Here is a 962499-nt window from a genome sequence, read left to right as displayed (position 1 = left end):
GGCCAAAATCAAGCAACTCTTTAGCCTTTTGTCTCTAGGCCAAGTTATTGATGAACATTGTAACAATGTAGTTCTCTGTTAGAGTCCAGCTTAATGCTTATTATAAGCATGTTAGAATGCAATGCATTATTTAATTCAGATCCATCATCATTGGTATAACAAGATACACAGTTTATTTGATTTGAATTCTGTACTTACACAAATGTCCACTTTCTATATTTGGGAATGATAAAGACTTACCTTATTATATAGAGTTTCATGAAGATCAGGAATTGGTTGTGGGTCAGATCCACAAAGTTTTCTCATTAGCAAATAATTTAAAAAATGAAAGCCATCCGAAGAATCCACTTGTTGTACATGCAACATCACTTAATAGCATTTACTTGGTGCAATTAATGTGCTTATGTTCTTTTTCTCATTGTGTGATATAGTTTGAGACAACTAAAACATAGAACCAAAAAAGTAGGTTAAAAAAGAACTGCTTGACTTCCATATAGTTATAAGCAAGAATCTGAAGACATCATCTATAGTCTTTTATTTAAGTATCAACTAAGACAAAAAAGGGTAACACATCATACATGTGTAATTCTAAAGTAACTTAGATCAAATAAATGCAAATAGATTAAATGACATTGATTCCCACTGTGCCAAGTAGAACCATTTCATTGAATCTTAAATTTTAAATTAAATTTCCCTTGTATCTACTTCAAATACACTCATTTTTTTTTTCTCTTTTCTAACTCAGAAGGAAAAAATGTTCCATTTCTACTCCAGGTTAATTAGACCCCAAGCATCCTTAAATCCAGCCCTTTCTTCCTTTTCTTTCTCCATCTGGAACCTTACTTTTGCATTTTTAATATGCTCACTATTGTTTTCCTCCTTTCTCAAAACTCACAAAAATCTTTCTTCCGCTTTGTTATCAGTTCAAACTACCATCCAAGCATCTATCTTTTCTCATGTACAAGTTCCAAATAATTCATATTCACAGTGCCTATTTTGCAATCTGGCTTTTGTCCTCAACCCACTATTCAAATTGCACTCTTGCAGCTCACAAATGATTGCCTAATCAGCAAATCTTTTTGAGCCTTCATGCTTGACATTTTTGTTTTTGACAGTTGATTATCCTTCCTTCTTGAAACTCTCCTTGGTTTTGGGATATTGCATACTTGGTTCCTCCTCTTCAGCAAACTGCTCTTTTTTTCATTCCACTCATGGTCTTTTCTGTCCAACTCTTTAAACTAAGGAGCTCCCCAAGGCCCTCTCCTCTTCTCCTGTTAATCTTTCCCAACCACCCTTATGTTTCAAATACCACTGCCATGTGAACGATCCCCAAGATTACACCCAGACAGTATCTCTTTTGTGAACTCCTAACCTATGCTTTCAAATGCCAACAGGACATATCTACCTTAGTATTCCTCTACCATCTCAAATACGTATCCAAACTCATCATCTCCTCCAAAAAATTCTTTTTCTTTTTGCTAATGGTTTAACATTTTCTCAGCCAAGATGTAGGACTTTGATTCATCTCTTACTCCTACTAATTTCCCTTCCAAAACTTGAAATCAGTAACAAAATTCTTTCCATTCTTTATGTTCAGAGGTACATTGATCTGTTGTGATCTCCCCATCACCATCACTTCCACCACTAAGGTTAAGGCTGTCATCACCCCTCACCACCAGATCACTTCTTAACTGGTGTCTCATTCCAGTTTCTCCTCAATCCAATCTGTCCTCCTCAATGCTGCCAGGCCATTTTCCCTAAAAAGACAGTTCTGATCCGAACACTTCCCTGATCAGGAGTCTCTAACAGTTTGATTATCTCTAGAATAGATCTAGATTCCCTAACCTGGTTTTCAAGAACTTCATAGTTTGGCCTCAAACATGTACTTTTTTGGTCTTACAAATGTATCAATTTTGTTTCTGTAACTTGGTGTTTAAGAGTATGGACTCTGGGTGGCTCAGTTGGTTAAGTGTTAAATTCTTGATTTTGGCTCAGGTCATGATCCCAGGGTGTGAGATGGACCCCAGCATCGAGGTCCAGGCTGGGCGTGGAGCCTGCTTAAGATTCTCTCTCTCTCTCTCTCTCTCTCAAGAAAAAAAAAAAGAAGAAAGAAAGAAAAAGAAACAGAAACAGAAAAAGAAAAAGAAAAAGAAAAAAAAAAGAGAGTATGGACTCTGAAGGCAGATTGCTAAGTTCAAATCCTAGCTCTTTCTCTAACTAGTTATGTGACCTTGGACAAGTTTCTTAACTTCTTTGTGCCTCAGTTTCCTCATCTATAAATAGAAATAATACATAATAGCACTAATTCTGTTGTGAAAATTAAACATATGAAAAGTGCTTAGAAATTTTGCCTGGCATATAGTAAATTCTGTATTACGTGTTTCATTGAACAAATATTTACTGATATTTACACATGTGTATATATGTCAGGAACTTTTCTAAGGACCTGGGGATAATACCAGTGAACAAAATAAACAAAAATCTTTGCCCTGTGGAACTTCCATTCTATAATAAAAATGATTATTATCAATTGTCCATAATTCTATTTCTGCAATACCTTTCCTCTTGCATCATCATCATTAAAATTCTACCCTTCCTTCAAGATCCACGAAAATGCCACCCTGCCCCTTGAAATGTTAACCTTGTATGAGATTCTCATTTGAACTCCTCCAATTCTTTAAATCCGAATTATAGCATTTATCACATTTATCACATATATTATCAAATATCAACCATATTAAATCTTATAGTTCCTTGTACAGTTTTATTTCCCTTGATGCAGTATAGTGTCAGCTGTTATTCCTTTCATCCTTGTAAATAGTAGCAGGATGTACCTTGCACCCAAGCACATAGTAGATGCTCAATGAATGAATGAATGTAGGCAAAGAATACTTTACATGATCTTTCATTTAACTTCTAGTGATAATCTTATGTTCTTTAACTGAAAATATAAAAGATTTAAAACATAGATCATTTTATTTTCAACTCAGGAAATATCAGATATCAATATCAAATTTTCCTTGTTTACTACTTGGCTTTATTCACCATCATCATTTGGGACCTTATTCACTAGTAGCCCAATTTTTGTTGTTTGCTTTGCTATGTATACCCTACAGGATATTTAATGTCCCTTGTTATCACCAGTTAGAAAGTGTCTTTGAGTTTTTACTACAGGAGCCAAGTGGATAAAGTATATTTTATTTGTATATTTTCCACGTGTAGCACAGAATTTCCCCATTTCTTACTTCCTTCCTAACATGAAAAAATTTCCAGTTACTCATCTGCAATACTGTGGTTCATTAGTTCTTGTTTTTCCTCCATTCCAAAGAACTGTAGATGTCTAAAATTTGTTTTTATTGCATCTCTAATAAGAAATTAGTTTCTTTTCCTCAGTATCAAGTTTCTTCCCTCTAAATTTGCTTGCTATTCTCTATCCATGACTGGAAAGACCAGACTGACTATAGGTTGTCTTGTACTTTCTAATTTGTATTTTCACAATGCTGTAGATCACAACGCTATGATAAAATGCAGAATATATTAAAAAAATTTTTTTTAATGTTTACTTATTTTTTTTTTTTTTTTTTTAATTTTTTTTTTTCAACATTTATTTATTTTTGAGACAGAGAGAGACAGAGCATGAACGGGGGAGGAGCAGAGAGAGAGGGAGACACAGAATTGGAAACAGGCTCCAGGCTCTGAGCCATCAGCCCAGAGCCCGACGCGGGGCTCGAACTCGTGGACCGCGAGATCGTGACCTGGCCGAAGTCGGACGCTCAACCGACTGCGCCACCCAGGCGCCCCTAATGTTTACTTATTTTTGAGAGAGAGAGAGAGAGAGAGAGAGAGAGAGAGAGAGAGCATGAACAGGGGAGGGGTGGACAGAGGGAGACACAGTATCCGAAGCAGGCTCCAGCCTCAAAGCTGTCAGCACAGAGCCTGAGGTGGGGCACAAACCCTTGAACCGTGAGATCATGACCTGAGCTGAAGTCAGATGTTTAACCGACTGAGCCACCCAGGCTCCCCAGAATATATTATACTACATTTCAATCATCTTTACACCACTTACCTTTGCCACATTATCTTAACTATTCCTTTTATCCAAGCAGAATCCCATCAGAATGGCATGACAATCTTCTGTTTTTTAATAACACGCCAACACAATAGATTTTTAAATAATGATCAAGGATTTTTTTTATTCATTAAGTTTCAGTATCATTACAGAAAATGTTATGGTACAGAGTTGTTTAACATTATTTTTTCTTTGCTCTTGATTTCCACATGAATGCTGGTAACACTAATATCTGTACAAGATCAGTCTTTGATTTTATTTTTTGTTCTGTACAATTTTAAATGTATTGGTTAAAAAGGCTGTCAGCACTTAAGGAAGCATTTTTTCCCCCAGTTTGTTTATTCAAATAAAAGGTATCCAGTTACCGCCCCAGAGTACTGTGCCATGAGGCTACCGGGGTGAGGCGCCTCCCGGGCGCTCTGCAGGTGAGGGTGCTCCCTGCAGCAGGGCTGGGCCTCCACCCGGTCACTCTTCTGTTGGCACTGTGCACATAAACACGATACATGATAAAGAACAAGCAAAAGCTCTCTGAAAAGCGGTTATGAAGCATACTAAGAAGGGAAATCCAAGTGTTGCCTACGCTAGTATAAATAAGCAGACAGCCTTGATTAAGAGCATAATTAGTTGTATTTTAAAGATGAGAAAAACACAAGTTCTGCAGGCACCTACTGCTGTCTACTAAAAGCTATCGCTATCAGACCTAGCATTGAACACACAAAGCAATTTGCAAGAAAGAAAAAATTTGCTTTGATATAATCAGAATAGAGTTGTCTGTTAAGATTTATTTTTAGGTGTTTTTTCTTTAAAAGGTATTTAAATTCTTTTGAAATATAGTTCAAGATGTTGACTATACAGATCAACTTTTATCCAGATCAGAAAAACTAGCTGTGCCGTTGCATATTACAGGATACAGTCAATGATATGTGGACATGCATCAAAGCTTTCTCCCTCTGGGACCATCATAGCCGTCCAATGACCATGACATCCACCACCTCGCCCTTGTGGAGTTCCACGTACTGCTCTGTCTTTGGAGGTAGCATCAACAAGCCATTGGCGCTGCGCATGCTCATCAGACGGCTGCTCATCTGATTACCTAGAAAGAAATATCTCATTACAGCAGCATAAGCAGCACACTGTGTACATTTGGAGCCCTTGCGGTTCTTTTCAAAATAAACACCCATGAACAGAAACACAGGTCTTCAAGAGGAAGAGAGAAGATCGGACTTCCCAGTCCCTTTTCCAGGTGGCCTTGCTACTGTATCCTACTACCTTCTCACTAAACTCTAAAAATAAACAGCAGAAATTATTGCCTAAAAAGAATAAAATAGGATTTTATAGCATTATGCAAAACGCCACAGAATTTCTCAGTTCAGGCTAAAAAATGTTATGTGTGTCTGAAAAGAGAGGCTTTTAAAACTTATTTAAAACAAGATAATAATAGCAGTGGCTACCACTTTTTTTAGTATTTATTAAGTACCAGACAGTGTGGTGGGCATTTTACTTAACTATCTTATTTAATTTGCACAAGACTCAAAAGAGGTTAGGTAATTTGCCTACAGTCCTACTAACTAGTTGGTGGCCAATTTGAATGTAAGTCTGGGGGAGACACTGCCTATGTACTTATTCCCTCTGTTAACTGATGTTTGCGCTTGATAGGACCTTTGTTTAGAGGGTAATACAGTTTTCTGGAGACACATCAGAAGTTATATAACTATGACTAGAATACTTGGGGATAAGAGTTTAAAGTCTAGAGGCGGTAACTATAGAATACTTGAGTTATCAATATTGATTTCTCAGTGCTTAAAATTTACCAATATTTAAGGTATAGTAGAGGCTACAGAGGATCACATTATAATTGAGCTTTAATCTCACATTTCAGAGTAGCATAGTCATAGTACAACCAAAGTTGTGCTCAGAATTTAGAGGTTGAACAAATAGACAAAAATCTTCCATAATTCTAAATTTGTGTTTATCTAGAAAATATGGCTCCATGGAATAAATAAAATTTTGTTTTTACTCTTATTTTCTTCTTATGCTATATCATTAGGGAATAATTTAACTCATCTAATCTTTCAAAAAGGAAAATGTACAACAATTACTAAATTAGGTGTACCCAAGGAGGGGGTTATGCATAAATTTTGTGTTTTAATGGGATACATGGATAGACATACCCACAGATGTGAATGACTAACCTGTGCTCTGTGCCCAAGGCAGTGGTTCTTGGTGATGCCAAGTCAATATACAGCGATGGTATTCTGGGCGAGGATCCAGTTTTACATCACATGATAACTATAGAATATAGAGTAAATGAAAACAAACTTGATCACCTGATCATCCCTTAAAACTACAGGGTGGTGGAAATTGTGCAAAGAATAAAGTAGACATGGAAAATATCTTGGCATTCTGCTGTTCCCACCTCTACCACCTTATGTTCTTAATACAGAAGTCCAGAAGTTGGGTTGTTCCAGTGAAAAGAGAAGACTAAGAAGTTGGTATTCACAGTGGGGAAAAGGGCAGATGAAAAAGAGAAGGTCTATTTTTGAAGTCTAATTTTATGGGTTGATAGCACAGGTACCTCTGACCTATGAATTGAGAAAGCAGATATTTTAACACCGAAAAATAAAAGAAATAGACCTAAAGAAACAAGCTCAATATCTATTTATATGTATGTCCATCCATCCATCCGTCCGTCCATCCACCCGTCTGTCCATCTAATAAATATTTACTGAGGCACTCTTCAGCTACCAATTCATAGACCTATCTTTAACATAAAAGGGACACTTTATTTTACTCCCGAATATTCCCCATGTCCCAATACTGACCATACAATCTCTTTCAGGCAAATAAAAGTAGTCTCTACTAAAAGTTATACCATTTTTGTTTAGCCACATCACCGGTAATAAAAGAATTATGGAATGGCATCTTTCATATCTTTCCATTAAGGATGAAAACCTTTCTAATATAGCAACTTCAGTTTACACATGCAATGAAGAATGACTAATCAACCTTTAACCTAGAGCCATTAAAAAAATCTATTTCATTAAATTCATCCTGAAATCTGATAAATCAAAGTGATAATGTCTTGGTAGTAGGTACCTAAGAGGTATTCCTTGAACAAGTTTATATAGTGTATAATTATGGACGATAGCCTATCAAAGATTAGTTCAATTTTGGTGAATATAAGACTTGTTCCAGTGTATGAGAATTAACATTTTCCATTAGCACAATAATCATTGAAGTTACTCTCCTTAAAATGGAAGAGAAACCTTTTATTCAACTAGAACAGGTATTGCTTAGATCAAATGATTCAATTACAGCTTGAATATCCTAGAAATTTTTGTATTTTCATTTTCATTTGTTTCCATATATTTTTAAATTTCTTTTCTAATTGGCTGGTGGACCCATTCATTCTTTAGTAGGATGTTCTTTAACCTCCATGCTTTTGGAGGTTTTCCAGACTTTTTCCTGTGGTTGATTTCAAGTTTCATAGCATTGTGATCTGAAAGTGTGCATGGTATGATCTCAATTCTTCTATATTTATTGTGGGCTGTTTTGTGACCCAGTATGTGATCACAGGAAACCATCAAAACCATAGAGGAGAAAGCAGGAAAAAACCTCTTTGACCTCAGCCACAGCAATTTCTTACTCAACACATCTCCAAAGGCAAGGAATTAAAAGCAAAAATGAACTATTGGGACCTCATCAAGATAAAAATCTTCTGCACTGTAAAGGAAATAATCAACAAAACTAAAAGGCAACCAACAGAATGGGAAAAGATATTTGCAAATGACATATCAGATAAAGGGCTAATATCTAAAATCTACAAAGAACTCACCAAACTCCACACCTGAAAAACAAATAATCCAGTGAAGAAACGGGCAGAAGACATGAATAGACACTTTCCCAAAGAAGATATCCAGATGGCCAACAGACACATGAAAAGATGCTCAACGTCACTCCTCATCAGGGAAATAGAAATCAAAACCACACTGAGATACCACCTCACGCCGGTCAGAGTGGCTAAAATGAACAAATCAGAAGATTCTAGAAGCTGGCGAGGATGTGGAGAAACAGGGACCCTCCTGCACTGTTGGTGGGAATGCAAACTAGTACAGCCGCTCTGGAAAACAGTGTGGAGGTTCCTCAAAAAATTAAAAATAGATCTACCCTATGACCCAGAAATAGCACTGCTAGGAATTTCCCCAAGGGATACAGGAGTGCTGATGCATAGGGGCACTTGTTTATAGCACAATGTTTACAGCAGAGCTTTCAACAATAGCTAAATTATGTAAAGAGTCTAAATGTCCATCAACTGATGAATGGATAAAGAAGATGTGGTTTATATATACAATGGAATACTATTTGGCAATGAGAAAGAATGAAATCATGCCATTTGCAGCAATGTGGATGGAACTGGAGGGTATTATGCTAAGTGAAATAAGTCAGGCAGAGAAAGACAGATACCATATGTTTTCACTCATATGTGGATCCTGAGAAACTTAACAGAAGACCATGGGGGGAGGGGAAAGGGAAAAAAAATAAAGTTACAGAGAGGTAGGGAGGCAAACTCTAAGAGACTCTTAAATACTGAGAACAAACTGAGGGTAGATGGGGAGCCGGTGGGGGGGGAACGTGGGTGATGGGCATTGAGGAGGGCACCTGTTGGGATGAGCACTGGGTGTTATAAGGAAATCAGTTTGACAATAAATTATATTTAATAATAATAAAAAAGAATATCCTAGAAATTTTGATTCAGGTAAATCTATCACCAATCTATTCTGGTTACTCTGTTTTTTAAACATTCTAATTATTCACTCTGACAGTCCCTACTTTTCCTCTGGAATCCAGAATAAAATTCAATGCTGAAGTGTTTTTCCTTGGCTAAATCATACTAAACTCTTTCAGTTCATATTGCTTATGTTTACACTCTATTTCATATCTACTGAGGGGTAACTTGCCATTATTCCTGAATTATTGTGTGCTTAGCTGAGGGCAAAAATGTCTCTCTCTCTTTCAATCTGTGTATGGGGGTTCTCCAGAATTAAACTACAAGACTATTCCCGTGGCTGTGTTATTTGTTAGGTGTCTGAGCAGGTTTTCACCTGGCAAAGGCACTGATTGGCTCATGGTAGTACGAGAGAACAAATACTAGAATGGGGTGATATCTGACCTCCGCCTTCTACTCCCAGGTGTACCGTTAACTGGCATGCTATGTTAGGAAATTATTTTGCTTTCCTATACCTGTTTGTTTATCTACAAAATGGGGTTGTTTGTTTTAAAGGAAGATATTTATGTTAATTTAAAGAACAAGAATCAATTGCATCAAATTGAGGTGAATACAATTTTTTTTGTAGCCTTACAAACAGCTGTTCCTTTTGCTGAGATGAAACCGACTAGATTTTTATGGTATTTTATGAAAATGCAGAATACTTTATTAACCAATATATTTAGCTGTACTGATATTATAGTTCTGGCATATTATATCACTTAGCTTAAGAAATCACTTATTTACTATGAGTGTCAGTGCTTACATGAATGATGTACCATGAGGAAACACAAAACACATTTTTTTTGGGTGAAAAAGTTGATGCTTCACTTTTTAAAAAAAAATGTTTGTTTATTTATTTATTTATTTTGAAGGAGAGAGAGAGAGAGGGAGAGAGAGCGCGAGTGAGCATGAATGGGAGAGGTGCAGAGAGAGCAAGATAGAGACAGAGAATCCCAAGCAGACTCCGTGCTGTCAGTGCAGAACACAATGCGGGGCTTGATCCCATGATCCATGAGATCATGATCTGAGCCGAAATCAAGAGTCAGATGCTTAACTGACTGGGCTCCCAAGACACTCCTGATGTTTCACCTTTGAGGACTTCTATTCATTCAAAACTAGAGTGGGCTATGGACTAAGACTATTTCCTCTGTTTCTTTTCAAGTATTTTTCTGACATGCAGTAGTCACTCAAGAGATAAAACTGGGGCGCCTGGGTGGCTCAGCAGGTTAAGTGTCCCACTCTTGACTTCAGCTCAGGTCATGATCTCAGTTTGTGGGATCGAGCCCTGTGTTGGGCTCTGCACTGACACCATGGAACCTGCTTGGGAGTCTCTCTCTCCTTCTCTCTCTGCCCCTTCCCTTTGCTTGTGTGCATGCGGTCTCTCTCTCTAAATAAATAAATAAACATTAAAAAAGAGGTAAAACTGTATTATGTGGTATAGTATCATATATGTTCTACATGTAAATGTTTAAGGGAGAAAATTAGAGAAAAAAATAGGTCAACAGAATGAGGAAATAAGCCACAAACTGGGAAAAAATATTTGCAGAAGACATCTGATGGATGTCTGCTTTCCAAATTATACAAAAAATTCTTAAAATTCATTAACAAACAACTTGATTAAAAAATGGGCAAAAGGCCTGAACAGATATCTCATCAAAGAAGATATACAGATGGCAAGTAAACATTGAAAGATATTCAACATCATATGTCATTAGGGAAGTGCAAACCAAAACAATGAGATGTCATTACACACCTACCAAAGGTCAAAATGCAAAACTCTGGCCACACCAAATCCTGGTGAGAATGTGGAGGGATGGAAACTCTTAATCACTATTGGTGGGAATGCAAAATAGTACAGCAACTTTGGAAGATGGTTTGGCAGTTTCTTACCAAAATTAAACATACTCTTAGCATACAATTCAGCAATCGTGCTCCTTGCTATTTACCCAAGTAAAGGGAAAATTTATGTCCATACAAAAACCTGCACATAGATGTCTGTATCAGCTTTATCCATAATTGCCAAAATCTGTAAATAATCAAGGTGTCCTTCAGTAGGTGGATTGACAAACAAATGGTGGTACACCAGACAAGGAGGAAACTTATATGCCTATTACTAAGTGAAAGGAATTAATCTCAAAAGGCTGCATGATTCTGGAAAAGATACAACTATGGAGATAGTAAAAAGATCAAGTTTATAGCATAGAGGGAGGGATGAATAGGGAGAGCACAGAAACTACTCTGTATGAAAGGACAATGGTAGATACATGAAATTATACATTTGTCAAGACCCAATGAATATACAACACTAAGAGTGAATCCTTGATAACCCTGGGTGATAATGATGTGTCAGTTGGTTCATCAGTTGTAACAAATGTACCACTTTGGTGTAGATGTCAATAGCTGGAGAGGTTGTACATGTGTGAGGACAGTGGGTATATGGGAACTCTATGTACTTTCCATTTAATTTTGCGGTGAACCTAAATGAACTTAAACCTAAAAAAAAATTTATTAATAAAAAAAAGGTGAGAATATTTTGTTCTTCCTCTTTGTCCTGTCCATCTTACAGAGAAGTGACCTAAAAAATTTCTCAGGGTAAATAATTATTTGCAAATCCAGTGCAATAACATTATTTCCAGAGCTGTCAACAAGGTATTAAAATGGCACAAAGAAGCTAAGTAGTCAACCCTTCTTAGGGACACCGAGAAAGGCTTCACAGGGGATGTGATTTCTGAGTCTTATGACTAAGGAGTCTTGAAAACTGAGAAAGGAGATGGTGGTGGTTAGGGGAGAACCTTCTAGGAAGGGGAATAATCACAGGCATAGGCAGGGGATCTCATGTCCATTTTGGAAGCAGTAAATAGCTTACTATGGTGAGAGTTCAGGACAAGAAACAGATGAAGCTGGAGAGGGAAAAAGGCCATGGGGTGAAGGGCCTCCTATATTCACATGAGCAGTTTGGATTTAACCCGGGGGTCATGTGAAGCATGGAAGCATTTTAGTTGGAGATGTTTACATGGTTAGAGTTAGAACAGGGGTTTAAGAGGAAGCAAGATTAGAAGAAAGGAAACCATTAAATATGTCAAGGATTATAATCTAGTAAATGTTGGAGCCATCATTCAAAGCCAGGCTTATTCGGTTACAAAAGTCAGAGGATATGGATGGTGGAAGCAGCTTTAGGAGAATGGTGAAGATTTGGAAGTCTGCTGTAAGGAATGGAAGAAGCTGATCCATAGGATATAAAAGGATCATGAAGGGAATTTGGGCCCCTGCTGAGGTTTGTAAATTAGAAGTGCTAATGTGAACAGCTGTAGACTCTTCTCTAGTTGTGGCCTAGGAATAAAAGTGAAAGATAAAGAAGGAAGGCTTGATCCAAGTTTGTGGATTTTTAGAGTGGGCTATCATGGAAGGAAGAGGCAAAAAAAAGTTGATGTGCTACACCACAGGACTTAGGTTGGGTGAGGAAAGTGACAAAGCCAGTGCGGCTTAAGGACTTAAGGGTAGGGGTGAAAGGAGTGTTTATACCCTTTTTACAAAGACTGATAGTAACTTGCCCTTGTTCCTAAATTGTACACCAGAGTTGGTGATTTTGGGATGAAGTACTTCAGGGTATTGGAAGTGACTTGCTGAAGTAGAAATAAAGATATTTAGAATTGTAGAAATAAAGCAATTGATGGTAAGAGGTGAGCTAGAGAGGTAGACTATGAGACACTTGCCAAAGACCTGAATGAGGAAAAAGTGAAAGCTCCAGAAGGTTCAAGGGAATAGGTTGGGATGCAGGACTGTACAGATTGGAGAAAAGAATTTGTGAGAAAACAGATGACCAAAGGGGATTCTACTTGGGCGGGGGCCTAAGATAACATGTGCAAAGCCCTGGTTGATGCTGGGGGCCTGGACTTTGCTCCAATCTGGTCAAAGCTTCCAAAGAGTGGCTCAGGCAGCTTTACGTTAACTTTTTTGGTAAGTGCTATAAAAGTTACGAGGCGCTGATTTCATTAGTCTACCACAGAGATCCTTGAGTTTATTTACCCTGTAAATCATTTATCTAAAATTTATCATGTAACTTTAAAATGCTTGCACATGCTGCTATGGATCAGTTTCAAAATAACTTTTCCGAAATTTTTATAAATTATATTTTCATTTATATATTTTTCATTTCCTAATACGTTAAAACTGATTTACATCTCTTATAAATCATGGAAAGTCCTATAATTTTCCATATCCATTTTTAATCTATAGGACATAATATTATGATATAATAGGCATCCAATAACATTTCTAATGATCAATGACTGATCTTGTCACAATAATCATATTTCTCTCTACAGCTGCAAACACCTTAGTAATTTTCCAACAAAATAAACATTTTGTTAAGATGCTTTGTATTTTACTGTTTATGACATCAGCCAGAAAGCATTCATGAAGTTCTCATAGCAGGAAGACAATAATGCTCAAGAGAAGAGATAAGATGGGAAAATTGGAATAGCCCAGTAGAGTTCAACATGCCCATACTCTCCCAGCACATGCTTGCCTAATCCCATGGGAGATGAAAATATTTTCCCTTTCCCTTCTCTTAATCATTGCCTGAGATGGGCTGTTAATACTAATAGGAGTTGTGTAAGGTATATTTCTAGAGAAACGAGTTGAGAACAAGGGGCAGTAGAGGGCACTTTGATGGGATATTAAGGAAATGTGTTAAGGAAACACAAAAGGATATCTGTTTGTAGAAGCATTAGGTTAATAATTCAGTGAATTAAGGTTACGTTTTTAATTGCCTACTGAAAGCCAGAAGTATTTCAACTTCAACCATAACTGACCCAGGTTATGGTGCAAGTGTTCTAAATTGATGTCAGAATGCACTGATACAAAAGATGACATTTTTTCTGTTGACCTTTCAAAATAATGCAGCATTGCCCTAACCACAGGACAGCTATATCAGAACCAGCACTACGAGTTACCGACACCAGCATTTAATAACTACCTCACTTTCTGAAAGCAGTAAGGATTGGGAGAGGCTGTGATTTTGGTGGCCATTTTGGAGAACAGTAATAAGTAAGCTGCATATTAATTAATTAATAAGTAAGTGTAAGCTGCATATTGGATGGTCAGAAAACACAGACAAGAGGCTTTACCATGTTTCAAGGAAGTGAATAAAGTTATGTTCTAAAAGTGACAGTTATGTCAGGAAAGGTGTGCGGGTGATTTTAGGAGTTAAAACCAAAAGAAGTAAACAGCCAAGGACACTGATGACCCATCTGACAGTCCCAGTGACACTGCTCTGTGGGAGAAGGGAGTTTGACTGATTCTTAGACTAATTCTCAATTCCATGAGTTGACAGGAGTGAGCAGCAGTGTGAACAATGTACCATGCATCAGTGTGATTGTAGAGCTCTAGCTCATCACTGTTGTCAGAAAGGATAGCTGCCACAATGTCAGTTTTAGAGAAGAGATAATGAATGTTAAGATGAGAAATAAATGAAAGGATTCATAAGAACTTTGCAAAGTCAAAGAGAAATCCTCTTTTTCTCTCTTAGAACAATGCAGATTGTTCTCATTTTCTAAATTTAGCAAATATGAAAATGGTGAGCAAATTCATATTATTGGTTTAGATGTCTAAGCTTTATGACTCTGACCTTCTGATTTGATCAGAATACTTTTTGTTTACTGATGGCTGTTTTTCTTCTTTTTCCATTAAATTTAAAATAAGACCACCACCATGATTATTGGAAAATCCCCCAATAATCTGTTTTCAGAATATATAGTTGAGCTTTTACTAAAATTTTAGGAAAAGGAGGATATCTCTTCATATGCTGGCCTACAAAATCTCAATATTTAAAAGGTCAATGTTAAGAATATTTGAAGTTTCGGGGCGCCTGGGTGGCGCAGTCGGTTAAGCGTCCGACTTCAGCCAGGTCACGATCTCACGGTCCGTGAGTTCGAGCCCCGCGTCGGGCTCTGGGCTGATGGCTCAGAGCCTGGAGCCTGTTTCCGATTCTGTGTCTCCCTCTCTCTCTGCCCCTCGCCCGTTCATGCTCTGTCTCTCTCTGTCCCCAAAATAAATAAATGTTGAAAAAAAAAAAAAGAATATTTGAAGTTTAGGGACACCTGGGTGGCTCATTTGGTTTAAGCATCTAGCTTTGGCTCAGGTCATGATCTCTCAGTCTGTGAGTTCAAGCCCCATGTCAGGCTCTGTGCTGATAGCTTGGAGCCTGGAGCCTGCTTCGGATTCTGTGTCTCCCTCTCTGCCCCTCCTCTGCTTGCACTCTGTCTCTCTCATTCTCAAAAATAAAAAATAAACATTAAAAAAATTAAAAGAAAGAATACCTGAAGCTTAGGTTTCCTTAATGTTTTATCCAATATATTCTCACAATAATATTTTATAAATATTCCTTCTTCCTCCTCTATGCCTTGTGTTCTTCCTGTCAACTAATCATAGCATTCTGTCACATTGGAATTTATTTCAAAGCTCTCAAAAAATAACAGTTTAAGTATTGGAAAAATGGATATGTATGCAGAAGATTAAATTTGGACTCCTTTTTTACACAATACACAAACATTAACTCAAAATGGATAAAGGACTTATATTTAAAACCTAAAACAGTAAAAATACAAGAAAACATACAGGAAAAGCTCTTTGATATTGGTCTTGGCAATGATTTCTTGTATTTGACACCAAAAGCACAAGCCACAAAATAAAAAATAGACAATTATCCATAATTGTCAAAATAAAAAATACATATCCAGTATTTTATGTATAAAAAATACATATCCAGTATATATCAAACTAAAAAGCTTCTGCACAGCAAAGGAAACAACAGTATGGAAAGGCAACCTATGAAAAGGGAGAAAATGTTTCAAACCATCTATCTGATAAAGGGTTAATATTCAAAATATATAAGAGTCTCTTACCAGTCAATAGCAAAAAGACAAATAACCTGATTTAAAAATGGGCAAAGGACTTGAATAGACAGTTCTCTAAAGAAGATACGTAAATGCATATCAAAACTACAATGACATACCATCTCACAACTGTTAGGATAGCTATTAAAACAACAACAACAACAACAACAACAACAACAACAACACAAAAGATAAGTATTGCCGACAATGTGGAGATACTGGAATCTGGATATAATGTTGGTAGGAATGTAGAATGGTTCAGCCACTGTGGAAGACAGTGTGAGGTCCCCCCCCAAGTTGAAAATAGAACATATGATTGAGCAGTTCTACTTCTGGGTATATATCCTAAAGAACTCAAATCAGGATCTCAGAGACATCTGCACTCTCATGTTTACTGTAACATTATTCGTAATAGCCAAGATATGTAAACAACTCAAATGTTTATTGATAGATGAATGGAGAAGGAGAATGTGCTATATTAATACAATGAAATATTATTTAGTTTTAAAAAAGAAAGATATTCCTACCATTTGTGACAATATGATAAACCTAGAGTACATTATGCTAAGTGAAATAAACCAGTCACAGAAGGATAAATACTGAGTGATTCCACTTATTTGAGGTATTATGGTCAGTCACAGGGGCACCTGCATGGCTCAGTCAGTTAAGCATCTGACTCTTGATTTCACCTAGGTCATGATTTCACAGTTAGTGGGATGGAGCCCCACATTGGGCTCTGTGCTGACAGTGTGGAGCCTGGTCGGGATTCTCTCCCTCCTTCTGCTGCTCTTCCACTCATGTGCTCTCTCTCTCTCTCTCTCTCAAAATAAATAAACAAACAAACAAACAAACAAACAAACTTAAAAAAAAAAAGCCCTTTATAAAAAAAATAGTCATAGAAGCAGAGAATAGAATGGTGATTGTCAGAGGCTGAGGGAGTGGGCCATGGGGAATTGTTTTTCAATGGGTATAAATTTTCTCTTATACAAGGTGAGTAAGTTCTAGAGATCTGTTGTACTACACAGTACCTATAGTTGACAACATGGTGTTCTTCACTTTAAAATATGTTAAGAGGATAGTTCTCATGTTAAATGTTCATACCACAAATCAAACAAATAAAACCACAAAAGAACACAGAAAGTTTATGGAGGTGATAAATATGTTAGTACCTTGACTGTGGTGATGATATGGGCATATGCGTATGTCTCGTCAAAATATATATGTTATATATATGTAATTTTTTGTATGTCAATTGTATCTCAATCAAGCTTTTAAAAAAAGCAATGGTTTGATACTGTAGGTCACATTGCCAAGAGAATTAATTATTAGTTATATAGAAATTGTGTTACATAATTAGTTGAGTAGTAGTAAATCAAACTGAAGTTAGTGTTGGTGGAGAAGGGGACTCTAATTTCTAAGTGGCCTTTTAACCAAGTATAATTTCTTAGGCTTAGTTGTCCTTTTCCTAACAATGTGGTCAACGTTTTATTTTAACTCGCTAGTCTCCTTCTAGTCCTTTGACTGTCTTTTTCCAAATTGTTCAAAATTTATCAGAGAGGTTGCGGAAAAAGTGAGCAGATAAATAGTTGGCTGTGTGACTTTACACAGCTGAAAGAGAATTCTTGTCCCTCCTTCCGTATAGGTTTATTTTAGGGTAGTGCCAGTCTCATTCTATTTGCCATTTTATCATTACATATCCACTTCCATATGGATTCTGCCAGAAAAAATTATTTACTTTAGAAGTTGTGGAATAATGTGGGCTGGGAATAAATGGGACCCTTTCCCCTCCGTTTCTGTCATGATGGGGAGAATATAACTACATTTTCCCTCACAACGATTACAAAATTCTGGATGTTTATTTTGGGCAGTTGGAAAATCATATCCTTAATTGTTATTAGGCTTCAGTTTTGGTTCCTTGTCATTTAGAAAACATTACCCTGGCTTTGATGATGGTTGGCCGAGGATCCAAGATGCCCTGCATCTTTCTCAGTGCAGGCACAACAAAGAGGTTGCAGGTGACCACGGCTGACACAGGATTCCCTGAAAGTCAACCAAGCAGTTATTTATAGTATACGTATAAAAATTTGCCAAAAAATTACAATTGTCTATACCTTCAGGCATCATAAAGAGTGAAGTGACTAACCACTAACTCCTAATCTTCTAAATCACCTTAAATCCTGAAGGATGCCAGAATAGAGCTACAGTCAACCAAATACCACAGAAGGTATAAACATTTGTCTACCAGTGAAATGCAGAAACTTCTGATTCCCTGAAACTGTTTAACACAGTTTTTTATTTCCAATTTCCTGGGAACTATACATTGAAAGTCATTACTAATCTTTGTAAGTTTTAAAGCAGATTGTACCTGCTATTTTTAAAATATTTTAAAATTGCCACAGTAATCCATGCTCTGTAGAAAAACATTTACAAAATACGTTAAGCACAAAGAAATGTATCCATAACCCCCCTCTACCCAGAAATCTCTTTAAATTAAAAAAATAAAACTAAACAATTTAAGCTGCGAAGGACTTGAAGAGGAATACTGTTATAGGCTGAATTGTGTCCCTTGCAAATTCATATGTTGAAGTCTTAACACCCAATATGACTGTATTTATAGATAATAGGGCCTTTAAAGAGGTAACCAAAGTTAAAAGAGGTCATAAGGATGAGGTCCTAATCCAACAAGACTGGTGTCTGTATAAAAAGAGGGAGAAACACCAGGAGCACATGTACGCAGAAAAAAAGGCATGTGAGGACACAGTGAGAAGTTGGCCATTTGCAAGCCAGGAAGAAAGACTCAACAGAAACCAGCCTTGCTGGCATCTTGATCTTAGACTTCCAGTCTCCAGAACTGTGAGAAAATAAATTTCTGTTGTTTAAGCCATTTGGTCTGTGATAGTCTGTTATGGAAGTCTGGGCAGACTAATAGAAATACCAAGTTCTTTTAAAATTATAAGCAAAACTTGAAGAATTCAGTTGTACCTCTCCAAGAAGAAATCTGGGTGGGTAATGCACTTCGAAGGAAAGAAAGGTGGGCAATGAAAAAAACGACTGTGCTGAGAATCACAGATTTCGTTTCGTGTGTGGTACTGTTAACTAAATAAACTGAGCGGCCCGAGTGAGTTCCAAACCTTTCTGAATCTAATTTTACTCTTCCCAAAATGAAAGGTTTGGACTACATGCCTCTCAATATCCCTCCTGGGTCTAAAATTCCAATTTTACTAACACATTAATCCAGTGGTATCGAGCATGTATATGTACGCGGAGGGCTTGGGATCGACTATTAAATTTTTAGTTTCCCTTGGCCTGGCTTGTGCTGCTAATTGCATCATCAAAGTAAAAGGCAATGGTTTAGCCTATTATTAGCTAAAACCATACCTTTAATTTTCTTCTACCCACAAAAGTAGTTAAGAATAGATTTTTTTTAAGCTGTAAAAAGTGATGAGTAATAGTAATAATTTCAATAGAAAAATGAGTTGTCTTGCCCAACAGCACAGCAGACTCTTAATGAGAATTAATTGCTTTTCACCTGTCTCAAAATACACAGATGAACATGTTTCTGGGAAAGCAAAAAAAAAAAAGAAAAAAGAAAAAAGCTATTGTTCAGCAACGATGACGGCATTCTTGTAATGCTGCTGCTTTATAAAATTACTCTAATTGAAAATGGATCGCAAACAATTGCAAATAGTGGTTATTTTGTGTGTAGGGGGAAGGGATTACCAATAACATTTCTTAATGTTTACCTGTATTTTCTAATGTTTTTATAGTGAACATATGTTATTACAGTAATTTTAAAAAGTTAAAAAAATGGCAAGTAGATACATCAATCTTTTTTTTTTAAGTTTAAAAAAAAAATTTTTTTTTAACGTTTATTTATTTTTGAGACAGAGAGAGACAGAGCATGAATGGGGAGGGGCAGAGAGAGAGGGAGACACAGAATTGGAAGCAGGCTCCAGGCTCTGAGCCATCAGCCCAGAGCCTGACGCGGGGCTCGAAATCACGGACCGTGAGATCGTGACCTGAGCTGAAGTCAGACGCTCAACCGACTGAGCCACCCAGGCGCCCCTACATCAATCTTTTAAACTGCTTTAAAAGTTATCAAGATTAGGAGCTCCTGGTGGCTCAGTTGGTTAAATGTTCAACTTCGGTTCAGGTCAATATCTCACAGTTTGTGAGTTTGAGCCACACTGGGCACTGTGCTGACAGCTTGTAGCCTGGAGCCTGTTTCAGATTCTGTGTCTCCCTCTCTACTCCTCCTTCTCTCCTGCTCATGCTGTCTCTCTCTCTCTCTCTCTCTTCAAAACAAACAAAGTTATCAAGATTAGTAACAGTTTTAAATGTGCAGCCTTCAGAAAAGCAGAAATACAATCATGAATTTTAAAATCCTTTTAAAAGGAACCACTTTACTGATTCCACAATCTGAACATCTGGGTTGTTGCTGCCCTCTTTTGGTTCACTGAGGCTGGGCAGAGAAAATTTCAAATGAAAGTAGCAATTTGAAAATAGGTTATTTAATTATAACTTCTTTGGCAGATGAACAATAGTTCATAAGTAAAGGCAAAGTAGGCTCCCAGTATAATTCTTTGTCTATAGGGCAAGTCCTGTCTTCTGTAGACAAAGTAACAGTCTTTTCTAGGCAAAATGAAGCTAGGAAGAGAATCACATTTTTCCAGAGGATCTGAGCATACATACCTTAACGGCCCTAAGGAGTTTTTACTACAGATACATTTGAGGACTACTTTACTTAACAGTCTTCTCTCTTAACGTTTCCTGTAGGATATAAACCTAATCTTTTATGCTTATAGATAGGAGCTTTAGAAATGCTTTCAAAATTCAAAACTCCAAAAAATGCTTTTCAAAATTTTCTGCCTGTCTTCCTTTCCTTATACTCTATTTTGAGATTTATTTACTATCAAAAGCAGGTAAGTATCCCAAAGTCACCAGATTTGTGCATCTGAAAGGAATAAGCAGGTTATTTTCTGAAGGAATCTGTCCGAAAACATAGAGAATAGGACGCTGCTACAGATCAGAGGATAATTTAAAAAGCAGGAAAAAATAACAAGTAGATACACAAAACCTCTAAACTGCTTTAGAATTTATCAAGATTGGTAATGACTTTAAAAGCATGGCTTTAACTGCAAGCCAAAAATCAATAAAGAACTGACTGAAAGTCTTTATAAACGGAACCACTTCGCTTTTTCTACTGTCTGAACATGTGAGTTTCTGTTCACACGGGAGCGAGGATGGGGGACAGTGATATGGTCAGACTGATGATGCCTGGGGTTTGGCTGAGAAACCCCTCATTCCATGTTGCCTGCCCCATCCCAGTCCAAATCTGGCAAGAACAAAAGCCAGTTTTGTATTTTTTTTGTTGTTGTTGTTTACCATTTACTTTCATGGGTGATTCAAGGCCCTTTGGACTTATGAACACAATACTTCTAGCTATGGGAGGTGATTAGACTGCTAACTTAGACCAATTTTTTATAAGGAAAAGCAGGTACCCCAGATAGATCTAGTGACAGTTAACACTTGGCTACCATTTTAGGGTTTGGGATATACTTTGAAAGATACTATCTAATTTGACTTTTACACCAATCATACAAAGTAGGCTTTAGCCCATTGTATAGATGAAGAAACAGCTTCAAAAAGTGTAAGTGATTTGCCCAAGGTCATACAGTAAGTAAAGCTGGGTCTTGAGCCCAGGTCTTTCAGATTCCAAATGGAGTGCTCTGATAAGGAACTGGTCACCTGGGTTTCAAAATGATTTTGATCATTTTTATAGGAAAAGCAAAAGAAACTGTTTCAATTATTCTTACCTGGTAGTGCAAAGATTATTTTTCTTACACCATCAATATCCAAGGTTGCAAATGTTGTTGGCAGGCTAGAGAATGAAAGAGATCATTTGTTAGGGGCTGCTAAGTAATGTGACAAGTAAATTAAATACTCCAGTTTTCTTGCTATGTGGATTTCCATATAGAGTATTTATCATACAAAAATACTTTTCTGTTGACTCTTCTTTAAACCTTTATACCATGAATTGTTTCAAAAGCATTTACATTAATTTATTTTTAGCATCTTTATTTTCAAGTAACCAAACTTCCTGGTTTTCTGTAGCTTTTTTTTTTTTTTTTTTCCATTTCCTGCTAGTGCCAGAGAAGTGTATCTCAAATCCTGGAGTTTCTCTACCCTTCTAGTTGATAACGTCCATACTATTTTTGCTGGAGATCTACAACAATCATTCTTATTACTGCAAGACTAGCTGGTGATAGTCTATCAGATAGCTGCCTGTTGTTCAAGATGAGTACTCCTCAACCATTTAAAACTATACTCAGCAATAAACACAACACTGGCTTTTTATGAAGGGATTTTTTTGAAATGTCAAAATAAATAAAATACCATGACTAGAACAAAACTAAAGCAATATTAATTTAAAAATATTTATAAATTATACTTCCTCAAGATTCTGACATGAATCCTGATCATGGGGGTGTGGGAGAGGGCTGAGTGTAAGTGGCATAGAGTGGACAGGCAGTCAAGAATAGTGATATTTTTTTCTATTGATTATGCTTTATATAAACTTTTAGCTAAGATTTCCTTATATTAATGAAACTTGAGTAATGTAGAATCATTAGGGAATGTTAAAATTTCCATATAGTTGAAAAATTATCTCTTTCAGTACCTAAATCATTTTTATTATTTTTGCAACTTTGTCTTTCAAAAATGGATCACTCATTATTAGCTTTTGCAATAATATGATGAACATTAACATTTTTTTGATGATTCACAACTATCATTATTAACTTATTCTACTCTGCTATCCTACAGTGATGTAGGGTCACAAGAGTATATTGTGCATTGTTTTCACCTATAAACCATAACTTCATCCCACACACTGAGGTTCTTGTCTCTTTTCCCTTAGTTTTTTTTCTGTGGCTCCCCTTTATGCTAGGCTCCATCATCTTGTCCCTTAAAGCTGGCTTTAGGTTTAGGAACCAGAGAGGATTAGTAATAATTATATTGTCAGAATGATAAAAATAATAGTAATGTTATTATTTTGAAAGAAACATCTATGCATTACATCCATTATTTCATTTAACTTTCACAACAATCCCATGAAGTAACAGGTATCATCCCATTTTATAGATGAGGAAACTAAGACTCAGAGATTAAGAAATTTGGCTCAAATCACTTAGCTACTAAATGGGAAAACAAAGATTTGAACCAAGATTCTTTTAATTTTATGGCTCATAATTGGACAAGGCTCTCAGAGGGTCTACTGTGAAGTGTTAGTATGTGTACTATGTAACATCTATTTTTGGCTACTCTGAGGCCCTTTTTGCTTATTTCCTGATTCTTGGCTGTATTTTAGAAAAACTAGATTACATTATCATACCAATTTATGAATAGGTTATTTGGCAATGACTGTTACTATGTGATGAAAATAATTTCCAAGATACACTCCTGGCAACAGCTATGTTCACTGTAGACGACCCATAGAATTGTGATTGGTACTCCTGATTGGTAATACTTCAAATGTCTTTTTGAATATCTCTGTGTCTAAAATGAAAGAGGTTAATTACATTCTTAATGTACTGTATGTGGGAAGAGCAAAGCTAAATTGTTCTTGAGCTTTTTATACTTCTTGTTCTACTATTAAGGAGCAATTACTTTTAAATTCTTATCTTTAGACAAGTATAAATTCTGGCCAAGTAAAAGGAAGCCCACTTAAACTTCTAAACTATTTTATTATAGCAAACTAACACACATAATAAGAGTGAGGAGGGAATGCATAATACTTTCCTTCTACTATATTTAAAGCCAATTTAAATTATCTTTTACATCTTGCAGACAGGTACTGTGATTTCTCTAAAGGTACTCATTTAAAAAGCATTCCATTACAACAAAACATTTTATCATGCACTGCTATCATGAGTGTCCTATTACAAGACTGTGAAGCTTTTGTTTAAGTTCTGGTAAGCCATTTCCTTCTAACTCAGCACCTATTGTTCAGTTCTCCTCTTGAGATCAGAATGTAACAGCATTTATACAATGACTGAGGTCGCAGAGTGTTATGACTTTAAGGGAGGAGAATAAACATTAGGAACTGATGAGAGCGTTAAGTTGAAGTGGTAAAAAGATAAACTGAAAATAAAATAGTACCAAAATTATACATCACAGGTGCTGAGATTGACTTAAATAATAGATATTACAAATAATTCTCCTCTAGAGGTGAGGGCAACTAATATCAGCTTCTTTCTCACTACAAAAAGAACAGTCAATTCAATTTTTGAGGTTACTGAGAAGCACACTGACATGCTTTTGGGATGTCCTCTGTATTCTAATCAAATTAGTACTGCCTACAGGGATGGGAAAAAATGCCTGTGCACTCACAACACAATAATATTTACTTAAGACAAAATATTCTTAATGAGAATGATTCAAATTCAATAGTCTCAATAATAAAAGGACTTTGTTAGCAGTAGCCATATTGGGGTAACTACAGAAATATAATGCCAGGAATTTTACATTCTATCAAAATGTGGAGAAGACTTTAGGGTTAATCTTAACTTCATACTTAAATGGTAAAATCATGGTGATAAAGCCTAATCCTAGACCTGATGAGAGGTACCCAATAAATTGGGGAGTTGAGGAGGGATGCCTTTATACTTAAAAAAGGTTTCTGAAATTTATGATGTTCCCATAGCTCACTCCTAACAACTGATGTCTCACCTCTACTCTCTCTTAGGGTTCACATGAATACCCATCAGAGTATAATTCTGAAACAAAAGCATAATTACTGTTGTCCCTGACAGCATGGAGGTGTGCTAGAATTTGAATGCTCACCTCTACACTGAAGCCTTTGAATGGGGAAGGAAAAGTTTATAGAGTAACAGGTCTGAACAGGCAAACTATTGCTTAAAGACATGGCCACACATTTTCATCAACACCATTGTTTGGCATTCTTTGAGGATTTATAACTGATTACAGAACCTCCATCAGCCCTTCCTTAGGGAGTTATTAGCTTTAGGAGATGTGCCAGATCTTGGTATGTGGTTATTCTTCTTTTTCCAGGAGGTGGTGAGAAGCAGTATGAAAGAGTACTTATGAAGTATTTTTGCAAAGGGAAGAAAAATTGAATCTGAATCTAATCAAGCTTTTAGATCTAACTTCTAGTCCATACAATATACTGGAAAGAGAGCAGAACAAGTTCACCACCACCACAACAGAGCCATTAGCCAAATCCATTTGTTAGGACAAATGATTCAGTTTCTTCAGCAAGTCAATGGCATGAAAAAAGGAGGGTAGAGGTAAATGTTCTTATTCAATATAGATTTAATAACCAAATACAGCTTGTGGAACTGATGAATTCTAATTCAAATAAAGCATGTAAGAAGGCATTCTCTCTTTTTTTTAATTTATTTTTTTTATTTTGAGAGACAGAGAATACGAGCTGGGGACAGGGGCAGAGAAAGGGAGAATGGGAGAAAGGGAGAGAAAGAGAGAGACAGAGAGAGAGAGAGAGAGAGAGAGAGCGCGAATCTTAAGCAGGCTCTACACTCAGCACAGAGCCCGATATGGGGCTTAATCCCACAACCCTGGGATCATAACCTGAGCCAAAATCAGGAGTTGGATGTTCAACCAACTGAGCCATCAAGGCTCCCCAAAGACATTCTTTTTCTTAACATTTGGGAGAATTTTGAATATGATCAGGGTATTAGATGATATTAAGATACTCTTATTTATTTTGTTAGGTAAGAATACCACTGTGATTACACAAGAGAATGCTGCTGTTATCGTTATTATTATTTGAGATGTATACCAAAATGACATTGTAGAATTTGCTCTAAAGCAATAAAAAAACAAAAAAAACCCCCAAACAAACAAACAACCCAACAAACAATCTAGCCTTCTGTCCTCTCAAAAAGGGAAGGGAGGATTGATAAAACAGTCTGGGAAAATGGTGATAGTTACTGAAGCTAGGTGATGGGTATGCGGGGGTTTCACTGTACTCCTTATTTTTGTGCATTTTGAGAATTTTCATACTAAAATGTTTTTGAAAGGAGAGAAAGCAGCAGTATGGAGAGAAAGAGAAAAAGAGAAAGAAGGAACTAGACATGGGAACTACAGAGAAAAGGTTTGGAAAATTGCTTTGCTTTGTTTATAATAAACCCAGTGACTCATAAAGAAGATGAATTCCCATTTCAGGTAGGCGCTACACTGATGCAAGGAATTCTAATACTATTTCTTTTATTAGAATAAATAATCCATAATAGAAAATGTAAAAAGAAAACATTTAAAACTTTGTTAGTCAAAGCAAGCCAAGCCAACCCCATATATGAGATAACAAGATTATTTTCATACCCTGGTTTCATAAAAACCCTGCCAAAATGGATCTGAGCATGAAGATCAATGTCCAGCACCTGCTTGAGATAGTCCTGCAAATATGAAAAATAATCACTTTACTTTCAAACATTCTAATATCAGACTTTCAAAACTTCAAATGAAAATAAAATGAATTTATAAGATTGAAATGAAAAGAAACACCTTATTTTAGTGAATCTGATTTACTTAAGACAAATATTCCTTCATCTCTTCATTCTTGTCATTCATTTATTCTTCAATATTGAGTACCTGGTATATGCTGAGTACTAATCTGGGTACAGGGGGATATGGGCTTAAGCAAAAGAGACAATGTCCCTGCTTTCATAAAAAATACATTCTAGTACAATTAGATAATAAACCAAATAACCACATTAGCATATAAATCATTACTTGATAGGTTACTGTTTTTCTTTTAATATAGAATTTTATGTCTGAGAAAGGATGTTAGCAAATAAGAAGCTTAAGAAGTTGTGCTGGGGCAGGGAAACCACATGTATATATACTATATTATTTTACTTAATGGACTTAAAATAATGCACACATTCCTTGAGGAAAGACTTGGACATTTGCCCACAGACTGCCAAATCTAAGTAAGTCAACTAAAATAAAAAATAGGGAGGGAGCTCTGAAACAGAGTAAAGGGAGTTTAATTGTTCCAAATGTATATTCTGCCAACAAAAACACAACCAGCTTAAAGTTACAACCAATCCACAGTGGTTTGACAAAACCTGACCTTTGAAAATGAAAGGCAACACTGCCATGCGGTTGGTTTTGTAGACATAAAGAAAACAAACTGCAGTCTTTAAAATTTCTCAACCTCTAGCTCTATTGCTGAGTTTCCTATTCATTAATCTAAGAGTAAGTCTAGTCACTTACTAAAATTTAAATATTGTACAAGCTCAGGATACTTTATTTTAAAAATCTGTTCCCTTCTATCTCCACAGCCTCAGCCAACATCACCTCACCTGGATTACTGAAATATGTCTCCTTGGCAATAGTCTTGCCCTCCTCCAATTCATTCCCCCCACAGTAGTAAGAGAGATCTGAAAACAAATCTGATCAAGTCACCATATAATACTTCAAAACTTTCTGGTTTCCAGGAAAGAGTCTCATCTTTTTAATATCATATCTATGATTCTTGTATCTTCTAGCCCCCTTTTATCAATCATTGCTCTCATCAGGCAATCCTCCTCCCATCCATCCCCATTCGTCAATCTCTCTCTCTCTCTCCAGTTTGAAACTTTCTTGCCTCCATTCTTTGAAAATGTTCTTACTTCTGTCTAGAAGACTCTTTCTTTCTACCTTCCTCTCTCCACAGCTTATCTCAGTTTCACTTATCTTCTCAGCCTCCCCTTCATTCCCAAGGCTAGATTTGGACAAAAGATTGTTTATGTTTATTTTGAGGCTATGTTGTTACATACAAATTTAGAATTATTTATTTTTCTGGTGAACTGATCCATTTAAATATATGAAATGTCCCTCCCAATAATCTACAATCCTGCTTACCTTAATTTTCTCTGATATTAATACAGCCACACCAGCTATCTTTTATTGCAATTTTTTTCTAATCTTTTCTTTCAATTTGCTGTATCTTTCCATTTAAGGTGGGCCCTTTATTACCATGATACAATTTATTGTCTTTTCATAATCCAGGATGACAATTTTTAATCGGAGGATCTAGTCCATTTACATTTAATACAATTTCTGCTACATTTGGGTTTAAGACTATCACCCTACTATTTGTTAGTTCTGTTTTTATTTCATCTTTTCTTCTTTTGAATTCACCATTTTTTTTGTTATTTTAATTTCTTTCTCTTCAATTAGCTTGTTAGTTACTAGTTTTTTTATTATTATTTTAGTGGTTATTTGAATTTTTTTTAATGTTTATTCATTTTTGAGAGACAGAGTGCAAGCAGGGGAGGGGCAGACAGAGAGGGAGGGAGACACAATCCAAAGCAGGCTCCAGGCTCTGAGCTGTCAGCACAGCCTGATGAGGGGCTCGAAGTCACAAACCATAAGATAATGACCTAAGCCAAAGTTGGATGCTTAATTGACTGACCCACCCAGGCGTCCCCTATTTTAGTGGTTATTTTAGAGATTATAATATGCATCCTTGACTTATTATAGTATACTATAATTTGATATTTTTATTACTTCCCAGACAATGCATGAGACTTAAAATATGCTAACTACATTTATTCCTCTCTGCTTTTGGTGCTACGATGTACCATATGTTCTATATAAATATTTAGTATATATAATATTTAGTATGTATATATTTAGTGTATGTATGTGTGTATATATATAACTATTATATATATTTCTATATATTAATACAAACATATACTCTACATTTATGATTTAATATATAATATTTATATACAAACCAATTTTAACTTCATAAGACATTATTATTTTATACAATCATTAGTCATTTACATTTACCCACATATTAACACTTCTTTTTGTTCTTTAGTCCTTTCTGCATTTCCACACCTACACAATATTTCTGACTAAAAAATTCCAGTCTTTGCTAAGGCTGGTATATTTCCTATTTGTCCTTATTCCTAGAGCACTTCAAAGGTTTAAACTAAGAGCCTGAGATATTTGCCAGGGCCCCTCCCCACTGCAGGCCCTGAACTGCTAAGACTGCTAAAATTCTGTTTATTTTCTTAGCCTCTTATCTACTCTGTTATGGTTGGCTTCTTGGCCTCTTCTACCATTACACCTCCCCCCATCCCTCTGGCTTAGGAATTAGTAAATGCTTTGAGGAAAAATGTGGCAGAGAATTCTAGTGTTACTTCTCTGTCCTTTGCTTTTCTCTGAGATCTTGGTGCCTTAAATCCTGGATACCTCGGTTGTTCTCTTCAGACACCTGCTTTTTTCTTCTCTTTTTTTTTATTTAAAAAATTTTTAAAATCTATATAGCTTTTATAGTTGTTCTTGGTGGGAAGCTTGGTCCAAATAAGCCACTGTATTATAGTAGGAGCATAAATCTCCAGACTTTATGTGCTGTTATAACACTATGTCCTTCTGATATCACACACATGTTATACTGCAATTGCCTGGTAATTGGTATATATCCTTTACTGGACTATACAGTTTGTAAGCATAGAAACCTTGTGTATATATCACAAACCCCTAGTGACTAGCACATGCCTTTCATTCACTCATTTCTTAGTTTGACAAATATTTTTGAGTGCCTATTATACATCAGGGATTCTATATGTGCTAGAGATTTAATGGTGAAGAGGAATAAACAGGACACAAAGATGTTCTGTTGTGTTTTACTGGTGAAGACAGACTAAAATAAGTAAAGCAACAAATAAAATAATTATAAAGTGTGGTACATGCTATGAAAGAAATAAACAGGTACTAGGATAGAGAATAATTGGGTGGGGTAGCAGATAAGGAAAGGCCATTTTAAAAGAGGTGGTGAGGATGAGAAGGATTCAGCCATATGAAGGATTCAGCCATACTTCCAGGCAGAGGGAAGTACATACTAAAGCTTCTAAAGCAGTAAAGAATGTGCCTAGAACTAAAAAGACAATGAGTAGGAAAGAGGCATAAGATGAGGTTGGAGAGACAGGCAGAAGCTATACCTGTAGGCTTTAAAGGTTATGATACAGAGTTTTAGAAAGCAGATATGCTCATTACATATTTGCTAAATGAATGGAAGTATTTTATTTTTCTTGAAAACAAAAAACCTCTCTGTTGTTAAAAATGTCCCTTTTCATTCTTTGTGAATATGAAGGAATGCTTAATCTTGCTGTGACAGAGGGAAAGCTTGTACCAGACATAGCCATAAAGGCTGAGAATCATCATTGTTTTTAAGTTTTTGTCTACCTATAGAAGCAGCAAGGATCTCTGTATGATATTCTGAAAGCTGGAGTCAGATAGGAAGAAGAAAAATGAATGGATGAAGAAGGAAGGCCTTTTCCACAACTCAGGTAAGAACAAACAACATTAGACAAGTTGCAAAAGACTTTAAAATGGGCAACAAAGATTATTGGATGTCCAGTGTAGCACAAACTTCTGGCTTATTTGTGTGTTTCATCATCTTTGAGCTATTTTACAAAAATTAAGCTTTAGAAATGGATTATTCAGCTATAAAAAGAATGAAATCTTGTCATTTGCAACAACATGAATGGAGCTAGACAGTATAATGCTAAGCAAAATAAGTCAGAGAAAGACAAATAACATATGATTTCACTCATATGTGGAATTTAAGAAGCAAAACAAAAAAACAAAGGGGGAAAATGGGAGGGATTGAGTGGGGGAGAGAGAGAGAGGGATGGAGGGAGGGAGGGAGACAGAGAGAGACAGAGAGAGAGAGAGAGAGAGAGAGAGAGAGAGAGAGAGAGAGACTCTTAATTATAGAGACAAAACTGATGGTTCCCAGAGGGGAGGAGGAGGGAATGGGTGAAATAGGTGATAGGGATTAAGGAGTGCACTTATGATGAGCACAGGATGATGTACGGAAATGATGAATTACTACATTGTACACCTGAAACTAATACAACACTCTGTGTTAACTAACTGGAATTAAACTGAAATCTCGAGAAAATTTAAGCTGTAGAAAACTGATGATAAACAAGATTATTATTCATCTGAGTCTGAATGTGATGGAGGTGTTGGAAGGGGCAATCCAAGAGCCTCTCATCCCCAACCCTCCAGTTTTAGCAGGATCTAGAGAGAAGAGCCCCCATCTTAGGGCCACAGTAAAGTTTGCTTTACCAGGAGGAAGAAGAAAAACATACCAAAACAATTATATTGTCTCTTAAATTAAAAGGTGCTCTGTTCTGATGGACTTAGATAAATAACTGCTTATATAAATAGAATATTCCTAAAATTATCAGGCTAGAAGAAAATTTAACATATTTTAAATCAGCTACATTAAAAGGTATTCTTATAATTTTAAGAATCAAAGATCACAAGTTAAGGTAAATCTTTAGCAAATGAGATAAGTTTTAGTTGTTAAGAAAACCCACCAATGTTCTTTTTCTTATTTATCAGTGTTAAGTATAATTAGGCAAATATTTTTTATTTTGCTTGGGTTTGTTTTTCCTAAACTTACATAGGTTTATTCATCAAATAAGCTAATGCTATTCCTATATATTTTAAGAATGTGAAAAATGTAATATTGGGTACAATATAATTGACTCTTTATCCTGACAAACTTTAAATTTCAATAGTAATTATGTTTGTAGTATGTCAGCTTGAAAATAATTTTCAAGATCTTTAAGTAACTTAAAATCTTATTGAACTGATATTAAATTAATCAATGAATAATCATCAGAACACCCGGATGATTTCTAAGTAAGACATAATCCTGGGTCATTGATAACTAAGCATAATTTAAGTTAATATACAGGTCTTCCTTCACTCAGGATGGAGTTACCTCCTGAACCTGCTGTAAGTTGAAAATATCATAAGTTGAAAATACATTTAATAAAGCTAACCCACCGAACATGACAGCTTAGCCTAAGCTACCTTAAGTGTGCTCGGAACATTTACATTACAGAACCCTTCTGTAAAGCCTGTTTCATAATACAGTGCTGAATATCTTATGTCATTTATTGAATACTATACTGAAAGTGAAAAAGAGGATGGTTGTGTGGGTACAGGATGGTTGTAAGTTTATCAGTTGTTTACCCTTGGGACTGTGGCTGACTGTGAGCTGCGACTTGCTGTGGCTGCCCAGAATCACGACAGAGTATTGCCCTGCATATCGCTAGGCTGGGAAAAGATCAAAATTCAGAATTTGAAGTCTGGTTTCTACTAATGTGCATCACTCTTGCACCATTGTAAAGTTGAAAATTCATTAAGTTGAACTACCATAAGTTGGGTACCATCCACACTTTTGTTTGAAAGTTAATATACTTTGTTTCTTACTTTTATATGCTAGGGAGAAGCTATATCTTTAGGTCATGTTAATTAATATGTTTGTTCATCTGTGCTACATCAGGAAAGTACAGAAAGGATGCATGTGGCTGTAGAAAGTTATATTCTGTGTGTTTATGAACTTTGCTAGTCTTCTCAAATGCCTACATATGATTTCTCAATTATCTAGTTTTCACTGTAAAAGATAAAATTAGTTATTTCCTTAAACATTTTGATGAAATATGGGTGGTTATAATTATGCTAGTAACATTAATGACAGAGAAGTATAACGATGTGTGTTCTTTTGTTTTTCAAGGAAAAAAGAATATTTTTTTTTAAAGTCCAGCCAGCCCTCAAAATATTTGATCTCAGGACACTTTACACGCTCTTAAATTAAAATTTATATGGATCCCTAGAGCTTTTGTTTATGTAGGTTATGCCTATTGATAGTTACTGTATTAGAAACTAAAACTAAAATATTAAAAAAAATGTTGGCTCATTTGGAAACAGCAATGATAAGGTCATGTTGTGTTTATATAAGTAACTTATTTTTTATGCATTGTTCTATAATTTTGACAATTCTTTTAACATTTGGCTTAATAGAAGTCAGTTGGATCCTCTTACTTGTTTCTGTGTTGAGTCTGATGAGATATTACACAATATACAGCCACTGGAAAAACTCACTGTACATTTATGAGAGAAAGAGAATAAAAAATTCAGATAAAGTCTTAGGAATAGTTCTGACCTTGCAGACCCACTTAAAGGGTCAAGGGACCCTTGTTCTTTGTTCTAAAGTAAAGTGGCGGTTTGTTGCAAAATACAAAATAACATAATAAAGGGCAAAACTTTGAAAGACACTTTTATTTGCCTTGGTTTATAATACCTGTGTCTGAAATGAAGCTGAGAACTATTTTAAAATTTTAGTAAGTTCATTCAAGTTTGATGAGCTTATTTCTTTAGTTTAGTGATTAATGTTTTCCCCATGAAACTAAAGGTTGTTCTTTTTGTGTAATCTTCCTTTTGTGCTTTATGTTTATTTTGCCTTTTTTTTAAAAGAAATAAAAAATAAAAAATGAAGTTTCCTCATTTATGAATGAGCTAAGAGTTTTTACGATCATGCTACTTTCTATGCTTATTTCCAAATATTTTATTGTTGCTTTGAAAAATTAGGCAACTAGTATTGTTTCTCAGGTATTCATGATCCTATCTTAAAAGTTTTTTTTTAATGTTTATTTATTTTTGAGAGAGAGATAGAGACAGAGAGTGATTTGGGGGGGGGGGGTGTGGAGCAGAGAGAGAGACACAGAATCCAAAGCAGGCTCAAGGCTTTGAGCTGTCAGCATAGACCCTGCCGCAGGGCTTGAACTCACGAACCATGAGATTATGACCTGAGCCAAAGTTGAACACTTAATCAACTGAGCCACCCAGGCGTCCCTCATGATCCTATCTTAATTGAGGACTCAATTCTTTTTTGACAGCTCTTTTGATTTTGCCTTCTAAAGATCAGATCTAAATTTAGTAAAAGGTAAAAATTTCAGAATATCTTTTACATCTAAAACTGTCTTTGAAATTTCCTAGAGGGTCCCTAGAAAATCACAAAGATTTCTTCTTTCATCTTATAAAAAGATATGTTAGAAAGATTTAGGTTTCTTCAATATGTTACCATTGTAAGAGGTTCATGGGTAGGGAGTTGCTGTCATATCTGAGAAGACATGCTCAGTGTGCCCAAGGTTAGATCCATATATGTGGAAGTTCATATAAATAGTTTAGAAATTGTGTAGAGATTTGGCAATGCCTTACTGCCCATATATGTTTGCATTCTCAGCGGGAACACATAAAAACTTTTATGAAATAGTTACATACTGTATCTCAATGGAGAATTTTACTTATCTTCTATTCTGAAATTATTAGTTACAGCAACAAATTAAGTACAGCCATAAAGTGTCTGTCATCTTTGGAAAGTTTCTGTTTTACTCTAATGCTTGCTTAAAGGCTCTGCTTTTTTTGTACCCACAACAAAGATTCAGAGCACTAGGGAAAAGGACCATGGATAGGTAATTTGAACTACTGACACTTCAAAGAATAGTCTCTTGGGTACAGGCACCTGAGGTGATACAGCTGAGATAACTTTTATATAGTACCAGTAGACTCTGTCAGGAGTCCCAGGACTCTTTAGAACAGAAGCAGATGGCTTCATGAAAGCGGACTGCTAACCCAAATATAGCAGAACAAGAATGACACAGGACTGAAATAAACAATAAGTGAAATTTTATTGTATTTATTTGTTTGGAATACTGATTAATTTTAATAGTCTATTGCTGTATGGCTCTAGATTTGCAAAACAAAGTCAAGAAGGCCTATATGGTTAATGAACACTTTTGCTGTTAAATAATCAGGGCAAGCCTTTGAGACCAGCCTTTTTTGGTGATCAATAATGATCTTTATGATTATTTTGATCATATGAGATAGGAGGGAGACACTGTCAGGAAAAAATTAAGAGACTTTCAAATAGACAAAAAAAAAAAATTACTGGGTGTCCAGTGTAGTGTATCCTCCTTGGTTATCTGTGCCTTTCATTGTCTTTGAGCTATTTTATAATCCTGTAGGTTGTGAAAAATTTATAGAAATGTAATCATTCTTTTAAAAATGTTTATTTATTTTGAGTGAGAGAGAAAGAGACAGCAAGTATGGGGGAGAGGCAGAAAGTGAGGGAAAGAGAATCCCAAGCAGGCTCTGTGCTGACAGTGTGGAGCCTGACGCAGGCTCAATCTCATGAACTGTGAGATCATGATGTGAGCCAAAACCAAGAGTTGGAGGCTTAACTGACTGTATAGTACTCTGCATAGTAATGCATATAATTCTTTAGTTTTCATAGCAAAAAGCAGATACTATGTACTTGAAATTGTCAGTATTTTACAAAAGTAAACACTTGGGGGCAGAGGGAGGTGGAAATAGGAAAAGATTTTGAGGGAAGCAACTGTGGAAGAGCCATTTTTTCTTGGCTGAGAAGAGGATTGAGGTCTGTGGGTCTCACAAGCATTAGGAGCTCCTTCCCCTTGCCCTAAGGCTCCCAGCCTCCCCATCATCCCAGTGTATCTAGCAAGTCCCAAAGGAGCAAATAACTGAGACCTAATGGCACTAGAGAGATGCTCTAGGTGTATCCGGTGCAGACTGGTGACCACATGTGTCTTCCTGATCTGCTGTTGGCCTCTTAAGCCCTTTACAGTTTCTTGGCATAATCCTTGGAGTGGGTGAGTTCCATAATGGCTTCAAAAAATTTCTTGCCTGTTCTGTAGCATAGGTGCTCATAGTAGGATTTAAGTTGAATCAAGTAAATAAATTTCTTGCATACCTGAGTTTCTGCACACAAGATTCATGCTTGTTACATAATGCTTTTTGGATCCTTCCTTGACCTCCCTGCCTTTTCAGCGACTGGTTTTCAGGCTTAGCCCTTGGGCTGAAGCAGATGTTCTGTTTCTTATGCTTTTCTTTCCTCCTGCCACTGAGTACAACTGAAATTCTTTTTTGTCAACTAGAAAGTTGGCAGGAGTCTGCAGAACTTAGGCTTTATGTCTTTCTTCCCAGTTCCTTTTTTGTCTCATTCCCACTCAAGGAAGAAGAAAGGACAATTATTAGCTCCCATGGAATACTACGGGATGCCTAGTTCCTAAAATCTCCTCCCTAGTAAACTAAAGGTTTAGTGTAAGTATTTTACCATACAGATAGTAAAATAAATAAAACCAATGTGCTTTACTATATTGCTTCTTTATTTTTAAGTCCCTAGGAAAAATCACATATTTGTGAGCACTAATAAAGAAGGTTAAGGTTGAGAAGTGTTCTGTCCTTACCAGAGTTGAGTCACAATTGCCAAACCTATGTATGTTATAAGCTAGTTGCTTTCAGAAATATTGGAGAAGACAAACTTCAGGTTTGTCAAGCAGGTATTGTTCTATAATTAAGCTCATTTGCAACCAAGATAAATTATACATGAAATACTCCCTGGAAACAAATTTAACATTAAGTACTCTTTTAAAAAATTTTTGTTTTTAATGTTTATTCATTTTTGAAAGAAAAAGAGAGAGCACAAGCAGGGCTGGGGCAGAAAGAGAGAGAGGGACACAGAATGCAAAGTAGGCTCCAAGCTCTGAGCTGTCAGCACAGAGCACGATGCGGGGCTCTACCTCACAAACCATGAGACCATGACCTGCCAAAGTTGGACACTTAACCGACTGAGACACCCAGGTGCCCTAACATTAAGTACTCTTAACTTCAGGGTTTGCTCTTGTGTTACCACAGGGAGTTTGATGGTAATGAAAACAGACAGGCTGAAAATTATTTCTTATAGCTCTATGACAATGCAGACTTCAGCCCTGGCCTTTGTGATCTCAAAAGAGGTCTGCAGCAATTTGCTCCACCTGGGGCTAAGGACTTCTGTGAGATGCTAAGACTAACCTAGTCATCTGTCTGCTATAAGGAGAATACCTACCCACAATTCAACACTTTCATTCTTGGATGTAATCTGAGATGGTTGTCTTAGACTGAGATCCTCTATTTTTCTTCTATGGTTTTTGGCCACTTAAGGGCTGTTTGTAAACACTCTAAAACTAGTTGTGAATGAAAGGTAGACATTCTCTATTCACACAACTGAATTCTGCTAAAGAGTAAGGTTATACATTTAGGCAGTTTTATAGCTAGAGAGGGCAGAGACCAAGAACAATCATATATATAAGATCTAGCCAAAAATTAATTATGCTCTTGGAAAATCTGAATTTTAGTAAAAACTGCCATTCTGACAATATTCTTATAATTTTTCAGTTTAGTCATTAATATGAAAAAATAAAAGATGGAAAGGGATTATAGGTCAGTAAAAACATTTTGTGTTCTGAAATATTTTTGAGCCAAAACATCAGGTTGGTTACTGTAGTAAAGTATATTTTGCTTTTATAACATTATTCAGTAGTCCCAATAATCATCATGAACCAACACATTTCATTAAGATATATAAATTTAATGATACTGGGACACTGGAATTAGGATTTTTAAAAGACTAAGCATATATTTTATGCAAATATACTTAGTCTTATAAAATCCTATATATGCTTATATATATATGTTTGCATTTTATTTCCTTCATTTATTATGATTATGAACCTTATTATTTGTCAAAAGGGGCAATGGAATGCCTAATTCTGTCTTTCTTCCCTCTGGGAAGCTAAGGGTTATCAGGTTTGGAATATGTGGCAGGGGAGGACAGGATGTTGGAGCTTTATCTTGGGGTTAAATATCATGTATAAAGGAAGTCCTAATGTTATAGCAAAGTTGAGCAAGCAAAGAAACAGAAATCTACAGGGGAACATTGGAACCATTTTTGCATGCTGTGGGATTCTCCAAGTTGCTCCTGATCTACCCATACTGCATCCCTTTTAGAATGCCCAGAAATTTCTGAAGCCCTAGGGATTTCCAGATTTGTGCAGGTCTGGTTATGGGTAACAGATATGTACCAGACTTTAGTTAATAAACCATATGCAAGGACATTACAGCAGATAAATTTTCATGAATCCCATTTTTTCATACCTTTTCCCCCATGGATACACCCCCTGATGTGATGATGACATCAGCACGACTGATACCCTCATTCAAGGCATTGAGTAAGTCATCTGGGCTGGAAAGAAATAAAGACAAATAAGTTAATCATAAGGACAAGATTTTACATATGAGTGCCAACTTAAAACTAAACCACTTTATTCACTGGGTAGGCATTAACATAGGTATAGCATTATACTATGTATGAAGTGGCAATCAAAAAGGTCTCTGTCCAATAGGAGCCTAAGTCTTACTGCAGAGAAAGGACATCATAAGTGCAGAAATAGTGGCTACTGATAATTTCACAGGACTTTTTGTTCTAACAAGGAAGAGACATCGAGGTGTTGGTAGGCTGTCTAACCATCTCAGTTTGCCTAGGATAATCCCAGATTTAGTACTGAAAGTCACATGTCCTAGGAAATCCCAGGCAAATCAGGACAGTGCGTGACCCTAGATATTGGAGAGGTCACACAAGACTCTTTAGAGAGGATATGACTTAAGTTAGTTAGACCTTGAGAAATGGGCTGGATGTTTACAGGTGGAAGGAATGAGAAAAGGCTTTATAAAAAAGAATATCAGCCTGCAATGCAGCCTCACTGGGGATTAATATGGAGAAAATAAACTGTCTAGAACAGTCATGTAAGTCTATTTTCCATATGAGTCTGAAAGCAGGAAAGACCAGGGTCTCAGCTCAGACAATTGGGCAGGAGGATCTCCCTCTTACTCAGTCTTTCTTCTATTCAGGTCTTCAGTTGATTGGATGAGACCTAGCAACATCAGAAAGGGCAACCTGCCTTAGTTACTGATTCAAATGTTGGTCTCATCCAGAAACACCCTCACAGGCACACCTAGAATAATGTTTGGCCAAATGTCTGGGCACCTGATGGCCCTGTCAAGTTGACATATCAAATAAACCATCAGAGTCAGACTATGAAGGGCCTGTTGACCACGAGAAATTTACCTTTATCCTCTGCACAATGGAACATCTTTAACATATTAAATAGGACAATGACATAAGCAGGTTTGAGATTTAGAAACTGAATTCTGTAGGAGTCTGGGGGAACTAGCATGGGCAAGGGCAGTCAGGAGGCTTCTGCAGTGATCAGGACATGGGGTGTCAGCTTGGGGAGCAGGTTGTGATGGAGACTGAGAGAAATGATATACTCCAGAGATATTTAGAACTTAGTATTGGATACGGGAGAGGGGGAAGAAGGAGAGGTCAGGGCTGAACCCAAGTTTCTAGCCTTGACAACTACAAGGAAGGGAAGGGAAGGGAAGGGAAGGGAAGGGAAGGGAAGGGAAGGGAAGGGAAGGATGTAGAATGACTGGGATAGGATAGTATTTTGGAGGGCCCTTAAACTCAAGAATTGGGACTTCATCTAACAAGAAAAGGGTGGTGGTGGGGGGTTCCCTAGAAATATGAAGAGGCAGTAGGTATTTATTGGGGAAAAAAGGGTAGGAGAAAAAACTAGGAAGGCAGAGACTGTATGAAATATTCTGAGAGGGTAAAAGGACAGGATGAACATCAGGAATTGAAACTAGGCAGATTCCTGATAGTCAACTGAAAAGACAAATATACAGGACCATTGCTTGCACAGGTCAAAGGCCTGGGAAGAAGAGGCGGAGCAAAATCAAGAGTCTATCCTCTGGATGTTAGAAGGGTTACAAAGGCATACTTTGAGATTGATGAAGCAAGAAATAAAACAAAGTGCCAGGCATGAGGGCTTATGGGCAGATAGGAAGGCAAGGGTGAGCTAAAAAGAACTATCTAGTTACTATCTGAAACTATAATGCACTGCACTTGCATTCCTCTTTAAATGACAGAGTGCAGGAAGGGAGGCTTTTGAGGAATATCTGTCTAGCAATACCCTTGTTTTCTGAGAACTTCTTACCTGTGCAGAGGGGATGTTCTCTTTCTCTCCCCTGGACATTCAACATGCACATCGAAAAAGGGAGCAATCCTAGCTTCTGCTTTTCTAGTTCTAGTTCTAGTTGAGGCCTATTTTGCTCCTGGGTTCCATGAGATAGCCTTACATTTTCACATAAACCCCTCCTTTTTTTATTATATGAAATTTATTGTCAAATTAGTTTCCATACAACACCCAGTGCTCATCCCAAAAGATGCCCTCTTCAATGCCCATCACCTACCCTCCCTCTCTCCCACCCCCCATCAACCCTCAGTTTGTTCTCAGTTTTTTTAGAGTCTCTTATGTTTTGGCTCTCTCTCCCACTCTAACCTCTTTTTTTTTCTTTTTTTCTTTCCCCTCCCCCATGGGTTTCTGTTAAGTTTCTCAGGATCCACACAGGAGTGAAAACATATGGTATCTGTCTTTCTCTGTATGACTTATTTCACTTAGCATCATACTCTCCAGTTCCATCCACATTGCTACAAAGGGCCATATTTCGTTCTTTCTCATTGCCACGTAGTACTCCATTGTGTATATAAACCACAATTTCTTTATCCATTCATCAGTTGATGGACATTTAAGCTCTTTCCATAATTTGGCTATTGTTGAGAGTGCTGCTATAAACATTGGGGTACAAGTGCCCCTATGCATCAGTATTCCTGTATCCCTTGGGTAAATTCTTAGCAGTGCTACTGCTGGGTCATAGGGTAGGTCTATTTTTAATTTTTTGAGGAACCTCCACACTGTTTTCCAGAGTGGCCGCACCAGTTTGCATTCCCACCAATAGTGCAAGAGGGTTCCCGTATCTCCACATCCTTTCCAGCATCTCTAGTCTCCTGATTTGTTCATTTTGGCCACTCTGACTGGCGTGAGGTGATATCTGAATGTGGTTTTGATTTGTATTTCCCTGATGAGGAGCGATGTTGAGCATCTTTTCATGTGCCTGTTGGCCATCTGGATGTCTTCTTTAGAGAAATGTCTATTCATGTTTTCTGCCCATTTCTTCACTGGATTATTTGTTTTTCAGGTGTGGAGTTTGGTGAGTTCTTTATAGATTTTGGGTACTAGCCCTTTGTCTGGTATGTCATTTGCAAATATCTTTTCCCATTCTGTTGGTTGCCTTTTAGTTTTGTTGATTGTTTCCTTTGCTCCATAAACCCCTCCTTTGCTTAAGCTAGCCTCATGTTTTTTTGTTAACTTGAAATCAAATGGTAGCTCTGTGAGATAGCATATATTTCCCCAAATTTCTTTTGGTAGTGAAGTTTTTTCATGTCCCTTTACCTTAATGCACTATTTGATGGGGGAGGGAGGGAAAGAGAAGGAGGTAAAGGGGGCGGAAGAGAAGTAGAAGATTTGTAACTAGAACATCATTTCACTCTTTTTCCAGGGGTGACAGAGGTAAGGAGAGGAGCTTGAGATTCATCTGAGAGGCTACCTTCAGTTCTCTAAGGCTCTATAAGAGATAAGCCAACTGGGAGGTGGTATAGCACAGAGATCAAGAGTACGCTCTAAAGTCAGATGCCTGAGTTTAAATCCTGGGGCTACTACCTGTTAGATGGAGAACCTTGGACAAGTTGCCTAACTTCTCTGTGCTTCAGCTTTCCTTCTACAAAGTAGAGATAGTATAGGGTTGTTATGAGGATTAAGTGACATAATACATACAAAACAGTTTATGGAATAGTATGCAGTCCAAACTAAGTTTTAAAAGAAAGGTTAGTTGTTGTTATTATTGCTGCACTACTGACAGAAGCTTATCATATAAACACACCTAACAATCTGGCAGAGTTCAACTTTAGCATGTTTGACAGTATAGGAGAATATTCATGACTAAAACAGAAGAAAATCATAGTTTGGGCCTCAGATACATTCAGAACTACATGTGAAAAGTCTAAATGGCTCAATAGCAAGTCAGGCCTGGTTCTGGCCTAAATAGTTTCATCTAATGTTCTCTTACTGGATCTGGATAAAATTCTCCTCTTCAAGCACTGGCCTGTCAATGAAGGTACTGGGGGTTGTTTGGCTTTGGGAAGCAAGCTCCCAAGGAGAAAACACAAAAATAGAAGTTTGAAAAATGGCTCACATGAGGTTCAAACGACAAACATAGGACTCTTTAAAATCATCCACTTAATTACTTATGCAGCCAAAAAGGTACCCAGGTATTTAATAAAGTTAGGATCTATGTGTAAAACACTTAAAAAACTTAAAAAAATCCCTTTCAAAGTTAAACACATTGGGCAAACCTCTTGGAAGAATTATATTCAATAATGGATGTATTTAAAGTATTATTTTAAATGTTCATTTATTTTTGAGAGAGAAAGAGAGTGTGAACAGGGAATGGGCAGACAGAGAGGGAGACAGAGTATCCAAGGTGGGCTCTGCACTGACAAGAGACAGTCTGATGCGGGGCTTGAACTCATGAACTGCGAGATCATGACCTGAGCCGAATTCAGATGCTTAACTGACCACCCAGGGCCACCCAGGTGCCCCTAAAGTATTTTTGAATTAAGTATTTTGTACAGGTTTTTCATCAATCTTTTTCATTTTGTGTTAGGGAAAAAGATAGGAACTTATCTAGTTGTGTTAAAATACTATAAGATATGCACATGTTGGGTTCCTGATTATTGCATGCCTAGAGCTCTCGGACCCTTTATCATTAGGGTGAGTCAAATGGTAGGAAAAAGGAGTAAATGGAAAGAATATAAACACAGGTTGATGTAGAATGTGGTTCTGGTGAATGGACAATGAATATCATCAACAAAATACAATTCTGTGTTAATATAAAGAGATATTAGCCAATTTCACCAATTTTATAATACGTAATTTATAGCATGTCAGCTCTAGAGGATTATAGTAAAGTCCTTGGAAACAAAGCAGCAGTGACATGCACATCTTCATGGATTAATCTTTGTATGTGGATAAAGGTCCTGGGATAGGCCAGCTGATGATGCAAATAAAAACAATTTTCAGTGAATTTTTTCTTAATCATTGTTTTTATATTATCTGGGGGAGATTTTTTCCCCCTATTTTATAAAACTGCAGAGTCATCAACTCTCCACATGAAAATTTCTAATTTGCAGAAATAAACTAAGAGGGATTTTATGCCAAGTCCTTACCATAATTTATTATGTTTCAAAGAATATTGTCAATGTTGCTTTCTACTCTGCTGCTCGTGTATTCCTGTGAATCTTAAGGTTGGAAAGGCCTTTGCGGGGGCGGGGGGGGGGGGGGTCGGGTCATTGTGTTCAGTATCACAGCTGGGTGCATTCTTTGGGTCTTTCTCTTCTCTTTCTCCTTCTGCCCCTTTCTTTGACTCTGCTTTCTGTTGCATACTTCTGTGCCTGGGATCTAGTAAGAGATCACAGCTTACTAGAGGGACAAGTACAAATGTACGAAAACAGAGGATCTATGACTTCATTTATGTTGTATACTGTAACTCCACTTATTACTTCACAATCAGTCTGTGAGGTGGATTGGACAGGTATTATCATGCCCATTCTACAGAAAAGGAAAGTAATATTCAGAGCAAAGTAGTGTTTTAAAGGTAGAGTAGACAGCAATAAGCGGCACAGCTAGAACTAAAACCTCTGGATCCTCATTATGTGTTTATTCCATCCTACTGACTAACCAGACTGACTGTCCAGTTTTTTCAGGAGTATGAAATGTCATGTGAGGAAAATTCTCATGAGAATGGGCCCTTGTGCAAAAGCACCAAATAGAGGATGTTTAGGCAAAAAAGTGAGAATCTGCCTATGCTGACTAGAAAAGTACATGTGGGGACATGTTAGTATAATTCTGGGGAATGAAATAAATGTGATTCTTAATCCTATATTTAGATGGAAACTAAGCAAGATTTTGACTAAACATGACTTTATGGGCTTGTTTACAAGTCAGACATTTGCTCTCTTTTTTATGATATATACTGTTAAATTAATTAATTAGTTAATTAACTTACTTTGAGAGAGAATCTCAAGCAGGCTCCATGCTCAGCACAGAGCCTGATGTGGGACTTGCTCCCATGACCCTGGGATCATGACCTGAGCTGAAATCAAGAGCTGGATGCTTGACTGACCAAGCCACCCAGGCGCCTCTCATATTATATTTTAAATGACAACATATTTCCAACATAAGATAATAGCATAACACCCATGTATTCATCTCTCAGATTTGACAAATGCTGATATTTTCCATTTATTTCACATTCCCTCTCTGTCACCTTTTTACTTTTAAGAAATAAAAACAGATTTGCTTTCTAAGACTAGGCAATTATCTGAATGATAAAAGGAATAGGTAACAAGTATAATTGTGGATATTACAGTAGAATAAAAACAATTCATGATTTTCTCAGTTGTGTTAGAAAGAGCATGGTATATAATTTTCTGAAAGATGGGAGAGTAAAACTAAAACATTACAATCTGATCCTTTAATATGACTGTATATATCTCACATGTGTTTTTCATATGACATTACTTTGTACATATTAGATAATTTGATATTTAAGAAATAAAAGTAATGACAATAACATGTATGTTGTAAAAGAACTATGCGCTTTTGGGTGCCTGGGTGGCTCAGTAGGTTAGGTATCTGACTTCAGCTCAGGTCACGATCTCATGGTTTGTGGGTTTGAGTCCCGCATTGGGCTCTCTGCTGTCAGTGCAGAGCCCACTTTGGATCCTCTGTCTCCCTCTCTCTCTCTCTCTCTCTTTCACTCTCTGCCCCTCCTGTGCACACACACTCTCTCTCAAAAATAAATAAACTTAAAAAAAAAAAAGAACTAGGCATTTTCACAGCTATGTGTTAATTTCATCATTCTATGAGTAGGCACAGGGAGAGAGGGCCCTGGGGTTCACAGAGGTGGTGAAAGGTTCAAGGTTACCCTATGTTCATTCTACTGTTCTTTTAAACTACAGTAATATTCACATAGTGAAAGATATTTTGTTATATACAGTGTGCCTTCAGATAAAAACTGTTTATTATTCTAACCTAAATATATAAATCTTATTTGTATATGTTAAATAGAGATGATAAAAACCCAATGATTTGTACTTTTAAAATTTGAACTATCTTCTCAGCATTGCTACTGGAGGGGATACTGGATTAAGCAGATTATGTTTCCTAGGTATATACCAGTACCTTTTCTCAAAGTGCAGCACATCTTAAAGGAATATTGTGATATCATTTCTTTCTTCATTAACAACTGCAGTTTTAATTAGATTTGAATGGTGATTAATAATAATTTCTTTGAAGATAAATCTAATACCAGCATTAGTCTGGATTTACTAGCACTTTCTATCCATTTTCGCTTGAACTATTAAGTAACTACCCACTGTTCTCTTAGAGTACCAATATTATATAAAAGCATTCTACAAGAGAGCTGATTTAGAACAAAAAGCTAAAAAATGAAGTACTATGTGACAGAAAATAGAACTATTAATTGAAGGTCTAGAACCCAGTTTTGTCTCTACTGCTAATTAAGATGACTCTGAAAAACAAACATCACTTTTTGGGGTCTCATTATCCTTACCTGTAAAATAAGAACATTTCGACCACATTCTTTCTATTTCTAACATTCATTGATTTAAATTACTTGAAGCTTAGTGGAATATAGTTTAAGCACAAAGGTATCATTCTTTCCTTCCTTTCTCTCTCTCTTTCTTTTTGCATTTCACTAGAACACTGGCAGCTTGCCACTGGTGCTCGGCAATTCATGAGCTGTGATTTCTGTGCCTTTTACCACTTATGATCCTTTTTTCCACTACAACCATGTTCACCTAGTGGCCACACTACCCTAGCAGCCTCCTGCAGGCTGAGAATAAATAAAACTCTCAGTAGGCAAAGGAAAATACCAGCAATCTAAGAGGCCAGCATCTGGAGGGTGGTAGGATAAGCACAATATTTAGGACAGATGCTACTGAAGTAAAGCTGCTGGGGGAAATAAATAATTTTAGCAGCAATAACAACAAACAAAGCACTAATGGAGATAGACTTACAACATGAAAAGGATGTTTTGGAATGGAAAACATGATTTTCAAATTTTAAAATTTAGTAGATGAAGGTGGAGATAGTGCCTGGTGCAAACTCTGTCAGTGGCCTGAAAGCCCAAGTGGCAGAAAAACCTCAAAGGAATGTACAGAAATACAAAGGGAGGGAAGTCAGTGCAGGAAATAATAAGAAAATTGGAAGACAGAGCAAGAGACTGTAGATTACCAATAGGAATTCCAAAAGAAAAAAAGGAACCAATGAAGGAAGAAAATTTCATTTATTTGAAAAGGTCTTGGAAATTTAAAAAAATGTACTGAGTTCAAGACAAGATTGCCAAAAAATATAAACCTAAGAATGTCTTGGTACAATTTTGTAACTTCAAGGATAAAACAGAAAATCTTACCAGCTGTCAGACAGAAACATGGGGGTTATTAACAAAGGAAAATAATATTAGCTTTGGACTTCTTACCTACAATACCCAAACTGCAAAACCATAGATTACCATAAATATACTCTGAGAAAAAAGGCCTGCAAGCTCTAAATCCTATACCCAGTCAGACACCATTGACCTATAAGGATAGAAGAATCATATTTGTGAAAATGCAAAGATTCAGATAATAAATCAACCAGTAATGTTTTGGAATAATGACTCTAAATGAAAAAAAAATGGATCAGATCACAAATCTCAAGATAGGGGAAGACAAGGAGGGTAAGAAGCATTTTTGAAATACATATATAAACACATTTATAAAACTATATATATAGCTAAATCTAAATGAATAATGATCAAATAAACTGGGAAATTATAATGTATATACTAGATATGGATTCCCCAGAATGTGTACAGACTTACTACAAAAGACAACTTAATCCTTGTCTAGATTTCAAAGCATTTTCTCAGCAATACCTAAGTTTATGGGTGGGAGGAGATGGGGGAAGTAAAAGTTCACTGGTGTAGGGACATAGAGGAAATGGGAATGTCTTGGAAGAAGGATATAGTTAGCACCTTTTAAAAAATATAATAGTGGAGAAATGCATATTTGATTATGGGTATCAGAAATTGGAAGGAAAGCACAAGGGGAATGGTAAAGTCTAGCATACCTTCTAAAATAGTAAGGGGGCAAAAGGGAAAAATAGCACCTGGATGAAACCAATAACAGGAAAAAGGACAAGGAAGAAATAACAAAGTTGGATGAACTGTAAACATAAAGTAAGATGGGAGAAAAAAATATCAAAGGAATAATTTATAGCAAACTTCACGGTAAAGCAAAATAAACTTTATGCCAGGATTAGGGTTATAGTGACTTAAGGCTGGTACGAGATTGAGCCTTTTTTTTTTTTTTAAAGGTCAAATCCCATTTGAATGTTATTCACAAAGGGTACAGTAAAAGAGGAAAGACTGGAAATCAACAGTAGGGTAAAGAGACACCAGCCAAGTGTAAATAAGCAAAAAAGCAAGAGTGGCATATTAATGTTGAAGTGGAATTTAAAAGAACTAAAAAGCATAGAGAGGCAATAAATTGTGATAAGAGGCAAATTTATAAATTTGATATGATAATGTGTAGCTGTCTCACAAGACAAGGTCTCATGTTATCTAGGCCTCTTGGTTGCCCTGACCTGTACATTGTAGGCACTCAATAAATAAACCAAATTAACCCTGGCTTCAACTCAATCTCTCTATAATAGCTTTGGGAATGAAGAGTGTGCAACTGTTACGACTATAACGTAATATAGTAATACTGTCTGCAGATGGAAGAGAAGATACTACTTCTCATTTATATAATCATAAATAGTGCCTTCTTTGAAAGTTTGTCATACAGAAGAGGGAGTAAATTTATTTGGTATTGCTCCAGAGGGCAGAATTAGGACTAATGGATGGAAGAAACAGGGGTGAAGACTTTGGCTTGCCACAGCAGCCATTCGACAAAAGAATGAAGATCTTTCTCACTAAAAGTGGCAAACAAAAACCTGATGGCTGGCTGTCAGAAATTTTCTCTAACATCTTCACTAGGTGAAAGTCTGAACTGGCTAACATCAGAAGTTCCTTTCAATTCTAAGATACTGTGATTCTCTGGAAATAAATGAAATTAGTATAAACCCAACGACTATTTTCTTTTCACATAGAGACTGAAGCATAGAGGGAGAAACTGACTCCAGCATTGCAATGTAAGACTCATCTTGCAGGTCATACTTTTTTCCTCTCACTTTTTGAACATCAGGAGCATTTAACTATTTGACTTGAGTAAACAAAGTAAAAGCATTTTTCTTCCCAAAGCTATGACATTCACTTTCAGCTTGGGGAATGGCTACCAATAATAATAATAATAATAAGAGTACTCTCCCCAGAATTCCAACTTAATCAGACATTAAAAAAGCTTAAAGTTAACAGAAAGGTAAAGCATATCTCAAAATAAATCCATCAGGGAATGCATGTAGCTTTCTCAATACTTTATGTACTTCAATTTCTGTGAAAGAATATGTCTAGAAGGTATAATATCTTTTGACTATAACATCTTTTCAGATTTCAGAGGGCTTTGGGAGACCATTTTCACTTCAGACTTTTTTTGCTTTTTAAAATCTGTGTCTGCCTTAAATTACTATAATCCTTATTTATTTGTTTGTTTATAAAGTAGGCTCCATGCCGAACATGGAACCTGAACTCAAGACTCAGAGATCAAGAGTCAGATGCTCCACCGACTGAGCCACCCAGCTGCCACTAAATGACTACAATCCTGATTCTGACATAAAAAAAAAATTTTGTTTTGTTTTATGATGAAGTCTACCATAAAATTCAAAACCAAGACAGAGCCTTTACCCAAGTTTAGATTTTATGGATTTTAGAGCATTCAGAATGCAAATGCAGTTTTATTTTAAAATATTTAATATAAACACACAGATGGACAACAGCTGCTAATTAGTTTCCTGTTTCATCTGTTACACCAACTGTGAGTTGTATCATTTTAAGATGAGTGAGGATGACAGTAGAAAAAGGAGAAAAATTGTAGGATTTAGAGATTAAGGAATAATGGCAACTGATCATACCAAGATAACAAGAAAACAGTTCTGAACATAAACTAACCATAGACTAATTTTGTCAGAGGTCAAGGATAAATTCCTCAACTGCAAGTATTTCTGGGTATCTACTTCATGTATTGAATCAAATTCCATACTACATTTAGCCATCATTTAGTCCTTCTTCAGTCCCACTGGGTGTTTAGGCACTATAAAGTCATGTAAACACAGAAGAAAGCATGGTCCCTGCCTTTAAGTTTATAAGCAAGTGCAGAAAACATATGACAAAAATTTAGGAAAATAAATAAACTAAGCAATGAAATTAATATCATTGATGGAATTCAAATACATAATTAAAGTGAAATTACATATAAGGTAAAATGGTATAAATGTTGAGTGGTACAGAATTTTCAGAATTGGCATGGGAGAATCCAGAAAGGCTTTCTAGAAGATATTACTTTCTATGGGGGACAAGTAAGAAAAACATTTCTAAATGTACAGTAATACCCAGAAGTTATGTTTAGAAGAATTGGCAACATCAACTATAACAGCAACTCTTAAGGGTTAAGAAAGGCAACTATAACAGCTACCAAGTCTGTCCCTGGGAGTGGGAATAATCTCTTGTTGTTAAGTCCATCTGTTGGGGTGCCTGGGAGGCTAGGTTGGTTAAGCATCCCACTCTTGATTTTGGCTCAGGTCATGATCTCAGGATTTGAGAGTTCTAGCCCTTTGTAGGGCTCTGCACTTCATAGTGTGGACCCTGCGTGGGATTCTCTGTCTCCCCCTCACTCTTTCCCAGAAAAATAAACATATAAACTTAAAAAAAAAAAAAAGAATGTGCTTTCATTTATTAAAAAAAGCACGCATGTTAAAGTAGAAAGCACATTTTTGGTTGGCCAATAGAAAATGAGAGTCCTCTCTTAATAAACAAATCTATTTAGAAATCTATCAGAAAAAAAATTATATTGATTCAAAATTAAAACTTTGCATTTTGAGCAGGAAAGGGTATTTATTTCTTTTTAAAAAATGTTTATTTACTTTTGAGAGAGCACATGAGCAGAGGAGGGGCAGATAAAGAAGGGGACAGAGGATCCGAAGCAGACTCTGAGCTGACAGCAGCAAGCCCAATGCCAGGTTCCAACTCACAAACCATGAGATTATGACCTCAGCTGGAGTCAGACGCTCAATTTATGGAGCCATCCAGGTGCCCCAAAAGGTATTTATTTCACAAGGGAAGAAAGGCAGTTTATAAAGATGACAAGAACTAATTAGATTTGGGTCTAAATTCTCCTTGATATGTCCATTCTCACTGCTGTTGTTTAACATAGTGTTGGAAGTGCTAGCATCAGCAATGAGAAAACAAAAGGAAATCAAAGGCATCCAAATTGGAAAAGATGAAGTCAAGTTTTCACTTTTTGCAGATGACATGATATTATACATGGAAAACCCGACAGACTCCACCAAAAGTCTGCTAGAACTGATACATGAATTCAGCAAAGTCACAGGATACAAAATCAGTGTACAGAAATCAGTTGCATTCTTATACACTAACAATGAAGCAACAGAAAGACAAATAAAGAAACTGATCCCATTCACAATTGCACCAAGAATCAAAATACCTAGGAATAAACCTAATGAAAGATGTAAAAGATCAGTATGCTGAAAACTATAGAAAGCTTATGAAGGAAATGGAAGAAGATATAAAGAAATGGAAAAACATTCTGTGCTCATGGGTTGAAAGAATAAATATTGTCAAAATGTCAATACTACCCAAAGCTATCTATACATTCAATGCAATCCCAATCAAAATTGCACCAGCATTCTTCTTGAAGCTAGAACAAACAATCCTAAAATTTGTATGGAACCACAAAAGGCCCCGAATAGCCAAAGTAATTTTGAAGAAGAAGACCAAAGCAGGAGGCATTCCAATCCCAGACTTTAGCCTCTACTACAAAGCCGTAATCATCAAGACAGCATGGTATTGGCACAAAAACAGACACATAGACCAATGGAATAGAATAGAAACCCCAGAACTAGACCCACAAAAGTAAGGCCAACTAATCTTTGACAAAGCAGGAAAGACTATCCAATGGAAAAAAGACAGTCTCTTTAACAAAGGGTGCTGGGAGAACTGGACAGCAACATGCAGAAGATTGAAACTAGACCACTTTCTCACACCATTCACAAAAATAAACTCAAAATGGATAAAGGACCTGAATGTGAGACAGGAAACCATCAAAACCCTAGAGGAGAAAGCAGGAAAAAACCTCTCTGACCTCAACTGCAGCAAATTCTTACTTGACACATCCCCAAGGGCAAGGGAATTAAAAGCAAAAATGAGCTATTGGGACCTCATGAAGATAAAAAGCTTCTGCACTGCCAAGGAAACAATCAACAAAATTAAAAGGCAACCAACAGAATGGGAAAAGATATTTGCAAATGACATATCGGACAAAGGGCTAGTATCCAAAATCTATAAAGAACTCACCAAACTCCACACCTGAAAAACAAATAACCCAGTGAAGAAATGGGCAGAAGACATGAATAGACATTTCTCTAAAGAAGACATCCAGATGGCCAACAGGCACATGAAAAGATGCTCAACGTCGCTCCTCATCAGGGAAATACAAATCAAAACCACACTCAGATATCACCTCACGCCAGTCAGAGTGGCCAAAATGAACAAATCAGGAGACTAGAGATGCTGGAGAGGATGTGGAGAAACGGGAACCCTCTTGCACTATTGGTGGGAATGCAAACTGGTGCGGCCACTCTGGAAAACAGTGTGGAGGTTCCTCAAAAAATTAAAAATAGATCTACCCTATGACTCAGCAATAGCACTGCTAGGAATTTACCCAAGGGATACAGGAGTACTGATGCATAGGGGCCCTTGTACCCCAATATTTATAGCAGCACTCTCAACAATAGCCAAATTATGGAAAGAGCCTAAATGTCCATCAACTGATGAATGGATAAAGAAATTGTGGTTTATATACACGATGGAGTACTACGTGGCAATGAGAAAGAATGAAATATGGCCCTTTGTAGCAACGTGGATGGAACTGGAGAGTGTGATGCTAAGTGAAATAAGCCATACAGAGAAAGACAGATACCATATGTTTTCACTCCTGTGTGGATCCTGAGAAACTTAACAGAAGACCATGGGGGAGGGGAAAGAAAAAAAAAAGGTTAGAGAGGGAGGGAGCCAAAACATAAGAGACTCTTAAAAACTGAGAACAAACTGAGGGTTGATGGGGGGTGGGAGGGAGAGGAGGGTGGGTGAGGGGTACTGAGGAGGGCACTTGTTGGGATGAGCACTGGGTGTTGTATGGAAACCAATTTGACAATAAATTTCATATTTAAAAAAAAACAAATAAAAATTCTCCTTGATAGAAATTTCTACTTTTAGAACATTAGGTAAACACCAAGATGTTAGGATATGTTTTGTTCACAAATTGTAAGATGTAAGGCAACGGGCTTTGCCCAAATAACCACTGTACTGTTAACTCTATCTTGATAATTCCTCCTAAATGTGCTAGTTTTTTAAGAATCCAATTTGCTGTCTCAGTGCTTGTTCCTTCTGTTTCATGCTCTAATGTGAAGAGGCAGCTTCACAAATTGGCAACAACAGGAGCAGGCAATTCAGATCCCGCACACCAATCTATGACAGAGCCTAGGAAGCCCAGTACGATTTGAGTGGGGCAGGCTACTGTGATGGCAATTTTCCAGAAGGGGGAACCCTTTTCTTAATTATGGGAATTTCTCAGCCCTGCAGGCCTTGAAAGGCTAGAAGGGCTAAGTCAGCAGTTACAAGCTACATTACCAAGCTGTTTTAAAGCTGCTGTAAAAATATAAACAGCTGAATAGTTAAAATCAGTCTTAGACATTATATAAACTTGATTAATGCTGAACTTTATCTAAAAAAAATTTCCCAAGGGGATTCTGTATATTTGGATCATGATTACTACTTATTTCATTGAAGAGGTAAATGTATAACATCCATCTATTTAAGCCCAAGGAAACAGCTCCCCAACTTTTTAAATTAGAGGCTTCCCAAATCCATCTGGAATTCTTTTCCCCTCCTAGTTTATATTTCTTTTTCTTCAGAAAGATAAAACGAATTATCTCAGCCACAAAGCTTTACATTGTGCATTTTTGGGGGATGTGTCTCAGTTAGTAACGGAATTCTGTTGTCAGCGCCATACTTTCTTGCCTGCTCCTATGGCTAGGTTTTTGGACTCACTGTGAAGGGACCCTGTAAGATTCTTCTGGACAGTTGCATAGTTTCTAGGTTCCATGGAAAGAAACGGTAGTATAGGAAAAGACGGCAGGGCTACCTGATCTAGGAGTTGTATTCCTACTTAGTGCTGTGTACACAGGGGTACCAAGACACTTCTTCATGGAGCTTCCTGCTGGGAAAGAATATATCCCTGGCTAACTATGAACAAATCCTTTTTCCACTCTGTATAAGCCACATAAAACAGCAATTTCTCTGAGAAATTTTATCAGGAAAGTGAGGGAAAGGAAAAACAAAGAAAAACATATGTGCCCAAATGATGACTATCTTAACCAAGTCTGCCCACAATTATCTTGGCTGGCAAATATGGTATGCCATACTCATTTACCTATCCAAACTTCCTCATTTGTCTCAGACTCTTCCCCCACAGTAGGGAAATAGTAGTAGTTCATGCTGCCTAGAGGACAAAAGGGGGCTAAGAAGTCATTGAACCAGCCATGGGAAAAAGAAAACCAGGACATCTACTATCCCATATTCAGGTAGAAACAGGATGGAGCTTAGAAGCAGTTTATCCCTATAGACTCATACCAATTTGTGCCAATTAGAAACCTCTAGACTTGACTAATTTCATATTCAGGTTCATACTCAGTGGTCCCTCTCTTTCTTTTTCTGTTACTTCCTGGCACTTATTGAATAGTTACCATGTGCTGGCACTGTTCTAATTGCTGAGGATACAGTCATGAACAACTTGTTTTACATGCCTACCAGCAGTTGAGGACAGCAGTTATTTACCATTTTACCTCTGCCATCAACATAGTTTTGGATATGGCAGACACTCAACAAATGGTCACAAAATGAATAAAATAAAAATTTAAAGACACTCGCAAATAATTGTGGGTATATGCCAAGATTTAGTTATAGAGGTGTTCATCATTTACTTGCAAATGAGAAAGATTAGAAACAACCTAATGCCTAACAATAAGGGATTGTATAAATACGTAATATTAAACTTTATACTAGAGAATAATATATAGGCATTTAAGTGATATAGCAGAGAACTATGTAATCAGATGTTTATGGTACATTGTGGGAAAATGAAAAGTTATAATAAGAGTATGATTTCTTTGTTTTCTTACACTCACACATATATGAACTCTATACACACATAGAATTGAAGAATAAAAGGAGAGTAATACTGGGTAATGGGATTATATGTTAATTTCCTTTCTTTGCTTTTTTTTGATGAACCTATATTTTCTAAATTTTCTTCAATGAACATTTGTTTATTCTAAGATTAAAAAGTTACATTAAAAATGTACACTAGAACCTCTAGAACAATGGCCCAAGAGGTGCATAATAGAATTGGACCAGGAAGAGAAGATGATCATGTTAACCCATATCTAAAGTCTTTTAATGTCTTACTACTAATTACATCTCTGTAGACAGCATTAAAAGATACTATGCAGTTAGTACAAAGCTGCTAGCTTCAGGTAAGTCTTTTTTGCACAGCTAATTTGTAACTCACAGATTATGTAAAATTGGTTGTTTGTAACCTAGAACACCTTTCTATATAAACATCTATAAGTACTACACATGGTGGGTATGATTCTAGAGTAAACAAACAAACCTTAATTTAGCTCATAATGTTACTCGTATATTGTGGAATTACCCTGCAGTACTAGCCTGAACTGTGGAAGCAAGATGGAAGACTGAAGAAACAATGTTGAAATATAAAGCATTTGCTTATGACATCTTCCCACCTGCCTTTCTTTAGTCATTTCCTGCGGCTAATGCACTTCTTGCTGGGCCCCTAGTATCTTGCTATGCTAAGGTTCTGTTTCCGTACAGTTTTCCCACTGCCTCAAAGAACTCCAAGTTCTAAGTGATTTACTCCTGTTCATTCAGGACAGCAGATTTACTCAGATGTTGGATGTCTGGTTTAAATGTATTCACATTAATATGCAAACTTTCAAGTAGAATACTTTTTAACACAATTGTTTCTTTAAATATTATATTATCAGAAAGTATAGCAAAGTGAATAGAACACATTCAGCCAGTATGTGGGATATCTGGGCTTAACAAACATCTCTCCTAAATAGGCTACATTGTGAGGGTCAGGCAGCAAGGAGATTAACGGTACCACTAAATTGTTCTTGTTGTTCCTGGCCTTCCCCCCTACTTCTCAAAATGCTTTTTCTCCCTTCCCTTCTTTTAATGTAGTGACAGAGAAACTTTATATGGTGAGTAGGGAAAAAGGAAAGAATAAGGTTGGCTGTTTAGGAATCTAGGTTATTTGTAAGTTGAATAAATGTAGGGCTGACTACAAAAGTATTATACATTCACACTGTGTGTATGCTCTCTTCTCTTTTCCTTTCTCCTTTATCTCCCACCCCCACAAAAGATACTATGAACTTGGTGTAACAAATTATCCAAACATAATAAATATCGCAAATGCAGCCCCAGCAGCTGTGGGAAGAAAGGTAAAGGAAGAAATTATAAAAGGAAGACTGTAATAAATCCTCCTGTCATTTTCCTCATTTCTATATCATCTATATCATCTAAAGATTTGGATTCTGCAACTCAAGTCTTTAAAATTCACTTATAACTACACAGTTAATATGTAATTCACAATTTAAACTAAATTTTCCCCTCTGGCTTTTGAAATGTTCACAGCTACTATTTACTAAGGGGTTTTATTCATTAAAATAGATATGGCCTATTTAGTTTATTAACCTTAATATTAATGAAATACAGATGCTAACTCCAATTAAAAGGGTAGCATGGTAGAGCAAAAGGTTCTAGAAAGGACCCCGGAGTTAAGACAGGCCTGGGTTGAACTCCTTACTCCGCCTTTTACTAGCTGCGTAACTCTGAACAGTTTAATTTTTTTAAGTTTCAGTACTATTATCTCCAAAATGGGGATAACAGACACTTATCTGGCTCTGTTGTTTCAAGAGGCTTAAATAAGACACATAAGTGAGAGAACGTAGTACAGTGCTATTTATATATGATGGGTACTCAATGAAGACTGACATGTTTGCAGTAAGGAGTCTGGAGAAAATGGATGTATATTGGGTGGGAAGGGAAGAGAGTAAAGGATCAGAATTGAAAACTTCTTTGTATTCTTACTAATAACTGTATCATTCATCTCTGTAGTACCAAGGACTGGTACAATACCTGACACAGTAACCCCTCATAAAAGTTTGTTGAATTATTAGGGTGTGCTTATCCATATATAATAAAGCCCCAATTCTGCCACAGGTATAGAATACACACCTTAGAAAGGTCATATTGGTAGCAGAATCGAGGGTGAGTTAGAGGAGAAGAAGACTTCAAGAATGGACACCAGTTAAGATGGCAGTCTCATATGTCTAGACAAAAAATAAATGGAGCCCTGAACTAAGCCAGGACAGTATGGATGAAGGGATGAGAATGCAGAGAAGAAATATCAAGAAGGGAAAATCTCCAGGACTTAAATACAGGGGTGAGTGAAAGAGAGGACCTATGATGACGTGCTCAGGTTTTTTCTGGCTTGGGTGACTGGGTAGGTGGTGAGGCAGTCACTGAGATAGAAGAATGAAAGGAAATGGAACAGGGCAGTCGTGGGGAGAGGCAGTGAGTGAGGTGAGGGGATGGTGAACTGATTTTTGGACAGGTTGAGTTTGCAATGCCCACTGAACTTAAAGAAGATGCACCTAGGAAGTAAGTGGATCTAGGCATGGAGCCCAAGACAGAGATGAAGTTTGGGAGTCATTGGCATAAGGAATCAGAAGGACAGAAAGCCAAGAGGGAGCAATGGGGACTCCTAAATTTAGGGAATGAACATAGGAAGAGGAGCTACAAAAATCAAGAAAAGATAAACTACAAATAAAACATGAAGAAGTGGAAATGGTGTACTGCTAGCGAGGAATGTAAAACTGTGGTAGACAGACCTGATAGCTGGGTTTTGCAGGCATTTTATTTGTGTTTATAGTCACATACCATTTTGATGAGGCTTTGTAATCCAGATGAAGACAAATCAACATTGACACTCTTCTGTTATATGTAATAACCTTCACAATGTCTTTTGATTTAATCTCTTAAAGAAATTCTACTTCCAAATGTGAGTTTAAGCTCTGTAACTTCATAAAACATTTTTATTACTAATCTCTAAATTCTAGTACATTTCTAGTACATGTAATTTCAAAGGCAAGATCTAGGTCTGTTTAAGCTTTGTATCTTCAATAGCCTTGGTCTTAAGATTCATAGTAGATGCATGACTAAATTGACAAAAATCCTTGTTATTTCCTGTGATCCATGGACCAACAGCTTGGTGTCCTTGGGAGTTTGTTAGAATGCAAAATCTTGGCCCACCCCACAACTGCTAAATCAGAATCAGCATTTAAAAAAAAAGCTTATTTATCTGAGTGTGTGTGTGTGTGTGAGAGAGAGAGAGAGAGAGAGAGAGAGAGAGAAAGAAACAGAGAGAGAGGGGTAGAGAGAGGGAGATAGAGAATCTCAAGCAGGCTCTGCACTGTCAATGCAGTGGGCTCCATCTCATGAACCACAAGATCATGACCTGAGCCAAAATCAAGAGTTGAACGCTTAACTGACTGAGCCACCCAGGTGCCCCAGAATCAGCATTTTAAATAAGATCTCTAGCTGATTCTCACAGGTACACAACCAATACTTCCTGACTGACTGAACAATGAATAAATAAATTGTATTGTTATACCTAGTCCATCTCCAACTTTAGCCCATGTGAAATGCCTTGGTCAAATTATCTTTGTAAAATAATGGTTATGATGTCAATTTCGCTTTTTTTTTTTTTTAAAGTTTCAAATTTAAATGAATTGGGTAGTTTCTGCTTGGATTGCAAAGCCTTTCAAAGTCTGGCCTCAAATTTCTACCAAATTCACCTCCATTATCCTTCTACCTAAACCTCCTGTTCTAATCATTCTGGCCTGACTTTGAGTAGCTTGCTGTTTATTTCTACTTCTGTATTTCATTTTCTACTTCTCTACTTTTTATTCATTCCATGTTTCCTACTTGATTAACACACTCTTTTTCTAACTATACAAATTCTATTCATCCTTCATGTTTTAGCTAACATTGCACCTTTATATATAAAAAAAAAAAAAAACTCTGACCACTGTAGCGCATAGTTATGATTCCTTTCTAACATATGTAGTTATTATCTTGTCTTCATAATGATAGCAAAGAATTGCAGATTGATAATTTCAAGACTTAAATTCCATTTTCACCTCTGCCAGTAACTTGCATAATGCTGGGCAAGTTCATTTAACATCTCTGTTTCAAATTTGTCTTTTTAAAAAACTGCTAGGAACTCCAACAGTCTTGTGTTACACATGCTGTGAGAAATTGTCTTTATGGAATATATTTTAATACACACAAAATACTTATAAGTGAATGCTTTTAAAATACAGTTGCTAACTATCAGGTATTTGAAGCACCTTTCCCCAAATTTTCACGATACCCTCTTTAAATAACATGTACAATAAACAGAGGAAAAATTAAGCCTAATTTAATTATAGAGTCTTAGTCTACAATTTCAACATTTATCATTATAATTATGGTTGGTGATAAGAATAAGAGCTGAGAAGTAGAATCATAGAATTTAAAAACCAGACTCCAACCATATTTTAAATATAAGAATAGAGCTCTTACTCCCTACTCTTATCTGTCGCAACTGAGCAGGGGTTCTGGGCTTGCTGACATTCTTGAGCTGTTTCTCTCCTTGCTTTAAAGAAAGTGTAGTTTCTCCCATGACCCTCTTGTTTCCCTGGAGAGCTTCACAGAGAGGCTTCTGTATAACATTTGCTTTCATTAGCAAAGGGCTACATAGGAACGAGAAGAATGAAGAGGGAGGCAGACTTCACAGAGTATCAACAGGCTGCAGATTAAATGTACCTTGTTTCCTTTGCTAAATTCCCAGCACACATTTCCATTAGAACAGTTATAAATTCTTTCCACCCACATTCCACCTCTGCATTCTAACCATTTACTCTGGGCCTCTTTAATATAGCACTCTAAGACTGAGAAAGTCTAGCTTTGCATTGTTGTATTTTAAAAACATTGTTCTCAGTTTTCTGGAACATATTTTCATTTGAGAAAAGGATATGCACTAGAGATATGTATATTCTCAGAACTGCCTATATCTTGCTTATACTTTTATTGTTCTTTATATTGTTTTCAAGGAACATTTTGGAGTTAACATATGAAACCAATATTATTAGTAAACATCTACCATAACTCAACAGTGTGGGTCTGAGACAATTAAATATTAGCGTATCAACATATGAGGCCTTCAATGGTGTAATGGCAGCAAAAACAGTATATCAAGTAAGCAATTGTTTTTATATACAAAAGTGCAAAAATAGGGGCGCCTGGGTGGCGCAGTCGGTTAAGCGTCCGACTTCAGCCAGGTCACGATCTCGCAGTCCGTGAGTTCGAGCCCCGCGTCAGGCTCTGGGCTGATGGCTCGGAGCCTGGAGCCTGTTGCCGATTCTGTGTCTCCCTCTCTCTCTGCCCCTCCCCTGTTCATGCTCTGTCTCTCTCTGTCCCAAAAATAAATATAACAAAACAAAACAAAACAAAACAAAACAAAAAAAAAGTGCAAAAATAGGAGGAGTGGACAGAATTATAGTCCAGAAAAGCTCAAGGTAAAAATGACACACACACAAAAGTGCTTCCTTTACCTTATAATATTTCTTACAGCCCATTAATGCCCTTGAAGGCAAGGCCAGAGGCAGTTGTAGGTGGGAAACAAATCCTAAACAATCTGGTGAGTTGGTCCCTAGAGTTTCTGGACCTACTCTGTGCTTTTGGAACTCTTGGGTTCCTCTTATCTCTTTTGGGAAGTTAATTTTTGTCTTTTGTAAAGGTGTACCTGCGTCAGGATAACTTTTGGGTGCTTGAAGTTTATATGAAAAGACAGGTTAGGGATCCCTGGGTGGCTCAGTTGTTTAAGCATCTGACTCCTGATTTTGGCTCAGGTCATGATCTCACGGGTTTGTGAATTGGAGCCCTGCATCTGGCTCTGAGCACTGATAGTGTGAAGCATGCTTAGGATTCTCTCTCTCTACCCCTCCAGTGTACTCACTCTCTCTCAAAATAAATAAATAAACTTTTAAAAAAGTTAAAAAAAAAAAAGGACAGGTTAATAGTCAGGCCCAAATTCACATAACTACTCATCCTCCTGCTGCCCCCCCACCCCCGGCCCCCTTTTTTTTTTCAGTGGGTTATTTCTACTCTTTCCCAAGGGCTAGGGAGCCTGGGTCAAAGTGATATTAAGTAACTGTCTTCACCAGCATGGGTTCTAAGTTGGCTGGTTACTCAGTTATGGGCATCTCTAAAACTAAGCATCCAAGTAAATACAAAGGTGAAGATTTTAAAAACAATGACATTTGAAAACATGTCTAACAGACTCTGTATTCCAATATCCTCAGACAAAGAAAAAAAACTATGAGGAAAGGAGAGAACTTTGAAAGGTGAAAGAACATAAAACTACTCCCTTTCATGTTATCAGCAAGATGCTATGTCCAAGGTTTGGATTGTGTTGTGTCCAGTTTGAGCTTAAGCTGGGGTGTAAGTGTCAGGGCATACTCTGAAATAGTAAGGTGGTGCCTCTTCAAAAGCACATTTGCTGGGAAATTCTTACCTTGTCCTGGGGAAGAAAGATCCAGATATAATGAGCTTTTCTCAGTGACAAGGTGGTTACAAGAAAGAAAGGGGCAATTATGGGTGACAGATACATCATGCTATCTATCACTTAGATTTGTCTCTGAGCTTTGTCTCTACCAGGTTGATGTTTGAATATTACTAAAAAAAGCAGGCAAGTGTCTTGTGAACTGGAAATCCTGATGAGAGAGGGCTGCACGGCAGTGCTGCGTGGTAGTGGGGTGCTCAGAAAAAGACTTGATCTTGATCACAGGTTGGAAGGTACAGAAATCCTTGGGGGAATTTAGCAGAGGGCTGAGTTAATTTAGCATATGCGGTAATTGCTCTTAGAGATGGGCAATTCTAGTCACAGATTCTAGTTACAGATGGGTGAATGAAGCCTGGAGAAACTTGGGTTACATAAGGCTACAAAAATCAATATAAAAGTCCTAGAAAAAACTGTACTTAAACTACAAAGGAGCAGTTAGTGCTAATTTTGACATTCTTTTTTATCTTCTTACCCGTGTCTTCCCTGTCTTTCCTGAAACAAGTGTGGGTGAATAGGAATAATACCATCACCATTAATTCCATTAGAATAAAGCCAACACTATCAAAAAAGACCCTTGTAAACTTAACATACCCACAGGAGAGCAAAAAGTATTTCTCCTGTTGTAATAGGCATTCTAGGAAAATGTCCCTAAAGGACATAGACATGTCCATAATTTTTTGGCTTCTGAAGAATGAGATTATTGAAAATTACTGTATTAAATTTGTCTCTTTAGCAACAACCCCACCTAGTTAGTACTCCCCAAATTCAAATTTGTACAAAAACAACTTCCAAATAAAATCCAATACTTACTTGTCTCCCACAATTCCCAAGTTGATTGTGGGGTAACCATGTTCCTGAATTGTTGCTAAGAGGGTTGAACGATTGCTGTCTCGAATCTTTCCTGGTAAGAGGTCATCTTCAGGATTTAGCAGCTACAAAGCCAAAAAAACCACCACAAATTATTCTCTTAGGATAATGTTGCTTATGGTTAATGGAAAAGAAGTAGATGTAGGACACAGGGGTTAGCCTATCTAACACCTACAACAGTATCTGGCACATAGAAGGTACACACCCAAAGGGTCCCTGGATAGAGAGTATAGGAGGTTGGAAAAAATGTCCCTCCAGAATTAAAAAGCATTCAGAAGTTTAAATGGTGACTAAATAGCAGGCCAGATATCACACCTGCTTTGGCTACAATTCGACAATAGTGGTTTGTAGAGATTGGCCTTCCCAGTGGTTGCTCACAGGGGCAAACTAAAGAAAACAACTTTCTTTTTCCCTCCCAATATTCTTTTCTAGTTTGTCTTTCACTGAGAACATCTGAGGTAGAGACTTTGTGACATGATATTTTCAAGTCTGAAGAAAATGATTTTTTATATTTTTTTTCAAGCTTTTGATCTCTTCTCTGAAGCGGGATCAACAATATCAAAGAAGTTAAACTTACTTGAAGGAGAGGGAGACAAGTATCTCGTCTCTTTAGTAGCAAAATTAAACAAGTAATACTTAACTAGAAATATGCATAATTATCCCATGACTCTGAATTGAATCACCCTTTAGAGATTTAATATCTCCCATTATGTCTATGAAAAAAATTATTGGAAACTTATTCTATGTTAGGATGTTTCAGTGAGGCAGTGTGGTATACAGTGGGAAGAGCTTGGGATTCAGACATTCAAATTCAAGTTACCTAAACACATTATGCCTTAATGCTCTTACTTATGACATATAGTAATAATAATTGCTTTTAAAAGTAGTTAGGACTGGGGTGCCTGTGTGGCTCAGTCGGTTAAATATCCGACTTCAGCTCAGGTCATGATCTTGCGGTCCGTGAGTTCGAGACCCACGTCAAGCTCTGAGCTGAGAGCCTGGAGCCTGCTTCGGATTCTGTGTCTCCCTCTCTCTGACCCTCCCCTGTTCATGCTCTGTCTCTCTTTGCCTCAAAAAAAAATAAACGTTAAAAAAAAAGTATTTAGGATTTATTGAAGTAATGAACACTCAGTTAATGTGGGTAAATATATAATAAATATGATTATCTTCCTTCATGAAAAATGACATTTAAAGAGCACCTATTTTACCCCAACTATTTTCATATTTTACTCCTAGATGCTAGTGTAGATGGAATTAGCTTATAATGTAAATACAGATTTAGATCAGTTATAACATACTTCAGAGGAGTGGTCCTTAACACATGCAGACACACCAACGTACAACTTTAATTTACACATCAATTTTAAGATGTACTTTGAATCCAGAAATACAAAATGAATAAAAAGTACATCTTGGAGGTGAAAAAATCTGGACTATTACCTTAGGAAGTTGAAGGCAAGCCTGCACATTTTAGATACTTAGGCTGTTAATATGGCCAATACCTAGAGCTTCATATCTCAGTTCTCCCAAACAATAACCCCAAGCCCCTTCAATCTTCCTTCTGACTCATTAGTGATACCATGTTGAAGGACATTTGGCTTTATGTTGAAAAGTAGTAGCTTTGCAACCAACTGTTCCCTTAAAATAGCTAGAGAAAAACTGATCATCTTATTCAGTGTCACCTGGGAGTCTTCCCTTCAAATACTGCATTAATTTAACTTAATCAGATGCCATGTGACATTGCAACCCACTTTCATCCTTAGTCTGGCAGAGCTTAGAAAATTGCTATTGCAGTGCTAATATAGATTAATTTTCTGATCTTAATTAACACACAGTTATTGAAGTCATTATAATTTTATAAAGGCCAAGGCTTACAGTTCTTTAACTCCATTAATCAGACAAGTTGCTTCAGAAAGAAACTGTGTGGTTATATAATTTTTTTTTTTCACAAAAGGGTACTGACCAATTAAACAAGAGCCCTGTTTTTAGGGTGTTATTTTGCTGTAAACAGTTCTAGAAATAACAGAACAATTAGAGATCATTGGAGAACTAGTCATTTATCTGTAAAGCTGACATGATAAAATAATACTTAGTTAAATGAGGGTGTGGGATTTACAGTGCATTTCATGTATTTTCAAAGAAAAACAGAACTGAATGGGAGATTAAGGCTGAATATACTAGAACAAATTCACAATATTTCCTTTTAAAACTTAATCTTATTTTTTGGTTATCTTATACTTCTGGTCATCTTTGAAATGATGCCTGAAACCTGCCACAGTTAAAATACAAAAGAAAAAAAAAACAAAGTAAAACAACACATAACCCATTATCTCCCTACCTTGTTACTTTCCTGTCTACCATATATTAAATTTCAATTTCCTGTTTCTGTTACTAGTGGTGCTACTGTCTTTCAAACATTTAAACTTTGATTCTTTTTATTTCCCTTTGTAGTTCACTATCTTCCCAAAGATCACAGTTCTTAAGAACATGCTAATAACATATCTTCCTTGACCCTATGGTTTTAGTCATTCTCTTACCCAGGCGTCCCACCCCTTCATTTCAGATATTCAATGTCTAAATGTCTACAAATCATTATAATTGGCTATCATACATACAAACTCTTTCCTTCTGAGAAACAGAAACATCAATTTGCAAAACTGTACTATTATTTGTATAACAGAGAAACGGTACCAAACCATGACAAGTAACTCAAACAACTATCTTAAGTCAAGTTGTTTTAACATAAACTTGTTTAGACTTATATACTCCAAGACCATGGGCAAATTGAGACCATGATAACTCCAGATGGACTCATGTGCTCCAAAGATGAGACCATTTCAGCAACTCACCTATTTTATAAAATCTGACCAGTCTCTGCCTAGACCTTACTTGCTAATTTCGACCTTAAAACCACCCCCAGTTCTCATGACCAACCTCAGTTCTCAAAGTCCTGTATATATCCTTCTGTAATATCCTCCATTTCTGGCACTACTGGGATTCTTCCATGGTGATGCTCTCCCTTGCTCAGAAATTTTTATACAGCTTTGTATGATCAACAAATTTCCCTGGTGGTTGTTGTATCAAGACTTTGATAGTCCTAGAGGTCCCACCAAGACTTAGACAAGACCCTTTCCTACGAGTATTCTTTTATTGGTTACATTGAACTTCACTGAGGTCTCTTGAGTCTCTTTGCTCCAGAGATTCTTTGCTTATGATGGTAAGTCCAGCACTTCCTTAAGGTCTGATCCTTTTTTGTTGAGCTCCCAAAGCTAGCTGATATTTATTTTGTTTGTTGTGAGAATAAGGTTCCCAGGACTTTTTGGTTATTTGATCAAATTTGTACAAATTTTTGTTTTTCTTGTGAAGACGTGTTAAAGCATTGATTTGATACTAATCATCTTGCTTGTCAACAAACAAGATGTAGCTTGTTTGGCTAAATTCTTGTGTGTCTGTAAGAGCTTTTCTTTGTTTATGTTTGAGAAATTGGCTTTGGGAGAGATCTCTTCTCTAACTATTCCTGCTGATTTTTAGGGTCAGCTGTTAGGGATTCAACCTTAGTGCTAAGGACTTCAGGTATAATATATAAGCAATATTTTTCCAATTCATGGGTTCATCTAATAATAAAATTCTTGTACTTCCTGGAATAACTCTGGCTTGTTTTATTTTTCTTGCATTTATCTTTCAAAAAAGCATAAATTCATGAAGAACAATTTGGAATTCCAGTGGTCACTTTGAAGTACATATGACATGACCACATTTATCCACTTGAAAGCATGTTGAGAACAAAAGGGAAATACAATTCTGAATATTCAATGATTAGCATTTTTATTGTTATGCAAAGTTTCAAAAGGAAGTTTAAATAAAAATGTACAAAATTTAAAATTCTTTTGTTAAACCCTCATGAGGCGGTTCTCTGTCTCCTTTCTAAAAGAGAAATCACTTAGTTTATTTCAAGAGACATCCTTCTTTGTTTCTGTTCTTCGGAGATTTAATCTTATGGTCTTGATTGAATTGTCAAAGGGCCTGAGATTGATTATAATGACTCACTTTCCCTTTTCTATGTTTTGAAATGGGCTTGTCTGCATAAGACTTCTCCCTTCTTTGCAAAGGGAAGATAATCAGGCTTCTCTAGTGGTCACTAACTCCATATCCATTGCAAACAGCTCCCTTATACATCCCTACTTTTCTTTTTCCTTTTTCTAGAATACTTTATTAATTGATCAAAAACCAATTCTAGCAATTATGGACACACCTTAGAAATACTCAGATTGTCCAGGTAAACAGATGTAACACATTGAGAGAAAAAGTCAGATTATAAACTCTAATGGAGATGTTCATATTTTAAATAGCTTCTGATTAAACTGTGGGGAAAACAAACAAATAAACAAACAAAAAAACCTAATTGCCTCAGAAAGAAAAAAAGGGCATTTAGAGCTTTCAAACATAACTTAAGGAGTATTTTAAGAATTTGGTTTTTAAATACTGAGGTTTACAAATTGTATTTGAAAAAAGTCCACATTCTATTTCTACCGTGATGACTCTTTGCACGAATTAGGCAGAGTTGATAATCTTGCTTCAAAAATTGTCCTGTGTTTTCTTCCTGACTTTACCAGCATGTAAGAAATGATACTAGAAATATATTCTAGTTTAATTTAGTTTTCTAAATTTCCTTTCCTAGTTTTGCTACAAAATAGCAACACTGTGTTCACCTAAATCTGAGAATGATGATATGGCATGTCTCTGTGAAAAGAGGCTGATGAGGTTCAAGGCATGCTACCCCAAAATATGGCAACTGGTACAGTGGATATTTCAAGCTGAAGGAATTTGAGAAATGGCATGTGCAAGAAGGACTTCCCCATTACACAGGTCATAAAACCTTCATGTGAGAGGTACTCTCCCTATGCCTGGAGGAAAGGAGCATCCTTATCTCTGAAGATGAAGGGACACAGAGGAATCCAAATGAACAAGAAGCCTTGCTAAGTTTCCCTCAGTTTACTACACTTTTCTCAAACCCTTTTTCTGTTTGTTGCTTTTTTTTGTTTCTTTTTTCCTTCATTCCCCCCTCCATTTTCTTTTCTTTTCTTTTTTCTTTTTTTTTTTGTCTTCCTCTGGATTAAATATTTTTAACAATTCCATTTTGATTCACCTCTATTATTTTTGAGTGTATCTCTTTTTTTTTGGTAGATGCAAATAAATATGTTCATCACAGCATTGTTTATTTCAATGGTAAAAAATGGTCAACAAATTATATATCTAACAATAGGGAACCGATTAATTATGATACATATAACAGAACTCTTTATAGACATTGATGCATTATGGACACATATCACTGCCATTGAAAGATTTGTGATATGCTATTTAACTGAAAAAATAAAACCCAGAAAATAAAATAGTATTTATGGCACTGTCTCATTTTTACAAATAAATATATATTTATATAAGCACAGAAATTGAATGACTATATATCAAAATGTTAGCAGTGGTTTCTTTCCCTTTTTGCACTACACTAGAATGCAATCTTCATGAGGATGGGGACCACTGTGTTTTTTTGTTAACTACTGTATTCTGGCAACTAAAATAGTACTTGGCACATAGTAAGAGCTCATATATAGTAAGTAGTGAATCAATGCTTCTTTGTATTTTCTAGTTTTCCTATAAGTAAGCTGTCACCAAACCTAATCTCCTTATGTTAAAAAGATAGCGTACACCCAAAAAATTGAAAGTAGGGTCTTGAAGAAATATTTGCACACCCCTATTCAGAGCAGCATCATTCACAATAGCCAAAAGGTGGAAGCAACCCAAGTGCCCATGATGGCTGACTAGATAAACAAAATGTGGGGTGTGTGTGTATTTATAGACATAGAATTTTTATATAAATTTATATATGTTATATATATAATTTTTATATAAATATATACACACACATATACACCCATATATATAATGAAATATTCAATTGTAAAAAGGAAGGAAATTCTGACACATGCTATAACACGGATGAACCTTGAAGATATTTTGCTAAGTGAATTAAGCCAGACACAAAAAGGCAAATTCTGTGTGATTCCACTTACAGGAGGTACTTAGAGTAATGAAATTCATAGAGACATAAAGTAGAATGGTAGTTGCCAGAGTCTGGAGGGAGGGGGAAATGAGGAACTGTTGTTTAATGAGTACAGAATTTCAGATAGTTCTGGAGACTGGTTGAACAACAATATGAATGTATTTAACACTACTGAAATATACACTTAAAAATGATTAAGATTGTAAATTTTATGTTAGGTGTATTTTACCACAATTAAAGATGAAAAAAAAAAAATTAAGTGTCACTGATGGCCTTGGCAAAAAGGGTTCCAGGAAATAGTGATGCCTTCAACAAACAAAAAGGCAAATCTGGAAGGAAGTATTCCACTCTTTATGGTGGTAGAAAGGGAAAGATGGTGAGTGAGATTAGGTAATAGTGGAACATCAGGTAGAAATACCCAAAGAAAGTTAAAAATGAAGGCTTGAATTTACAAAAAGAGGTCAGGATTGAGGCTATAGATATGGGAAATTACCTGCATGTATTCAAATGAGAGAAAAACTCTAAGGGAGAATTTAGAGAGTGGGAAGACACAGCAGTGGAACAGAATTTTGGGAAAGAATACTCCATTCAGTGAATGGGAGAAAGATAAGGAACAACAGAAGTAGTAGTCGGGGCATCAAACAGGATGGAATCACAGAATATAAGAGACAGTTTCAAAGTGGTAAGTGAAGAATGTCACTGATACTAAATAGTATAGATAGGTTAGGGAGGATAAATATCAGAGCAGGATTTGGAGATTAGGAGTTATTACTGTCTTCAGGAAATCACTTTCTGTGCTAATGGGGCACTAAATAGATTTGGGATTTTTTTGTTTTGTTTTGTTTTGTTTTTGTTTTTAAGTGGATAGTGAAGAAGAAAATGCAATGAGTGCAGATCTCTCTTTGCACAACCCTAGTAGTCAGTAGGACGGGAACAATGCAGTAGCTCAAGAAGGCAATAGAGTGTTTAAGTATAGGTTTTCTTATGAGAGTGGTAATCACTGTATATTTGGATATAGAAGGAAGATGAGCTATTAAAGAGAAAGTAATCAAAGACATAGAAAAAAATAATTTAGAAAGTTATGACGAAGGTGAGAAAGAATGAATTTAAAGGTAGAAGTAGAGGAATTGTTCTTAGAAAGAAATACCATTTCCTTTTAGATTGGAGGAAAGAAAGATAGCTAAAGGAATGGGGAAAATTTTTAGTTAAAGAAAAGATGAGGGAGCCCTCATCTAGTTCAGTTTGACACATATTTCTTAGTTTCATTTTTCCATTAAAGATGCCAAGAGTGAGAAAGAAGGACTATTACTGAGGTATAAAGAGGGTACAGAATGTATGAATGAACTATCCACAGGGGAATGTGCTAGGAAATCAACAAGACCGTGACATCAGGATTACCAAGCAACTTTAAGTACCAGGTTGACATTAAGTGGCAGAAATTTGTTGTAGGCTGGGTAATCACAGTTCTATTAATTTTTTCAGTAATGTTTCTCTGCTTGGGAGCAAAAATGGAGACAGTAGAGGATAGAGTCAACCAGTTTAGGTATCAGCGTAGAAAGCAAAGAAACAGATTAAAGGAGTGAGGCTATCTGAAGATAGTGAGAGCAACTTTAAAGTGGTTAAGTCATAGTCTTTAATCTGGAGAGTAAGTACAGTATAGCTAGAAGACACTAATGACAGTAAAAACTACTTAACCTGATAGGTTTCAGGGCTGCCATTAAAAGCTAGAGATATGAAATTTAAGGAGATTCCCGTGGGAAGCATTGTGGCATAGGGAAGGAAAAAAGTCATTACAACCAGAAGACTTAGTTGTAAAATCAACCTCTATCCTTACACAAAATAGATTATGTTGGGAAAATTGCTTTGTTTTTGAGCTTTAATTTTCTCTTACTTAAAATGAAGGATAATTATACTACCCTCATGATGTTGCTTTAATCATAAAGCACATAGTGGTACTGGTCACAGGAGATACTCAACTTCTTGTTCCTTCTCTTATTAGTGAAGTTAAATATAGTTTTCTAACAGCAGCTGCTTGTGGAGGGCCCCAAAGAGTAGTATACGGAGATTTTATAGAGACTTTACATTTTAGAGAGCTTGTTTGTACAGGCATCTGTTTTTGATGGTGGCCAAGAAAATGATAAAAGATGGAATAGAATAAGCAAACACGTAGTGGAGATGAATAGATTTAATTCTGTGTGTATGCATGTGTGCACGTGCGTGTGTTTGTGTGTATGTGATAGAGAGAGAGAGAGAGAGAGAGAGAGAAGGGATATTAAATGAATAAATGTAAGTTATGGAATATGACTGAAAATGACTGAAAGAGTACCCTTCGAACTAGAAGAGCCAGCACCTACTAAAGAAATAATTATTGCTTCTACTTGAGTAACTAGTTAACACGCATTCAGTCTTGACTTTCTGAACTAATTGGCAGTGGGCTGACTGATGTCCAGTGTAAAGGCCTTTAGGTCACCATCTATAGTTTTAAGGGGATCAGAATGTATTTGAGGAACAAAGAGATGATAGCATAAAGAGTCAAAATTAGAAATAAAATTGGAAAGTATAAAAACAAAACAAAAGAAAAACAAAACTGGGCAGTATAAAGGTTGAGGAAAGAGAAGGAAGATATAGCTGTCTCCTAAGTGTAAAATTTGTATCTCCTATCTCCTATTTATATTCATTTCCTATGTGACTTTATTATCTAGTCTCATGATTTTAAATACTGTGTATATGCTGATAATTTCCAAATATGTTATCTTTAGCTTTAATCTTTCCCCTAAGCTCCAGACAGTATGTTCAACTGCCTACTTAATATTTCTACCAGGATTTCTAAGAAGTATCTCAAACTTAACTTGTCCAAAACAAAAGCCCTGATTTCTGCTGCCCAATCTTTCTCACATGGGTAAGTGATAACTATCTCTAGAAACGCTCAGGTCAAAACTTTGGAGTTTATCTTGACTCCTCACTTTCTCTTATATAGTTCTACTTTGAATTAATAGCAAAACCTGTTGGCTTAATCTTCAAAGTATTTGCTGGATCTGATTATTTCCTACCAAATATTTCCCCATTTCCTGGATATTACATATCTTTCTAACTAGTCTCCCTTTTCTATATGCCATGTGATGTTGATATCAGAGTAAACATTTAAAAATTTAGGAAATGTTAGGTTTCATGTTATCTTTTCCTTCCTCAAAACTGACTATTTAGAATGAAATGGTCTTATTTCTGTTATCTTTCCAACCTCATCTCCTTTTACTTTGCTCCTTTTCCTCTGTACTTCAGCCACATTGACCTCCTTGCTGTTCCTCAAACATGATGAGCCTACACCCTACCTCAGAACTTTTCTGTCTGTTGTTCCCTCTGCTTGGAATTCAATTCCCCTTATGGCACACACCCTTAATACCTTCAGATTTCCACTCTAATTTTGCCTCATCAGCGAGACCTGATTACCCTATATAAAATAGAAGACTCTATCAGTCAGGTCTGGAAAGGAAAACCAAATCTTCTAGGTATTTCAAATGCAGGGGAGTGGGAGAAGAAAGGACTTAATACTAAGAATTGGGTACAAATGTGTTGGGAGGGTTGGAGAAACAAAAGGAAAAAAGTGTGTTTCCAAAGATTAGTAACTGCAGGAAGTCACCATTGTCTCTAGGGCTACTGGGGGAAAGTGATGTTACTGAAGGTTGAGGAGCTTATACTTCTGCTAACTTCCTTCCAACTTCTAATATTGTGTCAATACATCCCAAATGCAAAACCAATAGAGAGCCCGGGAAATTGGGTTTTCAGGCTTCTAGCCTTATTATATAGGGGAGAGCATGAAAGGGCTGATGTAGGGTAGGTTTCAACAGATAATAGCTGGCATATACCTCTTCTACTACCAGTCTTTATCTACCATTCTTTATTTTTCTTTATAAAACCATTGACGACTACTTGTTCATTGACTATCCACCTCTACCCCACCTCCATTAAGAACAGGGATTTGTCTTTCTTGTTTGCTGCTATATCCTGAGCAGTCAGAACAGCGCCTAGCATCAGTATGGTATAGTATACTAAATAGGGAGGGGTGGTGGAAATGGTTTGCCCCAGTGGAGAAGAATATTTTACCACTGACATTGTTTAGAATTGCCAGCGTATGGTGATAATAAAAAGCAGAATGACTTGTAGTTAGTTTTATTATTATTTTCTAATTTGCCACAGATAATGCATCCTCTTATGCGAGGGTAAAGAATTAACAAAACCTTTTTCCATCTCTAAGGACAAATTTGACCTTGGGTTAACTTTCTAGCTCTGTTCTCCTGGAAATTTGATACAGATGAAATGTCAGCTTGTTACCAGGCAGCAATTCTTATGGCAAAAATGGTCTCTGATTGGTAACATGCATATGGACTAGAAGGAACTATAAATGAATTATAAATCCCTAGTGGAAAGTAACATCTTTGGGCTTTTGTGAATGTGTTGACACTTGTATCTGGACATTTCCCTTGTAGGGACCCTGGCAGCTGCCTAAGACTGTTATAAGAAATACTGATTCCCATGCAGGATATGCTTCTATGTTGGTGGCTCCCATACTCTTTTAGTATAATTCTTGTTCCATTGTACCTGAATGTCACTTGAAAAAAGAGAATAGCTCTTGGATGGCTGTGTAGATGATTAAGAGGACTAGTTTCACCAAAGATGAAAGTCTGGTGCAGCCTTGCTGGACAGAGTTTCCTGTTCAAAATCCTTTTAAATAAACTGGTTCATGATACTGTGTATTCGCATCTTATATAAGTCTGATATTTAGTTAAGATGATCCCTGATGGGCATTCCAGCATGTAATAGATGCTTAATGAATATTTATTGAACGAGGCTGGAAGTGTATGCCATGATTACATAATTACATTGGCTGTTCTGTATTAGTTATAGTTCATAACTGTACCTCTTCAATTTTGAAATAATTCCCTTATCCAGAACAAACACATGTACTCGTAAAATACTGGGCAGGTTTTAAAGACAGACATCTTGTATGGCGTTCTTTGGGTTGCCTGAGGCCACTGTTCCACTTACCTATCTACCACACTGGATTAAAAAGTGGACATATATGAAGCCACACATATCAGGGGAAGTTAGTACTTAAGAGGAGTGTGTAGTGTGACTGATTAAATTATAGACTTGCCACATTAATAGACACGTATAATTTCTTTTGGCCTATCTGAAAATTAATATTTTTTCCCATTATTTCTATCAAAGACCTCAAGCCTTTAGAAGAGATACTATACTTTATTCATCTTTTACCCCCCGTTTCCAGTCTAGTGCCTGGTATAGAGGCAGTCAATAAACATATGTTGAAGTAAATTATACAATCACAGAGAGTCACAAGAATGGCTAACCTTGGATGGAAATAGGGAAGGAATGTTAAGCTATATGGAACCAGAGATTTATAGAATTTACATACATTAGTCCTTTGGAAAACCACAGTAAGTACAGCAGGCCAGAGAAAGTAGGGGAATGGAGTCATATAGTACCTATCAAAGCCTCTCCAAAGATAATCAAGCCTATGGAGGCAGGGAGCTGGGACTACAAATTCTTCCTTAGATTCCATGATGTAAGTATCATCTCTATTCTTACCCCATCACTTTTCTTTATCACTAGTAAATAGTTTTAATATAGAATGTGTGATAGTACTTTTTTTTTTAAAGTACTACCAATGTATTCTGGGGGATAATTGAGAATGCTGTCCAGCCCCACAAAAACATTAGGAGGAATACAAGAAACATAGCTTAAACAAAGTTGCCTAATAACTAGTTACTTATGAATTTGCTCATTACCTTTAGCTTTCCCACCCCCCCTGAACTCACTGAGATACACAAAGCATACACATAAATCACAAATAAGAATAGTTCATTAAATAAGCCAGTTTAACAGAAATTTCTTTCTGATGCTAAACATAGTGTCAGTTAGTCCTAGGGATATTAAAAACATTACTATGTAGACCACTAGAAAAGAATGTTTGTTTTGGGGGGTGCCTTGGTGGCTCAGTCAGTTAAGCGTCTGACTCTTGATTTTGGCTCAGGTCATGAACTCATGGTTCATGAGACTGAGCCCGCATTTGGTTTCATGCTGACAGCGTGGAGCCTGCTTGGGATTCTCTCTCTCCCTCTTTCTGCCCCTCCATCACTCACTCTCTCTCTCTCTCTCAAAATATAAATAAACTTAAAAAAAAAAAAAAGAATGTTTGTTTTGGGTCAATCAATCATTTTAGGGAATGACCAGTGCAGCTATACAGGGTGTAGAATATGGATTCATCTCTCCATTAGCAAAACAAATATTCTATTCCTTTCTTTTGCTCTTTCCAAAAGAGCTATAAGGGTAATGGAAAGACCTTTGAAAAATATTCATTTTTAAGACTTTAAGAAATTAAAAACAATGGTACAAATAAATGGCTTATTTTCAGAACAAAATTAGGAGATTAAAAGAGAGAAAAAGGAAATCCTGTTAATCTTTTTAAAAATAATAAGGTGTAAAGTCGAAATAAATCTCTGTAGTTTTTGATTCTGCTCTTAGGCTTTGAATTACCAGCACACCCATTTTTCAATATTCCCAGTTTCATTAGATCCTCCAACTGAATTTTTGTATAACCTAAGCAAAACATGGAAGAGGCAATTTTTCAAGAGTTCTCAGAGAAAGACTGACTAAATTCCCCATCCTGAATCAGGGCTGAAATGAAACTTGACATATTCTGAGAAGAAGGCCACTAGAGAAGCTATCTTTAGAAAAAAAGAAAGAAAGGTTATCAAATCTTTCCTGGTGATTAATTTCCTGGTGATTAAGAATCACATGGAACTTCCAGCAAGAAGGGCTAACCACTGTGTTCCAATTCATTGATTATTTCCCACACAGAAGTGGCCCATCATCTCGGCAGGTGGGTGGGCACAATGCATTGTCCTAACAGACTGGGCACTAAATGTGCACAGTTGAGTATCTATAGCTAGCAGTCAAAATTCTTTGTTTATATATACTGAATGTGTGGAAAAGCCATTGGTTGTAACATTTCATTCTAATAATGGAAGGGAGCATTTCTCAATATGTAATTTCTACTCCTCCTCTTTCTTCTGTATTTGAATTGTTCTGAAGCTAATTTATTTCCCTGTAATGTAGGAATGTGGTAAAATCTATAATCCACAATGTTCTATTTACAACGAAGAGTTCAAAAATACTTCTATCTGAAGGCCCAATTACCCTCTCATCCCCCCCCCTTTTTTTTTTTACCTCATTCCCTGTTGACATGACTGCAACAACTGGAAACTTATTAACTTCCACCTCTGTGACGCCTACAGTTGCCAGAAGACCAATCTCTGAGGGGCCCATATGGGTTCCTTTGGCCAAAACGCATTCCCCTCTTTTAATGTCATGGCCGATGGGTCTGAAAGTCAAAGCAGAACCATAAGCAAGATGACTAAGAATAGTATTTTTTCAACTAACTTTAGTGTCAGAGAAGGAGAACACACTCAAGAGGAGAAAAAAGTCAAGAGATGAGGCAGGAACAGAACAATAAAATAAAAGATTCTAAAAACTCAAGGCTTTTTTAATAAAAAACTTAAATCACGCAATAGAAGAGAGAAATAGGATTTCTATCTATTACTGCTAAACAGTGTTACTTCACATTCGAAAACTGTTTTACAAATTACTTTGTACCACATTACAGCCAAAAATGCCAATTGAAAACTTTCTTTGATGTAAGGTAAGAATTTATATGAAAATATCTAGTGGCATTAATGATAAGAGTCCATATCTTGTTAGCTTTGAGGTGAGGAGAATAACACTAATGAGGTTACCACAGAGATAATTTCTATTCGGACAATTTAGGCTGACCCAGGTCTGTGGCTGCAGAAGTCCATTCAACTTGGCTTCCTGCCAGAGGGATGTGAGAATTGTAGCTTTGTTATGAAGACATTTTAGCAAATTAGTATTGACAGGATCAGGGCAAACATATTCCAAAGTAAGAAAAATAATTTAAAGTATATGCACTATTTATGGTAAGACAGTAATCTCCTCTTTGTATATAAAGGGTAGCAGATTATTATTATTGATAGTCAGTAGAGGAGGGACTACCATCTAATTGCATAAAAACTCAGCTCTGGGATTACCTGTGTTGATACCAAATTCTGGGTTGTCTAGGGGTACAGTTGGGTGACTCTGGATTATCTGGAAGTAGGATTAACTGTGGATTAAGTGGGCTCATGACTTTACTTTGTTCACATGTTGTTTTGACTACTTCATTTGCCTTTACCACATTTATGAAAAAGCAGGCAGAGCAGACATGAGATGTAGAATTAAGAAAATTCATTTTACTACTTGTTAAAATCCCTGAATGCTAATGGCTAATTAACTGAACTGTGGGTTTATAACAGCCATGCTCTCTCAAGTTCATGATCATGTAGAAACAAAAGTGGGCTATGCATTCTATATGTTATGAACTTACCTGATATCTTGGCCTGGCCGAGCTTGCACCAGAATTCGTACTTCAAGTTCCTCAGTGCCCTATAATGAGAACAAGTCATGTAATTTCAAACAGAACGATCTAACAGAATTTCTGGTCAACAGAATTTAGCTATTCAGATGCGTTTATCATCAGATAGGTCCAGGATACATACAAAGATAAAGAAATGGAGAACTATTTGCTAAACATTTGAACATGATAAATGTCTACCACAGGGTCCTAAAAAATTAGGTTTGATGCCAAGATATAAATAAAGGCTTTTTTTTCATAATATTCATGCTTTTAAAAAATGTATCAATTAAAATATTGGATCTTACATTGTAAGCAGCATTCTCAAGGAAGAACAAAAGACATACCTATATGGCTACCCTAATAGATACAGTGAATATGTGTGGAAATAACCTGTTTCTTCTGTTCCCATGAATCATGGGTTCAATACTATGCCAAGTTTTCCAAATATCTGGAGAAATTTCAGTGAAGGGCTTACAGTTTGCCTGGCAGTAGGTTTCTGTAAATTAATGGTGATCATTAATTTTACATTTTGGGGCTGTGAATAATATTGTGATACTGGAATTGTGTCTTGTCATGTGGCAGAGTTTGTGGATATGTATGGTCTGGATTTCAATGCTCTGCTGGCTTCCCTGATGCCAATAAATCTGTTGGACAGTTTTAATAGCAAGCAATGTGATCTGTATGCCAAGAGTTGAATTTTATAAGCCTTTCATGTGGGAAAGTGATTAAAAAGAAAATCCCAGATCAAGAAAAGTGTTTGTCTCTCAGCATGCCCAAATTTTTCTATATGCCCAGCCCAGAAGAATACTATTTATTTTTAGCTCTACCTTTTAAGATATAAAATATCTTAAACTTCTTCAAAAAACAAGATAGCCAATCATTAAAACCTCAGTTGAAACTATTCTTTTATTAGTGGCTGATCCTCTGGTTCTAATAATGGCCACTAGTTTCAGTGAGATGAAGGCCTGCTTAGACCAAAAAAAAAAAAAAAAATCCCAGGGTCCTTTATTGTAGGCAAAAGAGGGGGCACTGACATATATTTAATATTTCCAGCTATCATTTGATGACAAAGAGTTTCCTGAATTACAGAAAACCATAGTTGATGGGTTATTAGGTTCAAATGGTTGGCTTAGTGTAATATTCAAGAATTTCTCCGTTAAATTCTTTTTCATTAAATTCTCCTTCACATTTTATCAGAAGCTAGTCTTGTTTTTTTTTAATGTTTATTTATTTTGAGAGACAGAGAGAGAGAGAGAGAGAGAGAGAGAGAGAGAGAGAGAACACATAAGCAGGGGAGGGACAAAGAGAGACAGGGAGAGAGAATCCAAGAATCTGATAGCACAGAGCCTGATGTGGGGCTCAGTCTCACCAACTATGAGACCATGACCTGAGCTGATACGAAGAGTTGGACACTTAACCAACTGAGCCATCCAGGTGCCCCAAAGCTAATCTTGATGAGCAAATTTCTCAGCTATAAGGTATGTCAACAGTTAGTATCTCTGCTCTTCTATCTTGAGGTAGTTTCTTTCCTTGTTTGCATGTGAAATTTCTTGGATCAAATGTGGTTCAAATTCTGTTATAATCATGGTAATGATCCTAAAAACATTTCCTGTAACAAAAGCTTTTCAAATCTAAGGCAATTTCTATTTACTGGAGATCTATACACTACAATGTAAGATCCTAACATTACCAAAAAAGCCTGGATTAATCTTTTAAACACTGCAGAAAATGGGCATGATTTATAATGTTGCCATAGGAACAGAGCCGTAAGACCTGGTGATGACGTACATCATCGGATTCCCTGATTAGTTCGGTATCTTCTACTTGTACTACTGCATCAGCACCGCAGGGGATTGGAGCACCTGTTGTAACCCGCATGACTTGTCCTGGCATTACTGTCTGAGTCGGCTGGAAATACAAACATGTAAGAAAGAATGGATTTGCTGTTGCAAAGCAAAAGTCTGCAGGAGATGTAATATTTTTAGAAACAAATCATAAAAGGAAAATCTTATACTCTTACTCATTTTGATCCCATGTAACAAAAACTACCCACAAACAGGTACGTTTACACCAAACAGGATTTAACTTGATTTAAGGTAGTGACCATTAGATGTCTTTCTTGACGTCCTGTTTTCCTTTTGAAGAACTGCCACTTACATTTGCCAGTATTGTGTCTAACGTAAGTAATGTGAATTTTCTTAATACTTGTACGTAAGTGATTTGAGTGTCTATAAGAAAAAAAAATGCCATGTGATGTGATTTTATGAAAGACAATTATGAAAAACTAGCATGTTGGTCATTTACTGAAGTTCTGATATTTAAGAAATAATATTTAGTTATTAACTAAACTTTTTGACTTAATAAAGGCAAGCCAGAAAAATCATTTCAATTATTTCTCTTGAAAATAGTTCTAAACCATATTAGTTCACCTTTTAATAGTAAAAGTCTAGGAAATGTAAGTAAATAATTCAAAAATGGTTTCACTGTCTGTAATCATTTGGGTTACACATTATATCCAAGATTTTCATTGTTTGAACTATCATATAGAAGGTATAAGAGATTGATTACAGAACTTGCCCTGCAAACTTCTCTCAGCATAGAGAAAAGCATATTTTTATAAGATCCATTTGATAAGTTTGATTTGGCTCCAGAAGAGTCACTTGTCATAAGCCATGACTTAGGTCACAGTTGCGAAAAGGAATGCTTCAAATTTCCCCTAAAAGAAAATTCTGACATGATGTTAACTTCTCAATAAGAAAGAGATTTTTCTAAAGATATCTGCTTCACAAACACTTAAAATCTTAGGTCACAACAATGTGAATATTCTGAACACTACTGAACTGTACACTTAAAAGTGGTTACAATGGTACATTTTATTTATAAATATTTCTAACACGTTTCTATACATATTTTCTACCACATTAAAAAAAATTAGGGAATGGTTAAGGGAAAATATCCCTCTACTGGATGTACAAAGTAAAACCAGAAATTTACTTATTAGAACAGTCTTATAAATCTTTCAAGAATATTATTGCTGTAAACAATACCACCAATAGCTAAAATTATCAAACCTTTCAATCTATGCAAAGTACAGTGTTAAGTGCATTATTACATTCTAGAATATAAATCCTACAAAGACAGGAATTTATTTTTTGTTTGCCTCTCTGATTACATCATCCTTCTTGATCTTGTGCAATGGCCCAGAAGGCTGACCTCTAATGGACTATTTCAACCAGGTTCTCATCACTCTCGCTTCTGGTTAGGTTCAGCCAATAGGAGTGGACAACAAGAGATTAGAGGGTAGGAGAAAGAGAAAAGTAGGGTTTTTATTCCCCTTGCTCTTTCCCTGCTGGGCTGCAGTTTGGTGATGGCTATATTGTCTTTACTATTGACAGCTACAGCTTCTAGTGGGTGGCCCTATCCCGTAGCCATCAATCTCCCTTGATCCAGGCACCACTCTTTCTCTTTGCCTCTTCAGACTTAGAGGTGGTTGGTAATGGAGTGTCACTGTTGTAGCACCCAGGTGCTTAACATTCCTTTGTTTCCTTTAACTTCTATTTCTTGGGTATAGTCCCATTAATCACCCATTTTACACAAATATTTACTGCTCTATCATACCAAACCCTAGAAAGTGTCTAGCACAAAGTTGGTTATGAATAAATATTTCTAGAATGAATGAATGAGCTCCGTATGATCTCAGTAGCTGACAACTACATGAAGTATTCCATCCTTCTTGGCTTATAACTCCAGTGTTCTCTGTGCTTTTCTCCCATATTCAATATTATTTCCCATATTCAATAAATTCAATATTATTTATTGTCTGGGACATCTCTTAATCTACTACATATGACCATTTTGCAGTACAATGATTTTTGATTAAAAGCATTAAAGTTTTGATATGACATATACTAATGCTAAAACTATCTTAAAAGCCTGGGGAACAAAGATATTTAATACAGGCTTAACCAGGTCTTCCTTTTGCTGAAATTGCCTTTTTGGTGAAGGTAGAAAGTGAATCCTAAAGTGAGTTTCAGGGCAGTTGCTTCTTAGGCTGTAATGTGTTAGCATGAATCCCTGCCTTAATTTATTCAGGCTCAATGTACCATATTCTGTAAATTTACTTTAAGTTTTATTGTGATTGTACCTGTAATTTTCTCTACTTCTTGGCTTAAACCAAGAAGCCACCTCTTAAGAGGTGTTTTTGGGTGGTTATTAAATAAAAAATTTGGCTCCTAAGATTAGTGAAGACTTCCTACCAGCTCACTGATATGAGATCCAATGTAAAAGATATTATTGGGTATATAAATATTTTTATATAACCACCTAGAGTAGACATACAAAACTCAATTGAATGTAATTGGTTGAAAAACTCCAGGAATATGTGAAGTACTTCCTTTAGATTGTTAAGATTAACAATTCTTTAAGAGTAACTTGCTCTTTATTTGTATTGGTATGTCTTATGTTTTATATAAAGTAAAAATGTTAAAACCCCAATTTTTCCTTAATGGAGGTATTGAGTTTTTTGAGATTTGCCCAATGACAGCACTTCATAATCATGTAATATTTTCTTTGAAAGTGTCTAATGCTAATCAGTAGGACCAAAACAAACTATAATTTTGATTTAAGGTCAAGTATTTTGGTACACCAAGAAAGAATTTTGTAAATCACTGTCTCTTTGTATACAATGCCACCCAATTCTCAAGTGTACGTACTTTCAAAAAGTGAGTAATTTGGCTCTTATAAGATCTCTGAGATTGCTACAAAGTTTTTTTTTTTTTTTAATTTTTTTTTTCAACGTTTATTTATTTTTGGGACAGAGAGAGACAGAGCATGAACGGGGGAGGGGCAGAGAGAGAGGGAGACACAGAATCGGAAACAGGCTCCAGGCTCTGAGCCATCAGCCCAGAGCCTGACGCGGGGCTCGAACTCCCGGACCGCGAGATCGTGACCTGGCTGAAGTCGGACGCTTAACCGACTGCGCCACCCAGGCGCCCCTGAGATTGCTACAAAGTTTGTATAACACCTTAGTTATAGATAAAGGACATCACAGGTAATTTGAAGAAAAACCCCACTTTCTCATAGTTTTCATCTTTTTTTCCATCAACCTTATAAGAAGTTAGCAACTTTTAAGTCTCATGACTTTTCGTGTGTTCCTAGTTCTCTAGTACCAGTTGGAAGTCTTAACTAGTAAATAAAGTTTAAGATGTCCGCAAGACCCTTATTAATCTGTTACCTATGTATTTATTACCTATGTATTTATACTAGGCTGTGACTACCACAAACTGTTTGTAGTTCCCTAAGCACTCCATGCAATTTTTAAAAATACCTCTGTGTCTTGATTTATACTATTCTCTTGGCCTCTAATGTCCTTTTCTCATTTCCGTTTTTGAAAAACTCTCTTAGGTCCAGCTCCAATGTTATTTTCTTAATCCTCCTAGGATGAAATGCTCAACCTCTCTATTATGCTCCACAGTACATGACTGATAGCATTAGTTTAGCACTTAACATATTATATTGTATTTAATTTATATTCTGTCTCCTCCCTGGATGTAAACTCCTTAAGAGTAGCAATCATATCTTAATCTACCTCATATACCTAGAACCTAACACAGTGCTTGGTATACATAGTAGGTATGTTTGATAAATGTTGAATAGACTCAATTGAAGATCAGAGACCTAGAATAATTGGTACTTTGTGCCTTTGTTATAAAAGTGGATGCTTTAGACACCCAACACTGAATAAAATATATATCGAAGTCAAATTCTGAGGTCACAATAACAGTCATTTATAAAAAAGGGATCCAGGCCTAGCTGTTCTTTTTGCCAGGAAAACAGTCATGGGGACTGAAACCAGCCTGTGTACAGCTTCTAATCACTATAGTGCCAGGCTTGGCTTCAGAGATCTATACACATTTCTCCTCAATGCTTGAATGTAGGGATGAGGAGGCTAGGGTCATCACCACTGGTACCATCCTTCTCCTATATATTTCCTCAATTTCTCCCTATTTTCAGTACATATGGGAGCACATAATAGGCAAAGGAAGAAAAGGCATGAAACATAGCTTTTGTCCAAACTGCCATATTCACTCATTCATTCATTCATCCATTCATTTCCTCCTTTATTTTTATATAGTCCTTATAACTGCTTGGTAGTAGTAGAGGAAAAAAGTACATTGGTCTTCTTCTGGTTCTATTTAATAAGGTAGGAACTCTTTTAACCAACCTCAGAAACTCACTAGATTAACATATACTCTCTATTTCCTCTTAAACATAATGATGCTTACAGCACTATTTAAGTTTGAGGCTGTTCGACTCTTGTATAATTGTAAACTACTACTTTACAGTTCAAATGAGTTTCTTCCCATACTTGTTTGTGCCAGTTTGTGGCAGTAGTTGCTACTGAAATATGTAGTTTAATGAAATATTATGCAAATCAATGATATATGAGTGTGAAAAGAGTTTTTTCTTATAAAAATTAAGTTAAACCTCTGTTAAAACTCAATTAAAAATTTTTGCTTAAAAACAACTGTCAGATTAGGTGTGGGTGAAGTAACTTTTAAAAATTGTAAAAATATAATAAAAACCTAAAAGGATTCTATACTTAGATAACTTGCAAATGTTCTTGAATTTTTTTCCATTTTAAAGATCAAAATTGGAAATCACATAGAGTACTTTGGGGTGTGATTTATGTAAGAAAGACCAGAGACAAATTCAAATAGCAGATACTTATTAAAAGAAAAGTCTTGGCCTTCCATCAAATTATTGACAAGTAAATGTTCATTTATTTCAGTTAAATTTATGTTTATTTAAAAATATACAATCATTTTCCACTTATTTCCAATTAAATGGTCAATTACTAGTCTCAGAAGCATTAAATAGAGGACTTCTATTGTAATTCATTATGACCCATTAGTGCTTCCTTTTCTTAAAAGACATACACGTATACGTGTGCACTGGCTAGCTCCCTAATGAGAAAAACTAATTTAAATGATTAGGTAGAGAGGTTAAATAATTTGCTGCTTCTAATTTTCCTTGTTGGTAACACAAGTTGGAGAAAAGTCTAAGAAGATCACCTAGAAACTGTGGTTCTATTAAACAACATTAATGTTTATACAGGAAGAATTATCCAGTCACAGGACTGGAAAATGTGGGGCATGTCGGTAAAACATACCAAAAATATATATTATTAGACACAGAATAGGCGCAGATTCTTTCAGTTAAAAAATAATTCTTTTGTCTCTTTCTCATGGGAACCATCCTTTAACTTCTTTGATACCCTGTCTAATCCACATCTAAGATTTCCATTACAATGATGGTAGCTTAAAATTCAATGCTAAAAGTCCATGAAACTGAAATCTTCAGGGCTTTTCAGACCTGTGAATCTCACCTGTTCACCGGCTTGGGATTCCCCAATGATGAAACGATCTCCTGGGCCATCGGCAGCTGTTAGGTGAACAGAACCAAGAACAAACATCAAAATTGTCCTAAAGCAAGGAATAAGGGCCTAGTGTTGGAATTCTAAAATTTGACTCAAATGATCAGATAAGGCTTCAGGAAAGTATAATATTTTTCTGATCTCCTAGACCAGACAATATCTTTGTTACTACTGGTTTGATCTTTGGTATCCACCACTCACAAGTACCAGTAGAAGTGATCCTAATCATGTCCTTTCTTGATGTCATGGGAGATGGTCACCCTGTTGCTCCATAATTTCCATACTTGTGCTTTTTGAATAGAACTATTTCTTCTAGCCTATCCTCCTAAATAAATACCACCTTTTCTATAGGTGTGTATGTGTGATGTATGTGTACATTAGTGGATACACCTATCTATACAGATATATTACTATTTACATTCCTATTTCTCCATTTTCTAAAAATTTTAAACTATTTCTTATTTTCTTATTTATCACTTGGTCTGATTTTCATAGCAATCCAGCCAAGTAGAAAGAACATATATTCTTTTTTTTCATCTAACATTTGAAGGAAATGAGTCACAGAATGAAGAGACTTAGGTTGAACAAGTTTTGGTTAGTGGTAGAGCCAGGACTAAATCACAATCCCTTAATTCCCAATATAGTATTTTTTTAAAGTTTATTTATTTATTTTGAGAAAGAGAGAGAAAGAGAGAGAGAGAGAGAGAGAGAGAGAGAGAGAGAGAGAGAGAACACACATGGGAGGGGCAGAAAGAGTGAGAGGAAGAGAGAGAATCCCTAGCAAGGTCTGCTCTGTCAGCATGGGGCCTGATGCAGGGCTTGCACTCACAAACCATGAGATCATGACCTGAGCTGAAACCAAGAGTCAGATGCTTAACTGACTGGGCCACCCAGGCACCCCACAGTTTTTTTTAATAATGTGCCAAAATGCTATTTCTAAATCATGATATATAGGCAGTTCTGCATTACATTTGCTGACACACAAAAAAGTTAACACTTTCTATATGGATGTTTTAATTATATTTGCAATCATGCTAATAATGAAAAGTATTTCTTTTAAAAACGACATATGAAATTCACTTTTTTTATGTGACTACAAAGTGGTATTTTTCTAAAGGCTTATATATAATACTGTTTATAATGAGTCACTTTTTTTTTTTTTGGCATGGCTTTGGTTAACCTGATGTAGAGAGGAACAAGAATTAACTTTTTCTTAATGTAGTAGATGTTGTATCTTGTGCTTTATAGACTATCTTAGTTAATAAACTCTTGGCTTTCTTGTGCTTTTTAGAATCCTATTGTATTTTCAGTGTCCATTTGAAAAACATGAACAGCTTTTCTGCAATGCTATTCTTATACTGCTATTGTTTAAAAAATTTTTTAAATGAACAATTTAAAATAGACATAAAACAGACATAGAATCATTGCTTCCACAATTATCATTTTAGCAATCTTATTTCATCTATCCCCTCATTTATTTTTACAGTATCTTAAAGTGAATTTTGATTTTCTTATTGAAGAAAATTAAAAAGTCAATTATCTTTCAGAATTCTACACTAACTACATCTCAAGGGTGAATAAATTTATTTTAAAGTATTTTTCTACTAGAGATATTCCTAGCTTGCAACCTATCATAAGCAACCTAGACATTTTCTTTTTCCCTCTTTCACAAGGAGAAGTTAATGGTGTTTTAGAGTAAAACAAAGCTGCATCTGAATCCTAGTTCTGCCTATTATTAGCCTCAGGACTTTCAGCAAATTATTAAGCCTTTCTCTAAACTTCGGTTTTCTTGTTGAAAACATCGGGATAATCATACTTTAAAAATAATATATTTTAAAGCCATTTATTCCTTTCATTCATTCATTGAATTACTACTGAGTATATTCTATGCCCTAAGTGTCATATTAGGTGGTGGAACAGAATGGAGTAAAACCAGACATGGCTTCTATTCTAATGCAATGCCAATTTACGGCAATGTTCAAATCAAATGTGGAGGTGGGCTGTAAAATAAACTTGTAAATAATCTTTTTGATGTTTTTATTTATTTTTGAGAGAGAGAGAAAGCATAAGCTGGAGTGGGGCAGAGAGAGGGGGAGACAGGAACTGAAGCAGGTTCTGCGCTGAGAGCATAGAGCCTAATGTGGGGCTCGAACTCACAAGCTGTGAGATCATGACCTGAGCTGAAGTCAGACGCTTAGCTGATTGAGCCATCCAGGTGCCCGCATTTGTAAATAATTTTAAAAATCAGAATGAATAGAAATATACTTCATTGCACATGGTAAGATGAATCATATTGTTTCATGAAACACAATTTTGTTTATATATGTGTGCATATGTACATTTATATGCATTGTATGTTACATATGTTATATATTTGTGCATAATGTATTTAATATGTGTCTTTCTATGGGTGTAGTTAAAACCACTGATGTAATGGAGGAGATAGATACTAATCAGATAGTCACATTAATAAATGTATAAATGCAAATTAAGAAAATCATTCTAAAGGAAAGGAACATGATTTTATGAGAGCATGCAATGAAAGTGAGCTATACGAGAGAGTCAGGGAAAGCCACCCTGATAAAAGGATTTCTGGTGTAATTATGAAGGATGAGTGAAAGGTAAGTAGGCAGAAGGGGTGTGTGTGTGTGTGTGTGTGTGTGTGTGTGTGTGTGTGAAGGGGAGGGGGAAATGAGTGGAAATGCTCCATCTAAAGATCTTCACCTGTGTGCAAAGGTCTCTGGTTCATACCCTCCTTAGATCTTACACTATAGCCACTCTCAATTTCTAGAATTGTAGCTCCCTGAGAGTACCAAGATGACTCCTACTTTAACTCCATTAATACATGCTACTTCCATTGCTTGGAGTGTCCTTTTCCTACCTGTGCTTTCTTTTTTTTTTTTTTCTTTTTTTTTTTTTTTAATTTTTTTTTTCAACGTTTATTTATTTTTGGGACAGAGAGAGACAGAGCATGAACGGGGGAGGGGCAGAGAGAGAGGGAGAACACAGAATCGGAAACTGGCTCCAGGCTCTGAGCCATCAGCCCAGAGCCCGACGCGGGGCTCGAACTCACGGACCGCGAGATCGTGACCTGGCTGAAGTCGGACGCTTAACCGACTGCGCCACCCAGGCGCCCCCCTACCTGTGCTTTCTGATTGAAGACTTCTTAGTCTTTAAGACTCAGCTCAAGTGTCACCTTCTCTATGAAATCATATTTGACTCCTCTTCCTTCAAGAGTCAGCTACTTTCTCTTTTGTTTCCCCAGTGTATTCCCTAAATAACTCTAATTTATGGCTTCCTAATTATTTGCAGTTATTTGCTTATTTGTCTCAGGGGAATCCCTAGCACTTGCTGCATAATAGGTATTCAATAAATTTTCAATATGTGAAGTACTAAAAATGTTCAATAAATGAACGAGTATGGATTCTAAAAATCTTTTTAGAAAGATGCATGCATAAATGAACAAATAAATAATATTTTTCAACACAAAATGCTGTATTTTGGGGGCACCTGGGTGGCTCAGTTGGCACGTGCACTCTCTCTCTCAAAAAAAAAATCCAAACTTCTGTATTTTGGATGCTTTCCATTTTCTGCTGGTCCATTTTTATAGTTTTCAAATGTGAGTCAATGTTCACCATCTATTTAGAATGTTTAAAAAGACTGCTCTGCTTAATTTTATATAATAACTTAGATTATGTTGCTATTCTGTCTAGCATAGTGCTAGCTCATCATTGATTTTCAGTAAATATTTGTTAAAAGAATAAAGAAATGAATTTGGCATTTCCATAATACTTAGGGGGAAAGTTTGTAAACCGATTTGTACATATTAGAATTATGTTTTCAAAATTTTCTTGAATAATTTCATAAATGTGTATACTTTATTTCTTCAGTGAGATTATGAGCTTCTAAGAGACAGGGATCACTTCTTTTATTTCTTTTTTGAAACCCTCTGCTCTTCAACTTTCTTCCTGTCTTCTGTTCCTCCACATGTGCAAATACACCTACACTGAAAATGCCTTATATCAATGTTGTACACAAATGCTCCAAATAAATGTCACTGAATAATGAGCCTGCAATAGAGTGTTAAGAAGGCCAACAACTGAAAGAGCCTTTAAATGATTCTAAGCTGCAGGAAAGGTGCACTGACTGTGCAGAGAATACGTGCTCACTTAAACTATGTTCTTCACCTTGCCCTGAAAATTTCCATCTGGGAAACATGTCTCTATATTGCTAGCTAAAGAAGGCTCAGTCAAACCACATTATAGAAGGTTCTTGGTGGCAAGAGAGCAGTTGCTTTTATTATTTCTTTTATAGGAGTGCTTCTCAACCCTTCAAGTGTGCACAAATCACCTGCAGATCTTGTTAGAATACAGATTTCTGATTTAGTAGGTCTGGGACAGGGCTTGAGGTTCTACATTTCTAACAAGCTGATGCGATTAGTGCTCATTCCTGAACTACCTTTTTGAGGAGCAGGGCACTCTAAGACTGAACTGAATATAGACAAATTCAGACTTAGAGAAAATGTAAGGAATAAAAACTAGTGAAGTACAACAGAAATCCTGATTTTATATTATCATGAAGGCTCACTATTTCTTATAAAGACAAAAATAATGATTGGTCTAACTTGCTGATATTTATTTCAAAATATCTATTAAAGAGACAGGTGAAAAAAGGTGCCATTTTCAAGATGAATTCTATAAGCTTGGGTGGGAAGGAGCAGAAGTGGAGGTCTGCTGGTATGTGATCCTAAAGCTTGTAACTAAGTAAGCAAGCCACAATATGCCATTAGCAAAACATGCATGGATTCCAAGGATTTCTGGAGAGGCTTAGAACTCTGCTCCTCTATATTCAGACTTTTCTGTTAGTAAGTTAGTTTTCTTTTTTGTAACTGTAGGATTTAATTTGAAGGAAGTGATAAAAGTAATATAAATCAAATCCTAAAAGCAAATGTATTATACAACTGATTCATAATACTTCAGTGCTAGATCCTGACATTGTTCCCACTTCCACCTTCCTTTAAAAATTTTTTTTTTAACATTTATTTATTTTTGAGACAGAGAGAGACAGAGCATGAATGGGGGAGGGGCAGAGAGAGAGGGAGACACAGAATCGGAAGCAGGCTCCAGGCTCTGAGCCATCAGCCCAGAGTCTGACATGGGGCTCGAACTCACGGACCGCGAGATCGTGACCTGAGCTGAAGTCGGACGCTCAACAGACTGAGCCACCCAGGCGCCCCACTACCTTCCTTTTTTAACGTCCAGAAAACACTTTTAGTCTTCTTCACCTGTTTATTTGAAGATTTTCAATGATATCATTTAAAAATGGATACCATTAGTTAACTATTCATTGTGGCAATGTATAGAATATGATCTTCCCGAGCCATCTGCTATAGAACAATTCTTCATTTTCATTTTCCAGCCATATGTGAACTCTCTTTAAGCCTCTTGAAATACTTTGTAGCTATTCATTAGTTTTCAATAATAAAGAGTTTCAACCTTTTCATGTTAGGGCTGAATAAACTGAGGCTATAGAGATAGCATATGTTCAGAGGTCCTAGGAAATATCGTTGACAGACAAATAAGGCAGAGGGATTAAGAAACTGATTATGGAACCACACTAAGACTGGATGATAGGCAGCAGGATAATAGCATTTATGTATATACTAAAATTAAGATTACAGAAAGTGCTGGGGGGCAAGGGAAGGTGACAAGACTAGCCAGCAAGATTAATACTTTTTGCAATCATACTGAAGGATTAAATCAAGTGAGTTGTTTGGAATTTTAAATCTGTGGCTTTTTCTTAGGGAAAGCAGGAAGTTAAGGGTAGGACAGGTGAGTGAGAAAAGATTTTATATTCTTTACCATCATCTTCCTGGAAAAAAAAATGCTCATTTATTGTTAGTATTGTGAAAAGAGATACTATATCCTTAAATATAGTATTTTAGGCTTTTTGGAACTGACTAAAATTAATTAATCTGAATATCTCTGCTCACTTGAGTAATACTCCCACATCATAAGGCCCTCTTCTTTATCCAGAGTGACGTATAGTGGAAAGCAGTAAGTTATTAAATGGAAAACCAGCTGTGGCCAGAGATTTAGATGGGAGAAATAGAAACCTTAGAACATGGCTTTCCCGAAAGAACAAGACTAGCTCTGAATCAAAAAGGTTATACTGAATTTTCATATGCATTTTAACCCACTGGAAGTACAGTGAAGTGTTAATGGTGGCTGGGTAGGCAGTGACATAAAGGGTAATTTTAAAATGTTCTTTTTAATTTTCTGTATTTTTCATATGCATGTATTTCAATCAGGATGCAAAAAAGAAAAAAAAACCTTTCAAATTTACTTTACCCAAATGGCAAAAATTTTTCATATCCTTCCAGAATTGTTACACCTGATTCTTAAAATAATTAGTGGCTTGTTCTTTCTTTTGCCTTTTTCTAAATCATCTCTGTAAAACAAGTTCTGAAGGGATAAGCCTTTCAAATAGAAAATTTTCAAGAACGCTGAACGAGGTACTTCTGCCTTCACGAACATCTCCAAGAAAACTGAGAAGACAGGCATCGGCATCTCTACAGGAAGGCAGAAATGCATCAAGATGATTAGCTTAATTAGTGTGAAGAGAGAAACAGCTCTTCAAAAATACGAATAAAAATACCAGATCAATCCTAATTGGTAACATACTACTTTCATTTTCTTTTCTCTGCTTTTATCTTTCAAATTCACCCCATTCTTGGGGTGATTGTTAAGGCTTGAGCCTGGCACCTTCCCCTTCTGCCTGAGCCCAAAATAAATCTCTCCCTTTCTCTTTAACAACGACGACGACGACGAAGACGACGACGACGACGACGACGACGACGACTACTACTACTCACTCCATCCTGAATACAGTTTTAGGTTTATCATGTTACTTGTCTTCCTGTTATATCATCATCCCTTGATTCCTGCAGTCTTTAAACTTTATTCTTTTTTTTTTTAAAGTTCTTTGTTTCAGTTTCTTTCTTTTAAAAAAAAATTTTTTTTAATGTTTATTTATTTTTGAGACAGAGAGAGAGCATGAACGGGGTGGGTCAGAAAGAGAGGGAGACACAGAATCCGAAACAGGCTCCAGGCTCTGAGCTGTCAGCACAGAGCCCGACGCAGGGCTTGAACTCACTGGCTGTGAGATGGTGACCTGAGCTGAAGTGGGACGCTCAGCTGACTGAGCCACCCAGGCGCCCCTATTCTTTCTTTCTTTCTTTTTTTTTTAAATTTGTCCCTATTTGTTATTTGCTTAGTCATTTTTTACTGCCTTGATTTGCAACCCACATACCTTAAAGCAAGTGATCCTCCAACTGGTTTGGAGTTTTATGCCACATGTTTCTGAAGGATATTGGCTAATGCTTAGTGATCCAGAGCAAGTTAGCAACCTCTTTACACCTACAGGGTTAGCAATGCTCACTGGTGCCACTGGGTATTACTGGAAGGCCTAAGGCAAAGGCAGAGGAGAAGAAAAAAGGGAGAATAAAGGGAGTGGGGAGACAGGCACGGGAGTAAAGGAAGACAGGGGTGGAGAGAAGAAGGCACACGAAGTAGAGTGGTAGAGAGCCACAACAATAGCCTCAAGGATATTCTTTACCAAACACTGCCTGTGGGGAGTGTTCTAACACAGAAACTAGGACCATGGCTCTTTGTTCACTGATGTCTTCTATTGCCTTAATTATGATATTGATATATATACATAGACACATCAAACACTCTTAGTTTGAGATTGAACCTTATCCACAATGGTTATCTGTTATGTATTATGTCTCTGTTACATATTCTGCATCTTAGAGATAGCTACACTACCAACACTTCACAGGAAACACATAATGAATCACGAGCATGATAGTTTGTTAAACCTTTTATATTGTGAGATGTTATTTTAGATGGTTTGTATGTGTGTGCGTGCGTGTGTGCGCACACGTGTGTGTGTGTGTGTGTGTGTGTATGCATGTGAAATAACTAAAAACACCACCACTTCAAATCAAAAGAAAAAATAAGATACTGAAAGGAAATTTTAAGTAAAATTTCTTTGTTATATTCTATAGTAGCAGAAAGGCTCTTTTGAGGCTCATGTGGGCTAATCACTCTTTCTGGCAACTGGAAAAGCTAAGAGCATAATTTCTTTTTATTGAGCTGTTGCTAACTCACATAAAAATCACAGAACAACATTCTGTTTGAGAATAATTCTGCCTCCAATAATTTATTTTCTCACTTTCTCCTATATTATATTATCAAGAATGTAAAAAATACTTTCTTATCCCTTTGGTATTTCATCTGCTATAGTTGTTTGTTCTACTCTGGAAGTAAGAATTCCTTGTCATTTTACAGTAATCCTATATGGCTACCAATTATAAATTCAAAACAGAACTGACATTTTAGTTGGAGAGTAAGAAGCAACAAGAGCCAATGAGGCTATCAGAAGATTGAACTAATTTTCTTTCTGGACAATATTCATTATAATAAGCACTGTAGAAGGAATACATTTGGAAGAAAAAAAGTCCTAAGAGCTGCCAGGGATTTGTTATTCAGGTTCTCAGAAATACTCTCCTTTAGTGGGACCAAGCTGAATGAGGTACATCTAAGATAGTATTCCTGTGAAGGAATACACTAGTAGGAATTAATCTCTCCACCACTTTATTTACATAGAATATGAGAACAATTCAGATAAATGTTACCTTTCTTTACAGAGATGATCTAAGGAAATGTGTTTATACTAATGATAGTGATAATAATAGTTACCATTATCAAACGTTTAAAAAAACAATTATTGTGTGCTTGTTTTTGGTGCCAGATACTTTACTAAGGCTTTCTAGGGTCTCATTTAATTCTCACAACAACTTGTTGGGGGTAAGTATTTTTATAATTATCATCATGGAGAAAACTGAAGCTCAAAAAGTTTAGGTAATTTGCTCAAAGTTACATGGATAGAATCGGTACTTGAAACCAGATTAACTCTGACTTTGCTTTTCGAAGCCCATAACCTTAACCATTTGCTATGTTGTCTCCAACACAAAAAGATACTGCTAAGAGATAGTGAGGGAACATGGAGGAGATTAATGAATATATTTAATTATAAAAAAGAGGAAATTTTTTAATGGCTAGATGGAGTAAAAGCAACAACAACAAACAAGTAAGAGACTTCATAAAGGACCATTAAAAAGGAACCTGTCTTCACAGCTCTAGTCAACTGGGAAATGTTTTTAGACATTTCTTCAATGATATCAGCCTTGAGTTAATAACCAATAATAGTTTCTAAGTAATTCACTTGCATTTTCATTTTGGGTTCTTAGATTAGACTTTAAGCAGGCAACTGCTATTTAGTATTTTGCTTTTAACCTTTATGCAATCTCAGGCAACTCCAAAGGTATAAATTGCTGGTACTATGTAAGGTTTCAGAGCGTTGAAATCCAGTTCTTCCAGGGAACCGTGCTTGCTTTTTAAGAAGCCCTTAATGATGTCTGGGTTAAAAGCAGAAGAAAAGACCACCCTACATTATCTCTGTGCTGGAAATCTGCTCTTCTTTCTTGGACCACATAGTTTTCTTTTTTTTTTTTTAATTTTTTTTTCAACGTTTATTTATTTTTGGGACAGAGAGAGACAGAGCATGAATGGGGGGAGGGGCAGAGAGAGAGGGAGACACAGAATCGGAAACAGGCTCCAGGCTCTGAGCCATCAGCCCAGAGCCTGACGCGGGGCTCGAACTCACAGACCGCGAGATCGTGACCTGGCTGAAGTCGGCCGCTTAACCGACTGCGCCACCCAGGCGCCCCAAGACCAAATAGTTTTCAACTACAAAACATCTGGAAAACTTCTAGACCAGGACTGTCTGCTACCAGTATGTGTAGAGGTCAGAAGAATAAATTATAGTATAGAGTTTCAATCAATCTCTACATATTTATTTGTCAACAAGCATTTTCAGGTAACTATAATACTTTCACTGAAAAGTTTTAATCCAGACTGTTATCTGTGATTAAATTATTTTGATAACCAAGGGGGAAACAAATGTAAAACTCCCTGGGTGCCTAAGCTGAGTCAAAAATCTGAAGGAAAAAAAAATACAGTGTATGATGATACTCAAAAACCCCAAAATATTTACCTCGGACAGCATAGCCATCTTTTACTGATGCTGGAAAGGGGGGTAGGTTGTCTTTTGCATACACATCTTGAGCAAGGACTCGCCCCATTCCATCTGAAAAAAGAGAATATAAGAAAAATATGGATGTTGAGAGTAATCGGTTAAACAGGCAGTCATAAACAAGGTAGGTATGTGTGCCTGTCTGACAAAGCTTGTATATGGGCTCAGTTAGACCTCCTGATTTCTATCCCAAGGAGTTGGAGACAGAAGGAAAAGATGTATCCTTATGTCTGAAATGAAAGATTAGATTCAGTCAACTAATAGTTATGCTTGCAGAGATTATCTGAATATGAGCGGCTACACAGTCATCCAAGATGTATTGAGTTTGATGTGTCATTAATCCTTTAACTACCCAAAGATGATTTTCTTTAAAAACCCAATTCTTAAACATTTTCTGTTCATTTACCCAGTAATTTCACTTCTAGAAATCTATCCTAAGAAAACAGATAAATGTTTATGCACATATTTATTTCAGTTGCTTATATTAGTAAGAAAAGGAAAGAAATAAAAAAGGTCAATAATATAGAAATTTAAATACACAATGGTCTATTTTTATGATAAAGTATTATGCAAACTAAAGTAATATTTATGAAGAATATTCACTGACCAGGAAAATTTTTATGACATATGTTTAAAACACATGCAGAACTATACATGTAGTATATAATCTTAACTCTGTTAACATAGATGTGTACATGTCAATAGAAAAAGAGAAAGGCATATATGAAAATGTAATGCATTTGTTATTTTAGTATGTTTAGAATTATGTATGATTTTTATTCCCTTTGCTATACTTTTCTGAAAATTTCCAAGTTTTCTACAATGATCATATGCTGTTTTTACATTAAGCAAGTTTTTCTTTTTCTTAAGAAAAGTAAAGGAATTTTAGCCTTTGATTTTGGCTTTATTAACCTAAAAAATTACTGACTCTAAGCAGAGGGACAGTAATCTGTCTTGTGAAATGACTATTCAAAGCACTCTGGATAATAATCATTTTTAGCTAGAGCTTAGGAATTTGAATCAGTGCCAATAAAAATAAGAGTTTCAAGAGTCATGACCAATTCCTTAAATCTTCTAGTCAGAATCTGTCTTATTATTTCAAAGAAGCAAAGGAATAATAGGAAGTGGAAATGGAAGAAGAGGGGGAGGGAACACATCAAGCTTGTCCCTAGAGACTGTAAGTAATACAGGACTTGATTTACAGGAGATGTTTGTATAATTTAGAAAACTCCATTGCTTCCAGAGCTGAATGGGTGTCTTTGTTTGTTTTTTGTTTTTGGCTTTGTAGGGCCTCTGATTTCCAGATCCCAGGATCTAGAAATAAGTACAGAGAGATTTTTCATTTTGTATTCTGATCTACAGTGACAGTGATATTAACTTTTTTCTTTTAGGGAGGTGATAGATGAATTGGAAGGGGAAAATTCTTAGCCATTTTTAGCTTCAGATATTCCTAGAAGGTTGTAGCTATTCTGGACATATCCTGAAGCTACTGACCTATATTCAGTAAGACCAAGGAAGTGGTGAAACCAGAGAGTCTAGTTTGTATTCACTTATACACTATAAACTACCAAATGAACCTGATGGCGAGCCCCATGGCATTTGACAGGATCACAATAAACTTCCTGGGGTGGCTCCTTGCCTGGAACTAATCTGGCCTAGGGTAGTTCATGAAAATGTAAGTTATACACTAGCTCAGATTCTAAGAGAATGACTTTGCTGGGATTATGAATAGCTCAGTAAAGGTAATAGTTAATATTCAAAGATAGTACAAGGAGATTAAGAAGTATAAACTTCCAGTTACAAAATAACCGGTTCTCCTGGGTCTCCAGCTTGCAGATGGCATATCCTGAGACTTCTCAGCATCCATAATCATGTGAGCCAATTCCTCCTAATAAATCCCTCTCCCCCCCCCCCATACACACACACACACACACACACACACACACACGTATATGTATATATATATGTATATATGTATATGTATATATAAATATATATATCCTATCGGTTCTGTTTCTCTGGAGAGCCTTAACTAATTCAAACAGAATAGAACAGCCCCTTATCTTCCACTATATATAAAAATTAACTCAAAATGGATTAAAGAACTACATATAAAACCTAAAACTATATCACTCTTAGAAGAAAAGATGGACGAAAAGCTTTATGACATTGGGTTTGGCAATGGTTTTTTTAATAATGGTGATAAATACATAAAATGTTTTATATTTTTCAAACATTTTCTGATTTTATTTATTTTTTTTTTATTTTTTTTTTTAAAAAAAAATTTTTTTTTTTTCAACGTTCATTCATTTCTGGGACAGAGAGAGACAGAGCATGAACGGGCGAGAGGCAGAGAGAGAGGGAGACACAGAATCGGAAACGGGCTCCAGGCTCTGAGCCATCAGCCCAGAGCCCGACGCGGGGCTCGAACTCACGGACCGCGAGATCGTGACCTGGCTGAAGTCGGACGCTCAACCGACTGCGCCACCCAGGCGCCCCATATTTTCTGATTTTATATTGAAACATTTCTCCCAACAATCTAAGTGGGCCTCACATTTTTAAGAAGCTTTTATTTAAATTCCAGTCAGTTAACATACAGTGTTAATATTAGTTTCAAGTGTACAGTATAGTGATTCAACCCATTCATCACCTGGAGCTCATGACAACAAGTTGACCCTTTCACCAGTTTTTAAAATTTTATTTTTTATAATTTTTTAATGTTCATTTATTTTTGAGAGAGAGACACACAGAGTGCAAGTTGGGGAGGGGCAGAGAGAGAGAGGGAGACACAGAATTCGAAGCAGGCTGCAGGCTCTGATTGGTCAGCACAGAGCCCGATGCGGGGCTCGAACTCACGAACTTGATCTCGAACTGTGAGATCATGACCTGAGCCAAAGTTGGACGCTTAACCAACTGAGCCACCAGGGGCCCCTCCCTTTCACCTATTTAACCCATTCCCCCCACCCACTTCCCTTCTGGTAACTATCAGTTTGTTCTCTATAGTTAAGAGTCTATTTCTTGGTTTTGGCAATGATTTCTTGAGCATGACACCAAAGGCATAGGCAACTAAAGCAAACATAGACAAATGGAGTTACATCAAACTTAAAAACTTTTGTGCATCACTACTGGGTATTTACCCCCCAAAATACAAAAACTATTTCCAAGGGATACATGCACCCCTATGTGTATTGCAGCATTATTTATAATAGCCAAATTATGGAAGCAGCTCACATGTCCACTGAATGATGAACGGATAAAGAAGATGTGGTGTATATATATATATATATATATATATATATGTGTGTGTGTGTATATATATATATATATATATATATATATATACACACATACATACAATGGAATATTATTCAGCCATAAAAAGAATGACATCTTGCCATTTTCAACAATATGGATGGAGCTAGAGAGTGTAATGCTAAGTGAAATAAGTCAGTTGGAAAAAGACAAATAATATGTGATTTCACTCATATGTGGAATTTAAGCAACAAAACAAACGAACAAAGGGGAAAAAAAGAGAGACAAACCAAGAAACAGACTCTTAACTATAGAGAACAAACTGAAGGTTACCAGAGGGGAGGTAGATGGGGGGATGGGTGAAATAGGTGATGGGGATTAAAGAGTACACTTACCAGGATGAGCACTGCATAATACATGGCATTGTTGAATCACTATATTGTATACCTGAAACTAACATAATACTCTGTGTTAACTATACTGGAATTAAAATAAAAAACTTAAAAAAAGATTATATCGGAAAAAAAACTTCCATGCATTAAAGGATATAATCAACACAGTGAAAAGGTAATTGATGGAATGGAAGAATATATTTGCAAATATGATAAATGGCTAATGTCCTGAATATATAAAGAACTCTTATAACTCAGCAACAAAAAGATCAAGTAACCCAACTAAAAATGGGCAAAAAACTTGAGCAGATGTTTCCCCAAAAATGGTATACAAATAGTCAGCAAGCATATGAAAAGATGCTCAACATCACTAATCATCAGAGAAATGCAAATCAAAACCAGAATGAGATATCACCTCACACCTATTAGGATGGCTACTATAAAAAAAAAACCCAAAATAACAAGTGTTGATGAGAATGTGGAGAAATTGGAACCCTCATACACTCTTGGTAGGATTGTAAAATAGTGCAACCACCATGGAAAACCATAAGAATGTTTCTCAAAAAATTAAAAATAGAAATACTATATGATCCACCAATTCTCCTTCTGAGTATGTATCCAAAAGAATTTAAAGCAGGGTCTCAAAGAGATATTTTCACACCCATATTCATAGTAGCAATATTCATAACAGTCAAGAGGTAGAAGCAGCCCTAATGTCCATCAATGGATGAATGGGTAAACAAAATGTGGTGTATATCTCTATACACTGTGACATGATACAACATGGACTGACCTTGAAGACATTATGCAAAGTAAAATAAATCGGCCACAAAAAGACAACTACATTATTCCACTTATATGAGGTATAAAGTAGTCAAATTCTTAGAAACAGAAAGTAGTATGGTGGTTACCAAGGGCTGAGATGAGGGGGAAAAGTAGAGTTATTTAATGGGTGTAGAGGCTTAGGTATCCAGTACGAAAAAGTTCTGGAGATATGTTTCACAACAGTGTGAATATACCTAATGTCACAGAATTATACAATTAATAATGGTTAAGATGGTAAATTTTATGTTAATGTTTTTTACTACAATAAAAAAAGGAATGAAGTACTGATACATACTACAACATGGATAGATCTTGAAAATACTAAGTAGAAGAACCCAGTTACAAAAGACCACATATTATATGATCCCATTATATAAAATGTTCAGAATAGGTAAACCTATAGTAGCAAGTAGACTAGTAGTTGCTTAGGGCTGGATGGGGGTGACAAGGGAAGAGGAGGAAGCTAACGAGGATGGGGTTCTTTTTGACATGATGAAAATGTTCTAAAATTGACCGTGGTGATAGTTGTACCTATCTATGAATATACTAAAAACCCTTGAACTATATACTTTAAGTGGGTGAATTATATAACATATGAGTTATATCTCAATAAAGGGCAAGGATAATAGATGTTTTTAAAAATAAGAATATTTACCTCATTTGAACATGTAACTATATTTAGAAGAGCCAAGAAAAGTCATTATTTGTAGCATACATATACCATCTGGTCTTTAGAGACCTTCAAGAATCATGGAAAGAAAAGTAAAACATTTCATCTGGAAAGAAAGAACTGCTTCATATTTAGTTAAGGGTATAATAACATATATAATTAACCATCTTTTTATTTTGGACTCACGCTAAATACAGAGGTTACTATCTTTAATTAAGGTAAATTTGATCCCTACTGGATTTGTTCTGATTTTGGAGTTGGTATCAAATTAACAACAGAGATTAAATTTCTTCAAAGAGAAAAACATGCATTACCTCAAATTTTTGTCTAAAAACCTAGGGCAAGGGAAAGGATTGGGAGAAAAATAGGCAGTTGATTGAAAAATGGTCTAGGCTACCAGCTGGCAGAAGATACGAGAGAACAGAAGGAACATATATCAGATACACCTCTCAGCTACAAAAGAAACTCTATCCACATCTCTCAGGAGGGTTCAGGACTAAATAATTGATAGCTTTTTCAATCAGTCAATATTAGACTTCACTCATTATGTGACCAGATGATCTATTTGGGAACTTAAAGAGTATACAGTAGTGCTGCAAATCACATGGGATATTCTTACATACACTTACCTACATGTTAAATCGTCCCTTCTCTTTGCCCATAGGTGGAGCCCAAGTATTAATGTTGAATAAACTTTGGGCTTGTGATGTTAGAAAAGGAGTCTCAGCCTTCAAACTTGAATTGGAACCAGGCAGGAGTAACTTCTCAAGTAGGTATTATGCCTGTTTTAAGTTTATCATTTGGTAAAGAAGCCACAGGAGCAGCTGAAGCTGTGCAAAATATATGATTTCAGGAAGACCTGAGCAAAATTACTTTTTCCCATTCTCTCCAGTCCAATGAGAGCTCCATTTATAATAAGCAAAGCAGTTGCCCCAATATATAATTAATACAACTAATATGCTTTCTTAGAATATTTGGTGGTGGGAGTTTACAACCTTCACAGTCTGCAGTGAGCATTTCAGTTTAGAAAGTTAGGTGGTGTTCCAAGAAGTTATGGTCCTGTATATTCAGAATCTGAGGACATAATATCCATTCTGTTCTACCATTCCCCCCACACAGTATTCTCTAAGTTCTATATAATAAAGAACATATAAAATTTGATAAAGATGAAGATGATAACAAATGCAAATTTCTAGATTCTGTGGAGATCAAAAATTTTAAAGGTAGGGCTATGTATCACTGGGGACGCTTGTCCATATATACAATTAAGTAATCAAGAGGTTGATAAAAAGAAAGGAATGGAAAAGATTAGTTGATGATTTACACTGTTTTGTGTAGTATGCTTGGTTATAAGGTGATAGAATTTTTATGTAGTCAGCAAGATACTTATATACAAGTCAGCTTCCCAAATAATAGTAGTCATTAATAAATTCTCTACTCTTTGGAGTGCTAGCTTTTTTACACTGGGATGACTGGCCTAAAAATATCTTCAGAAAGAGTCTTTACAGATTCAAATGGTTGACAATGGACATATATAGAAGGAAATCAAAACAGAGAGCTATTTATGAAGTTGAGTATGATTTGTAAGCATTGAATCCAAATGTAATATCTAAATGGTAAAAGTAGTATATTTAATTTGTTTGGATGGACATTTATTCTGGTCCAGATTATATATATATAAATATATAAATATATAAATATATAAATATATATATATATATATATATATATATATATATATATATATAAATCTAAATTTAGATGTCTAAATTTAGGTGTCTAAATTAAGATGTTAGGATACCCAAATGACTTTTGGATATAAGAAGGAAAAGCATCTTAATTTTTCAAAGTCACTTATTGAAATGATTTCACAGCTGTAAAGTTCACTGTGTTGTTAGTTCTAAGAAGGCTGTGGAGGAAGTCAAGGGGCAACTCTAAGTTCAGTGGTCTGGGAAATTGATTCCTTGTCCTCACTTTGGCTAAGATCTATCATATTCATAGAACTTATCATAAAGATCATGATTCATATCATAAAACTATCAGTTTTATGAAACAGGAGTATAGGAAGAATGTGGCAGATAACAGAAGGCTGAAAAGAAAATATATTGTCTAAGACTTCCTCTTATAAAACATGGATATAAATCCGTTTGCTGTTGATTATAAATTCCTCAAAAGCTTACTTAAGTTCATTGTGACAGCACTGATACTGCAACACTTAAAAACCACCATCCCATCCAATCTAGTGAGAGGCTACTGAAGGATACTTTTGACTTAATGGCTAGCCATTGTAGTCACCCAAACAGTTGAGAAGGCAGGTTTGATACCATATGCTTACTCAGGCCAAATGACTGTTGGTAGGAACAATATTATTTATTTATTTATTTTTAAATTTTTATTTAAATCCAAGTTAGTTAACATATAGTGTAGTAATGGCTTCAGGAGAGTTCAGGGATTCATCACTTACACATAACATCCAGTGCGCATCCCAACAAGTGCCCTCCTTAATGCCCATCACTCATTTTCCCCTCTCCACCCAATACCCCTCCAGCAACCTTCAGTTTGTTATGGTTTGCCTCCCTCTCTGTTTTTACCTTATTTTTATTGGTAGGAACAATATTAGATATTAGTTAAGGCTAGGGATTAAGAGGAAAGGTGAAGCATATGAAGATTTGAGTTGTTACAGCATTAAAAAAGAACCTTAAAATGAAGTAAAGCATATGTACAGAAGGCTTCTTGATTATTTAACAGATACTAAATATTTAACATGGTGGATCCCCTCCAACCTATCCCAATATAATTTATTCTCCATATATTCACTATATATTTGAAAGACTAGACAACATTTTGGTACACTATAGATCTCATTTATGCATTATAGTCTTCATTTATGTGAAAGTTTCATGTATAAACTGAAAAAGAGTGAATGATTGAGAGGTGAATATCCCTATGATGAAAGCAAGTACATTAATTACTCTCTAGTTACTCCAGAAGTCATGGTTATGGAGTAGTACAATGAAAATCTCTATGCTTTAAAAATATATAGCTTGTTCAAAGGGGCATTATGTTGTGTATTTGTATTTTTTCATCTAGGGATGCTCATTACCTGCCAAAGCAATGAGTAAGGACAAATATTATGTTATGGTTCTTATGTTATAAAATAAAAATAAGCTTTGTGCAAAGTTACAGAATTTGGAATAAATGCAAGTGTTATGATTACCAGAAATGATTGTCATGATTTAGCAATAAAAAAAGATGCAATGCAATTGGTAACAAATTAATTCTTAAGTTGTATTGTGGTTTCATGATATCTATTTTATTACTGAGTATGATAACCCACATCTGTGTCACCTATATTCATTTCTATATGTAAAATATTAAGTTTTAAAAATAACAACTGTGTAACTGTAAAAAGCATTTAACTTGACTAAAATAAAAAAGTTTAGGAGAAGTACTTAAAAAAATATATAAAGTGTTCTTAAGGTCACAGAAAATGTTTCAGTTGAGAGTAAGTGCTCACTTCTTTTAGTACTTAATCATGGAAACTTTGCTACCCCCAGGTCAAATAAATAGGGTGTCACTGGTAAATGGGTAGCACTTAAGTCCAAGGGGTGAATTTGATGGTTAGGATTTGGTACAAGTAAATAAACAAAATGTTTTTTGTATAGTTTGAACTATTTAAACTTTTCTTTATTGGTAATTTCTCAATCACTGTCCAAGAAATTGTCAAGTGCTCCACAGGAAAAAAGAATTTTTTTACTCTAATTTCCATAATTTTGAACTACATATCCTACTATACTAAAAATTATTTCTAATTTTTTCAACATTGGTCCTCTATCAGGATATTGCCATGGTTATTAAAAGAAAGGGGGTGCCTGGATGGCTCACTTGGTTAAGTGTCCCACTCTTGATTTTGGCTCAGGTCATGATCTCATTGTTGTGAGATCCAGACCTGCCTCAGGCTCCATGCTAAGCATGGAGCCTGCTTGGGATTCTCTCTCTCCCTCTCTCTCTCTCTCCCTGCCCCTCCCCCACTGGCATGTGCTCCTGTGTGTTCTTTCCCTCATAATAAACATTTGAGGAAAAATTCATTAAAAAAAGAAAGGCAAAATATGCAAGAAGTATTTTATAAAAAGAAAAAAATACATGATAAAATAAAGCTCCTAGATGGAATGCAAGAAGAAATAAATAATAAAATTACCAACTATGATATTGACTTTCAAAAATTACTGGTGGCTTGGGGTGTCTGGGTGGCTCAGTCAGTAATATCTGACTTTGGCTCTCTTTCTCTCTCTCAAAAATAAATAAACATTAAAAAATTCTAATTTTGTTCCATTTTAATGGAAACATTTTGCCATTGCTTGTATTCTGAATCATAATGGTTTTTTTTTTTTTTTATGAAATTTATTGACCAATTGGTTTCCATACAACACCCAGTGCTCATCCCAAAAGGTGCCCTCCTCAATACCCATCACCCACCCTCCCCTCCCTCCCACCCCCCATCAACCCTCAGTTTGTTCTCAGTTTTTAACAGTCTCTGATGCTTTGGCTCTCTCCCATTCTAACCTCTTTTTTTTTTTTTCCTTCCCCTCCCCCATGGGTTCCTGTTAAGTTTCTCAGGATCCACATAAAAGTGAAACCATATGGTATCTGTCTTTCTCTGTATGGCTTATTTCACTTAGCATCACACTCTCCAGTTCCATCCACGTTGCTACAAAAGGCCATATTTCATTTTTTCTCATTGCCACGTAATATTCCATTGTGTATATAAACCACAATTTCTTTATCCATTCATCAGTTGATGGACATTTAGGCTCTTTCCATAATTTGGCTATTGTTGAGAGTGCTGCTATGAACACTGGGGTACAAGTGGCCCTATGCATCAGTACTCCTGTATCCCTTGGATAAATTCCTAGCAGTGCTATTGCTGGGTCATAGGGTAGGTCTATTTTTAATTTTCTGAGGAACCTCCACACTGCTTTCCAGAGCGGCTGCACCAATTTGCATTCCCACCAACAGTGCAAGAGGGTTCCCGTTTCTCCACATCCTCGCCAGCATCTATAGTCTCCTGATTTGTTCATTTTGGCCACTCTGACTGGCGTGAGGTGATACCTGAGTGTGGTTTTGATTTGTATTTCCCTGATAAGGAGTGATGCTGAACATCTTTTCATGTGCCTGTTGGCCATCCGGATGTCTTCTTTAGAGAAGTGTCTATTCATGTTTTCTGCCCATTTCTTCACTGGGTTATTTGTTTTTCGGGTGTGGAGTTTGGTGAGCTCTTTATAGATTTTGGATACTAGCCCTTTGTCCGATATGTCATTTGCGAATATCTTTTCCCATTCCGTTGGTTGCCTTTTAGTTTTGTTGGTTGTTTCCTTTGCTGTGCAGAAGCTTTTTATCTTCATAAGGTCCCAGTAATTCACTTTTGCTTTTAATTCCCTTGCCTTTGGGGATGTGTCGAGTAAGAGATTGCTACGGCTGAGGTCAGAGAGGTCTTTTCCTGCTTTCTCCTCTAAGGTTTTGATGGTTTCCTGTCTCACATTCAGGTCCTTTATCCATTTTGAGTTTATTTTTGTGAATGGTGTGAGAAAGTGGTCTAGTTTCAACCTTCTGCATGTTGCTGTCCAGTTCTCCCAGCACCATTTGTTAAAGAGGCTGTCTTTTTTCCATTGGATGTTCTTTCCTGCTTTGTCAAAGATGAGTTGGCCATACGTTTGTGGGTCTAGTTCTGGGGTTTCTATTCTATTCCATTGGTCTATGTGTCTGTTTTTGTGCCAGGTTTTTTTTTTTTTTTTTGAAGTATACAATTTTCTTTTTTTTTTAAATATAATTTATTATCAAATGGCTAACATACAGTGTGTAAAATATGCTCTTGGTTTTGGGGGTAGATTCCCGTGGTTCATCGTTTACACACAACACCCAGTGTTCATCCCAACAAGTTCCTTCCTCAATGCCCATCAGCCATTTCCCCCTCTCCCTCATCCCCCCCATCCACCCTCAGTTTGTTCTCTGTATTTAAGAGTCTCATGGTTTGCCTCCCTCCCTCCCTGTTTGTTAACTATTTTTTCCCCTTCCCCTCCCCTATGGTCTTCTGTTAAGTTTCTCAGGATCCACATATGTGTGAAAACATATGATATCTGTCTTTCTCTGACTGACATATTTGACTTAGCATAATACTTTCCAATTCCATCCATGTTGCTGCAAATGGCATGATTTCATTCTTTCTCATTGCCAAATAGTATTCCATTGTATATATAAACCACATCTTCTTTATCCATTCATCAGTTGATGGACATTTAGGCTCTTTCCATAATTTGGCTATTGTTGAAAGCGCTGCTATAAACACTGGGGTACATGTGCCCCTATGAATCAGCACTCCTGTATCCTTTGGATAAATTCCTAGTAGTGCTATTGCTAGGTTGGAGGGTAGTTAATATTTTTTGAGGAACCTCCACAGTGTTTTCCAGAGTGGCTGCACCAGTCATAACTTTACAGTTTTAACATAGACTATGGCATTTCAAAATAGATACTGAATAAAAAGACTGATAAGTAAATTATGTCAAATAAAGCACACATACTTAAAATGTGAAAGGATAATGAGGTATCCATAAAGAATGGAAAACTAAGAATCATATTTAAAGACTTTATCTTGTTTTAACCTCAGATATATTCAATAGAGCTGCGTAAATTAACTTAAACATCAGTAAAACTCCTTCTTACTTTTTTGATTAAATATACATTATTTTGTATCGAAATTGCTAAAATGAGATATATTTATGATACGCTTTATTTTAAAAAAGAGGATACATGTATGGAAATATATGATGGTATGCATAGAGGAAAGTATGAAATAGGAAGATAAGTCTACCTGGTTGCAACATAGGGATAATTAGGCCAATGTTATAGGTCTTATTCCTATGGGAGTTAATTTTACTCAATTATATAACCATAAAAATAACTTCCCCAAACAAAGGGGCCTTGTGACTACTGTGATAACAGCCCATGTGTCTTATACCCACAATATTAGAGGAAAATAGTACCTGAAAGCACAAATACAGAGTCAGATGGGTAATATAATCATAATCTTTGGATATGAAAAAGAGCATATTCTCTAGATGTTGTGCTTACGTGCGTATAAACACATATATGCACACACACTTCACAAATACATAGATAAGGATGTTCATATTTGAGGAATGCAGGGAGAAGTATAAAGGGAATGATGCAATCAGAAGCATAAATAGAAGGATTTAATGAGATGTACACATTTTAGAAGTGTAATGAAGTTTATGGACTAAAGAGTCTAAAAAGATGAGACAAACCGAAAGGAATTATGAATGAATTCAAGCAGCCACATTAATGGAAAAACCTACAGCAAATGCCAACACAGACCAATACCCAGAAAGATACCTGCAGGTAAACAGGATCATCCTAGGTGAAGACCTTACTAGGTGGAGGTAGAAATGCGGTAGTAATTTGGATAATAAAAATATATCTTTCTCAAACTTTTTAAAATATAACTATCTCAATTCTTTGCTTTAATTTTATAAAGCTCAACCAGAAATTAGCAGAAAAACAGTGAAAACTACTGTTTAATTTTCTAATTAGGTAGGAAGCACAGGCCTGAAAGACCTGGGTGAGTGGAAAATATAAAACAAGTTACAACAAAATGCATAGGGATCCAGAGATTGTTAACGTGGATCAACAACTGCAGCTGAACCAAGGAATTCTAGCTTTGACTTCGTAATTTACAATGTGCTTATCCTAAGGCTATGATTTTAGAATTCCAACATGTAGAAGGAAGGGAAGAAAATCAGTTACTAAATTCCAAATATGACAGCTTAGTGAAAACTAGATGATTTATACATATTCTTTCCTTTAACAGGACATCACAATGACCTTATTGGGTGGATATTATTTCTATTTTTATGTATGAGGGAAATAAGATTCTGAAAGGTTATATAGCTTGCCCAAGGTCTCTCAGCTACTTAAAAAGCAAAGCAAGTAGAGAGTATGTTTGATGGCAAAGCTACTTGCAGTATATCTTGCTTCCTTTTTCCTTATTTTCTGACAGCCTCTGAACTGTCAGGAGGAATTAATGAATTCCTAGCATGATGTCTGAACCACTTTGGTGAGAACCTCCTACCACTTGGAATTAGGGGCTTCTGAATTTCTTCAAGAGGGCAGTGAATTTCTGCGTTAGATCACTGCCTGAAGATATGCAGTTATCTAACTACTATGTTAGAGACCGGGAACAGTCCCTCTGCTGTGGTCAGCATTATAAAAAAGATACTTTACTGTCTCAAACTAGTTCCAGCAGAAAAGCTTACAGGTTCCTTGACTAGAATTGCTTAAGTCCTTTATGGAAAAACAAAGAACCCAAGTCAGAGATGCTAAAATCTTTGGTAATGTAATTTTAAATAAGAATGCCTAGATAATGTAATCTAAAATAATGCTCCTAAGAAAGCAGAATTCTTTCTCTTGAAAGCTCAAGTTTTTCCATCATTAAGTGAAAGAGATTGGGAATTACAAGGAATGATGCCAGAATATTTAAATCTGCTTTACAGTAAGGGGCTGGTACTGTAGCAAATGTAAAGTTGTAATTTATTCACATCATTCCTTCTATTTTATTAAAATTTTTTTTTCTTAAATGTCTATTTTTGAGAGGGGGGCGCAGAGAGAGAAGGAGCACAGAATCTGGGGCAGAGAGAGAAGGAGCACAGAATCTGAAGCAGGCTCTAGGTTCTGAGCTGTCAGTACAGAGCCTGATGCAGGGCTGGAATTCATGAACTGTGAGATCATGACCTGACCCAAAGTTGGATGCATAACCGACTGAGCCACCCAGGCGCTCCAAACGCCATGCATTTTACAAGCAAAGAGGATGAATCATATGTGATAGTCTTACAAATATTATCATCCATTGTTACACCAGGTATGCCTCTCCCAAGAAACCAAAGGAAGGTATTTATAATCAGCGGAGCACTTGCTCTTTAAAGGCCTTGCTTGCAGATAGGAACTGAAAATAGTAGATATGTTAAAGAATAGGTCACAGACAACAGAAAATTCATCTGTAGTCCATAAAGATTAAAACAAATGAACAATACTTTGCACATAAATGCACATGTAGGCACTTGTTTTAGAAGAATAATTTTCATATTGATTTGAGATGTAGTATGCTATAGTGGAACGAACAGCAGACTACGAGTCAAGAATCCTAGGTTACCCTAGGTTTCAAACATAACTATGTGTCCAACCTTAAGAACATTATTATACTTCTTTGGTCTTAATTTCCCTTATCTTTAAAGTAAGAGAGACTACTTGATTTCCAAATTACCTTCTTTCTATAACATTATAAGTATTTCATGTATTATATTCTAAAATTCCTTCATAGAGTTACCCTATGTCTTTGACCTTGACAGCAATCACTTCCAGCATTTCTGTATATGATTTATCCTTAGTTTTCTGGAATTATTGTTGAATCTTCTCAGACATAAAAAAAATTTTTTTTAGAGATGTTACAGTTTCAAATTGCTTCACAGATTCAACGGTTCTGAACATTTCTTAGGAATCATGGGCTCTCCTCTATGGGCTTCTATAATTGTAGGTGTCGGAGAATTTTCACAGGCAAAATATTCAGGATTTCAGAGAATTGTGGAGGCCTTTCAGTCTCCCCTGCCCTAGTCCCCATATTTTCCTACTCAGTGATCAGTGGATGAAATTCAATAGTTAGAGGTGCATCTACCTGAAATAAAAATGAACTATGAAGGTTCTGGATAGAAGATTCCCTTAGGTTCAAACCTAATCCAGAGCAAGGCCCTAACTCTTTTCACATCTGTAACACTGAAAGAGATGAGGAAGCTGCAGAAGGAAAGTTTAAGCTAGCAGAGGTCAGCTAATGAGGTTTAAAGAAAGAAGCCATCTCTACAACATGAAAGTGCAAGGTAAGGCAGCAAGTGCTGATGTAGAAGCTGCAGCAAGTTCTCCAGAAGACCTAGCTAAGATAATTCATGAAGGTGGCTGCACCTAACATATTTTCAATGTAGACTAAACAGCCTTCTATTGGAAGGAGATGCCATCTAGGACTTTCATAGTTAGAGAGGAGAGAGGTCAATGTCTGGCTTCAAAGTTTCAAAGGACAGGTCGACTCTTTTGTCAGGGAATAATGCAGCTGGTGACTTTAAGTTGAGGCCAATGCTCAGTAAGCATTACAAAAATCCTAGGTCCGTTAAGAATTATGCTAAATCTACTCTGCCTGTGCTCTATTAATGGAACAACAAAGCCTGGATGACAGCACAGTGGTTTATAACATGGCATAATATGAATATTTTAAGCCCATTGTTATGAGCTACTGCTCAGAAAAAAAAGATTCCTTTCAAATATTACTGCTCACTGACAGTGTACCTGGTCACCCAAGAGCTCTTATGGAGATGTATAATGAGATTAATGTTGTTTTAGGGACTGCTAACACAACATCCATTCTTCAGCCCATGGATCAAGGAGTAATTTTGATGTTCAAGTCTTATTATTTAAGAAATACATTTCATAAGGCTATAGCTGCCATAGATAATGATTCCTCTGATGGATCTGGGCAAAGTTAATTGAAAACCTTCTGGAAAGGATTTGTCATTCTTAATACCATTAATAACATTTGTGATTCATGGGAAAAGGTCAAAGTATTAACATTAACAGGAGTTTGGAAGAAGTTGATTCCAAACCTCACGGATAACTTTGAGGGGTTTGAGACTTCAGTGGAAGAAGTAACTGCAGATGTGGTGGAAATAGCAGAACTAGAATCAGAAGTGGAGTCTGGAAATGAGACTGATTTGTTGAGATCTTAAGATAAAACTTTAACTGATGAGGAATGCTTCTTATGCATGAGCAAAGAAAGTGCTTTTTTGAGATGGAGTCTACTCCTGGTGAAGATGCTGTGAATGTTGTTGAAATGACAACAAAAGATTTAGAATATTACCTAAACTTAGTTGATAAATCAGTGCAACATTTGAGAGGATTGACTCCAGTTTTCAAAGAAATTCTACTGTGGGAAAAATGCTATCAAAGAGCATCATACGCTACAGCCAAATTGTTCATGAAAGGAAGAATCCATTGATGCAAAAAACTTCATTGTTGTCTTATTTTAAGAAATTGCCACAGCCACCATAACCTTCAGCAACCACCATCCTGATCAGTCAGTAGCCATCAACATCAAGATGAGACCCTCTACCAGCAAAAAGATTATGACTTGCTGAAAGCTCAGATGATGATTAGCATACTTCAGCAGTATTTTTTTTTTAATTGAGAGAGAGAGAAAGTTGATTTTAAATTGAGAGAGAGAGAACATGAGCAGGGGAGAGGGGCAGAAGGAGAAACGGGCAGAGAGAGAGATAGAGACAGAGATAGAGATAGATAGAGAGAGAGAATCTTATGTGGGGTTCAGTCCCATGACCCTAGGATCATGACATGAACAGAATCAAGAGTTGGACACTCAAAGGACTGAGACATCCAGGCACCCCAGCAGTATTAAAATTTTTTTTTAATGTTTATTTATTTATGAGAGAGAGACAGAGCGTGAGCAGGGGAGGGGAAGAGAGTGAGAGAGAGAGAGAGAGGGAGAGAGAGAGAGAGAGAGAAAGAGAGAGAGAGAGATACAGAATCTGAAGCAGGTTCCAGGCTCTGAGCTGTCAGCACAGAGCCCAATGTGGGGCTCGAAGTTGTGAACTGCGAGATCATGACCTGAGATGAAGTCAAATGCTTAATCAACTGAGCCACCCAGGTGCCCCCCAAGCAGTACTTTTTATTTAAGGTATGCACATTCCTCCAAAATGGATGAAATACCTAAATGTGAGATGGGAAACAATCAAAATCCTAGAGGAGAACACAGACAACAACCTCTTTGACATTGGCTGTAACAACTTCTTACTAGACATGTTTCTGGAGGCAAGGGAAACAAAAGCAAACATGAACTATTGGGACTTCATCAAGATAAAAAGTTTTGCACAGCGAAGGAAATAATCAACAAAACTAAAAGGCAACCAACTGAATGGGAGAAGATATTTGCAAATGATAGATCTGATGAAGGGTAACTATTCAGTATTTATAAAGAATTTATCAAACTGAACACCCAAGAAACAAATAATCCAGTTAAGAAATGGGAAGAAGATATGAATAGACATTTTTCCAAAGAAGACATACCAATGGCTAACGGACACATGAAAAAATGCTCAACATCACTTATCATCAGGGAAATACAAATCAAGACCATGATAAGATACCAACTCACACCTGTCAGAATGTCTAAAATTAACAACACAGGAAACAACAGATGTTGGCAAGGATGTGGAGAAAGGGGAACCCTCTTACACTGTTGGTAGGAATGCAAAGTGATGCAACCACTTTGGAAAACAGCATGGAGGTTCCTCAAAAAGTTAAAAATAGGGGGCGCCTGGGTGGCTCAGTTGGTTAAGTTTCCAACTCTTGATTTCGGCTCAGGTCATGATCTTATGGTTCATGGGTTCAAGCCCTGTGTTGCGCTTTGTGCTGAGAGTGCGGAGCCTGCTTGGAATCTTCTCTCTTCTTCTCTCTCTGCCCCTTCCCTGCTCATGCTCTCTATCACAATAAATAAATAAGCTTCAAAAAAAGGTCAAAAATAGAACTACCCAATGACACAGAAATTGCACTACTAGGTATTTACCTAAAGGATATAAATCTACTGATTCGAAGGAGCACATGTACCCTGATGTTTATAGCAGCATTATCAATAATAGCCAAATTGTGGAAACACACACACAGAGGAATATTACTCAGCCATCAAAAAGAATGAAATCTTGCCATTTGCAATCATGTGCATGGAGATACAATGTATTATGTTAAGTGAAATAAGTAAGTCAGAAAATGACAAATACCATATGATTTCATTCATATGTGGAATTTAAAAAACAAAAGAGATGAACATAGGGCAGCGGGAAAAGAGAGAGGGAGGCAAACCATAAAAGACTCTTAACTACAGATAAGAAGTTGAGGGTTTCTTGAGGGAAGGTGGGCGGGGGTATGGGCTAGATGGGTGATGGATATCAAGGAGGGCACTGGTTGAGATGAGCACTGGGTACTATATGTAAGTGACAAATCACCAAACTGTACTCCTGAAACAAATATTATACTATATGTTAACTAAATTTTAAATAAAAACTTTAAAAAATGCAAGTACATTTGACATGCTATTGCACATTTAATAGAATTCATATAGCATAGACAATTTTTTATATACAATGGAAAATTGAAAAATTCATTTTACTTTCTTGCTTTATTACAATATTCACTTTATTTTGTAGTGGTCTGGAACACGTGCAATATCTCTGAGGTATGTCTGTACTTTAGCATCAAATTGGAGAATGGATTGGAAGGATGCTAACTGGGTTAGGTGAATCAATTACAATAACTTTGGATGTTAATAATAAAGACCTAATCTAAATCAACAGCAGTGGGGATGGAGAACAAGGGATGGATTCCAGAGGATGTAGAAGAAACATGTGGGGGTAAAGAAAATAAGTTTAGTATTGGTCATATTATATTTATGAGCAGCAGGTATTCATTTGATGTACGAGTCTGGAGTTCAGGCAAGCTCTGGGAAGTGATCTAGACCTAGAAATCACATAATATGTGACACTCATCGGGTTATCCTAGGTAAATGTGTAAGATCTGAAAAGGGTCAAAGACAAAAACTCCAAAGAACGTTTATATTTAAGGAATTGAAAAGGGAAGGCAAGACTGTAAGAGCCAATAAAAGAGACAAGTACCACATTATTTATCTGTCTCTCTCCTATACTACAGTGAGATCCATGGGGCAGGAGTTTTGTTTTATTTATCTTTGTATATCCAGTACCTAACATAGTACCTGACATTTAGCAGATGTTTAGTAAATATATGTTGAACAAACTGAATATGTTTCTATATATAGTATTGTTGTTTAAACACCTAACTAAAATGCCTAGGAGGTTTAATTACAATGCTCTTTTGCATTAAAAACTGAGTTTGATCCAACTCAAAGGCTGAATGAAAACCTCACTATTATTTTTTATCATCATGGTTGGAAACACTTGACAAGGAAGTTAACCATCCATGAAGAGTCTGCTTCCTTATGAGTGACAACTGATTTAATGTATAAATGAAGAGGAAACAAGCACAGGAAGGGAAAGAGAATCCATGCAACAGCATTTTTTTTCCTAAAAGAAAAATAAAAATGGGTCATTTTCAGTTCTGTTTTCTCCTTAGAATGACTAGAATTTATTTAAATGTAACTTGGCATACACAGTGAGATTATCCTAAGGAGTGATGTTAAGGGAAACTCTCCTAAAATTATAACAAGCCGGTGATGGTTAACTTATTTTTATAATAGGTAAAGTATTTAAACTTTCTTCCAGCTTAAGTTTATATTTACATTTTCTGAAAATGTCTTGATGTTGATATAAAAATATCTGAATATTTTGCTTTTAATAATATAAAGAAACCTATTTCACTAAAATTGATTTCTGAAATCATAGAGCTAGTTGTTAATTTTGCACTCTAGACAGTTTTTGTGTCTTTACTTCCTTTAATGAGTAAAACAGAAATAAAAGAAAAGGTCTCAGCCTGATGATATACACATATTTAAAAGAACGAAAGTCAAAGATTATAACTATATAAAAACAACTTTTGTTGAAGTAGGGTCAAGGACCAAGGAGACAGAATTGGGCACTTAGTATTTCACTAGTTTTAAGCCTTTTTCCTCAAGTTTTTATTTAAAGTCTAGTTAGTTAAAATATACGGTAAAATTGGTTTCAAGTGTAGAATTTAGTGATTCATCACTTACATATAACACCCAATGCTCATCACAAGTGCCTTCCTTAATATCCCTCACCCATTTGGCCCATTCCCCCATCCACCTCTTTCCATCAACCCTCAGTTTGTTCTCTATAGTTAAGAGTCTCTTATGGTTTGCCTCCTTATCTCTCTTTCTCTCTCTCTTTTCCTTCCCCTATGTTCACCTGTTTCATTTCTTATCTGGTTGGCTCAGTTGAAAGAGCATGTGACTCTTGATCTCAGGGTCATGAGTTTGAGCCCCACGTGTGGTGTAGAGATTACTGAAAAAAAAAAAACCTGACTGTTTTTTTATTAAAATTTTTTTTAATGTTTATTTATTTTTGAGAGAGAGAGTGAGACAGATCATGAGCGGGGGAGGGCCAGAGAGAGAGGGAAACACAGGATCTGAAGCAGGCTCCAGGCTCTGAGCTGTCAGCACAGAGCCTGATGTGGGGCTCGAACCACAAACCGTGAAATCATGACCTGAGCTGAAGTCAGACGCTTAACCGATTGAGCCACCCAGGCGCCCTGAAAAGCTGACCTTTTTAAAAAAAGTTTTATTTATTGAAGTACTCTACACCCCACATGGGGTTTGAACTAATGACCCCGGGATCAAGAGTCACATGCTCTCCCAAGTGAGGTAGGTGCTCCACAGACCTTTTAATTTAAACAGAATTTTTTATGTTTTCTATCATTTTTTATATTTTAATACTGAAAGAAGAGCACTATCATGTAGTAAAAAGATGAATTTAAGTCTTGAACTTTAGTCCTATTCCTTTTCTGCTGGTCTGAATCTGAGTGTCCTTGCAGAAAAATTATGGTGTTTGTATAGATGCTCTCTAATGTTCATTGAAGTTTGAATATTTTATGATCTATGAATGAAGTCTTTTATTTGTAAAATCAATCCTTTTGTGTTTATCTGCATAACAAAAACAATTAAGAAACTGTATTTTATTCAAATTGCACTAAAACTTCTATCTGAATATTTAGAAAGGGAAATGGTTGATTAAAAACTGAAAACACTGGGGAATACTACCTTTTCGTTGTCTTTTCACAGGCTGGTCTCTATGTGCTATTCAACTAAGAGCTTATATGCTCTCATTGAAAATGAGAAGATGGATGAAGCAGAAAAACTGAGGTCAGACTGGTTGTTCAGTGATCCATGAATAAATTAATATATTTTTTATATTTTACATTTAAAAAGATGTTTTCCACAAAAGAAAACATGGTTAGGAGACACATTTATTATCTCTCATTTCTGACAGAAGGACATCAGGCAGACTCAGAGTTAACTATTTTCCTCACTCAGTGCTGATAACTGTTTCTTTAATTTAGAGTATTGGTATTTTGACAAACAGGGTAAACATAGTTGATTGTTTTCCTTCTTTTTTAATGAAAAGGAAGTTTTATGGGTGGTTTACTCTGTATACCATTAATATTGATCTTAGAGTTGACGAGAAATAAGAAGCAAAAAAGCAAAAAGAATGATGATAGTAATTGTGATAATGGTTAATAACCTTTCTCTTTCAGGAAAACCATGTATTAACATTATATGAATCTTACTTGGAAAAAAATGAAAAGAAAAGGCAATGGGCGAATATAACAGTACCTCGGTAGTTGATGATTTCTGTCCCAAGCACCGGAGTCATCTCCAGGACTGTGATGAAGGCTTTGTCCATAGATGTTAGAGGAAAAGGAGACATGCGGTGTCTTCTAGCCACCTTGGTGATATCGACAGCACTGTGACCTAAACAGGAAGATAATTAACTAAGACTATGATGCTGAAACACTGATTAAAAAGTGGAAATGTCTTATAAGTATCATCAGTTCTCATTTTCATGTCTGTAAATGAAGATTACAAGGTGAGAAATTTTCTCCTGCTTCCAAAATATAGCCTGCTTTGGTGGAACATTAAATCAAGTCAGCAATGTTACATTATTTGTCAAAACTTGGTGAAATTTAATGAGGTTACTGCATAATCCTTTTGAGTGCTTACTATGCATTGTGGCACTGTTCTAATTAATCTTCACAACAATCTTATGGGGAGCCATTATTATCTTTATTTACAGATGAGGATAAAGAGGTTTACATATCTTGGCCTAAATCACAGACCTAGCAACAAGCAGAGCCAGAATTCAAACCCAGGAAGTCTGGCTTCAGAGTCTATGTCCTTAACCACACACCAAACACTGAATTAATTAATGAGCTAGTTAGTAAAATGAAATACTCAAACTCAAATTTATTTAGGATTTCATAGGAAATTTTCTATTTTCAGAAAAGTCACAGAAAAAGATTATTTTTTAGCTACTCACTCCTTATTCACTCCCCTTCATGGCATTAATATCACCTACACACTAAAACTCCTCATTTATATCTCCAATCCTAACCTCTACCTTCAACTCTAGATTTATATGTCATCCAAACAGCTGGTGGATAAGAGTGTAAATCATCCAACATGCACTTGGATGTGTAACAGGCAATTCAAAGCTAACATGTCCAAAATGAAACTCTTGATTACCCACCCTTCTATTTTATCCTTACAATGTCTTATTCTCTTGCTATGTCCATCTCAGAAAAGAGCAACTCCATTCTTCCAGTTACTAATCCCAAACCTTTTCATCAGAACCAAATCTAAACTACTGTTGAAATATATCTAGAATCTGACCATTACTTACCATCGCCATAGTTACTACAATAGTTGAAACCATCACTTATTTCCTGGGAAATTGAATAGCCCCCTAACTGGCCTCCCTGCTTCTATCCTTGTTCCACTATAATGTATTCTCCACACAGTAGTTATAGTGATCCTTTTACATTTTAAATTGGATGGTGCTAATCTCTGCTCATAACTCTCCCACGACTTTCCATTTCACTCAGAATAAAATCTTTGCTATGGCCTATGGAGCCCAACATATTATGGCCTCCACTGTCTTCAACTCCTGTCATTTCCTCTCTTGATCACTGTGCTGTAGCCATAGTGATTCCTTGCTTGTCCTTGAGAATGTAAAATACATCTTTCCTCAGGGTTTTTGCACTTGCTGTTTTGTCTACTTGGACATTCTTCTGCAGATATTATGGCTCCATCCGTCCTTTGTTTATTTCAGGTCATCAGAGAGGTCTTTGTGAAATGCCCTATATAGAATATTACCTACCATCACTTTCTATTCTTTTTACCCCACTTTACTTTTCCTCGTGTGTGTGTATATATACACACATATATATATTCATATCCACAGATCTATAATTTGTATCATATATACACTTATATTTATTTTTTTATAGCTTTATCTATGTAGAACGTAAGCTCCATTGCCTTTTTTGTTAACTGTTGTTATCTCCAATATCTAGAAGAGTATTTGGGACATACTCAACAATAAAAATAAATATTTGTTAAATCAATGAATCATTTAATGACAAAAAGGGACTTCTTAGATCACTATACCTTCATGCGTAAATAGCTTGGCCTTTCTTTAGAACCCTAACGGTATATAGCCCAGACGGTAAACAGAAAAGGAGTAGCTACAAACACAGTTGCTTGGCTATCCTGTCTGCTATCTACAACTCCATTCTTCCTTAGCCACTCTGCAGCTGACAGTGACCATATGACATAATTCTGGTCAGTAAGATGTTGAAAGCTGGGGGCAGGCTTCCTATGGTGAATAAAAAGATAAAGAGACAAAGCTTTAAGAGGAGAAAGCTTTTGCCCTTCTTTCTTCTTGGAACATGGCCAGATACTGGGACTTGGCATAGCCATTTTTTAACCATGAGGATGGAAACGCACACAGTAAGAATGGAAACCTGAGAAGAAAAAAGAGCCTGCATCTCTGATGACAATATTGAGCTGCTGAACAAGCCCTGAACTATCTGCCTTCAGGCTTTTGATATTCAAGACAAATAAGCTTTTATTTCTTTAATCTACTTTATAATGACTGTATATATTCCTTAGTAGTAAGTTTCTACTCATTGTAATTTATTAATACTCCTACCCCAACCCCAGAAGCTGCTTCAGACGTCTTCACTGAATTAACTTAAAGGTACTGCCTCAAAGAGTTTCCATTCTAAGATATGATATTGTACAAGTACTCAAAGAAAAAGACCTATATAGATGCTTATACTTATGACATTTCTCTCCCATGGGTAATCATAAAATTACAAAATTTTCAAAGCTTGAAGGACCTTAGAGATTTAGTGCTAAACATGAATAACATTGTCTACTCAAAATTTAAGTAGGTGAACACTAACAAAGGATAATATATGATTTATCATTTACTTACAACAGAAACATAAATTTATTACTCATTTTCACTGAAGTCTCAACCTTGCAATTACATATCATAAAAGCATATTGTCACAACCAGTGTAATTGGAGAAGAGGACAGAGCTAGGTGTTTCTGTTTTTTATTCAGGTTTATAGGTCTCAAGTCTGATATTTTCTAAAATATATTTTACTTTCTATACGGTGCAAATTGTGTCTAACCTTATCAAAGTTATCCTCTTAAAATGTTTAGTTTCTGAGGAGAAAACTGTACTTTTTAACTGTACAGTTTATTTCTTGCATATGCTTTGTAATTGAATTTTTCTTATTAGAAAGTTAGTTTGATTATCAGTGATATACACACCCATTCAACAAATATTTATTGAATGCATTTTATGAGCCAGGTATGTTAGGGAATTGGGATACATAGAGTGGCATATACTCTGCCATGAGGAACATTATAGCTCAGCAGAATTGGTAGTTTTCTGTCTCTCTTTAATTGAAAATGGCAGTGTAGATATCTACCAGCCTAAAAAATCTTTCCCAAAATCTTTAAAATAATTTTGTATCTTATTTGTATATTTTTTAAGGGTACCTATCACTCTCCATCTTATATTATAGACATTTAAACATTTGTCTTAGTTACATTAGTCAATTGTAAACTCCTTGAAGGTATACCTTGTATGTTACTAAATTTGTGGTTTGTTTCCATTTTTTTTTTTTAATTTTTTTTCAACATTTATTTATTTTTGGGACAGAGAGAGACAGAGCATGAACGGGGGAGGGGCAGAGAGAGAGGGAGACACAGAATCGGAAACAGGCTCCAGGCTCCGAGCCATCAGCCCAGAGCCCGACGCAGGGCTCGAACTCCCGGACCGCGAGATCGTGACCTGGCTGAAGTCGGACGCTTAACCAACTGCGCCACCCAGGCGCCCCTGTTTCCATTTTTTAAAGAAACATAATTCTAACTATTTTCTGATGTTGACAGCAGTGACTTGCAAGAAACTTCAAAGTGAAAGCTTCAGAAAATTTAAGAATAGTTATCTCTGACTTCTCTTATTTTGCAAGTTACAATCCCAAAGCACTTATATTTGTCCTGGGCCATTGGAGAACTAAATCACACAGGAAAAAGAATCAAGAACTGCTTTCCTCCACATTCTAATACTCTTCTTGATTCTGAGCCCAGCACAGAAATCTGATGGAAGAAAAAAAAGTATGTACTTTTAACTCTTGAAGGCCAGATGGGTTATATAGTCTGGTAGCCAAATTTCATTGAATGGTCCATAAAACCCAGTTTGGCAGAAGTAGGAAAGGAAGGAAAGAATAATTTTTTGTTAAAGTAAGAAGGTTATGATAAAAGGCAGCTTGAATTTTGGATAAACAAAATATCCAAAAATTGAGAGAAAATTTGGATAGAGTTTTTCCTATAAAACAAAAATAAAATATTTCATAGCCACAAATATATTCTGATAGCTACATTACAAATAAATACCAGTGGTCACAAAGAGAATCTGTGAGGGCATCAGCTCCATTCAACTCATGTATGCTACAAAACTAACATGCAAAAATATGTGTCCTATAGAGAAGATTATAGTGTTCAAGGGAATATCTATTTAACTTATAAATGTATGGTTATCACTGATAATTGGTAGGCAGCATGGCTATTTTGACAAAAATAAACTACTAAGTGCTGTAGGATATGGGATCTTTATATGGGAGTGGGGCAAGGATAGGGAAATGAAATCTAGACATCCCCTCCACTAGTAGCTGTCTGAACTGAGCAGAGAATAACAGGTTGAATTACTATAACATCTAAATTGATAGCATTCTTCTGCAATGGGCTTAATTTTCTCAAGTAGACTTATAAGATTAAAGCAATTCTAAATTGGCAAAGATTGACCACCTTGAGGTTTCCCTTATAAATCTAGGTTTCTATAAGTGAAACTTAACTCGTCTCTCTTATATTTTCTAGTGCGTAAGTCCAGTCATGGGGTTGACTTTGAAAGTAAAAGTCCTCAAAATGTTACTGGGATTTCCTGTTTTCTATGCAGCAAGACTACATAACACAGACAGTGTAAAAACAGTATGGGTTCATTCAGGATTGCCATCATCAAAGATATGTTTAAATACTAATTGCAATGTCTATGATGTATGAGGCCTTCAAAATGGCACAGAAAGTACAAATGGATTCCTTTCTACTGAGTAGAGTAACTCAAGATCTTTGTCATGTAGCAGTAACCGTTTTCTTATAGCATGGCTATCTTGAAATGAAGCTATACCAATTTTATACCAATGAAATTATTTTTCCCACTTCAAATGCATTATTTTTAATGTGACAATTCTTAATATACAATGTTTCATCCTGGTTTGAAAATACTTCTTTAAATTAGAAGTAAATGATGAAAAGATGTTTTCAAATGATAGACTATAACAGAAAAAAGGTATTTATGAAGGTTCTTCTTGATTAAATTAAAATCTTCAAGAGGAAACTTTATCCCTCAAGACAAAAATAAAAGAGTTCCCCAAACTGCCTAAAGTATAAATCATTATTCATTCTTTGGATATACAGAAAATCTCAAGGAATAGATTTGTTCTGCCCTATTAATAACACTGCCCTTATTTATCATAGTACTTGCAGCTTGAATTCATTATTTTTCTACTTTCTGGAGCTTTCAGAGAAGCAAACCACCTAAAATAATAAATATCTTTCCTAGGAAACCTAAAGAGTGAAAATGATAGTTTGTTCAGGTTAAATAGCTAGGACCTTTGGTAATTTGAGGAATTTGAGGTTTAGATATGTAAGCATTTACTCTTTCATATATATCTCTCTCTCAAATTAACAGAGATCAAGTTCAAAGCCCAAGGAAGCACTGGCGATGGTAGAGTTCATAGGCTTAAAATGATATAGCATTTTGTATATCTGAAAATAATCTCTCATACTTTCTTCAATTTAATAGTCTTAAACATCTTTCTACTTATTTATCCAAGATAATGAGCCTCATAGCATTTCTGACAAAATCTAGAAAACATGGCTGAAAGGATTGTGTTATCTTCTAGGGCAATATAAGAAATATTAAAAGAAAATACTCCTGGGATTTCTATGCATCAAGATTATGAAACAGGGAAATGTTTGCTCTTTAATCTCTATCTATGGTTCACTATTACCCACAGGATAAAATCAAATTCCTTAGAATAGTATACAAAGTGCTTCCTGGCTTCCTTTTCAGTCTCATCATTCATTCACTACTTCATTAGGAAATTGATGATATTGCAGATATTGGAATATACCATACTATTTCATATTTTCCTGCCTTAGCATATGATGTTCGTTCTGCCTAGAATGCATTTTCTCTTATCTTGTTTTCCTAAGAAATTATTATTCTTCCTTCACAACTCTCTTCAGTAAGGAAGTAATCAAATAATGATGGAACATGTCAAAAGGATCTTGCAGTCAACTGGAAGAGACTCTCTTTGGCCAAAACTGGGACAATTTAAGCATCAAAGTAGATTAGGATAGTAACAGATTACATAACCCCTTTAATAAAATAAAAATAAGATTCTATGAACAAACACTAATATAAATAAAGAAATAATGAAATAAAATTCTTTCTTACAACAGAATGCCAACTGATAAATGAAGAAATTTTGGAATTAGAAAGTCAACACTTGGCAACTATCATAGCAAGAATTGGTTCAGGTTAAAATCATCAACGGATAGTAAAACTGAAGGTAAAAATCTGAAGAAAAATAATGAATTTATATAGTTTCACTATATAACCCCACAAGATTCTACTAACTACAAAGTAAAATAGTAGTTTTGTAGTGGAAAAACCTGGAAGACAGCATCTTAACCAAGTGATCAAAATTAATATTACCAGTAATGGAACAAAATGATATCATGAACCTCTTGATATGGTGCATGGAGAAGGGTACAACATCACATATAAGCTATTTCTATCAAAAATGCTTAATCTGAATCAGACCATCAAGAAACATCCAAAAAGTCTAAATTTGAGGAACATTTTACAAAATAATGACCTATACTCTTGAAAAATGTTAAGGTCATGGAAAAAAAAAAAAAAAGAGGAATTACTCCAGATAAAGGAGTCTAAAGGCACATAGTAGCTAAAAGTAATGCATGATTCTGGATTGGATCCCAGATCAGAAGAAGAAAATGTTTTTTTCCTTTTGCTATCAAGAACATTATTAGAAAAATTTGCAAAATGTAATTTGAATAAGATTACATAACAGCATTGTGGCAAGGTTCATTTCCTGATTTTGATAATTGCACTGTGGTTATGTAAGAGAATTTTTTTTCTTTCTTTTCTCCTTTTTTAATTTATAAAGGAAATATATATTTGAAGTATTAGGGATAAAGAGGCATCATGCTTGTAATTTACTCACAAGCAATTCCAGAAAAAAAAATTAATATATAGAGAGAAATGATAAAGCAAATGTGGCAAAATGCTAACATTGGGAGACTTTGGGTGAAAGATATACAAGAATTCTTTGTACTATTTTGGCAACTTTTCTGAAGTTTGAAATTATTTAAAAAAAAAACCTTTTTCAATAGTCTCTCCTTTGTGAAGCAACACATAACCATTCCATGTTTTCTTCCTGCACTGAGGAACTATTAAATGCTCTTAGGATTCTCATTACCTACTATATTAACTACATATCTCACAGTAATTATACTTATTTATATACAAGTCTTTTTTTTTTTTTTTAATTTTTTTCTCAACGTTTATTTATTTTGGGGACAGAGAGAGACAGAGCATGAACAGGGGAGGGGCAGAGAGAGAGGGAGACACAGAATGGGAAACAGGCTCCAGGCTCCGAGCCATCAGCCCAGAGCCTGACGCGGGGCTTGAACTCCCGGACCGCGAGATCATGACCTGGCTGAAGTTGGACGCTTAACCGACTGCGCCACCCAGGCGCCCCAACAAGTCTATTTTCTTAACTAGATTTTCAGCTCTTTGAGAAAGGAAAACGTGTCTTAATGTCAAAGCTCAAGGATGCTGTGCACACAGTGGTCACGTAGAACATTTTTGTTGAACGAGTTCCTAAAGGCTTGATTTTAATCACTAGACTATACAGCTTGACAAAGAATATGGGCTGAGAGATAAACACTACATGTAATTTCAAACATTATTCTGGTCAGTAATTTCAATGTTCTGTTTACTAGAATTGTCTATTTAAAAAAATGATTGCAGGGGCACCGGGGTGGCTTAGTTGGTTAAGCATCTGACTTTTGGTTTCATCTCAGGTCATGATCTCACGGTTTTGTGGGTTTAAGCTCCATATCAGGCTCTATGCTGGCAGTGCGGAGCTTGCTTGGGATTCTCTCTCTCTCCATCTCTCTCTGCCCCTCCCTCATTTGTGCTATCTCTGTCTTTCTCAAATAAATAAATAAACTTAAAAAAATGGTTGCAAACATTAAAAAAATTTTTTTTAAGTTTGAGAGAGAGAGAGAGAGAGAGAGAGAGAGAGAGAGAGACAAGAGAATCCCAAGCAGGCTCTGTGCTCTCAGTGCAGAGGACACCCACGTGGGGCTTGATATCACGAACTGTGAGATCATGACCTGAGTCAAAATCAAGAGTCTGACGCTTAACCAACTGAGTTACCCAGGCACCCCCACACATTTTTTAATAATAAGCTGAAACTGGGTTTTTCTTCTCTTTACCTTTTTGTTTAAAAGTGGTAAAAGGCTCAATGCTGTAGGGAAATGAAAAAGGAGAATAAAAAAATATTTTACCTGTGGTCAAGTAGTCAGGGAAATGGAAAATTAGCTTTGTTCAGTGTACTACCTAAATAATTAACCCTTATAGGTTATTTTTAGATCAGGAGGTTTATCTATGGAAAAATTATAAGGCCGAAAGGAGGAAAAATAATTTATTTCCCATGATCAGGTATAAACTGTCTTTATAGCTGTCTTCCTTTGGCTCTTTTTTTTTTAATTTGTCACATACAAATAAGTTAAATAGGTATTAAAAGTAAACAGATAAACTTAGCTGAATGTACAGGCGAAAAGAGATGAAATGAAAAAAATGGTATTAGAAGATATAATGATAAAATAGATTAGCTAAAGCAACATGAAAAAAGGATAAAATCATTTTTAAAAAACTATAAGTATGAGTCAAGTGTTAACACACCCAACAAAGGCAAGTAAAGTCTTTTGAGTTGAGGTGGCTGCAAATGATCAACAGGAATTTTCCATTGTAGTGTTTCTAAGGACTGGGGGCTCTTGAGAAAGGACTCAAATCATGATCCTTAGGTTCCTGCCCTTACTAGCAGTACTAGTGGTATATATACATTAAAAATTGTAGGTCTTGATTATAGCTACTTTGGCAAAAGACCAGCTTTCAGATACAATCTTTCCCTTTCCTGCACCCCTGTTTCATCACCTTTCTCTTCTTTGCTTACACAATTAGTAATTACCCTTTGCTTTGCTGTCATTCTGGTTCAGGAATACAAACCTCAGAGCTTGTATATTATTTGGTTTGAAATCCCTTGGTTCATTCTTGTCCTGCTGTTTGATTTCTGGCTTTGTGCCCTTTTGGGTCTCTGAACTCCAGCTTGCTTTGTTAGGCTGCTAGGATCCCCTTTTTAAACCTAAATAGCCAAAAAGCTGAGAATTCTCTTATTCCCCAAAGTAAGAGGCTGTCAGGATATAATTTCAGAGTTATAAATATATGTATGTATATGTGTGTGTGTGCACATATATGTATATGTATGTGTGTTGTATGTGGCAAACAGAACACCACAATGACCATAGGTGCATATTGATGCAGGCTCCAAGATCTCTGAGAAAACTTGAGATCGTAAGGTTAAAAATAACCTGAAAGGACTTGAGTGAATTGCCTTTGGGAAATGTGGTCTGTTCTTTAGTACGCAGATAGGGATGTTCCTGAAAGGAAGCCAGCTGTATATAGCACAGTGCATTCACTCCCTTCTTTGACTTTGCTTCTGTCGTGAAGACTCTTATTGGAACATAGGTATCTGCAAGACTGCTCTTGTATGCAAGATATGTATGATAGCTGAATCGGATGTACATTGTTGACATGCTTTGCTAAGCTTCTGTTGTTAATCATTGCTGACCTGTTTTTCCTGAAAATGTATATAAGAAAATGTACGATAAACCTCAGTACCTCGGGCTGTTGGCTCGGGGTCTCCTGTGCCTCGCTACACTGTGGTCTCTTTTTCTCAGTTCCTTCACTGCCCTAGGTCCGTGGGCCATTTGAGGTCGACATGTGTGTATGTATGTATGTGTGTGTATATATATATATATATATATATATATATATATATATAAATTTAAATATGTATTTGTTAGTTTCCATTTAGAATGTTTTCATAAATGCCACTAGTATTAAAATGCAAAATTAGGGGTGCCTGGGTGGCTCAGTCGGTTAAGCATCTGACTTCAGCTCAGGTCATTGATCTCATGGTTTGGGAGTTCCAGCCCTGCATCAGGCTATCTGCTGTCAGGGCAGAGCCTGCTTTGGGTCCTCTGTCTCCCTCTCTCTCTGCCCTTCCCCTGCTTGTGCTCTCTCTCCTTCTCAAAAATAAACAAACATTTAAAAAAATGCAAAATTAGAATTGTTTTCTTCAGTAGGTTAAACATTCTTTAGACAATGGTAGAGAAGAAGTAATTTTTCTTTAGGAATCACAGCTATTATATCTCTAAAAGTGGAGTCTAACAAGTACCTTTTAAAGCCTTTTTCTAAGCATTAACTAAGTAGTCTCTATAATGCCCTGGGAAAAAGAACCAAGAGAAATTCAGAGTCATTTTTGTAGCTAGAGGAGTTTTACCAGCTCATAAAAGCCACATTTCCCTTAGTGAATCTTCTCTACATGGTGTTGTTTCTCATATTATTAGGTGTGAGCACATAAGGCTACAACTTCCAGAATACCTATTCTATTTATTAATTTCAATGACAGACTAATAAAAAAGTAAATTTTGGCTAATATCTTTTGTAAGAAGTAGACATTACTCAATGTGATCGTTAGGCATGTGGTAGATGTCAATTTGTATAGTTGAGAAAGAAAATCTTAGAACAGGTGATCACAGAGGCAAATATGAAGAGTCAGTGTCACTGGTGAAAATAGAAATAGTTTTTAAGGTATTTTGTACATAAGCAGAAATTATATAGTTTATTCTAAATTTATTGGGCACTTGATATTGTCCTCATCTTTCCATAGGCCTAAAAAAGGAGTTAATTCACAACTAATTCTGCTGATACAAGGGCTATAGTTTTTTTAAAAAAGAATAAATTACAGTACAATTATAACTGTGAATTACTATACAACCCAATTAATATACAATCCAATGTGTATACTGGAAGAAAATAAAATAATTATATGTTAGTAGTAGTTATCTTTAAGTAGTAGGATGGGACTGATTTTTTCCCCTACTTTTTTGTATTATTCAGATTCTTGAGAATAATCTTACATCGCTTAAAAATATTTAATAAATGCTTTTAAATTTGAAATAATTATTTTCTTAGCCAAACCTAGCCAATATCTTCCAAAGTAATGGTCCAAATTCTGGGGTTCTAGGGAAATTTCTCAACATCATTTAATTGTATTTTTAACCATCAAAAAATCTTCCTACATGTATATCTGAAACTAATAAAACACTGTATATTAACTATACTGGAATTAAAATAAAGACTTAAAAAAAAAAGATTCCTACTGCCGTAGGGGAACAGTTCAGATGACCTAGAGTAATTCTAGGCCTTTCATGATTTGTCCTTTCTCTTCAACTTCATCTCTCTTTGCTCTTACATATACTAGCAACAGCAAACTTAATTTCTAGTACACAGCATGATTTTCTTCTGACACATCTGTCTCAACTGCTCTTCTCCTTCCAGTCCAACTAGCAAACACATACTTATTTGTTAAGACTATGAAGATAAAGTATGGGTCATATCAATATAAAATCTTGTAATTCACATATTGCCCAAGTTAAAAATTGGGGGTCATTTTTTACTTCCTTACCTGCCACATGTAGTTCCCAATCCTGTCAATTGTGATTCCTTAGTGTTTCAAAAAATCCTGTATTATTTTTTCTATTTCTATTGCTCCAGCTTTAATTCAAGCTCTCATCAGATTCCTGCTTCTGATCTCACCCGGAATCAATCCATTCTTCACATAGTGGTAAATGTTCTTTCAAAATTTCAAATTCGATCTTGTCATTCCATGTTAAATTCCTTTATTGACCTTTACAATAAAGTCCATTAAAGTCCCATTAGCATGGCAATTCAGGAGGTTCATCTGCAAAAACTATATGGCCAGTTGGAGGTCATGATTTGATAGCTTCTCCAGCCTCTTATTTCCCTTAGTCCCTTCCTCCTCTTCAAACTGCACCCTCCTCCTCCATCTGTGTGCCACAATGCCTGGAGCATGGTAAGTTTTTCATAAATGTTAGATACTTGCATTAACATTTTAATACAGCTATCATCCGAGATAAATAGATTTAAATTCAGCTGGAAAGAACATTTTGAAAAAAGCAGCTACTTTTGTTCTCACACAACCCTCTCCACTTTTCTCTACCCTGCTCTGTGTGCCCCAAAAGGCTAGTGTTTATGGATAGGACCAATACAATCCTTATACCTGTGGCTTCTGCTTGAGTTCAGCCAATGGAAAGCATTAGCAGGAGAATAGAGAGAAAAACAGTTCAGACAAGATATTTATTCCTTTGGCCTCCTGTCTGCTGGTTGGCAGTGGTTATGTTCCTTTAATAAAAACCATTATTTCTGTGAGACAGGCCTCAAAGACTTATTTTAGACAATTACTCCCTTCCCTGACTCCTTGAGGCTTAAGGGTAGTAACAATTTCGTGCTGTTGCTAGCCCCCAAAGTTCTTCAACTTATCTTGCTTTTCCTTAACCCTGGCTACTCTGTTGTAACTAGTTCCTTTATTAAATTCTCCATTATCTTGTTTGAGTGTGTCATTTGACTCCTGCCAGGACTAAGTGATACAGCAGCCAAGGTGAGACTGGACACAATATGATTAGAGAAAAATGTAGAGATAAATATTGTAGAGCACTAGATTCCTAATGGGGACCAGAGGGGGTTGAGGCTGGAAAAGTAACTAAAACCAGACCATGGTGGCCCTTGAATGCTAGGCTTTGGAGTTTGAACTTTACCAAATAAGCCAATTGGAAACAATTTACATAACATTATCATGTAAGCCAATATTTTCAAGTTTATAAGCATAAGAGTGACACCTATAAAGATTTCTTGTGGACTACAAATTCTACCATAGAAAGGTTGAAAAATTAGCTCAATGGTATATGTCTAAATAGATAGTACATCAAAATGAAAAGACCAGGGGTGCCTGGGTGGCTCAGTTAGTTAAGCATCTGACTTTGGCTCAGGTATGATCTCACAGTTTGTGAGCTGGAGCTCTGTGGGGGGGTGGGACGGCGGGGGGGGGGGTGGGTGGGGAGGGGCTCTGTGCTGACAGCTTAGAGCCTGGAGCCTGCTTTGGATTCCGTGTCTCATTCTCCCTTTGCCCTTCCCCTGCTTGTGGTTTGTCTCTCTGCATCTCAAAAATAAATAAATGTAAAAAAAAAAAGATGAAAAAAAAATGAAAAGACCAGATGTCCAGATTTTTAGTTTGGTGTGCTTTTTCCTATATCATACTAAGGGGACTTTCTTTCCTTCAACTTCATTACTAAATATTACTTCATTTACTAAATATAAATTGAATACTCTCTCCATGTAAGGTACTTTATGAAACATTAGGCAGTAATGCTGAGGTAAATAAGATGAGATTCCTATTTCTCAGTCGCATGAACACAGAAGTCAGACTGCATTTTAAGGAAAATGAAAAAAAAACCCCACCGAAAACAAAATAACAAGTACATGCTTATGTTTTAATGTTAAAACAAAAAACTATGTATGATAATGCAGAAAAAGGAAAAACTAATTCTGATGGTACACATGGTAAAGTTCCACAAGGAGGTGACAACTGAGCTTTAAACAATAAGAAAAAGTGAGCAACATCTGAAACAGAATGAACAAAATAATTGAGATTTGAAAGTACTTTCAGAGAATGAGGGAACACCTAATGAGGTTGGAGGTGGAGAGGATGAAGTGTCCTCCCCATAAGGCATAAGGCTGGTCATTTCAGTTGCAGACAGGATTTGAAGAGGCTTAGTACTGTAGAAAATGGAGAGTTAGTCAAGCTTTTTAATAGAGAAGTGATACATAAAAATGTAATATTTGACTGATAGCAGATTGGAAGGAAGAGCAGTAAGTGTGCTATTACGATCCTAGAGGCTATAGACGAAGAAGGCCTGAACTAATATAATGGGAATTGGAAAAACAATATTTAGAAGAGTCATTAACAAATAGTTCTATGACTGTGCTTTGGGAAGGAGAGGTAAATATTGTGGTGAGATTTCAAGTTTGGTTATGACACCAAGTGGGAGTGACATTAAGATAGCAACAAAGAGACAACTTGAAGGGTACTAAATTTGGTTTCTGATGAGGGAAGTGTGAGATGCCAGCAGAATATCAGGTGGTGATTCCAGTAAGTAACAACAAAAGGAGTTTGGAGTTTGGGAGAGAAAGGTTTTTCATCTTGTGTGACTGAAATTCTATACCTATGGAACAAATGCCCCACCTCCTTCCAGCCTCTGGCAACCACCATTCTATTTTCTGTTTCTAGGATTTTGATTATTTTAGCTATCTCAGATAGGTTGAGTTATGCAGTATTTGCCTTTTGTGACAGGCTTATTTCATTCAGCATAATGTATCAAGTTTTATTCATGTTGGAGCATATGACAGGATTTTTTTAAAGGCTGAGTAATATTCCACCGTATGCATATATTCATTCATCTGCTGATGGACATGTAGGCTTTAGAAGCTATCATGAATAATGCTGCAATGGACATGGATATGCAAATATTTCTTTGAGATACTGTTTTAAATTCTTTTTGATATATACTCAGAAGTGGGATTGCTGGATCATATGGTAGCTTTACTGTTAATTTTTGAGGAATTTCCTTAAAGTTTTTCATAGTAGTTGTGCCGTTTTACCATCCCATTATTAATAGTACACAAGGGTTCCAAGTTTTCCACATCCTTACCAACACTTATTTCTGTTGTTTTGATGGTGGCAGTTTTGATTTGCATTTCCCTTATGATTAGTGACGTTGAGCATCCTGTCGCATGCATGGGGCATTTACATATCTTCTTTGGAAAAATGTATATTCAAACGCTTTGCTCACTTTTTAATTGATTTTTGTACTTTTGTTGAATTGTAGGAATTCCTTCTATATTCCAGATATTAAATCCTGATAAATGGTGTAGAACTATTTTGTCCCATTTTATAGGTTGCTTTTCCATTCTGTTGATTGTGTACTTTGCTGTGAAGAAGTTTTAATGTTTAATGTAGTCCCATTTGCCTATTTTTGCTTTCGTTGCTGGTGTTTGTGTTGTGTCCTCTGATTGTCCATTACAATATCATGAAGATTTCCCCCTTATGTGTTCTAATTTTATAGTTTCAGGTCTTATGCTTAAGTCTTCAATCCATTTTGAGATAATTTTGGTACATGGTATAAGATTAAGTGTCAATCTCCATTTTTTTTTTTTTTTTGCAAAAGGACATCTAGTTTTCCCAACACTGTTCATTGAAGAAACTATCCTTTTTCCGTTGTGTAGTTTTAGCACCCTTGCAAAAGATCATTTGACCATATACGTGACAGTTTATATCTGGGCTGTCTGTTTTGTTTCATTGGTCTATATGTTTGTCTTATGTCAGAACCACACTATTTTAATTAATATATTTTTATAATATGTTTTGAAATCAGAAAATGTGAAGCCTGCAGCTTTGTTTTTTCTCAAGACTGTTTTGGCTATTTAAAATCCTTTGGGTTGCCTGGGTGGCTCAGTCAGTTAAGCACTGGACTCTTGATTTCAGCTCAGGTAATGGTATTATGGTTCATGAGATTGAGCCCCATGTTGGGCTCTGTGCTGACAGCACGGAGCCCGCTTGGGATTCTCTATATCTCTGCCCCTTTCTTACTCACATGTGCCCCCCCCCGCCAATAAATAAAATTTTAAAAAATCTTTTGATTTTTTTCAGTGAATTTTTTTTATTAAAAAATTTTTTTAATGTTTATTTTTGAGAGAGAGAGAGAGAAAGCGAGCATGAGCAGGGGAAGAACAGAGAGAGAAAGAGAGGGAGAAATAGAATCTAAAGTAGGCTTCAGGCTCTGAGCTGTCAGCACAGAGCCCAACTTGGGGCTTGAACTCGTGAACTGTAAGATCATGACCTGAGCTGAAGTCGGATACTTGACCAAGTCACCCAGGCGTCCCTTCTCTTTATTTTTTATTTTATTTTTTTTATTAAAAAATTTTTTTTTCAACGTTTTTTATTTATTTTTGGGACAGAGAGAGACAGAGCATGAACGGGGGAGGGGCAGAGAGAGAGGGAGACACAGAATCGGAAACAGGCTCCAGGCTCTGAGCCATCAGCCCAGAGCCTGACGCGGGGCTCGAACTCACGGACTGCGAGATCGTGACCTGGCTGAAGTCGGACACTTAACCGACTGCGCCACCCAGGCGCCCCTTCTCTTTATTTTTTAAAGTGATAACAGACTGAGCCACCCAGGCACCCCAGATTTTTTCACTGAAAGAATGGTTTTTCTATTTCTGACAAAAATGTCATTGGAATTTTGATAGGGATTGCACTGAATCATTAGATTGCTTTGGGTAGTATGGATATTTTAACAACATTAAGTTTTCCAAACCATGAGTAATGGATGTTTTTCCATTTATTTGTGTCTTTTAAAATTCCTTCACCAATATTTTATAGTTTCAGTGTACATGTCTTTTGTTTCCTTGTTTAGTTTATTCCTAAGTATTTTACTTTATTGATGATACTGAAATGGGGTTGTTTTCTTAATTCCTTTTGGGCTGTTCATTGTTAGCATATAGAAACACAACTGATTTTGGATTTCTGAGTTTGTATACTGGAACTTTGTTGAATTCTTTAATTCTAACAGTTGTGTGTGTGTGTGTGTGTGTGTGTGTGTGTGTGCGCACACACACATAATTCAGGTTTTCTACATATAAGATTGTGTCATTTGTGAACAGAGATCATTTTATTTCTTCCTTTCCAGTTTGGATGTCTTTATTTGCTTTTCTTCCCTAACTGCTCTGGCTAGAACTTCCAGTACCATATTGAATAGAAGTGGTGAAAGCAGCTACTCCTGCCTTGTTCTTTTAAAAAAGAATTTTTTTTTTAATGTTCATTCATTTTTGAGATACAGAAACAGCGTGAGCAGGGGAGGGACAGAGAGAGGAGACACAGAATCCAAAGCAGGCTCCAGGCTCTAAGCTTTCAGCATAGAGCCCCAACATGAGGCTTGAACTCACAGACTAGATCATGACCTGAGCTGAAGTCAGATGCCTAACCAACTGAGCCACCCAGCACCTGTCCTTGTTCTTGATCTTAAAGCAAAAGCTTTCAATTTTTTACTGCTGAGTATAATGTTACCTGCAGGCTTTTCATATATAGCTTTTATTATGTTGAGGTAATTTCCTTTTATTCCTATCTGGTGAGTGTTTTCATCATGAAAGGATGTTGAATTTTGTCAAATGCTTTTTCTACATCTATCATTGATCATGTGGTTTTTGCTCTTTGTTCTATGAATTTGGTGTATGTTGATTGACTTTTGTATGTTGAATCATCCTTGTATCCCAAGTATGAACCTCACTTGTTCACAGTGTATAATCTTTTACTGTGCTGTTGAATTTGGTTTTCCGGTATTTTGCCTAGGATTTTTGCATCTATGTTCAGAAGAAATATTGGTTTGTAGTTTTCTCATAATATCTTTGGCTCAGGGTAATGATAGCTTCAGAAAATGAGTTCAGAAGTGTCCCCTCTTTTTCAATATTTTGGAAGAATCTGAGAAGAACTGGCATTAATTCTTGTTTAATTGCTTGGTAGAATTCTACAGTGAAGTCATCTGGTTCTGGTCTTTTTGCTGGGAAGCTTTTGGTTACTGATTCAATCTCCTTACTAGTTATTAGGTCTGTTTGGATTTTCTGTTTTTGCATGATTCAGTTTTGGTAGGCTGTATGTTTCTAGAAATTTATCCATTTCTTCTAGGTTATCCAATTAGTTGGAATGTAATTGTTCAAAGTAGTCTCATAATGTTTTTTTATTTTTGTGGCATCAGTTGTAATGTCTTGTTTTTCATTTCTAATTTTAGTAAATGAGTCTTTTCTCTTTTTCTCAGTTTGGCTAAGAGTTTGTCAAATTAACTAATGTTTAAAAAAAACAACTGTTTTGTTAATTTTTTCTATTATTTTTCTATTGTCTATTTCATTTACTTCTTTTTAAAAAAATGTTTATTTATTGAGAGAAAAAGTGAGAGAGACAGAGAACACAAGTGGGGAAGGGGCAGAGAGAGAGAATCCATGCTGTCAGCAAAGAGCATGACACTGGCTCAATCTCACAAACCAGGAGATGATGAAGTGAGCCAAAATTAAGAGTTGGATGCTTAAATGACTGAGCCACTCAGGTGCCCCATTTATTTCATTTATTTCTGCTCTAATATTTATTATTTTTTTTCCTTCTTCTAACTTGGGGTTTAGTTCTTTTTTTTCAAGTTCTTTGAAATGTACAGTTCGGTTGCTAATGAGGTCTTTCTTCTCTTTTAGTATAGGCATTTATGTTATAAACTTCCCTGTGTTACTGCTTTTGTTGCATCCTGTAAGTTTTAAATTGTTAAGGCTTTTTTTGTGTCTGTGTGTGGTCTAATATTTGATCTGTCCTGGAGAATGTTCTCTGAATATGTATGAGAAGAATATGTATTCTGCTGTCGATGGGTGCAGTGTTCTGTACATATCTATTAGGTCAAATCATTTTATAATGTTCAAGTCCTCTGTTCCCCTATTGATTTTCTGTTTGGTTATTCTATACATTATTAAAAGTAGAATATTGAATCCTACTATTATTGTGTTACTATCTATTTCTTGCTTCAACTCTGTCCATGTTTGCTTTGTATATCTGGGTACTCTAATGTTAGGTGCTTATATATTTATAATTGTTATATCTGTCATTGTATGAAATTGACCTTTTTATAATTATATAATGTTTCTTATAACAGTTCTTGACTTAAACTCTATTTTGCCTTATACAAGTATGGCCACTCCTGCTCTCTTTTGGTTACCATTTACATGGAATAACTTTTTCCATACTTCTACTTTTTGCCTATGTGTATATTTATATATAAGGTAAGTCTCTTGTAAAAAGTATATAGTTGTATCTTATTTTTTAAATCCATTCAGCCACCCTACATCTTTTGATGGGGGAATTTAATCCATTTATTTTTAAAGTTAGTACTGATAGGGAAGGACTATCACCATTGAAAAAATTTTGTCTGTCTTATGGTTATTTTGTCCCTCTTTTCTACTCTTGCTGCTTTTCTTTGTGTTTCATTGATTTTTTTTGTATAGACTTTTGATTCTCTTCTCATTTCTTTCTGTGTATATTTTATATTTTGTGTGTGTGTGTGTGGTTTCTATGAAACTTACATAAAACATCTTAGAGTTACAACAAACTATTTCACGCTGATAATACTTCAGTCATATACAAAAACTCTACCCTTTTATGTCTTCCCATTCATACTTTATGTTAATTGATGTTACAAATCACAAATACAAATATGTATCCATTAACATAGTCTTAAAGTTTTTTGTGATTTTATCTTTTAAAGTCTACACCAAAATTAAAAGTGCTTTACATACCACCATTACAATATTAAAGATTTTTGTATTTGTTTATATATTTACCTTTGCTGGTGAATTTTATATTTCAATATACATTTGTGTTGCTGTCTAGCATCCTTTTGTTTCAATTTGCAATTTGTTCTTTTATCTCAATTTACTGCAAACTGAAACGAAGACCTTGTAAGGCAGGTCTAGTGGTGATAAACTCCTCATATTTTGCTTATCTGTAAAAGTCCTTATTTCTCTTTAATTTCTGAAGGACAGCTTTGCTGGAAACAGTAGTCTTGGTTGGCTGTTTTTCTCCTCTCAGGACTTTGGATATATCATCCTACTCCTTTCTGGCCCATAAAGTTTTTGCTAAGAAAGCCACTGATAATCGTATAAAAACTTCTTTAAACTTTATGAGTTGCTCTTGTTACTTTCAAGATTTTTTAGTTATCTTTAACTTTTGGCGGTTTGTCATGTGCCTTAATGTAAGCCTCTTTGGAGGCTTACAGCCATTATTTCTTCATATAAGCTCTCCCTTTCACTTTTCTCCTTCTGTAAGTCTCATGATGCATATATTGGTTTGCTTGATGTTGCCCTATAAATTCCTTAGGCTTTCTTCACTTGTCTTCATTTATTTTCATTTTTTTCTTCTGAATTGATAATTTCAAATGATATTTCTTCAAGTTCTTCCTTTTGCTTGATTTAGTCTGCTACTGAATGCTTCTACTGAAATTTTTTTTTCAAAGTTTTAAAATTTATTTTGAGAGAAAGAGAGCAAGCAGAGGAGGGGCAGAGAGAGAAGGAGAGAGACAATGCCAAACAAACTCCAGTTAGTGCAGAGCCTGAAGTGGGGCTCAATATCACAAACTGCGAGATCATAACCTGAGCGGAAATCAAGAGCCCGATGCTTAACCAACTGAGCCACCTGGCACCCCTCTAGTGAAATTTTCAAATTAGTTATTCTTCATTCCATAATTTCTGCTTGGTTGTTTTTTAATTATTTCTATGTCTTTGTTGATATTCTCATTTTGTTCATGCATTGTTCTCCTGATTTTGCATAGTTGTGTATCTGTATTCTCTTGCAGCTCATTTAGCTTCAAAAAAATTACTTTGAATTCTCTGTTAGGAAGTTCATAGATGTCTGTTTCTTTGGGGTTGGTTTTTGGAGATTTATTTTGTTAATGTGATTGAATCATGTTTCTCTGTTTCTTCATGTACCTTGTGATTTTTTTCCTGAGTTTTATGCATTTGGAAAAACAGCCACATCTCCCAGTCTTTATAGAATGGCTTTGTACAGAGGAAGACATTCACCAAACAGCCCAGCTACAGAATATGAGGGTTTTGTGATTTCTCTTGGCTGTGTATGTAACTTCCTAATCAGAGGTTTGCAGGTTTCTTTTTCAGGAGCCCATAATCTTACTCCCTCTGGTGTTTGCCTGCAGCACTGCAGTCTCTCTAGTGCTGCAGCAGCAAGTCAACTGCTCTCCTTTAATCTCAGTGGCCTCTTAGCATCCAAAGTGTGTCAGCTCAAGTACCCTAAGTCAGAAGAGACAGAAACCAATCCTTTGCGTAGCACCCTCCCCCACAAACTGAACTGCTGCATGCATGCTACACTCCTTTCCCTTCTTCCCAGAGGATGAGCTGGGAGTTGCATGCTTTCTCCACACCACACTGAGCTATGCCAGCCTCTGCATTATTTTAGGCTCTCTAGTGTCACTGCAAGTTGCCCTTGCTCTCACTTGCTTTCCGTGGCCCCAAGGCACCCAAACTATGCTGGTTTTATCAGCACTCTAAGTCAGATGAGACAAACCGGTTCCTTGGGCAGTCTTCAAAAGTTGAAACATTGGATATACATTCCACACTTCACTCTCCTTCTCCTTCCAGTGAGAGGCTACAAGTTGGGTGTTTTCTGATGATCATAATAAGCTGTGCTGGCTTAGAGTCTTTCCCATTTTAATGCAGCTTTTCTTGGCTTGTTCTTAGCTTTGCGCTCACCTGGGGCATTGCAATTTCTTAACTGGTTTGTGGAATTCTCACAAAGGTATTTTGGTCCGTATATTGTTGTTAAGTTAGTGTCTCTGTGGAGAAAAGAAGGGTCGGACTTCCTATTCCATGATTCATTAACAATGTTTTTAGCTATATGAGATAAAATATTGACGATGAAGAGGCTAAAAAAATGATTAAAAGTAATAAATGAGTCATAATTTTTCATATAAAATAAAACAAGTAAGATCAAATTTAAATTGAAGGCAAACACTACTTATGAATGTATTAGGTTTCATAAAAAAGAAAAATTTTGAGAACCTGGTAAATAAGCTACATGAAGATATATGAAAGAAACAGTTGATTTACTTAGATTAGATGAGGAAGTTGAGAAGGGCAGTGCTTATAAATAGTACCTCAATAAATATTTATGGAAGTGAACTGCTAATTATCTTTACTTACGTAAAGAGAAACTAAATAAGTGATGATAAGCAGTTGTCTGGTCCAGTAAGTGCCAATCAAGAGGGTAAGGAATAAGATCACAGCAGGAGAGAATTAGGAAAATTCTTCTAAAAATAAGAACTACAAGAAATTAACATACTTCTTCAAGGACTATTTTATAATTCTCTTAAAGAATTTGTTTTATGTTTATCCATTTTTTGAGAGAAAGAGAGAGAGACAGAGCACAAGCAGGGGAGGGGCAGAGAAAGAGGGAGACAAAATCTGAAGCAGGCTCCAGGCTCTGAGCTGTCAGCATAGAGCCTGACGTGGGGCTTGGACCCATGAACCGCGAGATTGTGACCTGAGCCAAAGTTGGATGCTTAACTGACTGAGCCATTGAGGTGCCCTTTAGGAATTTTTTCTCATAAAGAAAAAAACAAAACTCCATGGTTTTTAGTAGCAAGGTGCAAGAAATTTACCTAGAATACTTATCTACTTAGGACAGATTGAAAAGCATAAGACTGGACCAAAACGTATGATAATATACTCTAGGGTACAGGTCCTGAATCTGGTGACACTAGTGAGGATGAATGAAAGAAGGGCTGGAATAAAAACTTGAAATAATTTGAACAGAAGGAGGAGTTAAGGAAAAAATAGCATTGGTAACAAAAAAAAAAGTAATGTTCTTGCTTATGTTGATCATTTTCCTTCACTGTTTCCATTCTCTTGTCTTATTCTGGAAGCTCTGCTATCATTTCCCTACTCTGCTTGCCCAAGGTTTTCCTTTCATTTATTTACTCACTCACCCATTCGACTCGTTTATTGAGAGACAGTCATTGCCATAGATCCTGGGAACGGTATGATCAATTACTGGGAACAAGATAGATCAATTACTGCAAGGAGCTTAGGATGGAGTTGAGGAAATAGTTGAAAAGGGAGAAAAGCACTATACTGTAATGGGCTTGCAATAAAGTAAGAGAACTGCAGAGCACTAGAGGAGAACACAGGAGGGGTACTTTGCTCAGCTTTGGAAGTTGACCAAAAGCCTTTTGGAGGAAACGGAGGATAAGTAGGAGTTATCTAGGAGGAAAGATAGAAGAAAAAAATTTGGAGAAATTGAAAATTGCAGCACTGAATTCAAGATGGAAGTGAGAGAAGTAAAACTAGAGGTAAGCAGAAGCTAGATTTAAGCAATTTTAAGGAGTTAGAACTTTAAGAACAAATAAGAAGCTATTAAATGGTGAAAATCATTAAAGGAGTATGAAAGGTTTAGATTTGCATTCAGAAAGATAAAAAATGGTTGTAGAAAAAGGGATAAAAAAACACTGTAAAGAGGTTTCATTTGGATAAGTAGTCGGATTCTTTCAGATATTGTGAAGAAGAGCATTGAGATGATAAATTTAACTTTGGTCATGTTGAGTATGAGATACTTCTGGAATATCCAACAAGAGATTTACAGTAGATGATTAGAAATATCAGTGTGGGGGTGCCTGAGTGGTTCAGTCGGTTGAGCATCTGACTTCAGCTCAGGTCATGATCTCACAGTGTGTGGGTTCGAGCCCCACGTCTGGCTCTGTGCTGACAGCTCAGAGCCTGGAGCCTGCTTTGGATCTGTGTCTCCCTCTCTGTCTGCCCCTCCCCCCGCTCACACTGTGTCTCTGTCTTTCAAAAATGAATAAACGTTTAAAAAAAGTTAAAAAAAAAAAAGAAATATCAGTGTGAAGTTTAGGGAAAAGACCTAGGTTTACTGAAGCTTTGTAGGTGGATGACCTTACCCATATAGAATACAGTGTGAATGCAAAGTCTAAGGGAGAACTCTGAAAAATAACCGATAGTTAATGACTGAGCCAAAAGTAGGAGCCTTCAAAGAAGCTAGAGAAAGAGGAAACAGTTTAAAAGAGGGAACACCATTTGCAATGACATAGATGGAGATAGACTATGATGCTATGTGAAATAAATCTGTCACAGAAAGACAAATACCATATGATTTCATTCATGTGTGGAATTTAAGAAACAAAACAAATAAGCAAAGGAAGAGAAAAAGAGAAAGCAAAATCCACAAAACAGACTTAAATTAACTATAGAGAACTGATGGTTATCGGAAGGGAGGTAGATGGGGGGATGGGTTAAATAGGTAATGGGGATTAAGGAGTGCACTTGCTATGATGAGTAACGGGTACTGTATGAAATTGCTGAATCACTATATTGTACACCTGAAACTAATACTACACTGTATGTTAACTAACTGGAATTTAAATAAAAACTTAAAAAAGAAATTGAAAAAAAACATTAAGGATATATTAAGGAAAAATTATGTTAGGGAAAAATTAAGGAAAAATAGAAAACAAATAAAAAAAATAAAAGGAGAGAACAATGTCAAGGAAGATAATTGTTTCAAGGAGAGAGTGATTAAAAGTGGTACCCAACCCTGACCTGCATCCTCTAGGCTTTCCCTTTCTTTCTTAGAACTAGGCCCTCAGGGGTAGCAGTCAAATTATCTGATAAATTTACCTAAAATCGGTGGATTCTAAAGGCTTAATCTGTTACCCCAAACAGGATTTTCATTGAGGTAGTTTTTTGAGACAATGCCTTCATTCCAAAGAATAATTATTATAATAATAACATTAATACTAGTAGTGCTAGTAGTAGTAACAATAGCAGCTAACATTTATTGAGTGATTATTGTATACCAAGCATTTCACTATTTAATCCTCATAACAACCCATGGGGTAGATACAGTTAGTGTCCTCATTCTACAGATGAGGAAACGAAGGCACCAAGACACTGAGCACTTATGCAAGTTCATGCAAGTGGAGAAATTAATGTTTGAACATAAGTAGTTTAACTCTAGAGCCTGTTTTCTTTTAGAAGATGAGCCAGTGGAGACAAGTGTTTGAGACCTGTAGATTTTTCAGTGTACCTCAAAATATATTCAAAGGGTTACCATTTGCTCTGTTTATGCATAAGCCTGAATTTGAGCAGCGTATCAGTTTAGAGGGCACAAGCTTATTCCATCACAGATCTTGCTTACTGAAAATTGTTTTATTGTTTCTTTAAATTAGAATTAACAATTGAGACCTATAATATTTTAAAAACTAAGGGATTTTAATGAGCCCTCTTCACATTACAGGTAATATTTGGCAAATTTGATGGTGAGTGTGCTGATAGGTTTCTTAAAGATATTTAAGATCATTATCATTAAAATGATGGCAAAAATGGAATATCTGACATTTGTGTATGGGTATTAAAAGTATGTGATAAGTGGGGTTATTAATAGAAAATCATGTATTATATAATATTCTAAATTAAATATAATTTCTGAAAACTTTGCTTGAGTATTAAGATGAGTAGGAGGAACCCTAAAAATAATAAAGTTCAGTTGATTAGAATAAGACTAGCAAACTTTTACACATAAAGTAGAAAAAGCAAGCCACATACAAAGTTAGGAGCTGCAGATAAATACCTAAAATTTTTCACTTAATAGTTCTGGTAAGGATTTTGATGATATTCATCTCATCTGCATCCCATTGAACCCTGTTCTATTATATAATGAGTGTCCCCAATAAAATAGTAATGTCTTCAAGTAAACATGTCCTTAAGATAAAATTATTTTAAAATTAAAAGTCCATTAGAAATCTAGGATAAATGTGCTAGTCTTTGAGAACTGGCAAAACAATCTGGAAAAGAGTTATTTGAAAAGGAGAGAATTGCTGAGTCAGTTCTGAAACCGAGCCATGGGAAGTCCCTTAATTTAGAAGTGTTTCAACTGAATCATGATTCTAGTTTCTTGCTGCTGAAGAAGTAAAATTTCTTAATTCATTCAAAGGAGAAAGTCAGTTCTGTTTTTATATATCCCAAAACCTGGAGCCTATATTTTACTTATTTTATAATTCATTCAAATAAGAATCTCCAGATATTAGCATACAATTTTATACATAGTTAAATGAAAAAGGATGCTTTCTTTTAGGCACCTAGTTAGGATGCAGATAAATTATTCCGTATTCTAGGGATATTTGTGCCTACATAACTACTGTTGTCTATTACATTAGGGTCAGAATTGACATGATTTTACTATTCTAGGTCTTCACCAACACAACTTTATTAATCCAGAAAACTCTTACCTGGGACGATAAAACTTACAAATACTTTAGTATTCATTCTAGGAACTTCTTGAAAGATCCATGAACTCTTAAATAGCATCAAAGATACCTGACATAGCAAGACCTTTTTAAACTCTCACCCTCAAACCCTTGCACTGGAGGTGGCTTGCATATTGCTGTGGTACTAAGGCCCTTCCCATGGAGTGAGGCATGCTGTGGGCACAGGGTCCTGGCCTCCACTGCTGGCTTTGGGGGACTGGCCTGTTTCAGGACTGTCAAGTGGCCTGGCCCTCAGGTGTGGCTGGAGATATGGGAGGAGGGGCAGCCGTGGGGTAAGGAGCACCTGGTGTTTGGCACAGTAGATCACAGTAGTTCTAAGTTTGACACTGATATGCTGGTTTCACTTCTGAGGCAAGAAAATGCAAATGATATTTGTGTAATAAAAATTCCTCCAGGGGCACCTGGGTGTCTCAGTCAGAAGTGTCTGACTCTTAGTTTTGGCTCAGGTCATGATCTCACAGTTTGTGAGTTCAAACCCTGCATTGGGCTCTGCACTGACAGTGTGGAGCCTGCTTGGGATTCCCTCTCTCTGCCCCTCCCCTGCTCGTATTCTCTCTTTCTTTCTCTCTCAAAATAAATAAATAAACTTAGAAAATTAAAAACAAATTCCTTCAGTTATGAAATACATAGATTACTTTGTGATTGGGCGTGGAATCTCTACCAGATACTTACATGTCATAGCTACTTCATTGTGAAAAGGTACAAACACCTGAGATATAAAAAGTGAGCCTCACATTAAGATCTAAAGGAAGACAGATCAGAAGACTTAGTATTGTAAAATGGCAATACTACCCAAAACAATCTACAGATTCACTGTTATACCTATCAAAATCCTGATGGCTTTTTTCTTTTTTTCAGAAACGGAAAAGTCAATCTTCAAATTCATATGTAAGGGACTCTAAGAGTTAAAACAATTTGAAAAAGAAGAACAAAGTTGGAGGGCTCTCAATTCCCAATTTAAAAACTTACTACAAAGCTACACTAATCAAAACTGTGTAAGACCAGTATAAGGATAGAAATATAGATCAATGGAATAGAATTAAGAGTCCAGAAATAAATCGATATATCTATGATAAACTGATTTTTGACAAGGGTGCCAAGACCATTCAATAGGGGAAAGAACAGTGTCTTCAATAAATGGCATAGGGACAACTGAATACCTGCATGCAAAAGAATGAAGTTGGATCCCTACCTCACACTATATACAAAAAATTAAATGAATCAATGACCTAAATATAATAGCTAAAACCATATTAAAAGAAAACATAGGAGTAAAGCATCATGACCTTGGATTTGGCAATGATTTCTTAGATAGGATACCAACAGCATACACAACAAAAGAAAACTTAGATAAATTAAATTTCATCAAAATTAAAAAAATTTGTGCAAAGGACATTACCAATAAGTGAAAAGACAACCTAGAGAATGGGAGAAAATATATGCAAGTAATATATCTGATGAGGATCTAGTACCCAGAATACATGAAGAACTTTTATAATCAACAGCAAAAAGACAAACCAATTAAAAATTGGGTAAAGAACTTGAACAGGCATTTCTCCAAAGAAGATACAAATGGCAAACAAGTATATGAAAAGATGCTCCACATTTTTACTCATTAGGGAAATGCAAATCACAATGAGATACTGCTTTCCTCCTACTAGAATGGCTGTAAAAAAAAAATAAAGTAAGTTTTGGCAAGGATATGGAAAAATTGGGATCCTTGGATACTGCTGTTGAGAATGTAGAATGGTTTAGCCATTGTGGCAAATAGTTTGGCAATTCCTCAGAATGTTAAACATAAATTACCATCTGACCAGCAATTCCACCTTCTAGGTATATACCGAATAGAACTGAAAACAGATACTCGAACAAATACATGTACAGGCATGTTCAAAGCAGCATTGTTCACAAAAGCCAAAAGATGAAACATTCAAATGTTCACCAACTGACAGATGCATAAACAAAATGTATTAACTACACAATGGAATTTTATGCAGGAATTTTACTCCTTCCAAGAAGGAATGAGATACTGATTTTTGCTACAACATGGATGAACCTCAAAAATATTAAGCTAAGCAAAAGAAGCTAGACAAAATCATCACATATTTATATGGAATTGTATGATTCCATTTATATAAAACATCCAGAATAGACAAATCTTCAGAGAAAAAAGCAAGATTGGTAGTTGCCAGGGGCTGGGGGGAGTAGGGAGTAGAGAGTAACTGCTTAATGGGTATGGGATTTCCTTTTGGGGTGATGAAAAGGTTTTGGAACTACATAGAGGTGGGGATTGTACAACATTGTAAATGTACTAAATACTACTGAGTTGTTTACTTTGAAATGCTTTATTTTTGGGGCCCTGGGTGGCTCAGTTGGTTAAATGTCCAACTCGATTTTGGCTTAGGTCATGAAATTGAGCCCTGTGTTAGGCTCTGTGCTGAGCATGTAGCCTGCTTAAAGTTCTATCTCTCCCTCTGCTCCTACTCTTCTCTTTCTCTGTCTCAAAAAAAAAAAAAAAAAGCTTTATTTTATTTAATGTGAATTTCACCTTAATTTAAAAAAAAAAAATTGAAAGAAAGAACACTGATGACTGGCTCTGTTTGGACTTTGGGAGCCATGGTAATTCATTTGATGTTCCAGAAACTAAATAAACCTATTAATTAGAGAAATTACATACCCTGTATTCCTAGTTTAGATGGCATCTGAAACATGAAGACTTCATTCTTAGAAGAGAAGATGGTACTTCATATCTGACTCCAGTGGAATATGAGTAAGAATAAAATGAAATGAACTGTTTCAGTCATTTCAGATTTGAAATGAAAAATATAACTCCTTATCTCTGTGTAGTTGGTTAGGTTGTGGTTAACACAAGCCTTCTCTACTTCCTGGGTATGCATGCTGACGTGTTAAGGTAGTAGTTAAATGAGCTAATACACCAAAAATCAATGTGTTCAAATCACAATTTTAATATGTTGTCTTTAATCCTGTGGATCTCCTGGAGTTAGCACTGGCTCTTTGTTCAACTTGAGTTTTGCTCAGGTTTTAATTTTGTTTAAATGCAAATGTTCTGCAGAATATGGCCAAAATTAAAAAAAAAAAAATCACACCACACACACAAAATCCTTGCCTTGCTATGTCCACCAATCCTAACCTATTTTATCATGATTTTACCCAATTCTAACCAAACTGCCACAATGAAAAACTCAACTTAAACCTAGTTTCAAAACATCCTAAAATACCTCAAAGTTGAACTCACGCTGAAATGCTACTAACGGTGTTCTCTTTTATTACAAAAACTTATTTGTGGGGAGCTAGCATTTAACAAACATAGAAGCCACAGAGAGACCTAGTCAAGACTGACCTCCTTCTTAACAAAGCCCAAGACTCTTGATTTGATAACAGCAAGCTCCTCTGAGGCCCTCTGAGCCTCCAGCTTTAGAGAATGGGAGTGTCTCCCATTACTACAATGAGATAAGGAAGTCTCACATTAGTTTGAACTCTTGATTCTTCTTTCAGCTTTCCAATTGCTAAGTTAATTTTGTCTCCTAGGAATAAGAAAGCATTTTTAGGACTTCTTTGATAATCAGACCAGATATATAAAAGAGCTTTTATCCTTGGTGGAAATGTGACTTATCACATTACTGTCTGTCTATTCTAGTCATTCATTCATTCATTCATTCATTCACTTATTTATTTTTTGTTGTTATACCTCTGTAAAGGGACAATTCATTGGAAAAAGATGGACATAGTCCTGGTAAGTCTATTTTTTCTTACTGGCCTTCAGAATTGAGAGGTTCAGGTTTCTTCTTAAAGTTGTGACCTTTAGATAAACTTTGCCCTGGGTCACTCATCAATGTCAGAGAAGTTTCCATGTTTATTAGCGACAGTCTGGTTTTTGGAGAAAGGTCTCCATCAATCCTTTCCATGTTCTGGAACTATAAATATGTCAGTTTGTAGTGGGACAGCACAGCCATTAGGTTTTGGAAGCCTGGCACATGAGGTGCCCAGCAACATTCTTGGCTGGATTATTCACTGGTTTTCAAGTTTGTCTTAGTCTAAATCTAAATCTATGTTCCTTCAGGCCAGACTCCTACTTCTTACATGTAGTTATGCTATAACCCGAAGTTTTGCACTTATCTTTAATTTCACCAAGGATAATTTAGAGTTACAGTGGCCACTTTGGGGAACTTTCAATTTAGACAAAATTGTTTGAAAACGAACGAAATCTTGCCATTTGTAACAATGTGGATGGAACTAGAGTGTATTATGCTAAGTGAAATGAGTCAGTCAGAGAAAGACAAATACTGTATGATTTCACTTATGTGGAATTTAGGGAAAAAAAAAACCCAGATGAACATATGGGAAAGAGGAAAAAAAAGAGAGAGGAAAGCAAACCATAAGAGACTCTTAATGATACAGAACAAACTGAGGGTTGATGGAGGGAGGTAGGTGGGGAATGGGCTAAATAATTGATGGCTACTAAGGAGGGCACTTGTTATGATGAGCACTGGGTGCCATATGTAAGTGATGAATCACTAAATTCTACTTCTGAAACCAATATTACACTATATGTTAACTAATTAGAATTTAAATAAAAATTTGGAGAAAAAATAAAATAATTTGAGAGATGCTATATAACAAAAAAGGAACAAAATCCCAAACATCCAATGGGCTGGATTTTTTTTTATTATAGGAAATATCCAAAAGAAATTAAGATTCCAAAATTGGCTCTAAGAAATTCCTTGGCCAAAGTAAAATAAAAGTGTGAAAAACTTTAAACAATGTCTTTTTTGGATCCTCCAAAATCACATCTTGAATTTCGTGGATTTTATCCTACTATTTCTCTTTCTTCATCCTATACTGCCCCATTCCCCTCTGCCTCATCTCTCCCTCTGCTCCACTCCCCTTTCCTTTTGGCTGGCCAGAACTTCCAAAGCTCAGTTACCTCTTGAACTTCCTTCAGAACAGAAAAATGCCCCCTAGGGTTGATTTTAAGCCCTGTTCTTCCTCTGAGCTGAGAATTATCAATGATTTTCCAAAGCCTAGAAAGGATAGAATGAAATTTGCAGAGAAAGAATAATTCTAAAAGTTTATAATCCAGGGCTTCCAGATCTAAAACATTTAGTTAATATCTAGTAGAAGCTTGAGATGCAAAAAAATTCCAAAGGAAAGGCAGAAAAGGAAGAACCTGACTTGCATACGAAACTAGAGGGGTTTAGAAAAGCTATAGAAGTTGCTCAAGGTCTTTTGAAGGTTATTTACAAAGTCTTTCCTGAGAAAGTAGTTTGGGCTCTGATGTAGTCTTATAGGCAAAGAAAGGATGAGAACATTGGAGATTTCAGGGAGAGGCTCTTTAACACCTTTAGATAGCACTCAGGAGTAGACCTTAAAGTAGATGTGAATCCTAACTCTCTCCTAGTTTTTTTTTTTTTTTTTGTAAACTGTCTTAAGACAAAAATAGAGGATTTTGTATGTAAGCAAAAACTAATATGGAAAATAATACCATTGCCAGACTTCTAGCATCCTGCTGAGTATTTTGAGTCTTAGAGCAATAACAACAAAAAACTCAATTAATGGATGGCCTTACAGATAAAAACAAGTAGATGCTCCTATCAGGGTTTTTAAATCCTGAAAGGAGGAATCTTTTGATAAAGATACTTATAGATACTATATATAAAAAGGACATTGAAAAAAAGAACTATTTTATCTTAGTTAAGAAACTAAAGGGGAAAAAAATGAAGTAAGTTAATGAAGGTGCTCTGAGGGAGAATCAAGTGCCCAGTTTTTTGTTCTACCCTTAAATTCCCAGGGACAAATTTCTCTAAATTCTCAAGGGCAACCTTATAAAATTTTTTGTTATTGATACAGGGCATATAGTATCAACCTTAAACTCTATCACTGTTACATGATCTCCCCACTGGAAGTAAAAAACTATGTACTGGTGTGCATCTCTAATAATACTCTGACAGTTCCATTCATAACTGTATGCCCTAGATATTTAACAGAGGAATATACTTCCCTCCTCTGTGATATCATACCTGCTAACTTGATAGGAGTGTACTGTATAAATGAAATTGCTAGATTAAATACTCTTCCTTGAAATCCCTTAGGACTTCCCTATGTCTTTTTAAAAAAATGTTTACTTATTTTTGAGACAGAGAGAGAGGGGGAGAGAGAACGCACACAAGTGGGGTAGAGGCAGAGAGAGAGGGAGACACAGAATCTGAAGCAGGCTGCAGGCTCTGAGCTGTCAGCACAGAGCCCAATGTGGGGCTCGAAGTTGTGAACTGCGAGATCATGACCTGAGATGAAGTTGGATGCTTAACCTACTGAGCCACCCAGGTGCCCCAAGGACTCCCCTTTTTGCGAGATTATAGCTAATTTGGGTATTGATTTGCCAGTACCTTTGTGTTTACATCAACCCCAAATTGAAAATCTCAAGGAAATGCCAGAACTTTTTCACTTTGTGGGCAAAAATTCAACTAATATAGCGAGAATTACTGGGGCTGAATATATTAAGATTCACACCAGCCATCCACACCTCTACTCCAAAGTACAAAATGCTCTCTTAAACCCAAATCTAAAGAAGCACTAAAATTGGTAGGTGAAAGTAAATAGAGAAAAGATTCGACATATTTTGTCCTTATTCTTGTAACACTTCTATCCTTCCAATCAAAAAGCCCAGTGGGTAGAGATATGGATTTGCTTAGTATGTCAGGCCTGTAATAAAACAGTCATTTCCCTTTTTCACACAGAACCCATCCCTAAACCTCTTTTATCTTCACTGCCTCCTGAAGCTGCATATTTTATGGTGTAGGTTTATGTTTTGTTTTCTTTAATGACCGTTTAGGTCAAAATAGTCAATATTTGTTTGCCTTCTCCTAAGAAAGTCAACAATATACCTAGACTGTTAAGTTCCAAAGGTTTCCTGAAATACTCTCCTACTTTTCACAAATTTTCAACCAGGACCTAAAGGACTCTATTTCCCTGGGATTGTACTTTTATTCAATATGTGGATAACTTTTTGTTGTGTTCTAAAGATGGAGTGACCTCTAAGACTGATTCCATCTATCTACTTACGGTTTTAACGCACAAAGAAAATAAAGTTTCCAAAGAGAAATTACAATTTTGTCTATAAGGTCATTAGCTAGAATATGCTTTGTTTCGAGGAAGTAAATTTCCTACTCCCGACAGAGTAAGGACTTTATAAAACTTTCCCATGACAGTAACTAAGAGATAATTAAAAGGATTCCTGAGTCTCACTGACTTATTGCAGGCAATAAGTTCTCAACTTTTCTGAAACTGCCATGCCAAAATAAGACTTAACCAAGTTCTCAGAAACTGAACCTCTTCCTTGGGTGCCAAATGTGAGCAGGGCTTCTGTGAGTTAAAATGAGCTCTTCAATAACTTCCTACCTAATTGTCATAAAACTTCATCCCTAGAATAAGAACGATCCTTTGCCAGGGGCAAATCTGCCCAGGTGGTAGAACTCTTGTGAGCACAGCAGAGATTTCCATTACCTAAAGATAACAGGGTTAATATATGCACTAATAGTAGATATGCTTTTGGGTTATTCCATGATTTTGAAATGCTTTGGAAATAAGGTGGGTTTTTGACCTCAGCAGGAATCCTAATTAAGAATGGTTAGCAAATTATAGAACTTTTAAATGCTCTAATGCTTTTTGAGGAAGTGGATAATACAAAATAGGAGCTCAAACAGAAGGAGATAATATAGAGGCTAAAGGAAATGTTTTGATTATTAATCATGCCAGACTGACAGACAGCCTTCACTAAGATTATAGAACTCAGAATACCCCAAGGGACCAACTGTTTGGTTTAAAAGCCAGCTCTGAAATCAGAAAAGAGGTACTAGGAGAATTCTCAATGTAAATTGACTATTGGCTATTTTAGTAGCACTGAAAGACCTCAAATGGAATCTTGTAAAAATTTTACATGAAATTACATACCAGTGAAAGAACAAATTTGCCAATGTACATACTTTGCATCGATGGGAAAGCTTTACTATATTTCATTTGCCACCAACATAATCCTGGTAAAACTAAAGGTGGAACATGGACAAAAGCCCAAACTTCAAGGCCCCCTTAAACACCTCTAAATAGATTATATAACACTAGTCTCTATAGTGGGTTTTGAATACGCCTTGATCATTCTTTGCTTGTTCTTGGGATGTTTGCAGTCTTTCCTTGACCATCAACTACAACTCTAATAGTAGCAAAATTTTCTTGATTTTGTGTTCCCAGCCTAGGGTCACAGGCTCCATGACCTCTCTAGTAATGGAGGCATCCATTTTACTGGGTCTATTACTAAAGAGTTTTGTAAAGCCTTGCCACTTACTTAAATATGTTATTGTCAGTCTCACCCTCAATCTTCAGGAAAGGTAGAGAGAAGAAATATAATTTTGAAAATTAAATAAGCTAAACTCTTAGAAGACTCTTGTACTTCCATGGTCTAAGGTATTATCTTTAATGCCAATGAGATCAAGTCTTTCTGGGGTTCATGAACTCCCCACATGAATTAGTAATAGCCAGTCCATACATGTAGGAAGATCACCTTTGATTCTAAATTCCACACTGAGAAGCAGATAGAGCTAATTATTGCATGGGATTATTCCTGCTGTCCAAGTCTCATAAACAAGTATGAACTGTCTTTCCTCAATACTCTTCTAAACAATCCTTGCACGACCTAAAACCCAGAGACATGGTCTTTTGGAAGGGACATCAGAGAAAGACAGCTCTGGTACCCCACTGGATGACCTTATAAGGTACTGTTAGCATTGAGCACAGCAATGCAACTCCAAAGGTTTGATTTTTGTATTCATGTCTCAGAAATAATCCATTCTTGAATTTGTGGAAAAGCTGGGGTGTTTTTAGGAACTCTCTAGAGGCAGATAGTCCTCTGAAAGAGACATCTTCTAACTAAGACCTGTGACCACGAGATGTAGAGAGCTTCTACCCAAGATCCATAGAACAAACACAACTGACTACCATGCTTTAATACGCATTCTTTGGTTCTTTATTTTCATTGTTATTCTCCACCCTGTGCGCCCCTCCCTGCCCTCCTAGTTTAAAGCTTCTTTAAACCATGTCATCTATATTGCCCTATTCTTAATATTGCCTTTTGCATTTTTAATTATTCATTGGTATGTGTCTAGTACCCAGCTATTATTTACTTGTAAACTAGCTAAAGCATACAATCAAACTAGTTTTGTACACATCTTTCTTTGGTAGCCACCCAGATTTTTTTGGTTCTACTTCCTTGTAATGAATCCATTACTATCCTGGATAACTGGACACAACTATTAGGTGACTTTTTCAGATGACAAAGTATATAATAGGCTAGAGAGATGGAAATCCAAAATCCCCTCTTAGATCATACCTAGACGAAAAGGTTCTCAGGGATTTTTTTGGTGTGAATTAGTTTTTATTTTTTTAATAAGTTTATTTATTTATTTTGAAAGAGAGAGTGAGCGTGAGCAGGGGAGGGGCAGAGGGAGAGAGAGAGAGAGAGAGGGAGAGGGAGAGGGAGAGAGAATCCCAAGCAGGCTCTGTGTGACAGCACAGAGCCTAATGTGGAGCTTGATCTCATGAACAATGAGATCATGACCTGAGCAGGAATCAAGAGTCAGAGCTGTAACTGACTGAGCCACCTGGGTACCAAACTTAAATTTTTTTTAAATGTTTATTTATTTTTGACAGAGAGAGAGAGAGAGAGAGAGAGAGAGAGAGAGAGAGAGAGAGAGACAGGGAGCATGAGCAGGGGAGGGGCAGAGAGAGAGGGAGACACAGAATCCGAAGCAGGCTTCAGGCTCTGAGCTGTCAGCACAGCTGTTTCTTTTCTCAGAAAAAGACTGTTGGATAACTTAATTTTTAAAAGAGGTGGGAAAAGTGGGTCTTGATTTAAGAGTCAAAATCCTCCATAGTGTTTTTTCATAGTGGCTGTACCAATTTACAATCCTACCAACAGTACAAGGGTCCTCTTTTCTCCACATCCTCTCCAGCATTTGTTATGTCTTATCTTTTTGATGATAACCATTGTAATAGGCATGAGGTGATATCGCCTTGTGGTTTTGAAAATTTCCCTTATGATTACAAAGTGTTGAGTGCTTTTCAAGTACCTGTTGGCCACTTGTATATCTTTGGAAAAATGTTTGTTCAGGTCTTTTGCTCAGTTAAAAAATTGGATTATTATTATTATTGTTATTTTGTATTGAGTTGCATGAGTTCTTTATATATTTTGGATATTAGCCTCTTATCAGATACATGGTTTGCAATTTTTTCCCCATTCCTTATATTGTTTTTTCATTTTGCCGATCATGTCCTTCACTCTGCAGAAGATTTTTAGTTTGATATCCTATTTAAAAAATTTTTTTTTTAATTTTGTTGTCCTTTAGGTGTTATATCCAAAAAAAATCATTGCCAAGACCCATGTAAAGGAGCTTTTTTCCCATGTTTTCTTCATGGAATTTCATGGTTACAGGTCTTATATTTAAGTCTTTAATCCATTTTGAGTTAATTCTTTAAGTGCCGTTAAGACAGGTGTCAAGTTTCATTCTTTTTACATTTGCATATCCAATTTTGCCCTGCACCATTTATCATAAGAGTCTATCTTTTCTCCATTGACTATTTTTTTAATGTTTTTATTTATTTTTGAAGGAGAGAGAGAGACAGAGCATGAGTCGGGGAGGAGCAGAGAGAGGGGGAGACACAGAATTCGAAGCAGCCTCCAGGCTGTAAGCTGTCAGCTCAGAGCCCGACGTGGGGCTCGAACCCACAAACTGTGAGATCGTGACCTGAGCGAAGCCGGACGCTCAACCTACTGAGCCACCCAGGCGCCCCTCCATTGACTATTCTTGACGCCCTTGTCAAGTATTAGTTGGCTATATATGGATGGGTTTATTTCTAGGCTCTTATTTCTGTTTCACTGGTCTATGTATATGTTTTTATGACAGTACCACACTATTTTGATTACTATACCTTTATAATAGAGCTTAGAATCAGGGAGTGATGCCTCTCTCTTTGTTCTTCTTTGTCAGGGTAGATTTGGCTACTTGGGGTCTTTTGTGGTTCCACATAAATTTTAGGATATTTTGTTTTCTACTGTGTAAAAAATGCTGTTGGAACCTTGATAGGGATTGCACTGAATCAACAGATTGTTATGGGTAGTATGGGCATTTTAATAATATTAGCTCTTCCAATCCATGACCACGGGATAGCTTTCTATTTATTTGTAACTTCTTCGATTTCTTTTATCCATGTATCCTAAGTATTTTATTGTTTTGGATGCTAGTATAAATGGGATTATTTTCTTTCTTTGTTTTTCAGATAATTTCATTGTTATTGTATAGAAATGCTACTGATTTTTGTAAGTTAATTTTTATCTTACAACTTTACTGAATTCATTGATTAGTTCTAACAGGTTTTGGTGGAGTCTTTAGGATTTTCTAAGGATAAAATCATGTCAGCTGCAAATATAGACAGTTTTACTTCTTCTTCTCTAATTCTGATGCCTTCTATTTCTTTTGCCTGATTGCTCTCTTTAGGACTTCCAGTACTATGTTGAATAAGGGTGGAAAGAGTGGGTACCCTTGTCTTGCTCCTGATCTTAGAGGAAAAATTTTCAACATTTTACCACTGAGTATGATGTTAGCTGTGGGCCTGTCATGTATGACCTTTATTATGTTGAGGTTATCATGAATGGATGCTGAATTTTGTCAAATGCTTTTCCTGTGTCTATTAGATGATTATGTTTTTTCTTTCATTCTATTAATGCATCACATTTATGTATTTGTGTGTATTGAATCATCCTTGCATTCCAGGGATATATCCCACTTGATCACAGTGAATGATTTTTTTTTTTTTAATTTACTGAAAGAGAGAGAGAGAGAGGGAAGGAGGGAGGGAGGGAGGGAGGGAAGGATAGTGCAGGTAGGGGAAGGGGAGAGAGAGAAGGAGAGAGAGTCTGCAGGTTCCACACTGCCAGAGCAGAGCCCGACTTGGGGCTGTAACTCACAAACCATAAAACCACGACCCAAGCTGAAACCAAGATGCTCAACTGACAGCCACCCAGGAGTCCTGTGAATGATTCTTTTAATGTGCTGCTGAATTCAGTTTGTTAGTATTTTATTGAGAATTTCTAAATCTATATTCATCAAGACTACTGGCTTGTAGTTTTCTTTTGTTGTGTTGTCTTTGCCTGGCTTTGGTATTAGAGTGATGCTGGCCTTATAAAATGAGTTTGGGAGTGTTCCCTTTTCTAAAATTTTTTGTAAGAGTTTGAGAAGGATTGGCATTAATTCTACTTTAAAGGTTTGGTAAAATTCACCAGGGAAGCCATCTGGTCCCGGTTATTCCTTTTTTTTTTATTAATTTTTTTTAGTGTTTATTTATTTTTGAGAGAGAGAGAGAGAGAGAGAGGGAGGAGGCAGTCTCCAAGCTGGGGAAGGGCAGAGAGAGAGGGAGACACAGAATCTGAAGCAGGCTCCAGGCTCTGAGCTGTCAGCACAGAGCCCGACACGGGGCTCAAACCCATAAACCGGAGATCATGACCTGAGCCAAAATCGGATGCTTAACTGACTAAGCCATCCAGGTGCCCCCTGGTTTTTCTTTATTGGGAGATTTTTGATTACTGATTCAATCTCCTCACTAGCAATCAGTCTGTTCAGATTTTCTATTTTATGATTCAAAGGCTGGTTGTTTCTAATAATTTTTTCATATATTTTAGGTTATCTACTTTGTTGGGTATATAGTTGTTGTGGCTTAATTTTTTATCTCCTGGCTGAAAAAAAGGACTACAAACTCTGATCATAAGTCTCACATTTGTGTAGCTGGGTTCAGATATGTGATCTCCCCAGTCCTAAGTGCTGCTATACAATTGCTGTCTCATCAGATGGCTCAATAAATGATCATCCAATAACAACAACAGTCAACACAAGAGAACTTGACACCTATGAAGATTGAGACAACTTCTCTAGACAGTTGACTACTATTGTGATTTCTTAGTAAAGGTCTGGATTGACTGACTGATGACACTCTCAGACATCAGGCTGAAGACTGACCACAAGGATAACCTTGATACCTGAAATCATCTATAAGTACACAACTTTCTGTCTTTATTAGCATAACATTACTATTCCATTGTGTTTATTAACATAACTTCACCATTCCAGGAAAATCTCCCCTAAAAGACAGAAGTTGTAAGTAACTTCATTACTCATTCTAGAACTTCTTAAATAGTCTGCTTGAGATTCTCTCTCTCTCCCTCTCTGTTCTTCCCCCACTTGTTCTATCTCTCTCTCTCAAAATAAATAAATAAACTTTAAAAAATAGAAATTATCAAAAGACAATTTACATACCAAGACTCTCAGAATCCCTTGCCTTGCTATGTCCATGATTCTGAGATGATTATATAACAATCCTTATTTAATTTTAATCAAGCTCTACATTAAAAGATCTGCTTTAAATAAAAAATCTCCTAGGTATCCTGAGTTTGTCCTTCCCTTTTTGAGAAAGTATTAGTTGAGACTATGATTTTGTTGAAGTGGTATTCTCCCGTATCATATGTGATATAAAATTTATAAGAAATATATATTTGTTCATTCAGAAGACCAAAATATATTCCTCAGATATATTTGGTCTTCATCCACAGTTCTTGAGAATACCTCAGAGCCTTAGGATGAAATGAGTATCTTATTATTAATCATGGTGACTTTTAGACCCCATCCTAAGGCAGGGGCTCGTTTCCAGGAGTACCAAGTGATTTTTCATGTGATTAAAGGGCTGGAACGTTCAGTGGCACCTGGGTGGCTTATTTGGTTGAGCATTTGACTCTTGATTTGGCTCAGGTCATGATTTCATGGTTCGTGATTTTGGGCCCTGTATAAGGATCTGTGCTGACAGTGCGGAGCCTGCCTGAAATTCTCTCTCTCCTCTCTCTCTGCCCTTCCCTGCTCTGTCTCCCAAAATAAATAAATAAACATTAAAAAAAAAAGGGTTGGAACTTTCAGTCCTACTCCCCCAGCCTCTGAGGTTGAATCAGCCAGTGGCCAATGAATTGGTCAATCATGACTATGTAATGAAGTCGTCATAAACCCAAGAAGAAGAGCTTCTGGGTCCTTCTTTTACAGAGAGCTTCCACACCTGGGGAGCTAGCATGCTTCCATCTGCCTCAGAGCCAGGCACCAAGCTCCACAAGGACAGAAGCTCCTTTGTTCTGGATGTTGCCTTATGTTTCTCTTTATCTGGCTGTTGATTTGTAGCCTTTATCATATCTTTTAGTAAACTGATAAATGAAAGTAAGTGCTCCCCTGAGTTCTGCAAGCCACTCTAGAAAATTAATGAAACCTAAGGAGGAGGTCACTGGAACTTTCAATCTATAGCCAGTTGGTCAGAAGCACAGGTAACAGCCTGGGGCTTGAAAATGGCATCTGAAGTGGAATATGGACAGCAGTCTTCTAGGACTGAATCCTTAACCTGTGGAATATGATTCTATTTTTGGGTAGATGGTGTCAGAATTGAGTTGAATTCTTGGACATCCTGCTGGTGTCTGAAAAGTGCTTGGTGTTGTGTGTGTGTGTGTGTGGACACTCCCATCAAGGTGGAATTAGGCTGCAAACCTTAAAAGACCACAGGAAGAATAAACTCAGGTTTATTATCAACAGGTTGTTTTGATGACATTTTTGAGGCGCCAAAGGAAAGTTCTTACTTAGAAAAACATTACCAACGTTAACTCCTCCTTGGGTAATTCTAGAAAAACTCCAAGTTTTAATCTTAGAAGTTAAGTTATAACTCCGTTCTTTTTTCTAGGATCTGTTGATGATGTTTTGTTTTGACAAATTTCTATGTATGCTAACAAAGAAGTTGATTACAGGCATATCTTGTTTTATTGTATTTCACATTAAGGTGCTTTCAGATACTGTGTTTTGTTTTATTTTATTTTTGGTTTTAACAAGTTGAAGGTATATGGCAACCCTGCATCAAGCAAGTCTATTGGTGCCATTTTTCCAACATTTGCTCACTTCATGTCTCTGTGTTACACTTTGGCAATTCTCTCAATATTTCACACTTTTTCATCATTATTATATTTGTTATGGTGATCTGTGATCAGTGATTAAAACTCATGGAAATTTCAGAGAATGGTTAGCATTTTTTAGCAATAAGGTATTTTTATTTTATTTTATTTTTTAATTTTTTTAATGTTTATTTATTTTTTGAGACAGAGAGAGACAGAACATGAATGGGGGAGGGGCAGAGAGAGAGGGAGACACAGAATCCGAAGCAGGCTCCAGGCTCTGAGCCATCAGCCCAGAGCCTGACCCGGGGCTCGAACTCACGGACCATGAGATCGTGACCTGAGCTGAAGTCGGACGCTCAACCGTCTGAGCCAAGCAATAAGGTATTTTTAAATTTTTTTTTCAACGTTTTTTATTTATTTTTGGGATAGAGAGAGACAGAGCATGAACGGGGGAGGGGCAGAGAGAGAGGGAGACACAGAATCGGAAACAGGCTCCAGGCTCCGAGCCATCAGCCCAGAGCCTGACGCGGGGCTCGAACTCACGGACCGCGAGATCGTGACCTGGCTGAAGTCGGACGCTTAACCGACTGCACCACCCAGGCGCCCTGATATTTTTAAATTAAGGTGTATACATTTTTTTATATGTAAGGCTACTGCATATTTACTAGACTACAGTATAGTGTAAACATAACTTTTTATGCATTGGGAAACAAAAAAATACATGTGACTTGCTTTTTTGCGATATTCACTTTATTGTAAGTGGTCTGGGACCAAATCTGTAATATCTCTGAGGTATACTTGTATAGTTTTCTTCACCTTGACTATATTTTGGAAATGTTTTCCATGAGAATAGGCAACTCAGTAAATAAATGAAAAAACAATGATAGTTACCTTGCTGAGAGAGAACTCTGAGGAGCTCACACTTGAATGGAGTCTTGAAGGATAAATAAGAGTTTTCTAGGGGACGCCTGGGTGGATCAGTTGGTTAAGTGTCTCACTCTTGATTTTGGCTAGGGTCATGATCTTGCAGTTCGTGGGACTGAGCCCTGTGGGGCTGGTAATCAGGCTCTGTGCTGTTAGCTGGGGATTCTCCCTTGGGATTCTCACTCATCCTAGCTCTCTGCCCCTCCCTTTCTTGTGCTCCCCTCTCAAAATAAATAAATAAATCTAAAAAAAAATATTTCCCAGGAAAACAAGAGGAATGGATACTTTATGCAGTGGGGGAAAGAGTACTCCTAAAAGAATAGAGGCAGAACACAGCAGTGGGAGAATGAGGAACTGCTAATTAGGTCTATATGACTGCAATATAGTAGTACAAGGCAAAGGATGAAACTAAGGGTGATTAAAGCAGACTAAATAAGCAATTAGATATTGAAGTTAAGAAGTTCAGAGGTAGAGGGGGTGCCTGGGTGGCTCAGTCGGTTAAGTGTCCGACTTCAGCTCAGGTCATGATCTCATGGTCCGTGGGTTTGAGTGCTGTGTCGGGCTCTGTGCTGTCAGTTCAGAGCCTGGAGCCTACTTCGGATTTTGTGTCTTCCTCTCTCTCCGCCCCTCCCCCACTCACACTCTGTCTTTCTCTATCAAAAAATGAATAAACGTTAAAAAATTTTAAAAAAATTAAAAAAAAAAGTTCAGAGGTAGAACAGCTCATGGTGATGAAAGAGCCTTGGGTGTGGCTATGAGCGTGACTACGAGTTACCAAAGTGGTGTTGAAAGGAAAGACCTTAAACTTATAGATAGGTTACAATGTTGGATGGGCTCTCTATATGGATCTAAATGGCTATATGGACCATGTACATGACTATGACATCCTAAGAAAACATGATCAGGAAAACCTGGACCACTGTGACATCCATCCAAAGTGATTAATAGTCTATAAGAACATAACTGAAATGAAAGACGTTCTAACAACACAAAAATCCATGATAAAGGTGTAAGAAGATTCAAAGAAATCTGTTGTCAGTAAGAAATTATTTTTGTTCCTAACCATCATAATCACTATCAATGATCCATCATCATCTTGGGATCAACAATAAATAGAAATCATACAGTAATCATCATAAATGTCATTTTAAAAGCTCACTTATCTGCATAGTTTTATGTTAGTGAACATTATATCATCACTCCCCTGACTCAGATTTCTCTCAACCTTAGGTCTTAGCAAGGGATTACAGAATGTTACATTTCTTATATTGAAGAGCCTCCCTCAAGTCACTTGTCTGTCAAATGTTGTGGAAACTTACAGTGGTATACCAGTAAAATCTGTTTGCTTCAATTTATTTTTATACAACTTTAATATAAAAGTCCTGGGCAAGTAATTGCAGTGTGCTTGCTTACCAACTCAAGGGTTTCAAGCTAACATAACAGATTCACAACACAGAAATGGGAAAAATTTACACTAAAGAAAATAAAACAAAACATGCATTTGTATCTATTTGAAGTTCTCCAATTACTTTTGTAACAGTTAAAAAAAATACAGATATTCTACTGGAAAATCATCCTGTTTACTAAAATTCCCAGTGATGTAGGTATGCAAGAGACCCATTTAGTTACGTATGGCCCACCTGAACTTCATTTCTTGATAAAGATCAGGGAGAAGATAGGATGATGTCATTAATTTTAAGTGACAGAGAACAATATTAAATTATTAGCATTTATATAGTACTTTTCTCTTAGGATCCCCAAACTTTTAAGGCACAACCTCCCATGTTATATCATTTCAAGGATACAGGTAAGGAAAAGCTATTTACAGTTCCTTTTTATAAGATAGAAACATGAATAATACACAAAGTTAAAGGACTTCCAAGTTAATGTTATTAGTGATCAAACAAAAAAAATAAAATTAAGGTTTCTTCATCCTTGTTTCATGGCACTATGTTTGAAAACATGCTGTTTGTGAAAATAGGATATTTCAGGAATGAATTTGTATTTACAAGATGATTACAACTCCTCTTAAGAGTCACTTTTTTTTTTTAAAGTTAGATGCTTATAGTGGATTTATATTATTTTCAGTTAGTCTATTTTCAAATGATTTTTGGCAGTGGGGCAGTTAAAGAGGGTTCTAATCACAGAATCATTGAGGAACTCATTACAATCTTAGTTATAAGTGCTATCAAAATTCTGGTGTAGGCTTCCAGAAATAACTGGAATGAAGGCAATATTCATTAGCATATTGATAATATTATTAAGAGGTAAAAACCCTAAAATTTATATAAACTGACCCAAAATGCTCTTTTTCATTCTTTCACCAAAATATTTTTAAGCTCTCCTTCCTGTTGAACCACAGGCTTATAGTCCATCTGAAATGATGGCATACTTACTGGCTCTGAGAATGTTCTCCTTGCTGCTGCACCTGGACTGGACCTGCAAAGAGAGCATAAACTCAGTAATTTAGGGCTCAAAACACAGATAGCCAGATATGTATGCATACTTAATGGGCAAGCTCCTGAGGTTTAGGAGCAAAGGCTCAATATATCTCAGATATCAAAACATAGTAGTAAAAATATATTACATTTGTTACCTATTTTTTGTCTTTTTCTTACTGTAAAGAAAGAGCAGACTTCTGAAAAAAACTGGGGGTACAACATTATAAATGGCACAGAGGCAAAACCAAAGGCAATTTTTTATTGATGTGTACTGAAATTAGTATATGGAAAAAAATGTTACAACATATTCAGGTGTGAATACAGACCCCTAATCTTAAGGCACTGTGATAACTCTTGACTAGACTAATAATGCAATCCAGGTAATAAAGTTGTAATAAAATATTCCATTGTAGTAATTTTAGTTGTACACATTGATAAGGGGAAAACAGAAAAATCCTCATATATAATATTAATGTGTGATTCCAATGACTTTTGTTACTTACTGATTATAATAATTGGTTATAATATTGGCTATGAAAGATGCCTTTGTTGGGAATCAATAAAACTGAACTCATTTATTTACCAGTTCTTAGGTGTGAATAAAGTTTATCAATCAGAAACCCTTATGCTTTGATGCAAAAAGTTGATGTCCAAGCAGAACATTCTTTTAAATGTTACAAAAGTGGTGAATTCAAAAGCCACATTGGATGGCATACATGTTTGTTAATATCTGAGGAAACTGTATTTAAACTGCACACCTCTTTTTTCCCACTCCCCAGCAGCTTGCCCCAAATGTATATATATACAACAAATTAATTTCTATTGCTTAACACAATCTACTATTGTAATGAAACAACTTATGAAAGAAATGTTGCAACTTAGGGTGGGTTATGGTTGTCCTTCCCTGAAAAGAACAATTGTTAATGTTTAAAGAAACAACAACAATAAAAAAAATCACAAACATACACACAAGAAAAACCCACACACACACACACACCAAAAAAAGGGGAAAAAAGGGAAAATAATTCCAGATGTTAAAGTTATTCCCTTTTGGCCCAGATTGTTTAGTTAGTTATAAGCTACACTAGAATGAAGAAGCTAATCTGGGAGATAATATTCTTACATTCTTTTACTCAGAAGTTCTATTGAAAAACAATTATGGACCAAATGGGAAAGGAAAATAATTAATGACTACTTAAAACAAAAATACAGGGAGAAAGACATGAGAGTGAGAAAAAGAAAAAGAAGAAAGAGAGGTCTGGGGAAATAAGTCTAGACAAGAGAAAAGAAAGTATGGGTTTATAGAAGGAGCGAATATGTGAATGCAAAATGTTCTGCTATTTCTTATTGAAAATTCATACTAAGAGAGTAAGAATCTCTAATGAACTTGCTGCAAAATAAACAAGCAAGTTTGTACACCATGGAATGAAAATAGGTGTAACTATACCACTACAGCCTTAAAGGAGAAAAGAAACAAACACTAACAGACAAATTAATAGACAAGCTTAATAAAGAGTTAAACTACATTTTTAAAAGCAGTTCAGGGAACACAAGAGAAAGCTAATAGAGTGAGAGAAAAATCTGGGAGAGAGAAGGAAAAAAAAGGGGATAATGCTGAAAGACAAAAACAGAGTTCAAGGAAGTCAAATGGAAGTCAAGAAAGTCTTCAACAAGATGTAGAAACAGAAGGAGCCCAAACCCATAGCGCAAAGCAATGTTTGCGAATGGAAAGCAGCTCCTTTGATCAGTAATAGTTACTCTTAAGTCGTAGCCTCTATTCCTCCAGAGTTCATCTTTAAGCCCTTCCAATTTAGAGTGGAGCTAGTGTGTGGATAGAAACAAGAGATTTATAATGAACAGAGCATTTCAGATGAGTAGTTCAAATTGTCTCGTCAAATGTTTCAACAGATTTAGATAATGTCTAAATGGAAATGGTGGTGAAAAACTAGCTAGCTTTACCAAAAAGCTGAACCAAACCAAAACAGCAACAACAACAAAAAACCCTCTTCCTACTTTAGGTGGCTAAAAAATTTAAAAAAATGTTCATAGCATGAATTTAATAATGAAACCCAAAGTCTTGTTTTGTGGCACCTGAGTTCGTAACTATATATTTTGCAGAAATTTGGGTGATAAAAAATAATTCAGTTTCTGGAATGTGAGTATTCATTTTGGTTCACAAATTGCCAACAGCAGTGTAACCAATGTTTTCTCATTTACATTACACTGGCTATTTGACCTAGATTTGAGGAAAATCACTTAAAATCAATGATTACATGAACTTCTTTACTTTGGTGATCTTGAGTATATATTAAAAAATGAGAAAAATAATTTTAAGATATTAAAAATATATATGCAAAAGTGATGCCCCTCTCTCTTATACCATGAAACTGGTCACCTTTACAATATTTACCTAATTTTATAAAATCCCAATATGAAGATTTTTACCTAACTCACAGTGTAATGGGATTTACTTGAAAAAATAAAATCAAGAAACAATTACTGTTCTTATTCTCATATATATGGATTAGAAAGAAGGTAGCACAGGTTTGTCCCAAGTTTTACAGTTCACTTTTTTTTTTAAAAATCTTACACTGGCTTTTTATTCAATGGAAAAACAAAAAACAAAAAACAAAGGGAAGTCTGAAAAACAAAATAAAATTGACATTTTGACCTAATACCAAATTTACTGGGGATTAAAAATGAAAGGTATGGTGTTCGATTATCTATTACTTTATTTTATTGGATTATGTTATTTTATTACAATTAACATCTAACTTTATGGTGTTGAAAATTAACCCCCTTTGAACTGGAATTAAACTAAAATAATGTCTAGAAACAGCATTTATTATATTACAGTCAATGGAGGAAAAGAAAAACACAAGAGACTTACTGAAAACATAGGTATTCATTTACTAATCAAGACTGCTTTCAGACATCAAATAATTCATTTAATTCATTTCAACATGTGTTTACATGTATAATATAATTTTTGCTGAAGATCACATTGTACAGTAAGAAATCTTAAGCCATGAAACAGAAAACAAAAGGGGGGAGAGCATGTAATAATGGTAAAGAAAAAAAGTGAAAATGCTTTAAACAAAGCTGAGAAAATTTTAACAAACAACCACAATCTTTAAATACAGTTAGAGAAGTGACTTACCTTATGCTTAGGTCATAACAAGAATAGCACAGTGTTTAAAGTCAGCTCTTCATTATGGGAGGTACAATTGAAAGCCATAGGTTATAATAACATGAATTGCTACACAGAAATGAAGACTTTTTCAGCCCAACATGAAAAGCTAACTCTTATGGGAGAACATTTCAACTTATGTTTAATGCAGCATGAAGAACAATTGAGGGGGTAAACATCAAAACACATGAATCTCACACCAATAAGAGAGACAGTCCAATCTCTCAGGAACACAGAATATTTAATCTGTGAGACTATAATCTGTGACACATAAGGGAAGGCACATCACTCTAACACTGAAAGATGCATGCATAATGTATAACCATCCACTGACAAGTCTCCCCACCCCATCCCACTCGTACACACACAAAACCATTAAGATACAGGGAAAAAATGTAGTGCCAAGCTGTTATGAAGAAAGCAGGACACACGGAAGCACAGCAGTGGTCATGTGATTTGAGAGGTGTTCTTCCCTTAAACCATCCCATCACCATGCTTATTTTAAAGAAGCCAGGAAAAGACCCCCTTCAATGCTGCAGTAGCTATGAGCCCCCAGCTTGAAGCTAGTGTGTGGAATTTTGATCACCGTTCCCTGCGATGTCAGGGGCTCTCCAGTGGAAGCCAGATGTGTAACACCGGTTAGTGGGGTACAATGTGTGAATAACAAACATCCTTTCCCTTCTGCATTTCACAGAAGTGAGGGAGGAGAGAAACAAATAAAATAAAGCCCATGTTAAGAATAGATTCATAACAATATAAAGATGTATAAATATTAAAATGGAGATTACATTTGATTGCAGGTTAGCACAACTCAGGTTACATAAAAACTGCCTCAATTTTGCTGCTCACCAGGCTAATATGTATTCTTTCTCCTTGCAAATATTAGGAATAAATCTATACAATATGGTTCATACTGAAAAATTCTGAGCGGTTGGTCATATGGGGTCAAAGTCGAGAACTAAAGAAGTTGTCTTTGATGGACATTAAGAAAGCCCTATCTTTCTATTTTTAGCATCATTTTACTGGCCAGCAGTCACATTTTAAATTAGAAATTAAGCTTCTGTATATCTGCTTGCTTATATAATTTGAGAAATTCTATGGCAATGGTGTAGAAAGATAATTTAAATTTTAATCTTCTTACATTTTAAAAGACAAACCACAACAAAGACTACCTATTTAGAAACGGTTACTAAATTTCCTATGTACTCTTCTCTACTGTCAAAACTTATTTTAACATGGGTTGTTCCTGTCAATAGGGTATATCAGCTCCTTAGAAAAAACTTCAACTTTGCTTTCCTATTATTGATAATAGTAGTTAACGTCATCTATTTTTTTATTCATATGTGACATGAAATTTAGTTAGATTATTAATAATGCAAAGATTATTTACTTATATTACCATTTCCTCTCCCTCATCTATTCTTAGCAAGCCAGAATATCCTGACCTTCCCTTTAGCATGTCTTTATTATTTTAGGCTCTAGGCCCTCCTTGAATCTCCATTTCCTTACAGGGGAAATAAAGATTGTTAAAGGGCTCAAAGGAAATAAGACATGTATCAAGGATTTTAAGCTATAAAGATAGAAACAAATGTCAGTTATGATGTTATGATCAGTGGAGGAACTGACAGTTGTAAAATAATTATAATTATATCCTCCTCATTGTAACTTGATCATTAGCTAAAATGGAGGCAAAGTCTTCTTTCTGAACCCCCAAAAGAAATAAAACCCATGTACAGTTATACGCTTTCCAAGAGAGATTGACCAAAACTTTGGAAATGTCATAGCCATATAGCCATACATATTGGTAGGAAAGCAAGTTTTATATATATAAGTTATATATAAAACTTTTATAAAGAATATATAAAATCTAAGGCTTGCAGGAAAGTCTGAACTAGCTCCTCTAGAATATTTCCTGTACTCTTGAGCTTTTAGACTAAATGAGCTATTTATTCTGTCTGGAATACCTTTTGCTTATTTTCTGATCCAAATACTACTTGTCCTTTAAGATCTAGCTTAAAATGTGCCAGCTGCAAAAACTATTCCAAAAGTTCCTTAATCAGAAGTTATTTCTTCTTTCCCTAAGTTCTTTCTTTTCAAATTTTTATTTATTTTTAAGTAGGCTCCACATCCAATGTGGGGTTTGAGCTCAAGACCCAGAGATCAAGAGTCATATGCTCTACCTACTGAGCCAGCTAAGTGTCCCACCCTAAACTCTTTTAATTTCTTTATTGAAATACAATTTACCTACCATAAAATTCACCCACCTTACGTATATAGTTTGATGAATTGTAATAAATCCCCATGGTTGCACAACCATCAATCACCAGATTCTAGTTTTAGGTTTACCTAAATTCTTAAAGCCTCTTATCTGAACTTATATTATGAGTTACCATAGTTATTTATATTCCAATTATTGATGTGGGTCCCCAAATGTACTACAGGTTCTTGGAGGGAAAGGATATGGCTTTAATTCTCTTTATATTTCCTACTATGTCAAATATAGTGCTCCGTACAGAGTAAACATTTGCTAATTCTTAATGTTTATTTTGTAGTAATCATAGTTTTTTTTTCAAATTCAGCACATTAAAATTTATTTTTTATAGTACAAGTATGATCACAGTCACTCCTGTACTATCTTAAGAATGATTTTTACTTAGCTGGGTGGGCTCATATTAAGAAATGTAATATAAAAAAGCATGTGGATTATAGCTAGGACATATCTGAGTTCCCTACAGAATGATCTTCAGAATTTGGAAAACACATTATTAATATTATTTAAGGTTAATCAAACAGTGACATTTGGAGTCCAATAACGGTTATTCTACACCAAAAATTTTAGGTCAGGTTAAGCAGACTCCTTATTTTCTAAGAGAAAAGGGCATTCTATATCTCCTATGGTGAGGTCACTAGAATGACAGCGATGATAGAGATGTTTGATGTAGTTTGGCTCTTTGACTTTGACTTTTCTATCCTACTTAACTTATTTAAGAGCAGTTTGCCTCTGAAAGAACAAACTTCTTTGAATACCATTTACTCATAAAAATAAAACTTAAGAGGACAGAGAAAAGGACCTCATTGGCATGTACTTAGATTACTTGCCTCTTCAGCCTACCCAGAAACAGAAGGAAAGAAAGGTTTGATTTAAACAACATTAAGCCAACAACTCTACAATCTCAGACTTTTAAAATTCTATTTCTTTACCATCTCAATTCTTATATCAAAAATGGAGAATTGGTTTAGAAAAGCTCTTTCCATAGTTCCATTCATTCATCACTTTATCTGGATAAATAAGGGTACAAGTATTTGGCTTATCTGAACCTAATGACAATTCATTTGTATTTAATTAGATTTATATTACCACAACACATATTCAACTGAGGAACTCAGAGTTTTGCTTTATGACATGAAAGGCAGCATGATACTCTGGAGTCTAGTGGTATGGTTTCTGATGTTGGTTTTTTCTATTCTTAGCTGTGTGACCTCAGACATGACATTTAACATCTTGGAGTTTTAATTTTCTTATCCATAAAATGGGGAAAATTAAGTAGGATATTGTTTGTGAAAGTGAAAACTATTATAAATGAAAAAGAACAATACAAGTGTAAGTCATCATTATTATCCTTATGTAGATTTCAAGTCACTTACATTTACTTAGGTAGAATCTGAGATACAACGACAATAAAGAATTTGCTCCATATCATGCCATGAGTCAGTGACAAATGACAGACTATAATTGCCAATTTCTAGACTAAAATTTCAGAAAAAGGCTGAGTTAAAGTCTGAAGTTACCTTTGCAAGGATTAATCTAATGCTGTGCTGTATGATTTTACTCAAGCTATCTTAATTCTATGGGACTTAGTTCCCTCATCTGCAAAATGAGAATGTTTCCAGGGGTTTCAACTGAGGATGATAGGAGCCCTTGAGAGAACCTGTGGATAAAAGTAAGGAGTTCATTTACTGGGATGGAGAAAAAAATTAAAATTTTTATATTCACCAACCTAATTAAATTTTATTAATTTCTTTCATTATGAGCTTAGGAGACAAACCACAGTAATATTAGCAGGATCTATTACTTCAAATTATTATGGATGTCTTAAAATATTGTTCATATTGACCAAGATTTCAAATTACAGTAGTGTAATGACTGCTGCTAGATTTTGTTATTTAGTGCATTTTGAAAGAGGCAGTATTATTACACAATTTTTTATAGATATTTCTATGATTTTAATTTCATTAGTCTTTGTAATTGTACATATTTTATTTTATATATTTAAAAGTACTTTCTGAAAAGAAGTCTGTAGGCTTTACCAGATTTCCAAATGGCTCCATAGGAGAGAAAAGGTTAAAAAATTTTGAAATAGACAATTTCCAAGCTTCCTTTTATCTCTAGGATTTTGTTGCTCTAAGAAATCTCTCCTACATCCATCTGCTGCTCTTTGGCAAATCATATATAAAAGAAGTTTTTCTTTTTTTGAGAACAATTATATAAAATTGGTAATGAAATTAACCAATTGCCCATTTAATAGCCCATCTAAGAAACAAAAAGAAATATGGTTATCAAAAAGTTATGAGCTCAGGCTTATAAAAAGTTTCTGCTTCACTTGCTCTTTTCCCATTGGTTTAGATATTTAATTACATGGAATAATCATTAAAAGTCATCACATTTAAAACTCCCTAACAAAACGTGAACTTCCACACACACACACACACACACACACACACACACACACGTATTTATCCACAACTAATTATTTTTTGAACTTTTAGTCATGTGGTGAACACAGATAAGAGCAACAAAGCTATTATCTATGTATAACATAAGCCTTTTCAGGCACACAGTATCTGTAAGCAATACAATTTTACAATCTTCTCCAGAGGACTATTTGTAACTGTTTCCCCACTGTTACATGAATTATTATTATCTTAAATTCCATTGAGCTTTCTTAATTTCTAGGTAAATGTGAAGAATTTTTCTTTTTCAGTATTGACTTCTTCTAAAAGAAGCTGGAACTATAGCAGGTTACACAGTTGGTGAAATGAATTATAATTAACACTTAAAATCAAAAGCCTATTTATGCTGCTTTATAGGTAACTTGGTGAGTTCCTTATTATCAAAGAGAATAGTATGATATGCAGAACATAACTAAGAACAGAACTGGTTATCACCATAACTCAACAGAATACAAATTCAGATATCAATGGTGAATATCCTTAATGTATTATCAATAAAGCTTTAATTTTAAATTGAGTCACTCACAATGATTTTAAGAAAATTGTAAATCTCAGGCTGGTCTCTCTTTGGTACCAACAATATTTTTGAGTTGATGTTTGTTCTGAGAATTTTGACGTTGAATTAGATAAATATAAGGGATATATACTATCTAATCATCTGAATATATATATTCAGACTAAACTGAATAAACTAGTTTTTGACTGGTAGGGATTTCAGATTATTCTTGACACCATTTCTCAATCTTTAGATGAATAATTAATTACTTTATAGTGTAACTTGTCTTCACTCTAGAGATGACAAAGCAGGGGTTGTTACTGGCTTTAGATCAAACAGTAAAGTAGTAATGAAACTTAGCCTTCCTGACTTCCCAATTCATTTCTCTGTACACCAGTAAATGACCCTATCTTTCTAGCCTACCAGTGGCAATCAGTGCATTCCTAATCAGACCTTGAATTTTCATTGTCTTTTGCTCTTGACTATTTCTCGTAGCAATAAGAACCACTCAGAATAGGCAGGTGGATGCAGGAGTGAAGGAAAACTGGTATGGTGAAAGGCAGTTTGGGGAGTAGCACTCTGGAGACAGCCTGCCTGGATTTGAATCTTGGCTCTACCATTATTAGTTGTATAACAGTAGGTAAGTTACAATCTCTTTCAGGTCTTTGTTTTCTAATATATAAAATAACAGCAATACCTATCTCATAGGATTTTTATGAAGAAAGTGAGACAATATGTGTCAAGTGTTTGAGTAGAAGAGTATCTGGCTCAGTGTGAATGGTATATAGGTGTTAGTTATTACTGTGTTTGTTGTTACTATTGTTTGGATGATACTCTGGACCTGTAATTCAGAATGTTAGCTAATTTCTTTTGCTAACAAGAGCAACAACAGTTGCTCTCAAAAATAAGATCAAGTAAGATTACTTCAAGTATCTGAATAGAAAGTTTAAAAAAAAAAACCATGAGCTTTATGGGTTTATGAACCAGAGCCTAAAAGACGAATATAGTTAATAATATAAAACTCTGAATTATTAAGCATTTGTAATTATTATCATTTTCTGGCACTTCTGGAAGAAAGTCACATTGGCTTTCATTAAACATGAGTTTTAAGAATACGGAGTTTTTAACTAGATTTAATATTCTCCTTGGTTTTCACTTAAGGATAGCAGAATATGCTGTAGGCAAGGAAACGTTTTCCCTTCTTTTCTAGGTTCTTTGGCAGGTGTAATAATTAAATTGGCATAAGACAGATTAACAGGAGAAAAACAAATTTAATTTTGTATGTACAGAAGCCCCAGAGACATAAGGCTCAAAGAAGTGACCAAAACAATCAGCTTTTGTACCTTTGAGATAGAGAAAGAATAAATCTGTGAAGAATTGACAGGACAAAGGGGTTTGGGGTTAGGGTAGTAAATTAGTGAAGTAACAAGGTTTGTTTATATAGCTTTCTTGGAGCTAAATTCCCTATTTCTGGTGATAAGGATGCCTTCAACACTTCCAGTACAGGGAGGGTCCTTTCACATGGGAGATTTATTTCTGCTTTCAGGGGGACAAAGGAGGGTTAGAGTATCCTTCTTGAACTGGCTGTTTCTTAAGTTACTTTAACTCAAAATAATCAATATGCTATATTTTGGGGTGGCACATAAGGAGGAGCAGAATATGCCCCTCCAAAATGTACCTTTTTGGTATAAAGATTTTTTGAGCTGATTATTTTGAGAAACACTAGACACAAGAAGTTCTGAAAAGAAAGTGGAAGTTACCCTTTGGTAAAGGAAATTCATATTTATAAAAGAAATATATAAGATTGTCTCCCTCTCTGTACCTGAAGAGAATATTATCAATGGAAACGACATAGATACAAATCTGTTTAATAAACCTTACTCTTATTTACTGTGTTTTTTTTCTGGTAACCTCCCCATAACTGGCCTCTCTGCCTCCACTTAATTTTGTCTTTGGCTAAAGATGGTATTTAAGTTGGTGGTTTAGGCTATCTTGGGGAGTTACTCTCAGATATATATGAGGTATACATTTTAATAAACTTCTTTTTGTTTATCTCTTGTTAATCTGTCTTTTGTTACAAAAGGTCTTAGCCAAGGACTCAGAAAGGTAGATGGAAAATTATTTTCTTCCCCTAACACATTCTTAAATGTTATGTCATATCATTTACTTATTCATTAAAAAACGACAACTACTCCTGCTTCTACTGAGTATAATACACCATATAAGAATTGGCTACATAGTTTTCCTTTCTCAAAGGCTGTGGTACTGCAGTTTTTATTTTTCTAAATGTTTAACTAGTACACATAAGGCACATGGAAGATATACAAAGGCAAAGACATTTCTATACTATATTAGTAAAACAGCAGTGGGTTAGAAAATGTTTAGGATGTTCCTTTGAGGACTGGAGATAAGAACTAAATTTTCTAAAGCCTTATACTGTAACCATGTGTGGTATATACTATGTTAATCAAGTCTGTTATGACCTAACCAAGTAATAAACAGTTTACAGATGTCGTTTGATATTATTAGACTCTTGCTTCCATTACACATACCCTTTGCATTTTCTCTGAATTCTCAAGTTTTGGATGTCTGGGCTAAATCAAATGGAAAAGCAGAAAATCCATTGCCATTAAAATTAAATATTTAGCTTATAAAGAAGGGATAACTGTGTTAGAAGTTAATTTTTTTAAAAAAAAGGTAAACTCGTGACTCTCATACAAATATAAAATGAACATATGTCAAAGATTTCTATCTAAGTGTTAGTAAGAGAACCAGAAAAATGTTCCCATTGGTTCAAAAAAGAATTAAAAATACCTCACACACATGGGCCATCAGGAATGTTGACATGAACTTTCAGATCAATTGAACAAAAATCATTTGCATCTCCAAATACACACGATGTTTATTCCTATGGATTAGAATAACTTCCATGACTATTTACATATTACAATTTAGTGTTGTACAATAGCTCAAAGAAGGGAGAAGACGATCCAGAAGGGTACCCTAGACAAGACAGCCAAAAATAAGTCTTGTCTATTTCAAAGTCTTTCACAATTTTACCTGAGAAATTTATGGCTTGGGAGTACCTATTAATAGAATTTGTCTATTAACTGAATTCTAGCTTATTTTTGAGTTTGTTCCCTAGTGTATACCTTTGGTTTTTAAGATTGTATGAAATACCTTCTGTAGTCACTTTCAAATGGACTGTAAATTTTGTCTTGACTATAATATTAAAATAGTGGTTTACCGTATTAAAAATGGAATAAATTTACATGAGATATACATTATATCTTTTAAGCGTCTGATTTAAAATATAATTTCCAAGGCTTAATACACAAAAATTTTTTGTAGTTTCTTTTTTATCCGTTTAGTGAAAACTCAGCTTGAAAACGAACTTTATTTGGTCAAGATTCAATCATGAAAAATTCTTGAGGGAAAGAAAACAACCCATTAAAATAAAAGAAATTCAATGTAAATATATTGGCCATGAATTACTATGTAATTAAGCATTATATTTTCTGATTGAAGTTTCCTTTTAGACTTTTTTAAATAGAAAAAGCTAAATAGCCATGTGTAAAAATTTTTGAAGAAAAAGGGATATTCTTAGAACATTGTTAAATTTAGGTTTATCAGTATTTTGAGGTATTCCAGCCCACTTTAATTACCTTGCAAAATTTGCATTTGCTCTATATACATTCCTGGTTCTACTCCCTCATACTAGTGTAAGTTCACATTTATTTAACTCATTCTCAGGATGAAGAAGATAGGCAAGATTATTTTAGATGTGTGCCAATCTTTATTTCAAATTAAGCTTGATAGCTGTAGGTCCAGGAACATGTGCTAATTTGATCTGCTAAAGTTAGAGACTTGCATATGCAATGAATCCTTCTTTAAGTAGACAAAAAATATAAAATTGTGCTAACTACAGACCTTGGATAAATTACTCAACTGTTTAAGCATTGGTTTTCACATGTTACAAAAATCAGGATAATGATAACATTCATTTACTGAAAGAATACTTCTTGAGCACCTACCCAATGCCAGGCTTAGATCTAGGTGTGGGGTAAAACATCAATAAGATTGACAGGGACCTTGGTACCATGGAACTTATATTCTAATAGGAGTAGACAGATAATAAACACTTAAACTGTTTAATATGTAAATGAGTAAGACAGTTTCAGCTAGCAATAAATGCTTATGAAGAAAATAAAAGATAGTAAAGGGATTGACAGGGTAAAACTGTTTTATTTTATTTTTTGAAAACTTATTTAGTTTTGAGAAAGAATGAGAGAGAGAAAATGGGGAAGGGGCAGAGAGAGAAGGAGAGAGAAAATCCCAAGCAGACTCTGCACTATCAGTACAGAGACTGATATGGGGCTTGGTCTCATGTACATGAGATCATGACCTGAGCCGAAATCAAGAGTTGGACGCTTAACCAACTGAGACATCCAGGGGCCCTGTGGGTAAAGCTATTTTAGATAGAGTGGACAAGAAAGATTTCTCTGAATAGGTGTCATTTGAGTTAAGATCTGAGATACGCAGAGGAAGATCAAAGAGAAGAACTGCCCAGATTGAGGGAAAAGCTAGTAGTATGCAAAGGCTTGTGCTTTATTGAGTTTCCACCTCATTGGACTATTTTGAAAATTAAATAAACAAACTAATGCAGGTAGAACATTTGATCTATACCTGACATTTAATAAAGGATAAATATGTTATCTCTGATGATAATAATAGAGGTGAGAATGATAATGACTATGATGATTATGATACCAACTATCAAAAGTCAGCTACTGGAACTATTCTCGTCAATCCTTCTTAGTCTGGAACTGACCAAAGAAGAGTGTTGTAATTTGTCAGAAAGGCCAAGGATTGGTAATGAAAAGAGACATGGTATGTGTTTAGACTTAGGGTTCCAGCTAAGTGGTATATAAAAATGCCTTTTGAAAATAATTTGATATTTCATAAAAATCAATGAAGTTATCTCCGATAAAAGAGAATACTTTTTTGATTGAAGTTTTACTATAAATTTCTGCACAAAAGCTCTTGTGATACCATATTGTTATTAATCTGTGATAGCTACTATACTTGTTAGTATTCTTCAGACAGTGGATTTATAATTAATTAGAAGTGTTGAAGCATTTTCAAAGTTTATTAAAAAAATGTATCACATGGGCAAACTAAAGAAAGCTGAGTTATAAAAAACTTCTATGCTTAACAATCATCAATACTCATGTCCAAATCACATTGGGGTTCATTTGGAACAGAACAATGTTATTAATCATGCCAGGGGGGTGTTTTGGTTCAGTGTTAGTTCTTTTTGTTACTTTTGCATTCCTGTTTTGTTCCTTTTGATTTCCTATATATTCCTAGTATAGATCTATGGTATTATGGTTTGGGTTGGGGTCCGTAAGAGCAGTTTTTGAGATTTAGCTCCTACTTTTGTCCAGTTTATTTATTGTCTCAGCAAAATAAACAGGAAAATGATCATATGTGTGTGTGTGTGTATGTGTATATATGTATATATATGTATATATGTATATATACACATACACACACACACACATGCATATATACACACATACCTAGTATATAAACAGCTTATTGAAGGAGTTCAAATATCCTTAGAACAAATATCCTCAAAGTGTGCCATTTAGACATGGACTATTTTGAGCTGAAGGCAATCAAGACGCAGTGGGCTTAAGCGAAACTTCTGCCTCTCCCGTAACTACCTAGAAGAATTTAAATTGGGGGTCTTTCTCAGAATGAGAGTTTTTACATTACATAAATTTTATCTAAGTGACCTATATCTATGGCAGGACAAACATCTAATCACCAAACATCTGCTCTTTTTCTTCTTACTGCCCCGTGAATTGCCTTCCTTCCTTTTGAAGCCCAAGCCCTTATCCCATTCCTTAGCTCAGGGTAGCATAAATACCTCATTTTACATTTCTGACTTGACTTTGAACCTCTTGAGTATGTGAAATTCTCTTTTGTACAAAATTAAATTTTTCTCCTGTTAATCTGTCTCATTACAATTTAATTCTTAGACAAGCCAAAAGAAACTTTGAAGGTCAGAGAAAAATTTTTCCTTCCCAACAATACATATACATATAGTACATGTATGTGTGTGTATTTTTCTCTCCACTAGCACATACCAAAAATCACTGAAATCATGCCACTAAATCAGTGTTTTTTAAAAAAAAATATAAGCAGGAACATATCAGTTTGTCACAGGAGCAAAAGGGATGATGAGAAATATAGTACCATTCCAATGCAGGGTTAATATATGCCATATATGTAGAAAGAATATATTTCTGATATATTTCTAATTTTCTATCATATAATGTATTGTTCTTATATAATGAAAATTCTATGCAAAGGGAACTTGAGCTTTGTCACAATTCCTTAATAGAAAAACATGTTAAAAGATCTAAAGAAATTACAGTAAAACATGAACATTTGCTAAATCTAGGTGGTCAGTATATGGGTGTTTTTTATTTATTTATTTTTGTATATTGGAAATATTTCATTAAAAAATGAGAACTATAAAAGAAAAGATAAAAGGGAACTGATTCACCAAAGGACACTTACATGAAGCTGCCAATACCCATAAACCTTTTAGTGTAGACTTCTCAAATTTGGAATTTGGGATCATCTGGATACTCTTTTGCCCTCTTTAGTCTAAGAACAAACACAGTGCCAATGTTTACAAGTCATATACTTTCATTATTTTTCCTCCACTAAGTATATATTAACCGAGAATGTTGTTAAACTGTAACTGCTGTCCTTGACAGTTTAACTATTAACCAACTTACTCCTTCTACCCTTTCAGGGCTGCTTCAGGTAGCTTTGCTGTGCCCTGAATTGCTCAGCTGTTAAATGAGGAATAGACTGAAGTCAAACTCTGCAGAAACTCATTCAGCAGGGCTTTCCAACTCTTAAATCTCTTATACACTAGCTATTCTTACGTTTTTTCCACATAAGGAATCCTTCAATGATAATTACTCCTTCTATATATGCTTCTTTATTTTTTATTTACTCTATAACTCTAAGGAAACTCCTACTTTCTCGTTTCTTCAATTCACTTATTATTTCTGTTAAATTTTAACAATTAACATGGGGGAGTTCAAGAGTGATTTTTTTCTCTTTTCTTATCTATGTTCTTCACTGAACATATGAAAAACAAGACAGAAGCTATTGAAAATGAAAGAAAAATACAAACTGATGTTGAAAATGAGACACTTGATCTTTAAAAAAATTTCTAAAATTCAAAACTGTTAGTGTAATATAGACTGACCATTATAATTTTTGTTAAAATCAGTCTCATTCAATTGTTGACAGATTTATTTTGAACCATCAACACATCCTTCTTCAGTCCTCCCCTGCATACATATCTGCAATAATATATTTAGGATTAGTTTATAATCTATAATGATAGAACAGCTGTGAAGCAAGTGGCTTTACAAATCTGTAACCCTGAACTCATTAGTATTATGTTTTAATGCAACTAAGGTGAAAAAGGTACATATATTCTTTTTATAAATAGTTTTTTCACAGGGTCACTGTATGACTTAGAAATTTTACAGTAGAAATGTTATACCTAATTCATTTATGCTAGTTTCATCCAGATTATCTCTCCCATACTCCTGTGAATTAGTTGGCTTAGAATTTGGGCACAGTATATGTTTGGGTCACCATATTCAAACACTAAAGCAGCTACACTCATCCCATTTTGTTCCTTTACAGCAAACTGAGATAAACATTCACTTTAACAGAAATTATTAAGGTTGATACTCCTTCTCAGTGGCTGAGATGGGTTGGGTTATTATTCATTGAAAAGGGAAAGGAAAACAAGAAACAACTAGAGATAAAGAAGACAGGTAGTTTCTGTTAACACACACACACACACACACACACACACACACACGGAAAGGGAAAAGACACACAGAAAAAAGTGGAGTGTAGGGAACTGCACTAAGAAAGTAGGTGAATGTAAACGAGGTAATAAATAACAGAATGGGGATTCTTATAGATTATTCTCTTCACACTTCTTACTTTAACATTCAAAACACATGGTAGACCTTAAAAACACCAATATCATTCCTGATCTCAAATTGTCTTTTAAAGTCAATAGGCCAGGGGCGCCTGGGTGGCGCAGTCGGTTAAGCGTCCGACTTCAGCCAGGTCACGATCTTGCGGTCCGTGAGTTCGAGCCCCGCGTCAGGCTCTGGGCTGATGGCTCAGAGCCTGGAGCCTGTTTCTGATTCTGTGTCTCCCTCTCTCTCTGCCCCTCCCTTGTTCATGCTCTGTCTCTCTCTGTCCCCAAAATAAATAAACGTTGAAAAAAAAATTTAAAGTCAATAGGCCATAGTCAAAAGGCATAGCTTATAAAATTTTAAAAGGTGTATGTGCATGTAAGAGAAGACAGAATCACATCATGACTAATCACAAGAGCAGAATTTCTCTTTGTGGATGGGATGCTTAAAATGAAGCCAAAGTGATTTCCAACATAACTTAAAGCAATGACACAGTATGACTACATCTACCAGGATAAATGATTCAGTAAAGCAAAGTCCAAGTAGATAGCTCTAGCTGGGGAACATTTCAGACCAAGCCTTTGAAACAGAGTTCAGTTATGTTTGAAAGTTAGTTAATAAATTACAAGTTAACTGTCAATTAATTGTAAGTGACAATATAATGATACAGATGGACTGAAAAAGTGGTACTTACATGCCCAAGAACACTTTAGAAATACTACTATCACTGACATATAATAGTGAGGTTATAGAGACCCTTGCTATATGGTGTCAGCAGAGGTTGAGTGAATAACCCAAGATTATTTTGACTTGTCCTCTAACTCTTGAACTGTGTTACATGGCTCTAAGATGACTTGGGGAGATTAAAGATAAACTTGCTATGTATAAAGAAACGGAAATGAGCTAAAGGAAGGCACTTAGATGCTTCTGAGCTTTCTGCTCATACAACACTTTTTGTTTGTTTAAACTTCATTAACTTACATATCAAAGGTTGGAATAATTGATAGCTGTATGGTTCAATTGCTGTACTAACAATAATTTTCATTGGGAACATCCTGATATAAATTAAGCAAAACTTAATAATTTATGCCCACAAAAATAATTTAGGAATATAAAGATTAAATGCCCAATTTCAGGACCATTCACTTGTTTCCCACCTTTTTGAGATGAAACTGTTATTTGAAAGTAAAAAAGAAAAACATTTTTCCCATTGGAAAAATAGCAGCCAGTTTATTTTCTGGTAAGTAAAACATGCACATATGAAACAAGATAATGGTTAATGGAACTAATGAAGGGTGCTGATCACTTGATCATTAAACCAATGCTCCCATTTAAAATATTGAAGGCAATTATAAAGTTTGTTTAAAGATTTTGGAATTGTCATGGATATGAGGGATACGGAATTGTCATGGATACATATTTGATATATTTAAAGCTGGATGATTAGTCTGTGAAATCTGATGGTAAGACAATTAAAATCAGTCTTACTTGGATCCAAAGTACTTCTGACTCTGATCCAAATATTTGAGATTGAAGATTGATTCAATGTTTCCTTGTAGCAACCTCTTGCATGTCCCAGTGGCATCTTTTTTTTCCCTTTCCTTACTCTCCCACTCATGTGTATTCTTAAAGGGATGCCTACCTCTAACAACTGAGAAGCACCTGTGACTAATTTAGCAGCATCTGACTGCAGGAGACCATTTTCTGCCACCATTCCCACTTTTATTCCTAGGGAACTCCCTTCTCTGTCAAGCACTGCACAGTTCATCATTAATTACTGCAACTTCAATACTGAGTTCAAAAGGCTAGTTTGCTATAAGAACTTTTCTTTCAGTGCAGATACACACAGCAGCCTTCTCAAAGAGCCATGCATCAGTTCATGCCATGCTTCTTAACAAGAACAGTTAGGCATGGTAGCCCAAACAGAATTAGATTTAATTGCTGTGTGCTGGGATAATAGCAAGTTGCCAAAGAGGGAAAAAAAAAGCAGCAAGCTGATTTTTATGATTCTAGGCAATATTGAGTACAGAATGCCATGGACAGAATTTCAAAAATAGACCTTTCTTTTCTGATCCTAAGGAAGATTTAGAAATAACACAAGGAAAATTGCTAACACAATTGAAAGCTATGTTTTCATGAAACTATGAAAGTCCATATGAATCTAAATTCCTTTCAGGGTTTCATGGAATATGAATCCAAAAATATCCTTAAGGTCTTTTTGAATTCACCCTTCTTTTGTAAGTTGCTACTTATGCACTGAACTATTTAATATGGGAAAGTCAGAATAAATCACCTCTTCTTTAAATACTGAAGCAGAAAAGGGAATGAAAAACCAGGGCTTGTTTTCTTTCTCCATCATTCCCTTTCTTTTTTAACCCCCTTCCTCTTGTTTTCATTCTTTTTTTTACCCTTAAAATGCAAAACATTTGAGTACCAACATAGCTACTTCTTTTCTTCTCCCCTCTCAATTCCAAGGGATATATGCAACATTGGTTTTCCTATGCATAACACGTATCTAGCTCTGTTTTATTATAAAATATTATTATATTTTACATAATAATCTATTTTTCATAATTCTTCACTTTCTATAGTAATAAAAGTCACATGAAAATTAAGTCAAAAGTATTTTAAAGGGTAGTAGATTCACAAATAATGCAAGCACATGTATTTCAAAGGATGTATGTAGCTTCAATTTATCATCCAATGCGTTGATATTTACTCCTGGATATAAAATTCCGCACTGAACCTAAACATGAGTCTGGGTTCCCAAAATATTCAAGCTGAAGAGAAGTTAATCAGTATGATAAAAATGAGCATACCTATCAAATACTGACATTATATATCTGTAACTATACAAGGTGAGCTTTTTAAAGCCAATAGAAAGGATGGTACCATATATTCCCCATTTTTTTTCTAACTTAGCATATTGATGATGATAGGGTATATCTTATAGAAAAGCCCTCAACTCTCTATAATGTTTAACTCTGTAATTTTTGTTAAAAATGAGAATAAAATGAATATTCTTAGAGAGATGCTGTGAAAAGATAAAATGATATTAAAAAACCTCTTGAATAATAAACATAGCACACACAGGATTATTAAGCCTGTAAATATTATACATTAATCTATTTTGGAAAATGATAGCTGCAATTGTTAAATAGCGTAGGAAGAATTTATTAGATAAACACAAGCAGGTGGCTAAAAATACATGGTAAAGACTATTAGTTTGATTAAAATATGCCCTTATATTCAACTGAGCGGACTTCACAAAATACATAAAATTACTTCACATAAACAATATCACCTTTGCATATGTTGTTCATTCTAACCTGTGATGCTTACTGGAGTCCTCTTTCTTTCAGGGTCTCCTATATCACTCAAATGTGTTAGATAACTTAGCAGAGCAAAGGAGAGCAGTTAAAAGGTGAAAATTTGCATTCTTCTCCAATAAGGAATGTTAATAAGGAGTAATATCATGCTTTGCCTTTGTCCCTCTTTTCCAAAAGGGTCTGTACTTGGCAAATAAATTAAATGAAACTACCACCAACTTAGAATAACTGACACAATCTCTACCTAGACAAAAATGTGGCCTAAAGAAATATTATGGCACTTTTAAAGTTATATAATAAGGTCCCAATAACTCAAATCTATTCTAGGAAAAACTACCCTAAGCAAGTTCTGTTTTGGGACTGAACAATAATTTGGTGAATTTTAAAATACTCCCCCCATGACTATTTTGTGAACAAAGGACTGAAGAATGATGATTTTCCCATAGACTTTTCTTTAATGCTAATATTGAATAGCTTTAATTTTCAGAGCCAACAGCACTGCTTCTAGTAATATTCTTCAACATCGCAGTCTGAATACATAAATATGATTAAAAAATAGACAATATACCAATTTGTAAAATCCTTAAGTGAGGTCCTATAATTTTTTCCACATTCTCTATATACCTAATACAGTAATGTCTACTCGGTATTGTAGATGCTTAGTAGATACTTGATGACTAATCATGACTTATTGGTAGTGTCAGCAAAACTGAAAGTATGAAGAACCAAATACACATAACAACCATATCAATTTCAATTTTTACAATCACTCAAGACATCAAAATCTGTTATAGACTTTTAAGCTCAAAGCATGTTTTTTTTTTTACTTGTATTTATTTGGCACTCTGAACTTTCAAGTAGAAAGCAAAATGCACACAGCATGATCAAGACCCAATTCCTTTAAAATTGTACCATTAATATTTTAACAGTATTGAGAATCTTGTTGGCTACATTCATGATGACTTAGCTTTCTCATGGATAGACCAGGTAACAGAAGTCACCTCTTCTAATTCACAGTCATATATTTATTTTACTTTGCTAAGTTGGCTCAAAGACCTCTATGGTGTTTACAAGGTAATAAGGACAAAAAAGGCATTTAATAAGTCAGAAATATCAGCATTCACTGGAAACATATAGTAGAAATAATAACAGGGCGCCTGGGTGGCTCAGTCATTTAAGAGTCCTAATTCAGCCCAGGTCATGATCTCATGGTCTGTGAGTTCAAGCCCTGCATCGGGCTCTATGCTGTCAGTCCAGAGCCTGGAGCCTTCTTCAGATTCTGTCTCCCTTTCTCTCTGCCCACCCCCCCCCCCCACTCACGCTGTGTCAAAATATGAATAAACATTAAAAAGAAAAGAAATAATACCACATAATAGAAAGGTTATTGAAATTTAACCATATAGGCATAAACCCCTGATATAAACATCCTCAACAGACATTGATTGATGATGCTGTCAAGAAGCCATTGACCCAAATTCCAAGTTTCCCTCTTCCTATACCTTCCCCTAGTAAGTGAATATTCTAAGCAAGATATCCCATTTGAGCTGTTGGAGGAAAGAAAGAGGATGAAAGATTCTGTTGCCATTTAGAGTTTGTCAGAATAAAAATGCCTTTCAGTAGGCTGGATTCTGTTAGAGGTTAAAATGCATTTCCCCAAGAAATAATGTTACAAATAGTACATAGATTCCTACATTTAATCACATATGTCTAGGGGTGCCTGGGTGGCGTAGCTGGTTAAGTGTCCGACTCTTGATCTCAGCTCAGGTCATGATCTCACAGCTTGTGAGTTCGAGTCTGCATGGCATTAGGCTTTTTTTCAATGACAGGAAGCCTGTTTGGGATTCTGTCTCTCCTTCCCTCTGCCCCTCCTCTGCTTGTGCTCTCTCTCTTTCAAAATAAACTTAAAAAAATTAAAAAAGAGTAATTTTTTAAGAAAATCATATATGTCTATTTGACTCCCAATTCAGTTAAACTACAGTGCTATTTCAGTTTTGAACACTAGTCTAGAAATCTGGTCAACATTTTTAGTTATTTTCATGTGAAACTACTTTGCTCTACTTATAAGTTGGTAAATGACAGTAGAGTATGACATATAACGGAATTCAAGGACAATATGATGATGGGGTTCAGGACATGCTACCTCAAAATATGGCATCTTGGAATGTTAAATATTTTAAACTGAGTAAGTTTGAGAAAATGGCAGAAGCAAGAGGGTCTCTCTGTCCTTGCCCCGCACTTCATTCTCGAAACAGGTCATAAGCATTGCCCTCCCTATACCCTGAGGAAAGGAGCATCCTTATCTCCAAGATGTAGGGACCTGTTTCCATAATTTGGCTATTGTCGATAATGCTGCTATAAATATCGAGGTGCAGGTATCCCTCTGAATTAGTATTTTTGTATTCTTTGGGTAAATACCTAGTAGTGATTTTGAAAAGGGGAAAAAAGGACCAGATAAAATTGATAATTCCATTTGCTGAAATCTAGGTTCCTCATTTCATTGTACGCAAATGCATATTTGTGTGAACAAGCAAAGAAAATTTATATTGTTGGTAGTCAAGAAGATGTTTATCTTAATGTTTAAAAATTAGGGGATTGGTGGTAAACCAAAACTGTCTGTAAATCTATCAGTATGAACCAAAGCAGGGTATGACCATGAGCTACTTAGAATTCATTAAACCTATGTAATTTATAGGAAGCTGTGCCAGCATGCATTGGATTACCTCCCATGTAGAAGAGACAAGTGGGTTAATTAAGAGAGAAGAGAAACAGACAAAATGCTGGCCTGTGGTACATAAGGCACATGAAGAAAAAGAATGCTAGGCATCAGCCTAGGGAAAAGTAAAATTCACTTTGATGTCAATTCCCCTTACTATTGGATAGAGAGCAATAAAAACAAAAATGGCCACTGGAAATTTATATGTTGGTCCTTCTTTTGACTTAAAATGCCAGCCAATACTCCCTTTGTGTCTTGGTAATAGATAAAGCTTTAATCAGAGGCCTATGTACAACTTATTTACCAATCAATAACACTAGATTCTGACTTCATTTTTGTTTAAAGCTAACTAAGGAATACTTACTACTGGCTTAACAATAAACCTCAGGTTTCTATATTTTTTTTATGTACCAGTTCTGATTCCCATACAAATTCCTACCTGAATTTATGAGAGCATGATTCTTCATAGACTTTAGTTCTCAGTGTTTTTCAAACAGGATGTCAAGGAGACTGATTGGGGTCACAGAGAATAAAGCTGTCCTGCTCTCCGTAAACTTAGGTTTCAACAACAGGGTGAGAAAGTCAATTCTACAGTTTGAGATTCTCTTCACTCCCATTACATCCAAGGTCAATAAGGATTTAGAATTGTAGAGACTGGAGTAACTGATATTGTTTGAGCCCACATTCAAGAAAAATTAGGCTGCTAACCCTGTTATTTATTTGTTTAAAAAATGGCTATCAGAGTATACTGCAGAAACAGGCAGAGTAGAATGAAAATGTTTTAGAAGTACTGACTGTGATTACCATATGCTTTTAGAAATTAGAAAAATGCATGCAAATCTTTATATATGACACATATATAATGGGATATTTGAAACTGGGTTCTAACTCAAGATCTGGTCAATATGTGTATATTAAATACTCACTGTGTGCTAGATGGGGGAAGGAGTAAAACCTAAAAGAAGCTAAATCAATGTCTTTACTCAACCAAGTTTCATAAACTAATAATAGAGTGAATACTATTCTAAATATACCCATTAGGGGGTAATTCAATGTCATTCATTCAATCATGCACTCAACCCACATTTACTGAATACCTACTGTTTGTCCCAAATTGATCTAGCCTCTGAATTACAGGCTTCAAACAAAAAAGCAGTTTCTGGTCTCCATGAGCTCACAATGCAATAGATAAAGACAGGTAAGTAGACATATTAATTATAACACCTCATGATAAATGCAGTAATAGAAGTTAGTACATATCGCTATGTGGATATGCATGAGATGCTCCTAACTCAGATGGAGGTAGGAGCTGAGGGGAGATTATCAGGAAAAACTTTCTGGAGCTGGGATATAGGAGCAGAATTTTAAGGGACAATTACACTTTGGTTAGCTGAAGAAAAGGCAAGGAAATCAGAGAAAAAGGCAAGTGTAATTCACAGATATGAGGGACCCTGGCAACTGAGAAATGGCAATAAGTATGGCTGAAGCTAATTTCAACCATGACAGGAGGTGGTAAGAGGATTGTTGATGAGGTAAGGGCCAATTCCTAAGGGTTATGGAGAGCCACTGAAAGATTTTAAGCAGGGGAATGACATGACTACATTAACATTTTAACAAGTTCATTCTGGTGAGCAATGTAATGATTAGAGATGGTCATGGAATAAATGATAAGGGTAGAGAAACTGGTTTGGAGATTAATCTAGTAATCCAGATGAGAAATCCAACTAAATCACTGAAAGTATTCCTGGAGAGAAGGGCATAGGTTCTAGAGATACAAAAAACCCTGAATCTATAGGATTTAGGTTCTGAATGGTCATAAAGGATATAAAATAACTCTTGAGTTTCCAGTTTGAGTAATTGGGTAGTATCATATATTCAAATAGTGGATGAAGGAACAAAATTGGGGGCTGAGTCATGTTCAAGGTGCTTATAACTCTGGAGAGAGATGTGGGCTGTAGATAGTTGATGCCAAGGTAGTTACTATATTGTGACAGTGATGGGACAGTAAAATATGTGAAGCTCCTAGAATTATCCCTGACCAAAGTTAATGCTATAAGTAGAAACAGAAGTAATAATGATGATAAATGGTGATGATCATAATAACAATGGTTGATTATGAGAACTTCTGTGGTGATAAAAATGTATATCTGTGCTTTCTAAAAAGGTAGCCACTAGCCACATGTGACTCCTGAACGCTTGAAATGTGGCTACTGCAAATAAGAAGCTAACTTTTAAATTTAATTAATTTTAGTGAATTTAAACTGGCTATCATGCTGGTCAGTGTAGATATATAGTGAGAAATAAAATGAGAATCTGAGGGGTGCCTAGGTGGCTCAGTCAGTTAAGCATCTGACTCTTGATCTTGACTCTGGTCATGATCTCACAGTTTGTGAAATTGAAGCCCATGTTGGGCTCTGCGCTGACAGTGTGGAGCCTGCCTGTGATTCTCCTTCTCCATCTCTCTCTGTTCCTTGCCTGTGCACATTCTCTCTCTCAAAATAAATAAATAAGCTTAAACATAATTTTAAAAAACAAGAATCTGAGAGTAAATCAAGTTGATCATCAACATGTAAGGAACAGAAGTAAAAACAATCAAACAGGCAGAAGGAAGAGCAATATAGAGTAATACTGTCTATAAGCACAATTGAAATTCCCTTCAGAAGATGATTAGGGTATGTAGGAGTTGGGAGAGGTGGTTTTCTGGAGGAAGGTAGACTGGAGCTATTAAGTAGATGAGGGCATTTCAGAAAGACAAAATAGCACAAATAATGGCCAATAAGAAAGAAGGAATATAACAAGAAAGTATCCCTTGACTGGAGTGGTAGGTACATGATAGAGAATAAATGGCCAATTGTCCTTGTTTGCCAGGGACTGAGGGGGTTCCTGGAATACAGAACTTTCAGTTTTAAAACAAAATAGTCCTAGGATGTGGTACTTTCAATTCTAAACTAGCAGTCCTGGGCTAGTCCTGGGAGAATTTGGTCACTAGAAAATAATGTTAGATAAACAGTGGATTATAATTATATAAATTATAAAATTTATAATTTTATCCTATATAAAAATTATAAAGGATGTTGGGAGAGAGGAAGAAAGGCATTTACTCTTGATACAACAGCTCAGGGGTAGGCTACTATAGCTTTTTTGATTAGAGAACTGATGGGAATTAAGGTAGTGCTTAGGAAGGTTAGTCTGACCTAAGAAGAAAGAAGGACTAACAGAATCCAATTGTTTGGCTAATGTCCTAAATCCAAGTCTGAGGTGATTAGAGCTTACACATCTAAGAAGAAAAAGAAATCAGTGCTTACTATGTCCCTGGTACTCTACTAGATTTTACATAAATTATAAATTCTCCTTGAAACCCGGATATAGAAACTTTATAAGGTTTAGATAAGTTGGCTGATTTAAGAATTCATTCACCATTTCCTAAATATTTTTTGAATGCCTCCTATATGACTTACCAAATTCATTATTTTACTAAAACCAGATTTGAAAGTAGATCTGGCTACAAAGTTCATTGTACATATTACAAGTAAGAATTAAAAGGAGAATAATTCTCTCTCAAAGAAATACATAGCCTATAAAATACTTACATCAAAAGCTTCCTAAACTTGTTATCCATGCATTAATATTTCCTCATCTTAAACTTTAAAATTCTCATGCCATTGTTCCAGTGACCACCTCTTTTGTATTTCAAATGATCAGAATAGATGAGGCAGTGTATGAGGATAAGCAGAAATTCACAGTCAACTACAACAGTTTAAAAATCTTTTTGTTACGGAAATTTAAAAGTGTTATGCCCAAGTAGACAGAAGTACCCATCATCTTTTTTTTGAAAATATGTCAATCAATTCTTTTCAGTTCTTTTATAAGAATGTTTTGATTAGATAGGTTTATCAAATATTCCAGTCAAATGTGCGTTCCCATTATCTTTATGGCTGGTCCCTTATTTGGATGTAAGAGAGAGGTATTTTCTTATTTTGATTCAAACAATTTATATATTCTGGTAAGCAGCAGTTTTAGTGTTTTTAAAAGATACTATTCCTAACAGATTTCTTCACACTATCTCCAAATTCCCAACTATTATAAACAAAGAGAATGAAAACAATGAATGCAAAAGTGACCGGAAAGAGTAAAACATCAGAGAAAACTATACTGAAATAAATAATACATTTAATATTAAAAATTTTCTAAGTGAGATTTTGTGAAGTAGAAAATCTTAGGTGATCATTTCACAGTGTAGAATCTTTGTTTTATTTTATTAGTATCATCCAAGGTAAATAGTTTGTAGTGCTACTGGTAGTTCAAAAATGGCTCTATTTTTTCTTTTAAAGAGGAAATGTTACAGTGTTTAAAATCTAGTTTTCTTTCTTCCCTTCCATCTTTCCTTCCTTCCTTGAATATGTAGATCTACTATTTGCAATTCAACTGAAGTTTCCATTTCAGAAGCTCCAAATTGTCAGTCAGTCAAGGTTTGTTTAGATCAGAACTGGTGTTCTAAAAGTGTGATGGGTTCAAAGGGCAACTGTTTTGCAAGTTACAATTTGAAAATGTCACCATTTCTTTAGGTAGCTAAAAGCTCTTAAGCATTAAATAAAAATAAAATTAAATTTCAGTCTCTGTCCACTCAACAGTAAAAATCAATTTAACTTCAAAATTTCTAATTATTTAAATCATCCTTGTTACTGGGAAATCTAAGACATTAGATACAAGGTTTTAAAGGGTTCAATGATTATTTTTTTGTTTATTGTTATAAATCATAAAAAATTTACATCTAGTGTATATTACAACTTTTCAAGTAAGTCAGAAAGAGCACTGTTACTACAAGGAGGTAGTACTCATGCTGGCTTTCTTCTAAACTAAGTGAATTCTGAAGCAATGTTTTCAAAAGATTTTAAAAAATGAACATTGCTGGAACACTGTTGAAAGAAAGCTGAGATTAGCTGGAAATGTGGAAGGTGAATTCTCTTTTTTTTACTTGGCTTGAGGGGATGAACAATAGTGTACACAACCTGTGACACCGATCTCATTACATTCATGATATTCTATGCATTCCAAATGTGAGGCCAATTCTAAGGTCAAGACAGAGCTAGCAGATTATAATTACATTTAAATAAGGAATAGTAAGTGCTCAATAAATATTTACTGAATGACTATATATAAGAAAAATAATTATAAAAGGTATGTCTTTCTAATATTTCCTGGAATTAAAGTTTGCATCTAATAGATACATTTATATCCTCTCACAAGGATCCAAACTATGTGATCAACCTGAACCAGGTAAATATAGTCCATGAAAATGTAAGACTACTGAAGGCCACCTACAGCCAACTTTTAATAACTCCTGAACAGCAGCAGAAAGCATGGTATTTAGGAAAAACAATTTTCTGACACTCACTTGGAAGCTTTATGACTTTAGGCAGGATATCTAACCTCTTTGAACTCATTTTCCTGGTCTGTATAATGACGATGATGACAGTATCTTCTTTAAATATCTATAGTGAAGACTAATTGAAATAAGATAAATGAGATGTCAACCACAGAGGTTGTCACATAGTAAGAGAATTGTATTTTTCACGAAGGGGCAATCAACTACATGGAGTAACATTTGCTGAGCAGTAGCAGGTAAGGTTAGCAATTATCTTGTTCTTGGACAATTCATGGATAGATTCCTTTTTGAAGAAAGCTTATTTTTTGGTCTTATGAATGTCACAGAAGACAGTGACATGAAATTGATTAAGCCAACATGCTGCAATAGGTACTGGAGAATTTATTTCTTTAATAGTGAAGGTCAGTGAAGATGATGTAAATGAGGAAAAGAAGATATTGAGCCATGGAAAGTTTGGCTACCTCCATAGTGATGCTATAAAATAAAAAAAATGCACTTAAACAACAGTTCCATCAAGAGGCTTCCATATGAAAAAATGACACATGAGGACATTTCTTGAAATTCTAATTAGTAAGAGTCAAAGTCTAAAATTTTATAAAATAATCATTTACCAATTTAAGATGAAATAGAAAAAATTATGGAAGGTTATTCTGTATTCCCTAAGGAGTTCTTCAAGATATTGGTCTTTACAGCATCATAAATTAAACATAATCACCACCTATGGAGTCCACAGAGGTATGGCACTGGTAACAAAAAAACCCTACCACAAATGACAAAAAGAGAAACACATTTTATGACAAATAAATAAAGCTAATGTGTCACAATGAAAGTAACAAATCCAGATAAAGCCAGAGTTCATTTAAGAGCAGAGTGCTAGGGAGCAAATGCTACAGCATACCCAATCCCATCCCCCCAGAAGCCAGTTCCACATTCCAACCTGAGAACCCTCCTGCAAACATGCTGTCACAGAGAAAGTAATACCCTGATGGATGCTGTAGGCTGTGTTTGAAGATGATGCCAATGGTAGACTTCTTATACACTCTCATGGGAAATGGAGAATTGCCTGGATGAAGTGTCAGAAAGAAATGGGTTATATATTTTTTACACTGGGAATCATAATCCTGGGGAATTAAGAAAAGACCTATGGAAAATGTGGTGATGAGATGATATCAATCTTGCCTTTCAACAGTCTGCTGATATCACAAGTCATTCATCTGCCTTTCATTACTTTCCTTTTCCTACAGATACATATTTCAAGAAGAAATTCATTCTCCATAAAATCAGTTTTAAAAGAAAAATCTAAAATAGCTGTAACATTCAAAAGAAAAAAATTACAGAAGATGGCTATAATTCTTTTGATTCAATAAATCAACCTTGTGAGGCTAAACCCTTGTGGGTTTAGTCATGCGCTTCCTTTCAAGGCTTTTATTTATTTATTTTTTAAATTTTTAAAATTTTAAAGCAAAAAGATGTTATCCTGCCTGTGGTTCTGCAAACACAACCTGGTATTTCAGATGGTGCCATCTTTGTGGGTTTTTTGCATGATATTCTGAGACAGTATTTCTGCAAACAGAATAAAGCTAACAATACTAGCCTGCCATGGTAGCTACCGTGGTCTGCAAAAACTACATGTAGAAATGTGTTTTGTCTATAAGATAAAAAATTAAGATCTTAAAATTCATAGGGTATTAAAGTTCTTTTATTTACTAGCCATCTTGAGGCACAAATTCTCTTTTCTCTCAGCTACTCAACAGTGCCTCTGCTTTGGAAAGGATATTCAAAATCTATTAATATTTCAATATAATATTTCACAAAACAGAAACACATGTACACTATGGTTTTACACAGTAAGAATAAGAAATTAGACCCCAAAAAGGCAAAAAAACATAGCTCAAATGTCATGTAAAATATTTTGTTAAAAGAGCACAAATCTCATGAGTGATTACAAAATTAATCTTCCAGATTATAAGAACCTTATGAAAATATAAGTATCAAGGAAACTATTTTCCTGAGTAACCTAATCAGTTTTTAAAAAGGAATAAATCTTCCATTTTATACAAAAATAGGGGAATCATATTAACTTTTCATTTAATAGACAATTTGGGATGCTGTGTCTATGGTTAATGGGACAAGATTGTCACTTATTTAATGTAAATCTTCAGCTACCAGAGAGACCTAGACAGGCCTGAAAACCAAAACCTTTGTCTTTAGCCAATATTAGTTTAATAACAAATTACCTGGCTCAAAGAAATTTTTATGGAATTAAGGTGGTGGTAACAATCAAGTTGGCTGTTCAGACTTTAACTATTTCGACATGATACAGTGGCTGCTAAAAAAAAAAGTTAACTTAGAAAACAGTACAGTATAAAAATATTGAAATTTCCTCCTAAAACAGCTAACTTTTCCCTTTTGGTACCCTCATCCCTTTCAGCCAAGTGCAAAGTGCAAGGCAAAATAAATTAAGGCAAAAGGAAAATAAAATAAGAAAAATGGTGAGGGCGAGCATGTTGTTGACCATGTAAGATAACACGTGCAAAGTATACCTCAGATACACTATAAGTAGATGAGCACGAGGGAAGCCGAGCCTGGTTTTGCAGTGGGGAAAAGAAAACACTGTTAAAGAGGAAGTGATAGCATAGTAAGGGTCTCAGAAGATTAGATGGCTCCATCACGAACACATTTGTCAGGTAACAAGATAGCCTTATAAGCAAACACTTGAGTTTGAAATCTCAAGGGTCAAGCTATTTGAGGAGAATCTTGTGATATAAAAATACCTGGCTTAAAAAAAAAAGAAAAAAGTCCGTGACAGAGATGACTCCCTCTGATCAGATCTGGTATGATTTTGCTGAGAAGATGTTCATTTAAGGTTAATTGGAAAGCAGAACACTGGTCATTTTTCTCCTAAGGTACTACACTGATCTTCATTGGTTTATTAACATTGGCAAACTACATGTGATGTTATTTATAGAATGAGGGCTCTATTGTACATCTTCATATTGTTTTTTAAAGAGGGCACCAAAGCCAGCTCAGTATTCTGACTCTCATGTGCTGTTCCTATTATTCCATTCACAGTATTACTGAACATTCATATATATGTCCATGTGATATATTAACATATATATCAATAAAAACACCATAAAAACATAAAAACTGAAACACAAATTCTTATCTAGACCTTTTATCAGAATGTTTCATTGATCTTTTAAAATAGCTATTTTAGGGGCGCCTGGGTGGCGCAGTCGGTTAAGCGTCCGACTTCAGCCAGGTCACGATCTCGCGGTCTGTGAGTTCGAGCCCCGCGTCGGGCTCTGGGCTGATGGCTCAGAGCCTGGAGCCTGCTTCCGATTCTGTGTCTCCCTCTCTCTCTGCCCCTCCCCCTTCATGCTCTGTCTCTCTCTGTCCCAAAAATAAATAAAAAACGTTGAAAAAAATTTAAAATAGCTATTTTATACTCAAAACCATGTTTAATCTTCATGATTTGAGCTGATAATTTTCTGCCCTGTTCTTACTTTCTAGGTAGTCACACTGCTATGGTCAATTCTCTGGCCTCTTCTTTCATTAGGTTGTACAATGCCACGTGAGCTAAATTATTAAGTATGCAGTTTTGAGTTACAAATTCTTCATTAAGTTCCAAAATGCAAACTTAGGGTGGGGAAATGAAAGTATAGAAGATGACATAGTGGAGGAATCAGAAATGCTCTTATTATCTGATTTGTTCTTTAATTGTATTTCTAGCACCCAGAACAGAAGAATGTAGTAGATGCTCAGTAAGTGTTTAATGAATAAATGAACATACAAACTCTTTTTCTTCTATGTTTAAAAAACTGAACTGTGTGAAATAATGTTGAGAAGATTTTACATTTACCATCATAAAGATTTGTGATCAAATGTTATCACTACCACTTAACGGATTACTTTGAGGTATTTTCTGAAATATGGTCATTATAGACATCTTAAGAAATTGAATCTTTTTTTCCAAACACATACACATCTAATTACACATACACATCTTCAGCAAGGTGCTAGTTCTAACAAAACTTCGCATGTTGTTCTATCTCCATAATTATATCCATAAAACTGAAAAACTTTATCTTTCATAAACAGTTGGAGTCTTATCTCCCCCTGCCCCCCTCAGTTCTCCATTTTCTGTTACTAGGGAAATTTATTTGTCAAGGAGATCTTTTATTAGTACTTTATTTGTGTATTAAAGTCAATTCTGGGAAGAGCAATTTGCAATAAGCATTAAACACGTCACAGTGTGTCATTCCCGCTTCCATGATGTCTTAGGCTACTGTAGGTGATTTTATAAGTATGAGATAAGAACATTTTTGTTCTAAACACAGATAGATTTTTGTTATTCAGTAGAAGTGAAATCTCAGAATTGTATTAGTTAACTTTACACATTAAATACCAAAAGTGAAAGTTAGCGAAATTAGTCTGTTTTCCAAAGAGATAATCCTGAAGTTGATTTACTGTCATCTTTGCCATTATTGTAGTCTGGTCATATTTATAAGACATACATCATCTACTAAGATGCTCAAGATGTTACATAATTATTATAAGTTAAATAGTAAATAAATAGATATTAATATTTTGAGTAAGTGCCAACACATCAAACAAGGAAGACTTATTAGGAACCTCAAATAAAAATATTCTTCATGTAAGAACCAAAGACAATAAAATTCGCCTAAGAAAGTAGAGTTAACAAACAAACTGATGTTTACTCCTTTAAAAGCTACTGAATATTTAAGGACTAATCAATGTTCTAGCTGTTCTTCCTTTCTTCAAAGTTGGCTGACTTAATGCAGATGCCTTTTAGATAGTTAAGTGCCATATATTAAGATATGACATAGTTGATCATGTCAGGGTGTCTTTACCAGTTGCACAAAATTTCCTATAGACAGGATGATTTTAGGTACACTTAAATAGGAGAAACCAAAAGTTTGTCTCCAGGGGAAAGATCTTTAATGAAACATAATGAAGTAAAAACAGAAAAAAAGCAGAGTAAGCAAAAACACTCTAAAAACGCCTTTTAAAAAAGTTTGAGAGCAAGATTGGAACATATCTTTACACCCTAAATCTCTGTAGAGGCCTCCTCAAACAAGAGGAATTTATAATCTATATTTGCAAGGTTTAATGTTAATTTCATGGGGGGGTTTACGTTGTGTGTGTGTGTGATGTGGTGTAAAAAAAGAGTAGTTAGAGAAAACAGTGGCAAACAGAAGAATAAAAAAGTAAAGGTGGAAGATCAGGGTATCAACTCTTTTAGACAGATATTATTCTGGGCAGAATAATCTGAAACCATCCCCAGAAAAATGAGCAGCTCTCCTTTCCTCAAGCTCTAAAATGAAGATAAGTTTACAAAGACTCTATTATAATCATTTCTATGTCCTTGTCATTTTGACACACTAGCCGGTTACAGCAGGTCTTGGCAAACTTTTTCTATAAATAGTCATATAGTAAACATTTCTGACTTTCTGTGCCATATGGTTTTTGCTGCAACTGTTCACCTCTGCTTTTGTACTGTAAAAGCAACCACAGATTATATGCACATGAATGAATATGGCTGTGTTTCAATAAAACTTTATTTTTGGACACTTATATGTTTTGGACACACATATGATTTTTACATGTCATGAAATGACAGTCTTTTGATTTCCCCCCCATTATTTAAAAATGCAAAAAATCATTCCTAGCTTGTGGGCCCACAAGAGAGAAAAGGATTTGGGCCCAGAAGCTACAGTTTGCTGACCCGTGAGTGATAGCATTAATTTGATGAATATAAAAATGCAAAAAAAACCCTCCCAAATAATTTATCAAAAATATAAGAACAAAGACTGAAATAAAATATTGATCTTAAAAAATCTATAAAATCACAACTACCTAATCCATTATTTATATTAGTCCCATTTCCTATAAGTCTTATTTCAGCATTCAGAAAATCATTCTTCAAAAGACTTATTCCTTTCTGACTTGATTCAGATAGTTTTCTTAAACTTAATAAAAACATAGTCTTATTTTAAGTGATAACTCCTCCCTTAACTTTTTCCACCTCAAATAATACCTTGTCTTTATTTATATTAGCATAGCAAGTACTTGTAATTATCATATGCTTTTTACTTCATAACCAAATTCCTAGGTCACTTATGTGCCAATAATCTGTCTTCATAAATCATTTTCCCTTTGTTTGTCAAAGCCTTTAAAAAACTAACATATTTGGTTACCTAAAACCTATCTGTATGTTTGCAGCTCAGTAGAAATTTACCATCACATTGCATACACTGAGAAAATATAAAATTTGTGGTTTTGGTATTTTTACTTCTCTCCTTTTTTTTCTTTCTACTAGTTTTTATTTCATGAACATTTATCTTCTTTTTCTCTGAATATTTTAACACTCAAGCTTTTCAAGGTTCCATCACCCTTTAACTAATTCAACTTTGTAAACTCACTTTGACTTAATTTTGTAAAGTATTAGTTTGTATCATCTTATGTTTTCCAATTCTCAACCCTGTTTACACAGTTTTTCAACTTTAAGCACTACTTTTAATGTTCTTCCTACTAGATTCCTGTATTTGATTAAATGTAAAGGTAATTTTTTCCTTTATGTGGGATTTTTCAGTCATTATTCTCAACACATTATTAGTCTAAGGATTTGTAGTAACTTGCAATCATTAAATCAGACAAAATTTGTTTACAAGATGATAATTTGTAAAGCCATGTGATTATAGTTTTGTTATTGTTAAGTTACTAAAAACTGATTTAGGGTTCTGAATACTTCCACTTTGTACTACACACAGAAAATGATGATATATTTATAATTCCAGAACCTAACACATCCTACTTTTTGCTATAGAAGTGTCAATGTATGATAAAGAAGTACATTTTCATATGATAAATCAATTTTAAAATTATTCCAAAAATTACATTTTAGAATATTCTACCTTATATCATTGATTATCATTGATAAGTAAGGATGCAGGAATCTTTTCTGTCTAAAATATAACACATAGAAGATACAAATTGAAGCGTTAATGATTTAATTAAATCCTTATCCCAAAGATTTGAATGCCTCATTTTCCCAAGTAATAATAAAATATTTAAGTACAAACATGGTTCTAATCGTTCATCTTACTGAACTATTTATAAATGTTTCAATGAATTGAAAGGCACCTACATACTTGCTCTTGTGTATAGACGCCTAAAGTAAATTTTCACAAAATGGAATGGTCATTATATGCCAATTTATCTCATTTTAGAAACAAAATCTGTTTATATAACCTATGCAACTGAGAATAGTTTTATTCTGCTTCTAAGCAACAATTTTTAACATGCAAGGCTTATTGTAAGGCATTCTGGGGTAATGGGATTAAAGGGGAGGAGAGAAACTAAACATTCAGCTCTTTGAAACGCATCTTCTCTAAACTGAACTGTCTATAGAAGATACAATTTGACTTTTGATAGTTTTCCTCCAGATACTTTTCTAGTTAATGGGAATCTTAGAATGCTATACCTCATATTCAATCTTATTAGAAAAAAAAAGGTAATCAGAACAAAGTGTGACCCAGTGAAATATAACAAAAGATGAAGACATTGGGGTTAGTCATTATATACTGTACCCTGCAGTATAGGTGTTGAAAAAAAGAAACTGAAAAGTGGCATGATATAACTCAGTTTTTGAAGCCAAAATTTTTAATTTAACCCTAATCTAACACTAACTCCCTTCTATACAGGCCTTAGCAAGTCTCAACTATCTAGTCTTGGTTTGACTGAAAAAGAAAATCACTTCTCATGATTGGTTACAAAAAGTATGATACTAAATACATTAATTAATCAGAATTTTTTTTAGGGCTTTCTAGAAGAATATCTAGGTATGTTCAGACTGAGTTAATCATAAAATTCTTTTTTTTTTAAGACAGTGGAATAAATTCTGGGAGTGATTATGGATGATCTTTCAACTTCTAAGAATATGGATAGAAAAGAACGACTGACTCACAAGAAAGTAGAAAAATGGGATACTTGCATTAATTGCTACATCAACTTAATTTAGCAATCAGAATTTAACAATTAGTATTAATAAAAACAAGTTTGAGGTTTAGTAATCAGAAATTTAATATAGAGATATACTTAACTATGTATAGTATGTAATTAAAAACAAGCTGAGATATCAGAGAATTATAATATCACTATTGTTGTTTATTCTATTCTTTATAAGAAAACTATTATAGCAATATGGATTAAAAGTATGACAATAATCTTGGGAGAAGTGGATCCAGGCCAGGCTAGGATTGATAGAAACTTCTTAAAAAGCACTAGGAATGGGATGTCAGAGTTAAATTGAGCCAGAAATTACTTACTGCACTAATTTAGCTTTTCTTCTGACATATTTTACATCATAAACCATTTTAGAGATTTTATTTCCATTTTTTTTGAAAAGATATATTTAGGAGAAGGACCAAGCATTCTGAGTCTGAACTATGGGTCACAAAAAAATACTACTGTTAGTATTATCTATCTGATACATGTATAGTATTGAGTAGCTATAAGGTATTGTTCTCCTTCAGAGTGCTGTCTTGGGTATAATAGCCTTTATCTCAAGTATTTGTAAGATGTTACATGACAGTGAAGATATTTACTGCTTAATTTTTTTTTATTTTTAAACAAAAAAATTTTATCATAGCTATTCCCAAAGAGTCCGAGTTAAGAGAAGCCTATTAATTCAGAAGAAAATGTGTCTACTTGCTAGATTACCTATGATGATATTCTAACATTGATCATTTTCCTTGATAGCTGAAATTGAATTATTAAGGATCTAGCACTTGGATCCAGCCAATAATTTATAATCCTGCTGACATATCCCACAAGGGGCAGAACACAGTCAATGGAAAAGCTCCAAATGAAGTCTCATAAAAAGTCTCAGAAAATTATACAATTGTATAAGAAACAAATTTTGAAAAGAATTTTTATTTTGCATTGGAGCCAAAATGTTATTAAGTCAACTTCAGTGTTAGTGTGACTTGCGTGTCCTCTACCCTGCCAATTTAATCTTTATTTCATAAACGTGAGCATGAAGCTGCAGCTAGAAAAGGAAGAGAGAGATAGGGAGAAAAGAGACAGAAAGTAAAAAAGATGGAGATGAGAGGACAAACCAATCAGATTTGGAATTACCAGTCAGCAGAAGTTTAGGAAAAAAAAAATCACCGAGTGAAATCGTACATTTACTCTGAGAGAGTATCCTTTCACATTGCCTTCTAGGTGATCTCTGAGCTCCTCCAGCTTTCGATGGAGCTACATGTAAACATCAGAAAATGAATTGAAAAAGCAACTTGTTCTCTTTTCAGTTTTCCTTTTTCCTTTTAAAAATAAGATCACAGCATTATACATTTCTCACTGCCTTTGGCAAACATTTCAAAACATTAAAGATCTTTGTATAACAGAAGAATACATGTTCAATAACCTGTGACTAGGAAGCCAACGTTTTACTTTAATTATAGCATCTTTTCTCCCCAAAGTGTTAGAGTAAATAAATAAATACTGTAACTATCCTTATAATTCCTTAGAGATTCACTTTAAAATTTTCTATTTGGTAGAAATGTGGAATAAAAATACTTAAAAATTATGAAATTTGTCTTTCCTTCCCAAACACATTTTTTGATTTAAGGCTGAATGAATACATATTAAAGTAAATTGATTGAACCCTAACATGTATCTTTTTTCTTATACATATATATGTGTATATACATAATCATACTGTACATACACTTAAAAAATAATAAGCACACAATTATAACTTGAAGTTCTATACAGCCAAAAGCTGAATTTAGAGATAATTAAACACACACACACTTGCACACACAATCCAATTTATAGCAGATGGTGCTGCACTTACAGATGCCATTTTATCTTTATTTCACTATCAATAATTTCTAAAAAGTTATGTCACACTGTACCTTTTCGCTTGAATCTGACTCATAATCCATTAGGCTAAACAACAGTGGACTTATCTTCCCTTAAAGACAAAGGTAAAATATGATACCTCACAAGAGACAGTGAGGAATGCTACTGATATATCATTGGGATGCATAAACTTGTATTTTTTTTACTGAATAATTTTAACCTTCCTTGATTTTGAAACAGGCATATAATCAACACTTCCCATCCCCTCTCGTTATCCTTAGTGAAAAAAACATAAAAAAACCCAACCAACCAAACAAAAAACCCCCCACAACAAATCACTACCCAGTATACAGCAGCGTCAGAAACAGAGAAGATGGCTTGTCTGGAATAAAGGACACAAACATACAGACACACCTTCATCCATGTGCACTCATGTGTGTGCACACACACAAATAAATAAACGACAACAAAAAAAGTAAAATTAAGAAGGCAGAAGAGGCAAGGAGAAGAAGGAGTGCAGAAATTAGTGCTTCATAAATTGTTAAATGAAAATGAAGGGGAGGTGTATAAAATTTTGAATTGACTTAATATTAGGCCTTAAGGTAGTTAATTGAATTTTGAGACATCCCAATGCAGTGAACTGTCTGTCATTTTGATTAACAGTTACTAATGCTGTTAGGACAAATGGGACTGAGAGATACAAGTAGTGGTTAATTTGGGGGGAAATTCCTCTGCACATTTTTAAAATTCAGCAAATTTTCTACCTTGCATTTATGGTGGCAGCATTAAAAGTGATCAATGACTATGTCTTTGTTTCTAAAGGGTGATAACTGGCTTACCTTTTCATTGTGATTGAATGTTAGAGTATCGAGTGCCCAAGATATATTGACCAAATAGATATTTAAAAACTAGCAAATGGGACCATCAGATCAGAAATCTTTAAGCTGTGTATTAGCAGATTACATACACAAATGGGCAAACATTTGGATATATATTAGTTTCCACTGATTGTTATATAAATTTTTTAATTGAAAAAAAAAACAAATGGGATTAAGAGTGTTTAAATACTATTAGCTATACATGAGCCCATTACACCAGCATCATATAAAATTCCTTTTCTAATTCTTAAGATTCATTATATATAACAAATGTTACTATCTCATAATAGTTATTTTTCTGGTATGAACTACAAATGGTAATGACACTAAATAAAATTTAGTTACTTTTTATAAAAAAAGCAAAAAGGGGAGATAATATTCTGAAAATAAATATTAGTTCTCTGTGTAAGAGGAACTTAACACATAGTCAGTGACATCAATCAGAGGAACGGTTTACTCTAGAACCCCAAATTATAGGCACCTGTAATGAGACAGTTGCCCTTTCTCTTGTTTGTGGTGCCATTCAAAGCTAGTTATTTGGCAGCTTGCCTTCAGCTGGTTGCTCTATGTGCAGCTGAAACAAACAAAAAAAAAAATGACCCAACAGCCAATAAAAATATTAAAATAAAAAAATGGGATGGTGAAAAATGGAAAAAGCCCCCTTCCTCCCACCACCCTCCAAAAAGGAAGAAGTGTAGGCTATAGACGAAATCTTGCCAAAAAAATGTTAGAAACATATTTACTTTGAGGGATCCAACTCTACTAGCAACTCCTTTGCTTTCATCCGGCCGTCTAATTTGCTACAATGAGGGAAGATGGGTAAAAAAGACAGAATAAAGAAAAAGTGAACTTAAAAAATTTTCTACACATTAGTAATACATGCAAAACATCAATCGACTCTTCGAGGTACCTCTTAGGATGCCAAGGAGTTAACTAACCCAGAGGCTATATGACATGCTCTGCAAATAGGCTGGTTACTAGAATTCAGTCTTTATTATAGCACTATTCCTGAGATTAGGAAACGGGCACTTACTTTTGGTTATCTTGGGGACTTCTGATGTAGCAGTTTCTGGAGTAGTGTTACATTTGCATTTGGTTTACGAAAAACAAAAAATTACAAATATACCTATGCAGAGAACTTTGTCTCTTTAAGGATTATAGTGTTTATTCCATTATAATATCAGAAACATCAATGGTATGACTAGAAACATGAGTGTTCCCTAACTGGAAAGATCAGTTCCAACAAGCACCATTCTTGGTAGGTGACAGAGTGACGCTCCTCTGCTTGCTGACCCAAGTGCTGAGGTTGTTCAGCTGTAACTGAGATTCCCAATTAAACAATTGTGCTGCCCAACCAGAAAATTTTAATGCCAGACCAATGTTAAATACATCCGCTCCCTCAAAACTGTCTGTTATTTCACTTAAATTTTCCTCTTGGGTAAGATAGAGAAAACTAAAACTGCCATTTTAAAAACTGGTTTCACTTTAAATGAGAAAAGGAAGATTCTCAACACAAAGTGTTTCATTTGATGAGGTACAAATTAGAATTTTTTTTTTTTGCTTTTTTATAGAGCTGTAACAAGAACTAATATTTGGTTAGAGAGGAAGATAAACAAAAAAAGTAGAGATGAAGGGTGAGGAAGCTTCAGACCAAGTGTTTTTACACTATGGGTTCCTATGCGTGCAGAATGATGGTCTCCTTTCAGACCAGCATAGGTCAAGTTAGCTATGCTGGCTAGATGCTCGTGTGTGTGTGTGTGTGTGTGTGTGTGTGTGTGTGTGTGTGTGTGTGTCTGTGTTTGTTTTGGGAGATGATAGAGGAAGCATCGATGTGATGCCAGGTTCCAAGTGTTAAAGTCCTCAGGAAAAATAAGACACCTGACCATGCTACAAAATTCTATTTCCTGGAGTCAGGCTGTAGATTATCTTATCCCTTTTAGGACACCACTGATAGCATATGGAGCCTGCTTAGGAATAATACTGAGAAAATGGAATTTTCATTTTGAAAAAAAGCATTATGGTACATAAGAATTATATCAACTTTTGGTTTTACTTGATATAGTTTTTACTAATGCTTCAGCATTAACTAAACATTATACACAAAAGATAATCACCAATGCTCATTCTTCTTGATCAAACAGAATTCTCAAAATTAGAAACAATGAATACTAATTAGAATGGCAACACTGTAAGAGAGGGCTTCTGAATGGGCAGGGTACTTATAATTTATATCTAGTCCTTCTCTTGTGCTATTTTCTTTGGTCTTAGAGAATATCTTTATACCAAAAGCTGTTTCCCATTTTAAGTGGAGACTCACAATATCTTGATGATAAACTAGGTAATTTCCTATAAAAATATAAATTCTAATGCCCTATGCTGCTTTCTGAAAACTTTTAGAAGCTATGAAGACTTTCAGAATTGTTACCCAGTAACAAGTGAATACCATTTTCTATACAGTGTTTTATTTCTAGAAGGCTTAAAATTACATCAATTCCGGCAACATGAAGTATCTTCTTCAAGGTTATTTGTTAATAACAAATCTAGGAACAATACCCACAGTTCCTCAGTTCCTGACTTCTAGTTTAAGGTTGTATTCCCTTTATAGGTGTGGAAATAAAAGGGCTGGAAAAAAATTGATGCTTATAAGAAGATGTATATGTATATATATGCCTCTGCCTGACTTGTGTGTATCTGTTTCTCCATTGATGGAAGAAATTTTATGTTACTGTATTTATTTATGGAAGAAATTTTTCCTCAACCATTTCAGTTCCAAATGCAAGTGCAATTACCAAAACTTAATGAGTTATAAGAAAGGATAGCCACCCGTGAACTCTAAATGTAAAAAATAGACTATAATACCAATTTAAACAAAGATTTTTGGGAGTAGACAGCTCAACTGTCAATGCTTGACATCAATTTTCTGTATATAAGTCTGGCTGTAAATTTAGACTATCACAAGAGGAAGACTTCAGAAAACCAATGTGGTTATTATCAAAGCCAGAGTGGTTGTAATTCAAGTGTCATGTGATTATTTTTGTGGCACCTGAACCAGGTATAATAGCTAATACTGAAAAACTTCAGAAAGAATTTTTAAAAGTATGTCTCATAAACTAAAATTTGAGAACTAGAGAAAAGTCACATCAATAGATCTTAAAGTTTAATACTCTCATTTATTCTAGTCAACCCTTGATCATCAATTGATGGAGTAGTATAAATAAAAGAAATTCATAGCTAATCCAAATGCCTGACTGTCATTTTTCTTTGATAATAATTTAAAAGTAATCACAAAAGATTATCATTTGGATGAAATAAATTACTTTAGTCTTCACGATAATTTTAAGAGCCTCACATCATTAGCTACTTTTACGTATATTTGCCTACGAGGCTAGACATTTTGCATCAGTAGTAACTAAGAGGAGTAAACTGCAAATATTTATATTACATATAGGATCACTGCAACATAAATGAAGTTTCACAATTGGATGGAAAGAATTGTGGGGATTATGATTGGTTGATATTATTAGTGTATATATATTAAAAATTAAAAAGTAGTAAAACAAAAAATGTTATCCCTAATAATTTTTCTACCCTGAAGAAAACCTTTTCATAAGTGTTTCACTGAGATTTCAAAAGATATAAATCAGAGGATCAAAAACATTTCAATTTTCTATTGAGCCTCTCAGCTAGAATATATTTAACAAAATATCTATTGAAAATAGTCTGAAAATATTGCAGTGTATCACCTCTTTTGCAACCTTCTGGGAATCTTTCTTCAGAGATTGATTACTGAGGAATCTATCTGCAAGGATCAATTACCAGGATGTGGCGTGTAAAAGCAGTGGAATGACTCTGCTATTTGTATTTACCTTTTTTTATGAGCTTGAATTCTAGAAATATCATGCAACAGAAGAAACTGTCTGGATGCTAATACAATATGGGTTGTTGATTACCTTTGATTTAGTCCAATTCTCCAAACCTGAGTTCACTGTAAGATCATTTCCACTGTTAACAAGATAGAAAATTACCCCATCCCACCTTTACCTCTCTTGCCAACAATAAGTAGTTGTAAACGTTATATTTGTATTAAAGCAAATATGTAGATTTCGGCAAAGAAACCCAACTTTATATTAATTTTTAAAATAAAATATAAAACTTGAAAGACATTTTAGGCTTGTAAAAACCGTATTGTTATATGCCCGTATCCCTGGGTGTATGTATTCACACTTCTCTTTAGTTACTATAGATTTGTGAAAAAATCTGAGAAAAGATTTTATATTTTCTGGGTTTGAACTCCGATTTAGAGAGGTTAGGGGCTTTCTGAAGACATATCAATTAAAAAAAGCTCAGCTACTCTTAAATTCTTTCTCAGGTCTTTTTTTTTTTTTAATTTTTTTTCTTTAACATTTATTTATATTTGAGACAGAGAGAGACAGATCATGAACGGGGGAGGGTCAGAGAGAGGGAGACACAGAATCTGAAACAGGCTCCAGGCTCTGAGCTGTCAGCACAGAGCCCGACGCGGGGCTCAAACCCACGGACCGTGAGATCATGACCTGAGCCGAAGTCGGCCACTTAACCGACTGAGCCACCCAGGCGCCCCTTAGGTCTTTTCATTAAACTTAGACTTTTATGGACTTAGACTTTTATGGACTTTTTATGGAATGCCTAATGTAGTTCTTCCCTCTTTTTCTCATGATATATTTTATATTGACTTGAATTAAAACTGCATAGATTAAACATATTTCCTTTTTTTTTTTGTCCTAGGAACTGAAGTGCTGTATTTTTAGAATTACCTAATTTATGTTCAGAACTACCCCGAGAAACAAATATTTCTAACCCTACTTTATTTTGCTACTTTTTAAAGTATGGGTATCACTGAGAGGAAATAAAACTTCTGTCTTAGAAATTATCTTGTAACCAATACCACTCAGTATATATTGGTACAGTTATAGATTGTTTCTGGTAGTTATGATTTGGAAATTTTTAAAAATGTTTTACTTTAGAGCTCAAAATTTAAACACACTCTTGTAAAGAAATATGTTTTAGGATCTAGTTAATAGTTCAATTCACTGCATTTCAGCTCTGTTGTTTCATCATAAAACAATTTGGTTTCATATGTGATTTACTGTGGTAAAGTAAAAAAGAGGGAAGGAAGAAATGTAAGATAAGTTATAATTATGTGTCAAGGAAAAAGAAATACTTCAATGCATTTCTGGAGAAAAGCAATATGATTATAAATTAAACCAATAAAAGGCTGCAAAGGTTAATGAAGAAATGAGAAATCAAAAATCAGAATCTTGTTAGCAAGACACAGATCCACCAACCTCTTCCCTAAAAAAATTTTTATCCTTAGGAGATCCTTTATTTTCAAGGATCTGATTTCTTATGGTATATTAACATTTGAAATGATTTATTTATAGTTTATTATGGATTTAAATTTTGATCTTTAAGTTTCTGTAATAGCTTTGATTCTAAAACAATCTATACAAAATTAGATATTTATGCAAGTTATTTCCTGCCAGAGCATAATGCAATTCATGTTTTTTCCAAAATTTTTATCTCTCTGAAAGAAATTATAAAGCCATCAATGGTGTGGTATAAAAGAGTTATTACGCACTTCGAAATAACTTTTAAATAGTACAGTGCCTGTTATTAAGAATTATTTATTATTTGTATATGAAACAGAAAAAAATTTATTTTCAAACTTCCACTGAAATGTGATACAATTTTCTACCCAGCAAGATTAAGAATAGAATGGCTTAGCCTAGATATAAAAATGCTCTGGTATAAACAAATAAATAGTTGGTTTTATGAATATTTTTTATAAATCTGAAACTAAGCAAGACATCTCTCTTATCACCAGATTTTATTTAAATAACCAAACAAACATTTTTACTTTTCTGGTTGAAAACAATATATATGTTATAAAATAACTTGCAATTCTGTCCCTGAGCAGTACTGTTTACTAGTTTTTCTAGCCATATGTTTTTTTTTGAGCATTTTCCTATGTCATTAGATATTCTAAAAGATATGATTTTTTAGGTTATATAAATAACTGATATATGTATGTACTATAAGTTATTTAATTATAGACATTAATGTTGGTTCTAAGTTTTCATGAATATGAATAATGTTATGATAAATAATTTTGTACATAAGTCTTTGATGGCTTCTTTGATAATTTCCACTGGATAAATTTCTGGTAACTATGATTGGTTATAATGTAAGAAAAAATTTAAGGCTATATATACGTGTGTGTGTGTGTGTGTGTGTGTGTGTGTGTATGTATATATAGTTGTTCACTTGAAGGTTACACAAATTTATATTCCTACTAGTGTGAATAGGAATACTATCTATCAACTCTTTATCTGATAGATTTCTTGTAAATTTTTTTTTTTTTTCATTTTCAGCTCCACTATAAGGTCCTTGAGGGCAGGGTCAGTAAGTCTTTATACTGCTTTATATCATATTCTCAACACCTAGCATAATTTTGACATAATATCCACTAAAAATATTCATTGAATAATTTTCTGAATTAATGTATTGTTCCGTCGTTAATAAAAACCGAATGAGTAGGGAGAGCAGACAATCCTGAAGTTGTGGGTGAGAAAATACATGACCAGTTTTAGAATATATATCTTTTTACAATAAAAAGATCTAGAGACTATTTTAGTTTGGTATATGCTCTGTATTAAAGTCATAAGTGAGACACGTCAGTAATTTTGTTCAGCTGCTTTTTGCGCAAAACATGCCCTAAACCATTAAAAATCAATTTATAGAAATCAAAACTTTTAAATTAAACTGAATGGTTGGTGTTCTTAATTTCACTATTTCTTGTATTTCTACAGATCTTACTGTCCTATCTTCCTATAACTTGAATAGAACTCTAGTGGATACCAAAAGAAACCAATATTCCATTTAAAATAGATGAGCTTGATCTGAGTAAGAAAAATCTAAAATGAGGTTAGAACATTTTCAGTTGATAATCTCTAACTTTACATAGTAGCATGGAATGCAAAAGCTGGAATAAATAAATGTAAATTATATTAATTAGATATTAATATATTATCAAAGAGAAGGGTAAATAGAGTGATAATATTTATTCAGTTAGTACAGAAACTTAGTACAGAGGAATGGGATTATAGGCCTACAGGTGATTTTAGAGAATACTTAATTTAATACCAGGATGTTACAGAAATAGAAACTGAAGTCTACTAAGTTCTCAAAAAGTTATAAAGTGGCAGACTAGGGTTGATAGCGCCTCATAGGTGCAATACTTCTACATAGTCAATGTTGTTAATTTTTCAAACAGCTTTGGATCCATAATTTTTAAATGTCTGCCAGGAAATCAGTCAAATGCAAATGCTAAACTTGCTTCTTCCATAATATCATTAAACTGAATTTATGAATATGGAAAAGTAATCTCTTTTGGTTATCTATATAAATTATAGGAATCAAGACTTATGAATTCTGCATATACTTTTAAAGGTAGAATTAATACAAGTTGCTATGTTTAACTAAGAGAAAACTAAAACATTTAACTTGTAGAAAATTATTACACTATTTTTTTTAAACTGGGAAATAGTTAACACCTAATATATCCAAATAGTAGTTGGCAAAAAAACTGCTACATCCCTGAAACAGAATACCAAATAAGCAATAAAATTGCAGAAGATAATTTTTAAAAATGTAAAGAAGTTCATGACATAGAAAGATGTTCATATTACTAAATGAATGGGATAGGTTAAAATATTATATAGTTTAATAGCTAACATTTAGTGTGAAACAGAATACCAACTTAGTAATAATATTGCAGAAGATAATTTTTAAAAAGTAAGAAGTTCATGACATAGAAAGATGTTCATATTACTAAATGAATGGGATAGGTTAAAATATTATATAGTTTAATAATAACAGCTAAGGGTATAGAGGTAAAGAAACTTTCTGAAAGTCACACATCTAGTAAGTAATAAAGCTGACATTCCTCACCAGGCCTCTCAGACCCCAGAACCTGAGCTCTTAATCACGGCCTTCCCATTATTCTCCACTTATATAAAATATTTGAATTTATAGAAAAAAAGAACAGAATATATAGCAAAATTAGAAGTTGCTATTTACTAAGGGTAGTTATACAGGAATTCTTTTTTTCCCCTGTAAAATGAGCATATACATATTACTTTTTTTAAATAAAAAAAATGCCACTTTAGACTACCTGAGCTATAAAACTGTTAACTCTGTAGCTAATAATTGCTGGTTAGTTGTATCTTTTCAGGCTAATCAAAATTCATTTGCAAGTTCAGATTTCAGGATGGCAATTATACATTTCACAGTTAAGTTATACTGAACTTCAGTGATGAACATATTTTGTGAACATTCAATAATTAGGCAAGGATGGGATGAATTCCACTTTAAATTTCTATTATATATAAAGGCTGAGGAGACAATCAGATGAATGAAGAAATAGAAATCAACATCTAATCCTGGATACTTAGCAGAATGTCATAGAATAACTGTTAAAAATAATTTATAAATTCAAAATTTATAGCTAAAATATACTGTTATCATCCAATTTCAGTTTTATAAAAATATGAAATACTTTACCATATTGGGTAGTACCTTTCTCATTAGAAAAGAATATAAGAGAACCATCCTTTATTTGGAGTCTCAAAAACCTGTTTTGCTATCAAATCAGAATAAAGAGCAAAACATACATGTTGTTATAAAGGACAAAGTAGGCAATAATGAATGAGAGTGGAAATTAGTTATGTCTATAGAAGCCAGGGATTTAATAATAAATAAAACAGCTTGGTGGGTATAAAGAATACCAAGCTAGTATTTATATATGTCAGTATTAGCCCAGTAATGTTGATCTGATTTTTTAAGGAAAAGCTGAAAATTTGTATTTTTATTTAGAAATCTCATCAAGTTTAAATGTTCCAAGCTAATTAAAAAAAATGGGCCATCCTCAATTATATCCCTAATAAAATTATCTTCCAATAGCTATGCTATGACTTGAAAGAGGGCTCTCTATGTATTTATTAGGACAGGATATCCCGGGGATAAATCAGTTGCTACCAAATACAGAAATAGTATCACATTGGAAATGAACAGAATTAGCTGGAAATTACAACTGGGTTATGTGTCTTCAAAAGACTCTTAAAGTCTTCTCTCGTTTTCAGTTAGGTAGGAGGAACTCTGTTCCCTGCCCTAGAATTAATCTGGATCATAGAATCAGGGTGAATCATTTATAATACTTAAGCATGGTACTGGTGGTCATTTACATAAAGGATATAATCTCTGGACTGAGAATATCACCGTAACACTGTCTTCATGGAAAATGAGATTCAGCATACATAATTTTGACCTAGGATATTTTCAAGAAACGTAAGGCAGGTTACTTATTTTACTCTACTAGTCCTTTTAAATACAGTCCATGGACCCACAAAGGTTCTTGAGACCCTTTCAGGGTCTAAAAGGTCAAATTATTTTAACATTAATTTCCTTTTTCACTATATTGACATTTGCACTGATGGTACAAAAGCAATGGTGGGTTGGCACTTTAGTGCAAATCAAGGCAGTGGATCCAAACAGTATGAATAGTCATCATATTATTCACTACCATGTACTAATAGTTAAAAAAAAAAACAACCCAAACTAACAGTTTCAAAAAAGAAGAGCTAGTTTCATTTAACACTGTCCTCAATAAAACAGTAAATACTAATTTAAAACTTGTCCCTTGAGTATGATAAAATGGAAAATATGCATAAAATACTTCCACTGCATACCAAAGGATGAACATTGTCTCAAGAAAAAGCACTTCTGCAATTGAGGTGCAAGCTGAACTAGCCAGGTTTTGCATAGAACACTGTTTTTACTTGAAGGAATGAAAGAATGACAGACAGACTATGATTATCCAGACTTAGATGTCTGGTAGACATTTTCTCAAAACTGAATGAAATGAGCCTGTCAATTCAAGGAAAACAAGACAGGATTTGTTGCTTTTTGCCAAGGATAACATTCTAGCTTTTAAATAAAATTAGAATTGTGGAAAACATATATCACCATGGGCTTGAGAGCTTCCAACGCTTCCAAAACTTTTTTTGACAAGTCTGGCTATTATATCAATGAAGATAATTTTTTTGTATAATATAATGAAATATGTCAACATTTGGAAGAACTTATATTTTCTAAGTGACCAATAAATACATTCCAAAACCATGTCCAAGTATAAGATTCGTTCAAAGTTCAAGATGGCCCAACTGATTTTAATATAGCAGAGTATGGCAGAGTCCTCAACAGGGTTTTAGATTTCAGACTTCAACTAATTTTAATAAAGTATCAATTGTAAATTTTTGGTGTAGTGTCCACCAAAAGAAGATCTACAATTATGTGAAAATGCTCGCTTCTTTTTTTTTCTGACTACATAAATGTGTGAAGCTGAATTTGTTTCTTCATATTTCAACCAAAACATATCACAACAGACTGAAGTACAGAAGCAGGTATAAGAATTCAGTTGTCTTCTCTTAAACCAGACATCAAAATATATTTGAAAAATGTAAAACAATGCCATGTTTTTCAATATTTTTTGTTTTGGAAAATATTTTTTCTTAACAATGTTGTTTATGTTAACATATGAAGGCTTTATTATTATTTTGAAGCAAATAAATAAACATTTAAAAATTTCTCAGTTTTAATTTCTAGAACAGTAAATATTGCTAGATATAACCCACATAAGCTATTTTGGGTCCTTAAAAATTTATAAGTATATAAAGAGTTCCTGAGACCATTAAATTTGAGAATTGCCAGATTTGACCATAATGTTGAGACAATGATTTGCTTAGTATTCCCCAGATAGGGCAATTAACTTTGTACAAAGGAAAACTTCTGATGTCACTAATTCTTTGCTTTCCAAACACTTTGGCACTTGTTGACTCTACATACAGAACCCATAAATTTCTATTTGTCATTAACAATTGAACAGATGTTGATATACCAATGTTGATGTAATTTCAGACAAAAGCAAAGAAATTTAGTATTTAAAGTAGTCTTACTGATTTTGTTTAGCTCTTCAAAATAGTAGAAAATAATCTGTGGGTTCCACTTAGTGTTTTTATCTTGGCTAGAATTTTTACAACTTCACAAGATTCTCCAGACTTGGGAGCCTCAGGTTTCGAACCAATGAACTAACCATATCACATAATCACGCTGGTGTTCACAAAGGAAAATAGTGACAATGTGGAATCATTTGTACAAACTAATATGACTAAGAAAAAATCTCAGAGGGAATATAGATACTAGACCTGATACTAGATCAATAATGCCATTTTTATATGTAAAGGAAATCACACTGCCTTTCAGACATACATATTGAAACTGTGAATGAAGAAAATCATTTATTCTGTATCCAGAAGAATCTAAATTCATTTGCTCAAAGGAAAATAATAGAAACCTATAGTGAAATCATAATTCTGCATTTTGTTTGAATAGAAGATTAGGCATTAGTGTATTAAATGAACACACCCTTAATATTAAGGTTATTTCAATACATATACTTTTTAGTCATTTCATAAACTTTAGTTTTAGATAGACAGTATTTACATTTTCTTCCTGAGAGGAAAAAATAAACTTGTTTGTTAGTCTGGGCACAAAATTCTATTCTAATCTCTAAGGTACAGGGGATATGTAACAATAGACTACACTTATTTTTTAAAGTCAAACTTCAGATGCTTAGGCAACAAAAAGATACTTAAATTGGTCTTTAAAAATTATTCCCTATTTTAACAACATCTACTGGGATGGTGAACTGATTGAAAGTTTGGATTTTTTCCCCCCTTTTTTGCTCTGGTCATTATTCTTTACCTCATGCTTCTTGATTTCAAACAGAGATGTTACTAACTTTTATAATGGAAAAATCAGTATTCATATAAATTGTGAGTCATGTTTACTTTACAAGAGAATTTTTATGTTATAGAATTTTTCTTTTAGCAAACCATTTTTTGGGAGACAACCACCATGTCAGAATTTAAGTCTTCTAAATATTGCCCACTACTATTGAAATAGAATCTACATACTATTTGACATTTTTGGCTAAGCCACTGTTTTACTTAGGGCAATGAAAGATTAAAATCTCGTTTGTTCTTACAAGATACTTCACAGTGTCACAAAGCAAGTGGAGTAAAAATCATTTGTCATTTCAGACAGATTTAATTAAAACAAAATAACTGATATAAAAGAGAAATAATTTTTTCCCCACATACAATAAAATATTATCTCATTTCAGCAAATAAATATTTGTTGGAGACAAAGCCATTTAATAAAGAATTGTTTAGAAAAGATAATACATGGTTATCTTTACTAGATTTTGTACTAAAAAGGAAATCCAAATGGTATATGGTATACCTTTTGGTATATACCAAAAGGTAAATCCAAATGGTGTAGATCTTGTCTGGTATATTTTATAGATCTTGTCCTCAATACAGCTGATAATTAAAAAAAATAAAAGGATAATCTATGATATGATATTGTATATTGTAGTAAACATATAAAATATGAACCTAAAATAATGTTTGATATTATAGTTGTTGATCTAAAAGAAAACAGATGCACACATAAGTCCTTTAGCTTAAATACTGACCAGCTGATAAAAAGCTACAGACAGAAAGGTTGGAACTACTAGCTTTTAATCATAATTTGTTTATTTAGCTGTTTTACATTTTTACAAAGACTAGGTTAAGTGCTTCTGATGGTTATTCCCAAAGTATTCTGTCCTCTGGTGATAAATCATACCACTTATACTTTATTATAATTTGTAATTGCCGGTTTGTCTGTTTGTAATGGTAAGAACAATATCTAGTTGCTCACCACTGCTTCCCCAGAACCAGGAAAAGACTCATTTAATAAATTAATAAACCCTGTTGGGGAGGCAAAGATTACATTTAATCACAGATCCAAAGCTCAGAAAAGCTGAGCAACTTGCTTAAGGTAGTGTGATTATTAAGCAGAGAAGCCAGCATTTGAATCTATATCTTCTACTATCAAGTGTTTTTTTCTACTGCTGATCATTCAAGACTGTACTATATTTCTCATGTAAAGAAAATATATTTGCACATATATTTCTGCACATGACAGACTGCATATCTAACCTGAAACATAGAAGAGGGATTTCTATGAGGTTTAGTGAACACTATTAGGTACTAAATTATAAATATCAGCACCAAGATGCAGTAACAGTAACAATGTCAAACTCACTAGTGTTCTAATTTTATGCTGGCTGTCATTCATGGGATGTCTCATATATATCTCAGATTGAAGACGTTCAAAACCAAATGTATTAATTCCTTTTACCTTCAAAATGTGTTTCCTCTCTTATTATTCCTTAATATAGTTAATAACATCATTTACCCACATCTCAAATGAGAAGCCTAGCTTTCTGACTTTTCTGCCCTAAATATTCTATGCTAAAATAAACAATTCACCTAGATTTATGTGCTAAAACCTATGGCCTTGTAATTTGACTCAGCAGGCAAAGACAAAAAGTCATTATTTAAAATACATAGAACTAATAGCTGAAGTTGGATTTTGAAGTCACTGAATTAAGACTTTCATGTACTAAGGATATTTTAGTCTGAGAGTTCCTGATTGGTGATAATTGGCTGGTGACAGCCACCTTTAAAATGGTCATTATTGCTGAATTTTGTTTTGTTTTTATATATCCTTTTTGTCCCTGGTGAAATGTTCCCCTTAGAGATGTCTTCTCTGATAATCCTATTTAAGTAAGGTTTCCCTCCTATTATTTTCTATCAATGTAACTTTTCATTTCTGCTTAGCAAGAATTTCAATTTATAATTATTAAGTTACAGTAAAATTATGATTATCAGAATAATTTACATTTATCTTAATATTTATTTTAATATACATTAATTAAACTGTAAACTCCATGGGTGCAGTGACTATATGTCACTGATATAAAAGCAAATATAAGAATATTTAGTTTAGATTTTAATTAAACAGTCTTATAATTTGAGACTTTCAATAGATTAATTTGACTTTTTTATTTTTAGGATTTCACTTTAGTAAATTTGGAATGCCAAATTATTTTAGAATTGTATTTAATGTTCTCTTTGTAATTAGGATATAATTATAAAGTTTTAAAAAGGCTCAAGAACTACTATGTATAACTGAATTTAGCTTAAAATATTTATAAATGTTCATAGTATATTATTAAGGAAAAGAATACTGCATCTTGAACAGTTCTGCATTCCCAACATTTAGGTCTTAATATTTGACTAAACATTTATAGTGGACTTAAGTTTTAGCATTATTTTCTAGACTTCATAAATGAGTGTAGCTTATATAATTGAGATTTAATGCAAACAATAAATTATTTTGTTAAAAAATTTTGAAAGTCATGAATGAGATGCTTCTTTGCAATTCAAGTCTTAGAACTCCATGTTTTCATTCAGTGGAAGATGTAAGCTGACTGGCACCTGAATGGCATTAACATACATTTTATGTCTAGAATGTTCTTACATTTTGTCTTCATTAAAGATTTAGAACCATAATTTTTTTTAAACTATAAATTAATATTGGTTGTATTTGACACAAGTCTAAAAACAATGATATACAACAGTAATAACACTGTGAGGACTTTGCTGAGAAGGTTGTACCATGGAATGTAAAAGCAACCGTACTACACATATGAAGAATGGCTTGAGATCACTTCTAGTTAAGTCCAGTTGCAACATTCTTAAAACTCAGGAAAAAGTTGGAATTGAGGAAGACAGCTATATAAGTGGTAAATCTGATGACAGAGAAAGCCATAGTTTGAAAAATTACCTGCATATCTCTTGAATAAATTTAGTGAAAGTTTGATATTGAACACCATATCTTATCAATTAAGAAGGAATGTTACTGTTAATCTTTTGATGCCAATATTGGATCCATCATATTGAAATGTTGAAAGCACAAATGACTAACTTAACCAGGAAAGGGACATTCCGGAAGAAAGCAGTAATAGCCATAATTACGTCTGCTACTTAATTTATCATATACATGGAGATGTGAGGCAGCAAATAAATGTCTAATCCTTTTTTCCTCCAACACATGATTCAGTACTTGGGAAAAATTGTAAAAAAATAAATACTAAAAAACTTCCTCCCTCCCCCAAAGGTTGGCATTAAAACTTTCTTTCTAATCAATTTAGATTTGTTTCCAAATATTAGGCAGCAACATTCCAAGTTGAATATGTTTGAAAAAATTTGGCATGATACTAGAGCAGGGAGCTACCCTAGCTTGGACAAGTTAAAAAAAAAACAACCCTTCGGTGACATTATTTTGTTAATTTTCCTTTTTAAAGAAATGCATTCACCCTTTGCATAAACAAGTAACTTCACATCTATACTGATGAGTATGCTAAAAAATAACAAGTCTAGAGCAAAGAAACAGGAGCTACAGAAAGTGATATCTGTAGCTGTGAATGTAGGAGTAGACATTTTACATGATATTTCTATTATCTTACTATTGGCCTAATATGCACAATCTGTAAAACAGTAAGTGGTAATTATCTTATAGTCCACTAATTTTTCATTGCATTATCTTGCATGCAATCCAACCTTGACAAACAGAGGGAAATACTGGTTAAGTTTCCCATACTCAGATAGTAGAATAGGTGTAAGGTGCCAAGGAACTGTACTTACTTTTGGTGTTGGGCAGGAAGCTGTAGAAAGGCGAGATGTAGCCTGAGCACGAGGCGATTCTGAAGGAGTAGTGCTGAGGGAGGCTGTGTCTCGTGGGAGCACCTGAACACCACGAGAAATGATGGAATCTGGAATCTGAACAAGAAAAACAAGGATGGCTTAATATTCTGAAAACACCAACAACACTGAAATCAGTATCAACACCTAACTTTTTTTCTGTGGCATTATTTGCTGCCTAGCTCTCATATATTTGGTGTCACTTACTGTTAGGTATAAATGCCTGTCCGTGAGTTTGGATATAGGTTTCTATCCAACAATTTGTGATAGGACAGAAACCTTCAGATTTAAAATATTTTCCCTGGTCAAATAATATTTCATGGAACTTTTTTATGAGAAGCAGTTTAGCATTATGGTTACAGAGTAAAGTGTTTGGCATTCATATACTGGCTCTGCCACGTAATAGTTATTTAATTCTTAGATATTTTCCATTTTCCTTTCAGATTCTCCACCCTTCTTCATCCTCTCTGCTCTAAACTGACCTGTATAGATAAAATCAACAAGCCATCTGTACTGTCTAGTTTCTAGTTGCATTCAGCCAGTGGGAGGCACTGCCAGGAAACTAAAGCATTAGAGGAGATTAAGATCTGGTCTTTATTCCCCTGGCTCCTTTCTACCTGGTCACCGCAGGCTGGCTAAGTCACAGCCCCTGTCAGATGACCCTTGCTTACAGCTCTTTTCTGGATTCCAGTAGGAGTTCCCTGTCTTTGCCCCATTAGGACTAGAGTATTAAGGGTTCCCAGTATTACTAGTCCCAGGGAACACTGGGACACTGCATTGTCTTGTTGCTTTCCCTATAACCTGCCCAAACTTTTGTAGGCACTATTGTCCCTTCATTAAACTCTTCTCAATTATCCTTTTAACTATGCTATGACTTCTGCTGGGACACTGACAGCTATAATTTTTAAATCACCATTTCCTTTATCTAAAAAAAATGAAGCTAATGATAGTATCTACCTCACTGGATTACTATTGAGGGTTAAATAAGATACTGTATATAAATTATCTAGCACTTGTAAGTAGTAAATACTTAATGTTTATTATTATTGATATTACACCTATCAACGTGACACTGATGTAACTGAGTGTCACTATTCTAAAAATATATAAACAACATGGATTATTTATTTTAAAAATTACTAATTATGTTGATTATAAAATTATTATTTTGCAGCATGCATAATTTTGTTCTGGGCTAGTACTAATGGGTTTAGGTTTTCTAATCTCAAAATGAGAACTTGACCACTTTCAAGTTTTGTGCATAAGAGGGGATGTATATGTGATAAAAGGATAAATAATTAACTAATATTCAATCAGCAAGTATCACTTACTATGTGAAAACAAGGAAGCAGCAGCCAGACTTTATGACTGGGAAGGTACTGCTGTTCTTATGTATCATCTGTTTCTCCCAAAGGACATAATACAATTTCCATAGAAGCTCTTTTATTTAGTTTCCATACCAACATCCTCATTACTGATGTTATTGCTACCATGTTAGGGCCTAACATTTTATGTGATTTATAAAGAATATTTCCATAACTAGGGTGAAGGCAATGGGAATTCTGAGAAGAAAAACTGTTCTACCTAATACATTTGAGTACTGAATTGTGATAAATATTTTAAAGAAATGGTGGATAGTCTGGTTTAAAAGAGCTATATGTTGCCACTTGTGTCTAATAAAAAAGGCCAAGTATTGGATAGAAAGTCAAAGAAGGCTCCTATTGTACTTCACTTGACACCATGTTTCTCTACTTCATAGCAATTTCCACATTTATACTATATTTATATGTATACTACATTTAGATGTCTATCTCACATACTAGAATGCACTGTCATGATGAAACTGTGCTTTTGCTACTATTGTACGCCCAATACCTAAGAAAGCATAGGCTCAAAGTAGGATGTATGTATGATATATAGATTGCCAGACTCACACACACAAGTATACATATACTACACATCTCTCTCTATGTGTGTGTGTGTGTGTGTGTGTGTGTGTGTGTGTGTGTGTATGAATGTAAACAGAACAGCAGGATATTTCAGGGAAAAGATAAGTTTAAATTTGAAGGACATACTTTGGGGTTAATAGTCTGGAGATACCCAATGAGCTATTAGAAATATGAGCTGGAATGGCTAACATTAAAAACTCAGGCAACAACAGATGTTGGCGAGGATGAGGAGAAAGAGGATCTCTTTTGCATTGTTGGTGGCAATGCAAGCTGGTGCAGCCACTCTGGAAAACAGTGTGGAGGTTCCTCAGAAAACTAAAAATAGAACTACCCTATGACCCAGCAATTACACTACTAGGCATTTATCCAAGAGATACAGGTGTGCTGTTTCGAAGGGACACGTGCACCCCCACGTTTATAGCAGCACTATCAACAATAGCCAAAGCATGGAAAGAGCCCAAATACCCATCGATGGATGAATGGATACAGAAGATGTGGTAAATACATACAATGGAATATTACTCAGCAATCAAAAAGAATGAAATCTTGCCATTTGCAACTACGTGGATGGAACTGGAGGGTATTATGCTAAGTGAAATTTGTCAGAGAAAGATAAAAATCATATGACTTCACTCATATGAGGACTTTAAGAGACAAAACAGATGAACATAAGGGAAGGGAAACAAAAATAAAAAAACAGGGAGGGGAACAAAACAGAAGAGACTCATAAATACGGAGAACTGAGGGTTACTGGAGGAGTTGTGGGAGGGGTGATGGGCTAAATGGGTAAGGGGCTTTAAGGAATCTACTCCTGAAATCATTGTTTCACTATATGCTAACTAATTTGGTTGTAAATTAAAAAAAAAAAAAAAGAAATATGAGTCTAGAGCTCAGGAAAAAGTTAAGGATTAGATATACACTTTGGGAGGGGCACCTGGGTGGCTCAGTCAGTTAAACATCTGATTTTGGCTCAGGTCACAATGTCATGGTTTGTGAGTTCGAGCCCCATGTTGGACTCTGTGCTGACAGCTTGGAGCCTGGAGCCTGCTTCAGATTCTGTGTCTCCCTCTCTCTCTGCCTGCCCCCTCCCCCCCCCCCCCCCCGCCAACTTGTATTCTGTCTCTCTCTCAAAAATAAATAAACATAAAAAAAAGATATATACTTTGGTAATTATCAATGGAGGTGGTAGTTTCAGCCATGCAAATGTTTCAGATCATCCAAGGACAGTATGTAAAAGAACAAAAGATGATGGCTGATAATTCTAGGTAAGATCCATATTATGGAACTCAGAAGATGGATAACAGAAGAAAAAATTGAGGAGGAAAAAAAAAGAATCTGTAAATGAAATAATAGTACATCCTATTTTTCCTTGAGCAATCAGGGTTTGTATCTATCATACTGGCTCAATATTAAATACCAAATTTTTCATTTTCAAAAGTATTTCAGTTTGGAAGATAAATTATTTGGTTTTCAAATCTTTAAGAAATTGTTAGACACTTAAAAGGAAAATCAAGACAGTGTGAACATAAGGGAAGGGAAGAGAGAAGAAACTTTCAAGGAGATGTTAAAAGATATCAACTATTATAATATGAGTAGGATGAGAGTTGGAAAAAAGCCACTGAGAGCCTGAAAGACTCAACCAAAAAACTGTGAGAACTTATAAATGAATTTAATAAAGGTTCAGGATAAAAATCAGTCTACAGAAATCTGATGCATTTCTATATACACATAATGAAGCAGTAGAGAAAGAAACAAGTAATCAATTAAATTTACAATGGCACCAAAAACAATAAGATACCTAGGAATAAGCTTAACCTGAAGATGTGAAATATAAAACACTGATGAAAGAAACTGGAGATGACACAAAGAAATGGAAAAACAGTCCATCCTCATGAAATGGAAGAACAAATATTGTTAAAACGTCTCTACTATCCAAAGCAATCTACATGTTTAATGCAATCCCTATCAAAATATCACCAACATTTTTCACACAGCTGGAAAAAACAATCCTAAAATTGGTATGGAATCATAAAAGATCCCGGATAGCCAAAAAGCAACCTTGAAAAAGGAAAACAAAGCTGGAGGTATCACAATTCCAGACTTCAAGTTATATTACAAAGCTGTAGTGACCAAAACAGTATGGTACTGGCACAAAAATAGACAAATAAATCAGTAGAACAGAACAGAAAACCCAAAAATGAACCCACAATTATATGGTCGATTAATCTTTTACAAAGCAGAAAAGAATATTCAATGAGACTTGAAATCATAAAAATCCTAGAAGAGGACACAGGCAGTGACCTCTTTGACATGGGCTGTAGCAACTTCTTTGTAGATATATCTCCTGAAGCAAGGGAAACAAAAACAAAAATAAACTACTGGGACAACAGAAAAACTAAAAGGCAACTGACAGAATAGGACATGATATTTATAAATTAAATATCCAATAAAGGGTTAGTATCCAAAATGTATAAAGCATTATAAAACTTAATACCCAAAAAGTAAATAATCCAATTAAAAAATGGGCAGAAGACATGAAAAGACATCTTCTAAAAAAAGACATACAGACGGCCAATAGACACATGAAAAGATGCTCAACATCAGTGATCATCAGGGAAATGCAAATCAAATCTACAATGAAATATTACCTCATACCTGTCAGAATGGTTAAAATCACTAACACAAGAAACAATGGTGTTGGTAAGGATATGGAGAAAGAGGAACCCTCTTGCACTGTCGGTGGGAATGCAAACTGGTGCAGCCACTCTGGCAAAGTATGGAGGTTCCTCAAAAAGTTAAAAATAGAACTACCCTACTATCCAGTGATTGCACTACTAGATATTTACCCAAAGAATACAAAAATACTAATTCAAAAGGACACATGAACCCTGATGTTTACAGCAGCATTACCTACAACAGCCAAACTATGGAAACAGTCCAAGTGTCCATCAACTGATGAATGGATAAAAAAGATGTGGAATATATATACGTGTGTGTGTGTGTGTGTGTGTGTGTGTGTGTGTATACATTTACATACATAAAAAAGATTTAAATCTTGTCATTTCTAATGATGTAGATGGAGCTAGGGAGTATTATGCTAAGCGAAATAAGTCAGTCAGAGAAAGGCAAATCCCATATGATTTCATTCATATGTGGAATTTAAGAAACAAACAAAACAAATGAGTAAATGGGAAAAAAAGAAAAAAAAAAAAAGAAAGAGAGGCAAACCAAGAAACAGACTCTTAACTATAGAGAACAAACTGATTGTTACCAGAGGGGAATTGGGTATGGGGATGAGTAAAATACATGATGGAGATTAAGGGGTGCACTTGCTGTGATGAGCACTGGATGTTGTATGGAAGTATTGAATCACTACCCATACACCTGAAACTAATATCACACTGTATGTTAGGTAACTGGAATTTAAATAAAAACTTTAAAAAATGTCATTAGATTCAGCAATTAAAGAAGTTACCAGTAGAGTAAAAAGAGTAGAAGTGAGTTGAGGAAGCAAGTGGGATGATAAAGTGGGGTAATTTGTAAGAAAAGAGGAGATACATTCACTGTTATTTTTTCCTTTCATGCTTGAAGTGAAAATCCATTAATGAGAAAAATGGGGAAATATAAGTGGCAAAGATAACTTTCATAAATATCTGGATATATATGTTGATGAATTAGCAGGGAGGATAACTAAGGATTTGGGCAAGGAATTATCAATAACGTGGATCCAGTTATAACTGGCAACCATAAACTCACAATTTCATTATGTAGCCTAGAAATAAATTTTCCACCTATCTCAAAAGAAACTTAGGCAAAAGATAAACTTCGAAATTCTTTGCAGGAGTAGTTATTAGTTGTCTGAGAGGCAGTTATTTCTTTCTTTTTTTTTAAGTTTATTTATTTTGAGAGAGAAATGGACAGAGAGAAAGAGACAGAGACAGAGAGAGAGAGAGAGTGCGCACCTGATGGGGAGAGGGGCAGAGAGAGAGAGAGGGTAAGAGAGAATCCCAAGCAGGCTCCGTGCTGTCAGTTCAGAGCCTAATGACAGGCTCAAACCAACCATGAGATCATGACTCAAGCTGAAATCAAGAATCGGATGCTTAACTGACCATGCCACCCAAATGCCCTGAGAGATAGCTATTTCATTATTTGATGAAGACAGGTACCCAATTATAAGAGGTAAAACAAAAACAAAAACAAAAACAAAAACTGGAGGTAAGGAAAAGGAGGCAGTGAATATGGATTACTCAGTTGATGGGCATTTGTACTGTCTCCGTTTTGGAGACACATTGAACAATGCTAGTTTGAATATTCTAGCATGTATCATGATTAATTTTAGGATACACACTCAAACACACACACACACACACACACACACACACACTCAGAAACAGAATTGCTGGCTTTAGGGTAGGCATACCCTCTTTTACAAATTTCCAAATTGGTTAAGGCAATTTATATGTCTATCAAAAGAAAATGGTGATAGTTCCTCCTACTCCACAACTTATCTCTACCTAGTATTGTCCATACTAGCAATTTTTTTTTTCAAATCTGGTAGTAGTAATAATATGTTTTTGAGGGCTTGATTTTCCTTTCCCTATTAATGAGAAAAAGCATTATTTTATATGTTTATCAGGCATTTAGATGTTCTTTTTGGTAAAGACCCTCTTCAAGTCTTTTGCTCAAATATTCCCTTATTGGGTTGTCCTTTTTAAATAAATTGTTAGATGTCTGTATTTATTCTGGATAACTAGTTCTTCATCAGTTTTGTATGCTGAAAACATCTATTTCTATTTTATAGCTTGTTGTCTTACTTAATCATGTTTTATGATTAATAGAACATTTTAATTTAGCCAAATATACCAATAGTTTCCTTTATAGTTAGTGGTCTTTGTGTCCTAAAAGGAATCCAGTGGAAATGGCAGAGTAGGAAATGTGAAAATTCTATCACACCATGAAAGAGAGGAATAAACTAGCAAAAACTGTCAGAATCAACTTTACCCCAAATCTAAAAACTAAAAGTTTATAGCAACCAGGTGAATACTTAATCAAGAAAAAAAATCAAAAATAAAAAAACAACAACAACAAAAAACCAATTCCTCCACTAAACAGCTCAGTGGTAGACTTGAAGACACAGCTCACATTCCTCATAAGGTTCTTAGTACTGGAGGGAGAATAAACCTTATTCTTAAGAATTACAGTTCTTTGGGGCGCCTGGTGGCGCAGTCGGTTAAGCGTCCGACTTCAGCCAGGTCACGATCTCGCGGTCCGTGAGTCCAAGCCCCGTGTCAGGCTCTGGGCTGATGGCTCGGAGCCTGGAGCCTGTTTCCGATTCTGTGTCTCCCTCTCTCTCTGCCCCTCCCCCGTTCATGCTCTGTCCCTCTCTGTCCCAAAAATAAATAAACGTTGAAAAAAAAAAAAAAAAAGAATTACAGTTCTTTGTTTCGACATGTCAGTTAGTTCACTGAAGGGCATTTAGGGCTTGCTTTTATTTCTCCTAACCTCAAACTCTCCCAGGGCTCCTACAGCTAACCAGCTGGTGGTACTGCCCAAAAATGTAAAGACAAATATATTAACTACTGCTGTCTGGGCAAGGGATAACAGTTGGGACAAAGAATAGACTAACAAAAACTTGGGAGGAAAGGCAATGTAATGAAACGCTTTCAGGCATAAGGACTTTGAAAAACTCCCACATATTCCTGGGAATCTAGAGGTCATATTTATGCCCAGGGTGGCCACATCCTCAGAAGACTTCACCTAGTATTTCACCTCTTGTCAAACTTCAGACTCTGCACAAGCAGGAAATCAAGGCTAAGTCAAAACTGTAAACTGGCTGAGTGCTGAAGGCATGCCCTGACACATATACAGAGTCCAAATGCAAAGAATGAGAGATTTTTCTTTTTCAGTATATATTTATCCCAGACATTTAAGGAAATCTCTGTTGAATCACTAGCTGATCAAAAAGCTAATGGAACAGAGACTTCAGTAACCACACACAATAAATAATAAAACTTGACAAGAAAAGTTAATCAACAAACCAAAACCTATAATTATGACAAAGAGCAATGATATGCGTAATGGGAGTCCCAGAAGAAGAGAGAAAGAGGCAGAGAAAATATTGGAGGAAGTAATGACTGAAAACTTTCCAAATGTGATGAAAGACACAAATCTATATACCCAGGACGTTCAACAATTCCAAGTTAAAGAGATTTATACCAAGACACATAACAAATTGTTGAAAGTAAAAGATAAAGAATTTTGAAAGCAGCAAGAGAGAAGCAATTCATATGAGAGATCCCCCAATTAACAGCTGATTTCTCAGCAAAAACAATAAGGATCAATAGGTAGCAAATTAACATATTCAAAATGCTGAAAGAAAATGGTCAACCAGAAATTTTATATCTGGCAAAAATATAATTCGAAATGAAAAGGAAATCAAAATATTCTCAGATAAACAAAAACAGAGTTCAATACTAGTAGACCTTCCCTACAAGAAATGCTAAAAGGAGTCCTTCAGGCTGAAATGAAAGTACATTAGATAGTAACTTGGGATTCACATGGAGAAATAAATAAACTGGTACTCTACAAGGTAGACATAAAAGTATTAACACATATTTTGGTAAATCTAATACCATTTAAAAATAAAACTATATAAGACAATAATTATAAATTTGTGTTGGTGTACACACAAGGTATAAATATGTATATTGTGAAAATAACGTAAGTGAGGGAGATGGGACAAAGTTTTTGCATAATATTTAAGCTCATTTGGTATTAATTCAAATTAGACTGTTACAAAGTAAGATGTTAATTTAACCCCCAGAGCAACCACTAAAAAGATAACTAAAAGAATATTTGCCAAAAAAATGAGAGAAAAATCAAAATGACACACTAGAAAATAACCAGTAACTTGTTTTTAATGTTTATTTTTGAGACAGAGAGAGAGAGAGAGACAGAGAGAGAGAGACAGAGAGAGAGAGACAGAGAGAGAGAGCGAGGGAAAGGCAGACAGAAGGAGTCACAGAATCTGAAGCAGGCTCCAGACTATGAGCTGTCAGCACAGAGCCTGATGTGGGGATTGAACTCATGAACTGTGAGATCATGACCTGAGCTGAAGCTGGACGCTTGACCAACTGAGCCACCCAGGTGCCCCTAGAAAATACCATTATTCAAAAATGAAGGAAGTAATGAAAAAAGTGAGGCATAAAAATAATAATATATAGAAAACAACAAACTGGAAAAAAAAAAAGCCACCTTACCTTATCAGTAATTATGTTAAATGTAAGTGGATTAAACTACCCAAATAAAAGGTAGAGACTAACAGAATGGATTAAAAAAACATTATCTAAGTACAGTACATATTTTAGATCCAAAGACACAAATAGGTGGAAGGTAAAAGAATGGGAAAATTTATCTTATGCAAACGGTAACCAAAAGAGAGCTAGAATGAAAAAAAAAAAAAGAAAAAGAAGACAGCTAGAATGGCTATAATAATATCAGACAAAATGGACTTTAAGATAAAAACTGTTACAAGAGACAAAAACGTGAAATAATGATAAAAAAGGTCAATCCATCATAAAATGTAAGAATTATAAACATATCCACACCTAATGAGAGCCCCAAAGTATATGAAGCAAAACCTAATAGTATTGGTGAAAAAGTTTAACAATAATACTGAGAGACTTCAATGTTCCACTTTCAATAAATGGTTAGAACAACTCATCAGAAGATGCAACAAGTAAAACAGAAGATTTGACCGACGTTATAAATCAGCAACAATACAGAGGAAAAAATCTACCTGATAACAGTAAAATACACTTTTTTTCTCAAGTGAACAAGGAACATTTTCCAAGTAGACTAAATGTTAAGCCACAAAATATGTCTCACTAAATACTGAAATCATACAATGTATCTTCTCTAACCATAATGAAAAGTAAGTAGAAACCAATATAGAAATAAATTGGGAAATTTACAAATATGTGGAAATTAAACATTCTTTTTTTAAGTTTATTTATTTATTTTGAGAGGGAGCGGGAGACTGTGCATAAGAGGGGGAGGGGAAGAGAGTAGGGTGGGAGGAGAGAGTGGGGTGGGGGGAGAGGGAGAGAGGTGGGGGGAGAGGGGGAGAGAGAGACAGAGAGACAGAGAATCCCAAGCAGGCTCTGCACTGTCAGCACAGAGCCCGATGGGGTGCTCGAACTTACAAACTGAGAGATCATGACCTGAGCAGAAACCAAGAGAGGGATGCTTAACCAACTGAGCCACCCAGGTGCCCCCAATTTAAACACATTCTTAACTATGAGTTGAGGAAAAAATCACAAAGGAAATTACAATATTTTCACATAAATGAAAATGAAGACACAACATACCAAAACTTACGAGTACAGCAACAGTAGAGCTCAGAGAGAAATTTATAGTTGCAAACATCTACTTTAAAAATAAAGATTTCAAATCAATACTCTAACCTTACACCTTAAAGAACTAAAAAGAGAGCAAACTAAACCTAAAGCAAAGAAAAGAACTAATAACAAGTATAGTAAAGATAAATAAAATAGAGAACAAAAAGTGAAATAATCAACAAAACCAAAGTTCGTGCTTTGGAAAGAACAACAGAATTGACAAATTTTAATCTAGACTGAGAAAAAAAAAAAGAAAATTCATATTACTAAAAGCAGGAATGAATGTGGGGACATTACTATTAATCACAAGGAAATAAAAAGAAATATAATACTATAAATAATTGTATGCCAACAATTAGATAACCCAGATGAAATGAAAAAATTCTTAGAAACATAGAAATTATGAAAACTGATACAAGAAGTAGAAAATCTGGAGTAGACATATAACAAGTATGAGTTAATAATAAAAAAAAAAACCTTCCAATAAGGAAAAACTCAGGGCCAGATGGCCTTACTAAAGAGTTTTATCAAATGTTTAAAAACTAATTAACACAAATTCTTTACAAACTCTTCCACAAAACTGAAGAGGAGGGAACACTTCTCAAATCATTTCACAGGGCCACAATTACCTTGATATCAAAGACAAATGAAGACATCACAGGAAAATAATACTATAGACCAATATTCTTTATGAATATAGATGCAAACTCTTAAATAACACACTAGAAACTGAATCCAACAGCATATTAAAATGGTTACATACCATGACCAAGTGGGATTTATTCCATAAGTGCAAGTGTGGTTCAACATTAGAAAAATAATCAGTATACTACAACACATTAATAGAATAAGGAAAAAAATCCACAAGATAATCTCAATTGATGTAGAGAAAGAATTTGACAAAACTGAACACCCTTTCATGATAAAAACATTCAGAAGAATAGATATAAATAGAAGGCAACTTCCCCAACCTGATAAAGGGCATCTATGAAAAACCCATAGTTAATATCCTACTTTTAGATAAAAGACTGAAAGCTTCCTCCTAAGATCAAGATGAAGGATGTCTTCATTCACTACTTCTTTTCAACATTGTACTGGAAGTTCTAGCCAGGGAAATTAGACAAGAAAAGAAATAAAAGCTATCCAAATTGGGAAGAAGAAATGAAACTTCTTCATAGAGGGCATAATGTTATACATACAAAATCCTTTAACCCACAGAAAGAACTATTAAAGCCAATAAATTCAGCAAAGTTGCAGGATACATGACGAACTCACAAAAATTGGTTGTATTTTTGTACACTAACACTGAAAAATTTTTAAAAATTTCAATAAAAGAATCTCATTTACAATAGCATCAAAGGGAATAAAAAATTAAGGAATAAATTTAATTAAGGAGGTGCAAGACTTGTACACTGAAAATTACAAAAAAAAAAGACATAAAGAAATGGAAAGATGTATATTGTAAACATGGCAATATTACCTTAAGGGATCCCCAGATTCAATGTGAACCCTACAAAATCCCAACAGATTTTGTTTTTGCAAAAATAGAAAAACCCATCTCAAAATTCATATGGAAACTTAAGGTCTCCCTGTAGCCAAAATAATCTTGAAAAAGAAAGTTGGAGGATGCACACTTTCTCATTTGAAAACTTACTTAAAAGTTACAGTATTCAAAACAGTGTAATCCTGCATAAGGATAAACATATAAATCAATGGCATAGAATTGAGAGTTCAGAAATAAACCCTGTTACATTTAAGGTTAATAGAAAGAATAGTTTTTCAATAAATTGTGTCAGAACAACTGGATATCCACATTCAAAAAAATGAAGTTGGATCCTTATCTCATACCACATACAAAAATTATTTCAAAATCAATGAAAGCCCTAAATATAAGAGCTAAAATGACAAACATGCTTAGAAGAAAACATAGGAATAAGTATTCATTACCCTGTATTTGGTAATAGATCCTTAGATATGCTATCAAAAGTATTGGAAACAAAGAAAATTTACAAAAGATTTCATCAAAATTAAAAACTTCTTTGTATAAAAGGGCATTACTGATAAAAGTAGAAAAGATGACCTATAGAATGGGAGGAAAGATTTGCAAATGATCTATCTGCTAACGGTCTAGTACCCAAAATATGCAAAGAACACTTACAACTCAACAACAGAAGACAATCCATTTAAAAACAACCTCATTTTTTTAGTTTTTATTTATTTATTTTGAGACAGAGAGCATGAACAGGGAGGGGCAGAGAGAGGGAAAGACAGGATCCCAAGCAGGATCCACACCATCAGTGCAGAGGCCCATGGGGGAGTTCAAACACACAAACCGCAGATCATGGAGTCAGAAGCTTAATGGACTGAGCCACCCAGATGTCTCTAAAAACAACCTCATTTTTTAAAAGAGGCAAAAGACTTGAATAGACCAGTCTTCTAAAAAGATATACAAATGGCCAATAAACAACAATAAAAGGTGCTCATCATCATTAGTCATTAGAGAAATGCAAATCAAAACCACAATGAAATACCACTTCACACCCACTCAATGGCTATAGTTTTTTTTTTTTTTTCTTTAAGGAAAATAACAAACGTTGTTGAGCATGTAGAACAACTAGAAACCTCATCCACCACTGCTGGGTATGTAAAATGATAGATCTCAGTAGACAACAGTTTGTGTGGTTCCTCAAAAAGTTGAACAGAATTATCGCATGACTCAACAATTCTATTCCTAGGTGTACATGCAAGAGAATTGAAAAGTGGTGTTCAAACAAAAACTTGTACACATATGTTCATACCAACATTATTTTAATAACCAAAAGGTGGAACCAACCCAAATGTCCATCAATTGATCAATGGCTAAATAACATGTAGTATATCTACATAATGGAATATTGTGCAGCCATAAAAAGGAGTGCTGATATATGCGACAACATAGATGAACGTTGAAAACATGATGTTAAGCAAAACCAGCCAGACATAAAAAGCCACATATTATATGATTCCGTTTGTATGTAATGTCCAGAGTAGTCAAACCCATAGAGACAGAAAGCAAATTAGTAGTTGCCAGAGGTGGGGAAAGAAGTTATGGGGAGTGTTCAAAATGGTCAAAATGGTGAATTTTATGTTATGTGAATTTTATTTCAAGTATTTTTAAAAGGAATCCTTCCCTAATCCAGCATAAAAAAAGTGTTGTCCTATAACATTCTACAAGTTTTATAGTTTTGCCTTTCATATTTAGGTCTCCAGTAATCTTAGACTTGATTTTTGTATACTTTATGAGATAGGTGAACAACATTTTTTTTTTTTTTGACAAGGACAGCCTATTGTGACAGCATCATTTATTGAAAAAAGACTTTTTCCACTAGTATGTAGTACAAACTATCATATGTGCCCATATGTGTGTTGGTGTTTGGGGGGGCTTAAATTCTGTTCCAATGGTCTGTTAAATTTTACACCAATGATGCAGTACTTTAATTACATCATTTTAAATCTTGATATTAGTAATGCAGGACTTTCCACTTGGTTCTTTTCCTTATTCAAGAGTATCTTGGTTATTTTTGGCCTTTGCATTTATTCTATATGTATTTTAGAAGCAGTTTGTCAAGTTTCTCTCTTCCTTTGTTAATTTAACACACACACACACACACACACACACACACACACACACACCACTTAGAAACTACTAGGATTGTATTTACTATGTTTGTATAGAAAAGTATAAAAAAGTTTTGAAAGGTAACCCTCTGATTTTTAAAAAAAGTGATTACTTCTGGGGCAGCGTGAAAGCAAATAAAAAGATGAGGGGATAGTTCAAATGGGTGTTAATCATCTGTTTAATTTTTATTTTTTTCATTTTTCATTTTTAATAAGAATGTATTCATGTATTACTTGTACAATTATAGATTTTTTACTAATAAAATCCACGAAAGGGATTATTTCAAAATTAAGACCTGGTCTACACAGTCAACAGTTAGGGAGAAGTAAAAGAATGAACACAATGTCTTGCATACTTAATAATGTCTTGATAATAATTATTTCCTTAATAATAAAGAAGTAGAAGCAGCCACTAACTTTTTTTTTTTTAATTTTTTTAATGTTTATTTATTTTTGACAGAGACAGAGAGACAGGGCATGAGTGGGGGAGGGGCAGAGAGAGAGGAAGACACAGAATCTGAAACAGGCTCCAGGCTCTGAGCTGTCAGCACAGAGCCCGACGTGGGGCTCGAACTCCAGACTGCGAGATCATGACCTGAGCCGAAGTCGGACACTCAACCGACTGAGCCACCCAGGCGCCCCTAGCCACTAACTTTTAAGAATTATAATCTCTCTTTGAGACAGAAGGAATAGAATGAAGAATTAACTCAGAAAAAATAATTTAAGCAGAGGGACAGATGTTTAGCCTTGATGGTCTTTATTTTAATAAAACAAGAAGAGAAGAGAATGGGGAAAAGGAGGAGGTGAAAAAAGGTTAAGCTCTGAAAATTGCAATTCATCAATGTGTATGAAGGAGTCAATAAGAGATGAACCCAAGGCTTGCCAAGGAGTAGTGAGGATCCACCTAGAGTAAGCAGAATTTATAGTGGGTTAAGTCAGCACAAATGAGAAAAAGAAATGCCAAATCACTTCCAAAGGGAATAACATTCCTTCACTTTTAGAGAGTAATCTGTATTCTTATTGTCTTATGCAACTGAGAGCATGGAGGAAACAATTAGTCCCAGTTGATCTCAAACCTTTTGCAGGTATGCTATGTAATTTTGAATGTCGATTATTAAACAACAGAATTTTCCCCTTTAAGGGAAATTGTAATGAGAATGTATAGTTTTTTTAAGGAACCGTGCTAATTCTTTCAATCTATGTTGTTTTTCTGGTCTATTAATTTGACTGGGTGAATACTTGTAAAAGAAAAAATGGAGTTACAATATCAAACTCAGAACATGTAACCGAAGTATCACTTCTCTTTTTGAACTCTGTGGTCTTTTGAAGTGCCAGTAAGAATACTAATAGAATAAACACATAAACTTGTATTTTGATGTCAAGGAAATTCATAAGTGAGTATACAATGCCCCTTGAATCATTATTTTTACCACTTAAAATTTTGTATTGAAAAAATGTTTAAATTTACAGAAAAGTTATAAAACTAATCAATAGGAAGATGTTTGGATTTAATTTTGGGTAGGCAGTGAGCAAATTTATAATAATTGGAGCTAGTTTTTCCCAAAGCAGGCATGTATGAAGGGTTACGGCTTCCATAGCTACAATTTGTCAATCTCCGTAGCAGTGCTTTTAGAGTCACTGTCCAGCTTGGTGGTTAGCTCCATCATGTGTACCCTTTCCTGGTACCTTCTGTTTAAAGACCTTCAAGGTAGGCTGTATTTTCCTTTTTTTGTTGTTTTTAAAGTTTTTATTTATTCTTTTAGTAACCTCTATACCCAACATGGGGCTCAAACTCACAACCCTGAGATCAAGGGTTGCATGCTCCTGTGCCTGAGCCAGCCAGGAGCTCTGGGTAGGTTGTATTTTCTAAAAATACAACTAGACATCCAAATATGCAATATAAGATCTGAATTTATAGTAAAAATAGATTACATATGAATACAAAATAGATTTTCAGAAAATATATATCATGTATCTTTCTAGAGCTTTTGATACTGTTATTTTAGTGGCTATGATTAAGTGTTATAAAAATTTTACTAAGGCACAGAACTATCAAATTAGTGTATCCTGTTCAGTAAGGCATTTAAGTCATTCATAAAATTCCTGTGGACAAGACAGACAAAGAAAGTGGGTTTTGATGGCTAGAAGAGACATATATGTTAGCTGGTTAACATATACACATACAAATAACCATTAGGGTTTCTGTTAGCATGCAAAATGGCCTATCCTAAAAAAAGTTCTATCAGTAACTTCAATGAAAGCATGATTAACATATATGCCGGTAACAGAGCTAGAAAATACAGGTAATATGGCAGATACCGATTTAAAAAAGATCTTCTTAGGCTAGATTGATCAGATACATGTAGCAAAACAAAATTTAACAAGAATAAATGTGAAGACCTGCATTTAGATTAAAATTAATGACAAAAAATACAAAAGAATTATGATTCATATTTACAAAGAAAAGCCATACTTTATGATTTTGTCTAGTGAACATGAGGTCGACTATAACATATTTTTTTATAAATGTAAAATTTTAAATCTTCATGATTTTATTTCTTTATAAGGCCTATTTATACTTATTAAAATTATTCTCATGTTGTTTGAAATTATTCAGAATTTTTGTTGTTCTCAATGGTATTAATCAGAGTCTGTATGAAAATTTGTTTTGCCATATGGACTTGTGTTCCAAGAAAATAAAAAGTATTATCTTGCTGATACCTGCATTTAAGTATCAATTTCTGATAGTTTATATAAACCACTTAAAATACTATCTGCTACATAGTTAGCATTAAAAAATTACCTTCTTGGGGCGCCTGGGTGGCTCAGTTGGTTAAGCGTCTGACGTCAGCTCAGGTCATGATCTCACTCACAGTTCGTAAGTTCAAGCCCCGCATCAGGCTCTGTGCCGACAGCTCAGAGCCTGGAGCCTGCTTCGGATTCTGTGTCTACCTCTCTCTCTGCCCCTCCCCTGCTCAACCTCTACCTTTCTCTCTCAAAAAATAAACATTAAAATAATTTTTAAAAAGTTATCTCATCATCATTACTATAGTCACTTAATATATTGGCTTACTACAGGGAAAGAATATGCTGATTATCTGTTTCATGGAAGAGTCCTTACACATCATGAGCATTGATAACCATATCTTGGTTTTTTATATGTCTTGTAAACTTAATGGACAGTCTCATGGAACATATTTAACAAATATTTATACAGTGTATAATATGTTCCAAGCTGTGCTGTATGTTGTATAGATCAATCATATAAACTAAGAGATGTGATACTTGTCCTTATGGACCTTACAGACTACATATATAGGTATCAAACACATGAATAAGTACACAATTGTAAATTGTGATAAGTGCTATAAAGGAAAAGTATTAGATGCTATAAGAGAAAGTAACTGTAAGAATAATTTAGACTGGAGGAGGCAGATCAGGTCTTTCGATGAGAAAGAGATACTTACAATGAAACATAAAGAATAAATAGAAGTCAGCCAGGCAAAGAGTGGGGTTAAGAACGTTTTAGGTAGTGGGGACAGAACATTCCCCAAGGCAAGAAAAAGCTTGATGAAGCTTAGTGAGCAATGAGGAAAGGGAGAAGAATGCTAAGAGAAAGGCCTAGAAAAGTTGGAGAGAGCTAGATCAAGTAGAATCTAGCAGAACAAGTCAAGGAGTTTTAGTTTTATTCTGTATGGAACAAGAATCCATTGAAAGTTACCAGTAGAAAAGTGACATGATTTACTTCATGCTTTAAAAAGTGGACTTGGCTTTGAGAGGAAGAGTAAACTGAAGAGAGGCAAAGGTGGAACTGATGAGACTAGCCACTGAAATAACTTGAGATGAAAGATGATGGTGGATTAGACCAGATTGTTCTCTGGGAATTCATCATGCCAAGTAGTTTCAAAATAGCCACTGATAAATCTCATAGAATTTTCTAGAATAAAATTTGGACTAGTTTTATACCTGATGAGAACACTAAACAGTTATGATATACTTATAAAAATAGTTCATTTAAGAATATATTCTCTTGTACTATACTGTGAGTTCCTCAAGGGCAGGGCCCAAATCATATACAATCATTTAAAAACTCACAGCATCCAACAGAGTGATATATGCATATTAGTGTCGAGATAAATATTTGGTGAGTGAACGTAATACAAAAGGAAAGGAAAGATAAATATAGATTAGATCTATGAAAAGCTTTAGGGAGGAGGCTAGACTTTAGCTGGCACAAGAATTTTTTAGAATTTTTATTTATTTTTATTAAGTTTTTATTTAAATTCATTAGTTAACATACAGTGTAATATTAATTTCAGGTGTACAAGACAGTGATTCAACAGTTCCATATAGCAACTGGTGTTCATCACAAATGCACTCCTTCATCCCCTCACCTATGTAACCCATTGCTCCACTCACATCCCCTCTGTAACCATCAGTTTGTTCTCTATAGTTTTAAGAGCCTGTTCTTGGTTTGCATCTTTCTTTTTCCTCCCCTTTGCTTGTTTGTTTTGTTTCTTAAATTCTACAAGTGAAATCATATGAAACTTGTCTTTTTCTGACTTGTTTTGCTTCACATAATATATATACACACATACATATCACATCGACTTTATCCATTCATCAGTCATTGGACATTTCAGCTGTTTCCATAGTGTGGCTATTGTAGATAATGCTGCTACAAACATTGGAGTGAATGTATCCCTTCAAATAAGCAGTTTTATATCTTTGGGTAAATACCGAGTAGTGAGACTGCTGGATTGTAGGGTAGTTCTATTTTTAACTTTTTGAGGAACCTCCATACTGTTTTCCAGAGTAGCTGTACTAGTTCACACTCTCACCAACAGCGCAAGAGGGTTCCCCTTTTTCCACACCCTCACCAACACCTGTTGTTTGTTGTGGCACAAGAATACTTAATCTAAGGGATAGGCCTTGCAACTAAGCTCAACATTTGTGTGCATAGCCCCTTGGAGAGGGGAGGCCACAGTAATCACATTTCCAAAGGAGGTCACCACCTATAAAAATATAAGAACCACTTATTAGGCCTTAAATGATATCTAAAGGTAGAATAAGAAGGAAAAAGAAAGGATTGTTCAACTGGGCAAAGGAAAGAGGAGGTATGAAAAGAGAAATGTGTAAATAGCATCTGAAAGCTGAGTTGGTATCAGTGAGGTGGTTGACTCCCTAAAATAATGAATGCTTACTTTTATTCAGACACTGAATTAAGTGCTTTTATATCCATTTCCCTATTTGAATATTCACAACTTAGTCATTAAGTAATCATGATGTTAATATCATTGTTCTTCCTATTTTAGAGAAGACTGGGGCTTAGAAAGGAGAAGCACTACACCCAATGTCATAGAGCTACTAACTGATGGATCTGAAAATATATGAACCAAAATTCATGCTGTTTCATAAAGCACAATGCATATTGCTTCCCAAATATGAAAAAGGTCTTTGTAGTTTATTTTAATATAGCTTTCTACTTATTTTATGATAATAATAGTTAGCTTAATGTAAAACTTATAAAAACATACATTAACTCAAATAATCATTACTTATTCCTAACACATAGATACATAATTGGGTCACAATATTACTCAAAGGTCAATGCTAGAAAAAAACAATTGGCATCCTAACAAGTCACCCCTTTACAAACAACAGCAGTGTTATAAGCACTTGTTGGTGTTTTTAATTGAAATTTTGAGAAAATCAACAGTCATTTTTATTTTTTTAAAAAAAAAATTTTTTTCAACGTTTATTTATTTTTGGGAGAGAGACAGAGCATGAATGGGGGAGGGGCAGAGAGAGAGGGAGACACAGAATCAGAAACAGGCTCCAGGCTCTGAGCCATCAGCCCAGAGCCTGACGCGGGGCTCGAACTCACGGACCGCAAGATCGTGACCTGGCTGAAGTCGGACGCTTAACCGACTGCGCCACCCAGGCGCCCCAACAGTCATTTAAAAAAATTTTTTTTTTCCAACGTTTATTTATTTTTGGGACAGAGAGAGACAGAGCATGAACGGGGGAGGGGCAGAGAGAGAGGGAGACACAGAATCGGAAACAGGCTCCAGGCTCTGAGGCATCAGCCCAGAGCCCGACGCGGGGCTCGAACTCACGGACCGCGAGATCGTGACCTGGCTGAAGTCGGACGCTTAACCGACTGCGCCACCCAGGCGCCCCCCAACAGTCATTTTTAAAGAAGCACATTAGATCCATGGACGTCTTGAGTAAAAATTTTATTTTCTTTTGTAAACATCCATGCATCTTTGTATTCCTTTCACAGGTCAAGAAAAATTGTGAAAGACTTTAAAATGGACAAAAATATTAGGTGTCCTGTGTAGTGGACATTCTGGATTATGTTCACTGTCCAGTCTTTCAGCTATCTTACAACTCAAACTTGCAGAAAATAGTAATGTAACTGGTTTTTGTCCAAATGATTCTTTTATACAAGAGAAGTGCAACGGGCTGCTTTGCAGATAACAACTAAAGTGTTGCATCTATTTGTAAATTTCATTTCCATTCATTTAGTTCTTAATGTTTACATATTTGTGTCCTTTGAGTTTTTCTGTGAACCAGTTGTAATACCTTTCTGGTTCCTTCAATAATTAATTAATGAAATAACACCATTGATATGTATTCATTTAGTATTTGTAATAAAGTTATGATTTTAACTTTAAAAATTATTCATTGACAGTTTTAAATTAAGGGAAGCCTAGGTTGCTCAGTTGGTTAGGTGTCCAACCACGGCTCAGGTCATGATCTGGAGGTCCATGGGTTCCAGCCCTGCATCAGACTCTGTGCTGACAGCTCGGAGCCTGGAGCCTGCTTCAGATTATGTGTGTCTCTCTCTTTTTGCCCCTCCCTTGCTCATGCTCTGTCTCTATCTCTCAAGAATAAATATTTTTTAAAAAGTTTTAAATTAAAAATTGTTTTTAAAAATGTTTATTCATTTTTGAGAGAGAGACAGAGCATGAGCCAGGAGGGGCAGAGAGAGAGGGAGACACAGAATCAAAAGGAGGCTCCAGGCTCCCAGCTGTCAGCACGGAGCCCAATGTGGGGCTTGAACTCATGAACTGCAAAATCATGACCTGAGCTGAAGTCAGACGCTTAACCGACTAAGCCACCCGGAGGCCCCTTCTTTAACAGTTTGAGAGATCATCCACCAATATGCCCAATGAATTCAACTAATAGGACCAGATAAACCACACTGCTGGAGGAGTACACTTTCAAGCACTTGCTTAAGCCCACAGGTATCTTTTTGTCACAACCACAGGTAAATCCCGAATGCCAACAGAATTCTATTTTTTCTTTTGTTCATTTGTTTTGTTTCCTGAATTTCACATGAGAGTGAAATCATATGGTATTTGTCTTTCTCTGACTTATTTCACTCAGGATTATACTTTATAGCTCCATCCACGTCACTGCAAATGGCAAGATTTCATTCTTTTTCATGGCTGAATAATGTTCCATAAATGTCTGTTCATGTCTTCTGTCCATTTTTAATTGGATCTCCCTAAGGATTTTAAGCCAAATTTCACTTTATTACTTTTTATTTTCTTCATTTTTCCCCCTCTCATTTTATATCCATATTAGTGACTGAGATAGATTTTTTTGACATCCATGGTCTAAATTATTACTATTTAGTTATACTGCATTTATTTATTTTTAAAAAAATTTTTAAGGTTTAAAATTTTTTTTTTTTTTTATAGTTAGCTATACTTAACAGTTTAATCTTTTCTGGCCTGGAGTTTTTACAAACTATCATATAGAGAGTGACTAAAACAAGTGATAATGTATCCTTCTAAGCTTTTATTTGAAGATTAGTAATCTCAGAAATTGTATCAAGACTCAAATCTCTAAATGGTATTAATGAGAACATAATGTAAGGAAAAGAAAATCAGGAGAAAAATCATGAGGCAAAAAGCGAGGTTAATTAAATATTAGTTTGACCAATTTGTTTGGATTTTTAAGACTTAAAGTGATCCTTTTAATGGCTTATCTTAATTGAGCCAGGTAATTTATTTAAAGGTATTTGATAAAATTACTAAAGGAAAATAATAATTTCTGAGCAATGAATTTCTTGGGGTTGTGTGATAAATGCTCTTTGTCACATATGACAGAATCTTAATGATATTAGAGTATTTTAGGTACAGGAGAAACTATTAAATTCCTTGATGGAATATGCTCAGTGGCACTTACACTTTTAGAAAAAAGTATGCTGAAGATCCTTCAGAATAAAACACATCTTCCATAAAATGTTATACCTATCTCCAAGGATAGGAGGTAGGCTGTATGCTTGCAAAATCATTAACGCAAAAGCCTATTGTCTTACCCGTTCATCTGTACTGTCTGTTGCATGATGGGAATAATTGATGAGACCAGGAATGGGCTGCTCACCGTGTGCCATGATAACAGCTGGACTGGTGTAGAATGGATGCTTCTAATGCACAACACATAACAACTATGAGTACAGTGACAGGAAAACATGAAACTATACAAGCAAAATGACTGGAAAGGAAAAGGTGAAAACAAATGAAACAATGAAATGCCAAAAATTCTCAAATGTAGAATGACAGTATCAGCTTAGACTTCAAATGTTGTAAGCTTTTTCTTAAGATGGAAATTGATGGCACTTTTTACTCTTTTAATTAAGAGTAAAAGAGAAGATACAATGATTTAAAAATGTACCTATTTAATCAGTTCCATAAAAACAAAATGAAACAAAACAAAGCAAAAATCACATACAACATAACTACTTACTAGTCTTAAGTAAAGACTTAATGGACCACTGAATAGATGTGGAGACAAAATCATTTGGTCTTCAGTGAAAGAACCACTTACTGGTGGTGTAAAAGGACACCTTAAAAAGATCTCTACGATCCTTTACAATTTATGTGTTGTCAAAAATCCCCTCAAGTTATGTTCATAACCAAAATACCTGGATGACTCTTGAAACTTTAGGAATTACTTCATATAGTAAGATTAGGTTTTTAATCTTTATGCTCTCAATGAACAATCATTATTCTCAGAAGTGATATGTTACTTTCTGAAGATTTTAAAGCATATTGGGTGGATTATACTAAATATGAATAATAATGTAGATGATGTTCTATGACTAAGGTGACTAAATTTATGCAAGTACCACATGGTACTCTATTTACTACCAGAATTGCCCACAGAGAATCTGCAATACTTTGGTACTATTCTAATAATATTACTTTATTAAATAAAAAATGCAAATACATTGTATCTTATTTCCTCTCTATAGTACTTGGGTAATTTGGGTCAAGAAATATTTAAGTAAGTGTTAATTGCTGAAAAACTCTGTCTTTAAAAAAATCTTTACTAAGCTTTCTCAACTAATTTTAAAATTATCTAAGGTCTCTTACCTTCAGTTTGCTGCTCCTTTATGAATTTGTGAATATTTGATGTTTTAAATATAAAAATATTATATATTTAATATGATCACAAAAATGACATTTCTGGAGAGTTCTTAAAATGTCACATTGTTTATCATTACAGCTATACTTCAATAGGTAACAGCAATATTTTTAACGCCTCAAAACTGAGAACTTCAGTGCTTTCAACGAGTCTATCTACATTATGGAGGGAACATAGCTGTGAAGTGTCATAAATACCTTAGTTCTTTTTTAAGGATGCCTTGAAGATGTACTGAACTTATGAAAAAAAAATGGGACAGAAAGAGGGATGAAATCAGTACATTTACCTGTGGTTCCTTTAGATCTTTGGGTCTTTGTCAGCGGGCTTACCTTGGCAGCAATGGCTGCTGCAGTTATATGTGATGAAGAACTATCCTCTGTTGAAGCAACACCACTGTCTTTCTTCTCTTCTTCCTCTTCCTCACATTGAACCCCTTTGTCTTCTGTCTGCTTATGGGGGCTAGTTGTGGGAGGAGGGGAAAGAGGAGGTGGTGGGGAAGGTAAATCTTCAAGTTCATCATGCACTTCCTTTACTTTTACAATGGCATCACGTAAAAGGTCAATGGCATGAGGTAGAGCTGGCAGTATAAACTGAAAGCATTCCTGTATACAAGAGGAAGAAAAAAAAATGAAGATAAAACACCTTTACAGGCATATAAAATTGTAGCAATCACATTTATTTGTGATTTTGGATCTATATTTCTTTCTGTCAGTCTTAGGAATAAATCATATTTAAGGTACTGTCTTTGTAATATGAAATATGAAGTAAACACTGTATATATGAAAGTATTCTCTGTAAGCTGTAGAACTACAGTAATGTATAAGCCTAGAGTACATTTTTCTTAAACTAAAATTTCTATACAACTTTGGGTCTTAAAGAGGCATTATGAGAAAGGCAGGAAACAGTTTTCACCTTTCTAGTTAGAGCAGAGTACTAGAATTAACAAACCAATTGAGGATTGACTTAATTTATTTGGAGAGCTAAAGTTCTGACTACCATCATAAAATACAGCTAGGCAACATTGTGCAATATGCAAAAATAGATATGAGTTTGTACAGAGCACTGCATAAAAATCACTATAGTCTCCTGCTCAAGTGTCCACTGTTACCTGTAATGTATCACCAAAAGAGAATAGGTAGAACTTTAAAACCAGAACATAGGGCCAGATATGTCTGGAGAATGTACCTGGGCAGAGGTTTTTCTCTTTTAAAATAACTTACCTTAAAATCTAAGATATAAAGAAATATCTTAAAATTTACAGAGGGTTATGGGAATATCTGTAAGGGTGCCTAATCTTTTGACTTCTCTTTGTATGGTTCAATCACCTTAGAGATAAAGATTATATGGCAAAGAATTTAACCTTGACTAACGAGAGGTCTGGCCTTTACTCTCAGCTTTTGGGAGGTGAACTCTAGTTCCTGGTCTTGCCTAAAAGGAATGTCGCTGATTGCCTGGGTGATCTGCCCACTGGACAATCTAATAATGTGGATTATTATGAGGATTTAGGGAAACATGGGGTCAGTTTGGCCTCTGGAAGAAACTGGAGACTAAAGACAGTTTTTCCTCTGGGAAGGGTTAGACTAAAGGTCAGCCATATGGGTAATATGTGATCAAGTCCCAGTAAAAACTCTGGACATCAAAGACAAAGGTGAGTGTGCCTACTTAGTGATATTCTGTGTGTACTGTCTCATATTATGGTCAAGAAGAGGTAATGCTATCCCTGACTCCATGGGAGAGGATGAACAGAAGTTCCTCATTTGAGAAACCTCTCAGACTTTGCCCTATATGCTACTTCTCTTGGCTGATTTCAGTCTGTATTCTTTCCCTGTAATACACCATAACTTTGAGTTTAGCAGCTTTCAATGAGTTCTGTGAGTGCTTCTAGTGAATTATTAAAATTGAGGGTAGTTTTATGGTGCCAGAAGTGAGGGAAGTCTCGTGGAGTGCTCCACATTTATAGCTGGCTAACTTTTGCAGTTGGCCCAAACTCCTTACAGTTGGTGTTAGAAATGAAACTCAGTAGAAAGATCCTGACTCATGTGATCATGAAGCATGATCTGGGAAGAGAACGGAAGAGGGTGGGGATGATGAATCTTTAGATTAAACACAGGATCATGCACAGTATGCAGTTGTAACTGTGCTATGATTAGTTATTGGAGATAAAAGTTAGCAATGGAATTTTGAAATGAAAGATGCAACTTTTAGGGAGTTGTATTGGATGCATAGAGAAACAAGGTAAATATACAATCTCTTGGCTATTGTTATCTGTACTAACTAAAACAAAATGGAGAACATAGGGGTGGATCCTAAGGTTGCACCAAGCTTAGATTCTGGCTCATCTGACATATAGCTGCTAGCCCCTGAGCTGCTTCCAAAGAAAAATGTTACGCTGAAGGAATAAATAGTAATAAAGTTAGATTTATTCATTAGAGAATGGGGAAAAGAGAAATGGGAGACACAAGGGACTTGTCCTGTCAGGGTAGAAATACTTAAATGATTATTAAGAAATGGATGAATAAAGTGAGCACTGTTGGAGGCAAAAGAAAGGTCTTAATGTAGCACCATTATGGGTTGAGCAGACAGATGGTGAGCACTGGTCTCCCAACATTAAAGGGTCCTAAACAAATCTAAATTTACCCTAGTTTGAAGGAATTTTAAAAGCTAGAAGGCATAGATAACTAAAAGAAACCTCACCTTGAATCACCTTAAGTGAGGGTCCCAAATCTAATCAATATAAGTCTAGACCAAAGAGTCTGAATCCCTTGGTCCAACCCAGGCCTAGAGATCCAAGGCCATATACACACAAATGGATAAAATGGTCATGGGAAGGAGAAGATCCTTTTCTAGGATTCCTTGACATGGCACTACTCATGTACTGTGATTCTAACACCTGTTGAAGTTCTAATGAGGGGATACAGTTAGACTGGAATTATACAGAGATACAACAGTTGATGGAATTATGGTGAAAGTTGGGATGAAAATTAGAATGTCTGAACAGTGAACTTTATATGAAGTGGTCAGTCTCCTTCACTGGAATGTATTATGGGGATGAATATTATGTTTGACTGGATAATTCTTCCCCTACCTAGTACTGTAAAACAAAGCATATAAATCCACTCTTCCACTAACATAGATTGTACATGTCAAGTGGGAATAAGTAAGATTGCCTGAATCAACACAGGTTATTAATTGAAGAAGGGAAAAACAAATCAGCTTGATGGGCTGAACTGCATGTTTGCCCCTATGTTTGGGTTTTTACCAACTGATAGGAAGTGTCCAGGGGCCTGGTGGAGTGCAAACTAGGTTTATAGCAAAAACCTGTGAATGCCACCTAAAAACAACTGCTGGGATTTGGGACCAGAAAATTTCCATTTGAGGGGCATTTACTAGCTTGCTATTGGATTTATAATTGAGACTACCCTATGACTGAAGAACATAAAATTATCTTGAAACCTGAAATATCCATAATGTTTTAGGTAATAGTAGAGAAATGCTCTAATGGGAAGGCAATGCCCAGGAGAGTTCCATAATAAAATGGAAATGGTGCATATAGGATCATGCTACCAGGAGAATGCAAGGAGGTACTCACGAGCAGGTAGCCTCTTTTCACCTAGGGCCGACTTCGGAACCACCTGAGGAGCTGCTGGATCCTATGGCCACTTGGGCCACTTGGGCGGTGCCCTATAAACAGCTTTCTACTGATCAACAAAGAGCTGCTTGGTTTATGGATGGCAATTCCAAGGTGAAGGGACAGCATCCTGTTTGGAAGGCCGCCACTCTGATTGAAGAAGGTAAAAACAAATCAGCTCGATGGGCTGAACTGCATGGTGTTTGCCCCTATGTTTGGGTTTTTACCAACTCATAGGAAGTGTCCAGGAGCTTGGTCATATGGTTAGGCAGAAGGGCAATGGAAAATTGGTCTATCAAAGGGATGCCTGTATAGGACATGGAAATTACTCCGGGAATAGAAGGGGTATATTAAAGTAGAATACGTTAATCCCCATCAGAAAAACCCCCTTTCAGAATGGGAAGTTAACTGGAACTCGTGAGCAGATATCCGAGCATGCACGCTTGACATGGCACCTGGGCCCATGAGATGAATGGACAATGGGGGGCTGCAACAATGCAGAGATGGGCTGAATTGATAAATTTCTCTTGTACCCTCTGAGGCACAAAATGCCAACAAGAACTGTTCTGTCTGCTAACAAAAAAGACAGCAGAAAGCTATATGGCAGATTCCATAGGGGAAGGTCCTACACATAGCTAGCAAGTTGGACTGATGTTGCTAGTCTCTGGAGGCTACAAATGAGTCCTAACAGGAATAGACATTTACTCAGTACTGGGCTTTGCTTACCCAATGGTAGATACAAATGCTCAGTGTACTATGAAAGGACTAGGGCAGAAAATATTGTACCAATGACTGTAGAGTCACATTTCTTTAGACCAAGGTACACACTTTCATATTCAGAGCAATGATTTGATAGAAAATTTGAATGGGCAATGGAAACATTTGTTGTCTAAAAAAGGAGGAGCATGGCTTACATACTCTCATTAGTGTGTGGTCACATTCAACATGAGGAGGCCAAGGGAGGGTCCCCACTAAATATAGTCCTCTACCTTTCTGGGGAAGAGAGGGTTGGGGGGTGATGTTGGTAAGACTATATTTTTTCTTTAGGACTATACTTTTTCTTTTATCATATCAGATCAACTTTCTTTTTTTCTACCTGATGCTGTGGTGACAGGAGCAGGGCTGCAACTGTGCGTGCCAGAAGCAGGATGATTCCTAAGCAGAAACTGTATCTTTAAGTCTTTATGTCAGAGTTCCTAAGGGCCTGATGAGGTAGATTATGTCTGACTTCATCTGGACAAATTGGGATTGAAAATGGATGCAGTTACATTGCCTGGTGTGTGCGAATGCTCACTAGTTCTGTACCTACTACGTAACCCTACCTAATATGAATGGAAAAGGACTAAGCAGGTGGCACTTGCTGAATAAGTATTACTGGTGGCAATTTGGACCAGCACAGTGGCCAAATCAACTGTCTCATTCAAAGATTTTCATAGGAAAAGTCCGAGTATAAATGGAGAGAAGGAGGAATGGTAACTGGAGGTAAAGGAATGAGTACATGGGTTATGCAATGAAAGAGATCCAATATTATATTGGTGTCTCAAAATCCTTAGAACAAGAGGATACTGTTTCTTAGCTCAGTTGTAATAGATGCCAGAAGGGGTAAAGCCCTATGTTGCTGAGACTACTCCTGCTCTGGGAACCTGATAAGCCTGTAAATCTGAGTAGCATAGTTCTGGGAGACATTTTGGTCATATGATACGATGATGGACTAGGTTGTTAATATCTGTGTAGGACTCCAGTAGTGTGCCAGTATCTTCTGGCTCATATTTTAGGTTATATCTACCACCCTACTGTGAAATGTTATAAAACTGGTGTTGCTAGAAAGATTAGAATACTGATATTGATGATCATATATAATGGGAAATTGGGTTAAATCCCCCTCAAAATATAATACCAATGGAAAAATGATTGGCTTGAAAAAGTCAGCTAATTTCTGTGGTAAATAGTTCTGTTCAAAGTATCACATAATACAAATAGTAGCAGATTGAGGTAGAAAAATTAGCATATTAGTACAAAAATATGAAAATGTGTGTAATGGCTTTAGAGGATAGATTAGCTGTTTCTCAAATTCATCTCTCATACTGGCTTCTTCAAATTTTAGACATATTCATACTGATACTGTTGTTGCATCTGTAATATAAATGCTGTAGTAAATATAGATGCCCAGCCAGATAAATACAATCATTTTCTATAAGACAGCCTCAGCCAAAGGCCAGGGGGAAGCTTGTGTAATGAAGACTTAACCTTATCTCAAGAGAGTGTGGCCTTTGTTCTCAGTTTTTGGGATGTGAGTCTTTGTTTGCCTTGGAGCTTTGGCCACCAGACAGTATTAACAATGTGATTTATGATGGGTGCTTTGGGCATTTGGGTATCAGTTTTGCCTCTGGAAAGTGGTGGGGACTAAAGGAATCAGCATAACTTTTGGAAAGGGCTAGAGACTAAAGGCCAGCCATATTGGCAGAATGTGATGAGCCCCAGTAAAACTCTGAACACAAAAGGCTTGGCGGCTCCCTGATTGGCAATGCTCCCTGTGCTGCCATACACTGATGCCAAAAGAATAATGCTTTCATGACTCTACAGGGAGAGGATTATAGAAGGTGTGCATTTAGTCCTTCTCTTTTACTCTTGGTTAACTTTAATTTGTATCCTTTCCCTGTCATAAATTATATCCACCAGCATAACATCTTTCAGTGAGTTCTGTGAGTCTTTCTAGTGAAAGATCAAAAGTGAGGGTGGCTTTGGGAATATGCTAGGTTGCAACTGGTGTCAGAAGTGAGGGAAGCCTTGTGGAGTGCTCCAGCTTTTTGGTTGACTAATTTGCAGTTGGCTAAAACTTTATACTAAACCATATAAATCTCAAGGTGGCTTACCTGAGATCCTTTCTTGCTACCTGGCAGGTTAATTATGAGAGTTTTACCTCTGATTCCACATACAGGCCTGAAAGGAAAGAGAAACTGGATGAATACTAAATTGCAATGAATGGTTGGTTTAAATACATTCAACAACAGAGATCAAACATTGTATTTCACACGGGAACAACTGTTTTAGAATGAAATTACTACAGCTAGAGATTCACCAATTGTTACACAAATTGGGCATTCTGGCTGAGGTTTTCACAAGAGCTAGTGTGTTAGATTGTAAAGATGTACTGACATAAAATCAGAATATATTAGCCAATTTAAAGAATGGCCAAAATATCGTCTTTCTCTAGCTTCTTTGTATCTCATACAGTTCTAAGATTTCAATGAGATAAATGTAAAAATGTCTAGCACAGTAATATTTTCAAAAGTCTAAAACAAAGAGCACTCAAGAGTTGAGGGAGACTTAAATTTGAGCTATTGCTTCTTAGCAAAGTGTAAATTTTAAAGTAAAATAAGGTCTCTCACAAATGAATGGCAGTGGGGAGAGTTTGGAGAGCTCAGCTGCTAACAGATCCATTGAAAAACAAGGGCAACTGAAAGCAGAAAGGTCTTTCAAGATTACTGTAAATTTCCAAGCCACTTTTAAACTAGGTGGTTAGATAAGAAACATAAACAATGGAAAAGCACTGGAAGACAGGAATCAAGAGTTGAAGGCCTGGATTTCATATGAGAGTTGGAATCGTGCTTTTTCAATAACTGGCTGTGTTACTTTCACCTGGTAACATCTAATTTTCATCAGCTGAAAACAAAGGGATTAGTCTATTTCTAAAATTTTAAAACTAAGATTTTTAAGTCATATAACAATCTTTTCCCAAAACTTGTTCCTATGAATGAGATTATTAACTAGTTTCACTCTCTGAAATAACCTAAATTTGTCTTATGTTTTATTGGTTTTTTTTTCTTGAGTCCTGTTCACAAAGACAAGAGATGATAGCTATTTACTTTAAATTTTCCATATTCTTTTAATTGAAATATAATTGACAAATAGCATTGTATTAGTTTTAGGTGTACAAAAATGATGTGATATGTATATATATTGGGAAAGGATTATACAATAAGCTTAATTAACAACCATCACTACACAGTTACTATTTTTTTCTTGTAATGAGAACTCTTACAATCTACTTTCTTAGAAACTTTCAAATATACAATATAGCAGTATTTACTATAGTCACCATGCTAACATTACATCCCTTACATTTATCTTATAATTGGAAGTTTGTGTCTTTGACTACCTTCCCCCATTTCACCCATTGTGCAATGCCTGCCTCAGCAACCACCAATCTGTTCTCTGTATTTATGAGTTTGGTTATTTTTAGATTTCCACATATATGTAAGATAATACAGTTATTTGTCTTTCTTCATCTGATTTATTTCCCTTGACATAATGTACTCAGGTCCAACTATGTTGCTGCAAGCAGCAGGATTTCTTTCATTTGTATGTTCAATAATATTCCATTGCATATACATACCACAGTTTCTTCATCCATTCATCTGTCAATAGACACAGGTTGTTCTATGTCTTGGCTACTGTAAGTAATGCTACAATGAACATGGGGGTGCAGACATCTTTTCAAGATAGTGATTTCCTTTCCTTTGGATAAATACCCAGATGGAACTGCTAGATCATATGGTAGTTCTATTTTTAATTTTTTGAGCAACTGCCATACTCTTTTCCATAGTGACTGAACCAATTTACATTCCCACCCACAGTACACAGCATTCCCTTTTCTGCACATCTTGTTATCTCATCTTTTTGATAATAGCCATTCTAGCAGGTGAGTAAAGTGGTATTGCATTGCAGTTTTGATTTCCAATTCTTTGTATCTTTTCATGTAACTGTTGGTCATTTAGATCTTATTTGGAAAAATGTTTATTCAGATCCTTTGCCCATTAAAAAAATTTTTTTTTGTTTTTGACAGAGAGGGAGAGTGAGAGAGCAAGCACAAGTGGGGGAGAGAGGCAGAGGGAGAGGGAGATAGAGAGAGAGAATCCCAAGCACGCTCCACATTCAGCATGGAGCCTGATGAAGGGCTGGATCCCACAACCCTGGAATCATGACCTGAGCTGAAATCAAGAGTCAGATGCTTGACCAACTGAGCATCCTTGACCATTTTTTAATTGGATTTTTTTTCTACTAAGTTCTATGAGTTCTTTATATATTTTGGATATTATTAACCCCTTATTGGATATATAATTTGTGAATATTTTCTTCTGTTCCATAGATTGCCTTTTCATTCTGTTGATGACTTCCTTTGTTGTACAGGTTTTTAGGTTGATGTAGTCCCATTTATTTTTGCTTTTGTTGCCTTTGCTTTTGGAGTCAAATCCAAAAGAGCACTGCCTAAGAATGATGTCTAGAAGCTTATCCACTGTTTTATTCTAGGAGTTTTATGGTTTCAGGTCTTACACTCAAGACTTTATATTGAGCTGGTTTTTGTGTATGGTTTAAGATAGGATAGTAGTCCTATTGTCATTCTTTTTCATGTAACTGTCCAGTTTTCCCACCATTTATTAAAGACACTATCCTTTCCCCATTGTATTTTCTTGGCTCCTTCATCCTAAATTAATGGACTACATATGCATGGGTTTTTTTATGGGTACTTTATTTCGTTCAGCTGATCTGTGTCTGTTTCTATGCTTTTGATATATTGTTCTGATTACTATAGCTTTGTAATACAGTTGATTAGGAAGTGTGATGACTCTAGCTTTGTTCACATTTCTCAAGATGCTTTCAATATTTGGGGTTTTCTGCGTTTCCATTAAGAATGATTGTTCTATTTCTGTAAAAAATGCCACTGGAATTTTGATAGGAATTGCACTGAATAGGTAGATTGTTTTGGGAATACGGACATTGTAACAATATTATTTCAATCCATGATCATGAAATATCTTTCCATTTATTTGTGTCTTCAATTTCTTTCATCAATGTCGTGTAGTTTTCAGTGTATAGGACTTTCACTTCCTTCGTTAATTTTATTCCTAGGTATCTTATTCTTTTTGATGCAATTGTAAATGAGATTGTTTTCTTAATTTCTCTAATAGTTCATTAGTGTATAGAAATGCAACTGATTTATACATATTGATTTTGTAGCTTGCAACTTTACTAATTTGTTTCTTAGTTTTAACATTTTTTTTTGGTGTAGTCTTTAGGGTTTATTATATATAACAACATGTCATCTGCAGACAGTTTTACTTCTTTTCTGATTTGGGTGACTTATCTTTTTCCTTTCTAATTGCTCTGGTTAGGGCTTCCAGTATTTTGTTAAATAAAAGTGGTGAGGTAGGCATCCTTGTCTTGTTCCAAGTCTTAGATGGAAAGCTTCCAGTTTTTTACCATTGAGTATGATGTTAGCTGTGGGCTTATCACCTGTGTTATTATATTCAGATACATCTCCTCTATATCCATGTTGTTCAGAATTTCCATCATGAATGGATATTACATTTTGTCAAATGCTTTTTCTGCATCTGTTGAGAGGATTGTATGATTTTTTTAATTAAAAATTTTTTAATGTTTATTTTTTAGAGAGAAACAGAGAGTGAGCAGGAGAGGGGCAGAGAGAGAGAGGGAGACACAGAATCAAAACAGACTGAGCTGTCAGCACAGAGCCTGACATGGGACTCGAACCCTCAAACCGAGAGATCATGACCTGAGCCAAAGTTGGATGCTTAACCATCTGTGCCACCCAGGTGCCCCAAGTATTATATGATTTTTATCCTTTATTTTGTCAATGTGGTCTATCACATCAATTGATTGATGGATGTTAAACCATCATTGAAACCCTGGGAAAAAAATCCTACTTCATCATGGTCCTTTTATTGTTGTACTCAGTTTGTTAATATTTTGTTGAGGATTTTTGCATCTATGTTCATTAGGGATACTGACCTGTATTTTTCTTCTCTTGTAATTTTCTTCTCTGGTTTTGGTATCAGGGTAATGCTGCTCTTATAAAATGAATTTGGAAGTATTCTTTCCTCTTCTATTTTTGGAAGAGTCTGAGAAGGTTTGGTATTAATTCTTCTCTGTTTGATAAAATTCACCAGTGAAGCCATATGGCCATTGATCTGTTACAAGGTTTCAAATTACTGATTCAATCTCCCTATTAGTAATTGGTCTGTTCAGATTTTCTATTTCATGATTAAGTCATGGTAGACTGTATGTTTCTAAGAATTTATCCTTATTTTGTAGGTTGCCCAATTTGTTGGCATACAATTAATCACCATAGTCTCTTATGATCTTTGTATTTGTGTAACATCAGTTCTAACATTTCCTCTTTTATAAATGGTTTTATTTAGTTGAGTCACCTTTTTATTATTATATTTTTGGTGAATCCAATTTTTTAAATCTTTTCTAAGTATCAGCTCTTAATATCATTGGTATTTTTGTTGTTTTTATTCTCTAGATCTTTTATTTCTGCTGTTCTTTATTTCCATCCTTCTAACTATGGGCTTAAAATTTTCTGTTTTAGATCCTTGAGGTATAAAGTTTAGTTGAGGTCTAAAGTAGGAAATTATTGCTATGAACTTCCCTTTTAGAATTGCTTTTGCTTCATCTCGCAAGTTTTAGAATGCTACATTTCTATTTTCATTTATCCCAAGATATTTCTTGATTTTGTTTTGGTTTCTTCTTTGATCCACTTGTTCAGTAGCATGTAGTTGAATCTCCATATATTTGTGATTTTTTCCATTTTTCTTCTTGTAATTTCTAATTTTATACAATTATGAATAAAAAGGATGCTTGATATGATTTTAATCTTAAATTTATTAAGATTTGTACTGTGGTTTAATATATGATCATGGAGAATGGACCAAGTGTGTTTGAGAAAAATGTGTATCCCTTTGCAGCTTTTGGAAGGAAAGTTCTGTAAATGTCTATTAAGTCCATTTGGTCTAAAGTGTCATTAAGTGTAATGTTTCCTTACTGATTTTCTGTATGGGTGATCTAATCATTGATGAAAGCACAGGGTACTGAAGACTCCTATCATTATTGTATTGCTCTCTAATTTTCCCTTAAAGTTTATTAATATTTGCTTTATATATTTAGATACTCCATTCTTTGGTGCATAAGTTTTAGCAAATGTTGTATCCTCTTGTTGGATTGATCCCTTTATTATTATACAACGACCTTCTTTTGCCTTTTTCTTGAAATGTGTTTTGTATAAGCATAATTATCTCAGCTTTCTTTTGTTTTCCATTTGAAAATATCTTTTTCCATCCTTTCACTTGCATTCTGTGTGTGTCCTTACATCTGAAGTGAGACTCCTGTTGGCAGAATATAGTGGGGTCTTGTTTTCATTAATCCATTTGCCACTCTATGTTTTAATTGGAGAATTCAGTCCATTTTAAGTAATTATTAATAGGTAGGGACTGACTGTAATTCTGTTGTTTTCTGGCTGTTTTGTAATACCTTTGTTTCTTCTTTTGCTCCCTTTCTTTGTGATCTGATGGCTTTCTGTAGTGGTGTGTTTCGATCCCTTTCTCTTTATCTTTTGTGTGTCTCCTATAGGTTTTTGCTTTGTGGTTACCATGAGGCTTACATAAAACATATTTATAACAGCTGATTTAAAGTAGATAATAACTTAAGTTTGAAAACATTCTAACGCTCTACATTTTTACACCCTGCACTACATTCTATTTTTGGTGTCACAATTTACATCTCTTTAACTTGCATATCCATTAATAAGTTACTATAGTTATAGTTATTTTTTAATACTTTTGCCGTTTTTTTTTTTTTTGAGAGACATAGAGTGAGCAGGGGACAGGCAGAGAGAAAAGGAGAGAGAGAATCCGAAGCAGGCTCCCCATTGTCAGTGCAGAGCCCTCACCAACCGTGAGATCATGACCTGAGCTGAGATCAAGAACTGGAGGCTTAAATGAATGAGCCACCCAGGCACCCCAATACTTCTGTCTTTTAACTTTCACATTAGATATATAAGTGATCAATCCATCACCATTAAAACATTATTCTAAATTCAACTATATATTTGTTTTTACCTATGAGATTTACACTTTCATTTGTTTTCCTGTTACTAAATATTACCCTTTTGTTTCAGCTAAAAGAAATCCCTTTAACACTTCTTGTAAGGCCAGTCTAGTAGTGCTGAACTCTTCCGCTTTTGCTCATAAGGAAAACTCTTTCTCTCTCCTTCAATTCTGAAGGACAACATTGTTTGGTAGAGGATTCTTGTTTGGCAGGCTTTTTATTTTTTTCTTTCAGCACTTGAATATTTTTTGTCACTCCATTCTGACCTGCAAAGTTTCTGCTGAAAAAAAATCTACTGATATCTTCTAAGGATCCCTTGTATATAAAAAAAGTTTTTTTTTTCTCTTGCTGCTTTTATGTCTTTCAGTGGGTCTATTTGGATTCATCCAATTTGGAACTCTTGGGCTTCTCTAGTCTGGATGTCTATTTCCTTCCTTAGCTTAGGGACATTTTCAGCCATTATTACTTCAAATAAGCTTTCCACTTCTTTCCCTTTCCTCCATCTGGGATCTTTACATTGTGAATACTAGTCTGCTTGATGCTGTCCCACAAGTGTCTTAAACTATCTTCAATTTTTTTTTTCTCCTCTGAATTCCATTGCCCAGTCTTCAAGTTTGCTGATTCTTTCTTCTGCTTCATCTAGTGTTGTTAAATTCCACTACTGCTTGTTTTAGTTATGTATTCTTCAGCTATGTGATTTTTGTGTGGTACCTCCTTATATTCTCTCTTTTGAAATTCTCACTTTGTTCAGACATTATTCTCCAGACCTTGGTGACTATCTTTAGGACCATTATTTTGATCTCTTTATCAGTTAAATCATCTATCATTAATGTGTTTTTATGAGGTTTTATCTTTAAGGTACAGAGAATTTGACTGATACATGCCCCTGGGATCTTTGTAATTTTATACAGCAAGTTCATCCCATCTGTGTTAATGTAGATTCCTTTTCTAAGGATAATGGCAATGAATTTATCCTGACAATAATGTATTTCAATATATTTGTAATTTATAAAGTACTATGGAACTTGGAATTTAATTTCCAATTATAAGAATGTAACTCTATTTTCCAAGAATGTTTAAGATGTTCCAAGTATTAAGTCCCTTCACCACAAGGTTATTGGCAAATACAAATTCAGTTAATTCTTTTTATTCCAACTTTTTGGTAAACAAGCCCAGGCCTATTATATTTCCAATAATACTTCATCTACTCTCAGATGACATCCTAAATAGTAGTGCTAATAAATGTATAAATAAAAACTCCAGTCAGTATTGTATGTATGTAGAAAAGTTATAATATCTAGATTACTACTTTTCTGTGTGTGTGTTATGCAGGTATTGTGTATATAATTAAAAACCTTAGTATATATTCATGAGAGACTATATCTGTTACTTTCTCTTAATCTTTTTGGACTTTTATTTTGCCACTTTTTCAAAAAGTTCATCAGTTTCTTTCAATATCTAAAAATTAATTTTGGGATGTGGTTTTTCATCTATAGAATGTCCAGAGTCACGGCAAAAAGAAAATATTTTAACTTTATATAACTCTTTTGTTTATTTTCACAAACACTATCTTATTTAATAATTTTCAAAAATACAAGTACTATAGTCTTAGTATATTCCAACTAAGGCATATTAGGAAACTAAGGACTCGTACTAAGTATTATGAGATAAATGCAACTCTCTTCCTTAGGGAATTTACAAATGTAATACAAAACATTAAAGCACATAAACAACTATAAGATAGTAGGTAATGACACAAATTGACAAAAAGTGCTGTAAGTTCAAAATAAGAGTTGTAAACTTTTTGGTGAGGATATGAGGTAAGTCTTCATGGAAGAGGTAACATTTGAGTGATTTTCTAAAGGAAAATATTTCAATAGGTAGGAAAAAATGGGGGAAGGGTAAGAAAAAGAGGGTAGTTTAGATAGAGAAGAAATACAAGGTAAAAGCACAGAGACAAAAAAGAACCAAGTACATTTTGGGTATATTAAGTCTTTCATCTAGGGAGAGCACAGTCTACTCAAAAGACTAATGTGAGGTAAGAAGTACCGGTGGACAGATGTCATGGTCTGATAAATTAGTAATTTCCAAAATGTAGTCTCTGCATGAGAACATAGCATCATTTGGTAATTTGCTAGACATGTAAAATCTCTCATATTGCCCCTCTCCTTTCCTTAATGCTATTGATCTACTCTTTACTATTAATATAATCCTGGCTTAGTTACATAGCCTCTCTAATGCTTAGTTTTCAAAACCTGAGTGATTGTAAGGATTAATATAATCTTTGAAATATAATGTATTGTATAGTGTCTAGTATATTATGGATAATCAATAAATACTGGCCACTTTTCCCTTAAAAAGTACATTGGGATTAGATGAAGAAGGTCATGAATTCCCTGTAAAGATTTAGACCTCTTTTTTTTAATTATTAAATTTTTAATTTCAATTCCAGTATAGTTAACATACAGTGCTATATTAGTTTCAGGTGTACAATATAATGATTCAACAAATCTATACATTTCTCAGTGCTCATTATGATAACTGTAATCTTAATCACCTTTACCCACTGCATCCATCTCCTCACCCAACACCCATCTGGCAACTATCAATTTATTCTCTTTGAGTCTTTTTTTTCTGTTTGTTTCATAAAGTCCACATATGAGTGAAATCATATGGTATTTGTCTTTACATGAGTTATTTCACTTAGCATTATGTCCTCTAGATCCACTCATGTTGTTTCAAATGACAAGATTTCATTCTTTTTATGGCTGAATAGTATTCCATTCTATAGATATACCACATCTACTTTATCTATTCATCTATGGATGGACACTTGGGTGCCTTCCATATCTCAGCAATTATAAATGATGCAGTAAATATAAAGATGCATATATCCTTGAATTTTTGTTTTAATTTTTTTGGGCAAATACCCAGTAGTGAAATTACTGGATCATATATGGTAATTCTATTTTTAATTTTTTGAGGAACCTCGTATTATTTTCCATAGTGGTTACACCAGCTTGTATTCCCACCAACAGTGCATGAGGATTCCTTTCTCTCTACATCCTTGCCAGCACTTGTTGATTCTTGTTTTTTATTTTAGTTATTCTGAACAGGAGTGAGGTGGGTATCTCACTGTGGTCTTGATTTGCATTTCTGATAATTAGTGATATTGAGTATCTTTTCATGTGTATGTTGTCTCTATGTTTTCTTTGGAAAAAAGTCTGTTCATGTTCTGCCTATTTTTAATTGGATTATTTCATTTTTTGGTGTTCAGTTGCATAGCTTCTTTACATATTTTGGGTGCTAACCCTTTATCATATATGTAATTAGCAAATATCTTCTTGCATTTATTAGGTTGTCTTTTTGTTTTGTTGGTTTCCTTGGCTTTGCAAGAGCTTTTTATTTTGGTGTAGTCCCAACAGTTTAATTTTGCCATTTGTTTCCCTTGCCAAAGAAGACAGATCTAGAAATGTTTTGATAGCAGGTGTCAAAGAGATTACTACCTATGTTTTCTTGTAGGAATTTTATGGTTATAGGTCCTACATTAGGCCTCTAATCCATTTTGAGTTTATTTTTGTGTACCATGTAAGAAAGTGGTCCAGTTTCATTCTTTTCAGTCTAGCTGTTCAGTTTTTCCAACATCACTTATTGAAGAGACTGTCTTTCACCCACTGTATATTCTTGCCTCCTTTGTCATAGACTAATTGACCATAAAATCATGGGTTCATTTCTGGGCTCTTTATTCTGTTCCATTGATCTATTTGCCTATTTTGTTCCAAAACCATACTGTTTGGATTCCTACAGTTCTTCAGCATGTATCGAAATCTGGGATTGTGAGACCTCCAGTTTTGTACTTCTTTTTCAAGACTGCTTGGGCTACGTTCAGAGTCTTTTGTAATTACATATACATTAGAAGATTATTTGTTCGGGCTTTGTGAAAAATGTTGCTGGAATTTTGATGGATTGCATTAAATCTGAGATTGCTTTGGGTGGTATCGACATCTTAACACTATTGGTTCTCCCAACCCATAAGCATGTAATACCTTTTCCATTTGTATCATCTTCAATTTTTTTCATCAATGTTTTATACTTTTTCCAATTACAGGTCTTTCATGTCTTTGGTTAGGTTCATTCCTAAGCATCTTATTTTTTTGGTGGGATTGTAAGTGGGATTATTTTCTTAATTTCTTTCTGTTACTTCATTATTGGTGGATAGAAATCCAACAGATTTTTGTATATTAATTTTGTATCTTGAGATTTATTGCATTCATCAATTCTAGTAGTTTTTTGGTGGAGTCTTTAGAGTTTTCTATATATAGTATCATGATATCTGCGAATAGTGAAAGTTTTACTTCTTCCTTATCAGCCTGGATGTCTTTCATTTCTTTATCTTGTGTATTTGCTGTGGCTAGGCTCTCAGTATTATATTGATTAAAAGTGGTGAGAATGGACATCCTTGTCTTATTCCTGATGTTAGAAGAAAAGCTCTGTTTTTCACCACTGAGTATGATTTTAGTTGTGGGTTTTCATGTATTACCTTTATTATGTTGAGGCATGTTCCCTATAAATATATTTGATTGAGAGTTTTTTCATGAAAGGATGTTATACTTTGTGAAATGCTTTTTCTGCATCTATTGAAATGATTATATTGTTTTATATCCTTTCTCTGGTTAATGTGATGTATCATTTTGACTGATTTGAGAGTACTGAACCACCCTTGTATCCCTGGAATAAATTTCACTTAATCATGGCAAATGACTTTTTAAATGTATTGTTGGATTTGGTTTGCTGATAATTTGTTGAGGATTTTTGCATGTATGTTCATCACAGATATTGACCTATAGTCTTCCTTTTTTGTGGTGTCTTTCTCTGCTTTGGTTATTAGGGCAATGCTTGCTTCATAGAATGAATTTGGAAGTTTCTCTTCCTCTATTTTTTGGAATAGTTTGAGAAAAATAGGTATTAACTCTTTTTTCAGTGTTTGCTAGAACTCACCTGTGAAGCCATCTGGTCCTGGACTTTTGTTTGTTGTGAATTTTTTTTAAGTTTACCTATTTGTTTTGAGACAGCGAGTGCAAGAGGGGACTGGGGGGAGGAGAGAGAGAGGGAGGGAGGGAGGGAGGGAGAGAGAGAGAGAGGGAGAGAGGGAGAGGGAGAGAGGGAGTATCTCAAGAAGGCTCCATGTTGTCAGCGTGGGGCCTGACGTTGGGGCTCAAACCCATGACCCATGAGATCATGACCTGTCACGAAATCAAGAGTCAGATGCTTAACTGACTGAGCAACTGTGGAGCCCTTGGGAATTTTTTGATTACTGATTCAATTTTATTGCTAGCAACCGGTCTGTTTAAATTTTGTACTTCTTCCTGATTCCATTTTGGGAAGTTACATGTTTTTAGGAAATTTGCTTTTCCTCCAGGCTGTCCAATTTGTTGGTATATAATTTTTTGTAATATTCTGTCATAATCATTTGTATTTCTGTGGAATTGGCTGTTATTTCTTCTCTTTCATTTCTAATTTTATTTTTTGAGTCCTCTCTCTCTCTTTTCATAATTCTGATTAAAGGTTTATCAATTTTGTTGATTTTTTTTCAAAGAACCAGCTCTTGGTTTCATTGATCTGTTATTTTTTTTAAATTTCTATTTCATTTATTTCTGATCTAATCCTTATTATTTCCTTTCTTACAGTGGCTTTGGGTTTTATTTATTCTTCATCTAGCTCTTTTAGGTGTAAGCTTAGGTTGTTTATTTGAGATTCTTGCTCCTCAAGATCGTTATAATTATTGTATTGTTAAAAAAACTTGCAACAAACAAAAGTCCAGTACCAGATGACTTCACAGGGGAATTCTAGCAAATGCTTAAAAAGAAACAGTTAATACCTATTTTTCTCAAACTGTTCCAAAAAATACAGGAAGGGAAACTTCCAAATTCATTCTATGAGGCAAGCATTGCCAAGCATTGCCATATACATATACATGTACATGTACATATACATATGTATGTATAGTATATATATATACATATCATTATATTTTATATATGTATAATACTATATATAATTGTTAATAGAATTATAATATAATTGTATTGTTATAATCTTCTCTCTTAGAACAGCTTTTGCTGCCTCCCAAAGATTTTGGACCAGTATGTTTTCATTTTCAATTGTCTCCACAGATTTTTTTGATTTCCTGGTGGACCCATTCACTGTTGAATAGCACGTTTTTTTTTATCTTCAATGTATTTGTATTCTTTCCAAATTTTTTCATTTCTAGTTTTACATTGTTGTGGTCAGAAAGGATGGATGATATGATTTCAGTCATTTTGATTTTGTTTAGACCTGTTTTGTGGCCTAATCATGTGATCTATTCTGGATAATGTTCCATGTACACTTGAAAAGAGTGTGTATTCTGCTGTTTTTGGATGGGAAGTTTTGAATACATCTGTTAGATCCATCTGGTACAATGTGTCATTCAAAGCCACTGTTTCCCAGTTAATTTTCTGTCTGGATGATCTATTGATGTAAGTAGGGTGTTGAATTCCCCTACTATTATTGTATTATTGTCAATTTCTTTCTTCATGCCTGTTAATAGTTGCTTTATGTATTTGGATGCTTCTACATTGGGTGCATAAATATTTACAATTGTTATAGCTTTTTGTTGGATTGCTCCCTTTGTGCATATGTAGTGTCCTTTTTTTTTTGACTCTTATTACAGTCTTTTTTTAAAAATCTATTTTGTACAAGATAAGTATTGCTATGTCAGCTTTCTTTTCACTTCTATTTGCATAATAAATGTTTTTCCATTCCTTCACTTTGAATCTGCAGGTGTCTTTAGGTGTGAAATGAGTCTCTTGTAGGCAGCTTATAAATGAGACTTGCTTTTTACGCATTCAGTCACCCCATGTCTTTGGAGCATTTATTCCATTTAAATACAAAGTAATTATTGATAGGTACATACTTATTGCCATTTTGTTACTTCCTTTATGGTTTTTTTAGTTCTTGGTTCTTTTCTTCTCTTGCCCTCTTTCCTTGTGGTTTATGATTTCTGTAATGATATTCTTGGATTCCTTTCTCTTTATTTTTTGTGTATCTACTACAGGCTTTTGATTTGTGATTTCCACCAGGATTATATATAACATCCTACGCATACAGCAGTCTATATTAGGATGATGGTGCCTAAGTTTGACACTATCCTGAAGAACCAAAGTTTTATTCTCTCCCCAAGTTTTCACGTATATGATGTCATACTTTCCCTGCTTTTATCTTGCAAATACCTTGACTGATTTTTATAGATACAATTGATTTTTATTATTGTTGCACTTTAACCTCTGTACTGGTTTTATAATATAAGTGATTGATGTACTACTTTAATCATGTTTGTATGTACCTGTGAAATTTTTTCTTTTCATAATTTTTTAAATCCTGATTATGGCTTTTTCTTTCCACTCAAAAAATTCCCTTTAACATTTCTTGTAAGGGTAGTTTAATGGTGAGGAATTCTTTAACTTTGGTTAGTCTGGAAAACTCTTTAAAGCTCCATCTATTTGGATTGAGAAGCTTGCTGGATATTCTGGTTGCAGATTTTTTCCTTTCAACACTTTGAACATATCAATGCCACTCCCTTTTGGTCTGCAGAGTTTCTGCTTAAAAAAAAATCACTAATAAGTTTACAGAGTTTCTCTTGTATATAACTTTTCTTTTCTGTTGCTACTTTAAAAATTCTCTTTTTGTCATACTTTTTGCCATTTTAATTATTATGTGTCCTGGTATAGACTCCTTGGGTTGATTTTGTAAGGGGCTTGATTTTGCCTCCTGGATCTGAATGTCTGTTTCCTCAGACTAGGGATGTTTTCAGCTACTACTTTTTCAAATAAATTTTATGCTCCCTTTTCTCTCTCCTCTTACTGAAATCCCTATAATGAAAATATTATTAACACTTGATACTATCACTGAGTTTCCTTAATCTATTCTCAATTTTTATTATTTTTTGTATTTGCTGTTCAGCTTGCTTGCTTTACATTACTCTGTCTTCCAACTTGCCAATCTGTTCCTCTGCTTGTTTGTTTCCTATTTACTCCCTCTTGTGTATTTTTATTTCAGTTATTGAGTTCTTCATCTCTGGTTATTTTATATATTTTCTCTTTGTTGAAGGTCTCACTGAGATCGTCTCACTGTTTTCTCAAGTCCAGTAAGTATGTTTGTAACTATTATATTGAATTCTTTATAAGGCATATTACTTATCTTCATTTCATTTAGCTCCTTTGCTGTGATTTTGTCTTGTTCTTCAATTTGGGACACATTCCTCTTTCTCCTCATTTTGTCCAACTTTGTGATTTTTATCCTACATATTAGGAAAGTCAACATTTCCTGATCAAGAAGTCTTTTAGTGTCTTGTAGTGCAATGTCCACTGTTCACAAGAACGTGTTGCTTCAGGGCTGTCTCCTATGTGTGTTGCTTGCATTCCACTGTTGTGGCTGAGCCATGTCTGCCTTCAGTCCAGTTGGCTTCCATGGCCCTCTGTGCTTGTGGTGGGCAGAGTTTGGTCTCTGTGCAGTTAAGGGGTCAGTCTGGGGCTGACTTGGGCTTCAAGTTTGGCTAGATCAGATGCCTCCCTCAGGAGGCATTTCTGTTTGCCAGAAATGTGAGCACACCAGATTGCAGGGCACTCTCCAAGAGACTCTTTGGTGGGAGGGGCCTGCAGTCATACCAGATGTCTGCCCCCAATCTGTCTGCTGGGGTTGCAGTCACACTAAACTACAGGGTTCTTTCTTTGCTACTCCGTGAGGTTTTTAAAATTTTTAAATATTTATTTATTTTAGAGAGAAGACAGAGGCACAGCATGAGTGGGGGAAGGGCAGAAAAAGAGGGAGACACAGAATCCAAAGCAGAATCCAGGCTCTGAACTGTCATCACAGAGCCTGACGCGGGGCTCGAACTTGCCAACTTTGAGATCATAACCTGAGTTGAAGTCGGGTGCTTAACTGATTGAGCCACCGAGGCACCCTTCCCAGTGAGGTTTTAATTGATGGGTGAAGCTGGCAATCAGATAAGATGTCTGACCCCAGCCCACTGTTGGGCTGCAGTTAACCTGTATGTATGGTTATCTTCCCTACTCCCCAGGGCAAGAACTACTTAGTCACTTTGGAGTGGTGCTGGCCACTGCTGGGGCTGCTCGCAGAATGAAACATGTTAGGTGCCACTTTGGAGAGACCCCTGATGAGTAGGGTGGGTTGGATGGAGCAGTCCACAGGAGCTTTTCAAACTGCTGATTCTACGCTGATTTCAGTGGGTTGTTTGCTATACTGTTCTCTTTAAGGGTGAGGATTCAATTTCCTATCACCTCTGGCTCTCCCAGAGCCAAGGTGCTGATTTTTAAAGTTCCTAGTGTTAAGTCCACTGGCTGTAAAACTCATGAAGTTAAGCCCCCCTGGTTTTCAAAGCCAAATGTTATGGGGACTCATCTTCCCAGGGTAGGTCCCCCGTATCTGGGGTGCCTAGTGTAGCCTGTTCTTCCTTTTCCATGCTTGTGGTATTCCTCCTGATGTGGTTAGTCTCATAGGTTAGTTTGGTTCCATACCATAGTTGCCCAGGTCTCTACTCTTCCTATTGTTTTTTTCATGTGGCCTCTTCTCTACAGCTACCTGTGGAGAGTCTGTTCTGCCTGTCTCGTTTTCTGGGTTTGTTACGTTGACATGGCTGTTATCTAGGTGTATCCATGGGATGAGGTGAGCTTAGGATCCTCCCACTTCTCAGTCTCTAGAATGTATTCCTTTTTCTTGCATTTTATTTATTAAAGTTAAAAAAATTTTTTTTTCAATGTTTATTTATTTTTGGGACAGAGAGAGACAGAGCATGAACGGGGGAGAGGCAGAGAGAGAGGGAGACACAGAATCGGAAACAGGCTCCAGGCTCTGAGCCATCAGCCCAGAGCCTGATGCAGGGCTCGAACTCACGGACCGCGAGATCGTGACCTGGCTGAAGTCAGATGCTTAACCGACTGCGCCACCCAGGCGCCCCTAAAGTTTTTTTTTAATATATGAAATTTATTGTCAAATTGGTTTCCATAATTAAAAAGTTTTTTAAATGTTTGTTTATTTTGGGAGAGAGTGAGAGTATGAATGGGCAAGGGGCAGAGAGAGAAGGAGACACAGAATCTGAAGCAGGCTCCAGGCTCTGAGCTGTCAGCCCAGAGCCCAACACAGGGCTTGTACTCACAAACCACGAGATCATGACCTGAGCCGAAGTTGGATGCCTAACTGACTGAGCCACCCAGGGGCTCCAAGAATGTATTCTTTTTATCTTTCATTTCATTTCATTTTATTTCAGAGAGAGGGAGAGAATGAGTGGGGGAGAAGGGCAGAGGTAGAGAGAGAGAGAATCTTAAGCAGGCTCTATGCTTGGCGAGGAGCTGAACATGAGGCTTGATCCCATGACCCTGGGATCATGACCTCTAGAATCAGATGCTCAACTGACTGAGCCACCTACACATCCCTCTAGAATGTATACTTAACACAATGGGGACCACTGATGGATTATTTTTAATATTATCAAAGACTATGTCAAAAATAATAGTCTAAGATAACATGAAAGGGAATGATAAAAGATATAAAGAAAAAAAGTATGATAAAAGTTCAATGATTTTTTTTGCTTCATGTTCTGTGATGTATCTGTTTCAGTACCTTATACAGTACCTTGTTTTTTCTAGAGAATATCTTACTTCCTTTTCTACTGTTTTTTCTCTTTTCTCTTTTGAGGGAAGGGAGGGTGCAGAGAACTAACTTTTTCTTTTGCCATTAATAATATGGAAAAGATGTTAAGATGACTTGTCAGTAACTTAACATCTAATATTTAACTAGTGCGTTTTATCTGTCATATACTATACTAGTAATTTTATTTTCTACTCAGAACATCCATGAGGTAGGCATTATATATTACCTTTCAGTTTTTAATATGTAAACATAAATTTCTAACATCTTTGAAAGAAACTACTTACTCTTTAGTTCCAATTTTTAGATATTTCTACATATGATACAGAAGATAAAATTATTATTTTTGTCAGCACTAGAGTTAAGATAGCAACATGTTATTCAACAAAAAGTTGAGATATATTTTCTTATGAAATAAACATCAGAAAAAGAAATATAAATAAGATAAGGATTTTTGTTTGTATCCTTTGAAAGATTGTTCTGGTTTTGTCTTCTTCAAACATATCAAATTAGAAAAAGCATAAACAGCCAGACATATTCAATATTAAGTGGTAAGACAGAAATAGTTTTTTAAAATAAGGAATATATTTAAAATCAAATTAACTCAGTTAGTGCATTACCCTCAGTAACAGATTGAATTATCATTAATTTCAATATAAATCCATCTAGTGGAGAGCTACCAAGGCAAAAACCAAAAACAAAATACAAGAATAAAAAACCTGAACTTATTTCCCAATTAATTGTGGGATAATTTGTTATTTTTATTACTTCAAACACCTTCCAAAATATGAACAGTATGGTTACTAGAGTGAATTCATTTATTTATTCAGCAAGTACTGAGTACTTGCTCAGCAAGTACTGAGTGCAACGCAGTGTTAAGCAATGGGGTTACAAGAATGAGTAAATAATCTTGCCTTAGGGGAGTTTACAGATTTATAGGAAAATATCAGTAAGTGTTAAGATAATTAAATAGGTGCTACAGGTACATGAAAAACTATGGAAATGGTAGGAAGGCATTTTAGTCTTAGGTGAGAAAGGGTAATGGTGATTAGGGAAGAAAAGAAGGAAGAAAAAAAAATTTAAGCTGCTATCTGAAAAACAGGTTTAGAGGCAGACTGGGAAGAACATTCAGGCAGAGGAAATGGTATGTAAAAAGGACTCAGAAGCTAGCAAGAGAACCTGATGTGTGTGGTAACAACAATGAGGACAAATGGGTGGAACAGAGTAAATGGGTCTCTCCCCAAAAATTTGTATGTTGAAATCCTAACCCCAATTGGATGGTATAAGGATCAAAGAGCTCTCTCACTGTTGACCCATTGCCACATAAGGATACAAACATAAGTCAGAATTCTACAACCTGGAAGAGGCTCTCATCAGAACCTAACCATGCTGGCATTCTACTCTCAGATTTAAAGCATCTAGAATTGGGAGAAATAAGATTCTGTTTAGAAGCCAGCCAGTCTATGATACTTTGTTATAGCAGCCCAAATTAAAACAGTGGGTGGGAAATGCTGCTAAAAAGGCAGTTAGCAGAGATAGTTTATATAGGCCCTGGAAAATAATCTTAAAGAAATCAATTTGTATTCATAGGAAAATGATATTTCACTTAAGATTTGAGAAGAAGAATAATATGTTGATATTTTTGTTTTCAAAGGATATCTCTGGGCTGCAATTTGAAAAACTGATTTGATGGGTGGGAAACAGGAAGCAAAGAAACCTGTTGAGAGAATGTTGGAATAATAGGAGATGAATTAGGATGGTTGCAATACTGATGTACAAAATGGACATGTTATATTTAAGTATATTCTGATTTACAGAGACTATGAAACTAACTTGTATTCTAAAATATATATTTTTTGAAATTTAAATACACAAAGGACAAATTTTTAAAATGAGAGATATGTATTTTTAACTTTTTATTACTTTTTAAAATTTACATCCAAGTTAGTTAGCATATAGTGCAACCATGATTTTAGGCAAAGATTCCTTAATGCCCCTTACCCATTTAGCCCATCCCCCCTTCCCACAACCCCTTTTTATGTTTTTGTCCCCTTCCCTGTTTTTATATTATTTTTGTTTCACTTCCCTTATGTTCATCTGTTTTGTATCTTAAAGTCCTCATATGAGTGAAGTCATATGATATTTGTCTTTCTCTGACTAATTTCACTTAGCACAAAACCCTCTAGTTTCAACCACGTAGTTGCAAATGGCAAGATTTCATTCTTTTTGATTGCTGCATAATACTCCATTGTATATATACCACATCTTCTTTATCCATTCATCCATTGATGGACATTTGGGCTCTTTCCATACTTTGCCTATTGTTGATAGTATGGCTATAAACATTGGGGTGCATGTGCCCCTTTGAAACAGCACACCTGTATCCCTTGGATAAACACCTAGTAGTGCACTTGCTGGGTTGTAGGGTAGTTCTATTCTTAATTTTTTGAGGAACCTCCATACTGTTTTCCAGAGTAGCTGCACCAGTTTGCATTCCCACCAGCAGTGCAAAAGAGATCCTCTTTCTCTGCATCTTCACCAATATCTGTTGTTGTCTGAGTTGTTAATGTTAGCCATTCTGACAGGTGTGAGGTGGTATCTCATTGTGGTTTTGATTTGTATTTCCCTGATGGTGAGTGATGTTGAGCATTTTTTCATGTGTCGGTTGGCCATCTGGATGTCTTCTTTGGAGAAGTGTCTATTCATGTCTTTTGCCCATTTCTTCACTGGATTCTTTGTTTTTTGGGTGTTGAGTTTGATAAGTTCTTTCTAGATTTTGGATACTAACCCTTTATCTGATATGTCGTTTGCAAATATCTTCTCCCATTCTGTTGGTTAGCTTTTAGTTTTGCTGATTGTTTCCTTCACTTTGCAGAAGTTTTTATTTTATGAGGTCCCAATAGTTCATTTTTGCTTTTGTTTCCCTTGCCTCCAGAGACGTGTTAAGAAGTTGTTGCTGCTGAAGCCAAAGAGGGATTTTGCCTGCTTTCTCCTCTAGGATTTTGATGCCTTCCTGTCTTACATTGAGGTCTTTCATCCATTTTGATTTTATTTTTGTGTATGGTGTAAGAAAGTGGTCCTGGTTCATTTTTCTGCATGTAGCTGTCCAGCTTTTCCAGCACCACTTGCTGAACAGACTGTCTTTATCCCATTGGATAGTCTTTCTTGCTTTGTCAAAGATTAGTTGGCCATATATTTGTGCATCCATTTCTGTGTTCTCTATTCTGTTCTATTGATCTGAGTGTCAGTTCTTGTGCCAGTACCATACTGTCTTGATGATTACAGCTTTGTAATACAGCTTGAAGTCTGGGATGTGATGCCTCCTGCTTTGGTTTTCTTTTTCAAGATTGTTTTGGCTATTCAGGGTCTTTTCTGGATCCATACAAATTTTAGGGTTGTTTGTTATAGCTCTGTGAAGAATGCTGGTGTTATTTTGATAGATATTGGATTGAACATGTAGATTGCTTTGGGTAGTTTTAACAATATTTGTTCTTCCTATCAAGAACCACGGAATCTTTTTCCATTTTTTTGTGTCTTCTTCAATGTCCTCCGTAAGCTTTCTACAGTTTTCAGTGCATAGATTTTTCACCTCTTTAGTTAGATTTATCCCTAGGTATTTTATGGGTTTTGATGCAGTTGTAAATGGGATCGATTCCTTGATTTCTCCTCCTGTTGCTTCATTGTTGGTGTATAGGAATGCAACTGATTTCTGATCATTGATTTCATATCCTGCCACTTTGCTGAATTCATGGATCAGTTCTAGCAGTTTTTTGGTGGTATCTTTTGGGTTTTCCATATAGAGTATCATGTCATCTGAGAAGACTGAAAGTTTGGTCTCCTCCTGGCCGATTTGGATGCCTTTTATTTCTTTGTGTAGTCTGATTGCTGAGGCTAGGACTTCCAAAACAATGTCGAATAACAGTGGCGAGAGTGGACATCCCTGTCTTGTCCCTGACCTTAGGGAGAAAGCTCTCAGTTTTTCCCCACTGAGGATATTAGTATTGGGTCTTTCATATATGGCTTTTACAGTCTCAAGGTATGATCCTTGTATCCCTACTTTCTTGAGGGTTTTTATCAAGAAAGGATGCTGTGTTTTGTCAATTGCTTTCTCTGCATCTATTGAGAGGATCATGTGGCTCTTGTCCTTTCTTTTATTGATGTGATGAAACACATAGATTGTTTTGTGGATATTGAACCAGCCGTGCATCACAGGTATAAATCCCACTTAGTCATAGTGAATAATTTTTTTAATGTACTGTTGGATCCGGTTGGCTAATATCTTGTTGAGGATTTTTGCATCCATGTTCATCAGGGAAATTGGTCTATAGTTCTCCTTTTTAGTGGGGTTTTTGTCTGGTTTTGGAATCAAGGTAATGCTGGTTTCATAGAAAGAGTTTGGAAGTTTTCCTTCCATTTCTATTTTTGGTAAGAACTTCAAGAGAATAGATGTTAACTCTTCCTTAAATGTTTGGTAGAATTCCCCTGGAAAGCCATGTGGCCCTGGACCCTTGTTTTTTGGGAGATTTTTTATTACTAATTTGATTTCCTTACTGGATGTGGGTCTGTTCAAATTTTCTATTTCTTCCTGTTTCAGTTTTGGTAGTGTATATGTTTCTAGGAATTTGTCCATTTCTTCCAGATTGCCCATTTTATTGGCATATAATTGCTCATAATATTCTCTTATTATTATTTGTATTTCTGCTTTGTTGGTTGTGATCTCTCCTCTTTCATTCTTGATTTTATTTACTTGGGTCCTTTCCTTTTTCTTTTTGATCAAACTGGCTAGGGGCTTATCATCAATTTTGTTACTGTTTCAAAGAACCAGCTTCTGGTTTCATTGATCTGTTACTGCTGTTTTTTGTTTGTTTCCTTGTTTTGATAGCATTGATTTCTACTCTAATATCTATTGTTTCCAGTCTTCTGCTGTTTTTGGGTTTTATTTGCTGTTCTTTTTCCAGCTCTTTAAGGTATCCGGTGTAAGGTGTATCTGAGATCTTACTTCCTTCTTTAGAAAGGCCTGGATTGCTATATACTTCCCTCTTATGAACACCTTTGCTGCGTCCCAGAGGTTTTGGGCCGTGGTGTTATCATTTTCATTGGCTTCCATGTACTTTTCAATTTCCTCTTTAACTTCTTGGTTAGCCCATTCATTCTTTAGTAGGATGTTCTTTGCTCTCCAAATATTTGCTATCTTTGCAAATTTTTTCTTGTGGTTGATATCAAGTTTCATAGCACCTGGTCTGAAAATATGCACGGTATGATTTTGATCTTTTTGTATGTTCCATGTGCACTGGAGAAGAATGTATATTCCACTGCTTTAGGATGAAATGTTCTGAATATATCTGTTAAGTCCATCTGGTCCAGTGTGTCATTCAAAGCCATCGTTTCCTTGTTGATTTTTTGATTAGATGATCTGCCCATTGCTGTCAGTGGGGTGTTGAAGTCTCCTATCATTATGGTATTACTATTGATGAGTTTCTTTTTGTTTGTGATTGATTTATATATCTGGGTGCCTCCACATTTGGTGCATAAATGTTTACAATTGTTAGGTCTTCTTGGTGGTTAGACCCCTTGAATATGATATAATGCCCTTCTGCGTCTCTTGGTACAGTCTTTAAAATCTAAATTGTCTGGTATAAGTATGGCTATTCCAGTTTTCTTTTGTTGACCATTAGCATGATAGATGGTTCTCCATCCCCTTACTTTCAATCTGAAGGTGTCTTTAGGTCTATAGTGGGTCTCTTGTAAACAGCATATATAAATAGAATTGTTCTTATCCATTCTATTACCCTATGTCTTTTTTTTTTTTAATTTTTTTTTCAACGTTTATTTATTTTTGGGACAGAGAGAGACAGAGCATGAACGGGGGAAGGGCAGAGAGAGAGGGAGACACAGAATCGGAAACAGGCTCCAGGCTCCAAGCCATCAGCCCAGAGCCTGACGCGGGGCTCGAACTCACGGACCGCGAGATCGTGACCTGGCTGAAGTCGGACGCTTAACCGACTGCGCCACCCAGGCGCCCCTACCCTATGTCTTTTAACTGGAGCATTGAGTCCATTGATGTTTAGAGTCAGTACCGAACGATATGAATTTATTGCCATTATGTTGCTTATAGAGTTAGAGTTTCTGGTGGTGTTCTCTGGCCCTTCTGGTCTTTGTTGTTTTTGGTCTTTTTTTTTTTTTTTTCATTTTTTTCTCCCCTCAGAGAGTCACCCTTAAATTTTCTTGCAGGACTGGTTTAGTTGTCAGGAACTCCTTTAATTTTTGTTTGCCTGAAAAACTTTTTAAAATCTCTCCTTTTATTTTGAATGACAGCCTTGCTGGATAAAGAATTCTTGGCTACATATTTTTCCAATTCAGCACACTGAATATATCCTGCCACTCCTTTCTGGTCTGCCAAGTTTCTGTGCATAGGTCTGCTGCAAACCTCATCTGTCTTCTCTTGTAGGTTAAGGATTTTTTTCCCTTGCTGCTTTCATGATTCTTTCCTTGCCTGAGTATTTTGTGAATTTGACTATGATATGCCTTGTTGATGGTCGGTTTTTGTTGAATCTTATAGGAGTCCTCTGTACTTTCTGGTATTTGATGTCTGTGTCTTTCCGTAGGTTAGGAAAGGTTTCTGCTATGATTTGCTCACATAACCCTTCTACCCCTTTTTCTCTCTCTTCATTTTTTGGGAAACCCATGATTCTGAATTCATTCCTTTTTAATGAGTCACTGATTTCTCTAAGTCTTAAATTGTGCTCTTTTGCCTTAGTCTCCCTCTTTTTTTCTGCTGCATTATTCTCCATATTTTGTCCTCTATATTGCTTATTTGCCATTCTGCCTCATCCATCCTTGCTGCCGTGACATTCATTTGAGATTGCATCTCAGCTATAGCATTTTTTGTTCCATCCTGATTAGTTTTTACCTCTTTTATATCTGTGGAGGGGGATTCTAATCTATTTTCGACTCCAGCTAGTATTCTTATTATTGTGATTCTAAATTCTGGTTCAGACATCTTGCTTGTATCTGTGTTGATTAAATCCCTGGCTGTCGTTTCTTCCTGCTCTTTCTTGAGGTGAATTCCTGCTGAGTTCTGTGGCTTGGTTGTGCAGATTGTTGTGTTAATCCTCAAATCAGTTTTCTAGGTGTGCAAGATGGTTTAGTGTTGATCTGACTATATTTCATGGACGCAAGAAGCAAAAAAAATTCCATGGTGTTCCGCCATTTTGGCTCCTCCCACTAAAATAGGATATATTTCAATGAAAACTGGTCCTAGTCAAGATTCATACCAAAATTTTGATATTTCATGTTAAACTTGGATATATAAAGGCATGGATATATAAAGAATATTACAAAATAATTTTGTTTCCCTTAAAATTAAAAGTTTATTAAGTATTAAATACACAAAAATTTATAATGCATATATAAAATGTAGATAATAAGTTACCCATGTACCTAAAATCTAGGTTGAGATTATTATTTATATCTTCAAAGACCACTGTGTGTTTTATACTGATCTTGTCTTTTTCCCAAGTAACTCTTTTCCTGACTCTTAAAACCATTTCTTTACTTTTTTTTTGAATGTTTATTTTTGAGACAGCGTGCATGTGCAAATGAGCAGGGGAGAGGTAGAGAGACAGAGAGAAGGAGAGAGGGACACAGAATTTGAAGCATCTTCCAGGTTCTGATCTGTCAGCACAGATCCTGATGCAGAGCTTGAACCCATGAACCATGAACGAGATCATGACCTGAGCTGAAGTCAGATGCTTAACCGACTGAGCCACCCAGGCACCCCCTTACTTATTTTTATAAAAACTTTGAGACAGAACCCACATTCTATACACCTTACCCATGTACAGTGTAAAATTTAAAAAATTTTAAAGTATTTCACAGAGTTGTGCAACCATCATCAGAATCAACTTTAAAACATTTTTATCAACTTACCCCCCAAAATCTCATACCCATTAGCAGTCCACATTTTCTCCCAATCTCCAGCCCTAAACAACCCATAATCTACTTCCTGTCTCTGTATATTTGCATATCCTGAACGTTTCACATAAATGGAATCACACAACATGTGGCCGTTTGTGACTGGCTTCTTTTACTCAGCATATTTTCAGGGTTCATCCATGTTGGAGCATATATCAGTCACTCATTTACTTAAAAAATACTTTTGCACAGATGTTTATCTAAATATATTGTCCTATTCAGTTTAGCATGTTTTTGAAATTTATATTAGTGGAATAATACTGTATATATTCTAATATAACTTGGTTTTCTCATTCAACATTGTGTTTGTGATGTTCTTCCATGCTGACATACATAGATAGCTTTAGTTCATTTTCACTGATGTACAGTATTCTATTATAATTATACCACAATTTATTTATCTATTCTTCTGCTTATGGGCATCTTTTATTCTATTTGTTGGTATTACGAAAAAAAGCAGCTATTAGAAAACGTTCCTTTACATTTTTCTTCGTATCTATGTGCGAGGCTTTCTTTAAAGGAATGTTCTTCAACTTGCAGGTCAACGCCAATTAATAGGGTAGTAAACTAACTTAAATAGTTATAAGTAGTATGCCAAAAAAAAAATAGAACAGAAAATATCAGAATGACTTTCTTGTAGTTAGGATTATTATTTCCTAAACGTTTTGTAACTTCTATATACATATATGTGCATGTATATGTATACATATATGTATATATGTATATATATCCACATAGAGACATACACACACATATGTATGTGGGTACTGGATTACAATGTGAAGTATATTTCTTACTGTGGCTCATGGTCAAAAAGTGTAAGCTACCTTTCTAGGGTATATTGGTAGATGTGGTTTATGAATCATAGGAATAAGCAGATGTACCTCATTACTATATGAAAACAAATCATTTTCCATAATGTCTGTACCAAGTTACACTTCTAACAGTAGTACTGCTGCCTATTCTGACGAGCCTTGATGTTGACAGTTTTTTAAAAATGTTGTTTGAATGAATAGATGATAAATGAAAAAGCAACTACAGTAAAATGTTAATAGCAGAATTCAGGTAGAATCTATAAGGGTATTCACTGTAAAAGTCCTTCAATGTGATATAAAGAAAGGTTAGGGTAAAGTTGCCTCAACTTGTAAAGGTTTTTTTCAAAACAATACCATACTGGACTAGCCTTTCATTCTAGCCACCATTCAATTGATCTTTGTCCTATAAACAGTTTGGGTAATACCACTTCCCCTAAGAAGTATTCAACTGAGTTACTAGAAAGTAATTACATGTCTCATCTTGATCAGTTTGGACAAGGATATCCTGATTTTCCCCAATTTTCTGTTCACCAGCTTTATCCTTGTTTCTCCACTTTTACAAATGTGCTAGAATGCTGTATAAGCACCTTACTGTTCATTTATATATTGGCCTTTTAGTTTTGCTCTGTTAGTTATGTCTCTTCATCTGTGCAGGGTGTCCAAGACTTGTAAATTTCTAGAGGTCAGGTATGGACCTTTTGCATAGCATCAAATACAATGTTATCATTTATGCAATTAATAAATCCACTTTATGTAACAAGTTCAGAAAATTGAGCTAAAGTTATAATCTCCACATCATGAAATAAAATAAACCTTGCAAATGGCTGTATTAAAAAATACATTTTGGATTTATAGGATAGCAATTGATGTATAGTTATGACAGTCGTGACAGGACTCTTTGTCTTATTGCTAACTTTAAAGAGAAGACTAATAGCATCTATTAACTATATTTGCTTGATCAGGTTAAGGAACTTTCCTTCTTATCCTAGCTTGCTGAGAGCTCTTATTCATAGATGGGTGTTGAATTTTATTGAATGCTTTTTATGAATCAAATAAGAAGACTATATGTTTTTTCCTCATTAATTTGTTAATGTGGTGTTTCATGTTAATCCGTTATCTAATGTTGAACCATCTTTTTATCTTGGAAATAAATCAATCTTGGTCTTGATGTATTGTTTTTTACATATTGCTGGATTTGGTGTTTAATATTTTATTTTTGAAGTACTTTTCATCTATGTTCACCATGATATTACCCATATTTTTCATTTTTTTGACTATTCTTTTCTGGTTTTGGTTAAGATAATTGTAGTCTTACAACATGAATTAGGAAATGTTTACATTTCTATTATTCCAAAGAAAAGTTTATGTAAGATTGGAAGTACCTGTTCCTTGAAAGTTGTATAGAATATGGCTGTAAAATGAACCAAACTGTTTTTTAAAAATAGGATTTTTTTTGAACAACTTTAGATTTACTGAAAAGTTGAGAAGATAAAATATAGAGTTCACATATACCCTGTTCCCAGTTTCCCCTATCTTTTAACATCTTACATTAGCATGGTACATTTTGTTAGACTTAATGACCAATATTGGTATATTACAATTAAAGTCCATACATTATTCATATTTCCTCTTGTCCTTTTTATGTTCTAGGATCCCATCCAGATTACCCTATTACAACATTTAGTTTTCAAGTCTTGTGATGTTCCTCTTGGCTGTGACAGCTTTCCAGATTTTCCTTGGCTTTAATGACCTTGACAGTTTTGAGAAGTATTGTTTAGGTATTTTGTAGGGTGCCCCATTACTCAAGTTTTCTGATATTTTTCTCATAAGATTAGAGTTGTGGGATTTGGGGAGGAAGAGCATAGAAGTAAAGCGCTATTTTCATCACGTCATATCAAAGGCACAAAATCATACCATGATACATGAATGTTACTGACTTTGATCACCTGAGGTATCTGTCAGATTTCTCCACAGTACTTTTTTCCTTTCCTTTCCATACTGTACTCTTAGGAAGGAAGTCATTTTGTACAGCCCACATGCCCCCTCTTTGAGGGTAAAACATATACATGAATAACTTGGAAATCTACATGAAAGACTTCTCTCTTTTTCCTCAGTGTTAATTTATTCAATTATTCATTTAGATCAGTGTGGACTCATGGATATTTACACCTTGGGTTATAATAAAGTACAACTACATTTTGTTGCTTAAACTGTTTCATGAAACTTTGGCCATTGGGAGCTTTGTCAGTTGGCTCCTATATGCCTTTGACATACATCCAAAAATGAGGGTTTTTTTGTTTGCTTTTTTGAGCAATTCTTTACTTTTGAGCACTAAAAGGTGCTCTAGGCTTATCTTGTATATTTCTTGCCCAGTCCTGGAACCAGCCGTTTGTCTGAGAAGAAGTTCCTTTTATTGGTAAACAGTATTAGAAATCAAGATCTGAGCATTAGGTATGCTTGTTTTTACTGAGGTATTGTTTCTTTTGGACCCTTTCTGCTGAGAGAGCAAAGGAATATGTATGTATGCTAACCATGTACGTACACATATCTACAAGTATTTCTATATACATACCATTTGTATACCATTTATATTAAATAAACATGAATCCACACTGATGTCTCCAACTCTGAAGACATGGATCATTCTAGCCTCCTCCCATTGTAAATATGTGATTTTCTACTGTATCAATGAGAAATGCAGTTCCCACCATTCACCATCCATTTACTTAATTGCTGAAACATATATAGTGAACATATATAGTGATATCAGCAAACATATATAGTAACATCAGAATTGTTAACTCAAGTGTGCAAGGGATAGAACTATCAACTAGAATAAAATGCTTATGTGCAATTCCTTTACCTTTAGCCTTACAAACACCACTTATATCCAAAGGTACAGTAGTATCCCTGCCCCCTCCCTTCTGCAATTTCACTTTCTATAGCTTCAGTTACCCATGATCAACAGCAGTCTGGAAGCAGATGGTCCTCTTTCTAACATATCATTGGAAGGTCAATAGAACACTATGTCACACTGCCTATGTAATTCACCTTACGTCATCACATTATATACGCATGTATCATCTCACATCACCACAAAAAGAAGGGTGAATAGAGTACAATAAGATACTTTGAGAGGAAGACCACATTTACATAACTTTTACTACAGTATGTTACTATTGTTCTATTTTATTATTAGTTATTGTTGTTAACCTCTTACTGTGCCTAATTAATAAAGTAAATTTTATCATAGTTAAGTATGTATAGGAAAAAACATAGTATACATATAGGGTCTAGCACTATCTGTGATTTCAGGCACCTATTGGGGATCATGGAATGTATCCCTGTGGATAAAGGGGGACTACTGTATTTAGGTCAGCATCTTTTCCCTCCAGCCCCTTCAGTGAGATTGTTTCCTATATTTAAAAAAAAATAATGTTTCTTTATTTTTGACAGAGAGAGAGAGAGAGAGAGAGAGAGAAAGAAAGAGAGAGAGAGAATGAGTAGGGGAGGGGCAGAGAGAGAGGGAGACCCAGAATTTGAAGCAGGTTCCAGGCTCTGAGCTGTCAGCACGGAGCCCGACGCGGGGCCCGAACTCATGGACTGCGAGATCATGACCCGAGCGGAAGTTGGACGCTCAACCGACTGAGCCACCCAGGCGTCCCTGTTTCCTATATTTTTAATATATTTAGTTTCTCTTCTCAGAGTCTGCATTATTTTCTGGGATATGCTAACTGCCTAAATGCTGTTTTTAAAAAAATTCTGCATATATTAAGCATTCTTTGTAACGTAAAGTTCTGTGAGTTTTGACAAATGCATAACATATGTTTCCATGTTTCACCCTATAGTATCATACAGAATAGTGTTATTGCCCTCAAAATTGGCTGTGATTCATCTATTCATCTATGTCCCTCTTTCCACAAATCCCTGGCAGTCACTGATCACTTCACTGTCTATACTGTTTTACTTTTTCCAAAATGTCACAAAATCGGAATCCTATGGTATGTATCATTTTCAAATTGGCTTTTTTTTTAACTTAGCATATGCATTTAAGATTCCTCCACGTCTTTTTTGTGGTTTGATAGCTCATTTTGTTTTATCATTGAATACTATTCCATTGTATGGATGCAACACAGTTTGCTTATACATTTACCTACTTAAGTAAATCTTGGTTGATTACAGTTTTTAGCAATTATCTTATCAAAGTTCACATGCAGATTTTTCACGGGCATAAAGTTTTCAAATCATTTGGGTAAATAACTACGAGTTCTTTATTTTGGATGCAAGTTCTTTTTTAGATATTGTGATAGAAGAACTAGATGAAAAACCAATAATGATACAGAAAAACTCAAAGGCACCATCAATTATCAGGATCTAATTGACATAGAATAGTCCACCTGACCAAACAATCTATATTCTTCTCCAGTGCTCATGGAACATTTACCATGAGAGATCATATCCAAAACCATAAAAATAAACCTCAACAAGTTTAAAATAATTGAAATCATACAATGTGTTTTCTGATAACAGAATCAAATTAGAAATCAATAACAGAAAGATAATAGGAAAATGCCCATACACTTTGAACCTAAACCAAGTTTATAAATTTCTAGGTAACCAATGGAGCAAAGAAGTCTTAAAGGAATGAAAAAAAAATACTGCAGTGATTAAAAATGAAGAGACAACATATCAGAATTTGTGGGATGCACCTAAAACAGTGTTTCCAATACATTAAAAAAGAGGTAAGTCTCAAATCAATATAAGCTCCCACCTTAAGGACTGTATACAGCAAAATAAACCCAAGATAAGATAAACAATGAAATCATAAAGATAAGAGCAGAGGCCAGTGAAATTTGAATATGGAAAAATAATAGAAAAAACCAATGAAACAAAAAGCCCAATCTTTGAAATAATCAATAAAACTGAAATATCTTAAGCAAGACTGAGAAAGAAAAAGAAGACAAATTACCAATATACAAATGAAATAAAAATATTAGTACAGACAATGAAGACAAACACATAACAATAAGGAGATACTAGGAAAGTACTACATACATAAAACTTAGATGAAATGGGAGAATTCCATGAAAAGTACAAAATGCCACATTCAATCAAAAATAAAATAATTTGAGTAGCTTTATAACTTTTAGGGAAATTGAATCTACAGTGAAAACACTCTAGAAAAATAAATCTCCAGGCCATATGGTTTCACTGGTAAATTTTACAAAGTGTTCAAAGAGAAATTAATATAAATTCTACATAAACAAACTCTTCCAGAGAAAAGAAGGAGGAACACTTTATTTACTACTTTTTATGAAGCTAATATACTTTGATAAGTAAATACAGATAGAGAAAAAAAACCTGTAGAATAGTATCTTTTATGAATATATATGTAAAAATTCTTACCAAAATATTAGCAAACATATTTTAGCAATATATAAAAAGAATGGAAAAAAATGATATGACATAACCTAATGGAGATTATTCTAAGAATGCAAGACTGGTTCTATAGGTAAAGAGGTCAATCAATATAATCTACCATACAGACAGAAAAAATAGATCACATAATTTATTAATTTATGTACAAAAGCGTATCAATATTCATTCATGGTAACAACTCTTCAGAAAAATTTGGAATAGAGACAAACTTTCTCAGACTTTAAAGCTTTTATAAAAAAGCCTACAAATCACATTATACTAATTGATGAAGGACTGAAAGCTTTTCCTGTAAGATCAGGAAAAAGTCAAGGATGTCCATTCTCATCATGGCTACTGAACACAGTGGTGGAAATTCTAGTCAGTACAACTGGCAAGAGAAAAGAAAGAATCAAGGCAGGCAGATCAGAAAGGAAGCAGTAAAACTGCTCCTATTTACAGATGACATGATGAAAGACTCTTAAAACAAAACAAAAAATACCCTCTTAGATTGCACTAGTATTTAATCAAGGCTGCAGTACATAAGATCAGTATACAAATTATATTTCTACAAAGAACAAACTGGTGGTTGCCAGAGGGTAGCAGAGTACGGGGATGAATGAAATGGGTGAAGGAGATTGGGAGGTACAAGTTTCAAGCTATTGCAATGAATAAGTCCCAGAGATGAAAGGTACAGTATAAGGAATACATAATTGTTGTATGGTAACATGGTAGCTACACTTGTGATGAGCATAGAATAATGTATAAAGTTGTTGAATCATTATATTGTATACTTGAAAGTGATGTAATATTGCATGTCAACTATACTTAAATTAAAAAAATTAAAACAAAATACTGTTTACACATTTCTTGTGTCCAGTACTTCATGTTAGAAGCTTGAAAATTGTCACTCCATCCCACTAACAAGTAAAAGCCTGAACAGACTGAAAAATCAACTCTTTTTGAATCTGTAAGAGAGGGGAGACAGAGGGCAAACTGCTGTCTCCATGACTGGAGAGGCCAACAAGCAAATACAGGAAGTTCTGGCTTACCACAGTAGAGAATTGCAAGGGAAACAGCTGCAAGAAATAGTGCTGAGGTGGGAAAACCTGAGTTGTTATTAATGAATTGCTGGATGCTCAGTATGGACAAGTGGAAGTTAAAAATTCTAGGAGGACCTAGTCATAGGGGACCCTCCAAAATATTGTGAGATTTACCTCCAGGAGCATAACCAGGTTCCTATAGTAGATACGGAAGAAAAATCCTTGTGCTTCCAGCAAGGGGAGAAGAAAGGAACCATTTTGAAACACTGTTAGCACTCTGTTCTTCTTAACAAGGCGTGCCTTCAGAGGTAACTAGTTAACCAGAGCATAATCTGCTGGGATATTATCAGAGACTAACTGACCTGGAAGACACAATATACCCCACTCCTGCTCCCTCTAGCCATGCTGTCCCACCTAAGGTTGGGGGGTGGTGGTGAGAAAAAAACTACAAACACTTGTGAGGTACAAAGTCCAGAGGCAATGGTTCACTAAAGTATAGAGACCTGATGTAGGGATACAGAACACTTTCCCTCCTCCCAAATTTCATCACCATATTACTAAAGGCCTATTTAAAACAGTTCCTTTTATGTGAAAAATGGGGCAACCTCTTGTATTGTTGGTGGGAACGCAAATTGGTGCAGCCACTCTGGGAAACAATATGGAGGTTCCTCAAAAAGTTAAAAATAGAACTACACTATGATCCAGGAATCACTACTACGTTATTTATGCAAAGAATACAAAAATACTAATTTAAAAGGATGCATACCCCTGTAATGTTTATACCATCATTATCTACAAATTAGCCAAATTATAGACACAGCCCAAATGTCCAATGATTGATGAAAGGATAAAAAAGATGTGTTTACACACACACACACACACACACACACACACACACACAAATATTACTCAGCCATTAAAAAGAATGCCATCTTGACCTTTGCAATGATATGGATGGAACTAGAGTATCATGCTAAGTGAAACGTCAGAGAAAAATACCATATGATTTCACTCATATGAGGAATGTAAGAAACAAAACAAATGAGTCTGAGGGAGAAAAAGAGAAACGCAAATCAAGAAACAGATTCTTAACTATAGAGAGCAAAATGATGGTTACCAGAGAGGAGGTGGGTAGGGGAATGGGTTAAATGGGTGATGGGAATTAAGGAAGGCACTTGTGATGAGCTCCAAGTATTGTATGTAAGTGTTGAATCACTAAATTGTACAATTGAAACAAGTATTTCACTGTATATTAACTGGAATTTAAATAAAACCTTAAAAAATAATCTAAAGAAACCAAACAAGTTCCTTTTACCTAGTACACAATGTCTGGCTACCAAGAAAAAATTACAAGGCATACTAAAAGGTAAAAACACAATTTTTAAGTGAAAGAGCAAACATCAGAACCAGGTTATGGCAAGGATGTTGGAATTATCAGACCAGGAATTTAAAATAAGATTAATATGTGAAGGGCTATAATGGATAAAGTAGATAGCATGCAAGAACAGATGGGCAATATAAGCAGAAAGATAGAATCCAATGAAAGAATGAAAAAGAAATGCATAAAAAAAATTGAACAGTAATGATGAATGCCTTTGATGGGCTCATAGCTGAGAAAAGAATTTCTGAACTAGAGGATATATTAATAGAACTTTTGAAAACTGCAAAGTAAAAAGAACACAGACTGAAAACAAAACAAAATATCCAAGAACTGTGGGACAACTAAAGAAGGTATAACATGTGTGTAATGGGAATACTAGAAGAAGAAAAGAAGAAATACTTAAAACATGCTTGAGAATTTCCCCCAAATTAATGTCAGACACCAAAACAGTCAGAGAACTCCAAATAGGATAAATGCAAAAACAAAAAACAAAAAAACCTCAAACTATACCTACACATATAATTTCAAACTATAGAAAATCAACGAGAAAGAATCCTAAAAGTCAGAGGAAAAACAAAACCTTTATGTAAAGAGAAACAAAGATAAGAATTAACCTGACTTTTGCTCAGAAACCATGCAAGCAAGATAAAAGTGGAGATAAATATTTAAAGTGTTGAGAGAAAAGAACAACCAACTTAGAATTCTGTACACTGTGAAGTTATCCTTTTAGCAGTGCAGGAGAAATAAAGGCTTCTCAAATAAAAATTGAAGGTATTTGTTGACAGTAGATCTGCCTTGCAAGATATGTTAAAAGAAGTTGTTTAGAGAAAAGGTAAATGATATAGGTCCTTACACAGAGCATAAAAGAAAGAATAATGAAAGTAAAATAAAAACTTATTTTTATTATTCTTAATTGATCTAACATACAATAGTTTGTTCAAAATGATAAGATCAACAGTATATTCATTATATATGCTTATGTATATATTTTATGTGTATAGGTATCCTTATGTATATAAGTGAAATGAATGACAGCAGTTATACAAAGGATGGGAGGAAGGAAGGAATTAGGATAATTTTGTTATTACAAGGTGTAATTATAAGGTATTCCATTTGAAAGTGGACTTGGTTAGTTGTAAGTGTATATTGTAAACTCTAGGGCAACCACTAAAAAAAGTAAAACAAGAAGTATAATTGATATGCTAAGAAAGGAGAAAAAACAGAATCATATATAAGGCTCAATTAAAACAAACAAATGGCAGAAAAAGTGAAGGATAAAAATAGGAACAAAGAATGGCAACAAATAGAAAACAGTATTGAATATGGGAGACATTAATCCAACTATATTAATAATCACTTTGAATGTCGATGGTCTAAATGCAAAATTAAAAGACAGAGAGTGTCAGAGTGGATTAAAAACACAACCCCACTATATGTTGTTTACAAGAGACCCCCTTTAAACATATAAATATAGATTAAAAGTAAATGGATATATATAGAAAAACCTATCATGCTAACATTTATAATAAATAATAATAATAATAATAATAATAATAAAGCAGGAGTAACTATATTAGTTTGAGACAGAGCAGACTTCAAAGCCAGGACAGTTGCCAGTGCTAAAGAAGGACATTTATAATGATAAAGGGGTCAATTCTCAAAAAAACCATGTTTTTAACAAGCGGTCACCTAACAACAGAGCATCAAACTATGTGAGGCAAAGACTAAAAACTACAAAGAGAAGAAATTAAGCCCACTATCATAGTTGCAGACTTCAACACCCCTATTTCAGAAATGGACACATACAACAGGCAGAAAATCAGTAAAGACATACCTAAACTCAACAACTCCATCAAACACTGGGTATAATCGACATCTATAGACTACTTCATCCAACAATGACAGAATACACATTCTTCTCAAGCTCATGTGAGACATTCACCAAGGTAGACCACTTTCTGGGCCATGAAACACACCTTAACAAATTTAAAAAGGATAGAAATTCTACAGTGTCTACTCTCAGACCACAGTGGAATTAAACAGCACACTTTGAAATAATGCTTGAGTCAAAAAAAAAAAAAGAAAAGAAAAGAAAAGAAAAGAAAAGAAAACAAAAGAAAAGAAAAGAAAAGAAATAACACTTCAAGGGAGAAATATCCAAGAGAAATTTTGAAATATTTTGAACTAAACAAAAATGAAAGGGAGTAAGGGAATTGGCAAAATAGCTGAAGAGAATTAAGAAATACAAATTTCTAGTTATAAAATAAGACACAAAGATGAAAAGTAAAAAAAAAATAGGGAGAGAGAGAAATTTCAAACTTTGAAATGCAGAGAAAACAGGGTTTAGAAGGAAATTTATAGCCTTGAACACTAAAAATAAAGATCTTAAATCAATCATCTGAATTTACACCTTAAGAAAAATAGAAAAATAGAGGCGCCTGGGGCGCCTGGGTGGCTCAGTGGATAAAGCGTCTGACTTTGGCTCAGGTCATAACCTCATGGCTTGTGGGTTCGAGACCCATGTTGGGGTTCATGTTGACAGCTCAGAGCCTGGAGCCTGCTTCAGATTCTGTTTCCCTCTCTCTCTGAACCTCCCCCACTCACACTCTGTCTCACTCTTCCTCAAAAATAGATGAACATTAAAAAAAATTAAGAAAAAGATAATAGAATAAAAGCAAAATAACTCAGAGTAAGCAGAAGAGAAATAACAAAAATTAGAGCAGAAATCAGTGAAACTGAAAATTGGCAATCGACAGAGAAAATCTCCAAAACCAAAACCAGTTCTTTGAAATGATAAATGAAACCAATAAGCCTCTAGCCAGGCTAAGTAAAAAAAAAAAAAAAAAAAAAGAATACACAAATTATTAATATTAGAAATAAAAGAGAGGGTATCACTACAGTTTCTATGCATACTAAAAAGATAATAAAAGAATACTTACAACAACTCCACACTCATAAATTTGATAACCTGGATGAAATGAACCATTATATTAAAGATGCAATCTGCTAAAATTTACATAAGAAGAAACAGACAATCTAGATAGGCCTATTCTATTAAAGAAGTTGAATCACTAATTAATAATCTTCTAGGGGTGCCTGGGTGGCTCAGTCGGTTGAGCGTCCGACTTCGGCTCAGATCATGATCTCACAGTTTGTGAGTTCAAGCCCTGTGTTGGGCTCTGTGCTGACAGCTCGGAGCCTGGAGCCTTCTTTGGATTCTGTGTCTCCCTCTCTCTCTGCCCCCAACCCACTCACGTTCTGTCTCCGTCTCTCTCAAAAATAAATGAACATTAAAAAAAAAATCTTCTAAACAGGAGGCACCAGGTTTGGATATATTCAATAGTGCATTCTACCAAACCTTTAAGGAAGAAATTACCCCAATTCTCTACAATCTTTTAAAGAAGATAGAGACCGAGGGAATACTTCCAAACTCATTCTATGAGGCTAGCTAGTATTAGTCTAATACCAGCCAAGCAAAGACATTAGAAGAAAAAACCTATACACAATATCTGCAAAAATCCTCAACAAAATATTAGCAAATTGAATCCAACAATGTTAAAAAAAAATATACACCATGACCAAGTAGGATTTGCAAGGCAGGTTCACCATTTCAAAATCAATTAATATAATCCATCAATCACATCAACAGGCAAAAAATAGAAAAGTCACATGAGCATATCAATAGATGCAGAACAAACATTTGACAAAATCCTACACCCACTGTGATAAAAACCCAGTAAGCTGGAATAGAGGGGCATGAGGGAAACATCCTCAATCTGATAAAAAATATCCACAAAAACATACATCCAATACATTTCTCAATGGTGAAAATTCAAAGCTTGCTTAGTAAGATCAAGTATGATATCCTCTCTCACCACTCCTTTTCAACACTATACCTGACATTTTTAGCTACTGCAATAGGACAAGAAAAGGAAATAAAGGTATTCAAATTGGGAAGGAAGAAACAAAACTACCTTTCTTTATATACGACATGGTCATCTAAGTAAAACATCTGAAAGAGTCAAGAAAAAAACTTCTGGAACTAAGAAGTATTATGGCAAGGTTACAGAATACAAAGTTAAAATACAAAAGTCAATCATTTTCCTATATATCAGCAATAAACAACTGAAACCGAAATGAAAAATATATCAGTTACATTAGCAGCCCCCCAAATGAAAAACTTATATACATCTAACAAAAGCTATCAGACTGAGTGAAATCAATGAAGAATTAAATAAAGTTCCTATTCCATGTTTATACATAAGAAAAGTAAATATCATCAGGATGTCAGTTCTTCCCAGTTTGATCTATAGATTCAATGGCAATCTAAATAAAAATCCCAGCAAGTTGTTTTATGGATATTTACAGACTGATTCTACATTCTCTATGGAGAGACAAAGGATCCCAAATAGTCAACACAATATTGAAGCAGAATGAAGTTAGCAGACTTATACATATGGACTCTGATTCCCTTCTATAAAGTTATAGCTAGTGTGGTACTGGTGAAGGAACAGCAAATAGATGAATGGAACAGAATAGAGAACCCAGAAATGTAGAAACACATAAATATAGTAAATTGATCTTTGATAAAGGAGCAAAAGCAATACAATGGAGCAAAGATAGTCTTTTCAATAAATAGACTGGACATGTACATGGAACAACTGGACATGTACATGTGAAAAAAATGAATCCACACATAGACTTTACATCTTTCTCAAAAATTAACTCAAAATGGATCATAGAACAAAATGGAAAATACAAAACTAGAGAACTACAGGATAACACAGGAGAAAACATAGATGAGTTGGGTATGATTACTTTTTAGATACAACGCTAGGGGTACAATCCATAAAGGAAATAATTGGTAAACTGGACTTCATTAAAATTAAAAATTCTGTACTATGAAAAACAATGTCTAGAAAAGACAAGTCAGAGAATGGAAAAAATATTTGCAAAGGACACATCTGATAAAGAAATATTAATCAAAATGTACAAAGAAACCTTTAAACTCAACAATAATAAAACAAACAACCCAAAAAATGGGCCAAAGACCTTAACGGACAACTCATTACAGAAGATATACAGATGGTAAATATTCATATGAAAAAATGTTCAACATCATATGTCATCAGAGAAATGCAAATTAAAGCAATAATTAGATAACACTACATATCTATTAGAATGGCCAAAACTTGGGGAACCTGGCTGGCTCAGTTAGTGGAGCACGCCACTCTTGATCTCGGGGTTGTGGGTTTGAGTCCCACATTGGGTGCAGAGATTACCTAAAAAAAATCTTAAAAAAGAAAAAAAAGAATGGCTGAAATTCTGAACTCTGACAACACCAAATACTGTTGAGGACACAGAACAACAGGAAATTGCATTCATTGCTGGTGGGAATGAAAAATGATGTAGCCACTTTGGAAGACATCACAGTTTCTCAGACAATCCAGCAATTCTGCTCTTTGATATTTACCCAAAGTAGTTGAAAATTTATTCACTATAAATTTAATCACCAAAATTTCACACAAAAATCTGCACATGGATGTTTACAGCAGCTTTGTTCATAACTGCCAAAACTTGGAAGCAACCAGATGACCTTCAGTAAGTGAATGGATAAATAAATGGTACATCCAGACAATGGAATATCACTTCGTGTTAAAAAGAAATGAGCTATTAAGTCATGAAAAGACACAAAGGAAGCTTAAATGCATATTATTTAGCAAAAGAAGCTAATCTAGAGAGGCTACATACTATATGATTCCAGCTAGATGACATACTGGAAAAGTCAAAACAATGGAGACAGGAAAAAGGTCAGTGGTTGCCAGGTACTGAAAAGGAAAGAGGGATGAATAGGCAGAGCACAAAGGATTTTTAGGACAGTGAAATTCTCTGTATGATACCATAAAGATGAATATATGTCAGTATACATTTGCCAAACACATAGGATGTACACTACCAAAAGGGAACCATAATGTAAATGTAACAAATCACTCATACATTGTTGGTGGGGATATAAAATGGTACAGTTATTGTGGATAATAATTTGGCAGTTTATCATAAAAGTAAACACATAACTGCTATATGACCCAGCAACTGTATTCTGGGTATTTATCCCAGAAAAACAGAAATTTCTGTTAATAAAACCTGTAAACAAAATTCAGAGTAACTTTGTTCATAAAAGCCAAACCTGGAAATGACCCAGATGTCCTTCAATAGAAAAATGGTAGAACAAACTATGATACATCAATTCCAGGGAATAATACTCAGCAATAAAAACCAGTGGACTGTTGATTCATGTAACAATTGTTTGAGTCTCTAGGGAATTATGCTGAATGTAAAAAAAACAATCAAAAAGGTTACATACTACATGATTCTACTTAAATTCTCAAGATGGCAAAATAGAGAAATGGAGGACAGATTAGTGGTTGCCAAAGATTTGGACAGAAAGGCTGGGTAGGAGATAGGTAGGTATGGCAAAAGAAAGACAACTGGAGAATCCTTGTGGTGATGGAATTGTTCTTTATCTTCACTGCATCAATGTTAATATGCTGATTTTAATTTTGTGCTAGTTTTACAAATTGTTCCCATTGGGGAAAACCTGATAAAGGTGCATGGCATTTCTAAGCAGTATTTCTTACAGTTGCATGCCAATCTACAATTAGCTTAAATAATTCCACCAAACATTTAAAGAAAAACAGACACCATTCCTCCTCAAACTCTTCCAAAAAAACAGAAGAAAAGGGACTTCCTAACTAATTCTATGAGGCCAGCATTGCCTTAATATCAAAGCCCGACAAAGAACAAGATAAGAAAACTACAGGCCAGTGTCCCTTATGAACATTGATGTAAAGATCTTCAACAAATACTAGCAAAACAAATTCAGCAGTATATTAAAAGGGTTATACACCATGACCAAGTGGAATTTATCCCTAGAATGCAAGGATGGTTCAGCATATGAAAAGCAATCAAGGTAATATACCACAGTTGTAAGATAAAGGAGAAAAACACATTTAAATGTTTGGTAGAATTCTCCAGTGAAGACATCTGATACAGCCATTTTATATGTAGACAGGTTCTTGATTACTGATTCAATCTAACTTGTTACAGATCTATTTGGATTTTCATTTTTTTTCTGATTCAATCTGCATAGGGTTTGTGTTTATAGGAATTTGTCCATTTCATCTAGGTTATCTAATTTACTGGCATACAATGGTTAATAGTACTCTCTTATAGTACTTATTTCTATAGAATTGGTAGTAATGTCCCCATTTTTGTTTCTGAGTTTAGTAATTTGAGTCTTGTCTCTTTTTTTTCTTAGCCAATATAAGCTAAAAATTTTCAATTTTGTCCATCTTTTCAAAGAGTCAGTATTTGGTTTAGTTGATTTCTATATTGTCATTACATTTTCTATTTTATTTATCTCTGTCTTAATCTTTATTATTTTCTTCCTTCTGCTAGCTTTGGGTTTAATTTGTTCTTTTTCTAGTTAAGTTGTAATGTTATGTAGTTGTTTTTGAGATCTTCCTTTTTTTTAAATGTAAGCTTTTACAGCTATAGCTTTCCCTGTTAGCCTTGCTTTCTCTGAATCACTTAAGTTTTGGTAGGAAACATAGAGCCAGAAGACAGTGGAATAATGTTTTTTTTATAGTGCTGAAAGAAAATAACTGTTGATCCAGAATTCTACATCTAGTGAAAATATCCTTCAAGAATGAAGGTAGAATGAAGATATTTCTAGATGAAATAACTACTATGAAGAAAAGCTACTGAAGGCGTTGTCATGCTCTCAACCAATAAAACACCACAGCAGTGATCAACACTTAAATAAGACTTATTATGAATCAGTTGTTGTTCTAAGCACTTTATATGGATTCAATCCAAAAAGGTTGTTACTATTAACATGTTCATATACACATGAGAAAATGAAAACAAAAAAGATGTTAAGTAGCTAGTAAGTAGTAGAGTCAGAACTGAACCCAAGCAGTCTGGCTTCAGAGATGATGCTCTTAACTATTACTTGATACTATCTTGTAACTAAGTTGTTATAAGTTACAAGTTGTATAACTTGAGTTTATTTAGTTAATCAAATAGATAAAAACCATTTTAAGCAGATTTAGAAATTTAGAAAATTATTTTTATTTAATGCTGTTTTCTAGAGATAAAAAAATAGGAAGGCAAGGCAACAACTTGTATTACTTTACCTTGAAAAAAATTATATAAGAATGAGCATGAAACACTGATTTATCAACAATAATCATAATAATAAACATTCTTTGAGTACTTACTATGTGTCAGAAGTTGTTTTGGGGTCTGAGGATGTAAAAATGAATGTGATAAAGCTCCTGTTCTTAAGGATTTTATACAAATTAGGTAATACAGTCAAATAAGTATATAATTACAATATAGCATGTGCTATAACAGAAGCATGTACAAAGCCCAAAGTACATACAAGGTAACAATGATATAAGAAAGGAAACATCAATATAATCATGGCTGTTTTAAGACAGTAATATTTTTAAAAGGCCTTGAAAAAAGGCCTTGCTCACAAAAAATGAACAGTTAGGAAAATATTCCACAATTTTTTATGCATGATACACACAGACTACTATCTCTGTTTTAAACTTGTAAATAAACTCTCCATTAAATAAGCAATGAACAGAAAGAAAAGCAAGTAGAATCTGTTACCATCCTGTGTAATTATTTTAATTTTCAAAGCCTTCAGCATAAAGACGATAGACTTATTCCAAAGTACTTAGAATCACCTCCTGCTGATTAAATTTCTACTCACTCAATAGTCCAGTGCTCAGGAATTATGTGGATTCAGAAGGTAGAAGAGGAATTAATCCAGAAAAATCTTTCAATAAGACAGAAAGTGATATTTCTATACTGGATAAAAAAAGCTATATTGAACTTAAAGAGTTACCTTAACAGTTGCAAAGAACAAGTTCTCCAAGTAAACTCTGGGATCCTTAAGGTGAGGATTATGCCTTATTTTTCTTTCTATCCTTAGTATCCCTAATGGTTAATACAGGGCTTGGTAAATAGAGCATTATTATTTCTGCTCAATTAGATTTTTATTATAAAAGAATCAACAAGAGATGAAGTTTAATTTTTTCTTGACCATATTCCTTGTATGCCAACAAAATGTTCTTTTATGTCCAAAGGCCACTGCTTCATTCCACAGAGAAAAGGGATCAAATGTGACCCTTGACCTCAGAAATGTAGATATGGTTAAAAAAAGAACAGCTTAAAAGAATCAATGCAAATTCCTTAAAGATCAGCATGGACTTTTAAATTTACAATTTCTACATGCTACTATAATTCTTTTTTGCTCTTACTGAAATTAAATGTTATAGTACATGTCACAGCAAAGAGAATATAGTAACTAATGACCCATTCACATTTCCCTGTAGCTGTGCTTCAAGTAACTGCCATTAATGGGATATAAACCCTATCTAAGTAACAGAAAGGACATTATGATTCATATTCCATGTGTTACCATTACATAGATATATTTAGTTTTGTATTCATATTGTACACAGGATGAATAAATGGCTATACATGATGATTATGAATCCCTAAATTATAATGTTGTCATGTATTTTTAGATTGCTCAGAGATCAACTGTCTATTAATCAATGGTCATTGAGTCAACAGGTTCTCACTAAGTTGATACTTCTGTCTTTAACTTAAATGATGTATGCTGTCCTCATTAAAGAAGATTTTAATCTAAGTTACTAAAACAATAACAAATAACTAAAACATCAGAGAGAAAGGATGTCAACATCTATGTCAACAAAGGCACAATTGTAAATATACTAACTTAAAACACTAATATTAATTTAGCTTTTTATGACCACACATAAATATGCCTATTTAAAAATTTCTAACATATGAGAATAACTTACTGAAAAAAAATTCTGTTTACGGTTATTAAATTAGCATTTAATGACAATTAATGAATATTAATTGATGATTACAAATAATCACATACAAAAATAATTTTACATCTTAATAAACTGCACTCTTCTCTGGGTCAGGATTGACAACTTTTAGCATAATCTAATATTTTCTAAAAGTTTAAAGATAATATGTGAAAAAAAAAACTTGAAGGAAACTGGTTAAGATTTATCTAGACAGGATACTAAGACTCTTAACTCTGGAGGGAATAAGGGAGCAAATTTAAGTGTTATTGGCTAAAGTTTCTCATATTAATCAGACTATTGTAGTGATTAGTGGTATGGAATTAATTTTCTTTGCAACATGTTGGTGACTTTCTTACCTAGAGAGCATGCCCAGAGGTGTAACATTAAGTGATCCCATCAGCATTGCCAGGGCCATCCCTGGCGCTTCCCGTTCTATTACTTCTTTTGTGGCCTGTAATTAAAGATTAAATAGCAAACTGAGTGAAATAAGCCAAAAAGAAGGAATGCAGAGTAGTAAAGTTAACTTAAAAATAATGATAAATCATGCTTTCTATAAACCATACTTTGTAGTTTCCCAAACATTGTATTTATTAAGACTCAGTTCTTTGGGACCTCTGAATAAAAGCTGACAACCAGGACATCCAGGGAACTTTTATATATTAGCAGACCTTTCTTATTTCTTATAATTCAGAGGTATTTGATGCAAGTCTCATCTAAAAACCTAAATTTCAAAATGAAATCTCAGATTGTTATAATAGCTCAATGATTTTCACAGTGCAAGAAATCTGGGTATTTTTCTTTGTCTATTACACATGAAATAATTAATCCCTAAAACCTGAGATCATTTTGTTTCTGTCCTAGCTCTATGATTTTATGATACAATTAAAAGGAACTCAGGAAGTACCAAGTTAACTTTCTCATGTTTTGGGTAGAAGAAAAACTAAATTTACCATCTTTCATATTTTCAATATAAATTATCTTAGTATTTTTAAAAACAATTAATGGAGTGATAGGTTTTAACTATACAATAGATGTTTTAAGATAGGGCATTTTTAAGACTGTGTAGTTAAACCTGAAGTGAATTAGACAGGAAAATTTCACTTTCTAAAGGTCAAAGTAGATACATATTTATCATATTGTGATGGTAAAGATATGTTTAACGCTCGAAGTTGGGAGTGAAATAAGTGACTAAATGTATTCTTAATCCTGTTTCTACATATGAAGTAATTTAAAGTAATTGGGAGCAATACAGGAATAAAGTTTGCAAAATAAACTATTCCAGTACAGAAGAAGAAAGGCAAATGAAATAAAAGATAAATTATGGAGGAATATAGAGAAAGATTAATTTTTTAATATTTTATTAGAAGTAGAGGGACAGTACTAAATCAGATTGTAGCTCCGGCAAAATTTAGGTCAAGGACTTGGCAAAATAATTGAACTGTATCAGGTATCCCAGCATATGTCCACGGAATCCCAGCATAACTTGATACCTAACAATGGCAGAAATTTTAAAGGAAAATTAACACTACCATAATGTCTTTCAATAAAACCTGCCTTAAAAATAGAGGGCCAGCAGGCAGGAGAAAAGGAAATTCTTAAATTCCTAAGTTTGGGAGTTAATTACTTTTATTTAAATATATAGTTAAAACAATGCCAAGCTAGCATTATCCAGAATCTCTCCTTGGTTTTCCAAACTCAGCTTTCTAGTATGATTCTGAGGTCTCCTGAGAAGAAACACTATTTCCATGTGATAAACTGCTTTATTGATGTTTGTAACCTTTACTTAGAGACTGTAAATCTTAGAGTCTTAAAAATCAAGTATGTCATATTACTGAGAACAATCTTAAAAGAATCCTCGGACAGGGCTAACATTTACTTCATCATCTGCTTGAAAAAGTCACATAAACAGTGTTCAACATTTAATGAATTTGGGATCCATATAAAGATGATGTACTCCAAAGTATAGTAGCATACGTTATTTAAGGACAAAGGAAGAAAATATTAAAATAGCTGAGAAGTCTTTCACTTAGACACCTCAAAAACATTTATCCATCCACGCAACAAATATTTATTAAGCATCTAATATGCCCTAGGTAGTATTCTAGAATTGATGTTACAGTAGTGAATAAAACAAACTTCTAAGAGTGTGTAAATTCACCGTCACCTACCACATGAAAAACCTGATTGACAAATTGTAAATGAGAACTGTCTACAAGAGATGTAATTCACTAATTTTTATAGATTCTCTAAAATAAACCACTGGATTTGGCTGGACCACAGTGGTCTACCTACAATGCCTCTTCTCACTGTTCTAAGAATTGTTTTACTATATGCAACTGGATCCAATGAAATGGCTCAGTGAAACTCGGATTTATATTAGGAAGTATTTAAGGCCATCGTATACCACTTTGCACTGTGATCCTCTTTAGGAGGAGCTATATGAGAAACTTTCTCTCAAGTGTCATACTTAGGAATGGGTACTCCCCTGGGCTACCAGTTTTTGTTTGTTTGTTTGTTTTTAATTATGATGCTTATGAATCAGTTACCCTTGAGAAGAGTCAAATCTGTGTACCCTTTTTAGTAGAGGACACAACCTAATTTCATCTTACTTTTCCTTTCCTTATTTTCCCACATTTATTCTATTAAAAGGTCTATTTTTGTTTCATGTATTTGGGCAAACCATCCTAAATATCTTTTCAGAGTATTAATAAATATATGGATGATGAATGGATGGATGAATAAACGTATTCTTTACACAGAGGTCTTCATCTTTTTCTAAATGTAATTTAGGGAGGACAATTAATGGTGAAGCCGTCTAGGTAATCTGGGCCTCCAGACACAAATTTTGCTTGTTTTAGAACATAAAAGAAAAACAGATACTTTGGTGATGCCACTAAAAGGCACTGGTGTCTACAGTGGTAAGTGCAGAAGTGTCACACTCTTTCTAGGACTAAACACAAAACAGCATTTTTGATTGGATATATATACATTTTTTATCATTCTCTTGTTGAACAAAAATGAAACCAATGAAAAGAATGATAACAATATTAATTTCTGAATTCTTTGAAGGATGCGTATATATATATATACACACATATATATGCATACATACACACAAGATATTTCTAAATAACACACAGAACAGTCCTTTTTTTACATCTATACCAAATATTATCTTTTCCATAAAACATTAGAGCCCTTCTATTTCCTTTGTATTTTCTCTTCCTCTAAAGCTGTTTAGTATAGCAGAAAGATCACCATCTGTGAAGTCAGACAGTGACACAACAGTTACAGTTCATGAGAGTAAGAGCTGGATGTATTGCAGCACCTAGGACAGTGCTCAACATATAGTATGTGTACTCAATAAATATTTGTTGAATAAAAGAATGAATAAATGAACCAATATAGGTTTGAAACCCAGCTTTATCACATAGTTGCTCTGTGAATTAGAACAAAATATTTAGCCTCTTGGAGCTTCAGTGTACTTATGAATAAAATGGAGATAATAATGAAACATACCTACATCTTAGGAGAACTAAATGATACAAGTCAATAACCTAGCATAGAATAGGCATTCAATACATGGTAATTCTCTTTGTGCCTCTTCTTTCTAATCCACCTTGCTTCCTTGCAGTTTTGATTGATTATACCAGTTAGAAAATAGGAAACATACAAAAATCCAGAAATGAAACCTAGAAACAGTGGTTGAGAAGCAAAGATGAGGGGAAAGAGAATGGAGAGCAAGAACCTAAATGTAAGAACACTGGCAAGTGGGAGGCAGGGAGCAGAATACTGAAATACTGGATCTAAAAGGAACAAGCAGCCAAATGAAGTGGGAGTTGGAAGGTGGACAACAGGGCAAGAGCTGGGTAAAAACATCTATAAACCATAAATGAAAAGGTACAAGAAGGTGGCAAAGAGCAATGGAATAAAACTTAATTTAGAGGAAATGAGAAAATTGTGTCTAAATTAGTAGATCATAGAAACAGAAGAATGGTTTTAATAAGTGTAGCTTTATCTGTGCCTGTTAATGAGTAGGTAACAAGCATTCATTATCAATAGGCTATTCATAATGAGTGGCAAAAAAGAATGCCATTAAAAGTTTGAAATTTTTTAATTAAATTGTTTCTAACTTTCTTATACATTATCTTTGTTTCCTTGAGCAGTAGCAGAAGTTTATATTCCTACTTCACATATAACCTTTTCTGAACTAGTGGAGTCCAAAATAATGAGGTTTAATTGGATTTAGCCACTCTCTTTAAATAAAACATTTCATATTTAACTTCTTAATACTTTCTAAACTATGAAAGTTGCTAAATACTTTCTAAACTATGAAACCGCCTAGGGAAAACCACTTATTGTGATCTTTTTATCAAAGACACTTTTAAGACACATTAAAGTCAGAAAGTGCTTCATAGACTGTTCAAGTTGCAAAAAAAGGGTGTTATAAACAATAATTTTGTAGCTCCGAGAACTTGCCAATGAAATTCAGATCCATTTTAATTTCACAGGAAAAACAATATCAAAAAATGTTATTGCTAACGGGCCATGTGGTTTAAATATGTACAGGACACATATTAGCTAAATGTAAATGTGCAGAAATTCCTTTTACTCATGGTGACTGTGAAAAACCACTCAGTATAGTGCTTTTCTTTATTTTTCTAGACATATTTTTATCAACAGAGCATAACCTATGTATTAATATCTATATGACTGTAATTTGACTATATAGATTTAACAAAATTTCCTAAGAATTACTGCAGTGCCCTCTGCTGATTAAATAGTCTTAAGTAACAAAGAGTATCTTTAAAACTCTTTTTTTTTTTTTAACATTTATTTATTTATTTTGAGAGAGAGACAGCGCGAAGCCCTATGTGGAGCTTGGACCCACGAACCATGAGATCATGACCTGAGCCGAACGAAACCAAGTGTTGGCACCTCAAAATCTGCATTTCTAACTAGTTTCTGGTTATGCTTGTGATGCTGGTCAAAGGACCAACTTTGAAAAACACATTACAGATGGAAGGAATGCGGTAGATTAATGATAATGTGTACCACCTGATCTAATTTTCATGCTCACCTTGTATTCAACTTTGTAAAGTAGACTGAAATAAATATGAGGAGCCTTCATCAGAGCAAAATATAGACCTACTGAGAAGATAAATTAGGTAATAAATAGGCAGTTTAATGACAGCCAATTAAATTTACCCTACTTTATCAATTAAAGGGTAAACACATTAATTTTATTTTACACTTTAAAAAAGGGTTATAATAAACTAACAATTCAGAGTCTGCCTCTGTAAGTATCGTATGGCACACAGAAGCTATCTTTTAGTATATTTTTTTTCCTTAAGACTACACATGATGGATAAAACTTGTACACGACTAACTCCTAGATATTCAAGAAGGAGCACCAGCTACAAATCTACTCCTTTCTCCTTTCATTTAAGAGACAGAGCATAATGGAAGCAAGAGGGACATTATTCTAAAGGCAGCCTTGAATTTATTCTAATTGATTAAAATAGTCACTTGCATAGTTTAATTTTTTATTAGTTGCCTGTACCTTTCAACCAATCATAACAAATCAGTGTATCATAACATGTGACTAAGTGGTTAAAGGCTACTGTTACAAAGGAGAAACTGCAACCAGGGAATGAAGGTACTTATCTGAGTTTTATTTGGAAGAAACGATCTTATTTATATACTTCTTTAACTCAAGAGTTTTTAGACTTCTTAAATATTTACATTTTCTTCCACTCCTAGAAGAGTGGAGATACTCTTATTTTGTTTTTCAGTTAAAGTTGTACAATGTTTAAGTAAGATCTGAGCATGATGAAAGATCAAAGGAGACAAAAAGCACACAAGAGTAAAAATTTAAGTACCACAGCAATGTCATCTTCCATCCCAATGAAGTGAGTATAAGATGCCAACAGCCCCACAGTTCAACTCAGTTCTCATTAAGTGTCACCAAGTTAACATATCACCAAGGTTTAAAGATAAGTATTTCTTATAACATGGCTCCCTAAAGCAAGCTAACCAGTTTATCTAGCTCAACAAAAGGATTTATTTTAACATTAGAGTAAAAATCAGTTTCTGGGCTACTGAGACTGTCTTCATCATGGGTAATTAAAAAATTTCCAAGTATTATTTTATGAAAAATCTCACCTTGTCTGCTAACATTTAGATCCCAACCAAGTTGTTAACCAATTTGAGAGTATATAGCAAATACTTCTTTACTTTTCTCTTTCCACAGTGAGTTATTTTTTCACATTAATTTCCTCCTTTATCTAAACATTAACTTGATAATCAAATTATCAAACAAAAATCAGGGAACTCAGATGATAAAATTATTTTTATAAGAGATTTTCATGAGAATACTTATCTTCATATTCCACTTATATAAATAGCACTACTTCACATCTCATTGCAGGAAAAGGTGAAAGACTAGTGATACTTCTATGGATTATTAGTGTTTTTATAACTGTAATATACATTTATTCACTTTTGGCATTATGTAAAAGAAAATAAATGTTTTTAAATTAAAAAAAATTTTTTTAATGTTTATTTTTGAGAGAGAGAGAGAGAGAAAGAGAGAATGAGCAGGGGAGGGTCAGAGAGAGAGGGAGACACAATCCGAAGCAGGCTCCAGGCTCTGAGCTGTCAGCACAGAGCCTGATGCTGGGCTTGAAGCCACGAACCATGAGATCATGACCTGAGCCGAAGTCAGACACTCAACCGACTGAGCCACCCAGGGGCCCAAGAAAATAAAGTTCTTTATGGTAGATACATAGTACATATGTCTTTCAATCTATATAGAAAAAAAAATGTTACTCATTCATGCTCCTTTTCTAAAGCTGATTGTGTACATAAGGGAAGATATCCTGTTTCTCAAATCTAAAGAAAAATGAAGTTGAAAGATGATACAATTTATAATTGTACTATAAGGGGGCTGTCTGGTTACTCAACAGGTGAGAATATAGCCCAGTCTCTGTATTCCACCTACTCTGGAGTTGTTTTTTGTTTGTTTGTTTGTTTGTTTGTTTAATGTGGTTAGAAGTGTACAATTTAAACAGAAACATAACAGCTGCCTAAAAAAAATCTATACATTGAATTTCCACTTTACTAATGATCACACATAATTACTTGGTATCCCTAAAGCAGTGCAAGTTTTAATATTTATATCACAGTGTAACTTTAGGCTGTCCTTACACATCTTAATTGAGAATAAAAGAAACAAGCTCCTACTTTAGACCTATATGTACTGTTTGCAAATGGCTCACTGCCAATTGATTTTAGACAGTCTCAAACTTTGCTCTTTTGCCCTAAGGTATGATAATTCTCACTGTGGACTCTTTATAAAGTATCTACATTACGAACACATAATTATCATGTTTAAATTTCTCTTTCTACAAAATTAGGTTCTCACAAAAATAGTCACATGGGATAAAGTGAGAGGAACAAGACATAGGTGAAGTCAAGGAACTGGGATAAGTGGAAGAACTGCTGAGAAGAGAGAGAAAACAGGTAAGAACAGTTCCTTTCTGTTTTAATTACCATTATAAAGTGTTGTATTTTGTCATCTCATACCACCCTCAATTTTAAAATTAGAAGCCAACTGGGAAAGAAGAAAATGAGTAAGTCCTTCCTAAAAACAGAGTAATCCAATATTTCTGTTATTCTGAGATAAACTTAAGTAAGTTCCATTAGTAAATATGAGAGAAAAATGTGTACACGTAAGTATTTGGAGCCTATGCCATGCTAGAGCTTGAATTAAACAAACTGCTCTACAGGTTTGCTCATCTAAAGATTGATTTTAAAGCTACTAACCTCTCATTTTATGATCGTCTCACTTTTTATTCATTACCTATAACCTAAGAGTCCTTCATTATTCACATAATAAGTGAATATCAGCTTATGTTTTTATTTTTATGCCTCTGGAAATTTATCTCTCAGTTTTCCATTTTTAAAAAGGGGTCATGATGTTTGTTACTCTTCTTATAAAACTAAAGTATTAACACTATAAAGTATTTTTAGCTAACTAAAAGGATGTCACAATATAATGCTAGTTATGATAACATACTCTACGTTTAATTTATAATGCTCTGAAAAAAGCTTATTTCTCTACTACATTGGAGAGTTAAACATGAATATCATTTAACCACATAATTCAATAGTAGAAATATTCACATGAGAAGTTTTTATTTATGTGCTTTTACAAAACACCTACAGATATTCTCTATTTAAATAGTTAACATATTCCTATATTACATAATACAGAAGAGATTTATTACTTCTCTTTTGGTAAAATTCTATAACTAATCCAAAGCCACAGGGTAAATCAGTAGAAAACCTCAGAAAGGAACTCATACCTGTAGACTCCAATTCTGAACTTAATCCATTAATCATTATTATATGCTTTCAGTTTATAAGACATTGCACCCTCTTCAGACTTAGGATTTTTTTCCTTTGCTTAGATACAATAAAACATATAAAATACTTAGTATCATTCCTAATACATATCAAGTGCTTAACAAATGTTGGATACAATTATTTGTACTAAGACAAAATCTGAAGTCATCTATGTTGTATAAGTTGTTGCTATAGTCAAAGCAATTGTGAAAACTGAACAGTTCTATCAGAAACAGTGTAGAACAGAAGCTAGGAGATGAATATGTCTGTTTGTAATGTGTTTGAATGATCAAAAGATGTCTGACAAATGCAACATGCCAGCAACAATCTTTAAAACTTAATGGGGCGCCTGGGTGGCGCAGTCGGTTAAGCGTCCGACTTCAGCCAGGTCACGATCTCGCGGTCCGTGAGTTCGAGCCCCGCGTCGGGCTCTGGGCTGATGGCTCAGAGCCTGGAGCCTGTTTCCGATTCTGTGTCTCCCTCTCTCTCTGCCCCTCGCCCATTCATGCTCTGTCTCTCTCTGTCCCAAAAATAAATAAACGTTGAAAAAAAATTTTTAAACTTAATGAAGAATTGGGGTGCCTGGATGGTTCAGTCGGTTGAGTGTCTGACTTCAGCTCAGGTCATGATCTCATGATCTGTGAGTTCGAGCTTGGCGTCGGGCTCTGTGCTGACAGCTCAGAGCCTGGAGCCTGCTTCGGATACTGTGTCTCCCTCTCTCTCTGCCCCTCTCCTGCTCATGCTCTGTCTCTCTCTGTCAAAAATAAATACACATTTAAAAAATTAAAAAAAAAAAACTTAATGAAGAATTCTCAGGGCAGTGGTTTTGAGGACACCAATTACCAGAAAGATAGCCTTGGACACTACCATAATCTTTGGGAAAAGAATGTGCAAAGACTGAAAATATCCTTTGAAGGAAAAAGAACTAACAGCATCTCCTGACTTATGCTTTCACCCAAGTCCAATAGAAAACAGTAATGTAATTATGTACCTAAGCAAAGATGAAAAATTATGTCAGTAAATTTTATTAACTTAAATTTCACCAACGATCACACACTAAAACTTAAAGCTGTAAAAACAGTAGCTGTCAGGACAGGAATAAGACTCAGGATGGTGTAAAATAGGGTAACACAAAGAGGCAATGTTCCATTCACTTCAAGTTAATGCTCTGCTGCTCATCTTAAACACAGGGGTCTAAACATACTCATTTTATTATCTATCTATTTCTTTATTTTAGAGAGAGTGCGACAGGGGAGAGGGGCAGAGGGAGTAAGAGAGAGAATTCCAAGCAGGCTCCATGCATGGAGCCTGACGCATGGCTTGATTCCACGACCCTGGGATCATTAACCTAAGCTGCAATCAATAGTCAGGTGTTAAATCAACTGAGCCACCCAGGTGCTCCTTAACATACTCATTTTAAATCAACCATTATTATACTTCACAGTAGAAAAGTTTACTTTTTAAGAGCCTCTACAAATACAAGAATGGATAAAAATAATTTAGTGAGTTACAACCTAGGAGAACTATAAAAGGAAGAACACATTATTTACTAAATAAAATTGACATAAGTTAAATGAAAGAAGGTCTTTATGTTTATTATATTGGAAGAAAAATCTCCTAATAAGAACTTAAAAATGATCAGAGGCTTAATTTTTAAAAACTGTTGTAAAAAGCAGTGCAGCTATCCTTTGTCACTGAAAAAGTATAAACATAGGAATGCAAAAAAGATCATAAATAGAAAAAAAATCTTGAAAATTACAGTTCTTATATATACTCTAATTTCAAATATGTGTATATAAAAGAAATATTTTTTTTCAATGAGATTCCTCCAAGGAATCATAATTTTTATACACACATGCACACACACACACACACATTTTTTTTTTTTTGGTATGGAATATGGGGCTGATATCTATGAATCAGGATCTGTAATTTAAGCTCTGAGGACTGAGACTTTCGGAACATTCATACTATCGTACTTAGAATAAGGTAGTTCGCTATCCAAATGAAGCCTGTGTGGTGTGGTCTCTTTAAAGATTGAGATTTAAGAGAAGTCAAATAGAGTTGACCACTGGGCAAAATAATTATACTTCGTAAACTGAGAATAATGTATATGGGTGTGTGTACACATGTATATATGTTCTAGGATTGGGATTGAAGTTGTCAAGTTAGGGTCATAGGAAACTGAATAGCTGACTTTATTAGGGCAGCTGGTAGACGTGAGGAAGAAGTTGGTTGTATCTACTGGCACTAAACAAAGCCCGTCATCTAGTCAGAATGGGAAGAAAGGATTATCCTATTAACAGACACATGACACACATACCAACATACACACACTCCTGAGGCTGTTCATTTATAACCTTTCCTCTGTCCATGCTACTCTGATGCTCTAGTCCAATGATACGCTCCAGGAATTGTACGCTAAGTGTGGCTCAGGGTATGCAAGAGCCAAACCAAATTCACAAGAATCAACCAACAAAGGATATAAAAAAACTCAGGCTTTTTAAAAAAAAATTAAATTCAGGTTTTTAAAACAAACCTGAAGGATTTGGTAACCAAGCAATATTGTTTTATATTAAGACAATCATGAGGTTTATTCAGGTCCTCTCCTCACATAAAAAACTGTCCAAGAGCAGAGGATGCCCAACGCAGGAACATTAAGTGGGGCAGGTGAAAACTGGCATTTTGCTCGAATCTGCAATAGGAAAGGTAGACTTCAATACCTGACAGAATTTGCCTCTAGGGAAAGGACAGAAAACAAAGAAATAGGTGGGGATGTGGAGAATGGCAAGACTGGATTCTGTCATGTCCTGGTTTCCCAGGAGTTTTTTTTTTTTTTTTCCCATAATGCAAGTTGCCCAGAAGCTATGAGACATTTTGTAATTTTCTCTGAATAATTTTCAGATAACACAGCTGTGTCAAATTCTCTATCTTTTTAAGCTTTTTATATTACAAAATGATGGGTTTATGTAAGGAATATTTTCCTTAATCTTCCTGACCTGGCTCTGATCAGCAGCAATGAAAAGAAAACATCAAAGAGAAACAGTAGTTGTTTAAACTTGGAAGGAATCAGAAAAAAAGAATAAAATTATGATATAGTATTCATTTTCAGCATCTCAAAATAAACCTGGCCTAAATCAATCAGGGAAAATGTAGGTCTACTCTTAAAAGTTATTTATAAAAAAGGAGATTAAATCTGAGATATTCTTGTGTCATTGAGAGATAGGTCAGAAAGCTAAGTAATAATTAATAGATATCAAAGTAATAATTAGAGATAGGTCAGAAAGCTAAGTAATAATTAATAGATATCAAAGATATCTATTATCTGTGAAAAGCAGTAAAGATTATTTAAGGCAAGGGACAAATAATAAGGTTTATTATCATAACTGAAAAGCAAGCTCAGAATTACTTAAGTGCTACCCAGAACAATATGAGACACTATAATGTTTTGAATCTAATATGATATTAGGTATGACAATGGGCATAAATCTTTATTTTGTATCTAGAATTGTTTGTTTGTTTGTTTGTTTGTTTATTTATTTATTTTAATATATGAAATTTATTGTCAAACTGGTTTCCATACAACACCCAGTGCTCATCCCAAAAGATGCCCTATTTAATACCCATCACCTACTCTCCCTTCCCTCCCACCCCCCATCAACCCTCAGTTTGTTCTCAGTTTTTAGGAGTCTCTTGGGCGTAAATCTTTAAAGATAAAAGGACACTGCTTTTGGTTAAACTGTAGATAACTGCAACCTGAGACTCAAAAATGAGTGAGTTTTCAATCCCGGTATATTAAGATCATTCTATAGGTTGGTTTCAGTTTTTCAGTTAAGTAGAACAGTGAAATTATTACAAATGAGAAGTAAAATTATTATGTGGGAGGAGCAAAGCTTTTAATATTATTTTTATGTTAAATATATGCTAATTTCATTATGTGATAAAAGATTTTAAGAAGCTGTTCCCCAAAACATAAAAGTGTAAAGGCATGTGCAGTAGAAAAATTGACAATACTGAATACATTAGAAAAGAAAATAATACAATGTGTAATTCAGTTTTGAAATATAATATCTTCATTCAAGAAAACACTTTAGAACTTTCATGTAACCCATAAATTTAATAGGTACATGGCATCCTAGGATTTGATATATTGTCCTAATGAATACAGTCTTAAGTGTCTTCTCAGGCAACATTTTAGAACAAGTTTCTGTCTTATATTATGAACCTCAGAGTAGACACTTCACATATTTACAACACAAAATGAAAACTTGTGTAAAATAATTTACAAAATAACTTTTTCAATACTTTGAAGGTATTCTTTTACTGTCTTATTCCAATGTTGTTTAAAAGCCTACTGTCATTCCTATAAGTGATCTTTTATTTATGGCTACTCTTAAGATCTTCTCTTTTATTTTGGTTTAGAAGTTTCACTTTTACATATTTTTTATTTATCCTTCTCAATTTACACCATATCTTGAGGATGTGTGGTTTCATGTTTTTTTAGCAGTTCAGTAAATTTACAGCCATTACCTCTTGAATCATTGCCTTTCCTCCATTCTTTCCTTTTGTGGCTTTGATGTAATGTGGTTTGGACCTTCTCACTTCTTCCTCCATACCTTATGTCTCATATTTACATAACATTTTGTCTCTATGTAGTTATTCCAATATGAGGTAATTTCCTCAGATACATGTTTCAGTATGCTAATTCTCTCTTCTGCTGGTCTAATCTGCTGTTTCATCATTTTACAGATTTAAAAATTTTTAATGTATATTTTCTCATTTCTAGGAGTCCTATTTTCTCCGAAATTGCTTATTCAAAAATAATGATCTCTTGCAATGTCTTTATCTTTGTGCCTCTTTGTTCTTTTGAAGATTTCATCATCAGTAGGTTAAACATACACCCTGGCTTGTCAGGGACAGTTTGATATACTTCTGTTGTGTCTGCATCCTGTCTGGTCTAGCAATAGTCCTAAACTAAAGTTTCCCAGCGTGAAAAATGAATGATAATAGTCACCAAATTCTTAGCTATATTATATTTTGTATTGGACAGTTCTAGTAGTTGTCACATTTTTCAGTCCACCTATTGATTAATGGTTTTGTTGATATTCATTACTTGATCTTAATCTGTTAGAGTATGGCTGACCCAAACTGGGGAAAATTTCCTTTGGAGAAAATTTATTTCTGCTTCTACCTTTCATCAGAGAGTATGTTTAATCACTGACTGGTTCCATTTTAGCCTCCCACAAGGATCTCATAGTCTTAGGGAATTCCAGTCTTAATTTTACACAGGGTTTTTGTCCAAGCCTAAGTGTCTCACCAACAGCACAGGTACAGCCATCTGTCCTCAGGGCTTCTCCTCCCTTTGCAAAGTCCAGGCTTCCTACATGCTTCCTACATGCAAAGTCCATGCTTCCTGCTCTCTGCTGCTTTGACCTTCAACTCATGGTATTTTGGGGGACACAACGAATCTAATGACTGACACTGTTTATGTCCTTTCACATAGTATGCCTCACAGGTTATTTCTTTGTACTGGGTCAAGTTTTTCTAGAGTGGGAAGGCTTTTTAAGTACTAAAACAACAATTATTCTAGGCTGTACCCTATTTGTAAACTGTTGTTATTCCCTATCAAATGAATGTCTTTTACACCATTACACTGAAATGTTTGATACACTGCCCTATAGAAAAATGGTACCAATTTATACTCTGAACAAAGGTCTTTTCACCCAAGCCTTGACACTTCCAGGCAATCTTTACCTTAAATAGTTATTTAAATGATGTGTACAAAGCAATACAATATTTTCAAATTTTACATTTCTTACCAGTTATAATGAACACATATTTAAAAGCAATTTGCTTCTTTCCCATTGCAAACTGCCTGAATATATCTTTTGCCTGTTATTCTATATTGGTGTCCATGTTCTTGCTGTTGAATTATTAAGAAATTTCTACACATGTAAAATATTAAACTTTAGCAGTTAAATCTCTTGCAAATATTAATTGTTAACATTTAACATTTGTAACAAGTTTTTGCTTAGTTGGCATTTTCATTAAAAGGTTTCCAATGCTTATTAACAGCGGGGGTTTCTATCAATGTTTTTATTTTATTTTCTTTGTTTTATGTCTTACCTAGAAAGGTTTCTCTTGCCTAAAGATAATAAAAATAATCTCTTAATTTTTAAATCATAAACTTATAGTTCTTAATGTTTAATTAAATGTTTTTATTTAATTAACTGTAATTTAGTTTTGTGTTGTATGATCAATGTCCACCAAAATGGGAGCCAATTTTCTCAACATCTTTTACTGGCTAATCCTTCTTTCCTCAAATGTCTTGAAATGTCACATATATAAGATGTTAAATTCAATTTTACACATAGGTATGTTAATAAAATATCATTTGGTGGCATTTATCTCTGACTTTATTTTCTTGTAACATACCAAATATTTTAATCACTGCGCCTTATATCATGTTTTTACATCTGAGTAAGGCTCTCTCATTGTTTTACTTAAGAAAAAAAATCACAAGCTATATCCCCCCCAAAATCCATTGGGAATTATATCTCATTTATCTCAATTTAAGGTAAATTGACAATTTCACAAAAATATTTGCATCTAAGAATATGGCATAACTTCCAAGTCATTCAAGCTATATTTTATGTCCTTTAATAAAGTTTTATTTATTCAGGTCTGACAAATTTTTTTTAGTTTATTCTTGGGTATTATGAAGTTTACTTTTTTCTGCTATTACAAATGAGATCTTTTCCCATTACTTTTTCTAATGGTTGTTTCTAGCTTAAGTAATACTGGCATATAGATTTTTATAAAGGAAAATACCCTTTATTTAACCACCATGCTGAACTCTTCTTGATTCTAATACCCTTTGAATTGATTCTTGAGTTTTCTAAATGAATAATCATATCTCTACTCTGGGTCACAAAGAGACAACTATCTTAACCACTGTCTCTGCAATAAATACCTCTTTGAAGTAATACTATTGCCTGGTAACAATGGGAAGCTTTCTGACTCACTGCCTTTATTCTCTTTAGGGATGCATGTACAAAAAAAGTAAAAGACAGTAATCTCAGACCTAGAAATAATGACTGGGAACTCTGTTAACTCCACTTTAGATAGTTTCTTTCCAATTCATATCGATACAATATTTTACTTTCTTTCTTCCTTTCTCAACTCTTGCTTTTGGTGTATGCACCAACACACACGCACTTGTCTCATTTTTTTCTTCCCGAGCCAAAACCCACCTGCTTCATGACTAAATGTATAAATTTAGTGAGAGATAAAAATAAAATAAAAATAGTGAAATTCTGGAACAACAGAAAAAAGTCATAAATTTGAAATTAAAATGAAAAATAAAAGCTACTACCTTTAGTTTAGACTTGGTCTAGACTGTTACCAGTCTATGATTCTATGGATCATATGGATCCATATTCTATGGATCATATGGATTCTCCATGAAGATTTCGTCAATGTATTCATTTTCAACTAATAATAAATGTCTTTCTACAAGTTTGAATACTATAGATAAACTTGGATGTTATTTTGAATTCAATTTTAATTGCTGACATTGAATTCTATCATTTTTCTTCACTGTACATATTTTCTATTTCAGTAACACATATAGGATTTTGGAAGTTGGCTCAGGAAACTAACCTTTGCAAATTCCATACCCAGTTAGTCAAAAAGTGCTATTAATTTTATCCTCAGAAAGTAATCTATCCCTATCTACCCTTGTCTTCATTTAGCTACTCAGCATCTTTTGTTTGAATATTTTAATAACCTCCTGATTAATGTTATAGCTAAGTTTATGCCCATTTAACTCATTCTCTATTCTACCAAAAGCGGTCTTTGTAAAATGTAAATCTCACTACATTCATTGCTGTTTAACATCTTTCAAAACAATCTTTATTTTCTACAAGAAAAAAACCCAAATGCCTTTTATAAGACACAGACAGCGTCCATCATTTGGCCTTACCTACCTCCCCAGGCTCTCTCTTGCCACTTCCCCTTCACATCCCTTTCTGCAGTCAGACTGATCTATTGGCAGACTTAAGATCTCAGCAATTGTGTCTTTACGGTTGTTTAATATATATTGGCATAGTCATAAAAACAATTACTGTATGTAGTGATAATGAAGAAACAACTACATGTATCAAGTTTATAAACATAATGTTGAGCAAAAGAATCCAGATACAAATGATAACACAGTATAAGATTTCATTTGCATAAAGTTTACTAAAAAACAAAAATAATGATGTTAAAAGTCAAAACTGTAATTACTCTTGAGGGTTGGGCTGTTACTAAAAGGGACACAAAAGGGGGCTCAATCTGGGATACTGATAATCTGGTTTCTTGATCTGGATGCTGGTCAGACAGGTATGTTCATTTCTTAAAAATTCATTAAGCTGTTAGCTATACTTTTTGTGTGCTTTTTGGAAATTTAAGTGAAGAGACAAACAATAAGAACAATAAAAACAACAGTTCCAATATTATTTCTTTGAAAATTTCCCTAAGTCCCTCAGGTGAACTTTATCCTGCTCCTAATATATCACAAGCACACCATTACTATACTGATGATCATGTTATAGTTTATTTATCCAATTCTTTCCCTTTCCTAACCATCCTCAACCTAACTAGTAACTTCCCTCAGTGCTAAGATCATAATTTTCTATACATGTGTCCCCAACCCCAAGCACAGTGCCTGGCAGTCAGTGAATACTCAATATTATTATTAAATGAGGATTTCCCAATTTCTGCACTATTACAATTCAGGATAGAAAATTTTTTGTTGTAAGGGCTGTTCAGGGCATAGTAGGATGATATTTAGCAGCATCCTGACCTCTATTCACCTAATGTCAGTAGCATCCTTTCAGTTATAACAACCAAAAATGTCACCAGCCATTGCCAAATGTTCCTCAGGCACCAAAAAATCCCCAGGTTGAGAAACACTTACATAAATAAATGTTTCTGTGGAAAAATTCAAGCCAAGTGTTAAACGATTCACTTACCAAAAAGCTTTGGGCATGAAATGATTTGCATGTAAGGGGCAACTAAAATAAGAACAGGCTCTTTTGAGCAATGGAGGGAATTAAGCTCTACCTATCTGAAAAAGTCTATAAATGCTTTAAATGTCTAGATAATCAAATGGTAATTCACATTAATTGCATGCAAGAATATTGTTTCTTTTGGAATTCGTATGTAGAAAAATGAGTTTGCCGAGCAAAAAAAAAAAATGTATAAATAGGATTGTATATTTGGTATTTAAAAAACATGACTGCTAAAGTAGCTATGTATATTCAATGTCCTAATGATAAATTATTTTGTTAAGATTTAGATCTATGAATGGATCATTAATTCTGGAATATTAAGTTTCAATAATTTTCTATCCACACAATATTTAACATTGGCATCCCATAAGAAAAGAAGAGTTATAAAATAAACCACTGTGCATCAGCTATGGAAGAAAAAAAACCTCATTATGCACATAACTAGCTTGATAGAAAATAATGCATTCGTACTTTATTAACTGCATGCCTTTGATTCAGGATATTTTTTTGAACTTGACCTCTGCTGTAAATGAGTACTATTATGTTAATGGAGCTTGAGAAAAGAGAAAATAAACTGATTTTTATGTATATATAGTTTTTATTTGAGAGAGAGAGAGAGAGAGAGAGAGCACTAGGGGCAGAGAAGAGCAAAGGGAGAGAGGGAGAGAGAGGGACGGGGGGGAGGGGCAGGGAGAGAGAGAGATAGAAAGAGAGAAATAATCTTAAGCGTGCTCCATGCTCATTGTGGGGCCTGATGCGGCGCTTGATCCCACAACCCTGGGATCATGACCTGAGCTGAAATCAAGAGTCAGATGCTAAACCGACAAAGCCACTCAGGAGCCCCTAAACTGGTTTAGATTTATGATATAGTCAAAATGATATAGTTAAAATATAAATCTCATTATGCCAAAATTATTTCCTGACAACCAATTTCTTTTTTTTTTTTTTAATTTTTTTCTTCAACGTTTATTTATTTTTGGGACAGAGAGAGACAGAGCATGAACGGGGGAGGGGCAGAGAGAGAGGGAGACAGAATCGGAAACAGGCTCCAGGCTCCGAGCCATCAGCCCAGAGCCTGACGCGGGGCTCGAACTCACGGACTGTGAGATCGTGACCTGGCTGAAGTCGGACGCTTAACCGACTGCGCCACCCAGGCGCCCCTAACAACCAATTTCTTAAACATCTCTTTGTAATTAGAATCAACTTTCAAGAATTGGCTACTGAGCCAAAGAAAACAAAAAAACCCAGGCAATTTACAAAAGAAGAAAAAACTAGACAAATAAAAGAAAAGTGTTTAATTCATTGTTAGTCTACAATATGCCAATAAAGCCAAATAATTTTCATCCATCAAGCTGTTAAGATTAGATATAATGAATGTTTAATTCCAAAAACTGGTAGTATGAATATATAAATTTATACATATATTCCTGAGGTCAGTTTGGCAGTTATGTATCATGAGAATTAATTCTGAATCAGTTGTTCTATTTGAAGGAAGTATTTCTAAAGTTATAATCAGAGATGTTTTTGACAATTTATTTATAAAGAGAATGTCTATGATATGAAATAAAAAGAGCCCAAATGGTTAATAACAAGGAAATGAAATTAATTATAGCTTGCTTATACTCTGTAGTGATTGGCAAATCTCATTTTTTTTTTGTAAAACAGTTGTTAAATGGAAAAAAAGCTTAATTTATATAAAAAAAAGAGTGGTTAAAAAGCAAGGGCTATGGTGTCAAGACTATCTAGATGAAATTCTAATTCTATCACCTTCTACTAGCTCTGTGATGTGGGTTATTTCATGATTTAATCTTTCTAAAACTAATTTTTTCACCTCTAAAGTAGTACTTATTCTGTAGGTTTGCTGTTAGTATTAAATAAGACGTTACATAAAGTGCTTATCACAATGCTTGGAACGTAGTAAGTACACGGTAAATTTTAGTAGCTATGATAACAACTAGAAACCCAAGATATAAACCTGTATATATGATGGGTTCTCAATATGAAAACTAATGAATTAGTCCCAGATAATAATTATGTATCAATTATTGGTGATTTTCATTTACTTCATTTTGCTTTCCTATATTTCCCAAATTCTTTTTTAGAAAAAAAACCCATATAATCAGAAATCTATACTCAGAAAAAGATAGGTGTTGTTTCTTTTAAGGCTATTAATATAAGGCAAGATAAGTATTTAAAAATCCCTACCTTTTCCTTCCCCTAAATGACCATATACTCTTCTCATCTTTAATCTCATCTATAATACTTTACAATCTCATCTTTATTACTGTGTCACAATAAAAAGTCATCATTTTATGTTCTTATTGAACACCTATTACATGCAAAATACTGTGTTCTTAATATTCTGACGCTGTGAAGTATGAACATTTGAAGACAGATTTTCTTGTGAATAACATAAGAGCTTTCTGCAGATGGTCTTGGGTTTTAGTTTTTAGTAACTAACCATAATGAGAAGCAAGATATCTGAAAAGGCTTTTTGCCTTTATCTCCTCACAAGAATGATCTTAATTTTGATCAGAAGGCATTAAGTTGAGAATGAGAAAATATAAATTTAACTTACAAAAGATACTTTCTTTCAGAATATTTGTTTAAGATGTCTATAATGAGATTATTACTTCTAACTGCAAAGTAAATACACATTTACTCCTATAATATAGCTAGGAACAAACCAAAGAAAAACTGATTCTTGAACACCTGAGATGTTTTTATGCTGCTGATATGAATAGAATATAAACTCTATTTCTTCATAAAAACTAAATATTACAAGAAACCTAAAAAGTATTCAGAGACAAATACAAAATGTTTGGGAGTGGTTTGTATTTTGTAAATATCCAAATATCTAACCAGTGAACTTTTCAAGAATTGATTTTGATATTCATGAAATTAAATACTATTAAACATACATAAAGGATCTTTGCATCAAATAGCTTCCAGAGCTGAGGCAATTAACTTTCCCTCAATGATATCTCTCACTCCATAGGACCTCTTGTACCACAGGTGTACTGGGTTAATTTTTTCCAGGAACACTGAAATATCTGATGGACAGAGAACAAAAAGGAGAAAAAGAGATGAGGGGATGTAGAGACTAGTTATTAGTGCCTGCTATTGTCATTGTCTATATTCAAAACTGAAGGAGTAAAACTACCTCCACAAAATGTTTGTATCAGAAAGTTACAACTTCCTTGTAAGGTCCTGAATATCTTCCACTGTTCTTCAGGAGTGAAAAGGAAAGAATGACAACTTGTTTATTAGGCGTGGTTGCCTACAAAGAATCTCCTGATTGCAAGGAAATTTAGAGGATTTTGTTATTCAATGTACAAAAGACTTGAGTCCTATAGGATAAGAGTGTGTTAACAACACTGTCTTTTCAAGTTAACTTTCATAAAAAAGAAACACATTATACAACTTTCAGTTTAGCTTTTCTCAAAATAAAAACAGGATTTCAGAGATGAAAAGAAGTATATTTATTACTAATAAAATAAATTTAATAAAATGTTACTCTTATATTTTCCTTTATCTCAGATCTTATACCTTAAAATTTCTGCATAATCTTTATTTTTCACAAAAAATGTTTTCCAGAATAAATACAAGTAAAGCAAAATCTTTTAAAATTATTCATTTTTTTTTTTTTAGAAAACAAGTTAATTCTGGATGTAATTTCTATTTTAGTGCTTCTCTACTGACATGAGAACTTTGACCCTCCCTCAGCTATGCTGGTGAGATAAACAACTTTAGTAGGACATCAGGAGATGAGAGGAAAAACAGGTTACTAAAACTTTCTTAGGCATAGCACTTTAAAGAGATTCCTTTAAAGCAATCATTGTGAATTAGTGAGCAGTAGGAATGAAGCTTACTGCTCTCAAGTATGAAGGCACCCATCAATATAGGGAGAACAAATAAATTCCTAATTCAAATGGCTAATTAACCAAATTCATAATAAAAACTAATGAATAGGACTGAAATTCTGACACCAGGAATTCAAGTAAGGTTTAGTTGACAGTGAGTATAAATTAAATTCCCAAACATTTTCAATATTGATATACAGCTGGAGAATACCTCATTGTGCTTGCAATAACATTCAAGAACAACCTCCTGAACATTAGTTATCAATTTTTCTCTAACCACTTTCTATTCTTCCACTACAAAATTAGTAACATTGGGTTTAGATAATGCTGTTTATTAACAGTTACCAATGAATCACTAATCTGCCACTGAATACTTCAGGTTTTTAATTAAAGAGATTCTTATTGGCATTTAAACTATTACCAGAGTCCTCCAGTTGTGATGAGGCATTAATTATAGAACATACTCTTATTCCTGAATCACAGATGCTTAGAATTTCCTTATATACAATTACTCTGATTTTGAACGTTTTCCCTGAAGAAGTAGAAGAAAATAACAAAATTTTGAAATGATGTTAGAAATTCATTGTTTTGTTAAATGTCTCTTTCCCTCTCTTGGGCCTTATCGTTGTGTTATGTACTCCTAACAGACTACATAGCATAGAACAAGCCTGTTTAAAATAGGTTCTGAGAGAATTATTGGAAGTAATGAATTAACTTTTCTCCTATGCTTATAGAATAGAACTAATTCATGTACCACCCTTGGGAGGATTGAGAAGTCACACAAATCATTTTCTGTGTTTGATAGTTTAGATGAGAAACCCTGGTTGAGAAAAGCAAGACAAAGTATGTAAAATCACCAAAAAATTGTTGAGTTAACAAAGTGAAAACATTATCACCTAATGGATTGAAAGTCTTCCTTCCAAAATCAATTTTTTTGCTTACTAAACTACTCCAGTTTTAAACTCCTTGAAGACAAGGACCAATTCTTCCCAACTTTTTAACTCCTGTAAGGTCTAGGACACTATGGTACAGAGTTCAATTTAACTCACACTGTGTTTTATCAGTGGATTAAACACACACACATGCATATACATAGTGCCTAAACCAGTATCTCCAGCCTAATGAGTCAGAATCTTTGGTGGGGTTGGGCCTAGCAATCTTTTTAGTAAAATCTCTATAGGTAGAAAACTGTGTGTCCAGAACTGAGTACCACTGAATTTAAAATGAATTCCTAATCCTATTGCTGGTTCCTCTAAACTTAACCTAGCTCTCACATCTCAATCCAGTTATCTTCATTTAAATACCTACTTCTTTACAAGTCTGCATTATTCCATTTCAAAGACATGCCATCATCTGTCCTAAAATTGGTATATTTTTTTGATGTTTATTTTTGAAAGAGACAGAGAAAGGGTGAGAGTGGGGGAGGGGCAGAGAGAGGAGACACAGAATTGGAAGCAGGCTCTCCAGGCTCCAGTCAGCACAGAGCCTGAAGCAGGGCTCGAACCCACGAACTGCGAGATCATGACCTGAGCAGAAGTGTTGGCTTAACTGACTGAGCCACCCAGGTGCCCCAAGATGGTTTATTTTTTTTTCAACATTGTTCAGAATGATTTTTTTTGTCCTTCAAACATCCAACATCTGTCCAATTTCATTCTCCCTTTCATTCTTAGAACATAAGGTCTTCTAAATCTCACTTGGCATTCTGTGTCTTTCTAAAAGTTTATAATTTTTTGCTCCTAATGCAATATCTTGGACTTATCCATCTTTCATGTTACTTATATAGTTTCCCTGAGGTCTTTAATTTCCTCTTAGACAAGAATATTAAAAGCTAGGGAGTTCACTTATAGGTAAATACCCAAAGAATGTAAAGAAAAACAGACATTGCACACCAATGTTCATAGCAGTAATATGCATAATAGCCAAGAAACAACTCAAGTGTTGTCTGTCAACAGATGAATGGATAAACACACTGCAGTATATACATAAATGGGATATTATGAGTCTTAAAAAGGAATGAATGGGTATATGCTACCACATGGATGAACCTTGAAAATACGATGTTTAGTGAAATAAGTCAAACACAGAAGGACAAAAATAGTATGATTCTACTTATATGAGGCACCTAGAATAGACAAATTCAGAGACAGATATTAAAACAGGGGGAGTGAGGAACGAGGAGTTACTGTTTAATGGGTATAGAGAGTTTCTGTTTTGGATGATGAAAAATTCTGGAGACAGATAGTGGTAACGGCTGTACAAAATGTATTAATGCCACTAAACTGTACAATTAAAAATGGTAAAAACAGTAAATGTTATGTGATGTGTATTTTGCCAAAATAAAAAAAAAAATAAAAAGCTATTGAAATGATTTTCTTGACTTTCTTACAGCAAGCAGCCTTTTTCTTGATACTAGTTTTATCTCTATTGTTAAAGTAAAAGAAAAAAACAAGTGTCCATACCCTTTTTCTATATTCTCTAAATTTATCACTCTCTTTTTAGCTTTTGCCTTTTCCTTTCCATTTCTTTTCCATAAAAATAAAATAAAATTTAATATGGAGACTCAGAATATTTCACACTTCAAGCACAATGATGTTGTGGATACATATAAAGAACACTTAAAATCTACATACACACCACATGTGCGTGCGCGCGCGCGCGCACACACACACACACACACACACACACACACACTTGCATACATACATATACACCCCACTTCTAATCTCCTCAGACTCTTGAATTGTTTGCAAATTTCACCAAAATTCTTCTCCACTTCTTGTTTGGTCTTGTTTTTCATTGAAATATGAGTAAATAAGACATCAAGCTTCACAGTGCAGATAATTTTGTATTTCAAGTTCTTCTTAGATGCCAAGTACTTAGCAAATAATGGGGAAATTCAATTTAAAGTTTACCCACACACAAGAAAATATAGTTTAAAAGGAGGGAAAGATAAATACATCAAAAGATTCTCTAAAGAAGTGATATTACATAAATTATGGGGTGGCTGAGAAATGATATTCTCAGAGGAAAAAATGGAGCAGTGGGAAGCTACTTTAACTACAAAGAATCATAACTAAATTTATTATTTTTAGAGATGACACTTTTAAGTTTCAAAAAATTCTTGTATCTTACTAAAAAGGAAAAATTAATAGGAGTAACTCATCCTCATGAAGCCCCAGAAAAATCATGGAAAATAAGTTATGAAATAAATTTAATATATGGAAAATCACTGAAAGATCCTATATACAAGAAACAAAAGTATACAATATATGATATCAAAGGTCAACTGAGGCAAAGATGATAAATTATTTGAAAAAAAATCTATTGTTAAATAAGGGAAAGAATGTGGAGTTGTATAAAAAGGCAGAAAGGATGGTGATAGTGAGTTTAAAAGTCAGTTTAGGAGTAAACTGGATTAGACTGTTAAATAGTGAAGCATTTTCCTATTTCTAAGATATGTTTGGACAATACGTAGGCAACACTTTTCTTGGAAATAAAATCTGATCAGGGTTACAAGACAACAGGAGGAACAACGCCAGTGATTTACCAGATGCAGAAAAGTATAAAGGAAGTAATATGAGCGGATCAGCAAGTTGCAAGTCTGATTACATAGGAGATGAATGCAATGTCTTTAGTTAATTAGTGAAGCAGCCAAGGCAGCAAATAGGTAAAGGAGACAGTAGTCAAGCAACCTCAGTCAGCAGTCCAACTTAGTGGCACAAGACAAGTGGAGATAGTTAGCAGAAGTGCTAAACAATCTGAACCTACTTATAATATCACAGGCATAAATTGGGCAGGACAAGATCAAGCAGGCAGATAGCGTAGCACTTGGAAGGCCATGATATAGGAGAATGGTAGGAGAGCAGATAGACAATGCTGGGTAGTCTAAAATGCTAAAATAGCAGATGGATATGGCAGTATCAGGCCATTTCCTGATAGACAAAGTACCAGTAAGTGAAGAATGCAAATCATTCAGCAGATGCATAAAAGTGGGGCAAAAAGTAGAGGCGAAAATCAAAGGCAGTCAAAGCAATAAGACAGAACAGCAGAGAAGCAATGACAGATCATCAGAAGCAGTTGTGTAGGGTAGGAAAAGCTCTCAGCAGGGAACAAAAACACCATTCAGGAAAAGATGAAATTGAGAGTAAAGCCAGTCTCCTGAATTGGGTTTCTTCCATCTAGGAAACACTCATCAATAAACTGCATATGAGAATCCACAAGAGAACAGCACACAAATGGAAATAGCAGATGAATCTGAACTCTATTGCCCAGGGATACAGAATGATCCTAGAACATAGATACATAACAATCCACAAGGAAATCAAATGGATGGGAAAAATGGGTCCAAGCATTCTTTATGATGATAAAAAAAAAAAACCAAAACACTAAAAATTATTAATCTGGAAATGATTGGCTGGGATTGAAGTCTTCGCTTACCCCTTTCTGGAGCCCACAAAATGGGAATGTTGGGAATTTCTGCAGCAGAAAAACAGAAGAGAAAAGGGATTTCTGACTCCCAGTTTGAGGAAAGCAGGTCAAATTTAGGGCTGTATGAACTGGTTCAGGGAAATAAGAACCAGCCTGAACCTTCTCCATTCCTCAAAATCAAGCAATTTCTGAGGTTTGGGAAAGGTTTAGGAAGCCCTCACCCCATCATTTCCCACAACCTCCCCTTTCACACTTACCTCCAGTGCAAACAGTTTCCAGCAAGGAGGTACTTGGGAAAACTCACTCCCATGTTTATACCATGGCAAAATTTGAGGATGGCCAACTAATGATACTTTCTGTGTAGGTCAACTTTCTGATTCAATGGGATCCCTGCTATTTGTGAACAGGAAGAGGGGATAGGTTACTAGAAACTACCTACCTCTTTGAAAGTGGATGAGGAAAAAAATCAAGGGCAGTAATACCAATAAATAAATAGTAATACCAGTAAATAGGTTGGTGATCTCATCAATCGTCACAGATTTTAAGTCCCTCAAGATGCTGATGACTTTAAAAAAAATAGTATCTCCAGTCTAGACTTCTCTGCCAACTTAACATCTCCACTTGGATAGTTCATTTCCATGACCAAATTAAAACTGATGTTCCTCATCAAATCTACCCTTCCCACAGCCTTCTCCATTTCAGTAAATGGCAACTCCATCTTTCCAAATGCCCAAGTCAAAATCTTGGACATTATACTTGACTTCTCTCTTTCTCTTATTTTATCTGTTGTCTCTATCTTCAAAATATATCAGTAATGTATTTCTCACTACCTTCACCTCTATTATTGGTCTAAGTCACTATCATTTTTCACCTGGATTATTTCAATAGTCTCCTAAATTATTTCCCTATTAAAATATAAGTCCAATCATGTAGTGTCTCTGCTCAAAACTCTCCATTATCCTAAGGATGGCATACAGATTCTACATGATCCATGGCTTGCTCCCTCTGCTCATTTATGTCTTTGCTCAAATGTCACCTTACCAATAAGGCCTTCCTTGACGGCCTTTTTAAAATTACAACTCTCTTCCCTGCCTGTGCTGTGCTACCTATTCACCTTTCTTGGTTTATTTTTATCCACAGTACTTAATATCATCTCTAATATTACACATCTTACTTGTTTACTTATATTTGTGTCACCCACTAAAATGTAAATTTTGTAAAGGCAGAAACTTATGACTTCCTTGTTTACTGCTGTATCCCCAGCATCTTGAACAATGTCTGGCATATATACAGCAGGCACTCAAGATATAATTGAATCTACAAAGTGTTAATTTCTTGTGGGGCATCTCTGTTCTCTGTCTTAAATTCTCAGAGCATTCTTCTGAAAGCTCAGATACTATGAACCTTTGATTAACAGAGGAGATTCTAGCACACTTTAGGGGTTGGCAAATCATAGCCAATGGGACAAATCCTGCTAGCTGCCTGTTTTTTGCATTGCCTGCAATCTAAGAGTGATCTTTGAATTTTTAAATAATTGAAAAAAATTAGAATAATAATATTTATATCATGACATGATAAAATTATATGAAATCCAATTTCAGTATCCATAAATGAATTTTTACTGGGGCACAATGAGGTGCATTCATTTATACTGTCTTATGATGGCTTTTGTGCTACAGGGCTGGCAGAGTTGAGTAGTTATGACAGAGAACAAAGAACCCACAAAGCCTAAAGTATTTATTGTCTGGACCTCTAAAGAATACATTTGCTGACCCGTGTCCAAAGGTATTTTATACTTAGAAGGCAAAGAGTAATAACTAAATTTTGAGCAACACTAAACTAGGGCATTGTTGTTAAATACTGTTGCTGCTATTGCCCAAGATACACCTAGGAGGGAAGATACATTTATACTAGGATTTGCTTTCACATGTATAAAAGTAACCTTCTCATTCTTCTAAATGTTATTTAATAACATTAATGACTATTAATAGTCATTCACCTATCTATCCCACAATAAAGCAGCCTCATCTTAAGGGATAGAGCATAGTATAAGTAAGACTTAAAAATGGCAAAAAGGAAGGGAACAAGAAAGTAAATAGGGCCCACAAATAGAGCTCATATCAAAGTATCACATAATTAACTAAAACCCTGTTTAACATACCCTGATTAACTATAGTGGGAAATTGTCATGATGTGAATCTCTTTTGAACCTCATCAATGGGGGTCATACTGAACTGACCTTGTTATAATGGGGTCTCCTAAATAACTGTAGTCTTAAATCATTACAAGCGAGAAACACATTATAATAAGACTCCATTGGATTTATACAATATTCAAAACTAATAGTTATTTTCTCATTGGTTCAAATGTCTACATTTTGTTTAAAAGTATTTTAAAAATTTGCAAAACTCTATTCAAAATCACCTCCTAATCACCTGACTCATCTTTCCTTACATAAAGTTTCACCCTAAGGATTATGACATGCAAGTATATTATATATAGTATATGCTGCAACCAAACTTACGGAAAGGGGTGAAAAAGGTGAGGGGGAAACACTTAAATTATACCAATGATATCCACCACTACTATGCTACCTTTAATCTTCATAAAGAAGTATAATTTATGTCCTCTTACATCAGTTGGTCGTTGCTGCACAATCAACTGCTTCTTTTGGATTGTTATCTTTGTGAAACTGACAACAGTTCATTTTCAAAACCCAACCTTTCAATACCGTTACTGCTTCTATCTTCTCAGCATTTTTTAAAGGAATTTGGATTCTTCCCCTAAATTCTCACTTATGTGTCAATCATTAATGCTTATCTGAAATGATTACTCCTCCCACTGGGCGTTTGTCCTCTACTCTTTAATAGCAGCCGTGTTCTTTCCAAGTTCTAATACAAGAAAATAATACTGGTAAAATTATTAGAATCATTCCAAATAGTTTATTTGTTATCTGAGTCCACTTTCTGACTCCCTAACAGTTTCTTTTTATGGTAGGCAATATGTTGGTATGTCAATGGTATGTTTCCAAGAAGCTCAGAGGATTTCACAGGTGTAAATTCATTTGTTGTCATTTTATTACATTTTGCGTGAAAAGCAACATTAAGTCTAAATGGAGGTCTAACACAGAGAGATGAATCTATATTCTTGACCAGACAATGAAGAAAGGGATATCCTAAAAACTTCTTTCCTGTAACTATATCTCTAGATAAATATGCTTTGGGCATTTTATATTTGTAAAATATTGAATGATTTTTTTTTGTCATTGTCTTAGTATATATTTTGTAAACTAAAGTATTCTGCTATGCCAGCATCTGCCATTTTATGACAGTAGCCTTGTAATGGTAAGTTAGAAAGATGATTTCAAAATTTTACCACTCTGATAAATTCAAGGTAAAAATCAACATTTGGCATGTCATCTCTATTTCTTTCCTTTCCCACAGTTACATCAGTGTATATTTTACGTCCTATCTTGCTTAATTTTTTTCCCTGGAGAAAAATTCTTTCAATATTTATTCAACCATCATCTACTTATTTTTAAGCTACAGCTCTTTATATTGTAGGTGATAACAGCAAATATTTATGTAGCAAATAAATATTTTTTCGTGTTTTACTTATGTTAATTCACATAATATAACTATCCTATAAGGAAGTAGTTTTATTCTTTCTATAGGAAGGTAAGTAAGTTGTATAAGGTCATATACTAGTAAAAGGTAGATCTAGGATTCAAACTCAAGTAGTCTGTGCTCTTAACTACTATGTTATGCTGCCTCACAAATGGTTATGTGGGCAACACTGCTTTTCAAGTAAGAGCTCTAATTAGATACAGAATTTTCCATAATAAATATATTTGTATTTATTTGTATGTTTTATTGATAGCATCTCTCTGCTTCATAAGGGCCCCCAAAAGCTGGGTACATATTCTGATACAGAGTAGGCATGCAATTAAGAAATATAATCAAGGGATGAAGACAGCATTTTATATATGGGTTCTTCATATATGAAATTTTTGTTTTTGTTTTATGCTCAAAATTCTAAAATTCTGACCTTGAGGAGCAATGTGTTTTTCCCTCTATATTGATTTTATGTGGACTAGGAGACTTTCAACATAATAGTTTTAAATTCAATGTCACTTATTGCCTTAATTACCTTATCTAAATGATTGAATTTTGTACCTTTACCTTTCCCCTGGTACAATTATACCAAGGAGTTTTTCTTTATAATGTATAAGTGAAATAGAGGTTGAATGTCTTGGGAAAGTTTGTATCTAATGGAAACAAATGAATGCAAAGAAAATCTACAAAAGAATGTGGACTTAAGAGGAAAATGTAACATTTACCTTCAAATATTAGAATTATCATGTAAAAAGGAATTTACCTTCTTTAGTAGATTGCAGAAAAGAATTGCAAACATTGATTAGGAAATTATAAGGTGCCAGGTTTCAGTGTGACATGTTTGGACTTTCAAACAATTAGAATTGCAAAACCAACAAACTCCCAGATGGAAGAAGTAGTGATTGAGATGTTCAGACAAAGGTTGGGAATGATGAAAAGGGGACTAGGACTTTGAACACAATGGCCTTTGAATTCTCCTCAAACTCTGAGATACCATGATTTACCTATTTTTTATATAGTTTGTAATTTTATATAAAACACTAAGCTAACTTGAGACAAATTACTGATGAAATCCATAAGAAAATATTCCTTGATTGTGTTGATTGTAAGATAAACATTGACTGAAATGGTTTCCAAACAATAAATCAAAAAACTGGAACTTGGTGCTTCACAGCAGTTTCAGTTTTATCTATAAATAATGGTGCGTATAGTCACTAGGTCTGTGAATTAAATTAGGACTTACAACTAAACAAAAACATTAACAAAAATCTTCAAAAAGAATGAAGTTAGTCCTACTGAGGAATGTGTTGATCTGTATTTGAATAAATGACATCTCAAAAGGGTCTACTTTTAGAGAGCCTTGATGTCATGATTTTACTGTGTGTACTGCTTCATAGTAGACTTATGAATTCTGACTTCTAAGGAATCTTGGCATAAGGACAGTTGCTGTTTTTAATCTCTGCAGATGGTGCTACTCTAGATGTTCTAAGAAAGAGATTAAAATAACATAAGTCTCGTTTATCCATCCTTCTATGTAAAATGAATCCTCTTCTCTAGCCAGGAAGATTTTCTTAATTTTATCTTTCTCTGTAGTTTGATCACACATTTCCCTTTCTTCTTTACTCCCATTAGTAATGTCCTCTTCTTTCCTAATCTGAATCCTATTTTTCTCCTTCAATTTTAGCTTAAATTCTACTTGTACAAAATTTTTACTGATTAATTGGCTTTCTCTTAATCGTCCTCTTTAAAGAAATCTTCTGGCTGAACATTTCTGATACTAGATTTATAGCGTCTTGATTTGTCAGGTGACTATTTGGGGAGTACATGTACATTAGCACTCACTCAGTGATAAATACTTGTTAAACTATTACTTGTTAAAATAATACTTGTTAAACTAAGAAAAACTATAAACGCTTTAATTTTTAGCAAACTGGTAGCTCCTAAATGTTGCCTATGCTCTGAGACATATACTGCTTTTTAATGGATACTGTAAAATAATTATAAACCCCAGAATAAAGTGAGCTATTACAAAAAAGCTACTCTGAATCTCATATATCTCAGCTTTTTCAAGCCAAATTCCAAGAAGTTTAAACTACAGAGGAATTAGGGACCTAAACAAAATAAACAGGTTCAGATAGGATATAAAGAGGTACCTAATGGAACTGCACTAATACTCCACATTCCTCATATCATTTATACTATAAAAATTCTTAATCTTATTCCTTCGTCTCATGCCTGAAAGTAGTAGTGGGGAAATGCTGACTGATATCTTTATTTTTTAGACTATCCATGAGGTATGTTAGCTGCTAGCAATAGATACCTGAAGTACAAGGGTTAGTAGGAGAAATATTTGGGGCTGTCAAATCTAATTGGAAGTAATAGATAATATTAATTAAATGAGGAAGAAAAAGGTAAGAAAAAAATAAACATTTACCAAACATCTACAAAGGTGCCAGGTTTTATACTAGATCATTTTACATGCATTATTGTCACTAGTTTGGATAACCCTGGACAAGTCAATTAATTGATCTGTGTCTCAGTTTCTCCATCTATAAAATAGATGTAAACCACATACCTCGTATGGTTGTTTTGAAGACTAAATTAATTAACATTTGCTTAAAACAGCTGCTAACACATAGTAAGTGCTATATACAAATATTAGTTATTATTATTGGCTACCTTTATTATCTCAACCACTAGAAACAACAACCTTGAGAGGTAGGCATTAGCTAATTTAGTAAATGAAAAAAGTGAAGTTTGACCATGTTAATTTGCCTTAATTTCACAGTGGTAGAGTTGGGATTTAAATTCAGGTCTATCTGACTCTATGGTGTTAGTGTATCCCAACATGTTAAGACAAAGACATGGAAACATATTTCTTATGTCCTGGGCTATTTCATAAAAATTAAAGGAAGAGATTAAAATGGCATAAATTATAGCCATATCTGACCACAGAAGAGTGATATATTTTATTCAATCTAGTTTGAAATGTTTCAAGTGCAAGGGTTTCTGATATTCTGCTTTATCAATTTCATATTGTTCAGTTACCCTATTGATACAGAACAATTTTAAGAAACTCAAAATCCTAGTTCAATATGGTTATATTTAGCTTTAGCACATATGACAGGTATTTTATTTTAGTAAAAAACAATCATAGCACTACAAAATAAACTCTAATATTCATAGAGTTTTAGAATATCAGTATATGATATTTTTCCAGGGAAAGAATCCATGTTTCCTGAAGAGTATCATATATACTTGAAAACGATATAATTTAATCAACCTGTGTTAGTGATTAAATTTTCTTTCGAAAACAGAAATTATTAGATAGGATATTTTTTGGTATAATACAGGAATTTTTCTGTCAAAATGTCTGATGTTAAGTTTTAGATGAAGCTGTTAAATGTCAGTTCTCACTGATTTTCACAAGTCACAAATTGAGAATCATTAATGTGTAGTCAGTAACTCAGGTCAAAGATGTCTCCTTCATTTTACTTACAGAGTATTGTTATTTTTGAAGCATTATAATCAAGAAAGAAAAATGGCTAATGACTGCATAAAATGATACCTGGCTTACAATACACTCACACCTAAATGGGTGAAATACATGATTTCTGACAAATTGATTATAAAACAAATTTTATAAAATAAAAAAAAATTGATTTGAGATTTTTGTGAAAAAATTTCTAATAACTTAAGTGGAAAATATTTGTAGAAAGGATTAGATAGTAATTTGTTCCAAAGAAATATAAATACTATAGACTATACACAGAATATGCCTTCTAGAATTCATAATCTTTTCCTAGAAAAACATCCTTTGTACCAAATTTTCAGTATTCTGTTCCCTTCAGCATTGGTCATTTTGTCAGATGCTTCTTCAATTCCATAATGAGCCATAAGAATCCTTTTTAATGAATATCCCTTATATCAAAATTTATAGTTTCCTGAAATTTTTGCTATTTCTCCTTTTGCTTGATTGTTTCATCATGCCCAATTGTATCAGGACACTTGTTAGAAGGTACTGCTAAGAACAACAGTTCGAAAAATTTTTAAGAATGAGATTTTATTTAATGTATAATAAATCCATTACTTTGATCAGTTTAGAAGTTCAAAATTTTATATATTTTTAGAATAAGGGATCTTTTACTTATGTTATACTGTATATTGAGACAATGTGGCAATATACTTCATTATGGCAGAAAAGCATTTTTCTTTGCTCCTTCTAAAATTAAACATTTAAAAAATGAAACCCAGTATCATTTCAGATTACTAAAGAGAAAAAGATAAAAATCAATTTTTAAAAAAGTCCCTAAAATATGTGAGTAAAGATGACATTGTCATCCAATAGACCAGGGGTCAACAAACTTTTTCTGCAAAAGGTCAGATGGTAAATATTTTAGGCTTTGCAGGCTTTGCAAATATTAACTCTGCTGCTATAGCCACAAGCAATACACAAAGGAATGAGTGTAGCTGTGTTCCAAAAAAACCTCATTTAAAAAGGACACTGAAACTTAAACTTCAAATAATTTTCATGTGCCACAAAACACTATTCTCCTTTTGATTTTTTCAGCCATTTAAAAATACAAAATCCATTCTTAGCTTACAAGCCACATACAAAAACCAAACCAAATCAAACCAAAACAAAAAGGCAGGCTGGATTTGGCCTATATGCCTCATTTGCTGACTCCTGTAACATATTTAGAATTTTTAAGAATAAGGACCATGCCTTATTCATTTTTTAACTCCAGCACCCAGCAAGTATGGCAATGCATACATATTAAGGATTAAAAATAAAAAGTGATGAATGAATGAGAACTAAGATGTATGCTGGGCTTCTGTTTAAATACATATATTTATATATACTTAAATTATATTAAATAATTTAACATTTTCTAATTTACCATAACATGTCATCAGAAATTGCTTGTTAATTATATATACACATTTTTTAATGCTTCTTGATCTTTTATTCTCTTCTAGAATTTATGTGTAAAAAAGGGCTTGACCTCAGTAATATGTCCTTAATTATACTTTTTACAAGTATTAAGATTCTTTAAATAACAATTTCAAAAAAACAATAAAAAAAATAAAAATAAATAACAATTTCTATTTTGGACATAAGTTGTTTTCAACTGATAATGGGACATGATGAGATAATACTTTATACAGCAATGAATTCTTATGTTCTTTTAAAAAATGTTTATTTATTTAGTGAGTGGGGGAAGAGCATGTACTCATGCTCACAAGTGGGGGGGTGGCAGAGAGAGAGAAGGAGAAGGAGAGCGAGAGCGAGAGGGAGGGGGTGAGGGAGAGAATCCCAAGCAGGTTCCATGCTACCAGTGCAGAGTCTAACATGGGGCTGAAACTCACAAACCGTGAGATCATGACCTGAGCCAAAACCAAGGGTTGATGCTTTAACTGACTAAGTCACCCGGGCAACCCTGAATTCTTAAGTTCTATGGAATTTTATAATTACTAGCATTCACCAATGCCAACAGATTATCCAACCTTTGTCAGATCAGAGAAAATAAAAATTATTCTTAAAAAATGAAGATTTTCATATCAAAATAAAAGTCTAAAAAGTTGAAGGGAGTAGATTATTATGCTATTATATATAAGCTTTGATAGTATCTCATATTTATTAGAGGCAGGGAGCAGGTCAGCCGGCATGTAAATATCAGATGAATCATATTCTTTTTTTTTTTTTTTTTAATTTTTTTTTCAACGTTTATTTATTTTTGGGACAGAGAGAGACAGAGCATGAACGGGGGAGGGGAAGAGAGAGAGGGAGACACAGAATTGGAAACGGGCTCCAGGCTCTGAGCCATCAGCCCAGAGCCCGACGCGGGGCTCGAACTCACGGGCCGCGAGATCGTGACCTGGCTGAAGTCGGACGCTTAACCGACTGTGCCACCCAGGCGCCCCCAGATGAATCATATTCTAAGCCACAGGGCCTAAAAATAGAAACAATCTCATAATTTAGGAAAATCAATTCTTATTTCTATATATGAACAAAGGAAACAGGACCTACTTTATTGAACGTGCTATTCCACTTTTCTTTTAATATACTTGGGAAGAAACCCAAGTCTATAAACTTTTCATGTTCTCTTGGGTTCATACCCATAGACACTAAGTTTAGATTGCTTTATTTCATTTATCCAGTTTTGGAGGAATCCAGTTTTTTCCCTAACAACACACATATTCCACAAGCATTTGTCCTTTGTGTTTGTAGATTAAGCCAATTGTCAATTACTGACTATAAAACATTAGTACCTTAATAGAGAAGTTTTATTATTTTACCTTAATAATTAATATTTGTGTTTTCTATAACTTCTCACTATTTAAAAAGTTTTGCAACTGTAAACTGTACATAGTTAAATGTAGTCTAGAAATAGTTACTTCATTTTTCAGGCACAACTATCTAAGACATGTTAAAGACAAATAACTGTATTATGACAGAACTCAAATTATATTTATGGATTCCTAGAAGATATCCCTGTGTTGTATTTTAGATATCAGAAGAATGGCAAGTATTAAAGTGTGTAGAGAAAATGGGAAATCAGTAGAACTATTTCTGGTTGGCCTTACATTGCTTTCATGTTTGTTTATTTTTCAAAGGCATAACAGTTCTAAGGACTTTGCTGTAGATAATCATACCATGTATATGTAAAAAAGATATGTAGTAAAGTGAACCTATTAAGAATCAAGATATCTACAATCAGCCAAGTTACCTATTCTCAAAAAAAAGATATTAAAAAGCCTTATTTATGTATGTTTTTAACTCATTAAAAAAAAACCACCCTAATACAGCTCTACACAGGTAGTTGTTATAGGCACATATAAGAATTTAATTTAGGTGCTCTAAGGGGCACCTGGATGACTCACTTGGTTAAGAAACTGACTCTTGATTTTAGCTCAGGTAATGGTCTGACGGTTTGTGAGATTGAGTCCTGATGTGGGTTCTGTGCTGACAGCTGTCAGCTATGAGTCTCTCTCCCTCTCTCTCAGCCCCTCTCCTGGTCACGCATGCATGTGTGTGCACATGCTCTCTCTCTCTCTCTCTCTCTCTCTCTCTCAAAATAAATAAATATTAAAAAAATATATTTAAAAAACATCTCTAAGATTTTAAGTTAACTAAAAGACTTCATTTAAGGGGCGCCTGGGTGGCTCAGTCGGTTAAGCGTCCGACTTCGGCTCAGGTCATGATCTCGTGGTCCGTGGGTTCGAGCCTCGCGTCGGGCTCTGTGCTGACAGCTCAGAGCCTGGAGCCTGTTTCAGATTCTGTGTCTCCCTCTTTCTCTGACCCTCCCTGTGCATGCTCTCTCTCTGTCTCAAAAATAAATAAATGTTAAAAAAAAAAAAGACTTCATTTAAGGATAAAGGTTTCTTAATTTCGGATATAATGAGACATACAAAGTCAGGGAAAGAGACTCTTGTCAATTAATGGCACTAAAAAAAATGGATGGGATAGACAGATATTAAAATGGTAGAATTTTAAACCTCTATTTCACATGAAGATGAGAAAGATAAAATATGAAGCTTACTATATCAAAATTCAAAAAATAATTTAACAAGATTATAAAGATTTCATCGATACACTTTAAATCTACCATAACACTGTTTTCGTCCTTTTGGTAGTTACATACAAAAAAATACTACCAAATTTGTCCACTTAGTGTTTATGTAGCAACTAATAATAATAAAAAAACTAACCCTTATAAGTTAATCCTTGCATATACAGCACTTACTAAAATGCCAGAAATAGTTCTCACTGGATCCTCACAGCTCCCAGTAGGTAGGTACTTTCGTTTACCTCACTTTATAGGAAACTGAGGCACAGAGTAGTTCAGTAATTAGTCTATGGTCACCCTGTTAGTAACAGAGCCAAAATTCAAAGGTTTACATTTTCAACCTAGCATTTTGGTATTAACTTGACACTCCACAGAAAACAAAATACTTAACTTTGTGTGCAAAGCATTCCCTCCCAATTAAAACAATGTTGTTATCTGATATAAATTCTATAGTAACTTTTTTCTGTAATAAAAATAAATAGTATGAAAATCTCAAACCATCACACAAAAAACAGGGACATATAAACCCAAGGCCATTTACTTCATATACTTAACACAACAAACTCCAAAAATCAAGGTCTTCACATATGTATGCAATTTTCTTACAAACAAAACACAGACACACCTCTATAGGGGATGGCTTCCCTTCAATTGTACTTTTTAAGTTGGTCTCACAGTTTAAAAGAAATGTAAAAATTGGCCAAAGGACCATTTCCCCATAAGATTCAGAAGCTAAACTAATTATGTAAGAATGATTTCTTTTCTGAGCAGTTGAAATTAACAACTTCCCAATATAACTCTATTCTGATTGCTTTAAAAGCAAACCATTTTATTTATAAGTCTAAAATTAGAATAATATCCAAAAAATTCTGTCACGATTTTTACATAGAAGAACAGTAAATATTTTACACTTTGTTTAAAAAAATGTCCATTTTTATATCCTAGAACAGTGGTTTTCAAAGTATGAAAGTATGGTCTGTAGACCAGCAATACCTGCATCACCTTGTTAGAAATACAAATTCTTGGGACCCACTGCAGATTTACTAAATCAGAAACTCTGTGGGTGGGTCCAATAATCTGTTTTGATAAATCCTCAGCTTGACTGTGGTGCAGGCTAAAGTTTGAAAACCACTACAGTAGAGTAAGAACGACAGTAAATATTTAATAGATGCAGAGTAAAAGTATCTCGCTGTTAAGTAAACAGTAGATAAAATTGTGTTCTGGTTTGAAAATAGAAGGACGTACTTAATATTAAGTTGAAATTCAGCCAGCAAACATTTTTTTGGGAGGTAAAGAAAACAATATCACAAGTGGTGATATAAGTTTGCATATGACTCTGAGGTTTATGGCTTCCTTAAAAAGAAAAAAGACTCTTTCTCCTGTATCACTGAGCACTGCCTACTCTTCATTTTCTCCCTTAATTTTTCTACTTATGCAAAGGTTTAAGGTGATTCTTGTGGCATAAAGCCTAGATATTAATTCTGCTTTGGCTTATTAAATTCTGCATTTAAATTCATATTAAAATTATGGAATATGTAACCCTTTCTCTTCAAAAGTACTATAAATTTGGTATATGTATTCTATCACAATTTCCTGTGCTTTGAGACCAATGACAAGGGTATCTGAAGAACAGAGATATAAGATACATTTTGAATTACATTAACAAAACACATTAGACCAGATGCCATGCTAAGAATCAGAGTTCTGCTATCACCTCCTTTGGCAATATGTCTGAAGTTCAGTTTGTATCACAGTCCACTGAACAAATGCAAAATTACTTTCTGGACCAGTTCAATCTTCCTCATTTTATATCATGTCTAGTATAAGTCCAAAGAAAAGTAGTCAAAAAACATTTTTTATATAACAATGCTTCCACAGAACAGTTTTTACATTCTTAGAACCACAAGTCTTCTGTTCTGCCTAGCAACATTATAAAAGTAATATAAAACATAGTAAAAAAGATGAAAAATAAAATGAATAGCCTACTCCTTGAAAAAAGAAAGGCACAGACTATCTCACCTCTGGAGTGACATCTCGTGGTGCAAACCCTGTTCCTCCAGTTGTTAATATCAAATTAAGTTCCTTTTCATCACACCAATCTATCAGGGTTTCCTGGAAGAAAACAATAGTATTGTCACATGAAGAAGAACTTACCTGCCCACTCAAAACATCCACATACTCAAATACTTTATATACCAGTGAAGAAACACACATTTATCTCAGCAATCAACATGAAATTCTGAAGCACAATTCATGGAACATATTTACTATTGATCAAAACACATTGCTATTTCTGTATTTATTTTATGCAGTATAAAAATAAGGGAAGCATCAAAATTTTAAAATAAATGAATAAAAAATGAAACACAGGAAATATCAGAAATTAAGAGCTTATAAAAAAGTCTAATGTTGGATATTTGATAAAATCTCAGAGGGAAAAACAGAGCATTCCAATAAAGATTATAAATGGACTCTGGTTTTTTGATTTTTCCATTTTTCTCTGTTTAAGTCTGTCCAGATCTGATAGTCTGGAATAACTTTATCTTTCTTTCCACACATCTGCAATGGTTTGTGAAATAATTTTGGTGTGAAGGTTGGATATTGTTCGATCAAGATTTTGTTTTTATAACTATATAATAACCAGACACTTGGAGATATGAAGAGGATAGGTAATATAATAGTGCTAATATCCTGATCTTTCTGAGCAGTGGCTCAACCAACTGTGTCTAAGGTTTAAAAAGAGAGTAGGGGTGCCTGGGTGGCTCAGTCAGTTAAGTGTCCAACTTTGGGCCCAGGTCACAATCTGACAGTTTGTGGGGTCAAGCCCTGCGTTGGGCTCTGTGCTGGCAGCTCAGAGCCGGGAGCCTACTTTGGATTCTGTGTCTCCCCCCTTCTCTGTCCCTCCCCTGCTTACTCTCTGTCTCTCTCTCAAAATAAACATTAAAAAAGTTAAAAAAAATTTAAAAAGGGTAAAAAACAGGACTGTAACTTATTAATAATTTTCCTTATTTTTAAACGTTAGAGAAAGATCTCTCTTTAGCATGTAGTATCTCTTATGCTCTGACATTCACTTTTTTTTCTATTTAAATGAAATAAAATGCCTCTGTATTAGCTTGAGAGTACTATCCTGGTTTTGCATAGCTATTTCTTTCACTTTCAGTTAAACATCTATCCATTCTTCTATCTATAACATAGGCATAGATAGATGAAATGTTTTACAACTTTAATAATGGTTATTTCTGGATAGATGTGAAGTACATTTTAATTCCTTTTTATTTTCTTTTGAATTTTCGAATTCTTTAAAATCTGTATGTATTATTAAAAAATAAAAGGATTTTACAAATTGAACTTTCTGGTATTTGTTCTTTATTTAGATAGCCAGCACCTTAATGTCTCATTTTTTCCTCAATTTTCAGCCAGCTCAGAAATAAGTTTTATACTCAACAACTATGCATATTCTATACTGTGGTAGGTTAAATATAACCACATATTCTTTATAAATCCTCCTGTCAAGAGGTAGAGTCTATTTTCACCAATTCTGCATCTGGGCCAGACTTGTACCTCTGATCAGGGCAGAAATTATGGTATATGAGTTCTGAAGGTTAGGTCTCAAAAGGCCTCAAATCCTCTACCTTCACTCTTTTGGTAAACTTCTCTTACCATGAAAGGAAGTCCAGTCTAAATAATGGAATGAAGAGAAAACATGTAGAGAGAAAGCTTAGCAGAATAGAAAGCACCAAGGGCCCAGACCCCCGAGTGAGGCCATCTGAGTGAGACACCTAAGTGAGCCTCAGTTGAGTCGACCAATTATTTCAGCCACATGAATGACCCCCAAGTAAGACCAGAAAAAGATACACTCTGCTAAGCCCAGCAAACCCACAGATTTGTGAGAAATAATAAATCATTGTTGTAAGACACAAAGTCTTGTGTTGGTTTCAATGGAACAATATAGTACATATAAAATTACTTTCCTAGTTAGCATCTTTGCATCCTCCTGCTGTTTTCAATTTATATTTTATTGTATTTTATTAGTCATAACTTTACAAGAATCTTCACAACAGCTTTGAAAGTAAACCTGATGTGAATTAGGTTTAAATAAATTGCCATGAAGACTCAATTTTAATCATTCAGTTTAAGAAACATACCAATGCCTAGTATGTGCCAGGAAAATGTGAGAATGAAAAAAAATGTAAGACAAATGGCCTTGATGTCAAAGATTGCAGAGGTATGAACAAATTAATACGGCACATCAACATATCATGGTTAGTGCTATGAAGGAGGTATGATCATCTTAAGAAAACTGTTTTACAGATATTACAGGTATTTATGAATATATAACATTTTCTTCACTGTGACCAGAATGAAAACCATCATTACAGAGATTTTAAGCAATATTTTTCTCTTGCCCAAGACTAGAGAACCCCCAAAAGAGAAAAATGGGACAGTAATAGAGCCACCATTCGGACATCTACCTAGAGTCTCATACTCATCTATTACAATAGATATTTTTTCTTTTCTCTATTTATTGATGTAAACACGAATCACTGAATTAAGTAGAGCTCATCAATATAAAACCATTTGAGAAATGTCATATTTTCTTTGGTTTATTAAAGAATCTGATATAACCACCTAAGAAATTCCTATCTACACTTAATGAGACACAGCTTTAGGACATGTCAGTAATCTCCACTGACTCCTCCAGACAATTTATTCCTTGTGTGTATTACCAGGCATCCCTTTGGGATAGCACTTTTCATACTTTACTGAAATTTACTTGTTTACATGCCTCCTCCTCTATAAAAGTGATCTCCAAAATTCTGATCATGTATCTGTATACGTAAAGCAAATTCTGAATGTTATGCTAAAAAATATTCAGCATGCCACACAAAAAGATATTTAAAGATGACATAATATTTAAAATAGCTTTTGTTTTGGGGCGACTGTGTGGCTCTGTTGGTTAAGCGTCTGACTTCAGCTCAGGTCATGATCTCACAGATCTTGAGTTTGAGCCTCACATTGGGCTCTGTGCTGACAGCTCAGAGCATGGAGCCTGCTTCAGATTCTGCGTCTCACCCTCTCTCTCTGCCCCTCCCCCGCTTGAGTTCTGTCTTCTCTCAAAATTAAATAAACATCAAAGAAAATTAAAATATATTTAACAAATGTGTTCAAAAATCCACTAAAACTTTTCTAAGGGAACATTTTCAAATGGATAGGGATATTGTTTCCTAGTTTTTAAGTGTGCAGTTATTAGTTTTCATAAATGACAGAAATACCATTTCCATGAACAAAATAACATAATGCAAGCAGTTTTAAGTTATCTAAGTATCTTAACTTAAGCATGCTTTTATATTTTAGGAAAATTTTCCTAAGATCTTCTTTCATGTCTTTTCCCCAAAATTGTCTACTAAATTAGCTTAACTTCTCATTTATTTTTCTAGGCAGATTCTCCCATTCCTTGTCTGTTATCTCATCTTCAATTATGTTATCTGAACTAGAAATCTCCCTCTCTGGTCCTTTCTGGCTTTGAGAATCTACTCCAAATCACTTTAAAATTAGCATTCTAAAAATAGATTTCTTTAAAACCTTCCCCCCAAACCTACTTTTTTCCATTAAGACAATATCAACCTATTTCCCAAATATTTGTTAATGTAGCTGAAACTTTCACCAAAACCTTCAAAAAACAAACTCAAACAATAGTTATCATTTACTAGAGTAACACACTTGGCAAGTGATTACTTAAATGAGAAGTATAAGGGTTCCTGGGATATCTGGGGATTGTAGACACAAGGTAAATAGGTGTTTTCATCCAAGGAGTATCCATGCATTATTTTTCATACATTCTTACTTTATATTTGCATTTATATAAACATTATATGTATTTATAACATATATTCTTAAAATATACATGTCATGTTTATATAATCCTTAGAACACTTCCTATCTAGAGAAGATCCCCAAATCAGGATTTTGTTGCATTTCAAGTTACTTTTTGTTATTCTCACACCACTAAAAGTGTCAACCCAGAATGCCTTTTCAGGCTAATTTTATAATTTTCCTCCTGAGAAACAGGGCTTCTCTTTTACTCAAGTGGACTGACAGCTTAATCTTTAGACCAATTTCAGTTTAATTCTATTCATTTAAATATCAAATACTATATTATTCAAATAATGTGTGTACTGCTTATAAAGTTATTTTAGAGAATGTGAATGATTGGAGTTCTATTTATTGTTTACCTGAATTAATGCAAAGATCCTCCAGTTATTGTGTCAAATGGTTTTGAATAGCAGATTACTATTATTCCAGATAATGCTTTTTCTGTACTTCATAAATGCTTTTAATCAATACAATTTTCTCAGCTTTACTAGATAACAATATATTAATCCTCTCACTTTTGAAATAAATAGAAATAAGTAGATGTAACTACATCACATGCCTACTTATTCAAAAATAATTATTTTGTGCTTAAGTATCTCTAGTATATTGTTCTGAATGAAGGTAACTCAGGTCCACATTTTGTACTCATCACAATAGCATGCGAACAACGTATTGTGATGAGGACCTAAACTCAATTCCTTCACAGAATACCAAGGATTTGCTCCTATTGATGGAATCTCACTGGTGCAAATTAAACACTTGGCAGAGTACTTAACACATAGTAACTGGTAAATAAATGGTTTCTTTTGTTATTTTCTCAACATTATTTATGCCAGAGTTACAGTGGCCTAAGTGTGAGCTTTTCCACCACTTTAATCACCTTAGAAGACCCAAGTAGAGTCAGGGTTCATGGTACTCCTTTTATCACTAACTCTGAGAGGCCAAAAATTGAAATATTTTAAAAGGGAAGATTCTGTAAAACAGAACAATTAAATGATATACAGAGCTAAATGGATTGAAGAATACTCTTTTGGCCTTTTTATTCTATTTTCCCTAAGGCCTTCCCTGAACTTAAGAGCCAAATTTTATGCATATTGATATTCTTCAGTGATTAATATAATAGGTGACCTGAATAAATGGTGATGGCTCTACTGACATAAAGCTTGGTCTAAGATTGACTGGACCTCTGAAGAATTGGGAATAACTAATTAAAGCCATAGAATAATAAATCAAGCACACTATGACTATGACTCTGATAGGAATCCTCAGGAATCCACCAAATGTAAGAAATGCAATATTAGAAACCTGGTAAATATTAGCAGTCACTACACCTCTGAGAGGGCCCAGGAAACCACAAATTTACTTTCTGTCTCTGTGGATTTGCCTATTCTAGATATTCACAAAACTGAATTCATACAATATATGGTCTTTTGTAACTGGCTTCTTTTACTTAGCATAATGTTTTCAAGTTTCATACATGTTGTAACATTTACCAGTACATCATGCATTTTTTTTTCAAAAAATGTTTATCATGGTAAAAAAGTTATATACTAAAACTTGTATCTTAACCATTTTTAAGCGTACAGTTCAGTGACATTACACATTACATTCACAATATAGTGCAATTGGCACCACTATCTATTTTTGAAAACTTTTATCACCCCAAACAAATCAATATTCTTAATTCAGGGTTGGCTTGGTTATTATAAAACTTTATTTTCTGAAATGGAGTGCTGAAAAAGTTGGTTTTAACAATTTCTGTTTGTTTCACAGTGTTTCTATGGAGGAATGGGAGCTTTGAACTCCAAAACTAGCTATTCTACTGTCCATTATTAATTCTAAATCAATAACCTTTCTTAAGAAATTTGCCAAGGAAAAACAGTACATTACCATTAGTATTGTCACTATCCTGTACCCAAAGATTATTTTTTGAATAAGAATTATTAATATTTTCATTTTCCCTTTATTCTACATATAATTCCTACAGTATAGTTCCACTAATAAACAATACCAAAACTTTCCAAACACAAATAACTAGGCATGAATCTTACTGGTTTAAAAGCTAATCCAACATGCTTTAAAGTTTTATTTAATAACTATACATTTATTACATGATTGCACTGTCATTAATCTTAAACTGGTTCATGTGGGACCCTGAAATTAAAGATAAAAAGGTACTTTCAAAACTCTTTAAAGCAATTGTATTTTTCAGTTCTACAATTTTCACTTGGTTCTTTTTGTTTCTATTTTTTCTGCAAAGATTTTATATCTCTTCATTCATTACAAGCATATTTTACTTTACTCCTTGAGCCTGATTATAGAGCTGCTTTAAAAATTGTTGTTAATTGAAATAACTGGGCCATCTTGGGGTTCGTGTCAGTTGATTATCTTTTTTGAGAATGGATCACATTTTGTTTCTTTATGTGTTAAATAATTCTGGACTGTGTTCTGGACATGCTGAATGATATGTTGAAGAAACTCTAGGTTTTGTTATATTGCTTTGAGGAATGTTGATTTGTTTTTATTTTAGTAAGCAGATGACTTGGGTAGACTCAACTGCAATCTCTGTCTGCTCTACAGTGATGGCAATTCAAAATTCAATTAAGTTCCTTTAGACCCAATTGCAGTGTTTGTAGTTTACCCAGCACTATCATGGTTCAGAGGTCAGCCAGAGACCTAAGGGGCTTATTTATAGAATTTGAAGATCTTCTTTTTGGCTCTCTCCCTTCCAGGACATCCCCACCCCTCCATCAGTTTAAAGCATCTGTGCTTGTCCCAAACTCTGTTCTTCTAGCCAGTAAGCTTGTAGGTTTTAGCTGCCAAATACGCGAAACTGGGACCTACTGTCAGGATAAAAGTTATACATATGGCGTATTCAACAAGAGCCTTCTTCCAAATGACAGAATCTTCTTGCATTTGGTTGCTACCCAGTATTTTCAGATGGTTATTTTTTGTTTAGTTCAGAGTTTATAACTGCTATTTGTGATAACAGATGAGTCTTTCGATAGGAGCTACTGAGCTATACTGGACTAGAGCTTCCCTTTAAAGCACTAGGTATTTTATTTATCAATAAAATTTAGTACCACCTCTATGAGTTTGGCATTTAAAGCCATTCTACTCACTGTTGTAGAATAGGCAATATGAAAACAAAATGAGTGGCTATGTGAAAGAAATTTGATTAAATGTATCATCTGTTTTATAATTGTAAAGTAGGTTCTAGAAATGATATTTGGTGAAAAAAGTGTTTTATATTTCAACCTATTCCTATTTTTTATTCCATTTTTAATTTTTTGGCCCCACATGAGAATATTCTTTGTGATTTTTTTTTATAATTCTAAAAAACATGCTTATTAAAAAGACAAAAATAACTCAATCAACATAAAAGGTATAATGAATTGAAAGTCATTAAAAATTTAGCAGAGATAGCCCATTTTAAATTTATGTCAATCATCCTTTCATACAAATTTCTATAAATAAATAAACACACATGCATTTACAGAGATGCACAATGCACACACAGGTATTTTTAACTTGTTTTTTTTTTCATTTCGACAACACGTCATGAGTAAGCTCACTATAATGAATTCTAAGTCTACACAACAGTCTGCATATTTTAATTTGAAAACCCTACTGATATTTACTCTGCTTTTAGTTTTTCTCATCTATAAACAACAACGTTTACCTCTATAAATTTTCTAGCTGTGAGGCACTGGGGTAGAAGAAGAGGTAACAGAAAGGGAACAAGATTGGGGCAAGACAGACCTGGGTGCCTGTTCTTCCAGTTCCAGTCGACTAACTACCTTTGGTTCCATAGGCAAGATACTAAAACTCTTTGAAACTTGGGTCACTGTTAAAAACAATAACGTAAACAAGAACATGAAAAGCATCTACTGTCATTCTGGGTACAGAATAAAAACTTAAAAAATAAATGTCTGTTTGTATGCACACATGTGTACATTCATGCACATTATGAAACTTCTTAAGGAAGCAAAGATATTGGTCAAACCATAGTATTTATTACCAGCTTCTGTATATACCAGTGTGAGAATGTGATGTGAGCATATATCTTCATGTTGAAATTATACAATGAAAAGGAAATAGAAAGATTTCTGTCATAATTCTATCACCTTCTCTCAAACATCGGTAATATAATTCTGATGAAATTTTGTATATGATATGGCTTTATCTTTGAACATTTTATTCCAGGCTGAGTTAAACCAGATAAATAATTAGGCGTGGATAACATATACTGTATAATTAATTTAATTCTACTTAAAAATCTCCTTAACAAAAACCATCTGGAAATAGTTGCATTCATTGATATTTAGTGCTTTGTGGAATATAAAAGGTCTGATTTACAGTGACTCAGTAATAACTGTCACTGTGGTTCAGTTTTTTGTTAGAATATTAGTGGAAAAAAATCCTTAAGGTGTTACAATGTAATTTTAATGTCTATTAGTAAAAAAACAGAGGAAATTCATTTTTGTAAGGTTAAAGAAAGTATAGTATTCTGGTGGAATTTTAGCCAATATTTTTGTATAAATTATTACGTAATAATTAGTAAGAGAAACAATAGAACATTGATCTATTTATAGGCAGCAAAAAATAGCAAAAATACAGGTAGGCTTAAACTATCTTTTCAAAGAGGGCCAAGAACTAGAAATCAAATTGTCCTAATGTCATTAGGAAAATTATGATTCCACATTATACAATGGGTAATCATAAGTTGTGGGTGAAAAAAAAAGGAGGGGCATGGACTAAATGTTCAGAAATGTAGTAGAGAGAAAACCTGTACTAATACAAAATTTATTATACTTGAAAACTATGTATTTTTTTCCATCATTCCTCTGACGTTCTCTTACTGTGAGAAGACAGCATAGGAAAGGAACTCTCAATGACATGAATAGTACCAGTAAGAAAAAAGAGAGATGAAAACCACCAACAGTGAATAAATCAAACAAAAGCACTAAATTATTTGGTTAGGGGAGTGAATAAATTTCCTAATACAGGATCTTATATGCTTTAAAGACCAGTGAGCGGAGGAGTGAAGATGGTGGAGATGTAGGTGGACTGGGATTTCCTTCATCCCTCAAACACAGCTGTATTGAGGTCAGAACACTTAGAACACCTAGGAAATCAACCTGCGGAGTGACAGATCTTCACAGGTAGAGACAGACAGCTTGGTGGGACAGAGGTGCATGTATGCGAATTTGGGGAGATCACAGAATCCGAAGCAGGCTGCAGGCTCTGAGTTGTCAGCACAGAGCCCAATGCGGGGCTCGAACTCATGAATCATATCATGACCTGAGCTGAAGTTGGTTCTGAGCCAAAGTTGGATGTTTAACCGACTAAGCCACCCAGGCGCCCCTCCACCAGACATTTAAAGTAGAGTTAATACCTATCTTTCTACAGCTGTTCCAAAAAATAGAAATGAAAGGAAACCTTCTGGACTCATTCTATGAAGCCACCATTACCTTGATTCCCAAACCAAAGACTGCACTAAAAGAAGAATTACAGGCCAATATCCCTGATGAACATGGGTGCAAAAATTCTTAACAAGATATGAGCAAATAAAATTCAATAGCATATGAAAAGAATTATTCACCATGATCAAGTGGGATTCATTCCTGGGCTGCAGGGCCAGTTCAGTATTCACAAATCAATCAGTGTGACACAGCACATTAATATAAGAAAGGATAAGAACCATATGATCCTGTCAAAGATGCAGAAAAAATATTTGACAGAATACCGCATCCTTTCTTAATAAAAACCCTCAAGAAAGCCGGGAGAGAAGGAACATACTTAAACATCATAAAAGCCATAAATGAAAGGCCCATAGCTAATATCCTCAATGGAAAAAAAATTGAGAACACTCCCCCTGAGATTAGGAACATGACAGGAATGTCCACTCTCACCACTGTTGTTAAACAAAGTGTTGGAAGTCCTAACCTCAGCAATCAAGACAACAAAATGAAATAAAAGGCATCCACATTGACAAAGAAGAAGTCAAACTTTCACTCCTTGCAGATGACAAGATACTCTACGTGGAAAATCTGAAAGACTCCACCAAAAAACTGCTAGACCTGATAGATGAATTCAGCAAAGTCCAGGATATAAAATCAACATCCTATATGCATTTCTATACACCAATAATAAAGCAACAGAAAGAGGTATCAAGGAATCAATCCCAAATACAATTGCACCAAGAACCATAAAATAGCTAGGAATAAACCTATCCAAAGTAAAAGATCCATATGCTGAAAACTATAGAAAACTTATGAAAGAAATTGAAGAAGACACAAAGAAATGGAAAACCATTCCACGCTCGTGGACTGGAAGAATAAATATTGTTAAAATGTCGACACTATCCAAAGCAATCTACACATTCACTGCAATCCCAACCAAAATAGCACCAGCATTCTTCATAGAGCTAGAATAAACAATCCTAAAATTTGTAAGCAACCACAAAAGACCCCGAATAGCGAAAGTAATGTTGAAAAAGAAAACCAAAGCTGGAGGCATCTCAATCCGAGACCTTAACGTGTATTACAAAGCTGTAATCATCAAGACAGTATGGTATTGACACGAAAACAGACACAAACACCAATGAAATAGAGAACCCAGAAATGGACCCACAAATATATGTCCACATATTTTCGACAAAGCAGGGAAGAGTATCCAATGGAAAAAAGTCTCTTCAACAAATGATATTAGGAAATCTGGATGGCAATATGCAGAAGAATGAAACTGGACCACTTTCTTACACCATACACAAAAATAAATTCAAAATGGAAGAAAGACCTAAAATTTGAGACACAAAACCATTAAATCCTAGAGAACATAGGCAGCAACCTCTTTGACCTCAGCCATAGCCATTTCTTACTTGACATGTCTCCAAAGGCAAAGGAAATAAAAGCAAATATGAACTTTTGGGACTTTATCAACATAAAAAGTTTCTACACAGCAAAGGAAACAATCAACAAAACTAAAAGGCAACTGATAGAATGGGAAAAGATATTTGCAAATGACATTCAATAATGGGTTAGTATCCAAACTCTATAAATAACTTACCAAACTCAACACCCAAAAACTAAATAATCCAGTGAAACAGTGAAGAAATAGGCAGAAGACATAAATAGACACTTTTCCAAAGAAGACATCCAGATGGCTAACAGACACACGACAAGATGCTCAACATTGCTCATCATCAGGGAAATACAAACCAAAACCACAAAGAGATACTACCTCACATCAGTCAGAATGGCTTAAATTAACAACTCAGGCAACAACAGATGTTGGCGAGGATGAGGAGAAAGGGAATGCAAACTGGGGCAGCCACTCTGGAAAACAGTATGGAGGTCCCTCAAAAAATTAAAAATAGAATTACTCTATGACCCAGCAATAGCACTACTAGGAATTTATCCAAAGGATACAAAAATGCTGATTTGAAGGGGAACATACACTCCAATGTTTTTTGCAGTACTATCAACAATAGCCAGTGTATGGAAAGAGCCCAAATGTCCATCAACTGATGAATAAAGAAGATGTGGTATGTGTATATACACACACACACACATACACACACACTGGAATAGTACTCAGGGATGTAAAAGAATGAACTCTTGTCATTTGCAGCAATGTGGATGGAACTGGAGGGTATTATGCTAAGCAAAATAAGTCAGAGAAAGACAGATACCATATGATTTCACTTATACATGGGATCTAAGAAACTTAACAGATGACCATAGGGGAAGGGAAGGAAAAATAAGATAAACACAGAGAGGGAGGCACACCATAAGAGACTCTTAAATACAGAGAACTGAAGATTGATGGGAGAGGGGAAAATGGATGATGGGCATTGAGGAGGCCACTTGTTGGGAAGAGCACTGAGTATTGTATGTAAGAGAATAATCATGGGAATCTAATTCTGAAGCCAAGACTACACTGTATGTTAGATAACTTGAGAATATAAATAAATACATACATACATAATACTTGATTTCTAAAATAATAAATAAATAAGCAAAAAAAAAATAAATACACAAATACCACCAACATTCATTATTCCCTCCAAATAGAACTGTTCCTCCAAATTTCTTAGTTCAGGGATTGGCATTATTTTTCATGAAGTTGTCTAAGCTAAATACCTGAATTAATCTCTATTTCTATTCCTCATTTCTCAACTCTATTTAGATCATGTCACACAGCTGTCATTATGTGATTACTATATATTAGGTACTTGGCTAAACAAACATTTACTTCTCACAACAATAGTAGGTAGGTCTTGTAATTCAACAAAGGTAGGCTTTTATTTCTAGGAAAACACAGAATGGTTAAAATACACACAAGGTCACAATCCAATTCAGATGCAGAGCCTGTTTTATTAACATTGTGACATACCTCCCATATTTTCCATTACTGTTGCTACTGACTTGAACCTTGTCTTTATCATCATTCATCCAGATTGGTATAAAGCTAAGTGTTCTGCCTCTATTACCCCTTCAAATTCATTTTGGTAAGGACAATACATCCTCTGAAATAAATCTGGAAATGTCTTTGCTTCAAAATTTCTAGAAGCTCCCCTCCCTAAGGCATCCAAATCATTTACAATGTGACTCCTACCTAACTTTAGCCTCATTTTCTGCAATTATTAACAACCCCTTGACTTCAGCCAATTTGCACTTCCCAAAAACACTGTTTACTCATGTTTAGTGTCTTTGTTAATATTTTGTTTTGTTTTGTTTTGTTTTAGAAGCCCCTTCCATAATATTCTCCATGAATTTCTTGTCCCTGTAGCCAGAGTTAGTCATTGTCTCCTCTGTACTACAAAAAAACTTTTATACATATATTTAATATAGAAATTACATTTTATAATAAAATAGTCTCTTCTAGACGATGAATGTCTTTAGGATCATTTAAACAACAAATAATTATTCATTAACTGTAAGTGAAAAGATTGGCAAGCTAACCTATATTAAAATTAAGGTATTTCTATTCATCAAAGACATTTTTAAGAAAACAGGGAAGCAGCAGAGATAATGTGCGATACATCAAACAAAGGAACATATAAGGAATACCTATTAATAAATAATAAAAATATAGTTAACCTAATATTTTAAAAGTGGAAGACATGAACAGTCACTTCATAAAAGAAGATATTCAAATGGCCAGTAAATATATAAAAAGATGTTCAATATCATTAGTCATTAGGGAAATACAAATTGAAAACAAATTTTGGTATTACTATTATGAAATGATTAAAATGAAAAAGACTGATAATACTAAATGCTGGTGATAATGTGAAGCAAACAGGAGTTCTCATAAAATGATGTTACTGTAAAAGTAAACATCTACCTGGGAAAACTATTTGCAGAATCTAGTAAAATTATTCATTTCCATACTCTATGTACCAGTATTTCTAGGTCATATCTAGTCTATTAGGTGGAAATCTATTGGGTGTGCATACATATATGCACCAAAAAAAATGAATAATACCCACCTCATGTTTGTCATGAAAATTAAAACAAGTTAGCATTTAAAATTTTTTTTAATGTTTATTTTTGAGAGAGAGAGAAAGAGAAAGCATGTGGGTGCGAGAGAGAGTGGGGGAAGGGCAGAGAGAGAGGGAGACACAGAATCCCAAGCAGGCTCCAGACTCTGAGCTGTCAGCATAGAGCCCATAGTGGGGCTCGAACTCACGAACCATGAGATCATGACCTGAGCTAAGCTGAAGTCAGAGGCTTAACTCACTGAGCCCCCCAGGAGCCCACAGTTAGCATTTTTAAAGCACTTGCAACAGTGCTTCATTCATCAAACATTAAACAAACAGACCAGAATCCAGGCAAAAGGATTTTACTGTATAATTTCATTTTACCAAAGCTTACTCGACTGATAAACTACTAGATATAATAAAAGTGTTTCATAAATAAAGGATTTATACATAAAACAAACAGCTTTTCTGTATCCTAGCAATAGTGAGTTCAAAAAATATAATAAAGGAGTTCTGCTTTGGGGTAGAATGCAGTAGGTCACAGCAGGTCAATACTTATATAATAATAAGTAAACACAATCAGATAATTACAAATTCCTACTTTTAAAGACACAGGAGAAACAGAAACAATAAATTGGATAAATACAATTCCAGAAATGGGGAAACATTCCTGAGTTAAACTGATACTGTCTAGCTTTTCCCATCCATCTGCCAACCCATCCCCACTGGGAGTATTTGATGATTGAGGTCATAGGGCTGACAATCAGCTTTTCTAGGCAAAGAGTGTCTAATGGGAGGAAAATAAACCAGAAAACTTTTAGACATTTAGGAATTAGACATCTGAATATACTTGAGCCCATGGCAGCTTTTCTCCTTAAAACAACTGTAGATTGTGGTGCTGTACACAAGGCTGTAAAGCTAGACAACAAGCTTATTAAAGACAGAGTAAAATCTTCATAGTGCTTAAAAAACCAAGACCTGTTAGGGACATAAGACTAACCATGGAACAATGCCAGTTTTCCCTTCAGGATGTTTGCCAGTTTTTGAGGCACATATTAGTTAGGCTGCAGGCAAGAGAGCTAGGCTGCAAACTATGACCAGCAGAGCTAAATCTGCTGTTATTGTTCAGGAATAAAGGGATGTAAACCAACTATTCTCAACCCAGTTCTAATCCACATCAATTCCTGATTAGACTGGATTGATCAGTTTCTCATACTTTCTGTCTATCAGGAGAAAGGGAGACATTCTATGATGGGTGATAAATCATCTACAAACAATATGGTCCTTTTTTTTTAACGTTTTATTTATTTTTGAGACAGAGAGAGACAGAGCATGAACGGGGCAGGGGCAGAGAGAGAGGGAGACGCAGAATCAGAAGCAGGCTCCAGGCTCCGAGCCATCAGGCCAGAGCCCGACGCGGGGCTCGAACTCACAGACCGCGAGATCGTGACCTGAGCTGAAGTCGGACGCTCAACCGACTGAGCCACCCAGGTGCCCCACAATATGGTCCTTTAACATATAAATTTATAAAAATTACTTGGCATGCAAGAAAATAGAATCCAATACTAAGATAAAAAAAAAAAGATGAAAAATCCCACAACAGATGCAAGGGGAGTGTGTAGCCAACTTTAAAATAACCTAAAATTAATACATTCAAGAAAATAAAGTATTTTTTTAAAAAAAGAGAGGAAACAATAGATAATTTCAGCAGAAATTGGAATCTATAAAAAAATTAAATGGATGCACTAGCACATAAATTACAACATCTGGAACGCAGATCTAAATGGGCAGGTTTATCAGGATTAAAGAATGTAAACTCAGGTCAAAAGAAAAAATGCAGCAGAATGCAAGAATATTAAAGACAAATCCACAAAAAAGGTACAAAATGATACAGAGAATGAATGAATAAACAGAATAGGACAAAACACATATGTGATACATACTCAAGAGGTCTAATGCATGTATAATTAAACCCCAGAAAGAGAAGAAAGACAGAATGGGAAGAAACAATAGTCAAAAGCAATGTTTAGAAATCTTCCAAATTACTATTAGAAATGACAAAAATAATGATTAGTATTAAAAAAAAGTAACATATGCATGTTGTAATGAGCCCTGGGATAAATCACACACATATGCATACACACACACACAAAACTAGCAGAAAACAAAACAAAAACCCAACAAAATACCAAACTACAATCAAACTATATATAACTAAAAAATTAATAAAAGAAAAAACTGATTAAAAGCTACTCTACTAATCTAAAAGAAGACAAGGGAGAGGAGACAAACTGATGAGACAAATAGAAAACAAACAATAAGTACTATATTAATTATAATAAATGTAAATGGTATATATGCTGTAAGCGAAAATAGATGTTTCAGAAAAAAATACAAAGATGCTTATAAGAGACATTTACATTTTAAATAAAATAACAAGAAAGGAGACATAAATACATGATAGAAAAAGAAATGTCATGTGAACATCAACCAAAGTAAAGTGGTTGTAGCAATATTATAGCAAACCAAGTAGAGCCAAGAGGCAAGAAATGTTAGATGAAGAATATTTTACATTGATAAAAGAATCAATTCAATAAGCAAATACAAAAAATATTTTATAAACAACCAGTAACATAGCTACAAAAAATATAAGGCAGAATTTGACAGAATTAACAGGAGAAATACACAAATCTCCATCACAGTTATTTATATACAACGTGAAACCCAATCACTACAGAAGGTGCAGACTTTTTCAACGCAAAGGTAACAATTACCAAAATAGACAATACATTGGACCACAAAGCAAGCTTCAGAAAATTTTAAAAAACTGAAATCATAGGAAGGGAAAGAATCAAGCACTTAACCTGCTTTTCCGGTATAAACTGTTATCACTGCATAACTATATAGTAGATAAGAGAAAGCATCTCTTTAAAAATGTATTCTAACTAACAAAAGAATTTAATTCTGCCATTCCTTTGGGTTGTTATTTGCATGACATATGTTTGTTATCCTTTTAACTTTAACCTCTATGGCACCTTTCAATATATAACATGTCTGGTGTACATAGTATTATAGTTGGGTCTTTAATAATTTAATAGTTTGACAGTATATGCCTTTTGACTGGATTAATAAATCCATTCACACTTAATATTATTGATATAGCTGTGTATACATCTGCCATTTTACTTTATGCATTCTATGTGTCTCTTATCTCTTATTTATTCTTCTAGTACCCCCTTACTCTTTTCTTTTGAATGAAATCAATATATTCCAATGTGACATTTTAATTCCTTTAATGATTTTTTTTAATCATTTATTTTTGGAGCTATTTTCTTAGTGGTTGTTCTAGGGTTTACACTCCATATCTTACCAAATCAACTTCTGATTTATAGTAACACAGAAACATTACTTCTATACAGTTCTGTTGTCTCTTCTTTTTTGTGCTATTATTCTTATCCATGTTACCCATATATTTTTTAATTTTTATTTTTTTTTACCGTTTATTTATTTTTGAGAGAGAGAGAGAGAGAGAGTGCATGTATGCAAGCGAGAGAGTGGGCAGAGAGAGAAAGGAGACACAGAATCCAAAGCAGGCTCCAGGCTCTGAGCTGTCAGCACAGAGCCTGATGCGGGGCTCAAACTCACAAACCGTGAGACCATGATCTGAGCCGAAGTCAGATGCTTAACTGACTGAGCCACCTAGGCGCCCCCCACCCCATATATTTTTGTGTGAACAAAAAGATATACATACACATACATATATAAAATCCAACAATATACTGGTATAATTAATATGTTGCATAGTTTATGTCTATTAGAAAAGCTGAGAAAAGAAATTGGATAAGTACATGTAGACAAGAGTTTGTTGTATTAACATTCTTATTTGTTATTTTTGATTCTTCAATTTTGTTCTTGTGGATTTGAGATACCATTTGGTATTAAATACTCACTTCAATGCAGCTTTGCTTCAAACCACTTTCTTTGTGCTGTTATTGTCAAATATATTACATTTCTACGTTATAGACTCAACAAAAGTTACCTATGTATTCTTTTATACAACTGCTCTTAAAATTAGTTGAGGGGTGCCAGGGTGGCTCGGTCAGTTAAGCACCTGACTTTGGCTCAGGTCACAATCTCATGGTTAATGGGTTTGAGCCCCACATAGGGCTCTGTGCTGATAGCTCAGAGCTTGGAGGCTGCTTTGGATTCTGTGTCTCCCTCTCTCTCTGACCCTCCCCTGTTCACGCTCTCTCTCTCAAAAATAAATAAACATTAAAATAATTAAAAATAATTAGTTGAGAGGAAAGGACAAGAAATACATATTTATACTGTCTTTTATAAATACATAATTACTTTTACCAGTGCTCTTTTATTGAGTGTGTGGATTTAAATTGCTGTCCATGGTCACTTGCTTTTTAAGCCTGAAGAATTTTCTTTAGTATTTCTTATAAGATGGATCTGCTAGCAACAAATCCTCTTACAGTTTTTGTTCCTCTGGGAATGTGTTTCTTTCATCTTCAATTCTAAGAGATAGTTTCCCTGGATATAACATCTTGGTTTGTTGACAGTTTTTTTCTTTCACTAATTTGAATATGTCATCCTACTGCCTTCTGCCTTCTTTTATTGATAAGTCAGATGTTAATTTTATTGGGGCTCACTTGTATGTGATGAGTCATTTTGTTTATATTGCTTTAAAAGTTTTTGTTTTTTAGCACTTTCACCATGATATATGGTGTGAAATAAATGTTTGTGTCCCACAAAAATTCATAATTTGAAACCATAATCCCAATGTGATGGTATTTGCAAGTGGGTCCTTTAGGAGGTGATTAGGTCATGAGGGTGGAGTCTTTACGAATGAGACTAGTGCCCTTAGAAGAAGAGGCCAGGGAACTAACTAGCTTTTTTTTTGTGGCATGTGAGGATACTAGAAGTCAGCTGTCTGCAACTCACTGAGGGTCCTCACAAGAACCTGACCATGCTGGCATACTGATTTCAGACTTCCAGCCTCCAGAAATGCGAGAAAAAACATTCTACTGTTTATGAGCCACCCAGTCTATGGTACTATGCTATAGCAGCTTACACTGACTAAAATCGTGTGTCTAGGTGTGGATATCTTTGAGTTTATCCTATCTGGAATTGAAGGAGTTTCTTGGATGTATAATGTTTGTAATCAAATTTGGCAAGTTTTCAGCCATTATTTCTTGTAAGGTTTTTTTTTTTTGGCGCTCTTTTCTGTTCTTTTATTCCTGTTATCTATATGCTGGTATGCTTAATGATGTTCTGCATTTCTCTGAGACTGTTCATTTTTCTTCATTCTTTTATCCTCTCTGGTCTTCAGCTTGTATAATCCCTACTGATCTATCTTTAAGTCTGCTGATTCTTTCTTCTGCCAACTCAGTGCTATTGTTGCACAAACCCCACTGGAGAATCCTCCGTTTCCGTTATTATACTTGCAGTTCTAGAATTTGCCTTAGCCTTTTAAAAAATAAAATTTATATTTCTACTGATAGTCTCTATTTGATGAAATATTGTCATCATGGCTTTTTTTCTTTCAGTATGGTTTCCTGTAAGTTTTCTTTTTTTTAGCATATTTAGAAATCTGTTAAATTCAATATCTACAGCTTCTCACAGGCAGTTGTCTGCTTTGTTTCACAATCTCCTATTCTTTGCACGTCTTGCAATCTATGTTAAAAAATGAACATGCTGGAAAGAAGCCAGACCAAGATGGTAGCATATGAAGATCATGAAGTCACCTCTCCCATGGACATACCAAACCTACAGCTACATATGAATCACCTAAAGATTCTGAATACTAGATGAACTGCTTATCCACAACAAAGGGTAAAAGGACAACACTCAGACAGGTAGGAGAGGCAGAGACATGATCTGGCTAAAAAATCCCACCACAGGTATGGTGACACACAAAAGGAGGGATCTCGTCAGTCTGGTATTTCTCTCAGAGGAGTAAGGGGCTAGTGCCCCACATCAGGCACCCCAACTCTTGGGATCTGCACCAGAAAGATGAGTTCCCCAAAACATCTGCTTAGAACACCAAAAGGGCAGATATCAAGGTATTTAACTGGCTATAGGAAATGGAAATTCTCTTTTTAATGGGCTTGTGTATAGTCTCACTTACCCCAGGATCCAGCACAAAAGCACCAACTTGAAAAGTACCTACATTATATGTGAACAATCAGGCCTTGCTGATCTGGGGGTATTCTGAGGCAAAGGACAGTTGGGATTCTCTCTGGAAACTAAGGCATGGGCAAATGCCATTTGTGCACTCTAAAACCTACCCTGTTAGCATAGGTAGGTGCACTCAGATGTGGCACCCTTCCACTGCCTACCACAGGGGTTGCAGTGATCCCCCACTTCCTGACTGAGGCAGGCAAGTGTGAATGGTCACAGCATTCTCTGGCCCCCTTACTAAGAAAGTCAATGGTCACAGGTGGTGGCAACACTCGCTCATACCCCCGCAGGAGCTGATGAGTAAATGGTCATGTCACTCTCCCACCGCCAACCCAGGGCCATGGTGTATGCACAGATAGGGCACTCTCCTGCAGCACTGCCGAAGGCCACAGGCATACTCAGTCAAGATATTTTCCCACTGCCTTTCAGAAGCTGGAGTGTGTGCCCCATATCTTATACTCTCAACTGCCCTGCTAAAGCCAGTGGGTGCACCCAAAGCACAAAGGAAATACCCCTTGTTCATCTGGCCCTGGTAGTCAAGGGGGTTGGTGTTCCTGAGCTCAGAGGCACAACAGCAGTTGAGAAAAACAGTTCTCAACAAGAAAACATCCCTAGAGCACTCCACAGACAACAGACTGAAACATACCCCCACCTTCTAGTGAAAAAGGCCTATATACTTATATTGAATGTTTAGCCTAAAGGACAGGCTCCAGGTTTCCCACACATCTATGAGCTATGAAGGCACTTTCAAGGAGTGTAAACAAGGAGACACCATCCTGTGTAGTCCCCAGTCTCACTACAGTTTGAGGAGATTTCTCAGAAAGGAGCTCTACAATTACCCTGATTGTTGCAACAGTTACTCAGAGTACACCTCCAGATCTTTTGGTATGGAGGTGAGCAGAGTTTATTATTGTGGCCCTCCCGGACTGTATATATTGCATGCTTTAAAAGCTGCTGTTTGAGGGTCTGGCTTCTGCTTTGCCTGAAACTAGGTGCTAAATGCAATTCCTCCTCTCGGAACACTGACAGGTATTGAAAGATCCTCAACAATGAAGGCATATAAAAAATAAACCAGTATATTTAGACAATCACAAAGGTTCAAAAGATAACCAAGAACAAGTGCAAGGGTGAATGAAAAGGCTCATCATCTACACAAGGCCATACCTTCAAGACTGAGAGGAGGTAGCTGTTTTGCCTAATACAAAACAGAGAGGTAAGCAAAATGAACAGAAAAATATTTTTCAAACATGAGAACAATACAAAATCTCAAGAAAAGGCCTTAATGATATAGAGATAAATTATCTAATAAAGAAATCAAAATAATAGTCACAAAGATGCTCATTTAACTCTCAGGAGAAGAAGGGAAGGGCATAGTGAAAACTTTAATAAAGACCTATATAATAAAAATATAGGAAAGCAGCAAACAGAAGACACAGAACTGAAGAATATAGTAACTGAAGTGAAAAATACATAAGAGGAACTCAACAGCCAACTGAATGAAATGAAGAAAGGATCAGTGAGCTGGAAGACAAAGCATTAGCACTCAACCAGGCAAAGGAGAACAAAAGAAAAAAGAATTTTATAAAATGGAGATAACTTAAGAGACTGATAGAACAACATTAAGCATAATAACATTTGTGAAAGAGAACAGAGAGAAAGAAAGAAAGGGGCAGAATACAGATTTGAAGAAATAGTTGCTGAAAACTTTGCTAATGTGGAGAAGGAAACAGACATCCATGTCCAGTAAGTCCAGAGAGTTTAAAAAAGAAAAAAAAAAAGGACCCAAAGAGATCCACACCAAGAAATATTAAAATATAAAAGTTAAAGATAAAGAGAGAATCTTAAAAGCAGCAAGAGAAAAGCAGCTTAAATACAGGGGACACCCAATAAAGCTATCAGCAATTTTTGCAGGCAAAATTTTGCAGGCCAGAAGAAAGTGGCATGATGCATTCAAAGTCCTGACAGGAAAAATTCCAACTAAGAAACCTCCACCTTGCAAAATTATCATTCAGAATTGAAGGGGAGATAAAGAATTTTTCAGGGGAGACTTTGGCAAGATGGAGGCGTAGGAGGACGCTGGCCTCACCGCGCGTCCTGCTGATCACTTAGATTCCACCTACACCTGCCTAAATAACCCAGAAAAACGCCAGAGGATTAGCAGAACGGAGTCGCTGGAGCCAAGCGCAGACGAGAGGCCCACGGAAGAGGGTAGGAAGGGCGGCGAGGCGGTGCACGCTCCACGGACTAGTGGGAGGGAGCTGGGGCGGAGGGGCAGCTCACTGGCCAAGCAGAGCCCCCGAGTCTGGCTGGAAAAAGCGGAGGGGCCGGGCGGACTGTGTTCCGACAGCAAGCGCGACTTAGCGTCTGGGAGGACATAAGTTAGCAGCTCTGCTCGGAAAGCGGGAAGGCTGGAGGACAAAGGGAGGGAGAGCTGCTGAGCCCCCGGACGACAGAGCTCAATTTGGCGGTGAACAAAGGCGCTCGCCAGCGCCATCTCCCCTGCCCATCCCCCAGCCAAAATCCCAAAGGGAACCAGTTCCTGCCAGGGAACTTGCTCGCCATGCAAACACCCAACTCTGTGCTTCTGCGGAGCCAAACTTCCGGCAGCAGATCTGACTCCCTCCTGCTGCCACAGGGCCCCTCCTGAAGGGGATCACCTAAGGAGAAGCGAGCTAAGCCTGCCCCTCCTGCCCCTGTGCACCTTGCCTACCGACCGCAGCTAATACGCCAGATCTCCAGCATCACAAGCCTGGCAGTGTGCAAGTAGCCCAGACGGGCCACACCACCCCACAGTGAATCCCGCCCCTAGGAGAGGGGAAGAGAAGGCACACACCAGTCTGACTGTGGCCCCAGCGGTGGGCTGGGGGCAGACATCAGGTCTGACTGCGCCTCGCCCACCAACTCCAGTTATACACCACAGCACAGGGGAAGTGCCCTGCAGGTCCTCACCACGCCAGGGACTATCCAAAATGACCAAGCGGAAGAACTCCCCTCAGAAGAATCTCCAGGAAATAACAACAGCTAATGAGCTGATCAAAAAGGATTTAAATAATATAACAGAAAGTGAATTTAGAATAATAGTCATAAAATTAATCGCTGGGCTTGAAAACAGTATACAGGACAGCAGAGAATCTCTTGCTACAGAGATCAAGGGACTAAGGAACAGTCACGAGGAGCTGAAAAACGCTTTAAACGAAATGCATAACAAAATGGAAACCACCACAGCTCGGCTTGAAGAGGCAGAGGAGAGAATAGGTGAACTAGAAGATAAAGTTATGGAAAAAGAGGAAGCTGAGAAAAAGAGAGATAAAAAAATCCAGGAGTATGAGGGGAAAATTAGAGAATTAAGTGATACACTAAAAAGAAATAATATACGCATAATTGGTATCCCAGAGGAGGAAGAGAGAGGGAAAGGTGCTGAAGGGGTACTTGAAGAAATAATAGCTGAGAACTTCCCTGAACTGGGGAAGGAAAAAGGCATTGAAATCCAAGAGGCACAGAGAACTCCCTTCAGACGTAACTTGAATCGATCTTCTGCACGACATATCATAGTGAAACTGGCAAAATACAAGGATAAAGAGAAAATTCTGAAAGCAGCAAGGGGTAAACGTGCCCTCACATATAAAGGGAGACCTATAAGACTCGTGACTGATCTCTCTTTTGAAACTTGGCAGGCCAGAAAGAATTGGCACGAGATTTTCAGGGTGCTAGACAGAAAAAATATGCAGCCGAGAATCCTTTATCCAGCAAGTATGTCATTTAGAATAGAAGGAGAGATAAAGGTCTTCCCAAACAAACAAAAACTGAAGGAATTTGTCACCACTAAACCAGCCCTACAAGAGATCCTAAGGGGGACCCTGTGAGACAAAGTACCAGAGGAATCACTACAAGCATAAAACATACAGACATCACAATGACTCTAAACCCGTATCTTTCTATAATAACACTGAATGTAAATGGATTAAATGCGCCAACCAAAAGACATAGGGTATCAGAATGGATAAAAAAACAAGACCCATCTATTTGCTGTCTACAAGAGACTCATTTTAGACCTGAGGACACCTTTAGATTGAGAGTGAGGGGATGGAGAACTATTTATCATGCGACTGGAAGCCAAAAGAAAGCTGGAGTAGCCATACTTATATCAGACAAACTAGACTTTAAATTAAAGGCTGTCACAAGAGATGAAGAAGGACATTATATAATAGTTACAGGGTCTATCCATCAGGAAGAGCTAATAATTATAAATGTCTATGCGCCAAATACTGGAGCCCCCAAATATATAAAACAATTACTCATAAACATAAGCAACCTTATTGATAAGAATGTGGTAATTGCAGGGGACTTTAACACCCCACTTACAGAAATGGATAGATCATCTAGACACACGGTCAATAAAGAAACAAGGGCCCTGAATGAGACATTGGATCAGATGGACTTGACAGATATATTTATCTTTTTTTTTTTTTAATTTTTTTTTTAATTTTTTTTTTCAATGTTTATTTATTTTTGGGACAGAGAGAGACAGAGCATGAACGGGGGAGGGGCAGAGAGAGAAGGAGACACAGAATCGGAAACAGGCTCCAGGTTCTGAGCCATCAGCCCAGAGCCTGACGCGGGGCTCAAACTCACGGACTGCAAGATCGTGACCTGGCTGAAGTCGGACGCTTAACCGACTGCGCCACCCAGGCGCCCCTTGACAGATATATTTAGAACTCTGCATCCCAAAGCAACAGAATATACTTTCTTCTCGAGTGCACATGGAACATTCTCCAAGATAGATCATATACTGGGTCACAAAACAGCCCTTCATAAGTTTACAAGAATTGAAATTATACCATGCATACTTTCAGACCACAATGCTATGAAGCTTGAAATCAACCACAGAAAAAAGTCTGGAAGACCTCCAAAAGCATGGAGGTTAAAGAACACCCTACTAACGAATGAGTGGGTCAACCAGGCAATTAGAGAAGAAATTAAAAAATATATGGAAACAAACGAAAATGAAAATACAACAATCCAAACGCTTTGGGACGCAGCAAAGGCAGTCCTGAGAGGAAAATACATTGCAATCCAGGCCTATCTCAAGAAACAAGAAAAATCCCAAATACAAAATCTAACAGCACACCTAAAGGAACTAGAAGCAGAACAGCAAAGGCAGCCTAAACCCAGCAGAAGAAGAGAAATAATAAAGATCAGAGCAGAAATAAACAATATAGAATCTAAAAAAACTGTAGAGCAGATCAACGAAACCAAGAGTTGGTTTTTTGAAAAAATAAACAAAATTGACAAACCTCTAGCCAGGCTTCTCAAAAAGAAAAGGGAGATGACCCAAATAGATAAAATCATGAATGAAAATGGAATTATTACAACCAATCCCTCAGAGATACAAACAATTATCAGGGAATACTATGAAAAATTATATGCCAACAAATTGGACAACCTGGAAGAAATGGACAAATTCCTGAACACCCACACGCTTCCAAAACTCAATCAGGAGGAAATAGAAAGCTTGAACAGACCCATAACCAGCGAAGAAATTGAATCGGTTATCAAAAATCTCCCAACAAATAAGAGTCCAGGACCAGATGGCTTCCCAGGGGAGTTCTACCAGACGTTTAAAGCAGAGATAATACCTATCCTTCTCAAGCTATTCCAAGAAATAGAAAGGGAAGGAAAACTTCCAGACTCATTCTATGAAGCCAGTATTACTTTGATTCCTAAACCAGACAGAGACCCAGTAAAAAAAGAGAACTACAGGCCAATATCCCTGATGAATATGGATGCAAAAATTCTCAATAAGATACTAGCAAATCGAATTCAACGGCATATAAAAAGAATTATTCACCATGATCAAGTGGGATTCATTCCTGGGATGCAGGGCTGGTTCAACATTCGCAAATCAATCAACGTGATACATCACATTAACAAAAAAAAAAGAGACCATATGATCCTGTCAATCGATGCAGAAAAGGCCTTTGACAAAATCCAGCACCCTTTCTTAATAAAAACCCTTGAGAAAGTCGGGATAGAAGGAACATACTTAAAGATCATAAAAGCCATTTATGAAAAGCCCACAGCTAACATCATCCTCAACGGGGAAAAACTGAGAGCTTTTTCCCTGAGATCAGGAACACGACAGGGATGCCCACTCTCACCGCTGCTGTTTAACATAGTGCTGGAAGTTCTAGCATCAGCAATCAGACAACAAAAGGAAATCAAAGGCATCAAAATTGGCAAAGATGAAGTCAAGCTTTCGCTTTTTGCAGATGACATGATATTATACATGGAAAATCCGATAGACTCCACCAAAAGTCTGCTAGAACTGATACAGGAATTCAGCAAAGTTGCAGGATACAAAATCAATGTACAGAAATCAGTTGCATTCTTATACACTAACAATGAAGCAACAGAAAGACAAATAAAGAAACTGATCCCATTCACAATTGCACCAAGAAGCATAAAATACCTAGGAATAAATCTAACCAAAGATGTAAAGGATCTGTATGCTGAAAACTATAGAAAGCTTCTGAAGGAAATTGAAGAAGATTTAAAGAAATGGAAAGACATTCCCTGCTCATGGATTGGAAAAATAAATATTGTCAAAATGTCAATACTACCCAAAGCTATCTACACATTCAATGCAATCCCAATCAAAATTGCACCAGCATTCTTCTCGAAACTAGAACAAGCAATCCTAAAATTCATATGGAACCACAAAAGGCCCCGAATAGCCAAAGGAATTTTGAAGAAGAAGACCAAAGCAGGAGGCATCACAATCCCAGACTTTAGCCTCTACTACAAAGCTGTCATCATCAAGACAGCATGGTATTGGCACCAAAACAGACACATAGACCAATGGAATAGAATAGAAACCCCAGAACTAGACCCACAAACGTATGGCCAACTCATCTTTGACAAAGCAGGAAAGAACATCCAATGGAAAAAAGACAGTCTCTTTAACAAATGGTGCTGGGAGAACTGGACAGCAACATGCAGAAGGTTGAAACTAGACCACTTTCTCACACCATTCACAAAAATAAACTCAAAATGGATAAAGGACCTAAATGTGAGACAGGAAACCATCAAAACCTTAGAGGAGAAAGCAGGAAAAGACCTCTCTGACCTCAGCCGTAGCAATCTCTTACTCGACACATCCCCAAAGGCAAGGGAATTAAAAGCAAAAGTGAATTACTGGGACCTTATGAAGATAAAAAGCTTCTGCACAGCAAAGGAAACAACCAACAAAACTAAAAGGCAACCAACGGAATGGGAAAAGATATTCGCAAATGACATATCGGACAAAGGGCTAGTATCCAAAATCTATAAAGAGCTCACCAAACTCCACACCCGAAAAACAAATAACCCAGTGAAGAAATGGGCAGAAAACATGAATAGACACTTCTCTAAAGAAGACATCCGGATGGCCAACAGGCACATGAAAAGATGTTCAGCGTCGCTCCTTATCAGGGAAATACAAATCAAAACCACACTCAGGTATCACCTCACGCCAGTCAGAGTGGCCAAAATGAACAAATCAGGAGACTATAGATGCTGGAGAGGATGTGGAGAAACGGGAACCCTCTTGCACTGTTGGTGGGAATGCAAATTGGTGCAGCTGCTCTGGAAAGCAGTGTGGAGGTTCCTCAGAAAATTAAAAATAGACCTACCCTATGACCCAGCAATAGCACTGCTAGGAATTTATCCAAGGGATACAGGAGTGCTGATGCATAGGGCCACTTGTACCCCATTATTCATAGCAGCACTCTCAACAATAGCCAAATTATGGAAAGAGCCTAAATGTCCATCAACTGATGAATGGATAAAGAAATTGTGGTTTATATACACAATGGAGTACTACGTGGCAATGAGAAAAAATGAAATATGGCCTTTTGTAGCAACGTGGATGGAACTGGAGAGTGTGATGCTAAGTGAAATAAGCCATACAGAGAAAGACAGATACCATATGGTTTCACTCTTATGTGGATCCTGAGAAACTCAACAGAAACCCATGGAGGAGGGAAGGAAAAAAAAAAAAAGAGGTTAGAGTGGGAGACAGCCAAAGCATAAGAGACTGTTAAAAACCGAGAACTGAGGGTTGATGGAGGGTGGGAGGGAGGGGAGGGTGGGTGATGGGTATTGAGGAGGGCACCTTTTGGGATGAGCACTGGGTGTTGTATGGAAACCAATCTGTCAATAAATTTCATAAAAAAAAAATAAAAAGGGAAGGCTGAAAAAAAAAAAGAATTTTTCAGATAAGCAAAAGCTAAAGGAGTTCATCACCAATACACTGGCCTTAAAAGAAAGATTAAAGGGACTTAAAAAAATTTTTTTTTTTCAACGTTTATTTATTTTTGGGACAGAGAGAGACAGAGCATGAATGGGGGAGGGGCAGAGAGAGACAGGGAGATATAGAATTGGAAACAGGCTCCAGGCTCTGAGCCATCAGCCCAGAGCCTGACGCGGGGCTCGAACTCACAGACCGCGAGATCGTGACCTGGCTGAAGTCGGACGCTTAACCGACTGCGCCACCCAGGCACCCCTAAAGGGACTTTTTTTAAAAGGAAAAGAAATGGCACAAAATAATAACAAGAAACATATGAAAGTACAAATCTTACCAGAAAAGGTAACTATATAGCAAAGATGGTAGATAATTCACTAATTAAGTTACTATGAAGGCTAAAAAACAAATGTAGTAAAATTAAACTACAATAATTAGTTAAGAGATAAATAAAAAGAGCTAAAATGTAACCTCAAAACCATAAAACACAGGGGGAAGTTGTAAAAATGTAGTTTTATAATGTGTTCAAATTTAAGTTGCTAAATAAACAGTTCTATTCATAGGATGTTATATGTGAACCTCTCAGTAACCACAAAGCAAAACTTTATAGTAAATACACAAAAGATACTATAAAATAAATCTAAACATAACACTAAAGAAAGACAACATACCAAAAGAAAGAAGAAACAGAGAGGAACTACAAAAACAGCCAGAAGACAATGAATAAACTGGCATTAAGTATACATCTATCAATAATTAAGTGTAAATGGACTAAATGCTCCCATCAAAAGACAAAGAGTGACTGAATGGACAAAAAATAGACTCATCTACATACTTCTTCCTACAAGACACTCCTTTCAGAAGTAAGGACACATACTGACTGAAAGTGAAGGGATGGAAAAAGATATTTTATGAAAATGCAAATGAAAATAATGTAGCTATATTTATTTCAGACAAAATAGATTTTATATAGACATTTAAAATTTTAATTTTAAATTTTTTAAAAATTTAAATTTTAAAAACCATTTAAATTTTAAAAGACAAAGAAGGGTATTACATAGTGATAATGCAGCAAGTAGATATAACATTTATAAATACATAAGCACCCAGCACAGAAGCACCAAAATAACATAGCATTATTAGCAGACCTAAAGAGGGAAATAAACAGCAATGCAATAATAGTAGAGGACTATTAACACCCTACTTATCTCTATAGACAAGTCACCCCGACAGAAAATCATAAGGAAGCATCAGCCTTAAACAACATATTAGATCAGATGGACTTAATGGTTATATATAGAACGTTCCATCTAAAAGTAGCAAATACACAATCTTCTCAAGTGCACATAAAACATTCTCCAGTATACTCCACATGTTAGGTCAGAAAACAAATCTCAATAAATTCAAGAAGATTGAAATCATACAAAGCATCTTTTCCTCCCAGAATGATATGAAACCAGAAATCAATTACAAGAAGGAAATTGGAGAAAAATCATAAATACATGGGGATTAAACAACATAGTACTAAACAACCAATGGATCATCAAAGAAATCAAAAGAGAAATTTAAAAATCTAGAAAAATGAAAACATAAATATTAAATGCCAAAATCTACTGCATGCAGCAAAACCAGTTGTAAGAGAGACCTTAATATAGCAATACAATCCTACCTGAGAAAACAAGAAAAATCTCAAACAATCTAAATTTACACATAAACTAAATAAAGAAGAACAAACCAAGCCCAAAGGTAGTAGGAGTAAGGATATAATATATATCAGATTGAGATAAATGAAGACTAAAAAGACAATAGAAAAGATCAGTGAAATTAAGAGGTTTTTTTGAAAAGATAAACAAAACTGATAAAATTTTAGCTAGATTCACTCAGAAGAGAGTGGGCTCAAATAAATAAAATCAGAAATGAAGAAGAGAAGTTACAACTGATACCGCAGAACCAGACAGGATCCTAAGAGACTACTGCAAAAAATTACATGCCAACAAACTGGATAAAAATGATAAATGCCTAGATACATACAATCTTGTAAGACTGAATCAGCAAGAAAAAGAAAACATAAATAAAGTAATTACTAGAAAGGAGATTGAATCAGTAGTCAAAAACATCCCCCCAAATAAAAGTTTAAGACCATATAGCTTCACTAGTGAATCCTATCAAACATTCAAAAATGATTTAATATCTATCTTTCTCAAACACCTCCAAAAAACTGAACAGGAAGAAAAGCTTCCAAACTCATTTTACAAGGCTGGGAGTAATTACCCTGACACAAAAACCAGACAAGGACACTACCAAAAAAAAAAAAAAAAAAAATATATATATATATATATATATATATATTATATATATATATTATATTATATATATATATATATATATATATATATCCCAATATCCTTGATAAACAGAAATGCAAAAATCTTCAACAAAGTATTAGCAAACTGAATTCAGAAATGCATTAAAAAGATCATACACCACGATCAAGAAGGCTTTATTCAAGGGATGCAAGAATAATTCAACATTCACAAATCAATCAACATTATCAGCACATTAACAAAACAAAAGATAAAAATCATAAGATCATCTCAATAGATGTAGAAAAAGCATTTAACAAAATACAATCTTCAGTTATGATGAAAACTCTTGAACAAAGTGGGTATAAAGGGAATATACCTCAACATAATAAAGGCCATATAGGTCACACTCATAGCTAATATCATACTCAACAATGAAAAGCTGAAAACATTTTATCTAAGATCAAGAGAAAGATGTCCACTCTCACCAGTTTTATTCAATATAGTATTAGAAGTCTTACCCATAGCAATTAGGTAAGAAAAGAAATAAAAGGCACCCAAATTGAAAAGAAGCAGAACTATCACTATTTTCATATGACATAGTACTATATAGATAGAAACCCTAAATACTGCACCAAAAAATTATTAGAAAAAATTTGGTAAGAGTAATTTTGGGAGGTTGCGGCAAGATGGCGGCTTAGGAGGACGCTGGGCTCACCGCACGTCCTGCTGATCACTTAGATTCCATCTACACCTGCCTAAATAACCCAGAAAACCGCCAGAGGATTAGCAGAACAGAGTCGCCGGAGCCAAACGCAGACGAGAGGCCCACGGAAGAGGGTAGGAAGGGCGGCGAGGCGGTGCGCGCTCCACGGACTGGCGGGAGGGAGCCGGGGCGGAGGGGCGGCTCGCCGGCCAAGCAGAAACCCCGAGTCGGGCTTGGAAAAGCGGAGGGGCCGGGCGGACTGTGTTCCGACAGCAAGCGCGACTTAGCGTCTGGGAGGTCAGAAATTAACAGCTCTGCTCGGAAAGCGGGAAGGCTGGAGGACAAAGGGAGGGAGAGCTGCTGAGCCCCCTGACAACAGAGCTCAGTTTGGTGGGGAACAAAGGCGCTCACCAGCGCCATTTCCCCCGCCCATCCCCCAGCCGAAATCCCAAAGGGAACCGGTTCCTGCCAGGGAACTTGCTCGCTCCGCGCAAACACCCAACTCTGCGCTTCTGCGGAGCCAAACCTCCGGCAGCGGATCTGACTCCCTCCCGCTGCCACAGGGCCCCTCCTGAAGTGGATCACCTAAGGAGAAGCGATCTAAGCCTGCCCCTCCTGCCCCCGAGCACCTTGCCTACCCACCCCAGCTAATACGCCAGATCCCCAGCATCACAAGCCTGGCAGGGTGCAAGTAGCCCAGACGAGCCACACCACCCCACAGTGAATCCCGCCCCTAGGAGAGGGGAAGAGAAGGCACACACCAGTCTGACTGTGGCCCCAGCGGTGGGCTGGGGGCAGACATCAGGTCTGACTGCGGCCCCGCCCACCAACTCCAGCTATACACCACAGCACAGGGGAAGTGCCCTGCAGGTCCTCACCACGCCAGGGACTATCCAAAATGACCAAGCGGAAGAACTCCCCTCAGAAGAATCTCCAGGAAATAACAACAGCTAATGAGCTGATCAAAAAGGATTTAAATAATATAACAGAAAGTGAATTTAGAATAATAGTCATAAAATTAATCGCTGGGCTTGAAAACAGTATACAGGACAGCAGAGAATCTCTTGCTACAGAGATCAAGGGACTAAGGAACAGTCACGAGGAGCTGAAAAACGCTTTAAACGAAATGCATAACAAAATGGAAACCACCACAGCTCGGCTTGAAGAGGCAGAGGAGAGAATAGGTGAACTAGAAGATAAAGTTATGGAAAAAGAGGAAGCTGAGAAAAAGAGAGATAAAAAAATCCAGGAGTATGAGGGGAAAATTAGAGAATTAAGTGATACACTAAAAAGAAATAATATACGCATAATTGGTATCCCAGAGGAGGAAGAGAGAGGGAAAGGTGCTGAAGGGGTACTTGAAGAAATCATAGCTGAGAACTTCCCTGAACTGGGGAAGGAAAAAGGCATTGAAATCCAAGAGGCACAGAGAACTCCCTTCAGACGTAACTTGAATCGATCTTCTGCACGACATATCATAGTGAAACTGGCAAAATACAAGGATAAAGAGAAAATTCTGAAAGCAGCAAGGGGTAAACGTGCCCTCACATATAAAGGGAGACCTATAAGACTCGTGACTGATCTCTCTTTTGAAACTTGGCAGGCCAGAAAGAATTGGCAAGAGATTTTCAGGGTGCTAGACAGAAAAAATATGCAGCCAAGAATCCTTTATCCAGCAAGTCTGTCATTTAGAATAGAAGGAGAGATAAAGGTCTTCCCAAACAAACAAAAACTGAAGGAATTTGTCACCACTAAACCAGCCCTACAAGAGATCCTAAGGGGGACCCTGTGAGACAAAGTCCCAGAGACATCACTATAAGCATAAAACATACAGACATCACAATGACTCTAAACCCGTATCTTTCTATAATAACACTGAATGTAAATGGATTAAATGCGCCAACCAAAAGACATAGGGTATCAGAATGGATAAAAAAACAAGACCCATCTATTTGCTGTCTACAAGAGACTCATTTTAGACCTGAGGACACCTTTAGATTGAGAGTGAGGGGATGGAGAACTATTTATCATGCGACTGGAAGCCAAAAGAAAGCTGGAGTAGCCATACTTATATCAGACAAACTAGACTTTAAATTAAAGGCTGTAACAAGAGATGAAGAAGGACATTATATAATAGTTACAGGGTCTATCCATCAGGAAGAGCTAACAATTATAAATGTCTATGCACCGAATACCGGAGCCCCCAAATATATAAAACAATTACTCATAAACATAAGCAACCTTATTGATAAGAATGTGGTAATTGCAGGGGACTTTAATACACCACTTACAGAAATGGATAGATCATCTAGACACACGGTCAATAAAGAAACAAGGGCCCTGAATGAGACATTGGATGAGATGGACTTGACAGATATATTTAGAACTCTGCATCCCAAAGCAACAGAATATACTTTCTTCTCGAGTGCACATGGAACATTCTCCAAGATAGATCATATACTGGGTCACAAAACAGCCCTTCATAAGTTTACAAGAATTGAAATTATACCATGCTTACTTTCAGACCACAATGCCATGAAGCTTGAAATCAACCACAGAAAAAAGTCTGGAAAACCTCCAAAAGCATGGAGGTTAAAGAACACCCTACTAACGAATGAGTGGGTCAACCAGGCAATTAGAGAAGAAATTAAAAAATATATGGAAACAAACGAAAATGAAAATACAACAATCCAAACGCTTTGGGACGCAGCAAAGGCAGTCCTGAGAGGAAAATACATTGCAATCCAGGCCTATCTCAAGAAACAAGAAAAATCCCAAATACAAAATCTAACAGCACACCTAAAGGAACTAGAAGCAGAACAGCAAAGGCAGCCTAAGCCCAGCAGAAGAAGAGAAATAATAAAGATCAGAGCAGAAATAAACAATATAGAAACTAAAAAAACTGTAGAGCAGATCAACGAAACCAAGAGTTGGTTTTTTGAAAAAATAAACAAAATTGACAAACCTCTAGCCAGGCTTCTCAAAAAGAAAAGGGAGATGACCCAAATAGATAAAATCATGAATGAAAATGGAATTATTACAACCAATCCCTCAGAGATACAAACAATTATCAGGGAATACTATGAAAACTTATATGCCAACAAATTGGACAACCTGGAAGAAATGGACGAATTCCTGAACACCCACACGCTTCCAAAACTCAATCAGGAGGAAATAGAAAGCTTGAACAGACCCATAACCAGCGAAGAAATTGAATCGGTTATCAAAAATCTCCCAACAAATAAGAGTCCAGGACCAGATGGCTTCCCAGGGGAGTTCTACCAGACGTTTAAAGCAGAGATAATACCTATCCTTCTCAAGCTATTCCAAGAAATAGAAAGGGAAGGAAAACTTCCAGACTCATTCTATGAAGCCAGTATTACTTTGATTCCTAAACCAGACAGAGACCCAGTAAAAAAAGAGAACTACAGGCCAATATCCCTGATGAATATGGATGCAAAAATTCTCAATAAGATACTAGCAAATCGAATTCAACGGCATATAAAAAGAATTATTCACCATGATCAAGTGGGATTCATTCCTGGGATGCAGGGCTGGTTCAACATTCGCAAATCAATCAACGTGATACATCACATTAACAAAAAAAGAGAGAAGAACCATATGATCCTGTCAATCGATGCAGAAAAGGCCTTCGACAAAATCCAGCACCCTTTCTTAATAAAAACCCTTGAGAAAGTCGGGATAGAAGGAACATACTTAAAGATCATAAAAGCCATTTATGAAAAGCCCACAGCTAACATCATCCTCAACGGGGAAAAACTGAAAGCTTTTTCCCTGAGATCAGGAACACGACAAGGATGCCCACTCTCACCGCTGCTGTTTAACATAGTGCTGGAAGTTCTAGCATCAGCAATCAGACAACAAAAGGAAATCAAAGGCATCAAAATTGGCAAAGATGAAGTCAAGCTTTCGCTTTTTGCAGATGACATGATATTATACATGGAAAATCCGATAGACTCCACCAAAAGTCTGCTAGAACTGATACAGGAATTCAGCAAAGTTGCAGGATACAAAATCAATGTACAGAAATCAGTTGCATTCTTATACACTAACAATGAAGCAACAGAAAGACAAATAAAGAAACTGATCCCATTCACAATTGCACCAAGAAGCATAAAATACCTAGGAATAAATCTAACCAAAGATGTAAAGGATCTGTATGCTGAAAACTATAGAAAGCTTCTGAAGGAAATTGAAGAAGATTTAAAGAAATGGAAAGACATTCCCTGCTCATGGATTGGAAAAATAAATATTGTCAAAATGTCAATACTACCCAAAGCTATCTACACATTCAATGCAATCCCAATCAAAATTGCACCAGCATTCTTCTCGAAACTAGAACAAGCAATCCTAAAATTCATATGGAACCACAAAAGGCCCCGAATAGCCAAAGGAATTTTGAAGAAGAAGACCAAAGCAGGAGGCATCACAATCCCAGACTTTAGCCTCTACTACAAAGCTGTCATCATCAAGACAGCATGGTATTGGCACCAAAACAGACACATAGACCAATGGAATAGAATAGAAACCCCAGAACTAGACCCACAAACGTATGGCCAACTCATCTTTGACAAAGCAGGAAAGAACATCCAATGGAAAAAAGACAGCCTCTTTAACAAATGGTGCTGGGAGAACTGGACAGCAACATGCAGAAGGTTGAAACTAGACCACTTTCTCACACCATTCACAAAAATAAACTCAAAATGGATAAAGGACCTAAATGTGAGACAGGAAACCATCAAAACCTTAGAGGAGAAAGCAGGAAAAGACCTCTCTGACCTCAGCCGTAGCAATCTCTTACTCGACACATCCCCAAAGGCAAGGGAATTAAAAGCAAAAGTGAATTACTGGGACCTTATGAAGATAAAAAGCTTCTGCACAGCAAAGGAAACAACCAACAAAACTAAAAGGCAACCAACGGAATGGGAAAAGATATTCGCAAATGACATATCGGACAAAGGGCTAGTATCCAAAATCTATAAAGAGCTCACCAAACTCCACACCCGAAAAACAAATAACCCAGTGAAGAAATGGGCAGAAAACATGAATAGACACTTCTCTAAAGAAGACATCCGGATGGCCAACAGGCACATGAAAAGATGTTCAGCGTCGCTCCTTATCAGGGAAATACAAATCAAAACCACACTCAGGTATCACCTCACGCCAGTCAGAGTGGCCAAAATGAACAAATCAGGAGACTATAGATGCTGGAGAGGATGTGGAGAAACGGGAACCCTCTTGCACTGTTGGTGGGAATGCAAATTGGTGCAGCCGCTCTGGAAAGCAGTGTGGAGGTTCCTCAGAAAATTAAAAATAGACCTACCCTATGACCCAGCAATAGCACTGCTAGGAATTTATCCAAGGGATACAGGAGCACTGATGCATAGGGCCACTTGTACCCCAATGTTCATAGCAGCACTCTCAACAATAGCCAAATTATGGAAAGAGCCTAAATGTCCATCAACTGATGAATGGATAAAGAAATTGTGGTTTATATACACAATGGAATATTACATGGCAATGAGAAAAAATGAAATATGGCCTTTTGTAGCAACGTGGATGGAACTGGAGAGTGTGATGCTAAGTGAAATAAGCCATACAGAGAAAGACAGATACCATATGGTCTCACTCTTATGTGGATCCTGAGAAACTTAACAGGAACCCATGGGGGAGGGGAAGGAAAAAAAAAAAAAAAGAGGTTAGAATGGGAGAGAGCCAAAGCATAAGAGACTGTTAAAAACTGAGAACAAACTGAGGGTTGATGGGGGGTGGGAGGGAGGAGAGGGTGGGTGATGGGTATTGAGGAGGGCACCTTTTGGGATGAGCACTGGGTGTTGTATGGAAACCAATTTGTCAATAAATTTCAGAAAAAAAAAAAAAAAGAAAAAAAAAAAAAGAAAAAATTTGGTAAAGCCATAGTGTATGAAATTATTATGTAAAAATCTGTTAAATTCCTAAACTTGAATAATGAATTATCACAAAGAGAAATCAAGAAAAGAATTCCCATACAGTTCCAGTCAAAAGAATAAAATACCTAGGAATAAATTTACCCGAAGAAGTGAAAGACCTTCAAACTGACAAACAGAATAAACTGATGAAAGAAACTGAACAAGTCACAAAGAAATGGAAAAATATCCCATGCTTGTTGACTGGAAGAACAAATATTGTTAAGATGTCTGTACTATCCAAAGCAATCCTCACATTTAATGCAATCCCTATCAAAATACCAACAGCATTTTTCACAAAGCTACACCAAACAATCCTAAAATATGTATGGAACCACAAAAGACCCTGAATCGCCAAAGCAATCTTGAAAAAGAAAAGCAAAGCTGTAGTAATCAAGACATTACTAAATGGGAGACAGGAATCCATAAACATCCTAGAGGAGAAAACAGGCAGTAACCTCTTTGACATCAGCTGTAGCAACTTCTTACTAGACATGTCTCCTGAGGCAAGGGAAACAAAAGCAAAAATGAACTAGTAGCACTTCGTCAAGATGAAAAGCTTCTGCACAGCAAAGGAAACAATAAAACTAAAAGGCAACCTGCACAATGGGAGAAGATATTTGCAAATGACATATCTGATAAACGGATGGTATCTAAAATATATAAAGAAATTATAAAAATCAACACCAAAGAAACAAATAATCCAGTTAAAAAATGGGCAGAAGACAGGGATAGATATTTTTCCAAAGACTACATACAGATGGCTAACAGACACATGAAAAGATACTCAACATCACTCATCTTCAGGGAAATACAAATCAAAACCTTAATGAGATATTACCTCAACCCTGTCAGAAAGGCTAAAATTGAGTTAATTTTTGTATAAGGTGTGAGATTTAGGTTGAGGTGTTTTTTTGGAGGGTGGGGAGCAGTTATGGATTCCAATTGTTCCAGCATCATTTCTTGAAAAGGTTATTCATTGAACTGGTTTTGCAGATTTATTAAAAATCTGTTGAACATATTTGTGTTAGTCTACTTATGGGTTGTCTATTCTGTTTCATGTATTTTTTTTTTCTGCCAACACTACACTGTCTTGATTACTGTAACTAACAGTAAACTTTACCATTGGATAGAGCTAGTCCTTCCACTTTGTCCTTTTGCAAAATTATTTTAACTGTTCTAGGACCTAGGTTTCTGTATAATTTTAGAATAAATTTATATAATTGTATGTCTACAAAAAAACCTTGTTGGGTTTTTGATAGGAATTGCATAAACCTGTATATCAATATGGGGAAAATTACATCTTTAGTGTGTTCAGTCTCCCAACCCATGAACATGGCATGTCTGTCCATTTCGTTAAGTGTCCCTTTATTTTGTTAACGTTTTGTAGTTTTCAGCATACAGATTAACATATGTGTGTTGATTGGGGTTTTTGTGTGTGTGTGTGACTGTTGATCTTACATTCCTCAAATTAACTGAATTGACTTATTACAGTTGTAGGAATTTTTCTGTAGATACCTTTTTCTATGTAGACAATCATACAATTTGCTAAAAGAGAGTGTTGTTTCTTACTTTCCAATCTTTGTCCCTTTTAATACTTTTCTTGCCTTATTGTGCTGCTTAGAACTTCTAATACTCAGTTGAAAAAAGAACTTCTAATACTCAGTTGAAAAAAGTAGCGAGAGTTGACAACTTTGCTTTTTGTTCCAGGAGGAGAGCATTTGTTTTTTTCACCATTAAGTATGTTGTTAAGTGGTAAGTTTTTTTGTAGATGCTATTTATCAAGTTCAGAAGTTCCCCTCTATTCTTAGTTTGCTGAAAGTTTTTATCAGGAATGGATTTTAGATTTTATCACTTTTTTTTTTGCATCAATATATATAATCATATAATCTTTCTTTAGCTTGTTGATATGGTGGATTAGATTGATTGCTTTTCCAGTGTTGAACAAGTTTTGCATACCTCTAATAAATCTCATTTGGTAGTGATCTATAATTTTTTTATACATTATTGGATTTGATTTGGTAATATTTGGTAGATTTTAAGTTCATGATAGATATTGGTCTGTAGTTCATTTTTTGCACTGTTTTCCTGATTTTGTTATCAGGAAAATACTAGCCTCATAAAATAAGGTGGGAAGTATTTCCTCCCCTTCTATTTTCTGGAAAAGACTAAAGTTGATGTCAATTCTTCTTTAATATTTGGTAAAGCTCTCCAGTGAAACATCTTGACCTGGATATTTCTTTTTTAGATATTTCATTGTGAATTTAATTTCATTAATGGTTGTAAGACTACAAAGATTGTCTATTCATCTTTCTTCATGTTGGTAGTTTGCGGGTTTTGAGGAAGTGGTCTATTTCTGCTAAGATGCCCAATTTATAAGTATAAAGTTTTTCACAGTATTCTCTAATTATCCACTTAATTGATAGAAGATTTGTAGTGGTAGTCTTTGTTCAATCCTGGTATCAGTTTTATCTTTGTTAGTCTACTGTGTATCAACTTTATTGAGCTTTTAAAAGAACTCTTTATTCTGTTGATTTTTCTCCATTGTTTTACTGTTTTCCATTTCACTGTTAAGAATTCTTGAGTATTTCCTGTCTTCTTGCTTTGACAATATTTGGCTTATCTTTTTCTAGTTTTTTTTTTGAGAAAGAAACATGGATTATGGACTTTAGAAATTTCCTCTTCTGTAAAAATTAATGCATTCATGGTATATCTTTTTCTAACTTTTTATTTTCAACCTACCTATGTTATTGTTTTTCAAATGAATTTCTTGAGGATTTCAAATGAATTTCTAGAAATCCATATATCAATTTCTACCTTTTTCATTGGTATATTTAAATTATTTATATTTAAGGTAATTACATCTTAGTACCAAAATGTGCCATTTTATTATTTGTCTTCTTTCTCATACCTTATTGGGGTACTTGAACAAACTTTAAGATTCTATCTTAATTTACAGTGTATTTGAGTACAGTGTTTTGTACATTGCTTTTTAGTAGTTGGTTTGAGTGGATGCTTTGTATATTATAATAAACAAATATAACTTATCTCAATCTACTGGTATTGACATTTATCATTTGAAATGAAATGCACAAAATTTACTTCCACTTAGTCTCCCTTTACCTTCCCACATTTAAATATGATTGTATTCATTTACTCTACATGCACTGTGCACATCATATAGTTTTAAAATTTTTGCTTTAATCTTCACATATGATTTAAGAAAACTATAAGATAGCTTGCTATATTTATCCATTCGGCTGTTCTTTCCTTTTTTAAAAATTGCAAGCCTTTTTCTGTCATTTCCTTTTCCTCTCTTTTTTAAGTTTTTTCATTTCCTTTTTTTCATTTCTTTTCTAATTCTCTTTAGAGATTTTATTTAGCCATTTTTACAGGGTACTTTATCTAGCGACAAATTCCTTAAGTTTTCTTTTGTCTGAGTGTGTCCTTATTTCCCTTTCATTTCTGAAGAATAACTTCACTGTATATGGAGTTTGTGATTGGTAGTTCTTTCTTTCAGCACTTGAAAAATGTTGTTCCACTTCCTTCTGGCACAACTGCTCCCTGCCTCCCTCCTCCAATCAGCCATTTATATTAGTGATTGTACTTTTCAGTTCCGTAATTAACATTTTGTTCCTTTTTGTCATTTCTATTTTCTTTATTTGTTTCAAGAAAATTAGTAATTGCTTGTTGAAGCATTTTTATGATAAGTGCTTTGAAATCTTTGTCAGATAATTCTAAGGTCTGATTCATCTTTGTGGTTGGTGTCTATTGACTATTTTTTTTCCACTGAGTTTGTGATTTTTCCTGCTCTTGGTATGATGAGTGGTTTTTTTTACTATACCCAGGGCATTCTGGATATTATGAGACTCTACATCTTATTTAATCTTTTTTTTTTTTTTTAAGCAGATGTCTCTTTGTTGTAGTGTGGTATGAGGGCTATATGAATATATATGTGCAGCTTCTTGCTGGGTCCCACTGACACCTCTCTGGCAAAATTGAGGCACTGCTTCATACTGCTTCATTAAAGACAGTAGGGTAGAAGTTTAGGTCCTCTCTTGGCCCTGCTGAAACCTTTCTGGCCAAAGTGGGGCATCACCTTCCTCCACATTATTGAAAGTAAGAGTTATATGTTCAGCTCCCTGCTGGGCCCTGCTGATACCAAAAGGGCAAGTAGAAGATTAACTTGTACTTAAAATGAAGTATCAATTATTTCCATCTCATTCAGTCTTATTGATGCAGACAGGGATGGAGTTACATTTCTCTTATAGGCCTCAGTGACACAGGAAAGGGAAGGTAAAGCAGAGTGGTGAGTAGTTCCACCTTGTGCTGTCTCTTTAGTCTTACTGCCGCTGGGTGGGGGTGCAGACTTGGCTCATCATTGGACTCCACTAACAATACCCTGCTGTAGGAAGCAGAACACAGCCTGTTTCCGCTGGGCTGATGGAAAATCAACTACCCACTTGGCCTCACCTACAATATACTGGCAGGTAAATCAGAGCACTATCTGTTCTGTCATGTGGAAGACTGAACGGCTCATCCCTGCCAACAAACACTACCAGGAGAGAAATTCAAAGCTTTGCCATCTGCTTTTAGGGGTAGCAGGGGGTGAGGTGGAAGATCAGCTTCCTGCTTGGCTCTGCTAAAACCATGGGGGAAGTAAGTAGTTTCCCCACTAGTGTTTGGCTGGAGTAGGGTGAGTATTAACAACGGCTTTTGTTCTGTTAGTTCACCCTTGTCCTGGGTCCTTTGGCTTGAGGAGACAGACCTTTGTAGTTTTTTTTGTTTTGTCTGTACCTGTGGGTATTTCCAGGTTAGAGGCTTCATCAGTGTTCTGTTCAGTTTAAATAGGAGGCAAAAAGGAAACCCAGCTAACTCACTGTTGTGTCATTCCTCAAGTCCTGAAGTCCTTATAAAGTCTGATTTCTTCTTCCTACCCTTGAGAGTCTTTCTATGCTTGTTTATTTTGTAATGTCCAGGGGTTTTTAGTTATAAAAGAAAACATCTGGGAAGAATAGGGCTACTATATCTTGGCTAGAACCAGAAGTCTCGTCAGTAGGAATACCTTTGAAATTTGATAAACTTATCGTAATATTATCTGGAGTAATTAATACATGAACCAACAGAATAACAAACACCCCTCCCATCCACAAACGTTTCCTATTATGTTTTAAAAGCACTATAACCACAACAGTGTGGTGCTAGCAGTGGAACTGGTAAATAGATGGATGAAACAAAAGTTCAGGAAAAGACAGACTTGTGTATGTATATGTGTGTACCCAGGCATATGAAAATTTAGTATATGATAAATGAGGCAACTCAAACAAGTAGTGGACAAGATGGCTTTTGCAATAAATTGGGCTGGGAAAATAAAAATATATTTGAAAATATTTTGTAAGTTTAGTCATCCCATATATAAAAATTTATACCAATATAAATTACAGATAAAGAATATTTAAATATTTCTATTTAAAATATTTCTATTTAAAATAAATACACCCAAGGTGGTAGTATATTTAAATATTTCTATTTAAATATTTCTATTTAAAGATTTCTATTTAAAGATTTCTATTTAAAATAAATACACCCAAGGTGGTAGTATAACTGGTATAATTATCTTGGAAAACAGTTTGACTTCATATAGAAAAGCTGAAAATACACATTACTTAAAACCGAGAAATTCCATTCCTTAGTATATACCTCAGACAAACTTTACACAGGATGCTTTTATAAGAATTTTATAACATCATATCTCATAACAGCTCCAAATGGAAGCAAGCTGAATGCCCACTGCGAAGGGGAAGTCTCAATAATTTGTGGTACATGGAGTATTTTACAGCAAAAAAACAAAAAAAGAACAAAAACAAAACCCTCCAAAATCTTAGCCAAAGAAAACACTATGAATAAATCTCATAGTGTTGAACCAAATAAGTAAGGCACAAAATAATTCATTTAAAATTCAAAGAGAAATACAAATATAATATTTAGGGATGTATATAAAAGTAAAACTAAATAAAAGCAAGGAATGGAAAACAATAAAAACTCAGGGTATTGAGTGGAACACATGGGCATAACTGGGCCAGGAATGTATTTGCACTTTATCCCTTAAGCCTTTGGCCAAGCATCCATTGACTATGAGGTGATATATTGTAATTAATAAATACATGCTTAATTCAAACTATGCATGAACTAAATAATAATTTCTGGTGCTAGAAAAATTGTGAAAGATTACCATACCTTATAAAAATTGAATTGTTTCATTAATTGTTCATTAATTGTTTCATTAAAATATATTTTAATGTTTATTTATTTTTGACACCGAGAGAGAAAGACAGAACATGAGTGGGAGGAGAGGCAGACAGAGAGGGAGACACAGAATCTGAAGCAGACCCCAGGCTCTGAGCTGTCAGCACAGAGCTCAAAGTGGGGCTCGAACTCACGGACCAGGAGATCATGACCTGAGCAGAAATCGGACGCTCAACCAATTGAGCCACCGAGGTGCCCCTCATTAATCAATTATAATTTAATAATAAACATACACATATATATTTACTTAATTTAAAAAATCATATATTAATGTCATCCATGAATCATGTTTTTTTGAGGGAATTTCTTGAGGGATAACTCTTATAACTCTAAAATTTCAAAAATACAATGAAAAATTACTTCTTTAGAGGAAAATATTAAAAATATTGGCAATGTTTTTGCTAATTAATTAAGCTAATAAAAAATACATGAATCCTCTAGCTCTTAAATGGGTCAAGAGTTTTGGTTCACTGTTATTACCTTATATATCCTTTTAGGTGATTCCATTTACTAGCATGGCCTCAAGCAATTCTTGGATAAGGACAAATCCCATTATCAACAGAAAGATAAAATTATCTTCCTTCTGAATTTCAGGCTGATTTATCCAATGATTTAATGAGTATTTGGTTATCTGAGAGAGATTTCAAATTATTAAGTCCAAAATTATTCCTCTTTTCTCTCAAATTTATTCCTTATATCTCCTCTTTCAGTAACATAAGCTGGATTAGACCTAAGGTTTCTCCAAACCAAACTATTTTATGAATTTATATCAAGTTCGAATGAGTCATTTGACACTTTTTTTATGCTAGAATGTAATTATTGAATTAGTTCCTGATATTGGCTACACAGAACACCTGACATGTTATAACTAATAGTATATTATTTAAGAGACCAATTACATTAATGGATTTAAAAATAATGCAAGCAAATTAAAAAATAATTTACTAAGATTTGAGTTTATTGAACTCAATTTTGGAAAGTTTGATTAAATCAAGCTTAATGATTTGTTGAGATCTTTACATGTCATTGTTAAGAATTTAACTCAGTACTGTTACCCTTGATTATTGCTACTCAGTTGTTAAATTTTATTTATGTAACAGATAGTAAGTTCAATTCTCATTGGATTGTAAATTGCTCTTACAGAGCATGTTATGCCACATGTTATGCTAGAAGACTAATAATCCATAGGATTTAGTAAAATGTTAAAAAACAGAAGAATGCAATAATGATGTGATTTTCAAAGAATAAGGTCAATTTTTCATTTAATGTACTACAAATTTTAAGTCGCAGTTTGCATACTGTGTTTTCAATGGAACCAGGAAATATTTTCTAGAAGACTGGTACTATTTATAGTTAGTGAAAGCTTACAGGGAAAATAAATTAAAACAAAATAGAAAGATAATCTGTTATGCATTCTAATGCTTTAATACAGTGTTTCTTAAGTAGATTTTTAACGTAGTTTATAGGAAAGGGTTCTTTTTTGATTTTCCGAACATTTTTCATAGAAATGCATTGATAATGGTAATTGAAATCTATCTGAGATATATATATATATATATATATATATATATACTAATTAAAATAGAATAACTGTGAAATAAATGATATCCTAACACACCCAAAGATTCAATAGTACAAAGAAAAAGCAATCCTTCCCCCCACTTCCCTGACCTGTCAAGATATTAAGTCTTTGTAGAGGTGAAAAATGCCATACTATACCTTGATTTCTTCTATTTCATCTGGTACTATCTTGTATGCTGATATAGTCCCACCCAACCTGAAATTAGGAAAAGAAAATATTCTCAAAACCAGCAATAGTGTAAAAAATATATGGACTATTTTTTCCATTAGCATCAAAATGCCACCAGTAATTGCCCATTGCCCACCCCAGTAACCATGACGTAAAAACAACTTTTTATGCTTAGGTTTTCCACATATTACTTAAAAAGTGGTAGATAATGAATGACTACAAAAAGAGGAAATATTAAGTTATATTTTTAACTATAAGTAAACTTCTCTCATTGATACTTTTAATGATGCTACCACTTTTACTGACAGATTCTGTCACAACTAAGATCTATGAAGCACTAATAGCAGACATAGTAGTTTCCTTATTGGTTTGTTTTTAATTAACAGAATTTACTTTTTAGAGTACTTCTGAATTTACAAAAAACATTGAGTAGAAAGTAAAGAGATTTGTTTCCCAGATTTCCCATCACAGTTTTCCTTGTTATTAATATCTTAGTGTTGTACATGAGTCACAATTAATGAACCAATAATGATTTTGCTTCTTTTTAAAAATAATGTATGGAGTGCCTGGGTGACTCGGTAAAGCATCTGACTTTGGCTCGGGACATGATCTCATGGCTCATGGGTAGGAGCCCAGCATCTTGGATCTTTGGTGTTAGCATGGAGCCCTGTGTCTCCCTCTCTCTCTGCCCCTCTTCCACTAGCGCTTTTACTTTCTCAAAAATAAACATTAAAAAAAATAATTTAAACAAGAGTCAGAGAGGTGTGTCCAGCATTGTCCAAAGGAAAGAGATGAGTGTTTTGAGGATTACAATTTAATTCCTAAAATACAATCTTTGTCTTGAGGGAGTGAGGTTATTACATGCCATGTTCACCTGTTTGAAAGTTTTTTTTTTTTTTTTTGGAAAGTAGCTAAGATTTATGTAACGCTTATCATTTGCCAGGCATGTGATGTATCATCTAATTCTTATAACTGTTATCATTGTAAAAACGTGGAAATTGAGACACAGAGTGATCCAGTAATTTTCACAATTGAAGGAGGCAACTGAGATGCACATTAATTGTAAAATATATAACAGATTTCAAATACTTGATACAAAAAAGACTAATTTAAAACAACTGAGGACATTTTAAAACAATATGATGGATATATTGAGTTAAATTATGTTATTAAAGTTAACACCATCTACTTCTTTTCAGTTTTTAAAAAGTCACTACTAAAATTTTTAAATTAAAGATAGCTTGCATTTCTTGGTGATTATCATATATCCATCAAATAGGAACTCTAAGTTCTTAAACTCCAAGATTATTTACCTATCATTACTCAGATTCAGTGCTTAAAAAGGAACTTTCTGATTACTTATTTGACTTTATAAGTATCTCAATTTTAGAAAAGAGAAAATCACAAATAAGGAATTTACACACTTTAGATACTTTAGGATATCATCTCCTGTCTCAAAAGTAAATTAATAAATGACATTTTTGGGGTTGCTGGTGATTAAGTGTCTAACTCTTGAGTTTGGCTGAGCTCATGATCTCATGCTTCATGGGTTTAAGCCTCAAGTCAGGCTCTGTGCTGACAGCATGGAGCTTGTTTGGAATTATCTCTTCCTCTTTCTCTCTGCCCCTCCTCCACTCATGCGTGCTTGCTTATACACTCTCTTTCTCTCTCAAAATAAATAAATAAACGTATAAAAATGACATTCTGGTTTCCATTAAAAAGTAACTTTATCTGGCCAAATGATTTTATTGAAAAGCCTACATTTAAACTCTTTAATATTACTATTTATACTTGCTAATGGAAATAGGGTTCATATCTTGATTTGAGAATTACTTCCTAGATTTAAAGTGCCACAACTGAATGATGAAAACACTCATGACATTTAACTTAATTCATATTATACAATATATATAAGTGATATACCAAAGAAGACCATAGTAAGTAACTAGCAAAAGAGGACATAGCTACTAAAATGAAAAATTATATAACCATTTTTAAAAATTTTTTTAGAGAGAATGTGATTCAGGGACAGGGGCACAGGGGGAGAAGAGAGAGAGGAGAGAGGAGAGAGGAGAGAGAAGAGAGAAGAGAGAAGAGAGAAGAGAGAAGAGAAAGATGAGTGAGGAGCGAGGAGAGAGAGAGAGAGGAGACAGAAAATGAATCTCAAGCAGGTTCCATGCTCAGTATAGAGCCTGATGTGGGGCTCAATCCCAAAACCCTGGAATTATGACCTCAGCTGAAATCAAGAGTCAGACACTCAAGTGACTGAGCCACCCAGATGCCCCTATATAACCATCTGTAAGATGTTTGAAGTAGGCATTTAAAAAATGTTTTCACTGTCAATTATTTAAGTTTTTAAATTAAAAGTTGAGATTGTTGGGATATCAATGAAGAAATTAGAGCAAAAAAACTACTGAAAACTCAAGGACTTCAATTTAGAGTCTTGCAAATAATGGATTAATAATTTTATTCTTTGAGTTTATGTTATGTAATAGATACAACCAAGGGAATGAGGATGCAAAGAAATCACAGTCTTGTATGGGAGCAGATTGAGTAAACAAGTATCTGTAATATAAAGCAGTAAAGTGTCACAACAGAACTAGGCAGAAGTTGAAAGTTTGAAATTATTTCAAAAAAAGAGTTTTTAAAAAAATACCTATCATTGTAAAATAAACTGATAATAACACAAGCAGCCTACAACAACTTTTAAATAAATGGCTATTACAGAAATACTTTTGATTTGTTAGTACAATTATGATTCAAAGATGCAGTGTTGATAACAGTTGACTTCTGGAAGAAAAATTAAAAAGTTGCTATGATAAACTTCAATAAACAACTCATTTTCTCTTGATTAATGTTGACTAACAGTACTCAAATACTGCCTTTCCTGAAATCCCAACCTAGGGAAGGTAAACTTCCAGATTAGTATTCCTACATCAGCTCAAATCAAGTATAATGGTCATTTTTTTTTTAAAGTTTATTTATATATTGAGACAGAGAGAGAGAACAAGCTGGGGAAGGACAGAGAGAAAGAAGAGAGAAATCCCAAGTAGGCTCCACACTGTCAGCGCAGAGCCCAACATGAGGCTTGAACTCACAAACTGTGAGATCATGACCTGAGCTGAAAGCAAGAGTTGGACGCTTAACCGACTGAACCACCCAGGCACCCCTCAATCATAATGGTCTTAAATGTTTTCATTTAATTAATTTATTTTTTATTTGAGAGAGAGAGACAGAGAGAGAGAGAGAGAGAGAGAGAGAGAGAGAGAGAGAGAGATTGAGTGAGTGAGTGGGGAAGAGGGGCAGAGGGAGAGAGAGAATCTTAAGCTCCATGCTCAGCAAAGAGCCTTATGAGGGGCTTGATCCCATGACCCTATGATCATGGACCGAGTTGAAATCAAGGGTTGGATATTCAACTGACTGAGCCACCCAGCCATCTCTGGTTTTAACTGTTAAAAAAAGGCAAGTAAAATATGATTTATTATGAACCTACTTGGATTAAAATGGATATGGGAGATACAAATAATATGCATATGGATAGTATGCTGACAAAACAGTAGGATAATTGTATTCTAAAACAAAGGAGACTTGGAGGGCCTCTATACTATACATAACATAAAAAAAAAATTTAAGCTGATATAACATCAGAAAAAAAATCTCATAAAAAGAAACAATCTAGAAGTAATGAAAAAAAAACAAAGAAACAAACAAACAAAAAAACCGAGTCATAACTGAGTTTAAACAAAGAAAGTTCAGGGGGTGCCTGGGTGGCTCAGTCGGTAAGCGTCCGACTTCAGCTCAGGTCATGATCTCACACTCCGTGAGTTTGAGCCCCACATCGGGCTTTGTGCTGACAGCTCAGAGCCTGAAGCCTGCTTCAGATTCTGTGTTTCCCTCTCTCTCTGCACCTCCCCTGCTAATGCTCTCTCTCTGTCTCAAAAATAAATAAAAACATTAAAAAATTTTAAAAATAAAAAAAAAAGAAAGTTCAAGAATAAACTTACTTCAAACTATCTTTTTTTCCTATTCTGCAACTAAAACCAAATTACGGTAACTTCACCATCAATTTTGTCCCATGAACTGATTACTGAAGATACATTTCTATTTTTGTGGCATCAAGAAACATAGCCAGATTTAAAATACTTATAAATTTAGCATACTATCAATATTCCATTGTTACTGCACTCAAGGCAGAATCTTTCCAATTTTCATGTTCTTTCCTTTACAATACACTTCTCATTGTTGAAGAAAGACTGCACACTAGTAGAGTTCTAATTTACTCTAGTCAATATATAAAAATGGTATTACATTGACAGTGACAGTGGTAATAATAGTACCAATACTACTAGTATTAGTATATTGAGCATTTACATGTATTTACATGTATTTTCTCATTTAACTCCTATAACCTATGATGATTATGAAAAAGATGAGACAAGCAATTTTTTTGAAATTCCCAGAACTAGTAACGGCAGGGCTTGGCTTAAGAACCGAGTTCTAAAATTCATAAGAAGATTGTAAAACTCATATGAAAATTCAAGAGACACACAATAGTCAATCACAAAAAGAAGAAAGTTCGAGGATTCCCACCTGCTGATTTCAAGTTACTAGAAGGCTACAGGAATCAATACAAAGTGGTACTGGTATAAGGACAGACGTATAGCAACAGAGTACAACTAAAAGTCCATAAATTAAAGTCACATTTATGGTCATCTGGTTTTTGTTTTCCTTTTTATTTTGCCATGGAAAATACATGTAATAAATTTGCATTTTAACATGTATGATTCAGTGATGTCAATTACATTCACAGTGATATGCAACTGTCATTACTATTTCCAAGCTTTCTATCACATAAGCAGAAAATCTATAACTATTAAGTAATTGATGTCCCATTTCCTCCAGATTTTTTCTTTATGAATTCGACTACTTTAAGAACCTCATATAAGTGGAATCATAAAATATCTGTCTTTTTGTGTGTGGCTAATTTCACTCCACATAGTGTTTTCAAGCTGCATCCACATTGTAGCATGTATCAAGTACCACTTTATTCCTTTTAATGACTGAATAATATCTCATGATGCATATATACTACATTTTATCTATTCATCTGTTAGTGAACACTTAAAATTGTTCCCATTTTTTTGTTATTATGAATAATGCTGCAACCAACATTGGAATATAAGTATCTGAGTCTCTCTTTTTAATTCTTTTAGGTATATACCTAGGAGGTGGAAATGCTCAGTCATATGGTAACTCTAAGTTTAGCACTCAAGCACTGCCAAACAGTTTTTCACAGTGGCTATACCATTTTACGTCACCACCAGCGATGTGTGAGGGTTCTAATTCATGCTTACCAACACTTGTTATTTTTATCTTTGTGTGTTTTTTTAATTTATTTTTCAAATGTTTATTTATTTTTGACAGAGAGAGAGAGAGAGAGAGAGAGAGAGCGAGCATGAGAGAGGGAAGGGCAGAGAGAGAGGGAGACACAGAATCCGAAGCAGGCTGCAGGCTCTGAACGGTCAGCACAGAGCCCGACGGGGGGCTTGAACTCACAGACCGTGAGATCATGACCTGAGCCGAAGTCGGACACTCAACCGACTGAACCACCCAGGCGCCCCAGTGTGTGTGTGTGTTTTTTTTAATGGCCACCCTAATAAGTATGAACTGGTAATTCTTTGTAGTTTTGACTTGTATTTCCGTAACAACTAGTGATGTAGAGCATCTTTTCAGATGTTTGCTGGCCATTTGTTTATCTTCTTTGGAGAAGTATCTCTATTCAGGTCCTCTGGCCATTTTCATTCACATTGGGTTGTCTTCTTGTTATTTAGTTGTAGTTCTTTACATATTCTGGATATTAAATGCTATCTAATATATGATTTCCAAATATTTTATCTCTTTCATTTTCTTTTTTTTTAATATGAAATTTATTGTCAAATTGGTTTCCATACAACACCCAGTTCATTTTCTATCTTGATAATGTCTGTTGACGTACTAAGGCTTTTAATTTTGGTTAAGTCCAATTTATCTTTTTTTTTGTTGTCGTTGCTAATGTTATTGGTATCGTATATAAAAATCCATTATCACAGAAACAGTAATTCAAAAGGATACATGCATCCCTATGTTTACTGAAGCATTATTTACAACAGCCAAATTATGGAAGCAGCCCACATGTCCATCGGAGATGAATGGATAAAGATGTGGTATATATACAATGGAATATTATTCAGCCATAAAAAAGAATGCCATTCACAACAGCATAGAGCTAGAGAATATACTGCTAAGAGAAATAAATCAGAGAAAGACAAATACCATATGATCTCACTCAAGTGTAGAATTTAAGAACTAAAATAAATGAACAAAGGAGAAAAAAGAGATAAACCAAGAAATAGACTCTTAACCATTGAGAACTGAGGTTTACTAGAGGGGAGGTTGGGGGTGGTGGTGAAATAAGTGATGGGGATTAAAGAGTACACTTAACATGATGAAAAACAAACATCCGTTGCCAAATCCAAGATCATCCAGCTGTTCTAGCAGTATTTGTTAAAGAGACTTTTCTTTCCCAAAGCTGTTGTTACAACTTTGACTTAGCATCCTTGTCTAAAATCAATTTCCCATACATATATGGATTTAGTTCTGGTTCCTCAATTCTATTCCACTGGTCTATAGGTCTATTTTATAACAGTGCCACACTGTTTTGATTTTGGTAACCTTTGTAGTGGGTTTTGAAATTGGGAAACATTCTCAAATTTTGTTCTTCTTTTACATAATTGTTTTGGCTGTTTGTGGCCCCTTGTAATTTCATAATTTCAGGTATGGTTTTCTCATTTCTATTTTTAAAAGGCTCTTTGAATTTTTATAGGGTTTACACTGAATCTGTAGATCACATTGACTAGTACTGACATCTTAATAATATGAAGTCCTCCAATCCATGAACATGGGATGACTTTTCATTTCTTTAGCTAATCTTCAGTTTTTTTCAGCTTTTGTAATTTTTCACTGTACAAGTCTTTTATTTCCTAGGTTAAATTTATTCCTAGACATTTTACTTTTCAGATGGCATTTTAAAAGGAATTGCTTTTAATTTCCTTTTCAGATTGTTTATGCTGGTATACAGAACTGCGTAATTTTTGTGTTCTACTACCCTGCAATTTTAGTGGACTCTTTTGTTGGCTATAACTTTTTTTTGGATTCCATAGGATATTCTATATACAGAATCAGAGTTAACTGTGAATAGCAATAGATTCACATTTTCCTGAACAGTATGGATGTCTTTTATTTCTTTTCCATGTCTAAATGCTTTGGCTAGAACTTCCAATGCAGTGTTCAATATCAGTGGTGAAAATAAACACTCTTGTCTTGTTCCTGGATTTAAAAGAAAAGTTTTTCCGTTTTTCACCACTGAGCATGTTAGATGTGTTTTTCATGTCTTTTGTCATGTTAAGGAAGTGCCCTTCTACTCCTAGTTTTCAAAGTATTTTCATCAAAAAAGGGTGTTAGATTTTAAATTTTTGTTAAATGCATTTTGTGTCAAATGAGATGATGATGTGGGTTTTTTTTCCCATTCTTTAATGTGTTGTATTACAGTGATTTTATTATATTGAACTATTGTTGAATTCCTGTGATAATCTTATTTGGTCATGGTGTATAATCCTTTTGATATGTTGTTGAATTCAGTTTCCTAGTATTTTGAGTATTTTTTGTACCTATATGTATTCATAATGGATACTGGTCTGTAATTTTCTTTTCTTGTGATGTCTTTTTCTGGCTTTTGTATCAAGGTTATGCTGGCCTCATTACAAATGTTCTATCCTCTTGAATTTTTTGGAAGATGTTGAGAAGCACTGGTGTTAATTCTTCTTTAAGTGTTTGGTTTCATTCACAAGTGAAGTCATCTGGTCCTAGATGTTTCTTTGTTGGGAGGTTTTTGATTACTGTTCAATCTCTTTATTTGTTATAGATCTGCTGATATTTCCTATTTCTTCTGTCAGTTGAGGTAATTCACATGTTTCTTGGAATCTGTCTATTCATCTAGGTCATCCATTTGTGGGCATACAACTGTTCACAGTATTCTTTATAATCCTTTTATTTTTGAAACTTGGTAGTAATATTCCCACCTTCATCTCTGATTAGCTTTTGTATCTTCTCTTTTTTCTTAGTCAATCTAGCTAAGATTTTCTTAATCTTTTCAAAGAACAAACTTTTGGTTTCATTTTCTCTGTTGTTTTTCTATTCTTCTGTATTTCATTTGTCTCCATCCAAATCCTTATCATTTTCTTCCTTTCTCCCTTTTCTTTTTCCCTCTTTCTATCCTTGCATTATTGTCTTATCTTGTGTTTAGCTGATTTCTTTCTTTTTCTTTGTAATGAATTACAATAAAAGCTTGATTACAAATAACACGTTCTTTGAGTGTTCTGCAAGATGAGCAAACATTTCTAATAAATTTCAAATTAATAAATGAGTGATGTCTTATGAGTAGTATATGATACTGAATGTCACATGATCACAACTGAGGCAATGGTTCTTGAAATTTGCTTTGATGTACAAGCATGTCTCCACAACAAATTATGTTTGGAAACCAAGGCTTTACTGTATTTTGATTCCTTTGTCATTTTCTGTTATGTATCTTTTAGATATTTTCTTTGTGGCTTTCATGAGGAATATATTTAACTTCCTAAATTTATAACAATCTGGTTGAATTGATAACTTAACTTCAATAGCATAAAAAAAAAAACTCTGCTACTCTCTACCTCTATCCTCCTCCCACTCTTATGTTGTTGTCACAACTGTGTTTGCTAGTTTGGGGTTTAGTTGTCACTTCTTTTCCAGTTCTTCAAGGTATAAAGTTAGCTCATTCATTGGAGATATTTCTTCCTTTCTAATGATGGCATTTCTAGCTATAAATATCCCTCTGAACAGTGCTTTCACAGCATCTCATGAATCCTGGTATGTTGCGTTTTGTTTTCATCTGTCTCAAAATATTTTACTAATGACTACTTTTTGAACCACTGGTTAAGAATGAATTACTTAATTTTCACATACTGTCAATTTTCTAGTTTCCCCCATTTGTTAATTTCTAGCTTCATCCCATTGTGGTCAGAGAAGATACTTTATATGATTTTAATCTTTTTAAATTTACTGAGACACCTTTTGGTAGCCTAACATTTGCTTTATTATGTAAAGTGTTCCATATCTCTTTTTGTATGTTGTCAACAATTGCCTATTGAAGCATAACTATGCCTGGCTTTCCTAACTTATTTTAAGTATTAAGTATGATAATTCATTAATTTTCTTAATACAGATTTCTTTTAAAAGTTTTAATTATATGACTTTTCTGAATGAAACAGTCTACTACCTATGTAATAAAATAAAGAAATATGTAGATAGTGGTTATTGCCATAAGTGAAACCATTCCAGAAAAAAAAAAGGTCCAAATTTATTGGTAATAGTGATGTTCAAAGGTAATTCAGAGTTGCTCTGAAATATTTTAATTTTCTGTCCTTACCTAAAATCTGCTTCTCCTTTACTTTTCTCCAATTTTTGCTGTAGTAAATATTACTTCATCCAGAAGTCCATGTCAGAATTGTGGAAATATTCTTGGATGTCTTCCTCTTAGTCCCCACAACAATTAGTAACTGAGTCATATTTCTACTTAGCTTTATTTATCTTGAAAATACTTATTCCTCAACTTCCAGATTGTTATTTAAGAGTTTATAATTTCTAACCACAGTTTTAACAGTATCCTTATCATAGATGCACCAGTCAGACCTTTCTAAAATGTAATTTTTGTCATGTTGCATCCTTATTTTATATTTAATATCTTAAGTTTGATGAAACAACTCCCTTTGTAACCCAATTTTTGACTCCATTTTTTTTCTCATTTCCTGTTACACTCTCACAGCCTCTTTATTCTAGCCATGCACAATTATCAGTAGTTTCATTAATGCATTAGGCATTCCCTTGCCTCTTTGTCTTTGTATTATCCCTAAGCTGAAAGCCCTTCTGCATCCCTGACTCTCCTAATCATCCTTCAGGAGCAAAATATCACTTTCACAGGATTTATCTAGATTCTAGAATCAGAGATATGCTCTTTTTCTACTATAAGTAGTACCTTACTCTTACCTGCATTCTGGGATTTATTGTTGTTGTTGTTGTTATATTTATTATTTACCCAGAGATCTATATTTCCCATTAGATTAGGAAGGTACAGATTACATTTTGAGTTAGTTGTAACTGACACACAGTGGTCACTTAAAGCTTGGTAAAAATGTTCAGTAAATTAATGAATGATGAAAATGTTAACCACACTCTTCAGGGAATCCTTTGTTCAAAGCAGTATCTCCATTTTAATAATTTTTATCATACATTTTTGGTACACACAATGTGGTGTAAACTGACTTATAAAATAATTCTTAGATGTCTTAGTTTGAGCAGTATTCTACTCTCAGAGCTTTCAACTTGACAGAAGAAGTAGGAAATGTTCAGTGATTTTATAAGAAGCCAAACTATTGCTTCATACATTAGTATTAATGAATTAGCCTTATGTAGACAATATTCTAAAAATATCTGTGCATAGGGCTTGGTCTCTCTATTTTAGAAGTTATCAGATGTCACTTAAACATTAAGTAAGGTTAATCTTTTTTCCTCCCAGGGAGATCATGTTATCTAAATGATGCTAAAGATTATGATCCCATTAGAAAACTTCTATCAGATATAAAAGGGAGACTACTAGACTTATGTAACATACATGCATATCCAACAAATTCCACAAGTGGTTATTTTAGTCTATTTTTATCCTATGCTTAAAGCCCTGTGGTACTCAATAAAGTCCTAGCACCAGCTCTAATTAAAATTCAAATCTAAAATTGTTACAAGAAATTATATCTCCTAATAATGTGGCTTATCACTGGTTTATTTTAAGATTTACAGTGTTAAGACAAAAAATGGTAAAATTATCAAATCAAGAAACTGGATGTCCCTTCATTCAATTATATTTCTGCCACTTATTTGTCATAAATGTTTCATTCAACAATTATTTCTTTCTCATAACACTTTTTGATTTCTTAAAGTTATCTTAAATGCTATAAATCACCATATGCCTCAAATAAATATAAATAATACAAATATAAAATCACCAGGTGCCTCAAATAAAGTGCAATTTTTTAATTAAAAAACACACAAAAAACCCCACACTCCTCTAAAAAGGAAAGTATTAAACAGTGTCTAGGTCTAACTATAATCAGTCACACATAATGTAAAATGCTACTATATGCATCAATCTTTCAAAATATGGCTTCTTGGGAGAGAAATCCATAAATCAACAGTTCTCTAAATTTTATTCCATTAGGGGAAGAAGTTTTAGGTTTTAATATCACAATTTCAGTGACATTCAGAGAAAAGGCATGCTTTAAGAAAAAGGTGTAATATCTGAGCAGATCTGGAAATACAATAGTATAGAAGCAAACCATCTTTCAAATTTTCATAGACTCTAAAGAAGTATACTTTGTGTCATTTTTGAAATACAGCTAAATTTCTAAATATGCTGTCAAATAGAGGAAAACAAAAACCAACCTGGAAAGTGGATGCATGCTAACAGCACAAAGGAAGGAACTCTGGTCTGCTCTTATTTGAACAATAACATAACTATGTAAAGCAAATATTCAATCAAGCAGATAGAAATAAAAGGTCAGGTAAAATTGTGTTCAATAACTTTGAAAATTCCCATGTATCAAATAATCGACTAAATATCTCATTGTATGGTACATGTGGAATACCTGACTTTTTTCATTTTTTTAAAATATGAAATTTATTGTCAAATTGGTTTCCATACAACACCCAGTGCTCATCCCAACAGGTGTCCTCCTCAATACCCATCACCCACCCCTCCTCCCTCCCACCCCCCATCAACCCTCAGTTTGTTTTCTTTTTTTTTTTTAAATTTTTTTTTCAATGCTTATTTATTTTTGGGACAGAGAGAGACAGAGCATGAACAGGGGAGGGGCAGAGAGAGAGGGAGACACAGAATCGGAAACAGGCTCCAGGCTCCGAGCCATCAGCCCAGAGCCTGACACGGGGCTCGAACTCACGGACCGCGAGATCGTGACCTGAGCTGAAGTCAGACGCTTAACCGACTGCGCCACCCAGGCGCCCCGATCCTCAGTTTGTTTTCAATTTTTAAGAGTCTCTTATGTTTTGGCTCCTTCCCTCTCTAACCTCTTTTTTTTTTTTTTCCTTTTTTCTCCCCCTCCCCCATGGTCTTTTGTTAAGTTTCTCAGGATCCACGTAAGAGTGAAAACATATGGTATCTGTCTTTCTCTGTATGGCTTATTTCACTTAGCATAACACTCTCCAGTTCCATCCATGTTGCTACAAAAGGCCATATTTCATTCTTTCTCATTGCCAAGTAGTATTCCATTGTGTATATAAACCACAATTTCTTTATCCATTCATCAGTTGATGGACATTTAGGCTCTTTCCATAATTTGGCTATTGTTGAAAGTGCTGCTATAAACATTGGGGCACAAGTGCCTCTATGCATCAGCACTCCTGTATCCCTTGGGGAAATTCCTAGCGGTGCTATTGCTGGGTCATAGGGTAGACCTATTTTTAATTTTTTGAGGAACCTCCACACTGTTTTCCAGAGCGGCTGCACCAGTTTGCATTCCCACCAACAGTGCAAGAGGGTTCCCATTTCTCCACATCCTCGCCAGCATCTACAGTCTCTTGATTTGCTCCTTTTAGCCACTCTGACTGGCGTGAGGTGATATCTGAGTGTGGTTCTGATTTGTATTTCCCTGATGAGGAGTGACATTGAGCATCTTTTCAGGTGCCTGTTGGACATCCGGATGTCTTCTTTAGAGAAGTGTCTATTCATGTTTTCTACCCATTTCTTCAGTGGGTTATTTGTTTCTTGGGTGTGGAGTTTGATGAGCTCTTTATAGATTTTGGATACTAGGCCCTTGTCTGATATGTCATTTGCAAATATCTTTTCCCATTCCGTTGGTTGCCTTTTAGTTTTGTTGATTGTTTCCTTGGCAGTGCAGAGCTTTTTATCTTGATGAGGTCCCAATAGTTCACTTTTGCTTTTAATTCCCTTGCCTTTGGGGATGTGTCAAGTAAGAAGTTGCTGTGGCTAAGGTCAGAGAGGTTTTTTCCTGCTTTCTCCTCTAGGGTTTTGATGGTTTCCTGTCTCACATTCAGGTCCTTTATCCATTTTGAGTTTATTTTTGTGAATGGGGTGAGAAAGTGGTCTAGTTTCCATCTTCTGTATGTTGCTGTCCAGTTCTCCTAGCACCATTTGTTAAAGAGACTGTCTTTTTTCCATTGGATATTCTTTTCTGCTTTGTCAAAGATTAGTTGGCCTTACTTTTGTGGGTCTAGTTCTGGGGTTTCTATTCTATTCCATTGGTCTATGTGTCTGTTTTTGTGCCACTACCATGCTGTCTTGATGATTACAGCTTTGTAGTAGAGGCTAAAGTCTGGGATTGTGATGCCTCCCGCTTTGGTCTTTTTCTTCAAAATTACTTTGGCTATTCAGGGTCTTTTGTAGTTCCATACAAATTTTAGGATTGCTTGTTCTAGCTTCGAGAAGAATGCTGGTGCAATTTTGATTGGGATTGCATTGAATGTGTACATAGCTTTGGGTAGTATTGACATTTTAACAATATTTATACTTCCAATCCATGAGCATGGAAGGTTTTTCCATTTCTTTATATCTTCTTCAATTTCCTCCATAAGGTTTCTATAGTTTTCAGCATACTGTTCTTTTACATTTTTGGTTAGGTTTATTCCTAGGTATTTTATGCTTCTTGGTGCAATTGTGAATGGGATCGGTTTCCTTATTTGTCTTTCTGTTGCTTCATTATAGTGTATAAGAATGCAACTGATTTCTGTAAATTGATTTTGTATCCCGCGACTTTGCTGAATTCATGTATCAGTTCTAGCAGATTTTTGGTGCAGTCTATCGGGTTTTCCACATGTAATATTATGTCATCTGCAAAAAGTGAAAGCTTGACTTCATCATTGCCAATTTGGATGCCTTTGATTTCCTTTTGTTGTCTAATTACTGATGCTAGCACTTCCAACACTATGTTAACAACAGCGGGGAGAGTGGACATCCCTGTCGTGTTCCTGAACTCAGGGAGAAAGCTCTCAGTTTTTCCCCATTGATGATGATATTAGCTGTGGGCTTTTCATTAATGGCTTTTATGATGTTTAAGTATGTTCCTTCTAGCTCGACTTTTTCGAGGATTATTATTAAGAAAGGGTGCTAAATTTTGTCAAATGCTTTTTCTGCAGCTATTCACAGGATCATATCATTATCTTTTCTTTTATTAATGTGATCTATCACATTGATTGATTTGCGAATGTTGAACTAGCCCTGCAGCCCAGGAATGAATCCCACTTGATCATGGTGCATAATTCTTTTAATATGCTGTTGAATTCGATTTGCTAGTATCTTATTGAGAATTTTTGCATCCATATTCATCAGGGATATTGGCCTGTAGTTCTCTTTTTTTGCTGGGTCTCTGTCCGATTTGGGAATCAAAGTAATGCTAGCTTCATAGAATGAGTCTGGAAGTTTTCCTTTCATTTCTATTTTTTGGAACAGTTGAGAAAGATAGGTATTAACTCTGCTTTAAATGTCCAGTAGAATTCTCCAGGGAAGTCCTCTGGTCCAGGACTCTTATTTGTTGGGAGATTTGATAACTGATACTATTTCTTCCCTAGTTATGGATCCGTTTAAATTTTCTATTTCTTCCCATTTGAGTTTTGGTAGTGTGTGGATGTTTAGGAATTTGTCCATTTCTTCCAGGTTGTCCAGTCTGTGGGCATATAATTTTTCATAGTATTCTCTGATAATTGCTTGTATATCTGGGGGATTGGCTGTAATAATTCCATTTTCATTCATGATTTTATCTATTTGGGTCACCTCCCTTTTCTTTTTGAGAAGCCTGTCTAGTGGTTTATCAATTTTGTTTATTTTTTCAAAAAAACAACTCTTGGTTTCATTTATCTGCTCTACAGTTTTTTTAGATTCTATATTGTTTATTTCTGCTCTGATATTTATTATTTCTCTTCTTCTGCTGGGTTTGGGGTGTCTTTGCTGTTCTGCTTCCATTTCCTTTAGGTGTGCTGTTAGATTTTGTGTTTGGGATTTTTCTTGTTTCTTGAGATAGGCCTGGATTGCAATGTATTTTCCTCTCAGGACTGCCTTTGCTGCATCCCACAAGGTTTGGATTGTTGTATTTTCATTTTCATTTGTTTCCATATATTTTTTAATTTCTTCTCTAATTGCCTGGTTGACCCATTCATTCTTTAGTAGGGTGTTCTTTAACCTCCATGCTTTTGGAGGTTTTCCAGACTTTTTCCTGTGGTTGATTTCAAGTTTCATAGCATTGTGGTCTGAAAGTGTGCATGGTATGATCTCAATTCTTGTATACTTATGAAGGGCTGTTTTTTGACCCATTATGTGATCTACCTTGGAGAATGTTCCATGTGCACTCGAGAAGAAAGTATATTCTGTTGCTTTGGGATGCAGAGTTCTAAATGTATCTGTCAAGTCCATCTGATCCAATGTATCATTCAGGGCCCTTGTTTCTTTATTGAATCTGTGTCTAGATGATCTATCCATTTCTGTAAGTGGAGTATTAAAGTCCCTGCAATTACCACATTCTTATCAATAAGTTGCTTATGTTTGTGATTGTTTTTATATATTTGGGGGCTCCCATATTCGGCACATAGACATTCATAATTATTAGCTCTTTCTGATGGATAGACCCCGTAATTATTATATAATTCCCTTCTTCATCTCTTGTTACAGCCTTTAATTTATAGTCTAGTTTGTCTGATATAAATATGGCTACTCCAGCTTTCTTTTGACTTCCAGTAGCATGAAAGCTAGTTCTCCATCCCGTCACTTTCAACCTGATGGTGTCCCCAGGTCTAAAATGAGTCTCTTGTAGACAGCAAATAGATGGGTTTTGTTTTTTTATCCATTCTGATATCCTATGTCTTTTGGTTGGAGCATTTAGTCCATTTGCATTCAGTGTTATTTGAAAGATATGGGTTTAGAGTCATTGTGATGTCTGTAGGTTTCATGCTTGTAGTGATGTCTCTGGTACTTTGTAGTCCTTGCAACATTTCACTCACAGAATCCCCCTTAGGATCTCTTGTCGGGCTGGTTTAGTGGTGATGAATTCCTTCAGTTGTTGTTTGTTTGGGAAGACCTTTATCTTTCTTTCTATTCTGAATGACAAACTTGCTGGATAAAGGATTCTTGGCTGCATATTTTTTCTGTTCATCACATTGAAGATTTCCTTGCATTCTTGTCTGGCCTGCCAAGTTTCAGTAGATAGATCTGTCACTAGTCTTACCGGTTTCCCTTTATATGTTAGAGTGCGTTTTTCCCTAGCTGCTTTCAGAATTTTCTCTTTATCCTTGTATTTTGCCAGTTTCACTATGATATGTTGTACAGAAGATCAATTCAAGTTACATCTGAAGGGAGTTCTCTGTGCCTCTTGGATCTCAATGCCTTTTTCCTTCCCCAGATCAGGGAAGTTCTCAGCTATGATTTGTTCAAGTACACCTTCAGCCCCCTTCTCTCTCCCTTCCTCCTCTGGAATCCCTATTATATGGATATTGTTGCATTTCATTGCATCACTTGGTTCTCTAATTTTCCCCTCATACTCCTGGATTTTTTTTATCTTTTTCTCAGCTTCCTTTTTCCATAATTATATCTCCTAATTCACGTATTCTCTCCTCTGCCTGCTCAGTCTGAGTTGTGGTCGCCCATATTTTATTTTGCACCTCATTTATAGCATATTTTAGCTCCTCCTGTTTCTTAGTCCCTTGATCTCTGTAGCAATAGATTCTCTGCTGCCGTCTATACTTGTTTCAAGCCCAGCGATTAATTTTATGACTATTATTCTAAATTATTGTTCCATTATATTGCTTAAATCGTTTTTGATCAATTTGTTAATTGTTGCTACTTCCTGGAGTTTCTTTTGAGGAGAATTCTTCCATTACATCATTTTGGATAGTCTCTAGAGTGGGGTGGAACTGCAGGGCACTTCCCCTGTGCTGTCTGGAGTAACTTGTTTTGGTGGGCAGGGCTGCAGTCAGACCCCCCTGCACCGCTGGGGCCACAGTCAGACTGGTGTGTACCTTATCTTCCCCTCTCCCAGGGGCTGCTTCTATGGGATCTGGTGTATTAGCCAGGGTGGATCTGCAAGGTGCACAGGGGTGGGAGGGGTAGGCTTAGCTCACTTTGCTGTGGGTGGTCCCCTGAGGGAGGGGCCCTGCAGCACCGGGAGGGGGGCAGGCAGACTCGTCGGAGGGATTGATCCACAGAAGCACAGCATTGGGTGTTTGCACAGTGCAAACAACTACGGTGACAGAAACTGGCTCCCTTTGGGATTTCAGCTAGGGGATGGGAGAGGGACATGGTGCTGGCCAGCGCCTTTGTTCCCTGTCAAGCTGAACTCTGTCTTCTGGGGCTCAACACCTCTCCCTCCTGTTGTTCTCTTGCCCTCCCGCTCTCCGAGCAGAGCTGTTAACTTATAACATTCCAGATGTTAAGTCCCACTGGCTGTCAGAACTCACACAGTCCAGCCCCTCCACTTTTGCAACCAGACCCGGGGGCTCTCCCTTGCTGGGCGGGTTGCCCCTCCACTGCCCGGGCTCCCTCCCACCAGTCCGTGTAGCGTGCAGTGCCTCTCCGCCCTTCCTACCCTCTTCCATGGGTGTCTATGCTTGGCTCCAGACAGTCCATTCTGCTACCTGATTTTTTTAAAGGAAAAAATATATAGGTACAAAAAATTAAATTCATATTATAAAAATGTCTAAGGGCTCTTGTGTTGCTCAGTCAGTTGAATGACTTTGGCTCAGGTCATGGTCTCATGGTCTTATGGTCCATGGGTTCGAGCCCCGAGTCATGGTCTCTGCTGATAGCTTGGAGCCTGGAGCCTGGAGCCTCCTTCGGATTCTGTGTCTGTCTCCCTCTCTCTCTCTGTCCCTCCCCTGCTTGTGTGCTCGCTCACTCTCTTGCTCTCTCTCTCTCTCACAAAAATAAATAAACATTTCATGCTCATGGACTGGAAGAACAAATAATTAAAATGTCTATATTACTCAAAGCAATCTACACATTCAGTGCAATCCCTATCAAAATACCAACAGCATTCTTCACGGAACTAGACAAACTAGAACTGACAAACTCTTAGCCAGACTAAAAAGAGACAGAAGACTCAAGTAAAATAAAAATTTAAGAAAAGACATTATCACTGATGCTACAGAAACAAAAAGAAACATAAGAAACTATTAGGTACATTTATATGCCAACAAATTGGGTAATATAGAAGAAACACATAAATTCCTAGAAAGGTACAGTCTACCAAATCTGAATCATGAAGATTAGAAAACCTGAACAGACCTATGCTGATTGAATCATAAGTGAAAAATCTCCTAAGAAAAAGAGCCCAGACCAGATGACTTCACCGGTGAATTCTACCAAACCTTAAAAAAATAATTAACACTAGAGGAGGAGTTAAGATGGAAGAGTAGTAGAGGTGCCCTGAGCTTTTCTCGTCCCTAGATCAACATCAAATCATTCTGAACACCTAGAAAGTTGATTTGAGGATTAACACAACAATTTGCAAAATTTGAGCGACAGATCTTGGCAGGTATGCAGTGAAGAGGGGTGATTTGGGGGGAGAGAACTTGCAGTGCCAGAGGATAGGAAGCTGTTTTTGAGCAGAGAGGACAAAGAGAGAAAGAGAAAGGGGGACAGAGTGTAGCATGCTGGGACTGTGCAAGAAAAGCACTCTCCCTGAAAAGAGCTAGAGAGAAAGAGTGAAACCACTCGCAGAGGACTGAACAAGAAATCTGTTCCACAAAACCACTGGAAAAAGGAGTGGGTTTCACCACAGCCAGTTTGTTGTAAACAGTGGAGCACAGTCTTGTCTGAACTTTCGAGCTCAGTGCCTGGAGATGCTCTGATGAGGAAGCCTGGCAAATTCCAGGAATGGGCAGTGCAGTCTGAGGGGCCCCTACGACACATGGGGAGAGTGGTTTCTCTGCTTAAGAGTACATTTAGTAGAGGCTAGATGGCCTGTGGGCAAAAGTCCTGGCAGGCCCCAGAGAGCTGCCATGTTTATTGGTACAGGAACAAAGACGCTGGCTGAGGGCAGCAAACCCTGGTACCAGTTATGTGTTGCAATTTACCATACTCAAAGTCTCTTCCACTGCATAGTTGCACAAATGTTTTCTGGGACAAGTTGGTAGCTGGCCATTGCTTCACAAGACTATCCCCCAGAGGATCAGTGCAGGTATGAACCATGGGGTTGTCTGGGGTTTTCAAACAGCCCTATTTGAGATAAAGCTATGGAAGGAGGCACTGCCTGGCAGGCAGACAGCCTGGACACAGAGTAAAGGCAGGGAGTGGAGGAAAGGCTGAGACAAAGGAAGGGTGACTGATTGTGCATCTCTGAGGCCATGAAATTTCTGCTCTGGAGACTAGAGAGAGGGGTGAAGCCATTTTTACTACTAGCACACCTGCACTGATGGACTCCCATGAACTAAGCAGCATCACCAAGGGGAGAATGGAACCTTTACACCAAGGCACATTTTGCAATTCATATTGATATTCTTTTGTTTTGCTTTTAGTATATATATACCAAACATATAGTCACATTTCTATATATATCAAGTCTGTGCGCTAGATGGCCAAGTCATTCCTCAGCTTTCTCTTTAGTAACTTAAAATTTTCCAGTAAAGAAAATTCTTATAAATTTGATTTTCTAAATCTTTGAATATTCTTGTGGTTCTTCTCTGAATTATCTCCAAATTCCTCAACTAGATCCATATTCTAAATTAATGAACAATTTTCATCATTTGTGTACCCTTATTTATACTGTTTTAAAACTTTATTATCAATTTATAATGCCTTATTTGGTAAAACAATTAAATATGTTCCTGATCTATGTAAGTATGTCTTCTCTAGTCAATCTCAGATATATTACTGACAAGTATTTCTATTCAATAATCCTTTGAGCACCTACTATGTACAAATATTGTTATATGCTACCAGGAAACACACAATAAACAGTGGTAGAACTTATTCATTATAAATTTATGCTAGTTAACTGCAACTTAGATGTAACTGCTGCTCAATGGCCATTCTGTGTATATGATAGCAATTATTCTAAATTTCCATTTTTGTCCAAACTTTTAACACATGCCTATCTCTTCCTTTTACCAGATAAATTTTCCTTCTTACTAAAACCACAAAAGTTACTGATAAATTCTATTTTTGTATGCTTGATCCCAGAATTTATTCTTCTCTTTTTTCCTTTACGGGGGGGGGGGGGGGGCAGGGTGGAAGGTGAATCAGCAATGGAAATCTATAGGATGATAATCTCTCCAGAACTTCATAGTCCAGACTAGAAATTGAGCGTACTAGGGAAAAACAGCCTAAGCTAGTGAGTAGAAATATGAAAATGAAAAAATCCTTGGGAAGGAGGCCCACTGTGCCACTAAATGTACTGTTGAAATGGCTGATCCCGGGGTTTGGGCTGATAACAAAGCCAGTATAAAAACTGAAGAAGTTGTAAAGAATAAAGGAACTGGCAATCACGATAAGACAGAACATTTTTCTGAGAATAACAAAATTGGAGGAAGAACCAAAGATGATGTGGTCAGAAAAAAATTCCAAAAGTTAATATTCTGAGGGTATAAAGATTTAAACTATGTAAATCACATATTACTTTAAATCAGTACAGAAGGCAAAAAATGGGTCAACAATGCCCTTGAAAGACCATTACAACTACTCAACATTGGAAATTTACATACTGTCTTCCTCAATATTATAACTCTAACGACATAGTTTCCCTTTCAGAATCAGAACAGACTATTGTTTCTTTGTGCCAACAATGAATTAACTGGTTTGAGTTTTAGAGGCTGTGTTGTATCAACAATATGTTTTTTTTTATTTTTACTTACTTTATCTATCTATCTTATCTATCTATCTATCTATCTATCTATCTTTATTTATTTTTGGGAGACAGAGAGAAAGCAGGGGAGGGGCAGAGAGAGAGGGAAGCACAGAATCTGAAGCAGGTTCCAGGCTCCAAGCTGTCAGCACAGAGCCTGACACTGGGACTGAACCCACAAAGTGTGGGATCATGACCTGCAGGCGGAAGTCAGATGCCATCCAGCTGAGCCACCCAGGCCCCCCAAATTTTTATTTTAAAAATGTTTTAAATGTTTATTTTTCAGAAACACAGTGTGAGTGGGGGAGGGGCAGAGAGAGAGGAAGACACAGAATCCAAAGCAGGCTCCAGGCTCTGAGCTGTCAGCACAGAGCCTGATGCAGGGCTCAAACCTATGGACTTGAAGACCATGACCAGAGCTAAAGTCGGATGCCTTACTGAGCCACCCAGGCACCCCTGTGTTTTTAGATACCAGAAATTTAGTCAGTTTGGCCAGATGCTCAAATTGTAAGAGGCATTGTAAGTAGTGACATCGAACCAGCTAAATGGATTATAAATTCAAGTCTCTTGTCTCATACTCACTCCAAGGGATAAACACATTGAGTACAATGCCTACTGAACATCCAAAATATTTAAATAATTCTTTTCTTTTTGAACATATGATTTGATATTCATAAGTTAAAAGCTCGGATGCTGTGACTCTATTATAACGAATAATGGAATTGGAGAAGGAGATTAGAATCAAGATTGAGAAGCTAACTATGTTGGAAGCTACTGACAGGCTTCCTGAACTTTCCTAAAATGGCAGAAAACGGGAAAAATACAGTTGCTAAAGTCATTAATTATTCTGAAAGTCTGGCTGAGCAGAAAGCAAAATTAATGAAATTTTCTATTTGTCTTTGTTTTCAGCAGCTTGATACAATATGCCTAGCTGTATGTGTACATATGTGTGTACATAGAAAATTTTTTTGGTTCTTGAATGTGCAAATGCTTTCAATTTTTATAAAATTCTCAGTATTTTTAAAAATATTGCTTCAATATCATTCTCTCTTTAAACGCTAGACATTTTTACCATGTGCTATATGTGTCTTAGGATCTATTTTGGTTTGAGCTTTGTTTTTTGTGTGTTCCAATGTGGCTATTGTCAACTGAACTCTCTCATTGTTCATTTATTTTCTCTTTCTGCGCTTAATCTTCCATTATACATATCTAATGAATTCTTCATTTCATTTAAAGCACCTTTCACTTCTATACTTTCCATTTGACTCTTAAAAAAAAAACAAAAACAAGGTTTTAGATTTTTCCATCTTTTATTTTTATGAAGATATTAATTTCAGTTATTTTAAAATATCTGATAATTTTGGTATCTTAATCACCTGTGGGTCTGTTTTTTCTCTTGGTTTTAATTACTTGGAGGTGTTTGCACAGGATAAATTTCTAATGAGATGACTGACATTAAGGTTGAGAAATATTGTAGGCTCTGGATGCTGTTATCTTCCTTAAAAAGGTTATAACAGTTTTCTTCTGTCAGGCAGACTGAGTACCAGTGATTTTAGTCTTTGTTGGGGCTGATATATTTTAGTATTTTGTCTTCTCCTAAAATGTGGTCCTTCTGGGGTCTCAGCTAAGTCTGTATTGTTTACCAAGGCTCTCCCATGTTGGCAGGGCTTAAATTGAACCTTTACTTCAGGCCCATGCAGCTGCTGAAATCTCTGCTAACCTCTTCAGGCTTATAGATTGCTTTTTGATGAATTTCCTGGAATTTCAAAATGTACATATAGATCTTAAGAGTTGGTTAAAGTTGGCTAATGACAGTTAAGACTCATTTTCCACTGGGGTGCTCATATTCTACACCAGGAACAGAAAAATGCCCTCAGGAAAAAGCTAGGATGAATGTGGAGCTCACCAGTGCTTCTATTCTCTCAAATATCATACTCTCAAGCAGTATGTAAATTGGTTGTTCTCCAATTCCTTCAAACCATTGTTTTGGATGTTTTATTCAGTTTTCGTTGTTGTTTTCAGTGAAAGGGCTACCCAATACAAGTTACTCCATTACTGCTGGAATAGAGTCTCATCATTGCTTGAATGAGAAAGATTAATGTGAAGAACTACTGCATATCAACTGAAATTAATTACTGAGATATAGATTTCATTGTAAAAAGATAACTGTATGTACACAGGTAATAAATTTGATTGCTTTTTCATTACAGTGTAGGTTCAGTCATTCTCAAAATCCCAAGTTAAATAATCATCTCCAGGAAATGCTGCATATAGACCCTTGAACTGTGTGGACCATAACTGAATAGTAGAGTCAAGATATATAATATAACGTTATAATTGCTCTCATCTCACTGACTTTTATTTACTTCCTCGTTATTTGTCTCTTACTTGCTGGAGTTTTAAAACAGGAACTAAAATAGGAAGTTTATTTAGGATTATCTTGGTGTTCCCAATATAATTACAAGAGTCTTAAAAGTAGAAGAGAGAATCAGAGAGATAGCACTGTGAAGAAGAGGGTGCCTCACTGTTCACTTTGAGGTGGGGAGGGGAGCTATGAACCCAGGAAAGAAGGTGGCCACTAGATGCTGGAAAAAACAAGGAAACAGATTCTTACCTAAAGCCTCCAGAAAGGAAGACAGCCTTGCCTACATCTTGATCTTAACCTAAATGAGATCCTGAATAGGATTTCTGAAGTACTGAATTGCAAGACAACAAATTTGTGTTATTTTAAGCCATTAAGTTTGTGATAATTTGTTGTGGTAGCCATAAAAAACTAATATAGAAGTCAACATACAGTGTCTAAAACTGGTACCACAAAGGACATGGTATGAAACATATATATAAGTATCAAAACTAAAAGAAAGTGTTTGGTTATGGAAGCAGCGGGGGGAAAACCCAGATTACTAGTTTTTATTATTGTTATGAGCTATTTTGCATCATTTGATTTTTTTTAAACACGAAAGATTACTTCAATGAAAAATAAGACTTAAGTTTTAAAGAAAAACCCAACAAACTAAGGAGGTTGTTTCTACGGTGGAAAAACCGGATTGCTCTTCTAATGTTTGCCTGGAGTAAGAGTAGAGGATTCAGTGAAACTAAGTTGTAGCTGATCTTTTCACTGTTTTTATTTCTACCTCTAGCCAGCAATTATCTTTCAAACTTTTCTGTTCTCCTCACCTCAAACATTATCAATTCTTCCTTCTCACACACTAACACTATAAACAAAAGGACTAACAGGAAAAAAGGTTTGCTTATCATGACTGTCAGCAGTAAAACAGTTTATTTTTATTTGCAAGTGAATTGAAGAGAGGTTAGTGGCACTCATAGTATTACATTACCCCATATTACTGACGGGAAATTTGAAGGTAGAGGGAAATGTGGATGGAGAATATCTCAACTTCAGGTCTATGAAATGAACTCTGGTAAAAATCTGAAAGAGGCGTATAACAATACAAAGATACCATGATTTTTAGAGAAAGCGCAAAGGCAAGATGCTTCTAGTGAAAACTGCTTGGAAAAGGACTGTTCTAAAACAAAATGATATTCTTTTTCTACAGACTTTTAATAGGAAGTGGTTATTCTCAATTCATTTGTCATGTAATCACACATGCTGTCTTGTTTTGTTATTGTTTCTGATGTGCGTGTGTGCGTGTGTGTTTTCTTTTCACATCGCATTATAAATTATTAGAAAGCAGGAACAGTTCTTACCTTTTTTAAAAGATATATTACTGAGTGTTTAGCATTCTTATATGCATACATAAGGCACTTTATATATAACTCTTAAATAAATATGAAGATGTTTTTACATTGAGAAAGATGACTAATTAAAGATATACCTTGTTCATTCTCTTCTTTTTTACTCCTATAACTAAGTCTTCCCTGTTCCCTACTAAGTGGTTCAACTAGGCTTCCTGCCAAACCTAATTCAACATTCTGACAATTTACCTTAGACATTATAAGCTACTAAAGTTATAAATTTGAATAGCACTGAAGGAGCATATCTCTATAGCATTCTTTATACCCAACAACATGAACTTGCAATAGCATGGGAATTCAATAAAACACTAAAAAAGAACCAAAGGTACTTTCAATAAGATTATAATATAATTGCTTTATCTACATACTTATGTTCTGTTGAAAAAAAAATCTGCTAAAACCACCAGAATAGTTTGTAACTGCCAGCAATTTTGCTCCCAGGGGTCATTTGGCAATGTCTGCACACATTTTAATTAGTTACAGCATGGATGATGCTACTAGCATGCAGTGTGTAGAGGCCAGTAATACTGCTTAGCATCCTACAATGCACAGTAAGGCTTCTCACAACAATTATTTGTTCCAAAATGTGAACAGTGCTAAAACTGAGAAATGCCACATTAAAGGAATGAAGACTAACTAGAAAATGAGAAAACATTTTTTTAGAAGAATTCACAATATATTTTTCATGGCTTCTGATACAGATCTTTCCAACATAGGAATTTAACAGTAACAATAAATATACAGTTTTGTTTATTTAACTCAAATAATTTAATGAGGACCTATAATGTCACAGCAAAGTGTTGTGCTATGTGCTGAAAAGAATATAAAGAAAAAAATTTAGAGCACAAAGAAGTTTAAGTCATCATCCATGTCTATCAAGAACTGACAATACAGTTAGAAAAATGTGATATAATTAAGTATAGCAACATGTAATTAAGCTTAAAATGAATGACACAGATAATAATAATGATCAAATAGTAGAGTACAGAATATAAAAATCAGAGTGGGCTAGAGTGGCTACTTATGACCTGACAAAGAAAATGAAATTTATTTATGGCCTAAAGGGGATTAAATTTAGATAAAGATAAAGGAAAAAAGTACTTCATGTGAAAAGTATAGTGAGTTAAGATAGTAAAGATCTACACTGATTACCTATAGCACAAGTTGGATGTTCAAATGAAGTAGTCTAGAGTTGGAAAGACACAGGGGGCAGGGCCAAGGAAGTCTTAAATGTTAGGCTAAATAATGCTGTTATTATAAAGTCACTGAGAAGCAAATGACATTTCTTTGATGAGTGAAATAACATACGAAAGTAGATTTCATTAGTGTGTTAGTCAAATACCTAGAAATAAACCTAACCAAAAAAGTAAAAGATCTATACACTAAAAACTATAGAAAGCTTATGAAAGAAATTGAAGAAGACACAAACGGAAAAACATTCCATGCTCATAGATTGGAAGAACAAATATTGTTAAAATGTCAATACTGCCCAAAGCAATCTACATATTCAATGTAATCCCTATCAAAATAACATGAGCATTCTTCACAGAGCTAGTACAAACAATCCTAAAATTTGTATGGAACCAGAAAAGACCCCCAATAGCCAAAGCAATCCTGAAAAAGAAAACCAAACCTGGAGGAATCACAATTCCAGACTTCAAGCTGTTTTACAAAACTGTAATCATCAAGACAGTATGGTACTGGCACAAAAACAGACACATAGATCAATGGAACAGAATAGAGAACTAAGAAATGGACCCACAAACATATGGCCAACTAATCTTTGACAAAGCAGGAAAGACTATCCAATGGAAAAAAAGGCTCTTCAGCAAATAGTATTGGGAAAACTGGACGGTGACATGAAGAATGAACCTGGACCACTTTCTTACACCATGCACAAAAATAAACTCAAAATGGATGAAAGACCTAAAGGAAAGACAGGAAGCCATCAAAATCCTAGAGGAGAAAACAGGCAACAACCTCTGTGACTTTGCACGCAGCAACTTTTTACTTGACATGTACCTGGAGGCAAAGGAAACAAAAGCCAAAATGAACTATTGAGACCTCATCAAGATAAAGAGCTTCTGCACAGTGAAGGAAACAATCAGCAAAACTAAAAGGCAACTGACAGAATGGGAGAAGATATTTGCAAATGACATTGGATAAAGGATTCGTATCCAAGATCTATAAAGAACTTACCAAACTCAACACCCAAAAAACAAATAATCCAGTGAAGAAATGGCCAAAAGACATAAATAGACACTTTTCCAAAGAAGACATTCAGATGGCTAACAGACACATGAAAAGATGCTCAACATCCCTTATTATCAGGGAAATAAACACCACAATGAGATACCACCTCACACCAGTCTGAATGGCTAAAATTAACAACTGAGGAAACAACAAATGTTGGCAAAAATGAGGAGAAAGAGGAACCCTTTTGCACTGCTGGTGGGAATGCAAACTAGTGCAGTCACTCTGGAAAACAGTATGGAGGTAGCTCAAAAAGTTAAAAATAGAACTAACCTATGACCATGCAAGTGTACTACGAGGTATTTATTGAAAGGATACAAAAGTACTGATTCAAATGAGGCACATTCACCCCAATGTTTATAGCAGCACTATCAACAATAGCCAAATTATGGAAACAGCCCAAATGTCCATCGACTGATGAATGAAGAAGATATGGTGTGTGTGTGTGTGTGTGTGTGTGTGTGTGTGTGTATGCATACACACACACACACAATAGAATACTACTCGGCAAATCTTGCCATTTGTAACAACTTGGATGAACTAGAGTGTATTATTTTAAGTGAAATAAGTCAGAGAAAGGCAAATAGTATATGATTTCACTCATGTGGAATTTAAGAAACAAAACAGATGAACATAAGGGAAGGAAGGAAAAATAAAATAAGATAAAAACAGAGGGAAGCAAACCATAAGAGACTCTTAAATACAGAGAACAAACTGAGGGTTGCTAGAGGGATGTTGGGTGGGGGCGATGGGCTAAATGGGTGATGAGCATTAAGAAGGGCACTTGTTAAGATAGACAACTGGGTGTTCTATGTAAGTTTGAGTCACTAAATTCTACTCCTGAAATCATTATTACACTATATGTTAACTAACTTGGATTTAAATAAATAATAAAAAAATAAAAGTAGTCTTGCAACTGAATTCAACAATCAATTAAAAAAAGTGTATTAGAGTTCTCCAGAGAAACAATAATTAGATATGGATATTCATGTAAATAGATACAGAAATATAGATATAGATACAAATATATATACAGATATAAATATGGATACAAATATAGATATAGACACAGATGCAGACTGAAGATATTAAGAATTGGGTCACATTGTCATGGAGGCCAAGAAGTCCAACAATCAGCCATCTGCAAGCTGGAAAACCAGGAAAGCAGGTGGTTATAATTCAGTCCAAGTCTGAAAGTCTGAGAACCATGGAGCCAGTGTCCAAGGGCAGAAGATAAATGGTCCAATCTGTACATATTGATCTTAAAGATCAAAAGCAGAGAGATAATTTGCCCTTTGTTGGCTTTTTTGTTCTTTCTGGCACCCAGTGGATTAGATGATGCCTGTCCATTTTGGTGAGGGGGATATTTTTTACTCAGTCTACTGAATCAAATGCTAATCTCTGCCCAAAACACCCTCAAAGACACACCCAGAAATAATGTTTTACCAGCTATCTAGGCATTCCATAGGCCAATCAAGTTGACACATACAATTAACAATAATTGGAAGATTACTTTGGAAGCAGTATTGTAGCATGAGTTGACAGAAACATCAGAAAAGGGGTAATTGTAATAATTTATGTATGTGATAATAAGAATCTGATTTAGAAGAAAAAAACAGACTAAAGAGCAGTAGGGAAAATTAAAGAACAGTCAGATTTTCTTTTTTAAAGAAGAGTAAATATTTTGCACCTAACAGTTTAAGAAAGTTTGGAAAGTGTATTTCACATAGATCTGCAAAACACCAGATAGAGAATTAAAAAACTTTAGCTTGATAACAGCTTTATTTCTGACAAAGAGTTATAAGACTTTAGGTAAACTGCTTAATCTCCCAAAGAGCCAGATTTTATCAATAAAATAGGCAAAATTATGACCAACTTTCTCCCTCATAAATTTTTTGCCAGTAACAAATAGTACATATGAATATACTTTATAAAGTCTAAATGCTACAGAATTATTATTCAAAGTAAGAAAAACTGGAACAGTTTTACTTATTATATGACTATAATAAATACAGGGCTTACTAAGATATGATTGTCTTAAAATGAGTAAAAATTACATAATTTTTAATTTTAAATGATTAAAAACTAAAACTCTAACTCCAGGTTTTTTACACGGTTTTATTTTGCTTAACTGTAATTTATTTTCTCCATTTTGATAGTCCAACTGTTATATGACTTTCTGAATACAAAGATGACTTTCAATTACATGTATTTTCTTATGGATTTATACAAAACAGATAGTATAAAATACTATAGTGATAAGAGTACTTACTTAGAAATCAAATCTGCTGGGTTTTATTTCTAGTTATTATATGAACTTGAGTTATTTCCTAATCAATTGGAAACAACCTAAATGTCTAAAAATTATGCAATTTTTATCAAATTATCAAATTTTATCAATTTATCAAATTATCAAAATTCTTTGAATTCAAAGAATTCAGAGAAAAAGAATATATGAATCAAAGAAAGAATATATGAATTCTTTCAAAGAAAGAGAATTATTCAAAGAAATAAATTTCTTTTGAATTTTCAAAGAAAAAGAATATATGAATCTATTCTATAATTCTGTATGCAATATTATGCTCACAAATTTGAAAATGCTAAAGGAAGATTTCCTAAGAGAACATGAATTATAAAAATTGAAATAAGAAGATGTTTAAAAGTAAAAAAAAAAAAAAAAAAAAAAAAAAGAAAGGGCCAACCACCAAGAAGAGACTTAAAAGGCAGACAAGGTACACCTGGGTGGCTCAGTTGGTTAAGTGTCTAAGTGTCCAAGTCTCGATTTCGGCTCAGTTCATGAGTCTCATAACACAGTGAATCAATAGATAGTGTCTATCTTATACAAACAATTGTACAGCATTAAAAATATTTGATAAACTAGCATTAATTTGATGCCAAAACTAGGTTAATATCTTTTAAAAATGTAGATGCAAAAATCTTAATAGACTGTAGCAGTGTATTAAAAATAAAACCATATAATGTCCAAGTAAGGTTTATCTCTGGAATAGGGTTCAATATAAATGAGAAAACAAAAGACCATCTCAATAGATACTGATGTTTTTAGTAAAACATTGTTTTTAATGTTTATTTATTTATTTTTGAGAGAGAGAGCAAGCCGGGGAGGGGTCGAGAGAGAGGGAGACGATCCCAAGCAGGCTCTGCACTGTCAGCACAGAGGCCCACAGCGGGCTGGAACTCACAAACTGTGAGATCATGACCTGAGCCCAAACCAAAAGTCGGACACTTAACTGACTGAACCACACAGACGCCCCTCAACAGATATTGAAAAAGTACTTGATAACATTCTAATTCGCTCCTGATTCAAATAAACAAAAACTAAAGCTTCAAATAAACTAGGAATAGAAGGAAAATTCCTCAACCTGATAAAGGGGATATATAAGAAATCAAAAGTAACATAGTACTAAATGGTGAAACATTTAGAAACATTAGAAACATTTAGACACATTTAGAAACATTAGACATAGTACTAAATGGTGAAACATTTAGAAACATTAGAAACATTTTCACTAAAACAGGAACAAGTCTGGGAATCACAGTACCTTCAGTTTTAATTAAATCCATACTTCAGGCCTTATCAGAACAAATAAGAGTTCAATATATTGGGTGGACATGAGATTAATAAACAAAAATCAAAACACTAATAATGACCTATTAGAAAACGTAAAAGAGAAAAAAAAGGCTATGTTCGCTATAGGAAATATACATGCACATACCTATATATACATTCATACACGCTAACTAGAAACAAGCCTAATGAGTAATTTGAAAAATCTGCTTTTTCAGCAAAGAAAGCTGTGTCTGCACTTGCGGATATCTTTTTGTGAAGGCACTCCTTTCAAGTTTAGAGTCCCTTCAGACACCTAAAGGTTAATCTGCAATATTAGAGGTTGTGTTGTAAACTCATGGGCCATGTTAATTCAATGTTTTAAGGTAATTTCTTTCGACATATGTATGTTTGTTTATGTGCATTCCTCTAATCAGTGACTGGGCTCTCTAGGCTAACATAGGTCCTAACTCTCCCTGTTGTCTTATACCAACACTTGGCATTTTTATAATACTTGTGTTGCAACTGAGGACATTTGATTTTGTAACTCTAAATTTTACTATATGTCAACTTGAGTGTACAATTTCTGAGAACATATAGCTATGTATTATGTTTTTTACCTTCTGCAGAACCTAACAAATCCTACAAAATAAGTGTTTAATAAATATTTGTTGGTTTATTGATTTTTGAGTGATTTTAGGGAGATTTTAAAGCAAATTTGTGTTAGTACAATCACGCATGTAATGACCAAAATGACGATATAGTTTACACATTTAGAATATTAAACCCATTTGTTTCTAAATTCTATTTTCATTGGATTTATTCCCATGTTGGCTAGGAGATAAACTCTAGGCATTTGGTTACAGCCTTACACTCTTAATCTAATGATATGGTAAAGGAATAGTGTAGTTAGAATTTGCTATAGTAAGCATTATAGTAAATGAATATGTTCTTGATTAAAATTAGGCAATTTTCAAAGAATGTCAACACATTAAAGCAAATGAACTTGTTATCCAATGGGGAAGATGAAACCCTATAGGAAATCTCATAGTGAGAATATTGAAGAAATATCTTTTCCTTTGCTTATTCCCTCCTGGCGGCCTAGAAAACAGCTCTTTTAGTTCTTTACAAGTTGTGTTGGAACAATTAGATATCAATATGCCATCAAATGAATCTTGATCTAAACCTCACACAAAAATGAACTCATATTGATCTTGTATCTAAAAGTAAAATCATAATTTTTAAGAAAACACAGGAAAAAATCTTTGTGGCCTCCATAGCAGTTATTTAAACAGTTCATGAAAATTGATAACTTTTGCTCTGTGAAAGACACTGAAGAAAATGAAAAGACAAATTACAGATTGGAAACAAATATTAGCAAATCACACATCCAACAAAAGGCTTCTATATATCTCCACAAAGGATATATAAAAAACTCTCAAAACTCAACAGTAAGAAAGCAAACAACCTATTCAAAAATGGACAAAAGATTTGAATAAACACTTGATCGACAATGATTTACAGATGGCAAATAAGCAAATGAAGAAATGTTCAACACCATTAGCCAATAAGAAATTGAAATTAAAACCATTCACTTGTAGTGATGAGTACTGGGTGTTGTATGCAAGTGTTGAATCGCTATACCATACATGTGAAACTAGTATTACACTGTATGTTAACTAACTGGAATTTAAATAAAATTTTTTTAAAAAATTAAAACAATTCTGAGATATTACTACATACCTACCAGAATGGCTAAAATAAAAAAAATACTGGGGCTCCTGGGTGGCTTAGTTGGTTGAGCTGACTCTTGTTTTCAGCTCAGGTCAGGATCCCAGGGTCATGGGATGGAGCCCGGTGTTGGTCTCCAGGCTGAGCATGGAGCCTGCTTAAGATTCTCTTTCTCTCTTTACCCATCTCCCCCGGTTATGCATGCTCATTTGCTCCCTCAAATAAAAATTAAAATTATAAAATAACATAAAATAATACCAACAATACCAAGTTCTGAATGCGGAGCAACTGGAACTCTCATATATATTGGTGGGATGTTACAGAAATTCAGGAAAATAAGTTGGCAAGCTCTTAAAAATTATACATAATACTTACTCATAGAAATACTTGTACATAAATGTTGGTAGCAATTTTATTCATAAACTTTTAAAACAAGTGATATTTCAGATAAAAACATAGGTTTCAGATTTTCATTTTAAATTTTTTTTTTTCAACGTTTATTTATTTTTGCGACAGAGAGAGACAGAGCATGAACGGGGGAGGGGCAGAGAGAGAGGGAGACACAGAATCAGAAACAGGCTCCAGGCTCCGAGCCATCAGCCCAAGAGCCCGACGCGGGGCTCGAACTCACGGACCGCGAGATCGTGACCTGGCTGAAGTCGGACGCTTAACCGACTGCGCCACCCAGGCACCCCCAGATTTTCATTTTAAAAACCTCTAAACCCCCATACCCTAAATGACCTGGCAACATAGGTTCCACCTTAAAAGAGGGCAACACTGGCTGGTGAAGAATAGTAACTTCTCTATGTTTAGGGCATGCCATAGCTTTGCCCCCACCTCTTACAGTTAATGCATATGCATTGATCTGGCCCACTTCATTTTTGTATGTTACTTGCCTGGTCTTTTATGGCAGAACTATCAAAAATATGTGTGTCTCCTACCACAGTGTCAAGTGTATTGCTGGATAGTGGTTGCCTGGTCAGGGACCACATTTTTTCAGTTACTTGGCTCCAGATGTGGCCACATGACTAGTTCTTACTGTCAGCAGAGTGATCTGACTTTCAGGCCAGGATTTTAAGAAGTGTGCTTTTCTCCCCTTGCCATCTGGAAACAAATGTCTCCAAGACCTTAACAGATGATGAAGCCACAAGATGATGAAGTAAGATGTGCCCCAGGCATACAGAAATATTCACATTGGATTATTCCATAAAAAGTAAATAAAACTTCTCTTGGGTTTAAATCAATGAAATTTTGCGTTTGTGTTGTATCTAGTGTTATTAGCTACACATGGTTATTTACATTTATTGAAATATTTTTTACTCCTCAGTTATACTAGCCCATTTTAAGTGCTCAATAGCCACATAAAGTTAGTGGTTACAGTGCTGGACAATACAGATAGAATATTCCCATCTTCACAGAAAGTAGTATTGCGAAGAGCCACTCTAATATACACCTGTAGGCACATGCGTTTGTAACTACTGATTTAGGACCTGAAGCAAATGGAAACATTTACTTCTCAATTTGACGTAAAACTATTCAGGAAGGATTAATGAAAGTATTATATGATATGGCAGATAGAGGTTGAGAAATACTTTGACACTCTCATCTAATTTGGGTCTCCTAAACCAACTTTTTTAGGTTGGCAAGCATAAATTTCACCTCTTTCATTCAATAGGAGCATATTCCATCAACAGATATTTCTTATTATACAGGTAAAATTTAATATAATATATGCTTAATATAAAAGTATCAAAGAAAATAGTACTGAGGCAGACTTACTATATATATTTTTTGAATGTTTATTTATTTTTGAGACAGACAAGCAGTGGAGGGGCAGAGAGAGAGGGAGACACAGAATCTGAAGCAGGCTCCAGGCTCTGAGCTGTCAGCACAGAGCCCGACGTGGGGCTCAAACTCATGAACCTTGAGATCATGACCTGAGCCGAAGTTGCTCGCTTAACCAGCTGAGCCACCCAGGTGCCCCCAGACTTACTATATTGAGAACAAATAAGTGAGGGTAGAAAAGCTAGTGTCTATTACTATTCTTATTTGCTCCCATTTTAATAAGGATTAATGATTTTCATAACTTTTTGTTATAACAAAATTTCAGAGTAGAAATAAATTTTGAAATTCCCTTTTAGATCAATTTTGGCATCTTTAGAATCAAGACATATTGTGGTTTTGAAGAAAAAAAGGCATTTTTATCTGCAATCTTTTTCAATGGGCAAATAAATGGGTGTTGACTTCCAGTAAAAGACAAACTACTTAATATCCAGATAATGAGAAATGCAAATTAGGTTTTCAAATTCACAAATAATGTCATTGTTTTGCCCTTCATGGTCAAAAGCACCTTGGAGTTCTAACGCTTTTCTCAATGTTTGGTTCTGTTTGAAGCTGCCTTGGACCCTCCAGCCTACCTAGTATTCTTTAGGCTTTAGTGAGTACTCTTAGCCAGTGAGATTAACAAAACCTTTCTCTGTATATCTATAGATTATGCATTCCTTCCTACAAAGAACAGAGCACTTCTACATGTCACCAGGCTCTTTGGCACCACCCTCGACACTGAGGAACCAGACCCTTCTGCACAACCTCCAAGTACCACGATAATGTCTGTAGCTGACACCATCCGTCTGCACATAATCAAGAAATGTCACACAGTACTACACTCCCTTACCTGATAAATTGCCCTAACCCCTGTAAAAATTCTCTGGGCCAGGCAGAAACCTTGAAGTTGGCTTTTGGACAAGAGTCTGCCTTGCTCCCAGATGGCCAGCCTCCTGAATAAAGCTCAAATTCCTTTTTTTTTTTAATTTTGTATTTATATATTTTTGATAGAGTGTGAACAAGGGAAGGGCAGAGAGAGAGGGAGACACAGAATCTGAAGCAGGCTCTAGGCTCTGAGCTGTCAGCACAGAGCCAGATGTGAGGCTCAAACTCACGAGCTGTGAGATCATGACTTGAGCTGAAGTCGGATGCTTAACCGACTGAGCCACCCAGGCGCCCCTGAAGTTCCTTTTTAATGAAAACTAGTCTCTTTAGTATTGGCAGCTGAACTTGGGTTTTGGTAATATGTTCACAGTCTGACTAAAAGAAGTTGTAGTCCATTTCTTCTTGTTCTCTCTTCCCTCATTATCATGATTAATTAAATTGTTGGTCGCCATTAATGCGCAGAAACACTGCTTAGGCATTTATCTTTATAGCACTTGAATACTTAGAATTATCAGGCATGCAGCAATGAAACGAGATAAATCTTTATTCCTATAGAGAATCTTAACTGAGGTTAAAATATAAAGATAGTAAATACCCTACAAGAGGAATTCTAGGACTTCTATGGAAAGGTTTATGTGTCACTAACTCATACTATAACTGATATAGGATGGTTACTTTGCCTTCAATAATTAATGATTTTTTTTGAAACTGTGAATACTTGCACTTTTCTAAATTATGTACAAAACTACCTTTTTCTTTCTGTAGTCCAGCAGGAAACAATGTTGACAGACAAGATAGTAATTTTGAATGTAACATAAGAATCTGATGAAATTCTCCTTGGGGTGCCTGGGTGGCGCAGTCGGTTAAGCGTCCGACTTCAGCCAGGTCACGATCTCGCGGCCCGTGAGTTCGAGCCCCGCGTCGGGCTCTGGGCTGATGGCTCAGAGCCTGGAGCATGTTTCCGATTCTGTGTCTCCCTCTCTCTCTGACCCTCTCCCGTTCATGCTCTGTCTCTCTCTGTCCCAAAAATAAATAAACGTTGGAAAAAAAAAATTTAAAAAAAAAAAAAAATTCTCCTTTATTTTTACTCTACTAATAATTGAATTTGTTACCTGCGAAAAAAGTTTTCCCTTTCATGGACATTCAATAGTTCCATACTTTTAAATGTGGCATATTTGGCTTGTCTTCTATAACTTCTTGCTTTAAAAAAATTCAGTAACAGAAGACAGCAAGAAGCTGATGACTTTCAACACAGTCAGTACTTACAGGCTTAGTAAGAAAAAGGTGACAAATACCCACATAGAAATTGACGCATTAAAAAAAAAATGTTAGCCTATGCCTTTCACAGAATTTATAGAGCTTACTTTAACCATATGCTCCTTCTATATTTTACACCAATACCAGATTTTCTGCTACTAACTCAGTATCATTTTCCTTCTAGGTGTTTTCCTACATATTACCCATTTGGAACTGGAGGCAGCCATAATCATATGTATACAATTCTTTAAGTTGCTTCAACTTCCGGAATCTCTAAATGTGAGCAGTAAAACTGAAGTCCAGCAAAGGTCTTACTTGACCTTCATTCCTCTAGCCTTTCCACAAGTTTTAGAAACTGCTAATTCCCTGAAGTAAATCCCTTTCTGCTTTAAAAAAGTAGAATGGGGGCACCAGTTGGTTAAGCATCCGACTCCTAGCTTTGGCTCAGGTCATGATCCCACGGTTTGTGAGTTTGAGCCATACATCAATCTCTGCACTTACAGCTTGGGATTCTCTCTCTCTCTCTCTCTCTCTCCCTCTCTCTACCTCTCCCCTGCTCATGCGTTCTTTCTCAAAATAAACAAACTTAAAAATTAATTTTAAATAAATAAAAGGTAGAGTGATTCTTATTTTTGATTGAATCCTGATTGACACAGTGACCTACTCAAAAAGCTAGAAAAACTAACACCAACCTAAACTTCTCCAAAGTACTAAAGAGAGAGAAAAAGACAATAACAAAAAAGAAAATTACACCAACAAGAAAGAGAAAATTTAATTTGGAAAATGAAAAATGAGTTTCTATAGTTAAAACTGTAAGCAATCTCAGAGTTACTAAGATTCTTTCAAAAACACTATTTAAGAAAGGATATTGTTTATCTGGCCCCAGACATTTAAATTATATAACACAATAGAAATGGACTTTTCCCCTCATTAGTCAGAAGTCTCAGGATGCCTGGGTGGCTCAGTTGGTTGAGCGGTCGACTTCGGTTCAGGTCATGATCTCGTGGTCCATGAGTTCGAGCCCCGCGTCGGGCTCTGTGCTGACAGCTCAGAGCCTGGAGCCTGCTTCAGATTCTGTGTCTTCCTCTCTCTCTGACCCTCCCCCATTCATGCTCTGTCTCTCTCTGTCTCAAAAATAAATAAATGTTAAAAAAAAATTTAGAAGTCTTATGTTTTCACTAGTCTTCACTGAAACAAAAACCTATAAGGGTATCATTCAATAATATTACCACTCATGTCTAATCTTCTCTTTTACTGTTTTAAGTAAGAATAATGGTAACCATCTGCTACAACTGCAAAAATAAACCTGCAACAGCGCCACAATGTCCAGCTGTTATTTGGAAAGGAAAAGGTAGGTGTTGTCAACCGACAGCATTCCTGCAATACAAACATTCTCCTCTTAACTATTTTACTCTTTAGGAATCGTTTTATTTCCTTGTAATAGATTTAAAAACAAAAATTCAAAACTTATTAGCGTTTAGGTGTGATTTATAGTTATGCATTTTCCTGCTGTTAAAACTAAAATTCAAATAAAGAACTGGAATAAGTTTCTATTTCAAGATGCTCATCTATAATTCATTTCTGAAGGTTTGGTTTTAAAGTAATTTTCTGGGCACATGGCGTTGTATTCATTTAACTGCCTCGCATGTGAAACTATAGAATAGTCATTTGTTAGATGAAAGAAATAAGCAACAGGTTTTTAATTGAGAAATATTCAATGGGCAGAATACCAAGATTAAAGGAATATGCAATGGAAACTCACTTTAGCAATATTCAGGGTAATGTGTAGAATACAAATTGATGGGTTTGGCTTGAAGAAGGTTATAATCTTGATGAAAAAGTAAAACACATATAAATAAATAAATATAGCATATGTATATATATGAACAGTATATATATGTATAGCATATATGCCATATAATATAGATACATGTCACATAATATAAATGTATATATTTATTTAAATATAATATATAACCTATGGTAACAATATATATTTTAATGTGGAGAACAACGGCAAAAGAAAAAAATTAAATTGCCTTACAACTTGACAGCCTATTGACAGGTCTCTGAGACAGGCAGAGTGGCCTTCCTCTAGGAATTCAACTGCCTAGATATTAATACTTTGCTAAGGGCAAAAGGCAACCTTAGTTTAACATTAGCCTGACCTCCAGGATCCTGTGTCCCCTTTAACATATAAAAATTCCTTTGAAAATTTCTTTATCTCTACCCACCCTCCTCCTCCAGATATGTTAACAATCAACCTCCAAGCATATGGCCCACTGATATACATTTGAAGGGTCTCATGACTAAGGTTTTACAAGAAAGTAGTAAATGACCTTTTCCTAGCAACAGCTAGTCCCTCAAAGTTCTGGAAACCTTGCTTCCAAATTCCTGAGAGACTCACATTATCTACCATCCCCTCCCAACTTAAAAGTATATAATTAGTCACTCCTTATAACCCCATTGCAGCTCTTTTTGCCCACAGGTCCTGTCCCTGTGCTTTAATAAAACCACTTTTTTGCACCAAAGATGCCTCAGGAATTCTTTCTTGACCATTCACTCCCAAACCCCAGCATTTTCACGTCACATTTTATATATCATCCCTCACATTTTCTCATATTAGATATATATGTGAAAATATGTTATCTTATATGACATATATGGGAAAATATGAGGAAAAGCTGTTTTAAATATAAAACATGTGAACAAGAAAATTACATGCATACTCCCTACACATAACCAAATGTCTCAAAAGCTTTTTGTCCGTTTCTCAAACAAAGGTCTTATATCTCATTTAATTGCAATTTCCCTACTTTCTCTCTAAACTCATTCAAAACTCCCCTCTTACCTTAACCTTTCTTTCTCCTTTCAATTCCTCCTTCTCTGGTCACCTCTTTATGATGTGAAAGAATCCAGTATATCTACTTTTGGCTTCTTCAATATGCCACTCTAACAGTTATCCAGAAAGGGAGTTGAAAGGTATTAAGGGTATAACATGTTGTGAAAATATATTTATGTCCCTATCACATATGAGTAGATGAAGAGAAAGTAGATGATAATTCTGAAAAATAGGAAATTATGAACAAAAGCAAAGAAGGTAGAAATTAGAATTGTACACACAGAAGACAGAGGCAGCAAAATAAGGAAAACTGTGCTGAAATCTAGTAGAAAGTTAAGGGGATTTTATATATATATTTATTTATATTTATATATTAGTTTATATATTAATATTTATATATTAATATATATTTATAATATACATATAAACACACACACATATATGGATGATAAATTATGGAAGCACTGGAACACAGTATGGACTTCTGACTAAGATGAAAACAGTTTGTACAAACTAGAATGCAATATTGGGTGAGGAGTACCTGCCATGATACTCAAACACAGAAAAATTAATTCATAGCTAAGGTTGAGGACAGATCCCAGCCCCTCCCAACCAGACAGCCTATTTCAGAAACTGCAGCTAGCCTAGAGCAGCTCATCCCACTCCTGCTCAGGCAAGGGGGCTGGGACATAGCTCCCCTGTAGAAAGTGTCTTCCAACCCCATCTGATTAGAAGGCTGATGACAAAGCCTGAAAGCTGTGTGACCCAGCAGTGGTCAAGCCAAGAAAAGGGCAGAGTTGATAGTTTGTAAAGAAAAGCAAATGGCCCTGTTTGGCCAGGGAACTTAGAGTGCAGATTGGCTTCAGTTAAGACAACAAACAAAACTTCACCTGTTTTAGGGATCCGTGGGTGGCTCAGTCAGGTAATCGTCCAACTTCGGCTCAGGTCACGATCTTGGTTTGTGTGTTAGAGACCTGCACTGGGCTCTCTGTTCTCAGTGTGGAGACCACTTAGGGTCGTCTGTCCCCCTCTCTTTTTGCCCCTCCCCGCACACACACTCTCTTTCTCTCTCAAAAGTAAATAAACATTAAAAAAGGGGGGGGGTGCCTAGGTGCTCAGTCAGTTTAGAGTCTGACTTTGGCTCAGGACATGATCTCACGGTCCATGGGTTCGAGTCCTGCATCAGACTCTGTGCTGACACCTTAGAGCTTGGAGCCTGCTTCAGATTCTGTGTCTCCCTCTCTCTCTGCCCCTCCCCTGCTCATGCTGTGCCTCTCAAAAATAAACAACATTTTTTAAAAAAAGATTTTCACCTGTTTTCAAACTGCTTCTCCCCTTGGGTCCAGGCAAAAATATCTAATTCCCGGTCTGGCTCATTGTTGAATACAACCTTCAGCCCATCTGACCAAGGAAACCAACAAGAACACATGAAAACTGTTTAACCAATTCAAAAGCCCAAAGACACTTGAGCTGAGAGCAAAACCCATGGCTTCCCCTGTCTGGAGACCAAAACTGGTGTCCCCACCTGACCAGGGAATTCAGTTCACAGTCAGGACTGATTTGGGCCCCCAAACAATTTGTATAGGCCATGGGCACTGGCCTGCTGATCTGCCAGGGCATGGAATCTAATTAATAAGCCCATATACTAAAGATTACAGTACTCAGTTTCCATAATCTAGAAAACCTGACCCATGAATTCACGCAATAGTGCAGTACATTCTATAGCCTCAATTAGGTAAGAAGCCAAGCCAGAAGTCCTACCTCATTGCTCGCAGACAATGGCACAGCCTCAGCCCCATCCATGTCCTCAAGTTCAAAGAGGCATCTTCCCTCAAAAGAAACCATAGTAGCAGGCATAATTGCCCAATGACATTAGCTGTAAATGTACCCAGAAACCCAAACTAAGCTGACTGATGAACCATTGCTAACAAAGCAAAATCTGTGAGCTCTGGAAGAGAAGCCCCATTATTCAAAAGTGCAGACACCAATGTAAGGAATCAAGGATCATGAAAAATGAAGATATCACCAAAGGAAACTAATAAAGCTCCAATAACTGACCCTAAAGAAATAGAGGTCTATGAACTATGAGACAAAGAATTCAGAATAATCCTCTCACAAAAGTTTAGTTAACTATAAGAAAACAGACAATGAAGAAGACAATACATGAACAAAATGAGAAGTCTGACAAAAACTAACACAAAAACAAACAAATCCTAAAGTTGAAAAAATACACTAACTGAAGAATTCAATAGAGGAATATCAAGGGATACAGGAGTGCTGATGCATAGGGGCACTTGTACCCCAATGTTTTTAGCAGCACTTTCAACAATAGCCAAATTATGGAAACAGCCTAAATGTCCAACAACTGATGAATGGATAAAGAAGTTGTGCTTTATATATACAATGGAATACTACTTGGCAATGAGAAAGAATGAAATATGGTCTTTTGTAGCAATGTGGATGGAACTGGAGGGTGTTAAGTGAAATAAGTCATACAGAGAAAGACAGATACCATATGTTTTCACTCTTATGTGGATCCTGAAAAACTTAACAGAAGACCATGGGGGGAGGGGAAGGGGCAAAAAGTTAGAGAGGGAGGAAGGCAAACCATAAGAGAGACCCTTAAAAACAGAATAAACTGAGGGTTGGTGGGGGTGAGAGGAAGGGGAAGTGGGTGATGGGCATTGAGGAGGGCACCTGTTGGGATGAGCACTGGGTGTTGTATGGAAACCAATTTGACAATAAATTTCATATTAAAAAAAAAGAAAAATTAACTTGTTTAAGCAATCATTATTTTTCATTTTTTTGGGAATAAATAATTGTTCATATGGTAAAAAATTCCAAAGTTAGGAAAAGTATAGTAAAAATTCTTCCTTACCCTGATATACTAGTTTCCTCTATGATGCTCCTCTAGGCATATAAAAACAATTGTGTATGCAAATACACACACATATGCATATAGATCCTTTTACATAGGTATACTCACTACTACATACTTTATTATTCAATATTCATGATAATGTTTACATAATCTTCCAAAAAAGATGATCTTGGAGTGAATATCTCTAGTTCTTAGAGATTCTTTCAGTTCAAATAAAATATACCACTAAATTTTATTTTTTCATATAGTATGGCTTTTGCTAGATTCTCCACACCCATGTCACACATACTCACTCTCAACTAACATATCTTGTCTCTACTTGGTTTTTATTTCCTTTCACCCTTTGTATTACTGCTGATTATACTGGTTTTTTAAAAAATGAGAGGAAATTTAATGAGTTGAACTCAAGCATGTATAGACAAGAAAAATAAGTATTTTAGGTAATTCAAAGACCACTATATGCTATTTCTTCATTAATTGCCATATATTTCTATTCCTGCTTTGCACAATTTGGAAATATTGCTGTTCTGTCTTGTTTTATGTGATTCGGATTTAAATAAACACAACCTAGATTTATGAAATTTCATGTTCATTATCAGTGATGACTACTATTCTCAGAACATGTGAAATAATCAAAGGTACTCATTTACTTATTTGTATATCCTAATGATAATTATATGTATTAATTTTTCAACCATCCCATAGTTAATGAAGAACTGGGTATATGATAAAAGTAAACATAAGAATCTAAGAGATAATAAAAACAAATGGTTCAAGTTTAGGATCTGTCAGTTATAAATCTTTGTGTCCTCGCAGCAAATAATCTACTCTTTCTAAACTCCATATTGCATGGTTATAAAACAGAAAATACCATCATCTACCTCACAGGGTTACTACGACAACAAATAATAAAAAAGTGTGAAGCCATTTTGTAAATTTTAAATAAAACTAAGTAACTGGTAGCTGTTAGATATTTCCATGTCAATATGCAATGACCATTCATATCATATGCAGAGTAAATCGACAAACTCTACAAATATTTTTAAGTTAACTTGTGAGTTAAACATTCAAAATCATAAATATACTTTTTTGAGCAACTACTACTATATGCCAGACAATGTGCTATGACAGGAGATAAAGGAGAAAAGTAGACAATCTTTGTGCTCATACAATTTATAATAAAGGGGAGACATTAAACAGATAACTGTACAAAGAAAAATTAATTCTAATTGTGATAAGTTGGTATGAAGAGGTAAACTCTGGCATGTATTACTTTGGTTCATTCACCAGCCCAAACATTCTAGTAGACTCTCTTTTTAACTACCCTTTTCCTTTTACCTGTTTTAGAGCCTAACAGTACACAGTATTTAAATTAGTACCTTTATATTCTTGACTCACATTTAACATGTAAGAAAGAAAAGTACGTTAATTTGGGTAGAGATATATTTTGTATCTCTACATTGGTTGATAATGCTCACAGGTCACAGAAATTTTTTATATTCCATAATGTGACTAAACGATTCTAGCCATATACAAATGTAACATTTTGCAGAATCGTAATTCACACAGAAAGAGATCTGAAAAAGATCACCAGAAAATAACAGTCAAACAGCTCTATAAAGCCTACTACCCAAAGAGCTAGGAATACATGGAAACTATGCCAATAACAGGAAGGTACCTTGAATAGCTTCTCAGAAAAATGTCTACTATTCATGAACCACTTGATCACTTTCATGAGGCTTCAAGCACTGAGACAGGCTTGAAAAGTTGCCCAAAGCTAGATCAGTGTTGAAAGTTTAGTTTAGCAGCAAACCTCATTTAAAACCCTTATGATTCAGTTTTACTGTAATAGATTTATATTGAGCAAATATAGTCAGTAATATCAAGCTAATTACTACATTTAATCTCTACTGGGAAATATCATTGAAATTTTAAAAGTACCCTACTTGCATGAAACTCTCCCTGATATTCTATACCTCTATAACTTCATATTCTTAGAAATTGATGTCACAAACCAATAGCATTGTTTTAGACAAAATCAGAGACAAAGATTTCTAATTTCTACTAAAATTGAAAGACTACAAAATTACCAATTACATTTTTTTTTACTTAACTTCCAGTGACAAATGCATTATTTGGCTGCAGGCTTTCTTCATATAGCGCTATAGGTCAATATACTGTCCAAATATGGCCAAATGTTTCCTTACATTGATAATGTATTTCAAACATTTCTACAAAAAAATACAAGAAAAACAAATATAAAAACATCCACTTATAATTGATTCATAGGAAAGTGCACTTTGCCACAGCTACACCTGAGATATGACAACTTCTCTAAATATGACAGCCCTCAAAGGTCAAATATATTTTAATTTTTTAATGAAGGAAATAAATTATTGTAACTGAATTTCTCCATGGACACAAAATGAGTCTAGGTAAAACAAAATTACTGTATAAAATAACATGTAGTTCTTAAACAATTTTATAGATTTGTGGTAGAAAATAAGATCTTATTTATATTATTTTATTACTTTTAAAAACCATGAAAAGATTTAAGACCATATTTTATTTATTTTTTTTTAATTTTTTTTTTTAACATTTATTTATTTTTGGGACAGAGAGAGACAGAGCATGAACGGGGGAGGGGCAGAGAGAGAGGGAGACACAGAATCGGAAACAGGCTCCAGGCTCTGAGCCATCAGCCCAGAGCCCGACGCGGGGCTCGAACTCACCGGCCGCGAGATCGTGACCTGGCTGAAGTCGGACGCTTAACCAACTGCGCCACCCAGGCACCCCTAAGACCATATTTTAAAAGGCCCATCTCACACATTTCTTATACTATTGCGTAAGTTATACATACTAGTCAATGTACAGAGAAATACATTTAGCAAAATTTTAAGTTATCAATTTTAAATTAAAGTCTTATTGGCATCACATTCTGTATGAAAACTATCAACCATATACTATACTAAACATATTGAGAGTTTCCATTATCATCTCATTACATGTTAAATAATATACAAGTTAGATAAATCAGACCAGTCAATTTCCTAAACTATGGAAGAAACATTACCCTATCATCAGATAATCTTAAAGGTTTCGATTGTGCTCTTATTAATTAAAGGCACTGGCAGGAAATAGATGGCATATTCAAACTCAGCAAAGGAAGAGAGTTTAATAAAGTTATAAACTAGGCTCAGGGAAACCACCAAGCAATAGGGTAATACCACACAGCTAGCAATGATGGTAAGCCATTACACCCAGCAATAAAGACGTAAAGGGAATTAGCAGTAACTACAATGTAAGAGTAGTAGCTGTATGGACGTGGAGAAGGGTTGCAAGAAAGCCCCTGCAACCTGGCATGGAGTGAGCTGAGAGAAAGAGCTTTTTGATTTTACACTGAAGACCCCAATCCTAGTTCTCAGGTACCAACTGCCAACCAAATATATCCAATTTCCCAAAAGGAAGATATAAGGTTCACCTTAATAATGGAATCTACAGTTGTAATTTATCCATTCCATTATATACACATATCCATTATATATATATTCATACTATAGAGATAGATTAGATTAGACTAAGAAAACAATTCTATATCAAGAGAAAAAGAAAAAAGGAAGCCAAACTGTCATGAATACTTGAATTACAAGTAGAAGGAAAAACAACTGTAGTTACAAAGGGTGTTATTATTCTGGATGTTATTATTCTTGGTTTTAAAACCTAGAACAGTTTATATATAAAAGATAGTAATCAGAAATAGTTATTATCACTCTGTTATGACATTAAACTCTCTAAGAGCACAAGTAAATATTGAATACAATTAAAATTGCTACTAGTTTTCCCTCATAAATTTTTGGTGAGAATGTAAAATGGTTCAATGACTTAGGAAAACAGTTCCTCAAAACTATTAAACATAGAGGTACCACGACCCAACAACTCTACTCCTAGGTATTTACCTAAGAGAAATGAAAACATACGTCCATACAAATAGCAACCTTATTAATAAGAGCCCCAAATGGAAATAACCCAAATTTCCATTAACTGATGAAATAAACCTTGTATGTCCATATAATAGAATACCATTCAGGAATAAAAAGAACCTAAGTATTGATACATGTTGCAACATAAATTAACCTCAAAACATGCTAAGTGAAAAAATAAAATCACGCACAAAAAACTTCACATATTGTATAGTTCAATTCATATAAAAAGTCCAGAATAGGCAAATCTCTACAGATAAGTAGATTTGTGGTTGCATAGAATAGGACTGGGGAGGTGAGAAGTGTCTGGTAATGGGCACAAAGATTTCTTTGGGGGTGACAGGAAAGTTCAAAATTAGATTGTGGTGACTGTTGCAAAACTCTAAAAATACTGAAAACTAGTGAATTACATAGATTTTTTAAAAATGGGTCAATTTTATGTAAAGTATATTTTGATAACATTTTAAAAAACATAATGCTAGTTTAGTTTTTTACCTTGGTATGATTGCTTCTGCTAACATGGTCTAATGAATAAGACCAATAATGTAATAGTCTATTTTCCTGTTGGACCAACAGATAGAGATGTATCTTTTGTTTCCATTATCAATTAATGATACAAGGAAAAATCAGAATAGAACTTGCCTTAAAACATTTTTTCAGCAGAACAGACATATTTGTATCAGCTATTGCTTATATTATACAATATATAATATAATATAATATAATATAATATAATATAATATAATATAATATAATATTATTATACAATAGTCACCTTAAAACTCAGAGGCTTAAACCAAGCATAAATTATTGTTTCCCCTAAATCTGTGGTCTGGCTGAATAATACCTTTTCTAGGCTGGGCTCAACTGGATTCATTCACGAATATGTGGCTAACTAGCATGTTATCTGATTCAGAGAGGGCTTGGCTGAGGGGTGGCTGTCCTTAGAGTTTCTTGTTTTCTTGAGACAAACTGTCACAGTATGTTCTCAGTGGATGGTGGATATGTAAGAGAGAAAGCAAATACATGGGGTCTCATTGCATTAGTAACAGCAAGTAAGCTCATCAAATCCAGTTATAAGGCAAGGAGTTGTGGGTGAGGCAGACTTTCTTGCCTTATAACTTTGGATCTGACCATTTAATTCACTGTTCGAATTAATGAATTCGAACATTATGATGAAAATTAAGGACCTTAAGTGCAATTGAAGACATAAAAAAGAATAGAATAAATTCAAAGAAAGTGGAAAAAAGGAGATAATAATATGTAAGAACAGATATTAATAACATTCTTCAAGATGGGGGACAGATTGGCCACTCATATAAGATTAACTGATTTGTGTGTATAGTATTCTTCCTAAAAAATGCTTGGGATAATATCTTGGCCCTCAAAGAAGGAGAAAGTAGCATTTTTGGCTATGGCTTTTTGGCAAAAGTATGTGACTGTAGTACTTACTCATTTGCAACCTCAAATACTTTATTTGAGTGAGATATAAAGCACACTCTAAGTATTATATTGAAACTGCAGGCTTAATAAATGGTATACACAATGGGCATATCTGAGAAATACACAGAAATATCATTTTCACTAAAACTGTATTTATTCCCCTGGGTCAAAGCTGGCCAGTGAAATCTCAAGGTACTCTTCTAATTTTCTGGCATATTAACCCAACTTTCTAGATATTATTTAAACTACATATCTCCTTATATGTTATGACATATGAAGTAGATGAAAAAAAGAAAAAATGTACTACATGTACAGCTAAGATTAGCAACCAATCTCCTTCAACAATAAGATTTCAAAAAGAAAAAGATGACATATTATGTGATTCATCCTTAAAGGATTTAGTTAATTCATTAAACAGATGTTAAATGCCTTTAGGTACCAACCATTAACGTTAGGTGCTGGGTATATAAAACAGGCTCCACAAATTTCAAAGAATCAGAAGGATACAAACTAAGTTCTCAAAACACAGTATTATTAAATACAAGTCAATAATAATATGATAAACACAAAAGTCACATATTTTGGAAATATAAACACATTCTTCTAATAAGTCTTGTGACTAAACAAAAACAAAACTAATGAAAAGGCTGCATATCAAATTCTGTAAGCTGAAATTTAAAGTTATAAAACTGTGCAACAGAAAAGAGAATGGAAGAAAATTAAAAAGACTAATGTGAAATTTAATAAATAAAAAAGAGAATTGAAAGAAGAGATGACAAAATATAAAAGCAAAATTTAATAAAAAATATACAACAGAGAAAGATCAGTTAAAGTAAAAAACTATGATCCTTCAAAGACTAATAGACAAACTCTGATGAAATACCCAACACACCAAAAGAAAACTTTGTAAATATACAAATAAGTAATATTTGTAATAAAAAAGAAACAGAACTACCAATCTAGCCAGCTTTCAAAAGACAAAGGGTTAGTATGAACAATTTTAGCATAATAAATTTGAACAGTAACAAAGTGGACACATTCCAGTAACAATGTAACCTTTTATTTTTAAAATTGTATTTATTTATTTTGAGAGAGAGCAGGAGTGAGCAGGGGAGGGGCAGAGAGAGAGGGAGAGAGAGAGTCCCAAGCAGGCCCTGCGCTGTCAGCACACAGCCCAATGTGGGGCTTGATCTCACAAACTGTGAGATCATGACCAACACCAAGATCAAGTCAAACACTTAACTGACTGAGCCACCCAGGTACTCCACAATAACCTTTTACAACATACTCAAGATGAAAGAGAGAGTCTCAATAGTACTAACACCATTCAAAACTGAATCAGTAGTTAAATATCTTAACAAAGCATAAGGCCCAACTTTCACAGAATGAATGCTTTTAGTCTTATACAAGTGTACAATGACAAAAATAACAAGGAAGTAAGGAAATAAAACAATCTCAAATTCATTTAATTATAAGCAGTAAAACCTTGATATGAAAACAAAAACCAGGCAAGAAAAGTAGACAAAGATGAATTATAGGCCAATAACACTCCTAAAGAGATGGAAACATTGAAAACAGAGTAAAGGCAAGCCAGCAACTACAGAATGCATAGAAAAGATAATACTACATCTGTTGAGTAGGAGTTCTAGAAAAAGAAGAGAAATACATAGCAAGTGAAAACAATTCAACAAAAGAGGAAAATTTCCAAAAGCGGAAAGACACATCTTTCAATTGAAATGACTTATCAAGTGCCAAACAGGATGAACAAAAAAAAGAGCCATAACTAAACATGTTATTACATGCAATTTCATAAAATTTCAGATAAGAAAAGATCTCTCAGAGTTAGAAAAATAAATGGTTAAGAGAAGGAAAATACGAAATCCAGCAACACTAGACAACAATGGAGAATTGCTTTAAAGTTTTGAGGGCAATTGATTTCGAATCTGGAATTCCACAACCAACCACAGTATCAGCTAAGAATAGGGAAAATAAAACCTTTTTTCAATGATACCGGAACTCAGATACTTTACCTCCTACATACATTAATTCATTTATTAAGTACTACCTTGAAGATATAATCCACTAAGACTAAAACTGAATTCAAGAATCAATAGCTGTCTAAGGAGTGTAATGAAAATAAAGCAAACGGCAATAGCTGTGTAGTAGGTCTAGAGAGCAAACGGTCTTTGGACAAAATCAGAGTACTCTGGGAAGATAAAGATGAAAATGTGCACCAGAGTAATACATGAGAAAATGAGAAACTTAACGATAGGGTAACAGCATACACTATGGGGGGGGGGGGGGAGGCAATTAGAAGCCTCTAAAAAAAACTATTAAAAAGTCACAATCCAAATATAAAACAAATACAAATGAGTCATTATTTTGAAGTCATGGAGTATAGGAAGAGAGAATGCATTTAATCTTGACATTCTTCTTTGAGTAGCAGAGGGTTAGGGGACATAGTATTACAATTCCTTATCTATTAAGCTTGTTATATCACCTGGTTCTGCAATGAAGAATATGTAAAAATTATAAACATTTACATACAATTTATTAGATTACAATTTTTAGAATCAATGCTTAACAAAGCATGGAAGACTAGATTATAAGCCCCATGAAGGCAGATATTACGTAGTTAAATGTTCACCACAGCGTCCACACCACCTAATAAGGTATCTGTTACTTCAAAAGCAATCAGCCAAAATGTATGCAATGAATGATTTAATATGGCTCTAAAAAGTAATGTAAGCAAAACTAAAAGGCAGCTAAAAAGGCAACTGATGTAATGGGAGAAGATATTTGCAAATGGCATATCAGATAAAGGGTTAGTATCCAAAATATATAAAGAACTTATCAAAATCAACACCCAAAAAACAAAGAATCCAGTGAAGAAATGGGCAAAAGACATGAATAGACACTTCTCCAAAGAAGACATCCAGATGGCCAACTGACACGAAAAAATGCTCAATTCACTCATCATCAGGGAAATACAAATCAAAACCACTATGGAGGTTCCTCAAAAAATTAAAAATAGAACTACCCTATGACCCAGCAATTGCACTACTAGGTATTCATCCAAGGGATACAGGTGTACTGTTTTCAAGAGGCACATGCACCCCAATGTTTATAGCAGTGCTATCAACAATAGCCAAAGTATGGAAAGAGCCCAAATGTCCATCAATGGATGAATGGATAAAGAAGATGTGGTGTATACACACACACACACACACACACACACACACACACACACACACTGGAGTATCACTCGGCAATCAAAAAGAATGAAATCTTGCCATTTGCAACTCCAAAGACAAGAGACAAGAGAAAGACAAATATTATATGACTTCACTCATATGAGGACTTTAAGATAAAAAACAGATGAACATAAGGGAAGGGAAGCAAAAATAATATAAAAACAAGGAGGGGGACAAAACATACAGACTCTTAAATATAGAGAATAAACAGAGGGTTGCTGGAGGGGTGGGGTAGGGTGGGGGAAGACGGGTTAAATGGGTAAGGAGCATTAAGGAATCTACTCCTGAAATCACTGTTGCACTATATGCTAACTGACTTGGATGTAAATTTTAAAAATAATTAATTTTCTTAAAAAAGTAATATAAAGGGTAGAGATCTTCACAATATGAAAGTAATGGCAAAGTTGACAGAATCTGGGAAACAAAAGAAGAAAAATAAAGAAAGAAATGGGATATTGATTTAGAAAGTGAAGTAAAGAGAGGGTGTTTAAACTTTACATTGAAAGAAATGGATGCATATTAGGTGAAGTAAAAAACTAATCCCATCAAAGAACTAAATCAACATAAGTATCAAAAGGGGGGACAGGGAAAGATGTGATGATGTGAGTCAATTCCTCACCTTTTAGAGCAGGAAGTCCATAAATATTCTTTACATTTTAAGACTTAGAAAAAGGAATCAGACTGTCATTTTTAGTTATGATGGTAAATATGAAAACGACTAAAATCTGAAATAGTTAAAAGTGTCTCTAGGGAACTGGTATAGGACTACATGTGGAAAAAGTAATATCTTCCTTTTAAATTTACGGTTTTTTAATATATAAAATATTTTACTACTTTGAGAAGAAAAACAGAAAAATAGATTTCTTAGTTGCATAAATTTTGTAAACCTGTCACTAGATGGCAGTCTAAGCAGAAATCTAGACATGCAGGTGACAACCAACACCAGCACATCTTACACATAAACATTTGAATTCTGATGGAGTAGATCTAGTGTGGGACCTTAAATACTGCGTTACTTAAGAAGTCCTAGATGATCTGGGGCGCCTGGGTGGCTCAGTCGGTTGAGCGACTGACTTCGGCTCAGGTCATGATCTCATGGCTCGTGAGTTCGAGCCCCAGGTTGGGCTCTGTGCTGACAGCTTGGAGCCTGGAGCCTGCTTCGGATTCTGTGCCTCCCTCTCTCTTTGCTCCTAACCCACTCATGTTCCGTCTCTGTCTCTCTCAAAAATAAATAAACATTTAAAAAATTAAAAAAAAAAAAAAAGAAGTCCTAGATGTCAAAGACGCTGGACCAAGGACTACATCTTGAATAAACAACAGAAATTAACTTCTCATTTTATAAGCTCATTCGTGATTACTCTAAGAAATTTTACAATTTGAGATTCAGCAGGAAATTAAGACAAACCCAGTACTTTTCTTTTAAAAGTATATCCCTACCAAAAATGCATGAAGATATAAAACATATAATTGATAAAACCAATAAAATCACTTTTTAAAAACTTAGGTTGTGCCCGTATCCAAGTAAAAAGTTAACATATATGAATTCATCTAAATTTGTGACAAATCAGTAAACCCCACTGATCAGACACAACAGTGACACATGATATTAAATTTAGACAACTATTATTTTTAAAAATCCCACAGAACTATTGAACTATAATTTTTAAAAAGCAATTATTCAGGGATGTTATTACAGTCAGATTATTCAAGTGTTAAGTAATCCTCTAAGACTTTAATTTGACAATATCACAAATATTTAGTAAAACTCCAAATTTAAGGTCCAATTGGTTGGTAATGATTTTGCAGTTATACTTACAGAAGGATAAAAGAGATACTTAAGTTCAGTAGCTCCTAAGAATTTCTTAGCAGGCTCCTAAAATTGACACTGATCTTCCCATTAATCTCATTAATATATGTTAATCTCTTAATCTCCCCCAATGACATAACAATTGTTGGTTTAGACTTTAGCTATATACTAATTATAAATATCTACCATCTTCATTATTCAGATGAGTAAAGGAATAAATAAGAACTGTGAAGAAATTGAGAGCCTCTAATTCCCTAGTCAATGTTTGTAAGCTGTAGACCAGTGCAGTCCAACAGAAATCTATGCTAATAACCACACTATAATTTTAAACTTTCTTTTTCTAATAAAAAAAATTAATGTTTATTCATTTTTTGAGAGATGGAGACAGAGCGTGAGTGGGGAAGGGGCAGAGAGAGAGGGGAGACAGAATCTGAAGCAGGTTCCAGGCTATGAGCTGTCATACAGAGACTGATGTGGGGCTCGAACCCACGAACCCCAAGATCATGACCTGAGCCAAAGTCAGCCGCTTAACCAACTGAGCCACCCAGGCGCCCCATAATTTTAAACTTTCTAGAAGCCACATTGGAAAAAAAAAGTAAAGAGAAATGGGTAAAATTAATTTTAATATATTTTACTTGATTCCATATAACAAAATATATCATTTCAACAAGTAGTCAATTAAATAATTATTAAGGAGATATTTTACATCCATATAAGTTGTTAAAATCTGATGTGTATTTTATAATTAGATCCCAGTCTAGACTAGCCACTTTCCAACTGCTCAACAGCAACATGTGGCTAGTCGGCTACCATACTGAATGGTGTATATCTAGATCAATGTTCGCCAAAGTTTTTTTGATTGAACATCCCATCTGTAAAAATTGTTAGCATGCACTTCCAGTTTTTCTGTGTACATTTATGTATAAATTATTTCTTACCCTTGAACAATGCAGGATTAGGGGTGCTGACCTGACCTCCAACACAGTCAAATATCCATGTATAACTTCTGACTCCCCACAAACTTAACTATTAATAGCCTACTGTTGACCAGAAGCCTTACTGATAACATAGTCAATAAACACATATTTTGTATGTTATATGTAGTATATACTGTATTCTTACAATAAAGTAACCTAGACAAAAGAAAACGTTATTACAAACATCATAAGGAAGAGAAAATACATTTACAGTACTATACTGTATTTATCAATACCATAAATTTGCATCTGTTTGCAAGATGAATCATATCAGTACCTACAGCAATATGATAGGATAAAAGGGACTGTAGATGTTGTATTACTCACACTAAACATCAAAAATGAAAAGATAAGGGGTTCCTGGGTGACTCAATCAGTTAAGCACCAACTCTTGATTTCAGCTCAGATTATGATCACATGGTTCCTGAGTTAGAGCCCCTCAATGTGGCTGTCAGCAAGGAGCTTGCTTGGGATTCTCTCTTTCCCTCTCTCTCTGCCGCTCCTTTGCTTGTGCATGAGCTCTCTCTCGCTCTTTCAAATAAATAAATAAACTTTAATAAAATGAAAAGATAATGTGAAAAAGAAATTCCTATTTATTTACAGGTATAATGATTCCTGCATTGAAAACAAAGAAGCAGCAATATGATTGCTTTGTGGTATCTTAGTGTAATCAAATATGACTGCTTATGGCAGCCTAGTCTATACACTAATGAATGGTTATAAAAGTTTTATGGCATACAGTATTAGTCATATTCATGATATTGGAAACATTAGTTGTTTTTTTAAATTTTTTTTCAATGTTTTTTATTTATTTTTGGGACAGAGAGAGACAGGAAACATTAGTTTTTTTAAAAAAAACACTTACCTACGATAGGCTGATGTACAGTTTCTCCAATTATGTGAGATAGGCATACTATACGGTAATGTAATTCTTTGGAAGCAAAGTCATAAAACAGTAAAAGAACACATCATAATTTTATACAGTATTAAAAATCACTCACTTAATGCCTAAATAAGGATAGGCCATCTACTTCCATATAAGACTTGCACACAGTGTTGTACATGATGAATACTTAGGCAATGATGAGAATTATAATGACACAAAAGTATCTCATACAATTCTTGCTGTATAGTTATTAGACTTTCACATGAAGACACTTGCATACACAACAGATAAGTTTATTGAGTCTACACCATGATGATTATTTATTATTCATTAAGTGAAAGTGGATCATCATAAACGTCTTCACCCTTGTCTTCACATTGAGTAGGCTGAGGAGAGGGAGGAAGATGAGAGGTTGGCCATGCTATCTTGGGGATGGCAGAGGTGGAAAAAGTAGAGGAGGTGGGAGAGGAAGATACACTGAATAGTGTAACTTTATGGAAATACATTATCATTTCTGTCCAACATTTTTGCTTTTTCATTTATCGAAAAATGTTTCTATATAGTACTGATCCTTCATCCACCATTTGCTTTAGTTTCAGTGCTCATACCAAAGTCCGTGTCACTAAAGAAGTCAAAGTCAGTCTTGAATAATCTGAACCCTTCTGCTAGATTGTCTAAAGTCATTTTATTTTCTGGCACTTCTTCTATGTCTTGTTCCTCATGATCTGACACTGTTTTGGAAGCACTTATCAAGTCATCTTCTGTTAATTTCTCTGGTGTGTTGTCTATTAGCTCTTGGGTTTCTCCAAGATCTACATTTTGAAACCCTTCACAACCTGCCTTTTCCCCCATATCCACATTCTCTTTCATTATTTCCTTGATTAGCTCTATCGTAAATCCTGTGAAGTTATGCACAACATCTGGATAGTTTTCTTAGGAGGAATTTCTGGTTTCAGGCTTGATGGCTTCCACAACTTTTCCTGTACCAATGATGGCATCTTCAATGGTCTAATTCTTCCAGACTTTCGTGATATTCTATCAGGGTTCTCTTCCATGGTGTTGACAATTCTTTACATACAGTCTTGTGTAATAACATTTAAAGGTCATTATGACCCCCTGATATAAAGGCTAAGTTAGAGACGTCATATTTGGGGGCAAAGAGACCACTTCAACATCTTTTGTAGCTGAATTCATGGGGTTCTGGGTCACCAGGGGGCACTGTCCAATATCGAAAGCACTTTAAAAAAGCAGTTCCTTACTAGAAAGATATTTCCCGACTTCAGTGACAAAGCATTGATGGAACCAATCCAGAATAAGAGTTCTTGTTATCTAGGCCTTCTTGGATAACAACCAAAAGACTGGCAGCTGGTGTTTATCTTTTCCCTCAAGGCTTGGGGGTTGGCAGCTTTAGAGATAAGGGCAGTCCAGATCATAAACTGAACTGCATTTGCACAGAACAGAATTAGCCTATCTCTTCCTGCCTTAAATCCTGGTGCTCACTTCTCTACCTTACTAACAAATGTCCTTTGTGACATTTTTTTTTTCCAGAATAGCACAATTTTGTCTTCAATAAAAGCCTGTTCAGGCAAATATGCTTTCTCCTCAAATGATTTTAATGGCACCTGGGAACTTGTCTGATGCCTCTTGGTGGGAAGAAGCTGCTTCTCCTGTTATCCTATTACCTTGACGCTGAGCATGGAGCCTGCTTGGGGCTTCTCTCTCTCTTTCTCTCTACCTCCCCCCCCCCCCCCCCCCCCCCCCCCCCCCCCGACACTCTTTCTCTCTACATATAAAAATAAAAAATAAAAATATGTGAGAACTACAAGAGACCACTTTTTTTAATGTTTTATTTATTTTTGAGACAGAGAGAGACAGAGCATGAACGGGGGAGGGGCAGAGAGAGAGAGGGAGACACAAAATCGGAAGCAGGCTCCAGGCTCTGAGCCATCAGCCCAGAGCCCGATGCGGGGCTTGAACTCACTGACCGCGAGATTGTGACCTGAGCTGAAGTTGGACGTCCAACCGACTGAGCCACCCAGGCGCCCCCAAGAGACCACTTTTTAGTGTGATAAGCCTTTCATTGGATAAGCTCTCTAGATGGTTAGCATCACATGGTACTTTAAGCGGAAACTCACAATACTTGAGGTCACCGCCATAGCAATGAGGTGGTGATGAAACTATTACAGTACTACAGTATGTAGTGGTTATGTGCAATTATGATTTAATACTGCAACTTTATGTTTGTCTATATTTCTCTCAACTACAAATGTTGCCATGTACAGTCTGTAAGTGTGTGTATAAGTATTGATAAGTTTTAATAAAAAGTTAATAATAGATTTGTGTATACTTACGGTAGTATATTATAAAAGAAACTATTGTCTATATATTTTACATACTGGTGAAACATGTTTTTCTTTTTTTATTTTTAACATTTATTCATCTTGAGAGTGAGAGAGACAGAGCTTGAGTGGGGAAGGGGCAGAGAGACTGGGAGACACAGAATCCAAAGCAGGCTCCAGGCTCTGAGCTGCCAGCACAGATACCGATGCAGGGCTCAAACTCACGGACCATGAGATCATGACCTGAGCTAAAGCTGGATGCTTAACTGACTGAACCACCCAGGTGCGCCACACCCAACTTTTTCTTTAAAATTTTCAATATTTCTAAGCTACACAGTTTGTAACTTTTTCTAAATTGTCACAAATATCCAAAGTATTTCCAAATATTTACTGAACAAAAGCTAAATATGAGGGAACCTGCACAGGGACACCTGGGTGGTTCAGTCGGTTGAGTGTCTGACTCTTGATTTCAACTCAGGTCATGGTCCTAGGGTTATAGGATCAAGGCCCACATCAGGCTGCATGCTGAGCATGGAACCTGTTTAGGATTCTCTCTCTCTCTCTCTCTCTCTCTCTCTCTCTGTCTCTCTCCTCCTCTCTGCCCCTCTCCCCCACTCATTTCTCTCTCTCTCAAAATAAATAAACTTTAAAAAATATATTAAGTTAAATTTAATTTAATCAAAAAAGAAACGAACCCACACAATTCAAACACCTGTCAACTGTATATGCATATACTATAATCATTAGATAATATTTCAAGATACAAAATATACTTAAGGCAAGATACTCTACATTAAGTGGGCATATGAGCCACATGAGAGCTTGTTAAAATCTAGATTCCTGAATCTCATTCCTGGAGATTCTGATTCAAAAGGCTTTAGATGAAGGCCAGAAATACCCATTTTAAACAAGCTTTCTAGGTGATTTTGATGCAGACAGTACAAGAGCATACTTGCAAAAACACTTCTATAGACCTCTAGTTCTCAAATTGTGATTCATAAACACCCACGTTTGCAAAAGGCGGAAGGTGCCCTAATCTCTCCTCTAACCAGAGTGCATTTCTAGTATGAAAAAAAAAAAATGAAAGGATAGGTGTTATAAGACAAATCTACTATAGGACAATGCTTCTTTTAGGAGCCTTCAGAAGTTCATGACCAAAATGTGAGTGCCACAAAATTTTCAATATTATTTACTGTTCTTCTGCTATTTATCTGACATTGGTATCAAAGTAACACATAATTAACTATGATCCAAATTCAACCAAATTAGAAAATCAGCCAAATGACTCGTCACAGCCACAAAAATTTTATTTTTAGGACAACTGTTTCAGCTCGCCTGGCTTGCTGGAATCTAGCCAAAGCTATGTTGCACAATTAGGAGTAATAGTAACATGGGGAAGTAATACAGAAGGATCAAAATGATGAAGTCTTAGAACATGTTCAGTCTACCTCAAATTCATTAAATTGTGGACTTAATCATCAGATTTTCCACATAGATAAAATATAAAAAGGTCAATGACATTTAGAATTTTACTGAGACATGTTAAACTTTATTTTGTTCCTATCAAAAAAAGTGTACACTGACCTTATTATAAGCCAATGTGTTACCTCTGTTAATTTTTTTTTAATGCTTATATATTTTTGAAAGAGAGACAGAGCACGAGCAGGGAAGGGGCAGAGAGAGAGGGAGACACAGAATCTGAAGCAGGTTCCAGGCTCCAATCAGCACAGAGCCCAAGGCGGGGTTCAAACTCCTGAACCACAAGATCATGACCTGAGTGGAAGTCAATTAGGATACTTAACCAACTGAGCCACCCAAATGCCCCTTTGTTACCTCTGTTTAAAAAAAAAAAAAAAAAAAGAAAAAAATGAAAACAATGAAAAAAAAAGAGAAATAAAAAGCACTGAAACCATCTTCTCTACTCCTCCCAAATTAATTTCCTTCCTTCTGGACCAATGAAACTATAGCCATCACCTTTGTGTTAGTACTTTTTATATTTGCAGATTCAGAAAACAGCTATTACGTCTGATTTTAGTATCACAATAGTGTCAAAAAAGTGAAACCCAACCAAGAAATCCCTTCTGAAAAATCTCATAATCTATAAAAAGTATATTGGATTTGTTTGGGTTATTTTATTTAAGCTTTATTAAAAAAAGATTTCCGAAGTAATTTAGTTTAATTCTCCATTTTAAAATAAAAAATATAAGTGCCTTGTCCAAGATTATCCCTGATAACACTGCATAGAGGCACAGAAATCATATCTCTTGGCTTTTATTCCAGTATTCTACTTGAACATGATGCTTTTGTTATCTTGTTAGATAAAATGTAGACTAGATATCAAATTTAAGAGATAATACTGGGCCTATTTTTTAACTTGCCATAAATTGTCTATAACAAAATGAACAAAGTAGATGTTCTTGTTATACGTATATGTTAATGATTACTATTATTATAGGAAGTAATTGCCAAACTGGCCACAAAAAGTACTAGCATTCAGTGAATAGAAAGGCATATGGACTAAGTAGACATAAACTAAGGGGAAGAAAAGAAAAATGATAGGACTGGTAAAGAAAAGTCTCACACTTCTTTAATAGTCAAACTCTTTTCTGATGATCCTTCATACAACAATGAAGCATAAGTCATTAGAAAATACAGAATTCATTATTTGTTTCATTGACTATGAAAGCTATTTCAACATGGGTGTGCTAGCTGACTAACCAATAAAATTAGTTAAGGTGAGGAATCATAAAAACAATAATTACATGGTTTATTTTACCTTAAAACATATAAATGATTATCTATTGACCAATATTTTGATATGGAACTAGGATCTGCTCTGAGTATGGGCCTTCTGATTGGAGGTAGCACAAGGTTTCTTTCATTAGCCACACCTAGACTAAGTAATTATAAGTTCTTTTGAAACAATCATTAGAATAGATTTCTGATTTTACCTCATATATAATCTAACCATATCTAATTTAAAAACAATATTTAGTAACTCAACTTTATCATCTTCCCCAAGTTTATAGAAACAGAAATAAATTTTTCACTTACTTAAAAATTTTTAACATTTAACTCAGCAATTACAATAAAAAGGTCTACTGGCATAAAATGGTTTTGGATAAATACAACTGATTCTTAGAAGTATAAATGTCAACTGCTGGAAATTATTCTAGAGAGCAGCCTAGCACTCTAATGGCAAATGTTTAGTATACAGTTGATCCTTGAACAACATGGGTTTAAACTATGTGGGTCCACTTAAATAACAACTTTTTACTTACATTATTGTAAACGTATTTTCTCTTCCTAATTTCTTATTTGTATTGGGAATTTGCATTTCCCTATTTGTCTTGTGTATTCCCACAAGAGACCTAGGGGTGAGGGGGGCACTAAGCCACCAGGCAGGGTAAGTGACCTTCCTCCAGCAGGAAGCTCAGGCTAGTTTTCAGGCAAACCCTCATGGTCGCCAGGTGGAACACTCCAGGTGGTGTTGGTGCGCTTGGTGGGGGGTGCACACTTGTAGAGCAAGAGGTAGGAGGGCAAGTCCTTCTCTATTACCAGAGGCTTTTCCATGAGACCATACCACTTAACAACACAGCTGTTCTTATCAAGAGAACTTGGTGAAGTTCCACTTGGTGACATGTTCGAGGATTCTTCTCCCCTTGGGCTGTACTTTCATACACTTCTAGCAGGTGGTCATTGTCTCCATTCACATACATGTTGTACATACGAAGTGTGATGTTATACCCAGCAGCAAATTGATGGTCTCTACAGTACCCCCTGGTTTTTGCCTCCTGAACTACTTGCAAGAGAAGACCAAGATCTATAAACATCACTTAGAATATAGGGTGTGCAGGGCAACCAGCTGAGTATAATTTATATCTGTTTTGACTCATTGTGAGGCCACAAAGGTGATGATACACATGAAGTCCCGGTGCTTGTTCAGTTTAATTATGCTCCCCTTGATGTCCTTGGCTGACAACTCATGCATGGAATGAGCATAGTGCCAGACTTCCCAGGATGTGCATATGGTATTGGCTGGTGATAGCTAGAGTCCCACATAGCAGCTCTGGCTTCCTTCCTTATGATTTTCTTAGTAAGATTTTCATTTCTATAGCTTACTTTGTTGTAAGAATATAGCATATAATACATATAACATAGAAAATACATGTTAATCAACTATGTTATCATTAAGGCTTCTGGTTAACAGTAGTCTATTAGTAAATGTAGGATGAGTCAAAAGTTGCATGCAGATTTTCAATCGAATGGGTCAGTGCTCCTAACTCCCATGTTGTTCAAGGGTCTACTGTATTTTGAACATCTGTCAGTATGTTTTACATAAGCAATTGAGAAGACAATTGAGCTAGTGAATTGATTAAGGGGATGTCAGTTAAATGTGGATGTATAACATCTTGTATTGTTTATATTTTGGCATTTATTTTATTTGATCCATTTTATTATCATGGCTTTATACCTTCTACATAAAGTTTTTAAGATCAGGAACAATTTTTTCCTACTCCAAAACCTAGACACATGCCTGTGAACAGGAAGAGCTTTACATATGCTTATTTCAAGAATAAAAGAGGTGAGATCTCTCAATAACTCATCATATTGTCTACATTTATCACGAATTTTCCCTTACAAAATAGAAGTTAGAATATCCATATCTTGTTCTATGAAATAGAAGTGTCCTTATATTAAGAAATTCCTTAAGTCAGAAATATGGGGGGCTACATTCTGAGTAGTAGATACCATAAAGTATAGTGGAGAAGTGATACTAAGGAAAATGGCCCTTGGAAATGGTGGTAACTATTGCAGGCCATGACGAATGTTCTTAGCCAAAGTTACCAATTCCAAACTCATCATTTCACTTAAATTTTAGCATATTACAATTCAAAACATCAGTAATACATTACATGTGACAAATCTAAAATACTCTTTAAATCTATAGCTAATGATAGTTAATTGCAAGTTCAATATCTGCTTTATCAATTCTACATCTAAAATACTGATTTAGGAAAAAAACATGATTAATGTAGCCTCTTAGGGACTGGTATGGTATTGGCACAAAAATAGACACACAGATCAATTAAACAACATAGAAAACTTATAAACGAACCCACATCTATATGGTCAATTAATCTTTGACAAAGCAGGAAGGAATATCCAATGAGAAAAAGACAGTCTCAACAAATCGTGTTGGCTAAACTGGAGAGCAACACAAATGAAGAAAGAATGAAACTGGACCACTTTCTTACACCATATGCAAATATAAATTCAAAATGGATAAAAGACCTAAATGTGAGACTTGAAACCATAAAAATCCTAGAAAAGAACACAGGCAATATCCTCTTTGGTTATGTCGGCTATAGCAACTTCTTTGTAGATATATCCCCTGAGGCAAGGGAAACAAAAGCAAAAATAAACTATTGGAACTTCATTAAAATACAAAGCTTCTGTACAGTGGAGGAAACAATCAACAAAACTAAAAGGCAACCTATGGAATGGGAGAAGATATTTGCAATCTGCATATCAGATAAAGGGTTAGTATCCAAAATATGTAAAGGACTTACAAAACTCAACATCCAAAAAACTAATAATCCAATTAAAACATGGTCAGAAGACATGAATAGATATTATTCCAAAGAAGATATATCAATGGCCAACAGACACATGAAAAGATGCTTGACATCACTCATCATCAGGGAAATGCAAATCAAAACTACAATGAAATACCACCTCATACCTGTCAGAATGGCTAAAGTCATAACACAAGAAACAACAGGTGTTGGCAAGGATATAGAGAAAGGGGAACCCTCTTGCATTGCTGGTAGGAATGCAAACTGGTGCAGCCACTGTAGTAACAGTATGAAGGTTCTTCAAAAAGTTAAAAATAGAACTACCCTATGATCTAGCAATCGCACTACTAGGTATTTCCCCAAAGGATACAAAAATATTGATTCAAAGGGATATGTGTAGCCTGATATTTATAGCAGCATGATCTATAATAGACAAATTATGGAACTAGCCCAAGTGTCCATTGACTGATGAATGGACAAAGAAGATGTAGCACATCCATACAATGAAATATTACTCAGCCGTCAAAAAGAATGAAATCTTGCCATTTGAAACAATGTGATGGAGCCAGAGAGTATTATGCTAAGCAAAATAAGTCAGTCAGAGAAAGACAAATACCATATGATCTCACCCATATGTAAAACATAAGAAACAAAACAAATGAGCAAAGGGCAAAATAGGGAGAGAGATAAACTAAGAAATAAATTTTTAATTATAAAGAGAAAACTGATGGTTACCAAAGGGAAGGTGGGTGGGTGGATGGGTAAAATAGGTGATGAGATTAAGGAGTACCTTTGTGATGAGCACCAGGTATTGTATAGAAATGCTGAATCACTATATTTTACACCTGAAACTAATACTACACTATATGTTAACTAACTAGAATTAAACACTTAAAAAACTAAAGACATAAAGAAAATCTTAAAAGCAACAAAAGAAAATCAACTTGTTACATATGAGAGAACTCACATACGATTTCCTCAGCTGATTTTTATTAGAAACTTTGTAGGACAGAAGAGAGTAGCATGGCATTTTCAAAGTCCTGAAAGGAAACTTCCAACCAAGAATACAAGGATGGCTTGAACTCCACCACATATTTCTTCAACCTCAGGCCATGGCTCTTGGTTCTTATTACCACTGCTTCCAGAAATGAATCCTAATAGGGACTGGGACATTATAAACATACGCATACACACACACACACACACACACACACACACACACATGCACAATGAATTTCTGCAGTAAGTATTATACAGACTCAGGGGCATATTCAATCATGTCCAAATGGAATAGAAACCACAATGAAATGGCACAAACCTGTCTAATGTTTCTGCTAATTCTCATTCATGGCACCTTATTTCCTTTCATATTCATATTCATTGGGCTTTTCATATTCATTGGGAAATAATTTGTGGTATTTCTTTTAATTTAAAAGTAAAGTATATTCACCAGAGAATTTACATTTCTTTCTGTCAGGTGCTCAGAAGCACCTGAAGTCATGGCCTACAATAAACAAAATTCACATATTTAAGGTTTTTTGTACAAGTGATATTTGAATTTGAATTATAAATTCATTCTAAAATCAGTTCATAGTTACTTCTCATGCAATTTTCTTCAACTCCTGTTTTGTCCAGCTGTAATGCTTCATTCTTCCCTGTTTCCAGTCCTCTGGGAATGGGAGTGAGTGTTTTTGTATGAGTGATGGTGGAGGTGACTAAGCTTTCTCCACATGTTTAACAGTTTAATAGAATGCTATTTAAAAAGGAAATAGGGGCACCTGGGTGGCTCAGTCGGTTAAGCGTCCGACTTCGGGTCAGGGCATGATCTCACAGCTCGTGAGTTCGAGCCCCATGTCGGGCTCTGTGCTGACAGCTCAGAGCCTGGAGCCTGCTTCAGATTCTGTCTCCCTCTCTCTCTGCCCCTCCCCTGCTCACATTCATTCTCTCTCTCTCTCTCTCTCTCTCTCTCTCTCTCTCTCAAAAAAATAAACATTTAAAAAAATTTTTTTAAAAAAAGGAAATATAGGGGCACATAGGTGACTCAGTTAAACATCCGACTTTTGATTGCAGCTCATGTCATGATCTCACGGTTCCTGAGATTGAGCCCCACGTGAGGCAATGCATTGACAGTGCAGAGCCAGCATGGGATTCTCTCTCTCCCTCTCCTTTTCTGACCCTCCTTTGTGCACTTTCTTTCATAAGAAATAAACTTAAAAAAAAAGGAAATATAAAGTATTCAATAAAACATGTAACTCATAAAAATGGCTAATTGAAGACATTAATTAATTTCCTGGAGTTATAAAGACAATTATTAAAATTTCATTACAAGGTGGGGAGCAAACTTTCCTAAACATTTCTAACAGAAGATTCTTAATCAAGGTAATGATTTTAAACATAAATTTACCTAACAGAACTCTAAATTTAAGAAGTCAAATATATTTATTGTTGGAATAAATATACTGAGTAGAGTTTCTGTTTATATTTATTTAAAGAATTAGATATTTTTAACAAAATAATTTCATCCAGATATAGAGGGTCCTTTCTATACGAGAGTTTAAGACTCTATTTTTTTTTAATGAGGATAATGGAATATTTTTCAAGTAAACTTTCTACATCATTCTATTTCTACTCAAAATAAGACATGCTGTACAAAATCAAAAGTCAACAATGTAAAGGTTTTGAAGTATTTCCATTTTTCAGATTTTAGTCTAAAATACTTATGGGTATTTAGCAGAGCAGATGGCTCAAAAGGCTAAATATTTGTAGCTTAGCATTTTAAATAGAAACGATACCCTTTATAATAGAATAACTATAATAGAATGACTTCTGTTGACAACAGACTGTTCTTAATGTAACTATTTTGGGGTAGGAAGAATATCTGTTTTAGTTTAACAGTTTAAAATAAAACAGAAAAGAGTTTTGAATTAACAGTGCTTCAATTTCTAACTTTAATTTCATGTTACTGTTTTGAGATAAAATTCAAGAATGAATATAAAATAGGTAACAACTGGTTTCCTAACACCACTACCATGTCAGTATACCTTTTCAGACATATTTTGTGATTTTAAATGTTCCTTGGAAAATCAAGAGTAACTTGGCTATATATGGCCAGGGAAAAGAGTTCTATCTAATTCCACCTCTGTGTAAAGTTAACAGCAAATCCACATGAAAGAGTTCTAAAGTTTGTAACTTGCTTCTGAAGACTCCCATGAGTACAAATTACAAAAAATCAAATGAGCTGTCTTTATGTACAATGACAGACCAAGATATTTAGTTAACTCTCCCCCTTGTATAGCATATCTAATAAAGTTGACTAAAATATGTTTTTAAAAACTTATTTAAAAACTTATTTATTCAGTGGCTGGGCTCACTGAAAACTAAAGAATTTATAAAAGACTATAAGAAAAAAGGGGGCAGAAATCCAGATAGTTAAGAATTCTAAGGCTAGTATTTGCTGAACCTTGGTGGCTTCTGCTGATGTGTGGCCTACAGTTTGGTCATTAAGAGTCCTATTTTTAAGGGCCCAGAATTTAGAGCTCAATCTGGATGTGAAGTCATATTATTTAAAACCCGCATTCAAGACTCTGTAAATCATAAACTATGAAAAATAAACAAATAAGCATAATATAAACAAAACCCCAAACAGGGAGGTTACAGATATATATGCCTGTCTCGTGGGAACTAGGTAGAATAGAAAGATATGAAAGGAGAAAAAAAGACTCCTTTGAGAATTAATAACCACAAACCAACACTTATGTAGGTTTATGGCCTAAAATCATACCACTCAAAAATTTGGTAGTTCCAGAATTGGTACTACCTCCACATGCATGGGAGAATCACATTTCCTGCAAAGGGATGAATTCACACATTCAAAAGTCTCCAAAACAAACAAAAAACTACCATAGGAAGTATATGTAGAAAAATCAAACTACAGAATCTGACCTGAAAATACTGTATTAGAATTATGAGATAAAGAACATTAATGTACTTAATGTGCCTACAGAAAGTACTAAATATAAGAAATCTACCTAAGCAGATTTGAAAATAACCACCCAGGACATCCATGAATAAAACATCTAATAATATTTTAGGATTTGGTAAAAAAAGAAGATGGAAGGAGATTAGACATAGTTGAAAAGAGAATTTATAAACTGGAAGACAAGTCTTAAGAAATGACACAGACTGCAACAAAAAGAGGCAAAAATATAGAAACTCAAAACAGAGGTAAAGAGATATGGAGAATGGTTGAGATAATTCCAAATACTGTAAAAGTTCCAGAAGGAGATAATGAAAAACAAATAATAAAAGGCCTTTTATTGGATCAAGAAATGTCTTTATGTTCTAGAAGCACAAAGGTAAGAACACTTTCAAAATGAAAAATTCACAGTGAAAAACTAACTCTGTATAATGAGACTTCTATGGACTATAAACTGCAGATGACTAAACATAACTATGTGTACACTGTAACAATTCTCACTATTGTCTACTATGGAAATAAGGTTACTGAAAATACTAAAAAATCTAATAATCCATCAAATGATGCAAAAAAAGCCAGCATGTACAATAGGGACTAAGAATTAACATAAAAATTTAATCTTTAGTGTTTACTTCCAATCCTCAAATCTAACACATAGTAATTTTTGTTCCCTTGATCCTCCATCTAATTAACTTCCCTAAGTTGAAAATAATACTTTCAGTATCACTTCAAGAAGACTTCATTACAGGGTTGCCATAAATAGGAAAATCATGTGACCTCTACAATGAAAACTGCACAAGCTTTGGGATTGGATTTAAATGCAAGTTTCACCCATTTAGATGTGTAGCCTTCAGCAAAATAATTCATTTCTTTGATCTTTGGTTCCTTACCTATTAAATGGGAATAACACTCAACTCAGGATTGTTGTCAAGTATTAGATGAGATTAAAAAATAATGCCTACAGCATAGTAAGCACCCAGAAAATAATACTTCTCATTCTCTGTACTTCCATAGTACTCTATACATCAGGTACCAACAAAAACTTATCAATACTGACTGCCAAAGACAAGATCTCCAGGAAAATGCCATCAAAAATTACTGAAATCACACTTGAAGCAATTAAAAAAAACAAAAATTGGCTACATGACAGAGTCCCAAACTTTCTCAGTTCAGGATGCCCTTAGTGTCTCAATCATCTTTTATGACATTCCCACGTCAAAAGAAATAGAGTTCTGTTTATTAAGAAGTTCTAAACAACACAATACATTTTTATGTCCTAACAACTTACTAGCTATATTTTAAAACCACAAAAATGTAAAGAAAAATAATATTTTTCTTTCATTATTAAGTAACCACAATTACTAATGGATGGGTGCACCTGTTGAGCCCTGCACTTTTTCTAAACCTTGGAATAATTATTTAGTGCATATTAATCAATATTACTGAGTACAACTTAGCTAAAATGCATCTCTTTCCACAGATCAAAATCTATTCCTGAAACTAGTTTTACAAAACTACTTCTGAATATTTTAATATTACTTTTCTTCTGTCATTTAAGCTTTGTGGCCTTTCATGTCTTCCAAATAAGCCTTGGCATGCTAACATTTTTTTTTTGTCTGCCCACACATTATCCTCCCCCAATATTTTCTTTTAAAAACAATTCCAGAGTTTTGACTTCTGACTAAGATGGCATAACAGAGACTGGATTTTCTGTACTGCCTAAAACAACTAAAAAAATTCAGGCAAAATATATAAAACTATGGTATTCAAACAGTGAAACTCAGGCAGTGAAGGACGGTGATCCCAGAGAGATGGGCTTCTGATCATCTCCAGTTGAAAGTCTTGAGAGAATAACCAGGTTGCCGGAATAGAAGAAATCCAGGTGGAGCTGAGCAGACTCTACAATGAGGAGACTGAGTGCAAGGGAACCACATTTAGGCACAAGCCTAACTCCTATGATAAATCCCTATTAAGTCTCTCTAAAACAGCATCCCAGTTCTTATGGCATTTATCCTTCTTTGCTGCAGCAATCAATATGCTTATAAATATTACATAAAGTTTTTTTTTTTTAATTAAAAAAAATTTTTTTTTTCCAACGTTTATTTATTTTTGGGACAGAGAGAGACAGAGCATGAACGGGGGAGGGGCAGAGAGAGAGGGAGACACAGAATCGGAAACAGGCTCCAGGCTCCGAGCCATCAGCCCAGAGCCTGACGCGGGGCTCGAACTCACGGACCGCGAGATCGTGACCTGGCTGGAGTCGGACGCCCAACCGACTGCGCCACCCAGGTGCCCCAAGTTTTTTTTTTTTTAATTAACTTCACCAGGAGTGATATAGCACATGACAGTCTTGGCGATAGCTAGCTGGTGGGCTTTCATGAATTAAAGTCCCAAGAAAAAATTCAAAAGGCTTCCAATGCTTTTACAATCTTGGTGGGAGATCACACCAGGATTACAGCAGATAAGAAAAAAATTTCCTAAGACTCTCTTGTTCTATACAAAAACAAAACAAAAACAAAACAAAGATAACTGCCACTTTTCTTTCTGAGAAACCATTAACTATTAGGGCCCACAGAAGACATAACTTTTATTTTCCTTACATTCCATTTTCTTCAACATTGCTAAATTGATTTTAAACGCAAATGTAATCATATTATACCCCTACTCAAATGCTCATATGAGGTTAGCATACAATAAAATGCAAAGACCTTGGGTGTTGTGTTTGAAAAGTTTTGACAATTTTATATACTTACAACACTGCCATCCAAACAAGATACAGGATATTCTCATCACCCCAGAAAGTTTCAACATGTCCCTTTTTCAGTAAACTTCCTCTCCCCTAGGCAATTACTTTCAGATTTCTGCCACCATAAATTACATTACAGAATATTTTCATAATTTTTATATTATATAATTTATTCAACTTGTTTTGGTTTTTAAAACTGCAACTTTCTACACATAAGTCAGATATTTGTACATATTTGTAAAGATGGATCAATATATTGTTTCTAGCGTTTTGTGAGCAAGTAAGGATTTGTCTCTTAAGTATATGCATTTCTGTTTTGTTCATAGGGATTTTCTGATAAAACCTTTTATGAAATATCTGACCTCACTCGTAAGAGAAATACACTATATAAATGCAAACTAGTTATAACACAAAATCATCATATTGTCAACTAGCACTTTGTTCATTTACCAACCAATAAAAATTAAGAGATTTCATAGTATCTTTGAAAAAAGATTGTCTAGAGTGCAATTAGGTGTAGGAAAATATAAAAAGGGACTCATTACTGGGTTGATTTGCTCATCACTAATAGTAAAAAATATACTAAGTATTCACCGGAACTCAACTTTACAACACTACCATCTTCTAATTAGAATTTGTTGTGAATTTAATTAAGCCCTGCCTTTTATGAATTTCAAAATTCTTTTACTTCTGCTGTTACACTTCTACTGACAGATAGCCTCCTGAGACCTTGGGAGTGTTAATTATTCCAAATTTTTTCTGGCATAAAGCTAAAAAGAAAGCACTGTAGTACATGTTTAAGAATAGTGTCTTTTTATTAATTTAACAGTGAATAACAAGGCATATTTGATGTGTCTTCCAAAGAAGTGTTTAATTTGTGGCACTACTTGATAATTTACACTTTCTAATTTTAAAAGGACTTATTAGCAGTAGCTGTTACTTGTATGTCTTTCAGTTGAAAGAGCTGATTTAGAGCTGATTACAATAATAGTAATTGCAATGCGAACCACCAGATTTATGAACATGGTACATTATAAATATTAAAGTAAAGTAGCAATTTTGATACTTAGTTGTCAGAAGGACTTTACTGATCTATTAAGTGCCATGTATGAACTGCATAACCATCCTGTGATTCTAGGCTGAATATTATAAAATGAAATAATTTCTCTTAAAAAACCTGCAGTGGGGCGTCTGGGTGGCTCAGCTGGTTAAGCATTCGACTTCAGCTCAGGTCGTGATCTCACGGTCTGTGGGTTCAAGCCCTGCGTCAGGCTCTATGCTGACAGATCAGAGCCTAGAGCCTGCTTCTGATTCTGGGTCTCCCTCTCTCTCTGCCCCTCCCCTGCTTGTGCTTGCTCTCTCAATCTCTCTCTCTGTCTCAAGAATAAATAAACACTAAAAAAAAATTTTTTTTTCAACGTTTATTTATTTTTGGGACAGAGAGAGACAGAGCATGAACGGGGGAGGGGCAGAGAGAGAGGGAGACACAGAATCGGAAACAGGCTCCAGGCTCCGAGCCATCAGCCCAGAGCCTGACGCGGGGCTCGAACTCACAGACCGCGAGATCGTGACCTGGCTGAAGTCGGACGCTTAACCGACTGCGCCACCCAGGCGCCCCTAAAAAAATTTTTTTTTAAAAACCTGTAGCAAAATTTTAGTCTAACATACAAAAACTGGGTTTAATATTCTGTACTTACAAAAGAATGTAGAAACGGGATAATTAAAATTATCTTTTTCATACTTAAAATCATTATTTACAAGGATCTATTACCACAATATGAGGCACATTGTTTTCTAATGAATGCAAATATGAGGGGGAAAAAAAGATTAGAACTAAACAAAGAACCAACTAAATCAAGACCCAAGAAAGTAACTACATACACCTTAAATTTGACAGTTATACATTTAAAGTTGCCAAATGTCTCAGTCAGCTTAAGTCATCATAACAAAATACCATAGATTTGGTGGCTGAAACAGCAGAAACTGATTTTCTCACATTTCTGGAGGCTCAAAGTATGAGATCAGGGTACCAGCATAGTTGGGTTCTGGTGAAAGCTCTCTTCTCTTGCCTGGCCACCTTCTTGCTGTGTCTTCCACTTGGTGGCACGCTGATCTCAAACTTCCAGCTTTAATGCTGAAGTATGCGCTAGGTTAAGCCAATGAGCACATTCCAACAACTTGCCAAAGAGAGTGCTCATTTCAAGAATGTTACCTAAGCCAGCCAATACAATCAGAGTGAATTTATGGTCTTTCCTGGGGAATTCAGAGATATAAAAGCTTTATCTTGATACCAATAGCCTGAAATTGCTGTCAACTCTGTCAGTTTGAAAGAGGGCAGGTTGAGAGTAGTAGGAAAAATAAACAAATAGTCAATCAACTGTTCAATCAAAACAAAAAAACACACCTGGAATTCTGATTAAGCCATATATAAAGTCTACCCACAGACTTGTTAAATTTTGTAAACCAGTATATTCATTTTATTAAGACAATTTGAGTTGCATTTTATGTCATTTTCCAGATGGTAAAAACACAGTATGGTAAATTAATTTTCTCTTAGAATGATAACCTAGAAAAATCTAGATTCAAAGTGTCACACAAAAGAGTAAGCAAAAGCAACCTGATAGAAAACAAAACCTTTCTTTTATCTTGCCATACCCTATTTTCTGATTTACCATTTGTCACAAAAACTGTCATTTAATTAATTGATTACTTATCTACTAAATAATACCAATAAGGGGTGGGAGTACCAAATTTATACTTAACTGGCTATGGTTTATGGTGTGTGTGTGTGTGTGTGTGTGTATGTGTGTGTATTTATGTATATATATGCCTGTCAACTTTCTTTTCATATGCCAGCAAATAGAAAGCAATTATTAACACTTACTACAACATTCTAGAATTATGCTGATAATTAATTCATTTTCCTATCTTTGAGAGTCAGAAGGGTCCCTAATGGCAGGGTACTAATCAACAAATAGACAAGAAAGAACCCAACTTTTCTGAATCTGTAGGAAAGCAGTTTATAATAAAACTTACGAAGTTTTGTTTTGTTTTGTTCTGTTTTATCTTGGTCGATGCTATACAACATGAAGAAAGCTGAAACTAAAAGTATAATACACTAAACTTAATCCATATATTGTGCAACTATTTTGCAATGAGTTCATATGTATTATTTTCCTCCCTTTTAATTGATCCTAGGCCAAATATTTTAAATTTGAATGTATTCCTTTCATTCTTTGTTCACTTGCCTACTTATATTTTTACATAATTGCAAGTGTAGTGTGCATATAAATATAAATAATGCTTTTTGATTTATGTATTTCTTTCTATGATACTATAGGATTCATAATTACAAATTTTAATGGTTAGTAATGAATCCACTGAACAGATAAACAATAATTTAGATAGTGATCTATATTTAGATATTGCCATATTTAATGTCAAAATTTTAGAAATAAAAGATAAATTAATGTAACTTTTTGGGTTATATCCTTAAGAAAAATAATCAAAAATAAATTATTGAATCAAACCAAAGATAGTTTTATAACTTTTAAAAAATGTTTTATTTATTTTTGAGAGAGAGAGAGAGAGAGAGAGAGAGAGAGAGAGAGAGAGAGAGAGAAAGAGAAAGTATGTGCAAGTGGGGTAGGGGCAGAGAGAAAGGGAGACACAGAATCTGAAGTAGGCTCCAGGCTCTGAGCTATCAGCACACAGCCCAACGCGGGGATTTGAACTCACGGACCACAAGATCATGACCTGAGCCAAAGTCGAATGATTAAATGACTGAGCCACCCAGGCCCCCCAAAAGGCAGTTTTATAATTCTTGATAGAAATGCCAAATTTCTGGGGCACCTAGGTGGCTCAGTCAGTTGAACCTCTGACTTCAGCTCAGGTCATGATCTTGCGGTCATTGAGTTTGAGCTGCATGTCAGGCTCTGTGCCGTTAGCCTGCTTCAGATTCTGTGTCTCCCTCTCTCTCTGCCCCTTATCCACTCACACGTTCTCTCTCTCTCTCAAAAATAAATAAACATTAAAAAAAATTTAGAAATGCCATATTTGTTTCTAAAATTGTATGGCTTACATGGCAAGTAGCAATATCCAATACGTTGATTTTTTTACCACAGTAGTGAAACTGTTAACATTTTCTGAAATTCAAGGAAAATTTCTGAAAACATATCCTATAACAGGCTTTCCTTTGATGTTTCCTAAAATTGCAAATTTTGGGGGGTTACCCCTATTCTCATAAATCAGAATCTCTCACCTATGACCTAGTAATATACAATTTAATAAATTCTTACCATTTGTACAATAAAATTTGCCCAATAAAGTTTAAGAACTATTCTAGTAAATTATCTTTATTGCTTTCTCAAATAACATAAGTAACTCAAGTTAAAAAAGTAATGATTGATAGATATCATCTATTCAACACTTTCCACTTAGCAAAATCTAAGAGCTTTTACTTGTTATTATCTCATTTTGTCCTCACAATAATCCTATATAGTGGGTAAGATTAGTACCCAATTTTGCAGGTATGGAAACTGAGGCTCAGTGGTTAAAAAGCAATGCTAAGTGAAAAGCACACTATTTCAATCCAAGTTATCAAGCTCTTAACTGTTGTGCTATACTGCCTTTTTTATGTCAATTATTTTTACCAGATACCACTCCACCAGAACTCATTCATTCCCTTTAAAAAAAAATTAATGCTTATTTATTTTGAGAGAGAGAGAGAGAGAGCACGAATGCCAGCAGGAGGGGCAGAAACAGAAGGAGAGAGAATAGAATCTCTAGCAGGCTCCACACTATCAGCTCAGAGCCCAAGGCAGGGCTTGATCCCAGGAACCTTGAGATCATGACCTGAGCTGAAATCAAGAGTCACACACATAACCAACTGAGCTACCCAGGCACCCCCTATTCATTCCCTTAACAGATATTCTACTTGTGGGCAAGGCATCAGATCTGATTAAATTGGCTACGGAAAATAAAAGCAGCATAAAACAAAGGGAGAAAATACAACGTAGGGAGTTTAAATAATGTGAGTATAAAATACAGAGAGAAATAATATTTCTCAAGCTCATAAAAAAGAAATTTTATACATGTAGTGCTATTTTTATATCCATATATGTGTAAAAAAGATATATCACGACCTGGTTAACTTGCAGCTTCTGAAAGGTGATGATGCACAGACTAAGATTAGATTCACTTTAACATAACTCATATGACACAGAAAGTATTTTGGAAAATAGACTTCTAAGATTCCAAATCCCTGAACACATTCTGGGAATTATAAACAAAGAGGAGCAAGATACTATACGATTGATAACTAGAAACTATATGGCATTTGTAGAAGCAATTCTAGTATTTCAACAGCTTAATATAAAAATATCAACGAACTTTTGAAATTTGAATAACTTAGAACCAATGATGACTTATGGGAGTAGTATGTAAAGTATGTACAATAGCATTCATAATCTCCATGTGCTCCCGGAACCAGTCCGGGAGCATGCACACTATTGTCAGTTAATCATCCTTATAATGAAAACTGTAAACATGCATTTCTTGCTCAAAACTTTCCTTCCCTTTGTCATTCAAGTCTCTTCCTCCAACATAGCTTCCCATTACTTTCCTTTATACACATAATGCTCTGAACATTCATTGTTCCCCAAACAATTCATATTCTTTTTTTATAGCCACAAGGGTGCCCCTGTAATGCAGCTTATCTTTGGATATTGATACTCAAATACTCTCTCCTAAATGAAGGCTCTGTTGAAAAGGAGATACACTCTCTTTAAAATACTTTATACTTTCTGATGACATGTAAGTGGGAAAGCCAAAATTTTAAATTAGGTATTCTTATTTAAGAAAATTACTAAGTATGAGAGACTGACAAGCAATGAAGAAACAAACTGAATGTAACTGATGAAGTTCCTCCCCTCAGAGTGCTTTCAATCCTGTTTTTATTGTTATTTTCTTTTATATTTTAAAGAACAGTTGTTTACAAAACCCTGCTAATCTTTCATTAATCTAAATCTGTAGGAAGACGTTCAGACAATAGGGCCACAACATGAACTTTACTGATACAATGAGGCATTATATAATATCTTCCTATACAAATTAGTTGAAAAATAAACAAATGATGTGGAGAACAAAAGCAAAGGAAAACATAGGGAAGAGTCAACAGGGAAGAGAACTAGGGGGACCCAAAGTTCCATCATTCTTCAAACACAGCAGTATTGAGGCCAGAAGATTTACAATTCCAAGAATCCAGACTTCAGAGTGATAGACACATCTCCAGGGGCCCAGAGGGACAACCTGGCAGGCCATAGGTGTGTAATTGTGAATTGGGAGAGATAAAACAGATAGGGTAGGCATGGAGGGGAGGGATCCCCCTCTGTGGAGAGACATCAGGAAGAGAAAGAGAGGCTATGGAAGGAAGTGTAGGATTGTATTTGGACAAGAGAAAAACCATGGACTGGGGAATGGAAAAAGCAGAGAAAGAACTAATTCTAACTTGATCCAGGGGATTTCTGTGGAACAGGGCCTGTTGCCCAGTACAAGCACGGGGGGTGGAGGGGAGTGGAGCCAGCCCCAGGCACAGTAGCTAGTTCAGAGGCACAGTAGGAAAAAGCAGTCCCCTTCCTTAAATGCCGTGGGAAGAAGGTATATAGCGGCTCTAAGGACAAAAGACCATGCAGGTGCCTGCCACCCAGAGGCTCTGTGTTGGCTGGCTGTATAGAGTGACACTACCCTGGAACCAGGGCGTGTGGAGCACAGATCCTTTAAGACATCTGGTTTTGAATCCCAGTGTAGCACCTGGGTGCCCCAGAAGACTGTGAAGCAGGACAAACCAGCCCACTTGCGCCCACATGGCACTATGAGGAAGGCCTGAAAAACAGTGGTCTGGAACACCCGGTTCAGGGAGAAGACATTGGGGTGTCACCATTTTTTTTCCCATCACCAAGAAGATGGAGGTTCAGGGAAGGGACTGCAGGCCCACAGTGGATAAGGACCTGCCTACAGCAAACTGCACTCCTCTGTGCCTGGTAACTGTCTATCTACCCAAGCAAGCTTGACAATGACGGAAACAGACAGCCCCTCCTCCAGACCAACACAGCCACCAGTTCCAAGGGACCCAGCAGTTTTGTGTTTTCTGATCTGATTCTTGGTCAATTCCTATTTTGTAAATATATATATATATTTTTTTTTTCTTCCTTTTCTTCCTCTTATTTCTTCCCTTCTCTATTCTGGTTGTTGGTTTGTTTAAGCAGACATTTTTAACCTATTCTTTTTACACCACTTCTGTATCTCCTTCTTATTTTCCTCTCTCTCTCTCTCTCTCTCTCTCTCTCTTTCTCTGTCTCTCTGGATTAAGCTGTATAGTTTCTCTGATTCTTTTCTTTATCCCCACTCCTATCATCTCTCTTTGTATGGGATAGGCTTCTTCCATAACCACCCCTCTTTTTAAATTTTTTCCAGGTTACCTCAATGAACAAATCAAAGGATACCTGATGGAAGGTCCAAACCACCACTAGAAGTAGGGAGATAAAGCAACCAGAGTCACAATAAAAGAGAGCACACAACACACTCCAAAAACACCTCCTGAAGGGCCAGGCCTTGGACAGCATATGACCCCTCTTTGATACAGTAGTGCTTGCCAATGCAGGACACATAACAAGCTTTTAAAACACATAAAGGACAGAAAACTAGCAAAAATAGTGAAATGGAAGAATTCTCCACAAAAGAAATTTCAGGAAGAAATGACAAAGAATTGCTCAAAAGAGATATAAACAATATATCTAATCAAGAATTTAGAATAATAGTCATAAGACTAATAGCTGGGCTTGCAAAAAGCATAGAAGGCAGCAGAAAATCTATTGCTGTAGATCAAGAAACTAAGAAACAGTCATGATGAATTAAGAAATGTTGTAAATGAGGAACAAAATAAACTAGATACAGTGACAGAAAAGATGGAGGAAGCAGAGGGGGAGAATAAGTGAAATAGAAGATAAAATTATGAAGCTGAGAAAAAGAGACATAAGAAAATACTAGACCATGAGGGGAGAATTAGAGAACTAAGTGATTCAATGAAATGTAATAATATCCATATCATAGGAGTTTCAGAAAAAGAGAGAAAGGGGCAGGTTTACTTGAAGAAATTATATCTGAGAATTACCCTAATCTGGGGAAGGAAGCAGACATTAAATCCAGAGAACTCCCTTCAGATTCAACAAGAATAGGTCTTCACCATGGCACCTAATAGTGAAACTCACAAAATACAATGATAAAGAGAATTCTGAAAGCAGCTAGGGACAAACGGACCTTAACTACCAAAAAGGGTAGATGCATAAGGGTAGTAACAGACCTGTCCACTGAAACCTGGCAGGCCCAAAGGGAATGGCAGGAAACATTCAATGTGCTGACTAGGAAAAATATGCAGCCAAGAATTCTTTATCCAGCAAGGCTGTCATTCAGAATAGAAGGAGAGATAAAGGCTTTCCCAGACAAACAAAAAATAGAGTTCATGACCACTAAACCAGCCATGCAAGAGATCCTAAGGGAGACTCTGTCAGTGGAATGCTCCAAAGAATACAAAGGACCAGAGACATCACCACAAGCATAAAACCTACAGATAACACAATGACACAAATCTGTATCTTTTAATAATCACTCTGAATGTAAATGGACTAAATGCCCCAATCAAACGACATAGGGTATCAGAATGGATACAAAAACAAGATCCATCTATATGCTGTCTACAAAAGACTCATTTAAGACCTGAGGACACCTTCAGATTGAAATTGAGTGGATGGAGAACCATCTATCATGCTATGGGAAGTCAAATGAAAGCTAGAGTTGCCATACTTACATCAGACAAACTAGATTTTAAACTAAAGGCTATAATAACAGATGAAGAAGGGCATTATGTCATAATTATGGAGTCTATCCATCAAGAAGAGCTAACAATTGTAAATGTTTATGTCCCCAACTTAGAAGCACCCAAATACATTAATCAATTAGTTACAAACATAAGCAATCTTATTGATAAGAATACACTAATTGCAGGGAACTTTAATACTCTATTTACAACAACAGACAGATCATCTAGGCAGAAAATCAATAAAGAAACAATGGCCTTGAAGGATACACTGGATCAGATGGACTTGACATATATATTCAGAACTTTTCATCCAAAAGCAGCAGAATACATTCTTCTCAAGTGCACATGGAACATTCTCCAAGATAGATCACATACCGGGTCACAAAATAGCCCTCAATAAATATAAAAGAATTGAGATCATACCATGCATATTTTCAGAGCACAACACTATGAAATTTGCAATCAACCACAAGAAAATATTAGAAAGCTTCCAAAAGCATGGAGGTTAAAGAACACCCTACTAAAGAATGAATGGGTCGACCAGGAAATTAAAGAAGAAATTTAAAAATGAATGAAAGCAAATGAAAATGAAAACACAAAAATGAAAATGAAAACCCTTTGGGATGCAGCAAAGGCAATCCTAAGAGGAAAATACATTGCAATCCACGCCTATCTCAAGAAACAAGAAAAATCTGAAATACAAAACCTAACTGCACACCTAAAAGAACGAGAAGCAAAACAGCAAAGAAACCCCAAAGCCAGAAAAATAAGAGAAATAATAAAGATTGGAGCAGAAATAAACAATAGAGAATCCAAAAAAAAAAAAAAAAAAAAAAAAACCAGGACAGATCAATGAATCTAAAAGATGGTTTTTTGAAAAAATAAACCAAATTGATAAACCCCTACCAGACTTCTCAAAAAGAAAAGACAGAGAACCCAAATAGACAAATCATAAATGAAAGAGGATAGATCACAACCAACACCATAGAAATACAAACAATTATTAGAGAATACTATGAAAAATTATATGCCAACAAACTGGACAACCTGGAAGAAATGGACAAATTCCTAGACACCCACACACTAACAAAACTCAAATGGGAAGAAATAGAAAATTTGAACAGACCCTTAACTAGCAAAGAAATTGAATCAGTTATCAAAAATCTCCCAACAAGTAAGAGTCCTGGGCCAGATGGCTTCCCAGAGGAATTCTAAAAGACATTTAAAGCAGAGTTAATACTTATTCTTCTCAAGGTGCTCCAAAAAATAGAAATGGGAAGAAAGCTTCAGACTCTATGAAGCCAGCATTACCTTGATTCCCAAACCAGACAGAGTTCCTACTGCCACAAAAACAGACACAGATCAATGAAATGGAATAGAGAACCCAGAATTGGATCCACAAACGTATGGCCAACTAATCTTTGACAAAGCAGGAAAGAGTATCCAATGGAAAAAAGACAGTCTCTTTAGCAAATGGTTCTGGGAGAACTGGACAGCAACATGCAGAAGAATGAAACTGGACCACTTTCTTACACCATACACAAAATAAACTCAAAAGAGATTAAAGACCTAAACGTGAGACAGGAAACCATCAAAACCCTAGAGGAGAAAACAGGCAACAACCTCTTTGACCTCAGCTGCAGCAACTTCTTATTCGACACGTCTCCAAAGGCAAGGGAAACAAAAGCCAAAATGAACTATTGGGACCTCATCAAGATAAAAAGTTTCTGCACTGCAAAAGAAACAATCAACTAAAAGGCAACCGATGGAATGGGAGAATATATTTGCACATGAATATCAGATAAAGGGTTAGTATCCAAAATTTATAAAGAACTTACCAAACCCAACACCTGAAAAACAAATAATCCAGTGAAGAAATGGGCAAAAGACACGAACAGATACTTTTCCAAAAAAGACACCCAGATGGCCAACAGACACATGAAAAGATGCTCAACATTGCTCATCATCAGGGAAATACAAATCAAAACCACACTGAGATACCACCTCACACCGGTCAGAGTGGCTAAAATTAGCAACTCGGGAAACAGATGTTGGTGAGGATTTGGAGAAATGGGAATCCTCTTGCACTGTTGGTGGGAATGCAAACTGGTGCAGCCGCTCTGGAAAACAGTGTGGAGATTCCTCAAAAAATTAAAAATAGAATTACCCTACTACCCAGCAATAGCACTACTGGGAATTAATCCAAAGGATATAGGAGCGCTGATTCATAGGTGCACATGAACCCCAAAGTTTGTAGTAGCTCTTTCAACAATAGTTATGTTATGGAAAGAGCTCAAATGTCCATCAACTGATGAATGGATAAAGATGTGGCTTATATATACAATGGAATACTACTTGGCAATAAGAATGAAATCTTGCCATTTGCAACGACATGGATGGAGGGTAATACACAGAGGGTATTACACTAAGTGAAATAAGTCAGGCAGAGAAAGACAGATATCATTTGTTCTCACTCATATGTAGAACTGGAGAAACTTAACAGAAGACCATGGGGGAAGGGAAGAGGAAAAAATAGGTTCAAAGAGGGAGGCAAACCATAAGAGACTCTTAAATACAGAGAACAAATTGAGGATTGATAGGGGGACAGCAGGAAGAGAGGGGAAATGGGTGAAGGGCATTAAGGAGGGCACTTGTTGGAATGAGCACTGGGTGTTGTATGTAAGTGATGAATTATGGGAATCTACTCGCAAAGTGAAGAGCACACTGTATACACTGCATGTTAGCTAACTTGATAATAAATTATATTTTTAAAAAATTAAAAAATTAAATAAAGGGGTCATATATTTACCAAAAATTCTAAAAAACAAAACAAAACAAGGAAATGTAGATAAAAATAAATCTCTGTATAATTTGCAGCCCACTGACAAATACTTGAGACAGAAGAGTATGGCTTTCCTCCAGGAACTCCCAACCATCTTAATGTTAATGCCTTGTTAGAGGAAAAAAACAACCCTAGCTAGACCTCCAGAATCCTGTATGTCTTCTTTACCACATCAGAATCCTTTTGGAAACTTCCTTTGTCTCTACCCCTTCCAACTGAAAAGTATATAATCAATCGCTCCTCACAATCCCAGTGCAGCTCTTTGTGCCCATAGGTCCTGTCCCTGTGCATTAATAAAAACACCTTATTTTCACCAAAAATGTCTCAAGAATTCTTTCTTGACCATTCATTTCCAGATCCCAGATCAAATCATACCATTTTGGCACCAAACATGGGTAATGAGTCATCTCAACTCAACTCTTGAGTTTTTATTCTCTTGGAAAATGCATTTCACCTTAAAGGAGATTCATAAAAAAGGGCTTCTGATGATACAGGTTTTTGTTATCTTTAAAATCATAAAACTAAAATTGTTAAGAATTCTGGAACCAATTAAAAGCTGCATTCAAACTGAACAAGAATTAGTAACATGGAACTGAATCAACTGAGGAAGATGATTACAGTTTTTGTGACTCTTATTTGAAACCTGATTCTCTGATGTTTGCTCTTCCAGTTTAGGGAAACATTCTCTTAAAATATCCATGACCACATAAATATGAAAAAGCATTCCTTTATGAACAGCTTGAAGCATTTAAACCCTCTACCTGAACCCTCTGAAATACAGACACTCTCAGTGAATACTCTTTCTTTCATCTTGCAATCATAGTTACTTGTATAAGTTCAATAAGAATCTGTTCTTGTAACAGGACACCATTGAAAATACTGGTTATTTTATCAAGGCTTTGACTAGAATGTCATATTTGAGAGACATGCATAGACTCAGATATGACCATACAGTTTTAAGGAACTAAGGTTGACTGTATGAAGAATGAAGCCAATAAGAGCCCCTTGGAAGTGTTGACCTGATAATAACCTTGACTATAGAGTTCCCAACAGCCTTACCAGGTGAGTAAAGAATGTCACTTCTTGTTGGATGCAGGAACCTCAGGATATTTTGGGGACCTCCAGAAGAGGAATTTGCCCACATCTACAGGTATTGCAAACATGTCTGATGGCAAGCATTTGGCTTGGCTTCTGGCCTAGAGAGGCTACTAAAAGTTCAATCGAGGGGCGCCTGGGTGGCTCAGTTGGTTAAACGTCCGACTTCAGCTTAGGTCATGATCTTGCAGTTTTTGAGTTCAAGCCCCGCATCGGGCTCTGTGCTAAACAGCTCAGAACTTGGAGCCAGCTTCAGATTCTGTGTCTCCTCCTCTCTCTTCCCCTCCCAAGCTCATACTCTCTCAATAATAAATAAATGTTAAAAAGTTAAAAAAAAAATAAAAAAATAAAAGTTCAATTCAGATTCCTTATAAAAGTTCCAGGAAAGCAGATTGATTGATTGATCTTTCTTTCGTTCTCTTTCTTTCCCTTCCTTCCTTTTCTTCCTTTCTTTCTTACCTTCCTTCTGTCCTTCCTTCCTTCCTTCCTTCCTTTTTAATTTAAATCCAAGTTAGTTAACATATAGTATAATAATGGTTTCAGGAGTTGAATTTAGTGATTCATCACTTACATATAACACCCAGTGCTCATCTCAGCAAGTGTCCTCCTTAATGCCCATGACCCATTGGCCCATCTCCCCACCAAACTCCCCTCCAGCAACCCTCAGTTTGTTCTCTGTATTTAAGAGTCTCTTATAGTTCAGCAAAGCAGATTTTTTTTTTAATTTTTTTTTCCAACGTTTTTTATTTATTTTTGGGACAGAGAGAGACAGAGCATGAATGGGGGAGGGGCAGAGAGAGAGGGAGACACAGAATCGGAAACAGGCTCCAGGCTCTGAGCCATCAGCCCAGAGCCTGACGCGGGGCTCGAACTCACGGACCGCGAGATCGTGACCTGGCTGAAGTCGGACGCTTAACCGACTGCGCCACCCAGGTGCCCCCAGCAAAGCAGATTTTAAAAGAGCTACAAGATCAATCACTGTTCTTGCTAAGCTTATGTAAATAATTAGGCCAAATTTGTTAAAATTTGGTTTTTCAAATGAGTTAGCCTTCATTTGGCTATCTTTAATAAAAATGAGGGTGATTATAGAGCAAAAATCTCTTTTGATAACCCATCTTTGTAGATATTAGATTTTAAGCACTTGAGACTCAAGACATAGGGTTTGTAATTTGCTGCAACCATTAACTTATATTTTTCTTTTGTTTCCATAAAGGTGCCTCTCATTAATTACCTGATTCTTGCTAAACAAAACAGAGTATATAATGGCTAACACCACTTACTACACAATTAAGGCCTTAAATGACTCTCAAAATGGCATCAGATATTTTAACTGCTACACAAGGTGAAACATGTGCTGTCATAAAAACAGAATATTGTGTATACATTCCAGAAATCACAAAAATGTAACAAGGTTGCTAAAAGATATAAGTATTCAAACTGGCACTTTAAACAATTTTTCCTTTAGTGATTGGTTAAACTCCTGGACTGGAGGAAGGTTTTGGTCGACTATCAAAGGACTTTTTTATTGGGCTTCTTTTTCTCATAATAATTTTGTCTATTTTGTTGTCTTTTCTGGTGTTTCCCTGCCTGGTGCCAAGACTCCTTCACTGCCAACAGATGATCCTTTCTACTCAAGGGAGCTCATTTATGCTACCCTGAGTTTGGCTGCCTCTGCCTTTGTTAATTCCTATATATAAGTTCCCCCAATTGATCAATGTTGGCCCATAGGTAGGGACATCTCTATGCCCCTGTTCAGCAGGAAGAAGTTACAAAAGATAAAACCTTCCACCCTCAACAACCTTAAAGATTTAAGGGTTAAAATTGTTCAGGGGAGAATGCTGTGGAGAACAAAGGCAAAAGGAAATGTAGGTAAAATTAAATTTCCTTATAACTTTGACAGCCATTTGGCAGCCCATTGACAAATACTTGAGATAGGCAGAGTATGGCATTAAATGGCCATGAACTTCCAACTTCTTAATGTTAATGCCTTGCTAGAGGAAAAAACAACCTTACCTTGACAACAACTAGACCTCCAAGATCCTGTAAGTCTTCTTTAGCATATGAAAATCCTTTTGGAAACTTCCTTTGTCTCTACCCTTCCCAACTTAAAAGTATATAATCAATCAGTATAATCAATCACTCCTCACAATTCCAGTGCAGCTCTTTCTGCCCACCAGTCCTGCAACCATGATTTTTTTGTTTTGCTGTTTTTTTTTTTTAACCCACCTTCCCCTCCCTGCCACCCCCCATCAGCCCTCAGTTTATTCTCAGTTTTTAAGAGTCTCTTATGGTTTGCCTCCCTCCCTAACTTTTTTTTTCCCCTCCCCTCCCCCATGGTCTTCTGTTAAGTTTCTCAGGACCCACATTTACCATGCTTTAATAAAACCACCTTTTTTTTTGCACTGAAAATATCTCAAGATTTCTTTCTTGACCATTTGCTCCTGAACCCCACATCAAATCACATCATTAAAGTGATAATCTCATGACACATTATAAGTCTGTATTCTGTTCCTATGTTTGGATCCATTTTATAAATTACTTTATGTTTTGATCTCTGTGTCTAAAAGATTATTAAAAGTCCTTCACATGTTCAGCTTTCACTAACTTAAAATCATTAGAAAGGCTTTCTCAGCATAAAGTATTGGTGATAGGGACTTTTCTACTAAATTCTACTGGAAGAAAAACAGGCTGACCATGTACATAGTTTACAGTAAGAACAGCATCATTCTGTTACATGAAAACTACTTATGTAAATCTATTTATTTAACATTTAAAAATATATAATATGATAACACTCTAGCTTTCTTCTAATAATGAAGAGCAGGCAAATCCAAGAAAATCTGGCAATCTCTCAGACTCATTTGAAAGGATCCATAATATGACACTGTTACACAAAAATTATTTTGAACTAAAGGCATTTGAGTATCTGAAATTATTTCTTTACCTAAAAGTAGAGCATTCCAAAAGAACTCAATTGTCATAAATACCCTCCCAGGGAAGAACTCTAATCTCCTCAGAGGAAAAGTAAACAGCACACCAACAGACACACAACCATAAAACTATCAATTCTCATCTGTTTTCCTAAAGACACGTTTATCTGTCCAAAGTCATTTATCATATCATTAGTGATCTTTTTCCTGCCCTTCTAAAAAGTGACTTGTTTCCCTAAAAGTGCTCTTCTTCTCCTTCCATTTCCCTATTAAGATGGTATATAAGGCCCAAATTCTAATACATGTTTGAGTCACATTTCTTTGTGAACTCTGGTATACACATATGTGATTAAGTTTATTTCTTTGTAATTTTAATTTGCAGGCAACCAAGAATTAAATTAAGAGCATAGCGGAAAAGTTTCTCCTCCCCAGGACAGTAAATTAAGGCCATAGACTTAGTCTTATAATCTCTATATTTTCTTATGTTTGTAGCCTATTAAAAACATTAAACATACAAAATACCTATTTGTTTTAAAGTGAGTTATTTTCTTTTGTAAATAAATTCCCAAGGAAAGGTTGATACTGTCTGAATGTGGCTCAATTCTTATGAACTCCAGGCAGGAGGTGTTATACTGATAAAAGAATTTTCAGATATATAATGAAGTAACATTTCACTTACTGTATGCCCTTTCAAAATATTTCCAAAACTTCAACCAAGATATTGAACACCATTGCAGGCTTTTCTTTCCTTTTTCTCTAATTCTGTTAACTCCCATTGTTTGAAGGCAAAGAAGGAAGGTGAAAAGACAGGTAAGAAGGGTAAATAGTCTGTTAGGCTGTTTGCTAAATAAAGGTATGAAGCTTTGAGATGCTTCTAAACTAAAAGAGAACAAACTAGCTTATGCTTTATTTTACAAATCAAGTTAAGTACCTTACAATGTTATTAAGTACTTTTATAATTATCATCTAAATTCGAGTGCATGTTTTCCATAAACAGTTGAAAATCTTTCATCAAAGTACTCAAGAGAGAGCACCAAAATCTCAGCTTTTGAAATTTTTCAGTGAATTGAAATCACTAGAAGAAATGGATTAATTCTTAGAAACACAAACTACCAAGACTAAATCATGATTAAACAGAAATCTTAACTGATGAGGGAGCTTGGGGAAAGCTGAGGGCAAAATACAGGCTGGCACATCCTGGCCCTCCCCACCCCTGCCCAGTGGAATATGTGTGATATTCCTCAGACACTTCTACCTACCCAAGAAGAAAGGAAAGGGGTTTAAGTGCTTGCCATGGTAACATGGGAAACTAAGGCAAATGAAAAATTAAATTCCCTTACTGCCTACAGCCCACTGACAAGTCCTTAAAAGCTGCAGAGTGACCTCCCTCTAGCACCTCAGCTGCCTCAAGGATGACACTTTGCTAAGGGCAAAAGGGAACCTTGTCTTAACAGTATCCCAACCTCAAGGATCCTGTAAGTCTACTTCCTTTATTTCAACTGCCCCAAGATATATTCTGGCAATCATACTCCAAGCTTATGGCCTCCCCAATATATATATCTGAAGGGTCTCATGACTGAGGTTCTATTAAATGGTAATAAGTGGTACTTCCCTAGCAACAGCTAGCCCTTCAAGGTCCTGGAAACCTTGCTTCCAAAATACCTTAGAGACTATTCTAATCCTGACGCCCTCCCAACCTAAGGGTATATAATAAGCTACCTGTCACAACCCCACTGCAATTCTTCCTGCCCATGGGTCCTGTCCCCAGGCTTTAATGAAATCACCTTTTTGCCCCAAAGACATCTTCAAGAATTCTTTTTTGGCCTTCGGCTCTGGACCACTCCACCATCACCCCAAAACTTCATTATTAACAGACCAAGTGTAAGGAAGGACATTGAATCAGGAATCAAAATCATCCCAAAAAGCAAAAGTGCTGGACAAGATGGCTTCATTGACAAATTCTACCCAATGTTCAAAGAATAATTAGTATCAATCCTTTCAAATTCTTCCAAAAAGCAGAAGAGGAGGGAACACTTTCACACTCATTTCTCAAGGCCAACGATATCACAATACCAAAACTAGACAAGAATGTCACAAGAAAAGAACAGGCCAAAATCTCTGATTAACATATATGCAAAAGTCCTCAACCAAATATTACCAAATCAAATTAAAAAATACATTAAAAAGGATCCTATACCATGATCAGGTGGGGACTGACTTCAGGGATAAAAGATGGTTCAACATCTACAAATTAGTCAATGTGATACACCACATTAACAAAATAAGGATAAAAATAATATGATCATTTCAATAGATGCAGAAGATGCATCTGACAAAATTCAACCTTCATTTATGATAAAAACTCTCAACAAAGCAGATATAAAGGGAATGTACCTCAACATAATAAAGGCCATTTTTTTTTAACGTTTTTTTTTTTTCAACGTTTTTTTATTTATTTTTGGGACAGAGAGAGACAGAGCATGAACGGGGGAGGGGCAGAGAGAGAGGGAGACACAGAATCAGAAACAGGCTCCAGGCCCTGAGCCATCAGCCCAGAGCCTGACGTGGGCCTCGAACTCACGGACCGCGAGATAGTGACCTGGCTGAAGTCGGACGCTTAACCGACTGCGCCATCCAGGCGCCCCAATAAAGGCCATTTATAACAGCTAGTGTCAAACTCAATAGTGAAAAGGTAAAAGCTTTTCTTTTAGGATCAGAAACAAAAAATAAAAATATGCCCTCACTCACTACTTTCATTCAACAGACTGTTAGATATACTAGCCAGAGCAATTAAGCAAGGAAAAGAAATGAAAAGCATCCAAATTGGAAAGAAACAAGTAAAACTGTAACTACTTGCAGTCATAAAATTGTTACTACTTGCAGATGACATATTATAGAAAACCCCAAAGACTTCACCAAAAAGCTGTTAAAATTAAAACAAAATCAGTAAAGTTGCAGAATAAAAAAAAATCAATACACAATATATTGCATTTCTGTTTAGTAATTGTAAGCTATCAGAATGAGGAATTAAGAAAGCAATCCTATTTATAATTGCATCACAAAGAAGAAAATACCTAGGAATAAATTAAATGAAAGAGATAAAAGACCTGTATACTGAAAACTATGACATTAATGAAAGAAACTGAAAACAAAAATAAATGGAGAGATATTCCAGGCTCACGGATTGAAAGAATATATAGTTATACCATCCATACTAAGCAAAGCAATCTACAGATACAATGCAATCCCTATCAAAATTAATGGCATTTTTCACAGAAATAGAATTAACAATCCTAACATTTGTATGGAACCACACAAGACCTTGAAGAACCAAATGAAACTGAGAAAGAGGAACAAAGCTGGAGGCATCATGGTCCCTCATCTCAAACTATAGTAAAAAGCTTTAGTAATTAAAACAGTATAAAACAGTCACATAAATCAAAAGAACAGAACAGACAACCCAGAAATGAACTCATGCATATATGGTCAATTAATTTACAACATAGGGGCCAGAAATATACAATGGGGAAAGGACAGTCTCTTTAACAAATGGTGTTGGGAAAATTGGACAGCAACATGCATAAGAAAGAAACTGGATCACACTATCTTACATATACAGAAAAATTAACTCAAAACAGATTACAGACTTGAATATAAAGGCAGTAAGTTCCTTCACATCAGTCATGACAATGATTTTTTGTTTAGACTTGACACCAAAAGCACAGGCAACAAAAGAAAAAATAAATAAGTGGGACTAGATCAAACTGAAAGCTTGTACATTTGTACAGCAAATGTAACCATGAACAAAATGAAAAGGAAATGTATGAAATGGGAGAAAATATTTGCAAACCATATATCTATGTGGTAAGGGGTTAATATCCAAAATATAAAGAAGTCCTATTAGTTCAAAATAGCAAAAAAAAAAAAAAAAAAAATCCAATTAATACATAGACAAGGGAACTGAATAGATACTTTTCCAAAGACAACATACAAATTGCCAATGGGTACATGACAATATGCTAAACATCACTAAACATCAGGGAAATGCAAATCACAACCACAGTGAGATATCATCTCACACCTGTTAGAATGGCTGCCATCAAAAAGAGGTAACAAGTGTTAGTGAAGATCTGGAGAAAAGGAAACCCATGTGCACTTTTAGTAGGAATAATATAAATTGGTGCAGCCACTAGAGAGAACAGTATGGGGTTTGCTCAAAATATTAAAAATAGAACTACCAGGGAGTCTGGGTGGCTCAGTCAGTTAAGTGTCCAACTTTGGCTAAGGTCATGATCTCATGGTTCATGGGTTTGAGCCCCATATCAGGCTCTCTGCTCTTGCAAGAAGTCCACTTCAGATCCTCTGTCTCCCTCTCTCTGCCCCTCCTCTACTGGTTCATTTTCTCTTTCTCTCTCTCTCTCTCTCTCTAAATAATAAAGACAGACAGAGGGAGGGAGGGAGGGAGGGAGGGAGGGAGGGAGGAAGGAAGGAAGGAAGGAAGGAAGGAAGGAAAGAATAAAGGAAGGAAGGAAGGAAGGAAGGAAGGAAGGAAGGAAGGAAGGAAGGAAGGTACTATAAATGTATTTTCTCGGGAGTTGCGGCAAGATGGCGGCTTAGGAGGACGCTGGGCTCACCGCACGTCCTGCTGATCACTTAGATTCCATCTACACCTGCCTAAATAACCCAGAAAACCACCAGAGGATTAGCAGAACAGAGTCGCCGGAGCCAAACGCAGACGAGAGGCCCACGGAAGAGGGTAGGAAGGGCGGCGAGGCGGTGCGCGCTCCACGGACTGGCGGGAGGGAGCCGGGGCGGAGGGGCGGCTCGCCGGCCAAGCAGAGCCCCCGAGTCGGGCTTGCAAAAGCGGAGGGGCCGGGCGGACTGTGTTCCGACAGCAAGCGCGACTTAGCGTCTGGGAGGTCAGAAATTAACAGCTCTGCTCGGAAAGCGGGAAGGCTGGAGGACAAAGGGAGGGAGAGCTGCTGAGCCCCCTGACAACAGAGCTCAGTTTGGTGGGGAACAAAGGCGCTCGCCAGCGCCATTTCCCCCGCCCATCCCCCAGCCGAAATCCCAAAGGGAACCGGTTCCTGCCAGGGAACTTGCTCGCTCCGCGCAAACACCCAACTCTGCGCTTCTGCGGAGCCAAACCTCCGGCAGCGGATCTGACTCCCTCCCGCTGCCACAGGGCCCCTCCTGAAGTGGATCACCTAAGGAGAAGCGATCTAAGCCTGCCCCTCCTGCCCCCGAGCACCTTGCCTACCCACCCCAGCTAATACGCCAGATCCCCAGCATCACAAGCCTGGCAGGGTGCAAGTAGCCCAGACGAGCCACACCACCCCACAGTGAATCCCGCCCCTAGGAGAGGGGAAGAGAAGGCACACACCAGTCTGACTGTGGCCCCAGCGGTGGGCTGGGGGCAGACATCAGGTCTGACTGCGGCCCCGCCCACCAACTCCAGGTATACACCACAGCACAGGGGAAGTGCCCTGCAGGTCCTCACCACGCCAGGGACTATCCAAAATGACCAAGCGGAAGAACTCCCCTCAGAAGAATCTCCAGGAAATAACAACAGCTAATGAGCTGATCAAAAAGGATTTAAATAATATAACAGAAAGTGAATTTAGAATAATAGTCATAAAATTAATCGCTGGGCTTGAAAACAGTATACAGGACAGCAGAGAATCTCTTGCTACAGAGATCAAGGGACTAAGGAACAGTCACGAGGAGCTGAAAAACGCTTTAAACGAAATGCATAACAAAATGGAAACCACCACAGCTCGGCTTGAAGAGGCAGAGGAGAGAATAGGTGAACTAGAAGATAAAGTTATGGAAAAAGAGGAAGCTGAGAAAAAGAGAGATAAAAAAATCCAGGAGTATGAGGGGAAAATTAGAGAATTAAGTGATACACTAAAAAGAAATAATATACGCATAATTGGTATCCCAGAGGAGGAAGAGAGAGGGAAAGGTGCTGAAGGGGTACTTGAAGAAATCATAGCTGAGAACTTCCCTGAACTGGGGAAGGAAAAAGGCATTGAAATCCAAGAGGCACAGAGAACTCCCTTCAGACGTAACTTGAATCGATCTTCTGCACGACATATCATAGTGAAACTGGCAAAATACAAGGATAAAGAGAAAATTCTGAAAGCAGCAAGGGGTAAACGTGCCCTCACATATAAAGGGAGACCTATAAGACTCGTGACTGATCTCTCTTTTGAAACTTGGCAGGCCAGAAAGAATTGGCAAGAGATTTTCAGGGTGCTAGACAGAAAAAATATGCAGCCAAGAATCCTTTATCCAGCAAGTCTGTCATTTAGAATAGAAGGAGAGATAAAGGTCTTCCCAAACAAACAAAAACTGAAGGAATTTGTCACCACTAAACCAGCCCTACAAGAGATCCTAAGGGGGACCCTGTGAGACAAAGTCCCAGAGACATCACTATAAGCATAAAACATACAGACATCACAATGACTCTAAACCCGTATCTTTCTATAATAACACTGAATGTAAATGGATTAAATGCGCCAACCAAAAGACATAGGGTATCAGAATGGATAAAAAAACAAGACCCATCTATTTGCTGTCTACAAGAGACTCATTTTAGACCTGAGGACACCTTTAGATTGAGAGTGAGGGGATGGAGAACTATTTATCATGCGACTGGAAGCCAAAAGAAAGCTGGAGTAGCCATACTTATATCAGACAAACTAGACTTTAAATTAAAGGCTGTAACAAGAGATGAAGAAGGACATTATATAATAGTTACAGGGTCTATCCATCAGGAAGAGCTAACAATTATAAATGTCTATGCACCGAATACCGGAGCCCCCAAATATATAAAACAATTACTCATAAACATAAGCAACCTTATTGATAAGAATGTGGTAATTGCAGGGGACTTTAATACACCACTTACAGAAATGGATAGATCATCTAGACACACGGTCAATAAAGAAACAAGGGCCCTGAATGAGACATTGGATGAGATGGACTTGACAGATATATTTAGAACTCTGCATCCCAAAGCAACAGAATATACTTTCTTCTCGAGTGCACATGGAACATTCTCCAAGATAGATCATATACTGGGTCACAAAACAGCCCTTCATAAGTTTACAAGAATTGAAATTATACCATGCTTACTTTCAGACCACAATGCCATGAAGCTTGAAATCAACCACAGAAAAAAGTCTGGAAAACCTCCAAAAGCATGGAGGTTAAAGAACACCCTACTAACGAATGAGTGGGTCAACCAGGCAATTAGAGAAGAAATTAAAAAATATATGGAAACAAACGAAAATGAAAATACAACAATCCAAACGCTTTGGGACGCAGCAAAGGCAGTCCTGAGAGGAAAATACATTGCAATCCAGGCCTATCTCAAGAAACAAGAAAAATCCCAAATACAAAATCTAACAGCACACCTAAAGGAACTAGAAGCAGAACAGCAAAGGCAGCCTAAGCCCAGCAGAAGAAGAGAAATAATAAAGATCAGAGCAGAAATAAACAATATAGAAACTAAAAAAACTGTAGAGCAGATCAACGAAACCAAGAGTTGGTTTTTTGAAAAAATAAACAAAATTGACAAACCTCTAGCCAGGCTTCTCAAAAAGAAAAGGGAGATGACCCAAATAGATAAAATCATGAATGAAAATGGAATTATTACAACCAATCCCTCAGAGATACAAACAATTATCAGGGAATACTATGAAAACTTATATGCCAACAAATTGGACAACCTGGAAGAAATGGACGAATTCCTGAACACCCACACGCTTCCAAAACTCAATCAGGAGGAAATAGAAAGCTTGAACAGACCCATAACCAGCGAAGAAATTGAATCGGTTATCAAAAATCTCCCAACAAATAAGAGTCCAGGACCAGATGGCTTCCCAGGGGAGTTCTACCAGACGTTTAAAGCAGAGATAATACCTATCCTTCTCAAGCTATTCCAAGAAATAGAAAGGGAAGGAAAACTTCCAGACTCATTCTATGAAGCCAGTATTACTTTGATTCCTAAACCAGACAGAGACCCAGTAAAAAAAGAGAACTACAGGCCAATATCCCTGATGAATGTGGATGCAAAAATTCTCAATAAGATACTAGCAAATCGAATTCAACGGCATATAAAAAGAATTATTCACCATGATCAAGTGGGATTCATTCCTGGGATGCAGGGCTGGTTCAACATTCGCAAATCAATCAACGTGATACATCACATTAACAAAAAAAGAGAGAAGAACCATATGATCCTGTCAATCGATGCAGAAAAGGCCTTCGACAAAATCCAGCACCCTTTCTTAATAAAAACCCTTGAGAAAGTCGGGATAGAAGGAACATACTTAAAGATCATAAAAGCCATTTATGAAAAGCCCACAGCTAACATCATCCTCAACGGGGAAAAACTGAAAGCTTTTTCCCTGAGATCAGGAACACGACAAGGATGCCCACTCTCACCGCTGCTGTTTAACATAGTGCTGGAAGTTCTAGCATCAGCAATCAGACAACAAAAGGAAATCAAAGGCATCCAAATTGGCAAAGATGAAGTCAAGCTTTCGCTTTTTGCAGATGACATGATATTATACATGGAAAATCCGATAGACTCCACCAAAAGTCTGCTAGAACTGATACAGGAATTCAGCAAAGTTGCAGGATACAAAATCAATGTACAGAAATCAGTTGCATTCTTATACACTAACAATGAAGCAACAGAAAGACAAATAAAGAAACTGATCCCATTCACAATTGCACCAAGAAGCATAAAATACCTAGGAATAAATCTAACCAAAGATGTAAAGGATCTGTATGCTGAAAACTATAGAAAGCTTATGAAGGAAATTGAAGAAGATTTAAAGAAATGGAAAGACATTCCCTGCTCATGGATTGGAAAAATAAATATTGTCAAAATGTCAATACTACCCAAAGCTATCTACACATTCAATGCAATCCCAATCAAAATTGCACCAGCATTCTTCTCGAAACTAGAACAAGCAATCCTAAAATTCATATGGAACCACAAAAGGCCCCGAATAGCCAAAGGAATTTTGAAGAAGAAGACCAAAGCAGGAGGCATCACAATCCCAGACTTTAGCCTCTACTACAAAGCTGTCATCATCAAGACAGCATGGTATTGGCACCAAAACAGACACATAGACCAATGGAATAGAATAGAAACCCCAGAACTAGACCCACAAACGTATGGCCAACTCATCTTTGACAAAGCAGGAAAGAACATCCAATGGAAAAAAGACAGCCTCTTTAACAAATGGTGCTGGGAGAACTGGACAGCAACATGCAGAAGGTTGAAACTAGACCACTTTCTCACACCATTCACAAAAATAAACTCAAAATGGATAAAGGACCTAAATGTGAGACAGGAAACCATCAAAACCTTAGAGGAGAAAGCAGGAAAAGACCTCTCTGACCTCAGCCGTAGCAATCTCTTACTCGACACATCCCCAAAGGCAAGGGAATTAAAAGCAAAAGTGAATTACTGGGACCTTATGAAGATAAAAAGCTTCTGCACAGCAAAGGAAACAACCAACAAAACTAAAAGGCAACCAACGGAATGGGAAAAGATATTCGCAAATGACATATCGGACAAAGGGCTAGTATCCAAAATCTATAAAGAGCTCACCAAACTCCACACCCAAAAAACAAATAACCCAGTGAAGAAATGGGCAGAAAACATGAATAGACACTTCTCTAAAGAAGACATCCGGATGGCCAACAGGCACATGAAAAGATGTTCAGCGTCGCTCCTTATCAGGGAAATACAAATCAAAACCACACTCAGGTATCACCTCACGCCAGTCAGAGTGGCCAAAATGAACAAATCAGGAGACTATAGATGCTGGAGAGGATGTGGAGAAACGGGAACCCTCTTGCACTGTTGGTGGGAATGCAAATTGGTGCAGCCGCTCTGGAAAGCAGTGTGGAGGTTCCTCAGAAAATTAAAAATAGACCTACCCTATGACCCAGCAATAGCACTGCTAGGAATTTATCCAAGGGATACAGGAGCACTGATGCATAGGGCCACTTGTACCCCAATGTTCATAGCAGCACTCTCAACAATAGCCAAATTATGGAAAGAGCCTAAATGTCCATCAACTGATGAATGGATAAAGAAATTGTGGTTTATATACACAATGGAATATTACATGGCAATGAGAAAAAATGAAATATGGCCTTTTGTAGCAACGTGGATGGAACTGGAGAGTGTGATGCTAAGTGAAATAAGCCATACAGAGAAAGACAGATACCATATGGTCTCACTCTTATGTGGATCCTGAGAAACTTAACAGGAACCCATGGGGGAGGGGAAGGAAAAAAAAAAAAAAAAGAGGTTAGAATGGGAGAGAGCCAAAGCATAAGAGACTGTTAAAAACTGAGAACAAACTGAGGGTTGATGGGGGGTGGGAGGGAGGAGAGGGTGGGTGATGGGTATTGAGGAGGGCACCTTTTGGGATGAGCACTGGGTGTTGTATGGAAACCAATTTGTCAATAAATTTCAGAAAAAAAAAAAAAAAATGTATTTTCTCTTCCTTATGATTTTATTTCCTTTTCCCTAGGTTACTTTATTGTAAGAATATGGTATATAATACATATATCAAATATATGTTAATTGACTATGTTGGCAGAAAGGCTTCTGGTAAACAACAGACTATTAGTAAAGTTTTTGGGCAAAGTGGATTTTTTTTCAATATATGAAGTTTATTGTCAAATTGGTTTCCATACAACACCCAGTGCTCATCCCAAAAGGTGCCCTCCTCAATACCCATCACCCACCCTCCCTTCCCCCCCCACCCCCCATCAAGCCTCAGTTTGTTCTCAGTTTTTAAGAGTCTCTTATGCTTTGGCTCTCTCCCACTCTAACCTCTTTTTTTTTTTTCCTTCCCCTCCCCCATGGGTTTCTGTTAAGCTTCTCAGGATCCACATAAGAGTGAAAACATATGGTATCTGTCTTTCTCTGTATGGCTTATTTCACTTAGCATAACACTCTCCAGTTCCATCCATGTTGCTACAAAGGGCCATATTTCATTCTTTCTCATTGCCACATAGTACTCCATTGTGTATATAAACCACAATTTTTTTTATCCATTCATCAGTTGATAGACATTTAGGCTCTTTCCATAATTTGGCTATTGTTGAGAGTGCGAGCAAAGTGGATTTTTGACTGCACATGTGTTCAGCATCCCTAACCCTCATGTTGTTCAAAGGTCACCTATAATGTTGGGATGGCAAAACACATGAGAAGAAATATGTGTAATAACTGTAAAAATAAGGGAGGAAATAGAGCTAAAATTGTTTTTTAAACAATTCTGTATCAAAAGATGATGTCAAAAGAATTTAACGGCAACACACAGAATGGAAGAAAATATTTTCAAATCATATATCTAATAAGGGATTAATATCCAGAATATACAGAGAATGTCTAAAACTCACCTACAAATAAACAACCCAATTCAAAAGTGGGCAAAGGACTTGAACAGATACTTCTCCAAAGAAGATACACAAATGATGAAGAAGCACATGGAAAGATGTTTAACATCACTAATCACTAATAGGGAAATGCAAATCAAATCAATGAGATACCACCTCACATCCATTTGGATGGCTACAATCAAAAAAGGAAAATAACAAGTGTAGAGGGAATGTGGAGAAACTGGAATACATGTGTGCTATTTGGGCAAATTTTAAATGATACACTCACTGTGGAAAATAGTATGGCAGTTCCTCAAAACATTAAAAACAGAATTATCAAAGAATCATCCATTTTCACTGCTGGTTATATATACAAAAGAATTAAAACCAAGATCTTGAAGACATATTTGTATACCAATGTTCATAGCACCATTATTCATAACAGTTAAAATGTGGAAATAACCCAAGTGTCCACTGACAGATGAATCAATAAATGTGATATATGCATACAATGGAATATTACTTGACCTAAAAAGAAAGAAAATTTTGACATATGTTATGACATGAATGAACTCTGAAGACATGAATGATGCTAAGTGAAATAAACCAATCATAAAAGAACAAATATTGTATGATTCTACTTATAGGAAGTTTCTGGAGTAGCCAAATTCATAGAGATGGAAAGTAGACTACTGGTTGCCAACAGCAATTCCTAAGAATTGGAGGGAAGCACAGAATGGGAATTATTGTTTAATGAGTACAAAGTTTCATTTGGAAAAGATGAAAACATTATGGAGACAGATGATGTTAACTGACCACAATATGAATGTACTTAATACTACTGAACTACTCACTTAAAAATTATCAAGATGGAAAATTTTATTATGTATATTTTGTTACTTTTAAAAAATTGAGGGATAAGGGAGGCCAACTACTTCAGAAAACATTTTGACACTTCTTTAAAATATTAAACATGAAGTTACCATATGAACTAGCAATTCCATTCCTTACTATATATCAAACAGAAAACATACTTCGAAACAAAAACTTCACATGAATGTTTATAACAATATTATTCATAAAAGGAAAAGTGGGAAAACCCCAAAGCCTATGAACTGATAAATGGATAAACAAAATATGATATATCCATACAATGGAATATTACTTGGCAATAAAAATAATGAAGTACTGATATATGCTATAAGGTGGATGAACTTGAAAAATACTATGCTTAGTGAAAAATCCAGTCACAAAGAACATACTTATTCATTCATGCAAAATATCCAAAATAGGCAACTATATAGAGACAACAAGTAGATTAATAGTTGTCTAGGAAAGGGAGAATGGGGAGTGGTTTCTGAGGAGATGAAAATATTGTAAAAATTTGATAGTGATAATGCCTACACAATTCTGGAATATACTAAAAACCACCTAGGTTGTTATTTAAATGGGTGAATTGTATGATATGTGATTTACACCTTGAGTGAAATGTAAGCTCTTTAAAAATTAAAAAGATCCCTAAGAAAGGGAAGTCATATATCTAATTAGGTTTCCTACCTACTTTGCCCCCCACCTCCCCAAGAAAGTTAAAGTATATTCACAAAGAATTAGAGGAAGTATAACAAACATGATTTCAGCAACAGCCAGATCAAATCAGTGACAGCCAGGTCAAATCTAAAACACTGTGTTCAGGGTTGCCTGGGTGGTTCAGGTCATGATTTCATGGTTTGTGGGTTTGAGCCCCATATTGGGCTCTGTGCTGATAGCTCAGAGCCTGGAGCCTGCTTTGGATGGGGCTCTGTGCTGGCAGCAGGAAGCCTGTTTGGGATTCTCTCCCTCCCTCTCTCTCTGCCCCTCCCCCATGCATGCTATCTCTGTTTCTCTCAAAATAAATAAACTTAAAAAAATTTTTTTAATTAAAAAATAAATAATAAATAATTAGACTTTCTCTAAACTTTAATTTCTCTCAAAGGGCAAAAAAATACTAGGGTACTTATAATTTACTATGCTGTTTAAGTAAGAGTAGAAAAGGCAGCAAGGGCTGGCCTCCTTGAAATTGCTGCCCAAAGTCCAGTATTAGGGAAAATTTCCCAGCTGGGTAGAGGTAATTTGATTCTCTGTAATCTCTCAAAGAATAATCTCAAAAGATCTCTAAAAGAAACGACTCCAGGTGCCTGGGTGGCTCAATCGGTTAAGCGTCTGACTTCAGCTCAGGTCATGATCTTGCGGTCCGTGAGTTCGAGCCCCACGTCGGGCTCTGTGCTGACAGCACAGAGCCTGGAGCCTGTTTCGGATTCTGTCTCCCTCTCTCTCTGCCCCTCCCCCATTCAAGCTCTGTCTCTCTCTGTCTCAAAAATAAATAAACGTTAAAAAAAAAAAAAGAAGAAGAAACAACTCATATCTCCTAGCTTTCCTGTTGTCATTTTCTTCCTAATTTGGGCTGAGTCACAAGCAGATATGGAAACCCATTAGGGTAGCATACTTATGCAGACTTTTTATTAACAAGCTTCTTGACCTCCCTATTTGATTGTCTTCCCATCCCACAGCCAGCAATCTACCACTGAAAAACTCACAGAAGAGGTCATACAGTGGACTCAATTGCCATTATTCCATTGATGCTTTTCCTTTGTAAGTGTTAAATCTCACTCTCAGTCTCACTTTTAGTCTCTATAGTCTCGCTCCTCAGATTTGGCCAACCTAAGTCCAAACCAAGAGAAACAAAAGTTCTGTTCCTCCTCCTCCAAAGCAAAATGGAGGAGAAAAATAGATATACAGATGATAGAAAACGTAATTGTGAGAGAACAATTAAATGGTCAAAAATTATATACCTACAGACCATGCAGAAAAAATATTTTCAAATATTTTAATGTCAGTGCCAAGATGTAGTCATATATTTTATAAACTTAGGACACAAATTAAAGTCAAATGCCAAGTCAAGTCATTGTGCTACACACCTTAAAATTGCAGACTATGTGTCAATTTTCTCTCAATAAAACAGAAAAAGTTTTTTAACTGATAACAAAACCAAAACAGTAAAAACTAAAGCTGGAAGTGGAAAGAGCACAATATCTGGTTGTCAGGCGGCCTATCACTATGCAGTTCTATGAGCTGAGATAAATCACAAATCAGTTGAGTTTTGGTTTTTATATCTCCACATTAACAGAATTAAACTTACTGAATATGACTCCATGTAGGAAAGAAAATTTCAAAAGTAGTGTGACCCTAAGGTGATCTCCACTGATTCCATCTCCTGGTATTCATACTTTTGTGTAATCCCCTCCCCCCGTATGGGTGGAACTTGGGACTTCCTTCTAACCAAAAGAATATTAGAAAGGTGACACTATATCACTGTTAGGCAACCTTATTTGGCAAAGATGATGGGAGCTGTGGATGGAAAATAGTCAACACCCAGAAAAAAGCAGAGCATTCAGCCATATAAAACAAGGATATGAATTCTGCCAACAACCTGAATTAGTTTGGAGCAATTCTTCCCTAGTCAAGCCTCCAAATGAAAATGCAACCCAATCAATTCCTAGGTTACAATCTTTGGAAACCCTGAGGAGAGGATCCAGCTAAACTCTGTTCAAAATCCTGACTCATGGTGCTGTGAGATAATAAATGTGTGGGGTTTTTTTTAAGCCAGAAAGTTTGTGGTAATTTATCACACAGCAATATAAAAGTAATATAAGTAGACAGTGCAATCATCCATTTGTTCACTCTGACCATTAATGTCAGATGTGTCGATGTATTCTGGATAAATTAAATACATGGATATCAAAACTTTGTTTTAATCATTAGTTTTAACCTTCTAGACTCTCATTCACTTAACCCAAACTGCATTTCTAAACAGGATAACATACAGAGTTTCCATTCTTTCTCATAATCAGTCTTTCCCCTTTCTCTCTCTCTGCCTTCTTTTTCTTTCCTTCTTCTCTTTCTCAGTCCCCTAGTCTCTTCCTGCCTCTCCATCTCCCTACCTTCCTTCTTTCCTTCACTTTTTCTTTTTAAACAAATGCTTCATTTCAAGGATCACCTCTCCTTGAAATACTTCATCACTGTTCCATTAAACTTTTATATGCCTCTATAATGACACTCCTCGGTTAAGATATTATAATGGAATGGTAAATGAGAATGTTTGACTCTTTTCCTTTTTGATTTATAGTGGTGAAATTCTTCTATTTAAGAAAGAAGAAAGTATGAAAAAACAGAAACAACCTGTCACTATTCCACCTGCTGTCTAGCCAGTTGTAACTAAAGTAATAAGTTCACCTGAGTCATTTCACATTTGTGCATATGATATAAATAGTTAATAATATCAGCAAATATGGAACTATTATCAATTAATTGAACCGTATCCTTTAAAATTATTGCAGATACACTACCAGTATCTAATTGAGATACTTTGTGCAGGTAAACAAAATGTTCTATTTTAAAGAATTAACAATTTTTGACAATGTATACATTCTTCTTTAAATTAACAACTGAAAATGAATACAGTAGATCTCTCTTAGTTTACCTACCCCTTTTTCTGAGAGAAATTTAATTTGGGTATCCCATCATTCTGGCCACAAGTATCTGTCCTATGACTGATCAACCAAGACAGACTGCAACAGTGACTGGCTGATGTCAAATGACCAAATTAACCAGAGTAACGAGTTCAGAATTCTTCCATGAGATTTTACATTTCAGAGCTGGAAGTAAGGAGACAGCATGGAGCTAGAAGCAAGGAAATTAGAGTAGCAGCCATCTTCCTGGTTTCATGGAGAAAGTCTGACTGTCATAAGTGAGACTAATGCCAAGAAAGACCAGAATAGATGATGGCAGAGGATAAGAAACAAACTCATTTGCACAAACTCCCTCAATCTATTCTTTGGGGTTTCCATACCTGATCTGGTTTGTAGGCTTTCAAGATTCCATGAGAAGTACACTTTAAGCCAATAAAATCCCATTTTCTATTTTAAGCTAGTTTGATTCAGGTTTCTGTACTATAAAAATAAAAGAGCCCACTTATTAAAATGATGCATTATTTCATTTAAAAACTCTAATACTGTATTGGTCATCCATACGCCTTAGGTGGCCAACTCAACTCAAATATTGTCCATCCTCAATCATATGGTCCTTGACTACAAAAACAATGTCTGTTAAACCTAGTTCTGAAGAACTTAATACAAGCATCTACTAGTGCTTTTCTATTAAATTCTAAAACAAATAAATCCACACAAAATATACATTCTCAGGAATGTATGGAAGGACAGAGATGAGAGAAAGTCTTCTAAAAGGAAAGTAAAATCCAAAGTCTTTGGATGTGCAGTTCTGACATAGAACATAGTACTATAATACTATAGTACCAACCTACATTAACCTGTATTGTTCCAATATATACTGTATAAACCAATAAATAGATAACCCAAAAAAGAACCTGATTAAAAATGATAAAAACTTACATTTAGAGGTAATATTACAAAGACAACTTTGGTAGCTGTCTTAGATTTAGCAGAACTGTTGGAAGCAGAACAAACTGAATGATCAATAATGTTTAAACAGCTGCCATTAAAAAATCCATTTTCATGTCAAATCAATTTATCGTCAGAGAAACAAAGGATAACATTATAAAAATTCTTGTATTTTGGGGGCACCTGGGTGGCTCAGTCGGTTAGGCGGCCGACTTCGGCTCAGGTCATGATCTCGCGGTCTGTGAGTTCAAGCCCTCATCGGGCTCTGTGCTGACACAGCTCAGAGCCCGGAGTCTGTTTCAGATTCTGTGTCTCCCTCTCTCTCTCTGACCCTCCCCCATTCATGCTCTGTCTCTCTCTGTCTCAAAAATAAATAAACGTTAAAAAAAATTAAAAAAATAAAAATTCTTGTATTTTGTTTAATAAAATTAAAGGTCTCAAAGACACTCTAAAACTGAAATTTAGCAAATAGACCATAAAAAACATTAACTAAATTCATTTATCTGAACATGTGGTATGAGAATGTACAGCTCTATGGAAAATAACCACTTCAAAAACTACTGTTTATCCTCTGCTGACTGGCATTTTTAAGAAATTCAGTTCACCATAGCAACCTGTCTTAACACCAGCAGATAAGTACAGGCTATATTTAGATATGATTGCTTTCCAGACAGCAATCTTGCTTTTCCTTCACATTTAATGCCATGATCCAAAGGACCAAAATATCACTCAGTCAGATTGTAGTGTGAAGTCAAACATACTCAGGGGGATAAAGTTATGTTTCAGAACCATGAAAAGAAGTTTTCACCTGGTGGTAAGATTTGTAAAGAAGTACATTAAAATAAATAAAATTTTCATGTCTAAGGAATTTATAATCAGATACAACTATTTTATTCAATTTTATCTATGAAATGCCATCATTAAGCACTAATAATCTATAATATCAAAATACATTTTTACTAGCACATTGTTATTATTTTTTAATTAGTATACTGCATTTCCAATCTGGTATCATTTAACTAAAAAATAATTTTTTTTTTACATAAAAGTAATCCTTACAGATGAAGTGTAACAGGAATTGCAGTAATACAAGGCAAGTGATACAATACAAAATAAGGGAAATAAATTCATTGAAATGCTATTGTTATGAAATTACATATTTACACTTTATAATCTTCATTATGATAATGAAAGGAAGTAAAATAGTTTTATACAGTTTACTGCACAATATACCAGAGTATCACAACAAACATTTTTCTTTAATGTCTAGATGAGTTACACTGAAATCATTAAAAAGACAAAATGTAAAGGAATGAAGTTCAATTAAAAATACCAAGAACAGGGGCACCTGGGTGGCTCAGTTGGTTGAGCATCCGACTTCAGCTCAGGTCATGATCTCACAGTTTGTGGGTTCGAGCCTCGCATCAGGCTCTGTGCTGACAGCTTGCTCAGAGCCTGCAGCCTGCTTCAGATTCTGTGTCTCCTTCTCTCTCTCTGCCCCTCCCCCACTCATGCTTGCTCGCTCTCTCTCAAAAATAAATAAATGTTAAAAAAAATTAAAAAAATACCAAGAACATATCACCTCACACCCATTAGTATGGTACTATCAACAACAACAACAAAACAGAACAGAAAATAATGGGTGTTGGTGAGGAAGTAGAGAAATTGGAACCCTTGTACACTGTTGGTGAGAATATAAAATGGTACAGTCGCTATGGAAAAAAAACAGTACGGCAGTTCTTCAAAAATTAAACACAGAATTACCATCTGATACAGCAACTCTGCTCCTGGGTATACAACCAAAGAACTGAAAGCACAATCTTAAAGAGATAATTTGCACATCTATGTTCATAGCAGTATTATTCACAATAAACAAAAGATAGAAGCAACCCTGTGTTCACTGATGGATGAACATGAACAAAATGTGGTATACGTATATCCAATGGAATATTATTCCTCCTTAAAAAGGAAGGAAACTCTGACACATGCTACAACATGGAAGAATTCCCTTGGGATTATTATGTCAAGTGAAATAAGCCAGTCACAAAAAGACAAATATTGCATGATCCCACTTATATGAGATTTCTACAATAGTCAAAATCATAGGAACAGAAAGTACAACATGAGTTGCCAGAGGCTAGGGGTTGGGGGGATGGGGAGTTATTGTTTAATGGTAGTATAGAGTTGCAGTTCTGAAGGATGAAAAACTTCTAGGATTGGTTGTATAACAGTGTGTATATATTTAACATTACTGAACTTTACATCTAAAATTGGTTGGGATGGTAAATATTATGTTATGTTTATTTCATGACAATTAAAAGAAATAACCTAGAACATCGACAAGAAAAAGTATTTATTCATTCATAATATAATTTACCCAGAATTCAGAATTAAGGTCTATTCTATTGAATCATCCTTTTTTATTAATCATAAGAAGTTATAAATTGGTAATATCTTTTTTTCAAAATCTTGGTATTACTGAAACAATTGAAAATATACTGAGTACCATAAAGAAAAAAAAAAAACCCAAAGACTGACATATTTGTCATGTTGTGCAAAATTCTCAAAGAATATAAACTTTCCCTATTTGTAAGGAAAATTATTACTATCCTACATTATGAATCATATTTCTAGTGTCACAAGATGGCCAATTCTGCTATGAATTAAACAACTGTTCCTATAATTACCTTACATAACACACATAGGATGGTCCTAGATTTTTAAAAGCTTCTTCAAATTAAATAAAACAACACATACCCACCATACCCACAAACATAATCACCATCAACACAATGAATTATACAAACAGATGTCCAATTCTGTTTGCCCTTTTCATTCTTAAGTTATTTTTCCTCTTTTGATTCTTAAACAGCTTTAATAATTTCTATAAATGAATCTGAGTTCAAATAATTATTGGTGTTAAATAGATTATAATTAAGTAATAGGAAATCTAAGGTATAAATATGGTAATATGTTTTATCTTTCATCTTCAGCACATAGTCAATAGAGATTTAAAAGTATTTTTGAGTTACCTCTATAAAGAATACAACTAAACATAACTTAAAGAACATTATATACAGTGTTTCATTTGCATGTAATGTCATATCTCTAGCATAGATTACAAGTAGCATAAATGATTTTTTATAATGTAAATAGCATGCATCCCTCCACTTAAAGAAACAAAAATTAATTATATCATGCTAAGAATAACTTCTTATATATATATTAAAAGTATATCACATTGGATATGTTTCTAATATGTTGAAACGTCAACTTAAATTTGACAATGCTTTTCAATGTGCCATTGAGAGACCCCAACTAAAACAAGAGGTCTTATAACACAACTCAATACATTATACACACAGAGTTAAGAAATCCATCTTAAAACACTTATAATCCTAAATATAAGATGAGCTATTAAAACAGTTAAATTGTTTATTTCAAAATTCGACATGCAGGAAAGTTACTACTTCAAACAAATCCTTAAACACATTCATTAGAAAAGAATGTCAAGTTCTACTTGGCCTTACATTTAACCCCTGCAAGACTGTGATAGAAACAAATATTCTCAGAATAACTATCAAAAAGAGAATTTCTCAAGTATCCATCCCCTTTACTTCAATTTTCCCAAAAGTTACATTCTGTTCTCATTATTAACGCAGATCAGAAGTTAGTAATAAGTCCAGAAAGTTTTTCTTAGGGATTCGCAACCTTCTCAACTTTTTCTCCCAGAGCATCCCACCATCATGTTCTTGCATCATAGCTCACTCAGTTCATTCAAGTCCAATAATTAGTTTTACTATACAATGGAAGCAAAATCTTGGGGAGTGTATTATACACAACCTAGATAAATTACGGAGAACCTATCACATTATTACACTGCCCTGACACAGATTTGAAAGTATGATTTAGTCACTTCCTTTTCTGCCTTTTCATTCTCCTCTGAAGGAGTAAACCCTTAAAACTTCACTCATCCATTTATAGACACACACACACACACACACACACACACACACGATTTGATTTGATATTTGTACTTTGTCCCCAGAAATTCCACACTTGCTCATTTATCCAATTACGACAAACTACATACTGCTCCAAGTGTCAATATTAACCAGATACCATGGGTTCTCTTCAGCTTAATTTTCCCTTCTTTCTTTCTTCTGTTTTCCTTATAACAGCCTTAGTGATTGGAAGACTTAATTATTCTTTACACATCACCTACTTTCAGCATCAGCAGCTCAAGTAGGTAAGTCATAAGTCTACCAAATAGGTAAATACATAAAGCACTCATTAAATACACATATCATACCGTAATATTTTTTATTTGGAGCATTTATTAAAATCACATATGTATGCAATTTTAACAAACCTTATACTAGTGTGGAGGTCTCATCAAACTACTTTTATAAGGAGGAGGTTTTGTAAAAACATTTCCGACATATTTTCAACTCAATGATGCAACATAAACAATTTAACTTCTATAGAACTATGTAGTGTACATGAATCAATGAACAAATAGTAAAGACTTCTGTCAGGAGTTTAGGACAGAAGAAAAGTAAATGGCTTTAACAAAAAGAAAAATCCTTACCCATGAGGTATCTATTAAGTGAATACTGCTATAGAATGATAACTCAGAATAAAATATGTCCCATAGTAACAACTGAAAAAAATACATCATTTTTCTACACAGGACACTTCCTTCCTTAAAGAGCTTTGCTAAGGAACAAATATGTCTCTAAAATATGAATTGAGTCATTAATAGTACATTTTGACAATTCTTCATAAAAAAAGTTCTTTCCAAATCCAAGTGGCAAAGGCAAGAACAAATTATCACTAAATTCTTACATTCAAGACTAATGCCAAGTTAAAAGAATGATGCTAAATTAAGATATATGCTATTTAAAACCAGAGACTTAGAATAATTTTGTTCAGTCCATACAGTAGTAATCTGAGATAAATTCTTCTAATAATACTAAGATTGAACATAAAATTTAGTGCATGATGAATATCATTCTGTACTCTGGGAAGAAGTATCAAATTCTCTCAGAACACTATAACTCATTGTTATAATCAATTATTCAAGTATAAATCTCCATGGCTTTTATATTATTAAAGTCTACAGGAACACATCTTTTCCACAAAGACTACATTACACAGATAAATACTACTACTGTGACCAAAAATATGCCTTACAAATAGTACAATAATGGAACAATTTACGTTATTCATTCAAATGGATGAAATCTTTCAGAAAAATTATAAAGTTTCCTCCCATATCCATATGGAAAACAGAACTCTTCATGCAAATAAATGTTATCAACATTAATTTACTCATAATATTTACAGCCACATAAAATAGTTATATTCTTGATTAAATATTTATAGACTAAAAGGACAAATGTCAGTCTTCACTGGAATAAAAGTCATGGAGAAAGAATACGGATTCCTTTTGAGTAAGGAAAAGAGAAACAGAACTGAGAGACTTGAGTCTGGAAACTCATTTATAAATTCATTACACTATAAACTTCAAGATTCAGTCATTTTCAAGATTCTGTGTCTTATGACTGTATTTTTTTAAATAACTGGAAAATCATTAAAGAATCAATATCTTTCAGATTCAACACATGCTTGTGTTTCATTCATCACAAAATACTCAATGAATTACTAGTAAAACTCGTGGGAATATAGATTATATGTGATGTGAATGACTGATTTCCTGTTACAATATATTTTACTGAATGCATTACACATATCATTAAAAACACCTGCCAGCATTCCATTTTCTTTTCTCCATTGCCAAAGGCTTAACTAGTCTTTATATTTTTTTAAATAAAAGGTGATCTTACCCAGAGGTAAGATCATCTAGGTATGTTCATACAGAAGATAATATGCGTATTTTATAGTAAATATAAAATTATAAAAATTCATAAAAAATAGAGACACTAGTAAGAACATTAAAAATTGAAACCTATAAAACTCTTCAAAAATTATTTCCTTATAAAGCTTTCTAATATGAAATATTATAAATATATTCTAAATATTCAAATATATTATTTATAAATTATTTTATATTTTTAATTGTTCTTACAAGTATTATAAATGATTATGAACTTAAAATTAATGTGAGCAAATTCAATTGCACCTTCTCCAGCAAATAAATTACGCATCATTTCCCTGCTCAGTAGCTACTGCCACACTGGCAAGATACAATCAAACGTTAGTAAGACTCCTTGAAAGTCCATTGTTAATCATAATGCTATGTCATCCTCTACTACCTATTTCTAAAAAGAAACTATTCTATATCTTCACTTCTACTGAAACTATTGGATGTACTCCACTATATGTAACTCAAATTGTTAGAAAAGAAAAAGCTGGTGTGCCTGGGTAGCTCAGTTAGTTAAGCATCTGACTCTTGATTTCAGCTCAGGTCATTATCTCACAACTTGTGAGACTGAGCCCTGCAATGATCCGTCAGTACAGAGACTGCTTGGGATTCTCTCTCTCCCTCTCTCTGCCCCTCTCTTACTCTCAAAATAAATAAATAAACTTAAAAAAAAAAAAAGAAAAACTACTCAACCTCAAATCAGTTCTTAGTTATAATTCTTTTGAAAAAAGTCACACCAACCATGAAGTTTTGAATTATGCTTAGTAATGAAAACCAAATACTCACAAAGAAGGATCTTGTACGAGATCTTTGAGATTTATCCCACTGCGATCTTCTGCAAGATTCCTGAAGCAACTATCACTCACTAAACAAGAGAGGGAGAGAGAAAAAGAAAATTAATTTTTGTTTACATTTTATTTTAATTACTACTGACAAAATGGAATTTTAAATTAAAACTGGCTCTCTGGATGGCATTTTTCCAAACAGTAACGTTGATCAATTTCTGGACCTAGCAGATTTTGCAACAAATATTAATATTCAATAACAAACCAATAATCTAAGCATACAAACTTTATATAAATACAACACATACAGCCAGGGCCACTCTGGAAAACAGTATGGAGATTCCTCAAAAAATTAAACATAGAATTACCTTACGACCCAGCAATTACACTACTAGGTATTTATCCAAAGAATACAAAAGTGCTGATTCAAGGGGCACATGCACCTCAACGTTTATAGAAGCACTATCAAAAATAGCCAAATTATGGAAAGAACCCAAATGTCCATCAACTAACAAATGGATAAAGATGTTTTATATATACGTGGGTATATACACACACACACACACACACACACACACACAAATGAAATATTACTCAGCAATCAAAGAAAATGAAATCTTGCCATTTGCAATAACATGGATGGAACTAGAGTATATATTCAGTGGAATAAGTCAGAGAAAGATAAATATCATATGATTTCACTCATATGTGGTATATAAGAATCAAAACAGATGAACACAGAAGGGAAGGAAGAATAAGATAAAAACAGAGAGGTAGGCAAATCATAAGAAACTCTTAAATACAGAGAACAAACTGAGGGTTGCTGGTGGGGTATTAGGTGGGGGGATGGGCTAAATGGATGACGGGCAATAAAGAGGGCACTTGTTGAGATGAGCACTGGGTGTTCTATGTAAGTGATGAATCACTAAATTCTACTCCAGAAATCATTATTACACTGTATTTTAACTAACTGGGGTTTAAATAAAATTTAAAAATTAAAATAATAAAAAAATACAACACACAAAAGACTAAACACATAGGTCTAAATTTTGTTCTTACTTTTATAAGACTAAATTACCAGCATATAGTAGCAAACCACTGATTCCACAACAACTAGGGGAAAAAAAGGTAAGTTGTCCCTCCAAGTTATATTCTTAAAGATATCAGACAACAATGTGAGCTAATAAGGATAAATGAGGAGAAAAGTGGTATCACTTCTTAGGTGAGTCAAGCTTCCTAATTATTTTCATTTCTAGGAGGATTTGCCACTTATAACCTAAGAGTCAGAAAGAGGAACAATACTAGGGAAAAGAGAAACCAGCATAGTTCTTGATGGTTCATAGGCTGGCATGACAGACTGAAATCCATTGGAACTCTAAAACATAGACAGTTTTCTGCTGGAGATTTGCTGAGGGCCAGGACTGCACAAGATGACTTGGAATGAGGAGGAAAAAATGTGTCAGAGGGCAAATAATGTTTTCTATAGTACTGTGGTGATTAGGAGTCAAAGTCATATTACAGTAGGTGGAGCCTACCACTTTCAGTGTAGAACTTCAGATCTCCCCTAAGAATAATTTACTCTCAACCACAAGCAAGGTGGGAGGTGGGATGTGGGGAGGGGGTGAAAAGGGGACAGAACTCAAAAGATAAAGTAAAATTTCTCATAATTTCACAGTACTTAAGTACAAAGTCACATCGGAAATATGGCACACAACAGGTTTTGCTCTTAAAGACATTTAAAACCCGAGGTATACTAAGTATATATCTAAAGTTTTCACTCTATCCATCTCAATTTGAAGTTGAGTTAAAGTGACTGGCACTTAACACTAAATAACATTTACATTAATTTCTATGATCTTATAATAAATAGTATTTGGTATATTGCAGAAATTACAAAATGTGACCAATAACAAAAAGAAAAAATTATATGTGTGTGTGTGTGTGTGTGTCTGTGTCTGTGTGTGTCTATAGTGACACACAGATGATACAGAATCAGAAGATAAGGACTTTACAAAAACTTAAACTTTCAAAAAACCTACTTAACAGAAGTTGAAGATACGGAAAAATATTCACACTTGATGAAAGAAGTAAAATTTCAGCAAAGAATTAAAATCTATGAAAAAGAATCAAATAGTAATTTTAGAATTGAAAAACACAATATCTGAAATTCAGAAATCAGTGGTTGAGCTAACTCAACACAGAAAACACTGGATTTGTGAACATGAAGAGATCAGTAGAAAATATCCAAACAGAAGCAATGGGGGGAGGGGGAAGATGAAAAGATCAGAGGAAAAGAAACATGTGGAAATCAAATAGCCCAATGTAATTGTAGTTGAGTATATGACTCCAGCTTTGGTTGAGAGAATGGGGCAAAGCAATATTTTCAGAAAACAGCTGAGAATATTCCAAAACTGATACAACACACTAATTCACTGACTCAGGAGGAACATCAAACCACACATTGGAAAAAGTAAAATAACACAACACCCAGCAGTCAAACTACTAAAAATAAAAGATGGTAAGAAAATCTTAAAAACAGCCAGGAGGAGAGAAAGGACACATCACTTTCAAAGGAAAAAACAATAAACCTTACAGCTGATTATTCAACATAAACTATGGAATCCAGAAGACAATGGAAAGATATTAATATCCTGATGGAAAACCGGAAATCTAAAAGTATATACCTTGATAAAATATCCATCCCCAAATTAAAGGCAAAATAAAACTTTACTTATATTTTTGTATTTGTAGCATAAATATTAAGTATTGATTATTTTCTATTTCAATTTAACAATTTTATTATATATAACTTAGTCATTTCTAACCTACAGAAGGATCAAAGATAATATGACATTCACCTGATTCCTTTCAAAGATTCAGTACCTAATATTTTATTTGGATTTTATATTCCCTTTTTTATAAGTCCCTGAAAATTATATATCTGTATCTCTCTCTGAATTTAATGATAATACCTATAAACAATGATGCTTTAAAAATATTTGAAGTTGAATAAAGTTTGGATTTTTTTATTAAATCCAAAAAGATATTCCCCACTTTTTTTTCTGCCACGAGTGAAATGATTTTCATTAATATATAATTTTCATTCCATATTTAACAGACACTGATCTCAACCTGTTGATTTACAAATTTCCTTTTTGTAATTTTAATACAAATGCTCTTTATTACACCATTGCCTGAATAGGGCCAAAGGAAAAAATAAAATGTTGACACAGTGTAAAGAAAGTGGTTTCCTGCTGAGCTGAACTAAAATTGAAGCCATAATATATCATAAAATTTGTTCTCATAAAGTTTCTTGCCTAATTTGGCAAATATGAGAGCTTATTTATAAACTTCAAGAGCCTGAAAATTTTGGAGGCTTAATTAAAATGGAATAAACCTTTGCTCCTTTAAAGGCTTGCTAGTCAGCTACCTGTGAAATGAGTTTTGCTAAAGAAGGGACTTTTCTAAAATTCATGTCCCATCCAAATTTTAAGTTAAAAACAGAGGAAGAAACCTAAAATAGTCTGTTAACAAAAATTCTAAAACTTTAGGTGCCTAACAACGTATATCATATTTAAAGTTTTATTTTTTACCAACACAACAAATTTTGTTTTTTTAATTGTAAATAAGAATATAGTACTTTTTAAGAAGAAAATGAACATGATTTTTTTGTATGTAAACACATTAAAATCAATGATTTTGGATCACCATAATTTACTCTTTCTTTTCCCACAGTATATGATTACAGGAACGATTACACTCTTCATTCCACAGACTAATAAAATGTTTTCCACATGTCACCACAAATATCAGATAAAATGGAAGAAATTATAACAGAAATGTGGTCAAACTTTATGGTACTAACATTAAAATTATAAACTTGAACTTCAATCTGTTTTAAATTGATACAATAATTAACTTGGAAGGACACAAAGAAAAATTAGAAATACTCGTAAAATTGGAGCGCCTGGGAAATCAACTCTTGATTTTGGCTCAGGTCATGATCTTGCAGTTCTAGCTCCGCATTGGGCTCTGTGCTGTCAGTGAAGATTCTGCTTGGGATTCTCTGTTTTCCTCTCTCTCTCTGCCCCTCCTCTGCTCGCTCTCTCTCTCTCTCTCAAAATAAACATTTTTTTTTTTAAAGAAAGAAATATTTGTAAAATGGACTCTAGCAGAGTTCTTGTCCAATCATATGCACTTTTCCCTGAAAATGTTAAACTTTTGGATCTATAATCAAGAAAATAATTGGTACTTGTTATATGTTAAGAATTTCATATTTATTATTTCACTTAATCTTCTTTATCATCCAGTGATAAACCTATCTGTGTTACTATTTTACAGATGAAGATAGTGAAGCATGGGGAGATTAAACATCCTATCAATCATATAGCTAATAAATAGAAGTACTGGGAAAATCTAGATGCTGTAACTCTAGACCTTCTTCTCTTAACACTATACCATATAGAGACCATAGTTCTTGTCAATCATTCACATATTCTGGATTCTCCTACATTTCCATAACTTCAAAACACATAAAAGTTATACAACTAAAATTCATTATAAGACCCTAAATTTCAACTCAAAGCATTATTAAAGAATTACGGCTTTTAAAGTAGAATAAAACATTATGGATCATCTAGTTAAGTGGTTAGTTAACCATGCGTCATATCTCATGGGTTTTATGGAGGTATCTCAGATCAATGACATCCATTTCCACTTTAAGCTAAAGAGCTGTATTTATATTTGAAAAAAATACTGAAGAAATTTTTATAGAGGCTGAAACACATATACATACACACACCTCAGAAGAGTATTAGTTCTACTCATCAGTATTTTATACGTGAGAATCACAGGTTGCCTACGGTCAGCAAGAGTCAGCATTCAAACTCCGTATATACTTAGAAATATTTATGAAATGGATCCTAACGAGGTTCTTGGCTAATTATAAATATGTTATTTTTGTATACAGTCATTTTTTTATGATTTACAATCAAAGTAATAGTTGACATTATGTGCTGAACACTTCATGTTCATTTTCCTACTTACAACAAGTATTATGTATGATCAATATGATCTTTGATAAAATCTTTATAATGTATTTTCTTAGTCCTACTATTATGGATTATTCCATCTGATTACTAGAAGCTATAGTGTGAAAGATCTAGTCATTTCTTTCTTTCAGGATGACATTTATATTCTATCTTGTTCTGGTCAGGAAGAATTTTCCTATAACAAAAGTATTTCTATCACCAAAAATTTTTGTTTAAAATACAGCTTGGTAAGAATTCAGTATTTATTTAACCTATTGTATTGTCCATATTTAAGAACGTGAAAATAAGGTACCACTTGAAAATTGCTAAGTTGACAGTAAAAACAGATCCAATTTAAAACTCATTCATTCCATAGTTTCAAAATACCCAAGTGAAATAAAATCCCAAAGAAATGGCTCTGTGAAAACAACTGAAAATTAAAATAAAATGTAAGTTTATGCTATCTAGAGATTCTAATTAATTTATTCAAAGTTAGACTGAACAAATTCAACAATAGTTTACAATCACAGAATAAGATAAAGATATTGATATAAGTGCTTCAAAAAATAAATACTTGAGTATCAAAAACTTAAGATCTGGTTCTTGGAAACACCACATACCTTTCTAAAAATTGTCCCCTTCTATGATCATAGTGTGAAAGTTAAATGTTTAGTGGAAAATGTCAATATGTTATGATTTTAAAATACCACCAAAAATTCAGCATGTTACTTGTTTATTCTAAACATACGTAATTAACAGCTGACATAAGAAAATTGAGACTGCATAAATCTTAGTCACATTTTTCTTTTTTTTTTTTTTAATTTTTTTAACGTTTATTTTTGAGAGAGAGAGAGAGAGAGACAGAGCGTGAGTGGGAGAGGGGCAGAGCGAGAGGGAGACACAGAATTTGAAGCAGGCTCCAGGCTCCGAGCTGTCAGCACAGAGCCTGACATGGGTCTCAAACCCACGAACCATGAGATCATGACCTGACCTGAAGCTGAACTCCAGCACTTAACCAACTGAGCCACCCAGATGCCCCATATTTTTCAAGATAAATCTATTTTGTTTTAGTTATTAAGGTGAAATTCGTATAATACAAAATTAACTATTTTTCAAAATTATCCATTTTAAAGTGTAACGTTCAGTGACATTTAGTACATTCACAATGTGTTGCAACCACTACCTCTATTTCCAAAATCATTTTCATCATCCTAAGAGAAAACCTGCTACCCATTAAGCAGCAAGTCCCTATTCCTCCCTTCCCCTAATCCCTGGCAACCACCAATCTACTTTCTATCCCTGTGGATTTAATTATTCTGGATATTTCATACAAGTGGAAGCATATGTGATTTTTTTTGTGTCTAGATTATTTCACGTAGCATAATATTTTCAAGCTTCATCTATGCTGTAGCATGTTGCATTACTTCATTCCTCTGAATGGTTAGATAATATTCCATTGGCTAGATAATATTCCACCTACTTCCATGGTATGTAAGTACCACTTTTGTCTATCCAATCACCCTTTTGGCCATTTGGGCTGATTCCACTTTTTGGCTATTGTGAATAGTGCTGAATGAGCATGTATGTACAAGTATTTATTTTGCACTTGTTTTCAATTTTGAGGGGTATATATCAAGAAACTGAATTGCTGACCATATGATAATTTCATGTTTAATTTGTTTGAGGAACTATAAAATTGTTTTCCAAAGCATTTGCACTATTTTACATTCCACCAGCAATGTAAGAGGGTCCCATTTCACCACCAGCCATTACGGTCATTTTAACTCACTCATAATAGTGGGGTGTAAAGTATCATCTCGTTGTGGTTGTGATTACATTTTCCTAATGATAAATGGTGTTGAGCATCTTTCCATGTGCTAATGGCTATTTGTATATCTTCTTGGGGAAAATGTCTATTCAAGCCCTTTGTATACTTTTTAATTCAGTGGTCGATCTTTCTGTTGTTGACTTGTAAGATGTATTTATATACTCTGGATACTAGACCCTTATCACATGTATGATTTGCAAGTTTTTTATCCCATTCTGTGGGTTGTCATTATGTCCTCTTGATAGTGTCCTTGAATGTACAAAAGTTTTTAATTTTGATGAATTTCAATTTGTCTATTTTTTATTTGGTGTCATATTTAAGAAACCATTACCAAATCCACAATCATGGGGAACTTCCCATATGCTTTCTTGTTAAGTATTTTATAGTTTCAACTCTTTAGGTCTTTTATCCATTTTGGGCTAATGTTTGTACATTGTGTGAGGGTAAGAGTCTGACTTCTTTCTTTGACAAACAAGTGTTTACCTAGTTGTCCAAGCACCATTTGTTCAAGAGGCAGTTCTTTCCCTATTGAATGATATTGGCTCTCTCTGAAAAATCAATTACCTATACACATATGGGCTATTCTGGAGTACATTATATTTTCTTGATCTATTTGTCTACTCTTATGCCAATATCACACTGTTCTGATTACTATGGTTTGTAGTGAGTTATTAAATTGGGAGCTGTGAGTTCCCCAACTTTGTTTTTTCTTTTTCAAGATATTTTTGGTGACTCATAATGCCTTTCAATTCTGTATGAATATTAGTATTCTGATCCATATTTTACACCAAATTCTGATCCTTATTTTAAGCAGACTCATTTCAAAATGATAATTGGTTTCCTATAACCAATTATCTATCCTTAGACACTACTTTAAATTTTCTTCCATGCCTAAGTCCTATGATTTCCTACCCACTAAAATTTCCCTGAATTCTTCTTAAAAAAAAAAAAAAGGTAAACTAAGCACAAAGTACTATTACCAAACAAACTGAATGATGTAAATTAACAACAAACTACAATAAATAATAGTGATTGAATTTTGGTAATTTTCTTAATGTATTCAACCCAAAATTATAAGCCAAAACAATGCTTTTTTGTAAAAGATATTATACTATAATCATTTCACAACTATCATTTCTTTAATTTTAAATAATTTTGGGGCACCTGGGTGGCTTAACCTGGGTGGTTAAGCATCTGACTTCGGCTCAAGTCATGATTTCACGGTTGGTGGGTTCAAGCCCCAGGGTCAGGGTCTGTGCTGACAGCTCAAACCCTGGAGCCTGTTTCGGATTCTGTGTTTTCCTCTCTCCCTGCCCTCCCCACCCCCATGCTTGTGCTCTATCTCTCTCTCAAAAATAAACAAACACTGGGAGAGGGACCAACATGGTGGAGAAGTAGGGAGATCGGTACTTCCCACGTCTCTCAAACAAAGAAGGGCTGAAGCCAAAGGACTTTGAACCCAGAGTCTGAGAGGAAAAGACAATGAGTCTACCAGGGGGAAACTGGGACAACTTGATGGGCCATAGGTGGGTGGTTGCGAACTGGGGAAGATAAAATGGGCAGCATAGACATGGAGGGGAGGAATCCCCTTCTGCAGAGAAACAAAGGGAAGAGAAAGAGCAGCTGGGAAAGTGTAGGCCTATATCTGGACAACAGAAAAAAACCTCGGACCAGGACGGAGAGGGGTCCCATCTCTAACTACAGGTTAGAGGATTTCTAACTGCAGATCTCATTGTCGAACTGGGGCAAGCTGTCCTGTGCACACCTGGGGAGGAGGGGACCAACCTCTGGGTTTGGTGGTAGATCAGGGGCGCAGTCCACAGCAGGAACTGGTCCCCTCCCCTTAAGTACTGTGGCATAGGACAAAACCAGCAGGGACTACATATCAGGAGGTGCTTCCCAAGTACCCGGACTCATGGAGCGGGAGTTAAGGAGTCGGAGGAGTGAGACAGCTTCATCTGTGCCACGACACAGTGAGGATGGCTCCAACGGAGTGATCTGGTTCACCGGGTAATGGAGAAGTGACTGGGGGGTGGCCATTTTCCTCCTCACCACCACCAAGGTGGGGCCTCAGGGATTGGTCCATGGGACCCACAGTGGAGGCGAGACCAGCCTATACCAAACCACGCCCCTCAGTCCTGGGTAACTGCATGTCTTCTGGAGCCGGATAGACGATGCCGAAACAGACCCCTCCTCCAGACCAGCGCTGATGAATTGCCTGGATTAATTCTAGGACAATTCTTGTTATATAGATATATTGTCCATTCCATTTTGCTTCTTAACTCTCCCTCCACTAGGCTGGTTACTCTGGTTATTGGTTTGTTTGAACAGACACATTTAATCCATTCTCTTGATACATGCTCTACACCTCCTTCTTTATATTCCTTTCTCTCTCTGTTTGGAATAATCAAGCAGTATTGTTGTAAAATCAATTTTGTGTGTTTGCATGTTTTTGTTTCCTGTTTGTCTGTTTTCCTTTCCAGAGCTACTTCAAAGAACAAATCAAAGCACACCCGGTGGAAGGTCCAAAACATAACTATGAGTAGGGAAATAAAATAACCAAAGTCACAATGACAGCAAATAACACTCTCCAAAAAACACCTCCTGAAGGGCCAAGCCATGGACAGTATATGAGCCCCCTTTATAAATATAGCAGTGCTCACAGGTGCAGAGCACATAACAAGCTTTAAAAATTCAAAACGGACAGAAAACTAGCCAAAATGATGAAACAGAAGAATTCTCCTCAAAAGAAATATCAGGAAGAAGTAGCAGCTAAAGAATTGATTGAAATAGATATAAGCAACATAACTGAACAAGAACTTAGAATAACAGTCATAAAATTAATCACTGGGCTTGAAAAATGCATAGAAGACACCAGAGAATCTATTGCTACAGACATCAAGGGACTAAAACATAGTCGTGATGAATGTAAAAATGCTATAAATGAGGTGCAAATAAAATGGAGGCAGCCACAGTGTGGACTGAAGAGGCAGAGGAGAAAATAAGTGAATTGGAAGATGAAATTATGGAAAAAGGGGAAGCTGAGAAAGATTTAAAAAATCCAGGATCATGAGGGGAGAATTAGAGAACTAAGTGATTCAAGCAAACTGAACAATATCCATATTATAGGATTTCCAGAAGAAGAAGAGAGAGAGAAAAAGGGCCTGAAGGTATACTTGAACAAATCATAGCTGAGAACTTTCCCAATCTAGGGAAAGAAACAGTCACTGAAATCCAAGAGGCACAGAGAAGTCCCTTCAAACATAACTAGATTCGATATTCTGCATGACATATCATAGTGAAAATGGCAAAATACAAGGATAAAGAGAGAATTCTGAAAGCAGCTAGGGAAAAACGGGCCTTAACAAACAAAGGTAGAAACAAAAGGGTAGCAGCAGACTTATCTACTGAAACTTGGCAGGCCAGAAAGGAAAGGCAGGAAATCTTCAATGTGATGAACAGGAAAAATATGCAGCCAAGAATCCTTTAACTGGCAAGCCTGTCATTCAGAATAGAAGGAGAAATGAAGGTTTTCCCAAACAAACAAAAACTGAAGAAATTCATTACCACTAAACCAGCACTACAAGAGATCCCAAAGGGGACTCTGTCAGTGAAATGTTCCAAGGACCACAAAGTACCAGAGACATCACTGCAAGCATGAAACCTACAGATAACACAATGACTCTAAACCCATCTTTCAATAATAACACTGAACATAAATGGACTAAATGTTCCAATCAAAAGACATAGGGTATCACAATGAATAAAAAACAAACAAACAAAAAACCAAGATCCATCTATTTACTGTCTCCAGAAGACTCATTTTAGCCCTGTGGACACCTTCAGATTGAAAGTGAGGGGATGGAGAACTGGCTATCATGCTACTGGAAGTCAAAAGAAAGCTGGAGTAGCCATACTTATACAAACTAGACTTTAAATTAAAGTCTGAATAAGAGATGAAGGAGGGCATTATATGATAATTACAGGGTCTACCCATCAGGAAGAGCTACACAATTATAAATGTCTATGCACTAAATTCGGTAGCACCCAAATATATAAAACAATCACAAACATAAGCAATCTTACTCATAAGAATGTGGACTTTAATACTCCACTTACAGCAATGGACAAATCATCTAGACAATCAGTAAAGAAACAATGGCCCTGAACAATACATTGGACCAGATGGACTTGACAGATATATTCAGAGCTCTACATTCCAAAGCAGCAAAATATACTTTCTTCTTGAGTGCACATGGAACATTCTCCAAGATAGATCACATACTGGGCCACAAAACATCCTCAATAAATATAACAGAATTGAGATCATACCATACACACTTTCAGATCACAATGCTATGAAACTTGAAATCAACCACAGGAAAAAGTCTGGAAAACCTCCAAAAGCATGGAGGTTAAATAACACCCTACTAAAGAATGAGTGAGTCAACCAGGCAATTAGAGAAAAATTTTAAAATATATGGAAACAAATGAAGATGAAAATACAACAATCCAAACCCTTTAGGATGCAGCAAAGGGAATCCTAAGAGCAAAATACATTACAATCAGGCCTATCTCAAGAAACAAGAAAAATCCCAAATACAAAAATCTAATAGCATACCTAAAAGAAGTAGAAGTAGAACAGCAAAGACACCCCAAAGCCAGCAGAAGAAGAGAAATAATAAAGATCAGAGCAGAAATAAACAATATAGAATCCAAAAAAAAAAACCAGATCAATGAAACCAAGAGTTGGTTTTTTGAAAAAATAAACAAAATTGATAAACCACTAGACAGGCTTCTCAAAAAAGAGAGAGAGAGAGAGGACCCAAATACATAAAATCATGAGTGAAAATGGATTTATTACAACCAATCCCTCAGAAATTCAAGCAATTATCAAGGAATACTATGGAAAATTATATGCCCACAGACTGGACAACCTGGAAGAAATGGACAAATTCCTAAACATCCACACACTACCAAAACTCAAATGGGAAGAAATAGAAAATTTAAACAGACCCATAACTAGTGAAGAAATAGTATCAGTTATCAAAAATCTCCCAACAAATAAGAGTCCTGGACCAGAGGACTTCCCTGGAGAATTCTACTGGACGTTTAAAGCAAAGTGAATACTCTTTCTCAAGCTGTTCCAAAAAACAGAAATGAAAGGAAAACTTCCAGACTCATTCTATGAAGCTAGCATTACTTCGATTCCCAAAGCAGATAGAGACCCAGCAAAAAAAGAGAACTACAGGCCAATAACCCTGATGAATATGGATGCAAAAATTCTCAACAAGATACTAGCAAATCAAAATCATCAGCATATAAAAAGAATTATTCACCATGATCAAGTGGGATTCATTCCTGGGCTGCAGGGCTGGTTCAATATCCGCAAATCAATCAATATGATTCATTATATTAATAAAAGAAAAGATAAGAACCATATGATCCTGTCAATAGCTGCAGAAAAAGCATTTGACAAAATTCAGCATCCTTTTTGAATAAAAACCCTCAAGACAGTCGGGATAGAAATAATATATTTAAACATCGTAAAAGCCATTTATGAAAAGCCCACAGCTAATATCATCACCAATGGGGAAAACTAAGAGCTTTCTCCCTGAGACCAGGAACACGACAGGGATGTCCACTCTCACCACTGTTGTTTAACATAGTGTTGGAAGTCCTAGCATCATCAATCGGACAATTAAATGAAATCAAAGGCATCAAAATTGGAAAAGATGAAGTCAAACTTTCACTTTTCACAGATGACATGATACTCTACATGGAAAACCCGACAGATTCCACCAAAAGTCTGCTAGAACTGATACATGAGCTCAGCAAAGTCGCAGGGTACAAAATCAATGTACAGAAATCGGTTGCATTTTTATACACCAATAATGAAGCAAGAGAAAGAGAAATAAAGAAACTGATCCCATTCACAACTGCACCAAGAACCATAAAATACCTAGGAACAAACCTAACCAAAGATGGAAAAGATCTGTATGCTGAAAACTATAGAAAGCTTATGAAGGAAACTGAAGAGGACACAAAGAAATGGAAAATTTTTCCATTCTCATGGATTGGAAGAATAAATATTGTTAAAATGTCAAAGTACCCAAAGCAATCTACACATTCAATGAAATCCCAATCAAAATTGCACCAGCATTCTTCTCGAAGCTAGAACAAGCAATTCTAAAATTTGTATGGAACCACAGACGACCCCGAATAGCCAAAGTAATATTGAATAAGAAAACCAAAACGGAAAGCATCACAATCCCAGATTTTAGCCTCTACTATGAAGCTGTAAGCATCAATACACCATGGTATTGGCACAAAAATAGACACAATAGACCAATGGAATAGACCATAGAACCCAGAATTGGACCCACAAATGTATGGCCAACTAATCTTTGACAAAGCAGCAAAGAGTATCCACTGGTAAAAAAAAACAAAAAAAAAAAAAACAAAAAAAAAATTCTCTTTAACAAATGGTGCTGGGAGAACTGGACAACAACATTCAGAAGAATGAAACTAGACCACTTTCTTACACCATACACAAAAATAAAACCAAACTGGATAAACGACCTGAATGTGAGACAGGAAACCATCAAAACCCTAGAGGAGAAAGGAGGAAATAAACCTCTCTGACCTCAGCCACAGCAATTTCTTACTCGACACATCTCCAAAGGCAAGGAAATTAAAAGCAAACATGAACTATTGGGACCTCATCAAGATAAAAAGTTTCTGCACTACAAAGGAAACAATCAAAAAAACTAAAAGGCAACCAATGGAATGGAAAAGATATGTGCAAAATGACATATCAGACAAGGGGCTAGTATCCAAAATCTATAAAGAGCTCACCAAACTCCACACCCGAGAAACAAATAATCCAGTGAAGAAATGGGCAGAAAACATGAATAGACACTTTTCCAAAAAAGGCACCCAGGTGGCCAACAGACACATGAAAAGATGCTCATTGTCACTCCTCATCAGGGAAATACAAATCAAAACCACACTGAGCTATCACCTCACGCCAGAGTGGCCCAAATGAACAAATCAGGAGACTGTAGATGATGGCGAGGATGTAGAGAAACGGGAACCCACTTGCACTGTTTGTGGGAATGCAACTGGTGAAGCCACTCTGAAAACAGTGTGGAGGTTCCTCAAAAAATAAAAATAGATCTACCCTATGACCCAGCAATAGCACTGCTAGGAATTTCCCCAAGGGATACAGGAGTGCTGATGCATAGGGGCACTGGTACCCCAATGTTTATAGCAGTGCTTTCAATAATAGCCAAATTATAGAAAGAGCCTAAATGTCCTTCAACTGATGAATGGAAAGAAATTGTGGTTTATATACACAACGGAATACTACTTGGCAGTGAGAAAGAATGAAATATGGCCTTTTGTAGCAATGTGGATGAACTGTAGAGTGTTATGCTAAGTGAAATAAGCCATACAGAGAAAGACAGATACCATATGTTTTCACTCTTATGTGGATCCTGAGAAACTTAACAGGAACCCATGGGGGAGGGGAAGGAAAAAAAAAAGCTAGGGAGGGAGGTAAACCATAAGAGACTCTTAAAAACTGAGAATAAACTGAGGGTTGATGGGGGGTGGGAGGGTGGGGAAAGTGGGTGATTGGCACTGACGGAAGCACCTGTTGAGATGAGCACTGGGTGTTGTATGGAAGCCAATTTGACAATAAGTTTCATATTTAAAAAAAAAAAAACAAGGGGTGCCTGGGTGGCTCAGTTGGTTAAGCATCTGACTCTTGATTTTGGCTCTGGTCATGATCTTGCAGTTCATGTGTCTGAGCCCCATGTCAGGCTCTGTACTCACAGTGCAAAGCCTCCTTGGGATTCTCTCTATCCCTCTTTCTCTGCCCTTCCCCTGCTCTTTCTCTCTCAAATTAAATAAACCTAAAAAAAAAAAAAAAAGACCCTTAAAAAATGTTGGCAGGGGCGCCTGGGTGGTGCAGTCGGTTAAGCGTCCGACTTCAGCCAGGTCACGATCTCGCGGTCCGTGAGTTCGAGCCCCGCGTCGGGCTCTGGGCTGATGGCTCAGAGCCTGGAGCCTGTTTCCGATTCTGTGTCTCCCTCTCTCTCTGCCCCTCCCCCCATTCATGCTCTGTCTCTCTCTGTCCCAAAAATAAATAAACGTTGAAAAAAAAATGTTGGCAAATAGAATTCAGCAATATAAAAATGTAATTGTACACCATGACCAAACGCGGTTCATTCCAGGGTCACAAGGCTGGTTCAACATTTGAAAAACAACCAATGTAATCCAACATATAAATAGGCTAAACAAGTACAATCACATGATCACACAACTGAAGCAGAAAAAGTGTTGTTCAATACTCCTCTATGCAAAAATTCTCAAAAATAAAAAAGCAGTAAAGGAAAATTCCTCAACTTGATAAACAGCACTTATAAACAATCTTCAGCTAACACCATTCTTTTTTTTTTTTTAACTTTTTTTTTTCAACATTTATTTATTTTTGGGACAGAGAGAGACAGAGCATGAACGGGGGAGGGGCAGAGAGAGAGGGAGACACAGAATCGGAAACAGGCTCCAGGCTCTGAGCCATCAGCCCAGAGCCCGACGCGGGGCTCGAACTCACGGACCGCGAGATCGTGACCTGGCTGAAGTCGGACACTTAACCGACTGCGCCACCCAGGCGCCCCCAGCTAACACCATTCTTAACAGTAAAAAGACTGAACGCTTTCCACTGGAGGTCAGGAACAAAACAAAGATGTTGACTCTCTTCACTCTTATTCAACGAAAGAATGGAAGATTTAGCCAGTGAAAGAAGGAAATAAAAGGAAATAAAAGACTGGAAAGAAGGAAGTAAACTGTCCATTACTGTAGATGACATGACTGGCAAAATAGAAAATCTACAAAATACCACTAAAACTGATAAATGAGTTCATCGAGATCTTGGGATAGAAGATCAATATACAAAAGTCTATTTTATTTCTATAACTAGCAATGAAAACATGAATGGTGAAGTTAAGAACATAATACCATTGGCAACTATTCAAAAGAAAATAAAATACTCATATGCATATACAACAAGTCATGTATAAAACTTCTGTACTGAAAATTACAAACTACTGGTGAAAGAAATATAAGACCTAATAAATGGAAAACCATATGATATTCATGGATTTGAAGACTGAACACAGTAAAGATGACAATTCTTCCCAAATTGATACACAGATTTAGCATGCTTCTTTTTAAAATCTCGGTGAGTTGTGTTGTGGGGAATAAGTTTAAGAATCCTCTGAGCTTTCACCAATGGATTAACAAGGCTTAGGGCAGAAAGCCACCACAGGACAAAAGCACCCAGCACAGAAGAAAGCACAGAGTGGAAAGCCACTTCCACAGGACAAAAGTGTTTGAGAACAGGTAGAGGTAGAATGCCACCACAGCAGGGCGGAAACACCCAGAGCTAATTAGCAAGAAAAATGCCTTGTGAACCCTGAGGTAGCATGCTCTATTTGTCTTAGCCCCTAGAAAAGTTAAGATAAACAGACAGTAAATGGCTGTCTGCTCAGCTCTGGGACTTTGATTTGTATTCACCCTAACCCCTAACACCGCATATCTTTGAAACCCTTTTTCTCTCACACATATGAGTTAATAATTACTGTTTTATTGTCTCTTTCTGCACATCCATCATGCATTTAAGCCTTCCAATCCTAATAAATACGGAGCAAGGACCCTTACTCAGGGCTCTTGTCTCCTCCTGGACATTAGCCTCTCTTGTATTCAATTCTGCATCCACTCTCTTACTGGACAAGAGAGAACTCCAGACTCAAAGTCTGTCACATTTTATGTATATACAGTTATTATTATTCTAAAATTCATATGGAAAGGCAAATGAACTAGAACAGCTAAAGCTATTTTTAAAAAAGCACCTAATGTGAGAAATCATTCTTCTAAATTTCAAGACTTATACAGATAACAGTTATCATGACTGTGTGGTATTAGCAAAAGGATATACACATGGATCATTGCATCAGATCAGAGAACCCAGAAATAGACTCACATAAATATGCTCAACTCAGTTTTGACAAAAGTGCAAAAGCAATTCAATAAAAGACAGACCCGTACAAATGGTGCTGAAGCAAGTGGACATCCTTAGGCAAAATTGTAACTTCCACCTGTTTTACACCTTATATAAAAATTAACTCAAAATGGATCATGGACTAAAATGTGAAATGTAAAACTATAAAAATTTTAGAAAGGAAAAAAAAGAAAATCTTAGGTTGTAAAGGAACTGGATAACTCATTCCTAGCTAGTGGGAATGCACAAGGGTATAGCTATTCAGCAATACAGTTTGGCAATTACTTTAAAAACTAAGTGTGCAGAAGTACCTGGGTGGCTCATTCGATTAAGCATCCAACTTTGGCTCAGATCATGATCAAGCAGTTCATGAGTTTGAGCCCTGCATCGGGCTCTGTGCTGACAGCTGAGAGCCCAGAGCCTGCTTTGGATTCTTCCTCTTTCTCTGCCCCTCCTCCACTCAGACTCTCTTAAAATAAACATTAAAAAAAAAAAAAGTATGCAATATTCATGCAACCTAGAAACTGTACTCTTAAGCATTTATCCCAGAGGAATGAAAACTATGTTCACACCAAAACTTATATTGGAATGTGTTTTTTTTCAATATATGAAGTTTATTGTCAAATTGGTTTCCATTCAACTATATTGGAATGTTTATAGCAGCTTTGTATTTGGCCCAAACTGGAAACATCTCAGATGTCCTTCAATGAGTGAACATTAAACCATGGCACTATCATACCAAAGAATATTACTTTGTTATACAAAGGAACAAACTACACATATATACCACAATTTCGATGAATCCATAGAAAATAAAGTAACCCATAATATTACATGCAGTAGGATTCCATTTATATAACTTTCTTGCAGTAACAATATCGTAAAAATGAAGAACAAATTAGTGGTTGCTAGGGTTCCAGTGGGGTAATAGTAGGAGATATGTGGGTATTTTATAAATGGGCAACATGAGGGATCACCGTGTTGATAGAAATTCTAAATATCTTCACTGGATCAACATCAACGTCTTGGTTATCACATTGTACTAATTTGTAAAATATTACCTTTTGGAGAAACTGGATAGGGGTTACAGAGGATCTCTCTGTATTAAATCTTATAATGAAATGTGAATCTACAATTATCCCAAAATAAAAATTTTAATTTAAAAAGTCTATAACATTTTTATACACCATCAAAAAACAATTTGAAAATAAAATGAAGAAAACAATTCCATTTAAAATAGCATCAAAAGAATGAATACTTCCAAGTAAATTTAACAAAACAAGTGTAAGACTTACATATTGAAAACTAAAAAATATCACTTAAAAATATCTAAACACCCTATTTTCCTGAGTTAGAAAATTTAATTATTAAGATAGCATTACTCCTCTTGATCTATATATTCAACATATCTTACTAAAATCTCAGTAGGCTATTTTGCACAAACTGTCAAACTGATCCTGAAAAAAACTGATCATATAGACATTAGAGGGATCCTCAACAATCACACACTTGAGAAATAAAAAACTTGGCAGACTCACACATCACATTTTCAAAAGTTATTACAATGCTATGGTAAATCAAGTCAATATGGTACTGGCATACAGACATATAGATCAACAGAATTAAATTGAAAGTACAGAAATAAACCCTGACAGTTAAGGTCAATTAATTTTCAGTAAAGGTGCCAACACAATTCCATAGAGGAAAGAAGTGTGACAACTAGATATCCACATGCAAAAAGGTGGAATACTACTTTAAACCACATACTAAAATTAATTCAAAATGGATTAAAAAAAACCTTAACACATGAGGCTAAAACTCATGTTTCATGTCCTGAAAGACAACACAAGAGTAAATCTTTGTGACTTTGGATTAAGTAATGGCTTCTTTGGTATGATATCAAAAGCAACAAAAGAATAGAAAAAAATGGATATCATAAAATTAATAATTTTTGCTGGTAAGAACATTAAGAAAATGAAAGGACAAACCCACAGAATGTGAGACAATATTTGTAAATCATCTATCTGATAAAGCAGTATCCAGGATATATAAAGATTCTTACAATTCAACAATAAAAAGACAGCCCAAGTGATGTATGGAATTGTTGAATCACTCTATCGTACAACTGAAAGTAATATAACAATGTATGTTAACTATACTAGAATTTAAAATAAAAAAATGTTTGAAAGACAACCAAATTAAACAATGACTAAAGGATGATGAGTCAATAATACAGAAAAGCTGTCCAACATCATTAGTCATTAAGAAAATGAAAATCAAAATGAGATAAAACTTTACACCAAACAGAATGGCTACAATTGAAAAATCAGGTAAGTGTCAGTGAGAATGCGGAGAATTTGAAACCCTCATACATTGCTGGTGGAAAATCAAAACATGCAGCCACTTTGAAAACCAAATCAGCAGTTCCTCAAAAAAGTTAGACTGTGACTGTATACCTCAATAATTTCACACCCATGTATATACACAACAGAAGTGAAAACGTGTACATATGTACATGCAAAAACATCTATGCAAATATTCATAGCAGTATTATTCAAAATAGCAAAAAAAGAACTTCAATGTTCATCAAATGATGACTGGATAAACAAAGCATGCAATGCTAATAAATGAGTTATTATATGGCAATAAAGAGAAATAAAGTACTGATAAATCACACAACATGGATGAACTCTGAACAAGATTATACTAAATGAAAGAAGCCTGACACAGAAAGGCCACATATTACACTGATTCCTTTTATATGCAATGTCTAGAGCAGACAAATATACACAGACAGAATGTAGATCCATAATGGACTATGGCTTAGGAGAGGAGAGAAAATAAGGAGTGACTATTAATGAGCACAGGGTTTTTCTCTGGAGTGTGAAGATACTCTAAAATTGACAGTATTGATGGTATTATGATTTTGTTATATACTAAACACTGAGTATGCTACAAGCCACTGAATGTATTAAAATACACTTTACATGGAAGAATTTTATGATATGTACATTACATATAAATAAAGCTGGTAAAAAATACAAAGATGAATTCCTTTATGACCTGGGTATCAGAAGAAGTTTATAATGTATAAGTTATGCTTATACATATGTATAAGTTATATGTATAATGTATGTATATGTATATATGTATATGTATAATGTATAAGTTATACTTAAAAATCAAAAATGAAAAAAAAAAAAACTAAAAAACTGACCAGAGTGTTCAGAATAAAAGATATTAAGGGGAGCCTGCATGGCTCAGTCGGTTGAGCGTCTGATTTTGGCTCAGGTCATGATTACATGGTTCATGAGATCGAGCCCTACATTGGGCTCTCTGCTGTTAGCGCAGAGGCCTTCAGATCCTTTGTCCCCCTCTCTCTCTGCTGCTCCCCCACCCTCTCTCTCTCTCTCAAAAATAAACAAACATTAAAAAAAATATTCAAATAGCACCTTAATATATGAAACAATGTTCAACTTTACTTACAAAAGATGAATGCAAATTAAACCTAAATTGAGATACTATCATTCACCTATCAAACTGGCAAAAATTCTAATGCTTGGCAATGTTACTTTGCTCAATAGGATGTGGGGAAAGAACTTACTCTCCTTCATTGCTGGGGGCAGGGCAGAATGTTACAACTCTTGTAATGGAGGATTTAAGCATATATAAGAAAAGTTTATAAGCATTTGCTTTTTGACTCAAGAATTCCACTTCTGGGAATTTACACAGAAGATACATTTTGAACAATAGAGAAAAAAAGTTCACATAAGATTATTCACTTATTTGTGAAAGCAACAAACTGGGAGCAGAAAACACTGAATGTTCATAAATACTTATACATAAAATATTGGGTAGAATAATTATCACACCTCCACACAATGTAATATTATATAACTGTAAAAATACATAAAAAGTCTCTGTAAGTGATTGATAATTTCCAGGATATTAATATGTGAAATTAATATTAATATGTGAAATAAGCAAATTGCATAACATTATTGATGCTATTTTCAAATAAGAAAGAAGGTAAATTTAGAGACTATATAAGTATCTACCTCTGTAAAGAAGAAACATGAAAGATTAACCAAAAAATGAAATTGGATCCCTACAGAGTAAAAGAACAGGGTAGAATGGATAGGGAAAGGATTGAGAGGTCTCTAAGTATACTTTTTGATATAATTTTTATATTTGAACCATATTCATGTTGTATATTCAAAATGTTAAAATAAATGAAGATGAAAAAATAAAAATATAGGCACCAGATTAACCCAACCATAACTCAAATTAATAACCTAACAGAACTAAAGACAAAATAAGACCCAGGATTCTCTATGGAAAAAAGGAGATGCAAATACAGAAGAGGGTAACAAGAGAAAAACCATGAGATTATGGATTGTATTTTAGGTTTCAGTAGGAATTCATGATGCTCATACTTTTTAATTTAAATTTTTTTTTCAAGCTGTGTCTACTGAAAAGGCCAAGAGTTCATGACACACAGTAACAATGAGGACATCTAGCACCCTGGAGGGTATGTCTAATTCCAGGTCTCGGGCAGAAAAACAACACAAAGCAAAGAAAGAAACATTAAATGAAACTGAAATATCGTCTTGTGATAAAAAGTTTAAAAGTGGTCAAACACAACAGAGAACATGTCAAAATGATACAGGAGCCAACGTGAAGAACTGCCCAATGACAAATTTGGAATTATTTAAACATCAGAATGAACAATGATATAACAGAGTATGAAATATCTAACTTAAAAAAAGAAACAAAGGAGAGACTGGGCAAAACAAATATCTCTCCTTTATAGGGGAATGTGAATAATACCTGTAGAAATAATAATAGAATTAGACAATTATCAGTTAACAACCTCCAGAGTAATAACACATGTAGGAAAGAATTGTCAGTGGATGTTAAAACACTGGATAAAATGTTGTAAAGGAACTGACATTCTCAAAACATTACCCCACGAATAATTCATGAATAACTTGTAACGGATTGGGAGAAGATATTTGCAGATGACATATCTGATAAAGGGTTAATATTAATATTCAAAATATATACAAAACTTACCAAACTCAATACCCATAAAACAAATAATCCAGTTAAGACATAGGAAGAACACATGAAGAGACATTTTCCCCAAACATCCGGATGGCTAGCAGACACAAGAAAAGATGCTCAGCACCACTCATTATCAGGGATATACAAATCAAAACTACAATGAGATATCACCTCACATCTTTCAGAATGGTTAAAAGTGACAATTCAGAAAACAACAAATGTTGGCAACAATGCAGAGAAAGGGGAACATCCCTTACACTGTTGGTGGGAATGCAAACAGTTACAACCACTCTGGAAAACAGTATCGAGGTTCCTAAAAAAGTTAAAAATAGAACCACTCTATGATCCAGCAATTGCACTACCAGGCATTTAACCAAAGCATACAAAAATACTGATTCGAAAGGACACACACACTCCAATCAACAACAGCAAAATTATGGAAAAACCCCAAATGTTCAACGAATGACCAATGGATAAAGAACATGTGGTGAAGAATGAAATCTTGCCATTTGAAGTGATGTGAATGGAGATGGAAGATATAATACTGGGGGAAATAAGTCAGTCAGAGAAAGACAAATACCGTTTGATTTCACTCATATATGGAATTTAAGAAAAAAAACAGAAGAATATACAGAGAAAAAAAAGAAAGAGGCAAACCATAAAACAGTCCTAACTGTACAGAAAAACTAAGGGTTATTGGAGGGGAGATGGGCAGGTGGACAGGTTAAATGTGCGATGGGTATTAAGGAGGGCACTTGTTCCTATGAGCACTGTTAATATGTAAGCGATGAATCACTAAATTCAACACCTAAAATTAATATTACACTATATGTTAAGTAACTGGAATTTAAATAAAAACTTGAAACAATCAAAAAAATGAAAAAAAGTAAGTTAGAGAAAGCCAAATACCATCCATCTCATTATATGTGCAACAACAACAACAACAACAAAAACCCAAAACAAACAAAGAGACCCTTAAATACAGAGAACTGGCAGTTGCCAGAGAGGAAGGAGGTGGGTGGGAGATGAGCAAACTAGATAAAGGGGATTAAGAGGTACAAATTTCCAGGTATAAATCACAGAGATGAACAGTACAGCACACGAATATAGTCAATAACGTTGCAATAATGTTGTATAGTGACAGATGGTGACTACACTTATTTTGGTGAGCACTGAGTAATGTATTGAATTGTCAAATTAATGCTTTATTCCTGAAACTAAAATAATGATGTATGCCAATTATACTTCAATAATCAAAAAAAAAAAAAATGAAGAACAGTTCCATTTTATTTTTCTTATATAAAAAAAAATTTTTTAATATTTATTTTTGAGAGAGGGAGACAGAGCATGAGCAGGGGAGAAGCACAGAGACAGAGGGTGATACATAATCTGAAGCCAGCTCCAGGCTCTGAGCTGTCAGCAGAGAGCCCAACGCGGGGCTCAAATTCATGAACTGTGAGATCATGACCTGAGCTGAAGTCGGGCTCTTAACTGACTGAATCACCCAGGCGCCCCAGAACTGTTCTATTGGACTAAAGAATCTAGACAAATAAAAGTAATATATGACCATGAATTAAACCTTAGATTAAAAATAATAATGGTGATGGTAAGTCATAGATCTCAACATAAGGCTTCTATAAGAAACCATGCTAAAACATCTTTTCAACTTTGAAATAGGCAACGATTTTACACTGTACACAGAAAAGTATAGTCACAGGAAAAAAAGTTCATAAAATAGACCATCAAAATTTAAAACTGGTCATTGGGTGGGAGAAGTGTCGGCAGGAGCAATGCTGCCGCTGGGGCCTGGGGCTGACCCGTCTGACTTCCCGTCTGTGCTGAGCCCACTCGAGCTGCCACCATGTCTGGGGATGAGATGATTTTTGATCCTACTATGAGCAAGAAGAAAAAGAAGAAGAAGCCTTTCATGTTAGATGAGGAAGGGGATGCCCAGACAGAAGAAACCCAGCCCTCAGAAACAAAAGAAGTAGAACCAGAGCCCACTGAGGACAGAGATGTAGAAGCCAATGAAGAGGGCAGTAGGAAAAAAGATGCTTCTGATGATTTAGATGACTTGAACTTCTTTAATCAGAAGAAGAAAAAAACAAAAAAGATATTTGATATTGATGAAGCTGAAGAAGGTGTAAAGGATCTTAAGATTGAAAGTGATATCCAAGAAGCAGCTGAACCAGAGGATGACCTTGACATCATGCTTGGCAATAAAAAGAAGAAAAAGAAGAATGTTAAGTTCCCAGATGAGGATGAAATACTAGAGAAAGATGAAGCTTTAGAAGATGAAGACAGCAAAAAAGATGATGGTATCTCCTTCAGTAACCAGACAGGCCCTGCTTGGGCAGGCTCCGAAAGAGACTACACATATGAGGAGCTATTGAATTGAGTGTTCAACATCATGAGGGAAAAGAATCCAGATATGGTTGCTGGAGAGAAAAGGAAATTTGTCATGAAACCTCCACAGGTTGTCCGAGTAGGAACAAAGAAAACCTCTTTTGTCAACTTTACAGATATCTGTAAACTATTACATCGTCAGCCCAAACATCTCCTTGCATCTTTATTGGCTGAATTGGGTACAAGTGGTTCTATAGATGGTAATAATCAACTTGTAATCAAAGGAAGATTCCAACAGAAACAGATAGAAAATGTTTTGAGAAGATATATCAAGGAATACGTTACCTGTCACACGTGCCGATCACCGGACACAATCCTGTAAAAGGACACCCGACTCTATTTCTTACAGTGTGAAACTTGTCATTCTCGATGCTCTGTTGCCAGCATCAAGACCGGCTTTCAGGCTGTCACAGGCAAGCGAGCACAGCTCCGTGCCAAAGCTAACTAATTGGCTAACCACCACTGATTCTCAAAGTGTGTTGTGGAGATTTGGCTGGACAGGTTTACCATCAAAGTGGATACATCATTGTATTAAATACAAGATAGAAAAGCTGCCAAGTTTTTTGGCTTGTGGCTGGTTGGTCTGAAATCTTTGCAAGATGCTGATGCTCAAGCTGTTGACCTACTCATTGCCTACTTTAACAACTGTCAGAAAAACATGATGGGGTAAGGTGGTGCTTTTTTCAAATCGTTCATAGACTTAGTAAAAGGCAAGATAAATTAAAGTTATTATAACAGTGAAAATAAATAAATAAAACTGGTCATCAAAATGATACCATGAAGAAAATGAATAGGCAAATCACAAATTGTGAGAAAATATCAACAAAGTATATATCTGATGAGGAATAGCTATCCAGAATACAGAAGGAACACTTACAAATGAAAAATAAGCAAAATATATGAACACATGCTTCACAAATGAAGCTACAAAAATGACCAATAAGCTCACAGGTCTTATTGGAGGAGGAGGAGGAAATGGAAAGACATTCCATGCCCGGGGGTTGGAAGAATTAATATTATTAAAATGACTACACTACCCAAAGCAATATACAGATTTAATGCAATCCCTATCAAAATACCAAAGCATTTTTCACAGAACTAGAACAATTCTAAAATTTGTCCAGTACCACAAATGACTCCAAATAGCCAAAGCAATTTTGGAAAACAAAAGCATGAGGCATCACAATTCCAGACTTCAAGCTATATTACAAAGCTATAGTAATCAAAATAGTATGGTACTGGCACAAAGGAGACACAGGGATGAATGGAACAGAATAGGAAATCCATAAATAAACCCCAATTATATGGTCAATTAATCTTTGACAAAGCAGGAAAGAACATTCAATGGGAAAAAGTATGTTCAATAAATGGTACTGGGAAAACTGGTTAGCTACGTGCAAAAAGATGAAACTGGACTATTTCCTATACCACACACAAAAATAAACTCAAAATGGATTAAAGACCTAAATGTCAGATAGGAAACCATCAAAATCCTATAAAAGCACAGGTAGTAAGGTCTCTGACATCAGCAATAGCAACATTTTCTAGATATGTCTCCTGAGGCAAGGGAAATAAAAGCAAAAATAAACATTTGGGACTACACCAAAATAAAAAGCTCTGCACAGCAAAGGAAACAATCCGCAAAATTAAAAGGCAACCAACAGAATGGGAAAAGATATTTGCAAATGACATATCCAATAAAGAGTTAGTACTCAAAATATAAAAAACTTAAAAACTCCACAACCAAAAAACAAATAATGCAATTTCAAAATGGGCAGAAGATATGACAAAGAAGACATATAGACGGCCAACAGGCACATGAAAAGATGGTCACCATCACTTGTCATCATGGAAATGCAAATCAAAACTACAATGTTGTATTACCTCACACCTGTCAGAATGGCTAAAATCAAAAACACAAGAAACGACAAGGATTGATGAGGATGTGAAAAAAAGGAACCCTTCGTGCACTGTTGGTGGGAATGCAAAGTGTACAGCCACTGTGGAATATAGTATGCAGTTTCCTCCAAAAGTTAAAAATATAACTACCATATGATCCAATAATCACACTAATGGGTATTTACACAAAAAATACAAAAACATTAACTCAAAGGGATACATAAATGCACCTTTTTGTTTATAGCAGCATTACTTACAATAGCCAAATTATGGAAGCAACCCAAGTGTCCATCAATACGGATGAATAAATAAAGAAGATATGGGATACACACATACACACAAAAATGCAAACACACACACACACACATGCAAACACATATACATGGAAGGGAATATTATTCTGCCATAAAGAGTGAAATTTATTGCCATTTGCAACAAAATGGATTGAGCTAGAGAATATTGCTAAGTGAAATAAGTCTGTCAGAAAAAGACAAATAACTATTTTTTTGGTGTTGAGTTTTATAAGTTCTTTACAGATTTTGGATACTAATCCTTTATCCAATATGTCATTTGCAAATATCTTCTCCCATTGCCTCAGCTGCCTCTTAGTTTTGCTGATTGTCTCCTTTGCTGTGCAAACCCTTTTTAACTTGATAAGATCCCAAAAGTTCATTCTTACCTTGTTTCCCTTGCTGCCAGAGACATGTCTGATAAGAAGTTACTGTGGCCGAGGTCAAAGAGGTTGTTACCTGTTTTATCCTCTAGGGTTTTGGTGGTTTCCTGTCTTGCATTTACTTATTTCATCCCTTTTGAGTTTATTTTTGTGTATGGTGTAAGAAAGTGGTTCAGTTTTCCCAACACCATTTGCTGAAGAGACTGTCTTTTTTCCATTGGATATTCTTTCCTGCTTTGTCGAAGATTAGTTGGCCAAACGTTTGTGGATCCGTTTCTAGGTTCTCTATTCTGTTTTGTTGATCTATGTGTCTGTTTTTGTGCCAGTACCATACTGTCCTGATGATTACAGTTTTGTAATACAGCTTGAAGAAATGGACAGAAGAACAGATGCTTTTTGAAAGAAGACATCCAGATGACTAACAGACACATGAAGAGATGCTCAACATCACTCATTATCAGGGAAATACAAATCAAAACTGCAATGAGATACCACCTCACACCTGTCAGAATGGCTATAATTAACAACTCAGGCAACAACAGATGTTGACAAAGATGTGGAAAAAGGGGAACCCTTTTGCACTGTTGGTGGGAATGAAAACTGGCGCAGCCACTCTGGAAAACAGTATGGAGATTCCTCAAAAAATTAAAAATATAATTAACTTACAACTCAGCAATTGCACTACTAGGTATTTATCCAAAGATACAAAAATGTCGATTCAAGGGGCACATGCACCCAAATGCTTATAGTAGTACTATCACCAATAGCCAAATTGTGGAAAGAGCCCAAATGTCTATCAACTAATGAATGGATAAAGAAGATGTGGTGTGTGTACATAAATAATGGAATATTACTTAGTGATCAAAAAGAATGAAATCTTGCCATTTGCAACAACGAGTATGGAGCTAGATTGTATTATGCTAAGCAAAATAAGTCAGAGAAAGATAAATATCGTATCTCACTCTTATGTGGAATTTAAGAAACAAATTTAAGAAACAAAACAGATGAATAGAGAGGAAGGAAAAATAAGATAAAAACAGAGAGGGAGGCAAACCACAAAAGACCCTTAAGTACAGAGAACAAACAGGTTGCTAGAGGGGTGATGGTGGGAGGATGGGCTAAATGGGTGATGGGCATTAAGGAGGGCATTTGTTGGGATGAACACTGGGTGTTACACGCAAGTGATGAATCACTAAACTCTACTCTGAAAATCATTATTACACTATATGTTAAGTAACCTGGGTTTAAATACAATTTTAAAAAAAGGAAAAAGACAACTGCCATTGGATTTCACTCATGTGGAATTTAAGAACCAAATGAGCAAGGGAAAAAAGAGAGAGAAAGACAAACCAAGAAACAGACTAGACTGTTAGTGATAGAGAACAAAATTGATGGTTACCAGAAGGGAGGTGCATGGGAGGATGGGTGAAATAGGTGACAGGGATTAAGGAATGCACTTGTTTTGATCACTGGTTGATGTATGGAATTGCTGAGTCACTATACTGTATGCCTAAAACTAATATAACACTGTATGTTAAACTGTAGTGGAATTAAAATAAACAAAAATATTTTTTAAAAAGATGTACCATCCAGGAAAGAGACTGTGATGTTATTGGGATATATTATAAGCAATTCAGAAAAACTCAGACAAATGGAATCAAACGAATATGTTTTAGATGAGGATAATTCTCATCTAAATTCTAATCTTATCATTCATTTCAATTGTCTTTTCTAGTTTTCATTTGCTTCATAGGTTTTTAAGCACCAACTTCTCCATTTAATGCTTGCTTCCAGAATACTTTTATGAAGTTCCTAAAATATTCAGGAATTCCCAAGGAGCAAGTTAAAAATTCTGTATCAACTTCATCACATGAAGATATACTACTACACAGAGGAATAGAACAACCAGCCACTCTTGCTTAGGACAGATCATGAATTATTTTTTTCGTATCTTTCAGCAAAGAAAAGATAAATACAGAAACCTTTGCAAACATGAAATAAGTATAGTAAACATTTTCATGTCTTAATGAAAAGTTTAAATTAGTATCTTAAATTATACATTTATGCTTATAAATATATAAATATATACAAATATAAATTTATATAAAATTACAAAAATCTCCACTTCAGAATTAATCACCATTATTTGAGAACAATCACTAACCATTTTACAATTTTGAAAAACTTGTAAAACCTTAATTTGTTTACTTAGCAACTGATTTTCAGTTTTTACAATCTCCTTATCTGTCTTGTGCTGGTATAGAGGTTAAGAACCCAGACTCTGACCTTAGACAAAGAGGATTTGACCCAAGTGCATCTATTTAATAGATGTGACCTTCAGCAAGATAGTTAACCTCTCTATTCCTTGAACTTTTCATGTTTAAAATGAAGCTAAGAGGGGCGCCTGGGTGGCTCAGCCGGTTAAGCGTCCGACTTCAGCTCAGGTCATGATCTCACGGTCCGTGAGTTCGAGCCCCGCGTCGGGCTCTGTGCTGACAGCTCAGAGCCTGGAGCCTGCTTCAGATTCTGTGTCTCCCTCTCTCTCTGACCCTCCCCCATTCATGCTCTGTCTCTGTCTCAAGAATAAACATTAAAAAAAATTTTTTTTAATAAAAAATAAAAAAATAAAATGAAGCTAAGAATAGCACTTCTTTCAGAACTGCTACATTAAATAAATCAGTACATATAAAGTAATTAGAGCATTGCTTGACACATTATAAATGTATGCTGCTATTACTTCTATTGCTATAATTACTACTATTATTTATTTCTGCTTTGGCTTAGTGATAAATTCCCTTAAAAGGATGAAACAAAAAGTGAAGCATTTTTGATGGCAGGTGGCATTGTTGAAGGTTTATATAATTATCAAAGCAATCAGAAAAAATACCAATGTGGGCAGAGAACAAAATTAGTCTTAGAAAATATCATAAATATCTAAAAAAGTATACCAAATCACCCTCTTACACTGTAATTTAGACAGACTTAACACAAATTTAAAAAGGATGGTTCCTGCACTATACAGATTTTTTCAGAACCTTAATATATACTTGTAATCACTTCTTCCCAAACTCACAAATATAGCTCAAGTTTTACTGGGTATTTTACAGAACTAATCAAAAATCTAATTAAGTACAGAAATCCAAATTTCAACAAAGTACAGACAGCTTTAGAGGTAAAGTCCAATGAGTATACACGAAGTCAAAAAAAAATGATTAATTAAAAGATGCAATTAAAATCTCAGAGTGGCACCTGAGGGTGCCACTCAGGGTGGCTCAGCTGGTTAAGCGTCTGACTTAGGCTCAGGTCACGATCTCATGATTTGTGGGTTCCAGTCCTGCATTGGGCTCTGTACTAACAGGTCAGAGCCTGGAGGCTGCTTTGGATTCTGTGTCTCCCTCTCTCTCTGCTCCTCCCCTACTCATACTCTGTCTCTCAAAAATGAATAAACATAAAAAAAGAAATTTTAATCACAGTAGAATTAAGCCATCACTTCTGAATAAACCTCAATTGGTTACATTGACCGTTCATGTACATTCCTGTCTCCTTGCTTTGGCACAGGTATAAGACTCAAAATAAAACTGTAAATAATCGGTACCATTAAATGATAAAAATGAAACAGGAAATAAACCATGATTATTATATAGAAAAGGAGTAAAAAAAGCCACTTCCTCTAATATCAAATAAACATAGATAAGGCTTGAAAGTAGTGTGTAAATCTTTATTTTCCAAAAAAAACAAAACTCCCTTCATGCTTTCTTCCAGTCACTACTCCACCCACAATAGTAGGAATTACTATCTGACTTCTAAAACTATACATTAGTTTTGCCTGTTTCTGAACTTTACATAAATCATACCTTTACATAAATCATTCTTTTTGTATCTGGTGCCCTTTGCTGAACATTATGTTTATGAGATTGTTCTTTGTTTTTCAATTTAATTTTATGTTGTTCATTCTCATTGTATAGTATTCCATGGTATAAAATTATACAATGATTTATCCATTTATTATATAGACATCTGGGTTGTTTCCAATTTAGGATGTTACAAATAGTACTGCTATAAATACTCCAGCACATGTCTTTTGGTGAACATAAGCAAATATTTCTGTTAGATACATACCTATGAGTGTAATTCTTGGGGCATAGGAAATATGTATGTTCAGGATCGGTAGGCACTATTCAGCTTCCCAAACTGGTAGTACCTATTTGTGTATTAGTTATCTGATTGTATAACTTCCTCACTAACTCTTGGACATGTCACCTTTTCATCCAGACACTCTGGTGAAGTGTAAAGATATTTTGTGGTAGTTTTAACTCACATTTATCTAATGATTACTGATATTGAACAACTTTATATGTTCCTATTGACCACATACTGTTTGTGAAATATCTTTCCAATTCTTTTGATCATTTTTTAAATTTGGTTGTTATAGATGAGTCTTTTGTTGAATACATGTATTACAAATATCTTCTTTTATTCTATTTCTTTTATACTATCGTTCCTAAAGTTCTGACTTATAATGTGATCCAATTTATCAATTTTACTGGTTACTGTTTAAGGAATCCTTGCCTAACCCAGGGTCATGAAGATATTCTCTCATGATTTCATCTACAAGCTTTATTTCTCATCTTTCACAGTTCAATCTATCGATGTATCTGAAATCGATCTTCGTGTATGATTTGAAGAGGTCGATGATCTTCTTTCCTGTAAGAATACCCTAAGAGAAAAAAATTATTTTCCCCATTGTATTGCAATGTTATCTTTCTTATAAATCAGATGATAGTATTTGTGTAAATCTTTTCATGGATGTTAATAATTTTCTGTTGTACTATAACAAATTACACAATTTTAAGTAAGCAGCTTAAGATAACACAAATTTACTATCTCACAACTCAGACTGAATTGGTTTGCCTGATTTTTCTGCTCCAGGTTTCACAAAACCAAAATCAAAGGGTCTGTCAGCTCTCATTATGAAGCTCTGGAAAGACTCCAATTCCAAGCTCATTGAAGTTCACAGAATCCAGGTCCTTCAGTGTCAGGACCAGCGTTCTGTTTCCTTGCTGGCTGTAGCTGGGGATTCCTCTTTTCAGCTAGAGGCTTTGCTCTTTGCAACTAGAGGCTTCTCTAGCCCTTATACATGCCTAAATAACAGTGCCATTAATAATAGTGCATAGGATCCTTCTGACACTTGAAATCTCTCTGAATGCCCCTTCTATTGCATGTCTCTTCTGCTTTCAGTCAAGAGTAAATTCTCTCTCTGCTTTCGAGGACTCCTACAACTAGACTGGAAACACACAAGATAACTCAGGATCATCTATCTTATTATCTCTAACCTTAATTACATTTGAAAAGTTCCTTTGGCTAGGTAATGTGATATATTACAGGTCCCAGGGATTGGGTTGGACATGTCTGGAGGTCATTATACTCTTTACAAAAATGGATACTCTATTCTGTTCCATTGATTTATCCTTGCACCAATACCACAGGCTTAATAATTCTAGTGTTATACTAAGTCTTAATGTCTGGTACTAGAGTCTTGCACTGATTTTGTTACTCCTTAAGATTCCCTTGACTACCTTAGTTCTGTGAATTTCCAAACAAATTTTAGACTAGATCATTAATTTTCAAAAACACAAAAAACTTACCTGACATTTTAACTGAAATTACACTAATCTTTATAGCTATAAATCTATATGATCCATATGGTCAATTTTGGTTAATGTTTTATATGAATTTCAAAAGAATGTAAATTCTATCATTTTCCAGTGACCTATTCCAGAGTTGTTACCTAGGTCACTGATTACTCAATTTCCTTATTTTGGGGTCACCCACTTCTATCAGCTATTGAGAGGAGTATCAAAAATCCCCACAGTATAACTGGGATTTGTCCAGTTATTCTGTTTATACAAATATTTCTTTATATAGTTTAAAACTAACTCATTATGTACATATAGATCCATGATTATGATAATTTCCTGATATACTGACCTTTTTGTCATTGTAAACATCTATCTTACACCTAGTCTTGATCTTAAAGTCTACTTTGTCTGACATTAGTAGAGCTACATTAGATTTCCTTTAAGTGATTGCATGGCAATCTATCTTGTATCCTTTTATGTCATCCTCCTTGTTCTTTATATTTAAGATGTGGTTCTTGAATGCAGTATACCATTGGGTTTGGTTTTGTTTTACACAGTCTGACAAGATTAGTATTTCAATTGTAATGTTAGTCTATTTATATTTTATGTAATTGCCAATACGATTAGGACAAAACCAAGCTAGACTGAACTGTACCACAACTGCAACTGAGAAATGGAATATGTTTCTGAGATAAACTAAGCTACAGAATGATGTCTCTATCTTATCTCATTTTTCTACTTGTTATAGACAAAGAAAGCTAATTTGATTCCCCCATTACTCCATTCCGCTCAGAAGCAAAGCCTCAACACTTAGCTTTTTACATCATCAAATATTACTTGAAAGCCTATATTAAATACAAAATGACGTGCAAAGTCAAACTTAGTCACTGAATAATCTTTACACACATTCCAGAAGCACTGCTGACATTTTACAGTATAATAATAATAAGATAGTGGTACACTTTTAAAAATTCCATAGGACAAAAAAAAATGTCTAAAGTAACTAATTTTATACTACTTTTTAATATGACCAAGGAAAACAATTACTATAGATACCTTCCCAAACAATTTCTTTTACAAAAAAGATTATCATACATATTAACTAGGAATAAACAAAATAAGATCCATTCCACCTAGGCATTTTATCTCATCACCAATACTTTGTTCCAATCCATGTTATCCCTAATACCTCATTAAAACCCTATATTTAATCTTTTCTTCTAAAAGACCATTTCTTAACCTCCAAGAGACTCTGAGTTACCCTTCTAAAGAAAAATATGAAAAGTACTACTTACTCTTAAATATAAAATTGCCCCAATGGTAAACAGTGGTTTTAAGTAAAATCCAATCCTTTGTTGTCATATGAAGCTTTCTATAATGTGTTCCCATCTTTCCTTTTTATCATCTTTTTTTTTGTTTATTTTTGAGACAGAGACAGAGTGTGAGCAGGGGAGAGCAGAAAGACAGGTAGACACAGAATCCGAAGCAGACTCCAGGCTCCAAGCTGTCAGCACAGAGCCTGACACAAGGTTCGAACTCACGAACCACGAGATCATGACCTGAGCCGAAACCGGATGCTTAACCAACTGAGCCACCCAAGCACCCCTTTTTTATCATCATCTTGAGAAAATATTTATATATCAATATAAGCTGAAATAATAAATTGATATATACAATATCAGATTGCATATACATGCAATCTCTCTCTCTATATATATATCTATAGATATCTATATATATAGATATATATTCTCTCCCTCTCTCCCTCTCTCTCTCTATATATATAGATATCTATAGATATCTATATCTATATCTATATCTATATCTATCTATATCTATCTATCTATCTATCTATCTATCTATCTATACACACACACACAGAGAGAGAGGGAGAGAGGGAGAGAATATGTATCTCCAGGTATTCTTTTGCCTTTCCCTTCCATTTCCAAACTTTAATTATATTCTTCAAGGTCCACCTTAACCTTCAGTATGCCAGAAAAAATAATCGCCACCATTCATCGGCTGGGCCAACTAAGCAACATAATTTAAAAAATATTTTATGTCATTTCATGAATAATTTACAGAAATAAAAATAAAGGGATAGTGATATTTTATTAGAATGTGGGGTTTTATAATCTACAATATCCTCTAAATGCAACCAACTTCTCTCATCAACTGTCATACAGAACTTGGACTATTACTATTGGTAAATATTGATTCCGGACATCAAATACATTCGAAATTGGATCTGACTTATCATTACTTCTAGTTCTTCCTGCACTTGCATCATCAAAATGCAACACTTGAGGGGCACCTGCGTGGCTCAGTTGGTTAAGCACCCGAGTCTTGATATTGGCTCAAGTCATGTTCTCACGCTTCATGAGTTTGAGTCCCACATCAGGCCTTGAGCTGACAGCTTGGAGTCTGCTTGGAATTCTCTCTCCCTCTCTCTCTCTGCCCCTACCCCACTCGTGCACTTGCTCTCTCTCTCTCTCTCTAGATAAATAAACATAAAAAAAATTTTTTAATGCAACACTTGAGGAATTATCTAAAACCTTAGATAGTTCCTAGTTTTGAAGAGAAAATGACCATCATAGCTAGGCTGAGTGCTGGCCCCATTGACCAACAAGCCCATGGTGGCTACAGCTGAGCCTCTTGCTAACAGTGCGCAAGGCGAACCCAGTCTGAGCAGCTCATTGCGATAGCCAGTCTCAGCATTGGCCCTGACACCAGCAAGCCTAAAGCTGCAGCTGGGCTACTAAGCTAGCAGCATGAGGTGCAAACCCAGTCACAGCAGCTCACTGCAGACAACCAGGCTGAGAGCCAGCCCAACATCAGCATGTCCACAGCAACTGCAACTGGGCCTCACAGACAGCCACATAGAATGCAAACCCTGCCCACCAGTGCCCATAGCAGTTGAAACTCAGCCATAAGAGGAGTGCACATGAAGCCCACAGAGGAGATACCCCTGGAGCACCTGGTTCTGGGGACCAGGGGAGGGCTGTGTTATAAGGCACCACAAAACTCCTTCTATACAAGGCCACTACTTTCAAGACCAGAAGACATAGCTGGCCTACTCAAGAGAAAGAAACAGAGATTTAGATAAAATGAGGAGACTGAGAAATATGTCCCAAATAAAAGCATAAGACCAAAAGCACAAAAAAGGAGCTAAACAAATGAAGATAAGCATTATGCCTGATAAAGAATTCAAAATGATCATAAATATACTCACTGAACTTGAGAAGAGTAGATGAACTCTGTGAGAACTTCAATGAAAAGACAATTATAAAAAAAAACAAAAACAAAACCACGTAGAGCTGAAGAATGCAGTACCTAAAAAGAAAAATATACTACAGGTAATCAACAGCAAATTATGGGATGTAGAAGAACAGATCAGCAATCTGGAAGACCACATAATGAAAAGCACCCAAGCTGAACAGCAAAAAGAAAAAGGATTTTTTTAAAAACAGTAAAGGTTAAGGGGCCTCGAGGACAACATCAAGCATACTAACCTTCACATTATAGGGGTCCCAGAAGAAGAGAGAGAAAAGGGGGCAGAAAATTTATTTCAAGGTATAATCATTGTAAACTTCCCTAACCTGATGAAAGAAATAGACATCCAGGTTCCAGAAGCACAGAGAATTCCAAACAAAATGAACCCAAGGAAGATTACATGAGACACTTAATAATTAAAATATCAAAAATTAAAGATAAAGAGACTATCTTAAAAGTAGCAGGAGAAAAGTAAGCCATTACACACAAGAAAAACCCCAGAAGGCTACCAAATGATTTTTTAACAGAAATTTTGCAGGCAGAAGATAATGGCATGATATATTCAAAGCGTTGAAAAGGAAAAAACCTACAAACAAGAATACTCTACCCAGCAAAGGTTATCATTCAAAATTGAAGGATGGATAGTTTCCCAGACAAATAAAAGATAATGAAGTTCATCAACATTAAACCAACATTAGAAGAAATGGTACAGGGAACTCTTTAAGTGGAAAGAAAAGACCATAACTAGAAGTAAAAAAAAAAAAAACATGAAAGGAAAAACTTTTACTAATAAAAGTAAACACAGTAAAGGTAGTAGATTAACCACTCACAAAGCTGTAAAGAAGTTAAATAACAATGTCAATTATATATACACACACACACATACTATTCAAGAAATACACAAAATATATAAAATATGATATCATATACATAAAGTGTGGAAGAGCAAGTAAAATGTAATGATTTTATAAAGTGTTCAAACTTAAGAGACCATCAACTCAATACCGACTGCTATACACATAGATAAACATCCAGATGGAATTGCTGGATCAGGTGACAGTTTTTGAGCAATTGCCATATTTTTTTCATAGAGGCTGAACCAATTTACAGTCCCCCCAATAGTACACACAGGTTCCTTTTTCTGCACATTCTCATTATCTCATCTTTTTGATACTAGCCATTCTGACTGCTATGGGGTGGTGTCGCATTGTGGTTTTAATTTGCATTTCCCAGATGATTAGTGATGTTGAGCATTTATTGTATACTTGTTGGCCATCTGTTTGTCTTCTTTGGAAAAATGTCTATACATATCCTCCACCCAGTTTTTAGTCAAATTGTTTAGAATTTCTTTGGTGGTGAGTTGTATGATTTTATACATTTTGGAAATTTACCCTTCCTGGATAAATCATTTGCAAATATCTTCTCCCATTCACTAAATAGCCTTTTTGTTTTATTGATGATTTCCTTAACTATATAAAAACTATGATATAGTCCAGGTTTATTTCTGCTTTTGTCTTCCTGGTCTACAAAAAAACATATCCAATGTCCAAGAGATTACTGCCTATGTTTTCTTTTGGGATTTTTATTGTCTCAGGTCTTACATTTAGATCTTTAGTTCATTTTTGTACATAATGTAAGAAAGTGGTCCAATTTTATTCTTTTAAACATACCTGCCCAGTATTCCCAGCACCATCTATTGAAAAGACTATCTTTTCCCCAATTGTATACTCTTTCCTCCTTTGTCACAGATTGACCATATAAGCATGAGTGTATCTCTCTGGACTCTCAATTCTATTCCATTGATCTGTGCATCTGTTTTTGTGTCAGTACCATACTGGTTTGGTTACTACAGCTTTGTAGTATAGTTTGAAATATGGAATTCTGGTATCTCTAGCTTTGTTCTTCCTTCTCAAGATTGCTATAGCTATTAGGAATCTTTTGTGGTTCCCTACAAATTTTAGTACTATTTGTTCTAGTTCTGTGAAAAAGACTATTGGTATTTTGATAGCCATTGCACTGAACCTGCAGATTGCTTAGGGTAGTATGGAGATTTGTGCAATATTAATTCTTCCAATCCATGAGAATGGTATATCCATTTATTTATATTTATTTTTATTTATATGGGTATACAAATATATAAATATAAATTTATGTAAATATAAATATAGATATTAATATTTATATATAATAAATATCCATTTATTTCTGTCTTTGGCTTCTTTCATCAATGTCATAACATTTTCAGAGTATCGGTCTTTGACCTATTAAATTTTTTTAGGTGCTTTATTCATTTTAATGAAACTATAAATGGAATGTTTGCTTGTTTTTCTACTATTTTGTTATTACTGTATGAAAATGGAACAGATTCCCGTATATTGATTTTGTATCCCACATTACTGAATTCATTTATTAATTTAATAGGTTTTTGATAGTCTTTAAATTCTATATATAATCACCTGCAGATAGTGACAATTTTATTTCTTCCTTAACAATTTGGATGCTTTTTATTTCTTTTTATTGTCTGTCATGGCTAGAGATTCCAGAATTCTGTTGAAAAGAGGTGAGAGTGTCGTGTCTTTTTCCTGATCTTACAGAAAATCCTCATAGTGCTTCACCATTGAGTATGATGTCAGCTATGGGTTTCACATGTGGCCTTCATTATGTTGTGGCATATTCCATCTCTATACACTTTGTTGAGAGAGTTTTTATCCCAAATGGATGTTAAATTTGTCAAATGCCTTTTCTACATCTACTGAGATGACTATATGGTTTTTAGCCTTCTTCTTTTTAATGTGATGTATCACTTTGATTGATATGCATACACTGATCCACCCTTGCATCCCTAGAATAAGTCCCACTTGATCGTGGTAAATATTTTTTTAAAAAATATTCTTCTGTTTCTCACAATGATTGTTTCCTCCAAAGTCCTTTTTGTTTGTTGCTTTATCTTGCTTAGTTCTTTAATTCACTGGATATTCATATTAAGATTTTGAACATGGGATATCATCTGACTTAGCAGGTTATACATGGCCATGCTCTCATGTTATTCCAATTCATTTAGGATAAAGTATAAAATCCTCACCAATATGTAACTTGGATTTTAAAATTCTAACTTATTATCTTTCTGCCTTAATATAACAAACATGAAACGTTAACAGATCTCATGAATTAAGTATTTTTCTTACGATAATCAGATTACAATTTTATCTCATCAGGAAATATGACTGTAAGGTAATAACAACCTGTAATATATAGATTAGCAATGAGCTAAAGTATAATTAAATTTTATTTTTTATGTTAAATCCAACCCCTATTAGAGACGTTCCCACCATCAAGTTTAAGGAAACTGAATTAGTTTGTTTATAAGACAGTATAACAGTTCATGAGAAAATGTTAATTCAACAAACAGTTGAAGGGATATCACATTTAAAGTATTTTCCTAAGTTCTAGAAATATAGTATAGCTAGTGAATCAAATGTGAATATGTAGAATATAATGGGTATAATAATGGAAGTATGTATAAAATATGTGAACATTGGTAAGTGTGGAGCTAATTTTGCTTATGTCTCTCTAGGGAAATCAGAAAGCTAGTGGCCTTTACCCTCAGTATATCAAGATCTACAGTACTTTGTTTTAGTTTTGTGTTTTTTCTTTGGAGAAGTCTAACAACTTTTAAGGATATTTCATAACTTTCTTCTCTTTCTTAGAGGTCTCGCAAAGAGCAAGTTGCTTTAAAAAAAAAAAAAAAAAAAAAAGATCATTTTAGAAGGAGTTAAGATGGTGGAGCAGCACAGAGACCCGAGCTCGTCTTGTCCCTGAAACACAGCCTAGATTGGCACCAAAACATTCTGAACACCTAGGAAACTGATCTAAGGATTAACACAAAAATCTGCATTAACTTGAGCCACAGAACTCAGCAGGTAAGAGGTGCAGAGAGGTAAATTGAGGGGTGAGGGGAAGATAAGAGTCTTAGAGGGTAGGGAGCTGTTTTTGTGGGAGTACAGAGAAAGAGAAAAGGGGAGAGTGCAGCACATCAGGATCGTGCAAGAAAAGCAATCCCCCAAAAGCAGCTGGAGAAAAAAAGAAAGAGTGAAATCATTCGCAGGGACTAAATAAGAAATCTATTCCCCAAAACCAATGACAGGAAGAAAGGAGAGTGTTTCAATACCACAGGATTGTATAAACAGTGGAACACAGAGTCTGAAGTTTGAGAGCTTAGTGCCTGGCGGTGTTCTGGTGAGGAAGTAGTGCAAATCCCCAGGAGCAGACAGCAGGGTGTGAGGGGTCTCTCTGTCACACAGGGAGAAGCAGTTCCCCTGCTTGAAGTGCATTTGGTAGAGTCCATACAACCTTCCCACAGGCAAAGATCCCAGCGGACCCCAGAGAGCAACCATGTTTGCTGCTTTTGGGACAAAGATGCCAGAATGCAGTGAAACCTGACACCGACTGTATGCTGTGATTTGCCATAATATCCAAACCCCTGCCACTGCGCAATCGCCCAAACATTTTCTGGGGCAAGCCAGCACCAAAGCATTGTTCAATGAGACCCTCCCTCAGAGAGCAAGCGTGGGTCCAAGCCGCAGGTCTCTGAAGTGTGGTGTTCTGAAACATAACCCCATTTGAGATAAAACTCTGGAGAAGGTGTACAGCTTGGACACAGACAGGGTAGAGGTGAGTGGATAGAGGCCTGAGACAAAGGAGGGGTGCTTGATCACGGGCTGGTGAAAGTGTGAAGTTTCTGTGCCAGAGACTAGGGAGCTGGTGAAGCCATTTCCACCTCTCCCATGTGCACTCATGCACACTACACTGATCCATCCCAGTAAGCTAAGCAGCACCACCTAGTGGAGAACGGAGCCATTACACCAAGCCTTGCCCAACTGCGCCCTCTAAGCACATCCCCTACAAGACCAGCACAAGTCACTCCACCTGCTTATTATATGGAATATAAAGGGCTTCATATTTCAGTTCTAGGGGACACTGAATATAACTGCATTTGGGTTTCATTCTGTTTGCTAGTTAATTTATCTGTTTCTTTTGCTTCTGTTTTTGCTTAAATTGTTTTTTTTTTCATTCGTTTATTTCTTCCTCTTTCTTGGATACAGAAAGAGAAAAATTTATTTTTATTTTTTTTACTTTGAGTTTTTTATTTTTTATTCTATTTCATTTTCTTTTACTCTATTATATATAATTTTTATTTACTAAATTTTCTCTTACTTTTTTTTCTTTCCCTTTTTTTTTTGCTATTCTATCAAGCTTCTTTCAACAAGCAGATCAAAACACATCTATGATCTAGCTTCCTTTGATTTTTTTGTTTTATTTATAATTTTTAAATTTGTATTGTATATTTTGTTAATTTCTTTCTTCCTCCAAAATGACAAAATGAAGGAATTCACCCTAAAAGAAACAACAGGAAGAAACAACAACCAGGGGCTTAATCAACACAGATGTAAGAAAGATTTATGAACTAAAATTTAAAACACAGGTAATAAGAAAACTAGCTGGGGTTGAAAAAAGCACAGAATCTCTTTCTGTGGATATAAAAGAAATAAAATATAGTCAGGATGAAATTAAAAATGCTATGAATGAGATGCAATCTTGGATGGATGCCATGATGGCGAAGATGAATGAAGCAGAGCAGCGAATTCACAATATAAAGCACAAAATTATGGTGAACAATGAAACAGAAAAAAGGAGGGAAACAAAGGCAAAAGATTATGATACAAGACTTAGAGAACTCAGTGACTTATTAAAATGGGATTAACATCTAAATCAGACAAGGGGACAAGGGAAATGAAGATTTATGTGAGCAAATTATACCAGAAAACCTTCCTAATCTGGTGAAGGACGTAAACTTCAAAATCCAAGAAGCAAAGAGTATTCCCATTAAATTAAAACCAACTACCACCAAGGCATATTGCAGTCAAATTCACAAAATACACAGGGAAGAAAAGAGTTATGAAAACAGCATAGGAAAAACGTTCTTAACCTATAAGGGAAGACAGATCAGGTTTGGAGAAGACCTACCCAAGCAAACTAGGCAGGCCAGAAAGGAGTGGCAGGATATATTCAACGCGCTGAAATGGAAAAATATGCAGCCAAGAATTCCTTATCCAGGAGGCTGTCCTTCAAAATAGGAGGAGAAATAGTTTCCCAGACAAACAAAAACTAAAGGAGTTTGTGACCATTAAACCAGTCCTGGAAGAAACTTTAAGGGGGACTCTTTGAGTGGAGAAAAGACAAAACAAAACAAAAAGAGCAAAAGCAACAAAGACTAGAAAGGAAGGGCAAAAGCAACAAAGACTAGAAAGGAACAGAAAACATCACCAGAAACACCCAACTCTACAGGCAACAAAATGGCACTAAATTAATATTGTTCAGCACTCACTCTAAATGTCAATGGACTAAATGCTCTAATCAAAAAACCAAGGGTATCAAAATAGATAATAAAAGAAGACCCATCTATATGCTACTTACAAGAGACTTGTTTTAGATCTAAAAAGATTGAAAGCAAGTAGATGGAGAACCATGTATGATACTAATGGTCATCAAAAGAAACCTGGAGTAGCCATACTTATATCAGACAAACTAGATTTTAAAATAAAGACTGGAACAAGAGAGGAAGAATGGCATTATATTGTAATTAAGGGGTCTATCCACGAATAAGATTGAACAATTGTAAATATTTATGCCCCCCAAAGTGGCAACAACCAAATATATAAATCCACTAATCACAAATGTAAAGAAGGTTATTGATAATAATACCATAATAGTAGGGGGCTTCAACACCCGACTTACAACAATGAACAGATCATGTAAACAGAAAATCAACAAAGAAACAATGACTTTGAATGACATACTGGACCGGATGCACTTACAGATATATTCAGAACATCTCATGCTAAAGCAGCAGAATACACAATCTTCTCAAGTGCACATGGAACATTCTCCAGAATATCACATGCTGGGTCACAAATCAGCCCTCAACAAGTACAAAAGATCAAGATCGTACATTGCATATTTTCAAACCCCAACGCTATGAAACTCAAAATCAACCACAAGAAAAAATGTGAAAAGACCATGAATGCTTGGAGATTAAAGAACATCCTACTAAAGAATTAATGGGTTAACCAAGAAATTAAAGAGGAAATTAAAAATTTACATGGAGGCCAATCAAAATGAAACCACAACAGGCCAAAATCTCTGGGATGCAGCAAAGGTGGTCATAAGAGGAAAGTATATAGCAATCCAGGCCTTTCTAAAGAAGGAAGAAAGGTCTCAGATACACAACCTAACATTATACCTAAAAGAGCTGGAAAAAGAACAACAAAAAAATCCCAAAACCAGCAGGAGAAGGGAAATAATAAAGATTAGAACAAAAATCAATGATATCCATCCATCCATCCATCCAATAGTAGATCAATGAAACCAGGGCTGGTTCGTTGAGAGAATTAACAAAATTGATAAATCCCTAGCCAGTTTGATCAAAAAGAAAGAGGAAAGGACGCAAATAAACGTATGAATGAAACAGGAGAGATGATAACCAAAACCACAGAAATAAGGGAATTTTATGAGCAATTATATGCCAACAAATTGGCAATCTGGAAGAAATGACAAATTCCTAGAAATATATAAACTACAAAATCTGTAACAGAAAGAAATAGAAAATTTGGAAGACCCATAACCAGTAAAGAAAAATTGAATTAGTAATAAAAAATCTCCGAACAAACAAGAGCCCAGGGCCAAATGGCTTCCCACAGGAATTCTACCAACCATTTAAAGAAGAGTTAATACCTATTTAGTTGAAGCTGTTCCAAAAAATAGAAACGGAAGGAAAACTTCCAAAATCATTCTAGGAGGCCAGCATTGCCTTGATTCCAAAACCAGACAAAGACCCCACCCAAAAGGAGAACTACAAATTTCCCTGATGAACATGGATGTAAAAATCCTCAACAAGATACTAACAAACTGGATCCAACAATACATTAAAGGAATTATTTACAATCAGTGGGATTTAGTCCTAGGATGCATGCACAGCTGATTCAATATCCTAAGTCAATCAATGTGATGCATCATGCTAATAAAAGAAAGGATAAGAAACACATGATACTCTCAATAGATGGTGAAAAAGCATTTGACAAAATACAGCATCGTTTCTTGATAAGTACTCTCAAGAAAGTAGGGATAGGTGGATCAGACCTCAAGATCATAAAGGCCATATATAAAAGACCCACTGCTAATATCATCCTCAATGGGAAAAAAATGAGAGCTTTTCTCCTAAGGTCAGGAACACAACAAGGATGTCCACTCTCACCAATGTTATTCAACATACTGTTGGAAGTCTTAGCCTCAGCAGTCAGACACCACAAAGAAATAAATGGCATCCAAACTAGCAAGGAGGAAGCCAAACTTTCGCTCCTTGCAGATGACGTGACACTCCATGTGGAAAACCCAAAAGACTCCACCAAAAGAATAAGCTAGAACTGATACATGATTTCAGCAAAGTCACAGGATATAAAATCAATGTATAGAAATCAATTGCATTTGTATATACCAACAATAAGGCAGCAGAAAGAGAAATCAAGGAATCAATCTATTTATAATTTCACCAAAACCCATAAAATACCTAGAAATAAACCTAACCAAACAGGTGAAAAATCTACCCATGGGAAACTACAGAAAGCTTATGAAAGAAACTGAAGAAGACACAAAAAACTGGAAAAAAACATTTCATGCTCATGGACTGGAAGAACAAATGTTAAGATGTTGATGGGGCACCTGGCTGGTCAGTCAGTTAAGCCTCTGACTTCAGTTCAGGTCATGATCTCACAGTTCATGAGTTCGAGCCCCACATCAGGCTCTGTTCTGACGGCTCAGAGCCTGGAACCTGCTGTGGATTCTGTGTCTCCTTCTCTCTCTGCCCCTCCCCTGCTTGCTCACACTCTCACTCTCTCTCTCTTTCTCTCAAAAATATATACACATTAAAAAATATTTTTTGAATGTCAATACCACCCAAAGCAATCTACATATTCAAAGCAATCCCTATCAAAATAACAAGAGCATTCTCTACAGAGCTAGCACAAACAATCCTAAAATTTGTACAGAACCAGAAAAGACCTTGAATAGCCAAAGCAAACCTGAAAAAGAAAACCAAAGCTGGAGGTATCACAATTCCCAACTTCAAGCTGTTTTACAAAGCTGTAATCATTACAACAGTCTGATACTGACACAAAAACAGACACATAGATCAGTGGAACAGAACAGAGAACCCAGAAATGGATTCATATATGTATGGCCAACCAATCTTTGACAAAGCAGGAAAGAATACCCAATGGAATAAAGACAGTCTCTTCTGGGAAAACTGGACAACACACAGAACGAACCTGGACCACTTTCTTACACCATACACCAAAATAAACTCAAAATGGACGAAAGACCTAAACATAAGACAGGAAGCCATCAAAATCCTCAAGGAGAAAACAGGCAACAATCTCTTTGACCTCGGCCACAGCAAGTGCTAAATGGACAAGAGGCATTAAGGAGGTGCTTGTTGGGATGAACACTGGGTGTTATATGTAAGTGATGAATCACTAAATTCTATTCCTGAAATCATTATTACACTATATATTGAATAACCAGATTTGTATTTAAAAAAATCATTTTAACTTTGTGATTACCATATAGATCTGTTGGGTCCCTTTATAAGTCTAAGATGTATATTGGTATCACAGAGTTCTTATTTTTCCTCTATTTTGAATTTCTTTGAATTATTTCATCATTTTCATCAGTCCTTTCATCAGTCCATTTCCAACTATCCTTAAAAATTAATAACAAAATGGAAGACTAATGCAATTAACTAAAAAGGCGATGCAATAGTTTAATCAATAGTCACTACTGCATCATCCTTTACTTTTCTTACCAAGTTGCCCAAAGTATTGCATCATTTTTCAAAAACTATAAAAGGCCAGGAACCCATACTTGTGGTCTGCTTTTAGCTTTCATTGAACACAACTGAGAATTCAGAACTTTTTATTTTCTGCCCATAATGGAAAAGATACAAAACTTGGCAAAGGAGACTTTCACGATTACCAGCCAAGTCACAAAATGAATGCCTGTACAGCAGTACTGTAAACCGATGTTGATGCTAAAGTTGATCTTACAAGCAAATTCTAACAATCTTCAGATGACACACTATGCTAAATGCATTTTCTCAAGAATAATTGAGAAAATAATTTCTGAGAACAAAAAGCAAATAATCATATTCTCATCCAGTTAGTCCAACAGGAAGGACTCCATCACTATGTTTTGCAACAAAAACCTGGGTCATCCCATTTTGCTAAAAGCACATGTGATACTTTTTTTTCATCTTTTATGATTTTGTGCTAAAATGTATTGGATGTGCCTTGTAAAGTGGAACAAAAACTGAAGGTAAGCGTACACAGGTGATAGGAAGGAAATGGATGGTGTAGAAATGAAAATAAGTCATTGTCTGGTCATTGTAAGTGGTGCTCTAAATCTAAAACTGAAAATGTTTTGCAGTTTGGAGCAAGAAAATGGCCATTTTTTCAGACTTTTTTTTTTTTTTTTACTTTTTAACTGAAGTACAATATTATAGACATTATATTAGTTTCAGGTGTACAACGATTCAACAATTTTGTATATTACAAAATGCTTATCATGATAAATGTAGCTACCATCTGTCACCAGACAAAGCTGTTACAATATTACTAACTCCTTATGCTGTACTTTTTATACCTGTAACATTTATTTTATAATGAAATTTGTACCTCTCAATCTCTGTCATCTATTTGCCTATGCCTCCAATTGTCCTCCCCTCTGGCAGCCACTAGTTTGTTCTCTATATTTATGAGTCTATTTTTTTCTTTTGTTGTTGTTTGTTCACTTTTTGGATTCCACATAAAAGTGAAATCACATGGCATCTGTCTCTGACATAATTCACTTAGCATAATACCCTCTAGATCCATCCATGTTGCTGCAAATAGCAAGATCTCATTCTTTATTATGGCTAAGTAGTATTCCATTGTGCACATATACCACATCTTCTTTATCTGTTAGTCTATCAAAGAACACAAGTTGCTTCCATATCTTGGCTAGTGTAAATAATACAGCAATAAAGACAAGGATGTATAGATCTTTTTTAACTAGTGTTTGCATTTTCCTTGGGTAAATACCTGGATTGTATATTTCTATTTTTAGTCTTTTGAGGAACATGCATGCTGTTTTCCATGGTGGCTACACCATGTTACATTCCCGTGAACATTGCACAAGGCTTTTTTCAGAATTTTGTTTCTGAAAAAACACACTGATCAGATTTTCTGAATCACCAGCAGCTAAATTAGTCTCAAAGGAAACAACATTAAGAGACATTTTAAATGGCAGTTAAATTGAAAACGTGTGGTGCCAATAATGCATATAACTCAACTGAAGTACGACTATTAAAAGCTATTGCCAAATTTGTACATACATGGGCAACGTCAACTATGCCATAATAGTTGTTTCAACAATGTTTAACATGAAATTCAAATTCAGAGTGCTTTTAAATCTGTGTGTTAAATTGATGATATCTGATAACAAGCTTAATGTACAGTACTAAACAATATATGCCTATTTACCTTTAAAAATCTATAATTTTCATAACCAAAGAAGAGTCAATGTTTCTTTAGGAGAACTTGCTAATGATCCTAGAATGTGTGTTTTGAAATAATCATTGAGATTGACAACAGAATGTTACTCCAAATGGAAAATTGTCACATGCCCAGGTTTATCAGACAGATGTTTTCTTAGATATCTTACTTGATTGGAGATCAAGTCAAGTTAATAGATACTGCTTTTCTTTACTTCAGGCAGATCAAAGAAGAAATTCCTTCGTTAATCAGAAGTAGCAAAACTTTCAAGAAGATAAACACCACAAATAAGGCACGCTGTAAATCTAACCTGAAGCAGAGAATCAAATTTGTTATTAATTATTCATAGATTAATAAATTTGGGATCCAAAAGGTTTTATTTATAATGTTTAATATCCATGTGGGTAATAATCAAATAGGTTAGCATGAATTTTAAAATATATTCTAGCAAAAACTGCACATGAATATCACATAAGTACTGAAGTTCTGATTAGATGTGTTATCTGAGGAATAACTCTTAACATGCTGGCATTCCACATAAAGTCAAATTTCTCTGCCTGTGAATTTCCTCCTGTAGTATCAAAAAACTTGGTAATGTGCTCTCTGATTTCCATTCTATAATATTACCTTGTACTCTATTAAAATGTTGCCATATCTTACCAGCAGCAGCTACAATGCATTTTTAAGTAACAAAACGTGTGTTTTCTTTTACTTTGAATCTTTGTGACACATCTTTCCATTTAATACTGAATACCAATGCAACTCCTTGATTCGAAAGAGAAAACCCAAGAAAAAAATAATTTTAATTGATATTCACTTCCTCTATCTGATTTTAAATAATTATTGTTCCATAGTTACTTCCCTGATTCTGCCTAGCTACAATGTTTGAATCACAGAGAGGATTATAATAAAAGAAATTTGCATAATCTATTCCTTTGAGATAAAGTAACATGAGGAATAGCAAAATACAAATAAATAAAAACTATTTATTGAATGATTCCTATATATCTCACACCAAAGTGCTTTCTGTGCTTTATATCATTTAAAAGCTGTTCCCAGGGGCGCCTGGGTGGCGCAGTCGGTTAAGCGTCCGACTTCAGCCAGGTCACTATCTCCCGGTCCGGGAGTTCGAGCCCCACGTCGGGCTCTGGGCTGATGGCTCAGAGCCTGGAGCCTGTTTCCGATTCTGTGTGTCCCTCTCTCTCTGCCCCTCCCCCGTTCATGCTCTGTCTCTCTCTGTCCCAAAAATAAATAAACGTTGAAAAAAAAATAAAAAAAATAAAAAATAAAAGCTGTTCCCTAGGGACTTCTACCTAAATTATAGTCACAAGAGAATGCCACTCTCATCTTAAAAAATAAGTACTTGCTAAATAAATAATAGTAACAAAAACATTAAAAAAAAAAAAAACCTGTCACAGAACTAAGAGGCAAAGAAACCTAAAAGAACTAAAATCCAGAAAATGGAAGAAGAGAAGAGCTACTTTCATCCTTGGTAAAGTAACTGTAGCAGGAAGATGGGGATTAGAAGAACTAGAAACATCTAAATGACTATTTAAAGATAAGGCTGGGCTAGCATGATGACTAAAATCTCTAGAACCCTGGCCACAAAGAGAGTCTGTACTTGTTGGCCAACTTTCCCCTTTCTGGCTAAGCTGATACACTGAGGATGTAACCAACCAAACTAGCCAGAAAAAGAAAGAAGCATCATACCCAGGAATGGTCAGAGCAAAAATCCCATATTTTCAGAATAGATCTACATAATCTCCTATCCCTTTAGCCCTTATCATTAGCAAGGAAGCAGTCAAGAGATGATCCCTTTCTGAGGATGACCAAATTTAGCATCAAATTGCCTTACCAAGGTATGTATACCAGAAGCAGTTAAGAACAGAGTCAGAAATCTTCCTGAGCTGATGTTACAGGAGGCCAATCCAGTGCTCAAGGCCAATTCAGATACCTGTGGATGGTATAAGACATAGAACTTCCATCAAATAGTTTGACTATTGGCCCACTGAGTTTGGCCTTTGTGACAAAAAGAACATCATTGTCAGAATATAAATAGTTCAGAAGGCCAAAATACATGTCACATTAGTTTCAGGGGCCACAATGGTATGGCCAGTCAGTGATGGCCTGACTGGTAACAACATCTGACTGGACAACACTACCATTAACTGAAAAAGTTATATGAGGCACCAGGAGTAGACTCAAGATGGAATGAAGCACCAACAGTAGACCCAAGATGGAGTCAAATGGTCCTTCACCATGATAAAAAGGGGACGACTTCTATAAGGAGTAATAGGTTTGGCAAGAAGTGACAGCTTCCGCATCATAAGCATACAGTACTTACTCTATTGTTGACCCAGTCTATGATGGTGGTACAATGATGGATCTAAGTGGCCAGGGTGGTGATCTGGGAGTGTGGGTCTGATCAGCCATTTGATTCCAGTCAATCTCATTTAAAAACAGCTCCTGACTCTAAGCATCAACATGAGTGACCAAGACCTTCCAAAGAGCAGCTATGATTTGTTTCCTCAGTTTGTAGCCCACATGAAGGATGTGCCTTTAATCTGCTATTCTCTAATTTTACCCAAATGAGGCCTTTGACAATAGCCCAACACTCAGGAAAAACAGAACTTACTTGATCCTTCAGAGTACTGTTAAGGCAGGACTTGGCCTTTCTTAAAAAGGGCAAACAAATATTTTAAGCTTTGTAAGCCACATACAGTCTCCAGCGTGTATTCTTTTTATTCCTAATGTTTAAAAAATGTAAAAACAATTTCCAGATTAAAAGCAGTATAAACATAGGCTACAACCAGATTTGGCACACAGGCTGAAGTTTGCCAACCCATAGTGTAAGGCAAAGAAAACAACTTTCAATTCAGCCTATTGTGTGAATCAATCCTTACCACAATTAGTCCTCTAGAGTTGTCCTTGGAGCTGGAGGGTGGCTGCCACCCTGTGGACACTTAGCTGAACCATCAGTGAACCAGGCCTAAACACTTCAGGTAAACTGTACATGATAAATCCACGGGATTTACCCACAAGGTCAGTTTAACATTACTTCCGTACTGCGAACTTTGTTTAAATCTATCAGTTGAACTCAGGTACTTTTTCTCCTACCAGAATACGACCAAGATGTCTAACAGGCAAACATCAGGAACTATAGCATAAATTATGATATATGATTATGATATTCCCAGGGAGAACACAGGGGCAAAATGCAGTAAGAGAGGAAAAAGGCAGTAGGGACACGAGAAAGCAGCAGGCTTTTTCTCTCCTTTGGCTGCTCACTTAAGGTTTGGGGCTAGACCACAATTACTTACTCTCTCATATAACTTCTGATATCTGAAAAGCACCCAAGTTCATAGAACCTACATATCACTGCATCTTTTCCCTACAAACTTTGGTACTTCAGCAACTCTGGCACCCAGCTTTGCCTCCTCACATGGGACTTAAGAAAATGGTGACTTGAGCACCTGTATTCAACAGTGCCATAAAAATTTGAGTTCTTCCTCTCCTTCTCTGTCTTTGTCAGATACGAGTTTTGCAAATATTTTCTCCAATCTATAGTTTTTCTTTCCATCCTTTTAACAGAGTCTTTTACAATACGACAGTTTTTGGTTTTGATGAAGTCTAATTTATGTATTTTTCTTTTACGGCTTATGCTTATAGTATGATATCTCAGAACTCTTCATTGACTCTGAGAAAACAAAGATGTTCTCATATGTGTCTTTTAAAAGTTATGCTATTGGGGCACCTGGGTGGCTCAGTCAGTTAAAATGTCTGACTCAGCTCAGGTCATGATCTCATCGTTCATGGGTTTGAGCCCCATGTTGGGCTCTGTGCTGACAGCTCAGAACCTGAGGCTGCTTCAGATTCTGTCTGTCTGTCTGTCTGTCTGTCTGTCTCTCTCTCTCTCTCTCTCTCTCCCCCACTCCCCGACTCACATTTTCTCTAACAATAAACATTAAAAAAAGAAAAAAATTTAAATAAAAAAGTTATGCTATTAATCATAATTTAAAATTTCTTCTCTTCGAAACACACTAGTAAAAAATGAAAAGTCACAGACTGTGAGTAAATATTTGCAAAATATATATCTGACTTGCATTCAAATATATGCTCAAATCTCAATGAAAAGGAAAAACTCAATAAACAAAAGATTTGAACATTTCACCAAAGAAGATATATGTATGGTAAAAAATAATTAAAGAATAAAGCCAAAAAATCCCACTTAAAAAGATGTTAAACATTATTATTATTATTAGTCGCGAAGGAAATGCAAATTAAAACCACATACAACTAAATACTTATTAGAACAGGTAAAATTAAAAAGACTGGCCATATATAGGTGAGAATATGAAGGAACTGGTGATGGGATTAACACACTGCTAATGGAAACAACTATACTGTAAAACAACTTGGTAGTTTCCTAAAAGCTAAACATATACCAGGGTGTCTGGGTGGCTGAGTCAGTTGAGTGTCTGACTCTTGATTTTGGCTCAGGTCATGATCCCAGGGTCGTGGGATAGAGCCCCATGTTGGGCTCCACACTGAACATGGTGCCTGCTTAAGATTCTCTTTCTCCTTCTGCCCCTCTCCCCTGCTCGTGCACATGTTTTCTCTCTCTAAAATTAAAAATAAAAAAGTTAAACACATATCTACCAAATGATCCAGCCATTCCACTCCTGTAAATTTACCCAAATGAATAAAAAAAATATGTCCATACTAACACTTATATATGTACATTTATAGCAGCTTTATTTGTAATAACCTAAAATTAGAAACAACTAAGTGTCTATGAGGAGGTAAATAGGTAAACATATTCTAGTATATCCATACAAAGGAATATGAGTAGGCAATAAAAAGGGATATTAATAAGAACAACTTCAAAATAACTGTGCTGAGTGAAAGGAGTAAGAAACCTGACAATATACTATATGATTCCATTTATATAAAATTCTAGGTAAAGGAAACTAATCATTGTGATAGAAAACGCTCAGACATCAATGGAGGTAGAGTGGAGCAGAAGAAAAAGATTACAAAGGAGAACATGGCAACTTTTTGTAATTCTTGGAGGATAATGTATAGATATACCCTCCTGATTACGGTGACAGTTTCACAATAAATATATTCATCAAAATGTACAAAATCATGTATCTAAATTTTTTAATGTTTTTCATTATTTATTTTGGAGAAAGAAAGAGACAAAGTGCGAGCAGGGGAGGGGCAGAGAGAGGGGGAGACACACCATCTAAAGTAGCCTCTCCAGGCTCTGAGCTATCAGCACAGAGCCCTACACAGCACTCTAACCCACGAAGCGTGATATCACGACCTGAGGGGAAGTCAGATGCTCAACCGACTGAGGCACCCAGACACCCCTAAAACCATGTATTTTAAATGTACAGTTTATTGTATGTCAATTATGCCTCAATAAAGCTGTTTTAAAAATAAATGGAGGGGCACCTGGGTGGCTCAGTCAGTTAAGTGGCCAACTCTTGATGTCAGCTTAGGTCATCATCTCACAGTTCATGGGGTTGAGCCCCGTATCGGGCTCTGTGCTGACAGTGTGGAGCCTGCTTGGGATTCTCTCTCTCTCTCTCTCTCTGCCCCTTCTCTGCTCACACTTGCTCTAGCACTCTCTGAAAATAAATAAATAAAACTTTAAAAGAATAAAAAAATAAATGGAATCAACACCAAAATTAGAAGAAAGTATCAAGCCAAGGGAAAAAAAGCAAGACCCAACTGTATGTTATTTATTTAAAAATATAATTTTCAAAAGATAGAAACAAACAGGTAAAAAGTAAAAATTGGAAAAAATATGGAGACTTAAAGGGGACAATGGAGAATTCTTGTTAAATAGGTATAGAGTTTCCATTTTACAAAATAAAAATAGTTATAGGAATCGATGGTGGTGATGGTGGCACAACTCTGAACGTATTTAAAATCACTGAACTGCACACTTAAAAATGGTTAAGAAGGTAACTTTCATGTTACATGTATGTAACTATAATAATAATTTAAAAAACTAGTATGGTTATATCAGTATCAAAGAATGCTTAAAAACAAAGACAGAATAAAGGGATTTTCTTAATGGTTAAAAAGGTCAATTTGTCTAATACACATAACATATTGCAACAAATCTCCAAATAGGTGAATAAAGAATTGACAGAGCTGAAAGAATTTATTAATCTATAACCATTAGATACATTAGATATTTTAATCTAATTTAATCAGTAATAGAACAAGTAAAAAATTAATCAGCAAGTATATAGAAGATTTGAACATTATCAACTTCTTTCACATAGACATTAATAACAGCCAAAGCAATCTTGAGAAAGAAGAACAAAGCCAGAGGTAACACAATCCCAGATTTCAAGACACGTGACAAAGCTATAGTAATCAAAACAGTATGGTGCTAACACAAAAACAGACATAAATCAATGCAACAATAGAGAGCCCAGAAATAAACCCACACTTACATGATCAATTAATCTACAACAAAGGAGGCAAGAATATATAATGGGGAAAAGATAGTCTCTTTAATAAATGGTGCTGGGAAAATGGGACAGCTACACGCCAAAGAATGAAATCAGACCACTTTCTTACACCATACACAAAAATTAATTCAAAATGGATTAAAGACCTAAATGTGAGACCTGAGACCAGAAAACTGCTAAGAGCAAACAAAGGTAATAATCTCTAGGACATCAGTCTGAGTGACATATTTATGGATATGTCTCCTTAGGCAAGAGAAACAAAGAAAAATAAACTTTTGGGTCTCTACAGAAATAAAAAGCTTTTGTACATCAAAGAAAACCATCAATAAAACAAGAAGGCAACCTACTGAATGAGAGAAGATATTTGCAAATGATGTATCTGATAAGGAGTTAATATCCAAAATATATAAAGAACTTATACAATTCAACATGAAAAAACCACAAATAGTCCAATTAAAAATGGGCAGAAGACCTGTATAGACAATTTTTCCAAAGACAACATATAGATGGCCAACAGACACATGACAATATGCTGAACATCACTCATCATTAAGGAAATGCTAATCAAAACTACAAAGAGATATCACCTTATACCTGTCAGAATGACTAAAATGAAAAATACAAGAAATAACAAGTGTTTGAAAGGATGTGGAGAAAAAGAAACCCTTGTACTTGTTGGTGGGAATGCAAATTGGTGTAATCTCTGTAGAAAACAGTATGGAGGTACCTCAAAAAATTAAAAATAGAAGTACCATATGGTCCAGTAATTCCACCACTGGGTATTTACCCAAAGAAAATAAAAACACTAATTTGAAAAGATATATGCACCCCTATGTGCAACATTATTTACAATAGACAATATAAGCAAACCAAGTGTCCAGTGACAGATGAACAAAGAAGATATGGTTTTATTAAGACACACACACACACACACACACACACTGAAGTATTAGTTGGCCATTAAAAAGAATGAAATCTTACTGTATGCAACAACATGGATGGACCTAGAAGGTATAATGCTAAGTGAAATAAATCAGTCAGTTTAAAAAGACACATACTGATGATTTCACTCATGTGAAATTTAAGAAACAAATGAACAGAGACAAAAACAAAAACAAAACACCAGACTCAAATATAGAGAACAAACTGGTGGTTGCCAGATGGTAGGTGGGTAGAAGAATGGGTGATAATATAAAGGAAATTAAGATAGATAAAGGAAAATAAGAGTACACTAATCTTGATGAGCACTAATATATAGAATTGTTAAATCATTATATTGTATACCTGAAACTAAAAAAGAAAAAAAAATGGGGCACCTGGGTGGCTCAGTCGGTTAACCATCTGACTTCAGTTCAGGTCATGATCTCATGGTTTGTGGGTTCAAGCCCCACATCGAGCTCTATGCTGACAATTCAGGGCCTGGAGCCTGCTTTGGATTCTGTGTGTCTTTCTCTCTTTGCCCCTCCCCTGCTCACGCTATGTCTCTCTCTGCCTCTCAAAAATGAATAAACGTTGAAAAAAAAAATTTTTTTTTCATTTTTTTTTTCAACGTTTTTATTTATTTTTGGGACAGAGAGAGGCAGATCATGAACGGGGGAGGGGCAGAGAGAGAGGGAGACACAGAATTGGAAACAGGCTCCAGGCTCTGAGCCATCAGCCCAGAGCCTGACGCGGGGCTCGAACTCACGGACCGCGAGATCGTGACCTGGCTGAAGTCGGACGCTTAACGGACTGCGCCACCCAGGCGCCCCAAAAAATTTTTTAAAGAAAAAAAAATTACAAGGCATGATACACAAGAAAAACAGATACTTATGGGTACACAAACATTTGCCAAACAGATCTTGTGCTGAACTACAGAATAAGTCTCAATAAATTATAAAAGACTGCAATTATACAAAATATGTTTTCTGACCTCAAGAGCATTACAGTAAAAACTCAATAAAAACGAGAAAATTTCACAAGCAGTAAGAAATTTAAGAAATGTATTTCTAAATAACCATATGCCATGGAAGAAATCACAAGAGAAAACAAAAAATACTTCAAACAAATAACAATACCCTACACATCAAAAATTTCAAGAGGCCGATAAAGCATTTTGTAGGGAAAATTAATTTTAAAAGCCCATATTATAAAAGAAGAAAGTTTAAAATCAAAGATCTAAGTTTCTACCTTAAGAATCTTGGGCCAGGTTGGGGTGGGTGGGGGAAGGAAGGCAGGGAGAGGTAACCAATTCCAAAGTAAATTGAGTAAAAGGAAATGATAAAGAATAGAAATCATTAAAATAAAAAATAGACAAATAGAGAAAAATCACATCAATAATTGGGTCTTTGAAAACCTTAATAAAATTGATAAGTTTGTGGCAAGACAGAAACACACACACACACACACACACACACACACACACACACACACACACACCCGACCATATCAAGATTAAAAGATCTGATATAAATCATAAAAGATTATGCAGACATTAAAAGTATAAGGGGATATTATGACCTATTGCTTGCTAATATATTTCAAAATTTAGATAAAATGGATGATTCCTTGAAAAACTACAACTTACCAAGATTCACATAAGAAAAAACATAAAATTAGAATGGTATTTTCCCTAATTAAGAAACCTCCACCTCCTAACCCTATCTTAAAAAAAAAAATGTATATATATATATACATATAATATATATACACACACACACACATATATAGATAGATAGATATAGATAGATATAGATATAGATATCCTCCAATCCCAGATTCTGATGATTTTATTGAAAAATTCTATCAGATATTTAACTTCTTACTTTATGAGGCCAGCATAATCCTGACCAAAATGATCAAGGATTTCACAAGAAAACAAAATTATAAACCCAGACCAGTACCTATCATGAGTGTAGATGCAAAAATCCTTTTTAAAAAGTAGAAAATGGAACACAGAAATATATAAAAAGGCTAATACTTCAAGACCAAGTTGGGTTTATCCCACAAATGCAAAATTGGATTAACATTTTAAAACCTCTACACAGACCAATGCATAAAACAATAGAACCTTCCCAATAGATACTGAAAAAGCATTTGAAAAAATTCAACCCAAATTCATGATTTAAAAAAATCACAAGCGCCTGGGTGGCTCATTCAGTTACGTGTCAAATTCTTAATCTCGGCTCAGGTTGTGATCTCACATTTCGTGAGTCTGAACCCCACATTGACTCTGCACTGACAGTGTGGAGTCTGCTTAGGATTCTCTCTCCTTGTCTCTCTGCCCCTCACCCTCTCCCCATGCTCTCTCTCTCAAAATTAATAAACATTTAAAAAAATTTTAACTCTCTTTAAGCTAAGGATACAAGTAAACTTCCTCAATCTAGTATAGGGCATCTAGTAAAAATAAATAAAACCAAAAGCTTAAAATGCTTATGATAGTGAAGTACTGAAGGTGTTCCCACTAATAACTGGCAACAAAGGAAGGATATTCACTCTGACTACTTCTGTTCAATACTGTGAACAGCTAAGATCCCAGCCACTGCAACAACACAAGAAAAACAAGTAAGAGTAATAAAGAACAGAAAGAACTAGCAGTCTTATGTAAACTCTTCCAGAAGAAAGAGTGAGCCCTTCCAATATAACCCTGATAACATTGAACAAAAAAAAATTATAAGACAACCTCACTCATAATCATATATACAAAAATCCTCAACACAATATTAGCACATTAAATCCAGTGATTACAAAATACATACAGTCAAGTTTATTGGAATATAAAGTTGGTTTCGTATTTTAAAAGCCAATGCACACAGTTTATTTAATATTTTTTCTTTTAAAGGAGAAAAACATATTAACACCTCATATTTGTAACACAAAAATTAATTAAATTCAACATCCATTCATGTTAACTACTCTGAGTCCACTACTAATAGAAGGAAGCTTCCTTATCTGGTATCTACAAAGGATACCTACAAAAACCCTAAAGCAAACATTACACTTAATGGTGAAATGTTAAAAACTTCCCTTTTCAAATTAGGAATGAAACAAAAATGTCCACAATTATTTCTATACAAAAATGAACAGGTGGTGCTAGGCAATAGAATAAAGAATATATGCAAAAAAATACACAAACCATGAGAATTAACAAGTGAATTTAGCAAAATTAAAGGGTATAAGGTTAATGTAAAAAATTAATAGCAACAAGCAATTAGAAATGAAGATTTTCAAAATGATACCACTTACAAAAGCATCAAAAGATATCACATAACCATTCATAACCTTTCATTTCATTATGTCTAATGAAAGATATGTAAAATCTCCACATTGAAAATTATGCACTTTTATAACTAAAATTAAAATTAAAATTAAAAATAACTAAAAAAAATTAAATTAAAAATTAAAATAACTAAATGGAAAGAAACATCAAATTCATGAATCACAAAGCTCAATATTTAAAGATGTATCTTCATTCCTTTACATCTTAATTAAGAATAGTAAATAAATTTAATGACATACAGGTTTTAAAATGGGATTCAGGTGGCAGTACTATGTTGTATGGTAGTTAAGAGCATATAGGCTTTGGCATTAGTTAAGTCTAGGTTGAAATCTTTTTCTACTACTTCCTACTTGTTTGATCTGGGACAAGTTGATCAACCCAAAAGAAGCTTGATTTCTAAATTTAATTGTTTGTTGGGAAACCCAATTAATTAATTATGAAAAGTTCATTTACTACTATGTTATTTTTATTGTCAAGATCTCAAAAACTTTTAATTGGTGAAGAGCTGAGCTTTGAACGTAGGCGAGCTGGGTCCAACGTTTGCACACTTAGCAACAAGGCTATATAGAACCTCTCAAAAATATCAGAGTGGCAAAAACAAAGGTGAATTATATGCTGTCATCAAAAAGCTTTGGGGTGCCTGGGTGGCTCAGCCAGTTGAGCGTCTGACTTCAGCTCATGTCATATCTCAAGATTCTTGAGTTTGAGCCCACACTGGGCTTGCTGCTGTCAGCACAGAGCCTGCTTTGGATGCTCTGTCCATCTCTTTCCCTCTGCCTCTACCCAACTTGTGCACTCTCAAAAATAAATAAACATTTTTTAAAAAAAGCTTTCAGTAGGGAGATGGAGGAAAAGACAAGACACAAATAATTACAGCCGGTAAATATTAAATGAGCAATACAATTGTTAAAATTAAGTAATGATAATACCAGATACTTGTGAGCATATGAAACAACTAGAACTTTTATTCATTGCTGTTGGGAATTAAAAATCATACAACTACTTTGGGAAAAGGTTTGGCAGTATCATATAAAGTTAAAAATACTATTTGACCAATAATTCTGCTTATATGTATCCATGACCAATGAAAACATACAATCTTCAATATTTAAACAATCCATGTTTGTGAATTTGCCTACTCACTAAAATTCATTTGTAACCCAATAATTAATATTGGCAATATTTCACAATAATTTATGGACATACACAGAATAAAGAAAATTTTTAGTTGCCCAACATTCTCATCTGAATTTGAATAAGGTAACACACTGCCCTGTTTTAACTCTCATACTGTAAATGAGTATCCTTGTTGTAGTTTCTTTAGTGCCATGTTTTTTGTGTTATTGTGCTTTGTGTTGGGGATACTTCTGTTTAGAATGGCCCCTATTACAGTACTGAACTGCTATCAAGTACAGTAAAACCTTGGTTTGCGAGCATAATTCATCCCAGAAACATGCTTGTAATCCAAAGCACTGTGTATCAAAGAGAATTTCCTCATAAGAAATAATGGAAACTCAGATGATTCATTCCACAACCCAAAAATATTCATATAAAAATGATCACAATATTGTAATGTAATACAAAATAATAAAGAAAATATAAAGAAAAATAAACAAATTAACCTGTACTTACCTTTGAAAACCTTCATGGCTAGTGTGAGGGAGACAAGAGAGAAGAGGGTTATCGTGTAGGACAATTTTCACTCTCACTAATGGAATTACTGCTATCTGTTGGCTTGATGGAATCTTTTTCCTTCATGCAACTTTAACAAGGAACCTATCCAATGACATTTGCTTTTGCCTCCTTTTGAGGATTTTGTGGAAATGTGACATTGCATTGTCATTAACCAGATTAATCACTCGCACTACTACAGCCTTATTCGGTGGTGTTTTTTACAAAATTTTGCAGTTTCCCACATTTTACACAACTCCCTAATCTCATGTGAAGTGAGGGATTCCTCCACTTCACCATTTTTTCTCCTCGTCTGCACAGGAGATCTCCTCCATAACCACTTGTTGTTGCTCACAATGCAGATCCATCAGTTTGTCAGTTGTCAGCTCCTGGCCATGTTCCTCCACCAGTTCTTGAATGGCATCCTCATTCACCTCCAGTCCCATGGTCTTCCCCAAGGACACAATTTCAGACAACTGGCGGCGCCTGTTCATAAGCAAGCCCCTCTAAGTCATGTCCAAAAACACAATCAGGCCACAGTTTTCTCCAAGCAGAATTAAAGGTTCTCTTGGTGACCCCATCCTAGGTTTTATCAATAATCTTGAAGCAGTTCACAATGTGGAAATGATTTTTCTAAAACTCTTGGAGAGTAAGGTTTGTTCCTTAGGTCACCTCAAAGCATTGCTGAAATAGTGCTTTGGTATAAAGTTTTTAAAGTTCTAAATGACCTGCTGATCCATGGGATGGAGGATTGGTGTGGTGTTGGGAGGAAGGAAATTAACCTTAATGAACTCAAATTCCTCCAGTAAGTCATCCTCAAAGCCTGGAGGATGAGCAGGAGCATTATTCATAACCAGCAAGGCTTTGAGTGGCAGGACCAAAAACCTCGTTGATCCACTCAACAAACAAGATACAAGTGACCCAAGCCTTGCTGTTGGAGCTCCACATAATGTTTAACTGGCTCCTCTGCACCTTGCGTTTCTTGAGGGCTTGCAGATTCTCAGAATGATACATGAGCAGGGGTTTGACTTTGAAATCCCTGCTTGCATTAACACAAAACAAGAGGGTGAGATAGTCTTTCATGGGCTTGTGACCTGGCATTTCATTATCTTCTCCTGTAATGTAGGTTCTCTTTGGCATCTCTTTCCAGAAAAGCCCTGTCTTCATTACAGTTAAAAACTTACTCCAACAGGTAACACTCAGAAACCACGAGCCACTGGAACTTGGTAGTGAACGCCTCAGCTGCCTTAGCATCTGAACTCTCAGCCTCTCTGTGCTTCACAACAGTATGGATGCCACTTCTCCTCTTAAAGTTATCAAACCATCCCCTACTTGCCTTGAAGCCTTCTTTGTTTTCTCTCGATGTACCTGGCAGTTTACTTACACGGTTGGTGTATGAGGCCTTTGCCTTCTCACAGATAAAGTTCTTGGTCACAGTATCACCTGCTACTTACTTCTAATTTATCCAAACCAGAAGCAACTTTTCTACATCTTCCAGAACATGTAGCCATTGCTTTGATATTCTCGTGACTCCTTTTGCTGCATCTAGCCCTCTGATTTCTTCTTTCTACTTTAATATTGTGCAAATGGTCAATGTAGACTTCTTATAAAATTTTCCAATTTCAGCCACTCACATACATTGTTCATATTTCTCATGAAATATGATTTCCTTCTTAACTTCCACTGTAATCATCTCCTTCTTCTAACTGCCTTTCTTTTCAATTTTTTTCTGCATGGGGGCCATTGTATACGCTCACATGGATGTTGACTACATTACGGTATTAATAAATTCTTCTCGTATATTGTATTTAATGTAACTGGCAATAAGGCAGCAGAGGAAAGGGTCTATATCTGCAGGCAGCCTGACCTAGAATGAAGCAAAGCATTCCTAAGCTTACTCCTGTATGGAAAAGCAAAGAACTGTCCATAGGTGCTTTGAAATGACAAAAAACACACAAGTGCCGGTTGTGGGCACCTTCCAATGTTCTGAAAAATTGATTGCCGCCAAACACTGCGACCTGAGATCAAGCATCCAAGCATGGTAGATAATCACCCACAATTACAAAGAGAGAGAGAGAGAGAGAGAGAGAGAGAGAAGAACCATTGGCTCAACTGTGACCACGTGACATTCAGCATCACGTACTACTCGTATTACAAAACATCACTTGTTAACAAGTTAAAATTTATTAGAGATGTTTGCTCGTCTTGCAAAACAAGTTACTCGCAATCCAAGTCTACCATATTCCAAAGTGCTAGAAGACTATGATATGCCTTAAGGAAAAATACATTTTAGATAAGCTTCATGTATATACATGAGGTGTAGTGCTGTTGGACATGAATTCAGTGTTAATCAACAATATATATATTGAACAAGGTGGCTTTAAACAGAAACACACATGAAATAAGGTTACTTTTTGATCATTTGACAAAAATACAGTGACCAGAGGCTCAAAGGAACCTAATCTTATATTTCCTTTAGAAGAAATGGTTCTGTATTAGCTAATTCAATGTTCACAGTGACTTTAGAGAACATAGCTAATGCATATAATGAGAATCAACTGTATCCACAAAAAGACATATGCAAATATCCATAGCAGCTGTATTGACAGTAGCCAAAAACTGAAAATAACCACAAATGTCCATTAACTAAACAGATAAATTGTAGAATAATCATACAAGGCAATAGTACTCAGAAATAAAATGAGAATAACAAGCAATAACAAGGGATAAATATCAGAAACATTATGCTGAGCAAATGAAGCCTTACACAAAGAGCATGCATAATTCCATTTACACTGGAAGAATAAGAAAGATACAAATATATGGTGAAAAAAATTAAACAGTGCTTGCCTCAGAGTAGGAAGACTGACTGGAAAGAAGCATGAAAAACTTTCTAGAGACAGAAATATTCTGTATTATGAAAGTAAAGGGAAGTTCATGTGTGTGCTTAATTGCCAACACTATAGAGCTAACACTTATGAATTTTAATGTATGTAAATTTTACCTCAAAGAATTAACAATAACTGAGCAGATGTTGGACAGTAGAGGGAGATATAAATGAAACAAGAATGTCATAATGATACCGGCTGTATCTGGGTGATGGGCACATGAGGGTACATCAAACTGTTTACTTTGTATTCCTTAAATTTTCCAAAATGAAAAGTTAAAAAATAGAAGGAGTAACAAATATGTAGAGGAACTACAAGAGAGAAAATGAGCTTTACAAAAAAGAAACAAAGTGAAACTTGGTTTGAAGGCCTTCATGGAAAAGTCATTAGAACTGAGAACATTTGATAGATTTTGAATATGAGACAAGGAGAGGCCATTTCAGAAAAAGAAAACAGTGTAAACAAAACCGTAAAAGTACTACTAACGTTGGACTATTTAAGGAACATTTTGGCTTAGTGTAATGCCAAGAAATGAATAATGGGAATTTTAAAAAAAGAATGGGAGATAAACCTGAAAAAGTAGACAGAAGATGAAATCACCAAAACATGACTGAAATGTTAGGCCAAAGAGAACACACTGGGCAACTGGAAATCACTGTACACTGAAGTACACTGAAGTTTCTGTACACTGAAGTTTGGCAATGGCAGGATCAGAGCTAACCTGTAGAAATTTTAATCTAGCAGTAATGTGAAGGATAGTGTGGAAGCATTACAATGTCCCTGTAAAAGATAATAATGCTCTAACACAACAATGCCAGGGAGATTACAGAGCCAAGGGCACAGACATTTGAATTGGTAATTGATGGCTAAGACTTTCAAGAGAGCAATGATCAAGTTATGTAGCTCTGAAGAGATTTAAACACTAAATACTTTTCCTTTTCCTCAATACGATATAATACTGAGAACACTAACCTACTGAAAACAGGATATGTTGAAGTCTAATGCCAATTTCCTCAAGATTTACAACTGGAGGTGTTAAATTACAACTAAAAGTGTCAATCCAATTAATGTTGGAATTTCAGTTTTATATTCTGTTTTAAAAATAACCTTGTTATGGAACTACATAAAAGCATAAGCAAAGATTCCAGATTTGTCACAAAGTACTCCAAATAGCAATGAGTATATTTTCTATACTCTGTTGCCCTTATAGAAATGTTAAAACAAAATGGATTTATACTGGTGTCAAGAGCATCTTATCCAGCAAATGTCTATCAAAACCCTACCACCACCACCAAAACCTATGGCTGTAGTCCTGAAAACAATGTTTTATATTCAAAGGAATAAACCTTAGTCAAGAGAAATCACCACTGCCCTTCTTGTAACTGCTAAAGAAGAAAAAAAAAGAAACACATTACTAAATTACTAGTAAAAACTACCCTCCATATATCCCTGAACTATATTAGTTTCTTATCTGGAATATTTCTACTCAAGATAAATTCACAATTATTAAAGCTTTTATTCTTTGAAAGGCTTTATAAGGACAAATTATTGTCCATCTTAACAATAATAAAAATACTGTCTTAAAACTAAAGAATAATTTTAGATTACACATAAATACTTCTAGTATAACAGTTGCATATTAATCTTATGAAGAAATAACAAAATCTGTTTTACTAAAATAGTTTTAGAGAGACAGCTAAATTTGTATTGTTAAAAAATTTATTTATTTTGAGAAAGAGAGAGAGAGAGCGCACGTGAGCACTAGCAGGGTAGGGGGGCAGAGAGAGAGAGAGAATCCCAAGCAGGCTCCACACACCTCAGTGCAGAGCCCGATGTGGGGCTCAAACTTACAAACTGTGAGATTATGACCTCAGTTGAAACCAAGAGTCAGACACCTAACCCACTGAGCCACCCAGGTGCCCCTAAATTTGTATTTTAATTATACTTCAATTATAGCCAGAAACAAGATTTCATTCAATAAATATTCTATAACCTAGAATCTACAAAGTAACTATTTTAGTATTTTTTTAAAGTTTTTTAATGTTTATTTATTATTGAGAGAGCATGAGCAGGGGAAGGGCAGACACAGAATCTGAAGCAGGCTCCAGGCACAGAGCCTGACGCGGGGCTCGAACTCACGAACCGCGAGATCATGACCTGAGCTGAAGTCAGACACATAACCAACTGAGCCACCCATGCGCCCCATTATTTTAATATCAAAAGTTTAATATTAAATTGTGCTTGCAGGTATATATTCACATCTGAATACATACACACATGTGTATGCATATATATATTACACATAATAAACTTTTCACCTTTTGCTAATGAAGATAATCCATGAAAGGAGACAAACATCAGAAAATAAACTTTAAGAGTAAGGAAGAGAGTAGTATTAAGCAACATACATTCCCATTGTACATGTTTACAAATGCAGATATTAGAGCCAGAGTTCCTACATTCCAATAGAGGTTTTACCCCTTATACTTTGTATGAACTCTGGCAAAATTTCTAACAATCAGAATTCCTCATTTATAAAATAAAATACTAGGGCACCTGGGTGGCTCAGCTGGTTAAGCATCCAACTTTGGCTCAGGTCATGATCTCACGGTTCGTGGATTCGAGCCCCATGTCAGGCTCTGTGTTAAGAACTCAGAGTCTGCAGCCTGCTTTGGATTCTTTATCTACCTCCCTCCACCTCTCCCCCACTCGTACTCTGTCTCTGTCTCTGAAAAATAAACAAACATTTAAAAAAATGTTTAAAAAAATACTATAGTTCATACAACACTGTAAAAATTAAATGAGATAATCTAATTAAGGTGCTTAGTCGGACACATAGACTAATACTATAAACCCAATTGTTTATACTCTAAGGCCATGACAAATAATATATTTAAAAGGTAGCACAGAGTCATATTTTATCACAGTGGGCAATGTACAGCCCACTGTACAGCTTGTGTTCCTCTGTACTAGAATATTCTCCTCAGGGAATCTTAACATTAATGATAACATATGTAATCAAATTTTTAGTTATGAAGAAATACAAGCTTCCTTCTTTACATTTAAACCTTGCATTAAATCTTATCACCAAGATAAATATTTATTTAAAGATATAATTTGGTAATATTTAAGATAAAATAAAAGTATAGCTGCAGAAGTATAGCTGCAAGATAAAATAAAAGTACAGCTGATTGTGCAAGTACCACAATCAATATATGATTTAAAATCCCATTCTCTTTATCCTAAAAAATAGTAATCATGTAGAAAAATTTACACAAAATGATGCTCAGCATAACACTACTCATGATATAATCGTATATAACTAATGGCCAACTGTTGGAGATTAGTCATATTTTATGATACGGGCATTCAACAGCAAATTGTATAACCATTTAAATGGCATGGGAAAAATGTTCATAAAGTTGAAAAAGGTAATGAAGAAAAGACTTCTTACAGTATGATCCAAGGTTTGTAAAATATTTACATACGTGCACATATAAGCAGAGAGAAAACAAAACTGAAGGAATTACAGCAAAATGTTATGATTATTTATAAATGGAAGGGATGCAGAAATTTTTTATTTTCTTCTTTGTGTTTTTGCAGTTCCCAAATTTGATTATATTATTATTAAAATGTTAGATTATTGGGGCCCCTGGGTAGTTCAGCAGGTTAAGAGTCTGACTCTGATTTCAGCTCAGGTCATGATCTCATGGTTTGTGGGATGGAGCCCTGTGTCAGCTCTGTGCTGGGTGTGAAGACTGCTTAAAATTCTCTCTCTCCCTCTCTAAAAAAAAAAAAAAAAAAAAAGTTTAGATTTTTTGGAAATTAGAAATGTTATTCTTTTAACATTTACCCACATATATATTTCCTACCACTAGGATTTCATAGCCTACAGAGGGCACTGACAATGTGATCCCATGCTTAAGAAGAAAATTTCTTCGATTTTCTTTAATGAAATACATGCTAAATAATCCCCATTTCAGCTTCATAAAGCTGCTATGTGTAAAAGAAAGAACCAATATTGAACATTAAAAATAATTTCTTGGGGGACAAAAAAACTTGACTAATAACAAATGCTAAACTATCTATAACTCCTATTTCAAAATGCTCAATTTTATTGGCCTTTGACTGAAGCCTTTGTGATGCTTAAATTTTGTCTTCTACTTCTCTCCCTAAAATATGTGAGTTCAAGAAGCTTGTAAGTTACATTAAAATTCTATTTTCTTTATTTTGGTAGTCATTTCTCTTTCTACCTTGAATTCTACCTTTTACAAAAATCAAATCATTTTATCCAAAATCAGTATTTATTAATTAATTACTATAGGCATTAACATGGAATTGGACTAAATAATCTCTAAAGTTCTTTCACTAAGATTAAGATTTTATAAAAATCTATATAACTTTATAAAACTGAATCCTTTAATATGAACAAACATGACTAATATTCACATATCTAGTTATGTGTCACTTGTAATTATATTAGTCACAAAGGGTTTTGGAGTATTCATTTAGTAAATAAAACATTTCCTATGGGTTTCCTATGTAATAGGAACTTTGGTAGGCATTAGGAATGTAGACAATTAAAAGCCACAATATTTGCCCCAACTAGCTTATACTCTAGTAGATTTATATTATGTATATACTATTATAAATCAATTCAATAAGAGCCCAACTCTAAGAAAGTAATTATAATTTTGCCTATTCAAATTAAAATATTACATTTGAAATAGAGCCCAAAAAACTCTTAATTTTCTGGTTTTTATGATGCAGCTGAAAGGTATGGTTTAATGAAATGTAGCTGAAAATGATGATGAGTATATTACAAAAGTCTTATATGAGAGGATAAAAAGCTTCTATATTTTTTTTTAATTTTTTTTAATTTTTGGGACAGAGAGAGACAGAACATGAACAGGCGAGGGACAGAGAGAGAGGGAGACACAGAATCGGAAACAGGCTCCAGGCTCTGAGCCATCAGCCCAGAGCCCGACGCGGGGCTCGAACTCACGGACCGCGAGATCGTGACCTGGCTGAAGTCGGACGCTTAACCGACTGCGCCACCCAGGCGCCCCAAAAGCTTCTATATTTTAACAATTCTTAACAGTATTTGATTTTTTTAACTGTCACAAAACACCCACTCTTTGCAGTCTTACTAAAAACCAGTTACTTTCAATTAGTGTTTCTCCTTTTTCCCTAATAAGAAATCATGCAGTTTCTTTATTTTTATAATTGTATATTTATTTATTTATTTTGAGTGGGGAAGGGCATAGAGAGAGGGAGAGAGAGAATCCCACACAGGATCTGTGCTGACAAGCACAGAGCCCGACATGGGGCTCAATCTTTTCCTACTTCGATTCAATGAAAGAGCTTAAAAACATTAATAACAAGATAGCAATGAACACTTCTGGGAGTTTAAACTCCCTAATACCACTATCAACTGAAAGTCATTTCTTCTAGGTAAAGAAAGAAAATGCACAAAATGAACCAAGGATATGTTTGTTATAACTGAGAGTAAGCTAACTATCAAAGATATATGCCTCCAAAGTTTCTTAATTTCAATGTATTCAAAATTATATTAATGGCTTTCTCTCTTAAACTATTACAGTGTTTAAAGACTACATAACCTACAGGGTTAGATGAGATAACCACTGAGTTTCTTTCCATTTTGTTATTTTGCTTTTGGCTTTTAGGGGTGGTGGTAGGGAAGAGGGCACTGTATTCTTTGGTTAAGAGCAATCATCCAGGGGTGCCTGGGTGGCATAGTCAGTTGAGCGTCCGACTCTTGATTTCAGCTCAGGTCATGATCTCACAGTTCAAGAGATAGAGCTCCACATGGGGCTCTGTGAAACAGGACACAGACTGCTTGGGATTCCCTCTCTCTCCCTCTCTCTCTGTCTCTCTATCCCCCCTCCCTCCCTCCCTTCCTCCCTCTCTCTCTCTCTCTCTCAAAATAAATAAATAAACTTAAAAAAAAGAACAATCACTCAAAGCAAGACTGTTAGGTTCACTAAGCAGATAACCATGAGCAAGTTAATTAATGTCTTTCTCAGAGTTTCCGTATTCTCATATGTAAAAAGTGCACTTGTGAGAATTAAATGAGACAATATAAGCAAATTATTTAGCTTAGAACTTGGCACAATAATGAAAGGCTAGAAAGAATGAAAAAGAAATAACAATCAAATGTATATATATGGTTAATAGTTTTCCACAATAGATCAAGGACTTGAATCCACAGATACAAGAAACAAATGAAAATAAACAGAAATCCATACTATATATAATATAATCCAGATATATTATACTGAAACTGAAGTACAAGAAGAGAAAGAGGTGTTAAAAACTACCCAAGTAAAAGGATAGATCACTTACAAAGAAATGACATTTAGATTGATAGATGACTTCTCAATAGCTCAAATGAAGCTGGAAGATAATACCTTCAAAATGCTAAGAGAAAATAACTATTCACCTAAATGGTAATGGTATATACCTTGAGAGAAAGGGGAAATTACTCCCCAAGAGCAAGCCAAAACAAAGACATTTTCAGATAAATAATAAAGGAGTTTGTCAAGCTTTCAAGAAGAATTTCTTAATGAAGCATGCCAAACAAGAGGGAATATTTCCTTAAAAGCTGTAAAAAGTGAGTGAACATGGTGATCAAATAACTTGATTAATATATGGGTAAAGGTAAACAATATAAAACAACAGTTATAATGTCTAATTTAAGGTATACATAAAAGAATTTTAAAACTGAACAAAAATAGAGAATGCAGGTTCAGGACAGTGCCAGCTCACAAGTATTAAAAACATTTTTTTTTTAATTAAAGAATGAAATACTATAGAAAACTCAAGCTGAAAAGGATAAATAAATGTAGCTAAGAATCAAATCTAATATAATAAGCCACATTAATTTTCAAAAGACACAATCATCATATTGATGCAATAAAAGCATTTCACAAAATCCAAAACTCTTTTATGATAAACAAATTCAACAAACTAAGAATATAAAGGAACATACCCAATATGAAAAATGGCGTTTATAAAAAATATAGTTACATTATTCTCAACAATAAAAGGATTAAAGCTTTCTCTGCAAGAACAAGAACAAGGATGCCTTTTGACTACCTATATTAAACATTGCACTAGAAGTTTGAGCCACAGCAAGTAGGCTCAAAAATAATAATAATAATAATAATAATAATAAATAAAAGGCATCTCTACTGGAAAGGAAAAACTACTACTAACTATATTTGCAGAAACATGATCATTTACACAGAAAATATAAAGGAATACACAATAAAGTTTTTAGAAATAACAAGTTCAGGGGCGCCTGGGTGGCGCAGTCGGTTAAGCGTCCGACTTCAGCCAGGTCACGATCTCGCGGTCCGTGAGTTCGAGCCCCGCGTCAGGCTCTGGGCTGATGGCTTGGAGCCTGGAGCCTGTTTCCGATTCTGTGTCTCCCTCTCTCTCTGCCCCTCCCCCGCTCATGCTCTGTCTCTCTCTGTCCCAAAAATAAATTAAAAAAAAAAAAAAAAAAAAAAGAAATAACAAGTTCATCAAGATTACTGGATACAAGATCAATATACAAAATTCTATTGTATTTCTATACACTAGCAATGAACAATTCAAAAATGAGATTTAATAAACAATTATATTAATAGTATCAAAAAGAAAAATACTTAGGAAATTTTCTTTAAATATAATAATTATACACTAAAAACTACAAAACATTTTTTAAAGAAATTAAATAAGATGTAGATACATGGAAAGATATTGCATGATCATGAATTGGAAGAATCGCTATTGTTAAAATGGTAATATAATACAAATGTTCTAGGGATGCAATGCAATCCCTATCAAAATCCCAAAGGCCTTCATTACAGAAATGTAAAAACTGATCCTAAAGTTCAAACAGAATTGCAAAGACCCTAAATTGTCAAAAACAATCTTTAAAAACATGAACAAAGTTGGGGCACTGGGGTGGCTCAGTCAGTTAAGCGTCTGACTCTTGGTTTCAGCTCTGCTCATGGGCTCACTGTTCTTGGGTTCAAGCCCCACATCGGGCTCTGCACTGACAGTGTGGAGCCTGCTTGGGATTCTCTTTTCCTCTCTCAGCTGCTCCCCTGCTCGCTCTCTCTCAAAATAAATAAACTTAAAAAAATTAAAAAAAAAAAAGATGAACAAAGTTGGAGGTCTCATACTTTCTAATTTCAAACATACTAGAAAGCTATTACAATCAAACAGTGTGTTACTGGCATAAGAATAAACATAAAGACATAGGGAACAGAATTGATAGTTCAGGGGTGCTTGGGTGGCTCAGTTGTTGTGACCGACTTCAGCTCAGGTCATGATCTCAGAGTTTGTGAGTTTGAGCTCCACATCAGGTTTGCTGCTGTCAGCACAGAACCTACTTCCAATCCTCTGTCCCCCCCTCTCTCTCTAACCCTCCCCCACTCACGCTCTTTCTCTCTCTCAAAAATGAATATTTAAGGGGCAACTGTTGTGGCTCAGTTGGCTAAGCATCTGACTTCAACTCAGGTCATGATCTCATGGTTCGTGGGTTTGAGCCCTGTGTCAGGCTCTGTGTTGACAGCTCAGAGACAGGAGCCTGCTTAAGATTCTGTGTCTCCCTCTCTCTCGGCCCCTTCCCCTACTCATGCCCACTCGCACTCTCTCTCTCTCTCTCTCTCAAAAATAAACATTAAAAAAATTTAATGAATATTAACAAAAAAAAGAATTGAGAGTTCAGAAATAAATCAATACATCTATACATTTTGTTACCATGTCACGATCAAATGCTGCCAAACCATTCAATAGGGAAATAATACTCTCTTCAACAAATCATACTATGACAACTAGATATCCATAAGCCAAAGAATGAAGTTGGACCCCTACCTCATATTATATACAAAAATTAACTCTAAATGGATCACACACCAAATTATAGGTAGATAAGGCTCCAAACTGTTAGAAGAAAACATAGGAGTAAACCTTTTTGACTTTGTGTGAGGAAATGGTTACTTAAATAGAAGTATAAGCTATAAAAACATATATAAATAGGATATCATCAAAAAATTTTTAAATTATGTTTCAAAAGACAACCTCAAGAAAATAAAGACAACCTATAGACTGAAAGAAAATTTTTGCAAATTGTGTGTGTGATTAGGGATATGAATTCTTACAACTCAACAACAAAAAAGGCAACCCAATTTAAGAATAGCAGAGGATTAACTCGATTGTATATGTAAATGTAAACCATAGAACTATAAAACTCTTATAACAGAAGAGTAAATCTAAACGACTTTGAATGTGGCAATGACTTTTAACATACAACATGAAAGGCATGATCCATGAAAGGAAAAAAAATTAATAAGTTGGACTTCATTAAGATAAAAAACTTCTGCTCTGCAAAACACACTGTCAAGTGTATGAGAAGACAAGTCACAGCCTGGGAGAAAATATTTGCAAAAGACATATAAAGGACTTTTATCCAAAACACATAAAGAACTTTTAAAACTCAAAAATAAGAAAGAAATCTAACTCATTCAAATATGGGCAAAAGACCTTACTGGACACCTCACCAAAAAGATTTAGAGGCATGTGAAAATATGTTCATCGTTATATGTCATTAGGGAATTGCCAACTGAAACAAAACAGAGACACTACCACACACCTATTAGAATGGCCAAAATCTAAAACAATGACACTACCAAATGTTGACAAGGATATGGAACAACAGGAACTCTCATTCATTACTGGTGGGAATGCAAAATAGCACAGCCAGTTTGGAAGTCAGTTTAGTAGTTTATTAAAATACTCTTACCATACAATCCAGCACTTGTGCTCCCTAGTTTTTAGCCAAATGAGTTGAAAACTTATATCCACACAGAAATCTATATGTCAATGTTTATATTAGCTTTATTCATAATTGTCAAAACTTTGATGCAACCAAGATATCTTCAGCAGGTGAAGGGACAAATAAACTGTGGCACATCCAGATAATGGAATTTTACTTAGTGCTAAAGTAAAGGACCTACCAACCCATGAAAAGACATGGAGGAACCTAAAATGCGTATTAAAAGGTGAAAGAAGCCAACTGAAAAAGCCATCCCCTCTATGATTCCAATTACCTGACATTCTGGAAAAGGCAAAACTATGGTGACAGTGAAAGGATCACTGATTGCCAGAGATTAGAGGAAGAAAGAATGAATAGGCAGAGCATACAGAATTTTTAGGACAGTGAAACTACTCTATGATTGAATAATGGTAGACACATTTATCAAAACCCATAGAACGTGCTATACCAAGAGTGAATCCTAACATAAACTATGGACTTTGGATGATAATGATGTGTATATATGGGTTCATCAATTATAACAAATGTACCATTCTGGTGCAGAATTTTGATAATGGAGGAAGCTATGCATATGTAGGGGCAGAAGAAATATAGGAAATCTCATACCTTCTCAATTTTGCTGTGAGCATAAAGTTGCTCTAAAAAATAAAGTCTATTAAAAAAAAAAAAGTGAGCAGAGGATCTGAATAGACATTTCTCCAAAAGGATATAAAAATGGCCAAGAAGCACATGACATGATGCTACACATTGTTGGTCATTAGGGAAATACAAATCAAAACACAATGAGATACCAGAGGATAAATAAAATAAAAAAGACAAACATAGCAAGTTTTTACGAGGACACAGAGAAATTAGGACCCACATACATCACTGGTGAAAATGTCAAATGATGCAGCTACTTCGGAATGTTTGGCAGTTCCTTAAAGAGTTAAACATAAAGTTATAATACGACACAGCAACTCTACTATTAGGTATTTACTCATGAGAAGTAAATACCAGCACTGTTTATAATACCCAAAAAGTAGAAACCCAAATGTCTATCAACTGATCAATGGATAAACCAAAGGGGTATATTCATAAAATGTAATGTTATTTGGCAATTAAAAAAAATGAAGTATTGATATATGCTACAACATGGATAAGTCCTAAAATTATGATGCTAAATGAAAGAAGCCAGATACAAAAACAAAAAACAAAACAAAACAAAAACCATGTATGATTTCTTTTATATGCAGTGTCCAGAACAGTCAAACAATACAGAGAGAAAATAGATTAGTGGTTGCTAGGGAGTGAGTGGAAGGGGGAAATGGGAGTGACTGCTACTAGGTACAAGATTTATGGGATGATAAAAACGTTCCAGAGGCAGACAGTGGTAATTTTTCCACTTTGTCAATATACTATATATCACTGAATTCTGTACTTTAAACATAAACAAACCAATAGAAAAGTTACCTTTATATTTATTCAAGTAGAAAATCTACTCAACACAACATCAACAGATAATACCAAAAAGACATTGTTACCATGTCATCACATTACTTTCATTCTACTTGTCAAAAACTTTTGTTGCTTCCCAGAAACAAATGGCATCTCACTCAATGAATAAATTAATAAGAGGTTTTATTCTTCAATTATAACATTACCAATATCTTTTATTAGGTCCACTTTGGAGTTTTTTGCTAATCCAGTATCAAACACACTTCAGGTTCTATAATAAGGTACAAGAGAAATATACAGATGGCTGACGAGATACAGAATATAAGATGCAGAAATAAATGAACAGCTAAATGTTTGTCTGGTTTCAGAATAATTTGCTTTAATGTTACTCTCCTTATAACATGGCTAAAATGGTGCTACACGAAAATTGAGTTTGTTTTTGATTCTTTGCAGCTAAAAAAACAAAAACAAAAACACTTCTGCACTTGGTTAAAAACAAAAGGAAATTTTAAAAAGTGGAAAAATGAAATCTCATGGCCAATATTGCTAAACATACATTCATTAAATAATACCTCTTAAATCCTCATGTATAGTACTTTTATCATTTCTTTATTTTTAAAAAAAGCATTAGGATTTTCAGTGTGAGGAACAATGTGATAGACTCATCTCTCCATTCTCCTCCATGCAAAGAACAACGAAAAACCCCGGAAATAATACACCAGACTGTCATAGGAGACCTCTGAAAGATGGGAAAAAGGAAGGCAACTAGCTAGGGAACCCAGGATTTGAATAACAACACAGCAGCTCAACATTGCCCAATTCACCACCCAATTAAAGAAGAGGCACTACAGGGCTCCTGGGTGGCTCAGTCGGTTAAGCGTCTGACTTTGGCTCAGGTCATGATCTCATGGTTCATGAGTTTGAGCCCCATGTTAGGCTGTGCTGAGAGCTCAAAGCCCGCTGAGCTCTCCCTCTCTCTCTGTTCCTCCCCACTCACACTCTGTCTCTCTCTCTCTCTCTCAAAAACAAACATTAAATTTTTTTTAAAAGAAAGAAAGAAAGAAAGAAAGAAAGAAAGAAAGAAAGAAAGAAAGAAAGAAAGAAAGAAAGAAAAGGCACACCAGGCTTAGTGTCATCTGACCCCACACTCAAAGGCACAAAGGCAGCTCAGGTAGGTTAAGGAGTCTCTTCCATCCTACTAATAGCATCAACTGGGTGGCAGGGGAGTCCTTCCAGCAGCAGGAGGCCAAAGAAAAAAGCTTTCTGTTCCTGAAGTGCTGACATCTCACCCCTGACCTAGCAGAACCAGACCAAGGACATTTATTTCACACTCGAGGATGTCAGCATTAAGGACCAAATGGGATTCCTACCAGTACCAGGTGAAAGAAGACCTTAACAGCACTACAAAAGCTCTCAGCACTAAATTGTCATTGGAACTACAGCCCCTAAAAGTAGACCAAGACCTATACAATAAACTGATACAGTGTGACTACTTGCTAAAATATGACAAATATAATCAATAACAGTACCTCCCATTTGCAGATTGCAACCAAAAAACCACTGCTCACGCCAAGATCAAGAAAAATCAAAACTAATGATAAAAGAAAATCCACAAACACAGGAATGAGATGTTAGAACTAGATTTTTAAACTAGTTATCATAAAAATGCTTCAAAAAGCAATTACAAATACTCTGAAAAATCTCACTAAATGTAAGACATAAAGAACCAAATAAAAATTATAGAACTCAAATATATAATAACCAAAATTTAAAACTCATTGGATAGGGTTGATAATAAAATGAACATCAGAATGGAAAGAATTAGTGAACTTAAGATAGGACAACAGAAATTAAGCTCTCTGAACAATAGAGCAACAGACTCTAAAACACACGCGCGCGCGCGCACACACACACACACACACAAAACACAGAAACTGAGGAAACCATAGAACAATATCAAAAGATCTAAATTCCTATTACTAGAGAGCCAGAAGAGAGAGAGAATAGAGCTAAAAAGAATTTACAGAAATAAGGGTTAACAAATGGGTGTTAACAAATTACGTCTGTTTAATAAAGACACAAACATAGAGAGCTAACCTCCCAAAATTCCATGCCAAGTCATATCAGGATAGCTCCCCAAAAATCCACGCCAAGCCATATCATAACTAAACTTCTAAAAATGAAAGTCAAAGGAAAAAACTTTAAAAGAAACTAGAAAGAAACAATACACTACTTATAGGGGAATAGTACCCATGACGGTGGATTTCTCACCTGACATCACAGAAGCCTGAAAAAGCAGTATAACATTTTCCAAATACTTAAAGAAAAAAACCATCAACCACAAATTCTATATTCAGCAAAAATAACCTTCATAAATGGGATATTAAAAAAAGTCTCAGATTACACAATAGTACACATAACATTTTAAAAATAATTTTAATTTTATTTTAATTCCAGTGCAGTTAACATACAGGGTTGTATTAGTTTCAGGTGTACAATGTAATGATTCAACAATTCCATACATCACTCAGTGCCCATCCCAATAAGTACAACCTTAATACCTTATCACCTATTTCACTCATTCCTCCCGACCTCCCTTCTGGTATCACACATACTTTAAAGAATAGCTAAAGTAAGTTCTCTAACAGAAAATAATAAAAGAAGTCTCAGAAGTTCAGAGAGGAAAAGACACCAATGAAATGGAAGGTAATAAAGATAAATATAATAAACTATCCTTATGAATTTTTAAAATCATATTTGATGATAGAAGCAAAAATTATAACATCATCTAGTGTGCTCAATTAAGTAAAGGAAATACTTACAAGAACTATATTTTAAATATAAGCATAAAGGCAAAGTGACCTAAACAAAAGACAGTTTTCCACACTTTACTTGAAATGGTAAAATGGTGACTATGATGAATTATATATGTTTATTGTAATACCCCTAACAACCACTAAGAAAACTATACAAAGAGATAGAGTAAAAGACACAATCATTAAAATTAAATTCTAAAAATTGTTCAAGTAATCCATAAGTAAGCCATGAAAACAGAAATAAAACATTGAAAAAAAGGGATCAAAAATAAATAATGAAATGGCAGACTTGAGCCCTTACATATCAATAATTACTTCAAACACTCTAAATACACAGCCACAAAAAAATAAAATAAAAGACAAATTAACAAAGTAGATAAAAAAAACACAACCTAACTACATGCTGTCTATAAGAAACTCATTTCAAACATAACAACACAAGTAGGTTAAAACAAAAGTATATAAAAACATATATTCTGCAAACATTAACAATAAAAAAGTCAAAAGTGGATGTATTATTATCAGATAAAGCAGACTTTATATCTACAATAATTACTAGCGACGAAGTGGGATCCTACAAAATGATAACAGGGTCAACTGACCACGAAGACACAGGAATCCTAAATGGTATGAACTAAAGGACAAAGCTTCAAAATACATAAAACAAAAACTAAGAACTGAAAGGAGAGATGAACATAGCCACAATGATATTTGATCACTTCAGCATTCCATTTGCAGCATATGTTAGAACTATCATACAAAAAATCAGCAAAGATACAAAAGAACTAAATTATATTACCAGGCAACAGGATCTAAATGACATTTATAAACTCCATTTAAAACAGCAGAATAAACATTTTTTTCAAGTTCCCTAGGAACAATCAAGATAGACCATATTCTGGATTATAAACCAAACCCCACAAATTAAAAGAACTGAAATCATACAAAGTATGCTCTCTGACTACAATTGAGTCAAACTTGAAATCAGTAACATAAGAACAAAAAAAAATCTCCAAATCATGGAAATAAAACAATATACTCCTAAATAACTCAGGGGTCAAAGACGTCTCAAAGGAACTAAGAAAAATACACAGAACCAAATGAAAATCAAAATACAATATGTCAAGTTATGGACAGAGAGCAGAGCCAAAAGAAAAATGGAAAAACATTCCATGTTCATGGAATGGAAGAACAGGTATTGTTAAATGTCCATACTACCCAAAACAATCTACACATTTAATGCAATCCCCATCAAAATACCACCAGCATTCTTCACAGAACTAAAACAAAATATCCTACAATTTGTATGGAACCACAAAAGACCCTGGATAGCCAAAGCGATCTTGAAAAAGAAAAGAAAATCTGGAGGCATCACAATTCCAGACTTCAAGCTATATTACAAAGCTGCACTCTTCAAGACAGTATGGTACTGGCACACAAACAGACACATAGAGGGGTGCCTGGGTGGCTCAGTCGGCCAAGTGGCCAACTTCAGCTCAGGTCATGATCTCACAGCTTGTGGGTTCGAGCCCCGCGTCAGGCTTTGTGCTGACAGCTGGTAGCAGAGCCTGGAGCCTGCTTCAGATTCTGTGTCTCCTTCTCTCCCTGCTCCTCTCCCCTCCTACCTCCCCTGCTCATGCTCGCTCTCTGTCTCTCTCTCTCAAAAGTAAATAAACATTAAAAAAAAAAAAAACAGACACATAGATCAATGGAACAGAATAGAAAATTCAGAAATGGATCCATAAATGCATGGCCACTAATCTTCAACAAAGCAGGAAAGAAAATCCAAGGAAAAAAGACAGTCTCTTCAACAAATGGTGTTGGGAAAATTGGACAGTTATATGCAAACCAATGAAATTGGACCACTTTCTTACACCATACACAAAAATAAATTCAAAATGGAAAGACCTAAATGTGAGACAGGGAACCATCAAAATCCTAGAGAACACAGGCAGCAAGCTCTTTGACCCTGGCCATGGCAACTTCTTACCAGACACATCTGCAGAGGCAAGGAAAACAAAAGTAAAAATGAACTACTGGCACTTCATCAAGATAAAAAGCAACTTCTGCCCAGTGAAACAATCAACAATCAACAAAACCATAAGGCAGCCTACGGAATGAGAGAAGGTATTTGCAAATTACATATCAGATAAGTGGTTGGAATCCAAAATATATAAAGAACTTATGAAACTCAACACCCAAAAAACAAATAATCGCATTAAGAAATGGACAGAAGATGGGGTGCATGGGTGGTTCAGTCGGTTAAGCAACCGACTCTTGATTTCGGCTGAAGTCATGATCGTGGTCGTGGGATGGAGCCGTGTCTTGAGCTCCATGCTGGACATGGAGGCTGCTTAAGAGTCTCTCTCCCCCTCTTCCTCTGCCTCTCCCTCACTTGCTAGTGCACACACTCTCTCAAAAAGAAAAAAAGAAAAAGGGCAGAAGAGATGAATAGACATTTTTCCAAAGAAGTCATCCAGACGGCCACAAGACACATGAAAAGATGTTCAATATCATTCATAATCAGGGAAATACAAATCAAAACCATAATGAGACACCACCTCACACCAGTCAGAATGGTTAAAATCAACAACTAAGTAAACAGATGTTGGCGAGGATGTGGAGAAAGAGGAATCATCTTACACTGTTGGTGGGAATGCAAACTGGTGCAGCCAGTCTGGAAAACAGTATGGAGGTTCCTCAAAAAGTTAAAAATAGGGGCGCCTGGGTGGCGCAGTCGGTTAAGCGTCCGACTTCAGCCAGGTCACAATCTCGCGGTCCAGGAGTTCGAGCCCCGCATCGGGCTCTGGGCTGATGATGGCTCAGAGCCTGGAGCCTGTTTCCAATTCTGTGTCTCCCTCTCTCTCTGCCCCTCCCCCGTTCATGCTCTGTCTCTCTCTGCCCCAAAAATAAATAAACGTTGAAAAAAAAAAAAAAGTTAAAAATAGAACTATCCTATCAACCAGCAATTGCACTACTAGGTATTTACACAAATGATACAAAGATACTGATTCAAAAGGGCACAAATACATCAATGTTCATAGCAGCATTACCTACAATAGCCAAATTATGGAAAGGGCCCAAATGTCCATCAAATGATGAATGGATAAAGAAGATATGTTATATATGTACAATAGAATATTACTCAGCCATAAAAAAGAATGAAGTCTTGCCATTTGCAACAACGTGGATGGAGCTAGACAAATACCATATGATTTCACTTACATGCAGAATTTAAAAAGCAAAATGGATGAACATAGGGGAAAGGAAAAAAAAGAGAGGAAAGTAAACTATAAAAGACTCTTAACTATAAAGAACAAACTGAGTGTTGATGGAGGGCAGGGGATGGTGAGGAATGAGCTAAATGGGTGATGGATATTAAGGAAGGCACTTCTGTTGGATAGAAGGCACTTCTGATGGATATTAAGGAAGGCACTTCTGGCTGTTATATGCAAGTGATGAATCACTAAATTCTACTCCTAAAAATAATATTACAGTATATGTTAACTAGAATTTAAATAAAAATTTTAAAAATAAAAATAAAATAAAAAATTAAGTATATAAGAAAAGTACATCTCAACACATAATTATAATTGGTCACATTAATAGCAGGCATTCCATCTGTATGCAACAGCAGATTAGAATGGAGCCCTTCAAACCAACTAGTATTTTTATACCAGAACTGCATTAGGTCATTTATCATTATCAGCCCTTTCTCTTATAAAATCATTTATGACCCGTGTATTTCCCTTTCCAGAGTGGTTCTGATTTTGTAATGTCATCTTAGAGGCAGCTATAAAGACCTTGTCATATAATTTGTGATCATTTTTACACTCTCAAATCTATTTTTTTTAATTCTAGAAACATATTAAACATATAACACCTCGATTACCCCTGTTGTCATATTTGGGAAAATAAAACCTGGTAGATTTGGGTAAAATATAATCCATAGTGATTTCCATTCACTGATCCAATGCAGTATGGGGTATAGGGACTTCTTCTAGCTCACATCATACACAAAAAGTAATTTGAAATATAGGCATAAAACACTGACAAGAAAACATATATTTGTGCCTTACAGATGGAGACATTTTTCTTGGACAGATCATAAAAAGCAATAAGCATAAAAGAAACAGTTGATTTAGATCATCAAAGTAAAAAAAAAAATCAGTTTATCAAAAGACACCACTAAGAAAAAGAATTAGCAAGCCAGAGGCTATGAGATAATACATGTAAACCATATCAAAGGATTTATCTTCCAGGGTATACATAGAGCTCCTATAACCCAAATATAAACAAACAACCCAACTTTATTTAAATTTCCAAATATTTAATAATTTCATTAAAATTCTTTTTTTTAATTTTTACTGAGATATAATTGACACATAACACTGTGTAAGTTTAAGGTGTACAACATGTTGATTTGATACATCCATGTATTATAATATGAGCTTCTTCTATACGCTTTCTTCTAGGAGTTTTACAGAATCAGGTCTTATGTTTAGGTTTTTAATCCATTTCAAGTTAATTTTAGTGAGTGGTGTTAAGACATGGGTCCAATTTCATTTTTCTGCATGTGGTTATCTAGTTTTCCCAGCATCATTTATTGAAGAGACTATCCTTTCCCACTGAGTGTTCTTGGCTCCCCTGTGAAATATCAGTGGACCATATATGCAGGGAGTTAGTTTGGGGCTCCCTATTCTGTCCCATTGGTCTATATATCTATTTTTATGTCAGTATGACACTGTTTTAATATTATAGCTTTGTAGTACACTTGAAATCAGGAAATGTGGTATTTTTAGCTTTCTCTTCTTTCTCAGGATTGCTTTGGCCATCTGGGGTCTTGTGTGGTTTCATATGTATTTTAGGATTTTTTTCTATTTCTGTGAAAAATTCCACTGGAATTTCAATAGGGAATACATTGAATTTATAGGTGGGTTTGGGTAGTATGGACATTTTAACTATTATTCCAGTCTATGAACATAGGATATCTTTCCATTTCTTTCATCAAACTCTTACAGTTTTCATTGTACATACTTTTACTTCCTTGGTTAAATTTACACCTAAGTATTTTATTGTTTTTGATGCTATTGTGAATGGAATAGTCTTTATTTCTTTTTCAGATGTCTTGTTGTCTGTGCATAGAAATGGCACTGATTTATTTATGTTGAATTTATATCTTGAAAATTTACTGAATTTGTTATTTCAACAGGTTTTTATTTAAGTCTTTAGGCTTTTTCTATATATAAGATCATATTGTCTGCAAATAACTATTTTACTTCTCCCTTTCTGAATTGCATATTTCTTTGTCTTACATAAATGTTCTAACACACAGTACTACCTTAAATAAGAGTGGTAACAGTGGGTACCCATGCCTTATTCCTGATCTTAGGGAAAAGCTTTCCATCAAGCTTTCCATCTTTCATGGTTGGGTATGATATTAGTTGCAGGTCTGCCATATACGGTCTTTATTATGTTAAAGTATGTTCCTTCTTTACCCAATTTATTGAGGGTTTTTAACAAAGAAAAGATGTTGAACCCTGTCAAGTGCTTTTTCTGCATCTATTGAGATGATCGTATGATTTTTACCTTTCACTCTATTAATGTGGTCTACCACCATATGATTTGCATATGTTAAACCATCTTTGCATTCTAGGGATAAATCTTACTTGGTCATAGTACACAATCCTTTTAATGTGTTGCTGAATCCAGTTAGCTATTTTTTGAAAATTATTAAGCAGGCATTTTACAAAAGATAAATGACTAGTAAACACATGAAAAAGTATTCAATTTCATTAATCATAAGAAAAATGCAAGTTAAAACTACAATGAATTACTACTACACACCCACTGGAATGGTGAAAATTACAAAAACTGTTGGCAAGATTATGGAACAGGAACTTTTATACATCATTGGTGGGAATGGTACAATCATTTTGTTCCAGGAATTCCATTCCTAACTACACAAAAGAAATAAAAACATACCTTCACAGAAAGAACTGTACAAGAATGTTCATAAAGCTAGAATCTGGAAACATAGCAGGTGTCCATTAATGAAACAGAAAAACCGGTATCACATGCAATGGGATATTATTCAGTAATAAAAAGAACAAAAATTAGTGACATATACAAAAACATGAATGAATTTCAAAATCATTAAGCTGAGAGAAGCTTCACATGAAACTATTCTGCATTATTTCACATGAATGAAATTCAAGCACAGACAAAGCTAATCTACAGTAGAAATAATAGTCGTTGCCTCTTGAGGGTAGCAGTTAGTGCTGATGGGGAAGGAGCATGAATGGACTATTTGGCATGTTAAAAGGGGCATGATATGTCTTAGGCTGAGCTGCTATAACAAAAATACTATAGACTGGGTGGCTTATAAACACCAGAAATGTATTTCCCACAATTCTAGAGGCTGAGAAGTCCAAGACCAAAGCACTAGTAGATTTGGCATCTGGCAAAACCCACTTCCTAGCTCACAGACTGCCATTTTTTTTACTGTGTCCCCACATGGTGGAAGGCACAAGGCAGCTTTCTGGAATCTCTTTTGTTATGGCACTTAATTTCATTCATGAGGGCTCCACCCTCATGACCTTATCACCTCCCAAAGACCCCACTTCCAAATACCATCACATTAAGGATTAAGTCTCAACATATGAGTTTTAGGGGAATGCAAATATTCAGTCTATAGAAATATGGATTTTGATTACAACAGTTACATGCACTTGTCAAAACTCAGGAAAAGTAGACTTTTTATTCCACTATATGCAAATTTTCAATCAAAATAAAAAAGTGTAAATCAATACTGAATACTAATTAATAATATGCATGCTGAAGTATTTAAGGAGAAATATACCAATGTCTGAAATTTACTTTGCACCAAAAATAAAATGCATTAATAGATGGAATGTAGGATAGACAGGTGGTTAAGATATGTATGATGAAGCATGAATAATAAAATATTGGGGTACCTGGCTGGCTCAGTCAGATGAGCTTACCACTCTTGATTTCGACTCAGGTAATGATCCCAGGGTCGTGGGACCAAACCCTACATCAGGCTGCACACTGAGTGTGGACCCTGCTTAATAGTCTTCTCTCTCTCTCTCTCTCTCTCTCTCTCTCTCTCTCTGCCCCTCTCCCCTGCTCCAAAAATAAATAAATGGGGGGTGCCTCAGTGACTCAGGTGGTTAAACATCTGACTCTTGATTTCAGCTCAGGTTATGATCTCATGGTTCCTGAATTCAAGTCCGAGCTGGCCTCATGGTTCATGAGTTTGAGCATGGAGCCTGCCTGGATTCATTCATTCATTCATTCATTCATTCTCTCTCTCTCTCTCTCTCTCTCTCTCTCTCCCCTCCCTGGCTTGTACACTCTCTCTCTCGAAATAAACATTAAAAAAATAAAAATGAGTGAATGAATAAATAATAAAATATTAACACCAGTAGGGATGCCTGGGTTGCTCAGTTGGTTAAATATTAACAGCAGAATCTAGGTGGTTCCTAAGTGGATATTCAAAGTATAACTATTTCACCTTTGCTATGTCAGAATAATTTCATAATAAAATGGTGAGGAAAAGAATAGGAATTTCCATTTTCCTAACATTTACCAAATAAAGCTGGCTCCTTGTTTTTATAGAAGAGAACATGACTACAATTAAGCAACTTGGCCAAAAGTCCAAAATATGATTGGAATCCAAAGTCCCCAAAGTCCTGATATTTCACCCAAAATCCCACACTGAATGATTAATGAAAAGAATGCGTGTATTCTTTTTGTGTCAATATATTCCTTACTAATAGTAAATATATACATCAACCAATTGCTTAGCATCTTTTTTAGTCTTAAGTCATAAGTCATATTGTGGTGGTTTTATAATATCCACTTGGATAAGCCAGAACTGTTTCCCCAGAATCCCTTTCTCTGATTAGTTCCAAGGTAATCCAGAGTAATGTGCATGAGACATGGAAGGGGGAAATGAAGCAGCAGCCATCTGAAGATCATCATGGTTAGATGTGGTGAACAGAGGCAACAGCCTTCTACAGACTTATCCACTAGTGAATTCTTCGTGAACCCCCTACAAAGATTTCAAATGCCTGGTTTCCTATATTCCTTTATAAGCTCCACCCCACAATAGTGTCTCTGCAGAAATGACTGGTGCCTTTTCTCTATACTTCCAACTCTTCCTTTAGGATTCTTACTCTCCAGTTGCTCCCATAACTGTATAAGGTTTTATACAGCCATAATAAATTCATGATTTCATAACAATCATAGTGGCTGTTTCCTTGACTGAACTCTGACCCATAACACAAGGATACTTTACTTATCCCATTACCTGTGTCTCTAAAAGTTACAAAAAAATTAAAATTTTTCAAGTCATCTGTGTTTTACAAAAGATTATGAAATCCTTCTAAAGGTTTTTATTTTTTTTGTTTTTGTTTTTTTATTTTTATTTATTTTTTCAATATATGAAGTTTATTGTCAAATTGGTTTCCATACAACACCCAGTGCTCATCCCAAAAGGTGCCCTCCTCAATACCCATCACCCACCCTCTCCTCCCTCCCACCCCCCATCAACCCTCAGTTTGTTCTCAGTTTTTAAGAGTCTCTTCTGCTTTGACTCTCTTCCACTCTAACCTCTTTTTTTTTCCTTCCCCTCCCCCATGGGTTTCTGTTAAGTTTCTCAGGATCCACATAAGAGTAAAACCATATGGTATCTGTCTTTCTCTGTATGGCTTATTTCACTTAGCATCACACTCTCCAGTTCCATCCACGTTGCTACAAAGGGCCATATTTCAATCTTTCTCATTGCCATGTAGTACTCCATTGTGTATATAAACCACAATTTCTTTATCCATTCATCAGTTACTGGACATTTCGGCTCTTTCCATAATTTGGCTATTGTCGAGAGTGCTGCTATAAACATTGGGGTACAAGTGCCCCTTTGCATCAGTACTCCTGTATCCCTTGGGTAAATTCCTAGCAGTGCTATTGCTGGGTCATAGGGTAGTCCTATTTTTAATTTTTTGAGGAACCTCCACACTGTTTTCCAGAGTGGCTGCACCAATTTGTATTCCCACCAACAGTGCAAGAGGGTTCCTGTTTCTCCACATCCTCGCCAGCATCTATAGTCTCCTGATTTGTTCATTTTGGCCACTCTGACTGGCGTGAGGTGATATCTGATTGTGGTTTTGATTTGTATTTCCCTGATGAGGAGCGACGTTGAGCATCTTTTCATGTGCCTGTTGGCCATCCGGATGTCTTCTTTAGAGAAGTGTCTATTCATGTTTTCTGCCCATTTCTTCACTGGGTTATTTGCTTTTCGGGTGTGGAGTTTGGTGAGCTCTTTATAGATTTTGGATACTAGCCCTTTGTCCAATATGCCATTTGCAAATATCTTTTCCCAATCAATTCCGTTGGTTGCCTTTTAGTTTTGTTGGTTGTTTCCTTTGCTGTGCAGAAGCTTTTTATCTTCATAAGGTCCCAGTAGTTCATTTTGCTTTTAATTCCCTTGCCCTTGGGGATGTGTCAAGTAAGAGATTGCTATGGCTGAGGTCAGAGAGGTCTTTTCCTGCTTTCTCCTCTAAGGTTTTGATGGTTTCCTGTCTCACATTCAGGTCCTTTATCCATTTTGAGTCTATTTTTGTGAATGGTGTGAGAAAGTGGTCTAGTTTCAATCTTCTGTATGTTGCTGTCCAGTTCTCCCAGCACCATTTGTTAAAGAGGCTGTCTTTTTTCCATTGGATGTTCTTTCCTGCTTTGTCAAAGATGAGTTGGCCATACGTTTGTGGGTCTAGTTCTGGGGTTTCTATTCTATTCCACTGGTCTATGTGTCTGTTTTTGTGCCAATACCATGCTGTCTTGATGATGACAGCTTTGTAGTAGAGGCTAAAGTCTGGGATTGTGATGCCTCCTGCTTTGGTCTTCTTCTTCAGAATTACTTTGGCTATTCGGGGCCTTTTGTGGTTCCATATGAATTTTAGGATTGCTTGTTCTAGTTTTGAGAAGAATGCTGGTTCAATTTTGATTGGGATTGCATTGAATGTGTAGATAGCTTTGGGTAGTATTGATATTTTGACAATATTTATTCTTCCAATCCATGAGCACGGAATGTTTTACCATTTCTTTATATCTTCTTCCATTTCCTTCATAAGCTTTCTATAGTTTTCAGCATACAGATCTTTTACATCTTTGGTTAGATTTATTCCTAGGTATTTTATGCTCCTTAGTGCAATTGTGAATGGGATCGGTTTCTTTATTTGTCTTTCTGTTGCTTCATTATTAGTGTATAAGAATGCAACTGATTTCTGTACATTGATTTTGTATCCTGCAACTTTGCTAAATTCATGTATCAGTTCTAGCAGACTTCTGGTGGAGTCTATCGGATTTTCCATGTATAATATCATGTCATCTGCAAAAAGTGAAAGCTTAACTTCATATTTGCCAATTTGGATGCCTTTGATTTCCTTTTGTTGTCTAATTACTGATGCTAGCACTTCCAACACTATGTTGAACAACAGCGGTGAGAGTGGACATCCCTGTCATGTTCCTGAACTCAGGGAAAAAGCTCTCAGTTTTTCCCCATTGAGGATGATGTTAGCTGTGGGCTTTTCATAAATGGCTTTTATGATGTTTAAGTATGTTCCTTCTATCCCGACTTTCTCGAGGGTTTTTATTAAGAAAGGTTGCTGAATTTTGTCAAAGGCCTTTTCTGCATCGATTGACAGGATCATATGGTTCTTATCTTTCCTTTTATTAATGTGATGTATCACATTGATTTGTGAATGTTGAACCAGCCCTGCATCCCAGGAATGAATCCCACTTGATCATGGTGAATAATTCATTTTATATGCTGTTGAATTCGATTTGCTAGTATCTTATTGAGAATTTTTGCATCCATACTCATCAGGGATATTGGCCTGTAGTTCTCTTTTTTTAATGGGTCTTTGTCTGATTTAGGAATCAAAGTAATACTGGCTTCATAGAATGAGTCTGGAAGTTTTCCTTCCCTTTCTATTTTTTGGAATAGCTTGAGAAGGATAGGTATTATCTCTGCTTTAAACGTCTGGTAGAACTCCCCTGGGAAGCCATCTGGTCCTGGACTCTTATTTGTTGGGAGATTTTTGATGACTGATTCAATTTCTTCGCTGGTTATAGTCTGTTCAAGCTTTCTATTTCCTCCTGATTGAGTTTTGGAAGCATGTGGGTGTTTAGGAATTTGTCCATTTCTTCCAGGTTGTCCAGTTTGTTGGCATATAATTTTTCATAGTATTCCCTGATAATTGCTTATATCTCTGAGGGATTGGTTGTAATAATTCCATTTTCATTCATGCTTTTATCTATTTGGGTCATCTCCCTTTTCTTTTTGAGAAGCCTGGCTAGAGGTTTATCAATTTTGTTTATTTTTTCAAAAAACCAACTCTTGGTTTCGTTGATCTGCTCGACAGTTTTTTTAGATTCTATGTTGTTTATTTCTGCTCTGATCTTTACTATTTCTCTTCTTCTGCTGGATTTAGGCTGTCTTTGCTGTTCTGCTTCTATTTCCTTTAGGTGTGCTGTTAGATTTTGTGTTTGGGATTTTTCTTGTTTCTTGAGATAGGCCTGGATTGCAATGTATTTTCCTCTCAAGACTGCCTTCGCTGCATCCTAAAGCGTTTGGATTGTTGTATTTTCATTTTCATTTGTTTCCATATATTTTTTAATTTCTTCTCTAATTGCCTGGTTGACCCATTCATTCTTTAGTAGGGTGTTCTTTAACCTCCATGCTTTTGGAGGTTTTCCAGACTTTTTCCTGTGGTTGATTTCAAGCTTCACAGCATTGTGGTCTGAAAGTATGCATGGTATGATTTCAATTCTTGTATACTTATGAAGGGCTGTTTTGTGACCCAGTATGTGATCTACCTTGGAGAATGTTCCATGTGCACTCGAGAAGAAAGTATATTCTGTTGCTTTGGGATGCAGAGTTCTAAACATATCTGTCAAGTCCATCTGATCCAATTTATCATTCAGGGCCCTTGTTTCTTTATTGACCGTGTGTCTAGATGATCTATCCATTTCTGTAAGTGCAGTGTTAAAGTCCCCTGCAATTACCACATTCTTATCAATAAGGTTGCTTATGTTTGTTGAGTAATTGTTTTATATATTTGGGGGCTCCGGTATTCAGCGCATAGACATTTATAATTGTTAGCTCTTCCTGATGGATAGACCCTGTAACTATTATATAATGTCCTTCTTCATCTCTTGTGACAGCCTTTAATTTAAAGTCTAGTTTGTCTGATATAAGTATGGCTACTCCAGCTTTCTTTTGGCTTCCAGTCGCATGATAAATAGTTCTCCATCCCCTCACTCTCAATCTAAAGGTGTCCTCAGGTCTAAAATGAGTCTCTTGTAGACAGCAAATAGATGGGTCTTGTTTTTTTATCCATTCTGATACCCTATGTCTTTTGGTTGGCGCATTTAGTCCATTTACAATCAGTGTTATTATAGAAAGATATGGGTTTAGAGTCATTGTGATGTCCGTAGGTTTCATGCTTGTAGCCATGTCTCTGGTACTTTGTCTCACAGGATCCCCCTTAGGATCTCTTGTAGGGCTGTTTTAGTGGTGACGAATTCCTTCAGTTTTTGTTTGTTTGGGAAGACCTTTCTCTCTCCTTCTATTCTAAATGACAGACTTGCTGGATAAAGGATTCTCGGCTGCATATTTTTTTCTGTTCATCACATTGAAGATCTCCTGCCATTCCTTTCTGGCCTGCCAAGTGTCAGTAGAGAGATCAGTCATGAGTCTTATAGGTCTCCCCTTATATGTTAGAACACGTTTATCTCTAGCTGCTTTCAGAATTTTCTCTTTATCCTTGTATTTTGCCAGTTTCACTATGATATGTCGTGCAGAGATCGATTCAAGTTACATCTGAAGGGAGTTCTGTGCCTCTTGGATTTCAATGCCTCTTTCCTTCCCCAGATCCGGGAAGTTCTCAGCTATTATTTCTTCAAGTACACCTTCAGCACCTTTCCCTCTCTCTTCCTCCTCTGGAATACCAATTATGCATACATTATTTCTCTTTAGTGCATCACTTAGTTCTCTAATTTTCCCCTCATACTCCTGGATTTTTTTTATCTTTTTTCTCAGCTTCTTCTTTTTCCATAATTTTACCTTCTAGTTCACCTATTCTCTCCTCTGCCTCTTCAATCCGAGCTGTAGTTGTCTCCATTTTATTTTGCAACTCATTGATAGCATTTTTTACCTCTACCTGGCTGTTCCTGAGTCCCTTGATCTCTGTAGCAAGAGATTCTCTGCTGTCCTTTATACTGTTTTCAAGCCCAGCGATTAATTTTATGACTATTATTCTAAGTTCACTTTCTGTTATATTGTTTAAATCATTCTTGATCAGTTCGTTAGCTGTTGTTATTTCCTGGACATTTTTCTGAGAGGAATTCTTCCGTTTCATCATTTTGGATAGTCCCTGGAGTGGTGCGGGGCTGTGGGGCACTTCCCCTGTGCTGTCTTGAATAACTTGCGTTGGTGGGCAGGGCGGCAGTCAGACCTGATGTCTGCCCCCCAGCCCACCGCTGGGGCTACAGTCAGACTGGTGTACGCCTTCTCTTCCCCTCTCCTAGAGGTGGGATTCACTGTGGGGTGTCGTGGCCCATCTGGGCTACTTGCACACTGCCAGGCTTGTGGTGCTGGGGATCTGGCATATTAGCTGGGATGGATCGGCAAGGTGCACCGGGGCAGGAGGGGCAGGCTCAGCTCGCTTTTCCTTCGGAGATCTGCTTCGGGAGGGGACCCTCTTCCGTGGGCCTCTCGTCTGCACTTGGCTCTGGAGACTCCGTTCTGCTAGTTCTGGTGGTTTTCTGGGTTATTTAGGCAGGTGTAGGTGGAATCTAAGTGATCAGCAGGATGCGCGGTGAGCCCAGCGTTTTCCTACGCTGCCATCTTCCCAGGATCCTCTTCTAAAGGTTTTTAAAGGAAGCATAATTCTTTTCTATAGGAAATGTTCAGTCTTTAGCTCTTTTGTAATAAATCTGAACTTTTTTCAAGAGAGAAATGGTATGGTATAAACAGAAGGAGAACTGAACTCAGTCATCCAAAGATATATCAATCATGGCTCAGCCAGTTATTAATTGAGAGACCTTAGTCAATTTACTAAACCTCTCTACAAACTGTTTTTCCATTGTGAAAATGTTTTACAATACCAGTGATATCTATATAAGGGCTTCAGGATAGCAATCTGCCTACATGCACAGAAATCTAAGAGATTTATCTTAAATTTCCATGGCAAACATACTATACACAACCTAAGTTTATTTGGGGGATTTGGTGGGGGTGGAAATTAGTGGTGGAAATAACAGGAAAAGCTAAAATACCCTAATGTCAATCCCTTAGTGCTGCCAACAGACTATATCCATGTAATAAAGACTAGTATATATTCTTAATAAATGCTAGCTATCATCTTTCTCTTCTGTATTAAACGACTTAAAGAGATAAATGATTTTAAAATCCCCCTTTTCTAAAAATGAGTTCTAACCATTTAAATAATTCATAATTTGAAATAGCATTATTAGGTTTAATTGTTCTTCAGTTATGCTAATCTTGAGGGACATGAATCACCACAATTCCCTTTTTTTAAACCAATTCCTATGCCTTCTAATATACTTTCCCCTTTGTTCTGATAAGCAATTGGACATTCAAGTGACAAATGAAATAAAGAAGCAGTCTAAAGCAGTGCCTCTCAAACTTTCATTTTGATGTAGTCACCCAGGAATCTGGAAAAATCTGATTCAGTAGGTCTAGGGTTAAAGTATGAGACTACATTTCTAACAAACTCTCAGATGATGCTGTTACTAGTACACAGACCAAACTTCAAATAGCAAGGGACTAAAACAGGGTATATACTGGGTTATTATAAAATTAGAGGGGCACGTGGGTGGCTCAGTCAGCTGAGCATTCGACTTTAGCTCAGGTCATGATATCACAGGGGTTTGAATCCCACACTGGGCTCTGTGCTGACAGCTTGGGGCCTGGAGCTTACTTCAGATTCTGTGTCTCCCTCTCTCTCTGCCTCTCCCCCACCTGTGTGCTCTTTCTCTCTTAAAAATAAACATTAAAAAAATTTTTTTAATAAATAAATAAAATTAGAGATGAAGGGACTTTACAAAATTTGTAATCCATCCAAAATCAAGTATATCCTTCTGCTTTAATGATAAGGACAATATAACAGAATTTAAGGGTCTTGGGTAAGGATACTTAGTAGTTACTAGTAGAGCCAGAGAAAATCCAACTTATCCTAACTACAGATTCCATGCATTTTGCACCACACCAGTGCTTCTCATACTTCGGTTATGTGTGTATAATTATGGAGCATACTCATGTAAATCAATACAGGGAGCCTAGAAATCCCTAGAATGTGCCATGATACAATTGTTCCTTTTTCAAGTAACCCAGGGTATTATTCAATTATGGCCAAGATTTGCCAATCAAGGTCTAAATAGTACCTGTACATCTACACTAAGGAAAAATGAATAATACATGCAAATCTTCCTTCTGGTATTAAGAAATTCTGTTCTGTTTTGACCAATCTCATTCTAAGATTTTTGAGAGAGAGAAGTCTCCTTTTGATTGATTACCAGATAAAGCAAAGGAAAGAACTAAAGGGATTATCCCCATCTCCACAAGACTAGTGAGATTTCACTATGGACAAAAGTATAACTACATTTTACCATAGGACCCACAATGTGTGTCCCGGCAAAAATTACATACAATTCTTCTGTACTCCTCTGCCCCTAGTCACAGAAGGAACAATATCATGTCTGAAACCAACACCCTTTGGAAAAGTGAAGAGTCCCACTTTCACACAACAGACTGAAAGCAGAGCACATACATATTAAGACACTGCAATAACAAAGACTAAACAGTATCTTTGACCCATCTCTCCTAAAATTTCTAATTTTTTGTGACTTATAATAAAACAGTCCAGGGAAAAGAAGGAAGACATCACTGATTTTGGCAATTCTTAAAACAATATACCAGCTTTTTCCAATGTTAGCATTTTTAATCAACTCACTTTTTAAACAAAAACTTCCAAATAAAACCTTTATGTCACTGCCACACTGAGAAAAAGGTATGACTAGCCAAAAAGAAAGGATGACAGTAAATAGATATTTCATTAAACTCTAATAGAGAATGTTGCCCACAGAATGTTCTGAGCCTCAGCCCCTCTTTGTTGAAAAGGGAGAATACTAAGTGTTCCAGGTGTTAAAGACTTATGTTTAAGATAGTGAAAAGGACTGAAAGAGAATTAAAAAGGGAAAAACTTTTTATAAGAAATTTGATGTTACTTAATGCTTTGTCTGTAACATCTCTAACATCATACCAAGCATCTGAATGTGACACACTTTGAAAAACACTACACCACACCATGTTGTTTCATAATTTATATTTCTCTCTGATAATCCCCACAAGAGCTTAAAATTCTATCAATAAGAAATGATCTTATATTTAATTTTCTAGAGCACTTAGGCCTATAACTGGTACACAGTAGACAGGCACTTCATCACATGTTTCAGTAAACTGAAAAAACATGTCATCGAACCAGGCAATTTACTTAGAATTGTTACATTCTTGGAGCTGTAAAGACTCATAAGATCACCTACTAGTCCAACTTACTCATTTAAAGATATGAACATTAAGGACCTAAGACATGAAATGACTAGCCTAATATTCAGACTTGTTTTTAGTGACACTGAAATTTCTTAGTTCTCATCCTAAGAACTCTATGAAGGTAGAAGTCAAATGAATTGCTTAAAGAAAGTGAAACCTGGTGACGTTTTATTTAAGGTCAGAAGGACATTAGATTGGAAGGAAGGAAGAAGGGAAGGGTCATATACATTCAGAGAAATAAGATGCTCAAAAATGCTCCATAAGAAGTAGAAGGAGAAATCTTAGGCTAGCAAAGATTTCCAGTCAGAATCCTACGACATGTTTAAGATTCTCCAGGTTAAAGGGTAATAAAAACAAAGCAAAGGATCCTCTTAAGAAGTGGCTGCGTCTGAAATCTGCCTTAGTGAGAATTTTCTAAATTTTATCACGAAAGAATTGTCCCAAGCCTGGAATCTCAAACATTTGTTGACTCTACTGGCTTCCTCCCAACTCCCCACCTTCATTCCTGAATTCACTGCAAGTATATGTTCAAGACTGTAAGAAGAGTAGCAATAAAAACACAAAACACAAGTAACACTTGAACTAAAAATTTAGTTCAAAACTTAGAAAATGTAAGGCCTTTTCTAGTCCATAGGGGAAAAAAAAAAAAAAAAAGATGTAAATTTGAGGACTAAAGTAGAGTTAGCGTCCATAGCAGATGAGCTTAAAAAATGAACTAGCAACACTACTATGTATGAAAAATAAAGTGATTTTGTTTGCAAATGTGACTTAAGTTTTTTTTGTTAATTTAATAAGAACTTTTGTTCTCTCATCCATTCTTAAAAATAGAACACAGTTCAAAAATTCTACATTATCCACTTTAATTTGAATTCACTGAATTTTTATTATAATCCAACATTTTATGCAACTGGCATGACATGATTTTTGGTTTGTTCCCTTCTTTTGTATTTTAATTACAGTGTAGTTAACAGAGTTATCTTAGTATTAAGTGTACAATAGATTCAACAGTTCCATATATTACTCAGTGCTCATCAAAATAAGTATGCTCTTAGACACCTGGCTGGTTCAGTCAGTTAAGTGTCTGAGTTCGACTCAAGTCATGATCTCATGGTTCCTAAGTTCAAGCCCTGCATCAGGCTCTCTGCTGTCAGCATAGTGGAGCTTCAAATCCTCCATTACCCTTTCTCTCTGCTCCTCCTTAAATATGGTTAATAATTTACAGAACATGTCTTTCTTTCTTACTGCAGCTTAACTAGAATTCTATAAATTTTCTTTTGGAAATAGTAATGAATTATCTAGTAACACCTCACTTGAAAAATAAATTGGTTCTCTTCCAGCTGATAAAAATGTGAAATAACAGTTCTTTAACAGTTCCTCATTAAAACTAAGAGAATATTAAAGAATATGTTTTCAAAATACTAACTAGGCTGTCATTATCCAGTTTTCAATGTAGAGTTATAAATATTTTCTTCTTAAACATCATTGCACTCTTCATTTACTGAATGGCATACTTACCTACCTTTCTGAGTTAGCTACCCTAATTTAAGCTTCTTACTGGCAGAGAGTACATCTTAACACTTTTTTATAGATCTCTCAGTGCATAGTACATGAAGATACTCATAGTGACCCTTGAAAAATATCTACATAAAAAGGCACAAAATAAAGTTGATCACGAAACATAATATTCAGCAAAAAATATATTCAATAATTATTTACTGAGTGGGGTATATAGTGAACAAAAGCAACAGAAGTGACACCTAGGGGCCCCTGGGTGGCTCAGTAGGTTAAGCATCCAACTTCAGCTCAGGTCATGATCTCGCGTTTCATGAGTTCAAGCCCCACATCGGGCTTTGTGCTGACAGCTCAGAGCCTGGAGCCTGCTCCAGATTCTGTGTCTCCCCCTCTCTCTGCCCCTCCCCTGCTTGTGCTCTCAAAAAATGAATAGACGTTAAAAAACAACAAAAAAAATTTTTTTAAGTGACACCTATAACCTATTACCCAGACTGATAATTTAATCTGGAAATTGTGTATTTGAGTTCTGAAGTAATGAGTTTATTATTCCCATAATCATAAAAGGGAAATAATCCACATACTTAAACTAGGTTGCATTAATGGCACTACAATATCTGAGTGACCATCTTCATTTAGTTATCATTCAACAAGTATCTTCTGAGCACCTGCAATGTACTATAGGACCTCACAGTCCAAGATACAAACAAATCCCTGGAGATTTTAACAGGAATCAAGGTAATCCTCCTAGATCTATCAAGTTTTGCATCCCACACTTCTCTCATTTTCTTGCTCCATATCTGAAGAGTCGGGCCCTTGGAAGATTCCAGATGAAAGCAATTCATTATTAAATAGAGTTATCTACTTATCTGTTAGGGCTTAGCACTAGTCACCCTTCCAGACCAAGTACTGACATAGACCCACTACTGCCAAAGCAATATTACCATCCCAAGTACCGTAGGCTACTAAACAAATCAAATACCACCTCTAGGCTCTAATGTCTGCTCTGGGGTCTCAGCTTTCCCTAACCCAGTATGTTCAAGATTCCAGGGTTGGAATTTGCTTCAGTATCTGCTTCTCTATTTTCTTACCAGTTCTGTATCTGGGGATCTGAAACCATGTTCCAGGCCTCTGCTGAATAGCAAAATTTGGCTCCAAGATATTACATCTGTTCATGATGATTACCTATAACTGAATTTCCTGATATGCCCTGCCTGATTTACACTAGCTCCACTTGAAAAGTTAGTCTCAACAACATTATTGTGAAGACAACCTAGAGTGCCACACCTTTTGGTTACTCTTTTACCTATTCAGTTTAATTTCCAAAGTCAGCATCTACAGCCAAATCTATTGTACAAGGTTCCAAAGAGGCTAAGTGTCTATTAAGTCCCAGACTTCTTAACAACTGTCAACAGCTCTGTGTTGCCAAGAGAAACCTTGTCATTTGTCACAAAATGTGATGTCCTCAGCTTTATGCTACAAAATATTTAGGAGTCTATAACACTCATAAGTTGGTTACTAAAACTCAAAATATCTCCAGTTCAGAAGATAAACAAAAACTAACTAATTACCTCCCATTACTAGGTCTGATTATCAAAGATCTTACAGATGATGAAGAAAAAATTCTTTCCCTCAAGAGGCTCAGTCAAATGGGGTTAAAAGACTTACATTAAGTTAACAGTGAGAGTAGTTTAGGAACACTTACAACAAAGACTGGGAAAAAAGTAGACAAAAAAATATTTACTAGTTGCCTACTATATGTCAAAGACATAATCAATACCATTCCTTAGTATCTTTATTCCTTCATAAAACTGCCTAGCTATCTTCTAAAGTCGGCTGCAGAATTAAGAAAATACTCAAGACACAAGGATTTACATCTCTAGTATGCCTACCTGATTAAATGGAAGTATCTCTTCGAGGAGGACTATTAAATACCTGAATGGATTACAGTGAAATGGTGTAATCTCTTTCTCCAGAGAGTTTTTAAAGTAGGTTACTGATAGTCAAATGTCAAAAATACTTAAGGTTTAAGGTTCTTTAAGGCAAGAAAATGAATTAACTAAATTCCCAGTAATATGAAAGTTAAAGGTAGAGGATAGAGGGAGACCTTAAAAAAAATAACATAAGATGATAGGAGTTCAGTAGATGTTAAAATTATTACCACTCCTAATGAAGACAAGAATCATCATCTTTTGAAGTGACAAATGGACGGTATAAAAATAAAACAGAAGATCCTGGTGCACCTGGGTGGCTCAGTTGATTGTCTATTTTACCTCAAGTCATGATCCTAGGGTCATGGGATGGAATCCTGTGTCCAGCTCCATGCTGCACATGGAACCTGCTTAAGATTCTCTCTCCCTCTGCCCCTCTCATGTTCTGTCTCTTTCAATATTTCTCTCTTAAAAAAAAAAAGATCCTAAAATAGGAAACAGAAAGATGAATATTCTTTTTGCTTTTGTTTTCTTACATTGCTTCCTTTTATCTTGAAAGTCTTGAAAGAATTTTGCAGATCTGACACAACCATTTAGTTTCATGTTTTCAAGTATCTCCTTACCTATTTTAAATCTCAGATTATTCATGTAGCAGTGTGGTAAAATATCAAAAATAAAATTAAAAACACAAAAGTATAAATTAGTATCTGTTAGTCCACACACAAAGGCAGGGGTTTGGCATCAAATTTTTCACTTTAAGCATTACTTATGTTTTGTATTTTTATATATATCTTTTGTTAGTGCTTTTAGTTGATTTTTGAAAATATGGAATAAGTTTGATCACAATAGTAATAATTATTGTTAATAATCACTAATAAGTTGTTAATAACCATTAACATTTTATAATATTTTTTTACATTAGTATAATCCTAACATTCACATTAAGGTTCAACAAGTCTATTATCAAATTATATGAAAGTAAATCAAGTCTCAAAATGGCTAATTTATCCAAACACCAGAATTTGAAAAGAGGAGTTAGAATTAATAACCTCTAAAACCCTTCTAAGTCATAACACTTTATTACTGTATTGTTGGCTTCAAGCCCTTGCTTAGCCTTTGGCACTCAGTACTAAAAATGGCATATCAGAGTTCAGTATATGCTATTTTTCTTGCATTGGCAATACTCACTTTGTGGCATTTTGTCATAGACTCTGGGTCTGGAGTTTTCTCTTGTCCAGCAAGAGAGAGTATGCAGGATTAAAATGCGAGAGAGGCTAATGTCCGGGAGGAGACAAGAGCCCAAGTAAGGGTCCCTGCTCTGTTTTTATTAGTATCAGAAGGCTTACAAGCATGATGGATGTGCACAAAGAGACAATGAAACCATGAACATTAACTCATGGGTGTGAGGGAAAGGGGGTTTTGAAGATATGTGGTGTTACGGATTTGGGTCAATACAAAACAAAATCTTGATGCCGGACAAATGGTTGTTTACAGCAGACACGAGGCACCACTTCTGGTTTACCTAAACTTGCCTAGGGGATAAAACAGACAGAGCATGTACCTCAGGGTCAACAAGGCACCTTTCTTTTACTAATTAGCTCCAGTCCTGGCAACTTTTCTCTGCTTTGGTCCATAGTCCTGTTTGCCTGTTTTGTCCTTCCTGCCTGTGAAAGCAGCTTTCTGCTACTGTACTAAATTTTAGGGGAGCGTTTCCACCTTGAACACCTAATCTTGTTTATGTAATCTTGGATGCTTTTATTCTGAGGTTTCCTATTCCTATACCTTTGTTCTATACTGGGGGCGCTTTGCCCTCTTTACCTAATCTTGTTTACCTAATCTTCGATGCTTTTGTCCTGTGGCTTCCTATTTCTTTATGCCTTGTTAAACCATAAGCACAAGCTCAGGAAATTCCTAAGCTTATTTCCCACAGCATTTAGTTTAAATAAAGTTGTATCTGGACTAGAAGAGTGGACTTTTGGTAACTGATGAAACAGACAGAAAGAGAACAAAAGCAGTGCCTTCCTTATCTTCTATTAAAACAAAACAAAACCAGGGGGTAGCTGATGTCTCAGTCGGTTCAGTGTCCGACTTTGGCTCAGGTCATGATCTTACAGTTTGTGGGTTCAAGCCCCGCATCAGGCTCTGTGCTGAGAGCTCAAAGCCTGGTACCTGCTTTGGATTCTGTGTCTCCCTCTCTCTCTGCCCCTCCTCTGTGCACATGCATGCGCTCTCTCTCAAAAATAAACAGACATTACAAAAATTTTTTTAAACACACACACAAAAAAATAAAACCTTAGATTCATACATCCAATGGTCATATATTGTATACTTAAAAGGAACAAAGCCTAGTTCTCTACAATTAAACATCAATAAACTATAGGTAAGAACACGTGTTACAATTTCCAGGCAAAATTTACCTTATGCTTTCAAACATAAGACACACTTTTAATTGTAAAACTGTTAACCTATTAGTCATAATGTGATTTAACAACTTATATTAGTGTTCTGTCCCTCTCAGACTACACAGTTTGGACCAAGTCTTAATCAGAGGTTATATAATTGTAACTGTAAAAATTAAGAGAAACATTTCTTCTTTCTTAATCATTTTTCCTTTGCCAAATGAATGGAAGAAAACAAATTGTTAGGTCCTCTTATTCACATTCTAAAAATTTAGACAAAATTATTCTCTTTTTAAAATATTTTACTCTTGGGGCGCCTGGGTGGCGCAGTCGGTTAAGCGTCCGACTTCAGCCAGGTCACGATCTCGCAGCCCGTGAGTTCGAGCCCCGCGTCAGGCTCTGGGCTGATGGCTCAGAGCCTGGAGCCTGTTTCTGATTCTGTGTCTCCCTCTCTCTCTGCCCCTCCCCCGTTCATGCTCTGTCTCTCTCTGTCCCAAAAATAAATAAATGTTGAAAAAAAAAAAATAAGACTAAAATATTTTACTCTCTAGTTTTACATTAATTAACAAATAATACTTCTAATTGATTTATTTTTGGTCAGATGATAACTATTCATTTCCATGAACTCTTTTTCTTGACTTTAAAGCTTCAGTAATTTTAAGAGTTTTAAAAGAAAATGCATTTACATTGTATAGCAATATGATTCGCAAATTTTTGCCATACCAGCTATTAAATTAATGTTCAAAACGATTCTGGTAATCTTGAAGAAAACTTCATTTTCTTGATAAGGAAATTAGGCTGAAAGAAGATGCCTCTTGTTTGAAGGAATGTGAATCCTAAAGTTAAATATAGGTATCTAGTACCAATCCCATTTTCCTACCATACCACACCAATCAAATAAAGATGACATTATTATAAGAAATAATCAACTCCAAATGGAATCTAAGATTCCTTATGCCATCATGTAACAATTTGTCCTTGTGAAAACAAATGAAAACAAATCATAACCCTTATACCTAGACAAGGTATAAGAAGTCACTGTACCCTTTCTCACAAGATGCATTACATTTTTTTCCCTGAGAGAAAATGAATAACTTATGCAAATTCCCTGTTTAAAGATCTATTGCCATTTTTCATGTTTGATATGTTTGTCCCCATAAACAAATTAAGGACAAACCTGTCACTAGTTTTCCAAGCAAGGCAAAAAAGAAGTTGTGACTGAACCTCACAATTTCTGCCATAGAGAAAGCAATATGAAGGATCAGAACACTTACATTTTTTCTAGAACACTCATGTGCTGGTATGTATGGAGGCCTGAACACAGTTTGGAGGTAAAACTTCTATTGCCCAACTACAATTTTTCAGCTAACTAAACTAGTTCTGCGTACAAGGACTTTTTAAACAATTGAAGAGCCCTACCTTCAAGTGGAGATATGGAAAAGTACAGGTATTATTTGCACTCCATTGGACAAGAAATAAAGTGTGGGAGAAATCCTTTTGATAGGTTTCTGTTTCCTAGTGCACTGAAATTTTCATCTCATTGTAATTTAAAAAAATCAAAGTACAACTAGACCAGAGAAAGGCAGTTCTAGCATCCCTGAAACTGTCAGTTCCTGGAACAAATATGATTCAACATTAACCCACAGAATAAAGAGTTTAATAGGCCAAAAAATAATTCAGTAGTCCAAACACAAGTTGGAATAAAATTGTTAATTAAAAGTGGTTTAAATACAGCATTGAAAGTAACTGCTTTAGAGATTTTACAAGTCAAAATTCTGATGGATTATGAGCAAAGAATATTGAAATTTTTATTTTAAATTAGTAAAGAAAGACACTTAAAAGTGGAATATTCTGGTTTTATTTCCTAATTCATCATTTTTTTCTAGTTCTTTTATTGACATCAAAATATTTATCCATTCTCCAAAATCACCTATGAAACTGAGCTCATTTTTATATCTCTTTTCACCTCTGCCAAACATTCTAGAACTAAACAACTATTTGTTTTCATTCTTCTGAGTAATCAATTTCAGTCACTTTTGTGTAGATTGGTTCTGAAAAACTTCATAGGTTTATTAGAATTGTGTTTCTAGTCTTCTCAGAACACACTACTAGAACTTATATTCCAAGTATATTTTTTATATTATTTGCCCGTTTTTTGGGGTCAGTTTTCAGGTTTTGCTTTGTTTCCTCCACACACTACTCCCTCTTTCTGAACTCTGACCCCAATACAGTCCCTTCTTACTTTCTTCTCACAACTCTGACCATTCATTTCACTTTCATTTTCTTGGCTTTCCTTCCTTAGGTTCTTTTATATGGACATATTCTAAGTTGCCATTCTAAGTAACTGCTTTTCTCTCCATAAACCCATGACAATGGGTTTTATATGCTAACATGCATTAATTTAACTTTCTATTAAATATGTCAAAAAGGATTATTATAATCTTACTTTCATAAAGAAACAAACCACCTTCATTTAAATTGTTTTGCCTAACAATTTGAACAGTGCGTAATTATTTTTTAATTTAATGTTTAGTTAAAACGCTAAAATACTAGGTTATCCTGATTACACAACTTTCTTCCTCATTGACATTCTTTACAATAAAATATAAGAATGTATTTTTTTGTTTTACAACAATTCATTCAAAACCTTTTGATGACTATATACTATATGCCAGGTATCATGCTAGCCACTAAGGATATAGCAACTGCGAAAATAGCCTGCTGCCTATAATTTAACTGTTACCAAGGAATCCATCTACTTAAAGTAGAAGTTCAACTCTCAGAAAAAATATACATCCTATTTCAGAGAGGACAATATATAGGAATTAGGACTTGGCTACAGAGATGAAGCAATTCATCACTTAAGCACTTTCTTGCTTTTTATTTTAAAACAAGTTTGGAGATGATCTTTATCACTAAATGCCAAGTTTTCTGAACAATAACGTAAAAAAAAAAAAAAAAAGAAAGAAAGAAAAGAAAAGATGAAAATGCCAAAGATCAAAACCACAGGAACCCTCAATCTAATTCAGCAGTCAGCAAACTATGGCCCCACAAACTGGTCTTCTGTTTTAATAAAGTTTTACTGAAACACAGCCATACCAATTTGTTTATGAATTGCCTCTGCCTACTGTTGAGCTATAATAGCAGAGCTGAGTATCAAGAGTCTGTATGATCCTCAAGTCTAAAATATTTATCATGTGGCTCTGAACAAAAAACTGTGCCAACCTCTACTTTCAAAATCAACTCTCAAAATCAAATAATATCAACTCTCAAAATCAAATAATAAATTTCAAAAATAGCTAAATTTTTAATACAGTTTAAAAATCCAATAATTTTACATAACAAGACACAGAGACATGCTTACACTATTTAATTAGTATACGTCTATACCACTTAATTACTAGGATTTATTCCACTAGGAGATTGCTGACCCTCTCTAGATTTTTCATATGTAAAATGGTGATAAATAATTATTAGTTGTTACAAATAATTATAATAAAATATGGTTTTCATAAAAATTAAACAAGGGCTAAATGAGATATAAAGAGTTTAAATGGAAGAGCTTATGATGATTGGCACATAAAATTCACTCAACGGAAAAAATAATAATAATAGAACTTCCACTTGTTTCCATGACAGAGTAACTGGTATCTGATCACCTCTTTCACCATATCCAACTATAAAACTGAAGCAACAGATAGAACAATGTCTATTTTCAGATGTTAGACAAAAGAGCCCAAGACAGAGATCCCTAAGAGAAGTAAGGAAAATACACAGTAAATAAGCCCCACAACAGCCAAGGCTTTCTGCCTGGAAACATGGTCCAAACTACCCTTCAGGGAGGTAGAGCCCAAGCAGAGCACAATGAGCTAAAGATGCAGATAAAGAGTTCAGGGACACTAATGTAGATGGAATTTGCAGAGCAGTTTACCAAAAAGTAGGCAGTTTTACAGAAAAGGAACTCCAGAATATGCAATAAGGTCTACAGCTCTGACAAATTCTATTGCATGCACAGAGTGAGAGTCTATGAAATCTGCACACTATAGTACTAGGAAGCCTGCGTTACTGATATTTCAGAAATCATAGTGCTGCACTATTTAGGAGTCCTGACCAGCCACAGTAAATTCACTGAACGCTCCAGACATTCAAAGATCCCAGAAAGGCTACTACTTAGTACATTTACTCTAGACGTGTGTACCAAAATTTCGAAAAGATCAAACTGACAAAAGAACATACATTATATGATATAATACACAATTAAAACTATACAATATATAATTGTACAATAAAAATTACTTGGAAATTCAAAGACTTTGGAAAACATGACCCATAACAATAAAAAACTGAATATAGATGGGAGTATACAAAAACTTTAGCTTTATATAAATATTTTTATGACTCAAAGGGAAAAAAGACAATGAGTTCATAGAGAACAGCAACATGAAACCAACTTTTTTTTTTTAATTTTTTTTCAACGTTTATTTATTTTTGGGACAGAGAGAGACAGAGCATGAACAGGGGGGAGGGGGGCAGAGAGAGAGGGAGACACAGAATCGGAAACAGGCTCCAGGCTCTGAGCCATCAGCCCAAAGCCCGACGCGGGGCTCAAACTCCCGGACCGCGAGATCGTGACCTGGCTGAAGTCGGACGCTTAACCGACTGCGCCACCCAGGCGCCCCGAAACCAACTTTTTTTAAAAGCACAAGGGAGCAGCGGGGTGGTGAAGTCAGCTGAGTGTCCGACTCTTGATCTCAGGTCATGATCTCACAGTTTATGAGTTCGAGCCCTGCATCAGGGTGGGTGCTGACGGTGCGAAGCCTACTTGGGATTCTCTCTCTCCCTCTCTCTCTGCCCTGCCCCTGCTTTCTCTCTCTCTCAAAATAATAAACTTTAAAAAACAAAAAAGCAAAAGGATTTCCAGTTCAAGACAGAAGGTATAAAGAGCTAGAAAAAGTGTCACTCACACTAATACAAAAAAAAACCAGACAACAAAAAACTGTTACAATACCAAATTATCAACTCCTCCTGAGCCCATCAGAGAACTAAGGCCACAGGTCTTTCTTCAAAAGAGTCATCAGTCACCTAGAGAGTGAAATAAGACATGAGCCTTTCCTAACCCAGGACAGTTGCCACTGAACACTATATAAACTACCAAGAAAATTAAACTGGAAATTTTAAATAAACTACTAAAGGCTGACCAGGAGCTATCAAGAGAGTGTGAAATCCTGGGGGCCACAAACAGGAGGATGGGGGTGGGGAGAAGGTTGTATGTACACTGTGACATCCTGATTTATAATAAGAAATATAAATTTGTTCTTCTTCCCTTTTCCTAGCAGAGTTCCTAAAACCCTTGTAATTTCCAAAGTGATGGGAGGGATAAAGGTATCTTCTGTTATTCATAACAAGTGCATTTCAACTACACCTGAGTTTATGTTAATGAGGTAACTTTTGAAAAGCCACATGATAACCTAAGGATGGGGACTGGTTGTCAGGAAAACCAACCAACTGATTAGAGATTAACCCCAATATCCTTCACTTACATGTTGGTGAACATGTGGAAATGCTGAGAGGGTAGCATCTGGAGAGAGCAAGGAAACCCCTTGGCTCTTCCCACATAATTTGGCCTATGCAACTCTTCCATCTGGCTGTTCCTGAAAAATATCTTTTTATAATAAACCAGTAATCTAATAAGTAAACTGTTCTCCTGAGTTCTGTGAGCCACTCTAGCAAACTAATTGAATCCAAAGAGGAAGATGGGAATCTCTGATTTCTGCGACTTTGGTCAGAAGTGTAGGTAACAACCTGAACTTAGGTAATTTAACAACTTGGACTTGAGAACAGCATCTGAAGTTGGAAGGGAGAAGTCTTATAGGACTAAACCCCTAACTGGCGGGATCTGATGCTAACTCCAGGTAGATAATGTCAGAATTGAGTTAAATTGCAGGACACCCAGATGATGTCATAGAACTGTTAGGTATGTGGCAAATCCGTAAGTGTTGTAAAGTTGAGTGTTCTGAGCCAAGCAGAATGTTGAAAGCCGAGGACACATACAGGAGTGTTTTTCCTTTACACATTCCTTCTTGCACACTCTTCCTCCTGGAACCTGACTGGGAACACAGAAAAGCTGAGGGAGAATTCTGAATAAGCTCCCCATTGCTGGCTAAAGGAGAACAGTAAACAATGCTGCCACTCCACCCGGAACCATCTAGCTTACCTCCCTTACAAAACAAAACCTTAATCTGCAGCAAACCTGTACGGGAGGGCACTAGTGCAATTCTATTCAACCCAGGTCAGAAACTTTGACTACAACTATTTGGTTATCTCCCCTGAGCAAAATCTGTAATATGCAGAAAGAGGTGCACCAAAACCACACCTTCCTGGAAACACTACAGCTGTGAGAAGAAAACATGGTGAGGGGTGGGGGGTTGGTCTACCCTTAGAGGAAAAGTAGGAATACATGCTGGTCTCAGCATTACAACTGAAAAAGGAACAGATATACTTGTAAAGGCCTTAATCTCAATATCCAGGTTCAAAACACCTGCCTAAAATCGAGACTTAATGTTAACATCACGATAGTAGGAGAGTGTATGTACACTTACATGAACCCACACATACATACGTTCAACCACAGACACACACACACCACCACCACCACCACCACCGCCACCAAACACACACACACACTCAAAGAATTATTCCCACATTAGTCTAGAACCCCGTTTTCTTTAATTCCTTCATTAGGTCACATATTGCAGTCAACAAAATGATTGTTTTTTAATTTTTATTATTGAAGTATAGTTGACATAGAATGTTATATTAGTTTCAAGTACATAAAACAGTGATTCCACACTTCTATACATTATGCAACGCTCAACACAGTAAGCATAATTACCATCTGTCATCATATGACATTGTTACAATATTATTGACTATATTCCCTGTGCTGCAATTTTCATCTCTGTAACTTATTTATTTCATAACTGGAAATTTGTACCTCTTAATCCTGTTCACTTATTTTGCTCATACCCCCACTCCATTCCCTCTCGAAACCACCAATTTGTCCTCTGTATTTACCAGTGAATTTCCATCTTTTTGCTTGTTTTTCTGTTTTGTTTTTCAGAGTCCACAAATAAGTGAAATAGTATGATATTTGTCTTTCTCTGACTTACTTCATTTAGCCTAATACCCACGAGGACAATCCATGTTGTCAGAAATGGCAAGATCTCATTCTTTTTTATGGCTGAATAATATTCCATCGTATGTATGTGTGTGTGGTGGGGGGAAGAGAGACTGTGTGCATGACACATCTTTATGCATTCCTCTATTCATGGACACTTCAGCTACTTCCATATCCAACTCATTGTAAATAATACTGCAATGAACAGAGAGGGGTGCATATCCTTCCAAATTAGTGTTTTTGTTTACTTAGAGAAACACCCAGAACTGGAATCACTAGACCATATAGTATTTCTATTTCTAATTTCTTGAGTAATGTCCCATACTGTTTTCTACAGTGGCTACGCCAATTTATACTCCCACCAACAGTGCATAAGAGTTCCTTTTTCTCCACATCCTCACCAACACTTGTTATTTCTTGTCTTTCTGAAATTCGCCATTCTGTCTGGGGGTGAGGTGTTATTTCATTGTGGTTTTGATTAGAATTTCCCTGATGATTACTGACTGTCTTTTTATGTGTCTATTGGCCATTTGCATGTATTTTTTGGGGAAAAAAAGTGTATTCAGGTTTTCTGCCCATTTTTTAATTGAATTGGGTTTTTGTGGTATTGAGTTGTAGGACTTTACATATCTTGTATATTAACACCTTATTGGATTTATCATTTGCAAATATCCTCTCCCATTCTGTAGGCTGCCTTTTTATTTTACTGATGGGTTTCTTTACTGTGCAAAAGCGTTTTCTTTTGGTGTGGTCCCAAAAGTTTGTTTTTGCTTGTTTCCCCTGCCTGAGGAAACATATTCATAAATATGTTAAGGCCAATGTCCAAGAGATTACCTATGCTTTCTTTTAGGAGTTTGATGGTCTCAGGTCTTACATGTAGGTGTTTAATCCATTTTTGAGTTTATTTTTGTATATGGTAGAAGAAACTAGCCCAGTTTCATGTTTTTGCATGTAGCTGCCCAGTTTTCCCAGCACCATTTATTGAAAAGACTGTCTTTTTCCCATTGTGTATTCTTGACTCCTCTGTCATAGATCCATTGACCATATGAGCATGGATATATTTGAATTCCCAATTCTATTCCATTGATATACGTATCTATTTTTGCATCAGTACCATACTACAGCTTTGTAGTTTAGTTTGAAATCTGAGATTGTAGGAACACCTGGGTGGCTCAGTCAGTTAAGGGTCCGACTGCAGCTCAGGTCATGATCTCACAGTTTGTGGGTTCGAGCCCCACATCAGGCTCTGTGCTGACAGCTCAGAGCCTGGAGCCTGTTTCATATTCTGTGTCTCCCTCTCTCTCTCTGACCCACCCCTGTCCATGCTCTGTCTCTGTCTCAAAAATCAATAAAAGTTAAAAAAAAAATTTAAAAAAAAAAAGAAATCTGAGATTGTAATACCTCTAGCTTTGTTTTGTGTGGTTTTTTTTTTTTTTCTCAAGACTGCTTTGGCTATTCAAAGTCTATTGTGGTTCCATACATCTTTTAGGGTTATTTGTTCTACCTCTGTGAAAAATCCTGTTGGTATTTTGATAGGCATTGCTCTGAATAGGTAGATTGCTTTGTATAGTTTGGACATTTTGACAATATTAATTCTTTCAATCCAGAAGCATGGTACATCTTTCTATTTTTTGAAGTCTATCTTTGATTTCTTTCATCAACATTGCTTTGTTTTCACTTTACAGGTCTTTCTTGGTTAAATTTATTCCTAGGTACTTTATTCTTTTTGGTACAATTATAAATGGGATTATTTCCTTAATTTCTCTTTTTGCTACTTTGTTATTGGTGTATAAAAATGCAACAGACTTCTAAAAACAAAAATGCAACAGACTTCTGTACATTAATACAGAGCCTTGCAACTTTACTAAATTCAGTTATTAGCTCTAACAGTTTTTTGGTGGAGTCTTTTTTGCTTTTCTATATATAATATGTCACATGCAAAGAGTGGCAGTTTTACTTACTCCTTACCAATTTGGATGCTTTTTATTTTTCTTCTTTGATTGCTATGGCTAGGACTTCCAGTACTATGTTGCATAATAGCAGTGAGAATATACATCCTTGTCTTGTTCCTGATCTGAAAGGAAAAGCTTTCAGGGGCGCCTGGGTGGCTCAGTGGGTTAAGTGTACGACTTTAGCCTAGGTCATGATCTCATTGTTTCCGAGTTTGAGCCCTGCCTTGGGCTCTGTGCTGATAGCTCAGAGCCCAGAGCATGTTTCAGATTCTGTGTCTCCTTCTCTCTCTCTCTGCCCCTCTCCCATTCACGCTCTGTCTCAGAAATGAATAAATATTAAACATTTTTTTTGAAGGGAAAGCTTTCAGCTTTTCACCATTAAGTATGATGTTAGCTGTGGGTTTGTTACATAAGGCCTTTATTATGTTGAGATATATTCCCTCTAAATCCATGGTGCTTTTTTAAAAATGCTTATTTATTTATTCTGACAGGGAATGGAGGGGCAGAGGGAGAAGGAGAGAGAGAATCCCAAGCAGGCTTTGCACTGTCAGTGCAGAGCCCAATGCAGGGCTTGATCTCACAAACCACAAGATCATCACCTGAACCAAAATCAAGAGTCAGACACTTAACATACTGAGCCACCCAGGTGCCCCTATGCCACTTTGTTGAGAGTTTTTATCCTGAATGGATGTTGAATTTCATCAAATGCTTTACCTTAATTTATGAAGATGATTGTACAGCTCTTATCCTTCATTTCCTTAATGGGAGGTATCACATTGATGTGTGGATTTTGAACCGTCTCTGCACTGCTGGAATAAATCCTACTTGATCATCATGAATGATTCTTGTAATGTTGAATTTTGTTTGCCAATGTTTTAAGTATTTTTGCATCTATGTTCTTCAGAGATATTGGCCTATAGTTTTCTTTATTTAGTGTCTTTGTCTGGTTTTGGTATGAGGATAATGCTGGACTCATAAACTTGGAAGGTTTCCTTCCTCTTGTAGTTTTTACAACAATTTGAGAAGAATAGGTAGAATTAGCTGTTTGGTAGAATTAATCTGTGAAGCCATCTGGTCCTAGACCATGTCTGTTAGGAGGTTATTGATTATCAATTCAATTTTGTTACTAGTAATAGATCTGTTCAAATTTTCTATTTCCTCCTCAGTTTTAGAAAATTGCATGTTTCTAGGAATTTAACCACTTCTAGGTTGTCCAATTTGCTGGCATATAATTTTTCATAGTAGTCTACTATTATCCCTTGTGTATCTGTGGAATGCATTGTTACTTCTCCTCTTTCATTTTTTGTTTCATTTGAGCCTTTTACCTTTTCCTTGATGAGTCTGGCTAAAGGTTTATCAATTTTGTTTATCTTTTCAAAGAACCAGCTCTTAGTTTCATTTACCTGTTCTATTGAGTTTTTTTAGTCTCTATTTCATTTACTTTCACTCTGATCTTTGTTATTCCCTTCCTTCTACTAATTTTTGACTTCATTCTTCTTTTTCTAATTCCTTTAGGTATAAGGTCAGATTGAGATTTTTCTTGTTTCTTGAAGCAAAAGGATTATTAATAAGATTCTGTCTGATTTAAAACTTGCACCCTCCCAATTTCTGAGTCCTAAATGATATTTATGTATAGAAAGAGGTATATTTAAGTAGAAGTCAGAATATTTTGGCCGGGGCGGGGGTGGGAATCATAAAATGTCACCAAATATTTTAGAAGCAGACTGGATTTCAGACATAAACGAGGAATTCAACTCCACTATTTAAAAAGTAGAAAAAACTAATGCCACAGGGTTTTTCCTAAGGTCATACAACTAAATAAATGGCAGAGTTGGAACTGAAACCCAAGTTTACTCAGTTCTTAGTTGATGAATACAATAACCAAACTTGCTAGCTCATTAAAAAAATTTTTTTAGAAAGTTTAGGCTCAAAAGCAAAAACAAAAAAACTAGTATTATTTAAATACTATTCCCTGATAATAAACTAACAGTTTCCCATACCCTACAAAGCAGAAATTCCTTCCTAATTTTGGATATAGCAAACTCAAACTACATGTCACTTTAAACATATTAATAGTCATTACTACCATAATTACAACATTGATTTTTGGTATGGTATGGAGACAAATCAGAACTTCAGAAAACAAAAGAAATTTGACAACCAGTTTTCAAGCTAAATAACCTTAGCAAACATATTTATACTCGTACATTTAAGTTTATATGTAAAGTACATCAAGCAAGGCCTAAAAGTGAGAAATAGTTTTCCAAATTTGTGAATCACACAATGCAACCAACTCTTTCAGAATTATGGGTTGTATAATCATTAGGTTTATCTTGTTCGTTATACGAGAAAGTTTTCACATAAAATTACTTAATTTTGAAAGGTCAAACACCCAGCATTATTGGGTTACTTACTAGCTGCTTCTAAGAAGTACCTTTTATTATAAACGGCATATCTAAGTTAAACACAATAAGAAACAGCATGACCAAAAAAATGCATGTATCCTACACCAGTTTAGCAGATTTCTTTTGTCAAGACACCACATTCACTAAGAAATGTGTCAAGTCCAGGTAAAACTAACCTATGATGTTCAAAGCACCACTTTTTTCTGAAAGATGTCCATTGTCATCAAAGAGAAGGACTCTCCACAGTTCAATAATTTGCCCAAAACAATAGTATTTTTCAGTATGAAAGAGAAGTGTAATTAAAGAAGTATACAACACTCAGCCATAAAAGATCAGCAAATGGAATGGACAATATATTTACCATCACAGGTTCTACCAAATCCTTTAAACTGTGACTGCTATAATAAACTGAATTTTTATGAATGGGCATAAATAGTGGCATACAATAACCCTTTCCTTGTGGTAATTTCTTTTAATACCACCTTTGTAAATTAAACAAAATCTGACATACACACATAACCCCCTTATCTTCCTCCCATTTTATAGATGAACACTAACTAGACATAGCAAACTTTACTAATTACAAAAACTTTGCCATAAAATTCGAGGAAAAGATTTAATGATATACACGGCAAGGAATAACATTTTCTAATACTTTCCAGTGTTAAAAAATTCTTGGCTTACAATTATATTAACACTTGTAAAGAAGTAACTTATAATTATCAATCTAGATTTAATTGTAGCATACTAAAAATAAAACAAAGTACTATTTCTTTTTCTATCCTTACTTGTACCAGGAAGAATTTCAAGTATACTTAAAAAAAAAAAAAAAAAAAAAATGAGAGAGAGCATAAATTAAACATGTGCTCTTAAATACAAAAACAAAACAAAACAACAGTGAGGCCAAAGTAAAACCTGAAATAAGGCTAAAAATGTACCATTAGTGTAAACCCATTTGTGTCTGTTTTAATAGTTGTATACATTAGAAGACATATCTAAATAAAGCCAGCTACTAGTACATGTATAAAATGTTTTTTTAAAAGGTTACACTAGAAATTTATAGTGATTACCTTTAAAGAAAAAGACAAGGGGTTGAGGTCAAGAAATATCTTTCATTTTAAACAAATATAATATACTGAATATATCATGTGTATATATTTTAATTTTTCAAATACAAATAAATCAGAAATAAATTACTAAGTAGACCATGAGAAAAGAAGTGTTAGGTTGCCACAACAACAAAATTAAGGTTCAAGGGCATGGAAAACACAGAGAATTAGATAGTACTAAATACCCTTTAAGTGGAGAGAATGTGATATTTTTGTAGGAAATGGAGTATAGCCGTGGACAGAAAGGATAAATTGCTATTTACCACACCAAAATGTTGGATTTGTGATCAAAAGAAGTCACCTTAAGAAAAATACTACTACTTCTAAATTCCTCCTACTCTTTACTTTCAACCACTGGCTAGCTTTAGGATTTAAAAAAAGCCACATACAGAGTCTCGAGCCCCACCTAAATAAAATAAAAGGCTAGAACTATATTAGTGGTACCCAAGATCAATTTTTTTAAATGAATTTTAGTCATTCTCAGTAAATTGAGACAACTGAATGATAATGTATTAAGTTTTTCTATAAAGCTAACTTTACGGAATTTAGAGGCCTTTTTTATTCAATAATTTTTGTCCTTCCCACTTTGATATTTTATGATACAACAGCAACAGCTAATAACAGTTGTATTTTATTATGCTCTTAGAAAAATAAAAAGTTGTCACTTCTTTGTCCATCTTCCACACTTTTTTAATACATTTTACTAGTCCATGAAATCCAAAAATGTAGGACCCACTATGGTAAATGCTAAGCATAGTTATTTTTGAGTCCAATGGAAGGTTTAAATCTCCTAGTAATTTAATAAGGAGCCACATTTACATAGAAATAGCTATATCCCTGGAGGTTTAAGGATGAATAGGACTTCAGAAATCATTAGGAAATCATTTAGAATATATGTTCATGCCCCCTGAATGCTTCAAATGGAAGATGCAATTATTTTATTCATCAAGTACACAAGATACCATGTGTATCTACCATGTCAGTAATGTAAAACATTTAAGATAATAAAAACTTGCTATGGTCTCACTTAAACTGAATAGCAGAACCAAGGGCTTGTCAGTGGGCAAGAAAACTCAGACTAGAAATTACCAGTACTTGGTATCAGAAAGTCATACACATGTCCAGTGAACAGAAATGCAAGCAGTCAAACAAAATTACCAAGATGAGTTGGAAAAATAAATAAACTAGCCATAGGGTCTAGGTTTTAGAGGCACGTCCTTTCTCTAAAAAGAGATGGCAATGAATTAGATAGGATACCTATTACTAGAACCAAAGTACTGAAAAAAGTATTTGGTTATCATAAACAGAAACAAATATACTGAAACTGATATGTAAACATAAGAATATAGCAGCTAGTTTCATTACTAGCTTAGGAAGGAACATTTCCTTTAAACTAGAAAGAGGTTGGTCCTATACTAAGGTCTAGCTGAACTTTCAAATGAGCATTAAAAAGTGTCAGATGAAAAATTTACAGGGCTAAATGAAAAGGAGCAAGGTCATTTAAATGAAGTCTAGTATTCAGAATACAGAAAGAACTTTTTATTTCTCTGCCTTTGAAACAAAAGTGAAACCATCAACAAAGAATTAGATACATATATAATAAACCCACTAAATTGCAAACCCTATACATGCAGTATGAGGTTTAAATTCCATCTTAATTTGTTTACAAAATTACCTGTGCCAGATATTACATCCTATTACTATTCTTTACAATTATATTTCTAGCATTAAAGAAACTTAAGTTTATGAGTCTTATGATTAAATGATTGTAATTCTTAAAGAAGTCTAGAGCTTTACATACTGTTTAATAAAAAGTTCTTCACAGATTATATATTTAAATCAATAAAATCCCTTAAAAATAAAAAATTATTTATGTGCCTCCTTATTAAAAGCTGTCAACATCTTAATCCCCAGATTTTATTATCTTACATGGCAAAAGGGAGTTTGCAAATGTAATTAAGATTATGGGCCATGAGATAGATTATCCTGGATTATCTGGTTTGGCCCACTATAATACCTTGAGTCTTTAAAAAAAAAAAAAAAAAAAGAAAGAAAGAAACTTTCTCAGTTGTTTTCAAAGAAAGAGAACAGAACAGATGGCAATGTCAGAAGGACTAGACCCAGTATTACTGGCTTTGAAGATGAAAAGAGGTACCCACAAGCCAAAGAAAGCCAGCAGCCTCTAGAACCTGAAAAAGGGCAAGGTATCATTACATTCTCCTCTACAGCCTACAGAAAAGAAGGCAGCACTGTTGACACCCTGGTGTTAGCCCAAGGAGATTCTACAGAATTATAAGATAACAAATTTGTATTGCTTAAGCTACCTAGTTTATGCTAATTTGTTATAGAAATAACAATATGTTCTAGAAATAGAAAATTAATGCAGTACATATTCTGCAAGTAACTAGGTTTACAAATTAAGATATTAACTTCAATTTACTCAGCCCAATTTTATAAACAATACACACACATGAAATAAGTCACAAACATACATATAGACAAAAACACCAGACTAAAAATAAGATAATTTATATTCCAGTTAGTCTGACAACTAAATATTTGTCTGACCCTGGGTAAATTATTTCTTTGTCATTTGGACACCAATTTCTCCATCCATAACATGATTCTATAAAGCAATGGTTATGAAATAAGTTAAAACAGCAATTATAGTCAATGCTATCTTAGACTCAAGAAATCTCAGGATTAGGGCGCCTGGGTGGTGCAGTCGGTTAAGCGTCCGACTTCAGCCAGGTCACGATCTCGCGGTCCGTGAGTTCGAGCCCCGCGTCAGGCTCTGGGCTGATGGCTCGGAGCCTGGAGCCTGTTTCCGATTCTGTGTCTCCCTCTCTCTCTGCCCCTCCCCCGTTCATGCTCTGTCTCTCTCTGTCCCAAAAATAAAAAAATAAAAATGTTGAAAAAAAAAATTAAAAAAAAAGAAATCTCAGGATTAAACAGAGTATAGAAATATCTATTAACTCAAGATTATATTAATGATAATAGCATTGCATTAATTCCATTTATAACAGTGAATTCTATACTAAATGATATGAACAATTAAAAGAAGAATGACTTGGAGCACCTGGGTGGCTCAGTCAGTTAAGTGTCCAACCTCAGCTCAGGTCATGAGCGCGCAGTTCACGGGTTCAAGCCCCAAGTCAGGCTCTGTACTGACAGCTCAGAGCCTGGAGCCTGCTTCAGATCTGTGTCTCCCTCTCTCTCTCTCTGCCCTCCTCTACTCATGCTCTTTCTCTCAAGAATAAACATTTAAAAAAAATCTTAATAAATAAATAAAAAATAAAAGAAGGATGACTTCAAATGTGTAACAAAGCCCTTAACAGAAGAACCACATTTCAAGGCTGGAAAAAACAAAGATTTGTTTAAAGTCTACGATATAAAAAATATATGGGTCTGATGATTATATACAAAATATTATTAAAAAGATTAATTATAACAAGGTATTTATGTCATTTCCTAAAATAAATTCTGAGAGTATACACTATCAGAATGCTATAGTTCTTCATGAAGCTAATAAACCATCAGTCTTCTACAGTGATACTTGTTAATACATCATGATAAAGATTACTAAACTCTTCAACTGGAAACTTTGGTTTGAAGGATTTAAGTGGGAAAAATGTCACTTTTTCAAGATTTAAACAGAAAATAATTTTAAATAATTTTTCAAATGAATTACTAAACTGCTCCTAAAATAATGAATATGTTAAGACTATCAAATCTCTGGCAGACAGTAATCAGTGCCATTTACTATAAATTCCAGCCAGATCAAAGAAACATTTTCAAACCAAAATGAAAATCAAGGGCAAGAGGAAATCCCAAATCAAAATATGGAATTCCACAACTACTAGATATATTTATAACTCAAATAACTGAAAAAAATAACTGTTTTAAGGGATTTAATCCACACGTAATTCTGAAGTAGCACACATTTTTTTTTGTTTTGTTAAAATTTACAGTTTAATGGGGCGCCTGGGTGGCGCAGTCGGTTAAGCTTCCGACTTCAGCCAGGTCACGATCTCGCGGTCCGGGAGTTCGAGCCCCGCGTCAGGCTCTGGGCTGATGGCTCAGAGCCTGGAGCCTGTTTCCGATTCTGTGTCTCCCTCTCTCTCTGCCCCTCCCCCGTTCATGCTCTGTCTCTCTCTGTCCCAAAAATAAATAAACGTTGAAAAAAAAAATTTTTTTTTAATTTACAGTTTATCATTTTTCTCCTCTTTTGTGTGTAGGAGTACCACTTTTAATCAGTCATTCCTAGAAATTTATGGCCCAAGCAAATTTCAAGAAGGAACTCCCATATTGTTTGTTAGGTAAAAGTAAACATATTGAACTCTTCCTACCATTTAAGCATTATAAACGCTGTAACCAAAGAAGCTAGCCAAAACTATATCACCAATTATGTTTTCAGTTCGCTTGCCAGGGCATTTTTGTATTTTCATACATGCTATCTAGAACCTTTGAGGAATTAGTGATGAATTCTACTTTGCTAAGTGTGCAGGTTAGGCATAAATCAACATTAACTACTCTTATAAGGCAACATACTAAGCACCCTTTCGGGGGGAGGTGAGGGAGGGTAGTGAAGAGAAATAGGTGTCTAAAGATCTTTTAATGCAACTGGGAAGGGAGCAAGAAGGAAAGGAAGGAGGCAAAGACATCACCATTAAGTGTGCATCTACAAAGCCCTGTGATGGGTACTTTTTTGTTTTACACTGTTCAGAGATCCTGTTGTGGATGACAGAAGCTGATTCTGACATATTTAAACAGAAAGGAAATTAACAGCTAACCTACTGGATCTAAGAAATATGGAGAACCAGATTTGGAAAATGGTAAGGAATCAAGGAAATATAAGCAGAAGAGTCTTGGCTCAGAAATACTGATTAAGATTATGCTGCGAAAACCTCTTGCACTAGTACTGGGACAGTTGGACATTAGCCCCTGGACACTTACTACCACCCCAGGAAATAATCTTTGTTTCCTGCACCACTGCATAACTCTCCAGATTCAAAGTTCCAGTAGAGTTTGTGTTGGGACAAAGCTAGGTCATGTGCTCACTCCTTGCTGCCAAGTAAGAAATGGAATGTATGCCCTCGTTACTCTAACAAGGGTAGGCAGAACTCAGTCCCCACCAAAACTGATTCATTGGTGAACAAGGTTTGAAGTGGAAAGAAGATTCAGATGTTGGAAAGCCAACAAAATGGCAAGACTCACTGTTGTCTACCACCTTGCTTTCCTAACATCCATATGCACCACTCGTCCTTTATGTTAAAACAAAAATCTAGGGGTGCCTGGGTGGCTCAGTTGGTTAGGTGTCTGACTCTTGGTTTCGGCTCGGGTCATGATTTCACGGTTTGTGGGTTCAAGCCCCATATAGGGCTCTGTGCTGACAGTGCAGAGCCTGCTTGGGATTCTCTCTCCCTCCCTCTCTGTCCCTCCCCTGCTCACTCTCTCTCAAAAATAAATAATTTTTTTTTAATTAAAAAAAAATCTCTACATTAAAATAAATCCTCCTACAGTGTCTGGGTAACTCAATTAGGAATCCGACTTCAGCTCAGGTCATGGTCTTGCAGTCCATGGGTTCAAGCCCCATGTTGAGCTCTGTGCTGATAGCTCAGAGCCTGGAGCCTGCTTCAGATTCTGTGTCTCTCTCTCTCTGTCCCTCCCCCACTCGTGCTCTATCAAAAATAAATAAAAATTTTAAAAATTAAATAAAATAAATCCTCTTGCCTAAAAACAATGACCCATCATAGAATAGAAAATGTACTCATCTTCCCAAAGGGAAATGACCCAATGTCTCAATAGTCTCTGCAGTCAGCTCCAAATTGAATATTTTATTCTTTGTGATATTTTATTCCTCCTCTAGTGATGATATAATCCTATCTTTATATAATGTAACTACGGTCTAAACTGTAAAGCAAACCACCAACATAACACAATACACAATAGTGTGGAAGAAAGAGAGATTACGTGAAATACATGGCAAAATAAAGAAGTAAATACAAGACAACAGTAGTCACATCTATAATTTTTCACAAGATGTTTACGATATGTGGTGCATGTAACTTTCTTTTTTCACTCCCTAGTTCATCTTCCCTTTCCTTTCAGACAGCATCTTAGTTGGCCAGGGTTTGGTTTTGGGGGCCCTTCCCATATAACGATGTAGTTGTCTTCATTAACTTTTTGCAGCTTGGCAGATAAATAACATAGGTTCCATCCATACTTCTCCCTGTCCGCATTACATAGCAACAACCTTACATGCCCCTGATAGCCAAAATCAATAACTTCTAACAACCTATTAACAACCACTAGACCCCCCTCCCCCTTGCCTCTTTGTCCAGTAGTATCTAGAGCTGCAAGTGGCCAGGTATCAAGTCTCAGCTTTAATTTTAATAGAACCATTATAGCCCTATAGGAGCACTGCCCACTTGGATTCTAAAATCTTGAATGTAACAGAGCCCAGGTGTCAATGGGCAGCCCCACTTCTACTACTCTTGGTTCCCAGACATATGTGTTTTATCTAATTGGGAGCAAGTTTGTCTTAAAACACATGTCTGGGCAAATTAATTTATCAAAAATATTTTTAAGACATTTATACAGGGGGCGCCTGGGTGGCTCAGTCAGTTAAGCATCTGACTTCAGCTCAGGTCATGATTTCACGGTTTGTGAGTTCGAGCCCCGCATCACGCTCTGTGCTGACAGCTCGGAGCCTGGAGCCTGCTTCTGATTCTGTGTCCCCCCTCTCTCTCTGCCCCTTCCCTGCTCATGCTGTCTCTCTTTGTCTCTCAAAAATAAATGTAAAAAAAAAAAAAAATTTAAAAGCAATCTTTAAAAATAAAAAGACATTTATACAGATAAAACGATACTGTTATCTCTTAGGCTTTGAAATTCCTACATTCTGAAGAATTAAAATAAATAAACTCAATATTGCCTTTAAAAAGCTACTTGTTCAATTAACAACACAGGAAAAAACAGATGTTGGCAAGTATGCGCAGAAAGGAGAACCCGTGTACACTGTGGGTAGGAATACAAACTGGTGCAGCCACTGTGGAAAACAGTACAGAGGTTCCTCAAAAAGTCAAAATTCGAAATACCCTATGACCTAGCAAATGCAACACTAGGTATTAACCCAAAGGAGACAAAAATACTGAACCAAAGAGGCATATATGCTCCCTGATATTTACAGCAGCACTATCGAAAATAGCCAAACTGTGGAAACAGACCAAATGGCCACTGACTGAAGAATGGATAAAGAAGATATGGTATACATACAATGTAATATTACTCAGCCATTAAAAAGAATCAAATCTTGCCATTTGCAACAACGCGGATAGAGCCAGAGTGTATTATGTTAAGCAAAATAAGTCAGACAGAGAAAGACAAATACCACACGATTTCACTCATTTGTGGAATCTAAGAAATAAAATAGACAAACATAGGGGAAGGGAAAGAAAAAAAAAAGAGGGAGGCAAACCCAAAGAGACTCCTAACTACAGAGAACAAAAACTGAGTGTTGATGGAGGGAAGTGGATGGCAGGTGGGCCAAATGGGTGATGAGCATCAAGGACAGCACTAGTGATGAGCACTGGATGCCACATATAAGTGATGAATCACCAAACTCCACAACCAAAACCAATTTTACCATATATATTAACCAACTAGAATTTAAACAAAAACTTGAAATTAAAAAAAAAAAAGGCTACTTGTTCAGATTCTCAAAGAATAAAAAGATACATAATCTATTTTATTTAAGCCACTATGAATATAGCATGGGCAGAGCCAGGTGGATATTTTGAGATATTCATCATTAAGATAACAGCTAATAGAAAATAGTATTCAAATATTAGCAGATCTATGTAAACCAGAAATTGTTAATTTCGGTTTTTGTATTCTTACCCAATACCTGGTCCTTTTTCATAAAACTCCTCTAGTATTATACGCTAAGTAAAGTTTTATAGCAACAGAGATTCCCACTAAAGCTAATTATAAGGAAACATAAAGTTACAAGGCATAATATGTTAAATCCTAAAAGTGCTGTGAACATTTGTGTTTGTGGTGAATTGTTACATTAATGTCCCTCAATAAATCTCACTTCCTATATCTATCCTTGGTTGTCCCTTTCCTCATGACTCTAGATGTAGTCGTGTGACTTGTTTTGACCAATGGAACACTAGCAAACATGAATCAATCAGAAGCTTAATTTGGGTTTGTGCATAGGACTTTCTCCTACTAATATGTACCAGTATGAGGTGAAAAAACCTGAACTGGCCTCCCTGAAAATGAAACATCACATGAAATGAGAAACCTAGGCATTCCAGTCACCCTAGCCCTGATGATCTATCAGCTACATGCAACCAGATGACTAGACTAAGTCCAGGTGAAGCCAGCATAACTGACCAGGCTACCAACAGAACTGTTACAAATAAATTGTTATTGTTTTCGATTCCTAAGTTTTGGGGTGTTTTCTTATACAACATATCTGACAGAGGATGCTACAAATATCCTGTATTATTAATATTGAATCCTGTGTTACACAAGAATGAATGGAAGGCAGACAGAACGAATGGGAACAGTAAGATTGTCCTGGAAACCTCTAGAAGGGGAAGAAAACTATCCCTTGGAAAATATATTAGCACACACTTTTTAACAGTCAAGATGATTTTTGACGACAGCCTTGTTTAAACACACTTAAATCACAGAATCCAGTGGATTCAGAAGGGAACATATAAATAATGACAGTGAAACCACAACTACCTTTCTTGTAATTTAATACTTTGGTTTATGAGAAAAACATGGAAGCTTTAAGAATAAAATTACACAGTACCTTCAAAAACCACATAGCATGTTCTACCTTATGATTTAATGTTAAAAAAAAGTATCTTCTTTCTCCTAGAATATTTCCCTTAGAAAACATAATTCTGCCAATATAATTATAGACAAATTTCTAAAGATGTAATTTATATAAGCAGTCATTTCTATTTATAAATGCCAAACATCTCAGTCTTTGTTCACTTAAATCAGTGTTGCCTTGCCTTTTATTTAAAAGTGGTAATTACAAGTTGCTTTCTATTAAGCCATCATTTTATCATTATGTTCTTGACAAAGCTTGGGAAAATATTTTAAAATCTTAGTACTCAATAAACATTATCAATTTGTTTTTTTAATTAGAACATGTAACAAATGCTTGAAGTAGAAGTCTTTGTATATTCTAGTACCCAAAGATGCTATTACAATTGCCATGAAGGATCATCGATTTAAAACAGCAATGAAAGAAAACATGTCTGTAAATCTTCAATGAACTCAGTAATATAAGAATTAAATTAAATGAACTCATTTAATATAAGACTGTATAAACAGGTTTTTAAAACTAGTTTTTAAATGGAGGCATTTATAATTTGGGGCCCAAAGTTAGGCTAATCTCTCCAAATCAGTTGCTCTGAATATAAACTAGTTTCATTTCATTTTCTACATGAGAATACATACCTAAAAAGGAATATCTAGTGGGATTATTTAAATCTTTCTAATTATGCCCTTCCATTTCTATTGTTTTTTGCAATCCTTTCATATAAATAATTCTGACTTCAAAAATATCCTGCCTTGAACTTCCTATCAAGATGGCATAGTGAGTTTATATTTAGACAGACCCTATCACAGCTCCAAACACATGGTAATGACAAAAGAGAAAAGAAGAAAACTGAGGGGGGTGGGGGATGGGGATGGGGAGATATTTAGCTAGCCTTAAAAAACAACAACAACTAAAAAATGGGCAAAAGACCTGAACAGACATTTCACCAAATAGGATATATGGATGGCAAATAAGCACATGTAAATATGTTCAACATCATTAACCAATAGAGAAATGCAAATCACAATGAGATATCAGTACATACCTACTAGAATGACTAAAATAAAAATACAATAACAAATGCTAGCAAGTATGTGGAGCAATTAATTAGAACTCTCACACATTGTTGGGGGATGCAAAATGGCACAGCTACTCAAGAAAGCAGTTTGGCAGTTTCTTAAAAGTTAAACATACACTTACCATAGGACCCAGCAATCCCAGCAATCTAGGTATTTACCCTAGAGAAACGAAAACATATGTTCACACAAAAACCTGTACATGAATGTTTACAGCAGCTCTGCTCAAATACTCCAAAACAAAAACAAAAAACAAAAAACAAAAACACCCAGATGTCCTAACTGTCCTTCAACTGGTGAATGGATGAACTGTGGCACATTTGTACAACAAAATACTACTCAGCAATAAAAAGGAATGAACTATTGATACATGCAACTTGGTTGAATCTCAAAAACATTATGCAGAATGAAGGAAACCAGTCTCACCTAAGGCTAAATAATGTATGATTCCACTGATACAACATTCTTAAAAAGATAAAACTACAGTGATGAAGATCAAAACGGTGGTTGCCAGAGGTTATAAGTAAAGGAAGGCATAACTAAAATGAAATAGCACATGAGAAGTTTTGGTTTCATTGGGATTATTTTCTATCCTGACTATGGTCATGGAGACATGCACCTATACATGTGTTAAAATTCATACAACTATGCCAAAAAAGGAAGAGGGATGCAATAAGTGAAGGGAATTAAGTGCACACTTATCTTGATGAGCACTGAGTAATATCTGGAATTGCTGAATCACTATATTGCACACATGAAACTAATATTATGCTGTATGTTAACTACATTAGAATTAAAATAAAATTAGGGGGCCTGGGTGGCTCAGTTGGTTAAGTGGCCAACTTCAACTCAGGTCATGATCTCATAGTTGATGAGTTTGAGCCCTGCATCAGGCTCTGCTCAGGATATTCTCTCTTACCCTCTCTCTCCGCCCCTCCCCAGTGTGTGTACCCATGCTCATTCTCTCTCTCTCCCAAAATAAACTTTAAAAAATAACTGAACTTAAAAAAAATTTAAGAATTAAATCTATATTTACATATTTTAATAATTACATAAATAGTATTTAAATATTTATATTTATTCCCCACATTGCTATCTTGTGGTCCAGAAATAAAATAAAAATGTAAAGTGGTGAGCAGAGCTAAAGCTACAAACCTATTGAGCTCCTTTGTTCAGAAGAAAGCAGTAGCAGATTTTCAGTTCCTGTAGGGTAATAGGAATTAAAGTTTGCTAGCTCTAGCAAAGACCACAGCTAGACTCACTGCTTGAACTTACACTACAACCCTAGTCTCTGGAAAGGATGAGAGGAAAAAATAAAACTACTGTCAAAATACTACTGAGACTAAGGCTTTAAAGGAATTGCAGAGAAGGAGCCCAAAAACCTGCAAAGATATTATTCCCCTCAAGTTGTTGACTTACTCCTAAACTGCATATATATAAGGCAAAACTCTAAGAATGCCAAAAGAAAAAGACAGCTGGGAAGTTAAAGATCTGAGCTGAGATTTCAGTAACCTCACAACTGAAGAGATTACAATTTAAGGCCTGGCAATTTAAAAGGACCTTGATAAAATAACCTGGCCTTTGAGCTGAGACTTCAGAATGGCCTGGGTTTAGGACTAAAGGCCCCAACATCAAATAAGAACAAAAGTGAAATAGCTCAATCCTAACAAAGCCTAAAACAAGATCACAAAAATAATTCACAAAACAGACATATAAATATTTTACATCAAAATATCATTCCCGTTTTAAGTGTAAGCCTTCAAATACTTATGTTCCTATTGTATGGATTTAAAACAGCTAATTCATGTGAAGCCAGTTTATGTCTCATAGTACTTCAGTATTCATATAGCTGTTGCTCTGATCTAATAGTAAGCTACTTTACCTTCTATCCTTTCTCTTTCCTGCTTCCTATGAATTCAGCTGGTAAAAGATTCAACTTAACATAAGCTAATTCAACCTAATGAAATCTTAGTTCAGCTGTTCTGCTAACTCATTCATTTTCCTACTTCCAATCAGATTAGATGAAATCATTTTTATACACAAAAAAATAAAAAGATTGCCGGTCACTCTATTTACTGGAGTTCTCTTAAACCTGGTTCCCTCTCCTAAGTCCAAATGGCTATGGTTGGAAAGAACGGTATCAAGAGATAGAAAATGCACACCTGCCTGGGTATACTTCTTATGCAGAGGCCAGTATTATAGAAGTGATATCCCTCAGAAAGATATGCGGGTGGAAAAGCAATCACTTTAGAGTCTAGGCTTAAAGGCCAACAGAGTCTCAAAAATTAATACTTGTGCTCTGCAACCTCCTCTTAAATCATTCAATATATACTATCAACTATACATGAATAATATTATGCCATATGGCAAATAATTGTGTAAAAGAGGGTCCCCATACTTAGGAAGTACGCGATCTAGTTGAATAATATTCATATACATGAGACACTTAAATAACAAATACAAGGTAGAATGTGATTAAATGCCAAAATGAATAGAAACCACTGAAAAGTAAGGGTTTGAAAAAAAGTCTTACAATAATTTTAGATACTCATCACATAAAAATGTTGTAGTAGTTACCCATTCATTAACCGGTAAGTTCACATTCATCAAAGCAGACTCAGGAAGGGCACCTGGGTGGCTCAGTAGGTTAATCGTCTGACTCTTGATTTCAGCTCAGGTCATGATCTCACGATTCATATGATCGAGCCCCACATTGGGCTCTGAGCTGACAGTTAGGAGCCTGCTTAGGATTCACTCTCTCCCTCTCTCTCTCTGCTCCTCCCTCCCCACTCAAAATAAATAAACATTAAAAAAAAAAAAAAAAGCAAACTCGGGAGAAATCCCAAATATTAAAACAAACCCTATTTTTTTAGGATAACAACTGTATTTCAGAAGATTTTGTGTAAGTTTATTCTTAAACTTTTTATGATATATTTGGTAGTACAGTCAATATAAAATGGAATCCATCTCTCTGTGCACTCTTTCAAAAGAATGATTCTTTTAAAAAAACAGGATGATTCATTTACTTGTTCAATAAATATTTATTAAGCATCTGCTGTATGCCAGACACTGTCATAGACGCTAGGGAGACAGAGTGATAAACAATAGAGACATTTATAAAATAGCCACTTCATTCTCCTTTTGATAAATATTTATGAATACTATATCAATCAATTTAGGAAGGAAAATGAAAATTATCACTTGGTAATATTATAGAACTTGATACAACTTAAACAAATGTGTGTACATAGATGTACATATATATTTGATATACCATATGTGTAATATACCATTCTATGTAATCTACCATATGTTCAGGATCTGCTACAGAGATTTTATTTTGTGACACAATAAATAAACACTGGGTGCTTATGCTACTACCATTTTCTGTTTTTTGTTCTCTGTTTTTAAACTAGTAACTTGTTTATCCTTCAAATTCTGAATCCACTTTCGTTCCAATATTTTAAATCTATACATTAACATTACCTGTCACAAATGAATAGACATTTTTCCAAAGAAGACACACAGAAGGCCAATAGACACTATGAAAAGATGCTCAACATCACTTACCATCAGGGAAATACACACAAAACTACAATGAGATACCACCTCACACCTGTCAGAATGGCTAAAATCAACAACACAAAAAACAACAGGTGATAGCAAGGACGTGGAGAAAAGGGAACCCCTTGCATTACTGGTGGGAATGCAAGCTAGTGCAGCCACTCTGGAAAAACAGTATGGAAGTTCCTCAAAAAGTGAAAAATAGAACTACCCTATGATCCAGCAATCACACAACTAGATATTTACCCAAAGAATACAAAAACACTAACTCAAAGGGATACATGCATTCCCAATGTTTATAGCAGCATTATCTAATCTACAATAGCCAAATTATGGAAACAGTCCAAGTGTCCATCAATTCATGAATGGATAAAGAAGATGTGGTATATATCTATACACACACACTGAAATATTACTCAGCTATAAGAATGAAACCTTGACATTTGCAATGACATGGATGGAGCTAGTAGTATTATGCTAAATGAAATAAGTCAGTCAGAGAAAGACAAATACCATATGATTTCACTCATATGTGGAATTTAACAAACAAAACAAACAAGCAAAGGGGGGAAAAAAGGGAAGCAAACCAAACAACACATTCTTAACCATAGAGAAAAGGTGATGAGGATTAAGGAGCGCACTTGTTGTGATGAGCACTAGGTGGTGTATGGAAGTGTTCAATCACTTTATTGTATACCTGAAACTAATATTACACTGTATGTTAACTAACGGGAATTGAAAAAAAAAAAAAAAAACTATAGTGAAGAAACTGATGGTTACCAGAAGGGAAGTGGGTGGGGGTATGGGTTAAATAGATGATGGAGATTAAGGAGTGCACTTGTTGTGATGAGCATCAGGTGATGAATGGAACTGTTGAATCACTATATTGTACAACTAAAACTAATAGAACACTATATTAATTATACTTACATAAAAACATTAATAAAAATATATTATCTGTCATATATTGGCTGAGAACTATCAAAACCTTTATATTGTACCATGTATGTATGATTCTATTCTTGCCATAATAATTTGCACTGGAAAATTCATTCAACTTAGTAGCAATGAAGTCCTTACACACCCATTTTAACAGAATGAAAATGAGGTAATTAGGATCATTTCTAAAGTCTCTTGTGGCTCTGAAAGTCTGATTCCCTGACTATATAATTTACAGTATAAGAGCAAAGCATACATAAAATCCAATCACCTAACAGGTTCTGTACTTAATTTAAAATGTCATTAGTCCCATTGTTGAATTGGCCATCCTACAGAACCTAATCTTAAGTTTATTTCTGTCCTCATCTCTACCCTTGATTACACATCCATCCTAGCATAAATCCTAAGTCCATGTGGTTTTCAAACATTAAAACCCAGAAAGTCCAGGAAAGTAAAATATCCTAAAATGTAAACTTTTAGATAAGTAGCCTAAGACTTTTAATTTGTACTAAATTATATCTAATACCATTTCACAATCAAGATGAAATAACAAGGCTTTTTAATAAAATTAAAAAGGAAGATAAAGAAGCCAAAAAATTAAAATTCATACTGAAAACCAGTAATTTAGATTAAATGAGAAATTAAATATAAACTATAAAAAAGAACCAAATGAGTTCTTAAAAGTACTCTATTTGAAATTAAAACTTTAGTGGAAGCATTTAACAATATACTGGAGATGGTAAAAGAAAGTGAATTTGAAAACCAATCAATTAAAATTATTCAACTTTGCAGAGAGAAAAGGGACTGAAGAAAAATGAATAAACCTTCAGGGACCTGAGAACCAATATGAGATGATCTAAAATATGTGTAATTGTGTTGCTAGAGGAAAAAAGAATGAGACTGGGGCAGAAGAAATATTTAAAAAATAATGGCCTAGAACTTCCCAAATATGAAGAAAAACACCAAGTTTCAAGCAGTGTAGCCAATCCCAAGCAGAATAAATACAAAGAGAACCACATCTGGGCATATCATAGTCACATTGATAAAAACCAAAGATAAAGAAAAATATTGATCGAATGCAGTCAGAGAAGGAAAAAAGAAGGAAAAAAGACTTCATGTATAAGACAAACAAGGATGACTACTAACTTCTCATTGGAGATCAGAAGGCAATACAACGGTGTCTTTTTTTTTTTAATTTTTTAGATGTTTATTTATATACATTTAATATAATGTATTAAATGGGGGCGGGGAAGAAAGACAGACACTGAATCTGAAGCAGGCTCCAGACTCTAAACTGTCAGCAGAGCCTGAAGAGGGACTTGAACTCACAAGCTGTGAGATCATGACCTGAACTGAAGTTGGATGCTTAATTGACTGAGCCACACAGGCATCCCTAAAATGATGTCTTTAAAGTATGAGGGTGAGGAGGTGGGAGGGTAGAAGCAACGTAAAATTTTGTATTCAGAAAAAATATCCTTCAAAAATTAGGTAGGCATTTTCAGCTAAATAAAAATGGAGAGATTCCTTGCCAGCCTATATACACAATATGAAATGCTAAAGCATGTCCTGTAGGCCAAAGAGAAAGGATACCAAATGGATACTTAGACTTACAGGAAGGAACAAAGAACACCAGAAATGGTAAATAAGTTGGTAAAATACAAAGACTATGTTTTCTTTCTTCTCATTTTGCTTAAAAGTCAAATAACTATTCAAGGCAAAATACAACACTGTAAGGTGAAGTTTATAACATACATAGAAGTAAAATATATAACAAAAATTACATCCAAAAAGAGGCAATAAAATGGAATCATACTGTTGTAAGGTCTTACACTGGAAGTTGGAACAAGGAAGCAGGGCGAGTCAAGTGGAAAATGAGACATCAACAGAGAGATGTAGGAAAGGTTAAATGTGAGGTAACTTTCCAAGGAAACAGAAATATTCTTGTGTTGGTGATTATGTGGAAGATACACGGAGAAGTTGTCAATTGGGGCAACAGAGGTGACTGGGTCATATATGTATCTTAACATACTAGAAGCTAATCCAGGCTTCTACAGAGCAGGAGTGGGAAAACTCCAAAAAATAAGAGAAAGCTGCAAGATCTCTTGAGATGTAGGATCAGGACCTGCAAAATAGCCCTTAGCCTTATTCAATTGGCCAAAGAAAGTAACACAAGGGTGAGACAAAAGGCCCTCACAATGGAAGGAGAATCCAAAAACTGTGCCCATTTTTGCAATTTACCACAGTATGTTTAATAAAGAAAAGACACAGAAAAGAGGCAGTTTACTAACAGTGAAACCAAAGAGTTGATGGTCATTGGAACATGTGAAGTACACAGGATGCAGAGAACTGTAAAATAGGTACCAAATAACCACCAAAGAAACTTAGAAGCCAAGATGATGAGAATTTCTTTAAAAGACAAGAGGGTCATGGAAATGGCAGATTACGTATCCTTACTACTGAAACAATCACTATGAAAAAGCCTAAATGGGGTTGCCTAAAATGACATTAAAAACAAACAAACAAACAAACAAACAAAAAAAAAAACTATGTATTTTTAAACCTAAGTTAATATAACTTAAGGACTTCTCAAAATGCTACCAAAGTTGACTGGATGACTTATTAATATTAGCACACTTGGAAATATCTTACCTTAGCATTATTTTGTATGAATAAATTTTTCAGTGATATTTCTTTTACATTAATTCAAATTGATAAGGCTTGTTTTAGAAAGGTGAGTAACTTCAAAGGATTCACTGGAAAAGATATTTCAATGCCATCTTCCTTTCAGTTACACTAAAACATTTAAAATTGGCATCAGCTGGTCATAAATAAATCAAAAATCACAAGTTAACAGCTTTATATTAACTGAATATGGTAACTTAAAAACTAGATACCTGAATAATTCAGCATTCTTTTGAAAAGTACAAACAAGGATTCCACTTTACTAAGTCTATTAAGTAGCTATCACTGAATGTGAGATTTTGAAATCCCTTTTTTAAACTCCCTCATTCAAAAACTAGGTTACCTTTAAGTTCTTTATTTTTTATTTTTATTTTTTTAATGTTTATTTATTTTTTGATAGACAGAGAGAGATGGAGCATGAGCAGGGGAGGGGCAGAGAGAAACACAGAATCCAAAGCAGGCTCCAGGCTCTGAGCTGTCAGCACAGAGCCCTATGAACCGCGAGATCATGACCTGAGCCAAAGTCAGATGCTTAACTGACTGAGCCAACTAGGCACCCCTAAGTCATTTACTTCATTGAAATAAAGTTGTAGTGTAATATAATGTAGTGGGGTTAACAACATGTACAAGCCAGACTACCCAGGCTAAAATTCCAGCTCCACCAGTAAGCTATGTGACATATCACTCCAATTCTCTGTGCCTTAGTTTCCACATATGTAACATTGGGAAAACAGGCCATACTATCTCATCAGGTTATTAACTTTAACTGAGTTAACATATATGAAAGTGCTCAGTACAGAGCCTGATATATAGTAAACATATGGGTTAGTGATGATGATGATGAGGATTTTCTCATGTTACATAGAAAAAGCCCTGGATTGGGGCTTATATGTCGATTCTGCCACTTGTTACATCTCTGAGCAATTTACTTGACTTCTATGAGCCTCCTCCACTTCCTTACCGATAAAATGGTGGACTCTAAGCCCTCTTTCAGTATGAGAATCTCTCATTATGCTGTAACATCAAGGAGAAAATTCACAGCTACTTCTCTTATTAAATTAGGAGCTCATTTCATCTATTTCCCCTGCTCATTCTGAAATTCTTTCTTTCTCCCATCTCATTTATTTTCATTCATTTTAATATTTAACTAATTTTCTTTAGATTCACCAGTCCCATTTTTTTCTTACTTGTCTCTGCTGATATCTTCCTAGGGGCTTGATACAATTAAATTCTTACTTGTCTCTACTCAGACCATTTCCTATAACCCAGTCTGGCTGTGGTTTGCCACACTATGAGGGAATAAGAACACCAATAAGCACAACATTTTTACAACATTCCTCCATTTAAGTCTCATAAGCATCACCCTGTAAAAGGTTATCACACTCAGAAAGAATGTGATGTGACTCATAACATGCAAAATCAGAATATAAAACTAGGATAAACACCTCAAAATATTATTTTAATATTTTAATTTTTAGTATTTATTCCTTACTTTCCCTATCTTACTAGAATGAGCATGAAGTTAGTTATTGAGAAGACTTAATTTTGAGCACCAACTCTGATACTTACTGTTTGACTTTGTACAGGATATATCACCACTCTGAACCTCAGTTTCCACATTTATAACACTGGGATAACAAAAAGGTTTGTAAGAATAAAACAACAACAACAAAAATATGTTTCATAAAATAAGGAGCTATACTTTTTTTCAACACCTTGTTGTTGCCAACACCTGTCTATGTCTGATTCATCGCATAATTATATTTTCTCCCCTTGGCCAATGTAGTAGCATAAGATTGTATCAGTTTTACTCACTGTTCTGAATTAGTTCTCAGACTCTTTTGCTCCTTTTAGATCTTCTATGTTTGGAAAAGTAAATTCCACTGAACCAAACTAACATGGTAACCCAAAAATTTGTTGAGCATCAACTACACGCCAGGAACTGTGAACCAGAAAATAATATATGGAGAAAAAGAAGAGATTTCCTAAAATGGGAGAAACATCATTAAAAGTAGCAGTCTGATGTCTGATAAATTTTTTTCCACCTATACGAAACTGAGAGATCTTTTTCCTCCTCTATATTTCTACTCCTTTAATTTTAACTCTTTCCCCCTTCTCTGTTAGAAAGAGGGAGAGAACATAAAGAAGAATGAGGAAAAGCTGGTTCAGATGCAAAGGCTACACCAGGGAGAATGAAATAAACACAGAACTCCCAACACTTCCTGAGTAACTAAGAAATGGGAAGAAAAATAACAAAATTACTAAGCATGTATAGCTTGCCTGTTATCGTCTGGACTTCAAGTATACTGTCACAGTTAATATCTATACAATCTTGAGGAACAGGATTCTTATTTCACTCAAAAAATATTTACTGGGCACTTATTACATGCTAGGCACTGTTTCAGTTACTAAGAATGTGTCAGTAAATAAAACAAATAGATGAAGATCCCGGCCCTAGTGAAGCTTATTCTAACAAAGGGAAAAGACAATAAACAACTCAACATGTAAATTAAAAAATATGTTAAATGGCAATAAATGCTATAGAAAAAAAATAGAGCAGGTAAGGGAAATTAGGAGTATACAAGGGAGGAATATATGTGAAAAAGAGTTTGAGAAGGTGACATTTAAAGAAGTTGGTCCTGTGGTTCCTGGGAGCCAGGAGACAACTCTGAGCAGGGAAGTAAAACATTTTACTTTTGGAAGGGGATCACTTGGCTACTGTGTTAAGAAAAGACTGTAAGAGGGAGTGTAAAAGTGCAACGGAGAGACAAATTACCAGATTACTGCAGTAATCCAGGTGAGATAAAATGGTTTGGACCAGGGTAATAGCAGTGAAAATAGTAAGAAATTGATGTATTTTAAATACATTTTCATATTTTCAAAGTATGGCTTGACAAGCTTTTGATTACAAATTGGTTGTGGGAGTAAGAAAGAGAAGAAATCAATGGTGGCTCCAACTGGAAAAAAATGTAGTAGACATTTACAGAGCTGAAAAATATTGTGGCAAGAGCAAGTTTTGAGCAGGAAATCAATAATTTGGATAGAGACATATTAATTACACAATGTTAATTAGACATCCAAATGGCAATGTCAAGTAGTATATACACAAATATATATCCCCTACTTGACAGACATAGATAGATAGATATAGACATAGGAGTGTGGAATTCAAGAGAGGGGTCTTAAATGGAGATATAAATATATATTTGGCAATTGTCAGTATATAGTTGGTATTTAGAGCCATGGTCACAAGGGAGTGAGTGTAGACAGAGAAGAGAACCAAAGACAGATACCCCAACTTTTAAGAGACTGAGAAGAAGGAAAAATGATACAGGAAGAAAGATCTTTTAAAGTATAATTTCCTGGAAGCCAAGAAGGGATAGGCAAGAGACAATAATCAACTGTTATCAAATGTTGCTGCTAAGTCAAGGGAGATGTGTATTGAGAAATTAACTTGAGATTTGGCAATATAAAAGTTATTGGTAACTTTATTGAGAGTAGTTTCAATGCAATGATAAAAAATAACTGCACTGGATTTAAAAGGAAATAGAAAAAAATGTAATTGGACATAGTGAGCATGGACAACTCTTTCAAGTAGTTTGTTGTAAATGGAGAGCAAATAAAGTATTACCTGGGAAGGGAAGGACGGCCAAATAAAAGATGTTATAAAAATAAAACATCTTTTGTCTTTTTATGGCAGTGATGCAGTACTGAGAAAACTTTAGTGAGAGTAGAGAATTGATGAAACAATATTATTAAGGATGCATAAATAAATGAATATAATGCACAACAGAGATACTGGCTTTAGAAAAGTTGAAAGTAATAGGTGAGAATATAGAGTATAGGAATTAGAGATTTTGGTAGGTAGATGGATGTGATAAAAGGAGTCCATGCAAGTTCCCTTCTGATTGCTTCAATTTTTTTTCAGTGACTTAAGAAGCAAAATCATCAGCTGAGGACAAGACTGGGGAAAAATACTGTCAGGAAGTCTGATGAGAGAAAACACGAAATAAGCCATCTAAGAGAATAAAAAAATAAATGCCCTAGGAAAATATAGTATGAATGCCAGATAATATAAAGGACTCACTTGATGTTTATGACCATTAGCCTGGAGCCTGTTTCTGATTCTGTGTCTCCCTCTCTCTCTGCCCCTCCCCCGTTCATGCTCTCTCTCTGTCCCAAAAATAAATAAAAAACATTGAAAAAAAAATTTAAAGTAAAACTGGGGCACCTGGGTGGCTCAGTTGTTTGAGCTTCCAACTTCGGCTCAGGTCATGATCTCACAGTCTGTGAGTTCGAGCCCCGTGTCATGCTCTATGCTGACAGCTCAGAGCCTGGAGCCTGTTTCAGAGTCTGTGTCTCCCTCTCTCTCTGACCCTCCCCCTTCATGCTCTGTCTCTCTCTGTCTCAAAAATAAATAAACATTAAAACATAAAAAAATAAAACTCGTCAGCACGATTTTGCATTTTCATCTAGACATAGAGGTCCACAGGTACAGATTGAATTTAAAAGAAGACTGAATGCCACCTGGGTTATACTTTTTCTGAGTATGACCAACTTAGAGTCAGACAAGAAAGTTAAGGGGTAAATGCCAGGGAGCTGAGAATGTATGCTACAGATAATAAAAAACCTATAAAATTTAAGTTAGATAAAAGAGGAAGTAATGACTGAAGGAACAGAGGGACAATTTAAAGATTGGATCAATAAATCAATTATTATTTCTATTTTATAAATACAACTTAAATAAACTGCCCAAATCACACAGCATTTTAGTCACACAACTAGAAAAGAATCTGATGGCACAAAAACAGACACATAGACCAATGGAATAGAATAGAAACCCCAGAACTAGACCCACAAACGTATGGCCAACTCATCTTTGACAAAGCAGGAAAGAACATCCAATGGAAAAAAGACAGCCTCTTTAACAAATGGTGCTGGGAGAACTGGACAGCAACATGCAGAAGGTTGAAACTAGACCACTTTCTCACACCATTCACAAAAATAAACTCAAAATGGATAAAGGACCTAAATGTGAGACAGGAAACCATCAAAACCTTAGAGGAGAAAGCAGGAAAAGACCTCTCTGACCTCAGCCGTAGCAATCTCTTACTCGACACATCCCCAAAGGCAAGGGAATTAAAAGCAAAAGTGAATTACTGGGACCTTATGAAGATAAAAAGCTTCTGCACAGCAAAGGAAACAACCAACAAAACTAAAAGGCAACCAACGGAATGGGAAAAGATATTCGCAAATGGCATATCGGACAAAGGGCTAGTATCCAAAATCTATAAAGAGCTCACCAAACTCCACACCCAAAAAACAAATAACCCAGTGAAGAAATGGGCAGAAAACATGAATAGACACTTCTCTAAAGAAGACATCCAGATGGCCAACAGGCACATGAAAAGATGTTCAGCGTCGCTCCTTATCAGGGAAATACAAATCAAAACCACACTCGAGGTATCACCTCACGCCAGTCAGAGTGGCCAAAATGAACAAATCAGGAGACTATAGATGCTGGCGAGGATGTGGAGAAACGGGAACCCTCTTGCACTGTTGGTGGGAATGCAAACTGGTGCAGCCGCTCTGGAAAGCAGTGTGGAGGTTCCTCAGAAAATTAAAAATAGACCTACCGTATGACCCAGCAATAGCACTGCTAGGAATTTATCCAAGGGATACAGGAGTACTGATGCATAGGGCCACTTGTACCCCAATGTTCATAGCAGCACTCTCAACAAGAGCCAAATTATGGAAAGAGCCTAAATGTCCATCAACTGATGAATGGATAAAGAAATTGTGGTTTATATACACAATGGAATATTATGTGGCAATGAGAAAAAATGAAATATGGCCTTTTGTAGCAACGTGGATGGAACTGGAGAGTGTGATGCTAAGTGAAATAAGCCATACAGAGAAAGACAGATACCATATGGTTTCACTCTTATGTGGATCCTGAGAAACTTAACAGGAACCCATGGGGGAGGGGAAGGAAAAAAAAAAAAAAAGAGGTTAGAATGGGAGAGAGCCAAAGCATAAGAGACTGTTAAAAACTGAGAACAAACTGAGGGTTGATGGGGGGTGGGAGGGAGGAGAGGGTGGGTGATGGGTATTGAGGAGGGCACCTTTTGGGATGAGCACTGGGTGTTGTATGGAAACCAATATGTCAATAAATTTCATAAAAAAAAAAAAAAAAAAAAAGAATCTGAATCCAAATGTGCCTCATTCAAGTCACTCTTCCATGGTACCAACAACACCAACCTGTCTTGTAAATTTAATTTTCACTGGCATGCCAAACTCCATTGGGTTGGACCTAAGGCAAAATTACACATTAGACCATTTTTCCCAGCCCTCTTTCACCTCCCTCTTCTTCTATGGCCCAAATGCTAAGAGCCTTTCAGAGTCCAAATGCACACATGAATCTTGCCCTCCCCAATTTGTATAAAGTTACTTGCACATCTCCCTGCCAATGAAACGCCTTCATGAAAATCTGAAGCACTAAAAATTGCTCTCAATATGAAAACATCTATAAATGACTAAATAAACCTAACCTTCTTCATGGGTAGTCTCAATCTAACAGGGTGTCTGTTTGACCCATTTTAAACTTACTGTGAAATACATTAGGTAGAAATAGTTGAGCTGGGCCAAGAATTTTTTAACTTTTATTTCTAGCACTCTTTCCCTTAAAAAATATACCCTTTACAAAATTCCACAATTCTGAATTTTATCTTCTCTCAGAGAATAAGAAAGTGATGATACTACATGTCATGGATCAGACCCAAATTTTGGCTAAAGATGTTTTATATTTAGAAACTGAAATATTATAAATTGAAGTAAATTGAATGTAATAAATAAGTAAATTGAAAATTAATTATAGTAAGTCGGGGACTACCTGGCAAAGGAAGAACTAAATGTAACCAGTTTAAGGGCTCTTCTGTAATTATGAGTAAATAGTTAAAAAGACAAAATCTTATTTCTAATTTATGTCAAGATTATCATTTTCAAAGAACTATCAGATTAGCATAACAGGAAGGTTTCAATCCTGAATATATACCAAAGTATCATCACTGATGACCTTAGAGGGCAGAAGGTAGAATTCTACTAGAAATACTACACACCTCTGTATTTATTTTCAGTTCGTATGTGTGGTAAATTTTATTATAATTTGTAATTATTCTTTCCACCTTCCTTCAAAAAGATAATCCTCTCCACCTGTTCCTAAGTAGCTGACAGTACTCTTATAGAGAAGTAAACATCTCTGCCCCATTGACTTTGGCTATTGATTTGCTTTGGTCAATGACATATAAACAAACATCCAACCAGAAGTTTCAAGAGCCACTGTGTATTTGTGCCAGATTTCTTTCTTTTTTTCCCTGTTATAAGAACAGCATGTCCCAAATAGAAGTTGTTCTCCAGCCTGGATCTCAGAATCATAAGACACATGGAGCAAGAGCAAAGCTACTGCCAGCCTTAGCTAACACGTAGCAAGAGCAAAACATAAACCTTTGCTATTGTAAGCCAATGAAATACTGAAGTATTGTAATCTGTTATGCAGCCTAACTCAGCAAAAGTTAATACAGCATGTATTACTTTTATAACCAGAAAAAAATACAGTTCACTGCTTCAATCTTTAAAGACATCAGTTACTGTGATATCTCAAAAGCAAAAAATGAATGAAATCCTATTCTTAAGATATCAGAGAGCTTATGAAGTAAGAAGTAGATAAACTAAAATTCCAAAAGAGAAGAGCCCTTGCTAGCTGAGTTAACAATCACCTGCTATTTCTTTCCCAGGAGCATTTAAACATTCTGGGCACTGACTGAGAATGGAGATTGATCCAGGCAGAAGGACTGGTAAAAACAGAAAACAGCAGAGCTTTTTAGAGTGGTGGACTAAAAATTAGAAAGTGCCAAATGCAAGGCTAAAAGGGATATTTGCTGAGTTCTATGGTGATGCAGGACGCTGGGAGAATGAGCTAGAATGGCACAGTGAAATCTCCCTCAGTCTCATGGTACTTAGCAAAAAACCTGCTAGAAAAAGGAAATAACCATAAGCAGGTTTTCAATATTTGCCTGAATTTGAAGCAGTGTGAAGCAAGATCAAAAGGCCAACCTCAAAACTTCCAAAGAACAGACTTGAATCTCCTGTAATCTTCTAGATGGTAAAGAAACAACCTGACAGTTTCTCAGTCAAAAACCTAGTAACTCAAGATTGGCAAAAGAGACACGACTAACTAAATCTTACCAAAACTGCAATCCAGACTGACCCTAATTAAATTTAGTTCAATTCTTAATTAAACTGTAGTGTCAGCACCACAGCCAGTTGGCTCAACAGTTGAAAAGGAAAACCATCTCTGAGAATGCAAGCTGGTGCAGCCACTCTGGAAAACAGTATGGAGGTTCCTCAAAAACTAAAACCAGAACTAGCCTACAACCCAGCAATTGCACTACTAGACATTTATCCACGAGATACAGGCATGCTATTTCGAAGGGACACATGCACCCCCATGTTTATAGCAGCACTATCAATAATAGCCAAAGTATGGAAAGAGCCCAAATGTCCATTGACGGATGAATGGATGAAGATGTGGTGTGTATGTATACACACACACACACACACACACACACACACACACACACAACGGAGTATTACTTGGCAATCAAAAAGAATGAAATCTTGCCATTTGCAACTACGTGGATGGAACTGGAGGATATTATGCGAGTGAAATGAGTCAGTCAGAGAAAGACAAAAATCAAATGATTTCACTCATATGAGGACTTTAAGAGACAAAACAGATGAACATAAGGGAAGGGAAACAAAAATAATATAAAAACAGGGAGAGGGACAAAACAGAAGAGACTCAAATATGGAGAACAAACTGAGGGTTACTGGAGAGGTTGTGGGAGAGAGGATGGGCTAAATGGGGCACTAAGGAATCTACTCCTGAAATCATTGTTGAACTATATGCTAATTTGGATGAAAATTTTAAAAAATAAAAAATGAAAAAAAAGAGAAAAGAAAAGGAAAACCATCTCTGGAGGAAGAGATTTTTTTCAGCCTCTATCTAGTTAAATTATATATTGTTTACTATACAACTTTTAAAAAAATGAACATCTATTCATATAACTACTCTACTTTTCATTATTATTCATGGTATATTTTTTCCTTCCTTAATAACATATGTGAAGAGACAAGAAAATATGACCTGTAATCAAGACAAAAAGCAGAAAACAGAAGCAGTCAGAAATGATGCAGGTAGTGGAATAAGCAAAGACTTCAAGCAATTATTAATATGTTCATAAACAGAGAAAAAAGTAGACAAAATATATAAAAGTATGAAGACAGTAAACAAAAAAATGGAAATCTATTAAAAAAAGAATCACACAGACTTCTTAGAATTGAAAAAATAAGATAAATTAGCTTAAATTCACTGGATGGATTTAATATTTGTCTGGGCACAGCAAACGAGAGAACTAGTAAGCTTAAAAAACAAGTTAGGGGGCGCCTGGGTGGCGCAGTTGGTTAGGCATCCGACTTCAGCCAGGTCACGATCTCACGGCCCGTGAGTTCGAGCCCTGCATCGGGCTCTGGGCTGATGGCTCAGAGCCTGGAGCCTGTTTCTGATTCTGTGTCTCCCTCTCTCTCTCTGCCCCTCCCCCGTTCATGCTCTGTCTCTCTCTGTCCCAAAAATAAATAAACGTTGAAAAAAAAAAATTAAAAAAAAAAAAAAACAAAACAAGTTAGTAGATGGGGCACCTGGGTGGCTCAATCAGTTAGGCATCTGACTCTTGATATTGGCTCAGGTCATGATCTCACAGTTCATAGGATCAATTCCTGCATCAGGCTCTGTGCTAACAGTGCTTGGGATTCTCTTTACCTCTCTCTGCCCCTCTCCTGCATTCTCTCTCTCTCTCAAAATAAATAAATATCCTTAAAAAAAAAAAAAACAGTAGAAATACCTAACTCATAGAAAGAAAAGAATAAGCACAACAGACATATGACATCTAATGATGACAAAACATCTAACAAGTTGAGGAGAGAGGAGAGAGATTAGGGTGGAAACACTTAAAATATTTATTTAAAAATTTTCCTGCAAAAGATGAATGCAAATAAAATCATGCTTAGACACTACACAAACTGTTACAAACTACAAACAAAGAAAATTTGTTAAAGCAGTCAAAAAATGCACATTACTTTTAAAGGAGCAATAATAAGACTGATGGCTGACTTTCAACAAAAATTTTGGTAAGAAAAGGAGTATTTGTAGTGTTGAAAGAATAAAAGATACCAACCTAGAATTCAGCATGAGGAAAATTTTTCTTCAAAAAGTCAAAATAGAGACATTCACAGACAAAAGCTAAGAAAATCTGCATTTAGCAGATCAGCACTAGATGAAATATTAAAGGAATTTCTTCAGGGAAAAGGGAAATTATCCCAGATGGTAGCAAAGAAATCCAAAAGTAAATGAAGGGCACCAGAAAGGGTATATATGTGGATAAATACAAAAGAACACTGATTGTTTAAAAAATTTCTATGTGGTTTATAACACACGTTGAAGTAAAACATATAAACAAACAGCAGAGAAGGAATAAATGAAATTAAACTGTGTTAAGTTTTCCATTGTTCAATAAGTGGTAAAAGTACTGATACTAATAAAATATTAAAATCTCTATGATAACTAAAAAATTATAATTATGGAAGCTCTAAACAAAAAGCTAATAAAAATGAAATTTAGAAAACTTGGCAAATCAAAAAATAGAAAAATTTTAAAAAACAAAAAAAAGAAAGAATATGAGATAGAAAATAACAAGACAAATGATAGATTTCTATCCAACTATTATTAGTAATTACATTAAATATAAACAGAATAAACATTCCAGTTAAAACACAGATTGTCAAACTGGATTAAACAAACATGACTGAATAATATGCTATTTCCAAAAGACACTTAAATATAAGTGTCTTAAATATAAGAATAAGATAGGTTGAAATAAAAGGAAGGAAAAAAGTAAACCACAGAATTACTGATGAAAAGACTGAGTGACTATGTTAACAGAAGTTCAAAGTAGACCTCAAAGCAAGAAATACTACTAGAGATAAAGAAGGACAGTTCATAATGACATAATGGTTCAACCATAAATTGTAACAATTCTAACTTTTTATATACCTAATAAGAGTTCCAGAATATATAAAGGAAAAGCTGAAAAAAACTGAAAAGAAAAGAGATACAATCATAGTTGGTGATTTTTTTCTTTAATTTTTTTTTTCAACGTTTATTTATTTTTGGGACAGAGAGAGACAGAGCACGAACAGGGGAGGGGCAGAGAGAGAGGGAGACACAGAATCAGAAACAGGCTCCAGGCTCTGAGCCATCAGCCCAGAGCCCAACGCAGGGCTCGAACTCCCGGACCGCGAGATCGTGACCTGGCTGAAGTCGGAAGCTTAACCGACTGCGCCACCCAGGCGCCCCTTTAGTTGGTGATTTTAAGATTCTTTCGTCATACTGATAAAAACAGGGAAAAAAAGTCTTTAAAAGATTTGAACAACTCAATTAACACTAACATCAACAAACTTCAGAATAAACATTCTTTCCTAGTACAGATGAAATATACCAATCTAACACAAACTCCTTCAGAGGATTGAAAAGGGAGACAAAAAGAACACTTCCCAATAGTTTTTATGAGGTCAGCAAATCTTCATATCAAAACCTGACAAAAATTTTACAAGAAAGGAAAATATAGGCTAATATTTCTTATCAATAGATGTAAAAATCCTAAATAAAATATTAACAAATTGAATCCAATTATACATCATGACAAAGTTGGATTTATCCTAGGAGTAACAGGATAGTTTAACACTGAAATCAATCAGTGTAATTCATCATATTATATATTTAAAAACACAAACCAGATTATCTTAATAAAAGCAGAAAACCATTTGATAAAACTTACAGCCATTAATGATTCAGAGAACTAGAAATGGATGGGAACTTCTTTAATCTGATAAAGATACCTACAAAAACCTACAGCCAACAAAATAACTGATATTGAAATACTAAATATTTTATCCCCTAAGTTTAGGAATAAAATTATCACTATTTCTATTACCATTGTTCTGAAAGTCTTGGCCACTGCAATAAGGAACAAAGAAAAAATGTACAAAGACTGGAAAGGAGTAAGTAATATCATTACTCCCAGATGATATTGCTGCATAGAAAATAAAAAAAAAAATCTACACACTATGAAATATTAAAGTGATTAGGAAGGTTGTGGTTTACAGATGAAAATACAGAAATCAGTGGTATTTCTATGTATTAATATGAAACAATTGGAAAATGAAATTGAAATAAACTATATCATTTATAACAGCATCTATATCTAGCCATAAACCAAAGATGTATGAGACATCTAAACTGAATACCAAAGGGGTACCTGGATGGCTCAGTCGGTTAAGTTCGGCTCAGGTCATGATCTCATGATTCTTGAGTTCAAGCCCCACATTGAGCTCTGGGCTGACAGCTTGGAGACTGGTGCCTGCTTTGGATTCTGTGTCTCCTTCTCTCTCTGCCCCTACCCCTCTCACACTCTCTCTCTCTCTCTCTCTCAAAAAAAAAAAAAAGATTAAAAAAATAAAATAGAATTATCTGAATATCATGAAACACTGCTGAGAGAACTTAAAGATCCAATTAAATAGAGGGTCACCTGGGTGGCTCTGTCAGTTAAGCGTCCAACTTCGGCTCAGGTCATGATCTCACACTTCGTGAGTTCGAGTCCTGCGTTGGGCTCTGTGCTGACAGCTCAGAGCCTGGAGCCTTCTTTGGATTCTGTGTCTCCCTCTCTCTCTGCCCCTCCCCAGCTCATGCTCTATCTCTCCAAAATAAATAAACATTTTTTTAAAAATTATCCAAGTAAACAGATAGATATCCATGTCTACAGGTTTATAGAATGGAAGATTCTATACTGTTAAAGATGCCAATTCTGTCCAAATCGATGTACAGCTTCAATGCAATCCCAAATGTAATACCAATTGATTTTTGTATTGTAATGATTCTAGGTGCATATGTATTTAGTATTAGTATATGAAGTATAGCTCCCCTCAAAAGGAAAAACACTGAAGGAAAAAAAAAATTGGAAAACCTATACCACCAGGTATCAAGACTCAGTATAAATTCCTAGTAACTAAGACAGGATAATACTGGTGTGAGGATACACAAACAGACCAGTGGAACACAATATACACTCTAGAAACAGAGCCATCTGATTTATATCAAAGGTACCCTACAATCGAGTAGGAGCAAATGGATATCCATAGGCTGTTAAAAAAAAAAAAAAAAGCTACTGATTTCTACCTTGCCTCATTCATACAAATTAATCTGAAATGCACCAAAAAAGTTCAAGTACAGGGGAAAGCAATAAAGCTTCTAGAAGAAAATTTTGGAGAATATATTCATGATCTTATAGTAAGTAAGTAACCCACTACACATAAAATTTAATTTACTTATAGTAAATTAACGTGAGTAACGTTAATTAAATGAGTAAATTACTCATTTAATAAATGAAACTTCATTAATACTAAGAATTTTTATTTATTAAAAGACACTATTAAGAGAATGAAAAGACTAGCCACAGACTGGAAGGAGATATTTGCCATATATATGTCCAGAATACTTACATTCAGAATTATAAAGAATTCCTACAAATCTGTAAGACAGCCCTATTAAAAAAATGTATTTAAAATATTAAATATTTAATATATCTTAATATATTAAAAGGTGCTCAACATCATTACTCATCTGGGAAATGTAAATCAGAAACCACTATACACTGACCAGGACAGCTAAAAGTAAAAAGATTGACAACACCAAATTTTGACAAGAATGCAGAACACTGAAACTATCTTCCTTTGCTGATGGGGATAGAAAATGGTAAAACTTTTTTGGGAAATGACAACCCAGCAATTCTACACCTATGAGGCAATTTACTCATCAAAAGACATACAAAATCATATTCATAATAGCTTTATTAAGAATAGTCAAAACTAGCAATAATTCCAATGTCTATTAACAGAAGAATAATGATCCATTCATTCAATGGAATACTACATAGCAATAAAATGAACAACTGCTACACACAACATGGATGAATATCATAGACATAATGATGAGTGACAGAAGTCATTCTATTTATACAAAGTTCAAGAATAGGCAAAAGGAATCCCTGAGGACAAGAATCAGAATAGTGATTACTTGGGCGTGGCATGGGAAATGGATATTGACTAGTAAAAGGCATGAAGGAAGATTCTGGAGTGCTGGAAATGCTCCCTATCTTGATCTCGGGTGGTACTTACAAGAGTCTATATACATGAAAAATTCATCATGCTGTGCAATTAACATTTGTGCATTTTACTGTATGCATGTTATATCTCACATTTTATTTTTTTCAACGTTTATTTATTTTTGGGACAGAGAGAGACAGAGCATGAACGGGGGAGGGGCAGAGAGAGAGAGGGAGACACAGAATCGGAAACAGGCTCCAGGCTCTGAGCCATCAGCCCAGAGCCTGACGCGGGGCTCGAACTCGCGGACCGCGAGATCGTGACCTGGCTGAAGTCGGACGCTTAACCGACTACGCCACCCAGGCGCCCCTATATCTCACATTTTTAAAATGTTACAGCAGGAAATTCAAATGGGTGTATACTGGGGTAAATCATCTTACTACAAAGGATACACTGTATAATGTTTTTAATACCCAAGACTACGAGTAAGGTGCTCTGGGTTTTAGCCCCATACTTTATCATGTAACCCTAAATAAGTCATTTAACTGGGTCTTAGTTTCTTTACCTAGTAGAATGGGTTTGCCCAGATAATCCTTAAAGTTCTATATCTAAAAATCTGAGTCTTTGAGATAAACTACTTAATTAAAAAAATCTAATTCTTAAACTTCAAACTACCACACAGTCACCTAAGGCCTGAATGTAGCAAAACCAAGTTAGCTCTTGTAATTCTAATTAAGGAAGGTTAAATCAGATAAGTCATGCAGCTGTTCATACTGAATTTCCTATACCTATATTTAAGTTCATCTACTTTAGCCAAGACATTCTAGTGCCACCCCTTCAGCAGCCAAAAAAACCTGACAGCCAGATTATCTTTCCTTGCTTTTCCCAGGATGGGTTATTCATTCTTCCAGGCCCCACTCAAACACTACCTTCTTTAAAATACCATCCCTCCTCCATATGCTAACTTGGATGCAAATTATAAAAAATAAATTATAGAAATAAAATAAAAATAAAATAAAATAAATAAATAAAATAAATAAAATAAAATAATAAAATAAAATAAAATAATAAAATAAAATAATAAAATAAAATAAAATAATAAAATAAAATAAAATAAAATAATAAAATAAAATAAATAAAATACCATACCATCCCTCCTACAGCCATTCTTCAATCTAAATTCATTGTTCCTTCCTCTGTGCACCCATAGTATGTTGCTTATACTTCTATTATGGCTCTTCACTCTGTCTTATACTTACTTGTTTTTTAATGTTTATTTATTTTCGAGAGAGAGACAGTGCAAGCAAGGGAGGGGTAGAAGAAGAGGGAGACACAGAATCCAAAGCCAGCTCCATGCCCTGAGCTGTTAGTGCAGAGCCTGACACGGGGCTTGAACTCAGGGACCACGAGATCACGACCTGAGCTGAAGTCGGACGCTTAACTGAATGAGCCAACCAGGTATCCCTTATAGTTACTTGCTTTCATGTATGTAAGTAGACCCTTTCCAAAGGAAAAATATACTCACTTAGCCAGCTAGATCAGCCAAATCAATCCTGGAAATCAATGAGTAACAGCACAGTAAGATAACTTTCATATTTGATTCTATATCAACAGTGGCAAAGTGAGATAGTATATACTAAATGCTGTTGTCCCCTACTCAAAGCAGTAAGAGATTATTATGAATATTCAAGATACTGAACTAATCCCAGTCCTTACTTTAGTCTACTCTCCAAAAAATGAAATATCTGTAGGCAGATAGCTGAAGAAAGAAGTAAATTAGTCCTGCAGTGGGGAAACAAATTATTTATGAAATTATTTTATCTTAATAAACAGATGGTTAGGGAAGAAATAAGTAAACTATTTTAGGATTATATATTCAGCATCATTTTTCTGTTAACTGACCCTGCTCCTGTCCACATGGTTGGTACAGCATAACCTCTGTCCTTTGATCACAAATGACTGGTCCAGGACAAAGTTCTTCCTCAAAAATTTTAGAAACACAACTGTGAAAATAAAGTCAGTCCTTCTCTGGATGGCTGAAATGGGAAGATATAAATAATACAGAAACTGTTGATGGCACTGTTTTTTCCATTGTGAAAAAGGCAAATCTGTGGTGAAAGAAAATAAAACTTACAGAACAAAGCAAAAATGAAAAACAGTTCTGAGGACCTTCAAACCCTAGACACAATATTCCTAAGGCTTCATCCTATACTTAGGTTTTATGAGATTAGACACCCCATTATTCTTATAACAAATTTCCTCTTTACTAAAGCTAGTTCAATTTGAACAATTCTGCGATAGACAGTTACTTTGACGACCCCCAACTAACCACTCTTCCTAGTATTCCTAGTCTCTTCCCACGGTGACTCTGGGCTAGTGCTATGACCAATAAAAAATGGTGAAAATGAAGCTGTGCCAGTTTCAGGCCTATTCCTTAATTGGGCTGGCAGCTTCTGCTTCCTCCCTCTCAAAATGCTTGCTCTTGGAATGCTTCTTGGAACCCAGCCATCACACCATGAGGCTAATGAATCAGCCATGTGGATAAATCCACATGTAGGAGAACCAAGGCCCTGGACAACAGTCCCATTTAAGCCCCAGACGACTGCAGCTATACCAGAACCCCAACTAATGCCACCTACAGCAGAACCACTGAGTTAATTTGTCGAAATGTGAGAGGCATTAAACTGTAGTTTTAAGCCACTAAGTTTTGTGATGGTTTATAAATGCAAATTTTAACTAACATAAAAGTTCAATTCACATACAAGTAATTTGGAATTATACTTTTCTAACACAGACTATGTCTTGGAGCATGGTTTAGCAAACTATGGCTCTTGTGCCAACTCTGGCCCACAATCCATTTTTATAAATAAAGTTTTATTGGAATACAGTCGTGCTCATGCATTTACATATTGTTTACGACTACTTTCATGCTACAAAGGCAGACCTGATAGCTGTGACAGAAATCATATAGTCCAGAAAGCCCAAAATATTTACTATCTGGCCTTTTACAGAAAAAGTTTGGTAAATTCTATCATACAGTACTTGGCAAGTGTTTTTAATATATAAATGACTTAAAATGTAAACCTACTTTACAACTAACTCCTCATACTCAAAGGATGGATGACACTATAAATATTTAGTGGTTTTAGCCTCACATAATGTGAAGCAAATCACATGCTTGCCACATGCTGAATGTTTGTGTCCTCCCAAAATTCATTATGTGAAAATCAGTGGGATGATGTTTGAAGGTGAGGCCTTTGGGAGGTGATGGGGTCATAAGGATGGAATTAGTGCCCTTAAAAAAGAGACCCAGAGACTTCCCTTCCCACTTTTGCCATGTGAGAAGACAAAGAGAAGATAGCTGTCTATCAACCAGGAAGTGGACCCTCACTGGACATCAGATCAGCTGCTGGTACCTTGATCTTAGATTTGCAAGCCTCTAGAAACATGAAAAATAAATTTCTGCTGTTTATAAGCCACCCAGTCTATGGTACTTTATTAGAGCAACCCAAAAGGACTAAGACAATATTGAACTGGTCTGTATTGTTTGTTAACAAGTCAGACTACAGTCAGACTAATATATTAATCATGGGCAGGAAAACAACAGAGTAATAAAATCAGATCCATAATTACTTTGCTTATCAGTTCCTACTATGCAGGTAGGGGATCTCCATTTCAAGTTTCTCATATATTAGATATGACCCACTTCTGAATTGCATTAAAAATCAGAAAAGCATGAATGTTTCACCATAATGTATAGTTGACAGGGTTTTTTTCCACCTAATAATACTTCACAGACCGATCTGCACAATGCTGTAAATTCTACAGATTTTCTTTTGGCATCTGATATTTCATAAGTATTTCCCCCTTTTTATACATAATATTCCTTTGCCTTATACCCCAACTAATTGTTACTTCAATCCAAGCACAATCAGGCCCAAGTCTTGGCTCCTTATCCCTGGGGCTTACTCTTTTCCTCATCTACCAATTAAAAATCTCTCTTCTACAAATCAACAATCATCTATGTAGTTTTATTTTACTATTGCTTTACCACCCTGTATTACTGCATCATTTGTATAATATTTAAAACTTTTCTACTTTCTTTACTATAGAATAGAACTCCATTAAATTACCCACATAGGTAGAGGCAGTTTTCTCCACAGATCTTAATAAGACTTAAAGAATATCAGAAACAGTTTCCCATCTATACTTTACTTTAAATGTATATATCAAAAATCTCAAATTGTCATTAGTTATTACACTACAAATACCATCTTCTTACCCTAACAGCCCAAAATTTAAGATAGAAAATAAGAATTTAGATCAAGACAACCCCAGTATAATAATAATCTTTAACGCTGCTCCTAAAAGAAGATAATACGAAATAGTGGAAAAACAGCATGAAGATAAACCATGACTAGATCAGTTATCTAAAAGATGTATTAGTGGGGTAGCAGACTGGCTCAGTCAGTAGAGCATGCAACTCTTAATCTCAGGGTCATGAGTCAAGCCTCACATCACACAAAGCGCTTACTTAAAAATAATAATAAAATAATAATAGCAGTTATATTTATGGATTTCCATTACCATGTTTATAAAGGTAATTACATTCAAAGTTATTACAACAAACAAACATTTAATGAGTAATTATGTGGGCACGTTCATTAAATGTTTACAGTTATCTCACTTATCACAACAACCTTCTAGGGCAGGCATTGGTATTACTCCCCATTTTACAGATGAGAAAACCATAGCTTAGAAAAGTTAAGTAACTCTAAAAATTTAACTTCATTTAATTTAGGTATAAACCCAGGTGGTCTAATCCAGAGTCCACTATTCCAAGTATCTGTGTGATCCTAAAACAATAGTGTTCATTAGAATTATAGGTCTTATATTTACAACAGCTTTATTTTAAATATGTAAGCAAAATATTTACAACTTTTTGCAGGGGAGGAGTACTAATCTTGGCTTTCCAGATCTTGATATATATCTGTTAATTAAAGAAGAAAAATGTAATACTTCAATACATCCAAATCACTAGCATTCTTCTAAGCTTGACAGTTATTACATGTATGTAATGTTTATTCCAAATCTTAAGCACTTTGTGATTTGAACTCTGTAGCATGTGATATTGAAGGAAATAAATTGCACATATTATGCAGTGGAAGTAACAGACATTTATTTCCATTTATATTTGGTATGAATGTCAGTGTCGATGTCTAGCAATTTTTCCTATTTGAAGTAAGGAAGGCATTTCAGATCAATAATTGTGCTGTCAGTAACAGATTGTAGATAACATGAATACAAGCAATAATAGAATGGTAAATATGAGGCATGTTCTGAGTTTGAGATTAATAAGATTTTAGAGCTGAAGGAGATTTTAGAGAGCATCTCTTCAACTTCACACTTCACAGATAATGATACCAAACTCCCACTGGAAAAATCCGAAACAATTTGATCCAATGTTCTTTCTCATGTAATAATAACAAAACAAGATTGCTCTTTCTAATTTTCACTATCACAGATTTTCTGAATAATATATTCAGTCAATATTTTAATACAAAAAAAAAAAGAAATGGGAATTGGTAAGCAATTGAATATGTGTGTATGTGTGTATATATATATATATATATATACACACACACACACACGTATATATACATATATATATATATATATATATATATATACACACAAATCCAAACTAGAAGAATCTTCATGGTGGAGATTATTATAGGTAACCAATATTTCTACAGCAAAAAACTAAAATAATAAATATAAGGGTCTTACACAGACTTCCAGAAGACCATTTATAGGGGGGAAAAAAACACAATTTCCCAAAGAAGTATTGAATTCTGGTGTGCCTTGAGAAAGTGTTCCATTCTCAAAAAGTTTTAGAAACACTAGACTAAAGTTCAACAGGATCCACAACCATAATATCACTCATGTATTTAATATGCTAATATGCTTTAATATACTATGAATCTCCAAAAGAAGGGATGTTATACAGCACTTTTTTTCAAATTTATTTGAAAATAAAAACCTCTTGGGGCACCTGGGTGGCTCAGTCAGTTGAGTGTCAGACTTCGGCTCAGGTCATGATCTCGTAGCTCGTAAGTTCAAGCCCCGTGTCAGGCTCTGTGCTGACAGCTCAGAGCCTGGAACCTGCTTCAGATTCTGTGTCTCCCTCTCTCTCTGCCCATTCCCCACTCATATCTGTCTCTGTCTCTCAAAAATGAATAAACATTAAAAAAATTTTAAAAAAGAAAAGAAAAGAAAAACCTCTTCACACCATACCTATTGTAATATCTCCCAGAGAAGTGTTGCTAGAACAAAATTTAGAAAACACTGGGAGAGATTGTTCATAGAAAAAAAAGACTAAAGACCCATAACTGATCATAAATTTAAAATAAAGCGGGGCGCCTAGGTGGCGCAGTCGGTTAAGCATCCGACTTCAGCCAGGTCACAATCTCGCGGTCCAGGAGTTCGAGCCCCGCGTCAGGCTCTGGGCTGATGGCTCAGAGCCTGGAGCCTGTTTCCGATTCTGTGTCTCCCTCTCTCTCTGCCCCTCCCCCGTTCATGCTCTGTCTCTCTCTGTCCCAAAAATAAATTAAAAAACGTTGAAAAAAAAAAATTTAAAATAAAGTAACGTAAAAAGGCTGTTGTAAAAACCAGTAAAATCTTACTATTACACGTATATTACTATTCTAAAATGTCATTAGATAAGTAAGCATTCTTAAACACAGCATGAAGAAGTGGAAGTCAGTCATAGTTAACCGACAAATCAATTAGCCACTATTGATATTAAGGGGTCCTGAGTTTAGCCCACTAATTCTCACAACTTAACTTGCTCCAGTTTGAATTTATAACTATCTGCCAGAGAACCCTTTTCATGGAAGAAGCAGGAGAAAGAGGAAAAGGAGAAAGCAGGAGAAAAAGGAAAAGATGTAATAGACTATATTCTTATGAAAAAAAAAAGTACTCACTCTCCTAGTCATAATGATTGGTTCAAAGAAGGACAAAGGAGCAACTTGCATCATACTCAGGAAAACAAAGCACTGAAATGAAGAGTAAGAGTTCACGATTATATTAATTCCCTGATCACACTGCTTGAGATCCTAAAATCAATTCTTCCTCTATACTCCTACATAGCTACGTAAATTAGTAACTTCCCATTTTCACTTAATTTTGAGCTAGGTACCTGTCATTTGCAGTAAAAGGGTACTAATCCACATATGTAATTCAAGAAAGAGATCTCAAAAGAACCAGTTAAGTAACAAAAAAGATCATACCAAATGAAGAGGAGAATATTAATTATAATTAGTACATTATTTTTGGAAGGCAAGTTTCTAATTTCTATCAAAATTTTAAAATTCATATACCAATGACCCAAAAAGTCTAGAGTAATTAATCTTACATTTAAAAAAACTCACAAATATGCAATGATAAATGTACAATGTTACTGTCTACAACATTTGTCACAGTGAAAAATTAGAAATCTCAAGGTTCATCAATTGAAGATTGATGATTAAATACAGAATAACCTATGACTGATGATTAAATACAGCATAAAAAGAAAATATCTATATGAACTAATTGTTACATGCCAAGAAGTATAATGTGTTAAGAGCTTACACTCTAGGAAGAGACTACATGGGTTCGACGTGCAGCTTGGCCTTTAAATTTCGCCCATCACAGTAATTTGAGCAAATTACTTAATCTTTCTCTGCTATAATTTCCTTAACTGTAAAACAGTGATACCATTATGAGGATTAAATTAATAGGCTCTATGACAGGCTCTAGAAAAGCATTTTACATTTGGTAAGCTCTCAAAAAAGTTAACTAGTATTATTTTCACTAATACGAAAACATGTCCAAGACATGCTGGAAAGGGTGGCAGGTGCAGAATACTATGTATGAGCAAAGATCACAAATTCAAATGACAGAGCTAGGTAAAGAATATAAATAGGTTCAGTGGGAATTGAGAGAAACTGGAGAACACATGCTCTATTTCCAGGGGACAACCACTTAACCAACTATTGTCATATGAAAAAGAGGTTGCCATGTTGCTGAGTCTTAAAAAGTTAAAAATATGGGTTTATATGAAATATATTTTTAAAATATTAGAAACACACTTTTTTGTAAAAACACAGCCGGGGCCTAATGAATCATGTGTATTGGTCAGTTATGGCCATCGGTCTGCCAATTTGCAAACTCTGATGTAATAAACATATGCTTGTATACAGAAGAACAAAAATAAAAATCTTTTTCTTATTTTTAAATGTTTATTTTTGAGAGCGAGTGAGTGGGGGAGGGGCAGAGAGGGGGAGACAGAGGATCTGAAGCAGGCTCTGCACTGACAGTAGAGATCCCCATGGGGGGCTTGAACTCATGAACCATGAGATCATGACCTGAGCTGAAGTCAGATGTTTAACCAACTGAGCCACTCAGGCACCCCAAAATTAAAAATCTTAAAAATGATTAACACTAGAGAGAAAGAGACTGGGAAAGTAGAGTGGTAGGGCTTAATTTTACACTTTACCTTTCTGTACTGTTACATATTTTACAATAACACAAACATACTCCGTAAGTTTTTAAAATTCATTAACAACATGCTAAGTATTCAGAAGCTATCCCATTTGCAACTAAATTCAAATGTAACTACTATCACGGAGACATCAATGCTATCATAGCATAATTTCTTAAATTCGCATTAGGATCAAAATTCACTATTGACTCTTAAGTGGAAGGGAGAAAAGGTGATCACATTTTTAATGTTTCATCCTTTTTGTGTCTGAAAATAGTATTTACCCTATTCAATTTCTTGTGTCCAAGATATCCAAAAGTTCTTAACCTGAATTAGACTTTAAAGATCATTAATTCTAAGTATACTTTTTTCTTAATGTTTGTAAAAAAAAAAAAAAAAAAAAAAAAAAAAAAGAACTTAACAGTACATTTCCACTTAGCACTCAAGCTGGTCTCTTCCTTTCATGAGTTTCTGCATTTTTATTAACATTTTCAGCATCAGGCAGACACAATTAGCCATGATCCTGAAATGTCAAAATACAAAGAAATATGTAAATTTCTTTTGGTCTTATAGTAATAACCATTCCTTCTCTAATGCCCTCAACCCAAAAGTGAAAACAATCATTCTTTAGACCTGCAAGTCTAAATGGATATGCTACCATGTTTAATTCTTAGCAAGGTAGTTTGTGTGCTTCCCAAGGGTATAGTAGATTAGAAACTAGAAGGTGAAGGGCAACTTATAAAGGCCATAAGGATTAAATAACATGCGCCAAATGCTTAGAACAAATTGAACATATTTATACCATGTATATAGGCCTGATAATTGTTAGCTATAATTACTTAAACCTGATTGAACAAAAATAAATTATGTTCAATATCTTCTATGTTAGAAAGTAGGAAATATGTAATGGTTTAAAAAATTTGTGTCAAAAATGGCTTTACACAAAAAGTTTTGATGTTTATACTTAAGTAATCTACATCAAAAAGAAAATATAGAAGCACTTTATTCCTTTAAATGCAACATAAATGAAGCATGAATTTGTCAATATCCAAGTTGACTAAATAGCGTGTTCCTATTAATGCTAAAATATAAGCTCCAAAAGGACTAGGACTGTATTTGTCTTATTCACTATTGTATCCCTCACTTTAGCACAGACCCTAGCACATAGATGTTGAATACTGAATACATTATTTCCTTTGTTCATCACATTAACTCTATTAAGTAAGCATAATTACCCCCACTCAAAGCTAAGGAAACAGAGGTAAAATGCAGTTAAGTGTCTTGAAAGTCATAGAAGACGCAGAACTTTTGATTCCTATTTTATGCTATTTTGACCATCAGAACTGACCTTCAAAATAACATTTTCAGAATTTCTTCAACCTATAAATTTTTCATTTTTTAGATGACATTTTTAAAAATTACTATAAAATTACTCTAAAATAATCCTCATAAGACTTGCCCATCAACTAAGAAGCAAATATATCAAACCTGATAGTATAAAAATGTTTCAGGGGCGCCTGGGTGGCGCAGTCGGTTAAGCATCCGACTTCAGCCAGGTCACGTTCTCGCGGTCTGTGAGTTCAAGCCTCGCGTCGGGCTCTGGGCTGATGGCTCAGAGCCTGGAGCCTGTTTCCGATTCTGTGTCTCCCTCTCTCTCTGCCCCTCCCCTGTTCATGCTCTGTCTCTCTCTGTCCCAAAAATAAATAAAAAACGTTGAAAAAAAAATGTTTCAAATACACATTATTAATATCATCCTCTTACTAGCAATATATAGAAAAATACTAAACCCCTGAACCATCTTCTTACTAGTAACAGTGAAGTTCTGGTTAACCTAAGTGTTTTTGGGTAGCTGCTTCCTAAGCCACTATATAAATGTCACACCACCCAACTTTTTTTATTATACATCTCCTATGCCATTACTTCATTAATAGGTGCTACAACAAAAGGACACAAAAGACGTAAAGCACACAATCTTCTGTTTCAAGAACTTTAAAACCTACTTTGACTAAGATGTTTATACATGAAGACATTACCAAACTGCATCAAAGCAACATATGATGAGAAAAGGAAGATTATTAAATATACACTCCAAGTTAGACATATATGGTAGGCATTTTCACATACATTATCTCAGTTCTTACAACTCTGTGAAATAAGTATTGCCATCCTCATTTTGGAGAAGGAAACTGAAATTCAGAGAGATTAAATGACTTCCCAAAATAAAGACCAAATCTGGGTCTGAAATCTAAGTTCGTTTGACTCTAAAGTACTTTTGTCTTTTTTAAAACTATACCTTGTAGCCTGCCACATATACATGATTACAGGGTATAGACAACATTTATAAATACTGCAGGAAAACAAAGACATCATTGTAGAGAATAATTTCTAGGATTTTGTTGAGGAAGTAATGCTTGAGCTAAGTCTGAAATTAAGTATAAGAGTGAAACTACGGATAACAGAGGATTATCAATGTCACAAAAATTTTTCAATGTTTATTTACTTTGAGAGAGACAGAGCATGAGAGGGGGAGAGGCAGAGAGAGAGGAAGAGAGAGAAAACCAAGCAGGCTCCACACTATCAGCAGAGTCCTACAACGTGGGGCTCAATCTCACGAGTCATGAGATTGATCATGACATGTGGCAGAAATCAAAAGTCTGAAGTTCAACCAACTGAGCCACCCAGGTGCCCCAACACAAAAATTTCCAAGTGAAAAAAAAATCTAAGTATTTTTCCTTCAGTTTATACTGACAGGACTTAACCTCTGAAATTTTATCTTTTCTTCCGTTTCTTATTCTCTTGCATTTTTCTAACCCCTCCCATCATGATTTTCATTATGGAGACAAAAAATATTAACTAAGTCTGATATCCTATATTTCTCTTTCCAGTTGTTCAAGATGCTAAAGTATAGAAACATTGCCATGAGAGTTTAAAGTGATCTTAAAGAATGACTCCTTCTGGTTAGTGGGAAGAAAAGCTAAGAGTTAAGTAATATTACAAAACTTTACTGGCCAATCGAGCATTAGAAAGCCAGTCTTCTAGTGTTCTTCCCATGACCCAGTGCTCCTTAAATTTTTGGTGTCAAAGGACCAATAACAGAGAAGATTGATGAGGTCTGGAGCTGTAAAATGGGTTTACTTGAAATTTCTTTGAAGTTTCTAATTTTATCTTAACAATTCATGTGAATTCTACATTCTGTTCCTAATTTACACATACTTAAAGCAGTTTAAATTATACATTGTCAAGTAAAATTGATACTAAGACTTAGTAAGACTAAAATTGATTCTAAGACTTAGAATCCTTAAAGAGTATCCCTTGACACAATATCATGTACCCAATATGAAAAGCAGGACACAAATTGTATAATGCCCCTTTTTATCACATCTCATTTCCTTGCCCCCTTATTTTTCAAATTAGGAATTTTTTTTAAAGCATATAGTAAGTTTAATTCCATTCTTTCAAAATGCATACTTACTGGAAAAACTGTAAAAATAATCGGGTTGTTTAATTATAAAATTTAAGAAAGTTTAATTAAAATTAATATATTGAACACAAATTCACTTATGAATTCATTGAACAACCTGGATACAACTTCTACATGAAGATACTTCATTAGACTTTTGCTTTTGGGGTGGTTGCTCAAAAATTAAGCAAGACTGCATGCTATCCATACTAACTACAGTCCCAAATACTTTTGGGCAGGTTAAATAATCTTTTCTTCTTCTGTGGTATTTATCTTCTCTGCCCAGATGTGAAGGAAAAAAATCTCTTGTGGTTTCATTGCTTCTTTTTTAGGATCTCTTTTTTTTTTAACAGCTCAAATTCCAAATATGTTTCCTTGTTCTTCAATCCTATTTACAGGAGGAAAGTATAAGTTTTATCTATCTTACTGAGTGTTTCACAAAGTACTTTATTCACCTTAAATACGAATGTATCACCAGTAAGAATAAAATTAGACTCTTATTCATTGTTTCTTCCCCAGCAACATACTGCTGATTCTCCACACCTCAGTTAATGTCAAATAGTCATACATGATTTTAATATAGTTAAAACTCTTAATATATAACAACATAGGTACTGCCAGCTTATAAGGTTGTTAGCCAGTGATGATAGTATATTCATTAGAAATTAATGATTTCCTACTTTAGCTAAACATTTAATTCTCTAATACGGTGATTTCAACCAAAAATTCGTGAAAGAATGACCTAGTTTGAGGAATAGGATTCTTTTTAACAATGGTCATACAGATCAATATTGGTATGTTTGCCTGAACACAAAATTCCATTCAGTAGAATTTAAGTTTGGTTTGCAATACTAATTTGCCTAGTTAATGACAACACCTATTCTCAAAACAAAGATATATAAACATCAATAAATAAGCTTTTCAGAAAATGTACAAGGATAAACTTGAGGAATGAAATAAAATAAATGCCTCAACAATTCTAGACTTACATGATTATAATCTCCTCGGTTTAGAATCTGTTAAATATTTTGAATGACTTTATTTATGAATGACTAAAATACTGCCTATATGTAATATATTTGGTGTTCTACTTTACAATTAGTTTTTAATCTCTATTATCTAGTCTTATATTTGTTCTAATATCTTGTAGTGATTACAGATCCCTATTCTCATTCTCTATATTATATAAATGCATGCATTCATTAGTTTCCTGATGTTTCTGTGAAGGTTTAACAGTTAGAGAACTAGTGTGCTCCCTGGATAAAGAGTTTATTTAGAAATAGAAAAAAGTAGGTGAAAAGTGACACATTAATATATAATGAGTCTGCTATAAACCTAAAATGTTTCCATGATAACCAATTTTTATGTACCTAAATGTTCCCATTTTCCTGATAATTAGCATAACTAAAATAGCCATGTCACACTAATTATTATAATCTAATTTTCAAGTCCAAAATGATTCAAGACCATTAAGCAAAAAGAAATGCCTCTGCTAAATATTTTCCTACCACTGTTTCAAAATTCTAATATTTGATGAGAATTTCAACAGACTGCATACTACATCTATTTGCAAAATTCATAGCCAAGATGAAGACTAAAAAAAAATACAGAGGATGAGAAGTTTCAAAGTATACATATGATTTTTCAACAGATAATTAAAAAATGTCACAATGAAAGTCAATTAAAGACTTGAGAAATGACAACACAATTTCACCAAAATACAAACACATTGTAAAATGTGTGCATAGGTAGACAATACTCTCAGTCACCTCTTAAAAATAGATAAAAATACTTATCATTATCATAAAGCATGTAGAAGATATTTTCTAAAACACGCTCTCTGCCTTTAAGAGAGCCACAAATTATAACTCATAAAATCACAATTTTAAGTGAGGCCTCTTAATTCAATTTTCTTAAGTATGAAGTCATAGTACTAAGTTCAATAAAGAAAACTTTTACACAGTAAAACTGCGAAACTTTAAGTTATATGAGACACAAAATCACACAACATAGCTTCATTTTTGTAGGGTTTTTTTCTTGCACAAAATCATATGGAATATCAAGACCACAAATTTTAAGCTGTCTGTAATAAACATCCTCTATTTGCAGACTGAGAACTGGTGTTCTTTCCTCTGATTCTTCTGTTTCCAGGCTCTGTCGAAGTTGACTATAACTTTTCAAGTAAAAACATAAGTTATTTCTGACTTCACATGTCCATTTTATCATCACATACTATTGTCCTCCATTACCATTTCTTCCAATTCTGAAACTCCTTTTTCGTTCCTTCAGCTATATCCTTATTCTTGACGCTAGACTTTTCCCCCTAAACTACTGTACCTCATTTTCATGAGACAGCTTCTCCAGATTACTGTTAATTCCACTGCCAAAGTTTTCTCCTTGACATCTTGCCTGTGCCACCTACCTACTCCACCTAAGCTTTTCAAGGTCCTTGCATTTCATTTTTATTCTGCTCAAGAACCTCATCCTCACAATATATTCATTTATAAGGTTGCCACTGACTTTCAACTCCCCTTTGAAATGCCAGTTTCTTCTTACCTTTAGAAAATGAACCAAATTCTCCCTTCAGATAGTCACATTTGCTCCTAATTCATCTGGGAATGGAATTCCTTTTACACTTAGCCCTCGAACACACCGTAATTTATTTAAATAGCAGCACAATAATTACCTACATTGTTTCTTTAGTTGTTTCCATACCAATATTATCCCTATTGTACTGTAGGGATAGACATAAGGGCTGTTATCTTTCAAAGCATTCTGTACACCTATCTACTGTGTCACTTTACTCAGGTAAGAAGATTCACTAAATAAAACTATTAGGGAAAGCTTAAATTAACAACAACAAAAAATGTTTTTTTTTTTTAAACGCTATGGTTTAACTTGAAAACAGCTTTGACCTTTCGTTTCCATGGACAGCTGAAATACTTTGGATTCTATTAAGCTTCACTCTTACTACTCTATCATTTTTCAAAACTGGCTGGACTGTAAAGAGCAAGTTGAAGGCTGATAGAGGCTGTACATTTTTTACACCCGTGATTAGATTCTTTGAAAATCAGCAGTGTCAACTCTAAGAATTCTGATACAACTGAATCTTCACACAAGGCAACAGTTTCAGCACCAAAAGAAGAGAACAGCGCATCATCTGCTGGGGGGGGGGGGGGGGGGTTCCCTTCCCTGCAACTGGCTTACACTAGTTTCTCTATCCCAGGGGCTTTCCATTAGGAAAATTCAACAAACCACCATTAACATCTGGAAAGAATACCACGGCAAGGCAACCCTTTTACTTAAAAGAGAGGAAGGGGTGCCACGGATATCTCCTTTTCATAAAACTCAGCAGCCGAATAAGCTTAGCACTCAATATCTACCGACAGAGATTTTTTTTTCTACCTAATAAAAGCAAGTCTCATTCAATTTAGTCCCTTCTCGAGCACCGTCTCAACCTGTCAGAATTTGACAAGAGAAAAAAAAAATAAGAAGTGAGGGGCGGGGGACTAGGGAGACACAAGGATTCCCGTCTACATCTCTTCTTTTTCCAAAATCACAGCAAGTGTGCCTTGGATTTCCTTCACTCCAAACTAAGCCCTCAGATTCCAAATATAGTTCTTTAACCCCCACTTCGCCACTGAATTACACACAAACCTTGCCAATTACAGAACCACAGCAGAACCCCCAACAAATTGGCTTGCTATTCATCTCGGAAGTCATGCCCTGCAGCAACTGCCTACCGCCGAACTGAGGGATATTACCCAAATACAACGCAACGGAATCAGACATGCAGAGCACACACAGCTTCTGCGAGGGAGGGAAACGAGACCCAGGAAAAGTGCGCTGCTCACAAGCCTTAGGACCAACCGGAGAGGGGGGTTCCCAGAAAGGAGGGGGACAGAGAAGCCCAAGTCGGGGAATCCTACCCTCTCAAATAAAAAGCCCCGGCCGCAGGGTGCAGCCCGTCCCTCTAAGAAAACCAAGAGGCGGGCAGAGAGAGGGCCCTTTGCTGGGGAAGGCGGAATGCAGACACTTTCCGAGGTCTGGGTGCAAGCGATCCCCCACCTCTCGGGACAGACAAGGGGTGTCCCACGGGTGGCTGAGGGGATGCCCGACTGGCGACGGGTAGCCTGAGGCAGAGCAGAGTTTCGCCTGATATTCCCCAGTGTGGTGTCCGGCCGGTGCCCGGGGCAAGCACAGCTACGGCAGCGCGGGGCCGCCAGCGGAGGGGGGAGGGGAGGGAGGGGGTGGAAACGGGAATCCCCCCTCTCTAAGACGAGCACTGGCGGAGGAAGCGCGCCGGCCAGTCAGAGCGGCGTGCTTCAAGCTGCGGAGCCGGGATCCCGCCGCCTGCACCGGCAGCAAGGAGCCCCGCAGCGCCCGCCGCACCAGCCCCTCAGTCCCCGGGGGCCAGGGACTTCGGCTGCGAAGGCACTGGGGCCTGATATCCCACGGGCCGGCCCCAGTTCCTGGGGGGCCCGCGGGAACACCCCAACCTCCGGCGGCTCTCAGCGGTTGTAAAACGCGCCCCCCCGTCCCCCTCCTCAGTCTTCCCTCCTCCCGAGGCCGCAGAGAAGAGTCACCACAGACGAGAAGCCTGAGACTAGTCGGGGACAGCGGCCGCGACGGTCCCGGACCTCCTCCCCCGGTTACCTGTGAGGACTCCGACACGGATTTGATGGTCGTGGTTAGTGAGGATCATTCCCTCGGTCGCCATGTTTCCCAGCGCAGTCACCGCACTGACAGGAGCCGGGAGAAGCCGGAGCCCGGAGCGCGCGGGCCGGGAGCGCGCTCGCCTCGGAGAGCGCGAGAGCGAGAGCGCCCGGGGAGCTCGCGGCGACCGGGCAAGGAGGGGGAGGCGGCCGGGCGCTCCGCGGCCTGCGCGGGGGAGAGGCCCGGCCGGGAGTGCGCGAGTCCGCGGTGGGGGGGGGCGGAGTCAGAGCGCGCGACTCCGCGTCCAGGTCGGAGGAGGCTAGCTGCGGTAGAGGGGTCGGGGGGCGGGCCGCAGGGGGAGAGCGCGCGGAGGCGTCCGACGAGGCCGCTGAGACCCAGACCGCTCTGCGGGGAGCGAGACCGAGACCGGCTAGATAGCAGGAGAGTGAAGGGAAAGGAGTGCACACGCTCGGAGGGTTGCGGGGGCGGACTCGGGGACAGGGGCGGAGCTACACCGCGAGGCGTGGAACTCGTGGAGAGTGAGGGGAGGTGTGAGAGCTCGGGTTGCAGAGTACTGGGAGCGGGAAGGAGGCGGCCCAGCCCGAGAAGGACGGAGGAACGCTCCTGGGCGCGCGAGTAGCGGCGGATTGGCTGGAGAACGCGGAGCGGGTGCGCGCGGGACGCGAACGCCGCCTCAGCCGAGCCCCAGACAGAAGCAATCCCCTGCCGAGCCAGCGCGTCGTCGTTAGCCGCGGGCCAGCTCTCCGGGCCGCGGAGCCGCTCTCCCAAGGGGAGGAGGAAAGGACTCAGCATACGGGGCTTCTTCGTGCAGCCGCTCGACCCCATGAAAGCGTCAGGAAACCTGCAAGTGGCTTAGAAAGCTACGTGGGTGGCAGAACGGTGGCCACTGAAACCGAGAGCCCGCCGTAGTGAAGGAGTTACCCTGTCCCGCCTCACCTTCCCGCTTGCTTCGTCAGTCGGCTCGCCCTGCTGGAGGATTTCCATTTCTTCTCTGCTTTAGGATCCCATTTCCAAGTGTGTACCCACAGGACGGTCCTCACAAGCGAAGCAGAGCATCCTGAATGGGGATACCTGGCTTTTCTTCCTCCCGGTGTCCCGTGGTTTCGTGGCCTTACGCTCCATCACCACCACGGTCTCTGCTTTTAGATGAAAAGCACCAATCTCAGAGAATGAGAACAACGTGTTCCTCGCCCCTGAACCACGATCGAAAGATTGGAAGTAGAAGCCAGGCCGTGACAATTGAGTTTCATTTCATCATTTGTAGGATGTGAGATTACCATAAAAATAGTTTTTGTTGTCACTTATTTTCATGTACCTTTCATAAATGTATTATTAATCACCGTTGGCAATTTCACCTTGGCTTCTTGTTGTTGTTTTCTAGCCTTTTCAATTTGGGAATTAAAAAAATAATACATATTTTTTTTTCCTAATGTTCTCAGCCATGATAAAAAAAACTTGGGGAGCGTAAGAATGAAAAGCAAATTGTCAAAAATGTATAATCAACGTTTGTACGCAATTAAAATCTCAATTTGATGGTTATGTTTTTTTATTGTGCCATTGAAACATGGACTTATCCTCTGAAGATTCATATTGTTTTGTATTTCATTTTAAATAATGGGAATACAAAGTAGATGATGGATGAAACTGAGGTGGGATAAAATAGTAAAATTTCTTTTGAGTATGTGCATTGCTAGTATTTTTTATGGTAGATAAAAAATGGAAGGCAGATCATAAAGCCACTTTAATAATCTATCACCATAGAGCCTGGTGGCCAACAGATTCTAAACTAGTTTCAAGTGAGAGAGATATATGTGAAAATACCTCCAAGAAAATGGTTGGTTACGTTGCTGCCTTTGCAGTCTATATTGCAATCTTTTGCCTTTGCAATCTTTATTCCCCACTGCTCCCTCAAATTTGAAATAGTTGTAAAATGTCTTGAATTTTTAGAGAAATTCTAACCCTGCCTACTAATAGGTTCTATGACCTTAAACTAAGTTTGGGGTTTTTAAGGTTGCAGATTAAGCACCCTCTCAACTTAGAATATTCTATAATTATCTGTGGAAAGAAACTGGTATTTTCCTTTCACAATAAGTAACAGAAAACAAGGGACTTCCTGTATCTACAAAAGTAACAAGGGGGGGGGGGGGGGGCGCCTGGGTGGCGCAGTCGGTTAAGCGTCCAACTTCAGCCAGGTCATGATCTCGCGGTCTGTGAGTTCGAGCCCCGCGTCAGGCTCTGGGCTGATGGCCCAGAGCCTGCAGCCTGCTTCGGATTCTGTGTCTCCCTCTCTCTCTGCCCCTCCCCCGTTCATGCTCTGTCTCTCTCTGTCCCAAAAATAAATAAACGTTGGAAAAAAAAAATTTTTTTTTAAAGTAATAAGGGTGAAATTCATTAAAATTTAACCCTAACATATATGGAGGTTTGTTTGCTGAAACTACTAAAATTGCTGAAAAAACTAGTATTAACAGAACTAAATTCGACAACTATAATATGTGCTTGTCTTCCAACAATTTTCCTCAAGTGTATTCATCTCTGCTAAATTTAGCAAACTGTAACAAAATTTGCACAGGAAGAACTCACTGACTTTACTGTCTAATGTGACTTTTTTTAATTTTTTTTTTATCTTTATTTATTTTTGAGAGAAAGAGAGAGAGAGGCAGAGTGTAAGCAGAGGAGGGGCAGAGAGAGAGGGAGAGAGAATCCAAAGCAGACTCCAGGTTCTGAGCTGTCAGCACAGAGCCCAACACAGGGCTCCGACCCACAAACCATGTGTTCATGACCTGAGCCGAAGTCAGATGCTCTACCGACTGAGCCACTGGGGCACCCTGCAATGTTTATTTTTGAGAGAGAGGCAGAGCGCTAGCAGGGGAGGGGGCAGAGAGGAAGGGAGACATAGAATCCAAAGCAGGCTTTAGGGTCCCAGCTGTGAGCACAGAGCCGGACACAGGTCTTGAACCCGTGAACCGCGAGATCTTGTCCTGAGTCGAGGTCCGAGGCTTAACTGAGACATCCTTACTCACGTGTCCCTAATGTGACTTTTCTTTTACTGCTGCTTATTGAATGAATATTGCAGTATGCACATGCTTTTTACTCTTGCTGTATAGTATGGCATTTCTTCAAAGTTCACCCTGGAAACAAGCGTTATAACAAAAAATTTTTCTGGTAAGAAGAGGGTAGCATTTCCAAATTTTGACAGATGTCTCAGGAATATACTGAGGGGAAAGGGGAAACAAAGTGAAAAAAAGTTTGTATCTAAAGAATTAGAAGGTCCCAAGGATTCACTGTCTCTATTAAGGTTTTAGTAATGAAAACAACAGGGTTTACATTTACTAAAAATTAACAAAAGATAAGCATCTGACTTTCATAATGATTTTCATTTTGAAGATGAAAGACAAATGAGTTACTAAATGAATAAAAGTTGTGTTTCCATTTAGTGTAACACTTAAAGTGTGTTTACACTTAGCTCTCCTGGTACTTGAGTTTTCCTATGGTTAATTACAATTTCAGTATAAGGCAAAAGCTTACTGGCTTTTCTGGGGTCAGACTCTCCTCATTGATGTTAGATGTGAGAAAGAACAAATTTGGCAATGGATTATTCTCCCTGTAAGGCTTATTTGATTCTTCCCTCTTTCCTGATAGGCTAATGACCACAATTAAAACAGTCAATTAGGGGCACCTGGGTGGCTCAGTCAGTTAGGTGTCCGATTTCGGCTCAGGTCATGATCTCGCAGCTCGTGGGTTCGAGCCCCGTATCGGGCTCTATGCTGACAGCTCAGAGCCTAGAGCCTGCTTCTGCTTCTGTGTCTCCCTTCTCTCTCTGCCCCTAACCCACTCGCATTCTGTCTCTGTCTCTGTCAAAAATAAAGAAACATTTTAAAAAAAACCAGTCACTTAAAAATGGGTGCAACATAATTGAATTTTTTAATGCCATTGAATTGCACATTTTAAAATGATTAAAATAGTACATTTTGTTATGTGTATTTAGCACAGCAACAACAAAAACTGGTACAAGGTGAAACTCTGGTTGATTTTAACCTATTATTTTCCCCAAAGGATGCTTGATTATAGTCAAGATGAATTTTAGACGGGCTGAGTTAGGCAGTGTATTAGTTCCTATGTTAGGATGTCATAACTAAGTACCATGAACTGGGTGGCTTAAAACAATAGAAATTTATTTTCTTAAAGTTCTGGAGCCCAGAAGTTAAAATCAAAGCAAAGCCATTCTCTCTCCTGATTGGTTTTTCTCTAACTGTATAGTGTGATTATCTTTCCATATCAATAAATATGCTTCTATAACAAAAAAAGGGGGGCGCCTGGGTGCCTCAGTCAGTTGAGTGTCTGACTTCGGCTCAGGTGGTGATCTCACAATTCGTGAGTTCAAGCCCCACATCAGGCTTCTCTGCTGTCAGCACAGAGCCCACTTGAGATCCTCTGTCCCCCTCTCTCTCTGCCCCTCGTCTGCTCATTCTCTCTTTCAAAAATAAATAAATACTATTTAAAAACAAAAATTCGGGCGCCTGGGTGGTGCAGTCGGTTAAGCGTCCGACTTCAGCCAGGTCATGATCTCGCGGTCCGTGAGTTCGAGCCCCGCGTCAGGCTCTGGGCCAGGCTCTGGGCGGATGGCTCAGAGCCTGGAGGCTGTTTCCGATTCTGTGTCTCCCTCTCTCTCTGCCCCTCCCCCGTTCATGCTCTGTCTCTCTCTGTCCCAAAAATAAATAAACGTTGAAAAAAAAATTTTTTTTAATAAAAAAAAAAAAAAATTCTTCCCTGCCTCTTTCTAGCTTCTAGTGGTTGCTGGCAGTCCTTGGCATTCCTTGGCTTGTAGCTGCATCATTCCAGTCTTTGCCACCATGGCTTTCTTGCCTTGTACTATCCTTATTGTAAGGATATCAGTCATTGGATTTAGGGCCCACTATCATCCAGTATGACCCCAACTTAACAAATTACATCTGCAAAGACCCTATTTCCAAAAAGGTCACATTGTGAGATTCTGGGTGGATGTGAAATTGGGGGGAAACTATTCAACACAGTACAAAAATTCTAGTTAGAATTTTCCAAAGTCAGGTGAGATAAGTTTATACACTCCTACTAATGAAATTGACATTTTGCTTTTTTTGATGCCTTTGTTATTTTTTAGTGAAGTGAAGCTGAGCCATTTATCATGTCCATGGACAACTGTGTCCATGGAGTTTGATGGCGCTTATTCGAGAACAATTAGGACACTGTTTTCCAATGTCTGCCATATTTATAAAAACAAATTTGAACTTTTCCTTGGGCTTTTGATATTGTATTTCTGCTGCCCAGATTTCTGCTTGAATAATTTTGTGCCTAGGTCTTTCATATTTTTTTTACTCCAAATGTATAAGAACATTTTGGCTACAAGTGACTGATCCTAGTTTAAGTCAAAAGGCTCATGCAGTTATGAATTCCATACATGTATATAGCTTCAGGGTTGGCTAGAGTCAGAATCTGAAACCATGTCATAAAAATGCCATCTTTCAGCTATGCTTTCTCCTTTGTTGACTTACTTCTCATATTGGCTCTTCCTATATAGTGGCAAAATTGGTATTGTCTTTTGTAAGCAATAATTTAGATCGGTAGTTATCAAGTTTGTCTGGGGACACCTGGAGAACCCAGGACCCTTTTGGAGGGTCCTTAAGGTCAAAAAGATTTTCATACTTAATACTAAGGCATTATTTGTCTTTCCACTCTCATTTTCTCTTTAGATACAGTGGAATTTTTCCAGAGGCTACATGATATGCAATGATATCATCACCCTGACAGCTAATGAAATGTGTTTGTATATTTCTATATTTAAAAGTTATTTTAATATGGTAAATATTTATGCATGTAACCTACTTAAAAGTTCTTTGGAGTCCTCAATAATTTTTAAGGGTGTAAAGGGGTCCTGAAACCAAAAATCTTGAGAACCATAGAACTAGGTCATATCCCCACCCCCAAAGTACTTACACTAAGGCAAGTTAACCCGATTGGTTAGGCCTCAGTTATGTTCTCACCCAGAGGATGAGGATCAGCTGACCCCTACCAAATGGCTAAGACCAAGGGAGGGGGGATCAAGGTACCATAGGTAAGGCTAGTGCCTCGATAGGTTTACAGTTAGTTCAACTCTTCTTACAGACTCCTATCTCTGTCCACCATTACTACAGATTTTATTCTTTTCTGAGGACACTAATTTGTATGTTTAATACCACCCACATTATCTCCTGTTATCATTCAGAAGATAGAGAAGCTTTTCCTGGTATGTCATGACAACTTACGCACAATCATCACTTATTTATGTCTGCTTATCTATAAAAGAAGGAAGCAAGGAGGGGAAAAGTCAGACTTCTAAAGAAAACACTGGTTTTTCTCCTTCCTTAATTCAAATAAAGGGTAGACCATAGAAGAGGAGGACAGTATTTGCTAGAAGAAGAAGGAATTATCAGGTAAGAGAAAGGAAAGAGAGATTGTTAAATCAAAAGTAACATTAGGTTCCTAGAAACTACTTGATTTCTCAAAAGCACTCTGTCTATAAGGCCTTCAGGTTTTAGGATTCAGTATACACAAGCCAAGAAAAAATAGTCCGAAGCTTGAAAACTGACATGGTTTGAGTTTTAGTTTTATACTTTTAAAAAAATGAAAAACATCATGCTTTTCCTAAATTATTATTATTAATTGGTTTCCATGACATCAAACTTAGCTTAAAGCCCAGCTATTCTAGGTAAATATATTTGTCTCTATAAAAGCAATATACAATAAGAAAATTATTATTATTATTTTTAACTTGGTGATTTAACTTAATTTTTTATTTTTTAAAATTTACATCCAAATTAGTTAGCATATAGTGAGGCAATGATTGCAGTAGATTCCTTAATGCTCCTTACCCATTTAGCCCAACCCCCTCCAACATCCCCTCCAGCAACCCTCAGTTTGTTCTCCATATTTATGAGTCTCTTTTGTTTTGTCCCCTCCCTGTTTTTATATTGTTTTTGTTTCCCGTCCCTTATGTTCATCTGTTTTGTCTCTTAACGTCCTCATATGAGTGAAGTCATATGATTTTTGTCTTTCTCTGACTGACTAATCTCACTTAGCATAATACCCTCCAGTTCCATCCACGTAGTTGCAAGTGGCAAGATTTCATTCTTTTTGATTGCTGAGTAATACTCCATTGTATATATATATACCACATTTAATAAGAAAATTATTTTTAAAAAGAAAGAAAATTATTTTGTTAGCCTAAATAACCTCATTCTATCCTAGATTGACTAATAATTGGAGGAAATGTGATATATAGGAACATTTAAACAGTGTTTTGGCTTAAAATGATTCTTAAAGTTTGAAATGTTATAAAGCATAAGTGAATATGTGAAGGAAGTAGAGCTGATGACCACTCATTTTTACCATATAGTAATTACATTTCACATTTATCTTTCTGTGGATCTCCTGCTGTGGGATTGATTGGTTACAGAGCAAGTATCCTTTTCCAACATAGAAACTTGTTCTTTTACAACTCCTAATATTTGATGATTAAATACAGAACATATGAAGTAATAGAGACTTTGAATTGTGAACAATACAAGCCCCTCCCAATGTGCCAGAGGGGCTGTTAGAAATTTGCCTTGGCATGTGACAGATTTCAGAAACCTCTGCCTATAAAAGAAGACACCACACAAGGTGACCATAGTCAAGTAACCATAAATCATACTAAAGCTGGATTTTCTACCTGGATCTAAAAGTGTAAGGCAATATGCTTGCATACTGCCACATGTCCTTTTGATGATTGCAATTCTAGACTAAAGACGAAAGTATCATCCTGTTGTTGGCCTTATTTCATTTAGGAAAGAAGTGTAACAAGCATTTCTAATCACTTTGTGGTCATTGCAAAAAGGCAACTTTTGGAAGTGAAATGTTAGCAAATATTCCCTGAATAGTTCAAAAGTCAAGGTAAAATAAATAAGCTACAAAAATAGTACTATCCAACATTATGGTTTGTAAATGTATTACTAACAGGACAAAGTTTTCCTCAGCTGAGATTAAAACTGAGAAGTATCTCCCAAGTACAGTCAAGAATCAGAGGTTTTATTCTCAGAGAAACATAACTGAAATATTATGAGTGTACATAAAACTGTAATAATGTTTCAATTCCATCAATACTTTCTGATTGCTAATTCAGTTTCCCTAATAACTTAATTCTTAAATGGGAATGCCCTAAATATAGGCATATTCCAACCACCTTGGAAGGTATAGCCATCATTGTAATTTAAATTGATTCCATTTATCAGTGATTCTCTTGGGAGTTTGAGGAGTTTGGATGAGCTGCTGATCTGTTGGGTAAGTTGACCAAATAAATTTGTACCTACAAAGGTAAGATCTATATTCTGGATTTATCAAAATGCAGATACTCACAAATATCCAGCCAACCCAAATGATAACTTTGTACTGCCATAGAAGTGCAAATCAGAGTCCAATGTGAAGTTTTACAAAGTAAGATAAAAGGCTTTGATATTTCCGTTTTGTGTTTTGAAGAAACTGAAAAATTTGGCGGATTTGAAGGAAAGGTGGTAAGTGTGACTGATAGTAAACATACAGTTTTGATACTTTGGTGATGGCAAATGATTCATTGTGTAAGAAGGGATAAATCTTTCCCAACAACTAGTTTATTTCATGCCTTAGTTAATGAAGAAAAAAGGGGGAAAGGTCAGATACTCATCTAAACCTATTGAATGCCAAACAAAAAATGTGCATATGATTTTTAAAACATTTGAATGGTGCTCTTTTAATCCAATTTTAAAATTGGGAATCTAAGACCCTGAAATTAAATTACTTATTTAAGTAGTCAGTGTACAGTCAGATTTTATATTCTTGACTTTAGCTCTCATTGCTCTGTCTAATCCAATTGACTTGGAAAGTCTCTCAGGACTGCTGAAGCATACAAGGACTAGATAAGTACAGAGGTGGCTTTCTTGTAACAGAATATGGATTACATATTCATTTTACTCAGTTGGGAGAACATGAAACTATCTCTGGGCTGCCGAACCTGTTATTTATGTGGTCAAGAGAGGAAAGATATGAATTAGATTGGAATATGAACTGGTACTAAGAAAACCTGAGCTCTGGTAACTATCCTAACTGTTAACATCCCCAATTAACTGTGGGACTTTGGACACTCTTTCAACAAAGCTGAACTCCAGTTTCCTCTTCTATAAAATGAAGGCACATCATACTCATTTAAAGTTCCTTCTAATACCCAAATTCTGTGATTACATATAAACATTTTCAAATCTAAAATTAAATTTTTTTAAGTTTATTTACTTATTTTGAAAGAAAGAGAGAGCAACTGGGAGAGGGGCAGAGAGAGTAAGAGAGAAAATCTCAGTCCGGCTCCCCACAGTCAGCACAGAGCCCGAAAACATGGCTCAAATTCACAAACCATGAGATCATGATCATGTCATGTGTCATGACCTCAGCCAAAGTTGGACGCTTACCTGACTGAGCCACCCAGGTGCCCCCAAAATTACATTTTTAAATACACCTTTACAGATTTAAATTAACCTTGGGGGAAAGAAAATTTTTAATCGGACGGCTTACTTTGCTCATACCAGAATATAACAAGGGATTCCTACAGACTAAGAAATGTTTTGTAACAAATAAACTTTCTCCTTATTGACAGGATTCTGGAAATTAATGACCACTTAGAGTAAACAAAAGATCTGAAGATCTTGGACAGCAGTATGATCCAAAATGACACAAGACAAGGTATCAAGAGACCTGGGACTTTACAATTAACTGTCCGAGGCATTATGCAATATCTGAGCTTCTATCTACTCTCAGGTACTGTTTTAGGTGGTCAAAATGAAAAGATAAACAAGACATAGTCCTGCGCCTCAAAGAGTTCACAATCTGGTGAGAGAGAGAGATAGTTGGAGAAACAAACACTTCCAATATAATTCATTAAATGTTATGATAAAGGCAAGAAGACCTGGAACAGTGATTCTCAAACCAAGTTTCACATAAGAATTTCCAAAGGAACTTTTAAAAAATACAGATGCTCTGGGGGTGGGGGGTGGGAGGGAGGGGAGGGTGGGTAATGGGCATTGAGGAAAGCACCTGTTGGGATGAGCACTGGGTGTTGTATGGAAACCAATTTGACAATAAATTTCATATTTAAATAAATAAATAAATAAATAAATAAATAAAAATTAAAAAAAATACAGATGCTCTTGCCCTATCTTTGAAAGATCATGACTTAATTGTCTAATGGAGGGGTCCAGTGAATTGGGTTTTTTTTAATTAAAATTAAATTTATTTTAAATTTATTTTTTAAATGTACATCCAAGTTAGTTAGCATATAGTGCAACAATGATTTCAGGAGTAGATTCCTTAATGCCCCTCATCCACTTAGCCTATCCCCTCCTCCTATAATCCCTCCAATAGCACTCTGTGTGATCTCCATATTTAAGAGTCTCTTGTTTTGTCCCCCTCCCTATTTTTATATTATTTTTGCTTCCCTTCCCTTGAGTTCATCTGTTCTTTGTCTTAAAATCCTCATATGAGTGAAGTCATAGGATATTTGTCTTTCTCTGACTAATTTCGCTTAGCATAATACTCTCTAGTTCCATCCATGTAGTTGCAAATGGCAAGATTTCTTTCTTTTTGATTGCTGAGTAATACTCCATTGTGTATGTGTGTGTGTGTGTGTGTGTACACATATATTTGTGTGTATATATATATATATATATATATACACTACATCTTTATCCATTCATCCATCGATGGACGTTTGGGCTCTTTCCATACTTTGGCTATTGTTGATATTGCGGCTATAAACATGGGGGTGCATGTGCCCCTTCAAAACAGCATACTTGTATCCCTTGGATAAATACCTAGTTGTGCAATTGCTGGATCATAGGGTAGTTCTATTTTTAATTTTTTGAGGAACCTCCATACTGTTTTCCAGAGTGGCTGCACCAGTTTGCATTCCCACCAGTGGTGCAAAAGAGATCCTCTTTCTCCGCATCCTTGCCAACATCTATTGTTGCTTGAATTGTTAATGTTAGCCATCCTGACATGTGTGAGGTCGTATCTCATTGTGGTTTTGATTTGTTTTTCCCTGATGATGAGTGATGTTGAGCATTTTTTCATGTGTCTTTCGTCCATCTAGATGTCTTCTTTGAAGAAGTGTCTATTCATTTCTTTTGCCCATTTCTTCACTGGATTATTTGTTTTTTGGGTGTTGAGTTTCATAAGTTCTTTATACATTTTGGATACTAACCCTTTATCTGATATGTCATTTGCAAATATCTTTTCCCATTCTGTCAGTTGCCTTTTAGTTTTGCTGATTGTTTCCTTCGTTGTGCAGAAACTTTTTATTTTGATGAGGTCACAGTAGTTCATTTTTGCTTTTGTTTCCCTTGCCTCTGGAGATATGTTGAGTAAGAAGTTGCTGCGGCCAAGATCAAAGAGGTTTTTGCCTGCTTTCTCTTCGAGGATTTTGATGGCTTCCTGTCTTACATTTAGGTCTTTCATCCATTTTGAGTTTATTTTTTTGTATGGTATAAGAAAGTTGTCCAGGTTCATTCTCCTGCATGTCACTATCCAGTTTTCCCAACACCACTTGCTGAAGAGATTGTCTTTATTCCATAGGACATTCTTTCCTGCTTTGTCAAAGATTAGTTGGCCATATGTTTGTGGGTCCATTTCTGGGTTCTCTATTCTGTTCCATTGATCTGTCTGTTCCTGTGCCAGTACCATACTCTCTTAATGATTACAGCTTTGTAATACAGCTTGAAGTGTGGGATTATGGTGCTTCCAGCTTTGGTTTTCTTTTTCAAGATTGTGCTGGCTATTCAAGGTCTTTTCTGGTTCCATACAAATTTTAGGATTGTTTGTTCTAGTTCTGTGGAGAATGATGGTGTTATTTGATAGGTATTACATTGAATATGTAGATTGCTTTGGGTAGTATTGACATTTTAACAATATTTGTTCTTCCTATCCAGGACCATGGAATCTTTTTCCATTTTTTTGTGTCCTCTTCAGTTTCTTTCATAAGCTTTCTATAGTTTTCAGTGTATAGATTTTTCACCTCTTTGGTTAGATTTATTCCTAGGTATTTTATGGTTTTTGGTGCAATTGTAAATGAGATCGATTCCTTGATTTCTCTTTCTGTTGCTTCATTGTTGGTGTATAGGAATGCAACCAATTTCTGTGCATTGATTTTATATCCTGCAACTTTTCTGAATTCATGGATCAGTTCTAGCAGTTGTTTGGTGGAATCTTTTCGGTTTTCCATATAGAGTATCATGTCATCTGCAATGAGTGAAAGTTTGACCTCCTTGCTAATTTGGATGCCTTTTATTTCTTTGTGTTGTCTGATTGCTGAGGCTACTTCTGATACTATGTCAAATAACAGTGGTGAGAGTGGACATTCCTGTCTTGTTCCTGACCTTAGGGGGAAAGCTGTCAATTTTTCCCCATTGAGGGTATTAGCATTGGGTCTTTCATATATGGCTTTTATGATCTCAAGTTATGATCCTTCTGTCCCTACTTTCTTGAGGGTTTTTATCAAGAAAGGATGCTGTATTTTGTCAAATGCTTTCTCTGCATCTATTGAGAGGATCATATGGTTCTTGTCCTTTCTTTTATTGATGTGATGAATCACATTGATTCTTTTGTGTATATTGAACCAGCCCTGCATCCCAGGTATAAATCCCACTTGGTCGTGGTGAATATTTTTTTTTAAATGTATTGTTGGATCCGTTGGCTAATATATTGTTGAGGATTTTCGCATCCATGTTCATCAGGGAAATTGGTCTATAGTTCTCCTTTTTAGTGGGGTCTTTGTCTGGTTTTGGAATCAAGGTAATGCTGGCTTCAGAGAAAGAGTTTGGAAGTTTTCCTTCCATTTCTATTTTTTGTAACAACTTCAAGAGAATAGGTGTTACTCTTCCTTAAATGTTTTGTAGAATTCCCCTGGAAAGTCATCTGGCCCTGGACTCTTGTTGTTTTGGGAGATTTTTGACTACTAATTTGAGTTCTTTACTGGTTATGGGTCTGTTCAAATTTTTTATGTCTTCCTATTTCAGTTTTTGGTAGTGTATATGTTTCTAGGAATTTGTCTATTTCTTCCATATTGCCCATTTTATTGGCGTATAATTGTTCATAATATTCTCTTATTATTGTTTGTATTTCTGCTGTGTTGGTTGTGATCTCTCCTCTTTCATTCTTGATTTTATTTACTTGGGTCCTTTCCTTTTTCTTTTTGATCAAACTGGCTAGGGGCTTATCATCAATTTTGTTAACAGTTTCAAAGAACCAGCTTCTGGTTTCATTGATCTGTTACTACTGTTTTTTGTTTCTTTGTTTTGATAGCATTGATTTCTACTCTAATATCTATTGTTTCCAGTCTTCTGTTTTTGGGTTTTATTTGCTGTTCTTTTTCCAGCTCTCTTAGGTGTAAGATTATGTTGTGTATCTGAGACCTTTCTTCTTTCTTTAGGAAGGTCTGGATTGCTATATACTTCCCTCTTGTGATCGCCTTTGCTGCATCCCAGAGGTTTTGTGTTGTATTGTTATCATTTTCATTGGCTTCCATGTACTTTTCAATTTCCTCTTTAACTTCTTGGTTAGCCCATTCATTCTTTGGTAAGATGTTCTTTAGTCTCCGGGTATTTGTTATCTTCCCACATTTTTTCTTGTGGTTGATTTCGAGTTTCATAGCGTTGTGGTCTGAAAATATGCATGGTATGATCTCGATCTTTTTGTACATGTTGAGGGCTTTTTTGTGTCCCAGTATGTGATCTGTTCTAGAAACATTCCATGTGCGCTGGAGAAGAATGTGTATTCTTCTGCTTTAGGATGAAATGTTCTGAATATATCTGTTAAGTCCATCCGGTCCAGTGTGTCATTCAAAGCCATTGTTTCCTTGTTGGTTTTCTGTTTCGATGATCTATTCATTGTTGTAAGTGGGATGTTGAAGTCCCCTACTCTTAAGGTATTATTATCAATGAGTTTCCTTATGTTTGTAATTAATTGATTTATATATTTGGGTGCTTTTACATTTGACACATAAATGTTTACAATTGTTAAGTCTTCTTGGTGGAAAGACCCTTTATGATATAATGCCATTTTTCATCTCTTGATACAGTCTTTATTTTAAAGTCTAGATTGTCTGATATAAGTATGGCTACCCCAGCTTTCTTTTGTCAACCATTAGTATGATAAATGGTTCTCCATCCCCTTACTTCAAATCTGAAGGTGACTTTAGGTCTAAAGTGGGTCTCTTGTAAACAGCATATAGATTGATCTTGTTCTTATCTATTCTGTTACCCTATGTCTTTTGATTGGAGCATTGAATCCACTGATGTTTAGAGTGAGTACTGAAAAATAAAAATTTATTGCCATTATGTTGCTTGTAGAGTTAGAGTTTCTGGTGGTGTTCCCTGGCCCTTTCTAGTCTTTGTTGCTTTTGGCCTTTTTTCTTTTTTTCTTCATTTTTTTCTACCCTCAGAGAGAGTCCCCCTTAAAATTTCTTGCAGGACTGGTTTAGTTGTCAGGAACGCCTTTAGTTTTTGTTTGTCTGGAGAATTCTTTATCTCTCCTTCTATTTTGAATGACAGCCTTGCTGGATAAAGTATTCTTGGCTGCATATTTTTCCACTTCAGCACATTGAATATATCCTGCCACTCCTTCTGGCCTGCAAAGTTTCTGTGCATAGGTCTGCTGCAAACCTGATCTGTCTTCCCTTGTAGGTTAAGGACTCTTTTTCCCTTGCTGCTTTCATGATTCTTTCCTTGTCTGAGTATTTTATGAATTTGACTATCATATGCTTTGTTGATGGTCAGTTTTTTGAATCTTATGGGAGTCCTCTGTGCTTCCTGGATTTTGATGTCTGTGTCTTTCCCCAGGTTAGGAAAGTTTTCTACAATGATTTGCTCACATAACACTTCTACCTTTTTTTCTTTCTCTTCATCTTCTGGGACTCCTATGATTCTGATGTTCTTCCTTTCTAATGAGTCACTGATTTCTCTAATTCTTCAATCGTGCTCTTTTGGCTTAGTCTCCCCCTTTTTTTCTGCTTCATTATTCTTCACAAGTTTGTCCTCTATATTGCTGATTTGCTGCTCTGCCTTATCCATCCTTAGCATCTGCCATGGCATCCTTTCGACATTGCAGTTCAGTTGTAGCATTTCTTATTTCATGATGACTAGCTTTTACTTCTTTTATCTCTGCAGAAAGGGATTCTAATCTATTGTCAACCCCAGCTAGTATTCTTATTATTGTGATTCTAAATTCTCATTCAGACATCTTGCTGGTATCTGTGTTGATTAAGTCCCTGGCTGTCATTTCTTCCTCCTCTTTCTTTTGGGGTGAATTCCTTCATTTTGTCATTTTGAAGGAAGAAAAGGAATTAATACTGTAACAAAAATTAAAATTAAAAAATTAAAAACAACACACACACACACAAAAATGAAATAAATGATGCTAGATTGTAGGTGTGTTTTGGTCTTGTTGTTGAAAACCAAAAAAAAAAAAAAGGCGAAAAAAGCAGGGGGAAGGAAAACGTTTGAAAATTTGAAAAAATGAATACAATGAAATAGAATAAAATGAAATGATGGACAAAAGGAATGAAATCTTTCCATCTTGAAATCTTTTGCAACTATGTGGATGGAGCTAGACATATTATGCTAAGCGAAATTAGTCAGAGAAACACAAATATCATGTGACTTCACTCATATGAGGACTTTAAGATACAAAACAGATGAACATATGGGAAGGAAAACATAAATAATATGAAAACAGGGAGGGGGACCTAACATAAGAGACTCTTAAATATGGAGAACAAACAGAGGGTTACCGGAAGGGTTGTGGGAGGGCAGATGGGCTAAATGGGTAAGGGGCATTAAGGAATCTACTCCTGAAATCATTGTTGCACTATATGGTAACTAACTTGGATGTAAATTAAAAAATAAATTAAATAAACAATTTTTTAGAACTGAAATTATGGAAGTAAAATAGAATTTGAAAAATTCACAAAAATGTAAAACATATAGTGGAAAAAAACAAATAAAAATATTTTTAATAAAAATTGAAAATAAAAATAAATTTTTTCTCCTTCTGTATTCAAGAAAAAGAAAAGAAACAAAAAAGAGAAAAAAAAGAAAATTGAACAGATGGACCAGTGAACACACTGAAATATGATTGAAATTACTTCATTTTCCCCTAGAAGTCAAACTATGAAGAGCTTTATAGTCCTTAAGCTAAGCAAGCGGATTTGTGTTCCTGAAGAGTGAGATCGGCCCAGTTGGGCAAGGCTTAGTGTAACATCTCCATTCTCCACTAGATGGCGTCGCTAGCCTACTGGGGTGGAGTGTTGTGGTGCTCATAGGTGCGTATGCGCATGCATGGGAACAGTGAAAATGGCATCACCCAGCTACCCAGTCTCTAGTATCAAACTCTGTGCTCTCCCCGACCAGCAATCGCGCACCAGTCCTTTGTCCTCAGCTTCCATTCACTCCCTGCTTTTACGCTGTCTGTGACCAAGCCCCAGGTAGCACCTCCCTCCTGAGTTTTATCTCAGATGCAGCTGTGTTTCCCAACCCCTCACTTCTGAGGGACTGCAGCTTTGACCCGTTCTGCCCCTCTGTGTGAGGGTCTCACACAGCAATGACCGGGTGCCGGCTGCTCCCAGGAACGTTCAAGGGACCATGCTGCTGTTGATGCTCAGAGACTGTGGCTGAGTGCTAGCCTACCCCAGAAAAAGTTCACACGATCATGTGGCAGCCGTGTTTCAGAGATTATGGAAAATCACACCACACAGCTGGCACCAGGCTTCACTCCCAATGACCTTGTTCCAGCACCCGTGAATGTGGTTTTTCTCCCGGGTCCACTGGGGCCTTCGGGGGAGCCACACAGCCTCTACCAGATGTCCTGCCAGCAGGGGAACCGCCTCTCCCTGTGTGGCCCAAAGACCCTCAACTTCATTCTGCTCCTGGGGATTCGCCCTTCTCACCAGGGCACCACCAGGTATTGAGCTGTGGCGTTTCAGACTCTACACTCCCCTTGTTTATAGAGTCTTAATGGAATTTAAACCCTCTCCTTTTTCCTTTCTCCCTTTTTAGTTCAGTCCCTGCAGCTGTTTCCACTTTTCCACTTTCTCTCCAGGTGGTTTTTTTTTTTTGGGGGGGGGTCCTTTTCCCGAACTCCCCCTCCACCCCTGTTCTCTCTCCATAAGCAAAAACAGCTCCCTGACCTCGGCGGCTTCTGTCTCCCCAAGTTCACCCCTGCGGGCTGCATACCTGTGGAATTCTGTGGTTCAGGTTGTGCAGATTGTTGTGTTAATCCTTAAATCAGCTTTCTACGTGTACAGAAACACTACATGGTTTAGTGTTGATCTGGCTGTATTTCATGAATGTAAGACACAAAAAAACTTCCATGCTGTTCCACCATCTTGGCCCCTCTCCCTAGTGAATTGGTATTTTTAAAAGCTCCCAAGGAGATTCTAATACAATAGTTAAAATTAAGAATTGCTGGGATGGGAGAAGGGCACCAAACTCAGCCCTATGGACAAATGTTAATGGGCAAATAGACAAGGAGAGAAGAATCAACTTTATGCAAAGGCATGGAGATAATAGACCTCATGGCACATCAGGGGAATTGCAAATAGGTCTGTTGAGCTCAATATATGAAGAAAGGTAGATACAGTGAAAAAGGAGACTAGAGACATAGGCAGAAGGTAAATCATTATATGGTCTATGAAGGAGTTTGGACTTTATACTAAAGTCAATGGAAAACCAGTAGGAAAAAGACATGATCTCATTCCTCTTTTAGAAGAGACAGCTTCAGGTGCTGTGGAAGATAGAATAGAGGGACTAGAGAGGGGAAACCAATTAAGAGCCGTGCTAATCTAGGCAGGAAAGAGGGCCTGAACTAAAACAGTTAGGTAGAAGATAGGAAGGTAGGAGATATTAAAGGAAAAGATAACGAGGAGGCAGAATGGAGGCAGATAACTAGGAGGCAAACTAGGACAGTTGGACATGATAGACGAGAGAGTAAAAAAACTGTAAGGCTTATAATTTTCCTTATTTTGTATGTACTTTTGCTCATATGTTAGTGATGGATCTGTGCAGAATGAAACATTTCAGAGGTGGAGAGGAACAGCCTTTCATGGACTTGTTAACAACATACAATGTGGTTTGAACCTAGTCATTTCAAAATCAAAAGCTATCAAAATAATCAGGGACTATTTTACAATCCCTAAATGACTAAATTCCTGACATGCTTAAGGTCAAACATCTAACTAGCATTTCCACCCAATTTAGTGGGGACAGAATAAACTGCACTAAAACAAAGGTTTGAGAGATTTTAATTAACACAAATGGCTGTGCCTCGTCTTTAAATCTGTCCAAAGCAAGCAGAGTGAAAGCCTTCTAATCCTTCAGAGCTTCATCTGGCAGTGACCTCAGAAAAAAGATCCTCCCTCCTACATCATCAAACTGATTTCCTTTAGCTCTTTGTTGTTCTGTGTAGGTTTTTGATCCCAGAATTCTCTACAACATAGAAGGGCGGGGTGGGGGGAATCCAAAAAACAATTAAAACATCAAGTGCCCTGGCACCCACTTTACAAATCTCCTAAAAATATTAAATTAGAATGTACTTTAACAAATAAATTCTAAAAATCTACACCCACTATCTATGCAAGCCTTTAAAATAATTTTGAAAATGAAATTAGTTCTTACCACATTAGATTCGTTTTTGCTGGTAGTTAATCTGCTGGTAGTTGTAGTGTTCACAGTACCTGGTGGGAAACATTAGGAAAATGGGAGCTTTCTTTGAGGAAAAAAACCCAACAAAACAAAACCTGGTTTTATTTTGAGTTGTAAGGCTACTAACATTCATCACACATCACATATCATTGCATCACTGTAGAATGACTCTGGCATTAGCATTAATGTGGATTTTATAATTGTGTTAGAAAACAACTTCAAACAGTATTTTTAGAGTTCAAGTGGCAAACCCTTCTCTGCTGAGGGCCCATGTCCCACGGAGGGAAGAAAATCATTTGAGGATTATATGCAAGTAGAAATAATTTTGAGAGCCTACAAAGCATATGTTTAATATAACTTTTACATGAAGAAATGGGATGATAAATTTTATATATATGTGTGTGTATATATATATATATATATATATATATATATATTTCAGATAACCCAGATACATATTCCATAAAAATGGCCAACTGTGGACAGTAGAGAACAACAAAAAAGATAAAGGTGGGCGAGGGGACAAAAAAAGGAGGCAGACAGAATGACAGGCATAGGCTGAGATGAAGAAGAAGAGAGCCAATAAAAAGCAGAGGGGGGGGGGAAGAATTGTGGGGCATTTAAGTAGGCTCTGTAGTGAGTCTGTCCTAGGTTAGGGTTGCCAGGATACCCAGTTAAGTTTGGATTTCAATAAACACTAAATATTTTTAGTATAAGCACGTTCCATGAAATATTTGGAACATGCTTATACTAAAACATTAATTATTTATCTGCAATTCAAACTTAACTGAACATCCTCTATTTGCTAAATATGACAACCCTATCCTAATAATCCTGCTGAGTTTCCTAAGTGTGTGATATTACAAAGTTTGGAAGCTATTGTCACTCATTGAAATAATCATAATATTAATAAAGGTACAGTTTATTTTTTTCAACCTTCAAAATTTATTTTTAGGAAGGAAGAATTTTATTCTCCCCTGGACTTCTGTGGGGTTTTATAGGAAGTGAAAAAATGACTTAGATTCAAAATTAACTTCATAACCTACTATAGGTAGTAGTAGTAACTATAGTAACTACTATGTAGTACTACTATAACAGAAACCTAACTTTGACATTCAAAGTTCGAGTTGGGTTGCCTGGGTGGCTCAGTAAGTTAAATGTCTGACCCTTGATTTTGGCTCAGGTCATGATCCCAGGGTCATAGGATTGAGCCCTGAGTTGGGCTCATGCTGAGCATGTAGCCTACTTAAGATTCTCTCTCTCACTCTACCTCTGCCCCTCTCCCCCACTTGCGTGAGTCCTCTCTATAAAACAAAACAAAATAAAATAAAGTAAAATAACAAAATCCACAAAAGGTTCAAGTTGCCTCAAAGCTTTAAAAAGCCCATATTTAGGGGTGCCTGGTTGGCTCAGTTGGTTAAGCTTCCTTCCGACTTTTGAGGTTGGCTCAGTCAATATCTCATGGCTCCTGAGTTCGAGCCCAATGTCAGGTTCTGCACTCACAGCATGGAGCCTGCTTGGAATTCTCTCTATATCCCTCTCTCTCTCTGCCTCTACCTTGCTTGCGCTCTCTCTCTTTCTTAAAATAAATAAACAAGCCTAAAAACATATTTATCAAGGACCCAGATTTGAACTGTGGGTTTCTGACTCTGTTTTCCAGCATTTTAGCTTAACATTATTTGGCAGCACTTACTGGAGTATATGTCAGCCATCAGGAAGAGTAATACTAAAGTGAAGTAAAGGTTAAAGCCAGGAAGAATGACTTGCTTTAAGAACAGAGAGGGTTATAGAATAAATAAGGTCTCAAGAGTATTCATTTCCCACCTCACTGGGCTTTCATCTGAATTTATAAGTGTAGCAAAATATTCACATCCAACCTTCAGCCTCTTCTCAAAAGAACTCAAGGAAATGCCAAGAGTATGAGTTCAGTGGGGAGAGGAGGTGGAGGGGAGGAGAGAAAAGAAGTCTGTCAGAATCAAATGTCTTATCGTCAGTTATATTATTGCCGAAGATAAACTTCCTCTTTAAACTACCAGCAGGCATGATGGAAAAGTCAGCTGAATTGAAAGATTATTTCATGCCTGTGCTTTCTAAGATACATGGCTGCCAAAGACCACGAACTGTTCTCTTGACTCTACAGAGGCTGGGGAAGGACTGTTCCATAGCCTGGGTCAAATTGTAATTTTACACTGGTGGGAAAGCAAATCCCTTTACATGTGACCCATGTCCATAAGGACTTCACTCGGTCTAAAATGTTTTTCTCTTCCAGAAGCCTAGGCGAGGCGGAATGCCAAACAGATTAGATTGACAAAGGTAATGCTATATATAACCAGGGCCTCAAGAGGGTTTGCAAGTATGGATTGTGTAAAGTACAACAAACTAATATTAACACAAGATTGTATCTTGCCAACCAAATAGATCACACCACTGCAACACAGCCAACCAGCACACAGGACAGTTTATGTGGGAGGAGGGATTCTTGGCCAAGAGTAGTGGGAGAAACCTTTTTTCTATTTGGAAATGCCTAGAACAGAAGGGCCTATACCCTGATTTGCTGGGAGGTGTGTCCAAAATGACACTTCATCCTTTAAGACAGGTTTGTGAAATTCAATTCTTTTGAAACTAGAGGAAAATGAACTGTATCTAGGAACAGTATTAAGGACTTAAACTTCAAAAAATCAACACTGTATACAATTGCCCAACTCATTTTATAATTCAGTGTCCCAATTACCTGACTTTTCTGTGGTGGAAAGAAACAGTATTAGATAGGGATTGTGGAGGAAGTGGACAGTGGATGTATTTGGAATGGAGGGAACTCTAGTTCAAGGCATAGAATAATAGGTAAGGATTGCACAGCAGAATATGGAGTTTATTAAGGTCTAATCAAGGCTGCCAGTAATACACCTCAGTGCAGAGCATGGAAGAAAACATCAATAGTTTTTTTTTTTTCATTTGATATATAAATGTAGCACATTTTGTCCTAAGAGTAATAGAAGGCCAATCTCTCTGACGATATTTCAGGTTTCCTGAATTACCACTATTTGTGGACTAGAAGCCTGGATGTGATTGGTGCCACCTACTGGGTTAAATGAAGAATTACAAACTGTGAACCTATTTTGAACTGTTTCCTTTACTACTAAACAAATTACCCTTAGGGAGTATGAGTCTTCATTGGGACGATTACATATTAAAAAGTTGATAAGTTCAGATTTAAATCATACCTTTTAGATGTGGAAGGGTCATGAGATATCATATGCTTTAACACTGGCATTTTCTGCACATTTTAGGAGATGAACTTTGGAGATGGAGTCAGAAGCCTGGCTTTTCTGAACTAGTTTTTTGTCCCATGATACCTACCCTAGAGAGTTATTGTGAGCATTACCCAAAACCACATGTTTTCAATATGCTCTATAATATGTTTTGACTGTCTTAGGCAAAGAAAAAACTGAAACTAAATGACTTGCCTGGGTAATTTAACTGTTTAGCCTCAGAATAAGGCCTGTGGCTCATATATCTGACTGTAAAACCAGAGCTTTTCTATTAAAGTACTGTTTCCAGAAATTTGATGGTGGGATGATTTTGAGTGGCAACTGAAATAAATTTAGGAGGTGCTAGAACACAGCATTAAATACTATATAAATCACAGTGAAAAAATTACTCCCTTTTCAGTTCTTCAAACTCGATTGCATCAAGGAGAAATTTTTGGTTTGGTGCAGGTTTGCTTTAAAACTCCCTACACCATGCTAATCTCACTTCCTAATAAAGATAAAACGGACCTCAGGCTTTAGTATCTGGTTAGAACATTAAAATCTTGTTTTCAGTATACTTATTAAGTTTACTTTCTATTATGGAAAACTATTATTGGTTTTCCACTTAAAATAGGAATTTTGGGGCGCTTAGATGGTTCAGTAGGTTGAGCCTCGGACTCTTGATTTACAGCTCAGGTCATAAACTTGTGGCTTGTAGTTTCGGTGTAGGGCCAGGTTCCGTGCTGGCAGCGAAGAGTCTGCTTGGGATTCTTTCTCTGTCACTCCCCTTTCCCCTCTCCTTTCCCTGCCTCCTCCACTCTATGCATGCGTGCACTCTCTTAAATAAATAAACTTAAAAAAATAATAAAACAGTAATAGTAACTTTATTTTCCAGGAATGCATTAGGAAATTAAGGAAGTCAATCTAAACAGAACATACTGAATAAAAAATAGACTAAGGGAATTTGGGAAACACTGAGCATGACTAAACCGTATCACATCACTGTTGATAATGTTATCTTAACATAATTACTTTAAAAATCCCTCTATGAAGAAAACTAATGGTTCTTTTGTTCTTTTTTCAATAATCAAACAAATAAGTCAACATAAACAAAATCTAGGACTCAGATTTCAGATCCCCTTAGGCTCAAATAAACCCAAAGATTTTGTGTTATGTGGGTGTTAGAAAATGAAACTGGCCTATAACCAGTGTTCAGTGAATGCACAATCAGTAAGACAGAGCAGTAATAGGTCACACATGCCTGTAGCTACTTTCATTTGTGGTAACTGGAAATTTAGTGCCCTATCACTTAATTCTCCAGAAGCATAAAGAGGAGATAAGAGAAAAGAGGGTACGATCTGTGGGCTGCCCTAGTCCAAAGTTCAAAGATTCAACGTTCTGCAAGGAAGGAAAAAAAAAAATCTCCATAGGGTGATTGAATCAAATGGAACCCTTCACTATTTACTAATCTTGACTTGATTTGAATCTGGAGCTAAAAGATTTTAAACTCCTTACTCTAAGATCCTTTGAAATGACCTTCAGCTAATTTTAAAGTAAAACAAGAATCTGTCCTTCTCATACCCTCTTCTCCTCCATCTTTTAAATTTATACCTTGATGACTTTATATTGCTTCTGATTGTATTCTAGGTTCTTATTGGAGAAGAAAATCTCAAGCTTTCTGTTTCCAATTCTTATCAAGCAATAGTTAAAAGAAAAAATATAAGTAGAACATGGGTTAAAGGATGGGTAGTAGATCCAGCCATCTAGATTTTGTAAATTTTATCTATGGGCCAAGTCAGACTAATAGTGTGCTGTGCACATGGACCAAATCATCTTGAACTGACCCATTGCTTTTTAAAAATTTCAGATTGATAATTTTTTTATTATATTGTGCCAACAAAGATAAGAAACAGGCTAGGAAATTTAGATTCTGAATTCACCTTAGAAATATTGTTGAGGACATTAGCTACTATAACATATGTAGAGTATCCCATCTCCATGGAAGAGAAATTTCTCTCTGGTCTCAGTACTAGTAAAATCTATATTTCTCCTGAGCAATTGGTTTATTATTATTTTGTGGACAATGTAAACCCATGTTTCTTTTTCTGGGAAATCCAGAACCAAGTTTGAAGCCTGCTTCTACCAACTATATATAATACTTTCATCATGTATTTTCATGTATTTACCTGGCTTCAACTTATTTTCTCTTTGATTTGATTTACTCATATATTTATTTAATCATATATGCTCTGTGTGATTTTATCAGCTGTTCAAGCCCTTAATAGAATAAGATTGAGAAGAAATTAGAGATATACATACTGATATCAATACTAATAAAACATTGTCATCCCCTAACCATGATTTCTCACTGCATGTGTCTTTTTTAAAATAGAATTCAGATTCCACACAGGAACATCTGTACTAAGTATTTTCCCATTCTTAAGTAGACTGGTATATTCATGGGGGGTAATTTTATTATCTTGTTTCACAATTACATATATTCCGTACATTCTTTTGTATATATTACATGTTATACGTAATTAATTAAAAAATATATAATTTAAATTATAAAAATAATTTAAATTAAAAAATAGAGTTCAGATTCATAGATCCCTGAAAACTTAAGAACCTTTTCTCCTGTCCCTCAAAAGCTATTCTTTTATTTTTATTAAAAAAATTTTTTTAAGTGTATTCCCTCTTGAGAGAGAGAGAGACAGAGCACGAGCAGGGGGAGGGGTAGAGAGGTTGAGAGGGAGACACAGAATCTGAAGCAGGCTCCAGGCTCTGAGCTGTCAGGACAGAGCCCAACACGGGGCTCGAACTCACAAACCATGAGGTCATGATTGGAGCCGAAGTTGGACACTTAACTGACTGAGCCACCCAGCCGCCCCTATTCTTTTCTTTTTCTTTTTTTTTTATGGTAAAATATACTGTTTTCTCTAATGATGCCATAAATTCTTTGGGAGGGGGGAGGAAACACTGAAAATCTCAGAGAAAAATCTGGATTGGCAAAACTCACACCCATTGTCAGATGGCTATCTCTTTGGCCTCCTGTTCTGAAATAGCAGAGTCTATTCCAACAAGATTCATGATATCAAACCCCAATAATTCCTAGGAAAATGGAGGAAGTGGGGAGGAAGCTAATTTTATCAGCTGTCAACTGTGTATCAACTACATATACTAAGTACATAATATGTAATTTAGTCTTTACGAAAGAAAATTCATTTTCTCCAGAGGAATCCTTACTTTACCAGAGCTTCTGAGAAATAATAATGATAGTTATAAAACTTATTATGTCACTACTAACATTTAATTTACTGTGTGCCAGGCATTGTGGTAATCACTTTTCAAGGAATGGAATTTTCAATGTAAACTAAAATAAAACCTCCACATGTATACCGATACTTTACCTACCTCGAGACCCAGGAAGATTAAAATATGCTTGCTTTGGCCCCAAATTCTGCTGTAAGTTCAGTGACAATTTCAGGTCAGTGGCCTTCTGGTAGTTCTTCAAGGCTTCAATTCTCAACTCAATCATTTTGCCATTAAAGCCATTCTACAGGAGAACATTTTTCAGAGCTACACATATAGTATTGGCTTCTCTAAACCACCTGTTACTTGAAACCTTTTTACTCAGAAGTTTAAAATGATCCCATCATGCTCAGTCTTTAAAGTCTGGCAGAAAGTATTTGTGATTCCCCCCACCCCCACTTCAAATAGAACAAAATCAAGACTAAAGGAAAAAAAAATGTATTTATCTTAAGCTATTCAAGGTGAAGCTGGAGATAGGTTTCCACAGCAATCTCGCCATGGAACATTTCTTTTAGCAGGATAATTGGTAATCCAGAGGAGGGCATAGGGATTACTATTATGAAACTAAAAGACATTGTATTATTTGAGTGAAACTGTATCCCATGTCCAACCTTGGAAGATCTTAGTACCTGAAGGATGTTGGCTTGTTCCTGATACCCGACCCATTCCATTTTCCTCTGTGGCTTTTCCTGGTGGAAGAAAGAGCTTCTGGGTGACAAAATAAATTGAGATCAGAAATCAGCGTTCTCAAAATGCTGCAAAGACTTCGTAGCCAAAGTATGCTGTCATAGATTCACTAATAAATTGGTTTCAACTGCACAGTCCTTCTTGTAGCCCTCATCGGTACAATCCATGATCTAAAAGCTAAAAGCTAAATGAATAGAATCAATTTTTATGAATAAATTTGTTGTGAGAAGATTAGATACAAGCATAATATCCCTAAATAAATGTTCAAAAACAAATTAGCTATTATTTTGACATCACATAGTTATTGTGGAGTTACATTGTTGGTATAGTTTCTCCCACTTTGCCCTCGTTAACGTTATTTCCCCTAAACTTGCAATGCCACTCTGATTCAAATATAATATCCCAAAGGAACCACATCTCCTATAAAATTTGTATCAGTTTCAGGAGCATACTAATACATTATTAAAAATCTCCGTTCTATCACCTCTAAAAGCCCCTACCATTCAGAAAGATCACACTACCTTCTTTTTCTCTTTCACTTTCTCTGCACATGATGTCTCCAGTTCATTCTTGGTCTTCCTAGGTGAGGAGGGGGTTTTGGGAACCTGGGATAAAAGAAGAGAGCTAAAGGAAGAGAAGGTCCTGGGAAAGAAGTACAATGTCTCAGCCAACAGTAAATCCAACACACATATGCTCAAGGCCCAGATCCCGCCTATTTGCCTGCCCAAACTAGCCCTGATTGTCAACAGGCTGTTTCCAGCAGTGTGACATCAACAACCCTGAAATTCTAAGTAACATGTAGTCCACTTGCCTTCTCATCCTGCAAGTCTGCTTTGTTTTTTATCTGCGGTGCTTTTTGTTGATCACCAAGTTCTTCTGTGTCGAATGTCTGTAGAGAGACGTTTTGGCAAAGCTTTAAATTAGTGGGAATTAGTGAGGGAAGTGGAAAACCAATGTAAGTCAAGGTTTTTTGGTTTCTGCCAGTTAGGAAACTGTCAGGGTTCAACCAGAAAAGTGTACTACCAAATGGGGTTCAGGATGGAACAAGTCCTTCTATTTGGTCTCTTTAGTGTAACTTATAACAATAAAACCTATTAACTGTACCCTTATTATAAGCCATCAGTACTGTAAGCTACTTGCACATTTCTTTACTTATTTACAATATGCTACTACATTACAAACATTCTCATTTAAGCCTCACAGGACTATTTTTACTTCCATCTTTTCCAACGAGGAAAAGATATTTGAAGAGGCTAAGTCATTTGTTTAGGGTCACACAGCTACAAAAGTACAGAGCTGGAATTTGAAGCAGATCTTGTGAACCCTGAAGCTTATGTTCTTAACCCCTGACCATACTGTTTTTCTCTCTCCACTTTCTGCTGTCTAAAACTATGGGTAGGGAAAGCCAATCACAAGCTAACATACAGGGACATCCCTTTTAAAATCTTTGAAAGCTTTGAAGAAGCTGGATTTTCATAGACGAATTGTGCTGGCATAGTTCTTATCACAAGGACTCAAAAACAGAAGAACTAAAACTGACAATTCACAGAACTGATTTGTAGCTACCTCTGAGAAGTAGGAGCAGATCTCAGGTCAAGATGCAAGACTTGATGGTATCCTGATTATTTGTGGAAAGTTAATATGAAAAAAGCAGTCAGAGATCACACTACACACTGTTTATATCACAAGACACAATCTATTCTTCTAGTCTTCTAGTCTGTGAAAAAGCACTCAAATCCCAACGACTTAGACTACAAAGGAACATCCACTCCCACCTGGTTTCCCAGCAAAAGGCCCTACTATTATATATTAGGCAATGCTGTGATTGTTGCAAAATCATAGGAGAATTAGAATTAGGTATTTATTCATTCATTCATCCAACTTACATTTATTGTCTACTATGTCCTAAGCATTGTGCTACATGCTAAGGATTCAGAGATGAACAAAGCAATCAAGAAACTGGAGGAGCTTGTATTCCAGAGGGGGTCAGGGAGATAAGAAACAAGTATAATCATAATTAATAATAATAATAATAATAAAATAAAAATAATAAGTTTAATTATAAAAAGTGCTATGGAGGACATGAATAGAGTTATATAATAGAAAGTGAGGAAGGGGTGCCCTATTTTATTTATTTCTTAAAATTTTTTTTTAATGTTTATTTATTTTTGAGAGAGAGAGAGAGAGGAAGAAGGAGGAAGGGCCAGAGAGAGAGGGAGACACAGAATCTGAAGCAGGCTCCAGGCTTCAAGCTGTCAGCACAGAGCCCGACGCAGGGCTGGAACTCAGAGACCACGAGATCATGACCTGAGCCAAAGTCAGACCCCCAACCGACCAGGCCACCCAGGTGCCCTGGGGTGCCCTATTTTAGATAGAGTGAACAAGGAGGACCTCCCTGAGGAGGTGACATTTAAGCAGAGACCTGAAGCATGAATATGAGCCAACCAAAAGAAATAGTATTATAGGCCAGGGTAAAGCAAAAGCCTTGAGATAGGAAGAGTCTGGGCATGTTTGAGAATCCATAAGGAGGCCCGTGTGGGTTGCATAGAAAGTAAGGGGAAGACTTCTATGAGAAGAGAGAGGCAGGCAACAGCCACATTATGCCACAATAAGGAGCAGCTATAAATGGTTTCCATAAGAATAACGACGTGGTTTGATTATTTCAAAAATATCACTCTGGCTGCTGTGCGAAGGATGGATTGGAAGGAGGCAAGGATGGAAACCGGGACATGACAAAATGAGAATGGGGACCAGAGGAGAGGGAAGTTCTTTGCATTAGGGTCTGTAAGACAATTCAATCAAGAGATCCTTAGAGGCACACCTTGTTCCATAGCATCTCCATTTCCTTCCGAAGCATCTTGTTTTTCCTTTCCTGTTGGGGGTGGGGAGGAAACCAAACAAACAGAAACGTGTTTGTCCAGTCATTAAAGTGAAATTGGAAGAAATTATAAATAATGAGGGGAAAGGGATGGGGACACAGGTATAAAACAAACCATAAAGGAAGGCAATAAATAGACCTAGCTCAAAATCCAGGAACATGAGAGATGAGTTTGATGATGATGATAATAAAAAAATAATAATGATTTTTAATAATAACTATAATTATGGTAATCATAGTATGATATCAACAGAAATGTGTTCCTCACACAACACTTAAGATGTTCTGATCATACAGAAGTTTCTCTGGGGCTTAGACCACTAATTTATAATTTTTAAGATCCTTTACCTTGCTGGTTTTTTAAACTCTTATGAGTCTCCTGAAGCAAACTATTTCTTTTATTTTACTTTGGTATTTTCTATTCTTTCTGAAATGTGAAGGGTTAATATGCTTGTATTACTAACCCCTAAATGAAAAGTTTTTAAGAGTCAAAAAGAAATAGAATTTTTGCTACCAAGTCTTGAATTTGCCCAACATTTCATCTGACCCCTTTCTAGATGAAGGAGATAGGAGTATTGGAGCCTCAGATGCTAGAGATGAACTGTCTTTCCTTCCACATCTGATGGTAGTAATTGAGTTGAGCCCTGTTCAGGAGGCAATTCCCTGAAATGCCCACCAACCTCTTACCAGATTCTGCTTCATCTCCTCTGCTTCCTTAATGAGCTCCATGACTGAGGATTCTTCACTCCCCTTTCCTGCCATGATCTGCCTCATGATCTGTAGACTAGAATGAAAAGACGTCACAAAACATAATACTTCCTAAAGGGTAGTATTAATACTCTGCAAGCAGTCAGAAAGTGTTCTGTCAAGGGAGAGAGATGGGTGCCGAAGCCATAGGAATTACAGAATTCCTTCTGGACATAGTAGCTCTCTATAGGATGATTTTATTCCCAATCGACATTTGCCTCAGCTATGTGCTCTAAAATGAATTCTGTGTCCAACAATGCTCAAAACTTAGGCCTCCAACAGCCAGTGAGACTCTTCTTTACTCCTTCAGAAAAATATTTTGGTGTATGGCTTTTGGGGTAGAAAGGGTGTTTTGCCCCTGTGAAGAAGGAGTTCATAGAATCTGTTGACTTCAGCATAAATCCAAGAATTATGTCCTACACCATCTCTGTTGGTATTGCTTCTCCATGTGAAAGACATTTGAGTTAGTTGGGGAAACCACTTATATCCTTATGGTAGCTCTCAGAGAATCCAAGCCATCAAGAAGTTTCTAACAAAATCTGAATCAATACCAAGTGAGTCAAAGACTCTCTATTCTTTAAAAACATTAATTTATGCTTATGTTTATGGTACTTTTTCCTCCTTAATTGTAAGCAGCGAAGCAAGCCTTTGTGTTCTCTTGCCCTGAGAGACGTTTATTTCTGCATTGTAAGCAGCTGGTGCTTGATCACAACTTTCTGCCTGGCTTTTGCTCTCCAAAAGTCGGGGCTCCCTGAGATGCTTACTGTAAGGGTAGAGAATGAAGGTAGATCCATTAAGGTGAGATTCTTTGAGACTGGAAAGGAAACAAAGTTGGTGGGTCCCAAGAACAGTGAGTGCTCTAGTTAAGAGTTGAGACCTTATCTGCCTAGCATATTAAAGAGGCCAGACCTCCAGAAGACTCCTAGGCCCAGAAAATTTTTCTATTTCACTGCTTTGCATGGGAAGGGCAGAGTCATCTACCCTAAAGTGATTCCACAAACATGTATAAGGAGCTATCAGTGTAACCATGATAGACTGACGATACTAAAGGCTCTTCTCTGTTTCTCGGGTGGGCATCCTAGGGAAGAAGGGGGATACCTGTAGCTCCTTGAGATGAGGGCTGAGTCATATGTAATTTTACTAAAAGTAAATAAAAGATTACTTGCCACTGATTTGTGGCTACAAATTCTTTATCTATTATAGCTAAATGTCTAAACCTTTTTAAAAATGTAAATAATCATTGTTAATCCTATGGATTAAAGTTCTCCAGCTTTTTCCCCTCTAGGAAATCCTGAGTAGGGAGCCCTTACCTTCTCTGTTTTTCTTCCAAGTTAGACATCAACTTCTGGAATAAGAGATTGTTCTTATCTTCAAGAGGTTTTAGGATCTCTAACAGTTCCTGCTTCCTTAGCTTTAAGTCCTCATTCAATTCCTTCAAGTAGTTGTCATCTATTTTGGAACATCTGTGGGAAGAATAATATCTGTCTTTAGCCTAGGTTAATAATAGAGACTCTCCTTTCCCTTCTGGATAGTTACCACTTGGCATCTGTTCAAGGCTCACCTTACTTTTGAGGGCAAGTAAGATCCTGAAGGGTTTGAACCACTTGTCATCTTGAAGGGAAATTTCTACTCTAAGAATAGAGATGTCTTCTTGAAAATACGTGCTTTCTTGTTCCATTCAGTCAGGTCATCATTTTTCTGCTGCTGTTCTTGAAACGTCTGTTGCATTGGACTGGTTTTAGCTGCAGCTTGAGTCACAATGGCCCTAAGACCACAGAATCAACAGGTCTTTTAAGTAACTCCAACATCAGAGACAGCTTGTTGACTGAAAATACTGTTAGATACATCTGATCAATTCTTTCCTTAGGTTTAACCAATGCCCAAAGTTTTATCCTGAAGTCTTTGATTGAATGGGGCAGAGAATCAGAACACATCTATATTATGGAATTCCTAGAAAACAGTGGCTGGTCAAAAATAACTCACTAACACCACCTTCCATGCCAAGTAACCTCAATTAAATGTCTACTACATACTGTCCAGATTCTGTGAGTAAGGAAAATATAAATACAGAGCATCTACCTTCTGAGGGTCTTAGGAGAAGAGAAAAACCTCTAAGAGACATTTTTGAAAAATAAAGGCCAAACTGGCAAATATAACCTATGGATATAATAGTGAGCAATATATGAGCTAACTATCATTATTTTCCTATCTTCAAAACTTGATATACTACAGGGCAAGAGAGAATAATACTGGACACATAGCAAGAGACATAATTTGTGAAAAATCCATACTATCGGTATGTCCTTCCACAGCCAGGCTTTTTCCTGAGAGACTGCAAATTTACACTTACTTCCAGATTCTGATTCGGCCTCCATTTTTCTTCCCTTGCTAGAACCACATTTCTCCTAGACTAAGATTTTCTGTCTTCATCTATGTAACTTAGTGAGCAGAAAATAACCCAAAGAGTCACACATTTGTTTCTTCAAGCCCTTTATTTTTTTTTATTTTTTATTTTTTTCTTCAAGCCCTTTAAACACAGCTTTAGGGCAATATTTTTAGTGATGTTCTCAAATATGAATTAAGTCATGTCAATTTCAAGTATTGACTGAGCATTTCTGGGCATCTTCTATGGGCATCCTCCAGAGTAACTTAACCTCTTTGTGTTTTGGGAAACCTTAAAGGCAGAATATTGTAGTGGAAATAACACAAGATTTAGTTCGTCGATCTTGGTTTGAATCTTGGCTTCACTGTGAGAAGTGAGCTGACTGTGAGCAAGTTACCAAATTCTCTGAGCCTCAGGTCCCATTTTTGTAAAAATGAGAATGGCAAAAGGTTTGAGTGAGAATTGAATATAATATTATATGAAGTTCCTGGCTCATGTCAGGTGTTTACTTTTTCATGTGTTTTTGGTTGTTATGGGTTTAGGGATTGTTTAATGCCCTAAGCAATACAAAATACAAAACAGGCTGATTTATATGAGGCTGATGAAACTTAAACTTCAGAGCCCTTCATCTTTACAAACTTCTCTCAAAGGCTCCATACCTCATTTTATATCCATAATTTTGTATTCTCTTTTTAGAAAGAGGGAAATCTCCAAATTATGTATACTTCAGGGTCCCAAAAAACCTGGATCTGCCCCTGGTTGGATCTGATAAATATTTCCTATCAGGATCTTCTACAGCAAACCTTCTTAGGCAGTCTCTACAAATACATTTTCTTTTTTTTTTTAATTTTTTTTTCAACGTTTATTTATTTTTGGGACAGAGAGAGACAGAGCATGAACGGGGGAGGGGCAGAGAGAGAGAGGGAGACACAGAATCGGAAACAGGCTCCAGGCTCCAAGCCATCAGCCCAGAGCCTGACGCGGGGCTCCAACTCACGGACCGTCAGATCGTGACCTGGCTGAAGTCCGACGCTTAACCAACTGCGCCACCCAGGCGCCCCTACAGATACATTTTCTAAAGCAAATATGTGTCACTTGTACGTTTTGTATGATAGCTAGTGTAATATGACATTAAATTAGAACAGTCATATCAGATGAAGCACAATGTAATTCACACTGGTTGTCTTAAGAGTTTCCATGAAAAGTTTGGATTTAATGAGGGTGAACAAACTAGCTAAAAGAAGGAACTAAGTGGACTTATTACTAATAGTTTTTTTAGACTGTAGATGTAGGTGGTATCAAATAGTAGAGAACAATAATGGCATTGATACTAAAGCAGAGCCTCTTTAAATTTCATGTCTTAATGTTTGGTTGGCAGAATAATGTTAGAATTTTAAAACACTTAATGGACAGGCAGCATCCAACTCACCTTCCTTTGTGTCCTTGCTTGCAAATGATTGAACAGGGAAGAACATTTGCTATTCTGACATCAGAATATGTTCTTTTCAGTGGCCAATCAGCACCTTTTATTCCCTAACATTCCGATGCCCATTTCTCCAACTTGTAATCTGACTTCAAGAAGAATATTTGTCTTGTAATAATGTATACATTAAAAGAGCTTAAAATCAAAAACTAGTATTGAATGGATAATTGATAGACTACATTAACTCTGGGACAGAGGTAGGGAGGGTGAAGCTATAGATGACTGTTGGAAATTGAAAGGAGGGAAGTTGAACACTGATTTTTCCTGCAGTAGAAAGTTAAGTCATCTGTTGATTGAGGACGCATGGTAGGAAACTTGGGAAGAGCAATGACTTGAGGTTTGGAATAGCACCTGCACCATGGAAAAGGGAGCCAACCAGGCAAGAGTGAAAGGATCGCCAAGTAGTGCTAAAGGTCAAGGTGAGTTTGGGAGTTGCAGATTGTCATGGCATGAATCAGCAGTTATACAATTTCTCCAGCAGTACTTGGCAAGATAGAAGCAATAGTAGGAAGAACAGATGGTTGGTTGACTCTGAGCTGCAATTTGGCAGAATATATAAGCAGAAGTTCAAGGAGTAAGGGGGCTGAGCAGTCTGGTAAGAGTATCCATAAAAGAGAGAGTTGATCATGGTATTCACGCTGTGCAGGGAAGAAACTGAAGAGCAGGTGGTTAAGAGGAGAAACCAGGAAGCGGTTGAGTTTAAGGGGTCTAAGGAAGAGGAACAGGAGGTTATGGTCAGCGAACATACTTATGAAATAACTTGTAGGACCTCACCAATATTTAGATAAATTATAGTAGCAAATCATATTTTTTTTCTGCAGTAAACATTGTGTTTCTTTGTCACTGCATAATATCCACTGAAATTCATATGGTACCTCAAAATAGGCCTTATAACAAGCTATTTACGATGACCTCATCCAACATTATAGCATTTGATTTTAGTATCTGTTAAGAAAAAGCGTGAATGCTCTATAATTAGAGAACTCAGAGCAGTAACATTTTAGTGTTAGTTTTATCAGTAAAGAATCAGATTAGTCTAATTAAGCCAGGTTTCCAAGAATAGAGGCAATTATTTTCATATTAAGGGGGAAAAAAGTAAGAGTGTGCATGAGACAAAGAAGTTTTTCTATTCTCCCCTCCCTCTGTTTTGGTTGTGGCCACAAAATTCCTGAGGGAGGAAACATGAAGACCTTCTGGTCCTTTCTGACCCAGAGCCAGTTCAACCTTGAAGACATTATAAGATTTCCAATAAGTAGAGAAGTGCTGGAAAAATCATAGACATTAGGTTCTTAAAGATCACCCACCTCTCCTTGTGCTGTTTGTTAGGACCACTTTGTTGTCTGTTTTACCTCTTTATAGCTGTCCCAAGCTAGGTAGCATCTACATTTGGAGTGAATCCGGGCAGTTTTGAGGATTGAGTTACATTTCAGGACTCTTGAATTCCCTGTGTTACCGTTGAGGTTTTTTTGAAAGTAATGCATTTTCTCAGTGTGTCCAGATACTTAGTACAATGGTCTTCACACTGAGGCAGGTGAACTTTCACAAAAGCATTTCAGGAAAGGTGGAAATGAGGTTGGTTTTCAGTGAGTCTTTTGCTGGATCCTCAATTTCCACAAGCACTCTTCACTAAAATGGATTTGCCTGCAAATGCCCCTTGGCCACTTTCCCCATCTCCCTTTTCTTAATCACATTTTTCCCTTTTGTTAAAACGAAATACCTTTCAACCATCTGAAGTCTTACTTCAGAGACTTGTTTATCTTACTTTAGAGATTTGCTCAGGGAATGGGTTTAAAAACTTCTAGGGCATTAAACTAACCACAGTTCAAAATGCTGGTGTTGGGGTTAAAGAGAGGGAAAGATTGTTAATGACTGGATTACAAATTATTTTGCAGGTCAGGTGGTTTCCAATTCTTTGCTTTCAACAAAATTGAAGGATGACCTAATAAAATTGTCAGCTTAAATTTATTACAAATGAGATTTGATGATAAATTACTATATTTTGGCTTATTCAGAAAGAGTTCAAAGATTTCAGTGACACTGCTGTAACAAAATACCTTTCATTCCTATCTATTTATTTGTGTAAACAAGTTTTCTCAGTGAGTATTGTATATAAAGTAAATAATATAAATAAAATTGATGCTGAAGTCTATATTATTCTAGACTAGAATAATACAGGTAAAATATAGATAAAATAATATTCACCTGTAAATATGTGAACTAAATCGGGGGAGGGGACAGTCTACCCATCAATTAATACAAGCATTTCCAAAATAACTTTTATACTTAAAAATCATTTATGAAAAAAATTGTGTACTACTAATAATTATAACGCTAATGCAACTCTAAAGAAATGTTAACATTTAGACCCTTAAGGTCACAGGAAATAAAAAATAAAATTTCAATGTTACATACATATTTTGCAGAGAAGTATGATAAGGTGCTAAAAAAAAGTCTTCCAAGCATACAATATGTTGCATTTGAATAAAAAATTCTGTGGGGAAATGGGGTGGAAATGTGAGTTCAAAGAAAAAAGGAGAAAAATATAAAAAATTTGACTGCCAAAGAAGGGCTTATTCACAGTTTTAGATGTTATTGGATATGGGTTTTTAAGATTAATTGCATTTTAAAGTGATATAAAAGATTTATTTGAGGGGCGCCTGGGTGGCGCAGTCGGTTAAGTGTCCGACTTCAGCCAGGTCACGATCTCGCGGTCCGTGAGTTCGAGCCCCGCGTCGGGCTCTGAGCTGATGGCTCGGAGCCTGGAGCCTGTTTCCAATTCTGTGTCTCCCTCTCTCTCTCTGCCCCTTCCCTGTTCATGCTCTGTCTCTCTCTGTCCCAAAAAAAAAAAAAAAAAAAAAGTTGAAAAAAAATTAAAAAAAAAAAAAGATTTATTTGAAAATGTCAGTATGTCAATACACCAGAAATGTTTTTTGTAGCTATTTAACTTAAAATAATAAATTTTAGAATCCAACCTAAAAACATGTGAAATGATATAAAACATGTGAAAATTCTTTTAGAACATACAAGCAAAAAAAAAAAAAAAAAAAAAGAATTAAAGACCAGCACTCTTGCAGTGGTTCTAGGCTCTGATGTATTTAAGAATCCCCCGGGAAACTTGTAAAATCTGCAGATTTCCAGGCTCACCCCCAGAGATTGCTACTCTGTAGATCTGCAAAACATATGGTTTTAATAAGCACTCCTAGGTGATTCTGATGTGTGGTCTGTGGACTGACCTTTGAGAAATATTACTTCAAGCTTTCTTCTCTGATCAGTGCATCAGCAGAAAGCTGCTTACTTGAGTTTTTTTTTTTTTTCCTGGGCCATCTGTAGAACTGCCTCCTCTGAGTCATATTTTGTGTCACACCTTCACCTTTTGCTTGAGATGTCCTGAGAAAATTTTATGAAGGCTACCTGCATTTGTAAAGAAAATCACCCAAGACATCATTCCATCACCACCTCTCCCAGTCACCAGCACTTCCCACAGATGACCACAAACCATAAATTTCTTTCAGAATTTGGTACTAAAGAAAGTGTTGCTTCTTTAGGAAAATACTGGCATGAATTTTTCTTAGAGATATATCAGTAAACTAGTTTTGTTTTTCTTTTCTTTTGGTTTGCTAAGAATCTCAGATAATTTTGTGACCTTGGACATTTGGATCCTAACCTCTGCTAAAGACCTTCTAACCTAATTAAAATTTTCTTGGTCTTGGTTTTTTAATAAGTTTTTCTTTTTTTTTAATGATTTTAATTTTTTTAATGTTTATTTATTTTTGAGAGATAGAGACAGAGCATGACTGGGGGAGGGGCAGAGAGAGAGAGGGAGACACAGAACCTAAAACAGGCTCCAGGCTCTGAGCTGTCAGCACAGAGTCCAACGCAGTGCTCAGACTAGGGAACAGTGAGATCATGACCTAGGCCGAAGTCAAGACACTTAACTGACTGAACCACCTCTTTTTTATGATTTTAATAAATTACCTCCAAATCCTTTCTAGAGAAGTATAAATAAGGAAACAAATTGGCAAAATTATTCTGTTTCTATATATTTGTTAAATATATGGATAAAATATTTGGAACCAAAAGCATTTTCTAGTTTTATTCATCTTTGTATGTGTTTATGTGTGTGCATGTGCGTATGCGTGTGTGTGTATCCATCTGTAAAGGAAGTTTGCTTGTGGATGTAGAGAATGGATTGATGGAATTTACTGTTACATGTTGGGTGTACTCATTTGTAAGGCATATTGGGTTTTCAGGTGCACAACTGGATAAATGGAAGTTAGGACAGACTAGGTGGACTTGGGGCGCTGGTAGAGTACCCAGGCTTCAGTTCCATGTGGGGATTGTAATATGTTGCAAATAGGAAACGTAGAATCTCTTAAAATGGAAAAGTCTAATAAGGAGATCCAAGGCTCACAGAATTCACCTTAAGGGAGGTCCAGATCCTATGGGCTGGTATCTATAAAGATGCCAATGTTCTTTCAAAGATACCTTAAATTTTTTGACTGTCCTTGAAAATAATGTTTAGTAGAGGGTAGAAGATAGAAATATGTAGTCTATGTATGTATGTATGTATACAAGAATCATTTATTTGTCATATATTCTAAAAATCCTATTATAGACCTGCCCAGCCTCAGGATTAGAGTCAAATGAGACAAACAGGATAACATTCTTACTTTTTGCAAGGGCTATTATGAGTCTCCTTCCATAATTTAGAAAAAAATGTATGTTTTTGGCCATAAGGTACCTCAGGTATAAGCCTTGGCAGGGAGAGAGGGAGAAAGGGCAGCAGAGGCCCAGTCTACAGTGGGGTGGGGGCCACCACTCAGCTCAAGCCAAAAATTCAAACCCATTTCTGCCAATTATTGACCCCAAAAGAAAGTAGAAATCTCTGTTTTTATGTGACCTCTTGACATTTTTTTTTAAGAGAGAGAGCAGGGGAGAGGGGCAGAGGGGGAGAAAGAGACAGAATCCTAAGCAAGATCCATGCTCAGTGAGAGCCTAACGCAGGCCTCGATCCCATGATCCTGGGATCATGACCTCAGCCATAATCAAGAAGTAGGATGCTCGACCAACTGAGCCTCCCAGGTGCCCCTTGATCTCTTGACTTTTAAATGCTGCATGGACCAAACAACATATCTGTGGATTTCATTTGGCTTCTAGAGTACCAATTTGGAACCTCAATTCAAGATAAATCCATCCATTTTTTTTTCTGGGCTAAGATTTTTTGTTTTTGTTTTTGTTTGTTTTTTTCCTGTACTTAAATTATCATTTTTAAAGAGGCATTTAAATACAGATAATTCAAGCAGTGTTTTGCAGGACTCAAACTCAGGAACCGTGAGATCATGACCTGAGGCGGAGTCAGATACTCAACCGACTGAGCCACCCAGGTGCCCCTAGGAAGTCCTCTATGAAACCACTCTTGGGCATATGATCATGGTGAAAGAGGGACAGATATGTTCTTTCTCTTGCTCATTGAACAGATTCAATATTTACCAAATTGAATTGAACTTGATAGTTAAAAGTATCAGCATTTTTCAGCTTGAAGCCCTTTCATACGTAGCAGACACTGTTGCCTGCCTATATCAGTGCTACTTCCTCTTTCTGCCTTGTGTCTAGGCCAGGGTTGGAATCACAGTTGGTCTGAAGCAGTCATGACAATTCAGATCCTCTTTGCCAGTGATAGGTCTAAGAATGGACATAGAGTCAGTCCTGGCTAAGGAAACATAAGGGGAAGACTGCTGGGGTTTCCAGGCAGAATGTTTCTTCTCTAATAAAAGGAGGGGAAAAAAAAGAAAGAAAAAAGTATATTTACGTTCTATCTTTCCTTTCTTACTTTGGACACTGTCCTCTTAGGGCAGAAAATTCCAAGGTACCGTAGGCATTTTACAAGGAGGCGGAAGGCCAAGAGAATTACAAAGAAAGGAACCCAGCCCCCTGATGTGGTAGAGCTGCTGAAATGACTTTTGAACCACTTACCTTCAGACTTCTTGTCACAGGAAAAAATTAAGTGCCCTATTGTTTAAACCATGGATAACAAGATTTTCTGTTACTTGCAGTGTAAAGGATTCTACCTGGAATACCATATAAATGCAGGGCTAGTGGTGTGTCAGAACTAGCTCACACAGGCTTGTGAGACAATTGTGTCTATCTCTTCCCAATTCTACTCTCAGTGACTTGGAGTTGGTAGCTTTAAATAACCTAGGGTGGGAGTATTTATACTATGGAAGGAACTAGGCCAACGATATTTATCAGGGCCTTTTCCCCTCGAGAACTGGTTGTTAAACATTTATCAGCTGCCCACCACTGGGCAACTTACCTTACTCCTCACAGGTAATATAATAACAGCTACTAAGCTATTTATCATCTTTTTATTTATTTATTTATTTATTTTTGGTAAGATTTTATTTTTAAGCAGTCTCTACAGTCGACATGGGCTTGAATTTACAACCCAGAGATCAAGAGTTGCTCCACTGACTGAGCCAGCCAGGCGCCCCTATTTATCATCTTTTAAAGTGCATTTTTAATAGAAAATGGGTAATAGATTATATCAAGACATTTTTAAGTTGTGGAGTTTTAGAACTGGAAGGGATTTTAGAAAATTTAAGAAGGCAAAATTAAACCTTGAGTGATTTTAAAACTAACCTAGCATTACATAACTAGTTAATAACAGAGTCAAGCCTACATTTTGACTCTTTATTCCCATCTTAGTAATCTTTCCAGTACACCATAGAGCCATTATATTACTTATACAATAATAATAATAATAATAATAATAAATAATTCTTTGCTTATGAACATCTAGCCTCAAATAAAAAATACTAAGCTGCTGAGATATTCAATTTCTCTATAAATAGACCAACCTAGCTTTGATAATGCATATAAAAAGCCATGTTTAAATATATAATATATATATATATTCTAAATTTTAGTCTACTCAGCAAAGATGCAGACCTTAAAGAAGGCTGACATATGGAAGCTGTTAGCATGAGATTAAAAGCTGCCAACAACCTTCAATCATTACTCACAGTAAGTCCCGACAAGTAATGGGATGATCAGCTGGGCCTGTGCTGCCCCGGGTACACCAAGAATACTCGCGCAGAGAGGGAGCTGCTGCCACGTCCATTCTCCAGAGGCTGAAGGACTGTCAGCTGAAGCCTGAGCTCCTCTGCTGGATTGAGGAGAGGCAGACCATCTTGAAAGACAGAAACTACATTGTGGGATAAAAGGAATTCACAGAGGATCTGGAATGGACAGTGGGGCAATGGAATGCCAGATTCTGACAACTTAGGTTTGAAATAGCTGACCAAATTAGCCAGCAGAGATTAGATATTGAAAACACTCAGTACTGGTTGGAGTACTTGTGGGGGCTTCACAGTGCTGGTGTGCATGAAAACTGGTACGTTTTTGGAAAGCAATTAGGCAGTATCCTGCGTATCAATAACTGCAAACATAAAGATGTTGCATAATTTTGATATAATGTTGAGCATGTGGTGATACATACAGGTGAGTTCATTATACCAGTCTCTCTATTTTGGGGTACAGTTGGAATTTTTCACAAAATTTTAGGAAATGTATATAGGATTTGGCTCAGGAATTCTAATTTTTAGTGATCCATTTTAAGGAAATATCACATATAAAAGATTAATGACCATTTATTATAAAGTAGTAAAAAAATTGGAAGCAATCCAAATTTCTAACAACTGGAGAATGGGTGAATACATTATAATATGTCCATACAATAAAAATGCAAAGGAACCATTAAGATCATATTTTGAAAGATATTTAATAAAAAGAGAAAATACTCAAAACACAAAATCAAATAATAGAGAACAGTATAGTATGTGTTTGTGTCTGTGTGTCATTTAGAGAAGACTGAAGAAGATGCGCTAAAACCAAGGTGTTCTCAGTGATTATGTTTGTCCTTTATTTTCTGGATTTTCCAAAGTTTCTCTAATACGCGTGTAGAAACTTTTAAAATTAAAGACTTTTTTCTTATTATAAAATCAATACATGCTAACTTAACAATAGAAAGTATGGAGAAAAAGAAAATATTGAAACATCTATACTTAGAAAAAATAATAACAAAATAAAAAACAGAACAAACAAAAAACTTCATGTTACTTGCAGATACTGCTGATAATGAAGGGTATCTGTCTTAATCAGCACTGAAGTCCAGAAGGGAAAACTGCACCCAGAGCATACATCTGAGTAAGCAGATTAATGGTTAATGCCATCAGGGAGATGAGGGATAAGAGATAGACCCTCGGGCTGGATGTTTGAGGTTGAGAGAAGGTGGTAATTGAGAGTGAATTTTTTCAGGAGCAACTGTGTTGGTGTGAGGCTGAGAGAGGCAACAATAGGCAAAGAAAGGACTTAAAAGATTCTTGCTCTGCATTCAGAATGCACTCTCTACGCTGGGGTGCATATTTCTCCACTCAAGAAATGAAGAGTGAAGAGATTATTGTGCTAATAATTACTGTGTGATTTCCCAACTGTGTGTCTCCTAATAAGAGAACAACTTGAGAATGAGCCAAGTGAGGCCCAACACAATTTATTTCAGTTATACGGTCACCCTCAAGTTTAAGACCTTGGTTATCCCAGATATGCAACCACAGGCTCTAGAAACCTGACCTGAAAACCCTAGTTTAGACCAGTGTTTGCCAACTTTTTTTCCTCATGCAACGCGTAGGAAAGATGACATTCCCATATGGAACATATTCCCATGGTGCACCTAGGGTTAAGAGACATGTCTCTAATTCTCTCCAAACTAAGAAGGCAATGCTAATGAGTGTAATGTTATTATAAAGAAATCCTTGACTGTACTGTGATCTTTATTTGAAAATAGTGATTGATTCACAAATGATGGTTGTCTTTAACAAGCTCATCCTTAGGGTAGGTAGGGTAGCCACCGCCCGTCTCACGCTTGGAGGGAGGGCCATGTAGGTATTACACCTATTCCTACTTTCTGAATATAATTAAAATCACTTTCAAAATTTCTGCCTTTAATGATATCCCAAGAGGTTTATGAAACTTGCTGACCATGCAGCCTCCTTTCAAGTGAGATTAGCTTGGACAGGCAGGACAGGCTGAGTTGCCCGGGTTCCACACCCATCTGGGAGAGGCCTTGCTCTTTGACTTTTCTCAGAAACAAATTATGAATAACGTCACTTGAAAGAGGCCTGCTCTTTTATCTTAAATAGGCCCTTTTACCTTGAAATTAAAATGGGGGGTCAGAGTAAACTAAGAATGATGACTGATGATATTTATTCATTAATTAACCAATTATACATTTCAATGTTTACTGTATGCAGGCACTGTTCTAGGCTCTAGGGATTCAGCAGTGAAAGAAGACAGACAAGACTGATCCCTACTTTCATGAGGCTTTCATTCTAGTGGGTGGAGACATCAGACATGAAACAAAATTGGAAGCACTGTTAGTTTATTTGGGCCCTCATTCAATTCATTTATTTAGCTAACATGTACCAAAAATATCTAACATGTGCCAGGCATTCTAGATGCTTTCACATAAATCTCATTTAATTTTTGCATTAACTCTGCACAAAAGTATATTATTATATCCTTTGTTCAGACGCATAAATAGCACAGCTCATTGTAATAGCAAAAGAGAGGAAGCAATCAATATGTACAATATAGGAGACTTGTTAAGTAAATTATAGCAATCTGTGCAATAAAATACTATATTATGTAGCTATTTTTTTTATGTAGCTATTCTAAAGATCTCCATGTGCTGATATGGAAAGTTGCCCAAAATACAGTGTCAACTTAAAAAAAAAAAAAAAAGAAAAATGCAGAACAGGATTTAAAATCAGCTCTTGTTTATGTTTTCTTCAAAAAAAGAAAAAAGATATTCATACCCCTATGTTTGTACATGGAAAGTATATGAGAGACCACATAAATAATTCAATAGTGATTCTAGGGAAGGGGAATGGTGATTTAAGATGAGAGGAATACTTACTTTTAATTGTATATCCATCCTTTGACAGTTTGAAATGTTAACCATATGCATTAATTATTTTTTCAGTTAAAGTTGCTCATGTTTTCTTAGAAGAATGTTGATTGACCTTCTGAAAACTTCAGGGAAATGATTGGCTTGTGTTTAAGGTCATGGGAATTTAATTTTGAGGTCTTTAATTTAGGAAAGAAGATAGGTAAATGTCACGTAAAGGAAAAATATATTAACTTGTATGCTTCAAGGTAACTGTGTGCGCCTATACCTGTGCTTGTTGGAAAGAACTGGTGGGTTTCCTGAACAGAAACTGAGGGGCCCAAGGTAAAGGATTAGACACGATTTAAGGGAAAAAGAAAAGAGGATTTAGAAAAGGTGCTAATGTTTCATTCTTTGTATTCATAGTACCTGGTATAGTGCTTGGCGCTAGGGGATGATGTTTGTGAAAGCACATGAGATTATCTGAGGATGTTAGGGGTGAGGATGCAATGGCAGGTGATTGAAGTTAAAGCAGTTTCTGGGGTTCATGATATGGTTTGATCATCTCAGCCAGATGAAGATGCAAGGGAAAATGTGGTTCAGAATATAAATTACTCAGTTCCTTCTCATCCCCAGTAGAAGGCATATCCCCCAAGTCTGCTGATTTGGAAAATCCTTAGTTTTTGCAAGGACTGAATTCCTTTGCTTGTTATTTATCAGCATTCTGCTGACAAGCCTTGTTCCTTCTCTGTCCTTAGCTCCTTTTTTGTTTTCTTGTTAAAAGATCTATTAAAAAAAAAAAGCAGTTCAGTAGCTCAACTCTTTCAAAATCTCATTTCATCTCATTTGTCATTTATTAATGGGCCTATTTTCTCTCCAGTATTTCTTATCCCTCAGATATATTTGAGGAAATTCTTTTTTAAATCCCTGGGGCTATTATTATATCACTAGTTCTTTTTACTGCCTTTTTAAACATCAGACTCAGACTTTAATCACTCTATATATTACTCCCCCCCTTTTCCCACTTTTCTTTCTCAAAGTATTTTTTTTTCTCTTCTAAATCTAGTATTCTGAAAATCCCTAGTGAGTCCAAGCTGGATGTATTTTTGTTTTGAGAAATTTATCAGATGAATTACAATTTATTACTGCTTGCCTCTAGGTTATTTAAGGATAGTCTGGTCTTTTTTTAGCTAACAATTTCCTATATCTTCTATCAATAGGAAACAGAAACATGCAGCTCATTTTGTGGTCATTTAATATTTTCCCCTAATTTTGCTTTGATATCGGTTTCTTAACTTTTAAAAACAGGTTTATTAGGAATCCATTTTTAATAAACCCTGACATCCTAAACACGTCTTTTGACTGAATCCCATTTTAAAGGCCATTTTAATGTTCTTTTGCATTTCAATATTCACTTGATGCTATTGGACAGCAGAATCAAGGCAAGGAAAAACGCTTTGCTATCAGGACAGTGGAAAGAGCAAACATTAGGTTCAGAAGTAGGAATCCACTTTTATGATGTCTTTCTTTTCTCTCTCTTCCTTCCTCCCTCTTTCTTTCTCTTTCTTTCTTTCTTTCTTTCTTTCTTTCTTTCTTTCTTTCTTTCTTTCTTTCAGTCTTTCCTTCTTTTTTCCTTTGATTCAGACTTTGCCTATCTCACTTTCCCCAACTAGAATCAATCATCTCCTCCTCTCTTCTTATCTAATATCGAAAAAGACACATAAGACATTTTGCAAAACACTATGAATGCCCGTGAAAAAGGGCATTATGTAAATGTCCAGTATTATTATGCTGGAATCTTGCCATTATGCTGTTTGCAAAAGAATAAGATTTAGAATAATATTCTCCTTTCAACCTTCAGTCCAGGGAGGTTCAGTTACCAAAATACCAGAAGAATGAGCCTACATGGTAGGCTCACAGCAAAGATCCAAACACTAAATTTATGCCTTTTTATTAATGATGATTGCTGTCATTATGTTCAACCTCTTGTGGCAGTCATGGTAATGGAGGGAATTGAGGGCAAGATGAGTTGCCTTTGCTTATTTTGCTCATGAGGAGGGAAAAGACAACAAAGGAGTGGGTCCTGGCTGTAGTCCAAATGAGCCAAACAGCTCAGTTTACATGTGTGTGTGGGGGGGGGGGGGGGAGGGGAAATGATGTTGCATAATGGGAATGAAGTTTGTGTAAATATTGACACTGTGTATATAAGGGAAAATACTGCCTTAGGAGGCACTAGAAGGTACAAGGCTGTGTTAGACATTCCTAGATGTAAAGGAGTTACCATCCTAAACTGGGCAATTTAAGGGCACACCCATAAAACCCAGTCAATCTCATAACAGCTCTTGCTTCCTGGCTGCCCCAGTCTGTAGTCTCTACCCTGAGACCTACTCCATTACTTTGCATTTGCAGTCAACCATTCTATTCGGAGCCCCTGTGTGTAAGACTAGGTGCTCCTCAGAACAACGGGCAACTAACTTGCTGTAAGTGTGCAAAAGATTGGTTCTCAAAGTTTCATAGAAAAGATGACTTTTGGATGGGAGGTCTTAAGGGATGAGTAGGGGCTCACAAACTCAAGTGCCTTGGGACAGTTAACACAAATATGTTACGTAGGCTAGAGAAGTGCTAAATTGCTTGTGTTGCTGGCTAAGAATAATATGTGCTTCAGTATCTATTATAGGCCCAATGAAATAACCAAAAGCAGCACATATCCAGAGCCCTAGAGAAATCCTAGGCCACTGGTTTGAGACCCCGATTTACATAGATGGAGGACGGGTAATGAGGCACTACAGAGTGAAAGAGTAAATATGAAAAAAAGAAAAAACAAAACACCATCACATGCACATTATCTAAGAACTCTACTGGCATTGATGAATTTATCACAGGGATTGATAATATTTCAGAAGCAAAGGTATAAGAAATGACCTCTATTCTTTTGAAAAGATAAAACTGGTAGAGAAAGATCTAGTAGCCCAGAGTAAGCAAAGGACATTTTAAAGTTCAAGGGTTTAGAGATACCCCATAAATATTTCACTATTTATGCTAACACATTCTTTAAAATGCAGGTGTCAGTCAGAAAATTTTAGATTAGATTACCTCGTATGACCTAGCTGAGATTAACCCCCCAAAACAGAATAGAAGATTATATATGGAGAGAGAGGGGGGAAATTTAGAGTTTGAGGCTTGGGTAAAGTCAGAATTGTAGGTGGGTGTGAGTGCTCTGGCAGGCTGAAGGCAGCTGAGGAACCCTGCAGGTATGGGGGTGGGTACTGCAGGAGAGGGAGGAGGAAAGCTTTGTCTACTGTGCAATTTTGCCTAGGGCAGCTAATTGCTTGTGCCCAGAAAATTGCCTCTGGAAGCCTTGGGCAATATGAAGTCGGTTTTCCCTGATGCCTAGTTTATCAGGTTAAGTTGAAATTTGGTAGAGAGGAGAGGAGGGGAATGATGAGCTGAAAGAACTCCTGAGCTGAAAGAAACCTCAAAGGTCACCAAGTTTTTCAAAAAGTGTCTATACTGACAAAAGAGGGAACTCGAACCTCCGGAAGTAGTACCTCCACCAAAAAAGCAACCCACCACTAGTGGCAATATTTTTAGGTACTGAAAGGGGAAGGGGAAGGGGGGACTTCACTTGATAATTAGTTCCAGGATTCACCCCGGTATGAAGAATATATGAAGTAAGGGAAGGATCTAACATTCATTGAGTCTTTATCATGTGCCCATGCTTTGTACTGGATACATGATATTTATTACCTCACTTAATTTTCATAGCAATTGTGGAACAAGTTACCATCATCATTTAATACAGGATTAATAATTCTGAGATTAATAAATTTTCCCATGGTTGTTTAGCCGGTAACAGGTAGAGTTAGAATTTGAATCCAGGTATGTTTGACTAGGCCATCCTGCCTCTTTTCCACAGATGGAAATTAAATGCTATGTACTGTGATAGGTGATTTAGGGATATAAATCAATAGGGATATAAATAAATAGTTTATCCTTGTCTCTTAGAGTTGATAATCTAAAGAAGGAAAACCCTGAATTAATTAACTGGTCATTTGAGCTTTCTATTCAGTGTCCCAATCTATAAGAAGTGGAGGAGATCACTCACAGCCACATAGATGGCAAGATACTCTCAGTGTTCGTATAATTAAAAAAAAAATAATAAGGTGAGGTGCCACAAATGGCCAAAATCCTTTTTATTAATCTGCATAGCTTTGCATGGCATATAGAATAATGTTCCCAAACTGTCCTAAGATATTAATAGGCTCAGCAAAAACAAAACAAAACAAAACCCTAAAGCCTGGTGTTAGCAATATTTCTTCAAAAATGCATTTCAAAAATAAATGTAAGGAAAATACTGAGTACATTTCTGTTCTTCTTATTGTGCAGTATCTGTCTATAAGAAATGGTGGACAATCCTAAGAACAAAGGAAGTTGCATATGTTACCTGAAGGGTAACTGACAAGGTGCTCAATTTATTCGTTAATACGGAGTCAAAATTGACTATTTTACCAATGTAATGTAAACATTAATACATGTTGACTCTTTCATGATCTTCAGCCTATATTATGCATATTTGTGATATGGATAAAATTTTGCTTCAGTCTAACAGAAGTTACATTTTCTTTGAAACCATATTTTACTGTCTGCTTTAATCCAGATGCCTATTATATTTTATGAGTTTGTGGTGATTTTTCATCATCACATTATAATGAGATCAAATCTGTTTGGGAGATAGTAATCAAGTACTTGCTGCCAAGTCGATAACCACGTTCTGATTCCCAAGTTTCCCAACGGGTATGCTGGTCTTCTTGATTTGGTTTTCTACTTTTGAACTTTGGCTACTTCATTAGACAGATTTATAGTGTCCAATGCACATAGATCCACAGTATTAAGTACACACAAACTTAACACTTTGCTTACCCATATAATGACAAAAAACATATTATCAGAATCACTAAAATAGCACATTTTATGTTACATGTTACATGTATTTCACATGTGTTGTAATTAAAAATAAAACATATCAGAGGTCACAATGGGACATAAGTATGAATATAAACTCATGCATTGCAAAAAATAATATCTTTGGTGTCATAATTTTACATAAAATAGAAAATAATATTTTATTTGTGTGAAACAAACTGTATAAATTGGAGTTAATTGTCCCATAAAATCTAAACCAGAAATATATTCATGAGAATATTTACATAGAATTAGGTAAAAAGCTGGACCACAATTTCCAGGAGGATATTGCTCACTGGTATTCCTCAGCACTTGGCATAGTGCCTGGCACTTAGTATGCATTCAACAAATATTTGTTGAATGGATAAAAAGATTATTTCAGCTCTGGGCCTCTTTTCTTAGTTGCCCATTTAACCTGTTTACTCTCTAGAGCAAGTTACATAATTTATACTTAATGTTTCTGGGTTCCCAGTTCCTTTAGAACATAAATTGAACCAGTGTGATTATAAAACTTGATAAATTGCAGATTAAAAACAAACAACATAAAAACCTATTGCTGTAACTAATAAATCTGAGTAAAAACAATTGTTTAAAAAAATTTTTTTTAATGTTTATTTATTTTTGAGACAGTGTGAGTGGGAGAGGAGCAGAGAGAGGGAGACACAGAATCTGAAGCAGGCTCCAGGCTCTGAGCTGTCAGCACAGAGCCCGACATGGGGCTCAAACTCATGGACCGTGAGATCATGACCTGGGCTGAAGTTGGACGCTTACCAACTGAGCCACCCAGGCACCCCAAAAACATTTGTTTAAAAATAGTTTTAGGTTTTAAAAATAGTTTTAGGTTTTATTTAAAAATCATTTATGTACCTTTATTTCCATATGAGGATGAACCATATGAAACTGTCTTTTGTCAAAATTGGCAATTTCATATGGTTTGATCTTAGTTTTTAAAATTTGATCTTAGTAATTTATATTTTTTTATAAAGCTTATTTATCTATTTTGAGAGGCAGAGAGAACATGAGCTGGGGAAGGGCAGAGAGAGAGGGAGAGAGAGAATCCCAAGCGGGTGGCGCTCTGTCAGCACAGAGCCTGATGCGGGGCTTGAATTCTTGAACCATGAGATCATGACCTGAGCCAAAACTGACTCAGACACTTAACCAACTGAGCCACCCAGGTGCCCTAGTAATTTACAAATTACTGGCTAGTTTATGCCTACAGTTTCAAGTGATGGAAACATTGAACCTTGGAAAAAATGCAGTGTTCATTGAAAGGGCTCTTCTTTGCTTCCAAATGCCAGGGACTGAAAGTGATCTCAAAAATTGGAACAAATATTACAGCATCTTCATTAAAATACGTGAAGCTGACACTTTTACTACTAAATTTTATGGTTAATCACAAATCTCCTACCACAGACTGTGGAATGAGCATCTGAATGTATTGTAAGAAGATTTAATGACCTTAAATATTGATTACCTTAACACATAGCAGTCCCTTCCATTTCTGAAGTTAAAACAAGCACTCTCAATTATTATGGTTAAAAAAAGGATGAGAAATTCATGTATTTCATAATTAAAAGTATCATAATAAAGTGGACCTATAATTTGTTTTCAAAAATATTGCCAATAATGATAAAAGACAGGGAAATTAATTTTGATCATTCATTATTTAAATAATTTTAAGTCCCTAAGTGATCATAATGATTTGAATGGTCTAGGTCAGGGCTAGGACAATGGCCCCAGAGCCAAAGCAGCGACATGGGCAAAGTCTTACCCAGGAAATAGAACAATGCTTTGCTTCTGTTGTCATCCATGACTCCTTTAGCTACCTGTGGACACTGTCACGAGAGAAACCCCCAAGTAAAAACCTATAAAACTGAGAGGTATAAAGGGGAGAATTAGGAGCACCTGGGTGGCTCAGTCAGTTAAGCATCCGACTTCAGCTTAGGTCATGATCTCATGGTTTGTGTGTTTGATCCCCATGTCATGCTCTGTGCTGATAGCCTAGAGCCTGCTTCGGATTCTGTGTCTCCCTCTTTCTCTGCCCTCCCCTGTTCATGCTCTGTCTCTCTCCTTGTCTCTGTCGCTCTCTCAAAAACAAATAAACATTTAAAAAAAGGGAGGAGAATTAGACAGGTGCAGAGTGCTATTACCACCTTCGAGTTATAAGCCAATGCATCTCCTTTCTTCTCCCAGCCTCTGTTTAGCAAGAGAAGGGTTAGGCTAAGTTTACACGAGAATGGCTGGTTATCCAGACTTGCTAGTAGACCATTCCAACGTTAGTGGGAGGAGTATGTGAGGCACTACATTTTGGTGACCACAAAACTTTCCAGACATTGTCTATGCTTATATTTATTTCTACACTAAAAACAATAGTACCAGATAATACTTGCTGCATTATAGCTTGCTTTCTAAAAATTAAAAAGTATGTATGTTATGAACTCCATTCCTGTCATTCACTATTTTTATACAATATTCTTTTTAGAGTTGCTTAAAATTCTGTTGTGTGTGTGGTACTCCACAGTATGTCCACACAATCCTCTGTTGTTGTTCACTGTTTTTCTGAATTCATTTCTTCACTGGTATTAACAACATGGCAGCTAAATCTGAGCATAAATTCTTAAATCTTTTTCAGGGGAAATTTAGCAAATTCTAGAAGTGGAATTTCCTGGTTGACGATAGGGATTTTGAATAATTTTCCAGAGGGAACAGTTAGCTCCCAAGAGCAGAGATAAGGAAGAGAGAAAAGTCAGGCCGTAGGGTGAACCCTCTCATACTGGGGGAGCTTCTGAACGGAGTCTAGATGAACTCATTTAGAAATACAGAACACATATTTGCGACCTGACGCTTAGACAATTAATTCAAGCTCAGGCCAGAAAGACAGGGTGAGACAATTGAAAATTGTATTTATTATGTGCCAAGCAGTGCTATAAGCAATTTCTGTGTATTATCTCACTCTATTCCTACCATAACTCAGAGAAGTAGGTAAGAATAGAGGCAAGAGAAGTTAAATGACTTTCCCAGGGTCTCATATCTAGTATGTGGCAGAGCACAGAACCTTGTATGCCTTTAACAACTGTGCATTCTTGCTTCCTGTCCAATATGCTGGCTACTTAGGCAGACAAGCTAGGAAAGTCCCCAAATAAAAGTCCACGATGCACACTACATCTTTCTAAAATCTCCTACTTTTCTCTTTTTCAGAAGTTAGAATTCTCCACCAATGCCACATTCTCTTTTGGTAGTAAGTACAATGATGATAAACTTAAATATTTTAGTATTTGTCATTAGTCATGCAATAAGTCATTTAAAAAAATTGATCTATATTAATTATAAGTGCATCAACTATTGCTGCAGTTTAATTACTAAATTCTGATAGTTGGTATAAATAACCAATTCTTTTTGTATGATTGTACTTGATCAGGACATTGCAGAATTCTCATTGGATGTATTCTTTATATTCCAATTACGTTGAAAGTCAATCAGGGATACACAGACACAACAAGGAAGATACAGTAATTGTCCTTTCCAGGAAGTAATGCTAGTTAGGTTTTGATTTTCACACAGTATATATTGTTTTTATTTTTTTTTAATGTTTATTTTATTTCTGAGGAGAAGGGGGGGTGGGGAGGGGTAGAGAAAGAGGGAGACACAGAATCTGAAGTAGGCTCCAGGCTCTGATCCATCAGCACAGAAGCTGATGAGGGGCTCAAACTCACGAATCCCGAGATCATGACCTGAGCCAAAGTTGGACGCTTAACCAACTGAGCCACCCAGGTGCCCCCATACATATTTTATTCTAAATAAATATCTGAAAACGTCCAAGTCAACATGTTCTGCATAAAACATGGGCTCTCATAACACTGTCACCTCCTTTAAAATGGCTGAAGATAGGGGTGCCTGGGTGGCTCAGTCAATTAAGCATCTGACTTTGGCTCAGGTCATGATCTCGCCATCAGTGAGTTCGAGCCACGCATCTGGCTCTGTGCTGACAACTCAGAGCCTGGAGCCTGCTTTGGATTCTGTGTCTCCCTCTCTCTCTCTGCCCCTCCCCTGTTTGCGCTCGGTCTCTCAAAAATGAATAAACGTTAAAATAAATAAATAAATAAAATGGCCAGAGATATGTACACATTGAAATTAAAGAGTTCCTCAAAGCACCCTTGAATGACTAAAAGAGGATTGTGTTTATATTCAGGTACAATTATCAGCTGGAAAAGATGTTTTCCTTGCCCCTGTTGCTGCTGCTTCCTCCTTCCTTCTTCAAAATCCTCAGTTCCTTTTAAGTATTATCAAGTAATATAGCACAGTGGTGAAAATTATGGGTTCTGGAGCCAGAATACCCAGTTTCCAATCCTAGCTCTGCCGCTTACTAGCTGTGTGATCTGGGTAACTTCCTTAGCTTCTCTGTGTCTTAGTTTCTTCACCTGAAACTCCAAACTTACGTCTCCAGACTTGAGACCTCCTAAGGATTGCAGTTTTGTGTGGTAATTGCCCAGCTTCTCTCTCAACATGACTGTCTAAAAGGTATCTCAAACTTAACATCACCAAAGAGGACCTGTCTCATTCCTACTCTGCCCTGGCATGTAAATGGCAACACCACTCAAAACGCAAATCTAAGAGTTTCCTTGATTCTTCTTTCCCTCTCATTTCCATACCTAATCAATCAATTCTATCCCCTTTACCTCCAAGACATATCTCAAATCTTCCCACTTCTTCCATTTCTACCAGCACTACCTTCTCCAGGCTATTGTTATCTCATGTCTGGGCTCCTGCAATGTTTTCTTTTCTAGTCTCTATTCTTCCCCTGTTACTTCTCCAAAATCTAATCTTCTTATAGCCAGAATGATTTTTTAAAATCATAAGTCATATAGTCACCTTCTTACTCCATATCCCCCAGTGGCATCTCATTACCTTTAGAATAAAAGCCAAACTCCTTAATTTAGCTTTCAAAGTCTGAAAAATCAGTGCTGTTGTGGGTGAAAGGGTGTCCTCCCCCAAATTCACGTGTACCTGGAAACTTAGAATGTGACCTTATTTGGAAATAGGGTTTTGCAGATGAAATTAAGATGAGGTCATACTGGATTAGGGTGTGCCCCAAATCCAATGGCTGGTGTCCTTACAAGAAGAAGAAAGGGCGCAGAGAGAGGACATACTGAGGAAGACCACATGAGGACAAAGACAGAGATTGGAGTGATAAGACAATGTGATACTCTACATTCTCCACAAGAGAATTGCTGAGAGACACCAGAAACTAGGAAGAGGTAAGGAAATATTCTCCCCTAGAACCTAGAGTCTTTGGAGGAAGTAGGTCCTGCTGACACCTTGATTTCAGACCCCCTTTGCCTCCAAAACTGTGTGAGAATATAATTTGTTTTTTTAAGCCATCAAGTTTGTGGTATTTTGTTATGACAGCTTTAGGAAACGAATACAGGTGCATTTATACCTCTCCAGCTTCAACTCGACTGCTCTCCCCTTGCCCTCTACCCTCCAGTCACACTGGTCTCTCTCTGTCCTTGGTGTTAGAACATCAAGCTTGTTCCCACTTCAGGGCTTTTCACTAGCTGTTCCCTTTACGTGGGAATGCTTATCCCTGATCTTTGCTTGGAATCTTCTTATTGTTCAGCTCTCAGCTAAAATGTCACCCTATCAGAGATTCCCAGCTCAACCATCAGTTCTTTTTTTTTCTGTAATTTAACTTTATTTTTTATTTTTAAAAATTTACATCCAAATTAGTTAGTATATAGTGAAGCAATGATTTCAGGAGTAGATTCCTTAATGCCCCTTACCCATTTATCCCATCCCCCCTCCCACAACCCCTCCAGCAACCCTCAGTTTGTTCTCCGTATTTATGAGTCTCTTTTGTTTTGTCCCCCTCCCTGTTTTTATATGATTTTTGTTTCCCTTCTCTTATGTTCATCTGTTTTGTCTCTTAAAGTTCTCATATGAGTGAAGTCATATGATTTTTGTCTTTCTCTGACTGACTAATCTCACTTAGCATAATACCCTCCAGTTCCATCCACATAGTTGCAAATGGCAAGATTTCATTCTTTTTGATTGCCGAGTAATACTCCATTGTATATATATATCACATTTTCTTTATCCATTCATCCATCAATGGACATTTGGGCTCTTTCCATACTTTGGCTATTATTGATAGTGCTGCTATAAACATGGTGGCACATATGTCCCTTCGAAACAGCACACCTGTATCCGTTGGATAAATGCCTATTAGTGCAATTGCTGGGTTGTAGGGTAGTTCTATTTTTAGTTTTTTGAGAAACCACCATACCGTTTTCCAGAGTGGCTACATCAGCTTGCATTGCCACCAACAATGCAAAAGAGATCCTCTTTCTCCGCATCCTCACCAACATCTATTGTTGCCTGAGTTATTAATGTTAGCCATTCTGACAGGTGTAAGGTGGTATCTCATTGTGGTTTTGATTTGTATTTCCCTGATGATGAGTGATGTTGAGCATTTTTTCATGTGTCGGTTGGCTATCTGGATGTGTTCTTTGGAGAAGTGTCTATTCATGTCTTTTGCCCATTTCTTCACTGGATTATTTGTTTTTTTGGGTGTTGAGTTTGATAAGTTCTTTGTAGATTTTGGATACTAACCCTTTATCTGATATGTCATTTGCAAATATTTTCTCCCATTCTGTCAGTTGCCTTTCAGTTTTGCTGATTGTTTCCTTCATTGTGCAGAAGCTTTTTATTTTGATGAGGTCCCAGTAGTTCATTTTTGCTTTTGTTTCCCTTGCCTCCAGAGACGTGTTGAGTAAGAAATTGCTGCGGCCAAGATCAAAGAGGTTTTTGCCTGCTTTCTCTTAGAGGATTTTGATGGCTTCCTGTCTTACATTGAGGTCTTTCATCCACTTTATTTTTGTGTATGGTGTAAGAAAGTGGTCCGGGTTCATTCTTCTGTATGTCGCTGTCCAGTTTTCCCAGCACCACTTGCTGAAGAGACTGTCTTTATTCCATTGGATATTCTTTCCTGCTTTGTCAAAGATTAGCTGCCCATACTTTTGTGGGTCCTTTCTGGGTTCTCTATTCTATTCCATGGATCTGAGTGTCTGTTCTTGTGCCAGTACCATACTGTCTTGATGATTACAACTTTGTAGTATAGCTTGAAGTCTGGGATTGTGATGCCTCCTGCTTTGGTTTTCTTTTTCAAGATTGCTTTGGCTATTTGGGGTCTTTTCTGGTTCCATACAAATTTTAGGATTATTTGTTCTAGCTCTGTGAAGAATGCTGGTGTTACTTTGATAGGGATCGTGTTGAATATGTAGATTGCTTTGGGTAGTACTGACATTTTAACAATATTTGTTCTTCCTATCCAGGAGCATGGAATCTTTTTTCATTTCTTTGTGTCTTCTTCAATTTCTTTCATAAGCTTTCTAAAGTTTTCAGTGTATAGATTTTTCACCTCTTTGGTTAGATTTATTCCTAGGTATCTTATGTTTTTTGGTGCAACTGTAAATGGGATCGATTCCTTCATTTCTCTGTTGCTTCATTGTTGGTGTATAGGAATGCAACCGATTTCTGTGCATTGATTTTGTATCCTGCAATTTTGCTGAATTCATAAATCAGTTCTAGCAGTTTTTTGGTGGAATCTTTTGGGTTTTCCATATAGAGTATCATGTCATCTGTGAAGAGTGAAAATTTGACTTCCTCCAGGCCAATTTGGATGCTTTTTATTTCTTTGTCTGATTGCAGATGCTAAGACTTCCAATACTATATTGAATAACAGTGGCGAGAGTGGACATCCCTGTCTTGTTCCTGACCTTAGGGGGAAAGCTCTTAGTTTTTCCCCATTGAGGATGATATTAACGTTGGATCGCTCGTATATGGCTTTTATCATCTCGAGATATGATCCTTCTATACCTAGTTTCTTGAGGGTTTTTATCAAGAAAGGATGCTGTATTTTGTCAAATGCTTTCTCTGCATCCATTGAGAGGATCATGTGGTTCTTGTCCTTTCTTTTTTTTTTTTTTCAACGTTTTTTTATTTATTTTTGGGACAGAGAGAGACAGAGCATGAACGGGGGAGGGGCAGAGAGAGAGGGAGACACAGAATCGGAAACAGGCTCCAGGCTCTGAGCCATCAGCCCAGAGCCCGACGCGGGGCTCGAACTCACAGACCCCAAGATCGTGACCTGGCTGAAGTCGGACGCTTAACCGACTGCGCCACCCAGGCGCCCCTGTCCTTTCTTTTATTGATGCGATAAATCACATTAATTGTTTTGCAGATATTGAACCAGCCCTGCATCCCAGGTATAAATCCCACTTAGTCGTGGTGAATGATTTTTTTAATGTATTGATGGATCTGGTTGGCTAATATCTTGTTGAGGATTTTTGCATCCATGTTCATCAGGGAAATTGGTCTATAGTTCTCCTTTTTAGTGGGGTCTCTGTCTGGTTTTGGAATCAGGGTAATGCTGGCTTTGTAGAAAGTTTGGATTTCTATTTTTTGGAACAGTTTCAAGAGAATAGGTGTTAACTCTTCCTTAAATGTTTGGTAGAATTCCCCTGGAAAGCCATCTGGCCCTGGACTCTTGTTTTTTGGGAGATTTGTTATTACTAATTCGATTTCCTTACTGGATGTGGGTCTGTTCAAATTTTCTGTTTCTTCCTGTTTCAGTTTTGGTAGTGTATATGTTTCTAGGAATTTGTCCATTTCTTCCAGGTTGCCCAATTTATTGGCATATAATTGCTCATAATATTCTCTTATTATTGTTTTTATTTCTGTTGTGTTGGTTGTGATTTTTCCCTTTCATTCTTGATTTTACTTATTTGGGTCCTTTCCTTTTTCTTCTTTATCAAACTGGCTAGTGGTTTATCAATTTTGTTAATTCTTTCAAAGAACCAGCTTCTGGTTTCATTGATCTGTACTACTGTTTTTTTGTTTTTTGTTTTTTTTGGTTTTGATAGCATTAATTTCTGCTCAAATCTTTATTATTTCCTGTGTTCTGCTGGTTTTGGGTTTTATTTGCTGTTCTTTTTCCAGCTCCTTAAGGCGTAAGGTTAGGTTGTGTATCTGAGATCTTTCTTCCTTGTTTAGGAAGGCCTGGATTGCTATATACTTTCCTCCTATGACCGCCTTTGCTGCATCCTATAGGTTTTGGATTGTGGTGCTATCATTTTCATTGACTTCCATATACTTTTTAATTTCTTCTTTAACTGCTTGGTTAGCCCATTCATTCTTCAGTAGGATGTTCTTCAGTCTCCAAGTATTTGTTACCTTTCCAAATTTTTTCTTGTGGTTGATTTCGAGTTTCGTAGCTTTGTGGTCTGAAAATATGCATGGTATGATCTCGACTTTTTGTAGTTGCTGAGGGCTTATTTGTGTCCCAATATATCGCTATTCTGGAGAACGTTCCATGTGCACTGGAGAAGAATGGATATTCTGCTGCTTTAGGATGAAATGTTATGAATATATCTGTTAAGTCCATCTGGTCCAATGTGTCATTCAAAGCCATTGTTTCCTTGTTGATTTTTTAATTAGATGATCTGTCTATTGCTGTGAGTGGGGTGTTAACATCTCCTACTATTATGGTATTACTATCGATGAGTTTCTTTATATTTGTAATTAATTGATTTATATATTTGGGTGCTCTCACATTTGGCGCATGTTTACAATTGTTAGGTCTTCTTGGTCTATAGACCCCTTGATTATGATATAATGCCCTTCCTCATCTCTTGATACAGTCTTTATTTTAAAGAATAGATTGTCTGATATAAGTATGGCTACTCCAGCTTTCTCTTGTTGACCATTAGCATGATAGATGGTTCTCCATCCCCTTATTTTCAATCTGTAGGTGTCTTTGTCTAAAGTGGGTCTCTTGTAAACAGCATATAGATGGATCTTGTTTTCTTATCCATTCTGTTACCCTATGTCTTTTGATTGGAGCATTGAGTCCATTGACGTTTAGAGTGAGTCTGAAAGATATGAATTTATTGCCATTATGATGCTTGTAGAGTTGGAGTTTCTGATGGTGTTCTCTGGTCCTTTCTAATCTTTGTTGCTTTTGGTATGTATGTATGTATGTATGTATGTATGTATATTTTCATCTTTTCTCCCCTCAGAGAGTCCCCCTTAAAATTTCTTGCAGGGCTGGTTTAGTGGTCACAAACTCCTTTAATTTTTGTTTGTCTGGGAAACTTTTAATCTCTCCTTCTATTTTGAATGACAGACTTGCTGGATAAAGAATTCTTGGCTGCATATTTTTCTGATTCAGCACACTGAATATATCCCATCACTCCTTTGTGGCCTGCCAAGTTTCTGTGGATAGGTCTGCTGCAAACCTGATCTGTCTTCCTTTGTAGGTTAGGAACTTTTTTTCCCTTGCTGCTTTCATGATTCTCTCCTTGCCTGAGTATTTTCTGAATTTGACTATGATATGCCTTGTTGATGGTCAGTTTTTGTTGAATCTAATGGGAATCCTCTGTGCTTCCTGGATTTTGATGTCTGTGTCTTTCCCCAGGTTAGGAAAGTTTTCCACTATGATTTGCTCACATAACCCTTCTACCCCTATTTCTCTCTCTTCCTCCTCTGGGACCCCTATGATTCTGATGTCGTTCCTTTTTTTTTTTTTAATTTTTTTTTTAACGTTTATTTATTTTTGAGACAGAGAGAGACAGAGCATGAACGGGGGAGGGTCAGAGAGAGAGAGGGAGACACAGAATCTGAAACAGGCTCCAGGCTCTGAGCTGTCAGCACAGAGCCCAACGTGGGGCTTGAACTCACGAACTGCGAGATCATGGCCTGAGCCGAAGTTGGACGCTTAACCGACTGAGCCACCTAGGCACCCCTGATGTCGTTCCTTTTTAATGAGTCACTGATTTCTCCAATTCTTAAATCATGCTCTTTTGCTTTAATCTCCTTCTTTTTTTCTGCTTCATTATTCTCTATAAGTTTGTCCTCTATATCGCTGATTCTCTGTCCTGCCTTGTCCATCCTTGCCGCTGCTGCATCCATCCGTGATTGCAGCTCAGTTATAGCATTTTTAATTTCATTCTGGCTATTTTTTACTTCTTTTATCTCTGCAGAAAGGGATTCTAATCTATTTTCAACTCCAGCTAGTATTCTTATTATCGTGATTCTAAATTCTGGTTCAGACATCTTGCTCGTGTCTTTGTTGGTTAAATCCCTGGCTGTCGTTTCTTTGTGCTCTTTCTTTTGGGGTGAATTCCTTCGTTTTGTCATTTTGAAGGGAGAAAAGGAATTAATGAGGTAGAAAAATTGAAATTAAAAAAATTAAAATTAAAAAAATATTAAAATTAAAAATTAAACACACACGCACAAATCGAATAGATGATGCTAGATCATAGGTGTGTTTTGGTCTGGGTGTAGAAAGTGGTTTGACAGATTAGAGAAACAAAAAAAAAGGGGGGGAGAGAAAGAAAAAGAAATCATTTGAGAATTTGAGAAAATGAATACACTAAAGTAGACTAAAATACACAAAAGTAGAGAATATAGTAGAAAAAAATTGGGGCGCCTGGGTGGCGCAGTCGGTTAAGCGTCCGACTTCAGCCAGGTCACGATCTCGCGGTCCGTGAGTTCCAGCCCCACGTCAGGCTCTGGGCTGATGGCTTGGAGCCTGGAGCCTGTTTCCGATTCTGTGTCTCCCTCTCCCTCTGCCCCTCCCCCGTTCATGCTCTGTCTCTCTCTGTTCCCCCCCCCCCAAAAAAAAAAAAGTTGAAAAAAAAGAAAAAAATTATAGAAAATTATTTTTAATAAAAATTCAAAAGAAAAATATGAATTTTTTCATTTTCTGTATTTAAGAAAAAAGAAAAGAAACGAACAAGAGAAAAAAGATAAAAAAAAGAAAAGAGAAAAAAAGAAATCGTTGAAAATTTGAAAAAGTGAATACATTGTAGTAGACTGAAATAAAATGATGGGAGTAAGATAGAATTTGAAAAAATTTACATAAAAGCAAAAAATATAGTAATAAAAATTAAATAAAAATATTTTTAAAAGAAATTGAAAGTAAAAATGAAGTTTTTCTCTTTCTGCATTCAAGAAAAAGAAAAGAAATGAAAAAGAGAAGAAAAGAAAAAGAAAGAACAAAAAGGAAATTGTTTGAAAATTTGAAAAGGTGAGTACACTGAAGTAGACTAAAATAAAATGATGGAACTAAAGTAGAATTTGAAAAAATTTACACAAAAGGAAAAAATATAGTAATAAAAATTCAAGACATATTTTTAATAAAAATTGAAAATAAAAATGAGTTTTTTCTCTTTCTGTATTCAAGAAAAAGAATTGTAAAAGAGAAAAAGGAAAAAGAGAGAGAAAAGAAAATTGAATAGATGAACCTGCTAACAGATTGAAGTAGGACTGAAATTGCTTCATTTTCCCCTAGAGGTCAGTCCATGTAGCTCTTTATAGTCCACAAATTAAGCTGGCGGTGAGGTTTGTGATCTTGAAGAGCAAAGTTGGCCCAGTTGGGCAGGGCTCGCTGTAACAGCTCTGTTCTCCCCTAGATGGCGCTGCTAGCCTATTGGGGTGGATTCTTGCGGTGCTCGTAGGTGCGCATGAGCATGCGCGGGAGTGGTGAAATATGGCACCACCCAGCCACCCAGTCTGTTCTCCTGGATCAGCAATTGCGCACCGATCCTCCGTCTTCAGTTCTCGTCCACTCCCCGCTTTTCTACTCTCCGTGTCCAGGCCCCAGGCAGTACCTCTCTCCCGAGTTTTGTCTCAAATGCGGTTGTCTTCCCCGGCCCCTTACTTCTGAAGGACTGCGGCTTTGACCTGCTCCGCCCCTCTGCGGAATGGTCTCACTGAACAATGGCCGAATGAGCAATGGCCGAATGTCAGCTGCACCCAGGAACCCCACTGGACCCTGCTATTGCTGGTGCCCCGAGACTGTGGCCAGGTGCCACCCACCCCGCAAAAAGTCCGCGAGATAATGGAGCAGCAGCTTTTCAGGGTTTATGGAAAATCACAACACACACCTGGCACCAGGCTTTACCCTCAACAACCTTGCCCCAGCACCAGCGAATGTGGCTGCCTTCTGTGGTCTGCTGGGACCAGGTGGCTTCAACAGTCTCTACCAAATGTCCTTCCAGCAGTGGAACCGCCTTTCCCCGTGTGGCCCGAGGACCTCGCGGCCCCCATTCTGTTCCTGGGGATTCACCCTTCCCACCAGAGCACCTCCAGGTATCGAGCCGCAGAATTGCAGCCTTTGCGCTCCCCTTGTTTACAGTCTTAATGGAATTTAAACGCTCTCCTTTCTCCTTTCTCTCTTTTTAGTTTAGCCCCTGCGGCTGTTTCCAATTTTCCACTTTCTCTCCAGCTGCTTTTGGGGAGGGGTGCTTTTTCCCATATGCTTTCCCCCCTCCCCAGTCTCCGTCCTCTCTCTGCCCACAAAAGATGTTCCCTACCTTTTGGGGCTTCTTGCTCCCCAAGTTCAGCTCTTCGTGTCACGTACCTGCTGAATTCTGTGGTTCAGGTTGTGCAGATTGTTGTGTTAATCTTCTAATCGGTTTTCTAGGTGTGTAGGATGGTTCAGTGTTGGTCTGGCTGTATTTCATGGACGCGAGACACACAAAAAGCTTCCATGCTGTTCCGCCATCTTGGCTCCTCCCTCAACCATCATTTCTAAAGTAGCCTCTCAAACTCTGCATATCGCATCACTCTATGTTAATTGTCAGATTTTAATTGTCTGCTTTGTTATTCATGTATGTATTCATGTGTGTCACTGCCCTCTCAATACACACACACACGCACACACCGCCCACCTGAATTCACTAACCTGTACTAATATAGTAAACACTAGCCACATGTGACTATTTAAATATAAATTTAAACTAAAATTAAATAAATTTTAAAATATTATTTTTGGGACATCTGGGTGGCTCAGTCTGTTGAGCGTCTGACTTCAGCTCAGGTCATGATCTCACGGTTCATGAGTTTGAGCTTCACTTCGGCCTCTGTGCTGACAACTCAGAGCTTGGAGCTTGCTTCAGATTCTGTGTCTTCCTCTCTCTCTGCCCCTCCCTTGGTCATGCTCTGTCTTGCTCTCAAAAATAAATAAAAACACTAAAAATATTTTAAAATGAGGTTTAAATATTGTTTCTAAATGATGATAGCCACATTTCAAGTTCTCAATAATCACATGTAGCTAGTGGCTACCATATTGGACAGCATAGATTTAGAACATCTTCATCACTGCAGAAAGTTGTATCATATAGTACTGCCCTAGAACATAAGCTCCAAGAGAAGAGGAATCTTATATCCCCAATACTTTGAATTTGTATGGGACATACTAGATAATAAATAAATATTTCTTGAATGAATAAGTAATGAGCTTTCAAGAAAATTAAAGAAAAAAAACAACAACACTGCTGAGCCTTGATATGAATGAGCTTCATAAAAGTGAATGGCAACATCACTGCTGGTGGAGACCAATATGGCTTTCAAGGGAAGGATGACTTCTATTCTCCTTGCTTTTCCACTGGGCAGTTTCTACAAACATATCTGCCGTTGATTATTCTTTTTGCTTGTTTGGTTTGTTTACTCAAAACACTCAAAAGTAGATCTGCTTGTAAACAAGATTTTAAAAAATTCTCTCATCTTGAGTGGTGGCTTATTTGGCTTACAAATAAGAACTTCTAGGAGGGGTCTGTTGAGAGGTTGAGGGAGGACAGATGGGGTGTGGGTTTAATATTATCTTCTGTGTGGTATGGTATTTGCTCTGGATGTCTAAAGAGACAGTGTTATCAATCTCACATCTTTAGTAATCATTTCTCTATGCTTTGATTAATGTGGGTGTACAATGTGTCTGATGTAGCAGCATGTGTCTGAAACATTCTGAGCAAGAGGGATCAAAAAGTTTTTTAATTTTAAAAATGAATTTTAAATAGGCTAAAAAGAATGATATTATTTAATATAACAGGTAAGATACTATATTACTGCATTAGAAGAAAAAGCATGGGAATATATCTTTGTCAGACTTGTAGGACAAATAGAACCAGTATATTTTTAAACTATTAAATCCTTGGCTATAAGTGTCCTGTTCTGTTTTCAGCTTATCACAACCAGGTTAAGATTTAAATTTGTGAGTGTCTGCTACAGTGCTTAGCATATAAAAAAAAATCAATGTTGGTGTCTACTCCATCCCATTCCTCTATTTAATACTCAGGTATATGTCAAAGCTCCTACAAGGAAGCTCATTGATTAGCTAATGGAGAATTATTACTTCAGGGCACTCATGATTGAAAGGCTAGGGACGGACAAGCAATCTGGAGACCAGTTCAGAATGGGTGAACTTGATGAACTTGAATAATATTTATTAAAACAGCCATTTCCTATTATGAAATTGACCACAGAGTGGGGTTAGGGCACTGTGGAAATGGAGGATTCATAACTTTGAAACAGTGTACAGATGCTCTGTGCACTGTTACCTAATTGGAATATACTATTTCCAAATCATAAACTTTATGGCTTTAGAATCATTGCTAATGTTTTTACATGCAATTGAAATAGAGGAAAATACAGGGAACTAGATAGGACTTCTTCGCTGCAAAACAGAATAAAGAGGTTGTGTGTGTGTGTGTGTGTGTGTGTGTGTGTAAAGGAGAGTGCAGAGAGAGGGAAGGAGGAGAACAAGTAGAAATGATGGTGTATGCCTGATATCAGAATTCAAAAAAACAGAATCTTGAACGGATTCAGAAAGTTCCATCCAGATTCTAGACAGACGATCTTTTCCTCTAACTCTCCAGCAGAGAGGGGCATCTCAGCATTTCTGTCTTGTGTTCAGTGGCCCAAGCTTAGGCCTGAGAGTGATTAGCTCTTCTGGTAGAGGTGAGGTTACCTCATCCCTACTGCGGCTCTGATGAGAGGCAAGAAAGGAGCATGAGGGCTGCAGCACATTGATACCTTGAACCTTGATGAGTAGTGCCCTCTTTCAAGTGACCCAATTTCACATCCCAATGTAGGAAGAAGGAAGTCTTTAGGCCATGGACAAAACTAATGAAGAAAAAAGTGTGTGCTTTTTGGGGGTTTGCCCTGCACACTCCACCTTCTAGAACATCTCCTCTATTAGAGACAATATTTCTTCAGGGAAGTCCCCATATTTTTCCTTGCTTTGTGTGTTTTTCTGCCACACAAAAAGAGGAGAAGATAGTGAGGAGAGCAAAGTCAAGGTGAAAGGGATAGGGATAAAAAGGAAGGGGCAAAATATGGCAGTAAGGGACATTTGTGAGGTTCCAGATAGGCCTGGAAATCAAGACCCCCATGGCCCTGCTTATCGAAACATATCTGGTTAATATATATTTAGATAGCTGATCTAGATAGGTAGACAGACAGACAGACATATATACATCCACACATAATACATATGCAGGCCTGAAATGTAACTTGAAAAAATGTACTCTCTGTAAAAATGATATGTTAGCCCTTCCTGTGTGGAGCCACAAGAACTCCCATCTTTTTGCCTTTGAACACTTGCAGTGGGTCTGGATAAAAAAGGACAGGTTTCTGGTGGAGGAATAGGGTTGTGGGATGGAAAAATAGAGAGAAGGGGGACGGAGGAAGAAGGACAGAAGGCAAAAGCTTTTGCCAGGGGTGCTAGCCAGGGATCTACTTAGATGCTGTAGGCAATGGCAGAACCAAGTGTGTGTCTTGAACTGGCCCCATGGCTCCTCTGCTAGATTTGAAAATAGGTTTCCTTCTGAGTTGAGATCATGACCTCATAGCACCCACTTTGTCTCCACTTTTCTTTTTTCCATTGACTCCTTCTCCCTTTTTCCATTTCTCTCCAACAGTTGTGCAGAGAAGGAAGTTGCAATAGCAGCTCTCATTTTGATTCTTTCTGTCTTTGGTCTCAAACTTCTTATCCTAGGAAAAGCTTTGAAGACCCTGCAAGACTCATGGCCCTATTTCACCTTTGCCAGGCACTCATTGTTCCCAGAAATTGAAGGAAGGAAAAGGATTAATGGCATTATTTTGCTGATTTTGTTTCAACTCAACCCTGAACCAAAAGGTAGATGGAAGACAATGGAGAAATAAAGGTTGGGCAAATAAACAGCTGTTCTCTTTTCAAGAAAATCTCTGCATGACAAATCTCAAATTGGACAAAGTAGGATTAGCACTTTATATTGCATAAGCCATCTGTCACTGCAGGTTCAGGAAATCAAATGGCAGATCTAAAATCTCTAAGGGATATGTTATTCTACAAATGATAAGAGAAAAATCTGTGATCTGGGTGTTGCAGAAATCAGAATTATGGGGTCAGAAGGAGCTGATCTAATGGTCCAGTTGCTGCACCCTAAAACCTAATCAATATACTATACTCAGACCCATCTCTCTTCAACCTCTTTTATCACAACTTCCCTACTCTAGAAATTTCATCCTCTCTATTTCAAATATTTTCTTTTTTCCTACACGCTTTCTTCCAAATTGACATTCCTGTAAATTTTAAATGAGGACTTCAAAGCCCAGCTCTACCTTCCCATTGTCCGTCTGTAAGACCTCTGTTTTAGTGAAAGCATATGCCCATAAATGCACCATGATCAGCTTGCTCTGTCCCTTGCCTCTTTTGGGCTTGATCTTTTCCCTCTAGAATGTGTTGCTCTATATTCAACTTCATCTGCTCCAAAACAGTTCAATTTTGGCTCAGTTCACATTCTCTAACTTCAGTGCAGCCATCCCTAAATGTAGCTTCATTGATATCTCTATAATCCGACACTCTATAGCTCTTAAAAGACTATAGTCTAGCTTTTGATTATATGCACTTGCTCACTTTTCAAATAACATAACATGCAAAAAAAAGCCTTACAGTCTAAAAAGCGTAACAGTGTCTGGCATATAGTAGCCATCCAATAAGTATTAATTAATTCATTTCCTTCCTCATTATTATTGCATATTAATTGTTTTCTACCCAACATTGTTGACAGTTAATAAAGAAAATGATAATTTTATTCCCTTTTCTGTGTGTCCCCCATAGGGCCTGGCACCCTGGAGAGCACTCAGTAGATAATCAATAGATACTTACTGACTGAATGATTGATCGACTAATGCACTTTGCATTTGGATTCCAAGTACAGAAGGCCTTGAGGATGTCTTGGTTTTCTTCCAAATGATCGGAAATCGACCTCTACTACTACATTACCTCTATTACTGCTCTTTTGCAGATGAGAAATTTTAAATACAGAGAAAATTTAAGTACTCCCAAAGTCAAACAGGACAATAGTGATAGCTACAAGCTAAGAATTAGAGGGCAGTCATCCTCATTGCCAGTCCACTGAATTTAGAGTCATTGAGTCATTTTTTTCTGACATTGGTAACTTTTGTCCAATCTCTGATGCATAAACTATAGCATGTTGCTATATGACTCTGCTTCTCTATCTTTTTAACTTGTTTCATTTTGAGTGACTCTGACTAGTAAAAATGTATCTTATTATCTATCATGATAGTTTAAAATTTTTTATTTTATTGGGGTACAACTGACATATACCATTATATTTGTTTCAAGTGTAAAACATAATGATCTGATATTTATATATATAGCAAAATGATTACCTCAGTAAGTCTAGTTGGTATCCATCATGATACATAGTTATAATTTTTTTCTTGTGAGAAGAACTTTTAAGATCTATGGTGATTGCTTTTTGTTTCTTTTTGGCCTTTTAAAGTCAGTAACTGTGTCTTATATGACCTTACTTACATTTTTTTGGTGTCTAGCATTTTACCAGACATTTAATATATGCTCAGTAACTATTTGTTGAATGGATGAATATTATCAGATAAAATGATCTTTTTAGGGTAGCAAACAACATACCTAAGTCCTCTTTATGGCATTGAAAGGAGTTAAATTTATAAATAACCTTATTTTATTCATAGCAATTCTTAACATTAAATTATAACTCCTTTGCCTAATTATTGACCTTTAGGGATTACATAAGAAACTGAACTACTATATAGCATGGTCCTTGGTTTGACTCCTAAACTATAGGCTAACCTAGGCTTTAATTTTCAATCTACAGATAAGAGTATAACTCTTACACATTTAAAGAAAGAAAATAACCTCTTCCAACTGAAATAAGAGGTAATTTAAGGAGACAGAATTATTGGCCCCAAGTTAGCAAAAAGCATTTTATCCCTGACTCATCTGTGCCGTATGGATTTCATAACTGATGATTAGCTTCTCTTAATCAGTTGAACATCCATTTAAGGGACAAATTGATTAGCTCCTTGCATAATTAACAGAACACTAAGTACCATCACTTTGAGTTGAAAAAATTGTTTTGATTAACAGTAAATATGCAGTTTAATGTTAAGACATTAAATGGTGTTATCTCAAATCACTCTTAATGTTTTTTTTTTTTTCCCCAAAATGTTAAGGAGGTGTTTGCAGCTAGCTCAGTGACCAATGTTTGCAATTCCCAAAGCATTTTCATTTTTTTTCTGGCCTGCATTGAATTTAATATACCTTTTCCACAGAGAAAAAGAGCATAAAAAATGTGTGAATAATAACATTAGTATGTGATCAAACTCTCAGTTTGTACTCTCTGCTTAGTGAAATGGCAAACACAGCTCTGAGGCATAGAACAAGGAAAATAGTTAAATATTAAACTTTTACAAATCATTTCAAAAAGAATTGGTGAAGAATTAAAGAAGAGTTGGCAAGAATGTTCAAACAGAGAGAAGGGTTAGTAGAGGCAGCAGGATCCATACAGGACAAGGTTCACAAGCTGGTTGAAATCACAGAGTTAAAAGAGTAGAAGCACGTAAGACAGTAGCAAAATAAAAGATGGGAAAGGCTCTTCTTGTGGAATTCAGGTCAGAGGAGATATTCTGATGGGAAAGAAGAACCAAGCAATGAATTTTACAATCCATAGGGGGTCAGCAAAGTTGTTGAAAAATGAGCTATGTCAGTAGTCCACAGAAAGATGCATTAAATTGCACAAACACATAATTAAAGCTAAACATTCAGAATGTTAAGGCCGTACCATCCTGAGCCAGATGGTAGTTGATTCTGACTACACCTTGGGCACTAAGGACCTAATTATTCTTTTCAAGGAAGTGTGCAGGTGTTAGTGCTGGAGTTAGTGCTGAGCAGGACAGGTTAATGGAGGTGCTGGGATATTTGAAATTGATGAGGCCTGAGGCAAGTTTCAAATACTATTTGAAGAAGTTTAGGAACTCATGGACATGCAAGGAATTTGGTTAGGGTTTTTCTGAAAGTCTACATGTACTAAATATTAATCTTTTAAATTCATCTCAAATCACTAGTCCCTGTAAGGATTAGTTTAAAAGAGGACGGTTTTGTAGACTTGAATCAACAGGATGCTCAAAAACTCGTCAAAAATCATCATTTATTTTAATATTACTATTCTATCAGTTCAATAAGAGATGTTTGGCTGTGACAATGTAAGCATTACTTGAATGGTAGCAGAGACCAACTATCTGCCAAGAAATGGCCAAATAACATGAATTCCAGTAGACTAGCTTCTCAAACATTAGTGTTCATAAGTACCTGGCTAGCAAGGTGAAAATACAGATTTCTCAGATTGTCCTTGGTGATTCTGATTCAGTAAGTTTGGGTTGTGACCGGAGATTCTGCAATTTTAACAGATACTGATAAGAGATCCATGGACCATCTTTTGAGAATCACACACAAGCCGAGTTCCTTGAAGTTAAGGGGGACTATTTTTTATCATCACTTTAAGGACTTTAAGGTGATGGTGCTTGACAATCATTAACGATCATTTGTTAAGTGAATGAATTACTTGTTGAACTTTTACATCTCATGATTATTTCTCATGCTGGTTTATTCTCCCTTAGTATCATAGTATTTTCAGGTTCCACTATGTTTGCCCAGAAGTTCTATATCTAAACTCTTCATATTAAACAACAGAATCATGTTTAATAGTTGGGGTCAGTATGCATTCATTTATTCAACATTTAAAAAATATGCCTCAAGCTCACACTATGTAACAGGGACTGCTCTAAACACTTGAGACATATCTGTGAAATGAACAAAGATTGCTCCCTCATGGAGCTTACATTCTAGAAGGACACATGTATCTACTTCTAACCCTGAGGTTTTAAAATTATTTTCTGGGAATATAATTATGTGTTGTAAGTTCTTCACACCAAAGAGTTTCTTATAGAGTCCTGAATTAAGTAAAAAATTCATTTTGGCAACTTCTGAAGCTCACCAAGGAGAAGAAAGATTGGTTTAAAGCACCAGGGAGTTTTATTTTTGCACATAAATATTTATGTGTGTAAAGGGGTGTGTGGTTAATTATAAGCGACAGGAGGAGAATGACAGATGCTTAGATCCTCTGTCCCCATGGAGAGACAGACCTTGCTTGTTGGAGTGTAGTGGCACATCGTGTGGTCTGTGTACTGAATCACTGATTTAAATATTGCAGCAGCTGGAGTGCAAAGTATATCAGCAAATACTACAGGAGGAGGAGCGTGTGTGTCCTGAATACAAAATAAGAATGGAATAGGTTTGCACAGTCACATTGAGCAAGGCTGTAGATGGCATTTTGCTTTTTACATTTCAGTTTAAAAGGAGAGCTGGAGAAGGGTGACTGGACAGTCCAGAGGACACAGGCAGATATATAAGTGGAAGGCTTGGTATTCCTTTCTAAATCCTAAATTTCTATTCCCTGGGGGGGGGGGGGGGGGTGTGGAGAGAGAGAGAGAGAAGGGAGATTCTCATTCTGCCAGGGAAAATCTATTCCGAGAATTCATCTCCATAATGAAAGCACTAAACCAAACAAGGATAGTCCCTATTTCAGTGCTCAAGGGGAAAATGAGAAGGAGAAACTAGTTTTCCTTAGCAGCTTTCATTTTAGTGGTTCTACTTTTGGTCTAATATGAAGTTCAAAATCTTTTTCTCACTTTTCCTTTAATAAATAGTATCTATAAAGGCCTGCTAGTTTACACAGACCACACCCTACCTTATTTACTAATATTTTCCTAATTTACAGATTAGAAATTGAGGTGCAGAGAGTTCACATGCTGTTGCACAAGATCACTCATTTATTAAATAGCAGAATGATGACTACATTCAAGTCTCTGATTACAAAATCTGTTCCTACCATCATACTGTCTCTTATTACTCTTATTCCTTCTTTAATTTTATTTTTACTTAAAAAAAATGTTTTATTTCTTTTTGAGAGAGAGAACGCCAGCAGAGGAGAGGCAGAGAGAGAGGGAGACAGAGGATCCAAAGCAGGCTCTGTGCTGATAGCAGCAAGCCTGATATGGGGCTCAAACTCATGAACTGAACCATGAGATCATGACCCGAGCCGAAGTTGGAAGCTCAACCGACTGAGCCACCCAGGGTCCTCATTCCTTTTTTTTTTTTTTTAATTTTATTCATTTATTTTGAGAGAGAGTGAGAGCAGGGGGAGGGGCAGAATCAGGCAGAGAGAGAGAATCCCAAGCAGGCTTCACACCTGCAGTGCGGAGCTCGACGTGGGGCTCGAACTCACAAATTGTGAGATAGTGACCTGAGCCAAAAGCGAGTCGGACACTGAACCAACTGAGCCAGTCAGGCACTCCTCCTACTCCTCCTTTTGTGATTGTTATTGTGTTTCTTTTCCCCTTTAAAATTCTCCAATTTAGAAATGACAGGAAAGCTGAGGGAGTGAGGTTTTGTGGGTGGGAGGTGAAGAAAATGGTTAACACTGATGGGTAGAATTTTTCTACTTACAGATAATGTGTTGAAATGAAGTAGGAAAAAAAATAAAGAGCAGCTTTAGAAGTATGAATTCAAACAGTAAATGAACAGATACATTACATACTTGAAACAACGAAATAGCTAAAAATGTTAACTCCCTTTCTCAATATTCTAAATGTCTATGCTACTGCCTATACTGAAGATTTCACATCATCTCATAAACTTCTTGGGAGAGACCACCTGACTTAAAAATATCCCCTCAAAATTCTGTGATATCCACAAAAACAGCCACCTCAATCTCAACCTGCAAATGTCAATGATGGTTGTCGGAAATTATGGCCCATAGTATTTAATATGATAATCCCTTGTGAGTCTGAGTCATAGCTCACCATCCATGTTGACGCCAGTGAGTTTGTAGTGTTCATGTGGAAACAGCAGGGAATAGTGAGCTGGATTCCATTCTGCCTCATGCCTCATCAACCAGATGGTTGGCTGTATCAAAGCCAGTAATGCTGATGTCAGAGGCGAGAGAACACAGCTGGATTTTCAGGTTCAAGGGGAAAGAGGGAATCTATAATGCTGAAAGTTTGGGAGGAAATTGCCTTTGGACTAGTGGATAGAGCCAACTAGAAGGGATGGAGAGTTTTTAATGTTAAGTCCTGCAGCAACATTTCTGTGTAATTGCTTTTTGGGCCATGGTAGGATTTGAATCCTCTTTATCTCACACCTGCTAACAGACTTACTGGTGCCAGTCAGCTAGTTATCGTGCACCAGATCCAGAAGGGATTTTAGCACTGACACATGAGATTCCTACCAACTCCTGTATCTTATTATCCCTGGTATTTCTGGTGACTAGCTTGAAATCCAAAAAAAATGCAAGGATGGAAATTAGCTTAGAAGATTAGCTCCTAGGAACTTGTTGATAAAGATTTTACTTTTACAAGTAAATCAGTGTAATTTTGCACCTGGACTAGGGTGTGAAAAAGGTGACACCTGCTTTTTGTTCTGGCTTGGTCATACCAGAGCTAGCAGGAAACCTGACTGCAGGCACATGGGTCAGGGGAGAGGCGGCAGGTCTGTTTCCCTATCAGGACTTACACAATATAGGAAACTTGGACAGAGGGCCTCAGTCTTTATTCTCTCATAGCTGCTGCTAAGATGTTCATTCTCCAAGCCACTTTGGTCCATATAAATATGAACACTCTCTTGCAGCAAACTTGGTCATGGTTCCAAAGGCCATGGTACCTGGTATCCATGTGTTGTCACATCATGGGCCATCCATGTTGACAACTTGTGGGCCACTGCATGGGAGTGACATCTAAGTCTTCTATCTATACCTGAAACAGGGGCACCTGGGTGGCTCAGTTGGTTGAGGGTCCGACTTCAGCTCAGGTCACGATCTCGCAGTCCGTGAGTTTGAGCCCCGAGTCGGGCTCTGGGCTGATGGCTCAGAGCCTGGAGCCTGCTTCCAATTCTGTGTCTCCCTCTCTCTCTGCCCCTCCCTTGTTCATGCTCTGTCCCTCTCTGTCTCAAAAATAAATAAACATTATACCTGAAACAAAAAATGTCTCCCTTCCTCTTCCCCAAATTTCTGCTCTACAGGTATCTTTTTCTTTCACCAGAGTTCGGGCCATTAATCCCTGTTTTCCAAGCACTAGCTTCCTCCTAAACACAGATCTGGGTATGAGGTCGGGGGAGTGAGTGGAGAGTTACTTTCAGGGTCTCTTCTGAAGCACAAAAATCTACTAAAATAATTCCCACAGGGCAAAGGAGGCTGATCACAGAGACATGATTATTCTTGGAAGGGAGGTAGGATAAGGAAACTTTCCCTTTTATTCTGTGTATTCTCCTACTGCAGCAAGAACAAGGTAACATTAATATCTCAATGAGTCATCCTGCCACAGAGAAGTGGATGACCTGTAGGTTACTGAGGTTCAATGAGGATTTGTGGGATATGCACATACTATCTATGATTGAATCAAGCTTAGGAGTGTAGGACCAGAGAATGATTGAGCAACGAATTGCAGATGAGTGCTTGATACAGGACAATTCAGGTAATACTTCATTGGGACAGTAATTGTGGCATTTGGTGTCAGGAGAGCAACATATCCAGAGAGAGAGAGAGAGTTCTTCAGTCTTAAGTGCACAGGAACAATAAATAGTATTTCTGTTGTCGAGTGCCCACATATGTGTGCATAAAATGCTTAACCAGTAACCCCTCTGTGATGCTGTAAAAAAGACAGTTTCACAGTTGCTACAGCAAAGGGGTACTGTGGATTTTAAACTCCAGGAATTAACCTATGTAAATGACTTCTGGGTAGCAGGGAAGACTTTTTTCAAAAAGCACTCAGCCCAGAAGTTGCTCTTTTCTTGCCAACATTCTGGGTGATTTATACAACTGTTCTCACTGAAGAGTGCAGAGAGAAGGAATTTTGCAGCAGAACGTAATTGTGGGATTGGAGACAAGAGATGTCCCCTGAAGTTGTAATGATTGCACAGAAGCAGAGTGAAAAGATCAGCTGAGCCAAGACAAGCACATTATTTTAGCTGTAACAGTATACTGATGAGATAGAGTTAATAGTTAACACCTCAGCTACCTGGTTCTTATTACTGTCTATCATTTATAAGTAATAACTACTATATGCCCGTTGAGTTTGTATTACAATAAAATAAAGAAAAAATAGTGTGCAAGTACTAAACAGTCACAATGTTGCTCAGTGCCTATGATAGATTGCAAAAAATGGCCATAATTTTGTCCCTTCTCTGTATCCATACCACTGATGATGCCCTCCTACACTGACTCTGGGCTAGGCCATATGGCTTATATTGGTAAATGGAAAAATAGAAAATGTGACTAAGGGAGAGACTTGGAAAGTGCTTGAGTAATGAAACTTGCAGTGTTGCTGCTCTTAGAATCCTGAACAATTGTGTGAATAAACCCAGGCTACCATGTGGGAGGAAAAGGGACATGTGGTCCACTTATCCCCATCATCAGAGCCAACAAAGAACTGAACGCCAGAGAAGCCCAGACAAATTGTTACCTACGCAATTGTGAGCTAAATAAGTTGTTTTTGTTTTAAGCCACAAAATTTTAGAGTATTTTGTTATACAAGTTTATTATACAGCAATAGATAATGGCTGTAGTGCCTTATATACATATGGCTCACTTGATATTCACTAAAACCCCTTGGAATAGGTAGTATTATCACTTTCCTTCCACAGATAGGGAAACAAAGGGAAAGAGGGAATGAGTACATGGACCCGTCTCATACAGCTTGTAGATGACAGCCCTGAGACTGAGGCAACATGATTCCAGAGTCCATGCACTTAACTGCTGTGCATGATCAAATATTTACTTATGTCTCAGTTAATTGTTTATTAATCTGACAAAACAAAACACCTGTTTTCAAAAAAAGCAGTTCAATTATTTATTTTTATTTTTTAATTCTTTCTTTAGTTTTGAGAGAGAGACAGGCAGAGTGTGAGTGGGGAAGGAACAGAAAGAGAGACACATGGAATTTGAAGCAAGTTCCAGGTTCTGAGCTGTCAGCACAGAGCTCAATAAGGGGCTCAAACTCATGAACCATGAATTCATGACCTGAGCTGAAGTCGGGCGCTCAACTGACTGAGCCACTCAGGTGCCCCTCAATTATTCTTAAAAAATTTTTTTATGTTTATTTATTTCTGAGACAGAGACAGAGCATGAGTGAGGGAGGGGCAGAGAGAGAGGGAGACACAGAATCCAAAGCAGGCTCCAGGCTCTGAGCTGTCAGCACAGAGCCCAATGCGGGGCTCGAACTCCCAAACCGTGAGATCATGACCTGAGCCGAAGTCAGTCGCTCAACCGACTGAGCCACCCAGACGCCCCATTTATTTTTAATTAATCTTTTCATATGTCTCTAAAACGTCTCACACTAAAAGAACCCCTTAGGGAACTTGTGGCTATGATGGAGTAACTAGGACCATATTTATTCACCTTCTTTAAACAACATAAACCTGGGCAAAATAGATGCAACAATGGGGTTCAGATGATGGTAAACAGACAGCACAGACCAATGATTCCTGAGACAAGAGAACAAATGAGGTGAGCCCTACAATCATAATAGCTTATCGGGAGAGAGTTTCCAGATGGCAATACAGGAAAGGGGACCCCAAACAGACACTAGCCATCATGTTGAATTGAGGAGACAGTTTGAAATTTAAGCAGACCAAGATGGCTAGAATTTTCAGATAAAAATAAGGGCCAGGGGAGAATTTCATAGACAGAGATCTTTGCAAATCTGTCGAAGGAATTCTTTGAGTCTTTGTCTAAGTAATTATCTGCTCATGCATGTGAGAAAATTACCTGGGGTTTTAGGAAGAACCCTGGAAAGTAGGTAGATTTTACAGGGAGGGGGGAATTGTTGGTGTTCTCACTAGCTGGCCAAATTAATCTCAGATTAAAGGCTGCCCTAAATCTACACTAACAAAGTATAAGAACAAACTTTGAAGTGATCAAACTTATTATAATTAATTGAACTGCATTCCAGAACAAAGTTTAGCAATAAAGGAATACAACAAAATCTAGCACATTGCAGTATACAACTAAAAATGTTCCACATCCATGAAAAATTATCAAGCATCCAAAGAAGCAAGATATCATCTATAATTAGGAGAAAAATCAATAGAAGCATATCTAGAAATGACAGATAAGATGGAATTATCTGAGAGACATTAAAACTCCTATTTCCATATGTTTGAGAAAGGAGAGGAAATAAAAAAATGAAGAAAGGGAAGATACAAAAACATCCCAATTGAACTTTGAAAAATAAAAAAATATATATCAGAAATGAAAAATAATCGAATGGAATTAATGGTTAATTATAACTCTGCAGAAAAAATGATCAATGAATTTAAAGATGTCACAGTACAAACTATCTAAAATGAAATGGAGGAAAAAAATCAATGACAAGTAAATCAGTGCTTTGTGGGACACTATCAGGTAGTCTAATGCACATGCAATTGAAGCCCCAGAAGGAGAAAACAAGGAGAGACAGAAAAATATTTGAGGAAATAATAGTAAAAAAATTTCCAAATTTGATGAACACTATAAGCCCACAGATCTAGGAAGTTCAATGTACCTCAAGTAGAAGAAACAGAAGAAAACCACACAAAACGTATCATAATAAAATTGCTGAAATCCAATAATGAAGACAAAATATTAAAGCAGCTAGAGACAAAAGACATAGTTCATAATGAGGGACAAAGAAAGGATAATAGACTTCTTGCTAAAAACCATGAAAGACAATGGACTGATGTCTTTATAGTATGGAAGGGGAAAAAAATATATACATGTGTATGTGTGTATACACACACACACACACACACACACACTAAGATTATATAACCAACAAAAATATTTTTCAAAAAATAAAAGCAAAAAAAAAAAGACATTTTCATAAAACAGAAAAGCAAAAGTAGAATTTATCACCAGCAGCCTATACTGCAAGAAATGTAAAAGGAAGCTCTTTAAACAGATGGAAAATAAAACTGGATGAAAATTTGGATCTATAGAGAAGAATGAAAGGAACTGGAAATGGCAAATATATAAGAAGATATAAAAAATTTCTTTTATTATTAAAAAATTCAAAAGATGATTATTTAAAAATAATAACAATGTATCTTGGGATTAATAATAAATGTAGAAATAAAATATGCCAGCATAGCACAATGGATGAAAGGGGAGAAATTGAAGCATATTGTGGTAAGATTCCCACAATATACATGAAGCGGTATAATATTATTTGAAACTAGACTATAATAAGTTACAGACATAGGTTTTAAATCTGAGAATAAGATGTTCAGGCTTTGGCGATGGTGAAAAGTAGCCACTAGAACTGCCTTTGAAGCTGTTTAACCAACCAACAACTCACATCAGTGAACATGCCTTTCCAAGTCAGCAGATCAGTGTCAGCCCTTCACTACTGAAGTGAATCAATCCAGGATGCACTCACTTCCATAAACATGCCACCGAGTGTCAACCAGTCAACAGTCATTTTACCTGAGTCATCACACTTTCACTTACACCTCTCAAAGTCCATCAATTCCTGAACTCCACATTTCCAAAACCAAATATAAAAATCAGTAATCTGCTTTGCTCTGAGATACTCTGCCTGATCAGCATAGCTCTTCTTTTCTATTGCTTTTTCATTTCAAGTATTGAGTGGTAGTTGATGAGGAGAACAAAGGCAAAAGAAATGTAGATAAAATTAAATTTCCTTACAACTGATAGCCCATTGATAAATACCTGAGACAGGCAAAGTAAGACATTCCTCAAGGAATTCACAACTGCCTTAATGTTAATGTTTTGCCAGAGGCAAAAAAGCAACCTTAGCTTGCCAATAGCCAGATCCCCAGGATCCTGTAAGTCTTCTTTAACATATGAAAATCCCTTTAGAAACTATTTCTACTCCCCTACTTAAAAGTATATGATCAAATGCTCCTCACAATCACAGTGTAGCTCTTTCTGCCCATGGGTCTTGTCCATGTGCTTTAGTAAAAACACTATTTTGTATTGAAAACATCTCAAGAATTCTTTCTTGACTAACCCACATCACATCAGTGGTCTCCTCTTCTCTTGACAAACCCTAAAGCAATCTACAAAACCAAAAAGTATAGCCAATAGGCCAAAAATGAAGATAAAATGGAACCATAAACCATATTCAATTATTCCAACAGAAGACAGGAAGAGGAAAATAGAAAACAAATAACAAGATGTTAGCTATAAAGCCAACCACATCAAAATCACATTAGATGTAAAAAGCCTAAACAACCCAAGTAAAAGGCAGGGATTATTAAAAATCAAGTCCCAATTTTATGTTATCTATAGGAAACCAGTTTTGAATTCTAAATATACAGATAAATTAAAAATAAAAGGGTAAAGATATACTATAAAAATACTAATTTAAAGAAAGCTGGAGTGATTATATTGATATCAGGTAAAGTAAATTTCAGAAAAAGGAATATTACCATGGATAATGATAAATGGGTCAATTTATCAAGAGAACATAACAATTCTAAACATGAATGTATATAATAGCAGACACTCAAAATACATAATGCCAAAACTGATGGAAATTAAAGGAGAAATAGAAATCCATAATTATAGTCATATTTCAATATTCCTCTCTCAGAGATGATGGTAAATGGAGAGAGAAAATTAGTGAGGATATGGAAGACTTTACATGGTTTTCAATGTGGAAAATCCTAAAGAACCTCTAAAAAACTACTGGAACTTATAAATGAGTTTAACATAGTCACAGGATAGGAGGTAAATATCAATTGTGTAAACAACTTGAGAAATCAGTTATATTTATATATAAAATTCATTATTTATGGATTTTATATTTGCAAATTTGCTTACTCAAATTTATTTGTAATGCCCAAATCCATGCTTGCAGTCCTTTCATGTCATTTGTGGACATGTACAAGAGCAGAGAAAAATTTGAGTTACCCAACACTCCTATTCTCAGATACACTTGAACAAAGTGATGCTCTGCTTTCTTGTTTCAGATCTCATATCATTAACAAGTATCCTTTTTGCATGCCAGTGTCACTTTTTTTTTTTGCATTTTGTGCTTTTTGTTGATGAGTATGCTATTTCAAAGTATTGATGAGTGTGCTATACCCAAGTATAGTGCTGAAATGCTGAATAATGTTCCAAAGTGCAAGAAAGCTGTGATGTGCCTGACTTGGTTTGGTTCATTCAGGCATGAGTTTCAGTGCTGTCAACTGTGAGTTCAATATTAATGAGACTACAATGTATATTAAATAAGGTGTCTTTAAACAGAAATAGACAAAAAAACAAGGCTATGTTTTGATCATTTGATGACAATGTTGTGAAAAGAGATTCACAAGAGCCTAATCCTGTATTTCCCCTAGGAGCAAAGGTTCAGGATTCACTAATTTAGTGTTTTTGGTAACTTCATAAAACAAGTACTGCGAAAAATGAAATCAATAGTACTTGCAACAACTGGAAATTTCAATAAAAAATACCACTTTCAATAGCATAAAAAACTATGTAATATTTAGGAATAAATTTAATAAAACATCCTAGAGCTGTATATTGAAAACATACATATTATTGTGGGAAATTAAAGACCTATATAAATGGAGAGCTATACCATGTTCATTAATTGCATAACTCACTGTCCTTAAGATGTCGAAATCCTAGCAGTCTTCTTTTTTGTAGAAATAGATAAGCTGGTGCTAAAATTTATATGGAAACACAGAAGACTTAATATAGACAAATCAATTTTGGAAATAAAGAACAAAGTTGGAGGACTTATGGTATGTGATTTTAAGACTTACTGTAAAATGATCAAGATAATGTGATTTTGGCCTAAAGATAGAAAAATAGGCCAACAGAACAGGGTCTAAAATATATCTTAATATATATATGGTCAACTGATTCTTGACAAAAGTGCCAAGGCAATAACTAGAAAATATAATCTTTACAACAAATATGCTGGAACAATGAAATATTTATATGCAAAAAGAATTCCTCTGGTGTGACTTAAAGTCACTGTATGGATGGACAATTAGAAACCGGATTCAAAGTTTTTGAAATTTTATAAGACAATGGCTGGAAGGGGCTATTCCTGGAATAATTAAATTCTGAGGTGAATTTTTGGTACCTCAAGTTCTGGAGATGACTTCTATTTCTGAAAATTGGTGTTCTTAAGTATATAGGGTGTACTTACTAGTTTTTACACAAAAACATCTTTGTTGTTGATGTTATGCATAGTAATTAGAAAAGTATGCTGGGTTTCAGTTTTCTCATTTGTAAAAACGGGTATAATATTTTCTATAATCGGTACTTTGGGGAAAATAACATGTGGAAGATCTTTGGAAAACACTTAGCTAAATGTCTTTTGATACTGGTGCTATAGTCTTAGAAGGATGTGATACCATGTGAAATCTCCACATGATAACTAAGTCTCATTTTTTACTAAAAATTTCAATAGTTTCTTTCTTAATCAAAAATTTTCTTCACAGCTGATAATTAGGCAAAATTACTGATTTGATTTTGGTTCCTTTTTCTTTACCATCTATACCTTTGTGGAGTCAAATGACTGAAACCTGATTTGCAGGAAGAAGTGTAAGGCAGAAACATACTTCACAAGAATTTAATCAGTTGAATGGAGAAGGTTGCCTTAGGCAGGGTACTGTGCTGAGCTCTCTGTCGGAAAAGAGCTGGTGATGGTAAATCTCAGGATTCCCAGATATGATCCTGGATTACAGTATTTGCAGGCCACTGTAAAGGAATTACACAATCTGTATATATTATATAACACAGACAGCAGGGCCTGTACCCTGTAATCAAATGAATGAATATTTCTGCAGTGAAATATGTAAGAACTATAAATAGCCTCCTAGCCATTCAGGTTAGATTTGCAGATGAATGAGTAATGAAAAAAACTTTCAGTTTTAAGAGCACTTCATATTTTGCAATTGTAGATAAGACTGCATCATTTTCAGCGAATCATGTTAGTGTCTTTTGGGTTGAAGTCATGAAATACTAAAAAATAAAATAGAATTCAGGGGTCATGTTGTCTAACCACTTTTACCAGTTAGGAAATAGTAACAATATTAAAGGAGCACTTAAGATGCTAGCCCTGCATTATCTCATTTATCCTGCCTGGCCATCACATTAACAAATATCAGCTCTAGCCTCCAGTAAAGGACCAGACCCAGATCATGCTTGGGCAAATCAAGCAAGGTTGATTAATAAATGACACAGAAGGAAATCAGCATGGTGGCAATGGCAGAAGTCTAAGCATTTAGGGTTTCTCCCAAAGGGCCACACCAGTGGACACAGTGGATGGCTGCTTAGTATGAATGACTTAGCACTAAAGGGACATTCAATTGATTTATGAGAGTAGTTCTTCCTGATTACTCTATTTAAAAATAATTTTCCAGTTTGACTTATTCTTCAGCTTCCTCTATCTTTTATTTTCTATTAGAAACTCTGGTTATAATACTAGCTAGACTTTATTAAGTGCCTACTATGTATCAGGAATATTATCGTTTTTAATCCTTACAACATTTAAGGTGGATATTATCACCACCATTAACAGATAAGGAAACTGAGGTTCTGAGAAGCTAAATACCTTGCTCAAGACTGCACAGAAGAAACATTTCTGGGATTTTAATGTGGGTTTGTTTTTCCTTTACAATACAATCTTAAGGTTCCCCTTTAAGAAAAGTGCTGTACAGAAATCTCAATGTAAGCCTAGGTAAATTGGAAACTTATTTACATTTTAAAGTAATACTCACTTTACAAACTCATTTTCTTAAAAATCAGGATTTCTTTAAATTATGATTTCCTTGGCACACTCTGTTTATTGGTCATTAGTTACTTGATGGAGAGTCTGAGGGACCATAGCCAAATGCTGATCAATCAGAAATAAGGATAAAGACTTTCTGGAATAATAAAATAAATCACCTGGGAAGTACAGCTAAACATATTTCATTTTCCACAAATACATGTATCTTAGAAGTGAATTGAGTTAGGCTGGAAAGATCTCCTTGCCTAGGTAGTTAGGAGACTTTTTTTTTTTTTTTTTTTTTAAGTAGGCTTCATGCCCAGGGCAGAGCCCAATGTAGGGCTTGAACACACAACCCTGAGATCAAGATGTGAGCTGAGCTAAGAGTCAGATGTTTAGCCCACTGAGCCCTACCCAGGCGCCCCAGGAGATGTATTTTAGAAGTCATGCATTAAAAAGAACTCTGTTAGATGTTATGAGGAGAGTCATTGAACAGAACTGAAAACTGGAGACAAGATTCTTCTTCCATGAAATGGGAAGATAAATAAATAGATTATGCTAAATGCTATAAACAAAGAAATGCTGCTAAAACCCACCCAAAATGTTGCCACAGTTATTTTCACTCTATCAAGCTCTTCAAACTTGAAAATTCATGGGGTACATTGATCAGAGTGGCAGAAGGTGATTTAACATCACAGGACAATAATAAAGAATTAGTAGAGATGGGATAGAGTCCATAACAAACATATTTTGCATAAACAAAAATTAGCTTTCCTGTAGAGGATTCTTCAGAATGAGAAGATGACACGTAGAGATGAAAATGACATGAAGGGAAATTGAAAAATAAGCTTCTGCTTTAATAAACCTCTATGATTAGGTTAGAAGATATATGCAGGATTAAATAGGGCCCAACCCCTGATTCTGAAAAGCAATTCTTCCTAAATACTCCATTAAACATTTTTTCCCAGCTTTACTTCTTCATCTTCATCAGTGTTTTATTTTGTACTGTGTCATTGTTTTTCAAATATAAGCATTTGGTTTCATCATCATATTCATCTGAAGCAGGCCACCTTCCTTCTTTTTTATAGACTTCTTTATATTTTGATTGCTCTATACCTACAAGATACTGGAGTAAGTTCCTTTTTTTCATAACAATAACAAAACCAATAATAATAGCATCAACCATTTGTGGCCTTCATTTTTTGCTAGAGAGTGTGCTAAGTGCTCCATATGATTTATTCTCATTTAATCCCCCAACAAGGAGAAAACTGAGGTTTAGAGAGATTGGTGATTTGATCTAAATAGTAAAGCCAGAAACTGAACATAAGGGTCGCTTGACTTCAGAGTCTTTGCTCCTAACAGTTGCGTGGCTTTAGCCTCCCCTTCAGGTGTGACATCCTTGGTGGTGGTAGGCAGTGTCCTGAGGCCACAGTCCTAAGACCACTGACTTGTGGAGGGAGGGAGGGCTCTCCAAGAGACCTCAGGCTCTGTCATCTGATAACTGAGCAGTAACTGTTTGGTCCCTTTATCTACTTATACATAACTCTTTAGTTCCTGCATATTCTTAGAAGATCTTTGGAGGAGTCGATAGATATTATTATTATTATTATTATTATTATTATTATTATTATTATTTTAATGTGTATTTATTTATTGAGAGAGAGAGAGAGAGAGAGAGAGAGAGAGCGCACAAGCAGGGGAGGGGCAGAGAGAGGGAGAGAGGGAATCTCGAGCAGGCCCCGCACTGTCAGCACAGATCCCTGTGTAGAGCTCAATTTCACAAACTGTGAGATCATGATCTGAGCCAAAATCAGGAGTTGGATGCTCAACTGACTGAGCCCTCCAGGAGCCCTGAGAGCTTTTATTTTTAATCTCAAGGTTAGGTCATGAAAGAGAACTGGTTAAAGATTAAATGACTAGGGGCACCTAGTTGACTCAGTTGGTAAAGCATGTGACTCTTGATCTTGGGTGTCATGAGTTCAACCCCACGTGGGGTGTAGAGCTTACATTGAAAAAAATTAAATGACTTGCTGGGAATGGATTTTGAAGGTATTTGGCTCCTCTGAATTAGGCCCAGTGAGAAAGAGAAAAACAACTCAGGTGAGGTAATTATCCTTACCCTGGGTCTAAATGGGTTCAGAGTTAAAGCTCTTGGTACCCAACCCCCACAAAGGTTTGTTTCTCCACCACTGATCTGCCCCAGTGGAACTGTGTTCTCCAGATTTATCTTAGTGTACCTTGGGACTGTCCCTGGAAGGCTACCGCATAAACTTAAATGCAGTAAATTGAGCTCCATGTTTCTACAATGGACGAAAAGAAAAGCAACAAAACAAACAACTCATTATGTTAAATCTGATTTTAATTCTCTTTAAGAAAATTAAGCAACTGGCACGATATTTTGGCAGCTTTTTGACAGCACCCACATTCGATTTGATGAGATGCATGCTCCTATTTGAGTTGTGTCCAAAAGAGGGCAGACAGATGGAAGGCTTTTACAAAAGGAAAAAAAAATCCTGGTTAGTGTAAGCCTGGAATTCCTAATTTGCTTTTAATTTTTTTCTTTTAAAAAGCAATAAATAGGTCTTAACAGATGGGCTAACTCTTGAGTTAGAAGCACCCTTTGAAAAATTACAAGCAATGAATGCCTTTTACAGATGTAGAGAGTTCAAACACATGCAAATCATAGCAAACTACACAGGGTGAGGCTAGAGAAACAGAAACTTTCTGAGAAAGGAGGTTTAGAGAAATAAATATATACTCAGCTATAAAACAATTTTGCTGTGACCTTCCAGCACAGTTTTTCAAACTGTGAGTCATGACCCATTAATAGGTCATGAAATCATTTAATGGATTGTGACCAGAATTTGAAACAAAAGGTGGTGTGTAGGTGGGGGGGTGGGGGGTGGGGGGCAGGGGTACAAAACAGGAAGTATTCAGAATGCACCATGTGTGGTAAAATAAAGGCTGTTTCATGATGGTTTGTTTCCATTACACACTGTTTACTGGGTCATGATGTATTTCTAACTATAGGTCATGGTGAAAAAAGTGTTTTTAAGATGCTGGTCTAGGCAGATGACTAATGCAACTATATCGCAATATGCCTCCATTCATGAATAATCAAGCTTCAGAATGTATTATGTAGTGTTAAGACTTGTGTTGTGCTTCTGAGTATGCCAAGTATATTCAAGGAAATCCTAGTTGGCTTGAGGAGAGTTGGCCAGGGGTGGCCTGTGAAAATGTCCTACCTGCCAGATATGCCTGGCAAGGATGCCTGAGAAGACTCAGAAACCTTGTGCCTGTTGGCATGAGGTGAAAACCCAGAGAATGGGTGATCAAGTGCCTTTCTTTTGTGTCACCAACTCAAAGAGATACTACTTTCAGATCCAAGAGGATGGTGTGATTAGGTGCGTGATAAAAAGCAAGAGACCCAGAAAGTAAGCACAGAGCAGAACAAAAAAGTGACACTTGGTTTTCCTGTAAATAGTTCTTAATGATAAAGGGTAAAAATGGTAGTCTAACATTTATTGAGCACTTAATATATGCTACTATTGTGTTAAGTGTTTTCCATAAATTATTTAGTAATGATTTTAGGACATAGGCACTATTATGACCATTCTATAGATGAGGAAATGTATGCTCAGAGACGTAGGGAAATTTGTCCAGTGTTACACAGTTATTAGTGGTGAAACCAGAAGTTGAATATAGTTTTGCCGCCAAAGCCTGAGTTTTTCCTAATTCTGTGTATTGCCTCAGTTGCCTTGATTTATTATATTCATGGCCTAGGCTTAAAGATGTCCTCTTTCACCAGAATAGACAGCAAGAACTTAGCTCTATGAGTTATCCTTGCCTGAGTCCCTTTTTTAGTCCACTCTCTGCATCTAGTCCATTAGCTTTCTGCTCAAAATATGGGACATACCATATTTGCCCACTTCTCTCCATTTCCACTGCCTTTACCCTAATCCATGCCACATCATCTCTCGTTGTAGGCTATAGAATATTCTCCTAACTGATCTCCTAGCTGTCATTCATGCTGCCTTTTGATCTATTCTACACACGGCAGCTAGAAGAATCTTTTAAAAACATAAATTAAATACCATCACTCTTTTGCCTGAAACCCTATACTGGTTTTCCTTTGAAATTGGAATAAAATCTAAACTTCTGAGCATGCCTACATAGAATTTCCCTGCCTACCTCTCCAGCCTCATCTCCTACTATGCTCCTTTAGCTTTGACTTAAGATGGCCTCAGGTCTTGTATCTGCTCTTCTCTTTGCCCAGAAGGTGCTTTGCCCCAATGTCAGCAAAGCTGACAACTTTCCTGCACAAGACTTTCAGAAGCTGTGTAGATGAGGAGGTATTCCCCGACCCACCCAACTCATGATGCTGAATACCCACTTACAACCCCTGTACCAGTTACCTCAGATTTACTTTTTTATAGCACTGTCTGAAGATATCTTCTTTACTTGTTCATGATCTGTCTCCCCATTTAGGCACCAAAGCACTAGGACCTTGTCTGTGTTGTCCTTGACTGTATCTCCAGCATTTTGAACAGGACCAGATTGGCCATAGGAGACACTCAAAAAAATCTTTGAATGTGTAAATGAGTGGATGGTTGGATGGATGGATGGATGGATGGATGGATGGATGGATGGATGAATTTGCTCCAGGATTTTCCAAAGGCCCACATTCTGAGGGTTCCAAACCTAGACAAACTATGAACAGAGTGAAGTTACAATGTTCTCCTGGTCATGCTAGTTGGATATGGCATTTTGAAGCCAAAGGGTCTGAATTTTGGCTTCCTCAGTTATTGTCATGTTTGGTTCTCCTTTTCCACAAGGTCGTCACCCTGACAGACTTGAAACTCTTGTAATGTGTTATCAGAAAACCAGAGTTCTGTGATGTTTGAATCCTGATTCTTTTATATGTAAAATAAAGACAAGAATAATTTTACCTAGTAGGGACATTTCAAAGATTAAATAAGAGAGTGGGTATGAAAAACAAATACTTGCTATTGTAATTACCAGTCTTTTAAGGTACTGTGGAAAAATGAGGAGTGAACATGGAAGTGCTTTTGTTAATTCCAAACTCAGGAAAGTGCCCTCCATCTGGGCTTCATCCTCAAGGCAACATTTTCCCTTTAACTCTATATCCAATTATCTTCCAGTTGCTATCAATACTTCCTCTCCCTGTAAGGTGGGAATAAGCTCGCTTCATCCCTTTACCATTTGAGATCTGACACAGGGCCCTATAATTTGATTAGATGAATTGACATGTCTGGAGCTCAGAGATTTTTAAAAAAATATTAGTTTTCTTTTCCTGAGGAAAGTTCATTTGTCCCTTTCCCCAAGATACCCAGCTTTTTGGTGTCATGGAAGGCTTTCCTATGCTGTGAACATCCGGGTGTTTTCTTGGCTTGTCAGCCCTCAGTTGTTTGGATGCAGAGCGAGGGAAAACTCCTATAGTTTCCCCCTTGCATTCCTCAAATAATTCAAACAGTTACTGAAACCGGATATGATTCCACCTGGGTACCTCTCCAACTGTTAACTGGCTGAAGTGATCACATGCTTTTACCAAACCAGCCTCACTTGCCTGGAATCTACCATCATGGTTTTCTCCAGGAAGACACTCATTTTTTCATTTGTACTTTTGTTGGTAATAAACTTAGTTTATTATGATTTTTAAATAAACTTCATTTTCCCATTCTTTCTTCTCTTCCCATTTAATTATTTATCAGCTGGACTACTGTAATGGTCACGGAGTGCTTTCCTTGCCTTTAATCTCACAGCCTTACATCCTAACTTGCTATTACTGTTATTATCTCATCCCCTTAGGCCCTTCTCCTGATTTTCACAGTGACAAACAGGTAATCCAGGAGACAAATTAAAGTCAGAGCCATAGAGCTGCTGAGGTGTGGTTTCTACCTTTATCATCCATCTCAGAGGAGCTCCTTGAAGTGTGCTAACTGTGGACCAAATAAGAGAGTATTGCCCCAGCAGACTGATTCCAGCCTTGACTATGTACTAGATTGCTGGGCAGCTCACATTACATCTCTGAGCCTTAGTGTGCTTTTCTGAAACAATAAAAATAGTAATGGTTAAAATTTCTTTTGTAGTTACCATGTGCCAGGCACTGCTTTAAGTATTTTACATAGACCTGTTTATCTGTCCAATAACCTGTTCAGGTAAATACTACTACGATTGCCTGCATTTTACAGATGAGAAAAATGAGGCACAGAGAAATTAAGGAATGGGTGTAAAGGCACACATCTAGAAGTAGTTGGGACTCTGATTCAAACCCAGGTAGTGGATCCAAAGTCTGCACTTGAATGCTGTGAAAAGAAAGAGTTAAATTAAAGGAGCTTCCAGGGTCTCTCTAGCCTTAAAAATACCCTAAGGTTATATGTCAGAGAAGGCTGCTTGTTCCCCCAAAAACACAAAGGGCAGGAACAGAACTATGTTAAGGTGTGACACCGGAGTCAGTCCAGTTCATCCTCAGGCAGGGAACATTGTCTAAATATAGAACCTCCCTTAACATTGGAAGGTCTGACTAAACTGGGTTAGTTGCTGGGCAAGGTGCTAGAGGCAGAGGAGGCTGAAAGGTGTGCCAGCTGCGCAATGGTACCGTGTAACAATGTAGGGCAAGATTTCTCCCTGAGCTCTGCCCTCCTTGCCTCATTGCTTTCATTGTATGTCCTTTTGTGGGATTATATAATGCTGATTAAGGTAGATTACTTTATGAATCAATCCTCCTCTCAGAAAAACAAGGGCATTTTGCCAAACCCCTTCCCACCAGGATAATAATTTTATGCCTTTAGGTTGATTCTCTTTGTGTTTGTTTGTCAGTTGTAAGAGAAACGCTGGCATGTGTCTGATCCATGCACAGCTGGACTGTCTTTGGGCATGCATACCTTCCAATGATGTTAAGTTCCTCTTTGAAAGAGGTTTCTAGGCCCTTGAGTTGTGTTCCCCAAAAGATGTTCAAATCTTAACCCCTAGTACAAGGGTAAGTAAGTGGCCTTATTTGGAAATGTAATATTGCTTACATTTGCAGATGTAATCAAGTTATGATGAAATCCTGCTGAATTAGGGTGGGCCCTAATCCAAAGACTGGTGTCCTCATGAAAAGAGGGAATTTGGAATCAAACATACAGTTAGGGTGAAAGTCATGTGACCATGGAGGATAGACTGGAGGGGTGCTTCTACAAACCCAGGAAAACCTAAGATTGCAGGCAAACATGGTGGCAAGATTCTTCCCTGGAGCCTTCAGAGGAAGTATGGCCTGCCGACACCTTGATTTCAGTCTTCTAGCCTCCAGAACTGTGAGAGAATACATTTCTGTTGTTTAAAGCCACTGAATTTGTGATAGGTACGGCAGCCCTAGGAAATGAATGCAGATACTTCTCTAGACCCTTTGCCAAAGACTTTTGAAGGATTTTGTAAACATAATTCCATTAACCCCCACAACATAAATTGAATTGTCTGGAAGGAAGAGTACTGTGAACATAGAGCTAGACCATAGGCCAGAAGACCTGAGATACAGCTCTAGCTCCACTTCTAACTAGCTCTGATTTGGGAGAAAATCACTGAGGTTTTATAATTTTTTTTTAATTAAGGAAATAGGATGATTATAAAAAATACTGCCCTACCTGCTTCATAAAGTTGTTACAAGGATCAGTAAGGATTTCCATTTACATAGCACTAGGATGCATACAAAGCACAAGCAGGTAAAAACATTACTTATTTGTTCTTCCCAATCACCCTACAAGGTGGATAAGTTTTTGATCTCATGTTGCAGATCAATGCAAAAGTTAGGGAAGCTGTTTACTTGCCAAAGGAAGTAAATACCAGGGACAAAGTTTTTTGTTCTCTACCCTATACGCTGCACTCGGTAGTGCTTAGGAAAACACTTGGTTCGTAGTGAATGGTCAATATATATTCATTGAATGAATAAAGGAATGACTAAACCTTTATTTTTGGACACTTAAACATGCAGTTCTTTTCTTTTATTTCAGTTCATTTCATTTTATTTTTAAAGTTTGTTTATTTCTGACAGAGAAAGAGGCAGCACATGAGCGGGGGGAGGGGCAGAGAGAGAGGGAGACACAGAATCTGAAGCAGGCTCCAGGCTCTGAGCTGTTAGCACAGATCCCAACATGGGGCTTGAACCCATGAACCAGGAGATCATGACCTGAGCTGAAGCTAGACACTTAACAGACTGCGCCACTCAGGAGCCCCAAACATGCAGTTCTTTTAGAACACTGCAGCTGGGAGAAGGTTAACGTATTAAAGTATACAATATACAGTTCCATTCATTCATTTATGCACACAAAAATTTTGATGAATGTTTACCAAGGGAAATACTGTAGGCAAGAGGTGGAGGTAGTGAGAATGGCCCACATCTGAAAATATTTTGAGGGTAGACATCACAGGATGTTGTAGTTGATTGGATGTGGAATGTGGGAGACAGTGATGTGTCAAGGATGACTCCAAGTTTTTTGATATGAGCAAACTGAAATCCAATGAGAGTGGATTTCAGAATTATTAAGATGGTGAATTCTGGGGTGCCTGGGTGGCTCAGTTGGTTAAGCATCTGACTTTGGCTCAGGTCATGATCTCACAGTTCATGAGTTTGAACCCTGCATTGGGCTCTGCGCTGACAGCTCAGAGCCTGCAACCTACTTTGAATTCTGTGTCTCCCTGTCTTTTTCCCCTTCCCCCACTCACTCTGTCTTTTAAAAATAAACACTGAAGGGGCGCCTGGGTGGCTCAGTCGGTTAAGGGTCCGACTTCAGCTCAGGTCATGATCTCGCGGTCTGTGAGTTCGAGCCCCGCATTGGGCTCTGTGCTGACAGCTCAGAGCCTGGAGCTTGTTTCCGATTCTGTGTCTCCCTCTCTCTCTGACCCTCCCCCATTCACGCTCTGTCTCTCTCTGTCTCAAAAATAAATAAATGTTAAAAAAAAAAAATTAAAAAAAAAAATAAACCCTGAAAAAAAACGATGGTGAATTCTGTGGGAGAAACAGTTTTGGAGCAAGAGTGGGGAAACCAGTTTAGTTTTGGACATTTTAATTTGAGTTTCATTGTAAACTTCTAAGTAGAGATGTTGTGTACACAAATGAGTCTGGAGTTGAGGGAAGAGGTCCAGCCAGTCAGGTGGGAGGAAAACCAAAAGGGAGGGGTGATAGGAAAGCTGAGGGAAGGTGCTGTTTCAAGAACATTTTAAAACCAATTACACAGAAAAGAGAGGGACAATTGCTAAAGCAGTGAACTCAATTCACATACTGCTGCCAGGTTGAGTTAGGTGAAACTAAGTTGCTTTCATTTAATATGATAATTTGGAAGCAATTAATAGGTAACCTTGACAAAACAGTTTAGGTGTAAGTGGAACCAAATCCTTATTGCAGTGGTTTCAGGACAAAATGATGGGAGAGGAAGTGGAGACAAAAATACAGACCCATTGGAAGAGTTTTGCTGGAAAGGGGGCAGAAAAGTATTGTGGTAGCTGGAGAGTAATTTGATGTCAAGGGAGAGAGGTTTGTTTGTTTGCTTGCTTATGAAGAGGGAAAATACTAGTGCATGCTAATGGTAATGACCCTATATAAAGGAGCACTTTGATTATGCAGGGGAGAGAAGGGGGCATTGCTGAGGTGATGTCTTTAAGTCAGTGGGGGAGATGAGATGCACTGAACAAGGAAGGGGTTAGCTTTGGAAAGGAGCAGAGAACAGATTCAGTGTCACAGGAGGGAAGGAGGGCTATATGGGCACACACACCAGTGGTTGTTTGTTACACAGGAGAGCATGTGGAAGTTTTCTTTGAATGCTTATCTTTTTTTCTGCATTGTAAAAAGCAAGGCCATCAGCTAGGAGTGAGGGGGAAGAGCTGGAATTATGAAGAGATGTGACAGCCCAGGAGAGTGGGAGAGTGAACAGACTAAGGAAACATAGTGGTAAGATTTCCAGGCAGCCTCACATAAAAATGAAAAGGATTAATTTGATGAGTAGAAGCCAAGGGCCAGAAATTTTACACATTTGTTGACAGCCCAGCCATGGAAGCTATGCTCCAGGCCTTGGGATACAGAGAAGAATTCTGACCTCCAAGAATTTAAAATCAGGCGTCAGAGGTAAATAATAAACACATGAAAAATTCAAATAATAATTTAAGATAATAGAAGAGATATATGTGACAAGAAAGCGTATTAAGATGCTGGATATATTTAAGGAGTTCAGAGGAAGGAGAGAGGTGATCAGAAGTGATATGATGGTTGAGCCTCATAGAATAGATAAATTCAGAGAAGGGTAAGTGAAGATAAAGGAAATAATAAGAACAAAGACTAAAGCCCAGAGAGAAAGTGGCAGAGAAATATCATCACCAAGTAGAGTTGCCAGATAAAATACAGGATGCTCAGTTAGATTTGAATTTCAGATAAACAACAAAGAACATTTCAGTATAAATATGTCCCATGCATATTTATCTGAGATCAAAGTTAACTGGATGTCCTATCGTTTTATTTGCTAAATCTGGCAAACCTATCACCAAGATTGAAGGAAACCAAAAAGAATGTTAATTGAACTGAGGAAAGAGAGAATTAGACAGAATGTAAAGGTGGGATGTAAAAGATATTGGGTGGTAGCAGATGCTTCAACAACGATGGAAATGAGATTTTGTCATTAGGACACCCTTGACGGCGTTTGACATAGCAGTGAAGGCAGAGGCCCAACACAATAGATAAGCACCACCCAGTAGAGAGGTCTGACAGTAAGAACGGAGAGAAATATAAAATCTAAGGTCAAATATGGAGATGGACCCCAGGCCTTGGGCTAAGGCTACTAGGATGCTATCTACATTTAGATAATGTGTGAACAACCCAGATCCTGTCTTTAAGACCCTCTGTAAATTCCAGAGATTGGCTCAACAGTGAGATCACAGCTTAGCTGGCTTGGTACTCTAGGGCTCAGGTATCCTCTGTTGGGGATCAGAACAAGTCAGGGAAGCACAGCATCATTAATAAAATATGAGAGAAAAAAAAAGATAGAAATGCTACTGTCAGTAAAATGCTCATTTTAATTCAAAAGTAGACCAAATTTGGATACTCCCAGATGGAAATCAGACTGTGAACTTCAGATTATAAATCGTTTAATAGAACACACTCTTTTCCCAGGAGACCCTACACTGGATTTGGTTTTATTACAACCGGGTAGAAGAAAGCCTCAAAGAAATTCTACAAGAGCCAAATACTAATGTGCAGAAGACAATGGCATAATTGTTCCTGCCTGGCCATCAGAGGTAGGAGCCTGATCACTGAGGACAGCAAGTCCAATGGCTGTGGACTGTCAGTGGGTAGAAGTTGTGGAATGACAGGGGCACCTGGGTGAATGGCTCAGTTGGTTGAGTGTCTGACTCTTGGTTTCGGCTCAGGTCATGATCTCATGGTTCGTGATTCAAGCCCTGCATCAGGCTCAGAGCCTGCTTGGGATTCTCTCTCTCCCCCACTTGTGCGTTCTCTCTCTCTCTCTCTCTCTCAAAATAAATAAACAATAAATAAATAAATAAATAAATAAATAAATAAATAAATAAATAAATAAAATGACAGTGACATGCTTCTCCAGCCACATTTTATCTTTAGGTGCCTCAAGTTTCTTTCATATCATTATAGAACATTTATTGCTGGAATGCCTGCCTCCAGGCAGGGGGGCAGCTTTTGGAAGGTTTTGGGTTTCTTTTGTTTTGTTTTGTTTTTTTAAATGAGGGTTAACAGAGTGACCTTTGACAGTAACTGCTAATGGATTAGGGTCAGGGATGGCTCAGTGCTCACAGACTTTAAAAATATTGTCATCTATCTTTCTCCCTGAATGGAGTGTTCATCTTGCCAGTTCCTATAGTTAATTAGATTGTTAACTCTGCCTATTTATAGCAGCAAACACTTCACTGGCATGTACCAAATGCTGATTATTAATCAGGGGCCTCTCCTGACTCAGGGTGGAACAAAATGTAATTATTCAAATTAGATTTAGGCCAAGGTCCAATGACCTCACAGGCAAGATCCTGATTTTGCAAGCACTAGTTTCTATAAGCTGCATCTCTGGAAGACGTAGAGATTCCAATCTTCAGGAGCATTGGGGTTAACAGTGATGCTGAGTTTAGGCACCTCCCAGCATCCTTAAAAGGATTGCATTCTCTGCTATATTTGTACCTATGCACCTGCCAGCTCATGACTCAAAATCAGCCTTACCCAGTAAATCATTATACAAAGTAGTTATGGATGTAGAATTTTAATAGCAAATCAATGAAAGTTAATTTTCATGGATGCTATTAGGAAGGGTGTTCACCAAGACTGTCTCCTATCATATATCACATTATTTTATACTTTGGGAGAAAAGCTAAATTCTTATGTAGCTGATTTCAAAAAAAGAAAGAGGCTTTGGAATGGCCCAACCTTCTTTACTATATTTGACCGAGTGTCCTCCCCAACATTTACCATTTAGGCCTTTAGTGGGAAATAAGGATACCCTCAGGGTAGGCAGGATGGAGGAAGAAAACTTGAGAGGAGCTCTCGGGGTAGTTTGCAGTTGCTCGGAAGAGGGGTCTTCCTTCGGATACTGATTAAGGGGTCAGGTGAGCACAGCATTTGCTATGCCCTCCATGCCTTCTGTTCATTGGGTGAGATGTTTGTTACTCTAAGTTCCTGCTATGCTTGGGCCTCATGGTTTTTCAAGTGTGCCAACTAAGTAAAAATGAACTTTTTTTTTCTTTGGCAAAATCAGGTATTTTATACTTGAGAGTATTTCCATTTTCATGTGATATCCTAGGAAACATAGAAAGTGCTTCTAAGTTCTTGGTGGGGTGATGAGTGGAATAAGTATTTTTTAAACAAGTGCATATAATGTAAGATTCATCATTTAACAGTGTACATTTCAGTGGTTTTCGGTATATTCTTTATGTTGTACAACCATCACTGCTATCTAATTCCAGAACATTTCCATCACCTCAGAAAGAAACCCCATACCTATTAGGAGCTAGTCCCAAAGCTAGTCCCAGCTAGTCCCCTCTCTCCATTCTCTACCAACCACTAGTTTACTTTCTGTCTCTATGGATTCGCCTATTCTGGACATTGCATATAAATGCCATCATATAATATATGGCCTTTTGCATCTGGTTTCTTTCACTTAGCATAATGCTGCTGATGGACATTTGGGTTGTTTCTACTTTTTGACTATTATCAATACTGCTGCTACGAACATTTGTATACAAGTTTTTGTGGAAACATGTTTTCAATTCTCCTGATGAGTAGAATTGCTGGGTCCTACAGAAATTCCACGTTCAACTTTTTGAGGAAGTTCTATACTGCTTTCCACAGTGGCCGCATCATTTCACATTCCTACCAGCAGTGTATGGTGAAGCCCATTGCCTTTCAGTTTCAAATTTCCACAAGAAGCTTCTGGTTACCCCATCTCCATTTTGGGATGGGTTCCCTTTGGGGCAGATTTCTACTCTGTTCAATGTGGCTCAGGATGAGGTGGGCAGTAGAGTGTGGGAGCAGAATGGGGTCACATGGTACAGCCATGCAGAGGCTCGTTGCAGCACAGTTCTCAGAAAAGAAGGGATTGTCTGGTACTTTTTTTTTTCTTAATGTTTATTTATTTTTGAGAGAGAGTGAGACAGAGACAGAGAGATGGCATGAGTGGGGCAGGGGCAAAGAGAGAGGGAGACACAGAATCTGAAGCAGGCTTCAGGCTCTGAGCTGTCAGCACAGAGCCCGACACCAGGCTTAAACTCACACGCTGTGAGATGACCTGAGCTGAAGTTGGACACTCAACCAACTGAGCCACCCAGGAGCCCCAGTCTGGTACTTTTGACAGTTCTCCTCTCCTATCTAATCCCACCTCACCCCCCAGCATACCACCGTGAATAGTCCTGAATCATGGAAGTGGTCAGTTGATGACAATTCACTATTTTTAAATTGAACTGAGCCTTGAACTTTTCTTTAAGATACAGTACACAACTCTTTAGTGGCTCATAAAAGGTAACATGTTCACTTAGAATGGATATTTCTTACATCAAATCTGTGAGGCAAATGAAAACTCTAACTCAATGTGGAACTGTTAACTGACGTGTGCAAGATCATGAAGTGAGTTAGCAACCATCCTGGAATTAGCATTTGGAACCTCAGTGCTGCTGATTGGGTTCTCAGGCCACTTGTGGGTTGAAACCATAATTATTGTCCTTCCTTGTTATTTTGGGATCCAAAATCCCATTCTTTATTCATGTCTTTGGGGAATTTGTAGGCAAAATCGCACTTACACTTTCCAAAATGAGTTGCTTTATAAAAATCCCAGAATGCAGCAAGCCCATCTGTTTCCTCTCCTACATTAACTTATTTGTTGCAGTAAAACCCCAGACAGTCCTCAGAGGGATGCAGTTATAGGAAAGAAAACTGATTATGAGGGAAAGATTTTAGGGTCATTGAGATTTATTCCACTTATATGCAAAGTCTGCGTAATGTGTGCAATAGCCTGAGATCACCTTGGCATAAGGCATGGCTCACGTTTGAGCAGCTAATCGTGCAGACTGCACATGAGGGGAATAGTAAGCAAAGGATTCCCACCACAGAAGGTTTAACAATCAGGAGCTTAAGATATTGCAATGGAAATGAGGCTGGTTGTGCAGCATTTTAACTGAGCATTACTCTGGATCTTGTCTCCTAGTGTTAAGACTCTCAAAAATTATTGATTTGGATCCCAATGGGGAGAAAGATTTAACATTTGCCTTGTTTTCTGTGAAAGTCAAAATAAATATACACCAGCAACTTGAACCTGAGGTAGACTCTGTGTGTGTGTGTGTGTGTGTGTGTGTGTGTGTGTGTGTGTAGTAGAGGTATGTAGTAGATGTAGAAATCTGAAAGTGGAAGGTAAATAATGATAGATAGCAAGCCTTTCAGATAACTTTTATTTACTCCATATTATTTATAATAATTTACAATCATTTTTCATACTATTTGTAGGGTTAAGGGACAGGGGTCTTTATTTCTATTTCCTAGATAAGGCTCTATCTAAAAGGTAGAGTTAGGTGACTGAGTCCCCATGGCATAGCAATATAAATGTTATGTGAACCTGCTACCCAGCTCTCGGACTATGGACAGTATTGCTTCTCCCCCACTCCTGCCTCCCAAAGGACCTCCAGATACAGCAGATGACACTGATGGATGGTCCCCACCTGGCTCTTTATTGAAGCCCCACATTGTATACAGAATGGGTGAGATAGTGGATGCCTCAGTCAGGGTGGGCAGCTAACAGGTCAATAGAAACTCAACCTGAAATTGCTGTTATAGCACCTTATTATAGCTTTTGGCTTTGATGTACAGCTACAGCACTTTGTAATTCAGCAAATGTGATGCTGTGGGACTGCACCATTAGGTAGAGCTGTAACTGGAAGTCAGGTGATCTCCAGCCCAGCTGGAGCTCTGTGACCTTGGGAGGATTTCTCAATGTTTCTGTGACTGTTTCTTCACCTGGCAGGGCAGTAGAATGGGTGTTAGACTTTCCTAACCAAGATCAAGTAGGATAATGCATGTGAAAGCATTTTGAAATGAAAAGAAAACATATTGTTAATACAACAAAGTTAGACAAGTCAGAATTCCCTTGGGGGCGTTTCCTTTCTAAGTTGGAAAAAGTGGGAGAAGAGAACATATATTCTTTGGAAATGGGTATCACATACTTTGTCTTGTGTAACCCCATCAAGGTAGACATTATTCCCATTTTGTGTATGAGTTGACTTAGGCTAAGAGAAGATAAGTGACCTGCTCAAAGTTGCTCAGTTCATTGGTACTCAGCAGAGGCAAGACCAGAAGCAGTGTGTCTGCTTTCAAAGCTGTGTCTAAGGTATGTGATCCCCGCCTCACTGTTCCACCCAGCATTTACTTCCACGTTAACAACCCATCCCTTTTCCCTTGTTTCTGCCACTTAACTGTTATATGACCTTGGCACATTAATCCCTTTGAGCCTGGTCCTTCAGCTGTAAAAACAGGATTAATACTACTCACCTTCCAGACTCGTGCAAAGATTAAATGAATTAGTCTACCAGTAGTGCCTGGTCAGGTGTGGGCACAGAGAAGGTGCCTCATCTCTCTCCACCTCCAGTCATCTGCCTCATCCATGATGCCCACTCTGCAGTGCTCCCAAAGTTCAACCTGTACCTCGGGGCTTCCCTTCTTGTTTCAGCAAGAAGAATGAGAAAATGTCACTGAGCATTATCTTTCCATTTCTACTGACATTAGAAAATTTTTGAGAAACACCCTTAGATATTTCTAAGTTAGGCACCTGAGCATGATCTTTGGAGGAAAACTACTCTTTAGTTGAGGGAAGGATTTTGCCTTGAGCCGTTGCTCAGGATGCTATCAGAGTAGAGGTTTTGATGTCATTGGTCATTTTGTCTGTATTTCCCTAATAGCTGAAAGCCATGGCACTGCTATACTTCCTAGTTCTCATTACTAATCTCACTTAATAGTTATCAATAAATGAATGTTGATAAAGTTTGTGAGATCACATTATTTCACTTTAAGATACTGATTTGACTCTGCACATCTGACTCTCCTTTCCTCCCAAATTACATTTGAAATGACCAAAGAAATATTAGAAAACATTCATAGCAGAGCTAGAAAACAGAAAATGAAGCATACTGAGGCCAGAAATTTTAAGAAATTTCTATAAAATACTGTTTATATAGAACTAGATTTAGGCTTTACTGTATGGTAATGAGAGGCTCTTATTTTATGAATTGTTTTTAAACGCTTTGTTGGGAGTTTAGTTGTATCCCTCAAAATGATCTGTTCCAGCCCTAACCCTCAGCACTTACAAATGAGACCGTATTTGAAAAGAGGGTCTTTTTAGATGTGGTCAAACTAAGATGAAGTTATAATGGATTAGGGTGGGCTCTAATCCAATGATTGTGCATTTATAAGAAGAGGGATATTTGGGACAGAATATGCAGGAAAGAAGGTCATGGAATGATGGAGGCAGAGACTTGAGCAGTACAGTTGCCAGCCAAGGAATGCCAAGGATTTCTGGCAACTGGCAGAAGCTAGAGGGAGGCAAGGAAGGCTTCTTCCCTAGAGCCTTCAGAGGGATCATGGCCCTGTCAAAACCTTAATTTTGGACTTCTAGCCTCCAGAACTGTGAGAGAAGAAGCTTCTATTATTTTAAGTCACCCAGTTTGTGACAATTTGTTACGATAGCCTTAGGAAACGAATACGAGCTTGACTGAAAACTTTAAAAATGGATTTAGGGAAGTATTGACCCAGATGCAATAAAAGAAAGACTCACCTGGAAAGTAAGTGAGTAGACTCCCTCAGCAGAGTCCCAGATAATCACCAAGCTCAGACCAAGAGGGACTCAAAAATATGTGGGTTACATGTGGACCCTATAAATGACCTCGGGAAATTGGAGCTTGACTCCACCCTTGCTATGATCTTCCATGTCAAGTAAAGTGGAGGCATCATCAGACCAGGTTTGTACTGAGGAAGCTGTGCTGATGTGAGAAAGGGCTGACTTGGGGATCACACCAAACACAGAAAAGCATGTGCTAAGCATGATGGACTAAGCAAATGAATTCTCTTGCATATGCTCTTTTCTAACTTCTGGGTATAACCTAGACTGCCAATCTTATAAAAATAAAGCTACAAAAATAGGAAAATTCCCCTTCCTCCTTTGTCTGAAACGGAATAGTTTGAGATCTGTACAGTTTCTGACAAGCCATTTTTCAAATCCCCAAACAGGAAAAATGTAGACATTCATTTGTTAAATTCAAATTTTTGTTGAACACTTACTATGTGCCAGACATTATGCTAGAATGAGAGTTTCATTCAGAGATTTTGCATCACATGCAAAGATCTGGAGGCAAGACAAAAGAGAGCATGAGGCAATCAAAGAGTGACAAGAATGGGTAAATAGGGAAAAACCACTGGGGCTGAGAAATTATTCAACAATTATTCAAATTATTCAAACAAGGGAGACCAGTCAGTGCAATCGGACTCCTCTGAATGGACTTATTCCAAGAAGCCAGAAAAAGAAAGGACTTAGGTGAATCACCAATTCCTTTTAATATTTCAGTACAAGATTGGAGAGGACACTCTGTTTATGAAAACTGAACAATCTGAGGTTAGAAAATATTGCCATAAGATCAGAAATATAATCCTTAAATTTAAATTTTAAATAAAGGGAGCATAGAGAAAATTGAATCCTGAAGTAAATTGGTGAATTAAATGATCAGGTTGAGAAATTCTCCTAGAATGCAGAGGAAAATGTACAAATTTAACCATAAAGAATATAAAGGAAAGATGTACAGGGGATAAATCCAACAAATCCAACATAGGTATAATAAAAATACCAAAAGGAGAGAACAATTAGAGAAATGGTAACAATAAAGAAATAATAGGAAAAAAATACGAAAACATTTGAGTTTTAGACTGAAAGGATCTACCAAGAATCAGGCAAACTTAGTGTTCAGACTCCCACACTGAGATAGAACTCAATACAGGTTCCTTCTTGCAGTTAGGTAAAGCAACAAACAAAACAAAACAAATTATCTAGAAAGGGAAAAGAAGAATGTCAGTATACCACTTTTCCATGATACTAATTGTTGAAAGACAGGGAATAACATATGTCGAGTTTTGAGGGAAAATATTATTATGCAAGAGTTTCTTATTTGGTTTATATGTGAGGGCAATAGAAAAATCTATTCTCAGACATTCAAGAACTCATAAAATATTCCTCTTCCTGAGAAAACTCCTATAGCTTCTTCCTGAGAAGAAGTCCTATAGCAATTCAAGAAAAAAAATCAAAATAAGGAGTCCAAATTGGACGAAGCCAGAGCATCACAGAACTTTTTGCAAGAGATGAAACCAGTAAAATTTGGTATCAGTGTTTAAATAATTGCTGTTAACATATGAAATTTAGCAAAGATATTACAAATGATAATAACGTGGATCCAAAAACATAGCTTATTTAGATAAAAACTTGGGAATGTGGAGGAAAAAGGAGGAAATAAATAGCTCTGTGAGTATATGAATTTTGTCTGATTTGTTTACTATTTATCTCCAGGCTTAGAATAGTGTCTGGTATATTGTAGGTACTTAGCAAATGAATGAAAAGTCTGCTAAATCTCTAAACTCAGTTAGAATTTATAACTCCCATGCATCACTAGTAAAAAGACTATTGGAGAGAAAGATGAAACACAAACACAACTTACAGCAATTTGAAGAAAATAAAGGGCAAATGTCCCCTCCCCAAAAGATGCTTCATCTAACGAATAATTAGGAAAATTGCAAATTAAAATAACAAGACATACCAATTCCCATCCATCCATCCATCCATCTAATTGCCAAAGATCAATACTCTGACATACCAAATGTTGGTGACCATATGTGGAAACAGGAACTCTCTTACTCTATTGGTGGGACTTTAGTAGTAATGCTTTGGAGAATTTGGAAATATCAAGCAAAGTTGAAGATGTGCACACTCTAGGATTTAGCAGTTCCACTACTAGGCACGTACCCCAAGGAAGCTCTTGTAAATATACCCCCCCATGAACTCCTGCAAGGATGTTCATTAGGTATTGTTTTTAATAGTGAAAAATTAAAAGCAACCTAAAAGTCCATCAAAACGGAATAGATAAGTGTACTGTGATTAACTCATACAATTGAATAATATACATCACATAAAATTAGTGAACTACGTTTGTGTTTTAGTTAAATATCAAAAACTTAAATTTAGTCAAAGAGCAAATTCCAGAATGGTATGGATAGCATGCTAGCATTCGTGTACATTTAACAAGTCCTCAAAGCTACACCCACATTACTACGAATTGTGTATGCTTACATAGACAGTGAGAAGCAAGGACTAAGTGGAAATGTGCCAAATTCACAATAGTCATTATCTCTGGGGAAGAAGAGCAGGGGAGTTTTGAGATTGAGATTGTGGATTGGAATAAAGGACTTCAATTTCATAATGTTTTTACTTCTTTTATTCAAAAAAGTCTGAAGCAAAGTGACAGAATGTTAACATTTGTTAATTCTCAAAAGTGGATACATGGGTGTTTGTTATAATATTCTTGTACTTTATTTTAAAAATCTTTCACACTCCCCTAAAAGTGTAATAAGTATCTAACCTCATATCCTTACAACAATGATTCCATCAGAAGACTGATGAGTTTCTAGTGGGGGGTGGGGAGCATGGGGAAGGAGTGGATCCATGTAACTTCTGTAATGATTTTAAAAATGACAGAAAGCTTTATGTGTGTGATGTGTATGTGCATTGTTTTGTTTTGTTTTTGGAGAGGATGCAACTCTAATACTTCCAAAGGTATTTGGAAATGTATGACAGAAGACTTTGATTTGCATAATACTTGACTAGTGTTACTGGCATTTAGCATCTGGGGCCAAGCATGCTAAATATTTTGCGATTTGCATGTCTACACCTACACAAAAAGAATTGGCTAGCCCCAAATGCCAATTACATTCTTCTGGGAAATATTGAGTTAGAAGTTGCATCCTACTGAGAATGACAGAAAATCCTGTAATTAATAGTTTCAACAAATAATCATTTTTCTTTTCTTTTTTTTTAATGTTTATTTATTTTTGAGAGAGACAGAGACAAACCCACAAACCATGAGGTCGTGACCTGAGCTGACGTCGGATGCTTAACCAACTGAGCCACCCAGGCACCCCTTCGTTTTTTTTTGTAACAGGAATTGTGGAGGTTGCTGATATATGTCAGGGCTCAGTTCACTCTTTTTATTTGTTTTTCCTGACAGTTTCACAATGGCTGCTAAAGCTCCAGCCATCAAATCCTGTCCAGACAGGAATAAAGAAGGCTAGAGAAAGAATGGGCAATGCCTGTACTAAATACCAAATATAGGTATTTGGAGGAAAATAAGACTTTCCCTTAAATCTTCAGTATATTCTATTTATGTCTCATTGTACCACATGGTTTTGCTTGCTGCAGGAGAGCTTTGTAGCCTTTATACCAGAAGAAGGCAAGGACAAAGGGATTTGGAATGGGTGTGAGGAAGTCAACCACAGTATTTGCTGCAAAAATGAATAGGTTAAATTTAATACTAAAATAACGAATGGGTATATCAAAGCTCATTCAAGAAAATAGAAACCACTGTAAATATTTACCAGAGAAGGAATTTAATGCAAAAATAATTGGTTACACAGTAGATAGAAGAGTAAAGTTAAATAGGGGACAGTGAGGCAACCCAGAGATTAGCAACCTCAGGAAGCTGCTATCCACTCTTGGTTAGAAGACAAAGGGAGAAGGCAGAATTACTAGGGTCGCTTGGCAGAAGCTAGAACCAGGACAGACCCATTCAGCAGGAACTGGAGCCAGAGGGGAACTGGAGCTATTGCAGAAAACAACACATGAGAGGCAGTGGGGGAGGAATACCTTGCTTATCTCTTTTTCCCACTGGTTTCTACTATTGGCCAAATGCAGCTGGGAGCCAGCTGACAGTCTATAGGATCCACACTGTGATGCAGAGCTGAGTAAGAGAAAGAGAAATAACCTGGAGGGAAAACAGGCCCAGGACCAAGCACACCGAGTCAAAATACGAGACACCCTTCTATGTTACAGTAAAGGAAGGTATAGGGGCGCCTGGGTGGCGCAGTCGGTTAAGCGTCCGACTTCAGCCAGGTCACGATCTCGTGGTCCGTGAGTTCGAGCCCCGCGTCAGGCTCTGGGCTGATGGCTCAGAGCCTGGAGCCTGTTTCCGATTCTGTGTCTCCTTCTCTCTCTGCCCCTCCCCCGTTCATGCTCTGTCTCTCTCTGTCCCAAAAATAAATAAATGTTGAAAAAAAAATTTAAAAAAAGGAAGGTATAGATGATAAAAGTAAATCAGGGATGACAAAAATAATATCAGATGATGCAGAATTCAAGGCTCTGGCCGTTAAATGAGATGAAGTGTTTTCCTTCTTTCCTTCCTTCCTTTCCTTTCTTTTGTTTTCTTTCTTTCTTTCTTTCTTTCTTTCTTTCTTTCTTTCTTTCTTTCTTCTTTTTTATTGCTGATGGGTGCAATCCATAACAAACATGAAGGAATCATTGAAACTAAGTGCTAAACAGCATGGCATCAAATATACATATCAAAACCTCTTATAAATACCCTCTTAGAAATACAATGAGAACCATAATCATAGAGGGGACTTTAGTCCTTGTGATAGATCAAGCAGACAAAAGTAAATAAGCACATTCAACAAGAGCTCATATTAAGACGTATGGCAGCAGCCAAACCTGAAATCAGAGATATTCACAGCTTTAAGTGCTTTTATTAATAAACAAGAAAAATGAAAATAAATGGATTCAATTATGGCTTCAACTCAAGAGAACATAAAATAAAACAAATATAACTTTAGGAAAGTGAGAGAAAAGAATCAATAAAAACACAAACAGAAATCAATACATTTAAAAAGAAACGTAGAATCAATAAATTTACCAAGAGCCTATTTCAAAAAGATCAACAAAAGAGACAAACTCTTGGATTTAACAAACACACACAAAAATGAGAAAAGACCCAAATGCACAACATTAAGAATAAGAAAGTTAATACAATCACAGATACAGAGAGTAAACACATTGTAAGAGCCATACTGCATGTGAGTTAATCTTAATACATTTGAAAATCTCAATGATAAGAATACTTTCACAGGGAAATGGAAACATTACAAAATTGAGAGAGGTCTTATTGTGACTTGTGAGACCCTGCAGTTATACTCAGTCTCCTAGAAATTGTAGTCTTCTGTATTACATCTATCATGATGGCATACTGAGCTGTCTCCCCTGTGAGACCATAAGCTTTCTGAGGTCAAGGACTACATCTTATTTGATTTTGCGTCTCCAGTATGTAGCTACAGGATACATTGCAGATGCTCAGAGATGTTCATTGAAAAAATTTCTTCTGTCCTCCCTCCCTCCCTTCCTTTCTTTCTCTCCCTGCTCTTACTTCCCTCCTCCTTTTCTTTCCTTCTTCAGCACCCCATAGAATAATCAAGAAGCAAGATCCATTTAGCTCAGAAAAAAGAGTGCCATGTTTATGCCATTCTTTAGGTCCTATTGATGGTCTATTCTCTATAGATTCTGTTCTCCTGTGAAGGAGGCATGTGCAGGCAGGCTCCCGTGTAGGGTCCATAGAGCATTCCTCTGCAAGCAGCACCGCTTATCAGAAGCTGCCCGGAGCTGGTGACTCAGAGAATGGCCCAGCAGGCCTTGGCTGTTGCTAGGAAACCACAATTCCCTGGTGGAACCCAGCACAACACTTGCAGGTTGTCCCTGATAACTTAGAGGAAAAGAAAAGCTGTCAGAAAAGGTAGAGGGAAAAACAAAAAAACTAAAATGAAGAAAGTAATTTTCCTTTCTCGGCACTAATGACATGTATCTACAGGGATTAGAGACAAAAATAATCAAAAGAGAGGTTGGCATCGTTAACAAAAACTGTTTTTGCTCTTGCTACTTTTGACGTTGTCGAAATGTGCTGCAAGAACATGGCCAAAAAGATGTCTGTTTTGTAGATGGTCTCAGAGTTCTCTGGAACTTTGTCCATGGAAGGGTCTGGGGAAGTGGTGAAAGGCTCTTCCCTTTCATCCCTGTCCACTCCCTGATTGGGACCTCTTCAGCTGCCTGGTCAACCTACTCATGCAAGTGAATGCTTCCCTTGGCCTCCAATACACTTTGACCAACTGCAAATCAGTGTTGCCCAGGCACACCTAGAGAGGAAAGGGAAGGAGAATAATAGAACCCTATAGCAGTGGTTCTCACAGTTGACTGCATGTCAGAATTACCTGGAGGGTTTCTTAAACACAGATTGCTGGACCCGACTCCCAGTCTTTCTGTTTCAGGAGGCCTAGGTGGGGGATAAGAGTATGCATTTCTACTAAGTTTCCAGGTGATGCTGATGCTGCTGGTTTAGAGACCACACTTTGGGAAGCTCTGCCCTAGACTATTAAATCTTGCAAGGAATTGTCAATTCACTTAACTGACGAAGAAACAGAGGTTCAAGGAAGTGCACTGGGTTGCCCAAGATCACTTAGCTACTGCTGGGTGGGTTCAAACAGAGGCTTCCTGAATTGAACACCAGTGCTTTCTCTACTACAAAATGCTCTCCAAGCAGCGTGCCTCTTTAAAAATTCTCCAAAAGACTCCAGATGGCCACCAACAGGGGTGGTCCTATCAAACGAATGCCAAGTTGCTAAATCCAACCCCAATAGCGACAGCTTTGGATATGAAGTCAGAGACGGTTTGCAAAAGCCTTTGTGTTCTTCGCAGCGTTGTCTCTCATCTTTCTAAATACTGCAGATAGAAAAGGAAGCATGTTGAGGAGGAGCAGACACAGCTAAGCAGGACTCCAATATGTGTCCAAAGAGGCACACCTCCAGTGCCATGCTGCCAAACGAGGGCTGTCGGTGGGAAGCCCCATAAGCTTTGGACTCAAACAACAAGGCGGGTCTCCCTCTTGCCTGCCCCCACCATCCTCCCTCCCTGGCCTCACTGTGTGCAGAGGTGGCTTCAGAGATATATTTAAATCTTAAAATATATATATCCTTTCCACTTTTGCTTGACTGTAGGCTTCGTCATTCATTGAGGCTAATTGTAAGCTGCAGGATACAAAAAGAAAAAAAAATCAAGCAAACAATGTGCATTAACAAGGCCTGGCTAAAACAAAAGTAGGGTGAGTATGGAGTTTATCTTTGGTCCCTCTGGTCTCCTTTTTGACACTCATGGCTTTCCAAGGCCTCAACTCTTCCCTGCCCTTCTTGATTTCTAGTACAACCTTTACTTCTCTACTTTACTTCTTCTAGAATTTACTTCTTCTTTACCCTCATCTAACCTCTGCTAAGGTGTGAGCTGAAAAATATTGAAAGGGTTATTGCTCATAGGTTTTTTAATTGTAATAAAGGATGTTTGAAGACTAAACACCCTCCAATGCTTGAAAAAATGAAGCTCTAATGATGAAATTTTGAGAGATTTAGGGGTTAAGGGGAGAGTCACTAAGAACCAGGGCCTTATTCAGAATTTTTTACATTGTACATCATAGGTGGTCCTTAATTTGTCCCCCATTAAGGCTAAGACTTACCTTGTGTATTGACAATGCTGGCAGTGGCTCATGCCTTAGGAACCATCACCTGTAATTGTAGTTCTTCTGTTATTACAAGAACTTTATGTCCACTAGATGGCATTCAGATAGAGATGGTAGACAAATTCTTGTTTCTATAGCTTATTGATGCAAAGAAAAAATGAACTGGAGAGCTCCTCCTTCCTGCCAGGATTTTTAGCTTTGTTCTTATTGTCTCTGCCTCATGGGGTAACCTATGTTTGGGACTCCTACTGAGTTAATGCATAAAGATATGACATTTTACTTGTGTATAGCGCTATATAGTGTTCAATGTGCTTCGATGTATGTTCTTTCCTTTGAGCTCACTTCTTGACTTGTAGAGATTATCATTTCCATTTCACCTCTGAGGTAAGAGGTTCAAATATATCAGCTAGAAAGTAACAGAGCCAGAATGTGAATCTAAACCTTTGATTTCTGGGGGTGCCTGGGTAGCCCAGTCGGTTGAGTGTCTGACTCTTGATTTTGGCTCAGGTCATGGGATCGAGCCCCATGTCGGTCTCTGTGCTGAGCATGGAACCTGCTTAAGATTCTCTCATCCTGTCCCTCTGCCCCCTCCCCCACTTGTACTCTCTCTCTCTAAAATAAATTTGAAAAAATTCATAAACCTTTGATTTCTGATTCTAAATAGACCATATTTCATCCCCAAACAGTAAATTAGAGGTGTATCATAGAAATGACGGTTGTTAGCTGACTGAGTGGGCAGAGAAGCCCTTGGAGGACTGACTGTGGTTAAGAAGTGACTCTGGCCAACATAGGAAAATATTGAAAAGGGGAACATTATGGTGCCAGCCTTTCTTCTGGTGATCTCAGCAGACGTCATGATTTGTGTGTCTTAAGTCCAGAGTGGTGGGGGCAGACAATAACATGACTTTCAGGAAGGCAGGAGAGTAAGAAATTATGGGCAGAGAGGAAAGATGGTACTTAAAATACAGCAGTGGGTTCTCCCAGAGAATTTACTCATGCAGTCAAAACAAGTCCTGTGAAGGTGAGGAGGCTCCTTCAAAATCACATTTCAGCTGAGAATGCAAAATCACCATGGGCAAATGGAAGAGCTTGTGCTGGCTGAGGTCCCCTAGGAGTTATCTGTATGTTGTCTGCTCACTTAATGCTGTATGCAAGTGTTACAGTATTGTATTTCATTAATATTGCTCTGGTGTAGAGTGGTTGTCTTATATTTCAGGTGCTCCCAGGGATGCTGGGAGAAGGAATTATGTTAACTAGCAATATTCCATGCATTTAATCACTCCTGGGAAATTAATATAGCCATAGTGTTGACTAAGGAGTTAAGAGAAGAAGGAGGGTATTTCAGGTGTGTGGATTAGTGGATTAACAGGCACAAACGTATCAAGATGGAAATGAGCTTAATCTGTGGGGAAGAATAAAAGCCCCTGTCTTGTCAAAGTGAAGAATCAGGAGTAGAAAGTACCATTGGACAGATAACTTCCGACTGGCTTATAAGGTGTGGTATGTCACTTTGAGGAGGGCTTGCCTTGATTATGGACATCACAATTTTTAAGAAAGTATCATTTTAGAAAGATTATTCCAGCACTTTACCGAATAGTTTTCAGTTGGAAGAGTCTGGGGCAGGAGAAAGGATATAAGGCTATTGGTATAATTTTTATAAGAGGTAACATAGGGCTGACCTTGTATGGAAAGGGAGAGGATGGACAGATGATGAAAGACACTAAGATGAGTCCCTTTTGTTTGCCAATGAGAAAGTCAATTGTTTATTGAACATATTGTCCCCACTGGGATCTTGTGGGCAAGAAGCAGGTTTTCCTGCTATTCTCTTAACCTCACATTGTTGCTGCTTGTTTCCCAATGTGGTCTCCCGTTGTCTTAATGGAGCAGTGGCGCTCTGCTCATTAAAACTGTGCAGCACATTACAAGCATCACTCATTTTAAGTAACTGATTTTATAGCATTTCAAACCTGCCAACTTGATAAATTAGGCACTGTACTATTTTATGCAATCTGGAGTCTCAGATCTAGGGAATTTTGAAAATTAGCAAATCCTGTGGCAAATGGCAGCCCCTGCTGGCAAATATGATATTACAGGCTAACTCTAGTAGACAATGTAATGGCCCAGAAAAAGATGAACAAAGAGAATAAAGCTGCTTGAGATAGAAGGGCTGAGGAGGGGAATCCATTAGTTTGGAGAAAGTGATATATTTACAAGAAAAGTAATCAGTGACAGTAAGATAACCCCAAAGTTAAGGAACAAATCCAGAGAATTTTTAAAGACCCAATATGGGTATGACTATGTGAGGTGCTTGCACAATATCAATGTGATGGTTCTGACCTCATAAGCAATTCTACATTTAGAATGACAAATTCTAAGGATCTAAGTGCTGCACAGACTTCTTTCAGGATAACATTGCAACCAGCATTTCAGTAGTCTGACTACACTCTGCAAAATTTCTTCCACAATTATTTTGTATTTAATGCATTTGGGAATTATTTTCTTGGGAATTGTTTCCCCTGTGAAAATACTTTTTAATATATTAGAAATTGGTGTGTTCATGAGGAGGTGGGGTATGGCTTCACTTTATAGCCCTTGTTAAATACAATTCATACATTCTATACAGTTGGATTTTCCAGACTCATACATGATTCAAAGAAGATTACAGAGGCTTTATAAGGTTGGTCATAGATTTTTCAGAGAGACTGGTGTGTAAGAAAACTTATTTGTTTAGATTCCACCTTTTATTTCCAGAAATAATTTAAGGCTGCTTTAAGGCAGATGAGGTCAGCAAACTGTAAAGAACTAGCTCTTCTCCTCAAGAATCTGGTTGGGAACATAAGAGCAGGTGTAAAAAATTAATAATAAAAGATTATCTATAAGAAGGTAGAAAAGCGTTTCTAGAACTTCATTGCCTGGGTCAATATCCTGGCAGTGTAGTTCTTTAGCCTAGAACCTTGGGTAAGCTGTGTAAGCTCTCAGTGTCTGACTTGTAAAATGGGGATAATGACAGCACCTGCCTCATAGGGTTGTTGTGAGTTTTAAATAGTTTCATATATGTAAAGCACTATACAGAGCCTGGAATTAGTAAGCACTATATGTGTTACCTACTATTATTCTGGAAAGTGGTAAATGAATGACATACTCAGTAATCTCTGCAGGAATTAGCTGGGAAATAGTGGTATAAATAAAGAAATAGCGAAAAGAACAGAAAGTGAAAAGTGGAAGAAATAGAGAAGAAAAGAACACAGAAAGATAAACTGGGGAGGCCTACAGGGAAGGTGGTGGTGATTCATGTAACCTGAACTTTTATAAAAAAAGAAGTATGATAGAAGAGGCAGGCAGAGTGGCTAAAATCATAGTGCATGTAGCCTGTTACAGGGGAGAGGAGAGGCTGGTCTGATTGAAGCAGTGTGGGCACAAAAGGGAAGTATTTGAATCCCCTGCTGGGATGATCATGGAGCTGAGGAGTCAGAACTTTACTCTGAAGACTTGGGAGCTGCTTGGGTTTGCATGGGGGAGTGTGGCACATCAGGAAAATTAATCTCTGCTGCAAGGGTGAAGGATGTTGCAAGGGCCAGGAGTCTGGCCAGAGGTCATAAGGGATGGAAATAATTTTCTCTCTACCCTTTTGGGTTCCTACCTGAGATGCCTGCAATAAAAGGCAGATTTACAGGAGAAAAACAGACAGAAGCCTATTACCATGTTCACCTCATGTACACATGAAGGGAAAACTGAGTGACTCCCCAAGGTGGCTTAGAATCCAGGACTACACAACATCTTAAAAGGGAAAGCAGGGTGGGGGTTGGAGGTCTCTTAGGGGAGAGTAAAGGGAGATGAATGGGCCTTTAGAAGAATAGATGGAAGGTATGATAGTTTGTGACAAAGTTTGTCTGGGTGTGGTGTGAACTTTAGTCTCCTCTCCTGTGGTAAGAGTCCATCTTCCCTGGTTGCTATAACTCCTGGGGAGAGGATTGACGATTAGTGAGTTCCTTTTGGAGGATGACAGGAGTTTAGAGTGAGTCTCTCCTTGCATCTGCTGGTTTTCTAGTGCCTGCATCTCAAAAAAATCGATATACCAAAGTGACAGATTTGAGGTGGCATTTTCTGCTACCCTTCAGGGTTAAGTCGTGTGGGAAGTGCAACAATGAGAGTCTGGACAAGGGGAAAGGCAGATGGAAAGATGGTGAGATGAACCTCACTACGAACGACCTGAAGACATTGAATGTGGGGGCCAAGAGAGGGGCTGTGGGAGATTCTACTGTTTGAAGCCAGAGACACTGGGATAGTTGAAGTATCAAGTGATCTTAGGAGGAGGCTACGGGTGCCGTAGATGATATTCTAGACATATTGAGGTTGAGGTGGTAGGAAAAGGTGAACACTCATAATAATGTCTGGGGTAGTTTATGTCAAGACAAATGTCCTTATCAGCTCTAGGTTAGAAGGTCTCTTTGAGTATGGGGTACATCCCCAGACAGAAATCCAAATGATTTTCTCAACTTTTCATTTGTAGTACCTTTCATTACAGGACCAGTGATATCATTGCTTTTAGGCTGAATCTGGGTAGCATTCGTCTGTAAAGTTTTCATCATTATTAGCACTAAGTGTGGCCCAAGCATCCTGGATAATTCACATTTAGCCTTTTGTGCTGACTTTCTGCCTGAGGACCCCTATGTCTCTTCTTCTAATTTAGCATTAATATTAATGATGACTGTTAGAGCAGAAAATCAGATCAGCAGGCAGAGTCAGATCTGCTTCTTTAAGCGCTCTCAGTTTACCCAAATGTGAAGATCTGGGGGTGCATTTGCCCTTCAGGTGAAGTCTGGTAAGTGATGAGAAGAACCCCTTTCCTCAAGTGAAAGGCTGATGCATTAGGGGTGGTTCACTCTTTGCAACCTCATTTAGCAGCACACTAAACAGTGGTTCATTAAGCTGTAAGCATCTGCATCATGGCACCAGAGGCTTCTGAGGGCACCAGGCTGAGATGGTGGCTTCACTGTTTAAATCCTGACTCTGGGACATTTAGAGCTCTGTAGGAAGAACAGACAGAGTAGCGAGTGCAGTGAAATTGAACGTGGCCAGATTTGCCCTAACATTGAATTAATGCTACAGGCACTGAGATTCAGAAATAGTAACAACATAACCCATAAAACAAGATGGGGTAAATTTTGCAGAGGATCATTTGTTTTTCCATTCCAAGGCTTGAGTGGTCGGATGTAATAGGGATAGGAAGGAAAGTAGAAATAAAAATTGTAATCTTTAGCTTGGCCCAGCTGCCAAATCATGCTTAGGTATATTTTGATATGTCTTAAGTTTTAACCCCAATTTTCTTTTTTCCTATGTGGTGTCGGGGATGGGTTCAAAATTATCTTAAGGTTATAAGATTTCTCCTGTGTGTAATCTGATCTCTTGTTCTTCTACTCGGAAGTCAGCAATGCCCCCAGTGGCAGTGAACACAAATAGCTCAATATGCTTTGAGTCATAGTTTCCATTTTTATAACTTTTGCTTGTTTTATGGTCTAATTTTAGGCCTGACTTATTTTTTCCTCTTAGTGCTATATTAATAAAATTCACAATGCCTTGAATGTAGCAAAGAGTCAAATGTTCATTGAATGACTGTTTCATAATCACAGTGTGCAGGAAAAAGCTCAGCAAATCCTGCTTTTGTGATGCGATCGCGCAAACAGCATAGGCGTAAAAAGTAAGGCACATGCGGCTTCCAATCCTACGTCTCTCTAGGCAAGTTAGTTGAACTACCATATCCCAGTTTCCTTATCTGCTAAATGGGAATGTATGACCTTCACAGAATCATCGTGAAGAATGAAGAGGTAACGTATAAAAAGTGCCTGGCAGAATACTGAGCATACGAATGAGCCCTTACAAAGTATTTGCCACAGAAATCAATAACTCCACGGCAAAATTTCGTAAGACAAGGACATTTCTCCAGATACAGCAAAGTTTCTGAAGTGTCAAGCTGATGATCTAACATCTATTAGGGTGCTAGCTTTGTGTAATCCTCTCTTTCTGTACACATTTCTTAACTGCCAGATTTGTGGTGAAGGGGAACTTGGATGTCTCCTAAAATGATGTGAAATTTTTCTAAAGGTAAATTGAAAGGAATTTACTCTCTGCTTTTAATAATGTCAACCAAAGGCAAAAATGGACTCTATAAGGTACGTTTTGACTTTCCATGAGAGCTTAGGATTGTTTAAAATGATGAGGAAACAATAAAAGTGTGAAGTGAGCTGTATGAAAACTTCAGTATCTCAGAATTTGCAGACAGTATTGTGGTATAATGACCTGAAGATTGGGCCACTGCCCCCATTGGAGCCACCAGGGATATTCATGTTCTCCTGGACTTGCCAGACCATTGGCAGACACCTCGAACCGTCATGAAGAAAGACTGTATAATGGATCTACTTTCATTTTAGGGCTTAATTAATTTTTCTTCACATCGTAGTGAAGTAGAATTATTTCTGGGAAAGAAGTATTGGAGTTTCATGCTAGCAGGCAGTTGGCCTTTCCTATCAATTATCCATAACTTAAGAAATCAGAGGAGAGAGATAGGCTCAGAATTAATGAACAAACCACTCAATAGAACAGGTAAAAATGGAAGCCCAGGTTCTTGACCAAACGTTCTCCAAACTTGTTGTTAGCAGTGGCAACTGAGCCTGTAGTCCTCAGGGAGATTGACTTGATGGTCTTCAGAGACACCAGGTGCATCTAAAATGCTATAACTTACTCCCCTCCCCCATTTTTTTTTTAAGATGTGGCTTACTTCTCAGTCACATCCTCTCTTGGACCCTACATCTTAATGCATATTTCCTCTTAAAGGGACAAATTCACTATTCTGTAACATTAAACATACGCACTGAAAAGCTGCCTTATTGGGTAACCATCTTAAGTTTTATGACAAATTACCTTCATTTTAGTAGGCATCTGGGATGTCTGTTTACTAGCTGCGACTCAGAACTCCTGCAGAGGGTTATGAGACTGGATCTGATGCACTTGTGACTCTACTCACATATGACAATGGGGAACCCCTGCAGATGGCAGCAGCACTTCAAATTTCACCAGCCAGGAAGGGTTTGTGGTTCACACAACCAGAAATCAAAAGACGCTGGCAGAATCCTTATTGTAGTCCTTGTGCCCTGACCATTTCCAGCCACTATTCCAGATTCCAACTTCACCGCTTCAAGTCCCGCACAGCGTAGAGCATGGACAGAAGGAAGCAAAGCCCAAGAAATGTCTGTCTAATTCCCTTTATCAAAGAAGAAAACAATTTAAAAACTTTCAACACCCCAGCCCCTCCATTTCCCTCTTAAATGTGGGTTCTCTCTCCAACCTGATTGTGAAACAGAAGGAATAGAAACGGAGATTGTCGATCATACACTGGTTTTTAAAATGATATTACTCTCCACAGGCTAGTTATACTATTAGACAAAGAATGAGCAAACTATTCCTTTTGCTTTCTATTGCTATAAATGCCCATTAAAGAAAATTAATGGCTGTTCTATAATTTCTGAGAAGTATGTACAATGTCTGGACATAAGAGGTATCCATAAATATGACTCTGAGTCTTTCACATCTGAATGGAAAAGCTGTATTATTTATATAATTTCCTTTGTGGGGTTGAAAATATAAAACATGTAGGCTGATAATCACATTTACATTCATAATTATTTCTAACTTAGATTTTAAATTGCAGAGGCAATACTAGCTTATATAAAATGTCCAATAATTCAGAAATATATGTAGAAAAAATAATCCTCTCTTCCCTATCTTCCTTCCTGAGGCGACTGTTAAATATGCTCATAAAAATACTTGGGGCACCTGGGTGGCGCAGTCGGTTAAGCGTCCGACTTCAGCCAGGTCACGATCTCGCGGTCCGTGAGTTCGAGCCCCGCGTCAGGCTCTGGGCTGATGGCTCAGAGCCTGGAGCTGTTTCCGATCCTGTGTCTCCCTCTCTCTCTGCCCCTCCCCCGTTCATGCTCTGTCTCTCTCTGTCCCAAAAATAAATAAACGTTGAAAAAAAAAATTTAAAAAAAATACTTAACAAGAAGGTAGGATCTTTCTGTACACATTACTGCAGCTTTCTGTGGATCAATAGAGTGAAATCATATATAATAGCTGCATAGCATATGGAATATGGAATACTATAAAAACTGATGTTTATTTCTGTTGGCCAAAGTCCTCAAAGTGGAATGTTATATAGAAGAGTTTTGTGTCCTGCAAACTTTTAGTGGATACTGCCAGATTGCCCTCTAAGAAGGGTATAACAATATTTGATTGTCATTTGCCTACATTCTTACCAGCATTTGATGTTACCAATTAAAAACAATTTTTTTGCCAATCTGCTGGATAGAAAATGGCATCTTGATTAAACTTGCATTTTCCCAGCAAGATCACATGGCATAGTGTCTAAAGGCATGGATCTCTAGTCCAGCTGCCTGATTGTGTTGCCTACTACCTATGTGACCTTAGCAACTTCCCTGTGACTCAGTTTCATTATTCCCATTGACAATAGGAAAAATAATAGTACCTGGCAAATAAGACTATTATTGGGATAAATTGAGTTAATATTTGTAAAAATTTAGAATAGTACCTGGTGCTTAGAGCAGTGCCTGACACATAATGAACACTATATGAGTTAAATAAATGTTGGTGATATTGAACATCTTTTTATATTTTATTAATCATTTGCATTTTTCTGCTAAATATGAATGTCGAAATATTTAATTTCAGTGTAAAAAAAAAAGTGGATGGAATTTTTTTTTTCACTTTTGAAATCACATTACTCCCAGGGAAAAGCATAGTAATTCCTGCCCCACCTCCCTTCTCGAAGAAACACTCCACTGCTTGGAAATGCCAGATGCCAGGATGCTGAGAAGAATTTTGCCGTAATGTTTGAATGAGAAGGAAAATAGAAAGGTTTGAAAAATAGGCAAAAAATGTTCTAAGTAAAAGAACAATCCAGGATTAACCATAAAAGGTAATTTAAAATTTTCTTTTCTAATGCCGATGATACAATTTTACAAGTGAAAAATCATCATTTGATATCTTGGATTTCAGAATAGCTCAGCCTTTTCTTGTTGAGATTACTAACCACATACCTCTTTTCTCAATTGGTTATTTTTCACTTGGATTTGTCCTCTACAGGGAATCTTGTATTATTTATCAGTCATATAAATCTAAAACCACCCAGCATTGGGCTTGCTTAAATGTCAGAGACAACTATTTCTTGTGTTCTTCCTCTCAGCTTCTGTCAGCAACATGTTCTTTTTATGTTTTCTCTACATCTTTAGTGTGATGGAAAGATGCTCTTTCATCAGGCATCAGTTTTAACCTGTTTTGGTTAAATTCACATTTGAGTAGTTTTATTCCATTTCAGAATTATTGGGGGTTGGGGAGGGAGGGCAGCCGAGGTGGAGAGGGGGAGGAAGCAAGGGGAAGGAGGGGGAACTTTCTGAACCACATTCATTGGCTTGCATGCACTATTCTTAGGCAACATCAAACTGACTTTTATTGAAACTTAGAAACAATGGCCGGCAGTGGGAATGTTTATGGAAAAACACCCCTTCATAATCTCAGCTTCAAACCTTCTGATATCCTACACCATTTCCTATTTTTCCAGCTCATTCCCTCTAGTCCTTGGGCTCTAGTAGCTGTTCCACCTCTCCTCCAATCCATTGACCCCATCACCTTCTTGCTGATCATTACCTCCCCTCAAGTCTTTACTGCATGATTTAATTCCCTTGTGTACATATTTAATTTCCCTGCCCCTTTCTGCCTCCATCACACTACTCTGAATTAATTACCACAAACCTAAAGTGGATCAGGTAGCCAGCCAATCTTGAAGCATTTCCCTGAATTCATTCCCTCTTTCCTCGACCATCATCTGATCCTTTCTCCTCTCCCCTCTAACTTCCAATGCCCCTCCCTACTCCTCACTCTCAGCTCATGACCTGATTGTTTATTTCACTGAGAGGATACAAGCAACCAGAAAAGAAATTCCTCGTGCTTTCATCACCAAAACTCATAACCTAGGTGCATCTGTGCTGACAAACCAGCCTTCAGCTGTTGATGTAGGGGGCAAACTATCCCTGTACCCCTGTAGGGCAGTCCTTGCAGGTGTGTGCTAGATTTTGCATATTCCCCAAACTTGCTGCTTACTCAAGGGCAACACTTCTGCAATTTTATATTCTCTCTTGCATGATCAGTCTCCTTCTCCTTACTTAATCATTATCATCAGCATACAAGGGTTCTATAATATCTCATCCTTAAAAAATTTTCAATAGAGGCATTAATTGTAAGCTTTATAAACAAATTTCTGTCTGGTCATTTTATTGTATTGTATTGTATTTTTTATTTTAGAGAGAGAGGGAGAGCACACGAGGCAGACAGAGGGGCAGAGGGAGAGAGAGAATCTTAAGCAGACTTTACGCTCAGCACAGAGTCCAATGTGGGGCTTGATCCCAGGACCCTGGGCCAAAATCAAGAGTCTGACACTCAACCGACAGCCACCCATGTGCCCCTGTCTGGTCATTTTAATGAGGGAAAACATTATGTGAAAAGGTACGAACATGAAACTGGATCTTTTCTTTTAGTGGAGCATAAAGCATTTTTTTCAAAGCCCAAAATTAGTGACACAGTAAATAGACATTCTATAACATATGCTAAAGTAAACTTGTTAATTGTCATATTTGAAAATGGAAAGACTCCAACATAAAGCAGAAACAGGAGTTATCAGGTTTTGTGGAGGAATAAATGAATGTTTATGGGCCACCAATTCCTAGTGAACTTAGGAAGTCATGTAACTTTGATACAGATAATGTTAAAATTAGTTTACGAGTGGTATGGCTTAGACTTTCCCACTCCTAACAAAGTACCAGGGAGATAATATACAATCCTCAAATGTGAAGCTGCTTAATGCATTAATAAACTCAACATATCACCTAAGGAATCTGAACACTTCTGCTTCTCCAAATGGTTGAATTGTAGTTCTCAGCACTGAAAGGATTTATCACCTGTGAGTATACAGGGGCCAGGTATACGGTGCCAGATTGGCGGTCAGTCCAGGTCAGTAGACTCACTGGCGCCTCTTATCTCACACGGCTGGAGTATACGGGCCTGTGATTCTGGGAGGCACTTGGCTGACTGGTGAATGGCTGCCAGCCCTGCTACCTTCTTCTGTTGGACTTCCAGTCTCCCCCAGATGCACCTTCAATTGGGTCATGTTCTCTGCCCTGTCACTGAATACTGCAAGGACATGCCTGCCATCTTGTGTTGGCTCTCTGAAGCCCTAAGCATCTGAACAGTAGAAATATTTGCAATTTCAGTTGCAAAATGTCTGTTTCTATCCAGAAACGAGACCTATGTTTGCTGAAAATAAGATAAACCACTGTTTCAGATGTCTGATTTTCCAGAAGTCATAGGTAGTAACATCCTTGGTGCTGAGCCACACGAGGTGTACCCCAAATCCCCAGGGCAAAGGATTGACATGTAGAAGCACTTCCCACCCCAGAGATAGTAGCATTTTGGGGGGATAAAGTCAAATATGGTGTCACACTAAGCACACCTTGGATATTCCTGATCTAGGACCCATTGTGGCTCTTCACCACCAACCTAGGTGCCAAAGCTCTGTGCCTGAATACTAGGCAAGTACCAGCTTCTCAGTGTCAAGTGCATAGCTACTGTTAAAAAACAAAATTCAACTGAGTAAATTTGAAGATCTAATTAGGTTTATTAAATGATTCATGAATGGGGCATTATCCCATCTAGCAAACAGAGGGAAGCTCTCAGAAGTTGCACAAAATGGAAGGTTTTTATAAGAAGGTTGGTGGGGCAAGAGAGTTATAGGCAAAAGAAAAGAAAGTATTGTTTCAGGCAAGATCACCTTCCCTCAGGGGGAAGGGCAGAAAGTCTTATTATGCAGATTACCTCATTCTTCCTTTTTTGGTTGTGGGGGGGAATGGAGAAGGACCTTGTGATAGATTATCTCCTTGCTACTTTCTGATTCGCAGGTTAAGACTACATTTCTGAGGGGAAGATAAAAGCTGCAATTAGGTTAGGTATTAAGCCCTGGTTTGGTGACTTGGCCTGGCCAAAGTAATGCCATTTTGGGCCTGTGTTTTTCTTTTTAACTCCACTCTGGGGACAGGATGCCACTTCACTCACCTGTCATGGCTGCTGACCACTACCTCATCTTTAAAAAATACCTCCTTGGACCCCTAATTATCCTCCAGCTGTTGCCCATTTTTATACTCCCCATTACAAAAAGTAATTGTGTATGTTCTTGTTCTCACTGTGTATCTTTTCCCATTTTTTTTTCCCTGAAACCCAGTCTAACATTCCTTCCCCCATGCCGTCTGCATTGTCAAATCCAGTGATATTAGTTGCAACTGACACAGGTGATCACTCTTTCCTTTTTATGATGCTTTCTTCTCTTGGTTTCTAGAACACCATACTTTCTGGTTTTCCTTCTGGTCCCTTCTATGGCTCCTGCTCCTCTTTCTGATCTTTTAACATCACAGTGCCCCAGGGCCCGATCCTTGGGCCACTTCTCTCTCCTCTTTTCACACTAACCTTCTTTGTGATCTCAGCTAGCCCCACCCACAGGGATGACAGATACAACACAGGATTCCCAGTTAAATTTGAATTTTAGATACATAACCAGTAATATTTAGTCCTGTAACTTTATTTTCTAAATCTGGCAAACTTATGCTAATGACTCCCAAATTTCTCTCTCTAGCCCAAATGGCTCTCCTGAACTTATAAATGGCAAAACTGAATCTTGGATATTTAATAGCCCCAATATCTCCACTTAGATTTCTAACAGGCAGCTCAAGCTTACGATGTTCAAAACAAATCTTGATTCTCTTTCCTCCCACCAAAGTTACTCCTCTTGTAGACTTCCCCCTCTCAGACAATGGCATAACTATTCTTCCAGTTGATGTACTGGTCTTTGACCCCCTTTTCTCACTTGCTGCACATCCCATCCATTAGCAACCCCCAGAGACAGTTATCTTCAGAATATAATCAGAATTCTCACTTCTGCCACCTGCACTGCTACCATGCGGATCCCAGCAGCCTTCTAACCCAATATACACTCCACAGAGAAATTTGTTAAAAACACAAACCAGATCATATCACTCCTCTGCACTAAAACCTATAATGTCTTCTCTTCTCTGAGTAGAATGCAAAATCCTTACCATGACCTGCAGACTGCATACCATCTGTCCCTCTGCACCTCTCCGACTTCATGGGCCATCACCGGCACCCTTGCTCCTGTAACCAAACCAACATGAGTTTGCTTCTTGGTGAGTCAGAAACCGCACCAGGTTGAGTGATTGCACAAAGAAAACTTTATTTGCAGCATATAAGGAGATCACGGGGAATGGCTTCCAAAGCTGTGACTCCTCCAAGCAAGGGTGGATGTGTTCCCTTTACTTAGGGTTAGGATGAATTTTACATAGGGAAGCCCTGGCATTGCAGATAGAGGCGGGCACAAGGTATTGCATGAGTCTGAAGGAAACATGGCTATACACGCATTGTATGTTATGTAGAGGAGGCTCATGCTCCTCCTTGGGCTGAGGTTTTAATAGTATAATGATATAAAGGTAGTTGTTGGTCATTCTAGAGGCCACTCCATGGTCCTTCTGTGCAGGTGTGAGTCTGAGGTTAAGCTCAAACTGGTCTGGGTTGTCTGGGCTGCTGGTGGTCTTGTCAGGGCAGCTGGTATCCCTGGAGGAGTGATTTCACTTTCCTTCCCCCCCCCCCCCCCCCCCCCCGCCCCTGCCTGCCCCCGAGTTAAGAGATAAGCTGGAAAGAAGAGCTTAAAGAAAAATGTGGGACAAGGGTCAGTGAGTACAAGCAGCTGGGTAGTAAAGCACACTCTAGCCTCTAGGGTTTCATTACTGTTCCCCTGGTTGGGATATGCTGTCCCTGTGTATCTGAATGACTGACCACCTTCCTCTATTCCAGCTTCAGCTGCAATGTCACCTGATGAGAAAGGCATCATGCTCTTGTAAGGGCCATGGGCAGCTCACCCCCAAATGTGCCACTTTGGTGTATTGATTATTTTATGTAAAAGTTACTTGAAAGACAGCCTATGCAAGGACACTCAGACCCCCTTCTGTCTCTCTGAGAGCAAGAAATTAATCTCCATGTGAAAGGCACCTTCTCTGTACCTTAGACATCCTTATCACTGGATACGGGAAGTTTAGACCCCAGAAGGCTGTATAAACAACCCTTGTTACTTTTTACTGCTTTACTACTCCACACCAAATTCGGTTTAGAATTTCTTACTAATTGAAGCTCCCAAAGTTAAGCTTTTTTTTTTTTTTTTGTCTTGTCAATTCCTCACAGATTTATTGTCTCTGTGCCTAAAGAGTATAAAAACTGCCCACTTTGGTTATTTCTTTAGGTCTCAATTTCAGTACTGGGCCTCTGTGCACACATAATAAAATTTTGGCTTTTTCTCCTGTTAATCTGTCTCATGTAAATTTAATTCTTAGTCCAGCTGGAAGACCTGGAGGCTAGAGAAGAATTTTTCCTTCCCTTCACTCTGTTCCTTAAGCTTCCTTCATACTACTTAGCACCACCTGGCAAGTTTATTTATTGTCTGTTTCCACCCTTTCCCACAAGTAGAGTGTAAACTCCATGAGAGCAGGGCCTTGATTTTGTCACTGCTGGCTATCTGGGGCCAGGAATAGTGCCTGTGACCATGATTGCTCATATTTGTTGAACAAATGATTGAGTAAATTAATGAATAAAAGAGAAGAGATTTATTTTTTTGGTGGTTGTGGTGAAAGAAACCATCATCTTTCTTTTTGTTCTGTATCTTAATTCCACTTATAACCTAGACATCTTTCTTTTTGTCAGCTTAACTTTTCAGCTTTGCAAAATGTGTAAGTGGGAATAGCTGTTCCTTCTCTTGAGAAATCACTAAAAACCTTCCATTATTTATACGGATTTGAGCAGAAAGAGGGATGCATCTTTCACTAAAATAATTTAAGGGCTCAGGATTGGGGAGCCTCAAACCAAAAGTAAGTACAAAAAGTTGAGTATTTGCTCTTGCAGCCTTTTCAGAAAATATACATGCCCCTGGAATGATGCATTGTGTTAGAATATAGGTATTACCTTAGAGTTTGCAAAGAGCTTTTATTTCCTATCATCATCTCCATTTCACAAGAGGGAAGCTGAATCTCAGAGGGCTTACAAGGTAGATTATAGGTGGAGTAACTACCTGAGTCTGGGTTATCAGGCTCAGTTCAGCTCAATAAAACAAAGAGGTTGGGAATGCAAGCTGGTGGTGTAGCCACTCTGGAAAACAGTGTGGAGGTTCCTCAAAAAACTAAAAATAGAACTACCCTATGACTCAGCAATTACGCTACTAGGTATTTATCCAAGGGATACAGGTGTGCTGTTTCGAAGGGACACATGCACCCCAATGTTTATAGCAGCACTATCAATAATAGCCAAAGTATGGAAAGAGCCCAAATGTCCATTGATGGAAGAATGGATAAAGAAGATGTGGTATATATGTGTATGTATGTGTGTGTGTGTGTGTGTGTGTGTGTGTGTGTGTGTATTCATTTCATTCAAAAAGAATGAAATCTTGCCATTTGCAACTACGTGGATGGAACTGGAGGGTATTATGCTAAGGGAATTTAGTCAGAGAAAGACAAAAATCATATGACTTCACTCATATGAGGACTTTAAGAGACAAAACAGATGAACATAATGGAAAGGAAACAAAAATAATATAAAAACAAGGAGGGGGACAAAACATAAGAGACAAATATGGAGAACAAACAGAAGGTTACTGGAGGGGTTATGGGAGGGGGGATGGGCTAAATGGGTAAGAGGCACTAAGGAATCTACTCCTGAAATCATTGTTGCACTATGCTAACTAATTTGGATGTGAATTAAAAAAAATAAAATTTAAAAAATAAAAAAAAATAAAAGAGGTAAGACCTTGAAAATTGGTTCTTATCAGAATCACCTAAGTTGACTGAGTTGGGAAACATGTCTTTCCCATAAAAATTATGGATAGAACTCAGGAAAGTGACACTGTCAAAAAAAATTTGAGAATTTTCATTGAAAGATTGAGAGAACAAATTCAAAGACACTTTCATCTTGGCTTCCATTTGCTTATCTGTATCTATTAACTTAGAATTTAGTTTATACATTTTTCCATATGTTTTGTTCAAGAGTGAACTGTTTTTGTGGATTCCTCAATCTTTAGTGGATTTTGAGATTTTAGAAGCCTGTGATTTAGAATATGCTTGTCTTAGTCCTTTTGGCTTGCTGTAACAAAATACCATAGACTGAATGGCTTATAAACAACAAACATTTATTTCTCATGGTTCTGAAGGCTGAAAAGTCCAAGATCAGGGCTCCAATAGATTTAGTTTCTAGTGAGGGCTGACTTCTTTGTGCTGTGCCCTCACATGGCAGAAGGGTGAGGTAGCTCTCTGGAGCCTTTTTTATAAGGGTACTAATCCCATCCATGAGGTATCCACCCTCATGACCTAATCACCACCTAAAGGCCCCATTTCTAAACAGCATCACATTAGGGATTAGGTTTAAACATATGAATTTAGGAGGAATATAGACATTCGGTATGTGGCAATGCTTACATTATTTTTTTGAATATGTAATTGCTGTAAAGTCACAACATTAAAAAAACAATTACAGTGTGGTACTTTGTGCATCTTAGAAGGTCCCAAGATCTTATTGTCAAACATAATAATTTACTACTTCCTCCTCTTGGAAGAACATAATCTATTCTATATTATAGGATAGGTTATTGGTTTGCAGCCTGTTATTAAATTAAAAAAATTTTTTTAAGGTTTATTTACTTTTGAAGGAGTGAGAGACAGAGTGTGAGTGGGGGAAGGGCAGAAAGACAGGGAGACACAGAATCCGAAGCAGGCTCCAGGCTCTGAGCTTCAGCACAGAGCCTGACGTGGAGCTCGAGCCCACAAACTGCGAGACCATGACCTGAGCCAAAGTCAGACGCTCAACCGACTAAGCCACCCAGGTGCCCCTGTTACAGAATTTTTTATAAGTGGTAAAGGGCTAGCACTTTGCATGCTGGTATCTGGTCTCCAATCTTTGCCATTGGAAAAAAAAAAGTCATCTTGAAGTCAGTTTTCAAACTAGACCTGCCATGTTTACTATTCCCGGCTGCTATCTTCCTTCTGGCTCCTTGTAAGGAAAGAGCACACCCAGCAAGTGTGATGTGAGCACCCTCGGAAACAGGCTGGTCAGAAATGTAAGGTGAAGTGAGAATCCACCTTGCCCAAGAGAATTTCTCTGCTGGCAACTGCTTCTTCCCACTCCTACGTGGCTTTAAATTTCTACCTGCAGGAAATGTTGGGAAGAAGTGGGCCCATTTAGGGCTTTTCAGAGAAGGTAAAAGCCTTAAAGGAATAGTGGAGATCCAGCAGCTAAGTAAATAGCAGGGTTTGGCAAGAGAAGAACTGGATGGATGTTTCTGCCAAGGTGGAGGAGAGGGTAGGATGTCTATGTGGAATCCTCCAATGGAAGGAGCTGATGGGGAAGTATTTCTGGGAAAAGAGCCTGTTTCTGAGGGTGCTCACATCACATTTGCTGCTTGTGTTCTTTCCTTAGAAGGAGGCAGAAGGAAGATAGCAGCCAGGAATAAATAGTAAACATGGCAGGTCTAGTTCTAGGGTATTTCCTCTCTGGAGTATTCAAGCAGGATAGGGACAAGAAGCATTGCTTTAGTTCTCTTACTGACATTAACAATCCTATTCCTTCATTGTCCAACAAAATTTCACCTGGATCTCTAACCATTACGGGGACACTTGTGAGTGAGTGGTGGTGGCCTAAGGGATTGGTTGGGTGATATATGAGTGACAGGTGGATGGGTAGAATCCAGGGAGTGCTTGCACTAGAGGGCCTGGTGACTGTTGTCCTATCTGCAGTGTGTAAGGAGGGTTAGAGAATTGTCAGGGGCACAGGGTGTTGAGAGAACTACCAGTCAGACCAGAGAGAGGCAGAGGTTTTTTCAGACTATAATAGGACAACAGTGAGGTTTTTCAAAATTTGCCCTTAACAATGAAATTTGTATAAATCTTACTGTATTCTAGGTAATACTCCACACATTTTACATATATTCATGCATTCAATTCTTATAACAGCCTGTGGGGAGGCAATTTTATCATGGCTGTTTTACAGAGGAAACTGAGACACAGAGTTTAATAACTTACCCAAGGTTAAATAGCTAGAAACTGGCAAAGGTGAGGGCCACGTGGGTGGCTCTGTCAATTAAGCATCCAACTCATGATTTCAGCTCAGGTCATGGTCTCATGGTTTGGTTTGTGAGAATGAACCCCACGTTGGGCTCTGTGCTTTCTCCGTCTCTCTGCCTCTCCCCTGCTCACACACACACTCTTTCTCAAAATGAAGAAATAAACATTAAAAAAGAAAAAGAAAAAGAAACTGGCAAAGGGAGATTGAACCCAGGCAGCCTGGCTCCAGAGACTGTGGCCCTTGCAGCATACTACACAGCCTTACTACCAATGTTTCAGAAGTGGCTGGTTGATCAGTTTTCAAATAATTCAGAGTCACTGACTTGAGCTAGATAGCAAAGACCGTGAGCAGTGGTGGTGGTGCATACAGGGGAGATAGCAGCATGAGTTAAGGAAATACTTGGAGGTAATGGTAGGATGCGTGTTGCACCAGAAAGGAAGGCATCTGAATGGGTTGAAGGTACCCCATTCATGCTACTTACAGCCTATCTGCAGATACACCCAGGTATAACACAAAGAAACCAGAGTTAGCTATTTGTAGTTTATTGTATGATTTTCTGTAGGCCCAAAATATATAAGTTAGTGCTTATTTTTATGGCTGCTGTAGAATTTCAAATAGGAAATCTTTAATGGATTACAATCTGAGTTCAAAATGATCACATTTTGTACCTAGTTAAAATCACTGCAGGTTATTGAATGTTCTGGTTTTGAAAAGGAACCAAATGTTTTTAGCGTCCTTTGCTTGAGAAAAGAACATGTTAGTCCCAGGTTATTTCCAGTTTGATTTTATGGCATTATGTATCTATCTGCCATTTGATAAGTTCCAAGATCAAAAACTAGGTAAGTGACTGAGATCCTATCACTCCGACAAAATAAATGTGTTATGTGGTCAGCTTATATTCCATCAGAAATTTAGACTTCCAAATCAGGCTACCAGCCATGTTGTAACTCTAAAATTTTCAAAACCAGTTTGGAATTAGCCAATGCTGATTGTCTATGTGATTGAAACTAAGGACCAGAAATGACGCTTGGTACTTCTTTATGGAAATGACAATTGCCTCCTTCTTCTCCTCCTCCCTGCCCCATTCCTTCATCATCAACATCAACAGAGATTCGTATGGTGTGTTACAGTTGACCAATCATGGCACATGATGTTGAGTTTGTTTTGCATTTTCTTTACTGTTTCTACTTTCCATTGAAAGCTAATAAGAAATTATTGAAAGTTGAAATTGTTCCTTTGTCTTTTAAAACTGTGACAGGGACATATACAATTACCAACTCTTGGTTATTTAACATACTTAAAGAGTGGTTAAAACTATGACAGCAATAATTAGGTCAGTTGACTTGGACAATTAAGGGATGGATATAGTCTTTGAACATTAAAACAAATAAAGAACAAAACCAGGCTTTGTAAGACTGAAAGATAGGAGGGTAATTCCAAGTATGTAGTCTTTTTATATTAATGTTATTTTATATCAGAAGATTTGTCTTAGAAGTACCTAAAGCTGATTGCAATAGAGAATAAAGAGAAAGATATCAGAAATCGAGTAATAAAATTGCTACAAATTTGGCCTGAAAATTTTTTTGGAATAAACGACCTAGGTGATTCACACCTGGGATTGGGAATATGATGGCTATACTCAGACATTGTTTCTTGATCTGACATGCTAGGCAAATACTTTGGCTTCTGTGTCTCATTTGCAAACTAGCATTCTCTGACCTGACTTCTAAAGGAAGGTTACTGCCGAGGGCCAGCTGATAGGAATGCTTATGAAAAACAGCCAAGAGCACAGTGCCGTGTAAATGCTAACCACCCATGATAATGATAAAGAGAGGGAGGAAAGGTATGTTGCCTTCTTTGCCTAACTTTATTGTGTGGAGTTTGACCTTCAGGAAAGTCATTTTGTTTGTGGGTGTGTGAGCAAGCAGGCGTGCATTTGAATTATCATAGAATATAGATTTAATAATTTTCAAGATGTTTTTATTTTTAAGAGTTTTTAGATGTCAAGTCAGGAACATTCAAATTTGTAAAATGAAGGCATTTTTCCACACAAAGTTTTTTCTCCTGTGTCTGAGCTTGGATATATACATAGATGGAAACACAGTTTTTCTTGTCATTAACCAACTTTAAAGGCAACTTCAGTTTAATAGGCTGTAGCTGAGTGCTCCCAGCCCAGTCAGCCTCTCTCTGCTTGAGCACAGGCAAGAGTAATTCACTCTCAGTGGGAAGCAGAAAGGGCATGTACTATTTTCCTAAGAAACCAAAGTAAAAGCTCTGTCTCTGACAGGCAGTGACACCCCCAGCCTACCCCAATGGTGGCCGGGTAGCAAGTCTGTTGAAAACATTTCCCACTGTTGTCACTGAAGTGTGTGGATTTATTTCCTGGAGGGACTACCCCCTGGAACAGTCTTCCAGGTGTGACTGCCCCCACAGTAAACTCTCATCCTAATTTTGCATTCAGCTGTTACTTCCTGGAAAAGGGTCAGAAACCACATGGGAGAGCAAGGATAATAGTAGCCAAGACCCAAATATTGTAGGAGATGAGGATCCTGGTTCCTCATGAAAAGACTTCATTTGAGAGAACACAGTTCTCACTTGAAACCTTAATTGGACTGTATGATTTTTGGTTCTTTCAAATTCTTCAACATTTGGTTTTGTTCTATGAAAAGTTCTAGGAAACCACACTGTAGAGAAGCATCCCATTTCTCAAATGCTTTTAAAATTAAGACAAGACTTATCTGGCAATGGCATCACAATGCTTGGCAATGTCCAAAACTGATTTCTATTTTTCTGTTCTAACTGGAAAATACATCTGGGTTCATAACCTTGAGTCTATAAAAGTCATCATCTGTTGTTTCACCAAGATCTTTTAGGGAGAAACATTTCATCTATTGTTCCTTTCCACTTGGCACTTGGCCTTGGAGACGATATGGAAAAAGCCATGAACTTTAATTGCAATACTGAATCTGTTATGAGTCTGTATGCAACCTGATCCTTCATAGCGCTCGTTCTGCTTTGCAAGAAAATGCAGTGTGAAGTTTGTTTGCCATTCATGGTTTTGTCCTTCCTCATGAATAGGTGTAGCTTCTGGCATTTCCTTTCTGCCTATTTGTTTATCATCTGTGACCAGGGCAAACTCTGTCTGTTTACACCCAACATTCAAAAGTAGCTAAAACAAAGTGCAATTCTTCCAATTCTTCGTGTGCCTACTACAAGCAAGGCACTCTCTTGGGTACAGAGTTCATACTCTCCCATAGCTGGTGGGGAAAGTAAGAAAATATCTGTGCATACACTCACATTTACTTGCTCCTGAGGGCCATTTGTGTCTTTTTTCTCATTGATATTTCAGTGGTTTCTCTCCTCTGAATGTAAGCCCACAGAACAGTGTTTGGATTTAGTTGTACATCGTACATTGTCGTTGTTGGCATTCAATGTGTTACCTCTTACAAATAGTAAGAACTATAAATCTGTTTTTGGTGCTAGCAAGAGTCTTGCTAGGAAAAGAAGGAATAAGTAGGTAGAGATTTTCTTAAGAGTCTCAAAAGGCCATAAAATTCTTAGAGACCTTGATTTTCCTGGCATTTATCTTTTTCTCCCTTCCCCATTTTCAGTATTATTTGATTTACACCAATAAGCAGGGCTGAAGGCTATCTCCTGTGCAGATTCTCTTGGGTGTGGATAGAAGACATGGTTTGTAACCCAGACTGCGTGGAGTTCCAGCTTTGATGAATGGGTCTTTGATGAGTCCTTTGATCTTGCTCAATTTTTAGGGATTTGTTTGCAGACACCTGACAACCAGCACACTCAGCAAAAACAGCCTTCAGATTTTATTTCTCTCCCACCCAGGGAAGCCATCAGCCATGCCCTTTTATCTCTTCCACTAAAGCTAGATTGTGTCTCTGGCTTGAGCTTGCTGAATTGGTATTAGTGCTCTCAACTTTCTCATTCTCTGAACTTTTACTCAAATGAAGCAGCTGTTGCTGGACTTTTGATGAAATTGAATGACATGAGACCCAAATTCAGTAGCTCCTTAGAGGGCTATGGTGCCTGGGGAGGTATGAAAGGGGAAGAGTGGGCAGAGTTTCTAGCAAAGCCTGGCTCTTATTCCCACCCACGTCTGTGTTTTTCCTAGGTTAACAGATCCTGATGCTGAGCACAACTGAGACAGAGAGGATGACGTGAACAACTAGGACAAAGACTGCCAGGCTGTGGATGGTGCAGGTAGGATTAATAGCAGGAAAAAGAAGTGACTAGCTCTAAGGGTAGGAAATAAGGGCTCGTTCTGAGGTTCAGACATTAAGCATATCTGCATGAAAAACATTTCTGGGTTAAATTGGAAAGGAAAATGAGCACAGATTTGGATATATTTGGATATAGTTATAAACTTCTTACTCAAAATAGTCTTTTTTTTAATATCTTATTCATGCTGCTAAGTCATAGGACTTAATGATGATGGGGAGTTGAGTTAGTAGGACATTTCCTGGAAAAGGAGTACACGAGATCATATGTTGTCAAATAAGGTGTATTTTGTTGTTGGTGGTGGTGGTGGTTTTTTGTTTTGTTTTGTTTTGTTTTGTTTTTAAAAGGGCATTGGGGAGGGACCCTGGGTGGTCAGTCGGTTAAGTGTCTGACTCTTGATTTCAGCTTAGGTCATGATCTCAGGGTTCGTGAGTTTGAGACCCCTGAGTCGGGCTTCGTGCTGACAGCATGGAACCTGCTTGGGATTCTCTTTCTACCTCTCTCTCTACCCCTCCCCCACTCATGTCCTCTCTTTCTCAAAATCAATAAATAAACTTAAAAAAGAAAGAGTACATTGGGGACATTTTTGATATAGGTGTTAGAAGAAAGGTACCATTTTAACATCTCAGAGCACTTGATGACTACCTAAATGATACAGGGAATTTGCACCAAAGGTATGGAGAAAAACAAGAATATGCTCTGGAAAGGGTCGGTCAGGGAAGGCTTTATGGAAGAAGTAATGATAACAGCTATCAGGTGCCTACTGTGGGCGTTTCTTTGTACATAAACTATTTCATGATCTTCGTGAAAGAGATGTACGATTACTTTCATTTTACAGATCATGAAACAGAACATCAGAGAAGTAATTTGTCTAAGGGTTTCCAGTTCATCACTGGTAGAGCTGGGGTTTGAACTGGGGCAATTTGATCCTTTTCTTCATGTCTCACTGCCTTCACTTGGGCCAGATGTGAAAGATGGATGTGATTTAGTTGTAGAGCAACTTAGGACCAGTATTGAACCTAAGGGAGGAGAATGGCCCAGGAGAGGGAAAAATGAGCAAACACTGTTCCTTGCCCTGCACGTTGCCTGTGGTAATTGGGAGTGAAAATGACACCAGCTTAATGTGTGTCCAGCCTAGATTCATGAACCCAAGTCTCCTGGCACTAAGTAAAGCTCTTTTCATGATGTTTTAATATATTTTATTCCATAGTGAGACTAAAAGATAATAGATTTTAAAATGCAAAAGTGTACCACATTGTGTGTGAATTTGTTAATATATAAAAGAAGAATGGAGGACAGTTTGAAAGCCAAAGACACTAATCTAAGTCCTTGAAGAGAGGTAGGGAGAGACTGAAGGCAACGACATCTATTCCCTGGTTTTACCCCTGGTGCGGTGTGTGTGTGTGTGTGTGTGTGTGTGTTTGAAACTGTTACTGTGTTTGGGGCACAACCAGAGGCTCCTAGAGATACTTCCAGTCCTGTTTGGCTGTGGGCCCACCTACCCTCCAAGGACAGACTAATTGTTCAGCTTTTTATCTTATCATTGGCAAGGCTTACTGTTATTTTCAATTACCCAACTCCTAAACAGCTCATATTCACTGTATTTCTCTCTCTGGAGGCACCAGGCTAACTCAGGTTCTGGATGAACCTCACGAAAACAAACAATATTTAAGATAATTTTGACTGAGGTGAAATTTTGTCACACTGTCCAGGCTTGATATCTATCTGTCCTGTTCTGAATATCTGATTCATGAGCCTCTCTCATTCCTGAGCACTTATTTGCTTGCATGGGTTTCTTTTCAGCTCTGAATAACCTGTAGCTCCTGCAAACTTTCCAGGTAGTTCCTGGAAAGGAATCTGCCCCCTTAGACTTGTTGCAGAACAACCCTTCAGTGGACATCCGCTGTTTCTGCCTACTGGCAATAATGACTCCTCCCACAACGCAAATGACACTTGCTAAGACTTCCAGTTAAAATTGGTTCTCTCTTCACATGTGCATTCCCGGGTGCACTTGTGCCTGCGTGCACGTAGCACATGAAAAAGTAGGCCAATCAGATACTCTCTTCAGGAATTTAAATCTTAAGCAGATTGACCCAAGGATGGGAAGTGGTTGGAGGAGTGACCTGAGGTGACCATCCAATAATCTTGCTATTGAGATTGCCCGGCTATTCTTATTTCTGACTGTTTTAATGTCTAAGGTTCAGCTTTTCTTTAATTTTGTGGATTTGCCCATGTGCTCCCCAAATTTCTTTTTTATTGTTCAAATTAGCTTGAATCAGTTTATGTTGTTTGCAACCAAAGAACTTTAATTGATACAGATCCTTACTTATTTGAAATTACAATGGCCAAGAGCAGAGTGGTAGTCAGTGAGATGACAAAGGCCTTTCTGTTTGAGTCCTAAGACTGCTCCCTGAGTGTTGGCATGAATTTGTTCTTTTGGTGCTCACTTGAACCTCAACTGAGAGCCTTTCCTATGCTCTGCCATTCTGGTTACTTCAACCTAGGGTTGGCCTTCTTCGGACATTCCATTCCCAGGACAGCTTCCTTAAGCTGCCCCTGGTCTACCATGATCTGGCACTAGAAAGTTTACACTTTCTGTGTCTGGTAGTTTCTCTAAATGTCTCCCCATTTCTCCACAAATCCCATGGGATGCCCAAACATGGTTTCCATTCTTCTGTCCTGGGGGATTCACTATTTCATGAACCCCTCCCTCCCAGGTCCATCGCCTCCAGGCTATGAGGTGAATCTGGGATTGGGGCAGACCTGACTTGGCTGATCTTATTTCCACTACTTATATGTGACTATACCTAATCTCTCCAGGCCTGCCTTTTAAAAAAATTTATTTATTTATTTTTTGAGAGACGTAGAGAGAGAGAGAGAGAGTGAGAGAGAGTGAGCATGAGTGGTGGAGGGGCAGAGAGAGAGAGAGGGTGATAGAGCAGGCTCTGAGCTGTCAATGTGGAGCCTGATGTGGGGCTCAAACTCACAAACCGTGAGAGCGTGATCTGAGCCAAAGTCGGACGTTTAACTCACTGAGCCACCCAGGCGCCCCATTTTTTTTTTAAATAAAGGATTTTTATGGCTGTAGAAATTCAGACTGCTGTCTATGTATTGGTATTGGTGTGTATTGGAGACAGGTTTCTGGGCAAAAGAATGTGGATAACTTAGTGCAAACTGTTAGTCTCTTGGGAGAAATGCTCTGCATGGGCTCTGGGGATGATAAATTTACTGGTGTAATTTTATATGGGAAATTTCACAAATAAAGAAACATTGGCCCAGAGAAGTTCAGTCACTTGACCAAGCACCTATAGCTAGCTAGTTACAAAACTGTATCTGAAATTCATAGTACTTTCTTTCTGAAAAATACTATCCATGCTGAAAGTTGCCCTGGATGATTTGCCTGCATGGTTTTTGTTTGTTTGTTTGTTTGTTTTTTGATCCATTAACTCTAGTGCCAAGTACACTAGAGAGATTATCCCACATGAGATGGAAATGATAGTAAAGGCCTGAATACAGAGGGGGAGTGAGCTTTTTCCTGCATGAGAAATAGGACAGGTCCCTGTTTTGTTTGGTTTATTGAATCAAGAAAGTATAAGCTCCTATCGCTTAGAGTCTGGGCTCTGTCTAGTGATTTTCCAGGGCAACCTGGTGCTAGGGCTTTCATATCCAGTCAGCAGGGATAGTTTACAGGGTTGGCCTGTGTCTACGCAGGGAATGGACACCCATGAGGGTGACCTGGTCATCCTGGCCCTGCATAGTTGATTCAGCTGAGAGGTACACACAGCCCCAAAGAGCGGAGCTGCTCTGCCAGCTTCTTATCATCACTTACTAGTCCAGGCAGGCATTCCCCCCCCCGCCCCCGCCCCCCCCAGCAAGGGGAGGACTACTGAGTTACATCAGACATAAATGAATCAATACAAACTAATTCCTTCACAAAAGAAAACCTAATTAGTCACACTGCTCTCCAAATCAACTGCCTCTCTCTCTCAGCAGCTGACACATTCCAATTCTTGCATACAACTTCATTCTGATTCTCATTAATGAAAAATACATATCTATGTTGTTATTGTCAAGTCTAAGCCTTGCCAAATTTGTTTTTTAGAATACAACCAATAATGGAAACTTAATTACGGTCTTAGAAAGGTTTTCACAATTTAGAGAAAAATCAGGCTTTATGTTGGGAAATAGAATAAGTTCACAGCAGGTGACGATCTAATCAGAGGTGAGTTCTCACACGGCTGCCTGTGTAAGAGGGAGATGCAGAACCAGGGGATGACCCCAGGGCACCCCTAGAGGATGTTGCAACCCAACTTCAGCTTCTAGGAAGAATGAGCATTTCCCACAGGCCTTTCCTACTGATAGATGCTTTGTATCACTGCAGGAGCCCCAGAGAAATCAAAGGCCACTTGTTAAGTGAAACTCGATTTTTCATTCACTCATCATACATCATTCTTCCCAGTGGCTCTGGCAACCAAAGAGACTGCTGCCTTCTAGGACCAATGTAGAACATCCGTTACCACACTGGCAAGTCAGATTCTGTGAGTGCAGATTACGTCAAGGTGGTACTGTGGATAGTTGAGCATGATCAGTGAGTTTAGCATTAAACTGTCTGGGTTCAAATCCTGGCCCTGCCATTCACTAGCTTTTGATCTTAGACAAGCTCCTTCTCTGAGTTTAAGTTTCCTCACCTGCAGAAATGGGGCTGAAACTGTATTTTCTTAGATCTACGATGCCACCATTATTTTATGTACAACTAAGGAAGAAAAAATGCTTCTAATCAAACTGTGACACAACAGTGATTGCAAAATTCACCCATTTTAGAGATGTTAAAATGTAAAAAAAAAAAAAAAAAAAAAAAAAAAGAAGAGCTCAGTTGAGGAAACAGGATAACACCCACTTCATGGTACTGATATGAGGGCTGAGATAATTCAAATAAATGCTTAGCATTTTGTCTGTCACACAGTAAGCCCTCATAAACGATTACTGCAGGGGCACCTGGGTGGCTCAGTTGGTTAAGCGTTTGACTTTGGTTCAGGTCATGATTTCATGTCTTCTGAGTTCGAGCCCATGTTGGGCTCTGTGCAGACAGGTCAGAGCCTGGAACCTGCTCTGGATTCTGGTCTCCCTCTCTCTCTGTCTCTGCCCTGCTTGTGCTCTGTCTCTCTCTGTCTCTCAAAAGTAATTAAATATTAAAATAAAATAAAATAAAATAAAATAAAATAAAATAAAATAAATAGGTAGCTACATGATCTTGACACCCAGAATTGGGAGGAAAGATGAGTTAAAAAAATGTTTAGGGCCTTAACATCTCTGAATGTGAAACACTATCAACTCCTTCTGCTATTTATCTTCTGTAAACTGATAAGGAAATACATCCCGTTTTTTTTTAATGTATGTATTAATTTATTTGGAATTCCAAGGCCAATTTAAACTTTCATACTGGAGTATTTATATTTCCATTGTAATTGTTGAAAAGAATTTTACATTTTTTTCTTTATACTACTCAATGTGACTCTGATTTTTCATGGATTATCTGTTTTATACCAAGAGGGTAAAATTACCTTAATATAGTATCTCCATGTTGGGCATGCCTAAATAAATAACATGTGGTTGCAAAATTTTTTGTATCTCTGAACTCCCACAGATTTTAGAAGATGGGTAGAGTTGACTTTCGTTCTATTGGTTAGGTGGGAAAGGAAAGAAAGTTCCACATTATTGTAAATAATCACCAAACACAAAGGAGATTCATTTAAAATATTATTCAAATACTAGTCACATAGAGCCTAAATGTCTCTAAATTCAAATACTAGTCACATAGAGCCTACTCCCACTTTGAGTAGACCTATAGGGTTAGCTGTTGTGTGAGAAAAGTTCAATTTAATTCAAATTTCTGTTATTAAATCATTAGTATGAAGCAACATGGTACTAGGTGTTAGAGATGCAAAGTCATTGAAGACAAAATTCTCACCCTCCTAGATTTTATAGTTTGATAAGACATGACAACACAGACTGATAAATACTATAAAAATGACTTGGGAGTACCAAGGAAACAGTGACTGACTGCCTGGTTAAACAAAGAAGGCTTTGAAGGTTTATAGAAGTTTACAAAATGGAGAGTTTGGGAAAGGGTATTGCCTGCAAAGAGAACAGTGTTTGCAAAAGCCATTGGTGTGAAGAAGCATGGCTTTTATGTGGCTTAGCATGACTACAGAACAATGCACAGTGTATGTGTGTGAGAGTCAGTTGTGGTGGTGGTGCGATATTGGCAAAGAAAGTTGAGGTAAGATGGTGGCTTACCACCTTAGGTGGCTCTAGGAAGCAGGTAGACTTTATCCCATAGGCAAAGGGTGAAGATTCAAGAAGAGTTTGGTGGCAGACTCAATGGGCCATAATGACACATTGGCTGCAGGGCTGAGCATCACAGAGGAGCTAGGAATGATTTTAGGTGTTGAACTTGGACTTCTGTGATGGAGGGGTGGCATTCACTGAAAAGGAACATAGGAGGGGCAGCTACCTTAAGAAGCACATGGCTGAGAGATCAGAAGACTTGGAGATTGGTGTGAGCTTTTCAAAGACTACCTCTGAAAATAGTTAAATCAGGTTATTTTATTGCATAACATACTACACCCTTCTGTGCCTCATGTTCCTCACGTTTGTGGAAGTAAGATGGAGAAATAGACCAAGATGACTCTTAGGAGTCAGGGTGCATCTGTTCAGTTCCTGACTGACAGTTACTTAGCTCTTGGATTTTGGGGCAACTACCTAACCCCCAAAATGAGAAATAATGATAACACCTGTATGTGGCACATGGTAAGCCCTCAGTAAATGTTTCTTGTTACCTTTCTTGTTCTTGTTACTTTTATTATCTTTATTATAAAATTCTGGGTTTCCAGGTGGATTCTATGACACTTTTGATGAGAGGAATCTTATTAATGGATACATTTATCCTATAATTTGAGGCAGCATAGCATAGTGTAAAGAGCAGGAACTCAGAACCAGAGCATATAGAGTGGAGTCTGCATCTACTGCCCTCTAGCTGTGTGACCTTGGGCAAGTTACTAACCTTTCTGAGCCTCACTTTACTTGTCTGTAAAACAAAGTTAATGAGAGCATCTACCTCACAGGGTTGTGAGGATTAAGTGAGATAATACATGTTAAGTGCTTTGATGAGTACCTGGCACATATTAATGCTTATATAAGAGTTTGTTATTATTACTATTGTTATTATTATACTCATTTTAATTTTTCAATTGTAGACTGTTTGGGATTGGGGTACTCCAGTGGAAAAGTAGCTGCTTTTCCGGGTCAGTGACTTTGTTCAGATGCAGTCCCCGAATAGACAGTCCTATATTTAGTCAGGTTATACCTGCCATGTCCTGTATGCCAGTGAAGCCATGGACCACAGCTAGCCTCGGAAATGGCTCCTCTGAATTAAATGGGATGTCTTTCTCCTCCAGATTCTGTGTGGGAGGCTTATACATTTGGTTTGGTAATGAGTTTGCTTTTTGAGCCAAAGAAGGGAAGAGAATAAAAGAAGAGAGAAGGCGTGAGAGGCAATCATAGAAACCTGGAGGCTTAGATCCTCCAAAATGGAAAAGGAGCCTGCATTTCTGCAGAAACAAGAGAGAAACAACTAACAATCTCAAAGCTCATTATGATTTAACTTTGAGATAGCACAAAATGACAGTAATGTGACTATTGAAGCCTGTTTTAACTGTAGGCAGGACAAAGGAGTGGAGATGGAGTGTGTTAGTAAGAGCATAAAGATAACCTCCTCGCTTACAGGCTGTGCATACATTAGTGTACGAATGTACTGTTAAAAGCTGCTAAATCTCTCTAAAGTGGGCAGTTCCCTTTCTATGGCAAATGATTGAAAAATCTTTGTTGTGTATTTACTTGCACAAATTTCTTGGAACCTTTTAAGCTGCTCTCTCGCTGTTGTTAGAAGGCTACAGACTCATGACTGATAGTGTCAACAGATAGGAGGTAGTGATGAATTCAGAGAGCACATTGCTTTCCATAGCTGAAAAGAGTAAAGTATGAATTCATCTAATTTTTTTTTCTGAAAAGGAGCGTTTCTCTTTGTGTTAGAGTATAGGAGAATATTGAAAAGATAGAAGGATCTGAGTGTCCTATTTTCCCATTGACTGACAGTGTCATTTCCTTTGGCTTTCCACATGTCTGTTATTACCATGATCGTCACTATTATCACCTTTTTCCCACTTGAGAAATGAAAATTGTCCTCAGCATTGTATTGTGATAGCGACATCTGAATAGGAAGAGCTGGACATTGGTGTTTGTCTAGATTAATTGCATAAATTGGGAACTTTGTAATTTGATCTTGAGTATTAGACGAAGTCAGTAGCCATAATTATTTAACTTAAATCTTTTAATATACATCATCTTAAGAGGGGTTTTGAAGAATTTCAATGGATCTGAAGAATTTTTATTTATTTTTATTTTTTTATGTTTATTTATTTTGAGAGAGAGAGAAAGTACGAGTGGGGGAGAGACAGAGAGAGAGAGGGAGAGAGAGAGAGAATCCCAAGCAGGCTCCACCTTCAGCTTAGAGCCCGGTGCGGGGTTGATTCCCACAACCGTGAGATCATGACGTGGGCCAAAATCAAGAGGAGGATACTTAATAGACTGAGCCACTCAGGTGCCCCAAAGATCTGAAGAATTTTTAAAATTTCAAGGCAACGGAATAGATTCACTAAAATGTGCTCCAAGATGATATCAAGGGATAATTGCACAATTGTGTAGCAGAGCTTCAGGTCTGTAAATGTCATTCAGTCACATTTGTTGAATTCAAATGAGAGTAAATAGCCCTCCTGAAAATGCAAAAGAAAAAAGATGCTTTCCCTCACTAGGGGCACTTACTCTGTCTTTTGGCATAATGACTTCATATGTACAATAAGCAGAAGATGGTATAAATCACCTGCAGATGAGCAGGGTCGATGCCCCTTGCTGCCTCTTCATGATCTTAGGCAAATCACTTAATCCTCATAGCCTGAAGTTTCTTCGTGTGAAAAATAAGCAGGTTAGAAGAGATATTTTCTAATATCCCTTTCAGCTCTAAAAGTGTATGGTTCCAAGTGAATACAAATTAACGTGGTGTGAACAAAATGCTTTGTTCACTTATCAACAATACTAAGAACATCCTAGGAGCTAAGCACTCTCTAATGGGGCTGTGGATGGAAAAAAATAGGAACATTTGGTCTTGCTTTCAAGAGGTTCACAAACTAGCAATTATAGGGCACTATGCTCAGTGCGCCCTGTCCTTCCCCACCCCACCCCCAGACGAAATTGGTGGGGATCCAGAGGAGAGCAGGGCTAGTCCCAAGATTGGGTGGGGCAGCCATCCAGGCTGTGGTGCTGATATCTGTGATAGGCTCCAAAACATAAACAAAAGATTGTCAGGTAGAGAAGAGGGGAGGATGCCTCCGGCAAAAGCGGCAGCACTGACAAGATGTACACACTGCACTGAAGGGTTAACTCAAACATGGACATGTCAATAGTGGAAAGTAAAGGAGACCAGAGGAATTATTTGATACTTGATTTTGAAGAGTCTTGAAAGTGCTGCTAAGATCTTTTGATTTTTATCCCCAAGGCTTTGGAGATGTGATCAGAATAGGATCAAGAATAGGAGATGTGATCGGATTGCTTCCAGAAAGTTCACACAGATGGCACTGTGGAGTCTGAATAGATGAAGAAGGGAAGGGAAAGAAAGCTCTTAGAAGACTATTTTGATGGTCCATGGGAACAATGGTGAGAGCCATTTGTGGGACTGTGACAGTGGGAATAGAGAGGAAGGGACATATCTGAGAGATGGCTCAGAGACTGAATCAATAGAATCTATTCATTTACTCAACAACTTTTTATTCAGTGCCTGCTGTGTGTCAGCCAGTATGAACCTGAAGAGAAGATAAGCACTTCAGGAATGCTGATGGGGGGATAGTCAGAGTGGAATGGAGTGAAGTAGTACTAGTTTAGGTGGGCTTCCTGGAAAAGGTGTGGTCTGATACACGTTTCCAAGGAAGGAAAAGAGACATGCATTTGTAGAAGGAGACAGGGGAATACTTTAAAGATTGGCCAAGGGTTTCTGAGAAGGCAAGAATGAGGAGATAACCGGCAGGAATGCCTGATTAGCAAAGAGAATCTGTGAATGGAGGAAAAAGATGGGAAAAGATAGGAGGCATTTGAGTGAGAATGCTGAGCAGAAGAAACACCTAAATTTGATGTGCTAAGTAAGCCACACAGAACTGTGGGTTTTTAGGAGAGGAGTTATGTGGTATAATAGAAAAAGAGATTGAATCAATGCTTGCAGACCTGAGTTATGCCACTATTAGCGAGGTCAACATTCAAGTTAATGAAGGTCTCCAAAGCTCATATTTGTGCAGTTAGAATGGGAGAAAAAAGGTGTTTAGATGGAAACCGAGCTAAGAGACAATTATGGTAGTCAATTAAAAAATGCATGTAAAGTGCAAACCGTGAACTAGACATTATATAGACACTGGAGAACACCAGGAATGAGACATGACAGGCAAATGGACTGTCTCAACTGCTGGGGAACTGGAAGCAAGAGTACTATTCAGGAAAAATTGGACACTTGCCTTTACTTCTGGCCCTCCCATCTCCCCTCACTTCTACTTCTGGGTGTGGCCTTGCTGATGCTGAGTCTGATTTAAGAACCAAAAGGATGATGGGTACCCAGAAATATTTCCTATCAAAGGCATGAACTGTTTGCAAACATTCTTGAATAGTGATGCAAGCTCCAGGTATGAAGGGATTAGGTTTGAGTAGCCTCAGGACACCCAGACCCTCAGGTGCTCTAGCACCATAGGAAGCTGCTAACAATGGCTTCCTCTGCTTCTGCTCTGGGTGACTGCCTCCCTCGTTCCAGCATTCTTTCATTATTTTCCCCCCTATCTTTTAATACCATTTATTGTATAATTATTTGTCTTTATTAAATATTTTCTCATTTTTAACATTTGTGTGAAGTATAACTCATGAAAGCATCAAGCCACTTAAGTCCTTGATAGTAAGTAGTTCGCTATTCTTATTCATTACCTTTTACATATCTTTTATGGTGAGTTACATAAAATTTCCTTAAAATTCTCATGACCAATAAATTATTTATTTGTTAATTTATTTACTTAAGATACAACGATAGCTACTGTATTTGGAAGGAATCTACATGATAGCAATACCACTTAGGAATAACACTAGTTATTTTAACAATACAATAATATAACCCTGACATACTTCTAAAGTCCCCACTCTTAATCTTATGATGGTAAACAAAATTGGCATTTGATTTTGACAACAACTGGTCTTGGCAGAGAAAATCTTTTGAGAATTTTTCACTATGATTTTAGTTGCCACAACTAAGTGAAAGAATGAGTCTCTAACTCTAGTAGGTATGCAATATTTAGACCACTACCTCCAGACTTTCGTTTCAGTGCTTTTAAGCTTCTAACATTCTTGACCAAATATATCAGGCACATAACCTTACAGATTAAGGGGACGTGGTTTCTTACTGCCAACTTAAACCTAATTGAATGATTCATCAGTCTGTGCCTTCAGTGGATGCACACTCAAATAGGAAAGCAGACAGATAAATAAATATATTGCATTATAACCAGTAGTCCTTATTTCTGCAGACTGGCAGGGTGGTGCTGGGAACCTGAAACAAAACAATTAGCTCTGTTGAGTTTGGCTGTTACCTTGATTTTAGAATCTTTTTCTTTCTGTTTCCTTCTAAAGCTTTGTACTGACTCCTGACAAGTGGAGGCACGCTGGTTGCCCAGGGGCTGGGTGGGGACTTTAGATAAGAGAAGTGTGATTCTTCCTGCCCCCTACAAAAGTAACCCTGGATTTTCCTGCCTAGAATTTCACTGCCTGACCTACCTGCTGTTTTCTCATTTTTCTCTGTCTTGGCCCTTCTTGGGTTGCTGGTCTGAGGGAAGCTGATTGAGGAAAATAACGTTTCTTTGTCTTCTGTAGATACTCATCCAGAAGTCTAGGGCCAAGCTAGAGGCTGGAAACCTGGGCTCTGTCATTAGTTAGACAGGAAAATTAAGACAAGTCATTTATTCTTTTGGGTGTAGTTGCTCATCAGTTAAAAAGGAACTATCTAGCCTTCTTCCTCAAAAGGCTAATGTGAAGATAAAATACTACTTGGGAAAGACATTTTTGCAAAATAGAGAATCTTGAAATATAATGTACTATTTAATTATCAATCTTTTCTATAGCTTTTTCGAGCCTCCAGTATCTACAAGCCATTTTTAGTTTCATCAGCTGTCTTAAAGCATTTTCCTTAAATTCTTTCAGTTTCAGTCACATTACTGGTAGGCAGCCATAATTCATGTTCTTGCTGAGGGACACCTAAAGTCAGCTCTTGCTCTTAACCAGGTATCCAAAGCCAGATTTATATTTCTTTTAAAAAAAAAAAAGGGAAAGGAAAGCCTCAAAGAAAGGTTGTCTGGCAACCGGATAAAAGGATTTTCTTTCAGGCTTTCCAAAAAGACAGAATGGGAGTCTTGAAATATAAATTACTTTTTAATGGTGTCTTGAAAAGGTGTTATTCTCAACCATCTGCCTCTCTTACCCCCTTCCTGAATATGGCCTATACAAGCAATGAAACCATTGTGTATCTTTAAATTGAATAAAAGGAGAGATATTTTAGGAGATGGAAGGAACCTTAGAGATTTCTTGGTTTATCCATCTATTTTCTAAAGGGGGGAAGTGGGATTTAAAACAGGTAAAAGATTTTCCCTTGATCTGTAGCTTTTCAGTGCTGAGACCAAACCAGGGTTCCTCACTCCCAGCCCCGGGTTCTCACCACTGGCCAGAGGTGAGATCTGAGCCCAAATAACTACACTTGAGGCAGAGAATGATAGTCTAAGTATAGAACTGAGTTTCAATGCCCTACCTGGTGGAAAGTGTAGCAGAGGAGTCAAAGATCCCAGGCCAGGGGATATCACTGTGAAAAGGCATTTGTACTGAAGAACAAAAATGATACTTCAGATGTTTACTTTGGAGGTAAAACATCTGCTGTGTTGATCTGAATTGTGCCTGTTTCACAGAGGAAGGGAAACTGGTTGGTGTCCTTTCTCCTAGCCCAGAATTTCTCCAGTTATTCTGATCTTTCTGCTCTGGTATAGGCCCTCCCTCGTGGTCTGCCCCAGTGGAAAGCCTGGTGGCCTTCCTGGAGTGTCAGGTTATAGATGAGAGTCCCAGGAGGAGGGAGAACATTTTTCTGATCAAATCCTATTACAGTGAACTCCCCATGACTGTCTAGCTCCCTTGGTGTTAACACAAATCAGCCTCACTTGGGTTATGTAGGTCAATGCCTGGGGCTTAGAAATAGTTGTTTCACATGATCTCACTGTGATGGAACATCCTTCTTACTCCATATTCTCATTTAAAAATGACTTTCTGCTGAGTACAGAAGTAGAGTCTACCTGGAGAACATGAGCCTGCCTCCACCTTTGCCTCTGCCTCTCTATCCCATGCCTGGGTGACACAGTGCATGGCTCCCTGTTCTTTGCAGTGTAAGACCCACCACATGATACCTTACCCTGTGTTCTCCTAGGGTCTCTTCTCCAGTGGAATTTGTGGTCAGTGGGTTTTTCCTTGGAGTCTTGAGGGTATCACCTCTGCAGTGGATTCTCAGGAGATTATTTAGTTAGTTACACAACTTCCAGGTAGGGTGGGGCAGTGATTCCCAGGCTGGAGGAATTGAAGTGTTAGAAGTTCTATGTATGGGGGATTCTGGGCACACAGAACCATGGAGTCCTAAAGCTGGAAGAGGTGTTAGGACTCCTAGGGTCACTGGAGATGGGTTTGGATATGAGACACCTTGGAGTCTGGCTGCAGCACGGGACCAAGGGGGAGGCAAAGATATGGCAGAGGAGAACATATTTGTTCAAGGAGATCAAGCAATGTGAAACTTGGGAAGAAGGCAGGAGAAAAGAGAGCAGTTCTTTGTGGCCCTGAGAGGTGAAGTGACTTGGCTAAGGACATGAGTCTTTTCTGTGCCACTAAAACAGGCAGATCTGTTTTCCAGAGCAGCTAGTTTGAAGAGGTAAAGAGAACTAATCTTCCATAAATGAGTCGGAATGAAGCCAGCTGTTTGCAGCTGGAGTTGGGCTGTGTGACTTCTGCCACCTGCTGCTGCCAATTTGTTCCCAGGTTGACCATCTGACCTTTTGTCCACAAAATGAACCAGTGAAACACTCTTTCTGCCAACAAAGCAAGGGAAAGTGTCATCTTCCTGCTGTTCCATCATGAGAGTAGCATATTTGGTGACTATTGGTATTTAAAAGTGCCAATTGCTCATGTCATCTGCCCTCCGGATTTTGAACCAGTTGAGAAGTAGGCATAGGAGTCCACAGGGCTCAGTTGCACCTGCCTTATGCCAGTCCCGGGAGGACAGGGCTTGGATGTCAGGGTACCATGGACTTTATAGTCTTGTCTGAATTGAACATATGGCCCCATCACAGCCAGGGAAGCTAAATTACACAGGGGTAAAGGTAGACTTTAAGTCATTGTTCAGTCCTTGGACAGGCTGGATCCAAAAGAGGGCCAGCGAGAGCTAGTCATGTGCTCAGGACACTTTCCTGTATCAGTAGATGAGAGAGAAAGAAAATGGAGGAGACGGGGAGAGGGCACAAGTTCTTATTTTAAGATGTGCTGCAGATATAGGAGGAAAAAAAGCGCTCCTCCACAGCCACCCTGTCTTTCTCAGTGACATTTACTTTTCTCCACACCTTCTTCACTTGCTGTTGTCCCAGAGGTTGTCTTCTGCTTACATGGCGTGTCCCTTCAGCCCATACTGTGCTGAACAGGGTAAGTTTCTCAGCAAATCCATGTTCAGACCTTGATTTACATCTTGGTGAAATAGGAACCACCCAACTGAGCAAGTGTTTGTCCTGATTGGGTCTTCCCAGAGACAAGGATTTGGGCACCAGGAGTATATTTGGGAAGTGATGCCAGGAAACACCCATAGAGGAAGGGGGAAGGGAGGCAACCAGCAAAGGAGTGTTATAAGCACCCATGTGGGTGACTGGAGTTTATGCTCCTGGGGAACTCTACAGCCAGCACACAAAAGAGATCGAGAGCTCTTCCAGTCGGAGTGAGGGAGCTGGTATTTGTTTACCGCATTTCATCAGCCATCATTTGAGTCTGCTTTTCTCGCACTTCTAGCCTGTGGTGTACATGATATGCTATTTGTGCTTTTTGGAGTAAATCCAATCTATCAGTTAGGTGTGAGCCACTCACCAACTCCCTGTGGTGTGTCTCTGGGTTTTTTGTGGCTTTTGTCACAGAGGTTTTTCAAGCTCCCTCTCAGGTACAATGGCATGCTGCAGTCTCTGGCAGTCCCACCACGTGCTGTGCTGACAACCCCCCTCCCCAACCTCCCCTCCACAAAGAGCAGTCAACCTCTGACATACACGAGAAAACAACAGTCTCCAACAAAGCTCCATAACCAACTCCCTAACTGGATGTCTTAATAGAAACTGTCAAGAGAGAATGGCAGGTTCAGAAGCTCCACATAATGCTTGCTGCTGCCAAGTTGCTAACCTCACTTTAGGTATTAACTAGTTGAGAGTGAATTGGCTTCTGACAAGTCTCTTCCTCTCTGAGTCTGGGATAAATCCTGCCTGCTTTCTAGCTGACCATTCAAAATGCTGGCATGGACACCTGGGCCACCCCTTGGGCTCATGCCTAAAGTCCACCTCCTGAGGCCACTGTCTGGTTCTTCCTGGGATGAACAGGAAAGTGAATCATGAGAAAGGTCCTGGGAAGCCTGCATGCCAAAGGGAGACATCACCTGAGTTTCCTGGCTTCTCTCCTCCTTCCTGCCCTAGGCATCTACGCTCTGCCTGGATGACCTGGGAGGGCCCCCTGGTTGGTCTTAGGTATCTCTTCTGGTGCAGTTCAGGACCCACCACATGGTAACTTCACCTGCTGCCTCCTAGGGCTGATTCTCTGACAGACTTGGTGGCCAGTGGGGTCTTTTCCAGAGACTTGAGGGTCTTGCTTCTGCAGGGGTGAGACAATGGATTTTCAGGGGATTATCTGTAAATTCTGCGAAATTTAGAGACAAACTTGTGAGAAAACATTTTCTAAGTTGTAGGTCAAGTGTCTTCAAGGACAGACATCTCCCTTAGTTCTCCTATTTCTTGATGCAAGTGAAATACTTTTGAGGGTTCACATTTCAATCAAGTGATTCAAGTGAGCAAAAGTAGAGCTTTATTTCTCTTTAACTGAACTTAACACTTGTTATGGTTTAAATTTTGTCCCCCTCCCCCCAGAAAGGTATGTTGGAATTCTAACTCCCAGTACCTAAGAATATGACCTTGTTTGGAGATGGAGTCTTTAGATTAGAGAGGTCATCAAGTTCAAGTGCCATTACTGGGAATGGTTCTAATCCAATATGATAAGTGTCCTTACACCAAGGGGAAATTTGGACACAGACGTACACACAGGGAGAACAACATGTGAAGAAAGAGGCAGAGGTCAAAGTGATGCTTCGATAAGCCATGGAAGGCCAAGATTGCCAACAAACTACCAGAATCTAGGGTGAGGCATGGGATGGCTTTTCACTCGGCCCTCAGAAGAAGCAATCATGTTAAGACCTTGATCTCGGATTTCAAGTGTTAAGAATTTAAAGAATTGTCAGAGAGTAAATTTCTGCTGTTTTAGCCATTCAGTTTGTAGTGCTCTGTTACAGCAGCCCTAGCAAACTAACATAACATTCAAATCTTTTTCAGTGATGGTGATAAACTTGATCTTGTCAATTCAAGCAAATTTGGGAACCTTCAGCTGAACACAGTCTCTTTGGGACAAAGACACGGGAAATTCAGATTGTTTTCTCCTTTCCTGCCCTTCTCTCTAGGTTGTGGCCTGAGGTAGAGATGTCTGTCTTCTCTGTAGTCTGCTGATATGTCTCTGTCTTTGTTGTGTTGACTTTAAATGTTCTGTGTCCATTGCTGACATGGTCGCTCCTCACATTCCGTCCAGTATCAGGTCATTGGATCCAACCAGTTTACTCAGCTTCAACATTCGCATCTTAACTGAGGGCTTAGCCAGTTCTGCCAGCTCATTTTCAGTCTCAACTACACCTGCCTGAACCACATGGGGGTGAGGTAGGTTCAGGCAGGGATGGAGGCACCTTTCAGATGTTGTCCTAAGCTTATCTCTGGGGCCATGGGCTACCAGAGCAGGGAGGTGGTGGTCCCAGGACACACTTCTGCCATCCCAGACCTAGCCTAACCACTTTGCCTCTCATCTGGCTGCCCATGTGTCAAGGGACCTTCTGTGAGGCCAAGTTGTGTGAGTTCTGTAGCATTACTCAGCAACTAGAAACTAGAAACATTCAGGGGCACCTGAGTGGCTTAGTTGGTTAAGCGTCCGACTCTTGATTTTGGCTCAGGTCATGATCTCATGGTTCATGAGTTCAAGCCCTGTGTCAGGCTCTGCATTATGTGGATTCTCTCTCTCCCTCTCTCTCTCTGCCCCTCCCTGCTTGTGTTCTCTCTCTCTCAAACATTAAAAAAAAAAAAGAAACTGGAAACATTCTGAAAGCCCATCAGTGGAAAGATTGAATAAGTGAAACAGTATCAAAATTAGGGAATACCGTGCAGATATTAAAAAGTGTGAGGGAGTGCTCCTTACCCTCACATGGAAAGATTTCCAAGACATTATATTCTAGAACAATACATATGGCGTGATTCCATTTCTGTGGAAACAAAACTACTATGTGTTTATAGATGCAAATGCACAGAAAATCCTGGATAGATACATTATCTAAGTACTTACAGTATTACCAACTGGAAACGCATGGATTGGGAGAGGGGGTAGGTATGCAAAAGAAGATGTTCACTTTGCCTCAAAATCATTTTGTATAATGTAAAATATTAACAGGACTGTACTAATGAATTATGAAATTTTGACAAGTAAAAAGATAAACCAATGCCCCCCCTCCCAGATATCATGAATCATACTGAGAATGGCCCGCCCACCCAGTTTCTTAGTGCCTCTACAGTAACCTGGTCACTCTCTTTATTAAATGTGGAAAGGATTAGACATATTTTTTGGCTTTAACTAAATCCTCTCTTTTACTCAGATGTTGTTAGTGCAAAAGTTTAATGAATAAATAAAGGACCAGAAAATACAGCTCCCAATTGCCCCCTGGACTGCAGCCTCTGCCATCACAGAGGCCTTTGGCAATCCAAAAGGAATAAAGTTGAATCAAGTAACAAGGGGAAATCAATACCTTATTCATGTTAAACCTGCCCTAATGCCCCCTATTACGTGACTCACCACACAGAGAATCGATCCGTTTCTCTTCTGGTGGAACATGGGGGGCTCTAAAATTTTCATTTATATGTATTATTTTTTAAGAGGAGAACTTCACTTCATGAAGCAATCTCCTCTGTGTATAAAAATTGGTAGATTAATAGCAGAGTTTCAGGGAGCCTCATGTTTGACTCAGTTCCAGTCCTGCATGCTAAGTAAACACTCTTGGAGGAATAGCTCTTAGGTCAGGACAAAGATAATAATGGTCATTAATAACCATCACTCATTACATGCTTCTTCTTCTTCCCCTGAGCTCCTCTAACCTACTGTTTATAAATGCTCTTTAATGTGCCAAGTGCACTGGCCCTCCCAGAGGCAGACACACGCTTAGAGGAAGGGTAACAGCTGCTGTCATTACGAGCCCTGGCCTGTGCAGACAGTGTTCTCAGATCACTTCTCCCACCTCTGAGGCAGAGGGTTAATGGTCACTGTGCAAGACTGCTTGGGACAGAGAGTGGTGGAATCTAATTACTGGCGCTTGTGGATGGACCCATGTGTGTGTCTTTATGAACAGGATGAGCAGAAGTAATCTCCAAGTCTGCATGCTAACTACCTTCTGGAAGCTATTGTTATTTTTAAGGCCCTAAGGAAATTATTTCTTTATTGTGAGGCTAAAATGTCCTCTATTAACTGTCTCTGCTGCCCTTACCTGATTCTCATTGCTCTGAAATCTTCCTGATCCAGCTGCAACTAAATTACCTCCTCATTTTTTCCAAGAGAACCTAGATTATTTCTGTTTGTATAACCACTGTCCCCAGTGTGGATCCCTGTCCTCATTTGTTCCCTGCCTTCCCTCCCCAGCAGCCCTCTCCCCAACTGGGAGATTCCCCATGGGTACAAGTGCATAATTCTCTCCTTCCAAACAAGTTGGAACAGATTTTCTCTTTTCTGCTTTTTGAAGCTGTGACTGACACCTTAAAATGTAGATTCTTGCACCTTTATTTTCTCATCTTTGAGTAGGTGACTGAGTCATTAAAAGTCAGAAAGAACAAGTAGGATTGATAGTGAATGTTATAATTATGGTTGGAACTTGAAACGGTATTTGCAAGCTATTGCTAATATGATTTTTCATTCTGATTGTGTATGTGTGTTCCAGTAATATAGATCTACATTTATTTTGCCAGTGGGTAAATTCTTTATTCCCTGGAACCCCTGGTGCTCTGTTAACATGCAGGTGAATATTCTTCACATATGCACATCCTCTTGTCATGAATCTTTCAGGTAGACATTTTTTCTATAAAGACAGGAGCTAAAATGTAAAAGCATGTCACCTGACACATGATTAGTGAATTATTCTTCTTAAACCAAATGAATGCCCAAACAAATCAGCTCTCTAAATTGAAGTGAGAGCTTCTCAAGCTGTGCTTAGGAATATTAATAAATGGAAGAGACAAGACGCCTCTGCCCACGGCTTGTCATTCCAGTGTCCCCCGAACCCTGCAGGCAGCAAAGACTGGAAATGTTGGAGAGCCTTTAGGAGGTTGAAGCCTGCCATCTAGTGGCTACTCAGTAGAATTACCCAACATTTGGTACAGTTCAAGAATGGTACAGTTCAACTACAGTTGAAGTTTACCAGAGGTATCACTGGCTTGCACTCATAAGTGCCATATGAATAGGTACCAAGAACTCTAAAGTTTGAAAATGACCACTAGGGCAACTTTGACATCTTACCTTTGGGAAGCAAGTGAGAAGGTAGACGTTGGAGGGGGAGGTCTACTGTGCTGTCAGGTTCCCCCTCCCTTAGAATCTGTAATGCTGAAAAGTGGTACCATCTGGGATGCCAGTGACTGCAGCCACATCTAATTCTAGACACTTGGGTAATTTCTTAAAGTGCCCTTCAGATGAGCAGGAAAATCTTCAGGCTTGTTAGCTATGTGTCATTTGCGGGCACACCTGGAAAGATCATAGCAGGTGGTGCAGTAGGGCACCCAATACTAAAGGCTGATCCATCCATTGGGTGCTTAACAAGTGAAAAGTAACGATGCCTGCTGGCAGTTGGGGGATTTTCCTGCAACCTGGACAAATGGGGATGAGAAAAATGAGACCATCTTCAAGCTGCTCCTTGTGGCTTTTGCTTTTTTAAGGTTAGAGAACATGGGTGGGGGGGAGTGTGGGACACAGTGCTGGTTGCTTTTTAAAAACTATTGGTTGGGTTTCAATGATTTTTCTACATCTTGCTCCTGCCTTTTACAGGTTGTTGGAATTGGAAAATGATAGGGAAGATTGTTGCTGTGGTAAATGCAATCTATCTGGAAGTCAGAGCAGGGAAAAAGACAGGGAAATTGGGGCTTACTGAGATCCCAAGGTCATGTAAGAAGTAGCAGCTGGGCAACTTATATGTGTTCAGACACAGCCACATAATTCTTTTCAGTGCTCCCGTCTGTGGTTGAAATGAAGGGAGGGATCAAATTTGCCAACAGATTGTCTTCCAAGGATGCTAGTGTGGTGGGACAACATTTAAGGATGTGTAAGGTATACACACTTTATTTAAAGAGGTGCGAGGATAGATTAAATTGTTTTTTTTCCTTCTTTTTCTTTTCTTTTCTTTTCTTTCTTTCTTTTTTTTTTTTGTGCTATGTGATTCAGTCAAGTTGGGAACAGAAAATCACCTTGAAGTAAATGTTCCTCGCTCTACAAAGAACGCTTGAGTAGGCTCCCTTGGTTATATAAATGTCAGACGAGTAGGTCTCTGGTCTCAGGAGAAGGGAGTAACAAGACGTCCTGTGCTTTGTGTGGTTTAGAAAAGGTTGCTTCACATCTGTGGGAGGGACTAGTGGTGCAGAGAGGCAGTAAGGAGGGCTGGGGGTTGAATGCAACTGGGTGGTTAAGTAAGATGAAAATTAATTAAATGCCCCTTGGATTTAGTTGCTCACTCCCTGTTTTCAGAACACTTGTCTTACCTTGACTTTTGTGCCCAGACACTCCTGTTTCTTTCCTTGCTTCATTGGCTATGTTTTCTTTCCCTCCTTTGCAAGGTCATGCCCCTCCACCATCTGTTGGCTTTCCTTAAGGGCTTGGTCCTGCGAAAGCATCATTTTCAAAAAGGTGAAATCCAGGACTCTCACACAAATGTAAGAGAACACATCAAAGCTTTTATGTAATGATTAATTAATAAAGAAACCACTAAGGTGTTAAAATCAGGTCAAAGGAGAATTTGAAGAACACATGCATATATATTCAGGAATGCTGAAATGAATCTGCTAATGGATTCAAGATGGTTAATATTCTATAGAACAATAAAATATAATGCTTGGGGTCATCCTTCTACAGAGTAAAAATCAATTGTATCTCTATTGGGACAAAATTCGTCACAGTGCTATGGACAACAATCATTTGCATTACTATCAGTTTTCTACAAATTAACTTCTACCCTTAAGAGGGTTGTAAAATAGCCTGCCAATAGGAAGGCAATCAAATGTGCACAGCTCCACAAAATAAGATAATCCCTGGAGGGTCCACTAGACAATGTGTAGAGCCCAGTCACCTCTGTTGTCCATTACCAAGGTTTTGATAATTTTCCCTGACAGTCCTGAGCCTTCTAACCATTCTGTCGTCTCTCTGGGCCATCTCAACTAAGCCATAGCTTTAATTACTTCCAATAAACGTTCAAGTTTATACTTTTGGCTTAATTCCCTCAGCTCCAAACCTAACAATTTTTCTTAGTTGTTTTTGAAAGATAACTTATTCAAGATCACTTAGCTTGTTAGAAGAGGTGAAATTTGAATTTGGGGCCATCCAATTTCAGAACTGCAGCTAAAGCCCACAACATTAACAGGAGGTGGTTTTGGAGATGCCCAGGTATAGGGGGCTGGAACCTGTATGGTAGACCCCTTCACTTCTTGTTGAATGGTGGCTGGTCTCTTCTGCAGAGGAAACTAGAGACAGGGGCCCCACTGTTTCTGGCTGAGCTGCAGAGAAGGGTCCGTGCTCTGGGGTGTCCATGGTGAATGTTGCTGTTCCCTGATGATGAGGCAGGAAGAGGTGATACTACTTTTCTCCTGATGGGCTTTCAGATCCTGGGCGGTGCTGGTGTTTTACCTGTGCACTAGCTACCTCCTACTTTGTCCTTATGGGGAAAGAGGTCTTTAGTCTGCGCCTTGGGTAGCAGTAGAGTGAGTGGTTGGGTTTTACCATGGGATGCTTCCCAGGTCTTCTAGGATATCCCACATATTCTACCTCTGCCCCATTGGCCACAGCCTTCTTCCTTTAGCTTCCTGCTCCTCCAGTATCCACGTGGCCCTCCAGGGAGAATTAAGTCCCAAGTCTCATGGGGCCTTGACTGATCTTATAAGGTTAACAGCCAATTTTGACCAATGCAGGTGCTTATTACATTATGGAAAACAAATTTGAGTAAAAAGAGAATACAAACTAGGGGGTTGAGGGACAGAACTGGGAGGAGCACTTTTTTTCTTCCATTTGTTCAAGTTACCAACCAGGTCACAGAAATGGGCTTGGTCATAGTCTCATGGAGAGACCTGTGTGGCCTGGAGCAGCCCTGAACCCACAAGCCCCAGCACAGGCCCCTTAGAAGGTTGTGTTGGGGTAAGGGCCCAGTTAATTCTGCTACAGATCTCCTGGCCTGCCCTGCTGTGTGCCCTCACTCCTTGCACTGGTGTGGCACCCAGCTGGGGCTGGCTTTCAGGCCACAAGTTCACTCTCAGCTTGCTTTTCAGAGAACGTTCCTAGTCTTCTGAGATTGAAGCCTTTACTGCAGCCAGAGAATCCTACACACACTTCCTTTGAATTCCTGCCACTTTAAAAAGCAAAAAACATCTGCCCACAGCACGTCAGTTTGGAAATCTCTTTTCCCTTTCTTTTCAATCAGAACTGTCTGAAACCACTTTCTAGATTAGATGAAATTGCTATTTGGTGCATTACTTCAAACATGAATGCCTTAGAAACCACATTTAATTCTCTTGAATTAAAAAGACAGAGAGAGAGAGAGAGAGGGAGAGGGAGAATACTCTTTTTCTATGGTCTTTCTCTAGGAATGAGGGGATGCCCTCCTCTGCCAACTATTTCCTTCCCTTTTCAAGGTCACCTTCTTTTGATTGTATTTGCTGAAAAGGAGGTTTTTAAAAAACATTAGGCATAATTTGCATATCATATAATTCCTGCTTTTAAAGTTGTACAATTCAGTGGTTTTTCGTATTTCACAAAGTTGTGCAACCATCACTATAATTCCAAAACATCTTAATTCTTCTAAAAAAGAAATTTCATATTCATTAGCAGTCATTTCTCATCACCCACTGCCCCCAGCCCCTGGGAACCACCATTCCACTTTGTGTCCCTATGGGTTTGCCTGCTCTGGAAATTTCACATAGATGGAATCACACAATGTGTGGCCTTTTGTACCTGGCTTCTTTAACTCAGCATAAGGTTTTAAGGTTCATCCATACTGCAACATGTATCAGTACTTTATTCCTTCTTATTGATGGATAATATTCCATTGTTTGGATACATCACATTTTGTTTATCCATTAGCTGATGGGTATTTGGGTTATTTCTACTTTTTGGATAAAATCAATAGTGCTGCTATGAACATTCATGAGCAATCATATTCGTGGACATATGATTCCAACTCTCTTAGACATATATGTAGGATAGAATTGCAAGATGATCATACCGTACCTTTGTGTTCAAACTTTTAAGGAACTGTTATAGTGTTCTCTAAAATGGCTGCACCATTTTAAATTCCCACTAGCCATATATGAAGGTTCCAGTTTCTCTACATCTGCCCTAGCACTCTCTACTGTTCATCTTTTTAATTATTACTATCCTAGTAGGTATGAATTGTACCATTGTCATTTCTATTTTTATTTCCCTAATGACCAATGTTGTTGGACATCTTTTCATGGTCTGGTTAGTCATTTGTGTATTTTTTTTTGAAGAAATGTCAAAATTCTTTGACCATTTTTCAGCTGCATTGGCTTTTCATTGCTGAGTTATAAGCATTTAAAAAATTTATTCTTTATATAAATATATATAAAGAATATATATATATATTCTTTATATATATTCTTTATATAACTCCCTTATAAACACGATTTGCAAAATTTTTCTCCCATTCTGGTGGTTTGTCTTTCACTTTCTTGATGCTGATCTTTGAAGCATGAAAGTTTTTAATTTTAATGAAATTTGATTTCTCTATTTTTCCTTTTCTTGCTTGCTGTTTTGGTGTTGTGTCTAAGAAACCATTGCCTTATCCCAAATCATAAACATGTATACCTATGTTTTCTTTCAAGAGTTTTGTAGTTTTGGGTATTACATTTGGGTCTTTGGTCCATTTTAAGTGAATTTTTGTGTATGGTGTAAGATAGGATCCAAATTCATTCTTTAGCATGTGTTAGTACCATTTGCATAATGATTATTCTTCCCTATTGAACCCTCTCCCCTATTGAAAATCAATTGACCATAGGTATATGAGTTTATTTCTGGTCTCTTGATTCTATTCTATTGTTCTATATGTCTATCCTTAAGTCAGCAGGCACACTGTCTTGATTACTGTAGCTTTGTAGTGAGTTTTGAAATTAGGAAGTACAAGTCTCTTCCAACTTTGTTACTTTTCAAAATTGCTTTGCCTATTGTGAGTCTCTGGAATTTCTTTCTTTCTTTCTTTCTTTCTTTCTTTCTTTCTTTCTTTCTTTCTTTTTTTTTTTAAGGTTTATTCATTTTTCAGAGACAGAGTGTGAGCAGGGGAGGGGCAGAGAGAGAGGGAGACACAGAATCTGAAACAGGCTCCAGGCTCTGAGCTGTCAGCACAGAGCCCAACGCAGGGCTCAAACTCACGGAATGTGAGATCATGACCTGAGCTGAAGTCGGACTGAGCCACCCAGGCACCCCGAGTCTCTGGAATTTCTAAGTGAATTTAGGATCAGCTTGTCAATTTCTGTGAAAAAGGCAGAAGGACTTTTTTTTTTTAGGGATTGCATTGAATCTGGATCAATTTGGGGCAAATTGTCATCTTGAGTAAATATATATATTTAATGTTTATTTTTGAGAGAGAGAGAGAGAAGGAGAGAGAGAGCGAGAACAAGCGAGGGAGAGGCAGAGAGAGAGGGAGACACAGAATCCAGAGCAGGCTCCAGGCTCTGAGGTGTCAGCACAGAACCCAACTCGATGTGGGGCTTGAACTCACGAACCATATGATCATGACCTGAGCCAAAGTCTGATGCTTAACTGACTGAACCATCCAGGCAACCCATCATCTTAGCAATATTTAAGTGTCCTTATCCAAGCACATAGGAAGTTTTTCCATTTAAGTCTTTAATTTTCTCCATAATGGTATGTTGGTTTCAGTATATAGGTCTTACACTTCTTTTGGTTAAACTTATTCCTAGGTATTTAATTTGTTTTGATGTTACTGAAAATGGAATCATTTCCTTAATTTCATCTTTGGATTGTTCATTGCTAGTGTATAGAAATACAATTGAGTTTTATGTATTGATCTTATGTCTCGCAAACTTGTTGAGATTTTTTTATTAGTTCAGATAGTTTTATTGTGGATTCCTTAGGATTTTCTATATAGCATATATAGCTATTTTCATAGCATCTGTGAATAGGGATAGGTTTACTTTTTCCTTTCCAGTTGTGATTGTGCTTTTTATTAGGTGGCTGTTTTTATGACCAATATTGCTCCCACAATGGCCCCTCCCCCACTTCACTGGTCCCATCTCCTCTGGAGTTGCCACCCTTCCCAGGATCACACAGCACAGCAACGAACTTTAAACTTGGTATCAGGCATTGTAGTCCTAAAGGCCACTGATTGTCTTCATACAGAGGATTTCTCCTGGCCAATTTTCTCTGACTATGTCCCCACCACATGGACATTTTTGGGGGCCTCCTTCTCTCTTTAGGTGTTTTTTATATTTACTTTTTATACTTCTTCCATTTTCATATATCCCAAGCTTCTTATCTTCTTTCTTTGGGGTGCCCTTAAAATTTTCTTCACTTAGGGGTGCCTGGGTGGCTCAGTTGGTTAAGCATCTGACTCTTGATATCCACTGAGGTCATGGTCTCTCAGTCTGTGAGATCAAGCCCCATGCCAGGCTCTGTGCTATTAGCTACTAGCACAGAGACCACTTGGGATTCTCCCTCCCTCTGTCTATCTCTTTCTTTCTCTCTCTCTCTCTCTCTCTCCCTCCCTCTCGCTGCCCTTCCCTGGCTTGGGGTCTCTCTTCTCTCAAAATAAATAATAAATAAATAAGCTTAAACATTTTTTTCTTCACTTGATTATGTAGAGCAGTTCAACTCTCTTTGTTGTCACAAACTCCTCTCCATCTGTGCTCAGGGGCTTTTTACAATAACTGCAAAAATTAAAAAATAAACCCAAACCAAGTTCCAAATAAAAGTACCCTATGAAGATAGAGCAAAATATTTTTCCTAAAGTAAAGAATTGTCTCCCCTGAAGGGGAATTTGCCTCTCCCTGGTAGTCAGAAATAGCTGCCTTCAGTTTTGCTATAAGATGATAGTTTCTCCCCTCCCACTACAGGGGAGTTAAAATCACCTTTTTTCTTTTTTGAAAGGCTCTAGTCTGATAAGATAATCATTATCTGAGAAATAGGGTGTCCCCAGATGGCTGGGAGTATGAATGTGCCAGCACCCACCTATCTCCCCACAAAGTGAAGCAGGTTGATTCTGGGGAGTGAGTATGTATCTGCACAGTGTAACTCAGATCCACTGCATGTTATGTGACAGGGAATTCAGGGATGTCCCATGTGCAAGCAGTGTCTTTTCTCAGGTCACAGAAAGGAAAGACAAAAGCTAGTATTGACAGATTGGTAAGAGTTTTGATTCTGGAGCCAAACTGCTTGGGTTCAAATCCCAGGTTTGCTAAATTGTTAAAAAATATTTATTTATTTTATTTTGAGAGAGAGAGAGAGAAAGTGCGCACGTGCAAGCAGGGGAGGGGCAGAGAGAGAGGGAGAGAGAGAATCCCAAGAAGGCTCCACGCTGTCAACACAGAGCCCGATGTGGGGCTCAATCCCACTAACCATGAGATCGTGACCTGAGCCCCAATGAGTCTGATGCTCAACCAACTGACCCACCCAGGAGCCCTCCAGCTTTGCTACTAAATGTGTAAATTTGCTAATAAATGTGTGACCTTAGTCACGAAACTTTTGTTATGATCCTAACTTATGTCTATTCCTTTATTCATGCCTGAGTTTTTTTTCTTAATCTTTAAAATGATAGTAATAGCATCTTCCTCGTAGGATTATTGTGAAGATTAAATGAGTTAATATATGTAAAGCCCTTAACACAGTTCTTGGCATGTAAACTAAGAAAGTGTTAAAATAAACAACAATTCCAAGTGTAGTGTATGAGGGCTTTCCTGTATGAGGAAAGTGTATGAGGGCTTTCCTGCCAGACTGTGAGTTTCTAGGTAGGTCAAGGCTGTGTTTTTTATTTATGGAATCAGTGTCTTATTATCAGCATCAATGCCTGATCCATAGCAAGGACCTTCATCAAATGTCTACTACTTGCAGGAACGAATCATCTTTTTAGATCCACTTAGAGGGTGATTCCTTATCAGGCTACAGATCAAGAGGAGAAATTGTCATGCATCTTTGAACAACAGTTCCTTGGGGGAACTGTTATCAAAATCACTGGGGAGTAGGTGGATGAAGTGTCACAGAGAGTTAAATTTCGGAAGTTGAAAAAGATGTTATCATTTAGAAGAATAATCCAGAAAAAAGAAAAGTGAAACATCAAGCAAGGTAAGAACAAAGATCACCATTTGTAAGGAAGGAGATTCTGTAATAGACAATGAAAAAGCCCCAGTAGAACAGGGATTGGCAATTTTTCTGTAAAGTTTCAGATAGTAAATATTTTAGGTTTTGTGAGTCATGCAACCTCTGTTGCAACTATTCAACTCTGATGTCGAGTGAAAGGGACTGAGACAATATGTAAACAAACGGGCATGGTTATGTTTCAGTAAAACTTCATTTACAAAAACAGAAGGTGGGCTGGATTCGCCTGCCATTGTAGTTTGATGACCTCTGCACCAGAACAATGTATGGAATGAATAAAGGGATGTCAGTGGGACTCTGACATCTGGAGAAGCACTTGGACAGAATCCTTTTTGGGAGAAGGCAGTGGCTTCCACAATATCTTGAAGAATCCTGCTATATGTAGCTCCAGGGAGCACTTAATGCAACTACTGCAGTCTCAAATGTGGCAAATGCAGAAAAGAGTGGACAAAAAGACATGCGACAGTAGAACTTATTTTTCTCGTAACTTTTTTGATAAGAAAGATTGACACTTGAACTGAGTTGAAGCTCAATTATTTATATTAAAAGTTAGGACAGATAATCCAAAATTGAGACTCCTTAAATGATTTCTATTTATCTGCAGAATGGATTTTTGTACCTGTTTATGATACAGGCTTATGATGTGGGAATTGACAGAATTGCAAGCACAATAATGTAACCAAACCCTGAAAACATAGTCTCTAGACTATCACTTGACCCCCCCTGGCCTCCTTCTCTGTGCTGCAGAGATGCTTAAACGTCTCCTCAGGCAAGATGAGACTTTCCAAGATGAAAAATCTTCCCTTGTGGCCTAGAAATGCAACCTGTCCTGAACCACATGCCCACTCAAGAGCACATGGCCTATAAACCAAACTGAAAAGCACCTTCTTGTTCCTGAACAAGGTTTTCTTTCTCCTTGACTCATATTTTCCTTTGGGAAATAATGGAGAAAAAGGGAATAGACCATTTTACTGAGGCAAGTTCTTCCTTACCACACCATTCCATGGAATGAACAGCCCTATGGCACTTTGAAGGAAGTGACTGAGAATGTTTGGTTTTACCTCTTACAGTCAGTTCTGGTATGTTAATTTCCTAACCTTTGGAGCCTTCAATATGGCAGCAGAGTTTGCTGAGTCAGAGAAGAAATATATCTTCAGCCTGTTGTATAATTATCTCAGGAATTATAAAGGCAGTAAATGAATGATTGCCTTTTTTATTAATACATTAAAGCAGAGATGCATAATTGACACTTTAATGATCTAGTGGCAGCAAATTAGATAATAATGTGATTACAAAATGACAATTACTTTTGGCAATTAACTGGTATCACCTTTCAGTAGCCCTTTTCAATATATTGTTGGGGACCCTCATTACCAATGAGAAACGGGATCATTCTAAGGCTGAATGGGAGCTATGGGGAAGAGTTAAGTTAATTACTTAACAAAACAAGTGGCTGATCTTTATATTCTTGATCAATGAGTCTTTGGGGTTTAATAATGGCAGTAACATACTATACCTTTTTCCCTGAATGATGCCCAAACGATGTATAAACTTTTTGTAATGTAATTACTACCCATAAATCACTTCATTTCTGAAATATGGTGGCTTCTGAGAGGTTTAGATTGCTTTTTCACAGTCTCATTAGTTTAAAAAGGAAAGAGAAGAAAAATCTTGCCTCTACCAGAAAGGCAGGTAAGGATGGAAAGTGACTTCATTACACATTATATGATAACGGGCTGAGCAAGAAACAATGTCACCATACATACACCAAATATTTATAAAGCACTTCTACATACACAATTAAATTTAATCCTCACAGCTCTGTGTTATGGTAGCAGTAGGTTCCTATGAATTGTTTTAGAAAATGTCTCAAAACATAAATCTAGTGGTTCATATCAACCAGGTGAAATTTATGTAGCTTTTATATATTTGATGGGGGCATTTGACTCATTTTTAATAGAATAAGAAATGTTAATATGCAATATACCAAAAAATATTCTTATAATGTTTTGATTAAATAGCTGTAATTATTGACAGATAAACTTATGTTGAAATTGGTAATTGCAACATTACCTTATCTGTTGCTAACGTGAAGCTATATATTTTGTCTGTATTGAATTTCACTATATGCCTCCTGTTCTCTCCCGAAACTGAATAATGAGATTAAGCATCTCTCGGTAATAAGAGCAGACACTGTATTGACTGATTTCTAACTGCTCAGCTCTATCTTTGATTTTTTTTGTGTGTACAACCTAGAGTCTCTAAACAGTTCTTTCTGAATTTTAATATCTAGCGCCAGAAATTGTAATATAAGGCAACTGAGAACACTGGCAGAGTGAGAGCTGAAATTGAGGCCACCCTGCAAGATCCTCGAATCTTTATTTGAAAAGGCCATTCTGCAGGGCTAGAGAGATGGTTAAGAAACAACTACTAGGTACAAACCTGGGGACACCTATATCTGGAATTCCATTTCCAAATACCTAGAGTCAATGCATAAAATCAGTCCTTTGTGTTTTCAAGTTCTTGGTTGCAGGATGAATGACTCCAGGGACATATGCAGCACTCATTCATTTATTCATTTGCACATTCTACAATTATTTATTAAATATCTATGATGTTCCAGGCACTGTGCTAGCTACTGGGTATATAGAAGTGAACAGAGTGGCTATGGTCTTTGCCTTCATGAGGAATATAGCAGAGGGAAGAAGAGAGTCTCATATCCTTCTGCTTATAAGCAAACTTGAATCCGGATGGAGCTGGTTGGTTTCTTTCTGTCTTTCTTCTCTTTCTTTCTGTGTCTTCCCTTCCCCTTCCTTTTTCTCCCATTTCCTTCCTCTCCTCCCTTCCTTACTATCTCTCACCCATGGGATTCCAAAAATTATTCTCAATGTAATACAAATTTGGTGTCAGTTTATTAGAGAATGTTAATTTGGCGACATGAGATAACAAAGTCCTGGAGACCAATTATGTTTCTATCTAGTTCACATTCCTTTTTCGATGGGTTTTAGGTTTCCTTGCAATATTAAACATCCCCGGGAAGAATGTTAGTATTTAAGAAATTTTTTTTTTTGCTAGTTCCCATTCTCCTTTTCTTCATCTATTTTTAACAAAGGAGGAATAGAAAAAAAAAAAAGGCCAATGTCTATTCCACTAAATACCATTTATTGAACTCCTACTGTGTGCCACGTACTTTCTGTGGATAATCTTTAATTTCTCACAGGAAACTTTTGAGGGGGCGTTGTTATCCTCTTTCTATAATTGGATAAATAGAAGCTTTGTGATGTTTGGTAACTTGCCTAGGGTCACACAACTTGTATGTGAAAGAGCTGGAGTTTGAACTCACCACCAACAAAGCCCTTGTTGCCCTTACCAGTAGCCCTTAAATGATCTTGGGTCCACAGCTTGATAATTACTTAGACTCTTTTTAATTACTTAGACTCTTTCTTTAAGTAAGGGTTTAGACAGTGGGTGTTTCTCCTCCCCTTTGTGAGTTAACTACCTTTTGGTATCAGATTATCAGCTGGTGATTTTGATTTCAGTTTAATCCCAGAAAGAACTGGTTGTAATCATGGCACAAAGTCTGGCCATGTGTTTCAACTATGAATAAAAATGAAAATCTTATTTCTTCTCTTTCTGGGATATTAAGGGAGTTGATCCCATCATTAAAGTTTATTAGCAACGTAGGGCCTCTACAGATTCTATTTTCGCATAGCATAGCAACCACTTTTTGCAGGTAGAACAAATGAAATACAAAGGCATAACCAAATTAATCTTGCATCACTCTGGAGTTAGAGATGAGTTGCAACACTAATAAAGATTGTTTTGCTGGGGTTATCACCTTAAGGTGGTAATATTTTTAACAAAAAGATTGCGTTGGTTGTGCTGCTGCCTTTTGAAATTTTACCATCATTTAGCATTTCTAGAAGGTGGTCAAAGGGCATTTGTAAATAAATATTACTGGCTGGGCAATTTGTTTTATTTTAGGAATATTATTTGCTTACCACGAAAATGAAGGTTTTTAACTTGACTTTGAAGTCTGCTCAGCCAGAAAACTATTTGTAACTGAATAAAAACGTTTAACTCTTAATATGTTGCCTTTAGTTGCTTTTATGCCTGTTTGCAATAACTTCCCATAAGATCCATGTGTAGCAAACCTTAGTGACAGGAGATAAGAGTTTTTAGGAGCTAGAATTAATTGCATGGGTCTAAGAGAAACACAGTGCTCATTTGCTTCAAGGTTTGTCTAAAAGCTCAAGGTTATATGCCTGAAACTGCTTATAGTCACACCTACTAACAATGGTGGCTCAAAATGTGCATACTGGAAGGAATCTAAACAGCTGTATACACTTTTAATATATTTGGAATATATGAAGTATTCATTCATTTGTTATCTCAACAATGATTTGTTGAATGTTTATTATTACTAGACATCAGGACAGATAAAGATGAAACAGAAGACAACAAAATAGTCATGACTCTTGCCATTATGGAGTATACAGCGTAGTGAAGAAGACAGGAGTTTAAAAAGTAAAAGTATAAGATAATGTAGATTTCTGATAGGAATTCTGAAGGAAAACTATAGAGTTCTGAGAAAGGGAAGGATAGGGCAGTGAGAAAGTGTGCAGAGGTATCATTTAAGTTAAATCCTGTAGATCGAGTAAGAGTTGGCCATTGCGAAGGGGGAAAAAGAAACTTGCACATACAGAAGCAGTGCTGGGGAGAGGACTAGCTTGGCAGATTCAAAGAACTGAAAGAGGCCACTATGATGTAGTGGGAGAAGGGAAAATAGCATTAGAATTTGGGACTTTTCCCCCCCAAGGACATTGGGGAGTTGTTAAACAGGCAGTGATATTATATGATTAATGTCTTAAGATTATCACTTTGTCTGCTAAGTGGTTTTGGATAATGCTTTGGAGGAGGTAAGCATAGAAATTGGGAGATCTATTGTAAATCTATGGTAGTAATGCAGGTGAGAGATGGCGGTAGCCCAGAGTAGTAATGAAAGAGATGGAAGACAGTGGATGAACTCTGGAAATATTTGGAAGTAGAATCAAAACATTGCAAATGGATTGAGTGTGAGGCTGGTTGGAGACAGAGAGACTGAACTCTAAATAATAACTTTCAGGTATTCAGCTTTAGCAAATGGATGGATAAAGGTGTCATTTTACTGAGGTGGGGAAGACCAGGAGAAGAGTAGATTTGGAGCAGATAATTAAGAATTTCAGTTTTATTTTAGGTGTTTTGTAAACACCCTTTATCAAACGAAGGATGTTACTTTCTATTTTCAGTGTGCTACAAGATTTTTTTTAATGTATTTTGCATTTTATGAATTGCTTTTTCTGCATCTACTGAGATGATCATAGAATTCATCTCCTTTATTTTATTAATGAAGCAGATTGCATTGAATGATTTTTTTTACTGTTAAGCCAATTGCATTTTTGAAATAACTTTGGTTTGATTGTGCTGTATAATTTTTTTTTTCACACTGCTAGGTTGTATTTCCTAGAATTTGTTTAGAATTTAAAAAGATCAATGTCATAAGAGAGATGGGCCTCTAATGTTCCTTTCTTGTAATGTCCTTGTAATTCCAGTTTTCATATCAGGATTATGCTGGTCTTAAACAATGAGTTAAAGAGATCTTTCCTTTTGTCTCCTGTGGAAGAACATATGGGAAAATTGGCATTAGTTTTTCTTGAAATATTTTGTAGAATTCACAGTGAAGCCATTTAGGCCTATAATTTTCTGTGTTGGAAAGTTTTTAAGTATGAATTAATTTAAAAATTAAATTTGGTTTTGCTAAACTGTATGCACGTTTTATGGATTATGTCTAATTCATTTAAATTTTCAAATTTATTGGCATGTAGTTTTTAAGAAAATAATATTTTTTATTATCTGTTCAATGTTTGTGGAATGTATAGTGATATCCCTTTCCTTTTTTCATTTCTGACATTGATTATTTGTGCCTTTTTGGGGAGAGTTTATCACTATATTAATCTTTTAAACAAAACTACTATTTTCTTTGATTATCCTTTTATCATATATGTTTTCTTTTTCATTAATGTAAGCTCCTATCTTTATTATTTCCTTCCTTCTTGTTTCTTTGGGATGAACTTTCTATTCTTTTTCTAACTTCTTAAAGGGGATACTTAGTGCATTGATTTTCAGCTTCCTTCTTTTCTGCTTTTTTAAAGATCTTAATTTTGGGGCACCTGGGTGGTGCAGTCGGTTAAGCGTCCGACTTCAGCCAGGTCACGATCTCGCAGTCAGGCTCTGGGCTCTCGAACTCTCGTGAGTTCGAGCCCCGTGTCAGGCTCTGGGCTGATGGCTCGGAGCCTGGAGCCTGTTTCCGATTCTGTGTCTCCCTCTCTCTCTGCCCCTCCCCGTTCATGCTCTGTCTCTCTCTGTACCAAAAATAAATAAATGTTGAAAAAAAAATTTTTTTTTAAAAAAAAAAGATCTTAATTTTAAGTAATCTCTGCATCCAACATGGGGCTTGAACTCACAACCCTGAGATCAAGAGTTGTGTGCTCTACCAACTGAGACAGCCAGGTCCCCTAGCCTCTTTCTTTTCTGCTATATTCTTTTAAGGCTATAAATTTCATATAATCATGGTTTAAATATGTATTTTTTAAATTATTGGGTTAATATTGGTTATATAATTTCCTTTGTGATTTTTTTCTTTAGACCATAGGTATTTAGCAGTTTACTTCTTAGTTTTCTTGATATGGATTTTCCAATTATTCAGCTTAATCCCATTAAAAGTGAAGAACATACTCCGACGTGATTTTGATTTTTTGAAATATGTTCAGATTTGCCATAGGGCTCTGAATATGGCAGTTTTGGTAAATGTGCTGTGTGTTCTTGGAAAGAATATATATTCTGTAGTCACTAAGTGTATTGTTCTATATATATGTCCACCAGGAAATGTTTATTATATTTGTGTTGTTTAGATCATCTGTATCCTTACTGATTTTTTAAATGTCTATTTATTTATTTTGAGAGAGAGAGAGAGCACATTTGCACACAAGCAGGAGTGGGACAGAGAGAGAAAGAGAAAGAGAGAATCCCAAGCAGGTTCTATACTCAACACAGAGTCCCATGAGTGGCTGGATCTCATGACCATGAGATCATGACCTGAGCTAAAACCAAGAGGTGGATCCTTAACCTTAATCGACTGAGACAACCAGGCACCCCTTACTGATTTCTAGTTATGAGAAATCAGTTAAAATCTTCCACTAGAATAGTGGATTTGAACATTTCTCTTGGTATATTTTTTGCTGTGTATGTTTTGAAGCTATGTTGTAAGGTATAAGCAAATGTGGGATTGTTGTATCTTCCTGGTATATTGGCATTTTTATTATGCAATGGTCTTCTTTAAATCTGATAATGTTTCTTGTCCCGAAGTATTATTTAATTGATAGCAGTATAGCTACCATAGATTTTTTTTGGTTAGTGGTTTCATGGTGTGTGTGTATATATATATATATATATATATATATATATATATATATATACACGTGTATATATATATGTGTATATATATATATATATATACACGTGTATATATATATATATATTTTATCATCTTGCTTTTAGCCATTCTGTATTATATTCAAATGTATTTCTTTAAGCAGTGTATAGTTTTTTTTCAAATACATCCTTTAATTGTTAATTGAAATATTAGTTCATTTACATAGGAGATAATTTCTGATATACTTGGGCCTATATCTATCATTTTACCATTTAATTTTTATTTGGTTATCTCTCCTTTTTTTTTTTTTTGGATTACTTTCTATTATCTCAAGTTAAACATTATTTTATTCTTTTTTATATTGGTTATTTTAGAGATTATATTATACATCTTGGTTTTCCAAAGTCTAATATAAATTAGTACTTTGTCCTTATACCAAATAATGTGAAAATCTGAAGACTACTGTTAATCAATGTGTGGTTTTTGGATCACCAGTGGTATGTAATCTGTGATGCTTAACTTTATGTGTCAACTTGGCTAGGCCATAGTATGTGGTCGAACACCAGTCTAGAAGTCAATGTAAAGGTATTTTTTTTAAGAGATTGGTTTTTATTTATTTATTTTTATTTTTTTTCAATATATGAAATTTATTGTCAAATTGGTTTCCATACAACACCCAGTGTTCATCCCAAAAGATGCCCTCCTCAATACCCATCCCCTCCCCTCCCCTCCCTCCCACCCCCCATCAACCCTCAGTTTGTTCTCAGTTTTTAACAGTCTCTTATGCTTTGGCTCTCTCCCACTCTAACCTCTTTTTTTATTTTCCCCTTCCCCTCCCCCATGGGTTTCTGATAAGTTTCTCAGGATCCACATAAGAGTGAAACCATATGGTATCTGTCTTTCTCTGTATGGCTTATTTCACTTAGCATCACACTCTCCAGTTCCATCCACGTTGCTACAAAGGGCCATATTTCAATCTTTCTCATTGCCATGTAGTACTCCATTGTGTATATAAACCACAATTTCTTTATCCATTCATCAGTTGATGGACATTTAGGCTCTTTCCATAATTTGGCTATTGTTGAGAGTGCTGCTATAAACATTGGGGTACAAGTGCCCCTATGCATCAGTACTCCTGTATCCCTTGGGTAAATTCCTAGCAGTGCTATTGCTGGGTCATAGGGTAGGTCTATTTTTAATTTTCTGAGGAACCTCCACACTGTTTTCCAGAGTGGTTGCACCAATTTGCATTCCCACCAACACTGCAAGAGGGTTCCCGTTTCTCCACATCCTCTCCAGCATCTCTAGTCTCCTGATTTGTTCATTTTGGCCACTCTGACTGGCGTGAGGTGATATCTGAGTGTGGTTTTGATTTGTATTTCCCTGATGAGGAGTGACGTTGAGCATCTTTTCATGTGCCTGTTGGCCATCCGGATGTCTTCTTTAGAGAAGTGTCTATTCATGTTTTCTGCCCATTTCTTCACTGGGTTATTTGTTTTTCGGGTGTGGAGTTTGGTGAGCTCTTTATAGATTTTGGATACTAGCCCTTTGTCCGATATGTCATTTGCAAATATCTTTTCCCATTCCGTTGGTTGCCTTTTAGTTTTGTTGGTTGTTTCCTTTGCTGTGCAGAAGCTTTTTATCTTCATAAGGTCCCAGTAGTTCATTTTTGCTTTTAATTCCCTTGCCTTTGGGGATGTGTCGAGTATGAGATTGCTACAGCTGAAGTCAGAGAGGTCTTTTCCTGCTTTCTCCTCTAGGGTTTTGATGGTTTCCTGTCTCACATTCAGGTCCTTTATCCATTTTGAGTTAATTTTTGTGAATGGGGTGAGACAGTGGTCTAGTTTCAACCTTCTGCATGTTGCTGTCTAGTTCTCCCAGCACCATTTGTTAAAGAGACTGTCTTTTTTCCATTGGATGTTCTTTCCTGCTTTGTCAAAGATTAGTTGGCCATATGTTTGTGGGTCTAGTTCTGGGGTTTCTGTTCTATTCCATTGGTCTATGTGTCTGTTTTTGTGCCAATACCATGCTGTCTTGATGATGACAGCTTTGTAGTAGAGGCTAAAGTCTGGGATTGTGATGCCTCCTGCTTTGGTCTTCTTCAAAATTCCTTTGGCTATTCGGGGCCTTTTGTGGTTCCATATGAATTTTAGAATTGCTTGTTCTAGTTTCAAGAAGAATGCTGGTGCAATTTTGATTGGGATTGCATTGAATGTGTAGATAGCTTTGGATAGTATTGACATTTTGACAATATTTATTCTTCCAATCCATGAGCAGGGAATGTCTTTCCATTTCTTTATATCTTCTTCAATTAAAAGGTTTTTTTTTTTAGATGAGATCAACTGTAGACATTTATAAAGCCATTTTTTTAAAAATCAGTAGACTTTGGATAAAGCAGATTATCTTCCACAATGTGGGTGGTACTCACTCAATCAGTTGAAGGCCTTAAAAACAAAACAAAACAAAAGACTGGAGTCCTCTGAGGAAGAAGGAAGTCTGCCTCCAGATTGCCTTTGGACTCAAACTGCAACATCAACTGTTCCCTGAATCTCTAGCCAGCCAGCTCGCAGTGCAGATTTCGGACTTGCCAGCCTCCACAATCACATGAGCCAATTCCTTAAAATAAATTTCTCTCTCTCCCTCTCAAGCTATCTCTCACATGTACATATAAACATATACACACACCCTATTTTCTGTTTCTCTGGAGAACACTGGAACCCTGATGAACGCAGGGTCCCAAACCAAACCCTGGGGAGATTACAGGTGTTCTTTCCTTGAGAGGCCCCAAATTCTCTTTTTTGTCTCCTTGCCTTAGAAGTTTGTTGAAAGCTTTATTCAGTTTCTCTGCCTCTCTGCCACCTCTACATGCCTTGGAAGATCTCTGTAGGGGAAAAATGGTCCCTAAAGCTGTGCTTATTTCTCTGGCTTTCCACCTTTTCTTGGGTCTTGGCCTCATAATTTTCATTGCCATGTTCATTCTCTGGTGCCCTCAAACAGACGTGGAACTATGTTCCCAGATTTTCTAGTTGTTCTCAGTGGGAGAGCTGGACTGACTTAGCTGGCCTGTTATTACCAGAAGTGATTCTCCTGTCACTGGTGACTGTCCTTTTTGATCAAAATCTGTACGAGAAGTGTCAGACCTTTCTTTTTCTTTTTTTAAAAATATATTGTCAAATTGGCTAACATACAGTGTGTAAAGTGTACTCTTGGTTTTTGGGGTCGATTCCCACGGTTCATTGCTTACATACAACACCCAGTGCTCATCCCAACAAGTGCCCTCCTCAATGCCCACCACCCATTTTCTCCTCTCCCCCAGTCCCCCATCAACCCTCAGATTATTCTCTGTATTTAAGAGTCTCTCTCTCTCTTAAATTTACATCCAAGTTAGCATATAGTGCAACAATGATTTCAGGAGTAGATTCCTTAATGCCCCTTACCCATTTAGTCCATCCCCCCTCCCACAACCTCTCCAGTAATCCTCTGTTTGTTCTCCTTATTTAAGAGTCTCTTTTCTTTTGTCCCCCTCCCTGTTTTTATATTATTTTTCTTCCCTTCCCTTTGTTCATCTGTTCTGTGTCTTAAAGTCCTCATATGAGTGAAGTCATGATATTTGTCTTTCTCTGACTAATTTTGCTTAGCATAATACTCTTTAGTTCCATCCATATAGTTGCAAATGGCAAGATTTCATTCCTTTATAGCTGAGTATTACTCCATTGTACACATATATTACATCTTCTTTATCCATCCATCCATCAATGGACATTTGGGCTCTTTCCATACTTTGGCTATTGTTGACAGCCAAACAAACCAAAAAACAAGCCAACAAATGTTGGGGTGCCCTTTCAAAACAGTATACCTGTATCCCTTGGATAAATATCTAGTAGTACAATTGCTGGCTTATAGGGTAGTTCTATTTTTAATTTTTTGAGGAACCTCCATACTGTTTTCCAGAGTGGCTGCACCAGTTTGCATTCTCACCAGAAGTGCAAAAGAGATCCTCTCTCTCCACATCCTTGCCAACATCTATTGTTGCCTGAGTTGTTAATGTTAGCCATTCTGACAGGTGTGAGGTAGTATCTCATTGTGGTTTTGATTTGTATTTCCCTGATGATGAGTGATGTTGAGCATTTTTTCATGTGTCGGTTGGCCATCTGGATGTCTTCTTTGGAAAAGTGCCTGGTCATGTCTTTTGCCCATTTCATCACTGGATTATTTGTTTTTGGGTGTAGAGTTTGATAAGTTCTTTATAGATTTTGGGTACTAACCCTTTATCTGATATATAATTTGCAAATATCTTCTCCTGTTCTGTCGGTTGCCTTTTAGTTTTGTTGATTGTTTCCTTCTCTGTGCATAAGTTTGTTTTTTGTTTTTGTTTTTTTTTTTTGATGAGGTCCCAGTAGTTCATTTTTGCTTTTGTTTCCCTTGCCTCTGCAGATGTGTTGAGTAAGAAGTTGCTGTGGACAAGGTCAAAGAGGTTTTTGCCTGCTTTCTCCTTGAGGATTTTGGTGGCTTCCTGTCTTACATTTAGGTCTCATCCATTTAGAGTTTATATTTGTGTATGTTGTAAGAAAGTGGTCCTGGTTCATTCTTCTGCATGTCGCTGTCCAGTTTTCCCAGCACCACTTGCTGAAGAGAGCCTTTACTCCATTGGATATTCTTTCCTGCTTTGTCAAAGATTAGTTGGCCATCCATTTCTGGGTTCTCTATTCTGTTAAATTAATCCAAGTGTCTGTTCTTGTACCAGTACCATACTGTCTTGATGATTACAGCTTTATAGTATAGCTTGAAGTCCGGGATTGTGATGCTTCCTGCTTTGGTTTTCTTTTTAAATATTGCTTTGGCTATTTGGGGTCTTTTCTGGTTCCATACAAATTTTAGGATTGTTTGTTCTAGTTCTGTGAAGAATGCTTGTGTTATTTTGATAGGGATTGCATTGAATATGCAGATTGCTTTGGGTAGTACCGACATTTTAACAATATTTGTTCTTCCTATCCAGAAGCATGGGATCTTTTTCCATTTTTTTGTGTCTTCTTCAATTTCTTTCATAAGCTTTCTATAGTTTTCAGTATATAGATTTTTCACCTTTTTGGTTAGATTTATTCCTGGGTATTTTATGGTTTTTGGTACAATTGTAAATGGGATCAATTCCTTGATTTCTCTTTCTGTTGCTTCATTGTTGGTGTATACGAATGCAACCAATTTCTGTGCATTGATTTTGTATCCTGCAATTTTGCTTAATTCATAAATCAGTTCTAGCAGTTTTTTGGTGGAATCTTTTGGGTTTCCCATATAGAGTATCATGTCATCCGTGAAGAGTGAAAGTTTGACCTCCTCCTGGCAGACTTGGATGCCTTTTATTTCTTTGTGTTGTCTGATTGCTGAGGCTAAGACTTCCAATACTATGTTGAATAACAGTGGCAAGAATGGACATCCTTGTCTTGTTCCTGACCTTAGGGGGAAAGCTCTCAGTTTTTCCCCATTGAGGATGATATTAACGTTGGGTCTTTCATATATGGCTTTTATGATCTTGAGGTATGCTCCTTCTATCCTTAGTTTCTTGAGGGTTTTTATCAAGAAAGGATGCTGTATTTTGTCAAATGCTTTCTCTGCATCTATTGAGAGGATCATATGGTTCTTGTCCTTGCTTTTATTGATGTGATGAATCATGTTAATTGTCTTGCAGATATTCAATCAGCCCTGCATCCCAGGTATAAATCCCACTTGGTCATGGTGAATAATTTTTTTAATGTATTGCTGGATCTGTTGCCCATTTTGTCACTGGATTATTTGTTTTTGGGTGTATCTTGAGGATATCTTTGAGGATATCTTGTTGAGGGTTTTTGCTAATATCTTGTTGAGGATTTTTGCATCCATGTTCATCAGGGAAATTGGTCTATAGTTCTCCTTTTTAGTCTGGTCTCTGTCTGGTTGGAATGAAGGTAATGCTGGCTTCATATAAAGAGTTTGGAAGTTTTCCTTCCATTTCTATTTTTTTGGAACAGCTTCAAGAGAATAGGTGTTAACTCTTCCTTAAATGTTGGCAGAATTCCCCCAGAAATCCATCTGGCCCTGGACTCTTGTTTTTTGGGAGATTTTGATTACTAATTTGATTTCTTTACTGCTTATGGGTCTGTTAAAATTTTCTATTTCTTCCTGTTTCAGTTTTGGTAGTGTATATGTTTCTAGGAATTTGTCCATTTCTTCCAGATTACCTATTTTAGTGGCATATAATTGCTCATAATATTCTCTTATTATTGTTTGTATTTCTGCTGTGTCAGTTGTGATCTCTCCTCTTTCATGATTGATTTTATTTATTTGGGTCCTTTCCTTTTTCTTTTTGATCAAACTGGCTTGTGGTTTATCAATTTGTTAATTCTTTCAAAGAACCAGCTTCTGGTTTCATTGATCTGTTCTACTGTTTTTTTTGGTTTTGATAGCATTAATTTCTGCTCTAATCTTTATTATGTCTTGTCTTCTGCTGGTTTTCTGCTGTATTTGCTGCTCTTTTTCCAGCTCTTTAAGGCATAAGGTTAGGTTGTGTATCTGAGATCTTTCTTCCTTCTTTAGGAAGGCCTGGATTGCTATATACTTTCCTCTTATGACTGCTTTTGCTGGGTCCCAGAGGTTTTGGGTTGTGGTGTTATTATTTTCATTGACTTCCATGAAGTCTTTAATTTCCTCTTTAACTTCTTGGTTAGCCCATTCATTCTTTAGTAGGATGTTCTTTAGTCTCCAAGTATTTGTTACCTTTCCAAATTTTTTCTTGTGGTTGATTTCGAGTTTCATAGCATTGTGGTCTGAAAATATGCATGGTATGATCTCGACTTTTTGTAGTTGCTGAGGGCTTATTTGTATCCCAATATATGGTCTATTCTGGAGAATATTCCATGTGAGTTGGAGAAGAATGTATATTTTTTGCTTTCGGATGAAATGTTATGAATATATCTGTTAAGTCCATCTGGTCCAGTGTGTCATTCAAAGCCATTGTTTCCTTGTTAATATTTTGATTACATGATCTGTTCATTGCTGTGAGTGGGGTGTTGAAGTCTCCTATTATTATGGTATTACTATCAATGAGTTTCTTTATGTTTGTGATTATTTGATTTATATATTTGGGTGCTTTCACATTTGGTGCATAAATGTTTACAATTGTTAGGTCTTCTTGGTGGTTAGACCCCTTGATTATGATATAATGCCCTTCTGCATCTCTTGATACAGTCTTTATTTTAAAGCCTAGATTGTCTGATATAAGTATGGATATTCTGGCTTTCTTTTGTTGACCATTAGCATGATAGATGGTTCTTCATCCCCTTACTTTCAATCTGAAGGTGTCTTTAGGTCTAAAGTGGGTCTCTTGTAAACAGCATATAGATTGATCTTGTTTTCTTACCCATTCCGTTACCCTATGTCTTTTAATTGGAGCATTGAGTCCATTGACATTTACAGTGAGTACTGAAAGATATGAATTTATTGCCATTATGATGCTTGTAGAGTTAGAGTTTCTGGTGGTGTTCTCTGGTCCTTTCTAATCTTCATGCTTTTGGTATGTATGTATTTATATTTTCATCTTTTCTCCCCTCAGAGAATCCCCCTTAAAATTTCTTGCAGGGCTGGTTTAGTGGCCACAAACTCCTTTAGTTTTTGTTTGTCTGGGAAACTTTTAATCTCTCCTTCTATTTTGAATGACAGACTTGCTGGATAAAGAATTCTTGGCTGCATATTTTTATGATTCAGCACATTTAATATATTCTGCCACTCCTTTCTGGCCTGTCAAGTTTCTGTGGATAGGTCTGCTGCAAACCTGATTCAGCACATTGAATACATCCTGCCACTCCTTTTTGGCCTGCCAAGTTTCTGCGGATAGGTCTGCTGCAAACCTGATCTGTCTTCCCTTGTAGGTTAGGGACTTTTTTTCCCTTGCTGCTTTCATGATTCTCTCCTTGCCTGAGTATTTTCTGAATTTGACTATGTTGTGCCTTATTGATGGTTGGTTTTTGTTGAATCTAATGGGGGTCCTCTGTGCTTCCTGGATTTTGATGTCTGTGTCTTTCCCCAGGTTAGGAAAATTTTCTTCTATGATTTGCTCACATAACCCTTCTACTCCTATTTCTCTCTCTTCCTCTTCTGGGACCCCTATGATTCTGATGTCATTCCTTTTTAACGAGTCACTGATTTATCTAATTCTTAAATCATGCTCTTTTGCCTTAATCTCCCCCTTTTTTTCTGCTCCAATATCTCCTTAAGTTTATCTCTATATTGCTGATTCTGTGTTCTGCCTCATCCATCCTTGCCTCCATGGCATCCATCCATGATTGCAGCTCAGTTATAGCATTTTTTATATCATCCTGACTAGTTTTTACTTCTTTTACCTCCACAGAAAGGGATTCTGTCTATTTTTGACTTCAGCTAGTACTCTTATTATTGTTATTCTAAATTCTGGTTCAAACACTTGCTTGTATCTGTGTTGATTAAATCCCTGGCTGTCATTTCTCTGTGTTCTTTCTTTTGGGGTGAATCCCTTCGTTTCATCATTTTGAAGGGAGAAAAGGAATTAATGAGGCAGAAAAATTAAAATTAAAAAAATTAAAATTAATAAAATGTTAAAATTAAAAAATTAAACACACACACACACACACACACACACACCCAAAACTGAATAAATGATGCTAGATCCTAGGTGTGTTTTCGTCTGGGTATTGAAAGTGGTTTGATAGATTAGAGAAAAAGGGGGGGGGGAAGGAAATAATTTGAGAATTTGAAAAAAATGAATACACTGAAGTAGACTAAAATGAAATGATGGAAGTAAAATAGAACTTGAAAAGTTTTACACAAAGGTAAAGAATATAGTAGAAAACAATTAAAGAAAAATATTTGTAATAAAAATTAAAAATAAAAATGAATTTTTCTCTTTCTGTATTCAAGAAAAAGAAACAAAAAAGAGAAAAAAGAAGAAAAAAGAAAAAGAAATCACTTGAAAATTTGAAAAAGTGAATATACTGAAGTAGACTAAAATAAAATGATGAAAGTAAAATAGAATTTGAAAAAATTACATAAAAGTAAAAAATATAGGAAAGAAATAAAAAATTTTAATAGAAATTGAAAGTAAAAATGAAGTTTTTCTCTTTCTGTATTCAAGAAAAAGAAAAGAAATGAAAAAGAGAAAAAAGAAAAAGAAAAAAAGGAAATCGTTCAAAAATTTGAAAAAGTGCATACACTGAAGTAGACTAAAATAAAATGATGAAAGTAAAATAGAATTTGAAAAAATTAACACAAAAGAATAAAATAAAGTAAAAAAAATTAAAGAAAAATATTTTTAATAAAAAGTGAAAATAAAACTGATTTTTTCTCTTTCTGTATTCAAGAAAAAGAAAAGAAGTGAAAAAGAAAAAAAAAAGACAATTGAATAGGTGGACCAGCTAACAGATTGAAATACAACTGATATTACTTTGTTTTCCCCTAGAAGTCAGACTATGAAGTGCTTTCTAGTCCAGAAACTAAGCAGGCGGTGAGACTTGTGTTCTTGAAGAATGAGGTTGGCCCAGTTGGGCGGGGCTTAATGTAACGACTTGGTTCTCCACTAGATGGCGCTGCTAGCCAACTGGGGTGGATTGTTGTGGCGCTGGTAGGTGCTTATGCGCATGCATGGGAGTGGTAAAAATGGCGTCACCCAGCTACCTAGTCTGTAGTATTGGAACTCTGTTCTCCCCGATCAGCAATCGCACACCTGTCCTTTGTCTTTGGCTTTTGTCCATTCCCCACTTTTACACTGTCTGTGACCAAGCTTCAGGCAGCACCTCCCTCCTGAGTTTTATCTCAGATACCGCTGCTTTTCCTGACCTCTTATTTCTGAGGGACTGCATCTTTGACCTGTTCTGCCCCTCTGCAGGATGGTCTCACCAAGCAGTGGCTGGGTGCCAGCTGCACCCAGGAATGTTAGTGTGACTGTGCTGCTGCCGATGCCCAGAGACTGCAGCTGGGTACCAGCCCACCCCAGAAAAAGTTCATGTGATCGTGTAGCAGCAACATTTCAGGGATTATGGAAAATCACAACACACGTTTGGTACCAGGCTTCACCCTCAATGAACTTGTTCCAGCACCAGTGAATGTGGTTGTTCTCCTGGGTCCACTGGGACCTTTGCCTGTGGGGGGGCCACACAGCCTCTACCAGATGTCCTCCCAGCAGGGGAACCGCCTCTTCCTGTGTGGCTGAAGATACCCAGATTTCACTCTGCTCCTGGGGATTTGCCCTTCTCACCAGAGCACCACCAGGTATCATGCTGTGGAGTTTCAGACTCTGTGTTCCCCCTGTTTATAGAGTCTTAATGGAATTTAAACCCTCTCCTTTCTCCTTTATCCCTTTTTAGTTCAGTCCCTGTGGCTGTTTCCACTTTTCTACTTTCTCTCCAGGTGTTTTTTTTGGGGGGGGGGTGCTTTTCCTGTACTTCCCTTCCAACCACCCCCCCCCATCTCCATCCTCTCTCCACAAGCAAAAACAGCTCTCTGCCCTCCACAGCTTCTCTCTTCCCAGTTCATCTCTCCACGCTTCGTACCTGCTGAATTCTGTGGTTCAGGTTGTGCAGATTGTTGTGTTAATCCTCAAATCAGTTTTCTAGTTGTGCAGGATGGTTTAGTATTGATCTGGCTGTATTTCATGGATGCGAGACACACAAAAAAATTCCATGCTCTTCTGCCATCTTGGCTGCTACTTCTGTATTTAAGAGTTTCTTATTGTTTGCCTCCCTCCCTCTGTTTGTAACTATTTTCCCCTTTCCCTTCCCCATGGTGTTCTGTTAAGTTTCTCAAGATCCACATGAGTGAAAATATATGATATCTGTCTTTCTCTGACTGACTTATCTCATTTAGAATAATACCTTCCAGTTCCATCCATGTTACTGCAAATGGCATGATTTCATTCTTTCTCATTGCCAAGTAGTATTCCATTATATACATAAATCACATCTTCTTTATCCATTCATCAGTTGATGGACATTTAGGCTCTTTCCATAATTTGGCTATTTCCATAATTTGAAAGTGCTGCTATAAACTAGACCACTTTCTTACACCATACACAAAAATAAACTCAAAACGGAGGAAAGATCTAAATGTGAGACAGGAAACCATCAAAACTAGAGGAGAAATCAGGTAACAACCTCTTTGACCTCAGCCACAGCAATTTCTTGCTCAACACATCTCCAAAGGCAAGGGAATTAAAAGCAAAAATGAACTATTGGGGCTTCATCAAGATAAAAAGCTTCCGCACTGCAAAGGAGACAATCAACAAAACTAAAAGCCAATGGATGGAATGGGAGAAGATATTTGCAAATGACATATCAGATAAAGGGTTAGTATTTAAGATCTACAAAGAACTTACCAAACTCAACACCCAAAAATCAAATAATCCAGTGAAGAAATGGGCAGAAGACATGAATAGACACTTTTCCAAAGAAAACATCCGGATGGCCACATGAAAAGATATTCAACTTCACTCATCATCAGGGAAATACAAACAAAAACCACAATGAGATACTACCTCACACCAGTCAGAGTGGCTAAAATTAACAACTTGGGAAACAACAGATGCTGGTGAGGATGTGGAGAAAAGGGAACCCTCTTGCACTGTTGGTGGGAATGCAAACTGGTGCAGCCACGCTGGAAAACAGTGTGGAGGTTCCTCAAAAATTAAAAATAGAACTACCCTATGAACCAGCAATAGTGCTACTAGGAATTTATCCAAAAGGTACAGGAGTGCTGATTCATAGGGGCACATGTAAGACCTTTTTTGAATCAAGGCTTCAGTTATGCTTTTGAAACATCCACAGTAAGATAACAGAAAAGCAGCTAGGTAAACAAATCCAGAAGTTTGGAAGAGGAATGTCTGGAGAAAAATTTTGGTAACAGTCATATGCAGATACCACTAAATAGGGTGAAATGGATATGACACCTAAAAAGAAGTCTGGATAGAGAAAAGAATAAAGAATAGGGACTGGGAATGCACTTTGGGAACACCAACATTTGGAAGTGAGAGCAGGAGGTATGAGGGAAGCACTACGGGAAGGTTGCCAGAGGGATTGGAGAAAACCTATGACAGTGTAGTGTCAGAGAAGCAGGAAAAAGAAGATTTAAAGAGGTAGAGAATAATCACATATCTGTTGAAAAGTCTGATAAAATAAGGCCTAAAAATTACCTGAGTATTTGAGCTTTGCAGATATACCAGAGATACTTGACAGATGACCATATTCCTGAAGCAGTGTGGGTGGACAGCCCTGGGAAGAGTGATTCAGGACTTTGGGAGGCACACCCCACAGCCATCACCCTGGTGGCTTTCAATCTCTAATCTGGTAATGAGCTCCATGCTATCTCAACCTGAAAGACTTATTTGAAACCTGTGTTCTGTCCTTTTGGCAAATGGCTTGGGTAATACCTGTCAAGAGCAAAGAAGGATAGTTGTGTTCCTACTTCTTCCCAATACTTACTAGCTCTTCGGGGAGCAAACCTTTAGTTCTTGCTCTAAATCTAGACACAGCTGCACCTCCTGAGGTGAGTTTTCGTTGCTCGCCCCCACAGAACTCCTCTAACACTGGATGCCACACCAGTACCAGGAGGCAGAGGAGATGCTGATTTCTCCTCCTAGAGATATGTGCTTTTTCACAGCAAGCCTTTTCTATTTTGAGCTCTCAGTATAACGTTCTTTAGACTCTGGTTCAGAGGAAAATTTAGGCTAAAGGGGAACCTGTTGCTTCTATTTGCCAGTATTTCAGGAAAGTCCAGGTTCAAGGATTGGAAAAAGTGGCAGTAATATAGAACATACGATACACTAGAATTTCCTCACTTTCCTAGAAAACATTAAAGCTTGGTTGCTTCTCTGTGGAAACACTTGGGCATGTGTTCGTATATTTATGGTGAGTCTGACTACTAGACACACTGATGGCATCTAGACTATAGTGAAAGGAGCGTTCATAGTAAGGAAAACAGTGACCCCAAAGCCCATTACTCTTGTGGGATAAATGTGGAGTAAAACACTGGCCCTCACTCTGAGCCTATTAACTTGGAACCATGTGCAAAATGAATTTAGATATTTCTTTAATTTATCTGATTCACACCTGATGAGGCAATCAGAGCTTTGAGTGAGGCATGAAATTATATAGCAAACTGGTTCATTCAAAAGGGAGAATGCATCAGAAAGAAGCCATTCAGCTGCTTTGGGGAAAAGCTGTTTGGACATAGTTTAAAGCCTCATTAAATGTGGTTTTTAATCAGTGCAATCTCAGCCAAATTTAACCCTATTTATTTGGTGGATCTTGATGGTTATTAAAGAGGATCTACTCATAGATGATAATATCCCTATGAGTGAGATTAAATAATTTGTTGCGTGATTGGTGAGATGACACAACCTGAAATGTTTTAATTCTATGCAATTAAGTCACTGAGTCTGATTTTGAGCCCTAAATGTAATGCGGGAATAACAGAGTTTTTGCGCTGCCTGCATCACAAGATTGTGAAGATCAAACAGGATGATGTATGGAAAGCTGTAGGTAAAGATAGGGCTTTGTTTGCTGTAATGCAATAGCTTCCTCTTCAGAAATTGTGTCTGTGCCTTTGTCTTGTCAATTATTGAGTGTTTGAAGGCTTTCTGTCATATCACAACACTGCTCCAGTTTATTAGCATCCAGCACTCATAACTTCCAGGACTACCATAAACACTTAGGAGACTTAAAAAAAAAAAAAAGACTACTATAAGCATTGAGGGAAAATAGCCAAGAGCTTAAGTTGAAAAGGTCATACACAATGTCTTGTCTTTGGTCTTGTGATTGGTCATTTTATCCAGCTAGAAGGAAATGTGCATTTTCATTGGCTGGTAATGATTATAATAGATAATTCTGTCACCACCAATGCTGTAAAGCACAGGAGAAGAGAGCAGAAAAAGGTTGGTGTATCATAGGGTTCTCCAGAGAAACAAAATCAATTGGATATATACATATGTCCTCTTATCTATCTATCCACCTACCTACCTATCTATCATCTATCTATCTACCTATCTTCTATTTATTATAGAAAGTGACTTACATGATTACAGAAGTCAAGAGATCCCATGATCTGCCTCCTGCAAGCTGAAGAACCAAGAATTCTGTTGGTGTGATTCATTTAGAGCCAAAAGCCCTGAGAACCAGGAAAGCCAATGGTGTAAGTCCTGGTTGAAATCCAAAGGCCTGAGAACAATAAGCACCAATGTCCAAGGACAGGAGAAGATGGATGTCTTGGCTCAACCGGAGAGCAAATTTATTTTTCCTATGTTTTTTGTTCTACTCATGCCCTCTATATGATGATGCCCACCTGCACTGATGAAAGCAATCTACTTTATTCAGTTTACCTATTCAAATGGTACCCTCTTCCAGAAACACTCTCACAGACACACCCAGAAATAATGTTTTGCTAGCTATCTGGGCATTCCCTTAGAATCAGTCAAGTTGACACACAAAATTAACCATCACAATTGGCAAAGAGATATGAGAGAAAAAAGATAAAGAACAGATGGTTCAAGAGAGTAGCATAAAATAGCAGCAACAACTAAAAGTGATGATGAGGGATAATAAGAAGCCCTAGATCAGTGGAGAAAGAAATTTTAAGGTTTTTAAATTTGGAAGGTCTCAGAGACCATGTAGTCCAAGAATGGCAAGTACATGAGGGAGGGGCAAATTCCCCATCTCATGTTTGCAGCAGACATTGCTGATCATTCATTGTACTCTTTCTACTTAGGGCATCTGCATGGCAAGGCAAGGAGTGATTCCCAAAGCTAAAGTACTTGCTCTACAGGATTGTGAAGAGTCTTACCTAGAGCCATTGGAACAGTATATGAAAGGGATGGCTATAACTTGCTAAATTACCTGATTCTCATCTGATGAGATGAGCAGAGCTGGTGGGTCAGGCTCAGGGATGCCGAGAATTGATCCACATCAAGTGGTCAAGACAATACTCTAGGTTGCTGCCACAAGTCACTTAGAATAGACACAGGAGATGAAATCTATTTGCCGCCAGAATTTTATTTTACCTCCTCATATGACAATCAGGTAATTGTGACATAGGGATTGAAAATAACTTGTTCAGTGTCATGCAAATAGTGAACCAAGACTAAAACCAGTTCCCCACCTACCTCCACCCCCATACCCAATTGGAAACTCAAGACCCATCTCAGTTTAGAGCTATTTTACTGAAGACTGATTCCTGGATATTAGGCAAAGTAGAGAAAGGGACATTTTTAGCTATTAGCATTAAGCCAAGGGATCTTGAGCCATGGCTTTGAAGTTTACTGTAATTACTGAAGTTTGCTTGGGCTGCTATAACAAAGTACAACAGACTGGGTAGTTTAAACAGTTCTGGTGGTTAGAAGTCTGACATTAAGATGTTGGCAGAGTTGGCTTCTTCTGAGAGCTCTGAGGGATAATCTGTTCCATGTCTCTCCCTGAGCTTCTGATGGCTTGCTGGTAATTTTTGTTGTTTCTTGGCTTGCAGACATATCACCCTGATCTCTACCTTCATGTTCATGTGGCATTCTTCCTGTGTGCATGTGTGTGTGTTTATGTCCAAATTTGTCCTTTTTATAAGGAGACTGTCATATTGGCTTAGGACCCACCCTAATGACTTTATTTTAACTTGATCATCTGCAAATAGTGTTTCTAAATGCAGCCACATTCTAGTACTATGGTTAAGACTTCAATATGTGAATTGTGGGGGACACAATTTAACCCCCAACAGTGAGGTTCAGTTTTCCCTATGTGTTAGGTCTCTGGCTATGGGAACCACCTAGAATCTAGTCAAATAACTTTCTTAATAAAGCCATGTTTAAAATTTCTCAAGTTTTCAATACTAGACCACACAGATGAATTCATAAGCCATTATGAGTTATATGTTTATTGTATAATGAGGGTGTTCAAGGTGCATATGGCTGTGGTTAAGAAGGAGATGGAATGGCCAGGCAGAGGTGATACCCTCTAAGCAGAGAATGGTTCCTATGAAACTTCAGAATAAGGTTATGCTATTCTGCTGCTTGTTACAAGAATGGTCCAAGAACAACCATAGCTCAGGCAGCTGACAGATACCCTTGGATGAGGCTCCTCTATACATAACACATGAATCAGAAGATGTCAGGAAACCACCATGTTCTCTGCCACTGGACACATCATGGAGGCACTTGAGGTGACAAAGCTCTCTTGTGCTTGAGCTCTGCTCCTTAAGAAAAGTACTGAAATTTGTCTTTGGTGCTGATTCTGTCCTCCCCATCTTTTTCTTCCAGTTACTCCATTTGATAGTGGTATCCTTTCCAACTCCTTCAAACACTTGGGACCATGTTCTGTTCCTCTTCCTCCTGTTGAAAATTATTCCTAAGGGGAGATATAAAATAGATTAATTCACATTTAGGTGTGAATGACTGATAAGGGTTTAAAATCGGCTCTGTCTTCAGTGATTTGTAAGTGGTTGTCAAGGCCTTAAATTAGACGAGTGAAACTCTAAGGCTAGAAATATGGATCATCCAGTTCTAAATGGCTCTTCTTTTATTAGCTAATCAGCCCCTAAATTAAAATGCCACTGTGTTCATTTATCCTCTACAATTGTCAGTGATCTAGGAATTTGCTGATCACATTAGCAATTTTTCTTTAATTCCAGGAAGATGCAAAACAGAAAGTTATGAATATATGAACCTAGGGTTCTTTGCTATGCTTATATCATCTTCATTTGCACTGGAAATATCATCTGACTTACCCAGGATTGATAGTGCGGGGCTTGCTCTTCAACCCTTGCCACAGCCCCTCTCTTTAGCTGACTTGAAAGTATAAAATCCAATCCTGTTTGTTCCTTGATAATCAAAAAGGAACTGCTCTTTCTACCATGATCTCCTTGATGGTACCAAAAAGTACAGAATCACTAAGAGAAGGGTTTCCCCTTCTTCTTTCAAGAATGAAATTCACCAGCCTTCCCTTTCCTTATCTATGCTCGGTCTCACTCAGTCTTTGTCTAACTCAGTCAAAGAGAAAGGGTATAGATATCTTGGTACAGGTGAGGTATATGTATAAGCATGGGTATAGGTGTAGGTACTGGCATAGGCATAGACATAGGATTGGAAGAATCCATGGGAGGTGAAGATCGCCTAGACTGAATGTTTCTTAGATCCTGACTTAATTCCCTACTGTCTCTCAGTGGCTCTGGAGCATGGTTTGTTCAGCCACTGAATGTGGTCGTGAACTGCCATGGGTTCTCCCTGGCAAAGAGCCGACACCCTCACCCCTTAAGAGAGTTTACAGTACCCTTCAAAGGGCAGGTAGGATTTCTCTCATGGGGTTCACACAAAAAAACCCCCAGAAAATCCTTGCTCTTGTTTTCTCTCTTACTCCAACAATTGAACTATATAGGACACATTAGACCTTTATAGGACAATTGACCTGTATAGGACATATTAGCAAGTGCTGGATACAGGCAAAAAGACCAGCAGATAATAAATAATTCAGTGAGGAATACATTCCAGAAAGCCAAGCTGAGGTGATTGGAAAGTTTTTTGTTTTTTGTTTTTTTATAAATACAACATGTTTCTAAACACTCATATGTTCTATTGTTATCACAAAGCTAATTTATTCTGATTTAAAAAATTATTTTCCATGGAAAGAATGGCTGAGGGAGCTAAAAGTTCTGGGTAGACCAATCCCATAGTTATACTTAAATAGCATCTCTGAAGCAAATGCATATAAGTTGTCAGTTCAATGAGTTTCTTTGGCCTTGGGATCCAACAGGTGCATTACGTACGTTAAGACTTTATTCTTGCAGAGAATGGAAGAGTGAAGATTCAAGTCTATGTTCTCAGCAGACATTCCCAGAGCATGATATTCCTATTTGGTTGGGTGAATTCTTTCAGGGGCATGATGAAATTGATTGATGGTCTCCTTGGCCACATAACCAAGTAACAGTGGCTTAAACAAATGGCATAGACTTAAAAAATTTTTCTAAACAAATTTTAGCAAACTAAATCCAGGAATGTATAAAGAAGACTATATATTATAACCAAGCTGAACGGTTTTTTTCTTTGTATCCCCTGAATATAGTTCATTTCAATAATCAAGAGTGTACTCTTTCTTTCCTTTAGTTTATAATTATGTTTATTTGATGTACATAAAAAATTAAAACACTCCAAAAGAAAAAACACGAAAAGCAACACTCCAAAAACTAAAACTTAAAACAGTACCAAAAAACCCTTAAAAAAGTCTCCTTCCACATAATTTCTTAGTTCTGTTCCAGACTAAAACCATTGGCTTTTTTTGTCTTTCCAAAGATCTATTAAGTCAATATTAATATATATGTATTTCTCTCTCTCTTTCACATATATAATCATACTATACATGTGGTCCAATGTCTTGCTTTTTTCATTAAATAATATTTCTTAGTTATTTTTTGTTCTATCTATCTATCTATCATTGGCCAAACTCTTTGTAATAGCTGCATAGTATCCTGTTTTATGAATGTACCATAATTTATTTAGTCAGTTCTCTCTTGATGGTTGGATTGTTTTGTCTTTAGATGAACTGATTTCTGAGATGGAGTTGGGGAGCATGCATACAAACTCTGGGCTTTGTTTTGATGGCAGGTATCTCCTAGATTGTTAGGACAGTTGAGGGGCATTTGTGGAGGCTGGGTGGGTAAAGTACATCAGAAGAAAGATGTCCAGTAGGCAACTGGGTAAAGTCTTGATACATGGGATGGGGTTTCATTCTTTCCTCTGCCTCCCCAGTAAATCTTCAGTAAAATTGACATTACTGGCAAATGCTTCTGGTACTCATTCATCCATTTAGCTAATATTATTGCATTCCCCCTATGTTCTCGGCACTCTTCTAGGCTCCATCTCCCCAAAACAAAGTCTCTACTATCATGGTGTTTACCTTCAGTGGAGAGAAATAAAATTAAAAGCCACTAAACATAGAACTTTTTAAAAGACAGATAACATAGGTGCTGGAGAATTACACAGGCTGTTGCAATTGGCTTCCTTGGACAGGCAAGATGGGTTCAGGATGGGCAGAACAGAGACTTCTGGGTAGTACCACCCCATCTGGGTTGCCAGGAATGCCTGGTAGCCTCCCATACCCTCCCATCCACATTCCCACACAGGAGGCCTGGCAGGTGCTGCCTCAGCAGCCATCTTCTCTCAAGTTCTGGGATAGGATTTGTCGGGGAGGGAGAGGGGAAAAGGGAGAGACAGAATAAGGGGATGGTGGCCTAGGGAAAGATGTGGATATTCTACCATCAGATTTATTCAATATCACTGAATTACCAAAGCGCTTCTCATTGTTCACTGTCTAGCAGGGGGCAGGGAAAATTATTCATTATTCAACATGAGCTGAAATGAAAACGCCACACTTTGTAAAACATGCAAGGTTACCTACTATGGTAACTGCTCCCAGAGTTTTAATGTGTCTGCAGCACGGCTAATTAACTTGCTCTGAGCTTCGTTGGAATTCCTATTTGAGATGATTGTCTTGGTAACTGAATGTACCACAGAGGGCAAGAACACAGAAATGCCATTTGGGGCTGCTTTAGCAATCAGCTTTTCTCAGAGCTCTCTCAGCCACCACCCGGAAGGACTATCCCATGACCCTGTTTGGTCCCTCTCAGACTCCTTCCTAGGTTGGGCAGCTTCTCTAGAAGTCACGTAGCCCATTGTGATACATGTGTTGTGGTTTAGCATCTGGGCTCTGACGTCAACCCAGTCTGGGATTTCACATTCATTAGCAGCCACTTACTGCACAACCTCAGAGGTTTAATGCCACTGTTTCCTCACCTGTCGAGTTAGAATACTTTTAGTCACTACCTTGGAGAGACACTGTAAAGGTTACAATAGATGTGTTTGTAAAGCACGTAGTCCATCTTAAGCTCTCACTAAATTGCTGTTTTATCCTCGTCTCCTTCCTCTCATTCATCATCACCACTGCTTTTACCACTACCATCAAGCAACACTATCACCATATTTCTTTCCTTTCTGCCTGTGTGTCTAATTTGTGTGCTGAGATTTGAGATGATATGTCCAAACTGGGCAAACTGTGAAGGGCAGAACTGGCACAGCGGAGACCATTTTTTAAGGCCTCGGGGAATGAGCAATTGGGTGACCTGAGTCCTGGTTGGTCCAGGCTTTGCTGCCACCACATTATCTGGGCCAATCCCTTCATCTCTTTGGGCTCTGCCCTCCTCTTTGGTAGGATAGAGAGATAAAAATTAATTATCTCTCAGTTTCTTTCCTGTTTAGAGGAGAGTGGAATCTAAGGCAGCACACATAGGTAAGTTAGGATTTGTTTGGCAGTGAGTAGCAAAGTAACCAGATAACAGTGGCTTAAACAAATGGCACAGACTTAAAAATTTTTCTAAACAAATTTTAGCACACCAAAATCCAGCAATGTATAAAAAGATTATATATTATAGACAAGCTGAACTAATTTTCTCTTTGTATACTCTGACTATAGCTCATTTGAATAATGGACTTATCATGTGTATAGTTTCTTCCTCGACCACATCAAACATTTCTTGAGAACATTGGTGGTTTCTTATATTTCTTTGTACCTCCCAGAGTTTGCAGCTTAGTATTTTGCTAGATAAATATTTGTTGATTTAAACAAAAATTTAGAATAAATGAAAAATCCTGGGTGATCGTGATAATACCCAGTACTTTACCACCAGGTATGTCTCAAGTCTATCAACAACTTGAAAATTAGTAGATTGTTAAGACTTCTTTTTTTAGCTAAGTGGTTTACATACATAATTCCTTGGGAGCTCTTAACACATCACGGGAATATTATTAAACAACAATTAACCTTGTGAACAAAGGAGAAGTCACAAACATTATTTATTACTTTGCCAGTCTTAATAAAGACCTAATGTGCTAATAGCTTCTCATGGAGACAGCTGCCATCAGTTAAGTAAAAACATCATTAAGTTGCAATCACAAGTATCAATAGAGGCAGAAACTACTAGTCATCTGATTGCTGGCAGGCATTTACTGGTTTATGGGTATCCATTCCAATAACTGTTGTATTGTGTTATTTTATGACTGCCTATTAAGCACATCCACATCTACACACATTTATTGAATGTTATAGCTGAGAGACACTTTAAGAGCATCTCACCCAACATTTTTCAAACTGTGGCACAAAGACCTCTTAGGAGTTTCTGGAAATCTCTTACAGGACTTTCTGGGTGTTGTAAGGACAGAGAGAATATACAGTTCAATGCGAGAAGCAGGGCACTTTGATAAGGCTGTCTTGATACAAGATTCATCTTGGCTCAATCATTTTGATGTAGATATTATGGCATGGCATGGCTGCACAAAATGACCCTATAAACCATAAAATCATGGGTTGTTATCATCAATAATGTGTGCAATAGCTACTCTTGGTTTTTATTCTACCCTAACCCCTATTCCTGTTATAGTGATTTTCATTTTCTATTTTATTCACTGACCTATTGTTTGAGTTTTTATGCATATTTATTATTTTTACTCAGAAAAATATTGAAGATATTTCTTAGAAGTCTGATTAAACTGGGATAGGTTCTAAGGACCATGAGGCTTATCTCCACAAACCAGCATTATATAGAAATACTATGAAATGAAAACGTATATTATCAAAAGTTCTGAGAGAACTGCTAGAAATATAATTGGCAATTTCCTGTGCTGTCTGCAGCTGAGAATAAAGGGCTAAATAGCTGAACACAAAGTGTCTTTAACTCTGATGGAAGAATGAATTCAAGACACAGGCCAGCCAAGGTGTAAGAAATACTCAGAGAATTCTTGAGCCTCACTCTGTCTCTGAACCTCATCCACCCTCACTATATCCTTCAACTTGATCTCATCTCTACTTTTCCACCATGGAATGGTGTTGGCAGTATGGTAAAGCTCAGGTATAGTATGGACTTACTAGTTTTCCACATTACTTGATGTATTAGTTTCCTGGCTGCTGTAACAAATTCCCACATACTTGGCAGCTTAAAATAACAGAAATTTATTCTCTCATGGTTCTGGAGGCCATAAATCCAAAATCAAGTGTCAGCAGGGCTGTGCTTCTTCCGAAGTCTCTAGGGGAGAATCTTTCCCTGAATCTTTCCTTTCCAGAAGATGGATCTGGGTATTTCTTGGTGTATGACTGCAGAACTCCAATCTCTACCTATGTTTTCATATGGTCTTTTCCTCTGTGTCTGTGTCTGTGTCTTCTGTTTCTTATAAAGATACTTGTCATGGGATTTAGGGTCCACCCAGATAATCCAGAATCACATCCTCATCTCAAGCTCCATAATTTAAGTAACTTAATTATACCTGCAAAGATCCTTTCTCCAAATAAGGCAACATTCAGTCTTTTACCATATAAGGTAATATTCATAAGTTCTGGAACTAGGATGTGGATATATCTTTTTGATGTGGATATATCTACTACATTTGGTAATTAAAAGAGAAAACTGGCAATTATTTTTTTAAAGTCAGAAGTTTAATTGATTGTATTTTCTCCTGAGTTAAAATGTTTCTTGGTCAAAACATATGCTGGTCTCAACATGTCACTTATCTGACTTGGGAGTTCACCTCTAGGTCAGCCAGAGCCACTTACCTACTTGTGGCTGCTCCATGTCGAGCTTTGACTAGAATAAAACTTCCACAACTAAACTTAAATTTGGAAACTCCTACTTCTTGTCTAATAGCTTCACTTTTCTGTGAGGAAATGGAGACCCAGAGGTTCGAAAGAACACAGCTTTTCAGTCTTAGGGACTGCAAATTCTGTCTTCACCAATCTCCCATTCTGGGACAGTGGGTATATCACCTAATTTGTTACTCTTAAATTTCTTCATTGATAAACAGATGATAATATGCCTCTACATTGAAAGTGAACAGGCAAATAGGTAATTATGAACTCTGAGCTAGAAGGGACTTACTCCACCAATATAACCTGTAGCTATCTATGGAGCTACTGAGAACACACACACAAATTATAATTTAAAAGTTCAGAAAGGGAAATAAGGAGACAGCCATGAACAAGAGGACCAGTGCGGAGTAGACTTGGTGGATTCACAAGCTTAAAGAGGCTAGGCAGGTAATATAATCATATAAAGCATGGAGATTAAGGAAAACAAGAACACACATGGAAGGGAAAGTGGTTGAGGGGTGATGATAGGGAGTAGTGGGGGTTGTAGTGAACTGAGGCCTGGGGAGCAGTATTTGGTTCAGTCTGAGGGAAACTGCTACTCTTCAGTTGCCTGCTGGCAACAACCAATGGTGGTTGCCACTGAGGTGTAAATCTAGAAGGCTAGATCTTCCAGGGAAGAAACCTGGATTTTTACATGAAATATTCCTGCATCATTAGGTGGTTAGGCTAGCCTATGCTGTGATAGCAAACAACCCCCAAATTCCAGTGGCTTAACAAAAATTTATTTCTTCCTCATGTGAAGTCCTCTCAGAGTCTGGGAGCCAGCAATCCAGGCTCTGCTATGTCAACACCAGGTCTCCATGTTCCTAGTGGGTTGAATTGTGTTGTATTATGGGCTGAACCTAATCCCCTTAAAAAGATATGTTGGAGGTTTAACCTGAGAATGTTACCTTATTTAGAGACAGGGTCTTTACAGAAGTAATCATGTTGAAGTGAGGTCATCAGGTAGGCCCCAATCCGATATGGCTGTTGTGCTTCTAAAAATGGGAAATTTTAGACACAGAGACACAGACACAGGCAGAATGCCATGTAAGGATGTGGAGTCATGTGGTCTCAAGCCAAGGCACTGGCAGAGGCAAAGATGGAGTCCTGGAACAGATCCTTCCCTAGGGCCTTTGGAGAGAGTATGGCCTGGCCAATCCCTTGATCTCAAGCTTCTAGACCTCCAGAACTCTGAGACAGTAATTTCTGTTGTTTAACCCACTTGGTTTTTGGTATGTTGTTATAGCAGCCCTAGGAAACTAACACACAGAGAAACAGAAAGACTGGGACACACACAGGAGCTTTTCCCTGCCTCAGCCTCAAAGACACATGCCCTTTTTGCTTATAGTCCGTTGGCCCGAGGCAGTCATGTGGCCCTGCCAACTACAAAGGGGCTGGGAAGTGTGCTCAGAAGAAGATAAGTGGATATTGGTGAGTGTTAGTAGTATCTGTTCTCTACTCTTGATTTTAGAATATTAGTACTTAATGCAGTTTGAAAAAAAAAGAAAACAAGACTCAGCAAGCCTATACTGAATGAGCCAAACAAACCCTCCTTTGGTCTTGGTATCACCAGTGGGTTCCTGAGGACAAGTGCTTGGGCAGGGCTGGTCTGTTCATGGGGTAAGATTTGTGCTTCTGAGGGAATACAGATTTTGGTGATGGGCAGGGATAAGCACAGTTGGTACATGGAGACTTAGACATCAAGTGAAGGTCTGAGCTTGGGAAAAGGATTCCAGAACATAAGACTTAGTGCAGCATGCAGGGGCATGGGGGTGGGGCACTTGGAGAGGGGAGAACGCAAAATTTTAGCTGGAGCTGATTTTCTTTTCCTATCCAATGGTCCCCTGACCTCTTTTTTCTTCCCTATTGAACACATAGGCACTTCACTGTTCCCAAGAATCAGACCAGTCCTACCTAGTTCATCTAATTATAAGTAAAGTTGGTTTTTAGAGATAACCCTGGGAAGCTGCCCAGCATTCATGGCATTTTCTGTGGAAATGTACAATCTAAATTTCAAACAACCAGCTTAGAAAATAATTTTTACAAAACAGCTCAGGGGTGAATTTGAGACTGTGTGTGTGTGCGTGCACATGCGCACCCCTGAATGTACACATTTACAACCTTAATTTATATTCAACCTAGCAACAGCATTTTAAAATTATTTGTGTGAAATATACTTTACTCATGTGCATATAATTTAAAAATAATATATCTAGATGCTTTCAACTGAATTTCTCTCAGAATATATATCATATTAACTTGGCTTATGGATCGTGCTCAAAATTATTCTTAAAGAACATGCTTGGTTGGGTTCAGTGAGCCAAATTTTTCTGAATATTCTAAAAAGTGGGAGAAAGAAATAAGACAAATTGTACTGTTCATATACTGTGGCACAAGCTAGCGAAATATAATTGGGCTTCAGGCCAAATTCTGAAGGCAATTGGAGTTGCTTATGTCAATTGGACATAATTATTCCTCAGCTCCTGTTGACAGAAAGAAAAATTGATAGTGATCTGCTTTTCAACGCCGGGGATTCAGAGAGAATATTTGGGCTCCAGTTTGTGGCAGATGGGTGCGTGTAGACGCCACTGAGTTGTCATTTGTGGGGAGAAGGGAATCCTCCAGTTTGGAGGAGTCCTTATGAATCAGCTGCCTTGGGCCATCTGTTCGGTGGCTAAAGGCAGTACCCATGCACTCAGTTAATGTTTGTAGAATGAATAATGAATCTTTCCCAGAGACCTTCCCTGAAAGTAGGTCTGCCTTTTCTTTATGGTCCATTCTCTGGTGACCATGGGAAGGTACAAGGTCTGCATTGAACAAGCTAAGGCCCCACCCCTAGGTTTTTATTCAACAAATATTTATTGAAACTACTAGGCCCCTGGGACTGTGTTAAGTCCCAGATGGCTAGCTTATGATAGCCCAACTGGAAAAATGTGTTTGTCCTGAAAAATAAGGAGATGTCTGAACAGGGCAAAGGCTCTAGTAAAGCAGAAGTGGTAACATGAAGATGGGAGAGGGAGAAGTAGGAGCCTTGGCATGTTGAGTTTTTTGACTTCAGGGCTATAATCTATCCATTCAAAAGGTTCTTATGCCCGATGTGTTCCTTCCATCTGGACCCTGAATTGCACTCCCTGCTTCCTTGGAATCCTTATGCCCTCAGTGTTCTACGCTTGGTTGTATTTCCAATCTACTGTTTACTGGCACATCCCCTTCAGCACATAAATGTGTTTAAGCCTCTTATGTGAACAACAGGTCCTTAATTTGCTTCTACATTCCCCTTTGTTTGCATTCTTCCCTTGTCATTTCCTTCACACGGTAAATTGACAGGATTAGTTTACTCAATGTCACCCCTTCCTTGTGCCCCCATTCCAACCCCCAAGCGTGGCTCCTGCCTCATGTGCAGTGCTAGATCTCTTCCCATGGGGGGCCCTCCTATCTGCCTGCTGGATCCATTTTTAAGTCACACTGTTCATGTTTGGGTGGCATTTGGCCCTGCTGACCAGGCCTTTCCTGAACTCTTTTTCCCGGCTTCCTTGACCTCAAATGCTCTTGATTTTTCAATTACTTTCCTAGTTCTTTTTTCTCCGGCACCTTCACAAGCAACGTTTATTCCACCCACTCTTTAAATGGTTTCTTTCTGAGATTTGGATTTTGGCCACCTTTTCTTTTCACTCTACTTACTTTTCTTAGGTGATTTCATCCATTCTCATGTTCCCAGCCAGCCTCTACCCATGCCAGCAATTCCCAAATCTTATTTTTCAGCCTAGATTTCTTTCCTGATCCAGGTCTGATTAGGCTGGATCCTAATCCAGGTAGGATTAAACATCCTACCACATGTTTAATCTCTCCATTGGTATATCCCCCAGAAACCTCAACACCAAGAGTGAAGAAGTGAGCTCTTCATTTTTTCCCCACATTCTGCTTTTCCTCCACCTCAGCACATGATTATCTCATACTCAGTTACTGAAGTCATTCCACAGTTAACCAGTTACTATGTCTCATCAGTCCTACCGACTTTCTGTTTTTCAGATACTTCCCCCTTTCTTCATCCCTATGCCCACTAACTCAGTGCAGGCCTCATCATTTTCTTCTTGGATTTCTGCTGTACCTTTCACCTCTCTGACTGGCCTGCCACCAAACTTGCCCACTGTTATAGACTGAATCGTGTGCCTCCTCATTCACACGTTGAAGCCCTGACCCCCAATGTGACTGTGTTTGGAGATGGGGCCTTTAAGGAAGTAATTAAAGTTAAATGAAATCATAAGGGTGGGTCCCTGATCTGACATAACTGGTGTCCTCACGAAAGGAGGGTGACAGCAGTGATGTATTTTTGTCACTATAACGTGTTCACTCCTATCTTGAATATTAAAGATCCTTGTCTGCCTCTACACAGGGCAGCCCTGGGTTCCACTGCAGTGGTCCCCTACCTAAAGAGAATATGCAAAGCAAAAGGGAAACCTGGTACTTTTCAACAATCTAATCTTCTGTTCCAACACAGGACAAGGTTGCTGGATGCCAGCTGCTCAGGTCTTGCTGCATTACTACGAGCACCAAGTATATTAAAGTATCATCTATTTCAAGGCCCGAAACATCTAAGTTGGAGAGACAAGAAGGAGGAAAGTGCAATCAACAAAAATACATACAAATATAGCTAGTAATCATGTGAATGCATTGTGGAGATGGTTATCCACTGAATGATATTAATTATAGCAAATTAATGATATTAATCTGGGATGGGGGTATAGACGTTGAACTGTCACTTCAAAGTTGGAGAAGTTTATTGTAGGGTTTTTCAATCTCAGCATTATTAACATTTTGGGCCAAATAATTCTTTGTTGTGGGGGTTGTTCTGTGCATTGGAGGATGTTCAGGATGTTAGCAGCATCCTCAGCTTCTAGCTGCTGGTACCATCACCTGCCAACTCCAGCGTGACAACCAACAATGTCTTCAGACATTGCTGTAAGTCGCCTGGGAGCCAAAATAATCCCCACCCCCAGTTGAGAACCACGGGTTTATTGAACACAGCTGTGAATGACCTTCTCTCATATATTTCTTATAGAAGCTAGATATGTACAATTTGGGAAAAATAGTGGTTGCTTATGTGCAGGTTAAAGGAATCCCAGCAATGTGGTGTCCACAGTGTCTTCCCACCATGAAAGATCTGGAAACCGTGACTGGGATTCCTTGTTGTTGGTTAAAGCAGAGAGGCCTTGCTTTCTCTTTTAATGTCTAATATCTTTGTGAAGGACTATAGAGTGGGCTCTAGCAAGCATTTATACAGCAACAAAGTGGAGAGGATATGAGCATAAATCTAAGCTAAAAGAGAGAAAAAGAAACAAGACACTCACACTGAAAAAGCAGCAGGGCAATTCAGGCAGCGCTAATAGCAGGAAGGGACAGGGTCTCTACAATTGTGTTACTGCAGGCTGGCCCAGGATGAAAGCCTGGGTGTTTTCATGGGGAAGAAAACAGGTGAGAGAGGATATTGAAATGCATGAGGAGAGTGTGCAAAGCAGAGTCAGATCCCAGCTTGAGAAAACTCTGAGGACACAGGGCTCTGGGGTGAGGGGATTAGAAAAAGTCTAAGGAGAGAAAATCTTCAGAGCTGTGGCATGTGTGAGGGCCTGCTGGTCTGGTTGTGGCCTCCTTCTGTGGTCTCATCTCACTGCACTAGGGGCTTGGGGCTCAGCCATTATAGCCCTCTTCTAGTTTTTGAAATGCTCTGTGTTTCTTCCTGCTTTTCCACTTGCCTGGAGATATTCCTTCTACCCGGTCTACTCCTTTCTTCTGAGTCAACGCTTCCTCATGTTTCACAACTTACTCCCTCTGTTACTTTCTCTGGGATTCTCCATAGCATCCTGCTCTTTGTAGCACACTTAATAGTTTAAAATTAGGTATTGATTTGTGGAGTTACTTTATTACTGGCCATATCCCTCCCAAACTTAAAGCCCTAATGATGGCAGAAAGTATGCTGATTTTTTTCATCATGGTCTTCTCAGAATATAACTTTAAGGACTGAAATACAGTATGTTCTCAATAAGTAATTTTTTAATGAATTCATGAGGGTCAAAATTTTCCTACTTCATAGTTGTGCCTGGTTGGCTAAGGGTAGGATCCAGAGTGGTAGGAAAAACGATGGGAGAGACAAAAAAAAAATCACAACAAAAGAAACAAACTCATCATATCAAGGTTTATCTTTGTTCTTCAAAAATATTTGTTCTTTTTCAAAATCTAGGCCACTGAAAAATGGTATTCTCAGCCTATATGATCATCAAGGTTATGTTGGAAAGGTATTAATAATTAGGTCATGGGATCATTTTGGCCAGACTCCAAGTTCTTGTTTCATTTAGAGTTGAACCCTATTGGCCAAGGGAACCCTGGGTATGTAAACTCAGTGAATCTGAATGTCAGCTGGGTAGCAAGCAATTTCTGCTTCCAGGTTTATCTTCTGGAGCCAAAACAATGGTGCAGGAGCAATCCCAGAACCTCTCAGACTGCTCAGAGAGTGTTGGGTATCCTTGAACATTTCACATTTTAATGATCTCCAAGGGTGGTTGCAAAGGACTTTGAATCACTGTATTTGGATGGACTTTATTTAGGGTTAACCAGTAACTAACTGAAGTTCCCATGTGGGCATTTGACAATCCCTTTCCATACTTCACATGATCTGGATTGTGCCAGTCAGCTTTAAATTCAGTCCTTCTAGATATGCCTTGTTTAAGGGGTTAGCAAATGCTGGGAAAGAAATGCAAAGAGAATCTTTTGGGAGTTGTTTGTATGAAATCAGCCTTCATGAGGATCAAGGTTAAGACTTTATCAACAAAATTTTTTCAAGTGCTGTCTATATGCTCAGCATTATGAGAGGGTCTAATGTTACAGTCTTGAATTATACTGATGTGAAGATTACAGACTAGATTTCTAAAATTGCGAGGTCTATCTATCTATACATATATCTAACTATCATCTATTATCTATTCTAACAAAGAGTACACTAGAAATGAAATAATCAAGGAAAACATTGATTCAATTACAGTTTAAACAAAAGAACTGGACTCTTAAGAATAAAAAACTCATCAAAAGGAAAGAAAATTTGGCTGAATACAGGCAGGAGAAGAAAGTTTTAAAACATTTTAATTATTTTATCTATTCAAGAATGGAGATTGGTTTTTTTTAACAAAGATTAACAATGCAAAATGTCCTTCTTTAAACGTTGCTGCTCCTAAATAAACACACACACACACGTACACACACACGTGTATATATGTATACATGATATTTAGGAACTGGGGTGAATTCCATTCTTCCGTTTCTGATGTGAACATGTTTTACATGCTCAAAGACAGGGTCTGGTGGTGGTCCAGAATATTTGAATTAGAACACTCTTGCGAACTTAAAATCTAGAGTAGTCATGTATATCTCTTAGTCCTTCCTGGTTCTTCTGGGACTTCCTCCTCTCTCATGACTGCAATCTCATTAGACTGTGTACATATATATATATATATGTATATACATATGTATACATATATATGTATATACATATATACATATATATGTGTATACATATATACATATATGTATGTATATACATATATATACGTATATATATGTATGTGTGTGTGTGTATATGTGTGCATATATATATATATATATATATATATATATATATATATGATATGGTTCCACTGCTTATGTAAGAAATGTAAGAAGACGGCTCTGGATGGTCTTGTAATGATCCTCTTGTCCCTACCTCTTTCGTGTCTCCCTCCCTGTTCATTGACATGCTTAGGATGACTCATGTGACAGTTCAGGTCCTCCAGAAAGGAGATGCCAAGACAGGATTTTATTAAGGGAATGTCTAGGAAAATGCCAGAGAAAGTGAGAGGGAGGCAAGAGTCTGCCAGAGCCATCAGATCAGGGTGCAAGCCTGGCCTTGAGTGAAGGAGAGAGGAAATAAATGTTGGGTGGAAGCACCCCAGACTGCTGAGAGGGTTAAGGTAAGTTCTAGAGGATGTTTGGCAAAGGTCCAGGGAAGTCCTTGGGCCAAAGTCACTCATGTCTCCCAGGAGAGACAGCCTTAGACTCCTTGCTGTGCTGAGTCATTGCCTGGGAGTAGCCAGTGGGAAGAGTGGCCTTGGCACCATAGCATGACAAATTTTAATGGGTGTCAGAGCCAGCAGAAGCTTGGGGCCCTTGGTCAGTTACATTTCTTGCAGTTGGAAGTTTGGGAGGCCCATTCTCACAGCTGCTGCAGCTTATGATTCATTCAGAAGTCGGTTTGGAAAACATGCCTCCTCTATGCAACAGATGGGAATGTTTTCAAGATTCTAAGGAAACATTTGCCAGTCTCAATTACTATAATTTCTTTCCAGAATGCTGGCTGTCTTCTAGATGGATGAAATCATAGAAGAAATGATACTTGGGGAATTGGGTGAATTCTTTTCTTCTGTATATGATGTGAGATAGTTTTATAAACCCAAAAATGTTCATGAAGTCTGATTATGGACCCATATATTTCAACTGGAACAATGCTAGAACATCAATGCCATAGAATAGTTGTGTTTATCTCTTATCCCTTCCTGTTTCTTCTCTTGCTTCTATTGGATTTGTGCCAATACTGTGCAAGATGCTGAGGTTTCTCTGGTGAACCAGACACAGGTTCTGCCCTTAAAGAATTTACACAGTCAAATGCCAGATCCACAGGGTGGGGTGGGGAGGCAGTGCATTATTAATGATAAAAAAAAGAATGCCTAATATGGGGAAAGAGGGAAAAATAACACTCATTAGGCATCCATTATGAATCATATATTGTGGTGGGATTTTATATACTTTATTTAATCTTCATAACAATCCAGTGAAGCAGGTTATTACCCCGTTGTGCAGATGCACAAACTAAAACTCAAAAAGTTAAGTGTCAGGTTCAAAGATCTGGATCAAGCCTGGCCTGACTCCCATGTCAGTGCTCTTGGAGAGCAAACATTAATCACTGTGGACTATGCTTTGCAATTGTTAAGTCCTCCGAAGAAATGCATAAAGAACACAGCTTCAGTGTCTTATCCAGTTCTCAGGGTCTCTGCAGCCCACCCTGCATTCATTACTCTGCTTCCCTTTCCCTTTCATTTTGATTCCCATTATTTCTTGCCCATCAAATGCCTTTTCTCTAACTTTCATCCTGCTATTGATTTCATTTCCTTTTGCCACTTTTCTTTCCCCCTCAGTTGGGGCCTCCTGCATTTCTCCCTCCCCCTCACTTTTTCTCCTTCACCTTCCTTGAATCATATCTTCTTTGTCTCATTTCTCCATATCTGCTCCCTCAGCCTGTCTCTCTGTATCATTCATTCTTTGCCTGCCTGTTATATCTCCTAAAGAGAGATCCTGGCCTAGAGTACTTGGACCTCTGTATTATTTCTGGTTCCACGTACAGGTTGAGGGGACAGATGATTTTACTTTCTTTCTTGGTTTGATCTCTTCATGCAAGAGTTAAGGAACTCTTGTTTTCCTCTTACTTGTCAGTGAAAATGCCCCTTTGTTAGTGTATGAGAGTTTTGACTTCCCATCCTTGTTATCGTAAGGTTCTGTTTCTGCCACAGGTTACTATTGTTCTCAGCCTGGTGAACTACAAAACTCAGCCTGGTGAAGCCACTCTTCCTTCTTTTTTCTCTGCCTGGCTCTGGAGGGAAGTAATGGCTTTGCAGATGTGCCAGATACATTTGGATGGCATGGGACATGGAATCCCTGCCAGATTAAAAAAAAAAAAAAAATCATTATTGACCTGGCTACAAACTGAATGAGGAAAAAAAATTCTAAATGGATCTTGCTTCCAGTTAATTTCTTGTGCTTTGATCACATGATAATTGCAGGCCTTCTTGCTGGAATGTCCCTTCTCTGCTGATGGGCAATGTGCCCTGGCTGGCCATCTTCAGGGAGGAGGAGTGCTGGTTTCAAGGGTAAAAGGGCAGTGTTTAAAAATATTGGCTTAAAAAAAGAAAGAAGTCTATCATACTTGGTTTTTAAAGGTAGTTTTAGCTTTTGAAAAGGCCTACATTTTCTTTTGAACTGGACAGGAGAAACTGTGAAATTGTGGATCAATTTTACTCTTTATCTTCATTTTCCTTGATTGTCAGACTCCATCCCAAATACCCTTTTTGTCTCCCAAGACTCTAGTGGAATGTTTGCCTTCCAAAATTTCCAAATCTCCTTCTTGAAATAGCAGCAGTAAAGATGCAGATTACTGTTTTATATTTTGTGGTAAGCACCTTAACCTTTTCAAAGAATGTAATAATCACAAATGAATTATATAACTCAAGATCTCATTTCTTCTCCATTTAATAAGGACTTAAATGGGTGGAGTTAGGTGGTTCCCTCCAAGTAAATCACCTTTTCTTGGCCCTTGGGCTAGAAAGGCCCTTTCCCATCCTCGTGTGGAAAGGCTGCCAAAAAGTTAATGGGACTTAAGACTGAATTAGCAAGCAAGTTATCCAGTTCAAGGGAAATAAAAGTTCCATTCCATTGTACTTTGTAATAGTGAGCTTGGGGTTCAGACTTGAGAACCATACTTTTTTTTTTATGTTTATTCATTTTTGAAAGATAGAGGCAGAGCACAAACAGGGGTGGGGCGGAGAGAGAGGGGGACACAGAATCTGAAGCAGGCTCCAGGCTCCGAGCTGCCAGCTCAGAGACCATCTTGGGGCTCCAACTCACCAACCGTGAGATCATGACCTGAGCGGAAGTCAGACGCTCAACCGACTGAGGCTCCCAGGCACCCCGAGAGCCATTCTTTTTGAAAATTACCTACAAACTGGATTTATAGAGGAGGCCAATGCAGGTGTTGAGGTGGCTGAAACCTACATTATTATATAAGGACTGGTGAAGTGACTGGGTTGGAAAAGAGAAGGGTCCGGAGTAGAAATAGTGGAGAGGAACATAGAGACAATGCTATACTTATCACAATGTAGAGTTCATCTTTTTTTGTTTTTTAAACGTTTATTTATTATTGAGAGAGAGAGACAGACCATGAGCAGGGGAGGGGCAGAGAGAGAGGGAGACACAGAATCTGAAGCAGACCTCTGGCTCTGAGCTGTCAGCACAGAGCCCGACGCGGGGCTCTAACCCACAAACTGAGAGATCATGACCTGAGCTGAAGTCGGACACTTAACCGACTGAGCCACCCAGGCACCCCGAGTTCATCTTTTAATTTAGAACACAGGGCACTGAGATGTACCAGTAAGAAGAAGTATCTTTGATTAAATATTTAGTTCTTGTGCTTAGTGGTTTATATTCATTTTTGTTTGTTTGTTTGTTTTAATCATTATAACAACTTCAGAGTTGTTATAGCATAATTATTCCCATTTGACAGTTAGGAAAACTGAGCCTCAGGGAAATGAAGAATCTAGCCCAAGATCAGGTGGTTCATAAAGTCCAGAGCAGAAATCAAAACTCAGGTCCCAGTGACTCTAAAGGCAATATCCTGAAAGACAGCACACACATGTCTCCTAAAGAAGAGATGTTAAGCAAACAACTCAGGGCAAAAAAACAGACGTTCTCTGTTTTGTGAATGGCTGTGTCTTTGTACCTGCCCACATGATCTGGTGAGAAGCTGCATTACCTCTTATTTCTATGCATCAGCAAGGTGAATGCATCCCACTCATCTCAATTTACAGAGCAAATGCTGTGGCACGGGTTCAATGGAAATGTTCTCCCTTGTGTTCCAATCTATTGCTGATGTGACAAGGACGAAATTGTCAGAGCAGCTCCTAATTAAATAGCTCATAGCTTCGTTAGGAAGATGTGGCTGGATGTGGGACTCACCAGGCAAGTGTTGACATCACAGTTGGCACTAATTGGTCCTTTGGCTGGCAGCCTTGGCACAACAGAGGGACTGGACACTGAGGGGAGGGCAGGGATACCGGGCTTGCTGAAAACACTTTTGAGGCTGACTCAAAGACCATCATTATTGGTCAGGAATGGAATCGTCTTAGGCACTAGGAGTGAGCTTGTCACTTTGGCTTTTCTCCTTCAGAGAGTCAGTATCCTTCTAGACCCAAGGTACTTCTACTGCGGTTGACTTGCATGCATACATACACACTGGCTCATGCGTGTGTGAACTCAGCGACTGTGGCAGAACATAACATAGTACCCTGTTGAGGGTGTTTCTGTTACGGAAGGAGGATTAAGCTATTGAGTTAATCTTCCTCCTTTTGGAATGTGAAAAACATTCAGAGGACCAGGCCATGGAGTTTTCTGTATAAGAATAAAAATGAATTCTTGCACATGTACCTTACTAGCCAAAGACATGAGTACCCATGTATTCAGCCCCAGTTTCCATGGCAGAAGTTCTTTGTTGGTTTTTCACTGTACTGTGGGTCCTTCCTGGCTCAGCAGGGATTCAAGGTACTGGCCCAGTACCTTGAGGGCCACCTTGAGACCACAAAATACTGACACAAACGACAAGTCTTCAAAACAGATTCATAAATCTGTTCAATGTCAGGATTATGGGTCTCTCACTGATTTGTCTTCATACTTTGCTCCTTGAGGTCCTGAAAGAAAAAAAAAACTAAATATTTTGATTTCACAAGGGTCATTTACTGTTTTCTCAATTTTTTAGATGATGAAGCTGAGGCTGACAGAACATGAAGGACTTATGTGAGATCTTACAGCTGGTAAGAGGAAGGGCAATGACCTGTTTCCATTATTTTGGCCCTAATTTTAATCCTTTTAGGCTATGGGACTTCCCTTACAACATTTTTTTTCTCCTTCTCACTTGTTTTCCTGCAGACTTCACCTTGATAGGCTGCATATACTTCCAGCATTATCTTCCTTGTCACCACATAATTTTGGTCAAATTCCCAAATGTTCTTTATATGTTTGATATCATACACATACCCTACAAAAACACATGGTAATTAAAAAACCCAGTTGAACAGTGGTTAACCTGATCCCCAGATACCACACCATCTGATTTCTGGCAGAGACTGCAAGAATCTTGTGTCTGTTCCTCCTTCCCTGTGAGCCAGAGTAAATGAAGGAAGGCATTGTGGCTGCCATTTCAACCATCCACCTACAGAAGGTCTGAAATGGATTAGACTTCAGGATTGATGTGTGTCCTATGGAATGAGGGGGGTGCATACTGAGCATTTGTAAGATTATAGGAATAGTGTGACAGTTCATTTATGTATTGGTTTTGACTAGTTGTTCATCTATAATCGGGTTACTGAGTAATGCATTTTTGAAAATGTTCATTTCTTTTTCAATCTCCCTGTACATCTTACATTCAAACCTGCCTTCTGGCCCCAGTGAAATTCCATCAAAGGAAAGGAAGCATATTAGTTTTTTCTTTTTTCTTTTTCTTTTCTTTCTTTCTTTTTTTTTTTTTGGTGGCCCTTGAAGCAATACTTTAAAATTTGGAATCTTAGGCAGTTGTAAAAATGTTTTTATTGTGTGAAGCTCTTTTATCTATGGACTTAATAAGTTGTTATATTTCCTAGAAGGGCGTTATCACACTCTTTAAATATTGTCTGGGTTGCTTGAATTCTGGAATGCATGTATTCTGGCTTCCTAATCTGCTCCAGGCAGCCTAACTCCATTTCCCTGAGTATTTTATGGCAGAACTATCTTGTCTTTTAGTCACTGGGGGCTCTGGCGTCGTCATGGTTCTTCCTGAGACGCTCCAATTGGCTGAGCTGAGACTCTCCCTCCCAGGTGGCTAGCTCAGGGTGTGATCATTCATTCTCAGGGGTCTGTCTGAGACCTCTGCTTTGGATTTGTCTGTCTGAGCACCACGTGGGTGAGATTTCTCTACCTTCTGACTCAGAGAGAAACATCATCAAGTGGATCTGCTGTGAGAACGAACAAGATTCATTCAATGAGCTCACTGACCTTTAACACTCTTATCAGCCAGGGACCAAGGGCTTCTGAATTGCAGCCTCTCCTCATTTTATTCTCTAGGACTATCATCTTCATGTCTCAGGTTAGAGTGACTGTAGCTTCTCTAAAAGGAACATTTGGTCCACCTGCTTCCTTTCTATTCAGGAGGGGCAGGCTCTTTGTCTTTCAGGAGTGCCATCGTGGGTAGGCAAGGACATTTTCATGGCCTACCTGGGACACACTGTGTAGCACAGTGGGCTGCAGAAACAGCTTTGAGCTTCTGATTTCGACACAAATGCAGAAGGGCAGTTATACACGGGATTTCTAGCTCAGGGAAAGGAAAGGAAAATACTTTCTGTTTTAAAAGGAAAGATAACATGCTTTATTATTTGAAGAGCATTAAATGTTATGTGCGTGTGTGTGGTGTGTGTGTGCCTCAAACAATAGTTGTTCTTTTTAAAAGGTTCTTTTTATTCGTCTATTCAACAGATATTTAATGTGCTCCTTGTATTTCTTTAATAATAATAACAAAGTTGATAAAACCCTTCTTGGTGCAGGTATCTTACTTGATCCCCTCAAAGATTCTGTGAAGAAGGTATTATCAATCCCATTTAACAAATGAGGCAAGAGAATCTTAAGAGGTTAAAGAAAATGAAAAGCAAAGAGCTAATAAGTGTTATGGTGGATATCAAAAAAGAGATAATCCATGCCTTAGAATTCTAGAATGTTAGAATGAGGACACTTAGACATCTCCCATACAACCATCTCATGTTATAGAAAAGCTGGAGAGGTTTGATCACTTGCCCAAGGCCCTTCATGACTACAGGCACCAACCCCCAGCTCTCATCCCACTGTGCCTTCCACTCTTTGCTGCCTTCCTCCAGGAGTTAGAATATGTAGGGATGACACAGCTCACCCCCAACCCCCAGCATTGTAACAGTGAAAGCAGGCATGTGCTTAATGTAGAAATGAGGGCACATCTTCAGATGGAAAGTTCCATGGGTGCTGAGAGAAGGAGGAGATCTTTGGGAGCTGCTGGTGTTCCAGGAAGGCCTGATAGAGCCAGAGACACTTTGTCTCAACCCAAAGTGGGTGGAAGATCTGAATATTTAGGGAGAGAAGAGAACAGGTCTTCTCAAGACCAGTCTGAACAAAAGCTTCGAGTTTCAGGGAGGGATAAAGAGGAGACGTGCTTGGTTGGCAGAGGATTCATATAAGGGAAAAATAGGAGGCACGTTATTTTGAGGTTTGCATGCCAGGAGTACCAGGGACAGGATGAAGGCAGCGGGAGCAGGTTCTGGAAATAATCTGGATGTGAAATGTTGAGGTCCTAGGCAAGAGTGATGGACATGGGAGGATGGAGAAAGGGCCTTTTCATGTGGTGACAAAATTTAGGGCATTTCAGGGAGAAATATACATTTGGATAAATAGGCAGATGCTGGGAGGAGGAGGTTGAGGTAGGAGTAAAGAGCTGTCTTAGGGAAGCAGAAATGATTTGGTTCAACTTTGGGGTCGGAGCCAGGTGCAAGGCCACAGGGCTGAATGCAGCTGATTTGCACCTTATTGATTTTCCTGAGCAGACCATTTTCACCTCATCGATTTTCTCCATTTTTTGGTCTGTGTTTTCTTGTTGGTTAGAGGTCACTTTGTTCCCTTTAGATTCATTTTTGGCCTCTTGCGACTTCCTCTTGTTAGTGTGTACAGCTCCAATCATGACAGCCAGCTATTGACCAAATGTGACATTTCCACTTTTGACAGTTTCAATATGGGGAGAAAAGTTGAGGGTGTAATCAAGAAGTTGAACTTACAGAAGAGCTTGGGCTTAGCTCAGCCCTCCTGATAGAGGTGTCACCATGGGTAGTAGCATAGAGACACTGGGATTACAGAAAGACAATGCTGTCCACATGTTGAACGCTTGGGTGGACCATTATGGGCAGGCAGGACAGTGACTAGCATTGTCTGCTCACATTGCTTTCTCATTCCCAAAGCTAGAACTGAGCCAAGCTTATTGAAGACAGCTGTGAAATGACCCTGGACAAGCTTACTGCATTATCCTAGGTTCAAGTTTCATTCTCTGTAAAGTAAAAAGTTGGTATTGATGCATGATTCCTATATCTGGCTCTTCCCACTTTGCCCCAACCGGTTCAGATTCAGTAGGTCTAGGGTGGAGCTTAGGAGTCAGTATGTCTAACAAATGCTTTAAGTGATTCTAACAAATGGATCTAAGGCCTGATGTTTGTAGATTTCTCGTCTCTGTGTCCCCTGAGATCCTTCTGGTTTTATTTGTTTGCCTTTTTTCTTTGGGTTCAGGAGGGTCTTTAGAATGCACCATCTTCCCTTTCAGTGAGGACCTCCTAATTCCCCATTCTTCATGTAAACAAAGCCTTCTTTCCTCTTATATAAAACATGCTTTTCTACCCTAATAAGAATATAATACAATGTATCACCCATCCTGGCGCTATATATATTTGAGTCATATTTCTGTGAAACGACAGTGTTTGGTTCCAGTTAAAGGAATTCCAAGTACCAACAATCAGGTAGGGAAAACAACTTAGAGAGTTTGGGATGAGACAGGGTCTTCCTAAGAGAGACTCTATATAAGGGCAGCCCAAAATTTTGGCTCCATTTTATCTCCCTGACCTTCCCAGGAAGAAGACAGGAGAGCACAGCCGATTTAATTTCTTCATACCTATAGATTTTATGCCTCTTGCCAGTTCCTAAGTTTAAATAATCTCTAAACAGTACAAATGTTTTGGCCCTATGGAAAGCTTCCCTGGAGAATTTCTTCCCTAGGAATAATGATAATGAATGATAATGGCATTAGCTATCCTTATTGAGAGCTTACTATGGTCTATATACCCTGTGCTAAGTACTTTCATATATCATCTCCATTTAATTTTCACAAAAACTGAGATAGACACAGTTGCTATTCTCCACTTGACAGATGAGCAAATGAAGTTCAGAGAGATTAAGTAATATACCCACAATTACATAGCTAGTGAGCAGTGGAGTAAGTATTGAGTCTTGCTCTCTAGGTCCTTACGCCTGAGGGCTAAATTGTCACACTGTGTTGCTTACACCTTGTGATCTGATAGAGAAAGGGAAAGAGCAGGGCATGAGGAGCAGTAGGCCCTAGATTTGGATTCCCAGATATCAGCCTGTGTTTCACGGCCTTTCTTTGTATATACATCTCAAGTCAAAGCAAATATCGGTATTTCCCATTAGGTGGGAAGGAATGTGACAACCAAAAATAGTTTTCCTACTATGTGTGTTAACTTCAGGTGAATTGTAAAGCTTTTGCCTGTATTTGCATGTGCAATGGATGCATAGAAACTCACTGACCCTCCTCCCAACCTGGTGTCCCAAGTTTCTAGTTAAACTCTGTTGGGGACCCTTATTTCACAAATTTCAGTCTAATACCACTATGGTTACAGAACATATTTTGTATGACTTATCTTCCTTAAAATTTGTTAAGGTTTGTTTTGTGGTCCAGAACATGGTCCGTCTTAGTGAATAGTCTATGTTAATTTGAAAAGAATGTTTTCTACTTTTGTTAAGTGAAGCATTCTAGAAATGCCAATTAGCTTAAGCTGGTTGACAGTGCTGGTTCTTACTGATTTTTCTATCTTCTTATTTTATTAATCACTGATAGAGGAGTGTTGAAGCCTCCAATTATAATTGTGAGTTTATCTATTTCTTCCTTCAGTTTGACTATTTTTTGCTTATAGTTGGTCTTGCTTTTTTGTACAATTGGCCAATGTCTGCATTTTAATTGGTGAATTTAGACCATTTCTAATTAGTGTGGCTACTGATACGGTTGCTTTAAAATCTACCATCTAGATAATTAGTTGTTTACAATTTTTTTCCATCTGTTTAAAAAACTTTTCCTCTCTGGGGCGTCTGGGTAGCTCAGTCAGTTGAGCATCTGACTCTTGATTTTGGCTCAGGTCACTATCCCAAGGTCATGGGATCAAGCCCTATATCGGGTTCTGCACTGAGCATGGAGCCTGCTTAAGAGTCTCTCTCTCTCTCTCTCTCTCTCTCTCTCTCTCTCTCTCTGCCCTTCTCCCCTGCTGGTGCTCTCTCTCTCTCTCTCTCTCTCTCTCTAAAATGAAAAAAAAATCCTCTTTTTTTTACCTTGGGAATTAAATATATTCTATGATTCTATTTTATCACTGCCATTGGCTTATTCTCTATACATTTCCTTTTTTAATTTTTTAGTGACTGCCAATATATTTGCAATGTATAGCTTAATACACCTGTATTTACTTAGAGCCCTTCTTCAAATAACATTATAACTTAAACAGTATATTCCCAATATACTATTTTCTTTCATTTCCTAGGTGCTATTTTTGTTGTATATTTTGTTTTACACATGATATAAACACAATGCATTGGTACTCTTTTTATGTTAGACAATCCGCTGCTTTTAGAGCCATTAAAAATAAGAAAAAATGAATTTTATCTTTACCTTCATTTATTCAATTTCAAGTACTTGTCATTTCTTTGCGTGGATCTGTGTTTCTGTCTAGTACCGTATTGCCTGAAAATTTTCCATTGATGTTTCTGATAGTGCAGTCCTACTGGCAATGAATTCTCCTAGTTTTTATTTGTTTGTGAAAGTATTTCTTCTTCATTTTTGAAATATGTTTTTGCTGTTATTTTGCTGGGGTTTTTTTCCTTTTAGCACTTTAAATATGTCACTCCATTGTCTTCTAGTTTGCTTGGTTTCTGACAAGAAGTCTCCTGTAAACCTTATCTTTGTTCCCTTGTATATAATGTATCTTTTTCCCCTGGCTCTCTTAAAGATTTTAAAAATTTGTCTTGTGTTTTAAGCATTTTTAGTATGATATATCTAGTTGTTCTCTCTCTCTCTCTTTTTTTTTTAGAAGGTAACCATCTTAGATAGCAGACAACATAGTATGATCTGTAAATTTTTTTTGTGCCTGGAATGAGCACATCTTTCCTTCTGCTAATTAATTGGGTTGGGTTTTGTTGTTGCCATGGTTAGCCGCAGTGCACTATGGGTTTAAAATGCCTGTGGCATTGCCTGGTGTTTAGAATGGGGGCTAGTTTGTCAGAAGGTTTTTCTTAACGTTTTCTCCATCCTCAGGTTTTAATATTCTCTTTGAGATGTGCCCCTCTCCACATTTGTATAAGTCTCTCATCAATATTCGGTTGTTATTTGTCATTTGCTGCTTGTTAGCCTAGTCATGGGAAGTGGTGGGGAGTGGAGAGGTGTTCCTTGTCCACTTAATTGGACAGTCTCACACAGGTCTTATATTCCTGGGCCCCAGGACCAGGGTGCTTTCAGTGCTTCTGCCCCTCCCAGAGGTAGTTCTGGCTCAGCAGGTATTCCCACCTCACCCTGGAATAGAGGGTTCTTTTCTGTTTTCCTCCTTCAGCTGTAGGTGGTTTTCTTCCATGCCCTAAGGGTGACAGTGTGTGTAGCTCTCCCACTAATCCACTAACGGTTTAAAGCTTTTGTTCTGTTGGGGAGAGAGAGAGCTGTAGGATCTGGGTTAGGTTTCTTGTCTTTCCTGCAGAAGCTGCCATTTCCTTCCTATATGCCTATAGCACAAGGGTCCCTTTCTTAGGACGCATGCTGGACTTTTCTGTGAATGCCCAGTGAGATCTATGAAGAAGAAACTGCAAGTGGGCATGGATTTCCTGTAGATCCACTTCCTTCAATGGGTTCTAAATACTTTTGCTAGCTCATCCTCGGCCTCTGCCAGCTTGCTGACAGTTTTACTAAGTTCTTCAATCTCCAGCAGCCCGAAGTAAGCAAGAGCTCATGACTCATCTCTCCTTGCAGGTGCCTGTTCCTCAAGTTTTAGGTTAGTTGGTAGTCCTATCACCTGAACTCCCTAATGGTCTCAAGAAAAGTGTTGCATGTGCTATTTGTCTGGCCTTGTAAAATGATTTTTTGTAAGTGTAGGAGGGTTTCTCTTTCTGGCTTTCCCCTCTGAGGTAGAGACTGGAAGTCTCACCCAGCCCTCTCTGCTTTTGCACATGTTGCCACTCTGTCTGAGGTCCCCTCCCTTTGCCTTCACGACCTCCTACCTGTCTCCGTGACCTCATGTCCTCATCTTCTCAGGAGACAGGAGAAGGTTTACATAGAGATTAAACCATTAAATTACTTCGTGGATTCATAAACAAAAATCAGGATTTATTGTCAAAAGACCTAGAATTTGAGTCTCACCTTCGTCCTCAGCAAATCCCTTGTATTTGAGCCTCAGTTTCCTTATTTGTAAAGTAGGGATGCCAATATCTGCCTAATCTCCTTTGCCAGGTGAGATAGGGTGTGTGGCAATACCCAAAACAATTTTTTTTTTAAAGTTTATTTTGAGAGAGAGAAAGAGAGAGAGAGCATGTGGGGGACGGGCAGAGAGAGAGAAAGGAGAGAGAGAGAGAGAGTCCCAAGCATGGATCATGTGAAATCATGACCTGACCTGAAATCAAGAGTCAGACACTCAGCTGACTGAGCCACCCAGGCACCCCTGACACACTTTTAAAGGTCACTTCCGGCCCATCAACCCAGCAGTGGGCCTGTCCTGAAGAAGTGCTCACTCTTCCTAGCAACTGAAGAGGTTTGTGGCCCCAAGGGAGTGGGCTTGGCCTTGGGTCAGAGCGATATCTCTAGGGGGAAAAACTGCCCTCAACCAGTAGCCACAAAGTAGAAAAGGTTGAAACAAAATGCTGGCCTGGTCTCAGAAACCCCCTTATTTTCTTATTTTATTTACAAAACTTGTTGTCAAATACTAAGGAAAATAAATTGATTTCCATCTTTACTGATGTGTTAAAATTGCTGCAACACCTCATATTACCAAATAGATTTACTGTATAAATTGGAACATAGTTGGTACTTCAGGCAGATCACAAATCTACTTTGGCAAGAGAATATCACTCACAGTCCATTGGTTACAAAAATTAGTTAATTCAAGACAAACATTACATTCTCTGATTCCTGGCACAAATCCCTCCAAATCCTCCATGCGTTTCTGCTATTGAGCTAAAAGATATATATCCATCAGGTCACTTGATTCTCTGCAGAACTGATTTAGATGGTACTTATGCTAGTGCATCCACCAAGAAGAGATAGATCTCATTTATTAAATCTGCCAGGCGGGAACTTAAATGATGGGATTTAGTAATATTGCACTAATCTGTTGCCTTTATTTACTGCTCCCTGTCTTACTGATGTAAATCTTCTCATGGAGAATGTCTTCTAATTCATTCAGTTTGACTCTCCTCCTGAGGAGCAGGGGTGGCTCATTGTCAGGCATATCCTCATGAGAACTAGTACTTTTGAATACTTATGTGCAGTGGACAATGTAAGCGTTCCACCTGACCCCCTAGAATAACTTTGTAACAATGGTGTGTGTGTGTGTGTGTGTGTATGTGTGTGTGTGTGTGTGCTTGTGCATGCATTGGGGAGGGAGGAACGTGATATATTGAACCAGATACTGTTAAATGTTTTATAGGTGTATTTCATTTCATCTTCACACCAATATGAGGTAGATCCTATTATCATTTCTTTTAAAAAGTTTTTTTCTTAGCATTTATTCATTTTTGAGAGACAGAGACAGAGCATGAAGGGGAGAGAGGCAGAGAGAGAAGGAGACACAGAATCCTAAGCAGGCTCCGGGCTCTGAACTGTCAGCACAGAGCCCAAGGCAGGGCTTGAACCCACAAACCATGAGATCATGACCTGAGCTGAGGTTGGACACTTAACCAACTGAGCCACCCAGGCGCCCCAGTACTATTACCAGTTCTGAGGAAGCTTGCTTAAGGAACTTGCCAAAGATCATGGCGTGGCTCCAGAGCCCCTGCTTTTGACACTTCTGCCATTGTCTCTTCTGCATTTCTGTGGCTGGGAAGATAATGACCACAGCAGATGGCCGATGGCTGGTGGATGGTCAGCCTTGGTACATGTGGTCTTCTCACTCTTCTTTGCCATTGTTTTTGAGTCCTGTCTGACCTGAAGCATTACCTTCCAACCCTCTTTAAAAAATTATGACATGATAGTCTTTGTTGCAACTTATCTGAAGATCCTGTTCAAGTTCCATTTTAGATCTGCCAGGATCTGATCTTTACTATTTGGCATACACCAACACAGGTTTTCTTTTATTCCGCAGAGTTATTACAGCTAAAGTTTTTGCTATTGGTCAGGACATACCATACCTCCCAATAAAGAGCAAAGTTAAAAGACAACTGGGAGCTGCCAGTACAAGTTTTTCCTCTGGATAGTATGTTCAGAGAAAATAGCATGTAGTATCTCTAGTGAGCTAAAAGGGTGACTTCCTGAACAAGTAAAAGGAGACTGCGCTAGGTGCAAAAGAGAAGGAAAAAAAATGAACTTGGTAATGATTGAAACAGGAAAAGAGGACAACCAAGCACAAAAATGGAAGCCAGATACCAAATTTCCCAGCACTGCTTATAGCTGGAGGTGATCACGTGAACTATTCCTGGCCAGTAAGATGCAAGGGAAAGTCTGCTTTGGTATCTGAAAATGCTCTGCTTTCCTGATAAGAGGTACAGGCAGGAGAGGAGAGCTTACCTATAGCCTTCTTCTCTCCTTGAACTTGCCTACGATGCCTGGAGTATGGCTGTCACCTTGTGACCAGGAGGCACATGAGGAGGAAAAGCTAATAATGCTACCATTGGTGGAACAGAAACAGAAGGAATCCAGATCCTCAATAGCACTGTTGAGCCACTGAAATAAGATCAGCAACAGCCCATCTCAAACCTTCTTGTCCGATGAGAAAAATAAAACCCCATTTGTGTACCAAAAAAGTACTGTGATATTTCTTATGTCAAAAAGTGAAGAAATTAGCAAAAAAATCACTTACAGAAACTAATAACTGATTCAAAGGGCTGTGGTTAGCTAGTGGGAGAATCTGAAGAATCCTGTCAGTTAGTTATACAACTAGGTTTCTTTCTTTTCCTTCCCTTCTTTCTTCCCTCCTTCCTCCCTCCCTCCTTTCTTCCTTCCTTGCTTCCTTCTTTCCTTTCTTTCCTTTATTCCTTCCTCTTTCTTTCTTTCTTTCTTTCTTTCTTTCTTTCTTTCTTTCTTTCTTTCTCATTTTTTCATTTGAGTACTGTTGGCACACAACATCACATTAGTTTTGGGTGTACAACATAGTTATTTAACTTCTCTATACCTTATGCTATGCTCACAAATGTAGCTACCATCTGTCACCATACAACGCTTTTACAATATCATTGACTATATTCCCTGTGTTGTGCTTTTAACTCCCATGACTTATTCATTCCATAACTGGAAGTCTTTTCACCTATTCTGCCCATCCCCCCACTGGCAACCATCAATTTGTTCTCTGTATTTATAGATTTGATTGAATAGCAAGATTCCATGTTAAACTTTGCTTTTGTTTCTGCAACTACAAATTGAAAGTCTCAAACAAGTCATTCCTTACTCTTCCAGGGATCAGTAAAAAACCGACAAGATGAGCTCTTGGAAGCATTATCTCTGGATTTTCTGCAGTGCACAGTGGGAGCTCTCCACTGCTTTGCTGAGAGGCAGATCTCAGCTTAATTTTCAGAAATTGGCTTGGAAAGCACTACCCTGTGCATAGCTCCCTCATTGCACACTGGAGTCTGCATTAGAATTTGCTGTTATGCGTCTGTTGCCTACTGCATCACGAACTCCTGGAGGAGCTGTGTCTAATCCATACTTGTATCCCAGGAGATTCGCACAGTGCCTGGCACATAGGTGGCGCTTGTATCAGTCAGGGAACTGGCAGAAAGCAATTGTTGCTCCCAGATAGAAATAACTCCAAGTTTACTAAAATGATTATTTACAAAGGTGTGAGTAGGAGGTAGGAAGCCAGAAGATATAGTGTAGCACCCTGAGTTAAGAAGCTGTGGGGAGTCATTACTACCCCAAGTCTGAAGGTGAGAGAGGGACAGTTGACACCGGGGACACCAAAATCTGTGTGAACAGCCATTTTAATCTAGGGCTGCAGCCTGCCCATGGCAACCCCTTAGAGAGGGAGCCAGGAAATCAGTTCTCTGATCTTACTCTCCTCCCTCCTTCATCTCCTGTAGGTGCTCCCCAGTGACTGAAACCACCTGCACGCAAGGGCACACTGTTGGTGCAGCCTATATACATTTGGCCTCCTGGAGTTCACAGCAGGTGGACAAAGGTAGAGAGTCCATCTGTGGAGGTGAAAGGAAGATTTCCAGCATAGCACTCAATAAATGTGTGTTGACTGAGTGACTGTCATGTTCATACAGCATGTTCCCTGAGGGAGTGAGCCTTAGGGTACGCATGTTTCTCCTTCTCCCCTGTCCCCTCTCCTTTGCTCACTCCCATTCTCTTTCTATTTGCCTCTTTTTCACTCACTCACTCACTCACTCACTCACTCACTCACTCAATGTGTGTTACTTGCTGTATGCTAAACACCAGGTCTCGAGAGCAACAGACACCATTGTTAGAAATAACACATTGGGGTAAGGTTGTGATAGTATTTTGATGATACTTGGTCAGGGAACCCAGGAGTGTCCATACTCTGCTGACTGAGCTACCCTTCCCTGAAAAGTTTCTGAAGGAAATAAACATTTGGGGAATGGATGCAAAGCAAGATGCCATTGTTGGCCAAGACCAGGAAACTGTGCTGGACCATGTGGAGGGCACTCTCTTGCCTCACTGGAAAGCCCTAAGTAGCTTAAGCCAGAGCAGGTAAAGACCTTTGCTCTCTTCTCACATCTCCAACTTCAAATCTTAGACCTAATCATCCTGATTAGAACAAAAGCTGCTTTTGCCTTAATTCTCCCTATCCTCATATTCAGTTTGTTTTCTGCTTAGGGATTTTTCTTTCTTTATCTCTCAGAAGTTTTAGTGCTGCTTCTAGGTTATCGTGCTTCTTCCTATACAAGATCATCTGCTGGAAGAATAGAGGATTTTCTGTGTTTACAGTGTGAAGATAGCAAGACCTTCTGATTCTAGCTATCACAACCTCCCTCATCTCTTGGCTGATACCTGAAATTCCATCATCATTGCTCATTTCTTTGACTTGACTTTGCTATGAAGGCAGTGCCAGCCAGAAGAAAGACAAGGAGGTATTGAGGGATAAAAACATAAGGCTAAGAGCATGGGGACAGCCTATGCCAAGACAATTTTACTGAGAGTTGGCTCACCTTCTGATCTGGCTGAGTTTCTGTTTAGTGACTGAGTTTCTGTTGGTTTACTCAAGAGACACCCTCCCTTTCTGCCTGCCTTCCTTCCTTCCTTCCTTCCTTCCTTCCTTCCTTCCTTCCTTCCTTCCTTCCATCTTCATTCCTTTCTTCCTTTTTCCTTTTCTTTTTATAGTTCTCTGTTTTAAAACTCAAGTATAGATTTGTGTAGTCACTGCTACAATTAGAATATGGACCAGCTTTGTCAGCCCCAAAACTCCTTTATGCTATCCCTTTATAGTCACACTCTCCCCTCCCACGCCCCTGGGAACCACTGACCTGTTCTCCATCACTACCATTTTGTCTTGTCAGGAGTGACATCTAAATAGAGTCATATAGTGTGTGACCTTTTGCGACTGGCTTTTTTCACCCAGCATAATGCCTTTGGAATCATCCAAGTTTCTGTGTGTTATACCACCTGCTCTTGATCTCCTATGTATTGGATCAACACCACTGTGCCTGCAATCTAGAGACTGGAATGTTATACTGTCTGTTGTTCAGCTCTTACTATAAGCCTGTGTTCTTTTTAGGCTCACTTATTTTCTCTCACTTATTTTCAAGGAACAAAGACCCATTCAACCTCACCCAAGAAAAATTGAGTTTATTATAAGACTTGAGGGCTTTCCCAGGAATTCAAAAATAAGATTCTCATCATGGCCAGGTCTGGAAATGGGAGGTGGTTTTGGATCCAGGGCAGCCTTTGGGGAAAGTCCATGATCACAGTCCCTCTTTAAGGAGCTGCATGGTCTCTCTGTGTAGATGTGCTTTGTCCTTACTCTTTACCAGCTAGCTTTCCCTGAATACATATGCTATCTACTTCCTTCCTGCTCAGCCTTAGTACTTAGCCATCACATTCTCTCCCACTCCTGCCCTTAGAACATTCCCGATTCCAAATGGGGATTTGGATCCAAATTCCTGGGGAACAGTCTGGTTGGTTCTGCTTATCTTTTAAGCCAGGTCTCACAAGTGTCTGGCCATCTGATGAAATGCCTGCCCTGTTCTAACCACCTGTGTTTAGTGCAGTGAGGTGCAGCAGATTCTTTAGAAGAGGGAGAGTTGGAGAGTGAGACAGATCATGAGTGAGCCCTCTAGTATTTCCCATTAAGAAAGTAGTCTTTATGAAGGAATGTTGACAAGTCCATTAATTCCTTCAGATGTTCTGTTTGTCATTCTTTGATCAGAACAGACCATAGGAAAGATGCAGTCAGACCATCTTGCTTGACTTTCAGCAGGCTGCTTTCCCTGAGCTGTGCTTTGTTACCCTGCTGGCTTTGACTAAGAGAAATTACAAGAGCCACAATGAAGTTGTGACTGCATTTTAGGTTGGTGAGGACATTATCCATGCGGTGCTTCTAATATGATGCTTCATGTGAGAAATAGATTTTAGTGAAAAATTTAAGGACACACTTTATTTCCTCTAAGGAATTGGCATACTTCCTTCCTCCTGAACAAAAAAACATGGGTAACTCATCACATCTCCCTCTGCGTTGGTGCCCAGAAAACTCAGTTCTCAGTAAATCAAGGTTTGGCTACAGTGGCTGCCCAGCTCCTGATGGTCTCCATCTTTGTGTTCCTGGCCTGTGTCCTATTCTTATTTTTCTTGATCCTGAATGTTAAATACGCATCTGTTTCCTGTGAGCCACTTCATAATATTTCAAAGATTAGTATAAACAAACAGACAAAAAAAAAAAAACATGCTGGAGAGAGCAATGGGGCTTAGTTCCAAGACCCAGGCTCCTGTCTTGACTGTTCCATTAGGTCTCTGGGTCTCTGGGGCTTAGTTTCAAGACCCAGGCTCTGTCTTGATCATCCCATTAGGTCTCTTCCTAAGAGCTAATGATAATAGTCACAGACTTCTCAAGCTGTGAAAAACCTAGGCACTCACAAAATAGCATATACTGAGCATTATATCAAGAGTTATAAGAACATACCTGCATAATGTCATTTAATCTTCACATACCAAAGGAAATTGATATTGAAGAAAGTTACTTAAAACTCACTAATACCAGACACAAAAAGAAAATGGTAACTATGTGAGGTGATGGGTATGCTAATTAGTTGGATTGTGGTATTTCACAATGCATACATATAGCAAATCATCAAGTTGTACACATTGTATACAGTTTTTAATTGTCAATTATACCTTAATAAAGCTGGGAAAACAAAAACAAAAACAAAAAGCCAAACCAGACCAAAACTAAAGCTCCCTAAGCATCAATTCTCTCATTTGTTAAAAGGAGAAATAATACCTTCCCTCTAAGGGTCTGATAAAGGTTAAATGGGATGAAAGATATATAATACCTAACACATGTGTGATACATAGTAGGCACTTAAAAATATTAGCAACCTTTCCTAACTTGTCCAAATGTACACCACCAGGGGCCTCTCCTATCATCTTTGGTGAACTTCCTGTCCTACATGTGATGTTGGATGTTGATTTAATCCAATCTAAGTGTCTCTTTAGAGCTTTGGTTCTCTTGTCTACAAGTGCTTAACTTATTTGACTATGTCCAGGGCAGCAGTGATGCTTAACCTCCCTTGCCGAGTTGCAAGCATAGAATGATTAAAAAAAAAAAAAAAAAAGAATGATAATTCCTGGCAAGTCATTTTGGATGATAAAAATGAGGTTTTACCTGTGGAAATTTGTAACAGCCACCTTTGGGTCTGGGAATTAATTAAGGAAAGGTTTGTTTTCTGAAAAAATGTAGAGTTGGCCCTGATGGACCATTTGTTTTTCTTTGGAGGGCTAGGAGTTGGGAAGGGGTTGTCATGGAGCAACTTTGGAGTCATTGTTGCTGACCTGGTCTCCCTGAAGGAGCTCACCCACGCTCCTCTAACAGGAACTGCTCCTTGTACTGTGGGCCAGTTGGGAGCCATTAAGCTTGGCTGTGCCTTTATAATCTTTATTATAATCTATCATGGGGCCCATAAGTATTTAACCAAAGAGACTGCTCTTGAGCTCCAGTGACACAGAACAGGTCAATAGCAGGTCAACTGTTTTATAAAGCCACAGGGGCTGCTTAACACAGTGGCACTTGACAAGGCATCATTGCCAGACAGATGTGAAATGGACACTGTGATCCTCTGCTCAGAGCTCAGCACAGGGAGCCAATTAGATACTAGGGCCACCCTCATCTCACCTCCATCTGCAACCCCTTGAAGGAAACACTGATGTTGTCATTAAAAGACCAAAAGAGAATATTTGTGCAGAACCTATGAGATCTCACTTACCTTTCACATCCCTTTAATAGACTGTGGCTTCTAGGAATGATGTTTTCTCATTATTAATAATTTCCTGGACATTATTGCAAACCAAACTGTCCTTGAGACCAGACTGATAGGGAGAATTAGGATATCACATCTTGAGTTTCCACCCAGATGATTTAGAATTAAAGGTCTCTTTCAAATGTTTTTTCTGACCTTCATCTCAGACATTGGATGACTAAGAATCTGCTAGCACAGGGGGTTTTATTCTCTAGCTCCTGACCTTGACTTCAAATTTCGAATTACACAGGAAACCAGAATTTTTATACCCGAGAGGCTCCAGGAAAGGCTAATGATTGGAAATATCCTGTGGAAGTCTCCAGGGTCATAGAACTCCAATCCAGCCCCACGGAGCTCCTGTCTCACCTGCTTAAACTTGAACTAGAGGGGGAAATCCTTTTTGGGGGAGAATGTTTTTGAGCAATAGACTGGAAGCCCTTGTCTTCAATTCCCTCCCCAAGTTTTCATTTCTTATATAAATTTAGACAATTTCTCTTGGGCAGCCAGCCTTGGGAAAGCAGATGCAACTTCTGCCTCCCTTCACATAAGCCCTTTCTGAAACACCTTTATGTGAAGACTTGGGACACATTTGTATTAATTGCCTCCCTGCAAAGAAAGGGCAGAAGAGCCAGAGATGTAGTTAATTGTAGCCCCGTCCCTCCCAGAAAATGACACTATTGTCCAGAATCTCCAGGGCCTTCAGTATCTTCCCAACTAGACTGTCTTCATCCTTTGTGTTTCCTCCTTTCAGGAAACCAGATGTCCTGAGCTTAGCAGAACCTGCAATTCTATCTGACACCTTGATACCTTCCTTTCCTTTGGAACTTTCCTTTCCAGCAGCAGCTAGAAGCCTCCCCAAGGAGGGTGGGTGCTGAGCAAGTGAGAAAGGGAGAGAGGGGATGAGAACTCCCGGTCCAGGGGAAAAGATGCCAAAGGGGAAAGAGAAAGTCAAACCAGAGCCAAAATGAACCACAAAAAAACAAGTGTGTACATATTTGGGGAATATAGTAAAGCTGTTTTTATAATTATCATGTGAATTTATAATTTAAATCTAAGTTTTAATCATTTTTGACTGTGTCATATAGTAAGAAATAAATTTTGTTGTGACTTAGTTTACATACCCAGTTTTACAAACAATATTCACCATCGGTTCAATGCTTGCTGACATTTTTTCTGTCCTGTCCCACTCCATTTTTTCCTACCAAACCCCACCTTACTCCATTCAAACCTTTTCCATTCCATTTCATTTTTTAGAAAAAGAGGGAATGTTGGCTACCACTAAATTAATTTCATGATCCATTAATAAGTCATAACTGGCAATTAAAAAATAGTGATTTGTTAAAATTCATGGATGTACAGACTTCTGTGTTCCTAGACTTTCAGAACTGTAGATCATCCATTTCTAGTGTAACTTCATTTTCCAAGTGAAGACACTGAGCCATAAAGAAGTTGTAATTCATCCTTGATTACACAGCTGGTTGATGGTAGAACCTGTATTCTTTCAGAATTCACATTGTGATGCAAGAGGGAGCACAGGGTGGGACAAAGAGGCCAGGGCTGGAATTTGTAGACATGTTTTGTTCAGAACTCTGTGACCTTGAGAAAATTACTTAAAACAAATTGGCCACAGTTCTCATAAAACGTGCTGCTGTGAGGACCAAATAGGTAAAACATGGGAGAGGGTTTGTAAGTGGATGACATCCAAAGGTATGGAATAACTATTTTCCAGCCTTTTTGCATCTGAAAGGGCAGGTATATCTGAATTTCGAGATCCCTGGCTTTGGGACTGGAAAGAAAAAGTCTATGTGGGAATTGGCCTCTCTCTTTTCATCATCTACAGACTCCCAGCTCCCCCCTACTTTGCCTTCTCTTTTTTAATGATTTTTCTTCTTGGTTTTATCTTCTCATTTCCTGATGTTTCTCCTTGGTTTTATCGTGTCATGTGATGATGCTCACAACTAAGATCTTTGTCAATGTGTCTTGGTTTTGGGGTCTTCCTAAATAATTCAAGGTCAATGCATGGTTAGAAATAAACAGTCCATATGGGGTGATAAACATACTCACAAGTGTGTTTGCAGTTCTGTAGCAGCCACTGGACTGGTGTCTCTCTAAGTGTGGGAAATGGAAAGGGGCAGATTAGCCATCTGGAAATTCATCTAAGATGTTCCATCTGTGTCTTAAGAGAACTTGACATTCCATAAAGAGAATTAGTAGGAATGAGTGAGACATGTGGATCAGCTGGTCCCAAGGTAGATGCATATTGCCCCTGGGGCTTTCAGATACTTGAGATTTTCTCTGATATGGAGGTAAGTAGGTGTGAATGGTCTCACACCAGGAGAAGCCCTTCTTTCTTGTGGAGACTTCAGATGGCATCTTGTTCACAGGTGGCTTTGTCCGGAAAGAGTTTCAGTTGGCATCAACCCCTGTGAGGCATTTTGCTTGGATGTTCAGGTTCTTCAGGGGTGAGCTATCTCAGGAGACCCAAGGAGGGTTGTGATGTGTTGTGGGCTATCCTGGAAGCTCCCCAGATTTGGACTACCCTAAGTGCTCTCAGAAGCACAGTTGAGCTTGGTCTGGCCTCATGGTCACCTTGGGGCCATTTCTCTACACTGCTTTGGAAGAGGTTCAAGGGATTGGGGTTCACTCCTCTAGGGACCTTGATATGTCTTAGAACCATAAGAGAACTTTGCCTGCAGAACATTTGCATAAATCCATCTGCTTATTCTTCCTGTTCCATATTTGAAAGATATGGCAAGGATAAGGCTCATTTTGTTTTTTTCTCCTATCAACATAAATTCTACTCAAATATCTGGTTCAGTTTCCTTAGTAATTTATGCATTCTCAGCTCAGTGATTTTCTGCAGAAGCAGCCTTTTATGAGAAACTAGAATTTTCCTGGGGAGAAAATTGCCTTCTCTGTCACTGTAGTCTATATTTGGTGCATAACCACCTGTGTGACATGACCCGAGTTTTCACACTTAAAATGAAGAAGCTGTACCTAGAGAGGACATCTTGTGGTGGTTAAGAGCACAGATTTTGAGAGCCAGGCTGCTTGAGTTTTGATCTCTACTTAACCACTTACTGGGGATATGACCATGGGAAAATTACTTAACCTGTCTGTGTTTCAAATTTTTTCATCTATAAATTGGTGATGGTAATAACAGTATCTATGTCATGAAAATGGTGTAAGTTAATGCAGTGCCCAGTTATAGTAACCGCTATCTGAGATTTAGTGGTTTTCTCAGACAATCTCTAAGGTTCTTTGTACTTTTAAAAGGGGGTGATAAGAGTATAATAGTGCCATTTTACATGGCATTAACTCTTGTTTATAAGACCTGTCTCCATATATTAGCCTCTGCATGAGGAAATTGAGGCAGAAAAGAGGACTTAAGGACATACTTTAAAATTTTTTTTTAATTTTATATTTTTCTTAAAGTTTATTTATTTATTTTGGGGGAGACAGAGAGAGAGAGAGAGAGAGAGAGAGAGAGAGAGAGAGAGAGAGAGAGAGAGAGAATGCACACACACACACAAGCAAGGGAGGAGCAGAGAGAGAAAGAGAATCCCAAGCACTGACAGTGCAGAGCCCAATGCAGGGCTCGATCTCATGAACCTTGAGATCATGACCTGAGCTGAAACCAAGAGTCAGACAGATGCTTAACCAACTGAGCCTCCCAGGGCATACTTTTTAAGGGAAACAGATGAGTCTAAAGCTGAGCCTTCTGACTTTGCTTTGGCACTTTCCTTACATGACGTCATTCAACTGAGTATTGATGTTTCCCTCTTAAATGGTTCTCCTCTTGATACCTCTTATTGTATTAAGACAGTGCCACCATTTTCCAAACTACTGGATACCACCAGAGATCTCAAAGCATCCAAAACTTTTCCTGCCCCTTTCTATTTTAATTAAGATAACACTAGCTGCTATAAGAGATAAACTAAAAACTCAGTGGCTTAACACAATAGCAATTTATGTGTCACTCATGTAAAGTACACTATCAGTGTTTTCAGTTGGTAGATGATGTCCCATGTGGTTATTCAAGGACACAGGCTTCTTCAAGAATATTTCCTTCCTCTTCCAGGACCTTGGAATTCTCCTTCTGGGTGGTAGATGAGGCAAAAGATCATGAAGGTTTTTCACTTGCTTTGAGACCTAAGCAACATGCCATCATTTCCTTTTACATTTGAATGGTAAAAACTACTTGTGTGGCCCCATCTAGGCATAAGGTATGTAGAGAAATGTAGTACCTGGCTGGGCAGTTGCTTCTTGACAATACCTTAGGGAAACATAAATTTTTGGCCATCAGCTAGTCATTTGGCCACACTTATTCATCCCACTTTCAATCACTTGGCGGATCATGCCTATTCTCTCTCTAAGTTTTCTCTTGTATTGGTTCTCTACTTCCATTTCCATTGCCACCACCCTAATTCAGGCCCTTCTAATCTCATCCTAAGATACTATCACCCTTACGTGATTTCCTTGCTTCTATTTTCCACATTTCCCCATGTCTCCCACATGCCACAGCCAGATTAATTGTCCTGAACTACTTTTTCAGAATGTCATTTTCTTTTTCTAAAAAATTTCTTAATGTTTATTTTTGAGAGAGAGACAGAGTGTGAGTGGGGGAGGGGAAGACAGAGAGGGAGACACAGAATCCAAAGCAGGCTCCAGGCTCTGAGCTGTCAGCACAGAGCCCGATGCAGGGCTCAAACTCACAAACTGTTAAATCATGACCTGAGCTGAAGTCGGACGCTCAACCAACTGAGCGACCCAGGTGCCCCCAGAATGTCATTTTCATAGGCTCCATTCAGCAACAACTCAACATTGATGGGGCTCCTATTCATGCTGTGATAGGCACTGAAGGGACCCAGAAATGAATAATATCTTGTCCCTGCATTTAAGCTGCTTATAATGAGCTATGGACTAGGACAGGGAATAAGTTCTGGGATGGAAGTACCAATAAACTGTTCTATGTGTATAGAGGAGGGAAATATTAATTTCTTAGAAAGGAAAAACAATTCTAGTTGGGAATTATTAAGGAAAGTGATGAAGCACAAGACTTGGGAGAATATAACGAGAGTATATGTAGTTTCTGAAAGAGCTCAAATCTTTGGGCCACGGTGAATTTCATTCCAGGAAGCTGAGAAGATATAGCTATAACTGCTGAGTAATTGGCTGACTTTTTAAGGCATGGTAGTGATTTGGAAAGGTGCTGAGGGATTAAAGATAGGTAGACTTCTGAATTAAAAAAAAAGAAGGTAGGAAGTTCTATATTCTGTAGTCTAGTGAGTTTGATATCTATATCTTAAAAAAATTTTAAACTTATTAGTAAGTAGATGAGATGAACCTGGGTTTGCTCTGAACAAATCATCTTAGATTGGTCTTGTTTTTTCCTCTTTTAACAGTCATTAGATGGGGCACCTGGGTGGCTCAGTCAGCTGAGCGACCGACTTCAGCTCACGTCATGATCTCATAGTTTGTGAGTTTGAGCCCCGCGTCGGGCTCTGTGCTGACAGCTCAGAGCCTGGAGTCTACTTCAGATTCTGTGTCTCCCTCTCTCTCTGCCCCTCCCACGCTCATGCTCTGTCTCTCTCTGTCTCAGAAATAAATAAACGTTAAAAAAATTAAAAAAAAAACCCAGTCATTAGAGATGAAGATCAATGGTAGATAGAGGTTCAGTTTATCTGTATTTCAGCTAGCATTTTGATCAGTTTGAACAAAATTCTTATGGAGAAGTTGGAACAGTGTGGTCTGGATGATGGTATGGTTTAATGTATTAAGTTATTAAATGAATTCACTTAAACTTGAAAAAAGGCTTATAAAGGTGTTCCAGGAACCTGTTATTGCTCTCACCTCTCCTTTAAAAAATCACTGATTTTGGTGGAAGACTTGATGCTCAAATTTGTGGTTGATATGAATTTGGGCACTAAGCTGGTATCTTTGAAGTAATGAATTTTTTAAATTCCCTGGCTACTTTTCTAAACTTGAGTTTGGAATGAAAAAAGACAAATGAGATATGGTCCTCCGTATGATAAATTTCCTCTGTATATGTTTATCCCCTCAAGAAAAGATAGAAGCTAAGAGTTTCTAATTATATTTTGGCTCAGAATTGTTCATGTATTAAAAGTTAACTTTGTACCAGTCAGTACCACTCAGCCACAAGGATGTTCTTATTACATTTAAAAAAGAAGTGACCAAATAGAAACTAGATCCTAAATCCTCTGCCTGAGTTTTAGAGGAAATAAGTTAATGAATTATACTGTCCTGCATACTTCCCCAGTCCCTACTCTGCTCCTACTTCTGAAGAAATAGCCTTGGGGAAAAGGATCAGTGAGAGGTTGGCTGTGCTCTGATGAACAGAAGTTTGGAAATTCTGCATAAACGTGTGAGCCCTGAGCTCTAACTGGAAGTGTTGTGGTTTTGTCTGAAGGCCCAACTCTACTCCCGTGGGTACTCCAGAATGAAAGTCAAGGGGCCTGCTAAGTTGAACCATGGTTTAGATGGAGTGATTAAAGTCATAACACCATAGCCCACTGCATAGCAAGGAGAAGGGCACTGGAGCATCTTCTACTCTTGGGACACAGGTGAAGGAATATGTGGGGTGGGTCCATGCTCCTAATAAGTGGGCTTCTTCTTCTTTTTTTTTTTTTAATAAATGCCCAGTGCTAAAGAGTGCTTACTTCTGTTGAGTCATGAAAGGGGCTATCTTCTGAGTCAGCAAGACCTATATCTGAAAATGTTGAAACAGAAGCTACATGGCCCCTTGCTAGTCATGTTGTAGAGGGCATTCCTAAGCAGGGCAGAGAGCAGGGAGGCTTTAGGAGGAGAATCCTTTGAATATTTCTTTGAGTACTGAAAATATCCAAACTCCCAAGTTACCAGTTATAGCCTCCACTGTCTGGTTAGGAGCTAACTTCAGCATCAGAAATATCTGTGTTTTACTCCAGCTCTGCCACTTAATTTTGAAACACTGAACAAGTTAGTTCACCTTTCTGTGCCTCAGCTTTTTACCTATAAAATGGGGGATATAATATTAGTCTATCAATAGCTAACTCCTCAAAAGACAGCTAAAAACTCCATAGATCAAGCACAGCTCAGTTTACTAACTTCAGTAAAGGTGGGATCACCATTTTCCAAAGTCTGTAGTGTCTCAGATGGAATAAGTCAGAAGAATATATGTACAGGGTTTTAGAGCCTAGTTTTAGAGACTGTAAGTGGGTCTTGAAGAGCAGAAGAGGTTGGAATTTCACAGTTTAGAACAACAGCTCTGGATTAGTGGGCACTGTGAGGCAGAGGTCCCAAAGTGAGCTCTTTTAGGGACTTCACAGTCTTATCTTCCAGGAGTAAGTATTTCAGGAACAAGTAGCTCAACTATTTTTGCCTGGTCCTACTATTGTTTCTAGGGATAGGAAAGTTTCCATTAATATTTACCTCATAAGGTTGTTATGAAGATTCGATAAAATAATGGACAAAAGTACATAAAGTGCAAAAATAAAATCCAGCAGCGGCTCAGCAAATTTGGTCAATATTAATGATTGTTGCCCATTCCTTTACACTTCCGATGTTACTGTGGCCAAAGGAAACCCCACCTTTATATGTCAATATCTTTATAAATATCATCCTGTCATCCTGGAATTTCCTCTCTCAACTTCCGCTGTTCTAGAGAAATACAAAACTTCAAAACTTCTCAACACCCTTTTCTCCACGCTGCCTTCCCAGACCTCTCCTAATAGGAAGGATTTTGTCTTCTGAACTGCATATGTTCATTTGGAGCTCTTCTTTCTGATACTCATTGCATTCTGCTTTCTACCTGTGATAGTTATGTGCATTTAGGTATAATGTCTCCTGTTAGACCCTAAAATCATGCTTTTGCCCCCAGATAGGCACCTCTTCCACCCCGAGTGCTCAGCCCGGAGTCTTGTCTGTTCTCTAGATGCTTGCTGATCTAATAAACGTAATTTAGGGGTGCCTGGGTGGCTCAGTTAAGCGTCTGACTTCAGCTCAGGCCATGATCTCACTTTGAGCCCTGTGTTGGACTCTGTGCTGCCAGCTCAGAGCTGGGAGCCGGCTTTGGATTCTGTCTCCCTCTCTCCCTACCCTTCCCATGCTTGCACTCTTTCTCTATCTCAAAAATAAATAAACATTGGGGTGCCTGGGTGGCTCAGTCGGTTGGACTGTCGACTACAGATCATGTCATGATCTCGTGGTCTGTGAGTTCGAGCCCCGCGTCAGGCTCTGTGCTGACAGCTCAGAGCCTGGAGCCTGCTTCAGATTCTGTGTCTCCATCTCTCTCTGCCCCTTCCCTGCTTGCTGTCTCTCTCTCTCTCAAAAATAATAAACATTTAAATAAATAAATAAATAAATAAATAAATAAATAATAAAAATTTAAACAAAGTAAATAAACATAACTTATTTTTGACCAAGCCTAAAATAGGAGACCTTAGATAAGAACTGCAGCTTAAGCAAAGCCTGGGTCTTTTTTGCCTACTTTGCACACAGTAGGTGAATTCATTGCCTTGAGCAATCTGCAAGTGTGACTGGATGATGCCAGGAAGATAATAGAGAAGAGGGATGTGTGCAGAAATAGCAAATAGGCAGTGGCAGGTCATGCAGAAAATGATGGTAAGGGAATACAAAGAACTAGTAGTTAAGGTCAGAGATATGGGCAAAAAAGAGTCTTTCAAACATGGAATGTTGACTATAATTCAGAGCTACAAATCTAACTAGGAAAGACCAACTAGCGAATTCATTAAATGATTCTGTTTCCCTTAGGACATGGTTACTGCTTGCTAGGTTACCACATTGATCAACGTCTCTCCTCTTGGCATGTATCTGGCAGGTTCCACAGTATTTTTGAAGTTAACCTTGGAAATAGAGACCTAATTTTAAAGTTAAAAACTGATTATGTTAATTTAATATTCATTAAAGCTCCCATACATAATTTATTAAACATTTTAATGAAAAAACATGTCACATTGTTTTATAAGACTAGCTAACATTTTATAAATGTGGCGCTTTATTATACATTAACTCATAGAATCCTCATATAACCCTATGAGGCATTTATTTCCTCCATTTTCCTTGTAGGTTAAGTTACTTGCCCAACATCTCTTAGCCACCAAATGGTGGAGCCCAAATTCAAACTTAGGGTGGCTTTACTCCAAAGTCATATTATTAACCACAGAAGTAATTGAATATACACATATTGATATATATTAATTATTAAATAAGGCTCTCATCTAAAAGCAAGATTGTTTTGCTAAATGCAACTAATTTTTTGGGATGGGGGAGACATTGTGGAAGAGATAGTATATAAATATTATATGTTAAATTATATAAATTTTTCCAAAACACTTACATAGGTTAAATTACGTATATATATATATATATAATGCATATATAAAAATTCAACTAATTGTTAATACGAATAAAAATGCTATTTCCATGAAATTTGCTTAGTAGTCCTTAGCTATATCAGTCTTACACACTGTATGTACATGTTAGGGTTGCAAGAGATATATATTTATTCATAAATGTAGGGGGAATAGACCAGAGTAGTCAAGGAATATCGAAGACTCAAAGTTTATTGCTTTATTTACTTACATAAACTAACAAGCATGAAATGAACACAGGGCTCTTAGACCCTTGAGTGAGCTCTGGAGTTTAGTGTAATTTTTTTTTTAGTTGTTTTATTTTTCCTACCAAAAGCTAGTATGTTCATATAGAAACATAGGAAAGTGGTCAAGGGTGACAAAGCCTGACAATTGACTTTGCCTTTAAAACAGGATAATGTATATCTTTTCAAATAGTTCTCTTGTCCTTGGAATCCCAAAATAGAATATCTTTCCTTAGTCACTTGTGGCTGTCCCTTCAAAAATTGACTGGGACTCTTACTAAAGTTGCATCATTTTAATGAGGTATTTCTGGTGTTTCTTGTGCTACTCACTTTTTCCATTTTCTAGCAGGTGGGGAGAAAGCATTTGCTGCTGCAGCCTCGGGATGTGTAGCTCCCAGCCCTGCCCTGTTGGAGGGTCTACAGTCAATCAGTGTCTGTGGTCAGTCAGCTTCTGTGTGGTTCCTCGGGCAGCACATCTGTGTGTCCTATCCCAGGAGTCCACACAGCACGTAAGCCGTTCTCAGTTGTGTAGAGTAATTTTCTTACCACCACCCTGCCTTCTCATGTCATTCATCTCACAAATTTTAGACCAGGCCTTAGAGATCACCTGGTTTCCTGTTTCATTTTATTGACTGGGAAACTGAGGTCCAGGTAGGCCTAGTGGGTCTGGAAGTGTGACCCTCAGACCAGCAGCATTAGCCTCCCCAGGAACTTTCTGGAAATGCAGGTTCTCAGTCAGGTCTCACCTGACCCCTAGGGACTCTGAAACTCTGGGGGTGGGGCCCAGCAATCTGCATGTTAAGCAGCCATTCAGAGGATTCTGATTCATGCCCTTGAGCCATTTGTGCAAGGTCATGCAGCAGCCAGAGGGACGCAGACCCGGGTTTCCTGACCCCCAGTGTAGACCTGGAACCCTCTGCATCTGCCTCTTCCTGAGCTTCACTCCCTACGTGGGTTTTTTTTTCCCCCTTGGCTTTTTTTTTTTTTTTTTTTTTTTTTTTTGGAAGCTGGCGTTTGTTCATTTAGTTTTTAATGAGGTCGGGTCTAGCTGCCTTTTCCCTCTCGCAGCTTGCTGAAAGATCTAAGTTCAGGAGCTATTACCTAATTATATTAATTTCATGTCTGGGGATTTTAACAATTTCTTCAAATTGAAGTTTTAATATTACCACAAATCCTTGCCCTGAGCAGAGGTATTGTTAGTTCCCCTCGTTCATACAGGTTTTTCTGTGCCTTTCAAGCCAAGTTCAGCAGCTGAGCAGATGCATTTTCTTTCAGTCTTCTGAGTAGACAAGAAAGGTTCCTGTCCTTTCATGAGCAATATTCTTTCTCTAGTGACGGTTTTGATCCTATGCGGACAAAACCGCACACCGGGATTGCCCCTTTCAAGTCCGCCTCTCAAAGCACCAGCTGCAGCACCACTCCTCGACCTCCCATGTTGAGAGAACGGGGCTCTCCGGAACTTGTGAGGTTCACCCTCTGCCTCAGTGGGCCACAGGCAGGACAGACACCCTTGTATGACCCTCTTCCACTGTTCTTCAGGGACATCCTCCCTGTGGCTGAGCTTCCAAGGGGCTACACTCCCTTTAATCTCCCTTGTCTCAGCCTGTATTTCCTCTGGGCTTCCATCCTGAGGCTGGAAACCTGTTGTGGTCACAAGGCCCTGGCAGGAAGCTGTGTGTTTTATGGCTTTTTTTCTTCCAGGACAGAAGTTTGCAGGGCTGCTGAAAGGCACTTTTGAGCTCCACTAGGCTTCTGCTTGGTGCAAGGTTTACTAATCTGGGCCTGGGAAACTCTGAGGGCCATGGAATATTTTCTTTTTTTCATCTGCCTCTTCCTCCACCCCAGGGGAGCTCTTTCATTCTGGACCTTCTCCAAGTGGCTAGCCTAGGCCACACCCAAACTGGAGAGCTCTTGGGAGCCTGGAGGGCTTCTGGGACTGAACTCTGGAAGGAAGTATACTCCAGGGGGACCCCGGAACCAACACCCTGAGTGGGCCCTCTGGCCCAGAGGGCCTGGACTTGACCTGGCTGCCCAAGGACCCCTCAGGCTGAGACCGGCCCTGGGGACTGATCAGAGCCCAAAGAGCCACAGGGAGAGAGAGGAGATTTCAGAAAATTTCTGCTAGGTATTTGGATCTATGACATTTGTTTACTTGAGGTCAGATTTTCAATACCGAAAACTGTTCAGTGTCTCTGGGCTTGGGTTTAATGAGTACACTTTTACATGATGATTCTGTTTACATAAGGAACTATTGTGGAGTCCCTGCTGATGTATCAAGAATGACAAAGATAATAGCTACTGTTATGGAGTACATGCTGTGGCTTTCTGTCATAGGAGCTTTATAGGCATTGCCATGAATCCTATCCAACTGGCAAGGTGGATAGACACTATTAGCCTCATAAAATACTAACCAAGTGAGGAGATTTAGCGACAGTTTTCTTTTTTCTGTGAAGTTTTGGTATGGAGTTTAGGGCACATTGACTCTGAAGTCAAACAACCAAGTTCAAATCCTAGCTCTGCCATTTAGTATTGTAAGACCTGGCTACACTCAAGATCCCATTGCCTCAGTTTCCCCATCTGTAAAATGGACATAATAATGGCATCTACTTTAGGACGCTTATGTAAAGATTTAAGAATTAGTATACATTAACTACTTAAAAAACACCTGGCATAAAGTAATCACTATAGCTGGCTAAGAGAATGGAAACCTGAACAAAGTACTGTTTCTTATTATTTGCCAAATGAACTAATCCTTTAAAGTAGGTTTTTCTACATGTCTAGTACTTATTTCATGGCTCTTTTCAGTGCTAGGTAATAAAACAATTCAGGGCATGGTAGGAAAGTCCAGGAGGGGATATGCAATTTTTACTTAGAACAAATAGCCCATTTATCACTCCCCTCACCCCCTCCCCTGCTCTCCCACCTCTTCCAGAGTGCTCTCTGGGCACCCTGCACCTTTGTAACTCTTGTGGCTGCAAATCACACAGCAGCCAGTGCTGAATCCCATTTGCAGTACAAAGAGACTGCCAGGAAGGAATGGGCTTAATTAGTAAGAGATGTTCAAGGTAAAGCCTTTACAAAAGAGCTAACTGTGCTGTGTTAAAGGAGAGAAATATGATGAAAGCCACCATTACCAGAGCCAGGATGATGCATATATTTCCTTAGCCTTTGCCTGCCATATCACATCTGCTTGGATGTCCCAGCTCCAATTTCAGGGTAGTTCAAAGCTTAGATTTCTCACTGGAAACCATGGAACAGTGTAAGATACCATCAGATCTGTAACAATTTCGGCCAATTAACATGCCAGCTTGGGGAAAATGTAAGTGAAAGAAACAGGGACCTATCTCCCAGAGCTATAGGTGAGAAACAGACATAGAAGTAGCCTTTCCCAAATACAAGTAGAAATTTCTAAGCCTGAGTCTGAATATAAGCACTGTGGGGGCAAAACATTAACTGAGTGATGAATTTGGATGATGAGACAGAAACAACTGACATGAGGTGGCAACAGCTTTGCAGAGCTGGGACTTGACCAGATTACTTGGGGTGGGGGAAGGGTGGGAGGGTGTTGGTAAGAGGGAAGGAGAGGGAAGGTTAGCATAAACAATAGAATCAGAAATCTCAGTTCTAATGTTGGCCTTGTCACTTGCCAGTTTTGTGATATTGAATGAGTACCCCTTTGGGCTGTAGGTTTTTAAGGTCTTACATACTATTCTTAGTGACCTTCATATATGCATTAAGTTTTGTCCAAGGTCTTTAAGGAAGAGACAGAGAATCTTCTCTAACAACTTGCTAAAGGCTTCAGAGAGATCTCATTTGGAGATGGGGCCAACATTTATATGACTTAAATGGAATATTTGCTTCTCTTTAATTTATATATCCTCTCCAGCAGGAGGTGCTGTATCTTAGAATTTGTGGCTATTGAAGAAACAATTTCTAAATCACAATTAAGTAGCTATTAACTACTTCCTGGCTTTATTTATGATCACTAGTAAGGCTTATGTTTTGTTTCTAGAACTGACCTGGGAATTTAGGGAAAATTCTTTGACCACACTCAATGTGTAGATTCTATTCTGAGCTTTCTAAAGTTGTTATGGTTCTTGAGGGTGAATGAAATTTGTGTTGTTTTTTTTTTTAATATGAAATTTGTTGTCAAATTGGTTTCCATACAACACCCAACAGGTGCTCGTCCCAACAGGTGCCTCCTCAATGCCCAGAGGGTGAATGAAATTTGAAACGATATGTAAACTGAGCAAAGGTGGGCATTCATTCATTCAACACATATTTAACAAGCCCTGACTATGTTCCAGGCATTAACTAGGTACTGGGGAGATGGCAGTGACAAAGGCAAACTCTGCTATGACATAGTCAAAAATCTGTGTGTGATAACTAGTTCCATGTGCATTTACAATGGGACAGGATAAGTTTCATGATAGCAGAAGTGTAGGAAGCCTGGCAGAGACTGTTAGCCCTCACTCATCTATCTACATTTCTACATTTCTCAGCCCCTTGCATTTGATAGCATTGTGTGATTGTCACCAAAGCCATGTGAGTGGAAGTGATGTGTCACTTTCATCCAGGGTACACTCTCTCCATGCTCACTCTTACCTTGATAACTTTGGAGGCCTCATATTCCAGAGAACATAGCTATAAGATGGAGGAGTGTAGGCCAGTCTGCTTCAGACATGTGATGTGAATGAGAAATAGACTTTTAATGTCAGTGTCACAAAAGACAAAGAAAGACTCTGGAAATATTCTAAATTAAAGGAGGCAACTAACAAATGCAGTATCTACCTCTAAAATGAATGGGGAAAGGGGAAAATGCTACAAAGAATATTATTAGATCAACTGACAAAATTAAAATGCAAATATTAGATTTTTAAAAGTTTTGTATTAGTCTAAACCTGTGGAGATGACAGTTGTACTATAGTTATGTAAGAGACCTCTCTATTGTTAGGAAATATACACTGAAGTATTTAGGGACAAGAGCCATATGTTATATAACTTACCCTTAAATACAGATGTAAATGGGGGTAAAATGTTAACAACAGGCAAATTTGGGTAAAAGGTATATGGATGTCCCTTGTACTGTTTTTAGTTTTGCAACTTTTTGTAAGTTTGAAATTATTTCCAAATTAAGTGCTAAAAAATAAAATGTTACTAAGTCACTAAGCTGTTAGAGTCTATTGTTGCCAAAGTGTAGCCCATATTTTCTTGTCTAGTACAGATGGAATTGGGAATATTATTGCAGGGCTAACCAGTTAATTTAGAGGTCGAGGAAAGAGTTCCTGGAGGAAGATTGTTTGAAAAATAAGTAGGAATTAGCCAAGTAAAGAAGGAGTATTCCAAGCAGAGGAACTATATATGAAAGCTGGTAGTGAGAAAGGGCACAGTACATTTACAGAACAGAAAGAATTCAGCACGCCTGGGACATAGAGAGTGAACAGGGAGAAGGTGAGAAACGAAGCTGGAGATATAGGCAGAGCCAGGTTCCATAGCACCATATAAGCCATGGTAAGGTGTTTGGATTGTATACTAAAGGCAGTAGAAAACCATGAAAGATTTTAAGGAAGAGAATGCCATGATAGTGTTTCATTTTAAAATGGATTGGAAGGGAAGAACACTATTTCAGGAAAGCTCAGTGGGGTAGTGGCCATAGGGATGGAGAGATGTGGGAGATTTGAGGTTTGAGAGCTGGTTAGCAGACGAAGTCTATTGTCCTGGGTGATTGATGGATGAGAAATGGGAAGCGTGAATAACTCCCTAATTCTGGCTGAGGGAATCTGGTAGATAGTCCTACCATCTAAGAAACGCAGGGAGAGGGTCAGGTTTATCAAGGGAAAATAATATGTTCAGATTGGACATTTCAGTTGGGACATCCAATGGCGCAATGGTCAGGAGGCAGTTGTATACATAGGCAGGGAGCTCATAAAGGAGGTCAAGGTTACAGGTAGAGATATGGGAGCTCCCAGAACCTTCATGGGAGTGGTGAGGTCACCAGGAAGAGGGTAGAGTGGAGAAGAGGGCCTACGGTAGAACCCATGGGGCAGTAGCAGTATGGATGGGTAGAGGACTTGATACTAAGACAGGCTTCAGCAGTGCCAAAGGAGATAGGCTCTTGCCACTCTGGTGTGTCAGTTTCTGCCCTTGAAAATTAGTCCTAGCTCATTGGGGTAGTTAAAACTCTGCTAATTGATACTTAGACAAGGAATAAGATTAGATCTGGAAGCTTCACAATAGCATGTTTTTACATTTACAAGGGATTTCTGCATGTTTAATGATTAAAGTATTTTCTACAGTCAGTAAGTGATCTGTTGCCACTTCATTTTATAGATGGGATCATGGGGTTCAAGAAGCTGTAAATGCTCTGCTTTCTGTTCCTCAGGGATTTGGCTGGCAAGGTAGGAATGGGATGCCAAGTTTTGGCTTTTAGATTTAGTGTAATTCCAAATTAATTATTCATAGGTCAAGACATGTTACAAATGCCTTTTTGTATTCTTTTTAGGTTTTAATCCTCGTTTTTTCTGGTTCCATTAACCAGTGCTCCCCTTTATACTATGTGTTTTTTGGAAGGCTACATGGAAACAAATTTGTAGTCATTCAATTGATCACCGTCCTTGGATCCCTGATTCCTCCTCATGCTTTACGACCAGGTTTAGGTGTGCTCCTGGAGGCATTGCTCTCTCTTCCTTGCTAGGCTGCGCTAAGTGCCCAAGGGCAAACTTCCAACATTCTGCTGACAAGGTCTGTTTCTTGTGGTTTTCTCCCACTAGCCTGTGAGCACTGTGAGTGCCAGGATTGGGTCTGGATGGTTCATCCTTGAATGAACACTCCTTACTGAAGGGGCTGAAGGCTCAGATAGTTAGAACATATCTGAATTTACGTGTATGTAATTACATTTGCATTTATATATGTTGGGGCTTCATGTTCAATATTTTAATTTTGAATGTAGAGATAGGTGGTGGGTGTGATTCTTTTGTGGGCCTGTCACTGACTATTTCAAGACAGCAGAATGATCCAGCCATCCCACTTTTGGGTACATACCCGAAGGAAATGAAATCGCCATCTTGAAAAGATACTTGTGTTCCCATGTTTATTGCAGCATTATTTACAATAGTGAAGACATGGAAACTGACTACGTGCCCACTGATGGATGAATGAACAAAGAAAATTATATATATATATATTTTTTATATAATATAATATAATAATATATATAAAATTATATATATTTTATATAATATAATATAAAATATAATTTATTATATCAATATTATATATTGATATAATTTATTATATATATATATATATATATATATATATATATATATAATCTCCTCCTTGTAGAATCTAAAAAGAACTAAACTCATAGACACAGAGAGTAGATTCATGGTTTCCAGGTTGTGGTTATGGAGGGTGGAGGAAATGAGTCAAAGGATACAAACTTTGAGTTATAAGATGAAGCAGTTCTGGGGATCTAATCAACAGCATAGTGATAATGGTTAACAATACTGTATTGTGTACTTGAAAGTTGCTGAGAGAGTAGGTCTTAATTTTCACTACTCACCCCACCTCCCACAAAAGTGAGGTGATAGATGTGTTAACTAACCTTATTGTAGTAATCATTTTCACATTCAATATATGTGTGTATCACATCATCACCTTGTACACCTTAAACTTACACAATGTTATATGCCAGTTACATCTCAATAAAAATGGAAAACTCTGCAGGCTTAGCCACGTATTCCGGGTTAGCTTCCTTTCATACAATTGTCAACTTTCAGAGTTGGCCATTGAGCCCAAATCCCTCTCCTCTGTGGGTTTCTCCCTTCTACATTCTCCCTACCCTGTGTATTATTTGGCTTTTGGCATAGAGTAATTTGGCCTTGCCAGCAATTTATTGGTCTTATCCTATAGGACACAGGTGGCTAGTCATCTTTTATAAAACTAGCACACAGCAGACTCCTAATTAATGATGATGATGGTAATAATATAGTGATGATTGAACTAGACACCTTCTGTTAGTATTGTATCCTGTAGGGACTGCTGTCTTCATTTGTTTGGATCAATGTCCTTGTAGTACAACTTGAAAGATGATTGTGTGTGTCATAGAGGTGAGTATCCAGGTAAGCCAGCAGCAGACCTGAGCCCAGAAAGGTTAAGTAACTTGCCCTATATCACATACTTAATAAAGTGACAGAGATAATGATTCAAATCCCGGCCTGAGTGACTGAAACCCATGCTTGGAGCCCCCCAATCCCACCCCGCAGGATGCTGCAATTCTGAAGAGTTGGCTTGATCACATAGTCAGGAAGGCCTGGAGAAATACCCGAGGGCCTTTCCTCCCACCTGAAATCAGAAAAACTAGAACATGGTGTCCCATGTGACTATGTTGTGACCACTGAGGAGTTAAAGGCAGATCTTGGGATCTGCCTGGAGCAGGCAGAGCCTTTGGTAATAATCACTTCACAGCTGTTCTCAAGACAGTGTGAGCCTGGGCATTTCTCTCTTCCGTCTCCTTTCAGAACATTCTTTCTGGCTCGGAAATATTCAGTGTGGCTGTATTTGAATTGTTGAAGTTACAGCATCTGGTATTTTGTGTGCATTTTCTCTGAAATTAAAAAAAAAGGGGGGGGGAGTCTTATTGTCCTCCCTGGGGTAAAATCTCTGTCTCTCTCTGTGCCCACCCTCCCCACCCGCTTTTTAATTTTAAAGCATTTCTTTGGCACATTCTCCTCTCTTCAGGCTATATCTGCCGTGATGAAATTCAGGTTTCAAGAGTGTCTGCTCTGGTTCCAGCAGGATTTTGAGGACTTTTAAATTTGTCAGCCAGTTCCTTTAAGCAATGGGCTACCCTTTCAATAATTAAAGGAGAAACCCCAAAGCTATTCACAACCTGCCCTTCCTCTCTTTTCTTTCCCCCACACTTGTTCCAGCATTTTTGGTTAATACCACTGCAGTTAAATTAGAAAACAAAATCTCTGTGGGTGACCAGGCAAAATTTATTAATCATACAACCCTAGCAGACGGCATAGCCCTAATACAAATATTTGTGCTTCTGTCACTGGTACTCATCTGATCACTGCCAAGCAGTGACAGATTTTAAAGACAATCACATTAAGTATTAATCAAGCTTGAAAGATGCAGCCACGCAGAGGCATACTAACGAGTAGGCATTTCCTGCTTGCTTTCTGCACTAACAGCATCCCATGCCAGTGTATTATTGAAAATGTTCTTCTCCTTAATAAAACATCACTTTCAGCATGCCTAAAAATCTAAAGTGGCCATTGGCTCATAGGTGGCCTCCAATGACACAGCTCCTACTATATTATGTCCTGGGCTCTAGGCTTCCCTGACTGTGCTCACTTCCTTTATTCTAGCTTCTTTCTTGATGCTGGGGTGTCAGTAGGTGCTAGATGTTTGGTTTGATGATTAGAGAACTCTTGGAGGTTAGAAAAGTGAACCAGTTTATGAAAAAGGCTGGGTCTGGAAGGAAGGGAGAAAATACTGTAGGAGAAGGACCTGAGTACTGGTGAGAACAGGGGGTGGCCACATCTGCCTGGCTGGGGTTGGAGAATAGCTAAGTCAGGTGGGTTGGCAAAGACAAGAAATTAAGAAAGAAGTTCATACTGCTTTGATGAAAACTTCTATTGGCCTGAGGAGGCTCTTCAAGGATAGAAAGCATCCTGGAGGGTAGAGTTGCTGGTCTGTATACTCTGGGAAATTGGTCCCAAAGAGAATGGAGCTAAGAGACGACTTAGATGAACAATCCAGGATGAGTCCACTGATACTCCAGGGATGCAGAGAGGAGAATTAGAGCTCCGGTCCCACCACAGAGCCTCCTTGAGTTATTCAGTCATTACCCACAGCAGAGGGACCCCAGAGGCTTCATAGCTTTTCCAAGTTCCTAAGTATTAATGTTGAAGAAAGAATAGACAGAGTTATCCAAAAGAGAAGTGGGCTGGCAGCTCAGTTGGGACCTCATGGGACCTTGCCCAGCTGGGGTCACCTATTTAGCTTTTTGGTTTCAGAAACATGAGTGTGTTCTGAGAAAGCCAGGCTAAGGAAATTGACTCACACTCACCAAACTCACATGAGCTTGATGTATAAGTAGAAAACCCCAGTTACTTACTTCTAATGAGAATATATAACTATTGGGGTGGTGTGGAGTAAATATGTATTTATGTGTATGTTAATCTGAATTGACTGCTTGGCTCCTTCCCTCTGTGTAGGTAAATCCACAAGTTATAATTTAAAAGTTTTTTGTTAAGTACAAGCTCATAAAAAGGACACATCATCCTCTTGGCAGTACTAAAGATGTACCAGTAAATTCTTATTGTTTGGTCTCTATTTGTCTTGACTCCTTGAAAGTTGACCACTTTCCACTTTCATGAAAGAAAGACCACTTTCTCTCACTAAATTTTCACACAACCTTCTGTACAATTAATTGGGTTCCAAGTCATTTCTCAGAGATTAAAATGCCTTCATTTAGGGTGTTTGGGTTTTTTCCCCCAAGGGGGTAGGCAGGAGTTAGAAGCCTGCAGATGAGATACGAGGTAGAGGAAATCAGAAGATAATTATCTCTTGGTAACTCTGTCAAACAAGCAACCCATTTAAGCCCCCAATATTCCCCTCATCCCTTATTGGTTGGTTGGGGGGGGGGGAGGATCATAGAATCACAGAGCTTAGGAAGAGGCCTTAGAAATAACGTAACCTAGCTCCTTGGGTTCTTATAATTATCTGTTCTTTTGGTCACTTGTATTAACTTCTCATTTGTAAATCTCCGTCTTTTTCTTCTTCTTTTGTCTGAGGAGTAGATGCTTTTCTGTCAAAACACACTACTCTCCCTTCTAGGTGCTTGATCCCATTTCCTTTATTGTGACTGTATAACTTATTGTCTAAACCGGGACAATACTGAGAGTCATGGGGCTATGATTAAGAATGAAGTCAGGACCACAGGCAAAACCAGCACAGCCCTGAGAAATCTTGGACGCATTGTCACCACCATTTCTGCTGCCCCCTCCCCACCTTTACACCTTGATTCTTGACCTGAAATAGTTCTTGTTTCAGTTGCTCTTTCAGTCTCTCCTTTTCATCTGCTTCCACATTTATCGTGAGCCATCTTTGTGATCATCCTTAGGGGCTTGGGGTGTGGTTTGCCTCTTGGGTGAGACTCTTCTCCTGCCTTGTGGGGGAGTAAGGAGGGGAGGGAATGAAGCTCAGAAGCTCTTTTCCCAAGTGCTCCCCCAAAGGCAGATATTTCTCTAGTAAGAATGCTGAGTAAGAGGTTCGAGGTAAGAATGCTGAGAGAAACCGTTTTGCTCTAAGAATTTTTGCTGCTGCTGCTGCTGCTGCTGCTGCTGCTGCTGCTGCTGCTTCATGGTTCACTCGTCCATGCCTGCTGCCTTCTAACCCTGCTCAGAATCCCTCTGATTTTCTCCATCCTTGCTCTCCTCCTCAGCTCTGGGATTCCTCCCTCAGGCCACCCCTCCTTGAAACACATTGTATCCAAAGACAGTAAGCTCTCCAGGGAGGGAGGGACCAGTGCAGTGCAGGTCTCCCTAGTGAACTTAGTGCAGGACCCACCTCAACCAGCTTTGTTTTGCCCCCTGGCATGTAGTAGGGAGCCCAGGGTACAGTGGCAACTCCATAAATACCTGTTAACCAGAATAATAATATGGGGCTGTAAGTGGAGCTTCAGGGTTCTGCTTCAGCCTTCTCTCTTTGTTCGTCTCCAGGAAGACTGAATAGTTTTGGCATTGTCACCTCTGCCTGGAGAAAGAAACAACTAACATGCTTGGAAAGTCATTCATTCAGGCAGGAGGGGTCACATTTTCATCAGCTCACTAAATCTCCGAATTTAATGCCTCATGAGAGAGAAAATGCCAGGATCCCTGGGGTTTGGGGGGTATTCTGATTTCAGAGATTGATGAAATCAAAAGTTGTATCTAAGCTTCTTTCAGTTTTGCAGTTTTGGCTCTTCCTGTCCCTTAAATATTAAATGCCCCACAGGAACTGCTGACAATGGGGGGGGGATGCCTGATGAGCCTTTCCTAGGTGTTGTTTGAAGCTGATTTGGCCTCAGGAGTGTGGCTGGAGAGGTCTTTACTAAGGATTTGTGAAATTTGTCCCAAGAGTCAACTCTGGGGGTTTGTCTATTAACAAGGTTGGAATCATTTCCTGACCCCTTTCTTTTTTTTTTTTTTTTTTTTTTTTTTTTTTTTTAAATTTTTTTTTCAACGTTTATTTATTTTTGGGACAGAGAGAGACAGAGCATGAACGGGGGAGGGGCAGAGAGAGAGGGAGACACAGAATCGGAAGCAGGCTCCAGGCTCTGAGCCATCAGCCCAGAGCCTGACGCGGGGCTCGAACTCACGGACTGCGAGATCGTGACCCGGCTGAAGTCGGACGCTTAACCGGCTGCGCCACCCAGGCGCCCCTCCTGACCCCTTTCCATCTTCTGCCAAAAATCTCCAAAAGTTCAAGAAGAATTGAGTTCATTTCCCCTGAATTGCTTCCTGTTCATTATTGTAATGTCAACCTCATCTTGGTTTCTCACTTACAGCCTGACTGGCAATGAGGAAGAAATATTGATCGTTTCCCAAGAAGCCGTTTTGAGGCTCTCTAGAGCTTTGGATGTGCAGCTTCTGGGCAGGGCCAAGAGTTCAGAAAATCCTTCAGGCTTCTAGATATTTAGTTGCATAGAATATTCCATCTCGTGAGCTGAAATAGATAAGGCACCTTTTGCCACTGGTAGGTTGAGATCCAGCCACACTGTGTGCCAGGCAGGGGTCTGCTCTTGACTCCTTTTTGCTATCAGTACATATAAACTTCTCTCCCAGCTTTGGTGCAAGTTTGTTCCCATCAGGCCGCCCCTGCTTCCCTTCTCTGAAGACTGCTCCCAGCCCCTGGAGTGCCTCTCCTCCCACACACAGAGTTTAAGGTCCAGTTGGGACAAACGCATGCATACTTTATGTTCCTGAGTTTGCTCGTGGGATCAGACAGAGGTAACTGTCGATGGAACTTTGCCTGAAATTGCACCCCAGCTTGGTTTCTTCCTCTTCCTGTTCGACTTTCCACTGCCTTGCCTGTTTCTCCTGGGAGCATTTTGTGCTGACTCACCTGCCTAGAAATCCTGTCTTGGGTTCTACTTCTGGAAGACCTGACCTAAGATAACATTATCTCATTGAATTCTCACAGCTTCTCTTGGAGAATTAAATTTTTGAAAGATGACTCTTATTGTTCTCATGATAAATGAAGAAACTGACAGCTCTAGAATTTAAGAGATTTCCTGATGACCACACAACTAATAAGTAAGATACAGAGCTGGGATTTAAATCCTGAACTTCTGACTCCAAATCTTGGATCTGGTTGGTTTATTTACAAGAATTTTGGCTTGGGGGAAGAGAGGTTTGCATGAACAAACAGGTTTTGTTGTTGTTGTTGTTTTCCTGAAATGCAATAGCATGCAGCTGAATGAAATTAAGTTTAATTTTGTATTGTCTACCCAGATAAGTTTAATTTTTGCAAACTTTGTGTGGCCTGGAACTGTGTTTGTGTAGCTTGCGCCCACTGGCTGTCAACGACATGTAAAAAGTCTTTGCACAGAGAGAGCTCCTGCTCCCTTTCACATGCCCCAAGACCTTGGCAAGCCTCCGTGGTGTCAATCAGCAGCCCCTAGTAATGTAAAAAGCAGCAGCAGCTATGGTGTCCCATTGCAGAGTCCCTCATTAAAATCTGTGCTTGGTGGAACTGCTCATCCTAGATCCCAGATTCCTGCACAACGGTGGGGAGCTCCATGGATGGAGACAAGGAGTGCACACAGCTTGTTAATGACACTGTCAGAAGGAGGGGGGGGGTCCCTTCCAGGTATTTCTAGAGAAATTTGGGTCATTGATAACACACACATTTATTCACTCACAGCTAAGCTCTCATATATTTTTTTCCGTGAGAGTATTATTAATAAACGAAACTTTTCAAAGTTTTTTTTTCTAGTTGTTCACTACGAAGAAAGAAGTGCTAGAGTGTGAGCTATTTTAAAATAAACTCAGTTTAGGTGGTAGGGGGGATTCCAAGAAGTAGAAGACCAACTCTTGCCCGTAAGAGAATTCCTGTGATTTAAGTATTATCGGGAGGTGATAACAATGGTGACGACAATTGTAATACTCATCCATTGGCTACTGTTTTACAGTGGACAAAGTATTTTCACCTTTATTAACTTATTTTTCCTGTGGCCCTTTCCCTGGAGTGGAAACCCAGCAGTTTTGCTCCATACTGATTTATCGTCAATAAACAGGAGCCAGCTCTGCTGTTACTGATACACCCAAAGGTTCCAGGACTGTCACCTGTGAATGACTGAAACCTCTCTCTATATATATCTACATCAATATATTTATATTGAGAGAGAGAGAGAGAGAGAGAGAGAGAGATGTGAAGGTGGAAGAAGTGGTGCTAAGACAAACTTCTATGGATACCAATTCTCTCAAGGTCTACTTACATGAACTGCTCATGGAATCGTAATTCTAACTTAGGAAATGTATGCCCATACCCAGAAACTCAAAAATCTGGGATAGAAGATTTTTGCTTGATACCTACTTGATAGCGTCAGATAGTGATTTTTAAAAAAAGTTGTTGTAGCCTCACTGCATTGTAGTGGTTAATGATAATGGTTAAGATTTATTTGGTTCCTACTATGTGCTGGAATATTTGCTAAGCACTGTGGATCCAAGAGGTATAGGGTGAGTTCGCTCTATGCCCACAAGTGGTTTGTACTCAAGTTGGGAAGACACACTTAGGCTAAGTGGTGGATGCTTGTTGTGGAGAAAAAGCTTAGTGGATGGGGAAGTTGCTCTGGTCTGGTACAGTCAGAGATGACTTAGGAGATAGGGTGATTTAAAGACCTTCAATGAGGGATACTATTTAGATGAGTAGCAATGCATGGGAAGAATACTCTGGGAGGGGTAACAGAGGGAACTAGTATTTAGAGCTGGGAATGCATGAATTATATTTAGAAGACAACAAATAGAATATGACGGGAGTGAAGTGTTGATGTAAGAGAGGGCAGAAACATAAGCCTAGGAATCCAGGTAAAGCTTAAATGCCAAGCCAAGAAATTAGATCCCTGAGACAGTCACCATATATGGTATGGTGATTATGGATGGTAAATACAATATGAATGATGACTGGTGCCAGTGTTGAATGTCTAATAGTTACCTGGTCCTGCCATTGATGTTTAATATGCCATCTCACCTACTCTCTTTAAATCAGTAAGTATTCATTGCCCATTATACACTTTAACACAATCCAGTGAGCTACTTATTATTACTTACATTTTAAAGACAAAAAAAAAATGAGGCTGAATAGAGTTAAGTAATTTCTGCAAAGTCACAGAGCTAGTTAACAGCACAACCAAGATTTGGCCCCATGTCTGTCTGACAAAGCCTTCATTTTTTTGTACAATGCTACATGGCAGGTTTCTGAGCCTTTTTAAAGGCTGGAATAATGGGAGTTGTTTGGGGAGGTGAGGAGGTCAGAGCGGAAAGTCTGGAGGTAGAGGAGCTATCACAATAGGCCAACGGTGAAGTGGCTGCTGTGTGAGGAGAAAAATGAGAAAGGGGATTGTGGTGAAAGTAGAGGTGAGTGGAAAGGAAAAGATGAATTCCCAAGATGCATTGATGGAATGAGACTGTTCTGGACTTCATGTGTGAATAAAGGTAGAGAGAAAGGGAGGATTCAGATGTTTCCAGAGATTCAAGCCTAGCCCTTGAATGTGAGGGAGATAGGATTATGATAATGATAATGATTTCTCCATGATTTCTTAAACATACCAGAATATGTGCATCTAAACAAGCAAGTCCTTCAAAGTAGCCATCTTGGGAGATTTTTGTCTTCTCACGACAATACTACCATTACTAAAAGTACTGGAAAGTCTTCCTTCAGGACTGTTTTCAGCCACACAGGAAAGGTCCCCTAACTTTACTCAAGATGCTCATCCTTGAGCATCTTTGACCGCTCATCTGACTTCCCAAGCTTGGCTCCAAGTAAATCATTTACCTATTTAAAAATAATAACTGTAAGAAATTATGTTAGTCAGGGTTCTCCAGAGAAACAGAATTAACAGGACATATACATCCTAGGGATATATCCTAGGAAAGCCAGTAGTATAGTTCAGTTCAAATCTGAAAGCCTGAGAACCAGTGGAGCTGATGGTGTAAATCCCAGTCTGAGGGTAGAAGACAACAGACAGGCAGAAAGGGACAAATTCTCCCTTCATCAGTTTTTTGTTCTGTTCAGTCCTTCACTGGATTGAATGATACCCACCCACAGTGGGGAAGGCAATCTGCTTTACTGAGCCCACCAATTCACATGCTGATCTCATCTGGAACATCCTCACAGACATCCAGAAATGAAGTTTAGCCAAGTATCTGGGCACCCCTTGACCAGTCAGGTTGACAGGTAAAATCAACCATCACAGGGAAGTGCCACTCCTGAGGGTATTCTCGGGCTCTTCTTACTCCTGGGGAGATGATTTGGACAACCCAGATACCAGGCAGTCCTGAGTTTGAACCCTGATTCAACCAATTCTTCGGCCAAGTTATTTAACCCAATGCACTTAGGTCCTTCAGCTGTAAAATGGATATTACAATTCCTTCCCCAGAGTGCTGCAGTTTTAATTAGGATGCTTTCAGCAGCAAATAACAGAAAAGTCAGCTCAAATGTGCTTAAACAATGAAGGAATTTATTGGCTCACATAGGGAGAAGTCCAGAGGTAAAGAGGACTCCAGATAGAATGTAATTGGGACCAAGTTCAACTTTCCTCCAGTTCTCTGGTCTCTGTCCTCTTCTGACTGTCAGCTTTGTTGTCAGACTGGCTCCTTTTGTGTTGACAAGAGGGTCATCAACAGCAACTAGGGCAACATACTTTCTTGCTCACATCCAGTGCCAGGAGAGAAAAAGCTCTTCCCCAGAGTTGCATACATGCACTTCCATCCCATCTGTCTGGACCCTCTTAGGACACACTCCCACCCATGGACCAATAGCCAGCAGCCAAATGCCATGCAAGGTTGTCTTAGCATGGGGTGGACTGGGTGTTGGGAAGCATTAAGTAGTAAACCCATGGGCTTATGTCTGGCTTATGTCTAGCACTCCATAAAAGTTACTTTTCCTAATAATGAAGAGAACATTTTTTGGGTCAATCACACGTACACACCTGACTATATGTGGAACATCCTTTCTCTTTAAGGTTTGTCTTCACTCCCTCCTTCAGTCAGGGATATAAATTCACTGCCCAGTACAGACTGGAATGTAGCCCTGGGCTTGTTTGGTACATGGGAGCAGCTCCACTGTTAAGTACAGAAGTTAGGACACATGACCAGGAAAGGAATTCTGAGTGGGGGCTGGGAAAGAGGAGGCACTGGGAATCAGAGGAAGAGACAAAAAAGTGTTACTGACTTTATTTTTGCTCTATTCTGCTTCTGGTGTTGTCTCTGCCTTCACAAAGATTCACTGGGGGAAGGGATGATGATAGGGTGGCTCTTACCAGCAATTAGAGGGAAGTTTTAGACAACTCATCCATCCAGGCATACTTAGAACCCCATTTCATCTTTATGTATTTGGCAACTAGCTGGGAAAGACCAGAACTGAGGCTTTCACACCTATTTAGCACCTGCTTAAATATCACTTGGCACCTGCCAAATGGGTCTCTACCATTTAGGGGGAATTTGCACTGATTACTGTACTAATTAAGCAAAAGTCATTGCTACTCACAATCATTAGGCTAAATCGGTTTCTGGGGAAAAGTCTTGATAAGCAGCTGCCCAATTGAAATGGATTTGAAGGCACCCCACGCACACAGACTCATACACTGGCAGTTGCTCACGTGCTGTCCGCCAGCATGAGCTGGATTCTTATGATCAGGCTCTTGATGGTGACTGAACTCAGGGGTAGTTGGCCGTCTCAAAGTTAGGTGACATGGGTTGTAGGGTATTAAAAGGTGAGATGCTCAAACTTAATTGAGGTAAATTATACTAAATGCCAAGATTCAGGAGCAAATTGAGTACACATTTTATACATGCTTTGGCCCATAATTCTCTTTCCTTTTATTTCCTTTGCATAAATGCTTTTGGGGTAGGCAATTCCTTGCCCCAGTGACTTTCTGCATTGCCCTGTAGATTACTTAGAGAGTTTTATAGACTCATTTTGTGACTTCAGTGTACTAGATTGTCTGAACTATGATTCTTAGGATTTTTGTGAACTTGGCGTTTGTTGGACAATTTATTGGAGTGTGTGTGTGTGTGTGTGTGTGTGTGTGTGTGTGTGTGTATGTGTGGTGGGAAGGACATATAATGATAACCTTGGTATCCAGCACATTGGTAATGCTTGTGAACATTTTGAGGACCTTTCCTGTGGGCAACAGATTCTCATAAGAGACCAAGAACTTTTCAATAACAACATCAGATACTATGCCTGAAGACAAGCACTCTTGAATCAAGTACAAACTGCATCTGAAGCCTTGTCCTTCTATCTTTTTTAATAACACAGCTACTGCTTTTTATAGAATGTTGTTTTGGAAGTTGGGGAAATGTGGAACGAGGTGGGAATTACCAAAAATATGATGTGGGGAAGAACCTGACCCATATATATTTGGGGACAAAATTTACTACTGTGAGGTAGGCTTGAGATGTTATATTGGCCATTTATGAGATGCCAATGTGCATCGTGAGGCCAGTACATTTTCCTAATATTGCACATGCCAGATAAATTTCTGTCTTCACCAGATTTTCCTGGAACCCTACGACAGGTTGTTTTTTTTTGGAGGAGGAGGTGGATAGCTCCACATCATTAAAAATTGTGATGATGTTTTGTGGCAATTGCGTTTCACTCTCTGTAAGGTCAGGGGAAAGCAATTCAATTTGAAGCCAATGGAAAATTTCAGACATGGGTGCAGTCCCATATAGCAAATGCCACTGCAATGCAAGTCTCTACATCCCAGTGATTCCCAATGGCCTATTTGTATCAATGAGCAGTATTCAATGAGGGGAAAATTTGTCCTAAAGAAAATTGTGGACTATCTCTTGGACTTTGTTCTAATGGGAAAGTACTGCCAAATAATCTTGTGAGAATGGGACTGGGAGCACTGAGGGAGCAGTGGCTTGGAGAGGGAAGCTCTCAGAGGAGACCGAGACTTTAGTGGTGAAGGGAAGTCAGATAGAGGGATGATCGTGAGCACATGAGCCCTTTCAGAAACACATAGAAACCCTACAGTGTAATGGAGTGAGGGAAGGACAGTCAATTCCTTTCATTTTTCAAATTGAAGGGAAGGGTGACCTAGATAATTTGGGACACACAGGGAATGGACACTTGGGCGACATTTAAGTTCTATTCTTCTAGGGACTCCCACCTTTCGTGTAGTGCTTGGTACCTGCCAGGCATATATTAAATAATTACTGTGCATGGAAAATGAGAGTGGACACTAAGGTGCTATGCAAAAGATACATATCACAGCTAATTGTAAGATTTTAATGAGTTACTGAGTTCCTTTCCAGGGAGGAGGTGGGACACAGATGGGAGATGTGCTAAAAACAGGGATGGAGCAGAGAGGTGGGCCATGAGGGAAGCTGAAGACTTTGCTCCCCGGTTGCAGCTGAGAGGGACTCTGCTGCCCCTTGATTTTGAAAGAGAAGAGCATTTTCATCTTTTTAGTGACCCTTTGTTGGGAGACTGGTACTGCCTGGACCCTGTGTCCAGTCGAAGATTTCAGAGACAAATATAGATGGCCCAGAAGCTCATTCTCTCCTCTTCCTGGCAATTTGGCAGGTGCTGGTTCAGCGGTTGTGAATAAACTCAACAGATGGACAGGCCACTGGGCATCAAGGTCCCATCCCTTACAAGGCTACCAGGGAGCTTTGCTTGTGCTACAGTCACAAAGCTATTCCCTGCCCCCTCCAAATGCACAGAGCATTCTAGGGATGAGCCCCTTTGATGGGAATTTTGTGTGGAGCATGTGGACTGTCTATACTTGGCATGAGCCGTGGGATGGTGAGAAGTCCAGGGGTTACATGTGCTCAGCTGCTTTTCTGCTTGTAAGCTTTCCCCCTATATGTCCTATTTTATATCTGTATTGCATGATTGCTTTGTTCCTTGGGAATTTTTCCCCCTCAAAGTTAGGGTCAGGCTCTCCAGGCATCTGAAATAGCAGAAGAACAATCCTGTGCTTTAATGGATTAATGATAAAGAGACCTTTCCCTGGGAGCAATTAGACATGGCCTGCCAGCAGGAGAAAGAGTAGGAAGGAAAGGGACAAGAGAGGTAGACGAATCTTTTCTGATGCTGAAGAGAAGGCGATTTCCAGCCTTTCTTTTGAAAGGATGTTACTGACTAATGCTCTTCTCCCCACTTCCAGAGGTTTCCAAGAGTTGCTTGGGTTGCTTGGGGCTGGCTGTTGTTGTTCGTTGTCAGGGAAAGTAGAGATGGGTTGCTGAGGGAAGGAAGGTCCTCTCTGGCTCCCAAGTGAGGACAGAATGAGAGATGTCCCTCACAGGGGCATCATGTCGGGTGGTTTGTTGATCATGACAGGAAGACATCCGTTAGAATTGCAGGCACATAGAGGCTGGAGTGGGCACAGCTCATGTCTGGAGGGGTTTTCCATCCTTCAGTGGCTTCCAGTTTCTGTTTCTTCCAGAAAGTGCCCTGGAGGCCCCACCTGAGGCCTCCAGGCAGATGCCCTCCCTGTCTTCTGCTGGATGAAGTACCTGAATCTGGGCAGGGGCTGCCACCTTATCCTCTCCAGGGACCGGGTAAGGTAACTACAGAAGGGATTGATTTCTTTTACTGTTGGAAGGCAGCCTTCCTGAAGATGGAAGGTGGCAGTGTTTGATCCAAGAGTATCGATTCATCGCAGTCAGTCTGCTCAAGTTGTAGAAAAACTCTTCACAATTGGCTAGCTAAGGAAGCAGTGGGGAGGCTCATCCAGGTAGACTCAAGTTGGGATTGGGTCAGATATGGGTGGAGTGTGGGAGTCAGACAGCCCTGGCTTCCAGTTCCCCTCAGGTACCGGCTGGGTGGACTTGGTTGGGTACTTACTCTCTTCATATTCAGTGTCCTATTTTTAAAAAATTTTATTGAGCTTGTACTATGCACACCAGACACTGTGGTGTGTCTGTGGGGAAGAAGAGGTGAGCACAGGAGTTCACTCCTGCTGTCAGTTCCAGCCAACACTCGTTTCACTGTCTGGGTTTGCTGCCCACTATATGCCAGCCCCAGTTCCTGGCAGATCTCTGTGCCTTCACACACCTGTGAGGCAGGTTTGGCTCCATTTCCAGATCTGTGAAAACTGCCAAAGATCCAGATGGGAGGGAGGCTGCCGGCTTTCTCTCTAGCAGTTTAATTGGGAAGGAAATTTGGACCCAAGGTGGCCCCTCATGTTCTGTGAAAAACGCTGTTTTGTCTTTCCTCAGAAGGAGTCTGGAAGCAGCCAGAAGCTCTGCCCAGGTGAACAGAGAGGCAGCTGTCACCTGAGAGAGGCCCTGGCATAAATCACTCGGACACCAGGAAAGGAGGGCAGGTTCAGCTAGAACATTAGGACACTCTCGGCTTTAATCCATCGACAACCTGCCAGGAAAATGGGTTATGTTTCCTTTTCCTTTGCCTACAAATCAGACACTTTAGAGCTGAAAACCTGAGCCCCTGCTGCTACCTCCTTCAAACAGATATAAAGGACAGCTCTGGACCCCTGAAGGTGGTTCTTTAAATCTCTCTCTGTCTGTGCCTGCCTTTCCAGGGCAGCCATTGCTGGGCTGGTCAGACTCTTGTCGTGTTCTGTCCTGGGCCACCCGATGCTGGGATGGTAGGTGCTGGGTGCTCAGCATATTACCAAATGCTAGTTCCTCCGGACTAAACATGGCAGATGGACCCAGGCTGGCAGCTCTTCTTCCTCCTGAGAGCTCCCTAAAGTGACTCCCGTAGAATAAAATGTTATGAAGCACAGGATAGAGGAAACGTGGGAAACTAGGAAAGATGTCAGTGCATTCTTGAAGCAGAGAAAGCACATGAAAGAATGGTGACTGGCCCCCCAGAGAGGGGACAGCTATGGCTTCGGTGCCTATAGAGGAGAAGCAACCCCATAACCCCAGACAGGTGCAAGGAGCCTGATACATGGGCTGAGCCAAAGGGTTGATTAAAAATCTGCCTAAGTTGGATTGGAGCCCAAGGTCCCTCCCCAGTTCCTGCAGAGAGGTGATAACCAAACCTTCCTCTCCAAGGCTCACACCTTCTCCCTTTAGAAACTGATGCTGGAGAGGCTCAGGTCTCAAGAGCATCATGTACCATGGGTGATGGAGGTAACACACAGGATGAATATGGGAGTCAATGACATGCCCGCATTCTGAATGAGGGGGCCCTCCAGCCACCCTCCCCTGTCCTGCCCTTCAAATGCTGACCACCAGGCCCTCATGGGACAGGCTGCTTCTTCTCTGGGGAAACTGAACAAGAAATGCTTACAGATCCTCATGTTTGAGGACCCCCTTAAACCTTAGAAGTTCATAAGCCTGGCCTACACATTCTGAACTTCATATCACTTCTATCTGTATTTGTTTCTTCTAATTACTTAATTGTTTATTTGAAAAGATTATCCTGAAGTGAACTTACACGAACTCAGACTGAAGACTCGATCTTTCCCATGGTGGGCAGCAGCTGAATTGACAGTCCTGTGTTTCAGCCTCAGCTGAGCTGCTTAGGGTCTGCCTGCACATGGGCGGCAGCCAGAGACAGGTGGGAGTTTGTACACAAAGTTTGGGGCTTCTGCTGTCTGAATCTCTCCTTTCCAGATTGTCCCTTACTTTATCATTGCCTGGGACTCTGATTCTTTAAGCCAGTAAGCCTGGGGGTCTCTATTAGAATTTTTACCATTTTGCCTGCCACTCAATGGAACTTGTTCTCAGGCTAGAAGCTGTAACAGAGTGAGAAATGACCCGGTGTTAACTCTTCTCCAACATCTGGCTACTTTGGGTCACTCTTCAATGCCTTCTGATAGTTGTTTTTTTAATATTTTGTTCAGGATTTATAGTGAACAAAATCTGCTGTCCTGGTCTGATGAGAGCTAATGGAAACTATGTTTTGGTAGCTATTGCTTTTTGGTAACTTTTATTCTCCCATTACTTTATTCCATCTTACTTTTTTAAAAGTTCATTTATTTTGTGTGTGTGGGGGGAGGGGCAGAGAGAAAGGGGGAGAGAAAATCCCAAGCAGGTTCCACACTCAGTGCAGAGCCCAGCATGGAGCTCAATCCCATGACTGCTAAATCACAACTTGAACCAATATGAAAAATCAAATGCTCAACTGAGTGGGTCATCCAGGAGCCCCTCCACCTTATTTTATATATGAATGAATGGGGGGGCGGTGCCTGGGTGGCTCAGTTGGTTGAGCGTCGACTTCAGCTCAGGTCATGATCTTGAGGGCTGTGAGTTCAAGCCCCGCGTCGGGCTCTGTGTTGACAGTTCAGAGCCTGGAGCCTGCTTCAGATTCTGTGTCTCCCTCGCTCTCTGCCCCTCCCCCACTCATGCTCTGTCTCTCTGTCAAAAATAAATAAACATTAAAAATTAAAAAAAATGAATAGATAGGTAAGAATCAGCAGAAGTGTGAGGAGAGCATCCAACAATAAAAGAGAAACAGAATTAGTTCTCCCTCCCCCAAAATGGGGGGAATGTTGGAGAGGGGCATGCTTAGAGGAGACAAAGAAATTGCCCAGATCAGAAAAAAATTAAAAAATAAACTCTTCGTTCTTAGAAAGACAAAGATATTTCACCTACAAAACAAATGTAAGCTACCGTTTTTTAAGAAAGAATGAAAGAAAAACAATCAGAACAACAATGACAAAAAAGAATCAGAGAACAAGAAAGATCTTAGAAAACAAAAAGATGTGGCCAATAAGAAAGAAAAAATAAGAATATTAGAGACTCCGTTTAAAAAGACCAACACCTAACTAATAGAAGATCTAAAAAAGGGAGGATAGAGAAAATGGAGGGGATGATATTATTAAAGAAATAACACAAAAACATGCCCCCCAAACTGAAGGCCATGAGTGTGTAGAATCTAGAGCAGGGGTTGGCAAACAATGGTCCATGGATCAAATCTGACCTGTTGCCATGTTTTATATATAAAGTTTTATTGTAACACAGCTATGCTTCTTTGTTTACATGTTGTCCATGGCTGCTTTGCTACAATGAAAGAGTTGAGAAGTTGTGACAGAGACCATATGTTCCACAAAACTTAAAATATTTAGTATCTTGTTCTTTACAGAAAACGTTAGCTGATTTCTGGTCTGGAATCAAAAGATCCTTGGACTTACCAATACAATGAATGAATACAAAAGACCCCAACCAAGGACATTACTGTGTGGTCATAGAACATTAGAGATAAAGAGAAAATCCTAAGACATCCGAGAGAGAAACAGAGGTCAGAAACCAGAATGGGACTGAACTCAAAAGCAACTGTGAAGATTACAAGAAAGTAGAGTGATGCCTTTAAAATACTATGGGAGAGGGGCGCCTGGGTGGCGCAGTCAGTTAAGCTTCCGACTTCAGCCAGGTCACCATCTCACGGTCCGGGAGTCACGATCTCATGGTCCGGGAGTTCGAGCCCCGCGTCAGGCTCCAGGCTGATGGCTCGGAGCCTGGAGCCTGTTTCCGATTCTGTGTCTCCCTCTCTCTCTGCCCCTCCCCCGTTCATGCTCTGTCTCTCTCTGTCCCAAAAATAAATAAACGTTGGAAAAAAAAAAATTTTTAAAAATAAAAAAATAAAATACTATGGGAGAAACAACTTTCAACTTAGAATTTAATCTGGTGTCAGGATAGGGTAAATGTGTTTTCAGATAGCCATGACTCAAAAGTGGTACTTTTTGTCTTCTGTAGAGGATATGTTTTACACAGTAAGAGAGTAAGCCAAGAAAGAGGAAGCTATGGAGTCCTCTGTGCAGGACAGTGATGGGAGATACTGGGGTGACAGTTGTGTTCCAGGCCCAGGCAGGAGCAGGGGGATGGGAGGGAGATTCTTCAGGGAAAGTACATAGAACTGTTGGCTTGTCTACGCAGAGGAGGCAGACCTCCTCCTGCCTCCTTAGGTTCTGTGGCTGGCCAAAGACTGAAACTAACATAAGACAGAGTAACAGGAAAAAAAAAACCATACAAATTTATTTAATATTTTTATGTGCATCTGAGAGATTTCAAAAGGTAATGAAGACCCAGAGGAGCCATTAGGCCCAAAATCTTTATTTACATTTTTACATAAATAATGATAAATTATGGAGATGTGGCAAGACAAGGGGGCTTGGGCTAAGGGCAGTAAATTGTGGGACAGTGACTAGGGAATATATGGGGAGGGGGGGAATCATGGGTTACTTTAGTAGGTTTGTTCGTGCAGGTGCATTCTGGCATCAACTCCCAGACTCTCATGATAGGATTGTTCTTCTCTTCCTGGTATAGGAAGGGCACCTTTGTTGTGGGGAATTTTATGATCTGCTGTTAGGTAGATAAAGGGAGCTGGGAGAGCCTTTCCTTTATCTGCCATTTCTCAAGTACCTTTGGCTCAAAATTATCAATATGCCAGAGTAGCATATTTTGGGGTGGCATGTTCCAAACCCCTTCGACTGTGTTGGACCAAGTGGAGGAGAGCATTGAGAGGTTTCGTAGGCTGTTAAGTGTTTGGGAACACCTAGCACTGGTTATATAGTAAACTAAGCAAATCACAACAAATGAAATTATTTCAAGAAAAACAAAAAAATTGTATGAGAAAGAAAATGTGATTATAGTACTGACTCAACAGTGAATAATATTTACATAATCTGCCGGGTAGCCACAGCGGTTCCCCCTTCTGTTGGGCACCCAAGAACACATCCTCCTCCTTGCCCCTCTAGTCCTGGGGGAGGCAGGAGCTAGAATTATTGATCTCTGCTTTTTCAGCAATTCTAACACTTTCTAACTAATATTCTATATTAAATTTCCTTCTATTGGATTATCCGGCATAGGTTTATGGAGTCTGGTATAGAAGTCAATTAATAATGTCTACAATTAACAAATCAAGAAATAACCATGTAAGCATTATGTTAAAAAATATGGAAGTAAATACCAGAAAAAAATTAATAGAGTTGAAAGTGTTTGCCCCTCAACTTGGGGTTGGGGTGGGGTAAGAATATATTAGAGGAGACAAAAAAGAGAGGAATTATTATTTTCAGAAACTGGCAGACAGCCTTTTTGATTCTGAAAGACAAGATTTTGGTGTAGTTTAAAAGAAAGAGACTATGACAAAAGGTGTCTAGCTGCTTTGTCAGGCAGAATTATTAAGCACCCCCACCCACCTCTGCCACCCCAATCTGTCAGTGTGGAGCCAACACTGGGAGTCTCTCCAGGGAGAGCAGAGATGGGAGAACCAGTCCAAGCTCCCAATGGGATGTCAGAGCTTGGGAAAGCCTGGTCCAAAATGTGTCTGCTGTGGCAGGAATGGTACACAGGGTGGAGGAGCAGTGATGTCCACCTGACTCCCAAGGGAGCGTGTTCCTAACAGTGCTACGATCTTTGTCTGCCATTGAGAAAAACTGGACTTCACACACTAACCTATACCAGCAATGTTAGGGGGACTAAAAGAGAAAGGGGGCCAGTGTCCATATGTCCACACATGGCAAGCAAGACTCAGGAGAGGGTTTGTGCCAGAGTGGACTGGAGCTCAGAGGGCAGGAGTGACAACACAGAGACCAGAATCCTTGTCTCCCTGGAGTGCTCAGAAGCCCTGGGAGGGAGCTGGACCTGTTGGATTTTTCATGGAGTTAACAAATATCTACTGACCTCTTTCTATGTGCCTGGCCCTCTCTGGGCACTGGAGACACAGGGTATATAAGGCAAAGTTCTTGCACTCCTTTTATTTCTAATTGATTCCAGTGCCTTTTGTCTTCGTAGCCTCTCTTGTCTTTCATATGATTAACTTCACTGGCTAAATCCAGGCCACAGGCCCTCAAAGGTGAGGTCAGGTAAGCCAGATACACTTCCGCTGGCCTCATCGATGGTGACCACCTACTGCTGCCATGTGCCAGGCATCTTGTCAAGCTCCCTATGTATCTGATTCAATGTGACAACCACCCAGGTCTGTTTGACTCCAAAGCCCTGTCCCTGACCATTTAAATCACTCAAATACTAGCATCATAAATGCCTAGTTTACTTTCCAAGGAAAATACTTCAGACCCAGTCAGTTGAGGGTTATTTTAGAATCCACATCTTTGGGAAAGGACGGCTTTTAAGCATTCTTTATCCCAAGGGAGTTTTTTGATTGTCCTTTAGATCAAGTATGCCTAGGCTTAAACTGCATCATTGTTAGAATATGATCTTTCAAATGTTAAGATATTCTGTTTCAAACTCTGGTCCCTTGTTTACTCAAGTCTCTAGAATGTGCTTTCTGGCCCGCCACCAACCTTTAACATGCTAATACACAAGAGAGTACATCTTTAAACACAGACAGTAGAATTCAATTTCCCACAGAGCCTCCTGAAGGTCAGATGGAATATGACATGGTCTAATAATCTCATGCAAAATGTCCCCACGCTTATTAGGATGTAACTTAGAGCATCCCCAGGGACTGTTCCAGAGGAATCCCTGGGAGAAAGAAAAATGTTAATTTCTTATTCCAATTACCAGTATGCTCTTTATTCAAATGAAATGCCCCCAGTGTGCTGGATGCTTTATGAGATCCATCATGAAGACATGCCCCAGCCCTCAAGGAATTTCCATCAAGGAAAGATATGACACATTCCGAGGCCATAGAGGACCAGGCAAATAATACAGAGGAGAATGAGAAGAGCACTTTAACATTTCTTTGTATGTCAGAGACCAGAAAGACTGAACCCTGATTAACCTTTCTTCTCCCTTATGGGCTCTTTGGCTGTGGGTAGAGGAAGGATGGACGGAACAGGAGTAATTGTTCCTTTCCTAGTATGTACACACTCACCTGGAAATCAAACTTTCAATCGCCAGGGCCTACAAGATTAGTAAAAACCACACAGGCTCTTCCAGACTTCTTACAGCCAATTTCCTCTCCTGCCAAAATACCTCAGGAATTTGCAGGGAAAGTCAACTCTTTTTGAGCAACTGCCCCTGCTCATTCTCTGCTGTGGGCAGTGATGAATAGGATAATTACCATGTGTGGTGAGTCCAGATGACACGGGTTTGATCAGAGTCTGCGAGAATGAGTTATTTCTCTGGCTCTGCTTTTCTGTGGTGGTGGTGGTGGCTTCAGCTCTCACCTAGGTACTAGGTTACTTGGGTATGGTCATGCTAAGTATATGCATCAGTTTAGATTGGTTTAGTAAGGCTGCAAGTAATATAAAACACCTGGTAAAGCATATATCTTTTTTAAAAAGGTAAAAGTATGACTTTCATACAAATAAACACATGCCGATGACTGTATTGAACTCTAATTACTTAAACAGGACCTTAGTAAGATATTACAATCAATTCAAAGTAAAGTCCAAAAAGTGGAGACATATGTAGGCAATCGGGAATACCAAAATGAATTTGCTTAGGAGAGCAAAACTGTGGGAGATCAGTCACACCTCTGCCAGACAAGATTCATTTGCATGTTTATGGACAAAAATCATTTGCATTTCTGGCAGTTCCATGTAATTTGCAGAGTTGTAAAATGGCTCAATGACACTGAAATGTGCAGAGACCCCATAGAATCAGATAACCTGGAAGAGAGCATTAGACAATGCCTAGTTTTCCTTTGAAGACAATTGGTCCATTTTAAAGTCTTTCAATTTTTTTTTTTTCACTTTACCCTACTGTGGCTTAAACCAGCAAGGTATTTATTTTTCTCATGTACTAAGAGACGTGTAGATAAGAAGTCCTAAGCTGGTGCAGTGGTTTATAGAGGCATTAAACCCAGTCTCCCATCTCCTGCTTTCCACCCTTAGTTTCATCTCCATGGGTTCAAGATGGCTGCTGTGCCTCCAGGCAGTTCTTTCTGAATTTCAGGTAGAAAGAAAATCTCCTTTTGAGATTTCCTCTTCATATTTGGGAGGGAAAAACTCCCTCAGGGATTATATGGCTACCCCCAGCTGTAAGGGAGACTGGGAAGAGGAGTATTCTGGCTTTTTGCACTCTTTATCAGAGGAAAACAAGGGCGGAGGGATCACCCAGTGGTTTGGGGACAGCCAGTCTATATCTGCCATACTATACTTTAACCCTTAGTGTGTTTCAAATGGGAATCCTAACAAGAATTTCTTCACTTAGTACCATAGATAAACTTTTATTTAAGATTTTAAAGACAATTAGATTAGGTATATGCAGCTAATTACAAGTGTAATGGCAAGGCTGCAAAATATTGACCTTAAATATAAAAACCCAATCTGCTACTGGGATGATTAGGAACCAGAGTTCCAAGTTCATAAAATCCCCCAGGCTTGCAAAATTGTTTGGAAAGAAAAATCCAGGAAGTTGAGTGTATACATGGAAGGAACTTTATTTATCTATCTGTCTATTTATTTATTTATTTATTTAAGGAGTGAAATTGAATCTGAAAATCTGACAGCTAGAGGCATTTGTGATGTAGGTGGAATTTGTACCAATGAAATATTTGAAGTGTTGTGTTTGATCCAGGAGGGTTATGCTTTTGTGCTTTTTCTCTTAGATTGTCTATTCTTTTTGATAGGGAAACAGGCCCAGATGTGTGAGCCATACATTCCTAGGTAATGCTCTGGAAAACCTTACCTGTTATGTGGAGTACTTTGCCCTTTACTTTGGGAACATAACAACTCAATCCCATTGATGTGTGTCACTGAAGTCCTCTACATCCAAATTTCTATTCTGTGATCCTTGCTGCTGCTTTCTATGAATGGATCAGGGATACATATAGTTGGCTTTTCTTTGAGAACAGGTTCAATAGCATTAGCCTAGCATCCCCCCACATGTCTCAAATGACATTTGATATTTGGGTGGGAGTTTAATGATGATTCACTGAGTGTTATTATTTAGTTATCTAGAACCAAACCTACATGTCTTTCACTATCCATCCCTCCTCATCTGGGGAAGTGGTATGAACTGTCGAACCATGAAAGTCTAGATTAGCAACTCCTCTCTGTCTTGAAGGCTGGACCATCATCTCTTGATAATGTGACCCATAGGAAGAGAAAAACTCTTTCTCTCTTTACCCATCTGTCCTAGTCCATTCAGGCTGCTATAAGAGAATACCATAGTCTGGGTGGCTTATGAGAACAAAAATATTTCCCACAGTTCTGGAGGCTGGGAAGTTTAAGATCAACGCAATAGGAGATTCAGTGTCTGGTGATGGCTGCCTTTTGCTGTGTCCTCACATGGCAGAAGGGTGAGAGATCTCTCTAAGGTCTCTTTATAAAGGCACTAATCTCATTCATGAGGCTCCACCCTCATATGCTAATCACAACACAAAGGCCTCCACTTCCTAATACCAATGCACTCCGGGCTAGGTTTCAACATATGAATTTTGTGGGGAATATGAACTTTCAGTCTGTAGCACCATGTTAGCTTCATTGGCTGGGGCCTTGTAAATTTAGACTGACAAAGGACAGATTAACAAGAGAAAAACAAGCAGAAGGTTATTGGCATCTGCATTGATCCCAATAAGCATGGGAACACTTAGTAATGAGTAACTCAAAGGAGTGGTTAGAACTTGGGCTTATAAAGCATCTTAACCAAAGGACAACATATTTTTAGAGAAGGGACAAGGAAAAGAAAGGACCTTGAGTTTTTAGGGTGACAAATTGTGTGAAGGTAAATATATAAGGAAACTAATGGAAGATAATGGCTAGTTAGCAAAGTTTGTTATGTAGATTCCTCTGGTGCCATGTGTGGGCTGATAAAGGCATAGAGTTCTCTCTGGTGACTAACGTCCATCCTTCTTGGTAGAGAGGGGAGGGCCGGCCCTTTTACAAAATGTGTCCTGCTTTTAGACAAATAGTGGGAGGACAGAGAACTTTTCTTATATCTGTTTCCTCTCAATTGCCTTCATTCAGTATAATCCTTATGCTGAAGTTCCATGTTTTGAGGTGATCTATTTTGGTATACTTCACATCCATGATGTTACTGATGGGTGATTGTATGGAACAGCTGTCATCTTTGTCCCTGATACTCTTTCTTCCACGTGAGCCTCACTGGCTCCTAATTCTCCTTTTCAGCTGTCTCATTTCTTGCTGTTTTTATGTGGCTGTTTTCTTCCTCTCTTTTCTCTTGTTCCTCTTAGTATCAATTTCTCAAGTTTTTTGTTTGTTTGTTTTGTTTTTTTGGTTATTGTCCCTCTCCGTTTTTTTTGTTCTTCTCTCAGTGAGAGAGCTTCTCTATTTCCTCTCGAAGACAATCAGGAGCACAGTCTCCTCAGGAAAAAAGCTCCCTATTTCTGGGGATTCCTGCTTTTTAGATGAAAAATCAGGTAGTTTTCTTTACTTCAAAGCATCTATAGCCACAGCTGGTGGCAGAGGCCTGTGGGGATCCAAACCGTTGCAGTTCAAAGGCTGTTTGGTGATTAGCACCCTGAAGAGACCAGGGAAAATAGGCCATCAGGTCTTTTAACCTTCCTTGTGGGGGTCACAATACAAATTGTCCATTTACATTTTGAGGAATAATGTGGGACTGGAGAACTGTTGACTCTCTGGAAATACCAGTGCCAGTGTAACAAAGGGAAAAGAGTAGTTGCTGCCTGGAGAAGTCACTGGACTCCTCTTACCCACAGAGCTTTGGCAGTTATGGCCAAGGGTTGCCTCCAAGGAACTTGTGAGCAAACTGGGAGTAAATGGGTGTTTGGTGAGAATGGGAAATTGTGATCATCCTCTATCTGGATGTGTATACCAGAAAGAGCCTTGAGCCCCAAATGAGGAAATTTGGTTCTAGGCTTTGCCCTTGATAAGATATGTGGATCTTACTTTCCATGACCTCACTGGGTCTTACTTTTAAAAATTATTAAGTCTGTAGTCTCTAGGATCATTTCCAGCTCCAAGTAAGTGATTCTGTTCTCAGTGAACTATGCTAACAGAACCCCACTGAAGAGCAAGGATATTCTTTTTAAGACTAGTGTTCATACGGTATGTTTAACAGGACAGACATTAAAAATGCAGTGAAAGCATTACATTAAGAGTAACAGTGCTTTATAGCTGACCTCAAAAAAGTTCTTTATGCTGAAGCCAGACTAGAACGTCCTATACTATTTCTCAGAAGTCCTTAGAGAGATAGATTCAAAGAGCTTAAACAACTTCAAAAAAGAAACTTCAAAAGACCTTTTTTTTTTTTGACAAAGCAAAGGTGTTTAATATAGGAACATTCTCAAACCACATTGGAAAAGATGCTCACACAGGCAGATGCAATGGAGATCCACCTTGGAGTGGGTGTCCTCCATACACTTTAGGGCCACTCCTTCCCATTCCTAAAAACCCCAAACATGTAGGGTCTTTATCTCCCACCTTTTATTTTCTAAATAGATAGATAGCAGAAGCTCAGCAGACACATGGCTGAAACAACGATCTTGGACCATCAACAGTAAACAGATCTACGTAACAGGTCAGTTGAGGGAAAGGTCAGTGTACAAATAGAGAGACCCTGATGTTATGATTGTGAACTTGTTGATGCAGAAAATAGATGAAAATATAGCTTTAAATTGTAAGATAAGAAAAAAGCAACTCCTTTTGATCCAAACAGTGCTGCAGTTCCTGATAACACTAGCAATAATAATTATAATCACTAGCCAGTATTTATTGAGTGCAAATGGCTAGATACAGTGTGTAAGACCTTCACAACTGCCCTATTAGGTGGTAATATCATAAATGAAGAAACCAAGGCTTAGAGAAGTCGTATTCAAATTCTCCAAATGAGTATGTCAGAGCATCAGGATTTGCACCCATAACTGTATGTGGAATTTGTAGCAATGGGATATTTGAAGTGCTGTGTCTGATCCAGAAGGGTGATTCTAGAGGTCATGTTCTCAGATGCTTTGCTCTGGTGTCTTGTGAAGTCACTGGTTTCCCCCAACTCCCATTTTAAGTTTGTGAATAGTTTATTTTCCCCCTTGAGTTCAAATCTTTTTTTTTTTTTACTATCTTCCAAATTATATCCTCATCTTTCTTTCTAATGCAATTAGACTCTGTTCCAGAAAGCTTAATCTGCACGTGTTTCTGGCTAAAGCACAAAATTCATTACATTTGTTTAATTGTAACCCAGATAGGAGACAACATGAAGATGAGATTTTTATTACAATTCCCCTACAACCTACATCTCTAATCCCATTGTCCTATTTTTCCACTTAATACTGTGTGGTTGTGAGATCCCTGAAGAGGGGCTGGACAGGGCAAGGAAGGGTTTAGGATGATCACCTGGGCAGGGCTTGAGTATTTCTGGGTTCTTTTTTATGGCTCCATCAAAACATTACCCCCAGTTCCTAGAACTTAAAAGTTTCAACAGTGTCCTTGCAGTTTTCTCCATTTTGAATGCAACGTTTTTAGCAACAAAGGAAGAAGAAACATGCTCTTCTCACACATGTAACACTCCCAGGATTACGGTTTAGATTGAATGTGTAAGTAGATGTGGTGTATACTAGCCAGATTCTCAAGATCAGGGATTTCTTTCTTTTTTCCTTCCTTCCTTCCTTCCTTCCTTCCTTCCTTCCTTCCTTCCTTCCTTCCTTTTTCCCCTCCTTCCTTCCTTCCTTCCTTCCTTCCTTCCTTTTTCCCCTCCTTCCTTCCTTCCTTCCTTCCTTCCTTCCTTCCTTCCTTTTAATTGTAGTATAGTTGACATACAATGTTATATAAGTTTCAGGTGTACAACATAGTGATTCAACAATTCTATGCATTACATATCACTCACCATAATACGTGTAGTTAACATCTGCCACCATACACAGTTACTCAATGTTATTGACTATATTCCCTATTCAGTACTTTTTGTCCCTGTGATTTATTTATTTTATAACTGGAAGTTTGTACCTTTTAATTGCCTTCACCTATTTCACCCATCACCCAACCCCTTCCCTTCTGTTAACCAAAGTAATCCACAGATTCAGTACAATCCCTATCAAAATATCAATGGTACTTTTTACAGAACTAGAATGGATAATCCTAAAATTCATGTGAAACCGCAAAAGACTCCAAATAGCCAAAGCAATCTTGAGAAAGAACAAAGCTGGATTTATCATAATTCCAGATTTCTACCTACACTTCAAAGTAATCATATAGTAATGTATATAGTAATAGCATCTAGTAATCAAAACAGTGTGGTGCTAGGCGCAAAAAATACACATAGATCAATGAAACAGTATAGAAAGCCCAGAAAACCCGCACACTTTTATGATCAATTAATCTATGACAAAGGCGGCAAAAATATATAATGACGAAAAGACAGTCTTTTCAATAAATGATGCTGGGAAAATTGTACAGCTAATGCAGAAGAGTTACAAACTCAGATTTCCATAGGAAACATGCAGGTAACCTGAAGTGCCCTAGGTCAGGCAAGAACTGTGAAGGGCATATGACCCTTCTTAGAGGCAGCCCCTATTCAGCCCCAGGTGATTATTGCTTCTTGGAATTGCAGGTTCAACATGACCAAATCTTTCAATTTTTAGAAAAGGAGCCAGAAATCCAGAGGTTTATATAAAATCTTTCTGGTTTTAAATACTGGCAATTAATGTTACAAATACTATGAAGTATAAAGAAGAAAATCTCTACATAGGATAAATGAAACATAGATTTGGCACCATAAGCTGACATTTTGCAATCTGTACTCTAGAACTGTATGAGTGAAGGTAGAACCAAGATCTGGGAAAAGAGAAGAGCAAAGGATTAGACCTCCTGAAGTTTCCAAAGGGATTGGGTGATGTTCTGGAGAGCCAGACTTCCTCCATAGTCAGAGCTACAAAAGGCCAGACTCAAATGCCTGAAGTTCTTTTTTTTTCCTTTTTTTTAAATTCACTTTTGAGAGACAGAGAGAGACAGAACACGATCAGGGGAGAGGCAGACAAGGAGGGAGACACAGAATCTGAAGCAGGCTCCAGGCTGTGAGCTATCAGCACAGAACCTGACGCAGGGCTCAAACCCATGAGCCAGGAGATCATGACCTGAGCTGAAGTTGGATGCTTAACTGACTGAACCACTCAAGCACCCCATCAAATGCCTGAACTTCTTGAGCTGAGAGGCTGGAAGGCCACATGTTGGGAATGTTGTAGACTGAGCTTCTACCTGACATGTGTTGACACTTGGCTTTCTTCCAGCTTTAAAGGTCTTTGCTTTTATACAACTGAGAACTGGATGCTACAGAGTGAAATGGAGGGACAGATTACTTTGGTTGTGGGAATGAAGGTTCATCCTTGTTGGTGCAATTGCTTCTTAAGATATCCTTAAAAGGAAGGTGGATTGGATTGCTGGAGACTCACCTGTTTGGTGCTCAGGTTTCTTAGAATAAACTATTCAGAGCAAGAGGAGCACAACCCAACTGATATAAAAGATATGGCATTTAAAGCAGGACTTAAAGAATAGGAAATATTTGGACAAAAAAAAGCATGGATGAGAAAAAATAGTCATCTTGCAGGAAGCAGAAGTTGAGATAAAGTCACGGAGATGGAATATGGATACCAAATCCAGGCAGCCTCCTGTAGTTAGATTTGACCACTTCTTTCCTTTATCTGACAAGTACTGGTTAAACCTCTACTCACAAGTATGATAAAACCTCCTAGGGCTTTACAAATAATAAATCCTTTGATTCTCATAACATTACCATGAGGTAATTATAACCAAAAATACTAGTTATATTCATTTTATAGATGAGGAAACTGAGTGTTTCAGTAACAAATGTTTAACCTAATATTTGTTAGACTCTGATAAAGGCAGAACATAAGACAATGATCCCTAGAAAGATAAAAGGCAGAACTCCTTATTATTTACAGCTCCCAAAGAAAGAATGCCGCCACACAGAGCCACATGGCGGGGGTGGGGGGGTGGGGGGGGTGGGGGGGGTGGGGGGGGGTGGGGGGGTGTATTACCTGGGGGGAGGGAACAGCAAACCGAACTGTAGTAGGTGGCTTGTATATGGCAGGTCAGGTAAAGTCAGCTACGTTTCACAGGACTTTGGTGGATTGGGTACTTTTAATGATTCTCCAAGTGCAAGGAAGAAGGGGCTGTCTTTCGACATTTGATATCACTGCCTCATGGCAGTTGAGTATGTATGTTTAATCCCCAGAGTCTTAGAGCCTCGTAAGGAAAACAGTGGGGGTGTGGGTTTAGCAAACTGTCTGCAAAGGGGAATTGAAAGTTTTTAGCAATGATCTCAAAACTGGATCAGGATAGCACTTGTGAAATATATTATCCTGAGGCACAGAGACACTGAGGGACTTGCCCAAGATCACCCACTAGTAAATGACAGAGGTAGGATTCAGCACCAGGTGGTCTGGTTCCAGAGTCCATGTGAGAAGAGGCTAGAAAAATAGGTACAAGACTGAGCCCAGGAGGCACTTGAAAGCCAAGCAAAAGTCCTTGGGCTTTCTTTGAGTTATGACAACATTGGTGATGGAGGTTCAGCTGCAGGACAAGGACAAGTGTGTAGAAGGATAAGCAGTGTGAGGAAGGAGCCTGGGCTGTCACAAAGCTGTCATCCTTGCCAGCCTGCTATCTTTCATCTCCACACATATCTTTTTAACTTCTGTTTTTGGGTGGTTCCTTCTTCCACTAAAATACGTCTGGTCTGTTCTTGTCCTTTGGAGAGAGGCTTATGGCAACAGGGATGCAGTTTTTGCAGACAAGGGGAAAAGGACCTTTACAAAATTTTCAATGTTCAGAATTTGAAATTCTTGTTTAGAATCCCCTGAATATGTGTCTCCAAGCAAAGACTGATTATTTAGAAGGTTGGGCTTCTCATTCTGTTTGCCCTCATGGTCCTTATCCCCCAACCGTTTTTGAACTCAAACTGGGATTCAGTCCATCAAATGGATGAATACCAATGCAAGCCTCTTTGTTGAATTCCTTCAAACTACGCTAAGCCCCTATATTCATGTTGAACAAATAAAGCATTGGATATTAAGGAATCATCTGTTTTGGTTTTGTCCTAAAATTTAGCTAAGAGTTTTAAGGGAGGGAGACTGTGAGGCTGAGAGGAGAATTCCCAGAGCAAGTCTGCTAAAGGGGCGGGTTTTGTGCCTAAAGTGTCCCCCCTACCCTGGTGTGCTGGCTCAGCATTTCAAAGTGGAGCTGTCCTTGGGCCCTTCTGAAGGGCTGACTGCTGGAGTATTGCTTCTTATGATGCGTTTAAAAGGAAGGAGAAGGGCAAGAGGTTCTGGGGGTGGATTCCTGGGGATTCAGCTGCTTGGTGCTCAGGTTTCTGAGAGGAAACTCCCCAAGGTGAAGGAAACACAACCCAAGTGACTCAATATCCTTCCCTGAAAGTACTTGTGGAATTTATCAGAGTCATGCCCCATGATGTAATTTACACAAGAAGTCTATTTCTGTCCGTTGCTAACCAGGAACATGGCAGCCTGGATCAGCAAAGTCTGAAGCCTCTCAAACACACCCTTCTTTCCCTCTACCCATAGCTGAACAGGGCCAGCCCCAGCCTGAATCCTGAATGAGCTGATAGTCTTGCCTGCAGTTCACAAACATTTTCTGTATGCAATAATAATAACCCCCAAGATTTGCTTACGGCTTTTTAATTCATCAAGACTTTTGTGTATTTTGTGTCACTTGAAACTCAAATAACTTTCTAGACAGATGCAGGCCCTCCAGGTTGAGACCGCTCCCTCCTGCCTGTTACTCTACCTGAATCTGCCTTTAGGCTTTAACTGGCTGATTTCTGCTTTCTCCCACTGCCCAGAAAACAGTCTTAAGCACTTGTTTGGACTGTCGTGAATTGAATTCAGGTTCATAATTCTCTCTCAGTTGTCTGTCTAATTAGCTTAAGTCATTAACGGTAAAGCAGCCATGAGTGAAAACAAATTGATTTGTTGCTCCGATCAGGGCTACTGGACTTCTTGCATTTTTTTTTTTTTAATTTTTTTTTTCAACGTTTTTTATTTATTTTTGGGACAGAGAGAGACAGAGCATGAACGGGGGAGGGGCAGAGAGAGAGGGAGACACAGAATCGGAAACAGGCTCCAGGCTCTGAGCCATCAGCCCAGAGCCCGACACGGGGCTCGAACTCACGGACCGCGAGATCGTGACCTGGCTGAAGTCGGACGCTTAACCGACTGCGCCACCCAGGCGCCCCGCATTTTGTTTTTAATAAAGTTCTAAACAACAGGAATTTTTAAAAAAGCAGGTTCCTACTCAAAATGGATAAAGGACCTGAATGTAAGACAGGAGACCATCAAAACCCTAGAGGAGAAAGCAGGGGAAAACCTCTTTGACCTCAGCCTCAGCAATTTCTTTCTCGACACATCTCCAAAGGCAAGGGAATTAAAAGTAAAAATGAACTATTGGGACCTCATCAAGATAAAAAGCTTCTGCACTGCAAAGGAAACAATCAAAACTAAAAGGCAACTGATGGAATGGGAGAAGATATTTGCAAATGACATATCAGATAAAGGGCTAGTATCCGAAACCTATAAAGAACTCACCAAACAACACACCCGAAAAACAAATAATCCAGTGAAGAAATGGGCAAAAGACATGAATAGATACTTTTCTAAAGAAGACATCCAGATGAACAACAGACACTTGAGATGATGCTCAACGTCACTCCTCATCAGGGAAACACAAATCAAAACCACACTGAGATACCACCTCACACCAGTCAGAGTAGCTAAAATGAACAATTCAGGAAACAACAGATGCTGGCGAGGATGTGGAGAAATGGGAACCTTCTTGCACTGTTGGTGGGAATGCAAACTGGTGCAGCCACTCTGGAAAACAGTGTGGAGGTTCCTCAAAAAAAAAAAATTAAAAATAGATCTACCCTATGACCCAGCAACAACACTGCTAGGAATTTACCCAAGGGATAGAGGACTGCTGATGCATAGGAGCACATGTACTCCAATGTTTATGGCAGCATTTTCAACAATAGCCAAATTATGGAAAGAGCCTAGATGTCCATCAACTGATGAATGGATAAAGAAGATGTGGTTTATATATACAATGGAATACTACTTGGCAATGAGAAAGAATGAAAGATGGCTTTTTGTAGCAACGTGGATGGAACTTGAAGGTATTATGCTAAGTGAAATAAGTCAGTCAGAGAAAGACAGATACCATATATTTTCACTCATAGGGGGATCTTGAGAAACTTAACAGAAGACCATGGGGGAAGGAAAGGGGGAAAAAAAAGTTACAAATGAAGAGGGAGGGAGACAAACCATAAGAGACTCTTGGATACTGAGAACAAACTGAGGGTTGATGGGGGGTGAGGGAGAAGGGAAAGTGAGTGATGGGCATTGAGGAGGACACTTGTTGGGATGAGCACTGGGTGTTGTATGGAAACCAATTTGTCAATAAATTATATTTAAAAAATAAAAATAAATAATAATAAATTTAAAAAATTAAAAAGCAAGTTCCTGTAATGATCGAGTGTGAGTCTTTATGCCTAGTTTCACTGGGGAATTTTTGTGTATGTATATGAAGGGGAAACAGTCTTCCATTTGTACCACCAAAGGCCATTGTTCATATAACCATGGGATGGCCCTTCTACCCTCCACCAGGCATTTATTGAAGGTCTTCTATGGCTCAGGCACTGTGTTAGGCCCTACACATTTAATATGAAGATAAGAACCCCCTGAACTGAGTGGCAGGTCTAAGGAACAGACCAAAGGGAACCAGCCAATGACAGGTAATAGTAGGGAGCAAGTGAGGAGGGAGTCAGGTGAGCAGAAAGATAGATAGTAGGTAAATATATATGAATCAGACCATTTCAATGTTCAGAAATATATAAGTACATGGCGAATTGCTCAGGAAAAATCATAAAGTTCTATCTAGCCCCATGTCAATATGGGGTGTCATATGTCTATGTGTGTGTGTGTGGAGGAAGGGGATGAAAACACTTTAGATTTACTCTCTTGGCAATTTTCAAGTATACAATACAGTAGTGTGATATCATCATGCTATCATTAGATCCCCAGAACTTATCTTATAACTGGAAGTTTGTACCCTTTGGCCACCTTCAACTATGCCTCACCCCCAACTCTCCATCCCTGGCAACCATAAATATGTTCCTTTTTTTTTAAATCTGCTTCTATGAGGTTTTTTACAATTATTATTTTAGATTCCATATCTAAGTGAGATCATTTGCATTTGCCTTTCTATTTCTGACCTATTTAGCATAATGATGTTAAAATTTATCCACGTTGTTGCAAATGGCAGGATTTCTTCCTTTTTTTACTGCTAAATAACATTCCACTGTGTGTGTATGTATATACACATATGCATGCATGCGCACACACACAGAGTTTCTTTATCCACTCATCTGTCAGTGGACACTTAGGTTATTTCCATGTCTTGACCACTATAAATAATGCTGCAGTTAACATGGGAGTGCAGCTCTCTTCAAGATAGTGATTTCACTTCCTCTGGATCTATACACAGAAATGGGATTGCTGGATCACATGGTAGTTCTTTTAATTTTTAAGTTTTGAGGAACCTTCATATTGTTTTCCATAATGGCTATACCAAACTACATTCTCACCAACAATGCACAGAGTTCTCTGTTCACCAGCACTTCTCATCTGTTGTATTTTGATAACAGCCATTCTAACAGTTGTAAAGTAATATCTGCTTGTGGCTTTGACTTCTATTTCCCCAATGATCAGTAATGACGAGCACCTTTGCCTGTGCCTGTTGGCCATTTGAATATTATCTTTGGAAAAATGTCTATTGTAGTCCTTTGCTCATTTTTAAATTGTATTCTTTCTTCTCTTACTTTTTTTCTTTTGCTATCGGGTTATATGAGTTCCTTATCAATTTTGGATATTAACCATTTATCAGATATATGAGTTATAAATATTTTCTTCCATTCTGTAGGTTGTCTTTTCATTTTGTTAATCATTTCTTTTGCTGTGCAGAAGCATTTTAGTGAGGTGTAGTCCCACATGTTGATTTTTGCTTTTATGCCTTGTGCTTCTTGTGGTGTCAATCCAAAAAATCATTGCCATGACTGATGTCAAGGAATTTACACCCTATGTTTTCTTCTAGAAGTTTCATGATTTCAGGTGTTACACTTAAGCCTTTAATCCATTTCAAGTTAATTTTTTGTGAATGGTGTAAGATAGGGATCAAGTTTCATTCTTTTGCATGTAAATATCCAGTTTTACCAATATTGTATATTGAAGAGACTATGTTTTTCCCATTGAGTATTCTTGACTCCCTTGTCAAATATTGGTTGACCATATGTGTATGGGTTTATCTCTGGGCTTTTGATTCTTTTTTTAATTTTAAGTTTATGTATTTATGTATTGAGAGAGAGCGCGCACAAGAGAGAATGCACATGTGAGCATTGGGGGTGGCGGACAGAGAGAAAGGGAGACAGGGAGAATCCCAGGCAGGTTCTGTGCTGACAGCCCCCAGTGTGGGGCTCGAACTCATAAACCATGAGATCATGACCTGAGCCGAAATGAAGACTCAGACACTTAACCAACTGAGCCACCCAGGCACCACTATCTCTGGGCTTTTGATTCTAAGCCACTGGTCAATCTGGGTTTTTTTTTTTTTTTTTATGCCAGTATAATACTAATTTGATTATATAATAAACTTTAAAGTATAAAGTAAAATTTGTATAGTTTGAAATCAGGAAGTGTAATGCCAATAGCTTTGTTCTTTCTCAAGATTGCTTTGGCTTTTGGTCTTTTGTGGTTTTATACAAATTTTAAGACTGTTTTTTCTATTTATGCAAAAAATATTGTTGGAATTTTGATAGACATTGCATTAAATCAATGCATGGCTTTGAGTAGTATGCACATTTTAACAATATTAATTCTTTTGGTACATGAATATAGCACATCTTTCCATTTATTTGTATCTCCTTCAATTTCTTTCATCAATGTCTTATAATTTTCAGTGTATAGATTTGTTCCCAAGTATTTTATTGTTTTTAATGCTACTATAAATGAGATTGCTTTCTTTATTTCTTTTTCAGTTAGTATTTTATTAGTGTATGGAGACACAACTGGTTTTTGTATGTTGATTTCAGATACTGCAACTTTATTAAATTTGTTTATTAGTGCTAGCAGTTTCTAGTAGAGTTTTTAGGGCTTTCCAGATATAATATCATGTAAGTTTCTTTAAAAATTTTTTCAATGTTTATTTATTTTTGAGAGAGAGAGACAGAGACAGAGTGCAAGGAGGGGAGGGACAGAGAGAGAGGGAGAAACAGAATCTGAAGCAGGCTCCAGGCTCGGAGCTGTCAGCACAGAGCCAACGCAGGGCTTGAACTCATGAGCCGTGAGATCATGACCCGAGCCGAAGTTGGACGCTTAACCAACTGAGCCACCCAGGCGCCCAATATCATGTAATTTTCAAAGAGAGAATTTTGCTTCTTCCTTTCCAGTTTGGATGCCTTTTATTTCTTTTTCTTACCTCACTTATCTAGGTGGAAAGAAATACAGTACTATGTTGAACAGGAATGGTGAGAATAGCTACCCTTGTCTTCTCCTGAGTATGATGTTAGTTGTGTGCTTGTTTTATATGGACTTTATTATGTTTAGATATGTTCCTTCTATATGCAATTTGTTGAGAGATTTTTTTTATCATGAATGGATATTGAATTTTGTCAAATGCTTTTTCTGCATCTATTGAGATGATCATATGATTTTTTTTCATTCTTTTAGTGGATTATATCACATTTATTGATTTGCATATTTTGAACCATCCTTAAATCTTAGGGATGAATAATCTCACTTGCATGATTTTTTAATGTCCTAATAGATTTTGTTTGCTAGAATTTTTCCATCTATATTCACCAGGGATATTTGTTGGTAGTTTTCATTTCTTGTAGTGACCTTATCTGTAGTGACCTTAAGGTAATACTTGCCCGACAAATATAATGATGAAAATTAGAAAATAAATGTATTGGTTAAACAGCAGACTTACACAGTTGAGTTGAGGTTTAGTAAGCTGAAAGATCCAAATAAATTTTCTAGAATTCATTGCAGGGAGACATGAAGATAGCAAATATAAAAGAGAAGTTAAGGGAAATGGATAATAGAAAGAGAAGTTCCAATATAAGTCTAATCAGAGTCTCAGAAGGAGAGAGTTGAAAGCATGGAGGAGACAGGTGCCTGGGTGGCTCAGCCGGCTGAGTGTCTGACTCTTGATTTTGGCTCAGGTCATGATCCCAGGGTCATGGGATCAAGCCCCACCTTGGGTTCCATACTGAGCGTGGAGCCTGCTAAGATTCTTTCTCTTTCTCCTTCTTCCCTTCTCCTCTGCTTGCACTCTCTCTCTCTCAAATAAAAAAAGAAAGAAAGGAAAGAATGGAGGAGAGACAATATTAGAATGTATAAAAGCTGAGAATATTTCAGAATTAATAGAGGGCATCAATCCTAGAGACATTACACTCAGAGGATCACAGGCATAATAATGAAAAGAAAACCCACACTTACACATATCTGTGTCTGCACTGACGTGCATCTGATGTTATAATAGGGCAGAACACCATAGTCAAAGAAAAGATCTTAAAAACAGTGAGAGAAGAGATAGATTGCCTACAGAGAAGGCACAACTGACTTTCAAGAGCAACAGTAGAATCCAGACGGAAGTGGAAAATCTTTGAAGAGCCAAGAGAAAATAATAAGCAATCTCATATTGTACACTGAATGAAACTATCTTCCAAAAAGAAGGTAAATAAGGTCATTTTCTGGCTAACTGAAACTGAAATGATTTACTGCCCACAGATTCTCACTAAAAGAATTCCTAAACATTGTGCTTCAAATAAAAATAAAATTGTTCTGGAAGGAAGGTTTGAGATTCAAGAAGGAATAATGAGGAAATAAAATGGTAATTTATATTTATAAATATAAGCAAACATTTGTAAAGTCATGACAATAATTTCTTTAAAATTATTTCTAAATGTTTATTTATTTTTGAGAGAGAGAGAGTGCGAGTAGGGGAGGGGCAAAGAGAGAGAGGGAGACACAGAATCTGAAGCAGGCTCCAGGCTCTGAGCTGTCAGCACAGAGCCTGATGAGGGGCTTGAACTCACAAGCTGTGAGATCATGACCTGAGCTAAAGTTGGACGCTCAACCCACTGAGCCACCCAGGCACCCCAACAATAATTTTGCTTTAAGTTTATTTATTTTGAGAGAGAGAGAGAGTGAGAGAGAGTGCACACACGAGTGAGCGGGGAGGGAGCGAGGGAGAGAGAAAGAGAATCCTAAGCAGGCTCCAGGCTCTGAGCTGTCAGCACAGAGCCTGACTCGGGGCTTGAACTCACAAGCTGTGAGATCATGACCTGGGCTGAAGTTGGATGCTTAACCGACTGAGCCACCCAGGCGCCCCAACAATAATTTCTAATTTGAGAAGCTGAAATATCAAAAGAAAACTCGAATTCTATGTAAGAATTGCATACAATTCATTAATTCATGATGAGTGCATATGAGAGGGGGAGGGAGGGTAGGAGGGAGGAATTAATGTTTTAATATTTGAGTATTGTTAAGAAAAAGGATTCAAAATAAACTAATTTTAGATTTTATGTTAAAACACATATTTAATTAATCTGTCCAGTGTGAGCTCTAAAGGAATAGAATAAAAGGTACAATTTACAAACTAGTAGAGGGGAAAAATGAAATGGAAATGTGGTAAAATTCAATCAAAGAGAAGAAGACTAGAATAAGAAGAATCAATAGAAAGCACAAAATAAGATGTTGGAAATGAATCTAAATTTTTTGGTACTCATAAACAAAAAAAGTTCAACTCCTTGGTTAAAAGACAAAGCTTTTCACACTGAATTAAAAATATCCATCCAATGACTTTTTCTGAAATGCACCAAAACAGAAGAGCATACCAGTGTCTCCACTTCGGGCTCTGCACTGACAGCATGGAGCCTGCTTGGGATTCTCTCTCTCCTTCTCTTTCTACCCCCCCCCCCCAATTTATGCTCTGTCTCTCCCTCAAAAGAAATAAATAAACTTAAAAAAAAAAAGAACATACAAGGGTTGAGAGTAAAGGCATGAGAAAAAAATATATGCAGACAAATAGTCACCAAAAGAAAACCAGCATTATATTATTATTATTATTATTATTATTATATATGATATATTATATTATTATGCTATTATTGTCAGACAAATAGACTTTAAGGCAAAATGCTTTACTAGAGATAAAGAAGCTGTCTAAATACTAAAGTTTCAATTCACCAGGAAGATACAACAGTTTTAATCTTGGATGCACCTAATTACATAGTTTTTAATTGCTGAAACTCCAAGGAGGAATAAACAAATCTACAATCAAAGTGGGAGATTTTAATACACACTTCTCAATAATTGCTAGATCAAACAGATAAAAGAAGAAATCAATATGAACATAGAGGGTTTGAACAATACAAATAACAAGACTTTTAATGGGCATATAGAGCTCTTCATCCAACAGCTTGGAAAGATACATTTCTATTAAGTTTTCATGAACATTTATAAAAATTTATTCTAGGTAATTAAGCAAGTCTTTACACATTTTAAAGACTTGGTATTACTCAGATCATATTCAATGACTGCATTGCTAACAAATTAGCATTCTAGAAATGCTAATTCTAGAAATTAGCATTCTAGAAATTAGAAACCAATAAATAAATAAATAAATAAATAAATAAATAAATAAATAACTTAAAACCACATTTGTCACCTTTGACACTTACTTCTAAATAATCCATATGTCAGAAGTAACGGGAATTGAACAATATTGAAAAAACAAGCAAAAAGCTGGAACTGAATTGAGTACTAGCTAAATTGTTATTAAGGACTTGCACACGTAAACAGATGTATAGATGTTTACATGATCTACAGTCAGGAAAATGACTTCCCAAGGATACTTGGGGAAGAATTTTAATTCAGGATGAGAGAAAATAAGATCAGGTTGTTTACCAAGTTAATGGATTGACACCCTCATGGGGAAAAAACTACTATGTGGTCTTGGCCTGTTTGGCCAGTCTTTGAATTCAGACCTTAAAGACAGAGTTTATGCTCAGATTAGTACTTATTCATAATGCTCTCGATGCTAATTAGTACTCCATGGCCTCTTGTTTGGGAATTATGGGAAAATTTAGATCAGGTATAGACTGTGACAGGTTGTAGCCGTTGCAAACTGCTAGCATCGTACAGATTGTAGGTATTACTTACAGGATTCTTTTGCATTTAGAACTGAACAACAAAGAATGACTACGTATTAAAATGTGTGCTAGTTAGCGGTTCTCAGAGGGAAATTTATAGTCAAATATATGTGGTACTTACAGGGAGATGTATAGCTGATTATGCTCATATTAGAAGAGAAGCCTGGAAATAAATAAGCTTAGCATCAAAATTATGAAGTTAAAAAGAATAGAATAAACTTCTTAAAACACAGAAGAAAGAAAATTATCAACAAAAGACAAATTACTGATCTAGGAAAAAGAGTTACGCTAGCGTGATCAACAAAACTGAAAGTTTTTCTTTGAAAAGCTTTAAAAACTTGACAAATCTCTGGCAGGAATACTTAAGGGAAAAAAAGGCAGAAGCCACAAAGTAATAATATCAAGAATGAAACAAGAACAAAACTGAAGAAGACAGGTTTAAGAATATTACAAAGGAATATTACATATAGCTTAATGGTAATGAACCTAAAAGTATGATAAATGTTCAAACTTGTAGAAAGTATAAGTTATTATAAAGTAAAAATTATAGATAAGATACATAAAATTTGACAAATCTTTGTTTGTTTTGTCTATTGTTCCATCCTGTGTACCTGTCATACAGTATGGCCTCAAGGAATATTTACTTAAATGAATAATTAAATTCAGATATAACGGTTGTTAACATTTTGGTGTATTTATTTTTATATGTATTTTACAACATAGTTCATTTGTATATCTACTCTTAAGCACCAATAACATAGATACCTTTGTAGATACTGGATGAAAATGATAAAAAAGAAAGTGCAATAACATAGAGCATCTGGCTTGTTATTCTTTACCACTTAAAAAAAACTGTATGAGTTTTAAAGTAGCTAATCTTATCTCAATTTCCTTGGCAATAAAATGAACAATATGTTCTTCCTACAGCTATGCTTTTGTGGAGAAATGAAAAAAGATATTTTTTTCTAGCAATTCTCCTGGGACAGCATCCTACCCACATGGAGTTTGATCATAATTAGCAAGGACTAGAACAGCATTATTATTGTTTTCTGATGTTATCAAACAGAATTAGCAATCACTGGGGAATGAGAGATATGGCTCAAGACCCAGTTTCCTGGCATACTGGAAGGTATGGAAACAAAAAGAGAAAAATAATTTGAAACATTGTTTTTTAAAAATAATTTGAAACATTGTAAGGAAAGCTTGCCTCTGATCACAGACCTTATCTGAAAACATACAGTACAACTCTCAGTCTAAACTATGTAGAGATGACCCATGAATCTTTTGTTGTCATAATTTTTATTTTTCCTTGGGTAAAATAATTTTCTAAAAGCTTTTTTTCGAGGATATATGAGTGATAATATCTTTAGTGCTTGTATATCTGGAAATGTTTTGTCTTCCCTAGTGAATGACAACCTATCCACGTTTAAAATCTCTGCTAAGTAAGGAATGGGTATTTTGACTGTGTATGTGTGTGTGTGTGTGTGTGTGTGTGTGTGTGTGTGTGTGGTTAGTGGTCAAAGACCCTGTTAGTGTTAACTGTAAGATTTTAATTTTTTAAAGCAAGTAAAATTAAAACTTAAAGCAAGGAAAAAAGTCATAACATTTTTCCTTCAAGATTCTTTAGACATTATTTTATTGCCTCCTGGCACTTAATTTAATAAATTTCTTCAATGATTTTTGAATAACAACTATGCATCATTGTATAGGAGACACCTAATGAGCAGAAATGGACTTCACAGAGCTTACAGCAAGCTGGAAGAGAGAGACATTAATCAACTAATCATACAAACAAACCATAAGAGACTCTTAAGGACTGGGAACAAACTGAGGATTGATGGTGTGGGGGAGAGGGGAAGGTGGGTGATGGGCATGGAAGAGGGCACTTGGTGGGATGAGCACCGCGTGTTGTATGGAAACCAATTTGACAATAAATTGTATTTAAAAGAAAAAAAATCGTACAAGCAAAAACAACAACAATAACTGTGGTAAGGCTTTGAAAGGAAGGTACATGAGACTCATGACAGCATGTAACAGGAGAACTGCCCTGGTCAGGAGGTCAGAGAGGAGTCCCTCAAGAAGTGGCCATGAAGCAGAAGGAGAAGAGCACTTCAGGGAGAGTGAGCTCTAAGTGTAAAGTTCTTGCGGTAGGGTACTTATGGCACCCGTGAGGAACTGAAGAAAAGCTGATGTGCTTAGAGAGCAGAAAGAGGTGCTGGAAAGGGAGGTAGGAGCCAGGCTATGGAAAGTCTTACAAGCCATGCTAGGGATTTTAACTTTTGTCCTGAGAACCATGGGAAGCAAGTGGATGATATAAATATGGTAATGTCGTATCAGATTTGTCTTATGATGAGGTCATTCTGGATACTGTGTGGAGAATTGCATGCAGAGGGGCAAGGGTGAAAGTAGGAAGACCGAAGAGGAGTCATTGGCAGAAGGCTGGGAGAGAGAGATTCTTGGGCTAGAGAGAGAGTGGCTGGAGAGATGGAGAGGGGGGCATATTTGACAGTCATTTGGGAAATAACTAGACAGGACTCCATGATCAATTGGATATGAAGGCTGGTGATGGAGAGGAATATGCCAAAGACAAGTGCTCATTTCTGTCTAAATTTACTCTGAGGCTGATAGGGATACCCATGGAGATGTCATAGGAAGAGAGCCTGGTTTGGAGAAAATATCACAAATTTCACTGAGGCTGGGTTAAATTCGATGATCATTTGAAATGTTTAAGTGGACATGTTGGATAGGCAGTTGTTCTGCAGATCCAGACCCAAGGAGATGTCCAAATAAGAGATTTGAATCTGTGAGTCAAGCTACAAAATCCCAAGATCAATGAAAAGCAGAACTCCAGGTCTTCCTGGAGCATATAGCTCTGAACTTGGACTAGACTGAACACAGGTGGGAACAGAAATCAGAGAAGCCTCCTAGATTTAGCATTTCTATCCTGGTATTTCTACCAAGAATATCCCTCTGTCTGTTTTAGCATATCCTCAGATAGGAAACCCTTCTTCATGTTCTGTTAGGGAAACACAACCCAGGCCAATCTAGAACAATTCCCTTGTGGGCCAGTTAACTTCTCTTTGTTCCTTTGCTCACACAATTTTGGAAATGCCTTGCTTTTGTTACCGATCGGGCTGACCAAGAGGATAGGGAGGATCACTTGAGTTACTGAGTCTGGCAGCCCAGGGAAGGTGATCTGAGTAAGGCCTGTGTTGGGACAGTTGCTTTCCAAGACCAAGCTGACTAGAGTAACACCTAAGTTGTGCCCCCAGATCCTTCATTCCACAAGTCTCTAGCAGCATTGGATACATTAGGAAGGAAACACATCCTTGGGAAGGGAATGAAATGTGAGTTCATGACGTATCATCTAGGTTGAAGACTCTCGTGACCAGGAGACAGCCAGTTTGGAGTGTAACACTGGACAGACCCCCCTCTGTATTTGGTGACCAGCTTTTCCAAGCAGCTATGGGACTAGATCTGTGGACGGGGGACTGAGGGGCCCATTACTGCCTCTGTCTCCAGTGCCATCTCGATTAGCACCGAGAAGTGCTCTCTCTTAGGGAGCTGGAGAATTCCTGCTGAATGAGCTGTTAAAAACAGAAGATGTGGGGTCTGGACATTAACGAATGCTGACATGAGTCATGCTTATATTTCTTATCTCAATTAGATTCTCCTTCTTCTTTGGAATCCAGCTACCCCAGCTGCTGGTGGTGGTGTCATTAGCTGGAGGCTGACAGCGCCCCTGGAACTGAGCTTATTAAGAATAAATGAACCTTGGGTTCAGAACCCTTAGGGGTTTGGCTTTCTGAAGCTAGGCACAAATAAAAACTCAGCTGCCTAGGCTTTGCATTATTACATTTTCTGGGTTATATTGGTCTCTAGGGAATCTGCTTGATGCATTTCTAAGTTGTTTGTTTTGTTTTAACAGAGGAGATCAGATTTTAAACAACCCTCAATTATCAGAGAAGCCTCCTTTAAAGTAGGAGTTCGGGGCAACATAATGACTATTTTCAAATGCCCCTTTCTCAGTCAATGTGCTGGCTCCTCAAGCCTTGGTCCTGGCTGCTAACTTAAGTGTGCAGCCACAACTTTTTGCTCCAGTTAGCATTTGTTGGGTCCAACACAGCTATCGGCTGGGAAATGGTTTCTCATTTTCCTGCTGCCTCATCAGCAAAATTGACAGCTAACTTCCAACTGCTGAGGCTTTATTACTTCTGAAGATGTGAGAGGCAGAAAAGAGCACAGCTGGGCCCCTCATCCCAGGTGGAGCCGCAGGACCAGCAGATAGAGGAGTCAGCTTTTGACTGTTCGCTGAGGACCATTTAATCTGGAGGTGATTGCGGGGGAGGTGAAAAGTGAAAGCCCCAGTCGTGGTGTCTGTGACTTACTGCCCTTTCAGGAGTGTGCAGCCGGGCTCAGAACTTCCTCAGCTAAGTATGATCTAAAGGTCTAAGGGGAAACATGTTTCAAGAGGATCAGCTGTTGGGGTGAGGCAGAAGGACAGGTCGGGCCATGGGGTTGTGGTTGGACAGGCTGTCCATCGGCGTATGCCCATGCCTCCCTTTTCTTGTCAGTGCCACTTCCAAGAGACATTAGAGCTCAGCCTGAGGAAACGGTGGCCGGGACATGGAACCATGGTGCTTTCTTGTTATGTGTGGTTGTGTGGGCGGAGGAGGCCAGTGGAAGACTTTCTAGGTTGGGGTCTTTGTTGAATTGTTGGATAATTATGTCACAGCCACCTGTTCGCATGTTTCTATTTCCCAAAATGAATGTTTACTTTAGAAAAGATCCCCTTTACTGTAACAGCACTTGTCCTGGAAATACGCGCCCAACAGTTCTGTTCCTTCCACGCAGGCCCTTGCTCAAAATTTACCAAAACGGTATTTACCAAAAGAGTGTAATTATGCAACTGAAAAAGTCTTTAAATTGGATCATTCAGGGAAATGCTGGGAAGCTACTCAAAACAAGGCAGGTGTGAGTGCAAAGGAATAAGACTGATGCTAACATTTTTATATAGTGCACAAAACAAAAGCAACGCTTCTTGAACTCTGACTTCCTTCTTCCCCAGCTTAACGTAGTGTAATTGAGGCAGAGCCCTGGACGCTTTTCACTGGAGCAGGGCTCTATTTTGTGTTGCAAACTCACCTCGAAGGTCCCTGTTACTTCTTGGTTGTTTGTTTATCATCCCTAAGGAGGAAAGTTCTTTCTGATCTGGGGCTCATTGATGGAGAGGGCAACAGTTTCCTTCTTACATCTTCCCTGGGCATGTGACTGCTTTTAGAATCCTCTCAGCTCCTGAACTGGAGGGTTGACTGGAGTGCATAGTCAACTTCCTAGCATTTCGCAGTCTTTTGTTTTTATATTTTTCTGAGTATTTCCCATGACAAGAGTGGATCAGGTTACCACTTCTGTTTTATCTAGAAATCATTTCCCCCATTCTTTTTTTTTTTAACGTTTATTTTATTTTTGAGACAGAGAGAGACAGAGCATGAACGGGGGAGGGGCAGAGAGAGAGAGGGAGACACAGAATCAGAACCAGGCTCCAGGCTCTGAGCCATCAGCCCAGAGCCCGACGCGGGGCTCGAACTCACGGACCGTGAGATCGTGACCTGAGCTGAAGTCAGACGCTTAACCGACTGAGCCACCCAGGCGCCCCCCCCATTCTTTTTTTTTTTAAGTTTATTTATTTACTTTGAGAGAGAGAGAGAGAGAGAGAGAGAGAGAGAGAATCTCAAGCAGGGTCTGCACCACCAGTGCTGAGCCTGACATAGGACTCAAACCCATGAACCACTAGATCATGACCTGAGCCAAAAATCAAGAGTCAGATGCCTAAAAGACTGAGCCACCCAGGTGCCCATCCCCATTATTCTATCAATCCTTTCTCCTCACATCTTGTGGCAGATTTCTGAATAAGGATCTAGGATGGACCTAAAAATTATCTAAGTTTCCTAGTAGAATATTGAAGGTGCTAGAAGAGTTAACATGGGCATTTGGCAACACAGGTATTTCTGACATGGGGGGGGGCATGTCACACAAATTAGAATGTACATTTCAGGCCACTGTTCTGTTCACACTCATCGCCTTAGGACTCCATGCACTTCTTTCAACAATGATGCCATTGCTCCAAATGCCCACACATCTCCTCTTCTGCAGTTCTCTCCAAGCTCGTTGGCAAACCATACAGGAGAGCCTGTCACAAAATGGCACACAGTCTTTTACCATTTTTGGGGTCAAGACCTGTATTTATTTTCCAGTATCACATGACCAGATCACCTCTACTTACCTTTATCTATAAAAATGGGCTCCAAACAACTTGGGTTTCTCAAAATAAAATGTATCCTTAAAGGATGAATATTTATCGGCTACTATTAATGGAATTCTAAAGAAAATGTCATAGGCTATGAAAGTAATTCCTACGAAGAAGCTCCATAAATTTTTCAAATGGCAATAGTATTTGACTGGTATAAAAACTCCCAAGGAGAGTTCTTAGGGGCAAATAATACTTGTTTAGATGTGTAAGTTCTGATAAGTCGGTTAAAAAGAGAGTCTCATTTGGTCTGGGAAACAAGATAAGTTGGTTTAAAAGATTGTCTCATTTGATCTGGGATGTGAGATAAATGGGTCCCGGCCCTGCCAGTGAACATGGGCAAAGTGCTTAGCATCTCTAGATTTCTGATTCGTCACATTTAAAATGAAGGGTTTAGATTAGAAAATCTCCATGGACTCTTAGCTTCAATACACTATGATTCATTCATCAAACATTTATTGGGCAACTACTGTGTTAGATACTGCTGCAGAAAAAGTGATATAAACTCTTTATCCTAAAAGATATCAAAATCTAGCCAGGAATATAGATGATATACAATTTTTATATCACTGATATCATTATATGATATCCTCTCTCATATATTCTACTATACAACATAGTATAATATTTGTTGTTGTATAAACTGGCTACTTGTTCACCAAATATTTTTCTTTCCCTCCTGGGGACTCTTTTCCCAGACTCTCTTGCAATTAATTACGTGTGGCCAAATGACTAGAGTCTGACTACTCAGATGTGGGGCAGAAGTGACATATGCCACTTCTAGAACTGGTCCATGAAACCCTCCCATGTGTGAACCTTCTCTCTCTTTCTCCAACTATTATCTCCACAGAGTCAGAGGAGCATAAGTCCTCAAGGTGGAAGGAGCCTGGGTGCCTGAATAACTGTGTAAAACATAGGACACCCCCATACATCCTACCAACCTGCATTGGAATGTGATATGAGGGAGATATAGCATTTATTGAATTAATCCACTCCGATTTTGTGACAGATGGTTACAATGGTTAGTTTACCTGTCCAGTGCACTTATATTATAAAGGAAGAGGCTATAAGTCCTTGGATAATGATGGTAAAGGAAGATAGCTGTTACAATGGTGTTTCAAGTGGGCAAAGGGCTAATGGGACCCCTGGGGAAGAGGATGCATGTATAGAAGGAAGAGGGTAGCATAGAAAGGGGGATAGACTAGCAAGGAAAAGATAATAGCATAATTACCAGAGTGGTTGATTGCTTGACCCCAAGATGTCTGTCCGAGAAAAAAAAAAATTACCTGGAAAAAAATGAGCTATCCAGCACTTTTAGAAAAAGTAGGGAGGTAATGGCCAAATGATTCTTATTTTATCATCTCTCCAACACTTGCAGGACAATAGGAATTCTTCCGAAACCATTCAGTCAAGAGCAAAGCCTGGGTAACTGATAGGAATGATATCTGAAATGATGGCTCTAAGACATGATTGCCTCTTGCAATTCAGAATCTGATGTGTAGCTACCTCGAAGTTTAAAAAGCCATTTTTAAAGGATTTTAGACCATATTAACAATGATAAAGATGAAACTTAAGTAGATGCTCAAAGTCATCTAAAAGCCAGTGTATCTGATTACTCTTAGCTCAGTTGTAAGAAGAATGGCATTAAATTCATAGCAGTGGTACATTGTAGTATATTATGGAATAATGTTCCCCTCCCCAAATTTCCACATGCTAGTCCCCAAAATTTGTGAGTATGTTTCCTTACATGATAATAGGAATTTTGCAGATGTCCTTAAATTAAGGATCTCGAGATGAGAAGATTATCCTGGTGGGGCGCCTGGGTGGTTCCGTCGGTTGAGCATCCGACTTCAGCTCAGGTCATGATCTCACAGCTCATGAGTTCAAGCCCCGCGTCAGGCTCTGTGCTGATAGCTTGGAGCCTGGAGCCTGCTTCGGATTCTGTGTCTTTCTCTCTCTCTGCCCCAACCCACTCGCATTCTGTCTCTGTCTCTCTCAAAAATAAATAAACATTAAAAAAAATTAAAAGAAACATTCTCTTCTAAAAAAAAAAAAAAGGAAGATTATCCTGGAGTATATGGGTGGGTCCAGTGTAATCACACAGGCCCTTAGAAGAGGGAAGAAAGTGTGTCAGAGTCAGAGAAGGAGCTGCAACAACAGAAGTGGAGGCCAACATCCAGAAGTGGGTGTGGGACCCCATGTCAGAGAATACAGGTAGCCTCCAGAATCTAAAAAAGGCAAAGCAGGGGTTTTCTCCCAGAGCTTTTGGAAGGAACACAGTTCTGTCAACCTATTTTGGACTTCTGACTTGCAGAACTGTAAGATAATAAATTTGCATTTTTTTAAGCCATTGAGTTTGTGGTAATGCATTATAACAGCAATAGGAAACTAATACATACATAATATACTGTGGCTTTTGCATTCTCTTCTTTTTCATCCATACAATTTTGTATTGTATGCATTACTGTTCTATCTATCTATCTATCTATCTATCCTCTATCTATCTAAGTATCTATGTATTCTTGTGTGTGTGTGTGTGTGTGTGTGTGTGTATGGATATATATAGTGTATCTATACCTCATGGATATTTATACTAAGGGTTTTATAAATAGTAATTCATTTCGTTCTCTCATAATTACTATTAAGGTACTACTATTAGTTAGGAGGAGGTAAGAACTATTATCTGCCTTTTATAGGTGAAAAACCTGAACTTAAGTAATTTGCCCAGTTATTTGTCTAGGAGCCAGCAGAGTAGGATTTGAGTGAAGATCTGGCTACTGCAAAGCAAATGCTCTTATCCACTATGCTTCATGGAGTGCACTGACTTGAATTACACCTTTAAAACTCTGACTTTTACAACTACTTTTGCCTTATATAAATATTTTACCCAAATTGCCTTCTTGTTGCCATACGCTTACGTGAATCATGTAGGTTAATTTTAAAAACTTGGATGCTCATGTTCCATTTCCATTCCTGGCAAGCTAGCACATGGAAGACCAAACCTACTGTTGTGAGTAACTAGAAAACATGAATAATAACAAAACAAAATTCCATGTTTGAGACTTGGGGGGGGGGGGCGGGTGGCTACTAAAGCAGCCAGGACAGGATGGCCAGGAGAGAAGGGAAACTCATCAAGGTAAGCTGAACAATCTGTGCTAATTTTAACTGGGGCATTTGCCAATTTCTGAGTGGTCTGGGAAGAGGGACTGACGGTAAGAGAAAAGGCACCTGTGAAGAGAGAGAGGTTGAGCAGTTTTCAGCTGTGTTATGGTGCTTGAGAAATGACAGTTGAAGTTCAAGGGTACTGAGTAAGCAAGGGCTTGAAGATGTTGTTGCAAAGGGAAGTGCAGAGAAATCAGCCCAAGAGTCTGAGTTGCTTCTGTTTGATGCATTTGCTAAGTAGTAAGTGGCACTGGCTTAGAGAGACAAGAATCAATCAGGAAGAAGCAACCAAGAGCATGCCTGATTAGGCTCCTACTGGATCCCACCATCCCACAGAAAATAACTACAATCTTCTAGGAGGGGGCAAGGCAAAGCCTGAGGGGAGGTAAAACCTTCAAGAAGGGGCAAATAAAGAGGAAATCCCCATTTAAATAACTTTTAGCCTGATGGCAGACTGAAGTTAGTGTGTATGAGATGACAAAACTCTGATACAAGATCTGTCCTTCTGTCTTTCTGTCCCAAAGAATCAGAGGACACAGATCCACAATGACTGGAGAGTGAGAAAGGAGAGCATAGGAGCCCCAAATTCTGTGTATAAACTCTGCCCAAGTTTATGGTTGGTCTATGAACCATGCATGTCAGGGATGCACTCCAAGCACCACAGAGAAAGCAGTGCCTCAGATGTGAGATTTGAGTCCAAGAGACAGAGTTCACAGTTTAAGTCCACTCAATTTCACTGACCACTAAAACAAAACATCAACATTCTTTGAAGGGACAAAAAATGAATCCAATATCCCTACAATATAGCACTAACAAGGTTAATTCAATTCAAAATTACTGGACATGTGAAGAACCAAGAAATGTTCCCCAGTCTTAAAAGAGAGAAAACAGAATAAAACCCAGAGAAATTTAGGATCAATCCTTGGAGTTAGCATACAAAGATTTAAAGATAAATGGCCATTATAAATATTGTCAATGAAGGAAAATATTTTTGCAATAAGTTAAAAGAAAGAAATCTCACTGTGAAATCTATATAAGCGCAGTCCCAGAAAGAAGAGGGACACCAAGGTTAAATACAAAAAGGTTATGCCGAGGTGCATCAAAGGCAAATTCCTAACACCAAAAATAAAGAGAAAATATTGAAAACAGCCAGAGAAATGAGGTATCATAAAAGTGACATAACAGAAGAAAAATGATGTGAATTGTCATTCTCCTTTCATCAGAAATGATAGAAACCAGAATATAGTGGAATGCCATCTTTAAAAAAAAACTTTTTATTTTGGAATAATTTTAGACATACGGAAAAGTCACAAAAGTGGTACATAGAGTTTCTGTCTACCTTTCACCCAGCTTTCCCTTATGTTAACAGCATATATGAACACTGGGTTTACCTGCTTGTTGAAGAAATACACTGCTCCTTCAGAAGATAACTGTGAGTTTAGGCAAGATGTCCTGGACCTCGGGTCAGAACTACACTAAAGTATGGATATGCAGGTACTTGCTGTTGGTAAAGCACAGTGAAAGATCAAATAAATGTGGGAACATTCTTATGAAGGTTAAAAACTGTCTAAAAACCCAGGTGGGCTTCTGACTTATCTCAGTGCCTCATATCATTGTGCTTCTTATCTTTAGTCCGTCACTCTAAACACCTGTTCACTGGGTTCTAGGGCTGGTCTCTCACATTCCACCATCCCATCCTAGGGATTCACTGGCAGCCAACCTCATAAATCAGGAGTTATCATAGACTTCCTCATGAGATGTCCAAAGGACAGTTGTGAGTTTGCTTTGCTTCACTGAGAAAAGGTCAATGGAATCCTAGACATGAAATTTCTGGGTAACACACGAAATCTCTAAATAATACGTGAAATTCCTCACTCCAACTATACAGCTGTGGCCTGAGATGAGGAAGTAGAGGAAGAAGTAGGATTACTACAGGTTTATGTTGGGTCCTAGCTAAGCTGGCTGCTTCTGGCTCCAGTTCTCTCCATTTCTTACATGTTGACAAGAGACAGATGTTAAAGTTCAGGGAGGAAGCATCTCAGTGAAGCCTAGCCACCGAAATGTGTGCCCAAAGCTGGGATAGATTTTTCTTACTCTTTACACCAAAGGATTCACTTAAAAAGGAGAACATCTTTCCAATGTGCTTCTGAAGGTAAATTTGAAGCAAACTTTGAAACCTGTTCGAGAAATCCTGGCTTTTTATTTTTCCTAAGTGGTGAAAAAAACAAACAAAACAAAACAAAGCAAAACAAACAAACAAACAAAAAAACAACAACCTTGTTAACTGGGCATCCAGACACAGGAGGGTATGGAAATCTCTTCTTCCGTGTCGCCTCTTTCTTAGCACATTTTGATTTCCTCAGGCTGATTTTACATAAAATTGGAAAAAGACCAAAAGCAAGGCTACATCTTGCACTTTTTTGAGAACTTACTGGGGAAGGCACAGGTTGGAAGTCAGACTCCACTTCAGTCCCTCTTCTGTCACTTACCAGTCGTAAGACTTATTTGTCACCTATGGAAGAGGGAAAGAACACAGACAGATACACCAGACAGAGGTGTTCAAGGCGCCCCCCCCTCCTGGCCCTGCTCGCTCTCCTCTCTGTACCTGCTCCCTGCTCTCTCAGGGAGCTCAGCCTCATCCTTACCCTCCACTCCAAATCCGTGCAGGTGCAGCTGCCTGCCTGACAGCTATACCTAGGTGTCCCAGAGGGAACTGAACCTCAACACACCCACAACGAAACTCCTGCCTTCCCCGAACCCGGTCTTCTTCCCATCTTCCCCATCTGAGAGAAGGTCTCTGTCACCGATCCAATTGTGTAAACCAGAAACCGGGGAGTTCATTTCAGTTCCTCCCACCCTCTCTGCTCACCCTGCTCTCCTGCTTCCAACCCATCCCAACCACTGTCAGTGTTAACCACCAAATAGCTCTTTAATCCATTCCCCTGTGTTCCAGCCCACTGCCACCACTCTGTTGCACTTTACCATGATATTCCCATCTAACTGACCTCCCTATAATGAATTATTCTGGTCCTCGACAGTCTCCTCCTCTGCCCTGAAACCAGATTGATCTTTACAAAATGCTGATGTGATCATATCATTTACCTGCCTAGGCCTTTCAGTGGCTTCCCATCACTTTCAGGATAAAGACCAACATCTTGACACGATTATCAAGGACTGCATGTGGTCTCACATTCTTTGTTCATTGAGCTCCACTTGTCAGGGTCTCCTGTCACATATTTTTGTTGTTTTAACTTTTTTTTTTTTTTTTAAGTAAGCTCTAGGCCTAACATGGGGCTTGAACTCACAACCCCAAGATCAAGAGTTGCCTGCTCTACTAAGCCAGCCAGGTGTCCCTGTTGTTTTAATCTTTTATGCTGACATAATTTCAGACTTAAAGTAAGACTGCAAAAATAGTACAAAGAATTCTTGTTTACCCTTCATGCATATTCCTCTAATGTTACATTTTACTATATTTATCATTCTTTCTATATTCTTCTGTACTTTTTAGGGCATCAAAAAAAATTAAATATCATCCTGTTTCTAATTTACAAACCTCTTTCAAATTTCACTAGTTATCCCATTAATGTCATTTATAGCTAAAGAAAATAATGTTTTCTTCTCCAGTATTCAGGATCACACATTCTACATAAATTCCATTTCTCTTCCAATTCCTTAATCTGGAATACTTCCTCAGTCTCTCTTTGTCTTTTATGACACTGACATTTTTAGAGTCCTGCTTTAGAATGTCTCTCATTTTGGGTTACCCGATGGTTCCTCATAATTAGATACAGGTTATACATTTGGGGGAGGAATATCATAGAAGTCACTTAGTGTTCTTAGTGCGTTATGTCAGGAGGCATGTGATATCAGTGTATTCTGTTACTGCTGATGTGATATTAACTTTGGTCATTTAGTTAAAGTGATGTCTATCAAGTTCCTCCATTGAAATGTTACTATTTTTCCCTTTGTAATAAAAAAATCTTATGAGAGATACTTGGAGACTATGTAGACCTGTTCCTTATCAAACATTTCATCTGATATTAGAATCCAATGATGATTACTGCATGAAATAATTATTACTAGAGTGGTTGCCAAATGGTTCTTCTTTCATACACTTAAAAATGCCATGTTCTCTCCACCCCAGCGCCTTTGCACGTTATGTAGTCTACTCAGAATAGCCTCTTCCTCCTTTTCAACTGGCTAACTCTATTTATTTGTTTGTTTGTTTTCAGATCAAGTGTCATTTTCTTAGAGATGCCTTGCTTGGTCCTCCCTCATTAAAGGTCAGGTTTCTCATTTGTGCATTCTGATAGATATCACATAGTACTTTATAGAACTTGTAGTTATAATTTTACATTTATAACTAGGTAATTATTTAATTAAGTATGCATCCTCCACTAGACTGGAAACACAGTAAGCCAGTGGTGGTGGCCAATGATACAATGGTTTTCATACACCATTGTACTTCCCATCCAAGCACAGGACATACATACGTAGGCTTCTCATTAAATTTACTTGATTGAAGGAATGAGTGAATCTCATGGAGTTCTTGTGAGTATTGAATGAAATAAGATATGTAACATTCATAACATGTATTAGAATCTTAATAAATATTAAGATCCTAGCCTCACTGTGGATCAAACATTATATAACAGGTAAATTACTTGTGCCAAACAAAAATTTGTCCCTGGAGGTGAACTTCTATATTCTAAAAATTGATCTTCACTTGAACTTTACTAACACTTCTGTGGAAGCAAATTTATAAAGAGCAACTCAGGCTATAATATAAGGTTACACTTCCTTTCTTATCCCCAACATATGTTGAAATGAACTTCTGCTTGCCCAGTTTTAGCAATTAACCCCTTCTTTTCTACCCTCTTAAAGTGACCCCTAATTATTTATCAGATTCTGCAGACAATTGACTCACAGACTCACAATTGTCTGATTCAGACAATTGACTCACCATTGTCTCTCAAGGGCTTCTAGTCTGTCCTCTTTGCCCTGCTGACACATAGCCTCTGTGGCTCATGACTCTTGTGAGAGAGCCATTCTGTTTGGTACAACTGTCCTCCATGGGCAATGTCCACTGATGCCCCTGCTCTGGCTCTGGGGGAGGGGAAATACTGCTCCCCTCTCCCCTCGTCTAAACACCCAAAGGAAGGGGTGGGGGCTTCTGATTTAGGGTGTGAAAACTACTCACTCATGGACTCCCCTTATTCCCTGAGTCCCAGCTGAAATTCAGGATTTAGAGAAACACAAAAAGGAATAGATTTATGATGGTAAACAGTGTGGAAGGAGAAATCACTGGTGAATAAATAAATGATTTCAAGAAATTCTCAGAATAGGGAAGATTGGGATGTGTTGATTGGTGAGTGAAGCAGAAGAAGCTACCACGGGGCTTGAGGAGAGGTGGAAGCTGATTCCATAAAACCTTGAAGAGGTTCTGGACTCTGAGTTAATACATATGGAGGGCAGTGGTGAGAGGGAGCTACAGAGAGAAGGACTGATTGAAGCTGAGAGAAGTCCACCCCCTACTCCCCTTCTCTTTGGCCTCCCTTTATAGAACAACTAGTAGCTTGAATTTGCACCAAGGCTAAAAAGCAAATAAACAAAAACTTAAACAAAAAGCAAAACAAACCCAAACTGAGAACTCTGCTCTTTCTCTAAATAAAGAGAACAGACAATCTATAGAGAGTGAGGACTCTTGGGGATTATTGCTGCCCCAGAACCAAGCATTTTTTCTTCTGGAATTTAGGTAGCTTATTCCTCACTGATCACCCTAAAGAAAAGCCTTCTATTAAATATATCCTATTCAGATACACAGCAGTTACCATCAGCCTTACAATTCAGGACAGAGGTCTGTTGGGAAGATAATTATATAGTCCTATAAAAGTAGCAGAAAGAAATCATACCAATATCAATGCAAAATGAAGAAGACTTTTTAAAAATTTTTAAGGAAAGGGGCGCCTGGTGCCTCAGTTGGTTAAGCATCCGACTTCGGCTCAGGTCATGATCCCACGGTTCGTGAGTTTGAGCCCTGTGTCAGGCTCTGTGCTGGCAGCTCAGAGCCTGGAGCCTGCTTCGGATTCCGTCTCCCTCTCTCTCTCTGCCCCTACCCACTCATGCTCTGACTCTATCTCTCACAAATAAATAAATGTTTAATTTTTTTTTTAATTTTGAAGGAAAAAGAAAAGAGTTTACTTGAGCCCAAGTTAGGACAGCTGCCTGGGATACACAATCTTCATAAGGAAGACAGTGCTTGAGGGAAAGAACATTTGGTACAGAGGTTTTTGTTTGTTTGTTTTCCTTTCACATAAAGAGTTAAAAATCACCAGGGCACCTGGGTGACTCCATTGGTTAAACATCTGACTCTTGATTTTGGCTCAGATCATGATTTCATGGTATTTGAGTTTGAGTCCCATGTTTGGCTCTGTGCTTACAGCGTGAATCCTCTTTGGGATTCTTTCTATCTCTGCCCCTTCCCTGCCCAAGCTCACTCTCAAAATAAATAAATAAACTTAAAAAATATTTAAAAGTTACCAATCACCATGATGAAGGACATTCTAGAAAGTTGCAGACTTTATCTTGTGTTTTTAATATGTTCGAGGTTGAATGACTTTAATATCATGGGAATCAAGCAGTTTTTAAAAATTTTTCTTATCTTTATGTTTGGAATGCTTCTTTCTGGTTATTATTGTTTTTTTTTAAAACAAAAGAAGATGTATAATGTGTTCTGGGGGCATAAATAGACCCCATGCTTTGAATTTTTTCCAAGTAACTTTGACCTTAGTAAATGCTAGAGTGTAGCTTCCTTAGGAACCTGAGAGTAGGGCCCACAAACATGAAAATCTGAAATTTTCCTTCATTTTGTCACCAACTACTTAGAATAATCAGCCTTGTTTCTTATTGTAGAATATGAGTGAATAGTAAACAAGAGGAAGAAGAGCAGTATGTAAAAGAAGGACCAAAATAATTATAATGGACTCTGGAGGAGCTATTTCAGGAAACGATAACTTTAAAAAATCCGATTATGCCTTCATAGACAACTGAGAAGACATTGTATCCAAGACAAGAATAGGGTGAATAATATAATAAATGGTCAAAGAATGAACTCTTGTAGTAAAAAAATCATGCTAAAAACTTTAAAAATTAGTAACAAGTGTTCACAATAAAAACAAAGCAATATTCCAAACTATAGAGCTAAAAGGTAGGCAGAAAACATGAGGGGAAAAAAATGAAAAGGAAAAATCAATCCAGAATTCAACATATGACCAATAATAGTTCCAGAATTTAAACTATAAAATACAGGGTAGTATTTTTTTTTTTTAATCGTGAGGAAAATTTCTAAGAGTTGAAGACAAGTACAAGTCTTCAGTCTGACAGGGCTCATCAACTGCTGAGCAGCATAAAAGGAAAAAGATCCACACATAAATAATTTGACCAAACTCAGAAAGGTCAGAATAAAGAGAAGACCCTCAAAGTTTTCAGGGTGAAGCAAACTAGCAAATCAATTAGCCTGCATTGAAACAAAAATCAGTGGCATCAACAATACTGGATGGTAAGTTCATGCCACGAAGTTCTAAGGGAAAATTATTATGAACTGTGTTTAATTTGATCTAGAATTTTGCATCCTGCCAAACTGTCAATCAAGTGTGTGTGTGGGTGGGTGGGGGGGTGGGTAGGGCAGTGAAATACCTTTTTAGATACACAGGGACTCAGAAAATATCTACTTGGCAAAATAAGGGAGTAAGTCTAGCAAAAGCAGGGAGAAAGAAAGCCATGAGTAAGGAAGAGTGTTCTAACTGGACAGTGTGGTAAAGGAAAGTCCTAGCATGGCAACTGCATCAGGCCTGGAGAACAACTGATCTGCAGGGAGAGAAGACCCTTGGAGGTTGTCTTTGGATAAAATAGGGATGAAACACTATCATTGAGAGGCAGAAAAAAATTGAGGATATTTTAACAGTTTATTATCTTCTTTCAACAAGAAAAACAAAAGGCAATTAGATATCTTGGAAAAAAATAGTTTTATAACAAAGTCATGGGTGACATGTAAATGTTTATTATATTGTGACCTAATTGGAGCATTGGCTGAGTGTCAGGACAAATCATCTATTTGACTTTGACACTAACAACATTCTTTTCCAAATGTCCCAAGGGTCATGACATTTTACCTATAGAGAAAGAAAAGTAATTATATGATACCATTTGGCTCTGTAGTGATTAATATTTAGATAGTAATTACAACAAAAAAGGTACTTATTGGCTTGTTAACTTTAGACTCACCCTGTAAACACAATTTACATGGTTTGATGTAAAAGCAAATATGGATAACAACAGAAGTATGGGTAAGAAAACAAGAGAAGTAGGTTAGGAACAGTAAGATCCTCAGAGTGGTAGGTGGTGGTCAAGAAATACTGCCAAAAGTTGATGGAACCACAAAAAAGTAGATGTATATGTATATTATTTAAAACTATACTGACTGCCAGCAGATATTATGAATAGTTGAATGTTGCTACTCATTCCTGATGGAAAACATAAGGAGGTAGAAGAAAGACTGTAATATCTTCAGCACATCACTAAGTAGTAAATAATCATGTTAATTGTTAGAATATTGACTGGGGAATTGGAAACAATTAATGAGTGCCTTTCAATTACTAAACATTTTCTCTGAAGGGGAGGGGCCCTCCAGGGCATGGACTTAATATGTTTGGTGCTTGAGGCCCAAACAGAATAAAGGGTACAAATATTCCAGGTTTCCAACTGCCCTGATTGTCTTTGGTAATCATAACACTGCTGGAGAAATGAACTGTTAAAAGCAAACAAGGCCAATTTCCTGATGCACCACCGAGCACAAGTGCGCTCACTTTGCTGGCTTGTTTGATTGCAGCAGCCTCTTTACGCTCCACTCAAGTGGCCCTTGCTGGGGACATGGGGTTGGAGGCAGCAGTTCCCATCCACAGACCCCTAGAGGCCACAGAGGCAACCTCTCAGCTGCCAGTGACCAAGATGACCTGCTCTGCTGAGCCAGCACCTGAGAGTGGGGTGCCAGAGGATGCCTGTTGGGGCACGTATCTTGTGTTAAGGTAGGTGACAGCTTCAGACCCAGGTCCTTGCTCTGTTTGCTGGTGGATGAGACAGTGGAATGAAATGAGTGGCAAAGACAGTCCTTCTTGGGTGGGTTTTTTTCAGAACTGTCCTAGAAACATGAGCCTTTGTTATGAGGGAGGAGCCATGTCCCCATTGAGGGACACTGAGACATGCTGAATAGGAGGCCCTTGAACTGGGACTCTTGTCAGGCATCTAAGCCCCCTTTTCTGCCTGCCTGTATCTTCTATTTTAAAGTAGAAAGTGGGTTGGGTACCTGGGTGGCTCAGTCAGTTAAGTGTCCAACTTCAGCTCAGCTCATAATCTCACCATTCATGAGTTCAAGCCCCACATCGGGCTTACTGCTGTCTACACAGAGCCCACTTCAGATCCTATGTTCCCCTCTCTCTGCCTCCGCCCTGTCCCCCACCCCTGCTCATGCTCTCTCTCTCTCTCTCTCTCAAAAATAAATAAACATTAAAAAAAATAAAATGGAAAGTTGGTCAAATGTCTATGGTGAACTTGCTTAAATTTTTTTTTTCAACGTTTATTTATTTTTGGGACAGAGAGAGACAGAGCATGAACGGGGGAGGGGCAGAGAGAGAGACACACACAGAATCGGAAACAGGCTCCAGGCTCCATCAGCCCAGAGCCTGACGCGGGGCTCGAACTCACGGACCGCGAGATCGTGACCTGGCTGAAGTCGGACGCTTAACCGACTGCGCCACCCAGGCGCCCCTGAACTTGCTTAAAATGGAGAGGATGAGCTTCTGTAAATTAGGGTTTAAAAACCGGTTTATTTAATACAACCCAAGAGATAACACAAAACTACGCTCAGCTAATTGACAATGGCTCTCTGACATCCTAATTGTTCCAAATAGGCTAAGTTTTGAAAAGCCTGCCATGACGGCAGCCTCATAGTAAGAAATTCTCATGCACTGCTTTGTGATTATGCAAGTAGCGGATGAGGTCTCTGTAGTTGAACCTCACTGCTGTGGCTTAAACCAATCAGGCCAGTAGAAGGTGTCTGACGTGTGGATTAGGAAATCCATAGCCTGGCTGGTGGTGGCCTCTGATATCACATGACATGGAAGCTCTGCCAAACAGGGATATCATGAGTCTTCCTTAGAAATCCGGACTGGAATTAGGGACAGAATTGGTAAGTTTGTAGGAGAAGCAGAGATAGACCAGCGCCTTGAGGGAAGGCAGGACACAGGTTTGATATAGAAGAGTCCAGGAGGACGTACTGACCATGAGTATACAAGTTAGGAGGTAGAGGGGAGTTGCTAGAGCCGAGGCTGACGTGGCTCCTGGGGACACAGAAGCAGAGTTAGAAGGGACCTTTGTCAATGTTAGCAGTGTCAATGTTCACAGTAGGGATTGATGAAATTCCTTGGCTGAGGATGTCTGAAGTAGGTTCCTGTATTTGCTCGAGGCCTGGTATGCAGATGTTTCTAGATTTCATGGCACCCCTCTGCTCTCGTGCATGTCCTTATGATTCCCAAAATGCAAACTAACGTGAATGGGCCTCTGTTCTTCACAGCCCAAAGACCCTGACTAAATATGCATCCTGCTTACCCTGTCTTTCTAGTCAGACACACCCTTTTTAGATTGCTTTCCTGGGCAGGTGATGAAGTAACTGACATGATGAAAAGCTGATCTGAAGCAGCGCAAGTCAGCTCTGCCCCAAAAGCCTGAGAGCAGTATGCCCAGGCAGGTTCTCTCATGGGTGTCCAGGAAACAGCAGGGAAGGCCAGGGAGGAGAGAGTGCTGTGTGCCCGTGGATTATGGCACAAACTCAATTTCCAATGTCTTTGCTGCCAAGGACTCTCTCCTTTCCAAAAAACCACTTTGATTTTTCTCCATAGACACTGTTTTGCAAAGATTGAATCTAGCAAACCAACTGTGTTCATTTAGGTAATAAATCATTTTTCCCATCAGAATTGATAATGGATCTTATCCATAAACTCAGAGTGCACAATTCTTACTTTTATAATCTCCGATTTACCTAATTTGACCCTAAGTCCCTGTTTCACTGAGCCAGGAGGAAATTTAACGTCAGCCATTCTTGAAGCTCTATGTCCCAAGTGGGGCAGAGGGTAGGGGACGACCTTGGTCACCAATGCACACATCCATCCTCCACGCCTCCCACACGACATTTGGGACATCAGAATCTTCACTGTGGCTGGAAACCCAGGCCTAGGACCCCTTTCCCTGAGTGTGGATGTAGGTGTTCCCTCTGAGGTCTGGCTTTTGCTTGGGGACATCGTCTTGAAAAAGAACAGTTGTTCAAGATCTTTCTCTTTCTCTCCTGAGCCAGTTGGAGAAATTTTGACTTCAGTTGAGGAGAGACTTCCTCTGTAAAATTCATCTGGATTCTAGGTTTAACAGGAAGCCCAGTACCTGGGGGAAATTTACAACTGTAACTTGAGCATTCAGACAGGCAGACAGACAGACAGACAAACACATGCACGCACACACACACACACACACACACACACACACACGTGAGTGTATATGTGGGCATGTGTGTGTATACGTATGTGAATTAAAATCATCTCCAAAATGATGTTTTCTCTCTTAGGATGAAATAATAATTCTGTTGATTGAATGCACACTGCGTCTGAGGCTTATGGTAAGTATGAATAAGCCAGTGGGATTTCTCAAGTTTCCCTTGGTTGAGTCCCAAAGCGAAGAGGAAAAGTGTGGATTAGAGAGACTCATAAAATAAATTCTGTGAAGCAAGTCAATGAACTGTGAGCTCAGTCTCATTAACTTGGGGGAGACCCCAAATGAGGCTTTATTTCCAACATATCTGGTTGCAGGAAAAGTAGAAACTGCCAATGTCTCCTTAAAGTCTCTTGTTGCCACTCATTTGCTGCCCAGTTAGCCCTGACTCTGGGTCACTGCAGAGGAACCGAGTGACCCTGGACTTGGGGATGAGTTTTCTGTCTGGGTTCCTGAGCTTCTCTACTAAGCGCCCCTTGTCTGTCTTCCAGAGTGCATAGAAGTGGCTTCCTCTTTCTGTGTTTTTCTTTGTTGTTTTGCTAACAGCCTTGAAACTGTAGACGTGTCCCCTCTACGCGGAAGGGTCTGGCCCATTGATTTCAAGGTTTTCTACAATGTGCTTGTGTGCCTTGTGGTAGGAGAGAGGGAAGAGCAGTGTAAGAATGCCTTCTCTTTGTCCAGTACTTCAAGTCTAGTGTAGTCAGGAATTCCACGTGCACTATTTCATCTCACGGAGTCCTGTGACATGCCAGTGGTGTTCTTTATTCAGAAAGATGAAAAATGGGGGTCAAGGAGGTGGAGGGATTTGCTCAGGGTCATAGAGCAGAGCCAGAACCGGAAGCCAGCTCTTCTGTTTCCCATGCCTGCACTCTTGGCCTGATACTTGAATTGCTTCTCAATGACCAGTAGTCAGTAGGCATATGATGAGCATTTATTTTAATTAATTAATTAATTAATTAATTAATTAATTTAAGTTTATTTTAAGAGAGACAGAGTGTGAGTGGGGGAGGGGCAGAGAGAGAGGGAGAGAGAGAATCCCAAGCAGGCTCTGGGCTGTCAGTGTGCAGAGTCTGATGCAGGGCTCAAACCCACAAAACTATGAGGTTGTGACCTGAGCTGAAGTCAAGAATCGGACACTTAACCGACTGAGCCACCTTGACTCATCACCCCATATGATGAGATTTTAATAGGAGACTAATACTCCTGGGGCTCTGTGGGAGTAACAAAAGTATCAGGCACATTTGTTGCCCTCAAGTTGTGTGCAGTTTACTTGAGTGTTTCTGTCTGTCTGTCTGTCTGAAGCACTCTGCCAGGTTGAACAAAACATAATCCTTGCCCTTACACCCTACAGCCTAAAAAGAAGTCAGTATCAGCACTCTGCTCCCTAGTAAGGTACAGAGAGCCCAGTGGAACCTGTTTTTCTTTGTTCACTGGTTCTGCATAAACAGACCTAGGGAAATCTTTGGCCCCCTCACAGAAGAGGCTTGAAGAGGATGGTGAGATATTCTCCACCAATCACCAGGCTCTCCCTTCTTCCCCTCCTGTTCTCTCACTCTGATCAGGCACCTGCAGCCGGTCAGCCCTTGGTTAGCAAGGGAGAGGACAGAGGAAGCAGATTGGGGCTGATGTGGGGTTCAGAGTTGTTGGCATGCAGAGTGCCTCTACTTCTTCCCCAGATGTTGATAATCTTGATTCAAATGGTAAGAAAGGAGGGGTTTGGGTTGGGGGCTGGTGATGAGAAGGAAAGAAGAACAGGTGGTGAAAAGGTGTAGCATCCATTCCGTGTTCATTCCTTTGACCTGGGCTTGACTCAAAAATGGAAAATGAGGTCAAAAATGGAAAAACTGTCTCTGTGGAAGACAGAGTTAGGGGTGAAGCCAGGGACTCACAGAAGGTTATGAAACACCGAAGCTCTGGGCCCCACACCACCACAAGGAATGTGGCCCAGGTTGGGCAGTAAGATGTTCTCCCTGATTCTGCACAGGACCCTACACCAATCACCTACCCAAGGCCATGAAGAGAAGCCAGTCCCTGGCCCAGCTAGGGCATCCTGCGGTGGACACAAGCGGTAGAAGCCATGGGGAGGGACACAGCATTGTTGTGGCTATGCACAAGTAGGGACAGGAGCCTGAAAAGAGCAAGGCAGAAGCAGGAATTCCAAAGCTGACAGACTGTTCTGTGGGCATATGTGAGCATCCCATATGAAATGGCGATGGTAGCCAAGTTTCAGCATGGGTGGGGGGCCTTGGAACCATTGTGACGTGATTGAGGTAACATTTGGAGCCCAAGCACCAGAGACTTTGTTAGAGTGGGTGAGATCTCTGGAAACAAACCCTATATAAATAGATAATGTTCAGGTATAAAATCTTGTCCTTATTAGAATTTTCTAGCTTTTTCTTCCTCGTTTTATCTGTCTTTTCTACATACCTCTAGCCTGGCTAATATATATTGTCTTACCTCTTCAGTTCACAAGACAACAAGATATCTTTCACCTTGATTTTTCACAGCTCTACCTGCCATGCAGGCCTGACTTACTTCAGGTAATCTCCAGTAATCCTAAGCAGGAATCACCCTCATGGACTGAGAAAACCAACTGACCAAAACTTCCATGATTGGTTCTCTCTCTGAAGCTGGTCCCAAAAACCTGCCATCTGACTCTGACCCTACCAATGGGTGACCAGACACAAGTTACTTACCTTCCTTGAGATACAATTGTCTTTGTGCGTGAAATAAAACTATCTCCGTGAGGCGATGAAGGGGCACCTCTCTGTAAAGTGTTGAATGCCATGTATGTGTTCCTGGTGGTTACTGTTATTTCCATAGGACACATCCACATCCCTCCAGTGTATGTTCCAACCTGCTGACCTCTGTACTCATCCTTGCTGTCTCCTTTCCCAGGGCCTGGATCCCTATTCTGGCATTTTACTCCTGCAGGAATCCCTGTTCTCCACCAGGTCATTCCCATCAACATCAAACACATGCTATAATAACTCCCAGCTTAGAGAAAAGTTATCCTCTCTTGACCCTGTATTTCTCTCCTGCTAAAGCCTCATTTCTCTGTTCCTCTCTGCAGTAAAAGGTTTAAAAAAAAAAAGGTGTCTGTACTCACTCTCTCCATTTCTTCCATTTCCCCTTGAGATGGCCCCAAATAGTCTTTTATCCTCACTACTCTACAAAACCAGCCTGATTAAGGTCACCAGCAACCTTACTGTGCAAATCCACTGGTTCAGTCCTGTCCTTCTCTCCTCTCCTCCTGGCAGTGCGTGACACCAGTCACCCCTCGCTTCTCACATCCTCCTGCTCCTGGGACACCACCCTTCTGATTTTCCTCACACCTCTGTTGCTTGCCAGGCCTCTTCCAGATTTCTAAAGATGGCCTGACTCAAGAGAAGTCCCCTTTTCTAATTATGTTCGCTCTCTAAGAAATCTCCAGTCTCCCGGCTTTAAATCACCTCTATCTGCTGTCAGTTCCTTGTACGTGTCTCTGGACCTATGCATCCAACTACCTCCTCGCATCCCCACATCTCACCCTCTCTTACTCCACCTCCACCCCACCAGCTAATCATGGTGGCTGTATCTTCAAATATATTTGGTATTTAACTTCATCTCACCTCCCAGACATAACGATCTCTGATGACAATAGAGAGACATAATGACATAATGACAAAAGAGAGACATAATGACAAAAGAGAGACATAATGATCTCTAATGACAATAGATTCCTGATGGTTCCTACATCTATACTTTCCTTCCTGTAGTGAATTACTACATGACAGCAAGAGTTATCCTTTTAAAATCCTTTTAAACTGTAAATCTTATTACATCATTCTCCTGCCCAAACCTCTCCAATAGCTTCCTGTAAAAATGTAAAAGCCATCAGGTCCCTCGTGGTCCAGCTCTCGCTGTATCTTTGACCTCATCTCGCAGCACTCTGCATCACCCTGCTCCAACCACACTGGCTGAGCTGTTCTTAGCACACGCCAAGTGTGTTCCCAGCTCAGGGCCAGTACCTTGTGGTTCCCTGAGAGTAGATGACCCATTGTAATCATTCTCTATTGCTGCAGGAGTAACAGATCACCACAAATTTAGCATCTTAAAATAACCCCCACCCGTTATCTCTCATTTCTCTGGCCAGAAGTCTGGCATCATGGGGCTGGGTGTTCTGCTTGGGCTCTCCCAAAGTTGAAGTCAAGGTATCAGCTGCTGGGCTCTTTTCTGGAGGTTCAGGGAAAGAATCCACTTCCATGCTTATTTGGGTTGGTGCCAGAATTTGGCTGCTTGTGGCTGCAGGACTGAGGTCTCCATCCCTCTGCCTCTCGGCTTCCAGAGGCAGCCAACAGTCCATCCCACAGTCGTTCTCATGTGGCCCCTCCATCTTCAAGCCAGTGACAGTGTGTGCTGTATCCACCCACTTTGAGTCACACTGACTTCCTTTCTACTCTTGCTTTTTGCTTTCAAGGACTCAGGTCATGACATTGGATTGACCCCCATATTCCTGGATAATCTCAGTATTCTAAGGTCAATTAATTAGTACTCTTACTTAGTGCCTTTGCCATGTAACACAAGACAGTAACATACTCATGAGAATGACAGTAGGGATGGAGACCATGGGGATGGAAATCCTGCCTGCTATGCCTACTCTTCACTTTAGCCATTTGGCCATGTCATCTAAATCTCTGGCTCCCCGGTTGAAACAATAACCCCTATTCTGCCCTCCCCTCTAGTTCCTCTCCCTGCTTTCTTTGCATCATAACACATATCAATGCCTATATTTCATTAGTTTGTTATCTGTTTCTCTTCACTAGGTTGCCAGCTATATGATGGCTGGGACTTGGTCTGTTTTATTTTCTGCTGTATACACAGCAGCTACACGTGTGCCTAGAACATGGTAAATAAATACTTGTCGAATAAATGCAAAGAAATGAATGACACTTCGCCTCCTCAATAATCCAGATTTGCTATCTCAAACAATTGACTGGTTCTTTGTTTCTTAAAATACCCTCTAGCATTTCATCAGTTATCAGCAGGTATTTGGACACCTTCTACAAACTCTGCCATTCTAGGCATCCCCTTAACTACACTGAATCTTACAGTTGAAGAACTTTTGGTTTTTGGTGGGCCCTTAAAACATTCTAAGGGCAAAATAAGACCACTGAGGGGGTGTGCCTCTTAACCCACAGCTCTGATGAAAGAAGTATCACATTCCTTTATTTCCCCTGATTAATTTGAATCTGTTTGAGGCTCCTTGCTCCTGGATGGTAGGAAATCTCAGGTCTTTATTATTCATGGATGATTCAAAAATGAAATAGATACTTTTCTTAGGGAACTTACTGCTTAAAAATTTGATTAGATTTACTGATGATACATCATTTTTACATGTCTTCAGTGTACAGGTATGTTAAAAGATAAATAAAAGATTCTGAAAGCATGCTTTGGGAGTATGTGGTGGGAGAGATAGTGAGCATAGAAATAATTCTGGGCACTAGGCACTGGGGTTGGGATTGCATATCAGCTATATCTTGGTGGGTGGGTAGAGCCTAGACAGCTAGTGATAGAAAAGGCAGGTAGAGTTGGGGAAGAAGGTGAGAGCACAGTATGTAGAATGAAAGACAGGCTATACGAAATGGTGGGGAAGAGCAGAATGAGGCAAAAGAAAAGAAACAGCACCATCACAAAACCTACCTCCAAATTATTTCCTCGTTGTAGATTGTAGATCTAAACATCAGTAGCCAAAAATGAAACTTCTATAAAATAGGACCTCTGGATGGGAAAAGGCTCTCCAAACAGGACAGTAAACATATAATCATAAAGGAGAAGTGGCAAATTGGACTTTACTGGAATTAAAAATCTCTGTTCTTCAATAGATATAATTAAGAGCATTAAAAGGCAAACAACACAGTGGTGAAGATATTTGCAACACATATAATAAGGAACTTACATCTAGAATATACAAGTAACTTCTATAAAACCATAAGAAAATAACAGACAAACCCAATGGAAAAATGGGCAAGTGATCTGAACAGGTATTTTATAAAAGAGAATATTTGAATAAGCAATGAACATATAAAAAATTTAATTAATCATGGGAAATGCAAAATAAAACCACAATGAGATAACACTTCATACTAATTAGAATAGGCTAAAACCTAAGATTGATAATATTAAGTTTTGGGAAGGATATGGAACAATCCAAATTCCTATACATTGAAGGTGGGAATGGAAATTGGCACAAATACTTTAGGAAATTGAACATTATGTACTTACATTATAAATACACATACATTAAGATCCAGCAGTTCCACTCCTATGTATATATCAACAGCAATATATACACCTGAGTTCCAAGAAATGTGTGCAGGTATTACATTATTTATCATTATTTATGATCATCTCAAATCGAAAAGAACCCTAATATCCATCAACAAGAGAATGGATAAATGAGTGCTGTGTAGTCATGTGATGTAATGCCAGACAGTCAATAAAATGAACAAAATATAGCCATACATAGCAAAATGCATAAGCAATATAATATTGAATGAAAAGAAGCCAACAATTTTAAATATATGATACCATTTAAATTAGTTCAAAGCAAATTGTAATATGATACTCAGGGATAATGTTCATGTGATAAAACTATAAAGAAACAAAAGGAATGGTTACAATGTATGTGCTGCGGAAGCAAGCACAGGAATGGTTACAATAAAAGTCAAGATGGTAGTTTCCCTTGTGAGGTGCTAAGGATAGGGATTAGGAGGGAATTCTGAATGTTCTCTTCTTACTGGAGGTGGTGGTCACATGGAACCTCACTTTGTGGAGGATCATTGAGCTACCCCATTTTGATTTCTATGCTTTTTGTATATATTATAGCTCACCAGCAAAAATGAAAAAGAAATAAGCCTATGAATATAGATTTAAAAAGAGACTATTCAAAACAAATAAAATAAAATAAAATAAAATAAAATAATAGACTGTTCAATGTGTGGAATGCTGGGCTGGATCTGGATTTTATTCCATAGGATCTAGGGAGGCATTAAAGTGCTCCTTTGTTAGGCAGGAAGACGATCTTTTTACTTGCACTATAACACTAACTGAAATCCAAAGAAAGAAATTTTTTTCTATAGTACTACCATTTTTACTTCTAAGTATTTTTTTTTTTTTACCATCCTTGTTAGGTAAGTGGCTGAAACTAGATACAGTTTTAATTTTCAATATTTTTCAAAGAAGACACAGAAAATAAAAATGGTTCATGTCACTGACTAGTTTTCATAGTAATTTTTATTGACTTTATAATATTAATATTCATTTGAATGGATTTACCTTAATTTACTTAACTATCCTTGTATTGCTTTAAATTCATTCTGACGTTTCATTATTATAAGCAATACCTCATATTGCTTGTAGACATCATTTTCCCATTGAATGGTTGCCTTAGAACATATTCTCACAAATATTATTTCAAGGTCAAAAATTGTGAATATTTTAATGAAGATTGATATTTGCAGATTATTTTCCAGGAGAACTTTTAGTAGTTCATATTGTCAGACACTATGTATGAGCAGATTCATTCATTTAGGAATTCAGCAAATATTTAATGAGAACCTATTATACTCTGGCGCTATCTCTGCTGTCAGAGACTTTAATGTCAAATGAGGGAGACAAAAAACAACTAGAGTTGGGGAGCTGGGAAGGTCCCTCTGAAGACCAGATCCATATAGCCAGTTAGTTGTGAAATGTGTCACGACTGTGTTTTAAAAGATGTGAAAGTCCATTGGTGGTTTTTGAGCACCAAAGAAATGATATGAATAGAATGAATATGATATGAGTAGAACGGAGCTTTAGAAGGATTGATGGCCATAAGTTATAGGAGAGATTGGCTGGGGGAGTGACTGATGCGAGGAAGAATTGTGTGAAGCTTTGGGGTGAAAATAAGTGAAGTTTCCTGAACTAGGAAAGACCCAGGGCAAAGAGAGAAAGGGAGAGATGTAAATTACTGTAACACTATTTAACAAGTTAGGAGAAAATGCACAAGCCATGTAAAATGTCATAGTATAAACACAAAGTATAATCAGACCATTAGGGTTGACAATTCCACACTGCAGATGGCTGAATGACTTTTGGGTCTAATTATGACACATGTCTGCCCTACTCGATGCCATACCCAACCTGATGGTTAGACAATCATGTGGCTCTAGTAGTATGGCTGTGGGAACCTGAATGCCTATATTCCTAATTTTTGTGTCTTTAAAAATATGCCCCAAATGATACTAAAAGGTAGATTGTGCATCCCATATATATTGTGATTTTCCCAGGATGCTGCTGGCCTTACACCATAATAGACTCTGGCTGTCTGATACATTTGCTCTTGCAACACCATTAAAATTTATTGCTGAAAATGAACACAAGTGGCATCAAAATGCTCCCCGACAGCTTTTACCAGCTCTCTTCATAAATCAAGGGACCATAAATCAGGCAGATGTTAAACATCTGAGTTGAAGCTGCATCTCTAGGTTTGAGCCCAGGGTCCACACTGATGTGTAGCTGGGAACCACGTTTGCTCTGCTCATCTTCTCTACGAGAGCATATGGGACAGCACTAACCAAGAATTACAGACTTGGGATCCTGAAATCCCACAAAATTAATGAATTGTAAAGTTTTTATGGAGATGGGGGAAATGGAGGGAGTGTAACTGAATGGCTTGGTTTAGCAGCCCTTAAGCTACTGTCTTTCTGCTTCTTTTTATGAACAGTGGGCATTGTGATCCATTCAGGCCAACACTGTCCCAGTGCTTGTGCGTCTCTGTGGGAATGGCATGTGTCAGTGCTAAAAGCTTCCAAACCAACACAGCATGATTTTGAATGTTCAGGAGACTTTGGCTCAATTTTAATAATTTAATGTCGTGTAAAACCAGAAGCAAGTCCTGAAAAACTGAGATCTACATAAAAAACAAAAAAACAAAAAAACTTAGCTGTCCCTATTTTCCTCTTCCTGTTGGCTGCCCAGTAATTTCTCTGATCTCTTCTTCACCTGCCTTCACATAATTTATGATTTTCCGGCTCTCCTTGGTGTGTTCTTTCTAATCTATAAAACCAACACTTATTTTCTCTCTTATGTGCCTCTAGGAATCTTGCAGTTAAAAATCTTCCAGGACAATACATCTATCAGTTGTTAAGAACTAACTATGTTGCAGGCATCATGCTGGTTCCTTACATATATTATTTCTGTGATATTATCACTATCTTTTACCTAAGACAGTGGAAACTCAGGCTGCTTCAATAGTCTTACAGTTACAAACCAGTGGTGGCTTTTCTGGTATCAGAATCTATATCTGACTCTAAAACTTATTTTTATTTCCATGTTAGTTTTCTGCCTCTCATTAAAAACTTAACAAAATAATCTGAACCCAATTTTGCTCCCTTGGGAATTTGGAAAGTTCGAGGCTTTATCAAATTTATTTGCACATCTACTCTTCCCATGACAGCTTGGTTAATGCCTTGCTGGGCTTTAAGCTGTAACTCTCCCAGACTCAGAGGTCTGGCTGAGGTTTTTCAGAGACTAAGGAAAGTCCATATTTGCTCCAGGCTGCAGACTTTGAGCAGCCTTGCTGCTTAGTCTGGAGCCTGTCCTGAAGCTGAGGAACATCACTAACCATGCCCCCAACTGACAGATAAATCTGGCTGTCATCATGCTTGTCACTGACCACATCTCATATTCCCTGGGCTGTCCCCTGAAGAAGGATTGCCTCTCCAGGTGACTGTTTAGGCCTGAATCACTGCTGCATACATCACCCAGGCAAATCAGATCAAGCGAATTCATTGCACATGTTGGAGTGATTTCACCAGATAAAATACATAATGTGTCACAGCTGATCTAGCACTCACTCACCAAAGTGACCTCTCTGAGAGTGGTCTGCTTGCTTATTAGGAAAAGGGAGGGCTTAGTGGAGGAAAAGGGAACCACTATGAAGTTACTGTTGAATCTACTAAGGAGAGATCCTAAAACAATGCTGCATTCACAAAAGCTTCCAGGGGTGCCTGGTTGGCTCAGTCGGCTAAGTGTCTGACTTTGGCTCAGGTCATGATCTCATGGTTTGTAAGTTCAAGCCCCGGGCTGGGCTCTGTGCTAACAGCTTAGAGCCTGGAGCCTACTTCGGATTCTGTGTCCCCCTCTCTCTCTGCCCCTCCTCCACTTGTGCTCAGTCTCTCTCTGTCTCTTAAAAAAGAATAAATGTAAAAAAAGAAAAAAAAGCTTCCATCTTTTTATAACAATAACTTTCAAACAGACTCAAAAATAGAGAAATAGTAAAATAAAGCTTCATATGCCCATAAATCAGACTTAAAAATTATTTTAAAAAGTTTTTTTAATGTTTATTTATTATTGAGAGACAGAGCATGAGCAGGGGACAGGCAGAGAGAGGGGGAGACACAGAATCTGAAGAAGCCTCCAGGCTCTGAGCCATCAGCACAGAGCTTGACATGGGGCTTGAACTCACAGACTGTGAGATCATGACCTGAGCCGAAGTCAGACGTTTAACTGACTGAGCCACCCAGGTGCCCCTCAGACTTATTATTATTAATAATTGCACCATGAAGAACTTGCAACAGTGCCCAAAACTTCAGGGATCAAATCAGATACAAAAAATGAAGAAATAATTACTAGGTTGGTACATTTATATAATAGATTATACTTGATTAAAAGTTCATATTCACATTTGTATTTCCTCCCTCTCATTAAAATACTGTTAAAAGTAATTCCCTAATCATCTGTTATTACCTAGAAATTTTCATATAAAAACAAGCATATAAATGTATATTAAAGTTTAGTTACATTTGCTTTATTTATTCCTGCAAACTTAGTTTTGGGGGTTAGAAGTAGGATAGCAGCTTCTAGGCCTCATTTGTGCCAGAGAAGAGAAATAACAAGACAAACTCAAACTTCCTGTTGCTTTTTCTCAACAAATAGATACCCATTTATTTGTTTAAAAATGTTTACTGAGTGCCTCCCAATGTGCTATACTTTGCTAGGCATTGGCAATAAAAATGACAAAAAGAAAAAGGCAGCATGGTGTTACAAAGAGCGCTGGCTCTGCCACATACTAGGTGCTCAAGAAATGGTCACGTCCATATTCATGGCAATAACACTATAGTTATTACATACTATCAGGGTAAGGTCCTGCCCTTAAGAAGCTTTCAACCTCATTGAGTGAGGCAGATATTCAAAATAATAGGTGTGTCAAGGTTGTAAACACCGGGATGGAATTATCTATGGGGCACAGTGGGGAAAATAAAGAGGGAATTAATTGCGTCTAGGATGGGTGATAATTGAACTGATGCAGTACAGACACAGTAGATGCCCTCCAGATGCGGGCTTGGGGTGCACATTGTGGGGACAGAATGGCAATCCAATGGCACAAAGAGCCCGAGTAAATGCACAAAGGTGGAAAGGTATGGAGAGTTCACAGCACTCCACGTAGGCACCATGACTGAACTGGGGGGTAGACAGGAGGCTACATCACAAATAACCTTTTATGCCTTTGAACTGTAGCCTGTAAACAGTGGGGAGCCAGTGAAGAGTTTCAAACAAAGGAGTCCCAGGATTATATCTGGGAGCTGTGGGTGATGGAGGTATCCCTAGTACCTAGAATAGCAGAACCTAGTAATTGAAAAAAAAGTTAGATAAATATTACATCTCCGTAAAGTTTGAGAGACACCTGTTGTAAAAGTGAAGCCTACTAGTAATGAGAGCCATAAGGATAATGTATCATCACTGTGTGTGATCAGGTCCTTTCCCGTCCATCTTGCCTATAGCCAGAGTTCAGTGCTTGCTCCCCTTCTGAATTCTCTATGTTCATGAAGTCTGTCATGACCTCCCACCCCAGACACCAAAGCTGGACCCTTAGGGTCGGCCTCGACTTCTCCTTCTCCAGAGTACCCCTGGCTCCCTTTCCCATCAAAGAACTACTAAAGCACTAAGTCTGACTGATTTCATCATGTAAGTGTCCCTCATATCTAGTTCTTCCCCCCCCACCCCCTGCCCCCCACCCCCTGCCAACTACTATCTTAGCACAGGCCTTTATCATCTCTCACCTGGACTGACACCTGCTAACCAGTTGGCCTGCATTCCATCACCTGCACACCCAGACCCAATCCTCTGACTCCTTTGTTTGTAATTCTTGGCTGGCTCCCCACTGTTCACAGGATACAGTGGAAAGGCACAAAAGGTTGTGTGTGATGTGGCCCCCTGTCTACACCCCCAGGTCAGTCACGGTGCCTAAGTGTTGTGCCATGACCTCTCCATATCTCTTCACCTCTATATGGATACTAATGTAATCTCATTCAAGCGGGGGCCTTCATGGTCCAGTCTCAAAACATGATCATGATCAAAAATCATAGTCCACCAATTAAAAAGAAATTTCCAAATAACTAAGTCTTTTTTAATTGCTAATCTTGGGGCACCTGGGTGGCTCCGTTGGTTAAGTGTAAACTCTTGATTTCGGCTCTGGTCATCATCTCACAGTTTGTAAGTTTGAGCCCTGGGTTGGGCTCTGCGCTGGCAGCATGGAGCCTGCTTGGGATTCTCTCTCTCTCCCTCTCTCTCTGCCTCTCCCCTGTTCCTGCACTCACTTGTGTGTGCTCTCTCTGTCTCAAAATCAATAAATAAAGTAAAAAAAAAAAGCTATTTTTGGACATTTTTCAAGGGCTTAATCCTAAGAAATGTTTCTTTTTTTCAACTCTTTTCTCTTTCATCCGTTTCCCTCCCATACTGCAAACACTCCCCATCTCTCTTCAGAGCTACCCCTGCTTAGCCCTCCCCAAGCCCTGGCTCTCATCCCTCTTCCTTCCATTCCTCCCTCTCCTCCCAGTTCTGTGCTACAAAAGAACAGAGGACCAGGGGGCCAGAGCAGGCAGCAATTGATCAGAGAGACAAAGTCAGATACCTCTTTATGTAGCAGAGAGAGAGAACAGGCTGGAAATATACAATTACAATTTGGGTTTCATTACACAAAGATGAATAAGCCATCTGTGATGATGGACACCTCACTCCCCACTGATGTGGATGTCATAATCATTTCATGTTTATTTTTGTTGTAGGCGACTTTCATCTGTGGATGGCAATGCCAACATTATAATGAGCCAGGAAATCTTGCTTACTGGAAGAGGGGTTGAGGGCAGCTTGTGTTAGGGGAACTGCCTCTGCCAGGAAGCTGGGACTGTCTGTTCTCTTTGGGATTCACACTCCAGGCTGCTTCTGGCTGGCATCACCTGTGGCACTTGAGGGAGATGTTTTGGAATTGGCTTTCATGAGAGTAAAGAGCAGTAAGGCAGCTAGGGCTGAGCCAGCAGACTGCTTTGGCTGGTGGGGGAGGGAGTCCCTTTGCTTTGGTCACATGTCACTGTCTCCTGGCCTGCTGGCTGCATGCACAGCTCCTTCACCATTCCTGATTTCTGACTTAGCCTGGCTCCTTGCCTAACTACTTGCTCCAGAACTCAAAGGCCTTCCAGTGTTGATATCATGTTAATTTGGGATGCTATTTTCTTATCTGGACGTTGACTTCTCTGCTACTGCTATCTGCTTTCTGAAGGGCCCTGCTTCTGGCTTGATTGTGTAGGACTTGAGAGAATTTAGCAGCAGGAGGTAATGAGCCAATTAAGGACATACTGAGGGGAGGGATTAAATTGACCATGTTGTGCCAGAGAGAAGGTAACTTAGGAGAGACTGTATAGAATGTGGTCTTTGACCTTGGTGGTATATTGGAGTTACCTAGAGAGTTAAGAGGAAAAAAAAAGATGCTTGAGTCCCAAACCACTTATGTTGAAATCTGGGATTGGGACCTGTGGTGGCCAGCCAACAGGACTGCCAACGTGATCCTTTCCCTGGGTATTCCCTCCCACGGAATGTGGGCAGGACTTTGTGGCTTTCTTCTGATGAACAGAACAAGATGGAAGTGAAAGCATGTGACTTGTAGACCAGGTCCTAGAAGACAATGTGGCATTGCTTTCTGCCTCTCTCAGATCACTTGCATTGGGGAGAGCCAAAATGTCATGTCATGAGTAGCCCCATGGAAGGGGGTGAAGAGCTTTGGCCAACAGCCATGTGGCCAAATTTAGAGGTGTATTCTCCTTCCTAGGCCAACCCCCAGGTCATTGCAGCCCCAGCTGGCACCTTGATTACAGCACCATGAGAGACTCTAAACCAGAACCAGAACCACCTGGCTAAGCTGTGTCCAGATTCCATACCTACAGAAACCGTGAGATACTACATTTATGATTTAAAAAAAATTTTTTTAATGTTTATTTTTGAGAGAGAGAGCATGTGCAAGTGCGCATGAGCAGGGGAGGGGCAGAGAGAGAGGGAGACACAGAATCCAAAGCAGGCTCCAGGCTCTGAGCTGTCAGCACAGAGCCTGATCCAGAGCTTGAACTCACCAACCGCAAGATCATGACCTGAGCCAAAGTCAAACGCTTAACCACCTGAGCTACCCAGGCGCCCCACTACATTTACGATTTTTAAGCCTCTAAGCTTGGAGTGATTTGCCACACAGCAATAGATAATTAATATAGGGCTCAAGCATTTGTAGTTTTTACAAGTTTTCTAGGTGACTCTAAAGTGTAGCCGCTGGTATAATGGATTAAATGAGAGGAGGCACTGAGGCTGTGAGGCACTGGGAGCTGTGGAAGGAAATGGATAACCTGCCAGCCCTGGGGTGTCAGTTACCTGTCAGTAACCATGTTACACACTTCTATCCAGTGTCATGGTGTCACGCTGGCTTTACAGATATCATCCCTACCTTGCAGAAGAGGAAACGAGATTTAGCAAAACAAACTTGGCCAAGTTAGAAAGACTTAAAACCTAAGTTTAGCCTTATTCAGAAGCCTCTACTATTTCTGCCTGGTCGCCAGAGAGACAGGTTGGACCAAGGAGAGAGATCTGCATCCTGCTGAGCCAGGAGCTGAGCCGGGAGCCTACTTGTTGGTCTTTTGTACCTGGATGTGCCTTCTGCTCTAGTGGCTGATAGGTGCTCACAGGAAGGAGTGCTGACTACATGCTCACCAGCAGTGTTGATTACATTCGCATCAACATCTAGCTCTCAGTAAACATCTGCTGGGGAAGCCTGGGCAAGAGCTGGTTTGCAGAGAAGCAACCAGTCCAAGCTGTGCAGCCCTACCTGCCAGCATAGCCTGAGTGGGGCCTTTCTTGTTGACCTTGGAGATTTGTGGGCCAGCCTAGAGCCCTAAGCTCTTCTTTCTGGCCACTCTATGCCATGACTTAGACCTGGAGCCCTTTCCCCTTGCTGCCCACAATGTACTAATGTGATCCCCAGGGTGCCAGGTGTGCCTGGGCTCCAAGTCATCAACACGCACTGCCTAACCCTGTCCATCTTTATTTAACCCTGGGGAGAACATCTGCCTTGCGTTAAAGTTGGTTCTGGAATGAAGTTTAGAGAACAACTAGCCTAGAAAAAGTGAGAAAGCATGTCTCCTCCACTTGGAACTTTACAGGAGAGTTTTTAAAATCATTATCTTCCAAGCTGCATGGTATTCATCAGGCTTCAGCTACAAAGACCATCCCTAAAAGAAACACATTATCATAATTGAATAATCTTTAATTACTGATTCCAAAATGGAAAACAGCAAAACAAAATCCAAACCCAGCTCTCAATTTATGTTTAGTGAGGATTACATAAAGTTAATATCTTGTGGAAATAGCTCAGTAAGTTTAATTACTCAGCCGTGGTGTCTTATAAGTCTGGAAGCAAATAGCTAAGTCAATTAGCTGCTCCAGCCTGGTTCACAATACCTTCCCCTTCTATGGGCAAGTATCTTTAGTGACCCTAAGCTGTTATGTCATAATGCTCAAGCACACAGGCACACTCCTAGGGCTTTGAAAGGTGGTGACAGTCATAGGGACACATCATGTTCCTTTGATAAACCCCCATCACAGTAAGTCAGAGAGGACAATGAAGCCAAGTGCAGCCAGGCAACCTGGGGCAGGGACTCAATGAGAGGTGGAAATCAATGAGGCTCAGACAATACATCCGTGAGGTCAAGGCAACATTTATTCCCTTCTCCCACTTTGTCTCTGCCCTGCAAATCTGGATACCATTTAAAGTTGTGTGTTTGCAGTGAGGGTTATGATGACATTTGCAAAGTAAAATAATTTTTTTTAATAATGGAAAAATGTGAAGAAGAAAATAAAGATCACCTGTAATCCCACTACCCATACGTAACTACTTTTTAATGTTTGGAAAACTTTGTAGTCTTTTTTAAAGAGACACACAAATTTAAAAAATCTGCATAGTTTCCTTTCTTGCTTTTTAATTGTGTCAAGAATATTTCCTCCTGTGATGAAAAGTCATTTAATGGATGGTCAGTATTCTCCTGTAAGGTGAAATCACAAGTTAGTTAACCAGTTTTCTATTACTGGATATACAGGCTGTTTGCAACTTTTTGCTATACAAATAAATACTACATCTACACGCTTTATTTTACATAAATTGTTGTCCTATTTACTGATAATTTTCTTAAGATACATTCCAAGAAGTAGATGTTCCTGAGCTAGAGAAGTACACATTTTTAAGTCTTTTTAGGCATACTGTTAAAATCACTATTTCTCTAGATACTGGACTGCCATGTTTCGTTGTATAGTTGGAACACTGCACAAAGGTGCCCAGCTGAGAGGTTGAATTAGGGCTGAAATCCAGTCTGCATTTCCTTTGCCCAGCCCGGCATCCTGCAAGTGGGGTACCACATAGCGAAAAGAATGGTTTTTTACCTTGCCCCAAAGCCCCACTGATTGTTACACCATTCACCTATGGGGGCTCTATCTGATCAAAGGGGACTTGTCTTTTCACCTTGTCTGCCTATGTGGGGTCTTTTTGTAAATCATATGTAGATGCTGTACGTGCTCTCTCGAGGCTGACTTAACAGTATGATTTTTATTTTAAGTCGACAAATTGATAGGAAAAATCAGTATCTCGTTTGAATTTACATTGGATGTCTATTGCAGTGGTTTGGATCGCCAAAAGCCTCCCTTCACACCACCTTCACTATTATCTTGCGTCTCCTTATCAAAGCACCTTTAAATAATTGTTCTCTGATTACAAAATTCTCCAAATTGGGCTTCCAATCTTATCTCAGTCACTGTGATCCTAACACTAAAGAAGTATGTGTTTCTCATATTCACTTGGGTAGAGATGGATTTACTGTGAAGTTAATGTGGTTGAAGCTTTAGGGTCCTTTCCAGGGCCCTGGACCTAATTTGGTATTAGAAATTTTTTTTTACGATCACCCAAATTGTAGAACCATCAGATGCTGCAAAATATGGACTCGCCCCTGTGTAGAGACTACTGGTCTCATATATTCCCAGTCTCAAATTTCATTTGAATGTCTGTTAGCACTAACTGGGATCTTTGGAAGCTATGGATATAGGAAACTGCTCTTTTAAAATATTTTCTTAAGAATAGTATGTCCTTTTATACTTACTCTGTACTTTCTCTAGCTATTCCCTTAGGACTATAATCTCTTCTGTCCATAATGAGTTTAAATATCATATGTGTGTGTATATATATCTATCTATATAGATATAGATATATAGATATATATAAAACATACTTTTAAATAACTTTTAGCTTGTCTGTCCTTTGGCTGCCTATTCAACTCTAGTAAGCTTTAGCCCTGCATTGCCAACTACACACATTCTACATTTTTCTAGGATCGCCAAACCATCTCTGGTTAACCAAGTCGTCAGCACCCTCTGATTATATTCATGCTGACCTCAAGCCTTTTGGCCACCACAGTTAACTTCCAGGTCTACTTAAATATATGCACATTTCCAGACTAATTTTTTGTGAGACATCTGTTCACAATTCAGTGGTGTTGCATGGTCTAATTTTGTTTTTAGATGTTGAATCTAAAGTAGTTTAGTCAAACTGTATGATGTTACATCTTGTCTTTGCCTCTCCTTGCTTGGGCAAAATACTTAGGTGAATTTTGGTTCAGTTTTCACATTGTTTTGAAAGCAACAATAGTTAGAATTGCCCTTTTGGAAGAGGATAAATTAAGATGAGACCTGTTTTGTTCATGCTATATCCCGTCCCTAGACTAGTGCCTGGCTCTTAATATATGCTCAATAAATGTTAGTGTTTAAATGAGTGAAAACACAATGTATATATATCCAGAACTTGCTGCATTTGAGCTGAAGTGCCCCAGAGAAATTGAAGTTGTGTTCAAGAGACTGAAGCAGCAGATGGCTGATGCAGCAGTTTATGATCTAATCAGGGATTCTCAAGCCTTCAAGTGGAGAAAATCAATAACAAAGACACAATTTGCTTAAAGGAATCTGGCTGTTTTCTCTAGACCCAGGAAACCACTGTTGAGAAGTTCATGGTGCCAGTCCAATGGGCAAGCAGTCTTATGCTGAAATCTGGCCAGCTGGAGAAAGTGGGAAGGAGCTGGGGGGATGAGGATCACTCAGAGTGGTGCTCTCAGAGGGCACAAGCGCCAGAGTACCTGCCTTCAAACAGGGCTTCTGAGCCTCAAATCCCTAGAATCGGGTCTACTGATTCTGATTCTGGGGATCCCAGTACTTTGGCAATTCTTAAATAGTTCCAAGACCCAGAAAGGGTGAAGAATCATTTGAGTTTCTGCTTAAAATCAGAAAGCTAGAGGGAGAAAGTAGAGGGTTCAAGGTGGTACCTGCCATGAACGTGCAAGAGGAAGCAGCAGCATTCTGCATGGCACCTTCTGTTGCCTCTGCCTTCAGGCAGGGAGAAAAAGGCTGCTTTTTAGACCAAATTGTGCCATTCTCTCCAGATTGGCACCTTTGGGTGCTCACCAAACATTAGCAAATCTTGCTATTCTTCCTTAAGTCCTCAACTTGGTGATTGTCTTCTGCACAGGATTTAGACGAGACAACATGCCCTAAATGTACATAGCTGGCAGATAAGGAAAAATGTCTAGAGTAAGCATCTGTGACTGGAGGAAAAGAATGGATATGGATTCATGTTTATCTCATGTCATAGCAGGAGATACCTACATTCTTGTTTCCTTTATTTGTTTCACCATAGGAGATCTGGAAGGAAAAGCTTCATGCAAAGACATTGAAGGAAGGGGTTTTCAAGAGGGACAGTTGTTGACTTTGATGTGAAAGTTATGAAACTCTCCCCTGGTCATCAGGCTGGATTTTGATGACAATGAGACAGTTTCTTTAGGGCCAAGAGATATCATGCAGGTTTAAATTTAAGCTCACAGCCTCCCCAACTTCTTTTATACCCTGCAAGGGTGAAGGGATAGAGAGGAGAGAACAGATGTAAGAGGAAAGGCAAGCTCTGCCTTGACTGTGTGATTTTTGCTCTCTGTATGGAAAATAGTCTAACTCCTTCTTTCTCCTGGGCTCTGTAGACATGGTCATCACTGGGGACCTCTCACACACACGTCTTGCACTGTGGAGAGTGCCCTCCATTCCCTTGGCAAGCCACATCCCAATAGCCCCTGGCTCACTGGTGGTCCACCCCATGGTGTTCTGGAGCTGGCCCATACCACCTCATGAAGCTAATTGTGCATATCCATTCCTGACTGTATGTTTGGGGACTCCAGACTGGTAACTGGAAATTGGCCATAGTGAGAGTATTTACACTCAGGTACTCCATAGCCACATGTGGCTAGTGGCTTCTTTATTGGACCAAACATTTCCGTCATTGCAAAAGTTGCATCAGACAGTGTTGATTTGGATGGATGGTGCTGTGAGAAGTTTAAACTGGTAGGGATCTATAATTTGGCTATTGTTGAAAGCGCTGCTATAAACAGTGGGGTACATGTGCCCCTATGAATCAGCACTCCTATATCCTTTGGGTAAATTCCTAGTAGTGCTATTGCCGGGTTGTAGGGTAGTTCTATTTTTAATTTTTTGAGGAACCTCCCCACTGTTTTCCAGAGCAGCTGCAAGAGCCTAAATATCCGTCAACTGATGAATGGATAAAGAAGATGTGGTTTATATATACAATGGAATACTACTTGGCAATGAGAAAGAATGAAATCATGCCATTTGCAGCAACGTGGATGGAGCTGGAAGGTACTATGCTAAGTGAAATAAGTCAGCCAGAGAAAGACAGATATCTTGTTTTCACTCACATGTGGAACTTGAGAAACTTAACAGAAGACAATGGGGGAAGGGAAGGGGGAAAATAGTTACAAACAGAGAGGGAGGGAGGCAAACCATAAGAGACTCTTAAATAAAGAGAACAAACTGAGGGTGGATGGAGGGATGGAGGAGAGGGGAAAATGGGTGATGGGCATTGAGGAGGGCACTTGTTAGGATGAGCACTGGGTGTTGTATGTAAGCGATGAATCATGGGAATCTACCCCTAAAACCAAGAGCACACTTTACTCATTGTATGTTAGCCAATTATATAAATTATACAAAATTATATGAATTATATAATTAGATAAAAAATAAAAATAAAATAAAAACAAAATGGTGGGGATGCTATAAAAAATAAGTAAACTGGTAAGCATCTGATATGAAAATGAAGAAGAGCCCTAATTCTAAACAAACTCCAGTGTACATTAAATTAAGGTCTTGAAGTTTAGTTTGTACAGCTATATAACATTTCACAATCAAGATGTTATGAAGCCTCTAGAGAGGGACAAGAGACAAGATTGTACCATCTTATAGCCTTCAGTCATAGTGCCACAGAAAACAGATTTCTGGGCAAATGTCATACACATTTGTGAAGGTTGATATGTGTGTTTTTGACTTTGTCACTTGCTTTTAAATCATCGCTGGGTTTTTGACACTGTCACCCATCAACTTTTGCTAATCTGCCTAGAGGTCAAAGTTGGGATGTGGGACTGAGAAGGGGAAGCTGAGGAGTCTCAGAAGGCAGCTTCTAGGCCAAGGGCCATTGAAATTTGGTAGTCTCAGTAGAGCTCATATTTTATGGGCACTAAGGAAAAATCTCTTCTCTACGAGGGTGCAGAAATTTTTCCTAGCTATAGAAATTGGGGGATTATTAGACTTGATTTAGAGATCTTGGATTTTTACCACCCTGATTATTTCTTCCATTCACTTAGTGAGTGTATTCTTAAACAGTAGGTGGTGGGTTTTCCCCAGTCAGGAGTAAGAGGAATTGATATTCATGTTTCAGTGTAATGTGTATGAATGAGTATATATTTTGATCTGATCACCAGTTTTGATATCTGAGTAATGGGCCATGCCTGGGTAATACCCCAGAGCTATCACTATCAGCATTTGTGCAGCATTTGGACCCTTTGACAGAGTCCTTGAGTGAAAAATGGCTTTGGTCTTAGAAGTGGCCTTCTGAGCACAACACATCAAGTCCAGTGCTCGAGGGGCCTGTGTGTGTTGTGACATATCTTTATAACCTGCAGCAGAGACAGCAGTGAGGCAGTTTTGCTGATGTATGTAGGCTTAATGGTTTTTATATTGTCATCCTGAGTTATGAAGCTTTTCCAAGGCGGATGGTGGTGCAATGCCTGATGGCAAAGGAGGAAGTCAAGGTGGGGAAATGTGAGGAGCTCCAGTGGTGAATCAGGGAGACCACCCCAGACATGGGAGAGCTAGACTTGTCCTGGAAAGGCATGTTTCCCCTGGAACACACAGAAGTCTTTCAAGAAAGATCATTAAGCCACTGAGAGAGCAAGAAGAGAATGATGCAAGGATCACGTGGAAGTTGATGGTGAATGGAAGGTGGTTGTATTTTTTTTTCTGGGATGCAAATGTGGAATGATCAAGTTGCCTGATTTCTAGCCACCACCCACTAGTAGCAGTCCCTTTCTTTATGTTTATGTTCTAGAAGATTTTCTCTGCCTTTTTTTAGGAATATATAAAGAGAACATGATTGCTCTTGGAGAATATAAAAAATAAATCAGCGTATATTCTTTGGAAAACATTTTTTCTTGTTTAGTTTTAAAGAGAGAGGTGTGTTATTATCTGCCTGAAGGGAGCTTTGGGAACACATCTCAGTCAGGTGGCTCCTGGTTCCTGCATAGCCTGGAATCAGACCAGAATTGATGCCTGACTCTACAGATAACATGTAAAACTTGGAGCCTGAGTTAGAAGACCTGATTCTGTTATAAAGGCCTTCTTATGGGTCTCTGATTCTTTTTTTTTTTTTTAATTTTTTTAATGTTTATTTATTTTTGAGACAGAAAGACACACACAGAGTGTGAGCAGGGGAGGGGCAGAGAGAAAGGGAGACACAGAATCTGAAGCAGGCTCCAGGCTCTGAATTGTTAGCACAGAGTCTGACGAACTCACGAGGCATGAGTCATGACCTGAGCCGAAGTCCGACACTTAACTTACTGAGCCACCCAGGCGCCCTGGGTCTCTGATTCTTGAACCTATTATCCAGATTCCTTTTTGGGATCTTTCACCCACTCTCATATCACTTCCATTGGGAAATAGCAGGACTTCTATCCCATATTTCTATTTTTACTACATTTTTCTTTTTGCCACGTAAACTCTATCCCTGGATTCTCAATATCTGGATGTTTGGGTCTGGATCCTCAATTGAAATCTCCAGTTGCTCCACTGATCATCTGCTTCCAAAACTATTAGAAAAAGGACACTGCATTTGCTATGGACACAAACTTAGCTTCTATCTCAGTAGGCTAGTACTTTGCAAACACCAAAGGTAAAAAAATGGCCTTACTTCAAGTTACTTTAGTCCTTATAAGAAATATTTCAGGACACTTATTGTGGACATCAACCTATGAAGAATATGAAAATGTGCAAGGCTCAACTCTATCCTTAAATAGCTTAAATTTTAATTAGATATATGAAACTGGAACACATGAAAAAGTAAATAATAATAATAATTAATTAATAGAAGTAAGTGATACAAGTACTAAATGCCTACTGTATGCCGGGTGATTTACATATGTCTTTTGAAATTACCCTACAAAGTATACTATACTCTTTGAAATTACCCTACAAAGTATGATTATCTGCATTTAACTGATGAGAACCCTGAGTCAGAGAAGGTAAGGAACTTTCTACAACTCACTCAGTTAACAAAGATGAAACCAGGGCCTGTCCCCAAAGCCAGAGTTCTTTCTTTTGAAATATATTACCTTTATATTTGTTTGTTTTAGTTAGGTTTAGTTAGTTTGTTTTAGTTATCACTATGCATAAAACTGATGCTTAGTAAAAAGAGTTATAAGGAATCCTGAAAGAAGGAAAGTTCTGTGGCATGAATGGTTAAAGAATACTCTGGGTAGAGGTGGACTGATTTTATCTAAGATCTGAAGAACAAGTGGAAGGAATTTGGAAGAGGAAAGAGAGACCAGCCTATCTGCGAGGGGACTGGTTTGATATCCAGCATCCTGGAGTGGACTTGCAGGGTGCATTTGGAAGTGTAGCTTAGCCTCATCTCAGTTCCAATTGAGAGGTTCCTTAAGGGCTGCAAAAGTCCTGAGAACAGGAAAGAATTATGATTGTTATCCCAGTGCTTGGGTCACCACTCAATGCCAAGCTTTGCTCCTGAAAGGATCTTCCTAGTTGGTTGTTGTCTGTGACCGTATTCTAGATAAGCACAAAGGTTTTGGATGTTAAACAGTGTTGATAGCCTCCATTCTGTTGGTGCAAGTTCTGACGCCTGAGAATTGCCCTAGGAGTTGAATAATTACTGGGTTTATGGTTTCTTTGGCTTTACCAAAAACATTAGACTTTTAGTCTGTCTGTATGCCTCTGAATCCAGAGCCAAAGATCTTAACTACACAGAGCTCTTAGGCAAAAGAAATGTTGTCTTGCAGCCATGGGTCTGTGCTCTGGTGTCTCCCAGGTTGTCAGCTTAATTGTTTTGGGGTACTACTTGTAATCCTATCCCATAATCCAATCTTTCCCACCTTCATTCTCACAACCACCTCAAGAGGTGGTACTATCATTATCTGGATGGCACAGAGGGTGAAACTGATTCTTACAGAAGTTAAGACACCACACAGAAAAGACAGAGGTCATTGGGATTCTCCTTTCTTCCTAGGTTGGACCATAACCTGGTATACAAGTTCTTTAGGTTTTCTCCAGGTGCATTTCACACTGCAGTTCTTTCTGTCCCTTTTTCTCTGTAAATTTTTTTGCTTGTGAAGATTCTCTTATGGCATCCCTCTGTGATAGATCTGTGAAACCACAGAAACCCAGCCAGTCAGCATTAGACTGCCTGACTCATGGGTCCTCCTTTTTGGAAGTGGTCAGTAGTGTCTGAAGCATCTCAGAGTGCACCTGGCCCCCTGTGCCTGTCAGAACCACTGGGAATAAATCCCCTCTTTGCCCAGCAGTAATCAGCTCACCCCTTGAAGCATGAAATTTGATTAGCGCTTTTATCTCTGCTGCATCACTGGGACTGTTATTACAGGTCATAAAATTTACTTGTGTCCCACCCCATCTACCCCTCTGTCAGTGTGACCCTGATGTAGGACTCAGCGACCTCTGGGAAACAAGAACCAGGATGGCTGCTTACTGGGGGAGGAGCTTCACTCTTTTTCATTTATGTGAACTTGTATATGGTAATGCTGCCAGAAAAGGGAGCTCACTTCTCAGGGAAACCTAAGGGTTATCAGGATTGGGTTTTGTACCTTTAATATATCTTAAATGAGGGTAGGAGATGATACAGGTGTAAGTACTAAGATCTGCCTTATTGTATTTGCAGTGCAAACTTTGTCCAAAATTATAAAAAGAACTACATGCACACTGTAGAAATGAGTTAAGGGTCTGTATGTGGAATTGGCAGCCTATAGTGATTTCTCAACTGTTTTGCAAATTAGAATATTTTAGGGAGGTCTTAACAACACATATTATCAGTCCTTATATCCTACCATTTACATGTGAATCCACATTTCTGAGAATTCAGCCCAGGAGTCTGTACTAGTCATGTTGGACCAGTGTTCTGGGATGCACTGATGGAAGGAGAGGCTGGCTAGATCTGCCTTCATTTGAATGCCCCCAAGGATTAGGCATATCAGAGCTTGGGTACCTTGGTCTGAGGATGCCTTTTCAATGAACGCAGAATCACTGAAACTTGAGTAAAGAGGGTTTATTTTAAGAATTTAGCGAGGCATCCAAGGCCAGGAGAGAGTCCTGTTGGACCATGTGGGAACAGGGACTCTAAGTGGGACTAAAGTCAGGACAGAGTCTGTTCTCTTGTTCCTCAAATGCCATACTCTCTGCCTGTGCAAGACCCAATCTATTCAGGTCAAGTATCTACTGCACTGACTGGTTTCTTGTTTCATGGTCCCAATTCTTGAAAGATGAAAGGTGACTGGTCAGATTTGTCCTGGTCTGCCAGTGGTATGGCTTCTTGTGTGTCCTGTGACTGTGTCCAGTCAAACTGACTGGAGCTGAGGAAGCCAAGTGAGCCAGGTTCAGCTATGGTCAGAATATGTCTCCCCAAATTCATATGTTGAAATCCTACCCCCCCCCCCCGCAAGATGATGGTATTAGGAGATGGGGCTTTGAGAGGTAATTAGATTATCAGGATGGAGCCTCATGAGTGGAATTAGTGCCCTTCTAAGAGAGACCCCAGAGAGATCCCTTGCTCCTTCCATGATGTGAGGATGACCCAGAAGAGAGGCTTAGATGACCATGCTGGCACCCTGATCTTGGACTTCCAGCCTCCAGAACTGTGAGAAATAAATTGTTTATAAGCCACTCAGTCAGTGTTACTTTGTGATAGCAGCCCAAACTAACTAAGACAGGCTCCTAGATCTTCCCCCTCGAGGGCTCTGAAGATCTTCCACATTAAAATAAACAGGACAATGAGAATAACAGGTACATTGCTTAGCATTTATTATACCACCAAAGATTGACATCTGTTATTTTAACAAAAACACAACTCTTACATGGTCCAGAAGCAGTTATGGTGGCATGGGTAGCACCTTCTTTTTCTGTAATTAGGATGCATGGGAAGTCAAGACAGAATCAGGCTTCTTTTATTGCACTGTTTTTCATTCATTGATTCATTAAACAAGCATTTATTGAGCACATATTATGTACCAGGTACTCTTTGGGGACTTTGTTACTATTTTAAATGCTTGGGATACTTTGGTGAGTAAAACAGGCAAAGATACATGTTTTTGAGGAGCTAGTATTTTAGGATAGAGAGTATTTTAGGATAGAGAGGAAGGTAGGTATGGAATAATAAAATAAATAAGTAAATTATGCAGTGTGTTAGAAAGGTATTAGTTCTTTAAAGGGAAAGGGGGAACATATGTCAGAGTAAATAAGGTACAGAATACCAAGGAAGTGGGTTACAATTTTAAATATGGTGGTTAGTATGGTGTAACTGAGATGACATTTGAGCAAAGATTGAAGGAGTTTTAGATGTGTGGAGAAAGATCATTCTAGGAAGAGAGCACAGTCTAAGCAAAGGCCCTGAGAGATGCCAATGTTAATGGGATGAGTGAATGAGGTCACAGTAGTAGCAGAGGCTATAAGGACAACAAGCATATGGGTGGGCCTTGTAGCCATTTATGAAGACATTGGCATTTTACTCTGCATAAGATGGAAATCAAGGCAAGATTATAAGGGGAGAGATGACATGATCTGACTTATTTTTTCATTGATCTTTTGTTTGTTTTAAACTTTTTATTATGGAAATTTTAAACAAAAGCAAGCAGAATAGTATAGTAAACCCTCTGCGGCCATCACTCAATTATAAAATTACCAACTTGTCAATCTTTTAAATACCCCCATTCACTGGGAGAAGATATTTGCAAATGACATATCAGGTAAAGGGTTAGTATCCAGAATCTGTAAATAACTTACCAAACTCAACACCCAAAAAACAAATAATCCAGTGAAGAAATGGGCAGAAGAGGGGCACCTGGGTGGCTCAGTTGGTTAAGTGTCCAACTTCGGCTCAGGTCATGATCTCACAATTTGTGGGTTCGAGCCCTGCATTGGGCTCTGTGCTGACAGCTCAGAACCTGTAGCTAGCCTGCTTCAGATTCTGTGTCTCCCTCTCTCTCTGCCCCTCCCCTGTTCATGCTTTGTCTCTCTCTGTCTCAAAAATAAATAAAACATTAAAAAAATTTTTTTAAAGAAATGGGCATGAATAGACACTTCTCTAAAGAAGACATCCAGATGGCCAACAGACACATGAAAAGATGCTCAATGTCACTCCTCATCAAGGAAATACAAATCAAAACCACACTGAGATATCAACTCACACCAGTCAGAGTGGCTAAAATGAACAACTCAAGAGACTAGATTCTGGAGAGGATGTGGTAGAAATGGGAACCCTCTTGCACTGTTGGTGGGAATGCAAACTGGTGCAGCTGTTCTGGAAAGCAGTGTGGAGGTTCCTCAAAAAGTTAAAAATAGATCTACCCTATGACCCAGCAATAGCACTGCTAGGAATTTACCCAAGGGATAGAGGACTGCTGATGCATAGGGGCACTTGTACCCCAATGTTTATAGCAGCACTTTCAACAATAACCAAATTATGGAAAGAGCCTAAATGTCCATCAACTGATGAATGGATACAGAAGTTGTGGTTTATATATACAATGGAATACTACGTGGCAATGAGAAAGAATGAAATATGGCCTTTTGTAGCAACATGAATGGAACTAGAGAGTGTTATGCTAAGTGAAATAAGTCAATCAGAGAAAGATGGATATCATATGTTCTCACTCATATGTGGAACTTGAGAAACTTAATGAAGACCATGGGGGAAGGGAAGGGGACAAATAGTTTTGACCAAGGAGGCAAACCATAAAGCACTCTTAAATACAGAGAACAAACTGAGGGTTGATGAGGGGGGCAGGGGAGAGGGGAAAATGGGTGATGGGCATTGAGGAGGGCACTTGTTGGGAGGAGCACTGAGTGTTGTATGTAAGTGATGAATCCAAAAGCACACTGTATATACTATATGTTAGCTAGCTTGACAATAAATTACATTAAAAAATAATAAATACCTCTATTCCCTTCCTTTCTAAATCCAGATATAGTATCATTTAACCAGTAAATATTTCAGTTACATAATGTATTTTTGAGGTATAATTTATAGTAAAGTGCAGCTACATGAATATTTTCATGTATATATAGTTTTGTAACAACCATCCAGATCAAGATATAAAATATTTCTAGTACCCAGGTTCTTTTGTCAACTTCCAAATCCATAACCGCCGCCCCCACAACCATTTAAGGTAGCCACTATTCTGACCTCTATTAGCACAGATTTATTTTGCCTGTTGTTGAATTTCCTATAATAGAATCTTACAGTATGTAGTCTCTGTGTCTGGCTATTTTAGTTTACCATTTTGTTTGTGAGATTCATTGATGGGTTGGGAGTAGTAGAAGTTTGTTGTTTTTAATTGATGTATTTCATTATATGGATATAACACAATTTATCAATTCTCCTGTTCACATTTGCTTTGTTTTTAATTTTTGGTTACTGTCAACATTCTTCTGTATGTAGACACATACACTTATATCTCTTAGATACATATCTAAGAGTTATTGCATCCGGGAGTACAATTGCATGGGGTAGGCAAGTATTTAACTTTAGCAGATATCTCTGATACCGTTGAAATGATTTCACTCTCCCCTGTAATGTGTAAGAGTTCCAATCGCTCCACATACTCACCAAAACTTTCACTGTCAGTTTTAAAATTTTAACCATTCTGGTGGGCACGGGAGTGTCCAATTTCCTAATGAGTACTATTATTGAGTATCTTTTTCCTACTTACTGTCCATTTGAATTCACCTTTTATAAAGTGCCTGTTAGAGCATTTTATTTATTTATTTATTAATACTTACTTATTCACTTATTTAATTATTTATTTATTCTTTAATGTTTATTTATTTCTGAGCAAAAGAGTTTGGGTGGGAGGGGCAGAGAATCTGAAGTGGGCTCTGCACTGACAGCAGTGAACCTGACACAAGGCTCAAATCCATGAACCGTGAGATCATGACTCAAGCCTAAGTCAGGCACTTGATCAACCGAGCCACCCAGGCACCCCCTGAGCATTTTATTCATTAAAAAAAAAACAGTTTGTTTTCTTATTGTTTTTTAGAATTCTTTTATATAGTTGGAATACAGGACCTTAGTCAGGTATTTGTATTGTCAATATCTCCTTCCAGTCTGTAGCTTGCCTGTAAACTTTCTTTTTTAAAAAAAAAATTTTAATATTTATTTATTTTTGAGAGACAGAGAGAGACAGAGCGTGAGCGTGGGAGGGGCAGTGAGAGAGGAAGATATAGAATCAGAAGCAGTCTCCAGGCTCGAAGCTGTCAGCGCAGAGCCTGACTCAGGGCTGGAACCCACAAACCATGAGATCATGACCTGAGTGGAAGTCGGACACTGAACCTACTGAGGCACTCAGGCGCCCCTTGCCTGTAAACTTTCTTAGTAAATGAGATTTGATCAGCAAACATTCTTAATTTTACTAAAATCTAATTCATCGTGTTTTTCCTTTTACACAATGGTCTGGATTTCACTTTTAGGTATGTGATCTACTTTGAATTATTTTATGTGTGTGGTGTGAGGTAGATGTTAGAGTTAATTTTTTCTCACCAGGTATCTGGGGGCTGCAGCATCCGTTTTTGGAAAGACAATTATTTTTCCATTGAATTGCACTGGCTTTTTTTTCTCTTCGGTAAATCAAGTGATCGCCACATAGATGTGGATCTTTTCTGATCTTTTTCTGTTGATCTATTTGTCTACATTTACACTCATTCTACACTGCCCTAATTGCTGTACCTTCATAAGTCTTAAAATCTAACAGTGTGCAATTTTCCAACTTGGTTATTATTCTTCAACATTATCTTTGCTTTGTAGGTTCTTTGTATTCTCATAAATTTTAGAATGACTTTTTCAGTTTCCAGAAAACAATCTTGCTATGATTTTGATTGGGAATGAATTCAACCTATAGATCAATTTGGCAAAAACTGGCATCGTAACAATACTGAGTCTTCCATTAATATACATGTAATATTTATCTCTTGATTTAGATCTTTGATTTCTTTCAGCAATATTCAGTGGTTTTTAGTGCAGAGATCTTGCATATCGTTTGTTATATTTTTATTAGGTATTCGATCATTTTAGTACTGTTATAAATGGTATTTTTTCACTTACTTGTCCAATTGTTTTTTGCAAGTATACAGAAATATAATTAATTGCTTTTATATTCATTTTGTAACTAACAACCTTGTTCAATTCACTTATTAATTCTTTTTTTCTATGACTTTGACTATTTTTAAATTATTCTTATTTTATTTTAATTCCAGTGTAGTTAATAAGCAGTGTTATATCAGTTGTAGGTGTACAATATAGTGATTCAATAATTCCATATATTACTCAGTGCTCATCATGTGTACTCATAATCCCCTTGACCATTGTCACCCAACCCCTCACCTACATCCCCCTCTGGTAGCCATCAGTTTGTTCTCTATAGTTAAGAGTATGTATATGTATATGTTATTCAGTCATAAAAAGGAATAAAATCCTGCCAATTCACTTATTAACTCTAATAGTTTATAGATTCTTCTGTAATTTTAACATACTATTATGTCATCCTTGAATTAAAGAGTTTTACTTATTCCTTTCTAATCAATAAACCTCATATATAACTTATTCTTGCCTCAGTGCACTGGCTAGGACCTCCAGTACTGTGCTGGAAAGAAATGGTGATAGTGGACATCCTTATCTTGTTTCTGACTTCAGGGGAGAAAAAATTTCAGTATAACACCATTGAGTTTGGTGTTAGTTGCAGGGTTTTTTGTTTGTTTTTAAGATA

At 36.9% G+C, this 962499-nt stretch overlaps 3 protein-coding genes and 1 pseudogene across 20 annotated transcripts; 1 reads left to right on the top strand and 3 right to left on the bottom strand.

The window, feature by feature from the left end:
- Positions 1 to 4165: 4165 nt before the first annotated feature.
- GPHN (gephyrin) lies at positions 4166 to 640367 on the bottom strand. 14 transcript variants are annotated; one of them, XM_043556386.1, is made up of 25 exons: positions 639194 to 639927; positions 479093 to 479171; positions 370805 to 370862; positions 325990 to 326082; positions 312795 to 312833; positions 287386 to 287480; positions 243741 to 243807; positions 237569 to 237841; positions 236131 to 236238; positions 213734 to 213868; positions 198782 to 198838; positions 159341 to 159383; positions 115018 to 115155; positions 93402 to 93494; positions 83232 to 83287; positions 77618 to 77752; positions 75815 to 75873; positions 74602 to 74755; positions 61236 to 61357; positions 37574 to 37661; positions 26096 to 26169; positions 21550 to 21614; positions 17670 to 17773; positions 6262 to 6358; positions 4166 to 5162 (listed from the first exon to the last, which is right to left on the bottom strand). In XM_043556386.1, the coding sequence occupies exons 1-25, from the start codon at positions 639255 to 639257 to the stop codon at positions 5029 to 5031; spliced, it is 2430 nt and encodes an 809-aa protein (XP_043412321.1). In that variant the 5' UTR covers positions 639258 to 639927; the 3' UTR covers positions 4166 to 5028. The 14 variants fall into 14 exon arrangements, with proteins under 14 accessions (XP_043412321.1, XP_043412323.1, XP_043412327.1 ...); XM_043556388.1 differs by having other exon boundaries at positions 77633 to 77752; positions 639194 to 639926; XM_043556392.1 differs by lacking the exon at positions 236131 to 236238.
- LOC122469234 lies at positions 428123 to 432512 on the bottom strand (annotated as a pseudogene).
- Positions 502853 to 504240, top strand: LOC122469233 (eukaryotic translation initiation factor 2 subunit 2-like). Its single transcript, XM_043556402.1, is given in 1 exon segment — positions 502853 to 504240. A coding segment is annotated over 1 exon segment (993 nt). The 5' UTR covers positions 502853 to 502943; the 3' UTR covers positions 503937 to 504240.
- Positions 640368 to 657559: 17192 nt separating the features above from the next.
- On the bottom strand, positions 657560 to 672718 carry CCDC196 (coiled-coil domain containing 196). Of its 5 annotated transcripts, XM_043556381.1 has the most exons (11): positions 672660 to 672718; positions 670409 to 670612; positions 670158 to 670310; positions 668788 to 668884; positions 668044 to 668094; positions 666034 to 666111; positions 665744 to 665827; positions 665165 to 665224; positions 664638 to 664779; positions 657949 to 658007; positions 657560 to 657759 (listed from the first exon to the last, which is right to left on the bottom strand). In XM_043556381.1, the coding sequence occupies exons 2-11, from the start codon at positions 670456 to 670458 to the stop codon at positions 657640 to 657642; spliced, it is 894 nt and encodes a 297-aa protein (XP_043412316.1). In that variant the 5' UTR covers positions 670459 to 670612; positions 672660 to 672718; the 3' UTR covers positions 657560 to 657639. The 5 variants fall into 5 exon arrangements, with proteins under 5 accessions (XP_043412316.1, XP_043412318.1, XP_043412319.1 ...); XM_043556383.1 differs by lacking the exon at positions 664638 to 664779 and having other exon boundaries at positions 665165 to 665243; XM_043556384.1 differs by lacking the exon at positions 664638 to 664779 and having other exon boundaries at positions 665165 to 665240.
- Positions 672719 to 962499: the final 289781 nt, after the last annotated feature.

The sequence above is a fragment of the Prionailurus bengalensis genome, chromosome B3 (genome assembly GCF_016509475.1).
Source record: "Prionailurus bengalensis isolate Pbe53 chromosome B3, Fcat_Pben_1.1_paternal_pri, whole genome shotgun sequence".
NCBI lineage: Eukaryota > Metazoa > Chordata > Mammalia > Carnivora > Felidae > Prionailurus > Prionailurus bengalensis.
Note: the sequence above shows the minus strand (reverse complement) of the source record. Positions and strands in the feature narration are given on the sequence as shown.

What these genes read in the sequence shown, in the direction of transcription:
- GPHN (XM_043556386.1), bottom strand. Translation starts at nt 639,257, where the DNA reads ATGGCGACCGAGGGAATGATCCTCACTAACCACGACCATCAAATCCGT. An exon ending in CAGACAGTACAGATGAACGG is followed by an intron (nt 213,869 to 236,130) that starts GTAAGACAATAG and finishes TTTCTTGTTCAG; the next exon opens with ATTCCAGATTCCATCATTTC. An exon ending in ATGATGTACGTCATCACCAG is followed by an intron (nt 75,874 to 77,617) that starts GTCTTACGGCTC and finishes TTCTCATTATAG; the next exon opens with GGCACTGAGGAACTTGAAGT.
- CCDC196 (XM_043556381.1), bottom strand. Translation starts at nt 670,458, where the DNA reads ATGACAAGTGGTTCAAACCCTTCAGGATCTTACTTGCCCTCAAAAGTA. An exon ending in TTGGAAGAAAAACAGAGAAG is followed by an intron (nt 668,885 to 670,157) that starts GTAAGGGCTCCC and finishes TTTTCATTCTAG; the next exon opens with TCTACAGATCATGAGGCAGA. An exon ending in AACAAGCCAACATCCTTCAG is followed by an intron (nt 664,780 to 665,164) that starts GTACTAAGATCT and finishes GTTCTCCTGTAG; the next exon opens with AATGGCTTTAATGGCAAAAT.